Here is a 1,049,684-nt window from a genome sequence, read left to right as displayed (position 1 = left end):
ATCCTCATGTAGGGGGCCAAAAATTCTTCGGAGGATTCTTCTCTCGAACGCGGCCAAGAGTTCGCAAATTTTCTTGCTAAGAACCCAAGTTTCCCAGGAATACATGAGGACTGGCAAGATCATTGTCTTGTACAATAAGAGCTTTGACCCTATGGTGAGATGTTTCGAGCGGAACAGTCTTTGTAAGCTGAAATAGGCTCTGTTGGCTGACAACAACCGTGCGCGGATTTCATCATCGTAGTTGTTATCGGTTGTGATTTTCGACCCTAGATAGGAGAAATTGTCAACGGTCTCAAAGTTGTATTCTCCTATCCTTATTCTTGTTCGTGTTTGTGTTTGACCAGTGCGGTTTGATGTTCTTGGTTGATTCGTCTTCGGTGCTGACGTAGCCCAAGAACTCGCGCCGCCTGCTCGATCTGGATGAAGGCAGTTTGTACGTCTCGGGTGGTTCTTCCCATGATGTCGATATCGTCAGCATAGGCCAGTAGTTGGGTGGACTTGAACAGGATCGTACCTCTTGCATTCACCTCAACATCACGGATCACTTTCTCGAGGGCCAGGTTAAAAAGGACGCATGATAGCGCATCCCCTTGTCGTAGACCGTTGTTGATGTCGAATGGTCTTGAGAGTGATCCTGCTGCTTTTATCTGGCCTTGCACATTGGTCAGGGTCAGCCTAGTCAGTCTTATTAATTTCGTCGGGATACCGAATTCTCTCATGGCCGTGTACAGTTTTACCCTGGCTATGCTATCATAGGCGGCTTTAAAGTCGATGAACAGATGGTGCAACTGTTGTCCATATTCCAATAGTTTTTCCATCGCCTGCCGCAGAGAGAAAATTTGATCTTTTGCTGATTTGCCTGGAGTGAAGCCTCTTTGGTATGGGCCAATGATGTTCTGGGCGTATGGGGCTATCCGGCCTAGCAAGATAGTGGAGAATATCTTATAGATGGTACTCAGCAACGTGATACCTCTATAATTGCTGCACTGTGTGATATCTCCCTTTTTATGTATGAGACAGATTATGCCTCGTTACCAATCGTCAGGCATTGATTCGCTGTCCCATACCTTGAGCACAAGTTGATGAACCACTTGGTGTAACTGGTCGCCTCCATATTTAACCGATTCGGCTGTAATTCCATCGGCTCCTGGCGACTTATGATTTTTTAGCCGATGAATTGCACGGACTGTTTCTCCTAAACTTGGTGGTGGCAGTATTTGTCCGTCGTCTTCAGTTGGCGGGACCTCCAACTCGCCGATGTTCTGGTTGTTCAGTAGCTCATCAAAGTACTCAACCCATCGCTCTAATATGCCCATTCTGTCGGAAATCAGATTTCCCTCTTTATCTCGGCAGGATGAGCATCGAGGTGTATAAGGCTTCATCCTGCTGACTTGTTGGTAAAACTTCCGCGCCTGGTGCGGTTGCTCCCTGTACTTTTCTAGTTCACAGACTTGTTGGTTCTCCCAGGCTTCCTTTTTCCGTCTGTGAAGTCGCTTCTCCGCTCGACGGAGTTCGTGATAAGTCTATGCGCGTGCCCGCGTTCTTTGAGAATGCAACACTACTCGGTATGCGGCATTCTTCCGTTCCTTTGCTAGCTTACATTCATCGTCAAACCAGCCGTTCCGACTCCTTTTGCGGCTGGGGCCAAGTATATTTGTGGCCGTATTCATGATAACGTTCTTCAGGTGGTTGTGAAGATCATTAGTTGATGCTTCATCTCCAGGTCCTCTGTTGACTGCGGTTATTGCGGCATCCATTTCCCTCTTATAGGTGTCGCGGAGGGTTGTGTTGTGGATGGCTTCAGTGTTCACTCTCACCTGATTGTCAGAGGGGATTCTAGGTGGTGTTGTTATTCGAGCTCGGAGCACCATGCCAACGAGATAGTGATCCGAGTCTATATTGGCCCCCCTATATGTTCTGACATTCATCAAGGCTGAGAGGTGGCGGCGTTCGATCAACACGTGGTCAATTTGGTTGAAAGTGGTCCCGTCTGGAGAGGCCCACGTATGTTTGTGGACCGCTTTCCGCGCAAACCAGGTACTTCCAACAACCATTTCGTGTGACCCTGCTAATTGAATAGTCCGCAGTCCGTTATCATTTGTTTTTTCGGGTAAGCTATGGGAGCCAACGTATCGCCTGAATACGGGCTCCTTCCCTACTTGGCTGTTAAAATCCCCAAGTATGATTTTGATATCATATCTGGGACAGGCTTCGAGGGTTCTTTCTACTGCCTCGTAGAAGGTATCCTTCTCCGACTCTGCAGTCTCCTCTGTAGGGGCGTGGACGTTTATGAGGCTTATATTTCTAAACTTGCCTCGCAAGCGCAGAGTGCATAGCCGTTCGCTTATGTTTTCAAAGCCGATAGTAGCAGGTTTCATTTTTTGGCTGACTAAGAAACCTACTCCGAGCACATGGTTTACTGGATGACCGCTATAATATATGGTGTAGTGGTTCTTCTCCAGGAAACCGGTCCCTGTCCATCGCATCTCTTGCAACGCTGTTACATCAGCCCTATATTGGGACAGGGTATCGGCTAGCTGCTTATCAGCTTCATCTCTGTACAAGGAGCGCACGTTCCATGAGAAAATGCGCAAATCGTTGTTCCTTTGTCGTTGCCGGGTCCGTCGTTTTAAAATCCGTCCTATCCGAGGCTCCTGTTGTGGCTTCGTAACAAGTTGTTTTCCGTGTAGGGTTGTCAGCCCTACCCAACCCCCAACCTGGAGGACCAGTTGGTACATTTGTCCCGTTTTTAGGCGCGGGAGACTCGCCTTCATCCTTCTCCGTCTGCAGCTTTTCGTCAAGAAAGAGCTCCCAGCGGTCACCACGTGGAGGTGGAGATAGGGTTTGGTAGTAGAGCTGTTGGTGTTGGTTCAGCAGGCATTTCCCAGGTTTTATGCTCCATCGTGGGTACCAATCCACGTTTCGCCCCGGGACCTATACTACCCTTTGACCACCAACTGGGAATAGTCGGAATAATATTTGACTTGACTAGACCAACCACGAGGGCGAAGCTATTCCAAAAACCAGAAAAACTGGCAGAAGTTGATCGTGGAGTTCCAAACGCACCTAAGTGCCATTCCACTGAATTCCTCATGTCGAGTAGAAAGCTGGTTCGTCTGGTTCTTGTATTGCCCAATTAAGACTTTCTTTCTTGTCGTAATAAATCATTTTCCCTCTTCCTTTAGTGTGTCCTTTTCACTTTCTAGACGTTTTTCATGATAGCATCTCCATTGGATCCACCCATTTTTATATTAGATTCCTCCATAAATGGTTTTATCTTGCAGAAATTGTTGGATATCGAGATGCTAATCTCTTTTGCACCGCCTCTCGTGCTTGCCAGTTGAACAACATTATATATTGATTCCTCCATATTTGATCTTGTTTTTACTTCATTAGTTTCTTTATCACTTCAACAAAGAAGGTCAAATCTATGGGAATCAATCAAAGTACAACATTGTTTGAGCAAACAAGATATCTGACTATAAATATAACACCGAAAGTTTCTAATCTACGTTGACAAATTTGCTCCTCTTTCCCCAAACCATGCCCGGTTGACATATGAATCGTAAATTTGGACCTTTATTTTGAAAAAGTGATTGCAAGAGGATTATTCAAAATCTGGTCCATCGTTAGCCACTACTATTTTCCATCTTTCTGGTATGGCTGACATACCAATTTCTCGTGAAAAAACTCTTCGGTTTATTATGTAATCTACGAATCGACGCACTTTTTGGTTGCCTCGTAAAAAGGAAAGTGTCGGTAGACAGGGTTTGCGTCATTGATCGAAAAAGGTGGTAATCCGAAGAAACAATGACTGAACTGCATGGTTGATGGGACAGTACACAACAGTTTAACGCGACGTTAGGCGTTCCTTTTAGGGGTTTTACAACATGTGGCCAAGCATTATCATGTTGAAAAATCACCTTGTCATATACTGATCTTTTTATCTTCAATACTCGGCTCAAATTTATCAGTTGTTGTTGGTGATGGTTGCGTTCTCGTGGACCACCTCATAGTACACAACGCCCTTCTGATTCGCCTGGATAGTGAATATTAGCGACTTAGTGATCTGATCATGTTGTAGGTGTAGGTAAATATCTGTGCCTGTATCAGACATCAGACAAACAAATGTCTGTTTCAGATAAATATCTGCTTCAGGCAGTGTGTGAGGCTACCTCATACAAATGGCTGAGTGGCTTTTACATCAGACAGTCTGCATTAGATAACAGGTGCCTGTGTCTGAAGGAAACAGGGGGTTGGATAATTGTCTCACACAGTACGTGGATAATTGCCACTTACGAAATACGCATATATAAATATTTAAGTTTCTAAATGGAAAAGAGTCCAACTCACAGTGGACACGCATTTGTGCGCATCTCAATTCGCAATTTTGGCTTGAAACCAACACGCTTGTAGATATGTACATATAAGTTAAGAATACTATCATTTCTCACTGACTAGGCTGACCCTGACAAATGTGCGAGGTCAGACAAAAGCAGCAGGATCACTCATTCATTCATTCATCAACAACGGTCTACGACAAGGGGATGCTCATCAAACCGCACTGGTCAAAAGGAAGAATAAGGATAAGAGAATAAAACTTTGAGACCGCAGATAATTTCTCCTATCTAGGGTCGAAAATCACAACCGATAACAGTTACAATGAAGAAATCCGCGCATGGTTTTTCAGCCAACAGAGCCTATTTCAGCTTACAAAAACTGTTCGGCTCGAAACGTCTCAACATAGGGTCAAAGCTCTTATTGTACAAGACTATGATCTTGCCAGTCCTCATGTATTCCTCGGAAACTTGAGTTCTTAGCAAGAAAAATTGCGAACTCTTGGCCGCGTTTGAGAGAAGAATGTTTGGTCCCCTACATGAGGATGGACGATTCCGTAGCCTACACAATGACGAAATCTACGAGCGATACCATGACCGTCCGGTTGTGGATAAAATCCGGCTCAATAGGTTGCGGTGGGCGGGTCACTTAATCCGTATGGATGAGGATGATCCCACCCGGAATGTCTATAAGGGCAATATCTATGGTAGAAAAAGAAGACGAGGCAGACCCTGCCTAAGATGGAGCGATGGCGTAGGTCAGGACGCCAGACAGCTTTAAGGGATATCGAATTGGTGGACCTCGGCGCAAAACCGGGATGCCTGATGTTCCTTATCAAGGCAGGCCTAGACCGGATACCGGTTGTTGCGCCGTTGATGATGCTGATGATCAGGCGTATTCAATGTAGACAATCTAAGTGTAATTTCGCGGTGTTTCTAGCGATTAAATTATTTCGATGTTGACAATATCCTATGGAATCGCTCATTAGCGTAACACAAAGTTGGTTAGCATTACTAATTGTATCCTACAACGACCAACTTTCAAATACCCAGTTTTTTTTTCAAGGAAGTAGCCTAAAATGCACTCAAGCAATGGGACATTAAAAGGTAATTAAATAAGGAGTAAATCGTAATCCAAGCATTGGAGGAATCGAGAAATTGCCTTGAGAGGTCATTAAAATGATGAAAAAATCAGAAAAGTCCGAGCTCCTACGGAAACAGCGCCCTCCCCACAGGAAATAGGGAGAGGAAGGTAAGTTATTCAAATTGGAAATTGGGCAAATGATGCCAGTAGTACAGAGAAAGAACAACGTAGGCAACATGGAAGAGTCAGCATGAAGAAACCCCCAAATTCTGCACTTTCTGAGAGACAACTAGAAGCAACGGCATCAGTATGAAGTATATAGTACGTGAATGTGCTGTGTAGCAAGCTAATGAAAAATAAAATACACATTTCTTAAAAATAACTCTTTCCATTTTATTGAAATTTGAATTGGAGTTTTCTAACTTCCAGTTGTTACCCTATTACCAGAAACAAGTTGAAAGTGCTTGTGTCTGTCGCTAATATATTGAATTATGTTTCTGTTCTATGCAAAAAGGATTTAAACAATTTTTCGAAAAATTCATTTACTTTATCTATATTACGCGCACTGTAAAGTGAATGAAGCCATCTTTTGATTAAACTAGTAACTAAAAAGCTCCAACTTACCAAGAAAAGATATTTGGAATAATCTTTCGCTGTGTAAATGGGACGTCACTTTTGTCATATGTGGATAATTTTCGATTCGTAGAAATGTCAGGCTCTGATAGTGATTCCTTTTTAAGCGCAGATGAGGATTACTCCTCTCCGAAGGCTCAAATTAAACCAGCGAATTCGCCGAATGCTTCACTTGGCCACAATAAATCCGTCAAACAAAAGAAACTACAATGCCACGACGATGCAGGTGGAATTGTAGAAGAAAACAAGCCCAGACTTTCAACGGAAGAAAGGACCCAAGACAACAATAATAGCGATGGTTGGTTATATGACATTATATTAAAACTATTTGACAATGTCAACGCCCTTTTGATCCTTTAATAGATGGGTGGGATGACTGGGATGATGATGACGATAATCAAAATAATCCCATTTCCGAAAAGAAACTTTCTGCGGAGAAGTCGAAAGGCCAGATTGAAAATTCAACTTTAGGAGCCTTAGATAAAGCAAAGCCAAGTAATGATAACGATGGTTGGTATATTTTGGATTTCAGACTGAATGTTTTATGATTATATGTCCAATAATTTACAGGTGACGGTTGGGATGATTGGGGAGACGATGAAGATGACAATTTGAGTGTAGAAACTTCACATTCCGAGTTGAAAACAGCTTCTAAAACTAAAACACAAATGCCAAGTTTATCTACCACCGCCTCCAATGAACCAGGAAATAATGTTTCTTCTTCATATGATACATTGCCCGTATTAAGAGAACTGCAAAGCGATAGCAGGAAAACACAATACACAAAAGATCACAAAACCGAAACAGAAAGAAGAGAAAACGAAATTGTAGAAAAACCCGAATCTTCTTGGGGTTGGAAAAATTGGGGTGGAGTGGTATCGTTTTTATCAAACGCAACGGAAGGTGTCTCAACGCTCACTTCGCAAGTAAGTCAGGGTTTCTGTAATGTACTCGAGAATAGCATTGGCGTACCAGATCCAGAGGAAATGGCTCGCATAAAACATGAAGAGGAAAAAAATCAGACCAAATCTACCGATAACAGTGGTAATGAGAAGATTTTAGTAAAAAAGGACAGCAAAGAAGACCTGATTCGAAGCAGTGTTGGAAATTTGTTGACAGGTAATTGATAAACTTCTTCTTTTTCTTCTTTTTCTTCAGCCTTTGTCTCGTTCACAAGCGGGGTCGGCTCGTCGTGATCGGCTTCGCCATTTGGCTCTATCGAATGCCTGATCTGGGTGCAATCTCGAGGCTTTCAAATCCCCATCCAGCGTATCAAGCCACCGTTGCTTAGGTCTGCCTTTTGGTCGTTTACCATCAACTTCGATGTTCAGACCAATCTTTGCAAGTGAATTCTCGTTTGCACGAACTGCGTGACCATACCATCGAAGACGCCTCTCTCGCAACTTTTCCACGATCGGTGCAACCCCATAACGATCGCGGATATCCTCATTTCGGATGTGATCTAAACGTGTGACGCCACTAATCCAACGTAGCATCTTCGTCTCCATTACCGCAAGACGCCGTTCATTGTCTTTTATGGTCGGCCAACACTCAGAACCATAGAGAGCGACTGGACGGACGACATTGCGGTAAATTTTAGATTTGAGACGTTCGCTGATACGTCGATCACAAAGGACACCAGTTGTGGAACGCCACTTCATCCAGGTTGCGTTAATGCGTGAAGCAATTTCATAACGCAGTTCTCCATTGGCTGATAGCGTTGACCCGAGGTATTTAAATCGCTCAGTTTTGGGCAGATCACTGCCGCTGACAGTGATTGTGCCTGTTTCATGGGGATCGGTCGTCAAAAATTCAGTTTTGTTTAAATTCAATCTGAGACCGTGTTGCATGAGGCGATCATTCCATTTTTTAATAAGTTGCTCAAGATCATTTTCGCTATCAGATGCTAGGAAAACATCATCTGCATAAAGCAGTGTGTAGGGCGCTGGACGTTGGATATCCCGTGTGACGGTGTCCATAACAAGGACAAAGAGGAGTGGTGAGAGGGCACTTCCTTGATGAACACCAACATAGACACTTTACTTTTCGGATCGTGGTAGAGCAATTGAACCCACCCCACGAGTTCTTCTGGCACGAAGTGTTGTCGTAAAGCATACCAGATGAGTTCGTGTGGTACACGGTCAATCGCTTTCTCTAGATCCAGAAAGGCAATGTAAAGAGGGCGATGCTTCTCACGGTGTTTCTCCATGAGTAACCGCGCAGCGTGTATTGCGTCAGTAGTTCCGCAATTCTTGACAAATCCGGCTTGATTCACGGTTATTTCAACGATTTCGCGAATACGGTTGTCAAGAATGCGTTCAAAAATTTTCGTGTTATGGGAAAGTAATCGGATCGGACGGTAATTTGAATATTCTGCTGGGCTACCTTTCTTTTTCCATATTGGAACAGTGGTACTTGTAAACTAAATTTTAGATTATGCCAAACTTTGCAAATATAAATAAAATAAGAACATCAACTCTCGTATCGTTATCTTATGGTTTGTGGAAGTCCTGCGAATAGTAGATACGAAATACACATAGTATTGGCAGGGTTCAGAGCCGAGTATCTTCTGAGGCTGTTGCGTTCGAACAGACTACACATACACAGCAAAAGTTCCCACGCAGCACGACTCTACACAGGAAAGTCAACTGGAGGCTCAAAGCGGGCAGGGGCAGTGGAGATGGTTCGTGTGCATATTTTACATCTATGTTGTGCACAGCATGTATAACAAGTTATAGCCATCTCTTGTGTGTGAGTGTCCGCCGGTTCGTTTTGAAACTTACCATAATTCGATTATTATGACATGCAGTCACGTGCCTATACATCATCATATATGCGCATAAAGATGTGCAGAATGCATCTGCAAAGACGACTGCTAAGTATTGCGAGTAGATTCCGCTGGACATAGACTGTGTCTACCGAGAGGCTGCCAAAAGCATAGCTCCGCCTGGCCACTTGTCATCCCGCTCGTTGCCTTCTATGTTCCTATGACCGGGAATCTAGAAGAAGGCGTCGTTCAACTTGTCGACTAAACTGTTGAGCGTGTTCCTGCATTGCCTCACGTGCCTGGAGGATATCACTAGAATGGCTATGTTCCCTTGGGCTTTGGATCTTGCCTCAGCCATCACCAGGCTTCCAGTACTTCCGCCTGGAATACACTGACGAATCCTGGCACACCGTACGGCTCAGCTACACTGTGTTTATTAGAAAAAAGACTGAAGGAATTCCACAGGTCATCTTGAAAAATACGGTTGTCATAGCTTTGCAATACATGGTCAGTTCTCCACTCTGCGCAACCATGTAAAGCACCCAGCAAAATTCCCCTTGGAGCTCAGATTGTGTGTGTTCCCGAGGTACTTCGCTCTAGCTTGTTTAGTTTGCCTGTTGTGTCGTGTTGAGTAGACGTTTGTTGGTGGTGCTCATCACGAAAATATAGAAACGAAATCTAGAGCAACGCCTCACGATAAAATTTTGCGCCAGATTGGGCGAAAAAGTTTCGGAAACGTACGCTAAAATTGTAAAAGTGCATGCATGGTGATAGTGCTCTTAGTCGTGCCCAGGTATTTCGATAGCATAAAGAGTTTAAGGAGGGGCGTGGCAGCGTGGAAGACGAGACACGGAGTGGGAGACCTGTCGAGGTGCGGACCGACACGAATGCGCAGCGTGTGCGCGCCCAAATCCGTGAAGAAAAAGTTTCGGCAACATACGCCAAAATTGTAAAAGTGCATGCATAGTGATAGTGCTCTTAGTCGTGCCCAGGTATTTCGATAGCATAAAGAGTTTAAGGATTGGCGTGGCAGCGTGGAAGACGAGGCACGGAGTGGGAGACCTGTCGAGGTGCGGACTGACACGAATGCGCAGCGTGTGCGCGCCCAAATCCGTGAAGATCGGCGTTTAGCAGTTCAAATGTTGGCCTCGGAACTAGGGATGAACCGTGAAACAGTCAGACAAATTTTCATAGGCGATTTCGGGATGAAAAATTTGTGCGTGAAGATGGTCCTTCAGAACTTTTCTGAGGAGCAAAAGCAGCATCGAATGATCGTGGCAGAAGACTGTTTGGAACAAGTGGAAAACCGAGTTATTACAGACGATGAGAGCTGGTTTTTCCAATACGACCCGGAGACCAAACGTCAAAGCTCATAATGGTTGTCCCCGCATGCTCCCCGCCCGAAAAAAGCTCACATGAGCAAGTCGAAGGTGAAAACGATGATTATTACCTCTTTTTTTGATAGCCGTGAAATCATCCACAAAGAATTCGTTCCACCGGGGCAAACCGCAAATCAAGTCTAATATCGCCAAATTCTCGAAAGATTGCGAAAACGAGTCAACAGAGTGCGCCCAGAGTTCACTCGTAACTGGATCCTTCATCACGACAACGCGCCGTGCCACACTGCCCTCAGCGTGTCCCAGTATTTAGCCTCTAAATGGATCGCCGTGTTACAACAGCCACCTTATTCGCCCGATATGTCACCCTGTAACTTTATTGTTCCCTAGAACAAAAACGATGGTCAAAGAAACCCAGTTTGAGTCAATTACGGACATCCAAGCGGCCGTGACGAGGCTACTCGCGGACATCCCAGTCGAAGCGTTCCGGAAATGTTACGAAGAGTGGAAAACGCGCTGGAATCGCTGTATAGCTGCCCAAGGGGAAGTGAAGTGGATTGCAGAGCTGCAGAATAATTTTTAAATATACTTAATTGTCTAACCTCGTATACTTCATATTGGAGGAACGAACGTATTGTATATTCATTTAGTTGCGGAATTCAGCTCCCTTTTGGTTGGATTTATGCAGAGTCCGTATTTTGTAGTGCATTCCCAATGCGCCCTCTATGATTGCACTCATAATGGCGGGAAACATCCCCGACACCACCAACATTTTCATTCCGCTCCTGTTCATTAAGTGTAAAATTTCACAAATCACTATCAATCAGAACACCGGAGATATAAGGTCCCTCTGCTCGCAGCTCTGGCCAAGTGACTAAATCCTAGATCAGATTGGATTATGCTGGCTCTTATTACGGATACTATACATTCCTCCAATCCTGTTCTGGTTAGATCTTACTTGATGGCTTTGGCGCTTTATAAGTAAGGTAGCTGGCGTACTCAAGACCCTACCGAACGAAGGAGTACGGCACCCGAGTTGTAAACGCAACTCCACACTTGAGGCCCTAAAGTCTCTTGTCCACTTGGACATTACCACAACCCTCATGAAACTCCCAATAGGCGGCCAACCACGAATAACCGGGCTAAAAATACATGTCGCAAAAATTCTCCTGAGACATATGAATTCAGGGGGTTATGCCGGTTCCCATAGTATCAGATAACCTCTGCTTCAGATGAGTCCCCTTGCCCTAATTAGGCTTTGGAGCATTCGCCTACTGCATCACGACGGCCACTTGGTTTAAATTCGGCCGACAGAGTTGCTCCCCCGTCTCCTCCATCCTATGTGGTAGTACATTGCTGGAAGTGCTAATAGATGTGACAACATTTATTGGTCAGTACAAGGTTGTGAGGGCCAGGAAAAGCGACAACACCCTCCCCACATTCATTGCGTGACCTGACCCCACGAGAATCGTGGCACCGGCTGCTATATGCGGTTCCATCGATATGAATTTTGGGGTTACTCAATAATATAATCGCCGGCAGGAATGTTACAGTTCGTTGTGTCGAGTAGTTGCCAAATGGCATTTTTCACGGCATCGGCATCGGTTCAAACTGTCTGCGGCAGGTGTGTAAATAAATGGATTGCACGAAAAGCTGAAATGATAGTGATATTCGTTGCAACGCAGCAGAATTTATATCACGTTCACCTTTTTTGTTGCAACTCTTGCCAAAACACAGTTTTTTGGAGTACAAATATTATTATTATTCTGTTAAGGGAAAGTCGCACCGCGTCCTTGAAGAACTATTGTGCCCCTTTTACTGGTTATAGTGTACCTGTTGATCATAGTATCTCAAGCAGGCCAGTAACCGTTAGGAACTTTAGTATGTTCCCCACTTCCAGAAGTTTCAGCTTTGCATCTGGTATTAAGTGTTCTCCCAGATGTATCGACCTACTTTGCACAAGTGCCGGACACTGTCCCAGGACGTGCATAGAGGTTTCGTCCTCCTGCTCACAGAACCTGCAGGCAGTGTCCGTAGATATCCCTCGCTTCCCTAGGTGGTAGTTCAGCCGACAATGACCAGTGAGAATTCCCACTATGATTCGGAGGTTCTTTTTGGTGAGGTTTAAGCAATCCTTTGTGCGCATGGGTTCGTATCCCCCAATAAGCACCCTGGACTGCTCCATCCCTGGAGTACAAATATAGAAGCACTACTTCCGAAGGAGTTTTGCAAGTTTTTTCTCTTTACCGATAAACGTATCAATGTTAAGCGGGCAGCCACGGATCAATATTTGGACAAGTGAACTTACCTCCTGAGTCGCCTTTACCGATTTCTCGATAGTATCGGGTCGAATTCTGCCACGTCGACTGTGGTGGACGACCTAGCGTTTTCAGGAGGAATATTCAAAGGTATAATGGTTTTTGGTTAATGTCATTTAATGCAGGATTTAGTAAGATGGAGTAAACTCAAGTATATTTTAATTTCCCTGATTTCAGTTATTTTATTTTTATTTGACTGAGTATAATACTGGATGCAGTATGTTATGTAAATGGCCGAGTTGTAACACGTTGTAGGGATTATGTCAAAATTTAATTAAGCCATATTTGGCCAATGGTTTGTTAAACTTCGACTATCTTGGCTGCAATTATAAATACCGACAATATGAACGGATTTATTACATATTAAGCAATAGACTCCCTTTTATACACTCGCATCTAAACGATGCTAACTTGCCAAACTGTTATTATAGTAAAAAATATATTTTCGATCCGAGATTAGAGGTTGATACTCTCCCTTCACATCATATACACACAAGCTATCTATTTAGTTCATTTGAACAGACGTTTATTCACTTAATATTTGTTAATAAATTTAACAAAAAAAATTTTTGTTTATGCCTAGGTGTTACCCAAATTGGTAATAAAGTTATTACTGGAGGATTAGACACATTAGAGGGGATTGGAAAGAAGACTATGACCATCTTACAAGAAAACGATCCCCTTCTGCTAAATAAGAGAAAGCTACTAGGATTAGACGGTGACAAACCAGTACTAAGTCAGGTAATTGTTTGCTAATTGTAATTTATAACTGGAGCTTTCTAAAATATTCAATTAAAGATTTTACGGGAAGCAAAAGAAAAGTCTGAAGAAACAGAAAATAAACTGAAGCAAATACAAAAGAATTCGTACAAAAAGCAATTGCATTTCGAAATGCTTTTTGATCATTATCATGGATTAGTTCATTTAGAAGCGTTAGAAATGCTTTCGAAGCAGTCGTCGCTGAAACTGCAGTCTTTGTTGGAACCACTAACAGGAAAAGCTCTTGCCGAAATGCAAGAAACTCTAAATGAAGTGAAGGAGCTGTGTGATTTGGGAGAATTGGATGAAGAAAACGATTGCTTGTCAGGTGCCGTTGATTTAAAAGAAAAATTAGCTGCCGCCACTGAAGACCTAGGCATCGAAGTGGATTTCGCTGAATTAGTCAAGTATTATTAATTTATTATCAATTTGATTTATTTCCTTTAATTTATTCATCTGTATTAAAGGTGTTGGGAGGGTAACTCTACATCATTGGCGAAATTAGAAGACGTTGAACCCCAGGAGATATATAACAAAGCTTTACGATGTCTTGCGGAAACAACAGCATTAATTGTTAGCAAAATGCATAAAATTGCAGAACTGATTCTTATACAAGATCATCACAGTACTGCGAATGAGGCTGACAGTCTAGTGCAGTTGACTCACATTTTCTGTTTGCATTTGCGCTCCATTGCTAATCTTTTCGGGGCAAAATTGAACACTTATGAAACTACTGAAGAGACTAGTTCTCTGATAACCAGCATTTTTCTTGAGGTAAAGTTGAATGTGTGGATACTTTGAATATTTCACAGCGATAAATTTTCTTTTTTTTAGGAATCTAGTAGCTCCTCCTACGTTAAGAGTGCTTTTCAGTTATTCATTCCGATTCTTCAAATGGGGGCTGCGTAAAATATGCTAACGACAGGTTTAAAGGTATAATTTTAATATGAATGTTGTGTATTTAGTAATAAAAAAGAAATTTCTTCAATTTTTTTTTTCAATTTTCGAACAATATTACTTGTTTTGTATGTCTTAACTGTTAAACATAATGGGCTTATCCTATTTCAGAATAAAGAATAATTCAGATTGTATTCCCTTATTGATCATATTTCATACATTAATTGTAACAAACAACTCGAAATAAGTTGGATATCAAAAGTTACAAAAGATTGTTCGGAGCTCTTCTGTAAACAGCATTTACAACTCTTCATTATAATAGATTTTAATTGTATGGTATTTCAGGATGACGTAATTTTCCAATGCATAAAAAGCCTACTTGAACCGGGTAGCTCTTCACAAAATGTCTAGGCTTCAATGTTCTACAAGGGAAAATCAATTTAAGACGGGTTCCTCACTGATAAAGTATAGTTTAAAATTATTACAGTCTTTGGCAATGACGTCAGTCAATTTTTAAGTGAGTCGTTTTGATTAATGCCGAAAACAATACCCGGGCTCTGAAGTGCTATCTTAGTTTATTCTTCTAATTACTATTTGGAGAATAAAATATGCTGTATACCATGGAGCCCACTTAAGTGCAACACGCGTAAACGCAAATTCTCTATAAATGCACGCATTCTTTGAGCCACATGCCTTGACCTTCAATTTTTTTCTAAAATCTGGGTAATCATTGCAATATGTATAAATAGAAAATATTTATAAGTGCAAAAGAAATTTAGATATGGTTAAATGCAAACTGAATTTACTTCGTTAAACAAATGATAGCTAGGTAGTTGTTTAGGATATGTGGGATCCTAAGTCCTCATCCACTTGATGATGGACCGGACTAGACGAGGAGCAACTTACTCCCACGTTTTCTAGTCCATGGACCCCTAGTTTGGAGCATAGCACCCCAAGCATTAAAAATCAAAAATTACTGACGGTTTCGTCGAAAACGTGGGAGTAAGTTGCTCCTCATCTAGTCCGGTCCATCATCAAGTGGATGTGGACTTAGGATCCCACATATCCTAAACAACTACCTAGCTTTAGCCTTAGTCTAGCTTAGACTAAAACAACTGGCGTTTTAGTCCAATATAACTCGCAACCTTGTCGTGTTTTTGCGACGATAAAAGGGAGCGTTCTTCCACCTGTTGGCACTTTCGATCATGCTGCTCCCAGGGCAGAGGTGAGGCAGCGTCTGATGAGTTGCCTCTGCCCTGGACGAAACCGTCAGTAATTTTTGATTTTTTGAAATGATAGCTGTTTCATGCTACACACACGCATACCTTTCTTTTAATTTAGAAGCACAATTACTTACCCAAATTCGTATTAATTTGTTGGCGGCATCCCTGTGATCAGGACCGTAGAGGAAAAATTCGGCCCGGAAGCGAAATTATGCGGAAAAATGGGGACCGGGTTGAAAACTGCAGAGGGCTGGGGTGAAAACTATGCGAGCTCTTCTATTATTCCCGTTTTACATTGAAATTTCTATTCCGGGCCCTCGAGAAAACTCCGTTTTCCACGCCCCTTTCGTAAGGCCTGCCTGTGATTAGTATCTCTAGAGGCCCGATGCTAAAAGAAACTGCCATCGAATTCACTTAAATGTTTAACGTTGGCCGTTTCTGTAGCTGCGCCTACAACGCGGATGAATCAACCCTATTCTATAAAGCACTTTCTCGAGGTATATTAACATACCGGAACTCCAATGTCCCTAGGATAAAAATGTGTTCGCAGAGATTACCGTTGTTGTGCGGTTCTGATGGGTCTGATAGGTATATTTTTATGATTGGAAATGCAAACCAATCTAACTCCTTATTATAAACCAACTGCTTATAGTGATTCATGCAACAAAAAATACAAAACATTTGTCAATTTTAGAATAGTTTTTTTGCGTCCACTCGATCAAGGAATTGGAATTGGATTCTCCACTCGATCAAGGAAAAAGTGTTTCAAAAGATAGAAGAAAGAAGAAATTCCGCTGCAAGATTTTGCAAAATCAACTTCCGTCCTAGAAATTGCAAAACTTCCTAAAAGGTTTTGGTGACTCTAAATTTCTTATTCAAAGCACTGCAATGAGAGCAGCTCATAGACTAATTCGATTAAGTCTATGGGGAAACAACGGACATGGGGACATAGAGCATTGGAAGAGTTTCTGGCAGAAGCGAATCCAGTTCTTAAAATGCCTTTTGATTCTCGCGTCCTCATACATCTGCTTGGTAGAATACATACAGTTACCCTGAGATGTAGAAAGAACTGGGAAGTCCCAGAGGAATGCGTGGCGAGGTATACGGAAGTATTTTACGCCGATAGCTCAAAAACAGAACAGGGTTCCGGAGCTGTAGTCTACCTCTGGAATAAAATCCAGAAGTGGACTTTTCCTTTGGGACAATATACAACGCTTTTTGAAGCCGAAATATATGCGCTCCTAAGGGTGGGAAACTTGATGATTGACGGGCGCTTGAAGGGCAAGCGCATCGCAATCTGTAATGATAGCCAGGCCGCATTGAGGGTGTTGAATAGTCCTTTTCGAAAATCGTTCAGGAATGCAGAAACCGTTTGAACTGTATCTCTAGATTCAATACGGTGGAACTACTCTGGGTACTGGGTTACCGTTGTGTAGAGGGAAATGAAATCTCGCAAAAGAGAGTTCAATCTCCCCCATGCTAGGACCGGAACTAGCAATTGGAGTATCAATAGCATTGGCTAAGACAATGACAGGTGGCAGATCCTAAATACTGCTAGACACACCAAACTTTTCCTTTAAGAACCAAACATCCATACTGCAAAATTTGTCCTGTCGAAAAGTAGGAGGCATTCTGACAGGCCATAATTCACTAGCTGGTCATCCGTTCCAAATAGGAATTATTCAAGATGATACGTGCCCCTCCTTTAATGGAAAAGCAGAATCCACGGAGCATTTTTTTTGTGAATGTCCGCCTATGGACGCATCAGATCTTTGGTGCCGATGTTCATCAGATGCAACGGGTAGAACTCGAAGCTATTTTAATCCAGCACTAGAGCCAAATAGGCTAACCTGGAGAAAAATTAAAACCTAAATTTTTTTCTCCTTTTTTCTTTACTAAAAATTTTATTCTTCCTGCAACCATGCATATTTGTTAGTGCTTACATTCGAATGAGGAAAGAAGTCTAGGATCATGCTATTTGTTTGTCGCTTGAAAGAGCCAGGTCTGTACTTGAGTCGTCATTATTTATTTATTTATTAAAGGAAGTTAGAAGAAAACCTAAAACTGAAGTACGAAGGGGAGACTAGCGGACCAAGCTGCAAAAAAGGGTACACATACCGAGGAAGATTCTGCGTAGTTTCAGTAAGAGATTTTAAGAAAGGGGTGTCGGGCAAGATTTTGCACACGGGGAAAGTTTGTTTTAAAGAAAATGGATCGGGTGAAATGGTGATGATTTTTTTCTAGCGAAAGACAATCACTGTTGCGGGAAGAGAACCAGAGCAATAGTCAAGAATTCTACATACGAGGAAGTTTAAAAAACTGAATCAAAGTCAGAGAAGGTATGCAGTTTGAAGCTAGGTATTCTGGGAGCACTATTGCAGACATCCAGGCAGTGTATGCCGGAGCAGGAAAACAGAGTCAGAGAGAGGATTTGAGAGAAGCCCATATCGAATGCCTTTTGCTAACATTCAGTGCAAACTTATGTATGGAGCGAACCAGGTTATTTAAATTCAACTGAAAGAAAATGGAGTTTGAGATCATCGACCTAACACGAGTAAGCTGCCGTGAGGAGAGAGGGAAGGTCTTTGGTGAAGAATAAAAATGGTAGTGAACCCAGAATGGAACCTTATGGTACACCAGAGGGGGAGAAGCACCCATCAATGGAAACGCGACAGGAACTGACGGGTTTACGTGAGTCCCCGTCGTGTCAACCTCATCGGACATGTGTGACTGGCACAACAGCACCGGTTTATACTGAGTGCAGCTTCAGTATTCATACCGGTGGATACGAGACTTACCTTAAGCCTCTACCACAATTAAGGAGTACAGCATTCGAGTTGTACAGCGCAACTCTAAATTTAATCGCACTGTGCGCACAGTCACAGCCACCATGAAACTCCTACAAGGTGGCCAACCGCAAATAACCGGTCCGACACATGCCCCCAGTTTCCAAGGTACCGGATAACCTCTGGTAAGGCTCCGTAATCAAAACCATTTCAGATGAGTCCCATCCAGACTAGAATCTGATCGCCTTAACTAGACCTCGGAACATTTGCCTACTGCATCACGACCAGTAAGTCAACGTAAATACAGCATTTCCCGGCGCTACGAAGTGAAGATTCTCCTTGGTCACTTGGGATTGACTCAGTCAATAGAGTTGTTTCCTTGTTTGCCTGCTTGCCACCTTTGAACACCTGTAGTGGGTAACTGGTGAATGTTAAAAGATGCTAGTTTGGACAAAAGTATTGTGTGAGCACAAATCCAAGAACTTTCTGCTGAGAATATAAACATTTGGCGACGGAGTTGATGAAGTCTATTGGGTTAGTAGCAGTGAATCGACGTTTCGCAAAGCCGTGCTGCTCTTTATCTATAAAGTGGTCCAAGGGAGCAGTTAACCATTCGTTGGCATATCTCTCATTGGTTATTCATCTAGCTGATGGAACGGTTATAATAATTACTCCATCGAGTACGTTTCTTGATAAATTTGAATAGCCAAGGGTATCCGTTGCTTTTGTTTTCTATTGAGCGCGTCTTTCTGGGTACTGTAAATTTCCATAATTACGTTCTCCTTGTAATTGGTGTGGTTCGCCAGGGAAATATGTTTCGCTACCTTTGATTAAAGCCTGCCTGTTGCTAAATATGCCTCCTTCAGGGGCTCTCCGAAACATATCTCCATTTTCATTCTCGTCCGTCTGACTTACACGTAGTTGCAATGAGCGCAGAAAATTTCGAATGGGGATTTTGGTTGATTACAGAAGTTTTAAGTTGGCTTTTCCTGCTAATAAAGACGATGTCGAAACTATGTTTCTCCAGGTTTCGTCTCTACAAAAGGATTATTTGAATAAGTTCTAATGCTTTTGGGATGTTCATCGTGATCCGAGTAAAATTTTCCGTCCAGTTTGGCGACATTCAAAATAGATTTGTTCCCTTTCACCATGGGGTAGGTAGGTAGGTATCAGTGGCCGCTCCGAGGAGCCCAATTAGCGCTTTGGTGCGCCGTTTTGATGCCACAAACTCCTAAGACCGTGACTGTTGTTATAGAAACAGGGAAGCGGAGTCCAGCTGGCTCGGATCTTCAGAGCCAGCCCGTAGCATTCACGAAGGAAAGCAGCTCTCCGACCCTGTAACTAGAAATCTCACCCTTTCACCATACCTTCTGGAAATATAGGGAGTTAGCACTCGATGGACCATTCACTGTTTGTGGGCAATTACCAAAGTTTAAATCCAAATATAATTCCGGTTACACAACAAACTGGCAATAGGCGAATACCACTCATTGTTAGATTGGGTAAATGTAGAAGCCGAGCTGGTCTTAGTTAAATTTCACTGATTACAGTCAAGTTTCCAGGGAATGTTTGCTGATTTGAAGAATGCATTCAGTAAACAATTTTGTAGTGTTGAATATAAAGTAAATTTCCGTTTAGATACATCAACTATCAAGATTCATCTGAGGACGTTTGTAACTAATAACACTTCCTCAATTAGTCACAATAATAGTGCAGCAATTATTGAGGTGTCACGCTGCTGAGTACCATCTATAAGATATTCTCCGCTATCTTGCTAGGCCGGATAGCTTCATACACCCAGAACATCATTGGCCCATACCAAAGAGGCTTCACTCCAGGCAAATCAGCAACAGATCAGATTTTCTCTGTGCGGCAAGCGATGGAAAAACTGTTGGAATATGGACAACAGTTGCACCATCTATTCATCGACTTTAAAGTCGGCTATGATAGCATAGCCAGAGTAAAACTGTACACGGCCATGAGAGAATTGGGTATCCCGATGATACTTACAAGACTGACTAGGCTGGCCCTGACCAATGTGCGAGGCCAGATAGGAGCAGCAGGATCACTCTCAAGACCATTCGACCTCAACAACGGTCTACGACAAGGGGATGCCATATCATGCGTCCTCTTTAACCTGGCCCTCGAGAAAGTGATCCGTGATGCTGAAGTAAATGCAAGGGGTACGATCCTCTTCAAGTCCACCCAACTACTGGCCTATGCTGACGATATCGACATCATGGGAAGAACCACCCGAGACGTACAAACTGCCTTCATCCAGATCGAGCAGGCGGCGGGGGAGTTCTTGGGCTGCACATCAATGAAGGCAAGACAAAATATATGGTGGCAACGTCAGTACCGAAAACCAACCAACTAATAACATCAAGCCGCACTGGTCAAACGGGAAGAATAAAGATAGGAGAATGCAACTTTGAGACCGTTGATAATTTCTCCTAACTATGAGCGATACCATGACCGTCCGGTTGTGGATAAAATCCGGCTCAATAGGTTACGGTGGGCGGGCCACTTAACCCGTATGGATGAGGATGATCCAGGCCGGAAAGTCTATAAGGGCAAAAGAAAACGAGGCAGACCCTGCTTAAGATGGACCGATGGCGTAGGTCAGGACGCCAGAGGATACCGATTGTTGCGCCGTTGATGATGATGACGAACAGTGTACTGTCTAAACAATACTGTGTATGTAAAATGTGGGATTTCCAAGGCTTGGTGAGGCTGTATGACCGGACAATGGGTGGTTGACTAGCTAAACCTGTTGCCTCCGCCATCGGCAAATCCAAACCTTACTTTGCCAGCGAATTTGGTTAGACTTCTTACAAGAATCAGCCATAATTGAGCATGAATCAAACTGAAACAAATTCAATCCTGTTCGGTAATTTAAGATGAAATTTTACTGTCGTCAGAACGAAAGTGATGTAACATTTTTAATCGAATGCTGATGTAAATATAATTTGTGCACACGCAGGCGATGGATTTTATTTCATTTTATCATATTACTTATGGATAACATAACAAGAAACAAATAAAATTTAGTAGAACAACTTTAAACAGTGTTTACTTCCAGATTATGAACACGAGCTACATTTCTAATGGAAATTTGAATAGAGCGGTTGATGTAAATTTAACCTTTAGGTAAAGCCAACAAGATTCCGAAGAATTTATTCTTTTCGGAAATTTCTGTGCATTTCTGGGACAATACTGTAAACGTATTGAAGGATTTCGTTGATGACTGGCTCCTTGCGCGACTGCAGAGCACGATTCATTTCATCCAGTTTCACTCGGGTGTCTGCGTCGATTTTAGCGGCGACGCCTTCACGTGACCCCATATGCTAGAAAATAGAAATTATTTAATTTCCTCAAGATACGCTAGTGATTTAGCTAATTATGTTTCATGTTATAGTGTAAAATTTTACTAAGAAAACTATCCTACTCACCTTGGCCTCGAACTCCTTAAATTGTCGCTCCCGCTCCTGGCGGTATTTTTCAATTTCCTCATTTGCCTCATCCTTAGCTTGCTTTAGCCTGCGAGCCTTACCTGAAGCAAGAAAAAAGGAAAATAGAAAATTTACACCCTCGTATGATGGAAGTCATGTGATGGCCGCTTCCAAGTTGATTTTGGAGAAAACAATTAGAAAAACTTACGTTTTCTTGCCTCTGCTACCTTTTCTGCTGCTTTCTTTTCGGCAGCAAGTAGCTGTTGAATGCCCTGTGTTTGGCTAGTCATTTTAATTACTTAGATTTTTATACGACGCACGAACAGGAGCACTACGCACAAGAACACAGTCGAAAGCAAACTTGCTAGTAAATGAGTGATCCAATTGGAAATTTGCAGCCAATGTCATATGACATGTTCGAGACTCGTTTGAGGGAACGAGCCTCGTCACGAATCGATACTCGGTTATAGGGTTGGGCTTCATCTAAAACCCATGAAAATGTGGATGAATCAAAGGAATTATGGTTACACTTAGCCCCTGTGAAACAGATTCCTGATATATACCGGATATATGACGGACTAGACACAAAACTTTTTTTTGTAATTCATATTGTGCCGAAAAGGGGATGATAACGTTTCATTGTGGTATTAACGCTGGTTTCTTTCATACATAAATGTATCTCTTTCTTCAGCCTTTGTCCCGTTCACAAGCGGGGTCGGCTCGATGTGACCGGTTTCGCCATTTGGTTCTATCAAATGCCTGATCTGGATGCAATTGCGAGGCTTTTAAATCGTTGTTTCGGCCGACCTTTTGGAAGCCTTTCTCGCAGTTTTTTCAGATTAAAAACAGCCGTGAGTCGGTTACGCTAATGTAGGCATATGGACTTAGTGACCAACTTTCACTGATGGATACCCAATGCCCAGATATTCTTTAGAACTTTAGTCGGGTCTGAAGTTCGTTAATTTAAAAATGAGTATCAGTTGTATCAAGGAATCTCAATAGGGAAGTATTGGGATAGCCCTGATTCGGTTGATAAAACGTGAAGAATTCCATTGTAATGTGTGGATCTCTTGGCAAAATGAGGAACAATGGCACGAAAGTCACTATAACATTATAGCATTTCTTAGTAATGATAAACATTAGATCGGAAGTTATATTAATTGCGGAATTGATAATACACTGAATAATATCTATTTTGAGATAGTACATGGATACGTTCTACAATACTGAGGAGGTCTACAAAACATCGATTCATCTCGAAAGGTAGCATTCTCACAATTGGAAAATCTTTCATAAGCATGAAGCTGTTTTTTTCATTAGGCTAATGCCAGGACAGGCGAAGATGTGGATCTATTTTATTTTTGCGCTTTTTTAACTATTCCTTCCTGAGATATATAACTCAATTAATTCAATGCATTCTGCAAATCAGTATCAAATATCCCACTAGTGTGCAGCCCAAATATCAATGGCAGTAGCGTGCTAGCTAGTCAAGCAGCTGTTTGTGAGGTAGTGCGAGTTGGCAGAATGCAAGTCAACTGGGCCTTAATTGTCAAATTCTGGCAGCAACCGTCATCCAATGACATCCCTGATGGGTTTTTTGTTGAGTTATTTGATATAAACAAACATGAAAGGGGGTACGTTTCGAAGTACTCAGTGGGATCCTTTCCTGCTTACTGCACAAATAATTGCGATGCAGTCATTGCTGTACGTGAGTCTCGGCATTGTTATGTGTTTTATGGAAATGATTGTTGGAGACGGAACGAATCACACTTTAAATCATCTATTTCAATATCATGTGAGTATTTTACATAGTAAGAGACTTTTGTCGCCTGTCCAAGTCCTTGAGAAGAATAACTTGGCTGATAACAAGGATGTCTAAAAGAGTAGGTTGATTGGCAATTCTCTTCTGAAGTGTATCAGGCAATATACAGTGGGACCTACCTGCGAATTATATTGAACTTAAATCCGCTCATACTCTAATTGATGTCGGGCCGGACCAAATGGGGAGTAACTTACCCTGTCTTTTTTTGGCCCATGGGCCCCTCGTTTCGGGCTTAGCGCCCAACCTGCAAAAATATAAGCGAAGATGGCTTTACGGTTTCATACCAGGGCAGAGGCAAATCGTCAGACGCTGACTCACCTCAATCCTTAAACAAAATATTTCAAATTGGTGATATTACATACGTCCCCTACGCATCTCTATCGTGCAATGTAACATTCGTTTGCATTATTCCGAGGCGTCGTTCATTGTATTTTTTATTTGACCAAAATTCAGAACCATAAAGGGCGACAGGGCGTACGTCACTGCGGTATATTTTGGAATTGAGACGTTCGTTGATGCCGGTTCATCATTGTCGGATAGCATTGCTCCTAGATATTTAAATCGCCTAGTTCTCGGTAGGACGCTGCCACTGAGTCATAATCCGTGTAGCATGGGGGTCGGTTGTCAACAATTCCGTTTTATTTCAATTCAGTCTGAGAGCGTGTCGCATGAAACGATCATTCCGCTTTATGGGCACGTTGCTTGAGGTCAGTTTTGCTATGAGACCTTAGGAAAAGATCCGCTGCATTGAACAGTGTGTAGGGTACGTTGGATGTCCCTTGTTACAGTATCTATAACAAGAACAAAGAGGAGTGGCGAGAGGTCGCTTCCTTGATGAACACCAACAGAGACACGAATCGGGTTTAATATATCCGCCACAATTCGAACTTTACTATTCGGTTCACGGTAGAGCGGTTTAACACAACGCCCGAGTTTCTCTAGTTGTAATTGTTACCATAGAACATCAGAACACCAGTTTAGTTTGTATGTGTACTGCCTCAGTAGCTCCGCAGTTCTTGACAAACTCGGCTTGATTCACTGCTATTTAAACAATGTCGCGAATACGGCTGTCAAAAATACTCATGATATGGATAGCAACCGATTCGGAAGGTAATTTGTATATCTGCTGCATTGCTTTTGAATATTGGAACGGCCGTGTCTTCTTGCTAATCAGATTCTGTTCTACCCTGCTTAACGACTCCCAGCTCTTCGCTTTCCAAAGCTAATCTGCAATATCGTCAGTTCTATTGCTTTCCCCGAGTTCATTAGTTTGATTGCTTCCTCGATTTCAGTGCTTGACATAATCTCGTCATCTGTCCGTTGCGATTAGTCGATTGGTAAGCAAAGCGCCGTTCTTGCCATTAACGCCACAGAAGGGTTCGATATCAGATCTCTCTGGCAGTCCTGAGTGCCCAGTTTATCTCGGATAACAGCGATCGCCTTTTTCGCTCCTTTGCACTCTTGTGTATTTGCCAATTGCCCAGGATTTTATCAACGAAATGGCATGAAGGTGAAACGAGTAACAAAAATCAAATATTTGGGAATCACACTAGGTCAAAAACTACTTTGGAAGACACACCTTGAAAATATACACGTACAGATGCAGGCAAGGAGGACGATCTTCAGAATGTCCGGTGGTACCAGCGAGACGAGGAGCTGCCTAACATAGAAAGATTGATATTCTTTCTAGGCGGCATCTCGAATTACTGATACCAAGGAATAACGGGGCAACGTGGTTTCACTTCGGTAAGAAGTTTCAAACACGTTGGAACAACAGGACAAACTGGGAGAGTGTGGTGTTGACCTACGGTTTAAACCAGAACTGATTACGTGCTTACCTACACTGACGGATTCCTTACAGCAGAGGGTGCAGGTGCTGTGTTCAGTCGTCCAAGGAAAACCGACTTCAAACCAATGGGTAAGTATACTAACATACCTAAGCTGGAAATGGGGCAAAACATTGCGGCTATTAACGCACTTAGGTCTTACCAGGTAAATTTCAAACTTGTATGGGAATGCTTTAATAGATTGAACGTGCTCGGTTCGCTCAATAATTTTTAGATACTCTGGGTTCCAGGCTACATTTGGTTAGAAGGCAATGAGGCAGTGAACGAGTTGGCCAGGAAAGGAACAGTGACACCGCTATACGGGCCAGAGACATTCTGTGGGGTCGGAAATTAGTTCATGGTTACTACACTGAAAAAATGAAGAAGAATGGTTGAGAAAACTGTGCCGGGTGAACATACCAGAAATGGAACATCCAAGGGTTTGAACGATTGTTTAGACTACACCAAGAAGAGCCTGTGTATCATCCACACATACTATATGTGGGGAATACTTAATACCAGATGCCAGATTGAAACATTTGGAAGTACAAAACATAATAAATTTCCTTGTGTAGTGCGACGTGCCTTGACGATATTATTATCGACGAAAAACTTATGGTAGAATCGTTTCCTTTTACAAAACGTCTTTGTTCCATGGACAAGTTTCACGGTTGATGAACCGCTTACCAAGCTTAGCGACCCTGAGGGTTGCATAGGACGTTTTGTAGATTGTGGTTTTAGCTTGGTTCCACGATTCTTCGGCATTCGACTATCCGACAATCGCTTAAATGAGAACACTTGCTTTTTTCACACGAAAACAATGCCATTTAGCAGTCAGTGGCGGTAATAAAATGTCAGCGTGTTATGAAGATATAGTTAATCTGCGTTTTACTGTGCTAACTATAAAATGTAGGGAGATGAGCTAATCGTTTGATGAATAATTGACAAGTACAAGGCCGTGAGTATCGGCAAAATTGACTCGTCATCCTCACTGCGTGGTCGAAGTCCGTTTCCAATGCCGACATCACATTGTATGCGTGGATTTATAAAATAGAGAAGTTTATAACTATTTATATCGTGTTCGCGTTTTAGGTGGCAATTTTTGAAACCGCACTATCAAGTTTTTTGCAGAGCATAAATATCAATCCGCCTCTTCCATACCAGTAGTGAGTTTGCAAATAGGTTTTTCTTTGTTTCGCCCTAATTTACTTATATCCTGACGACGTCGATGTGTCAAGAATGCATTTCTGGACAGGGCCGCGTAGATTGAGGTGAACGCTGTAGCATTTTTCCGAGGCTCAACCCGTTTTTTTTATTTTCAACGACCTTAAATGCTTTACTTTATTCATCTCTTTCCTTGATCTTAGTATTTTATTTTTGTTTTCTGAGGATAGTGCAAAGTACAGCTGTTTTCCGCTATATCGTCCCCTGTAGACTGTGTTTCTGAAACTCCCCTTCCTACAACAGCGTAGAATTTGGATTTATGGACATTTTTTAAACTTTCCTCGGGTCTGATGGAATGCTCGGCCTCTAACAACATTACTTGCCGTCCTGCGTCTTATAATACACGCAATGCAGATATTTTCAATGTGCCCTTCGCGAAACTTGAAGCCTAATTCCATTCCCCAAGTCCTAGAAGTTACAATGCACTACAGCTGAGTTCCTCCCTCTTTTACCTGAGCTCAGCTGCTATGTAGAGAGAGAGTCGGTCTTTCTCCAATCCGTTATCAAGTACAGGGGGAGTTAGGACTAACTTACATCCTTATACAAAATAATTTTGTTTATGAATCAATATAATCGGAGGGAATACCCCTTGTTGCCGTTTTTGATCACATTGCTCCGCAGGGCATAGGTAAAGCAGCGTTTAAAGAATTATGCGACGAAACCTTCAGCTATTTTTGTGTATGTTCTTGTTGAAAAAAAAAATAATATTGTTCACTATGCAAAACGTTAGAATCTCAAAAACTTGATTCTTATAAACTTTGTTGTAGCTACTAATGTGTGGCTATTTTCAATGAAGATTTCGAACGTCAGACCTTGTTGGTTTTTTAAAAGCGCTGTACCATTTATAAGGGCCTCTACTTTGGACGTGAATTCGTTTCTCTATCACGATGGTAAGATTTCCCTTGGCCGTATTTAGAATCAGAATGTCTTCGTCGGTTTTCAGGAGTCCTTGCGTTTTTTTATATTTTTTGACGTTTTGAATAACCTCGCACACTTTTACACCAGTTACTTTTTATCTCCAAGGTGGCGAGCGTATAATCGATTTTGCGGACACCCATGACCTTGTACTTATGAATACATGGTTCATCAAACGATTGTCTCACCTTCCCACATTTTATAGTGGGAACAATAAAACGCAAATCGACTATATTCTCATAAGACGCCAACATTTTACCATTGTCACTGATTGCAAAGTCGTTCCCTATGAGACCATCGCACCTCAACATCGGCCGTTGATTGCCGTCCTGCGAATTAAGCCACCGATAAAACAGCGTGAGGAACGCACTGGCCCGCCACGCATTAAATGGTGGGATTTGGTGAGGAGAAAGAAGAAACGGTCTCACTCATACGATTGCCAACCATTACGAATGTAGAAGAATCCTGGAACCAAATGAAAGACACGATCCACAAAGCGGCCTCTGCAACCCTCGGGGTCACCAAGCCGGGTAAGCGGTACATCAACTGAGATACTTGGCTTTGGAATGATGATGTTGAAGTGAAGGTCCGTGAAAAGAAACGCCTCTACCACAAATTTCTCGACGATAAAACGCCTGCTAATTGGCAAATTTATAAGAATGCCAACCGGGAAGCAAAGAAAGCGGTCGCTGTCACCCGAGCGAACTATTTCAAAAATCTTTACGATAAACTGGACACTCGGGATGGCGAGAGAGATCTGTATCGACTTGCTAAAAGCCGTGATGAACGCACACAGGATATCGAACACTTCTGTTGTGTTAATGACAAGAACGGTACTTTGCTTACCAACCGTCGAGCCGCAACGGATAGATGGCGAGAATACTTCGAGCAGATTTCAACTGAAGAATTTGCTCATCCTCCACTTCCACAATCATTGCCGACATTTGGAGCAGTTCCACCAGTCAACGCAACTGAAGTCGAGGAGGCAATAAAACAAATGAAATCGGGGAAGGCAACAGGACCTGACGACATCGCATCTGAGCTCTGGAAAGCAAAGAGCTGGGACCCAACACTGTGGCTCAGTGAATTCTTTAACCGGGTTATTCAGGAAGGAAGAACACCATCTGACTGGCAAGAAAGTACCACTGTTCCAATATGGAAAAAGAAAGGTAGTCCAGCAGAATGTTCAAATTACCGTCCGATCCGGTTACTTTCTCATACCATGAAGATTTTTGAACGTATTCTTGACAACCGTATTCGCGAAATCGTTGAAATAACCGTGAATCAAGCCGGATTTGTCAAGAACTGCGGAACTACTGACGCAATACACGCTGCGCGGTTACTCATGGAGAAACACCGTGAGAAGCATCAACCTCTTTACATTGCCTTTCTGGATCTAGAGAAAGCGTTTGACCGTGTACCACACGAACTCATCTGGTATGCTTTACGACAGCACTTCGTGCCAGAAGAACTTGTGCGCTGGATTCAATTGCTCTACCACGATCCGAAAAGTAAAGTTCGAAGTATGGCGGGTGTATCAAAACCGCTTCGTGTCTCTGTTGGTGTTCATCAAGGAAGTGCCCTCTCACCACTCCTCTTTGTCCTTGTTATGGACACCGTTACACGGGATATCCAACGCCCAGCGCCCTACACACTGCTTTATGCAGATGATGTTTTCCTAGCATCTGATAGCAAAAATGATCTCGAGCAACTTGTTCAAAAATGGAATGATCGCCTCATGCAACACGGTCTCAGATTGAATTTAAACAAAACTGAATTTTTGACGACCGATCCCCATGAAACAGGCACAATGACTGTCAGCGGCAGTGATCTGCCCAGAACTGAGCGATTTAAATACCTCGGGTCAACGCTATCAGCCAATGGAGAGCTGCGTTATGAAATTGCTTCATGCATTAACGCAACCTGGATGAAGTGGCGTTCCACAACTGGTGTCCTTTGTGATCGACGTATCAACGAACGTCTCAAATCTAAAATTTACCGCAATGTCGTCCGTCCAGTCGCTCTCTACGGTTCTGAGTGTTGGCCAACCATAAAAGACAATGAACGGCGTCTTGCGGTAATGGAGACGAAGATGCTACGTTGGACTAGTGGCGTCACACGTTTAGATCACATCCGAAATGAGGATATCCGCGATCGTTATGGGGTTGCACCGATCGTGGAAAAGTTGCGAGAGAGGCGTCATCGATGGTATGGTCACGCAATTCGTGCAAACGAGAATTCACTTGCCAAGATTGGTCTGAACATCGAAGTCGATGGTAAACGACCAAAAGGCAGACCTAAGCAACGGTGGCTTGATACGCTGGATGGGGATTTGAAAGCCTCGAGATTGCACCCAGATCAGGCATTCGATAGAGCCAAATGGCGAAGCCGATCACGATGAGCTGACCCCGCTTGTGAACGGGACAAAGGCTGAAGAAAAAGAAGAAGACTTTTTATCTCCAATTCCCAAAATTGGAAAGCTCCCATTATCACTTTATAGAATTCCCATTTATGGCTATTCGGTAATTGAGTTAGCTAGTCCTACTCCACTTTCTTATGCTCAGGTTTAGGGGAGATTATCGTGCTACATTTTGTGTAATAACCTTTTCAATATTAGCTTTCTACTTAACTGTGATAAGAATAGTTTTGGATGAAAGTTGGGCACTCATTACTTGCAATTTCCACAGATATGAGCTTAGATCAAGATTATGGCATTCTAGATGATGCTGTACGGGAGAGGGAGGGACCACAACAAAATAGATGAAGAGGAGATTTACCTAATTTAATTACTGATTACAAGTTCGATCAAACTATGATTGTTAATTAAGGTTGCTCGACTTATTATTATTATCCTCTGCTAGTATTTTAAATGATGTCTGGACCAAACGTTGGAATAAATATTTTTCTTAAACGATTTTTTCTTTTTTCATGCCCTAAGCTCACATATGCCAGAGTTGCAAATATGTCCTGAATTCAATCAATTTATTAATCTATAATGAAAAAATGACAAAAATTTTAAAAATAGGAGCCTCCGCTTTGGAATAAAATGCCTAAAAACCGCCGTAGTATCTTTCGGACGAGATTTAGACTCTGAAATGGACTTTCATAGACGCATTGGAAATATTCATAATTTGAGAGTGAGAGTGATGTCTCTTTGTGCTACTTAAAATATAATGAAATTTAGGTATTTTTGCTGAGTCAATAAATGACGTTTTCTTGATTACGTGGAAAGTAACAAAAAAATATTTTGTCTGACTGTTATCAGACATTTATTGTATTGTTCTTCAAGGGTATTTTCACGAATGCAACCATTCAAGCATTGGAGCCACTTCGTAGGATAACTTGAGGATTTGATTATTATGGTAGCAGTAAGGAGTCGCTATAATTATACACAAAAAATTGATAAGCCTATAGTTGACAGAAATAAAAATTGTGGGCGGGTACTTCCTATTGCGTAAAGTAGATGTGAGCCCTTAAAAATAACTATCCCAAATAGCATCAATGTTGATAGCGGAATATAAAAAAAAGTTCCATTTAGCCAAAAAGAATGCTGATTAAATTTTACGTTTAGTAATAAGTCATAAGAAATTTTTCACATTAACCATATTTTAAAAATGTTGTTGCAGGAGATCCATGTATCGGATATTGAAGGAAGGCTTGTGATATGTGCATTCATAGTCAACTCATTAATAGGATCATTTGCTCTTTGGTTTATTGTAAAACGAACAAAAATGTGCTTAGATTTTAGGTAATTTTATCATTCACCAGTAGATTATGAAATGATATTACATTTTTATTTTCCAGTTGTACATTCCACTTTCTGCACTTAGTGGTATGTTGGTGGTATAATGCGTCATTTCCTTCGAACTTTTCCTGGTGGTTTCTAAATGCAATATGCGTTGCCCTAATGTGTGTTGGTGGAGAGTTTCTATGCTTAAAAACCGAATTGAAGGAAATACCTGTGGGATATGCAGCATTAAATCAAAAAGCAGATGTCTGATTTTATATTTTGTGCAACTTTATTGCTTTATTTATATTAATGTCGAATAATAATGTCTTTTTCGCAATCGCTGTTTTTATTTTGATAAGTTTAAATATGGAAAATTAACATCATTACTATTTCGGAGTACATTTTTATTAAATGCCAATTTGATGACAAACAACTATGTCGCCAGACATTATTGTGGTGGCTTGTATTAATCCACCACTGGGCAAATGTGCTCTGCATAGTATATTATTATGTAAAAGTATGTTTTTCACTTATAAACATCATATTAATTACTTTGTCAAGCTGGAGAGAGAATAATAGTGATTTGGTCTGGTATATTTAAGAAGTGTATTGGCCTTTTTTGCGGTCCCCTAAAAAAGGTCGGTGGCTGATGGAAAACACATCTGTGTTTGTAGTAATCGTTTTCTTATTCTACATACTTGTCTCTCTCGCCCGAACCGCAACTATAAATTTACCTTGTATGTGTGTGTGTGTGTGTATGGTGGGGGAGAAGCTACAGCTTCTGAGCACTCAGGCCGTGTTGGCCCATTGTAATCGCCTCCCCCGTCTAACGGAATATTCCGGATTCGTTAACGTATCGCAGGATTTCCGTTAGTGGATGTGATGCTACCCGTCTCAATTGGAGGACATCGGCACCAAAGATCTGATGCCTGATGCGTCCATAGGCGGGGCATTCACATAGGAAATGCTCCGTGGATTCCGCTTCCTCATTACAGGAGGGACACGTATCATCTTCGGTAATTCCTATTCTGAACATATGCCCAGCTAGTGAATTATGGCCTGTCAGAATGCCCACAATACACCTGCAAGTCCTCCTGTTTTTCGACAGGATAAACTTTGCGGTACGTATGTTCGGTTCTGGCAGGAAAAGTTTGGTGTGTCGAGCAGCATTTAAGCTCTGCCACCTGTCGTTATGGGAAACTTGTTCCCAGTTTTTGAAAACAGATTTAGCCAATGCTACTGATGCTCCAATTGCTGGCTCCGGTCCCGGCATAGGGGAGATTGACCCCTCTTTCGCTAAAGCGTCCGAGATTTCATTTCCCTCTATGCCACAGTGACCAGGTACCCAGAGTAGTTCCACCGTATTGAATCTAGACATAGAATTAATTTACCTTACTAAACATTAAAATGGCAGAGTTGTAAAAAAAATCAAATTTTTCCTTCTTTTTTCATTAAAAAACCAGAAACGAAGTAAGAAATTATAACAAATAGCCATGGTTCAACCACAACTACTGATGTGTAGAATAATGCGTAAATATTTCAGCCAGTTTCGAGAAAAAATGCGTTTAAAGATTTCGTTTCGGGGATTCTCATATCTAAGGAAGAAAGTCAAAACAAAAAAACAAAACACTGTACTCAAATGATATCTATTTGAAAGGTATTTCAAAATCGAATCGTAAAAAAATAGCTTTCTGTGCGACAGGATTAGATATGGCGACCGACTTGAGTTGGCAAGGAATGCGAAGATCAGATGCAGAGATCCTCAAAGTAGGACAGGTGGCAGCGATACAGTATTTATCGCTTATAAAATATGCAGAAAGAAGAAACAAACGCATATAAATGACGAGATCTGCAGATTGAATGATAACTTTAATAGTAAAAATTTAAGATCCACCTATAAATTAACGCCCAATATTTCGAGTAGCTATTCAATGCCGCAACACCATTTACGCACACCGAAGGAATAGAGGCCGTACAGGTATCTCTCTGCGACCTACACTTGGAGGAAGTCACTTAAAACGCTGAGGAATAACAAAACGTCGGGTGTCGATGAAATACTTGCGGGGCTACTAAAGAAATAGTGTGGGGAGGGCGATCAAGCTTCATGCACTCATGAACACTATTTAATCTGATGCAATCTTGCCAGAAGATTGGCACAAACGTGTCATTTGCAATATTTATAAGAAAGGTGACCAACTCGGCGGCCATAACTATAGAATGATATCGTCGTGTACATTCTACAAGGGTGCAACCAAAAATAATCGAAAGAAGCTTCAATCCCTTCTCCAAAAATATTGTTTGCGAACACCAGGGATGATTTCAATGTCGAAATTCATGATTGATCAGAGATTTCCAGTGAAACCGGTACTGAAGATTTCTCCAGGCTTGATATATAACGATGTCAATTAAATTTTCGTTGACTTCAACAGGCATACGGCAATATCAATAGACCGGTACTGTACACAATAGTAGAAGTTCCAGCAAAAGCGATTAGGTTCATCAGAATGACAATGAGTCTCAATCTAGCCGACAAAACCAAGTAATGAGATAAACAGTGCAAACTCCGGATTAAAGCAAGACGATAGGCTGGCCCAAAATTATTTACCATTATGGAGAACATAATACGAAAGATACTAGTGGATTTGCTATTCTGTAAATCATCCCAGATAGTGGGCCACCCATCCTGGTGAAGTTTGTTGAACCAGCAAAGGTGGTTGGTTTAAATAAAAACAAAGAGATGACATAAACTAGAAGAAAAGCACAAATCAGGCAAAACGTGACACTAAACGATTATAACTTCGAACCAGTCGGCAGTTTCGTGTACTTAGGCACAACCCCCACACAGGAGACAACAACAAAACAGATCATGCTTGGAAACAACTTTTTTCTCGTATTAACACTTCTGAAAAATAAAAATGTACGCAGGAAAAAAAAGTTCACAATATATAAAAACCTTATTCGGTCTGTCCTGTGTTATGGCAGCGTGGTGTAATCAATGAACCAGGCCTCAGGAGAAATCAATGCTTTCGAACGTCGAGGTCTCAGGAGAATACACCATGTAGAGCGTATGGACGACAGAAGAATTTCCAAACGCCTACTCAAAGGCAAAGGGTAAACGTAGTTTGTCTTGGGTGGTTTTCTGTGGTTCTATTTCGATGCTGCACGTGGCATTTTGTGTTATGTCGTTTTGAGAACGGAGAAATAGTCCAGAAAAAATTATAGGACAAACGGTTTCGTCCGGAGTAGAGGCAATTCATCAGACGCTGCCTCACCTTTACCCTGGGAGCAACTTGCAAGTTGCTCTCCATTTGGTCTGGTCCAGTCCAACAACAAGTGGTTGTGGACTTAGGAACCCTCACTTATCCTAAACAATTAATAGTCCAGAGTTGCATATAGAATGCGTTAAAAGCTTCTTCGGAGTTAACAAGGAGATTAGGCAATCTTTGAAAATTATGGTTTTTCCATTTAAGGCCATGGCGGTAACAGAAAGAAACTAATATCGGCAGTTGCTCTCCAAAGTGACTGATACGACTGCCTAATAACGAAGAACAAACAATAGATTTTGCCACAAGCTAAGGCACATTAACGCACAGACGAGGTTTAGATATTGAGAGGAATTAATATTTCCTATACAGAACTAAAAACTAAATCAAAATGAAACGATAAAAATTTGCGTTAGCTAAAATGTATGTCAGCAGAATTGAAAGCATACAATATTTTCATGAAGTCGTCAATATCCATATTCTTTGCTCGCATTTGGTCTGCATTGAGATCCTCCAATATCTTTGTCACTTTTTCCTGCATATTGAGTGGATCGGTGATTTCCTGTTGAAACAAAACAATAATAATTTCTGGACATACTTTCGGAGGAAAACAACTTACAATATTCCGGATAGAGCAATGAAGTTTGTAATTTTTTTCCAGCATATCAAGTACTGACGACTGTTTGAATGCTGCTCCAAGGGTCTTGTTCTTTCTGAGGAAAGCTATCCTGGTCAATCCATCCCACTCGGTGAAATTTACAGGGGGTGGTGGGTTTCGCGGCTCAATTCGAACCACACTCGATTCGACTTTAGGTGGTGGTTTGAAGTTGTTTTTTCCTACCTAGAAGCAACAAACTACGATATATAAACTAAATTTAAATGCTGTTATATTATACGGTACCTTCATGAGCATATCAACTCGCGCCAGCAACTGAGTATTTATACTCAACCTGCAATACAGCTTATCCCCAGGTTTTGCAACCAATCTTTGCGCAAATTCTCTCTGAAACATCAACACGGCACACCTGAATAAGGGTCGATGGAGAAGCAGTTTGAATATAAGGGGAGAGCTGATTTGGTATGGAACATTCGCTACACACACATCGAAGAAGGGGAGTTCCGCTTTGAGCACGTCGCCAACAAGGATCTGTAATTTTGTTTGAAATGGAGTACCCTGTACTCGCTTTTGCAATTCCGCCACGAGTCTAGTATCGATTTCACAAGCGACAACTTTCTTCACTTTTTCTAGTATTTTTACGGTCATGTTACCGGTACCAGGGCCAATTTCCAAAACAACATCTGTGTTTCGTAACGCCGATTTATCGATCATGCTTGTGATAACGAGGGGATTCTTCAGGATATGCTGCCCAAAGTCCTTGTTGAAGACAATACCTGAAAGGTGTTACCCGCGTCAGTTAAATATTGATCCAAGGCTTATTGTAAGCTTATATTACAAATTTTGCTCTGAATAGTAATAAAATAAAATAAACTAACGATGCAATTCTGTGTCACAACGATATGGCTTACGATGACTTCCGACAGGTATGGAATGGCAGGCTATTGCCTATGATGCCAACGTTTGTAATACTTTTATGCTACGCGGACGACATTGTTCTAATCTGTAGGGGCAAATATGAAGATACCATATGTGATAGAATCCAAACTGGATTAAGGGTTACTAGGCCTGGTCCAGGAAGGTGGGACTGCGAATCAACCCAACCAAAACCACCATAGTACCATTCACTAGGAGGCGTAAGCTGGATCACCTGAAAGCCATAACATTACATGATATGGAGTTGAAACGAGAAACAGAGGTCAAATATTTGGGAATCACGCTAGACCAAAAATTACTCTGGAAGACACATGTCGGAAACACTTGTCGAAAAGCCACGAGGGCTCTGATGACTTGCAGATCCATAGCAGGAAAAAAATGGGGTTGCAGCCGGAAGATACTACTTTGGATATATACTGCAATAGTAAGACCAATGATTACCTATGGAGCGGTAATCTGGGCAGAAAGAACCCAACTCAGCATACAAGCCAGGGAATTACATAAGCTCCAAAGGCTGGCTTGCGTGTGTATCAGTGGGGCAATGAGGACATGCCCAACGGCATCCCTGGAGGTCCTTCTGGGATTAACCCCTCTCCATCTGCACATACAGATGCAGGCAAGGAGATCAGTATTCAGGATGGCCGGTAGCATGAGTGAGGCGGGGAGCTGCCTAAATCGAAGGTAGATTAATATCCTTTCTAGGCGGTATCCCGAATTACTGATACCGAGGGACAACATGACAACGAGGTTTCACTTCGATAAGAAGTTTGAAACACGTTGGAGTAACAAGGCAAACTGGGAGATCGTGACTGCGACATACGGCTTAAACCAGCAACTGTTTACGTGGTACACTGACGGATCCCTCACAGCAGAGGGAGCGGGTGCCGGTGTCATTGGTCCAAGGAAAATGTACTTTGAGCCAATGGGCAGGTACACTAGCATATTCCAGGCGGAAATTTACGCCATAGACAAATGTGCCTCCTTTAATCTGCAAAGGAACTACAGGGGGTAGAACATAGCTATTCTCACTGATAGCCAAGCAGCGATCAAGACACTTAGGTCCAACCAGGTGAACTCTAAACTGGTATGGGAATGCCTTGAGAGACTGAATACACTCGGCTCGTCCAACAAGGTCTGGATACTTTGGGTTCCAGGTCATGCTGGGTTGGAAGGCAATGAGGCAGCAGATGAACTAGCCAAGAAGGGAGCAGGGATGCCTTTACACGGGCCAGAACCCTTCTGTGGAATCGGAAACGGTTTCATGGCTATGAATCTAAGAAACGAAGAGAAACGGTTGAGGAAACTATATTGGCCGGGCCTACCAGGGATGGAGCAGTCCAGGGTGCTTATTGGGGGATACGAACCCATGCGTACAAAGGATTGCTTAAACCTCACCAAAAAGAACCTTCGAATCATAGTGGGAATTCTCACTGGTCATTGTCGGCTGAACTATCACTTAGGGAAGCTAGGGATATCTACGGACACTGCCTGCAGGTTCTGTGAGGAGGAGGACGAAACCTCTATGCACTTCCTGGGGCAGTGTCCGGCACTTGTGTAAAGTAGGTCGATACATCTGGGATAACACTTAATATCAGATGCAAAGCTGAAACTTCTGGAATTAGGGAACATACTAAAGTTCCTAACTACTATGATCAACAAGTACACTATAACCAGTAAAAGGGGCACAATAGTTCTTCAAGGACGCGGTGCGATTTGCCCTTAACAGAATAATAATAATAATACCTTTGCAAGTCGTAGAAATGTTGATCTTAGAAGATATAGATTGGACCTCCTTATTTTGCAGCTGTAAATAAAAAGGCGAAAGGAAACGAAAAACAAAACATGCGCGAGGTGTGCGAATCTGGTATGTGATTATAGGAGTAAAAACTGAGCAAGGAAAAGTTGGTGTAAAAGAGAAGTAAAAATGAAAAACGAAGGGTTCGGTTAGATATGGAAGATGATCGGGGGAGGAAAATCATGAGCAGGAGAAGGAAGAGCGAAGCTAGATTTTGATTCCAGCCTCTTTTATAAAACTGGCCGGAGGGATCTATCATCCGCCCTGAGAAAATCAACTAGCGAGTTGTAACGGTTAATCCAAAGAAGGTTTCTTCTATGCCCAGAGAATTGATTGCATTGAAAGTAATATGTTCATTGGTCTCGTCCACACGGTAGCTATCACAGACCGGCGACGGAGCCCCACCGATGTTCGCCAGGTTGGCTTTATAAAACGAACAATTTTGTTTCGGGTCAATACGTCATCCTTATTGAGGATATGTCCTGAAACCAGGGCTTGACGGAGATGTTAGGAAAAAAATCGCAATTAAGTTTGCTTCAACCTTTGTGAAATGTTAGTATGATCCTCTAACATGTAATTTTGAAATAATACCTTGCTTCTGAATATCCTGATGAATACGTGACTTTTTAACACTTTTCTCTTTCGGCATCTTGGATTATTTAAATGTGCCCTTGGTCAAACAGATCAGCTAATAACAAATAACCTCACGAACCATGCTACGGGTTTGACAACTTTAGTTTATTTACGTTGCGAACTGTCACATCGATTTATTATGCTGGAACCGCTGAATTGAATACAGGCGCCGAAAACGTCGTACAGATAATTAACTCTACGCATCAATCTCCTCTGAAATTAATTTAAGTAGTTTATGATTAACTACAGTGTTCCTCCTAACATGACCGTCTGGTTGTGGATAAAATCCGGCTGAATAGGTTGCGGTAGGCGGGTCAATTAATCCGTATGGATGAGGATGATTCCTCGGCGTAAAACCGAGACGGTTGGGGTTCCTTAGTCAGGCCTAGACCGGATATCGGTTGTTGCGCCGTTGATGATGATGAAAATAAAAGAACTATCCAAGTTTCATATTTCTTTTAGTTTCAGTTAACTTGAGTTGAGTTTCATTAGGCGCCTGCAAAGACCACAACCGCAGTGACATGACATATTAAAATATTTCTAGCGAACTCAAATAATTGCAACAGGAAATTTGAAATTGGGATTCTCTGAAATTACAATCGCTTCTACGATGTCAACTTTTTGAGGACCATATAGAGCTGAATTTTCATTCAACATTTTCAATATTTCACTATCAAGAGAATTGTCAAAAGGACAGAAATGACCACGACGACCCACCAGCAGCGATGGGCGGTGACGAGCTAAGTGCGGTGGTAGCGACCGCTTAATACTACGCGGCCTTGGTAGCACAGTTCAAAGCAAAATAGAACTTAGGACAGACCTAATTTGGTTGGATAAAGAAGAAGAAAACGTAAATAAAAAGGCGTTCTGGACGCGAATATGTTTGTTGAAATTATCCAAATTATCAGACTAACAATATCTTGAATAGAAGGGTATTAAATATTTGGGGGGAAATTGCTGTGAAAAAGTTAAAAGATCAATGAGATTTAGCAAAATGAGTGCAAAGATGGATGCAGCGAAAATTTTTACGAAAGTCTTTCGTGAGCCAATAATTGAAAATATGCGTGAAACAGAGAGTGCTGAGGACTACCTGATAGAGTAACTATAATGAAAAATTCACTTATTTGAAAGAAATGTTAGCATTAATTACCGTAGGTCCATAGGAAGAATGAACATTTGGTTAGAGGACAAAATAAATGGCGTCAATGATGGAAGACCAGATCAAAGGCAGGAACATAGGGTTGGACCTGAGAGGGTCTTGCTCGACGTTGATAGGGACATTACTATCAAGATATCAAAAGATAAACTTTGTGTACAGTCACATGCGACTTTTTGTACTATTAAAGCAAATGTAGCTGTTTACAATGGCAAGTGGATGTATGAGGTGAGTCAGTATAGTCCGTAGTATAGGTTGCTTATTTTTATAAGCTCTGCTGTAACAAGTTGTCTCATTTTATAGCGGTGAGATATATTATAAATTAATGTTCGCAAGAGAGGGGAGGGGGGAGTGGCATTCTTGATGACCATATATTTATGCCTTTTCCAAACGCTCAAACGATATAGAAAATCCGAACCCGTAGTGGATATTATGTGGGCTCCACTAAATTTGTGGAATGATTCTACTTATGATAAAATCTCCTTTCCGGGTTAAATTGCAATACCACGATACGAAAAGTAAAGTTCAACGAATGGCGGGTGTACTAAAACCGCTTCGAATCTTTGTCGTTGTTCATCAAGGAAGCGGAATGATATCGAGGAACTTGTCCAAAAATGGAAAGTTCGCCTCATGCAACACCGTTCCCCTGAAACAAGCACTATCAGCACTGGGTAGGCGACGCATCAACGAACGTCTCAAATTGAAAGTATGTCGTCTGTCCTGTCGCCTTTCATGGTTCTGAATGTTGGCCGACTATAAAGGAATATGAAAGGCGTGTTGTAGTGCTGTGCCACGCCTTGATCACATCCGAAATGAGGATATCTGCGATCTATATGGGATTGAACCGATCGTGTAAAAATTGCGAGAGGGGCGTCGTCAATGGTATGATCATGTAATTCGCCCTAACGAGAATTCACTCGCGAATGGTAAGCGACCAAAAGGCCAGGCGAAACAACGGCGGCTTGATATGTTAGATGGGGATTTGAAGCCCTCATGACTACATCCAGATCAGGCATTTGATAAAAAAAAATTCATTCTGAGTGAGTGAAGTAATAAATCTTTGAGCGGATGTAGTTTTAAGGTGGGAGTATATTTAGTTTATTTGGAACGAGACAAATCTTCGACCATTGCAGCGTCTTACGCGGATAGTGATTTCCAAAGTAGAAAGCAGAGTTTGTCTATCTTTTTTTTGAGGTTGAAAAATTTCAAAATTAAGACCTAACAAGAAGCACTAATCCTATCAAATGCTTACAAAAGCCGCAAACTGGTTGTAACAATTTTCACGATTGTGAGACACAATGTGCTCACGGCTCGCAGTGAATTTGCGGATGTTTTCATCTCTTCAACAAGCTACAACCACTACTAATTGGGGCGATTCGATTCCTCTTTTTATTTCGTTGACTTTATGTATTCGTGTTCTCCCTTTGATTCGGGATAAAAGAAAATAGTTAAGAAACCAGCAAAACGCCCAAGGTAGCAGTTATTGTTACAACTACAGTACATCTAATAGGTAGTATTCCACCTCAATGATACCGGACTTTCAAATGTATTGGAGAAGTTTATCTGTACACATCATAAGCACTAAACCACAGGCAGATACTGAAACCTTTCGAGTTTGGCACAACAGGTTTATTTTTTATTGCGTTGAAAATGTTAAGTCTCGTTCCAAATAAGCACCATTTGCAGGACGTTTTCCTGTTTCAATTGGAAGAAAAGTGCAGCTGAAGTGTATCGAATGCTAGTGGAAATTTGTGGTTAATTCGCACCATCGAATTAATCTCGCAGAGAATGATTTCGCTAATTTAAAAGTGGTAATTTTAGTGTTGAAGACAAGAATTAGAAACATTACTCGACCAAGATTCATGACAAACACAAAAAAGCTTGCAAAAACTTTGGAAATTACTCAACGACGTATTTCGAACCGACTGAAAACCATGGGATACATCAAAAAGCAAAGGAAATTGGGTCCGATATGAACTGAATCCGCGAGATACCGAACGACTGTTTATGTTCGAATTGTTGTTTGGACGGTGATTTACTATGAGCTTCAAAAATTTGGTCACACCATCATGGGAGACTTCCACAGGTAACAATTGATCCGTGTAAAGAAATTAGCAGACAAGAAGTTCTGACTCACCCGCATTACAGTTTAGACCTCGTTAATTCCTGCTACCATTTGTTTCGATCTATGCACAACACTTAGACTGGAATGCATTTCACTTTAGAGCAGGGTAACAAACGCCACCTCTCAGCCTTGATGAATGTCAGAACATATAGGGGGGCCAATATAGACTCGGATCACTATCTCGTTGGCATGGTGCTCCGAGCTCGAATAACAATACCACCTAGAATCCCCTCTGACAATCAGGTGAGAGTGAACACTGAAGCCATCCACAACACAACCCTCCGCGACACCTATAAGAGGGAAATGGATGCCGCAATAACCACAGTCAATAGAGGACCTGGAGATGAAGCATCAACTAATGATCTTCACAACCACCTGAAGAACGTTATCATGGATACGGCCACAAACATACTTGGCCCCAGCCGCAAAAGGAGTCGGAACGGCTGGTTTGACGATGAATGTAAGCTAGCAACGAAACGGAAGAATGCCGCATACCGAGTAATGTTGCATTCTCACGAACTCCGACGAGTGGAGAAGGACTTCACAGACGGAAAAAGGAAGCCTGGGAGAACCAACAAGTCTATGAACTAGAAAAGTACAGGGAGCAACCGCACCAGGCGCGGAAGTTTTACCAACAAGTCAACAGGATGAAGCCTTATACACCTCGATGCTCATCCTGCCGAGACAAAGAGGGAAATCTGATTTCCGACAGAATGGGCATATTAGAGCGATGGGTTGAGTACTTTGATGTGCTACTGAACAACCAGAACATCGGCGAGTTGGAGGTCCCGCCAACTGAAGACGACGGACAAATACTGCTACCACCAAGTTTAGGAGAAACAGTCCGTGCAATTCATCGGCTAAAAAATCATAAGTCGCCAGGAGCCGATGGAATTACAGCCGAATTGGTTAAATATGGAGGCGACCAGTTACACCAAGTGGTTCATCAACTTGTGCTCAAGGTATGGGACAGCGAATCAATGCCTAACGATTGGCAACGAGGCATTATCTGTCTCATACATAAAAAGGGAGATATCACACAGTGCAGCAATTATAGAGGTATCACGTTGCTGAGTACCATCTATAAGATATTCTCCACTATCTTACTAGGCCGGATAGCCCCATACGCCCAGAACATCATTGGCCCATACCAAAGAGGCTTCACTCCAGGCAAATCAGCAACAGATCAGATTTTCTCTCTGCGGCAAGCGATGGAAAAACTGTTGGAATATGGACAACAGTTGCACCATCTATTCATCGACTTTAAAACCGCCTATGATAGCATAGCCAGGGTAAAACTGTACACGGCCATGAGAGAATTCGGTATCCCGACGAAATTAATAAGACTGACTAGGCTGACCCTGACCAATGTGCGAGGCCAGATAAAAGCAGCAGGATCACTCTCAAGACCATTCGACATCAACAACGGTCTACGACAAGGGGATGCGCTATCATGCGTCCTCTTTAACCTGGCCCTCGAGAAAGTGATCCGTCATGCCGAGGTAAATGTAAGAGGTACGATCCTCTTCAAGTCCACCCAACTACTGGCCTATGCTGACGATATCGACATCATGGGAAGAACGACCCGAGATGTACAAACTGCCTTCATCCAGATCGAGCAGGCGGCGCGAGATCTTGGGCTGCACATCAATGAAGGCAAGACAAAATATATGGTGGCAACGTCAACACCGAAGACGAATCAACCAACAACATCAAACCGCACTGGTCAAACACAAACACGAAGAAGAATAAGGATAGGAGAATACAACTTTGAGACCGTGGATAATTTCTCCTATCTAGGGTCAAAAATCACAACCGATAACAACTACGATGATGAAATCCGCGCACGGTTGTTGTCAGCCAACAGAGCCTATTTCAGCTTACAAAGACTGTTCCGCTCGAAACGTCTCACCATAGGGTCAAAGCTCTTACTGTACAAGACTATGATCTTGCCAGTCCTCATGTATTCCTCGGAAACTTGGGTTCTTAGCAAGAAAAATTGCGAACTCTTGGCCGCGTTCGAGAGAAGAATCCTTCGAAGAATTTTTGGCCCCCTACATGAGGATGGACGATTCCGTAGTCTACACAATAACGAAATCTATGAGCGATACCATGACCGTCCGGTTGTGGATAAAATCCGGCTCAATAGGTTACGGTGGGCGGGTCACTTAATCCGTATGGATGAGGATGATCCCACCCGGAAAGTCTATAAGGGCAATATCTATGGTAGAAAAAGAAGACGAGGCAGACCCTGCCTAAGATGGAGCGATGGCGTGGGCCAGGACGCCAGACAGCTTTTAGCGATATCGAATTGGTGGACCTCGGCGCAAAACCGGGATGTCTGGAGTTCCTTATTAAGGCAGGCCTAGACCGGATACCGGTTGTTGCGCTGTTGATGATGATGATGATAACAAACATTACTTCGAGTCATTCTTCGCTTCTAACGATGAAAGCGCGACGGAATTCATAAAATGCCAGAAAGAAGGGAGGAAGTAGTGGCCAACGATGGACAGTACTTCGAATAATATATTAGTTTATGTTATCTTTCAAATAAATGCGTTTTTCTAGTAAAAAAAGCTCCGAATTGAGTCGTGCGCCCAATATCAACTATAGCATGTCGATGAAGCCCATAGGCGACAGAAATTTTAATATGTTCCCTACTTCCAGGCGTTTCAGCCTGGCATCTGCAATTAAATACTTTCCCAAATGCCTTAATCTACTTTGCACAAGTGACAGACACTGTCCCAAAACATATGTGGAGATTTCGTCATTGTCCTTACAGAATCCACAGACAGTGCCCGCAAATATCCCTAGGTTTCCCAGGGATAATTTAGCCTGAAATAGCCAGTGATTATTCCTGCTGTGATCCTAAGAATTTGGTTCGTGACGTTTAAACAATCCTTCAAGCATTTGGTGGGTTTAGCCTCCCCCCCAAGAACACCCAGCACTTTTCCATTCCGAGTATGTTCGTCCAGAATAGCTCCTTCAGCCGTCCTTCTCATTCTTTAGAGTCATTGCCATTAGCTCGTTTCCAGTTACACAGCAGGGTTCTGGTCCGTATAGGGGCATCTCTGTACCTTTCGGGGCTAATTCGTCTGTTATATCATTGTCTTTTAACCCCATATGTTCTTTATCCAGAGTATTCAGACCTTATTGTGCAAGCCGAGCATTTTCAGTCTATTATGTCAAGCACCTATGCCTTAATAGCTTAGCTGTTTGTCAAAATAGCAAAATTCTGTTCTCCATCATTTGTTTGGAGGTTGAAGAAGTCATATCTGTCTACGGCGTATAATTCCACCTGAAATAAAGTAGTGTGTTCACCCATTGGCTCAAAGTACGTTTTTCTTGGACCAATGACCCCGGCGCCCGCTCCCTTTACTGTGAGTAATTCGTAAGTGTACCAAGTTACTGGCGCCCTCTCCCAATTTTCCTTGTTATTTCATCATTCATTATTATTATATTTAGTTATTCGTAAGTAATTCGGAAGATCGCCTATAAGGAATGCCAAACTTCTTTCAATTTAGGTAGCACTCCGCTTCACTGATACTTTTTGCCTCCCTCTGTATGTAAACATGGAGAGGAGTTAATGCCGGAAGGGGGGTTGGAAATGTTCTCATTGCCCCTTGGCTATTGTGTTTGTTCACACTTTGTGTCGTCTGTACAGCAAGGAGTGTTTGCCAGTTCTGGACAATCAGGGTCGACGCCCTGTGTCTGTGGGTAGACATAATCGTGAAATGTGAGCATAGGTAGGTAGCCATCAGATAATGGTCTCTTTTAAAATTGATGTTAGCATTCACTTTGTTGCACTTATTCAGAAGATAACCATTAACCTTATTCTTGATCGCTATGTGGTCGATCAAATCAGATCCGAAATCCACTTCTGTAGAACCGTGCCGCCACTAAGAATTAGGCGGTGAAAGTTACAGAAATTCACAGATATTTCACCAAACCAATGTATCCTCATCACGGACTCTTGTTATTAAGATCATCCATCACGATCACAATGTCATTTTATATAGCATTATTTTCCTCTCCGCACAAATGCGATGTTCCTCAGCCGTCGGTATCAGCCGCGCTAGGGTTATCAAAACACAGAACCACAGTACTGTAACAAGAAAAAAGGTACTCTCCATAGTCCCAACATTTCACTCCATTTAGGCTCATAATGTTCACCCAAATCGTGTTTGACAACCAATGGTCGTAGTCGGTCCCTCCAACAGGAGCATAAGTGTTGAAAAAATTATTAAAAATTAAAAAAAGCGTTTCGGGTGAGAAATTACTGCTATGAAGGATTAAAACTATAAAATATTCAAACCAGAGGGACGCCTTGCACTTAGGAATTGAACCAGTTATTTCCGAAATATCGGCATTTGCTGAATAACCGTACTAGCGAAGGAAACGTCTTTCATTGTTTTATTTTCAGTGCAATATGTTTTTTTTTTAATTTCAGGTGCAATTACGTAGTAAAGGTGTCATGCAAATTGGGTGGTGTTCTAACAAGTGCGAGTTTAGTACTGATACTGGTGTAGGAGATACAAAAAACAGTTATGGCTATGATGGCAGCAAACAACAAATATGGCATGTATACACGACTAAGTGAGTAATACAAACAATTGCAGAATATTTTTTAACATTTGACATTTGCTAAAGATATGGAGAGAGTTGGCAGAGTGGAGATATCATTGGTGTTTGCATTGATATGGAGCAGAGTAAAATTGAGTTTTACAAGAACGGCGTTTCAATGGGCGTAGCCTTTAGCGGTTTTGAAAGAGGGCCTGGCCTTGTTTTATATCCAGCCATTTCGCTCGCTTATAACGAATCATTAGTCGCAAATTTCGGAAATGTACCTTTCCAGTACCCCATTAGCGGATACCAACCATTGCAAATGAAGCCTGAAACACAGTTGGACACCACGGAATTGTTAATGGGATATTTAGTTAATCTTTCGGGTATAATGTCACGTCAAAAGACCCGTCAAGATAAAAAAGAGAATAAAGGAGCGAAAAAATCAATGTACGCACTAATTGCGGCTGCTTTGATTGAGAAGTTATCGGATCATTTGCTGAGTCCATATGTAATAGCAGACAAGTTCTTTCACTATGTGAAGAACTTGTGTGTTTTAAGGTGAGTGCATGGTGATTTGTGAATGATATGCTTAAGTTTAAATCTTGCATTGCAGAAGTGAAGCAGACAAAGATGCAGTAATCCTCCCAGGGAGCCCAGAAAGCACTTTGGGAACACTTTTAACTTTATTGTGGGTCCATTTAGATGACAGTGAAATGAAATTTATTTTAAAGACGTTCCTCAATATGCTGCAAAATATGTTTAGACAAACTTCGAAAGATCTCGAATATGAACAACAAAGAAGAGTAATTGTTGTTCTAACTTGCCTTTGCAATCATCCGCAAACAAGAAAATTTTACATAGACAACAAATTTTTCAAAGATAATTGGTTTGTTTTATGGAAATTGTTTTATAGAGGAAACATGTTTTAATATCGCATTGCATTTCAGTTTACCAATGCTCTTGTACCTGAAGCCCCCTGAATATACTCAGATGATCAGTCTTTTGCCAGATGATTCAGTTTGGGTAAAAGGTATGTACATTGTGAAGTATATAATGGGAACTGTTTGCAATTTTTAAGTAAAGTCAACCAACAAATAAGTAGAACGTCATTTGCTCCCTTTTGTAGCAAATATATTTTTTAAGTTATTAGAAATTGCTTCACTTGTTGAAGTGTTGTTTTCAAACTAAAATGTGTTTTTGCGTCAATCAGAAGGTGTGCGTCGAAAATTTAATGTGCTCATTGATAACTGTTTGGACGAAGCTCTGAAACAAATATAGCGTGCGGCAGCATAACTTCCTTTTTTAAAATGCGCGCCACTCAGTTAGTTGATGTCATAGCGGAGCGCTAGTGGTCTCGTTCAAGAGGGGATACTGTAAAGTTTTGTCCCGACACGGTTCAGTCGCCATCATGCGTTGGAATAGTGAGGCGCGTGTCTTTGCCGTTGAGGTTTACTTTTCAAGCGGATGTTCGGTTATTGCAACACAGCGTGCATTTCGGAATCGCTTTAATTTAGCCCCGTTGGCTCCCGTCCCAGACCACAAATCAATTGTTACATGGGTCACTACATTCAGACAAACTGCACGTTCGACAAAATGAAGAACTGGAGTCCCTCGGCCTGTTAGATCACCTGAGAACATTGAAGCAGTGAGAGCGTCAATGTTGCGATCGCCACGGCGTTCTGCGCGCAAACACGCATCTGCCCTTGGACTATCCGATCGTTCTGTGAGAAGAATTCTTCGTGATGATCTTCATTTTCATCCCTATAAGATGGCGATAGTGCAAGAACTTTCAGAACGTGACTTCAATTCTCGGATGAACGCGTGTGAACTTTAGCGATGAAGCCCATTTTCGTTTGTGTGGGTCGGTTAACAAACAAAACATGCGCTACTGGGCTGACACCAACCCTCGAGAATTGCATCAAAAGCCTTTGCATTCACCCAAAGTCACAGTGTGGTGTGCAATTTCCTCAGCTGGAATTATTGGTCCCTGGTTTTTTGAGGAAAATGAGGTTACAGTGACAGTGAATTCGGACCGGTATGTAAACATGCTACAGATCTTTTTTTCCCACGGCTAGAAAATTTGGATTTGGGGGACACTTGGTTCCAACAAGACGGTGCAACAGCACACACTTCAAGAGCATCGACGGCTGTTTTGAGGGAACACTTTCCAGAGCGCCTTATCTCAATTAGAGGCGATTTTAAATGGCCGGCACGCTCTCCCGATCTGTCCCCTTATGATTTCTTTCTATGGAGTTTTTTGAAATCCCGTGTTTATGTGACCCGTCCAAGAAGCCTACAAGATTTGAAGACCAACATCCAAGAAGAAATCGTCAACCTGCTATGCTAACAAGAGTCATGACAAACGCCAGAAATCGGTTTACGCAATGTATGGAGAATGGGGGACGTCACCTAACAGATTTGATCTTCAAAACAATGTAAATAAAAACTTTAGACATGTACGTACATTATAAAAAATAAATAAATATTTTCCGATGCATACAATAGTTTTTATTGAGTTTTGAAAAAAGGAAGTTATGCTGCCGCATCCTGTATAATAGATAAATTAAACAATAAGAAAGTCAGTGTATGAACAGTGCGGAAATTTTGAAAAATAACTGGATTGTCCTTGGAAAAATAAAATTAGAATCAGCCCCCCGTGCGTTCTACAAAAACTTTAAATTTTGGTCATATTCCATAAAATTCTTCCGGATCTGTAGGGGGGAAATTTGGCAATGATGCACTCCCTAAGATTCACTCCTCAGCTCGATAGAAAATTGGTGATTTTGTCTTAAAGGATTGCAACAAGTTGATATTAATTCATTATAGGAGTTGGTATGATACGAACGATAGACTGTTTCATTAATTTCCCATGGATCGGGGTTGGACTTCATTTTGTAGTCTGCAAAAGTTCGTTTAAGTGAATCATCCTTTCCCATTCACTAGGCTCAGGAGATATTCATAGTTTTCATAGTTTTTTATTCGTCAAGTAGTCCTTCGTCATTGTAGCAGCAATGAAGTATAATGAACGAGGTCATCTTGGAGAGAGTGTATGTTGAGTCTTCAGTATAGGAACTAATCGTGTGGTGATGCTTCCGTAGAGGATAGTGACCGGTTATTAAACCTATCAGCGTTCTCATTTCGAATTTATTCAGTTCCAGAGTTTGCGGCGTCTTAATTCCCCTGAATTTACATGAATTTGTTGTGCTTGTTTTCAATCGATAATTTTCGATAGACTAATTTGCTGTATTTGCTAGTTCCTTTCCAATTCTTTTACTATAAATGGAGATAAGACCCCCTTTCTCTGCGAGTGCATCCACTTTTCCATTGTCATACATATCTTTATGTCCTGATATCCACTTCGAAGCTATCTCGTTTTCAGTTACCGAGGTCTCGAGGCTTTGCATTTCGGTGCCAATTTAGATCTGGTTTGAGGTAATGCAACAGCTTTTAGAGGTACCTTGTTTTTAGTAGATGCTTGTGTCACATATGTTTATTGGATTCAACCTGAGATAAACTCAGGCCTTGCTAATATTATTTATACGAGGTTATTTTATTGTTTGCGCAAAGAAGTAAAATGAAAACACACTTTTTCGATCACTTGAATTTTCTAATTTGATTCATATTTTAGTTGGTATTGTAGAAGTTTAGTTGGTATTATGTCCGGATAGCTGAGTGGTTAGAGCGCAAGGCTGTCACTGGTGGCAGTGGAATTTGTATCGTGATTTAACGTCGGACACCAGTCGATTCAGCTGTGAATGAGTACCTGAGTCAAATCAGGGTAATAATCTCCGGCGAGCGCAATGCTGACCACATTGCCTCCTACAGTGTACTGTAGTGTACCGTTACGGTCTTGAATGAAGTGCTCTAACACACTTCAAGGCCCTGATCCTACATGGATTGTTGCGCCAACGATTATTATTTCCGAGTTATCACAATCTCGGCAGATGCCGGATTTTACCTAATACTAGCACTAAGTGCCAAGCATTTAGGCTCGGACGATCCTACCTACTTAAAAACTAAAAGGGGCACTGGTGGTGGTGGCCGGTGGTAGGTCAGTGGGAGAATCCGTCGAGTACTCCCCGCAACATCGAGCACGTATGCAGAATGGTGTACTTCTGCATGGTTTGAACCAGACTGTGCGAAAGTCCCAGGACATCAAGGGAAGCCGTCAGGGATTTAGGTACAATACCTGTAGCTGACAATATTATGGGAACTATCATACAACCACCCGCTCGAGACGCCAAATTTCTTTGATTTCCCGAGCCAATGGCTCATAGTTCACCTTCTTCTCCACGTATTTCCGTTCAATGTTGCTATTATGGGTGATAGCAACATCAATAATATACGCGGAGCGACCCGTCTTGTCAACTAACAGTACGTCAGGCTTATTGTGTGCGGTATGGCGATCAGTCAGAACTTGCCGGTCCCAATACATGCTGTAAGCAGAACTATCAAGTACTGCTTGCGGCTCATATCGGTAACCGGACATGTTCCCGTGATCAGCCCATGCTTATATGCAAGGTTTTGATGGATAACCTTACATACAGCATTATGCCTGGTGATGTATTGCACCGGTCCCATAACAGTACAGCCAGAAATGAGATGGTCCAACGTCTCTAACGCCGAACCACACATTCTGCACTGGTCGTTCTCCACCCGTTCTTTCATGATGAGCTTTTTATAAGCTCGGGTGGCGACCACGCCATCCTGAATGGCACACATGAACCCCTCCGTCTCAGCAAAGAGCTCCTCAGCGCACAGCCATCTGTTCGACAGATGCAAATCGACAAATGGCTGCCAAAGACAATTCACGTGTTTACCGTGCATTGCCTTCGACTTCCATTCATCGATCCGCTCTTGGTCCGACTTCACCCCACTCAGAGGATTGAAGGATCGATCCTTCAAGTTAAGTGGAGTCAGTCCACAGTCTGCCTTACAGACAGTCGCATGCAAGGGACTCGTCTGCTCTTTGCTGTAAAAATAAGCGCGCAGCGAGTCGACTTGGCGATGATGTTGTGCCGCCACGTCAACCACGCCTCTACCTCCGATGTCACGAGGCAGGTTCATCCGCTTCACGGCAGACTTTGGGTGATGCATTCGGAATTTGGACATAGTTGGCCGTATCCGCCGCTGGACGTTTTCCAGGTCGGTCTTCGTCCACGGCAATATTCCGAATGCATAAGCCAGTGAAGGCATAGCAAATACATTCAACGCGCTTATTTTATTCTTCCCCGAGAGATGCGATTTCAGCACCAGCTTTACACATCGCAGGAATTCGGACAGCAGAGCTTCCTTCAGATCACCAACTCGAGCATGGGTTCCTTGGCTCTGAGGTATTAGTACCCTCAGATGTACGCACCGATAAGGTGGTATGCCACCCTTCCATGACTGTCGCCAAAAACTTTATTAGTTTCGGATCAATGCGATACAGATGTAGGATGTCGATTAGCCAGGTATGCGGAACGCTATCAAAAGCCTTGTCATAATCGATATAGCAACTGAAGAGGTTTCTTTGACCTCTAGTTGCTTGTCCTGAGTTGCTCTTTGCAACCCCTTGACCCAACTCGGCAGCCCTTCTGCTCCTCGGACAGAATGTTGTTAGTCTCGAGGTGCGCATTGATCCTTCCACTAATAATGGACGTGATGAATTTGTAGAGGGTTGGTAAGCAAGTGATCGGTCTTGTGTCTGTCGGGTACTGCACCGTGTCCTTCTTAGGGATAAGGTAGGTAATCCCCGCAGTGAGGAAAGGTGGAAATTCCTCCGGCCGACTCATAACCTCATTTATACTGCGTGCCAACCGACTGTGTACGCTGGTAAATTTCTTATACCAGAAATTCTGCACCCGATCCAGACCTGGGCCCCTCCAGTTCTTCGAGATGTTTATGGCTCGTCGAACTTCCTCTTCGGTAACATCCGCGAAATTCATGCCAGGTGTATTGGCATGGCGGGTGCCTTCGGCGGTGATCCACTCAGCATGCTCAGCATGCTGGGCAGGTAACCCCCAAAGTCCACCCCAATACTCTTTCGCTTCCGTCACCGAGATCTGTATTGTCTGGGTTACCTCGTGCCGGGGTTGAATCTCCGTTGCTTCATGGACGTTTCCATTTATTGGCTCTTGTAGGTTTATCATTAGCACATCATTGAATATGATGATAATGAAAGCGGAAGTGTAGTCTGACTGAAAGTGAAATGGCGGAAAAAGATATGAAGGATGACATTGTGTTGATGTCTGATCTTCTATGAAGCAGTTATCAAAAGACATAAATAGAGCTGAGAATCGGAAGGCATGTTTAGTATTCTGAATGACTGTTAGGGTGCAATCAACTGATGTATATCAGATAGGATGTTAGTGTTCTGATGTACTTACTGGAAACAATCTTGTGAACTTTTTCGCTAGTTCCTTAATTAGAGTAATGGTAGTGGAATCAGTGAGCGACTGATGCTTCAAAATTCCTCTATGAGAAGCTTGGTGCTAACAAACACGCGCAACATACTCGGCAATAGATCCATGTTTGAAATGAGGAGGAAATAAGTAGATGTATGCAAGATCAATCTTTCGGATATATCCGTTTCTTGCTGGGATAAGATGAAGAAACCCACACAAGAAAATCACCCAGGCCACATCGACACACTAACACATCAGTACCACTTATCTACCTCGTCCCTACCAGAAAGGGGGATAAAGGAACTCCGTGAAGTTACTCCTCCTATGTATAGTCCTCTGGTGTCAATACCGAAGATAGGCGCACAGCAAAAAGATTAGGAGTGGTAAAAATTATATACGGTTTTAGCGAAGTATTCTAATTTTCTATTTTTATATGCTCTGCTCTGCGTCAATGCATGTGTTAGCTGTAATAGCTTCTATGAATAGCTATCTAGAATACTTTTCGTATTATTTCTAGGTGTCGGAGGATCAAAGGAGAAATATTCAGCTGCATGTGATAAACTGAATACGTCTGTGAAGATGTTGTACAATTTACAGAAAAATTTACTTTCGGTTATTCTTAATAACGATGACGGAAGCACAAATGAAGGATCCAGTCGAAAAATATTCCTTTCGCGACTAAGAAAGTACGTGATGGAAAATAGTTTAGAACATAGGGTGAGTCCACAGTTAAAATTTGAAGGAAATAGAAAACAAAACATCTTTTTTTGGTCTAAAAAACGAAATAACAGTAGCTGGTTTCCAATTCGCTTAATAAAAAAAATCTTAATCGAATGGGAAAATAATTGTCTTCTCTCTTTGAGTTAAATGTGTTCAAATCAATAGCAGAAAGATTCGATTAAATTCCTTGTTTCCTTTAATTTCCAGGCGTTTTTCTTACTACAAGGAAATTTCACACCTCCTACAGAAAGTCCCGTGGCTTTATCATTCCTCTGCATTCTAGTAGACATTGCGAAAAGTCTATTTGAAAAAGAGATTTCTGAAGAAATAGCCGCAGTTGATCCAGTATATTTCGTAGACGGATCGTTTAGATATTATCATTTTGATAGAATTGGTGGTGTTTTATCGCATCTTCGAAAAATCTACCGCACAGAAATTGTTGCACAACTTGGTGAGGATCATGACGCGCTGTATAATATTGAAACTACAGATCTGATTCGAGCGGACAATAGTGATGTTTGTAAGTTTTTGCCATTGCAATATGAACGAATTTTTCATAAAATTTTAAAAAGATTCTGCGATGTTTCTCATATCGGGAAATTTGAATACATTTTCAATAGCGGGCCGAGCTCACGGGTAATATTTTTCATCCAGCCTGCGGAATATATATGTGCATTTATCTATCAAGTTATTTCTGGTTTTTATAAAGCTTGTTGAAAATAACTAACTAAATAAATTGCGATTTGCCAAGAACTTGATATATAATTGCACTGTTAAAAACAACATAATAAAAATTACTTATTTAGATTTGGAATGGAAAGACGACAAGAAACGCGAACTCTGCCAATCACTCCGGGGAACTCGAATTCTGGACGATCGCTAAGTGAGCTATTGGATTTGGCTATAATTTATTACTATTCTGTTGGTCACAAATATGTTGTAAAGGTAAAAGTGAATGCAATGTTTAATACTCTAATAACTTTAAATCCGTTAGATAGCGGCTATACGAGATGAGATAGCAAGCTTAAACGACATACTTTCAGAAACAACAGTGCATCAACAGAACGTTGAAAAAGATTTGAAGAATGCTGTCCCTGGGGCTACGCTTGAAACTCTAAGAACTTTGAATACTAAACTTGTTCAGCGATGTGATGTCTTTAAGGTTCTCTTGCATTTTATATTTGTTGTCATATTGAGATGCGAAAATCTTTTAAATATTTTTCAGAAAAGATTAATTGAATTAGGACGAAAGCAAGCCTGGTATCGTTCGGTAGCACTTGGTGATTATAGAAGAAGTTTATTAATTTGGTTGCTTGACACAGTGTTAGCAACACTTAAGGTAATTGAATTGAAATTTGATTATTCCTGCCTTTCTATTTAAGATTAACTTAACAAATATTTTAGAGATCATCTTTACAAGGGGTGCTATTTGCTTTTCTGCCTGAAATTTATTTGAACGTTCTACCAATATTACTTGACACCGTGCTTGATTTTAGTAGACACGAACTTGTTATACAAAATGATTTGTCAGGTAAATGATTACTTTTTTTGGTCTTTAGATTATTTTTAGTGGAGAAACTGTTTTTTTTTTACATTGGACATGATTCTTTATGATTCTCTGAGCATTTAATATTTATCGACATAAAATGACTTAAGTTGATTTATTTTTACCTAAAGTATTATAGTAAATTGAGGAAATGTTGCAAATTCATTCACAAACATATTAGTATCATACAAAATATACAAAATCCGAGAGACTATATTACAAAAAATTAACGATCTTTGGCCAGGCACAGGCACATGTTTCATATTTTTGGTCATGCAGTGGAAAACTTTAGAAAATACGCTGATGCGAAATGTGTTAAATGTAATGCTTCAAGTAGTATTTTTGTATTTTTATATACAGAAGAAGTTTAATGTTTTCCATATTTATTGACAGTATCATTATGCGTTTTTGTCTATTTTTCAAGATTCACAGCATGTGATTCAAGAGGCAGCAGAATTTCTAGCTCTACACTCTGCAGATCCTCGGGTTATTCTCGCTGCTTGTAAGGATTCCCTACTACAGGCACTCGGCTCGTTAACATGTCATCAAGCAGGGATTAAAGCGTTAGAACGTTCGTCAAACGCTAGGTGCTCACTTTTAAAATAATATGTTGACATGATTTGTTAACTTTACTTTCTTTATATCAATTCAGTCAACTATCCCTTGTAAGGGCACTTTTACGCCCCTATGAAAACCGAGCATGGGGTCAAAGTAATTGGCTTTTATTGCGATTTTGGCTTGGCGATGGGTTTGCATATAAAGAGGCGAGACCTCCATGTGTTTGGCAAGGCGGGAATACAGTATTATCACTAGGCTTACATAGAAGCAGAGCTAAAAATGAGACACATACGGGACTTTTACATCATATAGCGCCAGCTTACCCATCAAAACATTTTCAGGTAATAAGTGAAATAAATTTCATATTTGGATCGATTTTGCTATGATTTTTTATTTTTCATTCTTACAGCAAGTGGTAGGGAAGTTACTATTGGAAAATGAACCATTCTCAACGTTGTTTTTGAATTCAGTGCTTTCCCAGTTAAATTGGGCTTTTTCGGAATTCATTTTACTCTTACAAGAGGTATGTATCAGTTTTACAAATTCTCATTCTTAAATTTCAACTTCAGCTCAAATGCATCATTATCATTATCCGGTCTAGGCCTGCCTTAATAAGGAATTTCAGACATCTCGGTTTTACGCCGAGGCCCACCAATTCGATATCCCTAAAAGCTGTCTGGCGTCCTGGCCTACGCCATCGCTCCATATTAGGCAGGGCCTGCCTCGTCTTCTTTTTCTACCATAGATATTGCCCTTATAGACTTTCCGGGTGGGATCATCCTCATCCATACGGATTAAGTGACCCGCCCACCGTAAGCTATTGAGCCGGATTTTATCCACAACCGGACGGTCATGGTATCGCTCATAGATTTCGTCATTATGTAGGCTACGGAATCGTCCATCCTCATGTACGGGCCCAAACATTTTTCGGAGGAGCTATGGGAGCCAGCGTATCGCCTGAATACGGGCTCCTTCCCTACTTGGCTGTGAAAATCCCCAAGTATGATTTTGATATCATATCTGGGAAGAACCACCCGAGACGTACAAACTGCCTTCATCCAGATCGAGCAGGCGGCGCGAGATCTTGGGCTGCATATCAATGAAGGCAAGACCAAATATATGGTGGCAACGTCAGCACCGAAGACGAATCAACCAACAACATCAAACCGCACTGGTCAAACACAAACACGAAGAAGAATAAGGATAGGAGAATACAACTTTGAGACCGTTGACAATTTCTCCTATCTAGGGTCGAAAATCACAACCGATAACAACTACGATGATGAAATCCGCGCACGGTTGTTGTCAGCCAACAGAGTCTATTTCAGCTTACAAAGACTGTTCCGCTCGAAACGTCTCACCATAGGGTCAAAGCTCTTACTGTACAAGACTATGATCTTGCCAGTCCTCATGTATTCCTTGGAAACTTGGGTTCCTAGCAAGAAAAATTGCGAACTCTTGGCCGCGTTCGAGAGAAGAATCCTCCGAAGAATTTTTGGCCCCCTACATGAGGATGGACGATTCCGTAGCCTACACAATGACGAAATCTATGAGTGATACCATGACCGTCCGGTTGTGGATAAAATCCGGCTCAATAGGTTACGGTGGGCGGGTCACTTAATCCGTATGGATGAAGATGATCCCACCCGGAAAGTCTATAAGGGCAATATCTATGGTAGGAAAAGAAGACGAGGCAGACCCTGCCTAAGATGGAGCGATGGCGTGGGCCAGGACGCCAGACAGCTTTTAGGGATATTGAATTGGTGGACCTCGGCGCAAAACCGGGATGTCTGGAGTTCCTTATTAAGGCAGGCCTAGACCGGATACCGGTTGTTGCGCCGTTGATGATGATGATCTGGAACAGTCTTCGAGGGTTCGTTCTACTGCCTCGTAGAAGGTATCCTTCTCCGACTCTGCAGTCTCCTCTGTAGGGGCGTGAACGTTAATGAGGCTTATATTTCTAAACTTGCCTCGTAAGCGCAGAGTGCATAGCCGTTCGCTTATGTTTTCAAAGCCGATAGCAGCAGGTTTCATTTTTTGGCTGACTAAGAAACCTACTCCGAGCACATGGTTTACTGGATGTCCACTATAATATACGGGGTAGTGGCTCTTTTCCAGGAAACGGGTCCCTGTCCAACGCATCGCCTGTAACGCTGTTACATCAGCCCTATATTGGGACAGGGTATCAGCTAGCTGCTCATCAGCTTCATCTCTGTACAGGGAGCGCACGTTCCTTGAGGAAATGCGCAAATCGTTATTCCTTTGTCGTTGCCGGGTTCGTCGTTGTGTAATCCGTCCAGTCCGAGGCTCCTGTCGTGGCTACGTAACAAGTTGTTTTCCATGTAGGATTGTCAGCCCTACCCAACTCCCAACCTGGAGGACCAGTTGGTACAATTTGTCCTGTTTTTAGGCGCGGAAGACACGCCTTCATCCTTCTCCGTCTGCAGCTTTTCGTTAAGAAAGAGTTCCCAGCGATCACTATGTGGAGGTGGAGATAGGGTTTGGTAGTAGAGCTGTTGGTGTTGGTTCAGCAGGCATTTCCCAGGTTTTATGCTCCATCGTGGGTACCAATCCACGTTTCGCCCTGGGACCTATACTACCCTTTGACCACCATTGGCATTAAAAAAATTAAAAAATGAGTTTAAATTCTGCGAAGTAGATTTTGTTTACCTTGAGGAAATATGCAGTTCATATGCATAAATAATATTAAATAGAAAAGTACGAATTATTTTTTCTCGATATAATGGTTTTTGGCAAAATTATACCTTTATGAAAAACGTTTAAATTGTTTACCTGAATACAGGTCGCGACACGGAGAGCAAGTGCTCTTGATATAATCAGTAACATCTTAGTTTGGGCTATAAATAATTTATTGCTACGATTATATAGCTAATATCTCTATGATTTGCGGATACTACGTTCGAAAAATTATGTTCGGTATATGACAACCATTTCCTTCCATGCATTTTTAACCCGTTTTAAGAAATTGGCCTGTAATTTTTTTAAAGACGAGGTTGATTTCTTTTCTTCCTTCAATTCGTGCAAATTGCGAAGTGTTTTTTTTTGATAGCCTCAACTATTGAAGTATTGTATAAAATGAGGGTCAATGAAAAATGTCTTTTTCGCGGAGCAATACGTGGGTTATTTAGCAGATCCTCATGGAGCTCTGGCAAATTTTTTGCCATCCGGTATCGACAGTTTTATTTGTTGACGGAACTATTAATGTGAAAATGGGTTTCGTTGTCAAAGTTGCCTCTTCTTTGCAAATTCAAGAGTTTGAATGGCAATATCACCTGAAAGTGGGTATTCTAACATAATACATGCATACATTACATGCTACGCACTAATAGGACAAATGCACACTCAAATGTCTTTATAAAAGAAATACACAAAACTTTTCATACTTGAAGCGTCCAGCTTCCGGTTTTTCAACTTGTTTTTTTAATGCTAAGTGTTTTGATGGAATTTGGAACTGGAAACTGGGATGACTTGAACAGTTGCGAGATGGTCAAATGACCGAAATCAACCATGACGGCGAAGCTATCTAAAAACGTAAAGAAGATGACAAATTTAACGTAGGTCCGGCTGCATCTCCCTGTGTTAGCCAAGCTCGGAAATAAGGGAGGTTCTTTTGGCACACAGCCCCTCTCATGTCAATTCAAAATGTGCTCTTGGGGTACCAGATTGAGATGTATTAACCTCTTGACTTTGTTCTTGGCTAGGCCCCACGTACGTTTGACCTCATCATTTCGAGCTTGTTACTTCTTATATTTGCCTTGGGACTTATATAACTCCTATAGGTTGCCTTACAGAAGTTTCTGAATTAAGCTACAAAGAATTACCTTCCGAGTTTCTGTAGAGTGTTTTCCCTACCTTTATGTGGAATACAAATCTTATTATTCTTTCTTGTTCGTCAGGCTAATGTGACGGATGAGATGGAACTTTAACGTTTTCAATGCACACTGCTCTCTTCTCAAACCACGAGGATTGTATTCTATCGGTTCCGTTTTGTTTGATTTTGTTTAATTTATACTCTAAGACGCAGACCAATTCGTGACGTCACCTTTACTTAGGCACTGTATACTGCACTTTTTCTTCAACCCCTTGGGTATAAGTGGGGTGACGTAGCTAGAGGAAGAGGGGAAGAAAAATTAGAAAATGTATTTAACAATACTTTAGAATCGATTATCTTCAATGGGTGTCAATTATAGCTCAGATTCTTGGAGCGATTCCCAATTTAGATAAAGCTAAAACTGATCTCATATGTCCAGGTGTTTTTCCCGTGCCTTTCAACAGTTTTATGGAAATTATTTAAATCGCTGAATCGCCACACGTAACTAGCAGACATGGCCCACAAAAGAATTTATTTTTAAGGTCGCAGTGGGTGAACCATTATACTTTATACGACTTACTAGCAAAAACACGAACGCAAGACTTGTTTCTGCAAAACTGGAGGAAGCTACAAATTTAATTTTTCATAACTTCTATATAATTGTATGTACAATCACAATATCATTACTTCCAGATCCAAAATACATCGAATCGACAAGAAGCAGACATTATATTTGAACCGCGTCAGCTAAAGATTTGTTCAATGTGTTTCGAATTGACTGTTTCGCTAATGCGTTCGCTGGAGATGGTCATTTCCGTAGCTCCAAATGTTTTCCAGGATTCAAGTCGACAAAATAGTGACCTTATTCTTAACAGAGTTTGCCAGCTGGTTAGTCAGGTTTTGTCTCGTGTGACGGTACCACCGGGTTGTTTTCAATATGTGATAGATTTGTGCTTGCCTGATTTAAGCTCTGTAACCCATTTCGCGATTGTTACGGCTGCCTTAGGTATACTTCTAGCTTTACTTCAGCCGGAAATGGAAAGCGAAGTAACTCCCGTTAAGGTAATGATCCTCGTTTCTTACGTATTTTTTTTTAATTGTCCTTTTAATTTAAAGGTTTCTAGAGTAACAAGATCTTTGCTGACTGACCCCAGTTTTCAAATAGCTAACATCGAATTTGCTCTGGGTGAAGTGAAAACTCCGATTCTAACACAAAAAGAAGTTCCTCGTGGTAACTTTGATCCTAAAATGAGAGCTCATATTGACCCTTTGACCAATGATGTGCGTGTTGCTGTACCGTCAACATCCAAACGAATACGTGCTGATCCACCAATCATCAAATTTTCTTTAAGAGATTGTAAGTATCCTTTTTTACAGTTATAGAACTAGACATTTTAGAGAATTTTATGACTTCATAGTTCAAGGCTATAATGTTTTTAGAACGATTCACTAGACTCAGTGAAATGATCGGAAACAAAAACACATTATAGGGAGTATATGGAACATAAAGTAGTTAAATATGGGCTGTGGACGTTGTTAACTTTAATGTACGAGTATCGTATTCGTCATTAATATAGACAAACTTCTTTGCGGATTAGTGGCTCATAAAAATCATTGTGTAAAAGAAGTACAAATGCTACGGACCAGGGTCGAAATTCCTTCCTTCACAAGGAGCAAAAACAGGGATTTTTTTTTTGTAAACTGAGTGGGGTTAGCTTTTGAACCTGTTATTGCATCCTGAGTAAAACAAATACGTGTCTGCACGTTAAATATTGGCATCCTCACTGGCAAGATGAAGAAACTCGCAAAAAGGGTATTGAAATTGTTCTCTATAAGAACTTCGATGGTGTGGAGCCAAAAACTTTGAGATAAAACGCGAAACCGCTCAAAATGGTTATAAACTTCTCTATTTCGGTAGTCCTGGACTCAATATGGTGTCGGCATTGACATTTCTGGGAGTTTCCGTGATAAAGGTTCATTATTATATCAGCCGATCGTACGATTCACTTTTTCACCGCATTCACAAACAGGTCGATTCAATGCCGAGAAAGATGCGTTCTGGCAACTTCTCGATACAAAAGCGACTTTAATGGTTCTGCAAGTGAAAAGGCACACGGCAATAAGTGCCATGGAGTAAAATAGTTTGAAGCACGCTATGAGGTTGGCGAGCGTATAGTCGATTTTGCGAACGGTCGTGCCATTGTACTTGTGAATACATGGTTTATCAAGTTATTTAGTTTAGTTAACTGGGGGGAGCCGCAGCTCCGAGCACTCAGGCCATTATTAGGCCCATTGTACCATCCCCGTAAGTTGCCTATTCAATGGCTTCCCGCCTACGATGTTCGTAGGCTTTAGCGAATCTGAGAACATTCTCAAGAGGCAGAGAGTGTGCAGATTCTTCATTGAAGAAAACCTTGCCAAGGTGTCTTCGTCTGAGATCTGGGGATGCCGGGCAGCTGCATAAAAAGTGCAGGGCACTCTCCTCCTCCTCCTCACATTGGCTGCACACAGCCGAAACCACTACCTCAATCTTTTCCATATGGTAGTTTAAGGGGCATTGTCCCGTCAAAAGCCCTACTAGGGTTTTCATGTCCCATTTCTTAAGGGACAAGGGCTCCTTCACAATAATTTTCGCTTGGCGGCAAGTGTCCAGATTTCTCCAATCGGTTGCGTGAATCCTTGCAATTTCACCCTTCAGAGTAGACTTGACAGTAGATGGTCGGATTCCAAGAGCTGGTTCTGGCGATGTTAGAGTGCCCCGGCACCCACATCAAGAATGTTTCGTTCAGTCGGCCAAGTTTTAGCTGCACCTGATGACAATTCCACACCAACTGGCTTGACATGGTGTTGCCATTTAGTGCTGATAATGCCGCCCGACTGTCGGAACAGATTCGAATGGTGTGACCCCTCCATTTTTGTCGCAGACATTCTTCTGCTGCCAATGAAATGGCATATATCTCCGCCTGGAATATGGTCGTCATTTTTCCGAGGGGTCGGGCCAGTTCTATAATCGGATTCTCCGAGAACACACCTGCACCCGATCCATCCTCCGTGACTGACCCGTCGGTGAAGATTATTAGGTCTGTAATCTGAAAAGACTCATGGCCACTTGTCGACCATTCTTCTCTTTCGGTGATTACGACAGTGTATGTCTTTTCAAAGACAAATCTGGAAACCATATGATCGGTCGGCATCAAGGCTATCGGATGTTTTTCAAGAAATTTCCAGATAGACGCATGCCCGTTGGATTGGCCGCCTTTCCACGTCCCAATGGTATCGAGCCTATATGCGTCATTGGCCGCTTTCCGTTTCACCTCCAAGTGAATGGGGGGTAAATTTAGGATAGCTTCAAGGGCCGCAGTCGGCGTAGTACTCATTGCTCCAGTAATACTTAGGCAACCAAGTCACTGAATCTGCGTTAGCAGCTTCCTGCTGTTAGCAAAGTTCAGTCTTGGCCACCAGACGATGCATGCATACATCAAAATGGTTTTATTATGGATGTATACATCCAGTATATCCGTTTAGGTTAAAGTCCCCTGGTCTTACCTATCGCATTCCTACAGCACCAGAGCAATCTGCAGGATTTCTGATATTGTTCCTGGATATGATGCTTCCACGTTAACTTGGAGTCGAAATGTACTCCTAAGTACTTGACTGTTTGTGCCAGCTGGATTTCCGCCCCTGCTAAGGTGGGTAGCGTATAGCTGCCCCACCTGACGTTCTTAATGAACATAACTAGTCCAGTCTTCCTAGCGTTCACCGTGAGTCCATTGCGGAGGCACCAGCTGTGAATTACATGCAGAGTTGCATTCAAGCGGTCACATACTGTGTCCGCAAACTTGCCGGTAATTATTACGGCTAGGTCGTCCGCAAATGCTTGCGCGAAGACTTTTGGTCCTCCAGGAGCCACAGCAGGGTATCCATCACCAAGAGCCATAACAGTGGAGAGAGAACCCCTCCCCGTGGGCAGCCCCTCAGACTTCCTGCTTCGATAGACTTCTGGCCGACCGATATGTGGATTTTTCTTCACTCTAGCATGTGAAGGATCCAACTGATTAGCAGCGGTTCGATTCCATGCTGTCTTGCCGCATCACAAATTGCCGCGAATGAGGCATAATTGAAGGCACTTTCGATGTCCATGAATGCGCCTAAGGCGTATTCTTTTTCGGACATCGCCTTTTCAATTTTTGCCGTAAGTTCATGGAGTGCTGTCTCCGTGGATTTGCCTTTCTGGTAGGCGTGTTGCCTATGGTGAAGTGGCCATTTAGGAATGTGTGTATCCCTTATGAACCGATCTACTAGTCTTTCTAGTCCTTTTAGCAGAAAGGACGTTAGGCTGATCGGTCGAAAGCTTTTTGCGTCTGTGTAGGTGGCTTTTCCTGGTTTGGGAATGAACAACACCTTCACATCCCGCCATTTAATTGGAATATAAGCGTGTGCCAGGCATGCACGATATATATTTCGAATCTGTAGACCCAGGGCATCCATTCCTTCTATTACTAGCGCAGGGATGATGCCATCCGGACCTGCAGACTTGTATCTATAGAACGAGTTAAATGCCCATTTCACTCGCTCCAGTGATACTACTTTGCATGCCAGATTCCAGTCTCTCAGTTGAGGGCTGTATGCACCTGTTGGCCCCGAGATTAGATTTTGGATGCTGCCTGGGAAGTGTACTTCAAGCAAATGATTTGCAGTTTCTTCATCGCTTTCTTTGTACTTCCCATTCTGTAAACGTAAATAACCCAGTTTCTGGCTACGTTCTTTGACCAGAATCCGCTTCAGCTTTGAGGTTGCCTCAAGAGAGTTAGTCTCTTCGCAAAAGCGTCTCCAAGATGATGGTTTATCAAACGATTGTTTTATCTTCCTACATTTTATAGTGGGAACAGGAAAACACAAATCGACTATATCCTCATGCAAAACCTGAGACCATCGCACCACAACGTCGGCCGTTGATTGTCGTCTACTCGTCTACTGGTGATTTTGTGAGAAGAAAGAAGAAATTATCTCACTTAAGCGTCCGCCTCGGGCTGATTCCAGTTAACCCGTTGGGGAGTTCCATCCCCACGCTGTACAACTCGGGTGCCGTACCCCTTAGTTGCGGCAGAGGTGTTAGATAGGCCTCGCATCCACTGGTATGAATGTTGAGTCTGCACTCGGTATAAACCAGGACCGCTGTGCTTGCATGGCGGTGCTCCCCCCCCCCCCCCCCCCCAATTTATGCTTTTTGTTCAAACCATCATTTTCAATACAAAACCAAGAAAAGGACCGTTAGATAACGTTTCTTATCGACACACTCCAAAAAGCATCTACACCCAAAAAAAAGCTCTCGGGGTTTAGAATACGAGTGTAAATGTACGGAAGAATATACAGATTGCATTGCGTTTGATCTCGTTACAGATCCGGACCATGTTCAGGGAAAAGAGATAAAAGACGTTGAAAAATTAGTTGAAATGTTGCTGTTAAAGCAATCATTATTGTCAGATATCACACTGCCTTCAGAAGACTCTCTTTGTCCGATTTGCTGTGCCAAACCTGTGTCGGTTGTATTTTCGCCATGTAAACATCAATCGTGCAGGTAAGCTAATCTCTAAGCCATATATATATATCATAGGCTATCAGAATTTTCTTTTTTCTAGCAATTGTATTCTACAGCATCTGATGAATAGCAAAGTATGCTTTTATTGTAAATCCATGATCAAGGATGTAACCAGTTTTGATGGTTCAGTGATCTTCAAGAACGCAAATTATATAGCTTCACCTGAAATAACTGAATAATACAAATATTTGTCACTTGTGATTTTGAGATTGAATTCAAACAACATTGCCAGAATGATAAATTTACCAATTTGAATAGAAATTACCAAAGATATTTATTTATGACATGATTGTAATCGCGTAATTCTAGTCACCAATTTGTCTATTTTGTAGAATATAAAAATTTTACTGCACGATCTTTTCTTGTTTTTGTATTTACATTTATATGTGTTATAGTGTTATATTCGTTCCTAAGGTGTTTTGTAAACACATCAAATCTAGGTCATGACCATGTGGGTATCAAATGAAAGGGTTTAATTAGATCAGTTGTACAGCCCTACCGCACATAAGAAAACAAAAAACCTCGAATACATACTTGAAGCGACTGTTTGATATTGATTTTGCTGATGAAAGTGAGGAGCATCTTTGCTAGGCAGAGTAGGAAAAAAGCTTGGGGATGAAAGATATGTGGATGATATTTCACCGTAAGATTCGTCAAAAGAACAATTAATTGGGATTTCGTGTATGCAATGAATTACAAACTGTTGATATGCATGATTCTTCAGTAATATTTTTGAACACTTCCTCTGGATCGGGAGTAAGTCTGATTCAATCAATGTGGGAATTGATTTCTTGTGTGACAGTGACTTTTATTCTCGTGGTTCATCACTGGCTTTAAAACTATAAGATTCGCAATTACTCTTAATCAAACCTTACATACCATCAATTGATTTGGTTATATGATAACGGGTGTATCATGTATTTTGGCACTAACTTCAAAAGCATGTCATTCGAAAACAAACAATCGATTTGAAAAATCCTTTTAATCGTACTTTATTCTGTTCATGATTCGTCGAAAAATACATTTACAGTACACTTAATGGACCATGGTCCTCGATTTTTCGTAGTGTGGAGCGAATGTTCCGAATCAGGTTTTGGCGGACCGATGGATCGATTTCCTTCAACTTTCTCTTGATTCGACCAATCAAATGTTGCTCGTTTCGAGCCTCCCAGCCACCGACGTAGACCATACGCTTGAGAACTGCCCAAAAATTTTCGATTGGACGTGTCTGAGGTACGTTTGGGGGATTGTCCTTTTTCGGCACAAATGGTATATTTTGCTCAGTCAGCCAATTCAATGTTTTTTTTGCATAATGACAGCTTGCAAGGTCCGGCCAAAACATTATTTCGTCACGACCATGATGTTTTTCGATGAATTGCTTCAATTTCGGCAAGCATTGGCCGATATAAATGTCAACATTGATCGCTTCTGATTTGTTTGATCGAATCAAAGGCTCTGAAACACCCTTCGATGAAATGGCTGCCCACACCAACACCTTTGGTTCAAATTTTGATTTGCCGGCATATTTAACATCATCTGCTGTTGCTTCAATGTTGTCAGTATAAAAGCCGTCGTTGCCACTCAATTTATGATGCGAGAATGTGAAGTACGATTCATCATCCAAAATTATGGATTTTCCATTCGCAAAGTGTTTGTCACGAAGTGCACGGCAGCATTTTGGTATTTTTTCGAGTTGTTGTTGTGTATATTTTGGTGCTCGTCGACGTTTACGATAAATTACGTTGTTTTTCTTCAAAATACGATGGACTGTATCTTTCGAAACACCAAATTTTCGTCCCAATTTGCGTGTTGATTGACCAACCTTGTTTTTCGCACTTGATAGCAGACTTATGACTGTTCTGGCACCTAATTTGGATGGACCACCGCATTGCTTTTTGTTTTCGGGCTCTTTACCATCGCGACAATCCTTCAGAACACGGAAAATTGTTCTGCGAGAGATTGGCTTGTCTTTGAACATTTCAAGAATTTCACTAGAACTTAGTCCGGCAAACATGTTGGCGACAGATTTCCGTAAATCGAGCTTGTACGACATTTTGAATGGATCTAACTGCACAATTTGAGTTTGACAGTTCAGTAGGAGTACAGTTAAGTGTGACTAGTGCATTGGTTTACATTTGTGTGTTTGTTTATGCAATCAAATAAACGCCTGAAGTTAGTACCAAAATACATGATACACCCGTTATGCTGACTTATTTCGGACACTTCATTAATTTCGCTTGTTAGCTGCTGGCCACTTAGTGGAAATAAAGTCACGCGGAAGCCATGTTTTGAAATAAAAATTATAAAATTTTAATGGCGATGAATCATGGTACTATGGCAATAACCTTGAATCGAAGTAACAATCGAAACTAGACTTCGTGGAAGACGAACCGAATGTCAAAATAATGTTGATTTATTTTTTCCAGCCTGAAAGGAGTCTGGTTCTCGGATGAAATTACAGCCCAAATCGAGCCTTGGCCTCCTGGATTATCACCTTCAATTATCTCTATCCAAATACCACGTCCTCCTGTTAGGAAATCTCTGAATTTATCTGCAATCTGCGTCCACTGAGTCCTCCCAACAATTTTTAGGCTTCCCTTTTGGTTAGCTACCATCGGCTCTGATTTTCAACCCTCGTTTCGGAAACTTTTTTTTTCTCGTGCGTTCGTCCGGTGTGGCGAGCTCATTTCAATTTCCGGATTTTGACTAGTGCCGATACTGGTGGGTCGTCAAATAATTTATACAATTTATGATTGTATCTAATTCGCTAGGCATCTCCCTCCTTTTCAGAGGACTTTTCTCTCTGCTTTTCCGACATTTGCGTGAAGTTCCACGTCTCGCATCCATACACCAGCATGGGACGAATTATTTTCTTGTAGATATGTAGTTTATTTCGTCTGTGTAATTGGTTCGACCTTATTATAGGGAGGAGCTTATAAAATGAGCAGAATTGATCCGCCTTTGGATTTCTGGTTTTTCGTTTCCGTCCTTCGAGAGTAGGGCTCCTAGGTAGATAGATTGGTTCATCTGTTCGAAATTATGCTCGCCCATTGAATTTTTTTTCTGCATACTAGCAGCCGCCTTTCGAGTTTGGGTCATGCATTCTGTTTTGGATTCATTGGCGCTTAGCCCCACTTCACTCGCTGCTGATTCGAACTGATCGCGCGAAGCATCGATTGGACAAGAATATCTGCGTCGTCCACAAATTGCATTGATTTTACCAGTAACGTACCTCTGGTATTACCACCCTGGCGACATATTCGAGCATCAAGTTAAAGAGGGTGGGGGCGAGAACATCCTCTTGCTTAAGTCTTGACACTATAGAAAAACTTTGTGTCAGTTCATTTTGGATTTTTACTTGACTCTCGTTGTTAATCATTATGGCTTTCACTAGCCGGACTAGCTTCGGTGGGACTTTTAGTACGATAATTATTCTACACAGAGAATTACGATTTACACTATCGTACACCTGACAAAAGTCAACGAACAGTTAGTGCACATTGATGTCATATTCCCAGCACTTTTCAAGCATCTGCTTAACTGCGAATATCTGGTCCGTTGTCGATCGTCCGAATCTGAAGCCACCTTGGTATTCTCCGATGATATTTTCCGTATACTCTCGCAGTCATCGTTCGATTATATTTGTCACCACCTTATAGTAGGTGCACAGCGATGACATTACCCCTGTAGTTTTTGGAACGCAGACGATCACCTTTTTTTGTACACTGGATAAATTACATTTTTCCTCCAGCTGTTATGAATTAGTTCGGTTGACCAGATTCTGTTGATAAGTTTGTAGATTCGACTGATGAGCTCTGTTCCCCTTTCTTTAAAGAGCCCGGCTGGGATTACATTGATTCCAGGAGTTTTATGTAATTTTAATCTAGATGAAGCTGCCTCTACTTTGCACAAAGTCAGGGGTGTAGGCACTTGTTCTCCGTTTGTGCCATCTGGAATAACAAAGGGGTGGAAATGTATGGTCATTGGGTTCAGGAGGTCTTGAGAATACTGAACCCATCTTGGTCTTATTTGAGTCGCGTTACTGATGATATTGCCAGTCTTATCTCCACAGAGAGTGGTTCACGGTTTAAAACGTATCCCCAGCTATTTCACTGCGCTAAATGCTACTCGTAGGTCGTTCTTTTTCAAGTTGTCGTCAAGTGTTAAAATTTTGTTGTTATTGAACTCTCGTTGTTATCGTCTGCAGATCTTCTTAGCCTTAGTATGTGATACTAGCCTTCTGTGGCTGGGGTTCTTCTTTTGATTAGTATTCGGTAAGCTTCGTTCTTCTTATTAATCGCCTCCAGGCAGCCATCATTGAACCATTCGTTACAGTTTCTCCGTTCTACTCCGTAGCGCCCGTCCGGGGTACTTCCTGGAAACGTTCAAGCAGTGCACCCGTTCGAAAAAAGGATTACCAAACCCACAGCTTATAGATGTGGGTGATTCGCTATGTCCCACTTAGGAACTTCTAGCCTCTCGAGAAGAGAGCACACTGACGAAGGTCGAATTAGTTGCCGAAATAGAGTGTTTGCTATTTCCCAAAAATTATTTTAGCCAATAAATGAAAATGTTCCTCAATCTGTTACTTTTGTTTAACCAATGGCTAACAAATAATCTCCAAACTGTTTTCAAGGATGTTCGATATCTCGCAAGGTACCTAAAATCAAATTAAACACATTCATCTGAGAAACAAATGGAAATTTATTTGCTCTAACATTATCTATTTTCCATTCTCTTTGTGCTTTCAAATACCTATTCCTTTATAACTTTTCCTAAACATTTTCACACACTTAACTTTATAAAATTTGACAGGCGTTCGAATGAATTTTTTGTCTTCCATTTTGGTTGTGACCGAAACCTGAACAACACTGATGCTCTTGTCCGTGAATGAAACTCTGACTATTAGGCACTCTGTCCGAATGAATATTGTTCTGCATACGCTTATGTGAGCTAAAAAAACATAACAATATTTAAAAAAATAATGGTTTCATTAAGGAATTGCTCAATTACCTATTGTGGCTAGAGAGCGGCCCGTCTGATAGTGAGTTCGGCAGAGGCGGTAAACCAAATGGACAAATATCTGGTATATCAGCTTCTATCACTTCTTCTACCATTTTGTCCAATTTTTCAATTGCTTTCGATTGCTTTGCGGCTAGCATTGCTTTTCGGCTCGCCTTCGCCATTGAAGCCGATGAGTGACTATTGTCAAATGTGATCGACTTTGGTTCGATCCTAAAAAAATTGTTCAGGTTTTGTTAGCTTTGTCAATTTAGATTTATTCAGGTAAGTTAGGAGCTTTTTCGGTAAAAGAGTTAAATTTTTAATCGTTTGCTGTTTATCAGAATATTAGGAAGGCTGTAAACGTTACAAGCCCCTTGAAGCTTGAATATAATAAGCAATGTAGTTGTTGAAACACCAAAATATTATATAAAATGTAGGGGGGAGAGGGTGTGGAGATGTATGTAGCTAGTTTATTAGCGTCGCATTGAATTGAACTGTGGATACTAACCTAACCCACCAGGTGTTTTATGAATGTTGCATGTGGGGAAGGCCCTGTAATCAGTCCCTTTTCCCAATGAGCTCAGTTTTCTTCGCAAGAAGAGAACCGATGTCTCCCTCACCCCATTGGAGAACACAGTCAGATTTTGTCTTACTAATCTTGTTCAGGTTAGACTGAACAACTTTATGCCCCTTAGATCGTTCTTGAGGGTAGAAATTCCAAAGGTGAGGAAAGTAGCATTCTCCGAGACTTTTGTTAAAAGGTATCCATGGAGCGAGGGAAATGTATTGTTGGTAGTAGCAACAGGTTAGCAAGCCCATCGAGACCACGTTCGATATCCATACCGATATCGAACATGGTCTCGATGATCAATCAATGAGGAAATCATTCAAAGGAGGAAAACAAGACACCCAGAACAGTCTGCATTTAGAAGTGGCGGAAACATCGAGGACAATCAAAAGCAAACTAAGTCATAGAATTGTCGCGGAGAATTGATGTACCTATTTCTGGGTTTTCTGATGGGATAAAAACGAAAATTTTTAAGAAAGAAACTTGTATTTTTACATTATTCGATGAAAAGGCGAGGGACTCGTCTATCTAGAGTCCCGCGCTTGAACTATATAAATATAGTGTTTTAAAGTGAGGTGTCACCAATAAAAAATCATTTATTTCTGTTCATCTGAGTCAGGGTACTGTTTATAGCTGTATTGTATTCAGAACTTCAAAAGGTTTCAACAACTTGGCACATACTCACCTTTTCTTAATGAATGTCTCATGAGCCGAGTTGTTTCTCTCGTGAAGGTTTGGCGCTGACGGTGGCGGCGTCTGTTGCCCTAATACTGCCATTTCTTCTTCGGTATACTGTCCTGGTTTAATTGGTCTAGGCTTGGTTGGAGCTGTTCCTATTCTAAATGGAGGAGTTGGGCTTAGACCAGGCGATGAAGGAGTTGAGGGCATATACATATTATTGTTAATTGAACCGCGGTTCAATTGCAAGTCTTCCAAAAACTCTTCGGTATCGCTGATGAGCGATCCAAAGACATCGCTAGGACTTCGCATGAAAACATGGCCAGTCGAATTTGAACGCGATTCACGACCCTTGATGCTTCCGCTCAATACACTTCTTACTGGAGAGTTGGCAATGCTGCGTCTTGCCACGTCGCGGAAAGTTACGGGTGAGTAAATCCGTCGTTCATCAGGTGGTGTTGAGAGTATGCCTTGAACCGAGCTTTTTTTCTTCGAAAGGCTGGCTATGCTGAGACGTCTAGTTTCCAATCCATTTCCAGAGGGAACAATGGGTTTCGGGTTCTCCAAATCACTGCTAGGCCGGATTGGTTGGATAGGTGGGCGATTCTCACGCTCGTCAAGCCAATATGTTTTCATTGCTCCTTTTCCTTTCACATCTATTTCACCTCGCTCACTGACACGATAAGTCGGACCCAATAATTCTTTCGTTGATTCAGATATATGTATTTTCATAGCTTCACTGGTAGATTCCATTCGGGAAGCTGTATTGACTGAATCACCAAAAAGACAATATCTTGGCATTTTAAGACCGACTATTCCTGCCACTACTGCTCCAGAGTGGACGCCTACCCTTATTCTAAGATGAGATCCAGTTGAAGGATCTTTAAGATCTGTTATAGCTTCAACCATATCCAAGGCCATATCACATACTTTTTCGGCATGATTTATTTCTTTTTCAGGAGCTCCAGATACAACCATATAAGCATCTCCGATCGTTTCCACCTTGTAGACGTTGTTCCTCTCAGTTAGGGTATCGAATATAGAATACATATAATTTAATAACGAAACAACCTCCATCGGAGTAATTCGGCTACAAATTTCAGTGAATGTGACGACATCAGAAAAAAGTATTGAAACACTGTCGAACATCTAGAAAAAAATTTAAGGAATTAATCGTAATAAATGAATAAATATAATAAAAAAATTTAATACAACCGCCTGGACCGTTGGGATTTTTAAATTTATCTTAAACAGAAGTCAGTTACTTTCGGCAGGCTTTAAGGATTAACTTTTGGGTTAATTGCCATCGCAGTATAGGGATGGATTCTGTAGCCTCGAATTGGTATCAAATGAATTTTCAGAGTTCGTAAAAATGCGAGGCCATTTTTTATTGCATTTTTTTTCACTCACACTTCTAATCACTACCTTTGTGTTTGTTATTATTTAATTTTCTTTTGGTTTTGTTCGGGATGGCGTTTCAGTTTTGTTATGATCATACTGTGGTGTTGTGCAAGTGATGGCCAACAGCAAAAGGGTACCCCCAGATAAACACGAACGTTCATTCCGAGCCGAAATTTGAACTCGGCGCAACGAGATTGAGAGGCTTACGTTCAACTAACTCGGGCACCGTCATCCTCAAAGATAATCCATTTGTGGGTAGCCCCTGGAACAAAATTATCTCCAATGCTTGAGTGTCACCAAAACGGTCGCTCCTAAGCGTTTTGTAGTAATCCGAAAAAGAAACCGAATTCACGGGCTAGCGTTTTCTATCCTAATTTGCCCAATTTGTGAATTTTTAGCTTATATTTTTCAATGGCCATATGCATACATCCCCATCCTCATTTGTAAATGAACCCCATGGGAAAATGAGATTGGAACCTACAGTGCGAAATTACAAGAAATCTTGTCGATGTGTCGAGGTAGATTAAATACCTTTTGCCAATAAGATATCTACGATACAGGAAATCATGATGAGAAGCAGCGTTTTTATCAGACCTCGTACACAATTTTTTTGAGTGCACAGAAAAATAGAGGAAGATTCAAATATTCGAAATTGTACCCTTTAGCGTTCAAATTATTAATGGGTGAATATTCCTGGGATTGGCATATGTCACTGGAAAAGATACAGTATTTAGCATCTTTTAACCAAAATCAATCATTATCAATCGTGACAGTGAAGGTCAGAAATCTTTCTGTTCTCCCCTTTAAAGGTTCAGAGATTCGAAAGGTAAATGTAAATTTTTCTTTCACATTTAATGGAAGTTTGTCTTTGGATATTTTTATACATTAAATCAAGGTCGTAAGGAAAAACACCCGAAGCTTGATTGGAAATGATTATTATTATTCTGTTAAGGGAAAGTCGCACCGCGTCCTTGAGGAACTATTGTGCCCCTTTTACTGGTTATAGTGTACCTGTTGATCATAGTATCTCAAGCAGGCCTGTAACTGTTAGGAACTTTAGTATGTTCCCCACTTCCATAAGTTTCAGCTTTGCATCTGGTATTAAGTGTTTTCCCAGATGTATCGACCTACTTTGCACAAGTGCCGGACACTGTCCCAGGACGTGCATAGAGGTTTCGTCCTCCTCCTCTCAGAACTTGCAGGCAGTGTCCGTAGATATCCCTAGCTTCCCTAGGTGATAGTTCAGCCGACAATGACCAGTGAGAATTCCCACTATGATTCGGAGGTTCTTTTTGGTGAGGTTTACGCAATCCTTTGTACGCATGGGTTCGTATCCCCCAATAAGCACCCTGGACTGCTCCATCCCTGGTAGGCCTGCCCAATATAGTTCCCTCAACCGTTTCTCTTCGTTTCTTAGATTCATAGCCATGAAACCGTTTCCGATTCCACAGAAGGGTTTTGGCCCGTGTAAAGGTATCCCTGCTCCCTTCTTGGCTAGTTCATCCGCTGCCTCATTGCCTCCCCAAAGTATCCAGACCTTGTTGGACGAGCCGAGTGTATTCAGTCTCTCAAGGCATTCCCATACCAGATTAGAGTTCACCTGGTTGGACCTAAGTGCCTTGATCGCTGCTTGGCTATCGGTGAGAATAGCTATGTTCTGCCCCCTGTAGTTCCTTTGCAGATTAAAGGATGTCTATGGTGTAAATTTCCGCCTGGAATATGCTAGTGTACCTGCCCATTGGCTCAAAGTACATTTTCCTTGGACCAATGACACCGGCTCCCGCTCCCTCTGCTGTGAGGGATCCGTCAGTGTACCAAATAATCAGTTGCTGGTTTAAGCCGTATGTCGCAGCCACGCTCTCCCAGTTTGCCTTGTTACTCCAACGTGTTTCAAACTTCTTATCGAAGTGAAACCTCGTTGTCATGTTGTCGCTCGGTATCAGTAATTCGGGATACCGCCCAGAAAGGATATCAATCTTCCTTCGATTTAGGCAGCTCCCCGCCTCACTCATACTGAATATTGATCTCCTTGCCTGCATCTGTATGTGCAGATGGAGAGGGGTCAATCCCAGAAGGACCTCCAGGGATGCCGTTGGGCATGTCCTCATTGCCCCACTGATACACACGCAAGCCAGCCTTTGGAGCTTATGTAATTCCCTGGCTTGTGTGCTGAGTTGGGTTCTTTCTGCCCAGATTACCGCTCCATAGGTAATCATTGGTCTTACTATTGCAGTATATATCCAAAGTAGTATCTTCGGGCTGCAATCCCATTTTTTTCCTGCTATGGATCTGCAAGCCATCAGAGCCCTCGTGGCTTTCCGACAAGTGTTTCCGACATATGTCTTCCAGAGTATTTTTTGGTCTAGCGTGATTCCCAAATATTTGACCTCTGTTTTTCGTTTCACCTCCATATCATGTAATGTTATGGCTTTCAGGTGATCCAGCTTACGCTTCATACTATGGTGGTTTTGGTTGGGTTGATCCGCAGTCCCACCTTCCTGCACCAGGCACTAGTAACCCTTAATCCAGTTTGGATTCTATCACATAGGGTATCTTCATATTTGCCCCTACAGATTAGAACAATGTCGTCCGCGTAGCCCTGGACTTGTATTCCAGTATTAGTTAACACGTCCAGGAGTTCATCCAATGGATAAGATTTCTTTATTCGTGCCCTCGGGGAGAATATCTCGTATCCCCTTTCTTCCCATCTCAAGACAAGGCTAATAATCATACTAGACAGAATATTAATAACATGCATCTCATCCCGTTTGCGATTCAGATCTAGACAGTACTTCGAAATTATGGAGGCTTTTATAAAATGGAGCGTTTTCTTCAAAGTAGGATATTAACTCAAAAACTATAATAGCTCAAGCATTGGAATAAACGATGAATCGTAACTAGAACTTCAGTTTAGATTGTAAAAGCTTTTTGTGAAAAGGAAGTAAGATGTGTAGGAGTAATAGCTTCTCAAATGAAAAATAGTTCATGATGTCATACTGATTAAATATTTGTAAAACAAAACCTTATTAAATTGTAATGCCTTGGACTCAATTGCTTTACATCTTTGCGCAATATTCTTAGTACCATATATGTGAGTATGTTTTTATTCCCTCTTCTAACGTGTTACGGACGTAACAATGTAGCCCCCACGTTGAGCGCCAACTCTGTTACGATGAGAGTCCAGCGTTGCATCACTTTGGTAACAATACGGTCACCAAGACTGTCAACCAACCAAACTTCCCTAGCAAGTTTGCCAGTCATGAAGACAGACTGTGCGAGATGATATATAGAACCGGACGACACGTGCTGGAGTTAACTCGAATGCTAGCAGCTCGACGAGATGTGGGCCGGGGTTTTTGGTGCTCACATATTGTCTCCCTGTCAGGACACACAAATTCAATCACGTGCCTTGACTCAGGAGTTAACATAGGGACATGAAGTCTTGAGACGAAGTGATACCACCGAGGATTTCAATTCCAAAGGAGCTAAAATGCCTAATGTCCTGATAAGGCAGCGCGCGAGGAATGGACGGGGAAGGATCAGCTCTGAGCCGATTGGCCCCCGTCTTCCTTTCTTCTTCATGGGGGACCAGATGATATCCTAATCGTTCGCCCCCTGCCGCTTTAAACATAATGGAGGGAACCCTAAATAAATGGAAGGACCGACGCTTCCCGGGAGAGGTGCGTTTTTTTCAAATTACGACAATTTGCCGCAATAGGAACAGCAAATAAATAAGGAACATAGTTCCATTTTTTCACGGAAATTAAGCCTTAATTCTTGGATATACAAGTATAATGATAATACTAATCTACAGAACTAGAAATAATTATTGGCAAATTTATAACAGCATTCTGTATGTCCACTAGGATAGTCAGAATGTGTCCCCACAGTTACCATACTATAATTGGCTCCATTGCAAGTTAAATTGTTTCTCGTATATTTAATGTAAAATTTCTCACACAAGATAATCCAGTCTTCATATTCATCGCTCGGGGACTTTGTCCTTCATGTGGTTAATATCGTCGTCGAGGAAAATTGGGTTAAACGACCAAATTTTGGTGGAGAAACGTGAAATTTTTGCATTTGGAAAGCTATTACTTCTGCACAGCTTACTCCTTTTGCATAAATAATTTTTTTATTCTAGAATGAAGCTTGTTTTGCAGCAACACTATACCCGATCTTCTTTCCATATACCTTGCAGTGTATCTTCATGTAATACATTTATCCGTAAATGTATTTTTAGATAGTGAAAAACCTACATAACACTTACTTCACATGTATCGATGGGATTTTCTCCTCTACGTAGTCGATCAGCTACCTGTTTTGGTATCATCTGGTATAGAAGTTCATCAGTTCTCCGCATTTCTTCATCCAATTTTCTCATGGACTCTTCCAACTTTTTCGATTTCTGTTGCTCTTGATCCAAAGCTAGTTTCAGTTCAACAGACTGCTGTGTTCCAGCTAACATAAGGTCTCTGAAAGTAACGAAACATCAGAATTAAGTTATTATCTGAAAAGTTGTACCAACGCGATGATGGTGATGATAGATGGGTAAATGAATTAGAGGTTTAAGACGAGAAGCGCGTTTTACCAAAAAATGAATGTGAAACAAGGGTTAAAGGTTTCTGAGAAAAAGGAAATGATATGTTCAAAGTTAAGTCGTTATTATTGGCAGTCCTGATTGCATGGCGCCCTCAAACGTTCAAGTAATCCGACATAAGCTAATGACTTCTATGGTGAATGTCGAAACGTCGACCTCGAAGCCAAGAACACTACGTATAGGAGGATCGCCTCCTGGCAAATTGCTTGAATTTATATGGTTGAAGATAAGCATCGCACTTGTACGCCGTTTCTCAATTGCATATACAAGAAAACTATCTAAGCGCCATTGACACACCATTACAAAAACCATATGCCCAGAACCCACTCTACATATTGTTTTTGGCCACGCACTAGTTAGCTACCTTATACCTAACCCACGAACATATTCCATGCCGCTTTGAAACTCGATTGGTTCCTCATGAACGTAGTCTTCTTGCTGGAGAGGCTACAGAGGTTGCACAAAACAAGAGGTGAAACTTGACCGTATACTGTACGATTGGGAATAGCTGTGCAGTGCTTCTTCCACCTCTTTAACTATCCAGAATCGTGGATGGTGGTGTTCGGATCGCTATAGTGGTTAGAGCGCTGGGCTATCATAACGGAAGATTGCGGTTCAAACCTCACTGGTGGTAGAGGGATTTGTTATCGTGATTGGATGTCGGATACTGTTCGACTCAGCTGTGAATGAGTGCCTGAGTCAAATCATGGTAATGATCTCGGGCGAACGCAATGCTGAAAACGTTGCATCCTAAAGTTTGCTGTAGTGTACTGTCACGGTCTTGAATGAAGTGCTCTAACACACTTCAAAGTCCTGATCCAATTCGGATTGTTGCGCCACCGATTATTACATAAAAGGCTGGTTACACACTAATTCAAAGGTACTATTTCCAAGATCTACTGATCAAATTTGGGATGAACGATTGCAAAGCACTCTTTTTTCCACGTTTAGCACAAGATGCTGACTTGACCTTTTTCACCACGCGCTTTGAGGATATTGGGAGGATTAGCGTCTGATGGATGATCTTGTTCAAAGAGGGATCGATAGATTTTTTTTTATGATTTGGGTTCAAATTTTGAAAAAAAAATCTTGTGTGGCGATTCCTTGATGATCGTAGGATAGGATAAAGTTAGTGAGCTTCGGTTTCCAAGTTTAGGACGATTGCTACAAGATCAGTTCCCATCATTAGCCTGGTATTTCAATCCTCTACTTTGCAACCGACGTCAAATTTATATATCCTTGCTTGTATGGGGACTCCAGACAGACAGACAGACAGGCAGACAGTAAACCGATTTTTATTAAGTTTTGATTTTACGCAAAATCTTAAAAAATGTCAAATTGAATTTCAGCGTAACATCTGGCTTTTGACAGATTTTTTTGTTATGCGAATGGTTTTAACGGTTTCGAAATGTCCATTGAATTGGTCTTGAATCAAAATTATTTGGCATCCAATATTATTATCGACTGTGTTTACTGTATAGGATTATGAGTTCCTATTGCTATTATTTGGAATGATTTTAAGAACAATTACCTGCTAAAGTCATGCATGGAGAGATCATTAATGTAGAGGCCAGTGTTTATAAGGGATGTGAGATCAGGCATTACAGGTGTTCCCAAAAACATGATCATTCGCCAGTTTTCCATATAAATCATTTGTCCTATAAGAAGAAAAATCATAATTGTGACTAATTGTACTTAATTTGCTTTGAGTTAACACCGAGTACCTTTCAATCGGAGATTTTTGTCGGATTCGGAATCGTCTTCTTCAAGAAGTAATTCCTTCTTTTTATTAATATCTTGCCGCTCAGGAACTGGTTCCACAGTAACTAATTCAAATATATTATTTGTCCTATTTAAAATCTGTAAAATTCGAATAAATTATTTAACGAATTTTGATTAATAGTTTGCTTTGCCTACAGTTTGGAATTTGAAGGCAATCAACGGCCGAACTAAGTCGAACCAGTTGGTGATTTTTTGACCCACCAGCTCCGGTAGGATCACCATTAGTGAATTTCCAATACTCCTCACAACCATATCTGAGCTGAAAGTAAAAAACCGAATAAATTTGAAATACTACAAAAGTAATCCTTGTTCGGATGATTTAGTAGATAAAGTTGTGCCAATGGTCGCGGTTCCAATCTTAACGGCAGCAAGAAGATTTGTATCGTAGACGGATATAATTCGATGCAACTGCGAATGAGTTTTTGAGGTCCTGACACTGGGTAATTGAGGTCCTGACACTTCCTCATAGCTGATTTTATTACTACTATATAAGGAACCTTATTTCAGGCTGAGTTTTGATTTTCCGTCTAGGAAGTAAGGCTACTCATATAGGTGGGACGGGGTTGTAGGTATCGAGTTGCTAGCTTGCAGTTCAGTAAGAGTATGACGACGATCTTGGATTAAATATGGATTAAATAATTGGAGAACGTTTCCTGTTCCCTCTTATTGTTTTCATTAAAAGCGTATACAAATGTACTCCAGCTTCAAAGGTTTCAACAGCGACTATCTTATTAATTATCTTTTCTCACATCAAAATTAGGCATCAAAGTTTCCGTCCATCTTTTTAATTTTCTTTTTAATATTTATCTTTAATACCTTCTGTTCAAAATTGAACCGGACTGTATCATTTAAATTGACCGTTGTTGACGTATTGTTTAAATTTTTTTTTATGAAGAGATCTAAGACTGCAATGATTTTAGTTGTCAATTTTTAGTGTGATCTGCAACGTCATTTCTTTGTAATCGCTTAGCAAAAAGTAGGCGGCGAAATATTTTTGCGAATTTCATTATGGATAAAAAACTTGAACAAAGAGTGTGTTTAAGAAATTGTTTTATAAACGGAATGTCTTGTCCAGTCGCATTAAAAATGCTGCAAAATACCTATGGTGGATCTGCTCTATCGCGTACGCAGGTATTTAGCTGGTATAAATCGTTTAGAGAGGGCCGTACATCTATTGAGAACTTGGCCCATGCTTCCCGTCCAGCGACATCGGTCGGCGTACAGCATTTTACATGATATTTTGGGGATGCTTTGGGTTACCGCGCGGCTTGTGCCAAAATTGCTGGATTCTCTTCAAAAACAACGTCGGAAAACTGTGGCTGAAGAGATGCTTTCTATGGATGATAGGGATATTCAGCACATCATTACTGGTGACGAGACTTGGGTGTACGAGTATGATGTTGAAACTACTCAACAATCTTCGGAGTGGCGCTATCCAGATGAGCCGAAACCCAAGAGACCACGCCAAAGTCGGTCGAAGGTTAAAGTGATGTTAACTGTTTTTTTCGATAGTCAAGGTGTCTTGCACTCGGAGTTTCTTCCCGAAGGTCAATCAGTAAATGCACAATATTATTTGAGTGTTCTGAAGCGTTTACGGGAAAATATTCGCCGAAAGAGGCCAGAATTATGGAAGGACAATTCGTGGTTTCTGCATCACGACAATGCACCGGCCCACACATCAGCGCTTGTATGTGACTATTTGAAAAAAAATAACGTCAATGTCGTCCCACAAGCACCATACTCGCCCGATATGGCTCCTTGCGACTTTTTCCTATTTCCCAAACTTAAATTGGCGCTTCGTGGAAAACATTTTGAGACAGCTGAAGTTATAAAAGAAAATTCGCAGAGGGAGCTAAAGGCCATTACAAAATCAGCATACAAAAAGTGTTTTGAAGATTGGAAAAGACGTTGGAAAATGTGTATTAATTCCGATGGTGATTATTTTGAAGGGGATAAAATAAATATTGAAGAATAATTAATTGTTGTCGTTTTATTTGCACAGTCCGGTTCAATTTTGAACAGAAGGTATTTATCTTAAACTGATTTATTATAACTAAAAAAAGGAATCTTTTCAAATGAAGTGGTTACTTACCCAAATACTATACAAAACGGAAAAATTTCGAAGAGAACATGCGCGCTTATTGGCAAGTGTTTCTCTTCTCGGGTCATCGCCAGGGATGCTAATGTAAAGGCTCTATTGTCAAAGGTCAGTTGAAACGTGACGTGGACTGTATCAAATAAAATTTCCTCTCTCACTAATTCGATATGCATTTCCTTTTGATAAAAGTGACGTGCTACCTTTGAGGGGGAAAATGATAAGAAGGTATTATGAATAATAATAGCAAAGTTTTATTGGTTGAGATAAAAATTTTAGTTTAGACGAATTAGAATGATAAAATTTATTACTAAATGATTTCATCGGAAATATTTTTATTTTTAGATAATTTAATTAGCTAAACAGTCTAGTGGACCCGCACTGCTCTAAATACATTTGACGCTGACGTGGATATGGCTTAAGTTGCGCTTTCAATGGCGTTATCTAGAATAGACTGACACTAACCAAAGCATCAACAAACTAGCTAGGCGCAAGAATAGGGAGTGTATCTGCAGTGCTCTACGCAAGAGGTGCATTTCGGAAAAACTAATAGCCATTATCAGAGCGACATATGATGGCGCAAAATGTCATATGCTGCACCGCTATAAAATTTCTGAGGATTGTGAGCTCCAAAGCGGAGTCCGCCAATGTTGCATCCTATCGCCGATATTATTGTTATCGGTGACGTTCTTTATGCTGCCCTGGACGATGTGGAGAAATTTAATGGACGATGACATCTCTCCTCAAACATTTCGACTACGCTAATGATATCTGTTTGCTTTCTCGCCGGACCATGGACCTTAGCCAAATGGCTCGATATTTTGGAAGGAGAGGAAAGTAGAGTTGGACTGAAGATAAACACCAACAAAACCAAAACCTAATCGGCATTAATGGGCAGAGCATCGAAGGCGTCGATCAATTTGTAAATCTAGGCAGCATGGTTAAACTGGATGTTTCCCGACGGATTAACAGCGCTAGATTCGCTTTCGCTGCCTGGAAATACAGTTACCTCAACACCAAGATCAATTTGTGACTATTCTGTGCTAGTGTTCTTTCTTTGTTGCTATATGGGAGTACCGTAGAGAAAGTGAACTTCACTGTTAACCACAAGCTCTGAGCTTTCGTCAATACCTGTCTGCGTCGTATTATCGAAGAACGCTGGCCTCACACTATCTCAAACGAGGAACTTGGTCGACGTACAGGTCTGACACTCGTGCGCACTGTGATCGAAAAACGGAAGTGGCAGTGGATACGTCACACATTAAGGAGAGTCGACAATTGCATTGCGGGCTACGTCATACAGTGGAATCCACTCTCCCAAGATGGCCGGCGAGTGACTGGCGCAGAATAGTAGAGGACGAGTGCGATCGTCTCGGGAAGTCAAGGGGGAGTTGAAGCGCATTTCAAGCTACCGCGAACGATTTCGCGTAAGCGTGGTTAAGGCGTTACACTCCACCAAGGGGTGAATGGCAACCATATATATTATATATATATATATATATATATATATATATATATTAATAGCGGGTAATAACGGGATATTAATATCGATTATGCACAGAAAAGAAAAAGAGTGCGATATGGAAGAATAGGTATTGAAAAACCATAGCCATTTTCACTGGGGTTGAATGGAATTATGAAAAGATTAATACTCATATGCTTTTGTAAGTTCAATAATTAGTAGGCCTGAACACCGAGTGTACAATCAACCAACGATTAAAAATAATTTCAAGCATTTATTTTAAGTCGGCCCAATTGGCAATTAATAATTCAACGTTTAGAAGACCCCGAATATGGGAATAACTATCTCTCAGTCTTAGCTCCTTAATGAGCATCATCATTCCCTTAGCCAAAATTCCTGATCATCGATCCCATGAATTTTATCTTAAAATAGAATTCCAAATTCTTTTATTTTCTATAATTAATAAAAGGATTCTTTACTTATGGTAGATGGTTTTAACTATTAGCCGACTATCAAAGATAATGGAAGCCGTCACGCAGTAATGAAGATGAAGAATATTGCGTTGAGTCTGTTGCGTAATACGCTATGATCGTGTGATAACTCAGGACATCCGGAATTGATATAGGGTCAAACTAGTCGTGAAAAAATTGCGAAAAAAGAGCCTCTTCAATTGTATGGTCATGCAATTCGCGCTGACAAGAACTCCTTAGCTAAAATTGGCCTGAGCATCGAAATTAATGAGAAACAACCAAAATAATTGATTGGTATTATCATTGGGTGAACTTGATTTTTCTGTGCTGGAATGAGGTATTGTGACCTGAGAAAAGTCAATTTTTAGTGATTAGTTACAAATTTAATGTATTCCGTTTAGAGATTTCCTGGCAAACTTTTTCACGCTTAATATACGATGTGTAATGTTTTAAATTATATAACATTTTACTGTTCTTGATACTTTTGTTTTGTGGTCATGTTGAGAAGTTTAATACAATTGCCACTATTATTAGCAAAGTTATAGTATTGAAATTATGTTTTCATTTGTTCTGCTAGTAGGATTCAATAAAGACACTATGCGAGGAGGGTTCCGGATTGGTAGTAATTGAAGCAGAATACAACGAGATGCGTTTGATATAAAATTAAGTAGGATATTTAGTTAATACATTACCTCCCGAATTTGTCCCATAGTGTAGTATACAAATCCTCTACGTTTTGATCTGTAATGTAACGTTAATCCCTGTTTAGTTTCATTCTCGCATATAAAAGATGGAGCTCGCATTCGAGGATATGAAAATTTCAAATATTCGTGTAAATTATCGAGACCATTTAAAAAGTCGCGCATGTGACGCCCCAAAACTGATAAAACTCTGTCGTATCCGTATTGTCCTACGAAGCTAACAAAATAAACTCCCATTTGGTCCATGAATTCTTTTTCACTGACGCCGAGAATCTGTAAGGCAGATAAGGATGATGATATCATTAGATAAAATTAATTTTATGCTTTTAAATGCTAGATATATGAATTTTTCTTGTAATTTTAAGATTTTGTGGAAAACAAATCTTATTAAAATTGGTTTCCCTCTGTCATCTGCACTGTCTTGAGAAGCAGTTAGACCTACTGGCATGAAAATCGATGGAAACATCGGAACGGGGAATCTCCAGACACTTAGTAGTTGGTACTGCTTTATGTTGGCTTTAAGGGGTGGTTTTCATATATAATGGGGTGTACACAATTTTTTCCGCGGAGTATGGCCATGTGAGGTTTTAAATGAATGGTCGTAATCGGTAGTTTTTTATGCGAGTCTGGGTTTCGACGTTGGTTGTTCAAGGTAAAAAATTTAAAAAAGATAATTGTATCCCTATAATAGCACGCACACCCCAAAATGCTCTCTATTCCCATATATGTTCAAGTAAAGTTAATGGTACTTTTCCACATTTTGTGAATTTTTACATTGGCCCGCCAAAACTCTATGAAGTGTTACTTTGCCAAAAGAGCTCTGGTTAAGTCCGTTATGTGCTCGTTATGTTTTGTGAATACGACCAAATTGTTGCAGTTCGTATCGTCTGGCCGCTATTACGGTGTTAAAGAAAACAGAGTTTTCAATAGAGTTTAGTATCGCTTCGATTGAATTATGGGGTTTTGTGATCACATTCGTAACGTTCCTTAATCTCTTTCTCTTCCCTATGAACTTCAGGCAATGGAATACTACGTGATCTGGGTCTGAAAATTGTGATATATTCAGGCAATCAGGAAACTCATTTCTGAACTAATAGAAATATTTCCTATAATCACCGTGTCTTGAAGAGAATTGTGTACCGTTCCATAAAAGGGCTTAATGACGTACCATTTTAGCACGTCGTTTGCTCCGAACCACAGTAGCCCCAGAAAGCTTCTGGTTGCCTTGATGATGTTGCAAGCGATACTTAATCGAGCCAAGTGTCCTTAATTTATCGTCAGTCCAATATTACTATCAGGGAAAGAGATAAATAGAGTATAGTTGGAGTTATTCTACTATGCTAAATCCTACCTGATCTCTCTTGGTGACAGGCCCCGCGACAGGTCGACCAAGAAAATGCATAGAATGTCGTTACAAACATGATGATCGGATTAAGTCACAGGCCTCGGAGAAATGCTAGGGCGTCTACCTCAGTCGACGCGGCAGGACGGGCCCCGGTCCTGTCGAGAAATGGGCAAGGGTTCTTGACGCATGGACGGCGTCAGGACGTAAGCAAGTTAGTCCGCACACAACGAACAAAACAAATACGTGTCTGCACGCTAAATGTTGGTACCCTAACTGGAAAGACCGAGGAACTCGCAAGAGCCCTTCGGAAAAGGTGCATTGACATCTGCGCTCTGCAAGAAACCCGATGGTCTGGTTCCAAAAGCTGCGACATTGAACGCGAACGCGGTAAAAATGGCTACAAACTTCTCTATTTTAGTAACCCACACACTCAATATGGTGTTGGCATTGCCATCTCAGAGGGTTTCCGTGATGCCATTAAAGAAGTCGAACGATTTGATGATCGGCTGATGAAGCTCACCATTATATCAGCTGATCGCACTATTCACTTCTTCACCGCGTATGCACCACAGACAGGCCGACCTGATGCCGAGAAAGATGCCTTCTGGCAACTTCTCGATGAAAAGACTTGTCACGTGCCTGCTGACGATTACATAATCATTGCCGGCGACCTTAATGGTCATGTGGGTGAAAAGGCAGACGGTAACAGGTGCCATGGGGGAAAGGGGTTCGGAGCGCGCAACGAAGGTGGCGAGCGTATAATCGATTTTGCGGACACCCATGACCTTGTACTTATGAATACATGGTTCATCAAACGATTGTCTCATCTTCCCACATTTTATAGTGGGAACAATAAAACTCAAATCGACTATATTCTCATAAGACGCCAACATTTTACCACTGTCACTGATTGCAAAGTCGTTCCCTATGAGACCATCGCACCTCAACATCGGCCGTTGATTGCTGTCCTGCGAATTAAGCCACCGATAAAACAGCGTGAGGAACGCACTGGCCCGCCGCGCATTAAATGGTGGCGATTTGGTGAGAAGAACGAAGAAACGGTCTCACTCATACGATTGCCAACCATTACGAATGTGGAAGAATCATGGAACCAAATGAAAGACACGATCCACAAAGCGGCCTCTGCAACCCTCGGGGTCACCAAGTCGGGTAAGCGGTACATCAACCGAGATACTTGGCTTTGGAATGATGATATTGAAATGAAGGTCCGTGAAAAGAAACGCCTCTACCACAAATTTCTCGACGATAAAACGCCTGCTAATTGGCAAATTTATAATAATGCCAACCGGGAAGCAAAGAAAGCGGTCGCTGTCACCCGAGCGAACCATTTCAAAAATCTTTACGATAAACTGGACACTAGGGATGGCGAGAGAGATCTGTACCGACTTGCTAAAAGCCGTGATGAACGCACACAGGATATCGAACACTTCTGTTGTGTTAATGACAAGAACGGTACTTTGCTTACTGATCGTCAAGCCGCGACGGATAGATGGCGAGAATACTTCGAGCAGATTTCAACTGAAGAATTTGCTCATCCTCCACTTCCACAATCATTGCCGACATTTGGAGCAGTTCCACCAGTCAGCGCAACTGAAGTCGAGGAGGCAATAAAACAAATGAAATCGGGGAAAGCAACAGGACCTGACGACATCGCATCTGAGCTCTGGAAAGCGAAGAGCTGGGACCTAACACTGTGGCTCAGTGAATTCTTTAACCGGGTTATTCAGGAAGGAATAACACCATCTGACTGGCAAGAAAGTACCACTGTTCCAGTATGGAAAAAGAAAGGTAGCCCAGCAGAATGTTCAAATTACCGTCCGATCCGGTTACTTTCCCATACCATGAAGATTTTTGGACGCATTCTTGACAACCGTATTCGCGAAATCGTTGAAATAACCGTGAATCAAGCCGGATTTGTCAAGAACTGCGGAACTACTGACGCAATACCCGCTGCGCGGTTACTCATGGAGAAACACCGTGAGAAGCATCGCCCTCTTTACATTGCCTTTCTGGATCTAGAGAAAGCGTTTGACCGTGTACCACACGAACTCATCTGGTATGCTTTACGACAACACTTGGTGCCAGAAGAACTTGTGCGCTGGGTTCAATTGCTCTACCACGATCCGAAAAGTAAAGTTTGAAGTATGGCGGGTGTATCAAAACCGCTTCGTGTCTCTGTTGGAGTTCATCAAGGAAGTGCCTTCTCACCACTCCTCTTTGTCCTTGTTATGGACACCGTCACACGGGATATCCAACGTCCAGCGCCCTACACACTGCTTTATGCAGATGATGTTTTCCTAGCATCTGATAGTAAAAATGATCTCGAGCAACTTGTTCAAAAATGGAATGATCGCCTCATGCAACACGGTCTCAGATTGAATTTAAACAAAACTGAATTTTTGACGACCGATCCCCATGAAACAGGCACAATCACTGTCAGCGGCAGTGATCTGCCCAGATCTGAGCGATTTAAATACCTTGGGTCAACGCTATCAGCCAATGGAGAGCTGTGTTATGAAATTGCTTCACGCATTAACGCAACCTGGATGAAGTGGCGTTCCACAACTGGTGTTCTTTGTGATCGACGTATCAACGAACGTCTCAAATCTAAAATTTATCGCAATGTCGTCCGTCCAGTCGCTCTCTATGGTTCTGAGTGTTGGCCGACCATAAAAGACAATGAACGGCGTCTTGCGGTAATGGAGACGAAGATGCTACGTTGGACTAGTGGCGTGACACGTTTAGATCACATCCGAAATGAGGATATCCGCGATCGTTATGGGGTTGCACCGATCGTGGAAAAGTTGCGAGAGAGGCGTCTTCGATGGTATGGTCACGCAGTTCGTGCAAACGAGAATTCACTTGCCAAGATTGGTCTGAACATCGAAGTCGATGGTAAACTACCAAAAGGCAGACCTAAGCAACGGTGGCTTGATACGCTGGATGGGGATTTGAAAGCCTCGAGATTGCACCCAGATCAGGCATTCGATAGAGCCAAATGGCGAAGCCGATCACGACGAGCCGACCCCGCTTGTGAACGGGACAAAGGCTGAAGAAAAAGAAAGAACTGATAATGTTTGATATGAAATCTGATGTCCTTTACTGCTGTGTCTTTTACTGCTTACATATGTATCTCTGTTAAATAATAGGTATGACCCGAATGTCAGTGGAAGATTTTCTGACCATTTGTTCACTGCACACAAAAGATGAGTTCTTATAGTAACTATTTGTATACGTACTTAAACTTAGCATTAATTTATGGAAGCAAGAAGGGAATACATTTACCTGCTGTGATTTTTTCGCCAACTTATTAAGTAGATTCTCCGGATAAACTTGATGTACACTAAAGACTGGAGCATCGATGCCAACTTGGCGCCGTATTTCATCCCATTTTTCTTCTCCATATACTGTTTTGACATAGTCGGATAGATTTTCGAGTAACAGACCATACATTCTTTAAAATCTGAAAGAAAAGAATAAATTGATTTGTTTAGTAAGGAAGAAATAGCAGTGGTACTTTAAATATATATATTTATTTGATTCTTATGTAAAGATTTATCTTTACAAATTCTAAAAATGGAATTGAAGAATATCAAATAATGGGAGAATAAGGTAAGCAGGTCACATTGCTCGTGTGCTTTCCTCCAAACGGGACCTTATAGCCTGTTTTGGTTTAATTAGGTATTATTATGTGACCTTTTAGTCTCCAAAACAATCGTGCTAGGGCGCCTTCAAATTTGTTTTGACCCCTCTGGACTATAGTTAATTGCGATATATCCATCCCGAATTGTATCTTTTGTAATATATCCAACAATTGTCTAACAGATTTTCCTTGCCACTTGCTTGCTTTGTTATTATTCATCACTTAGAAACTTAAGATTCTTACAATTTCTAGTAATTATCAGGAAATCGGATTTATGAATTTTTGGCAGACCGTAAATATTGAGCAGGACGGCTGGACCCTCCTCACACTTTTATAAGTTGTTCTATTGTTTAATAGGTCCTGCATCTGGGAAGCATTATTAATTTTTCTTCATCACGGGGATGACGTTTTCTTTGTTTGTAGGGAGTACCTGTGGACCTTTGCACCTTCTTCGCTAGACCAATGAAAAGACTGCCCAATTTTCCGTTGCTATGGTATTTTTTTGCCCCTGCGATCACCCGTAGGCACAGGTCTTTGTGAAAGTGTATAATTATCAATACATATTCTTTTCCCGGGTCGTTTCTATTTAGCACTCTTAGAAGATGATTATTGATTTTTATTGGTTATTATTGGTTCTATTGTAGGCGATCTAATTAGATGGACGGTAGTGTTTCCTTCTCCTGCGAATAAGGTATTCGCATGCTGAAGCTCAGCTTGGTATGGGTCGCCGCCGCGGTTCCGGATGTCTTGGAAAGTCCCCCCAGGACTGACATCTCTCTGGGTCGGATGTGCAGCGTGCTCATTGTGCTGTTGAGATTGTGCTGATCTGCTGTCGCATCAATTGAGACGGTTTGATGCCGTCGACTTTTCTGGGGAGGTTCGACGCCGTCGATTCCCTTATTAATGTGTGGCAATCCACTCACAGTTCTGTCCTCCGTCTATATCACGTACCGATGCCAATTCTGTATGCTGCCTTCATTTGTAACAGTATCAAGCCAGCATACAATGCAGATAGGTGTTGACAAAGGTTAGTCAGTGAGGGTCATTCTCCATGTGCAATCCCCCTAGGAACACAGAAAGAATACTAGCATAGAACAATCTGAATTTGATGGTGCATTTCAGATTTTGGGCAAGGCAGAAATTCATCTGAGATTTTACTCCGGTTCAGCATGTGACATTTTGCGACACTATATGTCGTCTTGATAATAGCTTTTAGTTTCTCCGGAATGCTCCGGAATGTCACGCTCTAAAAGGGTACACTTCTTTGGAATTTTAATGAGCAAATTATGGTATCAAAAAATGTGACAAAATGGTTCCTAAATAATACCTTTATATGGGCGTACTTAGCTCCAAGCCAAAAGGAAAAAAATCACCTCTGCTGTTGTTGTATATTGTCGCACAACCATGTAAATCGGACAATATGGCTACCAATATGGTTGGTACACTGCAAAAAATTGTTCTAGAAGGTAGATCGAAGGACGCACTTACCACTTATAAGACGATACAGTGAAAGCACTAAAACATTTATTGTCATATATACAGATAACACAAGGAAAGCAAAGAAAATGAGCACAACTGAGTGCAACAAGAAAAATGAATGGATTCTGATAATCATCCTTCTCTGACCACAGTTGGATACTCTTCAGTCTAGATCTCGCCGCAGAGGTCTCCAAACCCTTTAGAGACCCCAGGAGGATCAACTGGAGAAAGTTTGGTCAGGTAATTAAGAATAAACTCTCCGGTGCGCAAATTGGTAAGATTGGCACGACAAACGAACTGGAGTCAAAGGTTGGCGCTCTGGAGAAGGCATTCGATACCGCCTTCAAAGTCTCGTGCCCTGCTAAGTACAGCAAAAAGACCCTGCCACCGTGGTGGAACGAAGATCTCTCTAGTCTCAGGAAGCTGACCAGAGAAATCTTCAATATCTGCTACAGGCAAAAATACTGGCAGCCATACAAGGACTGCCTAAAAAAGTACAAGTCGGCCATCAGGACCGCCAAGAGGCGGTCTTGGCTAGACTATTGTCAGAACATTGAAAGCACTAGTGAATCCGCGAGGCTCAATAAGATTCTGTCCAAGGAACATAAGAGTCCATCCTTCCTTAAAAAGTCGGAAGGCTCTTGGACGGAATCTTCTAGCGAAACCTTGGAGCTGCTGGTGCAAACGCACTTTCCCTCCAGTGAGGAAGACTGTCAGTCAGAACCTCGCTTGGAGGGTTTGCGGTAACCCCAGCTGTGCGAGACTATCAAATCGGTAATTACCGGGGATAGGATCGGCTGGGCTATAAACAGCCTCTCCGCATACAAATCTCCAGGCCCAGATGGCATAATGCCAGTCATGCTACAGAAGCAGCAGGAAAGGGTTGTGCCGTGGCTTGTTGAGATTTACCGGAGCTGCATCACCTTAGGATACGTACCGCAGTCCTGGAAGACGATTATGGAAAGAACGCCTTTCTTTAAGTCCCAGCATGCCTACCTCAAGGGAAAATCCGCAGAAACCGCCCTCCACGAGGTAATTGGCACGGTTGAGCGGTCGTTGGAATACAAGCAGTATACCCTTGCTGCCTTCTTGGATATAGAAGGAGCTTTCAACAACGTCAGTACTAACGCCATCAAGGAAGCCTTGAGCGGTATTGAATTGGAGGGGTATCTCACGCATTGGATGATATCCATGCTGAGTACCAGGATAATCCAGTCCGATCTGGGTGGCAACCACTTGACCAGAGCTGTGAACAGAGGCACGCCCCAGGGTGGTGCTATCTCACCGGTGCTCTGGTTAATAGTAATGGACAAAATTTTACGTACATTGGACAGCAGCGGGGTGAAGGTGGTGGCGTATGCCGACGACTTGGTGATATTAGTATCATGGATGTTTCTGTCCATTATGAGCGACATCATGGAAGGAGCGTTGCGAAAGGTGTGCCTGTGGGCCGCAAGATGCGGACTCAGCATGAACCCAATCAAAACGCAACTAATGCTGTTCACCACCAAGACAAGGATACCTGAATTCCATCTACCACAGCTGAATGAACAAAGATTGGTTCTTTCCTCTAATGCAAAGTATCTGGGTGTAATCCTGGATCCTAAGCTAAATTGGAGGTTGAACATAGAACTGAGGGTTAAGAAGGCCTGTATAGCCTTCTATGCCTGTAAGAGAACCTTTGCAAAGAAATGGGGTCTCCGGCCGAGGATGGTTCTCTGGATGTACACCGCTGTAGTGCGCCCGATCCTGACGTACGGATCGATTGTATGGTGGCAGGCTTTGAAGAAGAAATACAATAGAACGAAGCTTAATAGGATTCAAAGAACCGCGTGTGCAGGTGCTACGGGGGCTCTGCAGTCCTGCCCGGCAGATGCTCTCAATGTACTCCTGCATCTCCTCCCCCTAGACCTCCACATCAAATATGTTGCAGCGTGCAGTGCCGTCAGACTACGTGAGTACGGATGCTGGGCAGCGAAGTCCTACGGCCACAGCAACATTCTAGATGAAATACCTCGAGAAATCTGGGCATCCCCCACGGACTATGTCACACGCAAGCTGAACTTCACGAGAAACTTTGCTGTGGACCTTCCAACCAGGGCAAAGTGGAAGAGCGGCGGCGTGTTGCAAGACTATGACACGGTATTCTTTACGGACGGATCAAAGATGGCCTATGGAGTCGACGCGGGGATTTTCTCGAATACACACGGTATATTCAAGTCTTATGGTCTCCCAGGTTTCGCCAGTGTATTCCAGGCGGAAGTACTGTCGATATTGGAAGTCTGTCGATGGCTGGAGCGTGATTCGAGCGCCAAGCGTAACATAGCCATTCGGACCGACAGCCAAGCGGCCATCAAGGCCTTGTATTCAACGACGACATCTTCCCGGTTGGTGGGGCAGTGCAGAGACACGCTCAACCATCTGGGCGGCACGCTCAAGATCACTCTCCTCTGGGTTCCCGGGCATAGGAACATAGAGGGGAATGAGCGGGCTGACGGATTGGCCAGGCAAGGCTCTGCTCTTGGGAGTCCCTCGGGGAATACAGTCGGTGTTCCGCTGGCGGCTGTCGGGGGCCGAGTCTACTCGCACTACCTAGCAGCCGCGGGCCTGAGATGGCGAAGGCTTACAAGCTGTGCCAAATCAAGGAGAATTTGGCCCACTTATAACATAGCCCGATCACGAGAGCTCCTGTGCCAGACGCGTGCAAATGCATTCCAGATTACGGCGGTCTGCATGGGGCACTGACCTATAGGGGACCATGCCGCTAGGCTCGGCTTACCCTACAATTCGCATTGCCGAAGCTGCGGAGAAGGAAGGGAAACCCTCATGCACTTTCTCTGCGATTGCCCAGCTCTGGCTCGAGTCAGGCTGCGGACACTGGGTAAACCATTCTGTGGGGACCTCAGTGAGATTTCTAGCTGCAGGGTTGGAGAGCTGCTTTCCTTCGTGAATGCTATGGGCTGGCTCTTTCATTTCATTTTAAATTTTATGTAATGTATGCATGTAAGAGAACGACGTTTCGAATTGGAAAGGTGTTGAGTCATACTGGAAGAAATTTCGTTCGCAGCTTCGAGCAATGCCTTCTGGAAATTATTTTTTTGAAGAAATGTGCCACTTATGGGTCTGGAGTTTTGTAACAAATCAAGGCACATCATATTAGAGTATACTTCTTTTTAATGTTCTACTCAATAAATACCAAACTACTCATTCTGGTCGTTTTGAAGCCCCATTTAACTGATTCCCCCCACCAGGCTTGACGGTTCAATGTATAGCACGTTCTTTCATAAAGTCAGACTCTTTTCTCGGTTATTTTCGGATATGAAAGTTTTCCTTCTGTTCGGACGACTCGGCTTCCACTGTGGGTTATTCCACGAGTCATCGCAATCCGAACTAGGTCTACAATTATTGTTCGTCGCTACCTATATTGCTACTGGTCGATGAACGAAATTAGCCATATCTATATCAGCTTGACCAACATGCTTCTCATGGCAACTAAAGAAGTAGATGAAGCCATCTGGGAAAGGATGCCGGATGGTGGTTTAGGTTGCTGTAGTAAGACTTGCTTCGAGCTTTTCCGTTGAACGGAAAACTCTCCAGAATAAAAATAAGAAATATATAATCGTGGTTCGGACGAGAACTACCGATGTGCAAAATAATGTGTAAAAATGTTAGCTCGATTGGTTCAACAAAATTTTAATTGTGCTCCCAACCAGTTGAAACAATGTTTTTTCAAGATATACGTACTTAAATTTTTTTGAAGAAACCGAATGTTTATGTACTAAGTAAAGCAGATTAATGGTCACTTAAGATTCTTCATTCTAATTTTTAAATACGTTTTTCTCGAAACTGCATGTTGAAAATCGGGTTTTTGAAATTTTCACGACTTATTCAGAATAGATGGTTGGATAAGGCACTGCGTATTTAAATAATGTGCGATGATGTCGGTCTCGAATTGTTGTTAGAATTGTATGCTCAAGATATCAATAAATATATGGAGAAAAATTTGCATTTGTATCTTCACTCAGTTCTTCAAAAAAAAAGTTAAAAAAAACGGTCTTCACACGGGATGACCCCCTTAAGCATCTGTGAGTCGAGCATTGCTCATGCTTTGTGGTGAAGATTTCTCTCGCGAAGGCAAAAGGACTCCACACTGCACACCGATTACACTAGGATTTCCTATGTCAATTGGGGAGCAAATGTCGCAATGTGTTGGGTCTCTACAAAGTTGTGATAGGGTCATTGAAAAGTCATACGACGACTTATAGGCATTCTCTTTATCATCATTCAGGGATTATCGCCTCTGTTAATAAGGGATCGTGACTGTCATAAGAAACTTGGGAGATAATAGTAATCAGAGAAATTATTGTAGATTTGTATATGAGATGGGCAATGCTTTGGGCCTAGAAAAAACCCTAAAAATACCGTCAAGCTCACGGTAGAAACAAAGGCGGAGACGTTTGCTAAGTTGTACGGAACAGGCATTACAAAAGAGATCCTTCCAGCATTATGGGAATGCTAGAAGTCTGTTCGCCTTATTGACTCATAAATCGTTTAAGCACTATGGGGAAAGGGTTACAGCTGATAGTTACTGGCCTGGGTAGCCGATGGCTTGAAAAATTCGCAATCTGGTTTAGAATGAAAGACTGACTGCTGTCTTTCCATATTGAAACCATAATTTTTTTTATTGAGCTGAATAAAATCGGGTGGATATAAAAATACATCAAATTTGGCCAATTGGAAAAAATTGGTAAGGAGAGGTAGGTATCAGTGGCCGCTCCGAGGAGCCCAATTAGCGCTTTGGTGCGCCGTTTTGATGCCACAAACTCCTAAGACCGTGACTGTTGTTATAGGAATAGGGAAGCAGAGTCCAGCTGGCTCGGATCTTCAGAGCCAGCCCGTAGCATTCACCAAGGAAAGCAGCTCACCGACCCTGCAGCTAGAAATCTCACTGAGGTCCCCAAAGAATGGTTTACCCAGTGTCCGCAGTCTGACTCGAGCCGGAGCTGGGCAATCGCAGAGAAAGTGCATGAGGGTTTCGCTTCCTTCTCCGCAGCTTCGGCAATGCGAGTTGTAGGGTAAGCCGAGCCTAGCGGCATGGTCCCCTATTGGCCAATGCCCCGTGTAGACCGCCGCAATCTTGAATGCATTTGCACGCGTCTGGCACAGGAGCTCTCGTGATCGGGCTATGTTATAAGTGGGCCAAATTCTCCTTGATTTGGCACAGCTTGTAAGCCTTCGCCATTTTAGGCCCGCGGCTGCTAGGTAGTGCGAGTAGACTCGGCCCCCGACAGCCGCCAGCGGAACACCGACTGTATTCCCCGAGGGAGAGCCAAGAGCAGAGCCTTGCCTGGCCAATCCGTCAGCCCGCTCATTCCCCTCTATGTTCCTATGCCCGGGAACCTAGAGGAGAGTGATCTTGAGCGTGCCGCTCAGATGGTTGAGCGCATCTCTGCACTGCCCCACCAACCGGGAGGATGTCGTCGTTGAGTACAAGGCCTTGATGGCCGCTTGGCTGTCGGTCAGAATGGCTATGTTACGCTTGGGGCTCGAATCACGCTTCAGCCATCGACAGACTTCCAATATCGCCAGTACTTCCGCTTGGAATACACTGGCGAAACCTGGGAGACCAAACGACTTGGATACACCGTGTGTATTCGAGAAAACCCCACGCCAACTCCATAGGCCATCTTTGATCCGTCCGTAAAGAATACCGTGTCATAGTCTTGCAACACGCCGCCGTTCTTCCACTTTGCCCTGGTTGGAAGGTCCACAGCAAAGTTTCTCGTGAAGTTCAGCTTGCGTGTGACATAGTCCGTGGGGGATGCCCAGATTTCTCGAGGTATTTCATCTAGGATGTTGCTGTGGTCGTAGGACTTCGCTGCCCAGCATCCGGACTCACATAGTCTGACGGCACTGCACGCTGCAACATATTTGATGTGGAGGTCTAGGGGGAGGAGATGCAGGAGTGCATTGAGAGCATCTGCCGGGCAGGACTGCAGAGCCCCCGTAGCATCTGCACACGCGGTTCTTTGAATCCTATTAAGCTTCGTTCTATTGTATTTCTTCTTCAAAGCCTGCCACCATACAATAGATCCGTACGTGAGGATCGGGCGCACTACAGCGGTGTACATCCAGAGAACCATCCTCGGCCGGAGACCCCATTTCTTCGCAAAAGTTCTCTTACAGGCATAGAAGGCTATACAGGCCTATACAGGCTGTCCAATGCACGTAAAATTTTGTCCATTACTATTAACCAGAGCACCGGTGAGATAGCACCACCCTGGGGCGTGCCTCTGTTCACAGCTCTGGTCAAGTGGTTGCCTCCCAGATCGGACTGGATTATCCTGATACTCAGCATGGATATAATCCAATGCGTGAGATATCCCTCCAATCCAATACCGGTCAAGGCTTCCTTGATGGCGTTGGTACTGACGTATACTGCTTGTATTGCAGCGACCGCTCAACCGTGCCAATTACCTCGTGGAGGGCGGTTTCTGTGGATTTTCTTTTGAGGTAGGCATGCTGGGACTTAGAGAAAGACGTTCTCTCCATAATCGTCCTTAAGTGAATGTCCAGGACGCGTTCTAGGGTCTTCGGCACGAAAGAGGTCAGGCTGATTGGCCGAAAGTCCTTCGCGGACTCATGACCGCGCCTGCCCGCTTTCGGTATGAAAACCACCCGTGCGCGCCTCCAGGACTGCGGTACGTATCCTAAAGTGATGCAGCTCCGGTAAATCTCAACAAGCCACGGCACAACCCTTTCCTGCTGCTTCTGTAGCATAACTGGCATTATGCCATCTGGGCCTGGAGATTTGTACGCGGACAAGCTGTTTATAGCCCAGCCAGAAGGAGTCTGAGAAGAGGGAAATTTTCTTCAGGCATGGAATTTTCTCGGGCATTCGAAATAGGGACCCACAACAAAATCACTGAAGGACAATAAAAAGGACACCCGGGACCTAGATTTTCTTTCTACGGCCCTGATAATCTAATATCTGCTATAAGATAAAAGATGACTGAGGGAACTTTACAATTAGTTGAAGGTATTTTCGGATAAAGGAAGATGGAAGGGTGGATGGATGAGGGTGAAGGATTGAGGGGAATAGTTTTAATCAATAAATTTAAAGCTATTAGTCAGTGTTTTAAGAGTTCTCCAGTCGATTTCAGGCAGATGCAATGCAATCTATTTACTGCTGTAGCATACGTACCTTTATAGGAGCGATTTAGAAAGTGAAAGTAGTTTGGATACGTTGAAGTAGTGTAACCCTCGGCTTCTAATTAAGGTCAATAGGAGAACCACTACCGCAGGAAAATTTTCAATTTATCAGCAAAAAAGAAGTTTTTCCGTGGAATCAAGTAACAGAGTTAGATTGGTAAGGGCATACCAGGGATAACTATAGGGCAGACATAGTATCACACACGTTGTTGTTGATCTGTAGACATGGTTTGTGTTTTGTGCATTTTGGGACGCATGCCGACCATTTATTCAGAGATGTGCAGCGCGTCCTAAAGAACTAATGTGCTAAACAACATACCTTCTTATCAATCACAGAAAAAATTTCGAATTGAAATGTCCATTTATTAGCGTTCCAACTCCTTTTCAGCGGCTAGCAAGAAGGCAGAACTATCGCGGTTACGTACATATTCACCTGTGCATAGGACTCATGTGCCCACTAACTTTTGTATAATATGTTGACCATAATCAGCTTTGATCACAATTATGGTATCAAGTCACAGCCAATATTCTGCGTTGCCGTCGTAATTGTTTCCTGGCCTTCCTTAGGACCTTAGCACTCCCGCACGTTTATCTGCATAGTATGTTATGTAGGTGCAACGGAATCTCATTAGAATGCATTGAAACAGAAACAACCTAAAGTGTAGCCAACAGAATGTAAGACTATTGTGTCTATTGTAAATGGTTTGTCATACACTGAAGTGAACGCTAGCATAGGAGTTTTGGCACGAAGCCATGCAGAAAGCAAACCATTGCCACAAATACACCGTGTTCGGTTCTTCAGCTTCCGCAAGGGTGAAAAATGGAAAAGTTTAAGTGAAAATATGCGCGTTTTACAAAGAAAGCCGTTTTCCGAGCACGTTTTGCAATAATTGCCAATTATTCAAATTGGAGAACACTTTTGACTTGTTGCTGACTGATCGACAGAGTTCAAGAAGATACACTGCACCCTAAGTGGGACAATTTATGCAGATACTCGCAAAGTGCAAGTGTAAAGCGGAACAAATAATAGTCACTTCAAATGGAAGTTAAACGTTTCACTTGAGCCATACTAATTGGCAACTTACATCCAATGCACTTTAAAACGATTCACTTTAGTTTTAGCAGGAGACTGGTCTTAGTTTGGACTCGGTTGGTGAATCGCGACGTTTCTCGAATTCTAAACGGCCAAATTAATTTTGGATCCAGTAATCGATTGATGATTTTCCAATTAATAAAACTGCCATTAATATTTCATCATAATAATATTCTCTACTCAGATTTGGGACAGAATCCGTAACGGCCCATTTTCAAAGGCGAAATAAATTTAGTTCAGCAGCTTTTTTGGCAACCTTTGCACGTGCGAATGGTTGCAAGAATTAATTGTGACAAAGAAACAATCTTTTTTCCATTATAAGATTCTGTTGAAATAAAACGTTATTGAAATTGGATCATTGTCTGTTTGTTCGTCTGCTTGTTATTATCGTCACATGTCCGTAGTCCGTAAACTCCCATGCAGATATGGAGTTGAATCATTTTGCACTGGATTTAAGGTGGAGTCACATATACACGCGAAAAGGGAGGGGGTGGGTATCTAATTTTTTATAACAATAGAAATTATGTATTTGACACTTGTATTTGAGACTCTTCTGTCAGCGGTAATGCGTGCAAGAATCGTAAGACCAACACATCTGCTGTGGACAATGCTTTATTGTGCTCCGCACCAGGGCTTATATCCACGCGTCTCGCGGGGATTAGGACCGGTGTGCCCCCCGTATGGGGGCTCGCACTGGGGAAGGGACTACAGAGTGAATCCTACCTGCTAGAAACTTCTCCTACACCTTCCAAGGAACAGGCGGAAGGAAGGGAAGCCAGAGACGTGAACGGAACTGACTTGATGCCAGTTCGAGTGATCGAATCTATGCAACCCGGACACCGCAAACCAATTAAGGTGCTAAGTGAAGAACAGACGAATGCTCTGCGGGATGAGATGAGATCTTTCGTGGATGAGAACATGGGAATTGCGGTACTTCCAAGTACGGTTTTTCTTAGAGAAATCAATCACGAGGGGATTGAGTCTCTGGCGGTGCGGTGTGGGGGAAACCCCGTCATACGCGGACTGCCGCATACGCTTCTAACTGTTTTCCATAGGACAATAGACTAAGTTTATGTCGAAAAACTTAAAGATTGGTCAAATCAACCTGCAGCATGCCAACGCTCCCTCCTACCTGTTGGCAGCGAGAATGACAAAGCTGCAGGATTTCCCCTATATCTTTCTGGTGCAAGAACCGTGGGTTCGATTTAACAGAATCTGTGGCATTGGATCAGTAAAGGGGGCTAGGATCTTCTACGACGAAAGATCCATAAGACGGAGAGCTTGCGTCCTGATGTCAAGACGGTTAGAGGCAACTATGCTGAGACAATATTGTTCCCAGGACTTAGCTACGGTCATCATACAATACCAAATAAATAGCGAGAGGAAAAACATCATAGTTGCCTCCGCTTATTTACCCTATGATTCTTTGTATCCTCCACCGACGCAAGAACTTAGGGATCTGGTGGCGTATGCAGAATCAAGTGGTCTCGAACTCTTAATAGGTTGCGATGCGAATGCTCAACATATTTGTTGGGGCAGTAGCAAATGCAATTCAAGAGGTGAGAAGCTATTTGATTTCATCACTTCAGCTGATCTTATGACTGCAAATGTAGGGTGCGCCCCTACGTTCGTGGGACCGAGAAGAAGCAAAGTAATTGACCTAACAATCTGTACCCCAAAATTGTTAGAGTTGATTACACACTGGCGAGTGCTAGACGAGGTCTCACTGTCAGATCACCGATATCTAGAATTCAATCTGACTATTGCGGGGCGAACAGTCTGCAGTACAAAGACGGAACCCTAGGTAAACGGATTGGGCAAAGTTCAATGAACTTCTTGGCAATAAAGTACAGTTCCCTAGGCGACTAAGGACTCCTTTGGTGCTGGAAGATGAATTGAAAACTCTGAACGGCACACTTTTCGAGTGCTATGAAGAGGCTTGTCCTATTTCCCGAGGCCAAAGCAGTAAAACGGTTCCTTGGTGGAACCGAGAACTGCAAAAACTCAGGAAATCAACCAGGCGAGTTCTAAATCGTGCTTGCAAAAGTAACAGGGACGAAGACTGGTTAAATTTCAGGAACTCACAACGTGAATATAAGAGGCTCGTGAGGTGCTCGAAACGAGACTCTTTTAGAGCGTACTGTGAGGAACTGGAAGGCGAAAGGGAGACTTCAAGGCTGTGCAGAGTCCTCAAAAGGGATGAGTCGGCCAAGTTGGATTCTCTTAGAAAACCCGACGGTACTTTCACGAGCTCCAGACTGGACTCAGTACAGACCCTCCTGGAAGTACACCACCCGGGAGAACGGGTGAGAGAAGTGGTAGGGGGAGAGTTGACGGTTCTTGCAACCCCTTCAACACGCAAGTGTTGCAAGAGGAACTGGAACACTGCGAAAGCGGTTGTTACCCATGAAAAGGTGAGAGCTGCCATACTGTCCTTTGAACATTTCAAAGCACCTGGCATGGATGGCATCTATCCGGCAATGCTAAAGGAGGGTATGGAGCATTTAGAGCGACCTCTAAGAAATATTTTTCGAGGATGTCTTGCTCTGGGCTACGTTCCTTCTTCTTGGCAACAGGTTAAGGTAGTTTTCATACCGAAACCTGGGAAAGATGACTATTCTAATCCAAAGAACTTTAGACAGATCAGCTTGACTTCATTCTTGCTGAAAGGTTTGGAGAGACTGGTGGAGCGTCACATTCGTGGAAACGCACTTAGGTCACACCCACTTAGTGAAAACCAACATGCTTACCAACGTGGAAAGTCCTGTGAGTCTGCTCTTCATTCTTTGGTCACAAAGATAGAGGATGCAACTTTGAATGGTGAGTACGCGATGGGGGTGTTCGTGGACATTGAAGGGGCTTTTGACTGTGCGCCTTTTCAAAAACTTTGTGATGCCGCCAGAGCGCATGGTGTTGATGATGCTTTAATTAAGTGCATACATGTTATGCTAACGCAAAGATTGTTGTGCGCTGAGGTAGGGGTTGATCGCTGCCTGATTACAGAAGCGACGAAGGGCTGCCCCCAAGGAGGTGTGCTTTCGCCGCTTCTGTGGAGTATGCTGATCGACTCACTGCTATGCGAACTGCAAAATTTGCCAATACACGGTCAAGCTTATGCTGATGACGTGGCTGTACTGGCTGTTGATCGGGATCTTACGGTGTGTAGGATTGATGTGATTATAGAAAGGAAGAAGGGATCCCAATGTAGTTTCTGTTCTTGCAAATCCTTGGACTGTGTGGAGTTGAATTTGCCACAACGAGTTTGTATTCAATTTTTTTTTTGATACGAAATGATTTTCATAGCAGAATCCGACTTGCGTTGCGGTCGTTAGGAATTATTTGGAAAAGGACAATATCGATTATGTGCGAAAAGTTCTCCAATTGTGATCGTAGGACCCGCAGCAAGTTTCAAATCCTACCAAAATGTTTTCCAGCTCGGTAATCAAGAATTTCCTGGCTAACAAATTAGGAAGCTCCAATCACCAGATCCTCCTTAAAAGCAAAGAGGACTAATCAGCAACCAAGGATTTTCTCGTAAAGAATTAGGCGAAATTTTTCACTAACGCGTTTTTATCAGAGCAAGCCACGTTGCTGAAAATTCATGACCTTGACCACACTTATTCTGCAGATCACACACCAATCACACCATTTCTAACCCACTTTCCTTTCCATCCTAAACCTTCACCTTTCCCTTTCTTCGATTGGAGGTTTTTTCTCAACTTTTTTACCGAAATCTTAGCGCTAACTGAAATTTTATTAGTTTATGTGCTACTTTAGATTAAGGCATCGAAGGCTTCACAATGTTTGCAGTCTCCAATCTGAGTGAGGCTCCGGACTGCGCAATTCCCCTCCAGGTTAAGGAACATAACAATTTCTATGAACAGTTACACAAATTTGACATTATGAATACAAAGGTAGGTTCTGAGAACACCTTGCTCGGACATCTGATGGGAAGGCATGGTTTTGTCGACCTTAACAGCAACGATAAAAGGTTTGTTGATTTCAGTAACTTTCATCGCCTCGGCATCGGCGGCACACTGTTCAAGAACACGCACCACCACAGCATATCCACTAGCATTTGCTGATATTCAGTGTCAGCTTTTTGACCGAACGCCAACGGACCAGATTATCAAGGTTGGACTGCAAGAGAGCACAGTCCAGCAGAGACGAAACAGAGGCAAATAATTTAATGTCGTCTGCGTAAAGCAAACACGGCTAGGTGAGGATGAAGGCGAGGTCATGATAAAAAAACAGGAAGAGTAGGGGGCCAAGTATAGAGCTTTGGGGAGCACCAGAGGAAGGAGAGATGGAGCGAAATGTGTAACCATGAAAAGAAACTCTGCAAGAACGCTGTGAGAGATAGGAGGAATGCCGGGAGATGATTGAGGGAGGAAAGTTGAGTAGAGAGAGTTTAGAAAGGATAATAATATGATCAACGGTATCAAAGGCTTTGAAGAAATCAATATAAATAGCATGTACCTCCTGTCGTGAATTAAACATTTAGCAACGAAGTTGGTAAAAACCAGAAGGTTTGAAGCCGTAGATTTATGTTTTACAAAACCATGCTGCTCTTGACAATAAGGTGACCAAAGTGCGCGATCAACCGGTCGTTGACTTATCTTTTGATGATTTTGGAGCAAGAGGAGAGAAGAAAGATGGGGTAGTAGTTCACGGCAAGAGAAGGGTCTGCGCTTTTGAAGATAGGGATGATAAGACCCTCTATCTTTGACTTTTGTTGTAGATTATACACAGGGGGAGGTACATGTGTTTTGTACAGTTAAGAAAGAAGAAGAAGGAAGAAGCCCATCGGGGCCAGGTCCGACATTGGAGACAAGATTACCAATGAGGAACTCAATCAAGGAAGGCGTAAGGAGAGGAATGGCTAGAGATCTGGAGCAGTCTGCAGTTAAAAGAGGCGCAGAGGGTGGAGTGGACGAGGGAGAAAATACGGTAGAATATATAGGTGTAGAGAAGGTCGTAGAATTGTTGTGGGGAGTTGGCAGTAGAGTTCGAAAAACCGATAGAAAAAGGGAGATTACGAGAATAGCGAGTGCGGGACCAAAAGGGTATCAATTTACCGTGGGCAAGGGCGGCCTCGATGCTCAATAAGTACCTTTTATGCGCTTTTTCAATCATCGATTTCACAGTGGAGCGCATAGGTTTCAAATGCTCAAGGTCGGCATCATTCTTAGAACCCCGAAACTTCTTCCGCAGTGCATGTTTCAAACGAATGTTATTAGTTGAGAACCAAATTGGGTACGAACGCAGGCAAGTAGGGGAAGAAGGTAAATAACAGGAGACGAGATCGGACAGGATATTGTAAATATATAAACTCAGTTGATAAACGCTAAAGCAGAATTGGGATCAATGGGACTTCCAAAATATGCTAATATATTATTATATACCTACCTACAGACATATATCTGTCTGGAGTAATTGATATTGATATATAAATGACTAAAATGTTTCATTGGGACACTCCATTCATATGAGCTCACTTTGTTGTGGCATTGAGGAATTGACGTTGTAATATGCACGAAATTTACAAAAAAAAAATGAAATAGTTTCACCCTCTATAACTTTGTTAATAATAGTTGGATTTTTTTCAAACTTGACCAAATTGTACCTTATATTATCCTTTACACTAATGCGTTGTACTTCTAAGATGAACTATACTATTATTTACTTTATTTGTGCAGATATCGGAACAGGATGTATTTTGAGACCTAGATTTCGTATAGATGCATCACTGTGATTATTTCAGATATTTCGGTTGGATAGACTCACTTTTTGGTGGACACATTTTGAGCTCTCACTGCCCTATGTTTCACCTAATATCAGAAATAAGATCATTCATTTTCGAAAAGTACTAATGGAGCCCTTTGATACCCCAAATAATCCTTTCGAATGTATGGGGAAACCCCTTCAAATTCAACACAAAATGGCTTCACTTGCTATATGTAAAGGGATTCACAGACCACAACTTCTCATTAAATTTCAGTTCAGCCGTTTTCAAGGAAGGAGTAACAAACTTTTAATTTTTTGACATTTATTGTCAAAATGGAGCTATTGAAATCTTTATCCAGTTTGGGAAGCAAATAGTATTGGCATGAAGGATGAGGGGGTGTAGTATTTTCGGAAAACTTCATGCTGAAAGTTACCGAAAATTTCAAAAACAACAATTTTTATTACACTGTTCGGGCGGGGAAGGAACTAGAATGCGGGTTGGGATGGGGGGCATGCGGGAGGGGTTTGGGAAAGGAAGCTAGGGGTGGCGCTAAGGATGGGTAGGTTTCGAAAACTGGGATGAGGAGTAGATGCCGTTGTAAAAGATTACTCTACCGCCGGGGTCGAAAAGGAGGTTACGGGACTGGAGAGATAAGAGGACTTGAGGGAACAGATGAGTTCGTAGAAGATTCTCTTCGACGATCTCGATCTGCATGGCCTGGGAGATAAGTGGATTTGGGTGGGATATGAATTTTTCAAGGAATTTGAGGGCGTGACGGGCTAGGACGGCGTCAATGCGGGGCGTTTTGGATGAGTCGTAGAGGATCTGGTTGGAGATGTATTTGGAGCGTGGTTCGTTCTTGTAGATGTTGGTACAGTGGCGGAGGATTCTGTGCTCTTTGCAGCGGAGTCGTTCGATTTGGTGGGGGGAAGCATCGGACCAGAAGATGAAGCCGAAAACGAGGAAGGGACGGATAAGCTGTTTGTAGCAAAACAGCTTGACTTTCTGAGGTGTTGGGCTAGTGTATTTCAGGATTGGGTAGAGGGATTTGAAGGCACCTGTTGCACGGTTCAGTGCCTTCGTGATGTGTGGGACGTGGGATAGGCGGGGATTGATTGTCACCCCAAGGTAGGTGACTTCTTTGACGGTTGGGATGGTGTCGTTGTGGATCTTCAGGGATAGGGTTGAAATGTCATTCCTCATTTTCGACGTCATCTTAGCGGTACCACGGAATACGATGGTTGCGCATTTTTGTGGATTTAGGGACAGTTTCCAGCGGGTGAAATACCGGTAGAGCTCGTCCAAATAGGAATTCAGGCGGGCTTCACCGGCAGGGATGTTTCTGGTGGGGGTGTAGAAGATGAGATCATCCGCGTATTGAAGGATCTGGATTGGATTTGGGTGTGGAGTTGGTTTAAGAAGGTCTGCGGTAAACAGGGAAAAGAGGGTAGCGGAGAGGACTGACCTCTGAGGGATGCCAGCCGGGCTAGAATATGGGGAGGAGAGGTGTTCACGGAGTTGGACTTGGGATTTCCGCCCATCAAGAAAGCTAAGAATTAGCTTGCAGAGGTGCGGATGGAACTGGAGGACTTCAGAAAGCTTGTATGCGAGTCCGTATTGCCATACGGAGTCGAAAGCCTTCTTTATGTCGAGGAGGCAGGCTATGGTCGGAGCGTTCCGGTTGAGGCCGAGGAGGACGTCCGATTTGAGCACGAGTAGTGCATGCTCGACTGAGTGTTTGGGACGATTGGCGAATTGGAATTGTGGGATTGAATGATTGGAGTCACAGTGCTCGTCGATAGTGACTTTGATGATCCGCTCGAAAATCTTGGCGGAGGATGAGAGGATTGAGATAGGCCTGTAGCTATCGGAATTTAGTGGGTTTTGGTTTTTCTTGGGGATAGGAACAATTCGAGCACTCTTCCAATCTGTTGGGAAGTGGGCGTTGATAAGGCAGTGGTTGATGATGGAGGACATAATCGGGGCAATGGTTGGGGCGTATTTCTTGAGGACGATGGAGGTGATTTTGTCAAGCCCAACCGATTTCTTGTTTTTGGAGGCGGCGATGGCCGCCCTGACGGAGTCTGGACTGACAAAGTGGATATTCTCTCGCTGACTTGGGTCGACGAGGGCATGGGTGAAGGGATTTTGTGTGGGTTGGGGAATGAGGTAAGAAGGGTAGGTTAGGAGTTGGGAGATCTTTCCGTTTACTTCGTTATCGAAACTTGGTTCACGGAAGTGGAGGGTGCAGTGGTAGGCTTGCAGGAAGTGGTCGGCGAGGACTTTCACTTTTTCTGTGGGTGGGATGTTTTGGGGAAAGATCGCGTTTTGTTGGACTGATTTGCCCAAACGCGGGCAGGTCTTTCTGAGTTCCCTGTATGTACCAGGGTTCAGCTCAGTGTTGGAGAGGCGGTTGTAGAGATATTGGGTATATAGGGTGAGGATTCGTTCGCGAATGGACTTGTCCAGTTCGCGGATTTCGGTGAGGAGGTGAAAGGATTGCGGAGAGTATCTATTCCTAAATAATCTCCGTCTGAGGGTCTTTTTATAGTAGATGTCGGATAGGATATCGTCGGGAAGGGTGATTAGGTTGCGGTAATTTAAGGGAAAGGAAGGGATCAATTCGTCGCATACTTGCCGAACTGCTTCGATGTATTGACGAACTGTCAGGTCGATGGATTCATTAGGAACTGTACGGTTGGATGGGAGTAGGAGAGGTTGAAGTTTGGTTGGTGAGGGCCAGGTTGATATGTTTCCAGTTTGAACGCTGAAAGTCAGGAACTGACCCGAAAATTTCAAATGCACTCATCACCAAAGATAGCTAATCCAAATTTGTATACTTCGATATTCTGATTGTGTATTATGCAAAGGTTTGTTTGTTTCCAAAGGCGAAAGAAATTGAGCAGATCTGTAGTTAGCAGCGGATGTATTGACGCAAACAAAGTTTGTTTTGAAACAATACCAATCCTCAAAATACTTTGTACACAATTTTTTTTTATATGATAGCATGTATGTTATCATCGGTATAATTTTAGATTCACATCTGTAAATGAATGAATATATACAGTTGTAAAAGTACTACGTAATTAAAAATAACTTTCTAGATCTGTTTTGCTGCTACATAATCTCAGACTCATTCAGCAAAGCAGGGAATAAATACACACATAACTTGATTCCTTGCCAAATATTATGTGTTCGTATATAATAAACGTCAAGTAAAATTTGGACATTGTTTACCGGGTTATATGGTGGCTAGGATATTCCTTATATGTTCATATGCCCATGTACCATGCAAGGCTTCAGAACCAACTTAAGCCAACCGAATAACCAGAACCAATTTGATTTAAACTAAATAGTTGAGTACATTTGCATATAATGCAAAGTTCCACTGTACTGACATACGTACTTATACTCCTTAATGTAAATCCATCTTGCCATAAGCCCCAAGTCTGGTAACAAATCTCAAAGTTGCAATATTACCTTCAATGTAGGATTTCAATTTGGCATTAGAAGTTTAGAAATTCTTTTCCGAGTTTGGAAACAATTCTATCAACAACTTTGAAATTTAAATTTGTTTGACCTGAGTACATACATATGAGTGTGTGGGCAGCCATTCATATATTCACACAGAGTTTCTGTTGCAAGGCGTAACATTCAAAACCACCATCGCCTGTGTTGAATTTGAAAAATTTTTATTATTAGTAAATTCCTTTATTATTTGAGAAACTCATATATAATTGAATGAACAATAACTTCCACCATATTTTGCGAGCCACCTGATATATAATATATCACATACATACACACTTCGAAATATCTGAAATCTTCGAGGCATGCCCAAGATATTTTCAGATTAGCAGATGTAAGTATTATAGTATATATGTATATGTACGCTTGGGCGAATTTATATTCATTGCTTTTATATTTTGCACAATTCGTCATCAAGTTAGATTTTATTCTTTTTTCAATTTTTACTTCACTTCTCATAGCTACGAAGGCAATGGAGAGGTCGGGCCGGTGATGTGGTATATTATATAGGTTTCTTCATGCAACAAATAAGAAGCAAAAAGTAACCTATCGTTGCCATAAATCCTGATGTGAAGCGCGTCAATCACACCTACGAGCAATCGTTTGCGGTTTCTGGTACTGATTTTCCGAGAAGTTTGCACTCGTCCTCCGATATTTTGCGTCGCCTATTTCTAGGGCGAACCAGTCGTGGGTCATCCTGGACAACGAGTGGCTTGCAATTGGATCTGTGATAAGGAACGTTTGAACTTAGACTCTCCAAGGTTTTCTAAATTTTCACTCAATTTCGTTTAAGTTATCTCTAGACCATGGACAACTGAAAAACTTTAAAATGATCTAAACTTTAGGAAAATGCTTTCCAGATGGTGTTTTATAAGTGCATATTTTAGAATTTAAACGTTGAACCTGGCGAGAAACCTCCTCGGGAATGCCATTGACTTGGGAGTGAAGAAGACTGGCGAAAGTTTGTACAGCATGGTTGCAGCCTAGTCGCATGAGACGCAGGGAAGATATGATTCTAGACGATAGACGATGAAGTCAGGTTAAGTCTCTCAAAATTAGTCTTTCGGGAGGTGGACTTGCCGGTTCCTATATAAAAGTAATTCGTCCGTCCAGAAAGCTGAGTGGTTAGAGTTCAGGGTTGTCGTACGGAAGGTCGTGGTGTCAGTGGGATCTAAGGTATAACATAAAGCTTAAACTAACTTATTACTAACAAGGTTATGTGTACAAGAGCTGATAACATTTCATTTTGGAGGAAAAGTTGAAAAAAACCTCCACTCGTTGAGCATATATAAAAACGGGATGGGACTAGGAGGGAACAAGACTGAGGTAGGATGGGAGGCGTGCGGGAGAGGGATGGGAATTAAAAGCTGGGACGGGTGCTAATGATGGGAAGGTTTAAAAAATTGGGAGTCGGAGAAATTGCCTGTGTAGAAGATTACTCTACCTGGGGAATCGAACAGACGGTTCTGGGACTGGAGAGATAGAAGGATCTGAGGGAACAGATGAGTTCGGAGAAGGTTATCTTCAATGATCTCGATCTGCATGGCATTGGCTACAAGAGGATTGGGATGGGCTTGGCATTTGGCTAGGAAATTGAGGGCAAGACGAGCAAGGAAGGCGTCGATGCGTGGGGTTTGGCAGGATTCATAGAGGATCTGATTGGAAATGTACTTGGAGCGGTCCTCGTTCTTAAAGATGTTGGCGCAGTGGCGAAAGATCCTGCGCTCTCTGAGCCGGAGTCGCTCCATTTGGGATGGGGAGCAATCGGACCAGAAAATGAAGCCGAAGATGAGGAGTGGGCGGATAAACTGTTTATAGCAAAACAGCTTAACCTTTCTTGGAGTCGGGATGTTGTATTTGAGGATAGGATATAGGGACCGGAAGGCACCAGTTGCACGGCCTAGTGCCTTCGTTATGTGAGGTACGTGGGAGAGGCGGGAGTTCATTGTCACCCCGAGGTAGGGGATGGGCTGGTCATGGATTGTGAGTGATAGTGATCTTGTGTCACTCCACATCTTCGGAGTCATCCTCATGTCTCCATGGAAGACGATGGTCTCACATTTGTCGGGATTTAGGAAAAGTTTCCAACGGGTGAAATAGTGGTAAAGTTCGTCTAAATAAGCATTCAGACGCGCTTCACCACGGGAGATGTCTTTGGTGGCTGCGTAGATGATTAGGTCATCCGCGTATTGGAGGATCTGGATGGGACACGGGTGTAGAGGTGGTTTGGGGATGTCTGCGGTGAACAGCGAGAAAAGGGTTGCAGACAAGACTGAACCCTGGGGAATGCCGGCTGGGCAAGTATATGACGAGGAAAGGTGCTGTTGGATGCTCACTAAGGCTTTCCGCCCATCTAGAAAGCTAAGTATTAGCTTACAGAGATGCGGATGGAAGTTGAGGATTTCGGAAAGCTTGTACGTGAGCCCGTGTTGCCATACGGAGTCGAAAGCTTTCCTTAGGTCAAGGAGACAGGCTATGGTGGGTGTCCTCCGATTGATACCCAGGAGGATATCAGTCTTGAGGACAAGCAGCGCGTGCACAACCGAGTGTTTAGTTCGGTTGGCGAATTGAAATTGTGATAATGTGCTGTTGGAAGTGCAATGCTCGTCTATGAGGGATTTGATAATCCGCTCGAAGATTTTGGTGGAGGAAGAAAGGATAGAGATAGGCCTGTAGCTATCGGGATTGAGTGGATTCAGGTTCTTTTTTGGGACGGGAACTATGCGAGCATTTTTCCATTCGGTGGGGAAGTGAGCGTTGGTGGAAATATTGGGGGTGCACTTTTTTAGAACTATGGAGGGGATTTTGTCGAGACCCACTGATTTTTTGTTCTTGGAGGCTGCAATTGCAGCTTCCACTGAACTTGGGCTGACAAAGTGGATGGGAGAAACATTATCATGCTCATCGGGATGGATAAGGGGTTGAGTGAATAGGGTTAGGTTGGGACTGGGTTGGTAGAGTGGATTGTAGTTTTCCTATGGATTCGCTCACAACACTTTCGAAGTGTTGATCGCGAATGTGGAGGGTGCAATGGTGCGGTTGAAGGAAGTGATCGGCGAGGATGTTTACCTTTTCAGGGGTTGAAATGTTCTGTGGGAGGATGGTGGTTTGCTGGGAGGGCTTGCCTAGACGGGGCAAGTTTTTCTGATTTCGCTGAAGGTCTCAGGGTTCCGTTCGATGTTGGAGAGGCGTTTGTGTAGGTGGTTGGTGTAGAGGGTTAAAATTCTGTTGCGGATTGACCTGTCAAGGGAAAGGATTTCGTTACGGAGAGGAGAGGAATCCATTTGGATTGTTGCGCCAATGATTATTATTATGTAAAAGTTGTAGCAGTGGGAATGGTAACGACTCACACATGAGATTCAATGGGCATACGCAAAGAAATGGGAAATATTCTCATAATCGATGAAGGTTGGAAAGAATGAGATCAAGAGTGCGGCTGGAGAAATTTTGGTATAAGCCAGGGTCATAGAATTCTCTCATCTAATGTCTAGAATTCTATGCAACACTGATATGGGCTTATAATGACACCGGCAGTAGCGATTATAAGGCAACGTACGCGAATATTCAAAGAAGCATGTGAAAAGATATGAGAATGTTTCCAACTTACAGATGGTTTTTCAACCGTATCTCTGTAAATGTTATTTCGACAGAAGCGGTTTTCTGCCCATTCCCAGCCATTTGTTCGGCTAAAAAGTGAATTATAAAGCTTTGTAAACGAGCCATTATTTGGGGTATCTTTATTTATTATGTATCATCAAAAGATTCTCATTTTCCAAAGTAGGAAAAGAATCATTTATATTTTTTAAATAAGAATCACTTTTCCCATGTTAACATTTTCAAGTGAGAATTGTGCCCACAGCTGAAGGTTGTTGTTATGTCGAAAACAAACTGTCTGAAATGTTATTTCTTTCTCCTCACATAAATCGAAACAGACGTGGCTGCCGTGAATAACATTAACTTTCTCGAGAACGGTTTGCTCCAGAATTTCTTTGACGGTGTCTGTAGTGCTATTAAACAAAACAAACTAAAACAAGTCGGGAAACCGGAAGCTTGACGCTTCAGGTATAAAAGGTTTTGTGTTTCCCTATGTGAGGAGCATAACGTAGTTCTCCATTGGATTATAGCATTGATCCGAGATATTTAAATCGCTCAGTTCTGGGCAGGTTACCACCATTGCCAGAACTCAGCGATTTAAAGATCTGAAGGGGCAGATTATTGCCATTGAAAGAACTGAGCGATTTAAATATCTCGAGTCAATGCTACCAGCCAATGGAGAGTTGCGTAATGAAATGTTTCAAGCATTAACGCCACCTGGATGAAGTGACATTCCGCAACTGGTGTTCTTTGTGATCGACGTATCAGCGCACGTCCCAAATCTAAAATTTACTGCAATGTCGTCCGTCTGTCGCTCTCTATAGTTTGAGTGTTGACTATAAAGGACAATGAACGGCGTCTTGCGGAAATGGGGACGAAGATGTTGCATTGCACTGGTGGCGTGACACGTTTTGATCACGTCTGAAATGAGAATATCCGCGATCGATATCCGCGATTACATCCTGATCAGGCATTTGATAAAATAAAATGACGAAACCGATCACGACGAGCCGACCCCGCTTGTGAACTGAAGGCTGAAGAAAAAGAAGAAGATGTGAGGAGCGGTGAGCCTGACAGTTCCGTGTCACATAGTTAAAAATTCTATTGGCATCTATTTTTTAGAAAGTAATTTAAATAAATCATTTGATGTAAAGCCCTGTATTGAAATAGTCAACATCATACGCTTCACACTCTGAGTTTAATATTATTAGCAAATGCCAACAATTTAACCAACATCAAATATAAACAAGTCGGGAAACCGGAAGCTGGACGCTTCAGGTACGAAAGGTTTTGTGTATTTCTTAGTACGTAGCACGTAATATATCCATATATTATGTGAGAGTATCCACTTTCGGGTGATATTGACATTCATAGTCTTCAATTTTCAAAGAAACAACAAATTTCAGGTATTATAACTTTGTTAGTAATAGTGCGATTTCCACCAAACTTGGTAAGATCATGCTCTATATTATAGCCTATATCACTGCAAAATTTCATGGTACTAGGAGGAACTTAAGGGGGGTTTCTAACTAATTACAAAAAATTGTAGTAAAATACTATTATTAACTTTATTTAAACAGATATCGGCATGAAAGGTATTTCGGAGCCTAGGCACCATATAGTGGCAGCCCCCTGATTTTTTTCAGATTTTTCGGTTTAGTAGTTTCTGAGAATGGCCCCGTTAAAGAAGTGATCACTTTCAACCCCCCGCGCTCCCCACTCTTCCAACGAATGTCAAAACTAAGATCGGCTTTGAAAAGTACTAATCGATACCTTTAATTTGATACCCCACTATATTTGATGAAAAAAAATTTTACACCCCCCTTTCGCATGTATGGGGACCCCCCCTTAAATTCGACGTAAAAGGATGTAATTCACTGTATGCGTGAGCGTTCACAGTTCCCACCTTTCTACCAAATTTGGTGTCAATCGCTATAACCGTCTCCGAGAAAAATGCGTGTGACGGACAGACAGACAGACAGACAGACAGACGGAATCACTTCGAAGCCGGTTATCAAATACCTAGGGATGATGATTGACGCTAAAATCAATTTCAAGGGACATCTGGACTATGCCTGTGAGAAAGCGACAAATACCAGCGTATCATTAGCGCGGATGATGCCTAACATTGGAGGTCCAAGGTACAGTCGCAGATTACTTGTGGCCGGAGTGGTTCGCTCCACACTATTATACGCGGCACCAGTCTGGGAGGAAGCATTAGCGTGTGAGAGTAATCGTAGGAGAGTGAATATGACTTACCGCTTAGTGGCGCTAAGGGTGTGCAGCGCCTTCAGAACAATATCAGGCGAGGCAGCGTGTGTTATTGCGGGAATGATCCCGATAGACATTCTGGCAAGTGAGACACGCTGCCTGTACGAGACAAGGAAAATGAATCCTCTTGAAAAGGATGCAGAATACCGAAAGGCGGCAAGGCGAGAGTCGCTGGAGAAGTGGCAGAAACGGTGGGATGACTCGCAGAGGGGTCGCTGGACCCACACTTTGATTCCCCGTATTGAAGAGTGGATCCAGCGACGACACGGTGAGATTAACTACCATCTGACGCAATTCCTGTCAGGACATGGCGGTTACAGGAAGTACCTGCACCAATTCAGGCTGGATGATTCTCCCTTGTGTCCTGAATGTGGTTGCACACCTGAGGACCCGGAGCATGTTATGTTCCACTGTCCACGATTCCTCTCAGAAAGGAGGAGTCTGGAAGACTCCCTGAAAACCACTCTAAGCCCGCAGAACATCGTCGGGGAAATGTTGAAATCGGAGGGAAACTGGTGTGCGGTGAACACCGCCATCAAACGAATACAAGAGGAACTGGCAAGAGCGGAGCGCGAAAGGAGGACGCGAAGAACGGAAGGCGTGGTCGCGTAAAGCGCAGTCCACCCCGCGAAGTAATGCTTTGCGGCGGTCCCGCGGGGAAGGAAAAAGGAGAAAGTGGGGGTGGTTTTAGTGGGTGAGAATCCCACACGCTGCTGCAACCTGGCGCGGCAGTGTCTTTCTAAGATTTCCACCTCCATCCATAAAAAAAAAAAAAGGCAGACGGACAGACAGACAGACAGTAAACCGATTTTAATAAGGTTTTGTGTTTACACAAAACCTTAAAAATCGATGAGGAGTTATTTATGATTGATATGCGATTTCGTTTGTATTCCGAGTACTATCCCGATTTCTCTGCAATTTTCCAATTTTTATTTCATTTTCGCTTTTCACAGCCACTAAAAACGCATCTAGGTGTATACCGTTACGTCTAAACTTTGCCGGCAAGGGCATAAACGTATGGCTTACTCAATATTGCTCCCCTGTCAGTAATTCATAGGAAAGTGCACGAACAACGCTAAAGAGGGTCTCTGTCGTTCAATAAGTACTTTCTCTGACTTCCAAAGGAGGAACAAAATTTCTCAAACAACTTGTCCGGTACATTTTAACAGCACCACCTTGATGTTGCTAGGTAGCACAATACTACCGGTATCCCGGAGCCGAGGTTTGAGAAAAGATGGACTACCGATACTTTTATGGGTGTGTAACAACACGCGCGGATCCAGAATACTAGATTATCTAGTAGCAACAGAACTTTAGATTCCGAAATTGAGCAATAGACCCAATTGCGTCAATTTGGTCGGGCATCCCTTATTATGGCCTATGTTTCGGTAGAGTGGTGGATATGGAACAGTATTAAACTCCCGGATCATAGGAACATCAGTTTCGTTGTGGGTATGAAATCATCTCCAGTCGATAAAAGCCAGTAGCTCCTTTTTTCTACAAGCACTTTTTTATTTGGCAGATATGTATTTTGGAAGCTATTTACGTTTTTCTTTAGTGTTGACATATCGGTCAACGGGTTCCGAAGCCTACGGATCATATAATTTTCAGATTGGCAGGCAGATTGGTTGAGAAGGTGGCTTCTTCATCAAGGTGTCATTGATGAACAGTAGATCGGGATCAGACGTGTTTTCGGGAGATCCAATTATGTAACTGCTTCAACCCCTCGAAAAAATGACGACCCATATTCCATTTTATTGACTGCAGAACAATCTGCTATAAGATTGGCGATCTCGTACTATTCAAATATTACATATACTGACAGTCAAGTGGTAGGAAGTGCACTAAATACCATAGAGAAGAAGGTCTAAATGTGGCCCCCCTTTTGTTTTTCGAGCATGAAAAGAAAAATGAAGATCGGCATGTCAAGTTTCATGTGCTATGCATTTCAATATTCTCCTGGTCATTGATTCGTAAGGAAAAAACATGATAAAATTCCATATGTTTTTAACAAAATCGTATATTTCGACGTATCCAAAATTGTGGGTTTGATGTAAAGTGTGGGTAATATGGCACCCAGGGGGCCATATTGGAAGTATGAAAACTTCTTTAAAAAATATTCTCCAAAACTTAACAATTAAGTAAAAAATAAACAATAAATTACCTTCTTTTCTTAAAATTAAGTAAATCCATTAATAAAAAAATAATAATGAACATAATAAAAACGAAATCAAGATAAAATACATATAAAATAAAGTTATCGGCAAAAATCGCAAATATAATAATCTCCTTCGTTTCCCGCACAAACGCAATGAGCCCATAAATTGCATCCTTGGCATTGAATCCACTCCTCCCCTTGTTGGTCATTTGAATACCTTGCATCACAAAATAAGCATTCTGCATCTAAGCTCGTTGGTATTTTATCATTTGAAGGTCCTTCGTCGAAGCTGTCGGATTGTGTGTCTAAATGATTTTCATCTGAGACAGTGGTTTTCCCTCCACGGCTACGACTTTGGATATTGTCAGGATCCTGATTTCCATCTGAAGCACTTGATGTACCTGCCAGGTGTGTTCTATATGCAGAAGAAGTGAGTACTTTTGGTGTGGTACGTTTTCGCCTTCGATTCGAAGTTTCATTTTTAGGTTTTGGTATTGGTTGAATAATTTCTGGTAAAACTATGATGTTTAACTGATGATGCAACAACTCATCTCTTTGCGATGCAGTCAAATTTTCCTGTGTGTTGCTCCCTGGGCGGTTTTCGGAAGTGTTTTCATCGTTATAAACTTGAGCTTCTGCTAAAAAATCTGCGTCAGAAAAAATCTGCGGATTAAAGGGGTAGATTCCGGTGACTCGAAATCCATTTGCAGCGATTTCTCCTGTTGAGCTTCGTAGATAGGCTCGACCAAACTATTCGGCGATATCGTAGGGTTTAAGCAACCGATCGGAATGCAACAAGAAATTTCGGATTTCTTCACTATAATAGGTTTTTAGTGCCCCCATAAAGGTTTTATCCAGGGGCTGCAATTTATGCGTGGTGTGAGGTGGAAGAGTAACTATTGTTACATAGTTCTCATGAGCTAACTCCAGAAGTTCAATGTTACGAGTGTGGCTGTAATGCCCGTCGAGTATTAACAGTACAGGCGACTCCTTAGTTGGATTTGTTTTAGAAAGAAAATGACGAAACCAATCGGTAAATAAATTCATTTGAATCCAGCCGGATGGGTGGACTTTGCCGATAGCACCATGCGGAGCTCCTTTCATAAGTATATCGGAATAATTTTTTCTGGGGAAAATCATCATGGGTGGTATAAAAAACCCGGAAACATTCATGCAGCAAACCACGGTCATCAATGATCCTCGTTCCGCAGCAGTTAAAGCACCTATTTGTTTTTTGCCTTTCTTCCCAATTATTTGAGGAACTTTAGATTGAACGATTGTCAGCCCGGTCTCGTCAACGTTGAAAATGCGATCAGGAGGGTATCGAATTTTTTCCATTTCCACCTTCAAAATCTCAAAAAATTCCTTTACTGCCTCACGGTTAAAGCCTTGAACACGGGCAAAAGATGTTCCTAATGGTTTCCTTAAAGAAAGTTCGTGTTTGTGTCTTCGTAGAAAAAGGTCTAACCACGAACGCCCTGCTATTTCCTTTTGTAAAATTGTTGGGTATGTTATTTTTCAAAGCTAACTGATAGGCCATTCGCCGAACATCTATTCGTGTTAGACCAAAGTATTTCGCTTCCATTAGAAGAATATACTTCACGAGTTTCTTTTCTATATTAGGTGGAAGTACAGTTTTCCTGCCTAGCGGTTTTTCAACAATTTTTTCAGACTCTCCTAGATCGTGCACCAACCTTCTTAATGTAGTCCTCGGTACGCCAAACATTTTTACGGCTCTTTTGTAACCCATCGTCTTACTCCTGACTGCATCTATAGCTTTTTTCATTTGTTCCGGGTCCCATGTTTTCCTCTTTTTGGCTACGGTTAACATAATGCTGTTCCGGGGCATCTATAGGAAAAAATACAGCAATCTTTAATACTTTTGTGTTTCAAACATCGATTATGGCCCCCGGAGGCCATAATCGAAATCGAACGGGGGGCCATATTAGACTTATGCAATCACAGAAAAAAAAAGCAAAAAATAAAACGAAAAGTAAGCCGTGCTTCAGCATTACCTTGATATGTAATACTGCTGAACCTGTAAAAACTTTTTAGCACAAAACACCATTTAAACATGCCACATTTACAGGAATACCGACAACAAATATCTTCTTGGAAGAAAGTTAGAAGAACACAAAGAACAGAAACTAGAATTTGTCTCTACCATTTGTTATTTAAATGACATATGGATACATGAAAAAACAGCTGTTAAGATTGTGGTTGTTGCACAGTGGCGTTTTTATCTGTGGCTGTTTGGTGTCGCGTAGAATCGTAGGGGGCCAAAATACCAGCAGGGGCCAAATTTAGACCTTCTCCTCTATCAGTTGCTGTGGAGCTGTTACCAGGTGCTTTTTAAACTTGGTAAAAATGTGCACTCTTCCTCAAAATGGAACAATCAACCTAATCCTCCCTTGCGAAGCTCCGGGCCTGGAGACCCGACAGGCACCGCTGTCCGTGTTACGAGTATAGTTACTTTAATTTTATAGCAGCGTGTTTTCATTTTAATAGATAACATGAGCTTCTGTTTAGAAAAAAATAGTGTGGGCCTGACATACAGAGTGAGTCAGATAGACTTAAAATTACGAGGACATCAAAGTTTGGCCGACTGTCCTTTCAATATAAAGACTCGGAAAAATGCTCTCTCGCTTCCCTCATTGGATACCTTGCGATGGTGTGAGAACCGAAAGCAGCGGAAAATCATAGAGATATATTTTCACCTGATGTTAATTATAAATTCAAACTGCATTTTTCGCTTTCCCGAGAAGTAACCGCTTTCACCTTCGATAGTTTGCGATGGTAGTGGTTTATACTTTGTGATTCACCTTCAGTACAATTCACCTTGACATTAAATACGAAAAGTATCGGATACATTTCTCTCTGAGGCTATTCAATAACGAATAGCTGCTGATTTTTTCCAAATGCTTAGTTTAGGCGTAATTTATTTATATGGAGATAGTTCAGTGTTATCATAACATAATCGTCATATACTCCCACACAGATTTCTATTGCACACACGCTCCCACCATGGCATTCCCTGTGGTTTTCATGGTCTGACATTGAATACATATCTACCATTGGGACTTTAGATTGCTCCGCGCGATTAGATGCTCTCAGTTTTTGTATACATATACCAACAGCCATGATTTATTCAGTTTAAAAATTTATTGGCCCGATGTAGCCAAAAATAACCTGGGTTTGTTGGAATATATCAAGGAACTTTTTGAATTCATTACGCACATCCTGCACTACTCCATTTCGATACATATTTTGATGTGATTCTGTGGTATCGAGGAAAACATTGGAAATCTCAGGAATATTAATCAATACTCTATTCTTGGATCAATTAGCAATGTTCTAGGCCAGAGAGAAAGAATTTCACTTGTTGCAATGAGAAAGAAAACGTCGGCAGAGGTGCGGGGAGGTCCCCGAAGAACCTTGAATTCACCACTGAAATGAAACTTTCATCGAAGAACTACGATCTGATCAGAGGTACGGAAACTTTGGTGAGTAGATAACATGATAGGTTTTCTTGATGTATTTCCAGGTTGCTTGGTGTCTACTTCGGGAAAATCGATTCTTACTATTAGGTCGATAAATAGAAAGACTCTATGAAAAGCATGGGCCACTTTTGCAAAGTTTGGTGCGCATACAACAAAATATAAAGTCGGATGCGGCTAGAAAGCTACGAGGAATAAATTATGTCTGTAATAAATGTAATGTATTTTCTCTAAAGAATATTTTGGATATTTGACTGTCTGAATTCAGCAACATCTAATCTTTCCGAAAAAGATTTGTTTCATTGACTTACCAGCAAAAACTGCTTTGTGTGTTGAATTACAAGGGCTTGATCCAAAACCAAATTACCGGCCCTCCATTGTAACTGATGGCGATACATGGTGTTTGCAATTTATATTTCTAGCCGCAACTGAATAGGCTGCATAATTACTATATTATAGCTGGCGACTTGAATGCTAAGCATACCTCCTGGCTAAACGCCACAAACAATCCCAGAGGGGTATTCCTCAAATCTTGGATAGAGCAATACTAGATAGAGTATAAATGCGAATTATATGTATCAGAGAGTCCAACCTGGTCCAGGGCAAATTCCTATCTGGATATGTGCATTGCTGACGCGCGCTTGAACTTTAATTTTAGGAATCCTCAACGGAAACTACAGACTCCTCCTTACGATAGCGACCATAATGCTATTCTTATTGAAGTTCTGTTTGATGGACGAAGAGTTCGCCTTCTGCCAATGGACAGTGGCGTCTACAGGCTGAACTTTAAACAAAAAAATTGGAAGAAATTCCAAGAGAAGTTTATTCGGGGATATAGAGAGGAATGCCCACCTCTTGATGGGGAAAACGATAGTACAATTGCACCAGGTGACAGGAACTTGAGCAACGAGGAAATACTTCAGTATCTTCTCAAGCTGGAGAACTTGACGCTGGAAACAATTGAACAAGTCGTCCCTAAGATTAAATCTCGCAATAATATGGAAGGATATGAAACTGCAGCCATAAAACGGTTGAAAAAAGTGAAAAGCCTTCTGCTCACTCGCGTCAACAAAATCTATCGGAGATATGGGGACTATCATCATCCCATATTGGTTGAGTTCAAAATACCTCTAAAGATCGCAGGGGATCTTATCCGTCAACATTACGTAAATGAATAATGGCGGGAGAAGTTAAAGGGTATTTCACCAAGCGATCCAGATTTCATGTTTACTAAGATAAATACGTTATTCCGGAAGAAGTCACGAATAACTGTACCGAGAATTAAAGTCGGTGGCAGCGAGATACAACACCTTATTGACTCAGGTATAGACACGAATAGTGTAACTGCTGATGAGCAAGGCAATTACATCGTGATGGATGATGCTCTGAAACTCGAACTTATAGGGGAGCACTTTGAATCGGTGCATCGGCCCAGAACGGACTTAGAGCCAACGCGACTTTCGGAAATTGTAGAACGAGATGTCCACAATTTCAAATATAGCCTGAACGTCACCACAGTTCTCCAATTTAGCTCTGCATTGCAAGCTGATCTCATACCGAGTGATAATCTGCTTGATTACTTTGTATCATGTGTAGAGTTAACTTCCATATTCAGCAGAGTAAACAATAAGAGATCATCCGGTACGGATGGCATTCCCAACGTGGTCCTCAGGCATTTACCAGACATTGCCATTCGTAATTATTGCATTTTGTTCAATAATTTATTGAACAATTCCTTCTTTCCAGGACAATGGAAGAAAGCCCGAGTATTCCCGATTTTAAAGAGAGGGAAGGATTCATCCAGCCCTCATAGCTACCGCCCAATCAGTTTGCTACCTAACATCAGCAAGGTGTTTGAGGTTTTGGTATTGAAAGCCTTGAACGGGCATGTCAAGAAGAAGGAATTATTGCCGAACACGCAATTCGGATTTCGATCTGGACATTCGACAATACATGCAATAACGAAGGTAACGTCTAATATTTGCTGGCGGATTAACAATGGTGAGTGCGTAGGCGCTTGCCTTATAGACATGGAGAAAGCCTTTGATACCGTCTGGTTGGATGGACTGATTTTCAGGCTCCTGAAGAATGAGTTTCCCAGCCACCTCGTAGCGATGATGTGTAGTATGCTGTATGGCAAGTGCTTTGTCATTACGGACGGAAATCTCACTACTAGCAGAGAATTTCATGTTCTGAATAGATTACAGTAAGGGACAGTGACTGCGCCTACACTTTTTGCGGTATTTGCCGGCGAATTACTCAATTCTTTCGATTTTAATAAATCTCCTAAAAGGTCGTTGGTTGCCTTTGCTGACGATCTGATAGCCTACACGGCGCACAAGAAGGTAATTGAGGTGCAAGTTGAAGTTCAGAAGATGTTCAATGATATTAAGTTCTTCACGAACAGTTGGCGGATGAAAATCAATGCGTGAAACGATTCTGTTTCGAAATTCCTTGGCGTATGCCAGTAGGAACTTGAAAAGAAATTGGAGAGATTTCCACATTGTCGCGAACGAAGATAGTTCTGAGCGCATTCCTCATAAGAAGTGCGTTAGATACCTGGGTGTGCGTCTTGACGAGCGTCTCCAATTTAACGAGCACATTAAAGTCGCGCTAGAAAGCGCTCGCAAGGCATTCATGTCTCTTCGAAGACTCCTTTATGCTCCACATCTTAGCCGGAAGGTTAAGAATATTGGTTATCTTACTTTGGTTAGACCGGTGCTCACCTACGGGTGTGCTATCTGGTTTAATTTGAGTGCTAGCCAAATGGAGAGAATAAGGATCTTTGAAAGGAAATGTCTGCGTGCTTGCACGGGGCGTAATAGGACTGCTTCGTCAAACTATGAGCACTATATAACTAATGAAGTGATGTATGCAGCTGCTGCTGTGCCAAGAATCGACACAGTTATCGTCAGATTGATTCGGAATCATATAGTGCGATCTGCTTCGCATGGTGAGAACCCTTGGGTTTCGCAGCCGTTCTACCCAAATGATGGGTATTTCGAGAAAACTCTCACGACAGGCTTCATTCCTCCCGAAGCGTTCGTGTATCTTGACAGGAATGGTCTAATTCTTGATTCTGCCGGTGATCCGGTTATGTATCATATACATAGACGGGCCACGGATAAAAGGATAGAATACCCCCCGAATTTGACAGTGGGGGCTCCAGGATTCGACTGGAGATACTCCAGAGCGAGAGCAATTTATATTAAGCGGGATGAAAAAGAGAAATCTTGGTACTGGTGGCTGCGGGATGCCGGTTAGCCGTGACCGTGCTCAGTTCTGTCAACTGTTTCTTGGTGGGGCTTTGTAAATATGTACATATTGAACGGGTGCTGATTTTGCCTCCAGTTGTATAATAACTTATACATACATACGTTATTATTCTTTGTTTCTTTGTAAATATTACAACTGTTATTATTACCTTTTCTATTGTATTGTTATTCTAAAAAAATAAAAAAAAATATATATAATATAAAATATATAATTATGATAGTTTTAAGCATAATAAAAGTGTCTTTTGAAGCGATAAAACATTTATTACTATTATTACTTTTATATTTCTTTGCCACTAAGGCCAAGTGAATTCTGTCGGGTTTTTGACCATTTCCCGACAATTTATTGTAAAATTAGATTTTTATTTCTTACTGTTTCTTTTCTTTGCCTGTAAATTATTATTCGAAAACTTTTTGTTATTTTAAAAGATTGTTTTTTATTGTTCATTTTTCCAATCTATATACTATTGTTACCTATTTCTTAAAAATAAAAATGATTTTAAAAACAAAAAAGCAACTGGATAAGTCCGATTTCCGGCTTAGAGCAGCATGGAGCACTACAGATCTAGCCAGGTGCGGTGGTAAACACCGGGTCAGGGGCGAGCAGCTTCGACTTGGCTTCCAGTGCAGCGTGGACGCTATAGCACTGTTCTAACCCGTGTAGAAACTGGAGAAGCTAATAAGCTATTCTCCTTGTTCCTATCCTGGGGAAGCTGAAAAGCAATTCTCCTTTTGAGTAGCAAGGAAACTGCTGTGGCTCAGTTGGATAGAGAATGATTTTCAATCGGAGCATTGGAAGGAAAAACCAAATGTCTGAATGAGCATCTTAGATGTTTTGCAAATGAGAGTAAGGACGATTGGAACGAATGGTTACATTTCACACGTTCTGTTATAATACAACACCGAATACCCAAAATAGATTAAAAACAAGTCGGGAAACCGGAAACTGGACGCTTCAGGTACGAAAGGTTTTGTGTATTTCTTAGTACGTAGCACGTAATATATCCATATAGATATTATGTGAGAATATCCACTTTCGGATGATATTGACATTCATAGTCTTGAATTTGCGAAGAAGCCACAACTTTGACGTATTATAACTTTGTTAGTAATAGTGCGATTTCCACCAAACTTGGTAAGATCATGCTCTATGCTATACTCTATATTTTTGTGAAATTTCGTCGTGCTAGCATGAACTTAAGGGGGGTTTTGCAGTCAATTATTAAAAATTATGGTAATATACTATTATTAACTTTATTTGTACAGATATCACTATGGAAGGTATTTCGGAGCCCAGGCACCATCTAGTGGCAGCCTCCTGATTTTTTTCAGATTTTTCGGTTGAGTGGTTTCTGAGAATGGCCCCCTTAAAGGAATGATCACTTTCAACCCCCCGTACTCCCCACCTTTCCAACAAATGTCAAAACTAAGACCGGCTTCGAAAAGTACTAACCGAGACCTTTCATTTGATACCCCACATGACTATATTTCATGAAAAAAAAATTTACACCCTCCTTTTGCATGTATGGGGACCCCCCCTTAAATTCAACGTAAAAGGATGTAACTCACTGTATGCGTGAGTGTTCACAGTTCCCACCTTTTTACCAAGTTTAGTGTCAATCGCTACAACCGTCTCCGAGTAAAATGCGTGTGACGGCCAGACAGACAGACAGACAGACAGACAGACAGACAGACGGACAGACAGACAGACAGACAGTAAACCGATTTTAATAAGGTTTTGTGTTTACACAAAACCTTAAAAACAATCTAAATTAAAAAAAAAATAGATATAATGAAAATTGTAAAATATACTTTGAAAATATTAGATTAATCTGTACAGTTAGAGATGGGCAAAAAATAACCAAACTGTTAAAAATAACAGTTTCTTCATCAAAAACGAATTAATCGTTTTTTCAATTTTAAAACAACAGCTACATTTTTCTGCCTAAATAAAACATGAAAATGAAGCGGTAACGTATAACATTTAACGTATGACAAAATCAACTGTTAACGATAACGAGTGGAAAGAAACGTTTTCTGTTAAAACTAAAAACGCATCGCATCGAAACGATTAGCTAGTCGTTTCGGCTATTCTTCATGGGAATGAGTTAGACAATGTCGAGTCGAGCATATCTAAACTACACATACGATGCGTATGCAATGCACACAAAAACACCACACACACACCAGTACAGCTCAGCAGTACGTGCGCGAACCACAACCGAGAGCGAATTTCTCTTTCAATACAGAAGCATCACGCGATTCTCAATGAGCCTTCCAGGCAACAGGTTACAATTGCAACGAAACGACAAATAGCGAAATCGCGACACTATACGAAAGAAACAACTGTTTTTTTTATTATGAACTGTTTCATTGCAAAACGAAAGAAATGAAAACAACTGTTTCGATTTTTCAACTGTTCTGTTGCAAGTTATTGAAGAATGATTAACAGTTGATTTTTCAATTTCAATGGAGAAGGGTGTATATGGGATTTTTTTCGTGAATTTTGATTTTAATTAGTTATTATAGACTGAGATTATTTTAGACAAAGATATTAAGTGCTGAAAATAGATTAGAACCAAATAAAAATAAAACAATAATCAGTAAGTAACAAATTTGTTTCCATTAAATCGACTACTTTAAAAAAATTTTTAGTTAGCGGTAGGCAACGAAGCGATGTGTGGAGCTATTTTTCACAAAAAGAAAACGTAAAAGCAGTTTGTAATATCTGCAAAGCTGAAATTTCGTTTAAGAGTACAATAACTAATTTAAAAAGCCACCTGAAAAGGAAGCACGTAGGCGTTTATACAGAACTTGTTTCCAAAAATTGTGCAAATGATAATTCGCAGAATAGCAGCGGATCAGTAATACCTCTTGAGTCTGAAACAGCCACCATTAACACCGAAAGCGCAGAAACGATTCCTCAGCCAAATGTATCCGTACCGGTAATACCTTCAGCATCCAGCGGCCAAAATCGAGTAAAACGGCAACGAACAATTGGCTCCTACATTGCTAAAGAAATAACTTCACACCAAAAGAATCTAATTGATCGGGATCTTCTCGATTTATTTGTGAAGGAATTTCATCCATTTAGTATTGTTGAAGAACCTTCCTTTCGGAAGGTCATCAAATGGATTCCCGGATATGAACTTCCTTCAAGGAAGACAATTTCAACAACAATGATACCTGCCCTGTATCAAAGCTGTGTTGAAAATGTTCGAGATTTGGTGTCACGCGAGGCAATATCTGTTTGCTTGACGACAGACTGCTGGACATCTGCCAACAATGAGAATTATATGGCAACAACCGCTCATTTCATAACTGAAGGGTTTACGTTTAAGACTGTATTATTGAAATGCTCTTATTTAAGTGGGAGTCATACGGCCGTTCATCTCGCGGAGGAGATAAAAAATATAATATTGGAATGGAATTTAGAGGGAAAGGTACTTGTGTGAAATATCTCAAGTCTCAACCTGCAATTTTAATATGAAAAAGAAGTATATTTTAGGTAAATTATGCTATTTCGGATAATGCAACAAATATTACAAAAGCGTTAGCTGATATATTGAGTTTGAAGCATTATGGCTGCTATGCCCATAGCCTTAATTTAATTATTCAACGAGCTCTTAAGGAACTGGAGCCAACACTAGAAAAAATTAAAAAAATCGTAACGTTTTTTAAAAGAAGTTCGTTGAACAATGAGAAACTCTTGAAATTTCAAATAAATTCAGGTGTTTCTCAACCAAAACGTTTGATTCAGGATGTGAGTACGAAGTGGAATTCTACCTTTTATATGCTACGTCGGTTCATAGAGCTAGAGGAGGCAATACGAGCGACTATAGCTTTAGTTGACAGGAATTTGCCCGTTCTCACAGGAGAGGAATGGAAGACCTGCAAGGAAGTGTGCAACATATTGAGCCCATTCGAAGAAATGACAAATTCGATGAGTGGCGAAAAATACATGACAGGAAGCGCCGCGATTGTGGTCACCCGGTGTCTTAAAGGTGTTTGCGAACGGTTTGCCCGAAATTCTACCTTCTCTGCAGCGACAGAAAAAGTTGTCAGCTCATTACGTCGGGAATTGACTGATCGATTTGGAAATATAGAAAAAATTATCCCGCTGGCGATTTGCACCCTTCTAGATCCCAGATATAAGCATCATGTTTTTCAAGATGATTCTGCACTTTCCGCGGCTAAAACTTTTTAGGAGAACTTAACAATAGAAATGATCGAAAAAAACACAAGTGAGCAACATAGTGGCGGATCGTGCACTTCTAGATCCTCTGTTACCATTCCTTTCCGAAATGAACCAAGTGCTTGGGGCATTTTAGATGAAATTATGGGCGATAAGCAATCACAAGCATCTCCAATATCACGAGCGAAAAAAAGAGATCGAGAGTTACAGTATGCAAAATTCGTATTCGTACACCCATTTTTTTACCTATTATTTGTTATTTTTAAGTCAAATATAACATTAAGAGATAAATAAATTGTATATTATTATAGCAAATGAAGAGGTTAATTCATGTACATAATAACAAGTATAAAATATATTTTAAACTTAATAATAAAAACAGTAATTCATATAAAACTCAAAACAAAATTCGTATTCGTACACCTACAGACTTCAAAAAATGTGCTAGAAATATAGTTTTAGTACTTCGTGGGAAATCCTTTTTGTTTTATTATTGCTCTGAGCCTATTTGGCATTGATTGAACTAATTTTTGTTGTAGTTCGGTGAAATATTTTGCCATTCGGTCTGCAAGGCAGTTTTCAGGTCTTCTTTATTCCTAATACTGTAATTTTTTAGCTTCTTCTTGAAAATAGACCATAAATTTTCTATTGGGTTAACGTCAGGACTCTGTGGAGGCGTGTTTAAACACTTTCGACAATTGTAGAGTAGCCAAAGCCGCGTGTGAAGAGCCGTATGCTTCGGATCATTGTCCTGTTGAAATATATACTTCCTACGAATTCCTAAATTTTGTGCACTCTGATGTAAATTAGATTTAAGAATTTGCACATATTGCTTCGCGTTCATTATTCCATCAATAAAATGCAAGTTTCCAACACCAGAAGCTGCAAAACATCCCCAAATCATCAACGAACCACCTCCATGCTTAAATGTAGGAAGCATGTTTTTTGGATATAGCCTCGTATTTTTTTCTCGCCATATACGAACCCGTCCGTCCGACAACTTTAGATTAATTTTGCACTCGTCTGAAAAAATTACTCGTTTCCAATAACGAAAATCCTTATTTAGATATCTTTTTGCAAAGTTTAACCGTTTTCTTCTATTGACATTATTGATAAATGGCTTAGAAGCGGCAGTCCGGCTCTGTATACCGAATCTACGCAAATAATTCCGAACACTTTGGGGTGTAATTTTAATTTGGAACTGGTTTTGCAAAAGTCCTGCTAATTTCACTACACTTATCGTGTTATCCTGTCGAACAACGCGCCGAACAAAGGATTGGTGTCTCCTTGACAAAATTAATCTGTTTCCATTTCTTTTTTTCTTCTCGATTCTACCAGACGAATTGTAAATCTTTACTACAGATTGAATTGTCGAGTGACTCCTATGCATCATTTTTGCAATTTGTCTCAAGGATTTACCATCCTTGTATAGCTGTATCACTATCTTACGATCACTGTTCGAAAATTCACTACCTTTTCGACTCATTTGGAAAATTTGTTAAAGAATTAACTCTTTATTTGTAATTCCCAAAACACTTTAGCTCGAACTGTCAACCATACTTTTTCAAGAATTTACCGTTAGAATTTTACGGTGCAAAATGATTAATATCGTACAGGGATTGAGTTCAAGCCGCTAGTTGGGGTGTACGAATACGAATTTTGCTTCGATTGAATTTGGAAATTGTTCTCTTGAACAAACGGATGTAAATAAAATTTAAGATTAATGTTCTATAACGACTACATACATATTTATGTAAAAAATTGTTATATAAGATTGAACGAATTTTCTATCATTTCTCAGAAATAACCCAAAAACCCGCAAAATATAGGGTGTACGAATACGAATTTTGCATACATTATATTCAAGATGACGTTCTCCCACGTCGGGATGACGACGGAAATAGCAGTAATGTTTTAAATTGGTGGATAACATTCCGGCATATTTACCCCAATTTAGTCAAAATATTTCGTATTAACTGCAATATCGTCGCAACCTCCGTTCCTTGTGAACGAATATTTTCAAAAGCTGGTAACCTTATTAGTGAAAAACGTACCAGGCTATCATCTGAGAAAGTTGAGTTAATTTTGTTTTTGAATGCAAATTTGGAGTCCTCAGATCAATGAATTTAATTGTTTGAGCAGCAGAGAGGAGCACCTTTCATTTATTATGTTTGTTTTTTTTTCTTTATTTTTATTTATGTTGATTGAATTAAGAGTATTACTTGTTGAACTGAATTTCGGTTAAATATTAATTTATTTATAAAAGGTATAATGCTTTATTTTTTTGCTGATGTATTTCCTTATTTTCTCTTCTTTTATAAGCTAAATATGGACATCCATCCAACAAAGATTGATGAAAAATCAATTTTTTTATTTATTAATGTATCACTATCACCTATAACAGGAGGTATATCTATTGTACAAATTATTCCTTTTTTCTCGTGCTGTAAGAATGCCTGGATTCACCATATAAGACAGTTGCTAAAAAAAATCGAAAATATAGTTAAATAATGCTTAATAAATAAGCCTTCTCAATCATTATTTTTTCAACTGTTGTTTTTAATTGTTATTTTTCTTGAAAAAACTGTTAATTAACGTTTTTCAAAAACAACAGAAACGCCCATGCCTATATACAGTATGTAGTAGTAGTAGTATGTATTAGAATAAAATTAGATTAACAATAACCGAATGATTGGCAAACCATTTTTTTAGTGGGAAGGTGTCATGATACTTAATATAATAATCTACAAACCATAAATTTATTATGAAAATATTTATTCGCATTACATTTGTACAAGTAAAATGTACTATAGCAATGCACAATGACCCGTGCACTTTTAATTAATTTAATTTAATTTAAATAATTATGACGCCGACTCAATAGTTTGTAAATTAGGAATAAGAATTTAAGGAGGTAAGAAATTAGCCATGTAGGCTGGGGTGGGGTGTTTACCACCGCTCCTGGCCAGACTGATAGCGCTTCCAGCTGCTCTAAACCGTAAATGGGGCTTATCCAGTTGCGGCTAGAATCCCATAACAATCATTCTTCATCCAACTGAGCCACAGCAGTTTCCTTGCTGCACAAAAGAAGAATAGCTCTTCAGCTTCTCCAGGATAAAATCAAGGAGGGTAGCTTCTTAGCGCAGATTTTACTCCTGAATGGCTATCTGGGATTCATATATATATATATATATTTCTGTGTATTTAAGTACTTTATAGCTAGCTTTTTAAATGCAGTTTGGTCCATTAATTTAAATATTTGACTTTCGGCCGAAAGTTTCATAGTCTTGGTCTGAAATATATTATTAGTATTTATATCCAATTTTTTGAGTACCTGCTCTATTACCGGTTGAAGGATTTGTTTTTTGTATTATTTATATTAACAAACTATGTAAGTATTATAGTAGGTTGCCACTTTTTACTATACTTATTGGTATGACCATTTTTTGGTTATTATCGCATGCGATTTTGAATTCAAGCTTTGGTAGTAATGTAACCTCGGATGGTAGAGAAGTTCTAATACGTACAGTTGAGCAAGCTGCTGTGTTGGGTATGTCTCAGGTGTTTTTCTAATTTTTGCCTCCATATCCGTCTGTTTATCTTGTTTTGTCATAGTTAATATTTGTAATTGCAGGATATTTATCATATTTCTTTTAGTGCTTCGCTATCAATTTGAATTCTTGATAGGGCGTCAGATCCTACATTTTCTTTACCTTTTACGTATTCTATGGTAAAGTCGAATTCCTCTAGGTCAAGTCCCATTCGAGTGAGTTTTGATGAGAGATTTTTCATACCGTACGGATAGACTAATGATCAGTTTTGACAACAAATCATCTCCCGTACCGGTAGGGTTTGAATTGGGTGATTGCCCAATGAAAGGTTATAAATTCTTTTTCGATAGTTGATTTGTTTTTTTTTCTTTTTGTTAGCGTCTTGCTTGCGAAAGCAATTGGTAGATCCATTCCGTTATGGTTCTGGGAGAGTATTGCCACACATGCAATATCAGAAGTATCGATTGCTAATATCAATTGTTTTGTGAAATCGGGACCTTTTAATATGATCCGTGCAAGTAATAAGGATTTTAAAGCTTTGTAAGCACTATCATACTCGTCTGACCATATGAAAATGGAGTTTTTTCTGAGTAGGTGGTTTAATGGTTGAGTGCAAAATGCGACGAAGCGTCTGACTCCGTCTGCGTTTTTTGGTTATGAATAGTTTTTATTGACAGTGCATTTTGAACTATGAAACTTAATACCTTCTGCTGAGACTTGGTGGCCCAAGAAAGTTACTTCGGTTTGGGCTTATCCAGTTGCGGTTAGAATTCTGTCTTTTATTTTGGTATTACGAAGAGTTTGCATGTGCCTATGGCTGACTTTACATGATCAGTATTTCATTAGTCTGTCGTAAGTCAATCCAACATGACGTGTTAGTATAAACAAGACGAGAAAAGAGAATCTTTGCCGTACGGATTTAAACGTCCGAACCATTCGGAAGCCATGCTTCGATTAACAACACAATTGCAACTGCACTCCACTCAGCAAGTCATAGGTTCAGCTGGACTGAACGATTTTATTTAAAAATTTTAATATTCGTCAATCCTTTCGTCATTGTGATAAAAATACCCTAGACGATCCGTTTGCCATAATTTTGTAATTTCGACTGACGCCAGACTAGTGAAATACTGATCGTGTAAGGTTAGCCTATCCATCGTGTCATTGCCATATGACAATTTCTAGCTAATCGAATGATGTTAACATTAAATGACACTGAGTATTAGCAATTCATCGTATTCATTTCATGTGGTTTCGTGGTATTTCCATTTGTTCAGAAAATCAAATTTGGTCTCGAAAGGAATGCCTTACAAAAACGTTAATTACATTAATCATTTTATTTTAGTGATAAGGTTGAGTAAAAATCCCAAAAATTATGCACAACATCAGTTATCAAGTTGGCTCCAGCCAAAATTGTCCATAGAACAGAAAATCCAAAAAATTCAGATTTGAAATTTTATTATCGAAAGACACGTTGATAAAAATGTGATTTCTTGGAATTCGGTGCTTTTATTTGGCTGAGTCTGGTGCATTTTATTGTCGATCGATAATTAAACGTAATTAAGGTGGCATGCATGCGGGAGTTATAACTCCGCCATGCTATTAACATAGTATGCTGGTCCCAAGCCCAGGTAAAGAAGGAGGGTTTGAGGCAACGTACTCTGTACTATCCTCAGTAAAACAAAAATAAAATACTGAGATCAGGGAAAGAGATAAATAGAGTATATTTGGAGTTATTCTACTATGCTAAATCCTACCTGATATCTCTTGGTGACAGGCCCCGCGACAGGTCGATCAAGAAAATGCATAGAATGTCGTTACAAACATGATGATCGGATTGAGTCACAAGCCTCGGAGAAATGCTAGGGCGTCCACGCGGCAGGACGGGCCCCGGTTCTGTCGAGAAATGGGCAAGGGTTCTTCACGCATGGACGGCGTCAGGACGTAAGCAAGTTAGTCCACACACAACGAACAAAACAAATACGTGTCTGCACGCTAAATGTTGGTACCCTAATTGGAAAGACGGAGGAACTCGCAAGAGCCCTTCGGAAAAGGTGTATTGATATCTGCGCTCTGCAAGAAACCCGATGATCTGGTGCCAAAAGCTGCGACATTGAACGCGAACGCGGTAAAAATGGCTACAAACTTCTCTATTTTGGTAACCCACACACTCAATATGCTGTTGGCACTGCCATCTCAGAGGGTTTCCTTGATGCCATTAAAGAAGTCGAACGATTTGATGATCGGCTGATGAAGCTCACCATTATATCAGCTGATCGCACTATTCACTTCTTCACCGCGTATGCACCACAGACAGGTCGACCTGATGCCGAGAAAGATGCCTTCTGGCAACTTCTTGATGAAAAGACTTGTCACGTGCCTGCTGACGATTACATAATCATTGCCGGTGACCTTAATGGTCATGTGGGTGAAAAGGCAGACGGTAACAGGTGCCATGGGGGAAAGGGGTTCGGAGCGCGCAATGAGGGTGACGAGCGTATAATGGATTTTGCGGACACCCATGACCTTGTACTTATGAATACATGGTTCATCAAACGATTGTCTTACTCACATTTTATAGTGGGAACAATAAAATGCAAATCGACTATATTCTCATAAGACGCCAACATTTTACCACTGTCACTGATTGCAAAGTCGTTCCCTATGGGACCATCGCACCTCAACATCGGCCGTTTATTGCCGTCCTGCGAATTAAGCCACCGATAAAACAGCGTGAGGAACGCACTGGCCCGCCGCGCATTAAATGGTGGCGATTTGGTGAGAAGAAAGAAGAAACGGTCTCACTCATACGATTGCCAGCTATTACGAATGTGGAAGAATCATGGAACCAAATGAAAGACACGATCCACAAAGCGGCCTCTGCAACCCTCGGGGTCACCAAGTCGGGTAAGCGGTACATCAACCGAGATACTTGGCTTTGGAATGATGATGTTGAAATGAAGGTCCGTGAAAAGAAACGCCTCTACCACAAATTTCTCGATCATAAAACACCTTCTAATTGGCAAATTTATAAGAATGCCAACCGGGAAGCAAAGAAAGCGGTCGCTGTCACCCGAGCGAACCATTTCAAAAATCTTTACGATAAACTGGACACTCGGGATGGCGAGAGAGATCTGTATCGACTTGCTAAAAGCCGTAATGAACGCACACAGGATATCGAACACTTCTGTTGTGTTAATGACAAGAACGGTACTTTGCTTACCAACCATCGAGCCGCAACGGATAGATGGCGAGAATACTTCCAGCAGATTTCAACTGAAGAATTTGCTTATCCTCCACTTCCACAATCACTGCCGACATTTGGAGCAGTTCCACCAGTCAGCGCAACTGAAGTCGAGGAGGCAATAAAACAAATGAAATCGAGGAAAGCAACAGGACCTGACGACATCGCATCTGAGCTCTGGAAAGCGAAGAGCTGGGACCTAACACTGTGGCTCAGTGAATTCTTTAACCGGGTTATTCAGGAAGGAAGAACACCATCTGACTGGCAAGAAAGTACCACTGTTCCAGTATGGAAAAAGAAAGGTAGCCCAGCAGAATGTTCAAATTACCGTCCGATCCGGTTACTTTCCCATACCATGAAGATTTTTGAACGCATTCTTGACAACCGTATTCGCGAAATCGTTGAAATAACCGTGAATCAAGCCGGATTTGTCAAGAACTGCGGAACTACTGACGCAATACACGCTGCGCGGTTACTCATGGAGAAACACCGTGAGAAGCAGCGCCCTCTTTACATTGCCTTTCTGGATCTAGAGAAAGCGTTTGACCGTGTACCACACGAACTCATCTGGTATGCTTTACGACAGCACTTCGTGCCAGAAGAACTTGTGCGCTGGATTCAATTGCTCTACCACGATCCGAAAAGTAAAGTTCGAAGTATGGCGGGTGTATCAAAACCGCTTCGTGTCTCTGTTGGTGTTCATCAAGGAAGTGCCCTCTCACCACTCCTCTTTGTCCTTGTTATGGACACCGTTACACGGGATATCCAACGCCCAGCGCCCTACACACTGCTTTATGCAGATGATGTTTTCCTAGCATCTGATAGCAAAAATGATCTCGAGCAACTTGTTCAAAAATGGAATGATCGCCTCATGCAACACGGTCTCAGATTGAATTTAAACAAAACTGAATTTTTGGCTACCGATCTCCATGAAACAGGCACAATGACTGTCAGCGGCAGTGATCTGCCCAGAACTGAGCAATTTAAATACCTCGGGTCAACGCTATCAGCCAATGGAGAGCTGCGTTATGAAATTGCTTCACGCATTAACGCAACCTGGATGAAGTGGCGTTCCACAACTGGTGTCCTTTGTGATCGACGTATCAACGAACGTCTCAAATCTAAAATTTACCGCAATGTCGTTCGTCCAGTCGCTCTCTATGGTTCTGAGTGTTGGCCGACCATAAAAGACAATGAACGGCGTCTTGCGGTAATGGAGACGAAGATGCTACGTTGGACTAGTGGCGTCACACGTTTAGATCACATCCGAAATGAGGATATCCGCGATCGTTATGGGGTTGCACCGATCGTGGAAAAGTTGCGAGAGAGGCGTTTTCGATGGTGTGGTCACGCAGTTCGTGCAAACGAGAATTTACTTGCCAAGATTGGTCTGAATATCGAAGTCGATGGTAAACGACCAAAAGACAGACCTAAGCAACGGTGGCTTGATACGCTGGATGCGGATTTGAAAGCCTCGAGATTGCACACAGACCAGGCATTCGATAGAGCCAAATGGCGAAGCCGATCACGACGAGCCGACCCCGCTTGTGAACGGGACAAAGGCTGAAGAAAAAGAAGATGCATGCGGGAGTTATCTCGTCGAATGTACTTGAATTTTGAAATCTTTCAAGAATTTGAAATTCAACTTTAGATTTTACAAAAATGGTACTATGCCTAGCCCAGGTTTCGGAATCACTGTATAAAGAAAAATTCTTAACTTCACGTACCCGGTTGAAAAAATAAAAACAATATTACTGTAAATGAAAATGTGTGAAAATTTCTAAAATTTAAAATAGATTTTCTCGCATAATATCTTGATAGCCGACGTATGCTGACGTACATATACATGCTATGTAATGTTGTAGGTGTGCGCAGATCCAACCGCACTCAGATTGAATCCAATGGCGATATTCCTGAGGCGATCTTGCGACCGGTAGCACCTTTCTGAAGGAATCTATTTCGATCGGTTGGCAGTTTGAAAAAATTCTTTGTTGAAGATAGATCGTTATTTACAAATGTAAGAAAAAAGTTTGCATTAAAAATATTATTTTGAAATGATATATATATTTTTTTAAATATGGTTTGAAAGTATTTACTCCATTTTTGGTTGTTAGTGGTACTCCTATAATATTTGCAGTGGATGTAGTGATAATTTCTCTCAATTATGAGTAATCCTCATTATGAAACGTGGATAGTGTTGTTTCATTGAAAGATACAAAAAGTTTTGAAAATAGTGTTTTCCAAGCAAACTATTTGCGTGAAAATTGTTAATTTATCTATAACTGAAAAACAGAGTGCATTGTACCACCAAAAGTTAAACAGAACATTTTTGATTGGTTACAGCGAACGAGACAGGAATCGAAAAAAATAACAAGATGTTCAAGAACCATTTGGAAATGATTGGGCGGAACGAAACCCCCAGCAAAAAAGCGAAATTCTGGCAATCGTACGTCAGGTCCTTAAAAGGTAATGTTGATTGTTTTAGACAGATTAGAGGGTGCTTCGCAAATTCCATTACTAATAAACTTGTTCTTCGTAAAACAGGATCAGATGACATTCGTGCTCATGACTCGCCTAAAATCCGATCATGGAGACCGTGGAGCGCTTATGTAGACACCCCACCAAATTTCAGAAGCATCTTCGCTAATCCAGAAACTCCAGCAGAAAGGATTACATCTCATGGTTATCGTTATCTTCCAGTGCATAGAGAAACTTACGGGTACTCCCCCAGACCCATCTACGACCATCACTACAGCCGAACAAGTAAGTTTCCCAGTTGGCTTTTCGCAAATTTTCGCAAATGTTACATACACATTCACCCTTAATATAAGAGAGGACTGAAATTGTATGTTTGACGATCCTGTTCAGGCATTTTTGCAGACTTAATATGATAAAACTAATCATCTGTCCAAAATTAGCTTTGCTGCTAAAACAGCTTCTTAACATCATCTATCTGCTTTCAAGCCCGAACGGAAAATCGAAACATCTTCCATTCTAACACATTTACCAAGAATTTTCACATTAAAGTTGTATACAAGACTCTAAAACAATTTCTAGAGAAAATTATTTTAAGCATATTCGGATTGGGTGTATTTTTGGATCCTTGACTGTACTGGTAGCGCGATTATTTTGCTGTTCCCCCTACTTTCCTCAAGGCTAGCGATACTTGGTTGCTGATTCGTGAATGTGGCGAGTTACAGAAATAGATCTAGCAATTACGTCATACGGCCAAGCGCTATCTTGGCAAATCCATATTAAACGAATTTTCCGCGCTCAGCTCAGAGCCAAGCAAAGGAGATCGAGTAACAAAAAGAAATTTTCGGACTTCAGTTGTGTGTATTCTTTACCCATACATCACATCACATCACATCACAGTGTGGGGTGTTATGTCATTTGATTATGATAGGGGTCAAATGGATACTCCGATTTATTCCTTTTAACATTGGAAATTATGAGTTCGCAGGGCCGATTGACTTTGAAAATGATCAGCTGTTGTAGAAAGTCCTATTTTTCCAACCAACGATTTTGAATATGACTAGTGTAGATATAATACGGTTAGCGAAAACCATGAAAATGCTAATTCTGGAAGGCTTCCATATTTATTAATTTAAGGCGGAGGAGGACCAATGATTTACTGCAGCGTGATAATACATAGGTAGCATTTGCTCCTACCCTCATTATATAACTTAAGGAATAATATTGGGAAGTGTTTTTACGGTTGTTAAATAGGTAGTAGAAGAGGGCTGAGTTCGTAACGAGTTGATTGACAATGAAATTATAGAGCTAATTATATCTGCCAATTTGAATGTCAGAAATGTCTAGCAAATATCGCATTGCATCCTCTGCTTTTTTGTATGAATATTCTGCAGAATGGATGATGTTCGATTCAACAATTTCATTCGCAATTTAGACTCGCTGAGCCTGGGAACCTGCTGATGCTGTGACAGTAGTTTCATTGTTGACATGAACATCAATATTTAGAAATCATTTAATGGATTTTCTGATGGCTACGGATCCCTATCGAAAATGTTTTCTTCTTCTAATCCTGAATATAGACCCATGATGAATGAATCACTTACAATCAACACTTCAATATATTTGAACGCAATTGTATCTTAGGCTTATTTATTGGAGAGTTCATCAGATAGAGCAAGTTCCTTTTTACAGTAAGTTTGCATATACATGTACCTCAGTTGACAGAAGCTTTTTTCTTTCTTGCTATCTTGTCTGCGTTATAAAAGAAGCTTCATCTTTGGTGAAATCAAAAATTTTCAAAAAATTCGAGCTCTAAGATTTCGACCTTAGATAATTTGTAATACATACATATGTGCCTTCTATTCACTCCTTTGTGGAGCGTAGGGTATCCATACACCCCTTTTTCCTTTGATTGTTGTTTCATTTTGAATTATTTATGAGCTTCAAATTCCCCATTATCAAAATTATGGTTGATCTATGCAGGTTTTGTCCATCGCCACATGCTTGCATACCTTCATGGTTCGGAAATGTCGGTAGGCATATAATAAAAAAAAAAACAATCCATGACAGATACGATTGAAGATACGCCTCGAAGCGTGATACACCCTGAACGTCAGATATCAGAGTAGTAGCCTTCAGTTCACTTCCTTGCTGACACCCTTGGGTGAAATCTATGCAGAATTGCCTCCTGGGAGCTGGAACCAGGATAATAGGATCCTTATGCAAAAGAAAGAAGTACAGTCTGAAAATAATTCATTACAAACGTTTCAAAGATTCGTACAAAATCAAAATAAAAAGGCATTAAAATTCAATATGATCTAAAAATAAAACTTGAATTAAACATAAAAATTTAGAAACACAAACAAGAACTCCAGGAATTAAAAAAAAAAAGCTAAAATATTGAGGCGAGATATAAAATAATCAATAAAATAAATTGGCGCCTGAATCAACTTATTCTAACATGCCTTGAGCAACTCTTTTGCAATTTTCCATTTCCAAAAAAAAATCATGGCAAGTATATACATAAATTTTAGGATTGCCAAAATTAAATTGATCTCCCAAAATTATGATTCATGCAACGTTCCAGGCAATTGTGGTTCAAAACTAAACCTTATCTTTATAACATCGAAGTAGCTCCACACATTCTGGAACATTTTTAAAAGGTTTTTCTTCAACTTAGTTAGAGAAGAGCGACCTCCTTCTTCCTGCGTATCCTCCCCATTCTTCATTTCTCCCAGGGTACTTTGCGACATCATACATTTTTAAGGTTTTGTGTAAACACAAAACTGTCTGTCTGTCCGTCTGTCTGTCTGTCCGTCACACGCATTTTTCTCGGAGACGGTTATAGCGATTAACACCAAATTTGGTAGAATGGTGGGAACTGTGAACGCTCACGCATATAGTGAGTTACATCCTTTTACGACGAATTTAAGGGGGGGGGGGGGTCCCCATACATGGAAAAGGGGGGTGTAAATTTTTTTTTCATCAAATATAGTCATGTGAGATATAAAATTAAAGGCCTCGGTTAGTAATTTTCGAAGCCAGTCTTAGTTTTGACTTTCGTTGAAAAGGTGCGGAGTGCGGGGGGTTGAAATTGGTCATTTTTTTAACGAACCCATTCTCAGAAACTACCCAACCGAAAAAATTGAAAAAAATCAGAGGGCTGCCACTATATGGTCCCAAGGCTCCGAAATACCCTCCTCCTCCATACCGATAGCTGTTTAAATAAAGTTAATAATAGTACATAACTATAATTTTCAGTAATTGACAGGAAAACCCCCCTTAAGTTTACTCTAGAATCACAGAATTGTGCAGCAATGTAGGCTACAGTATAGAGCACGATCCTGCCAAATTTGGTGAAAATCGCACTATTACTAACAAAATTATACTAGGTCAAAACTGTCGCTCCTCTGCAAATTCAAGACTATGAATATCAATATCACTTGAAAGTGGCTATTTTCACATAAATGCAAATGCACACTCAAATCTCTTTATAAAAGAAATACACAAAACCTTTCATAACTGAAGCATCTAGCTTCCGGTTTCCCGACTTGTTTAGAATGCTACGACTTTTCCTTTCACTCTCTATAGACTTGCAACTCTTTCCGGGGTAATATTCAACCTTTACTTGATTTTCTGTTTTGCTGATCAGACTATTTTATCTAAAACTCGATTCATTTTGCACCCAATTTTCTGATCCTTTAAATATAAATGATAATTTTTATGAGATTAATTGAATGGCTTTTATTATCATTTTTGCTCTATATATGGTAACATTTGCTGACGAATCATTAAGCGTTGTAGCTTCAGCAACGAAAGAGAGTTGGTGGTCCCCGTGCAATTGGGACACCGAAACCTAGCCTCGGAAACCTGACTTCACTCGTATTCAAACTAGATCACATTCACACGGGCAATGAAGTATGGTTCCCCACCCACCACCCCCTAATTCCTCATATTATTTACTGCAAGGAGCATAGAAGCAAATTTATAATAAACTACTAACATTTGATCCCCGGTGCGATGGTTGAGATAGTAGAGCGTCAGCCTTCCAACCTCCCCTATACTCCACCAAGGAGTGAACAGGAAATACTGTTTGACTTTCACAGCCGGTTCTTTATTGACAATTAGTCGATGCGGTTAATTCTAGCTGAATACATTGAGGTGAGTAATCAAAATTGTTTGGATTTACAACTCTCCACCCCCAACAATGGGAATAAATGCTGGAATTGGAATCTGAAAATCGCTTATGTAAATAAAAAAAAGAACTAATGAATGAGTTCGTTTTGTATCGAGTGCAACTTTGAACCAGGTTGATGGGTTTTTTTTTTTTTTGGGAGTAGGGTAGGTGAATGCGTTTACGCACAGAGTGTTGGACTCCCGCAACAGCACACTGGCGGACTACCAACTAAACACCTCCCTGTCATCAGAGAACTAGCCTGGAACCGTTTGACACATTACTTCGGGCTAGCCCTCCCGCTCTCCCGGCTTTGGGAGCCTTCAAGTTAGGGAATTCCTTTCACCAACGGGAGGGGAGGGGAGGAAGGGAGTTGTTGTTAGTTCAGGGAACCCCTTACCATCCGATCCCTCTGCCGGTCGAGTTCAATCTTCTTCGGAGTAAGAACAGCCCGAACATAATGCGCAATACGATTCCAGCTGCCAGCGCTCTTCAGCATCTCTCTGACAATGTTGTTTGGAGAGAGCTCCCCTGTGTCTGCATAAAGCTGCTGGCGGAGGCCGCCCCACCTCTCGCAAGAGAAAAAGGTGTGTTCAGCGTCATCCGCCACTCTATTGCAGAACACACAATCAGGAGATCGCGCCTTCCCAACCCTGTGCAGGTAAGACTGAAAACGTCCATGCCCACTTAGAAGTTGGGTAAGGAAGTAATCAATCTCACCGTGCTTTCTGTTCAACCATGGGTCTAATTTGTCGATGAGCCGCGCAGTCCACTTGCCCCTTTGCTCATTTTGCCAAGAAACTTGCCACTCGCTAAGGGTGCGTTGACGTTCTTCACAGGCAATCACTTTTCTTAAGTTTTCGCCCTTACGGCGATAGATAGCTTTGCGCTCTTTGGCAAGGAGGGCAACGGGGATCACTCCCGCAATCACCATTACAGCCGGTTCGGAGACGGTGCGATAAGCAGACGCCACTCGCAAAACTCCCCGCCACTGCACTTGAGCGAGGCGTTTACGATGCACCTCCTTGTCAAGGGCATCAACCCATACCTCCGCACTTTAGAGAAGGATGGACTGTGTTGCTCCCATGAGGAGACGTCTCCTAGTTGATATAGGGCCGCCGACATTCGCCATTAGCCGACTCAAGGCCGCGACTCCTGCTGCAGCCCTGTCCGGGGCTGCTTTGATTTACTCGAAGAAGCTCATCTTCGAGTTGAGCATTAAACCAAGGTATTTAATCGCTGGTTTTGACTCTATAGTCAACTCGCCAATCGATGTGGGACGCAAGGTCGGGATTCTCCTTCTGGTCAGGATGACTACTTCGGTTTTTTCCAGCGTTGAAACCGTGAGCAGTCATCCATCCGCTTACCCGTCGCATCAATATGCCAAGTCTGCTTTGCGCCTGTTCAACAGTGCGTTCGGCAACAAGTGCCGCAACGTCGTCTGCATGCGTTGTCAGTGGAGTCCTTTCAGACGAAATCTTATCTGGGTGCGGTTTTTTCTGATTCATTAAACAAAAGATACAAACCTTTGTTACTTTTGATTCGCCATCGGCCATCGCAAGTCAGGGGACTTTAAATTCGCTTGAGGATACGGCGCTCGAAGGAATTGAATTTTTACTTTCCGGTCTAATTCATTGTCCTGGTCTCACTGTCATAGTATAGAATTTGCCAAATCAGTGTCTTGTAGGTTTACTTTACAAGCAACTCATCCTTGGCAAGAGCTACATGATTCTTCATTGCATGGAGCTAGTTACACTTGTCAACATAGGTGTGATAAGACTTTTCTTTTGTCTGGATACATCTGAACACTTTAAGCTTCCACATCCTTACTGCAAGAATTGATATGCTCAATTGCTATGGTATTTTACTGAAATCACCGTAGAGTATACCAATGAGGACATTGATTATTAAAGTTTAAAAGCATTCATTTTGCATTTAAATATTTTATTGAAGCATGTTGAAGAGGCAGAAGAAGGTTACTGTACAGTGAGACGTTATGAAAGAGGTGGGTGCTCAGTAACTGCTTTTGGATTTGCGGAAGCCCAAATGTGACAATTTCACTTGTGGACATTGGTGTGGTGGTGTGGTCATTATGGTTAGAATATTTTTATAATTCACCTTCTGCATTGAATGAGCGCCCCATTGCTGTTTTCATTGGTACCTCAGCAGCGTCGTGACCACATTGCCACCTACAGTGTACTGCATTGTACCGTTACGATCTTAAATGAAGTGCTCTAACACACTTCAAGGCCCTGATCCAGTATGAATTTTTTGCACCAACGATTAGACCACCATAAATCAAGTCTTTTCTGCCACAAGTCGATACGCAACTTTTTCGAAACTTCCAGGTAGAAAGTGTATCTAGTTGCCTAGGGAATATGGAATGAATTCTAAGCGGAAGATTTCAATTTTATCTTTGAGGTTTCGATTTCATTTGGCACGAGACTCAGTTGTTACCTCATTTCAGGAGGAAACCCATAGTACTCTGTTTCCTCACCTGTGGTGAACTAAGCGCTCCCTGAATTGCATTTTTCCTGTGTAGTCAGCAGTCAAGACATAAATTTTTTGGTTGATACTTTTGATATCCCTAAATATTTTGTTTTTCAACAAAAAACAAATTATTCCTGCGCAGAAAGCGAGCAGATGAACCGAATTACACAGGCTAATATGATCAGAGTAATAACGTGAAAGGGTTGGCGGGAATCTGAAAGGATTTTTGAAGGAGTCTGATTCAAATTGAGCGTAGTTAGTTTAGTTAAATGGGGGGAGTCGCAGCTCCGAGCACTCAGGCCATTATTAGGCCCATTGTACTATCCCCGTAAGTTGCCTATTCAATGGCTTCCCGCCTACGGTGTTCGCAGGCTTTAGCGAATCTGAGAACATTCTTAAGAGGCAGAGAGTGTGCAGATTCTTCATTGAAGAAAACCTTGCCAAGGTATCTTCGTCTGAAATCTGAGGATGCCGGGCAGCTGCATAAAAAGTGCAGAGCTGTCTCCTCCTCCTCCTCCTCCTCAAATTGGCTGCACACAGCCGAAACCACTACCCCAATCTTTTCCATATGGTAGTTTAAGGGGCAGTGTCCCGTCAAAAGCCCTACTAGGGTTTTCATGTCCCACTTCTTAAGGGACAACAAAAATGCCGCTCTAGTGGCCCTAGGCTCCTTCACAAGAATTTTCGCTTGCCGGCAAAAGTCCAAATTTTCCCACTCGGTTGCGTGAATCCTTGCAATTTCACCCTTCAGAGTAGACTTGACAGTAGATGGTCGGATTCCAAGAGCGAGCGTAAGTGTTGCTATGTTATCGGGACCAATGTCAGCGTAGAAAGATAACTGGCCAGAGAGCAGTGCTATACATTTATATAAAACGGAAAGGCATTTTGCATATATTGAAATTGAAAAACAGTCACAAAATACAAATACAAAATACAAATAAATGGAAATTGACTAAAATTAAGGACATTTATTTGAAAACATTGGCAAAGCAACAGTTTAAAAGATATTGCACACATGGACACGCAACACCTCTTACACGGAAGCATACCTTTAGACGTTTGACAACCTCAATGTTAAGCCAAACTTTTTCCTACATTTCAGCATAAATATCATCATCGTAGAATCAATAGATTGCAATAAAAGCAAAAACAAAATGCAGGCCGTCGCTTAGCTACCCGTACTAACTGAACTGTTTATGTCATCGATTGAGATTTTCAACAATTCTATGATATAGATCGCAATGAAAAGATGCTTGTCTCGTACTGCATACCATCAGCCAGTATTTTCGAATCCTTTTTTTTTTGAAATCTAGATATTGACAAAATGCAAAACTATAAGAAGAATGAATACATAAAATACATGAAGGCTTTTAATTAGATCTAATAACATTACCGTATGTAATATTCGTGTTTCTCTAAGCTTAAGCTCTAATTGGCCGCACTTACGCAAATAAGGACAAACTGCTTCCAATTACGCTTCAACCGGAATTGTAAAGTTAATGATATAATTTTCAATAAAGAAATATTTTTGCGGAAAACCTCTTTTATCAATATTGCAAGTGGGTAGTATTTGGGGATAGTCGTGAATGCATTTTGTTAGAACTTTTCAAGAACCGCATAGTTTTCCTTTGGAAAGACCGCGACCCACACAGGTACAGGTATTTGACTGGAACATGATTTACATGATGGCATGAGCACGTGAACTATTTTAATATCCTAAACTCATATCATCTCACATAGGCTAGCATATGTATGTGTTGGCTTTGTAACGCATTGAATGTTTGCAAAACTCTGCCGCATGCCTCTATCCGTAAGGAAACTAATCACATGGATGTCCTGAGAGAATTGTTCGACTTTTTTTGCGCAATTTTTCCTATAAAATGCTTTTTTTTTTGAATTTTGATCAATTTTTCGGTGAATATTTTTTTACGTGAAGTTTTGTGTATAATTTTAAGCTAATTATTCCCTTTTTTCCCAGTTCCATTAGCAAATTATGACGTAGAAAGGGCATGGAATGAACACCTGAAGCGTATGTCAGAAATCGAACGCAGGTGCGTATAACATATTTCTTAATTTTATAATCGAATGTGTCTTGTCCCTTAATAATTTGTGAGCTGATGTGTGGTCTAACGCTTTTACCACCATGGGCTGATCATAAACTATCCCGAGTTCATCTTTGTAAATTACGCGAGTAGAACATTGCCGAAGCTGCGGAGAAGGAAGGGAAACCCTCATGCACTTTCTCTGCGATTGCCCAGCTCTGGCTCGAGTCAGGCTGCGGACACTGGGTAAACCATTCTTTGGGGACCTCAGTGAGATTTCTAGCTGCAGGGTCGGAGAGCTGCTTTCCTTCGTGAATGCTACGGGCTGGCTCTGAAGATCCGAGCCAACTGGACTCTGCTTCCCTTTTCCTATAACAACAGTCACGGTCTTAGGAGTTTGTGACATCAAAACGGCGCACCAAAGCGCTAATTGGGCCCCTCGGAGCGGCCACTGATACCTACCTACCAGAACTTTATAGAAAGCTAGCGAAAATTGACCATTCACCGGCTAAAATCTATGATTTCGCAAGTGCCCGTCAACAGTGTAGAGGAAGTCTCCTTCAATAGTGTAGAGGGAGTTCTGCCTCTCCATGTTTATCTAAGTGTAATCTCGCGGTGATTCTAGTGATTAAATTATATGAAATAATTACTTCCCTTCCCTTTTCTATTTGCTAGTAATACTTATTAAGCTTGTAAATAGTGATATTTCGGGAACCAGTTGTTCCCTTCATCAGTGCTAACAAGAACTTAATTATTTCAAAAAAAAGTCTCCACGTTATTTCACCAAAAAAATCTCGTTCTTGTACTGTCTCTAAGATACCGATACCGCGATAATCTTCTCATTATAATTGCAAAAAAAAAAAAAAAACAAGTAAAACAAAGCGAATCTGACAATTGGAATGAAACGAGAAGAAGCAATAGCGATACGTTATTCTTACGCTTCGTTATCCTTAAGGGGGTCATCCCGTGTGAAAGCCGTTTTTTTGCTCTTTTTTGAAAAATTATTTTAAAGGACTGGATAAAGATAGAAACGTGATATGTTTATTGATATCTCTAGTATATGTGATAAATTTTTCAGCTTGATTTCGTAGCTAATTTTCGGAATAGGTGTTAATTTATGCACCCATCTTCAAAAAAAGGTATTTTTCTGCTGCCACGCTGGAGGGCGCTGTGTTCATCTGAGGGAAAAAAACTAAACGGCATTTGAATGTGGACAATATTCCACGGTCCGCAAACTAGAATAATTAGAAAATATTAAAAGGTAAATTTTTGGTGGGCTTTTAAACTTAATTATTTGGATTTTGGTGTTTTTTTACGGCTTTTTTTATGAATAAAAAAAAAAACTACCCGTCCGATTGCAATTATCCTAGTTTGCGGACCGTAGAAATATACACTAAAGAAGCCGTGAAAATTTCAAAGAATTTGGTTGGATAGATTTTGACCTATGGTGGCAGCCGATTTTCAAGATAAGATACAGTTTCGAGAAAATTGCATTTAAAAATTTAAAGGTGATTATCAACAGTAAAATTTTACCTCACCATTAATCTGCTATACCTGGTCCATAGAGAGCACCCTCCGTTTCTTCCAAAAAAATCTTGTAAGGCCGATTGTTGCTCTCTGGTGTCAATTGTGGCTCTTTTAGCGAGGTCAGTCGATCGTCGTTCGGACCGCCAAATTCCCGCTTCATTACGGCGGTCGTTACAAACCTGATATATGTGACCAACTTGACATCCCATTGTCACTAGGATTTTGAAAAATGCCATTGAATCCTCCATTGAAAATAATTACAGCCAGTAAAGTGGCTATTTCTACGACCTTGGCCCCAGAATGAAGGTATTTAGGAGCGAAAGTTCAGATCAATGCATTTAACGACTCATTGTTATTCTGGGTCTCTGCTCCTAAACATCTGTTCAAGAGATCATCTCCTGACAAATCCTCGTAGATTGGTTTGATGACTGTTTGAACTTCTTCAGTCAAAGGTGCCTTCTCGTGGTGAAAACTATCCAGTTCTCCTTTAGCTTCCGCTTTGCGCCATTTGCACCAATTGCCCTCGCCTGCTGGACAATTTTGATGCTGAGGATTTTCGTCTGCAGAACATTTATGGAAGAAAGTTTCCCAAATTTCTTGCTTCATTCCTTCTATCGAATTTGCGTGTCGATGAATAGCTAGCCCAGAAAATGTAGTGAGGTCCTTATCAGTAAGTTTTCCAGCCCCTTTTCCAATGCTTTTGTGATTCTTCTTTGCATTTCTAAGTCGCGTTCCCATTCTTTTCTCGACATGTCTTACGTATTCCTTTTTTACTACTACGTATATTTTATTATTTGCAGAAATACCGGAGAAAATTCCAGCAAAATCCAATATACAATATACAAAACTTGTCGCAATTGGAACATCCACGTTCATGCTTGCTAAAAGTTTCTTTGCTGATGTTGATGCGAAGTCCTTTTTCTTCTCTGATAACTATCGATTCCCATGAAATACTCGTTTTTTAGTGCGAGCATGACGTTGAACGTTAAAGCGGTCTCCCTTCGTACGATCCATTTAAAAAAATCACTGAACACACAAACAGCACAATATTTACAACAAAATATAACTGAGTATAGCTTGAAAGCCTTTCAGTGCTCACTCTAGACTGGATTATCCTTTTTATTCCAAACAGCAAATAAGTTTAGACAATTGATTGGTTTTTCATCTTTTTATATTTATACCTGTGTTCAAATTTATAAAGCTCAGGTAAAAAACTAACAGGTAAAAAAAGATTCGATGCTCTTTCTCATCGAGTACTCTAGCCGCGGCTGCAAACCCCTTACCTGTTGAACCCTGTAATTTCTGAAGGACTCGGAATATCGAAAAATCCCTTTGCCCACATATTCTCCACTATATATTAGATACAATTCATGCAAAAAAAAATCGATTTCTCCAACCCGACACACGGGATGACCCCCTTAAGCCTGAATAGATGTAGTAAAATTTTACCTTCAAACTCCCTCCTATTCCGGCATCACTAGGCCAAACCATATTTCACATGCCACAAAAGTTCTACTGGATACTAAACGGAAGAGGAAAGAGCCCATAGGATAAAATCAAGTTTAATTTTGCCCGGCCCCATAGAATTCAACTTGATTTTTTTTTAGTTTTTTCTTTGCTTTGATAGTTTTTAATAGTTTCAAATGCCAGGATTTAGTTTATTTTAACTTCTGTACAGAACTGTCAGAGAATCCTTGCACAGAAATATAACAAAGGTAGCGAAAAATCACTAAAAAACGGAAGAACTAGGTTACAACGATGAAGTTTTTGAATTATTAGGGATTAAAGTACACGCACGCACTTTACGGGAATTCTTTAGAAACGCATCCTTCGCGTTAGGCAAGGAATGCTTGCAGTCATATTAAAAGGATTAAAAAATATGATAAATTCAATTAAAAAACAAGTCGGGAAACCGGAAGCTTGACGCTTCAGATATAAAAGGTTTTGTGTTTCCCTATGTGAGGAGCATAACGTAGTTCTCCATTGGCTTATAGCATTGACCCGAGATATTGAAATCGCTCACTTCACCATTGCCAGAACTGAGCGATTTAAGTATCTCGAAGGATAGGTTACTGCCATTGCTAGAACTCAGCGATTTAAATATCTCGAGTCAACGCTATCAGCCAATGGAGAACTGCGTAATGAAATTGTTTCACGCATTAATGCAACCTGGATGAAGTGGCATTCCCCAACTGGTGTTCTTTGTGATCGACGTATCAGCGCACGTCCCAAATTTAAAATTTACTGCAATGTCGTCCGTCTGCCACTCCCTATAGTTCTGAGTGTTGGCCGACTATAAAGGGCAATGAACGGCGTCTTCCGGTAATGGGGACGAAGATGTTGCATTGCACTGGTGGCATGACACGTTTCGATTACGTCTGAAATGAGAATATCCGCGATCGATATGGGTTTGCATCGATCGTGGAAAAACTGCAAGAGAGGCGTTTTCGAATTCAACAACCAGTATTGATCAGAACATCGAAAGCAATCGTACGCAACCAAAAAGCCGGCCAAAACAATGGTGGCTTAATACGCTGGATGCGGATTTAAAGGTCTCGCGATTACATCCTGGTGAGGCATGTCATAAAACAAAATGATGAAACCGATCATCACGAGCCGACCCCGCTTGTAAACTGAAGGCTGAAGAAAAAGAAAAAGATGTGAGGAGCGACGAGTGCACGACAGCTCCATGTAATATAGCTAAAAATTCCATTGCCCTCTATTCTCTAGAAAGCGATTTAAATAAATCATTTGATGGAAAGCCCTGTGTTGATAATGGTCACCCTCATACGCTTCACGCTCTGAGTTTAATATTATCAGCGAATGAAAACAATTTAACCAACATCAAATATAAAAAAGGACTAGGGAGAATTAGATTCTTCTTGAATGGAATTTTAATATTTCACTGGAATTTCAATTATTCTCGTTAATTATGACGTCAGCATCTTATTTGTATGGCTTAGAATGCTGTTAATTAGCACGGAATTGATAAGTTTGAACTGCTATAACTTTCCCACTAATAGTTGGATTTTCATGAAACTTGGCATGTGTATGCACGAGGCTGTCCTCTATGTCGGTGCAAATTTAGTACACTTAGGATGAATTTAAGGGGAGTTTTTTAGTCTATTTCTAAAAGTTGATAATATACTATTAGTAAATTTTTTGAGCAGATACCGGAATGGGACATCTCTCGAAGATTAGATTTCACATAAGTGTTTTACACAAAACCTTAAAAAGGGGTGCAGATAAATAGATTCTTCATAAATGTGACTTTAATATTCCACGCGAATGTCAATTATTCCGGGTAATTATGACGTCAGCATCTGATTTGCATGGCTTTGGAAGCAGTAAACTCGGCGAAATTGCTAAGTTTGAACTGCTATAACTTTGGCGTTAATTGCCTGATTTCCATGAAATTTAGCACATATATACGAAATATTGTCCCCTATGCTGGTACATAGGGATTTCATCTAGGCGCACCACCCTTTTTTTCGGATTTTTGGGTTGGGTAGTTTCCGAAAATGAGTCCTGTCTCACTTCAAATGCGTACATTTTGACTCATTACTCACGCACTTTGCAATTTATGCCAAAACTAATGTCAGTTTCGGAAAGTAAAAATCGAGACCTTTCATTTGATATCCTACACAACTATATCCGGTGAAAAAAAATTTTTGAATCCCCCCTTTGCATATATGGGGAGCCCCCCTTTAAACTCCACCTAAATTTATGCCACTCACTGTATGCGTGGGATTTCATAGTTCCCATCTGTCCACCAAATTTCGTTCGGATCGGTTTAGCCGTTTTGGAGAAAAATGCGTGTGACAGACAGACAGACATTGAATCGATTTTAATAAGGTTTTGTTTTACACAAATGGGCTGCTCCTAGAAACGGAATAATGTTAAGAAGTGGAGCAGGAATTCCAAATGCATAATGTGGACGATAGGTGGCATAAGATAATACGGAGATTGAAGGAAGTGATAAATGCCGGAAGCTTTGAAATGCATTACCCCTAATGAAAAAATGAATTTAATTTGAATCAATTTCAATTATTGCAATGTCACTCAGATTTTGCTCGAGCAGACCGCCTAAAGAAATCCGGAGTTGAGAATAATAAACACCTGTCGAAAAGCGGGGCTGTTGTATTTCTGACCTTTGTCACCGTTGCGGATACTATGCCCTGGTACGGTAGTGTGATATACACCTTCAGCTACCACAAGCCAATAATTTTTCAAATATGAAGGGAGCTACAATGTAGGAAATATGCATGCCCAAGTTAAAAATATAAAAGGACTTCACGTTTATCTAGAAAAGTAATGAATGGGCAAACTTTTTTGGAGGTTTGACTAGATCATCCTAATTGAGCATGCATCTCCAAATAAAGGGCATGCATCATAAAACCACCGCGAGCAGATGTTGGTTTCCCAATAAGAGACGCAACTACGGTTGGAATAATGAACTAAAATTCAGAATAATAGTACCTAATTTTCGATCCGGTTATCACGCCCAAGATAAGACGGCTAGAGAGCGACAGTTGAGAGTGATCAAGGGGAAAGAGCAGATTTATAAGGAAAACCGCAGAAATCTCAAGTCATCACCTACCGAAGCACAAGAGGGTTTTAGGGTACTCTGTTCATAGGGGGGTGTAACCCGTGTGAAAGCGCCCATAAAAATTGATTTAGAGGCGGTCCACTCAGGCAAATTACATGCCCTACTCTTTAGTTGAAAGTTATCCCCGGGTTATTCGGTTAGGAAGAGAGATGGATTGATGGAAGTAACTGCAGACGTAAATCTGCAGCAGAAAAGGGGACAACTAATGTCTAAGGTTTCATACTATACCGAATAAGGCCCTTAATGCCTCAGTGAAGTCTAGACGGGACATTTACGCTGAATTGTTCGAATAGTATATATCGAAGGGGATATTTCTCGATCATGGAAGGAAGAACACCATCTGACTGGCAAGAAAATATCACTGTTCCATAGAGAGGACTGGGAAGACCCAGAGGAATGCGTGGCGGGATATATGGAAGTCTTCTACACCGATGGCTCAAAAACAGAAGAGGGTTCTGGAGCCGGAGTCTACCTCTCGAATAAAAACGAGAAGTGGGCTTTTCCTTTGGGACAATATGCCACGGTTTTTCAAGCCGAAGTTTAAGCGATCCTAAGGGTGGCAAACTGGGTGATTGACGAGCGGTTGAAGGGCAGGCGCATCGCAATCTGCAGTGACAGTCAAGCTGCACTGAGGGCATTGAGCAGTCCTTTGAACACCTCGAGAAACGTTCAGGAATGCAGAACCCGTTTGAACTCTATGTCTAGATTCAATACGGTGGAACTACTCTGGGTACCTGGTCACTGCGGCATAGAGGGAAATGAAATCTCGGACGCTTTAGCGAAAGAGGGGTCAATCTCCCCTATGCCGGGACCGGAGCCAGCAATTGGGGTATCAGTAGCATTGGCTAAATCTGTTTTCAAAAACTGGGAACAAGTTTCCCATAATGACAGGTGGCAAAGCCTAAATGCTGCTCGACACACCAAACTTTTCCTGCCAGAACCCAACATACGTACCGCAAAGTTTATCCTGTCGAAAAGCAGGAGGACTTGCAGGTGTATTGTGGGCATTCTGACAGGCCATAATTCACTAGCTGGGCATATGTTCAGAATAGGAATTACCGAAGATGATACGTGTCCCTCCTGTAATGAGGAAGCGGAATCCACGGAGCATTTCCTATGTGAATGCCCCGCCTATGGACGCATCAGGCATCAGATCTTTGGTGCCGATGTTCTCCAATTGCGACGGGTAGCATCACATCCACTAACGGAAATCCTGCGATACGTGAACGAATCCGGAATATTCCGTTAGACGGGGGACGCGAGTACAATGGGCCAACACGGCCTGAGTGCTCAGAATCTGTAGCTTCTCCCCACCATCCACACACACACACACACACGCCACTGTTCCAATATGGAAAAAGAAAGGTAGCCCAGCAGAATGTTCAAATTACCGTCCGATCCGGTTACTTCCCATACCATGAAGATTTTTGAACGCATTCTTGACAACCGTATTCGCGAAATCGTTGAAATAACCGTGAATCAAGCCGGATTTGTCAAGAACTGTGGAACTACTGACGCAATACACGCTGCGCGGTTACTCATGGAGAAACACCGTGAGAAGCATCGTCCTCTTTACATTGCCTTTCTGGATCTTGAGAAAACGTTTGACCGTGTACCTCACGAACTCACCAGAAGAACTCGTGCGCTGGGTTCAATTGCTCTACCACGATCCGAAAAGTAAAGTTCGAAGTATAACGGGTGTATCAAAACCGCTTTGTGTCTCTGTTGGTGTTCATCAAGGAAGTGCCCTCTCACCACTCCTCTTTGTTCTTGTTATGGACACCGTCACACGGGATATCCAACGTCCAGCGCCCTACACACTGCTTTATGCAGATGATGTTTTCCTAGCATCTGATAGCAAAAATGATCTCGAGCAACTTGTTCAAAAATGGAATGATCGCCTCATGCAACACGGTCTCAGATTGAATTTAAACAAAACTGAATTTTTGACGACCGATCCCCATGAAACAGGCACAATCACTGTCAGCGGAAGTGATCTGCCCAGAACTGAGCGATTTAAATACCTCGGGTCAACGCTATCAGCCAATGGAGAGCTGCGTTATGAAATTGCTTCACGCATTAACGCAACCTGGATGAAATGGCGTTCCACAACTGGTGTCCTTTGTGATCGACGTATCAACGAACGTCTCAAATCTAAAATTTACCGCAATGTCGTCCGTCCAGTCGCTCTCTATGGTTCTGAGTTTCTGAGTGTTGGCCGATTATAAAAGACAATGAACGCGTCTTGCGGTAATGTAGACGAAGATGCTACGTTGAACTAGTGGCGTCACACGTTTAGATCACATCCGAAATTAGGATATCCGCGATCGTTATGGGGTTGCACCGATCGTGGAAAAGTTGCGAGAGAGGCGTCTTCGATGGTATGGTCACGCAATTCGTGCAAACGAGAATTCACTTGCCAAGATTGGCCTGAACACCGAAGTCGATGGTAAACGACCAAAAGGCAGACCTAAGCAACGGTGGCTTGATACGCTGGATGGGGATTTGAAAGCCTCGAGATTGCACCCAGATCAGGCATTCGATAGAGCCAAATGGCGAAGCCGATCACGACGAGCCGACCCCGCTTGTGAACGGGACAAAGGCTGAAGAAAAAAAGATGGAAACGACATTAGGTACTGCTGCCTAAAGTTAGCATGCAAGTTATTCTGCTGTAGGACCCAGGATGGAGATGGATATCTATAATAGAATGCTCCCGGTTATTGGTGCCAATAATGCTATCAAATTGGTTATTGATTTGCCCGGTAATGCAATTCAAGAGTAGTGTTAGCAAATATTGGTACTGATGTCCTTATATGCGAGAAATGCATTTAATTCACCCAATTAGAGCCTAATGCGGCATAGTTGTAAGTTAAGTACAATCCTGCTATATATAACTCGAGCTAGAAGAAGGGCACTACATATGTTATGCAACATAAACTGCGTATAGCCTACAGAGGGACAGAATTGAGTGTGTGTTCCGCCTTCAGAACCACCTTATATGATGTTGCATCCTGCATATTAGCTTCATATGGCAGAGAAGATGACGAACATATGTGGAGAAGTTGCCTCTCTTTTACTACGGTCGAAGGACGCCGAACGGGTGAGATCTATAAGTATGTAGTAACAGTAACATAGGAATAGTAATCAAAGGGTCGGTGCACCCATAGATTGATACTTATTATCAAGAAAATGAAAAGAAAACGTAGTGAAGTAATTTATAATATCGTCCAGTTTTTTACATGGTACAGCCAATACTAATTTAGATATAAATTCCACAATTTGCCTGATTTTCCAAGCTGTCATGGAGACTTGGAAGATCCGAACGATATTTTCCCAGTGCGAAGTAACCTACAGCTGATTTTCTGATATTGGAAAATTTAATGGGAGAACGGTTGAGCTGCAACCAACTCCAAGATTGGATCTATATAACAAAAAGTGAGAAAAATAAAAGGGACCCCTCCCGGAAGATGGGAGGTCTAGCTAGAGTGATCTCCATCCAATTTGTAATACCGAATCGTGATTGCACGATGCTGGGAATGTGGGGAGGTGAGGGTTTATTTAAGTGAGTAAAAATCCCAAAAATTGTCGTGCCCAAGTCAGTATCTTTTAAAGAATTCCACCTGCTTTTTTTAGAAAAGGCAGATAAGATAGATAAGTAGAGGACCATGAAACTATTATACAAAGAAAAAAATACCAAAAGAGTCAATTCTAATGCTTTCTCTAAGATAGAGGGAATTCAATATTTTTTATTTATTTCGGAAAATAAATTGGAAATTTATCTTATATCCATTCTAACAACCCAAACTCTCCATCTGCATAAAAGACCATACAGATAATAAGGAAAGTTTGATCTAAGTCAATCAATCATTAACAAAGCAGTAGTTCAAAAACTTTACCTTAGCGAAAATTGTATTATAGAGAACTAGTATAGAAAAAGCATATTATGTTAAAGTAGGTTAGATGACGCGATAGGATCCACGAGTAACTTAGATAGAGCTCCAAAACCTTTCATATTGAAGCCTACTACCTTCTCCTATCTAATTTGTTATTGATGCTAAAGCTCATTTTAACAGTAACCACTTTTCTACTTCCAGATATCCTTCACGCTATGGACTATACCTGAAGGATTGGCCAAATGCGGTGGTTCCTCAAGAATATGAACCTGAAGATAAGCCTTTATTCGCTGGTAAGGAAGTATAAAAATCAAACATTTCAGATGGACATCACGCACATATGAAAATTTAACTTTCTATACAAATTTATGAAAAAAAATTCTGTCTCGTAAAATATTCATAGATGTAAAAAGTAATAATAACTAATATAAAAGGAGAAATAACGAATGAATATCGAAGGTAGACGTAGTAGTGAGAGTAGATAAGATTATTTAGAAGAATACGAATTTACATCGGAACAGCAAGATAGGTGTAGAGGGCAACATACTCTCACAATTAGAAATTGGTTTCCAACAATGGAATTTTTTCAAATCCAACAATATTGTTTGAGACGTGGACTTTTTTCAATTATTTAGAATGAATCATCATCAGTTGGGCTTTTTTTCTCCACGACCTTAAACTAATAAATATTTAACAAGGATATTGCGTGAAGCTTTAACAACATTTCACAAAATTTTCAAAAAATGAGTTCTTTTTGTTGGTCCAAAAGTCAGTTTAACGAAATTATTCATTTTTTCAAATTCTCATCAAATCATTTGTTTAAATTGCGAACAAAAAAACTAAGCTTGTATTTACATAGGTAAAAAGACGTCGGTGCTACCATTACCATCTCAGCTAATTGTAATGTGAATGCGCTCAAACTTTATTGTTGTGAAAACAATTTTAAAAAATTTAGTGTTATTCAAACGACATTTAGGACTGATTTAACAATGGAATTCTTGTAAATGCAAGCTTGTTTTCAAATTTTGCACATAAAATTCGACTTGTTAACATTCTGTTCAAATTCTGATTATACTTCGCATTTATTTTACAACACAATTGAGAACATATAACAATTCCGAATAGCCAAATAAAAAATTAACAAGCATTTTAGGCGAAGCTACAACAATCACAAAATTTAGATATCACATGTTGTAAAAATTTCTTGATTTTCTGTTAATTGTCTTATTCGGAAGCATAATCTCTAGAGTATTCATCGTTAAATGTGAAACCTGTACACAACATCAATTTCAAAATGGAAACATACTTTACTATTAGCTTATACCATTTCTTGTTCTTATATTAATAATTTATTCCCAAATTTCTTTTGTTTTAAATAAAATGAAATATTTTTAAATAAGAAAGGAGGCGTTTCTTTTAATTTTTGTATTTTGAAAAAGGGTACTCCTCTTGACAATGAAATGTGAAATGTGAAATGTTCATCTCAAACCTAACATTCATCCACTTTAAATCGCTGATTAATATGTTTCTTTAAATTTGAAAATATCGAATCTTCATTTCCTATTTTGTAATTAATTGCTTCCATATAAAAAATAATATCTTAATATTTGCTGTCCATTTCTAAAAGCTGCCTTGCTCTATTCAAACATAAATACAAATAGTTTACGGCTTAAATAATTCTATTTAGTTCTATAGTTTGTATATCATTAATGCGTAATCGACTGATGATTTCAGTTAAATACAAATTGGACTAATAGTCGCCCTATCTGAAAAAGTGATTTGGCTACCTAAGAAATAAATATACGGTATAAATTTTTGGAGAACCTACAAATGCAGAACAATTAACACACTAACCACTAAACATAATTTACATCGTATATTATCATGTGAGATAATGTCACACATTTTGGAACTCTTGGCAGTCTTCTTGAGGTAGGTGCTTAATTTTATAATATAATACTTTTAAAATGCAAAATATCTAATGATTCAATGAAAAGGAACATTTTATCAAATGCAAAAATATAACCACAACCATAAAATCAAACTACTCTCATAGTACTTTTTTACCGAAAGATCAATTCGTCCACGATTTTCATCTTGAATAATTATTCTTTCCATACTTTTGTTATTTTGTTACTGATTTTCACTTGTTTGGAGAAACACTTCTACTCAATTCGTCCCAAGAATTGATTTATCTTTGAAATGCTCCAGTAATTATTTAAAATATTTGGCACAGATTCGGAAGCAGATGATTCAAAATAGGTTTGTGGCCAAGGACCAGCTCCTGAGAAATTATTCAGCAATTATATGTGGGTCGACTAATACAGGTCGTTTAAGGGGGTCATCCGGTGTGAAAGTCGTTTTTGTCGTTTTCTTTGGGATTTTTTTTAATAAACTGAATAAAATGCAAATGTAAATTTTTCACCATATATTTATTAATATCTTGAGCATACGCAACAATTTTTCGACCGATATCATCGCTTATTATTGAAGTACAGGGCAACCCCCATTTGCGCTACTACACTGGAGGGCACTCTGTTCGTCTTAGAGAAAAAAATGAAGCCATTTTAACGTGTGGACTATACTACGGTTCACAAAGTAGAGCTATTAAAAAACATTGAAAGGTAAATTTTTGGTGCCTTATTTATAATAATTTAAATTATTTTTTTTTGTGAATTTTAGTTTTTTCCCGCTTTCTTTCGTGTATAAAAAAACGACCCGATGAACCACAATTATCCTAGTTTGTGAACTGTAGAAATATGTTCTGAATCGTGAAAATTTCAGTATTTCTTTGGATAGATTTTGGGCTAAGGTGGCATCCGATTTTCAACATACAATTGCGAGAAAAACGCATTTCAAAATTAGTCCATAAATATTCGGTTTCTTCAAAAAACACATGTAAGGCCTTGGCTACAATTGTCGCTCTTTTAGCGAAGTCATTCAAATGTCGTTTGGACTGTTAAATTCGAGGTTCATTACGGCCATCGACAAAACCTTCCAAACGACTCCGAATATCGAAAAATCACTTTGCCCAAATATTCCACACTATATTCGGATACAAATCGATTTCTCGGATCCGACACAAGGAATGACCACCGACATCGGAATTCTCGGAATGGGATATCTGGAATCAGTGCTGTTCTACTCAAACTTGTAGGTTATCTTGTTTTTCATAGATTTTTTCGCGAACCTGCTTCAGACTTTTGCCTTCCAGGATATTAAGGTTTAAAACAGCTTGCATTTCTTCATTTAAAATGTCAAACTTATAATCCAAATAACAAATAACACCTTGAAAGAAATTGTGTACTTTCTTCATATAAAATGTTCTTTCATCATCATCAACAGCGCAACAACCGGTATCCGGTCTAGGCCTGCCTTAATAAGGAACTCCAGACATCCCGGTTTTGCGCCGAGGTCCACCAATTCGATATCCCTAAAACTTGTCTGGCGTCCTGACCTACGCCATCGCTCCATCTTAGGCAGGGTCTGCCTCGTCTTCTTTTTCTACCATCGATATTGCCCTTATAGACTTTCCGGGCGGGATCATCCTCATCCATACGGATTAAGTGATCCGCCCACCGTAACCTATTGAGCCGGATTTTATCCACAACCGGACGGTCATGGTATCGCTCATAGATTTCGTCATTGTGTAGGCTACGGAATCGTCCATCCTCATGTAGGGGGCCAAAAATTCTTTGGAGGATTCTTCACTCGAACGCGGCCAAGAGTTCGCAATTTTTCTTGCTAAGAACCCAAGTTTCCGAGGAATACATGAGGACTGGCAAGATCATAGTCTTGTACAGTAAGAGCTTTGACCCTATGGTGAGACGTTTCGAGCGGAACAGTCTTTGTAAGCTGAAATAGGCTCTGTTGGTTGACAACAACCGTGCGCGGATTTCATCATCGTAGTTGTTATCGGTTGTGATTTTCGACCCTAGATAGGAGAAATTGTCAACGGTCTCAAAGTTGTATTCTCCTATCCTTATTCTTGTTCGTGTTTGACCAGTGCGGTTTGATGTTGTTGGTTGATTCGTCTTCGGTGCTGACATTGCCACCATATATTTTGTCTTGCCTTCATTGATGCGCAGCCCAAGATCTCGCACCGCCTGCTCGATCTCGATGAAAGCAGTTTGTACGTCTCGAGTGGTTCTTCCCATGATGTCGATATCGTCAGCATAGGCCAGTAGTTGGGTGGACTGGAAGAGGATCGTACCTCTTGCATTTACCTCAGCATCAGGGATCACTTTCTTAAGGGCCAGGTTAAAGAGGACGCATGATAGCGCATCTCCTTGTCGTAGACCGTTGTTGATGCCGAATGGTCTTGAGAGTGATCCTGCTGCTTTTATCTGGCCTCGCACATTGGTCAGGGTCAGCCTAGTCAGTCTTATTAATTTCATCGGGATACCGAATTCTCTCATGGCCGTGTACGGTTTTATCCTGGCTATGCTATCATAGGCGACTTTAAAGTCGATGAATAGATGGTGCAACTGTTGTCTATATTCCAACAGTTTTTCCATCGCCTGCCGCAGAGAGAAAATCTGATCTGTTGCTGATTTGCCTGGAGTGAAGCCTCTTTGGTATGGGCCAATGATGTTCTGGGCGTATGGGGCTATCCGGCCTAGCAACATAGTGGAGAATATCTTATAGATGGTACTCAGCAACGTGATACCTCTATAATTGCTGCACTGTGTGATATCTCCTTTTTTATGTATGAGACAGATTATGCCTCGTTGCCAATCGTCAGGCATTGATTCGCTGTCCCATACCTTGAGCACAAGTTGATGAACCACTTGGTGTAACTGGTCGCCTCCATATTTAACCAATTCGGCTGTAATTCCATCGGCTCCTGGGGATTTATGATTTTTTAGTCGATGAATTGTTTCTCCTAAACTTGGTGGTGGCAGTATTTGTCCGTCGTCTTCAGTTGGCTCGGAACTCGCCGATGTTCTAGTTGTTCAGTAGCTCATCAAAGTACTCAACCCATCGCTCTAATATGCCCATTCTGTCGGAAATCAGTTTCCCTCTTTGTCTCGGCAGGATGAGCATCTAGGTGTATAAGGCTTCATCCTGCTGACTTGTTGGTAAAACTTCCGCGCCTGGTGCGGTTGCTCCCTGTACTTTTCTAGTTCATAGACTTGTTGGTTCTCCCAGGCTTCCTTTTTCCGTCTGTGAAGTCGCTTCTCTGCTCGACGGAGTTCGTGATAAGTCTCTGCGCGTGCCCGCGTTCTTTGAGAATGCAACATTACTCGGTGTGCGGCATTCTTCCGTTCCGTTGCTAACTTACATTCATCGTCAAACCAGCCGTTCCGACTCCTTTTGCGGCTGGGGCCAAGTATGCTTGAGACCGTATCCATGATAACGTTCTTCAGGTGATTGTGAAGATCATTTGTTGATGCTTCATCTCCAGGTCCTCTGTTGACTGCGGTTATTGCGGCATCCATTTCCCTCTTATAGGTGTCGCGGAGGGTTGTGTTGTGGATGGCTTCAGTGTTCACTCTCACCTGATTGTCAGAGGGGATTCTAGGTGGTATTGTTATTCGAGCTCGGAGCACCATGCCAACGAGATAGTGATGCGAGTCTATATTGGTCCCCCTATATGTTCTGACATTCATCAAGGCTGAGAAGTGGCGGCGTTCGATCAACACGTGGTCAATTTGGTTGAAAGTGGTCCCGTCTGGAGAGGCCCACGTATGTTTGTGGACCACTTTCCGCGGAAACCAGGTACTTCCAACAACCATTCCGTGTGACCCTGCTAATTGAATAGTTCGCAGTCCGTTATCATTTGTTTTTTCGTGTAAGCTATGGGAGCCAACGTATCGCCTGAATACTGACTCCTTCCCTACTTGGCTGTTAAAATCCCCAAGTATGATTTTGATATCATATCTGGGACAGGCTTCGAGGGTTCGTTCTACTGCCTCGTAGAAGGTATCCTTCTCCGACTCTGCAGTCTCCTCTTTAGGGGCGTGAACATTTATGAGGCTTCTATTTCTAAACTTGCCTCGCAAGCGCAGAGTGCATAGCCGTTCGCTTATGTTTTCAAAGCCGATAACAGCAGGCTTCATTTTTTGACTGACTAAGAAACCTACTCCGAGCACATGGTTTATTGAATGACCGCTATAATATATGGTGTAGTGGCTCTTCTCCAGGAAACCGGTCCCTGTCCATCGCATCTCTTGCAACGCTGTTATATCAGCCCTATATTGGGACAGGGTATCGGCTAGCTGCTCATCAGCTTCATCTCTGTACATGGCGCGCACGTTCCATGAGAAAATGCGCAAACTGTTGATCCGTTGTCGTTGCCGGGTCCGTCGTTTTAAAATCCGTCCTGTCCGAGGCTCCTGTTGTGGCTTCGTAACAAGTTGTTTTCCGTGTAGGGTTGTCAGCCCTACCCAACCCCCAACCTGGAGGACCAGTTGGTACACTTTGTCCCGTTTTTAGGCGTGGGAGACTCGCCTTCATCCTTCTTCGTCTGCAGCTTTTCGTTAAGAAAGAGCTCCCAGTGGTCACCACGTGGAGGTGGAGATAGGGTTTGGTAGTAGAGCTGTTGGTGTTGGCTCAGCAGGCATTTCCCAGGTTTTATGCTCCATCGTGGGTACCAATCCACGTTTCGCCTTGGGACCTATACTACCCTTTGACCACCATCAAAATGTTCTTTAGAGGAAGTAAAAAAAATTGAATCAACTTCAAAGACATATCGTCAAAATGTGCAACTACTGCTTCCCCCACCTAATATGCTTTGAGGAAAATTCCATAAAAATAAAAATAATATATAACAGTCAGCAATCTATATAGGAAATTGAGTTAATTAATATAAACATTTATAGTAGTGGTAAAACCGCGAAAAAACCTAGTCCTCTGGAAACAGCTGATAGTTTATGAGTAGCATTATCCTTATGGGAACTGCACTAGCGAGATATGATATGTTTTGGAGGGAAATAGATTCCTCAACTTCTTATTTTTCAATATTATTGCATACAAACCTAAAAACAACATTAAATGCCGGAGACTATAGGCCTGAAATCGGATTTCTTCACTTTATTAACTGCTATAGACTAACATTGACTTGCATAGACTTTAGTTACTAATACTCCCTAAAGATTTTCAATTAGGTTTAGAAAAGGATGTCCTCCTGGCCAATTGAGAAGTTAAATTGTCTTCAATCAATGCTTATTTTCGAACTTGGCTGAATCGGGGCTATTATCATTGTACTAATGCTAAAATTGTCTTTTCAAAGGCCTCCTCCTTGTGACATTTGGAGACCTTTGCGATTCCGAGAACGTCTTACAGAGGCAGAGTGTACAGCCTTTTCAAAATCATACAGAACGCAAAGCCGTGTCCTCCTTTCTCACATTGTCCACATATAGCCAAGGTCACCAAACCGTTTCTTCCCATGTTGTAGTTTACATGTTAGGTGTGGTGAAAGCCCTACTAAAGTTACCCTCCTTAAGAGACAATAAAAATGCCGCTCTGGAAGCCTCAAGTTCTTTCACTAAGATTTTCTACTGGTGGCGGAAATTCAAATTTTCCATTCGACTGAGTGAACCCTCGCAACTTCACCCTTCAGAGTAGACTTAACCATTCTCCTCTCTAAACTTTCTTCGCTAGAGTTCCCTCCCTCAGTCATCTCCTGGCTTTCCTCCTATCTCTCATACCGTTCCTGCAAAGTTTCTTTTCATGGTCACTCATCTCGTTCCTTCTCTCCTTCCTCTGGTGTTCCCCAAGGCTCTATACTTGGCCCCCTACTCTTCCTGTTTTTTATCAATGACCTCGCTTCCATCCTCACCTGTCCGTATTTGCTTTACGTAGACGACCTTAAATTGTTTGCCTCTGTTTCGTCTCCATTGGACTGTGCTCTCTCTCGTCATACAATCCAACCTTGATAATTTAGCCCGTTGGTGTTCGGTCAACAAGCTAACACTGAATGTCAACAAATGCCACTGGATGCGCTATTCCCTGAAACCCTCCCCATCATCCTTTTCCTATTCTCTCAGTGGTCAACCCCTTTCACAACTGGCCTCCTTCAAAGACCTGGATGTAATATTCGACGATAAACTTCGTTTCAATTCCCACTTCGTTGACATCATCAATAGAGCTTCCAAAATGTCTGGTTTTATCCTACGTTCCTCGTCCGACTTTACCTCAATCCAGCCCTCCTTTAACACTCTTCAATTCCCTTGTCAAAAACATCCTTGAATACTATTCTGTAGTCTGGTCCCCCTACCGCATCCGTGACGGCCGCGCTCTTGAAGCTGTACAACGCAAATTCACCCGGACCCTCTTTTACAAAAAGAACCTTCCACGGGTTGATTATCCGTCACGACTCCGCACCCTCAATCTCCCCTCCCTACAGCAACGCCGTATTTTCCTTGATATGTGTACTCTTTTCAAACTCTGCAATGGTCTGATGGACTGCTCCGCCAACTCGGATATTATGCTCCGTATCGCCTCGTCTCATGACACACGTAATGCGGACATTTTTGATGTGCCCTTCGCCGAGCTCGAGATTTACTTTCACTCTCCGATCCCGAGGTTTTGCCGGTCCTACAATGCCCTACAGCTTGGTTCCTTTGACTCTATGTCCCTCTCTAGCTTTAAGCACAAAATATACCATCTACTTGCTCCTCCCTCTGAGGACAATATGTAATAAGAAATTTGCTTTCTGTGTATTGTCCTCATTAAATAAATAAATAAATAAATAAATAAACATCGGGTGGGCTTATGTTAAATGCTGGCTTTCCACCCTAGGGAGCCGGTTTTTTTAGGAAGCCAATCTACCAGACTCCTTTTCAATCAGCCAAATTTCTGCAGCAAGTGGTGGCATCTTCACACCAATTTGCTTGATGCAATGTTGGTATTTGACTGTCGCAACTAATTTTTTCCGATGAAATTCTTATGCTGCCAATAAAATAGCATACATCTTCGTTTGAAATATAGTCGCCAGTTTTTTCGAGGCATCCACGCAGTTTCATAATCGGATTTTTCGAAAACACCCCTAAACCCGAGTCGTCTTTTATGAAGGACCCCCCGAGGCAGTTACTATGTCTGTAATCCCAAAAGACTTCCAACTCTTTGTCGACCATTTTCTCTCTTTCGTTGATTCTGACAGTGTTAGCCTTCTCAAAGATAAATCTGGAAAACATGTAAACAGCAGGCATCAGAAACATCTGGTTGGATGGTTGACCAGGGGTTTCTATTTCTTTTTTCCTTTCTACGCGCCAATGGTGGCAAATCTACATGCGTCTTAGCTGTTTGCTGCTTTACCTCGTAACGAATGTAGTGTATTTAAGATAAATACTAGTGTCGTCGAAGTCCAGTAATACTTAGATAACCGAATCTTTGGATTTGTGCTAACAGGTTCCTGTTGTTAGCAAAGTTCAATCTGAGACACCAGATCATGCACATCAGGTTTTGCCGATCTTTCCCAGCACTAAAGCAATCTGCTGTATTTCTGATATTCTTCCTAGATATGATGTTTCCACAGTAAGTTACTGTCGACATGTGCTTCTAGATATTTCATCGTTTGCACCACTTGAATTTCCACCTCTGAAAAGGTGAGTAACGTGTAACTGCCCCACCGAACATCCCAGGGAACATAACTAGCCCAGTCTATTTGGCGTTTACTTTGAGTCTTGTTCGGAGCAATAGCTCTGGATTATCTGCAGAATTATGTTGAATTTTGTCTCAACCGCTTCTGTTTGCGACAACACGGGTCTCTCTCCACACTAGCATGTGAAGAATCCTACTGGTTAATAGCGAATCGATTCCATGCTGCGAACGAGGTTTAGATGAAGCCACCTAATGCGCCCAATGTATATACTTTTCGTATATTGCCTTCCTAATTTTATGTCCTGAGTTCGGGGTGTATTGACTCTGTGGCTTTCTGTGTTTCTGTTTTGCCAAATCCGAGCTTATTATCGAACACTTTTGTTGCGTCAATGGCAAGAACGGTATTTTAGAAGATAATTTATTCATTTTCCACTTCCACATGCACTAACATTTGGTCTAATCAAATGAATGAAATCGGGAAAAGTATGAGGAATTTACAGCCTCCCAGCTGAACTGTGGGAAGCTTAGAGCTGGACCCAACACTCTGACTAATTAATTTTTTCAATCGCGTTATTGAGGAGGATTGAACACCATCTCATAGAAAAAGAAAGACAGCCCAGCAAAATGTTAAAATTAATATTCGATGCGCATTCTCGACAACCCCATTCACAACTTCAAATAATCGTGTTTGCCCAGAACGGTGTAACTAATGACGCTCTGACGATTCCACCCAAATCAGGCGTTTGTCCAAGAAAAATGACGCATTCGATCGAGATAAGTCGACCCCGCAAAAGTTACAGAAGAAGTTTTAAAGGGTGTTGAGGTATTTTTTTGTCAATGATGACGCACCTCATTTATAAATACCATTGAGGTCATGTGTGTGTGTGTGTGTGTGTGTGTATGGTGGGGGAGAAGCTACAGTTTCCGAGCACTCAGGCCATGTTGGCCCATTGTACACGCCACCCCCGTCTAAAGGAATATTCCGGATTCGTTAACGTATCGCAGGATTTCCGTTAGTGGATGTGATGCTACCCGTCGCAATTGGAGAACATCGGCACCAAAGATCTGATGCCTGATGCGTCCATAGGCGGGGCATTCACATAGGAAAGGCGCTTCCTCATTACAGGAGGGACACGTATCATCTTCGGTAATTCCTATTCTGAACATATGCCCAGCTAGTGAATTATGGCCTGTCAGAATGCTCACAATACACCTGCAAGTCCTCCTGCTTTTCAACAGGATAAACTTTGCGGTACGTATGTTGGGTTCTGGCAGGAAAAGTTTGATGTGTCGAGCAGCATTTAGACTCTGCCACCTGTCATTATGGGAAACTTGTTCCCAGTTTTTGAAAACATATTTAGCCAATGCTACTGATACCTCAATTGCTGGCTCCGGTCCCGACATAAGGGATATTGACCCCTCTTTAGCTAAAGCGTCCGAGATTTCATTTCCCTCTATGCCACAGTGACCAGGTACCCAGAGTAGTTCCACCGTATTGAATCTAGACATAGAGTTGAAACGGTTTCTGCATTCCTGAACGATTTTCGAGGTGATCAAAGCGCAGCTAGACTGTCACTGCAGATTGCGATGCGCCTGCCCTTCAACCGCTCGTCAATCACCCAATTTGCCACCTTTAGGATCGCATAAACTTCGGCTTGAAAAACCGTTACATAATGTCCCAAAGGAAAAGCTCACTTCTCGTTTTTATTCGAGAGGTAGACTCCGGCTCCAGAATCCTCTGCTGTTTTTGAGCCATCGGTGTAGAAGACTTCCGTATTCCTCTGGGTCTTCCCAGTCCTCTCTACGCTTCAGGGTAACTGCATATCTTCTACCAAACAGATGTATGGGGACACGAGAATCGGAAGGCATTGTAAGAACTGGATTGAGTTCATACCAATTGTAGCAATTAGACGCTTTGTATATTTGCGAAAAGGAGACATTTTACTAGCAAAGGAAATGTCATTGTTGTTATATTTTTCTTATTATTTTAATTGCTAGAAACCATGAAATATACATTTCGAGTATAATTTTATCACTATAATTTTTTTGATTTACAAATACTTCAACACCAATAACACGATGAGATTGTTCCATACCAATTTGGTCTTTGTGAGCTGCATATGAAAACTACTCGTCCTGTATCTGATATTTTTAATCTCTCGTCAACGACCGTTTGCGCCATGACATCAAGGTACCCTAGCTTGGCACAATCTCGAATGGAGAACTATGTCGGCATATAGTCGAATGCCATGAAGATGTCCTCAAATTTCACATTAATAGTTTCCCCATAAGATATTAGCTATATAAAATATATCTCAACGGTTTTGTCAGTTTGCATTCCAATGCCTTAACATACAAGTTTTCAGCTCACAAGCAAATGCAGAAGGAAGCATAAGAGGCACCATACATATAAAATATGTTTAACTTACCTAAGTCCGCCCTGCAAAAGTTTCCAGCAGGCAAATCTAAAAAAAAATGAACCTTCGTTATGAATTTTATTATTAAAAGTTTGAGAATAATGTAATATGCAGTGAAAGATAATTTAATTTAATTTTTTACTAAAACAAAAAAACAAAACGGGTAATGCACGTGCGAATTAATCTGTGCAAAAGAGAAATATCAACATTTTATTGTAAGAGAACACAAGGGGGAACTATATTGGACGGGCCTACCAAGGATGGAGCAGTCCAGAGTGCTTATTGAGGGATACGAACCCATGCGTACAAAGGATTGCTTAAACCTCACCAAAAGCAACCTCCGAATCATAGTGGGAATTCTTACTGGTCATTGTCGGCTGAACTACCACCTAGGGAAGCTAGGGATATCTACGGACACTGCCTGCATGTTCTGTGAGGAGGAGGACGAAACCTCTATGCACGTCCTGTGACAGTGTCCGGCACTTGTGCAAAGTATTAGGTTGTTGCAAATGAAATGTCGGATTTTTCAATGAAGTGAAGTTAGTTATGATTTTAATGTTTAAAACTGCCGCAAGGTGATTCTGGTGGTATGGGATAATTGAGTATAAATAGTCGTTCGTTCGATCAAGGAGTCATTTCAGTTTCAATCGTCATTGAAGTTCCAAGTAAAACTCAAAGAAAAAAGCATGGAAGGGAGTCAAAAACGTCTACTTTTTCTATATGAATTTAAACTTGGTCACAACGCAGCGGAGGCAACCAGAAACATTTGCAGAGCATTTGGAGCTGACGCAGCAAACGAACGAACGACACAGCGGTGGTTCGAAAAATTCCGATCAGGCGACATGACCAGGACCATCGATCGACAACGACGAGTTGCGTTTGATAGTGGAATCTGATCCCCGATCATCGATTCGTGACATTGCAGAGAAAATAGGCGTACACTATTCGACAGTATCTCGGCACTTACAACAGCTTGGAAAGGTGAAGAAGCTTGATAAGTGGGTTCCGCATGAACTCAACGAGCAAAACATGGCGCTGCGAATGGAAATATCCAGTTCTCTACTCAACCGCAACAGGAACAATCCCTTTTTGCGCAGAATAGTGACATGCGATGAAAAGTGGGTATTGTACGACAACCGTCGTAGATCAGCGCAATGGCTAGATGCCGATCAGCCTCCACAACACATGCCAAAACCGAGCCTTCACCCGAAGAAGGTAATGGTAACTGTTTGGTGGTCTGCATCTGGAATTATTCATTATTCGTTTTTGGAGCGTGGTGAAACAATTAATACAGAGAAATATTGTGCCCAACTTGATGAAATGCACGAGAAATTACGTGTTCAGCGGCCTAGATTGGTCAACAGAGATGGAGTGATACTGCTCCATGATAACGCCCGACCTCATGTTTCCAGAATGACGGTCCAAAAATTAAATGAATTACGATATGAGACTCTTCCTCATCCACCATATTCATCCGACCTCTCGCCAACCGACTACCACTTTTTTAAGCATTTGGATCACTTTTTGGCGGGGAAACAATTCAGCAATGAAGTAGCTGTCAAAAGTGCCTTTGAAGAATTTCTTAGCTCTAGAAACCCAGACTTTTACGAAACTGGAATAAATGCCCTTGTATCTCGTTGGGAGAAGTGCATTGAAGCTGCTGGTTCTTATTTTGACTAATAAAATTAATTTTCATAAAAGTTATAGTTTTTTGAAATTTTACTCAAATATCCGACATTTCATTTGCAACAACCTAATATAATAGGTCGATACATCTGGGAGAACACTGAATACCAGATGCAAAGCTGAAACATCTGGAAGTGGGGAACATACTAAAGTTTACAGGCCTGCTTGAGATACTATGATCAACAGGTACACTGTAACCAGTAAAAGGGGCACAATAGTTCTTCAAGGACGCGGTGCGATTTTCCCTTAACAGAATAATAATAAGAGAACACAACAAAACACAGAGATGACTGAGGTATCAAAACACAACGAAATTCAAACGAAGCTAATGACAATCTTTTATTTACATATTCTGCACGATGATACGTAATTCTGGTATTACTTCCTTCGTTACATGAATTACGGCGCGCTAGTTAAGTTGATGAGTGTCAAATTTTTGGTCTTGTTGCCCTAGATTATATAATAGTTGGTGTACCAGGTAAATCTCGACTTGATTGAAAGCTACATGTGACCAGGCGCGTGTCATGAGTTGCAGATAATTGCATGACAAATCGGGTCAGCAACGAATATCGCAGGTTAATCCTGTAAATAAGAAGCCGCGGACATGCAGAACGTTTTTATTTGTGTTCGTCTTCCCTAACTTATTATTACCTTTTTGGGAGAGCAAATCTCCTTTAAAAAATTCTTAATCCGGGGTGAAGGAATCGGCGCGTCTATCGGATGAATTGTAGTGACGTTACACTCTATTACAACGGCTCCCCGCCAAATACCTTTCCTACTTTTGAAGATAACGATGGGGCGTTGCAATAATGGAGCTCTGTTGCAAGGATGACTGCTTCCTCACTTCTCATGGGAAAAGAATTGGGGATAATATCTTAAATTCTTTTGATGGGACCGCACAGGTCCGAAGACAGTACCTACCACGGTGGAGAATCGCTCAGCGGCACCAGAGCGGCTTTTCGTTCGTGGGTACTTTGGCGGTTATACCTTCAACAATCAGAGATGGAAGACCTAGGTGCCGTATTGGTTGGACGAAACAGCTCAATGCATTTACCGGCTGGGCCTACTACCTTGCCACGGATTTGGAACGATATTCAGCAGGCTACAAGTACCGAATCCGTGACACGTTTATAACCTGATTTCCGGAACAGAGCTCCGCCAATCAATACCGGGTGATAGCGGAAAATAGTCGAGTTGCCCTTCCAGCTAGGCAACAAATTTTCCATGAAGTTTCATTTGAATTCGGTGTGGACTCTTTAACAAGGCTTTGACAACTTCTATTCCACACGCTCAGCCAAAGATCCCAAAACTAAAGTTTACTTCGAAAACTACCAACATTAATGCTGCCGTTGATAGAGTTTTTCCTAATCGTTTGACTAGCGAGACTGGTCTACGCCAGTTGCCACGGTTATTCATTTTAATTGTCAACAACTTGGAGTGAATAAAAGAGGTATGCACAAGAGGACTTTACTGTTCTGATATATCAATTCAACAAAAAAGTCGAAAAATTGAGAATGGAGGTTGGTCGCGTCACGCAAGCACTTCCTGGAAATCCACCACCAAGATGCGTTGCGAGTATCGTTGGAAACTACTAGACCACACCCTTTTTTCCCAGAACAAAAGGAGATTTTATAAAAATCTCTGTCGGGAAAGTAACCTTCACTTGGATCAGGCAGAAGGCTTCTGTAGAAGTGTTTGGAACCAATCCAGTCGTTGCAATTTAAAAGCAGTATGGATCCTACACCTTTATGCGTTCAAGTTACCATTGAAAAAGCTCATGAAAAGATAACTAATTGGAAAGCGCCAGGAGTTAGAAAGATTACAACTTCAACCTAAATCGGTCCAAGCGCGCTCACAGGGTATTGGCAAGTCATTTTAATCAGATTCGTTCCGAAAATACTTCCACCCTTTTTCAACCGGAGGGATAACCTTTTTCATCCCCATGGAAGAAGTTGCCTCTTGGCCCTCAAAATGTTGAGGTTCTCCCTGAAAATCTCAAAACATCTAGATGTTTACAAATTGATAGCTGAACAGCAAAAAGAATGTGCAGAGGGCTCCCAAGGCTGCAAAGAACAGCTTATAATGGATACAGTAGCTGTAAAGCAGGCTGTCTAGCAAAAACCAAATATCTCGACAGCCTAAATGTTATGTTTTTACAAAAACAAACCCAAATGTCATTCTTCTCCTGACAATAGTAATAAGGAATTGGCGCACGAAGCTATTGGTATCCTCACAAACATCAACAGCATTGGGTCATTTAATCTACATTGACGATATCAAATTACATGGGAAAAACGAAAATCACACCGACATGAAGGGTCCGAACGACGTCTGCAAATACTTCGGCATGTTGCAAGTAACAACATCTGCTGTAACAATGATTAAATTTGAGATGTCGGAGGAATTTTAACGGCATTTAGATCTTATCCTGAAAACTGAGCTGTTCGGGAAAAATAAAGTCATAGCAAACAACATCTTTATCATTCCTGTCCTTCTATATTCATTTAAGGATCTGTCAATAGACGGGTAAGGGTAGTTCTTGCAAACAACAATATGCCTAATAGAGCTGCCCAGTCATCGGGGAAAAAGGGGGATACTTGATTTAAAAACATTGCACTACAATTAAGTGCATTCTCTTCGTGAGTTTTTCTTTGAAAAACAATCCTCTAGGCAATAACATCAGGCTACTGTCAAGACAGATAATAGATTGTCTCCTTTGAACTTGAACGGCCGAGGATGGGATCCCATTTCGAATACCACTTCAGTGCAACAGAAGATCGACATGTTTAAAAAGAAACCCATTCACGGGGGCCATATAAAAAAATTATTGTTGCCAGGCATAGAAGGTGAAGCCTCCAACAAATGGTTGATTAATGGTGTACTATTCAATGAGATCGAAGCATTCCTCACTTCAATTCAGGATGTTTCGCTCCCAACAAAAAATATAAGGGGTCTTTCATGACCCCGCAATTACCAATTCCAGTTCCCAATTCCCGTATACAGTTGCATGCAGGATTTTGATCAGTACATAGTGCACCGCTCGTCACAACTCCTTCTGTAAGACTCTTCATTAAAACCTTGCGTTGAATTATAACTTAATGGCACATTATCACCCTAACTATAACCACTATGGGATCACACTTCATATTGCCGCCCACCATAGTGTTAATCACAATAGACCCGATTTGGTTCTGCTTTTGAAACGTGCTTCATAATTGATGTGGTCCTACCGTTGCATCGGAAAATACTCGATCTTAGGACCGGACTACACATGGCAGTCCAAGGAGCTGACATCGTGGGGTATAGTTTGAAGAATCCTGCCCGATAACACTCTGGTCTAGTGGGTTGGGAGGTTTTTTATCTGTATATATAGCATGCGATGCATTGCTGAATCCTGGATTATCGCGATTACTTCAAGCTGTCATGCGGTGACTCTTAGCTGCTGATGTATATTTTTGATGCACATCTAAAATATATCCCACTAACCCAGTCCAGTTCCAGCTCAACGGTAGGGCTATATCGATTATACAGCACGCTTATTCTTTTTGGAGAAGAAAACTTAGATCGCGCCTATTGTGATCAAGACAGTTGGCGGTGGCAATAGTGTGGATTGACAGTAGTTTCACCCGATTGTTCTTCAAGATTCTGTGTGATGTATATTCATAATGAGAATGGCAGTCTGCCATTAAGTTGTAGCTCAACGCAAGGTTTTAATGGAGAATCTTGAAGATGGCGTCATGATGACTGGTGTGCTCGGTAACTCTCAACATCGTCTGCGGAGCCTCCATTCCCAGCAAGACATCGAGGCGCGGCAAACCTTCCATGTATTGGTGGACAGTGGAAATCGCAGAGCTCCGGAAGGAGTGTCACAGGCTCCGCCGCTTAACACAACGTCTAGGCGACCGGGAGGAGGCATGTACCATAATGATGGAGTACAAATCAGCCAAAAGGAGACTCCGCAGCGCAATAAACAAGAGCAAAGCTCGCTGCTGGCAAGATCCGTGGGGACTCGGTTACAAACTGGTAACCCGAAAAATCGGGGCTCTGCGGAAACCCTGTTCAATTAAGACCGAGCAGATGGCCCCGTTGTGGGGGCACTCTTCCCTGCATACCCCGTATGGGATGGTGACGTCGGCGCGGAGAGCGCAGAGGACTGTCCACTTTTCTCTATAAAAGAATTGGAACAGGCAGTCCTCTCTATGAAAAACAAGAAGGCGCCAGGACCCGATGGTATTCCAGCAGAGGTATACAAACTGGTATTCCAACACCGGCCAGACCTACTGCTCGGCGCATTCAACGCTTGCCTGAAGGAGGGCATTTTCCCTGCTCGTTGGAAAGTTGCGAGGCTTGCGTTGATCCCTAAAGGGAAAGGCGACCCCGAATTGCCGTCTTCATACCGCCCACTATGTATGCTTGACATTGCTGGGAAAGGCCTCGAAAAGCTCATCAGAAGTAGACTCACTGAAGCGATACGCGCTGCCGGAGATTAATCTCCCTGGCAGTTTGGTTTTAGGGCAGGGAGATCGACAATTGATGCTGTCATGCAAGTCGTGGACGCCGTTCGACGAGCAGAGGCACATAGCCGCCGAACTCGACGGGTGGTGCTCCTCGTAACGCTTGACGTCAGAAATGCCTTCAATTCCGTAAGATGGAAAGACATTCTAGGCACACTAGACAATACCTTCAACGTGCCGAACTATCTCTTACGGATTTTGAGGGACTATCTGAGGAGCCGCTCCCTGCTTTATGAAACACTAGAGGGTCAAAGGTGGATGGAGATCACGTCGGGGGTAGCACAGGGATCCATCCTAAGGCCGGACCTCTGGAAGCTACCTATGACAGTCTGCTTAAACTCGACATGCCAGAGGAGTGGCGCCTGGTCGGCTACGCAGATGATGTCGCAGCGCTTGTTGCTGGAGGCACAGTTGAACAGGCGCAAAGAAGACTCGGCATATTGATGCGACCGGCAAGCGAATGGATGATTACTCATGGTTTCAACCTTGCACTGGAAAAAACCGAAGTAGTCATCCTGAATAAAAAGAGAATTCCGACCCTGCGTCCCATATCGTTCGGCGAGTCGATCATCGAGTCAAAATCAGCGGTAAAGTACCTCGGGTTGACTCTTAACTCAAAGATGAGCTTTTCCGAGCAAATCCAAGCAGCAGCGAACAAGGCCGCGGCTGGAGTTTCGGCATTAAGTAGGCTAATGGCAAACATTGGGGGTCCTACGTCTAGTAGGCGACGTCTCCTGATGAGCTCAACGCAGTCTGTCCTGCTCTACGGCGCAGAGGTATGGGCTGACGCTCTTAACAAGGAGGTATATCGTAAACGCCTCGCGCAAGTACAGAGACGGGGAGCTTTACGGGTGGCGTCTGCGTACCGCATTGTCTCTGAACCGGCCATGATGGTGATCGCGGGAGTTATCCCCGTTGCCCTTCTTGCTAAGGAGCGTCAGGCCATATACAAGCGCAAGGGAGATGAGCCAAGGGAGGTGGTTGTTCGCGAAGAACGGCAACACACTCCAGACGAGTGGCAGCTCTCTTGGCAAAATGAAACTGGAGGCAGATGGACTGCGTGGCTCATCGGCAACTTAGGTGCGTGGCTGAATCGGAAGCATGGTGAGACTGACTATTTCATAACCCAATTTTTCAGTGGGCATGGAAGTTTTCAGTCTTACCTGCACAAGATTGGAAAGGCGCGTTCTCCGGATTGTGTGTTTTGCAATAGAGTTGTGGACGAGGCCCACCACACTTTTTTTTCTTATGGAAGGTGGGATGGGTTTCGTCTGCAGCTCTATTTAAACACAGCGGATCTCTCTCCAGACAACATTGTCGAAGAGATACTGAGGACTGCTGACAGGTGGAACCGTGTTGCCCATTATGTTCGGGCCCTTCTCGTTGCTAAGAAGATAGAACTCGACCGGTGGAGGAGCCGGATGGCAGGGGGTTCCTTGAACTGACAGTTCCCTTCTTCCTCTCCCCTCCCGTTGGTGAAAGGAATTCCCTGATTTGAAGGCTCCGCAAGGTGGGAGAGTTCGGGGACTAGCCCGAAGTAATGTGACAAACGGTTCCAGACTAGCTCTCTGACGATGGGGAGGTGTTTAGGGGGAGTCCAACACTGTGTGCGTAAATGCATTCACCTACCCTACCCCAAAAAAAAAAACATGCTGCACGCAGATGCTATGCGCTGGCTTCTTCTTCATAGCCTTCTCTTGATAACCTACAACTGAAATTGGTAATTGAGGAGTCATGAAGAATTATTATTTTTTAGGAGTGAAGCATTCTGAATTGAAGTGAGGAGTGTTTCTGCTGGTGCTTTACTAAGGTAGCAGTGGCAGTGACTTTACTCATGTCTTCAATTGGTACGAAACATCCTCAATATGATGTCGCACTGTGCTGATTCTTCATGCAGTAACAGCTGCATGCAGTACCTCATTCGCCACGTATAGTTGGTACTTTGGCGCCACTCTTTTATTGAGCAGCGTGTAGGCCCGTGCAAGAAGCTCCTTACATTTTCATATTTGACCAGTGCTCAGATTAAACTATCTAGGTATCTAACGTATTACTTGCAACAAAACTGCTCAGAGCCCATCCCCATTCGCGGTAATTTGGGAGCTTGAAGAGTCTACTCTTTTCTTCAATCATCCGGAGAGCATGAATAAGATGCGTCCATACCTAATGATCTATTCTTCGAAAATATGGAGAGTAGCATACGACACGAAATAACCAAGGGGGTTATCACTCGGCATGAGATCAGCCTGCATTACAAGAGTAACACGGAGTAGCGTGGTGCAATTAGATAGAAGATTTTTGGGGTTAACTTTGGTGAAAATTATAAATAAGCGTAAAAAACACTAAATGCATACGTCAGAATGTTCTTTAAATTTTAGTTGGATAAGGGTAAACGTAAGATAGCTTTTGTTATTAAATTTATGGGGATCTTACTAGCATACAAAGATGCAGAATTGAAAAAATGCCGTAAGTGTCAGTTATCAATATAGACATTGTAAAGGTTGTAGAGCTTTAATCTATATGAGTGAAGCTGCTTTGAAAAATTTGAAGGGACTAAACTGAAAAGCATCTTTTTATAGAGTAAACAGACCAACCATTTATTCACTTTTTCTAAAATTTATTTTTGTTTTTATTTCTTACAGAATCAGCACGGGCAAGCAGTGTTCCACCAATTCGACCATTTAGCCGTGCCAGGAGCTCTTCGCCTTTTCTCGATCGATTACGAGCCAGTTCAGTAGAACCCGGATTGGATTCACACTTTAGTAAGTCTGATTCTGATACACCATTAGCTCCAAGACGCTTACGCGCTAGCTCACTGGATCGCGTCGGTTCATTGGAGCTGGATCTGCTTTTTAGCAAATATGACAGGTTATTAGACTATCGTTCCCATTCCCCCACTCCAGTGAAACCTGGCCGTTGGGCACCTCGTGAACCCGAAGTAGCATACGACAGTGATGGTAATTTTGCAAAGAAAAACTATTTTTTTTGATTTTGGGTTTTGGAAAGTCAGTTTTATATTCTACGTATGCTTAAAATTTAGAGGTATGGCTCTAATGCCTGAATAACTGTTTGAAAGAGACAGGAGCGTACATTGGTTTTAAATGCTTCTTATTTGGGTTTACTCATCAGATCAATAAGAAAATTGGAAAGACATAACACATCGTTCAATAAGTCCCGGGACTAACTATGAAAACAACATTTTATCGGCAAAATTCTTTATTATTCATCAACATAATCTCCTTCAAGGGTAATACAATCATTCCAAACCTTCTCTAACTTTTCAATGCCATGTTTGTAGAACGATTTGTCTTTTGACTCAAAATGAGCCTCAGTAGCAGTGATCACCTCCTCATTTGAGCCAAATCTTTTTCCCTGGAGCATCTTTTTGAGATCCGCAAAGAGCCAGTAGTCGCTGGGGGCCAGATCCGGCGAGTACGGAGGATGAGGTAGCAATTGGAAGCCACCGGTCGTACGCCATTCAGCTGACTGCCGACTTGACTCCGGAGTGAAATGGTGAATTCATTCGTCCACTGTCACATATCGACGCAAATTATCCTGTTTATTGCGAGTAAACAGTGCCAAACAGCTCTCCGAATCATTGATACGTTGTTGCTTTTGTTCCATTGTGAGCAAATGCGGCACCCATTTGGAAAAAACATTTTTCATAGCCAATTTTTGGTGCAAAATAGTAAATGCACTACCAGTTGATATGTTCACCATCTTAGCTATCTCGCGCACTTTCATTTTGCGGTCATGATTTTTAATACTTGCTTGGTGTTTTCGGGAATTATTGCCTCATTTGGCCGACCCGAACGTTCCGCATCAGTTGTATCAGCAGGACCGCGTTTCAAGTCAGCATACCACCGACAAATGGTTGTTTTCGACGGAGTAGAGTCCGGATAACGTTTTTCCAGCCATTGCTAAGCTTGAACAGTGTTTTTTTCCCATTAGAAAACAATGTTTTATCAACACACGAAACTCGTTTTGGTCCATTTTTTTCACGGTTGCAAAGATAGCGTCACTTTAACCACTATAGCTTTCTTGGTTATGTTTCGAATTACATCAAATTTTGACACATCTTATCTGAAGGTTGGTACTTCTGAACCTTGGTATATAAATGGCATTATTAGCGCCATCTCTATGCTAGTCCCGGGACTTATTGAACGATGTGTTAGTTCGTTCGGTATATAAAAAAGCTTTTAAGTTGTATGTATTTAATATAATACAATATTAGTTATAACAAGACTTTTGGTTCAAAAAAACCTAAATTTTCGCACGTTTCTGCATTACCTGTAAATATTGAAATATTTTTTTTTTTTATCTTGTTAACGTCAGTGGTTAGTAAATCCCAATTGGTTGGGAAATGCATTTCACACGTTTCCAAGCATTCAAACTAGCTTATATAGTAATAATATGTTGTTAAGTATAAGTAAATAAGCTGCGTTTCATAACTATAAAACCACCTTTGATTTGACTTTCTTTGGTTAATGAATCAATGAAGTCGTGAAGGTGTCCTGTAAATAAGTATGCATGACTTTTAGCCTAATTAGTTACGTCGGTGTATGCATAAAAATGTGGTTTTGATAAATGTTACTGTCAAGGAATGAAGTTTTCTAGATGATCATTGTACAACTATTGATGTTTGCTTTATTTATTGTACAAGCCGTTCGTCAGAATGGGTACTTGGGTACTTCTAGTTCTCTCCCGGATGAATAATAAACGATCACAACCTCTCACTTTTACATTTGAATCTATTATTCACTGCTCTACTTTCACTACTATTATATGAACTCCACTGGTGTTCTTCCGATTAGGGAGTGTGAGCCTCCTTAATAGAAGAGTTCCATAAATGTGAAGTATAGCATGGAATGAATGCAATGAATATGATAATGGCTGCATATGCATATCAATCACGGAACACGTAAATAACACAACTTGAAACCCAACTAATTACAAAACAAAAAAACACAAAATTAGGCAAGCATAAAATTTAAGCCTTTCTTTAGTATCTGTAGTGTGAGTCCTTTATCTGAGGATAATTTAAAAACGGTGAACAAAACCGAACATCACTAGCGTAGAAAACAAAACAATTGAATCCTCCAAAGCACCATACACAATTAGGATAGTTGATTTCAGCTTGGATATACGCACAGACAGTCCCAATATCTAAAGCGAAATTAAATGTTGCCTTCGACAATTGACACTTTGAATTTTTCTAATATACTTGCTTACATTTCCAGGACTACCAATCTACCATGGTGCCTTTAGAAGGAATAACTTTGATAGTCTACTCAATCCAAGCCCACGATTGCCGATTACAGCAATCACCCGTGATCCATGGTGGTGGGATATTGAAGATTTGAGGCCCTACCGGTTGTACCCATATCGTGCCTTACCACCTTATTTGAGGGACTCATACTTGTCACCAGTCAAGAGGACCTACTTGTGGGATAAACATCCAATCAGGCCATTCGGTAAGTACCAATAATTTTCCCAGCCACTGCCTATTTTTCTGCAATAAACTTTGCCTTTTTGATGAAGATTTAATTTTTAAATATATTTAACGATGCAGATGAAGAAGAAATCTAACCAAACCTTGAAAGCGAATATCGAGCTTGTATGCAAAAGGAAGACGCACTCACTTATTTACTAAACTAACCCATTTTCTTTTCAGTGGTAAGAACTGATTCCGAAATAACATTTAGATCGAGATAAATGCACACAACCCAAAAAGTTTTTGTGTCATTTTTTGAATGTTTTCAAGAATTTCAATTACTTTTTCAATGTCTTTGCATATGGTTATCATACTATTTGAATAGAATAAGAATTGTGCACGTGTCTTGACCTCACCTTACTATGTAGAATAGTTTTTACTGTGATAACCAAATGTGCTTACGAGTATCTTATTTAACATCTCATATCTATAATTGCAGCTCACGCCTTCTAGGCCATTTGATGATTAAATAAATATGCAAATCAAGGTACGCATTCTCATAAAGATGAGACAAACGAAAAAAAACGAAAAGTGCACAGTGATGAGAACATGAAATATGGAACCTTTATGTTAATTCATTTTTATTTCAATTGAGTTCTGGTTGACTTTTTCAATTACACATTACTTTCATCGTATTTTGTATCACTGTTAATTTTGTGTTCAGTTATTCGTCTGCAGAATAAAATTATTACGAAAAATAGACGACCTTTGATTAGTACATTTACACATAAGTAGGGAGCTATGTCGCTTTAGGTTCTTTGAGCTGCTCGGATATCGACAAGACTGTTAAACAGATGTGAACTGCCCCATCTCCAATCAATTGCTAAGAAGTGGCGTGACTCTCTAAATTATTAATTATTTTATGTTCGACCAAATGGATAGGTATCTAAAACGTTTCCGGAATTATCACAGTTTGTCACTCCTAGCGACCTGATTTAAGTTCTGCATATTTTAAGGCTTTGTGTATAAACAAAAACCTTATTAAAATCTTTTTACTGTTTGCCCGCCTGTAACTTTTCCCGGAAACGACTGCGCCTATTAAGATGAAATTTGGTTCACATATATACACTGTGAAATGAAAGTTAAAAATTGCCTAAAAAGAATGGAAATTGCTGAAACTTACGCCCACATCCCAAAAGAATTCTTGAAGGTGTCCTTTTTTCAGATGAAAGTAAACTTTGTCTACTTGGTATAAAACGGCGCAAATTATTGTGGAGAAAAAGGAACACAGCCTTAAATAGTTGAAATCTGATTTCCACTGTAAAACATGGTGGCGATGGTGTGATGGTTTCGGGGTGCTTGGCAGATAGCGGAGTGGGACGACTAGTTTTTGTAGAGTCGACGATGAATATGCATGGATATCTGAATATCTTGAAAAGCAATGTTAAGTAAAGCGCTAAGAGTTTACGTCTGCTCTTTAATTTCAACAAGATAATGAACCCAAGCATACTGCTCACATAAATAAACTTTGGTTGTTCTACAGTGTCCCAAAGCAGCTTCGCACACCCGTTCAATCATCGAATCTAGATCCAAGTGAGCAGTTTTGAATATTATATTGAATGAGTGGAATAGTACAATGGCCACCAAGCTGGTTTATTCAGTGCAAAATAGGCTTACGGAGGTCATTTACAGGTAACATTATGTAACCAACTATTAAAGTACTTAATCTGAATAAATTTCTTCAGGTGGATGCAGACTATTTTGGAAGCTTTTTTACGTCTTTAAAGAAGAAACTATTTTTTCTCTAAATTCTTATCAACGAAGAAATAGCTATCTCATCATTTACTAGATCGTTTGTCAAAATCAATAAATAAAATACTTTTTTAAAAATAAGTTGAAAAGCCACCGATAAAACAGCGTGAGGAACGCACTGGCCCGCCGCGCATTAAATGGTGGCGATTTGGTGAGGAGAAAGAAGAAACGGTCTCACTCATACGATTGCCAACCATTACGAATATAGAAGAATCATGGAACCAAATGAAAGACACGATCCACAAAGCGGCCTCTGCAACCCTCGGGGTCACCAAGCCGGGTAAGCGGTACATCAACCGAGATACTTGGCTTTGGAATGATGATGTTGAAATGAAGGTCCGTGAAAAGAAACGCCTCTACCACAAATTTCTCGACGATAAAACACCTGCTAATTGGCAAATTATAAGAATGCCAACCGGGAAGCAAAGAAAGCGGTCGCTGTCACCCGAGCAAACCATTTCAAAAATCTTTACGATAAACTGGACACTCGGGATGGCAAGAGAGATCTTTATCGACTTGCTAAAAGCCGTGATGAACGCACACAGGATATCGAACATTTCTGTTGTGTTAATGATAAGAACGGTACTTTGCTTACCAACCGTCGAGCCGCAACGGATAGATGGCGAGAATACTTCGAGCAGATTCCAACTGAAGAATTTGCTCATCCTCCACTTCCACAATCATTGCCGACATTTGGAGCAGTTCCACCAGTCAGCGCAACTGAAGTCGAGGAGGCAATAAAACAAATGAAATCGGGGAAAGCAACAGAACCTGACGACATCGCATCTGAGCCCTGGAAAGCGAAGCGCTGGGACCCAACACTGTGACTCAGTGAATTCTTTAACCGGGTTATTCAGGAAGGAAGAACACCATCTGACTGGCAAGAATGTACCACTGTTCCAATATGGAAAAAGAAAGGTAGCCCAGCAGAATGTTCAAATTACCGTCCGATCCGGTTACTTTCCCATACCATGAACATTTTTGAACACATTCTTGACAACCGTATTCGCGAAATCGTTGAAATAACCGTTAATCAAGCCGGATTTGTCAAGAACTACGGAACTACTGACGCAATACACGCTGCGCGGTTACTCATGGAGAAACACCGTGAGAAGCATCGCCGTCTTTACATTTCCTTTCTGGATCTAGAAAAGGCGTTTGACCGTGTACCACACGAACTCATCTGGTATGCTTTACGACAACACTTCGTGCCAGAAGAACTCGTGCGCTGGGTTCAATTGCTCTACCACGATCCGAAAAGTAAAGTTCGAAGTATGGCGGGTGCATCAAAACCGCTTCGTGTCTCTGTTGGAGTTCATCAAGGAAGTGCCCTCTCACCACTCCTCTTTGTCCTTGTTATGGACACCGTCACACGGGATATCCAAAATCCAGCGCCCTATACACTGCTTTATGCAGATGATGTTTTCCTAACATCTGATAGCAAAAATGATCTCGAGCAACTTGTTCAAAAATGGAATGACCGCCTCATGCAACACGGTCTCAGATTGAATTTAAACAAAACTGAATTTTTGACGACCGATCCCCATTAAACAGGCACAATCACTCTCAGCGGCAGTGATCTGCCCAGAACTGAGCGATTTAAATACCTCGGGTCAACGCTATCAGCCAATGGAGAACTGCGTTATGAAATTGCTTCACGCATTAACGCAACCTGGATGAAGTGGCGTTTCACAACTGGTGTTCTTTGTGAACGACGTATCAACGAACGTCTCAAATCTAAAATTTACCGCAATGTCGTCCGTCCAGTTGCTCTATGGTTCTGAGTGTTGGTCGACTATAAAAGACAATGAACGGTGTCTTGCGGTAATGGAGACGAAGATGTTACGTTGGACTAGTGGCGTCACACGTTTAGATCACATCCGAAATGAGGATATCCGCGATCGTTATGGGGTTGCACCGATCGTGGAAAAGTTGCGAGAGAGGCGTCTTCGATGGTATGGTCACGCAGTTCGTGCAAACGAGAATTCACTTGCCAAGATTGGTCTGAACATCGAAGTCGATGGTAAACGACCAAAAGGCAGACCTAAGCAAAGGTGGCTTGATACGCTGGATGGCGATTTGAAAGCCTCGAGATTGCACCCAGATCAGGCATTCGATAGAGCCAAATGGCGAAGCCGATCACGACGAGCCGACCCCGCTTGTGAACGGGACAAAGGCTGAAGAAAAAGAAGAAGAAGAAAGAAGTTGAAAAGATTTTTTAGATTAATATTTTTGTCATGACAAGAAAGTGTACGCAGACTTTCTTGGGTATGTATATACTATACATACATTTGTCTGCCTTGATACTGAAATATCAATAACCAGGAAAAAAAATTAAAAAAAGGAAAATACAATGTTCCCATGTTGCCCCCCGCTACATAGGCTGGCTACAAAAGGCAATCGCCGTCGCCTCAGGGAAATGAACACGAAGATGCATTAATGGCGTAACACGTTATGATTACTTCCTAAATGAGGACATCCGCGATTGATATGGGGTTCTATTCATTGTATAAAAAGCGAGGGAGATGTATTCAATTATATGACCATTTAATCCACGGTGATTAATTCATAAGCTAAAATTGCCCAAAATATCGATACCCTCGATAACACTGACGTAGGCCCAATTGAATTATCTGGGGAGTGCTTCACCGGGGCGTAGTACTCTCCAAGATAACCAAATATTTGATCACTACCATTCGCGAATCAACCTTTGAACAATTCGGGCATCCATCTTAGTTTCAATGTCTTTTGTAAAATAAAAACCTTATTAAAATCGATTTACTAATAAATTGTCTGTCTGTCTATTAGACAGACGCGAAATTAGATGGTAACTTTGGAACTGTGAGCTCTCATGCTTGCAATTCTGTTGCATGTAAAAGATGAATGCAGATTTATTCACCAAATGTAGTCATATGAGATGCCCAATGTCAGGTACTTTTTAGCATCTTTGGAAAGAGGTCTTAGTTTTAATATTAGTTTTGAAGAAACGGAATGGAGGTGTTAAGAAGTGCATAGTTAAATCGATTGAGTATTCTCAGAAACTATGCATTGGAAATATTGTTATAATCAAGCTACATGGTATCTAAGTCTCAAAATATCCCCACATATGCTCAAATAAAGTTAATAATTATCATATCTTTAAATTAAGTATATTCTCCGAAACTACCGAACCGATCCTACTGGAATTTTTTACTGCTTATTTTACACAAGTATCGTTGTCGTGTAAAACATGGGCTTGTTAAAATTTTCATTATTTCTACTTTTTTAAACACAAAAAAGACTCGAATTTCGAAAATTTATATCTAATTGTCCTACATGTTGTTATTATTGCGTAATATATAAGATGATCATTTTAATTGGCACGGTAGCCGCTGCCTTACTAAATAAAATCTTTTGTAAATTTTTTGTGTCAGACCATTTCTTTGTTCAGGATCACTATCACCGTTTACTATATTTTTTTTTGTATGGCCACATGAATGCAGCCACTTTGTAAAAACTAATAATAATAGTCCAAGCAAAAAATGTTCCTATATTTTGTGTGTGTGTTTATTGAATTAAAAAGGAAATACTTCAATGTGTACTGCTCAAAAGTAGGTTTAACTTTTGGGCGTATAAGCCCTATAACCCCCTGTGTTGTTTGTGTTAACGTTGGTCATAATATACAGCATACGAATAGAAAGTTTGGTGAAAATTCTATTATGTCTAACATTATATCATGCCTGACGTAAATTTCTATGTGATATATAAAACCCTTCTCATCTAATGCCTCGCGCTCTCAGTTTTCCAAGTGTTCATATTTGACCCCAGCAATGATCACCTGTTTCCTCCTCTCAAGGACCAGTCACTAGGACCGAAATTTGAAGACAATGGCAGGGCAATGGCGCCTATACTTGTAGATATGTTTTTGACGCGCAACGCGACAAACGCGAAAGAAATTTCGATGGTATTATACTTTTAGAAAAATTATGGATCAAATATATCAACCTATCGGGAAACATAATAGAACAATAAATTATTATTTCTATTTGGGCATTTACATATCAAAATTCCTGATTTACATACCATAACTTTTTATTCTAACCATCTATTTCCTGAATGAACATAAAGCTCGAGTACGCAGTTTGTGCGAGGTTTCCAATAATGTGATTCATAAAGTAACCATTCCTAACGTCAGCTCACGATATACATACCTAGCAGGTATGGTATTCCGTAATAGCCTTTTCGAAGGATATCATCTCGTATCACGTATGCTCGCAGTGGAGAGCAAAAATAACGAAAAACATTTGCTTTTATTATCAAGTCATAATCACGTTTGAAAACTTTCACACATGGTCATTTATTGCACTCAAACGACTACACGAAGGATCCGTGGCAAAGTCAGACTTTTAATGTAACTTAATAGCAATAATAAAGCACATGCGCGAGACATGGGCGATTGGATAAATAAAGTTTTTGCAGAGCAAATACATGTAAAACAAGGATACATTTTATTTTATCCATTTAATTGCACTCTGTCCAAGCTTCTGTTCCACGCAAGAAACAAAACAAACTTTATGAGCAATCACAATTTAATACAGATAATTTCATATAAAATATTAGGAACTCTGCGAAATCGGGGGATCTATTCCTGCAAATGAACCTGCTGCCATAGTGGCAGAGAAATATATTATATGTAGATTACACACGATGTTCACCGCCGCATATGTATATAGTACACAACAAAGATTAGTGTGATAATCACTCTTTCCTAATGCAAGAGCGACTTATCTTCTAATCTTCGATAAGCACCCAGATAAAGTGAATAGGAGTTTACTATGATAAGTATCGAATTAATTTGAGGGGAAGTACATAGTTGAAAGGCTGTCGGCACTATCCGCTGGTTTATTTTAGGCACTCGAATATGTTTATATATGTACATGCATATGGTGTGTCCACACATATATGCGTATCTATATTTCAGTTCCAAACGGAATTCCCAATTTGACGTATTAATACACAGTAGATAAATCATTTGAGCGGATACAAATACTGTAATAAGTTAGGAATCTACCAGATATAGTCCCAAATTTTCATTGTTACTCCTACTTCCACCTCGTGAATATAGCCATTAATTAGGCTGCCCATGGTTTACTTTTCAAAACCGTGTTTGGATATCTTGCAAAGTTGTAATTATTCCTTGTTGACTTCAAATTACGCCGCGATGTTAACATAGTGAATTGTAAGAAATATATACATATATATATAATTGAAGGACACTTGTATTGCTATCTTTGCATCTATGAAATTTATATGAAATCCATTATTTTACCAATAAAAAGAACCAAATCACTTTAAATCAGTTATCAATATTGTAACGATAAGAATTTTAATGATCAATGAACATTCATTCCCTATTATAACCTTATCCCTCCCGGTTTTGCTTTCCAGTAATCCATAGTATCCATTTACTTCCCGTCGTCGTTTTGTCTCAGTTTGCGTTATTTTGATGATACCTTAATCGAAGTATTTCGCATTTAATCAGGATTATATTTAGGTAAATCGAAATGGAAATTGGAATGTTGGGAGAAAATTAAATACTCCAGCAAAAAGGTCAATTTTTCTTTTCGTAGATAGCTAAAAGTCGGAAATATTGGTTGATATATTTCCAAACTTTCAGATATATGCACATATTGAAGACATAAATATTATACTCATCCTAAACAAACATTGCCTATGACCGCATACTGTTCTCGTATGTAGGCTTAACCTCTCAACTGCAAAAGCGAGTACCCAAAAAATTAGAGCATTCACCCACACTAACTGGGATAAGTTCAGGGCAGAATTAGCACCACAGCTAAACCTGAAAAAAAATCACTGTCTCGCAAAATCGAACGGACAAGGAGATCTATGAAGCCATCATCTTGGCTACTGATGTCATCAACTCTGCTACACGCAGAAACACAAAGCTCCTCAAAGTCGATGAGATTCAGAGTCTCCATGGGCAACCCAATGTCACCACTGGTGACGGAAATGTTTATGGCATACGTGGAAACAATCATCGAGGAAAAGGGGATAATGCCGAGAATTTGGTTCAGGTATGTCAATGATATATTTGCCATAGTTGAAAAGGACAGGGCAGACAACACGTTAACAGAAATTAATGGGATACACCCGAAGATCCAATTCACAATAGAAAAAGAAGAACATGGATCGTTACCATTTTTGGACCTACGAGTAACTAACAATAGCGGAAAACTCGAATTCGAGATATACAGGAAGCCAACGGCAACCCAAAGAACGATACCAGCAACTTCGGCTCATACCGCAACACAAAAAATGGCTGCCTACAATTCAATGGTGCACCGTCTCTGCACATACCCCCTAAACAAAGATGGCTTCCATAAAGAAAGAATGTTCATACTTGATACAGCTATCAAGAATGGTTACACGGTCGAAATAATCGAAAAGCTGATTAAGAGAAAGCAAGACCAGGTATGGAAGAATCAACAGTCAACTTTGTTCGAGCAAGAAAGCACTCTAGCTGATACAAAATGGATGAGCATACCATTATCCAAAGACTTTTATAGAATAAAATCCCTCCTAGGGAAATACAATATAAAAGTGGTCGGATCAAGCAGAGACGCAACCTTTAAAAGACAATTAGGGAGCGAAAAGGACCCATTAGCGGAAGACGAAAAAAGTGGGATTTACAAGATCAGCTGCAATGACTGCGAGATGGTCTACATTGGCCAGACTAAACGCCTCATCACGACTAGGTTCCAAGAACACCTAAAGGAAGTAGAGAAGGGAGAAAGACGAGAAGCCAAAACGGTGCGTTCTTCGGTTGCGATGCACGTCATAGAGGAGGGGCATTCTGTGACGAGGCCAAATCTGGAGCTGGTACGACAAGTGAATAAGCCTCACACCTTGGACGCATGGGAGAGCTTGGAAATATTGCCAAAGGATGCGGCAAAATTGATGAACACAGATGGAGGGAATTGTGCATCAAGGCTAATAAAAAAACTCGCTGACAAACATAGGGACCGCACCACCCCACTAACTATTGATAATCGATGGCCATCAAGCCAAAAGTTATAATATTATCCCTACCTGCATGTGGACCTTTTTACGTTTTTCTCTTTACCTTTTAGAATTTGTACCCACATACGGATCTTTAGCTTTTAAGTAACTTTTTATAATCTGTCCCTACAGACCTTTAATTTGTTTTATTTAAAAATCAGGAAAAACTTCCCAATGATTTAGTAGCTTAAGTACTGAGGAAGAGACTAAGTAGCTTTCGAAATAGGTATTTACTAACTATTAAAATATCAGAGTGAAATTATGCGGTGTTTCCAACGATTAATTAATTGAAATAATAAAAACTTGTTGTTTCTTATTCGTTGGTGTGGGTATTTATTCTTGCAAATACCGATATTTCGGGAACCACTTGTTCCCTTCATCAGTGCAAACAAGTTTGCTCATCTGTAGACATTAAGGTTATGCAAGAATAAATACCCACACCAACGAATAAGAAAGAACAAGTTTTTATTATTTCTATTAAAATATATTGTAGCACTACAACTACAAGCATCGGAACGATAACTACCTTCTCTACCTTTAACCCATCCTGCAAACTAAATTATCCAAAAACATTTTTGTGCTTATCACAGCTCGCAGCCATCACAAATAGCCTTAACGATAAAAAATCAACCGGACCAGATGACATAGCAAATATTCTCATGAAAAACCTCCCTAGGGCATCAATGAAGTTTCTTCTTGCAGTCTTCAAAAACTGCATCAATAATGGTTACTTTCCCACTACTTTTAAAGTACCAAAAATAATCGCCATTAAGAAAAAGGCGGGTCTCACGAACCACAAAACTTCAGGCCTATCTCTTTCCTTTCCAACTTGGGCAAGCTTTTCGAGAAAGCATGGAGAGTTGGATTAGTCCAACATTGCGATCATCATCATCAACGGCGCAACAACCGGTATCCGGTCTAAGCCTGACTTAATAAGGAACTCCAGACATCCCGGTTTTGCGCCGAGGTCCACCAATTCGATATCCCCAAAAGCTGTCTGGCGTCCTGGCCCACACCATCGCTCCATCTTAGGCAGGGTCTGCCTCGTCTTCTTTTTCTACCATAGATATTGCCCTTATAGACTTTCCGGGTGGGATCATCCTCATCCATACGGATTAAGTGACCCGCCCACCGTAACCTATTGAGCCGGATTTTATGCACAAGCGGATGGTCATGGTATCGCTCATAGATTTCGTCATTGTGTAGGCTACGGAATCGTCCATCCTCATGTAGGGGGCCAAAAATTCTTCGGAGGATTCTTCTCTCGAACGCGGCCAAGAGTTCGCAATTTTTCTTGCTAAGAACCCAAGTTTCCGAGGAATACATGAGGACTGGCAAGATCATAGGTTTGTACAGTAAGAGCTTTGACCCTATGGTGAGACGTTTCGAGCGGAACAGTCTTTGTAAGCTGAAATAGGCTCTGTTGGCTGACAACAACCGTGCGCGGATTTCATCATCGTAGTTGTTATCGGTTGTGATTTTCGACCCTAGATAGGAGAAATTGTCAACGGTCTCAAAGTTGTATTCTCCTATCCTTATTCTTCTTCGTGTTTGTGTTTGACCAGTGCGGTTTGATGTTGTTGGCTGATTCGTCTTCGGTGCTGACGTTGCCGCCATATACTTTGTCTTGCCTTCATTGATGTGCAGCCCAAGATCTCGCGCCGCCTGCTCGATCTGGATGAAGGCAGTTTGTACGTCTCGGGTGGTTCTTCCCATGATGTCGATATCGTCAGCATAGGCCAGTAGTTGGGTGGACTTGAAGAAGATCGTACCTCTTGCATTCACCTCAGCATCACGGATCACATTCTCGAGGGCCAGGTTAAAGAGGACGCATGATAGCGCATCCTCTTGTCGTAGACCGTTGTTGATGTCGAATGGTCTTGAAAGTGATCCTGCTGCTTTTATCTGGCCTCGCACATTGGTCAGGGTCAGCCTAGTCAGTCTTATTAATTTCGTCGGGATACCGAATTCTCTCATGGCCGTGTACATGAACAGATGGTGCAACTGTTGTCCATATTCCAACAGTTTTTCCATCGCCTGCCGCAGAGAGAAAATCTGATCTGTCGCTGATTTGCCTGGAGTGAAGCCTCTTTGGTATGGGCCAATGATGTTCTGGGCGTATGGGGCTATCCGGCCTAGCAAGATAGTGGAGAATATCTTATAGATAGTACTCAGCAACGTGATACCTCTATAATTGCTGCACTGTGTGATATCTCCCTTTTTATGTATGAGACAGATAATGCCTCGTTGCCAATCGTCAGGCATTGATTCGCTGTCCCATACCTTGAGCACAAGTTGATAAACCACTTGGTGTAATTGGTCGCCTCCATATTTAGCAATTCGGCTGTAATTCCATCGGCTCCTGGCGACTTATGATTTTTTAGCCGATGAATTGCACGGACTGTTTCTCCTAAACTTGGTGGTGGCAGTATTTGTCCGTCGTCTTCAGTTGGCGGGACCTCGCTTTTCCACTCGTCGGAGTTCGTGATAAGTCTCTGCGCGTGCCCGCGTTCTTTGAGAATGCAACATTACTCGGTATGCGGCATTCTTCCGTTCCGTTGCTAGCTTACATTCATCGTCAAACCAGCCGTTCTGACTCCTTTTATGACTGGGGCCAAGTATATTTATGGCCGTATCCATGATAACATTCTTCAGGTGGTTGTGAAGATCATTTGTTGATGCTTCATCTCCAAGTCCTCTGTTGACTGCGGTTATTGCGGCATCCATTTCCCTCTTATAGGTGTCGCGGAGGGTTGTGTTGTGGATGGCTTCAGTGTTCACTCTCACCTGATTGTCAGAGGGAATTCTAGGTGGTATTGTTATTCGAGCTCGGAGCACCATGCCAACGATAAAGTGGTCCGAGTCTATATTGGCCCCCCTATATGTTCTGACATTCATCAAGGCTGAGAGGTGGCGGCGTTCGATCAACACGTGGTCAATTTGGTTGAAAGTGGTCCCGTCTGGAGAGGCCCACGTATGTTTGTGGATCGTTTTCCGCGCAAACCAGGTACTTCCAACAACCATTTCGTGTGACCCTGCTAATTGAATAGTCCGCAGTCCGTTATCATTTGTGTTTTCGTGTAAGCTATGGGAGCCAACGTATCGCCTGAATACGGGCTCCTTCCCTACTTGGCTGTTAAAATCCCCAAGTATGATTTTGATATCATATCTGGGACAGGCTTCGAGGGTTCGTTCTACTGCCTCGTAGAAGGTATCCTTCTCCGACTCTGCAGTCTCCTCTGTAGGGGCGTGAACGTTTATGAGGCTTATATTTCTAAACTTGCCTCGCAAGCGCAGAGTGCATAGCCGTTCGCTTATGTTTTCAAAGCCGATAACAGCAGGTTTCATTTTTTGGCTGACTAAGGAACCTACTCCGAGCACATGGTTTACTGGATAACCGCTATAATATATGGTGTAGTGGCTCTTCTCCAGGAAACCGGTCCCTATCCATCGCATCTCTTGCAACGCTGTTATATCAGCCCTATATTGGGACAGGGTATCGGCTAGCTGCTCATCAGCTTCATCTCTGTACAGGGAGCGCACGTTCCATGAGAAAATACGCATATCGTTGTTCCTTTGTCGTTGCCGGGTCCGTCGTTTTAAAATCCGTCCTGTCCGAGGCTTCTGTTGTGGCTTCGTAATGAGTTGTTTTCCGTGTAGGGTTGTCAGCCCTACCCGACCCCCAACCTGGAGGACCAGTTGGTACAATTTGTCCCGTTTTTAGGCGCGGGAGACTCGCCTTCATCCTTCTCCGCCTACAGCTTTTCGTCAAGAAAGAGCTCCCAGCGGTCACCACGTGGAGGTGGAGATAGGGTTTGGTAGTAGAGCTGTTGGTGTTGGTTCAGCAGGCATTTCCCAGGTTTTATGCTCCATCGTGGGTACCAATCCACGTTTCGCCCCGGGACCTATACTACCCTTTGACCACCATTGCGATCAGAAAAGCATTATTCCGAACCATCAATTTGGGTTCCGGGCAAAGCCTTGGATTCCCTATCCCGGTGATCAGACTTATAATATGTTTCTTCGAGGATAGAGAGAAGATTGAAGGATCCTAAGTATGCATCCATGGGGAGCAACTTATTTCCTCTTTTTTTGGTCCACGGACCCATCTTTTGGGTTAGCAACCCAACATTCAAAACTAAAAAGCGAACACGGCTTCACGTTTTCATACCAGGGCAGACTTAGGATCCCTCAATCCTCAAACAAAATTTTTTCAGCTCCTGCCAAGCTTTGGCCCAAAATATAGACGGATTTACGTTCAATATAATTCGCAGTGATGTCATGTTCTGCGAATTATATTAAGTGAGAATTTTACATCTGCGAACTGCTAGCCGACCGCAAACCTGAAGTTTATGAGTAACTATGCTGATTGCAAATATTAGAAGGGAGGGAAATTTCAAATTATCGAGAAAAGGCTGCAGTGGATGCACAATCAGAGAAAAAATTTTGCTGCTAGCATCGTGCTGAAACAGTGATGATTCTATCGAAATTGTGGTGAATGAAAACGCAGAATAAGTAAAGACTGATGTTTAGGTTCTTGTTGCCGTTATTGAGAATATATGATTACATTGAAATAATCACTGCAACAAAATTATTCTTATATCTCAAGAATGTCTGTACGACAGACGACAGAGGACAGAAGCCAGAGGGTAGAGGGCAGAGGACAAAGGACAGGGGCGGAAGGCATGGGAGAATTTGTTCCATTTGGTTGGTGATGCCAATGTGATGTTACTACAGCGTTCGATCGAGCTGGGCTCTTCCCGTAGCGGAGGAGGACAATTTGTAATTAATTTTCGCCGTTAAAAAGTGATTTTAAAATTAGGAAAAAATAGTAAAATTACTAGAAAGCTATATTCTATGGGATCAATAAAAAAAAAAGAAGTACAAGTTCCCCTCAATTGGTAATACGAGGGAAAATCTTTTGTTGTTAAACATGATCTCTCTGTTGATTCTGTCTATATCGTTGTCGTTCTTTGAGAGAGTTGTACCTAAATACACAAAACTGCCAACTTATTTGAAGTTATAATCATTACTGTCTTTCTCCTAGTTTGAATTATAATTTTGCTCCTTTCTTCTGATTTGTGTTATGATTTCGATCTTCTCTCCGCAGGTAGTCTATCCATGGCGCTTTGTTGTTTCTTAGCGTTGTAAGTACATCCTTGACTTCTTCAAGTTAGGGTGATGGGACAGATACCTGTGCCTGATCTTGTCAGTGGTACGTCCTAGATCTAAGGCTTTGTTCCGTTTGGCAATTGTGGGTCGCTCCTGATATTGTTTAAATACAGCTTTATTCTCATCAATGGTCTGCTGGCATTCTTTGTCAAATCAGACGTCTTGATTGGGTCTTTAACCTGACTCCACTTCTCGTCATTTCTATCGCCCTCCCCGTGTCGGTCATTGCCTGCAGGATGACCACATATTTGGATCCCATTTCTTCTTTCTGGAACCTTTCAATATCGTATCTGAAAGTTGGGTTCAGCCTGCTTCTCCTATTATATATTTATTATCAGATATCGATGGCTTGCTGTAGCGACTAAAGGTGACCATGGATTTCGTCTTTTTCTGCTTTTGCATTTTGCATTCTCGATTTGACAGTAGTGTACATTCGAGGATTCCATTGCTTACTAATTTCGATATAATTGTTCTTAATATGGAGATTCTAAATATACTTTTCCGTTATGGTATTCATCATTGTATAATATTTTCGATTCGATTCGAGACTTAGTTTCAGGTTCCAAGACAATATTATATGTGAAAAGCTTTTCAGTCTGTTGCGCTTCTCCTAACCAGGAGAAAACAGAGCATTGTTTTGAAAATAACCGTGAATATAGAAATTTAGTTGAAGGCTGAATTTGCAGATTATACAGTTGCGAAAAGGACATCAAGAAGGATATAAGAAATGTGTGTAGGAAGCCATCCTAGCTATGCCTGCAATTACAATGGCTGCAAACACAATCTATGCTCAATCTTAGAGAATTATGGGGTAAAATTAATAATAAGCCGTTCCATTTTCAATTATGGAGGCCGCATTTAATCCCATCTTTTGGTTGATAGCCTCCAGATATGAAACGGAAGTATTGTAAAATCTTTTTGCTATACATAAAACTTGCTGTAATGCCTAAGGATATAGAACGCATTCCATTCACTGACAAATTTTTGAGATATGAATACAAAGAAAACAATTCGTTTTCCTCTTGATGGAATATTCCAGGATACTCAGTCGCCTATGCCACTGATGGGTTGCGTTAAAGATATAAACGAGATTCCTTCGATTTGCACTTTGTGCCTCGATATTATTTATGCAGGGTAAAAAAGGAACAAGTGGGGATACAGGGTAATGTACTGTAACCAGGAGATTGGTATCCAGACACCGTAGAAATTAAATATCCCTGTTTCCACTGTCGAGTACAATTAAAGGACAGGGAGCGATTTGAGTTCTTATCATCTATTTTCCTGGAGGGAATAATCTAGTGATCGAATAAGAAATACATAATTAGGTATGCACATGTTCCAGGTTGCTCAAAATTGTACAATTGTACATCGGTGCATTAAATGCACCACAAAACATCCGCGTGGCGACTGCCCACGCCCCTCAACGGAGGTGCCGCAATGCTGCAACTGCGGGAAAGTCGGACATCCCGCCAGCTTCCGCGGTTGCCCAACATATAAAGATATGCTGGCCCGAAAAGAAGCTGCCAAAGTCCGCAAATCTAAAGAAGCACAGCAGACCAAACAGGCAGTAGCACAACTGTCGCAAAGTTTGGCCAAACCAGGCATATCTTACGCCGAAGCTATGAAACAATCACTGCCCCGCGTGGCCCCTGCACCTCCACCTCCAACAAAGTCTCTCCCAAACCAGCCGGCTGCATTCCGTGAATTGGTTGGAGCCCTCACCTCAGCCAGCACGAACGAATAACGGCAATTCGCTGCCATTAAACTTATTCTTAATTTATGGAGTTAAGTATCGTTACTTTTAACTCCGCGTCCCTTGTATCTCACGCCAAACGTGCCACTGCCCAGGTGTTGATCGACTCTCTGAAAGCAGACATTTATTGCGTTTCGGAGACCCATCTTAAAAGCAGGCATAACGTGAACTTCACCGGATATAATACCATCCAGGACGATAACAACACCGGCTCTGCCCTATTAATCAAAAAAGATTATGAATTCGAGGAAGTCGCCTTAGACAACCTGCTAACCTGTTCCGCTGCGGCGGCTTTCATTAAAACGGCTGGCAATAAACGGATTCTCATTGTCTCCGTTTATATTAGGTGCCAATCTGGAAATGAGGAACTGGGCCATGACTTAAAAGTCTTGAGCGATCTCCAGTTGAAATCTAATTACCTTGTCTTTGGAGGCGACTGCAACTCCAGGCACACTCACTGGGGCGACACGGCCATTAACTGTAATGGGAAAACCCTGCTCAAATGGATCCACGACCCTTTCTCGCCTACCAATCTCGTGATGGTCTTGCCGAATTCTCCGTCAAGGCCCAGTAGTCAATCTATATTAGACTACTTCCTTCTGTCTATGGAAATGAAGCAAAGCTTTCAGGTAATATCATGTGATACCTTACCAGGTATGTCCGACCATTTCGCGATCAATCTTAAACTGTCCTCACCTCTTTCTCTGAAAAAGAGAATAATGACCACAATTAGGTCTTTCGCCCACACTGACTGGGATAAATTCAGGGCTGAGTTAGCACCAAAACTCAACTTGAAAAAGCTCTCAAATAATCGCAATCTGTCGGACAAAGAAATCGACGAGGCTATTAACTTGGCGTCTGACGCTATTGACACTGTTGACACACGCAGAAACTCTAAGCTGATGAAAGTCGATGAGTTTGAATTCAATTCTCTTCCACATGAGATAATGCTCCACTTGAAAGTTAGGCAGATTTGGAGGCGTAATCTTAAACGCATTTCACGAGTACGGGAATAAAATAAATGCGGAATATAAAGCATTACTCTCCCGGATTAACTGTCTCAGTACGCTAATCCGTGGTATGGTGGCGAGCTTCCGTAGCAAGGAATTGACCCGTAAACTTGCAGACATTAAGCCTGGGGCTAATATGTTCCAAAATATCAACAGGCTAACCGGGAAATACAAAGCCCGCAACTTTGTTCTAACCCAAAACAAAGTGCGAGTCTGCAGTGATGCTGAGAAAGCAAAAACACTTGGGGAATTCTTCGAGCGACAGCTCAACGCAACACCTCCGAGCAACAGACCGACTCTCACTAAGACTGTTGATTCAACAGTCAGAGATTTGACTTCTAGGAACTGCTACAGAATCACGTCTTTTTCTTCCCAGAACCCTTCCAACAAGCCTACTGATTCGAGCAAATTTCTGAGTTTATTACAACTCACTGCTATTACCCATAACCTTAACGATAACAAGTCAGCAGGCCCAGATGGAATTAGGAATTTCGTCTTAAAAAATCTTCCAGTAGCCTCCATTAAGTTCCTGCTTGCGGTTTTTAATAACTGCATTAATAATGGCTACTTCCCATCCACCTGGAAAATAGCCAAAATTATAGCCATTCGGAAAGGAGGTGTCTCCTGTGAACCTGATAACTTCAGACCCGTTTCACTTCTATCTAACCTGGGGAAGCTTTTTGAGAGAGCATGGATCGTAGGGCTGGTCCAACACTGCAATCTTAACAACATTATTCCAGACCATCCGTTTGGTTTCCGTGCTAAACACGGAACACAGCACGCCCTGAGCTACATACCTCCACGATACTGTGGCCAGCAGACTTAACGTCAATAATAAACCCACGGTAGCTTGCGCTCTGGATTTAGAAAAGGCCTTTGATTCCATCTGGATAAGCGGGCTAATCTATAAACTGATCAAATACGAATTCCCAATCCCGACGATCAGACTTGCCATCAGTTTCTTCGAGGATAGACATTTTTACGTCAGTGTCGGAAATGAGATTTCCGATCTCTTACCGGTTACTTCTAGGGTGCTGCAGGGATCCATTCCTGGTCCTACTTTATACAACATTTTCACTGCTGATGTCCCCTCCCCTGAGGTCGGTACAGAACTTATGCAGTATGCCGATGACACACTCGTCTAATTTTCGACCAGACAAGGCAGTTAGCGATATAGAGGATTACTTGGTTGACCTTTGCTACTACTACCAGAGCTGGGGTATTAAAATTAACTCAACCAAAACACAAGTCTGTATCTTCAGGAGGAAATCTACATACTCGGGATCTAGATCTATCCACAGGAAGGCTAAACGCCTGAAACTGAAAATCGGGAATACAATAGTAAGAGGGTCGAAATCGATCAAATATCTAGGAATCAATTTCAACGAATTCCTAAAATTTAACGACCATGTTAAACTCGCCATTGGAAAAGCAAATGATGCATTGCGCAAGATCTACTTTCTTCTTCGCAAAAAAGTGGGTCTAAGCACCAAAACTAAGCTGATCCTATATAAGACTCTTATCAGGCCCATCATATGCTGCGGAGCCCCTTCGTGGATCACTTGCTCTTCGAAAGTCATGGATAAATGCATGTCTTTCGAACGCCGTGTAATTAGACATTGCACTGGATTGTCTTACAATTGGAAGACTAAGAAGTGCGGCAGGAACGCTATAGTATACCGGCGAGCAAATATAGACCCCATTAGAGAATATATTTTCAACATTATGGAGCGGTTTTTCAATAAACTTGAAAACCATCCAAACCCAAAAATTAGAAAACTGCATGAGCAGGGCAAAACAATCCCACTAGCGACTTTCCTTAGGCCGTGCCAGATACTGAACCCTGACCTAAAATCAATAATCCTGTCCCTCTTCGACACACCTTGCCTGGTAGGAGTGCAAAGAGGCTAAGCACTATATGAATATTAAGTGCTATTGTATATAGTAGAATTAAGTATTTATGTAAGTAAATATAAGTAGTAATAAGGTAGATGTAAGTAAGTAAAACAAAGAACACCATCTGACTGGCAAGAAAGTACCACTGTTCCAATATGGAAAAAGAAAGGTAGCCCAGCAGAATGTTCAAATTACCGTCTGATCCGGTTACTTTCCCATACCATGAAGATTTTTGAACGCATTCTTGACAACCGTATTCGCGAAATCGTTGAAATAACCGTGAATCAAGCCGGATTTGTCAAGAACTGCGGAACTACTGACGCAATACACGCTGCGCGGTTACTCATGGAGAAACACCGTGAGAAGCATCGCCCTCTTTACATTGCCTTTCTGGATCTAGAAAAAGCGTTTGACCGTGTACCACACGAACTCATCTGGTATGCTTTACGACAACACTTCGTGCCAGAAGAACTCGTGCGCTGGGTTAAATTGCTCTACCACGATCCGAAAAGTAAAGTACGAAGTATGGCGGGTGTATCAAAACCGCTTCGTGTCTCTGTTGGTGTTCATCAAGGAAGTGCCCTCTCACCACTCCTCTTTGTCCTTGTTATGGACACCGTCACACGGGATATCCAACGTCCAGCGCCCTATACACTGCTTTATGCAGATGATGTTTTCCAAGCATCTGATAGCAAAAATGATCTCGAGCAACTTGTTCAAAAATGGAATGATCGCCTCATGCAACACGGTCTCAGATTGAATTTAAACAAAACTGAATTTTTGACGACCGATCCCCATGAAACAGGCACAATCACTGTCAGCGGCAGTGATCTGCCCAGAACTGAGCGATTTAAATACCTCGGGTCAACGCTATCAGCCAATGGAGAACTGCGTTATGAAATTGCTTCACGCATTATCGCAACCTGGATGAAGTGGCGTTCCACAACTGGTGTCCTTTGTGATCAACGTATCAACGAACGTCTCAAATCTAAAATTTACCGCAATGTCGTCCGTCCGGTCGCTCTCTATGGTTCTGAGTGTTGGCCGACCATAAAAGACAATGAACGGCGTCTTGCGGTAATGGAGACGAAGATGCTACGTTGGACTAGTGGCGTCACACGTTTAGATCACATCCGAAATGAGGATATCTGCGATCGTTATGGAGTTGCATCGATCGTGGAAAAGTTGCGAGAGAGGCGCCTTCGATGGTATAGTCACGCAGTTCGTGCAAACGAGAATTCACTTGCCAAGATTGGTCTGAACATCGAAGTCGATGGTAAACGACCAAAAGGCAGACCTAAGCAGCGGTGGCTTGATACGCTGGATGGCGATTTGAAAGCCTCGAGATTGCACCCAGATCAGGCATTCGATAGAGCCAAATGGCGAAGCCGATCACGACGAGCCGACCCCGCTTGTGAACGGGACAAAGGCTGAAGAAAAAGAAGAAGAAGAAGAAGTAAAACAAAACCTTCTCTGAAAATAGGTTAAGTAATGTTTTAATTAAATACAAAGCCAAGGAACGTTGTAAATTACAGTTTGTTTTTATACAATAAAGTTAATTACAGAGAAGGTCGGGTAGGCCAAACAATGTATAGCCACCCATTGTAATAATTCTAAGCTAGCTAAGCTATCATAATTCTAAGCTACTTTTAAGCAAAATGTATCAGATGTAAGACACTAATTGGAAATAAATAAAAAAAAAACATGTTCCAGTGCAATGTCAACCATTGTTACCTTTCTCAGTTGGATGCTATTTCCTAGCAATGCAAATGCTGGACTTCAACAAGGGTCCTTTGTAGCTAATCACAATATTTACTTCACATTAAGCTTTGGTATCAGCATGAATTTCATAAAATAAATGCAATAAGAACAGCTGAGCACAAGTTTATTGGCAGAAATTTCCAGAGGAATTCATATATTGTCGTGGAATAAACTACACTTTTCACATTCTGCCGCGGGACACATTGTGCGCCACGTTTGAAATTAAAAGCTTGAAATCATATGAACCGAGTCAAGTTGCTTCTTCCTTTGAAGCAAAATCGCGGAAACACTTCTCTTTGCGAAAGCGATTCACTGCTGCGACATGAGAGTATTCTAGATTAAATCACTTGTACATGCGATCCGCTAATTAGATGACCGTGGATACCTACAAAACCCGAAACGTGATCCAGAACCGCACAGTCACTTTCAACCGCGGTAAATTGGTGCTTCACGCAGTTCCCCTGTGGCTACTAACTTCTGGGAATCTCAATAGTTTCGCTGCCATGCACAATAGAACGTAAACTTCTTCATTGACATCATGGAATCCCCAATTGGGAACTTGCTCATTATTTCGCGAGCGAATAATAGATAATTGAAAACCTTAAGCGGAATTCAATAACACATCAAGAGCCCGAATAAACGAAGCAACAACTTAACGTTAGACGGAAAGAGGCGATCTGAAGTCCATTTCGGAAAGTTAAGGATTTCCGCCGTCGTTTGCGAATATGAAGGCTCTCCAAAGGAATCATCCCTTCCTCTCGACATGTCCGCGCCTCGTGTTCGAGCTTTCTTCTGAATGAAACTTCGCAATGTCGTGGAAAGCGCAAGTCTGCAGCAAATTGGTGTCTCGAATTCGTTGATAGTAAGAGAAGCGAAGCATGCGAAGTTCATAGCGCTATTTTCGTTTTCACTAAGAACAATTGCAATAGTGTTCATTCCCATAATTGAAAGATGGCTAGCCAAAAACAAAACAAGTCAAAGTCGCAGCCATGTTTCAGATTAATTTGCTAAGCGGGACCATTATGCAGATGCCAGGAGTAGGCGGGGGCCCGATCTGAAAACCGTTCGTGTTTCTATGCTCTGGCCTCAATCTGTAAATTGGATTCGCAATGCAATTTATATGCACTATAATTTCCGGCCTAAGGCCAAATTGGGGAATCAGCGAACGAGAAATACATATGAGTATATTAGGCGATGCTGCACTCTTGTCGCAAAGAAATATCGCAGAATATGGCCAAATATAATAATAATAATAATCGTTGGCGCAACAATCCATGTCGGATCAGGGCCTTGAAGTGTGTTAGAGCACTTCATTCAAGACCGTAACGGTACACTAGGAGGCAATGTGGTCTGATTTGACTCAGGTACTCATTCACACCTGAGTCGACTGGTATCCGACGTCAAATCACGATGCAAATTCCACTGCCACCAGTGAGATTTGAAACGCGACCTTCCGTACGACAGCCTTGCGCTCTAACCACTCAGCTATCCGGATGGACGGATGGTCAAATATGCAGTTAGATAATGGTGAAAGCAGCTGTTGCCACCTCTCACTGAAGATCCAGACTAGATGGGACCCGGAAGCTGAACGCTTTAGATATGAAAGGTTTTGTGTTTTCCTTATATGAGGACTGATCTATTCGGATGTAGCTGAAAATAAGGTTTTCCACTTATTATTTTTTAAAGGTTTTGTTGAAAACAAAACAAAATCGATTCACTGTCTGTCTGTCTGTCTTTTTTAAGGTTTTGTGTAAAACAAAACCTTATTAAAATCGATTCAATGTCTGTCTGTCTGTCTGTCTTTTTTTTTTTTTTATACGTTGAAAGGCGGAAAGGTTCAGAACCTACCGCTGGTTCCTGCCATACAGTTATGTGAGACCTTTACTCACTAAAACCACCTCCTTCTCCTTCGCTTACTCCGCGGGACTGCTATTTCGGTAGTACATCGCGGGGCAGGATCAGTTATGAACTGCGGCTTCTGTCGTTATTTGTCACTTTCCTCCGAAGCTCCTCCCTCCTCAGCAGATTGTGGATAGCCTTCATTAATTTTTCCACCGCCCTCCAAGATGTTTCAAAGGCTAGCATGTAGTCCACGATATACTCGGGTGTCAACCGTGCCTCGGCGTCAATTTCCGCCTCCGCTCTGTGTGCAGCGAACCGCGGGCAGTTAAAAACAGCATGCTCCGCATCTTCCGGAACCATCACGCATCTTGGGCAATACGGGGAGTCATCACGCCCGAAGCGATAAAGGTATGCACGGTACCCTCCGTGTCCGCTTAGGAATTGAGTTAGGTGGTAACTAACCTCACCGTGTCTTCGCTTGATCCATTTAGAGACATCTGGAATAATCCTGTGTGTCCAGCGTCCTTTAGGTGAATCATCCCACCTTTTCTGCCATTCCAAAATAGAAACACTTCGTGCCAATTGCCGACGATTGGTATAAGACTCACCGATTGCATATGATGGGTCATGCAGGCGTCGACCCTCATTCGCCAAGATGTCGATGGGGATCATGCCGACTATCACACAAGCTGCTTGATCTGAAGTTGTACGGTAAGCGCATGACGTACGTAATGCGCTCAATCGGTATGGGGCTGCGATTTTTCTTCTGTTTGCTTCCACCTCCAAAGACGATGCCCAGACTGGAGCTGCATAAAGCAAGATGGAGCTAACAACTCTCGAGATCAGGAGCCGACGGCTTTGCCTAGGACCACCTATATTTGGCAACATTCTTGCCAACAATGTAGCCACTCCGGAAGCCTTGGTTGCTAAATTTTGATGAGACTTGAATTTCAGTCTTTGGTCAACCATAACTCCTAGGTATTTAAACGTTGGCTGAGACTGTATTATGCGGTCTCCAATCCTGATCTTTATCGACGTCTGCTTCCTTCGCTTTATAATCAAAACTACCTCGGTTTTATGCTCCGCAAGTGTCAGACCAGCTTCCTCTAGCCAAGACCTGATTTGAAAAATTGCCTCGTTTGTGAGTACCTCGATCTCATCAATGTCTTGTGCGACGATATTTACTCCGATATCGTGTGCGAAGCCAATAATTGTCACTCCTTTGGGTAGTTGCAACTTTAGAATTCCGTCATACATTATTATCCACAGGAGAGGACCGAGGACTGATCCTTGTGGAACCCCGCAGGTTGTTGTATACGTTTTAGGTCCATCGTCCGAATCGTAACACACTATCCTCTCCCGGAGAAATTCCATGACTATGTGCACCAGATATTTAGGAACGCCCAATTTGGTTAAAGCCGCAATTATTTTGTTCCATATTGCCGTATTAAAGGCATTCTTCACATCGAGAGTAACTACTGCGCAAGATTTATTGGCCTCCATTGCTTTTTCCGCAATTTCCGTCACCGTGCTGATGGCATTGACAGTAGATCTTGCCTTTCGTAATCCGAACTGCCTGTCTGAGAGACCACCCTCCCTTTCTGTGATTGGGTGAGCCTATTGAAGATGACCCGTTGCCGATGCCGTTTAGCAGGCATATAGGTCTATAAGACGAAGGTTCACCCAAAGGTTTATTTGGCTTCGCGATTAGCCCAAACTTCTGTTTCCGCCACTCTTCCGGGAAAATCCCATCTTTGAGGCATGTGGTAAATGTTTCCGAGAACCACCTTGGAACTGTCTTGACGGCCACTGTCAGTGCTTTATTCGGAATGCCGTCTAAACCTGGGGCTTTATTTTCGGCAATCTTCTTCGCGGCTTCCAGGACTTCTTTCGTGGTTACCTCGGGAATTTCACCGGGATCTACCTGGACAGTGGGTAGGTTCGACTCACTTGAAACGTATGGGAAGAGAGTGGTAATGATTTCCCGCAGCAAATCAGAGTTGGTGATCGGCGGTGAGCGCTTTCCCTTGATTGTTGCCATAACTGCCTTGTATGCACCTCCCCATGGGTCGAAGTTCGCTTCCTTGCATAATCTCTTGAAGTGTTCGGTTTTACTTCTAGAGATGGCTGCTTGCAATGCTTTCCTCGCCTTCTTATATTGGTTGTACAACTCTTCAGACTCAGACCGGTTTCTGCTACGTTGGCTGTGTCTTCTGGCTTTAAGACAAACTTTACGAAGTTCTTCGATTTCGGCATTCCACCAGAAGTTGGGCATGCGTTTTTTGAGTACCGTGCCTGTCTGTCTGTCTGTCACAGGCACTTTTCTCCAAAACGGCTAAACCGATCCGAACGAAATTTGGTGGACAGATGGGAGCTATGAAATCTCACGCATATAGCGAGTGGCATAAATTTAGGTGGAGTTTAAAGGGGGGCTCCCCATATATGCAAAGGGGGGGATTCAAAAATTTGTTTTGGCCGGCTTTTTGGTTGCTTACCATTGCTTTCGATGTTCTGACCAATACTGGTTGTTGAAATCTCGTTAGTGTGAATTACGTGACCACACCATCGAAAACGTCTCTCTTGCCGTTTTTCCACGATCGGTGCAAACCCGTTCGATCGCGGATATTCTCATTTCAGACGTAATCAAAACGTGTCACGCCACCAGTGCAATGCAACATCTTCGTCCCCATTACCGCAAGACGCCGCTCATTGACCTTTATAGTCGGCCAGTACTCAGAACTATAGAGAGCGACAGACGGACGACATTGCAGTAAATTTTAGATTTGGGACGTGCGCTGATACGTCGATCACAAAGAACACCAGTTGGTGAATGCCACTTCATCCAGGTTGCGTTAATGTATGAAATAATTTCATTACGCAGTTCTCCATTGGCAGATAGCATTGACTCGAGATCGCTGAGTTCTGGCAATGGCAGTAACCTGCCCCTCGAGGTATTTAAAACGCTGAGTTTTGGCAATGTCGGCAACCTGCCCTTCGAGATATTTAAATCGCTCAGTTCTGGCAATGGCAGTAACCTGCCTAGAACTGAACGATTTCAATATTCCGGGTCAATGCTATAAGCCAATGGAGAACTACGTTATGCTCCTCACATAGGGAAACACAAAATCTTTTATACCTGAAGCGTCAAGCTTCCGGTTTCCCGACTTGTTTTCATTGTTAGAAGGTGGAAAGCTTCCTACTGCTGGCTAGAACCATGCAGTTATGTGAGGCTTTTACTCACTAAAACCACCTGGTGCTCCTTCCACTCTCCTCACCGGACTGCTTTCTTGTTTTTTTCGCAACTCTTTTTGCCTAAGCTGTTGATGAATAGCTTGCAACACCCTTACAACTTGATGCCAAGCCTCCGTTGACCCCAGCATGAACCCCACTATATTTTCCGGTATTAGGCCTCCAGCCTAGTTTCTGCGCAGTAAAACTAGGGCAATCAAATACAACATGCTCCACATTCTCGGCCATATTACCACATCTTGGGCAGTATGGTAAGTCGTCGTTACCAAATCAATGTAGATAAGCCTCATAACCTCCATGTCCACTTAAGAGCTGCGCTAGCTCGTAGCTTAATTCCCCGTGGCTTCTTGCAATCCATCTTCGAATGTGCGGAATGTTGCGGTAGATCTAACGGCCAGTTTGTGCCTCGTTCCATCTCTCTGGATTCCCGCCGTACTAGTTGCCGTCGAAGTACGCTAGACTCCCCGATTGCATACATTTTGTCGTAGAGGCGCCGAACTTTATTCGCCGGGATGGCTATGAGGATTATAGCTGCTGGTACATATGCTGTTTCTCTTGATGTTGTTCGATAAGCACTGCCTAACCGAAGTGCACTTAGTAGATTTGCCATTCCTAGTTTTTCGCAGTTTGATTTGTTTTCCAGAACAGGTGCCCTAATCGAAGCTGCAGAGAGTAACACGGAAATAACTACCATTGAAATAAGATTACGTTGACTTTGTCTTGTTGCACTAGTATAGTATCCTCGAGATTTTTACAGCGATGGAAGGCGCTTTAGTTGCAGAACACCATAATTTGTGTAGCTCCCGATCTCTTCTAAACGTTACTGTTATCTCGATATTGTCTACAAAGCCAATGGTCGTCACGTTGTTAGGAAGTTGTAGCGTCAGAACTCCATCGTACATAGTTGACCACAGTAAGGGACCTAAGACAGAATCCTGTGGTACCCCGCACGTCTTCAGGAATAATTTCAGTCCATTGTCCGAGTCGCAGTACAATCTTCTTCCAAGAAAAAATTCACCAACGATGCGAACAATGTACTTCGGAGCCTGTAAGTTGGTTAAAACCTTTAAGATGTTCCTCCATTTTACAGTGGTGAATGCATTTTTTACATCAAATCTCACCACTGTGCAACATTTGTCATCTTGTATTGTGGCCCGACCATGTTCATTACGTGGACTGTTGATCTCCCCTCAGGAATCCCGAATTGCTTGTCAGATAGGCCTTCTTCCTTTTCTGCAATAGCGAGCAGCTTTGGAATAGGTAGCAGTTTTTATAGCTTCCATTGCTCGGGGAATTCTCCTTCTCTAAGGCATTACTGCATTTAGAACTTCCTCTTCTACCACTACTACTTTGGGGTTTGCATGGACTACAGGCAGATTTGTATAGTGCACATCCTCTAGTAAGAAGGTATCCACTATGTTTTGTAATAAGTAAGCGGTGGGTAGCGTTTCACCTTTCAGTGATGACATTACCGACCTGTAGGCGCCAAACCATGGATCAGAGTCAGCTTCAGTACACATCCGCTTGAAATGTTCGGATTTGCGCTTCGTGATAGCTAATTACAATATTTTCCTCGCATTTTTATATTGCATATGTAACTCAATGAAGTCAGGTTGATTTCTTCTACGCTGGGAGCACCTCCTAGCTCTAAAGGCAGTTTTTCCGACATTTCTCAATTTCTGAATTCCACGAGAAATTGGGATTTCATTTCGTCTTCATATAATTCCTATGAGAGGTTTGAAAGATGATAGCCTGATGATCGTTGTGTGTACTCCTCGATGAGAGTGTTTCAAGTTTTTCATAAGGGTGTCACACGGAAGTGAGGTCTATTCTCCTCCGATATGTGCCTCTTAAAATACAAATGATAATGGACGCAAGTACCACATTTAAGCGCAAGAATGTCTCTAATAGTATTTGTCCCTTTGCATTTGTTTTTCCAATTCCCCATTCTTCTATCCATGCGTTGAAGTCACCGACTATTACTTTAGGATTGTAGCGTTTTGTATCGAAGTATAGGTGCCATACACCTCAAAGAGGGGTGCACATTTTTTTCGCCGAATATAGCCATGCGAGGTATCAAATGAAAAGTCTCGATTCCTATTTTTCAAAGCACATAAGTTTTGACACTGGTTCAGTCAGTCATTTAAAGGAGCCGTTCTCAGAAACTACCCAACCGAAAAATCTGAAAAAAGTTATGATGGTCCATGCATATAGTATCTATGCCCCAAATACTCTCTGTTGTGATATCTGCTCAAATAAAGTTGATAATAGCAAATAATTATATTTCGCCAATTTACTGCTAGCCCCCTTTAAGTTGATCCCAGATCCATAAAATTTGTCAGTATCATATCGAATTGAATATCATTCTGGAGTATCTGAATCTGATTTACAATTAATTGCAAAAGTTACGAAAACGAAAATGAAATGTTCACACAACACATCCGGGCGGAGTGGGCCGCAGGAGCCACACCCGCTTAAAAGAAGTTCTTCGATTCAATATCTAAGGACAAAAGAAACGTAGGTCAGGGGAGTTTTATAAAAACACCGAAAATTGAGTAATGAGGGAAGGAAGCCACTCGACGCAACAAAGAGCTAATGAATAAAGATCTTACCTAGAGCCACTCTTCGTTTTATCTGGATCTAAAATTGTTGAAACAAGCACAATGTGTACTGAACATTTAAGAAAATTTTACTCCACAACAAGTTATGAGGAAAGAGGACGACGATAACGCAGGGGAAACAGGTGACGCCTGAAGACATGCGAAAAAACAAAAAATGCAAGAAAAAAGGAAGATTGGCTCTCCATCCAGCATAATATTTACAGGATGCATCTATTTTCAACTTTAGAAAGGCGTATGTTGGCGTATAGAATGCAACCATTTGAGTACGAGTAAATGGGACTCATAAATTTCTGGAACGTAGATAAGGTCGTATTGAAATCAACCTTTTGGGTGGTAGGTGTCTCTTTTACGGGTATCTTGCAAGCGCGTTACAAGGGTTGCTGGCTAATCTGCGGAAAGTGAAGGAAAAAGGGTCACACTACCAGAGAACGTGACAGGGACCTCGACTGGATGGATAAGAGTCTGAATAGCAGGTGGACTACCGAAGGTGGTAAATTTCTTGAGTTCCAAAAAGGCGTTGGGAAAATGAAACCGATTAATTCAACCATAATCACTGTATGATCGCTCATGACTAGCTCCCATAGACTAGCTACATATCGGAAACGTAAGCTTCTATAATAAGTGAACCCCCTATAAACCTTACAAAACCTTACATTGGGGAGTTCGAGAACTTGCTGGATAGGTTTGTCTCGGTGGCAAGTAGTGTTATTTCTTTGTTACAAAAGCTAAAAAATTTAGCACGTTTTGAAGCTCATCATTATCTCATTCTCAGCACTTTTTTAATTAATTAGATATTTTTCATTACTTTTCAACACTATGGAATAAAATTAATATTTGACAATCTCACACTTCGAGATTGACATTTGCAGAGTATTTCAGGTAGCGAAAATGTTTGCTATGTACGAATCCTTTTGTTATCCGAGGTATATATATATAAGTAATAGCACAATATAAATATTTAGGGTATACATATAGAATAAATATTATTGGGTGCAGGCATAATGTATTTTATATTGCCTGTACCATAGTTGTAGACATATTCTTATCTTAAGATAATAACAGGACCTTGTTCGAAGAACGCATCTTGTTTTGTAACATGTGTGAACGGGCCTGATAATAAAAATGGTACAAGCATAATGTTATTTATATTGCTTGTACCCTATTTCGTAAGAAATGTGTCTTCATTAATGAAGACACTTTGACCTGCGCATTGTAAAATGCAATATGGACATGTGCGCGACACATGATAAAGATAGGATAATGTTTACAAGATAGGTTACTTTGTAAGAAATAGTGTAAGTAGTCTTTAGTCTAAATTTGGAATTTAAATAGAATGGTCATACGATCCTTCCCAAACGGACTCGAACCGAATTTTATTTTAATTGGCGCCCAACGTGGTTTGAACCACAATCTTTAATCCTTGTATAAGGAGTCGGTATTAATTTCGTAAAAAAGTGTGTGAAAATTTAGTTATATAAATGTTCACGATCGTGCGAATTTAAAACGAAACAATAATCGAGTGAAGCGGCTGGCAGCGGAGTTTTCAGACGTACCTACATATTGCAACAAGTGACTGTGACTGGGTGAACGAGATATCTAATCAAAGCGTATCGAATCAACTGGTGGCGTGTGTCTAACTTGCAAACAGATATGAATATCTGTACGAGTATTATGTATGTACAATTAATTTAAAAACATCCTAATATATTAAATTGAGAAATTTAAGCTTAAAAAGGGCCGATTACAGGGTTAACCGAATCGACAGTTTAAATTTTTTAAATCTCTTAGAAAAAAGTAATAGAAATGTCTTTATCTGCCGAAGCTATTTCGAATATGATTGAAAGGGTTAACCTTTCATTAGCTGTTCAGCTTAGGAAGGAATTTCAAGACGCAATTGCGGAATTGAAATCTCAGCCAGGTCCGTCAACTCAAGGGAGTGACATTCACAGTGTTGTTTCTCAGTTAAGGCAGGAATTTCATTCTACCATACAGGAACTGCGAGCGTCAGCACCACCTGTTGAAAAACAGAGTGATATTAATGTGGTTGTTTCGCAATTAAGGGAAGAATTTCAGTCTTCTTTGCAGCAACTGAAGACACCAGGTCCTTCTGTACAGAGGTATGAGGAAATTGCCATCACAAGTAGGGTTGTTGGTGGTAATATGAGGCTTGACTTACCAAAATCAATGCACGAGTTTAGCGGTGTTATGGATAAGTATCCATCATGGCGACAGTCAGCCAAAGCTGCAATAAAGCCGTATCAACCATATGTTGGTTCTGACATATATTATCAAGCTGTTGCTATTATCCGCAACAAAATTACTGGTTCTGCTGATATGGTTTTATCGTCGTTCAGTACACCACTGAATTTTGATGCTATATTGGCTAGATTGGACCATACGTATTCCGATAAGAGACCACTGTATTTACTCGAGCAGGAATTGTCTACTCTTAGACAAGGTCGTTTTTCTATTCCACAATTTTATGATATGGTAGAAAAACAATTGACTTTAATAACCAATAAAGCTATTATGCAATATGGCGATGAAAGCGTAGTTCTGAAATCCTTGAATGAAAAGTATAGAGACGACGCATTGCGTATTTTCATTTCTGGTATTAAAAGACCTATCGGTGATACTCTCTTTGCGAGTCAACCAAAGGATTTACCATCTGCCTTGGCTCTCGCACAGGAACTAGAGTCTAACAGACAACGCTATAATTTCGCCGCTGCTTTTGCTAATTCGAACTCTGATAGGGAACATACGAGTAATTTGGGTAAAAGTCCACATTATAAAGTGGTTAACAAAACTACCCGAGATGAAGCTCAATCTCCACCTGAACCAATGGATGTAGATCCATCAACGTCTCGATTTAGACAAAATTCGGGAAAAAATAATAATTTTCGTTCGAAATCATCAAACAATAATTTTTCAAAAAGACATCAATTGAACACATTCCGGGTAGAGAAATTAAAGGATAGTTCTGTTGTAGACATTTTACAATCAAAAGCATGTCTTCCATACGTTCAACACACTTTGTTAAACGGTGAGAAAATTAAACTTCTTTTGGACACAGGTGCCGAAAGAAACTATGTGAAAAATCTTCCATTTCTAGTTGGTGTATCTAAATTAAAAAACGATGAATTTGATGTACATTCCATTCATGGGGAAACACGTATCACCGCGAAATGTCAGATAAGCATTATGGGACGTACTTCTGATTTTTATGTATTGTCTGAAATAAATGATATGGATGGAATTATAGGTTACAGATTTCTAAAGGAAATCAATGCAATGATTGATGTCACTGGTAGTAAACTTTATTATATAGGTGGAATTCAAGAGGTTTTTCCTTCTAATAGCACACAAATAAATCTCCTACAGGATTTAGATTACAATTCTATTCCTGAGGAAGGTGTAGACGGGTTTAAGAAAATCGTTACGGAAAATCAAAAAGCATTTGCTGATCCAAATGAAGCATTGCCTTATAATACTAACATTGTGGCTACAATTAAAACTACCACTGACGAAGCAATATATTCAAGGAGTTACCCATACCAGATGACGGCAACTAAATTTGTAAATTCTGAGGTTGAAACTATGCTACGTGATGGTATAATCAGAAAGAGTTCTTCTCCTTATAATAACCCAATTTGGGTAGTTAATAAAAAGGGTGTAGATGAAATGGGAAATCCTAAACTACGTCTGGTAATTGACTTTCGAAAACTCAATGCGAAAACTGTTTCGGATAAATATCCTATTCCAGATACTTCAGTTATATTGTCGAATTTAGGAAAATCCAAGTATTATTCTACTTTAGATTTAAAGTCAGGTTTTCATCAAATCTTGTTGTCAGAAAAAGATCGTAAGAAAACGGCGTTTTCCGTTAATAATGGCAAATACGAATATTGTCGAATGCCATTTGGTCTGAAAAATGCTCCGAGTATCTTTCAGAGAGCGATCGATGATGTATTAAGGGTCGACATAGGAGTCCGTTGCCACGTCTACATTGATGACGTTATAATTTTTTCTTCCGATATTCAGAGTCATTTAAAAGATATTGAAATAGTAATAAAAAAGCTTCGAGATGCGAATATGCGCATTTCATTGGGAAAATGTAATTTTTTCAAAACGCAACTCGAGTTCTTGGGTTTCGTTGTATCTGAAAATGGTTTAAAAACTGCAGATAGCAAAGTAAGTGCTATTCTTAATTTCAAAGAGCCAACTACTATTAAGGGCCTTAGATCCTTCTTAGGATTATCGGGTTACTATCGACGGTTTATACGTGATTATGCAAAAATTGCAAAACCTTTGACTCAATTATTGCGAGGAGAAAATGGTAATGTTAGTGCAAAAAAGTCAGAAAAAAAGAAAATTACATTGTTGAAGGATGCTCAAGATGCCTTCAACAAGTTAAAGCAGATTTTAGTATCAGAGGACGTTACTTTACGTTTTCCGGATTTCAGCAGACCATTCGAGCTCACAACTGATGCCTCATCGGTAGCAATTGGTGCTGTGTTATCTCAGGACAAACATCCGATTACTTTCGTATCACGAACGCTTAGTGCGACTGAGCAAAACTATGCGACCAATGAGAGAGAAATGCTTGCCATAGTATGGGCATTGCAGTCTCTTAGAAATTACCTCTATGGAGTAAACAATCTTCACATTTATACCGATCATCAACCACTAACATTCGCGATATCTGATCGAAATCCTAACACCAAGCTAAAGCGTTGGAAAAGCTTTATCGAAGAATTCACACCGACTTTTCATTATAAGCCTGGGTCTCAAAATGTTGTCGCAGACGCGCTATCTCGCCAGTATATTCAGAATCTTACTGGAAATGGTGAATCTAGCGGAAATTGCTATAACAGTGAGGTATCCCTATCTCACGTCATTAGGACAGTGTCAACGCCTATAAACTGCTTTAAAAGTCAGATTATTCTTTCGGTGGGCAAGGATCTAAAAGTAACAACAATTAGATTGTTTAATGGGTACCTACGTCACGAAATTGGTTTTTCGAACACCGAAAGTCTATATTCAAAGTTAAAGGAGATAGTTGACGCGAAGGTAGTTAATGGACTCCACTGTTCTTTGGAAATTCTTGGAAAAATACAGAATGATATTATCAATCTGTTTCCCTCGGTTCGTTTTAAGCATACCGAAAAGATTGTGATGGATTTAATAAATGAAAATGATCAGCTGGAAACTATTGCAATGGAACACAATAGAGCGCATCGTTCAGCGAAGGAGAACTATGACCAAATTCTGGATACATACTTTTTTCCTGGACTTCGTAAGGAAATAAAAAAATTCGTTAGTAATTGTAAAATTTGCGTAGAGTCTAAATACCAAAGACATCCGAAAAGGCAAATTATGAAGTGTACGCCATTACCCAAATATCCTGGTGAAATCCTGCATATGGATATTTACAGTACTCAGAATAACTACTTCCTTACGTGCATAGACAAATTTTCAAAATATGCTCTAGTGGAACAAATTGATTCACGTTCAATTGTAGATATTAAAATTCCTCTTACGAAAATAATTGGTTTCTTCAAAAATCCGAAAACATTAGTTACGGATAATGAGCCATCACTCTGTTCAAATGTTATACAATCCCTTATTAGGGACCACTTTGGTATGTCTCACCATAAAGTTCCAGCTATGCACAGTACAAGCAATGGACAAGTCGAGAGATTCCATTCAACTCTAGCAGAAATATCGAGAGCGATAAAAAAGGATATGCAACTAACAGATCTTAGTGAAATTATCCAATTAGCGTTAATAAAGTATAACAATTCTATACACTCTGTAACAAAAGCAAGACCTATTGACTTACTTTGGAACATCTCTGATTCAAATAAACTTAATACGGAAAAACTTTTGTTAAATGCCCAAAAAGCTCAAAATAATTATCACAAAAAAAAAAGGGTCAATAGAAAATTTAAAAAGGGGCAAGAAATATTTGTCAAAAGGAATAAACGTTGTGGGAATAAGCTTTCGAATAAGTATGATAGGAAAAATGTGCAGAAAGATTTAGGTACTGCGGTACTAGTAGATGGTAAAGAGGTGCACAAAGATAATATTCGTTAATGTTTCTCTATCCAGATTAACATTGGTCACCACCGTCGCCGGTAAAATCTTTGACTATAGTTCATCTAATAATATATCATTACGAAAAGGGGACGTGGGACTGTACGAAGATTATATATACCTTATCCATAATATAAATTTAACTGAATTTGAAAGTATAATAGGAGATATTAGTGATTTAAGAAAAATGTTTTCAATATCGGAACAGAAGGAATCACTGGACGCAGATGCGAATGAAATGTCTAGATTATTGTCGTCTCTAAAGCTTCGTGAACGCAGGCATAGACGATCAATCGACTTCCTTGGTTCTGCTATCAAATTTATTGCTGGTACACCTGATCACGATGACTTTGTTTTGTTAGGAGAACGAGAGTCTAGGCTAGTAGGCGCACAAAATCAGCAGGTAGAAGTTAATTCTGAGCTAACTGAGAAAATTAATGAATTGACAGAGCGCATAAATTTAATAAAAAAAGAGTATTATGATATCAGCGAGCCAAGATTTCCTGAGTTATTTCAAATTATTACCATTAGAAATCAAAGAGTAATATCCTTATTAACGAACGCTGTCTACTCGGTTACCCTTGCTCAATTAAACATTGTTAATCCTGTCATTTTAACAGACCAAGGGGTCCTCTCAATCGTAAAACAGGAAGAAATGCCCATTACTATAAGTGAATTGACTTCATCTTCTACTGTTAAAATATATATTAGTAATAATGTGTTTAAATATTTAGTTAAAGTACCAAATATAATTACTATTTGTTCTCTCATAGTTATGTACCCTGTAATTCATAACAATACCATATTAGATTTAAGTAATAGGTACGTTGCCGAGTGCAAAAAAAAACACACTGCCACTGGTTAATTGTAAGGAAGGTAAGGGCAAAGCAGTCTGCAAGCACGATCGTTTTGATAAATGCCTTGCAATGATCTTCGATGGAAACGTCGCAACGTGTAAAACGGTCACTTCATATCACATCTCACCAATCGAAAGGGTTGATGATGATACATTGATCATTAATGATGCAACAGCCACAATAGTAGAGAAAAATCACTCGGTGACTGTTACGGGTACATTCCTCGTACAGTTTGAAGAGGATATTCTCGTCAACGACACACTGTACAAAGTTACAGGTAAGGTGTCATCAGTGGTTCCGCAAATTTCAAAGCAGTTCCAGCTTAATGTGTCAGCACATTCGACACAGCTGACATTGCCGTACCTGCATAAGATACATCTCCGCAATTTGGAGAAGATCCGACAATTTGATGCCGACAAAGTCAACAACAATGAGTATGCATGGTATGCATTTGTCCTCGTCGTGGCAACAGTGATTCCGGCTGGTATCATAGTAATGCGTAGAAAATGCCGTGGTAAGCCGACGATCAGACGACCTAACCGACCTATGAATTTCGACGTCGAAAATGAAATCGAACGTATCGTACGCTACATCGCCGATCACAAACAGATTCGGGACGAATCAGCTTAAGGGGAGGGGTAGTAATAGCACAATATAAATATTTAGGGTATACATATAGAATAAATATTATTGGGTGCAGGCATAATGTATTTTATATTGCCTGTACCATAGTTGTAGACATATTCTTATCTTAAGATAATAACAGGACCTTGTTCGAAGAACGCATCTTGTTTTGTAACATGTGTGAACGGGCCTGATAATAAAAATGGTACAAGCATAATGTTATTTATATTGCTTGTACCCTATTTCGTAAGAAATGTGTCTTCATTAATGAAGACACTTTGACCTGCGCATTGTAAAATGCAATATGGACATGTGCGCGACACATGATAAAGATAGGATAATGTTTACAAGATAGGTTACTTTGTAAGAAATAGTGTAAGTAGTCTTTAGTCTAAATTTGGAATTTAAATAGAATGGTCATACGATCCTTCCCAAACGGACTCGAACCGAATTTTATTTTAATTTATAGCATGATGATAGTTGGTGACAATACACATACACAGTAGAGAGGAAAATCAATTTTTGGCAGGACTCACGCACTCTCAAATAAATTTACCATTTAGTAAGACTGAGTGCATTCATTGCTAATGACGATCATATGCGAAAGCAATGGAGCAGCAAACTTTTCTTGAGGTTTGGTTGGAATAGGACACCATGTCAGCCATAGCCTTTGAGAGGGCTCTCCAAACAACTCTTTGCGAATGTGGAGATAAACCCTTGCGGACGGCTTTGTAAAGTTGGGTACCTTGGAATAATATAATAATTAATATCTTAATATTATAGGGTACTCTATTATGCTCATTATTGTAGAATATTGTGTACAATGCTAATTTTATTGTTCCGTTGCTTTTCAGTTTGAGAAGAATTTTTGTTACCAATTGAAGAGGTAAAGTCCGACCAAATTAACACTTTTTTAAATCTGACATTCACGTACATAGGCATATAAATATATACATACCACCTTCCATAAGCAAACATAGGTCAACCGTGCCAGGAGTATTACAATAGTATTACGTTTCCATGTTGTATTACCGCAGCAGTATACCGCTACACGTTTAAATGGTCTCATTTGCTGCAACATATGTCAACATGTACCGCTGGTTTAGGAAGACCACAAATCTAACAAAGAATTGCATTCTTTAAATATGAGACTTTCCGATGTTTCTGAGTGTACCGATTGATGTCGATGCTAAAACCTTGAAAACATTATACTATTCATCGTCTTTTGATAGTTATTCAAACCCCTGGAATATTGATATGAAAGTATTTCGTTCTCATATAAATTTGAGCTAAACGTATTCAAAATTCAATTGGATCAATAACTCAACTTGTAGGACAAGAACTTCGTCAAACGTTCATTTATTGAATGTTGGAGCGATTGGAAGTAGAACCCGATTTTTCCCGAAACAATACGGCACTGCATCCAATTATCTCAAATCAATAACAATAACTGTGGGAAATAACAATAAATGCCAATGTCCCACAATCAATTTTCCCATTAACCATATTTTTAAGTATCATAGTCCTCTCTGCTCATCGGAAATTTGGTTTTATTACAAGAACGATTTGTGGTTCATCGTATATTTTTTCAATCCACTGTTTCCATATGGAGGTTCAAATTCAATGTTAATTGCAATTTCTCAAAGGACTGGGTTAAGTCCAAGTTTCCCAACCGTGACATGGTAAGGGTCTGGCTATAAGTTTTACTACACGGTGCTCTACAACTTCCTCGCGTCATTCAATCCCATTCATACCAAAGAGCTTATTAGATACCTCCAGTAAACACTAGTGACCGAAGTCAGTTGAAAGTGGTCTCTTGTTGAAACCCTCAACCTCAAATTGGGTGCCAATAAATTCGGTTAAATTGTACTGCGACTCAATTTTTAATACAAGAGTACTCTCCCGAGCATATACGGACTGGATTATATCCATTGAGGAAACACTCTTTGAAGTCATACCTCTTGTTAGGTATAATCAAGTGAGAAACCTACATAAAAATGACAAAGTGATATCGTTTTTTGCCCATCTACGCATTGCGTGTCTCAGGTAATCTATGAGCTAATTGAAGGAAATTTAAAGATTAGTTATAATCCTAATATCTGTCGCTCACTTTCTCTTTTTATGGTAGCTGGTCACGCGAAGCTCTAAAACGTTAAAACGCACGTGCGTACCTTTCCTTGCCAGGCATCCTTGCTATTAAATTGCTCATGTTATAAGTGAAAGAGTTTGAGCCATTATGGAGTCATCATAATGTAGAAATTTTAACTAGCGCGACAATGCCAATAAAATTGCTTCTTCATAAGAATTATTAGCAAATAAATAACAGAAAATTGTCGATTGTTGGAAGCTCTACCAATTAAATAACAATCAATTGTAAAATATTGAGGTCAAGCATAAATTCAGCAAATGAATGAAAAAAGGTCATGGCCGTTTGTAATTAAACTTACAACTCTGGGCTTTTTACAGTGAGTTCGAATTTTTAATTGATTGCAACTAAGTAGCGATTAAGTCGTTCGTTTAATTTTGATTCAAAGTAGAAGAAGAGGGAACTTAACTTTCTTTCAAAATAATCAATTCGTTAGAGGATAAAAGAGTTTACACATCCTAAAGCCGGCCCCGGCTTAAAAATCTGCATAGGAGAGGGTTATTTTATTAAAATCGTCATATAAAGCAGCCATTGGAGGGCGGCCTTGCATACAGGATTGTTCTAAAGCGTAACAAATATTCTTTCATACCTATAGAACGTTATTATATGCTTTATATTTCCTTTATTATAAATCTGACCAAATATAATTTTGTTAATAATAATGTAATTTACTTCAAACTTTTCAATATTACTCCATACTTTATGGTTAATGTTTTGGCAGTATTTTGCAATCTGGGATTCACACATATCCTTTGATGCTTGTAAAAAAATGACAAGATCACAAAGTGTGTGCTTTGAATAAAGGAAAATTCTTATGTGCATCTACGTTCATGAAAATGTCAGTCGCATTCAGTGCGAGTACGTGAGGAAGTAGCAGGACTTTTCCAGATCACTTAACGAATCTCAGCAAATCATGCAGGTTGTTCGTTAACAGAAGCAGAAGAATCTTTGGGGTGAATTTTTCGGTTGTCCACCCGCCATGTTGCACCGCGAGAAGCACGGGTATGAAATATATGGATATGGCTGAAGAAGAGGTTCAACGGGTAACAAATAACTTGAAGAATTTTGGGGCTTTGACTGGATTGGGTACATAATTCCTGTTCAAAAATTTCACCGATATATAATACAACATTAGTTCGCACATAGTAAGCTGATCTTAAACGATTAGTATTTCATCACTCTGACGTTAGTCAATAATTTAAATTTTTAAATAAAATCTGTCAGCCTGGGTGAACTAAATCAGTTGGGCTTAGTGCATGTGCCATCGGATTGTTGATGGAAGAATGACTTCTGAATGGTTAGGGTCGTTAAATCCACGCAACGATAAGTTTTTTGTCGTCTGGTTTATACTAAACACGTTAATCTGTTATCTTTTCATTTTCGATGGATTGACTGACACCAGATTGATAAAATACTGATCGTGTAAAGTCAGCCGAATATGTCAGGTCATCAGACGACCATAAGAATTTTTATTTCTATTCGCTGTGAAAATTAATAAAGTTCTTAGTGATAGTCAGGGAAGTGTAGCATGCAACCCCGTCAGTGAGTTTATTTAGCCGTCCGTATACGGAAAGGGATTTCTCAGGGAGATCCAGTGAATCTTATTTGGTTTTGTGCAGCGCTTATCCCCTTGTATGGGTTCAGAATGATGCTAGAGGGTATAGCTTTGCAGTTAAATATCGCTCACGGCGCACGCAGCCCCCTTATTTAAAAGACATCTTAGAAGTTCGCTGCGCTTAAGGGGTTATATACAGTTAGAATTTTCATAAAAACGATTTTTTTTTGTATTTTATTTTCTTAATGTACATATATTTAAGAATACACACAGAAAATTTCATATCGTTCCGGTGAATATTTTCGAAGTTACATGCAAATTTTAAAAGGCGTTTCAGAGCGGTTGGAAGCATAAGGCCGGAGAGGCAGCGCTTACCTGGAACGCTGTGTCCCTTTTGTGCACCTACCTATACTAAATGTTCTCTTCTACTGTATTTAGATGGGTAAAACATCAGCGTGTTATTGTCATTTTTATACCTGAAAGGTAAATTTTAATTTTGCTCTCCCCAAACTGGAAAATATTTAAGAGTGGTAGTCAGTGTAAGCAGCTAAGCCAAGCAGTAAACTTGTGAGTTCGTTAAAATTCTATTTGTAATTTGAAAATGAGAAAATCTCTTAACATACGTAAGCCGAGACCAAAAAAGCGAAAAAATGTTTTTAATCCAAAAACAGCCGAAACGGATGAAAGTAGTTTTAGTGCCTCGGCAAAAAATTTAAAGAACAAGAGGAAATCTCAGTTCCGCGTGATCCGTCTGTTGAGTACCGCATTTTAAATTTTATAACAGTGTTTGCAGCAATTTCTGAATATGTGAAATGTAAGACCTGTGACGGAAATGTGAAGTTTCAAACTGCTTCTGGACGAGGACTTGGTTTTAAAATTGTTTTGCTGTGTGATAAGTGTGCAGATCGTAACATAAATTCTAGTCCTTTTGTCGCGCACTCTTATGAAATAAATCGACGATTTTTATTTGTCATGAGAGTCCTCGGATTAGGGTTAAAAGGTGCAGCAAAATTTTGTGGATTAAGGAATGGCATCACTATTATATTATATGAAGACAATAGGAATCACACTTGGACCCAATGCGCATTCATATGCTGAAAAAGAAGATGAGCAGCGCGTGACCATTTCCGATATCAGAGCGCGTGAGAGCACCCGAGATGGAAGAATGGCTCGCAGACAACATCAGCTCGAGTTATTAGAAGCTGCCGAAGCGACGGAGGGTTTATTATATGGTCCTGGAATAGGCGACTCCATGTAAGTTGAAAAAAAAAATGTTCATCTTATGTAAAGTGCTTTTCAAACTTTAAACGTGTTTTTCTCAAAATGGTGTTTTCAAAGTCGGTGACCAACATTACTCAAAAACGGCTAAACCGATTGATCTCAAATTTTGACACAAGCTTCTTAAATATATTTTTTAGTAATTGATCGAAGATTTTATCTTACCGATTAATACTTTTTTTTTTATAAAAAATTTAAGGCCGAAATTTTGGCCGAAAATCAATTTTTTTTTTCTAGAAACCACCATTTTGTCAAAAAAATTTATTTTGCTTATTCCTTCGATTAATTACTAGATTTAACATTACTTTAACGAAATCTGTTTGGTTTTTTAATTTCAGAGGTTCCAATTCAGTGATATAGTGGTCACCGCAAAACGTCTTTTTTGAGAGGAGCTTCCGGAGATCAGCTGTAGCTCCTGCCCAAATAAATATTTTTACTAGTTTTAAGTCTGAAAATATTGTTAAAAGATACCATAATATATGTTCAAATATTTAGATCAATAACTTTAAAAGGTTTCTCAAAAAAAATTCTGGAAAATTCGCTTTTTTTCGGCCTTTTAACTGTATATAACCCCTTAATTGATTTGGATTAGAAAAGCGTCGATTAAAAGGCATTCACAAAGGTAGTCACGAGACGCACGCTGGGCATAGCATTGAGGACCTCTAAATCCAAGCTATTACAAAGATAGATTTCTATAGGTAAGTAGTGGAAGTGCTGCAAGAAATCTATGCTCAAAATTTCAACAGCACTTAAGATCCCAAAAGTTTAACAACAAAACAAACAAAAGGAACCGTTAAAGCTCTTGAAATTGCAGATCTTAACAAATCAACAAATGTGCGATTGCCTAACATAATTTTTCGCAGGATAACTATAAAACTAACTTTGAAAATCCCCAAGTGTTAGTTAAAACCTTCCCACTTTCCTTTTTTATACCAACTGGAACAAAGTAGACACATCCAATCCAATCCAATCCTCAACTTCTGATCCCATCGGCCGTGATAACCTTTATGCTTCATACAGCGATTCCATAAATTTATCCCTAACGTGGTAGCTGTATATTTGGCACAATGTGTTATATGAGTTTGGTATGTAGTAGTTCCCCAATTTTATCTTTCTTGCACTACACCGAGACAATGTTTTCGAAAATTGCGATATAATATCTGAACTTTATTGCTTCCCATTGTAATGAATGAAAACTTAATTCATTTATCAAAATTCAGTTCACGATACGCCTAATTTGCATAATTACCATTACATCATAAAGAACCAAGGCACGCTATGATTATACCGAATACTATCCAAGCCTGTATGAACACTACAAGCCGTTGATATATTATTTTTGTATATCCGACTTAGGCACGTACATATTCGACTTTAAATTGCACACTTTAATGATTATAATTACTTTCGCAACCACTTGGTCCAAGTTAAAATTGGATTGGAACTAATATAAATATTATATATAGAAAGTAAACGATCGGCTAAAAACCATCGCAGCCTTATTTATTGCGCCCCAATGAACTCCTAATAACCTCATGGAGTTTATTAGGCTGGTAAAATTAAAAATTTTTAATTTTTAGCTACGTCGCCCCGAAAATGGATGGATTTGCGTCAGTATTATCGTCTGAGGAAACTGAGGTTTACATTATTAAATTTCAATACCAATTGACACAAATTTTGGTATTCACTTTTACTTTGAAATCAATTTTTGTCTCAAAATATATGTTTAAGGACACTTCTGCTCCCTTGATGGTTAACTTCTGAAAGATACGGCTGGACAAACATTCTATTACGGCCCTGGTTGGGTACGTATGCATGGAGGCCAATGATCTTGGGCCCCTTATGTTACCTCAAGGAGTTATATACAGTTGTGATGGCCATGAAATCCAAAAATTATCTTTAAGTACATTATCTCAAGAATATTTTCACCAAATTTCATAACGGCGGGAGCATTAGGTCCAAACTAATAGCTATTTATAACTCATTTCCTCGCTGCTCCAACATAGTTATGCATAGACTTTTTACATAATTCATATTTTGACAAATCCTTCGTTCAACGACTAGATAGTACGATATCCTAACGATTTTTCTATAATTCTGATTTTTTGGGGGGGGTAAGGTCAAATCGTACAAAAAAAGCCATGTTTTTGTGATTTTTTTTCTAACGACACAGTTAAAATTTATTTACTCAACCAATGGTACATTAAAGTATGACATTCGAAGAATGTTTCATCAAATTTTTACAAAGAAATAGTAAAAAATACGGCAATGGCAGCAATTGTTCGGACGTGTCTCGAAAAAAAGTTGAATTGCGGTGCCCCTCATAACTTGGTGCTGGATCATTTGAAATCAAAAAATCAAAGTTCATTCGTTAGATAATAGTTTTCCCCAGGTAACGCTGTCGAGTTTTTTTTTTCCCCAAATTTTTTTCATTTTTTCGAACACTTTAAAGTGAAAAACACAATTTTGTGGAAAAAAATCGGCTAATTTGTTATTGCAAAATCAAAATTATGAATAAAAAAAAAAAAACTCGACAGCGTTACCTCGTAAATGATGTACAGAAATAGTGTTTAAAATTTCAAAAGGAGCGGTGCAGTAGTTTTGGAGTTATCAGGGGCACCGACTTTGAAAACGTGAGTTGTGGGAAAAACGCTTTAAAGTTTTAATCACAAAAAAATCTAGTTAAAACGTTTATAAGCGAATTTTATCGACATACCTCACACTGAGTCATCAATGCCAGGTCCATAGAGGATGTTGCTATCATCGATGATGTCTAATGCATCTTTTTGCTCCTGCTTACGAAGAATCCTGCCTTTTTTGGTTTGTCGTTCAGCTTCAGCTCGGGGCGTTGGGGTTGGTTCGGGTATAGGTACAAAAATCCGGCAGGTATAAAAATACTCATAACTTCGTCAATTTTGCTCCAATTGACTTGAAAATTTAACACAATATTCTTCAGATATTACGGATTGAATTTCGAAAATAAAAAAAAAATTAAAAAAAAAAATTAAGTACCTTACCCCCCCCTTAACGCACACACCACTTATACTGACCTAGGAGTTGTGAATTGGCTCCACATATCCTAGCCCTGTCGTATCTTCTGTCTTAGATCCATCATGACGGCCACAACAGTTCTTCTAGGACACAGTACGGTTTCCTTGACAAATAATAACTATCATGACGGTGAATTTCATCCCCAAGGTTGGGTTTTTAAATTCGTTAGAAACTTTGCTATGCCCGTGCGCCGTTTAAATAAACCTGTTTGCTGCAAGTCTAATCTAAGCAGGAGCCAGCCGATTCTTTGGAGCAAAGATAGTTTCTCCACTGCTTGTCGTTGGTCCACGTCTGGGAAAGGAAAGGAGTGATCGTCGGACAACTTCATATCTTTTGAAATTATGAACATAATAATTTTCACAGACGGTCAAGAATGAAAAACGGATAGAACTTAGGAATGTTATCCTGCTTAAATTCCCTCAAGACCTCGGAGTCACTTTCGACAATAAGCTCCGCTTTGATACCCATTACCTCGAAGTCAGCAATCGAGCAGCAAAATGATCAGGCTTTATACTTCGCTCCTCCTCTCATTTTGACTCCGCCCAACCCTCCTTAGCTTTCTAAAATTCCCTCGTGAAGAATACCCTTGAGTACTGCTCCTTGATTTGGTCACCTTTCTGTAATTATGATTGTCTTGCCCTTGAAACTATCCAACGTAAATTTACCTGTTCCTTGTTCTTTAAGAAAAGCTTCCCTCGTGTGGACTACCCCTCCCGCCTCCGCTGTCTGAACCTTCCCTTCCTGCAACCGCGTAGATCCTATCTGAATTTATGCACATTTTTTAAACTTTCCTCGGATCTGATGGACTCCTGCGACTTATACAACAATTTTTCCAATGGAAAATACGGCAAAGATGGAGCACGCTATGTGCAAAAGTTTGCCAAAATTCAAAATGTGTAGCCAAATTTTAGTTTGTGCAGTAGATTTTCATCTTCATTAAATTAAGAAAATGTATTCTCGCAGAATTGGTAACAGATCATTTGGAAAACCTGGGTGCTACCTTATGCGATTCACTTTATTCGCGTTCTCACGCGACAACATGTGGATATTGCGACCGCCATTTTGTTTTTCTATTTTTCTATAACCTTGTAATTTTAATTTTAAACGCTCAATAAAAAAGTTAATAGTTTCTTTTTTATAACAGTTGTAAAACGATATCCTTCTCCAAACTCCAAACTACAATTTTTAGTTTTCAATGTAGATATATATTTCGGGAGTAATTTCCCCCCTTCATTAGTATAGCAGTAGCTACTGCAAAGTAGCTTTATACTGATGAAGGGGGTAAGTTGTTCCCGAAATATATATCTACATTGAAAACTAAAAATTGTAGTTTGGAGGAAGCTACTTGTCTTTCGATTTTAGGCTAGACTGCAAATAGCAGACAACATCTAATCTCTTAGATATCCTTCTTTTAGCCGAAGTATGAAAATGCCACTAGGTTCTGCTCTTACCCAGTTGACTGAAGGGGTTGACAAGGATTTGGCTTCAAAACGGTAGGGGCAAAGTCAAGGCTATTGAAGAGTGTATTCGCAAAGATTCATGCCACCGAATGTATTAGTTTGAGTTCTAGTCGCCAAGCGAAAATGCGGAAAATGCAGTGGAGCAACTTGAGGCTGCTGGACCAGCAATATTATCATTCCTCAAAAAACGGGGCGTGGGAACACTAGTTGAGTTTCTCGTACTTATTCAAATATAGCCTGAGTCACAATAATGGTAGAAGAACTGAATTACAACATAATATGGGGAATACTCATAACAAAAGAGTTTTATAGGACATAAGATGAAATGCTTATATTTTACTGTTCCAAAGTGCAAAAGTCGCCGATCGAGAATGGGGAACCCAGGACTCTCTACTCATCTAATCAAGGTTCATGTGGCCTCCCCGAGCAGAAATAGGAGTAATTGCTTACTTTTGAAAAATTTTCAACTGAGGATTAGAGCGTAGATCAATAGTTGATAGTAATATATTTTAACACCCACATCTATAGGAATTGCAATTGAAATTAAAACTATTAGTGGATGATTGCAAAGAGAGGGATGCAAAAAATTAAACTTATATAACAGACTGACAGTAATTAAATTTTTTTTTGGAAAAGAAAAAAAAATATTTTTAAGAGATGACAGTGAGGAAATGAGGGGTCTTTGAATAGAGAGAATGTTTTTCATAAAGCGTCCACAAGAATTTTCTATGTTTTCGAAAACCGCCAGTTGTTTAGCGCTACTTCATTCAAGTTGCGCTAATGCGTGAAGTAATTTCATAACGCAGTTCTTAATTGACTGATAGCATTGACCCGAGATATTCAAATCGCTCAGTTCTGGAGGTCACTGCCATTTATAGAGAGATGCCTTCTTCATGGGGGTCGGTCGTCAAAAATTCAGTTTTATTCAATCATTATTCAATCTGAGACGTATTGCATGAGACGATCATTTCATTTTTGGATAAGTTGCTCGAGATCATTTTTGCTATGAGGCGCTAGGAAAACATTATCTGCATACAGATCTCTCTCTCCATCCCTTTATCGTAAAAATTTTTGTAATGGACCACTCGGGTAACAACGATCGCTTTCTTTGCTTCTTGGTTGGCATTCTTGTAAATTTGCCAATTGGCCAGCGTTTTATAGTTGGGAAACTTATGGTAGAGGTTATTTTCACGGACCGTTATTTTAACATCACCATCTCCAAGCCCCAAGCCTCTGTTGATGAACCTCTTACCTGGCTTGGTGAATGCCAGGGTGAATCATGTCTTTGTTCCACGATTCTTCCACATTCACAATGGCTGGTAATCGCGTAAGTGAGATCATTTCTTCTCACAAAATCGCCACCATTTAATGCGCGGGGGCTAGTGCGTTCCTCACGCTGTTTTATTGGTCGCTTGATTCGCAAGACAACAATCAACGGTTGATGTTGAGGTGCGATATCGGCGTCTTATGAAATTATAGCCGATTTACATTTTACTGTTCTCAGTATTAAATGTAGGAAGGTAGAGACAATCGTTTAACGAAACATGTATTCAAATTACAAAATCATGGATGTTTGCAAAATCGGCTATACGCATGTCACCCTCATTGCACTCTAAAAATCCCTTCCAGAGAAGTTTACAGCCATTTTTACCACGTTCGCGTTCTATGTCGCAACTTTTGGCACCAGACCATCGCGATTCTTGTAGAGCACAAATATCAACGCGACTTTTCCGAAGGGCTCATGCAAGTTCCTCGGCCGTTCCAGTGAGGGTGCCAATATTTAGTGTGCAAACACGTATTTGATTTCCTCGGACTAATTAATTTGCGTGCTACCGCCGGCCATGATTCTTGACGTATCCTATTTTTTGACAGGGCCGGGACCCGTCCTGCCGCATCGACTGAGACGAACGTCCATTTTCCTGAGGGTTGTGACTCAAACCGTACATTTTGTGTTTAACTGTTTGCTTAGGTGGCCTTTCGCGGGACCTGTCACCAAGAGAGATCAGGATTTAGGAGGGATTTAGCGTATTGGAATAAGTAAGTATGCTTTACTTTCCCTGATCTCAGCGCTTTATTTTTGTTTTACTGAGAATAGCACAAAGTATGTTACCTCAAACTCTCCTCCTTTACCTGGGCTTGGGAATAGCTTGTTATGTAAATAGCATAGCGGAGTTGCAAATTCCGGGTGGTAATTATTGGATCCAAGTCAGGTGTACCACAAAAACTTCGAGCTTTTTCTCGCAAATTACTTCATGGTGTTACATAAGGTCTTCAAGTTGTGGCTACAACTTCTGCTTCCGTAACAAGTGCAATAATAAATTTTCTTTTACCACAGTACACACCACGCTGGACTGTAACGATCAATTAAGTCTTCAACCCCTTATATTAATTGATCTGGTTCTCTGATTCCGTAGTCACTCAGGTCTTGTGACACCCTTTCCAACGTTAATGACAATGCTCATCAATAGAGTATAAACATCTTGCAAACTCCTGAAGGGAAAAACGGATAGCTAAGATCTGAAATTGATGGTGCTTATGGAAGTGTGGTTGACACAATACCATATAGTTAAATTAAAGAAATTATAGATTTATAGGGTACAGGATTCGATACAATACGAAAGTGTCAATTAGGATTAGTTGCTCCTATATATCCAAAAACTAAAAGTATAACTTTCTGAGCTTACCATACCAGAATTTGCATTAATCCACTCCATTCGTCATTATTCACAAATTTTAAAATCATTTTATGTGATTGAAAGTAAATTTTAGAGAGTAAGAGCTTTAAAAAACTGCTCGGTGATTTTAACCATATTGGAAAAACTATATTCGAGCCAATCGACTTTCAGTATAGCATACACGCATATTAACCATTTCAAATGAGTTTTCCCACATTTTTTCGTATCAAAAGCCGCTGTAACAACAGAGTTGAAATTGCCACAGCTGATTGGAGTCGCGTTCGGAATTAAAATGACAGTGCATGCTGAATTGACGGCAGTACATTGGCAAAAATTTAAAACGAATCTGTCCGGATGACGGTGGATGCTCCGCAAGTTGTACGACGATTTCACTGAATATAGTCGCTGTGTATTTGACTCCGTAAGGACCCCGCTGCATGTTCACATAACTGGCTGCAGAACACAATGTCTAAACCAAGGGAGATTGTGAGTATTTCATTTCAGCGTGGCTGAGTATTTTGTGAGCCATTTCGGAGGCTACCAATGATTTGTTGTGTTTGAAAATGACTTGTCATTGGCTGAACAGGATTTACAAAGTATCTCTATTTTACAAATGTTTTGATCGGTTGAAACGGGACGCATGAAAGTAGGGAATTTTGATAAAACATATGCAGAATATAAGTCTGGAATAAAAGTTATTCTTGTTATATAAACATAACCTCAATATCGGCTGATTTCGCCGTCGCTGCCGGTGTTTGGGAGGATGAATTAATATGCTTGGACCGTAGTCCAGTCAGAACTACACATACTTCAAAAGTACGTGGTGAGGCGACCCAAATCCAATCCCCAGCAGAAAATTCCTCTTCAATAATGTCCAAGTTACATTGTTAAATTTGGTTTGCTTCAAACAGACCAAAGCTAATTTAATGACAATGAATGACGGGCAGCTGATTCAGAGTGGTTGCATGGGTCCCAATATAAAGTAAAGTTCCTGATAGGAGAGCCTCCGCTGGTACGCTTAACATTCTTTCTAATCTTTCTTCGTGAATATGGTTTGCATTATCTTCTTTCAACACAAGATTGGTCGAGTCGTTTAAATCTTTTTTTTTCCAACAGGGATGGAAAAAATGTCTGCGTTATACAAACCACAGACGGGCAACCTGTCTGCTGACCAAGTTGCAAGTTACGGTTGCTCGCTCAAGTGGCAGCAACGGTTGCAAGAATATCGAAATATTTTGATATTTGTAAGCCGAGCCTCAGATGTGTGCGGTTTCATCTACAGTCGGTTCGCGATTTTTGACGCTGCTTTAAAATACTGAGATGGAGCAGCAACAAAAATCGCAAATCACACACATTTACTTTAGAACTGAATGGAGTCGCTTGTCAAGTTGTAATTTGCCTGTCTGTGGCGTCTATTGGGACTTACTGCCATCGATTCCACTTGTTTTCTACTCACAGTCAATCTGAATAATCAGGCATTCGCCATGTGTTCATTGTGAGCGACAACTGTTTTGAATGAAATTTATTCAGTTGTGTACGAATTTCTGGCAAAGGCATTTGGTCCTGAGAAAATGAATAAAATTTTCCCAACATATCAAGATTCGCGAAAAACATGAACCACCCTAACACCAACTAAATGCCGTCATTGTTTTTTTTTATTTTGATCGCTAGAAGTACCGGAATAAATGTTTTATTTTTGCTCCTGTCCCGCTTGCTATGCAATACGATGAAATTACCCGCAAGTTGTAACTTTCAGTTGTTCAGGTTAACAGATAATTGGGACAATGTCGCATGAGAATCTTTAATAATAGACTGGGAGATAATCTCACGCTGGTGTAATTCTGGGCTCTATCGTAGGTTTTCCTTGTATCGCCTCCTCGTGCCACTGTGGATGGCAGAAGTTCTGCTCCCTAGAGGACACTGCCCCTCCTCCCCTTGTGGTACATATCTAACGGTACACTTTCCTTGTGAATAGCCCTAGAAATTCCATACTTTTCTCTCCTTACTCCGCTAGGAAATTCAGTTCTAATTTGGTGGTTCTCGGTCATCAGAACCACTGCCTCCACATGTGTCCTCCCTGGTCACTTTGAAAATACATATCTCTGCTTATAAGCTTATTTAATCACTTCTGATTCCATGCTATCTGGCACAGCAAGCAATTCCTCTCCGGCGAGCTCTATGTTCTGAGGGTTATCTTGAACTCTGCCTCCAATTTTGTTGGCCTATCTCATGTTGTGCTCTCCAAATTCTCACAATAAATCTTCTTCAACCTTCCTAGATGCACTTCATTTAGATTGGGTTTCGAATCACTGCGTTAACGTGGTGCAACTAGGTCCTTGATCGCGGTTCTTTGGGCGTTTTGTTTACTGTCGCTCCCTGTCCAGGAACGTGACAATTTCAGACTTTTTCATTAAGGTGACAAGTATTAGGGAGCTGCGTTTGAATGCAGTCAGGTAACTTCAACTGCAAACTATCTAATGGACTCTGCGACCGCAACTACTGCAGTTGATCTATAATGATCTATGCTCCTCTCTCATAGAAAATGTAATACTGAGCCTGTTCCTCTATTAGCATCAGTTCCAGGCCCTAAAGTCTGCACTTTTACATCTAATAGCTGTCGTGAAGCCGCTAGAAAGACCATACATCGAATGGTTATCTTCTTGCGGAAGAACAAAAACCTTCCACAGAGAGAAAGGTAAAATAAAGGAATCGAAACCTATCTAAATCTACCGCGTTAAGTAAACGACAAACCTGTTGGAAAACTCAACAGCACGCCCTTGTTCGCTTTATCGTCAATTGCAATATTCTCAAGTCCAACCTCAATAGTCACACCCTGTGCAGAAAATAGAGGGGCCTCCTGAGAACCCATAACACCCTGTATTTACCCGTCATGGGTCCTGGCTTTCCACCCGGCAGACTATTCATATTGATTTGTGTCCTGTGGTACCCATACTTTTTTTGTTTTTTTTTTGTTGGGAGTAGGGTAGGTGAATGCGTTTACGCACAGTGTTGGACTCCCGCAACAGCACGCTGGCGGACTACCAACTAAACACCTCCCTGTCATCAGAGAACTAGCCTGGAACCGTTTGACACATTACTTCGGGCTAGCCCTCCCGCTCTCCCGGCTTTGGGAGCCTTCAAGTCAGGGAATTCCTTTCACCAACGGGAGGGGAGGGGAGAAAAGGAGTTGTTGTTAGTTCAGGGAATCCCTTACCTTCCGATCTCTCTGCCGGTCGAGTTCAATCTTCTTCGTAGTAAGAAGAGCCCGAGCATAATGCGCAATACGATTCCAGCTGCCAGCGCTCTTCAGCATCTCTCTGACAATGTTGTCTGGAGAGAGCTCCCCTGTGTCTACATAAAGCTGCTGGCGGAGGCCGTCCCACCTCTCGCAAGAGAAAAAGGTGTGTTCCGCGTCATCCGCCACCCTATTGCAGAACACAAAATCAGGAGATCGTGCGTTCCCAACCCTGTGCAGGTAAGACTGAAAACCTCCATGCTCACTTAGAAGTTGGGTAAGGAAGTAATCAATCTCACCGTGCTTTCTGTTCAACCATGGGTCTAATTTGTCGAGCCGCGCAGTCCACCTGCTCCTTGGCTCATTTTGCCAAGAAAGTTGCCACTCGCTAAGGGTGCGTTGACGTTCTTCACGGGCAACCACTTCTCTTAAGTTTTCGCCCTTACGGCGATAGATAGCTTTGCGCTCCTTGGCAAGGAGGGCAACGGGGATCACTCCCGCAATCACCATCACAGCCGGTTCGGAGACGGTGCGATAAGCAGACGCCACTCGCAAAGCTCTCCGCCTCTGCACTTGAGCGAGGCGTTTACGATGCACCTCCTTGTCAAGGGCATCAGCCCATACCTCCGCACCATAGAGAAGGACGGACTGCGTTGCTCCCATGAGGAGACGTCTCCTAGTTGGTATAGGGCCGCCGACATTCGCCATTAGCCGACTCAAGGCCGCGACTCCTGCTGCAGCACTGTCCGCGGCTGCTGTTTTGACCCTATAGTCAACTCGCCGATCGATATGGGACGCAGGGTCGGGATTCTCCTTCTGGTCAGGATGACTACTTCGGTTTTTTCCAGCGCAAGGTTGAAACCGTGAGCAGTCATCCATCCGCTTACCCGTCGCATCAATATGCCAAGTCTGCTTTGCGCCTGTTCAACAGTGCGTCCGGCAACAAGTGCCGCAACGTCGTCTGCATAACCGACCAGGCGCGACTCTTCAGGCATATCGAGTCTCAGCAGACTATCGTAGGAAGCGTTCCAGAGGTCCGGCCCTAGGATGGATTCTTGCGCTACTCCCGACGTGATTTCCATCCTCCTCTGGCCCTCTAGCGTCTCATAGAGCAGGGAGCGGTCTTTCAGATAATCCTTCAATATCCGCAAGAGATAGCTTGGCACGTGAAAGGAGTTCTCTAGTATGCCTAGCATATCTGTCCATCTTACGGAATTGAAGGCATTTCTGACATCAAGCGTTATGAGGAGCACTATCCGTCGAGATCGGCGGCTGTGCGCCCCGGCTCGATTAAACGCATCTACGACCTCCATAACAGCATCCACTGTAGATTTCCCTGTTCTAAACCCGAACTGCCTTGCGGATAAGTCCCCGGCAGCACGGATCGCTTCAGCGAGTCTACCCCTGATGAGCTTCTCCAGCACTTTTCCGGCCGTGTCAAGCATACACAGCGGTCGGTATGCAAACGGGAGCTCCGGGTCTCCTTTACCCTTACTGATCAGCGCGAGTCTGGCCACTTTCCAGCGACAAGGAAAAATACCCTCCTTCAAGCACGCGTTGAACACTTCCAGCAGCAATTCTAGCCGTTGGCGGAACACCAGTTTGTAAACTTCCACCGGGATGCCATCAGGACCTGGCGCCTTCCTGTTTTTCATAGTGAGAACCGCTTCTTCGAGTTCTCCCCTTGTGAAAAGGGGGCAATCCACGACGCTTTCCGCGCTATTTACATCAATTCGTACAGGATGTCTGGGGAACAATGCCCGCACAATGCTGTCCATCTGGTCGGTGCTCAATATGCAGGGCTTCCACAGAGCCCCGATTTTCCGAGTGAGAAGCTTATAGCCAAGTCCCCACGGGTCATCATTCACCTCATTAACAAGATTTTGCCAGCCGCGAGGTGGTACCCATATTAAGAAATGTGGGGACGGCGCTCTTTACCAGCGTGCCATAACAAGTCCTGAATCTGGCGCCTTCCTACTCAACACCCTGCCTTACTTAGGGTGCCATACCGCCATTTTTGGCCATGTGCCAAGCAAGAAGCTTTACGTCGAGGAGTTCTTACATAAAAATAACACGAAACTTATCGAGTTTACTCCTGGTTTGCAAATTTTCTTTCTTCGCATCTTATCTGAAACGATGAACAAAATAGCGTTTTCTTGATTAGAACCTCCAGCAATTTATGCTTTTTAATGACAAATGACCGTGTGTCCCCGTTATCTGAAATTTTCCAGCCGAGGTAAATCACGGGGTTGCTCCAATATTAAATTTAGAACACAAAACACAATCTTTTCTATCTATTGCATATTTTCTCCTGCGGGAAGCCTTATTAATTTTATCCAGAAATTTTCAATTTTTCAAATTAAAAAAAAAAATGTTAAATAACATAACATTATTGTATTATCTACAGCTTCTTCGGATTCAGTCTCCAGAAGGCGTCAAGCGCATTGAAATAACCCAAACTGCAACATTACGTGATTTATATGAGGCCGTGTTCAAAGCCTTTGGACTGAACGATTATGGATTTGCCATTTTCAAGGAACGCAACTTCACAAAAGAGGTTGTTTTGCTATTTATTTTCTTGTGTCTTGTTTATCACTGTTTTCTTACAGCTGGCATCGAGTCGTTCTCAAACAGTTTCAGTGTGCAATCTCAAACATGGTGACATGCTTTATATGAAGTTCATTTCCGGTTCATCTCAAGTGAGTTTTTGTCAGTATTACACGATTATGATAATGATGCATTCCTTTAATAGAAATCGAGCGCTGCATTGCCAGATGCTATTTCCGACCAACCAAAACAAATAGCAATAAGCCAATCTTCGACGGACTTAAAGCAAAATTATAAAAATAATGAATTAGAGGAAGATGAAGTGGATCTAATTTTGTCTAAAATGGATGGGCGAATTCAGCGTAGCCGTGATAACAAATTGTAAGTAATTGCCTCTCGACAAATGGTGCAAATTTTATTCCTTTTGTTTTCTTCTCCAAAACAGATGTCGTCATAATTCAAATGGATGTTGTGTTCATTGCTCAGCCCTTGAACCATATGACGAAAACTATTTGAAAGAGCATAACATAAAGCACTTATCCTTTCATTCGTACTTAAGAAAACAAATGTCAGGAATCGATCGTGGAAAGTATGTGGCATTTGAAGACATAAATTGTCGAATAAAGAGTGGCTGTAGAGATCACCCGCCTTGGCCCAAAGGTATTTGCTCCAAGTGTCAGCCGTCTGCAATCACATTGAATAGACAAATTTATCGGCATGTGGACAACGTCATGTTTGAAAATGCATCACTGGTTGATCGATTTCTTAATTACTGGCGAGTAACAGGCCACCAAAGGTTGGGATTCTTATTTGGAACTTATGAAGTCTATCCTGATGTTCCCTTGGGTAAGATTTTCTATATTTGCAAATACTTTTAGACAATTATTAATATAAGTTATGGTTATAAGATAAAATAATTTAATTGGTCCTAATGGTCGCTGTTGTGAGTTTATCACTTGAACAATGTTTGAGGGAAAAAACAATAACAACAAAGAGACTGGGGATGACCTGTATTCGTAAAGGAATGGACAGGAGACATACAATTTAAAATTTGCAAAGGTACCACTTCCGGTAATCTCATGAATGAGTTCAATGAACAATGGAACACTTCCTCTAATGTTCATTTCTCCTCCCCGCACATTTGCTTGCATTCGCACTGAATCATGGACGATCAATTCTCTCTGTCGTAGGAGTGGCATTGGTGGACTGAATTCGCATAAATTTAATTCAAATAGATTTTTTTCGTCATCATTCTACTGATCTGAAAATCTTACGAGCCAATTTTTTTTATTTGTGGGGTTTTCTAGTTTAATATGAAAATCTGCTGGTATCGCTCAAAGGCTCTCAAATGTTTATGAACATGTCGTCAGTGATTTCAACGCTTCAAAAAGAATGATTCTAACTTTAAAGATCGCCATAACTGGGCAAGAGAAAAGGTTTTCGAAGATGCCGGGTTACAGACTCTTAACCAGGGCACTATAATTAAATAATTCAAATTTCTCAAAGCTGCGCGGTTACTCATGGAGAAACACCGGGAAAAGCATCGCCCTCTTTATATTGCATTTCTGGATCTAGAGAAAGCGTTTGACTGTGTGCCACGCCAACTCATCTGGTATGCTTTACGACAACACTTAGTGCCAGAAGAACTGCGTTCTACCACGATCCGAAAAGTAAAGTTCGAAGTGTGGCGGGGGTATCAAAACCTTCCTTTTTGTTCTTGTTATGGAAACCGTCATAAAGGACATCCAACGTCCAACGAAACTTTATGCAGATAGTGTTTTCCTAGCATCTCACAGCAAAAATGATCTTGAGCAACTTGTCCAAAAATGGAATGATCGCCTCATGCAACACGGTCTCAGATTGAATCTAAACAAAACTGAATTTTTGACGACCGATCCCCATGAGTCAGGCACAATTACTGTCAGCGGCAGTGATCTGCCCGGAACTGAGCGATTTAAATATCTCGGCTCAACGCTATCAGCCAGTGGAGAACTGCGTGAACTGGATGAAGTGACGTTCCATAACTGGTGTTCTTTATGATCGACGTATCAATGAACGTCTCAAATCTAAAATTTACCGCCATGTCGCCCGTCCTGTCTCTATGGTTCTGAGTGTTGGTCGACTATAAAGGACAATGGACGGTGTCTTGCGGTAATGGAGACGAAAATGTTGCGTTGGACTAGTGGCGTGATACGCTTTGATCACATCGAAGCGAAGCGTTAAGCTTCCGATTTCCCAACTTGTTTAGATGTTCGATATATGAAAAACGTTCAGATAGCACTTAACAGTTGAGCTGAAAAGTTCATAGGCTAATATAGAAAAAAAAACTTTTTTTTTTATAAAATTTGATTTTATAATTCAATGTAGTTACCTTCGAGGGTGATACAACGATTATAACAGTCATACAATATTTCGATAAAATTTCAATGATACGATTTGTCTTTAGCCTCAAAATAGGCATCAGTTTCGGCAATTATCCCTTCAACGGCGCTAAATTTCTTTCCAGCGATCATTATCTTGAGGAACAGGAAAAAACCGCTGGGACTAATTCTGGAGAATGCGATGGATGCGAAACAATTCAAATCCCAAGTCATGCAATTTTGCCATCGTTTTCATTGATTTGTTTTTTTTTTTAATTGGGCCGTTCTTCAAATGCTGAAATGACGCTATGTAATAGTTGCTGCATGTTTTCCCCTTCTTAAGATAGTCGACTAATATTTTGTCATGTGCATCTCAAAATACCGATGCCATAGTCTTGGCAGCCGTCTGTTGCGTCTTTGTACGCTTTGGAGTTAATTCACCACGTGCAGTCCACTCGTGATGATCGTCTATTGTCACATATCGACGCATAAATTTTTGTTTTTAATGGAGGAAGAGCTTCAAATACTGCTCAGAATTGTCAACACGTTGTTGTTTTTGGACGGACTTTCACATACCCAAACATTCATGCACAATATGTCCAACATGTTCCTTTGATATCTTTAGGGTCTCAAATCGACATCCAAAATCATTTTTTAGACCTTTTTGATGTTTTCGTCGGTAACAGCCTATTTGCGGCGTCTACTGCGTGTATTGGTGTACATTTCGTCTGGTTTAAACTTAGCAAACTGCTTCTCAATAGTATTTTTTTTTCACCAACAAGCAATTCTTTATTAACGTACGAAATTTCGTTTTTTTTCTTTTTTTCTCAAGCTAACAAAAGTTGCTTCACCCAAAATGCTCTGTCTCAGAAACAAATTTGTACACAAGTCTTTTGAAGGTTAAGTTAATTAAAAGCCATGTGAATATAATACTAGTAGCGCCATCTGTGTGTTAGCCTTCGAACGTTTCAGCCCAACTGGTAATTGATTCACGATGCTTGATGTTTCTTGGTGTTGCCCATTCTAGGGTTATATTCAATAGGACCAAAGTAGCCATTCCCTTAAGCCGGGTCCATACCGGACGCGCTGCGTTGGGCAACTGTTTGATGTACCGACATCGATTGGATCGTGTTCGTTAGTGCACGCGATTGCACAATGTTACACGGATTGTCGTCTTAACTGACTGCTCAGCGCTGCGCAGCGCGTCCATTTCCTGTTCGGCACAGCGCAGCGCATCCGGTCTGGACTCGGCTTTATATTCAATAACACTCGCGATCCTTGAACTGACATGGATGCCTTCACATATCTGCATTAAGTATCGATAGATTGTATATTGCTATTAATTATGATGGTAATGTTTTTGATAAAATTCTTCAATGATTGAATGAATTTCTTTGAAAATAATTAGTTACTTACGACTACCTGTAATACCCCAATTCAACTTACATTATCGTCATACTCAAAATAAATTATATTTTAATTTACAGGCATTCGTGCTCGAGTTGCAGCTATTTATGAACCGCCACAAGAAAGCACTCGTGATTCGATTAAACTTCTAGATGATGAGCATGAAGCTGAGGTCGATGCCTTGGCAAGAGCTTTAGGCTTGAAAAGAGTAAATATAAAGAAATATAGATATAGAAACTTTTCTAGAAGATATAATATTACAGGTTGGATGGATTTTTACCGATTTAATAGGCGAAGAAGATTCTTCAGGCAACGTAAAACACGTCAGAGGAATTGAAACACATTTCCTAACAGCACAAGAATGTATAATGGCTGGATATTTGCAAAATAAATATCCAAATGTCTGTAAGCAGTCGCCAAGAGGGATTTTGGGATCGAAATTCGTTACTGTCTGCGTCACAGGTAACATGGTCATTTGTATATAGTGTCGGGTAAATGCAAAACATGAATGAGTGACCATTAAAGTGCTAACTTTATGAACGTAAAGCAGATATCTTTTGAGACATAGGAAAATCCAGTGGGAGTTTTCTAAGTCGTAACGCAGTAAGAGTTTAGTTTGGTAATTGAGAAAACGTCACTTAGCTACTTTTGTATTCCCCGATAAAAAATCGAAATTATAAGAAACTATGAAAAAATGTGTTATTTCAATGATGCAGGAGATGCTGAAAAACAGATCAAAATGGAAGGATATTCAGTATCCGCACAATGTATGGCGTTGGTAAGAGATAATTGCTTAGTTCCAACAAAAGATGTTCCAGAGTTAGGATATGTTCGTGAATCAACTGATAAGCAATTCGTTCCTGATGTTTATTATAAGGTAAGTGGAAACTCTATTTATATACATGAGAAATATCTAAATACTTTGAAATTTCGCTATTAACGTATCAAAAAATCAAATTTGGAAAGCAACACAACAGCTTTTCTTCCTTGTAAAGGTGTTGGATAAGCACACAATAACCGTGCAAAAAGTAAATAAGTATTCAGTATATTGATCCAAAAACGAACTGGTACTACTCGGATCAAGATGTTTCACAAATGAATTGTGAGCTTTAGTACGAAGGATATAATAGAGATAAAATTTCCAACAAACTAGAATCTTCAGGAATTTTCTGCGAACGCATTTCAATAAGCAACTAGTCAAACACATTCAAATGGAATGAGTTTAATCATTTTATTGTGGACCACATTGCCTTCTATAGGGTACTGTAATTCTGTAGTGTACAGCTACGGTCTTGAATGAAGTGTTCTAAGACACTACAAGGCCCTAATCCAACGGATTGCTGCGCCAATGATTATGATTATTCTTTCTACTGAATTCTGGCTGTAATATACTATTTCGTTTTACGGCTATATTAAAACCTTCCCTCCACAATACTCAATCGATCGTGTAGAGAGCACTGTACATTGCAGAAAACTTGTTAGCAAATATCGGTTGGTTAGCAATAATATTATCTGAAAAAATAAACGATTAATATTAACATGCAAATTGCCAATGGAGAACTGCGTTATGAAATTGCTTCACGCATCAACGCAACCTGGATGAAGTGGCGTTCCACAACTGGTGTTCTTTATGATCGATTTATCAACGAACGTCTCAAATCTGAAATTTCCCGCAATGTCCTCCGTCCTGTCGCCCTCTATGTTTCTGAGTGTTGGCCAACTATAAAAGACAATGAACGGCGTCTTGCGGAAACGAAGGCGAAGATGTTGCGTTGGACTAGTGGTGTGACACGTTTTGATCACATCCGAATTGAGGATATCCGCTATGGTTATCGGGTTGCACCGACTGTGGAAAAATTGCGAGAGAAGTGTCTTCGAAGGTATGGTCACGCAATTCACGCTAACGAGAGTTCACTTGTCAAGATTGGTCTGAACATCGAAGTCGATGGTAAGCGACCAAAAGGCAGACCGAAACAATGGCGGCTTGATACGCTGGATGGGGATTTAAAAACCTCGAGATTGCCTCCTGATCAGGCATTTGATAGAGCCAAATGTCAAAATCGATTACGACGAACCGACCGCGCTTGTGAACGGGACAAAGGCTGAGGAAAAACAAGAAGAAGATGCAAATTGCCTTGAATTAATTATTAAGATTTTCTATAAAACAAAATCTAAGGTAGTCTAACCATACACGGAAAAGGGGGGCATTGAATTCTTTCAAGGGCTGGTCCTAGTTTTGATAATTGCAAAATAGGGGAGGTGGGACTCATTTTCGGAAGCCGCTCATCTGAAAAAAATCATTATATTGTGCTTATTAGAAAACTAGGCTTCAGAATGTACCCTGCGCCGACATCTAATCAAGGAGACTTAATAATAGTATATTATTAAAGTTTTGATTGATCGGAACTCTCCTTAAAGCAACTACCGTTTCTGATGATTGCAATATTTTTAAATGATAAAAACCGGCACTTTCTTCTTTGCAGTGCAGAAAACCTTCTGCTCAGTTGAAAACGACCTCAATCAGTATGGACAAATTATAGTAATAAGTTCGAAGTTGCTTACGTAAGTAAGTTCGGTATCACTCGTCCCACTCATGTAGCGTAACACTATTTTGCAGCTTTTCAATGTTCCACGCTATTATGAATCTAATATTTCAGAAGATATGATGCACTAAATGAAATGGCTTCGTAGACAACTGCGTGGGTACTTCTTCTAGTTCACGATATGGCAGCTTTCCGACTGCTGGACACTTAAACTTCGTTTCACATTTTGATCATTGCCTCTTCGGAGGATAATGTTTTCATTCTTCGAGAACTTATTCCCGGAAACCAACGAAGTCACTACGAGATTGCAATCGCTCATCCTGAATCCTTAAAGAAATTCTTCCGTAGTGCCAATGGAAAATACCAAGGATCTAAGGCTTTCGCTAAACTTCTGATAATAATCCTTACTAGCCTGTTTAAAGTCATTCTTATTGTTCAACAAGCATACATTCTTGCCCTCCTGAAACTCACAAATTATATCTTTAGCTATTTTTTTCAATTCGCTATCATCCTTAAATATTACAATGCTCTGCAGTACCTTCTTGGTTCTCTGTCTCCATTTGATTGCTTGTTCTACACTAAACAATCCCCTCTTTGCCACTTTGGACCAGTTTTCCTCGTCCAGGCTCTCAAAGAAATAAACTTTACCTTTGAACATTTGAAAATTTGATACGTTAACTGCCGTTTCGTTTCATAACTAGTGGGTTGTTTTGCCATTTAGAGGAGGAATGGCCGTTTATGAAAGTATCGAACAGTTTTTATGATCTTTGTCCAAAACTTGTAGTGATGAGTTTGCCTAAAACAAAAGCCATTTGGCATTATCCAGTACAGTTTGAACCTCGGTAGAAGTTCCAAGTCGGATCGCTTTGGATTGAGGAGCTAACCCAAATGCTACACGCTCGCATGTAAAATACACATTGCCTTCACTTTCACTTCACTTCTTGTTCTCAGCACACCCGCTCCTGTTTCCTGGAACAGCGCTTTGCGGTCATGACCTGAGATCTTTTCAACCGCTAGTAAATATGTCCTGAGATACATTTTTGAACCAAAGCTAATTTGCGTCGTTTGCGATAGTTAAGTTTTTAGTCAGATTCAATGTTGTTTTTTTTTGACACATCAATCTAAGAAAAACAATTGCCCCAGAGACGTTAAGCCTCGCCGCTATCGGAAACTTTTTTCTAGAAAGGAGTAGTTGACTAATTTTCCCTCTCAACTGCTTTCTTGTGAAGATTTACCTCTTCCGCTTTATGGCCGAAGTTGCTGCATTTTGCCGCTCTCACCGATAGCTTAGGGGTCCACCCTGCATATCTTCCTTTGTCCAGAATACTTGTTAACAAATATAGAATCCGCCTTTTTGTCGCAACCAACGTTCACGGACCATCGTACTCTTCTATTGTCTTCGTTCGTAAAACCTCCGCTTTCGGTATCGTGGTGGTTGGTGGTGTTGGTGCACGAAATATCACTACTAAGAGAAGATTTGAATTTCCATATCACAGAGTTCTTCCATTGCATCGAAGAAACTGATGATATGATCTATTAAATCTACCACATTGTGGAGTTTCAGCTTTTCCTAAAACCACCACGGCGCGCGTAGCGTCGGTGGCAGAATTTTCCACTTCATTTTGCTGGGTAATATTTCATCTTTATTTAGTGTTTCATTTTTGCTGGGCAATATTTCATTCTTTTATTTAGTGTGTTTACATAGTGTCTTCATTATAGACGAACAGACCTCATCGTCTGTTACGTTTTCGCAGAGGATAGCGTCCGCTTATTAATCTATCAAGTCTTTTCGTTTTTAGTTTGCTCAATTTCAAGGTGGCGGTTATTTTGTCCGTCGTTCATCCTGCAATTTTAATTTACTATTCCTACAGCTCACCGATGTCTAGCCTAATTGCTAGAGCTTCTAATCACACATGATTGTTACCGTTGCGGCTTTTCCCGATTCCGAATGCAAATTCATCTGCTCTTTCATTGTTCCTCTGTCCATTTCAACATTATCTTATTTTTGGCAGGATTTGGAGGTTTTGCTGTTATTTGCACATCAATTTAAATCTGGTTTAGAGAAATGCACGTTTGCACTTCCTCCGTAGATTCTTCCTGACATAGAAGTTTATTGTATACATCTCTGCTTGAAAGAGAGGATGTTGACTTAGGTATTGTGGCATGGCGTGCCTCAGGTCCGCTATATATATATATATCAATATATATCAACGAACAGCAAAATAGCGCGTTGCATTCTATGAAAGGAATTTTATAGTCTATGTACTTTCATCAAATATCACTTCAAGAAGTGTAGCGGTTTCCGAGAAAAATGCATGTGACGGACAAATAGAAGGACATATAATAGACAGTAAACCGATTTTAACAACACAACAGGAAGGGGGGAACACGAGTGACATGCGGGGGAGGGATGGGGATCAAAAGCTAGGAGGGGCGCTAGCGATGGGAATGTTTAAAAAATTGGGAGTTGGAGTAATTGCCAGTGTACAAGACTACCGGTTTGTGATTAGAGGCATAAGAGGATCTGGGGAAACAGATGAGCCCGAAGAAGATTATCTTCAAGGATTTCGATCCGCATGGCCTTGGAAACAAGAGGGGTTGGAGTGGGATTGACATTTAACCAGGAAGTTAAGGGCATGATGGGCAAGGAAGGCATCAATGCATGGAGTTTGGCAGGACTCGTAGAGCATCAGGTTGTAAATGTATTTGGAACGGTCTTCGTTTGTTGGCGCTGTGGCGAAAGATCCTGCACTATTTTAGGTGAAGTTGTTCCATTTGGGATGGGCAGCTATCGGACCAGAAAATAAGGAATGGTCAGATAAGCTGCTTATATCAAAACAGCTTAATTTTTATGGAAGTAGGGATATTGTATTTTGGGATTGGATACCAGTTGCGCAGTTTAGTGTCTTCGTTGTATGAGGGACGTGAAAGAGACGGGAATTCAATATCACCCCGAGGCATGTGACTTCTTTCACAGTAGGGATTTTGAGTGACAAATTTCTGATGTCACTCCACATTCTCATGTTTCTTGTATTTGTCGGAAATTAAGGAAAGTTGAAATAACGGTAAATAAATTCAAACGAGCTTCACCACGAGTGATGTATAAAGAATGCGGTCATCCGCCTATTGAAGGATTCGGATGCAGAAAGATCTGAACCCTGAGGAATGCCGATGGCCGGACCCATAACGGCAACTATTTCAAAGATGCAGTACTGAAACAAATCGATTAGGTATCATAACAGCTTTGACTTTATGTAGGATTTGTTTTAAATAAAATAGTGCGTTTTCAAATAAAAAAAATGGAAAAAAAAAAGCAAAAAAACGCTTGAAAATTGTCAATAAAAATTAAGCCATCTAATATAAAGTGCGATTAAAATCTCACTGATGGTGGAGAGATTTGTATGATAACTGCAAGACATATCAGTCGACTCAGCTGTGAATGAATATCTGAGTCAAATCGTTACGATTTTGAATTATGTACTCTAATACACTTCAAGGCGTATATCCAATGCTGCACGATCAGCAAGTCAATGTGAATGCACTGTTTCCCGGTGCCACCACATGGAAGTTCGCCTCAGCAACTTGGTATTGATTCAGACGATAGGGCTGCTGCCCCTGCCACTTCAGAGCAGTTTTAAGTATTGAAAAAATATAGATAAATTCGGCTTACATATAATCTTCAATGCCTGCACCATACAACTGTCTTTTCGATTATCATCCTCCCCCTGCCATTCATTCCTCGATTCTCGCCTGTTTTGTAGCGTCGGACAAGGATCTTTTCACCTTGCTTGCAGTCTGTACTGCAATTTACCTTTCTTTTGGTTGACGATCACTCAGCATAATATTTTCCACTAATTGAATATTTTCCTTCATGTGGGTCAGTTTCTAACGATTCCAATTCCCAATAAAAGTTGGAAAAGTTTTTGTTGTTGAATACAAAGGATCAGGGTTACTGTAAACAACAGTCATTCTTTGTTTTATTTGCGCTGGTGTAAGGCGTTGCTGAATGAAGATTTTTGTAATACTACGGTACGAAAACAGAAGAAATGTGAACCAAATCAAAGGTCTTCCAGAAGCTTTTTAAGGTTTTGTTCAAAAAATTATATGAGGTCAAGATTTCTGCCTTTTACGCTACATTACAACTCCATACACATAAAATCACAATACCACACCGAATTGAATATCCGGTATATTAAACGTGTAATAAAAAATCAACAAAACCTTTTATACCCGAAGCGTTCAGCTTCGGGTTTCCCGAATTGCTATTGACTAGAACTACCATATCTAAGTCAATTTGCTGCACATCAATGAATATCCCACGCATACAATGAGTGACATAAATTTAGGTGGAGTTTAAAGGGGTTTAAAGCTCCCCATACATGCAAAAGAGGGATGTATATTTTTTCAAATGAAAGATCTCGATTAGTATTTTCCGAAACAGATATTAGATTTTAACGTAAATTATAAAATGCGCGAGTAAGGTGTCAAAATGTGGACACCTAAATGAGACAGAGATCATTTACGGAAACTACCGAACCTAAAAACTCGGAAAAATTAAGATGTTACGCCTATATGAAATCTAGGCATCAGAATATGTCCCATTTCGATATCTACTCGAACAAAGTTACTAATTATATATTACCAATTTTTGGAAATTGATCAGAAACCCCGTGTAAAACAAAACCTGATTGAAATCGGTTTACTGGCTGTCTGTCACGTATTTTTCTCAGAAACGGTTATACCGATTAACACCAAATTTGTTTGGACGATGGGAACCGTGAACACCCACGCATACAGTGAGTAGCATCGTTCTAAGTGGAATTTAAGGAGGGGCATAAATGCAAAAAGAGGTGTGTAAAATTTGTTTATCGAATATAATCATGTGGTGTATCAATTGAAAGATCTCAATTAGTACTGGTCTCAGTTCTGACATAGGGGGTAAGGCTAGAAAGGAGAAATGTCTTTTACTTGCTCATTCTCAGAACCTACACAACCGGAAAATCTGAAAAAAAATCATGGTGCCTAGGCTCCGGAATACCGATATTTGTTGAAATGTCGTATTTGTGGTCGAAATTTGACACTTTATTTAACATACTTAGAATTATCCGATTTAAATATGCGCCGTTTTGTTCGAAAATTTGTTGCCGTTTAGAAGGCAAGTTCATTATCCCCTCCTTATGAAACCCCCCCTCCTTATTTGCAAAAAACTCAGACAGCCAGTTTTCGCAAGCCTCTTTTGAGGCCAACTTAGTAGCATCAAGCGCGTTTTGCATAGACCGGAAGAGACGATAATCACTTGGTGCCAGGTCCGAAATATACGGTGGGACATCCCATTCGAGCTTCCGTAGCTTCTGGCGGGTCATCAAAGATGTGTGAGGCCGAGCGTTGTCCTGGTGGAACACAACACCATTCCTATTGACCAATTCTGGCCGCTTCTGCTGAATCGCCTGCTTGAAACGGTCGAGTTGCTCACACTAGAGTACCAAATTGAGGGTCTGGCCCTAGTTGAGCAGCTCATAGTGGATGATTCCCTTCCAATCTCACCAAACACACAGCAAAACCTTCCTGGCCGTCAATCCGCGCTTGGCGATAGATTGGGCCGGCTCGCCGCGCTTCGACCACGATCTTTTTCGCTTGAAGTTGTCCTACGGGATCCACTTTTCATCACCAGTTACTATTCGCTTCAAAAATTGGTCGCATTCGTTCCGTTTCAGCAGTGCGTCGCAGGCGTTGATTCGGTTCAAGAGGTTTTTTTGCGTCAATTTGTGTGGCACTCACACATTCAGCTTCTTTCGGAATCCAATCTTCTGCAAATGGTTCCAAACGATTTTAAGGTCTATACCCAGTTCCAGGCCAATCGAGCGAATGCTTACATGCCGGTCTACTTGGATGATTTCGACAATTTTATCGGTTTCTACGACGATTGGCCTACCAGTACGGGGTGAATCGTCGACATCCACCAGAACGAAATCGATCAAACAACGCTGTGTTGTGGGAATCGTTACAGTATCGGGTCCATAAACTTCACAAATTTGTTCGACCCCTAAGTTCATCTTAGAATCTTAAAATGTTGAGTTATAATATAAAGCATGACTCTGCCAAATTTGGTGAAAACTACACTATTACTAACAAAGTTATAATAGACCAAATTAGTCACCTCAATGCAAATTTTAAGACTTTGAATGTCGGTAGCACGCGAAAGTGGCTATTCTGACATAATATAAGTACATACATTACGTGCTAGGTACTAATTGGACAAATGTCTGCTCAAATGTTTTGTATAAGAAACACGCAAAACCTTTCATAACTGAAACGTGCAGTTTCTGGTTTCCCGACTGGTTTTAATTTGCATTCGAAAATATTCATGATAATTAATATATTATGTAAATTTCGGATGTCAGGAAATAATTTTTAGAATTAATTCAAATGCAAGACAAGAGAGAAATTCAAATGAAATCACCAAGAGCGACGTATAGTGGTAAATCCTGGAACTTTTTCAGAATTTAGAAGGCAAATACACAAAAAATATTCTATGTTCGATTTTATTTATCAAGTTATATGTCCATTAATATCTGCACTACTTTGCAAATAAAAGCCATCAACACGTGGAGAATTTTTTTATTCTTTCAACTAATTTTGTAAATGAGACATATATAATTTCGGACATTGATAATTTTTGTTTCATTTGATTAAAATATAATGAATTTGCTAGTTTTTTTTTTCGACTTTAGAATAGCTGTAGTTTTTATACTAAATCAAATTGATTAGATCGATATTCTCTTGGAGCGAAATGAAACCGACATATTTGACAGTATGAGTAAAATGACATTCCTTCGTACTTTCAAATACATGATAATCTCCAAATCGTCGTATTCGCGTGCTACATTTCCCCGTTGTGTATTCGCTTTTTTAAAATATAGAAACTGATATATTAAATTCTTCTATTTTAAATCCTACTGCCGTTTTATTTTAGATATTGGTTCTCGTTTATATAGACTATTGAAATATTCGATAGAAACTACTTCGAAAATTTTTAAAAAATATGAGACATCTTTTTACGCATTTATATCTAGCAATCCAACATCACAAGCCTTTTTATGAGATAACCCGTTGCAATTACCGATAAAAAGTCGAAATAAAATAGAAATATAACGAACGAAGTTGTTGCGGTTGGGGAGGTTGATTTTTTAACTGAAGAATGTAGTGTAATGTTTTATGAGTATGGATAATTGATTACATGCGGAGTTGCTTATTTCGATTCTATTCCTCTAATTTACTTCGACATTTAGATATTGGAACGGCTTTCTACTCGTTCCACTTTGTGTTTACGTCACGCCCACACATAGAGAAAGTGAAAGTATTGATTATATACATTGGCATATTATTGAAATAGATACATTTATATTCGATTCCCCCGTGCGAAAAGAATTTACGATTCGTTTTATTTCGGTATATATTCAAACGAGATATATGATTTCAATCAATCATATTAATGGCAACAGTTACAATATTATTATGAATTGAGTCTAGAATATTTAATTGCGTTTAGTAAATATTTGTTTAAAAAATATTTCCTTTTTTAACAATAAGCATCCTACGAAAGCGGTCACAATTGCAATCATAGCACGTATATACATCAATTTCTTTTAACATTGACTTAATACTAATTTTAAATATTCGAAACTTCTCTAACCTCGTTTAAAATCAAGATAATAGCGTTTCAGTTTATTTGATTATTCGCCGGCTTTCACGTTCAGAATCAATTATATTTTCTGTTTGTATTTTGAAATATTTTTTTTATTTTCTACATAATCCGAATATAAGGGTAATATACCGTCAGGACTACGGTATGCCAATCCGAAAATATATTTTTACCGTTACTGAAATACAAACAACATACAATATCATGCCACATAGAATCCCTCATAAGTTTTTTTTAAATGTAGGTGTTGTGTATATGTGCAATTTATTGGAACTCGAAAGGTAAATGATTTGTTTTTTCAACCTTTCATATTTGGTACGTTATTTGATGCATGAAATTCAGCTGCTTAAACTGTTTCTAATGTGTCCTTACATTAGAGTAAAATTGCTTCAGCCATCAAATAACAAAGCAAGAGCCGGTTTCAAAACCCTTTTTACTATTTCAACGATAATTTCTTAATTAATAGACTTCTATATTCAACATTTGAACGTTAAAACTTTTGAGATATCATGCAGACAAAGTCACCCCACTGTATACCGCACGGTTTATGTAACAGCAGAATGTTCTGCTTCTCTTGATAGTTTGATTTTTGTGGAAATGTAGTCTTTCAATATATTCATTCGACAACCATGTTATATTGGTGGTTAAGGGGTAAACTAACGAGCATAGGTTAATATATCATAGTTTATTTGATACGTGTATATGTATATTAGGTTGAAAACCTTTTTTCGCTAGAGTACTTATGACATAAACTCTGTAATTTCATCGATAGTTTCAGCATTTTATACATTTACTTCCATCTAACAGGTACATTAGCGTCAACTTGCGTAGCCTTGTTTTTTCAATTTTCTATATTCGAATAGTAATACCTAATCATTATTTAAAAAATTCGAGTTACAATATTTTGTAAGAGTTTCTCGCATTTTATCGTATATCGTGTGAAAAGGATTTCTATTATTCGGTTTTCATGAAATTCAATATTTTTGCTGAAATTATATTCATGATAAAATGTGGGCCACTAGTAGTAGCACTTTGAAATTTTCCAAAATCAATTGTTACTGAATCTAAGAATACAATAAATAATTTACATTTCCTAAAAACATGTCTATTGCGTGAATAATGGAAGTTTGTAAAATTGCGATTTATGCTCGTTCTTTTTTTATCAACTCACTTTGGTTTTATATTCTCAAATATATCTACTTTTTTCCGAAATCACTATCATCTACCTTGTTTCCCAGTAAATAGTAGAAGATGTTAATCATAGAAAAAATATCTTTTGCATTCTGTATATTCCCAAGAGAAGAATTAGTGTATATAGATAGATAGATAGAACTGCTTCTTCACTACAATGTCGTTTTCTTGTTCCCATAAGTGTATAAAAGGAGAAAGCCATACTTATGTGTACACATACCATAAAATCAAAATATACCGGTGAATATAAAATTAGTCGACATTTTAATAGGATATTTACTGACATTTAATGGTTGAGGCTTCCGATTTTTTCCAATAAATTCTAACAACAAAATATAACGACAAAAATATAGAGTAGATCTCTTATATTTTGCTATCATATATAGGAAGGCTAGAACATGTTTAATTTATATTATATTTTATTATATTTTTACCAACTCTTGGATCGATTTAAACAGAATATTGCAATTTCAAGCAACAAATTAGAAAGCAGATAAGATTTGTAAAACAAGGGAATCCAATTACTTTGAAAATCGGGACTAGTACTAGCCCATTGAATGTTATTGGGTGTCATTTACGAAGCTGCCTTGTAAGCGCTTTGCTAGGGCATTTCCACAGAAAATTACTCCTAATATCGAAGTGAGAAGTTTATTTTCTGTGAAAGCAATATCATAAAATTAGACTTGTTTCTTGAATTTATATTTAAACTTAAAAACCTCAGTTTAAGATTTCTTTCTTGATTTGGGGGAATTTTTCGTCGGTAATTCACTATATACGTCAACCTATCTTTTCGATTTGTTTTTGCAATTTTTTTTTCATTACATGGAATCAACTACATATTTGTAATCATTCTCATTTTTGTGTTAAGTGAATAAAATTGTCCTTTCGGTCATATCTAGTGATCTGAGAATAAGTGCATTACCTGTCATCCAGCCTCAACAGAAAAGTCGTTTCCTACATTAATTCCGAAATTTGTACTTTCATAGCTATGATCTGAATGCAGTTTCTCGAATGCTTTAAAATATTACTTTCAGTCTGGAATATAAGTTCAGATCAAAGTTGTCCCACCAGAGAATCTCGTGAATAATATTAGAAAGTTGTTCATATATTGATCATAGCCGATAAAAATTTCAATAGCCTCATAAAAACCACTTGGTATTTTTCTAAAATTTCGTCTTCCGGAAAATAACAGTAAAAGGCAAAAACAATAATCTGCGTGAATATTATAAAAATACATTTTACTCTAGGAAGATATAGTAATTATCGTATAATAGAAAGGACTAATATGAACAATATTTTTATTGCAATTTACCGCAACTAGCAATCACAATATTACTTTGAGGTTTCCCAGCCGAATCACCAGTTTGACTAATTTTTTCAACCAGCTCCAAACCCTCGATCACAAATGCAAATATACCCGTAAAACCACGCATTTCTCTTAAAATAATACGGAATTGCGATCCAACTAAACCTAAATTGTCATGACGTTTTTGACTTCGACGCATTCCCACCGATCCTCGTATTGCTAAAATTTTCGTGTCGTCTGGCATAAAGAAACTTTCCTCGAAAACAGATCGTCCGCCACGACCATTATTCAATTCAAAATCGCCCGTGATTATACTCTCGTTTTCCCAGCATTGGAAAATCTGGCAACCTTTGTAGCCAAATCCAAGTTCCCCTGTCGAAAGGGCACTGAAGTTTTTCGCCATTTTCGGAGCAACATCATTTCGGATTTCGATCAAAATGCGACCACATGGTGACCCGTTCATTTCAATATTAAAATAGAAAATTGGGTAGACACGAACGGATGGATTGCAAATAAGAGTGGCTGTACTTTGAGCCGCTGATTGCAAACTGCCACTCGTTGCAATTTGAGTCTTTTGTTGTACATTGTTGGAATGTTGTTGAAGTTGGTGCTGCATGAGGGCCATGGTGGATACGTTCATTCCATTCAGCTCTAGAAAAATAGTAACCGTATTACTTTTGAATGCATCTTCGCTTGTTACTTGTTTGTTTTCTAACATTTCTATTAGGGCTCGGAATACTTCGAAATTACATATTCAGAATTAATTAAATTTTATTTTTTAATTCAAAATTAATATTTTAATTAATTTTTATTACTTTATATTATAGTTGAATTGAACTATTTAAAATCCGCTCCAGTTAAAGTCAAAGTGGATTAGATCGAAAGGATTCCGTTCCACTTGGACATTCATTTTTAAAATTTGGATTCAGGTGTAATTAGTATCTTTTGTAATTTATTATGAGCTCTGAAAAAATACTCAAAATACATGCCTGTTTGATTTCCTTTTGGGGAACTTGTGATGTCGGCATAGGTTTTCGCACCAACTACCTCACAAGGTGATTGATGATTTGATCCCACAATAAGCTGTTGGGGTGGCGCCTGCGATTGCTGTTGTAGGGGTGGCTGCGATTGCTGTTGCGATTGGGAAACGTTTGAAATATGATGGTAACTATTACTGTTACAATTATTTAAGAACTGCGAATGTTTAGAAGAGAGTATGTGTCGTGAATATAATTGCGATATGCAATAGTTTGCTAAAAGTAGTATAGGGTTGTGATGACCGATGCCATTGATTGTGCTATACGTGTCGTTTGTGTGTAGGGTGGCCAGGGCTTGTTTAATTAAATCGAAATCAAATAAGACGCCATAATGTCGAATTAGGTCGTCCAATTTACATTGCAGGTACATTTCTTGGTGCTTAGATTGTAGACGTTGTTTTTCGATAGTTAACGTTGAAAATAATTTATATGCCTCGGCAGGAGACTGCTGCTCGAGCATATCCATACAAAGTTTCGCTTTACTTAAACTCTCACGCATTTCAGCAATCTCTAAAGTAGGTATATGGTTTATCAATTCGGTTTCGATTTGTGTTTTTAGCGCCGTACATGACTCCAAAATCTTCAGTAGAAAATCCCTTTGCTTCAATACTAAATGCTGAACCTCGTTAAGGATCTTCTGCATTGTTGTCAGTTCCGCTCCGATATCATCATGTATGGAATTTTTCGCTTCGGCTTTCGTTCTAATAATATGATTTCTATGTTCCTCTGAACCTGCACAGGCTCTGCATAATAGAATGTTGCATTTCGTACACCACAAAGCGTTAGGCATAGCGTGTGTTATACAATTTTCCCCCTTTTTCGATGTTTTCGTACTATTCGGTGTCTGAAGGCCTGTTTGTTGTTGATTATTAGATGTGACCGTAGCTGACGATGTCGATGATGAGGATGCATTTGCCGATGATTGCTTATCAGGTGGCTTAGGTTTCAAATTCAGCATGCTCAGATTTTGTGATAGATATAAAATAGCATTGTACGTTGGGAGGTTTTCGGGTTTCATATCAGGACCCGGAAGCTCAGTGCGTTTCCAACAATGGACACAATACAATTCCGTACCTTTGAGTAGTATGGAATTAACGCACTTGAGACAGAAATGGTGTCGACATGAAAATAGTTTTGGTGGTGCATCAGTTTCATTAAATGGTAAATGACAACAACTGCATAAAATTAAGTCTTCCAACTCCGGTGGTATAACTAAATCCATCTGAAAATAAAGGACAAAGTTGTTTTTTACAACAAAAATGATTATATTTTGAAATTGAAATGTCATTGAAAAGTTATTGGCAGACAACATCAAAATTTTGGCCAATAATTCCCGATTAACGTATCAATGATATGCTGGAATTTAATTTTTTTCGTAACATTTTTGGATATTTTCCATTTTATTAGGCATAGATTGTTTTTCATCGCATGCTCGCCCTCTATCATTACCTATTTCGAACCATTTTCTTGACCAATGTATGGTTAGAATTTACTAAACACTCTATCCGAATATACTCGACGCCGACCGTTGATCGATTGGACTTTTCAAGGAAATATGATGATCGTATATTCCCCTTATACACTTAAACAGGAATAATCACAAATTTACGTGAAAGAAATTGATGTCATAGCTCTCAAGCATAAAATTGTCTACGAGTAACAATAACACGATTTTTCCAATGGTAAAACAATCAGAGAAATAAGTGAAATTATAACCGTCGTTTGCTAGGGAATTTATTTTGAACATATACGAGCAGGTCGATATTTCGAGAACCACCTATCCCTTAGGATGAATATCCAGCACCGAGGAAAGAGGCAAATGGTTCGCCAACATATGGGCATATGTAATGAAAATAAATTCATTAGCGAAACAAAACGATAGTTACTGTTGAAATTATTTCTCCATTTATCTACCAATATTTTCCCTTCCAACTACATCAAATCGATGTATAAAAAATTACAATGAATAAAATTTAAATTTTCACAAGCCATAATAGAACTAACCACAAAAATTGAAAAGTGATAGCAGTGGTAGAAAGGAAGAATTCAATTTGTTATAATTTTCTGTGCAGAAGACTATAGGCTTCCATATAATGGCCCTCGCCTTGAGAAATGACAAGGCTTGAGATTTAAGACTATCGAACGATACACAAGGCAATGGCCTGCTGCTGACCCCCCTGACTTTACTCAGATACTTATTCACAGCTGAAAATCACTTTGCCACCAGTGAGATTTGAACTACAAACTTGTATCGCGACAACTTAGTGCTTTAATGAAATAGAATCTGGAAATGTATCGTAAAGTAACAACAAAACAAATTGAGTTTTGTCGAAAATATACACATGAAAAGTAGCGCCTAGAGGTCTTGACCCGCTCAGGGAATATATGTTCGTGTTCCTTCTAATTGTACTGCTACTACAGATAAATATGCAACAGAAAACATTATATGTATATTAAGAAAGTAGTATAAAGATTGTTCAGGCAAAAGAACTTAACAATAATTTTTCTACGCCTGGCAATCAACTTAATTTTATTGAAGTCTCTATTTTGGGCACTCCGTTGCTCTACTAAATCAAATTTTCTAACTCTTTCCTTTTTCTCTTTCTTTTTCCATTTACTTTATTTTGCATCTATTATTTTGGTTGTATCTTTTACTATTCGTTGGGGGTTTTCTGTAAAATTATTAAATGATTTTCAGCAACTCATTGTATAGGTTATATAAATTTTATAACAGGGATTGTTTTGTTGCCTCAAAGGAAAGCCTGCGTAATCCCTATATCCAATGAAACAGGGTACTGTCAAGTATCAGATTCCCAATGCAAAACAAGATAAGTTTTTAGCCATGAATGTAATCCTGTAGTTACTTTAATGGCCGCAAACCAGGGAATTATGAAAAGATCCTAACGCTTATCCTCTACATCCATATTATCGTTTGCATTTTTGCAAGCTGCACACATACAAACTTTCTGTTAATGTATACCGAAAATGGAAGAATTGGTTGCGTGAATGATTTTGAAATACTGAAAACACTGTTGACTGTTTTGTACGCATTGGATCCTCCTCAATAAGACTCTTTGCTGTTACTTGCTTCTGCTTCAAGAAGTAAAAGGGCAGAATTCAAAGTAATATGGAAACTTTGCTTAAGTGATATCATATTACCTTATCGTTGTTAATCACGATTATTCACGAACGACTGAATAGGCGAGGCGTTATTTCCCAGCTAAATGTTAGTAAATAAACAAAACGGAATCGCGTCATTCAATCATGATTACAACCCGGGAACGACTTTGGAACCGAATATCTCAAACATTCTTTATTGTCCACTTTCTTGCAATAATATTCATCTTTATCCACTTCGGTGATATTTTTGTTATAATCAAATATCATGTCGTATTGCGATTCGTGTTGTTAGAAGACGAATATTCGTTCTTTATTCCTTTTTCGTAAATATCGATTTTGTGCGTAATTGGGCCAACTTTTTTCTTATTTCTCACTTCGGCCGTTGCCTTTACTAGATTTGTCCTTTGTATATTCGAATCAAATGAAAGATAGTTTGTCAGGCTTCAATTTTCCGGAAATATCATATGAGTGAACAACCTTTATTCGTTCTGAAATATCACAAGAGCCACGGTAACTATTTTGTAGCTTCAACATGTTGGCGAGCAAGATGAACGTTGTTGTAGGCAATCCAATGGTAAATTTCATACACTGAATTTCATTTTCAACAATTTCTCTGAACTGAGTAACAACTAAAGTGTTGGCAGTGGGGCGCACTTGAAGATTCCACAGATTCTGTAGCCATATAAACGAAAATAGCGAGTATCACTGCACAAATCGAAATTAAGAAAATAAGAAGAAATATTGTATCAATCTCTCCATATATTTTTTTCCCGCCACGCGTTTTGAAGGTCAAACACAGAAAACACACACTTTGCTGTGGAAACTAAAATATGTGCTCACTGTGAAGCTCAGCATAAAGCTAAATATCGCGGCGAGCTTTAACATCCCCTCCATTATTACATTACTAAGTATGAGATATGACGTACAGAGAGGAGGAACCCACTGAAATTCGAGCGCTGAAAGCTGCATAGTGCCAGTTGCTCTTCATTCACATTCTCGGTGAATGTAGAAGAATCACATGAAAAACTGACTTCTATTCACTTTCTTTAAGTTAATCTTTGTTGCTTGATAACTTATTGAGCAACAATTTGTAGTCACTGCAATCTTGGGAAAGTCTTCAAATAAACTTCCAATGAAATGTAAATGCGAAAATAGAATATCTTTGTTTTATACATCAAATAAGCTTAAGCTAAATAGAATAACATCTCCAAAATATGATGCTAGGCCTGTAATAATAAATAAATAAACGGCAATATGAACAAAGAGTGGACAGTCGAGTATTTCATGATATTCAGCTCAGTTGATGATTGTTCCGAGAGAAACTTGCGATAGGCTTATCTGGATCAAAGAGTCATAATGTCATAATGGAAGGAGAAAGAAAGCAAGTCGGAAATCGGAAGCTCGGCGCTTCAGGTATGAAAGGTCTTGTGTATTTGTGAGAATAGTTCATTACAAGACGATTCCATTTGTATGTAACTAATAGGTCATATGTCAGACTATTCACTTTAATGTGGTATTTACATTTTATGCTACAGGGGACAGCAAATTCACACGAAATAGACAACTTTGACCTACTCTAACTTTGTTAATAATAGTACAATGCCCTTCAAACTTTCCGATATTGCGCTATATATTTTTGCTTTCCTAATCCTATGTTGGAGTCAAGGAAGTCCATTCGCAAATATTGTAGTGTGTAACTATAAGGTTAGTCAATGAAGCTTAGCCATGAATCAAAGCGAGAGACTGATGTCTTCTTTATCTGGCAAATTGAAAACGAACTTTAGAACCAGAATAGGGTTTTTTTCCACCGTTTGGCTTTTATGAAACTTGACGAATGTAGGCCTTCACTGTAGGCGCCGCAAGTAATAACAAGTTGGAAATGTAGATAATTTAGATGGACACCACGGTCTATTCTGCGGCAAGCAAATGAAACCCATGAATCTTACGTTACCCTTGAGACCAGCAAGTTCTACAACCATTAGAATTTTTATGTTATTTTACCATTTTACGGTCAAAAAGCTTCGTAGGGCTTTCTAAGGTTTTCTGTAGAAAGGCATTTTATTAAAAACGATTCACTTATTGTCTGGCTGTCAGACTTTATTCTCTGGAAAGTTGTTGACCCTATTGTTACGAAATTTTTCACTATGGCCAAGAGATGCGAACGATACAGCATTACATTGCCCAGAAAAAAGCTAGAGGAGCAAGATACGGCTATGTAAGGGCAATTGTATGGTTATGGGGAAAGCAGAGGAAAGTTAAAAAGATTTTGTGGACCATATTATTTTGATTTCGAAAAGTTATAGTCTTTTAACTAGAATTCGAAGAATTTTTACCCGGTCGATTTGAAAATTTAACTGTAGTTTTCTCATTTGATTGTCTTGTGAAGTACACAGGATTTTGGTAATTGATGAAGAGATTTTTTTTAAGCTTCCAGATTTGTGATCCAATTGAGTTCTCGCCGGGAAGGACCTTAAAAAATCATGTATTTGTAGAAATGCCATTTTGAAAAAAATTGTTAATAATACAATTTTTTCTTGTTACTGAAGAGATACTGAATCAATTGGTACTCACTCAAAGGAAAATATTGAAAAAAACTTTTTTTTATGTTCCAAACAGGTATAACCTTTTAAACTTGTAAAAAGAGTACCTTTTACAGTTGTTAAAATTATTATTTCTCGGAGATGAAACAATATCTTGTTGTTTTGAGATTTAATCTAACTTCTATTTTGTTTTTGATACAACCATGAATTTGGTTTTGCTTAGAACATATGTAGTTATGGCCCAAATTAGAACTATGGAGATCAATTAAAAAATATAATTTTCCCAATTTTTTAAAAATTGAATTTCATTCACTTACTCAAAACATCGGCGACCCAACGTCAACGAATTTCGATAGTTATTCAATTTTTAAAAGCTCATAATGTAGGTAAGTCAGATTGTTCACTTTAATGTATGACATTCTATGTACGAGTTGGGTGCGGTTAATTTATGCAAAACAAGCAGCTTTGATCTACTATAATTTTACAAATTATAGTAAGATTTCCACCAGACTTCTTAGTATCATGAGGGAGGAGTTCAATTCAACTTCCAAAATATAAAATAGTATATTATTATGAACATTATTTGAGCAGATATGGATATGGAGGTCGTTTTAACGCCTAGATTTCATATGGAGGCATCTTTATGACTTATTCAAGATTTTTCGGTAGTTCGGGTAGTTTCTGAGAATCGCGTAGACTTTTGAAAATTTACACCTCCTTTTTGTGTGTATGAGGACCATCCCCCAACGACTCAACGTAAACGTCATTTGCTATATCCGTGTTGATCCACAGTTCCAATTTTTATACCATTTTTGGCCGTTTCCTCAAATGTAGACGAATTTCACCCCATGAAACATCTACTGAAAATCTCTGCTTTCACTGCCCAATATAAGAAAATTATAGATAATCTCGCGCTTCATCAATTCGATATTGGGCTCCCGTACTTTTATATTTCTTTCAGCGTACCAGATTATGATCTTAACAGCATCACTTTTTTCTTTATCTTCCTCGTTCTTTTGTTCAAATAGAAATTGCCCATTGCTTAACATGTGTCCAAATATCTGCGCATGAAATATTGTAATTAAATGAATTAGAATTAGCAACAAAGCACTGAAACAGAGGATTTGTGCAAGATCTCTCGCACGGCCCTTTCGAGTTTTTAAACCTAACTAAAACCAGAACTACTCCCGGGGGTGGGGGTGATGGATAAGTATATATGTAGCTCAGTTGAGTCCTATGGATTTCTCCTTTTATTTCAATGAAGAAATGATTAACGGCAAAGTTGCTGCTGGTTCCTCTGTATTGATATCGGGTTGGTTTTCAAACGAGGAACACGCGGTGAAAGAACATTTTGATTCAGTTGAAGCTCCACCTCATGTACGAAACTGAATCAAAATGGAATCGCAAAACGTATTTTCTCCCCGTAAAGAAAAAGAATTTCCGAAGTATCAAAATTACAAAAAATTAAAGGATTGATATTTACAAAGGAACAAAAAATGAAACCTCGAAGAATCTCGAACGGGAAATACTTTATAGTGTATAGCTACCAGAGCCTATGTTTTGGAAGGTAATCGCTTAAATGCCATTACAAAGCCAATAATGCTAAATCTTGGGATAGGTCAAGAAACTACACGGTGGGATAAGAATGAGTCGAAAGGACAATTTTTTTTATCGGAAACGCAACTTGAAATTGAATCCCAGATGGGAGGCTTTTTTCTATACAATCACTATTGTAAAATTTAAGAGATGTGGAGTGTTCCACGTTGGCCGTCAATGTAATAAATACGTTCAGCTAGAGAAGAGATGTTGATCCTGATCATCACATACGTTAAGTTAGATTGTAAATTCATTGAACAGGAATGCACCTGGTGTCCGAAATAGCGATATCTACAGAGGTATTTATTCTCTGTAGTGTTTGCCACATAATTTAAAAAAAACCTTTGGTGGCGATATTTCGACCGAGTCGTAGCTACATATAAAACTATCAGGAAAATATTTTGAAGGATTTTGATCCGTACAGCGTACACTAATATTCTCTCTATTTGATATTTTAAACACATGCATAGCAAAAGCTCATCTACATGGAAAGTTTTACATCAATGATTATCTACTTTTACTTTACCTATCACAACACATGCTACTTGGAAACTCCAAAGCTTGTCTAAATTGTAAGCTTTCATCTTTGCATTTCTATAGAAAATCAACTACCAAAAAGTGACCTTACTCCCCTTGTATATAACTCCCTTTGCTATCTTCCTAGTCGCATTTGCAGAACATAAACGCGATTTGAACGTGACGTAATTTACGTCATTCTCTGGTTGAGAGAAGCAAATAGGAAAAATATGCACTGTGTGTTTAGATATAAGGGGACACATATGTAGTAGCGAAAAGACTAGAAGAGTAGGGTTTTGCTTTCCCTATTCCATCTGTGCGGTGGTCCACGAACTCCGTAATTCCAAATCGATTGGCTTACAGAGAAGTAACTTGTGAAATGGGAAACTGATTGAACGCTATCGACTTATGCCTAACATCGATCCGCTCAGATTACTATCAGCTATAGGTAAGTAACATACAGAGGGCTTGGTAAAACAGGTGAATAGCTTTTAGTGAATGCCTACATTGTTAATGGAGACATACCGTTGATTGTTTCACGAAATATCACAGGAATACGAAATTGCTTTCGAGCAGATTTTCATTGGCTTCTTCTCTTCCCATTTCGCCTTTTCATTCGGTCATCATATTTTCCAGCACGTTGATTGACATTGGTATGCAGGCACCCTCGTAAGGGAGCTTCAAACTCGAATTCATTCTTCTATTTAAACAAAAATACAGTCGCATCACATATTTCAAACGGAACTGGCGCTTCAGAACGCAATATCACTTTTTGCTGGAGAAATTCTTCACTGTATTTTTATCCTGTATTGGCAATATAACTGAACATATTCGCTACGATTAATCAAAATGGAAAGTTTATTTTTCGACAAAATAATACATATGTTTGAATTATATAACGTTTTCAACACAGAACTTCTTCCCAAAACATTACTCGCAACTAAAATGTACAATCCGACTATTTTTTGCAATTCGTATCTTGTTAGTCGTACTAATTCCCGGTGGAATTGAAATGGAATCTCACATGTTGTGGAATGTATATGTTAACGCAGCGAAAACTCGAACGATAACGATAAACGATTATTATGTATTAATTTATCACGAATTCAAGTGGCCAAAATTTAAGTCAATTTAGAAAAAGAAATTTTAAAGTCTGCTCCGTGGAAAAAGCAAAGTAATTATTCGGTTTAGTTGAAAATCGCCAATTCGAGAAGCTGTAAAGCTTGTAGTTGGTATTCATCAATTCTCTACATGACACTAGCAGCCATATTTGCTACATATATAAGATTCTTTGATATACTTGCGTATATTTTGTATAAAGTTTATAAAAGTTTCGCATCGAGTTAGGGGACTAAGAAGAAAGCTTGCTTTGTATTACCCCTTGCACATGACCACTGCCGGTAATTGGGGGTGTGTGACGTCACACTGAGAAGCTCATATATCACACATTGAGCCTAACATCGTGCGCTATAGTGGCTGAGTGTATTAGCGACGGTAACTTACAGGCTGAATCGTACATGTCAATCTAATCGGAAAGTATTCCAATGAATGATAAGAACCTTTGAGCAATCGTATTGTGAATAATATGGGAAATAAGTGCTTTAGTATATCAACTTCTCGGGGGGAGAAGGGAGAACGTCAAAATTTTCATAGGTGATACCAAGTTGAATCCATGAAACAATACAGCTCTAACCACCTCTTCTTTCACACTTATAATTTTCATAATTGTCTTCTACTAAACAGACTACAACTCACTGAGGGAGAGGACAACTGCTCCTCGAAATATCAGAATATGAATAATCAAAAATTATATTATATTATTTCAATTTAGTCTTTTCTTTTTTGTTTTTCTTTCTCACTAAAAAATAAGCCAGACAAAACGACATGCATAACAATAGAATCACCTTCCAGTTTTCCTGGTACGCAAGAATTTCTTATATTTATAACGAGAGAGGACCGTGTTCCAAGTGTGCGGTATCTGTATTGTCCTCAATGTCGCATGAAAAATTTGGGCGCGATTATAATTAATCCCTTCACGTCTTCCCTGCGTCCAAACCTTTATGCTGTGAATCAATCTGTGAGTTCAATGCAATTTTCGATAGCACTTGTCATTGTCTTCCTATTCCTCGGAAACTTGGGTTCTTAGCAAGAAAAATTGCGAACTCTTGGCTGCGTTCGAGAGAAGAATCCTCCGAAGAATTTTTGGCCCCCTACATGAGGATGGACGATTCCGTAGCCTACACAATGACGAAATCTATGAGCGATACCATGACCGTCCGGTTGTGGATAAAATCCGGCTCAATAGGTTACGGTGGGCGGGTCACTTAATCCGTATGGATGAAGATGATCCCACCCGGAAAGTCTATAAGGGCAATATCTATGGTAGGAAAAGAAGACGAGGCAGACCCTGCCTAAGATGGAGCGATGGCGTGGGCCAGGACGCCAGACAGCTTTTAGGGATATCGAATTGGTGGACCTCGGCGCAAAACCGGGATGTCTGGAGTTCTTTATTAAGGCAGGCCTAGACCGGATACCGGTTGTTGCGCCGTTAATGATGATGATGATGACTTGTCATTGTCTTACTTACTCAACGTTTCTTCTGTTTCGATATTTTTCACGTCTCGATCATAGGAACCGGGCGACGGTCAGCATCATTCCAGCAATGTTGGGTGCTATATTGTTTGACACAACCTTGGAGGTACAGTAGACTCTTAGAACTGTTCTCCTATAAATCGCATTGATCCTTTGGGGATTGTATCCAGTATGGGATGCAGCTTCCCAGACTGGTATTGTATAGTGCAGTATGGAACTCATCCCAAGTGCTAATTTTGAATGCCTTCAAGTAGTACAGCGTCTATCATCACTCTAAGCCATTCGTAGTTGGCTTCTTAATCTGAAGCGAGCGGTCATGTCCTTCCGATGATTCGCGATCAGCACCAGTTTCGTTTTATTCTCTGCGTGTGTCAATTGATCATTCTCGGGTCACTCCTTTAGAGCAATAATTGTTTCGGATGAGTTTGACTCACCATCGTTGAGAAGTTTTGCAACAACGACATCTACTAAGTTGCCACTCACTATTGTGACATTCTCAGCAACATTAAGGGATGATACTACCTACCTTCTTATCTAGGTGTTGGGAAAATTACCGTAAAATGGAGCAATCTTTTAAAAAACTTAAACGCCCGTATCTCCGATAATATTGAGAATTTCGAGAAAAGGAGCTTAATTCGTGATGACTTGTATATAGAAGAATCACGCCTGCAAAGTGGTGTATGGGTCTAGGTGGTGGGAAAATGACAGCCAAGTAAAGTTCAAATTTGGTTTTGATCGGTTGAAAATTGGAGGCGCTACATTTTGGCACAATTCGAGAAAAAACTCTAATCTACGATGCTTGGGTCATACAGTAGTTCTTCAAGAGAAATATTCTTATGTCTTCAGTAAGGAAATGCTCAGACTGCGCTATACGCGTGACGTCAGCTTCTGAGCAAACATTATAACAGTAAAATGCCATTTTAATATCAAGAGAGCAGATTTAGGACCCATTGACCATACCATCGCATTAAAGCTTTTATCCTATTATAGTTTTGAGAAAATCCCCTCAAGCATCGTGTTCATACCTGGCCCATGGCCATTTGTTAAAAAAAAAATCTCTACAAAAATACTTTTGAATATAATTTTCGAAAAGTTAAGGAAGCAAATAAAACAAGTCGAGAAACCGGAAGCTGGACGCTTCAGGTATGAAAGATTTTGTGTATATTTTTTCTAAAGATATTTGAGTGTACATTTGTCCCATTAGAACCTAGCACGTAATGTATGCAACATATATTATGTGAAAATATCCACTTTCAAATTATATTGACATTCAAAGTCTTGAAATTGCAAAGAAGCGGCAACCGATGACCAATTATAATTTTGTTAGTAATATTGGGATTTCCACCAAACTTGGTAGAATCATGCTCTATGTTATAGCTAGGATAAACTTAAGGGGATTTTGCAGCCAATGACAATAAATTATAGTAATATATTATTATTAACTTTATTTTCGAAAGGATATCGGTATGGAAGGTATTTCGGAGCCTAGGCACCATATAGTGGTAGTCTCGGTTGAGTAGTTTCTGAGAATGGGTCCTTTAAAGAAATGATCACTTTGAACCCCCCGTACTCCCCACCTTTCCAACAAATTTCAAAACTAAGATCGGCTTCGGAAAGTACTAACCGAGACCTTTCATTTGATACATGACTATATTTTATGAAAAAAAATGACACCTCGTTTTGCATGTATGCCCCCCCCCCCCTCTTAAATTCCACGTAGAATTATGTAACTCACTGCATGCGTGAGAGTTTACAGTTCCCACTTTCCCACCAAATTTGGTATCAATCGCTACAACTGTCTCCGAGAAAAATGAGTGACGAACAGACAGACAGTGAATCGACTTTAATAAGCTTTTGTTTTACACAAAACCTCAAAAAGTGGACAAAAAGAAAATCACAAGGCGTTATTACCCCTTAGGAACATCATTTTATATGATATTTCACTACAGTGGGGCCAATACAGAACCTATGCCTTGATTCCATCGTCCATATCCGAACAAAGCCCTCTTTCTTTAAGATAGATTGCAGCCAGGTAGTTAGGCACACTAATTATCGGCAGGAAACTCCAAATTAAATGCATTTAACAGACCCAGAGAAATCACTGATTACTCCTTGCTGGCAGTAACCTTTGTGTGCATTGCATTTTCTTCTAAGCCGGTGATTGACTTGACTTTACGAAATTTTTACGGTCTAATAAGTCAAGTCAAGTCAAGTGGTAATATTTTTTTTGAGAAATGGGGTAGGTGAGGAAAGTGCAGGAACTTTGCAGTCTTGCAGATTACTCACTAAGGAAGCTATCTCAACACCTGGCAGCTAGGGATAAAATGCACCACCAACAATGAGAAGAAGGAGAAATTTGAGGTCCGGTACGGATAACCGGCGGGAGTCGTCTGACTTGGTGACTGGGTCGGGCTCTCGTAATGGACAGCACGGCGTCGAAACCGCTAGTCGTGGGGCGGTTCGACGTCTAGGCGCCACGACGACCAGGAGCACAGCTCCGCCTGCTGCAGCTGTTTCGCCACAATCTGTGGCGACCACTTCAGCAGGTTCGCGTAGGAAGCGGATGAAATGGACTCAAGAAATGAACCTCTTCATCATCCGCTCCTACTACGAAATAACGGCGGGGGCGGGTACAACATCTTACCGTCCCTTGTTGCACCAGAGATTCGTCGAGCGTTTCCCGCAATTCGCGCACGTGACTGTGCAGCGAGTCGCAGGCCAGTACCGCTTCATTACTCGCAGCGACACAATCCCGGCCACCATCAGGGAACGTGTTCGACTTGAAGTCATCGGGGAAACTGGTGACCGAGAGTCGATGGGGGCAGAGGCGACGGCATCAACAACACCACGCCGCACTGCAGGCAACAGGTTCAGTACTCGCCGAAGCACTCTTCTCCACCGTCCAGCTGAGGTTTCCGCTGAGGTTCGGGACAAATTCCAAAGAGCGTGTATAGAATTCTCGGATATGGATCCTTTGCATAGACCAGGTATTCCCAGGCTCTATGCATCTCCAGCAACTCTGGGAATTCTATCTCAAATCAATGATGAGATTGCATCTCGACTGTGTGCTGATATGTCGCTGCTGCAACTACAATCACTTGTGTATTGTGGTGCAGTTGCGGCTATTAGATTGCACGGTCAGAAGATTCGCTTTCGCGTTATTGGTTTGAGTGACAAAAGAGATCCACCATGGAAAATTCGTCTGGAACGTCGGCGGGACTCACTAAGGCAGGATATTGCTAGACTGATTCAGATCAGCACTGGCAGTGCCAGCCGACGGGTGAGAAATAAAGTGCAGAGGGTTTACCGGAACTATGCCATCCCCTGTGAGACACCCGTTGTTGAAATTCTGGACACACTAAAACAGAAACTTTCTGTCATATGCAGTCGGTTACGACGGTATGGCGAAAGTTATTCCAGACGTGTCCAGAATGCAACATACGCGAGGAACCAGCGGAGCTTTTTCAGATCTCTCAACGAATCCCAACAGGGCGCCCAGACAGTACAGTTCTCGGTGACGGAAGCGAAAGAGTATTGGGGTGGACTTTGGGGGTTACCTGCCCAGCATGCTGAGCATGCTAGTGGATCACCGCCGAAGGCTCCCGCCATGCCAATACACCTGGCATGAATTTCGCGGTTGTTACCGAAGAGGAAGTTCGACGAGCCATAAACAGCTCGAAGAACTGGAGGGGCCCAGGTCTGGATCGGGTGCAGAATTTCTGATATAAGAAATTTACCAGCGTACACAGTCGGTTGGCACGCAGTATAAATGAGGTCATGAGTCGGCCGGAGGAATTTCCACCTTTCCTCACTGCGGGGATTACCTACCTTATCCCTAAGAAGAACACGATGCAGGACCCCGCAGACACAAGACCGATCACTTGCTTACCAACCCTCTACAAATTCATCACGTCCATTATTAGTGGAAGGATCAATGCGCACCTCGAGACCAACAACATTCTGTCCGAGGAGCAGAAGGGCTGCCGAGTTGGGTCAAGGGGTTGCAAAGAGCAACTCATAATAGACTCGGTAGTTGTAGGACAAGCAACTAGAGGCCAGAGAAACCTCTTCAGTTGCTATATCGATTATGCCAAGGCTTTCGACCGCGTTCCGCATACCTGGCTAATCGATATCCTACATCTGTATCGCATTGATCCGAGACTAATAAAGTTTTTGGCGACAGTCATGGAAGGGTGGCATACCACCTTATCAGTCCGTACATCTGAGGGTGCTAATACCTCAGAGCCCATCCGTATACGGCGGGGCATCTTCCAGGGGGATTCATTGAGTCCCCTTTGGTTTTGTATGGCACTGAACCCCCTTTCATGGCTACTGAATGATGCTAGAGGGCATGGTTTTGCAATAAAGTATGGCCTACGTGCTAAGTGCGAACTGACACACTTGATGTACTTAGATGACATCAAGCTGTATGCTGGTACTGATGACCATCTTAGAAGTCTGTTGCGAATAATAGACATGTTCAGCCGTGATATTCGGATGAAGTTTGGATTAGACAAATGTCGAATCCAAGCCATCCGCAAAGGTCATCACGAGCCACATGCCGGACATAGCATTAGTGACCTCCACATCGAAGCTATGACCGAGACAGACTTCTATAAGTACCTAGGAATTCTGCAAGGAATCCATGCTCGAGTTGGTGATCTGAAAGAAGCTCTGCTGTCCGAATTCTCGCGACGTGTAAAGCTGGTGCTGAAATCGCATCTCTCGGGGAAGAATAAAATAAGCGCGTTGAATGTGTTCGCTATCCCTTCACTGGCTTATGCATTCGGAATATTGCCGTGGACGAAGACCGACCTGGAAAACGTCCAGCGGCGGATACGGATAACTATTTCCAAATTCCGAATGCATCACCCAAAGTCTGCCGTGGAGCGGATGAACCTGCCTCGTGACATCGGAGGTAGGGGCGTGGTCGACGTGGCGGCACAACATCATCGCCAAGTCGACTCGCTGCGCGCTTATTTTTACAGTAAAGAGCAGGCGAGCCCCTTGCATGCGGCTGTCTGTAAGGCAGACTGTGGACTGACTCCAATTAACTTGAAGGATCGATCTTTCAATCCTCTGACTGGGGTGAAGTCGGACCAGGAGGGGATCGATGAATGGAAGTCGAAGCCAATGCACGGTAAACACATGAATTGTCTTTGGCAGCCATTTGTCGATTTGCATCTGTCGAACAGATGGCTGTGTGCTGGGGAGCTCTTTGCTGAGACGGAGGGGTTCATGTGTGCCATTCAGGATGGCGTGGTCGCCACCCGAGCTTATAAAAAGCTCATCATGAAAGAACGGGTGAAGAACGACCAGTGCAGAATGTGTGGTTCAGCGTTAGAGACGTTGGACCATCTCATTTCTGGCTGTACTGTTATGGCACCGGTGCAATACATCACCAGGCATAATGCTGTATGTAAGGTTATCCATCAAAACCTTGCATATAAGCATGGGCTGATCACGGGAACATCTCCGGTTTATCGATATGAGCCGCAAGCAGTACTTGATAGTTCTGCTTGCAGCATGTATTGGGACCGGCAAGTTCTGACTGATCGCCATACTCCACACAACAAGCCTGACGTACTGTTAGTTGACAAGACGGGTCACTCCGCGTATATTATTGATGTTGCTATCTCCCATAATAGCAACATTGAACGGAAATACGTGGAGAAGAAGGTGAACTATGAGCCATTGGCTCGGGAAATCAAAGAAATTTGACGTCTCAAGCGGGTGGTTGTAGTTCCCATAATATTGTCAGCTACAGGTATTGTACCTAAATCCCTGACGGCTTCCCTTGATGTCCTGGGACTTTCGCACAGTCTGGTTCAAACCATGCAGAAGTACACCATTCTGCAAACGTGCTCGATGTTACGGGGAGTACTCGACGGATTCTCCCACTGACCTACCACCAGCCACCATCACCAGTGCCCCTTTTAGTTTTTAAGTAGGTAGGATCGTCCGAGCCTAAATGCTTGGCACTTAGTGCTAGCATTAGGTAAAATCCGGCATTTGCCGAAATTGTGATAACCCGGAAATAATCGTTGACGCAACAATCCATATTGGATCAGAGCCTTGAATTGTGTTAGAGCACTTTATGCAAAGGTAAATGGGACTTAAAAAAGAAAAAAGCCATTTATACTTGTTCACAGCTAAAAATAATTTCTTTTTCCTTTTTTAAATCCCATTTATCACTGATAACAGCAAACCCTTTACCCTAAGTTGACATAAATAGACAATGTTTCTGGGAAAACCGGATTAAAAGTATTATATATTATTTTTCACGAAAAATACGAAAATATATATTTGAGTCTATATTTTTTACACCACTGTATGTTTCATCGAAATTGGAGACCGTTCTTACTAACTTACTAACACTTTTGGCACACTTCGTGCATATATATAGGCATTGTTATGATTTTTTCAAATTTTTACTGGATAGGTTCTGAGAGGGAGACCTGTTACAATTTATGGTGCTTAGATAATCATACTCTGAGAAAAAAATTACTCCTCACTTTCACATGTATGGAGAGTGCTTTTTTAAAAAAGGAATTGGCACACCACACACTCTCATCAAATTTCTTACCAACAGGTTCACCCATTTCCGAATAACTTAGATGTAACAGATATACGCAACCTTAAACTCCAGAACAAATCATTCGTGGTTAAGTGTTGAAGTTTTAAGTTGACCAAATATATAATAACAGTCTTGTAGCATTGATTAACGGAACAAGTGGTTTCCGAAATATCGGTATATGCAAACATAAAAATAATAACACTAGCGAAAAGCAAAAGCAGCCTAATTATTTCAAACAATTTAATCGCTAGAAACATCACAAGATTATTCTTAGATACTTTTTTTGATTATGGGCAGAACGGAGGTACGAAAACTCTTTAACCGGGCAAAACGAACCGGGGACTGGCGGAGGTATAAAAATGCACTGACTGCGTATAGCAACGCCATCAGGGAAGCGAAACGGAACAGCTTTAGGGAATTCTGTGAAGGGATTGAACAGATCACAGAAGCAACCAGGCTGTACAAGGCTGTAGCCAAAGACGGGGGAATATCCTCTGTCTGCTTGAAAATGGAAGATGGGACATTCACCGAGAATGAGGGGGACAGGGTACACCTGCTTCTCAGAACTCATTTCCCGGGGTCCTACCCCTCGACGGCAGGCGACAATAATCTGCCTGACACCCCAACAACGAATAAAAGGGGAAGGAAAGAGAGCTGGAAACTAGCAAAAGAGGTATGCTCAGAAGCTAGGCTAAGATGGGCAGTGGGAACCTTTCAACCAATGAAATCTCCCGGAGCAGATGGCATTTTCCCAGCACTTATCCAGAGAGGCCTAGGAATTATCTTAGAGTCTCTTCTGAGGGTGGTAAGGGGGAGCATAGCACTGGGTTACATACCAAGGGCATGGAGACGGGCAAAAGTGGTCTTTATTCCGAAGGCGGGTAAAAAGGATCCTTTTCACCCTAAATCTTTCAGACCAATCTGCCTAACATCGTTCGTACTCAAAACGGTGGAGAAGGTCATAGACAACTATATTAGAACTAACGTTCTAAAGCGTAATCCCCTACATCACTGTCAACACGCTTACCGGGCAGGAAGGTCAACGGAAACTGCTCTGTATCAGCTGACAGAGGTACTACGGGACGCCATAGAAACAAAAGAAATTGCACTGTGCGCGTTTTTGGATATCGAAGGAGTATTCGACAACACATCGCACACAGAAATACAGGATGCCCTGAGCCGCAAAGGAGTGGGAAACACCCTAGCACTCTGGATGGGCAAAATGCTAGAAAGCAGACAAATAGAGGTACAAACAGGTACAAATTCTATTATCATGAACACCACTCAAGGCTGTCCACAGGGCGGAGTACTATCGCCGCTGATGTGGAGTATGGTAGTGGATGAACTCCTGGACGTGTTAACTAATACTGGAATACAAGTCCAGGGCTACGCGGACGAGATTGTTCTAATCTGTAGGGGCAAATATGAAGATACCCTATGTGATAGAATCCAAACTGGATTAAGGGTTACTAGTGCCTGGTGCAGGAAGGTGGGACTGCGGATCAACCCAACCAAAACCACCATAGTACCATTCACTTGGAGGCGTAAGCTGGATCACCTGAAAGCCATAACATTACATGATATGGAGGTGAAACAAGAAACAGAGGTCAAATATTTGGGAATCACGATAGACCAAAAATTACTCTGGAAGACACATGTCGGAAACACTTGTCGGAAAGCCACGAGGGCTCTGATGACTTGCAGATCCATAGCAGGAAAAAAATGGAGTTGCAGCCCGAAGATACTACTTTGGATATATACTGCAATAGTAAGACCAATGATTACCTATGGAGCGGTAATCTGGGCAGAAAGAACCCAACTCAGCACACAAGCCAGGGAATTACATAAGCTCCAAAGGCTGGCTTGCGTGTGTATCAGTGGGGCAATGAGGACATGCCCAACGGCATCCCTGGAGGTCCTTCTGGGATTGACCCCTCTCCATCTGCACATACAGATGCAGGCAAGGAGATCAATATTCAGGATGGCCGGTAGTATGAGTGAGGCGAGGAGCTGCTTAAATCGAAGGAAGATTGATATCCTTTCTAGTCGGTATCCCGAATTACTGATACCGAGGGACAACATGACAACGAGGTTTCACTTCGATAAGAAGTTTGAAACACGTTGGAGTAACAAGGCAAACTGGGAGAGCGTGGCTGCGACATACGGCTTAAACCAGCAACTGATTACTTGGTATACTGACGGATCCCTCACAGCAGAGGGAGCGGGTGCCGGTGTCATTGGTCCAAGGAAAATGTACTTTGAGCCAATGGGCAGGTACACTAGCATATTCCAGGCGGAAATTTACGCCATAGACAAATGTGCCTCCTTTAATCTGCAAAGGAACTACAGGGGGCAGAACATAGCTATTCTCACCGATAGCCAAGCAGCGATCAAGGCACTTAGTTCCAACCAGGTGAACTCTAAACTGGTATGGGAATGCCTTGAGAGACTGAATACACTCGGATCGTCCAACAAGGTCTGGATACTTTGGGTTCCAGGCCAGGCTGGGCTGGAAGGCAATGAGGCAGCGGATGAACTAGCCAAGAAGGGAGCAGGGATGCCTCTACACGGGCCAGAACCCTTCTGTGGAATCGGAAACGGTTTCATGGCTATGAATCTAAGAAACGAAGAGAAACGGTTGAGGGAACTATATTGGGCGGGCCTACCAGGGATGGAGCAGTCCAGGGTGCTAATTGGGGGATACGAACCCATGCGCACAAAGGATTGCTTAAACCTCACCAAAAAGAACCTTCGAATCATAGTGGGAATTCTCACTGGTCATTGTCGGCTGAACTACCACCTAGGGAAGCTAGGGATATCTACGGACATTGCCTGCAGGTTCTGTGAAGAGGAGGACGAAACCTCTATGCACGTCCTGGGACAGTGTCCGGCACTTGTGCAAAGTAGGTCGATACATCTGGGAGAACACTTAATACCAGATGCAAAGCTGAAACTTCTGGAAATGGGGAACATACTAAAGTTCCTAACGGTTACAGGCCTGCTTGAGATACTATGATCAACAGGTACACTATAACCAGTAAAAGGGGCACAATAGTTCTTCAAGGACGCGGTGCGACTTTCCCTTAAGAGAATAATAATAATGGGCAGACCAGGAATATTTTTTTTAAAAATATATCGATATTTCACAAATCACTTTTAAAAGAAACTAAAGTTGATGAAAATGTGCGCGATCCTATTACTGAAAGAATAATTTCAATGGATTCATTAAAAAAAAAGCGTCTTTCTCTAACATATGTTCGCCATTTAAAGGAACAGATGTTCAGATGTTCCCTATTCAATAAACTATCCTAATGCAAAGGTACTAATTATTGCAATTAATCGGTGCTAATTCAGTTATTTGGGATCCTCCAAAAAACAAGTAGCAATCATATCAAATGCGTGGGATGTTCCGCATATATTCCAATATATTTTGTTTGTTTACGGCACATGTTATTTTGCTTCCTGAACAGTTTATACGAAGAATTCAGACGTACTTATGTAGCTTATTGCGCGAAGTAGGCTCCCCTTCAGGAACTCGTAGGCAAAAGACATCACCCGAACCCACCTCAAGCAAATGGAATGCAAGTCTCTATACTTTTATGGAGCTTTTTCTATACCATTCGACATATTTTCCTTGTTTTGAGCTTTAACCTCTGTAATGCTGGATAGTATTGCTTATTTCACCTTGAATACGCGTATAAAAACCTTGCGACCAACTTTGAACGTTGAAGATATAGTTGAAGTATTGAAGCTTTCTGACCTTATGTGCACATAAGGGGAAGACTTGTACTTGAAGCATTTATATATCTCAGAACAAACTGTTGAGCGTGGGGTGCGCATAAATGTATAAGTACAGCAGTTTATGGCTACTTGGGAGAACCTGAATTTCCCCGGCTAAATCGTTTTGGATAAGTGAGCTTTCAATTAATGAATTCTCCTTGTTATGGTTCTCCAATCATTCACGTTACTGATAAGTACCTCCGAACGTCATCCGTTTTAAGGTTTTGTAGTTCTATATGATAAGTCAATGAACTCGAAGAAAGTGCTCCAAAGTAGGTGTCCGTTTCGAGTTTGACTTCCGTTGGCAGGCAATCTTCTTGAGTTCAGCAAACTTTCAACAAAATAGTTGCCGGAAATCTGGAGAAGAGGGAGACTTGCAAAACAGCTCGTAGCACGGGTTTATTTTATGTAAATGTATATCATACAAAGATTTTTCATACGCAAAATTATGCCTGTACAATTTTATGATTATTTTATCTTATTAACTTCAAACCTATCTCCAAATTTCAGTTCGTTTTCCTTGATACATAAGTGAAAGGTAAATTTTCTGTATCTTTCCTGGAGCAATTCTCTCAATAAGACGGGCGGAATGTTCGGCAACATTGTTGTTTCTGCATTTTGAAAACAAAACCTTATTAAAATCGGTTCACTGTCTATCACGCGCACTTTTCTCAAAAACAACTGTACCCTTCATCGTCACCTGCTGCATCAAAGTTCAGAGGAACTTAAAACTCTAAATAAAATCCATCCAGGCTCCACCGTATTGAATCTAGACATAGAGTTCAAACGGTTTCTGCATTCCTGAACCATTTTCGAGGTGATCAAAGGACTGCTCAATGCCCTCAGTGCAGCTTGACTGTCACTGCAGATTGCGATGCGCCTGCCCTTTAACCGCTCGTCAATCACCCAGTTTGCCACCCTTAGGATCGCATAAACTTCGGCTTGAAAAACCGTGGCATATTGTCCCAAAGGAAAAGCCCACTTCTCGTTTTTATTCGAGAGGTAGACTCCGGCTCCAGAACCCTCTTCTATTTTTGAGCCATCGGTGTAAAAGACTTCCGTATATCCCGCCACGCATTCCTCTGGGTCTTCCCAGTCCTCTCTACGCTTCAGGGTAACTACATGTCTTCTACCAAACAGATGTATGGGGACACGAGAATCGGAAGGCATTGTAAGAACTGGATTCAGTCCTCCCAGTAACTCTTCCTATGCTCTGTGCCCCCCACATCCGTTGTTTTCCCATAGATCTAATCGAATTAGCCTATGAGCTGCTCTCATTGCAGTGCTTTGAATAAATATATCCAGAGCCTGCAAATTGAGTAGTGCATTCAGAGCTGCGCCGGATGTCGTGCTCATGGCACCAGTGATACCCAGACAAACAGTTCTTTGCAGTGCGGCTAGTTTACGGTGAAAACCTTTTTGTCTCACCTTAACCCACCACACTACAGATGCATATATGAACATCGGCCTAATGATGGCAACGTATATCCACATTACCACATGAGGCCTGAGTCCCCATGTCGAGGCAAAGGTCCGTCTGCACAGCCCATAAGCTGTGAGAGCTCGTTTCATCTTTACCTCTACATGTTTGTTCCAAAGAAGTTTTTTTATCTAGAGTGACCCCCAGATATTTCACTTCCTCGGAGAGTTGAAGGGTAGTACCCCTCATCTCAGGGAGACAAAGTCCATCCAGTTTTCTCCTTTTTGTGAATAAAACCATTGTGGTTTTATTTGGATTAACTGACAAACCATGTCTAAGGCACCAGCTGCCTATCAAATCAACGGCACGCTTTATATTCATACACACCGTTCCAAGATCCCACTCAACAGCAAGTACAGCCACGTCATCAGCATAAGCTTGAGCGTGTATTGGCAAATTTTGCAGTTCGCATAGCAGTGAGTCGATCAGTATACTCCACAGAAGCGACGAAAGCACACCTCCTTGGGGGCAGCCCTTCGTTGATTCCGTAGTCAGGTAGCGATCGCCCCCTACCTCAGCGCACAGCAATCTTTGCGTTAGCATAGCATGGATCCACTTAATTAAAGCATCATCAACACCATGCGCTCTGGCGGCATCACAAAGGTTTTGAAAAGGCGCACAGTCAAAAGCCCCTTCAATGTCCACGAACACCCCCATCGCGTACTCACCATTCAAAGTTGCATCCTCTATCTTGGTGACCAAAGAATGAAGAGCAGACTCACAGGACTTTCCACGTTGGTAAGCATGTTGGTTTTCACTAAGTGGGTGTGACCTAAGTGCGTTTCCACGAATGTGACGCTCCACCAGTCTCTCCAAACCTTTCAGCAAGAATGAAGTCAAGCTGATCTATCTGAAGTTCTTTGGATTAGAATAGTCATCTTTCCCAGGTTTTGGTATGAAAACTACCTTAACCTGTTGCCAAGAAGAAGACACGTAGCCCAGAGCAAGACATCCTCGAAAAATATTTCTTTCTTTCTTTCTTCAGAGTACGCTCTAAAGGAGTCTCGTTTCGAGCACCTCACGATCCTTTTATATTCACGTTGTGAGTTCCTGAAATTTAATCAGTCTTCGTCCTTGTTATTTTTGCAAGCACGATTTAGAAGTCGCCTGGTTGATTTCCTGAGTTTTTGCAGTTCTCGGTTCCACCAAGGAACCGTTTTACCGCTTTGGCCACGGGAAATAGGACAAGCCTCTTCATAGCATTCTAAAAGTGTGCAATTCAGAGTTTTCAATTCATCTTCCAGCACCAAAGGAGTCCTTAGTCGCCTAGGGAACTGTACTTTATTGCCAAGAAGTTCATTGAACTGTGCCCAAATGAGTAAAATATTAGAGGCAATGATTAATTTTTTGATCATGGTAGCCTTATTTCTTTCGACGAGAATGCCAAATTCTATAATAATTGTCTCATTGGTAGCGTTAAATCCTCGCCCCACCTATACTATTTTGAAATTCCGTTCTCTCAACATTCATTGAGTAACTCAACACTAAACTGTTTCATGCGAGTTTCTCTTTGCTTCCACATGGGAGCATTATATGAAAGTAAATCACCCCGACTCTTCCCTAGGTCTTTGGGACACTTTGGTTTCACAAAATCTTCAGCAAAAGGCTATATCGGCTTACGGGCCGGCTATTTAAAATTGTCTCTTTAGTGCAAGCCTCGTATATAAAATAACTCCCGAATATTTCACTTCTTCGAAGAGTTGAAGGGTTATTGCCCTCATCTCTGCGTAGCGAAGACCATTCAGCTTCTTTCTTTTGTAAATAATACCAGTGTGATTTTATTGCATTTACGGAAAGCGCATTCTTGAAGTATCATCGCGTTGTGTGGTGGTACCTGGAAGGGATATTTCAGCCTAATTCTAAACCAAGAAATCACCAACATGCCCTTTCTCACGCCACCAGTCCACTCCATATGAGAATGGACTATTGCCTAAAATGAACCTAACTAGGACTGATCATGAGCAAAGCAAATGAAAAGTTACCTGGTGATGACTGACACAAAAAAGGAAGGAGCTTACCTGTGACAACTGCAGAAGCGCTGCATTACTGTGCACGTCTTACAGAGTGCTGACGAAAATCACTATAACTAAATTAATCTCGTCCCTCACTCTTTAATCTCGTCTATAACATCACTGTAACATTGTTCTATAAATTTTAAAGGATAGTGTAACTCGCTGATGATATTACTATAATGACACTACAATCCCAGCCACCAAATAGGTATTCCTTGAATTGAATAGGACATCATACCAAGTCGGATTAAGAATTAACGAAAAGAAAACGAAATTGATGAAACCAGGAAAAAGACGAACCTAAATCCAGAAAGCTTGGCAATAAAGGGCTTCGTTTTAGAAAATGTTGAGAATTTCGTCCAACTAAGGATAAATTTAGCGAAAGATGGCAACGATAAAGAGGAAATTCAGCACCGCGAAATTATAGCCAGGAAATCCTACTACTCCGTCCTACAGATAATATAAAGAGAAGTTAGTTCCGGATTCATAAGACAATAATTATACAGACACCTGGCGGTGAAATGAAGATCACATACAAGAAATTCATTCTCCGGCATATTGATTCAATTTGTATGGCGGAAGAGAAGCGTTGCACATGTTCGGCGTGCACTTGCTTGTGAAGAGTTCTGCAAATCTTTTTCTTGGTGTTGGTGTCGTGTATGTGATGCATGGTATGGTGAAACATTCGCAAGAAAAAAAAATTGGCTACCTCGTACCTAACCCACATATAGCCATCACATCCCGTGTCACCTAGAAGCTCGATTTGCTCCTCTTGTATGTAATCTACTCGGGCTGTGAGCAGGCCTGATGAAAGGAGCGCTGAAATGGAAGTACGCGGGACTCCTCCCGGTTTCGCAATTTTCTCGTGGACTTTTAATAGAAATTTGAATAAAAAAAGGGAAGAGATCGTATAACTCTCAGTCTGGGTCCAGTTTTACTACATAATTTTCAGCTCGGGCCCAGGTATTTTCTCTACCGCCTGGCTGTGAGGCATGGACTCTGACGCAGGCGTTAGAGAGATTTATTGACACATTCAAAGGAAAAACTCTACGTCGAAATTTGAACTAGTAAAGGATGGAGCGGAGATTTCAATGCAATCAATTTCATAACCCGTATGATGATCCAGCACAATCGTATGCAGTGAATGGCCAGCAAAAGAATACCTAAAAGAGTATTAGGAGGCAAAGCAAGATACCTGGAGGAGGTGTATCGTATTACGAAGAACAAGAATGAAAATCATCTGATATCGTCTATCTATCAAATATATTCAACAGCATAATATGACTTGAAATTACGTATTGTACTCTGTTCGCAGCTATACCTTTTATACACGGCAGATCGTCCTATTAATGATGTATCTACCTATCTATGCCAATAATACGTATCTCGGAGAATGATCCCTGTAACGTTCATTCTGTAGAAGTGAACAAGAAATCTCTCAACATTGGTAAAAGGTATCGAATGTTAGTTTCTGTTTTTCCTTTTATTTACTTTCCGAGTAAGAAAGGCGAATGATCGAGCCGAACTGCATATGCAACTACAACCGCCATCGGTAGCTAAGGGAGAGTCCAACAGCGCTTTCCATCCTATACACCATATAAAGGAATGGTAAATTGTAGAGCGACTTTTGCCTTCAAAGATTTAAATGAAAAATTTTTGAAACTTAACACATCGTTCAATAAGTCCCGGGACTAGCGTAGAAATGGCGCTAATAATGCCATTTATATACCAAGGTTCAGAAGTGCCAACCTTCAGATAAGATGTGTCAAAATTTGATGTAATTCGAAACATAACCAAGAAAGCTATAGTGGTTAAAGTGACGCTACCTTTGCAACCGTGAAAAAAATGGACCAAAACGAGTTTCATGTGTTGATAAAACATTATTTTCTAATGGGGAAAAAACACTGTTCAAGCTCAGCAATGGCTTGAAAAACGTTATCCGGACTCTACTCCGTCGAAAATAACCATTTGTCGGTGGTTTTCGATGTGAAACGCGGTCGTGCTGATACAAATGATGCGGAACGTTCGGGTCGGCCAAATGAGGGAGTAACTCCCGAAAACACCAAGCAAGTATTTAAAATTGTGATGGGTGACCGCAAAATGAAAGTCCGCGAGATAGCTAAGATGGTGAACATATCAACTGGTAGTGCATTTACTATTTTGCACCAAAAATTGGCTATGAAAAAGGTTTTTCCAAATGGCTGCCGCGTTTGCTCACAATGAAACAAAAGCAACAACGTATCAATGATTCGGAGAACTGTTTGGCACTGTTTACTCGTAATAAACAGGATTTTTTGCGTCGATATGTGACAGTGGACGAAACATGGATTCACCATTTCACTCCGGAGTCAAGTCGGCAGTCAGCTGAATGGCGTACGACCGATAAAAGCCGCCCGAAGCGTCCAAAAACACAACAGTCGACCGGCAAAGTGATGACGTCCGTATTCTGGGATGCGAATGGTATAATTTTCATTGACTACCTCGAAAAAGGAAAAACCATCAATAGCGACTACTACATGGTGTTATTGGATCGTTTGAAGGCCGAAATAGCGAAAAAACGCCCACATATGAAGAAGAAGAAAGTCATCTTTCATCAAGACAACGCACCATGCCACAAGTCAATCAAAACGATGACCAAATTCAACGAATTAGGATTTCAACTGCTTTCTCATCCTCCGTACTCGCGGGATCTGGCCCCCAGCGACTGTTGGCTCTTTGCGGATCTCAAAAAGATGCTCCAGGGAAAAAGATTTGGCTCAAATGAGGAGGTGATCGCTGCTACTGAGGCTCATTTTGAGTCAAAAGACAAATCGTTCTACAAGCATGCCATTGAAAAGTTAGAGAAGCGTTGGAATGATTGTATAACCCTTGAATGAGATTATGTTGATGAATAATAAAGAATTTTGCCGATAAAATGTTGTTTTCATACTTAGTCCCGGGACTTATTGAACGATGTGTTAGTAAAAAAAATTTTTTTAATTTTTCATTTTTTATACTTTTTTTAATTCCAAAAATTACTTAATTTGGTTCGGCCAATTGATTAGACCCTAGGAAAGTTCAATCTGAAAATATCCTATATCTTTTTTAGAACCTTTATTTGATGTTTACCAACAATTACTTTGTTTTCAGGAAAAGGACCAATATGGGAATGAAGTTCAACGCCTAGCCCGTCCTCTACCTGTTGAATATCTCCTAGTGGAAGTGCCTGCCACTACTCCTGTAACGCCTGTCTACACATTCACAGCGAGCAATGTTAACGAATCATTTCCAATTGAGAATCGATACTTGGAAGGTCATTTACAAGATTTCGGAGCTCTTAGCGCATATTTATCACGTTGGGACGCGAATGACTTCCTTGATGCTATATCCGATTTCCATCTTCTAATTTATCTCTATAAAATGGATGTAGTGCCCATAAAGGAACACATGAAAACTCTCATAGATGCCGTTCGAACAAAAAATAAAGAGCTGGCATATCAATTTAAATCTGAAGAAAATTGGAGAACTCTGGAAACATTAATTGCCGCCAGTTCCAGTGGATCAAGGTAAACGATTTGAATCAAATCCATTTGTTTTATTTTGAATGAAGCGGCACATCTGAAAGCTAACTATCAAGTGTTCTTATGGTTGAAGATAAAGCACGTAATTTTTAACAATTTATCTTAAAGAAAAAAAACAACTTTTTTAAAACTTGAAGTGGTCAAATTGTCAATTTGAAATATGCCAAATTAAACCATGAGAAGGCTGGATTCATTTTGCTCATCGTATGGTAGGTAGGTAGGTATCAGTGGCCGCTCCGAGGAGCCCAATTAGCGCTTTGGTGCGCCGTTTTGATGCCACAAACTCCTAAGACCGTGACTGTTGTTATAGGAACAGGGAAGCAGAGTCCAGCTGGCTCGGATCTTCAGAGCCAGCCCGTAGCATTCACGAAGGAAAGCAGCTCTCCGACCCTGCAGCTAGAAATCTCACTGAGGTCCCCAAAGAATGGTTTACCCAGTGTCCGTAGCCTGCCTCGAGCCAGAGCTGGGCAATCACAGAGAAAGTGCATGAGGGTTTCCCTTCCTTCTCCGCAGCTTCGGCAATGCGAGTTGTAGGGTAAGCCGAGCCTAGCGGCATGGTCCCCTATGGGCCAGTGCCCCGTGCAGACATCCGTAACCTTGAATGCATTTGCATCCGTCTGGCACAGGAGCTCTCGTGATCAGGCTATGTTATAAGCGGGCCAAATTCTCCTTGATTTGGCACAGCTTGTAAGCCTTCGCAATCTCAGACTCGCGGCTGCTAGGTAGACCGAGTAGACTCAGCCCCCAACAGTCACCAGCGGAACACCGACTGTATTCCCATCGTATAGACTAATTAGTCTTTCTTCAAGTTGAGTACAAGCAATCTCCAGTTGCGTGCCGTTCTGTACTCGTCTATATGTTAATACAACGTTTTCTGTGTCGATCACATGGTGATCAAAAGTAGATTAAAAACTATTTCCGCTTATTAAGAAACGGATCATCCTGCAAAAAGGAATAGTTCTGGTTTCCATATTGCTAATTACGGAAGATCTTGAAAGTGATGGTGTATTCCGACATGTCGAATAAGCATGAGTAGCTAAATGCTAAGCTTTTAGTGTCCCTCGTGCATCCCGCTAATATGATCAATGAGCTGCTATGTAGGAATGACTGTTTCTATACTTGGATTGCACATTCTTATAAACAAATTTTAAAAATTCAACTCTCTAAATTTAATGTACCTTTTTAAATTTTAGTGGATTGGAAACGAACGCAACTGCCAGCGCCCCAACCTCCGCCACTTGGACTTGTAAGCATTGCACTTTCATTAATCGCAGTGAATTGAGTACTTGCGAAATGTGCAGTTTACCGAGATAAAGTCGTCAATGAAATTCTTTCGTACCATCTATCCGTGAACAATGTGAAGATTTTTTATTTTCTTTTTAATGAATACAATAAAAATTATATTTTTTCTTTTGAGTATTCTGCACTTCTGCTTGTATTATGTTGATGAAGCTAAAAAATCTTGTGGGAAATTTAAGACAATTGAGTATTGATTGTAAAATATTACTGTACTCATAATTATTATTTAAATGGAATAAAAACAGTGAAATGACAAGAATGTCGAAATCCTGGTTTGTTTTTTTTTTTTAAATTCTTCTTTAAGAGACTGAGTTTCGTTTCACTAGATTATAATACCTCCCTCACAGTTGCTTTTTTCTACGTCAAACGTCGACTGTAATATGATTATTAACTTTTAATTTATTTATGTGTATCTCTCCAATATTCACGATTTTATGGATGTCTGTTTCCGTTTTAAGATGAACATTTGACACTGTCCTTGCCTAAGCCTGATTTTATAATCACGGCAAGGAAATATCGTCTGCTGTTAGCTTTCCCAATGTAGACTTGTATCACTACATTGCATAGCACTAGACAAAAACCCGACGTATAACTTTAATATAAGCGTTTATTTTACACTAAATTATACAACCATACTGCACAATTAATTATAGAACAATTCCTTCCAACTGGCACAGTTGGAGGCGTATTTATGACTGACGCGACTTGTTCTAACTCTAGACTCCAAGGGCGGACCGCCGGCCCTTTTATACCCCGCGGAGCATTCCAGAAAGGCATGCAAAGACTTTGCTAGAAAACTACTTTGTGCCTTTGACAAGATCTCCTTACTGGCATTAGAGCCATCTGTTAACAATTATTCTAACTAAATATTTGACCTACTGTTATACAATTTTGGTGTTGGTTAATTATTCCCAAAGTGATTTTCGTCACACTAACCGCCACCTAAGCTTGTTCCTCCCGAACAAGAATCATCGCTATCTGCCTGGTGTTCCGAATCGTGCCCATTTTTCCAGGTACTCCAATTAATTTTCCTCCGGCTTTGTCAACTTCGTCTAATTTAGTTAACGTCATAACTAAATTCCGCAATTTTCCACCAAGGTACTTCTAATTACGATTGCAAATTTAGTATTTTCCCCTTCTTGTGCTGTAAACTCTGGAGCAATACCAATTGATGCTCGAAGGAGTCAACAAAACTGGTTCTTATGTTAAATCTTGCTTGTCCCCTATTACTCAAAGGGTGGCATTTTTCCTTACCGCTCTCTGATGATGGCTTTACCTTAATCATAAAACTCCTTCCGAATGTAGTTCCGAACTCACATAGGGGCGTATACTTTCGTCTTCGTTTCTTCGGCCGGTTTGCAAAGTCATGTTGTTCACATAATCTTACGCAATATGATCCTAAGCTTCTAATCCAATAAAACTACCGTTTGCCTTTCGTTAGAGTTTCGCTGGCGTTCAAATTTCCGCTTACTTACTTCTTCATGGTATCCCAAATGATGCCCTGTGTCCTTGCTCGTAACACAACCATCAACATTTGTACGTCTACACAACCTTCTTTTTCTGAAACATTGGACATATACACTAATGATCAAAAAAAAGTGGCCACCCAAACTTTTTCCGAAAATCCAAACTTGAACCCTAGTTTCTCCCCAATTGATAACAATTTCAAATATCTGTTTTAAAAATACTATGGTAGGAAGTGTAAAGGCTATTTATAAATAAAAAACAAATTTTTTATTATTAATAAGAGGTATGTCCTCCTTTATTTTTAATAACATTATCAATTCTGTTTGGCATAAAATTAATTAGTACTTCTAAATACTCCTCGGAGATTCTATTCCAGGCACCCAAAACAGCTTCCCATAGCTCGTTTAAGTTGTTAATTGTCTTGTCGTGAATCTCACGATCAATATGGTCCCATATATTTTCGATGGGATTTAAATCAGGGCTTTGAGCAGGCCAATCAAGAGTCCTTATATGTTTTTGGGCCAACCAATCGGATATGAGCCTTGTCTTATGGCATGGTGCATTATCTTGTTGGAAAGTTAATAGGCGAGGTGTTCTGAACCTCGCTAGACTTGGTACCAGTGATGTTTCTAAAATATTTTTATATTCAGCTGAGTTGATTTTTGTATTCACTGGTACCCGGTGCAGTACACCTACTATTTTTGAGGAAAAACAGCCCCATACCATTATTCCAGGGTTGCCTTTCTACGTTTCCTGGATGCAATCCTCACTGTATTCCTCGCCTGACCTACGAAGACAGCGTTACGGCCTGTCCGATCGAAGGCAAAATCTTAATTCGTCCGACCAAATGATTTTAGTCCAGACGGTGTTTCGATGGTCTTTGGCCCAAACCAATCTTGTAGCTTTGTGCCTCGGTTTAAGAGCCGGAAATTTTCGACAGCGCCGGCTGCGAATGCCAACATCTTTCAAACGGCATGAAATCGTGTGGCGACTTACTAAGTTTCCGCTGGCTGGCACAAAATCTTTAGATATTTGTGCGATCGACGATTTCCGATTCCTCAGCGCGTGTTGTTCCAACGCTTTCTTACGTGCTACACTGCCGCTTGCTTGTTTACGTCGCAAAACTTGCTGCACGTCGCTTCTCGAAACTTCGACATCCGATTTTTTAAAAATTCTCACGATTTCGCGTTGTGATTTGCCAGACTCGCTTAGTCCTACGATGCGTCCTTTTTCTTCCTCCGTTAATTGCCTGTAGAAAAAATGTATACACTTTTCTTGAGTTTCTTTTCAAACAAAATGATTTTTTGAAAATAAGTCAAATATATGAATTTTTAATCTTCAAACTGATTTCTTCGCTTGCTTCCAGGACTCTACCAGGATTATCCTTGTGAAAAGTCCTTGAGGCAAGCCTAATTTTTGATGAGCTTTTTCTTACTATCCTTTTCTACTAAGTTAATGATAATAATTACTTACCGCTGTTTTGGAGACATTTTAATTCGACGAATTATTAAAAATGTATTTCAAGCACTATTTCCACCTTTGAATGATTTTTCACTATTTCTAAATTTTGTATCCTTGCACTTCATCTGTTTGTTAGGAACTGATGTCCTTTGATGTTCTGATGTCCCTTTTTATACCTGCTTCATTGCAAAATTACGAAAAACCCCGAAATATTACATGCGGCGGCAATATTTGACACTCTTTCGACACCAGGTAGGTGGCCACTTTTTTTTGATCATTAGTGTACCTACCCACTTGTAGAAGATTCTGCCGTCGTGCAGCATAAACTTTAGCTACGCAATTTTTGACGTTAACTCATCCCAGCTTCTTCTTTGGTTCTGCTCCTCCAAATTAATTGTTTCCTTTACTTTTACCACTTTTCCAGACCTTTGCCGTACTTGCTCGAAAGTGAGTTCTTTCTCTGCAGTAGCACTCAAACTCTAAACACTACTGAATCGTCGTACGATAATCACTCGTGTATCCTCCTTGTTTTTAAATTTTACCGATCTTCCATCAGTCACTTCGTTTCCTTCACAGTTATTATCCCAAAACTCTGGCCTTTTCCGTGTCCATTTATTCATCCCTTCTGATTTCTTCCACTTCCTGCGACCCTTCTTATAACTCCGTGTTACGTTCCTTCCTCTACTTCAATTATAACAATCGCTTCTAAAAATGCTCATAATTCTTATGGTCGATTTTATAATTTGCTGAACCATTGCTTTCAACTCACTAAGTGAGTTGTACACTGTCTCTAAATTTCTTGCCGTCCAGAATATGTCCGTTGCTACCTCGGTATTCCTTCCGTTTCGTACCTTCTCGCGTGGCCTCTTGCCATTTTACACCTGCACTTATGAGCACTTCTCCATGGTCTACTGCTTATCGGTAGTTATGCTCTTGCTTCTTAGTCACTTCCTGCCTTATCACTTCTTGTGATTTTTGAATAATTGTTACTTCCACATAACTTGGCAGCTTCCTTCTGCCATTTTTCAGCTTCTCGGATGCGCTCCTACATCGACTTTGTAATCTCACTGGCGCTCTTAGGCCGCACTACTTCCTTCTGTCTATTCACTTCATGATATATTGGCTTTTGGTCTTGCCACTCTACAGTTATTTCTTGCGTCTCCATAGTTTTACGGAGACCATTATCCAAACACTCCTGAACATTCCGTTTACTGCTGTGCTACTTCTAGAGTGCACTTTTGTTCTACAGTTACCTCCAACTTTCTCGTAAATTCCTTTACATTTTCGTTTAATTCTTTTGAATTCTTTTCCAACTGTTCATCACATGTCTGCAGTGCTCCCATGATTTTCTTCATGCATTCGTTCTGTTCTTTTACTGCTTCCGTAATTTTTGCTAGCCTTTCGTCTTGTCGTACATCGGCTTCCTCTTCCCGTCTTCTGATCTCTTCTTCCCAAACTTCTTGTGCTTCCTAGATTCTTCTTGTTGTCTTTCCATTCTACATATAGCTTGAATTAGAGCTGCTATGTTGTTGTTGTTTACCGTGAACGTTCCAGCTGCTTTCTGGGGACCTTCGATAGTTGATGTAAGCTCACACTTGAATTCACATTCCTCGACATAAATATCTCGCGACTACAAATCTTCGCGAAGTCTCTTCTGTAATTTTGCTTTAGTTGCCGTCGTAGGGAGCCCTAACACTGACAGCTTCGTTTTCAGCTGCTCAACTTTCAAGCCCTCCAATTTGACCATTTTGGTTTGCGCAATCCCACCGCTCCGCTGTCACCAATTGTTACGTTACTTGTTTTACGTAGACTCGGTATCACTGCATTGCGTAGTACCAGACAAAAACCCGTTCTATAACTTCAATATAAGCGTTTATTTCAAACTAAATTATAGACTGCACAATAGAACAATTCCTTCCACTGGTACAATTCGAGGCGACACGACCTGTTCTAATTCTAGAACTAGACTGACTCCAAGGGCGGACCCCCGGTACATTCCAGAAACATTTTGCTAGAAAACTACTTTACGTCTTTTTCGGATTTTATTCGGCTGACTAGGTCCTGAAAGTAGCCCCTTACAAGAAGAGGGTTCTGGAGCCGGAGTCTACCTCTCGAATAAAAACGAGAAGTGGGCTTTTCCTTTGGGACAATATGCCACGGTTTTTCAAGCCGAAGTTTATGCGATCCTAAGGGTGGCAAACTGGGTGATTGACGAGCGGTTGAAGGGCAGGCGCATCGCAATCTGCATTGAGCAGTCCTTTGATCACCTCGAAAATCGTTCAGGAATGCAGAAACCGTTTGAACTCTATGTCTGGATTCAATACGGTGAAACTACTCTGGGTACCTGGTCACTGTGGCGTAGAGGGAAATAAAATCTCGGACGCTTTAGCGAACGAGGGGTCAATCTCCCCTGTGCCGGACCGGCACCAGCAATTGGAGTATCAGCAGCATTGCCTAAGTCTGTTTTCAAAAACTTGGAACAAACTTCCCACAATGACAGATGGCAGAGCCGACACACCAAACTTTTCCTGCCAGAACCGAACATACGTACCGCAAAGTTTATCCTGTCGAAAAGCAGGAGGACTTGCAGGTGCATTGTGGGCATTCTGACATGCCATAATTCACTAGCTGGGCATATATTCAAAATAGGAGTTACCGAAGATTATACGTGTTCCTCCTGTAATGAGGAAGCGGAATCCACGGAGCATTTCCTATGTGAATGCCCCGCCTATGGAAGCATCAGGCATCAGATCTTTGGTGCCGATGTCCTCCAATTGCGACGGGTAGCATCATATCCACTAACGGAAATCCTGCGATACGTTAACGAATCCGGAATATTCCGTTAGACGGGGGAGGCGAGTACAATGGGCCAACACGGCCTAAGTGCTCAGAAGCTGTAGTTTCTCCCCCACCATACACACACACACACAGCCCCTTACAATAATGTCTTCTTTCTAAACTTCCGGGAGTTTGGGTATATAAACGGTGTTGGAAATCATAAAGCTAACTATAGGGAATATCCAATCTGATGCGTGAAGAGCAAACTCACTACTCCTCCGATAAAAAAAAAACGGTCAGAGATTGAAAACTGCGTCTGTCAATATATTCTCACAAACGACAACAACCACGACGAGTCAGAATATTGTCCTGATCCTATCGACCGGATGGTAAGATTCTTGAAAAGAACAATTCTCCCAATAAGCATCAATTGGTAACAATAGGTGCATAGACCTCAAAAGGTAGTTAACACTTTCAAACCAAAATTCATTGCTTCAGGAAACTTCATTGCGAAAACCCTGGCTTTGCCGATAAATCAACTCACTACCTAACTGATTGTAAAAAAGTTCAAACGGCAAAAGGGTTTTTAACAGCTGAATAGTTCGGTGACCTTCAGTAGTCAACGTCAGCATGACTCCTTTCTATGGAGAAATGCCACGCAAATTAACTAATAAGGTCAAAAATTGGACGACTTATAAAAAAAATATTAATTCAAATAATCAAGAACGTGAAATAAGCATAGCGGTTGGATTCTTCAATGAGCTAGCCTCCAGTGCCGCTATCATCAGCTCTAACAGGACGATTTCAAGAGAGCTTCTTCTTCTTCTTTTTCTTCAGCCTTTGTCCCGTTCACAAGCGGGGTAGGCTCGTCGTGATCGGCTTCACCATTTGGCTCTATCGAATGCCTGATCTGGGTGCAATCTCGAGGCTTTCAAATCCCCATCCAGCGTATCAAGCCACCGTTGCTTAGGTCTGCCTTTTGGTCGTTTACCATCGACTTCGATGTTCAGACCAATCTTGGCAAGTGAATTCTCGTTTGCACGAATTGCGTGACCATACCATCGAAGACGCCTCTCTCGCAACTTTTCCACGATTGGTGCAACCCCATAACGATCGCGGATTTCAAGAGAGCTTAGTCTTAATAAACGAGAAAAAATACTTTAGGAGAAGGTGACAATGGCATGCTGATCTTATCCAAAACCTGGTCATAGCCATCTTTACAACTTTCTTAAATTACGATAACCAGGAAAAGATTTTCTACGGATTTTTTTCGAGTGAGAAATGGTTACTTTAAAAAATTTGACCGGGACTGGGCTGGTACGATAAAACATGTGCACATCGTCTTCACACAAATTAAAGAGAGTCTTTGAAGAATATTACTCTGCAACCTTTCTTGGTGTAGTCTGCACATCGCAATGTTCAGTACTAGGGTCTCGTATTTTACCCAGACACAGGACCGGACCTTACGATTCTTCTGGAAGAGTTTAACTGGTGGTCACGATTTGAATTATTTTACAATAGTTCCTTTTTCAAGCAAAATAGCAGAAATGTTGATGACAAAATAAAGAGGTTCGTCAAAGTATAACACTCACCTGTGCTGTTCATTTTTGTATTTAGATTATGTGAGAAGCATTGATAGTACAGCGTTCGTAAAACATGGCTAACCTTACCGATATCATCGTCGATAAACAAAATTCATTTGTAAATGCATTTTTTCTATCAATTTTTTTTAAAGAAAACATGTACATTTTTAGACTGGCCTTGAAGACTTTCAAATCCTTCCAGAAGGATTGGGATAGGTAGGTAGGTATCAGTGGCCGCTCCGAGGAGCTCACTTAGCGCTTTGGTGCGCCGTTTTGATGCCACAAACTCCTAAGACCGTGACTGTTGTTATAGGAACAGGGAAGCAGAGTTCAGCTGGCTCGGATCTTCAGAGCCAGCCCGTAGCATTCACGAAGGAAAGCAGCTCGCCGACCCTGCAGCTAGAAATCTCACTGAGGTCCCCAAAGAATGGTTTACCCAGTGTCCGCAGCCTGACTCGAGCCAGAGCTGGGCAATCGCAGAGAAAGTGCATTAGGAGTTTCCCTTCCTTCTCCGCAGCTTCGGCAATGCGCGTTGTAGGGTAAGCCGAGCCTAGCGGCATGGTCCCCTATGGGCCAGTGCCCCGTGCAGACCGCCGTAATCTTGAAGGATTAGAGATATATTTTTTTTTGTGTTTCAGTAAATGTCTTACCGCAACATGCAGACAGAAGTGTTTCTCCTGAAGTCTCTGCAGAGTTGCTACTACCACGCATTCGTAAATCACCTGGAGGGGTATTTGTTTGCTTCCTTCTATCGTGAGGCCACTAGCTAAAATCACCGTATCAAAGACCATCGCGAAAGCTTGATCGATAGAGAGCGAGATGATTTCCGCTCTGAATTTCCTGCACTGCCACATTAACACCCTTCGGATCACTGCTTCATTGTTTTCGGGAAGCTTTCGATGGCGTCAAATTAATTGAAACTGTGAAAAGCTTATAAAGATGTTAGAAACTGGCTTGATGGCTCCATTAACGCACATTTTCGATAACACCGACTTAATGGTGTTAATTTCTAACAAGTTAACTCAACCTATTACAAATCAGCTACCGCAATGGTTTGGTCTAGAGAGAATAGCATTGTCTAGTTAGATTGACAGCGCAGTCTCTAGATGTGAACCCCATCGAACAGCTTTGACGTACCCTAAAGCACAAAGTAAGGGGACATAGTATTATATCCAAAACAGTGTTCACAAACATTTTTATCCCCGAATGGAATGCCACATGCGCTCAGCAATTTGCGAAGCTAATATAGGAGTATAACGTGAATGATAGCTGTTGTAATAAAGGCCAAGCGTGGACCAAAAAAGTATTAGTAATATTATATGAATTATACAAAGCAATGAATTAAACCACTAAAAGAGTATCATGTTTTACGCTAAACAAGAAGAAGGCCAAATATAAGGTGCCTAATATTTCTGGCCAAGGCACACAGCCGCCGATCTCGACGGATAGTGGTCCTCATAATGCTTGATGTCAGTAATGTCTTCAATTCCGTAAGGTGGACGGATATGCTAGGCACATTGGAAAACTCATTCCACGTACCAAGCTATCTCTTGCGGACATTGAGAGATTATCTGAAAGACATCTCTCTGCTCTATGAGACGCTAGAGCGCCAGAGGAAGATGAAAATCACGTCAGGAGTAGCACAGGGATCCATCCTAGGGCCGGACCTCTGCTGAGACTCGATATTCCCGAAGAGTGACGCCTGGTCGGTTATGCAGACGGCGTTACGGCAAAACAGACTTGACATATTGATGCGATGCTCACGGTTTCAGCCTTGCGTTGGAAGAAACCGAAGTAATCATCTTGACCAGAAGGAGAATCCCGACCCTGCGTCCAATATCGATCGGCGAGTTGACTCCAGTTCAAAACAGCGGTTAAATACCTTAGTTTAATGCTTAACTCGAAGATGAGCTTCTTCGAGCAAATAAAAGCAACAGCGGACAGGGCTGCAGTTGGGGTCGCGGCCTTGAGTCGACTAATGGCGAACGTTGGGGACCCTATATCTACTAGGAGACGTCTCCTTATAGGAGCAACGCAGTCGGTTCTGCTCTATGGCGCGGAGGTATGGGCTGATATTCCGAACCGGCCGTGATGCTGATCACGGAAGTAATTCCCGTTGCCCTCCTTGCCGAAGAGTGCAAAGGTATCTACCACCGTAAGGGCGAGAACTTAAGAGAGGTGATTGCCCGTCAAGAACGTCAACGCAAAATGAGCCAAGCAGCAGATGGACTGCGTGGCTCATCGGCAATTTAGACCCGTGGTTGAACCGAACGCACGGTGAGATCGATTGCTTCTTTACCCAACTTCTAAGCGGGCATGGAGGTTGTCAGTCTTACCTGCACAGGATTGGGAAGGCGCGATCTCCTGATTGTGTGCTCTGCACTGGAGTGGCAAGCGACGCTGAACACGCCTTTTTCTCTTGCGAGAGGTGGAGCGGCTTTCGTCAGCAGCTTTATGCAAACGCAGGTAGCTCTCTCCAGACAACATTCTCAGAGAAACGCTGAAGAGCGCTGGTAGCTGAAATCGTGTTGCGCATTATGTTTGGGCTGAAGATTGAACTCGACCGAAGGAGGGATCGGATGGTAAGGGGTTCCTTGAATTAACAAGCCCCTTCCTCCCGTTGGTGAAAGGGATTCCCCGACTTGAAGGCTCCCAAAGCCGGGAGAGCGGGAGGGCTAGTGTTAGATCCAATTCACTCAAGGTCACTTGCAATTCGTCTTCCACGTGAAAAATATAACACGTCAACAATTAATTTCCCACAAAATTTAGAACGGAAATATAGAATGACGAAATGCAATCGAATCTTTGTGCGACGATTGCATTTGCATAGATACGCATTTCACGAAATGCAAAACCAGGTGAATGAAATTGCAATTCATGAGTTAGCATTAAATTGCAATTTCATTTCTTAGTATAAAAGACATTGAAAATGCCCGCAAGGTCTCTTTCTGTTACTTTTACTCAGTTGTAGCCAAACGGTTAATTAATAAACACATATTAATTAATCTTTCTTTTTATTTTGGTGCTCCGGCGACACGTAACACTAGCCAGAAGTAAGGTCTCAAACGATTCCGGGCTAGTTCTCCGATGACAGGGAGGTGTTGAATTGGTAGTCCGACAGGGTACTGTTGCGGGAGTGTAAACGCATTCACCTATCCTACTCCAGAAAAAAAAGGCTGTATGGAAATACAAGAAGTTCTGACCACACCACATTCGCTCAATCCAAGGTTATCGGAACTAGAAATCAGTTTTCCCTCTCGCCTATTTTCCTGCAAAATTGTCCAGAAAGGTAAAGACATCTGATACATTGGTAAGGATTCTAACAAACATCTCAAATGGCGATAGCATATAGAAGCCAAAAAACACGAAATGCAGCTGAAAAGTATGATTTCCATTGGCTACTAAAAAAGCACCAAGCACTACTATTATTAGGTTGTTGCAAATGAAATGTCGGATTTTTCAATGAAGTGAAGTTAGTTCTGATTTTAATGTTTAAAACTGCCGCAAGGTGACTCTGGTGGTATGGGATAATTGAGTATAAATAGTCGTTCGTTCGATCAAGGAGTCATTTCAGTTTCAATCGTCATTGAAGTTCCAAGTAAAACTCAAAGAAAAAAGCATGGAAGGGAGTGAAAAACGTCTACTTTTTCCATATGAATTTAAACTTGGTCACAACGCAGCGGAGGCAACCAGAAACATTTGCAGAGCATTTGGAGCTGACGCAGCAAACGGAACGAACGACACAGCGGTGGTTCGAAAAATTCCGATCAGGCGACATGACCCTCCAAAGTGAACCTCGTGGACACCCAGGACCATCGATCGACAACGACGAGTTGCGTTTGATAGTGGAATCTGATCCCCGATCATCGATTCGTGACATTGCAGAGAAAATAGGCGTACACTATTCGACAGTATCTCGGCACTTACAACAGCTTGGAAAGGTGAAGAAGCTTGATAAGTGGGTTCCGCATGAACTCAACGAGCAAAACATGGCGCTGCGAATGGAAATATCCAGTTCTCTACTCAACCGCAACAGGAACAATCCCTTTTTGCGCAGAATAGTGACATGCGATGAAAAGTGGATATTGTACGACAACCGTCGCAGATCAGCGCAATGGCTAGATGCCGATCAGCCTCCACAACACATGCCAAAACCGAGCCTTCACCCGAAGAAGGTAATGGTAACTGTTTGGTGGTCTGCATCTGGAATTATTCATTATTCGTTTTTGGAGCGTGGTGAAACAATTAATGCAGAGAAATATTGTGCCCAACTTGATGAAATGCACGAGAAATTACGTGTTCAGCGGCCTAGATTGGTCAACAGAGATGGAGTGATACTGCTCCATGATAACGCCCGACCTCATGTTTCCAGAATGACGGTCCAAAAATTAAATGAATTACGATATGAGACTCTTCCTCATCCACCATATTCATCCGACCTCTCGCCAACCGACTACCACTTTTTTAAGCATTTGGATCACTTTTTGGCGGGGAAACAATTCAGCAATGAAGTAGCTGTAAAAAGTGCCTTTGAAGAATTTCTTAGCTCTAGAAACCCAGACTTTTACGAAACTGGAATAAAAGCCCTTGTATCTCGTTGGGAGAAGTGCATTGAAGCTGCTGGTTCTTATTTTGACTAATAAAATTAATTTTCATAAAAGTTATAGTTTTTTTGAAATTTTACTCAAATATCCGACATTTCATTTGCAACAACCTAATACCTGTGAGTTTTCTTAGGAAAACATTCAGATGTTAGTAGAATGAATGACTAACGATCTCGTCCAGAGCAGAGGCAACTTATCAGATACTGTTTCACCTCTGCCCTGGGAGCAGCGGACAAAACTGTTAGTCATTTATTCTACTTTCTGAATACTCGGGTGCTATGCACAAAATGAGGGATTCGTGGACCCAAGAAGTGAAAGTAAGTAACATCGAGTAGATGTAGAATAAGGATCGCTCATTTTCCAAACAAAAATTCAGATATTAATTAAATTCCGAGTGAATTGCAGCTGAAACAAACAGAAGCCGCATATAAGCACCCAACTCCTGTTCATCAACCTAGCTTCACATCATAAATGGACTATCGTAGTCGTCAGTTGCGTAAAATACGATCGATTCATATTTGATTTTGTCAGCAAGAGACTTTTATTGTATTAATAAAAACGGTTGTTTATTTATAACATTCTTAGTGTAATCTATTTTATTTGTTCACTTACATCTAGCTCCTCCTTAAAGCAAATTGTAACAATAAAAAATATTACACAATTACTGCTATATAATGTCTACAATCAGAAAATAATAGTGTTTAAAACAAAAGATATAATAACACTTGCATAACTGATTTAAGATTAAAATAAATTATACTTTAAATGACAAAATTATTATACTGATACCTGTTCCGCTGTTTGATAATATAAACAGACTGTTCTGGGTAAAGTGCATGTTACTTTTTATCATGAAGTCGTAGTTCTACTGTTCAAATATCTCTATTTTATTGAAAGATGAAAACAATTATTGTTCATAGTTCGAACATCCACGTAATAAGCGAATAGTTTAAAAACAGACTTAATTCACTGCTTGAAGCAACAAAACTTAATAATCTACTGTTCCTTAATTGTAGGTTTAAGATAGGTAAGTAAATATATATTAATTTTACTTATCTTGCAATTTAGTAGTTCCTTTATTACAATATATACAGAAGTGTGATTTTTATGTATATTTTTAAAGCCGTAATACATTCCTATGAAAGCATCAATTGTGATGACTTGAAACGCAGTTTTATCAATCGTCTTTCAAGCAAATGTCCCGAATTTCACACGAAGATTTCTATTATATAATTAGGGTTTCAATTCCTACAGTCGCTTGAAAGTCATTGGGCAAGATTTACTGACTTGGTTATATGGAGAAAGAACTCATTCAATGGGTGACTGCAGAACTTGGAAGGAGAACAAGCAATGTGCCAATGAATCGCAAAGTGTTCTGAATTACTTTTCTCTAAAATTCGAAATCAGAAGATACTAAGCATCGGCGAGGGTGTCGTCTATGCAGCAACGTGTTTGCATTTCCTTCTGTTCAATAATGCCAAATATGCATAATATATAACGGAGCAAGCAAATATATAGACATTCCAAACAGGTGGGAATGTACCGATTGAGTGTACCATAGCAAACACTATAGCTGTGGAATTTGCCAAGCGGTGCACTGAAATGAATTGTCTCTAAATCTCCACCACGAGCGCCTTGTTAGCTACGTGGAGGATCAATAAAAAGCTCAAACTCAAACAACAGAAATTTTATACAGAAATCTGACATTTGAGTAAATCGGGGAACAGATTTGATTGGAAAAAAAAAATTCAATTGAAACTAAAGCAAGTCCTTTCAATTTGAGATAGAATTTCTAACCTGACATCCTTTACCACCATTATTGACGAAGATTTCAAATGCACTACATCCCCTACCGAAATTTCCATTCTAAAGTAAAAAAAAAATAGTTCGAACGTACCCAGAACCAAATAAACTCTGATTTTCCTCGTACATATATCGGAGTTGACTCTACCGTTCCCGTTTCTTCAAAAATATGCCTCCTAAAAATGTTACATTCGTGCTACAGATTTAAGTATCGTTTATATTTTCATCAAGTTGTTTCAGGGGCGATATTTGTTATATAAATGTTTGCTTTTCACAAAATAATTTCTACCAGAATCATCTAAAATCTTTTCAAAAATCATATATTTGGAAAAAGAACAGTATTTAAGCCAGAAAAGAGCATAATTGTCGTAATAGTAGAAAACAAAGGGAAATCAACAAGGCAAATTACATATTTTAACATCATATTTGAAAGAAACTGTCGAGATGAATTTAATTTAGTGTAATCATCAATTGAAAAAGTGAAAACAAACTTTCCGTTTGAAAACAATACAAACAACTATAGTTCAGGTCAAAATGAATACTTCCTCTAATTCTAGGCTCCCTTTACTCTGGTTCGCGCCACTCTGGATCGTTCGGATCCTCGTCCGGCATTCCCGATTCTGCTGAGTCCGTATCACTATCTTCTCTATCGTTTGATTCGATGTCCAAAACACCTGAATAGCCTTGGTTACTGCTTTTAACAAAGCCTGTACCTGTACCTGGCCCCCCGCTGTCCCCAGGCCGTATGTACTGGCTATTAGTTGTAATTAAAATATGTCTTTCCTCTCTATCGCCGGTTCTTAAAACTTTCTCGTCATTCACGGTGCTTCTGGGTAGTTTCTCTTCGCTACAAATGCTCACCGATGTAGTACCATCACAGTCATTTGATTTTACACAATCATCCAAGATTTGGTGATCATGCGGCATTAATTCAAGCATCGCTCCGTAAACATCGTCGGGTAGCGGGAACTCTAGTGGCTCATATGGAGGTATGAACTAGAACAGAAAAAATTGGTTAAGTTAAATCATTGTTATACGAGTATATTCAGGTTGGAAAATATTTCACTACCCTTGCACAAGATGCCAAACCCTAGCTTAGACATATTGCATTCAAATTTTAATAAAACAGCAATAGACTACCCGCCTTATTTTCACTAATGATAAAAGTCACTTATATAGTGCAATCTGGTGGTCAAAGGGTAGTATAGGTCCCGGGGCGAAACGTAGATTGGTACCCACGAAAGAGCATAAAACCTGGGAAATGCCTGCTGAACCACCACCTCCACGTGGTGACCGCTGGGAGCACTTTCTTAACGAAAAGCTGCAGACAGAGAAGGATGAAGGCGAGTCTCCTGCGCCTAAAAACGGGACAAATTGTACCAACTGGTCCTCCAGGTTGGGGGTTGGGTAGGGCTGACAACCCTACACGGAAAACAACTTATTACGAAGCCACAACAGGAGCCTCGGACAGGACGGATTTTAAAACGACGGACCCGGCAACGACAACGGAATAACGATTTGCGCATTTTCTCATGGAACGTGCACCCCCTGTACAGGGATGAAGCTGATGAGCAGCTAGCCGATACCCTGTCCCAATATAGGGCTGATATAACAGCGTTGCAAGAGATGCGATGGACAGGGACCGGTTTCCTGGAGAAGAGCCACTACACCATATATTATAGCGGTCATCCAGTAAACCATGTGCTCGGAGTAGGTTTCTTAGTCAGCCAAAAAATGAAGCCTGCTGTTATCGGCTTGGAAAACATAAGCGAACGGCTATGCACTCTGCGCTTGCGAGGCAAGATTAGAAATACAAGCCTCATAAACGTTCACGCCCCTACAGAGGAGACTGCAGAGTCGGAGAAGGACACCTTCTAGGAGGCAGTAGAACGAACCCTCGAAGCCTGTCCCAGATATGATATTAAAATCATACTTGAGGAGTTGAATAGCCAAGTAGGGAAGGAACCCGTATTCAGGCGATAGCTTACACGAAAAAACAAATGATAACGGACTGCGGACTATTCAATTAGCAGGGTCACACGAAATGGTTTGCGCGGAAAGCGGTCCACAAACATACGTGGACCTCTCTAGACGGGACCACTTTCAATCAAATTGACCACGTGTTGATCGAACGCCGCCACCTCTCAGCCTTGATGAATGTCAGAACATATAGGGGGGCCAATATAGACTCGGATCACTATCTCGTTGGCATGGTGCTCCGAGCTCGAATAACAATACCACCTAGAATCCCCTTTGACAGTCAGGTGAGAGTGAACACTGAAGCCATCCACAACACAACCCTCCGCGACACCTATAAGAGGAAAATGGATGCCGCAATAACCGCAGTCAACAGAGCACCTGGAGATGAAGCATCAACAAATGATCTTCACAATCACCTGAAGAACGTTATCATGGATACGGCCACAAACATACTTGGCCCCAGCCGCAAACGGAGTCGAAACGGCTGGTTTGACGATGAATGTAAGGTAGCAACGGAACGGAAGAATACCGCATACCGAGTAATGTTGCATTCTCAAAGAACGCGGGCACGCGCAGAGACTTATCACGAACTCCGTCGAGCAGACAAGCCACTTCACAGACGGAAAAAGGAAGCCTGGTAGAACCAACAAGTCTGTGAGCTAGAAAAGTACAGGGAGCAACCGCACCAGGCGCGGAAGTTTTACCAACAAGTCAGCAGGATGAAGCCTTATACACCTCGATGCTCATCCTGCCGAGACAAAGAGGGAAATCTGATTTCCGACAGAATGGGCATATTAGAGCGATGGGTTGAGTACTTTGATGAGCTACTGAACAACCAGAACATCGGCGAGTTGGAGGTCCCGCCAACTGAAGACGACGGACAAATACTGCCACCACCAAGTTTAGGAGAAACAGTCCGTGCAATTCATCGGCTAAAAAATCATAAGTCGCCAGGAACCGATGGAATTACAGCCGAATTGGTTAAATATGGAGGCGACCAGTTACACCAAGTGATTCATCAACTTGTGCTCAAGGTATGGGACAGCGAATCAATGCCTGACGATTGGCAACGAGGCATTATCTGTCTCATACATAAAAAGGGAGATATCACACAGTGCAGTGCAATTATAGAGGTATCACGTTGCTGAGTACCATCTATAAGATATTCTCCACTATCTTGCTAGGCCGGATAGCCCCATACGCTCAGAACATCATTGGCCCATACCAAAGAGGCTTCACTCCAGGCAAATCAGCAACAGATCAGATTTTCTCTCTGCAAGTGATGGAAAAGCTGTTGAAATATGGACAACAGTTGCACCATCTATTCATCGACTTTAAAGCCGCCTATGATAGCATAGCCAGGACGCAGGGTGTCGCCCCTGATTTTAATAACTAATACGGCTGTCGTCCAGAACTTGTAAACACTCCTTGCTGTGCAGACGACATAAAGTCACACTGCCACCAGTGAGATTTGAACCGTGCGTACGACAGCCTTGCGTTCTAACCACTCAGCTATCCGGACAGTTTTTGATGCTCATAGCATAGCTCAAGCAACAATTCTAACATAAACGATCGTTCGATATCCCGCGGATTCAGTTCATATCGGGCCCCTTGCTTTTTGATGTATCCCAGGGTTTTCAGTCGGTTCGAAATACGTCGTTGAGTAATTTCCAAAGTTTTTGCAAGCTCTTTTTGTGTTTGCCACGAATTTTGGTCGAGTAAAGTTTCTAATTACACGGCCATGAGAGAATTCGGTATCCCGACAAAACTAATAAGACTGACCAGGATGACCCTGACCAATGTACGAGGCCAGATAAAAGCAGCAGGATCACTCTCAAGACCATTCGACATCAACAACGGTCTACGACAAGGGGATGCGCTATCATGCGTCCTCTTTAACCTGGCCCTCGAGAAAGTGATCCGTGATGCTGAGGTAAATGCAAGAGGTACGATCCTCTTCAAGTCCACCCAACTACTGGCCTATGCTGATGATATCGACATCATGGGAAGAACCACCCGAGATGTACAAACTGTCTTCATCCAGATTGAGCAGGCGGCGCGAGATCTTGGGCTGCACATCAATGAAGGCAAGACAAAATATATGGTGGCAACGTTAGCACCGAAGACGAATCAACCAACAACATCAAACCGCACTGGTCAAGCACGAATAAGGATAGGAGAATACAAGTTTCGAGACCGTTGACCATTTCTTCTATCTAGGGTCGAAAATCACAACCGATAACAGCTACGATGATGAAATCCGCATACGGGTGTTGTCAGCCAACAGAGCCTATTTCAGCTTACAAAGACTGTTCCGCTCGGAACGTCTCACCATAGGGTCAAAGCTCTTACTGTACAAGACTATGATCTTGCCAGTCCTCATGTATTCCTCGGAAACTTGGGTTCTTAGCAAGAAAAATTGCGAACTCTTGGCCGCGTTCGAAAGAAGAATCCTCTGAAGAATTTTGGGCCCCCTACATGAGGATGGACGATTCCGTAGCCTACACAATGACGAAGTCTATGAGCGATACCATGACCGTCCGGTTGTGGATAAAATCCGGCTCAATAGGTTACGGTGGGCGGGTCACTTAATCCGTATGGATGAAGATGATCCCACCCGGAAAGTCTATAAGGGCAATATCTATGGTAGAAAAAGAAGACGAGGCAGACCCTGCCTAAGATGGAGCGATGGCGTAGGTCAGGACGCCAGACAGCTTTTAGGGATATCGAATTGGTGGACCTCGGTGCAAAACCGGGATGTTTGGAGTTCCTTATTAAGGCAGACCTAGACCGGATACCGATTGTTGCGCCGTTGATGATGATGAATAGACTACCCGCCTTATTTTCACTAATGATGAAAGTCACTTATATAGTGCAATCTAACAAAACTCTCAAGGGCCGTTTTTGAATAAAACTGTTTCGAAATTATCAGCATTTCAAATTTCAACTAAGTTTTCACCGTATCATGTGGTTTATGCTCTGGCGGGTGAACCGTCCCATAAGTTCAAAAAGGCGCTATTGTCCTCTAAGTAGCTGATTAGGTTCAAGAGATCTCCTCCTTCCTCCTATAGTTTCGTTTAGACAATCGCATGGCTAAAAATGGTCTATCGATAACTTACCAACAATTTCCGGCAAGCCTTTAATAGCTTCAATATCTGAGGAAAGAAGAGTGAGAAACCTGCTAGTCTGGAGTGGGTCAGGGTAAGAATGGAAACCGAAACGGGTGGGCAGTTTATTTCGAATGTTGCGAATGCGAACGAATAGATGGCGCGGATCTATCCACTTTGCAGAGCTCGCCACGGGAGTGGAGGACCGGCGAGAAAAGTGTGCCATGAGTTAGGGGCAGAAAAGAAACACATGAAGCGAGACTCTCTTCTGCCTCTAACGAGCATACAGTCACAGTCACACAAATTATTTAATAAAGTCACACAAATTATTTAATAAAGTCTAATGGTTAAATATATCGAGTATTGATTGTAAAAACACAGTCTATGTTCCGGTGTACCTAAAAGTGTGGTTTGCAAAGAAATTAATATTAAAGTTAAATTGGTGACCCCGAAGAGCACAAAGCCCTAGTACTATCAGTATCCGAAGTGAAGAAAGAGAGGCTGGACCCTCACCTGTAAACATAACTATTGAACAACCTGTGCAGCAGCCGATACCTCAGATGACTCGTTCTGTTCCTCTGATCTCGAGCGCGTTTTATCAAGTTAACCAAACATCAGCACCGCAGCCCCAGACGCCAGCACCGCAGCGCCAGACGTTAGCATCACTGCCGCAGCCACCATCGTTGCCGCCGCAGCCGCAGCCATCACCATCTCAAACGTAGCTGACACCAGCATTATTGCCGCATCAGAAATTCAACGAGCGCGACCACCTTTCAACATTGGCAGCAGCAACTTAGGTTACAGATTATTTGGCAATCAATCTTCAAATTTAATTGTTAAAAGTTAAAATTGTGATAATATTTCAATAATAATAATTGAAAATCGCTGCAAGAGACGGCGTTAGGTGTTTCACATCGCGGGTTCTCCGTTTCCTTGGTGGTGTTTTTGGTCTGCGCTGGAGAGCGTCCGCTTCGGTCGTCATTTCTCTGTTTGTGCGTGCATTTGTGGGTGCGGCCTGCCGTGTCGGAGCAAAATTCACCGCGTTTCATCATAAACTCACCGGGTGTTCATTGAAAACTATTACTTTTTTTTTTTTGTTACTCGAGATGTCGTTTGACAGTAAAGACGCGGCAGGCCCATCGGACCCGAAAGTGACCGCCCTCGCCGTACGCGTTCCTCCGTTTTGGTGGCGGAACCCGGAGCTGTGGTTCGTGCATTTGGAAGCGCAGTCCCAAATGTCCGGCATCACATCGGACGCGACCCGCTTCAACTACGCGGTGGTCGGCCTGGACGAGGAGTCTATTCTTCTTCTGGTTTAACGTTGGGTGATTGAACTCCCAGCCAATTGCTTCGCGAAATGAGGCAATTGGGTGGGAGCAAGATTGGCGATGACCTGATCAAGTCGCTCTGGCTGCGACGGCTCCCGGAGGGCACCCAGGCGATCCTCGCTTGCGTCTCCGGTTCCTTGGAGGAACTGGCAGCGACGGCCGACCAGGTGCAGGAGGTGTACGTACGCCCAACCTTGGCGGCCGTTCAACCACCGTCGGATGAGGTGGGTGACTTGAGGCGCGAGATAGCCGCTTTAACAGCCAGTGTGGCCGAGATGCGGGCGACGTTGGACGCTCAGCGTTCGGGCGCCAGATCGCGAGCACGCTCGCGGTCTGCCACCTGAAAAGGGCGATCAGGTAGCAGGTCGTCAGGACAGTCCGCGGACCGAGGAATTTGCTGGTACCACCGCAGATTCGGGGATAAAGCGACAAGATGTACGCTACCGTGTAGATTCGCTCCTACCGCAAAAAACTAGGTCCGCGGGGGGTCTTGGCGACGGCCACCCAGAACGCAGCGCCACGTCGCCTAACTATTTTCGACCCCCTCAGCAGGCGCAGCTACCTCATCGATACTGGTGCGGAGGTTTCGGTTCTTCCCGTACCTTGGCAACATCAACTTTTCCTACAACCGCTCAAACTTGCGGCAGCAAATTCCTCCCGCATAAACACGTACGGGTATAGGCAAGTGGACGTGAGTCTTGGCTTGCGTAGGACGTTTTCGTGGCGTTTCATCCTGGCGGATGTCAGCTTCCCCATACTAGGCGCAGACTTCCTGTGTCACTATGGATTGCTGGTGGACTTGCAAAACAAGTCTCTTATAGATTCCACGACCAACCTTAATTCGTCGGGACATATGGTATCTCACCCAGGCAATAATCTTTCCGTTCTTTTAGAAGACATTACCGACTCTCGTGTTCGGGCACTTCTCCAAAAGTTCAGCCAGATTACTACCAAGTGTAGTCTCTCCAAACCAGTGAAGCACAATGTGCAGCACCACATTATCACTACTGGTTCCTCGATCTTCTCGAAGGTGCGTCCTCTACCATCCCAGAAACTGGCAATTGCACGGAAAGAGTTTGAACAACTCGTTCAACAGGGTATCTGCAGGCCCTCAAACAGCTGTTGGTCTTCCCCACTGCATATGGTCCCTAAGCCAAACGGCGAATGGCGCCCATGTGGGGATTACAGAAGGCTAAATGCACAGACTGTTCCTGACCGATATCCAATTCCACTCATCCACGACTTTGCGCATCACCTCGCGAATTGCCGCATCTTTTCGACCTTGGACTTAACCAAGGCTTATCACCAAATCCCAGTAGCTCCTGAAGACATTCCAAAGACGACAATATGCACACCCTTTGGACTCTTCGAGTTCACCCGGATGACTTTCGGATTATGCAATGCGGCGCAAACATTTCAAAGGTTCATTCACTCAGTCCTGCGAAACCTCGAGTTCTGTTTCGTATATTTGGATGATGTTTTGGTCGCTTCTTCCACTGAGTCTGAGCACTTAGCCCATCTCGAGTGCATTTTTCAACGTCTCGTTGAGGCCGGTTTAGTCCTAAACGTTGAGAAATGCAAATTTCTCCAAAAACAAGTGAGATTCCTCGGCCATTTCATTTCCCCTGAAGGAATACAGCCCGACCCAGACAAGGTGCAAGCGATAACAAGCTTCCCGCGTCCAAAGACAGTGAGGGAGTTGAGGAGGTTCTTGGGCATGCTAAACTTCTACCGTCGTTTCCTGCCCAAGGCCGCCCATCACCAGTCCATTTTGAACGTGTACTTGTCTGGCCCCAAAACTAAGGACACACGAGAGATCGTGTGGTCTGAAGAGGCTATCTGCGCGTTTGACAAATCCCGTCAACAATTGGCCGACGCTACACTCTTGGCATTCCCTCTGCAAGATGCACCCCTAGCCGTTTTTGTTGATGCCTCTGACATCGCAGTAGGTGCTGCCCTTCACCAAAAGGTGGATCAAGTTTGGCAGGGGGCTTTCCTGCCAATTACTAAAAATTATAGTAATGTACTATTATTAACTTTATTTGAACAGATATCGATATGGAAGGTCTTTCGTAGCCTAGGCACCATATAGTGGCAGACTCCTGATTTTTTTTAGTTGCAGACTCCCAAAAAGCCTGCACTGTGTTGGAGAAGCAAGACATCAGACATCCCATTATCTGGGAAATAATTGACGCAATAGCGAATTCTAACTTCGAGTAGATAAGAATACTGTGGTGCCCACACAAAAGTGAAATTATGTTGAACAAGATGACCCACTCAACAGCAAAGGCAGCCCTAATCAGCGCAAGCAAGATTTCATCCTTTACAGCTGAGAATGTACTAAGGGTGATGCAGAATAAAATCAAGAAGGACGCAAGATGAATATTAAGCGACTTCGAGATTAAAAGCCAAAGATTTCACGGCAATCTTTCCGAAGCTGCCCATTAAAATACCAGCTTTCATTTCAACAAATAGTGTAGCAATTGTAAAAACTTTACTCAAACCGTGTCTACAGTGTGGAATGCAGGAAACCTTAGACCACCTTATTCTTCAGTGTAGGAGGCACAGTGTGACTAGGAACAAATTCAGTTGTCCTTAAACTCCCCAAGAGTTTTTCTTAAAAGAAGGAAACCAACTCCAGATTGAGGAGTTGATCTGCTTTCTAAAAGAATCAGGCTTCCTAGTTCATTCCGCCCATCCCTTCCTGGTGAAGATCAATGCGAATGAGTAATGCAAAATAGCACATACTCTTTTCAAATAAAACAAATCGTCTTATTATCACAAAAACTAATATAAGCTGACATAAGACCAAACAACGTGAAGTTGCAAATACATAACACAAAATCTAGAGCAAGAAATATACATTATAACCTAACCATAATCACATCATATAAAAACGTTAGCCGTGTCTAAACTTGTAACACGTATCCTACCTGTTTGGACAGGCTACGACACAAATATGCTTGCAAGTGTTGGGGCAAAATGTATTGAAACGTAGTTGAGTTATCTAACCTACGAGTCTTGCAACACACAGTCCAGTACCCAAAAACCGAGTAAAAGTTGGCACACATAGGTCGAAGGCACGGCCAATTCTCGTCCCAATGTACGATCATCGTGGGCCGGATCAGAGAACTTAGATTTTTTTGTTATCCTGCCTGGACGTCGTGGAACAACTAAAACCTACAACAAATTCCAACCAAATTCAAACGCACTGAAAAGCCCACGCCATGTTGTGTGAGATCACAAGTCGTACCAAGAAACTGGCACTTACTCATAAAAATATAAAACTATGAAAATTAATTTCACGTGTGAAATGACAAGAATGCACAATGCACAAATTTTTAGTTGTTCCGAAAGGAGTGAATCGCCATCATTGTGTCATTATAATTGATTTTTATGTTTCAGTTGAAAGAAGATCTTAAGAATTCTATGCAGTTCTCATTAGATCCCACTTCCAGAACCATGGAGCATCCTGAGAACGGCATGCAGCTACCAAATCACAAAGAAAGCAGAAGATAAATGAACCAATTCAAATTAAATCACAAGAGAAAAGATCCCGCAATATATTCAACCGACCCAAGGTTCGAATTCATTTTTTCTTTGTTGCTTGTGTGACTTTTTAAAACTCTGCATAACAGCAGGAGAAAGGATTCTCACCTCTTTTACTTCTGAAAACAAGTAGCTTCCCAAGTCATCTTTGCTGTGTTCACGTTCTTTTCTGCCTGAAGCTGTTCTCCTCCTTTCTATTTTTCTTACCGTTGAATTCGAATTATTGGAAACCGGGTGATTATTAACACCTACAGAATGACCGGAAAAAAATAGTCAATATATAAATCTAGTATGGAGGTGTGCATTTCGTGATTACCTGTAGAATTTTCGTCTCCTGCATCAACTGATACTTGAGATGATAAGGGTGTTGTTGGTGATGGAACGGACTAAAAAGTGAATTTTAATTTTATTCTGTTCAAAGCATAAATACTGCATCTTACAACACTCACCTCTTGATCACCGCCAGCAATTGGTGTATTTGGCGCAGGTGAAGATGGATCCGGAGTATTCGCACCACTTGATTCTGCTCGACTATCCGTACGACGATTAGCACGTGACCTTGTACTCCATGGATATTTCAAGTATGTTTGAAATTTTTTACGTTCCTCTATCAACGCGCGTTCATGCCTAATCAGAATCGCCTCGTCTGAAGTATCTTCGAACTCATCGTCATTACTGTAGGCATCTTCAAGTCGATTTGAGGAGTTTGTCTTTCCCACATTTGATGTGAGTTCATCAGTGTGACTATTACTGTTTTCTGCACCAGAATTCTCCAAAGTTGATTGAGGTTGACATGAGGAATCTGTTATTTCCGATGATTCGTCTATTATTCGCCACCTAGTAAAAGTAATTTTGTCATGGAATAGCATCAATTATTTGTATAATTATTTAATTATTTTAATTATTTATATATTCGCATTTGACTTGATTTTTTTAACATTTCATTTTCAGTAAAGATAGTACTTCAGATTCGTTATCATGAACACTCAATGCGACAACACAAGGAATTATTTCGGTCTAAAAATCAAACAGAATTTATCGGAAACTTCTCCTTGCACTCTAAGAAACGAAACGGTCCGAGACCGAAGTAAATTATCGTAGATCTTACAGAAAAACAAGTCGGGAAACCGGAAGCTAGACGCTTCAGGTATGAAAGGTTTTGTGAATTTCTTTTATAAAGAGATTTGGGTGTGTATTTGTCCCATTAGCATGTAGCACGTAAAATATGCATATATTATGTGAAAATAGCCACTTTCAAGTGATATTGACATTCATAGTCTCGAATTTGCAGAGAAGCGACAGCTTTGACCTAGTATTACTTTGTTAGTAATAGTGCGATTTTCACCAAATTTGGCAGGATCATGCTCTATGCTGTAGCCTATATTGTTGCAATTTTGTGATTCTAGGGTGAACTTAAGGGGGGTTTCCTGTCAATTACTAAAAATTATAGTAATGTACTATTATTAACTTTATTTAAACAGGTATCGGTATGGAGGGTATTTCGGAGCCTAGGCACCATATAGTGACAGCCCCCTGATTTTTTTCAGATTTTTTGGTTGGGTAGTTTCTGAGAATGGGTTCGTTAAAAAAATGACCACTTTCAACCCCCCGCACCCCCCACCTTTTCAACAAATGTCAAAACTAAGACTGGCTTCGAAAAGTACTAATCGAGACCTTTAATTTGATACCCCACATGACTATATTTGATGAAAAAAAAATTTACACCCTGCCTTTGCATGTATGGGGACCCCCCTTAAATTCGTCGTAAAAGGATGTAACTCACTATATGCGTGAGCGTTCACAGTTCCCACCTTTCTACCAAATTTGGTGCCAATCGCTACAACCGTCTCCGAGAAAAATGCGTGTGACGGACAGACAGACAGACAGTAAACCGATTTTAATAAGATTTTGTTCTACAAACAAAACCTTAAAAAGAAGAAAGTAAAGAATTTGGTGTCGCGTTTGTAACAAATTCAAATAGTTGGTTAACGGATTTCAAACCCGCCGACGAATAAATCGCTCCATGATTTGCCATGCACCAACAAAGAACAAAGATGACATCATTAAAGACGAATTCTTCTCGGGGCTGGACAAAATTGTTGAGGGGTTGCCTTCAATGATATGAAAGTGGGAGACTTCAATGTTAAAATGAGAAACGACTTATTTCGTAAGGATACAACAAGAAGGTACAGTATTTGAAGTGAAAAAATCAATAACAGATAAAGATGAATCTAGTCGCAAGCTCCACCTGCGTCCCCCATAACAGCACACGTAAAATCACGTAGTTAACATCCGACAGACACATTTTTAATCAAATCGACTATGTTCTTATCGAAAAAACAACTACCTCCAGTAAATTAGATGAAGGCTACAACGTGCGCACTATTAAATCGGAGCACTTCCTTATTCAACTAAATACCGATATCGCACAGGCAAAACTAGTTATAGCAGATGGAACTGGACACTCAACTGTGGAAAGCTTGAAATGCGACATGGCCAAAGTGACATAGATTCCACTACCTTAGGCAAGTAGAGGGGAGAAAACTGAGATCAAATGCGCCGAAAAAGTAAGCATGCATGTAGCTGAAAACATCCTTGGATATCTACAGTGAAGAAAGCAAAATGAACAGTTTCATGCAATCGGTCAATTAAAGATTAACAAGAAAGGAAACTCAGCGGCGATCAATTAAAAAACATACACGAATTGGCAGCGAATAAGATGGAGCTGAAGGTTAAAGAGTTTACAATGGAATACACAACGTAAGTCCGAAAAACTGGTCCTATTAGGCAGAATATTACAATAATAATCGTTGACGCAACAATCCAATTGGATGAGGGCCTTGAAGTGTGTTACGAGTATTTCATTCAAGACAGTAACGGTACAGTACAGGATTACAGTACTCTATAGGAGGCAATGTTGTCAGCCAATTTTGGGGCCATAAAGGAGAAATCTGTGAATCATTCATCATCAACGGCGCAACCGTAGGTCTACCTTAATGTTGAACTCCAGATATCCCGGCGTCCGTATGCATTCTGGCTTAATTGTCCATCCTCATGTAGGATGGAAAAAATTCTCCGGAGGATTCTTTTCTCGAACGCAGTTGATAGTTCGCAATTTTTCTTGCTAAGAATCTAGGTCTCTCTGCAATTCGCGGAGTCTCCAACTCGCCGATATTTTGGTTGTTGAGCAGCTCAGATTCCTAGATTCGTAGTAGGCCTTGCACGTTCTTTGAGAGTGTAGCACTGCCCATTATGCAGCATTCTTTCGGTCCGTTTTTAGCTTCTATTCATCGTTGAATGACTGTTTTGGCGACTGGGGCCCAAGTATGTTTGCGGTTTGAAAATCATTTATTGATGCTTCATCTCCAGGACCTCTGTTAACAAAGATTATTGCGGCATCCATTTGTGCAAACGTTCCATGAGAAAATAAGCAATTTGTTTTGCCAGTCCGAGGCTCCTTTCGTGGTTCCATAACTTCGGTTCCCGTATAGAGTTTTTAGCCTTTCTCAACCCCCCGCCTGGGAACAATTGTCTTGTTTTTAAGCGCGATACTCGCCTTCCTCTTCCGTCCGCAGTTAACACATCGTTCAATAAGTCCCGGGACTAGCGTAGAAATGGCGCTAATACTGCCATTTATATACCAAGGTTCAGAAGTACCAACCTTCAGATAAGATGTGTCAAAATTCGATGTAATTCGAAACATAACCAAGAAAGCTATAGTGGTTAAACTGACGCTACCTTTGCAATCGTGAAAAAATAGACCAAAACGAGTTTCGTGTGTTGATAAAACATTGGGGAAAAAACACTGTTCAAGCTCAGCAATGGCTTGAAAAACGTTATCCGGACTCTACTCCGTCGAAAACAAACATTTTTCGGTGGTTTTCAACGTGAAACGCGGTCGTGCTGATACAAATGATGCGGAACGTTCGGGTCGGCCAAATGAGGGAGTAACTCCCGAAAACACCAAGCAAGTATTGAAAATCGTGATGGGTGACCGCAAAATGAAAGTGCGCGAGATAGCTAAGATGATGAACATATCAACTGGTAGTGCATTTACTATTTTGCATCAAAAATTGGCTATGAAAAAGGTTTTTTCCAAATGGCTGCCGCATTTGCTCACAATGGAACAAAAGCAACACAACGTATCAATGATTTGGAGAGCTGTTTGGCACTGTTTACTCGCAATAAACAGGATTTTTTGCATCGATATGTGACAGTGGACGAAACATGGATTCACCATTTCACTCCGGAGTCAAGTCGGCAGTCAGCTGAATGGCGTACGGCCGATAAAAGCCGCCCGAAGCGTCCAAAAACACAACAGTCGGCCGGCAAAGTGATGGCGTCACTATTCTGGGATGCGAATGGCATAATTTTCATTGACTACCTCGAAAAAGGAAAAACCATCAATAGCGACTACTACATGGTGTTATTGGATCGTTTGAAGGCCGAAATAGCGAAAAAAAAACGCCCACATGAAGAAGAAGAAAGTCATCTTTCATCAAGACAATGCACCGTGCCACAAGTCAATCAAAACGATGACCAAATTCAACGAATTAGGCTTCTAACTGCTTCCTCATCCTCCGTACTCGCCGGATCTGGCCCCCAGCGACTGCTGGCTCTTAGTGGATCTCAAAAAGATGCTCCAGGCAAAAAGATTTGGCTCAAATGAGGAGGTGATCGCTGCTACTGAGGCTCATTTCGAGTCAAAAGACAAATCGTTCTACAAACATGGCATTGAAAAGTTAGAGAAGCATTAGAATGATTGTATAACCCTTGAAGGAGATTATGTTGATGAATAATAAAGAATTTTGCCGATAAAATGTTGTTTAAATAGTTAGTCCCGGGACTTATTGAACGATGTGTTATTTATTAATAAAGAAATTCCCGCGATCAATACGTAGAAGTGGACGCAGGGCACAGTCATTGGATGAAGACAATTGGAGGCTACGCATCAGGGAGGTTACGACCCATAGGCAGTATAGAATCATCCGTTTCAGGTTGGAGACAGTTTATTAACTCAAAGTTTGCTTAATAAGAAAATATCAAATCTTCAATGCCCACCGTCAAGCTTCCCACTTTCTCTATTCACTTCCAATCATCCCCTTACAACGATTTTCCGGCGAGACACCTCAACTTCAATTACGTAAAATTTACATTTTCTTATGACCCAATCATCAAAGTTCTTCTCTAGTTTCGAATGAAATCCGCGTGCTTCTTCACTTGCAACCTACCCCTGCCCCATACAAATTCACTTTAATGTTGAACACCATCAACAGAAGACTCCAAGATAAGTGGTCGGTGTTCTTTATCAACAATTTAATGGAAATCAATGTACTTACTTTGGAGTCGGTATTTCTTTATACGGCAGAATTTCGACACGAGTGGTTGCTGCTACACTATACGGTATAACTATGTTATCAATATCATACGAATTTCGATGTCGTCTATCCATCCTGCAAATAGGTAAAATCACTATAAAAAGTATTTTACAATGCTCATGCGACATGTGCTCGTCAGACGCAGTACCTTTCTGATTTGTAGATAGAACTGCCGTGACAACCAGGTGTTGGAGATGCGTTTTTACTGCGAGGCAATTGGCCATTGGATGTGTCTAAACTATCAATTACTCCGAATGAATCGGAACCTCCTATCGAAGATGCCGCCGATGACATACCGCCGCCTCCACCACTGCTTGATCCAGCTCCCATGCTTAACGGTAAACCTGACGCGGTGGCTAAACTGGATGAAATTAGCTTACGATGTTTACTTTTCACAAGGTGATTGTTACATTGGTCGCCGTGAAGCGATCTTCGTACTTTTGCATTTTTCAATTCTAGAATTTGTTCGATTTTTTAATATTATTTTAAGCAAAATTGTTTGTTTACAATAATATTAAATTCATTACTGTTGGCTGCCATTATGTCCTGTGGATATTTTCGATTATATTTACGCCGGCTGTCAACGTATTTTCTCGAGCGGTCATCACGATCACCTCCTTTTTGCATCGATATGGCTCCTTTCAAAGATGAAGATGAATTTTTCGATGCACAACGTATCGCCCGAGTCTGCCACTCCGGAAGGCGCATAGTTGCTTCAAAATGTATACTTTGGGATACATCTAAAATTTAAAAACGGAATAAGAATTATGCGCGATGGAAACTAATTTTAATCGGTTCTGAAACGACAATATTTCCTCATCCTTGATGATCAACATACAGAATTATGGAAAATTATTTCAGGAATATTTTAATTTTCTTTTTATAATTACTCATTATTAGTCTTCAATTTTTGGCATCTTTTCTTACATTATAACATACATTGTTGTTGCTGAGATTGACATAGAAAAGGATATCTACGCGAAAATAAACTCCGGTTTGGGTATTAATTCACTTGTCAAAATACTCCTTCCACAAAAATACAGGGTACTAGTGTACACTCAGTCACCAATTAATCAAATCAAACTAAACTCTGTGTGCATACCTTCCGGAAAACTCAATACGGGATGAAAGCCTGGATCAAGTAGACCCACCCTTTCAGATGATGTCATCGTATCAGGTAGGTCACGAGGTGCTGTCGGATCGGGTCTGCCCGTGCATAAACCACATGGATGAAGAGGCCACTGGCATCCACATTTCACAGTGCTAGAAAAATATTTAACAAATCAAGTTTGATAATCCATCAAACTACCGAATGACATTCCATACCTTGATCGTGCAGCTTTCTTCGAAACTGTATGCACATTTGCGGTTTGTAGTAATTTTCTCTTTCTAAAACCTGTTCTTTGGAACGCTTGAGTTCTACAAGAACCCGATGAATTATTGGCGCCGGAACTGTACGCACCATTCGGCGCGCTTCCTCCCGCAGTTGAAGTAGGCATGTCTGCATCTAAGGCTTTAGAATTGCCCGGCAAAACGCCACGGAAACCATTAACCGACGAAGGTAAAATCGTGCTACTGCTAGGTGTGGTAGATGCTGTACATTTTTCAAAAGACACAACACCCTTGTTTTTCTTAATTTGATGATGTAGTTCATTATGTTGCCTTATTCGATATTCGAGATCGGAGATTTGTGCCAACAACCATGTCCATCGAGATGCAATTGCAGCACGATCTCGAACCCATCTCCAGGCAGCTCGCTTAGATCTGCAACAAAATGAATATCTTAAATAAAACTGTTGTATTTAAGGCGGAAGTAGCAAACTAGCAATTACTGTTCAATTGTTTTCGGGATCCCTATTTGGGGGGTTTAATTAACAATAACATAATGCAGACAATAGAATGTAAAAGCATTGGGATGCTTGTTATCAGCGACATTATATGGTGCCTTTCTTTTACATTCCCGTCCAATACTTTGGGAGACATATTTCCAAGGATTTTTTTTACAGTCCAAAAAAGTTTTAATGAGTTTGAAAATAAAAATATATTCGTTTTTGCCATAAAGGAAAATCACAAAATAATCAAAATTTTATCCGAGTTATTCCGGGGGGTTGAATGTCTTTATTGCCATCACGTGTTGTATTTCCGTTGCGTTTATGACACACCAGGCCCGTTTTTTACAGTAGGGAAATGAATCTGTTAATTTAACGCATTAGACGACCTTTCAAGTTGTACTTAAGCATTTCTTGGCGTACGCGAACGATTGATACGAGTTCAAGTAAAACCTACAATTCTAAGTTAAGTTTGCTTTACTTACATTGATAGATGTTGTTGCATTGTATTATTAAACTGTTGCATTTCGTCAGCAGATTCACCACCCGAACTGCTTGCTGTAACATCTGAATCAATCGCGGCATGAATTTCTTTCAGCTCACTATGTAAATGACCCGAAACATGAGAAATTTCTTCCACCATCTTTTCATTAATGAGAGGCACAACAGAGGAAACACCGATCGATTTATTTTGCGTACCGCTCAGTTCTGCCTGAAGACTAGCATTTGACGGTCGGCCGACCTTATTTCTTTTTACAATTAAACTTGAATGTTGTTGATCTGCTGCGGTTTTAATTCGCCGCACAAAAGACTTCATCACTGCCGTTGAGATCTGACGACGTTTATCATCTTCGTACAAATTTAATGTTTGAGGCTCTCCTGGCTCCTTTCGACGCAATGTTGGATTCGCTTGCCATTCGAAAAGACCTGCAACTTCCTCACTCGTGTGTTTACCCATGTAATAAGCTTGAATTTTCCGAAGCCGCCTTACAAGAAAATCGCACTTTCGTTGCATTTGTTGTTGCCGCTTCTCTATTTCATTTCGAATTTCCCTTGTCTCAGCATCTTTCGGCTGTTGCATACCAACTTCCTCATAATTCATAACATCAACGTCTGTAAATAGGCTAAGCTCGCAGAAGGCGCCTTCCCCTCCAGGTGTTGTGTCAAAACCCTTTAATACTTGCAATAAGTCCATATCTGATGTACCTAGTTCACCCAATACTTGCTCCATTTCAGCCGTATCTTTTATGAAATCTTTTTGCAATCCCATCCCTGACGTAGTACTTTGAGGAGTTAAAGATGATACAGGAGTACTTTCTGATTGGCTTTGATTCGTCGTACTGGTACCTCGTGATGGCGTTCGAGGAGGTGTTTTCTGCTTGATTTCGTCTAAGGACTGCAATGGCTGATCCCGGTTTTCATATTCCGAGTTTTTAATCCCTGGTTCATCGTCTGAAAGCAAAGTACGGGTGAGAGTTCAGTGAAAAATGTATAACTAGGATAAATGGAAAATATAAACCTCAAACAATAAAACGTTTATAAATTAAAGGTTCACTCGTATGGTAGAGTAGATTGCATGAACTTTAAACCACGATTAAGAAAAACCGGTTTCTTATCTGAAACCTTTAAAAATACAGACAAGTGTCTAAAATTGGGAATTCATATTGCTAGAATTTCAAGTGTTTAATCACTGTGATAGTGCACTTCGGCCAAAGTTCAAAACAAAAATTTCGCTCAGCAATAGGGAGCCAATTTATTGTTTGCGAGACAAAAAAGGTTAATAGCCGGGCATATGTCAATAAGCAGAGGATCATAGTAGCTCCAATATCCTGATCATGAAGGAAAAAGAATTTGTAACCACCGTGAAATACAGAAACCACTTTAGGGGGTAAGGTTTTCAGCGTGAAAAAATGCACTTTTTTTTAGCGCCTTTGGGAAAAGGCGATTTGCCGTGTTCAATGTATCACAGCTGAAAAGAAGAAACCATTTGAATTTAGCCAAAGTATGAATGAATCTCTAACCCCCCCCCCCCAACGGTTTCAGATTTCTTCTCTCTTTTAAAAATTTATGGCGGCCATTTAATGAAAAAGAAGACGAGGCCGACCCTGCCTGAGATGGTGCGATGGCGTAGGACGTCAGACAGCTTTTTGGGATATCGAATTGGTGGACCTCGGCGCAAAACCGGGATGTCTGGAGTTCCTAGCCCGGGTACCGGTTGTTATGCCGTTGATGACGATGATTTAATGTGAAAAGTGCTATTTTCCCCGAAAAAAATCCGCCATTTTATAAGTAAAAAATCCCCTAAAATAAAACAAGTCGGGAAACCGGAAGCTAGACGCTTCAGGTACGAAAGGTTTTGTGTATTTCTTTTATAAAGAGATTTGAGTGTGCATTTGTCCCATCAGCGTGTAGCCCGTAAAATATGCATATATTGTGTGAAAATATCCACTTTCAAGTGATATTGACATTCATAGTCTTGAATTTGCAGAGGAGCGACAGTTTTGACCTAGTATAACTTTGTTAGTAATAGCGGGATTTTCACCAAATTTGGCAGGATCATGCTCTATACTGCAGCCTATATTGCTGCAATTTTATGATTCTAGGGTGAACTTAAGGGGGGGATTTTCCTTTCAATTACTAAAAATTATAGTAATGTACTATTATTAACTTTATTTGAACAGGTATCGGTATGTAGGGTATTTCGGAGCCTAGGCACCATATCGTGGCAGCCCCCTGATTTTTTTCAGTTTTTTCGGTTGGGTAGTTTCTGAGAATGGATTCGTTAAAAAAAATGATCACTTTCAGCCCCCCGCACTCCGCACCTTTCCAACAAATGTCAAAACTAAGACCGACTTCGGAAAGTACTAATCGGGACCTTTAATTTGATACCCCACATGACTATATTTGATGAAAAAAAAATTTACACCTCCCTTTTGCATGTATGGGGACCCCCCCTTAAATTCGACGTAAAAGGATGTAACTAACTATATGCGTGAGCGTTCATAGTTCCCACCTTTCTACCAAATTTGATGCGAATCGCTGCAACCGCCTCCGAGAAAAATGCGTGTGACGGACAGACAGAAAGACAGTAAACCGATTTTAATAAGGTTTTGTGTTTACACAAAACCTTAAAAATGGGGGGAGGGGGATATTTTATATGCAAAATGTGTGTTCAAATTTGAAACAAATCAATCAAGTAGTTTTAAAATAGAAATGAACACGCACTTTGTAAAAGCTGTTTTGAGAAGAACGCGTTAAAAATGTTAAAAGCTTAGAACTATAACTCGAAGGAGCGGCGACTAATTGCTTGATAACTTTGAGAGCTTTCCCCGGATCCAGTTTAAATTTGGGGAATATATTCTTGAGATGGTTAGCTACTAAAAGACAAAAAAAAAACAAAATGGATTTTTTAAAACTGCAACCTACATCTCCCTTAAAAATTCAAATTAACCGAGCGTTTCAAGTTTCTCTCCATACAGGAATTTGTCATCAAGAGGTATGCTTCTTCCTCCCATATCGAAACTCATAGAAGCTGAGACATTTGCCTTCTGATGAGGAGGACACGATGCCCTGAGGGAAGAATACCGAAATCACTACAGTGACCATAAGAAAGCCACATAAACAGCTGTGTGCTGAGGTCAATATGCACGCAAAACTGTAATAAACAAGGTACGTGGTAAAAAAACAGAGACAGAATCAAACTTGATGCTTCGGTTACCGAGGAGGAACTACAGGATATCTTAGCGGGCATATATTAACAAGCGGCGAGTGATTAACTTCGTTATGGTGGATTAAACTGCAACTGCTCTTGCAAAGGTTCCGGTGAAAATCTCATTACCATTTTGAATAACCCACCAAAACCAAAGTGTCACCGTTAAAACAATAATATTGCTTTTGCTATCGGTGATTGCAAATATCGTATAGCTTTCGATGTAGTTTACTCATACTGCAGTCGGTTCTTCTTGAATTGAAATACTTCTGATTTTATTTTAGCTTTTGCAAACTGTCAAGTGCCGGATGGCTCAAGTGGTTAGAGCGCTGGGCTATCGTAGCGGAAGGTCGCGGTTCAAATCTCGCTGGGGGCAGAGGAATTTGTTATCGTGATTGGATGTCGGACACCAGTCGACTCAGCTGTGAATGAGTACCTGAGTCAAATCAGGGTAATAATCTCGGGCGAGCGCAATGCTGACCACATTGCCTCCCACAGTGTACTGTGGTGTACCGTTACGGTCTTGAATGAAGTGCTCTAACACACTTCAAGGCCTTGATCCAATATGGATTGTTGCGCCAACGATTATTATTATTATTATTTTGCAAACTTGCAACATGCGAGTCATTTTCGAAATTTACTTTCTACGTCTCATTTTCAGTTTCAATTTATTATAGGCAACTTGATCAGTTGTTTTAAGATTGGTTCTGGCTGTTTCATTCAAAAGCAGGGAAAAAGCATCGTTCGATCCTTTCCCATCGACTTCGATGTTCGGACGATTAACGACAAACGCCGTTCATTGTCCTTTGTAGTCGGCCAGCACTCAGAACCATAAAGGATAACAGGGCCATATGAAACGTCACTTCATCTAGGTGGAACTAATACGTGAAGAAATTCCACAACACAGTTCACCATTGACCGATAGCATTAAACCGAGACAGTGACGGTACTTGTTTCATTAGGATCGGTCTTCAAATATCCTGTTTTATTAAAATCAAATTCAATCTGGAACCCTGTTGCATGAGGTGATCATGCCTTTTTTGAACAAATTGCTGACGTGGAAGTTTGGTCCAGTTTTTAAAAGTACTAATTAAGCTCTTTCAGTTCATACACCGTATGATCATATGCTAATAAAATAAATCAGCACCCCTTTCAGATGTATGGGAATCCCCCCTTAAACTACATAGCTTCTTATCAAAGCTAATATTTGCCTGGAAAAGTACTAATTGATACCTCATATCACTACATTCAAATTGCACCCATCTTTTATGTATTTGGATCCCCCCTTAAGTTCTACGTGAAACAATGCCACTCACCGTAAGTATGGAGATTCACGATTCCAACCAATAAATTGGAGTTGCCCGACAAACAGATAAACAGAGGGACATATGGAGAGCTCCCCTTAAACTCAACACGTAAGTCAACGAGTTTATTAAGGTTCTGTTTTACGCAAAACCTTAACAAACTAAGAATTAGGAGTCAAAAAACAAGCGATTCAAGCTGAAGTTAGATCAAATATAAATGCAACAAAAGGAACTTACCTTGAACTTTATTTTCTTGACGATCCTGCGAAGATTGACTGTCATTCAATTCGTCATTGCGTTCCACGATTTCATATCCAATATCCTGCTGTTCTTTATCGATATCACCACTTTGTTTTAAAGTAGGAACGTCATCTTCAATTTCAGTGTTGATGTTCCCATCACTAACTGAATAATCCATGTGTGTCTGCGCGTTATGATCTTGAATCCTTGAATGCTCCTTTTCTTCACTATTAAATTCCTCTTGACTGTTAATGCTATTGTTGTCTTGGAATTCTATATTCGTATCACACATTGGGCCCATCTGACTATTAGATAGACGTCCATTAATCGGGGATCTTGCTGCCGATCTTTGACGCCGTCCTGTCGATAATTTAACGCTCTTATTTGTTATAACTCTTGGCGGGGAATCGTTGCAGTGATTCTGCTGTAGTTGGCGTATTTGCTGGAATTGTTCAAATGCCGACTGAAAGGTGCCGTTCTTACCGTTACTGCGAAAAGGAAAATTCGCTTCTTGGCTCGTTTTATTGTTAGCAGCAATGAATAGTGATGTATCACTGGGATCTGAGTTTGAACTCGTTATATTATTACGGTGATTCGAGTCGGCTGAACTGGCAACAGTTGTGGGGACTGTTTCTGATTCGGAGATCAGATTGTTGGACGAAGGACGCGGTGATGCAGATGTCGCAGACGAGGACAACTTATTCGTCTGACTCAGAGGCTCAGTCAGAGCGGGTGCCATATTGCGATAAACATGAGCTGATACATTTGTGGTTCACAAATGAGTTGCTACCACACTTCGGAAAATTGCCACCGCCGCAAATCCCGGAGTTGTAAAAAAGATATGCTTCACTAGATTTTACTATGACAGAATGAGTACCGACGATATCTATCGTTATTTCATTCATTAAAAATAACGGAATGTTTCTATTAATGAAATCAAAAGGAATTCACAATTCTATCTCCGACTTGAAAACAAAATTGTACTCATCTACTGCTGCTCTCTACTATCTTTTACGTCACACACTTTGATCGTACTGTTCCGGCCGTCGTTTCTCACGCACAAGCCATATCAGAAAAGAAAACTCAGAAGCGACGATATTCATTCAACTCAAGGCATAATGAATGTGCTTCAGATCTAGAACGAAAAGCTCTACACTAAAGCCCCCATTGTGTAAGGACCACGATTCGTCCATGTGAATTTCACAATTTTCACCAAAGCAGAGTGAAGATGACCCTGTGTATTTAATCCATGACGAAATGATTCAGGACGCCTTCCTCGTTTTCGAGCAGTCACATATCTGGAAAGAAAAAAGGGGAAATTAGAAGAGCACTTCCAGTAATTCGATTCGATTTTACAACGAAAGGAAATGATTTTATTTTAGAAAAGACAAACTACATATGCATCAGGTTTCCCACTGCAATAACTAGCTGATATTTCTTGTCCATTATGTTACGAAAACCGAGAATATCTAAATTTTTCTTCTTCCTCTGAAGGTGTGGGAATGTGCATAGAATTCCTATCGATTAATTATTGTGACCATATCTTGCTATTACTCGCAAAAATTATTTGGCCCAATTCTTTTATAAATTTTGATATCTCCATTAGATATGAGAATGAACTCTCCCCTTTTATTAAGATAACACATTCAAGCGATAGAAGCGTCAATGAAAATTAGACTTAACCTATTATGGCTGCAAAAATTCGAATGGCATTTGAATATAATGAAAATACGCACTACACCAACTACAATGAAGTAATTATAAAAATACTGCTTCCTAGAAAAGATAAGCTCATCAGTCGATGACCCGAGCAACATTTCGGTCCCAAATTAACCCTTAACATACCAAACTCCTGTCGCCAACCTTGTTTACCAAGCTGGGGTCCCTGGGACTCTATGTTTTTCTCAATTGTTTGTGTTGGAAGGTTATTTAATTTAAAGTTTGGAGATATATTTCAGTGTTCAGATAATCATTTTTTAGTAATCTGATAACCATTTTTTTTAATTCACAGTAATTTAAAATTAATACAAATATATTTGATTAAATGCATGTAACTTTAAACAAGTCGGGAAACCGGAAGCCTGAAGAGTCTTCAGGTATGAAAGGTTTTGTGAATTTCTTTTATAAAGAGATTTGGGTGTGCATTTGTCCCATTAGCATGTAGCACGTAAAATATGCATATATTATGTGAAAATAGCCACTTTCAAGTGATATTGACATTCATTGTCTTGAATTTGCAGAGGGGCGCAGATTTGACCTGGTATAACTTTGTTAGTAATAGTGCGATTTTCACCAAATTTGGCAGGATTATGATCTATACTCTAGCCTACATTGCTGCTGTGATTCTAGGGTGAACTTAAGGGGGGTTTTCCTGGCAATTACTAAAAATTATAGAAATATACTATTAACTTTATTTGAACAGGTATCGATATGGAGGGTATTTCGGAGCCTAGGCACCATAGAGTGGCAGCCCCCTGATTTTTTGGTTGAGTAGTTCCTGAGAATGGGTTCGTTAAAAAAATGACCACTTTCAACCCCCCGCACTCCCCACCTTTGCAGCAAAAGTCAAAACTAATACCGGCTTTGAAAAGTACTAACCGAAACCTTTAATTTGATACCTCACATGACTATATTTGATGAAAAAAAAAATTTACACCCCTCTTTTGCATGTATGGGGACCACCCCTTAAATGCGTCGTAAGAGGTTGTATATGCGTGAGCGTTCACAGTTCCCACCTTTCTACCAAATTTGGTGTCAATCGCGCGTGTGACGGACAGACAGACAGTAAACTGATTTTAATAAGGTTTTGTTTTACAAACAAAACCTTAAAAATAGTAAAAACTCATTTGCTGCTGGTGCTACAGTTTTTGGGATTGCCGAAATGAATTTTTATAGGATTGCTTAGTAGAATAGCCATCAGGCTTTTTATTTTTTAAAAGAAGGAATTATAGGCATATTAATACGATACGGGCCCCGGTTCTGTCGAGAAATGGGCAAGGGTTCTTAACGCATGGATGGCATCAGGATGTAAGTAAATTAGTCCGAAAAAATCAAACGCATGTCTGCACGCTAAATATTGGCACCACGAGAAAGACTGATGAGCTCGCAAGAGCTCTTCGGGAGCTCATTGATATCTGCGCTTTACAAAAAACTCGATGGTCTAGTCCCAAAAGCGGCGACATGGACCGAACGCGGTAAAAAATGGCTATAAACTTCTCTATTTTGGTAGCCTACACAATCAATATGGTGTTGGCGTTGCCATTTCAGAGGGTTTCCGTGACGCCAATAAAGAAGTCGAATTATTTGGTGATGGACCTTTAGCTGATTGCACAATTCATTTCTTCATCGCGTACGCCCCACAGACAGGTCGACCTGATGGCGAGAAAGATGCCTCTCGATGCAAAAATCTGTAACGTGCCTTCTGATGACTATATCATAATTGCAGGCGACCTTAATGGTCGTGTGAGTGAAAAGCCAGACGATAACAGCTGCGGTAGGGAAAAGGGTTTAGAACGCGCAATGAAGCAGGCGAGCTTTTAGTCGATTATGCGGACATTCATGACCAAGTGGATTGTTTCATCTTCCTACATTTTATAGTGGACAAAGTAAAACGCAAATCGACTATATTTGCATAAGAGGCCGACATTTTACCACATCCACTGACTGCAAAGCCGCTATCTTATGAGACCACCGCGCCTCAACATCGACCGTTGATTGCTGCTGTCTTGCAAATCAGGTCACTCATAAAAGGCCCGGGGCGCATTAAATGGTGGCGATTTCGTGAGAAGAAAAACGCGGTTATCAACCATTACGAATGGGAAAGAATGGTGAAACCAAGTTAAAGACACGATGCACATAGCGACCTATGCAATCCAGGGGTCACCAAACTTACAAGCACGCCAACCTGGAAGCAGAGAAAGCAAGTGCTGTCACCCGAGAGGTCATCGTTTTTACGATAACCTGGACACTCGGGCTGACAAGAGATATCTGCATTGACTTGTCAAAAGCCGACACGAGGGCACACAAGATATCTAACACTTCTGTTATGTTAATGACGAGAACGATACTTTTACCGACCTGATGAATAGCGAGAATATTTCGGGGTGTATCAAAATCGCTTCGTGACTCTGTCGTGGTTCATTAAGGAATCGACCGATCCCCATGAAATAGGCAATATCACTGTCAATGGCAGTGGATTGCCCAGAAGTGATAAATAGCGAGAAAATTTCGAGCAGATTTCATCTGAAGAATTTGTTCATCTTCCACTTCCGCTAGCATTGCCGACATTTGGAGCAATTCCATCTGTCAGCGCCACTCCGTCCACGTACTCGAGGAGGACGATCAGACCCGAGTCTGCAAGGAACTCATTTGAAGGGGCTCTGGGCACGAAGCCTCACCGGAGGTTATCTGGTGCCATGGGAACCGGGACGGCCATTTGAAAGAAAATGCTCCAGGAGATTTCCTGGAGGATGTGCTCTCGGTCCCTTTATTTGCGGTTGACGCCCTTGTGGGAGTTTCATGGTGGTTGTGGTTATGCCTACATCGCGGGCAGAGCTCCTCGGAGCTCAAGAGTGGAGTTGCGCTGTACAACTCGTGTGCCGCACACCTTATTGCGGCAGAGGTGTTAGATAGGCCTTGCATCCACTGGTATGAATGCTGTGCCTGCACTCAGTATAAACCAGTATCGCTGTGCCAGTCATGGCGGGCCTCTGATTATGGTCTCCAAATCAATCCGTGCCCGAAGAGGACCGTGGGATTATGCCTACACGGCAGGTGCTCACGTTAAATTTCCAGGACTTTCATGTTAGCGCCACTGAAATCGAGGAAGCAATAAAACGAATTAAATATGGGAAAGCAACAGGACGACAGCGCATCTAAGCTATGGAAAGCGAAGAGCTGGACTCCAACACTGTAGTTAAGTGAATTCTTCAATCGGGTTATTCAGGAAGGTAGATGTCCTTGGTCTTGACAACCATATTCGCGAAATCGTTGAAATAATCGTGATTCAAGCCGTGTTTGTGAAGAACTGCGGAACTACTGCGCGGCTACTCATGAAGCAACACCGCGAGAAGCGTTGCTCTCTTTACATAGCCTTTCTGGATCTGGAGAAAGCGTTTGACCGTGTGCCACATCAACTAATCTGGTATGCTCTACGATAACTTCTAATACCAGAGAAATTCGTGCGCTGGATTAAATTGCTATACCACGATCCGAAAAGTAAAGTTCGAAGTGTGACGGGTTTATCAAAACCGCTTCGTGTCTCTGTCGTGGATGATTAAGGAAGCAGCTGATCCCCATGAAATAGGCTCTATCATTGTCAAAAGCAGTGGTCTGCCCAGAAGTGAGTGATGCAAATATAATATTTCCGGTCAATGCTATCAGCCAATGGAGAACTTCGCTATGAAATTGCTTCACACATTAGTGCAATCTGGATAAGGTATCGGTCCACAACTGGCGTCTTTGTTATCGGCACATCAATGAACGCCTCAAATCTAAAATTTATCGCAATGTCGCCTGTCCTGTCGTTATGATTCTGAGATGGTAATGGAGACGGAGACACGCGATTTTAGATTTGGTTTGAGCAGAAAAAATGTTGTTCCACCACATTAGAATCTGCACCGGAACCGGTGTTTTTCAATATAGTTGAAAATGAGTAATACAAACAAAAATAACAATAACAAAAGTAGCAGACAACAATGGTTCTGATTGTTAGCCGACTATAAAAGGCAATGAACGGCATTTTGCGGTAATAGAGACGAAGATGGTGCATTGGACTAGTGGCGTGATATGCGTTGATCATATCCGATCGATATGAGGTTTCACCGATCGTGGAAAAATTGCGAAAGAGGCGTCTTCGATGGTAGGGCCATGTAATTCGCGCTAAACAAGATTCAATCGCCAAGATTGGTCTGAACATCAAAGTTGGTAAGCGACCAGAAGGCCGGCCGAAACAGCGATATGCTGAATAGGGATTTGAAGGCCTCACAACTACATCCAGATCAGACCTTTGACAAAATAAAGTGCGGAACAGATCACGACGAGCCGAAGAGAAACCAAACTTGAGTTTACTTTTATTGATATGTGATTTCGGAACCACATTTTCATCTTTGATGTTCAAAACGAAACAGAAAAAAAACAATGAATGTCTCCAAAAATTTCGCGATAAACTTGCAGTTACCACTACGAAATTGCAGAATCTACAAAACCCTAATTTACTTAATTGCCGAATCTCGTATTATTACTTCTAACATTCGGTTAGCACGTTTTACACCAGTAAGATACATACATACATATGAAAGTAAATGCTCGTATGTTTCGACATTGTGAGGCCGTCTCATCCATATGCGGATCTTTTTACAAGCCCGGCAATAATGACGTCACGATATGTAATATTGGGAAGCACCACAGTTTCAGAAAACACGTATCAATACAAGCATTCTTCAAGATGATGTTACGCTTATATGTTGTGATTACATACGAGTCATGTAGAGGCATTCTGGTAGTAATTTAAGCGCCGTTGCCAAAGTTTCCGCCGCACATATCACAGACAAACACACTTATATGATGCGTGAATTAAAGTGCGTTGTATAATGGAATAAACGGTCAGAAAATATCAATCATTTTTCAGTGGGAGTCTTACTATGATTTTCACAAAGATCAAATAAATAAGACGAAAAAGTATCGTGGGCAAGCAGTCGTTTTAGAGTGAGTTAAAAACCAGTGCCGGAATAATCATCAGTGGATATGCAGCTCCTTTCTCTGAGGCCTATTCTCCAGAATGATGTTATAATTGCCCTCCATTGATGGAGGTCCCTGAGCCTCAAAAAATATCAATGGACATACCGCAGATTATAAAGTGAGAGATGTGTGGTTATGCGAAAGCTCTGTATCGACTCCATATATAATGGAATATGGACCTGCGGTTGAAGATAATCAAAATTAAAAATGCAACTGTTGAGAAAGACTTCTTTTTCTACAAATACATAATATAAACAAGGCAAGACAAGGTACTGAGAATAGGTCCGTTAAAGAAATCATCAACTCCGAACCATCGTACTCACCGCCTTTCCAACAAATGTCAAAATTAAAACTGGCATTGAAAAGTACTAATCAAGACCTTTCATTTGATACCCAAGTACCCAGTGTATGAGGACCTTCTTTATTCTCAACGTAGAAAGATGAAACTAACTGCATGTGTGGAGGTTGAAAGTTTCCATCTTCTCAAAAAGTTCCCTGCCGTTTCTGAGAAAAGTGCGTGTGGCAGACAGACAGACAAACATTAAACCGATTTTAATAAGGCAACAAATCCTTAAAAGCACCCTTCTAAATTTGATATTCTGCCATATGTCGGTTCATATTCTTAGTAATTTTATACAGACTCATACCTCAAAATTTCATAATGATCGGTTTATTTCTTTTTCCCGAATATATTAAAAGAGTCAATTCTGTTTGTTTTCCACAAAGCCTTAAAAAAATTTCCAAAAAAGTTGAATAGAGCGAAGTAAGCATTTTCCACTAGATATTGCACAACGTCCCAAAATGGATATAACAAACGGGTAAATTCGATACATTTCTCATCACGACGACCAAGGGGAAAAGGCAAAACTGGCAACCAAAAATTGTATATTTTATGCACCCAATATAGTATCGAATGCAACAGCAAATCATGGTGTCAACGATAGCGTTTTGGTAATATAGACGTCGAAAATGAGGCATGCTTTGATCTTCATAAATATTGATAAAATCATGGAAATCGTCGCATTGGAATCGTGTGTGAGCACTTATTCCTTTTGCAAGGATCTAAAGACTAGCCAGAGTTGGAACCATTTTCATAATGTTGATCTCCAGAAGGGGCCCGGAAGCCACAAAAATTGATGCAAATAGGTCAAAATTGTTGCTTCTTTGAAAATTGAAGAGTATGAATGTCAATTTCACCCGAAAGTGGATACTCTCACATAATACAATATATGGATATATTATTAGGTTGTTGCAAATGAAATGTCGGATTTTTCAATGAAGTGAAGTTAGTTATGATTTTAATGTTTAAAGCTGCCGCAAGATGACTCTGGTGGTATGGGATAATTGAGTATAAATAGTCGTTCGTTCGATCAAGGAGTCATTTCGGTTTCAATCGTCATTGAAGTTCCAAGTAAAACTCAAAGAAAAAAGCATGGAAGGGAGTCAAAAACGTCTACTTTTTCTATATGAATTTAAACTTGGTCACAACGCAGCGGAGACAACCAGAAACATTTGCAGAGCATTTGGAGCTGACGCAGCAAACGAACGAACGACACAGCGGTGGTTCGAAAAATTCCGATCAGGCGACATGACCCTCCAAAGTGAACCTCGTGGACACCCAGGACCATCGATCGACAACGACGAGTTGCGTTTGATAGTGGAATCTGATCCCCGATCATCGATTCGTGACATTGCAGAGAAAATAGGCGTACACTATTCGACAGTATCTCGGCACACAACAGCTTGGAAAGGCGAAGAAGCTTGATAAGTGGGTTCCGCATGAACTCAACGAGCAAAACATGGCGCTGCGAATGGAAATATCCAGTTCTCTACTCAACCGCAACAGGAACAATCCCTTTTTGCGCAGAATAGTGACATGCGATGAAAAGTGGATATTGTACGACAACCGTCGCAGATCAGCGCAATGGCTAGATGCCGATCAGCCTCCACAACACATGCCAAAACCGAGCCTTCACCCGAAGAAGGTAATGGTAACTGTTTGGTGGTCTGCATCTGGAATTATTCATTATTCGTTTTTGGAGCGTGGTGAAACAATTAATGCAGAGAAATATTGTGCCCAACTTGATGAAACGCACGAGAAATTACGTGTTCAGCGGCCTAGATTGGTCAACAGAGATGGAGTGATACTGCTCCATGATAACGCCCGACCTCATGTTTCCAGAATGACGGTCCAAAAATTAAATGAATTACGATATGAGACTCTTCCTCATCCACCATATTCACCCGACCTCTCGCCAACCGACTGCCACTTTTTTAAGCATTTGGATCACTTTTTGGCGGGGAAACAATTCAGCAATGAAGTAGCTGTCAAAAGTGCCTTTGAAGAATTTCTTAGCTCTAGAAACCCAGACTTTTACGAAACTGGAATAAATGCCCTTGTATCTCATTGGGAGAAGTGCATTGAAGCTGGTTCTTATTTTGACTAATAAAATTAATTTTCATAAAAGTTATAGTTTTTTGAAATTTTACTCAAATATCCGACATTTCATTTGCAACAACCTAATACATGCTACGTACCAAGAAATACAAAAAACCTTTCGTACCTGAAGCTTCCAGCTTCCAGTTTCCCGACTTGTTTTACATCCTATTCGATACCTTTTTATTTAGACCTCGGTTACATTCTTTGAATATTAGAACTTTTCAATTATGCCATCCATTTGCAGAGTGACATTAATAGCTATTTTGCATCACAGTCGTAAAATGTTTTTGGGAATGGAGTTGAAAATGTCCTTATACCTAGGGAAGACTCTTAGGTGGCGATTAAAAACGAATCTAAGAGAGAAATTTAGGTATGCGAGAACTATTTGCTAAGGGATTAGATATTGTCTGCTATTTGCAGTCAAGCCTAAAATTGGTAGACCAGGAGCTTCCTCCAAACAACAATTTGTATTTTTCAATGTGGATATATTTTTCGGGAGCAATTTACCCCCTTCATCCGTACAAAGCTACCTCCTACCTACCTAGTATTAGGCCTACAAATAAGTTCTGTCGGTTTTCACAATAGATGGCGTAGCTTGTTTTTTATTCCATTGATCCACATTTCCAAACATTTATCGGAAAGCTACTGTCAATAGGCACAAACGTCAGTATAAATTATTTAATTGAAGTGTAAACAACAATACTTTTTTCATCAACGAAAATGGCCAATTTTGTACCAAATAATGTGTTTTTGCGGGGAGTTCTACTTCATTATTTTAAGAAGAAAAAAAAAAGCAACCGAAAGTCATCGCATTTTGGTGGAAGTTTATGGTGACCATTCTCTATCTGAGCGAACGTATCAGAGGTGGTTTGGACGGTTTAAAAATGTCAATTTTGACTTGGAGGACGAAGAGCGCGCCTGACGGCCAACATCCATCGCAAACGCAAGAAAAACTTGGAAAAACACTTGGAGTCACTCAGCAAGCCATTTCCAACCGTTTAAAAGCAACGGGAATGATCCGAAAGGTCGGAAATTGGGTTCCGTATGAACTGAAGCCAAGAGACGTCGAACGCCGTTTTTTCACGTGCGAACATCTGCTCCAACGACAAGAAAGGAAGGGTTTTCTGCATCGAATAGTTACTGGCGATGAAAAGTGGATCCATTACGATAATACCAAGCGTCGGGCAACGTGGGGATACCCCGACCATGCCTCATCATCGACGGCCAAAGCGAATATTCATCGTGAGAAGATCATGCCGTGTATATGGTGGGACCAGCTGGGTGTGGTATACTATGAGCTGCTAAAACCGAACGAAACGGTCACGGGAAAACTCTACCGACGTCAAATGATGCGTTTGAGCCGCGAACTCAAGAAACAACGGCCGCAATACCAGCAAAGGCATGATAAAGTTATTTTGCAACATGACAATGCTCGTCCACATGTTGCACAGCCCGTTAAAACATATCTAGAAACGTTGAAATGGGAAGTCCTACCCCACCCGCTGTACTCTCCAGACATTGCTACTTCTGATTACCATTTGTTCCGGTCGATGCAACATGGCTTGGCTGACCAGCACTTCTCCAATTACGACGAACTCAAAAAATGGCTCGATGAGTGGATAGCGGCCAAGCAGGCCAATTTTTGGCTCGATGGTATCTATGAATTGTCTGAAAGATGGAAGAAAGTTGTGGCTAGCGATGGGCAATACTTTGAACAATGAATGTATAACCAATTTTTCACAATAAAGCTTCAAATTTAAAGAAAAAACCGACAGAACTTATTTGTAGGCCCTATAGCTTTGTACTGATGAGGGGGTTAAGTTGCTCCAGAAATATATACCTACATTGAAAAATAAAAATTGTAGTTTGAAGGAAGGTACTGGTCTATCAACTTACAGGGTACGGCAGCATAACTTCCTTTTTTAAAATGCGCGCCACTCAGTTAGTTGATATCATAGCGGGGCGCTAATGGTCTCGTTCAAGAGGGGATACTGTAAAGTTTTGTCCTGACACGGTTCAGTCGCCATCATGCGTTGGAATAGTGAGGAGCGTGCCTTTGCCGTTGAGGTTTACTTTTCAAGCGGATGTTCAGTTATTGCAACACAGCGTGCATTTCGGAGTCGCTTTAATTTAGCCCCGTTGGCTCCCGTCCCAGACCGCAAATCAATTTTTACATGGGTCACTACATTCAGACAAACTGCAAGTGCGACAAAAAGAAGAACTGGACTCCCTGGTTTTTTGAGGAAAATGAGGTTGACAGTGACAGTGAATTTGGACCGGTATGTAAACATGCTACAGAATTTTTTTTTCCCCAAGGCTAGAAAATTTGGATTTGGGGGACACTTGGTTCCAACAAGACAGTGCAACAGCACACACTTCAAGAGCATCGATGGCTGTTTTGAGGGAACACTTTCCAGAGCGCCTTATCTCAATTAGAGGCGATTTGGAATGGCCGGCACGCTCTCAAGATCTGTCCCCTTGTGATTTTTTTCTATGGGGTTTTTTGAAATCCCGTGTTTATGTGAACCGTCCAAGAACCCTACAAGATTTGAAGACCAACATCCAAGAAGAAATTGCCAACATAACACCTGCTATGCTAACAAGAGTCATGACAAACGCCAGAAATCGGTTTACGCAATGTATGGAGAATGGGAGACGTCACCTAACAGATTTGATCTTCAAAACAATGTAAATAAAAACTTTAGACATGTACCTACATTATAAAAAATAAATAAATATTTTTCGATGCATACAATAGTTTTTATTGAGTTTTGAAAAAAGGAAGTTATGCTGCCGCACCCTGTATTTGCTGTTTTGACTTTGGACAGTGACTACGAACTTGTTGATTATCAAATCACTCCATAGATTTGCCAGCGCAAATGTGTACACGTTCCTTAAGAGTTGTTATTTGTCCATTCTTTCAAATTCTCAGAAGCTAAAGTTCTCTCCAATGTTTTGGAAGAAATTTTGCAACACCGTAAATCGTCTATGTACTTATCGTGACTGATTATTTTACTGAGGGATTCAATATTTTCGTAGCAAGCCATTCTATGTATGTACCGTATATAACAGAGAACGAACAATAAAGCTACTTAAACAATGACTTTCCCATCCCAATAGTGAACTAAAAAGCTTAATTGAGTGTAGAAAAAGTTAACAAATGTATCTGTTTACACATACAGAGGGAGGCAACATACACTAATAATATCCAAAACATTGCATATAAAGGGGAAGAGGAAACAAAGAGTTCGCACGGCGGACCATGAGCGAGTTATAATTCTGCAGCTTCATACAATATCTCTAAATTTAAGAATTTCGGCAAAAAACACGGCATAATATATCGAACAGAGAATCGGAATCAAGAGCATAAATATCTTTTAACAGAAATATAATATCTCCAACTCTCGAATTCCATTGAAATCGGAAGCTAAATGTTTCAGGTATGAAAGGTTTTGTGGTCTTCTTACATTGAACAACACAAACACTGCTGTTTGTATCTAGTTAAAAATTAATTTTACACTATTTAATAAGAGCGTGGTCACTGTTACACGTAGATAAAAAATCAGAGCGTCCTCTTTCTTTTTCTATGACATAGAGGGCACCTCAGTCCTTCATGCTTTTTGTAAAAAGTCAGCTCTCTGTCAAATTTAGTCTTCAATTGAGTGGTTTTTCGAAATGAGTGCTGTTTACGCCTCTCGTTTTAAGGCAATTTTTCTATGTTTGCATGAAAAAGGACCCAAATTAACGCAAACTGTTGCTGCGAAATATATGGGAAAGTCGAAGCAGTTCGTTAGCAAGTGGATAAATCGCTATAAAAAGGTCGGTAACGTTGATGATTTTCCTGATCGCGGAAGTACAAGCAAAGTCTCAAAAAAAAAGACGAAAAAAAGATTCTCGCATTGTTCTCGAAAGATCCAATTTTGACTTTACGTGGAGCTGCTGTGAAATTGAAAGCAAAAGGTGTTGACATATCTTACGGAACGATTCGCAGGCACTTGCTTGCCAATAAACTGACATATCGCAGTAATTTGGAAAAACCAATGTTGAGTGCAAAACACGTTGAAAAACGAGTGGAATGGGCGAAGGAAAACTTGGACCGCAATTGGAGCAACGTAATTTTTTCTGATGAATCCTCCTTCTGTGCATTTCCGAGCATCAAACACGCCTGGACAACCTCCACCAGTAGGATGCTTCAACGGACTGTTAAACACCCCGTCAAGGTGCATGTTTGGGGGTGCTTCTCAAACAAAGGTTTCGGTACTTTGTTCTTAATTACCGACAATTTAAATGCCGAAAAAATGAATAAAATATATCAAAATGCTTTGTTACCATCTGCTAAGCAATGGTATATCAAGAAAAATGAAAGCTGGATCCTGCAAGAGGACAACGATCCGAAACATCGGAGTCAAGCGTGTAGCGAATGGAAGGCGCAAAACGAAGTTGTCACTTTAGATTGGCCATCTCAGTCACCCAATGCAAATCCCATAGAAAATGTATGGGCTCTGATGAAAATGCAGCTTCGCAGACGCAAGCCATGTAATTTAGATCAGCTTTCTCGACAAATTCGGAAAATTTGGAGGTCTTTTCCGGTAGAATATGCAGAAAAACTAGTGGAAAGTATGCCCCGACGGTGCCAGGCCATAATTGACAATGCAATGCTTAAATGTGATACTGATAATCTGATTGCCTTACAGTGTAGCAATTTCCCTTGAAAAAAGGATTTTGATTCAATATAACTGTATTAAAAAGCCAGGGACGAAGATAGTTTATGGTTTCGTCCAGTGCAGAGATAACTCATCAGACGCTGCCTCATCTCTGCCCTGAGACCAGCGTGACCGAAGGGGTTCGCAGATGTTAACGTTCTTCTTTTATACTTTCGCAAAACACAACACTCTAGTTTGGCCGGAACTACATTTTTTTGTTGGAAGATTGATGGACCTTAAGTCTGCATCCAATTGATGTCAGATTTAACGCCCCACTTTTTTGGTTTCGGTCACGGTGGTCCCAGGGCAGAAGTGAGACAGCGTCTTATGTATTCCTTTGTTATCGAGGAACATTAAGTCGTCTTCCCCTCTTATTTTTAAACTTTGGCTGCTAAACTCAAAACGAGGGTTGCGTGGGCCAGAAAAAAGAGGGAATAAGCTGCTCTTTATTTGATCCGGTACATCGATTGGATGCGGACAAGGGATCCAAAAAAAGTGACTTGTTTTAATAATAATCGTTGGCAAAACAATACAATTTGATCAGAGCCTTGAAGTGTGTTAGAGCACTTCATTCAAGGCCCTAACGGTACACTACATGATTATAGTACTTTATAGGAGCAATGTGGCCAGCATTGCGCTCGAGCGAGATTATTAACCTGATCTGACTCACTTCACTGCCACCAGGGAGGTTTAAACCGCGACCTTCCGTATGACAGCCTTGCGCTCTAATCACTCAGCTATTTGGACACGTGTTGTTTTTATTAAGGTTTTGTGTATTTGAATAAAAGATACTCTTTTGTTTCCTCTTACTGGTAAAAAAATTGTCGTTTGATTATTAAAATGGGCGAATAAAGATGAAACAATTTTGAAAACCTCAGATGTAAAGCGAACTCAGATTACAAGCTACTTACTGGCGGGCTGCACTAATTTAAGTAACTCGGTCCGCTCCACTCTTCAGCCGATGGCAGTCTCAAGACCGCTCATCCCGAAACAAAAAGTGATTAGCCGAAATGCGTCTAGATGGCGCTTTCGAACAATAATTCAAACCCGTGACGGGAATTAAGCTCCTCAAGACGAAGGCCAGTGTCTGATGAGATCGCTGTATCACTTTGGTTTGCTGCCCGTGATGCAGAAGGGGTATGCTCGAAAGGCCTAATGAGGGCGATCAGAATCCATTGCACTCATTTGAGGAGGTAGTGGGTCATGAAACCTTACCAAGAGTATACTAATACCATGGGAACCGAGGGTTCCAGCAGAATTCCTGTTTCATGCGCGTTCGGCTGGTTGCGGTTCGCCTTCTAGTGTGAGCTTTATGGAGTTGTGGTTATCTTCAAGCAAAAAGAGATCTTTGGTAGGTCTTGAATCCGCCAGTATGAATGCTGAGCCATGCACTCAGTGTAGACTAGCACCGTTGTGCTTGTCTCAGCAGGGTTCCGGCTCTTGCAAATTTCGGCAGTATTGGAAAAGAATTCTTTTAGTTACTACCCTTGCAATGGCAGAAAACCCGTAAATGTCCCTCTAACTGCTGCACTCAAGATTTGCAGCCTTTTTCGAAATCTTAACGAACCCCATTCTGAACTCAATCGAAAAAATCTCAAATTCTTAACATTTACGAATAGTTGAAAGCACCAACTCCGCAGAAACATCAATGGCAAAGACGATTTTGTTTATGATTAGACGCGCAGTACGTATTCACTGATTTCAGTGAAATTTCACTGCATGTTATACGATTCAGAAACTCGGTGAAATACTCCTTCTATGTCCACAGCAATCCTTCATCCTGAATCAAAAGCCGACTGTTAACGTCCCTCGCAGGATCATCGAAAGGCTTAGAACTACTTGCAAGTTCTGTCGTGATGTGGTGCACAGTAACGAAATCATTGTCAATTACGTCTGGTTATCTTTCCCTAACCAATATTATGATGAATTTTTTTTATCACCACGTACGGTACGCGGCTTAAGAAGTTTGAATTTGAATAATAATTGTTGGTGAGACAATTCAATTGGATCAGGGGCTTTGGCCACTGCAACGAGGGGGACTTGAATCGCGGCCTTCCGTACAATTTGTACGGTGGAAGAAAAGCATTGCGTTTAAGAGCGTTGAACAACTTGCGCATGAAAAGTTCCACACATTTTTTAATGATGTTGATGTTGTGTACATGATGCATAGAACACGAACATGCATCGATCGCTTCACGCACGATGCAGGCCTTCAAACTCTTCAAATTCAGGGAATAGCCATTCACTCAATGGCTCGACTACATCCTCTAACATCTTTTCGTACACGCTCGCATTGGTTTTGACACCGGCCTCGCAGAAATGAATATCACTTACTCTGTGATATGAGACCCACCACCATACCATAACAGAAATCGGATGGTGACGATATTGGACTCGCAAAGCATTTTCTTTGGCTTCATAACAATTGTGAGCATATACTCGATTATTTTGTCGATTGAATTTTTCCTCCATGGTAAAAACTTTTTCATCAGAAAATAAACTTTTCTGCTACTTTTTACAGGGAAATCATTGCAGAAGAGCAGCACACCGAGTTTCCCGTATTTCCTTGAGTTTTGGCGTTAACATATGGCTAAGGCACCGCCGGTACCCACCAACACGGAAGTGGGGTATGGTTAGGTACTCTCCGTGCGCAGTGTTATCAGTTTCGGCGCCCTAATATTTCTCCCGATACGCATCGACTGACTGAACTTATGACTATACTATGTACAAGAATGTTTGGATGTTCGATATTACTATTTGTACAAAGTTGGAACCCTTGGAGGGTTTGCGGCAACCCCACCTATGCGAGACTATCAAATCGGTAATTACCGGGGATAGGATCGGCTGGGCTATAAACAGCTTCTCCCCATACAAATCTCCAGGCCCAGATGGCATAATGCCAGTCATGCTACAGAAGCAGCAGGAAAGGGTTGTGCCGTGGCTTGTTGAGATTTACCGGAGCTGCATCACTTTAGGATACGTACCGCAGTCCTGGAGGCGCGCACGGGTGGTTTTCATACCGAAAGCGGGCAGGCGCGGTCATGAGTCCGCGAAGGACTTTCGGCCAATCAGCCTGACCTCTTTCGTGCTGAAGACCCTAGAACGCGTCCTGGACATTCACTTAAGGACGATTATGGAGAGAAAGCCTTTCTTTAAGTCCCAGCATGCCTACCTCAAAGGAAAATCCACAGAAACCGCCCTCCACGAGGTAATTGGCACGGTTGAGCGGTCGCTGCAGTACAAGCAGTATACCCTTGGTGCCTTCTTGGATATAGAAGGAGCTTTCAACAACGTCAGTACCAACGCCATCAAGGAAGCCTTGATCGGTATTGGATTGGAGGGGTATCTCACGCATTGGATTATATCCATGCTGAGTACCAGGATAATCCAGTCCGATCTGGGAGGCAACCACTTGACCAGAGCTGTGAACAGAGGCACGCCCCAGGGTGGTGCCATCTCACCGGTGCTCTGATTAATAGTAATGAACAAAATTTTACGTACATTGGACAGCAGCGGGCTGAAGGTGGTGGCGTATGGCGACGACTTGGTGATATTAGTATCAGGGATGTTTCTGTCCATTATGAGCGACATCATGGAAGGAGCGTTGCGAAAGGGGTGCCTGTGGGCCGCAAGATGCGGACTCAGCATAAACCCAACCAAAACGCAACTGATGCTGTTCACCACCAAGCCAAGGATACCTGAATTCCATCTACCACGGCTGAATGAACAAAGATGGGTTCTTTCCTCTAATGTCAAGTATCTGGGTGTAATCCTGGATCCTAAGCTAAATTGGAGGTTGAACATAGAACTGAGGGTTAAGAAGGCCTGTATAGCCTTCTATGCCTGTAAGAGAACCTTTGCAAAGAAATGGGGTCTCCGGCCGAGGATGGTTCTCTGGATGTACACCGCTGTAGTGCGTCCGATTCTGACGTACGGCTCTATTGTATGGTGGCAGGCTTTGAAGAAGAAATACAATAGAACGAAGCTTAATAGGATTCAAAGAACCGCGTGTGCAGGTGCTACGGGGGCTCTGCAGTCCTGCCCGGCAGATGCTCTCAATGTACTCCTGCATCTCCTCCCCCTAGACCTCCACATCAAATATGTTGCAGCGTGCAGTGCCGTCAGACTACGTGAGTACGGATGCTGGGCAGCGAAGTCCTACGACCACAGCAACATCCTAGATGAAATACCTCGAGAAATCTGGGCATCCCCCACGGACTATGTCACACGCAAGCTGAACTTCACGAGAAACTTTGCTGTGGACCTTCCAACCAGGGCAAAGTGGAAGACCGGCGGCGTGTTGCAAGACAATGACACGGTATTCTTTACGGACGGATCAAAGATGGCCTATGGAGTCGGCGCGGGGGTTTTCTCGAATACACACGGTGTATCCAAGTCGTATGGTCTCCCAGGTTTCACCAGTGTATTCCAGGCGGAAGTACTGGCGATATTGGAAGTCTTTCGATGGCTGGAGCGTGATTCGGCAGTACAGAGACGCGTTCAACCATGTGGGCGGCACGCTCAAGATCACTCTCCTCTGGGTTCCCGGGCATAGGAACATAGATTGGAATGAGCGGGCTGACGGATTAGCCAGGCAAGGCTCTGCTCGGGGAATACAGTCGGTGTTCCGCTGGCGACTGTCGGGGGCCGAGTCTACTCGCACTACCTAGCAGCCGCGAGCCTGAGATGGCGAAGGCTTACAAGCTGCGCCAAATCAAGGAGAATTTGGCCCGCTTATAACATAGCCCGATCACGAAAGCTCCTGTGCCAGACGCGTGCAAATGCATTCAAGATTACGGCGGTCTGCACGGGGCACTGGCCCATAGGGGACCATGTCGCTAGGCTCGACTTACCCTACAACTCGCATTGCCGAAGCTGCGGAAAAGGAAGGGAAACCCTCACGCACTTTCTCTGTGATTGCCCAGCTCTGGCTTAAGTCAGGCTGCGGACACTGGGTAAACCATTCTTTGGGGACCTCAGTGAGATTTCTAGCTGCAGTGTCGGAGAGCTGCTTTCCTTCGTGAATGCTACGGGCTGACTCTGAAGATCCGAGCCAACTGGACTCTGCTTCCCTGTTCCTATAACAACAGTCACGGTCTTAGGAGTTTATGGCATCAAAACGGCACACCAAAGCGCTAATTGGGCTCCTCGGAGCGGCCACTGATACCTACCTACAAAGTTCATAGTGTGTACAGTGAACTGTAAGTGTAAAAACGCATCAAAGGAAAAAGCAAAAATAATAATTAATTATATTCAGGTTAGAAATGTACTGCGGGTGCAGCATTCTCTTGGCAAAACCCGTAGCGCATCCACAACCCATCGTGTTTGATGAATAAAAATATAAGTTAGTAAGGTTCAAGCAAAAGACCATATTTCCAAGGGTTCTGCTGAATATTGGAAGAACTTTATATTTGCTGATGAATCAAAAATCAATGTTTGGTTCGGATGTTAAGGTCACTTGTATAGCGAAGATTTGGCCTTGCACGACAGCATCGGGCGTTAGAAATCTCGTGTTCATCGATGGGAATATAAGCAAAACATGTAATTCGTTATTCTAAAGGATAACAATAAAGTGGTGGTAAAATGAGTCTGCTCTTCAATTATCGGTTTTATCAAAACAATGACCCTAAACATAAGGTGTGATGCAGATTTGACTGATCTGGAACTGATCCCATTTAATAATAATAATAATCGTTGGCACAACAATCCATATTGGATTAGGGCCTTGAAGTGTGTTAGAGCACTTCATTCAAGACCGTAACCGTACACTACAGTACACTGTAGGAGGCAATGTGGTCAACATTGCGCTCGCCCGAGATTATTACCCTGATTTGACTCAGGTACTCATTCACAGCTGAGTCGACTGGTATCCGACGTCAAATCACGATACAAATCCCTCTGCCACCAGCGAGATTTGAACCGCGACCTTCCGTACGACAGCCTTTATTTAATTTAATTAATTAATTTATTTAATGGTACCATTAAATGGATTTTTAGATTTCAGAAAGTACTTGACCAAAGGCTTTGCCTGACGATGACGAAATAAAATGTCTCAACCTCCTGAATATTAGCCAAAGGTTCAGTGCGCCCAGCTTCCCGTATTCTGACTTGTTTCAATATTTGGGACAAAAAACGTTAATTTCCCTTTAATGAGCGACATTCTATGTATGTCGCGGCCAATGAAATGTGGACAAGCTTTAAAAGTTCAATAAAAGGGTTTTATTGAAACGCAGGTACTTCATTTTGGAGGAAGTAAATTTTTTACTTTGTGGTGTGACGCGACAAAGTTAAAAAATCGGAAAAGATGTCGAATGTGAAGAAAATGAGTGAAATTGCAAAAGGGAAGATTTTGGTGTTGCGAGCCGAATCTTTGAGCGTACGGGAAATCTCAGCTAGGGTAGGCTGCAGCTAGTCTGCAGTAGCAACTTTTTTAAAAAAAATTTGGAGAGACTGGATCCACTGAGCGAAAAGTAGGAATAGAAGTCCGCAGAAAGACTTCTGCAAGTGAAGATCGACTCTTAAAGAGAATTAGTCTTAGAGACCGCTTCAAGACGACTGAGGACATTAGAAGGCATTTTGTTGGACTTGGAGGAACACCGACTTCTACAAGGATTGTTCGACGAAGGCTCCAACAGGCTAGGATATGTGCATACCGGCCCGCTAAGAAACCGCGATTGACCGCTCAAAGGAAACGGAAATACAAAAGCTGGACTGTCGATGATTGGAAGAATGTGATCTTCTCAGATGAAACGAAACTCGCAATGATGGAATGCAGTATAAGAGTTCTCAGTCAAATTTTAGGAGCTTGTATTTAACCTTTTATTCTATTATTATTCGAATTAGGTTTTTGACATATTTTTCGTATGTTGCAAAGTTCTATACACAATTTCAAGAAATTACTCTTATTATAACTCCGAGATTTCCATATGTAACTGTTTTCTTTCTGCACGAAAATCTTTCCTTTCACCGTGACTGCCAACCAACTATTGTTTTTCCTATCTGACGTTTTTCGTCACCTATTCTGTTCTCCACTACTGTAGCGAGCTCTGAACTGAGTAGAGCGCCGGTGACGTCATCTGTCCGCTGGTATTCGCGACATTCGAAATAAATTTCATATGCCGCGAATCCTGCCACGCCACATCACTCCGTCCCCAGATGAAACCGAGGGGTTTCAGCGATCGAATCCGGAACTGTGTTCCCCATCAGTCCTTGAAGCGAACGCGCCGTTGTTTAGGGTTGTACACGGGCTTCAGACTGGACATGGAGACCACCTTTTTCTGTCCACCGATCTCGAGCTGGAAGAAATGTTCTCCTCGCTCGAGAACGCGGTACGGACCTTCGTAAGGAGGCTGCAGCGGTTTCCGGACGGCATCCGTCCTGACCAGGACGTGCGTACACGTGTCCAGTTCCTTAGGCGCACAGACAGATGCGGACGAGTGGACTTGATGCGTCGGAGATTGTCTCTCAGCAGACGCACCAACCCCGATTCTGTGAGACCCAATCTCTTGTCGAAGACCGAATCACTTGGAAGTCTCGGGTTCTCCCCGTATACCAGCTCCGCGGGGCTGGCAGCAAATTCCTCTCGGCGGGTTGTACGTAGGCCGAGGGGCAAGACTTGGGTCCAGGACGGATCGTCGCGTGCCATAATGGCGGCTTTCAGCGTCCGGTGTCAACGTTCTAGCATCCCATTGGATTGCGGGTAGTATGCAGTAGTCCGCTGGCGTTTAAACCCTAGGAGTTTGCTTAACTCCGGGAAAAGGGTGGACTCAAATTGCATTCCCTGATCAGTGATGACCACTGCAGGGATGCCAAAGCGAGGTATCCACTCTCGACAGAGGGCTTCGGCACATGATTGCGCCGTAATGTCTTTCAGAGGTATTGCCTCAGGCCACCGCGTGAACCTGTCGATGATTGTGAGGCAATACTTGTAACCGTGCGAGTCTCGCAAACGCCCTACTATGTCGAGGTGTATTGTGTGGAACCGCTTGGTAGTGCGGAGGAATGAGCCCACTTCTTTCCTTACATGCCTGGAGACTTTACACTTCTGGCATGCGATGCACTCTCTGGTCCAAGAATTGACATCCTCGTTCATAGAGGGCCAGAAGTATTTATCGGTGACTAACCGATTTGTTGTCCTGATGCCTGGATTCGCTAAGTCGTGAACTGCGTGGAACACTTCCTTGCGAAAGGTGGCCGGAATGTATGGCCGAGGTCCCTTTTCCGAGTCTTCGCAGCACAGAGAGAGGTTTGAGCCGAAAATGGGCAACTCCCGAAATTTGTATTTGGGGTTGGATTTGAGGCTCTGAAGTGCTGCGTCATCCTCCTGCGCCTTGGCAATAACCGAGAAATCGAGTAAGGCGGGGATGTTAACCTCGCAGACACGAGGCAAAGCGTCAACAACTATATTGCCCTTGCCGGACACGTGCTGGAAAGGAAATCTTTGCTTTCACCGTGACTGCCAACCAACTATTGTTTTTCCTATCTGACGTGTTTCGTCACCTACTCTGTTCTCCACTCTTGTAGCGAGCTCTGAACTGAGTAGAGCGCGGGTGACGTCGTCTGTCCGCTGGTATTCGCGACATTCGAAATAAATTTGAAATGCCGCGAATCCTGTCGCGCCACAGCAGTATGTGCGCAGAAGGACCGGAGAGCATTCTGTTTATTCTAAGAACATCAAGTCAAAATGATTTGGGGATGTTTTTCGTATCACCAAATTGGACGATTGGCTATGCTTGAAGGGACGATCAAGACTGTTGATTATAAAAACATTCTGGAAGAACATTTGGCACCTATCCTCGAAGAGCATTGTTCACATGTAGATCAAATGACTTTCGAAGATGATTCTGCTTCTTGTCATCGAGCTCAATTGGTAAGCATAATTTTTTTTCTTAATTCCTATCCCATCCTTAACAATAGTCCGCAATTTCAACAGTCTCACTTTGATGAACTCGATGTTTCCTGTATGTTATGGCCTGGCAGCAGCCTGGATCTCAACCCATAAGAGAACCTTTGGCGCTTAATGAAAGAACAGACAACGCCGGCCGGCTCCACTGTATGCGCTTGCCGTAGACACCAAACCTTCTCAAACATTTGGGGCAGAAAACATCGCCATCAACCTTTTTTGCATGCGCATTAAAGTTTTCTGTGCAGGCAACCAAATCCCCTTTGATTTGTCCAAAAACCCGACATACGATCGGATCGGTGGCAAACACTTTAGAATCTACACAAGCCAAGTCAAACGACCTATGCACAACTTTGCGAGGATTTGTTAGGGTTTGGCAATATGTGGACGCTGCATTAAAAAGAGCCTCAGTATCAGTGATCAGCAATTTTCTGAACAGTTAAAAAGATTCTGAACCCGAGTGTGTTTGCACAAACAAATTTTGAGTGTCAGCTTGGCAATTTACGCTAAAAGCCAGAGCCTTACAACTCTAAAATGCAAGGATATCAGTATTTTAACTTCATAGAAATGGCACTCTCGAAACCGGGAAGGAACGCGCGAAAGTCATAAACACAACAGTTGTTTTCTTGACGAAAACTGCATAAGATGCGTTCAACCGCTCGGCATTAGAGCAATTTTGAATGCAGAATGCAATATCCACCGGTCGAACACTAACTTCTATTACGAAATGAAAAGCAAGGATAATGAAATTCACATAACTAGGTTAGTTATATAAGCAGCCAAACTATAAGGCGGGAAATTTTTCCAGCCGTCTCACGCTGTTGTAAGATTCCTTGCACTAGTTCTCAAGCCGGCTCGGACCGGGCATTGGGATTCTCAAAAATACGCGAGCCGTAAACGTTTTTGGACGTACCGCAAACCCATTCGGCGTTTCAGGAATTCACCCTGAGAATATTAATTTGGTCTACGTAAATATGCATGGCTAGTCATCCAAGCCCAATTTTGTAAGACACTGTACGCTACGAACTATAATGTTCAAGCTCGCGTGTATTGTACACGATTACCGCACACAATCAAACCGGGCCCAGTAGGAAATATAGCGTAGCACGGCATGTTGGTTTCTTGGACCCGTCTCGCGCCAAAGGCCAATAGATGCGAGTAAGTTCGCAGTCCCAAGAACCCTCGTTGTAAAATCCAGGGAAAGTTATGCTGGAACATACTTTTAATTGAACAATTATTGCGAGGGCGGGAAATCAACAAACCAATGACTAACACAAGCGCATCTGTGTCCTCATGTGCGCAGAGTGACGATTTCAAGTAGCTTGAATTGTGCAGCGTACGCCGCTTTGTACAGTATCCAAGCATTCAGGAACTCCACGACGTGTGACGCTTGATAAAAACCGCGAAAAGTGAGTTCGGATTGCATAAAATTGCACTTACAATGCTCCTGGGGCCGCGAGACAATCCTCCAAAGGCCGCCTCGAAGAACGAACCACTGCAGCACGGCACGCTTGAGGGACGGCAAATACGCGCGCACACACACTTCTCTCACATGAACACAACCGACTACCTTGCGAAGTAATGCGCCCCTCGCGGGGAGGCGACCTCTTGTTTTCACGTCGTCTGAATCACTCTTCACTGCAAATCATTTACTTACTTCCCAGGATCGCGCGGAGCCCTGCTACACGCAATTAGCAGGCGTTGTGCAATTTGTAACACTCAAGGAAACGATTTCGCGAAACTTCCTCAATGGCCGCTGGCCCGCTTTACACTCGTCTTTGGCCTGCCTTGAAGGTGTGTGGTTCTAGGCTCGGAACAATGGCGGCCGTTTTCCCGTTGCGTTTTCGACCAATCTAATCCAACTTTCAGTACTCGTCTGCCAGCAGTTTAATACCACAATTCTCCACGGAAACTCCTCTGCGCGGCCAGGGGCGACGAAATCCTTGGCGAGCGGATCAAAATTCGCTAATTTTAAATGCGACCAGTCTTTTCACACGTTACCCTCGACCGTCGTCATTGCGCGGTCGATGCGACTTCCGCTCCACAGTTATTCGAATTTTCTGACTTGCAAATTGCCCGTAGCTCCGCCAACTCGCAATGGGGCACTTTCGGATAATTTTTCACTTCACACTCCGTCGGAAAATGCCCGAAATGCCTCACTAAATTCTCTCCCGTCCGCAGTTCACTCCAAAAACTTGTTCAGGCAGTACGAAAACTGTAAACCTCTGCGCAATTTCCGAGGAAGGACGTGTACAGGAAAAAACAAACGAAAAGGAGAGCGGTCCGAGTTTTTTTCGATCTCGAAACGAAAAATGCGATGCGCGTTTACCGTGTCGCGACGAGACGAAATATTTCGACGAGTTTTCTGTAGTAGCGGAGCCACCATCTGCAGAACGATTCCACTGTGCTCAGAATTCACGTATTCGCCCCCAACTCGCCGGCGCGACATCTAGGCTAGCGATTGATTCGTGAGTCGGCCGCCTAGTTCGCGCTGCACACGCTGGAGGGATCTGTTGGGCTCGTTCGGTGTTTTAACCCTTTGATGTATACAAAAGTGACTCTAATAAAATGAAGAAATTTGGAATTTTTAATTAGAAATGCGGAGACGCTTTTCGGATGCCATTAGACTGTGATTGCTTTCACCGGTTTTTCCTTGCTTCCTCTGAGACAAAACAAGAGAATGATAAAGAAGACCATCCGTCACGATTAGTATGCAGCCTTCGGGCACATCTTTTCTTCAAAAGATAAATATATGTACAGATAGTCCAGTGCAAGATTTTTCGACGCCTCATTTGTGTGAAACAAAATCTTACTAAAATCAATTCGATGTCTGTCCATCTGTCACACGAGATTTATTCCGGCTGAAGCTATCACCACGAAATTTGGTCAGAATATGTCGTCTGTGGACCGCTAAACGTACATCAATTTCTGTTGGGAGCGGAGCAAAATTCTTTTCCACAGAATATGGTTGTGTGGAGTCAGTGATGCAAACTCAAAAAAAATAAAATAAGTAGAGTTGAGGAAAAAAATGAGTAGATTTGATGATAAAATAAGTAGATTTATTTTTGTGCCATTAAGAGCCCTGTTACCTCAAAAAAATTCGTAATATTATTTATAACTTTAATATATTCAAAGCATTAGGTACAGAACACAAAAAACATAACATAATTCAGAATTAATGATAAAATATAACAATAAATAAAATGTTAAATAATTCATTCAACATTGAAAAACAAAACTTAATTCCAAAATAAAGAAGGAACCAACAAAATAAAAATTCAATAAAAATTAAATTAAGTTATTTTGGAATATCGTACATAGCTTTATTGCACTTTTTTCTCATCTCAGTAGTCACTTTGAAATTTGTGCAATCAGAGTTTTGTAGTTTTAGTAACCCTTTCGTTTGTAAGCATGCTTTAATGGTTGCATTCTCTAATCGATTTCTGATTTTTGTTTTCATTAAATTTACTTGGGAAAATACCCTTTCAACATTTGCAGACGAATGTGGGAAGGACAAAATAGCAAATACTAGTTTAACTAAATTCGGGAATGCTTGCTCGTTACCAATTTCAATGCGAGCAACCATACGCCAAAATTCTTCAATGTCTAAAATTTGTTCTTTATCTTTTACGAAATTTATCAGAGTACGGTATTCCGAGTCAATTTCTTGTATATTGTCAGCTAGTAAACGTGGGACTTGTTGTAAAAGTGGAGCTATCGATTTATAGATACAAGCGTATACATTGTCAGGTGCGATTATGGAAAGATTCCTAAAAAAAGAGTTATTCAAATCGAATCTTTTAAATATTTGCAGAACGGCCTCAATATAAAAGTTACGACACTTATTCTTAAAAGTATCTATTTCAATGACATTGATTTCATTCGTAATTAGAAAGCATTCAACTTTTATACCGAGGTATATACTTTCCAAATCTAACAAACATTCTGGAGGGAGATTAAATTCTGAGGTACTATCTAAAAACATTGTAATATAATCTTTCCTTACAAAGCACTCTAACAATGTTCATCATCATCATCAACGGCGCAACAACCGGTACCCGGTCTAGGCCTGCCTTAATAAGGAACTCCAGACATCCCGGTTTTGCGCCGAGGTCCACCAATTCGATATCCCTAAAAGCTGTCTGGCGTCCTGACCTACGCCATCGCTCCATCTTAGGCAGGGTCTGCCTCGTCTTCTTTTTCTACCATAGATATTGCCCTTATAGACTTTCCGGGTGGGATCATCCTCATCCATACGGATTAAGTGACCCGCCCACCGTAACCTATTGAGCCGGATTTTATCCACAACCGGACGGTCATGGTATCGCTCATAGATTTCGTCATTGTGTAGGCTACGGAATCGTCCATCCTCATGTAGGGGGCCAAAAATTCTTCGGTGGATTCTTCTCTCGAACGCGGCCAAGAGTTCGCAATTTTTCTTGCTAAGAACCCAAGTTTCCGAGGAATACATGAGGACTGGCAAGATCATAGTCTTGTACAGTAAGAGCTTTGACCCTATGGTGAGACGTTTCGAGCGGAACAGTCTTTGTAAGCTGAAATAGGCTCTGTTGGCTGACAACGACCGTGCGCGGATTTCATCATCGTAGTTGTTATCGGTTGTGATTTTCGACCCTAGATAGGAGAAATTGTCAACGGTCTCAAAGTTGTATTCTCCTATCCTTATTCTTGTTCGTGTTTGTGTTTGACCAGTGCGGTTTGATGTTGTTGGTTGATTGGTCTTCGGTGCTGACGTTGCCACCATATATTTTGTCTTGCCTTCATTGATGTGCAGCCCAAGATCTCGCGCCGCCTGCTCGATCTGGATGAAGGCAGTTTGCACGTCTCGGGTGGTTCTTCCCATGATGTCGATATCGTCAGCATAGGCCAGTAGTTGGGTGGACTTGAAGAGGATCGTACCTCTTGCATTCACCTCAGCATCACGGATCACTTTCTCTAGGGCCAGGTTAAAGAGGACGCATGATAGCGCATCCCCTTGTCGTAGACCGTTGTTGATGTCGAATGGTCTTGAGAGTGATCCTGCTGCTTTTATCTGGCCTCGCACATTGGTCAGGGTCAGCCTAGTCAGTCTTATTAATTTCGTTGGGATACCGAATTCTCTCATGGCCGTGTACAGTTTTAACCTGGCTATGCTATCATAGGCGGCTTTAAAGTCGATGAACAGATGGTGCAACTGTTGTCCATATTCCATATTCCAACAATGTTACTACTATTATATTTCTTTAACCGAACTGTGCAACTTATGTATCTGTGAGGATCTGAGGAAGTGCGAATTCTAAAAACAATAAATATAATTTAGTTATAGGATCTTTCAGCGACGTTAAAATATTTTTAGCTGTTTGTAGATTTTCCTCTTTGACTGCAATAGAAAAGTATGCTATAAGCACATCATACTGTTCTATTAAGCGACTTACGACTGCAGATAATGATAACCATCTCGTTTGAAAAGGGTGTAAAATTTTATTTGCTTTGAATTCAAAAAAATATTGTAAGGAAGAAAAAACTTTAAGACGTTTCGATGAACTCTTCAAATAATTGAAAATATTACGCGCTAAATCTTCTACTTCGGCAGGAAGTTTTTCGCATGCGTATGAGGCGTATAAGTGAAAACTGTGACAAACACATTTAAGAACGAACAGATCATTTATGTCTGCTTTCAATAATGTAGATACGGAATGATTCCTACCCATCATAACGTTGGCTCCATCAACTGCGAAACCAATCATGTTTTGTTTGTACATGATATTATTCTTCGTGAAACTATTGATTACAGCAGAAAACAGACTACTAGCATCTGCAGATTCAACTTCAATTAAATCAAAAAACAAGTCATGTACTTTAAAATTTTTACATACTCTAACCACCAAGCACAAGGTTTTTACTAAAGATATATCTGTGGACTCGTCAATAATTAAAGAAAATTTATTGGCGTTTAACAAATCAACAATTTCTTCTATGTAAGATATTCCCAAAACGTTCCGTAAAATGTTTACCATTTTCGTCCTAGAACACTTTACTTTTTTGGCAATATTCGAATCCGGGGTAATTTTGTTAACGAATTGCGGTAAGTGACCCATTATTTGGAATGCCAAATTATGTTCCGCAACAAATACTGCCATCATAATCTCGGCATCAATAACAGCAGTCTTGGATGCTGAACTAAATAATGGTTCAATATTTTGTTGCACTAGGTTTAATGAAATCGTTCCAGCGTTTTTTGTATGTATTTGGGTGTTTGCATGGGATTTAATTGCACTTTTACCCATCTTCCCTATGTATACATCTACAGAGTACACTTTACAGAATGCATAATGACAGCCTTTTGTTCCCTCAGATAACCATTTAAATTCACTTTCCCAGTATTTTACGTACTTTTGTTCATATTTCTGCTTTTTCGATTTTTCACATTCCTTATCCTTTTCCGGACTTTCATTAATTCCTTCGGTGCTTTCCGAGTCAGGTTCAGAACTTGAAGATGCCCGCTGCGGGTCCTTCGAAACTACTTCGAAAAATCTTTTCATTTTCATGCCTAAAATTATCTTTCTTACAGTTACATGCTAAACTTAATGTTCAATTCTTACTTACGCAGCTTACGATTACATGAATAAATTTAAATTCCAATCTCATAGAATTCAAACGAAACCGACCGGCTCACCGGCGCTAAACAAAGTGCGAACAGTTAAACAAGTAAAAAACACAATCATGTCATGACACACTCTGACACACTTTGACACATTTTCCAACTGCAATTTATACACATGCACGGCCTCATGTCATGCATACACAAACCAAGTGACAAGCCACAAGACTTGACCGTTGAACTACCATGGTAGTCTTTATACTACTATTTTTAGTTCAGCATCAAGATCCATTCTACTCTAAACGAAAATTGTTGTAATATAACCTTCTACTTCAATGACTATTTATGCGCTTTGCAAAAATTGAAAAATCAATCATAGCGTGTAAAAATAAGTAGATTTCATGCAAAAATAAGGAGATAAGTAGATCGAGTCGAAAATAAGTAGATCTCCTTATAAATAAGTAGAGTTTGCATCCCTGTGTGGAGTGTCAAATGAAAGAATTTGATTAGTCATCACCATCAACGGTGCAATAACCGGTATCCGGTCTAGACCTGTCTTAATTAGGAACTTCAGACACCCCAGTTTTGCGTCGAGGCCCACCAATTCAATATTCCTAAAAGCTGGCGTCCTGTCCTAGGCCATCGCTTCATTTCAGGCAGGGTCTGCCCCATCTTCTTTTTCTACCATAAATATTTCCCTTATAGATTTTTCCGGCTGGATCATCCTCATCCGTACGGATTAAGCGACCCGGATTTTATCCACAACTAGACGATCGTGATATCATTCATGGCCGTGTACAGTTTTACCCTGGCTATGCCGTCATAGGCGCCCTTAAAGTTGATGACAAAAAGGGGGCAACTGATGGCCATATTCCAACAGTTTTTCCATCACTTACAGAGAGAAAGTCTGATCTGTTGCTGATTTGCCTGGAATGAAGCCTCTTTGGTATGGGCCAATGATGTTCTGGGCGTATGGGGCTATCCGGCCTAGCAAGATAGTGGAGAATATCTTATAAATGGTACTCAGCAACGTGATACCTCTATAATTGCTGCACTGTGTGATATCTCCCTTTTTATGTATGAGACAGATAATGCCCCATTGCTAGTCGTCAGGCATTGATTCGCTGTCCTATCCATTAAGCATCAGTTGATGAATCGCTTGGTGTAATTGGTCGCCTCCATATTTAACCAATTCGGCTGGAATTCCAATTCACGGAATGTTACTTCTATGCTTGGTGGAGGCAGTATTTGTCCGTCGTCTTCAGTTGGCGGGACCTCTAACTCGCCGATAGTTTGGTTGTTGAGCAGTTCATCAAAATACTCAACCCATGGCTCCAATATGCCTATTCTGTTGGAAATCAGATTTCCCTCTTTGTCTCAGCAGGATGAGCATCGAGGTCTAAAGGGCTCCTGCTGACTTGTTGGTAAAACTTCCGCGGCTGGTACCGTTGCTTTCTGTACTTTTCTAGGTCATAGACTTGTTGGTTCTCTCAGGCTTGCTCTTTCCGTCTGCGAAGCCGCTTCTCCGCTCGATGGAGTTCGTGATAAGTCTCTACGTGTGGCCGCGTTCTTTGAGAGGGCAACATTACGCGGTATGCGGAATTCTTCCTTTCAATTGCTAGCTTACATTCATTTTCGGACCAGCCGCTCCGACTTTTCTTGCGGATGGGGCCAAGTATCTTTGTGGCCATATCAATGATAACGTTCTTCAGTTGTTTGTGAAGATCACTTGTTGATGTTTCATCTCCAGGACATCTGTTAGCTGCGGTTATTGCGGCATCCATTTCTCCCTTGTAGGTGTTACGGAGGGCTGGAGCACCATGCCAACGAGATAGTGGTCCGAGTCTATATTGGCCCCCCTATATGTCCTGACATTCATCAAGGCTGAGAGGTGGCGGCATCCGATCAGCACGTGGTCAATTTGGTTGAAAGTGATCCCATCTGGAGAGGCCCACGTATGTTTGTGGACCGCTTTCCACGCAAACCAGGTACTTCCAACAACCATTTGTGTGATACTGCTAACTGAATAATCCGTAGTCCGTTATAATTGATATCCCTGTGTAAACTATGGGAGTCGACGTATCGCCTGAATACGGGCTCCGTCCCTACTTGACTGTTGAAATCTCCAAGTATGATTTTGATAACATATTTGGGACAGGCCTGGAGGGCCCGCTCAATTACCTCATAGAAGGTACCTTTCTCCGACTCCGCAGTCTCCCTCCTCTGGGAGTGTGAACGTTTATGAGACTTAAATTTCCTAATTGGCCCAGCAAACGAAGAGTGCATAGCCTTTCGCTTATATTTTCAAAGCCGATAACAACAAGTTTCATTTTTTAGCTGACTAAAAAAACCTACTCCGAGCACATGGTTCACAGGATGGCCACTATAATATATGGTGTAGCGGCTCTTCTCCAGGAAACCGATCTTTCAACGCTGTTTCATCAGCCTTATATTGAGACAGGATATCGGCTAGCTGCTCAGTAGCATTCGGTCTGTACAGGGAGCGCTCATTCCATGAGAAAATGCGTAAATCGTTATTCCGTTGTTGTTCGGGTTCTATCCTGTCCGAGGTTCCTTCCGTGGCTTCATAACTTTGGCCTTCCGTGTAGGATTGTCAGCCCTACCCAACCCCCAACTTGAAGGACCAGTTGGTGCATTTTGTCCCGTTTTTAGCCGCGGGAGACTCCCGTTCATCCTTCTCTGTCTGAAGTTTTTCATAGAAAAAGGACTCCCAGCGATCACCACATGGGGGTGGAAATAGGGTTTGGTAGCTGGAGCTGTTGTTGTTGGTTCAGCAGGCGTTTCCCAGGTTTTATACTCCATCGTAGGTACCAACTCACATTTTGCCCTGGGACCTATACTACCCTTTGACCTCCATTCATAACATAGAGAGCACAAACAATGCCCCGTTTTCATTGAATTCGGAAAACTAAACAAAACTGGTGGAGGTTCGCGGAAATTTTGCCCTACTCTCCGCGAATTGGAAGTTTTGACGTCAAACTATTGATAAAATATCTGTCCGCGTCCGCTTATGAGAATGTCCGGATATCAGAAGTAAAAATATACAGAAAACTTAAAAATTATGAAGGGGGGGGGGGGATATATTCGTCTGCTTAAGAGAAATGTCCGCCTATTAGAAGTGTCCGTTCAAGGAAGTTTTACTCCAACATTCCTTTTGTAAAGAATTTTAAATAGATTTTATTATGTATGCAATTTTCGCTAGAGGGCAGTAATTTCCGAGTTCTTCACGAACAGGAAAAAAAATCTTTAAAGACTCATTTTCCCTAGCTTCATTTGTACCCGTAATTTATAGTATATTGTACAGGACACCTACCATAACCATAATTCTGGTGAAACTGGTTTCCTTCGACACCTGTACTATATTTTGGATGCCTTCGACACTATGTTTGATAGTCGAAGGCTGAAACGTGCAGATTGCTAGCCCAACATTTTTATCCCCTTTACTCGCATTTTACAGCAAGCAGGAAATACTTTGAGTGACTCTAATCACCAACTCAAAAGGAATTGGCAGTCATCTGGGTTCGGGACGGCACCCTCCTGGGGGTTCTTGCCCAAGGTCGAGGGGACGGCTTTGTCTGGTGTTCAGGGATAACGTTTTTTAGTGTCTATCTTACGCCGAATGAAACGATGCCGGACTTTCGTCGGAGGCTTGATGCTTTGGAGGACGCTATCTTAAGCACGGATTGGCGGATCCTGGTCGGGGGTGACTTCAATGCTAGGGCACTTGAATGGTGCATGCCTCTCACAGATTCCAGAGGGAAACGAATTCTGGAAATGGCGACGAGAACAGGACTGGTAGTTCTAAACACCGGATCTACCCCAACGTTCCGGCGCCCGGGCTGCGAAGGAAGCATTCCAGACGTAACCTTCGCGTGGGAATCGCTGGTGGACGGGTGGCGAGTTCTGGAAGACTTCTCCGCAAGTGACCACCAATACATTGCCTTCGAAGTGGTGGACACAAACTCTCGGTGTGCGCCAGCCCAGCGATCCACATGTACATGGAACGTCGCGAAGGTGAACACCGAGAAGTTTGTCAAAACTCTGGGAACGGGCGGGGCCACGCTGGAGGGTACTCCTGGGGGCGGTGGCGCCGCAGCTGACACTGTCGTAAATTCAGTTATGAACCTGATAACGACGGTCTGCGGAGCCTCCATGCCCAGGAAGACATCGAGGCGCGGCAAACCTTCCATGTATTGGTGGACAGTGGAAATCTCAGAGCTCCGGAAGGAGTGTTACAGGCTCCGCCGCTTAACACAACGTCTAAGCGACCGGGAGGAGGCATGTACCATAATGATGGAGTACAAATCAGCCAAAAGGAGACGCCGCAGCGCAATAAACAAGAGCAAAGCTCGCTGCTGGCAAGATCTAGTCGACGAGATGAATGGGGATCCGTGGGGACTCGGTTACAAACTGGTAACCCGAAAAATCGGGGCTCTGCGGAAACCCTGTTCACTTAAGACCGAGCAGATGGACCGCATTGTGGGGCACTCTTCCCTGCCCACCCCGTATGGGATGGTGACGTCGGCGCGGAGAGCGCAGAAGACTGTCCACTTTTCTCTATAAAAGACTTGGAACAGGCAGTCCTCTCTATGAAAAACAAGAAGGCGCTAGGACCCGATGGTATTCCAGCAGAGGTATACAAACTGGTATTCCAACACCGGTCAGACCTACTGCTCGGCGCATTTAACGCTTGCCTGAAAGAGGGCATTTTCCGTGCTCGTTGGAAAGTTACGAGGCTTGCGCTGATCCCTAAAGGGAAAGGCGATCCCGAATTGCCGTCTTCATACCGCCCACTATGTATGCTTGATACTGCTGGGAAAGTGCTCGAAAAGCTCATCAGAAGTAGACTCGCTGAAGCGATACACGCTGCCGGAGATTTATCTCCCCGGCAGTTTGGTTTTAGGGCAGGGAGATCGACAATTGATGCTGTCATGCAGGTCGTGGACATCCTTCGACGAGCAGAGGAACATAGCCGCCTAACTCGACGGGTGGTGCTCCTCGTAACGCTTGACGTCAGAAACGCCTTCAATTCCGTAAGATGGAAAGACATTCTAGGTACACTAGACAATACTTTCAACGTGCCGAACTATCTCTTACGGATATTGAGGGACTATCTGAGGAACCGTTCCCTGCTCTATGAAACACTAGAGGATCAAAGGTGGATGGAGGTCACGTCGGGGGTAGCACAGGGGTCCATCCTAGGGCCGGATCCCTGGAACGCTACCTATGACAGTCTGCTTAAACTTGACATGCCAGAAGAGTCGCGCCTGGTCGGCTACGCAGATGTGTCGCAGCGCTTGTTGCTGGACGCACTGTCGAACAGGCGCAAAGCAGACTCGGCATATTGATGCGACGGGTAAGCGGATGGATGACTACTCATGGTTTCAACCTTGCATTGGAAAAAACCGAAGTAGTCATCCTGACTAAAAAGAGAATTCCGACCCTGCGTCCCATATCGTTCGGCGAGTCGATAATCGAGTCAAAATCAGCGGTAAAGTACCTCGGGTTGACTCTTGATTCAAAGATGAGCTTTTCTGAGCAAATCCAAGCAGCAACGAACAAGGCTGCGGCTGGAATTTCGGCGTTAAGTAGGCTAATGGCAAACATTGGGGGTCCTACGTCTAGTAGGTGACGTCTCCTGATGAGCTCAACGCAGTCTGTCCTGCTCTACGGCGCAGGGGTATGGGCTGGCGCTCTTAACAAGGAGGTATATCGTAAACGCCTCGCGCAAGTACAGAGACGGGGAGCTTTACGGGTGGCGTCTGCGTACCGCACTGTCTCTGAACCGGCCGTGATGATGATCGCGTGAGTTATCCCCGTTGCCCTTCTTGCTAGGGAGTGTCAGGCCATATACAAGCGCGGAGGGAGGTGGTTGCTCGCGAAGAACGGCAACACACTCTAGACGAGTGGCAGCTCTCTTGGTAAAATGAAACTAGAGGCAGATGGACTGTGCGGCTCATCGGTAACTTAGGTGCGTGGCTGAATCGGAAGCATGGTGAGACTGACTATTTCCTTATCCAATTTTTAAGTGGGCATGGAAGTTTTGGTGGTCAAAGGGTAGTATAGGTCCCGGGGCGAAACGTGGATTGGTACCCACGATGGAGCATAAAACCTGGGAAATGCCTGCTGAACCAACACCAACAGCTCTACTACCAAACCCTATCTCCACCTCCACGTGGTGACCGCTGGGACGAAAAGCTGCAGACGGAGAAGGATGAAGGCGAGTCTCCCGCGCCTAAAAACGGGACAAATTGTACCAACTGGTCCTCCAGGTTGGGGGTTGGGTAGGGCTGACAACCCTACATGGAAAACAACTCGTTACGAAGCCACAACAGGAGCCTCGGACAGGACGGACTTTAAAACGACGAACCCGGCAACGACAAAGGAACAACGATTTACGTATTTTCTCATGGAACGTGCGCTCCCTGTACAGAGATGAAGCTGATGAGCAGCTAGCCGATACCCTGTCCCAATATAGGGCTGATATAACAGCGTTGCAAGAGATGCGATGGACAGGGACCGGTTTCCTGGAGAATAGCCACTACACCATATATTATAGCGGTCATCCAGTAAACCATGTGCTCGGAGTAGGTTTCTTAGTCAGCCAAAAAATGAAACCTGCTGTTATCGGCTTTGAAAACATAAGCGAACGGCTATGCACTCTGCGCTTGCGAGGCAAGTTTCGAAATATAAGCCTCATAAACGTTCACGCCCCTACAGAGGAGACTGCAGAGTCGGAGAAGGATACCTTCTACGAGGCAGTAGAACGAACCCTCGAAGCCTGTCCCAGATATGATATCAAAATCATACTTGGGGATTTTAACAGCCAAGTAGGGAAGGAGCCCGTATTCAGGCGATACGTTGGCTCCCATAGCTTACACGAAAACACAAATGATAACGGACTGCGGACTATTCAATTAGCAGGGTCACACGAAATGGTTGTTGGAAGTACCTGGTTTGCGCGGAAAGCGGTGCACAAACATACGTGGGCCTCTCCAGACGGGACCACTTTCAACCAAATTGACCACGTGTTGATCGAACGCCGCCACCTCTCAGCCTTGATGAATGTCAGAACATATAGGGGGGCCAATATAGACTCGGATCACTTTCTCGTTGGCATGGTGCTCCGAGCCCGAATAACAATACCACCTAGAATCCCCTCTGACAATCAGGTGAGAGTGAACACTGAAGCCATCCACAACACAACCCACCGCGACACCTATAAGAGGGAAATGGATGCCGCAATAACCGCAGTCAACAGAGGACCTGGAGATGAAGCATCAACAAATGATCTTCACAACCACCTGAAGAACGTTATCATGGATACGGCCACAAATATACTTGGCCCCAGCCGTAAAAGGAGTTGGAACGGCTGGTTTGACGATGAATGTAAGCTAGCAACGGAACGGAAGAATGCCGCATACCGAGTAATGTTGCATTCTCAAAGAACGCGGGCACGCGGAGAGACTTATCACGAACTCCGTCGAGCGGAGAAGCGACTTCACAGACGGAAAAAGGAAGCCTGGGGGAACCAACAAGTCTGTGAACTAGAAAAGTACAGGGAGCAACCGCACCAGGCGCGGAAGTTTTACCAACAAGTCAGCAGGATGAAGCCTTATACACCTCGATGCTCATCCTGCCGAGACAAAGAGGGAAATCTGATTTCCGACAGAATGGGCATATTAGAGCGATGGGTTGAGTACTTTGATGAGCTACTGAACAACCAGAACATCGGCGAGTTGGAGGTCCCGCCAACTGAAGACGACGGACAAATACTGCCACCGTGTCCGTGCAATTCATCGGCTAAAAAATCATAAGTCGCCAGGAGCCGATGGAATTACAGCCGAATTGGTTAAATATGGAGGCGACCAGTTACACCAAGTGGTTCATCAACTTGTGCTCAAGGTATGGGACAGCGAATCAATGCCTGACGATTGGCAACGAGGCATTATCTGTCTCATACATAAAAAGGGAGATATCACACAGTGCAGCAATTATAGAGGTATCACGTTGCTGAGTACCATCTATAAGATATTCTCCACTATCTTGCTAGGCCGGATAGCCCCATACGCCCAGAACATCATTAGCCCATACCAAAGAGGCTTCACTCCAGGCAAATCAGCGACAGATCAGATTTTCTCTCTGCGGCAGGCGATGGAAAAACTGTTGGAATATGGACAACAGTTGCACCATCTGTTCATCGACTTTAAAGCCGCCTATGATAGCATAGCCAGGGTAAAACTGTACACGTCCATTAGAGAATTCGGTATCCCGACGAAGTTAATAAGACTGACTAGGCTGACCCTGACCAATGTGCGAGGCCAGATAAAAGCAGCAGGATCACTCTCAAAACCATTCGACATCAACAACGGTCTACGACAAGGGGATGCGCTATCATGCGTCCTCTTTAACCTGGCCCTCGAGAAAGTGATCCGTGATGCTGAGGTGAATGCAAGAGGTACGATCCTCTTCAAGTCCACCCAACTACTGGCCTATGCTGACGATATCGACATCATGGGAAGAACCACCCGAGACGTACAAACTGCCTTCATCCAGATCGAGCAGGCGGCGCGAGATCTTGGGCTGCACATCAATGAAGGCAAGACAAAATATATGGTAGCAACGTCAGCACCGAAGACCAATCAACTAACAACATCAAACCGCACTGGTCAAACACAAACACGAAGAAGAATAAGGATAGGAGAATACAACTTTGAGACCGTTGACAATTTCTCCTATCTAGGGTCGAAAATCACAACCGATAACAACTACGATGATGAAATCCGCGCACGGTTGTTGTCAGCCAACAGAGCCTATTTCAGCTTACAAAGACTGTTCCGCTCGAAACGTCTCACCATAGGGTCAAAGCTTTTACTGTACAAGACTATGATCTTGCCAGTCCTCATGTATTCCTCGGAAAATTGGGTTCTTACCAAGAAAAATTGCGAACTCTTGGCCGCGTTCGAGAGAAGAATCCTCTGAAGAATTTTTGGTCCCCTACATGAGGATGGACGATTCCGTAGCCTACACAATGACGAAATCTATGAGCGATACCATGACCGTCCGGTTGTGGATAAAATCCGGCTCAATAGGTTACGGTGGGCGGGTCACTTAATCCGTATGGATGAAGATGATCCCACCCGGAAAGTCTATAAGGGCAATATCTATGGTAGAAAAAGAAGACGAGGCAGACCCTCCCTAAGATGGAGCGATGGTGTGGGCCAGGACGCCAGACAGCTTTTGGGGATATCGAATTGGTGGACCTCGGCGCAAAACCGGGATGTCTGGAGTTCCTTATTAAGGCAGGCCTAGACCGGATACCGGTTGTTGCGCCGTTGATGATGATGATGATGGAAGTTTTCAGTCTTACCTGCACAAGATTGGAAAGGCGCGTTCTCCGGATTGTGTATTTTGCAGTGGAGTTGTGGACGATGCCCACCACACTTTTTTTTCTTGTGGAAGGTGGGATGGGGTTCGTCAGCAGCTCTATTTAAACACAGGGGATCTCTCTCCAGACAACATTGTAGAAGAGATGCTGAGGACTGCTGACAGGTGAAACGGTGTTGCCCATTACGTTCGGGCTCTTCTCGTTGCTAAGAAGATAGAACTGGAGGAGCCGGATGGCAGGGGGATTCTTGAACTGACGGTTCCCTTCCTCCTCTTCCCTTCCGTTGGTTTTATTTTCACCTACCTTATCTTTAGAAAAAAAAAAGTTCAAGTAATTTTATCGGAAAAGTAGATAGACAAGCGCTTCTACAAAACCCTCAGAAGGTTTCAATAATGCATTTGACTCATACCGAAAATGAATCATACTATATACATTTGATTCAAAAGAAAACAGCTATATAGCCTTGTGCGTAAGGAACTAGGCTGCAGTTATTGAAGAGGGTTATCCTGATTGGAGCATGACGAGGTCCGCTAAAATTCGATTTTATCTGCTTGAAAACTGAATAATGTTCAATCAATGGAAAGCCAGAAATCGTAGAAATGGAAAATCAAATAAAGCACATAGTCAAGATGCCAATTTTGGGCAAGTTTCCAAAATTCATCAAAACGAAAATAACAGGCGCTAAGTGCACAGACGCTGTTGTTTTTCGAATTGAAACCCATGAGTGATCGAAGCCTATGTATTGTCGTCGACTATCTAAATTCCAATTTAGACAATCCCATAATTCTGAACATGTGTACATATGGGGTCATATCAAGATCCAGGCCTTTGCTCTTGCTCGATATATTTCTTAATTATATCCATCTGACGTGAACCCGCCTGAGACATGGCCATAAAGCTCTTCGTTCAGCCAACACCATTTAACAAGCTTTTCCGCTCATGGAACACAAACTGGTACCGACCACGCAAAACAGCCGGCAATTCTAATACTGACTCGTACCCTGCTCTGAAAAAGTCTTCGAATACTATAAGGGATGTAGCTACTATTAGTATTGCAGGTCCGGATCTAATGGAAGACCAAGATGTTCCCAGAGGGGTCTAAAAATACTGAATTTTTCAAACGGGTTCCAATCGAAGCTGTTGGCTCCGTCAGGCAACTAGTTGGGAAGATAAACGAATTCACATAATATCCAATTATTTTCTTGCCACAGTATGACCAATGAGTCGAATACGGTGGCCGTCCTTCGCTCGAAATGAAAGCTTTCTTTTACTGCCAGCCTGAAAAATTAAATTTAGTCAATCGGTGTCCGACCTATAATTTAGATCTTAATTTTATACTTTCTCTAAGATATAGTTCATAATATAATCGTAATTATCCGTACAGCTTAGCGTTAATACCTCCGTCAACTTCCGTTTCGTACCAGTTACTGTTCCTATAGTGCACGTTCAAACGATTTATTTAATAATTTATGTGAATACACGCACGCACGAGTCCTTTTTATTGAGAAACTTTCTTGTACTGCATAAAGTGCACATGAATTCCTTTTTAATGAGAATTTCCCGATTTATAGAATGTTCTGAATCCAATTAATTGAATGTATTTTGTCTGTTTAACGAAATTTTCCCCACGACGAAATCGTTCGCACATAAAAATAGAAGTGAAGTCATAGAGCTGAAAAATAGAGGAAAAGCGATTTATCTGTATGTGAAATTGCGTGAGTAGAAATAGAAAGCCGCCAAGCTCCAAAGGACACATAAACAAAACGCGAAAACTATCTCGCGAGGACATTGGCTCGTATGCTGACCGCGCCATTATGCCTATGTAATCTGCATTTTGACCTTTCGTTCTCTGGCATAAAATTACGCGGATGATCCAAATTGTGCCCCAACTATTTTCGAGCATTTGTGGACGACGGCGCGTAATGCAGTAATTGACTTCTCGTGTGGTGAGAGACGTGTGTGTACATATTAAGGAGAAACGAATTGCCCCTGAGTCGAACGGAGAATTAATAAAAACATGCAAAAACTGCCTCAGTAAAAACAGTTCCCTTGTAAATGAGATTAGAAAACTAAATACTGCGAACAAACTTAAGCTGCAAGTGGCCAATGCAATTGCAGACTTTTATGAACCAAAGAATGCAGGTTGGGACGACATGCAGAAAGAAACATTTCGCCGAAACGAACCCAGCCATTAGAGGTAAGCATCGGTTACGTACTTGGTTGGATATAAAGTGGGGGTTTCGTTGTAATTAACAATAATTTACTTTTATGCCTTTGGGTTGCTGACTCCAGGGAACACCTCGGGCATGTACTCCCCCGACAAACAATAGCACACACCTCAGTTTGCTTCTTTTCGCAACTTGTTGAGCCCAGTTTATTGCTTATCATAAAGATCATAGGGTAAAGCCGGACGATAGACAGCAAATGACATACAGTTCATACCCTTCATCATCATCATCATCAACGGCGCAACAACCGGTATCCGGTCTAGGCTTGCCTTAATAAGGAACTCCAGACATCCCGGTTTTGTGCCGAGGTCCACCAATTCGATATCCCCAAAAGCTGTATGGCGTCCTTGCCTACGCCATCGCTCCATCTTAGGCAGAGTCTGCCTCGTCTTCTTTTTCTACCATAGATATTGCCCCTATAGACTTTCCGGGCTGGATCATCTTCATCCATACGGATTAAGTGACCTGCCCACCGTAACCTATTTAGCCGGATTTTATCCACAACCGGACGGTCATGGTATCGCTCATAGATTTCGTCATTGTGTAGGCTACGGAATCGTCCATCCTCATGTAGGCGGCCAAAAATTCTTCGGAGGATTCTTCTCTGTTCGGTGCTGACGTTGTCACCATATATTTTGTCTTGCCTTTATTGATGTGCAGCCCAAGATCTCGCGCCAACCGCTGCCTGCTCGATCTGGATGAAGGCAGTTTGTACGTCTCGGGTTGTTCTTCCCATGATGTCAATATCGTCAGCATAGGCCAGTAGCTGGGTGGACTTAAAGAGGATCGTACCTCTTGCATTTACCTTAGCATCACGGATCACTTTCTCGAGGGCCAGGTTAAAGAGGATGCATAATAGGGCATCCCCTTGTCGTAGATCGTTGTTGATGTCGAATGGTCTTGAGAGTGATCCTGCTGCTTTTATCTGGCCTCGCACATTGGCCAGGGTCATCCTGGTCAGTCTTATTAGTTTTGTCGGGATACCGAATTCCCTCATGGCCGTGTACAATTTTACCCTGGCTATGCTATCATAGGCGGCTTTAAAGTCGATGAACAGATGGTGCAACTGTTGTCCATATTCCAACAGTTTTTCTATCGCTTGCCGCAGAGAGAAAATCTGATCTGTTGCTGATTTGCCTGGAGTGAAGCCTCTTTGGTATGGGCCAATGATGTTCTGGGCGTATGGGGCTATTCGGCCTAGCAAGATAGCGGAGAATATCATGTAGATGGTAGTCAGCAACGTGATACCTCTATAATTGCTGCACTGTGTGATATCTCCCTTTTTATGTATAAGACAGATAATGCCTCGTTGTCAATCGTCAGGCATTGATTCACTGTCCCATACCTTGAGCACAAGCTGATGAACCACTTGGTGTAACTGGTCGCCTCCATATTTAACCAATTCGGCTGTAATTCCATCGGCTCCTGGCGACTTATGATTTTTAAGCCGATGAGTTGCACGAACTGTTTCTCCTAAACTTGGTGGTGGCAGTATTTGTGTGTCGTTTTCAATTGGCGGGACCTCCAACTCACCGATGTTCTGGTTGTTCAGTAGCTCATCAAAGTACTCAATCCATCGTTCCAATATGCCCATTCTATCGGAAATCAGATTTCCTTTTTTGTCTCGGCAGGATGAGCATCGAGGTGTATAAGGCTTCACCCTGCTGACTTGTTGGTAAAACTTCCGCGCCTTGTGTGGTTGCTCCCTGTACTTTTCTAGTTCACAGACTTGTTGGTTCTCCCAGGCGTCCTTTTTCCGTCTGTGAAGTCGCTTCTCCGCTCGACGGAGTTCGTGATAAGTCTCTGCGCGTGCCCGCGTTCTTTGAGAATACAACATTACTCGGTATGCGGCACTCTTCCGTTCCGTTGCTAGCTTACATTCATCGTCAAACCAGCCGTTCCGACTCCTTTTGCGGCTGGGGCCAAGTATGTTTGTAGCCGTACGTATACAGATAACGTTCTTCAGGTGGTTGTGAAGATTATTTATTGATGCTTCATTTCCAGGTCCTCTGTTGACTGCGGGTATTGCGGCATCCATTTCCCTCTTATAGGTGTCGCGGAGGGCTGTGTTATGGATGGCTTCAGTGTTAATTCTCACTTGATTGTCAGAGGGAATTCTAGGTGTGATAGTGATCCGAGTCTATATTGGCCCCCCTATATGTTCTGACATTCATCAAGGCTGAGAGGTGGCGGCGTTCGATCAACACGCGGTCAATTTGGTTGAAAGCGGTCCCGTCTGGAGAGGCCCACGACTCTTCTCCAGGAAACCGGTCCCTGCCCAACGCATCTCCTGTAACGCTATTACATCAGCCCTATATTGGGAGAAGGTATCGGCTAGTTGCCCATCAGCTTCATCTCTGTACAGGGAGCGCACGTTCCATGAGAAAATGCGCAAATCGTTATTCCGTTGTCGTTGCCGGGTTCGTCATTGTGTAATCCTTCAAGTCCGAGGCTCCTGTTGTGGCTTCGTAACAAGTTGTTTTCCGTGTAGGGTTGTCAGCCCTACCCAACCCCCAACTTGGACGACCAGTTGGTACAATTTGTCCCGTTTTTAGGCGCGGGAGACTCGCCTTCATCCCTCTCCGTCCGCAGCTTTTCGTTAAGAAAGAGCTCCCAGCGGTCACCACGTGCAAGTGGAGATAGGGTTTGGTAGTAGAGCTGTTGGTGTTGGTTCAGCAGGCATTTCCCAGGTTTTATGCTCCATCGTGGGTACCAATCCACGTTTCACTGGGACCTATACTACCCTTTCACCTTTATTGCAGCTAATTATCAATATCACACTAAAGTGAGATGTCTGATATGCTAAATGCATATACATATCGGGCTACGTACAAATGGGATAGTTCTGCACTCAAATATACTCACAGAAGAAGCAAACGAAACCTTTCATACCTGAATTGCCGAGCTTCCGATTTCTCGACTTCTTTGTCCATATATAGTTGCGCAGATTCATCGACATCTCAAAATCAACCTACAGCTTCCACTCAAACAAACATCGTTCTAGGGCAAGATCAACCACATCCCACAGAAGTTCCGAAATCAAAGTAATTAATAAGAAAGTATTCGTACACCTTTCCAACATATTTGGCTGGATATACAATACAGGGTCTGAGTTTCGTTTTCAGAATCTTTCTGCTCTGGGTTGTCAATCTCAAGAACGTTGACTAAAAGCAAAGAAAAGAATTCTGGTTTGTGAAGTAAGCCGAAACTCTGTCTAGATTACCAGAACAGGAAATCATTCTTTTGAAATTCTTACTATCTTTTCAGTCTCACTTGAAGACAGTCTTTGGAAGACAGAATAAATCTGTCAAGTGGATGAAAACAAGAGACTCCTCAGAAGCACACATTGATAATTCCTCAAAAGAAATTAAAAGATTCTTCGTCAAGTTACTATCCCTAAATATTCATTTAATTTATAGAATGAAAAATCGCTAATACCCCAAGTTCAACGTGTCCAAGTCCAAGATTTGGTCGATACCTTGCAGTCAAATCTAATCTACATTATAGAGACTCACCTTCGCAATTGTCATGTTGCAAATTTTACTGAATATAACAATACCTTGGATGACCACAAGACTCCACATTACTTGTTAAAAATGCAGAATAAAATCATGTCGCCAGCTTTGAATTTCAATCTTGTTCTGCGACAGCGGAAATTGTTAAAACTGAATCAGGATGAAAATTCTCTTTGTGTCTCTTTACGCAAAATGGGGTTCCTATAAACAACTGGACTAAGATTTGGAAATCTTGATCAACCTGTAATTGACGGGGAGGCCAAGACACACTCTAATGGCGACCGAATCACTAACGGGAATGCCCTTTATAATAAGCTCAATAGTACCTGTCCACCGGGTTATCATGACGTGGTGCTATTCGAAGCATCTACTCACACTGACTACCTCTTCGTGTCGTCAAACTTAGGATTCTAGCTTTGGCTTTGACTGAAATTTCCAACGATCAATCTGACTTAGAACTTATACAACTAGCCCATGATACCCAGATATTTTATTCTGGTCTTAATCTTGCTAAAGCAACAAAAGGTATTGGACACCAATAAGCAGAGTAAACTCCAGTTACTTATTGCCCTCTAAAGGAGGAGAAAGCATGAGCCTGAACCTATGTTTAAAAAGAAGTTTAGTACCAAGCTGTTGTGCATTATAATTTCGACAAAGTCTACGAATTTGGGAATGGGAATAGATTTCGAGCACCGTCAAGGGTACGTTGAAAATGTCTGCGTTGCGTGCATTATAAGGAGCAGAACCGTATGTGATGGAATAAAATTCCAAGGAAAACTGAAAGCAAGTCATTGCTAAAGCAAAACGTGTATTTAACTTGATCCACTTCTTACTGCGTAAGTCAAAGGGGCTCTTCACCAAAATTGCGCTTACCCTAAAAAACTCTTATCCGACTAATATGCTCCGGAGCCCCACACTGCAAATCGGCGGACACTAAAATCCAACAATTATATTCGTCAATAATAACCTTTCCAAATATTAACTCCGCCATGTTATTCACATACCATGCTGGTCCCAAGCCCAGATAAAAGCGGAGCGTTTGAGGTACTATCCTCACTAAAACAAAAATAAAATGCTGAGATGAGGGAAAGAGATAAATATTGTTGGAGTTATTCCGCTATGGATTTAGCATACCTGATTTTTCTTGGTGACAAATCCCGCGACAGGCCGATGACGAAAATGCATCCAATGTCGTTAAAAACAAAGTGACCGTGTTGAGAGATTCAAAAGCTCGGAGCAATGCTAGGAGATTCACCTCAGTTCACGCGGCAGAACGGACTCCGGTCCTGTCGAGAAAAGTGCAAGGTTTCTTAACGCATGGACGGCGTCAGGACGTAAGTAAATTAGTCTGAGCAAAGAAATACGATTCTGTACGCTAAATATTGTCACTTTCACTGAAAAGGCCAAGGAACTCGCAAGAGCCCTTCGAAAAAATGCATTGATATTTGACCTCCACAAGAAACCCGATGGTCTGGTACCAAAAGCTGCGAAATATGATAGAACGCAGAAGCCCGAAGACATGGCTATTAACTTATATTTTCATTGAAATTTCATAAGGTCCCCGTGATGCCAACAAAGAAGTCGAGCAAATTGATGACCGGCTGATGAAACCTATCACTATACCAGCTGATAGCACTATTCAATTTCTCATCGGCTAGGCCAAGGCGGCCTGTGTAACTGTCGAGGTCACCAAGCCAGGTAAATGGTTAATCAACTGAGATACTTGGCTTTGGAATGGCGATGTTCAAATAAAGATCCGTGAAAAGAAACGCCTCCACCACAAGTTTATCGACGATAAAATGCTGGCCAATTGACAAATTTAGAAGAATGTTACGGGGCGAATATACATAGTTTTCTACTAATAAAATTTAAAACAGTTCCTTCCTGATCTCCAGCTTTCTATCCTAAGTAGTATCCCTGACACCCAAGTACTCCAAGCACTACATTACTATATCCGGTGAGCGCTTTCCACTCCCTTCTGTAAGTAATACTCATTCCCTGAGTATTCCGCATACCGCCTAATCATACAGCAAGATAGAGCTTACCATACCCACGTCTGTCTGTTTGTCTACTCTTTTTTAAGATTTTGAAGAAACCTACTACCGATGTGGTATAAATAGCACAAATGTGGCAGGATGGCTACTTTGTTGGTTGGATCTTTTTGAGCGACCAGCACTCCGTAGCGTGTGTGTAACGGCCTTTTCTTCTAAGTTTGATGAAAACTTCCATATGAGCTTCATTCTAGAGGTCGACCACAAGGGGTACCTCGTCAAATATGTAATTGCTGATAGTAGTTGTCCTTTCTCTCTTTTGTGGCTTTTGCTTCGTTGGCATCTCTTTCTCGCGATGAAGCATTCTCTTAATAGATTAGTAGTGCTCTCGCTCCACCAGTACTACTAATTTCTACAATATATGAAAATATTCCTTCCCGTTCCTGGTTTAATTACAGTACTTGCATATAATGTTCTTAACGACTGCCTCATCAAAGGTTTTGGAGTTCTCTTTCCTCCCGCACCATATTGCTTTCCGTTGCTCTTGTCATGCCACTCTGTGTAGATTCCTGAACGTAATGTAGTAGTAGTGTAGTAATAAGGTCCACTATCAGGTTCCCTCTTTCCTTGGAATTTTGTGTTTGCAACCGAATATAGAGTGGTATCAATGAATCTAAGAGCTTTTGTCATTTCCGGCTTGCTACTTTACTTCCCTGTTACATCGATCAACCATTGACAATATTATTATTATTATTCTGTTAAGGGAAAGTCGCACCGCGTCCTTGAAGAACTATTGTGCTCCTTTTACTGGTTATAGTGTACCCGTTGATCATAGTATCTCAAGCAGGCCAGTAACTGTTAGGAACTTTAGTATGTTCCCCACTTCCAGAAGTTTCAGCTTTGCATCTGGTATTAAGTGTTCTCCCAGATGTATCGACCTACTTTGCACAAGTGCCGGACACTGTCCCAGGACGTGCATAGAGGTTTCGTCCTCCTCCTCACAGAACCTGCAGGCAGTGTCCGTAGATATCCCTAGCTTCCCTAGGTGGTAGTTCAGCCGACAATGACCAGTGAGAATTCCCACTATGATTCGGAGGTTCTTTTTGGTGAGGTTTAAGCAATCCTTTGTGCGCATGGGTTCGTATCCCCCAATAAGCACCCTGGACTGCTCCATCCCTGGTAGGCCCGCCCAATATAGTTCCCTCAGCCGTTTTTCTTCGTTTCTTAGATTCATAGCCATGAAACCGTTTCCGATTCCACAGAAGGGTTCTGGCCCGTATAAAGGCATCCCTGCTCCCTTCTTGGCTAGTTCATCCGCTGCCTCATTGCCTTCCAGCCCAGCATGGCCTGGAACCCAAAGTATCCAGACCTTGTTGGACGAGCCGAGTGTATTCAGTCTCTCAAGGCATTCCCATATCAGTTTAGAGTTCACCTGGTTGGAACTAAGTGCCTTGATCGCTGCTTGGCTATCGGTGAGAATAGCTATGTGCTATGCCCCCTGTAGTTCCTTTGCAGATTAAAGGAGGCACATTTGTCTATGGCGTAAATTTCCGCCTGGAATATGCTAGTGTACCTGCCCATTGGCTCAAAGTACATTTTCCTTGGACCAATGACACCGGCACCCGCTCCCTCTGCTGTGAGGGATCCGTCAGTATACCAAGTAATCAGTTGCTGGTTTAAGCCGTATGTCGCAGCCACGCTCTCCCAGTTTGCCTTGTTACTCCAACGTGTTTCAAACTTCTTATCGAAGTGAAACCTCGTTGTCATGTTGTCCCTCGGTATCAGTAATTCGGGATACCGCCTAGAAAGGATATCAATCTTCCTTCGATTTAAGCAGCTCCCCGCCTCACTCATACTACCGACCATCCTGAATATTGATCTCCTTGCCTGCATCTGTATGTGCAGATGGAGAGGGGTTAATCCCAGAAGGACGTCCAGGGATGCCGTTGGGCATGTCCTCATTGCCCCACTGATACACACGCAAGCCAGCCTTGGAGCTTATGTAATTCCCTGGCTTGTGTGCTGAGTTGGGTTCTTTCTGCCCAGATTACCGCTCCATAGGTAATCATTGGCCTTACTATTGCAGTATATATCCAAAGTACTATCTTCGGGCTGCAACCCCATTTTTTTCCTGCTATGGATCTGCAAGTCATCAGAGCCCTCGTGGCTTTTCGACAAGTGTTTCCGACATGTATCTTCCAGAGTAATTTTTGGTCTAGCGTGATTCCCAAATATTTGACCTCTGTTTCTCGTTTCACCTCCATATCATGTAATGTTATGGCTTTCAGGTGATCCAGCTTACGCCTCTTAGTGAATGGTACTATGGTGGTTTTGGTTGGGTTGATCCGCAGTCCCACCTTCCTGCACCAGGCACTAGTAACCCTTAATCCACATAGAGTATCTTCATATTTGCCCCTACAGATTAGAACAATGTCGTCCGCGTAACCCTGGACTTGTATTCCAGTATTAGTTAACACGTCCAGGAGTTCATCCACTACCATACTTCACATCAGCGGCGATAGTACTCCACCCTGTGGACAGCCTTGAGTGGTGTTCATGATAATAGAATTTGTACCTGTTTGTACCTCTATTTGTCTGCTTTCTAGCATTTTGCCCATCCAGAGTGCCAGGGTGTTTCCTACTCCTTTGCGGCTCAGGGCATCCTGTATCTCTGTGTGCGATGTGTTGTCGAATGCTCCTTCGATATCCAAAAACGCGCACAGTGCAATTTCTTTTGTTTCTATGGTGTCCCGTAGTACCTCTGTCAGCTGATACAGACCAGTTTCAGTTGACCGTCCTGCCCGGTAAGCGTGTTGACAGTGATGTAGGGGATTACGCTTTAGAACGTTAGTTCTAATATAGTTGTCTATGACCTTCTCCACCGTTTTGAGTACGAACGATGTTAGGCAGATTGGTCTGAAAGATTTAGGGTGAAAAGGATCCTTTTTGCCCGCTTTCGGAATAAAGACCACTTTTGCCCGTCTCCATGCCCTTGGTATGTAACCCAGTGCTATGCTCCCCCTTACCACCCTCAGAAGAGACTCTAAGATAATTCCTAGGCCTCTCTGGATAAGTGCTGGGAAAATGCCATCTACTCCGGGAGATTTCATTGGTTGAAAAATTCCCACTGCCCATCTTAGCCTAGCTTCTGAGCATACCTCTTTTGCTAGTTTCCAGTTCTCTTTCTTTCCCCTTTTATTTGTTGTTGGGGTATCAGGCAGATTGTTGTCGCCTGCTGCCGAGGGGTAGGACCTCGGGAAATGAGTTCTGAGAAGCAGGTGTACCCTGTCCTCCTCATTCTCGGTGAATGTCCCATCTTCCATTTTCAAGCAGACAGAGGATATTCCCCCGTCTTTGGCTACAGCCTTGTACAGCCTGGTTGCTTCTGTGATCTGTTCAATCCCTTCACAGAATTCCCTAAAGCTGTTCCGTTTCGCTTCCCTGATCGCGTTGCTATACGCAGTCAGTGCATTTTTATACCTCCGCCAGTCCCCGGTTTGTTTTGCCCGGTTAAAGAGTTTTCGTACCTTCGTTCTAATTCTGGCTAGGTTCCTGTTCCACCATGGTACATCCATTGATGACTTGACTGTCTTGGCCGGACAGCTGGCCTCATATGCGTCAATGACGATTGTGTTGAGGTCTTCCACCACCGTTTCTAATTCCAATTCGCTCCTGATGTCATCGCCCCCTTGAAGGTGGACAATGTTGTTGCTTAGGTGCGTTGTGTAGGATTCCCAATCCGTTATCTTGGGATTCCTTATTATTCTTTTTATTTCGGAGTTACCCTCACTGTCGAATCTGATTATCTTGTGATCAGACATTGAGGGTTCATCCGACACCCTCCAATTCCTGACCATCCCGTTCATTAGGGTATTTCCTAGAGTTATATCTAGTACCTCTGGTCTGGTGCTGGTCACAAATGTTGGAGTGTTCCCTACGTCGTATATTTCTAACTTATTACTAAGAATAAATTCGAGAAGGTACTCACCTCTACGATTAGTGTCGCTGCTTCCCCACACTTCGTGGTGGGCGTTGGCATCGCAGCCGAAAAGAAGTGGTAACGCCCTCTCCTCGCAATACTCCGTCAGCTTTGCGACTTGTTCCGGTGGAGCCCGGCTCTCGTCTCCTGGGAAGTATCCCGATGCTACAACTGCCTCTCGAGTGCTCCTCCCGACTTCCAATGAGACTTGGATAGCCACAAGGTCCCCGGTTAAGAACTCTGAAAGACATATGTATTTTAAATTACGTTTGAGAATTATGCAAGCTCTTGGTTTTTCACAAGAGGAGTCCCAAATTACCTGCATGTTTCCTCCTTGCAGACCGCGAATCTGCCCCCGGTACACCCAGGGCTCCTGAGCCAGCACTATTCCAATGTTCTCCTTCGAATTTTCCCTTACAATCACTGCAGATGCAGCTCTCGCATCGTGGAGGTTTATCTGAGCTATCCTAGTGCTGGCCATTGGCTCCGTTATTGTTTGGAGCTCTTCTTCACTGTCGGAGTGTCACCCTCCTCCTCCGACATGGCGCTTTCCTGGGCGTCGCTGTCAACCCCGAGCCCTAGGAGTCCTAGGTCTAGGTCGTCCAGCTTCTGCTCTTCACTGGGCAGCAGGTCTATTTCCCTGGTTGATCCAGTTCTTTCCGCCTTTATGGCTTCCGCGACTTCTTCAGGGACTGCCAAATCGGTAGTTGATATGACAACTCCGACGTTTAATTGCCTCCAGGGATCGGTCATCTACCCCGATGTGAGGAGTTTACCCTTTCCCTCCACCTTGCTTCTGAAGACTCTCCATAGTCGAGTATGGAGATCTTCATTCTGAGTCTCATAAGGTCTTCTGTTTCTATTGCCGCGGCCTTTGGCAGAAAAACTGCCACCAGGTGGGCTCCTGGTATATCATCCCCAGCACATGTTGACAGTTCTACCCCTTCCCAGCCTGGCAATCTTGGAATTATGGTTCTAACCCATTCTGCGGTGCCTTCCGTCGCGCAGTCCACCAGTATAAGGCCTAGTCGAAAGCGTATCTTGGTGAACACCAGTTTCGACGTCCAACCCTTGATCATCTGCTTGACGACAAGTTCCTCAATGATTTCCTGTTCCTCCCGAGTGAGTATTTGCTCGGGAAACCTTTTTGGCAGTATGGCCAGTCGAATGCCCTTCCTGGGTCTTGCCTTCACTCCTGACCTGCACGGGTTTGCTCCTCCCGTGGGTTCAGGTCTGGATTTTTTGGGAGCATTCCCTTCATGCGGGCTGATCTCTGCTGCTCCCCGCTTTCTCGGCTCCGGTAGAGATGGCTTAGGTCTGTCCTGAGCCTTCTTAAGGGCCTCTTCTGATTTCAGGCCTTCGTTCAGATAGCGCAGGTACCATTTAACCCCGGCGCCACTGAGACCTGTCTCCTTCCTGACGTCTGTTATATTTATCTCACACGTGCTTTTGCTGGTCCCTGCTCTTTGAGCAGTGGTGTTCGTTGGCTGTAGTCCACGAAGTATACCAATGCTCACCTTGGATCCACTGCTTGACGTCCCAACTTCTCCCTTCTTGGGTGTAGTCAGCTGGCTCTCAGTAATTCGGAGACTTGCCTCCGCCTGATTAACCAGTTTTGGTGCGGTACGGGGCTCCGCTTTTTTGGTTTTTGTTTTCTTTTCTAGTTTTGTACTCATTTGATTCCCACGAGTATGGGGGTTAAGAGGTCCGCCGTGCCATAGCCCCCCGTAGCACAGTAAGGTCTAACTTACTCACTGAGGCGACCAGATATCAGTGAGGCTCCGTTCGAATACAGTCAGTTACCCCCGACTGCAAACTATCCAATGGGCACGGTTCGCATGACACCCTGGATTGGGGGAAGTGTTTTTCGACTCCCCAGTCTAGATCCGTAGCGTTTTGTTAATGGGGGCTAAGAAGTCCGCCATGCTATAGCCCCTCGTAACACGGTAAAGTCAAATTTACTCAATGAAGCGACCAGGTATCAGTGAGGCTCCGTTTGAATACAGTTAGTTACCCCCGACTGCAAACTATCCAATGGGCACGGTCGCATGGCACCCTAAATGGGGGAGATGTTTTTTGACTTCCTAGTCTTGATTCATAGCGTTTTGTTAATAGTAGGGTCACCTCGTACAGGGTGTGGCTATCACTACTCACTAACGGTCTTGGTAGATGATAGGCTTGGCCCCGGAAAAGCCACACATCCTAGAAAAGAGACAGCTCTTAGAGGGAGATAGGTTGGCCCCAGCGAACTATATTCCTCGTCAGTCTATCCATCAGTGCACTACTTGAAACCTACTTTCTGTCAACTGTTATTAAAAATTCTCACCTTTTCAGTTAATTTAAATGCAACTCTGTACTTGAAAATTAATTTACTTCCTTTTCCAATTTCAGTCATAGAGGCACGACTAATGAACAAAATAGAAGAAAAAAATAAGATAAAGCAGCGCTGCTAAGTGAAAAACGATAAACAGAAACCAATGTAACAAGCGTAAAGATAAGCGAATAGAAAATTAGGGGAATTAAGAGAGAATACAAATTTAATGAAATTAAGATATAGGTTGGACTTTTTACGAAACTATATTTAAAGAACGAACCATGGAAATGGCAGAAAATACGACGACCTCCAGTGAATCGATGAGACCGACCCCAAGCCCGAATACAACAAAGAAACATGCGATCTCAAATCATGGAGGTGAATCCGAAAACGTGAACGCGAAACATATGCAATCAGATACACCTACAAATGGAAAGGTGACTATCGGAAACTTGCCGCTAGTAACACAGTTAAAGGATCACAAAGAAAACAGATGGAAGAGGAAAAATACTTCACAAAGTGGTGAAGGCCCTAATGGGAAAACTTCGACTTGCATCACAAAGAAAAGAAAAACCAAAGAAGAAGGAACTTCAATGACAAAGGCTTGTGATACCCAACCACAAACTTCCTGTGATAATAGCAAAGAAGTGGTTGCTGCAAATAAAACTGTTCCTGAAAAGAGTGGAGAGCGAATGCTGTCTAGACCATCAATACCACCAAAGCCAGCCGCTGGTTGTGGGCGCATACCGCCCCCACGATTAAAACAGAAGTTGTTGGATAACGAAATCGTAATTCAGAAATTAAACGCTGGAGCTGAACAACTTCGACTTGAAATATCGGAATTACGAGCAGCATTGGCTAGTGAACGAAGTGCCGTACGCGCTTTACGGTAAGAGCCACAAAATAATACATCTACCTTATTCTAACTAATTTTGGTTTTTGGGATTTGTTTATTGAGATACCTTGCTAATACAAAATTACTTTATAAAGGCTTTTTTGTGAAAACGACCTCAACAAATTATACGTTTCATCATCTAGGCCTGCCTTAATAAGGAACTCCAGACATCCCGGTTTTGCGCCGAGGTCCACCAATTCGATATCCCTAAAAGCTGTCTCGCGTCCTGACCTACGCCATCGCTCCATCTTAGGCGGGGTCTGCCTCGTCTTCTTTTTCTACCATAGATATTGCCCTTATAGACTTTCCGGGTGGGATCATCCTCATCCATACGGATTAAGTGACCCGCCCACCATAATCTATTGAGCCGGATTTTATCCACAACCGGACGGTCATGGTATCGCTCATAGATTTCGTCATTGTGTAGGCTACGGAATCGTCCATCCTCATGTAGGGGACCAAAAATTCTTCGGAGGATTCTTCTCTCGAACGCGGCCAAGAGTTCGCAATTTTTCTTGCTAAGAACCCAAGTTTGCGAGGAATACATGAGGACTGGCAAGATCATAATCTTGTACAGTAAGAGCTTTGACCCTATGGTGAGACGTTTCGAGCGGAACAGTCTTTGTAAGCTGAAATAGGCTCTGTTGGCTGACAACAACCGTGCGTGGATTTCATCATCGTAGCTGTTATCGGTTGTGATTTTCGACCCTAGATAGGAGAAATTGTCAACGGTCTCAAAGTTGTATTCTTCTATCCTTATTCTTCTTCGTGTTTGTTTTTGACCAGTGCGGTTTGATATTGTTGGTTGATTCGTCTTCGGTGCTGACGTTGTCACCATATATTTTGTCTTGCCTTCATTGATGTGCAGCCCAAGATCTCGCGCCAATTGCCGCCTGCTCGATCTGGATGAAGGCAGTTTGTACATCTCGAGTCGTTCTTCCCATGATGTCGATATCGTCAGCATAGGCCAGTAGTTGGGTGGACTTGAAGAGGATCGTACCTCTTGCATTTACCTCAGCATCACGGATCACTTTCTCCAGTGCCAGGTTAAAACGGGCATCCCCTTGTCGTAGACCGTTGTTGATGTCGAATGGTCTTGAGAGTGATCCTGCTGCTTTTATCTGGCCTCGCACATTGGTCAGGGTCAGCCTAGTCAGTCTTATTAATTTCGTCGGGATACCGAATTCTCCCATGGCCGTACACAGTTTTACCCTGGCTATGCTATCATAGGCGGCTTTAAAGTCGATGAACAGATGGTGCAACTGTTGCCCAGCAGTTTTTCCATCGCTTGCCGCAGAGAGATCTGATCTGTCGCTGATTTGCCTGGAGTGAAGCCTCTTTGGTATGGGCCAATGATGTTCTGAGCGTATGGGGCTATCCGGCCTAGGAAGATAGTGGAGAATATCTTATAGATGGTACTCAGCAACGTGATACATCTATAATTGCTGCACTGTGTGATATCTCCCTTTTTATGTATGAGACCAATAATTGACCAATCTTGTTAAACCTGCCTACGCTAAATTTTCTTCAAAACCAAACAATTTAAGAGCTTTAAATCTCAATTTTGTTTACTTGGGATAAATTAGACAATAATTATTCCCAAAATTTAGTCCACCCAGTGGATAATTAACCAACAAGTCAGGAAACCGGAAGCTTGGCGTTTCAGGTATGAAAGGTTTTGTTTGCTTCTTCTATGAGTGCAGAACTATCCTATCTGTACGTAGCTCGTTATGTATATGCATTAAGCATGTCAGACTACTCACTTCAGTGTGATATTGATATTAAGTTGCAGTACACACGTACTTTTCTCTAAAACAGCTAACCCAATCCAAACGAAATTTGGTGGACATATGGGAACTATGACATCCCACGCATACAGTGAGTGACATAAATTTAGGTGCAGTTTAAAGGGGGGATCCCCATACATGTAAAGGGGGAATGTACAATTTTTTTTATAGTTTTATATATAGTCGGGTTGGGTATCGAATGAAAGGTCTCAATTAGTGCTTCCGGAATCTGATATTAGTTTTGAGGTGTAAATATACACACTTAAAGTTAGACAGGACTCATTTTCAGAAACTACGCAACCCAAAAATCCGAAAAAAAATCAGGGCGGTGCGCTTAGATGAAATCTAGGCCTCAAAATATGTCTCACTCCGATATCTGCTCAAATAAACTTACTAATAGTATATTACCAACTTTTAGAAATTGCCAAAAAAACAACCTTAAATTTATCCTAGGACTTCATCAGCATAGAGAACAATATTTCGTATACACGTGCTAAATTTCGTGGAAATCTGGTCATTAACGCCAAAGTTATAGCAGTTCTAACTTAGCAATTTTGTGCGAATTTACTGCTTCCAAAGCGATGCAAATAAGATGCTGACGGAAGTCATCATATTAAAGTCGCATTTATCAATAATAAATGTTAAAATCAAATAAATAAATAAAGAAATAAAATAAAATAAAATATTAAAATTCCATTCATGAAGAATCCCCAGCGCTTTTTGTGTAAACACAAAACCTTATTAAAATCGGTTTACTATCTGTCTGTCTGTCTGTCTTTTTGTGTCTTGTTCGGTGCGCGGTGAACCTGGGGCAATCAAATATGACATGCTCCGCATTCTCAGCCACGTTACCACATCTTGGGCAGCATGGTGATTCGTCGTGACCAAATCGATGTAAATAAGCACGATAACCTCCATGTCCACTCAAGAATTGTGTTAACTCGTGGCTTAATTCCCCATGGTTTCGTTCAAACCATCTCCGAATATCCGGAATGATGCGGTATGTCCAACGACCAGTTTGGGACTCGTCCCATCGCTGTTGCCACCGTTCGATAGATTCCCACCGTGCCAGCTGCCGTCGAAATGCGCTAGACTCTCCAGCTGCATACGTTTTGTCGTAGAGTCGCCGAATTTCCTTCGCCAAGATGTCTATGGGGAGCATCCCTGCTAGTACATATGCCGCTTCTCCTGATGTTGTCCGATATGCACTGCATACCCGGAGTGCACTTAACCGATACGCCATTCCCAATTTTCGGCAGTTCACTTTGTTATTCAGAGCAGTCGCCCAAACTGGAGCTGCGTAGAGTTGCACGGAGCTGACTACCCTGGAGAGCAGAAGACGTCGACTTTGTCTTGGCCCACCAATGTTCGGTAGTATCCTCGAGATCGTTGCAGCGATGGAAGACGCTTTAGTTGCGGCGTACTCAATGTGTCTTTTGAAGTTGAGTCTTCTGTCAATAATTACTCCCAAGTATTTGAGCGATGGTTGGGAGTAAATTGTTTTTCCGCCAACTTTGATTTTCACAGTTGTGTTCTTTCTTCTCTTGCTAATGAGAACTACTTCTGCTTTATGCTCGGCAAGTGAAAGGCCAGAATTTCTCAACCAGGAATTGATCTCCCATATCGCTTCATTTGCATAGATCTCGATCTCGTCTTGGTGCTTTGCAACCACAGTTATTCCGATATCATCGGCGAAGCCAATAGTTGTCACCTTGTCCGGTAGGCGTAGCGTCAACACTCCATCGTACATAACTAGCCACAGCAAGGGACCCAGGACAGAACCCTGTGGCACTCCGCAAGTTGTCGGGAATATTTTTAGCCCATCGTCCGAGTCGCAGTAAAGTCTTCTCCCAAGGAGAAACTCGACTACAATGCGTACAATGTACTTCGGGGCTTGTATCTTGTCGAGTGCCTCGATGATTTTATTCCATTTTGCACTATTGAACGCATTTTTTACGTCGAGGGTTATTACGCAGCTTTTTCCTTCTTCTATTGCAGCCTGAGCCAACCCAGTCAGCGTGCTGATTGCGTCGACAGTTGATTTTGCCTTACGAAATCCGAATTGTTTGTCGGAAAGGCCTCCTTCCTTTTCCGCAACAGCGAGCAGTCTGTTATATATTACTCGTTCAAATAGTTTGCCAATGGTATTGACCAGACATATCGGCCTATAAGAGGAGGGGTCACCCAATGGCTTACCTGCCTCCGGAATGAGTATTAGCTTTTGTACCTTCCATTGCTCGGGGAATTCTCCTTCCCTAAGGCATGCCGTGAAAACTTGGGCAAACATACCTGGTGCTGTCCTGGCTGCTACCTTCAGGGCAATGTTAGGGATTCCATCCGGTCCTGGAGTCTTTTTTTCAATCAATCTTTTTGCTGCGTCTAGAACCTCCTCATTTACCACTATCGGAACTTCGTCGGGATTTAAATGTACTGCAGGCAGACTTGTACCATTCAGATCCACTGGGAATAGAGTGTTCACTATATTCTGCAACAACTCTGGGCAAGTAATCGGTGGGGAGCGCTCGCCTTTTAGTGATGACATCACCGACCTATATGCGCCACCCCATGGGTCAGAATCAGCTTCAGTACACATCCGCTTGAAATGTTCGGATTTGCTCCTTGCGATAGCTACTTGCAATTTTTTCCTCGCATTTTTATATTGCACGTGTAGCTCCTCGAACTCAGGTCGGTTTCTTCTGCGCTGGGAGCGTCTCCTAGCTTTGAGACACTTTTTCCGGCATTCCTCAATTTCGGAATTCCACCAAAAATTAGGATTTCGTCTTCGGAAAGTGTTACGTCGAGGCATAGAGGCATCGCATGCCCGCTGCAATTTTTCCACGACCTGTGAAACTTTGTTTTGTGCGCTTCCCGATAGCAATGTATCTTCCCGAAGTACCTCCTTGAACATTTCTGCGTCGAATTTCTTAGTTACCCAGCTCATCGTTATTCGTGTTAATGGCTTCAAATTATTCCTTTACGAGGTTAAAAAGGTCTGTCCGTCTGTCTGTCTGTCTGTCCGTCACACGCATTTTTCTCGGAGATGGTTATAGCGATTGACACCAAATTTGGTAGAAAGGTGGGAACTGTGAACGCTCACGCATACAGTGAATTACATCCTTTTACGTCGAATTTAAGGGGGGGGTCCCCATACATGCAAAAGGGGGGTGTAAAATTTTTTTTCATCAAATATAGTCATGTGGGGTATCAAATTAAAGGTCTCGATTAGTACTTTCCAAAGCCGATCTTAGTTTTGACATTCGTTGGAAGGGTGGGGAGCGCAGGGGGTTGAAAGTGATCACTTCTTTAAGGGGGCCATTCTCAGAAACTACCAAACCGAAAAATCTGAAAAAAATCAGAAGGCTGCCAATATATGGTGCCTGGGCTCCGAAATACCTTCCATGCCGATATCTGTTTAAATAAAGTTAATAATAGTATATTACTATAATTTTTTTGTAATTGGTTAGAAACCCCCTTTAAGTTCATCCTAGTTCCATGAAATTTGATATAGGCTATAATATAGAGCATGATCTTGCCAAGTTTGGTCGAAATCACACTATTACTGACAAAGTTATAATACCTCAAATTTATTGCTTCTTTGAAAATTGAAGACTATGAATGTCAATATCACCCGAAAGTGGATACTCTCACATAATATATGGGTATATTACGTGCTACGTTCTAAGAAATACACAAAACCTTTCGTACCTGAAGCGTTCAGCTTCCGGTTTTCCGACTTGTTTGCATCTGTTGTAGGTTAAGTTCCTTATATTTGCTAATAATATTAAATTCCGAGTGTGAAGCGTATGAGGTTGACTATTATCAAGGCATCAAATGATTTATTTAAATCGCTTTCTAACAAATAGAGGCCAGTAGAATTGTTAACTATGTGACACGGAACTGTCAGGCACTCATCGCTCCTCACGTCTTCTTCTTTTTCTTTAGTCTTTGACCTGTTCACAAGCGGGGTCGTCTCGTCGAGATCGGTTTCGCCATTTCATTTTATCACTATCGACGCAGATAGTGTACCAATTTCAATAAAGTTTCGATTTCAGCAAAACCTTAACAACGAAAGAGTGAAGACAAGAAAGTACAAAGGCCAAAAACGAAAGTCTAGACCCGGCTTGGAAATTACCCTGGCCCCATATTGTTTCATTAAGATCTCTATGATAGAAGCGCGAAAACTTCGGGTCCAAGGTGGAATCTCTCTTTTGAAAGTCGCACATTGTTTACAGTCGGATTTGATGGAATAACACCCTTGAGTTGGTTCATGAATGGCGTTGCTCCTTCTTTATGATGGTGGTGGTTGCTACCTCTCAAAGTAAATAGTTAGTTAACACTATCGGGAAAAAGTTTGACAGATGCCGACCTATGTCTCGTCCTTTTATGCTGACCACATTGCCTTCTGTAGGGTACTGTAATCCTGTAGTGTACGTTACTGTCTTGAATGAAGTACTCTAATACACTTCAAGGATCTGATCCAATTGGGTTGTTGGGCCAACGATTATTATTAATTAACCTTAGCGCCTGAGTTGCACTCTTGAAGCTGGTAACCGAAGTGCTTGCTACTTCCAGAAGCTTTTTTTTCGGACAACAATTGGGGATTCTTCGAGTTCAAGATGGGCCAAGAATTTGTCGCCAAAAAATCAAAGAAGAAAATACTTCACTGTGGTTTTTGGTCTCGGTGGAGAGTATTTGACTCATACAATTAGTTTTTCATCAAACTTTTCCTGATATTATAGATAAAAAATGCTGGAAGCTGATTGAAGCTAAATTCATCAAAAGGACAATCGTAAGGGCAGAATCATGCAAGAAAAAGGATGCGAATACCCTCTGTTCTATGAATCGCCCCTTCCTTAAAACAGTGTTTCAGGGTTCCGAATGGGGGTGAACGGGGCGCGTCTAATTCGTTTTAGTTTTCAGACATCTAGATCTCGGCTATTTATCAGAAGCAAAAATATCTGATCACTGTTAAGACAAAGCGCCTACTGGAAATACGCGAATAGTACAATATATAAAAGTGATTTAAGTGTACAAAATTCGTCCAATACAATATTTTATAATAGTTTTTCACTTCCTAGATGTTATTTAAATTAATTTTTTTTTTTAATTCCAGGGCACAGAATGAAGCCAAATCGCGTAAATCGAAAAGCGAAGTTAAAAAGTTGCAAGCATTCCTGGATGCCACGCAAAAAGTTATAAGGAAAACAGGAAAAGATAAGGGTACAAAGGAAGCTACTGTTAATAATGATATGGGAAAGATGTGTCAAGAAATCGCCACCTTAAAGGATGTGAACAAAATTCTTGAAGAAAAAATTCAGGTGAGTTAAAATTGAAATAGAAGATTCAACCTTGTTTTTTCATTACTTATTTTTGTTTGTTTGTGAATCAGGTTCTGATGCAACTAATGGAACGCAAAGTCTTTTCTTTTTGACTAATACAAGATTTTAAGTATAAATTTTGGGTTTTTCGTTGGTTCCTCACAGTATTTTATTCGCCTCGACTCTAAAATTTCATTTTTCGAAGCTGAGAACAAAAAGCTATCGTGTGGCAAAGCTATCTGTAAGACTGGTGTGTGTGTGTGTGTGTATGGTGGGGAGAAGCTACAGCTTCTGAGCACTCAGGCCGTGTTGGCCCATTGTACTCGCCTCCCCCGTCTAACGGAATATTCCGGATTCGTTCACGTATCGCAGGATTTCCGTTAGTGGATGTGATGCTACCCATCGCAATTGGAGAATATCGGCACCAAAGATCTGATGCTTGATGCGTCCATAGGCGGGGCATTCACATAGGAAATGCTCCGTGGATTCCGCTTCCTCATTACAGGAGGGACACGTATCATCTTCGGTAATTCCTATTCTGAACATATGCCCAGCTAGTGAATTATGGCCTGTCAGAATGCCCACAATACACCTGCAAGTCCTCCTGTTTTTCGACAGGATAAACTTTGCGGTACGTATGTTGGGTTCTGGCAGAAAAAGTTTGGTGTGTCGAGCAGTATTTAGGCTCTGCCACCTGTCATTATGGGAAACTTATTCCCAGTTTTTGAAAACAGATTTAGCCAATGCCACTGATACCCCAATTGCTGGCTCCGGTCCCGGCATAGGGGAGATTGACCCCTCTTTCGCTAAAGCGTCCGAGATTTCATTTCCCTCTATGCCACAGTGACCAGGTACCCAGAGTAGTTCCACCGTATTGAATCTAGACATAGAGTTCAAACGGTTTCTGCATTCCTGAACGATTCTCGAGGTGATCAAAGGACTGGTCAATGCCCTCAGTGCAACTTGACTGTCACTGCAGATTGCGATGCGCCTGCCCTTCAACCGCTCGCCAATCACCCAGTTTGCCACCCTTAGGATCGCATAAACTTCGGCTTGAAAAACCGTTGCATATTGTCCCAAAGGAAAAGCCCACTTCTCGTTTTTATTCGAGAGGTAGACTCCGGCTCCAGAACCCTCTTCTGTTTTTGAGCCATCGGTGTAGAAGACTTTCGTATATCCCGCCACGCATTCCTCTGGGTCTTCCCAGTCCTCTCTACGCTTCAGGGTAACTACATATCTTCTACCAAACAGATGTATGGGGACACGAGAATCGGAAGGCATTGTAAGAACTGGATTCAGTCCTCCCAGTAACTCGTCCAATGCTCTGTGTCCCCCACATCCGTTGTTTTCCCATAGATCTAATCGAATTAGCCTATGAGCTGCTCTCATTGCAGTGCTTTGAATAAATATATCCAGGGGCTGCAAATTGAGTAGAACATTCAGAGCTGCGCCGGATGTCGTGCTCATGGCACCAGTGATACCCAGACAAACAGTTCTTTGCAGTGCGGCTAGTTTACGGTAAAAACCTTTTTGTCTCACCTTAACCCACCACACTACGGATGCATATACGAACATCGGCCTAATGATGACAACGTATATCCACATTACCACATGAGACCTGAGTCCCCATGTTGAGGCAAAGGTCCGTCTGCACAGCCCATAAGCTGTGAGAGCTCGTTTCATCTTTACCTCTACATGTTTGTTTCAAAGAAGTTTTTTATCTAGAGTGACCCCCAGATATTTCACTTCCTCGGAGAGTTGAAGGGTAGTACCCCTCATCTCAGGGAGACAAAATCCATCCAGTATTCTCCTTTTTGTGAATAAAACCATTGTGGTTTTATTTTGATTAACTGACAAACCATGTCTAAGGCACCAGCTGTCTATCAAATCAACGGCACGCTGTATATTCCTACAGACCGTTCCAAGATCCCGATCAACAGCAAGTACAGCCACGTCATCAGCATAAGCTTGAGCATGTATTGGCAAATTTTGCAGTTCGCATAGCAGTGAGTCGATCAACATACTCCACAGAAGCGGCGAAAGCACACCTCCTTGGGGGCAGCCCTTCGTTGCCTCCGTAGTCAGGTAGCGATCGACCCCTACCTCAGCGCACAGCAATCTTTGCGTTAGCATAGCATGGATCCACTTAATTAAAGCATCATCAACACCATACGCTCTGGCGGCATCACAAAGTTTTTGAAAAGGCGCACAGTCAAAAGCCCCTTCAATATCCACGAACACCCCCATCGCGTACTCACCATTCAAAGTTGCATCCTCTATCTTTGTGACCAAAGAATGAAGAGCAGACTCACAGGACTTTCCACGTTGGTAAGCATGTTGGTTTTCACTAAGTGGGTGTGACCTAAGTGCTTTTCCACGAATGTGACGCTCCACCAGTCTCTCCAAACCTTTCAGCAAGAATGAAGTCAAGCTGATCTGTCTGAAGTTCTTTGGATTAGAATAGTCATCTTTCCCAGGTTTCGGTATGAAAACTACCTTAACCTGTTGCCAAGAAGAAGGCACGTAGCCCAGAGCAAGACATCCTCGAAAAATATTTCTTAGAGGTCGCTCTAAGTGCTCCATACCCTCCTTTAGCATTGCCGGATAGATGCCATCCATGCCAGGTGCTTTGAAATGTTCAAAGGACAGTATGGCAGCTCTCACCTTTTCATGGGTAACAACCGCTTTCGCAGTGTTCCAGTTCCTCTTGCAACACTTGCGTGTTGAAGGGGTTGCAAGAACCGTCAACTCTCCCCTTACCACTTCTCTCACCCGTTCCCCCGGGTGGTGTACTTCCAGGAGGGTCTGTACTGAGTTCAGTCTGGAGCTCGTGAAAGTACCGTCGGGTTTTCTAAGAGAATCCAACTTGGCCGACTCATCCCTTTTGAGGACTCTGCACAGCCTTGAAGTCTCCCTTTCGCCTTCCAGTTCCTCACAGTACGCTCTAAAGGAGTCTAGTTTCGAGCACCTCACGAGCCTCTTATATTCACGTTGTGAGTTCCTGAAATTTAACCAGTCTTCGTTCTTGTTACTTTTGCAAGCACGATTTAGAAATCGCCTGGTTGATTTCCTGAGTTTTTGCAGTTCTCGGTTCCACCAAGGAACCGTTTTACCGCTTTGGCCTCGGGAAATAGGACAAGCCTCTTCATAGCACTCTAAAAGTGTGCAGTTCAGAGTTTTCAATTCATCTTCCAGTACCAAAGGAGTCCTTAGTCGCCTAGGGGACTGTACTTTATTGCCAAGAAGTTCATTGAACTTTGCCCAATCCGTTTTCCTAGGGTTCCGTCTTTGTACTGCAGACTGTTCGCCCGCAACAGTCAGATTGAATTCTAGATATCGGTGATCTGACAGTGAGACCTCGTCAAGCACTCGCCAGTGTGTAATCAACTCTAACAATTTTGGGGTACAGATTGTTAGGTCAATTACTTCGCTTCTTCTCGGTCCCACGAACGTAGGGGCGCACCCCACGTTTGCAGTCATAAGACCAGCTGAAGTGATGAAATCAAATAGCTTCTCTCCTCTTGGAATGCATTTGCTACTGCCTCAACAAATATGTTGAGCATTCGCATCGCAACCTATTAAGAGTTCGAGACTACTTGATTCTGCATACGTCACCAGATCCCTAAGTTCTTGCATCGGTGGAGGATACAAAGAATCATAGGGTAAATAAGCGGAGGCAACTATGATGTCTTTCCTCTCGCCATTTATCTGGTATTGTATGATGACCGTAGCTAAGTCCTGGGAACAATATTGTCTCGGCATAGTTGCCTCTAACCGTCTTGACATCAGGACGCAAGCTCTCGGTCTTATGGATCTTTCGTCGTAGAAGATCCTAGCCCCCTTTACTGATCCAATGCCACAGATGTAAGACTGGTAGTTAAATCGAGAAATATTATTTAAAGATATGCTAGACATTTCTGGGAAGTATCTCTGTTAGCGTTTACTTTTACTAAAGATACTTTCGGATTTATATTTTATTCAATTAGAAAAGTAAATCCTTTGAAATGATATTAAGCCAGGATTGTTATAAATTTGGTTGTGTGACGGAGAAGTCTTATGTAGACATCTTTCCTAGGTCTAAAAAATCAACTCCTTTTAGCTTTCTGGATTTCCGGTGAAACAAAATCCTCCTAGTTGCTATTATGTCGAGGTAACTCTTCAGTCTAGCTAGATGTTACACTACTCAATTTCGTCTACTATTGCTGTTAGTAAGTAGAGAAATAGTGAATAACATAGACCTCCATAGAGTTGACGTCAGCGTTGCGGAAATACCAGGGAGTAGCGGTGATTCATCCCAGATGAGTTGAAAAATCGATTTTTTTCTTTAAATATTTCGAAAGTATAAAATATTGAAAATGTACTGTCGAAACCTCATATTGAAATCCAAAATATTTTTGAAGCTATTGCGCATAGGATGGAACGCGTTGCAGTAGGTACAGAAACGAGCCAGCTGGCAGCAACTGCTTTGATAGTCCTTCTAACCTCGAGTGAGGGTGCCGCACATCGGCGCTATATAAGTTGTTTCTTATGCCACGCTTTACTACCACCCCAAATTTCATGTCAATCGGTCTTAACTGAAATATTTCGGAGGTTGATTAGACAAATAGGAGAAGCTTCTAACATAGTTGAAATCTCCCGCTACAATTTGTCACCTTAGGTTTAAAGAAATTGAGTGAATTGCTTCCGTGTTATAGTATGTCTTGGAGGGCAGTAGATCTGATCACAACTGCGATGAAATTAATGACATAATTCTGCGTTGAACTTGAGTGGGCTGTAAATTCTAGTCAATTTTTATAACGAACTTAATGCAGGCGGATAAAAATAATATCTGCACAAAATTTTACGAAAGTTTCCCTCAATATTTGATATAACAAGGTGAAGAGCTAGTAACTGGTAGTACCGGTGCTTTCCTCCTCTGAAGGATATTTTCAATTGTAGGGTGTCCATGGATATTCGCATAGTAGTTGGTAGTTTTTGAAACTGATATAGGCGTTGACGCTTGCGCATTTAACCAAAGTGTGCCTTTGTGATGCTCTAGATCAGTGGCTTGTTTTGTGAAGTTTCATGTTTAAGCCGCATGTGATTAATATAAGTGCTGTCATGCCTACATGTGTTTGCAACAGAATCTCATTAAGTAATCCAATTTCAGATAGCTCAAGAAGCCGAACGGCGAAAAACATCAGAAATTCGTTCGCTTAAGGATTCATATGAAATCCGATTGACTCAAATAACCAAATCTGCCAAAACTGAAATCAATCGATTGGTAAGTGAATTTCTGTGTGTGTGTCATCTTCAATAAAAATTTCTTTGGTAAGCAAGAAGTGTGTATAGTTCTCAGAGAACGCAACATATGCTTTTTATTTTTCCCCGTGGTTTATCAAAAATTCACTGTAATAACTCAAGACTTGGCGGTTAGTTTGAAGAGAAAGTCTACTGAAAATTATTTTAATGTAAAAGTAACCTACCTAACCTCCGTAGCCTACACAATGACGAAATCTATGAGCGATACCATGACCGTCCGGTTGTGGATAAAATCCGGCTCAATAGGTTACGGTGGGCGGGTCACTTAATCCGTATGGATGAAGATGATCCCACCCGGAAAGTCTATAAGGGCAATATCTATGGTAGGAAAAGAAGACCCTGCCTAAGATGGAGCGATGGCGCGGGCCAGGACGCCAGACAGCTTTTAGGGATATCGAATTGGTGGACCTCGGCGCAAAACCGGGATGTCTGGAGTTCCTTATTAAGGCAGGCCTAGACCGGATACCGGTTGTTGCGCCGTTGATGATGATGAAAAGTAACCTAACATAAATTTTTAAGCAATTTCTTCAGCGATTTTCCCGTTCAGAAGCGCCTTCATCGGTTGCGCCAAAGGCCTGATCTGGTTGCAGTCGCGAGGCTCTCAAATCACCATCCAGCATACCAAATAGTTATTGTTTCGATCGGCCTTTTGGTCGTTTCACGTCGACTTCTCTGTTCAGACCAATTACATGAACATACCATCGAAGACGTCTCTGTCGCAATTTTTCCACGACCGGTGCATCCCCATATCGATGGCGGATATCCTCATTTCAGATCTGATCATGGCGTGCTATGCCACTGGTCCAGCGCAACATCTTTGTCTGCATTACTGCGAGGAACCGTTCACTGTCTTTTATAGTCAATCAACAGTCAGAACCACAGACGCTCAGTTCTGGGCAGATTACCTGTTCCTTTGGGATTGGTTATCAAAAACTCTTTTTTATTAAGAACAGCAATGTATTTTTCGAAAGTCTTGCTCGTTACTTGGCTTCTTTGTCAAGCCTCAACGCTCAGAATGTAAACTAGTAATTCCAAGCAGTCAGCTAACGATATTCCGTTGCAGGCCCGTGAACAAAAATTTGTCAAGTGGGAACTTATTCTAAACAGAAGTAAATTTTATTCATAAAATTTATTTATTAACATCTAATCGACGTTCTTATTAAAGGGAAAGGGTTTGCACACTGAGTGCATATAAGCAGACATAAGTGAGGAACATGCGGAACTTGGTGGTGAAACGCATTTACGCACAAAGTGTCGGACTCCTGTCTCAGAGAGACTACCGGCTAAAACACCCCCCCTAGAGCCTCGAGGACTCTGACCCGGAACCGTTTGACATATTACCTCAGGCCAGGCCCGTTCAATGTAGGAGCAAAATACCCTGGATTCCGGGAGCCTCAGCTACCCCCGCATCTCTCCTACCCACCTCTCTCTTTTTCATCTTAAGAATGCCTTGAGTGTAACGTGCGCTCTACGTGTTTTCGCTCGGCAGTATGACCTCAATTATGGTTTCCTGGGACTCAAGACACTCTTCCATTGAAAGGTTATGACGATGGTGCTCCCACCCACTCCATCACGTTCTTGCAATAAATACATTCAGGCGACCGTGATTTCCCGATTGTGTGTAGGTAAGATTGAAAATACCCGTGTCCGTAGAGCAGTTGGGTTAGGTCTCTCTACTCTCTCGATTCTGTTCTCAAGATTGCTGCTATACAGAGAGTGTACGGGCTCTCTCTTCAGAGACGACAGCTTCATTATTTTCCTCGCCTTTCCTGAGTTATATAAGCCTCTGCTCGGCAGAGCTCCTAGACGGTACGATGGGTGGACGCAACTCGCAGAACCCCTCGTCTTTGTATTTGCGCTTGGCGCTTACTGTACATTTTGTTACTGACGGAATCATCCCATATTTCAGAACCGTAAAGGAGGATGGACTGAATCGCGTTCATCAGCAAGCGACGCCTGCTGGATAAGAGAGCTCCGACGTTCGACATCAGTCGACAAATCGCAAATATTCTAACTGCATCCTGGTCTGTGGTGTTGCGAAGCCGCTTGAAGAAACTCGTCTTCGTGTCGATCATGATACCGAGGTATTTCACCGCCAGTTTCGACACAATCATGGTTTCATCAACCTGAATAGGGAGGATTGTGGGAACCTCCTCCTTGGTCAGCACAACGATTTCAGTTTTCTCCAGGGCTAGGGAGAATCCATGCTAAGCCATCCATCTGCCTACTCGTCGCATCAACATTCCTAGTGTGATTCATCAGCCATCCTGAGGCGTAGAAGCCTATCGTACAAGGCATTCGGTGTTTCCAACCTCGTCCTCCAAGGCAGCGAGCCTTTTCCAAAAAGTTTTTATAGATTCGTTCGGTGTGAGGTAAACGTTGAAAAAAGTCACTTTCGCACAACGAACCCAGACGCGTAATAATAATAATCGTTGGTACGACCATCCGTCGTGTGTTAAAGCACCTCATTCAAGATCGTAACGGTACACTACAGGCGACCTTCCGTATGACAGCCTAGTGCCCTGACCACTGAACTATCCGGACACTGAGGTCACGCGTGGGTTGACACAAATCTAATGGGAGTTTGTGTTCAGAGCTGAGATCAGGCACTAGTTACGAGTCCTTTTCAACTGAGCCTGTACTATCCACTTAATGGTGTCATAGCTTTGAATGTACTTGCACCTTTGCTAAGGCAACAGATTGCCACAGCTGTCAGCTTATGCTCAGCCTATTCCGAATCGTTTGCTGAATCATAAGTCAATGCCATGCCAGGTTGTCATTGTTGCCGCCGTTCGTGTTAGTTCATCACCAGGTTGACTAGTGGTTATTCGGGGCTACCAACTAGAAGGAGTGAGTCGGCTTGGTTCGGAAATAACAAGGATTGTAGCCATCCAGCAACTTTGCCCTGTCTGTCCGAACCTGTTTAGTCCTGAGGATTTCTGTACTTGGCCGACTAAGAAGTTGGCCTTTTTGACTGAAAAATCACTTATTCCATTATCACATACCATATGGCGCTGGTGAAATGCGAACAATAAACACAGGAGACTGCAGTTTTGAGACCGTTGATAATTTCTCCTCTCTAGGGTTGAAAAACACAACCACAATAGCTACCATGATGAAATCTGGACGTGGTTGTTGGCAGAGCCTATTTTAGTTTAAAAACTGTCCCACTCGAAACGTCTCACCGTAGGGTTCAAGCTACATACACGATGTCTATTTACTTTGAACAACAGGAGCAGCTATAATACGGCAGGACCAGAAGAAACTGCAGGTCGACGTTCCCCTGGGCCTATAAATATCTGTTACAGTTGGTAGTGATATCTGTGCAGATTATCAGATATGAAGATTCACAATTTATTGGCAAATAATTTCAAAGTTCTGTGAACTTTGGTTTCCAAACTATTATGATTTATTTATCAATAAATTCTGAAATCTTATGGTGGTTATTACTAAACAAACATAAAAAACCTAAACGTGGGCACTGTTATTGTTATTAATAATTTGGCAAAGTCCAGCTGAAATGTTAAAGAAATTCCTTAAAAGAATCGTTTATGCTTTTTTAACGTGGACATTTTAGTTAACCTACTCCACTTGGCGACCTTGTGCATTGTGAGAAACATAACTGAAGAGGGATTGTTCGTCTTTCATCCAACCGACAAATCTGGAAACAAGTTAAGAAAGTTCTGTGCATCGCACACTTGTATCTATGATAGTATCTATCAAACGCGTTACAGTCTTCTTCTCTAAAGTCTTAAGTCACTTGGCATTATTGAGTTCGTTGGATAATAAGTTACGTTTTCATTTTGGAAACAAGTCGGAAACCGGAAGCTAAGCGTTTGAGATATCTCAACCTTTTTGGTTTACTTATGTAAGAAATTCTTGAATGATTGCATTGCTATATACCACATTTTAACGATAAATGAGGCTTTTTATCAAATTGCTGATTTCACAAAATACACATTGTGTATGCATGCATATGGATATGCAGATATGTATTAGCTAATTATTAGCATGTGGTTCACAGAGGTTTAGATACTAGTGTTAACAGAAGAGTCTAATTTGTTTTATTTGCAAATTGTAGGAAAGCATTACTATTAACTTTCATTAGATAGGTATCTGGAGGGGACGTTTCACAAAGAGATACCATAATTTTTCAATACATTATAACTAAATCTGCTACATTTTAGGTATTTATATTTTGGCTCTTTATTCTCATATGTTTCAACTGACATCGAAACTTTCGTACGGACAGAGGCCCTTTTGTTGATACATGGCTCTATTATGAGAAAACAAATTGTCTATTCTTTTTAGGCCTTGTTTTATAACATGCGAGTTTATATCTTCCTTCCTGCTAGAACAAATTGTAATTAAACAGATTAAACGGAAGATTTCGTATTATAGAAAACTTCAAATAAAGACATGTGACCAGAATAATCCCCAAGTGAATGATATTATATTTTTTTTTAATTTAAAACTATTTTTTTATATTTCAGCTGGAGGAACTTAAAGCAAAAGAGAGAAATATCGGGCAATTGAAGAAAGAACTTCTCTCTCTTAGAAATGACACGAACAAAACGAATTTAAGAAATGCTCAATGTCCACCAAAAGTAAGTATAACAATATAGATGAAAGGTTAAGATCGCCAAATTTTAAATAAAGTTTGAGTAACAAATAATCCGGCTGAGTATGTATTTTCTGTCGCGTTATTTATCCATTTGTCTTCATATTTCCTGGATCCATCAATGGGGCGTTGCATGCTTTCGCAGGGACAGTTGAAAGAACTCTTTAGTGGAGGCTGTTCTTTCAAACTGTAGACGACACATCCAGCGTGAACTTCTCCAGTGACCAATAAAATCTACGCTATTGTTGCTGTCTACGTACTATATTTAAGTGGATCTGTAAATCATATGGGATTTGTTCGGAAAAAAATTTAATCGACAATTAGTAAATTTGGGAAATCCGTTAAATATTATCTTTTCCTTCTGTGGTGCTACAAATTGATTTTGGTTCTTGGATTCTCTAAGAATTTGCCTCCATGGTCGTGCGGCCGCCCTTGTCAATTGAATCCTCCTATCTGTTGTGAAGCTTCGTGGTTGTGCTATTTACATTCTTCTTTTCAAAAGTCTTCTAAGAATTTTCGGTTTGTTGCCTCCGCTTCTAACTCGCCGTATGTGATATACAGCTCCTGGTTGGAACGTCGCCATCTGTCATCCTTTTAAAAATGGGCCTAACATTCATCTAAGGGCATTCGAAGGTAATCACTCTTCTAGGGCGGATAGAGAATTAGTCACTTCCTCGGTTCTAGCAATGTCGAAGCTGAGCATTGATATTGTAGTGTTGAGAAGTCCCTTGAAGCAATTTACTTTTTTCATGGCTTCAAGGAGGGTCTCTGCCGCGTTGTTACAATATATGTATAGTTTGAGGTTGGAATCCTGTCGTCAGATCAAGCAGATTATATACAGGAGGAGCAACTCTAGGATTAAAGAAGCATTGAATCTTATTGAGCACCTTTCGGATAGGGACGAGGTAGGTAAGTGGTATTGGTGTGTTGACGTGTCGATATCGCGTAGTTGGTTTTCTTTTGTGTGCTTCTCCATCTTATCGCAGCAGGAAACGGTTGCATCCGAAAGATTGATCTTGGATGCTTCTACTTATTTCCTCCTGACTTCCTAGGAAAGAAGACATGGATCCCATGGATGCCAAGAATGTTGCATGTGATGGCTTCCACCAAGCTCCCTATAGACGGATTTTGAAGCATCATTCGCTCACTAATTCCATTAAGACCCATTACCATTAAGCCGAGATTAATCTTTAAGGAAGTTCTGCCTTTGGTTCCCGCTTGGATATGTGCAGTCATAGTGTGTGCAATGTCTGTTTTTATGACAGATGCTGTTTCGTGCTCGCAGCAACTTGCAGCCATGTGCTCGCAACCACGAGAATGCACTGTATCAGATATGCACTGAACCAGCCTTTATGCGCTTTAAAGTCTCGTTGAAAATAAAACCCTACTAAAATCGGTTTAATGTCAGTCTGTTTGTCACACACGCCTTCCTCACAAACAGTTATAATTTATTTGACGATTGAGGGGGTATATTTATTGACATGAAATTCGATAGAAAGTTTGGAACTGTGAGCCTCCACGCGGTGAACTAAATTGCTGTACGGTTAGCTTTGAGGAGCGTCCCCATACGCCTAAAAGTCGGTTGCATTTTTTTTTTCACCGAATATAGTCACGTGAGGTATCAAATGAAAAGTATCGATCAGTGTTTTCAGAAGTAGATATTAGTTTTGACAATGGCTGCAAATGGGAGGCATGCGAAAATCGGTCAATTACTTCCAGGACCGGCGTATTACAATATCTGCCCAAATAAAGTCAATAATAGCATATTAGTATACCTTGAAAATTTACTACGAGCACCCCTTAAGTTCATCCCAGGTCCGTAATATAGGTGTTAATACATAAAAATTCAACAAAACCTTTCGTACCTGAAGCACCGAGCTTCCGATTTTCGACTTAAGACACGTTGACTTACTTATGTCATTTCAATCTACAATGCTCGAAAGATTGAGGAACCCCTCTTGATTTATAACGTTTAATGTCGCGATTATTAGGAGACACCACGGAAAACAGAACACATATCCCGTGTATTGGAGAAGATGGGGAAATTATTGGATTCTGGATTTGGATCAGAGATGTTGCCGGTTGCAGGGGCCTATCCCAGGGCAAGTTGCGATTGTTCGGATTTAAGGCACATGATTTTTTTTAATGATGTGTGAGGGGCCCAGCTGGTTGGCAAAGAGGCAATCAAGGACGTATCAGCCGGCACTTTGGTATAGTTGTAGACAGGTGCTGGTAGATTTGATAAAAATTCGTCGCTTTTTTGCTTCGTATGGAAGGGTAAGGGTGACGAAGGTGTTGATTGTTACAGTTTAAATTTTCCAGAACACCTCAGTTTTCAGGATAAACTCTTCTTGAAATTTGGATTTGATGGTTGTTTGCATTCCTGCATGTCGACCGAATTTACATCTTTTGCTTTTTTCCTGCGTATTTGTTTTTATGGTCTCCTTTCTTTAAATTGCTCGTTGAGCGCCATTTGCAGTGAATTGAAGTGAGTTCTGGCGTGCGGTAGTAAAAACATTGCACTCGTGCTTGGTGAAAGACAAGTCGTGGTTTTCACCAAATGCATTACAAATTCAAGACTATGAATGTCAATATCACCTGAAAGTGGATAATCTCACATAATATATGCATATATTAGGTGCTACATACTAATGGGGCAAATGCACACTCCAATGTCTTTATATAAGAAATACATAAAAGCTAAAGCGCCCAGCTTCCGGTTTCCTGACTTGTTTTTAAAGTTTTGTGTAAACACAAAACCTTATTAAAATCGGTTTACTGTCTGTCTGTCTTTTTTTTTTTTCCGATGGAAGGTGGAAAGCTTCAAAAGCTACCGCAGGCTCCTGCCACACGGTTATGTGGGACTCTTACCCACTAAAACCACCTCCTTCTCCTTCCATTCTCCCCGCGGGACTCCCATTTGGTATTACGTCGCGGGGCTGGATCAGAATTTATTCTGCGCTCATGTCAACATTCGTGTTCCTCTCGCGTTCATTCTTTCGGATGACTTCCTCCTGCCTAAGCTTCTTTCCGATGGCTGTAATCACTTTTTCAACTTCGGTCCATATCCCCTTGGCTTTCACCATAAGCTCCATGATATTTTCGGGTGTAAAGTGCTCCCCGGTTGTAGCTTCTAATGTAGCCCTTTGGGTTTCGAATCTGGGGCAGTGAAAAAAGACGTGTTCTGCGTCCTCTGGAATGTTTGCACACTGTGGGCAATATGGCGAATCATCGCGCCCAAATCGGTACAGATATGCTCGATAGCCTCCGTGTCCGCTGAAGAATTGAGTTAGGTCGAAACCTACTTCGCCGTGAGGTCGCTCGATCCATTTCCGGATATCCCATATGATTTTGTGAGTCCAACGGCCTTTTTCTGACTCGTCCCACTTCTCTTGCCATTCCGCGACAGTTTCAGCTCGTGCGAACTGTCGCCGACGGGCAGGAGATTCTCCGGTGAGGTACGTTCGATCGTAAAGTCGTTGTATTTCTTTCGCCAGAATCTCAATCGGGATCATTCCTGCTATCACGCAAGCTGCTTCATTAGAAATTGTTCTGTAAGCGCAACATGTTCGGAGTACACTTATGCGATACGCAGCTCCAATCTTTTTTTTATTTATTATATTTTCCAGTGCATCTGCCCATACTGGGGCTGCATACAGTAGGATCGAACTGACCACCCTTGAAATAAGGAGTCGACGGCTCGGCCTTGGGCCACCTATATTTGGTAGCATTCTCGCAACCAGCGCTCCGATGTTATATGCCTTGGTTGCTGCACCCTCCACATGCAATCTGAAATTCAACCTCTGGTCAATCATTACACCTAAGTACTTAAGTGCAGGCTTGGAATAAATTGTTTGCGTTCCAACTTTGATCTTCATGGAAGTGCACTTTCTCCGCTTGGTAATAAGTACTACTTCCGTCTTATGCTCTGCGAGCTGTAGACCAGCATTCTCTAACCAGGATTTAATCTCATAGACTGCTTCATTTGCATAGAGCTCGGCTTCCTCGAGAAGGCGTGCAACAACCGTCACACCAATATCGTCCGCGAAACCAATGGAGGCCACACCAGTAGGAAGGTCTAGGGTCAGTACCCCGTTATACATAATAATCCACAAGAGTGGCCCTAGGACAGACCCTTGCGGAACTCCGCATGTCGTTTGGTAGGATTTCATTCCTTCATCTGATTCGCAGCACAGAGTCCTATCGATTAGGAAGTCGGCAACAATACGCACCAGGTACTTCGCCACGCCTAAGTTAATTAGGGACTCAAGTATCTTGCTCCATCTAGCGGAATTGAAGGCATTCTTCACATCAAGTGTAATCACTGCACAACATTTGCCCTCGTCAAGTGCGGTCTAAGCTGTGTTAGCTACTAGGACAAGTGCATCCGTTGTAGACCTCCCCTTTCGAAAACCGAACTGATTTTCGGAGAGACCGTCATCCTTTTCGGCAATTCGAATTAATCTGTTATAGATTACTCGTTCGAATAGTTTGCCAGTATTATTTAGAAGGCATATCGGCCTGTAGGACGAAGCTTCACCCAAAGGTTTGTTTGGCTTGGGGACTAGAATTAATTTCTGCTTCTTCCATTGTGTAGGAAATACTCCTTCTTTAAGGCATGTGGTGAACGCCTCGGCAAACATATTTGGAGCTATTTTTACTGCTGCCTTCAGAGCTTTATTGGGGATGCTATCCAAGCCAGGTGCTTTGTTTCCAACAATTTTATCCGCAGCTTCGAGGACCTCCTTTTCGCTTACCATTGGAACTTCGGCGGTGTCTATCTCGACAGTGGGAAGGTCAGCGGTACTCACATTCTGCGGGAAAAGATCCGTTACTATCTCATCAAGCAGAGTAGGGGAAGAGATCGGTGGGGAGCGTTTGCCTTTAACTTTCGATATTACGGTTTTATAGGCGCCACCCCAGGGGTTCGTATCAGCTTCATTACACAGTCGCTTAAAGTGTTCGCTTTTACTTTTCATGATGGCCACATGTAGTTTCTTCCGAGCGTTTTTATATTCTTCATGTAATTGCTCGTATCCAGATCGGTTTCTATTTCGCTGACTGCGCCTTCTGGCCTTGAGGCAGGCCTTGCGGCATTCTCCGATTTCAGAATTCCACCAAAAGTTCGGAGCTCGCTTCTGTGATACAACATACCTTGGCATGGATGCGTCACATGCTCGTCGCAACTTCTCGCCAATCTGCAGAGCTTTATTTTCTGCGCTTCCTTCAAGCGCTGTATTTTGCTGCAGAACCTCTACGAAAATCTCCTCGTCAAACCTATTAGCTGCCCACCTTTCAGCTCTCGTCCGAGACCGTTTCATTCGTTTTCCATGTCTGATTTCAAAAATGATGGCCTGGTGGTCGCTATGTGTATATTCGTCACTGACATACCACTGCAGATCCTTAGCTAAAACATCGCTAACAAAAGTGACATCTATCACGGACCCCATTTCTCTCTTACAGAAAGTGTTCACGCATCCAGTGTTAGCCACTACAAGATTCAGACGAGAAAGAGCTTCGAGTAATATTCGTCCTCTTGCGTTCGTTTCTCGACTGCCCCATTCTTCAGTCCATGCGTTCAAATCTCCAGCCACTATCTTAGGACTATGGTTTTGTGCGTCTGTTGCTAACCTCTCCACCAAAGAATGGAACTCCTCTGTCGTAAGGCTTGGAGCCGCATAACAGCTGTAAATAGATATTCCGCCTATTTTTGCTCTAGTGAAGCCATTCTCGAGGATCTTGGTGGTTCCTTCTATGGCCCGATTTCCGCATGTTCATATCGCTGCCTTTCCGCTCTTATCCGCGACCCATACTCCACTGTCTAGGTTTTTGTATTGCTCGCAGATAATAGCAACGTCGATTTTGTTTTCGAATATCGTCTGGGAGAGCAGGTCCTGAGCCGCTTGGCAATGGTTCAGGTTTAGCTGTAGGAACCTCATTTGCGCATAGTGTTGATCGCCTTCCTATACACCGGACATGTGCTGCTGCCTGTGACATGGGCGCTGTCAATGTCGTTTATTTGCCTGCAGAACAGACAATTGGGTTTTTCTTCGCAGGCTTTTGCAATGTGGCCTTTATTTCCGCATTTACGACACAGGTCGGACCTATCGTGAACGCCAGTACATTTCTTCGCCACGTGCCCAAATTCCAAACACCTGAAGCATCTTTTTAGAGTTATCTGCTCTCGTAGTCGGCAGACGACCCAGCCAATCCGAACTTTACTGGCTGTGATAGCCCTTTTGGCCGCTTCAAGTGTTAGGCTTATGGACGCAGTTTGTGTGCCACCATATGCCTTCCTCAGCCGTAAAATATCTCGCTCTTGGACCGACTGTATTCCCAACTGGGATCGTAGCGCTTGACAAATTTCGTCCTTCGTTGTGATCTCGTCCAAGTCTTTACACTCAATGACCACACGATTTTGACTGAGCTTCACTTCTGCTGCCTCACCCAGTGACGACTCGATTTTTTTCTGCAAGTCTTCTGACTTGTTTTCGCCTGGTTTGAATTCTGGTCTGTCTGTCTGTCTGTCCGTTACACGCATTTTTCTCGGAGACGGTTATAGCGATTGACACCAAATTTGGTAGAAAGGTGGGAACTGTGAACGCTCACGCATACAGTGAATTACATCCTTTTACGTTGAATTTAAGGGGGAGTCCCCATACACGCAAAGGGGGGGTGTAAAATTTTTTTTCATCAAATATAGTCATGTGGGGTATCAAATTAAAGGTCTCGATTAGTACTTTTCAAAGCCGATCTTAGTTTTGACATTTGTTGGAAGGGTGGGGAGCGCGGGGGGTTGAAAGTGATCACTTCTTTAAGGGGGCTATTCTCAGAAACTACCCGACCCAAAAATCTGAAAAAAATCAGGAGGCTGCCACCATATGGTGCCTGGGCTCCGAAATACCTTCCATGCCGATATCTGTTTAAATAAAGTTAATAATAGTATATTACTACAATTTTTTGTAATTGGTTAGAAACCCCCCTTAAGTTCATGCTAGTACCATGAATTTGCAGTAATATAGGCTATAATATAGAGCATGATCTTACCAAGTTTGGTGGAAATCGCATTATTACTAACAAAGTTATAATACCTCAAATTTGTTGCTTCTTTGAAAATTGAAGACTATGAATATCAATATCACCCGAAAATGGATACTCTCACATAATATATGGATATATTACGTGCTACGTACTAAGAAATACACAGAACCTTTCGTACCTGAAGCGTCCTATTTCCTTGATTGGTTTCTGCCTTCACCCACCCTCAACGACCTACATAGCAAGATTTTTCATACATAAGACATCTAGTATATTTTCGGATCGAAAGGTCTCTAAGGCTACATCTCATTGTATAAGTGGCTGAGGGTGAATCAAATGAAGGAATAATTCGTAGTCTTACCCGCGGTGTCTCAATCTCAGCGGTATTTCCGAAATATAGCATGCAATTGAACTTTTCTATCTAAGTTTTTATCCTTGAGTGATCTATTGGGAAGATTACCGTAATTTAGGTAGTTAGTCAAGATCTACCCCCTTGGGGATCGAAAACAAACATTTTTTATTCTACCTATAACAATATAATTCTAAATTAACCTAACTTGTGTACTACCTTAACAGCATAGCTTAATCTAAGATACAGACTATGGCTTAAACTAAATTTTATCTGGAAGAAAAGTCGAAAAAAACCTCCACTCATTAAATTTTTTTGATAAAAGCGGGCGGGCGGAAGGAACTAGGATGTGGGTTGGCATGGGAGTCATGCGGGAGGGGTTTGGGAAAGGAAGCTAGGAGTGGTGCTAAGGATGGGTAGGTTTTGAAAACTGGGATGAGGAGTAGATACCGTTGTAGAAGATTACTCTACCGCCGGGGTCGAAAAGGAGGTTACGGGACTGGAGAGATAAGAGGATTTGAGGGAAGAGATGAGTTCGTAGAAGATTCTCTTCGACGATTTCGATCTGCATGGCCTGGGAGATAAGTGGGTTTGGGTGTGACATGGATTTTTCAAGGAATTTGAGGGCATGACGGGCTAGGACGGCGTCGATGCGGGGCGTTTGGGAGGAGTCGTAGAGGATCTGGTTGGAGATGTATTTGGAGCGGTCTTCGTTTTTGTATATATTGGTGCAGTGGCGGAGGATTCTGCGCTCTTTGCAGCGGAGTCGTTCGATTTGGTGAGGGGAAGTGTCGGACCAGAAGATGAAGCCGAAAACGAGGAGGGGACGGATAAGCTATTTGTAGCAAAACAGCTTGACTTTCTGAGGTGTTGGGCTAGTGTATTTTAGGATTGGGTAGAGGGATTTGAAGGCACCTGTTGCACGGTTCAGTGCCTTCGTGATATGTGGGACGTGGGATAGGCGGGAATTGATTGTCACCCCAAGGTAGGTAACTTCTTTGACGGTTGGGATGGACAGTTTAAAGCGGGTGAAATACCGGTAGAGCTCGTCCAAATAGGAATTCAGGCGGGCTTCACCGGCAGGGATGTTTCTGGTGGAGGTGTAGAGGATGAGATCATCCGCGTATTGGAGGATTCGGATTTGGGTGTGGTGTTGGTTTAGGAAGGTCTGCGGTAAACAGGGAAAAGAGGGTAGCGGAGAAGACTGACCCCTGAGGGATGCCAGCCGGGCTAGAATATGGGGGGGAGAGGTGTTCACGGAGTTGGACTTGGGAGGTGCGGATGGAACTGGAGGACTTCAGAAAGCTTGTATGCGAGTCCGTATTGCCATACGGAGTCGAAAGCCTTCTTTATGTCGAGGAGACTGGCTATGGTCGGAGCGTTCCGGTTGAGGCCGAGGAGGACGTCCGATTTGAGCACGAGTAGTGCATGCTCGACTGAGTGTTTGGGGCGGTTGGCCAAATTGAATTGTGGGATTGAATGATTGGAGTCACAGTGCTCGTCGATAGTGACTTTGATGATCCGCTCGAAAATCTTGGCGGAGGATGAGAGGATTGAGATAGCCTGTAGCTATCGGGATTTAGTGGGTTTTGGTTTTTCTTGGGGATAGGAACAATCCGAGCACCCTTCCAATCTGTTGGGAAGTAGGCGTTGATAAGGCAGTGGTTGATGATGGAAGACATAATGGGGGCAATGCTTCGGGCGCATTTCTTAAAGACGATGGAGGGGATTTTGTCAAGCTCAACCGATTTCTTGTTTTTGGAGGCGGCGATGGCCGCCCTGACGGAGTCTGGGCTAACAAAGTGGATGGGGAGGATATTCTCTCGCTGACTTGGGTCGGCGAGGGCATGGGTGAAGGGATTTTGTGCGGGTTGGGGCATGAGGTAGGAAGGGTGGGCTAGAAGTTGGGAGATCTTTCCGTTTACCTCGTTATCGAAACTTGGTTCACGGAAGTGGAGGGTGCAGTGGTGAGCTTGCAGGAAGTGGTCTGCGAGAACTTTTACTTTTTCTGTGGGTGGGATGTTTTGGGGAAGGATCGCGTTTTGTTGGACTGATTTTCCCAAACGCGGGCAGGTCTTTCTGAGTTCCCTGTATGTACCAGGGTTCAGCTCAGTGTTGGAGAGGCGGTTGTGGAGATATTTGGTGTATAGGGTGAGGATTCTTTCGCAGATGGACTTGTCCAGTTCGCGGATTTCGGTGAGGAGTTGGGAGGATTGCGGAGAGTATCTATTCCGAAATAATCTCCGCCTGAGGGTCTTTTTGAATTGGATATCGGATAGGATATCATCGGGAAGGGTGATTAGGTTGTGGTAATTTAAGGGATGGAAAGGGATCAATTCGTCGCATACTTGCCGAACTGCTTCGGTGTATTGACGAACTGTCAGGTCGATGGACTCGTTAGGAACTGTACGGTTGGATGGGAGTAGGAGAGGTTGAAGTTTGGTTTTGAGGGCCAGGTTGATATGTTTTCAGTTGCACGCTGGAAGTCGGGAACTGAGGGTGGAAGACCCCCTTGGGGATCTCAAGCGCATCGGTTTTTTATATACGCAAGTAAGAGACAAAGCGGTATGCAAGCCTGGCTTGAGAGTCGCCGGTTTCAACTTTGTCCCCGTGGTTAACAAAAGTCGACTGGAGATGGTCCTTAGCATGATCATTACAATTTCTTTAGAAGCTCGCCCTATGCAATAATAATTAACCCAATTTGCATATCATATAAGTTCAGCCACTGTATCTTGTGACTCCCCAACTGCAGCAATAAGAATGCATGTAATAATCAAAAATATACGAAGCAAACACACATCGCTATTTTCTTATGTAAATTTGTTACGCTTAAGCATTTGGAAACAGCCGAATCAGAGGGGACTTCGTGGTTACTGAATTAATGGAATTATTAAGTTGGCTAATATAATACACGCTCATTTGTTCGGAAACGTGTACGAGTGTGTTGCTAGCAGTAACTCATTCTTTTAAAAGTTTTGTTAATAGCTGTTGCTTGAGCGCTGACACACCATCAAAGTCTGCACCGGAAAAATCGACGGACAATACTTTCTACTTTTCAATGTAGTTTTTGATTGTTGTAGATTGATTGGATTCGACTCACCTTCCAGGTAAAAATAGAAACTCGACGCTGTCGCTCGCGCAAACCATCATTTTGATGATCCATTCTCTGTGGGCACTGACAACGAATTAGCAGTCTTGCAGATATGAAGCAGCGGCAGGTGATCATTATTCCCTCCAATCTGAATTTATGCTTCTCATCTTTCTTCTGCACCGATCTTTCTTTAAACAAATCAGATAAACATCAACACATAACTGCTGACCAAAGTAACTAGAGGTGTTTTCCACCAGAGCTGCCAACTTCTGCTCTTAAAGTTGGCTTAGTTTGCTACTCCCCAATGTAACCACTTCCGCGAGATATTTGTTATTTGTTCGGTCAGATATATTCCGGTTCTGAGTGTTCCAGGAATTCAAGATTCTAATTAAGTAGAAAAAGCTAAGGTATGTATTTCAATCGAATTGAACTGTGTGTTGGATGTTATTTTATAATTGCTACTGACTGAGGGGCTGTTCTTCAATTCCCCACGACTGTGACTCTTGAATATGTTTCTAAGATTCGTGGATTCTGCTTCTCAGGTATGACTTCCAGGCCCTTCCACTGGCATCTCTGGTTCAGGCTGAGCTTTCTAAAATCAAAGTTTGTATAATGTGGAACCAGCTTGGAATGTTCAGCTCTTTGGCTGTACGTATAGACTTAGGTGTAGCCAAGTGTGCATGGCGTTTGCTCAGCTACACTGCCTCATTCGTCCACCATTATTCTCCATTTTCTCCGGCCCCATCGCGACGTATGCATTTAGTACCTCACCTGGTTAGGTATGAACGTCTACGCATATAATTAAAATATGGCGTTGGAAATGTTATGCTTTGACGAGGCACATTTTTCGGAGTTGTAAGCTGGCTGGGCCAGTAGTTTAGGACTTTCGGTGGTTCTTTGCGTTTTCCAGCGGCAGCGCAACTACGTGAACGAGTCCCTGGTTCAGCTAGCTAGTGAAGTAGCCCCGGGCTCTACGTGACCTCACTATAGCGCGGATTAGTAAGAAATTTGACAAATAATGGAGATGTAACAGTGCGTTAAATTACCTCGTTGCATTCAAGTGTGTCGCCGGGTTCTGCTATTCCGCCGTGCGCCGCTCCCATATTTTTTCATGATTGTGGTGATTACCTGGTGGTCCGCGTCGACGATTTTGATTATAAGTACCTACTTACTTCGTTTGCTTAGTGTTTCCCTTGATCTGCTAGGAAAACCCACCGGGTGTGCCCGTCGAATATCAGAGTTGGTGAAATGTGCGGGAAACCCGGGAATTGTGATCGGCGAATCTTTGCAAAAAGGACCCTGTGGCGTGAAAACCAAAGATACATATAACTCCTTCATTTACCAGAATGCATTTACCCAACACAGTTAAAGTGGATTCACTCATCTTCATGCTTTTACTTTCCATTTACATTCACCAATTGTTCTATTATACTACGCATGGCTGTACTCACACACTTATAGGAAAGGCGAACTGCAACTGGTGGAATAATTTTTGAATAATGTTCAGGACAACGGTGCGATTTCAGGTATTCAAAGAAATTTCTTGTTTTTTGAATTTACTACTTGGGGTCGGGCACTTTGTACAATGCGTGCATATGCGTACCAACATACGAGCACGACATCTAGTTTTACATTCACCCAGCTCAGTGTTTCAGCTAAAAACTTGGTTTAATTTATTCCCCTTGACCGTATAAAAAAGATACTTTATACATGGTTTAGACGTTGAAATGGGAGCGGTTAATAAGTAGTAGGCGATCAAAGTTTAGATTTCTTGCTATCAAAATGTCCTTGGATTTGTTTCGCTCCATCATCTTTCGCTATGTTTCCTCATTTGAATAGTATATTTGTAGTGTGACTCGGAAAAAGTATATATTGGCCAGACATGGTATCGTTTTCATTTAGTTTATGAATATCTAAATTTTTACACCTGCACATTCGTATTCACGTGTTTTCATTGAATTGATTTGATGTCCTAAATGCATTATTAATTATTTATGAAATCAGACCTTAGTCAACAATACGGAAAATACAGTAAATAAGAATAAGAAAAAGCAATATAAGACAAGGAATTCCGTTTTTTATTGGTTTGAAAACTACACAAAATTCTGATTAGAATAGCTCAAATATATTCAGGCTAAGAGGCAGGATAAAAGGTTGAAACTCCTTTTTAGCGCCAAGTAGAGGTAAAGCAGAGCAAACTACTCTTGAAAAAAACGATATCCTGAAAACTACAATATCAACATGTGGCACTCACTATAGCATTTAAGAGGGTCATCCCGTGTGAAGACCGTTTTTTTTCGCTTTTTTTTTGAATTTTTTTTGTAAAGAAGTGGATAAAGATAGAAATACAAATTTTTCACCATATATTTACTAATATCTTGAGCATGCGTAGTAATTTTTCCAGTCCGATAGCATAGTTCATTATAGAGCAACTTGTACACCCGCCTCCAAAAAGAGGTCTTTTTCTGCTGCCACGCTAGAGGGCGCTGTGGTAATCCTAAAGAAAAACTGCAAATGGCATTTTAAGGTGCGGAATTAAACAGGATTATTAAGAAATATCGAAAGCTAAATTTTTGGTGCCTTGTTAAACTTTTTTTTTTGTAAATTGTGGTGTTTTTTTCAAGGCTTCTATAATGAATAAAAAAACTATCAAATGAATCGCAATTATTCTAGTTTGCGGACCGTAGAAATATGTTCTGAATAAGTCATGAAAATTTCAAAGAATTTCGTTGGATAGATATTGGTCTATCGTGGCAGCAGATTTTCAACTTGCAGTTTCGAGAAAAACGCATTTAAAAAGTAGAATACGATTTTTAACCATAAAATCTGAACTGATCATTAATCTGCTATACCTAGTGCATAAACCTTAGCTTTCTTGAGGAAACACATGTAAAGCCTTGCCTTCAATTCTCATGATTTTAGCGAAGTCATTCGAACATCATTCGGACCGACAAATACGCACTTTATTAGGGCGACCGACGTAAACCTGGCATGCGACATTTTACCTGTTTAACACTCTAATTTCCGGATGGCTCCGATTATCAACAAATCACCTCGGCCATATATTCTACACTATATCTAGATGCAATTGATGCCAAAAATAAATCGATTCCTCAGATCCGATACATGCAATGACCCTCTTAAATAAACACTAGATGACAATAGAGACCTCTTATAAACTATTATAATTCCCATATGATTGCTTATTCAGTTGTGAGTTCGGCTCCGCATACATGTAAAAGGGGATGTAAAATTTTTTTCATCGAACATAGACATGTGGGGTATCAAATGAAAGGTCTCAATTAGTCATTTTCGAGTCTGATATAGGTTTTGACGTGAATTGGAAAGTGCAGAGTAAGAAGTAAAAATATACACACTTAAATTGAGGACTCATTTTCGGAAACTACCCAACCCAAAAATCCGAAAAAAATCAGAAGATGCGCTTAGATGATATCTAGGCCTCAAAATATGTCCGAATCCGATATCTGCTCACATAAACTTACTAATAGTATATTATTAACTTTTCGAAATCGACTAAGTTCATCCTAGGATTACCACCAGCATAGACAATATTTTGTATACACGCGCCAAATTGCATGGAAATCTGGCCATTAATGTCAAAGTTATAACAGTTCAAACTTAGTAATTTTGCGCGAATTTATTGCTTCCAAAGCCATGTAAATACGGTGCTGGCGTCATAATTAACGAGAATAATTGACATTCGAGTGAAATATTAAAATTTCATTCATGAAGAATACACTTCTCCCCAGTCCATTTTTGTATCTGTTGTAAGTTGTCTTCTTCACATGTTTTAATAATACTGGGCTTCCTGTGTGAAGCGTATGAAGGTGACTGCTATCAATATAGTGCTTTGCAGATCAAATTGTTTGTGTAAATGTCTTTTTAAAAAGTAGAGGGCAATTGAATTTTTTACTATGAATTCAGGGAACTGTCATGTACTCATCATTTCTCACATAGGGAAACACAAAACCTTTTATACCTGAAGCGTTTAGCTTCCGGTTTCCCGGTGTGTTTATGGTATTTTTTTTTTTTTTTTATGGATGGAGGTGGAAATCTTAGAAAGACGCTGCTGCGCCAGGTTGCAGCAGTGTGTGGGATTCACACCCACTAAAACCACCCCCACTCTTCCGCCCCTCCCCGCGGGACCACCGTGAAGTATTACTTCGCGGGGGAGGCTCTGGTTCGCTATACCAGCTCGTCCATGTCACGTCTCCGTCGCGCCGCCTTCCGAGCTCGATCCAACTCCAGGAGTTTTGTCTGCACCACGGCTACTGCCTCATTTACCGCCATCCAGTTTTCCTCCGACTTCAACATCTCTTCCACCAGGTTGGAGGGCTCGATGTCCGCCCCTAAGATGCTGTTCAACCTCCTTTTCTGCTGCAGAAATCTGGGACAATGGAACATAAGGTGCTCCGGGTCCTCGAGTGTAGCACCGCATTCAGGACAGTTGGGAGACTCGTCCAACTCGAAGCGATGCAAGTACTTCTTATAGCCACCGTGTCCCGTAAGGAACTGTGTCAGGTGGTAATTCAATTCTCCGTGCTTTCGGTTGACCCATTTCTCGGTGCACGGGATCAATGTATGGGTCCACCTGCCCTTGTCGGAGTTATCCCATCGTTGTTGCCACTTGCCACACAACTCTCTCCTGATGGCTTTTCGGAAATCTGCATTCACCTCGGCTGGATTTGCCCTCCGTTTTTCGTAGAGCCAGTGTGCCTCGCTCGCTAGAAGATCTATAGGGATCATTCCTGCGATAACATACACTGCCTCCGTCGACGCCGTCCTAAATGCGTTGCACACCCTTAGCACAATTGGCCGGTATGCCGAACATATCTTCCTCCGATTGACAGCGTGGTTCAACGCTCCCGCCCAGACAGGGGCCGCGTATAGCAGGATCGACCTCACCACTCCCGCGATGAGTAGCCTGCGACTATACTTCGGCCCTCCCACGTTAGGCATCATCCTTGCAAAGGATGAGCTGGCATTTGCTGCCTTCTCTCGCGCATAATCCAAGTATCCCTTGAAACTCAGCTTGGCATCGATCATCACCCCCAGGTATTTGACAACCGATTTTGAGACGACCTCACGATTACCAACCTGGATGGTAACCGTGTTGTTCTTCCTACGGTTGGTAATGAGGACCGCCTCCGTCTTTTCGTCCGCCAGGTCCAGCTTGGCCATTCGTAACCATAACTTGATGGTATGAATGGCTTCATTTGCATAAAGCTCCACGTCCTCGGGATTCTTTGCAATTGCAACTACCGCCAAGTCGTCCGCAAAACCAATCAGCGTTGTCTCCTCCGGCACGCGAAGGCCAAGCACTCCGTCGTACATTATGTTCCACAGCAGCGGTCCCAATACAGAACCTTGAGGAACACCTGCTGTCACAATGTACTCCTTCGGCCCGTCGTCCGTCTCGTACCAGAGAAGTCTGTCCGAAAAGTAACTCTCGATGAGCCAAGCCAAGTAGCTAGGAACACCCAGCTTGGCCAAAGCGCCCTTAATCCAGCCCCAGTTGGCTGAGTTAAAAGCATTTTTGACGTCCAGCGTCACCAGAGCACAGCATTTGCCCATGGCCATTACATTTCGAGCCAATTCCACGACCTTTGCTACTGCATCGACCGTAGAACGGGCTCGCCGAAACCCATATTGCCGCTCTGAAAGGCCATCCGCAAGCTCGATGAACGGGAGCAGCCTGTTGTATATCACCCTCTCCAACATCTTCCCCATGGTGTCTAAGCGACAAATAGGGCGATATGAAGAGGGCACGCCGGGTGGTTTTCGGGACCTCGATAGCAAGACCAGCTTCTGCCTCTTCCACTGGGCGGGAAACACTCCTTCCGCCATGCACGATTCGAATGTGCTTGCGAACCACCTTGGTCTGGTCTTGACCGCCACCTTCAGAGCCCTGTTCGGAATTCCGTCCAATCCCGGAGCCTTGCTGTCCCCAATACGTCTGCAGATTTCCCAAAGTTCCTCTTCGGTAACATCAGGGATCGAGAAGACGTCCTGCTGAGCTGCCAGTTGGGGTTCTCTTTCGTCCTGCTCCCGCTGCGGGAAAAGAGTTGCAATTATTTGCAACAAGAGCCGTGGGCATGTCACCTGAGGTGATTTTCGCCCGCGGATCTTCTTCATTACAACTTGGTAGGCTGTACCCCACGGATTCGTATTAGCCTCCATGCAGAGCTTCCCTGCATTCCTCCTCACGCTCCTGGTGCTCCGGCCTTCCCCTTGTCCTGTGGGAAAGTCTCCTCGCTCGGAGACAAGAGGATCTCAAGGCAGCGATCTCCGTGTTCCACCAGTAGTTTGGCCTCTTGCCGTGGTGCAAACGTCGTCGTGGCATCGTAGCGTCGCATGCTTCGGTTACACACTGAGACAGCTGTGTGACCCTTTCCACCGCTGTTCCATCCAGATCATGGGCTCCCTCCAATGCGGCCAGGAATGTCTCCTCGTCGAAAGCTCCGATAGACCAGCAAACCGCCTTAGCCTTTCCACCTCCAGGACGTCGTTGACTGCTTCCCCGGTTCCCAATGCAGAGGAAGATGGCCTGGTGGTCACTGTGGGTGTAGTGCTCACTCACTTGCCAAGCCATTCCCCTCACCAGTGAAGTGCTAACAAATGTCAGGTCAACGATCGAACCCGACCCTCTTCCTCGAAAGGTGGGCACGCATCCAACGTTGGCCAGCACGATGTCCAGCTCCGCAAATGACTCCAACAGAATTTGGCCTCTGGTGTTCGTCGGTCGGCTTCCCCATGACGTGTTTATGGTATGGTTTGATATGAAATAATAATTGAATAGAGCGGTGATTCGAATATTCTACCGAACTGCCTTTCTCGTTTCATAATGGAACGGTTCTGCTTATTTTGCCAATTGGATGGCGTTCTATTATCCGTAATAATGCGGTTTAAGAATTCACTGACCCAGAGTCACGTGTATCAACACTTTGCTTTTCAGAGTTGAGGTGCAATTTCGAAGGATCCTATTGCTTTCTCAGATTTTATTCATTTTATTCCACTTTCTTCAATGTCTGTAATGGCCAATAGTCGCGTTAGGGAGTTCATTTCATCCAATTTCTTGCAAAATTGCCATCATGTAATTCATGGTGAGATAGCACGTGATTTGGCTTGATGCGCGAAACAGTAATCAGCGGCCGATAGTGGCTGTGTCAATCAAAAGTCGTCACCCCTCAGTGTTGATGAATGTCAAAATGATGCTGTAATTCAAAAATCTTAAACAACACGGACAAGCTCAAAGACGTATCATAAGCTTGAGGGGAGAAACGACTTCTCAAACCGAAAAAGGAATCCCGGGGAAAATAAACAAGTCTGTCAACTCGAAAAGTACAGAGAGAAAACGCATCAAGCGCGGAAGTTTCACCAACAAGTCAGCAGAATGAGGCCGTATAAACCTCATCCTGTCGAGACAAAGTGGGAAATCTGGTTTCTGACCATATGGGCATATCGGAGCAGTAAGTTGAGTATTTTGATAAACTGCTCACCAACTAGAATGTTGACGAGTTGAAGGCTCTACCAACTCAAAACGGCGGACAAATACTGCCGCCGCAAACCATGGAAGGAACATTCATTGGTTTAAGGTGGGTAGGGTTAATTCGGTGAAAATTACATCTTTTTAAGGTTTTTTTTTTTGCGAATACAGATATAATTATATATAAATATAATTTGTCAATTTCTATATGATAATGAAACAATCGAACAATGGTAGATAGGGTAGGTATCAGTGGTCGCTCCGAGGAGTCCAATTAGCGCTTTGGTGCGCCGTTTTGATGCCACAAACTCCTAAGACCGTGACTGTTGTTATAGGAACAGGGAAGCAGAGTCCAGCTGGATCTTCAGAGCCAGCCTGTAGCATTCACGAAGGAAAGCAGCTCTCCGACGCTGCAGCTAGAAATCTCACTGAGGTCCCCAAAGAATGGTTTACCCAGTGTCCGCAGCCTGACTCGAGCCAGAGCTGGGCATTCGCAGAGAAAGTGCATGAGGGTTTCCCTTCCTTCTCCGCAGCTTCGGCAATGCGAGTTGTAGGGTAAGCCGAGCCTAGCGGCATGGTCCCTTCCCTATGGGCCAGTACCCCGTGCAGACCGCCATAATCTTGCACGCGTCTGGCACAGGAGCTCTCGTGATCGGGCTATGTTATAAGCGGGCCAAATTCTCCTTGATTTGGCACAGCTTGTAAGCCTTCGCCATCTCAGGCCCGCGGCTGCTAGGTAGTGCGAGTAGACTCGGCCCCCGACAGTCGCCAGCGGAACACCGACTGTATTCGCCGAGGGACTGCCAAGAGCAGAGCCTTGCCTGGCCAATCCGTCAGCCCGTTCATTCCCCTCTATGTTCCTATGCCCGGGAACCCAGAGGAGAGTGATCTTGAGCGTGCCGCCCAGATGGTTGAATCGAACAATATTTCCTGAAATATCTGCTGCAAAAAAATTAAAATTGAACAAGAGACAGTGAAACTCTGAAGGCACTCCGGGAAATCTAGTTGCGATGTAGACGATATCTCGCGATAGAATCATCTGAAACACAAAAATGAAGATGCATTCGTTAAAGGAGATGTTTCTCGAGATAACCCAAGAGGAATTTTTTTTTGGTCGATTTTTAAATTTTTCGTAACACAGCGTAAAATAGCAAGTTTAAACGGTTTAAACGGTTTAAAGTTTTGCACACTAAAAGACCCGGCCTAGATTAACAGATGTTCAAATGCTCATAACTTCGTCAATTTTACTCAGATCAGCTTGAACTTTTGACACAATATTCTTGAGATTTTATGCATTTATTTAAAAAAGTAAACGAAAATGAAAAGAACATTTTTTTAAATAATCTACGCCCCCTTAACAATCAGAAGTCGCCAGAAGCCGATGGAAGTACAACTGAACTTGCTAAATATGGAGACCACTAACTACACCAAGCGGTTCATCAACTTATGCTTAAGTTTCGGGAGAGCAAATCAATGCCTAATGACAGGCAACGATATATTATATATTCCACACATAGGAAGGGAGAAATCACGTACGGCAGCAATTATAGAGGTATCGTGTCGCTAAGTACCATCTATAAGATATTCTCCGCTATTTTGTTAGGTTGATTAGCTAGCCCCATACGTCCAGAACATCGTTGACCAATAAGAATACCTTCACTCCAGGCAAATCAGCAACCAAAAGAGATTTTCTCTCTGCGGCAAACTATAGAAAACTTTTGGAATATATCCAGCAATTGTACCATTTCATCATCGAATTCAAGGTCGCCTACGATAGCATAGTGACTGTACACGGTCTTGAGAAAATTTTGTATGCCAACCAAATTGATCAAGACTGCCAAGAAGTGGTCCTGTTCTGTCTTTCGTTCGGATATGTACACACTTCTCAAGACGCGAGCGTGTAGTCTTTATTCTGGAAGCGGGCAGGCGAGGCCATGAGTCCGCAAAGGACTTTCGGTCAATCAGTCTCATCCCTTTTATGTTGAAGACCCTGAACATCCAACTTAGGGACGAGGAAAAGTCGCCTTTCTCCAAATCTTAGTGTACCTACCTCCAAGGCGAATCCACACTGCAGGCAACATACTTTAGCTACCTTCCTGGATATAGAAGGAGCATTCAACAAAGTTTCTACCAAAGCCATCTAGAAGGCTTTAACCAGAGTAGAATTGAAGAGTGTCTTACGCATTGGATAGTAATCCTAAGGACCAGAATAATCCAATCTGATCTGGTAGGTAGCCATTTGACCAAAGCTGTGGGCGTAAGGGTGCCCCACATCTCCGGTGGTGATATCATTCATAGTGATATATGGAATACTGCATATGCTGACCACTTCGTGATACTAATGTTGGGGATTGAAATTATCAGAGTGCGTTGTGAGTGGACTGCAAGATGCAAAGTCGGCATAAACCTATCCAAAACGGAGCTGAAGCTATTTACCGTCAAGATAAGGGTACCCGAATTCCGCCTACCGCGACTAAATGGACAAAGATTGGAACTCTCTGGATCTTAAGTTAAACATAGACTGAAGATACGATAGAACTGAGGGTTACGAAGATCTGTGTATTGTCTCGGAAGGATGCATCTCTCGGTGTACGCAGGCGTAATTCGTCCCATCCTAAGATATGATTACGTTATGTGGAGGACGGTACTGATTATGAATACAATAGAACCAAACTTAATAGGTTTCAAAGGACCGCGTGTGCAGGTGCTACTGGGGCACTGCATTTCTACTCGGCCGGTGCCCTCAATGCACTCCTACACCTCCTCCCCCTAGACTACCACATATTCTACAGTGTGCAGTGCAGACTACAAGCGTTCGACTGCTGTACGACGAACGCCTACAGCCATAGTAAGATGCTAGACGAAGTACTCCTGGAACTTAAGTCATTCCCAACGGATTACGTCACACCCAAACCGAGCTTCAAGAAGAATTTTGCTGTGGACTTTCCAACCAGAATAGTGGTGATGCAAGAGGCCAATAAAGTGGTAGAAGCTATGAAAATCCACAAACTTCTAACGTTTTTCATTTCGGTCACCAAGCGAAATATTGTCAAAGCTCACCTTGGCATCTAAATTACCCAGCACGATCGGAAGACCACCTCCTAGATGGCTTTAATGGATGGATTTAATTGCTCATAGAAATTTTAGCTTGGGATTGACTAGGCTGACCCTAACTAATGTGGGAGGCCGGATAAACGTAACAGTTCGAAACGGCCCACCCTATGGTCTGAACTTTTACTTTACAAGACAATGATATTGCAAATCCGCATGTGTTCCTTGGAGAGTTGGGTTCTTAGCAAGAAAAATTGCGAAATTCTTAGCAACATTCGAAGAAAGAGTCATCTGAAGAATTTTTGATACCCTTTAGGAGAATGAACGATTCTGATTCATCATCATCATCAACGGCGCAACAACCGGTATCCGGTCTAGGCTTGCCTTAATAAGGAACTCCAGACATCCCGGTTTTGCGCCGAGGTCCACCAATTCGATATCCCTAAAAGTTGTCTGGCGTCCTGACCCATGCCATCGCTCCATCTTAGGCAGGGGCTGCCTCGTCTTCTTTTTCTACCATAGATATTGCCCTTATAGACTTTCCGGGTGGGATCATCCTCCATACGGATTAAGTGACCCGCCCACCGTAACCTATTGAGCCGGATTTTATCCACAACCGGACGGTCATGGTATCGCTCATAGATTTCGTCATTGTGTAGGCTACGGAATCGTCCATCCTCATGTAGGGGACCAAAAATTCTTCAGAGGATTCTTCTCTCGAACGCGGCCAAGAGTTCGCAATTTTGCTTGCTAAGAACCCAAGTTTCCGAGGAATACATGAGGACTGGCAAGATCATAGTCTTGTACAGTAAGAGCTTTGACCCTATGGTGAGACGTTTCGAGCGGAACAGTCTTTGTAAGCTGAAATAGGCTCTGTTGGCTGACAACAACCGTGCGCGGATTTCATCATCGCAGCTGTTATCGGTTGTGATTTTCGACCCTAGATAGGAGACATTGTCAACGGTCTCAAAGTTGTATTCTCCTATTCTTATTCTTCTTCGTGTTTGCGTTTGACCAGTGCGGTTTGATGTTGTTGGTTGATTCGTCTTCGGTGCTGACGTTGCCACCATATATTTTGTCTTGCCTTCATTGATGTGCAGCCCAAGATATCGCGCCGCCTGCTCGATCTGGATGAAGGCAGTTTGCACGTTTCGGGTGGTTCTTCCCATGATGTCGATATCGTCAGCATAGGCCAGTAGTTGGGTGGACTTGAAGAGGATCGTACCTCTTGCATTTACCTCGGCATCACGGATCACTTTCTCGAGGGCCAGGTTAAAGAGAACGCTTGATAGCGCATCCCCTTGTCGTAGACCGTTGTTGATGTCGAATGGTCTTGAGAGTGATCCTGCTGCTTTTATCTGGCCTCTCACATTGGTCAGGGTTAGCCTAGTCAGTCTTATTAATTTCGTCAGGATACCGAATTCTCTCATGGCCGTGTACGGTTTTATCCTGGCTATGCTATCATAGGCGGCTTTAAAGTCGATGAATAGATGGTGCAACTGTTGTCCATATTCCAACAGTTTTTCCATCGCTTGTCGCAGAGAGAAAATCTGATCTGTTGCTGATTTGCCTGGAGTGAAGCCTCTTTGGTATGGGCCAATGATGTTCTGAGCGTATGGGGCTATCCGGCCTAGCAAGATAGTGGAGAATATCTTATAGATGGTACTCAGCAACGTGATACCTCTTTAATTGCTGCACTGTGTGATATCTCCCTTTTTATGTATGAGACAGATAATGCCTCGTTGCCAATCGTCAGGCATTGATTCGCTGTCCCATACCTTGAGCTCCATCGTCGCCTCCATATTTAACCAATTCGGCTGTAATTCCATCGGCTCCTGGCGACTTATGATTTTTTAGCCGATGAATTGCATGGACTGTTTCTCCTAAACTTGGTGGTGGCAGTATTTGTCCGTCGTCTTCAGTTGGCGGGACCTCTAACTCGCTGATGTTCTGGTTGTTCAGTAGCTCATCAAAGTACTCAACCCATCGCTCTAATATGCCCATTCTGCCGGAAATCAGATTTCCCTCTTTGTCTCGGCAGGATGAGCATCGAGGTGTATAAGGCTTCATCCTGCTGACTTGTTGGTAAAACTTGCGCGCCTGGTGCGGTTGCTCCCTGTACTTTTCTAGTTCATAGACTTGTTGGTTCTCCCAGGCTTCCTTTTTCCGTCTGTGAAGTCGCTTCTCCACTCGTCGGAGTTCGTGATAAGTCTCTGCACGTGCTCGCGTTCTATGAGAATGCAACATTACTCGGTATGCGGCATTCTTCCGTTCCGTTGCTAGCTTACATTCACTCTCACCTGATTGTCAGAGGGTGGTATTGTTATTCGAGCTCGGAGCACCATGCCAACGAGATAGTGATCCGAGTCTATATTGGCCCCCCTATATGTTCTGACATTCATCAAGGCTGAGAGGTGGCGGCGTTCGATCAACACGTGGTCAATTTGGTTGAAAGTGGTCCCGTCTGGAGAGGCCCACGTATGTTTGTGGACCGCTTTCCGCGCAAACCAGGTACTTCCAACAACCATTTCGTGTGACCCTGCTAATTGAATAGTCCGCAGTCCGTTATCATTTGTTTTTTCGTGTAAGCTATCGCCTGAATACGGGTTCCTTCCGTACTTGGCTATTCAACTCCCCAAGTATGATTTTGATATCATATCTGGGACAGGCTTCGAGGGTTCGTTCTACTGCCTCGTAGAAGGTATCCTTCTCCGACTCTGCAGTCTCCTCTGTAGGGGCGTGAACGTTTATGAGGCTTATATTTCTAAACTTGCCTCGCAAGCGCAGAGTGCATAGCCGTTCGCTTATGTTTGCAAAGCCGATAACAGCAGGTTTCATTTTTTGGCTGACTAAGAAACCTACTCCGAGCACATGGTTTACTGGATGACCGCTATAATATATGGTGTAGTGGCTCTTCTCCAGGAAACCGGTCCCTGTCCATCGCATCTCTTGCAACGCTGTTATATCAACCCTATATTGGGACAGGGTATCGGCTAGCTGCTGGTCAGCTTCATATCTGTACAGGGAGCGCACGTTCCATGAGAAAATGCGCAAATCTTTATTCCGTGTTCGTTGCCGGGTCTGTCATTTTAAAATCCGTTCTGTCCGTGGCTCCTGTTGTGGCTTCGTAACGAGTTGTTTTCCGTGTAGGGTTGTCAGCCCTACCCAACCCCCAACCTGGAGGACCAGTTGGTACAATTTGTCCCGTTTTTAGGCGCGGGACACTCGCCTTCATCCTTCTCCGTCTGCAGCTTTTCGTTAAGAAAGAGCTCCCAGCGGTCACCACGTGGAGGTGGAGGTAGGGTTTGGTAGTAGAGCTGTTGGTGTTGGTTCAGCAGGCATTTCCCAGGTTTTATGCTCCATCGTGGGTACCAATCCACGTTTCGCCCTGAGACCTATACTACCCTTTGACCGATTCTGATTCCGGCCTATATAATGACGAAATTAATATATACCACGATCATCTGTTTGTATATGAAATCCGACTGAATAGGTTGCGTTGGGCGTGTCACGTGATCCTTTTGGGTGAGTATGATTCAGCCCGGAGAGTCTATAATATATATAATAAATACGTGGCAGACCCTTCCTGAGATGTTGTGATTGTATAGGTCAGGCCACCAGACAGCTTTTAGGGACCTAGTCCAGATGCCAGGGTCATTGTATATTGATTTTCGGGAAAATCGACAACCCCCTCGTCATATTCATTATACAATATGTACCGAAGTATTTACTCTCATGATAATGCCGACACTTTTAACAAGCTCATGTTAAATGGCGTTACTCTTGGCACCACAAGTTTGTCCATCTTTCCGATGTAGGTACTGCAAGCACGGACTTAGTTTGCTTACGTTCTCACGCTGTCTATGCGTCAAGAACCTATGTCCATTTCCTGACCGAATTGTGGCCCGCCTTGCCAGGTCCACTAAGGTGACCACCCTAGTATTTTTTCAACCCATAATATTGTTCAATGGTAAATTCTCCGTCAGCCTGTCGTGGAACTTGTTACCTAGAGAGACCAGGTAGAATTTAGCATAGCAATTCGGAATGTGGGACAGGTATAATACCGCCCTGCTGCATCGTCATTTATGCAGGACATCACCATCTTCGAGAGGTTAACGTATTTTCTTTTCTTTCGTACAAAATTGAATCCAAAGCTTTGTATGGAAGACAACCGTCTCACATCTGAGTGAATTGTGAATAATGTCTTGCGGAAGAATGGTGGTTTGGCAGATAGTCTCTCTACTTTTGGAACAGGTTTACCTAAGGGCTTTATAGGCCACTAGTTTTAGACACAAACGGTTAGAATTTTATTATGGACATAGATGAATAGTTAGTGAATTTCCGACTTGATGAACGTGAATTGGATATTTATCTGAATCAAAGAGCATTCGCTTTAGGCTGGGCTGCATAGAGGCAATATCAGTTATGTTTCGGTTGTGCACTGAGTTGGCACGTATGTTTCCTAAGACCGCCTCATATTTTGAGGGCTAAGGATTTATTTGTATGTACTGGACATAAAGAGAGAATGAAAGGGTCGAAGTTCTTAGTGTTAACCATTTGGCTGGAACAATAGTTATTCAGTTATACAGAAGATGACTGATAAAGTTTATAATGCAATAATGCAATTTTAGCTTTAGTTTTTAAGGTTTCGTGTGCAATCTGTCTGTCTGTCACACGAATTTTTGCTTAGGCCTAGGCACCAAAATACTCTCCATACAGATATCTGTTCAAATAAAGTTAATACTAGTGTATTAATAAAATTTGAAAATCCCTCATTGTTAAACCATGAAATTTACAATTCCAATATAAAGAAATCCTGCCAAGTTTAGTGGAAGTCGCACTATTAGCAACAAAGTTATAATAGGTCAAAATTGCCGTTTCAGTGCAAATTATAAGACTTTAAATATCAAATAGAGCGTCTTCATGTTTTAGACCGTTATTAACGGTAAAAGTTCTCGAAAGTGATCCTGCTTTTATCTGGCCTCGCACTTTGGTCAGGCTAGCCAAATCAGCCTTATTAATTAGTCAGAATAGTCAGAATTCACTCATAACCGTATAGTGTTATTGCATGGTTGTGCTATCATAGGTGGCCTTAACGACAACAGAAAAAACGAAATGGCTACATTGGGACAGTGTCTCTATTTATTGCCTTATAGGGAAAATATGATCCGCTGCTGATTTAGTTAGAGGAAAATCTCTCTTATATGGGTCGATGGCACATGCATTCTTGCCCAGCAAAGTAGCGGAGAATAGTTGCAATAAAAAATTCAAAAACTAATTCTATTTTGTTCTATTAGTATTTTATTTTTCACAAACTGCATGTTTCGGCGACTACTCATCATCTTCCCCAATGCTTGGGTTCGAATGGGAAAAGAGATCTAAAATTATTCTAGTTACATATATTTCTTTCTTTCTATGTATCTGGTGAACAATAAAATTCACATTCACTTCTTCCCTCCGAATTCTGGTCTCACCGATGGATTGGATATTAAAATAAGGACATCTCTTGACCGATTTGAAAAGTGACGAGAATCCATTGCCTTGCGTCTTTTGAGTTTCTGGAAAGTTCTAAACTTCTTGCATCCATATACATACATCATTTTGAACTTTATAGAACCCCGAAAGATGGATTTCTGAACAGGGATCAATGCAACTTATTCTCCTGGCTTGCACAACGAATATTGTGATAAGTCTCTCCACCACCCCACGTTTTTTAGATTGCTATATTGCCTTTGGACATAATTTTTTCGTTCCATTGCTAGCTTACACTATCGAACCAGTCATTAGGGATTTTTTGGCAATTTGAACCAAATGTGTTTGTGGTGGTTATTCAGGTGGTCGTAAAGGTTAGTTGGTGGTACTTCACCCCCATTGTGCTTATTGCGACATTCACTTTCCTTTGCAGGTCTTACGGAGGACATTGTTATGGATCGCTTCAGTGGTTGAAAGCGGTCCCCATTAGACAGACTAATGTTTACTTGTAGATCGCAAAAAACAGGTACTTCCAAGGACCATTCTGTGTGACACTGCTGGTTGGATAATCCGCAAACTTTCCATCTCTACGTGGCTGTTAAAATCCCCAAATATTATACCTAAAGCAGGCATCTGGGGTTCATTGCACTAAAATTGATAAACCAGTAGCTTCCCGCAAACTACAGTTTTAATTTTTCAATGTAGATATATATTTCGGGAGCAACTGTCTGTCTGTCTGTCCGTCTGTCTGTCTGTCCGTCACACGCATTTTTCTCGGAGACGGTTATAGCGATTGACACCAAATTTGGTAGAAAGGTGGGAAATGTGAACGCTCACGCATACAGTGAATTACATCCTTTTATGTTGAATTTAAGGGGGGGTCCCCATACATGCAAAAGGGGGGTGTAAAATGTTTTTTTCATCAAATATAGTCATGTGGGGTATCAAATTAAAGGTCTCGATTAGTACTTTTCAAAGCCGATCTTAGTTTTGACATTCGTTGGAAGGGTGGGGAGCGCGGGGGGTTGAAATTGATCACTTCTTTAGGGGTGTCATTCTCAGAAACTACCAAACGAAAAAACCTGAAAAAAATCAGGAGGCTGCCACTATATGGTGCCTGGGCTCCGAAATACCTTCCATGCCGATATCTGTTTCAATAAAATTAATAATAGTATATTATAACAACTTTTTGTAATTGGTTAGAAACCCCCCTTAAGTTCATCCTAGTATCATGAAATTTTGCAGTGATATAGGCTATAATATAGAGCATGATCTTTCCAAGTTTGGTGGAAATCGCACTATTGCTAACAAAGTTATAATACCTCAAATTTGTTACTTCTTTGAAAATTGAAGACTATGAATGTCAATATCACCCGAAAGTGGATGCTCTCACATAATATATGGATATATTACGTGCTACGTACTAAGAAATACACAAAACCTTTCGTACGTGAAGCGTCCAGCTTCCGGTTTCCCGACTTGTTTTATACTTAATCACTAATTACTTAAATTACTTTTAAAATTTTTTTTTCAAATATTAACCTGTTAATTACCGCGACCAGTCTTATTAATTTTGAAAATCAGTTACATGAATCTATGTTTAATAACGGCGTCGCGTCTTCTCTAAAAATTTGTAAACTTTCTCAAGGGTCCACGGTTGTCGTTCGGTTTATATGACGTAAGAGCTCAAGATTTTCCCGTTGAATGGTATGGGCTTCTTCGACTGTGTGCGCTGCTGCTGATGATCTTATGCACGACTTTTGTTTCCGAACACTAGTTACCGCTCACTTTATGTGTTCATTAAATCTAGTCTACAGCTTACAAAGACTGTTCCGCTCGAAACGTCTCACCATAGGGTCAAAGCTCTTACTGTACAAGATTATGATTTTGCCAGTCCTCATGTATTCCTCGGAAACTTGGGTTCTTAGCAAGAAAAATTGCGAACTCTTGGCCGCGTTCGAGAGAAGAATCCTCCGAAGAATTTTTTGGCCCCCTACATGAGGATGGACGATTCCGTAGCCTACACAATGACGAAATCTATGTGCGATACCATGACCGTCCGGTTGTGGATAAAATCCGGCTCAATAGGTTACGGTGGGCGGGTCACTTAATCCGTATGGATGAAGATGATCCCACCCGGAAAGTCTATAAGGGCAATATCTATGGTAGGAAAAGAAGACGAGGCAAACCCTGCCTAAGATGGAGCGATGGCGTGGGCCAGGACGCCAGACAGCTTTTAGGAATATCGAATTGGTGGACCTCGGCGCAAAACTGGGATGTCTGAAGTTCCTTATTAAGGCAGGCCTAGACCGGATACCGGTTGTTGCGCCGTTGATGATGATGATGATTAAATCTAGTCGTTATCAGGCGTTTAGTCTGTTCTATGTATATTTTATAACAGTCACTGCACGTTATTCGGCAGATACCGCTTGTCTCTTTCGCTGCCAAAGGACCCTTGACGCTTTCCAGTAAATTCCGCAAGGTGGACGATTGACTCGAACCTACGACTTCGAGTTGAAACTTTTTTATCCAATTCCTGATGTTGTTGAATAGGTAGAATACGGGATTCTTATCCGTCTAGTGGTTGCCTCCTTCTGCTGCGAAAACAGTGTTGTATAGGCTTGCCTATTGTGTTGCTTGATTTTCCTTCCGATCAGTTTCTCAATAGTCTGAGGATTATATCCATTCTTAATAGCGGTGTCAATAATATGCTGAAAGTCCATCGTTTTGTGTGCAATTCAGTCCGAAACTCTTTTCGTGGCTTCAAAACATGTATTTTTCCGAGTAGTTCTGCAAACCGAACAACCGTTCCCACCCAACAAATTTGGTATCAGAGCTGTTAGTGTTAGTTCAGGAAGTAATATCCTCTTTCACCCTAGGACCTATACTACCTTATTTTTTTAATAGTTTATGTATTAAGAAACTGGAAAAAAAATGATGAGTAACATCTTCTAAGGCTTACAAATAAGTCTGTCGGTTTTTTGTTTAAATTTGAAGCTTTATTGTGAAAACATTCATTGTTCAAAGTATTGCCCATCGCTAGCCACAACTTTCTTCCATCTTTCAGGCAATTTATAGATACCATCGCGCTAAAAATTGGCCGGCTTGGCCGCTATCCACTCATCGAGCCATTTTTTGAGTTCGTCGTAATTTGAGAAGTGCTAGTCAGCCAAGCCAAGCTGCATCGACCGGAACAAATAGTAATCAGAAGGAGCAATGTCTGGAGAGTACGGCGGGTGGGGTAGGAGTTCCCATTTCAACGTTTTTAGATATGTTTTAACGGGCTGTGCAACATGTGGACGAGCATTGTCATGTTGCAAAATAACTTTATCATGCCTTTGCTGGTATTGCGGCCGTTTTTCCTTGAGTTCGCGCCTCAAACGCATCATTTGACGTCGGTAGAGTTTGCCCGTGACCGTTTCGTTCGGTTTTAACAGCTCATAGTATACCACACCCAGCTGGTCCCACCATATACACAGCATGATCTTCTCACCATGAATATTCGTTTTGGCCGTCGATGATGAGGCATGGCCGGGGTATCCCCACGTTGACCGACGCTTGGGATTATCGTAATGGATCCACTTTTCATCGCCAAAACTAACTATTCGATGCAGAAAACCCTTCCTTTCTTGTCGTTGAAGCAGTTGTTTGCACGTGAAAAAACGGCGTTCGACGTCTCTTGGCTTCAGTTCATACGGAACCCAATTTCTGACCTTTCCGATCATTCCCATTGCTTTTAAACGGTAGGAAATGGCTTGCTGAGTGACTCCAAGTGTTTTTCCAAGTTTTTCTTGCGTTTGCGATGGATGTTGGCCGTCAGGCGCGCTCTTCGTCTTCCAAGTCAAAATTGACACTTTTAAACCGTCCAAACCACCTCTGATACGTTCGCTCAGATAGAGCATGGTCACCATAAACTTCCACCAAAATGCAATGACTTTCGGTTGCTTTTTTTTTTCTTCTTAAAATAATGAAGTAGAACTCCCCGCAAAAACACATTATTTGGTACAAAATTGGCCATTTTCGTAGATGAAAAAAGTATTGTTGTTTACACTTCAATTAAATAATTTATACTGACGTTTGTGCCTATTGACAGTAGCTTTCCGATGAATGTTTGGAAATGTGGATCATCTGAGTGAAATTATGCGGTGTTTGCAACGATTAATTAATTGAAGTAATAAAAACTTGTTGTTTCTTTTTCGTTGGTGTGGATATTTATTCTTGCAAATACCGATATTTCGGGAACCACTTGTTCCCTTCATTAGTGCTAACAAGTTTGCTCATCTGTAGACATTAAGGTTCTATTTATACTATTCTAAATCTAAATTGAATAAAAAACAAGCTACGCTATCTATTGTGAAAACCGATAGAACTTATTTGTAGGCCAATAATAATCCTTTGAAATCTGAACCATGGCAAATATGGCTTGAATAATAGTTAATTGTATGAACCAGAAATGGTCAAATGTTAGACGAATTGGAGAGCTAATGTAAATCAGTGAAAGCTGTCTACTTCTTGTGATCGATTTTATGTAGCCTGATACAAAGTCACATTAAGAATTAAGCAGGTACTTCTTTTGACATGTCAATTACAAAATAAATTTGGTAGTGGATAGGTCACATATTAACAAAAAGGATGACAGGACTTTGGCATAAGTGAAATTCACTTTCCCAGCAATATTGACGGATTGGTCTTCTTAGGCGGAAATAACGTAAGGCAGAGGAGGCTGGAAATAACAACCCCTAGGGCCGTTAGCGCATTATGTACAACTAACTAAGTCATAGCAAATAGATAATATATACGTAGCGATAATCGGATTATTGGAACTTTTGGCGAGGTATTGGTGACCATTCAATGATAATGTGTTTCTAAGTTAAACATCACGTTTATCGTAACAATGTCGTAGGAAAAGATTTTTGCAAATAACGAAATTAATTTGCAATTAAAGAAAAACCATAACTGATAAGACCTTATGTTGTGCTGAGGCCAGTTCATGTATTGTCAGTTCCTAGACGACTCCTTAACTAGATTTAGGAAACCGTCCAATCCCTTCCCCTAGTGGATTCTTGAAAGTTTAAAGAATATGATTGGGGAAGGTGACAGCTAGGAACCATTCCTAACCACTTATTTTCAGATTCAAAATGTATCTACGTATATGAGGAGGTGCATATTCGTCTTCACTATACAAAGCACATCTTCCAAATTTTGCTACAAAAACAACACTTTTGCTTTTTTCCATTATGATTTCATTGAGGAAATGTAAACATGAAGATTATTCAATAGAAAGTGAAAGTGAATTGAAACTTATCAATGTGTTTTCTTTTTTAATACTGCGTGGTAATGAGTGTGTAATAATCGTCTAAACCGCGAATGTTCACAGTCGATTACATATTATATGTGCTTTGGAAATGTAAACCTATATAACCTTGTTTCACCCATTTTATCGTGACTTAACTGAACTTAGAAAATCACCGGAGTATGTCCTATTGGATAATGGTTTGGAAGTCCCTACCCACCTGTACTGCAGTTTCCGTTTCCTCTACTTCACGCACGCGGGCAAGAAGATTGCTTATCGTTAATATCACGACTCAAATTACACTTTTTCGGATTATTTTAATTTTCAAACTTGTTCAATGTGAGAGAGCATGGCTGGCGGATTGCTTGCTGGCAGGCTGACATTGGCCTATATTTATAAACGTCTGCTGAATGTAAAATGAAACATAAGATAGTGATTTGCATAATTTTATTGATGTCATTGATTTTGTCATTACCACACAGACCACAGAAATTTATAGGACCATGTGCACTGTTTTGGTAGTCGCAATGCAAAAGCCAATGAATGGCGCTTATCGTTGTTCTACTCCATGTCTTTTTCTGTGCTTTCGAATTACTTATATATGTTAAACTTATCAAAACTTCGAATAACTTAGATGGAACTGGTTCTCGATAAGTGAAGAGTTGAATATGCATGTACAGTGGGTCAAGCGCATAGTCGAACAAAGATCATGTTTATTTGTACTAAATTATAAGTTTTTTCTCAAAATATATATGGAGTTTTTGGATAATAATCTTACCTTTCAAGCGATGTGCACAATGTAACACATTTTCATTCAACATTATTATAAAAAATCAAAAGAACAAGGAATAGGCAAAAATTCAAGTCAAACGAATAATCGGACACAGAGACAAACCAGTAGAATCCGCTATATAATAGGGCCCATATCCCCGGACAGTAAGAGTGTAAATCTTGTGATTTACTCTGCCGCTACTTTTCGTCAGTCTATGTTCCTCCGCCTTCCTCCGAATCCCTCCCGATAGTAGATGTAGCCTGCCCCGCATCGCCTACCATTCCCCTTCTTACCCCTATCCTTGTCGAATACCTCATTGGCGAACTTGATGCCAAGGTCGGACCTGGCTACGATGGTCTTCCAAACCTCTTTTTGCGCCAAACTTGTAAGTCCATCTCCCTTCCCCTATCTCTTATTTTCAACAAAAGCCTGGAAGAGAATTATTTTCCCAGCTTATGGAAAGAGGCTCTCATTATCCCAATTCACAAAAGTGGCGATCGTTCGCTTGCCGAGAATTACCATCCCATTTCCCTCCTCTCCTCCTGTGCCAAAATCCTGGAAAGATATGTCAGCGACTGGTTGTCCGCCCACTTTGGCCAACACATAGTGAAAGAACAACACGGCTTTGTTAAACGTAGGTCCATTGCCTCCAACCTGCTTGACTTTACCAACTTTGTCGCCAAATGTTTAAATTCACGGCAAGAAGTGCATACCATTTACACTGACTTCGCGAAAGCCTTCGACACTGTAAATCACAAGATACTTCTATCCAGACTCTCGTCCCTAAACGTTCCCATAACACTTGTTTTATGGCTTGCCTCTTACCTTTCCAACCGATCCTGCCGCGTCTCTTTTGACGGCTGTACTTCCCGCACCTTCTCCCCCTCTTCTGGCGTCCCACAGGGGTCTATTCTGGGTCCTTTGCTATTTTTATTTTTTTTTAACGACCTTCCTCCCCTTCTTACTTGTCCCTGTTTGCTGTATGCAGACGACCTTAAGCTGTTTTCCGCTATATCGTCGCCTATGGACTGTGTTTCCCTTCAGAATAACCTGGACACTTTGGTTCGTTGGTGCTCGACTAATAGTTTAGCGCTAAACGTCAGAAAGTGTCATTCTATGTGCTACTCCCTAAAATCCTCACCCACTTCTTTCTCCTACTCGCTTGACGGACATTCCTTATCCTGCTTAAACTCCACTCAAGACCTCGGAGTTACTTTCGATAATAAGCTCCGCTTTGACACCCGTTGCCTCGATGTCATCAATCGAGCAGCAAAATAGTCAGGCTTTATTCTTCGCTCCTCCTCTGATTTTGATTCCATCCAACCCTCCTTAGCTCTCTTCAATTCCCTCGAAAGGAATACCCTGGAGTATTGCTCCGTGATCTGGTCACCCTCCCGTAACTGTGATTGTCTTGCCCTTGAAAATGTGCAACGTAAATTCGCCCGTTCCCTCTTCTTTAAGAAAAGCTTCCCTCGTATGAATTACCCCTCCTGCCTCCGCTTTCTAAACCTTTCCTTCCTACAACAGCGTAGATCCTATCTGGATCTATGCACATTCTTTAAACTTTCCTCGGGTCTGATGGACTGCTCCGCCGCTGACGAGATCACCTGCCGTCCTGCGTTTTATAACACACGTAACGCACATATTTTCAACGTGCCCTTCGCGGAGCTCGAAGTCTATTTTCATTCTCCGATTCCCAGGCTTCGCCGAAATTATAATGCAAAACAGCTTGGTCCTTTTAACTTCCCTACTTTAAGTAGTTTTAAACGTAGGATAAGTTTTTTGCTTTCTCCTCCTCCTCCTGAGGACAATAATTAATTGGAATTCTTTCTGTTTGTTGTCCGTTAATTAAATAAATAAATAAATAAATAAATAAATAAAAGAGGATATGTAGAAGGAAAAAAATATTCCTCCTTTCCATTTCTCGTAAAGTTACAGCACCTCGAAAAAGGGCTAGTTTCGAACCATAAATAAGCTGTTAGAGTAAATACCGCACCAATGTGGAAGGGAAGCTAGAGAGGACTTCACCCTCTTACCCTCCTACCCCTCCCGATAACAATACAGATAGATGCAATACCCTTTTAGTGGTATGTTACTCATACCGTTTCCAACTTGTAACTAATGTTTGAACAAAATTTCACTAAGTGTATGGGAAATGCAATTGCACAATGCAACGTTGCGCATCGCCCCGTTGCGCAATTTGTTTGACATTGTATGGGCCCTATAACATCACTTTCTTCCTGGAATTATTTGTTATCGATAGGTAAGGTTGCATGAGTTGAAATTTAAAAGCATTATTCAAGTTTTCCTCAAGAAGAAGAGAATATGGAAGCAATGGATGTCGGTGCCAACCAAACAACTCTTGAATAGGTCACCTAATGATAAAGCTACATGGAGGTGGTAAAACTGTCCGAACTATCGGAAACACTGTTTGTGCAGACCATTTCACTGTTTAGACATTATAAAACATTATAAACAAAAATGTCCAAATTCAAAATAAGAGCAGGACTGTTCAGGGGGAAAAACTCGACGAACATGATGAACGCTGTATTCTAAAAGAAATTGTGAAGTGAAAATATTTCCTAACGGCAAATGAATTGAAAAATAGAGTCCAAAACGATTTGAAAAAAAAATATTAGGTTGTTGCAAATGAAATGTCGGATATTTGAGTAAAATTTCAAAAAACTATAACTTTTATGAAAATTAATTTTATTAGTCAAAATAAGAACCAGCAGCTTCAATGCACTTCTCCCAACGAGATACAAGGGCATTTATTCCAGTTTCGTAAAAGTCTGGGTTTCTAGAGCTAAGAAATTCTTCAAAGGCACTTTTGACAGCTACTTCATTGCTAAATTGTTTCCCCGCCAAAAAGTGATCCAAATGCTTAAAAAAGTGGTAGTCGGTTGGCGAGAGGTCGGGTGAATATGGTGGATGAGGAAGAGTCTCATATCGTAATTCATTTAATTTTTGGACCGTCATTCTGGAAACATGAGGTCGGGCGTTATCATGGAGCAGTATCACTCCATCTCTGTTGACCAATCTAGGCCGCTGAACACGTAATTTCTCGTGCATTTCATCAAGTTGGGCACAATATTTCTCTGCATTAATTGTTTCACCACGCTCCAAAAACGAATAATGAATAATTCCAGATGCAGACCACCAAACAGTTACCATTTCCTTCTTCGGGTGAAGGCTCGGTTTTGGCATGTGTTGTGGAGGCTGATCGGCATCTAGCCATTGCGCTGATCTGCGACGGTTGTCGTACAATATCCACTTTTCATCGCATGTCACTATTCTGCGCAAAAAGGGATTGTTCCTGTTGCGGTTGAGTAGAGAACTGGATATTTCCATTCGCAGCGCCATGTTTTGCTCGTTGAGTTCATGCGGAACCCACTTATCAAGCTTCTTCACCTTTCCAAGCTGTTGTAAGTGCCGAGATACTATCGAATAGTGTACGCCTATTTTCTCTGCAATGTCACGAATCGATGATCGGGGATCAGATTCCACTATCAAACGTAACTCGTCGTTGTCGATCGATGGTCCTGGGTGTCCACGAGGTTCACTTTGGAAGGTCATGTCGCCTGATCGGAATTTTTCGAACCACCGCTGTGTCATTCCATGCTTCCATGCTTTTTTCTTTGAGTTTTACTTGGAACTTCAATGACGATTGAAACTGAAATGACTCCTTGATCGAACGAACGACTATTTATACTCAATTATCCCATACCACCAGAGTCACCTTGCGGCAGTTTTAAACATTAAAATCATAACTAACTTCACTTCATTGAAAAATCCGACATTTCATTTGCAACAACCTAATATTTTTGCAGCAATGGTTGAACATTTTCTTGAAAAATATTATTTTCACGGCAGAATAGTTTTGGAAATTATTAGTATGTAAAAGAAAGTTTCACGGTTTTATCTCCGTAAAGAAGATTTTAGCAAGGATTTTGCCCTCTTTCAAATGCCAAAAATAATAAATACCGAAAAATTTTATAATTCAAATCATTTTTAACTTTTTCTAAGATAATACAAGTATTATTCACACAATTTAATCTGCGTGGCTCTGATGGTGAAGCATGCATGGGGTGGAAACCTTATATAGATTTTAGTTCACATAATTTTCGGGCTTTTATCAAGCATGGTGAAGGTTTAGTGATGGTATGAGGGTGTTTTCCAGCGTAGGAATATGGAATATTAATTTTATGGACGGTAAACTGGATAGATTCCAATATTTACAAATCTTAAAGCAAAATATGAGGCAAAGTGTTGAGGAGCTGAATCTATCTATCTGGACGATGATCCCAGGCATATTTCATATATTAATTAAATGTGGCTTATTTAGTAGTGCCCGAAATTTATGAAAACAGCTTCGAAGTCACCAGATCTGGATGTTGTTGAATACGGTTGGGCAGAATTGGAACGAAAGTTAAAGAATTTAAGATTCAAAAATGTAGAGAAGTTCAAGGAGAGTATTAAACAGGAGTGGAACAATATTTCTCTAAAATTTGGTGCAATTCTCGTGCGCTCGATACCCTGACGCTTAGAGGCTATAAATTAGTACAAAAAACATGTTCAAAACATGAATCACACTTTGTCCGATTATGCGTTTGAACCACTGTATTCCATTCACCAGCAAAATGATATTTGTCAATGTTGTATTTTCATGCACAGATAATTAAATGATAGGCATACACTTACGTGTGAGCTAGTTAATATATGTATAAATTTGGGTCATGTGTATATTGCCTGGTACTAATGCCAGATTTATTTATTCCAAATACTTTTTTGGAAGTCACCTCTTTCGGTTTTGTGAAGACTATTTGAGTTTAGTGAAAATCGGTGGTACATTCTTATGAAATTCGGAACAACAAAATATGTTTCTGGTTTACATTGAAGATCCAATTATTATCTTCAACATAATTATCCCCGTTCATTTTATGCCCATACAAATTGGAAGCACTCGCAAAATAAACTGTCGACCAACAAGGAAAGATATGGCATCATTCTTTTAAAAAATAAATTGTTGTTGTTGACCTTACAAAATTTAGAAATTTCGCTGCTAAAAAAGTTGATCCTGTTGTAGGCTCGAACATCAGACAAAGAGATAAAACAAGGACACACCATAAGGATGCGTGGAGAATACGTTAAGGTCTTCTAAACTGATAGCTCAAAAGCAGAACAGGGCTCTGAAGCAGGGGTCTATTTTTCGGATAAAAAAGTGAAGTGGATTTTCCCTTAGGACAATATGCAACAGCATTTCAGTCTGAAGTGCATTCGATCCTAATAACAACAACCTGGTGATTGATGAGCGATTGAAAGATAGGCGCATCGCCATAACGCTGGGCAGCCTCGACATCACCCCAACGATCGTTCAAGAGTGTAGAATTCGTTTGAAGTCTAAATCTAGATTCAACACAATAGAACTACTCTGGATACTTAGCCATTGTGGTGTAAAAAGAAATGATATCTAAGAAGCCTTGCCAAAATAGGGTTCAACTTCTTTAATGTTAGAACCATATTTTCCCTTTTGAAATCAAACATCATCATCATCATCAACGGCGCAACAACCGATATCCGGTCTAGGCCTGCCTTAATAAGGAACTCCAGACTTCGATATCCCTAAAAGCTGTCTGGCGTCCTAGCCTACGCCATCGCTCCATCTTAGGCAGGATCTGCCTCGTCTTCTTTGTCTACCATAGATATTGCCCTTATAGACTTTCCGGGTGGGATCATCCTTATCCATACGGATTAAGTGACCCACCCACCTATTGAGCCGGATTTTATCCACAAATCAAACAGCCATGCTGAAAAGTTTATGCTATCGAAAATCAGGAAAATATGTTTAGAAATGATAGCGCCTGCCTAAGGTGCTTTGTTGAGTTCCGGGTGTCGTACTTTGGAAAGTAGCCCAATGCTGTGTCTGCTTTATGAGTTCTTCATTGGCTCCGAATGGTACTTGGATAACTACGACGATGCAAGTTCTTTTTTTCATAAAAGCTGTCCCAAATTATCTTCTTTGCAGATCACGGATCTAACATACAACCAGTACACCGAAGTTAACTGAGTCAACTCTATTCCAATGTTAAGTTTAGAAATTTCTTTTGCAATTGTGGAACTTTTGCATGATGGGCGCCCCATTAATGATTGGAGCTTTTCTCTAGTGTTAGAGCATCTTTCTCCTCCTCTGACGTGACACTTGAGCATGATGATACCAGCTTCTATGTTCAAACCAATATGTTGTTTCGGCTAGCCTTCTGGTCGTTTACCATCGACTTCGATATTCAAATTCTGGCTAGCGCGAATTACGTGACCATACCATTGAATACGCATTTCTCGCAATTTTTCCACGATCGATGCAACTCCATATCGATCGCGGATATTCTCATTTTGGATATGATCAAAGCATGTCACGCCACTAGTCCAATGCAACATCTTCGTGTCTATTGCCGCAAGATGCCGTTCATTGTCTTTCATAGTCTGCTAACACTCAGAACCATTATTGTCTGCTACTTTTATTATTGTTATTTTTGTTTGTATCACTCATTTTAAACTATATTGAAAAACACCAGTTCCGGTGCAGACTCCAATGTGGTGGAACATCACTTTTTCTGCTCAAACCAAATCCAACAGCTGTCGTGTTGACCTCTATGTGTCAATTGTCAATTTGTCCCTGGTCTAAGTTCTATTCCGAAATATTCCCGTAACGCAAACAATGGAAATTAGATCTGTTTTGAAAATAAAGATTCTATATATATATATGAATTACAGTAACTAAAAATTAAGTCCTTCATTACAATTTTTTTTACAGATGAAGAAATTCAATGGAATTGAGCGGAGAAAACTTATCCTGGATAGTTCGAACCGCAAAGTTATTTCAACGACATGTGGTGAACCTGAATGCAACTCAGTGGTTAGTAAAAGATTCTTATGCCTATTTTTCGTAGATCCTATTTATAATTGAGAGCTATGCTTAATTTTTAAGAGTACGAATGAGACAGCCATGAAGAAATGAAAGAAAATAAAAAAAGTTGTAAACTGACAAAGCAGTGGTTAAAAAATCAGATGAACTGGTAGACATGATTGTAGCCCACCAGATCAACTGAAATAAAAAAAAAAATTATCAAATTAGTAAAAATGCCGTTAGGTAGGTAGGGGCTTCCTAAGAGAACACATAAAATTTGCTTTCTCAAAGTGGCGGCATTTTCGAACTGATTTTGTATAATTTTCATATTTTTTAAAGAGTAAAATAGTAATTTTGGTATAAAAATGATGATAGGCAAAAAAAGTTACATAAATGAATGACCGGTACACGTCGGGACACACTGGGAGTCCTCGGAGCCATTGACCGCTCTCCGTCGACGTAGATGGGGTGATGTGAGCCTTACTCTGCCAAGGTGGTAGTTGTGACGTGTATCAGGAGCCAACTCCTTCGGGTCCCTGATCGGGTAGTTTTTATTGAACCGGTGCTAATAGACAGCGTAGCCCCGAGCGAGCGCCGATCCGTCCGCAAGTTCCGGGATCCTTTTCCCTCCATTGTAGCCTGCTCCCTTGCTCACAATGCGCTGGTGAAATTTCCATGGAGAATAAACCTAATTACGCAAAAAATTGACGAAATAGCAGGGAAAGTGAAAGAGGTGATGTGCTTAGGTGCAGTACAAAAATGCGTCGGTCACCGCAGCGACAACCAAAAGAGGAAGCAAGGGTTGAAATACCTCATGTGATATCGAGACATTCAAATAAAGAGAAAGCCTTACCAAGTCGTGCGACTGACGGTGCGGCGACGGCAACTCCGATACCCTGTAGTGTCCCTGTTTCGGAAAAGAAGCCCAGTGAAAGTCGCTAGGCCTATGCAAGTGGATTCGGACACAAATCGAGTAGAAGTGCAGTCGAGCTAGGCCTGAAGAGGAAAGGCTCATCAGGAAATGCACGGCAGTGGTGAAGCGTATGCGGTCGACGACGTTCCTCCAGAGATAATAAAAAAAAAGGGTTGTGACCTTGAAATATTCTTAATTTACTCTTCTTCATGAATATACATGCCCAAACCATTATTATTATCAGCAGCTCCGAGCAGCGATAGGTCAGGTTTTATCAAGGCGTACAATATATTGCAATTCACAATGTTATGTGTGGGGCATAGCTCGTCAACTATGCCACAGTGCCATCGTTGGTATATCGATTACTGAAAATATATTTCCAGAACTTCACGAAAAACGTATACTACTCTATTCTGCCTCCGCTTTTCTAGAACGAACTGCTCCTCCCCCTCCTATTCACATTGGCGTAGAACTACATCGACTTGACATTGGTGGCATATTCCGATTCTAAACAAAACAGCGACATTGAGTTCGGTTCTACTATATATAAATTGACAGATATGCTAGGCCCACTAGAGAACTCCTTTCACGTGCCAAGCTATCTCTTGCGGAAATTGAGGGATTATCTGAAAGACCGCTCCCTGTTCTATGAGACGCTAGAGGGCCAGAGGAGGATGGAAATCACGTCGGGAGTAGCGCAGGGATCCATCCTAGGGCCGGACCTCTGGAACGCTTCCTACGATAGTCTGCTGAGACTCGATATGCCCGAAGAGTCGCGCCTGGTCGGTTATGTAGACGACGTTGCGGCACTTGTTGCCGGACGCACTGTTGAACAGGCGAAAAGCAGACTTGGCATATTGATGCGACGGGTAAGCGGATGGATGACTGCTCACGGTTTCAACTTTGCGCTGGAAAAAACCGAAGTAGTCATCCTGACCAGAAGGAGAATCGATCGGCGAGTTCACTATAGAGTCAAAACCAGCGATTAAATACCTTGGTTTAATGCTCGACTCGAAGATGAGCTTCTTCGAGCAAATCAAAGCAGCCGCGGACAGGGCTGCAGCGGGAGCCGCGGCCTTGAGTCGGCTAATGGCGAATGTCGGCGGCCCTATATCAACTAGGAGACGACTCCTCATGGGAGCAACGCAGTCCGCCCTTCTCTATGGTGCGGAGGTATGAGCTGATGCCCTTGACAAGGAGGTGCATCGTAAACGCCTAGCTCAAGTGCAGAGGCGGGGAGCTTTGCGAGTGGCGTCTGCTTATCGCATCGTCTCCGAACCGGCTGTGATGGTGATTGCGGGAGTGATCCCCGTTGCCCTCCTTGCCAAGGAGCGCAAAGCTATCTATCGCCGTAAAGGCGAAAACTTAAGAGAAGTGGTTGCCCGTGAAGAACGTCAACGCACCCTTAGCGAGTGGCAACTTTCTTGGCAAAATGAGCCAAGAGGCAAATGGACTGCTCGGCTCATCGACAAATTAGACCCATGGTTGAACAGAAAGCACGGTGAGATTGATTACTTCTTTACCCAACTTCTTCAGTCTTACCTGCACAGGGTTGGGAAGGCGCGATCTCCTGATTGTGTGTTCTGCAATAGAGTGGCGGATGACGCTGAACACACCTTTTTCTCTTGCGAGAGGTGGGACGGCCTCCGCCAGCAGCTTTATGCAGACACAGGGGAGCTCTCTCCAGACAACATTATCAGAGAGATGCTGAAGAGCGCTGGCAGCTGGAATCGTATTGCGCATTATGTTCGGGCTCTTCTTATTACGAAGAAGATTGAACTCGACCGGCAGAGGTAAGGGATTCCCTGAACTAACAACTCCCTTCGTCCCCTCCCCTGCCGTTGGTGAAAGGAATTCCCTGACTTGAAGGCTTCCAAAGCCGGGAGAGCGGGAGGGCTAGCCCGAAGTAATGTGTCAAACGGTTCCAGGCTAGTTCTCTGATGACAGGGAGGTATTTAGTTGGTAGTCCGCCAGCGTGTTGTTGCGGGAGTCCAAAAAAAAACTATATATAAATTAATCAAGGATTCCAATATTCTGTTCATCAATGCAAATAGGAGGAAGTGCGATAATATATCAATCTGAGAAATTTACTTTCGCTGGAATTACTCTCCAATCCTCCCTTTCTGGCCACTTTTCCCAGGTGGATAGCCGTTTGGCTCAGGTCCATGACTCGATGAGCGAACAAAATTTGATACTCACAACCCTATCCCCACATCATGAGAATGCACCTCGGTTAGCTTTGCGATTTGTCTCCGGGCTAGTGTCTACTCTTCGAGGGATCATCACATAAAAAAACCACAAGGTCATATGAGGGAAAGCAGCGCTGATCATCATCATACTGCGCCTAGGTCGAAAATATCTACCCGAAAACCGCGGAAATCTTGTTCAAATCAACATTTCAATTTCAGTGGATGGCCTACCCTTGATGATGCCTACTTTTCAGATTTTATAGTGTTTGCTAAACTACAGTAGTTTTGGGACTGTTTTAGCGAAGTTGAAGTTGTGTGCACTCGAAAAGGAGGGGTCATTACTTTGAGATGAGGAGGAGGATGAATTGAATAGATGCTAATATCTCAAATATCTCGATTTGGTTTCCCTTTTATTTGATCGCATAGTCTGTTGATCATATATATATCTTCTCCGATTAAGTATTGGTCTGCCTACATTTCGGATTACGAACTGGAGTCAAAGGTCGGGGCTCTGGAGAAGGCTTTTGATACCGCCTTCAAAGTCTCGTGCCCTGCTAAGTACAGCAAAAAGACCCTGCCACCGTGGTGGAACGAAGATCTCTCTGGTCTCAGGAAGCTGACCAGAGAAATCTTCAACATCTGCTACAGGCAAAAATACTGGCAGCCATACAAGGACTGCCTAAAGAAGTACAAGTCGGCCACCAGGACCGCTAAGAGGCGGTCTTGGCTAGACTATTGTCAGAACATTGAAAGCACTAGTGAATCCGCGAGGCTCAGTAAAATTCTGTCCAAGGAACATAAGAGTCCATCCTTCCTTAAAAAGTCGGAAGGCTCCTGGACGGAATCTTCTAGCGAAACCTTGGAGCTGCTGGTGCAAACGCACTTTCCCTCCAGCGAGGAGGGCTGTGAGTCAGAATCTCGCTTGGAGGGTTTGCGGCAACCCCAGCTGTGTGAGACTATCAAATCGGTAATTACCGGGGATAGGATCGGCTGGGCTATAAACAGCTTCTCCCCATACAAATCTCCAGACCCATATGGCATAATGCCAGTCATGCTACAGAAGCAGCAGGAAAGGTTTGTGCCGTGGTTTGTTGAGATTTACCGGAGTTGCATCACTTTAGGATACGTACCGCAGTCCTGGAGGCACGCACGGGTGGTTTTCATACCGAAAGCGGGCAGGCGAGGTCATGAGTCCGCGAAGGACTTTCGGCCAATCAGCCTGACCTCTTTCGTGCTGAAGACCCTAGAACGCGTCCTGGACATTCACTTAAGGACGATTATGGAAAGAACGCCTTTCTCTAAGTCCCAGCATGCCTACCTCAAAGGGAAATCCACAGAAACCGCCTTCCACGAGGTAATTGGCACGGTTGAGCGGTCGCTGCAGTACAAGCAGTATACCCTTGCTGCCCTCTTGGATATAGAAGGAGCTTTCAACAACGTCAGTACCAACGCCATCAAGGAAGCCTTAACCGGTATTGGATTGGAGGGATATCTCACGCATTGGATTATATCCATGCTGAGTACCAGGATAATCCAGTCCGATTTGGGAGGCAACCACTTGGCCAGAGCTGTGAACAGAGGCACGCCCCAGGGTGGTGCCATCTCAAAGAACCGCGTGTGCAGGTGCTACGGGGGCTCTGCAGTTCTGCCCGGCAGATGCTCTCAATGTACTCCTGCATCTCCTCCCCCTAGACCTCCACATCAAATATGTTGCAGCGTGCAGTGCCGTCAGACTACGTAAGTCCGGATGCTGGGCAACGAAGTCTAAGGCCAACATCCTGGATGAAATGCCTCGAGAAATCTGGGCATCCCCCACGGACTATGTCACACGCAAGCTGAACTTCACGAGAAACTTTGCTGTGGACCTTCCAACCAGGGCAAAGTGGAAGACCGGCGGCGTGTTGCAAGGCTATGACACGGTATTCTTTATGGACGGATCAAAGATGGCCTATGGAGTCGGCGCGGGGGTTTTCTCGAATACACACGGTGCATCCAAGTCGTATGGTCTCCCAGGTTTCGCCAGTGTATTCTAGGCGGAAGTACAGGCGATATTGGAAGTCTGTCGATGGCTGGAGCATGATTCGAGCCCCAAGCTGTGAAAAGATCTGAAATAAACCATGGCAGACAATTGGAAAAAAGTGTTTGTTGCTCTTTTGTCTGTTGCAGCGAATAGAGTCTTGAAATTGTTATCACGCAATGCGACCAATAATACAGAAATTTAGAATTTAGAAATTTATCGCTTGCCTATCAATTATTACTGTAAAGTTTGAATAATCGCATTATACCTATATTTGAATCCTGAAAATGTTTTCTTTTTTTCTAGCCACATGAGCTTACTAATCGAATCTTAGAAACTCAGACAAATCTCCCGATGTTTGAAAATAAGGTATATATGTATATATTCCTGTGTTAAGCAATTTTTGACTAAAGTATTTCTTGTTATTTTTTTAGGACCATCTAAATTCTGATACAGATTCGGCATTGTCATCGGCACCGCAATCCATGAGCCCTCAGCCTCCAATTTTGGATGTAGAAAACTTAGAAATATGGCAGTCGGTCAGTATTAATGAAAAATTGAACTAGTTTTGGTTTTGGGCTATTATTTTGTTGATAATATATGTATTCAAAAACTAGGGGATAGTACTGTCCAGGGTAGAGCCAACATTTCAGGCACCGCCTAACCTCTGCCTTAGACGAAACTGTCATCTATTTTTAATTTTTTTAGAAAAGGGGGGCGTCTTGACTACAAACAAGTGCGGGAGACAGCTTCTCTTTAAGTGATAGAAATACCATATACCATTATGTATATAAGGACTTAAAATCAGCTCAATTCTTTAAAAAAGTAGGGGCCGAGACCTTGATAGCGTATGTACCACAAAAAACTATGGCTAATGTATGGAGTATATTTGTTAACTAATCTTCAAATGTAATTCGATAGAAAAGATACAGTATTTCGGGAACCATTTGCTCCCTTCTTCTGTACAGGACCTCCCTCCTTCTCGTTGAAAGGGCCACGATTTCTATTTCCTCGTTCATCCTTACGGTGGTTTAAGGCGTAAGAGACTTCATTCAAGCAGATACAGCAGATAAAGTTACTGTTTACTGTTTGTTACTCAAATTTTTAATGGGAAATTATCCTTGGCAATTAGTACAATTTCACACAAAGATGGAGAGGACAACATTTTATTTCTTACAAGCACACCAGCAATCAATTTTTAGTAGTTAAGACTAATAGGCTTAGTGGAGAATTTTTAAAATCAGGTCAGGTGCCCTCCAGTGAAAGAAAGTATAAAAGAAAGTGATATTGAGCATATCCTTAAATCGTATATTGAATTGTTTTGAATTAATCTTTTCCAGATGAAAAACTACTCAATCGAGATTTCGAATTTACAAAGTGATAATGAAAATTTACTCAGAGAAAATACTTCACTTAAAAATGAGTTGGAATTCTCGCACCAACAAATTAAAGAGTTGGAGGAATCATCGCTACAGGTATGTAATTTAATCAATTGATCTTGGATTTTCAATAAAACTAAAATATTACACATGATTATTACAAGAAGGCTAGAAACCAGAACGCAGGAGTGGAGCAACTGGAGGAAAAAATAAAGCATTTAGAGGCGCAAGAGGATATTTTGCGAAGGCAAGTGGATGACTTGCAAGAACAAAATGACCTTCTCGAGTTTAGAATAATTGAATTAGATGGTGCCAATGAAAAGGTGGGTTGATTATTATTATTGTTTTCTGAGAAAATTTTGTGTTTTTGAAAAAAATTGGGCTAGAGATAGTCGCACTTTAAAAACCAGCAGAGATAACACATCGTTCAATAAGTCCCGGGACTAGCGTAGAGATAGAGCTAATAATGCCATTTATATACCAAGGTTCAGAAGTACCAACCTTCAGATAAGATGTGTCAAAATTTGATGTAATTCGAAACATAACCAAGAAAGCTATAGTGGTTAAAGTGACGCTACCTTTGCAATCGTGAAAAAATGGACCAAAACGAGTTTCGTCTGTTGATAAAACATTGTTTTCTAATGGGAAAAAAAACACTGTTCAAGCTCAGCAATGGCTTGAAAAACGTTATCCGGACTCTACTCCGTCGAAAATAACCATTTGTCGGTGGTATGCTGACTTGAAACGCGATCGTGCTGATACAAATGATGCGGAACGTTCGGGTCGGCCAAATGAGGCAGTAACTTCCGAAAACACCAAGCAAGTTTTGAAATCGTGATAAGTGACCGCGAAATGAAAGTGCGCGAGATAGCTAAGATGGTGAACATATCAACTGGTAGTGCATTTACTATTTTGCACCAAAAATTGGCTATGAAAAAGGTTTTTCCAAATGGCTGCCACGTTAGCTCACAATGGAACAAAAGCAACAACGTATCAATGATTCGGAGAGCTGTTTGGCACTGTTTACTCGCAATAAACAGGATTTTTTGCATCGATATGTGACAGTGGACGAAACATGGATTCACCATTTCACTCCGGAGTCAAGTCGGCAATCAGCTGAATGGCGTACGGCCGGTAAAAGCCACCCGAAGCGTCCAAAAACACAACAGTCGGCCGGCAAAGTGATGGCGTCACTATTCTGGGATGCGAATGGTATAATTTTCATTGACTACCTCGAAAAAGGAAAAACCATCAATAGCGACTACTACATGGTGTTATTGGATCGTTTGAAGGCCGAAATAGCGAAAAAACGCCCACACATGAAGAAGAAGAAAGTCATCTTTCATCAAGACAACGCACCGTGCCACAAGTCAATCAAAACGATGACCAAATTCAACGAATTAGGCTTCCAACTGCTTCCTCATCCTCCGTACTCGCCGGATCTGGCTGGACTGCTGGCTCTTTACGGAGCTCAAAAAGATGCTCCAGGGGAAAAGATTTGGCTCAAATGAGGAGGTGATCGCTACTACTGAGGCTCATTTTCAGTCAAAAGACAAATCGTTCTACAAACATGGCATTGAAAAGTTAGAGAAGCGTTGGAATGATTGTATTACACTTGAAGGAGATTATGTTGATGAATAATAAAGAATTATGCCGATAAAATGTTGTTTTCATAGTTAGTCCCGGGACTTATTGAACGATGTGTTAAAGCAACAAGTAATTGAGTTTATCGACGGTTTTTCCTTAAATCAGTAAAACCACTTTCAAAGCGCCTAAACCTATTTCGAAAATTTAGGAAACAAAATCCACCTTGAAAGCACCTGGGATTTCCATGTTAAAGTAATTTAATGATATCCCACACGACGCCTAGTGAAGCGATACGTTTTTAGTTAGTTTATTAATTGGTTCTTTGATTGTGGTCTTTTTATTGTATTATTTTTATATTTTTCACACACTTCATTGTCATTGTTAGTTGTTGTAAAAAAGGGAAAAAAAACATTATCTTTTTACGATTTACCACGGTTTTCTAATTTCTTTGAAATTATTTAACATGAATTCCATATTTTATCGAAAAAATAGGAGAACAGAAATTCTATTTTCAACATAGAACACTTCGGCATGGGGTGGTTATGACAATTTTTTATTTCTCTTAAAAATGTCATGTCTGATATACGTCGAGTTGCCCACTATATAAGAAACTCGGCCTATCGGGAGGGAGTAGAAAAGCGGATTCCCTGGAAGTTTTTTCTGGGGCTCAGAATGGAAATTTTAATTATCATAGAAACGGGGATAATAAGAAGCTCGAACCATTTTCACTCCGGCCCCAATTTTTCCGTATAATTTTCACTTCGGGACAATTTTTTTCTCTGCGACCCTGGATGAAACCCTTGTGATAATGTTCGGCACTTCCTTTACGGATTTCTCCATGCAAGTAGCTAAAATGCTCTTTAAAACTGTTTACACATAAATAGCACTCTCGCAAGAGAAATGTGCTACAGTGACGCGATAGCACGCTTAATTATGATAGATAAGTTTTCAGACCTTTGAAAAGGGGGGCTTGTCATAAGTACAACAATTTTTGGAGTATTTGCGTACTCTCGGCCACCATGACAAAGTATGAAAAATCAAAACTAATATTAGGAGGCATTTTAAAACTTGATCGATATGCAAAAATAGTTGAAGTGTCAAGTTCATCAGGGACAAACCATAAAAAATATGCAGGGAGCTATTAGAGCGCTCCACAATGAACCGCAGCAAGAGGAACAAAATTCCAAGGACAAGTCAAAATTTGCTGCCCGAACAGTGTCACAGGCGACCTGAGTGACCCCTAATCATATTACAATAAAGCTGTCACGAAACAAGAGTGTGCTTGAAAAATATGTGGATCCTCTGGGAAGTCGGGCGCCTAAGGGTAAAAAGGACATACAAATAGTTTCGCAAAACGGAACTAAAAGCACCGAAGAAAGAAAGCTGGTCTCTCAATTGTGAACTTCGTCAATCGGCAAAATCCAAGGGGAATGAAAACGGTGTATGGGCCAAGGTAATTAACAACAAGTCGGAAAACCGGAAGCTGGACGCTTCAGGTATGAAAGCTTTTAATAATAATAATAATAATAATCGTTGGCGCAACAATCCATGTTGGATCAGGGCCTTGAAGTGTGTTAGAGCACTTCATTCAAGACCGTAACGGTACACTAGGAGGCAATGTGGTCAGTGTGAATTCGTCCCATTAGTACGTAACACGTAATATGCGCATATATGTAATATGTATATATGCATATATGTGAGAATATCCACTTTTGGGTGATATTGACATTCAAAATCTTGAATTTCCAAAGAAGTGAAATTTTGATCTATTATAACTTTTTTAGTATTATAATAATGCGATTTCCACCAAACTTGGTAGGATCAAGTTCTATATTATAGCCTACATTACTCGACTATTAAGCTTGTAATCCGATTAAGACTCATGAAGAGCAGGGCCCTGAAACAGAGGAATTACCCTTCATACAACTTGGTGCAAAAATAGTGGAGATGTTTGAGTTCATCAACAAGAGAGTGGGAAAAAAATATGGATCCTCTGACAAATCAGCATCCTAAGAGGAAAAAGCTATACAAATAATTCCAAAAAACGGAACTAAAAGCACCGAAGTGCGAGCTCCAGCAATCAAATCGGCAAAATCCAAGCGGAATGAAAACGACCGATGGACCAAGGTTGCAAACAAAAAATTCGAAGAAAAAGCCAAAAGTGCGAATTCGTCCAGAAGCGATTGTGATCTCCAACAATGGAAGTTTATCCTACGCGGAGATACTGAAAAAGATCAAAGCTGACCCCGACCTAAAAGATCTAGGCGGAAACGTCGGCAAGTTTCGAAGGACCCAGAAGGGTAGCTTCATGTTTGAACTGAAAAAACCAGCTTGGGGAAAACTGCTGACTTCTGAACTCAGGTTAAGAACTCACTTGGGGAGAATGCCACATTACGGACCCAAAGACATGAGGTCGATCTAAAGGAGAAATTTGCGCTACCTTGATGGAACAGTTCAAGTTGGAGGAACTTGCCCAGGAGTCCATTATGAGTCTGCGGAGAGCATATGGTAATACTCAAACGGTCACATTGCGATTGCCAAAGGACGCAGCGCAAAAGTTATTGGCGGCGGGGAAGGATCGAATCGGATGGGTTGTTTGCCGTTTGAGAGAGCAGACGTGCTTCAAGTGCCTCGTGGCGTTTGATCATTTCGAGAAGACATGGACATGGACGGACCGATCAATGCCGATCCGAAATGCTTATTGTGCGAAGGAAGGGAGGGACGGGATTGCCGGCATATTGCCGGAAGTGCTAAATGTCCCGAATTTAGAAGGACGCTGAGTTTTATTCAAATGAACATCAATCATTGCAGGGTAGCTCAAGATTTACTCGGGCAGACCATTTACGAATCCGTGGTGGAAACTGCCATCATTAGCGAACCCTATAGAAACCATCACTGTGGCATATGGTTTATAGATTCCAGTGGTGGAACGGCGATATGGACATGTGGTCGACAAACCATACAATATACTGGAAGTTAGACATACAGCGGCTTTGTGTGGGCAAAAATATACGGAGTATATGTGTACAACTGTTACGCGCCACCAAGTCTGATACTGGTGGTGATATATAGTCTGACATCACATCTGGACTATTTTCACTGGGCGCTAACTGAATCATCGCAAGAGAGATTATTGTTGAATGGTTTTTGAATCTGCAAGAAGAACCGAAGAAAGTTGAATGAAGATTAATATAAACAAAATAATGGATCTTAGTCTGCAGTTGAAGAAGTTGTATACCCAAATAACGTGGTTTCCCTCCCTCTTGACGGTTGCACGGAACTTCATGTCACTCGACGCATTAACGCCTCTAAATCCTTTCTGGTTTGTCTAGAACTAATGGAGTTACTCAAAACAAATATAGAGTTGAAAATGTTTCGCAGCAATGTTCTTAACAGCATCAGATTGCACTGCTCAACTGAGAACAGTAAAGATAGGAGATTACAATGTTTATAATTTATCAGCCAACCAGCTAACACGATGAAATTCGCTATTGACAGCCAACAGAGCCTATTTCAGTCTACAAAAACTGTTCTTCTCGAAACGTCTCACCATAGGATCAAAGCTCTAACTGCACAAGACAATAATCTTGACAGTCTTCATGTATTCCTCGGAGATTTGGTTTCTAGCAAGAAAAAATGCGAAGAATCCTCCAACAAATTTGGGCTCTCTACATGAGGATGGGCGATTCCGTAGCCTATATAACGACAAAATCAATGAGCAATACCGCAACCGTCTGGTTATGGATAAAATCCGGCTAAAGAGGTTGGAGTGGGCGGATCCGTATGGGTGAGGATGATCCAGTCCAGAAAATGTATAAGGACAATATCTACCATAGAAAAAGATGACTTGACATACCCTACCTCAAATATTGGCATAGTCCAGGACGCCAGACAACCTTTAGTCATATCAAATTGTTGGACCCCGGCGCAATACCGGAATGTCCGGAGTTCCTTACTAAAACAGGCCTAGACCGGACACTGGTTGTTGGGCCATTGGTAATGATGATGTATGGGACCAAGGCATGAAAAATAATTACTAATACATGTCTGCGACGCGTTATCGGGGTGCTCTGATCTTATAGTACTGAAGATAGAAATGTGTCGGCATTTGGGTGGGATACCTACGGACATATTGATAAGAAGGATAGGTCACGGGGCTGATATTTCTATTTTTGCCTATTCGTTACAGAGGAATCCACGTTGACTGAGAGTCCCTTCGGAGATTGTAATCTTCCTATGACCTGGAAGTTGAACTACATTGCCCGAGATTGACAAAGATCGCGAGTAGGCGTGGTTAATACGCTTTTCTTCACATTGTAGAACCAGTAACGATATACCGATATTTCGAGGGCCAAATAGTCCGACTCTGCTAATAAGAAATTAACTTTATTATTAGCACCCAGATTGTAAAAAAAGCTAAGGAATTGAATCACGATGCTGTAGATTTAGTAGTACTTACTGATAGGCAAACTACTAAAGAGGTACAACCATTTGCTTTCTGGGGTTAAATCTAAGCATTTAGGTTCAATTTTCACTTCCTTATATAATAGTTAGCTGGCACAGGTAAACCAGAAAAAGAATTGTTTTTAAATTCAAGTATAAGACAGGTTTTTTTAAATACGTTTGCCTAAACGTAATGTGGAGCAGTGTAAGGCGCGAGACAGCCGCATTTTCAATGACACTTTACTGTACTGTAGGCCTACATAAAATAAACATAAACGTTCATGAGGAGAGCAGCTTACATTCAACCAACTCAACTATCGCGCCGTCAACTAATGATTTTGCGTAGAGTAAATTCTGACTACCATGTGATAAAATTATCAAAATTATTATTAACATTAACAACATGAAATTGAACCCAAACAAACATTGTTGTGAAGGAAGTGAGAGTTATATTTTGGGGTGACATCAAGCCCTATATCCATTTTCAGCGAAGCAATATCTCAATTAAAACTTTATAAATAATTTCAGATGAAAAACTACTTAACTGAAATCTCAAATTTACAAACTGAAAATGAAGGATTACGGGAGGAAAATGCTTCACTTAGAAATGAGTTAGAATTTTTTAAACAGCAAACCAAAATGCTAGAAAAGTCAGCTATAGAGGTAAGGTAAAGTCCATAAAACTTCCGATTTGGTTTTACCTAATATACTATTCAGGTTAGAAACCAAAATGCAAAGGTGCAACAACTACAAGAAGAAATATTGTACATAAGATCACAAGAAGACTCTCTGCAGAAAGAAGTGGCTGAATTACGAGAGCAAAATGAACTATTGGAATTCAGGATTATCGAGTTGGAAGGAGTCAGTGAGAAGGTAAGTTGATTTGGCTGCGACATTATGATTTTATTTGTTCTTGTAATACATCTGAACGAATTACATTTGAAATTCCACTTCCACTCCCCATTTTTCATTATATAAAATTATTTTAGTGATTAGGACCCAACGTCACAACAATGAGAATCATTTATAGGAATATCTTCTCTTATCTCTTTAATAACAGAATTACCAGTTGAAACAATACTACTCAGGTTCTTCGACAAACGGTTGAGTCCTTGCACTTCGGACTATTCATGCTACCGTTCACCCGAGTACAGATTCTGTTTACAACTGTACATGTCTGCAGGCCCTTGTGTGTAGACAAATAAAAAAAAAAGGTATTGGTATCGACACCTGCTTTTCATTTCTATTTGTCACTTTCCGCATACCAAAGTCTGTGATGATGCCCCTTATTTTTTTTTCTTTAGTCTTTGCGCTGTTCCCAAGCGGGGTTGGCTCGTAGTGATCGGTTGCGTTATTCTGTTTTATGAAAGGCCTAATCTGTATACAGTCACGAGGCTTTCAAATCACCATTCAGGGTATGACCCCACCGTTGTTTCGGCCGGCCTTTTAGTCGTGAAACAATTTTGGCGAGGGAATTTTCTTTAGCGCGAATTATATAACCACACCGTTGAAGACACCTTTCTCAAAATTTTCCCGCAACCGGCCAACCCCACATCGATTGCGGATATCCTCATTTCGGGTGTGGTCAAAACGTGTCACGCCAGTCGTCCAATGCAAAATCTTCGTCTCCATTACCGCACGACGCCGTTCATTGTCTTTTATAGCCGGCCAACACTCAGAACCATAGAGGGCGGCAGGACAGACGACATTGCGGTAAATTTTAGATTTAAGATGTTCGTTGATATGTCCCTTACAAAGAAAAACAGTTGTGGAACGCCACTTTATCCAGATTGAGCTTATGCATGACATTAGCAGAAGCAGGAAAGGGTGAACAATAGGGATTCCTTTTTTTTTTGTCGTTATAGAGAGAGAATGCTTAGAGATTTAAATAAACAACATTTTTGTTAATTTGATTGAAGGTAGTTGACCAAAAGTTCGTTATGTAGGACGAAATGTGACGTTCAAGTTTTCCTTCTCTCAGCATGCCATCTCTAGGCTAATATATCCTTCATTTGCTCTCCCAAATTTGTCATTCATTCAAATTTCATTGTTGTCCTAGAGAGTTTGGATATGTTTATTAGAGTTTAGATACTAATTCACGGAATCATATTTTTTTTGTAAAAATCGTTATATAATAAGAAGTTTGACATTTGTTTCTCTTTTCCAATTTTCAGGTGAAAGCAAATCAAGAAACATTTTCAGATTATAGTTCGATAAACGAAGCCCCTGAAACGTTAAGTTTCATATGGGGAAATTGTGATTTGGGAAGCGGTCAAACAGCATCCCCTAGCAATTCAAAAAGAAGTCGCAGTTGGTATACAAATAGTTTGCAGGAAAGTGGAGTGTTTGAGTCGGATTCTGTGGATATTTGTTCGCAGTATACACAAACCGAACCGGACGATTCATTATCCCCACCCGTTGGTGAACTATGTGCTGAAATCCGAAAGCTAAATGAATTCCGTGAAAAAATCGAGGAAAGTGTTTCTAAAGATCCTGTACCTGTTGTTCTGTCTTCAAATCTTTGTGATCAGAAGAAATTAGCCTATTATAGGGACCGCTTAGAGGTCCTAGAAAAGAAGCTTGCCGTCTACGAGAGTAGCGGTGACCAACAAATAAAAAAATTAGCAGATCGGTTGCAAAGAGAAGTTCAACTAGAATTTTTGGTGAAAGATTACGAGCAACAAATTAAACGCCTCTCAGAGGACAATAGTCGCTTAGAAGAAGAACGTTGCGAATTGGAGGAAGTTGAGAACGATACCAGGTTGAAATTGCAACGATTGGAGATTGATCTAGAAATATTAGGTCAACGCAATTTAGAGCTAGAAATGTCCAAAGAAGCAGCCCATGCTAAATTGCAGGAATTCCGGCAAAGCTACAATAGTCTACAAGATTCTGTTGCAGCTCACCAGAAAGAGATCAGCAATCTAGAAAGTCGGGAGAAAGATTATAAAAATAGTCTGAATCTAATCAAAACTGCTATGCCAGCTATTCTCCTATTTAATTCCTTTATAGTGAACGGGAGATACCTGTCGGATGATAGAGGAAAAGGTACAATGGATTCAGACCTTAGGAAATGTACGTGTCATGAAGCGGAAAAAAACGCATATGAAGCTCGCATTAAGCTTCAGCAACTCATGGCTCGTGAAAAAGAACTTACACAAAATATTACAGAACTTAACAGAGCATATAATGAAACACTGGAAAGCGCGGATAATTTGTGGGCGCAAATGGAGAAGGATTACAAGGATAGAATAGACAAGGCCTATCAAACTGAGTGTCTTCTTAAGGCGAAGGTTGCAAAGCTAGAAGAACGGATAGCAGCTGACTCGCAATCGGCTTTGGAGCGTCTAAGTCACCTGGAGGAAAGCGAGACTTGTCATAAAAACCGCATTTGTAGACTTAACAAAGAGAATAAAACCCTAACTCAAAAGAATGAATCTTTACAAAATGATTACCAAAAATTGAAAGCAGAATATCTTGAGCTTAAGAGTTATCTGGAAGTGGTTGTTCAGCAGAACTTAGAGCGAGAAAAGCAAAAAAGTCGCAAACTCGAAGAAGATATTGCTATGATGAACAAAATGATCCAAGAAGCTGATGAAGCGCATGAAACTGAAACTCAATACCTCCGAAATCAGTTAGCTAAATCTGGCAAAGAGTTACTTCATATTGAAGTGACGAACTCTGAGCTTAAGGAAGAAGTTAACACCCTAGAAATGAGAATTTGTGAATTAATAGAGCAACGTAGCTGTGACAAAGAGAAAATTAGAAATCTTATGGACGAATTACGATCGGTCAGTGAAGATGCTTTCACCAGACCTAGGCAGGCAGCAGTAGATACTCCGAATTTAGCTGAAGAGTTGGCTCCGAGCAAACGCATGAATTTAGCCAAAATCGCTGATCTGGCAGATGCTACTGGAAAGCTTTCCGAAGCAATTAATTTTACGGAGGTAAGTCCGATTTCTAGGTATACAGCTTTTATGTAGTTTTTATTTTTTTTTTATTTTCCTTTGTACTGTTCAAATTTGTTCAATTAAAATTATAACCCAGAAATCTTTGTACTTCCGATTTATTCCTTTCTATTCTGCCTCTTCAGATTGGGTGCGCCGTTGGCTTGAATTGGTTAGAATTCCTTTACGTCAATTCTTTCATAGGATAGGATTTAGGATAATGATATTCAACTTAAAAATTTCTAAAATTTCGACGAATCTCGGGAAAAACTTTAAACGCTTATATCTCCGTTTAAGTGATATTTTCAAAATCTACCTTCAATTCAATGCCAATCATCATGTTAAATGTTAAAATGAACCGAATGTGGAAGCCTCTGCCTCTCCGTTTCCACGCCATACGTATGTTTTACTGAGTCTACAGTCTATCTGTTGGGACTGTTGCTTCTTGGCCCTGAATCTAGCTGGTATAGTACGTCCTACGCTCCAGAAGGTATATTATAAGGCGGTACTGGAGGCCACTTACACACATCTGTGATCGAGGAAAAATCCCCCCCCCCCCGCCTTGGCAACTATTGTAAGCATAGTGCTCAATGCGAATGTGTAAACACAAAACCTTATTAAAATCAGTTTACTGTCTGTCTTTTTTTTTTTTTTTTGTTGAGGAGGTGGAAATCTTCAAAAAGACACTGGTCTGGACACACCAGCGTGTGGGATTTTTACCCACTAAAACCACCCCCGACTCCCTCCCTGCCCCGCGGAACCACCATAAGGTATTACATCACGGGGCGGAGTCAGCTCACTCTAGCTTTGTCACCTTTCTTCTATACGCGGCGCACGTGACCGCGTTTTTCTCCTCTCCTCTGCTTTTCGCAGTTTATTTTGGATAGATGCGATCATAGAGTTTACCGCATCCCAATTCTCTTGATGTGCTAGCATTTTCGGCACCAGATTTTCTGGTACCAGCACCTCCCCTAGAGTCTCCTCTAGATTCCTCCTTTCTTCCACAAATCTCGGACAGTGGAAGAATACATGCTCTGGGTCCTCTGGGACTCCATTGCAATTTGGACAATCGGGTGAGGTCTCCAATTTAAACCTGTGAAGGTATTGGAGATATCCTCCGTGCCCCGTGAGAAACTGGGTGAGATTATAATTAATCTCACCGTGTCGTCTCTCCAACCACTCCTTGATGGCAGGAATGAGCCTGTGCGTCCACCGGCCCTTTCCCGAGCGTTCCCACCGCTCTTGCCATCTATTTATGGATCTCTCCCTTTCAGTCTTCCTCGTCCGCGATGAGGAAGAGGTTGGCTTTGCATTGTATATGTTCGCCATCTCATCTGCCAAGATGTCAATCGGCATCATTCCAGAGATGACGAATGCTGCATCATCTGAGACAGTCCTGAAGGCAGAGCATACCCTCAGGGCTGTCCTCCTGTAGGCTGAACTCAGTTTGGTAGCATTCCCTGACATCCACAACGCCTCCCTCCAAACTGGGGTTGCATAGAGCATGATCGAGGTCACCACCCTGGCTATAAGCAACCTAGAGGTATGCCGTGGCCCTCCAATGTTCGGCATCATCCTTGCCAGGGCCATACTTGCAGTGGATGATTTGTCGCAAACATACCGCACATGTTGCTTATAGCTAAGCTTCCTGTCTATCACCACTCCCAAGTATTTGATGGTCGGCTTGGAAGTGACGATATGATTCCCGATTCTAATACAGGCGTAATCTCTCTTCCGGCGCTTAGTGATGAGGACCGCTTCCGTTTTTTCCTCCGCAAGTGTCAGACCAGAGTTCTTTAGCCAACTTTTAACAGCACCGATTGCCTCACTTGAGTATAACTCAGCATCTTCGAGATGCTTTGCGACAACAACCAGCGCTATGTCGTCAGCGTAACCCACCACTGTGGCTTCCCCGGAAGGGGAAGATTAAATACATCGTTGTACATGATGCTCCACAGTAGTGGGCCCAATACGGAGCCCTGCGGGACACCCGCGGAAACAACGTACTCCTGGGGTCCGTCATCGGTGTCATACCAGAGCCTCCTTTCAGTTAAATAACTATCGACGATAGCAGCGAGATAGGCGGGAATACCAACCTTCGCTAAAGATTTCCGTATTAAATTCCAATTGGCCGAATTGAATGCATTTTTCACATCCAGGGTTACTACCACGCAATATTTGCTGGTACTACCCTTTCCGTGAATTGCATCTTCGGCCAAGCCAGTAACCAATTTGATGGCATCAATGGTTGATCTGGCTTTACGGAACCCATACTGCCGATCCGAAAGGCCGCCTTGGCTCTCAACAACCGGGAGTAATCTATTGTAGATTACCCGCTCTAGCATTTTCCCCACCGTGTCCAGGAGACATATGGGTCGATATGACGATGGTTCACCTGGAGGTTTACCTGGTTTAGGCAGAAGTACCAACTTCTGCCGCTTCCATGCCACTGGAAATATCCCCTCGGACATGCACGCTTCGAACAACTCAGCGAACATGTCCGGTCTGGATTTCACGGCAAGCTTAAGGGCCTTATTCGGTACTCCGTCCAGGCCCGGCGCTTTGTTGTCTCCTATTCTACCGCAGATATCCAATAGCTCGTCTCTGGTGACTGGCGGAATTGTCGCCACATTCAGAGGCGGTTGGAGTATGTCGGTGCTCTCCTCTTGCTGGGAGAATAACCCCTGGATGATTTTTAGCAAGAGGGTGGGGCACGTGATCTGCGGAGATGAACGGCCTATGAATCGTCCCATCACGATTCTGTAGGCATTCCCCCACAGGTTTATGTTCACTTCTGAGCAGAGCTCCTTAAAGCACTCCCTCTTGCTTCGCTGGATGGCGAGCTTGAGGTTTTTGCGGGCTGCCTTATAGGCGCGCTCCTTTTGTCCCTGTTCGACTCTACCGCCCTCCGAGCCACTCTTCTGGCTCGGTGGCAGGCTGATCGAAGGCCGGTCAGTTCATCATTCCACCAGTAGTTTGGTCTTCTACTGGGGAATGAACACCTTCTAGGCATGGACGCGTCACACGCTTTGGCAATGCATTGAGCCAGATGGACGGCTCTTTCCGTAGAGGTGTCTGCTTTATCAGGCTGATCTAACCACACCTCTATGAAGGTCTCCTCATCCAAAGATTTTGCAGACCAGCCTGAAATCTTTCTCGGTTTCGGGCATGATAGCTCTTTGGCCTGTGCCTCGACACATGTCTCAAAGAAGATTGCTTGGTGATCTGTCTGTCTGTCTGTCGGTCTGTCTGTCGGTCTGTCTGTCTGTCTGTCGGTCTGTCTGTCTGTCTGTCGGTCTGTCTGTCCGTCACACGCATTTTTCTCGGAGACGGTTATAGCGATTGACACAAAATTTGGTAGAAAGGTGGGAATTGTGAACGCTCACCCATACAGTGAATTACATCCTTTTACGTTGAATTTAAGGAGGGGGTCCCCATACATGCAAAAGAGGGGTGTAAAATTTTTTTCATCAAATGTAGTCATGTGGGGTATCAAATTAAAGGTCTCGATTAGTACTTTTCAAATCCGATCTTAGTTTTGACATTCGTTGGAAGGGTGGGGAGTGCGGCGGGTTGAAAGTGATCACTTCTTTAAGGGGGCCATTCTCAGAAACTACCAAACCGAAAAATCTGAAAAAAATCAGGAGGTTGCCACTATGTAGTGCCTGGGCTCCGAAATACCTTCCATACCGATATCTGTTTAAATAAAGTTAATAATAGTATATTACTACAATTTTTTGTAATTGGTTAGAAACCCCCCTTAAGTCCATCCTAGTACCATGAAATTTTACAGTAATATAGGCTATAGTATAGAGCATGATCTTACCAAGTTTGGTTGAAATCGCACTATTACTAACAAAGTTATAATACCTCAAATTTGTTGCTTCTTTGAAAATTGAAGACTATGAATGTCCATATCACCGGAAAGTGGATTCTCTCGCATATTATATGGATATATTACGTGCTACGTACTAAGAAATACACAAAACCTTTCGTACCTGAAGCGTCCAGCTTCCGGTTTCCCGACTTGTTCCAATATGCTGACCTAGAACCATTAAATAATATCTCGGTTCAGGTCGAAGTTTCGAAGAAGTATCGCAAAAAAATGATGCCATTTGTCTTGGAAATTACTGTACACACGTAGTTGGCAATTTACGATACCCCATGTGTGTCGTGTTATGAACCCGAATCGCCCCGATTGTCGGAGCGTCGAGCTTATTGCGTACGATAAATCTTCCTTCTGCCATGTGGAATAGTCAACTTAACTTCTACCAAGTTTCCAGTGAAACAAGTTTCTGGCGGAGAGTTATCTATGGACTATTTCGCCCATAAATTCATACCTGAGCCAGCAACTTCATTTAAAAGTGATGCTGATGACAAATCTGGCGAATTATAAACTCGTTCAAAATCACATACCTGCTTTGGAAGAGTTAAATCTTTAATGCCGGATCCACATGTTGGGCAAACTCAACAAGCCATCGCAAATTCATACGTGCGGGTTTTCAAGGGCTAGCGAACGATCCGATCGAGTGTCAGTTTTTGATTTCATCAAAGGGAATTTGCTTGCCTGTTCAGAAAACACTAACGCACTTGTGAAGGTGTGGTCGTTTGAAATTTGCGGCAAGAGTTAAACTTGTGGAGCCGGCATAATGATCAAAGCCGATCCAAAATTTTCTTACAACAAGTTAGCCGCTACGGTCACGCTGCTCCCAGGGCAGAGGTGAGGCAGCGTTTGACGATTTGCCTCTGCCCTGGTAAGAAACCGTAAAGCCGTCATCGCTTGCTTTTTTGAAAAGTTTGGGTGCAGGCCCTAAGCGAGGGGTCCGTGGACCAGGAAAGAGGGAGTAAGTTGCTCCCCATTTGGTCCGGTCCAGCATTAAGTTGATGCGGACTTAGGACCGCATCATTCTCAAAACGAATAGAAATAAAATGTTCCCAAATCGCTCCATATACATATTTGGCCTTTTGGTATCTCAGTCTGTTCATTTTATTGTGATAATTACCAGTATATATGTACATAGAGTGTATTCTATGTCTGATGTTAGGTGACAGATTGACATGAAGAAAAACTTTGATCCATTATAAGTTTGTTGATAAAAGTAGGATTTCTATCAAATACCCCAATATTGTTGCATGCATACGAGTATGTCAAATTTTTGTATTCCTAGGAGGTATTCCTGCTATTATTAATTTTACTTGAGCAGTATCACTTGAACTCAGGGGAAGTGAACAACATAAATTTCTTAAATTCCTGTTAACTGTTTATTCGTCCTTGCCTATGAATTTCGAGGTCGATAGATTTGATAAAATTAAAGAATGTTATGAACCTTATAAAAACGAGATCCTGTTGCTTTTACATCCCTTTTAAAATATTGTGACTAACAATGAATCTATGATCTTTTAGAAGTGTAACAATTGCATGCCACCTAACGGCGAATTTACTGAACTTGCCAAAGAAATCCGGAAACTGGCAGATATTTTACTGGCTAATAAAAAAAAAGGCTGCATTTCTGATAGCGCCGATGATCCTCCAGAAAATCCAAAACCCCAAATATTAGACCATGAAAGTTCTCTAATGGAAGAAATTGTGAACGCCGCTGCTGATTTTAAGAACGAATATGAAAACACGACATCATCAGTCCCTGATTTATCGCCAGGCAGAATAGAGGAAGATACAAACGAAAATGGAGAGGATAGAAATACAAATGAGCCGTCAAAAAATGAGTCAACCACAGAAATCGTCATGCATTTGCAAGCTGCAGGTGAATTCCCCTCCTCCTTTTCATATGGATTCCCCTTCAAAGAAATAAATTCAGATAAGAAATTAACTGTACCAGCTGAAGTACCTTCGGAATTACGTAAGCCTCGCTTTCCCAGAGTTGATGCCGCCCAACCCTCTGAGAATTCACCTCAAGCCGAGTGGAGAATGACTCATGCGCTTTACGATCGTATTACAGAAGTTATAGGAACTTTCACTGACAAACATTTAAAAGATACCATTTCCAGTGCTGACACTCGTCCTGCTTCGTATTTAGAAAAGAACAAAAAGTCCGGTGATGATACCTCTGACTATAAAAATCCCAGTGCTATCGAAAGTCTGCTTTCACTAGTAGCAGAGTCAATGTCGGACAATGAAAAGGCGCAACAAGTTAATGCCTCTTTAAGGCATCTTTATGCTCGGGATATAGTTTTCCGGCAGAATTTGAATCTGGTTTTGCGACTAGGGTATGGTTCCGCTGAGACACCTGCAAGTTCAGTGCGTTCTTTTGAACAAATTTCGCGAGCCATGGAATGTATTCGAGTTGTGGAAGCTATGTATTCTCCCATCAATGTCCCCGTTAGTATAGTATAGCATTTTCTTTTTCATATTGAGTGAATTCGGAACGAAAGAAATGGGCTTCCACCATACTTCCGAGTTCGTACTGGGATTAACAAAAACTCTTAATTTGTTAACATTAATTGAACTTGTTTTCAGGTAATCGAATCCTTACGGAAAGCGATCCTTGATAAATTGTTACATTATTTCATGAAGTCGCCGGAGAAATTGCGCTGTGTTGTTTGCCTTCCAAAACGTCGAACGAAATAATTTTTATGGCAGAAGTTTCAGTTTTCTATTTCAAGAGTAAATGTCCTGTGAGGAAGTGATCCTTTCCGTTCTACATATTTAGAAATTAATTCAGCACATATTTGGAGAGATTCAATTTGAGGATTTAGTGCCTTTAATTATTCAGTACCAATAAAGTAGAGAAAATGATAAGTGATTTGAATTGCATTATTTTCTTTGAATCCTTCAAACTCTTTATTACTACTGTGACCGGAAGCTAACTACTTTAGGTATAAAAAGTCTGTCTGTCTGCGACACCATACATCATTGTCAGTGATCCCTATGTGAGGTGTAATTGGTCAACCAAAAGGGACATGGAATGAAATGAAGTATTTTTTCTAGCAAGTCATTGATCTGAGAACTATCACCCTAAAAAATGAGGATAACGGACTCGGCTATCAGGAGCTAATGTGGGGAAGACCCAATGACCCAATGTCAGAATGCCGGACTGATCTGCCTAATATTTTAAAAGAAACTAATACATTGGGGCATTGCCTCAAAGTTGTTACGACAAGACACGTAGAAAACAACCAGGTGATCTGTTCCTGGCAATAGAAGATAGATGCAAGGATGCACGGTCAGAAGATTCGCTTTCGTGTTATTGGTTTGAGTGACAAAAGAGATCCACCATGGAAAATTCGTCTGGAACGTCGGCGGGACTCACTAAGGCAAGACATTACTAAACTGATTCAGATCAGCACTGGTAATGCCAGCCGACGGGTGAGAAATAAAGTGCAGAGGGTTTACCGGAACTATGCCATCCCCTGTGAGACACCCGTAGTTGAAATTCTGGACACACTAAAACAGAAACTTTCTGTCATATGCAGTCGGTTACGAAGATATGGCGAAAGTTATTCCAGACGTGTCCAGAATGCAACATACGCGAGGAACCAGCGGAGCTTTTTCAGATCTCCCAACGAATCCCAACAGAGCGCCCAGACAATGCAGTTCTCGGTGATGGAAGCGAAAGAGTATTGGGGTGGACTTTGGGGGTTACCTGCCCAGCATACTGAGCATGTTGAGTGGATCACCGCCGACGGCACCCGCTATGCCAATACACCTGGCATGAATTTTGTCGATGTTACCAAAGAGGAAATTCGACGAGCCATAAACATCTCGAAGAACTGGACGGGCCCAGGTCTGGATCGGGTGCAGAATTTCTGGTATAAGAAATTTACCAACGTACACAGTCGGTTGGCACGCAGTATAAATGAGGTCATGAGTCTCCTCCTCACTGCGGGGATTACCTACCTTATCCCTAAGAAGGACACGGTGCAGGAACCCGCAGACACAAGACCGATCACTTGCTTACCAACCCTCTACAAATTCATCACGTCCATTATTAGTGGAAGGATCAATGCGCACCTCGAGACCAACAACATTCTGTCCGAGTAGCAGAAGGGCTGCGGAGTTGGGTCAAGGGGTTGCAAAGAGCAACTCATTATCGACTCAGTAGTTGTAGGACAAGCAACTAGAGGCCAAAGAAACCTCTTCAGTTGCTATATCGATTATGCAAAGGCTTTTGATAGCGTTCCGCATACCTGGCTAATCGACATCCTACATGTATATCGCATTGATCCGAAACTAATAAAGTTTTTGGCGACAGTCATGGAAGGGTGGCATACCACCTTATCGATGCGTACATCTGAGGATGCTAATACCTCAGAGCCCATCCGTATACGGAGGGGCATCTGCCAGGGGGAATCGTTGAGTCCCCTTTGGTTTTGTATGGCACTGAACCCCCTTTCATGGCTACTGAATGATGCTAGAGGGCATGGTTTTGCAATAAAGTATGGCTTACGTGTTAAGTGCGAACTGACACACTTGATGTACCTAGATGACATCAAGCTGTATGCTGGTACTGACAACCATCTTAGAAGTCTGTTGCGAATAATAGACATGTTCAGCCGTGATATTCGGATGGAGTTTGGATTAGACAAGTGTCGAATCCAAGCCATCCGCATGCCGGACATAGCATTGGTGACCTGCACATCGAAGCTATGACCGAGACAGACTTCTACAAGTACCTAGGAATTCTGCAAGGAACCCATGCTCGAGTTGGCGATCTGAAGGAAGCTCTGCTGTCCGAATTCCTGCGATGTGTAAAGCTGGTGCTGAAATCGCATCTCTCGGGGAAGAATAAAATAAGCGCGTTGAATGTATTCGCTATCCCTTCACTGGCTTATGCATTCGGAATATTGCCGTGGACGAAGACCGACCTGGGAAATGTCCAGCGGCAGATACGGACAAGTATGTCCAAATTTCGAATGCATTACCCAAAGTCTGCCGTGGAGCGGATGAACCTGCCTCGTGACATCGGAGGTAGGGGCGTGGTTGACGTGGCGGCACAACATCATCGCCAAGTCGACTCGCTGCGCGCTTGTTTTTACAGCAAAGAGCAGGCGAGTCCCTTGCATGCGGCTGTCTGTAAGGTAGACTGTGGACTGACTCCACTTAACTTGAAGGATCGATCTTTCAAACCTCTGAGCGGGGTGAAGTCAGACCAAGAGCGGATCGATGAATGGAAGTCGAAGGCAATGCATGGTAAACACGTGAATTGTCTTTGGCAGCCATTTGTCGATTTGCATTTGTCGAACAGATGGCTGTGTGCTGGGGAGCTCTTTGCTGAGACGGAGGGGTTCATGTGTGCCATTCAGGATGGCGTGGTCGCCACCCGAGCTTATAAAAAGCTCATCATGAAAGAACGAGTGGAGAACGACCAGTGCAGAATGTGTGGTTCGGCGTTAGAAACGTTGGACCATCTCATTTCTGGCTGTACTGTTATGGCACCGGTGCAATACATCACCAGGCATAATGCTGTATGTAAGGTTATCCATCAAAACCTTGCATACAAGCATGGGCTGATCACGGGAACATATCCGGTTTACCGATATGAGCCGCAAGCAGTACTTGATAGTTCTGCTTACAGCATGTATTGGGACCGGCAAGTTCTGACTGATCGCCATACTCCACACAACAAGCCTGACGTACTGTTAGTTGACAAGACGGGTCGCTCCGCGTATATTATTGATGTTGCTATCCCCCACAATAGCAACATTGAACGGAAATACGTGGAGAAGAAGGTGAACTATGAGCCATTGGCTCGTGAAATCAAAGAAATTTAACGTCTCGAGCGGGTGGTTGTAGTTCCCATAATATTGTCAGCTACAGGTATTGTACCTAAATCCCTCACGGCTTCCCTTGATGTCCTGGGACTTTCGCACAGTCTGGTTCAAACCATGCAGGAGTACACCATTCTGCATACGTGCTCGATGTTGCGGGGAGTACTCGACGGATTCTCCCACTGACCTACCACCGGCCACCACCACCAGCGCCCCTTTACTTTTTAAGTAGGTTGGATCGTCCGAGCCTAAATGCTTGACACTTAGTATTAGGTAAAATCTGGCATCTGCCGAGATTGTGGTAACTCGGAAATAATAATCGTTGGCACAACAATCTATATTGGATCAGGGCCTTGAAGTGTGTTAGAACACTTCATTCAAGACCGTAACGGGACACTAAGAGGCAATGTGGTCAGCATTGCGCTCGCCCGAGATTATTACCCTGATTTGACTCAGGTACTCATTCACAGCTGAGTCGACTCCCGATACAAATTTTAAATAAACTAGGTATAGGCATTGTGGCTAAATTAAGTGTATCTGGCTTCTTGGCTTGATTGATCAAAAATGTTATTCTGGAGAGACTCTTATAGACCAAGTCAGCAATAGTAGGTATTCTTCCAGGCTGTGTATTAAGATATCTCCTGTGAAACCTCATGGAATATTAGGTATTCACCTGTCGACAGAGGTACCGATTATTGGTTTTGGAGGTAGCCCGATGATCCACAACACTTGTTCTTCGGAAATGTAAACTTTCATCCTATCAATTTTTGGTTATAAATTGTTAAACTGGATCTGACGCACACGTTAGGAATCGTCACCTGCAGAAACAACAGGAGAATTACTCTCGGTTTTTATGGCTTCTTTTCGAAAATAATCGATGAATTCTTGGGATACTGAATGACGCCAGGGTGAGGTTAAGGAAGTACCTAGATTATACGTGGGAGTAGGCAATAAGGATCTTTATAAGTGAAAGGGAAGAAATTATATGAAGAACCGCGATAACGATGCGTTGGTGCTTTAGAGAATCCAGAAAACTTCTTTATGGAGGGTTATGATGATTCATTACATTATCTTAGGTTTGCCATATTACCTACGTTTGTACCTTTCATTTCGGCATGCTACTTTATAAAAAATGATCTGGTGATAACTTAGCTTACACAAGATCTTCGTCAGCCTGCCTGGACAAACCACCTATTAGGGTAACACGGACAATAGTGAGGCCAGGTGCTTTTATCGTCTTTGGGATGTGCACGCAGCACAGTAAGAATGAAACTGTAGTTATATGGTCATGAAAACATTGAACATTCAAATAAAGTTTAATATCTCCAAAGGGATGTGAGATCACTGGAAGAAGTAGTCTGGAAGTTAGAAATGAGCATGAGAGGTATCACCCTCACTTCATCAGGTTGGATGAGGAGCACCCTGTCGGGGAAGTCTGCAAGGACATATGTAAATAAGGGACGACAAGGTGGGCCCTGCCTCCAGTGGAGCGATGACATCAATAATTGCTGAGAATAAAGAACTAACCGACCTTGATGTGTAGTTGGGGCATCAGGAACTTGCGATTAGACCAGACACTGGTTCTTACATCACTGAAATTAAATAATAGAGTTTTTTCAGTTTTTTTTTCAAAAATCACTAAAAATTGTAAATTCCACTATTATTAATCTAGTTAAGGTCATGATTTTGTACAGCATTATAAAAATTAACTTCATTTATCTAAAACTCGACTTTTAAATTGATCTTAATTTTTTTGCTATCGACTTCAATATATCTGAAGCTCTAATTTTTGTTCGTACTACTCTTCACTACTTGCAGAACTAAAGTCATGGAAATAAAAATTTATGGCGCTGCGTTGGATTTGTACTGGTGCCCTGACAAAAGGAAAGGTGAGCCCTTCACAAAAATTAAGAAGAAGGAACGATATAAGTGGAAAATGAAGCTTGCTGTGAAAGGAGTACACGACACTTATAAATATAGTAGCATTTGTCAGAATAATTCTAATTTTTCAATTCGTATAAATCATAAAACAGATTTGCAGTTGAAGACAATTGTGAAATTCATGTTTTCTTGTTAAATTTTCTAATCCTTGATACCTCGTAAATGTGCCTTCCGTAAATTACCTTCAGAGTGGCGAACACTTCATAAAGAGCAAAAAACCAACTTCCTGTCTGTCCAAAGATATCTCTAGGATAAAATCATCTTTTCGGCAAATACAGATCGATGCCAGAGACAATTGATGTATTTATAGGTAAAGCATACCTTCATCCTTCTGGGACAGACATTTGTCGGTTTGATGTCTGAGGCAGACTCAGGCATTTGTCTTACTAATGTCTGCCTGATGTCTAAAACAGATACACACATTTGCATGATGCAGAAACTGATTTTGTCTGAAACAGATATTTGTCTGACACAGCCGTCTGTGTATCTGATGGTTGACACAGGCACAGATATTTGCCTGACATAAGCACAGATGTTTATCTGGCACAGAGGTTTTCCTGAAATAGGGCAGGCATTTGTCTGTCTGCTGTCTGAGGCAGCCAGAGTCGTTTACCTATGCCAGACATAAGTTAATAATAGTGTTTTCAATATGTATACCTTGCAAATACACTAGGCAATATTCTGTCGTGTCGTGTCGTCAATCGTTAGTCGTGTTAGCCAATCTGCTGTGTCATGTCATTCACAGTGCACCTTAGCATAATTGGCGTATCGTGTCGTTCTCAGTGAGCGCGATCTTCAAGTCTTCCCTTTAAATCACATTTGCAAACTTCGGCCACATCGCGCGAATATCTGTCGACTAAGAATAAATACTTTAGCTTTTTTTATTAAAATTTTTAATTTCAGTAATGAGAGAAGTAAATTTATTTTACAAAAGTTGGAGTAATTCAAAATTCGGTCATTTAGTAAGTTCCAAGACAGATTCTTGGTCATTTACTCTATTGATGTCTCCATAAAAAATTGTCGGAATAAAGGTCTGTACATAAGGATGGATCTTAAATCTCGAAAATAAATAGCGGTGGAGATAGCACAGTGTTCCACCACCAATAAAGTATGAATTTATTTGGGAATTTTACGAATTTCTCTGAGAAAAATACTTGATTAGGAAAATTACGGATTTGGCTTATGGAGATAGTTTTCTGAACGTGTAGGATCAGCATTTTCCAAAGCTCTTGTGAGCATTCAAAGTCACGCCGAACTAGTCCACAATAAACGGCTTTCACGAGAATTCGCTTTAGTCACCAAGTCAGACAACTTCCGCCAGTTATCACCTAACCTCAAGTCTTTTTCCTGCTCATAATCTTATCCAAAAAATATGTGTGACGTGAATTAAAATTTTTGTAGTAATGACAATGACAAAACAGAAAAATTACATAAGACGGAGTGAATAGAATACTACAGATGGCCTGAATGTCGGTAAAGAGTTCTGAGATTAAGGGGGTCATCCCGTGTGTCGGATTTGCGGAATCGAATTTTTTTTATGGCATCAATTGTATCTAGATATAGTATAAAATATATGGGCAAAGCGATTTTTTGATATTCGGAGTTATTCGGAAATTATAGTGTTGAACACGTGATAAGTCACATATCAGATTTATGTCGATTGCCATAATAAAGCTCGTATTTATCGGTCCGAATGACGTTCGAATGACTTCGTTAAAAGGACAAGAATTGAAGCCAAGGCCGTACATATGTTTCTTCAAGAAACCTAAGGTTTATGGACTAGGTATAGCAGATTAACGGTCAGTTAAGGTTTTATGGCTAAAAATCGCATTCTACCTTTTAAATGCGTTTTTCTCGAAACCGCATGTTGAAAATCGGCTGCCACCATAGCCCAAAATCTATCCAACCAAATTCTTTGAAATTTTCACGACTTTTTCAGAACATATTTCTACGGTCCGCAAAGTAGGATAATTGCGATTCATTTAGTAGTTTTTTTATTCAATGAAGAAGCCGTAAAAAAACGCCAAAATTAAAAAAAAAAGTTTAACAAGGCACCAAAAATTTAGTTTTTAATGTTTTTTAATAATCCTAGTTTGCGAACTGTAGTTAAGTCTGTACATTAAAATGCCGTTTACTTTTTTTCTCTAAGATGATCGTAGCGCCCTCTAGCGTGGCAGCAGAAAAACACCTTTTTTTGGAGATGGGTGTATAAATTGCTCTGTATTTCAATAACGAACAATGTGATCAGGCTGAAAAAATTACAGTGCACACTCAAGATATTAATAAATCTATGGTGAAAAATTCGTATTTGTATCTTTCTCCAGTTCTTCACAAAAAATTTTTAAAAAAAATCCTAACAAAACGGCCTTCACACGGGATGACCTCCTTAAAGTAGTACTCTAGCGAAATATTCGCGAATCTCTCTGGAACGCGATATGAAAAAGCCTAGGGTTAATTCTCAGAATAATCTAGTTTGAACAGCAAAGTAATACTGCTCGGTTATAAATACAGATCGAGTGTAGATAAATTTTATTTAAGTAATTGTGAATAAACGTTGTATAGAAGTTATAAGACGGGTTTCTGTTAACACACTATTCAGTGACACGAATCCAGGGAATTACGGAAATCCCGAGGTTTCAAATAGGAGGAACTTTGGAAATTTCAGGATTTTACATAACGATAAATAATCCGACTATGGAAGTCTTCACATCTATGTACATAACAATACGACTTTGCAAACATATAGCTTTTACAGTGAGTTCCTTTACTTTTTTTCCTTTTCTACTTCCGAAGAAGCTGTGTTGCTCTTCAGTAATTTGCATTATCTACAGGGTGCGGCAGCATAACTTCCTTTTTTCAAAACTCAATAAAAACTATTGTATGCATCGGAAAATATTTATTTATTTTCTATAATGTAGGTACATGTCTAAAGTTTTTATTTACATTGTTTTGAAGATCAAATCTGTTAGGTGACGTCCCCCATTCTCCATACATTGCGTAAACCGATTTCTGGCGTTTGTCATGACTCTTGTTAGCATAGCAGGTGTTATGTTGGCAATTTCTTCTTGGATGTTGGTCTTCAAAGCGCATGTTTTGTTTGTAAACCGACCCACACAAATGAAAATGGGCTTCATCGCTAAAAAAAACAATAGCACCCTCGGGAACGACATCAAGAAGAAGCTCACACACGTTCATCCGAGAATTGAAGTCACGTTCTGAAAGTGTCGGGACAAAAGTTTACAGTATCCCCTCTTGAACGAGACCACTAGCGTTCCGCTATGACATCAACTAACTGAGTGGCGCGCATTTTAAAAAAGGAAGTTATGCTGCCGCACCCTGTACTTGATTTATCATATGAACAAAGGCTTTAACTTTCTTTGTTAAACTGTAGTGACTGTAACTTGAATTAATTTTATTTCTTTCTTCTTATCTCTTCTTCTTATTACTTTTCATTGTTTTCTTTTTGTTTTTTGCTATAGGACTGAAACTCTGAAAACTCTTCAGTTTTCATTTCGCTCTGGTCTCAGGACTGAAGAATTAATTCTGATTGTAAAGATTCGAAAGGTGAGCTATTCCATATTTCTTCCAAGAAAGCAATCGTTACCAAATTTTTTTTTTTTTCAGCTACCATTTGGAAATTTTCAATATTATACTAAATTTCATTACATACGACGCTCCAGCCAAAGGATGGCTGCTCGGTCTACTTTTCAATATCCTTCCTTATATTTAGAACCCTATTACTGTAACTGTTTGCCTTTAGTATTTTTGGTCTCCGTTTTCTTTGCAAATATAGCAATAAATAGAAACATTTTGTGATTTTTTCCGACAGATTTCCTTGTTTTTTGATGTCTCCTTTGAAGTGTATAATGACTACAATATACATATGTAGATAACAATATAAATGGCTTCGTAGAAAAGTTTCAAGCTGGTCTTTTCGGACTAATGGAATGGACCTGAACTCCCATGGGAATCTTAATATTTTCAGCAATTTAAAAAGTACATTAGCGCGCATTAAGTTTATGTTCACCCAGTGGATTATTACCAAATAAAAATAAAGATCAATTGGTTATTTATTAATTTATTTCGAAGATAGTGAACTTTTGAAGGTAAGTTCTGCAGTTCATTTATATATATATCCATCTTTGCAAGAGAGAAAAAGGGTTTTCAACTTGGATTTAAAGCTTTAATTGCTTAAATTCAAAAACATTCAATATTTCGTTCTTTTCCATTAAGCTGCTAACGTGTGTTCCACCAGAATACGCACAGAATTTGAGGCCTTGTAATATATTGTACACATTGGCTCCTACAGGGCACCAAAACCTTGTAGCGTACCTTTACGATCTTGAATAAAATTCTCTAACACACTTCAAACCTTTGAAGTAGGCTGACATTTGTAGAGAACAGACGTGTCTACAAATTGATATTATTAATAAAAATAATTTAAAATTGAAATTAAATTAACTTTTATCAAGAATATAAAAAGATATTTATATTACTTAATTAATAATATATAATTTAAAACTTAATTGAAACTAATTTACTTTTGAGATATTATCTAAGTTACTTTTCCTTAAAAAGTTTTGAGAAAAAAATCGTTTTTTTTGGCTTGGAGGGAATGAGCGGCGAGCCGCCGGCGGGTGGCGGACCAGACCGGCCCCCCACCATAAGACCTAGGGGCACTCGGATCGGTCGTGGAGTCCGCAACGAGGAGAATCCAGACTTGAAAATAGCCAAAGTGAGGATAGCCAATCTTGAAAGAAGAAATGGCGAGCTGGCGAAGACACTCGAAGATTTGAAAAAGCAAATGACAACATTGATAAAAAAAATGAAAAACTTACGGAGCAGCTAATGGCTGGGGAGGCGGGCCCGCCGTCTCCAAAGGTAGCCAGGAAAAAGGTTAAGCTATCTTCGACTACTTTTGCAATCATGGAGGAACCGAGCTGCCTTGAGGGTGAACAAGTTCTCGACAGCGAATCTGTCCGTATGGAGGACATAGAGAGCAGTAAAGCAGACGATACGAGAGTCGGCGACAATGGTAGCGATGGAAATGTCCCAGAAGGGGATACTAACCAGGCAAGTTGCAGTAGTGAAGATGGAAAATTGGGTGAGTTTTTGGTATATGTTTCCAAAAAATTAAAGAAAAAAAACAAAACTCAAGAAAAAATGTTAAATAATGTTAAAAATAATGCAAGTACGAGTGAAAATTTAAAAAATAATGCAAGTACGAGTGAAAATTTAAAAAATGGTCCGACTGGGGATACAATTAGCACCCGAAATAAAGAAAAGGGGGAAAGGGTGCCCCCCATTAATGTTTATAAATTAGGTGGTAGAGATTTAGCCACTCTACTTAATAGGAGCGCGGGGCTCTCAAATTTTGTTATTAAAAAGACGGGGGCCGAGAGAGCCCAAGTCAAATGCAATAAAATTGCAGATTACAAAAGGTCCTCGACCGAGTGAAGGCTCCTCACTTCACCTACACTCCAAAGGAAGAGAAGGTGCAAACCTTCCTTCTGAAAGGCTTAGATGCAGAGGAAGAGCCCGATGAGGTGCTCAAAATGCTCCGGGAGACGGGAACTGAGGTTAAGTTCCTCTCAGTGTCACGGTTTAGTACGAGGAGGTCCGTTTTGGAAAAACGAATCCTGCCGCACTTCCTCGTGCAGATAAGCCCGGAGAGCCGGGGAAGCGATCTGATCGGCATCAGGTCGCTTAATTACCAGGCCATTCGTTTTGAGCGCCTGCTAAGGGGCGAAATAGTCCAATGTCGAAGATGCCAGCGCTATGGTCACTCGGCAGTGAACTGTCAAATGACCTTACGATGTGTAAAGTGCGGGAAAGACCATACCGCAGCTGAATGTTCGCTGACTGAAGCAGATGGCAAGGAAAAAACTTTCTGTGTTAACTGCAGAAGCGGAGGGCATCCGGCTTCGTACCGTGGATGTCCTGCATACCGCAATGTTAAGGTCACAAAGCAGCAGGCACCGAGATCGGCCCAAAGAACGAAGGTGTCAGCGGCGTTGGACGGTACCGTCCCTTCGGCACCAATCGTCTCGGGGATCCCATTTGCAGAAGTAGTTCGACAAGGGGGAGCTAAGAAGCCCCAACAAGATGCAAGTGGCGGGATGAACACTATCCTCAATAAAATACTAACCATGTGTGAAAACACGCAGCATACGCTACACGTACACAATACAAAAATAAATAGCATAACAGAATATTTACACAAACAGCATGTCCGCTACTAGGTCTGCAGTCACAGCGGTACCACTGGATGGTCTCCGGATCATCGCGATTAATGTGAATTCCATCGTAGGAATCCGTCGAAGAGCGGAGCTCCTTGATTTCGCTGCCTGACAACAGCCTGACATAGTCTTGATTTCAGAAACCCACCTCAATCCGAGGCATTCGATAACATTCAAGCATTTTGAATTCGTGAGGAACGATAGACGAAATTGTGATGGGGGAGGTGGTACCGGAATACTTGTGGGTCGCCATTATCGTTTCAGGCATATTAATAGGCCTGAATTTGAAACCTTTGAGTGTATCGAAGTCTCATGTATTCTTTTTTCACTGCCTAGAGGAGGGAATTTATACATTCTGTCAGTCTACGCAGTGGGAAACAACCGAGCCAAGTTCAAGGAGGAATTCCATTCTCTGTTTACGATACTCGAACTGAATAGGCTGCATAATTACTATATTATAGCTGGCGACTTGAATGCTAAGCATACCTTGTGGCTAAACGCCACAAACAATCCCAGAGGGGTATTCCTCAAATCTTGGATAGAGCAATACCAGATAGAGTATAAATGCGAATTATATGGGTCAAAGAGTCCAACCTGGCCCAGGTCAAATTCCTATCTGGATTTGTGCATTGCTGACGCGCGCTTGAACTTTAATTTTAGGAATCCTCAACGGAAACTACAGACTCTTCCTTACGATAGCGATCATAACGCTATTCTTATTGAAGTTCTGTTTGATGGACGAAGAGTTCGCCTTCTGCCGATGGACAGTGGCGTCCACAGGCTGAACTTTAAACAAACAAATTGGAAGAAATTCCAAGAGAGGTTTATTCAGGGATATCAAGAGGAATGCCCACCTCTTGATGGGGAAAACGATAGTACAATTGCACCAGGTGACAGGAACTTGAGCAACGAGGAAATACTTCAGTATCTTCTCAAGCTGGAGAACTTGACGCTGGAAACAATTGAACAAGTCGTCCCTAAGATTAAACCTCGCAATAATATGGAAGGATATAAAACTGCAGCCATAAAACGGTTAAAAAAAGTGAAAAACCTTCTGCTCACTCGCGTCAACAAAATCTATCGGAGATATTGGGACTATCATCATCCCATATTGGTTGAGTTCAAATCACTTCTAAAGATCGCGCGGGATCTTATCCGTCAACATTACGTAAATGAAGTGAACTCCCAGTGGCGGGAGAAGTTAAAGGGTATTTCACCAAGCGATCCAGATTCCATGTTTACTAAGATAAATACGTTATTCCGGAAGAAGTCACGAATAACTGTACCGAGAATTAAAGTCGGTGGCAGCGAGATACAACACCTTATTGACTCAGGTATAGACACGAATAGTGTAACTGCTGATGCGCAAGGCAATTACATCGTGATGGATGATGCTCTGAAACTCGAACTTATAGGGGAGCACTTTGAATCGGTGCATCGGCCCAGAATGGACTTAGAGCCAACCCGACTTTCGGAAATGGTAGAACGAGATGTCCACAATTTCAAATATAGCCTGAACGGCACCACAGTTCTCCAATTTAGCTCTGCGTTGCAGGCTGATCTCATACCGAGTGATAATCTGCTTGATTACTTTGTCTCATGTGTTGAGTTAACTTCCATATTCAGAAGAGTAAACAATAAGAGATCATCCGATATGGATGGCATTCCCAACGTGGTCCTCAGGCATTTACCAGACATTGCCATTCGTAATTATTGCATTTTGTTCAATAATTTATTGAACAATTCCTTCTTTCCAGGACAATGGAAGAAAGCCCGAGTATTCCCGATTTTAAAGAGAGGGAAGGATTCATCCAGCCCTCAAAGCTACCGCCCAATCAGTTTGCTGCCTAACATCAGCAAGGTGTTTGAGGTTTTGGTATTGAAAGTCTTGAACGGGCATATAAAGAAGAAGGAATTATTGCCGAACGCGCAATTCGGATTTCGATCTGGACATTCGACAATACATGCAATAACGAAGGTAACGTCTGATATTTGCTGGCGGATTAACAATGGTGAGTGCGTAGGCGCTTGCCTTATAGACATGGAGAAAGCCTTTGATACCGTCTGGTTGGATGGACTGATTTTCAGGCTCCTGAAGAATGAGTTTCCCAGTCACCTCGTAGCGATGATGTGTAGTATACTATAGGGCAAGTGCTTTGTCATTACGGACGGAAATCTCACTACTAGCAGAGAATTTCATGTTCTGAATGGATTACAGCAAGGGACAGTGACTGCACCTACACTTTTTGCGGTATTTGCCGGCGAATTGCTCAATTCTTTCGATTTTAATAAATCTCCTAAAAGGTCGTTGGTTGCCTTTGCTGACGATCTGATAGCCTACACGGCGCACAAGAAGGTAACTGAGGTGCAAGTTGAAGTTCAGAAGATGTTCAATGATATTAAGTTCTTCACGAACAGTTGGCGGATGAAAATCAATGCGCAAAAGTGTGAAACGATTCTGTTTCGGAATTCCTTGGCGTATGCCAGTAGGAACTTGAAAAGGAATTGGAGAGATTTCCACATTGTCGCGAACTAGGATAGTTCTGAGCGCATTCCTCATAAGAAGTGCGTTAGATACCTGGGTGTGCGTCTTGACGAGCGTCTCCAATTTAACGAGCACGTTAAAGTCACGCTAGAAAGCGCTCGCAAGGTATTCATGTCTCTTCGAAGACTCTTTTATGCTCCACATCTTAGCCGGAAGGTTTAGATTATTTGCTATCTTACTTTGGTTAGACCGGTGCTCACCTATGGGTGTGCTATCTGGTTTAATTTGAGTGCTAGCCAAATGGAGAAAATAAGGATCTTTGAAAGGAAATGTCTGCGTGCTTGCACGGGGCTTAATAGGACTGCTTCGTCAAACCATGAGCACTATGTAACTAATGAAGTGATGTATGCAGCTGCTGCTGTGCCAAGAATCGACACAGTTATCGTCAGATTGATTCGGAATCATATAGTGCGATCTGCTTCGCATGGTGAGAACCCTTGGGTTTCGCAGCCGTTCTACCCAAATGATGGGTATTTCGAGAAAACTCTCACGACAGGCTTCATTCCTCCCGAAGCGTTCGTGTATCTTGACAGGAATGGTCTAATTCTTGATTCTGCCGGTGATCCGGTTATGTATCATATACACAGACGGGCCACGGACAAAAGGATAGAATACCCCCCGAATTTGACAGTGGGGGCTCCGGGATTCGACTGGAGATACTCCAGAGCGAGAGCAATTGACATTAAGCGGGATGAAAAAGAGAAATCTTGGTACTGGTGGCTGCGGGATGCCGGTTAGCGGTGGCCGTGTTCAGTTCTGCCATTTGTTTCTTGGTGGGGCTTTGTAAATATGTACATATTGAACGGGTGCTGATTTTGTCTCCAGTTGTAACTTATAAATACATACGTTGTTATTCTTTGTTTTTCTTGTATGGATGTTATTGTAAAAAAAAAAAAAGAAAAAAATGTATAATATAAAATATATAATTATGATAGTTTTAAGAACAATAATTTAAGTTAAAAGTATCTTTTGAAGCCATCAAATATTTATTATTACTTTTATATTTCTTTATTTGCCACTAAGGCCAAGTGAATTCTGTCGGGTTTTTGACCATTTCCCGACAACTTATTGTAAAATTAGATTTTTATTTCTTACTGTTTCTCTTCTCTGTCTGTAAATCGTTATTCAAAAATTTTGAGAGCCCACAGTGGCCATTAGATTTAAGTTATTTTTGTTATTTTAAAAGATTGTTTTTTATTGTTCATTTTTCCAATCTATATACTATTGTTACCTATTTCTTAAAAATAAAAATGATTTTTAAAACCTATAAAACCTGTAACTTCAAACCTTTGATCCAATTGGATTGTCGCGCCAACGATTATTATAATTAATATACTGAAATCTTGTACTGAACCCAAAAATTCCAAATTGTCTGATTTATTCCTAATCTAACGAACATTGAGAATGTTGACTTCAGGCAAAAATACCCTTCATTCTATTGTGTACGATTTATACCCTAATCGCATAGAATGCGGAAAATTTGCGCATCCCCTTGTCTTAAAGCGTTGCGAAATCAATGCGCTGACTTTTCGTCAACTTGGTTCTGATGTTTTCTTCTTCTTTAACCTTTGTACCATGCAATAGCGAATTCGGTTGGGGTTTACCATTTTCCCTGTCATAGGCTTGGCCTGAGTAGAGTCGAGAGGCTCTCAAATCACCATCTAGCGTATCATGCCATCGTTATGTCGGTCGGCCTTTTGGTCAACTCCTACCGACTTCGATGTTTAAGGTCAGCCTTAGCAAGTGACTTCCTTTAAGTGCGAACTAAATGGCCATAACTTCTTGCACTTTTTCCACGATGGGTGTAACTTCACATGATCACAGCTGTCGTCATTTCGTACGTGATCATGGCGTCTAACGTTACTAACCCAACGCATCATCTCCCCATTACCAAGAGGTGGTGTACATTGTCTTTGGTAGTCGGCCAGCACTTAGGATCATCGACAGCGACAAATTGGGCGGCACTACGCGAAATTTGAGATTTGAAACGTGCATTGATGTATTGACGACAAAGGTGTGGCACACTACTTCATTTAAGTTGCCCGGAGCATGAAGCTATTTCATAACGCGCTTCACTGTTGGTTGACAACATAGATCCGAAATACTTCAAACGCTCATTTCTCCGCAGGTTGATATCACTAACTCATAAAACTCTGTTTTATTCAGATTTAGTCAGCGACGATCTTCATAAAGTTCTTTGAGGTATAATGGTCTCATAGAGAGTGGCTTTACAGTCAGTGACGGTGAGCAAATGCGGTTATCTTATGAAAATATAGTTGAGCTGCGTCTTACTGTTCCCAACATAAAATGAAGAAAGATGAGCAATCATTTGGTAAACCATGTATTGACAAGTAAAAGGTCGTCAATGTCCGCAAATCAACATTACGCCCGTCACCTTCATTGAGTTTTCCAAACCTTTTACCTCCTTGGCACCGGTTGTCGCTTTTTGCTGACATCAGAAAGTGTGATATTGCCTTGTGTTAATAAAAGGTCATTTTCTATGATTTATAGAAGGAAAATATTTCAAAACACAATGGCGGTGCAATGGAGGTTGATTTCTCAAAATTTGCTTTGCAACGGCTATGTGGGCTGCCGTTTGCTTATGTTTTGAAAGCCAATAATAGCAGGTTCCATTTTTTGGTTGACTAGGAAACCTACTTCAAACATATAGTCTGCTGGATGGCAGCTATGATATATCGTAAAGCCATTCTTATCCAAGAAACTAGTTTCTATGCAGCGGATTCCTTACGACACGATGTGATTACAGCTACACTACGGACGGGGTGTCGGCTGGGCTGGCAGGCCCTGCCCTTCACAGGGAACATTCTATGAAAAAGTGCACAAATTTTTAGTTTCTTTTCCTCTGTCTGGCTCGTCATTGTATGTCCAATTTTTACCGAGGCTTTTTCGTGGCTTTGTGATCGGTTGGCAAAATGGAACAGTTTTCAGTTTTTCTTTCAGAAAAAAACTACCAGCGAGGACCACGCGGAAGTGTAGACAGGAACTTGGTAGCATAATTGGCGGTGTTAGTTCAGGAGGCATTTCCCCGGTTTTGTGTTTCATTGCAGATACCAATCCGCGCTGGAACCAAGGCACCTAAACTATCATTGGACCGCCATAATTCTAATATTTATTTAATAAAATACTAATTGAAACTTTTCATTTGATACCACAGATGGAAATATTTGGACGAAAAATATTTTACACCCCCTTTTTGTATAATTAGGTACCGCTCTTAAGTTCAACACAAAAGCATGCACAGTTTCCGTATGTGCACTCAATTCGAGACGTTTTCGAGAAAAGTCCGTGTGACATCAAGGAAGGAAGTGCGGGGGCTAAAAATGATCATTTGTTTCAAAAACCCATTCTCAGAAACCACCCCAACCTAAAATTGCAAAAAATACGTGTTTAAATATACATATATAGTTAAAAAAGCTCACAGACCCTCTTCCCGCCCAACCGGATCGAGGGGCGACCAACCTAAGCATGGGCTGAAGGCAACATCCAAAGACCCGCATCACAGCGATGATGCGTTTTAACGCAAAGTGTGTGCGACAATGCGAAAATGTATTACTACATCCCGATTGTCGCAAACACTTCAGCCAATGACGCGGAGGTCCTACACTACAGAGACATGGATCTTATATCGAAGACAGTGCGGATCAAGACTGAAACCCATTAGGTCAGATTGTTACCGGACAGGACTCTTCGGACTATAGCACAGGTTGCAAGGATAACCGCTTTTTGCATCTCCATGTATAGTCCAGCCCTAAGATCGAGCGTTTTCAGCGCTTTATGTAAGTTCTGCGGGACTAATCCCGTCACTGAAATTATTACTGGGACTACTTGGATCTTTTGTAGTCTCCAAGTCTGCTTCATATCATCTGCCAAGGGGCCGTAGTTCCGGATTTTTTCGTGCTGTTTTTCAACAGTGTTCCGGTCCAACGGTACGGCTACATCGATTATAAAGCACGCTCGTTCTTCCTTCAGAAGCAGAACTAGATCGGGTCTGTTATGATTAACACTGTGGTCGGTGGAGATAGTGTGGTCCCACAGTAATTTGACCCGATCATTTTCCAAGATTCTCTGCGGAGTATACTTATAGTAAGGATGGTAGGTTGCCACTAAGTTATACTTCAACGCAAGGTTTTGATGGAGAATCTTGCAGACGGAGTTATGACGATTGGTGTACTCGGTACCGCTCAACATCCTGCACGCAGATGTTATGTGCTGGATGGTCTCCTCTTCACAGTTGCATAACCTACAACTGGATTTGGTGATTGAGGAGTCGTGAAGAATGTACCGTTTATAATTTTTTGTTGGGAGCGAAGCATCCTGAATTGAAGTTAGGAATGCTTCGGTCTCATAGAAAAGTACACCATTTGTCAATCATTTGTTGGAGGCTTCGATGTCAATGCCTGACAACAACAAATTTTTGATATGACCTCCGTGAATGGGTTTCTCTTTCCACATGTCGATCTTCTGTTGGACTGAAGTAACATTCGACATGGGATCCCATTCTCTGCTTCTCAAGTTCAAAGGAGATAATTTATTATCTGCCATGACGGTAGCCTGATGTATTTGGCTAGAGGATTGTTTCTCATAGAAAAACTCACGAAGAGAATGCACTTGATTGTAGTGCAACGTTTTTAAATCAAGTACCCCCCTTCCTCCTTGATGACGTGGGATAGTGATCCTCAATTTTTCGGCAGCTCTATTGTGCATGTTGTTGTTTGCAAGAACTACCCTTAACCGTCTATTGACAGATTCTATAATAAATCAGTATTACTCCACTGTATCACACCGAAAGTATATAGAAGGACGGGAATGGGGAAGGTGTTGATTCCCATGATTTTATTTTTCCCGTACAGCTCAGTTTTAAGGACAAGATCCAGACGCCGTTCAAATTCCCCCAGCAACTTAGATTATTGCCACAGCAGGTGTTGTTGCTTGCAATATGCCGAGGTATTTGTAGACGTCGTCCGAACCAATACCCTCAATTCGGATGTTATTTTGGCTGTATCCTTCGTTGTCGGTGTGTTTTCCCCGAACAATTGTTTTTATGCGACATTTCTCCAAACCCAACTGCATGCCGATATCCCTGCTGAACTGGATGGTGATGTCCAGCAAGGAGCGAAGTTGGTTCTCGTCTTTGGCATACAATTTGATGTCGTCAATGTACATTAAATGGCTTAATGTACATTTCGATAATATGCCATGCTTGACTTGGAACCCGTATTTGCTTTCATGCAAAAGATGGGATAGCGGATTCAAAGCCAAACAAAACCACAGTGGGCTTAGAGAGTCGCCTTGGAAAATGCCACGCCTGATTGGTATCTCTCCTGATGTTTGTGAGGATACCGATAGCTTCGTGCTCCAATTCTTCATTAATGTCCTCAGAAGAAGAACGACATTCGGGTTGATTTTATACAAGCGTAACACTTGTAGTAACCCCGAATGTGATATGGAGTCAAAGGCTGATTTATAATCGATGTAGGCTGTCGAGATATTTCGTTTCTGATGGACAGCCTGCTTTACAGCTACCGTATCGATTATAAGCTGTTCTTTACAGCCTCGGGAGCCTTTTGCGCATCCTTTTTGCTCCTCAGCTATCAATTTATGAACATCAAGATGTTTTGAGATGTTCGCGCACAGAACTGAAGTGAAGACCTTGTAGATGGTAGGAAGACAAGTAATTGGTCGACATTTTGAAGGGCAAGAGACACCCTGTTCCTTGGGGATGAGGAAAGTTATTCCCTTGGTGAAAAATGGTGAAACTAAATCAGGATCTGCAATCATCTGATTAAATTGATTTGCCAATATCCTGTGAGTGCTCTTGAACCGCTTCAGCCAGAAGTTGTGAATCTTGTCAACTCCCGGCGCCTTCCAGTTACCTGCCTTGTCAAGGGCTGCTTCAACGTCGACTTCAGTTACGTTAGGCATGGTCATTTCGAGGAGAGCCTCGCATGAACGCATAAGGTGTGGGAGCCACGCTGCTTCTAAATTGCAACGGCTGGATTCGCTCCAAACACTTCTCCAGAAGTCTTCTGCCAGATCCAGATCGAGGTTGCTTTCCCGACTTGAGTTGGTGAGATTTTTGTAGAATCCCCGTTGGTTCTGGAAGAACAAGGTGTTGTCTGTCCTTCGCTGAAAGCTTTTTTGATACCTACGGATGCGATTGGAGCATACCGCAAGTTTCTGCTTCAGCACCTCGAGGATTTCTCCGATTGGCATATCATTGGACAGATGGTAGTTTCCAATGATGTTCGCAACGCATCTGTGCACTCTTGGTGATGGATTTCCAAGGAGTGCTTGCGTCACACGACCAATCTCCTTTCTCAATTTTTCGACTCTTTTGTTGAGTCGAAATACCCAGAACGGTAAAGTCCTTCTGCGCATACCTCTGTTATTCGCTCTAAGATGTTGATTATGGAGACAAATAACCGTGTAAGCTGCAACGTAGATCAGGCTATGAACCTCTGTAGCAGTAATCTCGCTAGCCAAACGATCAGCCAAAATTCTGTCAACGGCAGCAACGATGTTAGTAGTTGCCGAAGTAAACTTCAGTTTTGGGATCTTTAGCCTAGCGTCTGGGAGAATTTCAGCATACTCTGTGAATGCGACCTGGAATGCGGTCAAAGCCTCATTATAAATTGGGTCGACATCGCTAGTTACTAAGCTTCTCCTGACTACTGGATTCATGGAGTGCCTTACAGGTGGAGTACTTGTATTACTCCTTTGACTAGTCCGGTAATTGGATGACTCCAGCCCGAGCTCAAGTGAAACCTCTTGGAAGATTTGTTGCCTAGTTGATAAGGCAACTCGGTTGTTATTCACTATCACCCGGTACTGGTTGACGACGTTCTGTTCCGGAACATGACTTAGCTCCGGAAATCGGGTTATGAACGCGTCATGTAGTCGATGTCTGTACCCTGATGGATTCCGTTCCAAATCCGTGACACGGTAATAGGCGCGGACGATAAATTCGTTAAGTTGGTTCGTCCAAACCATACGACGCCTAGGTCTCCCGTCCCTGGTGGTTGACGGCATAACCGCCAAAACATCCAAGGGCGAAGAGCCGCTCTGATGTTGTTGAACGACCCTTAACCGTGTTGGGTACTGTCTTTGTGTCCCTGGGGTCCCATTAAAAAAATTTAAATTGTTTTCCCCAATTTTATTCCCACGAGTATTGGGGAAGCAGTCAACCCTGCAACAGAGCCCCAATGTTGCAATGCTCCATGGTTACCTCCAAAGGTAGGGAAGGTATTTGGAGGGGAGCCGCTGAAATACAGTGTAACGTCACTGCAATTCATCCGATAGGCGCGTCGATCCCTTCACCCCGGATTACGGATTTGTTAAGGAGGTTTATTCCCCCTGAACGGGAAGAATCGGTAAGGGAGGACGAACACAAAGGGAAATGTTCTGCTTGTCCGCGGCTACTTATTTACAAGATTAACTTGCGATATTCGTAGCTGACCCGGTGGGTCATGTTATTATCCGCAACCCATGACACGCGCCTGGTCGCATGCAGCTCTCTAGAATGATGAATATGGGCTTTAATATTGAGCATGGCACTACCAAGTTTGGTGGAAATCACAATATTACTAACAAAGTTATAATAAGTTAAAATTATCTCTTTTGCGCAAATTTGCTGCATTCTAAGACTTTGGATGTCAGTATCACACTAAAGGGAATATTCACTGCATAACACATAACAAGTTAACAAATGCCCACTCAAATATTCTTACATAAGAAGTAAACAAAAGCTGTTATACCTGAAGCGCCTAGCATCCTTATGTCTGAGCAAAAATACATATATGTAGTATCTGAATCCAACCGGAGATATCGCTCCGGATAATCAAATCCAGGAAATCGCTGCATACGGCGCTGCTATAACCGAATTCTAATGTATTTACCATTACTGAAATTTCAGTTCGGAAAACCGAAAAGACTTTTGCACATACCGCATACAATGACTTTTTCATTATAGCAAATTAGAAACTTTTCTAAATAAACTATCTTAGAGGACATTGACTGATTTGTCAATATCTTTGGAAAAATTTTCCGGGAATAGTAAGAAACTAAAAATTTTAAGTGATCAAACCGAAAATGTAATTTTATTATTTTTTAATTGGTGAATATGAAAATTTTATTGAAAAAAACTCGGTAATTTCTTGAAAAGATCAACCCATGGCGAATGGCACAAAAGTTGATTCTGAAGATGAAGGCGTTGCTTATCATCCGGGTTTGGCTGATTTTCACGAGAAGATAACCAAGCTCACAGAAACTGCAAACGGTTTGCTAAAATTAATTGATAAAGTTATATCGAAACGCTATGATGCTCCCCAATTGGTTCATAATTTACGACCCGTATCTAAGGCAAGGTATCAAGTGAGTAACGAAAGTTCCAGCGAAATCGACGAAGAATACCTGGATAAAAGAGAGTATAAACTTCAAAAACCTAAATCCATTGCAGCACATAAAGCTATCATACAGGAAGAGTCCTTTTCGTCACTGTTCACACCGTTTACTGCACCCGCCAGTCAACACCAACTCATGCAAATTAAAAAAGACCCAGTTTTTGAAAAGGCTCAAAGTTTGTATGAAGTAACATTACGACCTACAGACAAAACGAGGAGGTTCGAACCGAAAGAAGTTAATTACTCCGTAAAAAGTGAAAACCCCTTAGAGGGGTCTACTTTGAAGGTGACGCATGATGCCACTAGTAATGTGTCGATCGAGGAATCTTTGCATAACCTTAACACCGTGGAAAAGCATCACTTGCCGTCCACACCAAATTCATTCAAAAAGCTACAATGCTCTGAAAGCAAACTGGCGAGGGAAGAGAAAAACCTTGTTTTTGAAGAAGAAAGTGAACATGGTTGTCTTGAGTCCAGTAAGTACTTCCATGACTCCACCTCCAATCGCAATGTAAGTGTTGAGATGAAACAAAATGAAAGTATTGCTGTGGGTGAAGGGCTTCCTGACACTTCATATACCGCATCTTCATCTGAAAGGGAATCCGAACTCTTCGATTATTCTGAAAGCGACCCGGAATTCTCTAGTTCATTTACTTTCTTAACAACTAGCGGAAGACTTGAAACAGGAAGTAAGAATGATTTAACTGAAAGTGGGGGTGCATGGCAGGCTGTGTTTTCGCATCCATCAATTCGGGTGGATGAACAGCAAAGTTCTGGTAGTTACCCTTTATGCGGTGCGAAGAAAAAAGTCGGATCATTCGTACGAAGCGTTTCTTACGCCACAGTACGATCTATGATGTCAATAATGTATGATTATCCAATGCAACTATTGAATCAAAGAAGCTCTAAATATATTTGTAATTCGTCACATACGGAGAAGAGCTATTCGCAAGAAGCTAGTACCATTGACCAAACAAGTCCGTTTTCCTCAGCATCTTCAGTTGAAAATAATTCCTCTCTCCTGCAAAAGACTTCGATTTCCCATGTGAAGACTTCATCGTACTATTTTAGGGAAGATCCCACAGAAAAGAAGGAGGACGAATATATTGTTTCAAAGTGTAGTATACCCTTTCGTGAGACTCATAACTTTTTAGAGAAAACGAATGCTAATTTCAAGGCTTCTCGAAGACATTCTGAACGAAGTATTTACAAATCGGATGAAGAAATTGAATCTCTGTATAGTAAAGTGTGGAAAGAAAGTGGATGCGAGTCAGAGCTACAAGAATGCAAACGCGGAAGCGGCTGCAGTAAGGACTGTATGAACCCATCTAGTGATAAGTCTGATCAGAACAAAAACATGCTCAGAAGCAAATTGAGTAGGAGGAAGAACTGTGTGGTTGCAGCTGGTTGTACGTTCGGAAAAGAAGAGACCTCGCATTTTAATGAAAGATCCCCTAATGAAAGCACATCTTTCGATAAATTCACCCTCACTTTCACTAGCTCTTCTTACCTTGGAAGTACTTCAAAGGTTAGAAGCGTATGTTCTCAAAATGGATCGCCACGTAGCCATTCAAGTGATTCAGTCTACAGTACTTCATCGTACATATCAAAGGGTAAATGCGCCTCACTGAAACCTATTGAAAAAACTACATATAGTGAATGTAGCACTTTATTCACATCATCGAATTTAATAGAACGAAAACACTCAACTTTTACTGACCAGGAAACATGCTCTGAACGTAGCTTTCAGAAGTCAACTAATTTTGAAGCTAGTATGGTTGAGAATACTCATGGAAGAACTGTTTATGCCGAATCCCACATTGAAGAAAGTTTTACATCTTCAGGTATCAGATGTCGCTCTCTACATAAGGGCAAATTGACCTTAAATCGGAGCTATGGAGCATATTCTAGGAGAAGCACTAGCCTTATTGCCAGCAGCTTACACTCGAAGTGTGTTCACACACCACCAAGCGAAGGTAGAACAATCACATCTGGAACATCATCTTATCCAGGAGACTCAATTTGTGCGAAAACTGGCAGTTTTAAGTACTTGGATTTTGCTAGAATCAAAATGAAGTCCAAAAATGAAAGAGTGTTGAATGCACATGAGAGCTGTACTCATAGAAAAAGCGATATTACAATCCGCGATGTTTTACGTGACGCTGTAAAAGGACTTGGCCAAAATATAGCAACAACCGTTCCTTCATCGTGGACAGATTCTTCTTCCTGTTCTGTCTGTAAGATACTATTGAGCAACAAATGTTTGGATTATACATCTTCAAGTTATAAAATGACTACCACTAAAGCTTGGGAGGAAATTGGGGGTGATAGCAAACTATCATCAAAGAAAAGTCAATCAACAAAGGAGTTGCCACAAAAATATAAAAATACCCAAGACAACATCAAAAATCTTTCAAAATTTCGATTATATGGAGCCAGAACTACTTCATCTTCGGCTTTCGATCTTACGTTGTCACCAAGTGAATCGCAGTCTCTAAGGTCATGTCACAGTCTAAGAAGATTTCCGCGCTCATTTGTAATAGCTAGGAAAATTTGTAAGAAATGCTACGAAGACAGTATACCACTCACTAAAATTACAATGGGCCGAAATAACGCCTCCCTTAATCCTTCCGGAGGAAAGTCTGCCAAGAACGAGCACAAGTCTATTGCAGCAACGAAAGTGGCGCGAGAGATACAGTCGATGGCGTCTAAAGCCGGCATTAACGAAGCAATTTATTTAGGCGACAGTAAAACCGATGAGAGTTTTTCTCTGATTACCCTCTCAACGGAGACTGAATCAGACTCGACTCGAATTGTACGGTTACTATGTGGTCCAGTTGCATCTACTGCTACTAAACCGAAAATGGCTCATGGAGGTTCTTTGGATTCTCAAAAAGTCCCTTCCTACACAGCAATCATCAATAAGCCAAATCATGGATGGACGATGAATGGCAGATCTCCACTAAATTCTGCAAGCCCGAGTGTTAGAAAAGCCAAGATCGCTTCGCGGAAAATTGATTCAATAATATTAACTGCATCTGGAAGCAAGTTATACGGATCAAGCCCGTCGCGTCGGAGCTCAAATAATAAACTACGAAACATGCCTCGTGACTTACAGAAGACAAGGAAGTGTTTAGGTTCTATAAGCAAGTTAAAAAAAATTCAAACACTACAAAGTGTTGATGGTGACTTTCCAAAAGATTGCCGAAGCGAATTTGAAGTAGAGGGATGTCGCGGGAATAGGGCGAACTTAAGAAGTGCTTGTATAAAGCCGGTGTACGCAACATGTTGTAGTTATTGCGCAGAAATAGGGCCTAGTTATTGTCCTGATCATTTTTACAACCAAGCATCTACGGATTACACGAACAAGGTGGCAATTTCTTTATTCGAGCGAAGTTCTAAAGCAGAAAGGGTCTTCTCTGCGACAAAAAAATTAGTTGAGTGTGTAAATGCCTCAAATCAATTTTGTTCAGCAGAACTGTCAACAGAGAATATGATAACACAATCAAAAACATCTGATGATATGTTGACTAAAAGAAATATGAGGGAAATTCAAAGCTCCACGGATAATGAAAACACTTCCGGAACGAAAACCTCCCAATTTCATACTGATGTCAACCAAAATATTCCATTTAGAAACGTATGTGCAACACAAGAATGTCGAAGAAAAACACGCACGCTCTTTAGGAATAGAAAGAAATACCATAGCGAATACGATTCGGACACTTACGTAAATGACGATAAACCTTTCCAAAAAGGACGAACGCGAAGAATGTTTGCTACTCGCAGACCAATGAAAAGACCTCGGAAAAAAGAACAAACGGGTTCCACTACAGAAGGTGAATCAATCTCAACATCTGGGCCACCTCTCATTCCAGAAGGAACTCCACATCTGAGTGAAGAGCTTTGCCTTTGTGAGAACCCTCTTGTAAACGGGGAGACTGAAGAACAAGTGCCAATAACTATTGGCAAATATCCCCAGCAAGCCACATCCGAGACAATTTTTGTACATCCTCGACTACAATGGGGATCGTCTATTTCAAAATCATGGTCATGTTTAGAACCGTCGCACGTTAGTCGACCCCTTAGCAGCAAGTCAGTGTCCGAATTCTCTTCCGTGGAGATTAAGCCAAGTCTGCCTTCTGATTTTAGCATTGCAATTCACCCTCCGGCAAATTCGTCCCGATATAAAATAAAACTCTTAGAAGGAAACTCCGCACTGAGCTCTTCTTGTTACGATAGTTTAGAGCCTTCTAAAGAGGACCGAACAACTAAGAAACCGGTAGACATTATTCATACATTCGGAAAATTAAGCCTTCAACGAGTTGGTTTGGACGATTCTTTTAAAACTGAAAAATCCGATATTCACATTCAAGGCATTGTTTTATCGCCATTTCACAACCCAATGACTTTTCCTCCTAAACTCAACACATTGTTTGCAAGTGCCTGCATGCAAAACCATTTATGTAATAATGAGGAAGTTGGTCATGTACGATTACCAGCACAACGGGAACTGTTTACTCAACTGGCAATGAAGATCAGTAAACTGGAACAGAGGGAGGCCCGAACAAATAAGAAGTTCAACTTTCGTATAAAGGCAGGGGCATCAAAAGTTTCTAATCAAAAGACATCATTGAAACGGACGACGTTACCTTCCTCTACGGACAAAGATTCAGAATCGTCCACCTTTGTTATGTCCGTCAAAGCAAAGCAACAAATAAAACACAAAATCGACTTTGAACCGAACAATGAGTGCCCTTGCCGAACAGACCATAATGCGCGTTCATATGATAAAAAAAAATTTGTGAAGGCAAAAGTTAAAAATTATTTAGTATCGGCACCTAGACTGCCAGTGAAGGCTAGCTACAATTTTAGAGGCCGAAAATCAAGTTTGAAGAGGCCTGGAAGCTTACCGATGGATTGTAATTGTGATAAGGTATGTGGAATAACGAGCAATGGTAGATCCCAGCCTGTGAAAACAAAGCCAATAGCAGGGAATTCCAAATCAATAACCGAATCTCTTACTGATTATGATTCCGTTGCCCCAGCTACTGACTACCAAACTGTTAGTAGTGACTACGACATAGTTCACTTGAAACCATTTGTCGAAAAAAGAAATATTCCTGTATCAGCCAATGATTCGAATTGCATTTGCGATAACCCTCGTGACAGACGGAGGATTCCACCGAAAGCGTCCAGTGTCGAAAAAAGAAGGAAGCCTCCAATAGCTTTCCCAGCAGACAAAACGAAGGTTTTATTCGATAAACTCAATAATATTTTAAAACGGCCGCGAGTGCATAACATATCGTATGCGCGGGGCAGCCCCCCGGATACCGATGTTTTCTCTGCAAGTGAGCAACAAAGAGGAAATGTCCATACTAAGCAAGCTCAAGAACATGAAAATTTGGATGAAACCATGTCACCGCAGTGCACCTGCAACACAAACGACAAGGTTGGAATTACCGCATTAGACGAGAAGCCTGCTAATGCTATCACGATTCTCCAGAAACCAAGAGTCCCGTTTTCAATGCCGGAAAATGTCCGGTCCACTCAAGAGGAACTCGTCGATTTGAAAATCGGTAGATTTCACGCCAAACTTCCATCAAATGAGAATCTACTGCAATGCTTTTGTAGCACCTGTCAGGATAAGTTGCAATGCAAACATCCAGCTTTTGAATGCAAACCGATGAAACTCCCTGCCAAACCGCAAGACCTCGAAAGTCTGCTGCAAAAGCCAAGAGTGAATCAATTTGATTTCATGCAATCCATAACTAAAGTATATACAGTTGATCATGTCAATATTAAATCTGTTCCAGGCCGGTGCAAATGTAACGTTTGTGAAGATAGGACACAATGTGCACATCCACGGTCGACCAGTACGCCCTTTTCGCCAGATCGCAAGGTTGCAGAGGTTTCGGCAATACAGCAAAAACCAAGAGTTCCTCATTTAAACTCTGGCCCCGCAGAGTTCTCGAAAAAAAATGTTAACGTTAAATATGAGACTGGTCTGGACGCAGTTTCAGATGCTCAAGGAAATGCCAAGGAAAAGAAGGTCAAAACGCCAATTTGCCCTCCTCCATGCAATTGCAATATTTGTCAAGATAGGAAACGATGTTTACCAGCTTGCAAGCCTACAATAAAAGTAAATACCACCCTCAAGCAAAGGAGCACGGAAAAGCTACTTCAAAAACCCAGAATTTTCCAATCGAAATTGGAAGACCACGCAAGTAAAGAAAATGAAAGCATAAAAGTTAAATCAACACCAGATACGATGGAGCATGAGAAAGATTTTCGGTCTTGCGACTGCACTATTTGTAGTGATAAGTCCAAGTGTGCTGATCCCCTTTCCAGTTGCAAAGCACATAAACATGCTCCAGTAAGCACCAAAGTCTACAACATAGCCGCTACGGCAAGACATCCTCATCTGATGCTGCATCCTCAAGAAGTCGTTGAAAAAAACCCTACTATTATAAAGCCCAAGACTACGGAAAAACTAATGCCAACTACCAATAGAAGGAACTCAAGGCAATGCGATTGCAATATCTGTCGAAACAGGTCACAGTGTCGATCACCAAATTCCAAGTGCAAGCCAATGAAATCCAAGAATCTTGGTGAAACAAAAGCAATAATTGAAAATTCCCTTTTAAGGGAAAACGAAATGAACGCCAAACATTCAACGCATTGCAATTACAACCCTTGCGAGGAACGGACGTCAAGAACCAACCCCTCATCTAAAAATCATCTTGAACCAATTTCAGTTCTTCAGAGCCCGAGGATTCCATATTTAACCCATCAAACAAAAGAAGACATTGACAAGGTACCCATCGAAATGAAGGCAGGTAGAGAACTGCCTAAACGTTTAATAGATCAGGAGGCAGCTTATCACCATCCCCAATGCAATTGTTCTATATGTCACGATAGATCAAAGTGCCTTTCTCCAGGCTCATCTCCCAAACAATCGAATAATGAAAAGCTTACGGCTAAGCCAAAACACCGCAGTGAATTATTGCGTAAACCAAGGGTTGCTACTTTGATACGAGAGTCTACAGAAGAAACTGACGAATTGTTCATAAAAGAGAAAGTACACGCGAAGCCATCCAAACTTCCGATAACTTATGCAGCGCAGGAAAGACCCTCCCATTCTGAACAATGCAATTGTTCCATTTGCCAACACAGATCAAGGTGTCGCTCTCCAGATCCATCTTCTCCACCAACAAAAATTCAAGGAATGATGGTCAAACCAGAAGATTGCCGAAATTTCTCACAGAAGCTAACAGCTCCACAAGCAACACAGAAACCTAAGGAGAAACTGGAAAAGGTACGCATCGAAATGAAATCATATACAGAGCCGATTCTCCCGCCGAAAGTCCCCGTAGTTCAGCATTCACAATCAGGCCCACACTGCAATTGCACTATATGCGAGGACAGAACAAAATGCCTGTCCCCAACTTCATCACGTAGGATCATGAAAACTGAAAAGCCAGTGACTAAACAAGAAATTGGTAGTGAGTTATTACGGAAACCGAGAGTTCCCGTTTCCGATTTTGAAGAATATATCAACGGAAAAAGTGAACCAACCCAAGTGAAAGCCGCTGTAAGTCCAGAGAAAAGTTCACGTGACGAAACCAATCCCACTGAAACGAAGCCGTATAAACCGAGGGCAGCTGAAGCAAACGAACCAAAAACCGATGGGGAGCATTCCACTGATTGTGTTTGCCAACGTTGCGAGGACGAGAAAATCCGAAAGGATTCATTATCCAAAAAACCTATCGATGTAACTGGGATGCTTCGGAAACCCAGAGTTCCCCATTCAACAAGCGAGTCTCAAGGCAGGACTGAGAGCCTTCCCATTGAGACGAAACTAAATAAGGAGCAGATTAAACTTCCAATTGTTCCTGTAGTACAGGAAACAGGGCGTAATAATCCCCAGTGCAGCTGCACTATCTGTGAGGACAGGTCAAAGTGTGTATCCCCAGATTCTTCTTGTAAACCAATGAAAACTGAAAAACCAATGACCAAACAAGAAGTTGGTAGTGAGTTATTGCGGAAACCGAGAGTTCCCACTTCCGACTTTGAAGAATATATCAGTGGGAAAAGTGAACCAACACAAGTAAAAGCGGTTGGAGGTGCAGAGAGAAGTTTACCCGAAGAAACATATCCTACTAAAATGAAACCTTATGTGCCAAAGGCAGTTGCTCAAGCAAACAGACCTCAAAGCAGTCGAGAGCATTCCACTGATTGTGTTTGTCAACGCTGCGAGAACGAGAAAACCCCAAGAGAGGCGTTATCCAAAAAATCGATCGATATAACTGGGGTGCTTCGGAAACCGAGAGTGCCCCATTCAAGAAGTGAAACTGAAGGGAGGCCTGACAGTATTCCCATTGAGACGAAACTACACAAGGAGCAATTTAAACTTCCAATTGTTCCTGTAGTACAGGAAACCCCACCTCATGATCCTCAGTGTAATTGCACTATGTGTGAAGACAGGTCAAAGTGTGTGTCCCCAGATTCTTCTTGTAAACCTATGAAAACTGAAAAGCCAATGACCAAACAAGAAGTTGGTAGTGAGTTATTGCGGAAACCGAGAGTTCCCACTTCCGATTTTGAAGAATATATCAGTGGGAAAAGTGAACCAACGGAAGTAAAGGCGAGTGTAGTTCCAGAGAGAAGTTCACGTGAAGAAACCAGTCCCACTGAATCGAAATCCTACAAATCGAAGGCAGCTGAAGCGAACGAACCAAAAACCGATCGGGAGCATTCCACTGATTGTGTTTGTCAACGCTGCGAAGACGAGAAAACCTCAAGGGATACATTATCCAAAAAACCTATCGCTGTAACTGAGATGCTTCGGAAACCGAGAGTTCCCGTTTCCGACTTTGAAGAATATATCAGTGGGAAAAGTGAACCAACGCAAGTGAAAGCCGTTGTAGGTCCAGAGAAAAGTTCACGTGAAGAAACCAATCCCACTGAAACGAAGCCGTATAAACCGAGGGCAGCTGAAGCAAACGAACCAAAAACCGATGGGGAGCATTCCACTGATTGTGTTTGCCAACGTTGCGAGGACGAGAAAATCCGAAAGGATTCATTATCCAAAAAACCTATCGATGTAACTGGGATGCTTCGGAAACCGAGAGTTCCCCATTCAACAAGTGAGTCTCAAGGGAGGACTGAGAGTCTTCCCATTGAGATGAAACTAGATAAGGAGCCGACTAAACTTCCAATTATTCCTGTAGTACAGGAAACAGAGCGTAATAATCCCCAGTGTAGCTGCACTATCTGTAAGGACGGGTCAAAGTGTGTATCCCCAGATTCTTCTTGTAAACCTATGAAAACTGAAAACCCAATGACCAAACAAGAAGTCGGTAGTGAGTTATTACGGAAACCGAGAATTCCCACTTCCGATTTTGAAGAATATATCAGTGGGAAAAGTGAACCAACGGAAGTAAAGGCGAGTGTAGTTCCAGAGAGAAGTTCACGTGAAGAAACCAGTCCCACTGAAACGAAATCCTACAAATCGAAGGCAGCTGAAGCGAACGAACCAAAAACCGATCGGGAGCATTCCACTGATTGTGTTTGTCAACGTTGCGAGAACGAGAAAATCCCAAGGGACCCATTATCCAAAAAACCTATTGATGTAACTGGGACGCTTCGGAAACCGAGAGTTCCCCATTCAACAAGTGAACCTGAAGGTAGGACTGAGAGTATTCCCATAGATACAAAAATTCCGAGAGTTCCCGCTTCCGACCTGCAAGAATCTATAAGCGGAAAAAGTGAACCAACGGAAGTAAAAGCGATTGTAGGTTCAGAGAGAAGTTTACCTGAAGAAACATATCCCACTGAAGTGAAACCCAATGTGCCTAAGGCAGTTGCTGAAGCAAACAGACCTCTCAGAAGTCGAGAGCATTCCACTGATTGTGTTTGTCAACGCTGCGAAGACGAGGAAACCTCAAGGGATGCATTATCCAAAAAACCTATCGCTGTAACTGAGATGCTTCGGAAACCGAGAGTTCCCGTTTCCGACTTTGAAGAATATATCAGTGGGAAAAGTGAACCAACGCAAGTAAAAGCGGTTGTAAGTCCAGGGAGAAGTTCACGTGAAGAAACCAGTCCCACTGAAACAAAACCATATAAACCAAAGGTAACTGAGGCAAATGAATCAGAAAGCAATCGGGAACATAACACCGATTGTGTTTGTCAGCGTTGCGAAGACGAGAAAACCCCAAGGGATGCGTTATCCAAAAAACCGATCGATATAACTGAGGTGCTTCGGAAACCGAGAGTCCCCTATTCAACAATTGAAACTGAAGAGAGGCCTGACAGTATTCCCATTGAGACGAAACTACACAAGGAGCAATCTAAACTTCCAATTGTTCCTGTAGTACAGGAAACACCACCTCATGATCCTCAGTGTGATTGCACTATGTGTGAAGACAGGTCAAAGTGTGTATCCCCAGATTCATCTTGTAAACCTTTGAAAACTGAAAAGCCAATGACCAAACAAGAAGTTGGTAGTGAGTTATTACGGAAACCGAGAGTTCCCACTTCCGATTTTGAAGAATATATCAGTGGGAAAAGTGAACCAACGGAAGTAAAGGCGACTGTAGTTCCAGAGAGAAGTTCACGTGAAGAAACCAGTCCCACTGAAACGAAATCCTACAAATTGAAGGCAGCTGAAGCGAACGAACCGAAAACTGATCGGGAGCATTCCACTGATTGTGTTTGTCAACGTTGCGAGAACGAAAAAATCCCAAGGGACCCATTATCCAAAAAACCTATTGATGTAACTGGGACGCTTCGGAAACCGAGAGTTCCCCATTCAACAAGTGAACCTGAAGGTAGGGCTGAGAGTTTTCCCGTAGATATGAAAATTCCGAGAGTTCCCGCTTCCGACCTGCAAGAATATATCAGTGGGAAAAGTGAACCAACGGAAGTAAAAGCGATTGTAGGTTCAGAGAGAAGTTTACCTGAAGAAACATATCCCACTGAAATGAAACCCAATGTGCCTAAGGCAGTTGCTGAAGCGAACAGACCTCTCAGAAGTCGAGAGCATTCCACTGATTGTGTTTGTCAACGCTGCGAAGACGAGAAAACCCCAAGGGATGCAATATCCAAAAAACCTATCGCTGTAACTGAGGTGCTTCGGAAACCGAGAGTTCCCGTTTCCGACTTTGAAGAATATATCAGTGGGAAAAGTGAACCAACGCAAGTGAAAGCCGTTGTAGGTCCAGAGAAAAGTTCACGTGAAGAAACCAATCCCACTGAAACGAAGCCGTATAAACCGAGGGCAGCTGAAGCAAACGAACCAAAAGCCGATCGGGAGCATTCCACTGATTGTGTTTGCCAACGTTGCGAGGACGAGAAAATCCGAAAGGATTCATTATCCAAAAAACCTATTGATGTAACTGGGATGCTTCGGAAACCGAGAGTTCCCCATTCAACAAGCGAGCCTCAAGGGAGGACTGAGAGTCTTCCCATTGAGACAAAACTAGATAAGGAGCAGACTAAACTTCCACTTGTTCCTGTAGTACAGGAAACAGGGCGTAATAATCCTCAGTGTAGCTGCACTATCTGTGAGGACAGGTCAAAGTGTGTATCCCCAGATTCATCTTGTAAACCTTTGAAAACTGAAAAGCCAATGACCAAACAAGAAGTTGGTAGTGAGTTATTACGGAAACCGAGAGTTCCCGCTTCCGATTTTGAAGAATATATCAGTGGGAAAAGTGAACCAACGGAAGTAAAGGCGAGTGTAGTTCCAGAGAGAAGTTCACGTGAAGAAACCAGTCCCACTGAAACGAAATCCTACAAATCGAAGGCAGCTGAAGCGAACGAACCAAAAACCGATCGGGAGCATTCCACTGATTGTGTTTGTCAACGTTGCGAGAACGAGAAAATCCCAAGGGACCCATTATCCAAAAAACCTATTGATGTAACTGGGACGCTTCGGAAACCGAGAGTTCCCCATTCAACAAGTGAACCTGAAGGTAGGACTGAGAGTATTCCCATAGATACAAAAATTCCGAGAGTTCCCGCTTCCGACCTGCAAGAATCTATAAGCGGAAAAAGTGAACCAACGGAAGTAAAAGCGATTGTAGGTTCAGAGACAAGTTTACCTGAAGAAACATATCCCACTGAAGTGAAACCCAATGTGCCTAAGGCAGTTGCTGAAGCGAACAGACCTCTCAGAAGTCGAGAGCATTCCACTGATTGTGTTTGTCAACGCTGCGAAGACGAGAAAACCTCAAGGGATGCATTATCCAAAAAACCTATCGCTGTAACTGAGATGCTTCGGAAACCGAGAGTTCCCGTTTCCGACTTTGAAGAATATATCAGTGGGAAAAGTGAACCAACGCAAGTAAAAGCGGTTGTAAGTCCAGGGAGAAGTTCACGTGAAGAAACCAGTCCCACTGAAACAAAACCATATAAACCAAAGGTAACTGAGGCAAATGAATCAGAAAGCAATCGGGAACATAACGCCGATTGTGTTTGTCAGCGTTGCGAAGACGAGAAAACCCCAAGGGATGCGTTATCTAAAAAACCGATCGATATAACTGAGGTGCTTCGGAAACCGAGAGTCCCCCATTCAACAATTGAAACTGAAGAGAGGCCTGACAGTATTCCCATTGAGACGAAACTACACAAGGAGCAATCTAAACTTCCAATTGTTCCTGTAGTACAGGAAACCCCACCTCATGATCCTCAGTGTGATTGCACTATGTGTGAAGACAGGTCAAAGTGTGTATCCCCAGATTCATCTTGTAAACCTTTGAAAACTGAAAAGCCAATGACCAAACAAGAAGTTGGTAGTGAGTTATTACGGAAACCGAGAGTTCCCGCTTCCGATTTTGAAGAATATATCAGTGGGAAAAGTGAACCAACGGAAGTAAAGGCGAGTGTAGTTCCAGAGAGAAGTTCACGTCAAGAAACCAGTCCCACTGAAACGAAATCCTACAAATTGAAGGCAGCTGAAGCGAACGAACCGAAAACTGATCGGGAGCATTCCACTGATTGTGTTTGTCAACGTTGCGAGAACGAAAAAATCCCAAGGGACCCATTATCCAAAAAACCTATTGATGTAACTGGGACGCTTCGGAAACCGAGAGTTCCCCATTCAACAAGTGAACCTGAAGGTAGGGCTGAGAGTATTCCCGTAGATACGAAAATTCCGAGAGTTACCGCTTCCGACCTGCAAGAATATATCAGTGGGAAAAGTGAACCAACGGAAGTAAAAGCGATTGTAGGTTCAGAGAGAAGTTTACCTGAAGAAACATATCCCACTGAAGTGAAACCCAATGTGCCTAAGGCAGTTGCTGAAGCGAACAGACCTCTCAGAAGTCGAGAGCATTCCACTGATTGTGTTTGTCAACGCTGCGAAGACGAGAAAACCCCAAGGGATGCAATATCCAAAAAACCTATCGCTGTAACTGAGGTGCTTCGGAAACCGAGAGTTCCCGTTTCCGACTTTGAAGAATATATCAGTGGGAAAAGTGAACCAACGCAAGTAAAAGCGGTTGTAGGTCCAGGGAGAAGTTCACGTGAAGAAACATATCCCACTGAAACGAAACCATATAAACGAAAGGTAGCTGAGGCGAATGAATCAGAAAGCAATCGAGAACATAACGCCGATTGTGTTTGTCAGCGTTGCGAAGACGAGAAAACCCCAAGAGATGCGTTATCCAAAAAACCGATCGATATAACTGAGGTGCTTCGGAAACCGAGAGTTCCCCATTCAACAAATGAAACTGAAGAGAGGCCTGACAGTATTCCCATTGAGACGAAGCTACACAAGGAGCAATCTAAACTTCCAATTGTTCCTGTAGTACAGGAAACCCCACCTCATGATCCTCAGTGTGATTGCACTATGTGTGAAGACAGGTCAAAGTGTGTATCCCCAGATTCATCTTGTAAACCTTTGAAAACTGAAAAGCCAATGACCAAACAAGAAGTTGGTAGTGAGTTATTACGGAAACCGAGAGTTCCCGTTTCCGACTTTGAAGAATATATCAGTGGGAAAAGTGAACCAACACAAGTGAAAGCCGTTGTAGGTCCAGAGAGAAGTTCACGTGAAGAAACCAATCCCACTGAAACGAAGCCGTATAAACCGAAGGCAGCTGAAGCAAACGAACCAAAAACCGATCGGGAGCATTCCACTGATTGTGTTTGCCAACGTTGCGAGGACGAGAAAATCCGAAAGGATTCATTATCCAAAAAACCTGTCGATGTAACTGGGATGCTTCGGAAACCCAGAGTTCCCCATTCAACAAGCGAGTCTCAAGGCAGGACTGAGAGTCTTCCCATTGAGACGAAACTAGATAAGGAGCAGACTAAACTTCCAATTGTTCCTGTAGTACAGGAAACAGGGCGTAATAATCCCCAGTGTAGCTGCACTATCTGTGAGGACAGGTCAAAGTGTGTATCCCCAGATTCTTCTTGTAAACCTATGAAAACTGAGAAGCCAATGACCAAACAAGAAGTTGGTAGTGAGTTATTACGAAAACCGAGAGTTCCCACTTCCGACTTTGAAGAATATATCAGTGGAAAAAGTGAACCAACGGAAGTAAAGGCGAGTGTAGTTCCAAAGAGAAGTTCACGTGAAGAAACATATCCCACTGAATGGAAACCATATAAACGAAAGGTAACTGAGGCGAATGAATCAGAAAGCTATCGAGAACATAACGCCGATTGTGTTTGTCAGCGTTGCGAAGACGAGAAAACCCCAAGAGATGCGTTAACCAAAAAACCGATCGATAGAACTGGGGTGCTTCGGAAACCGAGAGTTCCCCATTCAACAAGTGAGTCTGTAGGGCGGACTGAGACTATTCCCATTGAGATGAAACTACACAAGGAGCAATCTAAACTTCCAATTGTTCCGGTAGTGCAGGAAACTCAACCTCATAAACCCCAATGCAATTGCACAATATGTGAAGACAGGTCAAAGTGTATATCCCCAGATTCATCTTGCAAACCTGTGAAAACTGAAAAGCCAATGACCAAACAACAAGTTGGTAGTGAGTTATTGCGAAAACCGAGAGTTCTCGCTTCCGACTTTGAAGAATATATCAGTGGGAAAAGTGAACCGACGGAAGTAAAGACGATTGTAGGTGCTGAGAGAAGTTTACCTGAAGAAACATGTCCTACTGAAACGAAACCTTATGTGCCTAAGGCAGTTGCTGAAGCGAACAGACCTCACAGAAGTCGAGAGCATTCCACTAATTGTGTTTGTCAACGCTGCGAGGACGAGAAAATCCCAAGGGATGAATTATCAGAAAAACCTATCGATGTGACTGGTATGCTTCAGAAACCAAGAGTTCCCCATTCAACAGACCTCCTTGAAGAGGAAGAAGTGGACGTGCCCATAAAGACAAAGGTAGATACAAAGCCGCTTGAGCACTCGGCAGTTCAAATAGTTCAGGAGGAATCGTCTCACCTTCGACCCTGTGCCTGCACTATTTGTCAAGACAGACAGAAGTGCATCTCTCCAAATAGTTCTTGTAAACCAGTAAGGACTGAAAAGTCAGCTATTAAGCCAGGGGATATCGGAAGGTTGTTACAGAAGCCGAGGGTTGCCGTATCTGACAATGGAGGGGATATCAGTGGGAGAAAGCATTTAATAGAATCAAATGCGACCATTAACCCAGTGAGTCGACCTCAAGAAACACAGCTCATTGAAATAAAATCATATGATTCTAGAAAAGGCACTGGGAGGCACTCTGGAGATTGCCAATGCAATGCCTGCGTTGACAAAATCAATTTGAAAAATGCATTGTCAAAAAAACCCTTCGTTATAAATCTAATGCTTCAGGGTCCAAGAATTCCACCTTTAGTGAACACAATTGATGATAGACTTGAAGTTTCTGTAGAAGTAAAGCCAGACAAAGAACCTCAAATGCTTGTGATGCAAAAAAAAATAATTTCTTATCCACAGTGCAACTGTAACGTTTGTCAAAACAAATCAAAATGTCACCTGCCAGATTTAGCTTGCAAAGCGATGAAGACTGAAAAAATAACCATTAAACCGGAAAGCGTTAGAGAATTATTAGCGAAACCAAAGGTTCACGTTTCCGACTTTGGGGGAAATGATACTGGAAAAAGTAAACCCATCAAACTCAAAACCACCATTGATCAAAGGAAGGATCCACCTGTAGAAACACATTCAATGCTGGAATCTGAAGAAAGAATTGAGGAAGTTCCCATAGAAATGAAACCGCACACTCAACCATCGAAATTGTCAACACCCCATTTGGGACAAGAGAGGTTTTCTCATCTGGCCCATTGCCACTGCAGTATTTGTCAAGACAGAGCAAAATGTCTTTCTCCAAATTCTTGCAAACAAATAAAAAGTGAAAATGTAACTATTAAAGCGGACGGCTTAAGGGATATATTGCAAAAGTCGAGGATTCCTGTTTCTGATTTGGCGGAAGAGATCCTTGCGAAGAAAGAATCGATTGAATTGAAACCATTTACTGATTACGGAAAATACCCCGCCAGTGACCACACACCCATTGAAATTAAACTTAATGAATCAAATACTGCTATTGTAAGGGAACAGGAGACGGGTCGAAAGCATTCTACAAATTGCAACTGCAACCTGTGTAACGGAAAAAAGGAATCTTCCGGTATATCATCTGTGGGACCCATGACCACAGTGAAAGTTCTCCAAAAGCCACGAGATCCGAAATCTGCCACGGAGAAAGTTATACCGGTTGAAACGAAAGCCACAGTTCGGTATCCACTAGTCCCGAAAGTAGAGGAAGAGCTTGTTGAGATCAGGCCATGTGAGTTAAAGGCTTCTAACATGTTGGATCTTGCCTTCCCATGTGAAACAACTAAGTATGGCTCATTAAATACACATGATGTAAATGTTTCGCTGGCGGAATTATCGACTAATCGAGATGAGCCAAAACATTTAGAAACACAAATAGTACCAGTACAAGCGAAGCAGCACGCGGGCAAGTCCGTTTCTCGTGAAGGGCGTTTATCCCATGAGCGTGTTAATATAAAACCACAAGTGAGGGATGTCCGCATCTCCACTGCATTGATGAAAGAGGAAGGAAGTCATAAAACGGAAATCGCGAGCACTTCACAGATCATAGCTCATCGATCTCATTGCAAATGCAACATGTGCAAAACAGCAAAGCTGCATAGGTATACTATTAAGCCTTATGATATAAAAACATTACTTCAAAAGCCACGGATTCCCCAAACTTACTTAGAACCTAATTTCATTGGCCAAAATAACCAAACTAAAGTCGCCACAGTGTCTAATCAAGAGGATGATACACATCTGGAAACCAAGCCCCTTCAAATGAAGCCACATGAAAAATGTTCGAAAACTTCAATAGAGAGTCAAGAAAAAGAAACACATTCATCGGACTGTAACTGCGATATTTATGAGAAGGAAAACCCGCATCCGTCTGAAGCACTTCACAAGCCAATAGTTCGTAAAACACCACCTTGGCCGAAAGAAGTTTATTCTATTGAGGTGAAACCCAGCTCAGAGCGAGTCACTAATAAAGCTTTCCCAACAAGCGAAAAACCCTCTGACATCTCAAGATTATTTCAGAGACCAAAAATATCTCTCGCAAGTCTTCAACCTGAAGAAGCATCTAGCGCTGCAGTGGTGAGCCACATGCTACAATGCAAGTGTGAAGTTTGTCTAAAGCGATCCATAAAAACGGAGAAAATTCAACTTAAGGCTTTTGATAGAAAGGAGCCAGGTATTCTATCTAAATCTAAAGTTCAACTAAAGGAAGATGAATGCGAGCCTCCGGCTGCAATAAGCAAGGAGCAAAGAGAATTGCCTCCGTTAGTGAGTCAACCAACACAAACAGTGCAGCTTCCAGTGAAGCAGAAGCCCACAATACTGCCGAGTCGGAGAGAACCTGATATTGATGTGTCTGTACCTACTATAGGTCAAGCAATATCCGTAGAACTGAAGCCAAACAATGCACGCGATTTATCGCCTAGTTTGCCAAGCAGGCATTTTGCTAACCCGGTAGTATTGAAAACCACTAGAGGGGAAAAAGCTAGAACTTCACCCTGTAGGGTGCTTCAGCAATCGAATGAGAGTCGGAAAGTATCTTCCGACCGCGAACTCCCTTCTGTTCAATATCCTATTCGGATACATCAAACACCCAAAAAGGATAAAAAAGCAGAAATATCGACCCCTTTACAAAGTGCGCCTTTGCAGTTTGGTGAAACGTGTCGTTGCGAACAATGTGAATCAAGCAATCTCCGGCAAACTTCTCCTATCAAAGTCAAAAGTCAAGTAGGGGAGCATATTTTTCAGAAACCAAGGATACCATCACCAACGTTCACTGATTACACTGGAAAAGTAGAACAGCCACTTGGAGTGACTGGTGATGTGCACGAATGCACTTGCGAAATTTGTCAAGAAGGAGGTACAAAGGAATGCCCCTCTAAATACAAAAGGTTTACTTGCTTCCACTGCTGCAAAAGAAAACAGAAAAGCGTAATTAGTTGTCATCGACGCCCTTCGAAAACTAAGCTGGAAAGAATGTCTGACCCAATCGATTCGATAAAACCATCGTCTTCAAGTAAAATAGACAAAGTTGAAACAACTTCCCTACACACCATTTTTCCTCCAGTCTCCCCGAAAGCAAGCACCAGAAGCATACACTCATCCATGATAACTTCATGTCCTTGTTTATACTCTCTGGAAAGTTCCGAAAAAGATGAAAGCCAAGTTTGCACGTGCAAATCGGAACTATCTCTCATCGGAAAAATATCCGAAGAAACGGAGAAACCAGAAGAAACCTTGGGCAGCCAGATACCATCTCGGTCAGTTGCTCGTATCAGTCAAGGTTCATTATTAAGTTGCGTAACCAGTTGTAGTTGCTGGCGTGTACAAGACGATGAAACATTTTCTTCAAAAAGTACTTCAGAAATAGAATCGTTCATAAGTGTAAAATCTAGTCGAGAATTTGAAGAAGTAACTGAAGGCGAAAGAATACCTTGTACTTGTAAAACTAAACCACCACCAGCTACCCAAGAAGTTATTCCCATAGAAAGTGAAGAACAGCTGCATGAAGAATCAGAATCAATATCTGTTGAACCTGCATTCAGCAGGTTGACAACATCGCAGTTATCTGCAGCTAAAAGCATGAGATCTCTTTTCGGGACTTCAAGTGCTCAGATATCAATCCCGATTAACGATAGACACCCTGAGGAAAGCATTTCCTCTAATTTGGGTAAAAGCTATGAAGATATTAGTCTACCAGAAAAATCATGCAGTTGTACTGTTTGTCAACTAACGCCAGGACAACCTCTTATCCATGAAAACTTGGAACAAGACTATCACGATTCTCCAGGGTCAAAAAGCGAAACATGTCGTACCACGACAATAGACATACCAAGTAGGCCTTTACGCTGTCCTAATAAGTGCGGCTGTCTAGACTGTCCGTTTCTCAATCCAGATCGAAAATCAAAAACCCAGTTTACATATAAATGTCCTCAATACCGAAATCATGGTGACGATGTCGAATGCCAGGAACGACGTCGTCGCGATATAATTGACCAAAGAACAAAGCGATGTGCAATATGCCGTCGATTACTAATGGATTCTGGTAAGCAATAATTCCCCAATTTAAGAAAAGGATATGTGTCTATTCAATATTTTGCAGTAATGCTGCTTGTTTATGTTATGTTAAAGTTTTATGGAAGATAGAACCGTCTCGTTATGTGTGTCTACCCAGGTTAAAAGTCTTTCGCAACCACATGAAGACACCCCCATTAAATTGAATTTGTTATTGCAAAGGGGTTCGAGAAGCTTCAACTGTGCAATTCAAGTCAGATCGACGCGTGTGTGTGTGTGTGTGTATGGTGGGGGAGAAGCTACAGCTTCTGAGCACTTAGGCCGTGTTGGCCCATTGTACTCGCCTCCCCCGTCTAACGGAATATTCCGGATTCGTTAACGTATCGCAGGATTTCCGTTAGTGGATGTGATGCCACCCGTCGCAATTGGAGGACATCGGCACCAAAGATCTGATGCCTGATGCGTCCATAGGCGGGGCATTCACATAGGAAATGCTCCGTGGATTCCGCTTCCTCATTACAGGAGGGACACGTATCATCTTCGGTAATTCCTATTCTGAACATATGCCCAGCTAGTGAATTATGGCCTGTCAGAATGCCCACAATACACCTGCAAGTCCTCCTGCTTTTCGACAGGATAGACTTTGCGGTACGTATGTTCGGTTCTGGCAGGAAAAGTTAGGTGTGTCGAGCAGCATTTAAGCTCTGCCACCTGTCATTATGGGAAACTTGTTCCCAGTTTTTGAAAACAGACTTAGCCAATGCTACTGATACCCCAATTGCTGGCTCCGGTCCCGGCGTAGGGGAGATTGACCCCTCTTTCGCTAAAGCGTCCGAGATTTCATCTCCCTCTATGCCACAGTGACCAGGTACCCAGAGTAGTTCCACCGTATTGAATCTAGACATAGAGTTCAAACGGTTTCTGCATTCCTGAACAATTTTCGAGGTGATCAAAGGACTGCTCAATGCCCTCAGTGCAGCTTGACTGTCACTGCAGATTGCGATGCGCCTGCTCTTTAACCGCTCGTCAATCACCCAGTTTGCCACCCTTAGGATCGCATAAACTTCGGTTTGAAAAACCGTGGCATATTGCCCCAAAGGAAAAGCCCACTTCTCGTTTTTATTCGAGAGATAGACTCCGGCTCCAGAACCCTCTTCTGTTTTTGAGCCATTGGTGTAGAAGACTTCCGTATATCCCGCCACGCATTCCTCTAGGTCTTCCCAGTCCTCTCTACGCTTCAGGGTAACTACATATCTTCTACCAAACAGATGTATGGGGACAAGAGAATCGGAAGGCATTGTAAGAACTGGATTCAGTCCTCCCAGTAACTCTTCCAGTGCTCTGTGCCCCCCACATCCGTTGTTTTCCCATAGATCTAATCGAATTAGCCTATGAGCTGCTCTCATTGCAGTGCTTTGAATAAATATATCCAAGGGCTACAAATTGAGTAGAGCATTCAGAGCTGCGCCGGATGTCGTGCTCATGGCACCAGTGATACCCAGACAAACAGTTCTTTGCAGTGCGGCTAGTTTACGGTGAAAACCTTTTTGTCTCACCTTAACCCACCACACTACGGATGCATATACGAACATCGGCCTAATGATGGCAACGTATATCCACATTACCACATGAGGCCTGAGTCCCCATGTCGACGCAAAGGTCCGTCTGCACAGCCCATAAGCTGTGAGAGCTCGTTTCATCTTTACCTCTACATGTTTATTCCAAAGAAGTTTTTTATCTAGAGTGACCCCCAGATATTTCACTTCCTCGGAGAGTTGAAGGGTAGTACCTCTCATCTCAGGGAGACAAAGTCCATCCAGTTTTCTCCTTTTTGTGAATAAAACCATTGCGGTTTTATTTGGATTAACTGACAAACCATATCTAAGGCACCAGCCGTCTATCAAATCAACGGCACGCTTTATATTCCTACACACCATTCCATGATCCCGCTCAACAGCAAGTACAGCCACGTCATCAACATAAGCTTGAGCGTGTATTGGCAAATTTTGCAGTTCGCATAGCAGTGAGTCGATCAGCATACTCCACAGAAGCGGCGAAAGCATACCTCTTTGGGGACAGCCCTTCGTTGCTTCTGTAGTCAGGTAGCGATCGACCCCTACCTCAGCGCACAGCAATCTTTGCGTTAGCATAGCATGGATCCACTTAATTAAAGCATCATCAACACCATGCGCTCTGGCGCATCACAAAGTTTTTAAAAAGGCGCACAGTCAAAAGCCTCTTCAATGTCCACGAACACCCCCATCGCGTACTCACCATTCAAAGTTGCATCCTCTACCTTTGTGACCAAAGAATGAAGAGCAGACACACAGGACTTTCCACGTTGGTAAGCATGTTGGTTTTCACTAAGTGGGTGTGACCTAAGTGCGTTTCCACGAATGTGACGCTCCACCAGTCTCTCCAAACCTTTCAGCAAGAATGAAGTCAAGCTGATCTGTCTGAAGTTCTTTGGATTAGAATAGTCATCTTTCCCAGGTTTCGGTATGAAAACTACCTTAACCTGTTGCCAAGAAGAAGGCACGTAGCCCAGAGCAAGACATCCTTGAAAAATATTTCTTAGAGGTCGCTCTAAATGCTCCATACCCTCCTTTAGCATTGCCGGATAGATGCCATCCATGCCAGGTGTTTTGAAATGTTCAAAGGACAGTATGGCAGCTCTCACCTTTTCATGGGTAACAACCGCTTTCGCAGTATTGCAGTTCCCCTTGCAACGCTTGCGTGTTGAAGGGGTTGCAAGAACCGTCAACTCTCCCCCTACCACTTCTCTCACCCGTTCTCTCGGGTGGTGTACTTCCAGGAGGGTCTGTACTGAGTCCAGTCTGGAGCTCGTGAAAGTACCATCGGGTTTTCTAAGAGAATCCAACTTGGCCGACTCATTCCTTCGCCTTCCAGTTTCTCACAGTACGCTCTAAAGGAGTCTCGTTTCGAGCACCTCACGAGCCTCTTATATTCACGTTGTGAGTTCCTGAAATTTAACCAGTCTTCGTTCTAGTTACTTTTGCAAGCACAGTTTAGAAGTCGCTTGGTTGATTTCCTGAGTTTTTGCAGTTCTCGGTTCCACCAAGGAACCGTTTTACCGCTTTGGCCTCGGGAAATACGACAAGCCTCTTCATAGCACTCTAAAAGTGTGCAGTTCAGAGTTTTCAATTCATCTTCCAACACCAAAGGAGTCCTTAGTCGCCTAGGGGATTGTACTTTATTGCCAAGAAGTTCATTGAACTTTGCCCAATCCGTTTTCCTAGGGTTCCGTCTTTGTACTGCAGACTGTTCGCCCGCAACAGTCAGATTGAATTCTAGATATCGGTGATCTGACAGTGAGACCTCGTCAAGCACTCGCCAGTGTGTAATCAACTCTAACAATTTTGGGGTACAGATTGTTAGGTCAATTACTTCGCTTCTTCTCGGTCCCACGAACGTAGGGGCGCACCCTACGTTTGCAGTCATAAGACCAGCTGAAGTGATGAAATCAAATAGCTTTTCTTCTCTTGGATTGCATTTGCTACTGCCCCAACAAATATGTTGAGCATTCGCATCGCAACCTATTAAGAGTTCGAGACCACTTGATTCTGCATACGCCACCAGATCCCTAAGTTCTTGCGTCGGTGGAGGATACAAAGAATCATAGGGTAAATAAGCGGAGACAACTATGATGTCTTTCCTCTCGCCATTTATCTGGTATTGTATGATGACCGTAGCTAAGTCCTGGGAACAATATTGTCTCAGCATAGTTGCCTCTAACCGTCTTGACAGCAGGACGCAAGCTCTCGGTCTTATGGATCTTTCGTCGTAGAAGATCCTAGTCCCCTTTACTGATCCAATGCCACAGATTCTGTTAAATCGAACCCACGGTTCTTGCACCAGAAAGATATAGGGGAAATCCTGCAGCTTTGTCATTCTCGCTGCCAAGAGGTAGGAGGGAGCTTTGGCATGCTGCAGGTTGATTTGACCAATCTTTATGTTTTTCGACATAAACTTAGTCTATTGTCTTATGGAAAACAGTTAGAAGCGTATGCGGCAGTCCGCGTATGACGGGGTTTCCCCGACACCGTACCGCCAGAGACTCGATCCCCTCGTGATTGATTTCTCTGAGAAAAGCCGTACTTGGACGTACCACAATTCCCATGTTCTCATCCGCGAAAGATCTCATCTCATCCCGCAGAGCAATCGTCTGTTTTCCACTTAGCACCTTAATTGGTTTGCGGTGTCCGGGTTGCATAGATTCGATCACTCGAACTGGCATCAAGTCAGTTCCGTTCACGTCTCTGGCTTCCCTTCCTTCCGCCTGTTCTTTGGAAGGTGTAGGAGAAGTTTCTAGCAGGTAGGATTCACTCTGTAGTCCCTTCCCCAGTACGAGCCTCCATACGGGGGGCACACCGGTCCTAATCCCCGCGAGACGTGTGGATATAAGCCCTGGTGCGGAGCACAATAAAGCGTTGGCCACAGCAGATGTGTTGGTCTTACGCTTCTTGCGCGCATTACCGCTGACAGAAAAGTCTGGTGCGTCCAGTGTGGATCTTACCGGGGTTTCTAGTTTATCCCCACCTTCCGCCGGAGATTCCGCTTCCTTGCGTCCGATTTCTCTGGGCGTTACCGCGCCTAGTGGTATAGCCACGTCCATGTCCTCATTCCCAAGGTGCTCCACCTTCCTCCGCAGTGCTCTCTTCTGCCGTCGGCTTAGGGCCTTTCCAGGTTCACGGTGTCCGGACCGCTTGGATCCATTTCCACACACTGGCGTTAAACCAGTAGCGTCCACGTCACCAGCTTCCCGTTCTTCCGCTCTTCCCGGTAAAGATGAAGGAGAAGGTTCTGACAGGCAGGATTCAGCCTGTAGTCCCCCCTCCTTAGTGGCCGAAGTTTCCTTCCGCCGGGCCTTCCTCTTCCGCTTGCGAGTAGATTTGGGCTGTAGTACCGCGGACGAGCCGCCGTAGTCGGATTTCCAGTTTCTCCCAATTTGAGAGTTTCCGTACTTTCCTTTCTGGCTAACTTCGCCGTAGGCACCAAGTGCAAACTTTCCACTGAGTCGGAGAGCATGCCTTCTACAGATTGATCTGTAGGCGAGTATGAATGTGGTGAGGCAGTTTCCGAGCAGTTTTTATCCACGTACGCAACAAGAATTCAATGGAAGACAAATTGCGATCAGACGTACTTAGATAGATTGTTCATTTCCCGGTCTTATCTTGTGAACCACCATACAAACAACTATTGGAGAGCGCTTCTTAATTCCGCATTCTACCACATCTTACAATTTTTCCGTTCAGCCTGCAGAGGAGACGAGCATGAAGCATACTCTCCGAAGTCCTAGCCCTGTAGATTATGTTTTCAAGCCTTGTTTATATGGTTGCCGTAGATCCCTATATGAGGTATAGCACGTCAACCGCATCTACGCAATATCACTGTCGGTCCTTTTAATGTGCTTTAACTAACCCTCGATTTTCCCAAGTTTGCATATTTTCTTCATTGTTCTATGCCGCATAGTCCTAGGACGACCCATTCGCCGACTATCCTGGGATAGTGGGTTCTAATGCATATTACAACTCGCAGCGGTCTTGCCGCTTCTCAGTATGTGACCCACAGTATCTGGCTCGTTCGCCAATGAAGTTCTTCATTTGTTATTGAAACAGGAGTTGGGCGTGGAGCAATAGGGTTCATGTGGGACTCGCTGATCGATACTGAATTATTTTTCAGTACTAATCCTGAATGGTATGAAACCTTAGCCTGATCTACACATACTTACGAGCATATCCAGTCACCAGTGCCACTTTGTTGGCTACTGTTTTTTGTCATTGGCCTAAAAAGCGCCTCGATCATGGCTATTCAATATAAAGATGTACTAATCGAAGCATATTTCATCTTTTTCTGTTTTATATTTTCAGATGGCTGCCAAGTCCAAACCTGTTCCTGTTCAGCACGTGGAGTCCCATGTCCTCTAGATAGTACACTTCATAAAACCGAGTCTTTCTTCTACAGAGCAGCACGGCTTTTACTTGAATCGGATTCTGAGCTACACGGAGTCAGCGAAACGGCTGTAAGTTAAATTTAATTGAAGCCTTGAAAAGACTTAACTTTAAAAAAAAATATATTTATAATTTTAAATGTGAATGAAGACGTCGAAAGTGCATTGCAGGCACCATTTTCTAGACTACCGAACTACAGTCGAACCTTTCTATATTGAAATTCCTTTAAGCCGTAATGAACGCACACAGGATATCGAACACTTCTGTTGCGTTAATGACAAGAACGGTGCTTTGCTTACCAACCGTCGAGCCGCGACGGATAGATGGCGAGAATACTTCGAGCAGATTTCAACTGAAGAATTTGCTCATCCTCCACTTACACAACATTGCCGACATTTGGAGCAGTTCCACCAGTCAGCGCAACTGAAGTCGAGGAGGCAATAAAACAAATGAAATCGGGGAAAGCAACAGGACCTGACGACATCGCATCTGAGCTCTGGAAAGCGAAGAACTGGAACCCAACACTATGGCTCGGTGAATTCTTTAACCGGGTTATTCAGGAAGGAAGAACACCATTTGGCTGGCAAGAAAGTACCACTGTTCCAATATATTATAGAAAAAGAAAGGTAGTCCAGCAGAATGTTCAAATTACCGTCCGATCCGGTTACTTTCCCGTACCATGAAGATTTTTGAACGCATTCTTGTCAACCGTATTCGCGAAATCGTTGAAATAACCGTGAATCAAGCCGGATTTGTCAAGAACTGCGGAACTACTGACGCAATACACGCTGCGCGGTTACTCATGGAGAAACACCGTGAGAAGCATCGCCCTCTTTACATTGCCTTTCTGGATCTAGAGAAAGCGTTTGACCGTGTACCACACGAACTCATCTGGTATGCTTCACGACAACACTTCGTGCCAGAAGAACTCGTGCGCTGGGTTTAATTGCTCCACCATGATCCGAAAAGTAAAGTTCAAAGTAAGGCAGGTGTATCAAAACTGCTTCGTGTCTCTGTTGGTATTCATCAAGGAAGCGCCCTCTCACCACTCCTCTTTGTCCTTGTTATGGACACCGTCACACGGGATATTCAACGTCCAGCGTCCTACACACTGCTTTATGCAGATGATGTTTTCCTAGCATCTGATAGCAAAAATGATCTCGAGCAACTTGTTCAAAAATGGAATGATCGCCTCATGCAACACGGTCTCAGATTGAATTTAAACAAAACTGAATTTTTGACGACCGATCCCCATGAAACAGGCACAATCACTGTCAGCGGCAGTGATCTGCCCAGAACTGAGCGATTTAAATACCTCGGGTCAACGCTATCAGCCAATGGAGAACTGCGTTATGAAATTGCTTCACGCATTAACGCAACCTGGATGAAGTGACGTTCCACAACTGGTGTTCTTTGGGATCGACGTATCAACGAACGTCTCAAATCTAAAATTTACCGTAATGTCGTCCGTTCAGTCACTCTCTATGGTTCTGAGTGTTGGCCGACTATAAAAGACATTGAACGACGACTTGCGGTGATGGAGACGAAGATGCTACGTTGGACTAGTGGCGTCACACGTTTAGATCACATCCGAAATGAGGATATCCGCGGTCGTTATGGGGTTGCACCGATCGTGGAAAAGTTGCGAGAGAGGCGTCTTCGGTGGTATGGTCACGCAATTCGTGCAAACGAGAATTCACTTGCCAAGATTGGTCTGAACATGGAAGTCGATGGTAAACGACCAAAAGGCAGACCTAAACAACGGTGGCTTGATACGCTAGATGGGGATTTGAAAGCCTCGAGATTGCACTCAGATCAGGCATTCGATAGAGCCAAATGGCGAAACCGATCACGACGAGCCGACCCCGCTTGTGAATGGGACAAAGGCTGAAGAAAATGAAAGAAGAAAAAAGATTTTCTAATTCAAACTTTTCGGCCTTTCATTGGCGTTCCCGTCAGTTTTCTATATAAAATTCAATCTCTAAGTCGAAAAATATTTGATATATTATAATTTCTTTAAGTCGAAATCGAAAGATCGACTCCATTTAAATTTTTCGGCATTTGCTGAAAAGCCTACTGTTAAATGGCACCCCCCAGTACATTAGCTTCCATTTGTTTCTATTCCATTTGGGAAGATTTGGTTGGTTTGGAAGTGCTAGCTCTAGCGGAAATGTTAAAAGGAACAGATCACGCAAATACTAAACAGTTGATGAAGCTGTTTTCGAATGGTTCAGTTTAGCGAAAGGTGGCAATCACCCTATAGGTGAACCAATATTAAAGGAGGCCCAAGAATTTTCTAAAAGCTCGTATTTTCCTGCTTTAAGAGCTCGGAACGTATAGCTACGGTGAAACCAAAAATAGACATGGGGTCTATGAAAAAAGTATATCTGGAGAAAGCGCAGCAATCAAGAAGCGGTAGATGACTGGCTTGTTTTCGAACTTGCTTTAATATTACCCTATAATTCGACTGCTGAAGATTATGGCAAACAAGCGGTTATGAACGACGGGGAATATTTTTGCAAGTTAGTTGATCGGTGAGGACAAGAATATTATTGTTAAGGAAGTGACAAAAAACAATAAGAATAAAACAGGAGAAATTTGGCAGCTTATTAGAACCTAAATAAAATGTCGATTGTTTCCAAATTAGAGACGATGCCCTAATAGCTGATATTCTTGATAAAGCTCGAATTTTAGAAGATGTTTGCCAATTTCCAAAATCAAGAGCGACGGTGAAAATCATGATGATGATTACGACGCTACAATAAAAATATCTAACAGAGAAAAAATTACCGAATTAATTATTAGTTTGCAAATGCCTAGTGTACCGGGTCAAACAAAATATTTCCTAAGATACGACCGCATACACGCTACGCAACGCGACACTACAGTTAGCGCAACTGCCACGACGCGGCATACCTATATTGCACTAGCATAGAGGTAACTACAAACATCGGCATGTTTTGACATTTTAAAAGGTGGATACAAACCTTGTTGCTGTTTTTGTTGTGTTTTAGTTGTCCCACGATGTCCCGGTAAGCTAGATCAGAGAGAGCTAAGTTCTCTGGTCCGACTTAGAATGACCATAAGTGAAAACGAAAAATGGCTAGGTCTGCGTAGTTCCCTTAGCGGTAATGTGTCGAGTCTAAGGAGAACCCAAGTAAGACCATTATTGAACGGTATTTAAGGTCGGAAGCCGTTGTTTTTAAAAAGTTTTTAAGTTAGGTTGTGTATTTAAAGCACGTGATTGTAAACGACACTTATTATTAAAATTTCTTTTTAATGTTTTGTTAAATTGAAATAAACACAGAAAAACTGAACACTACCAGCTTTAGTGAGTAATGCTTTGAGACATAATGTTCTATGAACAGAGTCGGTAGTATATACACTGTCCCACTGTTGCTTTGTCCAAAGTGCTTACAGGACACCGAATTGGTCTGACCACAGTGAGGGTTGCATCGCAACTGATACAAACCACAATTGGAGAATCGTAGCAGTCAACTGAATTATTCTCTGCCAGGCAACTCAGCCGCGCCGCGTCACTTAGCCGAATGCGGTGTCGCGTAACGCCGCTCAAATGTGTATTGCTGCCTACAAAATCAACGCACGCTTGGAGATCTGCTTAGTGCTGATCGACTACCAAAGCAATGATCGCCGCCTCGCGGTAGTGGGAACGAAAATATTGCGTTGAATCACGTCCGAAATGAGTTGTAATTCAGGGTGACGAGAACTCACTAGCTAAAATTGACCTCAAGATCAAAGTCGACGATATAAAGGCCGACCTAAATATGATTTGAGACTCTACCCGAACTAGGCCTGTGAAATTTAAATCACGTCCTTTCGGTTAGAATTTTAGAGTACTTTAACGTTTTTGTTCCAGAGTTTCACTTTAGTGTGATACTATGTTACTCCCTGCATGCAGTGGGATTAACAGTCCCCCCTCCCCTCCTTTCTACCAAATTATCAATAGAAGTGACCATTTCTGATATAATGGGTCTGACAGACATACGGACGGACAGACAGAGAAGTAGACAGTAAACCGATTTTATTATAGTAAGGTTTTGTTTTACACAAAACCTTAAAAACGAGTTGCTGTCAAGTTGGCCTAAGCTAATAAAGCTGTAATGTGTAATTCGAAACGCAACTGTTACATGTATTTTGAACTTTACTAGATTCAATGCAGATTTTCCTAGTTCAATTACTAACTTTATGTTTTCTAGCTCCAGCACGACACCCCGTTCTTGCAGAGGAATGCAAATATATAAATAAACCGAGATCCTGTAGTAATACTTAATGACTTTCTTGCTGTTATTACAAACACATTTGCTCCCTTTTTACTTATAACCCCCCTTCTTATTCAATCAAGAATCCGAATTTGATGCTAAGATTTTCAAGAGTCTGTATGCATGTATATACATATATACATGCACACATCCTTGTAAGGAAACTAGAACTGGAACTGAATATAATCGCTTTACTGTTTGTCTGACTGTCTATCTGTCGCACGTACTTTTCTCGGAAACGGCTGCACCTTTTAAGTTGAAATTAGATGAACATATGTAAGCCATGAAATCTCACGCATATAACCCAATATGATTGTGTGGAATTTAAGGAATTCCCCATAGAAGCGACGTGTAGAGTATTGAATAGAAAGAGTCCATTAATGTTTTACAAAAAGGATTTGACATCCGTTGCAAGCGAGGAGAGAGAGGATTCATTCTCAGAAACTCTCTCTGTTCAAACAAAGTTAATAATACAGGGGTGCGGCAGCATAACTTCCTTTTTTCAAAACTCAATAAAAACTATTGTATGCATCGGAAAATACTTATTTTTTATAATGTAGGTACATGTCTAAAGTTTTTATTTACATTGTTTTGAAGATCAAATCTGTTAGGTGACGTCCCCCATTCTCCATACATTGCGTAAACCGATTTCTAGCGTTTGTCATGACTCTTGTTAGCAACATTGACGCTCTCACTGCTTCAATGTTCTCAGGTGATCTAACGGGCCGAGGGACTCCAGTTCTTCCTTTTGTCGCATTTGCAGTTTGTCTGAATGTAGTGACCCATGTAACAATTGATTTGCGATTCCGAAATGCACGGTGTGTTGCAATAACCGAACTTCCGCTTGAAAAGTAAACCTCAACGGCAAAGGCACGCTCCTCACTATTCCAACGCATGATAGCGACTGAACCGTGTCGGGACAAAACTTTACAGTATCCCCTCTTGAACGAGACCACTAGCGCTCCGCTATGACATCAACTAACTGAGTGGCGCGCATTTTAAAAAAGGAAGTTATGCTGCCGCACCCTGTATGATATATAACTATATTCTCGAATTTTATTGAAAAGTCTCCTTTAAATTAACCTTGGATTAGAAGATTTTAGAGAAACATAACGCGCATTATAAGGTATACTATTAGAAGGAAATCGGCTTATTATTAGTAAAGTTACTAAGGTAGCATATAATGTCAGTATTGCATTGAAGTGAATAATCTGACATATATTCATAAATACCAGTTGAACCCGGAAGGCCTTGTTCTGCCTGTGTACATTTGCAAAAACTGCGGATTTTCTTCAGATACTGGAAGAAGTGATGAAGTGAGCACAATATAGCCACATTCAATGAGAACATTTCGACGCATTTTGTAATTGTAGTTTTCATTATAATTTAATTCTACTTTATTGGAATCGATTCTCAATATTAATCGAATCTGTCATGATCGTTCAACGTCACCACGTTGTGTCTTGTTCTTCGAGAGTTACAACAGTTTTCAAAGTAGACACTTTTGCTCGAAAATTTGTAATTTCTACACCATGTTGATGAGATGTTTCCGCACCTCTTAAAGAGAAAGCTCAAATTCGCAGGTTGTTAAATCACACATTTCAGTTTTCTCATGTTTCAGAAAATAGGAGGGAAATAGGGGCTCCAATTCATTTTGTTTCCAGTCTTCAGATATTTTAACAGTTCTACTGGCTGATACAGTTGCCGTTCATGTCTGGTTGATCTTCCAATGATTTATTTTTTTGGGTAGCATTTTTAACCATTTTCAGAATTTCAGCCCCATCCCCTCCGGGGACATACTGACCTGCTAATTGCTAACAAACGGAATTGTAGTGTAACGAAATATTCACACATATAAAAAACAGAAACAGAAGTCGAAAACAGGAAGCACGGCCAATCTGGTAGCGCCGTGCTTCCTGTTTTCGACTTTCTTTCAACTTTTGAATGTTAACATTGTTTAAGGAGCAGTTCATTTCAATTAAATATTTTAAAATATTTTTTTCTCAGAAAACATTATTCAGATTCATTTTCTCGGAACTAAAAAACATAAAAAGGATATTACATCAAAGAATCACTGGTGAGAGTACGAGCAGAAGTAGAGAAGACGATTGTTGTCAGATATCCGCCTGCTATTGTTCCGCGATTGGAACTCCACCAGGAATTCGAAGAAGTTTCAACTTTCCGGAGTTAAAACCATTCGAGTCAGCACCAAGTTTGCTGAGAAGTCCTTTGTTTGATAGTGACGAACACATACCTTTGTCAAGGTCTATGTTTTCGCATAGTTTTTGTTACTGTGGATTGACTGTTCAAATTGTATCAATTAAAGCAGTTGGAAAAAAAGCACTGATGGTCACATGGAAGTATGATGGTAATAAGGACATTAGCCGTTTTGAGGTAATTTTCCACTTACATCGTACACGCCAGATTTATTAAAAACTTAATTTAAAGCAAAGAAAACTGGATGATAAGCTATAAACCTGAAAGTAATTTACACAATCTGGGTGGTTCATTTTTTTTTTCATTGTAACTGTATATATTTCAACATATATTCAATGTTTTACTGAAATCGATTGGAACGTGGAACCCATCTAGCGAACATTTTGCGGCATTCTAAATAAGCTGTCGCGATCTTTTGGGAACTCTCAGGGAATTATATGCCTATTTTTCTCCAAGATGTTCAAAGCCCCTGTTGGAGGTCATTGTGGATCTAGTCATCGTCCTTTAAAATGTGTTTTCATCGGAAACTATTTCTATGTTTACAGACCTCAAACCTGAATTTCTCTTAATTCCGTCAATCAGTATACAAAAGAAACACATTTTTCACATGGTCCAGTAATGGTCCATTCATACACTTCTTTCATTTCTTTTCGTTAGTATTCTCTCTAATCCCCTCTCTTCTAGATCTATGTTGATGGCTATCTCAAATGTCACAAGTTCTCACCTTGCCGAAACATAGCAATAGTTAATGACGTTGATATAAATAAGGAACATCATATTCGAATAATTGCAATACCCAAGACGTCACCATTAATACGGAATGGAATGGCTTTACGAGGTCTTTATCTTCCAGAAGAGTATCGAGGAACTTACAGCCGAACCTGCTTATACCAGCCACAAGGACCTGCTTAATTTCGAAAGAGTCCATTCTGAAAGCTTGGTTTATAACGCTCGTGTCTACTGGAATGTGCCTATTCGCTAGAAAAGAAATATTCACAACATTTTGAAATTTGATTAGCTATGAAGCAGCGACATTTTTGCAAAAATTGAATTTCAAAAGTGGCCACCTTTCCAGTTGAAATATTTTATGGTTTTTAGGATAACACACAATGACCCCTTTGAGGAAAGCCTATAAAATAATTCAGAAAAACCAGCTTTTAGTGAATAATAAATTTTGTTAAGTTTTCCAATTGTAGTTTTTTTAAACTTCTGGTTTGTTCGATCTTGTGAACAAAAGAATATGTTTTTTTAGTCAAAATAGAGGGCGCACTAAAGAAGGAAGAAAAGAAGGAAGAAGGGTGGTCAAAGAGTAGTATAGGTCCCAGGGCGAAACGTGGATTGGTGCCCACGATGGAGCATAAAACCTGGGAAATGCCTACTGAACCAACACCAACAGCTCTACTACCAAACCCTATCTCCACCTCCACGTGGTGACCGCTGGGAGCTCTTTCTTAACGAAAAGCTGCAGACGGAGAAGGATGAAGGCGAGTCTCCCGCGCCTAAAAACGGGAAAAATTGTACCAACTGGTCCTCCAGGTTGGGGGTTGGGTAGGGCTGGCAACCCTACACGGAAAACAACTCGTTACGAAGCCACAACAGGAGCCTCGGACTGGACGGATTACACAACGACGGACCCGGCAACGACAACGGATCAACGATTTGCGCATTTTCTCATGGAACGTGCGCTCCCTGTACAGAGATGAAGCTGATGAGCAGCTAGCCGATACCTTCTCCCAATATAGGGCTGATATAACAGCGTTGCAAGAGATGCTATGGACAGGGGCCGGTTTCCTGGAGAAGAGCCACTACATCATATATTATAGCGGTCATCCAGTAAACCATGTGGTCGGAGTAGGTTTCTTAAACAGCCAAAAAATGAAACCTGCTGTTATCGGCTTTGAAAACATAAGCGAACGGTTATGCACTCTGCGCTTGCGAGGCAAGTTTAGAAATATAAGCCTCATCAACGTTCACGCCCCTACAGAAGAGACTGCAGAGTCGGAGAAGGACACCTTCTAGGAGGCAGTAGAACGAACCCTCGAAGCCTGTCCCAGATATGATATTAAAATCATACTTGGGGATTTGAACAGCCAAGTAGGAAAGGAACCCATATTCAGGCGATAGCTTACACGAAATGGTTGTTGGAAGTACCTGTTTTGCGCGGAAAGCGGTCCACAAACATACGTGGGCCTCTCCAGACGGTACCACTTTCAACCAAATTGACCACGTGTTGATCGAACGCCGCCACCTCTCAGCCTTCATGAATGTCAGAACATATAGGGGGGCCAATATAGACTCGGATCACTATCTCGTTGGCATGGTGCTCCGAGCTCGAATAACAATACCACCTAGAATCCCCTCTGACAATCAGGTGAGAGTGAACTCTGAAGCCATCCACAACACAACCCTCCGCGACACCTATAAGAGGAAAATGGATAGCGCAATAACCGCAGTCAACAGAGGACCTGGAGATGAAGCATCAACAAATGATCTTCACAATCACCTGAAGAACGTTATCATGGATACGGCCACAAACATACTTGGCCCCAGCCGCAAAAGGAGTCGGAACGGCTGGTTTGACGATGAATGTAAGCTAGCAACGGAACGGAAGAATGCCGCATACCGAGTAATGTTGCATTCTCAAAGAACGCGGCCACGCGCAGAGACTTATCACGAACTCCGTCGAGCGGAGAAGCGACTTCAGAGACGGAAAAAGGAAGCCTGGGAGAACCAACAAGTCTGTGAACTAGAAAAGTGCAGGAAGCAACCGCACCACGCGCGGAAGTTTTACCAACAAGTCAGCAGGATGAAGCCTTATACACCTCGATGCTCATCCTGCCGAGATAAAGAGGGAAATCTGATTTCCGACAGAATGGGCATATTAGAGGGATGGGTTGAGTACTTTGATGAGCTACTGAACAACCAGAACATCGGCGAGTTGGAGGTCCCGCCAACTGAAGACGACGGACAAATACTGCCACCACCAAGTTTAGGAGAAACAGTCCGTGCAATTCATCGGCTAAAAAATCATAAGTCGCCGGAGCCGATGGAATTACAGCCGAATTGGTTAAATATGGAGGCGACCAGTTACACCAAGTGGTTCATCAACTTGTGCTCAAGGTATGGGACAGCGAATCAATGCCTGACGATTGGCAACGAGGCATTATCTGCCTCATACATAAAAAGGGAGATATCACACAGTGCAGCAATTATAGAGGTATCACGTTGCTGACTACCATCTACATGATATTCTCCGCTATCTTGCTAGGCCGAATAGCCCCATATGCCCAGAACATTATTGGCCCATACCAAAGAGGCTTCACTCCAGGCAAATCAGCAACAGATCAGATTTTCTCTCTGCGGCAGGCGATGGAAAAACTGTTGGAATATGGACAACAGTTGCACCATCTGTTCATCGACTTTAAAGCCGCCTTTGATAGCATAGCCAGGGTAAAACTGTACACGGCCATGAGAGAATTCGGTATCCCGACGAAATTAATAAGACTGACTAGGCTGACCCTGATCAATGTGCGAGGCCAGATAAAAGCAGCAGGATCACTCTCAAAACCATTCGACATCAACAACGGTCTACAACAAGGGGATGCGCTATCATGCGTCCGCTTTAATCTGGCCCTCGAGAAAGTGATCCGTGATGCTGAGGTAAATGCAAGAGGTACGATCCTCTTCAAGTCCACCCAACTACTGGTCTATGCTGACGATATCGACATCATGGGAAGAACCGCCCGAGACGTACAAACTGCCTTCATCCAGATCGAGCAGGCGGCGGTTGACGCGAGATCTTGGGCTGCGCATCAATGAAGGCAAGACAAAATATATGGTGGCAACGTCAGCACCGAAAACGAATCAACCAACAACACCAAACCGCACTGGTCAAACACGAAGAAGAATAAGGATAGGAGAATACAACTTTGAGACCGTTGACAATTTCTCCTATCTAGGGTTGAAAATCACAACCGATAACAACTACGATGATGAAATCCGCGCACAGTTGTTGTCAGCCAACAGAGCCTATTTCAGCTTACAAAGACTGTTCCGCTCGAAACGTCTCACCATAGGGTCAAAGCTCTTACTGTGCAAGACTATGATCTTGCCAGTCCTCATGTATTCCTCGCAAACTTGGGTTCTTAGCAAGAAAAATTGCGAACTCTTGGCCGCGTTCAAGAGAAGAATCCTCCGAAGGATTTTTGGCCCCCTACATGAGGATGGACGATTCCGTAGCCTACACAATGACGAAATCTATGAGCGATACCATGACCGTCAATTATTTAATCCATTTTTTCCTGCCAAGAACCATTTTTGAGCAATTTGATTGCATTTCTGGGTAGAATAATAAGAAGAGCAATCTGGCAGATTGCTTCTGCGAGGTAGCCCCTCCTATGGGAATTTTCCGAAATTTTTTGTTTACGTTCCAGTAACCTCAACATCGTTTTTCCATTTATTTAATACCCCTGCACCAAGATATTGAGAAAAAAAATCTAGGTCTGATTTCAAGAAGTGAACTCATATCACACCCGACCTCTTCAAATTTGTACGACATATACTGGACTAAATTTTTGTAGGTGTTTAAATGCAGTTCAAGCTTTTTTTCTTCCGAGCTCAGTAACTTTTCAATGTCGTTATCCAGTCTAAGTTCTCTAATGTCCGGTCCAAGAAAGATACGAGGGAATTTTGTGGATAGATACTGAAAACAACAAAATTCGAAAATACTTTAGCTCCCAGACCCCAGATTTTTTTGTGTCGGCCATTCTTTTTATATCCAGATCTCATCTCTTGCCCTACGGTCCCATTCACAAATGAAGCAAAAGAATTTCGTGACTCTGCATTATCGTCTGAGTAACATTCCCCAAACCCTGAAGTCACCACAAATTAATCACTTGTGGTCGGAGTATTTGATTTTTTACAAAGAGGTTTCTTGAAGCATCCTTCAACAAAACTGCTTTCAGCCTCCTCGTTAATGAATCTATGAAAAGACTCCAATCATCTCACCTACAGGCTTGAATTTCTTCCTTTCTTGTTATGAAGGAATGATCCAGATTCCAATAAATACTTCCTTTGTCAAATATAAGTCTCTTGGGTGATTAGCTAGTTGGTTTTGCAAAAATAGTAGTTGCCACTATGGGTCTTTGGTTCCCTCTATTCCATTGGAGCTCCGAATGTAAAAGATTTTTTCTCCACTTGTGACCACCTCCTTAAATCCTTTGCATAAAGAAAGATGCTTTTTGTGGGGCCCTAAGTCTTTTGTTTCTCCAACAATTTTTTTTCCCAAACAACATTTTTAATATTAAGTCATTGACACACACTTAACCTGTTGTAATTGTAGATCTTAAATTAATAAAATTTAATAAGTTGATAGACATGGATTGCCCCTGGAGAAAGCTCCTAAAAACGCTCCTATCGCTATATCTGGTTTATGTGTATGGATGGTTGAAGAGTGGGGGCGTTGACAGATGGTAGGGGGACCTATTATGACTGGAAATGGCGTAAAGAGGACTACTGTACCTTCTCTGTCGAACAGACGATTATCACTGTATATATGAAATATGGTATGGAACTGCAGGAATGGGTTCTTATGGAGGAAACATTCCTCATCGACCTCAATCCCCAGACCCTCGGCAACTAGAGAGTTGGAAAGTGACTGACACCTTTCTAAGAAATTCACCGCGTATCTGGCCATCACAACATCGGTGGGCGGCGTTTGGGAGAAATCGTAGAGATTCTGGTTGGGTATCTACCTCGTGCCTAGGGGAGATATCCGTCCAGAAGATGAATCCGAAAGTGATCAAATGGCTCATTAACTATTTATAACAGACAATTTTGGCCTTTTGTGGAGTGGGTTTATTGAACGGAAGGATGGGATATAGTGATTTGAAGGCGCTGTTTACACGGTTTGGTGCCTTGTTAACATGAGGAATGTTGAATAAGTTGGAGGTGAAGGTAACGCCTAGGTATACAACTTGTTTAACATTAGGAATGGAAATCGCAATTGCAATCAGGACCGGGCTTGGGAACATCTATTGTGAAAACCGAAAAAATAGTTACAAAAAGGATGTATTCTTGTGGGATTTAGGGTCTTGAATGAAGTGCTCCAACACACTTCAAGGCCCTGCTCCAATATGGTTTGTTGCACCAACGATTGTTATTATCGTGGGATTCCAGCAGGGCTGACATAAGGAGAGGAGAGCTGTTGTTGAAATTTCTAGGACGTTGAAAGAGTAGCTTGCTGAGGTGCAGATGAAAATTTAGGATATTATTGAGCTTATAGACTAATCTGTATTGCAATACGGAGTCCAAACCTTTCCTTATATCAAGGAGATAAGCTATTGTATGTGTCTTGCGAAGAATGCCAAGCAGGATGTCAGTTTTAAGGATTGAAAAGACGTGTCCGACCGAATGATCTGTTCGATTGGTGAACTGAAAATCTGAGAGAATATTGTTCCTATCACAGTGCTCGTCGATGATTAGTTCAATAATGCGCTTAACATTTTTGTGGAGATTGAAAGAATGCAGATAGGCCTGTAACTATTGGGAGGAAAAGAATTTTCGTTCTTGTTCGGGATAGAATGATTTAAGAACACTTTCAGTTCGCAGGGAGGTGAGCGTTTAGAGAGGACATGACGGGGCTAATGGTAGCAGAAAATTTTTTAAGAACAATATTTAGGATTTGGTCAAGTCCAGTCGATTTTTTGCTTTTACTCCGCTTGACGACCGATTTGTTCTTGACGAAGTAAATTGGTGCGATAGAACCAGTAGGTCTGGTTGTAAGAAGTGGGTGTTAGAATGGGCTGAATCGGTTGATTGTTTGGGGATATATTGGTATAGATTTAAGAGAGATGATTGATACAGTGACTCCGGCTTCGAAGCTTTGGTCACGCATGTGGAATCTAAAATGGTGCGCTTTGAGGAAATGGTTCGCTATGACGTTTGCTTTTTCGGGAGGTGCAATGTTCTGAAGTAGGATGTCGAGGGAACAGGCAGTTTTGTCCAGTCGCGCCGAGATTTTACGAAGTCCCCTGTACGTATTTGGATTAATTTCTATATTAGACAAGCGGTTATGCAAGTGGTTGGTATACCGGGTGAGTATTCTATCACGGATAAAAGTGTCGAGGTCATGGATTTCGTTCTTGAGAAAGGAATATTGCGGAGAATATCTATTTCTAAATAATCTCCGCTGTAAAGTTTTTTGTTGTGTATGTCTTCCGGGGATGAGATGAAGTTTCAGTAATTGAGGGACCGAGCTGGCAAGAGTTCGTCGCATTCTTCCTGAATTGCTTCAATGTGGAAACTTGTCGGAGACTAATATTTCAGTGCACCGAGAATGTGTGTGGTTGATTGGTTAGCAAAACGGAAACGGAATAGTTTAAAATTTTGAAATGAGAGCCTATGACGGTAGTGCGGTTTATGTTCACCGAGGAACAGTTCAAGTTAGCGCCTACGAGCCCGTTTGGCTACGGAATTGATATTCAACTCAATGATGCTAACATCCATGTTTGCATATCAGAAGATTGATCATTGTGTTGAATTGTTGGGATGGTTCGGCAAACGTACGGAGATCCAGAACAACTTGATGTGATGACGGTTGTGGAGTGTAGGAGATTGAGTTTCTGCTCCGTAGCGCATCATCAAGGTGCTGAGATGGTCGATCTCGAAAATTGCGTCGAAAGTGACAAGCCATAGGCTCATATGCCCCTCTTCGCCTTCATTGTAACGAACGGTTTCAAAGAAAGCACGCTGGAAATATGGTGGACGTTCAGCAATCTTCTGTGCGGAATAAGTATTATCTAGGCCACGAATTATAAGTGGTGTGGTATTTTCAGAAGTGGGAGTATCTGTGAAGAACTTCGCTTGGTTCTTTGTTCTTGAAGAGTATCGGATGATTTGAATTTTCTTATTTATTAAGCGGGAAGTCTTTGGTGACCAATTTGTAGATCGAGCTTTCCGTAGCCCTGAAATTAAAGCAGTCAGCTTTTTCAAGGACCCGTTCTCAGAAACTACCCAACCCATATATCTGAAAAAATATTGTGGTCCATACACATGGTACCTAGGTCTCAAAATGCTCTCCATAGTGAAACCTGTTTAAATAAAGTTAATAATAGTAGGCATATTACCATGTTCGCTATTAGTATATTTTTTAGAAATTTACTGTGAACCGCCCTTCAATTTATCCCAGAAGAATCAAGTTTTTCATAATTTCCGTAATAAAGGCTATACCATAGAGCAAGATACTACCAAATTTGATGGAAATCGCAAGTCAAAGTTACCACTTTTATGCAGACTTATTGCATCGTACTAAAGTGAATGGTCTGACAAACTAAATGCATAAACATTACGAGCTAGGTACAAATGGGACAAATGCCCACCCAAATAAAAACTAAAGCAAAACTAAACAAGACGGAAAACCTAAACGTAGTTATATTTGAGTAAAATACCCCCCCCCCCCCCGGGTTTTTTTGAGGTCTCAACATCGTATAGAGGCAGCTTCATGATTTTTTCAGATTTTCCAGTTGGATAGTTTCTAAGAATGAGTCCTTTAAAGAAACAATCGTTTTCGACCCCCCGCACACCGTGCCTTTCCAAGCAATATCAAAATTACCGGATTCACCGGATTCAAAAAGTACTAATCGAGGCCTTTCATTTGATATCTAACATGATTATATTTGGCGAAAAAAAATGTACACCTCCCCCCCTAAATTCAACGCAAAACTATGTAATTGCTGCATGTGTTAATGATAGCCAAAACAATGGGAAAAGGCTGAGGTAAATTTTCAGATTCCTTCAAAGAATTTTGCCGTAGCAATAACATGCAGTATGTCGTATGACAAATTCTTCGTTATCATAGACGGAAATCTCACTACCTGAAGATTTAGAGATTAATTAAATTAATATGTATCCGTAGCTGCGCGCCGCCACGTAGTATCTAAAAAGCGCTAGAAGCTGGCTGTTGGAAACAGTAATTTGATAGTTATTGCTGGGAGCTGTATCTAAACTATAAAGGGGATGCTCGAGAAGTTCAAAACTTGTTTCAACTCTTATTCATTCTCAATATCAACATGCGGATCCTTGCTGGTGGATGGATTTTCGGATAGTAATAATTCATGTAAGACCTTCAGATTCTTTGGCCATGCAGTTCTCTGTGTAGGACCAATCTTCTGTATGTGCTCTAAGCAACTCAAATTCCTTGCGGAATCGTACAGCTATACTAATAAGAAGCGTTAAGTTTATTTAGCCACAATATATTAACAACAGTTAAAAAAAAATTAAGCTCTCTCAGCTGCTGTTGTGGAATTGCCAGCGGATTTCCCAACAACCATCTCTATGTACTTATTTTCAATGTCAACATATGCCTATAAATCTAAGAAGCCCCGTCAGTGACTTATTAAAATGCTGTCAAGTATCTAAATTTTTCGCTAATGAAAGCGTTATTTATAATATGAATAGTCTCTTAAGTTCGATAAATTTTGGAAAAAAATTCAGTAGTGTTAACATTCAGTTTTTTCTCTTGAATGTATAAGTCATCGTGAATAACTTTCTATTTAAGATTTGATTATGGAAAATAGTGGGACGGTACACTCGTCATTTGAAGATGGAGATACATCGACTTTCAGCCTTTTACATATTCAAAGTTTTCGTGAGAAGCTGAAATCCTTATCAAATATGACAGGCAAGCTAATCAGAAATTCAAGAAAAGCGACTCCTCAAAGTAAACGAAAAAGAAAACAAGCTGGAGGGGAGGACGGACATCCACAAGGTTCAAGTAGAGTGAACCAGCACAACCAGCATAATTCAAGTAGATGTGAAAATCAGGCCAAACTTGGAAAACTAAAGCAGGCTCCCCTGAACAAAGGAAGTAATGGAGGGCAAATTGAATTTACACATGCTCCGTGCGAATGTTTTAAAGGAGTCAATCCAAGGAAACCAACGGATATAGTTTCCTCTGAAATTGTGGCAAATTTTCAGGAGATACACCTTACTCAAGAACGCCAGAAGGAAGTGATTCACAGAGCCAATTTGCATCAGCCGATAAATATGAGTAGCAGTGTTACTTCAATGTATTCTACAAATAGCAGTGATGGCTACTCGCGGAAGTCAGCAGGTTCAGCCGCTCCTGTTGTTAGTAGAAAACCGATGATGCAACAAATGATTCGGTTGAAGAGAAGAAAGTACCCTTGTCAATGTGCATATGCTTTTAAGGCTGAATGTGCTCAGTTTTACCAACATAAACTAGAATGCAAATGTGGTACTCCAACGGTTGGCCAAACGAATGTTTCGAACAGAAAAGTTTCAGATGAAACGGGTAGGAGATATTCGTGTGGCGAAGAGCTAGAAAGCTATGCTTCTAGCCCAATTGAATCTACAAATTTCCCTAGGTGTACTTGCGAATCTGAAACTATCAACTGGGATATTACTTCAATTTCATCAACTCCAGATGCTATATATGATAGAATTGACTGGAATCCGGAAGAAGACTCCACATCTTGCCACTGCTGTGCATGTTTGCTAAATATAAAGCAAAAATCAGTTACTAATAAAAATAAAAATCCTAGATCTAGAAAATTTGAAAGAATGCAAGGTAGCAAACTAGCTGAAAAGGGATACATGGAACAGGATATATTAAATGCAGTGTCCTCGTCAGCATACGCACATGCTTTTGACTCTTCCAGTGGGCAGACATCCAATGAGCAGAAAGATTGTGTTTGCCCCTTATGTGGATCACAACATTTAGCTCGAAATAGTCCTAAAAACAATAATGAATACCTAACTTCTTCGATATGTTGCCTCTGCCAGCAACAAGCTGAGCTACCAAAATGTACAAGTCACTTCACATTGAGAGGCTCTTCCAATTTTACATGCATTGAAAAAAGTCGGCGAATGAATCAGATTCCTCTTATGTGTCAGTGTCCCAAATCTACAAGTGAGACAACCCTTATCCATTCAACAAAAAGTCTGAAAATATCCCTAGCAACTGCAAGTAATAAAACTGTATCGGGGGATATGTCAAGTGCTTGTAAAACTACACAATCTTCAATTGCTTCTCAAAACCGTACGTCTAATCTCAGTAATGCTTCTTTAAAATTGTCTTATCAAAGCTCAAACCGCTTTTCTGAAACAGAATATATTTGTTGTAAATGTAAAAGCGAACCAGCATTGTCCTCCCGATCTCTAAAGCAGAATAGTAGCCACGACAAACTGAGCACTCTATGCCTATGTGAAACACCTGTTTATTCTTTATCTAGAAAGTCTAGTAGACAATCAAACAGACCAGAGAAGAGGAAATCGCTCATGTCGTCAGTGGATTCGGGAAATGGTTTCGAAGACAACGTAAATCGAAAAACTTCAGGAGTCTTAAATAAAGTTACTGCACCTTCTATGCCACCATCAATGATAAGTGTAGAGCAGACCACCCATAGTTCCATCAAATCTTTCAAGGTCCATGAAGAAAATGTTCATGTTCAGTGCAAATGCGAATCAGGCCTGCATTATAGCTACCAAAGCTCAGTACTTACTAAATCCATATTGGAAGTCAAATCTGCACATTCGTCACTTGTTTCAGGAAATGCCTCAAATGAACACGGCATGAGGTCTTCCAATCAAAAATTTACTTGCATTTGCGACATTTGCAAACGTGAATATACTTCAAGCCCTGAGATTCAAGATGAACCACACTCTGCTGAATGTCTTTGCGCTAGTTGTCTTTGCCCAGAGGAATCCTATAATTACATCAGTCAGCACATTTCAAATGAAAGTGAAGAGGATCTAGAGTGTGTAAAATCGAATGGAACACAAATAAAAAAAGATGCTCTTTCTATAAAAAGTGATAAAAAGGACGCGGCGACTTTAATAGTTTCCGAAAACAATGAACCAGGCAGTGAATCCTGCACACGTATAGAATGCTGCTCTTGTAAATCGAGAGTTTCTGAAAATAAAACCAGCACGTATTCTCCCAACTTAAACACTGCTTCCAAAAATAGTGAACCAGGGAGTGAATCCTGCTCATGCATAGAATGCTGCTCCTGTAAATCTGGAGTTCCGGAAAATCAAACCAGCAAGTATTCTCCCAACTTAAACAGTTTTGAAGAAGCAAAAGTTTCTTCAACATCAAAGGTCGAAGAAAAGAAAGAAGACCCTGATTTGGATACAGATAAGGTGAATAAAGAAGATACTCCAATAAGTGGGCAATCGAGTGAATCACTAGAGTGTAACCAAGTTGGAACTATGTCACCTGAAATTAGAAGTGGGAAAATTGCCACGTCTACTATATGTGAATCAGCAGGATTTAGTGTTACAATGCGAATATCTGAGTTAGGTGATGTCGAAACTCAAATTCAAACTGAAATAAAATCTAAAACTTCAATAAAAGTAACGAATGTTACAGAAGCTGAGAGTAGACAATTGAAAGTGGAAGGTGACAGTAAAGAAAAAGGTAACTTTAGCTTACATGTACGAGTGTGATAAATCGTTATCATGTTTGATTTTCTTAGGGTTTCTAGCGGAAGATGACTCTAGATGCAGTTGTCCTAAGTACAATAAAGAGTTGATTGAGTTGCCGGATTCCTGTACTTGTATTCAGCGTCCTTCAGATGAATCTAATGTAGGGAGTATCACTTCTAACTCAAGTAATCACTCTGCAAAGAGCAAAACTTGCGTATGCACACAAAATCTCTGTGCGAGCCAAGGAACTTCTTCGGAATTGGAAAATAAATCAAATGAAGGGAGTGGAATCCAAAGTTTTGAGCAACAATCACAGGACTCCGAGCTCTTAAAAACTGTACCTGATGAGTTGAATCCTGACTTTGCATCAAACTTGTCGGGGTGTTCGTGTCAATCATCGGCCTCCAGTGAAGTTTCTATTCACTCAAAATCTCCTAGCACAATATCCCCTTCTAAATCAACTACCATTTGTAGCTGCTCTACAACTTCGCCATTTACAATATCATCTCATAAGTCTATCTACAGCTCGAAAAGCCAAAAACCAGGATCAAAAAACCAGTCGGAAAATGAAAGTAGACGAGAATATGAAAGCGTTAGAGGAACTGGAAGTGAAAAGTTGGAAAAGGAGGAAAAAACAAGTGAAAAGAGAGGCGAATGGGACGAAGATCTAGTGAAAGAACCAATCAACGAAACGAGTGTCATCAGTCAGGGAGTGGATGACCAAATTAAAGACCCGAAAGAAAAAGATCATAGAATCTCTAGGGATTTTACTGATAATAAATGCCCGAACAATTGTGGATGTCCCGACTGCCCTTTTTTAACAACATATAGTCGTCCGTTAAAATTTAAACCTTTGAAAATGGATGCACAGGAATGCGAAAAGCAACGGCAGAACATTTCGATTTACGGAAGCGATGATCTAACGTATGAAAGTAACCGTCTGAAAACCAAAAAGGATTCTCCAGTCATAAGAAAGGATCTTCAAACTAGTGAAAAGAACCTTCCGATCAATGATTTTTCATCAAATGAAAGAAATTTCTCTATGCGCAATAGAGATTTCCAAGTCCAAGGAAATCTTAACATCCAGGAAAATATGACTCCGTCACATGGCAGTCATGTCCCGGTACAAGGAAGAGATGTTTTAGTTCAAGGGGGAGGTTTTCCTGTCCAACGAAAAGATTTTCCAATTCAACAAAAAGATCTTCCGGTTTCGGGAAATAGCCGTTCGGTTAATGAGATTGAACCAAGAAACTTTAGAAACGAGCCAGCGGTTCCATTACCCAGAATGAATTTCTCTGTCTCCGAAAAGGACTTGACGTGTTCTAAGGTCTTGGAGCAAATTCGGGATGTACTTTGTGAAAATAAAAAAGAAACCCATGATATATCCAACCATCCAACATGCCCGTGTCCAAGAGGTAAGTAGATTTGATCAACCTTTCCAAGTTTATAAAAGCTAAGTGGGATTACAAAATAACGTACAGTTTGTTGGATACAATGCAAAGAAAATCAACGAAAAACAATCTTTTCGTTCCATTTGGAGAGATTGAGGCTTCCCGTCGTGCATACACTACAAGGCCTAAAGGAGAGCCCCACGAAAGAGATACTGGGGCTCTGCTTCGATGTTATACGAAAAGGACAAACCTAAGGTACCAACATTAACTCTTCAACGGAATCAATGAGCGCAGGCAATAATGGAAACTTTTGTTGAAACTGAGCCAAGCATTCATATCACACCATACCCAACATGGCAGTAAACCTCTCACACATTGGGAGCAAATATTTTACCACTACTCTGCACATATCATATAGGAAGCTGACATCGTTTCGTATTTCTCCTGTTCACTCCTTCGCAGAGTATGGGGCATAAACAGTCTCGTTTTTGTATAGATTTTTTTCGTTTGCCATTAGACTGTCTCATTATCAGCATACTTAGTGCTAGGTAAATGATAAGCCTACAGTAGCAAGACAGTACAAGTGGCACTCGTGCCCAAAACGAGGAGGACTGGCGCTTAACCAAATCGGCCATCACCTCATTAATTTTCTTCATTTCTTGATTATATCCGCAGGGTCATTTCTTTCCTAGTTTAGAAATCGGCTTTATCCTGATTCTCTAAACATTAGAAAGATATATTTCGTAGCCCCTGTATTTTTTTAACCAGACCATGAAGCCACTATAAAGATATATCCGTTTAAACAACTATTAATTTATTAAAAAACAGTAGCTTATACAACAAGCATCTCATATATTTACAAACGAATTATAAGTAATGAGCCGCTCCCACCCTCCCCCCTTCTATGCTCAACGCTCTTGCTCAGCGGATTCTTCAATTACATTATTGAAGAAAATGAAACGCAATCTGATAGGCAAGAAGGCACGACCGTTACAATTTGAAAAAAGGATGCCAACTTTGCAGAATGCATGAATTACCAACGGGTTCCGTATCTATTACATACCATGAAGTTTCTTGAATGCATTCTTGACAGCTGCATTCGCAACATCATCCACATGCCGCAGAAACTAATTAGTAAGAATTGTGACAACACTTAATGGAACAGGATCTTGTGCGTGGGGTTAAACTGCTCTAACGCGATCTGAAGAGCATCCACACAATGAGACTGTTCTTCAGTTTCATTGTCACCACAATTAATGCTGTCCAAGTGATAAGCCTACAGCAGCGGGATAGCACGGGGAAACCAACACAAACATCAAAGGCGACCGAAATTCCAAGCCGAGGCAACGAAATCGAGAGACTGACACTCAACCGTCACAATCACCGCATCCGTCAACATTTGATTAGTGTCTCACAACAAAGGTGATCTCGAGCGATTTGTCCATAAGTGAAACGGTTACATCATACAGCACGATCCCCTATTGATCTGAATAAAACAGAGTTTTCGACGAACGACCTCAATGATCAGTATAACGTGTTTTCTACTAAAAGGGTTAGAAGACTAGTAGATCGGTTCATAAGGGATACACACATTCCTAAGTGGCCATTTCACCATAGTCAACACGCCTACCAGAAAGGCAAATCCACAAATCCACAGAGACAGCACTCCATGAACTCACCGTAAAAATTGAAAAGGCGATGTCTGAAAAAGAATACGCCTTAGGCGCATTCATGGACATCGAAGGTGTCTTCAATTATGCCTCATTCGCGGCAATTTGTGATGTGGCAAGACAGCATGGAATCGAACCGCTGCTAATCAGTTGGATCCTTCACATGCTAGAGTGGAGAAAAATTCACATATCGGTCGGCTAGAAGTCTATTGAAGCAGGATGTCTCGGGGTTGCCGACAGGACGAGGTTCTCTTTCTCGCTATGGCTCATGGAGGACAAAAAAGTCTTCGCGCAAGCATTTGCGGACGACCCAACCGTAATAATTATCAGCAAGTTTGCAGACGCAGTATGTGACCGCTTAAATGCAACTCTGCATGAAATCCACAGTTGGTGCCTCCACAATGGACTCACGGTGAACGCTCGGAAGACTAGACTAATTATAATCACTAGGAACGTCAGGTGGGGTAGCTATGCGCTACCCACTTTAGTAGGGGCGAAAATCCAGCTAGCACAAACAGCCAAGTATTTAGGAGTACATTTCGACTCCCAAGTTAACGTGGAAGTACCATCTCCAGGAACAATATCAGAAATCCTGCAGATTGCTCTAGACCTGGGGACTTTCACCAAAACGGATACACTGAATGTATCCATCCATGAAAAAGACTGGGGTCACTAGAGCGGCATTTTTGTTGTCCCTTAAGAAGTGGGACATGAAAACCGTTATATATAGTTCAAAAAGCCCACGGACCCTCTTCCCGCCCAACCGAACTGAAGGCAACATCCAAAGGCCCGCATCACAGCGATGATGCGTTTTAACGCAAAGTGTGTGCGACCATGCGAAAATGTATTGCTACATCCCGATTGTCGCAAACACTTCAGTCAATGACGCGGAGGTCCTACACTACAGAGACATGGATCTTATATTGAAGACAGTGCGGATCAAGACTGAAACCCATTAGGTCAGATTGTTACCGGACAGGACTCTTCGGACTATAGCACAGGTTGCAAGGATAACTGCTTTTTGCATCTCCATGTATAGTCCAGCCCTAAGATCGAGCGTTTTCAGCACTTTATGTAAGTTCTGCGGGACTAATCCCGTCGCTGAAATTATTACTGGGACTACTTGGATCTTTTGTAGTCTCCAAGTCTGCTTCATATCGTCTGCCAAGGGGCCGTAGTTCCGGATTTTTTCGTGCTGTTTTTCAACAGTGTTCCGGTCCAACGGTACGGCTACATCGATTATAAAGCACGCTCGTTCTTCCTTCAGAAGCAGAACTAGATCGGGTCTGTTATGATTTACACTGTGGTCGGTGGCAATAGTGTGATCCCACAATAGTTTCACCCGATCATTTTCCAAGATTCTCTGCGGAGTATACTTATAGTAAGGATGGTAGGTTGCCACTAAGTTATACTTCAACGCAAGGTTTTGATGGAGAATCTTGCAGACGGAGTTATGACGATTGGTGTACTCGGTACCGCTCAACATCCTGCACGCAGATGTTATGTGCTGGATGGTCTCCTCTTCACAGTTGCATAACCTACAACTGGAGTTGGTGATTGAGGAGTCGTGAAGAATGTACCGTTTATAATTTTTTGTTGGGAGCGAAGCATCCTGAATTGAAGTTAGGAATGCTTCGGTCTCATAGAAAAGTACACCATTTGTCAATCATTTGTTGGAGGCTTCGATGTCAATGCCTGACAACAACAAATTTTTTATATGACCTCCGTGAATGGGTTTCTCTTTCCACATGTCGATCTTCTGTTGGACTGAAGTAACATTCGACATGGGATCCCATTCTCCGCTTCTCAAGTTCAAAGGAGATAATTTATTATCTGCCATGACGGTAGCCTGATGTATTTGGCTAGAGGATTGTTTCTCATAGAAAAACTCACGAAGAGAATGCACTTGATTGTAGTGCAACGTTTTTAAATCAAGTACCCCCCTTCCTCCCTGATGACGTGGGATAGTGATCCTCAATTTTTCGGCAGCTCTATTGTGCATGTTGTGTTTGCAAGAACTACCCTTACCCGTCTATTGACAGATTCTAAATCAGTATTACTCCACTGTATCACACCGAAAGTGTATAGAAGGACGGGAATGGCAAAGGTGTTGATTGCCATGATTTTATTTTTCCCGTACAGCTTAGTTTTAAGGACAAGATCCAGACGCCGCTCAAATTCCCCCAGCAACTTAGATTTCATAATTGCCACAGCAGGTGTTGTTGCTTGCAATATGCCGAGGTATTTGTAGACGTCGTCCGAATCCATGCCCTCAATTCGGATGTTATTTTGGCTGTATACTTCGTTGTCGGTGTGTTTTCGCCGAACAATTGTTTTTATGCGACATTTCTCCAAACCCAACTGCATGCCGATATCCCTGCTGAACTGGATGGTGATGTCCAGCAAGGAGCGAAGTTGGTTCTCGTCTTTGGCATACAATTTGATGTCGTCAATGTACATCAAATGGCTTAATGTACATTTCGACAATATGCCATGCTTGACTTGGAACCCGTATTTGCTTTCATGCAAAAGATGGGATAGCGGATTCAAAGCCAAACAAAACCACAGTGGGCTTAGAGAGTCGCCTTGGAAAATGCCACGCCTGATTGGTATCTCTCCTGATGTTTACGAAGATACCGATAGCTTCGTGCTCCAATTCTTCATTACTGTTCTCAGTAGAAGAACGACATTCGGGTTGATTTTATACAAGCGTAACACTTGTAGTAACCACGAATGTGATATGGAGTCAAAGGCTGATTTATAATCGATGTAGGCTGTCGAGATGTTTCGTTTTTGGTGGACAGCCTGCTTTACAGCTACCGTATCGATTATAAGCTGTTCTTTGCAGCCTCGGGAGCCTTTTGCGCATCCTTTTTGCTCCTCAGCTATCAATTTATGAACATCAAGATGTTTTGAGATGTTCGCGCACAGAACTGAAGTGAAGACCTTGTAGATGGTAGGAAGACAAGTAATTGGTCGACATTTTCAAGGGCAAGAGACACCCTGTTCCTTGGGGATGAGGAAAGTTATCCCCTTGGTGAAAAATTGTGGAACTAAATCAGGATCGGCAATCATCTGATTAAATTGATTTGCCAATATCCTGTGAGTGCTCTTGAACCGCTTCAGCCAGAAGTTGTGAATCTTGTCAACTCCTGGCGCCTTCCAGTTACCTGCCTTGTCAAGGACTGCTTTAACGTCGGCTTCAGTTACGTCAGGCATGGTCATTTCGGGGAGGGCCTCGCATGAACGCATAAGGTGTGGGAGCCACGCTGCTTCTAAATTGCAACGACTGGATTCGCTCCAAACACTTCTCCAGAAGTCTTCTGCCTGATCCAGATTGAGGTTACTTTCCCTACCTGAGTTGATGAGATTTTTGTAGAATCCTCGTTGGTTCTGGAAGAACAAGGTGTTGTCTGTCCTTCGCTGAAAGCTTTTCTGATACCTACGGATGCGATTGGAGCATACCGCAAGTTTCTGCTTCAGCACCTCGAGGATTTCTTCGATTGGCATATCATTGGACAGATGGTAGTTTCCAATGATGTTCGCAACGCATCTGTGCACTCTTGGTGATGGATTTCCAAGGAGTGCTTGCGTCACACGACCAATCTCCTTTCTCAACTTTTCGACTCTTTTGTTGAGTCGAAACACCCAGAACGGCAAAGTCCTTCTGCGCATACCTCTGTTATTCGCTCTAAGATGTTGGTTATGGAGACGAATAACCGTGGCAGCTGCAACGTAGATCAGGCTGTGAACCTCTGTAGCAGTAATCTCGCTAGCCAAACGATCAGCCAAAATTCTGTCAACGGCAGCAATGATGTTAGTAGTTGCCGAAGTAAACTTCAGTTTTGGGATCCTTGGCCTAGCGTCTGGGAGAATCTCAGCATACTCTGTGAATGCGACCTGGAATGCGGTCAAAGCCTCATTATAAATTGGGTCGACATCCCCAGTTACTAAGCTTCTCCTGACTACTGGATTCATGGAGTGCCTTACAGGTGGAGTACTTGTGTTACTCCTTTGACTAGTCCGGTAATTTGATGACTCCAGCCCGAGCTCAAGTGAAACCTCTTGGAAGATTTGTTGCCTAGTTGGTAAGGCAACTCGGTTGTTATTCACGATCACTCGGTACTGGTTGACGACGTTCTGTTCCGGAACATGACTTAGCTCCGGAAATCGGGTTATGAACGCGTCATGCAGTCGATGTCTGTACCCTGATGGATTCCGTTCCAAATCCGTGACACGGTAATAGGCGCGGACGATAAATTCGTTAAGTTGGCTCGTCCAAACCATACGACGCCTAGGTCTCCCGTCCCTGGTGGTTGACGGCATAACCGCCAAAACATCCAAGGGCGAAGAGCCGCTCTGATGTTGTTGAACGACCCTTATCCGTGTTGGGTACTGTCTTCGTGTCCCTGGGGTCCCATTTAAAGAATTTAAACAAAAGTCCCCAATTTTATTCCCACGAGTAATGGGGAACCAGTCAGCCCTGCAACAGAGCCCCAATGTTGCAATGCCCCATGGTTACCTCCAAAGGTAGGGAAGGTATTTGGAGGGGAGCCGCTGAAATACAGTGTAACGTCACTGCAATTCATCCGATAGGCGCGTCGATCCCTTCACCCCGGATTACGGATTTGTTAAGGAGGTTTACTCCCCCTGAACGGGAAGAATCGGTAAGGGAGGACGAACACAAAGGGAAACGTTCTGCTTGTCCGCGGCTACTTATTTACAAGATTAACTTGCGATATTCGTAGCTGACCCGGTGGGTCATGTCATTATCCGCAACCCATGACACGCGCCTGGTCGCATGCAGCTCTGCGTTTGCAACTCAGGTGAGGGTAAACCTGGTACGTCATATATATATATATATATATATTTATATATTTTAACGGGAGACTGCTCCTTACACTACCATATAGAAAAGATTGGGGTGGCGGTTTCGGCTATGTGCAGCCAATGTGAGAAGGAGGAGGAGACGGCCCTGCACTTTTTATGCAACTGCCCGGCATCCTCAGATCTCAGACGAAGACAGCTTGGCAAGGTTTCTTCAATGAAGAACCTCCACACTCTCTCCCCCTGGAGAATGTTCTCAGATTCGCTAAAGCCTGCGAACGCCGTAGCCGGGAAGCCATTGAATAGGCGATTTACGTGGATAATACAATGGGCCTAACAATGGCCTGAGCGCTCGGAGCTGCGGCTCCCCCCAGCAAACTCAACTAAACTAAGGATATCCGCCGTCGACACACTGACAAGACTCACTAGCTAAGATTGGCCTGAACTTATAAGTTAATGGGAAACAACCAAAAGGCAGAATGAAACTACGATGGCTTGATAGACTAGATGGTGATTTGAGAATCCCTCGACTCGAGCAGACTAAGCCTATGATAGAGCAAAAAAGTAATGAATTCAATCTAAACATGCGACCCCTGCTACCGAAAGGGATAAAGGCTAAAGAAGATGAAGTTCAAGGTTATTTATTATATTACATATATAACAGATTGGATTGAATTAAAACATAAAATTTAATTAAATTGCTTCTTATACATTCCTAAAGCCAAACTTTAATAAAAAGAAACAAAATTAGAATATCCGTTCTGTGCATCACACAGACGTAATATCGCCAACCCTCTGGTTGTCGCTATATCCAGATTCTACTGTGTTTTCAAACTTACTGAAATAGCCCAATTTCAAACATAATTTGTTGTTAGGACATTTGTTATTTAAACAATTATGGAATAATTATACATTTTATTTGAAAGGCGGCTTCTACAAACCAACTCATACATGTTTGCCTAGATGTAAATGTAGTTGTACTCCTGGAAAAAATAGTGAGTACTTGGGATTAACGAACTTCATTGCTAATATTTGTGAAGGCAAAAGGAGCCAAAATGGTATGAGAAGCGTCACTCAAATCGGCGATGAGTATTTGAATAAAGCTAAGGACTACGAATGCGATGATTCTCTATTTGGTATCAACAATAGCATGGTATGAATTATTTATATTTTCTAGTCACCCTTAAAACTCCTTACTTTACAGAATTCATTTTTTGGATTTTTATTCACCGAGATAAAGAATATTAAGAACATGCTGAATTGTGGCCTTCAAAAGTTTGGAGCGAACGAGCCGGCAGACTTCGATGCCAAACAAGTTTCCCGGCCAGCAAAATGTGTAATTTTTTGCATTAGAAATATAACTAATATTTTCATATGCGGGCAGCCCATTTGGCTGAGGCTCATATTTAATCATAACTGCGCATATACATATCAGGCACAGTCGACTCTCCTAGAGGATCCATAGACTCTTCTCCTTGCTTTCAGAAATGAGGGAAATCTTCTTTGGAGCAAACTAACAAAATTTACAATGACAGCTTTTGGAAAATGACTGTCGTTCTTAAACTACAGATATTTCCAATTTAATTCACATTAAATGTGCTTAAAAGTGCGCCCATAATATATGTGAGACACAAGCCTTGCCGAAAAACGTCAATAACCCAATAATTTGCGATTGATACACATTACTTGCATTATCTACATAACTTTGACGTTTGGATCTACCAAGAAAACTACATACAGCAGATTCGCCTCTCGGTACATAGCTTGAATTTGTAAGGTAGAAGAAAAGTACTGCGCATGTTTGACGTTCTGCAATCAATTGTATGTGAAAAATTTCACGCATTTACTAGGTTATTAGTGTCGTGTATGTGATGCATTGGGTATAACACAATACCCCAGGCACAATAATTTAGGATCAATCGCGGCTGCATACATATCACAACATATTCATGGTATTTTTGTCTTTGGACTTATTTGGAAACGTTTGAAATTTGCTCATGGGTTTCAATTACTAATTTTTATATTTTTAATATTCTAGTGCCCCAGCGGTAAAGGTTGCATAACGAAACCCACTATGAACATCTTACCCTCATGTTACCCGCCCCCTTTATGCCATTGCTCTCCACCCATCATTACTATAATAGGAGTGCAACCTGTCGGATCAAAGTCTCTTTTGATTACTTGGAGAAACGATCAATATTACGGCATTGTGGGCTATGAAGTAAGTATAAAATATAAACCCTTTTCATATAATTTAATAACAAAATTATATTTTTCAAAATATGTTATTCATATTAGAATAAGTCCACAAATATAAATACACGTAAAGTCTTAATTCCACATTTTTTATAATCATCATCCATCATGTATGTAGAAAGGATTCATGGGTCTTGTGATATAAAAAAGAACAGAATATTCTTTATTAAGCGATATTAATTCTAACGAAAAATACTGGTCTAACTAATGTCTTGTTCATCGTGATCGTAACTATTCTCAGTGTGAGGGCATACTTGCTTTACCTAATTAGAGTTCGTGGATCCTCGAGTTTTCCCAACCTTTTCATTGGAATCTTTTGTTCAGTCTGGGGTTTTCCAGTTCGAATGGTCTTTATTACTTTACTACTCTACTGCTTCCACGGCATCCGAACGAAGTTGACAAATTTGAACTAGCGTATTCAGTGAAGATACGAGAGTACCTGCCCTAGTAAAAATGTTAAATGTGAAACGGTGTTTCGGCTTCAATTCGGTGTCTATTCGGAACTTAACTGACACCGTATAGAACCGAATGCTCCCACGATACGAATAGGTTTTATCAGGTTTCTGCACAGTTCGAATTCGTGTGCAGGGAACAAAAAGCAATCAATGCTTTTGGTGTGAAATGGTCCTCTCGGTGAGCTGCGGGAAGGAGGACGAAAAGCAAGGGCCGCGACCACGACGGATCGTCGGGAGCCATTAAGGCAGCCTTTAGTGTCCGGTGCCAACGTTCCAGCTTCCCATTGGACTACGGATGATATGCACTGGTCCTGTGACGTTCGAAAGCAAGGAGTTTGCCTATCTCAGAGAAAAGATTAGAGTCTAACTGCATTCCCTGGTGCGTGATGGTTACGGCTGGTACACTTAATCGTGGGTCTATTCCTAACGTAAAATTTGAATCAATCCTGATGATACGATCCAACCAGCAGTCACAAAACACTTCATTCAGAAGATCGAATTCTAAACTCAGGGTCACCAATTTATCAATTCAACAGACTCTGTTAAAATGAAGAGGACTAGGTCGGTCGACGATTAGGGCAAGAAGAAAAAGATATTTTCTCACAAACAATTGTTTGGCTATCCAACCTTCTCTGTATTGTACTTTATATATCTCGAAATTATATTGTTGAGCGGCCTACCGATTTCAAAGCTGCGCCCACAAAATTAAATGACTCCAGATCAGAAGGTTGCGTGTTCAGATCACGTCGGGGTCACCACTATTGCTTGCTCAACTTTGTATTAATTAAAATTGAAGATGAAAATTAAATAATTTGATCCACCTTGCGTGTGAATAGTAATCAAAATTATTAAGAAAATTAAATGAAATTATTTATTTATTTAAAACACCAAAAATTATTAACTTTATTACAAGATGCGCGTACAACAAACAATTTTTTTGGGTTATGATGTTTACGCCGCCGCGGTTAGGAACAGAAGAGACCGACTTATTTCCATGCGGTCCTTACTGTCCCAACCAACGGCATTTTTCCGCCGCTAATTCTCCACTCCCCTGGTGCGTTCAGAAAATGAGTGAGGGGAGAGTTCCGCGCCATCTACCCGTCCGCATCCGCAACATTTGAAATAAATTTCGAATGCTGCAGATCCTGCCGCGCCACACAGCTATGTACATAGTGAATGTTGTCTTCAAAAGTCTAAGAACGTTAGTTAATCTACCATCATTCAAGTCCCCCACATCAGACTCACAGATTTTATTTAATAATTTAAGTAAGTTTTACCGGTCTGGTTCATAAGTCAGTGCATTTACTACACCACATTAGGCCACGCCTTCTAGATATTATATGTACGTACATCCCTAGGTAAATCTGTACCTGTAAACTTACATATATTTTGTAAAAGTTGAAAACTATATACATAAAGTATGTATCTCATCTCTAGGTTTATATCGATGGTTGTATGAAGAGCCGATGTTTTTCACCTATGCGAACTTCAGCTGTTGCTTTCGGTGTCGACCTTAGTGTTAAACACATTATCACGGTCATTGCTATTGTCGATCAAGGGTGTTCGCCATGTAATTGTTTGCCCACAAAAGGCTCAGGTTTTTATCAACCCAATATGTTGCGACTAAACGATTGCTGTAATATTTGTGCCTAACAAAAGAATTTGAATCGTGAATTTTGAAGTGGCGTTGCTGTTAGATTTATGCGGTACAAATTGCCAGTGAAGCAGGTGCTGGAGCTCTCTCCGTCAAAATAAACTAATAAAGGGTCAGTATTTAACACTGTTAATTATTGCGAAAATATGAATGAAATTTATAAATTTTGATGGAAATTTTATGTAGGAAAATCCAATGAAAAGAAATACATTTATTAAAATCTCCAAGTAACATAACTAATGAGAAAGTGTTCTTAAAGGCGGATCTCTTAATAAAATTGATGCCAATAAAATTGTTCATTACTAGTCCATATATTTAAGACTTTCATTATTATTAAATTTGACATTATACAACTGTCCTGAAGAGAGTTCCTAAAGGTGACATTTTATTTATGATTGGAATTGGGAATGTCAAAGTAGTGTCCAATAATACCTTGTTCGAGCCCGTGATCACACATGATTTTCGGAACTGTAATGATAGAGTTACACGTTTATTAATTTCAGTAGCGCCCATCATGTATGGAAGCAGCAGGAATTAGTACTACTGCCTAAGGCCGTTAAACTTAAAGATAAGCCAACGTCCTACAGACCTAGATATCTTTTGGACACTGTGTGGGCAAAATGCTAGAGCGAATAGTGTAGAATAGATTACTCCCGGTTGTTGAGAGCCAGGGAGGCCTCTCAGATCGACAGTATGGGTTCGGTTCCCTCCCTCCCTCAGGGGTCGTTAGCGATTTTTAAACGGGTCGCTTACGATACGGGGTGTGACGTCCCCGAGGTGCCCGAGTAAGTAGTTCTGCCCCCTAGCTGGCAGCATACCTGCGTCCTAGGTAGTAGCCTCGAGAAAGCTTCTCGGTGAAGAGCGAACCGCGAATGACCGGTACACGTCGGGACACACTGGGAGTCTCCGGAGCCGTCGACAACTCTCTGTCGGCGTCGACGGGGTGATGTGAGCGTAGCTCTGCCAAGGTGGTAGTTGCGACGTGTATCAGGAGCCAGCCCCTTCGGGACCCTGGTCGGGAAGTGTGCATTGAACCGGTGTTAGTAGACCGCGTTGCCCCGGGCGAGCGCTGATCCGTCCGTGAACTCCCCGCTGAGAATGCTGCTTGCGTCAAACGGACTGCAGATAGCTCTCTGCAAAGTGAACAGGGGAAAAAGCGGAAAGAGGACGACGTGCCTGAAGGAGACTTTATCGAAGTAGTCTCCAAGGCACAAAAAAAGAAGGCGAAAAAGGATAAAAAGAAACAACGGACTCCGTCGCCAGAGACACGTCTGTCCAAAAACAAGGAGGCTGCCAACCCAAAGCCAGTAGCGGAAAAAATGAGGAAACGGAGAAGGACTAGACCGTCGGCTCTGCTCATTAAGCCGACGGAAGGCAAGACATTTGCGGAAGTCCTTAGTGAAATCCGCTACAGGATGAAACCCGAGGAGAACGGAGCAGAGGTGTCTTCGATACGAAAAACGAGGAGTGGTGGAGTTCTCGTCGAACTGGGCCCAAAGACGACCAGCAAGAGCACGTTCTGCGAAGCGGTCAAGGGGCTATTGGGGGAGAAGGCTCTTGTTTCCAGCCTAGAACCCATGTGCTCTCTAGAAATACGAGATCTTGACTGCCTCACAGAAAAGGTCGAAGTAGAGGAGGCGCTAAAGCGTGAATGTCCAGAGGTAACCAATGCCCGGGTAGGTATTACCTCTGTAAATGCTCGAGGCCAAAAACTTGCTGTGGTGGATGTCCCCGAGCAATATGCGAGGAAACTCCTTAACAGCGGGAGAATCAAAATCGGATGGGTAGTATGCAGGGTACGAATGCGGATAGTCCCCACCAAGTACTACAGGTGTCTGGACTATGGACACACGTCAGCAGCTTGCAAGGGTCCGGACAGGAGGACAGCATGCCGGAGATGCGGCCAAGCGGGTCATCAAGCGAAGACTTGCAAGGAAAGCGAGAGTTGTGTTCTCTGCAGGGATCGTGGCGCGTCTGGCGAAAGCGTCGCACACACTGCGGGCTCGGGACGGTGTCCAATCTTCAGGGCGGAATTGGAGAGGGCTAGGGTGCGAACGCCATGATCCGCATTTTGCAAATTAACATGCACCGGAGTGCAACCGCTCACCAGTTGCTAGCACAGTTCGCTGCGGAAGTAAATGCTGATCTAGTGCTGATTAGCGAGCAATACCGAAACAAGGACCCGTCCTCATGGTATCTCGACTTATCGGGCACCGCTGCCATCTGGGTTCGGGACGACGTTCGACTTCGTGTTCTTGCCGAAGGCCGGGGGGACGGATTTGTCTGGATCCGGTGTTTAGGGATAACGTTTTTTAGCGTTTACCTGACGCCGAATGAGTCGATTCCGGACTTTCGGCGCCGGCTTGATGCTCTGGAGGACGCCGTTTCGAGCGCGGAGGGACGAATCCTGGTTGGCGGTGATTTTAATGCCAGGGCTCTTGAATGGGGCATGCCTCAATCAGATTCCAGAGGGAAACGGATTCTGGAAATGGCGGCGAGAACCGGGCTCGTAATTTTAAACACCGGATCCAGGTTGTGAAGGAAGCATTCCCGACATCACTTTTGCGTCGGAATCTCTCGCATCATCGGTGAACGGGTGGCGAGTCCTAGAAGACTTCTCGGCAAGTGATCATCAGTACATTGCGTTCGAAGTGTTTGACGCTACTTGCCGGCGAGCACCAACACAACGTTCCCCCTGCGTGTGGAATGTCGCGAAGGTGAACATCGGAAGGTTTGTCGAAGCTCTTGGAGCAGGTAGGGCCGCGCTGGGGGGTGGTGGTGTCGCAGCTGACACCGTCGTAAATTCAATGATGAATCTGATAACGACGGCGTTTGAGGCTTCCATGCCCCGGAGAGGCCCCAGGCGCGACAAGCCTTCTATTTACTGGTGGACGGCGGAAATTGCCGACCTACGGAAGGAGTGTCATAAGCTCCGCCGTTTGGCACAACGTTTGTACGCCAACGAGGAGGCATATGCCATAAAGGCACAATATAGATCAGCAAAAAGGAGACTCTGCAGCGCTATAAATAAAAGCAAAGCGCGCGGCTGGCAAAAGCTTGTTAATGAGATGAATGATGACCCGTGGGGACTTGGCTATAAACTTGTCACTCGGAAAATCGGGGCTCTGCGGAAGCCCTGCATATTGAGCACCGACCAGATGGACCGCATTGTGCGGGCATTGTTCCCCAGACACCCTGTACGGGTTGATGTAAACAGCGCGGAAAGCGTCGTGGATTGCCCCCTTTTCACAATGGGAGAACTCGAAGAAGCGGTTCTCACTATGAAAAACAGGAAGGCGCCAGGTCCTGTTGGCATCCCGGCGGAAGTTTATAAACTGGTGTTCCGCCAACGGCCAGAATTGCTGCTCGAAGCGTTCAACGCGTGCTTGAAGGAGGGCATTTTTCCTTGTCGCTGGAAAGTGGCCAGACTCGCGTTGATCAGTAAGGGTAAAGGAGACCCGGAGCTCCCGTCTGCATACCGACCGCTGTGTATGCTTGACACGGCCGGAAAAGTGCTCGAGAAGCTCATCAGGGGTAGACTCGCTGAAGCGATCCGTGCTGCCGAGGACTTATCCGCAAGGCAGTTCGGGTTTAGAACAGGCAAATCTACAGTGGATGCTGTTATGGAGGTCGTAGATGCGTTTAATCGAGCCGGGGCACACAGCCGCCGATCTCGACGGATAGTGCTCCTCATAACGCTTGATGTCAGAAATGCCTTCAATTCCGTAAGATGGACAGATATGCTAGGCACACTAGAGAACTCCTTTCACGTGCCAAGCTATCTCTTGCGGATATTGAGGGATTATCTGAAAGACCGCTCCCTGTTCTATGAGACGCTAGAGGGCCAGAGGAGGATGGAAATCACGTCGGGAGTAGCGCAGGGGTCCATCCTAGGGCCGGACCTCTGGAACGCTTCCTACGATAGTCTGCTGAGACTCGATATGCCTGAAGAGTCGCGCCTAGTCGGTTATGCAGACGACGTTGCGGCACTTGTTGCCGGACGCACTGTTGAACAGGCGCAAAGCAGACTTGGCATATTGATGCGACGGGTAAGCGGATGGATGACTGCTCGCGGTTTCAACCTCGCGCCGGAAAAAACCGAAGTAGTCATCCTGACCAGAAGGAGAATCCCGACCTTGCGTTCCATATCGATCGGCGAGTTGACTATAGAGTCAAAACCAGTGATTAAATACCTTGGTTTAATGCTCGACTCGAAGATGAGCTTCTTCGAGCAAATCAAAGCAGCAGCGGACAGGGCTGCAGCAGGAATCGCGGCCTTGAGTCGGCTAATGGCGAATGTCGGCGGCCCTATATCAACTAGGAGACGTCTCCTCATGGGAGCAACGCAGTCCGTCCTTCTCTATGGTGCGGAGGTATGGGCTGATGCCCTTGACAAGGAGGTGCATCGTAAACGCCTCGCTCAAGTGCAGAGGCGGGGAGCTTTGCGAGTGGCGTCTGCTTATCGCACCGTCTCCGAACCGGCTGTGATGGTGATTGCGGGAGTGATCCCCGTTGCCCTCCTTGCCAAGGAGCGCAAAGCTATCTACCGCCGTAAGAGCGAAAACTTAAGAGAAGTGGTTGCCCGTGAAGAACGTCAACGCACCCTTAACGAGTGGCAACTTTCTTGGCAAAATGAGCCAAGGGGCAAGTGGACTGCGCGGCTCATCGACAAATTAGACCCATGGTTGAACAGAAAGCACGGTGAGATTGATTACTTCCTTACCCAACTTCTAAGTGGGCATGGAGGTTTTCAGTCTTACCTGCACAGGGTTGGGAAGGCGCGATCTCCTGATTGTGTGTTCTGCAATAGAGTGGCAGATGACGCTGAACACACCTTTTTCTCTTGCGAGAGGTGGGACGGCCTTCGCCAGCAGCTTTATGCAGACACAGGGGAGCTCTCTCCAGATAACATTGTGCGAGAGATGCTGAAGAGCGCTGGCAGCTGGAATCGTATTGCCCATTTTGTTCGGGCTCTTCTTACTACGAAGAAGATTGAACTCGACCGGCAGAGGGATCGGACGGTAAGGGGTTCCCTGAACTAACAACTCCCTTCCTCCCCTCTCCTCCCGTTGGTGAAGGGAATTCCCTGACTTGAAGGCTCCCAAAGCCGGGAAAGCGGGAGGGCTAGCCCGAAGTAATGTGTCAAACGGTTCCAGGCTAGTTCTCTGATGACAGGGAGGTGTTTAGTTGGTAGTCCGCCAGCGTGCTGTTGCGGGAGTCCAACACTCTGTGTGTAAACGCATTCACCTACCCTACTCCAAAAAAAAAAAAAAAATGGGTTCGGTAAAGCCAGATCAACCATTCATGTTATTAAATTGGTTACTGGCTTGGCTGAGGATCCAAATCATGGAATGGGTAATACCAGCAAATATTGCGTGGTGGTGATCCTGGACGTGAGAAATGCATTCGATTTGACCAATTCGAACCTAATACGAGAGTCTCTGGCAAAGATTGGTATTCGGTAAGAGTCTGACGACGAGGCGTTTTATATCCAAAACATTAGTCACAATGTCCCGAGCCGATCCATATGAAATGTTGAGAGTTTTTGACATCTCTCTAATGCCAGCATGAAAATTTTTTAGCACGATTTCTTCCACTTTTTCAATGTTCATCCTCGTTAACAGGTACGGCTATAAATATTTTGCGGTGTACAATAAAATTTGTTTTTGTCTTATTTATAGTATGTTACAGTATGTTGTTGTATGTATGCAAAACCGGTTGCTTGGCGACCCAATCGAAAGTCGTTAACACCTAAAAAAATCTGTTACGCGAGATTATGATTTGCGAAAGAACACCTTGAATGGAGTGTCATAGGTTGGACCGCCGTACCTTATGCTCGGCTAATCAAAATTGGCGCTTTTTTCAATAGAAAGGATTTGGAAAACCAAGTGACGGCGATCAAACCTGGAGGCGGATTTTTAATACTACGATGTTTTTCTCGTGATACAGTTGGCCCAATGTTTAAGGTCATGAGTATAATGACTGCAGCTAAATTCTGTAATTTATTATTGAGATCTATGTTACCTCATTCTCGTGACAAACTAGGCAACGATTGGGTTTTTATGCACGATAACAATCCGAAGCGTTTGACTCAAATGAGGAAGTGTTGGCTGGACGGTAACCATGTAAACGTCCTTCAATGGCCTGCATAAACCCCTGACTTGAATTCAATCTAACATCTGATTTTTTGGCTTGTTGACTCCATGCCTATGCAGCTATTACTGCGAAACGATATGCGACACATGCGGCTATTTGAAAACTTTCACCATCAATAATCAAACAATTATATTAAAAGAAACATTGGATTCTTCAAAATTAACCTTTTATTCTTTTGTTTTATATTACCAATTCACAGTTGCTAAGAATTCATAATTTTTCATAATTGTAATCTATTGATAATTGAATCATCGGAAATCAGCTTTTACTATCGGACAATCGAAAAATGTTCCGTCTTATCTTTATTTCTCCCTACTTCAATTGCTATATCGAATTTCATAAAGTATGATCCATACAAACGTTTCGTGACCCTTTGTCGAATTGGCTTAGCGCATTAAACCATAGCAAAAATTACCATCTTAAGAATTTCATCCTTTTTAAACTCTTTTCATTTAAAATATACATGTTTTAGAAAGAGTATTTTTACTTCAATCGATAAAAATTATATAAATCCCCTACGTAAATAACAAAAGTTAATTTTATCGCGATACTACGTGTCTATAAACTAAGCAAGTAACTGAGCCCAAAAGTTTATAACGGGTCAAAATCTCGAATCATTTTTATTGACAGAATTTCATTAACCAAACAATCCAAAAATGTAGAAAATCAGACTCATAAATGAAAGAAATCAAGATGAAAGCGCTGCTCCAGTGGCGATGGTGTACGATAAGAAATTAACTAACAACAGTAAAAGAAATTGCATTTCTTCAATTCTAAAAAAATATTTAAGAAGTTATATCTGCTTGGAGCTCCCAGGTGCTCAGAGGTGGCGGCGAGGAAGATGGGGCGGCAACCCTATCGGCCAAACCAAAACCAAGTGGTCGAGGAGAACCTTCATAGTGGTGGCACCAGGAGACGCTGTAATCACTTTGGTTTGCCGGCCGTGATTCAGTAGGCGAATGCTCCAAATGCCTAATCAGGGCCATCAGACCCGAGTCTGCACGGGGACTCATCTGAAGTGGCAAATTGGTCACGAAACCTTACCAGGGGTATACTGGTACCATGGGAACCGGGAAAGCCCCTGGACTCACATACTTCGGGTGAACTCCTGTTGTATGTGAGGACAGCTCGGTTATTTGCGGTTGGCCCCCCTAGTGGGAGTTTCATGGTGGTTGTGGTTGTGCTCAAGCGAGAAGAGACCTTCGGGCCTCGACGTGGTGTTGCGTATCAACACGGGTGCCGTACTCCATAGTTCGGTAGAGATTTAGGTAATTCTTGCATCCACCAGTATGAATGTTAAGCCATGCACTTGGTATAGACTGGTACCGTTGTTGCTTGTCTCAGCGGGGCTCTGATTGCGGTCACAAAATCATTCCCTGTCTTAAGAGGACCGTAGGATTAAGTCTCACGACAGGTGCCTACGTAAAACACTATGGGCTTCACTGTTTGGAAGCGTTTCCTCAAGATTGTGTGTGTGTGAGCACATTTTTAAATTATAGTCCACAAGAAATATACCAATCAAGGAACTCAAGAGTAAGAACTCCACTCGGCTATCACAGCATCATACAATTGCCGCTACACAACCATATTTTGCTCTTCTCTGGTTGCTGTGGGGTTGCGCCTAGTCTTTTCCCCATATTGAAAAGTGAGTGTTTTACGGCTTGAATGGCGCGTTTTTCCTAGAAGTTACTCCATAGGAGCTAATTTTAAAAATATTTCTAAGCTGTTTTTACACAGGAACATTATAGATTATAAATCCCTAGATTTGGCGTACTTTAAGCCAATAGAAAAAATAAAAAAAAATCCAAATAGATATAACCCCTTAATAGATTAACTCGCTGATTGTTCAATGTGTTCAAAATGGATAGTAAATATATTCAGTAAACAAATAAAAACCACTAACTTAAAATTCAATTGAAAATACCTATAGATCCGTCCTCCCAAGCCAATTTAAGAGCTGATGCTGTCTAAAACCCGTGCGGATAGCTTCACGGTAGATTCAAAAAATAATAGGGAGTATAAGGCGTAAATGCTGCAAGAAACAGTGTAGAAAAAGGCCCTCCCAGAAAAGATATGAGCAGAACCGGGATCTGAAGAAATCATCACCCTGAAGACTGAAGAGATGACATACATATTGTGTCGTATGCAAAGCGAGGGTGTTGACCACGGCGATATTGTGGCAGTAATATGTGCAGAAAAGAGTCCAAAAAGCAAATCGTAGATGAACTCGATAGAAATCAAACTCTGCTTTCGAGAGTGTAACCGCTACGAAAGCATACCGTAATTACATCATAGTCTCAGCAGAGATATAGGCTCGCATAAAGAAAGCCATTCAGGAGGTTAAGAAAAAAACTGAAGTCGATTCGTGAGGGTAAAGTTAAGCGATGAATTCATATTCACATTTAGTTCTTGCTGAGTGGAACAAAACAGAATTCCCAATGTTTTCAATCGAGAACTTGGTGGGTAGACCGATATAAATATCTGAAAGGCTGATATTGAACGTTCCGCCCCAAATAGTTTCTACACTTTGTCACTGTCGCTTTTTTAAATTTAATGTACGATATATTCCTTCGTCATCAGATCCAGGGTTGTTTTTAGTATTCAACTAATTTGAAATTAGACACGTCTAAATGGCAACTGCATTTGATCATCTTCAATTTAGAAACATTTGCCTGATACATTCTTTTCCCTCCTTCTTTTATTTTTTATGAAGCAACGATGGATTCCGGATCACTGGGTTTAGATGTAGAAGCCTGTTTAAAGTGAAATAGAAAAATATAGAATTTACCCCAATACGGAGCCATGTAGGGGAGGGAAGGAGAATCCGACAGATTCTTAGATCGAGCCCGTAGAGTTTGTAAAGCGAATAAAATACAATAAAGCAAGGGGTAAACATCAAATTAACTTCTCTTTACTAGTAAGTTGCTGGAGTTGGATGAGTAGTCATGGCTGATGATTCTACCAGCGTAATTAAAATAGAGGGAATTTTGAGCCATTTTGGAGAAAGAGTTTCTTCCAGAGATAAGTAAACTTAGCAACCGCTGTTCATGATGAATGGGACTCTTTTTATCCATTTGAGAAAAGTATGAATTTCCTACACCAAAATAATATTAAAAACATGGAGTGAGCTGATGATAGTAGGGATTTGAAGCCAATAGAAAGTGTCTGGACCACTCTAAAGAAACACTCGGTAAAGGCTGAAGAAAAAGAAGAAGACTCGACAGATAAAGATATGTTGATTTCGATGTTCAAAAGAGTGTGGAGTAAACGCAACAAAATAAAAAAGGTTTCTAACAACACTCAACTTATGCAAACACAGAAGAGTTGGTGCTCTCAAATCGGCCAAGGGTGCCTTTATTAATTTGAGAATAAAAATGGTTTCACATTAAAGTAAAGGTTATGGATGAAATTTAATTTCTACGGAAAGTTTTCCAACTTTCTTGACAAGACTATACATCCGACAAACATGTTTCTTGAACGAAACAATGTATTGATTTCAAAAATCGAAATTTCGAAAATTTTCTCAGGCGCAAAGCATAACACTTCCTAAGAAAATTGTTGATTGCAATGAATTAGTTAGCAATCGTCCCGATAAGCCGAATACTTTCAGGATATTACAACGCCGAGAAGCAGTTTTTATTGCTGACCCACAACTATCAAGACGACTAATCACCTCTTCGTATTGGAAACAACCTGCAAATCGTATTAGCGGCGTTAAATTCAGCAAAATATATATTTTCATTAAAACGAATACAGACGACATTAGTTCGAAAACAACATTATAATTGAAATCAATTAAGAAAAGATCATCGATTGTCAAATACGAACAAACTTCACCGGTAGTCAATACTGCCAATTCTAGCCACTAGGTTAATTTCAAAAATATGTATTTGGAATATGACAATTTTCTTTCAATTTTTATAGTTGGCACTTTGTACATAACTAGCTAAGGAAATATAATATCCTTCTATGAGATCAAATATAATTACTAAAGTTTACTAACTTATCCAACCTCCACATAAACTACGAAAATAAAACCTAAATTTGGAAACCATAATTGTTTTATTAATACATTTATTATCTTAGGCTACGACGTAATAAATATTAACGCAACTTGTCATTATACACGATTAAATGTAGATTGTTCATATAATTCATTCTTTTCTTCCGAGACTAATGTATAAATGGAATAGAAATTGAATATATTCTAGCATATAAAACGTTACCACATATTGTAAACATACTTTTATTGTTTCTTCTCCTTTCCTCCTATTCTCCTTCAAATGTAAAAAATATCCATATCAAATATAATTGCACAAATAGATGAAATGAGATGAAAAATATTGAGAAATCATATGATCATGAGACACGTAAATAAAATTATTTTGACGTAATATGTTTTCATGTAAATATCAATACTATATGTATTTTGTTTATGATTCGGAATATTTTAAAAGAATGCAGTTTAGAACTGAAAAATATAACAGGCGGGTAAACCATAGTTTTCGATAGAGCGACTTCATGTATTTATTTCCCTTTATCGATTTTTACACTAAACATCAACGGTATCGTCTTTACTGTATTGTGCTTCACGATAAATTGTGTTGCGGAATGAAGATCGTTGCAGGCCTTCAACTAATTTCTCCTGGAAATTATAAATAAAGAATCAAATATACTTCAAAATTCCAAGCAAACTTTCCATACAAATTTATCATTATTATAATCAACCGAAGATTCAAAGATGCAAAAAGTCAAAAGCCCGCGCCACTGTATGTGACGTCATAAGTCGCGGCAAGAAACACCTCAAAATACGAAACTTAATTTCGTGCATGAAATGTCAAGAAGGACGGTGAAATATTGTTCCGTGCCTTGTTGCACAAATAATATAATATAATAAATAAATAAATAAATAATAACTCCGCCGAAACCGATCCCAAGCCCGGTTGTGAAAGGAGGAGGGATGGATAGCTTCAATCTGAATGACTATACGCCACCGCAGCGTCTCAGGGGGTAGGTGAGGAAAGTGCAGGAACTTTGCAGTCTTGCAGATTATTCACTAAGGAAGCTATCTCAACACCTGGAATGGACTGAGGAAATGAACCTATTCATCATCCGCTCCTACTACGAAATAACGGCGGGGGCAGGTACAACATCTTACCGCCCCTTGTTGCACCAGAGATTCGTCGAGCGTTTCCCGCAATTCGCGCACGTGACTGTGCAGCGAGTCGCAGACCAGTACCGCCTTATTACTCGCAGCGACACAATCCCGGCTACCATCAGGGAACGTGTTCGACTTGAGGTCATCGGGGAAACTGGTGACCGAGAGTCGATGGGAGCAGAGGCGGCGGCATCAACAACACCACGCCGCACTGCAGGTAACAGTTTCAATACTCACCGAAGCACTCTTCTCCACCGTCCAGCTGAGGTTTCCGCTGAGGTTCGGGACGAATTCCAAAGAGCGTGTATAGAATTCTCGGATATGGATCCTTTGCATAGACCAGGCATTCCCAGGCTCTATGCATCTCCAGTAACTCCGGGAATTCTATCTCAAATCAATGAAGAGATTGCATCTCGACTGTGTGCTGATATGTCGCTGCTGCAACTACAATCACTTGTGTATTGTGGTGCAGTTGCGGCTATCAGATTGCACGGTCAGAAAATTCGCTTTCGTGTTATTGGTTTGAATGACAAAAGAGATCCACCATGGAAAATTCGTTTGGAACGTCGGTGGGACTCACTAAGGCAGGACATTGCTAAACTGATTCAGATCAGCACTGGCAATGCCAGCCGACGGGTGAGAAACAAAGTGCAGAGGGTTTGCCGGAACTATGCCATCCCCTGTGAGACACCCGTTGTTGAAATTCTGGACACACTAAAATAGAAACTTTCTGTCATATGCAGTCGGTTACGACGGTATGGCGAAAGTTATTCCAGACGTGTCCAGAATGCAACATACGCGAGGAACCAGCGGAGCTTTTTCAGATCTCTCAACGAATCCCAACAGACCGCCCAGACAATACAGTTCTCGGTGAGGGAAACGAAAGAGTATTGGGGTGGACTTTGGGGGTTACCTGCCCAGCATGCTGAGTGGATCACCGCCGAAGGCACCCGCCATGCCAATACACCTGGCATAAATTTCGCGGATTTTACCGAAGAGGAAATTCGACGAGCCATAAACAGCTCGAAGAACTGGAGGGGCCCAGGTCTGGATCGGGTGCAGAATTTCTGGTATAAGAAATTTACCAGCGTACACAGTCGGTTGACACGCAGTATAAATGAGGTCATGAGTCGGCCGGAGGAATTTCCACCCTTCCTCACTGTGGGGATTACCTACCTTATCCCTAAGAAGGACACAAAACCGATTACTTGCTTACCAACCCTCTGCAAATTCATCACGTCTATTATTAGTGGAAGGATCAATGCGCACCTCGAGACCAACAACATTCTGTCCGAAGAGCAGAAGGGCTGCCGAGTTGGGTCAAGGGGTTGCAAAGAGCAACTCATTATCGACTCGGTAGTTGTAGGACAAGCAACTAGAGGCCAAAGAAACCTCTTTAGTTGCTATATCGATTATGCCAAGGCTTTTGGTAGCGTTCCGCATAACTGGCTAATCGACATCCTACATCTGTATCGCATTGATCCGAAACTAATAAAGTTTTTGGCGACAGTCATGGAAGGGTGGCATACCACCTTATCAGTCCATACATCTGAGGGTGCTAATACCTCAGAGCCCATCCGTATACGGAGGGGCATCTTCCAGGGGGATTCGTTGAGTCCCCTCTAGTTTTGTATGGCACTGAACCCCCTTTCATGGCTACTGAATGATGCTAGAGGGCATGGTTTTGCAATAAAGTATGGCCTACGTGCTAAGTGCGAACTGACACACTTGATGTACTTAGATGACATCAAGCTGTATGCTGGTACTGACAACCATCTTAGAAGTCTGTTGCGAATAATAAACATGTTCAGCCGTGATATTCGGATGGAGTTTAGATTAGACAAGTGTCGCAAAGGTCATCACGAGCCGCATGCCGGACATAGCATTGGTGACCTCTACATCGAAGCTATGACCGAGACAGACTTCTACAAGTACCTAGGAATTGTGCAAGGAACCCATGCTTGAGTTGGTGATCTGAGGGATGCTTTGCTGTCCGAATTGCTGCGACGTGTAAAGCTGGTGCTGAAATCGCATCTCTCGGGGAAGAATAAAATAAGCGCGTTGAATGTATTCGCTATCCCTTCGCTGGCTTATGCATTCGGAATATTGCCGTGGACGAAGACCGACCTGGAAAACGTCCAGCGGCGGATACGGACAACTATGTCCAAATTCCGAATGCATCACCCAAAGTCTGCCGTGGAGCGGATGAACCTGCCTCGTGACATCGGAGGTAGGGGCGTGGTTGACGTGGCGGCACAACATCATCGCCAAGTCGACTCGCTGCGCGCTTATTTTTACAGCAAAGAGCAGGCGAGTCCCTTGCATGCGGCTGTCTGTAAGGCAGACTGTGGGCTGACTCCACTTAACTTGAAGGATCAATCTTTCAATCCTCTGAGTGAGGTGAAGTCGGACCAAGAGCGGATCGATGAATGGACGTCGAAGGCAATGCACGGTAAACACGTGAATTGTCTTTGGCAGGCATTTGTCGATTTGCATTTGTCGAACAGATGGCTGTATGCTGGGGAGCTCTTTGCTGAGACGGAGGGGTTCATGTGTGCCATTCAGGATGGCGTGGTCGCCACCCGAGCTTATAAAAAGCTCATCATGAAAGAACGAGTGGAGAACGACCAGTGCAGAATGTGTGGTTCGGCGTTAGAGACGTTGAACCATCTCATTTCTGGCTGTACTGTTATGGCACCGGTGCAATACATCACCAGGCATAATGCTGTATGTAAGGTTATCCATCAAAACCTTGCATACAAGCATGGGCTGATCACGGGAACATGTCCGGTTTACCGATATGAGCCGCAAGCAGTACTTGATAGTTCTGCTTACAGCATGTATTGGGACCGCACCACACAACAAGCCTGACGTACTGTTAGTTGACAAGACGGGTCGCTCCGAGTATATTATTAATGTTGCTATCCCCCATAATAGCAACATTGAACGGAAATACGTGGAGAAGAAGGTGAACTATGAGCCATTGGCTCGTGAAATCAAAGAAATTTGGCGTCTCGAACCAACTCGACTCGACGGATTCTCCCACTGACCTACCACCGGCCACCACCACCAGCGCCCCTTTAGTTTTTAAATATGTAGGATCGTCCGAGCCTAAATGCTTGGCACTTAGTGCTAGTATTAGGTAAAATCCGGCATCTGCCGAGATTGTGATAACTCGGTAGTAAATAATTCTGTAAAAACCCTACTGAGAGCTTTTTCGCTCTCCCGAAAAAGGAAATATTCCTAACAAGTGAAGCGCCATCACCCGACTAAACTCAGTTTCTTTAGTCAGGTTTAAATTTTGAGGATCATTTCAATATGAGTTAACACAGTTTATACTTGAACTTCAATCTTAATTGGTAATATATGACTGCGTTAGAATTTTGTGTCATTATTATTCATTTCCCGCTCAGTGCAAATTCATTTTTTTGCAGCCTGCGAATCTTCCATAAACATACGTTTTATCGCCGTCCAGTTAAAAGTGCGAGTGAAATTTCTTGTACACCTGTGTTCGGGCATTATTTCCGCCACATATTAACTGTACTCCCCCCACTGCATTGTCTCTATAACCATTACGCTGCCTCATGTAAATCAATCGTGTAACAATATGGCGAAGATTTGCATTAATTTAATTTCTCTCACTTGTCAAATGGAAGATGTCAGCGAAGCAATCGATGGAGATAGATATTAATCAACATTAAAATACGATTACTAAATATAATTAATTTACGGTAAACAATATATTGAACTTTCCATTTTGACACCTTTCTTTACGAAGACGTTGTACTTGCCAGAATTTGCTATACAGCTTGTTACCATCACTGCCGAAACATAAGGTAAATTGAAGGATTGTTAATTCGCGTAACAATTTCCCACATTTCTGTTAGAAGCTGATTGATTACTTTAAAAGTAATAAATATTAAACACTAACCCGTACGCTTTCACGTAAATAAGTTTCAAATTCCTCGGTCCATGACGTCACATGAAGTGCGAATCAATTACCGCGTTTTCTTTTCCGCCTTATGAGAATTCAATTTTTAAACCATTATAATTAACAAATGAAGTTTCCGAATTGGTGGTGGATATGGTAATTGGGCAAGCGAAACTACTATTTCGGAGCTAAAAGGACTAGAAAGATTAGTAGATCGGTTCATAGGGGATACACACATTCCTAAATGGCCATTTCACCATAGGCAACACGCCTACCAGAAAGGCAAATCCACGGAGACAGCACTCCATGAACTTACGGCAAAAATTGAAAAGGCGATGTCCGATAAAAAATACGCCTTAGGCGCATTCATGGACATCGAAGGTGCCTTCAATTATGCCTCATTTGCGGCAATTTGTGATGTGGCGGGACAGCATGGAATCGAACCGCTGCTAATCAGTTGAATCCTTCACATGCTGGAGTGGAGGAAAATCCACATATCGGTCGGCCAGAAGTCTATTGAAGCAGGATGTCTCAAGGGCTGCCCACAGGGAGGGGTTCTCTCTCCCCACTGTTATGGCTCTTGGTGATGGATACCTTGCTGTGGCTCCTGGAGGACAAAAAAGTCTTCGCGCAAGCATTTGCGGACGACCTAGCCGTAATAATTACCGGCAAGTTTGCGGACACAGTATGTGACCGCTTAAATGCAACTCTGCATGTAATCGATAGCTGGTGCCTCCGCAATGAACTCACGGTGAACGCTAGGAAGACTGGACTAGTTATGTTCACTAGGAACGTCAGGTGGGGCAGCTATACGCTACCCACCTTAGCAGGCGCGGAAATCCAGCTGGCACAAACAGTCAAGTACTTAGGAGTACATTTCGACTCCAAGTTAACGTGGAAGCATCATATCCAGGAACAATACCAGAAATCCTGCAGATTGCTCTGGTGCTGTAGAAATGCGATAGGTAAGACCTGGGGACTTTCACCTAAACGAATATATTGAATGTATACATCCATAATAAAACCCATTTTGATGTATGCATACATCGTCTGGTGGCCAAGACTGAACTTTGCTAACAGCAGGAAGCTGCTAACGCAGATTCAGAGACTTGGTTGCCTAAGTATTACTGGAGCAATGAGTACTACGCCGACTGCGGTACTTGAAGCTATCCTAAATTTACCCCCCATTCACTTGGAGGTGAAACGGAAAGTAGCCAACGATGCATATAGGCTCGATACCATTGGGGCGTGGAAAGGCGGCCAATCTAATGGGCATGCGTCTATCTGGAAATTCCTTGAAAAACATCCGGTAACCCTGATGCTGACCGATCATATGGTTTCCAGATTCGTCTTTGAAAAGACATACGCTGTCGTAATCACCGAAAGAGAAGAATGGTCGACAAGTGGTCATGAATCTTTTCAGATTACAGACCTAATAATCTTCACCGACGGGTCAGTCATGGAGGATGGATCGGGTGCAGGTGTGTTCTCGGAGAATCCGATTATAGAACTGGCCCGACCCCTCGGAAAAATGACGACCGCGGAGATATATGCCATTTCATTGCCGGCAGAAGAATGTCTGCGACAAAAATGGAGGGGTCGCACCATTCGAATTTGTTCCGACAGTCGGGCGGCATTATCAGCACTAAATGGCAACAACATAGCAAGCCAGTTGGTGTGGAGTTGTCATCAGGTGCTGCTGAAACTTGGCCGACTGAACGAAACATTCCTGATGTGGGTGCCGGGGCACTCTAACATCGCCGGTAATGAGGGGGCTGATAGACTGGCTCGCCAAGGGTCTGGATCCACAATGATGGGGCCAGAACCAGCTCTTGGAATCCGACCATCTACTGTCAAGTCTACTCTGAAGGGTGAAATTGCAAGGATTCACGCAACCGAGCGGAGAAATTTGGACTCTTGCCGGCAAGCGAAAATCTTTGTGAAGGAGCCTAGGGCCACTAGAGAGGCATTTTTGTTGTCCCTTAAGAAGAGGGACATGAAAACCCTAGTAGGGCTTTTGACGGGACCATGCCCCTTAAACTACCATATGGAAAAGATTGGGGTAGTAGTTTCGGCTGTGTGCAGCCAATGTGAGGAGGAGCAGGAGACAGCTCTGCACTTTTTATGCAGCGGCCCGGCATCCTCAGATCTCAGACGAAGACACCTTGGCAAGGTTTTCTTCAATGAAGAATCTGCACACTCTCTGCCTCTTGAGAATGTTCTCAGATTCGCTAAAGCCTGCGAACACCGTAGGCGGGCAGCCATTGAATAGGCAACTTACGGGGATAGTACAATGGGCCTAATAATGACCTGAGTGCTCGGAGCTGCGGCTCCCCCCAGTTAACTAAACTAAACTAACTATTTCGGAGCAAAAAAACATATATTTTCTAACGCGTGGTTCTATGCTGGAAAACAGAGAAATAAATAATCAATTTCTTGCCTTATAATGACCGAAAAGTTCTTCATATTTCTATGACAGTTTACCTTATTATCTAATTATTTCTGAGAGACAATAAATATTGCAAAGACCATCGATCCATCGATCTGAACATAATAAGCAGGAAGCCCTCCGAAAAGATAATTTACAGTCACTTTTATGTCATTTAACAGGATTTGATACTTTACTTCACTTCAAACCGGTAAACAAAAAGTTATGTTTAATCCATATTAGGACAAAACTGCCAAAAAAGGAGGCAATTTTTACAATAATCTAGAACACTCTTTCGACACCTTTAAGTCAAAAGATATGAAGACTATCTTCGTTTTGAGAATGATGGGGTCCTAAGCGAATATAGTCGCTTTTATGAATCGAATGTTTTCAACAACCCGCAATTCTATTGCTCGATGTTATGTACATCCATTTTTCCACCATGATCGACGAATAGGTCGCCTCAGAAATTTGTGCCATTAAACAATTGTCGTGGGTAGAGTCTGTTTATATAAGCAAGCGAAAGCATAAAATAGTGAGAAGTTCCCTTTGGTGAAATTGAAGGAACTTCAATATTATTACTAAAATAGTTCTAAATAAACTACCTACTGTTTTCCAAAGATTAAGACTATTTTTCAAATATTTGAAGAGTTTTCGGCACTACAATATACATATTTAAGATATTAAGGCGGAGGATTTCAACGCTACGCGTTCAGACAGGGGCGCTCCTTAGTGATTGCTATCAATCGTGAGTATTGGTTGCATTGACTCAGTTTTTATTGATATATTGACCCAGTTTCTATTACTGTATGTTGAACAAACGCGTCTATATGATGTAATTGTCGGACAAGAGCGCAAGTCCATTTCTCAAACATTTCAAAGAGATTTCTGTAAAAAAAATCATCCCTTTTGGTCCCTTTGGTTATCGTTGTATACCATTCAAAAACAAAGCAATATTTCCAACTAACTTACAAATAAAAAGCTTCAAAATGCAACTAACATCTAAACAGAATATAATAAAATCAAACCTCAAACATTGTCGTTATATTTTTACCAGCGATCTTTTTTACTTCTGTCCGTTCGCCGCTTTCCACTTCTGTCCTCACACTAGAATTGGTTGTTGTACACGATGAAGATGAAATAACTGTTGTGGTTGACATACTATCGCTCAATTTAGGAGGGTTGTTACTGTTATCGTTTGCCGGAAGTTTCTTCCGAGGCAAAGCTTGGGGCTTTTTCATAAGTTCTGATTTATACCAAAATTTGTAACGATGCGAAGCAAACGCAGAAGCATGGATCATATACATATGTGTGGGTGTACGTATATGCAAATGCACGGAGGAATTTTTGTGCGAAATAGAATAAAAAAAAATAAAAGCAAATAATATATTGGCATGCAAATGAAAATCTATGAATAAAAAATCATTTTAATTTAGCTGAAAAATTCTTGAATTCTTGAATTTAAGACAACAGGCCGTTGAACTACTAATAGATATCATCATTAAGAAAACTTATTTCCCCATTTTACGAGGGAAAAAGAAAACAGCCTTCGACTTAAATCGCAAAAAAAAAAAACATAAAATAAAAAAATCCGAACAAAAGAAATGATAAATATTTCAATTCAACGTTACATTCATGCAGGTAAGTATAGATAAATTGACATACCACTTCGGTTCAAACCGGCAGCAAGTTCCTTCACAGACTTTTTTTCAAGTGCGGCACCTGCAATATTTTTACTGCTGCTTTCAGTGAAATCTCACAATTTGGATGTTTTTCCTTACCTGGCGTAATTCCAACAATACTGCCCCCTGAAGATAAAGCTGTACCGGGGCTTATCCCAACTATGGAGCCACTATGTGCTTGACTGAAGGGAACCACATCAACGTCTGGAAGTGAAAGTACGTACTTTATTTCCCTATACAGCTTCGTATTATATCTTTCTATGAAATATTCTTATAAACATTAAGCATCATGATTAATCAAAAAGAGCCAAACGGAAAATAATAATCAATGCAATATTATCTCCGAAGGTAGTATCATAATCTACTAGAACTTTGGTAGAAATCGCCAAAAATACAAGAACCAGTACCCAAGGAGAAAACAGAAGAGAATCTGCCAATCTGAAGTGTTCGATTTTTGTCCGAAAATAATCAAAAATAGTTAAGATCATATCGATGAAATCCATCAATAGTTTTTTATTTACTAATTCTTACCATTTGGAAAATTTTTCCAAAAATTAGTGTCTAGCAAAAAAATTAAATATTAACAAATAAGTGCAGTTTCATGCGAACGAAAAAATAAATTTCGATATTTTGCAGTTTACATCAATTAAAAAACGTTATACACAGAGTGCAAACTAAATCTTACCTGTTTCATTTTGTTCTGGTGTGGTTTTATTCGATTCAGAATTGAAGTCCCCCGATTTGGGTTCATTTCCAACCACTGACCAAGGTCGTGGCTTTTGAAGGACGATGGGTGTCTTTATAATTCCATTTCCCGTCTTATAAATGACTGTGTCGCCGCCACCAGCATGGCTTTTAATTGATTCACTACTCGGCGAACGCATTCTTTCGTCTCTGTTTGGCATTGGCAATCGATCGGTACGATCATCCTGGCCTTCTGTACGCATTTTTATAAGAGGAGATTTTCGTCCAACTAACGGTGAATACTTCTCTAAATTGTCCGTTGAACGAGACCGCGTGGTCCATGAAACACCTGTCAGCGGTAAGGGATAACAACTGTTTCAAACTTGATTCAATGCAAATGATATGCATTGATTCTACTAAATGGTAATGTTGCTAAACAAAGACGGAATCTGCACAGCATCTACTAGTGTTTAATTTGATCTGATATTCAATTTTATTTAACGTGCGAATGTAAACTGCTTAAGTTGCTTGTATTTTAGCAAACCAAATAAAAGTTCACTCCTTTCTTTGCAAAGACCACTAATTAATTTGATTCGTAATAGAGTAGAATTGCCCTGCACGACAACATATCGTTAATGGTTTGCATCTCAAGTATGTAAGGATGGAAGGAACTGGAGGTGCAAGTACCCCTTTAGACCCTTTTTAGTCTGTTTTGTTAACCAAATGACGATAGATTTTACACCAATAAATATTTCCTATTTCGGCAAAATGGAATTTATTAGGTTGTTGCATATGAAATGGCCGATTTGGAAATCAAGTGAAGTTAGTTGCGATTTTGCTGTATCAAACCACCACCAGTTGGCGCTGTTGCTGTCGGATAATGAAGTATAAATACTCTACTACATTTAATCAAGGAGTCATTTCAGTTTTGACCATCGTTGTGATAACAGTGAATGATAAGGAAAAAAGGATGGAAAAGAGCCAAAAACGTATACTTTTTCTGTATGAGTTCAAACTCGGTCATAAAGCAGCGGAGGCGACCAGGAACATTAACAGCTCCAGCTGATACGGTAAGCGAACGAACCACACGGCGATCGTTCGAAAAGTTCCGGTCAGGCGACGTAAACCTTCAAAGTGAGCCACATGGACATCCAGGACCATCGATTGATAACGACGAGCTGCGTGCGCTAGGTGAATCCGACACACGTCAGTCTGTGAGAGACATTGCAGAGAAACTGGGCGTACACTATTCGACAGTTTCCCGGCACTTGTAACAACTTGGGAAGGTGAAAAAGCTCGACAAATGAGTACCGCAAGCCCTTACGGAGCAAAATATGGCGCTTCGAATGGACATTTGCAGTTCTTTACTCTCCCGCAACAGAAGCAACCCCTTTTTACACAGAATAGTGACATGTGATGAAAAGTGGATATTATACGACAGTCGTCGCCGATTAGCGCAATGGCTAGATATGCCGAAACCGAGCCTCCTCCATGGTCTACAGCTGGAGTTATCCACTATTCTTTTTTGGCACCTGGAGAAACGATAAATGCACAGAAATACTGTGTCCAACTCGAGGAAATGCACCAAAAATTGAGTATTCAACGGCCGAGATTGGTCAACAGAGATGGTGTGATACTCCTTCACGGCAATGCACGACCTCATGTATCCAGAACAAGGGTTCAAAAATTGAACGAATTGCAGTATGAGACTCTGCCTCATCCATCATATTCACCAGACCTTTCGCCAACCGACTACCACTTTTTTAAGCATTTGGATCATTTTTTTGGCGGAAATACAATTTCGGAACAAAGAGGCTGTCAAAATTGCCTTCGACGAATTTATCAACACCCGACAGTTGGACTTCTACGAAACTGGCATACATGCTCTTGAATCTCGTTGGGAGAAGTATTTTGAATGGGATGGCACCTATTTTGATTAAATAAATAGATTTTTGTAAGCTTTACAGTCGTTTTAAATTTTAGTACCAAAACGGCCATTTCATTTGCAACAACCTAATATTTCATTTTTAAATCTTTCAATTCGGAAATTAAAAAAAAAATCGCGTTTGCATTGATTTTTTACCCAATAACTTCATTGAAAACCACATTACCAATCAATACAGCTGCATAGAACACTATGCGAAAATACGAGATAAACGAATGAAAAAATATGTAATTATGTTTGTTCTCACATTTTTCACCTTAACGAGTTGTAGTATTTTTGCAAACGTTGATTTATTTTGATTTTATTATATATTTCAGTGGCACAAGATTACCTTTTAAAAGTGGCGAACTCCGATCCAACTTAACATGCTTTCTTTCCTCCAAAATAGGTGTTGTCTCTTCTGAAGTCAAACTATTAAATCGGCCATTGTCATCTCTGCTCATGGTTGGACTATCTACGAAACTCAACGAACTGCATTCCTCTGACGTTGGAGAGACTAGCGGAGTAAGTGTTGTAGGTGTTACAGACCCAGGTCTGAAAAATTGCTCCAGGCCTTCACCAATTTCCTTGGTAGCAGGATCGTTAAAAACATTTCGTGATGGAGCTCGAGTTTTTGCCCGTTTTGGACGACCTTTAACTAAATGTTGTAATTGAAACGACGCACTAGGAAGCTCAGTTATAGAATCACAGCATTCATCTTCGCGTTTATCATGCGATGTGTTCGAACTCCGTCTCGAAGAAGGCGATTCAAGAAGATCAGGGATGTGACCTAGACTTAAATTCTCTACCACGGATTGTGGCCGTATTTTGCGAGCAATTGATCGTCTTTTTGATGGTAGCAAGGGTGTTGCCTGTAGGAAAAGCAAGAAAATCCACTTAATAAATAAATGCAGTAATCCTTTCATTTTTATTTTTACCAAATACCGTACGTAAATACGAGTATATTGTGATGAGAATAATGAAATCGTTTCTTAAGGAAAAACAACTACTCTTATTTATTTTACAAAAAAAAAAAAAAATTAAGAATCTACAATTTGAAATCCAATTTTGGGAATTTACTTACAAGGTTTAGATATTCCAATTTCTGTAACAAACGGGTGATGAGCATGATTGGAAGACACAAAACATATGATTTATGAGGTATGTTATTATTTTTACTAGCCCAAAGATAAAATTTCATTTGACTGTTAAAATGGTATGAACTAAAAATTTACAAACGATGTTGAGGTACAACGTGAAAATGAAGCATGATTATAAGGCCCCATATGGATAATGATAAAAAGAAAATAATTACTACAATCTATGGAATGTAAACAAATTTAAAGCAAAAATTTACAGCAAATCAAAAATCTACTTTTTCCCGATTTTCAAGGAAAGCAACTTACTGAGATTACCAAGCAAATAATAATGCTAATACAAGAATTGACTAATTTTGAAGCAAAATATGTGCTAACAAATACCACCAATATGAACTGACCAAAGTGTAAAATTTAATTTTTCAAAAACTTCGTTTTTATCCAAGCAACTTACTGTTGGTGAATCAAGTCCAAGCTTTGGAAGATTTAGACCTCGGGAGCTTGAGATTAATCCATCAGAATCCTGAAAATAAAATATAATGTATGTTTGCGAAACACCAGATATTGTATAATGTTTTCATAGTTAGTAGTTAGTAGTTCAACCGAACTAAGATCAATAAAAACATTAAAAATTTTTGAATTTAGAAGAATAGGCACTTTCAATATTATGGAAATAATTGCTTCTTGAAAGCGATTCAATGCAATCTAGGAAAGTTTCTGTATGTGGACGCAACGGATGAAACTCGGAACAATACTGGTAAATACATTCAGAAACGCTTTCGATATGGTTGCGTTATTCCGGTCGCCTTCAAACTTGGTTACGTTATTCCGGTCGCTTTTTCTTTTTTTTTAGCCTTTTTCCCGTTCACAAGCGTGATCGGTTGCACCACTTTGTTCAATCAAAGCCCTAATCTGGATGCAGCCGCGAGGCTTTCAAATCACCATCCGGGATATCACACCGCCGTTGTGTGTGTGACCCTTTTGGTCGTTTACCATTAACTTCGATGACCAGACCAATTTTGGAAAATGAATTTTAGTTAGCGTGAATTACATCGAAGACTCTCACAATTGTGGAAAGCCACTTCATCCTGGTTGTGTTAGTGCGTGAAGCAATTTCACAACGCAGTTCTCTATTGGCTGATAGCATTGAGCCGAGATATTTAAATCACTCAGTTCTGGACAGATCATTACCATTGCCAGTAATAGTGCCTCTTTCATGAGAATCGATGGTCAAAAATTCAGTTTTCTTCAGATTAAACCCGAGACCGTGATGCATGAGGCAATCAGCCCATTTTTGGACAAATCGCTCGAGATCATTTTGGCAATTAGACGCTAGGAAAACATCACCTGCACAAAGCAGTGTATAGGGCGCTGCACGTTGAACGTTCCGTATGACAGTATCCATAACAAGAACGAAGAGGAATGATGAGAGGGTGGTTCCTTGATGAACACCAACAGAGACACGAACCGATCTTCATAGACCGGCCACACTCCGAACTTTCTTTTTCGGATCCTGGTAGAGCAATTGATCCCAGTGCACGAGTTCTTCTGGCACTAACTGTTGTTGTAGAGCATACCAGATGAGTTCGTGTGGCACATGGTCAAACGATTTCTCTAGATGCAGAAATGCAATGTAAAGTGGGCGATGCTTCTCACGATGTTTCTCCATGACTAACAGCACAGAGTGAATTCGCTCAGTAGTTCCGCAGTTCATCACAAACCCGATTTTATTCATGGTCAAAAATGCGTTCAAAAACCTTCATGGCATGGTAACCGAATCGGATGATAATTTCAACATTCTGCTGGACTACCTTTCTTTTTCCATATTGGAACTGTGGTACCTTCTTGTCAGTCAGCTGTTCTACCTTCCTGAATAACCCGATTGAAGATGCGATGTCGTCAGGTTCTGTTGCTTTCCCCAATTTCATTCGTTTTATTGATCCCTCGACTTCAATCGCGCTGCCAGATGGAATTGCTCCAAATGTCAGCAATGCTTGCGGAAGTGGAGGATCAACAAATGCTTCAGTTGAAATCACAATTCCAAAGCTAAGTATCTCGGTAGATGAACCGCTTACCTGGCTTGGTGACCGCGAGGATTACATACACCCGTTTTGTGCATGATGTCTTTAACTTGATTCTACGGTTCTTCCACATTCGTAATAGTTGGTAATCGCGTAAGTAAGATCATTTCTTATTTCTTCTCACGAAATTGCTACCAAATAATAATCGGTGTCTTGATTCGCAAGACAGCAATCAACGGTCGATGTTGAGGTGCGATGGTCTCATAGGGAACGGCTCTGGATTCAGTGACGGTGATAAAATGTCGGCATCTTATGAAAATATAAAATGCAGGAAGATGAGACAATCGTCTGATAAATCATGTATTCATAATAATAGTTATACTCGTCACATCTAGAAGTGGTCAGAAGGCATCTTTCTCTGCATCAGGTCGACCTATCTGTGGCGCATTCTATGCCGCAGCTTTTGACACCAGACCATTGGGTTTCCTGTAGAGCGCAGATATCAATGCGCCTTTTCGAAAGGCTCTTGCGAGTTCCTCGGTCTTTCCAGTGAGGGTGTCAACATGCAGACACGTATTTGATTTGCTCGGGCTAATTTGCTTACGTCCTCAGGTCGAACCCTTGCCCATTTCTCGACAGGACCGGAACCCGTCCTGCCGCACCGAATGAGCTGAACGACCTAGCATTTTTCCGAGGCTTATAACTCAACACGATCATTTTGTTTTTAAATCAATCATTGGATGCATTTGCTTGGTCGGTCTGTCGCGGGACCTGCGGCCAAGAGAGATTAGGTAGAATTCAGCATAGTGGAATAACTCAAGCTAAACTTTATTTATCTATTGTTTTACTGAGGATAGTATAAAGTACGTTGCCTCAAATCTTCCTTTACCTGTGCTTAGGATCAGCATTATTATTCATGTCGCCTTTCTTCAAAATTGGGTAAATCATAGTTTTTCAAAAATGCTGATGTTTTTTCGTGATCTATTAAATTTTCGAATAGCTAATCTTCTCATTCTTTAGCCTTTGCCCCGTTCAGTAGCGTTAATGACCCATCTGGATCGAGTTCACCACTTCTCCCGGTCGTAAGCTAGATCCGGGTAGCGCCCAACGTTTTTCAAATTATAGTTTAGTGTATCAAACCACCACTGCTTCGGTCAATATTCAATGTACACACATTCAATCCTTCCTTGGAAAAGGAAAATGTAGATAAGATATGATGATACGATTTTGGAGATAACAACTCGCCTTCAACTGATCAACAAAGTAAGTAAAATCAATTCCGAAGTTAGCATGATTGTCTCACTTTCCTTAGGTGTTACTTTTGTATCTACTTGCAGAGATGGTGACCTTCGAACTGCACTGCAAAAAAAAATCAATCAACTGCTGCCGATTCTGTCAATATACTATCCATTGATTGTTAAATCAAGGTAAAGGCCATGAAAGAGACTTGAGAATTCCCGACCTCGCAATGATAATAATTTAAATAATGCTTGCTCGTAAGAAATCTCGCCAACAGAAAGCATGTTGTTTTCTGTTTAATAGATCACAAAAAATGCAATTTTCACCCCATCCAAGGGGTACGCATATCTACAATCCCCACAATGCCCTTTTTCTTCAACTTGGTTGCATATTCGTCTTGACTACCGAGAAGAAACTTTTGTTAAGCCTGTCATGTGTAACTGTTCTATTGTACACTGGAAGCAGTGGAATTTGTATCGAGATTGAATGTCGGATACCAGTCGACATAGGTGTGAATAAGTACCTGAGTAAAAGCAGGGTAATAATCACGGACGAGCACTGTACTGATCACGTTGCATCCTAGAGTGCGCTTTAGGGTACCGTTACGGTCTTGAAAAAAGTGTTTTAACTCACTTCAAGGTTCAAATCCAATTAGACTGTCGCGCCAACCGTTTTTATTATTATTTAAGTTCTTGGTCATTTCTAACAACTCATATGATGCATGCACCATACCATTTCGGGATGATGAAGTAACTAAGGAAAATGAGTGAGGAAGTATTACATTTCGAACATTCAACTTCCACTGAATGGTTAAGTAGTCTATAGATGCAATGAGAAGCTTTCTTATTAATGTCTATTTTGCCATCAGCCTCAGTTTAAGAATATTAAACTTTCCCACTTACATGACTAGATCGGCTCCGCACAATATCCGGTGTTTGAGGTTCATCTAAAACACTTGGAGAGTCAGAAATTGCAAGACCACGTTTATATCGCGTCAATGCATCAACCACTTCGTCTGTCGCGCGATCAGAAATCGTAGCAGCTGCTGATTGTTCAATATCACTAAAAAAGAAATAAATTTAATTGAACCACAACCATAAAAAACTTGCACATGAACAGCATCTCAGCTGATTAATTTCTGTCAAACACAATTATTACTTGGAAATTAACCGTGTAGCCCGGTAACTTTTTCTATTGTAGTCGCAACAACAGCAGCAACACGACCAGCAGTTGCTGCACAATAATTTTCTAATGTAATTCATACGCAATAATAATTTGTTCTAGTTACACAAAACGAATCCGCAGCCACCACTGACTGCTCTAAATTTATTCTGTGACAAAATGGCAAAAGTGACTTCGCGTAATCTTATCAGTGGAAACGCCGTTTGCATGTTATCACACTAGATCGATTATGTGACTATGAAGTAAACTAAACAAACTCAAATAATGCATATGAGCAAGATAATATTATACTCGTACACTGCAAGTGAATAATATTTCTACACTAAATAAGTCAAGTAGTGTGCAAAATGTTCATGAAAATCTGAGCTGGTATCTTCCAACTTTGGATAACCGATGTGAACAACATTTTGCGCTTTGGAGCTAGCACCTTCTAGTTCTCTCAAATTTCGAATAAGTATGAACAAATTTAAATTTCATAAAGAAGCATACAGTGACGACAGAAATTAATCGCTTAAGATGACTCATGCATATCTCTACAAATGGAAAACTTACTTGATTTTATTCATCATTTCACCGCCAGCATTGTTGATCAAACACAACTGCAGAAACTCATCCGAGATCACAAGCCGCTCATTCAGCACTTTCCGCAGGTCGTTAATAACATTTTGATTGCCTAGCGCTTTCGGACATTGCTCAATCCCTGTTCGAATCATTGTTTCGATGGTGTCTTCAAGGTAATCTCGAACTGTCTGGCTTAGGTCCGCTGCGACTTTATTAAGTTTTATTTCAATTGGGTGCGGATCACATCGAACTGCCTCTTGTAGTTTCGGCATCAATTGTTTGCAATTCTCCGCATCTTCGATAAGACGCTGCACAGCTGAAGAATCACTACCACGTGCCAACGACATAGTTTCTTGTGTTTCGCTCACAAGCTTATCTACTAGTTGGTGTGTCGACGACAGCATGAAACCATGTTGCAGTCGAAATCCTTGTCCGTTTGTGCGTTTCAGGCCAGATCCATTTCGTTGCAAAATTTCTTGCATTCTGCGCATAATTGTGTCAGTTCTTTCTGGATGACTTTTGAGACACGGAGCAATATCGAAAATAGGAAAGGGAATGTATCGTACAGACAAATTGTTTTCCAATGCGTAAACTATATCCGAATATCCTTGAAGTGTAATATTGTTTCGATCTAGTAAAATTACTCTTAACTTATTGTTTATTTGAAGAGCTTTAGCTAGAAGGCGAGCTCCAACATCTCCCATGTAATTGCCGCTTATATCTGTTAAAGGAAGGCAGTGAAAAATATTGATGACGATAGAGTTGTTTCATAGAGAAAAATAATTATCATACTGAAATAAAAACATGTACGTTGGCTGGGACATTAGTAAAGAAGAACACATTTTGAGAAGAAAAAGTTCCTAGATAAGCATGCATGTAGTTGAGCCCACAACAATAAATAAGATTCTCAGAACAAGGGGATTTGTTGCTAATGTCGTCAGCATCTCTCATTGCAAAAGACACCTTGATTACTCAGTTGGCATCTGTTTGCTCTCTCATCAAACCCACAGTCTTAACCACATAACTCAACCAAGACAGTATGCACTATCAACAACATTTTTCATATGTATCTACACTCTGGAGCAGAATATTGAAGACAGCAACAATTTCCCTATTTGAATAGCCATGATTTTTCACCGAGTCCAAACTCGACGTATGAAGATCGCGAAATTCACATTTAAAAACTGTCTAAAGCCTGTCATCGTATTACACGGATCGTGCTTTTTTTGCTGTGTTTGGTTATTTTCTCAGTAGTGTGTGCCTTTTCTCTTGGTCTCTTCGGTTTGTTTCCATTCATGCTTTAGTCTCAAATTGAGGTGAATTATTAAAGATGTTTCTTATTCGTGCATAAACTCCGAAGGACACATGTTAACTAACAAATATAAACGCAGGTTCGACATTTTTGCTTGTAGCCTGCCGAAAACGATGTTTTCGTTACCCATAATTGTGATCTAACATCCCAATTAAAAATGTCACTAACGAAGGACTACGTGTGCATAAAATCTGTAGCTGTAGTTCACATCATCAGAAGGAATACTCAAGTTGTTTAAAGCTAAAAATTTTCAACAATCCAATGTCCCCTAAAAGTGGACGCAATATAGGAAAAAAGATCTTTAATTGTGATGATAAAAACAGCAATCAATTTATTCTCAGTTTGAATACTTTCAACGAAACATTAAATTTCAAAGGATCCCACAACATTATCGTTGCCTGCACCAAAAATTTCCAACTCGGCATCACGGTCATATGTTTATATTTCCTCTATCTTCGGATATTTTGGTGATTTTCACAAACAATGTTAACCGAATACGAATAAAGGGCGGGCCTTGGTCAAAAACGGATCCGGATAGCTGAGTGGTTAGAGCACAAGGCTGTCGTACGGAAGGTCGCGTTTCAAATCTCACTGGCGGCAGTAGAATTTGTATCGTGATTTGACGTCAGATACCAGTCGACTCAGCTGTGAATGAGTACCTGAGTCAAATCAGGGTAATAATCTCGGGCGAGCGCAATGCTGACCACATTGCCTCCTAGTGTACCGTTATGGTCTTGAATGAAGTGCTCTAACACACTTCAAGGCCCTGATCCAACATGGATTGTTGCGCCAACAATTATTATTATCTTGGTTAAAAACACGCAAACGCCCCTCTCGATAATAATTTTCCTTGGTGCAACAATCCAATTGGATCTGGGCTTTGCGACATGTCACAGCACTCATCCAAAATTGTAATGGTACAATAGCCGGCAAATATGGTCAGCGTTCTGCTTGCCCGTGATCATAACCCTGATTTGACTCAGGTACTCTTTCATAACTGGTATCCAACATCAAATCACAATACAAATCCCTCATGCCACCAGTAAAATTTGAACTGCCAACTTCTGCTACGACAGACCAGCGTTCCAACAACTACGATGTCCGGACAGCTCTCGATAAGTGATCAATAACTCCTGTCTAGGATGGGCACGATACACTCTCACGATTAAAGTCAGTAAGCCATCAACAGTCTAACCTTGATATCCACTCATCACCAAAAGGGCAGAATTGCGAGAAAGCCCCAAGGCTGATGTACAGGAAACTGGCTCTATGCAGTTTTCTGCACCACTCGCAATCCCATCAATTATGGCATATTCATACAAGTCAGGAATCAAGAAAGTGAACGCTTCAGGAATAAAAGTTTTGTGTTTTTATGGAAGGGACTATTAATCTTCAGTAACTGAATCCGTTTCAGGATTAACTGAAAAAATAAAATGTTGTATGTAATCAAGTACTACTTTTTGCAATCGGATGAGATCGACTTTGCTTTTAGCCACTCTGCGAGTTTAGCTAAGGTTTTTTTCTTTAATTGCTAATACTATTTAATACCATATATGTATGTACAGTCTGTTACATAAGAGCGTGGTCACTGTTAAATAATAACAATTGATTTTTCGAAAATTCGCAAATTTATTGATAATTTGGTCGTCAATACTCAATGCAAATACCTCAGTAGCAAGTCCAATCTCCTGCATTGTCAATTATGGCCTGGCATCGTCGGGGCAGACTTTCCACTAGTTTTTCTGCATATTCTACCCGAAAAGACCTCCAAATTTCCCGAATTTGTCGAGAAAGTTTATCTAAAGTTTATATAAAGTTTTTTATCGCTTGCGTCTGCGAAGCTGCATTTTCATCAGAGCCCACACATTTTCTATGGGATTTGCATCCGGTGACTGAGATGGCCAATCTAAAGTGACAACTCCGTTTTGCGCCTTTCACTCGCTACACGCTCGACTCCGATGTTTCGGATTGTTGTCCTCTTGAAGGATCCAGCTTTCATTTTTCTTGGTATACCATTGCTTAGCAGATGGTAACAAAACCTTTTGATATATTTTATTCATTTTTTCGACATTTAAATTCTCGGTAAATAAGAACAAAGTACCGAAACCTTTGTTGGAGAAGCACCCCCAAACATGGACCTTGACGGGGTGTTTAACAGTCCGTTGAAGCATCCTACTGATGGAGGTTGTCCAGGCGTGTTTGATGTTCGGAAATGCCCAGAAGGAGGATTCATCAGAAAAAATTCCGTTGCTCCAATCGCGGTCCAAGTTTTCCTTCGCCCATTCCACTCGTTTTTCAACGTGTTTTGCACTCAACATTGGTTTTCCCAAAGTACTGCGATATTTCAGTTTATTGGCAAGCAAGTGCCTGCGAATCGTTCCATAAGATATGTCAACACCTTTTGCTTTCAATTTCACAGCAGCTCCACGTAAAGTCAAAGTTGGATCTTTCGAGAACAATGCGAGAATCTCTTTTTCGTCTTTTTTTGAGACTTTGCTTGCACTTCCGCGATCAGGAAAATCATCAACGTTACCGACCTTTTTATAGCGATTTATCCACTTGCTAACGAACTGCTTCGACTTTCCCATATATTTCGCAGCAGCAGTTTGCGTTAATTTGGGTCCTTTTTCATGCAAACATAGAAAAATTGCCTCAAAGCGAGAGGCGTAAACAGCACTCATTTCGGAAAACCACTTAATTGAAGACTAAATTTGACAGAGAGCTGACTTTTTACAAAAAGCATGAAGGACTGAGGTGCCCTCTATGTCAGAAAAAGAAACAGGACGTTCTGATATTTTATCTTCGTGTAACAGTGACCACGCTCTTATGTAACAGACTGTAATTGGTAATTTGTACGTAGCTGAATAAATGAGCTTTACTTAGAGGGGTTCTAGGGTGATTATTCAGCAATTTACAGAAAACAATAGTGCACTCGCTATATATGTATATAGTCCCTCAGTATAAGAACATTGGAGTCGAATTGAATGGTGATCTGAAAGCCACGCGACTGCATCTAGATCAGTCCTTTTACAAAACAAAATGGCGCAACCGATCAAGATACGCCGACCCCGCTTCTCAATGTGACAAAAGCTGAAGAAGAAAATAGGCTTTCAGTATATCAGACTACTCACTTTAATGTGATAATAATTGGTCTTTTGGGTGGACTTATCTAGTAGATTTAAAAAATATAGAAATACTACTATTAATATCCGTACGCAAGAGTTAGAATGTGAATAATAAATTTAATGAAACACTTTCTTCGTTTATAAAGTACGCGCGTTTGGGACTGCTATTATTAGCTTTATTTGAGCACATATAAGAATGAAGTACGGTAGCACCCACGGAAATATATAGATTAAATATGCGAGAGGTGATCCAAAAGTACTGGAATTCAATATGTAAATCATCATCAACGGCGCAACAACCGGTATCCGGTATAAGCCTACCTTAATAAGGAACTTCAGCCATCCCGGTTTCGGGCCGAGGTCAGCGAATTCAATATCCCTAAAATCTGCCTAGCATACTAGCCTACGCCATCGCTCCATGTCAGGCGGAGTCTGCCTCGTCTTTTTTCCTACCATAGATATTGCTTTTATAGACTTTCCGGGCTGAATCATACTCACCAATACGGATTAAATGACTCACCCACCGCAACCTAGGGAGCCGGATTCCATCTACCAGACGGTCGTGGTATCGCCCACAACATAGCGGATCACTTTTTTCAAGGCCAGGTTAAAAAAGAATTCTTGATGGGGCATCTTCTTGTCTTAGACCGTTATTGATATTTAATGATCAGGAGAGTGATCCCGCTACTTTTATCTGGCCTCGAACATTGTTCAGGGTCAGCCTAGTCACACTTATCAATTTCGCCAGGATACCGAATTCTCTTATGGCCGTGTAGTTTTATCATATTAAGCCTTGAAGTCGATGAAAAGATGGTACAACTGATGTCCATATTCCACACAGAGAAAATCTGACCTGTTGCTGATTTGCCTGGAGTGAACCGTCTTTGGTATGGGCCAATGATGTTCTGGGCGTATGGGGCTATTCGACCTAGCAAGATAATGGAAAATATCTTATAGATGGTACTCAGCAACGTGATATCTCTATAATTGCTGCACTAGATGGTATCTCTCTTTTTATTATTTATGTTCCCTTCGCGCTCCGTAGCATATACGTCGCCCGCAGGCACCTTGTTAATGCTCAAATTTAATTTTTTTAAAAAAAAATGCAAGCAAACTGTTTTCATGTCATGCTTCTGAGATGCTGCTTTATCTCGAATCCCCGTAACGTCCTTATTAGTAACTGCAGAATTCATGAGCTTATTCCACTTGAAAGAAATTTAGTCTATATTAGCATGTTGTGATGGTTAACTTTGGGAAACCTAGCTGGAATTCTCCCTACTTTCTAAGCTGCGTGAGGCATAGGCGTGAGGTAGACAAATTAGCCACCACCAAAATTCTCAATCAAATAATAATTATTACTTGTAGCACTCTTTTCTTTTCGGTAAATTAAGGCGGACACTATACGTAACTTTATCAGAACACTGGAGCGTTTAATAATTATTATTCCCTTCCAGCCTTACATTTCATTTCCAGGAAAAAGGATGAGTTCAAACTTGAGTGAAAAGCCTGGTACAAATGAAAATAGGGAAAAGAGAAAAGCAGAACAATCTAACCAGCGAATACTACATAGTTCTCACTGTTTTAAAATAAAATCATTAAATTGAAACTGTGTCTTACCTAATTTTTGCAAACTCTGATTGCTTCCTAAGGCATTTATAAAATCGTGTATATCATTTTTCAATTTGTTATCTGACAAAATTAATTCCGTTAGAGGAAAGTCGTCCTTTTGTATCAAATTGACTAATGCGTCCATAACGGTAGGTATATGTTTCGGTTTCATACCAGTCAAACTTCGACTCATATGCAGACATCGTATCGATGGATTCTTCGAAATTGCTGTTAACACTGAAGCCAATTCAGCATCCAAATCTGGCAAAAGAACATGTATAATTACAAAAATCAAAATGAAACATATACTCACTATTGTCCCCTATATCTAAACTCTGTAATACACGTACGCCATGTATGCAGGACTCTAAAACATGAGCCCCTTGAGCACCCAATGAATTACAACTTAAATCTAAGTATAATCCGGCAGTCGATTCGTTACATGCCAGCCCAAGTAGTAAGTTCCTGTTAACGACATAATAGATGTGTTAAGAAAGTAAAATTCCAAATCACATTCGATGAAATCACTAACTTCAACGCTTCCATAGGTAGTTTGCAACCAGCAATATTTAAATGCTTTAGGCTTAATGTGCTCGTAAAAAACTGTTTGAATGACGGAGGTATTTCCTTTCCCTTTTTTGTACTAAATGAATTGTGTGAAACGTTTAAGTGTACAAGATGAGTGGAACAGCCACGTAAAAGTGCACCGAATAGCTGTAATATTCAAAAATATTATGTCGTGATTTTTTGTGTTTGTTTGCATTGTAGCACTACGTTCTGTCAATGACAACAAGACATAGTAATAGAAGCTCATTTCTTCGAATTTTAAACTATGATAGATAGAAACGGTATTCAAATTATTAACATTGCTGTAATTTATATTGGAACTATCATCATAAATCTTTTTATAAAATTTGTAAATACAATTTTATATATCGAAATATTAAACATGAGACTTTTACTACCAGAATTTAACATAAAAAATTACGTTTTCTAATGTTGTATCAGTCGCCGATAAATCCAAATATTCTAAAACGTTTGGTTGTGCCAAAAAATTATGCAAATTCTGAAAGAAAAAAAAAACATAATCGCCATGTTCTCAAATAAATAGGTTTGTTTGTATATATCATGTCCATACAGTTATATCATCCTTTAAACTATTTCCACTTAAGTCTAAATATGTTAGCGAACTAGAAATGCTTTGATTCAATGAAAGCGAATGCGACATCTGATTCACTCCTTTCGATGTTAAACCGCAATGTGAAAGTGCTAATTTGCATAATCCTTTTGATACTTTTGCTATTGGGCCAGCAAGATGTATTGCGCCTGGAACAAGTGAACAAAATTTTTAAGTAATGTATACTGCCCACACACACGGCAATATTGCTATTCTAATTTACATCGAACTATATAATAACTTAACATCATCAGAAACAAAAAAGCATATTATAACAACTTGCAAGACAGTGAAGATGTTTTAGACGTGAAATTTTTTGTTTTCAATATCAACTGGCTATCTTGAAAAGAAAATAAAGGTTTCACTTCATTGAGATAACACTGTCAAGGCAGAAAGGAGTTTCATAAAATATATTTAAAAACCAATCCTAAAATTAATGGTCAGAAATGAAGAAGTATATAATTTACATTTCTAATGCATGGTGTAAAGACAATGAACGGCGCCTCGCGGTAATGGAGATGGATGCTACATTGGACCAGTGACGTAACACGCCATGATCATATCCGAAATGAGGCTATTCGCGACCGATATGGGGTTGCACCGATCGTGGATGGTCATGTAATTCGTGCTAACGAGAATTCACTTGGTAAGATTAGTCTAAACATCGAAGTTGATGAGAAGAGGCCAGAGGCCAACGGTGGTACGATACGCTGGATGGCTTTCAGATGAAAGCTGCATCCAGAACAGGTCTTTGACGGAACAAAACGGGCAACCGATCAATACAAGCTGATCCCGCTTCTGAACGGGTCAAAGTCTGAAGAAGAAGATTTAATTTTGTTAAGAAACGACATAAAGGTTAGTATGTTTTAGCATTGTCTGGAATGAACACTCCGATCGGAATGTATAATCCTAGCAAAAACGATTCTTCAGGGCACTCAAAAAAGTTGTTCATAGCCCCGCCTCCCGGCGATCTTCGTTCAAGATAATCAAATCGTAGGTCATTGACAAAAAAACAGCAAGAATAAAGTGCCAAGAGTAGAAATCTAGGAAACAAATGCGTTAGGGAACAATAGCAGTATATATAGCCACTTAAAGAGACTTTGCATGAACGATAAAAGGATAGCGGACAGTCAAGTGAAACTTAATGAAGGAATGTAATATCGGAAGATTCATTGAATAAAAGACTTTTCGAAAATCAATATGGATGCTGTTCATCATTTCACAAATTGAAAGCATTTACCTAGAAAGTTGATAAAGTCAAAGAGGTTGGTAGCGGAGAATCTACTATTGAGAAACCATGTTGATGAGAATGCGCAACCAGGCAATGATTGGCGTGTCTTTCAATGCGCCTTACTTCGAACCCATCAGGTTCTGAGTCAATCTGAGCAAACCAAAATAATGACACCTGGCGCGAGGACATTAGTCTTCATACATTCTTTCAACGAGTTCCTAAGAAATATATTTTAGACATGTAAAGTACGAGAGTGTCTGGATAGCTGAATGGTTAAAGCTCCAAACTGGTTGTCTAAATCTCACCGGTGGCAAAAGGATTTGTATCGTCATTAGATGTTGGATATTAGTCGACTCAACTCTGAATAAGCAACTGAGTCAAATCAGGGTAGTCAATAAAAAGATTGTTGTGCCACGGATTATAATTATTATGAAATGTACCACAAATCTAGAGATCCCTTATCCCTATATATGTATTTTAAATAATATTGCCCCATGGACGAGAAGTCCGCATCGTAATATTCAGTGGTTGCCATCCAGACAAGAGCCAGTCCAAACACTAACGTTGCAGCTAATACAGGTTCGTTCATTGTGATTTATTTAAACAAAGACTCACAGTAAACGCTTGGTCGTCACCCGCTCAACTTATTGCACATTGATGGAAACAAAACCGTCAAAGTCAGGTAGAGTTCCTTATGATAGAATGACTCGAACCTCCGATGGATTCTCCAGGCAACCGATTCTCATTTAGCCAAGCCACTCCACATCATTTGCGCCAATGAAATTTTATCAGTGTTCAAGTAATTCACGGAGGTCTCATCAAGCCAATTGTAGCGAAATACCATTCATTGTTTCAAAAATTTCTAATAATGTAATTTAGGATTTAAATCGATGTTTTGTTTTTCTGACAACGGTATTCATTGCAAGAGAGTGTACCAAAGGTTCGAATTACACAGACTCCAAAATATAACATAATAAACCATACAAATTTAATATAGACCTTCAAATTCAAATATGTACTGTACAAAATGCATCATAGTATTTTATAAATATGAGTTTTTCAATCACATTAAACATAGTACAGATAACAAAAGTACCAAATTTAAGTGATGCAGAAGAATGCTTTACCATCGCCATGTCTGCACTTTTAGAAGAAAATAACTGATTTTTCTCTTAAGATCTAAGGAATCTGAAACCTTTGCAAAGTTCCTCTAGGCACATGGCAAGCATACTTCACACCATCCGCATGAATACTTTGAATATGGCAGATATCCACGAGACGTCTGAGTTTCTAATCATAATTAGAATCGTTGCTAACGTTCGGTGGGTTTCTAATGATTTTATTTTTCCCGATGTCCAGATAAATGATCCGTTCCTGATCATTATCAGAAAGCTAATAGACTCACGAGTTGGTCTGACAAAAGAACTACCATTTAATTGGGAGTATTTATTGTGTACTTAACTCCCAAAGCTTGGTAACAATGAAATAAATACCTTAATGTAAACGCAAATATCTGCTTCAATCGAAAATCATTTAGATTTGAATAATCTCAGTATTGATCACGACAACACACTGTACACTGACTCCGTTTTATTCTCCTTATCGTATGTTGGTGATTCAAAACCTTACTTCATTCAATGATGAAAGAGTCGATACCATAACTCATAAACTATCTTCACATCAAGCATTCACATTAGCAAAGAAAATACAAACATTTGTGTTTTAAAGTTAACATGATTGAAACAGAATATTAACCGTGCATTATGAATTGATGAAGTTTTGAGAGGCAATGCGATGAAACACGAAATAAATAAACCAGATTACCACTACATTACACCGGTTTGCTGGCGATCACTTTCATTTATGCCAATTGGATATGTGTTCTATATCCCAGATAAATTCTATTTCCAGTGTTCATTATGCAAACCGAGTTTTTATCAAATAAACAGGAAGTTACTAAGTGAGCAAAATATATACTTCAATGAAGAAACCACAGAGGTGTTGATCATATTGTTTTATTTTTATTTACTGCTCTCACACAAATCTCAAAAATATTGAAACGAAACGAAAAAACCATGATCGAGCAAGCTATTAAGAATGAGAGTGAACTATTAGCGAAAATTAACATTTATGGCGCAGATATTTAATACGTTAAGGATGCAATTGATAAACAAATGCAAACCTTGCACTAACTTTCCAAGTAGAGCACTTAGCGAATTTGCACCTACAAGATCATAAATGGTAAATCAAGGATGGAATTACACAATCTATTTTATTTGGGAATAGAAGAAAAGCGGTATAAGTAATTCCAATGTGCGAGTTTCACAAAACCATTACATATTTTACCAATTTTGCTGATTCATTTATTGTCATTTATTAAATGCATGCCGTGAGGCTCATTTTGATTATCATCTTAATAATTTCGAAAAAATGATTTATCCAAAATCCCAAAATCGTCAGGTCAGTATATGGACTCAGCACTAATTTTAAGCAAGAACGATTTACATAAAATTCTTATATAGGATCACCCGCTAGGTTTTTAGATTTTGGAAGTCGGCTTCAAACAGAATACCATCTACCCTCCTATTGCCGCCACCTTGTTAGAGCACATTCTCTTTTCACGATTTTGGGATTTATTCGCTTACGTTGTACAGTATACTTCGTTTATTTTATTAGTCGAAACGAGTCTTAATTTACACACGATACGTTCAATAAATGATAACGTCTAACTTCTTGCTTTTACTCTGCCTTTTATCCTTCATGGAGGATAGGAGCTTATTTTTATATAGCATTGTTACATTGCGTGAAATTAGCTTTCGTAATTTCACTGCTGTCAGTTTTTTCGCCACGATCACACTACATATGAAGACGATTATTTTGTAAGTAGGGCAAAATCATTTTTGAAAAGGAAATCTAAGATGGTTAAATCTATGCAAGTTATCTGCTACTATCTTTTCAACAGATATTTTTGTAACAAATTCTCAAATAATTTAAAGTTATGATTTCATCGTAATTTTTCCACAATCTGGTATGGTATTTTTCGATAAACAGGCATTTGAACTCTTATATTTTGACTCCTTATCTCTATGTTCTAAATAAATTTCAAAAATGAAGCCACTTTCAAATACTAGTAACCAATAATTATTAGAAATCTAGCATTGTTTTATTCCTTTTAATAACTCAGAATTAAGCACTGCCTTTTTGCATATTTTTACAGGATTTCGCGACTAGTTGTCAACATTTGGGAAAAAAAAATCACTTGGGATTGATAACAAGCCGTTACGTTTCTCATACCAATGAACTTGCCCCACTTTTCAAATAAACGACTCTAACTTTAACAAAACATTAAAAATGTTTTTTATGCGAATTTTACAGTTTTATAAAATACTGTGCCAACATGCAATATAATTTGTGCTTACCTTTATCCTCAATTAAATTATGACTTAAATCGATAGTACGAACAGCGGGGTTATTATTGGTAATCACAGATACAGCCAACTTATGAAGAAAATCAGACCTAAATATTTTACATTTATAAAAACTGATTAATATTCAATTCAAATACGTTACCTTAAGCCTAGTGCTTCTAAATGTAGTTCTTCCAGCCACATAGACCGTTTCAATACGTGTAATATTCTCTCCAATGTTTCATGCGATAGTCGCATGTGAGTTGCCTTTAGCCCACGAAAAAACGTATTATATTCCAATGCCGAAACGATAGCCATTAAATCCCTTAAAAATCGATAGATAGTCCACTTCAAATTGCCAATATTTAATTGTAAAAATTCTTACTTAGGCTCTAGGTGATCGAAATCTCTTAAGTTTAACAATCGTGTATCATGTGATAGATAAATTGTATCGATGTCCCACGCCACTTCCTCTCTGTAAGTGAAAATTATATATTAATGGACAAAAGATAATTTTATACGAGGAACCGTGGAATATTGAATGAATACTAATCAAACATCTCTTGCCATTCGCCTTAAAAAAACAGATGGAAAACGCAAATAAACGAATGAGTGAATGCACCCAGCTTGAGCATTTGAGGAGATGTCCCGGAAACAGTAAAGATGGTAGAAATTTTGTAACTGCAAAATTTGTTACAAAATGAGGGAAATTTAAACTGAAACAAGGCCATGACCGAACTTCCTGAGCATCAACTTTTCGATCTCATGTGTTGATCCAATCTTGGTGGCATTATGGAAGTTTGCCTTTGCTTATATTGTATATATGCAGGGGCAACCTCTGTTGTGCTATAAGCAGACTATCAAGTATGGCAATACCGAAATAGTGGGATAGTTTCATTGGAAATAAAATAACAAAAAAAGTAGAAACTATGTGGGTGCCTTTGTTCCACAAAAGAGTGATTAGGAAAAATTTATTTACTTGAACTTTAACGAGCGGATAGTAAGAAATTTAGGCTTTCTTCAGAGAAAAGCAGCAAACAGATGGACAATTCAGGATCATTTTCTTCAGTGCGCTTCTCCCCCAGCCACATTTGTGCATTTGTTGTTAGTTATTGACAATGGCCCATTACCTAATTTCCAATTTCCGTCGATAAACCAAAGGAAGGTTTCTAGGAAGCTTTGCTGAAGCACTGTATCTTTTAGAAGTTAAGTACAGAGGTGATTACTATGAATTATATATACATACCTATACGGAACACCATGATAATCGCACATACAACCATACTGGGTGCTAAATCCACCACATGGGCCTACATTTCGTGGATCTGAAGGCCTTAATTCGTCTGAGAATATTGGTTCGCGTTCTATCGGTTGAACGTCAATCTAAAAACAATAAAAATAAAGCATGAAATGGAAACCAGACCTGTAGACATGTAAAGTTTAACTCAAACCGAATATCGTGAATGAAGCAAAAACAACCATTGTCATTAGTGAACGACAGGATAATGTGACCTGCAAACTGATTCTGTTGGCGATATAAGATAATCTGTATTTCTACCTTCATCCTTCGACTGCATACTCTCTAAGCGATCATAGATTTAATACTTTAGATGAAGTAGAAATGGATTTCACAACTTTTTCCAAAGAATGGAAACGATGTGAAAATGAAGCTGCTAGTAGCCTCCAAAACCATTATTATATGTAGTACATATAATGATAAAGTAAATGGCAAAGTTTAAGAAAGCTCCACTGGAAAAAGTATTTGCCTATTTTTAGAGTGCATGAAGACAAGCGGAGCCTTAACGTTCAAGAGAAAAAAGTTACTGAAAATTGTAACTTAAGAATTCCTTGACGTCTACTATACCTCTAGGATATCTTAAAGGTTAATTCATCTTTGTAGAAGGTAATAAGAACTCTACAGTGTGAAAGCTTCGGCATTTTATTCTCCATAATTACCCATAATATTAGATTAGTTAATATCACACAGCAGCAACGACATTACATCTTCTAATCAATCTATTCGGAATGTTGAACTAGGGTGCTTGTTATATAGCAAATATCAAATCGAAATTTATAAAAGATATACTTAACAAAAATTTAAGTTCTAGTGAAAATTAATATTCTATTTAAGTGACTTTTTCGGTTTAAAAATCGTACCAGTAATACTTACCTTTCTTATGATGTATTTGAGCGGGACTGTAGGAAAAATCTGCTTAATTGCAGATGCCAAATCTGTGAGAATAACATCGGCATTCTGGAAAGAAAAACAAACGCAATACCACCATGAAACCATTAACTACTCCCTTTCAGTAAGTTTTCAAATCAAAAATCATTTGATACTTACTGAGCTGAAATTTCCTGCATCACCTGTTGTTGCAAATGTATATGTTCTATCATTAGTTATAATTGAAAAATGTGTTGGCTTTTTGCTTTCGACTGCTTGAATATCTAAATAATGGAAATGACTTTCAATCTGTAAACAAAAAGAAAACATAATGCCATCAGTTGTGCTTAATGGAGACAAGAAAGTTGGCATACCTTTGTGGGAACTTTGGCAATAAGGAGGTAGATTCGAACGGGCGTGAAAACCTAAAAAATGTGAACAATATTGAAAATTAGAAAATTCTAATGATAAAGAATAAAAATCATAGCTTTTAATACATTTGCCTATAATTTACGTTTCGAATGATGCAATAATAGCTTTTTCATTATTAAAGTCTAATGGGCCAAGAAATCTTTTTCCTTATTTCCACATTGTTTTTTTCGGTTCACCCAATCACATAAATTTTATGTCACAGAAATTGTTTCTACATTTGCTTTTATATAGAAGGGGTTACGAAGTTAGATAATTAAGTAATGAGACTGATTCCATAAGAACCGTATATTTAAAAATGATTCTACAACTCTGCCAATCCCTTGAAAGTAGTCCCCTTGGGCAGCTATACAGCGATTCCAGCGCGTTTTTCACTCTTTGTAACATTTTACTCGACTGGGATGTCCACGAGTACCCTCGTCACGGCCGCTTAGATGTCCGTATTTGACCCAAAATGGGTTCCTTTGACCGCCGATTTTGTTTTAGGGAACAAAAAAAGCCACAGGGTGACAGATGATATTGATCAAGCATCATGGGATCGTTTTCGACTTGTTCCAAACAGTCTTCTGCGACGGTCATTCGATGCCGCTTTTGCTCCTCAGAAAGGTTCGTTGGAACCATCTTCGCGCACAACTTTTACATCCCGAAATCGCCTGTTAAAATTTATCTGGTTCACACCTGAGCACGACTAACCGCACAATTTTAACGTACGTTTCAGAAGCTGTTTCGCCCAATCTGGCGCAAAATTTTATCGCGACGCGTTGCTCGTTTCTCCATTTTCGTGACGAGCACTACCAACACACGTCTACTCAACATGACACAACAGGCGAACTAAACAAGCAAGAGGATGCCGGAGAAGGGCAAGGAAAAGGGAATTTGAAGGTTGCAGGTTTACCACAAGCGCGGCAATAAAATCAGATTCATTACTTAATTGTCTAACCTCGTATATCTGTTTAGAGCTCTAAAAAAGTTTTATTTTGTAACGAAAAATATTATAATTGACAAGTTTTTCACAAAATAGCGGCTGTTGGACCACATCAACATACAATCTTTTTCGAAAGTTCTCTGCGGAAAACAATTAAACTCCCTTGAATCACCATCTGGAAGCATAAACAACTGTTTTCATGGTCCGCATGAGTTTAGCTAGCAAAGTACACACAATTATAATTTTAGAATTTTCTTTCCAGAATGGTAAAAGTTAGAAAATAAATTCACATTTTCGACAAACAAAATTGACTTGAATTTATTAAAAAACATTTTCATCAATTATTAAAATCGTGCATACTTTACTAGATAATCAAGCAAGAAATTACAATTGAATTGTCAAATCGATCCAATAAAAACTCTTTCGAACTCTACTGTTCATCGATGTCGAAAGCATGGTTTCGAAGAAAACGCGGAAGTTTAAAAACGCTGCAACTTTTCGAAATCATAATAATGTGGTCGGTAGATGTTTTCCAACCACACGCTGCAATCTCAACACCATGCGATTGACCTCTAGCTTCCTTATATTTCACCCAGTTTCAAAAAGTACTAATCGAGTTCTTTCATGCCCAACATGACTATTCTCTGTGAAAAAAAAGTTAACAACCCGCTTCCGTACGTATGAGAAGCCCCCTTAAATCTAACGGAAAATGATGCCACTCTTTGCATGCAGAGGAGCTCACAGATCACATATTTTCATAAAATTTCATGGAAATATAATAGGTTTAGCCGTTTCCGAATAATTTGGGTGTGACAGACACACATACGGACAGGCAAGCATTGAATCGATTTTAATAAGGTTTTGCTTCACAACCTTAAAAACGATCCACTTTTCTTATGGATAACAATCAAAGGATAAATTGTTTTATTGTGCCAATCACTTACTATTATAATTTTCGATTTTGATTATATTTAGCGAAAAGATTCCACATCGCAACAGAAAATAATTAAATACTTACCAGAACACGGTTTTCTGTTTTGTCGCCCTTCGTTTCCAATTTCACCATATATTTGACAAGGATTTTTGTGTGGCGGCCCAAAATTGATTTAACGCTATCTGAAATGACCAAAGAAAATCAAACATTAAGCAAATCAACGCATCAAATTAGAAATTCTAGCAAAAATATATAAAATGAAACTGATTATTTCATGATGTTGCTTCGCTCAGAATTGTTTGACCTTGTTTTCCATCTTCAATCAAACAGTTGAAAGTATAAGAATTCCATTTATTGTGACCGCGTTTTGGTTTTAATGGAGGACTCCATAACCATAAGAGCTTTTACAATAATGTGCTTCGAGCAGAATCTAAAGATTTCACGAAGGCGCTTTTCGTATAATACAGAAATCGATGCGAAAATCTTCGAATCTTTTAAATTCTCATGTTAGCATGCATACACAAACGAGGAAAATTATTGACAGTTGGTGTCAATAAGATATATGGGAAGCTCATGGAGAAAATGAGATATTATGGTTATTCAAATATGCGTTTGATAATCAAAGCAAGAAAGGATTGAAGAAAAAAATAGAAGAACCTCAGCGGTGGTTGACATCCTCTTTTTAGGATCAGAGATAACATGGCACCAAAATTGAAGGTGTGTCTGGATAGCTGAGTGGTTAGAGCGCAAGGCTGTCGTACGGAAGGTCGCGGTTCAAATCTCACTGGTGGCAGTGGAATTTGTATCGTGATTTGACGTCGGATACCAGTCGACTCAGCTGTGAATGAGTACCTGAGTCAAATCAGGGTAATAATCTCGGGCGAGCGCAATGCTGACCACATTGTCTCCCAGTCTACTGTGGTGTACCGTTACGGTCTTGAATGAAGTGCTCTAATACACTTCAAGGCCCTGATTCAACATGGATTGTTGCGCCAACGATTATTATTATTATTATAAAATTGAAGAACGGAATTTACAATGAAACTACAGCATTTACATACTTTTTTTGTTTAATGTCGGCTCTTCTGGAAACCATTGGTTCGCGACAACTCCATAACTAGCTATTGTCATATCGATGCAAACTTTGTTCATGATTACAAAGTGCAATTTGTTATATTGAAGGCAATGGTCTGACACACTATGAAAAAAATATATATATTCAGCTCATAATAAACAAACAAGCAATACACATGATGCATACATATATATGTGCGCATCTGTGGCGCGGCAGGATTCGCAGCATTCGAAATTTATTTCGAATGTTGCGAATGACGTTTAGGACTAAACCGGCCTCAAGGAGACGTTGAAAAATGCACTCGAGATGGGCTAAGTGGTCAGACTCAGTGGAAGAAGCGACCAAAACATCATCCAAATATACGAAACAGAACTCGAGGTTTCGCAGGACTGAGTGAATGAACCTTTGAAAGGTTTGCGCCGCATTGCACAATCCGAAAGTCATCCGGGTGAACTCGAAGAGTCCAAAGGGTGTGCATATTGCCGTTTTTGGAATGTCTTCAGGAGCTACTGGGATTTGGTTAAGTCCAAGGTCGAAAAGATGCGGCAATTCGCGAAGTGATGCGCAAAGTCGTGGATGAGTGGAATTGGATATCGGTCAGGAACAGTCTGTGCATTTAGCCTTCTGTAATCCCCACATGGGCGCCATTCGCCGTTTGGCTTAGGGACCATATGCAGTGGGGAAGACCAGCAGCTGTTTGAGGGCCTGCAGATACCCTGCTGAACGAGTTGTTCCGTGCAATAGCCAGTTTCTGGGATGGTAGAGGACGCACCTTCGAGAAGATCGGGGAACCAGTAGTGATAATGTGGTGCTGCACATTGTGCTTCACTGGTTTGGAGAGACTACACTTGGTAGTAATCTGGCTGAACTTTTGGAGAAGTGCCCGAACACGAGAGTCGGTAATGTCTTCTAAAAGAACGGAAAGATTATTGCCTGGGTGAGATACCATTTGTCCCGACGAATTAAGGTTGGTCGTGGAATCTATAAGAGACTTGTTTTGCAAGTCCACCAGCAATCCATAGTGACACAGGAAGTCTGCGCCTAGTATGGGGAAGCTGACATCCGCCAGGATGAAACGCCACGAAAACGTCCTACGCAAGCCAAGACTCACGTCCACTTGCCTATACCCGTATGTGTTTATGCGGGAGGAATTTGCTGCCGCAAGTTTGAGCGGTTGTGGGAAAAGTTGATGTTGCCGAGGTACGGGAAGAACCGAAACCTCCGCACCAGTATCGATGAGGTAGCTGCGCCTGCTGAGGGGGTCGAAAATAGTTAGGCGACGTGGCGCTGCGTTCTGGGTGGCCGTCGCCAAGACCCCCCGCGGACCTAGTTTTTTGCGGTAGGCGCGAATCTACACGGTAGCGTACATCTTGTCGCTTTATCCCCGAATCTGCGGTGGCACCAGCAAATCCCTCGGTCCGCGGACTGTCCTGACGACCTGCTACCTGATCGCCCTTTTCGGGTGGCAGACCGTGAGCGTGCTCGCGATCTGGCGCCCGAACGCTGAGCGTCCAACGTCGCCCGCATCTCGGCCACACTGGCTGTTAAAGCGGCTATCTCGCGCCTCAAGTCACCCACCTCATCCGACGGTGGTTGAACGGCCGCCAAGTTAAACTAACGAATGTGAAATAATATGATTACATTGTTAATAAATAACTAATATTAAAACAACAACACAGGACTAAAATGGAACCCTATGTGGGTATAATTAATTGTAATCCTGCATTCTTATAAAAAAAATGAAATTTATCAGTTTTTTTGCTTTCCTTAAAAAATTACACAAAATCACATCCCGTTAGTTTAAGATGGTGTCGACGATATATGTACATAAACTGAATCCTGCTGGTACTAACGCACATTTAAGTACATGCCCATCTTATTAGAGACAACCCACAAACTTCATTAGCGTATACATATACATATGTCTGTTTCGAATAATTAATACTGATGTACAAGTAACTAAAAAAGCTAAAAGAGGAAAACCTAAATTCTCCCATAATCCCCGCCGTTCATATGTGTTCACATTATATGACGATAACATCGTACAGGTCTTAGAGTGCAATAAATTCACATGAAATATAAAACTTTGACCCTCTATAGCTTTGTTATTATTAGTTGGATTTCATTCAAACTTCCCCGAATTATGTATTATATTATCACTTTTCTTGGTGCCAGTGTTTTTCATCTAGAATGGATTTAAAAGGAGAGATTTTCAGGTAAAATGTGTTAGTGCTATTATCAACTTCATTTGAGCAGATATCGGAATGGAATGTATTCTCAGTTTTAGATTTCATATAGATGTATCACTGTGATTTTTTAAGATTTTTCGATTGGATAGGTTCTGAGAACGAGACCTGTCGCACTTCGTCGTGTTTCACCCAATGTGAGAAATAATATCATTTTCTAAAAGTACTGATTGAGTCTTATACCACAAAAATAATCTTCAATAAAATATTTCTTTTTATTACAAATTTTAAGTTAAATGTGGCACATTAAATACAGCATTTAATGCAAAAGAACCAAAAAATGCTCGATATTTCATCCTTTTTAAAGTTTTGTGTAAAACAAAACCTTATTAAAATCGATTCAATGTCTGTCTGTCTGTCTGTCACACGCACTTTCCTCCAAAACGGCCAAACCGATCCGAACGAAATTTGGTGGACAAATAGGAGCTCTGAAATCTCACCCATACAGCGAGTGGCATAAATTTGGGTGGAGTTTAAAGGGGGACTCCCCATACATGCAAAGGGGGGATTCAAACATTTTTTTCACCGCATATAGTTGTGTAGGGTATCAAATGAAAGGCCCCAATTTTTACTTTCCGAAACTGACATTCGTTTTGGCATAAATTGCAAAGTGCGTGAGTAAGGAGTCAAAATGTGCGCACTTGAAGTGAGACAGGACTCATTTTCGGAAACTACCCAACCTACAAATCCGAAAAAAACTGGGTGGTGCGCCTAGATGAAATCTAGGCCTCAAAATATGTCCCATTCCGATATCTGCTCAAATAAACTTACTAATAGTATATTACTACTTTTTAGAAATTTACTGAAAAACCCCCCTTAGATTCATCTTAGGGTTTCCGAATTTTGTACCAGCATAGAGGACAATATTTCGTATATACGTGCTAAATTTCGTGGCAATCTGGCAATTAACGCCAAAGTTATAGCAGTTCAAACTTAGCAATTTCGCGCGAATTTACTGCTTCCAAAGCCATGCAAATCAGATGCTGACATCATAATTACCCGAAATAATTGACATTCCCTTGAAATATTAAAGTCGCATTTATGAAGAATCTATTTATCTGCAGCCCTTTTTAAGGTTTTGTGTAAAACACTTATGTGAAATCTAATCTTCGAGAGATGTCCCATTCCGGTATATGCTCAAAAAATTTACTAATAGTATATTATCAACTTTTAGAAATAGACTAAAAAACTCCCCTTAAGTTCATCCTAAGTGTACTAAATTTTGCACCGACATAGAGGACAGTCTCGTGCATACACATGCCAAGTTTCATGAAAATCCAACTATTAGTGGGAAAGTTATAGCAGTTCAAACTTATCAATTTCGTGCTAATTAACAGCAATCTAAGCCATACAAATAAGATACTGACGTCATAACTAACGAGAATAATTGAAATTCGAGTGAAACATTAAAATTCCATTCAAGAACTATCTAATTCTCCCTAGCCCTTTTTTATATTTGATGTTGGTTAAATTGTTGGCATTTGCTAATAATATTAAACTCAGGGTGTGAGGCGTATGAGGTTGAACATTATCAACACAGGGCTTTCCATCAAATGATTTATTTAAATTGCTTTCTAGAAAGAGAGAGCAATTGAATTTTAAGCTATATTACACGGAGCTGTCGTGCACTCGTCACTCCTCACATCTTTTTCTTTTTGTTCAGCCATCAGTTCACAAGCGGGGTCGGCCTGTGGTGATCGGTTTCATTTTATTTTATCAAATGCCTGATCAGGATGTAATCTTGAGATCTTTAAATCCCCATCCAGCATATCAAGGCACCATTGTTTTGGCCGGCTTTTTGGTTGCTTACCATTGCTTTCGATGTTCTGACCAATACTGGTTGCTGAATTCTCGTTAGCGTGAATTACATGACCACACCATCGAAAACGCCTCTCTTGCAGTTTTTCCACGATCGTTGCAAACCCATATCGACCGCGGATATTCTCATTTCAGACGTAATCAAAACGTGTCACGCCACCAGTGCAATGCACCATCTTCGTCCCCATTACTGCAAGACGCCGTTCATTGTCCTTTATAGTCAACACTCAAACTATAGAGAGCGACAGACGGACGACATTGCAGTAAATTTTAGATTTGGGACGTGCGCTGATACGTCGATCACAAAGAACACCAGTTGCGGAATGTCACTTCATCCAGGTGGCGTTAATGCTTGAAACATTTCATTACGCAGTTCTTCATTGGCTGGTAGCATTGACTCGAAATATTTAAATCGCTCAGTTCTTTCAATGGCAGTAATCTGCCCCTCCAGATATTTACATCGCTGAGTTCTGGCAATGGTGGTAACCTGTCCAGAACTGAGCGATTTAAATATCTCGGATCAATGCTATAAGCCAATGGAGAGATAGGGAAACACAAAACCTTTTATACCTGAAGCGTCAAGCTTCCGGTTTCCCGACTTGTTTAGAATGTTTTCCTTTAATTAAAAAAAGTAATCTTTATATTCTGCATTCAAAAAATATAGAATTGAATTTGAAATGGTCAAGAAGCGATTTGCGAAATTTTTGATGATAAAGGTTGAATTCTCACCCTCAACTCCGGAAAGGATGCTGTGAAGGGAAACAGGAAAGGCTTCCGATCTACAGCCCTGATTCAACCTCGTCCCTTAAATCATCCCCTTAAACCCATCCCCTAACGGGCGCCTCAAAATGGGGTTTTTGATATCATCATGGTGGAGTTTGAAGTTGCATTGGAAAATATGTAGGAAGAAAAGTTCATCCACTCTAGCTATGTTGGAAAAAGTAAGTTTATCTGTTGGCATCCGGTATATTTGTCGGCCTGTTGGAGAGCGATGTTATCGACGGAAGTAAATATCAACAATAAAACTCACGATTTATCAGATCACGCCCCGTACGATATTGCAAGACATATATTCGCATGTTATATACATGTATCTACAAATGAACAACAAAACACCCCCGCTCAATATTCTCAGTATAGGTTTGTAATGAAAATCTTTCAGATTGGCAAACACAAAGTAAGTCCTCTTTCCCTCCAAAGCCTAATAAACTTCTCTCTAAGATGTTTGTAATTTATATGAAAATATTAGTGAACTAGCCTGTACTTCCTTCATTGGCCAATTGAATTGCAATAATTGTTGCAATATATTCTTCAATATGAGTCATCAATTCGTTCGTATACATTTCGTAGTTGCTCGTTCCACCTTCACTTTCGCTTTCTAGTTTATAAATATTTCCAACACTTCGGCAGAATCTTTAAATTGAAAATGAACTTTATTATTATCCAAGAGTTTCCACGTTTTTAACAATATTCAGCACAGTATCACCGTGAGAAATAAATGCGTTACATTTCGTGAAAAACTTTCAAGTCACACTGAAAGGCGGTGTTGAGAATGAGGGAGATTGGCAAGTATACGTAAATGAATCGCTTTTCATTACGTTGCTTATCGTAAATACCTGTGAATTGATAAGTCGTATGTATGTTTACATATATAGATATCTCAATATGCATTACTGATACGAAACTGTATTTTCTTCATTGAAGAATAAAATCACGTCCGAGCTCTTATCTTATCATGATTTTAAGCACAGTTTTTTTCTCAAAGGACTAAATCCAATAAGGCAGTCGTTTTAAATTGAATAAAACGATTTCTTTAAATGCCAATAAATTCTCTAACAGAAGTTCATTATACAGACTCGATATTGTATTTGCGAACGGCTGGATACGCATAGTAGTTGGCATAAGTGAAATATTCACTAAAACCTACGCTTTGACCTACTAGAAGCAGTATGACCTTTTTCGCACCTTTCGATTTAATGCGTATTGAGAGTAACGCCCTCCCCCTCGGACACCACCTTGTCGTAGTGGGGGAGCCTGTAGTAGTTTACTACTACACTAAGGGTGTCCAAAAATATGAATATGGAAACGATGGATATAAACTCTGCAAGTGGTAAGAAGTCACAGACTTCGAATCCACCCGCGACCATGAGCAATCATATCGCGGCCGAGGCGCGGATTTTGGAGGCCTCACCACATTCATACTCGCCTATAGATCAATCTGTAGAAGGCATGCTTTCCGACTCAGTGGAAAGTTTGCACTTGGTGCCTACGGCGAAGTTAGCCAGAAAGGAAAGTACGCAAACTCTCAAATTGGGAGAAACTGGAAATCCGACTACGGCCAGCCCGTCCGCGGTACTACAGCCCAAATCTACCCGCAAGTAGAAGAGGAAGGCCCGGCAGAAGGGAACTTCGGCTACTAAGGAGGGGGGACTACAGGCTGAATCCTGCCTGTCAGAACCTTCTCCTTCATCCTTACCGGGAAGAGCGGAAGAACGGGAAGCTGGTGACGTGGACGCTACTGGCTTAACGCCAGTATGTGGAAATGGATCCAAGCGGTCCGGACACCGTGAACCTGGAAAGGCCCTAAGCCGACGGCAGAAGAGAGCACTGCGAAGGAAGATGAAGCACCTTGGGAATGAGGACATGGACGTGACTGTACCACTAGGCACGGTAACGCCCAGAGAAATCGGACGCAAGGAAGCAGAATCTCCGGCGGCAGGTGGGAATAAACTGGAAACTCCGGTAAGATCCACACTGGACGCACCAGACTCTTCAGTCAGCAGTAATGCGCGCAAGAAACGTAAGACCAACACATCTGCTGTGGCCAACACTTTATTGTGCTCCGCACCAGGGCTTATATCCACGCGTCTCGCGAGGATTAGGACCGGTGTGCCGGGAGGTGATCAAATCAGCGAGAGAGATCTCAATGAAGCTGATCCCTCCCACAGGAATACGAACATGAAGACGGGAAGGAAGAGGACGTATGCGCAAACTGCAGCCTCTGTTCTGACTGCTGCCGTGGGAGTTTCCTCCAAGAATGGCAAAATGTCAGAAGGACAATTTACCATCCTCCGGGAATGCCTGTGGAAAAAAATGCTGGAGCCTGGAACGAAGTCACGATTTAACGATCAAGGTTTTCGTGATGGGCTTCTCCATTTGGAGTGCGCTGACGAGGCTGCCTTAAAGTGGCTCCAGCAGGTAATCCCAACTTTGAGTTCCGGCGGTCGGCCCAAGTTCACTATTGTGAACACTGAGCTACGCAGGACGGAACATGTCGGATGTTGGCTACCGGGCCCTCGAAGGAAGGCAGAGGACATCATCCGCATGTTGGGTGAACAGAACCCGGGCATGGACTTTGCACACTAGAGGGTAAAGTTCATGAATGCCAGGCAGGACCAATCTACAAACGTGGGGGGGGGCTTCAACTTGGTATTCGAACTGGACCAACAGAGTCTGAATGTGCTCAGGGGAAGTCATCATATGGTGCTCCACTTTTTCCTATATAGACTGAAATTCAGTAATATCAGGAGACTGTAGGGCATCATCTCCATTTTGAGAGCGAAGAACAATGATGGTCTTCGACTCACACAACATAGAGCAGTTCGAGTGATCGAATCTATGCAACCCGGACACCGCAAACCAATTAAGGTGCTAAATGGAAAACAGACGAATGCTCTGCGGGATGAGATGAGATCTTTCGTGGATGAGAACATGGGAATTGCGGTACTTCCAAGTACGGCTTTTCTCAGAGAAATCAATCACGAGAGAATCGAGTCTCTGGCGGTATGGTGTGGGGGAAACCACGTCATACGCGGACTGCCGCATACGCTTCTAACTGTTTTCCATAAGACAATAGACTAAGTTTATGTCGAAAAACATAAGGATTGGTCAAATCAACCTGCAGCATGCCAAAGCTCCCTCCTACCTGTTGGCAGCGAGAATGACAAGGCTACAGGATTTCCCCTATATCTTTCTGGTGCAAGAACCGTGGTTTCGATTTAACAGAATCTGTGGCATTGGGTCAGTAAAGGGGGCTAGGATCTTCTACGACGAAAGATCCATAAGACCGAGAGCTTGCGTCCTGATGTCAAGACGGTTACATTTTGTAAGATTCCGGAAGGTCACGGTCCCAATCTTACTAGTGGCAGTGGGATTAGTATCGTGACTTAACGTCAGATACCAGTCAACTCAGCTGTGAATGAATTCAATCAGAAAAATAATCACGAGCAAGCACAATGTTGACCACATTGCCAAGACCTAGTCAAAAACAGATTACTCAAAGATGTAGGGAATCTCAAAAACTTGACGAAAAACATCCAAGCCAGAAACTCTGATACTCTGTTAGAACAAATTTAAGGATACGATTTCTGGCATAATTCAACTTCGGTTCGACTTGAGACTCATAAAGAAACGCATGGAATGTCAGCCATCATAATCGATAACCAGGTACTAAACTCTACTAAGATGCAAGAGCAGAAGATAATTCCGAAACGCTTAAAGTGTGTCCGGATGCTCAAGTGGTTAGAGCGCTGGGCTGTCGTAGCGGCCGCGGTTCAAATCTCACGGATGACAGAGAGATTTATTATCGTTATTAGATGTCGGATACAAATCGACTCAGCTGTGAATGAGTACCTGAGTCAAATCAGGGAAATAATCTCGTGCGAGCGCAACACTGACCACATTGCATCCTACAGAGTGTCTGCACCGTTACGATCTTGAATGAAGTGCTCCAACCCACTTCAAGGCCCTGATCCAATATGGATTGTTGCGCCAACGATTATTATTATTATCGATAAGATGGTGACCAAGAGTAACTCATCTAGAAGATCGAAAAGTAGTAGATATAGAATATCACCATCAGTACAACGACGGTATTTCTTAGTTCCGAAATGTCCATCAAATTCAGTTTGAATCGATTCAATCATTTTCCTAAAAAGTTTATATGACAAACAGGCAGATAATCTGGACATCTGGGGGTTTACCTAACAATGATACATGACATTATGAGCAATGGTATATCGTCTAGTACTTTTAGAAATATTGAAATTCATGTAAAACTACTTTGATTATTTTCGAAACGATGGAAAAACAAGTTTCTTACGCTGATCAAATATTGCTCTCACGCGTTAAATTTGAACGAGTCCATGCAGATACTGAGCGTGGACCCCCAAATGAGGCATTTATTCCCAAAACTAAAAAAAAACAGAATAGTTGTGGGTTCGGTTGGGTAATACTCCCAACAGAACTAAAAGAACATATAAGAGATTCGGATCGGTGTTTAAGGTGCGATATCTTCAAAAAATCGATTTTTTGCACCTTTTGATAGTTTACATATATATCATCATCATCATCATCATCAACGGCGAAACAACCGATATCCGATCTAGGCCTGCCTTAATAAGGAACTCCAGACATCCCGGTTTTGCGCCGAGGTCCACCAATTCGATATCCCCAAAAGCTGTCTGGCGTCCTGGCCTATGCCATTGTTCCATCTTAGGCAGAGTCTGGCTCGTCTTCTTTTCCTACCATAGATATTGCCCTTATAGACTTTCCGAGATATGTATGAATAGATAATAGTGCGAGGAATTTTTCGCATATTATTTGTATTATATGGTATATTATATTTATTGATTTACAACAAAGAAATCAGTACTTTTATCTTTAATTGCGTTTTTCTCAAAACTACATTTTTCAAATTTGCTGCAGTCTTAACTCGACGACATATCGCCCGATCGACCTGGTCTTTTTGGTATATCTTTCTTCATACAATGACCCTCCTTTTTTTAAAACTCTGCCATTTTATTATAGTTTTTTCACAATTGTGGCTCATTGACTTGCCAGTTTAACGAACTTTCCTATGATGATTTCACGCACTGTGAAAGCCATAATCACAGCAGCAGTAGAGGAACTTATTCTCGGAAGCTCCAAAAATCGCGGATAGTATACTGGGGACCAACAACATCAAACCGCACTGGTCAAACACAAACACGAAGAAGAATAAGGATAGGAGAATACAACTTTGAGACCGTTGACAATTTCTCCTATCTAGGGTCGAAAATCACAACCGATAACAACTACGATGATGAAATCCGCGCACGGTTGTTGTTAGCCAACAGAGCCTATTTCAGCTTACAAAGACTGTTCCGCTCGAAACGTCTCATCATAGGATCAAAGCTCTTACTGTACAAGACTATGATCTTGCCAGTCCTCATGTATTCCTCGGAAACTTGGGTTCTTAGCAAGAAAAATTGCGAACTCTTGGCCGCGTTCGAGAGAAGAATCCTCCGAAGAATTTTTGGCCCCCTACATGAGGATGGACAATTCCGTAGCCTACACAATGACGAAATCTATGAGCGATACCATGACCGTCCGGTTGTGGATAAAATCCGGCTCAATAGGTTACGGTGGGCGGGTCACTTAATCCGTATGGATGAAGATGATCCCACCCGGAAAGTCTATAAGGGCAATATCTATGGTAGGAAAAGAAGACGAGGCAGACCCTGCCTAAGATGGAGCGATGGCGTGGGTCAGGACGCCAGACAGCTTTTAGGGATATCGAATTGGTGGACCTCGGCGCAAAACCGGGACGTCTGGAGTTCCTTATTAAGGCAGGCCTAGACCAGATACCGGTTGTTGCGCCGTTGATGATGATGATGATGAGTATACTGGGGATCGAATATATTCCTTTCCATCCCACTTTCACCATGTACACATTATTTATCCAAAAGTATACCCACAAAATTACAAAACATTCAATTCATTTTTTTTTTAAATCCCAGAAACTACCTCTTTTATGCAAATAGACTGGCCCCTTAAACCAATACAGGAGAAGTTATAACAATTTTTTCATGTCTAACAATGGATAAAGCAAGCCGAGTGGGAAACAAAAGGTGAAAGCAGTTTCCTGTTATCCCATAGCATGAAAATTTTTTACACATTCCTAACAACCGCATTCGCGGCATCATTGAAATAACCGAAAATCAGGTTGGATTTGTCAAGAACTGCGGAACTACTGACGCAATACACGGTGCCTGGTGCCTGGTTACTCATGGAGAAATCGTTAGAAGCATCAACTTCTCTACAGTGCATTTCTAGATTTAAAGAAGGCGTTACACTGTGGGCCACCCAAGCTTAGATACCGGATAAGTAAATGTGGCAGGTATAGCAAAACCGCTTCGCACCTCTATCAGTGCTCATCAAAAAAGCGAACCGTAACCGCATGTCTATTATATATTATCAGTGGCCGCGACCTGCCCAGAACTCATCAATTAATGCTGAACTGCGCTATATTAATTCACGCATTACCGCAATTTGGATGAAGTAGCGTTCCATTACTAACGTCCTTTGCGATTGACGCATCAGCGAACGTTTAAAATCAAAATCTACGGTAGTGGCATCCGCACTGTCGCTCTCTATGATTCTGGGGACTGGCTGACTATCAAAGACATCGAAAACAGTGTACAGCGCCTTGCGGTAATGGAGGCAAAGATGTTGCGTTGAGGGGAAAATGAGGACATTCGCGATCGATATGAGGTTGTACCGATCGTGGGAAAATTTCGAAAGAGACGAATATCAAATCAATTTCTTTGATATAATACATTCATCATTATTCAGTATTATCTTGTGATATTTCTATTTTAAACTAACTCCGCCATGCTATTAATATAGTATGCTGGTCCCAAGCCCAGGTAAAGGAGGAGGGTTTGAGGCAACGTACTCTGTACTATCCTCAGTAAAACAAAAATAAAATGCTGAGATCAGGGAAAGAGATAAATAGAGTATAGTTGGAGTTATTCTACTATGCTAAATCCTACCTGATCTCTCTTGGTGACAGGCCCCGCGACAAGTCGACCAAGAAAATGCATAGAATGTCGTTACAAACATGATGATCGGATTGAGTCACAAGCCTCGGAGAAATGCTAGGGCGTCCACTTCAGTCGACGCGGCAGGACGGGCCCCGGTCCTGTCGAGAAATGGACAAGAGTTCTTGACGCATGGACCGCGTCAGGACGTAAGCAAGTTAGCCCGCACACAACGAACAAAACAAATACGTGTCTGCACGCTAAATGTTGGTACCCTAACTGGAAAGACGGAGGAACTCGCAAGAGCCCTTCGCAAAAGGTGCATTGACATCTGCGCTCTGCAAGAAACCCGATGGTCTGGTGCCAAAAGCTGCAACATTGAACGGGAACGCGGTAAAAATGGCTACAAACACAGACAGGTCGACCTGATGCCGAGAAAGATGCCTTCTGGCAACTTCTCGATGAAAAGACTTGTCACGTGCCTGCTGACGATTACATAATCATTGCCGGCGACCTTAATGGTCATGTGGGTGAAAAGGCAGACGGTAACAGGTGCCATGGGGGAAAGGGGTTCGGAGCGCACAATGAGGGTGGCGAGCGTGTAATCGATTTTGCGGACACCCATGACCTTGTACTTATGAATACATGGTTCATCAAACGATTGTCTCATCTTCCCACATTTTATAGTGGAAACAATAAAACGCAAATCGACTATATTCTCATAAGACGCCAACATTTTACCACTGTCACTGATTGCAAAGTCGTTCCCTATGAGACCATCGAACCTCAACATCGGCCGTTGATTGCCGTCCTGCGAATTAAGCCACCGATAAAACAGCGTGAGGAACGCACTGGCCCGCCGCGCATTAAATGGTGGCGGTTTGGTGAGGAGAAAGAAGAAACGGTCTCACTTATACGATTGCCAATCATTACGAATGTGGAAGAATCATGGAAAGAAATGAAAGACACAATCCACAAAGAGGCCTCTGCAACCCTCGGGGTCACCAAGCCGGGTAAGCGGTACATCAACCGAGATACTTGGCTTTGGAATGATGATGTTGAAATGAAGGTCCGTGAAAAGAAACGCCTCTACCACAAATTTCTCGACGATAAAACACCTGCTAATTGGCAAATTTATAAAAATGCCAACCGGGAAGCATAGAAAGCGGTCGCTGTCACCCGAGCGAACCATTTCAAAAATCTTTACGATAAACTGGACACTCGGGATGGCGAGAGAGATCTGTATCGACTTGCTAAAAGCCGTGATGAACGCACACAGGATATCGAACACTTCTGTTGTGTTAATGACAAGAACGGTACTTTGCTTACCAACCGTCGAGCTGCAACGGATATATGGCGAGAATACTTCGAGCAGATTTCCACTGAAGAATTTGCTCATCCTCCACTTCCACAATCATTGCCGACATTTAGAGCAGTTCCACCAGTCAGCGCAACTGAAGTCGAGGAGGCAATAAAACAAATGAAATCGGGGAAAGCAACAGGACCTGACGACATCGCATCTGAGCTCTGGAAAGCGAAGAGCTGGGACCCAACACTGTGGTTCAGTGAATTCTTTAAACGGGTTATTCAGAAAGGAAGAACACCATTTGACTGGCAAGAAAGTACCACTGTTCCAATATGGAAAAAGAAAGGTAGCCCAGCAGAATGTTCAAATTACCGTCCGATTCGGTTACTTTCCCATACCATGAAGATTTTTGAACGCATTCTTGACAACCGTATTCGCGAAATCGTTGAAGTAACCGTGAATCAAGCCGGGTTTGTCAAGAACTGTGGAACTACTGACGCAATACACACTGCGCGGTTACTCATGGAGAAATACCGTGAGAACCATCGCCCTCTTTACATTGCATTTCTGGATCTAAAGAAAGCGTTTGACCGTGTACCACACGAACTCATCTGGTATGCTTTACGACAACACTTCGTGCCAGAAGAACTCGTGCGCTGGGTTCAATTGCTCTACCACGATCCGAAAAGTAAAGTTCGAAGTATGGCGGGTGTATTAAAACCGCTTCGTGTCTCTGTTGGTGTTCATCAAGGAAGCGCCCTCTCACCACTCCTCTTTGTCCTTGTTATGGACACCGTCACACGGGATATTCAACGTCCAGCGCCCTACACACTGCTTTATGCAGATGATGTTTTCATAGCATCTGATAGCAAAAATGATCTCGAGCAACTTGTTCAAAAATGGAATGACCGCCTCATGCAACACGGTCTCAGATTGAATTTAAACAAAACTGAATTTTTGACGACCGATCCCCATGAAACAGGCACAATCACTGTCAGCGGAAGTGATTTGCCCAGAACTGAGCGATTTAAATACCTCGGGTCAACACTATTAGCCAATGGAGAACTGCATTATGAAATTGCTTCACGCATTAACGCAACCTGGATGAAGTGGCGTTCCACAACTGGTGTTCTTTGTGATCGACGTATCAACGAACGTCTCAAATCTAAAATTTACCGCAATGTCGTCCGTCCAGTCGCTCTCTATGGTTCTGACTGTTGGCCGACCATAAAAGACAATGAACGGCGTCTTGCGGTAATGGAGACGAAGATGCTACGTTGGACTAGTGGCGTCGCACGTTTAGATCACATTCGAAATGAGGATATCTGCGATCGTTATGGGGTTGCACCGATCGTGGAAAAGTTGCGAGAGAGGCGTCTTCGATGGTATGGTCACGCAATTCGTGCAAACGAGAATTCACTTGCCAAGATTGGTCTGAACATCGAAGTCGATGGTAAACGACCAAAAGGGAGACCTAAGCAACGGTGGCTTGATACGCTGGATGGGGATTTGAAAGCCTCGAGATTACACCCAGATCAGGCATTCGATAGAGCCAAATGGCGAAGCCGATCACGACGAGCCGACCCCGCTTGTGAACGGGACAAAGGCTGAAGAAAAATAAGATTTCTATTTTAAACTATTTTCAAAAGATTGTTATGAAACTGTCTCACCTTTATACGCATTTATTAAACGACCTCGCACTCTACGTACTAAGCCTCTCCGAATTAAGCCAACAGAACCGATTTATGAAGGGAATGTGTAAATTTCGCGAAGAATCCTGCAGACAATTTTCAAAAGCTTTACACTTCATTCAATTGGATAATGACTTGATTCCTATGCATTGAAATAGTCATTAGTTTAAAACAAGAGAAAATAAATATCAATCAGAGTAAAATTCGTGTTGTCAAGCCAGCGAAAGTAATTTAGCTTCATTATCGTGTATTAAAAACGCCTGAGTTTTACTAGGCATTCCTACGATGTTGTAAATCTTAAACCCATTTTATTCTATGGCAATATAGCCATGGTTCTCTCCATTTGTGAGTTTGTTATTGAATATTTGAATAGTTTCAACACTTGCAATATCACAACTCTGTACTTAAGGTAGTAGAAGCTTATGTTGGCTGCAAATTGTGCAAATGATTCATTCGTACTGAGAACGTAAATTCATATCAACAGCATAAAATCGAGGTTGACAATGCCAATGCTTTTGAAAAATCCATCAACATTACTCATTACGTTGGAATGCACATTTGACCCGTGAAACCCCCATTCATAGAACCAGCAAAAACTCGATTGTTGATTTGCGGAGTATCACTTCTTCCCAACGATTTTATCTCTTCTGAGTCATCTTCGAAGTTATTATTGAAATTTACATATGTACAAACTTATACATAAAAATACTGCAACTTAAGTTATCAAAATCACACGCAAGTCCAAATCAAGGAAATGGTTACTAATTAAATTCATTCAAAATGTCGCTATTGGTTGGAAAGTTCTGTGGTAAAAAAATGGTGCCATAAGACTGATTACTCTCCTTACTAAAGGAGCTATAATTCACCACCATTAAGTAAGTTTGTCGGGTCAAGAGAAGCAAAACACGAGAGAGAATATTTTAACTTATTTGAATGAATACCATTATCACGATCGGTTACTATACAAATACGCAATGTAGAGCTCATTGTGAGTATCTAAATTGAAGCTCAAGCCAAGTTGAGTACTCGCAGTTATAATTTGAGATGTAAGTACGACTAATAGAACGCCACTATCAGTCGTTGAATCGCTCGTTAAATCATCGAGAAGAATATTTCGATTTCAAATGGAAAAGCACACACACATCATCTCACATAGCCATTATGTGCGCCATATATTTGAATCAGATCTTTTATTAATCTTTTACCGCCTGGCTAGATATAAAGCTGAATACTAACAACGGGGTGTACCTGTAATAAACCCGAAATACCTGCTATTAAAATTGAGCCGCGATTAATTAGAAAAATGACCCCTACAATAAGATTGTAACGAAAGTGCAGTGCCAAGGAGTCCTAAGAGTAAAGCAGCCGCGATTCTCATTGAAATCAGCTTTTTTATTCCCTCTGTGAAGAAAGGTCCACTTTATGTTCCAAAGGTCGCTTCTTGTGAATTAAAATTGCAGCATGGGTGCTTAAGCTAGTTGAAATAAGCAAATTACATGGTGCAAAAACAATAGGGACATCATCCCTGAAAATATTTTGCTGTACCATCTGAAGGAAAAACAGTGACTCAGACTCGAATTGGTTATACTAATTACAGTCTGTCTGTCTGTCACACGCACTTTTCTCAGAAACCGCTACACCTATTAACACGAAACTTGCTATAAAAGTTGGAGCTCCCTCGACGATTACCTACCTTGACGTGGTGAGGGAGCTCAGTAAGGAAGATCCTCCAGGAAACGGGAGGTGACACCAAGCGGTAATCAAAACCCCAAGCCAAGGTGTGACTACCGTGCCGAGGGCTCAATGGTCACAGGGGTTAAGATGTGGCCGTAAACGGTGAACTCTGGGTACCAGGCGACCCCCAGTTTCAACTAGCCTTGTCTCGGCAAAAAGGGGCTCTGCCGAGATCGACTTACTTTCCCCGGAAAAATTGAGGCCATGGCAGCCAACTATGAAAAAACAAAAAAAAACAAAAACACAAACCTACTAAGCAAACACAATTAAACTTCGATCGTGACGATCCAACCTCGAGTGAAGGGGCAACCCTGAGCTCATCGATGGAGAACCTGAGTCTAGACTCAGATTCCCCACTTATTCAAGTGGGAACCAATTCAATTGGGACCCAGTCCTTAACGGATGACCCGAAACAGGCCCCTTCTGTCAGTACTCCTGACCCCAGGCTCCAATCGGCGCCACCTGCTGAGGCTAAAGTCTTGCCCATGGGTAAGCACCTGTCCACGGATAGCAAACTGCCTTCGGGCAAACCGCCTTCGGGCAAACCGCCTCCGGGCAAACCGCCTTCGGGCAAACTGCCTCCGGGCAAACCGCCTTCGGGCAAACCGCCTCCGAGCAAACCGCCTTCGGGCAACGCACAACCAAAGAGCTGTGCCAAGGTTGAGGGGAAAGGAGCGTTCGGGGCACCTGCGGCTAAGGGGGAACCGAAGCGGCAGCGGTCTTCGGACGATCCTAACTCTTCGACACAAAAGGCGGCAAAGAGGGCTCGGCCGGCAACGGCTAGGCCTTCATTTGCAGCCAAGGCTATCGAAGCCGATGGATGGGTCCTGTATGACGACTCTAATCCATCCGGCTACGATACTGAGCAGTGCGAACAGCTTAGAAGGAAACTCCTCCTAGCTGTAAGGACTGCGTCTGCGCAAGGCATTAAGCTTTGCTTTGAGTCGGTAGGTGTATACCGTAAAATGTTATGGCTGAACTTTGCCGACGAAGACACGAACGAGTGGCTCAGGCAGTACTGCTCCTCCCTTAACGATGTGTGGGAGGGTGCGCGACTAACCTTGAAAAGGGTCTCTGAGCTGCCATCGATCAAGAAGTGCTTTCTCTGGCTTCCAGAAGAAGAGCGAAATGGTGTCGGGGTTCTGGAACAACTTGGTGTACAGAACAACCTTAACACTTCCACCTGGTTGCTGCTAGGCAGCAAAACAGGAGAGAGAACCGATAGGCCGGGAACTTTTCTCACTATCGGCGTTCCCGAACCTGATGTTAAGAAAGTTCGGGAAAAATCGGGTTGCCGGCTCTACTATGGGCTGGGGACCGTCACGTTACAAGTGTCGGCTCCTAAAACCATTGAAGGGGACATGCAGCCCCCGGCATCTACATCTGAAACATAAATGAGGTGCCACATCTCCCAAGTAAATTTGCAGCATTGTAAAGCGGCGACTGCACTTATCAGTCTTCGGATCAATAGCTGCAAGACATTTATATACCTCATACAAGAACCGTGGGTTGTTGGTGGGGCAGTCAGGGGCCTAAACTTCCAACATGCTGACCTATTGTATGCCAATGGAAGCGATCGACCCCGCACCTGCATGGTAGTCTCCAAAGACTTCCAAGCTAACCTGGTTAACGATCTATGTGATGGCGACACCACATCGGCTAAGCTAACCATAAAAAGTCAACAGGGAGATAAAGAGATACTATGGTGCTCTGCATACTTCCCCTACGACGCAGAAGACGTTCCCAGTGGAACATTCATCAGAGCTATCCAATATGCCAAAAGTAGAGGCATGGGGGTAATAGCAGGATGTGATGTCAATGCTCACCACATATGCTGGGGAAGTTCGAACATCAATGCAAGAGGATCGAGACTACTGGAGTATCTAGTAGGAACCGATTTGCAGATCCTAAATGTGGGTAATGAACCCACTTTCTTCAACGTGGTCAGGCGAGAGGTCATCGACATCACGGTGGCATCTCCTGACATCGCGGCTCTGATCGGAGAGTGGAGAGTATCAAACGATATCACACTCTCGGATCACAGACGCATTGATTTCGTTATGGGCATGGATCCACCTCCACCCACTCCATTTCGGAATCCGAGGAAGACAGATTGGGTAATGTATCAAACAGAATTGAACGCCCGAGTCACGATCCCTGGGAGGCGCATCAAATCCATTGCTGGAATTGAGAAGACAACCCAGATGATCACAACTAGCATGAGAGAAGCTTTCGAAGAAAGCTGTCCACTCAAGATGCCAAAGAAGGGTAAAACACCATGGTGGAACTCGGATTTGGCAAACCAGAGGAGAACGACAAGGATGCTCCTTAATCGTGCTCTGAAGGGCGAATCAAGCACTAGCTGGAATCGCTATAAAGAGGCACAGAAGGCTCTAAAGAAGAGCATAAGATCGGCTAAACGATCATCTTGGAGACGCTTTTGCGAAGAGACTAACTCTCTTGAGGCAACGTCAAAGCTGAAGCGGATTCTGGTCAAAGAACGTAGCCAGAAACTGGGTTACTTACGTTTACAGAATGGGAAGTACACAGAAAGCGAAGAAGAAACGGCAAATCATTTGCTTGAAGTACACTTCCCAGGCAGCATCCAAAATCTAATCTCGGGGCCAACAGGTGCATACAGCCCTCAACCGAGAGATTGGAATCTGGCATGCAAAGTAGTATCACTGGAGCGAGTGAAATGGGCATTTAACTCGTTCCACAGATATAAGTCTGCAGGTCCGGATGGCATCATTCCTGCGCTAGTAGTAGAAGGAATGGATGCCCTGGGTCGACACATTCGGAATATATATCGGGCATGCCTAGCACACGCTTATATTCCAGTTAAATGGCGGGATGTGAAGGTGTTGTTCATTCCCAAACCAGGAAAACCCACCTACACAGACGCAAAAAGTTTTCGACCGATCAGCCTAACGTCCTTTCTGCTAAAAGGACTAGAAAGATTAGTAGATCGGTTCATAAGGGATACACACATTCCTAAATGGCCACTTCACCATAGGCAACACGCCTACCAGAAAGGCAAATCCACGGAGACAGCACTCCATGAACTTACGGCAAAAATTGAAAAGGCCATGTCCGATAAAGAATACGCTTTAGGCGCATTCATGGACATCGAAGGTGCCTTCAATTATGCCTCATTTGCGGCAATTTGTGATGCGGCAAGACAGCATGGAATCGAACCGCTGCTAATCAGTTGGATCCTTCACATGCTAGAGTGGAGAAAAATCCACATATCGATCGGCCAGAAGTCTATTGAAGCAGGATGTCTCAGGGGCTGCCCACAGGGAGGGGTTCTCTCTCCACTGTTATGGCTCTTGGTGATGGATACCCTGCTGTGGCTCCTGGAGGACAAAAAAGTCTTCGCGCAAGCATTTGCGGACGACCTAGCCGTAATAATTACCGGCAAGTTTGCGGACACAGTATGTGACCGCTTGAATGCAACTCTGCATGTAATCCACAGCTGGTGCCTCCGCAATGGACTCACGGTGAACGCTAGAAAGACTGGACTAGTTATGTTCACTAAGAACGTCAGGTGGGGCAGCTATACGCTACCCACCTTAGCAGGGGCGGAAATCCAGCTGGCACAAACAGTCAAGTACTTAGGAGTACATTTCGACTCTAAGTTAACGTGGAAGCATCATATCCAGGAACAATACCAGAAATCCTGCAGATTGCTCTGGTGCTGTAGGAATGCGATAGGTAAGACCTGGGGACTTTCACCTAAACGGATATATTGGATGTATACATCCATAATAAAACCCATTTTGATGTATGCATGCATCGTCTGGTGGCCAAGACTGAACTTTGCTAACAGCAGGAAGCTGCTAACGCAGATTCAGAGACTTGGTTGCCTAAGTATTACTGGAGCAATGAGTACTACGCCGACTGCGGCACTTGAAGCCATCCTAAATTTACCCCCCATCTACTTGGAGGTGAAACGGAAAGCAGCCAACGACGCATATAGGCTCGATACCATTGGGGCGTGGAAAGGCGGCCAATCCAACGGGCATGCGTCTATATGGAAATTCCTTGGAAAACATCCGGTAACCCTGATGCCGACCGATCATATGGTTTCCAGATTCGTCTTTGAAAAGACATACACTGTCGTAATCACCGAAAGAGAAGAATGGTCGACAAGTGGCCATGAGTCTTTTCAGATTACAGACCTAATAATCTTCACCGACGGGTTAGTCACGGAGGATGGATCGGGTGCAGGTGTGTTCTCGGAGAATCCGATTATAGAACTGGTCCGACCCCTCGGGAAAATGACGACCATATTCCAGGCGGAGATATATGCCATTTCATTGGCAGCAGAAGAATGTCTGCGACAAAAATGGAGGGGTCGCACCATTCGAATCTGTTCCGACAGTCGAGCGGCATTATCAGCACTAGATGGCAACAACATATCAAGCCAGTTGGTGTGGAGTTGTCATCAGGTGCTGCTGAAACTTGGCCGACTGAGCGAAAATCCTTGTGAAGGAGCCTAGGGCCACTAGAGCGGCATTTTTGTTGTCCCTTAAGAAGTGGGACATGAAAACCCTAGTAGGGCTTTTGACGGGACACTGCCCCTTAAACTACCATATGGAAAAGATTGGGGTAGTGGTTTCGACTGTGTGCAGTCAATGTGAGGAGGAGGAGGAAACTGCCCTGCACTTTTTATGCAGCTGCCCGGCATCCTCAGATCTCAGACGAAGACACCTTGGCAAGGTTTTCTTCAATGAAGAATCTGCACACTCTCTGCCTCTTGACAATGTTCTCAGATTCGCTAAAGCCTGCGAACACCGTAGGCGGGAAGCCATTGAATAGGCAACTTACGGGGATAGTACAATGGGCCTAATAATGGCCTGAGTGCTCGGAGCTGCGGCTCCCCCCATTTAACTAAACTAAACTAAACTGGAGCTATGAGGTCTCACCCATGCAGTGAATTACATTGCTGCACATTGAAGTTAAGGGGGATGTAGCTCCCCATACACCGAAAAGAGGGTTGCACATTTTTTTTCACCAAATATAGTCATGTGAGGTATGAAATTAAAGATCTGATTTCCGAAGCAAGTATTACTTTCGAGTTTGGTTGCAAAGTGTTGAGTTCCAAAAGGGGTTGATTACTTCAAAAATCCGTTCTCAGAAATTACCCAATCGAAAATCCTAAAAAAAATTGTTGAGACCCGTGCACTACGAAATATTCTCTGTTACGATATCTACTCAAATAATACAAATATTTTGAAAATTTACTCCGAACTCCCTAAAGTCCATCCTAGATTCGTAAAATTTTGCACTGAGATAGTCTTAATAGGAAACATACTATGGTCCGGATAGCTGAGTGGTTAGAGCACAAGGCCGTCGTACGGAAGGTCGCGGTTCAAATTTCGCTGGCGGCAGTGGGATTTGTATCGTGACTTGACGTCGGATAACAGTCGGCTCAGCTGTGAACGAGTACCTGAGTCAAATCAGGGTAATAATCTCGGGCGAGCGCAATGCTGACCGCATTGCCCCCTACAATGTTCTGCAGTGTACTGTTACGGTCTTGAATGAAGTGCTCTAACACACTTCAAGGCCCTGATCCAATAAGGATTGTTGTGCCAACGATTATTATTATTATTATACTGGAGAGTTTGGTGAAATTTCTATTATTAACAAAGTTGTGGTAGGCTTGAGCCTTTTGCGTCAAATTACAATACATTTTGACACTAACAAACGATCTATCTTCTGGTTTTTTATCAAGTGGTGAAAGACCCGTTTTTGGCCCATGATAAAATTTCTCAATTGGATGAATAACACAATCAATACCAAAAGAACGAGCAATCGAATGATTTAGGATCATTGTACACTAAAATTAAATTTATAACAACAAACACGTCCGCCACTGTACCTGTGAACGACTGTGGAGCAAGAATTCGTTTCGACTATTCACTGCAGTATGATACTGACATTGAAAGTCTATGGTAAGAATGCAAAAAAAATTACCTAGCAACAACTAACCTATTATATTATAACTTTGTTAGTAATAGTGCGATTTCCACCAAACTTGGCACGATCATGCTCTATAGTATAGCCTATATGCTGCAAAACTTGATGATTCTAGGATAAACTGAAATAGAGTTCGGAAGCTAGACGCTTCAGGTATGAAAGGTTTTGTGTATTACTTTGTACAAGCATTTGAGTGAACATTTATCCCATTAATACCTAGCACATAGTGTATATGCATAAATTACACATAATAAAAATTTCCACTTACACGTAATATTGACAACCTTGAATTTGCAAAGCGATAACTTTAGCCTATTATAAATTTGTTAATAATGGTGCGATTTCCACCAAACTTGGCAGGATCATGCTCTATATTATAGCCTACAATGCCGCACTTTTATGGTTCTAAGATGAAGTTAAGGGGAGCTTTACAGTCAATTACTAAAAATTATAGTAGTAGATTCTTATTAACTTTATTTGAACAGATATCTCTATGGAGGGTATTTCGGCGCCTAGGCACATTTCTTTTTGTTTTCAATTTTTTAGGTTGGGTAATTTCTGAGAATGGGTCCGTGGAAGAAATGGTCACTTTCCCCCCACCCCGCGAATTCCGCAAAGTTAACAAAAGTTGTCCTATTATGTAGCCTACAAGATCCCGATTCGAATCCAGCATACTACCTATTTATTGTTTGGGTATTTGAAAGCAGTGGTTGATAAAGATACTCCTAGGTCTTCAGTAGAAGTTTCTTCCAAAATTAGTAACGTAAGAGTCAACATAACCAAAATGTCTTCGGAAGCTATGACTATTTTCGACAAACGGATCAATGCTATCAACTAATGGTGAACTCTCCTATAAAATTGCTTCACGCATCATTGCAATTTGGATGAAGTAGTTTTCCACAACTGGCGTACTTTGTGAACATCAAATAACGTCTCAAATCCGAAACTTACCAACAGTTTTTATATCACGTCGTTATTGATGAAGAATGAAATGAAAATTTTGGAAACAGTGATGACCATCGACAGCGATATCAAAGTACAATATTCATGGAAATAAGGTTTTACTCTGCACTTGGCGGGGCGTGAAGTTAGTTACCTATTATGATACCAGGCGAAACCCTTGCTGCTCAACCACAGTATATATACATCTTATTGTAGACAGACCACTTTAACCCGTAAGTCATTCGGAAACTTCGACTAGCAAGCCGTTTGTTCCATGACAATGTGCATCCTCATATAGCCAATTAATTTAAATAAGAAATATAACCTTACGACGCATATTCACCAAACTTGGCACTATTTGATATTAATTTAATTAATTAATTAATTTAATTAATTGAACAACCAGAACATCGGCGAGTTGGAGGTCCCGCCAACTGGAGAAGACGGAGAAGTACTGCCACCACCAAGTATAGAAGAAACAGTCCGTGCAATTCGGCTTAAAAATCATAAGTCGCCAGGAGCCTATGGAATTACAGCCGAATTAGTTAAATATGGAGATAATCAATTACAGTGGGATAGCGCCTGACGACTGGCAAAGAGCCATTATCTCTAGAGTCTCATACATAAAAAGGGAGATATCACACAGTGCAGCAATTATAGAGGTATCACGTTGTTGAGTACTATCTATAAGATATTCTCCGCTATTTTGCTAGGGCGAATAGCCCCATACGATCAGAACATCATTGACCCATACCAAACAAGCTTCACTCCAGGCAAATCAGCAACAGATCAGATTTTCTCTCAGCGGCAAGCGATGGAAAAACTGTTGGAATATGGACACCGGTTGCACCATCTATTCATCGACTTTAAAGCCGCCTATGATAGCAGAGCCAGGGTAAAATGTACACGGCAATGAGAGAATTCGGTATCCCGACGAAATTAATAAGACTGTCTAGGCTGACCAATGTGCGAAGCCAGATAAAAGCAGCAGAATCACTCTCAAAACCATTCGACATCAACAACGGTCTACGAAAAGGAGATGCAATATTATGCGTCGTCTTCAACCTGGCCCTCGAGAAAGTAATCCGTGATGCTGAGGTAAATGCGAGAGGTACGACCCTCTTTAACTCCATCCAACTATTGGCCTATGCTGATGATATCGACATCATGGGAAGAACGACCCAAAACTTATAAACTGCCTTCATCCAGATCGAGCAGATGGCGCGAAATCTTGGGTTGCACATCAATGAAGGCAAGACAAAATATATGGTAGCAAAGTCAGCACCAAAAACCAACCAACCAACAACATCAAACCGCACTGGCCAAAAGTGAAGAATAAAGATAGGGCACTACAACTTTGAGATCGTTGATAATTTCTCCCGTCTAGAGTCGAAAATCACAACCGATAGCAGTGACGATGATGAAATTCGTGCACGGTTGTTGGCAGCCAAAAGAGTCTATTCCAGCTTAAAAAATCTCTTACTATACAAGACAATGATCTTGCCAGTCCTAATGTATTCCTCGGAAACTTGGGTTCTTAGCAAGAAAAATAGCAAACTCTTGGCCGCGTTCGAGAGAAGAATCCTCTAAAGAATTTTTGGCCCCCTACATGAGGATGGGCGATTCCATGACCAAATAACGGCGAAATCTATGAGCAATACCATGACTGTCAAGTTGTGAATAAAATCCGGCTCAATAGGTTACGATGGGCGGGTGATTTAATCCGTATGGATGAGGATGATCCAGCCAGGAAAGTCTATAAGGACAATATCTATGGTGGAAAAAGACGACGAGGCAGACCCTGCCTGAGATGGAACGATGGTTTAGGTCAGGACGCCAGACAGCTTTTAGAGATGGAATTGGTGGACCGTTCCAGCATGCCAATCAACGGTTGCAAACCATGAACAAGTCAGGAAACGGGAAGCTCAGCGCTTCAGGTATGAAAGATATTGTGTATTTCCTTTATAAAGAGATTTGAGTGTGCATTTGTCTCATTAGCATGTAGCACGTAAATATGCATATATTATGTGAAAATTTCCACTTTCAAGTAATATTTACATTCATAATCTTGAATTTTCAGAGAAGCGACAGTTTTGACTTAGTATAACTTTGTTAGTAATAGTGTGATTTTAACCAAATTTGGCAGGATCATGCTCTATGCTGTAGCCTACATTGCTGCAAAATTTCGTGATTCTAGAGTGAACTTATAGGGGGGTTTTCCTGTCAATTACTAAAAAATCTAGTAATGTACTATTATTAACTTTATTTTAACAGATATCGGTATGAAGGGTATTTCGGAGTCTAGGCACCACATAGAGGCAGCCCCCTGATTTTTTCCAGATTTTTCGGATGACCCCTGCACTCCCCACCTTTTCAGCAAATGTCAAAACTAAGACCGGCTTCGAAAAGTACTAGCGGAGACCTTTAATTTGATACCCCACATGACTATATTTGATGAAAAAAAATTTACACCTCCCTTTTGCATGTATGAGGACCCCCCTTAAATTCGCCGTAAGAGGATGCAACTCACTGTATGCGTGAGCGTTCACAGTTCCCACCTTTCTACCAAATTTGATGCCAATCGCTATAACTGTCTCCGAGAAAAATGCGTGTGACGGACAGACAGACAGACGGGCAGACGGTGGGGAAAATGTTAGAGCGGGTAATCTATAATAGATTACTCCCGGTTGTCGAGAGCCAAGGCGGCCTTTCAGATCGGCAGTATGGGTTCCGAAAAGCCAGATCAACCATTGATACCATCAAATTGGTTACTGGCTTGGCCGAAGATGCAATTCACGGAAAGGGTAGTACCAGCAAATATTGCGTGGTAGTAACCCTGGACGTGAAAAAAATGCATTCAATTCGGCCAATTGGAATCTAATACGCAAATCCCTAGCGAAGGTTGGTATCCCCGCCTATCTCGCTGCTATCGTCGATAGTTACTTAACTGAAAGGAGGCTCTGGTACGACACTGATGACGGACCCCAGGAGTACGTTGTTTTCGCGGATGTCCCGCAGGGCTCCGTATTGGGCCCACTACTGTGGAACATCGTGTATAACCATGTACTTAATCCTCCCCTTCCGAAGGAAGCCACAGTGGCGGGTTACGCTGACGACATAGCACTGGTTGTTGTCGCAAAGCATCTTGAAGATGCTGAGTTATACTCAAGCGAGGCAATCATGCTGGTTGGAGAGCTCTGGTTTGACGCTTGCGGAGTAAAGAGGGCCACGGCATACCTCTAGGTTGCTTATAGCCAGAGTGGTGACCTCAATCATTTTTTTCTATGCGACCCCAGTTTGGAGCGAGGCGTTGGGGATGTCAGGGAATGCTACCAAACTGAGCTTAGTCTACAGGATGACAGCTCTAAGGGTATGCTCTGCCTTCAGGACTGTCTCAGATGACGCAGCATTCGTCATCTCTGGAATGATGCCGATTGACATCTTAGCAGATGAGATGGCGAATATATACCATGCGAAGCCAATCTCTCCCTTATCGCAGACGAAGAACGCTGAGAGGGAGAGATCCATAAATAGATGGGAAGAGCGGTGGGAACGCTCGGGAAAGGGTCGGTGGACTCACAGGCTCATTCCTACCATCAAGGAGTGGTTGGAGAGACGACACGGTGAGATTAACTATAATCTCACCCGGTTTCTCACGGGACATGGAGGATATCTCCAATACCTTCACAGGTTTAAATTGGAGACCTCACCCGACTGTCCAAATTGTGATGGAGTCCCAGAGGACCCAGAGCATGTATTCTTCCACTGTCCGAGATTTGTGGAAGAAAGGAGGAATCTAGAGGAGACTCTAGGAGAGGTGCTGGTACCAGGAAATCTGGTGCCGAAAATGCTAGCACATCAAGGGAATTGGGATGCGGTAAACTACATGATCACGTCTATTCAAGATAAATTGCGAAAGGCAGAGGAAAGGAGAAAAGCGCGGTCACGTGCGCCGCGTGTGGAAGAAAGGTGACAAACCTAGAGTGAGCTGACTCCGCCCCGTGATGTAATACCTTATGGTGGTTCCGCGGGGCAGGGAGGGAGTCGGGGGTGGTTTTAGTGGGTAAAAATCCCACACGCTGGTGTGTCCAGACCAGTGTCTTGTGAAGATTTCCACCTCCTCAAAAAAAAAAAAAAAAAAAAGACAGACAGACAGTAAACCGATTTTAACAATGGAGCCTATACTTTAGCAGGTGGAGGAAGCTGAATCTTACACCCGCACATCATAACGAAAGATGGAAGTGAAGAAATTAGGAAATTTGTCGATCGTTACCAACTGGAACTTCCCTCAGTCGATTTCGTTACTTTTCATAATGATCTTTAAAATGTTGACCACAGCCTATGTGGATATTTAGTCATTCCTAGCCTGAATCATCGCCCTTTATTCACACAGAAAAACAACAACTGATTCGTCGAAACTTTGGCGATAACATTGAATTTATACAATCCCAATGGAACATACTTTAAGTAGGCAGCAAGTAACTACTTCTGGCAAAGTTAATTACGAGCGCCAATCCGGGTTTTCCCTAGCCTACAATTGACAAGAAGCAATTAACTCCGCTCCAGACATGACAGACTAAATGCACGGAGTTTTGAAGCCACCAATCCAATTGCCGTGTCCTATTCAATGTTGAAAGACAACAAAGTTAGCAATCAGCAACTAATCTTCCTAATGCAGTGGAAATCGGGAGTTTGACCGCGTCTCGTGCTCCTTAGTCCGCCACCAACTTAAAAATGGTGGTTTTAGGCAGTGATTTCAACGACAATTGACCATTAACAACCCTTAACCCTTGCTCTCTTAAAACGTTTCAATTTGACAGCTGGACAATAAGCAATAAGCAAACGCCATGATTAGGCCCACCCTGTCTGGGTCTTGATTAACTGTAAACAAACATCGTAGCTACATATTCGAAACGCACAGAATATCACTCACCATTTAAATCCTTCGTAAGCTGTGATCTGGTCGACATTTTCCTTAATCAAAGTTTACCGGATTGCCGATGAAGTGAGTGCACAAAATGAATAGCCCGCTTGCTAGACAGGTCCTTCCCGCACTCCCGAAAGCCAGGTCTGACACACCGAAAAACTGAGATGATATACACAACACGAAAATTGCACAGCACTGCACTCTTGCTAACCCGCACTCACCGATGCGTTCCAATTTTCACTGGCGCATTACACCTGGTTTCACTAGCCTTGCAATTTTCAATGCATTTTCTCCGTAAATTTGAGACAGAAAACCCACTAATTGCCCCAAAAAACAGACAATTTCGCGACAGAAAGGCAACAGCACCGACCGCTCAAGGAAAACCTCCGCAAACTCAAAACTGCATACGACGCACGCACACCAAAACCGAATGGACTTTTCCTCACTGATTTCCCGATTCTTTACGCACGACGGCGCTAAGCGGGCACGCGCAAAACCTACATACAGATGCAGTTTAGTCACACATCCAATCCATACAAGCTTCTCCAAGCTGTGACACTGTAGTTGTGCTGTCAAAAACCCGAATGACAAACCGCACCTCTCCTACTTTCCAACGAGATCGACTGCCTTCTGCCTTCCGCCTTCAACTCAATACTGAATCACAGAAACGACAATTGGAACGACTGTCGCCGAATACTAGGCGTAGCTGTCATTTTCCAATTCCCAATTTCCACTTGGATACTTCTCCGACAGGGTTACCAGCTCCTTCCCTGTAGCTGCCAGTATCTGAGAGGTACACAGTACATGCCTATATGCAATTGCAAGTGCACAATAAAATGTTTAGATGTTTAGTGAAGACTTCCTGTAATGTCTCTTCATCTAAATAAGTTCTGTCGGTTTTTTTTTTAAATTTGAAGCTTTATTGTGAAAAATTGGTTATATATTCATTGTTCAAAGTATTGCCCATCGCTAGCCACAACTTTCTTCCATCTTTCAGGCAATTCATAGTTACCATCGCGCCAAAAATTGGCCGGCTTGGCCGCTATCCACTCATCGAGCCATTTTTTGAGTTCGTCGTAATTGGAGAAGTTCTGGTCAGCCAGGCCATGCTGTATCGACCGGAACAAATAATAATCAGAAGAAGCAATGTTGGGAGAGTACGGCGGGTGGGGTAGGACTTCCCATTTCAACGTTTCTAGATATGTTTTAACGGGCTGTACAACATGTGGATGCCTTTGTTAGTATTGCGGCCGTTTTTTCTTGAGTTCGCGGCTCAAACGCATCATTTGACGTCGGTAGTTTGCCCATGACCGTTTCGTTCGGTTTTAGCAGCTCATAGTATACCACACCCAGCTGGTCCCACCATATACACAGCATGATTTTCTCACCATGAATATTCACTTTGGCCGTCGATGATGAGGCATGGCCGGGGTATCCCCACATTGCCTGACGCTTGGGATTATCGTAGTGGATCCACTTTTCATCGCCAGTAACTATTCGATGCAGAAAACCCTTCCTTTCTTGTCGTTGGAGCAGTTGTTAGCACGTGAAAAAAACGGCGTTCGACGTCTCTTGGCTTCAGTTCATACGGAACCCAATTTCCGACCTTTCCGATCATTCCCATTGCTTTTAAACGGTGGGAAATGGCTTGCTGACTGACTGCAAGTGTTTTTCCAAGTTCTTCTTGCGTTTACGATGGATCTTGGTCGAGCAATGCCTTTAATTCTTCATCTTCAAAAATTGTTGGCCGTCCGGCGCGCTCCTCGTCTTCCAAGTCAAAATTGCCACTTTTAAACCGTCCAAACCACCTCTGACACGTTCGCTCAGATAGAGCATGGTCACCATAAACTTCCACTAAAATGCGATGACTTTCGGTTGCTTTTTTCTTCATATTGAAATAATGAAGTAGAACTCCCCGCAAAAACACATTATTTGATACAAAATTGGCCATTTTCGTTGATGAAAAATGTATTGTTGTTTACACTTCGATTAAATAATTTATACTGACGTTTGTGCCTACTGACAGTAGCTTTCCGATGAATGTTTGGAAATGTGGATCAATGGAATAAAAAACAAGCTACGCCATCTATTGTGAAAACCGACAGAACTTATTTGTAGACCTTATAGTAATTGTTTTGATCGTTTAATAACATCCTCGGTAAACTCCTGGAACTTCTTCTGTTTCTGTTGATCCGTAAAGATTTGATGAAGCGATCGGTTTGCTGGCTAGTAGCCTCATAAAGGCCGTACCTTGTCATGAAGTAGATTTGTGCTGTCGTAATTCAATGATTTGATTAAGATACAGATAGTTTTCTGAGGCGCAGACATTTGACAAAGCCAGATATAATTTAACAACGGTGTTTTCAATATGCATATCTTGCAAATAGACCGAACAAAATTTTGTCGTTGTCGATTGAAATTGCTGAATCGTGGCTTAATCAAATCCGCCACGTCGTTGCTAATGGAAATTCAAAACTTGCCGTGTCGGTGTCGATGACCGTAAGCGCGTTCCTTTGGGCTCGCCTTTCGCGATCAGTAGGGCATAAGTCAATCCATTAAAATGGACTGATGAAGAACTGACATGTTAGCATAAACAAAACGATAAAAAAAGGGTCTTTGTCACATAGATTTAAATATCAACACCATTCGGAAGTCATGTTTCGATTAACAACATATTGGCGACTGCATTCCACTCAACCTATCATTAATCCAGCCATTGCCACAATTTTATCATTCAGGCGCCAGACTGAAGAAATACTGATCGTGTCAGGTCAATTTTAGACCACACATTTAGTGCATTGAGCCATTCCTTAACAAGGATTAAGATCTTGGTTACTACAAATCCTCCTTCAAAATTTAAGATGAATCCGAGCAAAACTAGGGAAGATAAAGCGAACTCGTGGTGCGAATGGCAAAAAACTGCAACCGCTAATGCATTGGATTCGTTCAAATAAATGTGCAAGAACGTTTTGAATAATATCAAGCTTTTTCATGAAGATCTGAACAAAGATGCCTTCCTGGAACGATGTGTTGTAGAACAACAATGAGAGTTTGGACCAACTTATTTACAAAATCTCACCAAACCACTGGAGTGGATGGAACCTTAATCATCGTTGAGATTGCAGCTGATGTGGCAGCCTTTGTCTTTAAAGAAGATTCTTTTGCTTTACTAACCATAAAGGCTGCTTTACTAACCTTTATGCAATGCTTGAGAATCAATAGTGGAGCGGAGCAGGGAACTGAAGAACAGGATTCGTCGTAGACGAGAGTAAAAACATGTTTTACACATCATGGATAATTGCAACATCATTTATGAACCAGGCATCGATGATTCAGTGCGAGCTAAGCCAATGAAACTCGCTTGTGAACGTTTTATTCCAAATTTTGTAGTGTTCAAAACTTCAAAGCGTTTTTCCCACAACTGACGTTTTCAAAGTCGCTGCCCCTAATAACTCCAAAATTACTGCACCCATCCTTTTGAAATTTTTAATACTATTTCTGTACATAATTTATGACTTAACGCTAGAGATTTTTTTCAAATGTTAATATTTTTTATTTTGCAATAACGGTGTGCCGTTCGGCGCGTTAAACGCTCGCACGCAAAGGAAACTGCATCACCGCGCTCGTCATCGTGGGCTTTGCGAAACTAATGAGCGGCAACGACACACATGTATTCAGTGGTGAATACCATTTTATATGTGCCGAAATTAGTGAGCATGGTAACACGGTGCAGCAACTCGGTAGGACGATGGCGAGTGTTTGTGGACTGAGGATATGGCGTATACATAGATTGGCCTTGTCGACAAGTGAGTATAATTGTACAAAGAGATGTGTTTATTCATAAGGAGGATGACCGTGAATTATCATTCGAAAGAAATACGTATTCACCAATCTCACGTCGAAATCCGATTGGACATCGCATGTCGTTGCGAACTGTCAAGGTGACATCAAACAGATGACTTCATTGGCAGTCGGCACGCTGTTTGTCTCCCGGCAAAGTGTTCGTCGCAAAATACTTTGTTCGCGCGGTAGTGTTTAGATTTCCCGCAACATGGAACAGGAGAATGAATTTGCAGGGGTCCTCGCAGAATTAACTTCATCGAAAAGCTATCAATCAACGCTCAATCTACTCCGCAGTCCTGAGTACAGGAATCGTGTCAAATTACGATGTTCTGATGCAATCCAAGCATGCTTTATACACCTCACGGACGAGAACTATGAATCAAACCTAGACCTGTACTGCTGCTGCGAAGAATTTTTGAAGTATGTCGCAAGCACCGGGCCTCCGGATGAAATTCTCCTGGATCTCCTGGAAGTACTCGAGACGTCTCGATCCGACAATGTGTTCACGAGTGTACTGAAAGCATTACAAATTTGTTTGCTGAGACAACAGCATCGGGTGAACGGCCTCGAGTGGGGTTTAAGTTCGATAGTGAACTTCGTTGCTCAACTGGAAGTGCCTGAAGCGCTAGAACGTGGCTACGATGAGAAGGCAGAAAAATTGCTTGAGCAAGATGTTCAGGTTAATCGCGTTCTAATGACATATATGACCATTAATATGTTTCTAGAGCCGTTGATAAAGGAAGCTCTCAACTGCGGGCAGGATGGCGAGGTGATATTCAAGAAGCGCTCGAGAACGCGGCGTAACATCCTAATGTGCTTCATGCTCCAGCTTCTCGGACGTCCACTGGCGCTTCTAGATTTATCTAATTGCCCAGACTCTGCTGCAAACACAAATTCCCTTTTCTGTGCCCGCACACTATCAGGAGCAATTTGCAACCTCCTCAACGACCCATTATGGTTACTACACTATTCTGAAAGCAAGGTTCGTTTTCAACGGAAGTGGAGGAAGCAGCCAGAAAAGAGAGGAGATAGCAGGAATGCCTGTCAGGACGTATTTCTTTTGGACGAAAAGCTACCGCTGTTATCATTAGGCATTTTATATTACCTGCTCCTTGCAGAGGACCTGCTACCAGACACAACACCAAAAGTTTATAACCCGCTTTACATATTTGAAATGAGTCTTTACTTAGTAAACTGCTTGCTTCGTGCAGATGAATCCGCTATACAATATAAGGGAATTCGCCTTGGTGCCAAAGTTGTAAATAATCTCGCTACGAACAAGGTTGGTCGTGATACACTCAGCCTAACAATTCACCAGGACTTTTGCGCCGCCCTTTCACATGTCATTATCTTTAGTTCGGTAGAAAGGAATCGAAAACTGGGTTTGCAGTTGCTCAACGAATATGTCGCCCATTTCGATGAACCAGGACAGTTTCACCTCATCCAAAATTTGGTTAGATCTACAAAACATAGTGGCCTGAAGGGATATTCAATAGGATTATATAAAAACATGATTGCGAAATCATTAGAAGCCGATGAATTGCCTGCACACCTCAGTTCAGCTGAATTCAAGACGTTTCTGTTGCGTACGATTTGCAGTCTTCCAGACAAAGTCGAAACGGATTTGATCGAGAATTCAGAGCAAGTTTTAGCAGCCTTAAATATTATCCGATATTTAGCAATTCGTGATAAGGAAAATCGGAGTAAATTCTGGGATTTTCTGGACGAGTTGGAGAGAAGTTACCTTAAGCCATTAAGAACGGCTATTGACCTCTCTAGAGCGCACTTCAAGAAGGAACGTGAACAAGTAAGCGTTTCCAAGAGTGAAACAATGGAAATACCAAGGGAGCTTAAGATTTCGGTAGGAAATGGAGATCATTTGCCTGACATCACCAAACAACATAAATTGAAGATGCTAGATGGCGCGTTACTCACATTCGATTTAATAGAAAGTCTTCTGTGTCGAGTTGATGAATGTATTGTAACACGAAAAGAAAACAAAGCTTATGTTAAGCAATAAACAGTTTTCTTAAACAATGAAAAGTTTAATCATTTCAACACGTAGAATTTACATTACATTTTAAGGAGCGAGCCCACTGGGAACGGCAGGCCAGATTTGCTAACGCTCACTGGGGACAACACGACAGTTTCGACTAACGCTCATGGGGAACGTACGACAGAATATGTCTGTACCTGTTTCCGACAACAGACAGACAGATCACGACCAAATGTTAATCCTGTATAAATGTTTATTTCGAAAAAAAGATCTGTGTCTACCTCAGACAAATAGGTGTCTCGAATAAATGTCTGTTCAGACAAACATCTGTGCTTGTGTTGGGCAAATGTTTTTGTCTGTCTCTTACATGAGATACTCAACAATTGTCACCTTTGGGAGACCTCCCTGAACTGCGTTATTCTGCACAATTGTGATATACCTTAGCCTGAAACGAATCTGGCTGCCAAGAATCCCTGATAGACCGGCTCTCAAGCCACAAATCATCATCATCATCAACGGCGCAACAACCGGTATCCGGTCTAGGCCTGCCTTAATAAGGAACTCCAGACATCCCGGTTTTGCGCCGAGGTCCACCAATTCGATATCCCTAAAAGCTGTCTGGCGTCCTGACCCACGCCATCGCTCCATCTTAGGCAGGGTCTGCCTCGTCTTCTTTTTCTACCACAGATATTGCCCCTATAGACTTTCCGGGCTGGATCATCTTCATCCATACGGATTAAGTGACCCGCCCACTGTAACCTATTGAGCCGGATTTTATCCACAACCGGACGGTCATGGTATCGCTCATAGATTTCGTCATTGTGTAGGCTACGGAATCGTCCATCCTCATGTAGGGGGCCAAAAATTCTTCGGAGGATTCTTCTCTCGAACGCGGCCAAGAGTTCGCAATTTTTCTTGCTAAGAACCCAAGTTTCCGAGGAATACATGAGGACTGGCAAGATCATAGTCTTGTACAGTAAGAGCTTTGACCCTATGGTGAGACGTTTCGAGCGGAACAGTCTTTGTAAGCTGAAATAGGCTCTGTTGGCTGACAACAACCGTGCGCGGATTTCATCATCGTAGTTGTTATCGGTTGTGATTTTCGACCCTAGATAGGAGAAATTGTCAACGGTCTCAAAGTTGTATTCTCCTATCCTTATTCTTCTTCGTGTTTGTGTTTGACCAGTGCGGTTTGATGTTGTTGGTTGATTCGTCTTCGGTGCTGACATTGCCACCATATATTTTGTCTTGCCTTCATTGATGTGCAGCCCAAGATCTCGCGCCGCCTGCTCGATCTGGATGAAGGCAGTTTGTATATCTCGGGTGGTTCTTCCCATGATGTCGATATCGTCAGCATAGGCCAGAAATTGGGTGGACTTGAAGAGGATCGTACCTCTTGCATTTACCTCGGCATCACAGATCACTTTCTCGAGGGCCAGATTAAAGAGGACGCATGATAGCGCATCCCCTTGTAGACCGTTGTTGATGTCGAATGGTCTTGAGAGTGATCCTGCTGCTTTTATCTGGCCTCGCACATTGGTCAGGGTCACCCTAGTCAGTCTTATTAATTTCGTCGGGATACCGAATTCTCTCATGGCCGTGTACAGTTTTACCCTGTCTATGCTATCATAGGCGGCTTTAAAGTCGATGAACAGATGGTGCAACTGTTGTCCATATTCCAACAGTTTTTCCATCGCTTGCCGCAGAGAGAAAATCTGATCTGTTGCTGATTTGCCTGGAGTGAAGCCTCTTTGGTATGGGCCAATGATATTCTGGGCGTATGGGGCTATCCGGCCTAGTAAGATAGTGGAGAATATCTTATAGATGGTACTCAGCAACGTGATACCTCTATAATTGCTGCACTGTGTGATATCTCCCTTTTTATGTATGAGACAGATAATGCCTCGTTGCCAATCGTCAGGCATTGATTCGCTGTCCCATACCTTGAGCACAAGTTGATGAACCACTTGGTGTAATTGGTCGCCTCCATATTTAACCACAAATATCAGCAACAATCTGACATTGAGTTGGCGTCTAGTACACCTATGATTTCATTTTCGACCAATATCTACGAAATTCTCATTCAAGTTGGAGATAGCGAGCACTGTGGGAGACCTCATCAATCAAAACCCGTTTTCGATATACTAGGTTGTAGCCAAAAAGTTGTTCCCTCCCGTTGGCATTTCTGTGACAAGATAATTTCAAAATTTGTAAATTTCTAGTCGCCAAATTTCTATATCTTTTAGTCGCCGTTTACGAGAAGTAGGGAATGCCTAGCTCCAATGGATATTTAATCGTCCCCATAATAATAATTCCTATATATAGTTAATTTTCTGCAGCACTTCAAAGTTTTTGTGTAGGCGGACCTTTGCTTCGACATGGGGACTTAGGCCTCGGGTATCGCCGCTGATGTGGAGTATGGTAGTGGATGAACTCCTGGACGTGTTAACTAATACTGGAATACAAGTCCAGGGCTACGCGGACGACATTGTATGTGATAGAATCCAAACTGGATTAAGGGTTACTAGTGCCTGGTGCAGGAAGGTGTGACTGCGGATCAACCCAACCAAAACCACCATAGTACCATTCACTAGGAGGCGTAAGCTGGTTCACCTGAAAGCCATAACATTACATGATATGGAGGTGAAACGAGAATTACTCTGGAAGAGACATGTCGGAAAGCCACGAGGGCTCTGATGACTTGCAGATCCATAGCAGGAAAAAAATGGGGTTGCAGCCCGAAGATACTACTTTGGATATATACTGCAATAGTAAGGCCAATGATTACCTATGGAGCGGTAATCTGGGCAGAAAGAGCCCAACTCAGCACACAAGCCAGGGAATTACATAAGCTCCAAAGGCTGGCTTGCGTGTGTATCAGTGGGGCAATGAGGACATGCCCAACGGCATCCCTGTAGGTCCATCTGGGATTAACCCCTCTCCATCTGCACAAACAGATGCAGGCAAGGAGATCAATATTCAGGATGGCCGGTAGTATGAGTGAGGCGGGGAGCTGCCTAAATCGAAGGAAGATTGATATCCTTTCTAGGCGGTATCCCGAATTACTGATACCGAGGGACAACATGACAACGAGGTTTCACTTCGATAAGAAGTTTGAAACACGTTGGAGTAACAAGGCAAACTAGGAGAGCGTGGCTGCGACATACGGCTTAAACCAGCAACTGATTACTTGGGACACTGACGGATCCCTCACAGCAGAGGGAGCGGGTGCCGGTGTCATTGGTCCAAAGAAAATGTACTTTGAGCCAATGGGCAGGTACACTAGCATATTCCAGGCGGAAATTTACGCCGTAGACAAATGTGCCTCCCTTAATCTGCGAAGGAAATACAGGGGGCAGAACATAGCTATTCTCACCGATAGCCAAGCAGCGATCAAGGCACTTAGGTCCAACCAGGTGAACTCTAAACTGGTATGGGAATGCCTTGAGAGACTGAATACACTCGGCTCGTCCAACAAGGTCCGGATACTTTGGGTTCCAGGCCATGCTGGGTTGGAAGGCAATGAGGCAGCGGATGAACTAGCCAAGAAGGGAGCAGGGATGCCTTTACACGGGCCAGAATCCTTCTGTGGAATCGGAAACGGTTTCATGGCTATGAATCTAAAAAACGAAGAGAAACGGTTGAGGGAACTATATTGGGCGGGCCTACCAGGGATGGAGCAGTACAGAGTGCTTATTGGGGGATACGAACCCATGCGTACAAAGGATTGCTTAGACGTCACCAAAAAGAACCTCCGAATCATAGTGGGAATTCTCACTGGTCATTGTCGGCTGAACTACCACCTAGGGAAGCTAGGGATATCTATGGACACTGTCTGCAGGTTTTGTGAGGAGGAGGACGAAACCTCCATGCACGTCCTGGGACAGTGTCCGGCACTTGTGCAAAGTAGGTCGATACATCTGGGAGAACACTTAATACCAGATGCAAAGCTGAAACATCTGGAAGTGGGGAACATACTAAAGTTCCTAACGGTCACAGGCCTGCTTGAGATACTATGATCAACAGGTACACTGTAACCTGTAAAAGGGGCACAATAGTTCTTCAAGGACGCGATGCGACTTTCCCTTAACAGAATAATAATAATAGGCCTCGGGTAGTGATATGGATATATGTTGCTATCATTAGACCGATGTTCGCTTATGCATCCGTAGTGTGAACTGTGTGTCTGGGACCAGAACCAGCAATTGCGTTGTCGGTAGCATTGGCTGATGCTACTATCAAAAACTGGGAACAAGCTTCCCATAATGATAGGTGGCGACGAAGTCTTAATGCTGCTAGACCGACCAAACTCTTCCTGTCAGAACCAGAAAAGCAGGAATACTTGCAAGAGCATTGTGGGCATTTTGACTGGCCATAATTCACTAGCTGGGCATATGTTCAGAATAGGAATTATCCAAGATGATACGTGTCCATGCTGTAATGAGGAAGCGGAATCCACGGAACATTTTCTATGGGAGTGCCCCGCTTACGGGAGCATCAGACGTGCGATTTTTGGTGCTAATGTGCCCCAACTGCATCGGGTACCATCACATCCACTGACGGAAATCCTGCGATACATAAATGAACCCGGGATATTCCGTTAGACGGGGGGAATCGAATACAATGGACCACTAAGATCTGAGTGCTCAGAGGCTTTGTCTCTCCCCCTCCTCAAACACGCACACAACACACATGTGAAGAGGTCATGGAATACATTCGGAACTGATTACTAAAATTTGCTTCAACTGGTTCATCTTCAGAATTTCAACTACCTTCCATGGGAATTATATCTTCAAAAAGATTGAAATTGTGGATGCCATGGAAAGAAATTATAGAGAAATTTCATTTTCTTGTACATTTTGTATGGAACTGATTTTTTATGATATCTCGAGAACGAATTCTCTTTCAACGATTTTTTTTTAAATTCATCAGCGAAAACGGGATTCACGTTGATGAAGTCCACTTTGTCAGAAGTTATGCAATTTGTCATTGCGGGCGTATCGAGAACCAATCCAATATTCGTTATTCAGTTTAAAATCGCTGCTCATTTCATTCCGGTTAAGGTTAACGTGGAATTCTTTTTCAGTTTTGTTTAAATGTTACCTTCGAAATTTTACACTTTGTGAGGCTATGACATTTGTGACTATGTGCGCAGCGTCGAATAATTATTTCACTATGTGATTTTGATTTGTGCGGTTAATTTTTACTTTTCAAGATAACTTCAGCTCGAAGGAGTAAAAGTTCTTTTGTTGATCGCCATCGACTTTACAGATCGAAGGCCAAATTCACTATCGAGTTTGACCATTGTAAGCACGTGAAGACCGAGTATAAATTCTTCAAAATTTATTTCATGAACAATATATGGTAATTGATGTCAAGTTATTAATCTGGCAATGAAAAAAGTAATTGTTAAAAATCTGTAGCAACTACTTCATGGACATCACGCATTTATTCGGTTTTTCAAAATTGCGTCCGTTCATATTCCAAGTGATGACTTCAAGGTTTAAATACTGAACTCGACAAATAAATTAACACAATATTCATTTATTTTAAGGTGGAACGAAGTTTGCCGGGCTAACTAGTTTTAATATAGAACTCGTGTCTTTCTTATTACTTATAACTTAATAAAAGTAACTATTTTCAGATTCCTGCAACTGTTTTTCGACACAGCCTCCATCGGCTGTAACTACAATATCAGGTGTTGTGAATAAACTTACTAAATATTTATATGAAGGAAAGTATAGCCGTATTCACGATATCGGGAAACCATCGTTTAAACAAACAATCGAATTGATTTCCTCCTCCAAGCCGCAAAGATATTTTTTCTCATCAAGTATAAAAGCTGATCTAGAAGATTTCCGTGCCCGAGAGGAGAAAAGGGAAGCAGAATTTCAGGAGAAACAACAGGAAGAATTCAAGCAAAAAGGATCAACACAGACCGAACAGAATATTCGAATTAAAATTCTGGAAGCTACATTGCCTTTTGTCTCTACACATGGTTGGACAAAAAAGTCACTAGCTTTGGGAGCTGAGGCTGCAGGGTATCCTTCAGTGACACATGGATTATTCCGAGACGGTGGCATCGAGCTAATCTATTACTTTTATGGGAAATGCAATGATGAGCTTGTTTCTTATTTAAAAGAGAAGACCAAAAATGGAGATCAGAAAGTTGACAAAACTATTGAATTTATAACTGATGCTACGAAAACTCGCTTACAAATGCTAGAACCATTTATTCCTGTGTGGCCTCAAGCTGTTGCTGTAATGTCTTTACCGCAAAATGTACCCACTTCATTAGCACAACTGTTGACATTAGTGGATGATATTTGCTATTATTCTGGTGATAGGTCGGTAGACGTAAGTACATTGTTTTTAGTAACCTCTTTCTTCGCTTGCTAAGTTGAATTATCGCTTATTTAAGCTTGATACGTTCCCCCCATCATTCTGTAAATAGATGATAAATAGTTTCGCATCCTATTCCTCCTTCTAATTTCAGTTTAAATGGTATATCAGACGAGTGGGCTTAGCAGCAATCTTCAAGATGACAGAAGTCTTCATGTTACAAGACTCGTCTGTCGATCACCAGGAAACATGGAGATTTCTAAAACGTCGTATGGAGGAAGCTTCTTACATACTAGAATTCTTTGATCAATCAGAAGGATTGACGCACAATATGCAGAAGGGATTCACATCCGCGTTTATAACGGTAAGTAACACTGATCGAATCATTTCATTGAATGTTTGTAAATTTTACATATCCCATTTCAGGCACGGAATATTATTGGGATTGACTATGGTAAAAGATAGGTACAAAAAGGGGTAAAATTTTGGACTAGGTTTGGAATTAACATGTAACATTAATTAAATATAAATCAGAATAAAGCAAATATAATAATATGTATGTATTTTTTATAAATGTGAAATTCTGTCCGAGAAAAAAAATATTACAAGAATTTTTCTCCAGCCTTTGTGACGTGCAGTGGAATAGCATAAGTCGTCAAGCACCACTTGCGTTAATTCGTAAAATTCAGGGATTCGCCGATGATAAGGTCTTGGGCATCCATTCAATTTAAAAAAAGTGCTCGATTCTGGGCAATTTGCTGTCAATGACAGACATTCTGACGAACTTTAAGGGACTAGCTTTGTTGTAAAAGTTTAGAAACACATAACACTCACCCAGAATGGTGGATTCCAATTACTTGCTTTCCACAGTTCAGCTACAATATCAGAACTCCCGTTCCTGTTGATATTTGATCAAAATGTTCCTTTCATAGCCATTTAAAGTATCAAGTGAAAGGATTTGATTAGTGCTTTCAGAAATTGATTCAACTTTTAACATTGATTGGAAAATGAAGAAGCTAGAACTGACGATGTATACGCAGTCAAGTGGAGCAGGTCTTGTTCTAAAAGGTATCCAACCGAAAAATCTGCAAAAAACATGATGATTATCAAATAAAGTCAATAGGGTTATGCATTTTACTACATTAACAGAAAAACTTCCCTTAAATACGTTGTAGAGTTACGAAGTAGAGCATAAATATACACCATATTACTAGACACCCGTGCACACAAAGTTCCCCCTACGAAAACACAAAAGCCTAAATCCTGAAGCGTTCAGCTTCCGGTTAGACAATAGAATTCCTATATTGTTCTTTGTATATTTCCCCACGACAACTCTCCTAATATGTACGAGGAGTTCTTCCATAAAATTAATCCTTAACTGTAATGTTCTCTTCTTTTCATTTTCTGGGCTGATTGCAACCTCACCATACAGGCTTGGCCTGCCGACCTCAGCTTTCCCACACCTCTCTACTTTATCCCTTTCTCAAGATTTTCTATGAAACAAAACCTTATTAGAATCGATTCAATATCTGTCACCCCCGATTTACTCGGAGACGGCTGAAGATATTGTTACGAAATTTGGTGAAAACTTGTGGTCTGTGAGTACCTTACATGCGAAACGGAGGTATACATTTTTTAAACAGAATATGATCATGTGGGATATAAAATGAAAGGGCCCGTACTAATCGATCCTGAAACTAATCTCATTTCTAATACTGGGCGAAACAAAGAGAAGTGAGGTCTTAAAATGTGTGCCCAAAAAGGTCTCGTTTTTAGAATCTATCCAGCCGAAAAATCGGGAAAAAATCACAATCTAAAGGAAATCTAGGTGTCAAAATACATCACAGCATACAGCCAGCCCGTAGCATTCACGAAGGAAAGCAGCTCTCCGACCCTGCAGAGAAAGTCAATAGAGAAAGTGCATGAGGGTTTCCCTTCCTTCTCCGCCGCTTCGGCAATGCGAGTTGTAGGGTAAGCCGAGCCTAGCGGCATGGTCCCCTATGGGCCAGTGCCTCGTGCAGACCGCCGTAATCTGGAATGCATTTGCACGCGTCTGGCACAGGAGCTCTCGTGATCGGGCTATATTATAAGCGGGTCAAATTCTCCTTAATTTGGCACAGCTTGTAAGCCTTCGCCATCTCAGGCCCGCGGCTGCTAGGTAATGCAAGTAGACTCGGTCCCCGACAGTCGCCAGCGGAACACCGACTGTATTCCCCGAGGGACTGCCAAGAGCAGAGCCTTGCTTGGCCAATCCGTCAGCCCGCTCATTTCCCTCTATGTTCCTATGCCCGGGAATCCAGAGGAGAGTGATCTTGAGCGTGCCGCCCAGATGGTTGAGCGCGTCTCTGCACTGCCCCACCAACCGGGAAGATATCGTCGTTGAGTACAAGGCGTTGATAGCCGCTTGGCTGTCTGTTGGAATGGCTATGTTACGCTTGGGGCTCGAATCACGCTCCAGCCATCGACAGACTTCCAACATAGCCAGTACTTCCACCTGGAATACACTGGTGAAACCTGGGAGATCATACGACTTGGATACACCGTGTGTATTCGAGAAAACCCCCGCGCCGACTCCATAAGCCATCTTTGATCCGTCCGTAAAGAATACCGTGTCATAGTCTTGCAACACGCCGCCGGTCTTCCACTTTGCCCTGGTTGGAAGGTCCACAGCAAAGTTTCTCGTGAAGTTCAGCTTGCGTGTGACATAGTCCATGGGGGATGCCCAGATTTCTCGAGGTATTTCATCTAGGATGTTGCTGTGACCGTAGGACTTCGCTGCCCAGCATCCGGACTCACGTAGTCTGACGGCACTGCACGCTGCAACATATTTGATGTGGAGGTCTAGGGGGAGGAGATGCAGGAGTACATTGTGAGCATCTGCCGGGCAGGACTGCAGAGCCCCCGTAGCACCTGCACACGCGGTTCTTTGAATCCTATTAAGCTTCGCTCTTTTGTATTTCTTCTTCAAAGCCTGCCACCATACAATAGAGCCGTACGTCACAGGATCGGACGCACTACAGCGGTGTACATCCAGAGAACCATCCTCGGCCGGAGACCCCATTTCTTTGCAAAGATTCTCTTACAGGCATAGAAGGCTATACAGGCCTTCTTAACCCTCAGTTCTATGTTCAACCTCCAATTTAGCTTAGGATCCAGGATTACACCCAGATACTTTACATTAGAGGAAAGAGCCAATCTTTGTTCATTCAGCCGTGGTAGATGGAATTCAGGTATCCTTGTCTTGGTGGTGAACAGCATCAGTTGCGTTTTGATTGGGTTTATGCTGAGTCCGCATCTTGCGGCCCACAGGCACACCTTTCGCAACGGTGCTACAGCTGGCATCGAGTCTACTGCTCTCGACGGCCACTGTCTCCTGGCTGGAGGCCAGCAGCTCGTCCTCCGATGATGCGCCTGGCATCATCGCCTCCTCTTCTATCGTCGTTTTAGTTTTTTGTTAATTGAGTCCATGTCTTGGTCCCACGAGTAGTCCGGGAAAAATGTCCACTCTGGCTGGCCCGGCCAGCGATTATTATTATTAGTTTTTTTTTAACACTGTGATCAAATTATTTACATTTGAAAACTGACAATGAAAAACGTGATTCAAGTTGCTTTATAAACAGAAACTATTTTATTAAATGGTTTATACACATTGAAAATATCCCTATAACATACATACATATATATAGAAAAATATTGAAATATGTCTGTTTTAATTAGTTTGGAGTCGTAGGTAAGAAAGCTTTTACACTATATGATCATTGCCGCTAGTTCTTATAAAAATTATGTAAGAAATGGGTATTCCGCAAAATCGGATTTTCCAGGGATCGATTTTCACATGATAGCGAATAATTTAGAATGCCTAAAAGCAATATCCATGTCTGAATCCGATTCATAATGTTAGCCCCAATCATTACTAAAAATACTCCAGCTGTGTATGTATTTATCCTTAAATCGTGTGAATAATGTTCACTATCCTTTGCATGATTTGAAAAAGACATTCGATTCCCAGCTCGTATTCAATATCCTTTCAAATTTGAACGCCTTTTATGCGTTAACTGACGTACCCGGCGAGTCAATTGTCATAGAACCACCATTCCGCATTGATGTAGGCTTGAAGGCATCGTCATCCTCGTCGTGTTGTTCTAGTGTTTCTGATTTTTGGTTCTTTAGGCGCAGTTCGAAAACTTGGCTTATTGCCTCACGGAAGCAAAGAAAATTATAATCGATAATCCCCTGGCGGCTGAAGTTATCTTCGCGAAGTATACAGACAAGCGCAAGAAATTTATTTACTTCACGTAGGTATAGAATTGTACTATTATTCAATTTAATGAGACTAGAACTTTGATTGTCGAAAGCTGTTTCCTCCGAGCTAAAATTACGAATTTGAATGCTCAAAATACGTATAGCGAATTCTTTAAACTGAAAGCAATAGATAGCAACCAACTCTTACCTGTATATGCTAGAAAGATCAATTACTACATCGATCATGTCACAGCATAATTCGTAACTTTGCATGTCAACCGGTGTACAGTCAGTTGCGATATAAATTTTGGACACAACGTCGAATAGAAACGCTTTCTCGATACCTGAATTCTATTCACAGGAAGATCAAGTTTCCGTAATATAAGAAAACTAAATATTTGTACTCACTGATATCAAGATATTCAATAAATTCTCAAGTGTTGGCAATTGTGGAATCAGTTTCTGCACAACCTTTGAAAATGCTTCAAAAATTGAATGGTCATAGATGGACGTAAGATGGAAACTTAAATGAATTTGGTTAAGCCCGGCATCCGCTAAATCGTCTGTGGCGCGCTGATGAATATCCCGTTGCGATTCCATTTTCGAATCGTCACTAATCCCGTCCACCTAGGAATTTTGAGCCAGAAATTATTATACATTAGTAAAATTCTGAATATTTCCATTAGCAACTTATGACCAACATTCTAACCTATTTGAAAGTCTTCTTGACAGCTTATATTTACGCTCAACGTATCTATATTCTGGCCATAACGTTTACTTTTATGACCAGTTAAACATAATCGATAATTTTAAATAAGTCAGAAACTCGAAGCTCGTTGAAGTGGCTTTTTGTTATGAGTAATTTTGTGTTTACTTTTCCATGTGTATTTACTTAAAAATTCGATTGTGCATTTAAGGTTCATTTTCACGATGAGTTCGTCTTTGCAATGCGCGCGAGGCAAAGTGCAAAGCAGAAAGAAACTTCGATCAACAGTGAAAAGATTCGAACGACGTCCTTGAAAGTTTAGTTTTTCGGAAAATCGTGTCAATCAGCAGATTTGCCATTTTCGTCCCTGAAATTAGTTTAGGTGTATATAGTAGATCGAAACGTTGACTTCAAGCCAAACGGAAATACTATAGTTTTTGAAAATACCATTATAAGCAAAACAGCTACAGAGAAAGGAGAACACTATATTCACAGCAAAAGAAAATTATCTTCGACGTGAAACCCCACTAAAACGAGGGTTTCCTAAAATTTCTGGCTATCCATTGAACACTATCAATCAATCGGTTCCTAGCATTCCTGCTTACCACAGAGGAATTTTGTAATTATGTTAAAATCTACTTGGATTCTATATTAATAGTTAGATGAAGGGCTCATGTTTTCATAGAAACAATTCCTTCGTATATGATATATTCCCATAAGTTTCTGCTCTGCATAAGCTAGCGAAAAAGGTATGAGCCACCAGGAAGCATGGTGTAGGAAACACTATAAACAAACTAGTGCAATTCCAGCGTGACAATGTATGCGCCCTTATACTCAGGGGAGCTCTATCAACGTTACTGTAGGACTTTCTAGAAGACGAACTGCTGGTCTTACTAGAACAGGTCCGGTTTTACGTCTAGAAATATGCTAACCGTATCAGTACACTTACTATGGGAAAATTCCTATAAACGATCTCAGAGCTAGTTTAGTCAGCTCTGCGCTAACGATAAGCCATAACAAAACCAGTTCTACAGCTGTACCGCAATAAGAAATTTGGGCTCTTATGTCTTTTCGAAGAATGGCTTCAGCTATCAGTGACAGGAAGGGGACTTAATTGGAATAAAAGTTTCGAATATGTCACAAACAAGGCAAACGGACATTCCTTGTCATAAAAAGAACCGTATGTAAGCCAAGTGGAATAAAACTATGCATTTTATACTACATATGCCAAGCCGAAGTAAGATGTGCTTATCTATGGAGTTGTACTATGATGGCCAAAGTAGAAAAAGGAAACTACTTCGGGCTTAGAATCACATGAACTGTATATTCTAAGACTTGCGGTTTCGTCCAGGGCAGAGGCAAGTCATCAGACTCTGCCTCATCTCTGACCTGAGGGCAGTATGACCGAAGTAGTTACTAGGTGGTATTTGCTCCCTTTTATTAATTCAAAAATAATTTATGTGTATGAATTTTAACGAACACAAATCCGCCTTTTAAAATTTTAGACCTAAGCCTAGGTGACCACTTCGGTCACGCTGCTCCCAGGGCAGAGGTGAGGCAGCGTCTCATGAGTTGCTTCTGCCTGGACGAAAGCGCAAGTCTTAAATTTTGCATCTTGGTTGCTTGCCCAAGGATTAGGGTTCCGTGGACAACAACCGCGCTATCTGTAGAATCCTATGTGCATTGCGACAACTACAACTTGTCAGCAAAGCTGTTTATCTCCCCGCACCCCCGCTCGAGCAATTTTTTTTTAAGTGCTCATCATTATAATTTTTCAAAGTTTTAAAAGATACGGAGTTTTACACAAATACCGCGTAAATACCTAGTTAATCTCCGTGAAATTAGAACATAAATTAATTTGCAAATCCAAATGTGTAAGTTTTAGAGATGATGGGGTAATTGTACTAATTAATGCATATTAACATATTACATATGCACTGTAACTAATTATGGCATGCAAGTTTAGAACTTAACTCCTTTTCTGAACAGAAGCTTTAAGAGATACAATGCACACCCATAAACGTACCATGGCTGAAAGATTATCTCATTTCTACAATTCTCAAGAAAATGACTGCTTTTTAGGCGATACCGCGAGCTCAAGAGATTGTTTTTCATTTAGAAAAAAATATTCTGCCCAGCACAAAGAAAGTTAGCCCAGCAGAATGTTCAAATTACCGTCCGATCCGGTTACTTTCTCATACCATGAAGATTTTTGAACGCATTCTTGACAACCGTATTCGCGAAATCGTTGAAATAACCGTGAATCAAACCGGATTTGTCAAGAACTGCGGAACTACTGACGCAATACACGCTGCGCGGTTACTCATGGAGAAACACCGTGAGAAGCGTCGCCCTCTTTACATTGCATTTCTGGATCTAGAGAAAGCGTTTGACCGTGTACCACACGAACTCATCTGATATGCTTTACGACAACACTTCGTGCCAGAAGAACTCGTGCGCTGGGTTCAATTGCTCTACCACGATCCGAAAAGTAAAGTTCGAAGTATGACGGGTGTATCAAAACCGCTTCGTGTCTCTGTTGGTGTTCATCAAGGAAGCGCCCTCTCACCACTCCTTTTTGTCCTTGTTATGGACACCGTTACACGGGATATCCAACGTCCAGCGCCCTACACACTGCTTTATGCAGATGATGTTTTCATAGCATCTAATAGCAAAAATGATCTCGAGCAACTTGTTCAAAAATGGAATGATCGCCTCATGCAACACGGTCTCAGATTGAATTTAAACAAAACTGAATTTTTGACGACCGATCCCCATGAAACAGGCACAATCGCTGTCAGCGGCAGTGATGCAGATCACTGCCAGAACTGAGCGATTTAAATACCTCGGGTCAACGCTATCAGCCAATGGAGAAATGCGTTATGAAATTGCTTCACGCATTAACGCAACCTGGATGAAGTGGCGTTCCACAACTGGTGTTCTTTGTGATCGACGTATCAACGAACGTCTCACGTCCGTCCAGTCGCTCTATGGTCCTGAGTGTTCGCCGACTATAAAAGACAATGAACGACGTCTTGCGGTAATGGAGACGAAGATGCTACGTTGGACTTGTGGCATCACACGTTTAGATCACATCCGAAATGAGGATATCCGCGATCGTTATGGGGTTTCACCGATCGTGAAAAAGTTGCGAGAGAGGCGTCTTCGATGGTATGGTCATGCAATTCGTGCAAACGAGAATTCACTTGCCAAGATTGGTCTGAACATCGAAGTCGATGGTAAACGACCAAAAGGCAGACCTAAGCAACGGTGGGTTGATACGCTGGATGGGGATTTGAAAGCCTCGAGATTGCACCCAGATCAGGCATTCGATAGAGCCAAGTGGCGAAGCCGATCACGACGAGCCGACCCCGCTTGTGAACGGGACAAACGCTGAAGAAAAAGAAGATTCTGCCCAGCACAAACTTGGAACTTGGAAAACCGATATATACGCCAAAATCAAAAGTGATAAAATAAATTAAGTTAACACTGTGCCCTCTTTGCGTTTCTTTTCACTTGCTTGAAGTACACCGTTACGTTTATTGCTATTGTATTTCATTCCATTGTATCTGAAAGCGGATTCAAACCGCAACATTGTTGCGACTACCACAAGTATTATCTCGAATCTCAAACAAGGTCAGGCAAATGATTCCGATAGCCCCCGGGTCGAGGAAAAAAGCATTGCGATTATCCGTCGACGAAATGCAATGAAGAATTGTAGAAATATGTTACCTTATGAATGAATACTTCAAACTTGATCCGTGGATTGATTTTGTAAGCTTTCGTCACTGTGTTTTTGAATTTGGTCAATGCATCGTTGTAGTCGTCCTTGGCGTCAATAACGAAGACCAACGCTCCACAGCCACCGAAAATCATATCCGAATCGAAAGTTGGGTCTATAAAATCAATTTGCCCGGGAAAGTCCCAGATCTGAAATTGCACGAAGCTACTGTTGTTGATGTCGTCCTTGACAATTTTGCTCGTTGACTCGAGAAAGAGCGTTTCATTCGGCGACATTTTATGGAAGACGACTTTTTGAATTGAGCTCTTCCCTGATCGCCGCAGTCCCATTAGCAAAATACGCGGTTTCGACTCGGTGCCACTTTGGCTGTCCGTCTCATGATCGAAGTGACCGTAACCGAAATCCTTTGGAAATGAGTCGGTGTGATAATCCATCTGCTCTTCTTCATCTTGATAACTCTATTAAGGGGTGGAATGTGACTCATAAAAACAGTTTCATTAAGTTAGAAAAGTGAATCTCACTCACCATGTCGTCTTTTGTATGATGATTTCACAAAGGGAAAATACATCAAAAATGTATCACTTTACACAAGTAAATGTCAAGCAGCTGATGTGATGCAGTTGTGGTGAATAACTTCGACAATCGATGCGAAGAGGTGAACTTGAAACTACGTTTTAAGGTTTCGTCTAAACACAATCTCTTATCAAAATCGGTTTATTGTCTGGCTGCCACGCGCACTTTTCTGGGGAAGGGCTGAACCTGTTGTCATAAACGGGGGTGGATAAATCTAGACCACAGTAAGTCTAATACGCAGTACCCACACCAAATGCACACTTGCAAAGCGTATCCGTACATATCATCGGCCCTAAACAAGGACAATGCATAATCTTCGCAAGAAGGAGATGAAAAGAACATGTGAGCCATATTTGATTGAATGAAAAATTATATGTCATGGCCTCTGTTAAATTTGTATATTTTTGTATAATCGAAGTGAAATTAACAATGGTAATATCGTATAATTCGTTCGTTGAGTTTTTGCTATTCTGGTACTACTGCGGTGGTCACCCATTTAGCCAGCAGTAGTTTCATGTATTCGCCAATCCATGGTTTGTCAAACACAGCTGATTCGAATTTCGTTCCATCTCGCTCATGCTCAAGGACAGAGCAATTTGAAATCGTGCGTACCTGCTTTGTTTGGGGGAGGTTGAAATCTTTCGGCCTATTCGAACGCATTATTTTTATGATATCCTCGCTAAATATTAGATTTGACAGTTGCGAACTGTCATTGCGTTAATATTTACTGTTGTAAAATGCTTTTCAATGGTTCTCGGTGATGAGTTCAAGTGTTGTTGATGTTATCTTCGGAACTTTCGGGAATTCATCCGTGTGACGAATGCTTCCTGAGTTGTATGGACTGCGGCTGTTACCGTATATTTTGTGGGGATGGACGACAAATCTGCTTGTGAACAAGAACCCCCACCTAGGGCTCGAGAAAAACACAAAATTTCTAGTTGGTTTACATTCATGTCTAGCGGAAGCAGCAATTCCTCAGCCAAACCACCAAAAAGTGAAAAGAATATATTTCAACGCATGAAGAAGAAATTGGAGAAAAAGCTTCCCGGGTATCGTTTTAAATGTGACCATTCTTCATCAGAAAGACCCCCGGAAATGGGCTTGGGTCAGATGGCAGTCATGAAAGGTTCCATTCAAGAGGACGCTTGCAACGATGTGGACTCGGAAGAGGGCGAAATGGAAAGCGATAGCAGAAGAAAATTACTGAAGAAAAAGTGGCTGGGAAGCGGGAGCCCAAATGCTGTTATGTATAAAGCTTGCATGGAGATGTTAAGGTTGGTACAATAATTCAGAAGTTAAAGACTTCATTGAGTGTTCTGCAATGTCCCGTGAATATGTTATCATCATCATCATCAACGGCGCAACAACCGGTATCCGGTCTAGGCCTGTCTTAAAAAGGAACTCCAGACATCCCGGTTTTGCGCCGAGGTCCACCAATTCGATATCCCTAAAAGCTGTCTGGCGTCCTGACCTACGCCATCGCTCCATCTTAGGCAGGGCCTGCCTCGTCTTCTTTTTCTACCATAGATATTGCCCTTATAGACTTTCCGGGTGGGATCATCCTCATCCATACGGATTAAGTGACCCGCCCACCGTAACCTATTGAGCCGGATTTTGTCCACAACCGGACGGTCATGGTATCGCTCATAGATTTCGTCATTATGTAGGCTACGGAATCGTCCATCCTCATGTAGGGGGCCAAAAATTCGCAATTTTTTTTTGCTAAGAACCCAAGTTTCCGAGGAATACATGAGGACTGGCAAGATCATAGTCTTGTACAGTAAGAGCTTTGACCCTATGGTGAGACGTTTCGAGCGGAACAGTCTTTGTAAGCTGAAATAGGCTCTGTTGGCTGACAACAACCGTGCGCGGATTTCACCATCGTAGTTGTTATCGGTTGTGATTTTGGACCCTAGATAGGAGAAATTGTTAACGGTCTCAAAGTTGTATTCTCCTATCCTTATTCTTCTTCGTGTTTGTGTTTGACCAGTGCGGTTTGATGTTGTTGGTTGATTCGTCTTCGGTGCTGACGTTGCCACCATATACTTTGTCTTGCCTTCATTGATGTGCAGCCCAAGATCTCGCGCCGCCTGCTCGATCTGGATGAAGGCAGTTTGTACGTCTCGGGTGGTTCTTCCCATGATGTCGATATCGTCAGCATAGGCGAGTAGTTGGGTGGACTTGAAGAGGATCGTACCTCTTGCATTTACCTCAGCATCACGGATCACTTTCTCGAGGGCAAGGTTAAAGAGGACGCATTATAGCGCATCCCCTTGTCGTAGACCGTTGTTGATGTCGAATGGTCTTGAGAGTGATCCTGCTACTTTTATCTGGCCTCGCACATTGGTCAGGGTCAGTCTTATTAATTTCGTCGGGATACCGAATTCTCTCATGGCCGTGTACAGTTTTACCCTGGCTATGCTATCATAGGCGGCTTTAAAGTCGATGAACAGATGGTGCAACTGTTGTCCATATTCCAACAGTTTTTCCAACGCTCGCCGCAGAGAGAAAATCTGATCTGTTGCTGATTTGCCTGGAGTGAAGCCTCTTTGGTATGGGCCAATGATGTTCTGGGCGTATGGGGCTATCCGGCCTAGCAAGATAGTGGAGAATATCTTATAGATGGTACTCAGCAACGTGATACCTCTATAATTGCACTGCACTGTGTGATATCTCCCTTTTTATGTATGAGACAGATAATGCCTCGTTGCCAATCGTCAGGCATTGATTCGCTGTCCCATACCTTGAGCACAAGTTGATGAACCACTTGGTGTAACTGGTCGCCTCCATATTTAACCAATTCGGCTGTAATTCCATCGGCTCCTGGTGACTTATGATGAATTGCACGGACTGTTTCTCCTAAACTTGGTGGTGGCAGTATTTGTCCGTCGTCTTCAGTTGGCGGGACCTCCAACTCGCCGATGTTCTGGTTGTTCAGTAGCTCATCAAAGTACTCAACTCATCGCTTTAATATGCCCATTCTGTCGGAAATGAGATTTCCCTCTTTGTCTCGGCAGGATGAGCATCGAGGTCTAAAGGGCTCCAGCTGACTTGTTGGTAAAACTTCCGCGGCTGGTACGGTTGTTCCCTGTACTTTTCTAGTTCACAGACTTGTTGGTTCTCCCAGGCTTCCTTTTTCCGTCTGTGGAGTCGCTTCTCCGCTCGACGGAGTTCGTGATAAGTCTCTGCGCGTGCCCGCGTTCCTTGAGAATGCAACATTACTCGGTATGCGGCATTCTTCCGTTCCGTTGCTAGCTTACATTCATCGTCAAACCAGCCGTTCCGACTCCTTTTGCGGATGGAGCCAAGTATGTTTGCGGCCGTATCCATGATAACGTTCTTCAGGTGATTGTGAAGATCATTAGTTGATGCTTCATCTCCAGGTCCTCTGTTGACTGCAGTTATTGTGGCATCCATTTCCCTCTTATAGGTGTCGCGGAGGGTTGTGTTGTGGATGGCTTAAAGTGTTCACTCTCACCTAATTGTCAGAGGGGATTCTAGGTGGTATTGTCATTCGAACTCGGAACACCATGCCAACGAGATAGTGATCCGAGTCTATATTGGCCCCCCTATATGTTCTGACATTCATCAAGGCTAAGAGGTGGCGGCGTTCGATCAACACGTGGTCAATTTGGTTGAAAGTCGTCCCGTCCGGAGAGGCCCATGTATGTTTGTGGACCGCTTTCCGCGCAAACCAGGTACTTCCAACAACCATTTCGTGTGACCCTGCTAATTGAATAATCCGCAGTCCGTTATCATTTGTTTTTTCGTGTAAGCTATGGGAGCCAACGTATCGCCTGAATACGGGCTACTTCCCTACTTGGCTGTTAAAATCCCCAAGTATGATTTTGATATCATATCTGGGACAGGCTTCGAGGGTTCGCTCTACTGCCTCGTAGAAGGAATCCTTCTCCGACTCTGCAGTCTCCTCTGTAGGGGCGTGAATGTTTATGAGGCTTATATTTCTAAGCTTGCCTCGCAAGCGCAGAGTGCATAGCTGTTCGCTTATGTTTTCAAAGCCGATAACAGCAGGTTTCATTTTTTGGCTGATTAAGAAACCTACTCCGAGCACATGGTGTACTGGACTGGTGTACTGACCGCTATAATATATGGTGTAGCGGCTCTTCTCCAGGAAACCGGTCCCTGTCCATCGCATCTCTTGCAACGCTGTTATATCAGCCCTATATTGGGACAGGGTATCGGCTAGCTGCTCATCAGCTTCATCTCTGTACAGGGAGCGCACGTTCCATGAGAAAATGCGCAAATTGTTATTCCGTTGTCATTGCCGGGTTCGTCGTTTTAAAATCCGTCCTGTCCGAGGCGCCTGTTGTGGCTTCGTAACAAGTTGTTTTCCGTGTAGGGTTGTCAGCCCTACCCAACCCCCAACCTGGAGGACCAGTTGGTACAATTTGTACCGTTTTTAGACGCGGGAGACTTGCCTTCATCTTTCTCCGTCTGCAGCTTTTCGTTAAGAAAGAGCTCCCAGCGGTCACCACGTGCAGGTGGAGATAGGGTTTGGTAGTAGAGCTGTTGGTGTTGGTTCAGCAGGCATTTCCAAGGTTTTATGCTCCAGCGTGGGTACCAATCCACGTTTCGCCCCGGGACCTATACTACCCTTTGACCACAAATATTAACCTTATTACCTGTTAATTACCGCGGCGAGTCTTATTAAGTTTGAAGGGCAATTACCTTAAGGAATCTGTGTTTAACAACCGCGACGCGTCTTCCCTCAAAATTTCTAAACTTTCCCAAGGGTCCAAAGTTGTCGTTCTGTTTATATGATGCAAGAGCTCAAGATGTTCCCGTTGAATGGTATGGGCTTCTTCGACTATGTGCGCTGCCACTGATGATCTTATGCACGACTTTTGTTTCCGAACATTACTTACCGCTTCCTTGATGTGTTCATTAATTCTAGTCTTTATCAGGCGTTTAGTCTGTCCTATGTATATTTTATTACAGTCGCTATAAGTTATTCGGTAGATCCTGCTTTTTTCCTACGCTGCCAACGGATCCTTGACGCTTCCCAGTAAATTCCGTAAGGTGGACTTCCAGTTGAAACTTTTTTATCGAATTCCTAATGTTGTTAAATAGGTAGGAATAGGGTATACTTATCCGTCTGGTGGTTGCCTCCTTCTGCTGCCAAAATAGTGTTGTATAGGCATGCTAATGGTGTTGCTTGATTTCTTTTCGATGAGTTTCTCAATAGTCTGAGGATTATATCCATTCTTAATAGTGGTGTCAATAATATGCTGTCGTACCTTATTGAAACCGTATTCCGAAAGAGGGTATGTGGTCAGTCGGTGAATCATGCAATGATAGGCAGCCGAGTGTCGAATAGCTTCGTGCTGTTTTGCTCACTGAGTTATTGATTTTAGTCAAATAGCTCTGGATTTTAGGAAGAAGGTTTAGAGAGTCCGGCTAGAAATAAACTGCAACAAATTTAGGGCTTTCAATTGACAGGTTATCGGACTATTCACATGGAAAGTGATCGTCACTGTTATTCGAGAGCTCCAAACCATCTGTCTTCGTCGTTTTATCAGTGTACTCTTGCCCGATACAATCTCGAACGAAAGACTTACTTGGTGTACGGGTTAGATTCCCATTGAAAAGTTCCGGACAAAAACGCGGAAGTGGAAGTTGTTATGTCACATTGGGAGGAAAGGCGACAACTCTATTGAGGCTATGTGTCATTGGGTCCCTTTAGGTAACCAGCATAAGGGTTATATACTGGAATTTGCTTTTTTTAATAATTATTTTATGTGACCTCTATTCAACCTGCTAAAACACACCAGCGCATCCTTCCGATTATTTTACTTATAACTTCTGACAGTATAACTCGTGACTTTATACCTAACACTTAATTGCCGGACGAACGGTAATGTGAATTATTATGTAAAGGTCAATCGATGAACATTCAAAAATGGCGAAATTTTATTCATTATTGTTTTCTACTGTTCTTTTTTCAGTTATGCATGGTATTGGGGAGAAATTTCTCGACATGAAGCTCAGAGGCAACTAACCGACAAACCAAATGGATCCTTTCTCATTCGGGATTCTGAGAAGGATGGATCACAGTTCACACTTAGTTTTCGTATGTGGAATCGAACGTTGCACTATAGGATTCAGTTTCACGACAATTATTGGCATTTTGAGACCCGAAAATATGAATCCATGGTTGAAATGGTTGAAAATGTAATGAATCGGAGTGATCATGAGATGTTTTTTGTTCAACGCACAAGTGATATAATGCCACCATTTCCAGTAATACTACGCTATCCATTGAGTCGTTATCTGAATTTTACAACGTTGCAAGAACTTTGCCGTCGAGTAATCAATAAAAACATGGATGAAAGTGATATTCGAAGTCTTCCGATTCCAGGACAGCTCAAAAAGTTTTTAATTGATAACGATGGAAGTGGTAGCGACGGGAACTGTGTAGAACTCGTTCCAGTAGTGTAAAATTTTGGTAAAAAGTGTTGTAGGCGATATTTTGTATCATACTTGACTTGCTACACACCATGGAATTGATATTGACTGAAAGAGCAAAGAATTAAATATTGAAACGATTTCACAACAAGTAAGGAAAGGAATTTTCTTCGTATAAAATGTGAAATTTGAACTATTCACCGAATCGGTTGGAAAAAAAAATTGCTTATTAGTTGGGAACTTACGCAATAATCAGTTCCTAATGGAGGAGAAAGTAGTGTTCAGCGGATATAAATCTGAATTTCATAATTATATACTATCTTAGCAGAACTGGTTTAGTTTAATCAATAAAATTGTATTTATTTTCTTTAGATTTTAATATAGTCAAAATAAAGAATACGATTTTTAGTTTAATTTTCTTTTTTTAAATTTTAATGTATGATAATACTTTATTATTAAATATAGCACCAATTTCAAGTTGAAATCGACAGGATAGTTAACAGAAAAGTGACAATTGAACATATTGAAATAAATTTTTATTATAAATTCATGAAAAAATATGATTTCTACTAATTACATAAGATTAGTCTATAATGGCATTATCCTCATTTTGCGTACAGAATCATTTCATTTATAATTAGCGTAATTTGTTATAGATTTGCTACCGACACCACAAGCTTTTTAAGTAATAAAAACCTTCCATTACGACAGCGATTACGCTCTAGCTTCAATCCCTAAGCCATCCGGACACATAAAAACAATAAGTTCTTCTGTTCGAAGTGTGTAACCATGTTTCTAAGGAGACCTACTAGTCAACCATCCTGGGATAGTGGAATCAATTGCATCACATAGCCAGCAATGGAGTTGTCGCTTTTTCTTAATGTAAAACCTATCCGCTGAATATTTCGACCTCGCAATAACGTTGGTGGTTGTGGGAAAAGTACAATTTTCTCGAGCCTTCAATTCTCTGTTCCCATTAATCTGTGGGTCTAATGTTAGACTCGAAGTATTTCCTGCTTTTCGTAGAAGGTAATTAAAAGTCGTCATTTAATTATGATTTTTGGGTTAGGCATCAACAGCGTACCAAATAGCTACTACCGACAGTATTAGGGGTGCACGCTTCTCTACAACGGTATGAAGCCCCGCAGAGTGCTCGCTTCCACCAACTTGGGCAAGAATTTCGGCGACACGCCGAAGTGGGGTGCAGTACTGTGTTTTTATACTGTGGAAAATCTAGTGTGCATAGCAAAATGGGTGCCGATATCGGCTTTGAAAGAGACGGTCCTTTGGTGGCTACTAGTTTTCTCTAATATGTCATTACTGCGCCCTCCAAATTCATGATGGGTCGTTTCTGCGACCTGATTGTCCTCCGATAATGGAAAAACTTTCTTGCTACGCAAACGACCCATATTCTCAGCTCGCCTGAGATGTAAATGAGTGCTGGACCGCCAGTAAAAGTGTTAAACTCTGGCACGCCAACATGGATGCGGATTAATGAACTCAATGGGCTCTGTTAATCACCATCATTGGGGATGAATATGATGAGCCGGAAGTTCGTTACTGCCACCAAATGAACAAAATAAAGTCGGAATGAAGATAAATAAATAATAAAACCAAAGTTCTCAGTCCGATTAGGGGTTACTTTCTCCCTATTTCCATCAACGGGCAGAACATCGTGGACGTCAAAGTGTATGTGTATCTAGAAAGCGCTGTGCTGTCGATGGTGGCACAGAACTAGTGAAGCCCATAGTGTTTTACGTAGGCACTTGTCATGAGACTTAATCCTATGGTCCTCTTCAGATACGGATTGATTTTGTGACCACAATCAGAGCCCCGCTGAGACAAGCAACAACGGAACCAGTCTATACCAAGTGCATGGCTTAGCATTCATACTGGTGGATGCAAGAATTACCTAAATCTCTACCGAACTATGGAGTACGGCACCCGTGTTGATACGTAACACCACGTCGAGGCCCGAAGGTCCACAACCACCATGAAACTACCACTAGGGGGGCCAACCGCAAATAACCGAGCTGTCTTCACATACAACAGGAGTTCACCCGAAGTATGTGAGTCCAGGGGCTTTCCCGGTTCCCATGGTACCAGTATACCCCTGGTAAGGTTTCGTGACCAATTTGCCACTTCAGATGAGTCTCCGTGCAGATTCGCGTCTGATCGCCCTGATTATTTAATCAAAGATTTCTTTGGAGCATTCGCCTACTGAATCACGGCCAGCAAACCAAAGTGATTACAGCGTCTCCCGGTGCCACCACTATGGAGGTTCTCCTCGACCACTTGGTTTTGGTTTGGCCGATAGGGTTGCCGCCCCATCTTCCTCGCCGCCACCTCTGAGCACCAGAAAAAAATCACAAGGAGACAGATCGGGAGAGCGTGCCGGCCATTCCAAATCGCCTCTAATTGAGATAAGGCGCTCTGGAAAGTGTTCCCTCAAAACAGCCATCGATGCTCTTGAAGTGTGTGCTGTTGCACTGTCTTGTTGGAACCAAGTGTCCCCCAAATCCAAATCCGGTCCGAATTCACTGTCACTGTAACCTCATTTTCCTCAAAAAACCAGGGACCAATAATTCCAGCTGAGGAAATTGCACACCACACTGTGACTTTGGGTGAATGCAAAGGCTTTTGATGCAATTCTCGATGGTTGGTGTCAGCCCAGTAGCGCATGTTTTGTTTGTTAACCGACCCACACAAATGAAAATGGGCTTCATCGCTAAAAAAACCAATAGCACCCTCGGGAACGACATCAAGAAGAAGCTCACACGTATTCATCCGAGAATTAAAGTCACATTCTGAAAGTTCCTGTACTATCGCCATCTTATAGGGATGAAAATGAAGATCATCACGAAGAATTCTTCTCACAGAACGATCGGGTAGTCTAAGGGCAGATGCGTGTTTGCGCGCAGAACGCCGTGGCGATCGCAACATTGACGCTCTCACTGCTTCAATGTTCTCAGGTGATCTAACGGGCCGAGGGACTCCAGTTCTTCCTTTTGTCGCACTTGCAGTTTGTCTGAATGTAGTGAACCATGTAACAATTGATTTGCGGTCTGGGACGGGAGCCAACGGGGCTAAATTAAAGCGACTCCGAAATGCACGCTGTGTTGCAATAACCGAACATCCGTTTGAAAAGTAAACCTCAACGGCAAAGGCACGCTCCTCACTATTCTAACGCATGATGGCGACTGAACCGTGTCGGGACAAAACTTTACAGTATCCCATCTTGAACGAGACCACTAGCGCTCCGCTATGACATCAACTAACTGAGTGGCGCGGATTTTAAAAAAAGAAGTTATGCTGCCGCACCCTGTATTTTGTATCTGCTGGGCAGGACACAAGGTAATAAAGGAGAAGTGTCTATAAGAACATTGTCTCTGCGCTGAACATGTAAAATTTGATTTGTTCCAGTCAACTTCGCATTTGGAGCTGTAGGAACCAAGTCTTTGGCAGAACACATTGAAGTTAGGAAGTGAAAACAATATTTACACCAAAGTACTTTTTTCTGGCACATGTATATTAGAAAGGTTTGTAGCATATCGAAAGAAAACATGCATTTCATCGCTGAGTGCGTTAAATGCTAGTAACAGCTTCCTAGAGATTTAGATTCTACTTCAAATGCAATGAGCTGTCAAAATGCAGTCCTGAGTAAAATATTATCCAAGTAACCAAGAATCCGGCGAACGACGTCATAAAGCCTTCCTTCATCAGTTCCCATGCCCCGCCGTAGGCTTCTTCATCGATTGATTGAAAACTTAACGAATATATGTAAACTATTCCGCAGCTAATGCCAGCAAATCTAAAAATTAATCCATTAGTTCGCGAGTAGTTGAAATTATTTAAATAGGTTCTTACAACAATAACCCAATGAACCCTTTCAACGGCACTACTCCCCATATTATACCCAAAAATATTCCTAGTACTTGTCGGGCCCAATAAACAACGTCGAGAAATTCATCCTGAAAATGAATATGTTGTCAATTGTGCGGGAATTCTTGAATTGGTTAAAAAGCCACCTTGTCTGGCCATTCCGCTTTTGGGGTAATCGCTCGCTTCCAGATTGAGTTTGTCGAACTCTGCCCCACATTGCCGTTCCTTTCGATTGTGTTAGTTCTTGTTGACATTTTCTAGGCAATATTTCCGAACTTTGTACAGTTTACGTGGTAAAAAAAAGAAGTTAAATCATTAAACTAAGCAAGGAGGCAAATCTGCATCCAGATAAACGGACTCCAAAGCTCCGTAACGCCGCCGAATTGCCTACTAATCACCATGTCAGTGCCACTTTGACGGCTCACCCAGTCAAAGTCATCTGGGATAACTCCAGATACATTTGGTTTGTAGATTGGCTACAAGACTTTCGACCAATCGCCACCATGTCAACAAAATACTATTAATTTCCCACTTCTTTGCAAGTGCAACAGGCACAAAACATACGATTTTAAATGAAAAGGAAAATCGTCTCAGGAATGGAGGTTTATGATAGGAGATTTTAGTGGAGCTACCTGCTAATAACACTCATTTTTCCGAACTGTATAACCGCATAACTCGCTGTAATTGCAAGAATTATTCTGATTGGTGGAATTTTCCACCCTGAATTTCGACATTCCTGTTTGTAGATACTAACTGCATAGCATTAAGCGCTCGGGAGTCTTATGCCGGTGAATGGCATTCCATTTGCTTGCGCACTTTTAAATAGAGCGAAACCGGGAAACACAATGTACAATCAAAATTTCAGATCGGAAAAGTTCGTTCCACGCCAGCAAGATTTGTCCTGATGACAGATGGCACCATTTGCAATTTGGCGGTACTTTTGGTTTTCGGCTATTGAATGTAATTAATTTTTCATGAATTCGTTTTGAGAACTGCGAAAGGCAGTAGTGCGTTACATATCCTTATTATTAATGTCATTAAGCCAGAGCTATGTGCACTCTTAGTGGCATTTAATTGTATGATTTTCATAACATGAAATATGCATGCAGGTCGATTGTCCACGCACAAAATCGCGGCATTGCACATAATCTTGAAGTTTCTACAATTAGCGTATGCATCTTCCTATATTTTATGTTATGAAATCCACCCGGTGAATGTCATTTCGTTTGCTTGTGATCACTTAACTGTCAAAACGGAATTTAGGGAAGACTTTATGTAACTGTATGAATTCTGATCGCGGCTAAACGCGGTCCCCAAATGGAACGACACAGGAGGCTTGCGAGCTTAATCGACGTTTATTTTAACGCAACTAATAAATAGATGCCGACTTCAGTATGACAATCGTCTGAGCAAGTTAATACAGACAAAATGCTGGTTTCACGTGGTCAGACGCATTTGAAATTGGTGCCGATTGTTGGTAATGTCATAAAAATAGTGTTCGTTTTGAGAAATTAACTGTTTTCCTTTAGGTAGTTGTCGACACATTTATAGTATCAATCCTAACGCATTTGGTCCATTGACAAATCTTCCCGATTACACATATGTGGATGGCCGTCTTACACCTATAGGGGTAGGTTTGTTCCTTTGTTGAAGTTGAGGTATTTATTGGTATCTTGTTAGATGAATATGATGCGGCGTCTGGAAAGGCAAAAAAGTGCTGCCCAAGAGATGGTTGAGAAAATTCGAGAGGTCGATTTCGCCAAGCAGAGATATGCAAAAATGCAACAATCTGAACAGGAGCGCAGACAACAACTTATTTCTAGTAAATTGAAACCTAAAGGAGCTTTATTGTTAAAAAGTGATACTGGATTCACGTCGACGTAGTTAATTAATTTAGAAATTATTCACAACTATGTATATTGGCAAAAATTGTATAGAACTTGAATGTCTTACTGTTATTAGAATGTTAAAAAGTAGAACTACTCTTTTAATTTAAATAATTCTCGAAGAAAAGTCTTTGGATGAGCGATTTCCAAATGAATTGTGTAGGAATCCTGCATGCTATAGGAGAACACCAAATAAGTCCGCTGTAGAGCTCAAAAATTGTGACTTGATAAAAATTCTAATAATTATTGGGGCAACAATCCAATCAGATCTAGATCTTGAAGTGTGTTAGAGCACTTCATTCAAGCTGTAGTGGTACACAACAGAACTGTAGTACGCAATGTGGTCAATATTGCGCTGGCCCCTGATTTGACTCAGGTACTCATTCACAGCTGGGTCGACTGGTATCCGACGTCATTCACAAAACAAATCCAATAGAATAGATGAGGCATTAATGGTATATTAACTGCATTCAGATAACAGATAACTTATAGCAATCCTCCAGTGGGACTTGCCTCTTTTTGCGTACAGCCTTGTTTGTTAGATGGATTTGCCGGCTTTGTTAACTCTACCATTACATTAAACATAATCAAAATGAAGGGTTCATTGCAAACAACTCACGCTACACGATAGTGACAGTACTTTCTGAAAAACAGGACACAGATGAAAGTATTTTGTGTAAGATTTTTTGCTGTCCCATGCATTGCCATTTAGAAAATTCAACGAAATATTGTCTTGGGTATCAGTTAGGAAAATCTTCTACCTAAGGTCTATAATAGGATCTCCAAAGGGTTAGCTGTGTATGTAACAATGGATTTTTTGACATCCACAAGTATGGACGGATATACAGCAAACCCGGCTCTTCACGTAAATTATGTTCCGTGATGTTAGGATGCATTGAATTCCATGAAAAGCACACAATTTGGAATTTGTCGCAATTTCTAAAAGAATTTTTTTATTGCTATGGAATATTGCACATAGTAGTTAGCGGTAATATAGCTAATGTGCTGGGAGTTTTCCTTTTAGGGGATGGCGCTCTACCAGTTGCTTTGTACACAACTTGCATTTAGTACTTCAGGCAAGCATTGTTAAAATGCCTTCAATAGTTGGTTAAAAGTATATCAGAATACATACAAAGGAGCGTTCAAAGAAGCAAAAACTTGAAGAAGATGCAAAAAAATGAAACTTCAGCAAATAAAACTGACACAGGATGTAGTAACGTATTGGAATTGCACTTACGATTAATAATAATAATAATCGTTGGTGCAACAATCCATATTGGATCAGGGCCTTGAAGTGTGTTAGAGCACTTCATTCAAGACCGTAACGGTACACTAGGAGGCAATGTGGTCAGCATTGCGCTCGCCCGAGATTATTACCCTGATTTGACTCAGGTACTCATTCACAGCTGAGTCGACTGGTATCCGACGTCAAATCACGATGCAAATTCCACTGCCACCAGTGAGATTTGAACCGCGACCTTCCGTATGACAGCCTAGTGCTCTAACCACTGAGCTATCCGGACACTTACGGCACTTACGATTGGTTGGAGTAAATGCTGATGATGGTAGATGCCGTCATTGCAACAACTGCCCTAGTAAGGAGTGCCTTACATAACGAAGAAATCTATGAACGATACCGTGACCGTCAGGTTGTAGATAAAATCAGGCTCAATAGGTTACGGTGGGCGGGTCACTTAATCCATATGGATGAGGATGATCCAGCCCGGAAAGTCTACAAGGACAATATCTATGGTAGAAAAAGAAGACGAGGCAGACTCTGTCTAAGATAGAGCGATGGGGTGGGTCAGGACGCCAGACACCTTTTAGAGATATCGAATTGGTGGACCTCGGTGCAAAACCGGGATGTCTGGAGTTCCTTAATAAGGCAGGCCTAGACCGGTTCCCTATTGTTGCGCCGTTGATGATGATGATGAAGGAGTGACCTAGCTTTCTCAGCTGCCCACTGAATTATTATTGAAATTCTGTATCTGCCATTAAAATGTTTCATTAAGTAAGATATCAGCGGGGAAGACTATTTATCCGCATCTACAATTACATTGTAGACTTATAGAGAAACAGAAAAATACATGTTGGAAATAACTTGCTATAAGTCTATAAACAATTTAAGTCTCAACTTAAAAGAACATTTCAATGTACGTTTCGGCGATATAGAAAATAATGTTCTCCTGGTTGAAACAGGGGCCCGAAAATCCAGTAGTTGCATGTATAGTGGAAATGAATAAATATCAGAGCCGTGGTGTGGGCTGAGAATGAGGGGAAGCAAAGCCCTGAAATAGATATATAAAAGCCCCACAATCTTCCCGCCCAAAAGGGACGAGGAGCGACCATCCTAAGCATGGGCTGAAGACAACAGACAAAGATCCGCATCACAGCAACGATGCGTTTCAACACAGTGTGTGCGACCATGCGAAAATGTATTGCTACACCCCGGATTGTCGCAAGCAGTGACGCGGTGGTTCTAATCTGCAGAGACAGATTTTAAATGGAAGACAGTGTGAATCAAGACTGTAGCCCACTGGGCCAGACTTTTACCGGACAAGACTCGTCGGGCTATAGCACAAGTTACAAGGGTGGCCGCTTTCTGCTTCTCTATCGCTTTATGTAGATTTTGCGGGACTAATCCCGTCGTTCTCTGCGTGAACAACTCAAAACATCTTGATGTTCATATTTGATAGCTAAGAAGCACAAAGGACATACAAAAGGCTCCCGAGGAAGTAAAGAACAACTTATAATCGATACGGTAGCGGTAAAACAGGCTTTCCTCCAAAAACGAGATATCTCAACAGGCTATATCGATTATAAATCAACCTTTGACTCCATATTACATTCGGGGTTACTACAGACAAATGCAAATGTGCAAAATCAACCCCCCTCATTCTTCACTTGATTGGACGATCTGGAGAACATATTCTTCCACCGGCCGAGATTTATGAACGAAACGACGGAGGAAATTCTAGGTAAGTTGCTGGTGTGTACTGGAAAATGTGGTGCGGAAATGCTTGCATGCCAAGAGAATAGGGATGCGATTAACTCATGATCGGATCTATCCAACAGAGGAGGCTAGGGAAGTGCACCATGAATAGGAGGAGGGAGATCCAGCTTTATACAGCAACTTAGTGCAGTGATGGTATAATATCCGATGGCGGTTCCACAAGGCGGAGTGGAGATGGTTATTGGGTAACAGTTCTATTCTTCGGCGTGCTTAGGTCAGATTAGGGCTAGTATTAGCTGAAATAAGTCTAGGTGCAAACCGCGCGGTTTAGGACTATTATACCCTTGTGGGGGTTTTAATTAAATAAACAAGTTGGAATAGCGGAAGCTGGATGCTTTGGGTATAAACGTTTTGTGTTCATTTTATATGAGAAACTTTCTATTTCTATTCTATATTTTTTTCGCAGTTAGCTACAAATTCAAAATATTCCTTCACATAAACACTTTTAAACTTTCAGATATCTGCACTTATTGAAGACATAAGTATTATGCTCATTCTAAGCAAATATTGTCTACTAATGCATACTGATGAGTACAAATATATATATATATATATATGCACATACCTATATAACAAAAGTTGAATACTGCTGTTACTAATATAGATATATATCCATCTGGATGGAGCACTATCCGGAAAAAATATTTGTGACTTGCCGGTTTCAGTCGCAGTGTGAAGGCGGTCATATCCCCCCTGAGAAGCAGCGTGACCGAAACCAGCTACAGGTGGTATTTGCTCTATTTTTGTTTAATTCTAATTCCGGCAAGGGTATATATTATTGTTCGAACCCGCCAGGTTGGCACCTAGACTGGTTTCAGCTAATACAATAACTTTTTGTTTACGGATGAGTGGTCCTGAGCCCAACATCTACTGAAGTGCGGAGCGGGTCGAGTTGTTATGCAAACTAGTGAAGAAATGGAAACTAAAATGCGCCCTGCGTTCATGTGAGTTCACGTTATATGATGATAACGTCGTACACGTCTTGGAGTAGAATAAATTCACGTGGAATACAAAATTTTGGTCTTTTTTATCTTTGTTAATAATCGTTCCTCTGCCTTCAAACTTTTTTTTATCACTTATACTAATGCCATACTTAGTAGCATGAACTTAACTTTTCGGGTGAATTTCTAAAATATAGTTATACGGCATTATTAATTTTATTTGAGCAGAAATCGTAATGGAAATACATCCCAGGGTTAGAGGGTTAGATTTTATATCGACGCATTACTTTTTTTTTCTTTTGAAATTTATCAGTTGGATAGATTTTCAGAACGAGTCCTGTTTCATTTTTTGGGGTTTACATTTTGAGTCCTTACTCCCCTGCGTTTCACCCAATATAGGGAAGTACCGATTGAGACCTTTCGTTTGATATCCTACATAACCATATTCTATGAAAAAAAATTGCCCCCATTCCCTTTCGCACATTGGTTTTCACACAAAACCTTAAAAAGCAAAATGCCACTTGCAGCCGCTTTCGGTCATGCTACTCCACAGGGTAGGGGCTTGTGCTATCAGTTTAGATAGGTATGTGCGTAATCGACAATGTGTTTATAGGATGAGCATAATATTTACTCCTCAAATATGTACATACATTTAAGGAATATTTTGAATTTGCAACTATCTGCGAAAAGAAAAATGTGCATAGAAAGTACTTCATATAAGACGAACAAAAAACCTTTATAACTGAAGCGTCCAGGTTCCGGTAATCCAACTTGTTCTGATTGTAATTTCATCTTATAGTCAATCGCCAGTTAAAAATTAAAAGCAGAAGTTTTAAGTTTCCTCATTTGCCTATAACTTCTAAATTTTCTTCAAACTACACAACTTTTTCCAAATATGGTTGATGTTTTTTTTCGTTGCAGCTGTAAGCACTTGGCTGGCGTTGGATTGTGGCAAGCAGTCAGAAGGACAAACAGAGATAAGATTATCTTGAAAACTACAGAAGAAGAAAATCAATATAGATGCATTCGAAATCACCTGTGAAATACATTCATATCTGCGAGCTGAACGCAATGAGACAAATTTTGCATACTTTTCCTCTAAGAAAATCTGGAAAATACAGCCCAAGTCGGGAGACTGCTTCGAAAACAAATCCAACTAGATCCGAAGCAAAGATGCCTCCAAAAATAGATGCTATGTACTCGTGGGGAAATTTCCCTTGTTAACGTATATGTAAATGGTGACGTCATACGTTTTCCACATTTCCAAATTATGTGGATATTGCATTGGACAAGGAATCTACATGGCATGGGGGAATGGTGGATATATTAGCTACCTTGTGTAATACAACGACAGTAAACTGGCAACTTTAGATCCTGCGAGATGTGTCCGCTTCATTAGGTTTTTTAGGTGAATTTTTGACAAGCAGTCGTGCGAGAGTCGGTGCGGAAATGTTTGGTTGCTGGTCGTTTTCCATTCGTGAGGATCAATGTTCTTTGTGGGATTTGGCGCGGAACCGAAGTTCCTTGTAAAGCGATTCGATATTTGGAATAGTTCAGACGTAGTTTTCGCATATATATTTGGATGTTGACCCCTTTATTTGCCGTAGAAACGTTGTGTTGTGCAATTACATGCAAACCACATAGGGTCTGCTGTATGTATAAATGTGTGTTTCGTGTTATCCGGAGCAGTTCAATGTTGATATAAATATATAATTTACGCGAGTGAAAGTGTTGGATATGCGAAAATACATCCCCCTGGGCATATGTATTTCAAAAAATAAGAGCATCACGGGAGTGCAGTGATTACTTGCCTTACAGGATACCGTGTACTTCTCCTTGCATTCTGATTGACCAGAAATTCGCTGTGCGAATTTTCCATTTAAAGTTCATTTCCTTGATAAATTTATACGTGTTGAAGACGTTGCCAGCAATTTATTCCCTGAAGCCATTTATCATCACCAGAACATAATGTATACAAACATAGTTGCCGATACTTGAGTAAAAGTACAAATCAAAGCAAAGGAAAATGAAAATTATTCATTTCATTTGAAAGTTTGCTACTCGTGCTTCGCGTGCTTCTCTTGCTACGAGATCTGATTTTGCCACCATTTGTGCTGTTCTAAAAATATTTTCAAAGGTTCTCGAATAATTCGGCTGCCTTCGGAGAGGAATGATCAGTATAAATATTGATCTATTAAAATCATTGTTTTAAGCTGACGGATGTTGGGATTCCGCATGCGTAGTTTGGCCAACTCAAAATTAATTGTAACTTTCGATGAGAACGACCTGGTATTTATCTTTGGTTATGATTTAAGATACGTATACATTTATACAAATGTGTATATATGTCTCTCTGTAAGTTTATATTAAAGATTGAACCGGTAACGTTCGGTGTCCAACAAAATTGAGATCCCGTGTTTCGCCTCATTCTCGTAGGATGAATTCAGATGAAAAGCCAATAGTGAAATTTAGATTAAATGTCTCCTACGTACTATTATTAGGCTGCTTGGCGTTCGCTGATCGTTCTTTTCGAGTTCTCCTTTCTCTATGTAATAGTTTTCACGGGTTTTATGGAAGCGGAAGCCCCGCATTCCTCAAAGAAATGCAGCCTATCAGGCTATATAAGCGCAATTAAATTTATTTTAAGGGGGTCATCCCGTGTGAAGGCTGTTTTTTTCGTCTTTTTTTGAAAAATTATTTTGGAGGACTGAATAAAGATAGAAACGTGATTTTTTCACCATATGTTTATTGACACCTATAAGAGGGAAATGGATGCCGCAATAATCGCAGTCAACAGAGGACCTGCAGATGTAGCATCAACAAATGATCTTCACAATCACCTGAAGAACGTTATCATGGATACGGCCACAAACATATTTGGCCTCAGCCGCAAAAGGAGTCGGAACGGCTGGTTTGACGATGAATGTAAGCTAGCAACGGAACGGAAGAATGCCGTATACCGAATAATGTTGCATTCTCAAAGAACGCGGGCACGCGCAGAGACTTATCACGAACTCTGTCGAGCGGAGAAGCGACTTCACAGACGGAAAAAGGAAGCCTGGGAGAACCAACAAGTCTGTGAACTAGAAAAGTACAGGGAGCAATGACACCAGGCGCGGAAGTTTTCCCAACAAATCAGCAGGATGAAGCCTTATACACTTCGATGTTCATCCTGCCGAGACAAAGAGGGAAATCTGATTTCCGACAGAATGGGCATATTAGAGCGATGGGTTGAGTGCTTTGATGAGCTACTGAACAACCAGAACATCGGCGAGTTGGAGGTCCCGCCAACTGAAGACGACGGACAAATACTGCCACCACCAAGTTTAGGAGAAACAGTCCGTGTAATTCATCGGCTAAAAAATTATAAGTCGTCAGGAGCCGATGGAATTACAGCCGAATTGGTTAAATATGGAGGCGACCAGTTACACCAAGTGGTTCATCAACTTGTGCTCAAGGTATGGGACAGCGAATCAATGCCTGACGATTGGCAACGAGGCATTATTATTGGTCTCATACATTAAAAAGGGAGATATCACACTGTGCAGCAATTATAGAGGTATCACGTTGCTGAGTACCATCTATAAGATATCCTCCACTATCTTGCTAGGCCGGATAGCCCCATATGCTCAGAACATCATTGGCCCATACCAAAGAGGCTTCACTCCAGGCAAATCAGCAACAGATCAGATTTTCTCTCTGCGGCAAGCGACGGAAAAACTGTTGGAATATGGACACCAGTTGCACCATCTGTTCATCAACTTTAAAGCCGCCTATGATAGCATAGCCAGGGTAAAACTGTACACGGCCATGAGAGAATTCGGTATCCCGACGAAATTAATAAGACTGATTAGGCTGACCCTGACCAATGTGCGAGGCCAGATAAAAGCAGCAGGATCACTCTCAAGACCTTTCGACATCAACAACGGTCTACGACAAGGGGATGCGCTATAATGCGTCCTCTTTAACCTCGCCCTCGAGAAAGTGATCCGTGATGCTGAGGTAAATGCAAGGGGTACGATCCTCTTTAAGTCCACCCAACTACTGGCCTATGCTGACGATATCGACATCATGGGAAGAACCACCCGAGACGTACAAACTGCCTTCATCCAGATCGAGCAGGCGGTGATTGGCGCGAGATCTTGGGCTGCACATCAATGAAGGCAAGACAAAATATATGGTGGCAATGTCAGCACCGAAGACGAATCAACCAACAACATTAAACCGCACTGGTCAAACACAAACACGAAGAAGAATAAGGATAGGAGAATACAACCTTGAGACCGTTGACAATTTCTCCTATCTAGGGTCGAAAATCACAACCGATAACAACTACGATGATGAAATCCGCGCACGGATGTTGTCAGCCAACAGAGCCTATTTCAGCTTACAAAGACTGTTCCGTTCGAAACGTCTCACCATAGGGTCAAAGCTCTTACTGTACAAGACTATGATCTTGCCAGTCCTCATGTATTCATCGGAAACTTGGGTTCTTAGCAAGAAAAATTTCGAACTCTTGGCCGCGTTCGAGAGAAGAATCCTCCGAAGAATTTTTGGCCCCCTACATGAGGATGGACGATTCCGTAGCCTACACAATGACGAAATCTATGAGCGATATCATGACCGTCCGGTGGTGGATAAAATCCGGCTCAATAGGTTACGGTGGGCGGGTCACTTAATCCGTATGGATGAGGATGATCCCACCCGGAAAGTCTATAAGGGCAATATCTATGGTAGAAAAAGAAGACGAGGCAGACCCTGCCAGACAGCTTTTAGGGATATCGAATTGGTGGACCTCGGCACAAAACCGGGATGTTTGGAGTTCCTAATTAAGGCACGCCTAGACCGGATACCGGTTGTTGCGCCGTTGATGATGATGATGATATTTATTGATATCTCTAGTATATGTGGTAAATTTCTCAGCTCAATATCGTAGCTGGTTTTTGGAATACGTGTCAATTTATGCACCCATCTCCAAAAAAAAGGTGCTTTTCTGCTGCCACGCTGGAGGGTGCTGTATTCATCCAAGGAAAAAAAACTAAACGATATTTTAATGTGGACAATATTCCACTGTCCGCAAATTAGGATAATTAGAAAATATTGAAAGGTAAATTTTTGGTGGGCTTTAGAACTTAATTTTTTGGATTTTGTTGTTTTTTTACGGCTTTTTTTATGAATAAAAAAAATAAAAAAAAAAACGACCAGTCCGATTGCAATTATCCTAGTTTGCGGACCGTAGAAATATGTATTAAAGAAGTCATGAAAATTTCAAAGAATTTGGTTGGATAGATTTTGAGCTATGATGGCAGCCGATTTTCAAGATGCAGTTTCGAGAAAAACGCATTTGAAAATTTAAATGTGATTATCAACAGTAAAATTTTAACTCATCATTAATCTACTATACTTGGTCTATAGAGAGTACCCTCTGTTTCTTTAAAAAAGTCTTGTAAGGCCGATTGTTGCTCTCTGGTTTCAATTCTGGCTCTTTTAGCGAGGTTAGTCGATCGTCGTTCGGACCGTCAAATTCGCGCTTCATTACGGCGGTCGACATAAACCTTGCATATGTGACCAACTTGACATCCCATTGTCACTAAGATTTTGAGAATGGCATTGAATCTTTCATTGAAAATAATTACAGCCAGAAAAGTGGCTATTTCTACGACCTTGGCCTCAGAATGAAGGTGTTTAGGAGTGAAAGTCCAGATCTATGTATTTAACGACTCATTGTTATTCTGGGTCTCTGCTCCTAAACATCTGTTTAAGAGATCATCTCGTGACAAATCTTCGTAGATTGGTTTGATGACTGTTTGAACTTCTTTAGTCGAAGGTGCCTTTTCGTGGTGGAAACTATCCAGTTCTCCTTTAGCTTTCGCTTTGCGCCATTTGCACCAACTGTCCTCGCCTGATGGACAATTTTGATGCTGAGGATTTTCGCCTGTAGAACATTTAGGGAAGAAAGTTGCCCAAATTTCTTGCTTCATTCCTTCTATCGAATTTGCGTGCCGACGAATAGCTAGCACAAAAAATTTAGTGAAGTCGTTAATAACCTCATCAGTAAGTTTTCCAGCCCCTTTTCCACCAATGTCTTTGTGATTCTTCTTTGCATTTCTAAGCCGCGTTCCCATTCCTTTCTCGACATGTCCTACGCATTCCTTTTTTACTACTACGTATATTTTATTATTTGCAGAAATACCGGAGAAAACTCCAGCAAAATCCAATATACAATATACAAAACTTGCCGCAATTGGAACATCCATGTTCATGCTTGCTAAAAGTTTCTTTGATGTTGATGCGAAGTCCTTTTTCTTCTCTGATAACTATCGATTCCCATGAAATACTCGTTTTTTAGTGCGAGCATGACGTTGAACGGTAATGCGATCTCCCTTCCTACGATCCATTTAAAAAAATCACTGAACACACAAACAGCACAATATTTACAACAAAATATAACTGAGTATAGCTTGAAAGCCTTTTAGTGCTCACTCTAGACTGGATTATCCTTTTTATTCCAAACATCAAATAAGTTTAGACAATTGATTGGTTTTCCATCTTTTTATATTTATACCTGTGCTTGAATTTATAAGGGTCAGGTAAAAAACTAACAGGTAAAAAAAGATTCGATGCTCTTTCTCATCGAGTACTCTAGCCGCGGCTGCAAACTCATTACCTGTTTAACACTGTAATTTCTGAACGACTCGGAATATCGGAAAATCCCTTTGCCCACATACTCTCTACTATATATAGATACAATTCATGCAAAAAAAAACATGGATTTCTCCAACCCGACACACGGGATGACCCCCTTAAGGACGATGTAGTTTATATCAACCAGATTTTGGAGAAAATTCTGCTTGAAGGCATTCTTCAAGAAATTATATTAATATATATCATAAAATTAATATACCTTTAATTTACTAATATAAATAATAATTTATTTTCTCCAATAAGTTTAACAAGTAATATTAATAACAGAAAGTAATTGCATCACAAAATTGCTTGCTCTTGCTATGCATCTTATATAAACTGCACTATTTTAGTAGAAAATAGAGGATGCTATGGAGAAATTTCGTTCAATTTTGCCAATCCTGTACAGAATAACTTTCCTCGCAAATATGTATAAGGCATATAATCAAGTTAGAGCCAATTTCCTTTGAAAAGGAGTTCAGAGTTTCACGGAATCTCTACGCTTGTCATATGTTGCTGACGTACAATTAAGAGTGGATGGCCTCTTTGTGGTTCCCGCAGGGCAAAACTTCAGTTAATGTATGTTTGCTACCTGTTGTAGAAGTAAAAGTAACTGCAAGGATCATTTTCATTCAATATATTCAAGTGGACCATGAAAGGAAGCTTCATTAGGTTACGTTTACAAATGTAATCTTTTTGTGTAAAATAAGTCATTGAAGTCATTGGTAACTCAACTCCTTACAAAAGAGTTGCAGAAGAATATTCCTATGCGTCCGTTCTTCAGAAATGTAGCGACTAACTGCGTGATTCGCTAGCCTCCTAGATTCTCCACAATTAATCTTATTCGCACTAAAGTGGATGCAATTTGCTATCGCTATCGCCAATGTCGCGTGAACTGGAGCTCCCTTTCCCCTCAGGGACGATAGACCTCATTAAGGTCGATTTCACTCAGCGTTTATGTATTTAACAATCAGTGCACCATGTTATAATGGTGATTTCAGAAAGTCAAGTACAGAGAAATGTAGCGTTTCGTTTGGAATGGGCCATAATAGCTCGTTTTATCATATATACTATAGTCCTCACTCATGATTTGAGACATGTAGTCTGCAGTGATTTAATATCACGCTGGAACGCAAACTGAGAGAAGGATAATTTACAATCTAATCTAAAAGCAAGGGCCAAACATTTTCCGGTTTTGCTAATGAACTAGAGTTGATGAGTTGGTCTACGCATTGCCCGTTTTCGATACTATTCATAGCAGGAATATCAGTAAATATCAGCAAAGCGAGTAATTTTCGACACAGATGATAAACGTACAGATAACACTCAGATATTAGTCAGAGTTTGGGTGTATGTATTAATAGTTTGCAGCAAGCAGTTTAATTGTTGTGAACGCTAACGTGAGCGTTACGCATATATGTACCGCCTCCTTTGATTGTTTACCCACTGTGGATTCGCGTTGGAGGAGTTACATTCTCTTCTGTATTCCATCGCAAAACATTCGACTATTTATCAGAGCGGTGTCCATACCAGATAAGGGACCTTCAAAGGCGAATTTACATTGCTCATGTTCACATGTTGGATGTGCATCATGGATGATTGATCCGAAATAAACCGTGTAAATTGTACTTTGCTCTCATTTCGGCCGACGTGGGAACAAACGATATGTAGTAGGGCGTCCTTTTTAATGAGTATTGCCGTTTGAATAGATTTCTGAATTTTACTTATTATTTTTCACATTGAGTAGTTAGTACTTGCTGATGATATACAGCGGTCAAAAAAAGTTTATCAACAACCCCCAATAAAATGAACACGAGGGGAAATGTAGGGAAACAATGCGTTTATTATGCCAGAGTGGGTTCTAACATACAAAAGAAAATTTATTCAATACACATGTACAAAAAAAAATTGAGAAAAGTGAATCAAATTAGCACAGCCGTAGGAAAATGAAAGAAAATCCAATTTCACAGTCAAAACAAGTCGGGAAACCGGAAGCTCAGCGCTTCAGGTATGAAAGGTTTTGTGTATTCCCTTTATAAAGAGATTTGAGTGTGCATTTGTCCCATTAGCATGTAGCACGTAAAATATGCATATAATGTGTGAAAATTTCCACTTTCAAGTAATATTTACATTCATAGTCTTGAATTTGCAGAGAAGCGACAGTTTTGACCTAGAATAACTTTGTTAGTAATAGTGCGATTTTCACCAAATTTGACAGAATCATGCTCTATGCTGTAGCCTACATTGCTGCAAAATTTTGTGATTCTAGAGTGAACTTAAAGGGGGTTTTCCTGTCAATTACTAAAAATTCTAGTAATGTACTATTATTAACTTTATTTTGACAGGTATCAGTATGGAGGGTATTTCGGAGCCTAGGCACTAGATAGTGACAGCCCCCTGATTTTTTTCAGATTTTTCGGTTGGGTAGTTTCTGAGAATGGGTTCGTTAAAAAAATGACCACTTTCAACCCCCCGCACGCCCCACCTTTTCAACAAAAGTCAAAACTAAGACCGGCTTCGAAAAGTACTAACCGAGACCTTTAATTTGATACCCCACATGACTATATTTGATGAAAAAAAAATTTACACCCCCCTTTTGCATGTATGGGGACCCCCCCCTTAAATTCGACGTAAAACGATGTAACTCACTATATGCATGAGCGTTCACAGTTCCCATCTTTCTACCAAATTTGGTTTCAATCGCTACAACCGTCTCCGAGAAAAATGCGTGTGACGGACAGACAGACAGACAGACGGTAAACCGATTTTAATAAGGTTTTGTGTTTACACAAAACCTTAAAAAGTATGTCAACACTACAAATAATAAGGTCAATCGGACAAATATTGCGATACAATTGGTCCCATAGGTTTTCAATGGGATTGAGATCCAGTGATTGGGGAAGCGTGGCTAATACTTTAAGACAGTAGTAAAGGAGCAATGCCCGGGTTGCATACGCTTTATGTTTCGGATCGTTATCATGGTAAAGCTGAAACGAGTCTAAGATGCCGCGAAACAACCCCAAACTATGACATTTCCGTCACCATGTTTAATGTTCACATTCACATTTTTCTCATTAAATTCAGTGTTTGATTTTCGCCAGACTTTTACCTTCCCGTCGCTAACGAACAAATTGAATTTGGACTCGTCACAGAAGATAACCGTTCTCCAAAAAGTTTCGTCCTTCGAGATATACTTTTCTGCAAACTCGAAGCGCTTTTTCTTAATCACTCAGGAGATGTATGATTCACTGCGAGCGAATCGGGAATTAAAACCGGTACTTCTCAACAGGTTTCTAATTGTTTGACCCGAAATTTGTTTCCAATACGTTTCGGTGAACTCCCGACTAACCTGTTCCGCACTTACTTTAGGATTACACTGAACTTTTCGAAGGATAATTCGTTTGTCTTGCAACGTACAGTTTTTCAAGTCGACCAGAGCGCGGTTTCATGTCAATCCTATACTCGTTTCTAAAAGCCCGGAGTATTTTCTAAACAGTGATTGGTCTCATAAGCAATAATTCTGCAATTTTGAAGTATCACGGGATTTAAGCGAAATCTTTCACCTTTTGTTATTTTACGCGGTCATTTGGGTAACAATTTCACATAAACGGTATCAATTGTCTCATGCAACGGTGCTTTGTTGTGTTGTACCATTATCGGTATTACCTATCGATTGGAAAACCTCATCACCAACATTATTATTATTATTCTGTTAAGAGAAAATCGCATCACGTCCTTAAAGAACTATTGTGTCCCTTTTGCTGGTTATAGTATACCTATTAATCATAGTATCTCAAGCAAGCCTATAACCGTCAGGAACTTTAGTATATTCCTTACTTCCAGGTCTTTCAATTTTGCATCTGGGATTAAGTGTTCTCCCAGATAGCTCGAAATACTTTGCGCAAGTGCCGGACAGTGTCCCAGGACGTGCATAGAGGTTTCATCACACTCCGCACAAAACCTGCAGGCAGTGTCTGTAGACTTCCTAGCTTCTCTAGGTGATAGTTTAGCCGACACTGACCAGTGAGAATTCTCACTATGATTCGGAGGTTCTTTTTGGTGAGGTTTAAGTAATCCTTTGTGCGCATGGGTTTGTATCCCCCAATAAGCTCTATTCCTGATAGGTCTGCCCAGTTCCCTCAACGGTTCTTCTTCATTTCTTAATATGATAGCCATGAAACCGTTTCCGATTCTACAGAAGGATTCTAGCCGGTGTAAAGGCATTCCTGCTCTCTTCTTGGCTAATTAGTCCGATGCCTCATTGCCCAGAGTATCCAGACCTTGTTGGACGAGCCGAGTGTATTCAGTCTCTCAAGGCATTCCCAAACCAGTTTAGAGTTCACCTGGTTGGACCTAAGTGCCTTGATCGCTGCTTGGCTGTCGGTGAGAATAGCAATGTTCTACCCCCTGTAGTTCCTTTGGAGATTAAAGGGGACACATCTATCTATGGCGTATATTTCCGCCTGGAATATGCTAGTGTACTTACCCATTGGTTCGAAGTACATTTTCCTTGGACCAATAACACCGACACCCGCTTTCTCTGCTGTGAGGGATCCGTCAGTGTACCAAGTAATCAGTTGCTGGTTTAAGCCTTCTGTCCCAGCCACGCTTTTGCAGTTTTCCTTGTCACTCCAACGTGTTTCAAACTTCTTATCGAAGTGAAACCTCGTTGTCATGTTATCCCTTGGTATCGGTAATTCGAGATACCGCCTAGAAAGAATATCAATCTTCCTTTGGTTTAGGCAGTTCCCCGCCTCACTAATACTCCCGGCCATCCTGAATATTGCCCTCCTTGCCTGCATCTGTATGTGCAGATGGAGAGGAGTTAATCCCAGGAGGACCGTCTCCATCACCAACATAGCATACTAATATTTCTCTTATGTTGACATACTTTTTTGATTGTCAATTTAGACTTTGTTTTCATTTTCTTATTACTGTGTCATTTTGCTTTTAATTTTCTTCCTTTTTCCAGTGCCCGTGTATTCAGTTATGTTTCTCACCGTTGTTGGCAAACTTTTTTTGACCACCGTATATATGTATTGCTACGAAAGTATCTATTTTGCTCTTCTTATCAGTACCTAATACCATTTAAATTTATCAAAGTTTCCTATTCCGAATGGTGGCAAATATTTTCTCAAACTTTGGACGTGTTTATCTGGAAACCATTCATTTCTCCTATGTTACTTCACCATTTAACCAAAAACGTAATAGAAGACGGATCAAGTCACGAAAAAGGCAATTTGTTTACAACAACAACAACAACCAAATATACATATTTTTTTTTATTTTGTTTTATTCTTTATCTTTTAAATGAAAAAAAATTCTAACTATTATAATATTGAAATAATAAAACTTGTTGTTTCTTTTTCGTTGGTGTGGATATTTATTCTTGCAAATACCGATATTTCGGGAACCACTTGTTCCAAGTTTCAACTTGTTAACACTGATGAAGGGAACAAGTGGTTCCCGAAATATCGGTATTTGCAAAAATAAATATCCACACCAACGAAAAAGAAACAAGGTTCCCGAAATATCGGTATTTGCAAGAATAAATATCCACACCAACGAAAAAGAAACAACAAGTTTTATTATTTCAAATAATTAATCGTTGGAAACACCGCATAATTTCACTCAGATATTATAATATACTCCTTCATTTCTTAAACCGTAAAACATTCTACTTTTTGCATCCAAACTTTGAAAAGTGCTCTTAAGAAGGTCCGAAAAATTCACTATCGGAAGAGGCAACAATTAAGTGTAATTTGGAGGTGGTTGGTTTGTTTGTATTGAAATGGAATATGTTCAAGCAGAGCTCCTTGTCGGATAGCTGCTCTTTCAAATTCGAGGGTGGTATCTACTGGTATGAACGCTGAGTCTGCACTCAGTATATATGTACCAGTATTGTTGTGCTTACCAAAGCGGGGTGCTGATTGTAGTCGCCAAATCAGTCTGTGTCGGAAGAGGCGCTTAGAATTATGCCTACATGGCAGCCAATCACGCTACATCTCCAGGACCTTCATTACGTTTGTAAACAGATTGGACCTCTTCTATAGTTGACTGTTGGTCATCGTCTAACGCTGTTGAAATCTGAAATTGGATGCATATTTTCAGATACTACGCCAATACTCAGTAGTACTCAGTAGTTTTTGGAATTTGAATTTTTGCCTATCCGACGAACAAATTTTTGAGGCGAAAGGAAATGGAAATTATTTAACCTTTATTACATTTTTAAGATTTGTAAAACAACATGTAAAACAAAACCTTATTAAAATCTATTCAATGTCTGTCTGTCGGTTATGCCCGATTTACTTGAAAATGGCTAAACGAATTGTCCCGAGACTTGATGAGAAGATGCGACCTGTGAATGCCTTTATATATAGCAAGTGGTACCATTTTAAGTTGAATTCAAGAATGGGTGCCATTTTTTCACAGAACGGCTTGAAACTTATTTTTGATATAAAAATATAGGAAAGTGGGCACTCAAAATCGGGGCCTCTTGATATGAAGTAGGTTTCGTTTCCAGAACCTGTCCAGCCGGCAAATCTAAATCATAATGATGAAGCGATACGAAATCTAGACCTCAACATGCATCCCATTCGGATATTTACTCAAATAAAATTAATAATAACATATTACTGTGTCCGGATAGCTGAGTGGTTAGAGCAAAAGGCTGCGTACGGAAGATTGCGGTTCAAATCTCTTTCCTACAGGGTACTGTAATCCTGTAGTCTTGAATGAAGTATTCTAAAACATTTCAAGGCCCTGATGCAATTGGATTATTGCGCCAACGATTATTATTATTTTCGAGTTGTCACTATCTCGGCAGATGCCGAATTTTACCTAATATTAGCACTAAGTGCCAAGCATTTAGGTTCAGACGATCCTACCTACTTAAATTAAAAAGGGGCGCTGGTGGTAGTGGCTAGTGGTAGGTCAATGGGAGAATCCGTCGAGAACTCTCCGCAACATCGAGCACGTATGCAGAATGGTATATTTCTGCTTGGTTTGAACCAGACTGTGTGAGAGTTCCAGGACATCAAGGGAAGCCGTTAGGGATTTAGGTACAATAACTGTAGCTGACAATATTATGGGAACTACAACCATCCGCTCGAGATGCCAAACTTCTCTGATTTTCCGAGCCAGTGGTTTATAGTTCAGGAGTTAGCTTGGCTAAAGCTTATAAAGTCTAGAAATTTTTTGCCATTGTCGAAACCGTCACCAACACCGTGCCAATCATTATTCATTTACGATGGCCAAAGGTCGTAACCCTGAGGACAGTCGCTATCCGATTGGTTCTTAATATTTCGGTAGCAGTAAAATTTCGAATTATGCAGGTTGCTAGCCCGTAAATTCTTATTCTATAAGCGGAGAATACTTTGAATGTATTCTTAAAACCCAACTCACAGGGCCACTTCCATATGGCAGCATAGAATAAATATTATCGGGGACCTGCTTAAGCTTGGTGTTGATGTTGAGATAAGTAGATTTCAAACTTTGGAAAGAATAACGTTTTTAGTCCTGTTAATGCAATTAATTAACGACCTCAATATTCCTTCCATCAATGTAGAGCTTTTTTACGCGCAAAGGCAAATTCCCTCTTATTGCAAATACTACGTTAAACTATTGATGAAACTAGTCTTGCTTTTGATATTGTGCAAAACGCAGATCAATCAAAGAGTACCAGTATTCGTTTTTAGGACTCCAACTCCATATAAAACGTACAAAGTTATTAATAGCTTCAAGTCTGATTGAACATCTGCGGCAACTTGGTAAATTTTGTAAAGCAAATTCCAATGAGAAAACAATCAGCTCAATTGAGATGAACACGATAAATAGTTTTTACAATAAAAAAATAAAATTGTGAAGTATAATAATCCAATATCAAAAAGAAACTCAAATAGAATCTTCGTCATAGACGATCTCCCTTCAAAATCCTTCAAAACCTGCAGGAAAGTTGCCCCCATATTTATTTATGAGCCAGAAAACTGTAAGCTGATATATTTTGACAGTGTTTAATCTTTTGGCAATGATTATAGTCGACTTTAAATTATGCACAATTTTCAACCTGTTCAACAAGAACACGATTCGAAACATATCCGTTGTGGGAGTATCCAACCATTCCTCGCATTACGGAATAAGGTCACAATAGAGCTTATTTTTGGTGCGTTAATGAAGGGATGAAATCAAGTTTGCGAAAAACTCACCGATTCTTCCTTGATTCTAATCAATAAAATATTCTAGGCTTGCAAGCTTAATTTTCCTCAAATGATTTCAAAATTTGGGGAAGATTTCAAATAAATCTAAATAACTAAATGAATAAAAACTTTCATTAGACTATAAATAGGCTGGGAAACTGTGCTTTTGTTAAGTCCCAGAGAAAATCCCAAGTTTATTATAACAACAAGGCAAGTTTGCTTGCAAATATAAGTCATATTGTTCCCATCTTATCAATATCTTCTCGGGTGGGTTTGCTTGACAAGTTTCTGATAACTGGCAGGAAGTGGAAGAAATACAATAAAGAACAGATACTATGTAACGGCAAAGGGGACTATGAGAAGAACAAATGGACTCCGAGGAGTTTCCATATGTGTCAGATCCTTCAGGCCAACAAATGCAACGTGTGTGTTTTTTTCTTGCAAATGGAGTTTTAGTCGGAACTTACTTTTATTCAATAGGGCGTTTAATGGAGACACACATATATTATACATTTATGTATCTAGGTCATAGTTTGAATTCGAAGGAAGGTGTTCAATACTAGCAAATATACATATTTTACTTGATGGGCTATTTTAGGGTTAATGGGAATCAACTAGGCGCGTTATTAGAGGGTGGAGATGTGAAAACAGATTGCGGTAGTAGTGAAACCCGGCAGTTTCGGCACGAATACTTCATCGTAGTTCTGCAATATTCAAAAACCATTTTCATTTCTAGCCATTTATTATGAAAATGTGTTCTCTTCTGTGCACTAAAACTCATAGTTTATCATTGTCGCGTTGGTCCGAATTAATCTTTAATATCAAGGATCCCATGAAAGCGCTGAAGATGGATTAGACGTCAGTTTCATTTCTTTTATTTTCGCTCTTATTTTCGTCAGGTAGAAATTATTTTTATATTTGCAACCAAGTTTCCAAGTAAAATAACAATTTATAGTGCAATATAAAATTACTCGGATCAGTAAGATTGAAAGTGTAACTGAAAATGGGTGATGATGTGTTTAGTTATCGGTCGCATGGTAAAACGCGCAGTGCCTCGATTTGTGCTCCTGTTAGTGGGAGTTTAGAAGCGGTTATAAATACTCCATCTGGAAGCAACACCCCTGAAAATGGAACGCCAGGATACAAGAGACGGAGACCAGCAACAAGGACTCAAAGTGCTCGTATTACAGGAGCCCGGTCGGTAAGTAACTTTTAAATGAAGAATTAGTTACGGTTTATTTTATGGGGTTTATCCTATTATACATTCTAGAAAATTACTATTGTGGGTTGTAAAATGGATAAAAACTCTCCTTGTATATCAAAACTTTTACTAAACTTATAGAGGAAAACGTTTTCTTCCTAATTTCTGCTGTTTCGATATGGTTATTATTATTATTCTGTTAAGGAAAAGTCGCACCGCGTCCTTGAAGAACTATTGTGCCCCTTTTACTGGTTATAGTGTACCTGTTGATCATAGTATCTCAAGCAGGCCTGTAACCGTTAGGAACTTTAGTATGTTCTCCACTTCCAGATGTTTCAGTTTTGCATCTGGTATTAAGTGTTCTCCCAGATGTATCGACCTACTTTGCACAAGTGCCGGACACTGTCCCAGGACGTGCATAGAGGTTTTGTCCTCCCCCTCACAGAACCTGCAGGCAGTGTCCGTAGATATCCCTAGCTTCTCTAGGTGATAGTTCAGCCGACAATGACCAGTGAGAATTCCCACTATGATTCGGAGGTTCTTTTTGGTGAGGTTTAAGCAATCCTTTGTGCGCATGGGTTCGTATCCCCCAATAAGCACCCTGGACTGCTCCATCCCTGGTAGGCCCGCCCAATATAGTTCCCTCAACCGTTTCTCTTCGTTTCTTAGATTCATAGCCATGAAACCGTTTCCGATTCCACAGAAGGGTTCTGGCCCGTGTAAAGGCATCTCTGCTCCCTTCTTGGCTAGTTCATCCGCTGCCTCATTGCCTTCCAACCCAACATGGCCTGGAACCCAAAGTATCCAGACCTTGTTGGACGAGCCGAGTGTATTCAGTCTCTCAAGGCATTCCCATAACAGTTTAGAGTTCACCTGGTTGGACCTAAGTGCCTTGATCGCTGCTTGGCTATCGGTGAGAATAGCTATGTTCTGCCCCCTGTAGTTCCTTTGCAGATTAAAGGAGGCACATTTGTCTATGGCGTAAATTTCCGCCTGGAATATGCTAGTGTACCTGCCCACTGGCTCAAAGTACATTTTCCTTGGACCAATGACACCGGCACCCGCTCCCTCTGCTGTGAGGGATCCGTCAGTGTACCAAGTAATCAGTTGCTGGTTTAAGCCGTATGTCGCAGCCACGCTCTCCCAGTTTGCCTTGTTACTCCAACGTGTTTCAAACTTCTTATCGAAGTGAAACCTCGTTGTCATGTTGTCCCTCGGTATCAGTAATTCGGGATATCGCCTAGCAAGGATATCAATATTCCTTCGATTTAGGCAGCTCCCCGCCTCACTCATACTACCGGCCATCCTGAATATTGATCTCCTTGCCTGCATCTGTATGTGCAGATGGAGAGGGGTTAATCCCAGAAGGACCTCCAGGGATGCCGTTGGGCATGTCCTCATTGCCCCACTGATACACACGCAAGCCAGCCTTTGGAGCTTATGTAATTCCCTGGTTTGTGTGCTGAGTTGGGTTCTTTGTGCCCAGATTACCGCTCCATAGGTAATCACTGGTCTTACTATTGCAGTATATATCCAAAGTAGTATCTTCGGGCTGCAACCCCACTTTTTTCCTGCTATGGATCTGCAAGTCATCAGAGCCCTCGTGGCTTTTCGACAAGTGTTTCCGACATGTGTCTTCCAGAGTAATTTTTGGTCTAGCGTGATTCCCTAATATTTGACCTCTGTTTCTCGTTTCACCTCCATATCATGTAATGTTATGGCTTTCAGGTGATCCAGCTTACGCCTCCTAGTGAATGGTACTATGGTGGTTTTGGTTGGGTTGATCCGCAGTCCCACCTTCCTGCACCAGGCACTAGTAACCCTTAATCCCGTTTGGATTCTATCACATAGGGTATCTTCATATTTGCCCCTACAGATTAGAACAATGTCGTCCGCGTAGCCCTGGACTTGTATTCCAGTATTAGTTAACACGTCCAGGAGTTCATCCACTACCATATTCCACATCAGCGGCGATAGTACTCCACCCTGTGAACAGCCTTGAGTGGTGTTCATGATAATAGAATTTGTACCTGTTTGTACCTCTATTTGTCTGCTTTCTAGCATTTTGCCCATCCAGAGTGCCAGGGTGTTTCCCACTCCTTTGCGGCTCAGGGCATCCTGTATCTCTGTGTGCGATGTGTTGTCGAATGCTCCTTCGATATCAAAAAACGCGCACAGTGCAATTTCTTTTGTTTCTATGGCGTCCCGTAGTACCTCTGTCAGCTGATACATAGCAGTTTCAGTTGACCTTCCTGCCCGGTAAGCGTGTTGACAGTGATGTAGGGGACTACGCTTTAGAACGTTAGTTCTAATATAGTTGTCTATGACCTTCTCCACCGTTTTGAGTACGAACGATGTTAGGCAGATTGGTCTGAAAGATTTAGGGTGAAAAGGATCCTTTTTACCCGCCTTCGGAATAAAGACCACTTTTGCCCGTCTCCATGCCCTTGGTATGTAACCCAGTGCTATGCTCCTCCTTACCACCCTCAGAAGAGACTCCAAGATAATTCCTAGGCCTCTCTGGATAAGTGCTGGGAAAATGCCATCTGCTCCGGGAGATTTCTTTGGTTTGAAAGTTCCCACTGCCCATCTTAGCCTAGCTTCTGAGCATACCTCTTTTGCTAGTTTCCAGCTCTCTTTCCTTTCCCTTTTATTCGTTGTCGGGGTGTCAGGCAGATTATTGTCGCCTGCCGCCGAGGGGTAGGACCCCGAGAAATGAGTTCTGAGAAGCAGGTGTACCCTGTCCTCCTCATTCTCGGTGAATGTCCCATCTTCCTTTTTCAAGCAGACAGAGGATATTCCCCCGACTTTGGCTACAGCCTTGTACAGCCTGGTTGCTTCTGTGACCTGTTCAATCCCTTCACAGAATTCCCTAAAGCTCTTCCGCTTCGCTTCCCTGATGGCGTTGCTATACGCAGTCAGTGCATTTTTATACCTCAGCCAGTCCCCGGTTCGTTTTGCCCGGTTAAAGAGTTTTCGTACCTCCGTTCTCATTCTGGCTAAGTTCCTGTTCCACCATGGTACATCCCTTGATGACTTGACTGTCTTGGCCGGACAGCTGGCCTCATATGCGTCAATGACGATTGTGTTGAGGTCTTCCACCACCGTTTCTAATTCCAATTCGCTCCTGATGTCACCGCCCCCTTGAAGGTGGGCAATGTTGTATTCGATATGGTTATTTATATCTTGTATTTTGTTATTTCTAAATTAATTTATTGGGTATACTATGCATAGTTTTCGTAGTCCTGAGCATATACCAAGGCGGCATTTATTTCAATGAAGTACGTTATTCGCAGCCAATCATTTAAATCGTCGTTCCCTTTGAAAATAGTAGATCCTTAAAAATAGCGACGCACTCTTAATTATATGGAATACTTTGCACTTTTTCAGATTGCAACAAATACTGTGGAAAAATATTTCTGCTGAAGATATTGTTCAAACCGTATTTGTGCCATCTTAGGCAGCTGTCTAGGTTGCTTGCCATGTAGATGTACAACTGATTACTACAATATAACGCATATTGATAAAATGCCCCTACTGGTCAAAAACACTGGTTTATTAGCATGTATCTGTGAACAAATAGATCATTATATTGTCGAAACTCCCCGAGTGGACATTATACAAGCGTGTTAGCATTAGCATTCTCATCTCAATCTTAGGTACTTCAGCTGACCTGTGTGAAATCGTTTGTGATACTATACAGGGTGCGGCAGCATAACTTCCTTTTTTAAAATGCGCGCCACTCAGTTAGTTGATGTCATAGCGGAGCGCTAGTGGTCTCGTTCAAGAGGGGATATTGTAAACTTTTGTCCCGACACGGTTCAGTCGCCATCATGCGTTGGAATAGTGAGGAGCGTGCCTTTGCCGTTGAGGTTTACTTTTCAAGCGGATGTTCGGTTATTGCAACACATCGTGCATTTCGGAATCGCTTTAATTTAGCCCCGTTGGCTCCCGTCCCAGACCGCAAATCAATTGTTACATGGGTCACTGCATTCAGACAAACTGCAAGCAAGTGCGACAAAACGAAGAACTGGCCCGTTAGATCACCTGAGAACATTGAAGCAGTGAGAGCGTCAATGTTGCGATCGCCACGGCGCTCTGCGCGCAAACACGCATCTGCCCTTGGACTATCCGATCGTTCTGTGAGAAGAATTCTTCGTGATGATCTTCATTTTCATCCCTATAAGATGGCGATAGTGCAGGAACTTTCAGAACGTGACTTCAATTCTCGGATGAACGCATGTGAGCTTCTTCTTGATGTCGTTCCCGAGGGTGCTATTGTTTTTTTAGCGATGAAGCCCATTTTCATTTGTGTGGGTCGGTTAACAAACAAAGCATGCGCTACTGGGCTGACACCAACCCTCGAGAATTGCATCAAAAGCCTTTGCATTCACCCAAAGCCACAGTGTGGTGTGCAATTTCCTCAGCTGGAATTATTGTCCCTGGTTTTTTGAGGAAAATAAGCTTACAGTGACAGTGAATTCGGACCGGTATGTAAACATGCTACAGAATTTTTTTTTCCCACGGCTAGAAAATTTGAATTTGGGGGACACTTGGTTCCAACAAGACAGTGCAACAGCACACACTTCAAGAGCATCGATGGCTGTTTTGAGGGAACACTTTCCAGAGCGCCTTATCTCAATTAGAGGCGATTTGGAATGGCCGGCACGCTCTCCCGATCTGTCTCCTTGTGATTTTTTTCTATGGGGTTTTTTGAAATCCTGTGTTTATGTGAACCGTCCAAGAATCCTACGAGATTTGAAGACCAACATCCAAGAAGAAATTGCCAACATAACAACTGCTATGCTAGCAAGAGTCATGACAAACGCCAGAAATCGGTTTACGCAATGTATGGAGAATGGGGGACGTCACCTAGCAGATTTGATCTTCAAAACAATGTAAATAAAAACTTTAGACATGTACCTACATTATAAAAAATAAATAAATATTTTCCGATGCATACAATAGTTTTTATTGAGTTTTGAAAAACGAAGTTATGCTGCCGCACCCTGTTGAAATCATTTCTTTCTTTTACGACCTGTGGCCTGTGGCAAAGACATTTCTAAAGCCATCAAGAGCATACCAACTTCCGCTGCTGTTGCTTCTTGCTTTACTGCTCTCGTTTTTTCTTTGCCAACACAATTTGCATACTATCCCAACATGACTCCGTCCAATCTAACTAGAGAGAACGTCTGGAGGCAGCTTCGCTTCCAAAACAGCTTTTTATGTCATGGATGCTATATGCAATATCAATTAACGAAGCAAGGCAGAATCCCTTAATTGTCTTTAAACTACCAAAAGGCAACAATCGTCTATCCATCTGTCTGTCTGCCAAACCCGATTAACTCAAAAACGGCTGAACCGATTGTTACGAAATTTGGTGAGAACATGTGGTGTATGTGCCCCTTTACATGCAGCGAGGGGCGCTATTTTGTGTTGAATTTTAAGGGGGCTCCCCATACATACAAACGGAAGTGGTAAACTTTTTTTACATAACATGGGCATGTGGGGTATCAAATGAAAGGTCTCAATTAGTAAGTTTCCAAACTTATCTTTTTTCTGATATTAGGCAAACTCTAAGGCAGGCAGGGCACAAAGTGTGTGCCCCGAAAAGTGAAACAGGTCCTGTTCTCAGAACGTATCCAATCAAAAAATCGCAGTGATGCAACTATATGAAATCTAGCCCAGTTAGTTATTTGCATTTCAGTGTCAATTACTCCAGGTAGACATGTGTATGTATATGTATATGCTAACAAAGCCTGCCGGTAGTAACCAATATAATAGATATGTATGTAACTGATTACCAGCGGTTTTTAATTTAAATACATAACATACATATGTATGCTTTTGTGCACGGGGTAAAGTGGAAATGCCTGAAGATGCGTTACATCAATTTAGATGCACACATCCTCATGCGGTAATAGACACCTATGTGAATCTTGGGGTTTGGCAAAATATGACGGAATATTTTGTATTCTTAGCTACGTACGAATGGAAAATCGTGCAGATGAATGGAAACGTAACAGAAAATAAACAGCTTGTGATTCTTACTTTTATTATGTGTTTTTGGACTGCATCCTCGTCCAGCTCCTCGTTACACCTGTTTTGGACAGGTCACTGTCATTGATAATAACAGTACTTGTTTCATTGGGGTCAGTCGTGAAAATTCCGAGTCAGTGTGAGACCGTGCTGCGTGTGGTGATTATTCCAGTTTTAGACAAGTTGCTCGATATCAATTTATTTGAGACGTTATGAGAACATCATCTGCATAGAGCATCGTATAGGGCGTTGAAAAATGCCGGCGTTTTATGAGGTTATAGTCGATTTGCGTTTTACTGTTTTCACTATAAAAGGTAGGAAGATGAGACATTCGTTTAATAAAACATATATGACAACTACAAAATCATGGGTGTCCGCAAAAATGGTGATGTTTATAGTTTTAATTCCAGGATCCTTTGAACAAGCAGTATATCAGCTGATTGTATATTAGTTCTGGTAATCCATTCGTTATTGGTTTGTTGATTACAAATACATTAAATTACAAACCTTTATTGATTTTCTTTGAAGTACAAGAACATATCATCATACCAAAATTCAGGTTGATTTATAACCTTTTCAACTTTATTCTTAAAATCTAATAGTTATACAGAAATTTACATGTATATTATTTATATTTACGCTCCAAGAGAAGTTCACAAAAACCTAGATTAGCTACTTTATAACTATCTTAAGTCTAATCTAACCTACCTTAATAACTACCTGGAATTTATCTTTGCTACGAGCAAAAATTATAGAACGGTTCTCATTAGTGGGTTTTCCAAAGATTCAGCCTTTTAAAGAAATTCGACTTATCTTCTGCTTGCAATGCTCCTATTTTTTCTAAGTTTACTAGACGATGAAGGCGACCAGTTGAATAGGCCCATGGCTTTTTGAGCATAATTTTAAGGCATTTGTTTTGTGGTATCTGAAGTCTGTTTTGTGACTCTACAGCTCGAAACCGAACTCGGGCCCCATGTGCTACTGTAGGTTACATAGATGTTTTGTACAGTAGCATTTTATTCTGCGGTGTCATCTTTGAATTCCTGTTAATCAATGGATACATATATTTATATATTTTATATATATATATTACAGTTAGAAAAGCCCACGGACCCTCTTCCCGCCCAACCGGACCGAGGGGCGACCAACCTAAGGATGGGCTGAAGGCAACATCCAAAGGCCCGCATCACAGCGATGATGCGTTTTAACGCAAAGTCTGCGCGACCATGCGAAAATGTATTACTATATCCCGATTGTCGCAAACACTTCAGCCAATGATGCGGAGGTTCTACACTACAGAGACATGGATCTTATATCGAAAACAGTGCGGATCAAGGCTGAAACCCATTAGGTCAGATTATTACCGGACAGGACTCTTTGGACTATAGCACAGGTTGCAAGGATAACCGCTTTTTGCATCTCCATGTATAGTCCGGCCCTAAGATCGAGCGTTTTCAGCGCTTTATGTAAGTTCTGCGGGACTAATCCCGTCGCTGAAATGACTACTGGGACTATTTCGATCTTTTGTGGTCTCCAAGTCTGCTTCATATTGTCTGCCAAGGGGCCGTAGTTCTGGATTTTTTCGTGCTGTTTTTCAACAGTGTTCCGGTCCAACGGTACGGCTACATCGATTATAAAGCACGCCTGTTCTTCCTTCAGAAGCAGAACTAGATCGGGTCTGTTATGATTAACACTGTGGTCAGTGGCAATAGGGTGATCCCACAGTAGTTTGACCCGATCATTTTCCAAGATTCTCTGCGGAGTATACTTATAGTAAGGGTGGTAGGTTGCCACTAAGTTATACTTCAACGCAAGGTTTTGATGGAGAATCTTGCAGACGGAGTTATGACGATTGGTGTACTCGGTACTGCTCAACATCCTGCACGCAGATGTTATGTGCTGGATGGTCTCCTCTTCACAGTTGCATAACCTACAACTGGAGTTGGTGATTGAGGAGTCGTGAAGAATGTACCGTTTATAATTTTTTGTTGGGAGCGAAGCATCCTGAATTGAAGTTAGGAATGCTTCGGTCTCATAGAAAAGTACACCATTTGTCAACCATTTGTTGGAGGCTTCGATGTCAATGCCTGACAACAACAAATTTTTGATATGACCTCCATGAATGGGTTTCTCTTTCCACATGTCGATCTTCTGTTGGACTGAAGTACCATTCGACATGGGATCCCATTCTCTGCTTCTCAAGTTCAAAGGAGATAATTTATTATCTGCCATGACGGTAGCCTGATGTATTTGGCTAGAGGTTTGTTTCTCATAGAAAAACTCACGAAGAGAATGCACTTGATTTTAGTGCAACGTTTTTAAATCAAGTACCCCCCTTCCTCCCTGATGACGTGGGATAGTGATCCCAAACTGAAAATGCGGTATGATGTCTTTAATATCGACGCATCTATTCATCCTAGCCAGTATTACTTTTTCAAATATTTTGTTAGTAGGAAGCAAACTAATAGGTCGATAATTTTTTGGGCAATTAGCTTTTTTCGATGGCTTTGCTATAGGAATTACTTCTTTCCGCGCAGTTGGAAAATGTGATAGTTTTAAGCAGGAGTTAAAAATAAAGTTTAAATATATTATTGTATTATACTTTTCAAGCTTTTAATTATAGTCATTATTTTTCTAGGCTCACCGAGACGACAATCGTTAATCTCAAAATTTGTTGGTAGATTTGGAATGATTTGTTGGACAATCATTTCATTGATTGAAGAGATCCAGCTGGTAATCAATGTATGAGTTTCCATAAAGGTATCTGCAAACAGTTAAGGTTTCTCAATATCAGAGTAACACAAGCTATTATTTCTGTTGAGCAAAGGAGGTATTTGAGTTAACCTCTTCCGCTTGGAGAGTCTATGTAGCCTCCAGAATTTGGCTGAACCTTTTTCTAAACTGGCAATCATTTCGTTCCATTTGGAGTTCCTCTGCGTTGATATCCTTTTATTGATTTCGCAACACAACTTATTTATTCTACTCTTGTCGCCTCTCGATTTCTTTGCCACTGCAATTTATTTCGCTCACAAATAATGCTTCGTGTCCCACTTAAAGAAACATGATCTCTGATCTTCGCAAACTTTGGGTGTGGCTTTTCGAAGAACTTGAGTAATACTGTCTGTATATGTTGTATGTTGCTACCATATTACCTACATATCTGTTTAGTTTCGGCAAGGTTCTGAGGACTTAAATTACTCAAAGTGATAGCCTCGTCAAGGTGTCTTCGAAATTCTTGTCAATTTGTGTCTTTGAAGGATAATTTTGTTTTTTGGAAAATGCAGGGGATGGGCAAATCATCATTCAGGTCCCCACCAAGCAAAATTTTCGCTTGCTGGTAATAATTTTAAGTCTAATTTGAATTTTTGCCGATTTAATTTAGTTCCTGGGAAATAAACCACGATAACGGTAGTATTAATGCTCTCGATTTTAATCCCAATTGACTCTATTATTTTAGTGTCAGGGAAACGAATAACGCTATGTTTTCTAAAAAATCGAATAATTCAATTGTTTTATTTTGGATACTTTGAGCATGTAAGCAACTTTAAACTATTATTAATCATTTTTATAAAAACTTAATTTTTATCTCAAATAGAACATTCAGCTGATCAGCTTTCGTTTGTATTGTTTCAGCCCTCTAACTAGTTTCCCCTTGAATTTGGGTTAGTTCCTCAGGTGAGAAAAGCTCCCGGTTCAGGTCATGGCTGAAAAGTCCCCGCTGGTTAATTTATATAGAGTTACCTGCAACTTGCTATACATAGCTTGTTGTTTTAGCAGATTCGTTTGTATCGATGAATGGTTATGAAGTCGCGGAAAGTTGCTTTATTTTACTAGCAATTGCTGATTAGGCCGTACATCAGAATAGGGCGTGTTGCTCCTCGATTTGGGTATATGCAAATTTTTTAGGTTTTGCGTAAAACAAACCGTTATTAAAATCGGTTTACTGTCTGTCTGTCTGTCCATCGCACGAATTTTTCTCGGAGACGTTTATAGCGATTGACACGAAATTTGGTGGGAACTGTTAACGCTCACGCATACAGTGAGTTACATCCTCTTACGTCGAATTTAAGGGGGGTCCTCATACATTCAAAAGGGGGGCCTAAATTTTTTTTCCATCAAATATAGTTAAATTAAAGGATAGTACTTTTCGAAGCCGGTCTTAGTTTTGACATTTGTTGGAAAGGTGGGGAGTGCGGGGAGTTGCAAGTGATCATATCTTTAACGCACCCATTCTCAGAAACAACCCTACCAAAAAGCTGAAAAAAATCAAGAGGCTGCCACTATATGGTGCGTAGGCTCCGAAATACCCTCCATACCGATATCTGTTCAAATAAAGTTAATAATAGTACGTTACTATAATTTTTAATAATTGACAGGAAAACCCCCTTAAGTTCACCCTATAATTACGAAATTTCGTAGCAATGTAAGCTACAGCATATAGCATGATCTTGCCAAATTTGGTTAAAATCGGACTATTACTAACAAAGCTATACTAGGTCAAAACTGTCACTTCTGTGCAAATTCAAGACTTTGAATGCCAATATCACTTGAAAGTGGATATTTTCACATAATACATGCATATATTGTGTGCTACATACTAATGGGACAAATGCACACTCAGATCTCTTTATAAAAGAAATATACCAAATCTTTCATACCTGAAACGTCTAGGTTTCGGTTTCCCGACTTGGTAATTATTTTCACCATTTCAGGTGCTGCTGAAGCGTCCACTTCATCGTCCATCAGGGTAGCCAAAGGCTGAAACCTATTGGTGGTCGACATATTTGCCGGAAGTTCCGCTTTCAGTCGGTCCCTAACAAACATGTCTACAGGGGAAACGTCCCTATACGATCTTTTCCGTGCACTTCCTAACGCACTCACTTTAATTTCTTTTATTATGGATAATGCGATCAGAAGAAAAAGAGAACGACAAATAAAAATGTTATTAAATATACTAGAATTTTCACAACCACTGATAAACACTTCTATTCGCTCCAAAGGTTCGAACTCGAATGATTACGATTACAAAACAAAATTCTTACTTAATGCTAACATTGATTAAATAAGGCCAGAGATTTCAGATTTCAGATTAATTTATTGAGAAAGGGCTACCTTTTACTCGATTTGGACCTGTGCTAAGACAGTGACCCAAATCGGGAGGGATGAAAAGGACTGTCGGATTGCGGGGCATGTATTGTGGAGCCTAATTTGTAGAAGGAGGGACTTTAATTTAGGGAAGAAGTTATTGCTTGCAGATATTACATATTCTACAGGCTAATTAATGTCTCTTGTTTTAATCTGGACTAAGTAAAGAAAAATAATGAAAGGTGATCTACACCTACGCGGGGATTGACTGCCGGAACATTGGACTTACGCGGTTAACCTCTGTGAAAGTCCGGGGAGGAACTTTGATAAAAGGAGGGGATGAAGGATGGAGGGGAGAGGTGATGGTTGAGAGGAGAATCACTGTCCGAGAGGAGAGCCAGCCCTGACACGTAGTACCTCTGCTCGTGTAACAATGCATTGCGTTTAGCGAGATTTTTTATCAGCGGGTTAGGGCGGGACAGTCACCTTTTCAGTCTGATGCGCGACAATTTGATCATGTTCGGAATTATGGGGAAAACCCCGGAAAGGTCCTATAGAAGAGAGTTTTGGTGAAATTTTTGGTTTGGCCTTCTGTATTTGGCCGTGTATTTCCTGAGTATCGTCCTTTCAGAGCGTTGGAAGGCTTCTGCTACGTTCGGTGACATGGTAGCCGATGTGGGGAAACCGTAGGTCGGGATTGGACGAATAAGAGTTTTGTATAAAAGGGTTTTGGTGGCAGGGAACAGGGCCCGGGATGAGAGGAGATCTTTTAAGGCAGCTGAGGCCTTAGAAGCATTGGCAATAGCGAAGAGGATCCATCCTGACGCGGGAGGACCATTGTCGTTGGGGGAAAGGCCTGCCTGAGTTGCCGTTGTCGTGGAGGATAAGTTTACGGAAGGAGGAGAGTATTGTGGAGGAAGATGTTAAAAAGTCTGGGGCCTAGAATAGATCCCTGAGGGACTTCTGAGTTTACCAGGAACTCGGTGGAGCGAAGTCCATCGAAGCGCACGTGTTCTGTTGGAGATGAAGTCTGCGAGGATTCTGAATAAGGGGAGGGGGCAATTGGACTGAATTAGTTTCTAGAGCAATCCCTCTTTCCAAACTGAATCAAATGCCTTTTCGAGGTCTAGGGCGCAATGCCTGTTTTCCAGTTGATTGAGGATATGGTCTTGCAGGCACAGGATTGCCTGCTCGGTGGATCTGAGGTTTTCGATGCCGAATTGATTAAGTAAAATTATAGTGGAATAGTGTCTATTGAGGTGACTTAGTAGGATACGTTCGAAAATTTTTCCAATATTGGAAAGAAAAGAGATAGGCCTCATATCTTTGACCCCTTCTTAGGGGTTAAATAAGGCCACATCAGCTGAAATGTAAGACCATATACACTGCAGGTGGTGGATGTTTTATACGACATGAGTCAAAATGGTTATATTGTTCCGATCGCCTTCTGAAAGTGAAGTGGTACCTCTCTATTGCTGCTTCACACATGATCCTCGTCGCTAACTTTTGCTGTCTGTTTGATGTGTAGTTTTATTTTACCACAATAATTCCATCGCTTATTATTAGTGAGTCCTTGCTTTGCTACAACTATTTTACTAATTCTAATAGATCATAAAAACAGATGAATGAAAAAAAATGGGGTTGTTTCACAATGCTAAGTGCTATTTGATGTGTTCTGATGGCAGGTCCCAGAATAAGTTGGCCTATTAAATGCATTGAATATCGTTAATGGAAGATTATACCACTCGGGAAAATCTTAAGTTATTCACCACATTCGACACGGTTCTTGATGCCAGATCGTAAATAAACTAGTCCAAACCATGAAATCCACAGAACTTGATTTTGCAAAAACTCGATGGTGTGGTGTCAAGAGCGCTCTATGATTCTGAATGCCGGCTGGAAACCGAAGACAATGAATGCCCTTTCGTGACTATGAAGATGACAATATAGTACTGGGTCAGCAGCATAACTTTATGATCACTTTTGAAATGAGGACATTCGTGATCAATATGGTGCAGCAGCCATTATGGGGAATTGGCCAGAAAAGCCTTTCTATAATACATTACCTGCGCTGATGATGACTCACTAGCTGAGATAAGTCTGAGCATGGAAGTCCATAGTAAACAACCCAAATTGCCGAAATCCATCTTGGTGAGCCGACCTCCCTCTCGAACGAGAATCGAGAATGAAGCCATAGATTGAAATTTTTGAAAAATTAAAATGGAAGCAGTTTTTTATCTAATAGGTTGTAGTCTTCTACCAACAATGTCGATTTGTGATTTGGTTCTCTAGGTTGCCGAATCCTAATAAGGTCTCAGTGGCCATTTCGATTGTACTGCTTTGGTTGCTCGATTTGCTTAATAGGCTTTTATCGCCGTCTTTTGGCCATTAGATTTCGTGCGCAAATATATCCTTGCATTTTCAGAAGTTTGTGTGGAAACGCAAATTTTGCGTCTGGATAGGAGCACGGGACAAATAAAAAATTCAATTTATAGATACCAAATCTTTTTTTTCTGCGTGCATTCCTGGAGCGAATAGCTTGTTATGTTTGCTGACCGTTCCCTTTGTTATCATGACTGGTTCTAGGTAAATGAAACTATTGACGTCAAATTCTGCATTCTCGTTTGGATCATGAATTTCCTCTTATACATATTTGTTAATTTATTGTTGGAATAGTCCAGGCTACTAAGTTAAATTGTGATTTCTCAGAAATGAAATAACATATTGATTTGGATTTTGTAGGAGATAAAGATCTAATTAAAAAATGTATTCGGTTGATATTGTTGTTATACACAGTGTTGTATTTGATGATGAAATTGTCCTTTTTTGAGACGTAATCCAGGTTGGTTTTTGACCAAACCGTGAACGTGAAGATGAATTGTAAATGCAATTTGATTAAGAACGCATGTAGTTATGGCCCTACCTAGAATTTATGGAAGTGGATCGAATTTTGGCAGCTTTTAAAAAATTAAATTTCAAAATTGCTCTAAATTTTTTACCTAAAACATTAAAAAAACGGATTTATTATCAACGAATCTCGGAGATCTTAGTTCAAGCCATAGTGGTGAGTGTTGTGATCATTGTGATAAATAAATTATTAAAATCAATTAAAAGAAAACAAGAAAAAAAATTAAGAAAAAAACTATTGCAAGTTCCGCCTTGAGACTATGTTCAATCGAATTAGTAGATACAAAAAAATGTAAAAGAATGCTGACTATAAAATGTCCTCTTAAACAACCCTCAATCCTCTTGTTTTAAATACAACCCTCTGTATAAAAATCAAAATAAATCGTAAATGATCAACATATTCATTTCTGAGAAATCACAATTTTAAAATCACTTTACTCAGTATGACGAGTGCTCTTCAGGCTGAGTCAATAAGAAAGCTGGTTTGACTCCCTGAATTTTGACTGGAGATTTCGTATTCGTAATAATTCTCTAAGTTAAAGTTTAGTGTTATTGCGCATAATATACTAGGGTCGAATTTGAAACAATTACTTCATTGAAAATATTTTAATTGTTACAGTTCGTGCTGGCATAAACTCACCTTCATATTGACTTATTATCCGTTTTATGCAAGTTTATCTATATATTTTTTGTGAAAATGTTAAAATAATAAACCTCCAGTTACGTTTACGTGCAAAAAGATGTCCTAAAATGTGTCCATTAGCACTTAGCAAGAAATGCCGAATTGGTTGTAAAAGTGGGGAAGCGGCGATGAATCGAAAATCTAAAAAAATTTAGATGGTCCGTTTATATGAAGTCTATGTGTACCTCGAAAGTTAACAAAAATTTATTAGTACATTTTAGAAATTGAATAAAAATAAATGGAAATCAAACAATCGATATCGCTGTAACTCTCGCCCAGATGATCGTTTTATAATACCATATAGATATTTCGATCATCAATGGTTGTCCATAGATGAAGAGAGGCATCTTCGATGGTATGATCACGCAATTCGCGCTAATAAGAATTCACTTGCCAAGATTGGTCTGATCATCGAAGTCGATGGTAAACGACCAAAAGGCAGGCCGAAACAACGGTGGCTTGATACGCTGGATGGGGATTTAAAAGCCTCGAGATTGAATCCAGATGAGGCATTTGATAGAGCCAAATGGCGAAACCGATCACGACGAGTCGACCTCGCTTGTGAATGGGACAAAGCCTGAAGAAAAAGAAGAAGAATGGTTGTCCATAGATGATGCTTCTATATTATATCTAGGTTTCAAAATATCACTCTATAATGAAATCTACTGAAATATAGTTAATAATATCGTTACAGTAATATAGGCCTTCTTATAGCGCATGATATTATGAAGTATGCTGAAAATAATAATTCGAAATTGTTAGTTTCGTAAATTTATTACTCCCTGCGCTCCATTATATGCAGAATATGTGTATCATATTCAAGTGAATAATCTGACATACAAAATGCATGTCGTTTTTTAAAGCGCAGAAGCTATCGTAGTTGATCTACCCTGAACAGAAATTAGACGTTCCAAGGTATATGGTTGCCATAAACTCCTATGTGGGGTATAGCGCATCAACCAAACCTGCCTATTACCGTTGTCGTGAAAACGGCTTTACGGTTTCTCACCAGAGCAGAGGCAAGTCGACAGACGCTGCCTCACCTCTACACTGGGAAGCAACTGACTCCCTCTTTATTTTAGTCCACGGACAGGTCGTTTAGGGTTTAGCACCTAAAACTCCAAAAATATTAGCGAAGACGTTTTTACGGTTTCTTCTTCTTAGGGCAGAGGCAAATCGTCAGACGCTGCCTCACCTGGGAGCAGTGTGACCGTACCGGTTCGCACATGTTGAATGCAGCATTATATAATTTGCAGTACACGACATGATTGCGAAATGTATTGACCGTAAATCCGCCTTTGCTTTGGGCCAAAGCTTGGCAAAGCTATATTTTGTTTAAGGATAGAGGGGTCCTAAGTTCGCTTCCGTTTAATGTCGAACCGGACCAAATGGGAAGCAACTTACTCTCTCTTTTTTAGTGCACGAACCCCCCGTTGAGGACTTAGCACCCAAAACTTGAAAAGTATTAGGCGTTTCTTACCATGGGTGCGGATTTACGCTCAATATAATTCGCAGTTATGTTGTGTTCTGCGAATTATATAAAGGAGAATTCAATATCTATGAGCCGCTTTGGTCACGCTGCTCCTAGAGCAGAGGTAAGGCAGCGTCTGACGATTTGTCTTTGCCCTAGTAAGAAACCGTAAAGCCGTTTTTGCTAATATTTTTGAAGTTTTGGGTGCTAAGCCCTGAACGAGGGGTCTGTGGAATAAAAAAAGGGAAAGTATATTGCTTCCCACTTGGTCCGGTCAGACATTAAGTGGAGGCGGACTTACGACCCCCCTTAAACAAACTATTAGTTACTTCGAAATCCCCTTCCTGCGTAGAGCATTCCAGATATCCTCTTTGTTGACTCCATTCAAAGCTCTCTTGTAACTGATGAAGAGCAGGTTTTAGATGTGAAATAGTTGATGTTTATTCATTGGACTCCAAAAAAGACTGTCAGAGAATCATCCAGCATGAATATTTACCATTTTTTTGGGACGCATCATTGGAGAGACTTGATTGGGAGCATAAACACCCCATCTTAACTTCCATTAGTTATTGATTCAATTGCATATACTCTTTTTTTTTAGAGGAAGGGGAGAACACCATATTGACGCAATTAAAAGAAACTAACTCCTTAATCCCAAAATTTAGTGAAGTACGGATCTCTTCCCTAAAAATATGTATTTCTAATGCACAGAGATTTTTCAATGTTTTAAAAGAAAATCCTACATGTTATGTTAGAATATGAAAAGGTTGTCAGTTTGATGGATTTTTTCACTTCTCTTATCTACTTAGGACGTTTTCTAGTTCAACTATCCGAGTAGTATTATTTTTGCTGACTGTGAGACCTTTGAAAACGCGGTTAACTCACTATAGATATTTCTTTAAAACCGTTCCACACCAATGTTTTTTCTGTCTTGTTGTATATGAGCAGCATAAAACAACTGGCCGTCGTTATTACTCGGAAGCTCCCAAGATTCCGTCTATGTGTCGTATGATTGGAGTCCTCTGACTTGACATATTTTCGAATGGAGTTTTAAGATACCCGAAAATGTATTTAACAGAAGGCAGAAGAAGCAGTAGATAGGTTACCGTCGGCTATACCACGCAGTGGAGCTCATTATGCTATGTCATGTAGATCAGACGGGGAGGCGTTGCATTGTGTGAGGTGTTGTGCGTTAATTAGAAAGTGGAGGGGCCGGGGATAGATCACATATTGAGGGGATAGCTCACAATTTGTCTTTTGATTAGGGCATTTGTGTGGCCCTAGGATCACGTTTTATAGAGCACTGGGCTTGGGGAGGAGTGAAGGATCCTCAAGAAGTCTTGAAGGTAGTTGAAAGTGTTTGCCAGGAACTGTCAACGATGACATATATGCATCTTTGATACATTGTGTGCCACTAGGAGATTAAAGCAACGATACTTATATACAGGGTGCGTACGGTATTTGAGGACATACATATATGTTGCTATAACTTCCCGAAACCATTATTTTTTTTGCTTTTTCAAATAACACAAGAAATGAAGAGACATGCAGTTTTAGAAAGAATAGTCAGACCCTGGATTAATAGTGTACGCGGTGACGGCCCATATATTTTTCAGCAAGACTCTGCTCCTTCACACAAAGCGATGGCAACACAAGATTGGGCCGAAAATGTCCATGACTAGATAACACCAAAGTTATGGCCGCCTAGCTCCCCAGAATTTAATCCGCTGGGTCACTACGTATGAGGCCTAGTTGAGCGTGATACCAGGCTGCAAATAATACCGTTATGCTTAATATGAATAACGAGTATTTGATTCTTATATGTAATCGTTTCCGTATCCGTATCGAGGTGGTTATTGCAGCTAATGGAAATTTAATTGAATGATTTTATATTTATTTAATAATTTAACGTTGTGTAAATAATTTGTGAATCATTTTGCAGTATTTTGTTCAAAGTAAAAGCTAAGTAGCTTTACTCTCAAGTTGTCCCCCAAATACCGTACGCACCTTGTACATTTGTGGGGTATTGAATGACTCAATTGCCGCTTTTTTTTTAATTTTTATATTTATTAAAATGTAAGAGAATGTAACTGATCTTGCTCGAAAATTATGTTTAGTTGTTTGTTTTTTTCTTATTTTTCAGGTGCGGCGAAAAGTTCAACAACAAAATTTTCAGCAAAATTTGCAGGAATCTAGATCACATTGTACAAGTGAGCCTAAGTTAAGTGAAACAGAAACACCTCCGCAACGGCGAAAATTATCACAAAGAAGAACTGTACATCATCATGGTAAGGAATTTTATGAATCGTTTTCACCTTCCCAAAAAATATTCGGTTTTCCACTATAAAATGTTAAAAAAGCAAGGCAACTAGTAAAACAAGGTATAAACTTGAATCATGAGCATTTTTCAAAGTAGTTCCAAAAACCACTTTTGAAAAATATCATATTAATGTCTGATGTGTGAGGCAGACTCCGACATTTGTCTAATACAGAAGCAGAATTTGTCTGAAACAGACATTTTTTTGTTTGATGTCTGATACAGACACAGCATTTACCGGACACAGGCACAGAAGAAGAAGATTATGACTTTCCTTTCAAGTGCTTCTCTTCGGAAAACAATTCTTAAGATTTGGAAATATCTTTGGGAGTTTATCTGTACATAGTTTTTTATCTACACCTGCAACCTGCCTTTCAGTTTTCTTATTGGATATTAAGTCCGACTTCTTCATACGTTCGTACAACATGATCAGATCGCTAAGGCGAACAAAATTCGCCATCTAGACGAATACTAACATTTCAATATAAAAAAATCGTATTCGCACTTGGAAATATCCAACAGAATTTGTATTCACATTCATAGAAAATTATCGTACGAATAAATTTGTATTCATATTTTCGAATACAAATATGCCCAATACTGATTGGCGTTTCAATGTTCGTCACTTCTGGACAATTTTAAATTGTTATATTATAACTTTTCGGAATTTTCAAAGGGATTGTAGGCTACCAAAATCATTAAAATTTTATGGCCCACTCGCTTAATCGCTGAAACGTACGGATACATTTTGTGGGTCTATTAATGAGTGGAACTCAATCGCATTCAGATACATTTTCTACACTAAAATTTTTAGAATTAGCACATCTAACGATAATTAAACATACTTCCCTTATGAAATTTTAGGTCAAAGGAGGTCGAATGCCTTCCTAGATGTTCCTACGGTAAATATGCATCATTTGCAGATAAGTGATCCTGAGGATGAAGACCTGGATAGATTGCGAACATTTAGTGCATCAAAAGGAGGTAAATATTCATTTATTAAAATGGGGTTTCCGTTTCAAGTCGATATACTAATCCGGGCAAACTGTATAATAACAAAGATAATTTGATGTTTATACTTTAAGAGGAAAGCGCTTGATGCGTTATCGTCAGGTTTTCATTACATTAAGACACGTGGGCAAATCACTTCATTTGCATGGGAGATAGCACCTCGAACTTGAATTTGCGTTTGACGATGAGCATATATATTTATATATGTGTATATATGCTTTTATGTGCATTTTACCTTTCTAGAAACAGCTAATTAAACGGCTAAAGATTTACTATTTTCTGTGCCTCAGAATATCAGAGTATCGGACGTGGCGATTACCTTTGACGATGCGATGGCAAAGTTAGTTGAATGTCAGAAGCGAAATTATTTAGGCCGTCAATGCGCTCAAACGGGCCAAGCTCGCTGTGCGTGATAGTCTCCTAAATTGTTCATTGCACCTCCTACTGCTACTGTAGAGCTGCTTCTTGCCTTTATTCGTAAATCCTTGGAGTTTAGGAGAGGATTAGGAAGAATGGGATGATTACGAAGATTCACCTGTGTTGAGTGTGCCAATTGCCGTTTTTGCTGTCACAAAGAGTGTAGCTTAAATTATCCTGGAATGCATTAAAGAACATATCGAAAGTTTGATCGGCAGAGAGCAGACTGTGTTCTGTACTTTGTAAAAGTACCATCGAAACAAGTCTCTGCTCGGAAGTAATAAAAAACAATCTACATTATAAAAGGAAACTATTTACAAGTATTTTCATACATTCCTTCTTGTTATCGGTGGTGTCATGGAGATGCTGTCTTATTCGGATGACGTGGAAGGCTTCAATGGACCATGGCATCTTTCTCCGAACACCTTGGTTACGGTGATGACCAAGGTTTCCAGTCTGCCTGGTCGTCGCACGCTTCTTATGTATATTAAGAGGTAGGGTGTCGATAGTAATCTTGGTAGGTTTGTTTCTGTCGGCGGTGGCACCGAACTCGGTGTAACCCGATGCAGATGCAGAAATGCAAATACCTCAATACCAACATCAAGTTGAAGTTGTTCCGCGCCAATGCTCCTTTTGTACTGTTACATGGAGGCGACCAACAATGGTCAAAGGCTCCAAGCTTTCGTTAACATCTGCTTCCACCGCCTCATCAGCGTGCGCTGGCTTGAGAAAATCTCGAACAATGAACTGAGTTAGCATACGGGCCAGGTACTGGTAGATGTCTTAATTAAAGGGCGCAAGTGACAGTTGACCAATCCATTTTAAGAAATGGCAAATACATTGGTGGCTATATCATGGAATGGAATTAACTATTCCGACGAATGGTTCACCCTAGAAGCATATGGTGCGGAAAAGCAAAGAAGGAGATTTGTCTTCCTGCGGAGAGCTAAAGGTCATTTCGTCAAACCAGCAATAATGGCGCGCAGACGTGGTGCATGCGCTGTACTCTTATGATAATGAGCATAGTGTTTTTGAAAACGAAACAGAAAACAAAAATAAAAATAAGAAAGAGGAGATTCTCTGGATATGTATGTTCCACCAAGGCGAGAATATAGATAGCGCAACAGTCCAATTTTTGTTTGTGCAAAAGAAAAGCTTATCAAAATCGGTGTTTTTCTGTCTGCCACATGCATCTTTTTTCGGAAATGGTTGAATATATTGGCATGAAATTTTTTGGGGATATGTGAACTATGAAATTCCAAGGGGCGAGACTTTTCTGAATAGAGACGTGTGTGATATTAAATGGAGGGACTAGTACTTTTCAAAACAGTTAATTTTGATTTTAATTGTGAAGTATGGAAGTGAAGATGAAATATACAAACTTCAAATGAGGTAGGTTGGTGGCTGTAGCCTTATAAGTGGTATAGCGTAGTTCTGCGTTTCTACACAACTGGAATGACAAAATACCGAAAAAAGAAACAGTATTGCATCTCGTTTGAAAATTGAAGAAGTCTTGTTGATTCTCTCTCTCACCATGTAATACAATTCCAATCTTTTACTAAAATTTATAGGAGTTATAAACAGAGGGGACTCATTTCGACGCCGACGATCGCGTAGCAATAGTTTAGCACCCACTAGCCCAATGTTCGAGGGACCAACACGTCCAGAGACCACGCTCGCAAATCATGAACCAGTAGAAGTTTACCATGTTTCAATGTTAGGTGCTCCCGGGGTTGGCAAAGCGGCCTTGGTTTCACAGTTCAAGACTTCAGATTGCATTAATGCATATGAAGGAGCAGGTATGTTGATTTTATTTAATTTGATTTGATATCAATTCCTGAAATGTATTTTTGTTGTAGAGGCTGACTTGGGTGAACAAAGCATTTCAATAATTTTGAATGGAATCGAATCATTACTAAAATTTTCGACTGACAATAAGGAGAATAAGGTGAGTTTCGAATATTAGTATTTACGGGAGACACTCCTAAACTGTGTAAGAAAAGGAAGGGAAACTACCGCTGGTTCCACTATGGGTGCTGTGTATGTTTTGTGTTCATCGTGCGAAATAATAAAAAAAAAGTCTATATGGACGATCTAGGCTCCATATTGTCTTTGAAAAATCTATTGTCTTGAATGGCGTTCATTCACTTATGCGTTGCGGATGTGTGTACCCCTAAGAACGGAAAATATGTATGCCAGAAGTTAAACCATGTTGTATTTTTTGCTAATCGAAGACATGTGTGCGATGCATTAGAATTCTGCCACTTTGAAAATTATTAGGGAATAATGCTTGGTACATGCGATGACGTGTAGTACGTTGTATGGAAAATACTTTGTCAATATACAAGTAGATAGAAATCTCATTGGCAATAGAGAATTCTATGTCCTGTGTGTTGTTAACCAGAGACGGTATGATCAACCAGGGACAGTAATTTCGTTATCATTAATTTAACAAAAAATTATTGAGCTTGAATGATTTGCCCAAAAGTTAATTGGTGATCTTTGCCAATGACCTGATTCCCGACACGGCACACAAAAGAGTATTTGTGGTGAACCTTGAATTTTAAAAAAATATTCAATAAAATGTCAAAAAATGTTGATTTTAAGTTGCTTGGTTTAAGAAGCTGAGAAGGGATTTTTACATCGTCTTCAACGAGGGCAATTCTAGCGCAATCGTCATATGTGTGAAAACGTTTGATATCTGAGGAGACTATTTTATGCATCATAACTTAAATTAGAAAAATCGGGGCAAGCTTAGTTCAAAACCTTCAAGCCACAATAGGTACATTGCACTATCTCCCAGGCACCTACACAGAAAATTTTCTGAAAAACTCAATATATATTGCCTGCCAAGTAATGCATTGTTTTCTTTTCAGGATGAATTGGAAGAAGCGGATGCATATTTAGTTGTATATTCAGTAGTGGATAAATCATCATTTACTCGAGCAGAACAAATTTTGTCATATCTTCAGGACAAGGACCTAATCAGAGCTAGACCAGTAATATTAGTTGCAAATAAAATTGATTTGGCTAGATCACGTGCGATTTCGGCCCAAGGTGAGTTGGTATTTGAAAATTGTTCAGAGATCTCAGTCCAAGTAACAATATACATATTGATTCTGTTTACCTTACTACGTAAAGAAAGTTTAAATGTTTGTGATTGAAATTGCTTGGATTCTGATTATGCTATTTCTTTTTATCATTTAAATTCGTTGGTTTTGGGAACTTTTTTTTATTGGATGTTCCTAAGTTAATAGTTTATTTGTATTTTTTGAAACTATTCACAATTTCAAGTTGAAATGCCGTCTGGCTAGAGGGAATATATATTTCTCTATTGAGTTCCTGTGGCAGATCTGCACCTGTCTCTTACCGTCTTGCATCAGTGTCTAATTCAACACAAAATACTAGGTAAACTCCCTGTTGGAATCTGTTCACGCCATTCTAAGCTGATATATTCGCGGTCGATTTCTAGAAAATATTCCTTATGTTTAAATCAATGTTTTTCCATTTAGTCAACTACAATGTGCGCACGCTTTTCGACAATATTATCGAGGGACCCCAGAATGCGGTTTTTCTGAAGTGAGATTGTGGAACTTCGGAGAGACTGAAATGTCGCGAGGTAGTAGATGTAAATCCGATGTCGAATGGTTGCTGATGGCTACCGCTCTCATGACCTAAGAGCCGGTTTCTGACAGGATTTTGGCTGCAAGATTCCAGTTCAGGTTAAGGAGCTTCACAATTGTTCAGTACTACGCACCAGCGGAGTGGAAAAGGAGGCTTTCTATAAGCAATTCCTTCACATCATCTGATGGTTACTTAGCTTTTCATCTACCTATTCATGGAGAAACAGCACGTCAGCTTCCCCGAATTCAATACGTTTCCGCGATTCGAATGTTTCCCAGCAATCCAATAATTGACCTGCTGTGGAAACGACACAAGCTCTAAACAAGTTGTCCGCCACGTAACCAAGGACCTTACAATATCCAGTTGATTGTGGAAACGCATAGGCGGATCGATGAATGTAAAGAGCTGAGAGCTCTGTTGTTGGTTACGAGGTGAACATCAGGCGCTAGAACTCTGTTACCAGGAAAAAATTCGCGAAGTGCAGCACAGTGTACGTTGAGACAAAAGAAATTCTACAGTTGGGTTGGTGAACGAAGTTATGTGGCAATGTTTGAAAATTCAATTTGAATACGATGATAATATAATAGAATGGGGCAAAAAGCGATGAGTTGATCATTTCGTTATTTGCAGTCCAGCGGAAAATTAGGCAAACTGCGGAGTTTCTTTTTTTGGTCAGTCTGAACGATTGGTTTCCGATGTCGATATCGTGTTATGTGTTGTACATCAGCAGGTGATGAACTTGAACCCCCTTACTATCATTTCGCTTATCGCTGAATAGGATCCTTTTATAGTCACAAGATACGTATTTAGTTGTTTCTACTCCCCTCATAATCTCACATATCGTCTTGAGTTTTAGACTGCTCGGATTCTGTCGATTTCCTCACCTCGTAATTATAATTTTTGCCACGAACCATTTTTTAAGTAAATCCATTAAACAGTTCACAGTACTTAAAAAATTATTGGTATGTATAATGGCAGGACGAAATTTCTCTCTTCCCTCTTCATAATCTTTTTAACTTTGGAAGAAAGCCTTAAAGTATTATACATTATCTATTTTTCAATATCAATGCAACTTTTTTATTTCTTCACAGATGGTAAATGTTTAGCCTGCACTTTTCGAGCCAAATTTATTGAGGTTTCCGTCGGTATTAACCATAATTGTGATGAACTTTTAGCTGGAACATTAACACAAATTCGCCTCAAAAAGGAATATAATCTACTACAGGTAGGTGATGGCATACAGTATTACATAGACTGAACTTTAAAATCATCAAACGACCAATTTTTCTGTTTAGAGAAGATAAGAAAAGGAGGTACATAATGGATGAAGGGTTAGATGTATTTTACCATTTGCTCCGAAGCACCAATCACAAAGAATCATTTAATGACCACGATGGGGTAGTTTCCAGTGAATTTGCAAAATATATGTATAACGATGGTTGTAGTATATATAGTCCTAGATATCGTAACCGTATTTCCTAAGTGCTGAGACTTCTGTACCCGGAATGGTTATTCTTACATAAAATTCCGAGCTATATGAACCCCACGACTCGATATAATTGGAACTGCTACACATATTGCAAAATTGCCATGTATTGTAAAGCAATATAAGCAACAGTAATCTGAAGGTAGCAAAAGTTAGTCCAACAGAGAATATTAAATTCCAAAGCAATACAAATTTATCTATACCTTTGAATGCCAATTAATCATCTATGCATAAATATTGGATAATTTAAACTTACGATACAGATCCTAGGAAACCTTGACAATAATAACTATATACCTAGATATCGGGAACAACTTATTTCGGCATATGCATACCAAAACAAATTCAATCGCTAGAGACACCGCAAATTAGCTGGATACCGGAAATGCGCAATTTGCGATTCCCAATTGGTATCTTATGATTTAAATTTTTTATTTAGATGTCCACTTGGTTACTGACAATTCCGTACTCGGACGGGTTTAGGTAAAAACTTGCGACTGCCAAAGCCCGCTTTACTTGAAACTCCGAGACTTCCATAATCAGAATGCGCAGATATAATTCATAACACCCGTTCGAATTACACACAATATTCCTGCGGATCCGTATCACTGGATTGCGTAGCACTTGACAAAAACCCGTTTTATAACTTTAACGGAAACGCTTTTTTCACACTTAATGATAAAACATTAAGCACAATTATTTATAGAACCACTGGGACAATTGAAGACGTCTTTAAAACCGACGCAATCAGTTATATCTAAGAATTAGAGTGACTCCGTGGCCTGACCTTTGGCCTTTTTATACCCTGCGGAACATTCCAGAGAGGATTGCGAATGTTTTGCTAGAAAACTACTTTGCTTGCTTTACACGATCGCTTTACTAACATCAGAGCCAGCTGTTATCAATCATTCTAACTAAATATTCGCCTTACTGTTATACAATTTTGTGTCCTGGCTAGTTTTCGTCACTACGATTTAACTGGCATCACGTACTTTTCCCAATGTGGTTTTCGTCACAATATCATTTATAGTAGCTAAAAAAATATGTGGAAAGATGTATTCTAATGCCTACCACGTCCACAGGAATTCGTATTTTACTGAACTTGTGGGGGACAGGAAAAGAAGAGTAGGGTTCAGCTGATATCAGGGATACCTGTTTCAAATTATCATGTGGTTATATTAACTTGATTATCTTTCGTTTTTTTTTTATTTTCACAGGGATCAAGGGAAAACTCGCCAGCGCACTGGTATAAAAACCGAAATGTGGTTCGGGCAAGTATGAAGGCCCGTCAAATGCTCACATGGATATTCGGAAAAGAGGACTCCAAATTTCGACATTGTGAAAATCTTCAAGTGCTTTAAATTATTTTAATCATTAAACAATAACACTAAGTCTTTTCATTGGAAGTACTAAAAACATTTCATTATAATGACCAATACAAACCTTTTACAATATGTGGGTAAGCAAATGCAGATAATTGTTTTACTGTTTTTGACGATATTCCAATCATTTTTATCCAGCTGCAAAATGATAATCAAAATAATGTGAAAACTAACAATAATTATAATTAAATGTAATGTATGAATGAAAGTAATTTTCTGTCTTCCAAAATTATGAAAACTTTTGAAGAGCTTATAGAATATTATTTTCGAAATAATGAATAAATGTTTCTGCCGACCAATTATACATACGTGTCTTTTAATTCTGAAAACTTTTGTTGCAGTGTTTGCCCTGTAACTGTAGAATTATTGAAGTAAGGGTTTCAATGAAGGAACAGTTTAAAAATTCAACAAGGTTTTGTGTTTCCCTATGTGAGGAACTATAAATGCATGACAGTTGCATTTACATAATAATTTAAAATTCATCTTTCAATAACGATTTATATACATAATTTGCTCTGCAGAGTACTCTGTCGATTATAGTTAATTCCATACGCTTCAAAATAGGAGTTCAACATTAATAGTAAATGTGAAGAAGTTCACCAAAAACAGATACAAACAAATTGACCGGAAGCTCGGCGCTTCGGGTATGAAGATTGTGTGTTCATCTTATGAGAGGAACTCTCTATGCACAATTTTCCATTCTTCCATAGCTAAGGATGCAAAATATTTCTTCATATATGATCAAACTCCGAGATATAAATATGTACATACGTATTAAAACAAACAAACATTGCCTATTACCGCATACTACTACGTATATATGTACGCATATAAATCGATCCAATGCATCTTCACGCATTTTCACTTTACAACGTCCACAAAAGAATACATATATATACTTAAAGTAAATACCACTGGTACAAACGTACACATATGTCTATCCTATAGGACAATCCTCGCAAACTTCATTAACACATACGGCAGGGTCTGCCTCGTCTTCTTTTTCTACCATAGATATTGCCTCATCCATACGGATTAAATGACCCGCCCACCGTAATCGATTGAGCCGGATTTTATCCACAACCTGACGATCATGGTATCGCTCATAGATTTCGTCATTATGTATGACACGGAGTCGTCCATCCTCATGAAAGGGACCAAAAATTTTTCGGAGGATTCTTCTCTCGAACGCGGCCCAGAGTTCGTAATTTTTCTTGCTAGAACCAAAGTCCCCGAGGAATACATGGCAAGATCATTGTATTGTATAGTAAGTGCTTTGACCCTACGGTGAGACGTTTTGAACGAAACGGTTTTTGCAAGCTGAAATAGGTTTGGATTTCATCGCCGTAGCTGTTATCGGTTATGGTTTTCGATCCTAGATAGAAGAAATTATCAACGGTGTCAAAGTTGTAGTCTCCTATTTTTATTCTTCCCGTTTGACCAGTGCGGTTTGATGTTGGTGGTTGGTTGGTTTTTGGTGCTAACGTTGCCACTATATATTTTGTCTTGCCTTCACTGATGTGCAGATCACGCGCCAATCGTCGCCTGCTCGATCTAGATAAAGGCAGTTTGTACGTCTCGGGTCATTCTTCCCATGATGTCGATATCGTCAGCATAGGCCAGTAGTTAGGTGGATTTAAAGAGGATCTTACCCCTTGCATTTACCTCAGCATCACGGATCACTTTCTCGAGGGCCAAGTTGAAGAGGACGCATGATAGGGCACATCCTTGTCGTAGACCGTTGTTGATGTCGAATGGTCTTGAGAGTGATCCTGCTGCTTTTATCTGGCCTCACACATTGGTCAGGGTCAACCTGGTCAGGCTTATCAATTTCCTCGGAATACAGTACAGTTTTACCTGGCTATGATATCATAGGCGGCTTTAAAGTCGATGAAAAAGTGGCGCAACTGATGTCCATATTCGAACAGTTTTTCCATCGCTTGCCGCAGAGAGAAAATCAGATCTGTTACTGATTGGCTAGAGTGAAGCATCTTTGGTATGTGTGTATGGGGCTATCTGGCCTAGCATGATAGTGGAAAATATCTTATAGATGGTACTCAGCAACGTGATACCTCTATAATTGCTACACTGTGTGATATCTCCCTTTTTATGTATGAGACAGATAATGCCTGGTTGCCAATCGTTAGGCATTGATTCGCTGTCCTACACCTTGACCACAAGTTGATGAACCACTTGGTGTAATTGGTCGTCTCCATATTTAACCAATTCGGCTGTAATTCCATCGGTTCCTGCCGAGTTACGATTTTTAAGCCGATGAATTGCATGGACTGTTTCTTCTATACTTGGTGGTGGCAATATTTATCCGTCGTCTTCAGTTGGCGGGATCTCCAACTCGCCGATATTCTGGTTGTTCAGTAGCTCATCAAAGTACTCAACCCATTGCTCCAATATGCCCATTCAATCAGATTTTCACCTTTGTCTCGGCGAGATGAACATCGAAGTGTGTAAGACTTCATCTTGCTGACTTGTTGGTAAAACTTGCGCCACTGGTGTGGTTGCTCCCCGTCCTTTTCGAGTTCACAAGACCTGTTAGTCCTCCCAGACTTCCTTTTTCGTCTGTGAAGTCGATTTTCCGCTCGCCGGAGTTCGCGATAAGTCTCTGCGTGTGCCCGCGTTCTTTGAGAATGCAACATTACTCGGTATGCGGCATTCTTTCGTTCCGTTGCTAGCTTACATTCATCGTCAAACCAGCCGATCCGACTCCTTTTGCGGCTGGGGCCAAGTATGTTTGTGGCCATACCCATGATAACGTTCTTCAGGTGGTTGTGAAGATCATTTGTTGATGCTTCATTTCCAGGATCTCTTTTCACTGCGGTTATTGCGGCATCCATTTCCCTCTTATAGGCGTTGCGGAGGGCTGTGTTGTGGATGGCTTAAAGTGTTAACTCTCACCTGTTTGTCAGAGGGGGTTCTGGGTGGTGTTGTTATTCGAGCTCAGAGCACCATGCCAATGAAATAGTGATCCGAGTCTATATTGGCCCCCCCTACAAGTTTTGACATTCATCAAGGCTAAGAGATGGTGGCGTTCGATCAACACGTGGTCAATTTGGTTGAAAGTGATCCCGTCTGGATAGGCTCACGTTTGTTTGTGGACCACTTTCCGCGCAAACCAGGTACTCCCAACAACCATTTCGTGTGACACTGCTAATTGAATAATCTTCAGTCCGTTATCATTTGTATTTTGATGTAAGCTATGGGAGCCAACGTATCGCCTGAAGAGTGGTTCCGTCCCTACTTGACTGTTAAAATCCCCTAGTATGATTTTGATATTATATCTGGGACAGGCTTCGAGGGTTCGTTCTACTGCCTCGTAGAAGGTATCCTTCTCCGACTCTGCAGTCTCCTCTGTAGGAGCGTGAACGTTAATGAGACTTATTTTTCTAAATTTGCCTCGCAGGCGCAGAGTGCGTAGCCATTCGCTTATGTTTTCAAAACCGATAGCAGCAGGTTTCATTTTTTGGCTGACTAAGAAACCTACTCTGAGCACATGGTTTACTGGATGGCCACTATAATATATGGTGTAGCGATTCTTCTCCAGGAGATTGGTCCTTATCCAATGCATCTCCTGCAATGCTATTACATAAGCCTTATATTGAGACAGCAGCTCCATCACTGTACAGGGAGTGCACGTTCCACGAAATAATGCGCAAATTATTATTCCGTTCTCGTTGCCGGGTTCGTCGTTGTAAAATCCATTCAGTCCGAGGCGCCAGTTGTGGCTTCGTAACAAGTTTCTTTTCCGTGTGGGGTTGTCAGTCCTACCCAACCCCCAAACTGGAGGACCAGTTGGTACAATTTGTCCCGCTTTTAGATGCGGGAGACTCGCCTTCATCCTTCTCCCAGCGATCACCACATGGAGGTGGAGATAGGGTTTGGTAGTAGAGCTGTTGGTGTTGGTTCAGCAGGCGTTTCTCAGGTTTTATTCTCCATCGTGGGTAACAATCCACGATTCACCCTGGGACCTATACTACCCTTTGACTACCACACCACAGAAATTATTCAATGGTTTTTCGTAATTGTGGCACGTAATGGAGTAGCATAAAGCATAATCCAATTGAATTTATTACAGGGACTTGGGCTGCTCGCGGGCCTGCAATAATACTAAATCTCGATCCCTATATCTATGTAAGATTGCCCCGCCACTGATTTGAAATTGTACCTAACTTTTCACTGTATTGTAAATTTATCTTGGAAGCAATTGTATGTCAATTGGTGCATGGAAGTTATCTATGTTACCATTGTTAAATCTTCTGTAAATCGAAGGTATTCCAATAAGGTAAAAGTTTAAATTCGGTACACTATTCCTATATCTCTGACGATTTTGTCGGTTTTACATACAGCATGCAGCTAATTTGCTCGGTTAATAACAGAAAAAGTAGAGCGCATGCCTCCCACAAAATTTCCCGTGTCCAGCTCTCCACTAAATTGACGTCATTCTCCCAAATAAATAAGGGTTCACAGAAAGATACAAGCACGGCCGGCGCATAATCCATTTTCAGCAGAATGCAACAATTTATTATTTTGTACCTTGCCAACTCAAAATTGAATATTTAGTTATATATATGGAGGAGCGTGTAAGTTTTAATTGAAGCATGAGCACAACTTAATCGGCAGCTTTTTCCAGATTTAAGGATTAATCTATTCTGGCCGCAGCCATCTCGAACATAATAGAGTGAAACTGTTCGAATAGGAGAAAACTTTTTCGCATCAATCGAAATGAATTCCAGCAATAGAAAGTATGTATTTGCAATTGACATACATGTGCACGGAATCTGCTATAACGATATAGTAATGAAGAATATGAAATTCCTTCCCTCGGTAAGAAAAGAATCGGCTGGAAAATGTTTGAAAGTAATGAAGTCTTATGGCCTTTGAAGTTAAGAAATCCGCACTATCTCGGAAAATGTTAATTTGAATCTGATGTATGTATGTATGTAATTAAAGCTAGAACATGAAATCCCGTACATACTCGTATTCAATTCTATATAAAACATTCCTCTGGGGCTAGATTTGTATTTAACACGTATATATAGTAAAAAACGATAATTTCTAGATAGGTTGCTTTATTATTCGATACAATATTTGAGTTATAGATACCAACTAACCAAGCCAGACTTGATGGTGTCTAATTTATAGTCTTTGTTCTACTAAATGTGCTTACAATGTATCTTATCCTAAAATACTTTCTATCTATGCTGAAAGTTTTGTTTATGCTATCTATGTTATCGCTCTTGGTCCGACAAAAGGGATGATGATTGATCTTTAATGAATCATCATTATGATTTTGATACATAACTTACTAGGCAAGCAAGTGCTGGCATGGTAGGTAGGTAGGTATCAGTGGCCGCTCCGAGGAGCCCAATTAGCGCTTTGGTGCGCCGTTTTGATGCCACAAACTCCTAAGACCGTGACTGTTGTTATAGGAACAGGGAAGCGGAGTCCAGCTGGATCGGATCTTCAGAGCCAGCCCGTAGCATTCACGAAGGAAAAGTGCTGGCATAGATGTATTTTTAAGCAATCAATAAATCAATCTAATGAAGTTTTTGAGATGTTCCACTTTTTTAAGAGGCTTTTTTTAGCTTTGTTATTATTCATGTTCGGTCTGTATCCTGACAGCAAAGATCAAGGGCGTATCGGAATTAGGATAAAGCGGGACATCCAATCTCTAGAGGAATGTTATAAAACTTACCTACAAGCTATCTCAGTTTGTCGCGAAAAAATTGAAAAAAATTCTCCTCATATCTGCAGTTGATTGTCCTTTAACCTAATCAAAAAAAAAAAAACACTTAGGGAAGCTGTGTAACACGAAATGCATATTATGAATAACCTTGCAAACCTGGAACTAACAGAACAATCCGAATACTCACTATGGAAGAATACTAAAAAATTGAAACGCCCCAAAGAAATACAATCTTTTATTCGATTGTTGAATGTAGACAAAGGCCTTGCCTTTCTTCAACAGTTCCGAAGCGTTTTCTAGTCCAATTCTTCAAAAACGATCAATCCTCTCACCAAAATTATCACAACTATGTAATAGTAGACAAGGCTTTCAAATTTAAAGCCAAACACGTCGTTAGTATCATCAGACATGTAAACCTTAGAGGACTGCCTAGGCATGACAAAATCACAGTGATAATGATTAAAAATCTTCCTCTAGTTACAGTAATCCATTTAAAATCGCTGTTCAATAGAATTCTTATACTAAGCTATAATAATAATGATCATTGGCGCGACAATCCAATCGGATGGGTTGACCTCCCATGCCCTCCCCCCGTTTACAACCAACGTTGCCTCTTTAGCGCCCCTCTTTTCGTTTACAATCGACTTGAAGGCTAAGACCATTTATTTAAGGGTTAGTCTAGTGTTAATTTTTTTTTCGACTTTTTTCCTTTCATATATTTTGATAGATAATAGATTCCTTTTAATTCTATAAGTATATTTTGAAGCGTACCCCAAGGAGTCTTGCAACCTACGGATACTTCCAAAGTGCGTCACATCACTCTGCGTGCGAATTATCGCTCTTGTATTAATTTCCTTGCTATACAAAAAGTCACGATGAGACACTTCACCTCACCAAACTACGTCTCAACTTGGGAATAAATCACGTATGACAGGCAAATAAACGAACAGAGGTAAACCTATTTTACGAAACCTTCGAACACCAATCCGCTCGTAACTCAAAATCTCCAAAGCTTCTCATCGGAGCTCAGAATGAATTCTTCCCTTTCTTACCAATAAGAAATACGTGAACTATCCTACACTATCTGGGAAAAAAAAAACTTGTCAACATGTTCTTTTTGTTATCAAGACCTTAATAATCGGATAAACACGGGAGGATGTCTCATCGTTTACTTATGTAAATGGGTAAGTTATAAAAATTCATCAAAAGCCAAAAAGATCAACCAAAAGCACGATTTTGAAAATTGCATAGTCCTTTTCTGCTGATGTACGAAGCACCTCTTAAACTTAATGCAGTTATATTAAAAGCTCCGTCAAATTAAATTATATCGGCATCCTACTGCCATGCTGATATTTAATACACAAGCAATACAAGCATTTTGAAGCTACAACAAACACTCAATTAACAGAGCGAGTATTATGCTCGGATGTGCTGCTGCTCAGTATGTAACAATTAAATCATTTTGGATGCGACGCAAAGATATAATATCTTCTACTTCACTGTGCTAGAAGCAGCAATAAACTCTCGAATGCCCGTAGTTATGTCAAAGCTTATCTATCACGACTTTTATTACACGAGCTTATAAATTAATCAGCAGTAGAATAAAATATTCATTTCCTTAAAAATATTCATTAACACCCTTGCCAGTGTCTTAATTATAATAATCGTTGGCACGACAATGCAATTGGATCAGAGCAGTGAAATGGGTTAGAACACTTCATTCAAGACCGTAACGGTACACTACAGGATTATGTACCCTGCAGGAGGCAATGTGGTTAGCATTGTGCTCGCCCGCGATTATTACTCTAATTTGACTCAGATACTCATTCACAGCTTAGTCAACTGATATCCGACAACAAGTCACGATTCAAATCACACTGCCACCAGTGAGGCGGTTATACGAAAGACATCTTAGGTCATCAATATATATAATTAAGAAGCACTGAATCCTGCAAAAGCACGTTATACAAGGCAAGTCAGGGTGCCTTAAATATACTTCATTTATTTAAAATGATTGAAATATTCACTATCAAAGACAAAAAAATTCTATGAATAAAACCTCCTACGTGGATAGGATAAGTTTGAACCCTCCTCCCGTAGGAACACTATTGCACACGGCAATTAATTGCCTCTGGCAACACGAACTTATACTTAGCTAGCGAACAATGATAGCAAAATAATATTATGGGAATATATTCGTAAGAAATAAAGAATATAAATAACTCCACATTAATTTTTTCTCTGCTACAATGAATTGGAAATATTCTTATCAGCATGACCATATTCATATGTATTTATTTAAACTGCTAAAAAGGAAATAATAGAGATTGGCTAAGTGCCGCAAAAGTTACACGTTTATCTTGGAAAAGACGATTTGTTGTCACTCTGTAATCATTCTTATGAACACCTTCTGTTTAAAAAAAAATCTGGGGAAGAAACACATATATGTACTAGACAGAGGCACATATATGTATTTCATCACCGACAAATTTGATAAGGACTAGAAGAGCGACATATTGTGGAAGCGAAATCATTTGTAAGGTTTTGTGTGAAACAAAACCTTATTAGAATCGATTCAGTGTTTGTCTATCCGTCTGTCTGTCTGTCACGAAAATTGGTAATAGTGTGTAATCTGTTGTTCCCTTTACATACACCAAGTGGCACCATTTTGTGTTAAGTTTAAGGGGGGCTCCCCATACATATGAATGGAGGAAGCAAATTTTTGTTTCATAAAATGTAGCTATGTAAGGTGTCAAATGAAAGGGCTCAATTAGTACTTTTCGAAACTGGTTCCATATTTGACATTGGGTGAAAGATAGGGGAGTGCGGACTCAAAATATGACCGACGAAAAGTTTAACAGGTTTCGTTCTCAGAACCTATCCAACCGAAAAATCTGAAAAAAAAATCACAGTGGTGCATCGCTACGAAATCTAGGTCGAAAAATGCATCCGGTTCCGATATCTGCACAAATAAAGTTAATAACAGTATATTTCCAGATTTTAGAAATTTACCCGGCAACCCCTCTTATGTCCATCCCAGAAGTACAAAATTTGGCATGAATGTAAGGGAACATAGTGGGCAATTTGGTCAAGTTTGAAGAAAATCCAACTATTATTAACAAAATTATAGGGGGTGAAACTTCGGCGTTTTTGTGAATTTCGTGCACTCTACAACCTGCATGACATCATCATCGCATATCAATTCGTCAATAGCACAACGAAATGAGTTCTTATGAATGGAGTCGCAAAGAATTATTTCGTTTTAGTTTTTTTAGTCATTTGTATATGAATATCAATTACTTCAAACAGACATGTGTGTATGTAGGTATATAGCATATACGTGCTAATGAAATTTGCGGGTAGTGTCTAATTCAGATAGATATATTTGAACATTAAACCAGCCGTATTTAATACACACTCTATATATTTGTATATGTATGCTTTTGTGCACGAAGTATATCGGAAATATGGGTTCGATCAATTTATATACGTGCATATATATGTAAAGGATTCGGAAATGGCAGTTTGTTAGTTTAGGGTGAGGATAATATCTATGGTTGTACTATGTACGTATGGCTTGTAGTTTGGAAAAATATGAGGGAATATGTTGGATTTGTAGCTATATACATAAGATGAACACAAAACCTTAATACCCGCCCCGCACTTTCAGTATTCCGACTTGTTTCATAAACAAATCGCTAAATCCTTTCAGGAAACCTAGAAAAAAAACGCTCTTTGTGATCGACGCATCAATAAATGCCTCAAATTTAAAATCTACCGTCGTATCGGACTGCAGAACCCCGGTAGTACTTGCACACGCTGTTCTTTGAATCCTATAAAAGTTATAACATGGCTCAAAATGTTGTTCCTTAACAGCAGCTAGACAGAGCAAGAGCAGAACTGCAACAGAAAAACCCCTCTTCGCGATACACATATTTTGAAAGGTATTTTAAAATCTGTCTGTGGTCCATCGAAGAATTCATTCAATTCGTTGTCGAGCCATCATCACAAATTCATTAATTTTATGGAGCCAAGGGGATGAACTACATTATGGCGGAGGTGTTTTCGAATTTGCCTCCGGAGTAGCAAAAGTGGTTGCTGGTGAATTGTGTGGTGTATTGGTCCGATCGAATGAACAAGAATACTGGTTTCCAATTTGGTATTGAACATTATTAAATGCCGATATTAAATATTAAAATGAAAAGAGTTCACGATTTTTCTAGTGAATTGTATAATATTGTGGATTGATTCACCATCTGCGACGTTAAAAACAAATTCTTTTGTGGTCCATATTTGCTATTTTCTTCCGAAAATAAATAAAAATAATAAATTAAATAATTTTACCAGTTACCGCACTAAAATTATTATATTTTGTTCATTTAGTTACGAATTTATTTATTTTCCAATGTAGATATATATCCTTATGGTGGAATACGTCGGTTTTAATCGCAGTGTGGAGACGATCTCATTAGACGCTACCTCGCGCCTCTATTCTCGAGGCGATCTTATTCAATGCTGGCTCGCGCCCCCACCTTGCGGAGTAGCATGACCAAAAGCGGTTACAGATGGCATTATTCTTTTTTTTTGTCTGTAACCGCGAAGTTTGCATCTATACTGGTTTCAGCTAATACAACTACTTTTGTTCACGGATGGGTGGTCCTGAGCCCGCCATCTACTGAATGGCGCAGCGAGGTGTTTCTCGAATTAGTGCAGCCGCCATTAGACGGACACACACAAAGCACTTTTAGAGTTATCTTGCACCCCAATTTGTAAAACATTGTTCTGAGCAAAACACGTTTAAAGTTTCAATAATGACAAGTCGATAATTGTAAGGACCTACAGCTATTCGTGCTTCCATTCTATACTGTAATACTTCAGGTTCCCCGTGAAGGTGTACCTGTACACTGATTAATGCATATATGATACTCGTTAACTGCACAAAAACGAATCAGTGTGTGAGAGATTATTTGAAGGTCGCCACTCTCTCTCCAGTTGTGGATATATTATACGGATGATTACCAACATATTTAGATGAAAAGAAAAAATCTAAGTTTCCAGGTATCTTCCCTCTTAAGGCTAACAGATCCTTAGTATGGATGCTCGTGGATTTTTTCTCTGGTAGTATGTTTAAATCAGAATCCCGAAAATAGTTCCAGAAAACACTATTAATTTCTATTCACTTTTACTCATTCAACTTTCTGGTAGTTTGTGATCGAATGCGCTGGATGTAGTGGGTTAAAACCATTCCAATTCAAAAAGCTGGTAACCCTCCCAATAATCATAGTTTCAAGAAACCCAAGCTATCCACAAATTTATTCTTTGATTGGAGTTAGTGCTTTCCCATAAGTGCGCGTTACTTCAAATGGCAAACTTGTGCAGTGTTACGTAATTAGATTCGGGGTAAGGTGTTTTCTAGTTGAATATATAGATACATGATCAATAATCAGCTAAAATGGCTATAACACTATGTAAGTAACAGGAAAAATTACACACTATATTTAGGAAATAAGCATAGTCCGTTTCTAATATGTCTGTCTAGTATGGCCCTATTCAAGGGTATCGGATGAATAATTTTCATCTTTATCTGTCTGCCGATCTTTGACCTTTCCTTATCTCATGTAAAAAACGTCTAATAGTAGTGAAATTGGCACATGTCCGCGGCGAGGCAGGCGAAGGTAACATCATGAATGGCCTATATTTGTGAACACTCATCTGCATATACATATTGGTATCCTAAGAAGTATGTTTCCACATAGCTATCCTTGAAAAAGTTAACAACTATTATCAAAAAGTGCTGCCATTTTATTTCTAAGCTAAATGTCTGGTATTCGTTTGGATGCTAGAAGGAAAAGGTTTGAGTTGATTAGAATTGAATGATGTGGTATTTTAACAATGATTTCACCGAAAAGTATATCAAGTTCGTTTATTATTAGTGCATGCATAGTGTGTGGGTGCTTCTACGTTGGCAGTGTTCATCTTTATAGCCATTTTCGCCTTCCTAAATATCTTTCTGTATCATCTAAAGAGCTAACAACAGTTCAAAGCTCCATATTAGATGCCTCAAAATAGACGGGATTATATACCTTGAGGCAAGAGTATAACAAGTCAGAAATCGAAAAATGCAAGATTTTTGATTCTATCTAAAATACAAACAATTTACGAAGATAATAATCAATTTTTTATTATGTTTTGAAGAAGACTCTATATTCAGAAATAATACAAAATTAATCAACAATTTTGTCGATTTTATCCACGCTTTCTACTGAAATCGAAATAAAACAAGTCAGGAAACCAGAAGCTGGACGCTTCAGGTATGAAAGGTTTTGTGTATTTCTATTATAAAGACATTTGAGTGTGAATTGGTCCCATCAGTACGTAACACGTAATATATGCATATATTATGTGAGAAAATCCACTTTCGGGTGATATTGACATTCAAAATCTTGAATTTCCAAAGAAGTGACAATTTCGACCTATTATAACTTTGTTAGTAATAGCGCGATTTCTACCAAACTTGGTAGCATGAAGCTATATATTGTAGCTACATTGCTGCTCGTGGTCTTAGAATGAATTTAAGAGAGTACTGCAGCCAATTACTGAATATTATAGTAATATACTATTGTTAACTGTATTTGAACAGATATCGGTATGGAGGTTATTTGGGAGCCTAGGCACACCATATGGTGGTATTATTATTATTTTGTTAAGGGAAAGTCGCACCGCGTCCTTGAAGAACTATTGTGCCCCTTTTACTGGGTATAGTGTACCTGTTGATCATAGTATCTCAAGCAGGCCAGTAACCGTTAGGAACTTTAGTATGTTCCCCACTTCCAGAAGTTTCAGCTTTGCATCTGGTATTAAGTGTTCTCCCAGATGTATCGACCTGCTTTGCACAAGTGCTGGACACTGTCCCAGGACGTGCATAGAGGTTTCGTCCTCCTCCTCACAAAACCTGCAGGCAGTGTCCGTAGATATCCCTAGCTTCCCTAGGTGGTAGTTCAGCCGACAATGACCAGTGAGAATTCCCACTATGATTCGGAGGTTCTTTTTGGTGAGGTTTAAGCAATCCTTTGTGCGCATGGGTTCGTATCCCCCAATAAGCACCCTGGACTACTCCATCCCTGGTAGGCCCGCCCAATATAGTTCCCTCAACCGTTTTTCTTCGTTTCTTAGATTCATAGCCATGAAACCGTTTCCGATTCCACAGAAGGGTTCTGGCCCGTATAAAGGCATCCCTGCTCCCTTCTTGGCTAGTTCATCCGCTGCCTCATTGCCTTCCAGCCCAGCATGGCCTGGAACCCAAAGTATCCAGACCTTGTTGGACGAGCCGAGTGTATTCAGTCTCTCAAGGCATTCCCATACCAGTTTAGAGTTCACCTGGTTGGACCTAAGTGCCTTGATCGCTGCTTGGCTATCGGTGAGAATAGCTATGTTCTGCCCCCTGTAGTTCCTTTGCAGATTAAATGAGGCACATTTGTCTATGGCGTAAATTTCCGCCTGGAATATGCTAGTGTACCTGCCCATTGGCTCAAAGTACATTTTCCTTGGACCAATGACACCGGCACCCGCTCCCTCTGCTGTGAGGGATCCGTCAGTGTACCAAGTAATCAGTTGCTGGTTTAAGCCGTATGTCACAGCCACGCTTTCCCAGTTTGTCTTGTTACTCCAACGTGTTTCAAACTTCTTATCGAAGTGAAACCTCGTTGTCATGTTGTCCCTCGGTATCAGTAATTCGGGATACCGCCTAGAATGGATATCAATCTTCCTTCGATTTAGGCAGCTCCCCGCCTCACTCATGCTACCGGCCATCCTGAATATTGATCTCCTTGCCTGCATCTGTATGTGCAGATGGAGAGGGGTTAATCCCAGAAGGACCTCCAGGGATGCCGTTGGGCATGTCCTCATTGCCCCACTGATACACACGCAAGCCAGCCTTTGGAGCTTATGTAATTCCCTGGCTTGTGTGCTGAGTTGGGTTCTTTCTGCCCAGATTACCGCTCCATAGGTAATCATTGGTCTTACTATTGCAGTATATATCCAAAGTAGTATCTTCGGGCTACAACCCCATTTTTTTCCTGCTATGGATCTGCAAGTCATCAGAGCCCTCGTGGCTTTCCGACAAGTGTTTCCGACATGTGTCTTCCAGAGTAATTTTTGGTCTAGCGTGATTCCCAAGTATTTGACCTCTGTTTCTCGTTTCACCTCCATATCATGTAATGTTATGGCTTTCAGGTGATCCAGCTTACGCCTCCTAGTGAATGGTACTATGGTGGTTTTGGTTGGGTTGATCCGCAGTCCCACCTTCCTGCACCAGGCACTAGTAACCCTTAATCCAGTTTGGATTCTATCACATAGGGTATCTTCATATTTGCCCCTACAGATTAGAACAATGTCGTCCGCGTAGCCCTGGACTTGTATTCCAGTATTAGTTAACACGTCCAGGAGTTCATCCACTACCATACTCCACATCAGCGGCGATAGTACTCCGCCCTGTGGACAGCCTTGAGTGGTGTTCATGATAATAGAATTTGTACCTGTTTGTACCTCTATTTGTCTGCTTTCTAGCATTTTGCCCATCCAGAGTGCCAGGGTGTTTCCCACTCCTTTGCGGCTCAGGGCATCCTGTATCTCTGTGTGCGATGTGTTGTCGAATGCTCCTTCGATATCCAAAAACGCGCACAGTGCAATTTCTTTTGTTTCAATGGCGTCCCGTAGTACCTCTGTCAGCTGATACAGAGCAGTTTCAGTTGACCTTCCTGCCCGGTAAGCGTGTTGACAGTGATGTAAGGGATTACGCTTTAGAACGTTAGTTCTAATATAGTTGTCTATGACCTTCTCCACCGTTTTGAGTACGAACGATGTTAGGCAGATTGGTCTGAAAGATTTAGGGTGAAAAGGATCCTTTTTACCCGCCTTCGGAATAAAGACCACTTTTGCCCGTCTCCATGCCCTTGGTATGTAACCCAGTGCTATGCTCCCCCTTACCACCCTCAGAAGAGACTCTAGGATAATTCCTAGGCCCCTCTGGATAAGTGCAGGGAAAATGCCATCTGCTCCGGGAGATTTCATTGGTTGAAAGGTTCCCACTGCCCATCTTAGCCTAGCTTCCGAGCATACCTCTTTTGCTAGTTTCCAGCTCTCTTTCCTTCCCCTTTTATTCGTTGTTGGGGTGTCAGGCAGATTATTGTCGCCTGCCGCCGAGGGGTAGGACCCCGGGAAATGAGTTCTGAGAAGCAGGTGTACCCTGTCCTCCTCATTCTCGGTGAATGTCCCATCTTCCTTTTTCAAGCAGACAGAGGATATTCTCCCGTCTTTGGCTACAGCCTTGTACAGCCTAGTTGCTTCTGTGATCTTTTCAATCCCTTCACAGAATTCCCTAAAGCTGTTCCGTTTCGCTTCCCTGATGGCGTTGCTATACGCAGTCAGTGCATTTTTATACCTCCGCCAGTCCCCGGTTCGTTTTGCCCGGTTAAAGAGTTTTCGTACCTCCGTTCTCATTCTGGCTAAGTTTCTGTTCCACCATGGTACATCCCTTGATGACTTGACTGTCTTGGCCGGACAGCTGGCCTCATATGCGTCAATGACGATTGTGTTGAGGTCTTCCACCACCGTTTCTAATTCTAATTCGCTCCTGATGTCACCGCTCCCTTGAAGGTGGGCAATGTTGTTGCTCAGGTGCATTGTGTAGGATTCCCAATCCGTTCTCTTGGGATTCCTTATTATTCTTTTTATTTCGGAGTTACCCTCAATGTCGAATCTGATTATCCTGTGATCAGACATTGAGGGTTCATCCGACACCCTCCAATTCCTGACCATCCCGTTCATTAGGGTATTTCCTAGAGTTATATCTAGTACCTCTTGTCTGGTGCTGGTCACAAATGTTGGAGTGTTCCCTACGTTGTATATTTCTAACTTATTACTAAGAATAAATTCGAGAAGGTACTCACCTCTACGATTAGTGTCACTGCTTCCCCACACTACGTGGTGGGCGTTGGCATCGCAGCCGAGAAGAAGTGGTAACGCCCTCTCCTCGCAATACTCCGTCAGCTTTGCGACTTGTTCCGGTGGAGCCCGGCTCTCGTCTCCTGGGAAGTATCCCGATGCTACCACTACCTTTCGAGTGCTCCTCCCGGCTTCCAATGAGACTTGGATAGCCACAAGGTCCCCGGTTAAGAACTCTGAAAGACATATGTATTTTAGATTACGTTTGAGAATTATGCAAGCTCTTGGTTTTTCACAAGACGAGTCCCAAATTACCTGCATGTCTCCTCCTTGCAGACCGCGAATCTGCCCCCGGTACACCCAGGGCTCCTGAGCCAGCACTATTCCAATGTTCTCCTTGGAATTTGCCCTTGCAATCACTGCAGATGCAGCTCTCGCATGGTGGAGGTTTATCTGGGCTATCCTAGTGCTGGCCATTGGCTCCGTTATTGTTTGGAGCTCTTCTCCACTGTCGGAGTGTCACCCTCCTCCTCCGACATGGCGCTTTCCTGCGCGTCGCTATCCACCCCGAGCCCTAGCAGTCCTAGGTCTAGGTCGTCCAGCTTCTGTTCTTCACTGGGCAGCAGGTCTATTTCCCTGGTTGATCCCGTTCTTTCCGCCTCTATGGCTTCCGCGACTTCTTCAGGGACCTCGGTAAGTTTTCCACCCGATGCCTCCTCCGAGGTTTCTTTCCTTGGCTTTTCCTTGTGCACATGCACGGGTATGTTGCCAAATCGGTAGTTGATATGACAACTCCGACGTTTAATTGCCTCTAGGGATCGGTCATCTACCCCGATCGTGAGGAGTTTACCCTTTCCCTCCACCTTGCTTCTGAAGACTCTCCATAGTCGAGTATGGAGATCTTCGTTCTGAGCAATTAGGAGTCTCATGAGGTCTTCTGTTACTATTGCCGCGGCCTTTGGGAGAAAAACTGTCACCATGTGGGCTCCTGGTATATCATCTCCAGCACATGTTGACAGTTCCACCCCTTCCCAGCCTGGCAATCTAGGAATTATGGTTCTGACCCATTCTGCGGTACCTTCCGTCGCGCAGTCCACCAGTATAAGGCCTGGTCGAAAGCGTATCCCGGTGAACACCAGTTTCGACGTCCATCCCTTGATCATCTGCTTGACGACCAGTTCTTCAATGGTTTCCTGTTCCTCCCGAGTGAGTATTTGCTCGGGAAACCTTTTTGGCAGTATGGCCAGCCGAATGCCCTTGACCGCACTAGCATAGCTAATGCCGGGCTTCCTGGGTCCTGCCTTCACTCCTGACCTGCCCGGGTTTTCTCCTCCCGTGGGTTCAGGTCTGGGTTTTTTGGGGGCATTCCCTTCATGCGGGCTGATCTCTGCTGCTCCCCGCTTTCTCGGCTCTGGTAGAGATGGCTTAGGTCTGTCCTGAGCCTTCTTAAGGGCCTCTTCTGGTTTCAGGCCTTCCTTCAGATAGCGCAGGTACCATTTAACCCCGGCGCCACTGAGACCTGTCTCCTTCCTGACGTCTGTTATGTTTATCTCAGACGTGCTTTTGCTGGTCCCTGCTCTTTGAGCAGTGGTGTTCGTTGGCTGTAGTCCATGCAGTATACCAATGGTCACCTTGGATCCACTGCTTGACGTCCCAACTTCTCCCTTCTTGGGTGTAGTCACCTGGCTTTCAGTAATTCGGAGACGTGCCTCCACCTGATTAACCAGTTTTGGTGCGGTACGGGGCCCCGCTTTTTTGGTTTTTGTTTTTTTTTCCAATTTAGTACTCATTTGATTCCCACGAGTATGGGGGTTAAGAGGTCCGCCGTGCCATAGCCCCCCGTAGCACGGTAAGATCTAACTTACTCACTGAGGCGACCAGGTATCAGTGAGGCTCCGTTCGAATACAGTCAGTTACCCCCGACTGCAGACTATCCAATGGGCACGGTTCGCATGACACCCTGGATTGGGGGAGGTGTTTTTCGACTCCCCAGTCTAGATCCGTAGCGTTTTGTTAATAGTAGGGTCACCTCGTACAGGGTGTGGCTATCACCACTCACTAACGGTCTTGGTAGACGAGAGGCTTGGCCCCTGAAAAGGCACACACCGTCCCAGAGGAGAGACAACTCATCCTTAGACAAAGATAGGTTGGCCTCAGGGAGCTATGTTCCGCATCAGTCTATCCTGCAGTACACTGCTTGACCCCCCATATGGTGGTAACTTCTTGATTTTTTTTCAGATTTTTCAGTTGAGTAGTTTCTGAGAATGGGTCCGTTAAAGAAATTATCACTTTCGATTTCTAAAACGGGATATATTAATTTTATTCGTAAATACGTATTTCCCCTATATAAGTTGTGCCCTTCCTGAGTACCTGATCAACTAAGATATTATAGTCTATCCTGATCCTTAAGTATTAAATTTTACACTGGGACCTTTCAATTACTACAAGATATAATAATAATCGTTGGCGCAACAATCCATATTGGATCAGGGCCTTGAAGTGTGTTAGAGCGCTTCATTCAAGACCGTAACGGTATACTACAGTACACTGTAAGAGGGAGTCAGGGGGAAGTCAGGGGTCAGCATTGCGCATTACTATAAGATAATTCGATTTAATTAGACATTCCGACAATAATATTGCCCGGGTTTCAACAATAATATTGCCCGGGGTTTCACTTGCCGCCTCTTTCAGAAGCTTCGATTGCACGTTGCCCGTGTCGTGGTTCAACCTGTTCCCTGAACTTGTGAGTTCATCAAGGAGAGGGGGAATATCCACCAAAATATCATGGCTCTCATGGTGAAAGAGAAAAACGTCCAAGTGTCATGTAGCAAAGTCACGCGGGAGACACAGGTGACGTCTCTTCAACATTAGGTAGGTGAGAACGCGAGCAAACTGAGTAGAGGCGGAATAAGTGAACCACTCGGTGCCCAGCAAGCAGCCAAAAAAAAACAGCCTCTTCGCCGAAGGAAGCTGAGCTGATGAAAGTTCCGGGTAGTTCTTTGACTACGACCTCAACTTTGGCAAAAGGAGGAGAGTCGACAGCTCGTAAACTGCAAAAAGGGCCGACAGATAGTTTTCGCGGCAAGATGAAAAAAATTCTAGGGAAGCAAACTGGAGTAAAATCTGGAAGACAACAGATAGTAATCGAGTGCAAAGACCTAGACTAGGTCACAACACGAGAGGATATCTGTGCGCTATTATTAGCTTGGATTAAACTGATTATCGCGGGCAAGGTAAGAATAGGTTGGGTCGTGTGCCGACTTAGGAAGTAAGTATCTCTCAAGAAATGCTTTAGATGCCCCGGTTTCAGTCACTTTGCAGCAGCAGGTCTAGAAGGTGCAGGAAGTATGGAGATGACGGCCACCTTATCAAAGACTGATCTGGAAATCCGCGATGCATGTTGTGCAAAAGGAAAAAGGGAACGGACGACCAGCGCGTTGCAGGCGACTAGCATATAGGAGGGAGCAGGTTCGTAGGGCTAAATGAGGTTGATACAAATCAACCATAGCCATTGCAAGGCAGATCAAGACTGATAAAGCCTTCAAGAGTCGAATGTGGATGTGGCTGCAATCTGTGAACCCTATCGAAATTACATGACAAACACCAGGGGCCAAGTCCTGCTTGAAACTTTCGCGGAGCTGGACATCGTTCCATTCAACGTTGAATGCGTGCCCACCTTCCGAGGCAGAGAGCTAGGCTCAATCGTCGATCTAATTTACCACAGTACCTCGTTGGTGAGGGAGATGTTCTGGCGGATGAGTAAACTTTACACCTTCAGTGGACACCAGGCCATTTTTCTGGACATCAGAAACTAAGGAGGCGACACTCGAGTGAGCAACAGAAGTAAGAAAAAACTACGATAGCTGGAGGGTCCACTGGCGCTATTGAGAAAGAGACTTTCCTAGCGATTTAAGAAGGAGGTAATGATTCGAAAGGAAGGATGCTGGAAAATGTGAGCTAGCTATGTCGGCGGGTAATTGAGGCATGCGACTCTATAATGCCGTCGCGGAAGTTCCTCCACAGTAGGAAACCGAACTGCTGGTGAAACTAAGAAATCTCGCTGTTGAGAGCGTCATGTTTACGAACGAGGACACTTTGCCAAAGGACAAGAGGGAAGCCAGAACACAAGAATACCGCGACCTTACAAGTAGCCTTAAGAAGACAATACCGGAAAGTAAGGGGAATTGCTACAAGCAGTTGTGCCTTGAGGCAAATACGAACCCGTGGGGTGGGGCTTACAAGATTGTAATGAACAAGATTCGTGGATAAAGATCACCCCAAGTGATGTGCCTGCAACTCCTGTTCAAAATAATTGCAATCCTTTTCCCGCAACGGGAAGAAAGTGGACCTCAGCGAACGGTTCAACAAGCTGCCTTCACAATCACCAGGGTGACGAAGGAGAAAGTATTGGAGATTTGGGGACGAATTGGGGATAATAAAGCTTCGGAATTGGGCGGGATTCGGAAGTTGGCTGCTAAAATCAGGCCCGCATGGTTCAAAAGCACATTTGAATGATGCATGGTGGAAGGGGTATTTCCCGCCCAGTGCAAAGACAGATGTTAGTTCTGCTACCGAAGTCCCAAAAACTACCTGCGCATTCTCTTCATATCGCCTTATCTGTTTTTAGAAACTATAAAATGTTGGTGAGGGTGACATACAACATGCTGCTTCCATTCGTAAAGCTAGCGATTTGCTCCGATAAAGCGGCAGTATTCGTTTCACAAAGCACCGTCCACTATCGATGCAATAGCAACGGCCATGAACCTAGCTCGGGAGGCATCGGCCGCATGTAAGGGTTGCGCGGTAATGGCACTGGATGTCAGGAATGCCTTTAACGCAGCCAACTGGGGTTAGATTAAAGACACCCTGGGTAAAGTGGGTGTCCCTAGTTACTTAGCTCGGATAATCGAGAGAGACTTCGTTGGTGCGAGACGGATGATGGGCCGAAGGAATATGTTGTGACAGCAGGTGATCCTCAAGCTCCGCATTGGGGCCCCTGTTGTGGAATATAATGTATGACGGAGTGTTCGGCATTAGCGTGCCAAAGGAGGCAAGGTTGATGCCTAATATATTAACAGTGAACCAGGGACGTTGCCAAGTAAGTATCCGGTAAGGCAATGTATGTGATCACGGAGATGATATGCCTGGATCTTCCAGGGAAAATCCGGTCGAAGTGACTGCGGGCTTCCGAAAAGCCACTAGAAGCCACACCCAAGGACCCGGACCATGTTATTTTCCATTGTCCGAAATTCGCGATTGAAAGAGGGAGGATAAACGACGCCCTCAACGCAGTTAGCGGACCAATTATTTTGTGGAGGAAATGCTCAGGTCGGAAGCAAATTGGAATGCGATAAACGCAACAATAGCCGCGGTACAGGAAAAGCTGCAGAAACTGGACCGAGTCCGAAAAGCCCGAGGGATGCTTGACTTAGCCGTGCTGGTGTAAACCAGAGCCTTCCTCGCGAAGTAATATTTCACGGTGGTGCCGCGGGGATATAGGCGGAGAAGTGATAAGATAAGATTTCCACCTCCAAATAAAAAAGAAATATATTATATAGAAAATCCCAACAAGGCAGGCACGCATGGAATCGTTTTTATATGGCGGGAAACAGAATTGATAGAATTTGTTAAAGTGTAGAAATATTTTATGAAAAATTGTATTGCAACAATTGAAAATGTTTCGTGGATTCGAGTAGCCGTTGCGATGAACGTTGCTGTGGGCTGCGTTTTTATTGCATTTCTGAATTCGTTTAACTTTTTGGGATCTTATAACGAATTAACGTTTACATAAATTTATCTTTACTTTCTGTTTCAAGTTCATCATACAAAGTGTTTGGGACAATATTCATCACATAACGTTGATCCAGCGGTTTTTCGTTATAAATTTTGTAATTTAATGGCATTAGTACTGAGAAAATTCAGTACTAATGCCATCTATATTGCTTTAGCAGTAACCAACAAGTTTGGTTTTTTTATGAGGAAATTTTGCACCGCACATACATAGTTTGTTTCGGTAACTATTAAAAAGCGATGGAAAATATCTCTTTGATTGGAAAAGTACTAAAAGATGAGAAAAAATGAGATACGACATTCCCTCTATTTCTTTTCTTGTCGTCACACTTCTATGCTCTCTTTCTTCCATTTATTTTCTTGGCGGCGGGCGGCCCTCATAAGACCGTTGTTTGCTGTTATCAGTGCGGTCGTGTATCGCAGCTCGCGACCTGAAGAGCTTATTTACAAATGAACTTACCCTAAAAGTATGCTCAATAATTTTCGTTAGGGACGACATGTCATGTACTTGGAGATTAAACTGAACGAAAAACATTCCTTCAATCCGTAAACCTCAAAAACAATGTCATTTAAGTTCGGTTAGAAGAATTTATTTGGAAAGTTTCCTGGACGTGAAGTACCAGCCCCTGCGAGTGTAATATGTTTATGGCACGCAGTTTTTTCTGAGAATGTTGGCTGGGAATGTCAATCATCGCCATTGTATTTGTTGACATCATAATTTTATCTTAATCGACGGGTGAGTCATGGAGCCTAACACCATCGAAGTGTTTACTTACGTACACAACTGATCCAATAAGCGAAAACGAAGACATTCCAGACTCGAATTGAATTTTGATAGCGGACGACGTGTAGAGTTTATTGTGCGGTAAATCATCATTTCTTCGAGAAAAATTGAAAAAGCGTTTGGTCATTTCTTGATAGTAAAGTTAGCGAGAAAGCCTTATTTCTAATTAGCTTGCACCTGTCGATGAATTTACTTTACCCTACAACGTACGGTAATTTTTTTTTGGAACTCAAATCCGCATGTAATTAGTGTTATCCTATTCATTTCAGCCTTTTGTATCACATTCTTCCTAATCTTTTCACGCGGAACAATGTCAAGCTCATTTGGTTCAGAAATTACGAATCCATCTTCGGGATTCGCTTTTGATCTCTATCAGCACGTTATCAAAGGCAAAGAGCAGCAGAACGTGGTTTTATCGCCGCTTTCCATTTACACCGCCCTGGGACTGGCCTACATGGGCGCTGGTGGGAGAACTAAGGAAGAGATGGCTTCGGTTTTAAGGATTTCTACTAATGCCACTGAATCCAAGGAAAGTTTCCGTCGTCTTCTTTGCAAGTACAAAGCCAGTTCAATGCTATCGATAGCGAACAAAGTCTATGTACAATCAGGAAAGAATTTGCAACCCTCATTCGTGGAAGCTTCAGAAAAAGTGTTCAGCTCGGAAGCAGACGTCATTAATTTCTCACAGAGCGACGTCGCTGCTAAAACTATCAATAGCTGGGTAGAATCGAAGACGAACAACAAGATCCAGAATCTAATTGATCCCAGCAACTTAGATTCGAATACAATGATGGTTTTGGTGAACGCTATATATTTTAAGGGATTCTGGAAGAATCAGTTTAGGAAAGAACTGACCAAGAAAGCTGATTTCTGGACGAGTGAAACTGAATCGGTCAAAGTTGACATGATGTCTAATAACAAGGCCCACTACCCTTATGGTGTTTTCGAGGACTTAGACGCTGCCGCTGTAGAACTTCCATTTCGCGATGAGGATCTTGCAATGCTAATTATTCTACCCAACTCGAAGACTGGTCTACCTTCTTTAGAAGCGAAACTGCGTTCCATGGATTTGTTTAAACTGAGACAGCGAATGCATAGTGAAGAAGTTATTGTCAGTATGCCAAAGTTCAAGATAGAATTCAGTATTGAGTTAAACGATGTTCTATCAGAGGTAAGTGCACAACTACAGTATATCTACGTGAATTTTTATTTTATACAATATATCCACCACATTTTCCAACATCAGAAAATTTAGCTATCATGTTTTTTGTCATGATTTACCTCTTGTGCAATCCTACTTTTGAGGAATAATACTACGCGCGTACACCATCAGCCCAATATTCAACTTTGGTCGTGGTTATGTTTTTGTCCCTTCTGCCGCTCACCTCGTTAGACAAAAGTATCTCGTGTGTTAGCACAGGATCGCAATGGTATACGACCATAATTTGGACGAGCAGGCACGCAGATGTCAGTAAACCTGGGGAAGAATTTGATTTCACTATTTTCATCTAAGCTTAAACATTAAAATGTATCTTTCGAAGGGTCAAAGTCAGAAAAGATTAAGTTTTCTAGAACCTTTCGAAACACTGTCGTTTTTCCCCGGCGAAATTTCAACTAACAATCTCAATCCCCTCAAGTTGATACTTCCTAGCGATGGATTTCAGGTGTATTATGCCGCAGTGTAGATAGGCACCTCCGTCTTTAATAATGTTACCAGCAAATATAGCAATAAATTCGATTGCAAGTAATAACGGCAAACCAAGTCAGAAAATTGCGAGCTGAACACCAGGTAGAGAAGGTTTTGTTCTTTTGTGTGAGGAGTCTTGGGGTGCACAACGGTTCCACTGGAACATATGTAGTTATAAATTCAATTGGGTAATATTTTTCAAAAACTGTTAACACAATTAATTTGTTCTGGAAGCTATTGTATCGATAATTACCTCACTTCGTTATTGTCTGGCGCCCCAACGGGAGATTAAAACTTTATCTAGTACGTGCTCAGAAGTTCACTTAAAACAAATACAAACAAGTCGAAATCCGGAAACTCGATGCGTCAGGCATGAAAGGTTTTGTGTATTTCTTAAGAAGGGATATTCGGGTGCACAGTAGTTCCATTTGTACGTTGCTCGTAATCTACCGTATATGCATTTAGTAGGTCAGACTATTCATTTTAATGTGATATTCAATGTCTTTGGCCTACTATAACTTCGTCATTAATAGTAGGGATACGATCAAACTTGATAGTATCCTTTTTTATGTTGTAACTCATTTGATTAAAGGATGAACTTAAGTGGCGTTTCCAGTCAATTTTCAAAAAGTATACTAACATATTATTATTAACTTTATCATGTGGTCAGATGACGCATAGATTTCGTATAGGAGCAGCTTAATGACTTTTCAGATTTTTGGGTTTGATAGTTGAATGATTCCGCGAAATAACAGATCCGTTGATAGCCCCGAACTCCTGTTCTTTGAGACATGTCAAAATTAATTACGACTTCGGAAAGTACTAATGGAGCTCTTCATTTCATTTTATATGTACTTATGAGGAGCCCCCTTTAAACTCCACACGATTACTACCAATCATTGTATATGGGGGTTGGAAACTTCCTATATGGGCTACAAAGAACCGCCGTAGCATGAATTTACTTGGAAGATGTGATATATGGGCCCTCCGGATACACAACTTCTGGTCATCTCGATTCAGCGATCGCATTATTTGCTTTCTTTGAGGGAGTACATGCAGTATTTCTTTCGGAATTCTGCTGTGCGGCATTTGCGCGATCTGTTCATCCCTCCACAACTTCAATATTTCGCGAACAACTTACCGCATTCTTCAGGGTAACCATTGAAGATAAAAGGCATAAATATCACCCTAGCGAAAGAAATGTCGTTTATTGGTTTTTTTTTGCTGGGAAAGTTTGGGAGTCCATTTACCATGAAATACATATGTTGATAACTAGTATGATGCAAAAATCTGTCTGATAGCTAACGAAGGTAAAAAGGAAGCAATAGAATATTTGAATATATACAATCTGCAACCGAGACTTAAGTCGAGTTCAATCTCTTGCACTGCAAAAATACATTTTTTCTAAACAAAGTGAAAATTTCTCATCTTTATGTTTCACGAAAATACCCTTCTGATCTAGTTTGAAATTGTCAAAGGCACTTGACATTTCACACACATAGGAGTTAAACAGTATCCATCCCAGAAGGTAAATTAATGAATATGTTTTCTGACATTTGCTTGCAAATGAAGCAACGATACCTACGTCATAATCATTTGCAATTGATCATTTTCTAGCAATCGCAAATTGATACGTATACCGAAATTACGGTGAATTCAGACCGTGTAATCCAATAAGCTCTTTAAACCTTTTTAAGAATACGTTAAGATTAAAATAATTGAAGGATTAAAATACTGTTTCAAATCCGAAGAATAGATATTGTTGTTACTATCGAAGACAACATGGAAATGATTCAACGCGGTTTACCTATTTGTGACATGAGGGTGAGACAAAACTTCAAATTCCTAGAAATGGTTGATTGATGACTGATACAACAATAGTGTCGACAACTGTTTTTTGCGTTCTAAGGGCAGATAAGCTATAAAGTCTCTTGAGTGAGAATATAGAATCCTAATAATAGTAATATAGTAATAGTAATAGTAGTAATATAGTAATCTAACTTTTTCTACTCCGATTATGCCTGCACCTCTTTTTGTACATTTCAGATGGGTATGAGCTCAATGTTTTCGGACAATGCAGATTTTTCAGGATTACTCAATTCTGCCGAACCACTTAAGGTTTCTAAGGTCATACACAAAGCCTTCATCGACGTCAACGAGGAGGGGGCAGAAGCAGCAGCAGCTACAGGTAATATGTAGTACATTCACGTCTTCTATTGTGTCTGTAGTATTAAAAGTCGCAATCTGTTTCCTTCATTATTCATTCCACTATGCTTTTACGCTTGCATCATCACTATTGATCAAATTACAAGTTTTATTTACAATTAATCTGCATACATAAACTTTATATAGTTAAACACTCACTAATCTATCTTACCACTTGTTAATGTGATTTATCGTAAAGCAATTTTTAGAAAATTGATTTCTTTTGTCAAAGCAGGGCATGTAATTCGCAAACGTTGCATTCAGTTCACGCGAGAGTTTATTGCCGATCATGCATTTATTATTGCACTTATCGCAACAAGCAACGAAGATCCTTCTGTGGCTTTCCTTGGATGTTTAAAATCTTATCAGCCCAATAAGCTTCACGATGAACTTTAAGAAAATAATTGCATAGATAACACATGTAGCAGGTCCACATACTAAGCAGTTAGTAACCGTCAGTGAATTTATATGAAATATTGAAAGTTTCGTTACCGAAACAGTATGTTAATATTAATAGTTTTTGAAAACGGAAGGAATGCATTGGGAAGTTTGGAATGTTTGATGTAGATCCAAATCGCACAGTTATCTTGTGTTAGATTATAATGTATTTCGTTCGAAAACGTAAAATGATTATCAACGCAAACTAGTTCTTTCGATATTTATATAAGTTTTCAAATGTTGTGTTTGTGGTGAACTGGCAAATTTATAAGATTTTTTCGTATCGTAAAACATCCACTTTCTTCCAAACAATAGACGTTGAAAATGTGAATCAAGACGAAAAATTAGTCAAATGCATAAAATTTTTGCAATTTTTATCTGAAAGTAATCTCAACTGTTATCTTTGCCTCGCTACGTTGAACCATTGTACATTTTTCGAGCAGTCTTATGATTAAATGTAATGCATTTTGTGTCGCTTATCCTAACTTAATTATTTATAAGATTCAATGGGGGTTTCACCTTCCAAACATTCATTTAAACCATTCTCTAGCACATACACTCTGACTTTATTCAATAGGTATAATGATTGCCCGCATGTGTTTGATTTTGTCTCGGGAGATGGTGTGCGATCATCCATTTTTCTATGCCTTACTGGATACTAAAAGTGGTGACATAATATTCAACGGTTCCATAAAAAGATTTAAAAGTGAGTGACTTGGTATTTCGTTGAGTGAGCAGAGTTGACACAGATTGGAAATCGTAAAAAGAAAATTGTTGTATTGTAAATGCATAGAAACATAATAGCTCAAACTAAATAAAGTACACATTTTTCACATTTATCGATGATTATATTTTGAATAATTGCAGAAGATTCATGTAGAAATTAAACCTTTCATTTGGAATGTTAGTGCTGATACATTTTTTCCAAATTTTGAGAAATACTACTGAAATACTTCACAGTCTTTTCTGACCGAGTGCTCCGCTTAAAAATGTTCAGGTAACGTAAATTTCGTTCATGGTCTGTACAAACTAGTGCTAGTCTCTAAACATTTCCGGATATTGAGCCTTTTATTTATAAGTGGAATATCTTCGACATATCTTCTCTAGCTTGATAATTTCGAGTGTTGTCGAAATCCCAGAAAAAGTAGGACTGTACCTTCCTTTTCACAACATTGAGTTCCTTTTAACAGTGGTATAATTTTTGTATCACTCCCACAATTTTCTAGGTCGTATGTGTGCGTTTTCTTCTCTACTCTGTCGAGGGTGAACTTGTAGTTAGAAATGATAACAGGCTATCAAGAAAACTATACAAAGAAGGTGAAACTAGTAAAAAAGCTGGACAAAAATGAATCATCCGGTTCGATCACAGTACGTTCCAAGCACCTGTTGATGTATTATCGTGTTCTTATTGCACTTCTACGTGGGTGAATCCATGTAATAAGGCAACCAGTTACAAATAACCAATAGGAAGTTTTTAAAGTGACTTCATAATTGATTTTGGCAGCAAGATGGAAAATTTTCTATTACAAGTGCAACCAGTTTGTTACTTGTGACTTTTCAAGTAATCAATCAGTTTTTAACAATAAAGTGGGAAATTGATGCGTGAATGGACAATCCTTCAATTTACTTTACGTTTCGGCAGTAATGGTAAAAAGCTATATAGGAAATTCTGACATCTTTACATGGGCGTACTTTTCGGGAAGATTCACAGGCCGCAAAAATGGATTTGCATTGAGCGGCATTCGGACCTTGGGCGGGTCGAATATTCTGCGGAATCTCTTCTCTTGTGACTTGATTTGAATTTGAATAATAATGACACAAAATTCTAACGCAGTCGTATATTATCAATTAAGATTGGAGTTCAAGTTTAAAAAATGTTAACTCACATTGAAATGATTTTCAAAATTCAAATCTGACTCCAAGAAACTGAATTTAGTCGAGCGATGATGAGGTTTGTGATTCAGGTCGAGGTTTTTGATTCAAAAATATTATCTTCCTCTCAGGACATAGAGATTTTCTCACATACCTTGACTAAATAGCCAAACTCCTAAACAAACCCGGAGTAATCTACTCTAATAGAATCGTGAAGTCTCGAGACTGGTTGATATCTCCAAAACTTTCTTTCCCAAGGGAAATAAACTGCCTAACGACCTAACAAAGAAAGGGACAAAATCACAAAAAAATAACCCACAGAGGGATCGCCGGGGGAGGATTAGCCCCGAGTTGATTCTATCACCCACGCGACAAGTGAACCCCGTCTTCCTTTCTTCTTCATGGGGGGCCCGCTGATATGGTAGCTCTGCGGCGGCCCGTCCGAACCTAATGAGTTTCAAAGTAGACACGAGCAAAATTATGAATGAGCTACTGCAATGAAGCAAAACGAAGAGTTCAACGCAAAGTTTTTGCAACTCACGCGATAAAATGTTTCATTCTAGACCCATTCAATCTAATTTCCCTTTTTTTTATTATTTTAATTTATTTTTTATTATCTTCCTCTTTCTATTATAATAATTCACACTAACGACTCTTCAATTAGTAATTCAGTTATCGGTTCATTTTTTGTCATTTTCTTTCATATTCAGTAATTCGTTTTATGATTGATTAGGATAAGTTAAATACTACACGGCCTATTGGGGTGCTTTTCTACTAATTATTGTTCTGGATGATGCGAAATGGACGGACATGTAATTGAAAATAAACAGTTTGTAATTCTTACTTTTGTTGTGGACTTTTGATCTGCATGCTCGTCCAGCTCCTAGCATCCAACTAGAGAACTAACTTTAAGTGTAACTTCATTTATTTGTTCAACTTAGAAGACAACTTTAATCAACGGCTTTTGTTGCCGCTAGGTTTATATCCTTATTAATTTGGTTGTTTATTCATGTATGTGTATCCGTATCTCATTAGCCATTGCGTATAGTCTAGAAGTCATCTTGGTTTATACTTCACCTAGTTAAGATTAGTTTTCTTTGTCAATTACACAAATAGGACTAAATTAATCATAGTCTTCTTAATTTAGAGTTATGTAGGATGTTTTTATTCACCTTTGGTGAATATAATTCTATTAAATTTTCGCATTGCAATGCATTTAACGTATATACTTCATGAACAAAGCGAAATAAAAGGAAAATAACTGGACGGTATTCAATATTTTAATATTACTGTTCGGTGATTCAATATCTCCACAGTAACGTATCGTTTGCGGATTAGCAAAAAGATTCACACTATAATTACACCTTGTTCACATACTTTGAATTTTCATTTGAAATTGTGCCTGACTACGTTATTATTATCTACTCAAGATCCGTTTATCGAGATTCCTCACAGGTCCACTTCGGTGGAGTTGGTTGTGGCACTGTAGGAATAGCCAGGGAATGGCGTTTTCTTATTGAAGGGCACTTTATTCAACGAAGTAATAAAATAAGGTAGCGCATCTCGAACTAGACGTACATAAACTCTCCAACTTTGTGTTACTCCATTAAGTTCATAAACTTCTGATTGCAATTCGGAGCTATGGTGGAATCTTAAACCAAAACTACTCGACAGCGGACAGTACATTTCACCTCTCCAGTTTCCCTAAAAATGTCCGTAGTTCGAAGACTCAAACCCGAAGTATCAAATTTGAGTTTTCAAACTCCAAATACGAGTCAGAAAAATTCACCGTTGTAACAAACTTCCCTGTTTTACAACTGATATTGAAAATTATGTTAGTTCTACTCATTACTCATTAAGCGATTTGATATTCCATATGACCATATTCCGAGAAATAAAATTAATAATAATAATAATCGTTGGCGCAGCAATCCAATTGGATCAGGGTTTTGAAGTGTGTTAGAGCACTTCATTCAAGACCGAAGCGGTACATTACAAGATTACAGTACCCTATAGGAGGCAATGTGGTGTGTATTGCGCTCGCCCGAGATTATTACCCTGATTTGACTCAGGTACTCATTCACAGCTGAGTCGACTGGTATCCGTCGTCAATGATACAAATTCCACTGCCACCAGTGAGATTTGAACCGCGACCTTCCGTACGACAGCCTAGCATTAGTGCTTAGGCTTGAATTACATTCCCTTAAAATTGAAAAAAAAATCGTGCCACTTTTTGGTTACAAAAGGTTTAACCAAATTACAGTTAAATTTCGGAACGTAAGGTTTATCTGTTTTCGATTAAATTGGGTGTGAGAGGCGTTGAATTGGTTTCCTCGTTTTTTTTTTTTTGTTTACATTGTTACATAGAGAAAAACTGCTTTTCTTAAAGGATTCAATATATATTGTTTTTACTGCACAACTTAGGGCTAATAGGGCTAACTATGATGGGCTTACATTGCCCCAAGTTTTCTACCACTATATGGGAATGCACCGAGTTAACTGAACTTAATTCGATTTTTGCTCAATCTTTAGGTCTCGTGTTCGGATGGTAGAAACTTAATCAAAGTGTGGTTATATTGATTTAAAATTTTAAATTGGAATGTGTATTCGGTTGTAAAATTTGAGCATTTAGATTCGTTAGACAATTAAACGATTTCGCCACGCTTATTTGAGGTGAATCATGGCAAATTTGATTTGATTTGAGGCCATCTATGGACAATTATGAAAAATAGAGCGATATCTTAAGTCCAACATGGTTAAAATTGCTGGACGGTAAGTTTTGATAGATAATTTCAACTTTTTAGTGTAAATGGGCGGAATTTCAAAAGAAGCCTTACGTTCAACATAATTAGTGTCTCAAGTAGTTAGAGCGCTGGACTGTCGTAGTGGAAGGTGACGGTTCAAAGCTCACTGGTGACAGAGGGATTTGTTATCATGACTGGATGTCAGATATCAGTCGACTCAGCTGTGAATGAGTATCTGAGTCAAATCAGGGTAATAATCTCGGGCGAGCGCAACGGTGACTACATACAGTGTACTGTATTGTACCGTTACGGTCTTGAATGAAATGCTCTAACACACTTCAAGGCTCTGATCCAGTATGGATTGTTGCGTCAGCGGGTATTATTAAATGCAGCATTCTAAAGTATTTAAATTTGGGTTTAAATCTATTTTGTTCTTGATGCCTTAATGGATACAATGGATTAGGATACTATCCGTAGTAAAATCGTCGAAAGCACTATCTGCTTTTCTTGTACTGCAGAACGCACATCATTCGAACTGGTGGCAAACCACGTATCTATTTATTTAGTTTCCTCTTTATGATGACAAAATGACAGTAAAATAGGTGTGGGTATTCACTATGCCGGGTTTTCATTACAGAGTATAACCTATTTGGGACTCACACCGTTGGTGGTGAATGTATTAGCTAGTAGCACCGGAATCAAAAGCTACAAAGAGCAGGGCAGGAGGAATGAGTGGGAATTATGAGCTTTAGAGTGACAACCTGGCGAGATGTGGCAATATAAAGGCTCAAACATAACAAACATCAGATAACGTGTGGAGTTTACCAATTTTCTAATGAATGCCGACTCGTCTGTTAAAATTCTATAAAACATATGTCGATTCATAATTGTTTCTGTTGGGTTGGGGTTTATTCGCGATGCATTGAATTAATTAAAAGAAATTATAATTGCGTCTGAATTCGTGAGGTTTTTAAATTTTGAGAATCAAATGGCACTTCCGTGTGCGAACCGCAATTATTTTCACATCACCAGGAATCGATTTATAGAAGGCTGTTCTGGCACGTCTTAGACTTACAATTTCAAAACCAAATGACACTTTCGTGCTTCAGCTGTTAAATTTATCGCTCCACCGGAATTAATTTATAAGAATTTATACTTACACATTCCTCCACTTTCAAATTTTAATACCAAATGGCAGTTTCCTTATTGATATAAAAAAGAAGTACTTCCTCAAAATCCAACTGAGAAGAGAAGAAATGGTTAACTACTTTGTATCAAAGTTAAGTTAAATAGTTAACTACTTTGTATCAAAGTTGGTGAAAATGAACGGATCTCAGGACACACTCCATCATTTCCTGCCGTGCCTATTACCTCTGCAAATTTCATACTGACGTTGCCGGAGGGCACTGCTCGAGGTGGTTGCATTGGCTGGTTAATTGGCTCGATAGATTACCGGTTCTCAAAACAGACAACTTTAGGAACAATTATTCAGACGGTGAAAAAGTCGATTTTTTCACAAGAGCTAGAAGCTATAACACCAATTAACGCTTCGTGGAGGGTCGGAGGGACCTCCTTGGCTAATTGCTGCTTCCTCGTAGATATCTATCAACAAGTTCACATATTCACTGGCACGGGCTATCCTCACACACGCGTTCAAATCGGAAAAGCCTTCTACGCGAGGCAGCTATGGTGTTATACATTTGGGTTTATTTATGGATATAATCAAATTGATGTGGTTCATACGCTGCAAATTTCAAGTGACAAATCAATTTAATATTATTTTATTGTTTTCTTTTTTAATAAAGGCATGTATACTATTTATTTCTAACATAACACCATTCACACTAAGTCCATATAAATATTTATTCGAATTGCTTGCATACTCAATAGGTGTAAAATCCGTGGAAACGCAAAAATAGTTTGGATATTTCTAAAAAAGCAAAAGGCTTAAGTTAAATTCTATTTACTGGCACATCGTACACATTTAAAATAGTATTTCTGACAAACAAAATAACATATGAAATGCAAAGTAACATAAAAATTGAAAACCTTATTTCCTGAAATACCGTCACAGATGTTTATATTTCCTTTGGGAAACAAGCTTTTCAATCGTGGAAAGAATAAACTGAAACTTATTCGATTCGGAGCAATACACATGCAGAGGAGAAAGTAGAGCATAGTATATTCACTCATCATAATAATAGTTTGCATTTTGGTCATTCAAATTCATAATACCCAGACCAGCAATATAACATTACATTGATTGGTTTTCTTTCAATATATTTTAGGAATAGGTATAATGGCAGTTTCTGCTGTATTTCCGCCACCACGTACGAACATCTTCAAAGTCGATCGGCCTTGCATATATGCTGTCAAAAGTCAATCTGAGATTCACTTCATTGGTCGTGTTACCTATTTTTAGTTTATAAATTTCACAATAAAATCTTAAGAAGATAACAAATTGTTATATTTAAGTAGTTAAAATAAAATTGTATAGCCCTAAATATGTTGGACTTAAGACTTCTGCAAAGTTGTCGCTCATTTATCTTAAGATGGCTAAATTTGCTGTCGAAACTTAACTGGCAGCAGCGTTAACTATACGGACTTAAAATGAAATTAGTGTTGTTACCGAATTCTTCTTCAGAGCATTTTCAATTAAACTCAATGAGCAATAAAATTTATCCCTATTCATTCTACAGTTCTTTAAAAAAAATCCACAGATTCACTGTTTCATTTTTAGAAATGCCACTTTAAAATAACCATTAGTGTTCCAATCGCAAATTAATTTACGGACGCTACACGATCTCCGTCTTTTTTCAGTTTCTCCACTTCCGCCAACATGACAAGATCACTCAAAATTCCTGAATATTCAATTATTAATTACGAATGACACACGATGACAATACAATTCAAAATTTCAAATCAACCTAACGGCACTTTCATTAAGATTCTACCATCCGGAGCCGAGCCAATAGGTCTTCTATTCACCGATTCACCAGCTTAGGCACCATATAGTGGCAGCCTCTTGATTTTTTTCAGATTTTTCAGTTGAGTAGTTTCTGAGAATGGATCCGTTAAAGAAATGATCACTTTCAAGACCCCTCACTCACCCAACTTGATAATAAAGCATGTCTTTTCAAATACATTATTCATTAAGATTCTACCATCCGGAGCCGAGCCAATAGGTCTTCTATTCACCGATTCACCAGCTTAGGCACCATATAGTGGCAGCCTCTTGATTTTTTTCAGATTTTTCAGTTGAGTAGTTTCTGAGAATGGATCCGTTAAAGAAATGATCACTTTCAAGACCCCTCACTCACCCAACTTGATAATAAAGCATGTCTTTTCAAATACACCTTGTGATCTTCAGTGATTAAGTGTTCCAACGATATTGAAAAATGAATTTTTGGGCGGGGTCTTCACGCATGCAAAAAAGGGGTGTAAATTTTTTTTTCAACAAATATAGTCACTTGGGTTACCAATCTACGTTTCGCCCAGGGACCTATACTACCCTTTGACCGCCTTTTTGAGCCTATAGTGTCGCGTATTTGATGCTTGCGATGAGGAAACGTACACAAGAAAACCATCTAGGTGTCATCGACACACGCACCATTTCCTTGTATCTAATCCGCGTTTATGCAATGAGATTCCGTACCGTCTATTGACTGACGGGAAGGACTCGCTAAACAAGTCGAACATTTGGCCAATGATCATGACTCACTAAGAGATGAGATATGACGGGAAGGACTCGCTAAACAAGTCGAACATTTGGCCAATGATCATGACTCACTAAGAGATGAGATATGTGTCATCATCGTAGTCAAAGTATTTGAGGAAGAGGTTAAGTGCAGCAAAGTGGAATATCGCCGACAGTATACAGACTTGGCGCACTTCGCCTTCAAATTTCAATGACATTTTGCTTCGATGTGGTACGTGACATTCTATTTCATCATATGTGGCTCTCATCATAGGTATTAGATTCTGCGAGATCTCCGCCTGTGTAGAGCATTCCAGATACACTACCTGTTAATGCTGTAGAAAATTTCCTTAAAATCGATGAAGAAAGAGTGGAACGTGGATGTAAACTCTGCACACTGCTCTACAATGATCCGAAGGGTGTAAATACGGTCGATGCAAAAGGATATTGCCTTTGCGACAACAGGAATTACGAAAATACCCCTCCATTTATTGCAATAAGGCCAAGTGCCCCCTTTCAGAGTCTTAACGATCATCGTCATTTTCCACTTCTTGAACTAGATCCTGAATTCTCAGGGTTTTCGAATAAGCGATACTAACAATTCTGCAGAAACTGCAAGGAACAGTTCTTCATGGAAAGCATTAAAGCCGGCGGCTTTTCTTCGCTTGAGTGCTTTGAATACAGAGATAATTTGGTGACGGTACAGTGATTTCCCATTTCATCCAGAAGAGGTGGAACTACATCAACGCGAGACGATTGAGAATCGAGGTGAAATGCTCCTTCCACCTCTTAAATTGCTCAACATCGGGGGTAAGACCACTAACGTCTTTCCAAAAACTAACATAGTTTCGACCATCTACAATTTCTTTCGTGATATGATCTACAGTATCGAAATTATGTTTTCTATACGGTTAAGTTAAGTTTCTGCTTTTGTGGCCAAGGAGGAGTTTAACGTTTCGATAGCAAGTTAGCCTAAAAATTGGCAGGTTTCAAGCCCTACAATTCCTACCCCGCGGCGAAAGGTTTGTAGATTTCTGTAACTTTCACCGCCTCGGCGAGGTGTGAAAGCGGGTCATGAAAACTCAAATGAAGTTTTCCACCCAAACATTGCTAATCTATCACCTGGAGAAAATCGACGTAGTGATCTCGGCTATATACAACCAATGTCATATGAGAAAAACGGGTGGCCTTGTACCTTATAAGCGGCTGCCCGTTTTCCTCAGACCTCAGATGAAAGTACTTTGGGAAGGCTTTCTTCAACAAAGAATCAGTACACTCTACCTTCAGGAGCCATTCCCACATTTGCAAAAGCATATCAAAGTACAGAGCAATGGGCCTAACAGATTAGACTTAAATGCCTGGTGCTACGAAGTGTTGTTAAATTTCGGATAAAACTTTAGTTTTTTTCTTTTTTAATTTAGTGAAATATTTGAATTGCACAGAAGAGTACATAACAACACTGTGTATATTATAAAATAACAAACCTTAAAAGCTAAACTATGAAACAACCGAATATTTCATCAAACCATAATCTATTTTCCATTTTTATTCTAACTTGAATTTGCTTATCATCAATTGCACGTCCAGGTAAATTGTATAATGTACGCATTTTATAACTTTACATTTGAATCATGCTAAGTTTAATTATGAATGTGACCCGCGAACATCAATAGGAATTAATGTGGATTTTGGCGTGATCTTCTGATAGACTTAATTTTCTTATAAGCACGATTATTTGCTTTCAAATTAGTAACAGCCAACAAATTTGCCAACTTCTTAACCTTTTTCACTACTACCTCGTTCCGAAGTTCCACTATGGGTGAGTGTACATTTATTTTATGGGAGCCTATCACTGTATTCAAATTTGATATTTTTGAAGTGTGCGAGTGAGTATTTGAATATCTTTTGAATTGAATTGGCATCTGAATATCTTTTGAATTGGCAACCTCCTTCATACTATACACGAAATTATCGACTTCCTCGTGTTCATGCTCAGATTGTCGAAAAGTTCCATCTATTAGCAACCCCACATCAGTATCATCTTCGTTGCATCCATACTCACTCTCCTCGGTTACAATTTGATACACCATTGCTTCCTCCAAATCATCTCCGCATTCAAGAAAATATTCTAGAATAAATAAAAAGATGGAGGTTAAGACTATACCAACAGAAAGTTTGCATTTTAAAAGTGAGATGAAAAGATATATAATAGAATTGTTAGCTATTCTGTGCGACAACTCCAAACAAAGGAATATTTTATACCTTGTTCTGATACTGTACATGTTTATGTGTAGATATTATTAGCAGTTTGCGCATACAAACGTTGCAACAATAAAATGGGAATCATCTTGAAGATATTGAATTAATCAAACATAGAATGAAAACTACCTTTTGTTGAAAATAATTATGATAGTTCAGGTGTTGTTGATCAACAAAAAAAAAGAAGAATTTGCATCCATGGTCAAATCGAGTTAATTTTATATTTCGGATTTGTATTTGTCCACTGTCCCTCACAATATTAACCTTTGTTTTAACCTCTACTTTCTGCATAATATTAGTACTCCTTATGCTTTGTCCTAAAATATCCTTATTTTGTTATTTGATACCCTTCCCGACAGTTTTGTACGGTTTTGTTATCAATAGGATTACCCTACACGGTCAGTTTTTCATCAGTTCAACGTCAGTCAGAATGATCAACTATGACAATGACTGATAAATATTTGAATTTTTAAATAATATCTGCCAGTCTGGTTGAACTGATGGCAAGCTGGGTTTAGTGCATTTGTCATTGTATTGCTAGTTGAAACATACCTTCTTAAAAAAAAAACTCTTTTTTGTCGTCTTATTTATAATAAGCAGGTCAGTCCATCATCTTCTCTTCAATCAATTTTTGATCGATTGACTTATGGTAGACTGATGAAATATAGACCGGGTCTGAAAGGACTTTCTCCGGTTGAGATGGCTTTCAGTAGTCAGCTATAGGTTCGGGACGCTCTCTCTTTTTACTTTATACTCAAGAGATGCGGTTTTAACACCAGTCATTTTATCAGTCTATTTTTGATGGATTAACTTATGGCAGGTTGATGAAATACTGATTGCATGAGGTCAGCCTAAGGGCAATGATCATGAAATTGAAGCATAATATTATTAAAAATGAAATATTGTTTTGTGTCTTGCTGCACAAATAACTCCATAAAACCCACAGAAAGCGTTTTTGGCTGTTCCGAAAGGAGATTTTCGCAAGAGGTGGGTTGCCATCGTCCGACGGAATCCAGTTTCTTTGGAGTCAAGTTTAAATTGTCAGGATCATTTCAATTTCTTAGAGTCAGATTTGAATTTTGAAAATCATTTCAATGTGAGTTAACATTTTTTAAACTTTAACTCAAATTTTAATTGATAATATGCCATTGCATTTGAATTTTGTGTTAGTATTATTCAAATCCAAATCAAGTCACAAGAGAAACCGCAGAATATTCAACGTGCCCAAGGCTCGAATCCTGCTCAATGTAAATCCATTTGATTTGTGGCCTGTGAATCATTTAGAAACATACGTTTTATCGCCGTAAGTAAAAATGTCAGAATTTGCTATATAGCTTGTTACTATTACTGCCGAAACGTAAAGTGAATTGAAGGATTGTACATTCACACATCAATTTCCCACTTTCCTGTTAAAAACTGATTGATTAGTTGACAAGTAACAAGTAACAAACGCACTCGACCGGCCTCGGACTCGGCCTTCACGTAGATACGAAGAAAACTGCTCGGTCGATGAAGTCATTACGTTTTCTTTTCCGCTTGTGAGAATTCAATTTTTAGACCCTTATGATTAAAAAAATTAATTTCCAAATGGGTTTTTTTAACGGATATGGTAATTTGGCAGTTGAAACTACTATTTCCACGTAACAAAACATATAGTCATTTTCCAACTTGGGGAGTCTATTATTTTAACAATGTTATATAAGTTGATGCAATCTAAAAAATATATGTGGCTGCCGTAAATTCATATGTGGCCCATAGCGCGTGAATACGCGCCATTGTTGTTCGTTTTCTGGTAATCTGCTTGAGTTCCTCCCACGCTTTTCCGAGAGGCATGCACTCTTCTTCCACTGTTTTATGCCACGTAGTTCAAGAGCGATACACTCATCGGCCATTTTTGGATAGCAGCTTCGATTCGATGGTATAACGTGTAGAGTTTTCGCCCTTTCTTGATATGTGACCTATCCGCTATCACTTCCGCTTTCTGATCTGTTTTCCTTTTATCGCTTCTGCTCTCGTCGACGGATAGCCAGTTAGTTTATTAGTTAGTCAGTGAGTACGCGCTGTGTCGGCGACCACGGCGATGCATCCGTGGTTCGCGCCTCCGATGTGCCGCCACACCACAGAAACAACGCTACCTTCATATACATATTGTTCGATGCCTTCGTTGTTTTGCCCATAAATGCAACAGTGGTGCGATGACCCGTGAGAACCATAGTTTTATCGATGTTTATCTTCAGTTTTATTGTGGTTGCCTCATTTTCCGGTAAAAATCAAGCAGATATCATGAACGTAGTCAAGGTTTTTGAGGTAAAATATCATGGTCCATGTCAGTCCTACATCATCATCGTCGATAGCAAGAAGAAAAAATATCGACGATACTTCTAGGCAGTACGTAATGTTTTGCTCCATCATATGTTTCTCTGATGAAACTGTAATAGCTATTAGATTCTCCTACATAGAGTATTTTAGATACCCTCGCGTGGGCGGGGGCAAGGGGACCTGGAGCTGTCGATCGAGCTCTCTTTCTTTCTAATAAAAGGAAAATCTAGTTTTTTACATCGCAACGAAGATCATAACATTACATAAAAGTTTAAACATTTAAGGTTTTGTATGATACAATACCTTATTAAAATCGATTTATTGTCAATTTGTCGCCTTCTTCAAAACGGTTACATTGATTGGAACAAAATTTGTTAAAAGGAAATTATGAAATCCCAAGCATTCAGTAGCGGCATGAGTTTATGTAAAGTTTAAAGGGTAAAATTCTTCTTGTGCGCGGTATCAGAAGAAAGATCTCAATTACTACCTTGACAACCTAATTTAATTTTTAACTTCCGTTGAACAATAGGGGAGTAACGCATCAAAAGGTATAGACTTAAAATGAGACAAGACGCATTTTCGGAAACTACCCAATCCTGAAATCTGAAATATCTTATAATGTACTCATATGAAATAATCTCAAAATACATTCTATTACTTTACCCACTCAAACAAAGTCAACAATGGAATATCACCATTTTTTTTATGTTGACCGGAAACCCCTCCGTAAGTTCAAACAGCAGCATAAAGAATAGTTAGTACATAATACTGGGAAGTTTCGTGGAAATTCTACTATGACGAACAAAGTTGTAGCAGTTCAAAATTATAATTTCGTATGAATTGAATGAATGAAAATCCTAACCCATAAAATGTGAAATTGTCTTGCACTCAAAGTGTTTCACGTAAACAAACACACAACCTTTCGTGCCTTAAGGATCTAACTTCCGGTTTTCTGACTTTTTATTTTTTCTACAAAATAAACAGTTATTATTAACCACAACAGTAAAATAATTCAAGTCGGAATACCGGAAGCTCGCGCTACGGGTATAAATGTTTTGTGCTCATCTTATGTCAGAATCTTCTACGTGCATTTTTCCATCAGTAAATAGCTACAATTCCAACATATTCCTTCACATTTTTCCAAATTACAATATGTATGTACATATTGTATTATAGCCACAGATATGCTCGCCCTAAACAAACAGCCTATTACCGTATACTGCGCATATACATGTATATAAATTTATCGTACCCATATTTCAGATTTATATCGTGCACAAAAGCATACATATGTGCATATGCAGTACGTATATTGAATATCGCTAGTAAAATGTGCAAATATATCTATCTAAATTAGAACTATCCGCAAACTTCATTACCACGTATATATACATACACACATATGTATGGCTGGTTGGAGTAACTGATATTGATATACAAATATATACACAAAAAAAAAATACAAATGACGTTATACAGGTTTTAGAATGAATGAAATTCACAAACATTCACCTTCTATAGCTTTGTTAATAATGGTTGCATTTCCTTCAAACTTGACCAAATTGTGCCTAATGTTATCCATTATAGAAATGCCAAATTTTGTAAGAGAAGGAACTTAAGGAGGGCCGGATGAATTTCTAAAATATGGAAATATATAATTATTAAATTTGTTTGTGTAGATATCGGAACAGAAACGGATCACTGTAATTTTGTTCAGATTTTTCGGTTGGATGTCTATACGTTATTGGAAGTAGTTGAAGTTTGGTGGAATGAACATCCACTTAGTCTTCTCGGTGATCTTATCATAGCTAAAATATTTAAATAAAAAATTTCCGCGTTATTTAAAAGTTAAGGGTGTACATCCATTTATTCGTTTCCGAGTCTGCACACTACCTACATTTTGTGGAAACATTTTCCAGAAGGTCACTAGCTTCATCACCAAGAGATGAAAATCCATAATCAGTACCATAACACAGTTTGACGAAGCTTTTATTTAGTATCATGTAAAATCTCTTAAGCTTTACTTCCTATATAATGAAGAAGTATTATACATTGTAGTTAACCCCGGTTATGTATACATCGTACGTATGCCTGCTTTTCCATGCACAGTCGGATAACACACACGTAGGAAGTCCAGTTTGTTATTTTAAAATGGTAAAATGAAAGTGCAAGCATCAAATACTATTGGAGTTCTCCTGTTTCAGAACTAAATTAAAAATTATAAATCCAGATCCAATCAACAAGTTTCTTCTCTTCTCAAAATTATATCATTTACACTATGCTGCTCGGACTCTCGAGTATTCTGAATATTTTTACCCTCGTCGAACAAGACACGAATGGAAAACCAATTATTTCACCCTTTCGCGTGTGCAGCCGAATCCTGATATTTCGTACCGCGACTATTCCTACAAATTTCTGGGCCCATAGAGGAAATTCCGATAAGAGCTATGAAAAGTAGGCATTCAGATCCCTGCATAATTCCTATTTTTTTGTTCGAGCGGATTTCAAACGTCTTATAATTCGCTTTTCAACGTCAGAAACTCGTTGATTCATATTGCTTTCGAGAGTGGGAAGAGGATAGTGAGAGATGGAGGTAAAATTCTAAGGAATGGCCTAACTTCTACAGAGCCGAAGCTGAATTTTCTGCCTGATGGTAAATTTTCTTTTCTTTTTACAACTTAGTGAGGAAAGCTAGTTTCGTTACCATTGTGGCCCGTTACCATCCCCTGGAAAACTTTCTCTTTATTAAAGAGAAGCAACAAATCATAAACGCCGTGGGCAGTGGCTACAAGCAAATTTTTATTTTTCACTCCTAATAATAGGTAATTAGGGTAATTCGTATCAAACCATCCATCGCTTGACTATAGATATAATCAATAACATTAGCCCAATCTATTTAAAATTCGAATACATTTTAATGCTTCTATAAACGATTGGTATTCACGCACTACTAGACTGTTTGAAAATTTCTGTAACCTATATTAAAACAACTTGAGATTGAAAAATCAACACTGGATTTTTTAATATAAAATCATTCTCATAAAGAATCACAATATGCATATATAAAATATATTAGAATGGTGAATTATTTCCAGCAACAAACTGATTCGATTTTACGTATTTTTCAAAATCGCTTTGAAAAAGTCCCAAATTAAACTTTTTTTTAATTTCCTACATTAGTGTTGTAAGTACCCATTTCAGCTCCATACAATCTAAAAAGAAAATATTAAAATATTTATATAAAATTACAAAATGTATTTTATTGCCTACTCATCCAATAATAAAACCAAGAAAAGATGTCGAAAACATTTTGTAAATTTTGATTTTATTGCTATTATAGACATAATTTCAAATGTATAAAAAATCATAGAATGAAATCATAACTGCACTGTTTTGCTTCAAACGAAGCTGATTCGAATTAAAGAAACCAATGAAAAAAATTGGAATTATATAAGATTGTTTCGTGGTAAGGTAAGAGATCAAGAAAACGCTTAAATAATCAGAGTTTGGCTGCATGATTGAAATATGAATATTTTCTTTCGTATGAGTTGTTCTGAAACAAGCAAAATTATCTAAAATAATCAGAAAGTAACAGTTCGACGAAAATATAAAAATTTTAAAAACCGTCTTTTCACTTTTCATGTTCAAACCAACTCTTTCTAGATGATATCATATATGCAATATGCAGTTCTGTGTTATCACTACAAAATACCAAATACAGAATTTGAAATTGCCTTATGTCTTATAATAATGAAATCAGTTTAAAATTTCATATTCAATTGTATAACATTATATAAATCACCAAACAGTGGGGTTGGATATGTACATCGTTTTCCCTATAGTTAACATCCACAATACGAAAACATCTCATAAAAAATAAATGGGAATTTAATGACTGATTTCCCATCATCGTTGAATTGTTCTGATATTTCTGGATGCCATTACAGTCTTGATCGCTAAATGTTAGATATTTGAATCAACGGTCTTAGATAAATATCTGAATTAAAACTTACTTCCTAATATATATTTAGTTTATCTTTAATTATCATTCTCATTGAAGGCAGTCTTTTCCGAAAATCACTAATTTCATTAAATATAAAAAAGTATGGATATGTATGTGTATTTTCTTCCAAAAACTTTGCCAAAAGTTTTGCAATTTATTGAAATTTCAAATAAATTGATAATGGCACTATGTTTGGTTATTTTCTTTGATGTCAAAACTACAACTTCGATATTTTTTCCAAATAAAAATGTAACAAATCATTAGAATTTCTTTTCCGTTACAAATTAGGTTTTTAAATATAAATGAGGAGAGTGATGATTGAAGCACCGTTCTGTTTAGGAAATTATCAAATCTTGCAATTTGCTGTCAGGCACCAAAGCTACAAAGAATATGGTACAAATATGAAATACTCCCCCAAAGAAAATACATTAGCATTAATTTTTGAATAGATCGATATAAATTTTCTATATTTTACTCATTATAAGCTTAGAAATGATTATATCTAGCAAGATTAGGAAATGGGTTTCATTAATTCAATGCAATATAATATTTCATGCTTTAGCGACGTACAAAAGAACGCAGTTTCCAAGTTACAGTCTTTCTCCACATTTCTATTTGAAAACATTGTAAATTGATTATATTTTTCAAAATATGAAATATTCAGAATTTCCAAATGAAAGCTTTGGTTAATGTCATCTGAGTGCTGAATTTATGGAACATGTATTTGTATAATATAAAATGATATTATAGAAGGAATAGTATTCTAACACGTTTTGAGAAATTTTAAATTGGCAAAAACGCATTCAAAGTACGAACCTTTCAAAATAAGCGTTTGGCTAGAAACTCGCAAATATACATATATATACAATGCAATGTAATTATAGCGAATTCGTCTAATTACATACACATATAGATAGAAAGTTAAGCAGTAACTTACGTTAAAGCATTCAAATAAGGATAGAAACGAGTCATTATCTCCTAGCTCAAATTCATAAATGTATAACTTTCCTAGACGTAAGACACTGCCTATGTTATATTCGTAGAAAAAGTTTATATTGGTATGGGATAAACCACCGAAACTATTGTAGATTTTTGTGCATTTATAATGAATTGGATGTTGTTGATATATTATTCTCTTGGTTGGGAATATTTTGAGCGACGCTTGCTTGCTAGTTGCGGGAGATTCGCATGATGTTTCCGAACATGCACACCTAAATTGCCCCTTTGCTTCGATTTATATGGACAATATGGACATTGATGAGATGGTTCTTTTCCTCCACATTCTACGTTTTCATGTCGCCGTAAGGTCGATTTCCACCTATATTTCTTACCACAATGGCGGCAATTATATAATTGTTCTTCTGTCATATTCCCGCCATAATCACTTAAAGAATATTCCAGATTTCTCAGAGCTTGTGCGGCAATCATTGAATATTTTTGAGATTCTTCAGACATATAATCGCTTTCAATACCAGCAATATTTTGGTTATGAAAACTTGATTTGGAGCCTTCAATAAGATGAATATCATCAATACAAGGGTATTTGGGCTCCTCCTCATCTTCTTCGTCTGAAACATCTTCGGATCGTGATTGATCATCGTTTTCTGAATCCTTGTCGGTATTATTCGTATTCTTTAAATAAGCAGGAAAATAGAAGGGCACATTCTTATCCGTGGTGGAGGAGGTTGTATGCATAGGAGATGGTTGATGACTCAGAACTTCTTGACTTTGCAGTTGCTGAAAATTTCGATATTCGCCACGAAAAAAGGCTGCTGCTGCGATAGCTGCGGCTGTCGGTGCTGACGAGATAACCGGAGCCTGAATGACGGGGGCAGAAACTGCATTTAATTTTTCTAAATTTACAGATGATGATGAAGCTATAGTTGATGCTGGTTTGTTAATGTTCGAATATTTTATGCGTGGATGAAAAGGGACACTCAATTTCTTCCCAGTTGTATTATTTGAAAATTCAACTGAAGAATCCTTATTAATGGACAAATCTTTGTCGTCGTCTATTTCTTGCAAGTTCCGGGTCGATGATGACTTTGTATATAACGTGGGCAAAGATAGCGATTTTTCGCCAGACGACGATAAATTGCATTCAGTTTTACTTTCCAAAGCTGACACCTTTTCGTAGGACGCCGCTTTATCCTTCTTTGGTACATTTAATCTGTTTTTCTGGTAAAACTCAAGCAGCATGCCCGACAAATTGGGAACTAATGGAGGTGAGGTGAAACTCTGCTGTCGCTGATGAATATAGGATGAAATGTTTTTTTCTGTTGACGTTGCTTCTCCTTTAACTTTTGTTCTCAAGTCTATTTCCAAAAATAAATAGAATATATTAGTCAAAAGTAACAGCAATACCTTCTATTAATAAAATCACGTTAGTTTTAACCATTCTCTTACGGTTATATCAAACAAATACTGGACATGCTAAACGAGAAATGTGAACTTTCCATTGCACATAATAGAATAAAGCATGATAACAATGTTTAAATTACAAAATATTCAAAACGTCTATTTGTTTTGTATTTACGTTTTTATTACTGGGTTCAACACCAAATGAGGATTTATTTTCAAAACACAATGTAATGGTCATTAATTTATTATTCGTGTAAAACATATAACAAAATAAAGAGATAAACATAACTATAAACTATGAATTAGAAACTAATAAAGCAATAGCATTAGACGAAATGATGAATTATAACAACTCAAAAGCCATTATGGTGACAATTGGATGTTGAAAATATCCCAATACTGCTAATGATGATGATTGTGGTGAATATTATGATGTTGATGATAGTAATGATGAAATGGCGAAAAGAAAAAGAATTTCAGATGGAATTTGTTTAAGAGTAGCCCTTGAACCATTATGTTTATATGCACTTTGTTTCTTCGAGTTACATTATTTACCTTTGTTTCATGTTACTTTATCGAGCGATGCAGTCTATTTACCTAGAAAGAAAAAATATGTTATTAAATGAATTTAATTCAGAGACTTGTCCACATGTACACAGAATCCAATAAAACCTATAAGAAAAACAACGTTAATATCATTAGGAGAAAAGAACAAACCAATTATTTGCTTACAATCAAATAAAAAAATATTCGCTTTAATTAATTCTCAAGCTTCAAGAATATCATTGTAGCTTACCCACTTCATCATTGTTGTTCAATTTAAAAATATAACTATTGCAGTCTGCTTCCTGTTGAAATGCATTATTTATTATGCACATCTATCATTTTTGACTTTTCAGTAACAGAATTTGCAGTTCCCTCCTAAGCAAAAGCAAACAGCCAAGTTATAACAATTAAATTTTGTAAACATATATACAGGGACCAAAAAAAGTTTGATAAATAATTTATTGAACATATCTGATGATTATGATAGTGAACAGCATTCTGCATTAATTGCTAGAGTGTAGGTCACCTAACCCAAATTTCGTTACTCTTACTTTAGAGAACTAAACATAATTATTTGTAAGTTCCTTCTTCTATGAGCAAATATTAATTTGTTGTACATTTTCAATAGGAGTTGAGTTATTGAAACATCTGAAGAAAGTTGGAGTCGTAAGATGATCGGTCCGAAAGTAGAAATCACGCGATATAGTAAAAAATGCTAAAAAACGTAAGTGCTTATTAGCTTGCAAAACACATTGCATTACCACATTGTGCTATTCCTCAAAATGTAAGAAATCGGCAAGCAAAAGAACCCTTAACAATGAAAAAACCGAAAAATATAGTTGTACGGCATGGTTAAAGTATGTTATGACTTTTGTTTGTGTAAGCCCCGATGAGGTAGGCGATTTTGTATGCAATGATAGCATTATAGATACAGACAAGGTGCAATTTTTAGAAAAATGTGCGACTTAGAGGCAGTTATATGTTCTAGCAGGTGGCTATTTTCCAGTGGAAGTCGAATGCCAGCATAATTACTATTTATTCCAGGTTCAATACGTTAATAAATATATTTTTCCCAAAAAATATAGGTGCACAAGTAATTTTTTTGAAACTTCGCACTGTAAAGTTATAAACGCTCAGAAATTTCTATCAATTGGAAAACGATCTGAAAAAGGTTTTGATAAATTTCTTTCAACACCTGCACAATATGTATTTTGGTGTAAAATCCAACCGATTTTTCAGGATGAGAAGACGGAAGCGGTCTTGGTAAGCAGATGAAAATTTCCTCCAGAAATTTAATCTATAATCACCACATATTGAGTTTAAGGGCTTAGTGATTGTGTTTGATAACGGGTTCTTATCATTTTTAATAAATATTAAAAATGGTGCTATTACTTATGCATTTATTATTGTGGATATTCTTCCACCTCCCGTAATCAATTCTAGATGTTTGCTTTGTTCGCATTTTTCAATGCTTGGTAGACTATATTAATAACTTTTTATTGATTCTTTTGTTTGGGCTTTGAGCATAGTTGTTCACTTGTTGTAAAGAGTTGGTAGTATAAAACAAAACTGCTAAAGAATATTTCTCCCATCACTATTTTAATTTGTTAAAATTTGTTTGTTTGCCGGAAATAACAGATCACTTCATGTTACCAACACTTTTCACAATACATTTTCACTTGAAAATTGACCACGAGTTTCAAGAACTCAAGAAAATTTGAAAATAACTTTCACGTTAGCTCCATTTGCTACAAAATCCTACTTTCCATTGTCGAACACAGAGTGCGCTTTTCAAGCACCAACTAATGCTTACTTATCCAAACTAAGAATGTAAACTGCACGATAAAAAAGTTCAAATCAAATCGGTCAATCAAAAGAATTTATCAAATGAACACAATCATAAAACCGTTTAAGTGAACAGGACAGGCATTTTATAAAGTTGCTTCCATCGTCTCATTCAACTGAAGATGAGTTTCATCATTGCACATCCTGCAAAGCGAGCAAATCACATGTATTCATATAGCAGACACCAACACAAAGGATATACACAGAAGGAAACATGTACACATTTATCAGCAGGTAGCTCCGGGTGCAAATTTCTTGTGAAATGGCTTTTCGTGCCATTACGGCAAACATATGTGTGTGAAATGCAGGATATTAAAGGAAATAGTCAAAAATGAATACCACAAAAAATAACTACTTAGTGCTGCCGCCCAGAATTCAAGAAATATATTATTATGAACCAAATCGAATTGAATTTTCTTCTTACATAATGGTCTGGCAACGTATATTTCCGAAATGTGAAATTTACATTATATGGAACAAATATAAGTAATTTTCCAATCTGGAATCAAAGCATTATATTGAAAGGATGAAATACAATTTCGAAACGTGTTAATGCAGTTGTGTAGGTAACTCCCACCTTTAGTTTTCTTATCTTAAAGTTCAGGTAGATACCGATTCTACTTCACTTTTCGGGGAATGAAAGTTTAACAGCCCTCTTTTCAATTGAATGGGCATTGAATGCCTAGAGTGAAGCGATGGTTTATGGATGAAGCATGATGAAGTCACGCATGGAACCAAAGTGAATCTCTTCGAAAAAAATTTATATTTTAATCAAGTAATTATATTTCTTCATTGGTGGAAAGAGTAATATTTTTTCCTGAAAAATTCCAAGGGCAAATGATGCTAACGCCATGTTTATATTATATATAAAGTTGCTTGCGTAGATCCTTTCATCGGCAGTAGCAGTAAGATATGTAATTCATATGTATATATTCCAACAAAACTTTCTGCAAATATATTGTTTTCAGATTTAGGAAGGTAAGGGAGATAATTTCAGAATAAAAAAAATAATAATAATCAAGTGATGATACAGCATTGCAATCCAGAATTTGTAGGCATACACATGTATATGTATGGTAAAAGGCGTCTGATTCATCACCTTTTCGACAATCTCGATGTTTAAAAGTAGCAAAGCCTATTGTAAGTAACGCAATTCCTATGCCAAACTTTTGAAGAAGCATGAAACAGCCTAAGGTAATCAGAAGTGATATTCAATACTCTTTAAAGCCTATTATTTGAGTTTTCGCTTTAATCTTTAAAATGTTCCGCTCTGCCACGTGCTTAACCCATTCAGTCCGTATCGTAGTATCGCTTTACTGCCTCCAATCTCCCTCATGTAGAAGCGGGGGTTCCGTTAAAGCTAAGGTTTTGTGTGTAATATAGGACGCCATTCTGAAAAGTTTGAACGGAATCCAACTATTATTAACAAAGTTGAAGAAGGTCAAAATTTCGCATTTCATATAAACATGTAAAGTAAACTTATATGAACGGCATGATCCATGGCGACATTTTGGTTTTCCTTTTAGTTATTTGTATATCAGTATGAATTATTCGAGACAGCCATGTGTATTTATATGTATGTGCTAATAAAGCTTGCGGATAGTAACCAAATACATACGCATCGTCATGTGCTAATAGGCACATTTGTTTATTTATGAAGAACACAGTATTTATGCCTTTGGTATGTGTGTACATACATGTATACCTTGGAGTTGGGCATACCATGAAGGAATATTTTGTATTCTTAGCTATGGAAAATCTCATATAAGATGAACACGAAACCTTTATATCCGAAGCGACCAGCGTTTTTTAGATACTATGCATGTACATAAGTAAGTTTAGTTGGAATCATGAAAATAGTAACAAAAACACTTTAATATGTTCTATTCACTTATATTAATTCGATTTTACCGATAATTTGCGGTTGAGGGAGCCGGCGGAATAGGCTAAACGGCATTGAAGAAAGGTCATGGAAATCCAATGATAATAGCATCGATAGGCAAAGAAGAGTGCTTCACGGTATCACTGCCCGCTCATATTGTGAAAAATAATATGGAATACCTAAAAACTGTAATCAGGTGAATTATGCCTGATTACGCGTATAGGAATCACTAAAATTGAATATAACAAAGCCATAAAAGGTAAGTTATGTGGCAAGAACCGTAAAACGAAGATTGCTCATTGAAAATACGAGAGAGCACAATTTCTTCGAAGTTCAGTTTTTACGCAAAAAAAACTCTCTGAAAAACACAAAACACGCAAAATTTTTACGGGCAACGAACGTATTGACATTTATGTTGGCGATACATCACCAGGGCGTTGTTAGTTCTCAGGTCATTCATTGAATTATATGTTGATTAGAAAGCTGAGATGGGAGTGGACAGGTCAAACAAAAGAAAAGGGGAAACAGTATATTTGAAAATATTAACAGGAGATTTTAAAGTGGCGCAGAGAGAATGTTAAGCGACAAAAACAAAATAATAAACAAGTAGGGAAACCAGCTCTTGATTTGGATGGCGATCAGAAGGTAGTATAGCCTCCAGGGCGAAACGTGGATTGGTATTCATGATGGATCATAAAACGGGGGAAATGCATGCTGACCAACACCAACAGCTCTAATACCAAACCCAGGCTCCATCTCCATGTGGTGACTGCTGGGAATTCTTTTTTCTTTCTGATAAAATGAATAATAATTGCGGGGCTTCCGCGCCTGAAAATGGGAAACATTATACCAACTGGTCCTTCAGGTTGGGGGTTGGGTAGGATTGAGAACCCTATACAGTTACGAAGCTACGAAACCCTCGGACTGGACCGGCTTTTCAACAACGAAAACGGAGGAATGATTTCATTTTCTCATGGAACGTGCACTGTCTATACAGAACGAATGCTGCCCAGGCTAGCCGATACCCTGGCCCAATGTGAGGCTGATGCAACAGCGTTGCAAGAGGTGCGCTTGACAGGGACCGATTTTCTAAAGAGCGAGAGTGGAGATTTCGTGAAATCCATAGATAGATGATGTAACGGTTCTTTCTACAAGCGGCTGCAGCAATTTACGCCCGAGAGAAGAGCGTCTACATAGAATTTGTGCTCCTACGGTATGGGTCCTGATAAAAACCCGCAACATTTCCTAATCCGACAAAAAAAGATAAAGGTAAAGAGAATAGTATTAAATTGTAAGAACCCCTCCAGAAAGCAAACCTATTCCTTTTAATTCTCCAAAAAATGGTAATCGTTGGTGGTAAAGTTCCGTTATTTCCAAAAACGCAAAGTGTCATTAAAGAATACAAACACAGATAGGACCATTGTTTTTGCTGAGTCCGTTGAGAACCAACGTAAGAATACCCTCAATTGCATTCGGTCTACAAGTTTGTCGCAAAGGAGAACAAGGCTCCTCACAGGGAGAATTCTTTTCTCCCAATGAAGTTCCAATCGGGGTTGTTCATTGCCTCTTTCAAGTTTTCCCAGGAGCTCATCATGGTTTTCAAAACGAAGTATATCCTTCATCAGAAGGTCAGTTTAAATCCTTAATTAATCCCCCCCAAATCTACGTTAACTCAGTGTGCGGGGAAACATGCTTGTAGTATAAACTCTGATTTTGTGAAAAATTCATACACGAAGCAAATAATAAATATTTCATTAATGTTAATCTGAGTTTATACACTTCGGATATTCAAACTAATTGCAATGTATGTAAAAGCAACAATATTATTATTACTGCCAATATTATATGGTAATATTGTTGAGCTTACGTGAATGTATATGCATATATACTGCATTGCGACTTTCAATACAATCTCATCAAATAACTTGATCGCTTGTACTCACCATATACGTAATACATAATCACAAAAAATTCTCTTATGCATCCTATCGAGAAAATAAATTAAAATTTTCGTTCATAATGTTGAAACTAATTTACCTCTGTCCTTTCAACTGGGTTTTCTAAAATTTGTTGGTTTGTCAAAGGAGACTATGTGCCATTCTCAGTTTTCCTGGGCGGACTAAAAGTGTTACATGAACTAAAAAGATAACATGCCGTGATTGCATGGTATATATATATATATTATATTATTGTATATATATACTATATGCTATTTATAAAGAAATTCTCACCCTTATACGTTTGTTTGGCTATGAAACAACGCAGCAAAAACGGGTGTATCATACTTCAAGTGCGTTTCCCGCTCTACATATGACAATTTTATATACTTTCAACTTACAATTTCATGAAAATTCCAATGATTTAAATACTCTCCCCAATGTCCGTCAATATAACAACATCTGATCTATGTGACAATAATAATATCCAAAATCAAAAGAAAATATATTATTGAGAATGTATATTTCAAGCATTCATGTTTCAAATATTGCTAGACTTGAAAGTAGAATCCTTTTGTATGAACTATTTGATGTACTTTTAACATATGCCTCTTTAAATCTTCATTTCGTTTGTATCGGGATGGGCACATACCACAACTAAACTTCGGTTGGACTCCAATGCATTCATTTGCCATATGCCTTTTCAAATGAGGCTTACGTAAATAGGTTTTTCCGCATGTGAGGCACGGATATCGAATTTGCCATTGTTCGTCATAATAATCTGCAAAAATGAAAAACCTATTAGCGAATTCCCTCAAATGATGCTTGCAAATTAAAAGGCCATTAAAAAGGAAGAATGAAAAAGGTAAACAATAACCCAAGCCAATGTTATTTTATATTCTTCTACTTAATGCAAAACAATACCCGGAGGCATCAAGAAGTAAGAGTAGTTTTCGTTTTCCACAAAAAGAAATCATTGTTGCATAAATCATGACATCTAAATACAAATATTTTTAAATAAAATAAAATTCTGTGCCATTTATATTTTGACTGAAGCAATATTTTTATTCTATATAGGAAAATGATACCATCCTCAATATTTTTTCGTAGCTGTTTGTCCTAAAATAATAATAATCATAAATAAAAAATAAACAATGGATAAAACAAAATTTAATTATTTCCTATTTTTAAGAAATAGCTTAAAAGTGAATATTATGTCATCATTCTTGAAATCATGGGCCCTATATGCACAACATCCTATGCAATTTTTTTCTCACAGCTCGGGCATATTGTAAAGTGGTATTGCATCTGTAGACTGGCGAAAATGCGATTCCAATAAAATGAAAATAAAAGCTTGACAGTAATTGTTTACATGCATTGCATTATTTCCTAAACATCTAACTGACGATAATTACTGCTAGGAAATAATATTGGTCTATAAAAGAATTATTAGATGAAAGCGGAAATATTTTCACAAGTTGAAATTAGATGTGCATATGTTTACTTTTTTTATTTAATTTGATTTGACTGATTCTATGTGCCTGTGTACGCACGAACTCTTGCAGAAAATGTTGCAAATTTTACACATCATTTATAACTGTCAGGAATATGGTTAGCTTTATTTAACAAAACAAAGTTCAATCCTGATAATAAATGAATTTGCCCTTATCGATATATTATATGATTTACTTGTAAAGAATTATACCTCTGGATATGCACGCGAATAAAATTGCTTTTCTAACCTGAGCTGAGACTATTTAGGTGGACCTGTCACTGTCGTTCTAATGTACAGGAAACAGTTTAAATTGCATCTAAGTAAGTTTTCTCAGCGAGGGGTATTAGGGTATATATTATATTAAAATCATATTTTCAACTGACTGGCTTCTAATAGCAGTGCCCACACCAGTTTGAAACTTCTCTACTTTTATTTTTCAAATTATAAACTTCCGTATGTAGGCACATGGAATTTGCATGCGTGAACAGTACACACAGTAAAATATCCAAAACTGATAGCTCTACCGAATATTATGATGTCAGGCGTAGTTATATCAAACATGATTCAAAAATAGACTTTCAACTAACTCAAGTAGGGCTTCTATAAAAAAAATGAGAAAAGTCTTGCGAATATATCTGCATGTACATTGTTGCCAAAGAAGGAATTGCTATTTCTTAGCATGCGATTTTTCTAAATATCTGAACGTCAACGCAACGTACGCACCAATAGTGATATCCAGCAATCTGTATACATGTTAGAAGTGGATCAAGCAAAATAATGAGTGTTCACAAAATACCATGAAACTTACTAGGCAATATAGTTTCTGAGTGGGCGACCGATTGACAAAACCACATCACTCACTGTATGCGTCTGCTTTCTTTCCATTAATCTTTTGACAATAGATCTAATCATTTCTAGATAAAATGCATCCAGTAGATAGATAGTGAAACATCAGTTTTGGAAAATAAGTTTGCAATTTTAAAAAATAGTATTTTCTTTTTATAGTCTAATGCATTTATTTTGAAAACTTGTTTATGCATCATAAGAAAATACTAGCGTTGCTAGGAAATTTAGGATTATCTCTTTAAAAGTTGGATTTGATCCAAGAGATCCTTGCAGGCATCAAATGATAAAAATTTATATCAAATTGAAGCTTATCCCCTTTCACATACTATCTCCAACATTATGAATTCATGTCCAGGTATCTGTAATCTATATTTGCCTTATTCACTGAAATGGAGTCTTTAAATCTCGATGCACTAAAAGATCCACTCATAATTTGATCATATTTTGAATTTGGTCTTCAGAAGTAATTACCTCAGCATGCCTTGTCATTGAAAGTCACATTTTATTAGATATGAGCTTTATATAACAGCAACTGGTACAGTCCATTAGTTAGTAAATATCTAGAAAACTGTCGAAAATTGATTTGTTTACTTTCACTTGAATAAACGTTACCCGTATTGTCGATGAATCCAACTTTCTATAAGTTTACCATAATAATTTAGACTTTGCAGACATGCCTACTTCTTTTTAGGAATTAGCTTCTCAATCAATATGCACATTTTCAAATTAAAATTGCATGCTCTTTGCGCATATGATCATTAAGAAATGCTTGTGAACGATATTTTAGAGAACAGAGAGGACATTTGAAGTTACTATCACTACTATGTTTAGTTTGCAAAGTTCCAAATTGTTTTCGATGCTTAACCGTAACAGGTGATGTCGGAGTTTCATGGCAAGGCCACTGAATCAGTCGTTCGGGATTGGACGAAGATAAAACTGCTATTCGCTTTAAGGCTAAAAATTCACCATCATTCGCTATCAACGATATTTCAGGATACTGCAGCAGCTTTTTGTGTTCAAAATAAGACTTCCGCATTTCCTTCACCTGTTGCTTCACCAATGTCGTCGGCACAGTTGGTAATTTAGCACTTTCTAATATTGCTTGATTTGCATCATCCCGATTTATATTAGAATAAACAAAGTGACTTGACGACTCAGTTTGTAACATACCATCATTGTGATGATATGTTGGCAAGGTTGTCACATCTGAAATTATAACAATTTAACATATTAATTTCATTAAGTCGTAAGGCAGTATTCCTGGTTCGTGTAAAAAAAAGACAAATCGTTTTGGGGGCATAAAGTATTTATGAATTATAGTTTTATTATTCAAAAATGACTAGCTTTTTGAAGCACTTTAATATAAAAAAAAAATAACTATTTTAATCGATTCTGGATAAATAACACACAAATTTTCACAGCTTTGAAAATATTAAATTGAATATTACTCAGCTTAATTTAGAAAATACTAAAATCGAATTTGATTTCATGATACATCCACGCTTTCAGGATTTATAGATGTATATGATTGGGAATTTAATACAAATATTAATTCCATTTGGTAAGGAAATTTCGAAATTTAAATTTCGAGGTAGCATTATGTATTTATTAGCAGCAATTCATTCATGCATCATTTTCATATTCTTAAAAACTCGTATTTTATCCAATCAATTTCCGTATTTAGCTATGTCAAATAGGAATATATTACTGAATTGCTCATGAGTATATTTATTTCAATGGCGTTCAACAATAATTGGAATTCATGTAATTCGCTTCTACAATATTTAAAATTTGAAAATTATATTTTGATTTACAAATTATAAAATTTGGTGCCTGAAAAAATATGCTCCATATGAAATTGCGAGTTTAAAAAAAATTTCTCTGACTTCTGGAATATTAACTCTATTCATTATTTTATTATTTAAACGTGAGTATAACTTCACACAAACAAACTCGATGGATAGTCAACTGAAATCCAAATTTATTAGAAATGCCAGAAGATTTTAATTTCAGGTATTATTTTATTTATTATTGGTGTCCGGATAGCTGAGTGGTTAGAGCACAAGGCTGTCGTACGGAAGATCGCGGTTCAATTCTCGCTAGTGGCAGTGGGATTTTATCGTGATTTGACGTCGGGTACCAGTCGACTCAGCTGTGAATGAGTACCTGAGTCAAATCAGGGTAATAATCTCGGGCGAGCGCAATGCTGACCACATTGCCTCCTACAGTCTACTGTAGTGTACCGTTACGGTCTTGAATGAAGTGCTCTAACACGCTTCAAGGCCCTGATCCAATATGGATTGTTGCGCCAACGATTATTATTATTATTATTATTTGAAAAGAATGCTTATTTCAAGTTTATAGCAAAATAATGGATCATTTCAGATTAAATAACATGCATTATGGACTCAAAAGTTTACATTTTATTCAAAACTATAGCATACATTTTTACATTGATTCTGATTAATCTCTTGAAATTTCGCGGATGTTTATAATTTGTTGGTAATTTTGCAAAATTATTATTGCTTTCACCTTTAATGGGTAGTTAATTTCTATTGCACAATACCAACATGAGTAGCAGAAACTAAATTTGGAAAAAAGTGTCGAATAATATAAATGTTCACTTTATCATATGTTAGTGACTGGAAGGATATGATGTTCTAAGCGCAAAATTCATTCAATATAATACACAAATTCTTAATTCGTCATTGTCCAATAACTGTTACATAATCTTAATAATTTCAGGAAAATGATTCTATTATATAATTTATAAAGCTACGTTATTTTGTATTCCCATCGAAGTACTTTATATATTTCTTTTCCCAGACAATGAAATTTTTAGTTACTATGGGAAGTTATCACTCTAAAATCCGCTCAGCAACGGCTTCAATCCAATAACTTCCTCATCATTTCCATCATCGTTTTCAACTGCCCTAGTGCCACTAATATGTGTATTGAAATGTCTCTTCAGGTGATACTTTCTTTTGAACGTCTTTTCACATATGGTACAAGTAAATTTTTTAATATTCCCGCAATCCAATCTTTTGTGTCGCAACATAGTACCAACAGAAGTGTAGTACTTTCCACAATTATTTTCACATGGCACAATAACTGGTACATCCCAAAGTAGCTTATTGTATTCGTTGAAACCTATGTGCATGGAACCTGTAGAAAGTGTGAAAAGGAAAATAAAATCACCCAATCAGAATGGGTGCGAAGAAAGTCAGACTAGATTATCGCTTTTCATACAATATATCGTAACACTGAATATCAAACGCATGCCGAGAAATTGTATTTATAAAACACACACATATTTGCTTACATTTTGCTAATTAATATCATAAGGCAAAATAGAGATATAATTGCAACTAGTCAAGCATAAAGTCAAAAGCCAATTTTTATGTAGAAAGCACTTTATTAACGATTTCCATTTTGAAAGTAATATAACAGTTAATAGCAATTATTTCCTAAGATTCCAATATATATATATATATATATGTATTCTTTTTCACAATTATTGGTAATGATGTTAGATACTTTCAGTCTACTACTTCCAGCTGCAACAACTGACCTTTATTCATTTAAGCACCAAAAGTGTTCAAATTATGATTTCAATCGAACCTAAAAAAAAAAACATGTGAGCGAAAATAATAATATCCATGTAATGATAATATTTTGCTTACCTATATCTAGTCCGAGGAAGACCTACCACATAAATCGTGATCGGAAAGGAAATGTTTTTTTATATTATTGGAAGCAATCCTATTCGTAATAATATGTATCAGTAACACAGAACCTGATAACATATGACCACTGCAAAAACGACTGGTTGTTGAAAAAAGGAGATACAGACCAATGATGTCGAAAGGATATAATCACACAAATTCGCTAAATTATTATTTCAATTTGCAAGTATATTGGTATAAATACAAACCTTGACCATGTTTTCTTTTTAAATTCAACAAACCAGCGTGAATATGAACATGAATTCCAAACAAAGTATATTTTTTCAATAAACAATACATGAATTTAAACAAGACATGTAAGTACTGATTTAATAAAAAAAATATGTTATTCGCTCGGAACATTTTCGATGATTAAAATTCAATAGATTGATTGAAAATTGGTTTAGCTGGAGCACCGATTGTGAAAATGTTATTCCGGTAAGAATGATCTCAAAGTTCTGATAGTTGTCCTGATAGAACATGATTTTAGTGGAGATTAAGGGCAATTTAAACGGGAAATGGAAAATTAAAGTTTCGTTTAGTATATCAGGGAAACAATTTACATAAACATATTTTACAATATAACACAATAAAGTGGGGATGTTAAGCAAGGAACGCAGAAATAGGAACATATTGGATTGAAGAGAGTGGATTGTGAGCCTTAGTTTATTTCGTCAATTTCGCAATTAGAAACGAGAATGCAAACGTAATAAAAAGAAATCAAATTACAATATATTAGATTCTCTAAAGGATGCTCTATTTTTATGATTATAAAAATCATGAATGTGCCATAAGGTTCATCTATTGTATTATTATCCGAAAAACGATATAAAATTTCATATTTTCCGCTCTCTTTGTGTGAAGTATACGAAATGATAGGGTCGTTTTTCTTAATATATTTTAATGAAAGAGTCTGTTATTGATAGGACTATGCCTCAGTTTCACTATCATTACAATTAGTGATTCGCTAGTGCCTGCAGCTATGGGATAAACATAAAGACAAGTATCCGCCTCGGAATTAGAATTTTAACACGGTGCATAAAACAACCAGTGGAATACAAAATAATAGGTCTACGTAGCATGAAAAAGAATACCTCGCTGCACGATGCCATCATAATTACATCAATAATGAACGGGAAATCATGCCACTAGTTAATAACTTCATCAGAGTTAAATTGAATGGAATGACGATTTGATGATCATTCCTTAAAAAAAATCAAAAGAAAGTTTCTTACAATAAAACTTATCGGAGCTCATATCGTAAAAAACGACATTGATAAATGCTATCTTAACATTCTTGTCATTGTATGAAGATAACGAAACCACCGATATAAATTTACATTAGAGAAAATCTATTAATTTTAGATGATTTCCGAATAAAATTTAGTGCTTATAAAATGTACATACACTTTTATGATAAATTCAAAATCTTAGGATACCATATTTTAAAACAGTTTTAATTTAATCTTGGTGAAAATCATCCAATTTAACGAATTCCTCGCTTCTGCTTAGGTAGCTACACTAGTATTTGCAAGTACGAATTCTAACAGTTTTCAAAACACTGGTCAGAATGCTTTTGTATCATGTGTTTACGCAGATCTGACTTATATTTACTTTTATGTTTACAAAATCGACAAGCTAAGGCAGGCGACACACCGCATTCATAGCTTTTATGTCGTTTTAAAGAACCCTTAATTTTATATGCTTTACCACATTTTTCACAGACATATTGCATATTTTCAGACTTTAAATTTTTGGGTGCTAAAAAGTTTGTGAAATCGTTTACTTCAGATTTCTCAATTACAACGTTGACATTATTTTCTGGCAATGTGGTAGCACTCGAAACTACAGATGAAGTAGCAGCAAAAACGGTTTCAGGAGTGCTGTCAGATGCACCACTAATAACAGTAGAGCTTGACGGATGTTCAAAAACAATATGGTTTCGTTCATTCTTTACCCCTACTTTTGGTTCATAGTGCAAATGATGCGCTGCGCTTGATGGTATTTGTACAACGACAGTTGCTTGTGTCAGAAGATTTGGACACTCTGGAACATTTTCCCCGCTCTGATCACTGCTTGTAGATGCTTGAAGAGGCACAGTTTCCAAGATAGTCCAGTATGTCCCTAAAAATAAATATCACATTTCATTAAAATGAACTACAAAAGACATTCCACAAAAATACTAAGATTCATTTCTATCTAGTATATTCACTTGATTTCGGATTAGATACACAAAGATTCGGAACAAACATTTTTATTGTCAGATCATAACATTAATTATCATATTTTGACAAAAAAGTCTGGGATAACATTGATATATATACTAACTTGGATATACCTATCATAAGAATATTTTGAGTGCATTATAAAGTTCTTAATTAGTCTTTATTTTTTTGTGCATTGGTCCCGCCATTGAAACCCTTATCAGATATATAAACGGGAAAAATAGACCAAGTATCCACATTTCAAGTGATAATAAAAATATTAAGAAAAAAAAATGAAATAGAAAGCATTTATTCTTTTACTACAAATCTCATTTTAAATGTCAGTATTGTAATTGAAAAAATAACGCAAGTTTACAAACTTGAAGTAATGGAATAATATACTATCGATTTTTTTCCTGAATGCACTATCTTAAAGAAGCTGGAAAACAGATGTAATTTTCTTATGTAAGGATTTTTGTGTACACGGGTGTTCCATTTTAACATGATGGCAACCTATATTATCTCACAATCTATATCTCTTCGTACGAAAATCCCAATGTTTAACTTTTACAACTTTGTTAATTATAGTAGAATTTGCATGAAATTGTTCAGTATCGCGTCTTATGCGAAACGTTCAACTCATAAGTTCAAAGCGGTTTCAGGTCAATCGAACATGTATATAATAATTTATTATTAATTTGCCAGGTATTTTGAAGCTTAGATTTCATATCTACATATGAAATGTACAAATCATTATGATTTTTCCAGTTATGTAGGCTCTGAGGAAGAGGCCTGTTACACTTTATGGCGCCCTAACTTCCTTAGGTCTCAAATGATATTAAAAGTTAGGCCAACTTTACATTCCCGTAAGGGGGGAGCTTTCTCTTAAACTCAACACAGAAAAAGTGTAACAGGACTCGTTCTCGGAGATCTAGGCCTCAAAATACATCCCGTTCCGTTATTTGCACGAGTATAGTTAATAATAGTACATTAGCATATTCTAGAAATTTAGTCGGTTGCCCCCTTAAGTTCATGCTAGAAGTACAAAATTTGGCAGTCGCGTAAAAGATAACATAAGGCATAACTGCAGAAAGTTTGAAGTACATCCAACATGATTAACAGTTATAGAAGGTGAAATTTTCTCATTTTATGTGAATTTCGAGGATTCACAAACGTGTTTGAGGTGGGGGGCTTGCTGGGAAACATTTCGTTTTAGTTTTTCTATCACTTATGTATTCATATTAATTACTCGAGATATACATATGGATGTATTTATATTTATTTGGGGTAGTACATTAAACCAGCGGTATTCAATATGCGTACTGTATATGTACATATGTATGCTTTTGTGCAGGAAGTATATCGGAAATATGTGTACGATCAATTTATATACGTACATGTATAAGTGTAGGATTTGGTAATAGGCAATGTTTGCTTGTTTTGTGTGGGCATAATATTTACGTCTCTAATATGTACATATATCTTGTAGTTTGAAAAATGAAAGAATATTTTGGGATTTTAGCCACATATGAATGCAAAAATGTGCCTGGAAAGTTTCTCGCAAAGAAATAAAACCTTTATACCTGAAGCACCAGCTTACGGTATTGCGACTTGTTTTCTATTTCGAAAGGGCTCAACTGAGTGTATAAGATGATACATTATATGACATTCAGCATGGCAGAACATTAACAGGGGATTGGTTGTTTTACATATGAGTTGGCTGATTGAAGGTTAACACCAGCTTAGCGAAAACTGCTGATACCAAATGAGAGAAGATCAAAAGTAAATCCATGACATTGTGAAGCTAGAAAATTTTGACTTTTCAAAATGTATAGCCTTGGTTTCTATAGGTAAAAACTAACATATTTTTTAGCCGGAACGATATTCATTGTTCATGAATATTAAACGGAAATTCCTCTATTGGTAGAAAGTAGCGTATGCAGAAAATCAAAAATTTGAGAAACTCTATGATGGTATCCTCCTTAAAAATCATATCAAAATTATTTCCTGAGGAATGCTTCCTTTTAAGGATCGACTTCGACTAGAGCTTGAAAAAAGAAAGTCAAATTGAAATGTAGAATAAGTTTTCCTTTCCTAGAATAGGTTTGACGAAAGTAAAAAAAGAACTATATATTATATTTATGAGTATATATAAATATTGTTTATTTGAAAATGTTCAATTAAAGTACTTAAATACGAGATTTATATTAAAATACTATCCGCTTCAAGAATTTTTCAAATCATGCTGCATAGTTTGGCGAAGTTAGCAGGTATCATATGGACTTATTACACTTTCACATCATATGGAAATTGTTCAAAGCTTTAGAAAGAATAACTTCATTTAAATCTTCAAGTCTTCTGAAGTTGCAAATGCCTACAAATATGAAAAGGAATCAGTATGTGCAACAATCCTCAAAATTTAGCGAAACTGAAGCTTAGTAAATAAAGGTAATATTAATAGTGAATATTTACTATTTGTTTGTGAACATTAATTGTTTCAGTATTCAAATTAACTGATCACATAAAAAATTTTACCCAAATAATCTCGTTATTATAACGTCCCTCTGTTCTGACATATCAACAAGTCTATTTTCATTGTTTTTGTGTGACTGTTTTAGAGATCGATTTTTTCTTATCAGCAATTATAAATGTTCACAAAATAATTTGCATTCTTTGTGTGCATGGGTTTTCCGGTTTCTTTCTCACACCGTTTTAGTTTTACTAAGATCTTATTGTCAGTTTTATTGTGGTAAACATTAATAATATTCAACTCGAAAGCTAAGAAAAGGCTACCATCGAATAACATCAGTACACCAGATGCAAGCAAAATCATATATTAAGGAAAATTCACAAAAAAAGAGAAAATTGATTTGAAACTGCCTACCGTGCAGTTTTTCAACTCAGAGAAAGTTTTTGAAAATTATCGTTTGCACATTTGCCGCGAGTTATTTCGCTATAACTGCAATTCAAAGAACTTTATAGGGCAGAACTATCTCGAAACATTTTATTTCAATAATGTTTGTAAGTACCAAGTTGTTTGGTTCTTAATGCGCCGATCAACCGGTTTTGGGTATACATGCAATTATAAATGATTTCATATGCTATTTCTACAAAATATCAATCAACCCGATATAATGCAATACTGTGGTTCAATAATTTCAAAGTACAGGTTTTTCACTTGGTAGAAAATTTTACTTAAGCGAGTAGTAAGATTTAGCGTTCGGTGAATACACTCTACGAAATAAAAAACTGACATATAAAAATAACAGAACTCAGAATATAGCAGAAATTATGCTTTATTTTCTTTTCCTTTATCCTAGAAATATAAAAAAATGTCCATGAAAACAAAATACTCCGACCTTTTCTGTAGATGTGACGAAAAAGACAAAAAAAGGCAATGTCAATTACAAAGAAGATCGTGTAAGGCACCATCTGCGGAGGAGCAAAACGAACGTTTAACAAAGCCAAAAATAAACTGAGCGCACCTTCAGAAAGTCAGGGATGCGTGACGAAGAGGAATTTAATCAAATGAAGGTGATAACACCACGATTCTTTTAATTCTCCTTATGCTAAGATATGGAGACGACATTTCTACTATTGGGTGTATCCACACAATTTTTCATAAGACTTTTCTTTATATCATTACATTACGTCATATTACATAGTGATGCAAGCAACCATAATGGCAGCTTAACGTGAAGCTTAGGAAGACATCAATATCCTTTCAAATAAAATTACATGTATTATATTTTGGAAGTCTATTTCAAACATCCATTATGTTCACTTTAGGATACCCTTCTTACCCCTGTATAAAAATAGAAGTAAATATTGCAAGCCACATCTTCAAAAATTTATATGAAAAATCACTTTCTTACAATCTCACTTAAACAAAGCATATGATGACATATGAATGTATAGCATGCAGGTCCACTTTTGATTATGTTAAAATTCAAGAGTTATTCATATAAAATTTGTATAAGACAACTTCCCAATGTTTTTTTAAAATTTCTTTGAAGAATGAATTAAGTAAAGTTGTCAAGTGTTCATTACTATAAAACTTAAAAGATATTGGCAAATATTTTTCAAGCAAATCAAACATATAAATTTGCTTTGACCAAACCAAAGGAAACTTACCTACCCGATATAGATTGTAAACAAATAATATCACGTATTCAGTGATAAATTCCACGAAATCCTGAAAAAGAAAACATACTGCGTAAATATTCAGAAACCAGTTAACTTCTCTTACTTGGTCAAATTTACCTTATCGTTTATAAGCGCACTCAACCGCCGATAGATACACTATTTCTAAATGAAATTGAAAAGGAAATTGAGATAGTTTTCGCACAGTTTCCACTATATTTTCTTTTTAATAAACTTCTCTTTCTTCACATCATACATTCATCAGATAAAAAACTAACAATATCCTTTCGAACTAAAATATGAAAAAGAACAAATTGCTTTACCGAAATCCTATACATGAGTAACCCATTGTTTTATTTTTATTTAACAACTGGATCTACTTGTTATAAATTTGAAAGTTGAATTTTAAGCTTTACATTTTTATGATATGTGCAACGATTGATGATAAAGACGAAAACTGCAGGGGTGAAAAAGAAAACGGTAATCTATTGGCATCCGAAAATATAAATCGATATGTTCTAACTTCTTCCTGAACATATCTATATTAAAAAGGTGAATATAAGGAAATTCTTTACGTTCAAATTAATAATTCAACAATTGTATTACAGCCCGTTACCTCGATTTTAGTAAATAAAAAATAAAATAATCCTATACGTTCTTTTGTGTTTATCATCTCATAAATATGTAGCAGAATGTTTGCTTAATAGCTCAACAGTTTAGTATTTAACAATATATAGATATTTCTTAGTGCGCTTGTTTCATAAAATGAACGTCTAATTTAGATTGATTAGTAATTTACATATTCATTGCTTATGTTTCTTTTTTGTACGAAAAACCGCCATTAAATATATTCATTTTGCGACAAAAATTAAAACTTTTTAAGGGGGCTACCGCCCTTGTTCACCTTTCATACTTTCTACTTACTTTAGATTCATTCATTTCAAAGTATTTTGAATTTTCTACCTAATTATACATACATTTAGGAAAATGTTTATATTAACAATGAATCCTTAGCTTTGGCATGGGTATCTTGTAGCTGAAAAGGTTTACTTATATTTTTCACTTAAAAAGAATATTGACGAGGTAATTGTTTTACAAATAGAATCATCTGCCTTAGGCTTCTCGAACAAATTCGGCGATTTTAACTTAAAAGATTTTTACATATTTACAAATGGCATGGCACAATTTCTAACGACCGCCAAATGTAAATTTGCGCTTAAGCAGTACACTGATTCCCCCTCATGGTATTAAGTTTCTTTCTCGTCGCAAATATAATATAACGAACGTGCTATATGCACAAAACATTTTTGTAATTATGTGAGTTTTCACATTCACTTTGTTTTTCAATAAACATTACTCTTTGTAATTCCACTTTATTTCTGAATGCTTAATTTGAAGAGAAGAGCTTAATTATATTTTACAGCATGTAAAAGAGATATTACATAATTTCAATTTCATGTAAATTATAATAATATTATTAAGGTAGAATAATTCAAATTATTATTGTTAATAATAATAACAATCACAAATAATCACATCAATTTTTCTTTCACAGCTCCATGGTTACATTTCATTAACTTTGCTACTTGATACGAAATCATTTTTCAGACACCATTTTTGGTTTTTTAAAAGTAAAAAGAAAATTTTAATTTACTTCGTGCGTTCAAACAATAACTACATACGTTAACTCCAAATTTTTCCACATTTTGATATTTTATTTTAAAAGGGATAGTCACATGTTGCGCAAAATCCTTGTTTCTACATTTACTTTTTATTACTTGGGCGCATTCTTCGTTTCATGTTAACTTTCAAATGTAAAGTATTTTCTTACCGCTATAGCCCATCGGTAAAAATTGTTTTCATAATGATGTTAATAAATGAATGCTACTTTCACAATAACTCATTCTTATTGTCTGAAATACGTGCCCACACATAATTAACTTCTATAATTTTAAATTGCTAACTATACGCAAGAAAGACACTTTACCTCAGGCCAAAAATAATTTTTTAATAGTTAATATTCATTAAAAAATATCACAATCATTATATATATTTTCACTGTAGCAGTTCAATAAAACATATAAATCAGAAAAATTTCGCAATTATTGGTTTCTATCACTCACAGCACAAAGAAAAAGAAAGTTTCTACATCACAATGAGAGAATGTTTTGAAAAAGTTGCAATAAAATAGTTCACCCACATCTACCATAATCTAAAGAATGTATTTTAAAGGATTTTTGGCCTATGCCTTATATCATTCATTGATCTCCTAATAAAAATATTTTCTCATGAGAAATGACTTTAAAGCTTTGATTATGTGCACATATTTTCAAACTTCGCAAAGAATATATCTCATCGTTTTGAAATAAAAAAAGATAGCAATAAGAACTATTTTTCAGACATCATACAATACACAAATCATATTTTAGAATGATTAAAATTGAAATGTAAAAATTTCCAAAAAATAACTTAATTGAGTTAATAAAAACAATAAAGTAAAATAGATAATTTAAGAATTTAAAATAAGATTAAAATGGAGACTATGTTTTATATCACATTCCAATTATTTTATTGTTTCATTCTTGCTGACTATATACGTTTCTATGTATTTATCTTTTTAAATATCGTTTTTATGTATTCATTTTGTTAAATATTAAACATTTTACAATCAATAAAGTTGGTTGAATTATGCCAACTAAACTATAGAATAATGCACATTTTCTACCAAATTAAAGAATTTGGGCATTTAGGCTAGAATGCTGCTCATTCTTTCCTTTTTTAACCGCAGTCGCAGTAGAGCAGTAGATTGCAGTATGCAAAAAAAATGAAATGAAAAATGTCAAATAATGTCACAATATACAAGTAAGCACTTAGTATGGAGGCAAAATTTGAATTGCAAGCATCGCAATAAACTTCTAAGGGGTTAAATGTTTGCTTTTTTGGATTCTACAAATTTTATCTAAAATTTCTTCAAATGTCTTCCCCCTAATATTATAAATGTTTATGAATTTGGGTACCATTTTTCTCTGGTTTTTGGTCTCAACTGAATTGCTTTATCTATTTAATTTCGATCTTTAAATAGAAATCCCCATCAAAAAGTTTACGAGTTGTTGCAAAAGTTTATCGATATACCTCTTTCCAAAGCTTTAAGAGCTATATACAGTGGGCCTTATATATCCAATTCAATTTACTTTCACGGAGCGTCAAAATCTTCGTGAACTATTCATAATATAATCATCATCAACAAACAGTTTACTTTTTCTGAGATGCGTGTTTGATGTTCATTTGACATTGATGAAGTGATCACCTTCTAACAAACTAATAAAAACCTGATAATATTGCTGTTAAGAAAAGTTTTCATTTGCGAATTTATACGGAAAATTTTACGTTCTCTTTATTTTGGAAACTAATTACTTTGACTAAATGATGCCCCATCAATAAATGCCTCGATACAAAAAAAGCAAAGGATTTCTCTTCTCTAAACTTTTGAAGGGCAGACTTAAATTTGGATTTTATTATTGTAATATTGCATATTACTACTCAACAGTGAAATTATCTAACATTATCCGAATTAGGGTTGTATTCTAAAATGAATTATATGTGTTGCGTCAATTATGGTTTTGCAAGGAAAATTCCGATTGGGCGAACATTGAGTGTGGCTTGAATTCAACCTAAGGTTGGACAATTCAACACACAATTCGTTGTTACGTATTAGAATAGGACGCGATCGGAAATTGATCTCAATTTATTCTGCAATACCGAAAACTTAAGCAACTACACTCGTAAACAGGAAAGGTAACCAAACCCTGAAAGCTTATCATCGATTCTGGTGTGTGCGCATATGCAAAACTAAATTATGTTTATGCTTTGATTTTTTATGACAAATAGGACATTCAAATTTCGGCTCAACGCCACATTCAAATCTAATATGTCTATTCAAACTATGCGGTCTCGCATATGAATTACCGCACCGCGGACAGGTGAATGCACCCCAACCTCCAGTTCCGCTCGCGCTACTCGAATTACCTGCACCCGGTAAATTACTGGCACTAGTACTACCACTATTCATTGGTACGCTTAACAATGGACTAGTTAAAGAAGCTGTGGAAACTACAGAAGGTAGGCCCCCGCTGGGCGGTAAATTAACGCCAATCGCCTGTTGCATACTTTCTATACCAATCGGAGAACAAAACTTCACCGCATGTAATGGAGACTGATGTGAGCCTGATGCAGTCGCACTGGCTCCACTTCCCTTTGACGTTGACAATTGCTGCTGCGTTTGTGGGACTGATGTGGTTGTTAGGCAAGCCGATAATTTGGAGATGGGTGATGTTGCTGCTGCAGCTACTGCAGCTACCAAATTTGCATAGTTAGTTCCAATGCCAGCTGTCTGACCTACAGCAACCGCAGTTGCTGCTGTGGTCGAGGCGACCGTTATTGAACTCGTTCCCGCGGTTGCCGCCAAAGCAGGTAATGGTGGAGGTAAAGTGAGAGGTAATGTTGGCGCCGAAGTCGTAGATGTTGCTGCCGCAACCAATTCCTTAATAGTAGCTGTAGTTATTAAACGTAAATCACAGGGTTGATCATCAGGGCTTGATGGAGGAGATTTTGGCCTTTTATGAAGTCCTTCTCCTGTCCAAACGAAAACTTTCAATTTAATTGGTATAATATAATCAAATATCTTGATTAATACTAAAAAAAACATAAAATAAATCTTCATATTTTACAAATATTCAATAGAATGATAGGCTTCTTTATGTTAACACAAACAAAAGCATTCAAATAATGGTAGAAATTTAGCTTAATTCTTTATCAATTTCATATTGACCGTCACATTAGTACTAATCTGTTTCGGTCAAATTTCACACTATGCAAATAAGTTATTCATTTATGATCGATACATATGCTTTTATTATAGTATGAAAAGAAAGCAAACAAGAATTAATTCTCTTTATTTATAATATGTACCAAAAATAAAAATTAAGGAAATCCCATTGTGTTGCATTTAGTTAACGAAGTTTAATGATATATTCATAGCAAATACGATTGAAATTTAAATAACACTTACATTTTTGGAATTTAATCATTTTTCGACATTCAATCCAAAAGTATCAGAATATGAACATTGATCGCAGCATCAAGATGATGTTATGCCATATGTTAAGTAAAATGCTAATATATATGAATGAAAGCGTTATTTAATGATACCCATAACCTTACGTGATATTTCCATTCAATAAGCGTTTGATTTAACGTATTTTAGTCTCATAAGGAAGTAGTATTATCACGACGATTGCATATAGATCAATAAAGTATTTCGCCATTGTATATACGCATTCTCATCCAGTGGTCAATACGAATAGCAAATCTAATTTCCTGGTATTTGCATTCATGCAAATCATACATTTTATTCTGAGGAAATCAAGGAAACATTCTGAACTAAAGTTCCTGCTTTACTTTGTCTATTTTAATAGGACTACATGCCAGCAGATTTTGCCTTTCAAATGAAAGAAAAGTCAAATCAGAAACCCCTAAGAAGAAAAAGGGAAGCACCTTGCCTCTGATACTTAGGTATGTCTACATACATACTAATTCCAAACATATATTTCAAATTGTAGAAATGATATGCTAAACGCATTAAGACAATGAACAAAATTCATTATGTAAAATCTTTCCTCGTAAACTAGAAAACTCCATACTCAAATAAAAAAAATTGAATTTCTCTGTTAATTCGCGGAACATCACAACCACGTTTTTTTTACGTTTTCACGCTACATTCTACACTGAAGTATGCCAAAAATTTCAATTTCAAATTTCCAATCAAAATTTCCAAAATAATTGAACTCATAACATGTTTAAATGTAAATAAAATTTAAATTTATTTGAGAAACGCCGAAATGGAACAAGCAAAATAAGTAAGAAAAAAAAATAATCGGAAATTTTATTTTAAATTTGCAAATGTTATTAAAATTTTATCAGAATGACGTAAACCGAAAATTCTCAACAATTGCTAATATGCGAACTCTTGTGAGCAGAACCAAGAAAAAATCTTGAAAATAAAACTACAGGTAATAGTGCTAAAAACATATCAATTAAAATAGGATTACAATAAAAAGAACAAATCTCTACTTAAAGTGATATTATTTGTTTAAGCATTCCGGTATCCAATAAGAACACTCCGTACGCCATCAGTGTTACTATTAAGGGATGCATTTAGCTTTATAGACTCCCGTACTCCGAAGAACCTAAAAATATACTAATGTTAATAAAAATATCCTGTTTATCAAATTTGATTTAATAATAATGTTAAAATAAAAATTATATTTGTTTCCATTTGATTTTAACAATGTGAAGAGCCGCTTTTACACCCTCTTACTTTTCCAATAGTTGGTTTTCGTATCATCTATCAATCCTTAAATACACCTGCACTGCACAAATAAAGAATACTAGACCAAAATGTCCATATATGATTTCGGAATAAGTAAAAACGACAAACAATAAAATTTTGAACGAGTATTTATTATTTAGTTTCGGTTTTCCATTTATATTCAACTCATTTGTGACTTAAACTTACCCTATAGAAAATGGTACAGATAATTATTATTATTGAACATATATATTTTGTATTGTTGCAAACCAAATTGATTTCAAATGTTGTATTTTCCACTAAGCAATTTTCAATTCAGTTTTTAGTGTATGATCTCCTTTAGTAATAATAAAATAGAGGTTATTTCAATCGTATTTACTGGTATTGAAACATTATCCAGTATATAATTTAGAAATTTTGTTGCACTAATAGAAGGAATAAACTATTTGCAAATTATTCGATATGGGTAAGGTGGCTAACATATTTCTTTGTAAAAAAGTAAACTTTTATTATTACGACTCGTTTCAACTCCACGTCATATTATCTAGCTAATTTTGAATAAATTATTATAAAACTATGAATACATAAATTGATTAAATATAAAGAATAAATATTACGTTATATAAATATGTGTGTAAAGAATAGACTGAGAAGCAAATTATAAATGATAAAACATAGATATTTGACTAGAATTTCATATATTCTCAGATGATGACCTTTTTTATTGTACATTACCGCTTTACCTAACGATGGCCATGTTAAGTTTCCGGACTATTTCAATTCACCATGTTGGATAATTCAATGCTATGCAATTTTTTTTAAATGACAATCAAATATACTTCCAATACATTATATATATGTATAAATAATGAAAATTATGTATATAAATTATGTGTTTCAAAGATTTTTCAATTATCAATCATAGTATTAGTTAAATTTCAAAGAGCTTCTTTTGACTATTTGCTTCATTTGAAAAGCCCAAAAATCAATACGTTTGCTTTTTTGATCTTTAATTTACTCTATTGTTTATTCTGTTAGTTTTAATTTTATGTCAGGTTCTTATTTTTAATAAAGAAGTTAGATTGACAAAAGTTGTTACATTCATACGCAGTTCGCTACGCATTAATTAGACAGAATGCTTTAACGTTCAACATTCTATAAAAACCAAGTTGAAAGGTTGAAGAATAAATCAGGTATTAGATTTGAGAAGATTCGTGTGGAACACATCTTCATGTTAAAGATTTGCTCACCGTATATGAACGGATATTCGACATAGATTGATGTGAAGCATGCGATTCTATCATATTTTTTATATTGCAATCGAGTTTTTCTTCGACCACATTAAACAAGAAATTACCAATTTAAGCTTGGATGATTTCTATTTCCACATTTCATTTTATTGATCGTCCTTGCTTCGACATTTAGTGTTTAAATGTCTTTTTAAATTACTGTGAACGTTAGTGCGGTATCCACACATCTTATTGCAAAAATATCGTGGCGGCTGGCCACATTCATTTTTCAAATGACATTTCAAACTATTTTTCCACTTGTAATTACGATTGCAATTTCGGCAGATCCATGGTTTTTCATAATCACCATTATAAATCATGTCATCCGAATGCTCTAAGCTTTCTTTACGAATTCGTGAATTTTGAAATAGAATTCGATATCTTTTATCTGTGTTGCCCGTTCCGTTCGCATTACTATTCATAGGCTGAATGTTAGTCCCACTTTGAGATTGCAGTATACGTGGTTTAGAACGAATAGACACAGTAGGAGAACTACTTGATGATTTTCTTGACTTTTTTACTGCAGCATATACCGTAGTTGTTACATCAGACATTAGAGATTTTTCCGTTTTTATCGGCTCGAATGCCCAAGAAATCGGACTAGAAATCTTTATATCATAACTAAAATCTGCATTACCTTCACTGCGATTGCTTTCGTGAGCAGTGTTCGTAGATGGACTTGGACTAGTGCGTTCAATTTTCACTGTAACGCCTGCTAATTCACTAGCGCTTTCATCATTCATATCTCCCATTGCAGTTGTAGCATCACCGTCTCCCTTCTCACCATCATCAATGCCATCAATGCAAGCATCACCACCGTCAGTTTCGATTGCTTCATTAGGCAAAGCATCCTTTATTTCCAATCTCCCAACTACTTCGCCTTGCACATTTTTAATATGGTCTTGATTTGGGTTAGTTTTTAGGTGCAAGTAATAATTAATTTATGGATTATTTTAGTATTTTTTGTTAGTTAAAGTTGAAAATGGTTACAAAGTTAGCGTGAAAATAGAAGAAATATATAAATAATGTTAATATTTTTATAGGCGCTTTTGACAATCTATAGGAAAAAACCAAAAAGAACCTTTCAAATACCACAGCTACGAAGAAAAAAGAAAAAATAAAATAGATTAATATGTCAATACAACATTTAAAAAAAAACACAGTTTATGATAAAAATCGAAAAAAAATTATGGGATCCACAAAATGCTTCTCTAGTAACAGAGAATCCAATTTATTGACAGAGCAACGAAGGTTACGAGAAATCTCAATATAATAAGCATATTTATTTTATCCTGGTAAAAACTCGGGCTGTAAATTATAGAAATACTGCTATCAGATTTCTTTGAACAGATATTGTAATATTTTTTTTTTAAGATTTTCTGTTGTACAGCACGAGAAAAATAAGCGTGTGCCATTTGTAGATTCGAACATTTTGACTCTTGTTTGATTAAAGTTAGAAGCAGTTTTAAAAAAATATATTCACAGGGAACATATATCATTTTTCGCACAATGGAATTTTTCTTGAAACAGTGGTAAATATTCTAGGGTACTTCATATTACCACGATAGTTTAAGTAATTCCTTAACTTTGCAAAAGAAATGAAATTGGGAGCTTAAGAAAGGCTTTTGCTGATCTTACGTGAAATTTCAGATATGTACGTAGCCAATAATATGATCGCAGACCAAATGTTGATATACCGTGATGTTCCAGTTGAAGTAATTTCCTATTGGTGTTTTGGGTATTGCAACTTAGTTAGTAATACCGAGTTGTGCAGGTGAAAAAGAAGTTTCGCGACAATAGATTGGATCGTTTCCAAATAAATTACGTTGGATGGTGTGGCCAAGATACATGCCACAAAAAAAAATTCTTAAAAAGCAAAATGTTCAACCGGCGCATTTTGAATTTTATCCAGTTGAAATTTTCCTCCCAAATACATGAAAAGTAAAACCAATTTTTAACCTGAAACCATAACGATTGCAATCTGAACGGAATATGTAAGGTACTGATCGAAAATTGTCACTCTGAAAATTAATGTGCAGACAAATTCAAGGGGTTCGTTGTTATTTTCTATTAGTAAAGGAAAGCTTTACAACGCTCCATAACATAGATGACTAAATATGACAAAGATGGTTTGTCAACAACAAACACGTACATCTTCTATAAAATATCAACTTTCATTGGAGGAGATAATAAAAAATGAACATTGCTGAATTTTTCTTATTCACCGAAAATTTCATCACTTTCAGCATTCGCGATTGCGATCGTTTTGATACCGATTCTATTGATATGAAAAAAAAAAAACTAAAAATCTAAACAATAATGATTTGTTGAAAATAGTTTACTTGTGTCCTTTTCTTTTCCAGTCACTGCATGATCCGTCATCATTAACCAATTTTTAACGCGTATCCGAGCATATTGCACTGTGTTAGAACTGGGCATTTGAGTACCTGTAACGATAATTCAGAAGAATATAAATAGCATATGGATGTTTTGCCCCCGAACAGATTCTCTATTGTAATACAAAATTCACAAATGATTCCACTAGTACTACAATATTGTCTAAATTATTGCAAAAAAATAATCTTAATATTTTTATTCACAACTAATTAAAATATTCAGGTATTCTTCTTCAAAAATTAAAACAAAATAAAACAATTGCTTCATTTCATGTAAATGATAACACTCTTTCGTACTTACACGTTCGGTGTACTCACAAATAATTAATGGCAAATAATAAAATAAGAGTCGAAAATCTAAAAATAATAACAAACCAATGGGATGTAGAATTACAGAAATATAGTCATTAAAACATCGTTTTGTGAATAACATCTTTTTATCATTCAATAAAAAATTACGTTTAATACATAAAATTCTTATTATCAATCAATATAGCACAAAGAAATTCTTGAACTGTTTAATGATTTCTTTTGTTCCATCGGATCACTATTAAAAATTATTTGCTCTTAAACGTATATCAAATGGATCATACAGCTTTGCTTTTATTGGTGTTAATGGCACCATAATATGGAATATTAAATGAGTATTGTCTCATATGTTTATATGTAGTACATATTGTCGCTTAAAATCTGCACCGCCCAAACGGAGTTCCATTCATTTAAAACATGTCATTTCATCCAAAATCGTAATGTCAAGTAATTCACCTGATGGACGATTTGAAAAACGTTTCAAGGGCTTTGTACACCTCTGAGCTAAGTATAATCATCTCTTGAACGACAATATACATACATATACATAATATCATTTCTTCAAATTTTATAACTACCGTCTCTTAACGTATTATTAACAGAAATTTCTTGATATTCAAATCATATGCCTAACTTACATTCAGAACCGAAAACGATATTTTTCCAGTATTCATCTCTGCCGAACTAGATCCGCTTACTCTTACTATTTACTTGGAAATTTTGGAATGTTTGCTGATCACAGTACTTTTAAACAGACAAACTTGAACAGGATCATCCAATGCCTTTAAATTTGTACAACCATTGTATAGCAACCCAATTGGTTATACTTGCAGTAGAAATGAAATCAAGGTAAACTGCATGAAATACTAATGATAAATTAACAATATTTATTTTCTTACTAATCTTATCAAAACTTCCTGAGCAATGTTTATCTTAAAAACTTAATACACGAATATCTATGTCTCAATCTACCTGAGAATATTGGAACCAAATGCTACCACACTTACTTTATTTAAATTCCCTGATTTTCATCCATTTAACTTTAAATGTACCTGATTTGACTATCAAGAAATTCCAATATAGGAATGATTTTTTTTTACAACTACCTATAAACAGAGTCAATTAATCATATAAAAATATTTCAAAAATAACACTAAAACTATATAAAAAGGCACTGTTTTGGAAAATATACACTTTGTTTCAGTTGTTTAACATTACAATTAAACATTATATGCTTAATCTATTTTATTGTATTTGATACGAAATATATATTTATACATAGATAAAAAAAATAGAAATGAGGTAAAATGTTGACCACCATAAAAATAGGAATATTGTATTCATGGTAATAATAACATTAATGAGTTTCTGCAGTCCGGATCCACCATTCAAAAAAAAAGGAAAGAAAATAATACAGTTCGCCAAAGGCACGGAATATGGTATGCTTTCTACAATATTGTTTTATGAAGCCTTATTTTGCTTTTGATAAGAGAAATATCTGCACCTCAATTAACAAAAAAGGTAAATGAATTGTTAATAATTTGCAAAAAAAAATTGGGAATCCACCAAACCAGTGTATATTGCTATTAATATTTCGCTGTTAATTTTCCTGTTCATATTCCATCCAACGGTAGCGATTGTAATTTAATGATTTTCCCTCCAAAATAGAAGAAGCCAATGAATATTGAGGAATTTTTATTACCTGTGCTGAGATTACCAAGTCTTTTGTAAGCACTGAAACTGTTGGCAGGATTTTTCGTTGATTTAACAGGATATAAAAAGATTATTAACACCTAATATGTATTTTAAAAATCAACTGCTTTTTCAATGCTACTTCAAAAAAACTTTCCACCATCAAACAAAAAGTACAAACTTTTCATATGAATTTTAAACGAGGATAATTACTAACAATTAAATATTAGAATAATTTCACATGGTTTGTATAAGTGTACTGTAAAATGTCTTTTGCCGGATGGGGTCGGAATATCTGCATAATTTGTTTAAGATCAACACCTATACTGCAAATGTAATATCGCGGTTTCTAGGAAACTATCACTGATAATCTTGAAAATATCCCATTCTTAAAAAAATAAATCGATTATTTCTGGAATGCCTGCATTTTTAATTGGAAGATCGATTACCAGAGTACATTTGTACTTAAAGAGTTCACGAACATTTCTTGAAAAGCGAAACTCATATACACATCTCAATTTTGAAGAAATTCTTCAAAACTGTCTTTTTTTTCAAGTATTCACATTCAGTCTGATTTCAGAATATTCTTGAGATTTTACTTTTGCTTCTATATATTCTTGAAAAAGGCTACACCCTGTAAAAGGGCTGATAGGTTAGGGCTTCCGCTAGAATGAATTAACATTAGATGAATCCTCTGTAAACATTTTAACATCTTCTAGCTTAATGAATTTCTCTTTATGCATACGCTCCATGTGTCGGCCAATATGCATTTTCTGTTTAGCACGATATACACAAAATGGGCATTGAAATTGTGGTTCTTTGCCACATTCCCACTTTTGGTGATTACGTAACGAGGATTTCAATTTATATACACGCCCACAATCGGGACAAGGATGTCCACTACCGTTACTATTACTTAATACGCTTAAGCCCCCCCCTACACTACTAAGTAAACCTAAACTGCACAGGTTGCCAGCTATGTCCCGAACACTTTTGCTTAAAAGTGATCCAGAAGCAGTATCTTGTAATTCTCCACTATTCGTTCCCAATATATTAGATCTTAACGCGGGAGAAATTCCACTACCGCTACCCCCACCACCACACGCTGCTCCCCCGCCAGAATTGCCACTGACTGTAGCGACATTTGATCCATTTGGCGACGAATATAACGATGACGGTGGGGGTGATTTTCGACTGGTTACTGACAGTGATGATCCCGCCGCTGTCGATATAGAGGTAGGAGCACTTTTCTCTAAAGTGCTTACTGATAGATCCGTGGGAAAAATTAATGGATGTACACCTTCACGCAATTGCGTTACTAAAGGCATCGCCAATCGCGCGTTCCACTGATCCCATGTAAGACCCGCTATACGTGTAATACTTAAATCTTCGGCTGCTGAAAATACACGTGGATGAAAAAGAAAATATTGGAGAAATAATAACCATGGCAATATCAAATCAAATATAAAATAACCTAATTTCTTGTTAAATAAATTAAATAAGAATAATCTATTAAAATAAATTTATATACGATGAAATGCAAGATGATGAAGGGAAGAAAAGAATATATAGCGACAAAATAACATACGTATTGAAAATTATAAAGCTATATCAACTTTACATCTTAACTATCATTATTTTTGAGAAAAAGATTTCCTTTCAATTAGTTTCAGAGCTTTTATGGTATGGATTAATTCAATAAAATTTTTATAAAATATAATAAACAAGCGATGAGAATAATTGAAACAACAAAAGGTGACAAAGTTTCAAAATATTCGCTTATATTTCGAGAATAAAAACAAGAAATTATCAGCAAAATAAACTAGCATGTACTTTCCAATTTTTAATCACTGATAAATTAATTTAACACTCTCTTTGGAAACGTTATTCAATAGCTCAAAATTAGTATCGATTATACATTTGTAGTTAGAGAGTGGAAAAGAAAATTGCTTCAAAGTTCTACCTTAATTGACGATGTATCACATTATATTTGAAATAATTATAAACGCTGACACAACAATCCGATCTGGACCTGGTACCCTAGGAGACGGTGTACTTGCCTGGCACTATTACATTTAGCTAAACTATAAAAAATTGTGTGGAAAATTAAGGAATGGAGGGATTAAGGATTTAATAAGAATACGCGAATGAAATGAAGTGGAATCTACTGGGGTAGGGTGGTAGGAGTGGATGCTATGAGGTTTAGTTTAGTCCAGTTACGTTCATCATATTCGATTTTTGGAAAAAATGGTTCGTGCCTTTTAACAACTCATAACTTTCGTAAAAAGTTTGATTTGAAATCATGTAATTGAATTCCCGAAAAAAAATTTTCTGGAACTTACGGTAACGAAATCGCAGAATACTATAAATTATTCTGAGAATTCCAAGGCGATCGGAGTTAATCAAGATGACCCATTGGGAATTCCCAGAACCTCCTTCAAGATAATTGTTAAAGGAATATCATTTAACCTGTATAAAATTCTTACTACGCAGAAGCTCCAGGATAAGGACCAACCCACGCGCCTGAAATTTGACAAAGCAATGCTACGGAGAATGATATTAAAGATTCTTGTCCATCAGCGACAACATACGAAACTGCTGTTATTACGCAAGTGATCTACACTCGGAACGAGTCAGTGTGTGTAGTTGCAGAGTGAGAAATCGATTTTTCGTACTTTTTCAGAGACACCGTCAAAATTGAATGATGTACAGCAGTAAAGCATTTATGGAACCAGAGCCTAAAACAAGAAATAAAACCATACATGTTTCCACCAAGATGCGCCACTTGCCATAATGTGAAGATTTCACTTGTATGCTTCGAAAAAACTTCGATTACTGTTTGACCTTTAACCATACTCTGACTCTGGCTGGCCGGCTCATTAATGTCACGTTACATTGCAAAATTTTTATCATCAAAAACTTTCTCCTATCTAGGGTCGAAAATCACAACCGATAACAGCTAAGATGATGAAATCCGCGCACGGTTGTTGTCAGCCAACAAAGCCTATTTCAGCTTACAAAAACTGTTCCGCTCGAAACGTCTCATCATAGGGTCAAAGCTCTTACTGTACAAGACAATGATCTTGCCAGTCCTCATGTATTCCTCGGAGACTTGGGTTTTTAGCAAGAAGAATTGCGAACTCTTGGCTGCGTTCGAGAGAAGAATCCTCCGAAGAATATTTGGCCAAATACATGAGGATGGACGATTCCATAGCCTACATAACGATGAAATCTATTAGCGATACCATGGCCGTCCGGTTGTGGATAAAATCCGGCTTAATAGGTTACGGTGGGCGGGTCACTTAATCCGTATGGATGAGGATGATCCAGCCCGGAAAGTCTATAAGGGCAATATCTATGATAAAAAAAGAAGACGAGGCAGACCCTGCCTAAGATGGAGCGATGGCGCAGGTCAGGGACGCCAGAGAGGTGGACCTCGGTGCAAAACCGGGATGGTTGGAGTTTCTTATTGAGGCAGGCCTAGACCGGATACCGGTTGTTGCGTCGTTGATGATGATGATGACTCTTGCTGGCCGGCTCATTGATGTCACGTTACATTGCAAAATTTTGATCATCAAAAACCCGCAGAGGATAACTCATTTCTAAAATCTAACTTATCGACATCGCTGTCGTTATAGGCACAGCCTGCCAACTGACTTCGCGATACCGTTCTACATGATCGAAAAAATCACCTAGACGCTGCGAGCGCCCCCCCCCCCGCCAAAAAACATTATTAAATTTGACAATGTTAGATTTTTATCGATATCTATTATTAGGTCTGACGAGAGAGAGAAGCGTTCATTTTAATTGAATGAAGACCGTTAGATGGTTGAAATTTGAAACTAGTAATGGATAATGATTGTAAACAAGAAATTAGAGATAAGATTTTGGATATTTAGGACAAATTTTGGCCATCTGTATCTATCTATGAATTCTTCACTTATCATCAACCTTGAAAATATGACTATTTACCATAAAGAAGGGCAAATTTTCGACGCTTAGATCCGTTATCAACAAATAACACAACACCTTCCTAAATTGGAATTGGACCTGGACGGCCAAAATTTTCCACATTTTCGGCTATAAAACCCATTGAGTCATTACAATATTCAAAAACGAAATTAATCCATTAGACGATTGGCGATGTCTAGTAGGATATGTAGGTGGAAAATATTGCACAAATAGTGACAAAAATAGCAGCTCAGAGATGAAGAAAAAGCACGAACGAGTGAATCAATCGCGAACCTGTGACAAATAACCGAAGTATTTCATGAATGAATGTATGTTAAAGCCGTTTATTCCCAAGCATGTTCAATTTGTCGAAGAACGGAAAGTGGAAGGTTGAGATAAAACGATTTTTCAATTTTCTTTTGTAAACTTTATATGAACCGGGTTTGGATATGGACATAAATTATGTCATTAGAAAAACCATTAAAAATAACTTTTTCATGAGGCTTTTTACTTTCTCAACTGATTTTCAAGATGATTTATGAACTTCATTTGACAATATGTCGAATAACTCGTTCCAAAATTGTATGGTTGGATAGTTTCTAGATACCGAACTTGTGACAAAGTCAAGACAGCATTTTTCACTCCACACTGTCCTCTTTCCAGTTAGTGTCACACATAATACTGGCTTCCAAAAAGTAATGCGCCCTTAATTTGTTAATCTACACAAATAGATGTGGAAAAAAATTTACACATTTTCCACATATACACATGTGAGCACGCCATGTCTGCAAACGTAACCGAAATTTTAATTTATAATCCTAGCAACAAATTGATATATTTTGAGTAACATTCTTTGAAATTGATCTCGATGATCATAAGTTTAATACCTAATTCAAACATATATGAAATGTGAATTGTAAGTACTATACGTAAGTACTACTACGTGCTAGAATGCACATAAAGTACATGCATTCGGCAGATTGTAATGTTTTTTTCACTCATACGAATATATCGATATTTGACAATTTTGAAGCAATTTTCATGGAAAGTCCTACAATTACTATAGTTATTTTAAACTTATTTTTATAAACCTTACAAATTATATAAACATGAAAATCAACCAAAAGTTGTTTGCGAATATATCCGAGGTAATGATTTTCCGATGAAAAACATATTCTTGTATTTTTTGATTGTTTATCAAACGAAATAATAGCGGAGCATTTAATAGAGTTGCGTGATTCTTTGTGGGATTTATTTTTTCTTTGTCACATTGCCGTGTTGATCATCTGACTTAACCATTTCCAGATTTTTAAATTTCTCCATTCAGTCACCTAAAAAGAAAATAGATTAATATAAAATAGTAAATAAAACCATATTCTCCTTGAAGTTCGCCACATTTTCCAAAAACGCGAATTAATGAATATTTAAGGAATTATTTTGATGAAGTAACAAATCCACTCTTATTTAAAAAATATTTATTTCAGAACTATTGCACACGATGATTTTTTTAAGTTTTAATAAAACGATGAACGACAATAAGTTTATAAAAGCCACATTCTTCCGAATAGTTAATATGGATCTTATCTAGATTTTTTTTTTAATTTTGCGGAAAGCTGTAGTTCATTTCAATATCTAGGAAAATTTATTACTTGTGATTATGCTTTGAGCACAATTATTGCTCAAAAACAAATCTAAGGAATAATACGAATGTCATTGCATGTGCGCTGATAATCTGAATTAATAAAAGTAACAAATTTGTCTTCTGTCTTGATAGTCCATGCACAATCAGCACGCTTTACCCTATTTTGAATTGGTAAGAGGGTAACTTTAATTTGGACTATATAATCCTACTTGAATACCCCTTCCCCTTCCCTTCCATCTTCCACCAACAGCTCATGTGTCCCCTTGAGTCTTTCGACTTCTATGCTATATCTGCTTGCTTAACTAAAGTTTGATCGAATCGACTTCTCTTAACCAAATTATGAATTCGTTTCAAATGCTGAAAAAGATGTTGCTTCAATTTTGCTGAATATGAACAATATTCACATTTGAAACGCCGTGGCTTTCCGCAATAACTTAGATGATTATATAGAGTCGTCGTCAATGAATACACGCGATGGCAATTCGGACATCGATAACACTTGCGCCCATTCGATATAATTGTACATTTTGACATCATTTTATAGCTCAATATCGGCTCAAACTCGTCATTACTAATTGGTATTAATGTATTATAATTGACGAACTGCCCTTCATGATTAACCATATTTAGACTGGATATCTCGGATGTCGAAGTTTTATGACAGTCACTACCTGAGCTCCAATGAAGAAATTGATTATTGCTTTGTGCATATTTCATTGTAATTGTATGTTTCCCACCAACGACTGTGAAGGAAGAAGTGTAAGATGAATAATTATTTGGACATGTGAGTTTCAATATCGTACTTATTTAAGCAAATGAATATAGCTATTCACCAACTACAAAGAATCCTACTTTTTGTTGTATTTCTACAATGTAGAATTCAATACGTTTTTTAGCCAAGAGTGATAAAATATATGCTTTTTTACTTTAAAGGAAATTTGATAGTAAAAAGTTAACACAAGAATCACCCAGAATGGCAACTAAACCTAAATTAACATTCAATTGTCATATTATCCTAGGCGGGGCTATTCATTTATGGACGAAGTCAATTATTGAACAAGAATAACACTAATAATCTATTATTATGATTTTAGCAGCACTGTTCAATAGCCGCCTTAAGTAATTTTTTATTGACAGTAGATTAAAATGACTTAAATCGTAGCATTGATTACATAATTATAGAAAAAAATATGTTAATAATCGCCTGTTTCCATTTTTACTACCTACAACCATTTAATAATCAGAGGTTTATGTATTTAAGGTCTTGGTATCGTTTAACTCACTTCTGAGTAGATGGAGAAAAGCATGCTACTCTTTGTATTCTCATTTCAGATGAATAGTTTTATAGTTGCGTTGTCGATCACCTAAAAAGAAAATATATTAGGAATAATGACCCATCATTACAATTCAAAAACGCAGCTGGGAAAATAGTAGGCGATTTGGATGGAAAGACTACAACAAAGTGAGAAAAGGCGATTGTTATTTTAGAAATGAAACAACTTTATGAATTTTAAACGTTAAATTATTTTACAACTCAATTTTGATGATCCTTAACATTAAATATTTGTTGTTCTTTTTTTCATTTTAAATATCCTTATACCTAACTGATGTTCAATATTATTTTGGCTTTACAATCAATAGATCTCTACCATATTTGTTTTTCTAATCATTCTCTTAAGCTTTTCATAATTTTGTCTACATTAAACATATCAACTTTAGTTACATGGTTATAGAATAGAAAAAAATAAAAATCTTGATTTGAATCAGAAATTTACTCCTCATGTTTACTGCCTGATATTTTCAATTTGACATTGAAGATTTTAATTAAAAACTTTGTGTATCTCATAATTTCGTCGTTAAAATATTTGTACGTTTATTTTATGCACTATAAGAGTTGGGAAGAAGTTAACTGTAAGTTTCAGGATTTTCTCTTTGTGTTGTTTGTTTAGAGAAAGGCTAATGAATCTAAGATTGCTTTACGTTGAAAGCAGCAAAAAAAATACTAAAGAACTAAATAGCTTTTCTATGAACGTCTTATTCTTTTGTCATACTTTTTTGCATGAATTAAATAAATGAGGTACTGTTACAAAGGAGAAAATACATTTTCGTTTATGATTAGTGCATTTTCAAATACTACCATATGCATATTTCTGGTAGCAGATGAAAATTCAGTAGTCACGAAAAGCGGCGAATATTTGCACTTTGCAACAATTTCGGTTAGTAAAAATTTCAATTTTCATCAATACTGTTGTCAATTAGAAATATATGAAAACTGCAGTTACATGAATAGAAAATTGATAGTTGAAGAAAAGCAATTCGAGTGCTACAGAATAGACTTCAGAACGAAGTTATATACAAACACATAACTATCAAGAAAATAAAGAATTCCTTGCTATTACAAAAAGTCTAACTGTGACCAATATTTCTGAAACAAAACATATGTATATCAGGCATAGCTTTGAAAGGACAGTTTTGGAACGCCTTTTCTCGTTTGTATATATTATTATGGAATCAAGTGATTCCCAACAAAATGCAAATACATCCATATTCAAAAGTTATAAAAGAGTGTCCTCAATGTATTTAACCGATTGCTTTTAATGAAATCGAAATATCAAGGCTTTTCAAAGATGAAAAATACATATAAAATACACTGTGTTTATAAGAAATGGGCCTCCACTAATTACACTTCTACTTTAATATTGGATAAGTAGAAAATATTTCTATTTTATATTCCCACTTTACTTTTCAAACATATGATGTATAATTTCATTGTTTTTTTTCCAGTAATACGGAAATGATTTCCCACATTTCAATCTTGGTAGCCTTTAACAAAAGCATCATTTATTGTGAATTCCAAATAAGTTACTATTATAGAAAGACTGAAAGGCTGGTATTGATTTATTTTTTAAATTCAACGCGAATGGCGAGTATAATATGCAAACTTTTTAAATGATCAATGATCATTATCAATGATATCAAAACAAATAGCTCTACCTGAAAACATTTAATATGCAGTTCAGAAGTCTTTGGCTCTTAAGTATAAGTTAACCCGGTCCAACTTCACGTAACGTGATGAGTACTTCTCTGTACTAGCTTTTCAAGTTGGACCTGCAGCAATAAATTCAGGATAAAATTTTTAAGTTGTACAGAGAACAAACAAGAAATCAATCCTATTCTGCCGTACTGATCCAAACAAAAAGAAAAAGCGGTGAACGATACATGCACACAGACATTATCCGACAGTGCAATTTATCGATCTATTTTAACTACATAAATATCCGGCATTTTTCCTCGTTAATATTCACCTAATGTGCTGCTTTACAGTTGTTCCAAAAGTGTTTATTTTTTTAATTACATTTCTATTAAAAAATTAAATTTTGGACCATTCACATTGAATCATAGAACAAAATATGACATTAAAGGTAATGACAATAAATCGGTTGGAAAGTATAATGAACGATGCGTAGCTAGATATCTGAGAATAGATTTCCATCATTTATTAACAAAACTATCCTACTATGTATACAGACAATTTCGCAGATATGACGAAATTGCATTCCTTTCTTTAACTGTACCAGAAACTCAATTTGTTTTAAAATTATATTGTGCGCCGGCCCCGTTTACTTTCAAGCTGTGGTTTATCAGGGTGGTGTTTTCGCACATGAACACCTAAATTGCCTCTTTGTTTCGCCTTATATGAACAATATGGGCACGGATGACATGGCTCCTTACCCCCACATTCCACATTTTCATGGCGCCTTAATGTCGATTTCCAACGATATTTTTTACCACAATGTCGGCACACATAAAGTTTCTCGTTTTCATCACTTTGGGTCATTGATGAGTCGCTCAACGATAATTCATACGTTGTGGTTTGATGAGTTTGCTGTGTCTGCGGTTTCATTGGGCTTGTTGTTAATAAGGTGTAGCTTTTTGTAACTGTGGTTTCGTGACATTGTCCTGGTGAATCGGAAGGTGAACCTGCATGCTCCGTGGTTACTTGGGTTACTTGACTTCCTTGCATATGTTCACTTATTTCTGCAGGTGCGAAGCCTATCCCTATTTTGGTGCCGTCGGGTAATTCGATATCATCAATTTCTGCATATTTCACCAAATCACTTATAATCGACGCTTGAGCTTGTGAATTTAGATCGATTTCCTGTATTTCATACTTTTTTTCTTCGTGCCTTTCAGTTATTTGAAGACCAGCATTACTGTTAGCTTGTTGGATCGGGCTGAACTTTCCACGAGAAAATTTGATACGTGGTCCTATAGTTTTCTGTTGTAGGTTTACTTCCCGAAGTCCAAGCAAGTTATTTATGGCTTGAGCGTCACCAACCGGTTGAATAATAGTTGTTGTACCAATAACAGTTGAAGTTGACGGAGTTGCTTTCTTCAGCTGAATTAACTCTGTTTGAAAGTAAAATGTATGTCAAAATATATTGGAATTTATTAAAAGATGTTCAAAGATTGCATAAATATAAAAAATCCTCGCAACAAGCAACCAAACATGAACAGTATAATGAAGAGATTAGATGATAAACGTTCTTGCATTAATTATGCCGGGTTATTTTTAAGAAATTTTCTAAATCGAAATACAGCATACGCTTCAATTGATAAAGAGAAAATCTTGCCTGATTTCATCGATTTAAAATTAAATGGTGTTATGAGATCATAGCTATAACACTTGTGTTGTGTTGTCATAAAGTAAATTTTCATTTTTTTCCAAGCTACCCTTCTTTGCTGTATACATACAATTATAGTTGAGAAATGTTTCTTGAAGTAAACAAAAATTATTAACTCAACCACTCAGATATCATAATACTGCTAACATTAACTCCAATCAAATATCATTCAAGGATTCTCAAGTGTTTCGATTCATGAATGGTAAAAAAAGAAAAGAACAAAATAGAAGAAGAAAAAACGTAATGACCCAATAAGACCTTTCTTCACTCCGTCAGCCAGTACATATTAATTTATTTCGGCGTAACTAAGCTAAAAAAAATCAAAATACTTTCATTTGCCTTCCTATCTGAATAAATACTAATCGTTCCCAATATAGCATCACGGAAAAAGATGACAACGAAAATGACAACTTTGACCCAACATAATTTTGTTACATTAATAACAGTACGATTCCCACTAAACTGTATATAGTATCATGTCAATTGTTACGGTTCTTTTTCATGGCTAATCGAAAATGAAAATAAAACTTTTATCCGACCCGTTTTGAAATACTCAATAATATTTAACCTCGGCAATCAATGCTCGCAATTTCATCCATTCAGATAATATTTAACCAATTCTACTGCTTCTGTAAATGGTAATATAATATGATTTCATATGATGTAATGGTACGTAATGCTAGATGATATGCATATGTAGCTTGCAGTTATCACATTGCTTAATAAATGAACTTCGCTTGCGCAGGATTTATAATTTCGGTTAGACAATTTCTAAGAATGGTTTCTCGATTTGTTTGTGCAATTTTTAACCCTTTCTGTTCATAATATCCACGAACAAGTGAAGTGAAGATCTGACCCTCGCACACAGTTGAACAATGTTCAACATGATGTGGATGTGGTTAGTGCAGAAACATCCAAACTGACAACCATCTTTCCAAGTCTTTTTTCTACGTTCCAGAATTACTTCAACTGTTATCTTCAATGCATGCAAATCCCCCTTTAATTCTTGTACTTAAGAGTATTGCCTTTTCTAGGAGTCCTTTCCCATCCTCTTATTCCGTACATTATGGAAAATCTCGGAACAGTTTTAAAGAGAAACCGCCGAGACCCGCAGCCTCTGCTCGCCTGGCCAGTGCGATAGAAAAGCCTCGTTTTTCGTAGCTTACACTACGCTATACTTTCTAAGGCTTACTCCGACACTGAAGCTTAAGCGTATCACATTCGCCATCACTCGGAACGTCAGTTCTCTAAGCTCATCAAACCCCTTCCATGCTTCACCAGGCAGCCAAATCATATCGCTCCTTTTCAGGGTGTAACTAATAATTTGACTTGCATTCAAGAAAAAAACACTTTGAATGGCGGCCCAATGCTCATCAATACTTTCCCCCAAGCAGTCAAAATGCCTGTTGTCTGCACAGAAAAGTTGTTCTTCCACTGCCGAACGACAGCCGGATCACGAAATCGGACTGTATTGAATTTGCGAGCTCAATGCTCAACGCTGCGAGTAGATGCGGAATGAGAATCAATTATTTTACAAGATGTGATGTAATGTCATATGGATTCATTAAGGATGTAAATCACGAGATTAATTATAGCTAGTGAGATTAATGTTCACAATAAGCAAACGAAGGCCATGATCTCGCTTGCTTCTGCTGACCGTGAATTACAACCCCAAAATTCATTTAAATATTTCCATTCATCAATTTTGGATTTGAAGCAACGTACTTTGTTCTATCCTCAGTAAAATAAAATTAAAGTTAAACGTCTCTAAAAACAGTTGAGTCATAAGCCTCGGGAAAATGATAGAGCGTTCACTTCAGGGGTCCGGTCCTGTCGAGAAATGGGCACGACGTAAGTAAATTATTCCGAACAAATCAAATACGTGTCTGCACGCAAAATATTGGCACCCTTACTGGAAAGACCAAGGAACTCGCAGGAGCCCTTCGGAAAAAGCGCATTGATATCTGCGCTCTACAAGAGACCCGATGATCTGCTGCCAAAAGCTTCGATATGGAACAGAATGCGGAAAAAATGGATATGAACTTCCTATTTTGGTAGTTCACAAAACACGATGCTGGCATTGCAATATCAGAGGATTTCCGTGATGCCATTAAAGAAGTCGAATAATTTGACGACGATGATGAAGCTCACCATTATATCAACTGATCGCACTATTCCCTTCTTCACCGTGTACGCACCACAGACAGGTCAACTTCATCATCATCATAGCAGGAACCTTAATGGTCATGTGGGTGAAAAGGAAGACGACAACGGTGCTACGGGGAAAAGGGGAAAGAAAGGCATATCAGCGCTATTTAACGCCTGTTTCTTATGCCAACTTCTATTCCCACCCAAAATTTCATGTCAATCGGTCTTGACTAAAAGAATTTGCAGGTTGAAAGCTTCAATGACAGGACTACAAAACGAATGTGACTTCTGGAAAGCGAAGAGCTGAAACCCAACACTGTGGCTCAGTGAATACTTCATCCGTGAATACGTTGAGAAATTAATTTTCCTTTTGTAATAGGGCCGTTGCGAATGACGCTGAACATGACGCGCTTGAGCTAAAATAACGTGGCAACTTTCGTTAGTGTGCGCTATTACAAAAGAGAATTTACCGTTGCGGAAAACGATTAGAGAAGACGTACGGGCCAAGAGGGAAAACGCATTTCTGGAAGAACATAGGTGTGGTTGACGCGCTATGGTGCATTTAGCAAGAAATGACAATGATGATAGTCCTGAACCCAAAATACATACGATAATACTACATCGTTCTTCATCGATTTTCTTCCTGGATTTGGGAGGGTGCATATGAGGGATTTGGACATGGATTGCCTTACTGCACGAACTGTGTGAAATTTAAGGCTAATCCTGACGCTTAAAATTATATGGTCAATTTGGAAAGCTCGGACACTTAAATCGAGAGTCTAAAGCACTTTATGTAGATTTTAGTGTTTCCTGTTCACTCCTTAGTGGAGTATAGGCATCCACACAGACTGTGCTTGAGTTTCACTATTATCACAATTAACTCTGTGCAAATAATAAGCTCACAGCAGGGAGACAAACACAAACAATTCGGGAAACTGGAAGCTGGTTTGCTTCTTCTGTGAGTATATTTGAGTGCATTTGTACGTAGCTCGTTATGTATATGCATATGGCATGTCAGAATAATTACTTTAGTGTGATATTGATATTCAGTTGCAGTCAATTTACATGGTAAAGTTAAATTTGAGCTACTGTAACTTTGTTAGTAATAGTATAATTTTTTATCATTTTGAGGATAATATGCTTCATATTATATTCCATGCTACTATAAATTTTTATAACTCTAGGATAAACTTAAGGGAAGTTTCACTCAATTTCTCCAAAATTATGGTTCTATACTATAATATTATTAACTAAATTTGAGCAAATATCGACATGGAGGGTATTTTGAGGCCTGGACACTATATAGAGGCAGCTTCATGATTTTGTTTAGATTTTTCGGTTGGGTAGTTTCTGAAAATGAGTGCGTTAAAGAAATCATCACTTTCCATCCCTCCCATGACTATATTCGCTGAAAAAATGTAACACCCCCCATTAATCTCAACGTATAAAGATATTACTCACTGCATGTCTGGGCGTCCACAGTTTCCACCTTCTCACCAGATTTCGTGTCAATCGGTATAGTCGTTTCTGAGAAAAGTGCGTGTGACAGACAGACGGACAGACATTGAACCGATTTTAATAAGGTTTTGTTTTGCAAACAAAGTAAGGTAAGTGTTGCATATTTTATTCCCACGAGTAACCAGTCAGCCTCGCAAAATAGCCCCAATTTTACAATGCCCAAGGATTACCTCCATAGGTAAGGAAGGTATTTGGAGGGGATTCGCTGAAATACAGCGTACCATCATTGCAATTTATCCGATTACAGATTTTTTTTAGGACGTTTACAGTCTAAAAAAAGCGAAAATAGGTAGAGGAAAACAAACAAAGGGAATAGTTCTGCTTGTCCGCGCTACTGATTTACAGAAATAACCTGCGATATTTGTAATTGAACCGATCTCATTATTCGCAACTCACGACAGGCACCTATTCGCATGCAGCTCTGCATTTGCATCTCAGGTCGGGATTAACTTAGTACGGCACGACCTAATGGACATGCCAGACACGAATCCAGTATCACATTATTGCTGACGACTACCACACTTAGTGCCATCAAAACATTACAACATACCGCATTACTTAACATTACTGCATCAACTAATAGCATTGCATTACCAAAGTGATGATAATATTTCTTTCGTGATAAACAATGTTTTATAATTGCAAAACATCACCGCTCTTCGTAGTACAAGTGGTAGTGGGAGTTGGCAAACGGCGAACCGATGGTGACATCGGGTATCGCTTACGAATCACCGTTGTTATGATTGCCTGCTCTTCAATGGCTTTGAGCTAATATATGCATGTGAATGTGAGATAGAAAGGGGGCTCTTTTCTATTGCTTTTAACGATCCTTATCTGAGGTGAAATACTTGTTCACAGAACTTGTTAGTGGATGCAAAATACTTTTATAGGTTTTCATTTTTTTGATGTAAATGGTAGTCTTTGTACAGTGGAGAAACATAATACCCAGCAAAGTAATAGAAAGTACATATTACTTTAGCCACAAAAACTATAAGGTGATGTTATTTGCCGAGTGTAAAATTTTTTTTGCAATGAAGGGTAGTGTTTGTGATATTACATTGTAACATTATATCCTTTTTTTCTAAAAGTGATGCAATATCACCTTACCTATTGAGGCATCTCTACGTTTTTGACGTAGGACTTTCAACAGGATCTTGATCACGAGGCCAGGTTGCCTCCTGCTGACCGACTAGACATATTATTAGGTTAACCAGATAGTTTGGTCACAGCAGTGGACTTAGGTTATTGCCATCATTTGATGGTCGTTTACCTTCGCTTGTGTGTTATAACCGCATCTATTCGTAAGAAAATAAAACGTCGGTATCCGGGCGGTCTTTGCGATCCGGTTGTCGCAGCGCAATAGGGATTTTTTTTTTTGCGTGCATTAATGATCACTTGCCGCCATTAAAGATAGGTTTATCTCTGATGCGGGTGAAGTTGTTGACCACGTCCTAGAAGGAGGTTACAAGGCTTCGCTGACTGCGGAATCGTGGAGGTGGATCGATGAAAGTCAAGGGGGGAGTGTGACACGATGCAGAATATAGATGAGCATTAGGCAGTTATCAAAAATGCGCTTGAACTCAGATACCGTGCGAAATCCCGGGAAGTTCAACGTAGAGTGCACAATGACAAATGGGAATTTGTTATTGCAATGGCCAAGGAAGCAGAAGCTGCCGTAGATAGCAATGATTTCAGATCTTTATACCGCATCACAAAAGAACTTGCATGTGGTCACAAAACTTTCGACCGGTGAGAATTTAGAAGCAGCGTGGCTCCCACACATTATGCATTCATGTGATACCCTCCCCGAAATGACTTTGACTGACGTAACTGAAGTTGGCGTAGAAGCTGCCCTTGAAAAGCCAGGTAATTGAAAGGCGCCAGGAGTTGATAAAATTCACAACTTCTACCTGAAGCAGTTCAACAGTATTCACAGGGTATTGGCAAATCATTTTAACCAGATGATTGCCGATCCGAAATTAGTTCCATAATTGTTCAGCAAGGGGATAACTTTCTTCATCCAAAACGAACAGAGTGCTTCCTGCCTTCCAAAATGTCGATCAATTACTTGTCTTCCTACCATTTACAAGGTCTTCAGTTCTGAGGAGGAAAAAGGATGCACAAAGGACTCCCGAGGCTATAAAGAACAGCTTATAATCGATAGAGTAGCTGTAAACCAGGGTGTTCATCAAAAACGAAATATCTCAAAGGCTTACATCGATTATAAATTAGCTTTTGACTCCATATTGCATTCGTGGTTACTACGAGTATTACATATGTACAAAATCAACTCGAATGTCGTTCCTCTCCTGAGAACAGTGATGAAGAATTGGAGCACAAAGCTATCGGTATCCTCACAAACATCAGTAGAGATATCAATCAGCCGTGGCATCTTCTAAGGCAATTCTCTAAGCCTGTTTTTTTTGGCTTTGTTTGGTTGTGAATCCATTATCCCATCTTTTGCATGAAAGCAAACACGGGTTAAAAGTCAAACATGTCATATTGTCGAAATGTACATTAAGTCATTTAATGTATATTGATGACATCAAATTCTACGTCAAAGACGCGGACCAATTCGCTCCTTGCTGGATATATCACTATCCAGTTCAGCAGGGATATCCGCATACAATTGGGTTTGGAGAAATGTCGCATGAAAAAAATTGTTTGAGGAAAACAGCGACAACGAAAGGTACAGCCATAATAACATCCAAATTTACGGTATAGATTCGGACGACGTCTACAGATAGCTCGGCATATTGCAAGCAACAACACCTGCTGTGGCAATAATTAAATCTGCTGGGGGAATTTGAGCGGCGTCTGGATCTTGTCCTAAAAACTGAGGTGTTCGGGAAAAATAAAACCACGGCAATCAACACCTTACACATTCCCGTCGTTCTATATACTTTCGATGTGATACAGTGAAGTAATACAGATTTAGAATCTGTCAATAGATGGGTAAGGGTAGTTCTTGTAAACTACAACATGAACAATACAGCAGCCGAAAAATTGAAGATCACTATCCCACGTAACCAGGGAGGAAGGGGGGTACTTGATTTAAAAACATTGCACTACAATCAAGTGCATTTTCTTGAAGATATTGAACAACACCGAATACACCCGTCGTCATAACTCTGTCTGCATCAAAACCTCGCGTTCAAGTATAACTTAGTGGCAACCTACCATCCCTACTATAAGTATACTCCGCAGAGAATCTTGGAAAATGACTGAGTAAAACTACTGTGGATTCACATTATTACCATGACCCACAGTGCTAATCACAATAGACCCGATCTAGTTCTGCGTCTCAAGGAAGAACGAGTGTGGGCCATAATCGATGTAGCCGTACCGTTGTACCAGAAACTGTTGAAAAACAGCAAGCACAAATCGTAAACTACGACCCTTTGGCGGACGATATGAAGCAGACTTGGAGACTATAAAAGATTGAAGTAGTCCCAGTGATAATTTCAGCGACTATATATATGCATACTCTACTATATATAGTATACTCGTACATATAAAAATATATAATTAACTTTATTTGAGGAGATATCGGTATGGAGATTATTTGAGGCCTAAATGTCCTGTCAGGATAGCTTCGTATTTTTTTTTCAAATTATTCGGTCGGTTAAGTTTTGAGAATTGCCCCACAAAATAAATAAATTCTCCTATCTCCCCTTTACAACTGATATCAACATTGACGCCTGCTTGGAAGGTGATAATCGAGATCCTTAATTTGGTATCTCACACGCCTATATTTAGTGAAAACAATATTACACTCCGTTTGGTTTACGCAAAAAGTGCTGCGTAAAGGCAACTACAAGAGAAAATACGCAGTTAATAGAGGATGCCAAATGGCATCGGTATTGTAAGAATGAGTTGGGAGGACGGACACAAACCATATGTTGCAACATCCAGATTGCAGGGGTAATCTGAACGACAATGGAAACTCACCTTAAAAACAAAACTGTGTACGAAAAATAAATTTGGTTCAAATTTCGCAATTTCTGCCCTTCTATATATTTTCAGTATAATACTGTAGAATAACAAAGAATAAATCTGTTTAGAAACGAATAATATTTATTCTTCAAGACAACAATACTTTAAACAGAGCTGCCGAAACGATCTTTAATGATATACTATTTCTCCATTTCGACAATAACTATACATTCTGGGGAAAAACAGAAGATTGAAATGAAAGGATTTTGTGAGTTTCTTATCATAAGCTAACTCGAAAGGCGAAAGGCCGTTTAAAGTTTCGGCGCCTCAGGAAGTAGATGGAAAATTAATAGTATTCACTATTAATCTATTGCATCTTTACCCCACTGAGACAAGGACTCCCCTTTGAGAAGAGGATAAAAAATGTATTCAAAGTACTCCCTGCTTCTTTCAATAAAGAACTAAAAAGGATAGAAATGTGTGCGCTAGCAATCTGCAACTTCGAAATTTTTCATGCTAATAAAGCATTATGCATTTTCTGTGTGAAACAAAACCTTATTAAAATCGATTCAATATCTGTCAGTCACAGATTCCGGTTCAGAATGAGGAACATATTATATAAATAATACAATGTTACGCACCAACAGAGACTCCTGATATAAAAGAGAAGGGGCTTTTACGACCAATTGAATCCATTCCAGGGCTGTCTACGGAATCGTGGAAACGGATCGATGAATGTAAGGAATTATACCAAAAGATTGACTCAAGGGATGGAAGGAGTACTTCATCACAGTTATCAACTCTATAACCACTTGGAACCATGTGCGGGGTTTATATCTCAACTTCCTCTGCTATTCATCATTATTATACCAACTGGTTGACTCAAGGGATGGAAGGAGTACTTTATCACAGTTATCAACTTTATAGGAAAATGAAACTATCCCAACACTAAATCAGAGTGAAGTGGTTCCGCGCCTATATTCTCTGTACTGGCCCGAATTGAGAAAGGGCGATAACTTCATTATGGGTTATGCCATGTAATGAAACCCACTACCCCAGGATCGCCGACGATTGGGTTGCCCTAGAACTCAGTGCATAGACGAGTACAGAAAGGACATGAAAGTATTTTGTCCAGGTTAATATTTTTGTTAATTGTAACGAGAGAAATCGGACCGACTTCTTTATTGTGAACAAGCATACAAATCACTTTATACCGCGTGTGAAACCTTGTTTAAGTTACTGTTTTCAATTTTATCAAAATAAGCTACATAATACATACCACATTCATTTGATGGCAATTTTAATGCATGGCATGACGTAATTGCTGCGATCTGGGGCTTTATATCTTCTAGCTGTTGTGTTTGCTGTTGAACTTGCTGAATAGTCTGCTGTGGCTGCGGCTGTGCTTGTTGCGGAGGAAGTTGCGCTTGATCATCAGCCATTGGCAGCTTTGCTGTAGTGGTGATATTACCCAATTTTTTAACATGAAGAACAAATCCGTCCTTGTTTTGTGTTATGACAATGTCATTGCTCTCCAATATGCAATCGTCTAATTCGAATTCTTCCGTTGTCATATCAGTTTGCTCGCTCTTATCAAGCTTGACTACAGCAACGACGGTTAAATAGAATAGGAAAAGAAAAAAACGAAGCAGATTTCATTAAAAATATCATCATATACGGAAATATTGTATGTGAATAATGTTAAAGTCAAGGAATTGAACTTTGGCATGGATAGGATATAAATATATATATATATATATATCTTTCTGGATAACTAAACTTTCGATATTTGTTTCTTATGTTCTTTATTTAATTCTAAGACATAAATTACAAAATAATTATGGCGAACGTTATTTTATTCTTCTATGTTGCACATATTTTTCATATCAAGTTAAGCAACACCTCATATAATAGGTAAAGCAGCTAGAAAATTTGTAGTTGAATGATCAATATTGCCTCTCCAACAAATTTAACATTTCTTCGATTAAATCAATAATAAAAGTCAATATTGCAATTATGTAATTATTATGTATACGGTAAATTCAATTGAAAGATTCCAAATTAATAAAAAGCCTTCTACAATCAATTGGCTGACATTTGGAATTAATATCAAACTCAAATAAGAATCAACTAATAAAATTTCAATCCAGAAGGGAATATAAATTTAAATCTTCTTTAATCCCAATTATAGAAATGAAAAAGTAAACACTACCTGGAGTAATATTGTTTTCCCTTTCATCTTAAAAATCTTCAAATATTATTGTTCAAAATTAACTTGAAAACATTATTTGATTCGTTAGTTATTCTAAATATTTTTTAAATGAGAAGCAACTTTTACTCATACAACGGAGGGGATATCTCAACGTTCCACCCGTGTTGTGAACGCATGTGAACATGTAAACTATGTTTATACCGCGCTATATATGGACAGTAAAAGCACTGTTCACTAGGTTGCACGCCACATTCAAACCGTAAGTGCCGTGAAAGGTTCTTTTTATAAAGGTAGGCTTTATTGCAACGTGGGCATCTATGATATGATACTCCACCCCCGGCGTTTCCAGAGGTTAAAATTCGTTTTTCTTGAGGATGTGTTCTGTGTACACGATTTAAAGATGTCATTGACTTCATCGAAACAAAGAAACCGTCATCTGAAAGTAAGTAAGATAGACTAAGTTAATTTAAAATATTCAGTTATGAATAAGTGACGACTGGACACAAACATTCGAAAATACGTGTTCCAAAATGAATTTTTTTGTTCATTTTCTCTTTTTTAAATTACAATATCTCAGCGTGTTTTTGAATCCTTTACTGGTTTTTATTCGCAAAATGACTGAACTCTCGAATTAAGAACAATGAAATTATAAAAGTTCAAAAGAGACAATTATCAATGATTTCACTAAAACTCTTATTAGAAAATATATTGAGGGAATATTAATTGGATCATTAAAATCATTTTTGAAAGCACAAAAATTCAAATCGCGGTTCAATTTTTCTTTTAAAAGTAAAGCAATTTATATCAATGTAACTATCTACCTAATCGCATTTGCCATATTTGCACCGAAAATTAATAAACTTGTGCAATCTTGAGAGATTGCATTTGTGTAAGGGGAACTATGAAAAGCATAATATTCGTCAATGAAATGAAATTGAATATTTTGACATCAATTTTGTTTGTTGCTTGTTGGCATTTATATTCATAATTTGAGTAAACAAAGCAAACGAAGAACTAAACAAGGAAGCTTCAAATTCACTGGATGGTGTTTCATAGTTCCACACGTCAAATTTCCGTTATGAATATGAAGGACAGACTTTGAAGACAGACAGACAGATTTTAATTTTACCACCAATTTTACATATATAACATAAACTGATACGCAAAAAAAAACTTTGATAAAAACATAAAATAGAGTGAAATTCGGAATCAACTAACAAAATATTTATGAAAAGGGCTATACTGTCATTTGGCACATAAATCAAATTTTTATGCTTTACGACTGAATTAAATGTACTTGAATCGAAAGCAATACAATGGCCCCGCGTTAAAAGTCAACCAATGGCTGGTATGTAAAGATACTTTTCAACATAACTTGGTATATCAAAACCAGAGGAGAGGATTTCCATATTCCTATGAGTAAAGCGCAATTTTAAAAGTTTATAGAAATTTACAGCACCAGGTAGTACCGTCTACTGTAATTACGGTAGCGACATCTCAGATCGACCTGACTAAAATGACAATATTTATCATTTCTGTAAACAAAATGGGAAATATATTGATGTTCACTTCGCATTTATTTTCATTTCATTTATTTCCATAACTAACGTCTGATTAAAATATCTTCTTATAAATAACTTACTCTGGATTTTATCAATTATTAATTTGGATGAGCTTTGACAAAATGATCAAGCAGTGATTGTTTGAGACAACAACTAAATCCGCATAAGTGGCATTTGAATGATGGGTTGGCTAAAATTTTCCTATCTAAACGTCCAAACCGCTGATACGAAACTATATCTTTAGGCTTTTGACTTTTCTGCCTCACTTCTACTGCAAACTCTTCCATATTCCGATGTTTTTGATCAGTTTCTTCCGATTCATTTAACTTAGTAACGCTTTTTTGTGTAATTTTTTTACGCTGCTGGACTAGATCATCATTAGCGATCTCGATTATGTTTGATGTAGCGTTTCCCATAATGATGAGGTTTTCATTCCCAATAACGGTAGGTTTTACAATAATTTTGCTTCGTGCTGAAAGCATATCAACATCATCGATATAATCTACGATGGCTGAACCATTACTAGCATCAGTTCCATAGAAACTTGCATTCGCTGGAGACTCCAAATCAGAATTTTGATCAGTTTCATAAAAACTCGTATTCGTCGAAGATACCAAGTTAGAAGAACTGTGACCGAAACCTATAACTGAAAGGAAAAATTCCAATTACTTCTTTTCCTATCCAAATAAAATCTAAAGCAAATATTTTATATTTTAATAACAGTATTTTTTAACGTGTTTTTTTCGAACCCCCTTAATTTAAACCAAAACGAAAAATCAATAAAAGTGTTACATCTGGCCAATACTTCAGACCAGAAAGAATTTCCCAGTTTACCCAATCTTATAATTTTTGTAAATCTTTTTGTTTTGCGGGTAAATATTTTGCAGCTCTAAGCGTGGAAGCTATGGAGATAGTGCGCTAGGGAAAGTGCAATTGATGCATGTCAACAGCAAACGTTTCTTGGCATGACTTGAGAGGTCACATACCATGAACTTCCTTTTCTGCGCCGTTGAACCTGAATCAAATATGAAACGACTAGTCCAAAAACGACAGGTATTTCTCAAAAACTGTTATTATAAGAACAATTTAATAATGCTCTACAAAAATGATTTTTATTATTACTGAAAACAAGTCTATTGTAATATATTCCCCGCGACAGATTAAATAACAATATTATCAAATTCGTTTTCCTTCAATATTAATTTTGATCAAATAAACCTTCCTATTGTTCATTTTCAGATTCCAATTCTTTCTATTATAATCTGCCATAATATGACGTTGAAGCACATGTCTTGGCAAAACCACAGACATTGTAAAAAGCATAATTTGCAATTTTTAAAGCTAGTATATTGCAACATATATATTTGTTTTCAAATTGTAGTAGCCATCTGCTCCGACTTTTTCCTTGTAATACGATTAGCAGTTATCTTCAGATATCTATACAAAGTACTTTACTCATTTTTTCGTAGTTTTTTTTATTGACTTTATTATGAATAAAATTTGCTGTTCAATTACATAACAATCGATTTTCACATAACTATTGACTTTCTCTTTGACTATATTATATATATTATAATAAATACTTCAACTATAAATTTGTTCATGGAAACAACCAAATATGTCAAATATTCTTAAAAAGTGTATAATTTGTAAATATTAAAACTATGACTTGTATACTTATACTCATGGCATTGTACAATATTGCATGTGTTGAAAAAATTACAATACAAATAATATTCATGATTATTTTAATTTACCACTTTCAGTCTGATATATTCCTATCATATTAATGTTAATAATAGCTACAGAAAAATGGAATTAGCAAAACTCCAAAATCGCGCAAAAATACCCTTATTCCACGTTTTTGTTAGATATTATTAATATATTCGATTTTAAAAGATATGCCACGTACAATTAAAATCAACATGAATATTATTTGCAATTTTATTGGCGCTTTCGGAAATCCTATTTTTAACAAATATCACAGTAGTTTTCAAATATTTTACAGTCTTATAAAAACTGTGAAGGACCTATCAAAGATAATTATTTATGTAAGTATATTAAATTCATAGTAATATACATTTGGCACAGTTCCTTTATGCTGAAACTTTTACTCTGCTATTTCCCGTTTCTTAATTTAAACCAAAATTATATAATTTCAAATCTAAAACAAATAATCTATGATATGTTTTCTAATGTTTAATTTTATTCATTGAAATTAAATTTGCTGCCATCGAGTCAAAAAGAAACCTGTATTCATTCTTATGATCAAGGTTAAGAATTAAAATAGACGAATTGGTAATGGAGACTGAAGCGAACTTAATTTGAAAATGTACAACATAAACACTTATGCTTTACATTTTCCTTATTGAAATATAAAAAAGATCATAACTTCTTAGCTTGCAAGAATTTCGCATAGATACAAAGGCCAGTGATGTGGCCTTAAGTGTGTAATGTGTTTATATTATGAGAAATGAAATTATCAAAGGAATCGACCCTTTTCTACGTCCACAAAATTATATTCTTACAGAATTTTAATATTTCTGCTGGTAAATATTATTAACATGTTAAAACTGTAGAATTTTTGAAAACCACCCTTTGAATGAACATACTCGTAACGTATATATGTTTTATAAATAATATTTGACACAAACACCTGACTCCAAGTGTCGTTTCAAATGCGAACTTTGTGAAAACGCTTTACCACACATAATACACCGAAACTTCTTTTGGCCCCCACACTCATACCTATGATGAAAGTAAAAAGGCATAAAATTAATAATCTTTCACATCATGCACACATTCTTATATGAAAGAAGAAAATGCACCTAATATGACGTTGCAAAGAACTAGCATCTTTGTAGCTTTTCCCACAATTATATCTAGGACACTGATATCTTCCATCTGGATTAATTAGTTTGAAAAGGTCCGAAAATTTCATTTCGTACCAATAATCCCGTAGATATGGCATTGCTGCTCCCGACAAAATCGAATAGTCTGCAAAAAAGTAAATTATTGATTTGCTAATGCGATAAGCAACATAAAAATTATTCGTTAGGTTTATTTTCCTTTATTAATTTGAATCCTACTTCAATAGGGAATTTCTGAAATATGAAGTATCGATAAAATGTTATCTCCAAATAATGAAAAATACAAACAGTAAGAAGGAATACGCGAAACTGTTTAACAAAAAAAGGAAACATAATAAACTAAAATAATCAACACATAATATTATGACACATAAACATTACTGTCAAACGAGAATCACGTAATAAGCCTTTTATATCAATAGGCACTTAACAAAGTGTTTGTAATACTCAAAGTACATTCAGATAATACTTGAGCAAACTACCAGCATTTCATTTTTAAGACTTCCGAAATTCGCTGCAAATTCTTCTAAGTTCATACCAAGAAAAGATGAACAATCCAAGAAAAAGCTATCTTAAAAAAAAGTAACTTTCCCAACTCCTTGTGTAATCTACAACCTGAAATTTTAAAAACCGAAGAATAGTATTACCTATATAGTTGCTAACGCTTTATTGAAAATTGAATTTTTGTCTCGAACATTATATAATTTTTAGTTAAACAAATATCTATCAGCCCAGTATCTTACCAATAATTAAAATATTTCACTGAAAGATTTACGCTTACGAATCTGAACTACTACAAAAATAGGCTAAAAAAATTTCATGTGGAAGTCATTTATTCATATTCAAATCTTAATATTACTTATTAAATCTGGTATAAAAATAGTGTCAATAATTAAAAAAAAATATATAATTATTTTTTTCCCGGTCGCTAAGAATATAAGTAAAGTGTACAGTTACCAGGCATTTATATTATATTCAACTAAATTTAACATGATCAAAATAGGATGCCTTCTTACCTACTCATGGAACAGCGAATGTGGAAGTCATCCTTGATTCTTTTTTTTAGCAAATCAATAGTGAAAACGTGGATGTGAGAAATTTTAAAGGTGGTCGACGTTTTAAATTGAGCATACTATATTTCTCGGAAGAACCGAAATAACTTCGTTTTTTTAGAACAGAAGTAAATGTACCTAATTCATTCATTTAAAATTTAAAATATTTCTCAAAGTTTAGGTAGCGTATAAATAAAAAAAATATTTCGATGATGGAAATTGAATCTGAAATATCGCGACAAAATAGCATGTTACAATTAACTCTTATTGAAATTCAAATCACATCATATATTTACAAAACAAAGGACGACTCCAAGAGACAAAACGGGACGCATATGGCCTATCCTACACAGTCAATCTGAAATAAGTTAATCCACTAAAAATTGATTAATGAGGAACTGATGGACTAAATTGTTTACTATAAACAAGATGAAAAAAGAGGTTTGTATCGCATGCATCTAAATATCCGAACCATTCGGACAATATGTTTCAACTAACTACACAATGATAACTGCACTAAACTCAGCTTGTCATCAGTCCAATCAGACTGACAGATTTTATTTAAAAATTTAGTAGTCTATCAGTAATCGTCATGAACAATCAATTTGTCATAATTTTGTCATTCGAACTGAAGACAAACTGATGAAAAATTGACCATGTAGGGTAGGTCTATTGGTAACAAAACAGTACGGAGTTGAGACGTAATTTTGTTGTGAAAGGATGCAACCAAATTGTGAGCAAGTATATTAATTAACAAAATAAAAATATTTTGAAACAAAGCGTAAAGACTGGAATACTTTGTAGAAAATAGATATTGACACAAACATTAATCTTATGAGGGACAGTGGGCATAAACAAATCCGAAAATACCCCCCACAAAAACAAAACTATAGAAGCCTTTTAATTAAAAGTTTTGGGATTGCTCTTTGGAGAATTGTTAGAAAAAATATAGAAAACTTCCATCCGGGACAGTAATCTCAACTATGAACTAGTCAGTGACATCACAAATGCTTCCACTGGATCAGAAAAGTCTTCACAGGTTTCCAACAAGTTACCCTTAATACGCCTGGAAGGCTTTGGTTTTCTTTTTTGCTTAAACTGTATCACAAAAATTGTGAAATCCCTGAATATGCATATGAAAAATTGACAGGTTGATTAAAACGAAATATTTAAATGCAGAAGTTCGATTGTTTTCCAAACTGTAATTTCGTGAATTGCTTTTTTACTTTATCCTAACCGTATACGAGAATTTAGTGGAAAAATATGCTATTATAGGTAAGCTTACATTTTTAAAAGCAAAATAGATTAGGAAATACACTTCATTCTATCTAAAAAAAATATTTTTGTCTTCAATTTCAATGTTACTTTCAACTTGTTTTGCTTTAAGCAGAAGAAAATTTAAGAATTGTTTTTTATTATCGTGACTTGTCTGTATAACGTAAGTTTAAGTGTTACATATAAATAACCAAACAGCAACGACTAAACATATTCACTTATAAATTCGCCGTTTCAAATGCGTTACAACGTGACATTTTAAGTTATCCTTTCGTTTAGTACAAAAATTACAATGAGGGCAATGAAACTTTGGTACGGCACCGTTATAAGGACACTCATACCGCGTGTGCCTACCAAGACTTCCTCGTGATGAGTATGTTCTCCCACAGTAATTGCACACAAAGCGTAATTGATGAACAGGCGAAATCATCATCAAATCTAGAATTGTTAAACAATCACTTGCTCGTTATCATTGTATACTTAGTTTGAATTCGTCGTTTAAAAGAAAAATATCTGCTGGCACAATTGTGAAAGAGCAGCAATGTTTAATATCATGTGCCCTAAGATTAGTTCACGCAAAAGGTCAAGCTCAGAAAATAAAACTTTTTAATAGTAGTAAATGTAACAAACAAACTACCATGCTTTAAAGTTTACATGATGCCTTCTTTAATAACATTAAATCATCGCGTATATATATATATATGTTTGGTCAGACAAGAAAACTGTGACATTAACTTAAAAGAAAACGACACCGAACATCAATATGCATTTATCGAAATTCCGACGAAATTACCTCATTGATTTTACAGTACAATTAGCCAATCAAGTTACCCTTCTGTTTAACAGAATCTAATCAAAATTAAACAAAAAAATCTCATCTACCCGTCACATTTTTCACAATAAAAATAATTATGATGTTAAAAACAAAAATCATCACTTTACTTCTTTTTTTCGTTACCAGTTTGTACCAGCATGATTATAGCTTCTTCCTATACTGAATTTCTTTTCATTGCTCACTAGATATCAATGTGATATTTAATTTCCATGACTAAAAAATCAGGGAATTCTTAATTTCACCTTGCATACCCTTTTGTCAAACATTTTCAAGTCCATATAATATTATCAAACAATGTAGAGTATAGATAGAACAAATTAAAGGACATATAAATTCCGTTTTTATTTATTATTCCCTCTCTATTATATCTTATATTGAAAATACTGTTTTTAATTGATGTAAAAATATTATTCAATAAGCATGATTACTGTGAGTAAAGGTGTGAGTCTCTAAAGACAAAGAGGCATTTGAAGCGATAGGAGAACATATTCTGACATTTTTCGCAAATGAAATTTCCAAATCCCAGATCTCTTCACATCATCCAAATGTGCATAACTTTTGATTCAAGCTGCACAAAAAAGAAAATACTAGATAGTAAATTGAGCATTCTGAGATAAATTGAAGCCTGAATTTTATACTTAACCGAAAAATAATACTTATAATAAGCCAAACATTTTTTCAAAGTTCCAGAGTCAATAATATTATCCTATCGTTATCCAACCAGACAATAGTTCAGTTCAATACTTCCTTTTACTTAAAAAAATATATTATTATATAAATGAATATTCTGCAGTGTTTGTTTTCTTTCAAATAACGCTTTTCAGACTGTAAAGAAAACCCGGATCACTATAATGTTTTTTATAGTGTTTCGTCAAGTTATCGCTACGCTTTGCAGCATAATTACAGGATGGGCATTTGAATAGCGGACGAGGAATTGCAAAACGACATTCAAATTTTCGATGACGACTTAAGCTTTTTTTCGTTTTGTACGATCGACCACATTCATCGCACGAATGCAACAAATTTGTTTGTAATTTAAAACATTGCTGATAAGGGCTGTAGTCATCTGTAATAAAATTTCAAAAAAGGACAAGGGCTTTCGTGAATTTGTTTGGAGAATTACTTCAACACACGAGATTCGAAAACTCAAAACAAAATCTAGAGATACTTTCCATTCTTTCAATAATAGAAATATACAATAATATTGTGCATATATATTTGGAAAACTGATTTACAAAAATCACACCGAGTGTTTATGCTATACTTACAAAACACAAAAACAAGTATAATATGCATTCCAGTTGCTTATACGTAAACTAAAAACTAAATTAGTTCCAGTTTGCATCAAACGAACTGATGAAAATCACGATTTTTTTTTGCTTACTGAACTTTTGCAGCTAAGCAAAATTGTGCCCATCTTAAAAAAAAATTATAATAATCGTTGGCGCAACAATCCTTATTGGATCAAGGCCTTGAACTGTGCATTTCATTCAAGTCCGTAACGGTACACTACACTACACTGTAGGAGGTAATGTGACCAAGTATTGCGCTCGCCTGAGATTATTACCTTGATTTAACTCAGGTACTCATTTCACTGGTATCCGACAACCAGTAAGATTTGAACCACGACCTTCCGTTACGAGAGACTAGCGCTATAACCACGTAAGCCATCCGGACTAAATAAACTGCATTTTAACGTGCGGAGTATGCTACGGTTCGCAAATTGGTATTATTAAAAATGTCAGAAGGTAAATTTCTAGTACCTTGTTAAACTCACAAATTTTTGTGTTTTTTCATGGCTTCGCAATTATCCTAGTTTGCGAACCGTGGGAATATGTTCTGAACAAGCCATGAAAATTTCAAAGAATTCCGTCGTATAGATTTTGGGATATGGTGTTAGAATTATCGCAGTTTCGCTATATATCGACATTAACTATCAAATATCAAAAATGCGTTTTTCATATTGCAAAACTTGCATCTTAAATTTCTAGTCATTTCATGCGACAGCCCCCCCCTCTAGTAGGAGGTTGCATATTTTTCTAGAAATACTTCGTTATATTTTGCGAAAATATTCGCGTTTCATTTTATTTTGTTTTCAAAACATCGTTAGCTTAGTTATAAATAGGATTCTAGATAAAAAAATATCTATTGATGAATTATTATTATTTGAATATACAGTCGTGTTCGAAATATTTGTTATTTCGAGCAGCAACGAACGAATATGTTTTAAAATATATATTTTAGATTTATTTTACAGCACTAATTTTTATTATGATAGTAACACATTCTGCATACGTGCTCGACGTTGCGAGGAGTACTCGACGGATTCTCCCACTGACCTACCACCGGCCACCACCACCAGTGCCCCTTTAGTTTTTAAGTAGGTAGGATCGTCCGAGCCTAAATGCTTGGCACTTAGTGCTAATATTAGGTAAAATCCGGCATCTGCCGAGATTGTGATAACTCGGAAATAATAATAATCGTTGGCGCAACAATCCATATTGGATCAGGACTTTGAAGTGTGTTAGAGCACTTCATTCAAGACCGTGACGCTACACTACAGGATTATAGTCCCCGTAGGAGGCAATGTGGTCAGCATTGCGCTCGCCCGAGATTATTACCCTGATTTGACTCAGGTACTCATTCACAGCTAATTCGACTGGTATCCGACGTCAAAGCACGATGCAAATCCCGCCAGTGAGATTTGAACCAAATATTAAGGGTAAAAAAAAATGCGAAAAGTGATGCTGAAATCCATCCTCCCCGACGAACAACAATGCAACTTTAAGTCCGAAAATGCCTGTTCGAAAAAATAAGAACAAAATTATTTGGCAGCATTTATTTTTTGTCATTAACACAAGATTCCCAAAATTCAAATTTAACGAATGCCAACGAATTATGATGTTGGTGGTTTTTCGCGGGTTTCGAAATATTGAATGGTGGAACGAAAATCAGTGCTAAACATAGCAATTGTTACTTCAACCATAAGAAAGCGCTTGTTAACGGTACACTTACAAGGCGAGAACCCCAAACAAAGTACCACTGTTCAACGGTGTAAATTTGAAACGACGACTTCAGTTTGCCAAAATATTATAAACGAACCGGATAACATTTGGCGCAACATATTAGGGTCGGATGAGGCGAAAATTGTGCAATTTGATACCAGCAAAAAAAACAATATGTAAGACGAACTACAAAGTAATAATTTCATGCAAAGTTTACACAAAGGTGGTCAAGCACGTCAGGCTCAAAGTGAGGCTTGGGATACTTCTCGTGGAATGGTGTTGGATCGTCGGAAACATGGATACCTTGTATTATGTAGGACAAATATTAGAGACCGTTTTGTTACCTTACACTGAAGAGGAAATGCCATTGCACTGGGTCTTCCAGCAGGATAATGACCCGAAACACACATCCAAAAAAAGCAAAATTTCGAGACCATAATATTACAGCGATGGAGTGGCCAGCGCAATCACCACACCTTAATCCTATAGAACATATCTGGATAGATGTTAAAAAAAGTCATTGACGCAAACCACAAGAGTAAAAGGTTGTGGAAAGCTGCAAAAAATACTTGGAAATCCATACCGCTCTCTAATAGGGCTAGGTCCAGATGACAAGTGATTAAATTTCATGGTGGAACTACTTCATATTGAATGCAATACAAATATTTTTCTTATAGGAACATATCCAGATCTACGAACATACCTTTCCTCTAATTGTTCTTATTTGTTCGAAAAGGCATTTTCTCACTTAAAGTAGCATTGTTGCCAGATGAAAAAAGGTAGATACATTTCAGCAAAACTTTTAGCATTTTTTTTATCTTTAATATATGTGTTACTATCATAATAAAACTTAATGCTGTAAAATAAATCTAAATATATTTTTGAAAACATATTCACTTGTTACTTTGGTTGTTCTTATTATTTCGAACACGACTGTAAATATATTCTCTTGAGGGAGTCATTAAGTCAACCAATACCAACAATGTAAGGGAAAGTAAAGGAAAGATTTTATGTTGCCCTGAGGTGCATTCTTCCAGCAGGAAGAATTCAAACCAATAACATCGGAATCTGATGGTGTAAATTGCCGAGACTTGAATAACATAAAAAAAATAGTTAATCAATGACGATCTAGGAAACATGACCAGTTGGCTTTTTGGATTAATAGGTAAGCAATTAAGATCTAGATTTAGGTACTTAAAGAAGAAGCTGGGTTGTAAGTAGTCCAAGCTAAAACTCACTGAGGAAGAATGCAACTGGTACTCAAAATACCGATATATACGATACACAACGGCAGTATAAAAAAGCTGCCAGTATATATTAAAAACCATTTGATCAACATCAAAAATCATTTTCCCCTGAAGGGACTTTTCCAACATAATTTTAATTATTTTATTAATTTTTGGAATTTCGACAAATTTTCGAGTATATTTCCGATTGCTATAAAGTTGTACAATCCTGGAATGAACTTTAGAAGAAGCTCAAATAAAATTTTATTAACCAAACCCCACTACATCCAACACGTTTTCACAAACGGATTCCAGTTATATAAGATTGTAAAGTTCGAGAAGTAATAAAGTCGTAGGAAGCATTTTGGTGTATTTTGAAGGGTTTTTTTTTGTGAAGGAAGTTGCCGATATGTTTGAAAAAGTGATAATCAGTGGGTAGCCGGTCTGGTAAGTAGGTCGATAAAACAGAGTTCCATAACTGGCTCGTTCACCTTCTGCATAGTCGGATATGTAACGTGCAACCGAGCCTTAGAGAGAAGAAATATCGACCTTCCCCTATTAAGTAAAGCCATGCACCTATGGTGCAGTTTCCAATAATTTCTTGTGCTGAAGATGATGATTTACTTGCTACTTGAAGCAAATGTTGAGTTATATTTTTAATTATCTACGATTAGTCTAACTGACAGTGACGCATGCAATCAGAAATACTGAATATTTTTTCTGCATTGTTGATCCCTCTTTTCTTTATTTTTTGGATTCATTGTCTGTTGCTTCAGTTTTCAACTTCAACACACATCCCGTATATGTGTAATATAAGTGCCACTCAATCCATTTATGTGACTTATTACAAAGAAAGAGGCACGAGCCATCTCTGCAGGTTCCTGACAACATGCTTTAAGTCTTTCATGAGAGGGAAGGTTGCATACTCCTCCACTGCTCTGTGTCATGCAACTCTAGAGCGATCCACTAGCTGACCATCCCAGGATATGGAGGTTCCATTGCATAACATAATCCACAATGGGTGTTTCACCCTTTCTCAATGCGTAATCAATCTTCTGCTACGGATATCTGAACCGTAAGTTCAATATTTATTATCTCAGACGATACTACGAAGTAAACATAAGTTGATAAAAGCTTCTAACTTTCGACTAACAGTGGTGATCACTTTTCACGTGCCGTTCAGTAGAAGCGCAGAGAAAATATTCCTGCAGAACAGCCTCAATTTGATGTTGGTGTTGATATAGCTGCATTTTTACATTTTAGACAAAGCAGCGGTGGTGAACTTAGCACTGTTATTGCGTCAAGTTCGATGTCACCGTCGACAGAAATAACGCTACCTTGCCGTACAACTCTTCAACATCCATGATATCCAAATAGAGAAAGTGCAGCAACGGTTCAGTTCGATACTGATTGGCCCCTTCTCCCAATCCAAAAACATTTGCTCAGGATCCATGGCTCGGCTGGAAACTAAGCAGATGTCTTCTACATTCTCCGCAGTACGATGGATGTCGCCGATAATGAGAAGAAAAAATACTAGCGACAGAGTACACAAAAATACCGACTCTTAAATCGCCCAGTTTTCGGCAGATCGTTGTCCCTGCCATTGATTCTGCCTGTTAACCTAGGGTCATATCAAAAATTTATAAAGGAAATTTCACTTTTAGAGCAAAATTTTTTTTATTTTCACCAAGGCTGTTTTTTCTCTCGTTTTTACTCGGCCTATGACTTCGGTCTTGTGCCATGTACAATACAATAACCAAAATGAGACCGAGGAGCCTGTCGAATTGTTAAATTACTAATAAATGAATCTAAATAAGATAAAATACAAGTTGTGCCCGAAGTACGTATATACTAATAAATAATACATCCCGTTTCAGGAAAAAATCAATTGTATTTTATTTTATCTGGATTCTTTTAGAAAACGCGGATAGAAGCGACTAATAAATATCAAATTGTAGAATAAAATTTTCACATCTTGGAATGGAAATCCTTACGAAGTGGCGCACATTCACCAAGCAAATGCACAATGAATGAATTAATTGAAAAGTAGAGTTGAAAGACATTTTTATCATAACATTTATTCGTACCTCTAATGCATTTCCTTCATACGGTTCGATATATGGCACGCTGAAAGTGGTGGTAAATAATATATGTGGAATTCTATCCAAAGCAGACCTAAGGAAACATTTTAAAAAAAAAACTCTAAAGCAGGTACTGATTCACAATTAAGAGTTTCTTCTCCTAAAAGGAAGCTATTTTCACATTTGGCAGTTGCCGTGCTAATATGTGCGGAAAACAGCAATCCGGCGATCTTTCATGTTACTTAATCAATATGTTTCAATTTCTCTTTCTTAAATAACATAACAAGAGCTGTTCTCTGAAAACATGAGATTAATTTTTGAAAATTATTGAAGGGCACTTCACATATCTCATTTTTCCGATGGAGTAATACACGGATATTACGACAAACCGGCAAATGATGATCGAGAATGGAAATATAGAAAGGTTTATTATAAAAGTCGAGTTTATTTTAATCAAAATATACAGAAATATGAAACGAATTCATACAAAATTAACAGTATCACGTAAACATGTTTAAAAAATGTGTTTAATGCTTTTATCTAGTAATCATAAAGCACATTTGACATTAAAAAAGAAGAGCAGAAATGATAAAATGACTTAGTTTGGAGCATGAATATCGATAAAAAAATATACTAATAAAAATAAACTAGTCCAGAAAGAATGTACTTAATTGTAATCATGAACATTCAAAATCATTCTGTAGTACTGGATGAATAAAAGTTGATAAAACAGCCAATCATGGAATGAGTTAGTTTCCACTTTCTTTGTTTCAATATTGAAACACTGTGATTTTTTTTTTAATCCATCTATAGTTTTCTTCTGGTATGAAAAAGTGTCGCACGTGGATAAAAAAACCATTCAATCAAATGGATAAATATGTTTTCAAATGAATGACTTACGCCTATTATTCTAAGAGATCCTTTTTGAGAAAACTCCCACATGCTTGATTAATAATAAATTGGAAATTGAAAAAGTAAAATAAACTTTATAATTACAATAATATCATGTATATGAGATCAACTTATTGATGTTCCCTAAATGAGAAAATAATCTACATCCAATGTCTTTAGTTTTGGTCATATTTGGCAATTATTTTATTATAATTTGGTATCTTTATGAAGCGCAGCAAAAATGTACTTGCATCTGTGCACACAATCTGAGTGCAATATCCCACTTGATTTTAACACTTAAGGTGTTAATTATTGTTGTAAGAAAATGGTATGGCATTAACGAGGCGTTCTTTAAGCAGAGAATTGGAAATTAATGATAAACTTAATTTCATTTTCCAGTCATCATCAACAGTTTTATCGTAATCCTTATAATCTGCAGGGCCAAAATTTGAATTTTCATATTGCTTAAAATTAAAATTTTTACAGTCATTCTCAAAGTCTTCTTTCTTACAATAAGGTCCAAATGTTGTATGGGCCGCTTGAGATATCGATGAGCGAGATTCAGTATTTCCAATTCCAGATTCATCAACATTGATTGTGCGTCTTCGCAACTCAGCTGACGGTACTTGCGGTGAAGGAATTCCATGTTTGGAAGTCATATGGCGCACCATATGATATTTGCGGCGGAATCTTGACGGACACAAATCACACTGAAAGCGTGGCGGTATTCCTATACACTCGTCACGCATATGTCGTTGAAGATGCCGTTTACGGAGATAACTTTTCCCACAAACAGCACATGGGAAACGTTCATTTGAATAATCACCAACGATCATACTTTGATGAAATTTTATATCCTGTGGTGATGTCTGTGAAACTGAAAATTTGCAGAAGCAACCGAAAGAAAGAAAAAAAAATAACTAAAACAGGTCAAAAGCAACATATTTATAATTTATAACCATCTTATCAACAAAAAAAGAGTTGAAATAAAAATTGAAGCTATGACTAACAACTGCACAAACATAACTATAGAAATAAACTACTACGGCTGGCGTGCATCCAAATAGACACGAATTATTTTCGAATTGGATAATAGATTGGACTGAGCATTTTCTAATCAATCAGACGTACTTTACTATAAATATTGCTAAACATTGAGGAAGGTCAACAAATTAAAAACTTAACATTAAACAATAGCACATGATAGAAAAATTCTTTCAACAATAAGTTATGCACCGAATGCATGAAATACTTAATAAATGCGTTTGTACATAGGAAATAGTTAAAGCAAATCAGGAAGAAGGAAGTTCACTGTCACATAGTGGATCGACTAACGAGAAAACGAAACTCGCAGATTTAGTCGCAATTTAACCGCTAGATCCATGGCTACACTGGCCATCCAATCAGAAACACTATGCTCTTCTCGTCAATACTTTCAACTTTTTTTTAATGTGTAAACATTTTCCCCCTGATTCTTCATTTTATGCATACTTTCTTATAGTCTACCATATAGCGGCTGGTTCGACGATAAATGTAAGGAAGTAACAGAACGGAAGAATGCTCCATACTGGGCAATGCTGCACTCTCAAAGAACGCAGGCATGCGCGGCGGACTATCACGAACTCCGTCGAATGGAGAAGCGACTTTAGACAGAAGAAGTTGAGAGAACCAACAGATCTGTGAACTCGAAAAGTACAGGGGCAACCGCACCAAGCGCACAAGTCTTACCAACAAGCTAGCAGAATGAATCCTTATACACCCCAATGCTCATTCCGCCGAAACAAAGAGGGAAATCTAATATCCGACATTGGACGATATTGGAGCGATGAGTTGAGTATTATAGTGAACTGCTCAACCAGATCATCGGCGAGTTCGGCGTCCCGCCAATTGAAGACGATGGACAAATACTACTTCATGATCTTTAAAAATCATAAATCGCCAGGAACCGATGGAATTACAGTCGAATGTGTAAATATGGAGGCGATCAATTACACCAGGTGGTTCATCAACTTATGCTCAAGGTGTGGGACAGCGAATCAATGCCTGACCATTGGCAACGAGGCATTATCTGTCTCATTCATAAAAAGGGAGATATCACACAGTGCAACAATTATAGAGGTATCACGTTGCTGAATACCATCTATAAGATATTCTCCGCTATCTTGCTAGGCCGGATAGCCTCATTCGCTCAGAACATCATTGGCCCATACCAAAGAGGCGTCAATCCAGGCAAATCAGCAACAGATCAGATTTTCTCTATGGCAAGCAATGAAAAAACTATTGGAATATGGACATCAGTTGCACAATCTTTTCATCGACTTTAAGGCCGCATTCATGACAGAATTGGATGCCCCGACGAAATTGATAAGACGAATTAGGCTAACTCTGACCAATGTGCACGGCCAGATAAAAGCAACAGGATCACTCTCGAGACCATTCAACATCAACAACGGTCTATGAAAATGAAACGCTCTATCATGCGTCCTGTTTAACTTGGCCTTCTAAAAAGTAATCCGTGATGCTGGGATAAATGCGGGAAGCACGGTCCTCTTTACATCGACGATATCGACATCATGGGAAGAACGACCCGAGACTTACAAATTATTCTCATTCAGATCGAGCAGGTAGCGCAAGATCTTGGACTGCACATCAACCAAAGCAAGACGAAATACATTGTGACAACGTCAGCACCAAAAATCAACCAACTAACATCAAACCGCACTGGTCAAACGAGAAGAATAAAGATAGGAGACTATAAATTTGAGACTGTTGAGTTGTGGATAAAATCCAGCTCAATAGGTTGCGGTGGGCAGGTCACCTGATCCGAATGGATGAGGAAGATCCAGCCCGAAACGTTTATAAGGGCAATATAAATGGCAGAAAAAGAAGACCCTGCCTGAGATGGAGCGATGGCGTAGGTGAGGGTGCCAGACAGCTTTTAGGGATAACGATTTGGTGGACCTCGGCACACAACCGAGATGTCAAGAGTTCCTTATTAAGGCAGGCCTAGACCGGATACCGGTTGTGGCGCCATTGATGATGATGATAATGAATAGAACGACATTTTTTTTGCAAGGATAATTTCTAAATGAGTTCTATGGTGAGAGTCTTTCGAGAACCTGTGCTAGTGCAGGACCTCTAGAGTGTCGAGAGCATTTGCTGCAATTCATTCCCATTCTGACCATCGCAACCAATGCACACTAGGGGACTGCACAACAGTTGCGCCACTACAAGTTTTGCGCAGATATTAAGGTGGTGTATTTTGCACACATTTCCATTTCTAAGAAGCATATGTTAAGAATGTGACCTATTGTACTTTATGATGAGCATAATAGACTCCCTCACCACATAAAATAAGCCGATGAGCTTTTGTATCGAAATAGTAGATTTATTTGCTCTATTGATATATCCGATAATTTTTCGAAGTTTGAATTCTGACAAGGCAGGAAAAAATACAGTTTAACTTAAACGCTTTGTAAGGTCACTAGGCGAATGATTTGAATCAAAACTGTGTCGAGTTAGATTTAAATTAATGGAAATCTTCGGCATGTTTGAAAAGCTTATAATTTGGAAGTGAGCGCAATTTCTCAGACAGTTTGGTTAGATATCTCCACAGAAATGATTTCCATCATTACTGAAAACAAGGCGGTAACTCCATTGTGTAGTTGCCCTGCTTCCCAGTCAATGTTTTCTACATGAAATACTTCTACATATATATTACTCATAATTTTTTCCTTTCAAAAACATTCGAAAGGACATTCAGAAATTCAATAATTTTAAAGATATTTTATGCATTTCGACATTTTAAAAAATTAATTGAAAATTACTGGAATAAACTCGATAAAACAGCCAAAACAGAAGTTAGTTGGATCATTTTTAGTATTTCGATGGTAGTCCACGATTATAATCTTTTAGTTTAATATTTTAAATTATGACTTTTTAAATTATATACCTACACAACACTAGTCCTTAATTGAAAGCCAAGACTGCACACCGAAAAAAGGCATAGACTTCCAGAGATTCTGAAACCTGTACCTTTTCTGCCACTGAAAACCTTCAGATAGTGGCTTCGTGGCTTAACCGTAAATATTGAAAAACTGCTTGGATAAAAAATTTGGCCCAATTGGAACACAAATGGAATTCCAAATGAAATATAAGAAAAGGCTGGAGAATAGAGCAAGGACAGACTTAAATCATGCGAAAAATCAAATCATCATCTATTATAATGCAAGTGTAAACGCAACTTTTGATATTAATTTTAGAGAAAGATTGACCTAAATTTACCCTGCCTCTTGTAGTACAGTTCCAAAATTTGTAAACCTGGTCTGCACGAACTTTCAATGTCAGTATTCCAAAAACGTTTAAAATGTAGCGAAAGCTACCAAATGACTAAATCGGGTGCGATATCCGAATCTTTCAGTCAAGACCGGTGTGGCACGCTCTCTCAAGGGTGCATTTTTTCGAAAGAATCGCATAAATCGATTAAATGTTCAATTCTAAGCAAAAAATGTTTCCTACAAACAATACTTTTCCGAGTTATTCTTGTTCAAACATGTCGTTCTTTTCCACCGGAAAAATGCATATTTCTAAACAATTTTTCACAAGTAACTCGAAAGCCATGCACTTCATGTAATGATACTAAGCAGAAATAAAATAATAATAAACTAGGACTCAGTGTATATCGCACCTACAAAAAAATAAGAAAAAAATCATTCTTTTTCTTATTAAGTTTGCTTTGTTTCTGCTTCGCATCATTTCTACACAAAATGCATGATTTTCGAGTTATTAGTGAAAAACCGTTTAGAAATATGCATTTTTTCGCAGAAAAAACAGATGAATAACTCGAAAACTACTACTTGTATGTACAATTTTCAAAAGACATTTTTTTGCTTAGAATCGACGATTTAATCGATTTCTGCGATTATTTCGAAAAAATCCACGCACAATAGGGGCAGTTTTCTAACGCATTGAACTACAAACAAAGTAAAACTGCTGCACTTAAAAATGCCAATTATATTAATGCACGTTATTTTCGGTAACAACTTTAGTAGACAGGTTATCGAAATATCACATCGATAGATACTCAAATTCCCTTTCTTTTCAAAGACAGCTCACACATATGCACCAACTGACAAATGTTTCCAGTGGTACTACCTACAGTGAATTGAGTTACTACAGTATTAATAACATTCTGCAAGATTGCAACCATTTCACAAACCAGCGACGTATTGTAGTTTATTTGCATTTAGAAAGAAATTAATATACACTACAACTCATTAATCTACTCTACATTTTATCTTTGCACGCACAATATTTTGTTTCTAAACTACAATTAATCCTTCCATTTAAAATACCATTTTCATTATAAAAAAGCTGAACTATCGTAGATTTTATTCAAAGTTATAAGAAATGTTTCTAAACAATATATCATACATTAGAAAACCTTTCAAAATAAAATTCGATTTACGAATGTTATCAACTTTTGTACTGTATCGACTTGTGATTCATTGCTATTGCATATATACATACATCTATTGGAACTTCCGGAATAAATAAAGCATAGTCATACGAAAAAAATTGTAACCCTAAATGAGATTTTTTTTATTAATTTCCAACAATACACAAATCTCCCTGTGTCGAGAAAATATATTCGAAGCACAACTAAGTCAGTTTACCGATTGCAACGATTTAATGTATTACGTTTTCAATTTCAACTACATATTTTTATGAATTCCATGTTTTTGTCTTAAATGCAATTTTAGGTCATATTTCCATATACAGCGAAATGGACAGTATGTACAATTGAACGAAATTCTTGAATGTGGCGAAAGTTGTTTCAAATTCAGAATAGGACGTTGCAATAGAAATTTTGATGACGTTAAGTTTGTTGTTGACGAAATAGGAGACAAACATGATGTTACTTCAGCAGCAACCGACGCAACAGTAGATTTCGTAAATTTTATTGATGACGCAGCTTCATCCGCATCAATTAAATTTGGTAAGAATTGTTGCATTGATGAAGTAGTTGGCGAATGCCTGGCGGAATAATCAGCGCATGGGGTTCCAACTGTGCAACATTTATATAATTCGCGTACTATAGTATCGGATGTATTATACAATAATGGTGTCAATGTTTGTGACTGGATCGAAGATGAAGTCAGAACTTTTGCAGGAACCCAACTTATGAACGATGTCCTTGAATCTGAAAGATTTCATTGAAACGTCGGTTGCAGTATTGCATTTTTGTTGGCTGCATTTATAAAGATTTTTCATCTATCATACTTAACTTTCACTTGTCTGATTTAATTCTCCGAATATAGGATATATACATTTCTCCTTTTTTAAACATTTAACGTCAGAATTTTACACTTCGAATAAAAGTAGAATATTTAAAATCATTTCTAAAATTCCATAAAAATAGAATTTACAAAGGGGTATGCGCAAACAAATAGGAACCTGAATTTTGAACTGCTGAAAACCTTAGTTCAGCAAAACGATAAACCTCATTGACAAAGATATTCAACTATCAACTTCTTCGCACCAACCCAGAGTCAGGAACGGAAATCAATAGCAATCAGCTATAGAATTTTTGTAGAAATCACATCATACCTCTACTCTTCCCACATGGACAGTATAAAATTCCTGTGACTTGATGCACTTAGATTATCATTCGTTCACTTCCCTGAAGGGACATATGAGTGGAAAAAATTTCCAACGAACGAAGAAGTGAAGGGGCGGTAGAGAAGTGAAATTTTTTCGAGGCATCAAAAATTAATGCCCTGCTCACCGCCTGCATTGAAATGGACGGCGACTATGTTGAAAAATAACTAATATATGTACAAATGTGTGTAATGCAATGTTTTTTTGTTTCTTAAACATTTCTTGAAGCTCACGCAAATTGAGTACATTTACTTTCTGGACGTGCCTCGTATATGCCCCTGGTTCAAGATACGTTCCACAGGACTGGGCCAAAATATGAGACATTCTACAAATTCACTGCACCGAGCGACAACACGGCCAACTAAATTTACAGAAAGTAGAATCTACCCACTGAATATCCTTAATTAATTTAAATCAATGAAGTCGTAACTAGTTTAACTTCCTGTTCTACATCTTCTGCATGAAATCGCAAAAGGTAAAACAACTGTCTTCCGAGCCGAATCTTCGACTGTAACATTAAGTATGCAGCGGCGACTTTTCTGAAAATAGCTCGTATTCGATCCACTTGCCAAAAATTAGGACTAGTAACTCACAAAGGCTTCACACGTGAAGATTAAGAGAATTGATCTTAAAAATCGCTTCAAAACAACTGAAGACCTTCTCGGCTCCTGGGCTGCACGCTCGATCGCTCAAATGAACCGGAAACGGTTTGAGTAAGCTAACAAGCTGATGGAATGGAATGGATGGTTGACGATTGGAAGAATGTGATCTTCTCAGAAGAATCGAAGATGTGCGCTCATGGACTGTAATGCAACAATTTGCATAACCAATCCTTGTCTTGGTTTGTCAATGTGTCTGAGAATTTCGCTCATAAGAGGATGTTATTAAACTTCTTCAACTTGTCCACATTTCAATGGCCGCCACTATAGACATACGAGCACCATAACCTTGAATAAACCAGCTTATTTCTCTCTGCAGGCGGGGGTTTAAAAACAGTCTTTTAAGAAAAACTGATACCCCACCAGAATTACAAAAATAATTGTATGAAGCTAGAGAATTTCACGCAGCCAAAATGAAACAATTGAAGAAATTCAATTTGAACTTAGAAACCAATTACACAAATCGAAAGAAAGAAAGAAGACATCCCAGATTCGAGGATTTTTTTTATATGAACATATTTAGATGAACGATAATTTCACTTGAACATAGCTTGTAGTGTATGCACATTGAATATGCTGGATCACTCACTTCAAATGTGGTAATGAAATTTTATGCTTAGAGCAACAACACAGTGGAACACCCCCCCCCCCCCCCCCCCCCCCAATCCCTTATTCGCTAGACTTGTTTTTAAAAATGGCATTTAAACTTGACAAGACTTTACATTCCGAATGGTCACAAACATCTTACTAAAACTGAATGGACTACGAAAACACGTTTTTTCCAAAATATCTCCCCTCACTTTCCTTAGGAACGGCTTAGACCGACTTTAATAAGCTTTTTAACAAAACAATCGCGCAAGCCAATTATGGTAAGAACTAGGATTTTAGGTTTAGGCAAAAATTTAATTTTATAAACGCTGCCAAAATTCCCTTAATCCTAGTTCGGGCCATAACTATATATATTCTAAATAAAACTGCATTTACTCTTTCCTTTGAGTTCACGGTTTGATTAAAAACGTAGGAGTTGAATTAAGTCTCAGAAAGGGCAATTTGAAAATCAACCCTGCCTATAACAACCAAATAGATTTATTTTCATTTCATTTCGATGTTATTTTATTTCTGAGAAATCGCAATTTTAAAAACACTACTAATTGTGCGCTGAAGACAAAGATTTGCTTTCTCCTAAACAAACAAATATTGTCTATTACTGAATACTGATGTTTGTATATATACACATCTATGTCAGTTGATTGCACACATCTGAATAATTTCGATTTACCCTGTGCATAAAAGCCTATATATACAAATAAAGAAAGCTAAAAAGGAACACTACGTGTTCCTGCCCACTTACATGATGACACCGCACAAACAAGGCTAACAGTGCAATAAATGCACGTGCTTATAGGTTTCTTGATAATAAATTTCCTTCAAACTTTCCCAAATTACCTTTTATATAGTCACTTATAATGATGCCAAATTTTTGTATTTCTAGGTGGAATTTAAGGGGGTCTCAGAGGAATTTCTAACATATGGTGGTATGTTATTAACTTTACTGCAGCATATGTAAGAATGGGATATATTTCGAGGCCTAGATCTTATGTAGATCCATAATTGCGATTTTTCAGATTTTTCGGTTCCGAGAGTGACACCGGTTACACTTTTTGGGGCACACATGTTGAACAATCATAAAAGAGGGGAGTTTTATCCAGTAAAGAAGTAAGATCAATTTGGAAAAGTACTAATCAAGCCCTTTCATTTGATACCCCACATGATCATATTTTGTGAAAAAATTACACACAAATGTGAAGCCAACACAAAATAATAATTGTTGTATATAAAGGGAATATCAGGCTGAATGTTCTCACCAAATTTACGTTCAGCCAGTTACAAATAAGTCAGGTGTGACAACAGACAGAAATGAATCGATTTTATTAAGGTTTTGTTCCGCACAAATCACGGAAACGATATACTACCGCGCATAGCCGAACAGTGAGCGAAGATCAAGCATCCCAAATGTCATCCTTTGTTTTCGACGATCACTTCGTTGCTTTCCCTGCCATTCCTTTATTTTTCACGTTAGAATGCATTAATTTCAAGTGGAAGGAATAAGTTCATAAACCTATTATAAACTTGTTAATAATAATGTTTTCCACCAAACTCTCCAGTGTGGTACCCGATATTGTAGTCTATTATCATCAATGGCCTAACAATCCGTGCCTGGTCGAGGACTTAGTAAGAAACCCCAAATATCCCGATTTTGCGTCGATGGCCACTTATTTGATATCCCTAGTAATAAGTATTTAGTGTCCGCGCGTACGCCATCGCTCCATCTCAGACAGTCTGAAACGTCTTTTCCCACCATAGGTATTTTTCTTATAGACTTTCCGCACTGGATCATCCTCCGTCATACGGATTTCACACTGAAGAAACAAATGCTTCCCAAAATACGACACATGTGAATAAAAATGTGGGTTTACAAAAATCTACTTTCATTTACTGTATGTAACAAACTATACAGCAAATTCTGACATCTTTACCTAGGCGGCGATAAACGTATGTTTCTGAAAAATTCACATACCCCTAAAAATGGATTTGCCCTGAACGGGATTCGAATCTTGGGCCGCTTGAATATTCTGTGATATCTCTTCATGACTTGATTTGAATTTGAATAATAGTGACACAAATTTGAGAAAGGTTGAAATTTAAAATGCCAATAATTTAAAAAATAGTTTCTTTTCAAAAACGACCATTTTGTTGAGTTTTGTTAGATTGCACCATAGAAATGGTTTCCGTCATTAGTGAAAATAAGGCGGGGAGTCTATTGCGAATAACAATCAGCGTCATTATCAACCGTGCTGAAATTGTACTAGAAAAACCCAATTATGCAAAAATGACCTCCGATCGACCACATGTCTTAAACGGATGAACGAAAATCATAATACATCTGATTCCATATTCTTATGATAATTAATATTAGAGATAGTCTTTCAACCCTTTTAGCAAAGCAAAATCGTAACACATGGTTAACTTTGAAACCCTGACGCTTGAAGTGAGACTGTCTTATTGCGCAACACACGAATCTTATAAAATGCCTCGAGTAAAATATGTGTAATTGATCTCCATTCTCTACTAACCTGTTATGGATTCTCCTTTAAAATGCCTCCCTCAGCCTTTGAAATATAAAATATTTAAACAAATACCCATTTCATATTATGACATCATTTCCATTATTACAAATAACTCGTGTTTTAAAAACAATTAAATTTATTCCATAAACTTCATGTTACATGTTTCAAAATAAATATAAATATTAGAGATAGATAATTCTACAATCTCTGCATCAGGATGCACCTTTGGCGAAAATAAAAACTATATAGTAAAATCCATCGGTTTTAAGGGGTGTCTATTGGCGATTTCAGGATGTCTCTTACGGACATGTTGCATGAGATGATCGGCGCGCTTAGTTCGATGACCACAAACCGAACAAACCATACATTTACCTTTGCCACATTCCTGTTTCAAATGACGTTGCAATGTTCCCCAACGTCTATAGACACGGTTGCATTGAGGGCAGGGAAATAATTCTTGCGTCGGAACATAATTATTGAAATGACTAAATCCTGAAATATCGCCTGCCATTAGTTCAAATCATCTTATTTCTTGTCTCAGCAAACTCAATACATTAGTTCTTGTTTAATAGTTTTATTCACATAGCGTCAAAGAATTCAAATTATAAGTGTTAGATATAAAGAGCATTCTCTAAAAACTTGCAGGGATTATTTAGAAATAGGTCGAAATTTTACCGAATTGAATTAGTTTCTCCTGTTGAAATGGAAGCAATATTAACTCCGAGTAATGTGATGAAAACTTCACTCACACAAATCAATCTGTAGAAGTAATTATTCTAGTTATTCCTTCTTGCAGAGCAAGGTCCAATTTAACATTGGATATTAGACCATTTCAGGTGAGTACATTTTGTTCATAAATTGTGATTCTAATGAATTTTTGACCTCCGAATAAGACAAATCTCTCCCTTATCAGTTTTATTGTAAAATGTATATTCATATGTATCCCCCTGATCGTGCTTCAATATTTCAACACGCCATTACAATTAAGCTGAATACTGCGCGACTTCTATCCTTTTCAAAATTATATCTTGATCTAAAAGTTTTATGTTTACTCTTTGCAAGTGGAGTTTCATTCAATAGACTTAAATATGGCCGTAAGAGGAATTTCATCCAAAACTGGGACCGCCCGACTGCGGAAGTATAAACCTTGCTCAAATTGTATGACAACACTGCGAAGTACTCACTTTACCGCCGGCGAATATATAATAATAATGAAATAGAAACACTTCCAGATAATTAGTACAACACCGGAACTCAAAGCTCAATATACGTGTTGTTAAATTTCGCCTTAAGCAGGTATTATCAGTCTTTGCTACTCTTAGTGTAAACACATATATTTTGTAGTTATTTTCGAAAATGGTCAACATTAGTGACCTTTTAATAGAAGAATGAATAAATTTTTTTTTACGCGGAAAAGGTTGTAGTGTTTGCTGTGTTCTTAAAAGGTTTAATGAGAGCAACGCATACCCACGACACGCCAAGATAGGAAACTTAAACGCGAGTAAACAAACTTTCATCTTAGAGCTCTCTTCTAAAACTTCTATTATTATAAAAATAATGGTTAATTTGAGAAATATATGATTTCCACTTTTCGATGGTATTCGAAGCACTTAGGTGATCCTGGTGAGACGCAGTATCGGCGAAGAATACCATCCGGGTTGTATGGTACCTATTGTCAAGCATGGAGGAAACAGTATTATGCTGTAGTGTAGCTGCCAGTGGCGTCGGCGTAATGGTCATTTGTGAAAGTCGAACGAATAATGAAAAATCTGTGTTAGATATTGCCTTGATGCTTTCATTGGCGAACATTTCCGCGACACTTACTTGAATGGGATTAAATTATAATATATCACAAGTCAGAGATCACAATCCATTGGTTTAGAGACAAGAACATTATCTTGTTAGGCTGACCGCCACCATCCCCCCCAACTATATTTAAGCACAAGCAAAGCAGTGTCCGGATAGCTGAGTGGTTAGAGTACAAGGCTGTCGTACTGAAAATCGCAGTTCAAATCTCACTAGTGGCAATGGGATATGTACCGTGATCTGACGTCGGATACAAGTCGACTCAGCTGTGAATGAGTACCTGAGTCAAATCAGGGTAATAATCTCGGGCGAGCGCAATGCTCACCACATTGCCTCCTACGAGGACTATAATCCTGTAGTGTACCGTTACGGTCTTGAATGAAATGCTCTTACACACTTCAAGGCCCTGATCCAATATGGAATGTTGCGCCAATGATTATTATTATTAAAGCAGTGATTAAAGAAGAATCCGACCTCACAGTTGGAAATGAGTACGACAAATTATGGATTTACTTTATTTGTTTAGCAAAAACCACAAATACCTCCTCGTCATAAATTATGTACTCTTTTTAATTGTTTAACAAAAACTACAACTACCTTCTCCAAACTGGACTAATTGGAAAAAATTACTCAGTCTTTTGCTGCCTAATTCTAGTAATCGAAGCATCATAACTTTAAAATATTAATTGCATCCGCCGCAATGAATGCGAAAAAGAGACCAAAGTCAATTAACAGGAGAGAGGTTGTACTTCATCATAAAATCAAGTTACACAAATCTGTGACTCTGTATAAATTGATTGATTGATAAATTGATTTGTTATACAACAAACTCAAAACTGGAAGCTTTCGCAGATGCGAAACTGGCATAGTTTTTATATAAGAAACTTCAAGGGGCAATAACGTTTTTGGGTTTAAAGTTCATTTCGTTTATTTATAATACATCACTAAAGTTCAGAGTGGTTAACGAAAAGCCAGTCGTAACGTATTGAAATTAAATTCTATACTTTTTTCCAAAACGTAATACTATTAATTAACTTTACGAATGGGTGTCACGAGTGGAATTTCATAATTTCGCTACCAACAAAGTTGAATTTGCCCACAAAACTTCATCTCAATCAGCAAGCGCTTCCGAATAAAATACAACGCCTTAAAAATTATCTGAGTTCGTACTACAAAGGCGAAACAAGTTACTATCATTATGCTAGCGAAAAGTTTTGACGTGCCGTTATATACTTTCTACACGCATTGAAGGGCATCGTACTTTTCATTCAGGTTGTAACACGATATGGATATCGCCTCAACTATGAACTACTCAGATAACACCCTCACAAAATTGCGTTATAGTGTGCCATAGAACCATTTCGATTTTCGTCTTTAAGAAAAAAACTTCCAATATAAGGATACGCCAATGCTACCATCCGTTTCCATATTTTTTCGATATTTAAAAGCAAGGAATGGCGATTCAAAATTGATGTAGCCACTGCCTTTATTTTCTTGAGTACTTTGCGATTGGAAAGTTTCTATACATTTTGATCGTGTATATATACCAACACAACAACACTTAACTACTTAAAAAATGTCGAGAATAAGACAAGCACTAATCGATGCCTTTCACTTTATAAAAAAAAAAAAAAAATTACAAAGAATTGTGATGACTCTTTTTATATATAATGCTTAAAAAAGCTAAATCGTTCAATTCTAAATCTGCAGATACATTGTAATTAAAACAAAACAATTGAGTTTTTTGTAAATTCGAGATAAGTTCAATAGAAATATTCTGCTCACAAAAAAATAATTTGTGACAATTTCTGCCTAAGGGGAAAAATTCCATCGTTCTTCATTTTCGAAGGGATTCTATTTTAGCTTTTACTCGGTTTTATTATACTAAATATTTTTCACACAAATCAGTTAAGTTAGAAATGCCATTAACTTAGAAGGGAAACAGGTTTCAAATACGTTATCATAGGTATACAATTTGTCAAAAAAGTACCGAAGATTGATCATTTAAAAACTCCACTTAAAGGGATTATCAAAATTAGTTAGACGGTTAGTTGGCACCACTCTCCTTTGTACTAAGCGCAATCTACTATTTACTTCATATGTGCTCGATTACGTCAGTTAATTTCAAGTGAATTTTTTTTTAATTTGTCTCAGTTTTGTATTGCAAGTGGAATTTCAGAATGCAGAATGCAGAAAATCTTACATAATGCTCATGCTGAGCCGACTTTGTCAAAACCAAGTGCATGAGTGGTAGAATGAATTCCAAAACAGTCAAACAGATTTGATTGAAAATTAACATCACTCTTTCCGGCCATCAACCTCTTCAGTTGAAGTTGACTGGAAGATTAGCCTCCCTCTTTTCGACCATTAATAGTATCAATTGGAAGTTGATATTGTAAAATCAGGCAAATGGTGGCTGAAAAATATCATTCAATTTTGAAAGAAATAGTCGTTGAGCTGTCTCACGAATCAATTCGTACCGTTTTGTTTAGCTATGAAACGCATATGCTAGTTCGTAATGATGATATAAAGAACAATTCACGGCGAAAATCGAAATGCGTCCCGACAAATGCCTTTTAAACTGTAGCATAACACTTGTTTAGTATATGATTTTGGAAGGGACCTATATAGGAAGATTTAAATGAACAACATTTACTGACCAATTTCCAGCAATTTCTTTGACAGAATGTAGATTGACATAATTTCATGTTGTTTCCAAATAGAAAAGCATTATTTTTTCCCTTGTTCAATTTTTTTACAAACGAAATATTCCCAAAGGAACAAAGATCTAACAATCATTCGAGTAATGAAAGCGCTATTAACAATTTACACATTGTTCGATTTTCCTAGATAATAATAGACAAATTAAATTACTTATCTTTTCAATTAGCACGTTTTTGATGCATGTGCAGGGTAGAAACATGTCTTTGCAGATTGCAGCCTTGATGAAAACGCCGATCACAAACGGGACATGCAAATATTCCTGGTTTTCCGCACTCGTATCTAATATGCCTACCTAAATTTCCGCGGTGTTTATATGACTTCCCACATTCAGCACAAAGATATTCAGATACTCTTCTCCTCGAGCTACATTTACGTAGGAAAATAAATAACACTTCATATCCATATTAGGTTCATACTAAAATCATACTACTCATAGGTCAATAATTACACTGTTTCATATAATTAAATTTAACCGGAAGGATTCGAGGATAGAATACAATTCATGAATTTCCGCAAACAAATCACCAATTTATGTACGTTTGAAAAACTTCCAATATAAGTATTGCTACGTTGATTATAATCTGCAAATAGTTTATCTGAAAACTTATTCAGAGGAAAGTTTTCAGACAATCTAAGAAGTATGAAAACGCATTTGAAGCGAAAATCCATAATGTATAAATATATGTAAAAAAAAAAGCGACTGACATCTATAGTAAAATTTCGATCCCTATTAAAATTTCGACAGAAATGATATAAAAGCTAAAAATAGAATCACCAAAAAAAAGTTCTTCTATCTACCTTCTACTCAGCTGATGTGCTTTTACAGGCGAATCTTCATCAATTTCAATTTTGATACTATTAAATTGAAAATCATTAAAACCCACTCTGGGTGGTTCTCTTGTAGTCCGATGTTTTTTCACCTCATCGGAAATTGTATCAAACATTTCCCATCGCGGTGTTAACAAATCTATGGAAAATTACAATAGAAAACATTGTACGACTGTGTGAATTACGATGGTTCGAACAGAATCAACCAAAAAAAAAACACACACAACACCTAATGCAAATGAGAAAGCAGCTTTCAAAGGCTTGCAGCAACAAATAGTAATCATATATATGTTTCAGTGCACAGCAATCGGGTAGATATATAATATTAATAAGGCAATGTCTCTTGGGCGGTACACAAAATATATCAGATTTGTGTAAGAAAATATATCAAATTTTTGGAAAATTTGTTTCACTACTAGTTCCGAATTCTATGGAGTGTAAAACGTAAATATGCTCCTGTTTTTCTCTCTCACATCGGATTTGCTATGAAATGGCCAGAGCTATACCCCCAAAGTATGTAAAACGACATGCTACATAAAATGCACCGCAGAGTATCGGCCACAAGATGAGAAGTCATTTTTTTCACCAAAATAACTTACGATCATCTTTCTGTTAACTTCTTTTCAAGCAATGGATATCTACATAGCTTTTGGTCCTTTTGTTACTGTTATTGCCAATTTCATTCAGACATTTTAAGACAATGTTTCAATCCATACAAATATCAATATTTTAATGTTTATTTCACAAAGATACGATTCGAAGCTTAGAACAAAGCTACTCATCCTAATCTAAAAAAAACTATTTGGTATATAACCTAGACTTTAAGCAAGATATTGAAAAAATATGCAGAAATATTACTGATTGCAATATAAGCGCCGCTGATCAATTGCTATTAGGGAATGATGAACTTCACTTTGAAATTACTCCACGCATCGGTGCAAATTGAATGAAGTGGCGTTCGACAACTAATGTTCTTTGTGAACGATACATCAATGAACGTCCCAAAAATTCCAAATTTACCGTACGATCGTCCGCCGGCACCCTCTATGGTGCTGTGCTGGCCGACTATATCAAAGACAATAAAGGGGATATTGCAGCAATGGAGACAATTATGAACCTGGCATCTTTTCTAAAACATATCGACTAAACTGAGTAGTAACATTTATTTGCTTACTCACTAAAGCCTGCCATCCACGTACAGTTCGGCCTGCCGATTACACGCCGAAAGAGCCCGCAATCCACCCGCCCAACTCTGGACGGGGAAGGACTTGAGATATTTTTTGTGTGTTCATTAGCGCCCATAAAATTCTCGCTCACAGTCTAAACACACATATCTAGCCGGTTGGCCGAATCCATTTTCATTCGATCAACGGGCGCCAGAATCGTAAAGCTGACACACAATTGCTTCCCATCCACCTTACGACCGCCAGTCAAATGCTGACCATTCAGAGGTTACTGCCAGGCAAAGCGGTACTTCGGTAACTTCGAATTTGAAGAGAAGATGGGACTGGAAACAAAGAAATCCAACTCTTTTGATAATGGAGAATAACAACGTCGTCTCTGTGCTGTTAGAGGACAGCCACACATGGGGAGTGATCACCGTTATTCGAAGGCACGAAGATGGCCTGTGACATTATTACGTCAAAGTACGTGGCAGATACACATGCACGTGTTATTAGAAACCAGCAGTAGTAATAAATAGGTCAATCATTGTGCAGGGGCGAGGATTCCCTTGCTGCTATGTCAGATCATGGAATCCAGCAATTCCATGATGGCCGTCCAGTGCATTCGTATTATAAACGCAAATAATTGCAATTAGTTGCTGTTATTTATCATTTTTCTGGTAGGTTTTCAATCTCTCATTAAATAGCCTATACGCTATTAACAAAATTTCTTCCGGTTAAGGAAATCACGCAACGATCTGAAATAGATAGTGCAAGGTAAGGGAATATGCCACATGAGAACAAATGCTCCCTTAAAATTAGCTTAAATATGGGCGAATATTGTCGCGGAAAATGATCATTTCCTTCGTATAAATATAGGACAGGTAGTCCTGATATCAACAGGCTACTTAATGAACACCGCCGAAACCGTTTTGGGTAACATGCAATTCCAGATTCTTCCTGATTTCCGAAATATCGATATATGCACAGTAAATTATAACAATCACAAAGATAGCTTTTAACCCTTGAAAACAATAATCAAAGCTTTCTGCATTATTCCAAATTACCACCACCACCAAATCTGAGGTGGAAAGTGTAATATTCTATAATTTGAAAGTGGTAATAAGGAACAAACTGAAGATTATTGTAACTGAAAGCCCGTATTTAATGTTCTATTAATATTTAAGTTGATATTTTTTTAACTAATAATCAGCCCAAAAGTTCTAAAACATAATAGGTTAACGCTGAATAAAGATATCTCCAAGATTACTTTCGAAATTGAATACCTTAAAAACATACAATGGAATTTTTCATTTATTCTAAAATAGAAGTATGATCTTGAAGTCGGCATGAGTGGTTTGTCATTTGAATTAACAACTATTTACATTTTGACCATCACGGTTGAAGACCACGAGTTCAACGTTCGGCATAAAATATTTCGTGCTTTTCTTATGTCAAGAACTTGTAGTGTCTGGCTTTAGGTTGCAGTAAATTCACACGAAAAGCAAAACTTTAACCTATTATAACTTTCTTAAGTCTAGTAGGCTTGAACAAAATATTCTAAAGTCATAGTCTATGTAATGACTGGCATACCTCTAGAAAATTTTCCATCCCAGGATATATAGAGTGAATGCACTGGATATTTCAATTGAGTAGAATCATCCAGATACCTCAATAGCTGACAGGTGAGCTAAGTCTACAGTATAAGTTGCATATTTTCATAACGCTCTTCTGATCTCCCCCGTGTTGATAAAAACATTATGCGCAATCTCGGCACTAAGAGCGGTCAGCGATTCAAAAAAAAAAGTGGGAGCAGGTTGCTCTTCATTTCCGCTGTAACGTCAAATGGATGCGGACTTAGGATCCCTCAATCCCCAAGCAGGAAGTCTAGCCCCGGTTTTGGGCGAACTATGGTGGATTTATCTTGATTCTCACTCATATTGCGTTTTGGAAATGTATAAAAAGAAGCGTTAACATCTGAGAGTCGCTTCGGTTTTGCTGCAGCCAGGGCCAAGATGAGGTCAAGCAGCGCGTTTTTCGATAAAAAAATGTATCCCGTACCACCCCGCTATCGAACGCGAGTGCCGCCCTGAACTAGTTGTAGTCTCTTCCAAAAAATTTTACGTTTGCAATTAATGGATATGTGCATAACGATAACAATATCTCCTCATCGCCGTTTTTAGTCGATTTTTCTTTATCATGCTTCGTAGTTTACTTACCTGAAACTTCCCTTGAACTTGATGCAAAAATTGGTTGTATAAGAAAACCAATCTAAAAACCAGTCTAAAGAATGTGCACACGGCATTGACAGAATGTAATTTCCTCCAAAACAATGTACAGGACGTAGTTCTCTCACTGGACATATTACTGTGGTTATCTATACTCCGAACAATAGATATATCCTACAATTGATCAGAATAATGATCGCGCTTGTTTGTCTTGCTGCAGTAGGTTATCATTTGCACATCATTGGAAGTGACGATAATCTAATCCCTAACCTTTTTAAAATGGAATAACAGAAAAATAATTAGGAAGAAAATCAAGCCGACTCCGCTTGGAAACGAGATAAAAGCTAAAGAAAAAAAAAGACGAATTAGAAAGAAGATATACTCCACAACAAAGCGGAGGAGATGATCGGCAAATATTTAGGAAGTGAACCATAAAGCCAACAATTGCAGAAGTGAAAATTTTCTCGTTTTATTATGCAAACTTTATGAACGATTTTGTGTGTTCTTTATCTAAGAACAAATCGAGGTCCGACGGTGTGTAATAGATGTACATTTAGTACCTCAGAGTTTCACTTCTATCTGATATTGATACATAAACATTTTATAAACAACCACTAACCACCACCAGCTGCATGTATCCCATCCATTTATCGAGCCTTCAGATAATCATCGATCACACTTGATCAAAAGGGCACCACGAAGAGAAGAGAGAGAAAAAGCGAAGTAGTAAGCTAAGCTCAATATACAAATGTGCATACCATTCATTTTCCAGTCCGGGCTTAGTTGCAAACAATTTCAAAAGAATTCCGCTCCAGAATGAGAAATCTAAGAAGCAAATATACTTGATGGATGATCAGTACACTAAACCACGCTGCGATCTTGAGAGAATATCCACATGAAACAGAAAGAAGCCCGAAGAAAAGTCGGAACCCACCATACACCGTGGTGCTCGAAGTTCAATGGCGCTAATTTCTACAGCTACCATTTTTCCCATAATCCAAATTGTATAGGACTGCCAATGAGTATACCATGTTTTTATGTACAAATGAATCTCATGACATGCCTTCAAATCAGAAATTGAGTCAATGGAAGTAGACAAACAAGCGACAGCTAATGACCACAATATGATTAGAAAGTCGGTCATGATAAACTCATCCTTGCGACGTGGGTCGCGTTCGTTCACCGAGCACGTAAATTAAGCGCATGAGAAAGTAGCAAACAAATAAGTCGATACCCGGAAGCTCGATACACCAGGTGTCAAACGTTTTGTGTATTTCTTGTGTAATTTTATTTGAATGCAGAATTATTCTGTATATTATCTATTCTGCATTATTGTGTACATAGTTCGTAATGTACATACATTTAGTATGTCAGACTTCTCACTTTAGTGTCACATTGATACACTACACGGAAGAAACAACTTTGAGCAACTGTTACCTTGTCAGTAATAATACGATTTTGACAAAGCTTGGGGATACATGCTAGTATATGTATATTACTACTAATTTGTATGACTCTAGGATAAACATAAGGAGAATTTCTAGTTAATTTCCCAGAGATACAGTAATATACTATTATTAACTTTATTTCAGTAGATATCGATATGGAGAATATTTTGACGCTTAGACACCGTATACGGGCAGCTTCTCGATTTTTTCAGATTTTTCAGTTGAATAGTTTCTGAAAATGGGTCCATGAAAGAAATGACCAATTTCCAATTCCCGCACCCCCAGCTTTTCCAACACATGTCAAAACTAATAGCAGTTTCGGAAAGTACTAGTCGAGAACTTTTATGTGATATTCAACACGACTATATTTTGTGAAAAAAAATTAGACAACCCTTTTGCATCACGCATGTGTGGGTGCGTTCATAGTTTCCACCAAATTTCTTGTTAATCGGTACAGCCGTTTCTGAGAAAAGTGCGTGTGACAGACATTAACTAAACCGATTTTAATAAGATCTTATTTCACACAAAACCTTATTTCATTTTGTTTACAAAAAACAGGAGGCAAGAGAAACAAATTTTCCACTCTCATTACCGCATTAATTTAGAAATGTACTCCTCCATTGACTTTCATTTTTGGGATTAAACAGATACATTGAAACACTTTAAATATTCTACTTTGTGTAGGCCGACGCGAGAAGTTTAAATGTAAATAATTGCACAGTCGTTCGGATACGCATATAAAAAAATTGAAATACTTTACGGCAAGCAACTATTGTTGACATTTCCTAGGATTAGTTTTCAATAGAAAAGGCCAAACGCATGCTACATCTTAAATTATTTTCCTTGAAATATACTCTATTATTTATTAAGGCCATCAATCATTGCAAGATTCAAAAAAAGGAATTGATTATTATATCGAGAAAAAAACGTTGGCCTTCCCATTGAAAATCAAGATGAACATAATTCCATTGTCTGTAGTGTGACCCCTTAACACAATTGTGATGACACTTCATTTCAATTTTTTTCTTAGCAAAAACCATAAGAAATTCCTGCATAGATACCGCAAACGAGACCTAAATATTTTGGTAGTTTCTTTTTCCAACTAAACACCACGACCATCTAAGTCTAAATTCCATGAAGGAAAACCGCTAGAAATCCGATTCACTACAAATAGCAAATACCATGTCACATTTCGTAAATATGATGAGGTTTTCCTAAGGCAAATAATACAATCCTTGAGAAAAATCCTGATTTCTTTAAAAAGACAGCTTTATATAGAAGTTGCCATTTTAGCTATATAAGAAGTCTTTGCTTTGAAGCAATCAACACTTTTTAGTTTTCCTCTTTGCACTGATAATAAATGATTACTGTACCCCATACATGGATTCGCTAACATGAGCATATGTATAATTCGCGACATGTTGTGGCATCGGAATTATATGTATATCGAAAATTTGAATGAAAATAAAAAATTTAAATCATAAAAAGGAAAAAATACAAAACTACACAAATGATGCTCTTCCGACCAACCGATACTGCTGGCACGGAGTAATACTTACCTCATAAAATAATTACCATTAATTAATTTTCGATGTTATCTGCGACCTCCTAGAAAAGTTCATAATATACCTCACTGTAAATTAATTAAAATTTACAGCTACCAACCCTGGCTGCAAACTTCCCACTGAACTCTTCTTCAATCACAGTTCTAATTCCTCCAAATTTCCAATAACTGATCACCATCACAAACCAACAAACGAAATACTTGACTCAGCACTCGAAAACAACGAACTTTTCTTCTTGACTTTATAAACCGAACTGAGCCTAACGAACTAGTCACATGTATAGACTCAATCATTGAAATCTCGAGAGGCATTCCCGTATTCGCGCATTTATTTCAATGATAACAATCCGTATATAGTTCTTCAATTTCTTATATACACTACATACGGAACTAATGCAAGGAGAAATTATAATTAACTAGAAATAGTCCCGTCAACCAAATAAATGTGGAAGCATATTTGTGTTCATAAAGTTACGTCAAAAAAATCGAAATGAAAAGTGAAAAGGGTAAAAATGGCATGCAGTTTATATATAAATAAAATTGGTTTTATTATTCTCCTGCTCTTTTATCCTGACATGATATTTCTGCCAACAAAAGTCGGAGAAAAGATTCCGAATGACTTTTTCCCTTCCTATGCTTCAATCTCATATCATAAAAATATATATATCTTATAGCTTTTTTGCTCAGGGCAACGGAAATACGGAAAATAAAATATTAAATAACAAACAAACACTTTAAGAACTCGAAAAGGCCAACGTTTTCACTCTTCATTCAATTTCGATAAATTGTAATCAGGTGACTTTTTAAAATTTCCTAATTAGTTCGATAAACATGAATAACGAAGAAATTAGACCTTTGTATCCTTGGATGTTCGAAATTGAAGATTTTTCTATCTTCAGATCCGGATCTACATTTCATATGTATATGCTTTGTTATATATGCAATTTCATGTAAATTGGGTTTTACTTGTTACATTATCGAAATACTGCTATGCAGACTTGTTATTTGTTGCGCAAAAGATTAGTATAACAAATTTTATATATATATATATATAGAATTATTTTAGTGTACCAATATGTCACAAATTAAAGATACAATCGCAAATGGAAGCAACGTACGTTACCCTACGTCGCTAATGTAAATGTGAAAATAATCATTGTCAGTATCTGGAAAATTTATAGCAGATGTACATTTTGCTTCCATTTGCAACTTCATTATTAAAAGAATCGTAACAAAATGCTACACAAACACCAAAAATTACCAAAAGTCAATCTTTACTTCAACATTTTTTCTAATCAAATTCAATAAAGGTAGGCAAATCCGTGGTAATGACGCCATTTCATTGAAATATAAATTTACCGTTATATCGTTAAGAAACTTACGAGAGAGGAATTCCATACAGTTTCGAAATAATTGTTAATATAAACCAATGAAAAGGATCATACCTCGGAGTTCCCGATCTATACGAGCATGGCTAATAAAAGCGAATCTATCATTTAACTTCATCTTATCTTCATTCTAAATAAATTTTTTTGTCAATTCAAATCAAATCAACCATATGCCGTTAAAAATTGAAATGAAATTTTCAGGTTTTCTTAGCCACACTCAACTTTTTCCAATAAACAATGGACCTACCTTGTGGATCCCGTTGTTGTCCAGCTGATTCTTGCGTTGCCATAAATACATCGTCCTGTGATCGTTCAACTTGCCACTGTGCATATCCTTAAGGAAAAGAAACAAATTCATATATTAGAAACAATAAGGAAAGACCGGTAACAAAATTCAGTAATTATCAGAGATTTCATTCATTCATTTCATCTTGTTAAAATAAATTCATTATTCTTTACTTTCATCAAATTCTTTTGTCTATTATTTTCTATAACCTATCCTATATACTGATGTAAAAATATGTAATGCTGCAATGAACGTGAGACAGTGTTACAATAAATATAATGTTCAAAGACAGATGGGATTGCTAAATAAAGATGACATTTTCATCCTGTAGATGACAAAGATTCAAATTGATTCATAAGTCTTGATCTGGCGGTACAAAAGAAACAAATCAAGAAACCGGAAGCTTGACACTTCAGGTATAAAAGGTTTTGTGTTTCCCTATGTGAGGAGCATAACGAAGTTCTCTAATGACTGATAGCATTCACCCGAGATATTTAAATCGCTCAGTTCTGGGCAGATTACTGCCATTGCCAGAACTGAGCGATTTAAATATCTCGAGAGGCAGGTTACTGCCATTGCCAGAACTCAACGATTTAAATATCTCGAGTCAATGCTATCAGGCAATAAAGAATTGCGTAATGTAATTACTTCACGCAATAACGTAATCTGGATGAAGTGGCATCCCACAACTAGTGTTCTTTATGATCGACGTATCAGCGCACGTCTCAAATCTAAAATTTACTGCAATGCCGCTCTCTATAGTTCTGAGTGTTGGCCCACTATAAAAGACAATGAACGGCGTCTTGCGGTAATGGAGACGAAGATGTTGCATTGCACTGATGGGGTGACACGTTTTGATCACGTCTGAAATAAGAATATCCGCGACCGATATGGGTTTGCACCGACCGTAGAAAAACTGCGAGTGAGGCGTTTTCGATTGTGTGGTCACGTAATTCACGCTAACGAGAATTCACTTACCAATATTGACCTGAATATCGATGACAATGGTAAGCAACCAAAAAGCCGGCCGAAACAACGATGGCTTGATACGCTGATTGGGGATTTAAAGGCCTCGCGATTACATCTTGATCAGGCATTTCATAAAATTAAATCGACCTGCCCCGCTTGTGAACGGGACAAAGGCTGAAGAAAAAGATGTGAGGAGTGACGAGTGCACGACAGCTCCGTGTCACATAGCTAAAAATTCCATTGGCCTCTATTTTGTAGAAAGCGATTTAAATGAATCATTTGATGGAAAGCCCTGTATTGATAATAGTCAACCTCATACGCTTTACACTGAGTTTAATATTAGCAAATGCCAAGAATTTAACCCACATCAACTATAAACAAGTCGGGAAACCGGAAGCTGGGCGCATTAGGTATGAAAGGTTTTTACTTCTTCTGTGAGTATATTTGAGTGTAGAACTATCCCATTTGTACGTACCCCGTTATGTATATGCATTTAGCATATCTGACTACCCACTTTAGTGTGATATTGACATTTAGTTGCAGTAAATTTACACGGTAAAGTCAACTTTGAGCTACTTTAACTTTGCTACTAATAGTATGATTTTGATGGGGATAATATGCCTCATATTATAGTTCATGGTACTACCAACTTTTATAACTCTGGGATAAACTTAAGGGGAATTCGACTCAATTTCCCCAAAAATATGGCAATATACTATTATTAATTTGAATCGATATCGATATGGAGAGTATGAATTCTTCAGTTTTGATTGGGTAGTTTCTGAGAATGAGTCCGATAAAGAAATCAGCACTTTCCACCCCTCCCACCAAGAACTATTATTATTATTCTGTTAAGGGAAAGTCGCACCGCGTCCTTGAAGAACTATTGTGCCCCTTTTACTGGTTATAGTGTACCTGTTGATCATAGCATCTCAAGCAGGCCTGTAACCATAAGCAACTTTAGTATGTTCCCCACTTCCAGAAGTTTCAGCTTTGCATCTGGTATTAAGTGTTCTCCCAGATGTATCGACCTACTTTGCACAAGTGCCGGACACTGTTCCAGGACGTGCATAGAGGTTTCGTCCTCCTCCTCACAGAACCTGCAGGCAGTGTCCGTAGATATCCCTAGCTTCCCTAGGTGATAGTTCAGCCGACAATGACCAGTGAGAATTCTCACTATGATTCGGAGGTTCTTTTTGGTGAGGTTTAAGCAATCCTTTGTGCGCATGGGTTCGTATTCCCCAATAAGCACCAAGAACTAAGACCGGCTTCGAAAAGTACTAATCGAGACCTTTCACACCCCCCTAAATCAATTTGTTTTACACAAAACCTTAAAAAAAAACAAGATCAATCCGCAGTAAGCTTTTTATTTACGCAAAAAAACCTTCGAATAGAAACCGAGATTAAACGAAACCTATGAAAGTTATTTAAGATATCTAACAGTTGTGGGATATTTGTGCAACGAAGTAAGGTGAAAAGCACTCAGACTAACGGCAACCAGCATTACTGGCGTAACCTTCAAAAAAGGTTTATGGTCTATTTCCCGATGATAGTCGAACGGGAAAGCTGGGTGTAGAACATGACATATCAAGCGAAACAGCAAATGTGTTTTAAATGTATTACTAAACTCAAGAGGCTAAAGTGACAATCATAATACGGCTGCAATACAAAATGTTCCGAGAACAAGAACGATTTGAGAACAAATCGGAATATCGAAAGCTAGACGGTTCACGTAGAAAGATTTTGTGCAAGGTACATCTAAAGGGCTCACCCTGCCCGCGCGGACAGTCCGTTTTCTATTTGACAAGCCCTTAAAGGTAATACCCACACTCAATGATCCCGATCTTGCGAATGAATTAGGGCACTTATCCGTACACATCATAGGCACTAAGCCACTGGTAGATGCTGCTAGACGTCATAGGCACTAAACCTACGTATATGCTGCTAGATGTTAGAACCTATGATGTGTACGGATGAGCTACTCCAATACATTCGCGTCCGGGACCATTGAGTGTCGCTACTGCCTAGAGATACTCTGGTTTTATATTCATCTTATGCGACAAACTTCCTACGCACCGGTTTTCCTTTTGTACATAGCTAAAAATTCAAAATATTCCTTAATATATGTATATCCAAACTCCAACTCCACGATTCATATGAGTTCTTTCTATCTGATGATGACACGTCATACACGGCTTAGAATGCAGTAAGTTCACGTGAAAAAGAAAATGTTGACCTTTTAAACTTTGTCAATAATAGTTGGATTTATTCAGACTTTCCAAAATTTCTATAATATTATTACTTATTATTTGATATTTTCGGGTAAAATAGATGTCGGAGTGGAATGCATTCTGAAGCCTAGATTTCGTATAGATGCGTGTGATTTATGCTAGTTTTTTCGGTTGGGTAAGTTCTGAGAACGAGACCTGTTACCCTTTTTGGGACACACATTTTGAGCCCCACGTTTCACCGAATATCAGAAAAAAGATCAATTCTGAAAACTACTAAACCAAGCCCTTTCATTTGATACTGCATATGACTATATTCTGTGAAGAAGTGTCCCTTGAATCCAGCGCAAAATCATACCACTTGCTGGATATAAAAAGATTTCCAGACGAAACGTTCTCACCTAATTTCGTGACAATGGGTTCAGCTGTTTCCGAGTAAATCGGGTGTGACAAGCATCGAAATGATTATTTCACGCAAAACCTCAAAGCGATTGTACTACTGCCCCTAAAGGATGTAAGGCGCACCTAGGGGAGAATAACCGAATTAACTCTCTAGAGAAAAGCGGGTCCGATTATAGTGCAATTCTATAGTGAATTACTGCGTCAATTCAATGATCAATGTGGAAAGCCCGAAGTTAAACAAATTTATTGCAATGGATATTATAATGTAACGCAAGTCACCGCCAATTTCCTCATACCTAATTTGGAATCTTACTATTATCGCAATCAAGCTATCATTGATAAAATAAGATATTCACACTCAGAATCTTGGAAAAAAATCATTGCTCCTCATTTTTAAATTAAACACGTAAAAACACACTTTTCATAGTTGACGTTTTCAAATGATATTCCAAACTTTTAATTGGTTATATTTTCCCTTACCTTGACTAGATCCTTCACCACCTCCATGACTAGGTCCGGCCTGCTCCAAATCTTCCAAAAGTTCTTCATCATCTAAGGTTAAATCCTCCACTGTTTCATCGTTACCATCGTCATATTCGCTCTTCGGCTCAATTAAGATTTCACCCCCACTATCTTTCTGATCTACATCCGAAGTGTGTTGTTTCCGTTTATTTTGTTCTTTCCTCATATTGGCAAGTTTACCACTCTCATCTTCTTCATCGCCATTATCATTATCTACTTCCTGTTCAGCGCCTTCTAGTTTTGCATTCGATGAAACACTATCAGTCTTTTTGGTAACATTCAAACCTGTATTGGTTCCCGCTGTAACAATGCCAGATGTACCCGCTACCGCGCCTGTCTGTTGTGTAACTATTGCTTGAGAAACAGCAACACTACTGGGTACTGATCCCATCGCCGTTGAGGTATTTGATGGGGCTACTGATGAATTAATTTGCATTGATTGTGACGAAGAATTTGAATGTTCGTGATTATCTGGGAATAGAATAAAAAAAATACATTAATACATTCCAATAAAATATAAAACATATCCTACTTACCAATAGTTAGGTTATCCATGCTCCTTCGTCGAATTCGCTTCCTCTTCCTTGACGTTGGACTTGATGAACCTTCTCTAGAGCCAGCCTGTGATTCTATCGACGAAGATGCACCAACTGCATGCCGCGGCCTCTTCTGTTCTATTGTATAACCACCGCTGGGTGAATTACTTTTGATTGGCCCGGATGTAACAGGTACGGACAATGCTTTATGATCTGATTTTTGGCTAGCACAAATGCCGGCAGAGCCACTAACTGCACTGCTAGCCCCACCACGGCTATCTGATAGGCCTTTAATCTGCAAGGATTCGGCTGCTTTTAATAGCGCAGCCAGCTGATCTTGAGAGATATTCACTTCTCCACGATACATATAATCCATCATTGCTCGTAGCTCTTGGAATTTCACGTCCTTCAGAATGAAAATTGGATGTTTATCATATTGCTGCGATAGAAGCGTCTGGGGAGAAAAAAGCCAATTAATATCGAATGTCGACAGTTTGCTAACATATGCGTTATTCACTCTTCAACTGCTCGCTGTTTAGGTTTTCTGACAAGAAGTTTTTAATTTCACATGAATGTTGCAAATGAAAACGAGAAAATTTATTAAAAAAATAAAAACAGGATTGTAGAATAATGCTGTCGACTGAATGTCACCACCGAAACATACCTGTGAACCTAAACTGCTGTGCGTCTAAACTGCTACAAATGAGATCGGACAGTGGAAACAGAAACTGGAGGATCTTTTAGCTGATCCCGCTCCTAATGCGATATGATCTTCTGATCACATCGAAGCAAAACGGTAAGCGGTATCATACCCCCTGTTCCTCGCCCTAACCAGAATTTTATGCATTCCCTGTATAAGAATATTTTGGGCTACAACGGTAGCGTTCATTCGTAGTGTATATGCATTTAGTATGTCATACTATCCACTTCAATGTGATAAATTCTATATATAACGCTTTAGCATGTATAAATTTATGCGGAAAAGTAGGACTCACCAGCATTACACTCAATATTATGATTTACATTACCGCAACATTTTATACTTCTAGTATGAATTCAAAAACCGTTCCAGATTTCCAAAATGCAATTATCGGTATGAAGATGATTTCTGGAGAAACACTAGTAGTAATATAAAAATAAACAATAAATTCTACCAATTTTGTGCATTAAAATCGCTTTATTAGCTGTCCGGATAGCTGCGTGATTAAAGCTCAAGGCTATCGTACGGAAGGTGGCGGTTCAAATCTCACTAGTGGCAGTGGGATTTGTAGTAACGTGATTTGATGCCAAATTTGGTGGAAAACTGAGAAATGTGAATCCTCTCACATCCAGGACATCGTTTCACGTTGAGTTTAAAAGGAGGGTCCCCATACAAACAAAAGCGATGTGTAATTTTTTTCGCCGAATATAGCCTTGTGATGTATCAAATGAAAGGTCTCGATTAGTCCTTTGAAAGATAGCCTTCTTTTTAACATTTGATTCAAAAGGACTTTGCAATTATACAAGAATTTGAAAGTCAGCACGTGACATGAGTAATCTGAATACTGAACATTACAAGCAACGTCACCTTAAATACTTTTACATAGGAAATACACAAAACCTTTGGGATCCCATGGGAAACGTTTTCGTTTCCCTCAAAGAAAGAGAAGTAGATTTACGAGGAAACACTGCTTTCCGACTGGTGACTCCCAAAAAAAATGATAATACTTTCAATTAAAACAAATATCCAGATGACGGACGAAGCAGCTAGAGGAAACGCATCATGGGCAAAACACATCAATTTTTTACTTACCGCAAAATATGGACTACAGGCCGAAAGCACAACTTTATGCGCTTTAAGAAATTTCCCTTCGGCTGCCAAAGTACAGTCCACTAACGTTCCATTTTCCAACAGAGTATCAAATACACTGATTAGTGTACTCTGATGGTTATTCCACCGCAAACAAAACTGTTGGTCGTCGTCCATTTCTGCTTCTGATTTTGTTCGCTTGGAAACAAAAATCAACTGCCTCTAATTTTCTTTCATGTAAATGTCTTTTTTCTCTCAAGTTGTGCGATCCTGTAATCAAAAAATAGAAGAAAAGTTAGATACTTATCAATATTATAATTATTTTCTTATTTATTTTCTAAATTCCCCCATTGAGAATATCTTCAAATCGGACATATGATAGTAGTAGTGATAATCAATGTACGCTAGAATACAGTTCTGCGGAAAATTTTTAACCGGTTATTTTCGTCGCAGTACCTACGTAATCAATGACCTTCAAAAAATGTCCTATCGTAATGATTGAATGGCGAAAACGTCACTCTTTGCTACAGAACAAGTTTTCATCATTTCTAGTTATTCTCTATTAACAAAATGCCGATCAGGTGTTCTTAAATAAACGAGAGGCAGCAAATAAAAAACGGGAGCAAACGAGAATTCATTGCGCTAGTTCTTCTAAAAAAGATACCCACTAGAAGGTCAAAGAATTTACTTAACTACCCAACACTACCCATTACTTATTCCCTCAATAATATCAATTGAAACTGGTCTACCTTAATATTGAATTAAATAGAGAAGAGAACTCTTATGAACTAATATTTTTCTTGGAATTACATGTTGATTTCCTATTATATTGTATATATAGTTGAATTTGAAAGAAACATGCATAAAGTAACTATTCCCTTTGATAACATACAATGCATTTCCTCCCAGACGGTAAAAACGAAAAAAGGCTGATAACACCTGGCCAAGATATGAGCTTAATAATGATCATGTAAGAAGTATTATCTTTTTATTCGAAATGCTTATCAGTGGGATATGATAATCAACATTCAACTTAACACATTACCACCACAGTGCATTCAATCTCTGCAAATCTATTGATCAGTGCCTTCACTAGAGCTGGAGCTCTAGCAATTTAACCCGGCACACGACACTTTCAACGAAAAGCTTGAAGTTAACACCAAGTACATACGAGCATAATGAAATTGAACATTTACAGTTCCTATCCCCTCGTTAGCTATCATTCCGCGCAGCATTTCGTGAATTGAACGAAGTATTGACCGACATAACTACGGACAACTAACGAAAAATCTTGTTGAACTACATATATACATATGACTGCTGTCCAATCTCGCGTGAAACATAATCATAAGCAAAAACGTGTTTTGGTAATGTGTTTGATTATCATTTTCAGACTAACTAAGAAATATTTGATTTGATAATAATATCTAAAACTAACTCCTAATTCCGTTCACTTCCAAAATATTTGTCTTGTTTTTTTCACCGAATATTTCCGTTTCTGTTACGATGATGGATAACATCAACACAGTATGCACAGAGGCAACCTTATAACTACCGGCACGTCGAACTTAATCCAAAAAACATAGCCATCGGTTAAAATGTGACGATACGTAACCGGCGAAGTATCGAACACTGTCCCCGGTTCACATCATTAAAGCAGACATTCCGCGATCAACCAACTCAGATTACTCATATATTGCCCCGCCATGATAACAGTATGATCAGGTATGAGATGGTAACATTTCTAATATAAAATCAGACTTCTTAACCTGAGTCCTCTGGCCCTTGCCCTTCCACACTGCTACACTACAATGCGCGCAGAAAAATACCGCACACTTGTGATGTTCTACAAACTAGCAGGTTTTAGTATAGTTCCCCAAAGGATGAAATCTAATTATATAATTTCTTCATGTGAAAAAAAAGAAACCAAAGGATACTACAGTTTCATGTTCACTAGACTTTTATTTAAATGTGCATATCTCAATAAAAATTATACTATTCGCTAGCATTATATTTAAATCACATCATTGGCCCATACCAAAGAGGCTTCACTCCAGGCAAACCAGCAACAGATCAGATCTTCTAACTACGGCCAGCGATGGAAAAACTGTTGGAATATGGACAACAGTTGCGCCATCTATTCATCGACTTTAAAGCCGCCTATGATAACATAGCCAGGGTATAACTGTACACGGCCATGAAAGAATTCGGTATCCCGACGAAATTAATAAAACAGACTAGACTTACCCTGACCAATGTGCGAGGCCAGATAAAAGCAGCAGGATCACTCTCAAGACATAGGATGCCCTATTATGCGTCCTCTTTAACCTGGCCCTCGAGAAAGTGATCCGTGATGGTGAGGTAAATGCAAGAGGTACGATCCTCTTTAAGTCCACCCAACTACTGGCCTATGCTGACGATATCGACATCATGGGAAGAACCACCCGAGACGTACAAACTGCCTTCCCCCAGATCGAGCAGGCGGCGCGAGGTCTTGAGCTGCACATCAATGAAGGCAAGACAAAATATATGGTGGCAACGTCAGCACCGAAGACGTACCAACCAACAACACCGCACTGGTCAAACAGGAAGAATAAGGATAGGAGTATACAACTTTGAGACCGTTGACAATTTCTCCTATCTAGGATCGAAAATCAGCTACGATGATGAAATCCGCGCACGATTGTTGTCAGCCAACAGAGCCTATTTCAGCTTACAAAAGCTGTTCCGCTCGAAACGTCTCACCATAGGGTCAAAGCTCTTACTGTACAAGACTATGATCTTGCCAGTTTTCATGTATTCCTCGGAAACTTGGGTTCTTAGGCAAGAAAAATGGCGAACTCTTGGCCGTGTTCGAGAGAAGAATCCTCCGAAGAATTTTTGGCCCCCTACAAGAGGATGGACGATTCCGTAGCCTACACAATGACGAAATCTACGAGCGAAACCATGACCGTTCGATTGTGGATAAAATCCGGCTCAATAGATTACGGTGGGCGGGTCACTTAATCAGTATGGATGAGGATGATCCCAACCGGAAAGTATATAAGGGCAATATCTATGGTAGAAAAAGAAGACGAGGCAGACGCCAGACAGCTTTTAGGGATATCAAATTGGTGGACCTCGGCGCAACACCGGGATATCTGGAGTTCCATATTTGCGATTGTTGCGCCGTTGATGATGATGATGATTATATTTAAATGTATGTAGCCCATGGTCAAAAAATTATAAACACTTGTAAATTTCATCATTACCTACAATTGTCTCCCTCCCTTTTGAGGTTTTGTACGAAACCAAACCTTATTAGAATCGACTTAATGTCTGTCTGCCGCACCCGATTTATTCTGTAACGACATTCCAAATGCCCTATGGGCGCCACTGAGTTTGTGAGGGGTAGGATAGAAATTTGATCAATCAGATAACATCTGAAATGGGAGCAATAACCATTAACGTGCCAGGTCCTCTTTATTTCATTGAGAAAACCGCTGTCATGCTTCCATGAAACCGGATTTTGGACATCTTCGATCACCTAACTGCAAGATGGCGTCCCATTCCACACCGCGAAATCCATAAAAAATCCTTTACTTCCATGACCAGGAGATTCACTTGATTTGAACCGAGTAGAAATTGTGTGAAATGAAGTAAACAGAGAGATCACAGTTTACAGAGAACACTAATCGATAAATTATATGGATATTTAAAAAAAAATGGCGTGAGGCCCCCGAGATAAACCAGTGCATCATAGCTTCCATGGAGAAGACCATGCCAAGAAAACTCGAAATAAAATAAAATTAAGTCATTGCGCTTGCAGGGGAAACGAATCAAAAACCCCCTACTTTTTTTTAAGAATTTAAATTTGGGTAGGGGTTTACCGATCAATTTCAAGAAGTTGATAGTTTACCATTTTAATTTTATTTGAGCACATATCGGAATAACATATATTTTTTGGCATGTTTTTAATGGCAAGCATCTCGCAAAAATAATGAGCAGCCTTACAAGCGCAAACCACACATCACGATTGTCAACCGCATAACATTGAAGTTCCACTTGTTGATAAAATGCCGTTAATGTGCACAACTACTATCCCCAACGAAACGAACGTCCGAATATGTTGACCGGATGTTGAACTCTAGAAAAACAGCTACAACCATTATGACGTTGTGTAACGGTGTTGAACAACTCCTTCCAAAGTGTATTATATATAAGGCGAAATATGTACAATACAGTCGAAGGAGAGCCACCTGGAGGGCGCTGCAGCTAAAAGCACAAAAGAGGACAACCATTCCCCAATTTTTTTGGGCTGGTTATTGACCCATCTAATCATGAATAGGCACGCATCTACTAGTGATGTGAAAACCTCCCCGAACACGAAATCTATCACCTCAATCGGGCCAAATGCTTTGACAACTTCCGAACTACGATCCCACTGTACACAGTTCCCAATGGGACGAATTGGATCCATAATTCACGATTCTCTATCTCCCGCGACAAGGGCAGCCAACCACAGACATAGCAAAACGTAACAAGTCGGAATACCGGAAGATGGAACTTCGGGTATAATGGTTTTGTGTTCAGCTTTGTGAGAAACTTTCTACACACATCTTTGCATTCCTTCGAGAACTATTACACTTTATGGTGGTCATATTTTAGGCCCTCACTCCCTTACGTTTCACGCGATATCAAATATGAGACCAGTTTCGAAAAGTGCTAAAAAGTCCTTTCATTTCATAACCGTGCTCTCCACCCAATGGCTATATTTATTTCCAATATCAAAGCATAGTATTTAAATTTAAAAAGGGTTTATATTCTGAATGGTCGCAAACATCTTCTGAAATTTTGAACACGTTTATCTAGAAAACACGTTTTTAAAATTTTCGCTCGTTTGTGTTAATGTTAACAACTTTTTTGTCAAAATTACCATACAAATTCTAGCCATTGACAAAATGTTACTATGAAAGAGGTTTGTTTCTTAGGCAAGTCAATTTTCCAAGTCATAACTGATGAACCTCAGTTGTAGGAAGACCCTGACTATATTATTCGGTTGGCGAAGCATCTTCATGGTATTCACTATGAATAATTTCAAGGGCACTGGATAGTCCTCCTGCTAGTACAAGAACCATGAGAAGCAAAGCCAAACAAATTTTTACAGAGCGACTCTCACCTCAAATCATTTTGTGAACGATGGAAATTCGCACCATGGAGCAAAGGCAGTCAGCAAATTTGCAACTCATAAAAATATTGAACTTGACAGACAACTATCCAGCCACGAAACGCATCGCAATGAACACCCCTCCCACGCTCTAAATAATCAAAAGTTGCGTCAAGCATGTACCAAAACAATAGAATAATACTATAATACTTAATACATAACATACAGAGTCATATGATTGATGCCTTTTCCAACAAAACAGAAACTCCGATTAGACGTCGCATAACCTGCTATTTATGTCGTTAAAAAAATTAAGCTTGAAGCTTATTCAATCCCGCTCAAATTCATTCAGAACAGTCTAAATCCGACAGTGTTCTTTAAGATCAGTCTTAAACAATCATTCCGGCACCAGTCAGACTGATGATGAAAATGCAATGGCTGACGGACTAATGGACCAAGCTGACAGAAATTACCTTAATTTTTAACAAGTCGAGAAACCGGAAGCTGAGGGCTTCAGGTATGAAAGGTTTTGTTTGCTTCTTGTGAGTATATTTGAGTGTACAACTATCCCATTTGTACGTAGCCCGTTATATATATGCATTTAGCATGTCAGATTAAGTACTTCGGATTGTAAATTTACACGGTAAAGACAACTTTGAGTTAACTTTGTTACTAATAGTATGATTTTGATTAAACTTAGGGATAATATGTTTCTCATTATATTTTATACTACTACCAACTTTGATAACACTGGGATAAACTTAAGGGGGGGTTTTATTTAATTTTCCCAAATATATGATAATATACTATTATTACCTTAATTTGAACAGATATCGATATGGAGAGTATTTTGAAGCCTGGGCACTATATAGACGCAGCTTCATGAATTTTTTCAGATTTTTCGATTGGACAGTTTCTGAGAATGGGTCCGTTAAAAAACATCACTTTCCTTCCCTCCCACTCCCCGCCTTTCCAACAAATCACAAAACTAAGACCGGCTTCGAAAAATATTTATTGAGAACTTCCATTTGATACCCCACAACATGAATACATCTGGTGAAAAAAATTTGTACCGAAATGGAAAAGAACATACAGTAGCGTCGCGAAATGACAGCTCCCGACCGTTTTTCCAAATTAAGTACTCCAAATAGCGAACGAACATCACTTTCAGGATTCTAATTTAGATTTTTCGAAACGAATGTTTCTCATTCTTTTCTATGTTTGTACAGACAAATCTTATGTTGTTACTTATTTGCACGATGTGTCCTCATATCGTCCGAAGCGTATCTTTGTTCACAAAGTAGGGTAAAATTTTTAGAGGATCGATTGTGTCTTTGATCCCATGAAAATATAACTCGTCACTGCAGACGAATAGAATTCGAAGGAAAATTTTAGATACTGTCAGCGAGCCAAGGCAGCTTCCAAGAAAACTTTACATAAGGGCGATTATCCAAGTATGGCTCTCTGGATAAATGGATAAATTCACGTCCTCATGCGAGAGAATTGCGAACGAAAACGAACAACCTTCTTCAATAAATACATAAAATGCACACGTTAATATATAAAAAGTTGTTATAGAGAGAATTAAATTTACATGTATCTCTCAAATTAATGTTTCTAAATAAATTTTAACGAAGGAAGTTTGTATAGCGGACAAGCCCTGTTTTATTTTGTTCGCTGCTTCGTGATGCCACTATACTTTCAACCACAATGATAGGTTACAAATGGATCCTTATGCGGTTCAACATTGCATCGATACTCAAGGACATGAGCATATTAAATTGTGGTTTGATATACTAAAATGTAATATGCAATCGCCTTTCTCCCATTCATCTTTCATTTCGCTCCTCGCACGTAAGTAAAAAATACACATATAAGGAAACTGCGTATATTTTATGCTTTTCTTCTCTTTTAAGGACTTACCCAACCGCGGGTTAAGATTTTGATATCAAATTTCTCCTTGGTCGCCATTAACAATCAATCCAAAAACCATTCATGCAATTACAAACAATATTATCCGATCACTAGGCAGATCACCTAATAACAAATCGACCCGATACCGCGTATAAACGAGAAAATTTGTAGTACGAATAGTGAATTATCCAACAATACTGAAGATGAAATAACCTTTTGATGCAGGATATTTTAAGGTAAATGATCTTCCTCCAAATAAATAAGTAGAACGCACACAGCTAAAAGCGCCCAAACCCGGCGAAAAGAGGGTAAATCAGGTAGCGTGCATTTGTTTCAGGCGAACGACGCAAAAGCCAACACAAACAAGGACCCTGAGGGTAGACTCACGAACACCAATAAACTCTTACCCACGCTTCTACCATGTTTCCTGTGACGCCAGGTCATGGGGGGGAAAAGAAATGTATTCACCAGAAAATAGAAAGGACAATTATTACTCACCAACTTCATATTTAAATGAATTTCGCCCAGTATATTTTAGTTATGACTACACTGAAAGGATTAGATGATCAGATGCTTTCGGCTAAACCAACAGTGGGCTGTCGTAAATCCCCCAATTCAGATGAAATGACTCCTGAGCGAAGACTGAGGAACTTTTTTCAAGAGCATGTAAACTGACTGACCCCCGTGTTACTAACTTAAATGGATGATTATCGGCTATCTACTAATAATCATGAATAACTTCTACCAATGTCCTCCCGTCACATGCTCTTCCCAACTTGTTTTAGTTTGATACATATATTTTAAGCTTTCTTAGGGATGAATAATTACACTTCTCACCTTAATATTCAAGTCTGATTAAAATCCATATACGAACTAACCCCAACGTAACACTAAAAGTGCATTATACGAATATGTTCGAAAAACTCGAGGAATATTTATGCACGAGAGAAGCACACGCGGTAACAACTATGGCGTACACATTGCAACTCCAAGCCGTGAAGTCACCATCGCCGCCAGAAAAAACACGGTTTTCGTCTGTACCGTCGCCATCATTGTGCGGAGAATAGTACTTAAAGCGGTATGTACACCGCAAGCGAATGAATAGAACAGATGTATGGTGGCAAAAATCAATATGAGAACGGCTTCTTCACTCGCACGGAAATCAACTATTGCTTCGTCAATATAGCAAATTGTTAAGCCGCCATACACTTCACTAAATTTTCATTACAACAAACTACGGACCTGTGCAAGAGAACAAGGGCTAAAGTTGAAAATTCGAACCTGGCCAGTAAAACGTCGCGTTCGCATGCAAGACATGATTCGCATCTAATTTCGCTCTTTATGTTACTGTACCCCAGTCGCACGCTAGCTACTGCGTGCATTCATATATACATCTGCGGTGAATTTTATGTGAAAATCAAAATGGCGGCCGTATGACGCCAGCCAATCAACCCACCATGTATAGGAAATTTTCGCGAAGCCAATTCCACGCGAAAATTATAGCCAAGAGTTACGAAAATTCTCGAAGGGCCTAAGAGATTGTTTCCAACAATAGTACTGATTAACATGCGAGGTCATCATTAGACCCTCAGCAGACTAAAATATACTTGCGGGAAATGCGTCAACATAGCAATTCCTGGAATTCATCTTTACCTGCCCGACTACGAAATAAAACCAACCATTAAAGCTACCCACTGGAAACTAAGATATATTATAAATTTTAAAGTCTACATACTTTGATTAAAGCTCCACGAAAACACAAATCATATTTAACCGATTGGGGCACCACTGTGGAAAACACTTAATTTCCTTTGCTCGAACTTGAAAAAACTTTGCAGAAAGCGAATAATGAAACTTGAAGCAGAACACTTTTCATGCACAGAATAATTTTTTAGGAGAGAACTTTTACCAGACGCTTTTAATTTAATGCGCGGCGTCACCTAAACTGCACAGATCGAAATGACGGGAATGAGAGCTTCGGATCAACTGACTACACCACCTAAAACCCCTCACGAAATGCGACGACGGCCAAACGAAACGCTGCTGGGGTTTCGCTTTGCAAAGTTCAACACGAAGGGTCGGTTATTACACGCTGTATCGCTGCTCCCGCACACATTGCATGCATATTACACGCGGCACACACACACGCCAGATCCTATGGCAAAAGCATAAATTTACTAACACAAACAACTAATCAAAACGCGATCAAATCTACCTACACTCAGCACACCAGCCCCAAATAAAATACATTCAACATCAGTACAACGTCACATATTTCATATGTTCTCTCCACCTCAGGAAACTTTCTGGTATATTTACCTTTTCACAAGTTTTCCCGTAACATATCACCTCAAGAGGTTTATCTGGTTCCGCACTAGCACTGCCAATCATACAGTTTGTCCATCTGCAAGTAAATACAACTGGGTTCAAGCCACCACAGGGCCAAAGAAGAGTTTGACAAGTGAGTGGTGAATTAACCGGCTGAATCTTAACAGTGTAATAAATAATGCCCCGATTGAACAACGTTAACAAATCCATCTTCATTGAATATTATTGATAACTTATGATCTACATGGAAGCAAGAAGGAAGGGGAAACATGTTTATCGTTATATAATGTTTTTCTAGACGAAATTAAATGCCAGCAAGTACAACAACTAAAATGTTTGTAAAATGGTCCTCATCAGTTATGGGCGGTAGTTTATATTTTTGTACGTTGCTTTTATTATTCCTTATCAGGGTTTCAAACGGTTTGTAAAATATTTTCTATACATAACTCCCATCCATAATTCCAAGGAGATTTACTTTTTATTTCTAATTAATGGATCATGCTTTATTTTTAAGCGCCGTCCAGACACTTACCGCAAACCCCAAACACTCAACAAACATTTACCTTGATTTTGTGTACCAACATCGTCGTCGTGTACAAGTGCGTTAAGCCCGCGATGCACCCCTCCACCAGTTGGACTGAATGCATCATCCACGTACCGGCAAGTTGCAACATCATTAGTTCAACTCTGGTCGTGGAAGGCGTCGAGATGCAAATTTGAGATAATCTTGTGCGCGAGCATTTATCAAAAATGTTCATTGGCGATAAAGATGCCCATAGAGTTCTCGCTCCCAGCCTAAACAAACATCAAATCCCCCCCTCCTAAACAAATATGTCTGGCCTGTTGGCCGAATCATTTCTCATTCGATCACTGCCCACTAAAAAGTCAAAACAGATTGACCAAATCCATTCCAGCCACGTAACGGCCGCCGGTCAAATGCAGACTATTCAGGCGTAACTGACAGGCCGATACGGGAATGGCGGACTTTACACTAGCCACAGACGACTCACCAAGTTGTTAAGCAAGTTATTAGCTGGTGCGAGATTGCACGTGTGTGGGCAAATTGCGGTTGCTGCAATTTGTCCACAGACGTGCAATCTCGCTGCAACCGCGACTTGCCGACAAACGAGCAATCTCCCTGCAATCAACAATCTACTTGACAACTTGCTTGCACATATATGGCTAGTACTAACCCAATACATGCGCCACTTACCACACCGCAATGAGCCGACCTTACGAATGTATTGGGGAAGCATATCCGTACACATGATAGGTACTAAACCACATGTAGTTACTGCTATATGTTGAGGGCACAGTATATCTAATATGCACTATCGGCACTAAACGGACCGGACTTGCGAATGTGTTGGCGAAGCTTATCCGTGCCCTCAACCACAGTAGATCTACTATAGGCAGTACCCTTACAAAAATGACCCCACTTGCAAATGTACTTGCAGAAGCTTATCTGCACACATCAGAGACGCTAAACAAGGAAAAGGCATAATCTTCGTCAAATCGTATTGGGAAGAGAGAGATCAGTGAGCTTTTGTTATTCTGGCACTACGGCGTGCTCACCCATATAGCAAAAAATTGTTTCACGTATTCACTTATACATAAGCAAAAACTTGCCAATCTCACCAATACATTGGCAAGTCCGGGCTGTATCTCAAACACAGCTGATCGGATTTTCGTTACATCTCGCTCATGCTCAAGGGCAAAACAATTTGAAATCGTGTGTACTCGCACTGATTTCTCCCCTTGAGGGGCAAGGGGAAGTATGGTAGCTGTCTAGTATCTAACTGTGCCCTCAACAGCTAACAGTATCTACATGTGGATTCTACAAATCTTCAATCTTCATATCCTGATCGTGTATCCTTAGATCTTGGTACATTTTGGAGTGTATTCGATCCTCTGCGCTTACGGTTATAGAGCTTCTTTCCTTGAAGAAGATATCCTTATTTTGTCTAATTGATTTTGTTAACTTTTCTTTTTCTTCCGCATTCAGATGATCAATTTTTATTTCCACTTTTTCTGGGCATCCTACTGTTGAAATCAACAATTTTCCATTCTGTCAAATCTCAAATTCCAATTTTGGGCTTTATTTTAATTACGACCTCCTAATGGATCTATTGATGCCCGATATGGTCCTATATTGTACGCTCTCTTACTCTCATCTTGGACTGATTTGCTTTTCTAAGATTTCGTGTGAAGCCTTATTCAAATCAATTCAATGTCTGTCTGTCCGTCTGTTTGTTGGACTCGATTAGAAACGACTGAATCAATTGTGACGAAATTTGGTGGGAAGATGTGGTCTATGAATTCCTTTAAATATAGCAAGTGGCTCCATTTTACAATAGCGCATCTACACGAAATCTAGGCCTCAAAATACACTCCATTCCGATATCTGCTCAAATAAAATTAAGAATATCATATTGCCGTATTTTAGAAATTTACTTGAAAACCCCCTTAACTTCATTCTATAAATACAAAATGAATCTCATTCCCATATCTGCTCCAATAAAATTAATAATATCATATTACTATACTTTAGAAACTTACCCGAAAACCCCCCTTAGTTTCATTTAGGATAATATGAATGAAATTCAACTATTATTAACAAAGTTATAGAGGGTTAAAACTTCGCATTTCATCATCATCATCATCAACGGCGCAACAACCGGTATCCGGTCTAGGCCTGCCTTAATAAGGAATTCCAGACATCCCGGTTTTGCGTCGAGGTCCACCAATTCGATATCCCTTAAAGCTGTCTGGCGTCCTGACCTACGCCATCGCTCCATCTCAGGCAAGGTCTGCCTCGTCTTCTTTTCCTAACATAGATATTGCCCTTTTAGACTTTCCGGATTAAGTGACCCGCCCACCGTAACCTATTGAGCCGGATTTTATCCACAACCAGATGGTCGCTGTATCGCTCATAGATTTCATCGTTATAGAGGCTGCGGAATTGTCCATCCTCAAGTAGGAGCCAAAAATTCTTCGGAGGACTCTTCTCTCGAAGGTCTTCCAGGAATACCTAAATCATAGTCTTGTACAGTAAGAGCTTTAATCCTATGGTGAGACGTTTCGTGCGAAACTCTTTTTGTAAGCTGAAATAGGCTCTGCTGGCAGCCAACAACCGTGCCCGGCTTTCATAATCATAGCCGTTATCGGTTGTAATAAGTTTTCAATATTTTATACAGTACCGACGCATCGATAATGTCGTACGCCTTTTGAAGTCAACGAAAATTTGGTGGACATCAACGTTATATACACAGCCCATTTCCAGTATCTGCTTTACTAAGAATATCTGATCAACTGTTGACTTTTCAGGTTAAAAGCCCCCTGGTATTCACCAATGATATTTTTGTTAAGGGTTCGGGATTTCTTTCGATTATTTTCGACAGTGCTTTCTAACATGTATACAACAACGAAATTTCTCTATAAATCTTTACATTCATATGAACAAATTATCAAGACCCAGTTTTGTAGTTTCGCATTGATGAAATTCGAAAAAATACCAACTTCTTTTGGCAAGGAAATCCAAAAGGCCTTGTTTTCGACGTATTTTGTCATTTTGTGACATCAAACACAAAAAAAGGTGTTAAGCAAACTTTATGATAAGGAATGAAATAATAATTCTAGGCTTAACGAATTTCGGAATATAAATTCAAATTAAAATATGCTCAAAATGAAGATTTCGGAAGTTTTTCTATAAATGATTTGTTCCAATCGCTACATTAATGCCCGATAAACGCTTAAATTACTTGTTTGGGAGTGTACACACATTCGCAAAAACCGTTAAGTCAGTCAGTGATCATGAATAGCCCGCGCCGATGGGGGTTGGAATATATATACTTCGTGGTGCAGCTGCCCTTTTTTATATGTACATACATATGTTATTAATGAATGGTCTCAAGTGTTCCCCTTTCCAACTGCTGCATGTACATTGTACACTTTTGGGGTGAGTTTCCGACGATCATAATGAAATACATTGCATTTCACTTTCTAATCCCCTATTGAGCGTATGTCGGTCGTCGGGGTTGCGCACAGCAAAAGCAGCTGTGATAGTTTATCAACAATGCCTAAATCCACTAAAATATACGTACATGTAAGTATAAATGAAATTCATCCAAAAGCTATTGTGAGTTGGTGGAACCATCCCGTTAACGTGCCATCTGCACAATCCACCGGGTTAGCGTGTTACCCATATAGAGACAGAAAGCAGAGCTCGAATGGTAGGAAAAGGTATTGCTTTTGAATATCCTCTATCCTCTCGCAGTGCACATACATATGTATTGTATACAGATGTGCGTTCATAAGTTGTCCGCTTGCTGTGCGACCCTTTTCGAAGCAAGGATCCCTCCGCATATGTCGTAAAAGGAAGTGTACAAGATGAAACGCTTGCGCTTCTAACACGATCTAAATGTATACATAGGTATATACTCCACAACATAAATATTGGGCACCTTCACAAGCTCCTCGACGTTTTGTACAAAATAAAACCTTACCACTGTCTGTTTCACGTAATTTATTGGGAAACCATTGAATGAAATTTAGCCATAATTTGGGAATGTGAAGTAATATGCATATAGTATATGTACATATATATAGACCTGTTTTCAAATAGAGTAAAGAGAAGGTATAAATGATCTGCTAATTCTCGTAATCAATAGCAAACAAGGAGTGTCCCTCTTTTGCCGCGGGATGTATGTACGTATATTTTATTATAGTGGACCTGAGGCTCCGGGAAACCCCTTTATGAAAAGGGAATAAATGGAAGGAAATTGAAATCATACTGTTAAGTTTAGATGTATAATTGAATGCGTCTATAATGGGGAGAAAAGAATAGATGATAATCTGTTCCACATCCAGGTAGTTCTGCTTAGGAGATGGTCTGGAAGTTGTGCAATTCGTCCGAAAGATCCCTAGAAGGTGTGAAATTGGGCACGTGCGGATGCCTGATGAGAACTTGTAGATTAACTTGATGTTGGATAGTGAAAAATGTTAATTGCTGTTTTTATAAAAACTATATAAACTCTAACAAAAATGAACAACACATGACAAGCGCTTAAGAACAAACATACACCGACAACCTGGTTGCCAACCAAGATGTAGTCAAGTTGCACGTGTGAGGCAAGCGGCGGTTGCTTGCTCAAGTTGCAGCAATAGTAGCAAGAATATCAAAAAATTTGACTCGTGCGCGGGGCCTCAGGTTGGGAACCGAGTGCAGTGCGACTTACAACTTGATTTGCTACTTCAGTATGGTAGAGCAATAACAACAACGCTTTTAAAAGGTCCCTTCACAAGCAATCCAGTTGCTACCTAACATTAACCCAGAAATTACAAATCAAATAGAAGTTCGTATTGCATTCAACACATGGAACCATTTCATATTTGTAAAAATTCTACTTAAATTCCTGAAAGGTACATTTTGATATATGCAGATCGATCTCCAATGGAACCGTGTGATTGCTTCTACCAATCTTCCCATAGAGGAATTTTGAAGCATCATTCGCTCAGTGATTCCATTAAGATCCATTACCATTAATCCGAAAATAAACTTTAAGGAACTGCCTTTGATTCCCGCTGCGATGTGGCATTTCTAGCTGTTTACAAATGGGTGGCAAGTTCCTCATATAACAAAAACACAAAACTTTTCATACGTGAAGCGTCTAACTCTGGTTTACTAAGTGCTTATTTATTCTTTCTCTGACTATTTCAATATCAATGTAACAATAGACGCAACGCATAGATCCAATCATATCATCTGAATATTCGAACACAAAAATTTGAAGAAATATTGAACAATTTCCACGAGCATTTACAAATACCGTGAGAAATTTTACGTGAACAGTATTCTGTGCTTTTCTGAATTTGTGGCCATCGCCTAGGCGATGGACCGTCCAGACGTGGTTGGGTGCAGTGGCCAGTTGCGAGACACGGTTGAAATGACTAGTGGTTGTCCAACCGCGTAAACAGAGCGGTTGGATTGCCAAACAATGCATTGTTGATTCACAAATGAAATTTACTTAATATATCGTAACTATATCAAAAATGCTTACTGTTAAAGAGCAGGTTCTTCTACCTATATTATATTGGCTGGTGATATACACGAGATTTGAACCGCTATATCTTACGCGAAGTATGTGAAATCAAGTAAATGAAATAAAATTGGAGTTTTGATGACTGAATGAATTCGACATTAATTCTTTAATGTTCTTTCTTCGAGTTGTTACAATCTGCTCGATACCGAATTTTACCTAATAATAGCACTAAGTGCCAAGCATTTAGGCTTGGACAATCCTACCTACGGAATCGTCCATACTTATGTAGGGGACCAAAAATTCTTCGAAGGATTTTTCTTGCTAAGAACCTAAGTCTCCGAGGAATACATGAGGACTGGCGAGATCATTATCTTGTACAGTAAGAGCTTTGACCCTATGGTGAGACGTTTCGGGCGGAACAGTTGTTGTAAGCTGAAATAGGCTCTGTTGGCTGACAACAACCGTGCGCGGATTTCATCATCATAGCTGTTATCGGTTGTGGTTTTCGACCCTAGATAGGAGAAATTATCAACGGTCTCAAAGTTGTATTCTCCTATCCTTATTCTTCCTGTTTGACCAGTGCGGTTTGATGTTGTTGATTGGTTCGTCTTCGGTGCTGACGTTGCCACCATATACTTTGTATGACACTGCTAATTGAATAATCCGAAGTCCGTTATTATTTGTATCTTGGTGTAAGCTATGGGAGCCAACATATCGCCTGCAGTCTCCTCTGTAGGGTCAAGCGCAGAGTGCATAGCCATTCGCTTATGTTTTCAAAGCCGATAACAGCAGGTTTCATTTTTTGACTGACTAAGAAACCTACTCCGAGCACATGGTTTACTGGATGGCCATCATAATATATGGTGTAGCGGGTCTTCTCCAGGAAACCGGTCCCTGTCCAACGCATCTCCTATAGCGCTCTTACATCAGCGCTATATTGGGATAGGGCATCGGCTAGCTGCTCAGAAGCTTCATCTCTGTACAGGGAGCGCACGTTCCATGAGAAAATGCGCGTTATTCCGCAAATCCGTTCAGTCCGAGGCTCCTGTTGTGGCTTCGTAACAAATTGTTTTCCGTGTAGGTTTGTCAGCGCCACCCAATTTGTCCCCTTTTTAGGCGCGGGAGATTCGCCTTCAGCCTTCTTCGTTCGCAACTTTTCGTTAAGAAAAGAATCGTGGGAGGTTGCGTGGTCTCCAGAAACTGTCCTAGCATTTGAAACCACCAAGCAACAGCTGGTAGACTTTTGGTGTTTTATACAAAATCTTAAAAACACCGAAAATTCAGGAATGAAGCTATCTAAGCAACAACATCAAGTTAAAACTGTTTCGTGGTAATGCTCTTTCTAGCATATGGAAAGTGGGAATAGTCTCGAGAGTGATCCTGCTGCTTTTATCTGGCCTTGCACATTGCTCAAGGTAACCCTAATCAGTCTTTTCAATTTAGTCGGGACAATTCTCTTTTCCGTACAATTTTACTCTGCCTGTGCTACCATACCCGACCTTGAAGTGCATGAAAAGATCATGTAGCTGTTGATCATTTTCCTTTTTGGTGTAGGCCGATGATGTTCTGGGCGTATGAGGCTAACGGGTCTAGATATCACTGCGTGATATTCTCTTTTTTAGGGGTTTGTTTGTAAAACGAAACCTTATTAAAATTGGTTCAATGTCTGTCTATCTGTTTGTCACATGCACTTTTCCCAGTAACAGCTAAACCGCTTGACACAATTGATTGAATAATAGTATATTACTATTTGAGGATGGATGGAGTGCTAGGACTGCAAGCAACTGTTCTGCAAGGAGACGATCAAGCCCAACCCCCTTGCCCTGCTTGATCGTATTGACGGTAGAGATAATTTCACTTTTATTTGGAGTGTCTAGCCAATTTAGGGTGTCTAGCCATTTAATTCATTCATTGAGGACCACGGTGAAATCACTTAAGCTACGACTTATCAAATTATTGGTAAAGATCTCAAATTTCTAGCACGAATGAGTCAAAGTAGCGCTGAAACTTCGCCCTCGTTTACAGCGATCATCAGCGCGGAGAACGTTGCAGATATCTATTTATATCTTTTATCGTTGTTGTTACAGTTACTAAGACCATGCTTCCGCATTGCATGTCCGAGTAAGGTGTTGTCAAAGCCCACTAGGATATTCAGATCAGCAATTACTATTAAAATCTCACCTCTAAGAAGCCTCTGAAGAATTATGTATAGTTGTCAATAGAAAGCATCCTCTGTATCGGAAATTTCTGCAGGTAACACTGTAGACTGTACAATTGTGATGTTCCTTAATCGAACCGGAATCGTTCGGCCAAAGTACTGTCAGAGACTGCCTCCCAAGCAGAGAATATTTTAAGTGTATTTTCAAGTGTAAGACTCTCGTCAGAATGAGTCTAAAATTGATTTGAGTGTTGAAATAACTGCATTTTTAGATGATTAGATTAATTAGCTTCAGTGAAGGGATTTCAAGCTGACTACTGAAATATGGTTTGTGTTTTTAAATTTCACTCACTGAGAAGAAAATAGAAAAGAAAGCTGGCAATGAAAATATGATTTGTATTATGAAATTTCAGAATAAGATTTCGGGAAAGGTGTTTTCCACTTTAAAACCTTCAATTCAATCCTCCATATATATAACATCCTTCTCTCTCCTGGAATATAAGGAACCCACACAGTTCCCCTTTGGTACTGTGACTATTATTATTTTTGCCTTTTGATTTTCAATGAGACTGTACAAATCGCCATAGATCGTCATAATCAGCGATTGGCGTTAAATGTCTTAACCAGAAAGAATGTTGAACTTCGTATGGTTGCGATTTATTCCATTCTAAATAATACACCGCTCAAAGAAAATTTTTTCTTTTAATTTAATGCACTTTCATCAATTAAACTAGGGGATGATAAAAGGGTATCATGATATAATATCTAAATATTGATTACATGCTTAGCACAAAATTTCATAGAATGATACTTTATACATCAAAGATTGTAAATTATTTGCAGGAAATATTAATTGTAAAGTTTAATAGCAAACAGTTTCTGTTGCTATACACTTTAAATAAAAAGAGTTGTTTTCACAATTGGGGCTTTTTTGGAGATGAAAGTAAAATAAAATAACAGTGAATAAATAATCTTTTTTCATAATAAGGTGACAACATTCTAAACAATATGCACCTATTGGAAGATTTTACGTACATTCATAATTTTGTAGTTCTTATCACCTAGAGTTAATAACATCTCTAAACATTCATTCGAAACTCAGAACCACTTCAAAGGTGATATTGAATTCTGCAAATAAAACTGGTAATATAACTAATTAGGTTGAGATTTACGGAGAGCTTAAGTAATTTACTCTAGAAATGTATTTTTCTGATTGGAGATTACCGATTACAAAAAATATGTTTCGAAGCAAAAAATAAATAAAATACATTTTTTCTGAAAGAATTAACAAAGAACACATTTTTTTCACAAAAATAACAGCTTTATGCCATATTTCAAGAAAAAGCAAGTTTGAACTAAAATATAAAGTTTTGTTTCGATAAAAAGTTCTTCCACTACTACAATGATATTAGCAGATGTTCACTATGCCAGTTAATATAAAATTTAACATTGCGTAAGGGTTTCCCAAGCAGCACACTAGATATCCTTTTAACTTTTCTGCAAACTGGAGATGTTCATTTTTAATTCTGTTCCAACATATAACTCTAGAGAACCGCTCCTTTATTCTTAGGAGTTAATGCATAGTTATAAAACTGAAGTTACCTTCACCTAAATACTATTTTTCTTTCTCGTTTATTAAAAAAAACTTCACTATATTTGACGATATATTCAAAGGGAAGATTTTACTTTTTTATATCAAGAGCAAAACTATTTAATTTGTCGCATACACCAGTATGAAAACTATTCTTTCTCTTTAACTTAATACATGACAAATTAAAAGACTGTAAATAAACTCAACATGAGTTCATTTCTGACTTTTTTACTTAATTACTAAATCGAAACTACTTACGATTACTACTGCCTTATTTTCTCACTGATTCGGTTATATCACTAATAGCTCTAAGATAAATATTATTTGTTATTGTTACCTACTCAAATTTAATTCGAATTTGTCATTTATCATAAAAAAATAAACTGAAACTTTTTACATTGTCTTACAAGAATATTATAAGACCCTCTTTTTAGTCCTTGTTACTATCATTAAACTCTCAACTTCTTTCAGGTGTACTGTGATGGTGATGGTACTGGATCTGATGGATTTGTCCAGGCTGAGTATGTACTTGACTACTCGATGTAACATCAAGTTGTTGAATGTGCTGTTGATGATGCTGCTGAGGTGGTTGGTGTGGGTGAAGTTGCGAATGTTGCGTATGTTGCTGGAGATGATGCTGGTGTTGCAAATGAATAGGAGGCTGTGATGACTGTTGAATTTGATGCTGTTGAGGCTGTTGTTGGTGCGCCGTTTGTGGTCCCGGAGTATATTGGAATGGCTGAAGTATATATGTAACTTATATAGAATACAGTGCAGTTGTGTGAAAAACGAGAAATCAACTCACCGAGTTTTCTGGACTATTATCTATTAAATCCATATTGGTGGATGTATTCGTCGCATTGTTCGCAGGTGGACCACTTGGCGTAGGAGCATCATATTTACCCCTTTTAAATCGACCATATAATGAACTATATGGGAGATTATAATGTATAGCTGCCTGATTTATTGACATGTGACCGACTCTTACGGCTACTAACGCTTCATTCATAGCGTCTTCAGACCAAGGCGTTGGATTTGAACGCGACAATTCAATACCTTCTCGCTTACATCTACCATAAAGTGTTCCTGAAACAAAAAAGAACACACTTTATTAATTTTCCCCTACGTTCTTGCATGTGGATAAAAAGGCGGCGAGGGACATAGAATCTCTCAATCTAATTCACAGTGCAAATGAGTGATATCAAATAAATATTTAGTCCAGCTTTCAATTTGGCAGCTTCATTAGTTTATGAGTACCTAGCGTACTTTGATTATCACCTACGCGGTAGAAAGAGCAAGCCGCACAATCTTCACACGTATAATTTCACCTCTTGATGACCTTTTCGCCGAACTGCAGTTTCTGTAGTTACACATACATCTTCAGAATACAAGCTCTTTCTCACGAACAGGAAAAAAGGATGATTATCAAGGTTCCGAAGAAAGGCACCCGTCTTCAGTGCGGCAGTTAACAAATCTTTTCGTGCTCTTGCTTAAGGTCGTTTCGGAACAGCGCACTGAAACCAGATGACTGCTCCACCTGTTCTTCTTCGATTTCGACAAGTTCTTCGATAGCGTCAACACGGCAGGTATCTCCAGTCCTTTACGTAGTATGGGCATTCCGCAGAAACTAGTGGCTATCACCAAACGGCTCAGTCAGGTTTTACATTTAGTCGACAAAATAAATGTATTGTGTTATGTACTAGTCACCCGTTGTTGGGAAAAATTCTTCAGATTTCAATATTTGGAGCCTACCACGAAATAAGTAATGAATTCTATCTCACTACTAACAATTACAGTATAGCAAAGTTTTTAAATCAAATCATTGATGTAAAATCATCTTAGGTTTTAATAGAATTTCAAAGGTAAATAGAGATAACTATGGCGGATTGCAGGTTGACTGGCTACCGCCAGGACAATAAATATTGTTCACAAACCACTCAATTAAAAAAAGTACAAATGTTTTGGGGAATACTATTTTTTCACTAGCCTACTGCCAAAGTTTAGTCAAATTCATTGAAATACTAAATTAAAATCTTTTTCCGTGTAAGTTCAACTTTTCCTTGTTATCTCGTAAATATGTTTTCGAAGCTGAATAATATTTTTAAATTTAGAATAAGGAAAAGGATTCAACAACATCAATATGAGAAGACCACAACCCAGGCTTTAGGAGCCACCTTATCGTGTCGCACTTTATTTACCATCCGCGCGGCATATCAGTGAGAGCGCTGTTAGCTCATCGGCGGATCCAGGAAAGAAATAAATGATCATTGTCAACAAAACAATGGCGAAGGTTGCAAGAAAGGCGACTTTTTGGATCTTAATCTATAGTTCGCCCCTCTGACCGTGCATATGCATCGATTTATGTACGAGTAAGTTTTGTGAGGTTCCCATCAGATTTTCTGTGGTCTCCATGACTGCTTTGCATCGACCGCCAAGGATTTTTCTTGGTGTTTTTCAACAGTGTCCAGGTTCACTAACATGCTTACTTCGATTATGAAGTACATTTATCTTTCTTTGAACAGCGCAACTAAATCGGGTCGATTGTGATCAAATTCTCCATTAAGAGAAATGACGAAACTAGATCTGCATCAGCAATCATCAGGATAAATTATTTGTTAATGCCCGAGTACTCTTGAACTATTCTTCATCGACTGCGAAAAAATTTTCGTCAGCGTCAACCATGAATATATCTGGAGTGCTCTACATATACATTGGAACTATTATTAACATAGTATGCTGGTCCCAAGCACAGGTAAAGGAGGATGATTTGAGGCAACGTACTTTGTACTATCCTCAGTAAAACAAAAATAAAATGCTGAGATCAGGGAAAGAGATAAATAGAGAATAGTTGAAGTTATTCCACTATGGTAAACCCTACATGGTCTCTCTCAGTCACAAGCCTCGGAAAAATGCTAGCGCGTGCAGCTCAGTCGATGCGGCAGGACGGACCCCGGTCATCTCAGAGCGTTTCCGTGATGCCATTACAGAAGTCGAACGATTTGATGATCGGCTGATGAAGCTCGCCATTATATCAACTGATCGCACTATTCACTTCTTCACCTGGTCGACCTGATGCCGAGAAAGATGCCTTCTGGAAACTTCTCGATGAAAAGATTGTACTTAGGATCAAAGATTGGCTAGAGCTAAACATATTTTTTGAGGATAGCGAGGTCCATTTGATGTCGGACTGGACCAAATGGGGAGCGGAGCAACTTACTTCCTCTTCTTTGGTCCACGAACGCCTGGTTTAGGGCTTAGCGCCCAAACTTTAAAAAATGTTAGGCGAAGACGGCTTTACGGTTTCTTACCAGAGCAGAGGCAATTCATCAGGCCCTGCCTCACCTCTACTCTGGAAGCAGCGTGACCGAAGCGGCTCGTAGATGTTAAGTGCTCCTTTATATAATATGCAGAACACTTAGGACCCCTCAATACTCAAAAAATATGTTTGGCTCTGGCCAAGCTTTGGTCCAAAGTACGTTTTAAAGTAAGTTTTACGCTCAATTTAAATCGTAGTAATGTTGTGTTTTGCGAATTATATAAATAAGCACTTATCATCTGCGAGCCCCCTCGGTCATGCTGCTCCCAGTTGATACGATAAACTAGACACTCGGGATGACGAGAGAGATCTGTATCGACTTGCCAAAAGCCATAACGAACGCACACTTCTGTTGCGTTAATGACAAGAACGGTACGGTGAAGATTTTTGGACACATTCTTGACAACCGTATTCGCGAAATCGTTGAAATAGCCGTGAATCAAGCCGAATTTGTCAAAAACTGCGAAACTACTGACGCAATACACGCTGCGCGGTTAATCATGGAGAACTCACGGTGTTTCGTGCCCTCTTTACATTGCATTCCTGGATCTGTAGAAAGCGTTTGACCGATAACACTTAGTGCCAGAAGAACTCGTGCGCTGGTTTCAATTGCTCTACGACCATCCGAAAAGTAAAGTTCAAAGTATGGCGAGTGCATCAAAACCGCTTCATATCTCTGTCGATGTTCATCTAGGAAGCTCCCTCTCATCCATCCTCTTTGTTATTGTTATGCACACCGACACACGGGATATCCAACATCCTGCGCCCTATACACTGCTTTAGGCAGATGATGTTTTCCTAGCGTCTAATAGCAAAAATGATCTCGAGAACTTTGTGCAAAAATGGCATGTTCACCTCATGCAATACGGTCTCAGATTGAATCTAAACAAAACTGAATTTATTGACGACCGATCCCCATGAAACTGTCAATGTCAGCGGCAGTGATCTGCCCAAATGAGCGGTTTAAATACCTCGGTTCAACGCTATCAGCGAATGGAGAACTGCGTTATGAAATTGCTTCATGCATTAACGCAACCTGGATGAAAGGGCGTTCCATAACTGGTGTTCTTTGTGATCGACGTATCAACGAACGTCTCAAATCTAAAATTTACCGCAATGTCGGCCTTCCTATCGCTCTCTATGGTTCTGAGTGTTGGCCGACTATAAAAGACAATGAACGGCGTCTTGCGATAATGGAGGTGAAGATATTGCGTTGGACTAGTGGCGTGGCACGTTTTGATTACATTTGAAATGAGGATATCCGCGATTGCTATGGAGTTGCACCGATCGTGGAAAAATTGCGAGAGGCGTCTTCGATGGTGTGGTCACGCAATTCACGCTAACGATAATTCACTTGCCAAGATTGGTCTGAACATCGAAGTCGATGGTAAACGACAAAAAGGCCGGCCAAAACAACGGTGGCTTGATACGCTGGATGGGAATTTAAAAGCCTCGAGATTGCATCCAGATCAGGCATTTGATAGAGCCGACCCTGCTTGTGAACGGAACAAAGGCTGAAGAAAAAGAAGATGGACGTTACTTATATTCCCCCTAATTGAATGGATACTGATATTTTCACACTTCAAATTTTCACTACTTACTATTACCACTTGATTCTGAAAATGCATAATTTGATTTACAAGAATTGTAATGCTTTTTTATAGTTCTTCAGTTACTCATTCATGAACATTCAGATACTTTTGAATCTTTTCGCATAGATTTCAACACAGAAAGAAGTATGTACTATTCCTTGTAGGGAATAGATGATGATGATGATCTCAATGGTGAAAAGCAGGACAAAAATTCTGGATTAGCAATCGCCAGGTTATAATCATGTGCCAATGTGTTGTTAATTTTATATTAAAATATATAAAAAATAAATGCCAAGGAAATGATCGAGAACTGACTGAAATCATAAAAAGATGTAAATTTTTCCTTCTGAATGGAAACGTTTACGCTCATGGTTTAATAATTGTGAACATACATTTTTTTGTGCCTGACAAATTTCTAATGCAATATATATTTCAATCTCACCTGTAGGAATACCAAATTCAGTACTGGCCTTTTGGACGGAAGTTTGGCCGGATCGAATGGCCTCTAATGCACGTTCAAGATCTTCTGGTGTCCATGTCGTTGGTGCTGCATTAAAAGGTGCTGCAAGGCGGATTCCTTCACGTCGTGCAATTTTGTATAAAGTAGAGGACGGAATTCCATATGCTTTTGATGCTTTATTTGCTGATATCTGTCCGGTCCGCAAGGCTTCCAAAGCATTATTGAGGGCTTCTTCATTCCATGATTTAGTTGTGCCTTCCTTTTTTGGTGTATCAATGCCCATTCTATGAGCGCGCTGCCACAGGGTAGTTGATGGTATGCCATATGTAACTGATGCTTTCGTTAGACTCATGTTATGATTTTTAAGTGCTTCTAAGGCAGAATTCATGTCTTCCGGAGTCCACGTTTTGGGCCCATTCAATTTTATATCTTGTTGATCCAGATTTGTATATTGGGGTTCATTATTATCATTTGAAGAACCATTTGCGATCATAAGAGAGTCTTCACTGGTATCTGAATTGTAAATATCTAGAAAAATATAAATCTAGTATTAATTGTGTAGCTTACAACGTGCTTTTCCTTTTTAATCTATAAACAGTATATCGCCGGCCAAATCCTTAAGACCGCTTGTTATAATCAATAGGTTTAAATAATTATTCAAAAATATAAAGCTCTTCAAAAACTCTCACTTGATTAATCATTAATGAAGAATACAAGAATGGTGAATCTGATTAAATTTTTTTACATGCTCTACACCTGGATGTAAATGCATACATGTACAAAATTTGATGAGATACAGACGGGACGAGTTACCGAATGTAGTGATTTGTTTTAGAGCTTGTTGATAGAATATACATTAAAACAATAAGATCATTTTTAAGTAAATATTTGAACTTATCCTTCCTCCGTCATCGACATCCCAAGCTAAGTGAAAAGCAGAGAAGAGTCACTACAGTCTGAATGGCTGTGTAACAACTAGGCGTCTCAGTTAATCCCGATTCAGAGGGGAAAGGAGGCTCTAAATGAACAACTGAAAGCAATTCAAGAAATGCATGATATCTCAATGCCAATTCGAGTTCTGACAACACCTTACTCAGACTCGTGATAGAGAAACACGGTCTTGGGCAACGTAAGGACAATGATGAGAGTACTTCTTTTTAAGTCTTCGTCCCGATCAGGAAGGGACTCAGGTCTTCTTGATCGGTTGCGTCATTTTGACAGAAATTCATAAAGTGGTTGGCAATATGCTTTACGGTTACCAGTATTGTAAACCGCAAACAAGGCACGATTGTAGCTAGCCCTGATGAATAGAAACTAGATAATTCAAGATTTTTAAAATTTGCCTTGGTTCGAGGAATTCAGTCTTGAAATCATTGCATTGGACCGTAGTTAGCTCTTAGACCATTCAATCTGTTCTCAGATTAAATAGCAATGCATTTATTGCCACATTATTGCCAAAAAATTTTCAAAATATAGTTTGCCCATAACAGAACCGTCATCTGAACCCTGCGACGCTGAGAAGAAAAATTCGTACAAAGTATCCTTCATGAACGAGAAAATGTGGATTGTGTTCAAATCATTAAAATAAAAATATTGCAGGTTGATCGTAAAGAGATACTCAAAAAAAGCAATGGAACAAAAAGAAATAATTTTCTGATGAAGAATTTAAGAAACTGTTTATAATAGCAACGCAAATAGGAATGTGAATTTTCAATTATTAAGCTGTGGTCTCAGTGATGAATGTATGCTTAAACCAATTATTAACACTATTTTCCTTTTGTCTGTAAGGCTTTTAAAGTGAAACGCACTTTAGTAATATTTTAGTACTTATGTAGTGTTAAACTCTTGGTGTGCATTATATATTTATATGGCTGATCATCTTACCCATATTTCCTGTCGTCATCATCGTTACTATTTCTGGTGTTATTATCATTGCAGGTTCATGCTTTATATTATTTGGATCAATTTCCATCACCGTATTACCAGACATGCCCTGATGACCTTGCTGTTGTGATTGGCTCTGCATTTGTTGTTGCTGCTGATGAGAATGCTGCTTGTCTACAATTTCTGTTTTAATATTTTGAATAAGATGTTGTGAAATTTTGTTATCTTCAGACGTCGTTGATGGATGCATTTGTTCTATGGGTGATTGATCTAAACGCTGTATTATATGCTGAGCTATATGATTGTCTATATCGAGGGATTCGGTGGGATCTAAAGAACGAAGAGTCTCGAATTTAATACGAACTTCTCCACCATTTGGTATAGAGTCTGTAATTCAAATTGATTTGTTTCATGTGTCTAAATCTTAGGTTAAACCATGCAGCATTGGCTAAAACCGTTTAAATACTATTATTATTGATTCTTTTCTGATGCGACTGAAATATCAGAACCGCTATTTTTAGGAAATATTTTTCTTCAATTTCTACAAATAATTCCAGCATTTACGAGTATATTCCTTTATTTCTAGTTTATCATATCCCATCGAGAGCTATTACCAAAAATACACATTATACTAAAATTTTCCTGAAGATAGTGTAAGCAGTAGTCGAACATTTACTGGAACAATTAAATAAGATCTTTATTTTTTTGTTCTTTACATCCTATATAGCAGTTTATGGTAGTAGCAATCGGGAATTCGGAATGCTCCTACTTTGAAGCCCTACTAAACATTGTAATAGCCTAATTCAAAAAAATCGAGGAAGTTATAGGCGAGCAGGCAAAAAACACTAGTTGATTAGAAGAAATTATTTCCCTAAGATCAGTTATCAGTTTCAACTCCGTGAGTTACGAATTAAAAATTTACCGAAAAAAAACCTTGATTATTGTAGAACATGCAAAATATTTAGAAATTTATAACCTAGCACCCTGGTTAACGCCCTCTCCCCCTAAAGTGCAATATTCGTATCTTTGCTCTTGTCATCCATAATTGCATTTTATATGCCCTGACGGTAAATACTATGCGAGGTTAGTGTGTGCGCTAAAGGTGTAGCACACATTTTAATTTGCTCGATGTCAAGTCGATTTGAGCAGCTCATGTCACAAAAGCAGCTGCAGGCAGTTTGCAAAACTACATGTTTTGGATGAATCGATTACGTCATTATCAATTGCAACTCATTTCTGTGAATATCAATTTCTTCCTACATTTCACATAAACAGTTTCTCATACGAAAAAATTTACTGCACTTCACAGTCTAATATACAAACAGTCTGGTGGACAGAGAAGGGTGAACACCGTTCAAAGCGTGCAAAGATGCAAAATTAATTATATCCCTCAACAGCAATTACCGGCAGAACAGGATCTATTTAATTGAGTCATAAACGGTTATGAAAAAGATTAAAATGAAGACTCGCTCTAAAGCATTTGTCATCTCACAGGTAATATGATTTCGATGAGAAAGACCTGTTGAAAAATGTCAGCAGGATTCGGAAGAACCAAAAAAGAGATCTCATGTTGGAGTTGAAGAGGTCCGGTGCCAGTTGTCCAAAAGCACGACATCTCAATTCAGTGCAAAGAGCTAGACGGGGTCACAGTAGTTCAAACTGCAGCGCCTACTAGATTTGTCTACTGCCAAACTCAAAAGGGCGTATGGTAGCACATAAATAGCGACCATACGAGTACTACCACAGACAGCCTGCACGATTCGGGACACAAAAATTCGACATGCAAGAGGTCATTGGTTACTGCAAACCTTGCAGCTAGACATTCTAAGGCTGTACTTACTGCTTCGGTTATAGACTTAAGGCGATCTATCGTCAAGGGTAAATTTTAGACCTACTTTTGAGAATTAACTGCAAAGTAACCACTAAAAATAATCTAATGATTTTTTCTAATTTAATTTGTACGTGCTATGACTTTTCAAAAATATTTTTCAAAGATACCCATCATTTTTCCTACGTCCTTGTCATAGTCCTTGTCGAAATGTCGTGGGCAAGTTTGAGGCACTTGAACGGTCATTTTATCTATCCGAAATCAAAAAATTATATATCTTATTAATAAGTGTTCTGTTGGCTATATTTTCCCGATTGCGGATTTTATTATGTTGACAAAAAAAAGCTGTAATTTGACTTTTTTTAACTTATTAAAAAAAAATGCACCATTTTACAAAAAAAAGGCTGTAATTTCAATTTTTTCAATCTATTAAAGGCTGTAACAAGTCGCTTCAGGTATGAACGGTTTTGTTTGTTTCTTCTGTGAGTATATTTCAGTGTAGAACTATCCCATTTGTACGTAGCCCGTTATGTATACGCATTTGGCATATTTGACTACCCACTTTAGTGTGATAATTAGTTGCAGTAAATTTACACGGTAAAGTTAACTTTGAACTACTGTAACTTTGTTAGTAATAGTACGATTTTGATCAAACTTGGGGATATGCTTTATATTATATTTCATGCTACTACCAATTTTTATAGCTCTGGGATAAACTTAAGGGGGATTTTACTCAATTTCCCCAAAAATATGGTAATATGCTATTATTAACTTAATTTGAGCAGATATCGATATGGAGAGTATTTTGAGGCCTGGGCACCATATAGAGGCAGCTTCATGATTTTTTTCAGATTTTCCGGTTGGGTAGTTTCTGAGAATGGGTCCGTTAAAGAAATCATCAATTTCCACCCCTCCCACTCCCCGCCTTTTCAACAAATATCAAAACTAAGACCGGCTTCGAAAAGTACTAATCGAGACCTTTCATTTGATATCCCACATGACTATATTCAGTGAAAAAAAATGTTACACGGCCCATTTTACATATATGGGGACCCCTAAATCTCAACGTAGAAGGATATCACTCACTGCATGTTTGGGCGTTCACAGTTCTCACCTTCTCACCAAATTTCGTGTCAATTGGTATAGCCGCTTCTGAGAAAAGTGTTTGTGGCAAACAGACAGACAAACAAAAACAAAAAATGGAACAACTTTCAAAAACCAGCTCGGGAAGGCATAGCGAGATGTTAGCCGAACAACTGAAAAAACTGATTAAATTTAATAATAAATAATAAATATTTCTGGTAGAAGTAATACCTCAATGTCTAAAAAAGTTAACTTTCAGTGTAGTCGATTTCTTCTTCCTCATTAAGAAAAAGTTCTCTGTTGGCGACAGCGAGGAAAACTCTGTTGAATTCGGGCCCTTTTTTGCAGTGTTACTAGCCCTACGCTCGATGCGTTTCTCGTCTCTCAAATTAATCCCGAACACGTCTCTGACCTGCAAAATCGACCAAAAACCTTCGTTGAAAATCATTACTGCTAAGTGGGTAACAATTTCTACCACCCGAATGCAAATGCTTTGGAGCCAAAATCCAAATACAGCTCTTGAGAGATTCGTTGCGTACTGCCGAGTTCACAACCGAGAAACATCTCAGGCGGTCTGCAAAAGCTTTGGATGAGCAAACTTTCATAGAAATATGTTTAGACCAATCTAATAAACCAGGCGCCTCCACGGAAAGAACTGTCCATGTGGCATAACGCATCACCAAAGCATGTGACGGGTCCACCTAGGCAGTGCTCATTCCCCAGTAGAAGACCAAACTACTGGTCCAATAGTAAACTGACCAGCTTTCGATCAGCTTGCCACAGAGCTAGAAGAATGACTCAGAGGGCGGTAGGTAGAATCGATCAGGGACAAAACGAACACAAATATAATGAAGTCTGCAAAACCCAGAAGTTCACCAGCGAAACAAGAGGAAAAACTTTAAGGAGTTCTGCTCAGATTTGTATATGTCGCACTTCCTGATTTGAGGATAAATGTAAGGCAAGTTCCCAGTCAATTTTTAAACAAGTCGGGAAACCGGAAGCTGAACGCTCTCTCCCTTTTTGACACACCTTGCCTGGTGGAAGTACATAGAAAATAAGCACAGCAAATGTAATGTGCTAATCATGTTTGGTTAAGTTAGCATAAAAAAGTAGTTTAAAATCTTCTCGCGCCTTCCGTGTTGAGATTGATGTAATAAACACACAACAAATAAAGTAAATTACAGGAGTCGGGTTGTCTAAACAAATGTCACCCATTTAAATAAGATTTTTTTTAAAAGGGGGCGAACCGTGGTACCAGCACTCAGGCCTTTAGTGGGCCATTGTACTAACCCCTTTAGATAAACGCCGGGATTTGATAGGTAAGCTGGCACCCGACCTTCTTGGCCATCCCACCGTCTGGAAATAAGACAGATTTTTAACTAATCATAAACTATTATTAAAATAAATCATGTTTGGATGTAAGTCACTATGAGAAAATAAAAACCTAAACCTAAACCTCGGCCTCAAATCGGATGATTCACTTTTGTCCTGTTTTTCTTTCCAGTTTTACCTTCTGTCTATAGTCTCCTTGGCGGAATAGAAATCAATTGAAGTATCGGAAAGATAATGCCAACTTCAAGGTTGCTAATTGCATAAAGGAAGTCACGCATGTGCAAGCAGTTGTGGCAGAGTTTCTTACGGAAAGCTTTGACTTGAATGTACTAGTACAGGAGATCAAGAGATTGCCAGGCAAATTAAATTAAATGACCTTCTTTAGAAGAGGTTCTGGTCTGATATAGAAAATTATGAATATTCACCCGCAGTCACCCTTCTAACCCTATTTTCGCGCCGCCGTCGAGTTGTCAAGATTGATTGTGGACCATAATGAGACCTAGCCTTAATGACTTAGCTTCTATTTCTCACCCATCTTATCATTTCCTACTGTTACTTGAACACTTTGAAAAAATAGTGTTTACCGATATATATTACAGAATGCCGGACAATTTAAATAAATTGGTTGTACACGTTAACGACATCAAGTTCTGGCTTGTAAAATCACTTCCCTTCTTAATCACTTCTATGCTTAGAATGTTAGTTCTTGGAATATAATCGTTTGTGATAATTATCTGATTGGGTTAAATTATTTGCTGACATACCCAACAAATTAAGTATCTTCTACAGAGTACCAGTTTCCTAGTTACGACTTTTATCAGATGTTGTATTCTGGTTTCCGCCAACACTATATGGAGAATATCAAATAGGAATACTTTCACTTCAACACTTACTTGATAAATCTCTAGTATCAGTACTAGGGGTACAGGACATATCAACCTGTTCTGTAACAGGTGTTGCAGATGGAGCTGGCGGTTCTGGTGCAAAGTCTAAAAACCCCATAGGCACGCCCAATAAACCACCGTTCTGAAAATAAATGATTATACACGTTTGCATAAAAACTTTGAAAGAAAGTACTAACTATCCCCATCCCTAAACTGGCCATAGTCTTGGAGTCTTTGTCACGTGATACCACAATTTGTGTTAAGATGGTCCCACTCGTTTGGGCATTGCTGTTGACATCATTATTTGATATATCTTCTGTTTTTATAATCTTAGTAGGTTTAACAGAAGGCGAGCTACTATCATGGCTCCGATTATTCACAGATGTTCCAGATAAATTGGGCTGTTGATGTAAATTCTGCGTTTGTTGCTGTTGATGTGTGTTGTGGTGATGCTGCTGCGTAGGGTGTATATCAACGCTGGAAACTGTACCTACGGGGGCTGTTCCTATTGGTGATAAAGTCGATACAACTGAGATAGGGGAATTGAAGCCAACTGTAGAACTGGACGAATAAGCCTGCTGATTCGTCTCATTATTATGTGCGTTTATATCAGGTGATTTTGATCGCTTTCGCACTCTACTTTTTTTAATTGAAGTATTACTAGTTTGTTGTGTCACTGTACAAATTGCGTTCGATGCATTAATATTCGATTGAGATTGTTGTGCCTCCTCTGATTCTGATAAAGGGACTGTAATCAGTGCCGTTTCGGGAGCGGATTCTTCCAGTTGATCTGTAGTTTCGCATAATCCTTTGATTTTTAGCTGTTCAGCTGTCCTCAAAAGTCCCTGCAAAGAAAATAACAGAACAGAGAAATTATAACAAGTCGTCAACTGCAACTTAATATTTCAAAACCAGTTGCAACAAATTAAATATATCATAAGTTTTTATGAAATTCAGTGAATCGAAAGCTCTTCTCCAGGCCCGACTAACTCCACCAAAGCCTTAAAGTCTTCTGAGCACAAGGCTTAATGTATTACGAGATAATTGGATTGCCCAGGTATACTTCACGAATATTTTGTGTTAAAATTTTTTTCGTAGCTTTTTGCCTCTCATAAACCTTTTATTTTAAAACACTCCAACCATTTTCAATTGAGTTGATATCAGGAGGCTTGGGTGGCCAAGGAAGAGCGGTAATATTTTGACTGAGCAAAACCCTTCGACAGATTTCGCGACATGACAGGGCTCATTGCCTTGCGCAAAGATTGTAGAATTTATATTTATATAGGCACAAGACAATCGTTTTAGTCTTTTAAATGTTGTTGCTGATTTTTGCTACCTTCCACAAAGTGCAAAGACCCAGGACTTTTGTTCATTACCACTCCCCAAATCATCACTGAATATGGGTGATTAACAGTTATTTGAACATAGGAAGAAGGGTACTTTTCTCCTAATCGTCGCCCGCGTAACATCCGAGAAAAAAGTATTTTTTATGACTGCCCAATGCTGATTGATATTCTCATGTGGGTTAGTCAGTGTATCTGCGTCCGTTCAGCAAAATGGCTCTCCCACCGTCGAGCGGCATCTGCGAGAAGTGCCGGATGCAATACGCAAGCGAACGTAAGCGACCATCGGATGGTGATCTTTTTCGAGGTCGATATCAGCGCCTCTCCTGCTGTGCAAATCCAGGAGGCAACTCCTAAATCTACTGCTGATCGCAAAGTAGTCGATCTGATTGCTCGCTCGGTGTCGGTTAGCTGAAACTCAATTGATCTAATGACAGTCTCTGTGCCCGAACAATGTTTCACAAATGACGAGGCAGTGGAAGCTGCGGAATTCCACAAACCTTTCACCACTATCATTACGACCACCAAGATCGTGCTTCCTCATCACATGTCCTAGTAAGGTGTTGTTAGAACTCACGTTTGCATTCAGATTACCCATCACGATCACAATCTCACAGAAAACGTTCTTCTCCCTTATATTGTGCATAGCATTGCACAATTATGATGCTCTTTAAGCTGGAGCAGAAGTCTGTCAGAAACCGGCATCCAGGTCAAGAGAGTGCGCCTTGCAGTAGCCATCAGGAACAACCCGACACCGGGTTCGCGTCTGCTACCACTCGATTTTCGAGAGTACAAAAGCACATTGCCACAAAAGGGAGAGGAATACTTTCCAGAGACCCACCATCTTACTTCGCTTAGGCCCAAAATGTTCAGCTTATGCCGTTGTAACTCTCGTAGCGTGTCCGGATAGCTTAGTGGTTAGAGCACAAGGCTGTCGTGCGGAAGGTCGCAGTTCAAATCTCACTGGTGGCAGTGGATTCGTATCGTGATTTGACGTCGGATACCAGTCCATTCAGCTGTGAATGAGTACCTGAGCCAAATCAGGGTAATAATCTCGGGCGAGCGCAAAGTTGACCACAATGCCTCCTACAATGTACTGTAGTGCACCGTTACGGTCTTGAATGAAGCGCTCTAACACACTTCAAGACCCTGATGCAATATGAATTGTTGCGCCAACGATTATTATTATTATTATAAAAGTCGTAGCCGTGAAGTCAATCCCTATCCGAGCCTTCATTGCCGTTTCGGTAGTAATAAAGTTTTAAAATTTGCAGGTTGTTAGCCCACAAATTTCCATCCTTTTCAGTCGTCTCTTACGACAACCAGGGAAGGCGACTTTCAGTGTATTCTTAAACAAACAAACATTACCTATTACCATGTACTGAAGCATACATATATATTTAATCTAATTATACATATATCTAAATTGGCCTAACACATCACCACGCATTTTCGCTTCACTCAGTGCACAAAAGCATAAATATATGTAATGTAAATTAAATTCTGCTGGTATTAAGGCAACCCTATGCCCATCTTATTGGACATTACCCGCATACTTCATAGGACATGCATATATGCGTCCATCTCCATTAATTGATACTGATATACGAATTCCTTAAATTAACTAACTAAGCTAAACAAATCGCGCGTACATAGCTAAAAATTCAATTGTGCTCTCTTTTTTAAACAACAATTTATACAAATAATTTCATGCCACTGTAAAGCTGATAATACACTATTAGTAAGTTTATTTGAGCAAATATCGGAATGGGACATATTTTTAGGCCTAGATTTCATACAAGCGCTCGGCCCTGATTTTTGGATTAGGTAGTTTTCAAAATGAATTCTGCCTCACTTTAAATGTGCACATTTTGGCTCCTTACTCGCGCATTATGTAATTTGCGTCAAATATGAAAGCTGCTTGTGAGAGTACTAATCGAGTCCTTTCACATGATACCCCACACGGATACATCAGATGAAAAAATTTACACTCTCCACCTTTGCATATATTGGGAGCCCCCTTTAAAGTCCACCTAAATTTATGTCACTCACTATATGCGTGGGATTAAATAGTTCCCATATGCCTGTCAAGTTTCGGTGTAGCCGTTTTGGAGAAAAGCGCGTGTGACAGACACATAGACAAACAGTGATTTTAACTCTTAACTGGTGTCGATATTTTTAGCTACGTAATCGGTGTCGTTTAGAAAAAAGCAAATAAATTACTATTTATTTGAAATTTGAAATTTATAATACTTTATATATAAAAATTGTGGAGAAAATCTGCATATTTTTTTTTAAAAAAAAAACCCTTATTAAGGTTCTGTGTAAACATAAAACCTTATTAAAATCGATTCAGTGTTTGCGTGTCTGTCGCATCCGATTTACTCGAAAACAGCTAAAGATAGAAATACCTCCTTTTGGATTCAAATTTTTCCATGACGCCCACACTTACATTTTCACTGACGTAAAGGTTTCGACATATTTCGTTTGCTCTAAAAAGTTGCATTTCATAGGTTCTTCTAAATTAGAAACTTTTTACAAAACTAACCATATGCATCGATTCTTGTCTCAAAAATACCCTAAAGCATCTGCACTGTTTTTTCCCTTTTCCCCAGAGCTAATTGTACTGTAAAAGTTATCCACATGAGTAATTATGTTGCTGATTTTGACGAAGAGCACCCGCATTAAGTAAAATAGGTGGGATATTTGCATACTCTTCTTTGTCACAGAGATCTTCTTCTTTTTCTTCAGCCACTAAAAACCATTTCGAAAGCTTAATGTCAAGAAGCAGACTAGATTCCGTTTTAAATGCTCCTAGGTTAACCACCTCAGCAACATGGTTGCAAGAAATCCTTATGCAACTCCAATATAAATGTGATCTGTTTCATCTGCCCACTGTTAAACATATAGTTTCTCATTTGGCAGTTCGTCATTGTAAATGCCTGAAACTTTATTTTTTTAACAATTTAACAACTGCATATAAACTGTAAACCCTAAAAGTAGTTTGCTTGACATTGAAAAAGTACTTGATTTCTCGTTAACATTTTTCACCGGACCACTTTCAAGCTCTTGCCTGACGACTTACATTACGCTGTACTTCACGGTTCCGTTGTCTCGGACTAACGCCAGAGGAAAGAGTATTGCACATCAATATCAGACTATTCAAAATATTTGTTGTCCGATCGAAAGATAGATCTCCCACGCCGCATGACAGCCGCATAAAAAAAACGTCCCCGCGAGTAGACGTGAAGTCAAGTAATGGTATTATGATGATTTTTCGTAAAAAAGTATATAATTACGGTGAAGAGAAATTCAAATGTCAGGATTACCGTTCACTACCCACTAGGGGTGGCATTGCCACAAATGCAATTGCATCAAACTTCAATCATCTCATCTTCGCAATTAATAAATAATTCGTTAAGCCAGGAAGCCAGACTAAAACGAGAGCAGCTCACTCTCCGAAAATCACGGAATTGAAAAGTGAGTTTCACGTGGCGTTTCAACATAAAGAGCTTCAACTTCTTCAACCTTGAAAAACTAGCACTAAATTAAGCATATAGTTATTATTTATATCTCCGATACGATTACCCGCTAGAACGCAAGGAATGGCGTTTCGGAACATAAAAAAGAAATATATCTAGTGAATCGCCCCCTGGTCTAAATTATGAGCTACATTGTTAATCTATATCGTGGAAACTTTCATATTTCAAAGTTACTAAGTTGATTCAATTCATGCAAGATGAACAACCCAACACAAGAAAGGCCCTAAGTAATGACCTAGCAATTAGCAAAATACTACAAGAATCACCTAAGGTGAAGTTTGCTCACCTTGCTCAAAGAAACAATAGAATTATGCGCCACCGATACATTCCTACTGTCTGGAAAGTATCACAGGTTAAAGTAATTGCGGATCAAGACAAGAATCTGAACGACTATGACGCCATACTGACTGCAAGTTCCCTCTACAGCTTAACGAGCACAACCATTGTGCAGTGCTACGCACCAATGGATTTCCGATATAATGGAGAAGGATGCTTCTATTAGCAACTATACGCATACCAGGACAGGTTTTCTAAAGGTGATATTGCGATCAGGATCGACGATCTGAATGAATGATGGGGAGCTCTGACAACATTTTACTCGGACATGTGCTGGGTAAATACGCCCTTGGAGACCGTACCGATAATGGTGGAGGGTTTGTGGATCTCTGCAACTTCCACCGCTTGAGCACAGATCCTGCCATAAGGTCAGTTGAGTTTCAACTGACCGACACCGGACGAGCAATCAATGTAATGTACGTAACAGGCATTAACATCGGCTCTGCTTGCGTGTTTCGTCCGCCGCTTCTCGCATTGGATCTCGATTGGAGAGCTGCTACCCCCTAAATTCAACATCAACTGCTTATATGATCCAGCTCTCGCTCAACAATAGGAGCGCTATCTTGCTCATCGGACGGTTCTGAATAACCTACCTCATAATGTCGATGAGCATACTCTTTTCTTTCTTTTTGCTGCTATACGGGTTGTCGGCCAGGTCCCTAAGAGGCGTCACAAATTCAGACTGACTGCATTGATTCTGGAAGTGCATTGATGAATAGAAGGGAATGAAGGCTTTATTGACCGCTGCGTAACCGTAACATGTGCATACAGACCAAAGCGCTTGAAGCGTACTCGTCTTGAGTGCGGTAATTGGAGGGGTATCTGCGTGCTCCGTGCCGTCGTAAAGATAGTCGGTAAAATAATCTAAGTATAATCTTAAGGTGTTTCTAGTGATTAAATTATTTGAAATAATTAAGACTTGTTTTTGTTTTGTTCCCTTCATCAGTGATACAGGTCCTTGCATTTCAAAATAATTCAACGAGCAAGCTGGTTTCCGCTCTGAATTTTCCTGCATTGATTCTTCGACGGTAAAAAATACACTTCTACGTTAAATACCTCTATTTATCATTCAAATATACCAGGAATTGCACTTGCCGTGAAGTCAAATAGTTTTCGAAACATTCTCTAACTGTCAAGGCATTATTACGAATCGTACAGAAGTGAGGTTTCTTAATTGCAAGGTGTCATGTTCATTTCGGTCGTCGCAATTGACATGAAGTTGTGAAGACCACAAGCTGTAGGGATAACCTTCTCTACGTCGTCAGGATTCAGTTGTATTTTTCCCTAAAATATCCTGAGCATTTGGCATAATATGTAAAACACACTTTCTAAAACTTGTGGAGGAGGGCTATATCTATAATTATAGTTTTTTTTTCTCATCGCCGCTAAATTGCGAGCCATATATGTTACAATTTGAGAGGAAATTCCTCGTCTCCAATGATAATATATGGTACTTCCCGATTTATGCCTGGCAATACTTTACATGAAGGTGAAGTTAAACTACTTTCTTACAGTTTTCTTTATAAATAAATAAATTTATATATTCTCTTTCCAAGATCTCCAATATCCACTGTTATGAATTATAATTAGAATCTATGAGTGCTAGCAACACTGATAAAAAGTACGATTTCTACCAAGCTTGGTAGGATCATGCTCAGTGTTATAGCCTACATTTCTTGATGATGATGAATATATAATATGTAATATACTATTGTTATTAACTTTATTTGAACAGATATCGATATGGAGGGCATTTCGGAGCCTAGGCTCCGTATAGTGGCAGCATCTTGATTTTTTTCAGAGTTTTCGGTTTGGTAGTCTCTATCACATACATTTTTCTCAGAAACTGTTGTACCGATTGACATAATTTGGCGGTAGGATGAGAACTGCGAACGCCCACGCATTCAGTGAGCTACATCGTTACATGCAAAAGGAGGGTGAATTTTTTCTGACATTTTGTGCACAAAGGAAGAAAGCCGGCGACTGAAAAGTGGTCTTTTGTGGCATGGATCCGTTCTCAGAACCTAGCCAACCGAAAAATCTGAAAAAAAGTCACGAAGCTGCCACTGTACGCTGCCTAGGCACCGAAATATCCTCCATATCGACATTTGTTCAAACAAACTTAATAATAGAATATTACTATAATTTTTAAGGGTTTATGTAAAACAAAATCCTACTAAAATCTAAAACCGCTACACCGACTAACAATTTGTTGGACATGTGGGAATTATGAAGTTTACGTGGCGTTTAAAGGGGGGCTTCCATACAGTCAAAGGGGGATGTGTTTTTTACCGAATATAATCATGTGGGGAATCAAATCAAAGGTTTCGATTAGTATTTTCCGAACTGATGCTAGTTTTAACGTACACACTTAAAGGGGCACAGGACTTATTTTCGGAAACTGCCCAACCCAGAAATTTACAGGTACAGGTATAAATATAAAAAGGTGGAAAACCAATCAATTGTCTAAACTTATTTGCTGTTTGGAATAAAAAGGATAATCCAGTCTAGAGTAAGCACTAAAAGTCTTTCAAGCTATACTCAGTTATATTTTGTTGTAAGTATTGGGCTGTTTGTGTGTTCATTGATTTTTTTAAATGGATCGTATGATGGGAGATCGCTTTAACGTTCAACGTCATGCTCGCACTAAAAAACGAGTATATCATGGGAATCGATATTTATCAGAGAAGAAAAAGGACTTCGCATCAACATCAGCAAAGAAACTTTTAACAAGCATGAACATGGATGTTCCGATTGCGACAAGTTTTGTATATTGTATATTGGATTTTGCTGGAGTTTTCTCCGGTACTTCTGCAAATTATAAAATATACGTGGTAGTAAAAAAGGAATGCGTAGGACATGTCGAGAAAAGAATGGGAAAGCGACTTAGAAATGCAAAGAAGAATCACAAAGGCATTGGTGGAAAAGGGGCTGGTAAACTAACTGATAAGGTTATTAACGACCCCACTACCTTTTTTTGTCTAGCTATTCGATAGCACGCAAATTCGATATAAGGAATGAAGCAAGGCATTTGGGCAACTTTGTTCCATAAATGTTCTACAGACGAAAATCCTCAGCATCAAAATTGTCCAGCAGGCGAGGACAGTTGGTGCAAACGGCGCAAAGCGGAAGCTAAAGGAGAACTGGATAGTTTCTACCACGAGAAGGCACCTTTGACTGACAAAGTTCAAACAGTCATCAAACCAATCTACGAAGGTTTGTCACGAGATGATCTCTTGAACAGATGCTCAGGAGCAGAGACCCAGAATAACAATGAGTCTTTAAATACATTGATCTGGAATTTCGTTCCTAAACACCTTCATTCTGGGGCCAAGGTCGTAGAAATAGCCACTTTTCTGGCTGTAATTATTTTCAATGAAAGATTCAATGGCATTCTCAAAATCCTAGTGACAATGGGTTGTCAAGTTGGTCCCATATGTGAGGTTTATATCGACCGCTGTAATGAAGCGCGAATTTGGCGAACGACGATCGGCTGACCTCGCTAAAAGAGCCAGAATTAAAACCAGAGAGCAACGATCGGCCTTATAAGACTTTTTTGAAGAAACGGAGGGTGCTCTCTATGGACCAGGTATAGCAGATTAATAGTGAGTTAAAATTTTCCTGTTGATAATCACATTTAAATTTTCAAATGCGTTTTTCTCGAAACTGCATCTTGAAAATCGGCTGCCACCATAGCTCAAAATCTATCCAACCAAATTCTTTGAAATTTTCACGTCATCTTTAATACATGTTTTTACTGTCCGCAAACTAGGATAATTGCAATCGGATGGGTAGTTTTTTTTTATTCATAAAAAAAGCCGTAAAAAAACACCAAAATCCAAAAAATTAACTTTAAAAGCCCACCAAAAATTTACCTTCCAATATTTTCTAATTATTCTAGTTTGCGGACCGTGGAATATTGTCCACATTAAAATGCCGTTTAGTTTTTTTTCCTCAGATGAACACAGCGCCCTCCAGCGTGGCAGCAGAAAAACACCTTTTTTTAGAGGTGGGTGGATAAAGTGACACGTATTCCAAAAACTAACTACGATATCTAGCTAAAAAATTTATCACATATACTCGAGATATCAATAAATATTTGGTGAAAAAATCACGTTACTATCTTTATCCAGCCCTTCAAAATAATTTTTCAAAAAAGGACAAAAAAACGGCCTTCACATGGGATGACCCCCTTAAAATAGATTCAATGTCTGTCTGTCTGTTACCTCCGATTTGCTTGAACACGGCTGAACCGATTGTCGCGAATTTGATGAAGTGTACCGTGCTGCTCCCTATATATGTATATGCAAAAGGTGAGTGTAAACATTTTTTTCACAGAATATTCTCATGTGGGAGGCTCGATTATTACTTTTTGAAACTGATCTTGTTTTTGACACTGAATGGAATTTAGAGGAGTGAGGGCTCAAAATGTATGCAGAGAAAGTAAAACATGTCTCTTTCCCAGAATCTATCCGACCGAAAAATCTACTGATGCATCTATATGAAATCTAGGCCTCAAAATACATCCCACTCCGATATCTGGACAAATAAAGCTAGTAAAAGTATATAAGTATATTTTAGAAATTTACCCTTACCCCGAACTAATATTAACAAAGTTATAGAAGATCAAAGCTTGGAATTTCGCGTAAATTCATTGCATTTTAAGGCATGTGTGATGTTATTATTATATAAAGTGAATTGGTGTGAACGTAAGGGGGAGTCAATGGATACATTTTAGTTTTAATTTTTGTTTTTTTTTAGTTATTTATGTATCAGTTTCAATTACTTTATACCAACATAAATATGTGCTAATGAAATTTGCGGGTAATGTCTAATACTTTGGACATGTGATTACCACCGAATACCACCAGTATTTAATTTACGTACAAATATGTACGCTTTTATCCACGGAGTAAAGGAATATTTTGCAGTCTTAGCCATCCACAAATAGAAAAACGTACAGAGAGAGTTTCCCACAGATGAACATAAAACCCTTATACCTGAAGCACGCAGCTTCTGGTGTATCGACTTGTTAGTAATTGACTGCAGAGCCCTCTTTATGTTCGTCCTAGAATCATATCACGCGGTAATATAGGTTATTATATGAAGCATGTATCTATCAAGTTTGGTGAAAATCGCACTATTACATTTTTAGTCTTTGAATGTCAGTACCACGCGAAAGTGAATATTTTGACATAATATACTACGTACTAATGGGGCAAATGTCCACTCAAATATTTTTATATAACTCGATTCTAATAAGGTTTCGCTTCACCCAAGACCTTAATAAAATGTGGGTCCCATACATTTTTTTTCAAAGTTCTAAGCTATTATTCGCTGGACTTCCAGAGAAAAATATTATTTCCAATTTAGATCACCAATGTTGTGGAGGGGCCCTTCAAATCGCGAAAATGGCTGGTATTTTTGTATAACTCTTTTACTTCATTACGGTAATATGAAAGCACCTTACTTACTGACAGTAAAAAAAAACCTGTGAAAGCGTTTGACCGTGTGCCGCACGAACTCATCTGGTATGCTTTACGATAACACTTAGTGCCAGAAGAACTCGTGTGCTGGGTTCAATTGCTCTATCATGATCCGAAAAGTACAGTTCGAAGTGTCGCGGGTGTATCAAAATCGCTTTGTGCCTGTTGGTTTTCATCAAGGAAGCGCCCTCACACCACTCCCCTTCGTACTTCTTATGAACAATATTATACGGAACATCCAACGTCCAACGCCCAATACACTGCTTTATGCAGATTATGTTTTTCTAACGTCTAATAGCAGAAATGATCTCGAGCAACTTGTCCTAAAATGAAACGATCGCCTCATGCAACACGGTCTCAGATTGAATTTAAACAAAACTGAATTATTGACAACCGATCCCCATGAAACAGGCACAATCACACAGCGGCAGTGATCTGTCCAGAACTGAGCGATTTAAATACCTCGGGTCAACGCTATCAGCCAATGGAGAACTGCGTTATGAAATTGGCTCACGCATTAACGCAACCTGGACAAAGTCGCCTTCCACAACTGTTGCTCTTTGTGATCGACGTAGCAACGAGCGTCTCAAATCGAAAATTTACCGCAATGTTGTCCGTCGTGTCGCTCTCTATGGTTCTGAGTGTTGATCGACTATAAAAGACAATGAACGACGTCTTGCGGTAATGGAGACGAAGATGTTGCGTTGGACTAGTGGCGTTACACATTTTGATCACATCCGAAATGAGGATATCCGCGATCGATATGGAGTTGCACTGTGGAAAAATTGCGAGAAGCGGCTTCGATGGTATGGTCACGCAATTCGCGATAACAAGAATTCACTTGCCAAGATTGGTATGAACATCGAGGTCGATGGTAAGCGACCAAAAGGCTGGGAATTTGAAAGCCTCGCGATTGCATCCAGATCAGCCATTCGATAGAACCAAATGGTGAAAACGATAAAGATGAGCTCGTTGAAGAAAAAGAAAAAGTAAAAAAACCCGTGAAGCAGGGGGAAGTCGAGCTAAAGAACATTGTTACATAAAAAAAGATTGCCCGGTCTGAAATGAATTTACTTCTGGAAAAATTAATGTGAAACATAAATCCACACATCTTTAGTGGATCCGCAAAATAGAATTCTACCACCATTATAAATTAAGTTGCGCCTAGTAAAACTTCCGTCAAATAAATGCTGCTTTCGAATATTTGCAAAAAATTATTCTACGTGTTCCACACAAAAAAAAAATATATACAATTTTTGTATGTCCACAAAAACTTTTATCTATAATACTATGGAAAAATTATGAAAAAATAGTGCTGGTTTACTAAAACGCAACTTTTTTCCTGAAAACTTGGGCCCTGGCAGTAGCAACTAGGGCGGGCGTCCTCACCAAGAACTTCAAATTATTTACTATATATCATATATCTTTTTGTGTTCGAATGGGTCATGTGATTAAAGCGCTGAGCTGTCGTAGTAGTAGAGGGAATTGTTATCGTGATTGGATATCGGATATCAGTCAACTCAGCCGCGAATGAGTACCTGAGTCAAATCTTGGTAGTAACCTCGAGCGCACTCAATGCTGAACACATTGCCTCCCACAGTGTACTGTAGTGTACCGTTACGATCTTGAATGAAGTGCTCAATATATTTTTGAAATATTTTCCCCGTATTGAATGGACTAAAATCTATATAAAAAAAATACAGATTTTACCATATAATTTATACTCTTGGTGTTTTTTAAATAACGATCGATTTTATATTTTCTTCTCTTCTGAATTTTTCTTATTAAATTCATTAACTCATAGATCACTTTTTTTTCAAACTCCAGTCTTGGCGTTTATCTGACAATTATATGAAATCGGTTAATTGGACAATATTGCATTTCTCCTAATTCGGCTAAAAGTAAAACATTTCCCAAACCACAATTAATTGTATCTAGGTGAGTTCTACTGTATGAATCCAAAAAAAATCAACCATAATTATAAAAAATAGTGAAAAAGCTTCATGTCATATAATCACGGGGGAACAACAGAAGAAACTTCAGTAGCACCGCATACTTGAAACCAACTAGCCATTTAACTCTGAATGGAAGCAACCGCAGTTACTAGCTGGCTTATGTTAATAATTCCAGACAGAAAGAATGGAGCGTCTAAAGTATCCCCTCTTTCCCAAGCGAAACCAACTTCTTAATCAATCTTTAACACTTGCAGGCAACCCATAGGAATGAAAATCATATGTTAAGAGCAGTAGTGATCAATGCGTCGTCGTGATTTTGTGTTAGGATTAAGGATCGAATTGGTGGACCTCGGCGCAAAACCGGGATGTCTGGAGTTCCTTATTAAGGCAGGCCTAGACCGGATACCGGTTGTTGCGCCGTTGATGATGATGATGATTAAGGATGTTCAAATCAAAAGCAAAGAAAAGTGCTTTTAATATTCTAACACTCAAAACCCAGAATCAATCGACCAGACGTTTCAAAGTCATATTCGGAATCAACTTATGCAGAGGAAGAGAAATTATTTAAAAGTTCAGGAAAAAAGACAGAAAAACCAATGCGTCGAAAATAATGAAGATGTAAAAACGCATGCCAAGTCATATCATGGGTTAATGCGTAATCCAAACAATAAATCAATTTGATTTATGTAAAGTTCTGAAAGAAAATTCCTACCCTTCATTAGGCCTTCGAATATGTGCCTATTTATTTAAGGTAGCTTCAAGCTGTAAGACTTACTTCAATTAGTTCAAGTTAAAATCATAGCGGAAATCCCACAAAAAGACAAAATCGAGTATTATCTCCTTGGAATTGATACGTTATGAATTGTGTCCTAGTGCTCTCTTAGATATCCAGTAAAAAGTTTATCAGCTAAAAAATATGTATAATTGTACCGGAACGGTTCCACATCGTTCACTCCAAGTAATTGAGCACTCTGGCACATATGCATAAGCTATGTTTGTTAGTATAGACATACAAATATGTGTGAATGTGAATTGGATTGTGCGAATGGCCTCCTCCTTTTGTGCATACATTCCAAATTTAGATTTCTTTCGATTAAATATTCTGCCTTTAACTATACTTACCAAACGATGGCAATTCGTCTGATTCAGTGAAGCTGACCTCAAGTGTTGCCCTATTTGCCCCTTATCTCCTATAAATTTCGACTTGTTTTTACAGTTAGTGGATGGAATGCAAATCTATACACTTTAATTACCGAAACAAAACAAAAAGGCTGTAAAAAATGATGCACGAAACGAACCGCGGAGCAAAAAGTGTTTTGGATATTCTTCCTGAAAATAAAGGTGTGACAATGCTACGTTGATGACGGTACAAGAAAAGACAAGAAAAATATGCCTCTCTTCTCTCGAAGTTTTATGAACTCATCGAACGAAAGGAATAAACATAATGAAAATACGAAGAAACAAAAACAACCGGAAAGAACTATTTTACTATTTCCACGGCAACGACGAAAACGACGACGATCGCTACTGCTTCAAAATAATAAAAATGAACTTGTACCAAACAAATTAACCAGCCGACAAATTCCAGGTGGATTTGCCGGTGACAACTATGCGTGATGGACACGAGAAACTTCGCCAACCTCCTTCCACCACTTCCAAGAAAAGAAGACCAACGAAGACCCGGACAACTGAAGCCATGGATGGAATGGAAGAAGCCAACGTCCCAGACTCGACCCCGACAGGTTTATTCTCCAAGTGAGCCAGAGAAAGACAGCGAATTCTACCTGCTGCTAAGGTGTGAGGAACGGGTAATCATCTCTCGGCCAAGTTAGCGCAAGAGGTGCAGTGCGACGTAGCCGCCAGTACTCTGGCGTCATTTCATCCAGCCCTGGTTCGAATTGCGGTACAGAAATTAATGATGGCAACGATTTTAGTTGAAGAAATCGGGAGGGCAGCATTACCGAACTTGTACAGGAGAGTGTAGTCTTAATAGACAATTGATCTTTCTGCATTTCTGATGTTGTTTCTTATTTGCTCTGAAGCTCAAATTGCTACTATACCTAAATTCATTTTTGCTTATCACAGTGTGTGCAGAAAAACCATTGCTGCAAATATTAATTTAAGCAGTAAGATGCATATTGCAGTCCAAAATAATTATCTATGTATATACATATTCGGACTTAACGATCGACAAGTCTTTCTGCAATCATGTACATATGTGGATAACAGGCTATTCGCGATAGTGTTTGAAAAACGCAATTTATACGGAAAAGGCTGCACCTAATGACATACAATTTATAGAAGGTGTCTGAGCTCTGAAATCCGTGCACGCAATGGTAGGCTTTTCCAGGCTTTGTTTTACACAAAAATCGGTTTACTGTCTGTCATACGCATTTTTCTCGGAAACGGTTATAACGATTGACACTAAATTTGGTGGAAAGGTGGGAATTGTGAACACTCAAGCATACATTGAATTACATCACCCTATATTTTTTTTTCACGAAATATAGTCGTGTGGGTTATCAAATGAAAAGTCTCGATTAGTACTTCCCGAAGCTGTTCGTAATTTTGACATTTGCTGGAAAGGCGGGAAGTTTGAGGGGTCGGATGTGATCATGTATTTAACGGGGCCATTCTCAGAAACTATCCAACCGACAAATCTGAAAAAATCAAATGGCTGCCACTATATTGTGCCTAGGCTCCGAAATACCCTCCATATCGATATCTATTCAAATAAAATTAATAACAGTATATTACTATAATTTTTAGCAATTGATTGCAAAACCCCTCTTAATTTCATCTTAGAATCACGAAGTTTTGCAGTAGACTACGACATAGAGCATGATCCCACTAAGTTCGGTGGAAATCGCACTATTCCCAACATACTTATATAATAATAGGTCAAAGTTTTCCCTTCTGCGCAAACTCAAGACTTTGAATGTCAGTAATGTAATGGGTCAAATGTCCACCCAAATATTTTTATAAAAGCAATACGCAAAAACTCTCATATCTGAAGCGTGCAGCTTCCGATTTCTCGATTTGTTGGTTGTGTGTGAAGATAATTCGCCATACATGTCTTTGAAAACAACTCTGTAGATTTTCTTGTAATACTGACATAAATTGGAGAAAAGTCGAGAATGAAACAACAACAAAACAAGCCGAAAACGGAAGCTAGACGCTTCGGATATCAAAGGTTTTGTTTATTTCTTGTATAAGCATATTTTAGTGCAGAACTATTCCATTTGTATATAGCTCGTAATGTGCATGTATATTTAGCATGTCAGACTACTCACTTTAGTGTGACATTGATATTCAATATTTTGGGTTGCACGTGTCCGGATGGCTCAATTGGTTAGAGCGCTGGGCTGTCGTAGTGGAAGGTCGCGGTTCAAATCTCATTGGTGGCAGAGAGATTTGGTATTGTGATAGGATGTGGGATACCAGTCGACTCAGCTGTGAATGTGTATCTGAGTCAAATCAGGGTAATAATTTCTGGCGAGAGTACTGTTGACCACATTGCCTCCTACAGTGTTCCGTAATGTATCGTTACGGTCTTGAATGAAGTGCTCTAACACATTTCAAGCCCCTGATCCAGTATGGATTGTTGGGCCAACGATTTTTTTATTATTTTGGGTCGCAGTAAATTTACACGGAAAAGACAAGTTTGAGCTACTGTAACTTCATCGGTATTAATACCAATTTTGACCAAACTTGGGGATATCATGCTTCGTATTATAGTTTATATTCCTGCAAATTTTTGTGACTCTAAATTACTAACCCAACATAACTATAATCGGTGAAAAAAAAATACACTCACCTTTTGCACGTATGACGACTCCCTTAAATTCAATTATGCTTGAAATTTTCGAGCAATTTTTTCACATATTCTCATGACTATATTATCTTTTGGGGATAGCCACACTGTTCTATTAATCCAATGTCTTTCCCTTTATTGCAGTGACTGGGATGTCCACACTGTTCTATTCATCCCATGTCCTTCCCTCTCTTGCAGGCAAAATCGGCTCCGATTATTGGAATTATTTTCTTAAAGAATCCTACCTCAACGGCTTTCATAATACATCTTTTCCGTCGACTCCAATAAATCAGGTTCCTGTAGTTGCACCACCTATTTCGCGTCCAGGATTTTTGGTGAAGCAAATTAGCTCGCCAAAGCCTTACACCAAGAAGTATCTACATATACGCACTGTTTTTTTACGGTTCGTTGGAGGATTTTTCCACGTCGGGGGTAGCACAGGGATCCATCCTAAGGCCGGACCTCTGAAACGCTATCTATGACAGTCTGCTTAAACTCGACATGCCAGAAGAGTCGCGCCTGGTCGGCTATGCAGATGATGTCGCAGCGTTTGTTGCTGGACGCACTGTCGAACAGGTGCAAAGCAGACTCGGCATATTGATGCGACTGGAAAAAACCGAAGTAGTCATCCTGACTAAAAAGAGAATTCCGACCCTGCGTCCCATATCGTTCGGCGAGTCGATAATCGAGTCAAAATCAGCGGTAAAGTAGCTAGGGTTGACTCTTGACTCAAAGATGAGCTTTTCTGAGCAAATTAAAGCAACAGTGAATAAGGCTGCGGCTGGAGTTTCGGCGTTAAGTAGGCTAATGGCAAACATTGGGGGTCCTACGTCTGGTAGGCAACGTCTCCTGATGAGTTCAACGCAGTCTGTCCTGCTCTACGGCGCAGAGGTATGGGCTGGCGCGCTTAACAAGGAGGTATATCGTAAACGCCTCGCGCAAATACAGAGACGGGGAGGTTTACGGGTGGCGTCTGCGTACCGCACTGCCTCTGAACCGGCCGTGATGGTGATCGCGGGAGTGATCCCCGTTGCCCTTCTTGCTAGGGAGCGTCAGGCCATATACAAGCGCAAGGGAGATGAGCCAAGGGAGGTGGTTGCTCGCGAAGAACGCCAACACACTCTAGAAGAGTGGCAGCTCTCTTGGCAAAATGAAATTAGAGGCAGATGGACTGCGCGGCTCATCGGCAACTTAGGTGCGTGGGTGAATCGGAAGCATAATGAGACTGATTATTTCCTTACCCAATTTTTAAGTGGGCTTGGAAGTTTTCAGTCTTACCTGCACAAGATTGGAAAGGCGCGTTCTCCGGATTGTGTGTTTTGCAATGGAGTTGTGGACGACGCCCATTTTTTTTTCTTGTGGAAGGTGGGATGGGGTTTGTCAGCAGCTCTATTTAAACACAGGGGATCTCTCTCCAGACAACATTGTCGAAGAGATGCTGAGGACTGCTGGAACCGTGTTGCCCATTACGTTCGGGCCCTTCTCGTTGCTAAGAAGATAGAACTCAACCGGTGGAAGAGCCGGATGGCAGGGGGTTCCTTGTACTGATAGTTCCGTTCCTCCTCTCCTCTCCCGTTGGTGAAAGGAATTCCCTGATTTGAAGGCTCCGCAAGACGGGAGAGTTCGGGGACTAGCCCGAAGTAATGTGACAAACGGTTCCAGGCTAGCTCTCTGACGATGGGGAGGTGTTTAGTTGGTAGTCCGACGACGTGCCGAATCGGGAGTGCAACACTGTGTGCGCAAATGCATTCACCTACCCTACCCCAAAAAAAAAAAAAAATTGTAATATCGAAATAAGACTGAAGTTCCTTCTCGGTCACCTCGTATTTATATTTCCTTAAAATTGTTTACATAATATACATATGTTCCTTATCTTCTATAAACTATCTAATACATAAGACATATTAACATATGGTTCTTATATACGTAAAATCCTTCTTATCTACGTAAAATCCTATCCTTTTATTAGGGTCATTCTGAGAAGCGAAGATGCGCAAATGCATCTTCGTTTATTATTAAACAACAGAACATGTTGTGAAAAAAACATTTGACCTGAGTCGGATATGACGAAATATGGAAAATGATAAAGACCGAAATATTTACAAGGGTCATACGGAGGAAAGAAGATGCGCAGATGCATCTTCGTTTATTATTATTTAGAACCAGGATTTATGCTGGTCGTTAAAAGATGCGGACGGTGGGGACGGTTCCATAACTTAGCCAAAAACACGATTTATATCTGACAATAGCTTCCGTTTTTGCCTACTTCTTTGAAAGTAAGGATATATTCCGAGAATCTTTTTAACGCTTGCCTTGTTTTGTTCAGAGATACGTACTAGCAGGTTCGGATGGAAAATCTCCACATTGGCAGCAGTTTATCATTCAAAAACCAACTTAACGGTCAACCTCGATCGGCATTTCATTGCCGCCCCTTCATACAATAAAGCAACTAGAATAAACATTTGCAATTGAACTTCTGTATGCATCCTTTTACTAAGGGTGTATTGTCTGGTTTTCGCGGGAATCTCTTACGAATACTTAGGCACTTCACTTGACTAACGGGTAACGTGAGCTAAGAAAATCAACCTCTTTATCAACGGATTTCAAACTAGTATCCTGTGATCACTCGCAGCAACACTATGGGTCGCCGATACGAGACGACAAATTACTTTGAATTTACATTGTCAACAACCGGGGAGACAATGATAATGTTTTCTTTTCCTTATTTTCAAGATATATTGAGGATAGAATTATTAGGTGGATGATTATATAGTAATAATCTGACCGTAGCGGTTGTGGTTGTTAAAGAGTAGTTAAAAATTTTCCGTCTGAATGACTGCAGACCACCACAGCGTCTCAGGCGTAAGTTATGAAATATCATATTGGCAGTGCGCCCGTTTGAGGGCAGCAGTACCTCAGAGTTCATCCGTATACGGATAGGCACTTTCTAAGAAACTCATTGAGTGTACTTAGATGAAATCAAGTTGTATGTTGGTTTGTATGGATGACTAACTTAGAAATCTGTTGCGTATAGTTGATATGCTAATCCGCGATATTCAGATGGTTTAGACAAATCGAATCCGAGCCATCCGCAAAGGCTGCCACTAACTAGTTGCCGGATACAGCGTTGGGTACCTCCCCATCTGAAGGACGTTATCATTGATATGGCCACAAACATACTTGTATAATACTCAGTCGCAAAAAAATCGGAACAGCTGGTTCGACGATGAATGTAATCTAGCAACGGAACGGAAGAATGTCGAATACCGAGTAATATTACATTTTCAAAGAAGGTGGTCACGCGCGAAGTGGCTTCGCAGACGGAAAAAGGAAACCTGGGAGAAAAAAGAGGTCTGTAATTTCAAAAAGTACAGGAAGCAACCGCACCAGGTGCGCAAGTTTTAACAAGTCAGCGGGATGAAACCTTTAAGACCCCGGTGTTCATCCTGCCAAGACAATGAGGGAAATCTGACAGAATGTGTATATTGGAGCGATGTGTTAACCATTTTGATGAACTGCTCAATAACTAGAACATCGGTATGTTGGATGTATCAGCAACTAAAGACAACGGACAAATACGTTCGAAATGTGGGACAGCGAATCAATGCCTGACGATTGGCAACGATACCATGACTGTCTGGTTGTGGATAAAATTCGGCTTAATAGGATGCGGTGGGTGGGTTATTTAATCCGTATGGATGAGGATGATCCAACCCGGAAAGTCTATAAGGGCAATCTCTATGGCAGAAAAAGAAGATGAGGCATACTCGCTTGAGATGGCGCAGGCCAGACAATTATCGAATTTGTGGATCTCGGCACAAGGATGTCTGGAGTTCCTTTTTAAGGCAGGCCTAGATCGGATACCAGTTGTTGCACCATTCGATAGGTGATTTGAAGGATGTGAGCAGTGTGTAGGGCGCTGGACGTTGGATATCCCGTGTGACGGTGTCCATAACAAGGACAAAGAGGAGTGGTGAGAGGGCACTTCCTTGATGAACTCCAACAGAGACACGAAGTGGTTTTGGTACACCCGCCATACTTCGAACTTTACTTTTCGGATCGTGGTAGAGCAATTGAACCCAGCGCACGAGTTCTTCTGGCACGAAGTGTTGTCGTAAAGCATACCAGATGAGTTCGAGTGGTACACGGTCAAACGCTTTCTCTAGATCCAGGAAGGCAATGTAAAGAGGGCGATGCTTCTCACGGTGTTTCTCCATAAGTAACCGCGCAGCGTGTATTGCGTCAGTAGTTCCGCAGTTCTTGACAAATCCGGCTTGATTCACGGTTATTTCAACGATTTCGCGAATACGGTTGTCAAGAATGCGTTCAAAAATCTTCATGGTATGGGAAAGTAACTGGATCGGATGGTAATTTGTCAGTCAGATGGTGTTCTTCCTTCCTGAATAACCCGGTTAAAGAATTCACTGAGCCACAGTGTTGGGTCCCAGCTCTTCGTTTTCCAGAGCTCAGATGCGATGTCGTCAGGTCCTGTTGCTTTCCCCGATTTCATTTGTTTTATTGCCTCCTCGACTTCAGTTGCGCTGACTGGTGGAACTGCTCCAAATGTCGGCAATGATTGTGGAAGTGGAGGATGAGCAAATTCTTCAGTTGAAATCTGCTCGAAATATTCTCTCCGTTGCGGCTCGACGGTTGGTAAGCAAAGTACCGTTCTTGTCATTAACACAACAGAAGTGTTCGATATCCTGTGTGCGTTCATCACGGCTTTTAGTAAGTCGATACAGATCTCTCTCGCCATCCCGAGTGTCCAGTTTATCGTAAAGATTTTTGAAATGGTTCGCTCGGGTGACAGCGATCGCTTTCTTTGCTTCCCGGTTGGCATTCTTATAAATTTGCCAATTAGCAGGCGTTTTATCGTCGAGAAATTTGTGGTAGAGGCGTTTCTTTTCATGGACCTTCTTTTCAACATCATCATTCCAAAGCCAAGTATCTCGGTTGATGTACCGCTTACCCGGCTTGGTGACCCCGAGAGTTGCAGAGGCCGCTTTGTGGATCGTGTCTTTCATTTGGTTCCATGATTCTTCCACATTCGTAATGGTTGGCAATCGTATGAGTGAGACCATTTCTTCTTTCTTCTCACCAAATCGCCACCATTTAATGCGCGGCGGGCCAGTGCGTTCCTCACGCCGTTTTATCGGTGGCTTAATTCGCAGGACAGCAATCAACGGCCGATGTTGAGGTGCGATGGTCTCATAGGGAACGACTTTGCAATCAGTGACAGTGGTAAAATGTTGGCGTCTTATGAGAATATAGTCGATTTGCGTTTTATTGTTCCCACTATAAAATGTGGGAAGATGAGATAATCGTTTGATGAACCATGTATTCATAAGTACAAGGTCATGGGTCTCCGCAAAATCGATTATACGCTCACCACCTTCATTGCGCGCTCCGAACCCCTTTCCCCCATGGCACCTGTTACCGTCTGCCTTTTCACCCACATGACCATTAAGGTCGCCGGCAATGATTATGTAATCGTCAGCAGGCACGTGACAAGTCTTTTCATCATTCAGTTGCCAGAAGGCATCTTTCTCGGCATCAGGTCGGCCTGTCTGTGGTGCATACGCGGTGAAGAAGTGAATAGTGCGATCAGCTGATATAATGGTGAGCTTCATCAGCCGATCATCAAATCCTTCGACTTCTTTAATGGCATCACGGAAACCCTCTGAGATGGCAATGCCAACACCGTAGCCATTTTTACCGCGTTCGCGTTCAATGTCGCAGCTTTTGGCACCAGACCATCGGGTTTCTTGCAGAGCGCAGATGTCAACGCGCCTTTTCCGAAGGGCTCTTGAGAGTTCCTCCGTCTTTCCAGTTAGGGTACCAACATTTAGCGTGCAGACACGTATTTGTTTTGTTCGTTGTGTGCGGACTAACTTGCTTACGTCCTGACGCCGCCCATGCGTCAAGAACCCTTGCCCATTTCTCGACAGGACCGGGGCCCGTCCTGCCGCGGGGCCTGTCACCAAGAGAGATCAGGTAGGATTTAGCATAGTAGAATAACTCCAACTATACTCTATTTATCTCTTTCCCTGATCTCAGCATTTTATTTTTGTTTTACTGAGGATAGTACAGAGTACGTTGCCTCAAACCCTCCTCCTTTACCTGGGCTTGGGACCAGCATACTATGTTAATAGCATGGGTAGGTCTGTAGCCTGATAATGCTTATCGGTCTGAATTATCTAATTTGTTTACGGTATAGAACGAAGGACTGGTCCTTTTTCCCGGTAAGAAAGTATGAGCAAGTCAGAACACCGGAAGCTGGCGCTTCGACTGCATAAAGGTTTGTATTTATATGTTATGACCTCATTCACATTTTAGAATGTATGAAATTCACATAAAATATGAAAGTTATATATATTATATTTTTAGTACTAATTGTGCCCATTCATTTGATACCCCCAAAAGGCCATATTCTGTGAAACAAAATGCACCCTCCTTTTGCCACTTGGTGTATCTAAAGGAATTTACAGGCCATACGTTCTCACCAACTTTCGTGATAATCGGTCCAGCCGTGTCCGAATAAATCGGGTTTGTGTCATATAAAACCTTAAAAACGGGTCAGAGGTGCCAGTTGTTAACGTGCTTCAGGTAAATTAAGTGTTCATTGAGTTGCTTAAGTGAAAAATATGTATTAATTTTGTTTCGATTTTAAATTTTTGTAGAAGTAAATAATGAAATGCTGAAATTTTGCTGCAAATATCTCCAATGAAAAAGCGTGGAATTTCTGTACTGCTGAGAACAGGGTATCACTCGATAAAAGAAATTTCTCATTTTCGGGGAGTTTCACCTTATCTAGTGGTTCAGATCTCAAAAAAAATGAAGCAAATTCATCTGTGACTTCTTCAAAGCGGGCAAATTGTGGGCGAAAAATGAAGACCAGGCGAATCGCAGGGCTCCTTTGATCTCTGCGAAGGAGATTGGAGAATGCCGGCTTTCAACGCGGTCGGTAAAAAAACCACGCTTAACAAAGCGAATAAAGAAAGCAAAACTTGGGAAAAAATAGATGTTGATATTCGTCCAGAATCCTTAAATTTAAAAGCGTTAATTTTAATATTTAACCCAATGTTCAATATTATTCAATATTTTCAGGTAGTGTTTTCTGAAGAATCGACGTTATAATGCTTTACGGAAGTTAGTAGGTTTATTAGAAGGCATACGAGAGAGAAGTTCAATACGTCCTGCATTAAGAAAATCGTCAAACATCCGCCATCTGTAATGGTATGGGGAGCAATCAACATTAATGGGCCAAGGTAGAAGAAAAAACCAAATTAAAAAAAAAATGGAGACAGCCGTGCTGCCATATTTTGATGAAATCGAATTTTAGACATCATCGTTCACTTTTATGCAAAATGGTGCTCCATGCCACACCGCCCAATCCATAAAAAAATGCGTTAGAGGAAAATATCCATTTACTTCCATGGTCAGGAATTTCGCCTGATTTGGAAAGGAAAAAGTAAAAGTGGCAACGCTAAAATATATCTTTCTAAGATCTACTGTTATAATATTTTATCTAATTTTCTTATGAATATATCAGCTTTCATACTGAAAAATATATTTAAATAAAAACTTTATCAAATTGTCTGTAATTTTTTGGCCAGACACTGCAACTATTCAAATTTTTACAAGAACATTATTTTTTTATGAAATTTAAATTTAAAAGTACACAAATTCCTAAGATCGGGAGGGGCCCTAATTTTGTTTTTTTTTCACTCCGGACCTTTGCCAGGTTTAGTTCACCACTGGTTATTATCATTATCATTAACGGCGGAACAGCCGGTGGCCGGTCTAGAACTACCTTAGTACGAAACACCAATTATTTTGGTTTTGCCCTAAGGTCCGAAAATTCGATATTCCTCGTAGTTACCCGGCCTTATTTTATTCACAATGCAAACGATCTCGATATCGCTCATAGATTTTTTCGTTGTATAGGGTATGTAGGATGCTGGGGAATTCTCATCTCGATCACCTTTAAGAGCCAATCCAAGTCTCCAAGCAGCACATGAGAATTCCTACGAGGAATACATCCAACTTTATGGTGAGAAGTTTGTAGCGAAAAGGTGAAGTAGGCTGTGCTAGCTGCGCGGATTTTATCATTGTAACTGTTATCGGTTCTGATCTTCAAGGAGAGAACTTTCGAATGATTTCAAAGTTGTAGTTTCCAATCTTTATAGTTCTCAATTAAGCAGTGCTGACATTACCATTCATTGCAAGTACAAAATCTTGAACTGATGTTTTTAAAACATTGAACCTATCAGTTAAAGCCAAATTAATAAAAGTCTGGTTACAATTCAATATGGAAATGGAGTCCGAAAGCAGATATATTTTTTGGATATACATAATTAATTATCTCTATAGATGTCGACCATATACGGTGAACAAAATTGAAGTCCGGTCACCGTGATAAGAAAAGTGTTCAGAAAGGAGGTTAAAGGAGTTTTATGCATTTTTTTTTACAAGAACGAAACGTACAAGACTGTTGGATACACTACGAAGATAATGAACGAAAAGGATAAAATAAACCCCTTACTAAGGGGAATTGCAAAAGAAACTACATTTTTGTATGTAACATTTAAATCCGGACAGAGTTAAAAATCATAACAATGACATCAAAAACTAGTTAATATCCTCTATGAATATCTTTAGCTTCATAGACAGCCTTCACTTTTTGTGGGATGGATTCGACTAATTTGGATAATTTGATATTCGTGCAACGGAATATGAATGCGAATATATACATGATTTAAAAATATTTAAAAAGAAAATTTCTTCAAATATGCAAGATGAATCAAGCCAATGGCATATAGTTTGGGAAACGCGCATTTGCTTATTGTTCAATTATCTACTTGGTAAACCCTTCCACAATCCCCAAATTGCGTATTTCTTATGATGGTGTCCGGATTCCAATTTTGCTCACTGTAAATACATGTTACATTGGTCTTTGGCCCTAATATATCCAAAAAATTAATTAAGTGCTTTCATTTAATGTGAAGTGAAAGGTAGAGGTTTTCGGAATAGTCAGAAGAGGAGTAATTCGTCAAAGGGAATGCACCTCTCGGTTATGAATAAAAAGAACCAAGAAAATGGATACTAATATGATGTATTCTGTTGTTTATCAATATACATATAATAAAGATCGCTGGTTTTTTAATCTTCGGAAAAATACTTCATTTTTTAAGGACAACTAAAAAATGAATCATTTTTTGAAATCTGTTGAAATATCTGACAGGAGTTTTTTAAACAAGTCGGAATATCAGAAGCTTGGCGCTTCAAGTATATAGGGTTTTAAGTTCATCAGATATCAGGAAGTTTCTATGCTTTTCTTTTCACAAATTCAAAATATTCCTTCATAGGTATTTCCAAACTTTCAGATATATGTATATATTAAAGCATTAATGTTATTACTTATATACATATACATGACTACCTATCTAAATTGATATCACGCATCTGAATATTTCGACTTTACTGCATACCCAAAGCATACATATGTGCATATATTGTTTTTTTTATGGATGGAGGTGGAAATTTTAGAAAGACGCTGCTGCGTCAGGTTGCAGCAGTGTGTGGGATTCGCACCCAGTAAAACCACCCCCACTCTTCCGCCCCTCCCCGCGGGACCTCCGTGGAGTATTACTTCGCTGGGAAGGCTCTGGTTCGCTATACCAGCTCGTCCATGTCACGTCTCCGTCGCGCCGCCTTCCGAGCTCGATCCAACTCCAGGAGTTTTGTCTGCACCACGGCTACTGCCTCATTTACCGCCATCCAGTTTTCCTCCGACTTCAGCATCTCTTCCACCAGGTTCGAGGGCTCGATGTCCGCCCCTAAGATGCTGTTCAACTCCTTTTCTGCTGCAGAAATCTGGGACAATGGAACATAACGTGCTCCGGGTCCTCGGGTGTAGCACCGCATTCAGGACAGGTGGGAGACTCGTCAAACTCGAAGCGATGCAAGTACTTCCTATAGCCACCGTGTCCCGTAAGAAACTGTGTCAGGTGGTAATTCAATTCTCCGTGCTTTCGGTTGACCCATTTCACGATACACAGGATCAATATATGGGTCCACCGGCCCTTGTCGGAGTTATCCCATCGTTGTTGCCACTTGCCACACAACTCTCTCCTGATGGCTTTTCGGAAATCCGCATTTATCTTGACTGGATTTGCCTTCCGTTTTTCGTGGAGCTAGTGTACCTCGCTCGCTAGAAGATCTATAGGGATCATTCCTGCGATGACACACACTGCCTCCGTCGACGCCGTCCTAAATGCGCTGCACACCCTTAGCGCAATTGGCCGGTATGCCGAACTTATCTTCCTCCGGCTGACAGCGTGGTTCAACGCTCCCGCCCAGAGAGGGGCCGCGTAAAGCAGGATCGACCTCATCACTCGCGCGATGAGTAGCCTACGACTATACTTCGGCCCTCCCACGTTAGGCATCATCCTTGCAAGGGATGAGCTGGCATTTGCTGCCTTCTCTCGCGCATAATCCAAGTGTCCCTTGAAACTCAGCTTGGCATCGATCATCACCCCCAGGTATTTGACAACCGATTTTGAGACGATCTCACGATTACCAACCTGGATGGTAACATATGTACATATATAAGTGCAAAAGTTGTAGATATGTATCCACCCATCTGCATGGAACACTACCCGCAAAAATTATTTCTGGCAGGTACGTTTCGATTGCAGTGTGGAGGTGATTTCATAGACGCTGCCTTGCGCTTCCGCCCTGTGGAGCAGCGTGACCCGAAGCAGCTACAGGTGGCATTTTGCTTTTTTTATTTAATTCAAAACCCAACAAGGATATAAATTATATTGTCCGCAACCGCTAGGTTTGCACGTAGACTGGTTTCAGCTAATAATACTTTTTTAGGGATGAGTGGTCCTGAGCCGTGGCCGTCGTTGAAATATCTACGATTTGCTTCAAAGAAGGGGGTTTTCCCGGAAAGTTGGAAGCAACGGAAGCTTGTGATAATCTCGAAGTCAAATCAACCTTTAGGCGACCCTTCATCTCACAAGCGTACATGCTTACACAGGAGCAATTTCGCGTCTCGCCACGAGGAAATATGCCAGTAGTTTCTAAAAAATCTGGTGAAAACCCAAGAGCTTGCATAATCCTGAAATTCAACATACGTTTTCTAAGGCTCCTGCTTCGAGATCTCACTGGCTTCAGGTGATTTTGGAATTCGTCGGATTCTAACGCACAGTACTCGTGGCAGCGGACTATTTTACAGAGAACGACTCACGAGTTTCACCGGAACTTTTGAAGTACTATGAGCGGAACCACTTCTGATCGGTTACGCCGCCTACGCCTCGTGAGGTTTCGGGAAGTATAGAATAGGTAAGTACTCTGATGAATTCATTATTAATAATAAACTGAAAACATACAATGCGGGAAATACAGTGGAATCCCGATATTTCATATCACGATTATCCGTACTTCGGGATAATTCATACAAATTTGCCAGTCCAGAAAATTCCGATAACTTGTATAAAACAATAGATTTTAGTCCTCTTTTATATTCGAGGTCTCTCACAAGGTCTTATAATTTGTTTCTTCAGCTTTAAAACCTAATTGATTTGTGCGGTTTTCAAGAAGTGAGACAGGACAGTAAGAAATACAAGATAATTGCTCGTTTTCTCCAATTCCAGCGGAAGTCCCAACAATATAAGCTGGACATTCTGAGTCTAAGCCAAGTAAGATAGTGTAGTAGGCAAGAAAACTATATACGGGAGATTCAAGTCCCAGCGCATTTTCTGAAATTTTATGGAGACGAAAAATCCTTGCACATCTTCGGCCGCGATGGGAATTGCGTGGCCAAAATCTCCATGCATAAGGGCTGGTGTTAATGCCATGTGTGATGCAGTGCATTGGTATGTGCCCACGTGGTTGCGAGCACATGTCTGCAAGTTGCTGACAGCTCGTGGCAGCATCTGTTATAATAATCGACATCGCGTAGTTGTTTATGGCTTCACACATCTCAGCAGCGACCAAAGGGAGAGCTTCCTTAAAGATTCATTTCGGGATAACGGTAATGGATCTTAATGAAATCAGTGCGCGAATCATGCATTTCTCTATGAGAAGCTTGGTGGAAGCAAACACGCGCAACATTATCGGCAATTGATCCATGCCTGTTCCCCTAGAAAGTGAGAAGGAAATAAGCATTTCGGATGCATCCGTTTTTTTTGCTGGGATAAGATGAGCAAACAGACTCTGGAAACCCGGGTGGTAGCAGACGGTGTCGGTGTCGGGTTGTTTCTGATCGTTCTACCGCAAGGTGCGCTTACTTCACCTGGGAGCCGGTTTCTGGCAGACTTCTGACTGCAAGATTCCGGTCCAAGTTAAGGAGCATTACAATTATACAGTACTATGCAAAAATGGAGACTTCCGATAGTGGAGAATGATGTTTTCTACAAAGTATTAAAGAGATTGCATTACGATCCTTAACCGTATTACATCCGGTGAAGGGCCTCCTCATATGGATGAAATTGCTAGTCACTGAAACATGCGTATACGGGCTGTTCCCCCCAGCAGAAGGGAAAATATTTCGTTCATCAAAACACTCAAAGAGTATAAGACCGCTGGGATTGACAATAGGAGGGCAATCTGCGGGCTCTCAATCATCGCAAAGATAATAGCTAAAATAATTCTGAATGCATCAAAGAACATCTCGAAATTTTGGTCAACAAATAGCAGGCTGGCTTCCGCTCCGGATCCTCCTGCGTTGACCACATTAACACTCTACGAATCATTTTGAATCAGTGCAAGATAACAGCTAAAATAATCGTGGAAAGCATCAAAGAACATCTCGCAAGCTTGGTCGATTGCGAGTAGTCTGGTTTCCGCTCCGGATCCGACTGCATTGAAAACATCAACACGCTACGGAACAGAGAGTTTATCTGGCATGCTCTATGCAGGAAGGGCATTCCGGAAAAAGTAATAGATATTATCAAAACGACATATGATAGTGCAAAATGTCACGTGCTGCACCGAGGTAAAATCTCGGAGGGTTTTGAGGTCCAAAACGGAGTCCACCGGGGTTGCATCTCGTCATCTATATTATTGCCACTATCGATGATGATTATCGATGATGTTATACATGTTAGTCTGTCCGGAGGATGGGGAGGAGTTCAATTGAATATGACTTCTTTCACCGGGTCATGGACCTTGGCAAATGGCTCTGGATTTGGAAAGAGAAGCAGATAGAGTTGGTCTGAAAAAACATCAACAAAACAGGTTTTTTTAAAGAATTGTGGGATCCTAAGTCCGCATCAATTTAATGCTGGCCCGGACCAAATCGCCTAATTTTTAGAAAGTTTGAGTGCTTTGGGAACTAATAAAGAGAGAGTAAGTTGCTCCCCATTTGGTCCGGTCCGGACTTGTTATATAAATGGGATGCCCTAGAAGGATCCTGACGATTGACTCCTCGTCATACCTATATGCAAAGCGCAATCTTCAGAAGGTTTAGAGGTATCATCAGGTCGGAATATTGCCTAAGTCGAAACAAGCTCCGCATTCTTTAAGGCAACATCTTGAGACACTGAGGACAATATGTCTACGCAATTTCATTGGTTAAGAGATTTTAAACTTGCTCGAGCAACAGGAGTGATTAGGTTGATACATATAATCTAAATCAGCAAAAGTGCAAAAGTCTTTGGATTAATTAAAAATTAGTTGAAGGACGAATATTTCATTCACCACCACCAGCTGTATTTACTTCAACCTCTAAACGAGGAAGTAGAACATTACAATGCCAATACCAACACATAGGAGTATTGATATATTAAACTGCAACCAAAGGAACATTAAGCTGGTATGGAACTGCCTTGGTAAACCCAACAGCGTCAGTCTGTACAATAATGCCTGGGTACTTTGGATTTTTGGTCATATTGGGTTAGAAGACAATGAAATAGCAAAGGTACTAGCGAAGAAAGGAGTGCAAATATCGTTTTTCTGGAATAGAGAGGGTTGAAACGGTCTTAAAGAGGTTCAGCGAATATAGAAAGCAAAGCCTTACGGAAATGTCCAAAATAAACCAACAAGAACATCAATATTATAGTGAATATATCCACAAGTCACTGTAGTCTACTATCTATCGAAACTGTAGTCTACTATCTAAGATGATATTCTAAATTGCCTTGATGGTTATAGGACTTATTTATGTACTGTAGTTGAAATAGATATACTACAACCATTGAAGACACCCATATAACGGGATGAATATCCCTTTGGCTAATTATAATAATAATAATGAAACTTAAGAAATGGTAAAGAGATGTCTTGACATAAAGTCAGAAAGTGAAAAGGATGCTATTAAGGCTGGTGACTTTGTTTGATAAACGCTGGCATTTGAGTTCTCGATATTACCAGGAGGATTTTTTTTCGATATTTTTGGCTTACTTGTTGCCCCTAGATCTATATAAATAAGCATATATAAACTGTGTATATGTACTAATATGATCTATATATAGGTACCTACTCCCATTGCTTCTATTGTACATGTATATCCATCAATGGTGACTAACAGTTTGTGTCTTAAGCTGTTTACAATTTCATTTCAACAGATATTTAAATGATTTGTTTGATTTGACCTATTGATTAAATAGCGCTCTTTATCATTACTTTATTCCACAAAAAACACTGTTTCTATCTTCTTCGGAATCATTGAAATAAGTCAAACTGTTAAATGGCAGTCACAGCGAAGGATAGGCGGAATAATTATTTTGTTAGGTACACGTTGGTTAGAAGGGCAATCACACCCTGCTTATGTATCTCCAGACTGTTATTTGGATATATTAAAGCTGCCGAAGCACATTTTGACTTTCTCTACCTCGTTATACTGTCACGTATGAATTTAAGATTTTTTCAACAGTGACGAATACCAATCATTTTGCCTCAAACTGTATAGTACTCTACAATAAATTTGTTTTGCAGTCAATACAGGTACAATAGTTGAACAGTACTGTGGATAATTTGTATTTCTACATGGAATTTTAGTACATATGTAATGCAAACTTAATTTCTACACAAAATTGGAACTGCAGATTTAGGTTGAGTTCCACTTACTTTTTGTTTTCTTGATTTCATATAATTTCCAGCTTAGATGAGGATTCAGTAGCATACAAAATGGAATTATAACCCCCATCATAAAACACACTTTCACCATAAAACCATTTATTTTATCCAGGCACTGGTAACACTTCTTTATTAGACTATTCTCCGTTTGTCTTGACGTTGCTCAACGTTTGTCCATTCCGGCAAGTCGGAAGAAATCGGATAATCTACGAAAACTTCGAACGATGATGAAGGAAATCAATCGATTAGTCAAATACTCGTGTAAGAAAAATTACATAAACTATCTTTCGAGTTCTGATCTTTTATGAACTGATTTCAAAGCCAACATTTCGAGCAAATCTACTCTCAATTGAAAAATAGCCGAGTAATTCGCACTCTAGCGGTACGAGGTTGAACTCAAAATGAATAGGGACGTTCAAGGATATACTTTCTGGTGAACAGACACGACAAACCAACATAGAGAAAAAGACGCGACGACGGCCTGAAAAGGAAAAAAAATGTGCAGAAAAAAGAATTCAACTCACAATTTAGAAGAAAAAAGACATCACACGCGTCGTCAATTGACGGACTATATAATTCGAGGGGGATGAGCTGTACCATTGGGTGGGTGTTAGTTGCCAAATGCCAATATGGTTAGGGGGTAATTTTTACAGAAACTAACAGAAAAGATGTACCATCGTTGTCGAGATGAAATTATTTTACACGGGGCGTGTCTTTAGTAAATATAGGAGAGAACATATTATATAATGAAGCAGACAAATACGTATGTATATAATCGAACCGACAATTAACCGTCTCAAATAATTTTTATAGTTTTTAAATAAATTGATCATATACAGTGGCTGGCCACTGGCACTGGCCAGTGAATTATGAACACCGCTGATTTCAATGTAACTATGAAAATTAGTGTATACAGTTTTATTATATGTATATTTTTTGATTATTCTAATTATTTGTCCACGTCTGCACTTTCTAATGAGACTAGAAAAAGTACCGTTGTGTTTTGCCTTACACTGAAAAGTGCTACTGCTAGTGATGTAATAGAGCATCTTTGCATTTCGTAGTTTGTAACATTATCATTCATGGGTGAAACAGGGTATTTTTATTGTGAAAACGTTTGACATCATCGCAAAAACGTTTGACATCATTAAGACCAATTATTAAATCAGTCGATTTTAACAGTTTTAAAGGTAAACGGCATACAAAATGTGCGTTCTCTTCAAGTTATAGTAAAATCGTGGAGTTCACAGTATGGGCAGAAGAGCTGATATTCCAGTAGCCGAAAAGGGACTTACTCTTGCCCTCATTCGTGGTAAACAGCATAATTACCTAGAAATTAGAAGGGGTAAGTGTGAGTACAGTTTCTACATATGCTAAAAATATCCATGGAGGTAAAAGCAACCAACCAAGTCTACGATCGCAAAGTAACTTTTAGGAAAATTCAAAAAAAAAAAAAAAAACGGGGACTAGTTGGGTGGTCAGTGCAGCTGACTGGGAAATGGTAGAACTTGAATCAAAAGTAATTTCAAAGTATTTGCTGATGCAAAAACTAGCTGCGGCTAATTTTAGTTTTTTTAGCTCCAGTTTAATGATGAATCCACTTTGAATGCATTGACAGACCAGTTTGTCTCTGCTTGATGACGAGCAGGATCAGGATCCTTCCTGCGTTCAAATAACTATTAAACACCCCCATTTAGTGATGGTTTGGGGAGAGGTAGTGAGCAAAATTCCTAGACCTTTGCATTTTATAGAAGGCAGCAAAAACGACTAACAATAGTTAAAAATCTGAAACGGTGGTCTTTTGCCATTTAAACAACGAATGGAAGCAACCACAGATTCTATAATCTTATGCAAGGTCGCGAAATCTGTCGAGGGGTTTTTCTCCAGTCGAAACATGGCCGCTCTTCCTTAGCACCTAATTCTTTTAAAACAAAAGGTTTATGAGAGGCAAAACCCGACCAAGAAAGTTTTAACACAAAATATTCGCGAAGTGTGCCTGGGGAATCCACTTATCTCATACTGCATTGAACCGTGTGTTCAGAGTATGCCGCGAAGAATTGAAAGTATAATTTGAAACAAAGGTTGATGGACAAAATTTTAATAACTTTCTGAAAAAAATTAAAATATTTTATTTAAAATTGTCCATTTTAATAAATTCATTACGTTTTCATATTTTTTGAAGCATATCTATTTTATTTCACAGTTCAAACGGCATTACATATCTCAAATCGTTCAATTGGAATAATTATAGCAATAAAACAACGTTCCTTCAAATAAGAATGACTCAGTTTGAGAAAAGACTCATAAACTCATGTTCGCTAAAATAATAAAGAGCCAAGAGTAGATCTGATTTTTATTTGATATTCTACTCAAAATATTTAAAGAACTTTTTAAGTCAAGAACGAGTGAACCGATTGGCACCAGAACTTACGAGTACGTTCTTATAGTTTAGGAAATGGTTTATGTGCACGAAATCGATCATCACGTTTGTGAGTTATGATTGTTTACGTCAACATAGTATTTTTCCATATCAAATGTATATACTTAGGTATATCTCGACTTATCGCCCTTCGACTTAAAACACTCGAAAAATTAAGAAACATGCTCGAGTTAACACGCTTTTGCTTCGACTTATTACACAACTTTTAGCGCTATGTGCATACATATTTTTAATTCTACACACTTGCATTGACGGAGTTCGTCCGCTTAGATAAAAGTGCATTGGACGCAATGTGCATAATATGTTCAAGTTAAAATATTTCTTCTAATTACTGGCGCCGTTTGGGCATATGTATTGAATAAAGCTCTGAATTACACACACAAGTGTCGATGTTTTCGATTATTAGATACTTCTAGGAAATAGATACTTAGATACTTCTGTGAATGTGTTTAATTTATTCCTTGTTTTCTGGATCCTTAGTTTCGTATTAACATATTTGTGGAAAGGGAAGAACTTGGTGCACGTGAACACGTACTCGATGAGAAAGAGCATCGAATCTTTTTTTACCTGTTAGATTTTAGGTTTGAGGCAACGTACTCTGTACTATCATTAGTAAAACAAAAATAAAATGCTGAGATCAGGGAAAGAGATACATAGAGTATAGTTGGAGTTATTCTACTATGCTAAATCCTACCTGATCTCTCTTGGTGACAGGCCCCGCGACAGGTCGACCAAGAAAATGCATAGAATGTCGTTACAAACATGATGATCGGATTAAGTCACAGGCCTCGGAGAAATGCTAGGGCGTCCACCTCAGTCGACGCGGCAGGACGGGCCCCGGTCCTGTTGAGAAATGGGCAAGTGTTCTTGACGCATGGACGGCGTCAGGACGTAAGCAAGTTAGTCCGAACACAACGAACAAAACAAATACGTGTCTGCACGCTAAATGTTGGTACCCTAACTGGAAAGACCGAGGAACTCGCAAGAGCCCTTCGGAAAAGGTGCATTGACATCTGCACTCTGCAAGAGACCCGATGGTCTGGTTCCAAAAGCTGCGACATTGAACGCGAGCGCGGTAAAAATGGCTACAAACTTCTCTATTTTGGTAACCCACACACTCAATATGGTGTTGGCATTGCCATCTCAGAGGGTTTCCGTGATGCCATTAAAGAAGTCGAACGATTTGATGATCGGCTGATGAAGCTCACCATTATATCAGCTGATCGCACTATTCACTTCTTCACCGCGTATGCACCACAGACAGGTCGACCTGATGCCGAGAAAGATGCCTTCTGGCAACTTCTCGATGAAAAGACTTGTCACGTGCCTGCTGACGATTACATAATCATTGCCGGCGACCTTAATGGTCATGTGGGTGAAAAGGCAGACGGTAACAGGTGCCATGGGGGAAAGGGGCTCGGAGCGCGCAATGAAGGTGGCGAGCGTATAATCGATTTTGCGGACACCCATGACCTTGTACTTATGAATACATGGTTCATCAAACGATTGTCTCATCTTCCCACATTTTATAGTGGGAACAATAAAACGCAAATCGACTATATTCTCATAAGACGCCAACATTTTACCACTGTCACTGATTGCAAAGTCGTTCCCTATGAGACCATTGCACCTCAACATCGGCCGTTGATTGCTGTCCTGCGAATTAAGCCACCGATAAAACGGCGTGAGGAACGCACTGGCCCGCCGCGCATTAAATGGTGGCGATTTGGTGAGAAGCAGGAAGAAACTGTCTCACTCATACGATTGCCAACCATTACGAATGTGGAAGAATCATGGAACCAAATGAAAGACACGATCCACAAAGCGGCCTCTGCAACCCTCGGGGTCACCAAGCCAGGTAAGCGGTACATCAACTGAGATACTTGGCTTTGGAATGATGATGTTGAAATGAAGGTCTGTGAAAAGAAACGCCTCTACCACAAATTTCTCGACGATAAAACGCCTGCTAATTGGCAAATTTATAAGAATGCCAACCGGGAAGCAAAGAAAGCGGTCGCTGTCACCCGAGCGAACCATTTCAAAAATCTTTACGATAAACTGGACACTCGGGATGGCGAGAGAGATCTGTATCGACTTGCTAAAAGCCGTGATGAACGCACACAGGATATCGAACACTTCTGTTGTGTTGAAAACGTTTGACATCATCGCAAAAACGTTTGACATCATTAAGACCAATTATTAAATCAGTCGATTTTAACAGTTTTAAAGGTAAACGGCATACAAAATGTGCGTTCTCTTCAAGTTATAGTAAAATCGTGGAGTTCACAGTATGGGCAGAAAAGCTGATATTCCAGTAGCCGAAAAGGGACTTACTCTTGCCCTCATTCGTGGTAAACAGCATAATTACCTAGAAATTAGAAGGGGTAAGTGTGAGTACAGTTTCTACATATGCTAAAAATATCCATGGAGGTAAAAGCAACCAACCAAGTCTACGATCGCAAAGTAACTTTTAGGAAAATTCAAAAAAAAAAAAAAAAATGGGGACTAGTTGGGTGGTCAGTGCAGCTGACTGGGAAACGGTAGAACTTGAATCAAAAGTAATTTCAAAGTATTTGCTGATGCAAAAACTAGCTGCGGCTAATTTTAGTTTTTTTAGCTCCAGTTTAATGATGAATCCACTTTGAATGCATTGACAGACCAGTTTGTCTCTGCTTGATGACGAGCAGGATCAGGATCCTTCCTGCGTTCAAATAACTATTAAACACCCCCATTTAGTGATGGTTTGGGGAGAGGTAGTGAGCAAAATTCCTAGACCTTTGCATTTTATAGAAGGCAGCAAAAACGACTAACAATAGTTAAAAATCTGAAACGGTGGTCTTTTGCCATTTAAACAACGAATGGAAGCAACCACAGATTCTATAATCTTATGCAAGGTCGCGAAATCTGTCGAGGGGTTTTTCTCCAGTCGAAACATGGCCGCTCTTCCTTAGCACCTAATTCTTTTAAAACAAAAGGTTTATGAGAGGCAAAACCCGACCAAGAAAGTTTTAACACAAAATATTCGCGAAGTGTGCCTGGGGAATCCACTTATCTCATACTGCATTGAACCGTGTGTTCAGAGTATGCCGCGAAGAATTGAAAGTATAATTTGAAACAAAGGTTGATGGACAAAATTTTAATAACTTTCTGAAAAAAATTAAAATATTTTATTTAAAATTGTCCATTTTAATAAATTCATTACGTTTTCATATTTTTTGAAGCATATCTATTTTATTTCACAGTTCAAACGGCATTACATATCTCAAATCGTTCAATTGGAATAATTATAGCAATAAAACAACGTTCCTTCAAATAAGAATGACTCAGTTTGAGAAAAGACTCATAAACTCATGTTCGCTAAAATAATAAAGAGCCAAGAGTAGATCTGATTTTTATTTGATATTCTACTCCAAATATTTAAAGAACTTTTTAAGTCAAGAACGAGTGAACCGATTGGCACCAGAACTTACGAGTACGTTCTTATAGTTTAGGAAATGGTTTATGTGCACGAAATCGATCATCACGTTTGTGAGTTATGATTGTTTACGTCAACATAGTATTTTTCCATATCAAATGTATATACTTAGGTATATCTCGACTTATCACCCTTCGACTTAAAACACTCGAAAAATTAAGAAACATGCTCGAGTTAACACGCTTTTGCTTCGACTTATTACACAACTTTTAGCGCTATGTGCATACATATTTTTAATTCTACACACTTGCATTGACGGAGTTCGTCCGCTTAGATAAAAGTGCATTGGACGCAATGTGCATAATATGTTCAAGTTAAAATATTTCTTCTAATTACTGGCGCCGTTTGGGCATATGTATTGAATAAAGCTCTGAATTACACACACAAGTGTCGATGTTTTCGATTATTAGATACTTCTAGGAAATAGATACTTAGATACTTCTGTGAATGTGTTTAATTTATTCCTTGTTTTCTGGATCCTTAGTTTCGTATTAACATATTTGTGGAAAGGGAAGAACTTGGTGCACGTGAACACGTACTCGATGAGAAAGAGCATCGAATCTTTTTTTACCTGTTAGATTTTAGGTTTGAGGCAACGTACTCTGTACTATCATTAGTAAAACAAAAATAAAATGCTGAGATCAGGGAAAGAGATACATAGAGTATAGTTGGAGTTATTCTACTATGCTAAATCCTACCTGATCTCTCTTGGTGACAGGCCCCGCGACAGGTCGACCAAGAAAATGCATAGAATGTCGTTACAAACATGATGATCGGATTAAGTCACAGGCCTCGGAGAAATGCTAGGGCGTCCACCTCAGTCGACGCGGCAGGACGGGCCCCGGTCCTGTTGAGAAATGGGCAAGTGTTCTTGACGCATGGACGGCGTCAGGACGTAAGCAAGTTAGTCCGAACACAATGAACAAAACAAATACGTGTCTGCACGCTAAATGTTGGTACCCTAACTGGAAAGACCGAGGAACTCGCAAGAGCCCTTCGGAAAAGGTGCATTGACATCTGCACTCTGCAAGAAACCCGATGGTCTGGTTCCAAAAGCTGCGACATTGAACGCGAGCGCGGTAAAAATGGCTACAAACTTCTCTATTTTGGTAACCCACACACTCAATATGGTGTTGGCATTGCCATCTCAGAGGGTTTCCGTGATGCCATTAAAGAAGTCGAACGATTTGATGATCGGCTGATGAAGCTCACCATTATATCAGCTGATCGCACTATTCACTTCTTCACCGCGTATGCACCACAGACAGGTCGACCTGATGCCGAGAAAGAGCCTTCTGGCAACTTCTCGATGAAAAGACTTGTCACGTGCCTGCTGACGATTACATAATCATTGCCGGCGACCTTAATGGTCATGTGAGTGAAAAGGCAGACGGTAACAGGTGCCATGGGGGAAAGGGGCTCGGAGCGCGCAATGAAGGTGGCGAGCGTATAATCGATTTTGCGGACACCCATGACCTTGTACTTATGAATACATGGTTCATCAAACGATTGTCTCATCTTCCCACATTTTATAGTGGGAACAATAAAACGCAAATCGACTATATTCTCATAAGACGCCAACATTTTACCACTGTCACTGATTGCAAAGTCGTTCCCTATGAGACCATTGCACCTCAACATCGGCCGTTGATTGCTGTCCTGCGAATTAAGCCACCGATAAAACGGCGTGAGGAACGCACTGGCCCGCCGCGCATTAAATGGTGGCGATTTGGTGAGAAGCAGGAAGAAACTGTCTCACTCATACGATTGCCAACCATTACGAATGTGGAAGAATCATGGAACCAAATGAAAGACACGATCCACAAAGCGGCCTCTGCAACCGTCGGGGTCACCAAGCCAGGTAAGCGGTACATCAACTGAGATACTTGGCTTTGGAATGATGATGTTGAAATGAAGGTCCGTGAAAAGAAACGCCTCTACCACAAATTTCTCGACGATAAAACGCCTGCTAATTGGCAAATTTATAAGGATGCCAACCGGGAAGCAAAGAAAGCGGTCGCTGTCACCCGAGCGAACCATTTCAAAAATCTTTACGATAAACTGGACACTCGGGATGGCGAGAGAGATCTGTATCGACTTGCTAAAAGCCGTGATGAACGCACACAGGATATCGAACACTTCTGTTGTGTTAATGACAAGGACGGTATTTTGCTTACTGATCGTCGAGCCGCGACGGATAGATGGCGAGAATACTTCGAGCAGATTTCAACTGAAGAATTTGCTCATCCCCCACTTCCACAATCATTGCCAACATTTGGAGCAGTTCCACCAGTCAGCGCAACTGAAGTCGAGGAGGCAATAAAACAAATGAAATCGGAGAAAGCAACAGGACCTGACGACATCGCATCTGAGCTCTGGAAAGCTAAGAGCTGGGACCCAACACTGTGGCTCAGTGAATTCTTTAACCCGGTCGCTGTCACCCGAGCGAACCATTTCAAAAATCTTTACGATAAACTGGACACTCGGGATGGCGAGAGAGATCTGTATCGACTTGCTAAAAGCCGTGATGAACGCACACAGGATATCGAACACTTCTGTTGTGTTAATGACAAGGACGGTATTTTGCTTACTGATCGTCGAGCCGCGACGGATAGATGGCGAGAATACTTCGAGCAGATTTCAACTGAAGAATTTGCTCATCCCCCACTTCCACAATCATTGCCAACATTTGGAGCAGTTCCACCAGTCAGCGCAACTGAAGTCGAGGAGGCAATAAAACAAATGAAATCGGAGAAAGCAACAGGACCTGACGACATCGCATCTGAGCTCTGGAAAGCTAAGAGCTGGGACCCAACACTGTGGCTCAGTGAATTCTTTAACCGGGTTATTCAGGAAGGAAGAACACCATCTGACTGGCAAGAAAGTACCACTGTTCCAATATGGAAAAAGAAAGGTTGCCCAGCAGAATGTTCAAATTACCATCCGATCCGGTTACTTTCCCATACCATGAAGATTTTTGAACGCATTCTTGACAACCGTATTCGCCGTATCGTTGAAATAACCGTGAATCAAGCCGGATTTGTCAAGAACTGCGGAACTACGGACGCAATACACGCTGCGCGGTTACTCATGGAGAAACACCGTGAGAAACATCGCCCTCTTTACATTGCCTTTCTGGATCTAGAGAAAACGTTTGACCGTGTACCACACGAACTCATCTGGTATGCTTTACGACAACACTTCGTGCCAGAAGAACTCGTGCGCTGGGTTCAATTGCTCTACCACGATCCGAAATGTAAAGTTCGAAGTATGGCGGGTGTATCAAAACCGCTTCGTGTATCTGTTGGAGTTCATCAAGGAAGTGCCCTCTCACCACTCCTCTTTGTCCTTGTTATGGACACCGTCACACGGGATATCCAACGTCCAGCGCCCTACACACTGCTTTATGCAGATGATGTTTTCCTAGCATCTGATAGCAAAAATGATCTCGAGCAACTTGTTCAAAAATGGAATGATCGCCTCATGCAACATGGTCTCAGACTGAATTTAAACAAAACTGAATTTTTGACGACCGATCCCCATGAAACAGGCACAATCACTGTCAGCGGCAATGATCTGCCCAGAACTGAGCGATTTAAATACCTCGGGTCGGCGCTATCAGCCAAGAGAGCTGCGTTATGAAATTGCTTCACGCATTAACGCAACCTGGATGAAGTGGCGTTCCACAACTGGTGTCCTTTATGATCGACGTATCAACGAACGTCTCAAATCTAAAATTTACCGCAATGTCGTCCGTCCAGTCGCTCTCTATGGTTCTGAGTGTTGGCCGACCATAAAAGACAATGAACGGCGTCTCGCGGTAATGGAGACGAAGATACTACGTTGGACTAGTGGCGTCACACGTTTAGATCACATCCGAAATGAGGATATCCGCGATCGTTATGGGGTTGCACCGATCGTGGAAAAGTTGCGAGAGAGGCGTCTTCGATGGTATGGTCACGCAATTCGTGCAAACGAGAATTCACTTGCAAAGATTGGTCTGAACATCGAAGTCGATGGTAAACGACCAAAAGGCAGACCTAAGCAACGGTGGCTTGATACGCTGGATGGGGATTTGAAAGCCTCGAGATTGCACCCAGATCAGGCATTCGATAGAGCCAAATGGCGAAGCCGATCACGACGAGCCGACCCCGCTTGTGAACGGGACAAAGGCTGAAGAAAAAGAAGAAGAAGATTTTTACCTGAGCCTTATAAATTTGCACACAGGTATAAATATAAAAAGGTGGAAAACCAATCAATTGTCTAAACTTATTTGCTGTTTGGAATAAAAAGGATAATCCAGTCTAGAGTAAGCACTGAAAGGCTTTCAAGCAATACTCAGTTATATTTTGTTGTAAGTATTGTGCTGTTTGTCTGTTCAGTGATTTTTTAAATGGATCGTATGAAGGGAGATCGCTTTAAAGTTCAACGTCATGCTCGCACTAAAAAACGAGTATATCATGGGAATCGATATTTATCAGAGAAGAAAAAGGACTTCGCATCAACATCAGCAAAGAAACTTTTAGCAAGCATGAACATGGATGTTCCAATTGCGACAAGTTTTGTATATTGTATATTGGATTTTGCTGGAGTTTTCTCCGGTACTTCTGCAAATTATAAAATATACGTGGTATTAAAAAAGGAATGCGTAGGACATGTCGAGAAAAGAATGGGAAAGCGACTTAGAAATGCAAAGGATAATCACAAAGGCATTGGTGGAAAAGGGGCTGGTAAACTAACTGATAAGGTTATTAACGACCTCACTACATTTTTTTGTCTAGCTATTCGATAGCACGCAAATTCGATACAAGGAGTGAAGCAAGGAATTTGGGCAACTTTGTTCCATAAATGTTCTACAGACGAAAATCCTCAGCATCAAAATTGTCCAGCAGACGAGGACAGTTGGTGCAAACGGCGCAAAGCGGAAGCTAAAGGAGAACTGGATAGTTTCTACCACGACAAGGCACCTTTGACTGACGAAGTTCAAACAGTCATCAAACCAATCTACGAAGGTTTGTCACGAGATGATCTCTTGAACAGATGCTCAGGAGCAGAGACCCAGAATAACAATGAGTCTTTAAATACATTGATCTGGACTTTCGTTCCTAAACACCTTCATTCTGGGGCCAAGGTCGTAGAAATAGCCACTTTTCTAGCTGTAGTTATTTTCAATGAAGGATTCAATGGCATTCTCAAACTCCTAGTGACAATGGGAAGAAACGGAGGGTGCTCTCCATGGACCAGGTATAGCAGATTAATGGTGAGTTAAAATTTTACTGTTGATAATCACATTTAAATTTTCAAATGCGTTTTTCTCGAAACTGCATCTTGAAAATCGGCTGCCATCATAGCTCAAAATCTATCCAACCAAATTCTTTGAAATTCTCACGACTTCTTTAATACATATTTCTACTGTCCGCATACTAGGATAGTTGCAATCGAACGGAACGTTTTTTTTTATTCATAAAAAAGGCCGGAAAAAACACCAAAATCCAAAAAATTATGTTTTAAAAGTCCACCAAAAATTTGCCTTTTAATATTTTCTAATTATCCTAGTTTGCGGATCGTAGAACATTGTCCACATTAAAATGCTGTTTAGTTTTTTTTCCTCAGATGAACACAGCGCCCTCCAGCGTGGCAGCAGAAAAACATTTTTTTTTGGAGATGGGTGCATAAATTGACACGTATTCCGAAAACTAGGTACGATATCAAGCTGAAAAATTTATCACATATACTAGAGATATTAATATGGTGAAAAAATCACGTTTATGTCTTTATCCAGTTCTCCAAATTAATTTTTCAAAAAAAGGCAAAAAAAAAACGACCTTCACACGGGATGACCCCCTTAAAAACAACAAGTTGGGAAACCGGAAGCTGAGCGCTTCAGGTATGAAAGGTTTTGCTTGCTTCTTCTGTGTTTATTTTTGAGTGTATAACTATCCCATTTGTACGTAGCCCGTTAAGAATATGCATTTAGCATGTCAGATTTAGTACTTAGGGTTGTAAATTTACACGGTAAGGACAACTTTGAGCTACTGTAACTTTGTTACTAATAGTATGATCTTGATCAAACTTGGAGATAATATGCTTCATATTATAATTCATACTACTACTAACTTTTATAACTCTGAGATAAACTTAAGGGGGGGGGGTTTTACTCAATTTTCCCAAATTATGGTAATATACTATTATTAATTTAATTTGAACAGATATCGATATGGGGAGTATTTTGAAACCTGGGCACCATATAGAGGCAGCTTCATGATTTTTTTCAGATTTTTCGGTTGGGTAGTTACTAATTAAGACCTTTCATTTGATACTCCAGATGACTAAATTTGGTGAAAAAAAATTTTACATCCCCCCGTTACATGTATGGTGACCCCAACAAAACCTTAAAAATGGGAGTAATTATACGTTTGGACGAAGGAGAGAGAGCCACGAAAGTGGCTGTTTCCTTAGGATTGAAAGCATATGCTATCAAATAGATGAAAAAGAATACGGAAAAATTCGCGAGCATATTGAGGCGGTTGTTTTGTTATTATGGTACTTCCTGGAGAAGAAGGAAGTACCCTAATAACAAAACACCGACCTTTTGTATTAGAGAAGACGGAAAAATTGCTGTATGCCTGCATTCTCGACATGAACCAGAGAAACATACCAATGTCAACTGCAGTCGCCCAACAAAAGTTTGTTCAATACCATCAGAAGTGAAAACGAAGCCTTCGAATTTAATGCAAGTTGAGGATGGTTCGGCAATTTCAAAGCAAGATTTGGTCTGCATAATTCAAAATTGACTGGAGAAGCGGCTAGTGCTGATTATGAAGAAGCGAAAAAATTTCCCGACATGCTTAAGAGTATTATTGATGAAGGCGATTACAGCCCGAGACAAGTTTTTAAAGTCGGTGGAAGCGTGTCGATATTGGAAGCTTTTACCATCACGTACATTTATTTTCAAAGAAGAATCTACAACAACAGGCTTCAAAGTCTCCAAAGACACTTGTTTTGGGCGCAAATTCCACTGGCGACTACAAACTGAAGCCTGAGGCCAAGGGCCTTGAACAATATTTCGAAAACCACGCTGCCAGTTATTTGGAGACATAATAAAAAGGCTTGGGTAACTTGAATTTTGTCCAGGAGTCAAAGCATACTGTAGGAAGAACAATTTATGGAGACGGCACAACTAAAGCGATGAAAATGTGAAAGTGGTTTTCCTACCGCCAAATGCCACTTCCCTGCTGTAACCCACGAACCAAGGTGTAATTGCTACCTTTATACCATACTATCTGCGTCGAACTTCCAGGCAGTTGGTGGAACGTTTAGACGATATAATAGTTTTGAATAGATCAATTAAAGAAATCTGGAAAAATTTTAATATTCTCAAGGTTGTTGAAAATGTCGAAGCTACTTTAAAAGAAATAACTAGTGGCGCGATGAACAATGCCTGACCTAAAATCTGGTCAGAAGCGGTTGGGTCTCCTTCTGGCATTGATATCGACAGCGATTCAGAAATCAACAGAGAAATTTTTAAGATTGCGAAAACTACAGGCTTTGACGAAATCGATGAAGAGGAGATACCATATTTGACGTAATTAATACTCCTGAAGTGCCACTTTCCAACGAAAAATTGTTGAATATTGTAACAGATGACACAGAATTGGTACAACAAAATTTAGACGAGGGAGAAAAAGAAAGTAGCCGCGTTATGTATATGCATTTAACATGTCTGTTACCTACTTTAGTGCGATATTGATATTCAGTTGCAGTAAATTTACACGGTAAAGTCAACTTTGAGCTACTGTAACTTTGTTACTAACGGTATGATTTTGATCAAACTATATGTACTATGTACTATGTACTGTACTACTCCTACTTTTATAACTCTTCGATACAGTTAAGGGGGGTTTTACTCAATTTCCCCAAAAATATGATAATATACTATTATTAACTTAATTTGAACGCATATCGATATAAAGAGTATTTTGAGGCCTGGGCACCATATAGAGGCAGCTTCATTATTTTTTTCACATTTTTCGGTTGGACAGTTTCTGAGAATGGGTCGGTTAAAGAAATCATCACTTTCGACCCCTCCCACTCCCCGCCTTTCTAATAAATCTCAAAACTAAGGCTGGCTTCGAAAAGTACTAATCGAGACCTTTCATTTGATACTCCACATGACTATATTCGGTGAAAAAAATTTTTACACCCCCCTTTTACATGTATGTACATGTTACCAAATAACTGAACAATTTCACCATCAAAGGAAGAAGGAATTGATCGCGTTTTTCCAAACATTTTTCAAAACTACCAGAATCATAAATGAAGATAACGCGCAATTTTAATACCAAACAAGTCGGGAAACCGGAAGCTAAGCGCCTCCGGTATAGAAGGTTTTGTGTTTCCGATGCGAGGAACTTTGAACCTGGACGTTTCGGGTATGAAGGTTTTGTGTTCATCATGTGTGAGAAATTTCCTATTCACGTTTTCTTATTCGCATATACCTCTAATTCAAAATATACATATAAATTCAAATGAAATACACAATTTTAACATTCAACCAACCAGTATCAAAAATGCCATCAGTTTCGAAAAGAACTAATTAAGCCCTTGCATTTTATACCCCACACGACCATAATCGGTGAAAAAAAATGTACACCCCCCTTTGAAGACGCAGTCAATTATCTGGTTGAATCCTTTTATTCTTTGGAATTATCCGGTATGCCACGGCATCGTTTAAATTTGAAAGCTGGTCATATTTCTTCGAAATCTCAATTCACCAAAACTTTGCAATGGGACGAAACTTTCGGTGAAAAAATCATTTCAAACGTCTTCAATTCCCCGTGCGTTTATCCTTTGCTATGACCGTTAATAAAGCTCAAGGAAAATCGTCTCAAATGTGTAATGTGGATTTCGAGGAACCATGTTTTTCTCATGGGCAATTAAACGTACCATGTTCCAGAGTGGGAGTACCCAAAAAATTTTTTCTTTTCATGCACCATAAAATCAAAACAAAAAATGTTATATACACTGATGTATTCAATTGAATTAAAAAAATCTAGGGAAAGTTTCCTTTGTACCAGCCTGAAAACTATACCAAGTACGAATGTGAAATAAGCTTAATTTATAATCGATCTATAATATTGATAATAAGTGTTTTTTGTATGTATGTATTGTACAATAAATACGTTGATTGTTGCAGAAGAAAGTATAGGCAACATTTAAAACGCCACTTCTATTCAAGTATAAAAACTGAGGCTAACTGAAACAGCGATGGTTTAATAACATATGCTAGATTGTTTTCGAGAACCTATCTCTTCAACTTGAACTAAGCTTACAACCGAGAGAAGTGGTGAGCTGACTCAGATGAGCTGACCTCGTAACCGTACCTGATCTGGATGAAGTCGAGAGGCTCTCAAACCACCATATAATGTACCTAGCTATCGTTGTTTCGCTCAGTCTTTTGGTAATTTTCCATTGACTTCGATGCACAAACCAGTAAAGATGTCTTTCTCTCAATTTTTCCACGATCGTGATTGTGGATGGCCATATTTCAGATGTGATCATGACATGTTACGCCATTGTTCCAGCGCAATATTTTTGTCTCCATTACCGCAAGGCACCGCCCATTGTCTTTGATAGTCAACCAGCACTCAGAACCATAAAGGGCGATGTAAGCCGGACATTCTGGGCTTAAACGAAATGAGATAGTGGAGAATACTCCCCCCTCTCTTTTGTGCTATTTTGCTTTTACGATATAGAAAACCTAAGGGCAATAGACACAAACTCGGTATCGAACTGAAGTTGAAGCGCAGGGTTTAGATTAGAAGATTTAGAACCAATTAAAGTAATATAACAATTGCGCAGTCTTACGAAATTTCCTTAATAGGGAACCATGCTTTCTATGAGCAACTAACATACATGTAGTTCATGAGATGCTTCTTAAGGGTGACATTGGGATGGTGATGGATGATCTGAATGCCAAAGTGGGCTCTGACAATGCCGTGTTCGGGCATGTGATAGGAAGGCATTTGCCTGGCAATGGATAAAACGGAGAATGGTTCGTAGACTTCTGCTTTATCGGCGGCACACAGTTCAAAACATCGCAAAGCGAAATCATCTCACGTATCAGCCCGCTCAAATGGAGTATGACCACCAGGTTTAATGATTTCCCCGTGAAGCTGTTCTTTACAATACCTACACTTTCTACAGGAGCTCGGGAACCTTAGATCTTTACCTGGGATTGAAGAAGCGAGTGATGCTGAAACACCTGAAAAACAAAAGCCGTGAGTGTGACAATTGAAGGTGTATTTGGGTGTTCCTTGCCGTCGCAAAGATAAAAACTTAAATAATCTTGCAATGTATCAAACAATAGCAGGCTGGTTTCCGCTCTGGGTTCTACTGCACTGAGCACATTAACATCTTGAGGATCTCCGCTTCATATGCTTTTCTTTTCCTTTCTTTCGGCAGTGAATACAGGGCGAGTCTCTGGAGTACTTGCGCAATAGGGGTATTCGAAGGAAACTAACAGCTATTATCAGAGCGACATATGACGCCGATGATGTTATATCTTCCCATAATGAAGTTCTCGATGCTGCCCTGACCGGAGGACGTGGTTCGCTTCATTGCAATATGGCATTTTCCTTCAAACACCTCGACTAAGCTGACGATATTTGCTTACTACCTCACCGGTCACGGAATTTGGCGTTGTTGTTGATTTGAAAAAGGGGTAATTAAAGTCACACTAAATATAAATATCAACAAAACCAACGCTCTCAGCCTGATTAGTCATTGCAGTCTTCCCATTTATATTAATGGACGAGTATTGAAGGTGTCGTACTCTCCACGATGACAACGAACTCGGAGTCGCTTGGCACACTAGCGGCGCTAGATCTACCTTCGGTGTTGCAAAATCTAGGAATGCAGATATCTCAGGGGTATCTGGGGTTGTTCCGCACCTGTGTTCTCTCTGTACTGCTGTATGCAAACAACCCATGAAACGTTACTGAAAATTCCTAGCCTTCAACAATATTCGTCTGTAGTGCCATCGGAGCATCATATTTCGATTAATCGGCAAGATTACCTGAGATAACTGTATTCCAAGAGCTTATCGCCGCTGTGGTATTTGCATAGCATTTTGGTCCCAAGCCCAGATAAAGAAGGAAGGTCGAGGCAACATACTTTGTACTATCCTCAGTAAAAAAAAACTGAAATCAGAAAAAGAAATAAATAAAATAAAGTTGGAGTTATTCCACTATGCAATTCTCAGGTCTCAGGCAGGCTGAACATGAAAATCCATTCAATATCATTAAAAACAAAAATGATCGTGTCGAATTCAAAGCTCCTAGCATTGCTATGGTCCTGTCGAGAAATCAGTAAAGGTTCTTGACGCGTGGATGGCGCAGAACGTAAATAAACTAGTTTGGGAAAAACTAATACGTGCCTGCATACTAAATATTCCTCACTGGAATGTGAGGGAGGAACTGCAAGAGCACTTCAGAAAAGGCGCATTGATATTTACGCTCTACAAGCATGCTGTTCCCAAGCCCAGATAAAAAATAAGGGTTAAATTAATACAAAAATAAAATGCTGATATCAGAGAAGGAAATGAATAAAGTATAGTTGGAGTTACTCCGCTGCGCTAAATCCTCCGTGATTTCTCTTTGTGACTGGTCCCGCGGCGGACCGACTAAAAAAAAGTATCAATGTCTTTGGAAACAAAAATGACCATGTTGAATTCAACGCCTCGCAGCAATGCTAGGATGTTTACCTGCGTCACCGTGGCAGAAAGGGTCCCAGTTCTGCCGAGAAATGGGCAAAGGTTCTTGACGCATGGACGGTGTTAGGACGTAAGCAAATTAGTCCGAACAAAACAAATATGTGTCTGCATGCCAAATGTTCACCACCTTGTACTTGTCAATACATGGTTCATCAAACGATTGTCTCATTTTCCTACACTTTATAGTGGGAACAGTAAAACGCAAATTGACTAGATCCTCATAAGACGACATCGACATTTCATTACCGTTACTGACTTGGCCGTTGAGAGCCGTTTAGCAAGCCACCGATAAAACAGCGTGAGGAATGCATTGGCCCGTCGCGCATTAAATGGTGACGATTTCGTGCGAAAAAAGTAGAAATAATCTCGCTTACGGGATTACCAACCGCTATGAATATTTCCTTAGTTCAAAGTTGGTTAATCGTCAGTACAAATCAAATATTTCCTTTAGAATTTTAAGAGAAATAGAGCAAATTATATTTTAAAGCGTTTTGCAACATCTGCACAAAAAAAGCCTGATCCTTCTGATCCTTTGAAATCATTAGACAGTATTAGAAAAGATTGAAAGGGTGACCTTACTGTAAAAGATGAATTCAAATATAAGATTTTCCAATATTGCAAAGGGAGAACAATGTGAAATTTCAATCCACCTAGATTCTTTTAAAGCTTATCACTTAGCTTAACAAATAATTTTTTTTTAATTTTCTACCATAGTACTTTTAGAATTAGTTAAGCATTAGAATAAGTTATCCCTTGCCCTGAAGATTTTTGTGTGCATTTTTCACAACCGTATTTGCGATGTAGTTCAAATAATCGTGAATCAACCCGGGGTTGTCAGGAACTGCGGAACTACTGATGCAATACACTCTGTATTACTCATGGACAAAACAGGTGAGAAACATCTTTACATTTCATTTCTGAATCTACAGAAGGTGTTTGACCGTGTATCACACGAACTCATCTGATATACTCTGCGGCAACACATAATGCAAGAAGTATTGGTACATTGGGTTAAATGGCTCTACTCCGTAAAGTAGTAAAGTAAAGTTCGAAGTGTTACAAGCATTTCAAATCCGTTTCGCGTCTCTGTCGGTGTACATCAAGGAAACACCCCTCTTTGCTTTTAATATCAACACTGCCATTGAATAACGTTATCATTGATACGGCCACAAACATAGTTCGACCACATTTCAAAAAAAGTATGAAGGGCTAGTTTGACGATGAATATCGCACCGTCAAAGAACTCAAGCATGCGCAGCGGGTTATCACGGACTCCGTCGAGTGGAGAAGCGACTTTACAGGCAAAAAAGGAAGCCTGGAGAACCAACAAGTCTTTGCACTCGAGAAACACAGAGCACAACCATACGAGGCGCGGAAATTTTACCAAAAAATCAGGAGGATGCAACCTTACACACCTCGATGTCCATTCTGCGGAGACAAAGGCGGGAATCTGACTTCTGACCGTATGGGCATATTGGAGTGGATTGAGTAGTCTGATGAACTGCGCATCAACCAAAATATCAGCGAGTTCGAAGTCAACTACAGACGTCCGACAAATGCTGTCACCACCAAGTATGAAAAAAACCGTGCGTGCAATTCATCAACTTAACAATTATTATTATTACTACTACTATACTATTATTACTACTACTATTACTACCGAATAAATATGAAGGCGATCAACCACACCAAGCGGTTCATCAAGTGATGCTCAAGTTGTGGGATTCCGAATCAATGCCTGACTACTGGCAACGAGGTAATATCTGTCCCATACATAAAATAGGGGGTATCATGCAGTGCAGATATCCCCTATCTGACTAAGCCGGATACGCTCAGAACATCATTAGTCCTTACCAAACAGGCTTCACTTCAGTAACATATCAGATTTTCCCTCTGCGGCAAGCGATAGAAAAACTGTTGCAATATGACCATCAATTGCAGCATCTTTTCATCGACCTCAAAGCCGCCTATGATAGTATAGCCAGTTTAAAATTGTACACGGTCATGACAGAATTCAGTATTCCCACGAAATTGATAAGACTGATTAGGCGGACCCTGACCAATGTCGATACCATTCAACATCAAACAACGATTTAAGAAAGGGGATGCCCTGTCATGCATCCCCTTTAACCTGACCTTGGAAAAAATGAGCCGCGATGCTAATCTTAATGCGAGAGGCACCATCCTCTTCAAATCCACCCTACCGGCTTTAATTGCTGATGATAATGACATTATGGGAAAACAACCTTAGATGTACAGTTTACCTTCGTCCAGATCGAGCACGCAGCGCAATATCTTGGATGGTTGTTGACTGCAGAGCCTATTTCAGCTTACAAAAACTGTCGCTCGAAACGTCACACTGTAGGGTCAACGCTTGCCATTCCGCATGTACAAAACTACAAGCTATTGGCGGCGTTTGAGACAAAAATTCTGCGAATAATTTTTCATCCCCTATATGAGGGGATGGACAATTCCGTAGCCTCCATAATGGTGCAATTTAAAAGGGATACCACGGCCGTCTAGTTACGGATGAAATCCGGACCAATAGGGATCACTAAATCCTTATGGGGCAAGATAATCCAGCACGGAAATATATATAAATAAGTCTATAATATATATATACATATATACAAGTCTATAAGGTAGAAAAAGAAGACGTGTGCAGGGTCTACCTCAAATGGAGCGACGACGATGGTATCGAATTGGTGGACCTCAGCGCAAAACCAGGATGACTGGAATTCCTTACTAAGGCAGGCCTAGACCTGATACGGGTTGTTGCGCCGTTGATGATGTTGGACACTGCCAAATGGCACTTCCAACATCCAACGCCCTATATACTGCTTTATACAGATAATGTTTTCTTACCGTCTCATAGCAAAACTGACCTCGAGGAATCGGTCTGAATAAAACAGAATTTTTGACGATCGACTTCAAAAAGACACTACCATTGTCAGTGGCAGCGAACTGTTGATAACTGACTGATTTAATTATTTATGATCGATAGCACTGATCCAGTGGTGCACTGCGTTATGAAATTGCTTCACGTATCAGCGTTTCTTGGATGAAGTGGCGTTCCACAACTGACGTTCTTCGTGATCGATGTATCAACGAACGTACGAATTCGAAAATTTACCGCAGTGTCGTCCGCCCTGTCGCGTTCTATGGTTCTCCATAGATGTGAATAAAGGATGTAAAGGTTCAGTTAACATTTTTCAGAACCAGTCTCGTTCTCAGAACCTATCAAACCAGTGAAAAAATCATGATAATGTACCTATATAAAATCTAGGCCTTAAAAGACTTCTCCTTTTTCAACATTTTCCCGTTTGGAGGCGGGCTTGGCTCGCTTGATCAATGGCGCCATTTTACTCTGTCAGTCGCAAAGCATTCAAATTACCTTCCAGTGCATCAAGCCGCCGTTGCTTCGGCCGACCTTTTGCTCGTGTCAGACCAATCTTGGCAAGTGAATTGAAGTGAAGCGAAGCATCTATAAGCAGTCTAATGCAGACTAGATAAACTCGATTTATATTGAAATTGTAACATTGATAAGAGATCTGCCTAGTTGGGTGGATTCTAACAACATATCGCAGTATGATCCTGACATAAGTCTAGAAACGAGCTACCATCATACTTTGCAAGCGGATGTGAACATTTCAAATCGTTATTATTATTGTCAACTCCTTCATAATCACATTTTTGGAAAGAAAGGCATTGCAAATAGAAAATAGCGTACTGAAAAAATTGGCTCTAGTTATAAAATAATGTAAATAGTCCTTACTTGAAGTTCTGATTCCGTAACATCAATCTCGCCTCGATAAACAAAGTCTATTATTGTCTTTAAGTCCGCATATACAATGTCAGACGGTAAAATTACTGTTGGGTGCTTGCAGGGATTTTCCAGTAGAAGCTTTTGAAAGTAGGTAGAACACGCCGATAGTACAACCTACAATAAATTATTGAATTTTTCTAAAATAAAAAGTTTTTCTAAAGTGAAAAATTCAACTACTCCAACAATTCAAATATTTAATACCTTATGAGCTTTTATTGAACCATGTTCACAAGATAAAGTAACATCTACAAATGATTGATCCTCTCGTAATTGTTGAAAGACAGTTGTCATAGTACTTTGATAATTATTCCACCTTAAACTGAAATATTGATGACTTCGCACGGCCATTTTGAAGAAATTTTATGATTTCCCGTAAAACTCCCTGGCAAATTCTAATTTTTTGTATCTGAAATATAAAAAGATAATATTTTTATATTTTGATCTACTGAGTATTATCATCAGGGTAAATTGATAGAGCTTAAAAAAGAAATCGATTATCATCAGAGATACTTCATTAGAATATTCTGATCCGATGTAATTTTAAATGGAAGACTTGATTAGAAAGCTGAGTTGGAAATAAATAATGCCTACTTTCATACAAAAAAAAAAAAACATCGAAACGGCTGTGCTATAAAATTGTACATTGCTCCAGAACAACAAGGAGTACAATAGTCTGGGAGTCATTAAGTTTCTCAAGAAGTGTAAACTAGTTAAGAACCTACAGTGTTGGAAAATAAAAACAGTCGGGAAACCGGAAGCTGGGCGCTTCAGGTATGAAAGGTTTTGTTGGCTTTTTCTGTGAGTATATTTATACGTAGCCCGTTATGTATACGCATTTATCATGTCTGACTACCCACTTTAGTGTGATATTGATATTCAGTTGCAGTAAATTTACACGGTAAAGTCAACTTTGAGCTACTGTAACTTTGTTACTAACAGCATGCTTTTGATCAAACTTGGGGATATACGCTTCATATTATATTTTATAGTATTAGCAACTTTTATAACTCTGGGTTTTACTCAATATCTCCAAAAATATGGTAATATTCTGTTATTAACTTAATTTGAACGGATATCGATATGGGGAGTATTTTGAGGCCTGGGCACCAAATAGAGGCAGCTTAATGATTTTTTTCAGATTTTTCGGTTGGGTAGTTTCTGAGAATGGGTCCGTTAAAGAAATCATCACTTTCGATCCCTCCTACTCCCCGCCTTTCTAATAAATTTTAAAACTAAGATTGGCTTCGAGAATTTTCATTTGATACCCCCCATGACTATATTTGGTGAAAAAAAATTGTACACCCCCCTTTTACATGTATGGGGACCCCCCACCTAAATCTCCACGTAGAAGGATATCACTCACTGTATGTCTGGACGTCCACAGTTCCAACCTTCTCATCAAATTTCGTGCTAATCGGTATAGCGGTTTCTGAGAAAAGTGCGTGTGACAGATAGACAGATAGACAGAAGAAGACGTTTATATGTATATCCTGTGTGATGGATATGCCCGTTGGACATCCGAATTACATTCCGTAGGTTCAGATTATAGTGGTTCTGTAAAGAAGTCCGGATAGCTCAGTGGTTAGAGCACTAGGCTGTCGTACGGAAGGTCGCGGTTCAAATCTCATTGGTGGCAGTGGAATTAGTATCGTGATTTGACGTCGGATACCAGTCTACTCAGCTGTGAATGAGTACCTGAGTCAAATCAGGGTAATAATCTCGGGCGAGAGCAATGCTGACCACATTGCCTCCTACAGTACGGTAATCCTCTAGTGTACCTTTACGGTCTTGAATGAAGTGCTAACACACTTCAAGGCCCTGATCCAATATGGATTGTTGCGCCAACGATTATTATTATTATTATGTAAAGAAGACGTTTATTTATTCCTTACTTGAATTTAATATTTGTGAGCCAATACAATGTTCCTTCATTCATAAAATTTCAAATATCTACACATAATCCGATGCGTTCCGCGAAACGCCACTTTCTCCTTTTTGAGATATGATAACTTGGTAGACAGTGAATCTGAGACAACTTTGTCGTTCGAGGTTAAGGGGGTCATCCCGTGTGAAGGCCGTTTTTTTTGCCTTTTTTTGAAAAATTATTTTGGAGGACTGGATGAAGATAGAAACCTGATTTCATCATATGTTTATTGATATCTCTAGTATATGTAGTAAATTTTTCAGCTTGATATCATAGCTAGTTTTCGGAATACGTGTCAATTTATGCAGCCATCTTCAAAAAAAGGTGTTTTTCTGCTGCCACCCTGGAGGCCGCTGTGTTCATCTGAGGAAAAAAACTAAACGTCATTTTAATGTGGACAATATTCCACGGTTCGCAAACTAGGATAATTAGAAAATATTAAAAGGTAAATTTTTCGTGGGCTTTTAAACTTCATTTTTTGGATTTTGGTGTTTTTTTACGACTTTTTTTATGAATAAAAAAAAACGACCAGTCCGATTGCAATTATCCTAGTTTGCTGACAGTAGAAATATGTATTGAAGAAGTCGTGAAAATTTCAAAGAATTTGGTTGGATAGATTTTGAGCTATGGTGGCAGCCGATTTTCAAGATGCAGTTTCGAGAAAAACGCATTTGAAAATTTAAATGTGATTATCAACAGTGAAATTTAAATTCACCATTAATCTGTTATACCTGGTCCATAGAGAGCACCCTCCGTTTCTTCAAAAAAGTCTTGTAAGGCCGATTGTTGCTCTCTGGTTTCAATTCTGACTCTTTTTTTAGGTCAGTCGGTCGTCATTCGAACCGCCAAATTCGCGCTTCGTTACGGCGGTCGATATAAACCGACATATGTGACCAACTTGACATCCCATTGTCACTAGGATTTTGAGAATGCCATTGAATCCTTCATTGAAAATAATTACAGCCAGAAAAGTGGCTATTTCTACGATCTTGGTCCTAGAATGAAGGTGTTTAGGAACGAAATTCCAGATCAATGTATTTAAAGACTCATTGTTATTCTGGGTCTCTGCTCCTGAGCATCTGTTCAAGAGATCATCTCGTGACAAACCTTCGTAGATTGGTTTGATGACTGTTTGAACTTCTTCAGTCAAAGCGGCCTTCTCGTGATGAAAACTATCCAGTCTCCTTTAGCTTCCGCTTTGCGCCATTTGCACCAACTGTCCTCGCCTGCTGGACAATTTTGATGCTGAGGATTTTCGTCTGTAGAACATTTATGGAAGAAAGTTGCCCAAATTTCCTTGTATGGAATTTAAGTGTCGACGCATAGCTAGCCCAAAAAATGCGAGGTCGTTAATAACCTTATCAGTAAGTTTTCCAGCCTCTTTTCCACCAATGCTTTTGTGATTCTTCTTGGTATTTCTAAGCCGCGTTCCCATTCTTTTCTCGACAGTTCCTATGCATTCCTTTTCTACTACTACGTATATTTTATTATTAGCAGAAATTTACAGAAATACCGGAGAAAACTCCAGCAAAATTCAAATGTGTCCGGGTAGCTGAGTGGTTAGAGCACAAGGCTGTCGTACGGAAGGTTGCGGTTCAAATCTCGCTGGCGACAGTGGGATTTGTATCGTGATTTGACGTCGGATACCAGTCGACTCGGCTGTGAATGAGTACCTGAGTCAAATCAGGGTAATAATCTCGGGCGAGCGCAATGCTGACCACATTGCCTCCTAGTGTATCGTTACGGTCTTGAATGAAGTGCTCTAACACACTTCAAGGCCCTGATCCAATATGGATTGTTGTGCCAATGATTATTATTATTATTAAAATTCAATATATCATACAATATACAAAACTTGTCGCAATCGAAACATCCATGTTCATGCTTGCTAGAAGTTTCTTTGCTGATGTTGATGTGAAGTCCTTTTTCTTCTCTGATAAGTATCGATTCCCATGAAATACTCGTTTTTTAGTGCGAGCATGACGTTGAACGTTAAAGCGATCTCCCTTCGTACGATCCATTTAAAAAAATCACTGAACACACAAACAGCACAATACTTACAACAAAATATAACTGAGTATAGTTTGAAAGCCTTTCGGTGCTCACTCACTGGCTTATCCTTTTTATTCCAAACAGCAAATAAGTTTAGGCAATTGATTGGTTTTCCATCTTTTTATATTTATACCTGTGTTCGAAATTATAAGGCTCAGGTCAAAAAATTAACAGGTAAAAAAAGATTCGATGCTCTTTCTCATCGAGTACTCTAACTGAGGCTGCAAACTCCTTACCTGTTTAACACTGTAATTTCTGAACGACTCGAAATATCGGAAAATCCCTATGCCCACATATTCTCCACTATATATAGATACAATTCATGCAAAAAAAATCGATTTCTCCAACCCGACACACGGGATGACCCCATTAAAGGAACAACGTTCACTTCGAAAGCAAATTTCCAATGGTTATTCAGTCATTAAAGCTGAAAATCGGATTCGACCTCCGAATTCTTTCAGTCAAGACCATGACATGAAATTTGGAGCGGAGGTGGGGAGGGTGGTTAAGAAACAGAAGTTACTTAGCGTCGATATAAGGGGATGGACATTTTTTCTTCGAAATAATTAATTTATATGAGAAAATCGGTCTTGACTGAAAGAATTCGAGGGCGAAAAGACTGGACTAATGCGTCCTAGACATCCTGCGTTTTTTTTTACCATCTTGAGAGAGCAGAAAAAATAATCTATTGCAAAGAAAAGACCGTACTTTACTCATCAATTTCAACTTTGTCGATTTTATCTACGCTTTTACTTTTCAAACAAACGATATCTAGTTGATTTCTCCTAAAAACGAGATATATGTATTTTTTACTGGTATATTCACATGACACATACCATTTGATTTAAAACTGTGAATTCAACTCTCGTCTTTGATTATTAGTCACTCTTAGCACATTTTGTCTTTGATCAAGGCTAGCTGGAATTAGAAGCGATCCATCTACTCTGATAAACAATGTTTCCTCTCAGCATGTCTTTCTTAATTCACGGCTTTTGGATTATATACTTTAAATAGTGTTCTAGGTTTCGTTCAGTTTTTAGAAAGATTAATTCACTTCATCTTGGATTTTAAAAAAATATGTACATGCCCAGTTAAGTATAAATAATAATCATACCAGTTAAGTATTGATATTAATAATACCGCCGTAGCCGGTCCCAAGCCCGCTTGTGAAAGGAGGTGGTGTTTGAATGGCTCTAGACCACCGCAACATCTCAGGGGGTAGGTGAGGAAAGTGCAGGAACTTTGCAGTCTTGCAGAATAATCACTGAGGAAACTATCACCACACCTGGCAGTTAGGGATAAAATGCACCACCAAAAATAATGAGGAGGATTTTAAGATCCGATACGGAAAACTGGCTGGAGTCGTTCGACTTGGTGAGTGGGTTGGGGTGTCGTAATAGACAGCACGGCGTCGAAACCGCTAATCGCGGCGTACTATGAAATAACGGCGGGGGCGGGAAAAACATCTTACTGTCCCTTGTTGCATCACAGATTCGTCGAGCGCTTCTTGCATTTCGCGCACATGACTGTGCAGCGAATCGCATACCAGTACCGCTTTTACTCACAACGACACAATCCCGGCCATCATCAGGGAGCGTGTTTGACTTGAGGTTATCGCGGAAACTAGCGACCAAGAGTCCATGAGGGCAGAGGCGGCGGTATCAATAGCACCACGCAACACTGCAGGCAACAGTTTGAGTACTCGCTAAAGCACTCTTCTCCAAAGAGTGTGTGTTGAATTCTCTGAAATAGATCCTTTGCATAGAACAGGTATTGCCAGACTATATGCATCTCCAGCAACTCCGAGAACTCTACCTCAAATCAACGATGAGATTGCACCATGTACTGATATGCCCCTTCTGGAAATACAATCCCTTGTGTATTGTGATGCAGTTAAGGTTGTCAGATCACAACGGTCAGAAAATTCTCTTTCGCGTTATTAGATTGAGTGACCGAAGAGATCCACCATGGAAAATTCGTCTGAAACGTCGGCGGGGCTGATTGAAATCAGCACTGGCAATGCCAGCAGACTGGTGATAAATAAACTGCAAAGGGTTTACAGGAGCTATGCCATCCCCCGTGAAACACCCGTAGTTCAAACTCTGGACACATTAAAGCAGAAACTTTCTGTCATATGCTGTCGGATACGACGGTATGCAACTAGAGGCACAAGAAACCTTTTTAGTTGCTATATCGACTATGCCAAGGCTTTCGATAGCCTCCCACATACCTGCTAACCGATGTCCTAAATCTTTATCGCATTGATCGCAAACTAACAAAGTTTTTGGCGACAGTCATGGAATGGATGGATGGATATTGGTAGCACCACCTTGTCGGTGTTTTCATTTGAGGATGCAATACCTCAGAGTCCATCGATATACGAAGAGGCATTTTCCGGGAGGATTTGTTGAGTCCCCTCCGGTTTTGCATGGCACAGAACCCCTTTCCACGACTACTGAATGATGCTAGATGGCATGGTTTTGTAATAAAATATGCCTACGTGCTAAGTGCGAGCTGACACACTTGATGTACTTAGATAACATCAAGCAGTATGCTGTTACTGACGACCATCTTAGCTGCATGCTGGTACTGACGCCCACCTTAGACATGTTCAGCCGCGATATTCGGGTAGAATTTAGATTACACAAATATCGAATCCAAGCCATCCGCAAATGTCATCACGAGTCGCATGCCGGACATAGCATTGGTGACCTCCACATCCAGGCTATGATCAAGAGGGACTTCTACAAATACCTACGAATTCTGCAAAGAACCTATGCTCGAGCTGGTGATCTGAAGGACACTCTGCTGTATGAATTCCCGCAATGTGTAAAGTTGATACTGAAATCGTATTTCTCGGGGAAGAATAAAATAGATGCACATAACATACATAACGACGAAATCTATGAGCCGTACCGCGACCGTCAGGTTGTGGATAAAATCCGGCTCAATAGGTTACGGTGGGCGGGTCACTTAATCCGTATGGATGAGAATGATCCAGCCCGGAAAGTCTTTAAGGGCAATATCTATGGTAGAAAAAGAAGACGAGGCAGACCCTGCCTGAGATGGAGTGATGATGTAGGTCAGGACGCCAGACAGCTTTTAGCGATATAGAATTGGTGGACCTCGGCGCAAAATCGGGATATCTAGAGTTCGTTAGCAGGCAGGCCTAGACCGGATACCGATTGTTGCGTCGTTGATGATGATGACTGAACATATTCGTTATCCCCTCACTGGCATATGTATTCGAGATATTGTCTTCGACGAAGACTGATCTGGAAAATATCCAGAAGCGGATCTTCTTCTTCTTTTTCTTCAGCCTTTGTCCCGTTCACAAGCGGGGTCGGCTCGTCGTGATCGGCTTCGCCATTTGGCTCTATCGAATGCCTGATCTGGGTGCAATCTCGAGGCTTTCAAATCCCCATCCAGCGTATCAAGCCACCGTTGCTTAGGTCTGCCCTTTGGTCGTTTACCATCGACGACGATGTTCAGACCAATCTTGGCAAGTGAATTCTCGTTTGCACGAATTGCGTGACCATACCATCGAAGACGCCTCTCTCGCAACTTTTCCACGATCGGTGCAACCCCATAACGATCGCGGATATCCTCATTTCGGATGTGATCCAAACGTGTGACGCCACTAGTCCAACGTAGCATCTTCGTCTCCATTACCGCAAGACGCCGTTCATTGTCTTTTATGGTCGACCAACACTCAGAACCATAGAGAGCGACTGGACGGACGACATTGCGGTAAATTTTAGATTTGAGACGGTCGTTGATACGTCGATCATAAAGGACACCAGGTGTAGAACGCCACTTCATCCAGGTTGCGTTAATGCGTGAAGCAATTTCGTAACGCAGCTCTCTTGGCTGATAGCGCCGACCCGAGGTATTTAAATCGCTCAGTTCTGGGCAGATCACTGCCGCTGACAGTGATTGGGCCTGTTTCATGGGGATCGGTCGTCAAAAATTCAGTTTTGTTTAAATTCAATCTGAGACCGTGTTGCATGAGGCGATCATTCCATTTTTGAACAAGTTGCTCGAGATCATTTTTGCTATCAGATGCTAGGAAAACATCATCTGCATAAAGCAGTGTGTAGGGCGCTGGACGTTGGATATCCCGTGTGACGGTGTCCATAACAAGGACAAAGAGGAGTGGTGAGAGGGCACTTCCTTGATGAACACCAACAGACACGAAGCGGTTTTGATACACTCGCCATACTTCGAACTTTACTTTTCGGATCGTGGTAGAGCAATTGAACCCAGCGCACGAGTTCTTCTGGCACGAAGTGTTGTCGAAAAGCATACCAGATGAGTTCGTGTGGTACACTGTCAAACGCTTTCTCTAGATCCAGAAAGGCAATGTAAAGAGGGCGATGTTTCTCACGGTGTCTCTCCATGAGTAGTCAGTAGTTCCGCAGTTCTTGACAAATTCGGCTTGATTCACTGTTATTTCAACGATTTCGCGAATACGGTTGTCAAGAATGCGTTCAAAAATCTTCATGGTGTGGGAAAGTAACCGGATCGGACGGTAATTTGAACATTCTGCTGGGCTACCTTTTTTTTCCATATTGGAACAGTGGTACTTTCTTGCCAGTCAGATGGTGTTCTTCCTTCCTGAATAACCCGGTTAAAGAATTCACTGAGCCACAGTGTTGGGTCCCAGCTCTTCGCTTTCCAGAGCTCAGCTGCGATGTCGTCAGGTCCTGTTGCTTTCCCCGATTTCATTTGTTTTATTGCCTCCTCGACTTCAGTTGCGCTGACTGGTGGAACTGCTCCAAATGTCGGCAATGATTGTGGAAGTGGAGGATGAGCAAATTCTTCAGTTGAAATCTGCTCCAAGTATTCTCGCCATTTATCCGTCGCGGCTCGACGATCAGTAAGCAAAATACCGTCCTTGTCATTAACACAACAGAAGTGTTCGATATCCTATGTGCGTTCATCACGGCTTTTAGCAAGTCGATACAGATCTCTCTCGCCATCCCGAGTGTCCAGTTTATCGTAAAGATTTTTGAAATGGTTCGCTTGACAGCGACCGCTTTCTTTGCTTCCCGGTTGGCATTCTTATAAATTTGCCAATTAGCAGGCGTTTTATCGTCGAGAAATTTGTGGTAGAGGCGTTTCTTTTCACGGACCTTCATTTCAACATCATCATTCCAAAGCCAAGTATCTCGGTTGATGTACCGCTTACCCGGCAACCCCGAGGGTTGCTGAGGCCGCTTTGTGGATCGTGTCTTTCATTTGGTTCCATGATTCTTCCACATTCGTAATGGTTGGCAATCGTATGAGTGAGACCGTTTCTTCTTTCTTCTCACCAAATCGCCACCATTTAATACGCGGCGGGCCAGTGCGTTCCTCACGCCGTTTTATCGGTGGCTTAATTCGCAGGACGGCAATCAACGGCCGATGTTGAGATGCGATGGTCTCATAGGGAATGACTTTGCAATCAGTGACAGTGGTAAAATGTTGGCGTCTTATGAGAATATAGTCGATTTGCGTTTCATTGTTCCCACTATAAAATGTGGGAAGATGAGACAATCGTTTGATGAACCATGTATTCATAAGTACAAGGTCATGGGTGTCCGCAAAATCGATTATACGCTCACCACCTTCATTGCGCGCTCCGAGCCCCTTTCCCCCATGGCACCTGTTACCGTCTGCCTTTTCACCCACATGACCATTAAGGTCGCCGGAAATGATTATGTAATCGTCAGCAGGCACGTGACAAGTTTTTTCATCGAGAAGTTGCCAGAAGGCATCTTTCTCGGCATCAGGTCGACCTGCCTGTGGTGCATACGCGGGGAAGAAGTGAATAGTGCGATCAGCTGATATAATGGTGAGCTTCATCAACCGATCATCAAATCGTTCAACTTCTTTAATGGCATCACGGAAACCCCCTGAGATGGCAATGCCAACACCATATTGAGTGTGTGGGTTACCAAAATAGAGAAGTTTGTAGCCATTTTTACCGCGTTCGCGTTCAATGTCGCAACTTTTGGCACCAGACCATCGGGTTTCTTGCAGAGCGCAGATGTCAATGCACCTTTTCCGAAGGGCTCTTGCGAGTTCCTCCGTCTTTTCAGTTAGGGTACCAACATTTAGCGGATACGGAGGGCTATGTCCAAATTCCGAATGCATCATCCAAACTTACCTTGCCTCGTGCCGCAGGCGTGTGCCTTGCATACGGTTGTTTGTAAGGCAGACTGTGGGCTGACTTCACTTAACTTGAATGATCGATCTTTCAATCTTCTGAGTGAAATCAGACCAAGCGCGAATATATCAATGGAAGTCGAAGGTAATGCACGGTAAACACGTGAATTGTCTTTGGCAGCAATTTGTCGAACAGATCGCTCTGTGCTGGGGAGCTTTTTGCCGAGAGGGAGGGATTTATGTGTGCCATTCAGGACATCGTGGTCGCCATCCGAGCTTATAAAAAACCAATAATGAAAGAGCGGGCGATGAACGACGGTGTAATATAATATGCCACTAGGCATAATGTTGTATGTAAGGTGATCCACTAAAACCTTGCATACCAGCCTGGGCTGATCACGGGAACATGTCCGGTTTACCGATATGGGCCGCGGGCAGTGCTAGATAGTTCTGGTTATAGCATGTATTGGGACCGGCAAGTTCTAACTGATCGCCACATACCACATAACAAGCCTGGCGTGTTGTTAGTTGGGAAGACAGGTCGCTTCGCGTATATTATTGATGCTGCTATATCCCATAATAGCAACATTGAACGGACATACGTACACAAGAAGGTAAAGTACGAGCCACTGACTCGGGAAACCAAAGAAATATAGCGTCTCTAGAAAGAAAAAATATTGTCAGCTACATATATTGTACCTAAATCTCTCGCGGCTTCTCTTGTTATCCTGGGACTCCCACACAGTCTGGTTCAAACCATGCAGAAGTATACTATTCGGCATACGTGTTCGATGTTGCGGGGAGTTCTTGAGGGATTCTCCCTTTATCTTTTAAAAAGGTAGGATCGTTCGAGCCTAAATGCTCTTTTGGGATTCGTTGAGTGATCTCAAAAAAATCCGCTGGTTCCTCGCGTACGTTGCATTCTGGGCACGTCTGGAGTGACTTTGGTCATAGCGTCATTCCCAGCTGAGTCGACTGGTATCCGATATCCAGTCACGATAACAAATCTTTCTGCCACCAGCGAGATTTGAATCGAGACTTTCCACTACGACCGGCCAGCGCACTAACCACTTGAGCCATTCGGACGAGTAAGTATTAAACCGAAGTTTTCAGGACAACGTTACCATGGCCATCTCATCAGTTCGATCTAACAAAGAATAAGGGTAAGCATTGCAATGCGTTCTTAGAAGATATTATTTAATGTCAAATCTAATCGCTTTTTTCATTCCATCATGTGCTTTTTTTTCAATGTTTTTCTACCATGAAAACTTGGTACGTTTCTGAAATTTCTTCGTCAAACCAAAAGTTTTTATTTCAGGTTTATATTGATTGATGCTGTGATAACACATCAATCTTTGTAAATGACTAGCATACTATGGGTCATTCAAGTTGACTTTTGTTAGTAATAAAGATAGAATTTTTGTGTGTAATGTTAACAATGGAGAGCGTACAGGGTTACCTGTACCCAAGTACGTAAGAAAGTACGTCATATACTAAATTTTGCTAGAAAGCAAGCAGATTTCTAGATATTTCTGCCGCTTAACATCATTGTGTAAGAATTTCATTTCTCTCAAACAGGTTGCTTCGAAGATACCCAATGCCATGAACATCGACATCCAAAAAACCTACAGATAATGCGACATCGTTTGATTGTGAAGTCGCAAAAAAAACCTAAATTGCCCTATGCGCATGAAGAGAACTACTCTAAAATTCGGGCAATTCGTCCAATACTATCAGAAACCGGGGGCGAATCGTATCTGCGTTTGATTCACCCTAAGCCTTAAATATAATAGTGTCTACCCTTGTAATGTTGTAGTAGCCTTGAGATTGTCAAATCAGGTTCTCATTTGTATATATGCTGAGGTCGAGTCCGACCAGAGTTTCATCACGGACATTTTGGAGGTTGCTCTGGGAATTTTAGCCGCCGTTTGACAGAAATATAACCTAAAGAAGCGAAATCTCTTTTACAGTTGGAAATGATATTTGGAATTCTACATTTGTTACATTAACGATTATAATAAGCATCGCGTAATTTACAAACGCGACAGTAAACTTGGTGTTCCCCAAAACAGTCTTCCGGTATACCCAAATTGCCGAGTATTCTCCCGAAAGCCAACTAACCGTAAGAACAAAATCTACAGTCAGTGAGCTTCTTGAATTATTCTTTATTTGCACTTGCGAAATGGAAACTGTAGGATCTATTGGGATGCCTCCCAGTACTACAAATCGAAAAGTAAAGATTTGCATTCCAAACATCGGGTTACAAAGCACGGCGTACAAATTTAACCACTTTGGTTTCCATTAAGGGATCTTCTACATTACATATAATTAATTCGAAAAACTCATGGTATCTCCAGTACCAATCTGTTGCTCAATGGGGAACCATCAATGCTCTACTTACATGTAACTGGATTTAATTGTGCAATATTTTTAATCATTCTAATTTATGTACATTTATCAGTTCTAAGGAACTGAAATTCTTTAATTAACTAAAACAAGGAAGGAAGGAAACTCCTTCAATCTAAGTATTATTCACTTTCAATAACACTTAACTTCGGTGATTGGACGAAAATTCCTTCTTCCTTCCAGTTCTTAGCTAATTCAAGTTTTTTATAGTTAACCATACAGTTTAATCTAATTTATAGTAATATCCATAGGTAGGTAACATTCTAAACAGGAGTTAGATTTTATAATTAGATGAAAACGGTCTTTTTTTCCAAATTTATTTTAGGTATAGAGTTGAATGAAATTAGAGTTTTTACTCGGTCCACAGCCAGCAACTACTCCCACTTCATCTACAGGACGCTCATAAATGAACCACTGTATTTTTTCGGAGGTGTCTTACAACTAGTATAGGAAAATTTCAATTACCTTGCATTTTTTTCTGGAAGTATTTGCACTGAATTTATCTCGAAAATGTTTTCTAAAGCCATTAATTATATTATCTACAACATTCATTTGCTTCAAATTGTTTAAACCGTTAATAAATGATAGAACCACGAGAAAATTTTAGTCGTTTATCTGATTTTAGAGCGAAGATTTTGGAATTATGGTTATAATAGGCATTAGTAGACCTTTATAAAACAATGGGAAGAAAAAGTGTGTTAAATCAATATGAGAAAGGATAAATTATGGAAAGTGATCATCATTCTCAGAAACTACCCAACCGACGAATCTGAAAAAAATCATAGTGCCCAGGCCTCAAAATACTCTCGATACGATATCTATTCAAATTAAGTTAATAGTATATCACCGTACCTTTGGGAAAATTGAGTAAAACCCCCCTTAAGTTTACCTCAGAGTTATAAAAGTTGGTAGTAGTATAAAATATAATATGAAGCATATTATTCCCAAGTTTGATCAAAATCATACTATTAGTAATAAAGTTACAGTAGCTCAAAGTTGTCTTTACCGTGTAAATTTACAACCCGTACTAAATCTGTCATGCTAAATACATATTCTTAACGGGCTACGTAAAAATGGGATAGTTTCTCAAATATACTCACGCAAGAAGCAAACAAAACCTTTCATACCTGAAGCGCTCAGCTTCCGGTTTCCCGACTTGTTTATGCTTAGATTGACTGATCCGATAAAAAAAAGGTTGCCTTCATGGATTTACCAGTTACTGGCATGATTTGAGAAAAGAACTGCGCTATTTTGCGATGACGGATCTGTTATGTTTTAGGCACTCGGCAAGTCGATAGCGATGGTTTTCACCGGTACTTAAATGAATTCCGAAACCTATCAAGGAATTCTGCGCCGTAACTTGTCGCCGTATTTGAGGAGGCTTCTATAAGCTTAGCTAATTTTTATACGTGATGCCGCGGCAGTTCATATGTCGCGCCTACAAAAAACTTGCCTCTTATTAGTGGCATTTTTAAGTACCTATTTTAAATTGAATTTCACGTTTTCACTGAAAACTTGAAAAGAGCAATCAAGGTTACCTGGGTCTAGAGTTTGAGAACACGTACCAACTTAGTTAAGCTGGTACGTGCTCTCAATCTAGAGGCAAGATTTTTGATCGATAACGATCGAGAGCGGCGGGAAGCCAATCCAATATTAAAATGTCCTTTTTATTATTGCTTTTTTCATTGAATATTCAATAAAAGTTAAAATAGATAAGTGGTTCTATCATTTCTGAATGATTAAAAAAACGATCAATTTGAATGAATACTGCAAGTGATACGATTAAAAGATTTATAAAAATTTTCATGCAAGGACTTTAATAAAAAACTTCAAGGTAATTGAACATTTCTAACAGCAATTATAAGAAAGATGCGAAAAAAAAGTGTTTATATCACTGTATTAGCTCTTCGTTTGTTCAACTATTTAGTTTAATATGATATTTGTAGTCGATGATAGTTTTCGAATATAGTAAAACTTTAATGCACTAAAACTACTTTGTTAGTAGCAGGATTTATATCTATCTATATCAATCTAATATAGTGGTTTATGTTGCTGCAAAAATTTGATGCATCTACGGTGAAATTAAGGATTTTATCCAAAAAAAAAAAAAAAACTAATACCAAAACGTAGTATTATTATTATTTTGTTAAGTGAAAATCGCACCGCGTCCTTAAAGAACTATTGTGTTCCTTTTACAGGCTATAGCGTACTTATTGATCATAGTATCTCATGCAAGCCTATAACCATCAGGAACTTTCGTATGTTCCCTACTTCCAGATCTTTCCACGTTGCATCTGATATTAAGTGTTCTCCCAGATGCCTCGACCTACTTTGCACAAGTGCCGGACACTCTCCCAGGACGTGTATAGGCGTTTCGTCACACTCCTCACAAAACTTGCAGGCAGTGTCCGTAGATATCCCTAGCTTCCCTAGGTGATAGTTCAGCCCACAGTGACTAGTGAGAATTCCCTCTATGATTCTGAGGTTCTTTTTGGTGAGGTTTAAGCAATCCTTTGTGCGCATGGGTTCGTATCCCCCAATAAGCACCCTGGACTGCTCCATCCTTGGTAGGCCCGCCCACCGTTCCCGACTCCACAGAAGGGTTCTGGCCCGTGTAAAGGCGTCCCTGCTCCCTTTTGGGCTAGTTCTTCCGCTGCCTCGTTGCCTTCCAACCCAGCATGGCCTGGAACCCAAAGTATTCAGACCATGTTGGATGAGCCGAGTGTATTCAATCTCCCAAAGCATTCCCATACCAGTTTAGAGTTCACCTGGTTGGACCTAAGTGCCTTGATCGCTGCTTGGCTGTCGGTGAAAATAGCTGTTCTCCCCCTGCAATTCCTTTGGAGATTAAAGGAGGCACATCTGTCTATGGCGTATATTTCCGTCTGAAATATGCTAGTGTACCTGCTCATTGACTCAAAGTACATTTTCCTTGGACCAATGACACACGCACCCGCTCCCTCTGCTGTGAGGGATCCGTCAGTGTACCAAGCAATCAGTTGCTGGTTTAAGCCGTATGTCGCAACCACGCTCTCCCAGTTTGCCTTTTTACTCCAACATGTTTCAAACTTCTTACAGAAGTGAAACCTCGTTATCATGTTATCCCTTGGTATCAATAATTCGGGATACCGCCTAGAAAGAATATCAATTTTCTTTCGGTTTAGGCAGCTCCCGGCCTCACTGATTCTCCCGGCCATACTGAATATTTCCCTCTTTGCCTGCATCTGTATGTGCAGGGACTTCCAGGGATGCCGTTGGGCATGTCTTCATTGCCCCACTGATACACACGCAAGCCAGTCTTTGGAGCTTATGTAATTCCTTGGCTTATGTGCTGAGTTCGGTAAAATGTGGTATTACACTCCTATTAGCTTTATTTAACTAGATATAGAAATAAGATGTACTTTGAAGCTTCGTTTCTTATGTGATTATAATCATGATTTTTTTCAAATTTGTCGGTACAGTGGTTTTTTAGAACGAGTCTTATCTCATTTTACGGTTACGCTTTTTAACTCGTTACTTCCCGTTTTAACGGAAAATATGGAACGAATTTTGCATGATCCTAGTCACACCCTACAGTTTTTGGCATTACGATCTCGTTAAATGAAAGAACTACTTGGCAGGTTACGGTACGGTATGCAGTTTTTCTCTGCCGATAATGCATGATGTATGATAATTAGTGACTTCTTAGTGTGCACTGTTGCCAAAGTGTTTATGCATATTATGCTGTCGAAGCGTTACCAACCAATTAAAATATGTTATCTATATGTATAATTAATTGTTTTGATTGTGCGATACTAGGCACCCAATCTTGCAATTTGACAGATACTAGGCACCCAATCTTGCAATTTGACAGTGTCCTACAATATGCAATGTGATCCAATTCAATAGCCAATAGCACAGCCGGCAATTTTAATTTATTAGGAAAAATTGCAAAACAATATGGCATAGCGCGTCCACCATATGCATGCGCCATTGTTGCCGGCTCGCCATATGTTTCTAAGGTGAACTCTTCGTCGGCCACCGTGGTACAATGGATTCCATTGCATGGCATAACCAGGAGTGATGTTGGTGTCCTTTCTAAAATGTGACCTATCTACGGCCACTTTCGAATTCGTCCACACAGCTCTTCAGTTGGAATTTTTTCGGAGCAGAGTACATCGACGATACGGCGAAGCCTTTGAAGTATAGTTCAGGTCACTTCCATGTGCTGACATATAACAGCACAAAGAGCACCAATATTCAACCTCAACTTGATGTCGGCTTTGAGGGAACTGTATTTCCAGATTTTAAGTGACACGAATTCGGACCTAGAGCAATGCTAGCAAGATAAACAAATCGATCGACGCCCGCGATGGTTCTGCCCATTAATGCAAACCGGCATAGTAGGACGAGCCGTTGGACTAAGGAGCTTGGGTTTGTTGGTGTTTTTCTTCAGTCCGGCTCTGCCTGCATTCTTCTTCAAACCAAGGGCCCTTTGATCAAGATCCAAGTGCAACTTTCCAAAACAAATGGCAAAATTTTTAAGTAATACAAGGAAGAAATAAGACAACTCAAAAACTCAGTGGTCAGTTGATCGCCTCTTAATCAGGAAAATACCTCGGGATGTATCTGAAACAAAAATTAAATTTAAAAATACATATCAGTGAGAAAATCGAACAAAATACCAAAATCGTATTCAGCACAAAACAAAAAAAAAAACTTGACGACAATACCGTACAAAAAATCTAGATAGCCAAATATATTCTCCACACAGTATAAGGTGTGGAGAATATATTATATATCCAGTAAAATTTAATATAATAATACCACATTCTGCCAAATTACTGTCAAACACCAGCAAATTTACCGCAACAGTACAAAATTTTCTTCCAGCCTTTGTTCCGTTTGCGAGCAGGGTCGGCTCGTCGTGATCGATTTCGCCATTTGGCTCTATCGAATGCTTGATCTCGGCGCAATCTCGAGGCTATTAAATCCCCATCCAGCGTATCAAGCCATCGTTGTTTCGGCCTGCCTTTTGGAAGTTTACCATCGACTTCGATGTTCAGACCAATCTTGGCAAGTGAATTCTCGGTCGATCGGTGCAACCTCCCCACATTTTGTATTTATCAAATTAAGTTAATTACTCGGACAAATTAAAAATATTAAGAAAACAAAGCAATCTCAAAACCATGCAAAGTGCAAACCATATAGCACATTACATTCACGTATAGAATGTTGGTAAATATCGTACATATCTTCCGTCTTAACTTCATTTTCATTAACCCAGAGTTGATCATAATCGACCCAATTTAGTTCCACTTTCCATAGACTATTAAGCGAGCTTCATACTCGATATAGGCATTCAACGAGATTAGAATAATCGTATGAAATAGCAACAAAAAACCGAGAATCAGGCATCTTGGTGGATAATTTGAGATGGCCATAGCGGAGATTATGAAAAAATCAACTAACTTTAACTATCATTTCAGTGAAAGGATTGATCTTGCAAAACTCGCGTAAACAACAGAAAATGCTGGACTTAAAGCCTAGCTACAGATTGTAGAAAATGTAGAAAACTAAAGAAAGATCTGTTTTAGGTGAACTTTTCAGATTTGCTAATGATACTAAACTGTAGCGTATGAGATTAATTATTATCAATACAGTGCGTCCCAGATTAAATTTTTTGTGTAAATGGAGCTTTGAAAGGTAGAGCACAATTGAATATTTAACTTAGTACACGCAAAACTGTCATGAACTCATTGTTCCTCACATAGGGAAACACAAAACCTTTTATACCGGAAGCGTTCAGCTTACGGTTTCCCAACTTGTTTATTATCATTCCTAGAATTCCAACAAAACGGAATATCGGAAGTTGGACGCTTCGGGTATAAAAGTTTTGTGTTCATCTTGTGTGATAAATTTCCTATTCACGTTTTTCCATTCGCATATACATCCAATTCAAAACATTCGGACCCTAGATAAGAGAAACTATCAACGGTCTCAAAGTTGTTTGACCAGTACAATTCGGTGTTGTTTGTTCTTTGGTTTTTGGCGCAAACGCTGCCACCATATATTTCGTCTTGCCTTCATTAGTGTGAAGTCCAAGATCTCGGACCGCTTACTACATCTGGATGAAGGTAGACTGTACATCTTAGGTTGTTATTCCCATAATGTCAATATCGTCAGCTTGGGCCAGTAGTTGGGTGGACTTGAAGAGGACGGTGCCTCTTGCATTAACATCTCCAGCGTGGATCATACATAGGCCTTGTCTTAGACCGTTGTTGATGTTGAATGGTTTCGACAGTGATCCTGCTGCTTTTATCTGGCCTCGCCTATTGGTCAGAGTTTAGCTTAGTCAGGCTTATCAATTTCGTCGGGATACCAAATTCTGTCATGACTTTGTACAGTTTTACCCTGTCTATGCTGTCATAGATGGTGAGCCCCCGGAATAAACAGAGAAAATATCGAAAGAAATCAGATTTATGACCAATGTTACGGGAACTGGAGATAGATCAATAAACAGCTTTGTCAACAATGACGAATAGTATTGGAGTAGAATAATAAATGACGAATTAAGGAAAACAGATGTCAGGACAATCTTTCACGAGAAGGTCCAGGGAGAAGCGAAAGACGAAATAATAAATATACACGAACCAGACAATTGGCAACTTATTAAAAAGCACTTGAAACTACCATCAGAAATTTAAAAAAATTACAAGTTTAAGAGTAAATAATGTAAGCCGAAGAAGTACAAAGATTGAAATATAAAAGGGATGAACGGATAATTTATTATAGATAGCAATGTAAATTCTCTACTCTCTAATATAGTGAAAGAAATGAGCCAAGGAGTTCTACTAGTCAAAATTTATTTAGAAAGAGATATAGATCCGACAATTAGTATAATAAGATTCAGAAAATTTGAAGACGAATATATTCGACCTTTCAAATGACTATAACGACAAGTCTAATAAATCTAGACAGGACAAAAATGATAGCGAACGTTATAAAACTTCCAATAATAATCCAGACAGACATTATCACTCAAAATCGACTAGACAAGATAATTATTACCAACAAGATCGTAACGACAGGCGACGGTATACAAATTATTCTAACAATTCAGGTCATTATAAAGGACGAAGTATTAATCAATCAGGTCAATGTAGGTAATAGGTAGGTAACAAATCTGCACAATGACGAAGTGGCAGGTGGGAAAGACAGCAACAAGTAGAACCAATGGATATTGAAAACATAGAAAATAAACCATGCGACAAACCCAAAACAAAATAAAAAGACAAAAAAATCAAGAAACCGGAGGAATTCTATTGCAGAAGTAAATAATGTGGATAACCAGGTTTTTTCGCAACTAGCCACGGAGTTACCTATAATAAAAATAACAATAAATCAAAAACAATATGCAGCCCTTATCCATACAGGTGCATCATTTAGTACAGTCGACAATAGCTTTATTAAGATGGAAAGTCGGAACACTACAGAGCAGGAAGTATCAATTTATAATTGAGAAGACAAATAGCTGAGAAGGAAGAACAAAGCGATATCCGCAGAATCAATTCTATATACTCAAATCCTCTCATTATCGCGCATAAGAAGTGCGACAATTCTGGGGAAAGGAAATTTCGGTTAGTAGTAGACTACTGCTGGGAAAAGTTCAATATTTTTCCACAATGGATCTGGCTAAGGGATATCAGCAGATCCCAATAAAAAAAGAAGACCGACACAAAACGGCTTTTGTAACGCTACATGGCTTATGTGGGTTCGTGAGAATGCCGTTCGGCCGGAAAAACCCTCCTGTGACGTTTCAGAGGCTTATGAGCGACATTCGTAGAGACCATATCAACCGGATTTGTGTCGTGTTCTTAGATGCTCGATCGAAATGAAGGGAATTTGTACGTCTTGGATCGTTCTTCCCATGGTCGATATCGTCAGCATAGGCCAGTAGTTGGGTGGACTTAAAGAGAACCGTGCCTCTCGCATTTACCTCAGCATCACGGATCACTTTTTCCAGGGCCAGATTAAAGAGGGCGCGTTGTACTGCCTTGTAGAAGGTATCCTTCTCCAACTCTGCAGTCTCCTCTATAGGGGCGTGAACATTATGAGGCTTATATTTCTAAATTTATCTCGCAAGCGTAAAGTGCATAGCCGTTCCCCCTATGTTTTCAAAGTCGATAATGGTAGGTTCACTTTTTGGCTGACTAAGAAACCTCTTCCAAGCACACGGTTTACTGGATGGCCACTATAATATATGGTGTAGTGACTTTTCTCCAGGAAACGGGTCCCTGTTGGGACAATGTATCGGTTAATAGCTTGGCAGCTCCATCTCTGTACACAGAGCGCACGTTCCATTAGAAAATGCGCAAATGGTTATTTCATTGTCGTTGCCGGATTCGTCGTTGAGTAGTCAATCCAGTCCAAGGCTTCTTTTGTGGCTTCGTAACTTCGGTTTTCCGTATAAGGTTGTCAGCCCTACCCAACTCCCAACCTGGAGGACCACTTGGTACAATTTGTCCCGTTTTTAAACGTGGGAGACTCGCTTTCATCCTTCTCCATCTGCAGCTTTTCGTTAAGGAAGAGCTCGCAGCGGTCACCACGTGGAGGTGGAGATAGGGTTTGGTAGTCAAATTGTTGGTGTTGGTTCCGCAGGCGTTTCTCAGGTTTTATGCTCCATCGTGGATCCCAATCCACGCTTCGCCCTGGGACCTATACTACCCACTGACCACCCTTATACCATAATCATTTTGTACTTCTAGAATGATTTTAAGGGGGTTTCCGGCTAGATTTCTAAAATATGCCTTTTACACTTTTTGAGGTTTATATTTTGAGCCCTCACTCCCCTACGTTTCACCCGATGTCAAATATGGGACCAGCTTCAAGAGCTACTGAGCCCTTTCATTTGGCAACCCACATGGCCATATTCTGTGAAAGAAAACTTTTCACTCTCCTTTGCCATGCATGGAGAGACTGCTGTTAAACTCAACACAAAATGGCGCCACTTGTTAAATTTCGTGGCAATCGGTTTAGCCGTTTCTGAAGAAATCGGGTGTGACAGACAGACGCACAGAGCCACATCGATTCATTATCGAAGGTCAAAGTTTCGCATTTCAAGTCAATTTATGCCACCCTAGGACGTGTTAGAGGTCATCGTCATATAAAGTGAACTTATATGAACTGCTGGGTCCATGGATACGTTTCAGTTTTTCTTTTTTCTTTCTTTTTTTAGTCATTTGCATATCAGTATCAATTACCCGAGGTAGACTTGTGTAAGTGCATGTATGTGCAAAATGATGCCACCCATTGCATATAAAGGGATTCACAAACCACATGTTCTCACCAAATTTTGTGACAATTAGTCAGACAGACATCGAATCAATTCCAATAAGTCTTTGCTTTACACAAAACCGTAGAAATGAGCCGTTTTGTAATGAAATATGCTATATTACCGCTTCTGATCGCGCCGGATAGCTGCGAATGGCAACCTTATAGTTTTTTTGTGAATAAGGTCACAAAAGATAGAATAAACGATTTTTTTTTTCAAACCGAACGAAATCAGATGTTCTTTGTTTGTCTAATTGGTTCTTCAAGTTTAACAATAATGACTCGTTCATATCCGTACGACCGAATGTAGACATAAGTCTTGCCTAGTTTTGCTGAAAAATTCGAATATCTGGGAAACCACTTGTTGTCCTATTATTGTGATACGCTAGATAATTGAAATAATCATTTACCAACTCTAAAATGTCTATGAAAGAAAAAAAGGCCAGAGCCCATAAAAAAGAAGCAGTATTCGTTCAAACCAACGCAGTTTCGTCAAAAAGAACATTTGAATTTCCAGTAAACGGAGAAACGAAAGCAGGTCAGCGTTCTAAATCATTTAAGGGGATCATCCTGTGTGAACACCGTTTTCTTCCCCTTTTTTTGGAAATTTTTTATGAACAATTGGATAAAGATACAGATATGAATTTTTGGCCATATATTTATTAATATCTTGAGTATGTGCAGTAATATTTCCAGTCCGATAGCATAGTTCATTATTGAAATACAGAGCAATTTATAGAGCTATCCCCAAAAAAGGTATTTTTCTGCTGCCACGCTAGAGGGCGCTGCGATCATCTTAAAGAAAAAATGTATAATAAACGGCATTTTAACGTGTAGACTTAACCACAGTCCGCAAACTAGGATTATTAAAAAATATTGAAACCTAATTTTTTGGTGCCTTGTTAAACTTTTTTTGTGAATTTTGGTGTTTTTTCAAGGCTTCTTTAGTGAATTAAAAAAACACTACTGAATAAATCGCAATTATCCTATAATAGTTTGCGGACCGTAGAAATATGTTCTGAATAAGTCGTGAAAATTTCAAAGAATTTCGTTGGATAGATTTTGGGCTTTGGTGGCAGCCGATTTTCAATCAAGTTTCGAGAAAAACGCATTTAAAAAGTAGAATGTGATTTTTAGCCATAAAATCTTAACTGACTATTAATCTGCTACACCTAGTCCATAAACCTTAGGTTTCTTGAAGGAACACATGTACAGCCTTGGCTTCAATTCTTGTTATTCGGGCCGATAAATACGCGCTTTATTACGGCGATCGACATAAATCTGCGTTTTTAACGCTATAATTTCCGAACGACTTCGAATATCAAAACATCACTTTGCCCATATATTCTACACTATATCTAGATACAATTGATGCCAAAAAAAATTCGATTCCGCGGATCCGACACACGGGATGACTCCCTTAAAAATTCTAGTAAGAGGATCAAAAGAAGAAATCCATTCCTTACTTGTTAACCGTTTATGAAGCTCAAACAACAGTGTATGCTCGAAAAAAGAGAAGCTTTAAAAACATTAAAAGAAATAAATAAACCCAGCCCGTGCAGGGAAATACAGAAAATATAACCAAAAGAACATTTTTTACACCGATGGAAACTCTAGCAATGTTCATAGAAGCGGATTTAACTAAGCGACAATATAAATTTGCCCCGAAATCCCGGGAGTGTGTTGAATCCCAGCAAACTAAAATTTGATGATGATGTCGCTAATAACGCCCTTAACGCATCTTAAACGGCGTCCACATATTTGCCAAACTTTAACAATAAATCTTAAGTACAAGCCTGTGGACAGATTGTTTCGCTTGGTTGTAGGGCTTGTCGATCTGGCGCGTCAACACACAAGCGTCACAAACCTCAACAAACAGTTATAACGCAAACGTATGGACGGGGTGTTTGGTTGCCAATTCGATGGAGTGTCGGTTTTTAGCAAAAATCAAAGGATGAGTGCATGCATCCGCGAGATAAATGAGTGGTGTGAAATGCAGTGTCTGAACGAACCTTCCCGACTTGGTGCGAACTTCGCTAAGTATAATGCTCACTGTACCGTTACGAGTTTGGAGTTTCCAAGCAGGACAAGAATACTCTAAAATATTTTTACTGTTTGGGGTTGAAAACAATACTTTGCTTCGAAACTTTAAAAATGAAACTTATGTTTTTTTTTCAATAATATACTCCACTTTCCCAATCAAGTCTATATATATATATAACACCGCACTGTTGTTCTTAAAACTTTTATTCGTTTCACTGCCCTTCAGTAAGAGGCTTAGATCAATCAAAACTTTTGCAGAAAGTTCATGCGCGAAAACAGAAACAAAAGAATAAAAATGTATATGCGTGTGTACTTCCACCAAGCTTCCCATAGAGGAATTTTGAAGCATCATTCGCTCACGGATTCCATGCTGATCAATTACCATTGATTCTAAATTAATTTTTAACGAAGCTCTACCTTTAATTCCCGCTGGATTCCGACAAACGGCAAACGTGTTGCACCGCCACATACGTGCAGCAAATTGTCAAGTAGGTTGTTGGTTGCAGGAAAATTGCACGTTTGTCGGCAAGTTCCGGTTGCAGTGAGATTGCAGGTCTGTGCACAAGTTGCACTGGCCGATCAGGTTGCGGCAACCGCAACTTGTCTATATACGTGCCATCTAGCGCCAATCAACAACTTGCATGCACGTCCTTGGCTAGTGTAACGCACTTGCCCACGATGATCATGTTGTTACGCAAAATGCACGTTTGTCGACAAGTTGCGGTTTCAGTGAGTTTGCATGTCCGCACAAAAGTTGCACTGGCCGATCAGGTTGCGGCAACCGCAACTTGTCTATATACGTGCCATCTAGCGCCAACGAACAACTTGCTTGCCCGTCTGTGGCTAGTGTAACGTACTTGCCCACGATGATCATGTTGATAAGCAATACGATGGTTTGGAGTTTTTGGCAAATAGCAAGTGTCTGGACCCGCTATTAACATTTCTATCTAACACTTAGAATACTTCGTTGCAAAGATGGTAAGAAAGTAATTTGGCAGAACTCCTATTAGATTGTTGCATATGAAATGGCCGTTTTGGCAATCAAGTGAAGTTAGTTGCGATTTTGGTGTATCAAACCACCACCAGTTGGATGTTGCAAATTGAAGGAAAATAGAAAAGAGCCAAGAACGTATACTTTTTCTGTATGAGTTCAAACTCGGTCATAAAGCGGCGGAGGCGACCAAGAACATTAACAGCGCATTTGGAGCTGATACGGTAACCGAACGAACCACACGGCGGTGGTTCGAAAAATTCCGGTCTGGCGACGTAAACCTTCAGTGCGCCACAACGACGAGCTGCGTTTGCTAGTTGAATCCGACACACGTGAGTCTGTGAGGGACATTGCAGAGAAACTAGGCGTACACTATTCGACAGTTTCCTGGCACTTGCAACAACTTGGAAAGGTAAAAAAGCTCGACAAATGGGTTCCGCATGCCCTTAGGGAGCAAAACATGGCGCTTCGAACGGAAATTTGCAGTTCTATACTCTCCCGCAACAGAAGCTATCTCTTTTTGCACAGAATAGTGACATGTAATGAAAAGTGGATATTATACAACAATCGTCACCGATCAGCACAATGGCTAGATGCTGATGAGCCACCGAAGCATATCCCGAAACCGAGCCTCTATCCGAAGAAGGTAGTGGTGACTATTTGGTGGTCTACAGCTGGAGTTATCCACTATTCGTTTTTGGCACCTAGAGAAACGATAAATGCATAGAAATGTTGCGCCCAACTCGAGGAAATGCACCAAAAATTGAGTATTCAATGGCCGAGATTAGTCAACAGAGATGGTGTGATACTCCTTCACGACTTCATGTATCCAGAACAACGATTCAAAAGTTGAACGAATTGCAGTATGAGACTCTGCCTCATCCATCATATTCACCGCACTTTTCGCCTACCGACTACTACTTTTTTAAGCATTTGGATCATTTTTTGGCGGAAAAACAATTTAGGAATGAAGAGGCCATTAAAATTGCCTTCGACGAGTTTATTAATACTCGCAAATTGGACTTCTATGAAACTGGCATACATGCTCTTGTATCTCGCTGGGAGAAGTGTTTTGAATCGACTGGCACCCATTTTGATTAATTAAATAAATTTTTGTAAGCTTTACAGCCGTTTCAAATGTTTGTACCAAATCGGACATTTCATTTGCAACAACCTAATAGAATCACGTAAACCGAGATATTGCAGACCAATACGATTTAGACTTGGCATAGAAACTACCAACATTACAAGCGATGAAATTAGTTACGTTAAAAAGTCTGAAAGAGAAAGAGAACTAATTTCACATGGATGCAGATTCATTTTTGAACATGCTTTTCAGGTGCCGATGGTCAATATCAAGGTGTATAAAGCTGCAACCGATACGAAATCAGCAGGTCGCTGTTATATATGCGAATCAACATCAAAAGACTTATATATAAATGTGCTCTACAGTGTTTCTACCAATTGAATTATTTGATATAATTAGCCGGTTTTTGCTTTTTCATTAGTATTAGACGTGCAGCACTGATGAATAGAGCAAGTGGTTCCCGAAATATCGGTATATGCGAATAAATTAAATAATACTAGCGGAAAACTGGCTGATCAGGTTCTGGGGAAGGGCAGAACTTCTCCCCGAAATACGTATTTGCAAATAAATAACATACCTCATTTCAGGAAGTTATCAACGGTTCTTTTATTTAGATTTTATTAGAAAGCGACAAAATTGAAATTGAGTTCCGAAAAAGCAAAAACCATAGAATTAATTCAAATAGACTTTAACAATGTGATGAAAAAGTTAAATACACATTTATTGAATTTAAGTATCTGTACTTCATGCCAGGATTGGCATTTTTGAAAACATAAATGATGGTAGCGGAAGACTCCTTGAAAATCCCCAATGTCGGTTTATATGAATGACCTTCTGGACCATGCAAAAATTATTAATTCATGGTTCGACTATAATTGAAAGCATCTTATTGCGTATAGAACAATTGTCAGAAGAGGCAGCAGAACCTAGAAATAAGCTACTACTCCAGAGATAAGAATGCAATTTTGATATACACAATATATTTGTATTATGATGAAGCTCAGATCCTCAAAAAAAAGAAAAGGACGAAATTAAGATCATTTTGCCCTGAAACAATCAAAATGTTACTTCCAGCTGATGCAAATGTCGAATTCGGTATTTGGGATAAGGTTTATAACGAAATAATAGAGTTCCGTCAAAATTTGTATGTATATATTTTTGTTCTTTAAAATTCTAATCACTAATTTATTTTTAATTTTTCATTTTGTGGCTCGAAATACATGGTAACTTTATAAGGAAGAATAAATTCCATAATTTTGACCGCCTAAATCGGGTAAATTGACTATGTGCGCCGGTTAGACCGCGGGGAAAATCAATATTACAAAAAAACAAGTCGGAATACCGGAAGCTCCCGCTTCGGGTATAAAGGTTTTGTGTTCATCTTATCTAAGAAATTTCAACTAACATTTTTCTATCCGTAAACAGCTACAAAACTACGACAAATACGTACATATTACAGCCGTAGATGTTACGTTCACCCTAAACAAACAAACTGCCTATTTTCGAATACTGTACACATATAGGCACGTATATAGATTGATCGTACCCATATTTCCGATTTACTTCTTATACCTATCTGAATTAGGCACTACCCGCAAAGTCCATTAGCACGCATATACTATATACCTAAATGCACACATGTCCCGTTGAAATACTTGATATTCATATATAAATGATTAAAAAACTAAAACAAAATAATTCTTTTCCACCCAATTCATACGAACTTACTTCGTTGTGGTATTGACGAATTGATATGTGATGATGACGTCATGCAGGTTGTAGAGTGCACGAAATTCACAAAAAATTGTAAAGTTTTACCTCCTATAACTTTGTTAATAATAGTTTGATTTTCTTCAAACTTCACCAAATTGTGCGTTATGTTCTTTTTATACGCATGCCAAATTTTGTACTTTTGGGATGAACATAAGGGGGGTGCCGGGTAAATTTCTAAAATGTGGAAATATACTATTATTAACTTTATTTGCGCAGATATCGAAACCGAATATATTTTGGGGCCTAGATTTCGTAGAGATGCACTACTGTGATTTTTTCAGATTTTTCGGTTGGATAGGTTCTGAGAACCAGACCTGTTACACTTTTTGATGGTCATATTTTGAGCCCTCACTCCCCTATGTTTCACCCAATATCAAATATTAAACCAGTTTCGAAAAGTACTAATTGAGATCTTTCATTTCATACCCCTGGCTACATTCTGTGAAAAAAAATGTTGCATCCCCCTTTCACATGTATGGGGAGCCCCCCCTTAAACTTAACACAAAATGGCGTCAGTTGCTGCATGTAAAGGGAACGGCAGATAACATACTCCTACCAATTTTCGTGACGATCGGTCCAGCGGTTTCTGAATAAATCGGCTGTGACAGACAGACAGACCTGTGCGGAGTTGCCAAATCTCCCATCAGGCGCGTCCCTTCGTGCGGATAAGGGAATGCTCGGCGGATGCGTAGGAATATGTACATATACGCATTTGGAGGTGTACGTGTATGGGCATGCTTATGCGCAGGCCGGGTAGGTGGGAAGTAAATGCCCGCCCGTGGATAAAAATTGGCTATGGGAAGGATACCCAGAAATAAAACCAAACATGGAGGAACAGAAGGAGAATAAAGTTACGGTGCAGGACTTCGGAAACCCAGTACCGGCGGCTTTTGGGAGTGGGCAAGCAGGCTCCCGGCCGTCGATATCCCTCGACTGCAGTGCCTCGGTGGTGGATTACTTGGCCACCGTTGCATCAAATACTACAAGTAGCCTGGAGAAAGAGGCATTTAAAAGGAGTACATCACTCCCGAGAACGCCTGTTCAAAACGCAAGAAAAGATGCGGCACAAACTGGTCAGTTATTAGCCCATAGCGGGGTAACTACACCTGGTCGAAACATGTCGCAGGACTTAGTGGTTGATCCATCTAAGAGAAGCTCGACGATCTCCTCCGAAATTAACCTTGATGAAGGAAGGAAATCAGGGAAGCTCTCGGAAGGCTAATAAGTACATTAGCGCCCAATGTGACAACCAAGCGGAGGAGCTACGTCAGAGTCCTACTCGGAGGTAAAATAGTAGAGTTGTCTGAATTTATTAAGGACAAACACAACGTGCACCAGGCCATCAAAAACATGGTCCGTACCATTCGGGTACTATACAATGGTGCCAAGGAAGAAAAAAACGCCTCGAAGAAATCAAGTGTTACCCAGGCAACACAAGTGACACCCCCTCAAAATCCAAAGGGCGGTAAACTTGAAAAGAGGAGTAGAGGGTGCGCGAACGATTCTTTCGGATCCTCACAGGACGCGAAAAGGCAAAAAGTCCTCTCACCGGCAAAAGGCAAGGCAAACAAAGTTACCAACATCGTGGAAACTGTGGCGCCGGCTCCAATTGACCCAAGGGAGGCAAAGCCTCAAAAAGGGACCAAGGTTGGCGAAAGGAAAAATACGACGCAGAAAAGAAGATTACGGCCCGAATTAATCATCATCTCCAAAAAAGGGGATATGACTTACGCCGATATCCTTAGGAAGGTCAAATCCGATCCTGAGCTGATGGACCTTGGAGAAAACGTCAGCTGAATCAGACGCTCCCAGAAAGGAGACTTGATGCTGGAGCTGAAGAAGTCTCTGGGCAAAACGGTGGAAAATTTCCTCGGCAAGGTGGAGAAGTCCTTAGGGGAAGAAGCTCAAGTACGGGCCAGAAAGCAGGAGCTTGTCATAGAATGTAAGGACATTGACGAAATCACGACCAAGGAGGATATCCGTGACGCCCTAGAAAAGCAGTTCGGACCACTTGGCTTGCAAGATTCCGCAATCAGGGGACTGAGGAAGGCATACGGAGGCACGCAAACGGCAACCATAGGCTTACCAACTGAAGCAGCGTTCAAACTGCTGGCGGCTGGGAAAGTAAAAATAGGTTGGGTCGTTTGCCGACTCAGGGAGCAGGTATCCCTTAAGCGCTGCTTTAGATGCCTGGAATTCGGCCACATAGCGGCGAAATGCACCGGTGACTATGACAGGTCAAAATGTTGCAGAAAATGTGGGGGGAGAAGGCCATATGTTCAGGGATTGCAAGGCTGAGCCTGAATGCATGTTCTGCAAGGAAAAAAAGGGCGTCGACTGTCGGCACGTTGCAGGCAGCATCAGATGCCCAGTGTTTAGGCGAGCCTTGAATGCAGTAAAAAAATGAGGTTGATACAAATCAACCTCAACCACTGCGAGGCAGCGCAAGACCTTCTCTCGCAGACCATCTATGAGAAGGGAATCGAAGCTGCCATAATCAGCGAGCCTTATCGCAACAATAAGAGCGGTGCCTGGACTGCAGATGAAACTGGCAAGGCGGCAATATGGGCGTGTGGAAATCAGGCCATTCAAGAAGTGATGGAGTTTCCAGAAGTTGGATTCGTCAGGGCAAAAATAGCTTGTATCTATATATATAGTTCCCATGCTCCACCAAGCGCGACGATAACAGAATTCGAAGAAATGCTAGGTATGCTAGTCCCGGATGCAAGAAGTCGAAACCCCAAGATCATAGCTGGTGATTTCAACGCGTGGGCCGTGGATTGGGGCAGTCGCACTAAGAACACCAGGGGCCGTATCCTGCTCGAGGCTTTCGCGGAGCTAGATTTGGTGCTTGCCAGCACGGGAAACGTTTCCACTTTTCGTGGGACAGGGTCGGGCTCAATAGTCGATCTGACATATGTGAGTATCACATTGGCGAGGAGAATGACATGGTTTGTCAGTGAGCATTACACTCACAGCGACCACCAGGCGATTTTCCTCCAGGTCGAATATGGGCCATGCGTCGATACGTGTTCCCGTGAGGCTGGAAATCGGGGTTGGTCCGTGAAAGGGCTTGAGGAGGATGCATTCAAAGAGATGCTATTGGGAGGCCAAAGTCCCGGTGGTGCGGCTACGGAAAAGGTAGAGCAAATGATGGGACGCATAACAAGAGCATGCGACGCTGCTATGCCGAGGCGACGAGTTCTCGCAAAAAGGCGCTCAAACTATTGGTGGAATGAAGAGATCGCGGTGTTACGGGATGCATGTTTTCGTGCTAGAAGGATCTGCCAACGATCTAGAGCAAGACCAGACTTCGACGAGAAAAGGCTAGCATATGTGAACCTTCGAGGTAGGCTTAAACAGGCTATACGGACCAGCAAGCGAGAATGCTTCAAGGAGCTTTGCACAAAGGCAGACCAAAGCCCCTGGGGAACAGCGTACAGGATAGTTATGAAGAAGATGAGAGGGCGAACACCACAATTGACCTGCTCGCATCTTCTGCTTGATATCGTGACGGTGCTCTTCCCCCCCCGGATAAAGGGGAGCGCAAACAACACAAGCGAGCACTGGACGTCTACACCATACCTGCGGTAACTGAGGAGGAACTTATGCAAATTTGCCAGAGAATTGGTGACAACAAAGCACCCGGTCTGGATACTGTTCCCAATAGAGCCCTTAAACTCGCTGTTAAGACCAGACCCGACTGGTTTATCAGCGTGTTTGAAACATGCATGATAGAAGGAATTTTCCCCGATCGGTGGAAGAGGCAAAAACTAGTTTTGCTCCCGAAGCCGAATAAACACCCAGGACACCCATCATCATACCGACCGATTTGCCTTATCGACACGGCAGGAGAGATGCTCGAAAGGGTCATCTACAACAGACTGCTCCCTATCATCGAATATACGGATGGACTATCGGAGCGACAATTTGGATTTCGTCAAGCCCACTCAACGATCGACGCCGTAGACGTTGTTTTGAAGCTGGCTCGAGACGCGATGTCGTCTAAAAAATGCTGTGCCGTAGTGACATTGGACATCAAAAATGCGTTCAATTCCGCAAGCTGGGAGTGGATAAAAAGTTCACTGGCTAAAAGGGGTGTCCCTAGTTACTTGACTAAGCTCCTCAACACTTACCTTTCGGAGAGGACACTGTGGTACGACACGGATGAGGGATCCAAGCAGTACACCGTCACCGCAGGAGTACCACAGGGCTCAGTGTTGGGTCCTCTCCTGTGGAACGTCATGTACAATGGGGTCCTTGTCCTTCCCGTGCCAAAGGAGGCCACGATAATCGGTTTCGCAGATGATCTAGCTGTGGTTGTCGTCGCGAAAGAACCTAAAGACGTTGAAATGTACGCTAACGAAACCATTAGCGCCATAAAAGCGTGGCTGGAGATGGTTCAGCTTGATCTTGCGGAACAAAAGACGGAGGCGGTCTTGATTACCAATCGTAAGAAGAGGAATACGATTAATATTCGCGTTAGTGGTCACGTTATCACTTCGAAGCCGGTTATCAAATACCTAGGGGTGATGATTGACGCTAAAATCAATTTCAAGGGACATCTGGACTAAGCCTGTGAGAAAGCGGCAAATACCAGCGTATCATTAGCGCGGATGATGCCTAACATTGGAGGTCCAAGGTACAGTCGCAGATTACTTGTGGCCGGAGTGGTTCGCTCCACACTATTATACGCGGCACCAGTCTGGGAGGAAGCATTAGCGTGTGAGAGTAATCGTAGGAGAGTGAATATGACTTACCGCTTAGTGGCGCTAAGGGCGTGCAGCGCCTTCAGAACAATATCAGGCGAGGCAGCGTATTGCGGGAATGATCCCGATAGACATTCTGGCAAGTGAGACACGCTGCCTGTACGAGACAAGGAAAAAGAATCCTCTTGAAAAGAATGCAGAATGCCGAAAGGCGGCAAGGCGAGAGTCGCTGAAGAAGTGGCAGAAACGGTGGGATGACTCGCAGAGGGGTCGCTGGACCCACACTTTGATTCCCCGTATTGAGGAGTGGATCCAGCGACGACACGGTGAGATTAACTACCATCTGACGCAATTCCTGTCAGGACATGGCGGTTACAGGAAGTACCTGCACCAATTCAGGCTGGATGATTCTCCCTTGTGTCCTGAATGTGGTTGCACACCTGAGGACCCGGAGCATGTTACTTTCCACTGTCCACGATTTCTCTCAGAAAGGAGAAGTCTGGAAGACTCCCTGAAAACCACTCTAAGCCCGAAGAACATCGTCGGGGAAATGTTGAAATCGGAGGGAAACTGGTGTGCGGTGAACACCGCAATCAAACGAATACAAGAGGAATTGGGAAGAGCGGAGCGCGCAAGGAGGACGCGAAGAACGGAAGGCGTGGTCGCGTAAAGCGCAGTAATGCTTTGCGGCGGTCCCGCGGGGAAGGAAAGAGGAGAAAATGGGGGTGGTTTTAGTGGGTGAGAATCCCACACGCTGCTGCAACCTGGCGCGGCAGTGTCTTTCTAAGATTTCCACCTCCATCCATAAAAAAAAAGACAGACAGACAGACATCGAATCGATTCTAATAAGGTTTTGTTTCACACAAAACCTTAAAAACAGAGAATGCATTCTGTGTGCGTCCGCGCTAATCCAGGTGCATTTAAAACTATATATTCCTGGAATTGAAATTCACTGACCAATTTGAAATAACCAAGTGCCCAGAAATCCGGGTATTGTTCCTGCAATTTATGACAAAAATTGTATTCATCTTTTCGATTTTTCTTCAAGCTCCGAATAACCCGTAACTTTAAATAATGAGAAGAATTATATTATTTACTACAACTACAAGTCTTTGGTATATATGTTTTATGATTGTAACTTTTATTGAGCCTTCAAAAATTATCCGTTTCGCCTCCGCGAGCAAGGAAAGGACGATACCTCAATCGCGCACTATGAATTGACAATAGTAATTTAAAACAGAATCCTGAGGAATGTGAGAGTGCTGCATGTCCCAATGGCTTATTCTAGAAGCGATTCCTATAAATATGAAAGGGAAGAGCTTCCCTGCGATATCGTTGCGTTTTTCAGTAATTGTCCCCTTGGAAGCGATGCAGATGCGCTTCCCGTCCATAGCCAAATGTGCTTCTTATGAAGCACTTATATATTACTAGCTGACCCGGCAGACTTCGAACTGCCTCAATCGATAAATAAAAGACCAAAACTTTTGTATAAAATAATTTTAAAACAAACAAAACGAATCCGTATTAAATAAAAAAGCATATTGTGAATGAATCATATAATTTTATTATTACTTTCAACACTTCATGTTGCTTAATTACAAAATAGGGCTTTCCTGAGATACTGGCTATTTATAAGGATTAAATTTGATATTGACAGGCTCACACTGCTATGATACAGTTTGTTAATCAATTTAAAGCTTTCTCATAAACTATATTTTTTGTTTTGTTTTATGGTGCGTAAATAAACAAAGAAGACGGTTGTCCGACACGCGAATACGCGACGTATAATTGTCCATGCGCGAAACAGGGAAACTCCAAGCTGATTCCGCAAACTTCTAACGACTGTCCTTGCGATTTATTTATGGTCATCGCAAAGGCCAGGCGTAGTGGAAATTGTAAGCGTTTAAAATCGAATGGTAAATCCGTTGGAATCATTGGTATCCGCAGTATCAAGACATCCTCTCCTTTGTATTTTCCTTTTATGATTGTTGCCTCAATGACGTTATTCATCAGCTTTTCCACAACCAGTCTTGTTCCTTTGCACAGTCGAGGTTGATTAATGTTACGCAGCACCATGACAACTGACCCTATTTTTAACTGCAAATTGTGAGGTGGTAATCCAGACAATTCCAGTGAATTTAAAAACTCCGTGGGATAGTTTACAACATCATCCTGGTTCATAACGGTGTCGACTGATTTGAAGGAAACCAACTGTCCTGGAAGAAAATTCTGAATGGTCGCATTGAGATCCTCGACATCTTTATTTTTCGCCGCCAATATTGCTCGTTCACCCAGCCAATTATGGTTATTTAACTTTTGCGCTATATCTGGGAAAATACGCTGAATAAGCTCTTATTTTGAGTCTGTTATGTGACAGAAATCTGTGGGTAACGTGATGAATCCGGTCGAGGTGTCCACTGCAACTTTATTATTTCCAATGTCTAACAACTGCTTTGCAAACACATTCGCAGTATCATCTTGTTCTAAAGTTGTTAATTGGAGTGTCTTTACATACTGCCACAAATTCGATTGTTTTAGGCATGCATTTAGTTCATCAGCAACAGTTGATCGGGGAATACCTGGACGAGTCTGACGAAAATCACCTGACAACAGAATCATGGCCCCACTGAAAATAGTTGGCTTGTCACGAAGATCTTTCAACGTTTTGTCCAGTGCCTCCAGTGACCTCTTATGGGCCATTGTGCATTCATCCCAAACAATCAATTCGCATACCTGTAGGATCTTGTTTAGAAAAAAACGTTTATATGGGAAAAAGAAAAGTGCTGTTTTTATGGATTTACCGGCAATTATTCGAATTTTTCTCACCTTTCAAACCTTCCCTAGACCTCCACGAACATTTCAAAACCAAGATAACAAAAATCCGTTCGGCCGTTCTCGAGTTTTAGCGAGACAAACGAACAGCAATTGATTTTTATATATAAGATTGTAATTTTCACGAGTAATCAGGCTTCATTTATGATTGAAGTTCCACTAGCTTTGTAAAAGAAAAATGTCAGATTTTTGAAATGTTATGTTTAGTGGAGTAGTCATAAAGAACTTTGTATACTGCAAGTGAAAGTCCGATAGATGTTTGAGAAAAGTAAGTTTTTCTGGAATGGTACACAATTTAGATTTGTAGAAAAACATTAAAAGTAGATAAGTGCGAAAAATTCTTATCATTGCGCGTCCAGTAAAAGATAAATTAAGAAAAGTTTTCGTTTTGAGAATGATGCGGTCCTAAGTCCGCATCAACTTAATCGCTGGACAGGAGGAAGTACAGTAAGTACAGGGCTAATTGAGTAGCAGTTTCTGATGGACAATATCTAATTTTATACTGAAACAAATCGGAATTCCGAAAGCTCGGCGTTTCGGGTATAAAGGTTTTGTATTCATCTTATGTGAGAAACTATCTATGCACGATTTTCCATTCGTACATAGCTAAAAATACAAAATTTTTTCTCATATTATGCCAAACTCCAAAATACACATGTGTATATACATATCGAAGATAAAATACTGTCTTCATAACGATACATATATGTACAGACCCTGTTCATTAAATTAGGACCGCACTACTTTTTTCCGAAATTTGGTTTTCTTTCTTCCAAAGCTTATTACAGAAAATAGAGATAAAATAGAAAATGCTATTTTCAGATTCCCTATCTTATATATAATTCATTTAATCAAAAGGAATCTGACTTAAACATTAATACTTTGTGAAACTACCTCTAGTGTCAATAACTGCCCTTATTCTGTCAGGCATACTTTCATAGCATCGATCATCTTTTCAACATATTAATTGTAGATTTAGCACGATGACAAGGTGCACCATCTTGCATAAAGGTTGTTGAATGTCGGCAGCATCGCAGGTAATTAAAATGAGGGCACAAAATGTCGTCAATCAAAAACTGGTATTGGCAGGCATCCATTGTTCCCTCTACAAAATATAGCGGTCCTGGTCCATCGGCTGAGATAAGGGACCATATCATCGCTGCTGGAGGGTGTTTGATAGTTCTTACGACGCAGTCTTCCTGATATCGCTCCGATGGTCTTCTGCGAACATACTGCAGCCTTTCTGTAACAGCTTCCAGCCTGCATTCGTCGCTAAAAGCTACCTAAATGGGGAGAAAAATATGTTTTGTTTTTTAAAAATATGCTTTTGGGGGATTAGGCGATTATGTATATTAAAATTATATCTTATTCACTTTTTTCCAGTCATCAACCGAATAGTGCCGATAACGCTTTGCAAACTCTAGCCTGGCTTTCTTCATTCCAGCGGTCAGCTTAGGCTTCTTTGCAGGCCTTCTCGACCGAAGATTGGCTTCGTAATGTCTTCTCCTTAAAGTCATTTGCGAAACATGTATCCCTTCCTCTTGGAGATCCTGATGTAAGCTCCTCAAGGAAGAAAAACGCTTTTCGCAAGCTTGATTAACAATTCTGCGGTCCGTTCGAGGCGTTGTTTTCCTTTTACGACCGCAATTTTGTCGTTTGTTTTCGACTTGTCCTTTGTTAGCCAAATTCGCCTGATTGATTCTGCTAACAGTTTGGTGAGAAACTTTCTCCCTTCTAGCGATATCTCGAAAGCTAAACATTTTCATCTCCAATAATGAAGTTATTGAACTTATTTTTTCAAAATTAATGTCTTTACGTTTACCCATTTTCGAATTTATATATATAATCTAAAGCACTTCTAAATGTTTATTCTTATCCGACTAAAACCACTTTCTTTTCTTTTAATTCACTTAACTTACTCTTTTTCACTTTTAACACACTCTTCTGTGGTTGACTGGTAATAAACTTTTAAATATCTGCCAAATAATGGGGAATTTACGTCGTATAAATAAGTTTAAATATATTTGTGAACATTTTGGATGACAAGCGAAAAGGAAGTTGGATGAAAAAAAGAGTCTTCGAAAACAGGAAAAACGATATTAGAGACACTTGATAATTTTCTACTGCTTACAATCGTCACCCGAATAAGATAAAATTACCGTTATTAGAAAATCCCGTAATATTATAATGTCAGCGACAAAAATTTCGAAGAAATGTGAAAAAGTCGCTGTGGTCCTAATTTAATGAACAGGGGCTGTACATGTGCGCATCTAAATTGATCTTTCACTTTCACTTTCCTCCGTGCACAAAAGCACACAAATATGATCGTAAATTAAAAACTGATAGTAACAAGGTACACGTTTCTATTATAGTGGTTACTACCCTCATGCTTTATTAGCATTGTTTCACACAAAACCTAAAAAAGGAAATTCGGGATGCTTACTTATGTGTAGAAGATTGTCAGCAGTAAAATGATGCGAACTAGCAGATCCTGCGAATGGCACCAAACGCCATCTTCCATCCCGAAGAAACTACAAGTAAATTGATATGTATATAGAAAGGAAATACTTTTAATTGTTCATTACAGAGCAAATTGTGTTCCACAGATTTCATTTATAAGACATGTTTGTGTGCTCTCTTGATGAGTTTCTGATGATAGCAAATTGGAAAAGACAATGAAATCGATTTTCGGTAGAATTAAAAATATATTTACTAAAATTGATGCCATTAAGTTCGGGCGTTGCGTATATGTATTTACATTACGAAGCAACTAAGAGGAAAACATTTTGTCACAGCGAAAAAAAAATGTGTAAATATATCATTGCTGAAAATGGTGCTCTTGCCTTAATTTTTCCAAAGTAATAATACTAATAATCGTTGGCGCAAAAATCCAATTGGATCCGGGCATTAAAGTGTGTTAGAGCACTTCATTCAAGGTGGTAACGGTATACTACAGGATTATAGTACCCTATATGAGGCAATCTAATCAGTTTTGCGTTTCGCCCGAGATTATTACCGTAATTTGACTCAGGTACTCATTTACAGCTGAGTCGACTGGTATCCGACGTCAAATGACGATACAATGACCAAAGTAACTTTCCCATAATAACGATGCCACCCACAAATTGGTTTGCAAGAATAGGATATGATCAACTTTAGGCAACTAATAATAATTATACCCGCCCCTTGGTATGGGCTCTACGTACGTACATTTTCTCTTTGCGTGCCAATATCGGATACATTTTTGTCGAGATTATTTCATTGATGTTTCTTGCTGTCGAGCACTTAATGCGACTCATTAGCCCATCATCTCTCTGATTCATTCAATCATTAAATAGGCGCATCTTCTTTTTCTTCAGCCTTTGTCCCGTTCACAAGCGGGGTCGGCTCGTCGTGATTGGCTTCGCCATTTGGCTCTATCGAATGCCTGATCTGGGTGCAATCTCGAGGCTTTCAAATCCCCATCCATCATTAAATAGGCACATATGTGCTAATAATCATATTGTACATTTTCCAAATTTCCAATTAATTTTATCTATTAAGAACTAGTTTATTTTTAACAGATTAAACTTCTATCAAATTTTCCCATATGATCATCATACATATCGCCACTGAACCAAATGCACCGTAGTAATTAACATGAATAGAATGTTATCTGATATGAATTGGCATTTCGGAAAACCCAGTGGCTACTAACAAAATAACAAAAACAGCGATTATCTTCTGCTAAACTGAAGTCAAACCTTAAAGAATGTTAAGCCCAAAATTGGATTGATCAAGCCTTGAATGAAATCTCGCTTTCTGAAGGCGTGCTGCACTCCCATAGAACTCAAAATACAATAAAGTCATACATGCAGCAAGAAGATTATACACATTAGGAGCAACTTCAGCGGCCAAGGAGCACAGAATCTCAATGTGCACCTTTCGGGTAGGCAGATAAGTGGTATTGGTGAGTCGATGTCGCCTAGGTGGTTTTCTTGTTTGTGCTCCTTCATTCTATCACAACAGGGAACGGATGCATCCGAAAAAATGACCTTGGATGCATCTACTTATTTCCTCCTCACTTCCTAGAAAAGCAAACATGGATCTATTACCGAGAATGTTCCGTTCGTTTGCTTCTACCAAGCTTTCCATAGAAAAATGTTGAAGCCTGATTCGCTCAGTAATTCCATTAAGACCCATTACCATTAATAGGAAATCAATATTAAGAAAAACAAAAAAGCTCCCATGAATACCTAGAGAATTACGTGAAGAAGAACTGTGCAAAATTTCAAAACGATTGGTACAGTAGATTTTGAGTTGCGTATACGGACTTTATAAATAGTAAGTTTTGAAAAAAAAAACGATTTAAAGTTTTGCATACTATAAGACCCGCCTAGAGCAACAGACGTTCAAATACTCATAACTTAATCAATTTTACTCCGATCGACTTGAAATTCCGAGATAATATTCCTGAGATGTTATGTTTTTATTTAAACATTAGATGAAAAATGCGAAGAAAAAACTTTAAATACCCCCTTTCTCCTCTTAACAATTACAAAGTGGACAAAACGACCGAGAAACAACCGTAGAAGGACGAAAAGTTATGAACAATGTATTTAAACAAGATGGTACATTCAAATAAATAAGTTAAAGTGCTAACAGATCAGTTAAAACTATTAAAAGCATTGTTTGCGAAGGTGAAGAATGAAGTAGAGAAAAATCGTATCGGTTGAAACTGTACAGAATGTTCTTCGAAAAGCTGAATATCACGGACGTACAGCTCGCAAGAAACCGTACATGAGCTAAATTGACAAGAAAAAGCGGCTTGAGTCCGCGAAAATTTAGAAGAATCATCCCCTGAACTTTTGGGAAAAAACAGTCGTCTTCACTGACGACTGAAAGTAGATTCAACATATTTAAATCGGAGGGTAAAATAAAAATTTGATGGAAGCAAAACTATGAAATAGTCAAAGGGAAGTATAGGTCCCAGGGCGAAATGTGAATTGGTACCCATGATGAAGCATAAAACCTGGGAAACGCCTGCGTAACCAACACCAACAAACAAACCATTGGAACCGCTGGAAACCCTTTCTTAACAAAAAGCTGCAGACGAAGGATGAAGGCGAATCTCTCGCCCCTAAAAACGGGGCAAATTATATCGATTGGTTCTCCAGGTTGGGGGTTGTGTAGGGCTGACAATCCTACACGAAAAAAACAACGTTACGAAGCCAGAACAGGAGCCTGACTGGACTGATAACACAACGACGAACCCAGCAACAATAATGGAATAACGATTTGCACATTTTCTCATGGAACGTGCGCTCCCTGTACTGAGATGGAGCTAGCCGATACTCTGTCCCAATATAGGGCTGATGTAATAGCGTTACGGGAAATGCGTTGGACAGGGACCGGATTCCTGGAGAAAAGCTACTATACCATATATTATAGCAGCCATCCAATAAACCATGTGCTCGGAGTAGGTTTCTTAGTCAGGCAAAAAATGAAACCTGCTGTTATCGGCTTTGAAAACATAAGCGAACGGCTATGCTCTGTGTTTGCGAGGCAAATTTAGAAATATAACTTTTATGACCCTACAGAGTCGGAGAAAGATACCTTCTACGAAGCAGTCGAATGAACCTTTGAAGCCTGCCCCAGATATGATATCAAAATCATACTTGGGGATTTTAATATTCAAGTAAGGACGGAGCCCGTATTCAGGCGATACTTCATCTCTCATAATTTACATCAAAATACAAATGATAACAAACTGCAGATTACTCAATTAGCAGTGTCACGCGAAATGGTTGTTGGAAGTACCTAGTTTGCGCGGAAAGCACTTTCAACCAAATTGACCACGTGTTGATCGAACGCCGCCATCTCTCAGCCTTGATGAATGTCAGAACTTATAGGGAGGCCAATAAAGACTCACTATCTCACTCTATCAACACCCCCTAGAATCACTTCTGACAGTGAGAGTTAACATTGAAGCCATTCACAACACAGCCCTCCGTAATACCTATAAGGGGGAAATGGATGCCGCAATAACCGCAGTCGACAGATGTCCTGGAGATGAAGCATTAACAAATTCAAAACCACCTGAAGAGCGTTATCATTGATACGGCCATAAACTTACTTGGCCCCAGCCGCAAGAAAAGTCGGAACGGCTGGTTTGACGATGAATGTAAGCTAGCAACGGAACGGAAGAATGCGGCATACCGAGTAATGTTGCAGTCTCAAAGGACGCGGGCACCCGCGGAGACTTATCACGAACTCCAGCGAGCGGAGAAGCGACTTCACAGACGGAAAAATGAAGCCTGGCAGAACCAACAAGTCTGTGAATTCGAAACAGTGAGCAACCGTACTAGGGGCGGAAATTTTACCAACAAGTCAGCAGGATGAAGTTTTATACATCACGATGCCCATTCTGCCGAGACAAAAAAAGAAACCTAATTTCCGACAGAATGGGCATATTGGAGCGATGGGTTGAGTATTTTGATGAACTGCCCAGCAGCCAAAATATCGGCGATAATGTCCCGCCAACTGAAAACGACGGAAAAGTGCTGCCACCACCAAGCATAGACGAAACGCGATCGTCAGGTTGTGGATAAAATTCGGTTCAACAGGTTGCGTTGGGCGGCTCACTTAATCCGCATAAATGAGGATGATCCAGCCCGGAAATTCTAAAAAGGGAAATATCTATGGTAGAAAAAGAAGACGAGGCAGACCCTGCCAGAGATGGACCGATGGCGTAGGTCAGGACGCCAGACAGATTTTTTAGGTTTATCGAATTGGTGGACCTCGGCGCAAAACCGGGGTGTCTGGAGTTCCTTATTAAGGCAGGTTTAGACCGGATAACGGCTGTTGCGCCGTTGAAGATGATGATGAAAACTGTGAAATGGGTGAAATGAATTTATTTCCTACAATAAAACAAGGAGGAGGATCACTGTTGGAATGGGATTGTATAAATGCTAATGGAGTGGGTGACTTGCACACTTTCGATTGGAATATTGGTCACAAAGCCTACATTGATATCTCAAAATTTCATCTCCATAGAAGCGTAGAAATTATGGGATATCTACCGAATACATTTTTAATGAAGATAAGGACCCGAAATACAGCGTTAAATACAAAATTGTGGTTACTCTTCAATACTTTAAAAAGGTTGGAAACTCTACCGCATTCTAGGGCATTTTTTTGACACATTGAAAGATAAAATCCAGGACAGATACATTTCAAACAAAAATGACTTACGGATTGCTCTTCAGGAAGAATGAAGAAATATTTTAAGAGATACAACAGAGAATTTTGAAATTCTAATGTAAAATATTTAAAATTGAACGACTGACAATGAATCTCCGGAGGTACTATTTTTTCATTTAATACATTGAGACAAATCCATTTTGGTGTGTAATGATAGCGTTTACTTTGTGTTTTCTATTTATTATAATCGAGTCAAGGGCGTATTTTTCATTTTAATTCTAAAGAATAGATAATAGAGAAAAAATTGAGGACATGAATTGAATATTTTCTATTATATTTAGTTATGAAAGTCCTAAGTTAATAGCGGAAAACGTAAGCAGACAAAATTGCAAGGGAAAAGATTTACATAAACATATCTGCACTTCCTATTCTTTATCTTTTTCAAGTTACACGTCATCCAGAAGCATCAGACAAAAGACAACCAGTAGTTGATCGCAGGAATAGGGAACTGTATTTATTAAATACCCGTTGTACATTCAGGGTTCATAGCACGAAATATTTGTAAACATTGTAATATCATCATATGAAATTTGCACATTTTAATTATATACGGATCATATGCTCATATATATTCAGTGCGGTGACCTGCACAGCTAAGTAAAAATCAACGAAATTAAAGGTAGTCCGCTTTTCTAGATAACTACTAAATATTCAAATTTCACTTTAAATCTAACAGATATTCCTATGACAGATTTCAGCAAACGTTCACATTTATCACAAGATACGTTGGAGTGAAGCAAAGAAAGAAATCGCCTTCACTATTTCACCTGCTTTTAATACTCATCATTACAATATTTTGCATATATATGGAAATTAAGTGTTAAAAGAACATGCATACATGGCAATGGTATAAGATATAAGACCTAAAATTATACGTAAGAAGAAATAATGCTTTGAGCTCCGATTTATCGAAAGTGAATGATACCAACAATAAAGAAAAATTCTAGTTTATCTACTTATTGATGAAAACTCACCTTCAAGATATATTATTCCCCTCCGTTCAGTTTCCATTCGTTCTTCTCGTTTGTACGAGGCTTTCCCCGCTATTCGGGAATATTTCTCTCATTCCCACCACTAAATCTGGGTTGAAGGCAAACAAAACAAAACTAAAAACGTCAAAATAATTAGCTTTATGGTTCTTCTTTTCAGGCAAAATATGCTCCCACAAAATGACCGGCAGCACGGTTCACGAAGCTTGCTCTATTGAAATCCTCATTCGAAATTATACAGACAGTAGGCAAACTGTCATCATTACACGAAATCTTCACTCGCTAAATATCTACACAAGTCTCCACTAATCACCCAGGAATCCCGGAATTCATGGTTTTTCTGCATTTTATCAAAAGATTCAAACACCGCACATATACTGATTACCGAAATTCATAAACGAACATTTGACACAAACCACCCACAACCTACTACCCGAGTTGTAAGACACCAGCATACAAAATCCGACCGTGAAAAAGTTCACTGGGATGCCTGGTTTCAGGCATAGGAAAAGAAAACAAAAAATGTGAGATGGAATCAGACTCGATCGAAAACAAACGATTGGCGTTGTATTTCTTCCATTTGTGCAGAAGCAACTCGAAAAGCACTTGTACGAACTTGGCTATATTCCGGCATCTTACGATGGATAAACTTCGCTAGAATTTCTCCGTTGACATCTCAATTCCTTCAATTTCTCCTATGTTCGCACCGAATCAAGTTCGTGCGTATGTCACCGGTTGACATAAGGCCGCAGTGATAGACAACTTGTTCCACCCAAAGCTTGACACGGAACACTGAAACCAAATTTTCTTACTTCGATTTGCCAGTACCGAAATAAACAAATATAAGTTTCTATTTTAGGAGCGGCATCCTGTGGTCATTGCCTAAAGCAAACTGAGAACCGCTGCATTTGCATGTAAATGTGCATTAAAATAGGAAATGGCTAGCTTTGTAATTACTGTCCTTTATTTGAATTGGAAGTGGATTTATTTACATTTTCTCGAATTCCATTGAGAAGTGCAGAGAAGTTAACTAGCAACCTCAATGCGAGATTTCCACCTGTATCAGAAAGGGAAGTTACTTCGGAAGATACGTGTCAGAAGAATGTTAGCGGAAGTACATTGGATGCGCACGAGACAAGCTTCGACTCGTACGCAGCCTCAATGTACAATGAAGAAATCATGTCCACAAAGCCCCTCCATTCGGCAAGGTTCGTTCTGATGGCAGATGACTAATTCGCATTCGCAGCTTGCCCGCGCTTTTTGCAGTTACTTTTGATTGAATTCGTTTTGAGAACTGCGGAATGCATTGTATAATTTCCAGCGCTAATTATTAATGTCACTCGCTTCAGTTTCGTCGATTCCATTCATAAAAATTGAATTGACGCCAGCGATAAGTGCACCCTTACTGGCATATATTCTATCGTTTTCATAACATAAAACATGCAGACAGGCCGATTAACCCTCCACACTCTCACCACATAGGATATAACCTTCTAGGTGTGCGCCCACAACCGAACTGCGAGCATGTTTTCTGTTATGGAAATCATAAAAATGAATGAAACCTATAAGTGTACCTACTTTATTCTTAAATTCAATTCGAACATATGGAATCAACAAAACTAATGCAGTGACATCAATAATTGGCACTTGTGACTATTGCTTGACACAAGCCCGTGTAAAGAGCTTCATTTGACAGCTCTCTCACCACGCACACATCCAATGTACTTCGGCTTTAAAGGTTGTGACTGGAATTGACGAGACGTTGGCTGTAGTTTATAGAATAATGGTAAAAAACTATGTGGAAATGAAACATCGAATTTTGGTAAGGTGAACAATCGGCCTACACTTGATTTAACGAATAATGGACGGTAACTTTCCTGAAATTATGGAGATCATTGCAACCATCGCAAACAGTAATGCATAATCGAGTAGAGCGAGAATATTGCAGTTGAATTACAGCTACATTTTTCGAGATAAAGCGGGTAAAGATAAATATTTTTGCAGTTGGAGCAGTGGTACTTATTTTGTAAAATAATTGTTGATTACAAACTGCAACTACTCTTCTTTCAAGCGGTGATAACGTAGTTAGAACCACTAAGTCCAGTTTTTGGTGGTATTGTGTTCTGATATGAAGTGATTAGTGAAGTTATTGTGGTATATAAGTAAATAAAGAATTACCAAAATTTACCGTTTCTTCTAACTAGTCATTTTGATGCCGTTTAATCCTAAATTTAATTTACTGCAATTCGAAAATAAACATGAAAACAAAGATTGCGTGCGACAGTCAGTTATGTTAAAGAATTTGCAACCTGAAAGCAATTTTCGGCGGACCCGCAAAAATGTATTCAAATATAATAACTTCAATCGTTTCCCTTTGTTTTCAATTGACTGCTCTCTTTTTTTTTAAATCTGTTTTTTCCAAGTGTTGGAGAGTGTGATTTTGATTGCTGGCATACTTTTCACTTAACGTTTGCCAATGTCTACTGGTGGTCATCGGCGTCAATTTGAAATTTTTCTTGTCAGTGAAAGAATGTGTTGGAGTAGAAATCGGCCCTATGTGGTTCTAGGGCAGATGAAATCATAGAAGTGATTGTAATTTCAGGGAATTTCTATTCGAAATTTCCTGCTGCAACTAATTTAGTTCACTAGGAGCGCTTTGACATATCACGACAATTCAACATTCGCAACTTAATGGCGTTGCAGGCGTTCCTTTTGCAATGTAAATCAAGAAGCTGACAGGTAATTGGAACGGCAGTCACCATCAGTGATCGTTAGGGTTCGTGAGCCTCGCAAAATATACAACAAAAAGTGCGGTCAATGTTCCGTTTGTTTGCGAGCGTTCAACTATCGAAAAGAAATTTTCAGGAGGAAATACTTTATGTAACTGTGTGGGTCAACGGAAAATTCTGTTTCTCTGCTGATTTGGCATATCGTCTAAATATTTCCAAGAAATAACGCAAAGTGCGATCGAAAACTGGCATACTGAATAACAGTCGCGGTTAGACACAAACATCGAACGGAACATTTCTCGAGCTCTGAACAGGACGTACCTAGGCCTATAAAAATAATTGTAAATTCAAAGGATCTCACCATGAAATTTCTCGAGCTCTGAACAGGACGTACCTAGGTCTATAAAAACAATTGTAAATTCAAAGGATCTCACCACGAAATTTCTCGCTCCAATTAAATGAGTTCGTTAAAGACATTTTCAGCAAATATTATGGGGGCAACTATTTAGGAAATGCTTTATATAACTGTTTGGTGATTTAATTGAAAATTCTCTTTCGTCTTAATGTTTTGAAGCAATGCCGTAAAGTGCGATCTAAAGCTGACCGAGCGAATAACAATCACGGTTGGACACAAGCGCCAAACGGCACATTTTGTGTAGCTCGTGAGCGCCAAAAGGGTCCCCGCTTATATAACACATTAAAAAGCAAACATAATTTCTACATACTCTTGAGTCTTTTGCAAGTACGAACCAATTCATTCCTCTTGCTCAAACAACTTTTTGTACCAGGCACTCTGTACGGCCGTATAGGCTTGGAAAACGAAAATTGCGGTTCCTTTACAAATTGGTACTTGCAATGTCATGAGTCCCAAATGCTGGTTCATATACAGCTGGCATTTCGAGGCTTCCGGAAAGTCCCATGCATGGCACATATATACCTAGAGGAGAGCCTAATTCCGGCTACTCATTCCAGCAGTTTGTGTCTATGATTCGCCAATGGGCTTCCTCACTCTAGACACAAACTCCCTTCTCTGTTGAGGAGCCCTCACTCCTATTTTTGAATTCTCAAATCTCCCTTGGATTGGTATTGTTATTCCCCATAAACTGCGTAATCTGTAGGATAAACTATCCCTCTGTGCTCGTTAAGAGCTGCTCCGTAGTATGTGTAACACATAATGAGTGTTCATTTGAAGAACACATACTGGTTAAGTGTAGATCCCTGCATGTGTGCACTGGCTTATTGTGGATGATTCTTTCCATTTACTTATCCCTCAAGACCTCACGGACCACCTATCACGGACATACTTATCTATCCTATGTTTCACCTTGGTCTCTATCTCTGACTATGCTTTAGTATTGATTTCGTTTATCTATACCCATATCCATAGAGATTAGTCTTTACTCCCAATCATTGTTCTGTTTTCATGATTGAGGCTTTTGATCAGATTTATTTAATTCAAATGTATTAGAACAGCTGTGTTCAATGTTTCTTCTATCTTTAGCAATGCATATCCACTTTACTAAGACTGTTCAATTAACTCATTAGCTTCCTGTTAAGATGCTTCAATTCTACTGTTACAAAATCTTTTCTACTTTTATATTCTATTCTATTTGGAGATACGTTGGAACACATGTCTAGTATACTCTTTTGTCATTATTAGTGTTCAGTCTGCTGCTCAATTTTCTAACCTAGCTATGACATTTCTAATTTCCAAAATGGGGTTTTCTGTAATATCTATCTTGTTTCTAATCCATGCTGACAGTAAGTAATTTAGTTTTAATTTCAATTAATTCTTCCAATTCTTTTAGGTCGATTGTTCTGAGTTGCGCCCTACTCTTTTAAGTGCTGCAGTTCATTCTACTGCTGTTCAGGTTCGTATCATCCCAATTTTTGTTCAGATCTTTGCTGGTGTTTTCCATTTCAGATGCTGCATAACTCAACCAACTAAGAGTGAAAACATACCGATGTATTGTGTTATCTTCGTGCTTGTGTTCATTCAGGTATGGAGCACAGTAGATCTACTATAGGCAGTACCCACACTAAAATGATCCCACTTGCGAATGCGCTTGCAGAAGCTTATCTGTACACATCAGAGACGCTAAACAAGGAAAAGGCATAATCTTCGTCAAATCGTATTGGTAAGAGATAGATCGATTCACGTATTCACGTATTCACTTATGCATAAGCAAAAACTTGCCGATCTCAGCAATACATTGGCAAGTCCGGGCGGTATGTCAAACACAGCTGATCGGATTTTGGTGACATCTCGCTCATGCTGAAGGGCAAAATAATTTGAAATCGTGCGTATTCGCACTGATTTCCCCCCTTGAGGGGCAAGGGGGAGTGTGGTAGCTGTCTAGTATTTAACTGTGGTATGGAGTATTGATTCCTCTGCTGGTTGTTTCAACTTTTCTTCGTGTGAAATACTATCTTCCATTTCTTCATGACCCTCGTATTGTTTGTTTATCCTCTGTATTTCAAAATTATGTGTGCCTAGAGTTGTTTACATGATCGTTGTTTTCATTCATCAAGCATACTGTATCATCCTAACCTCCAAAGATTTTTTGCTATTTGTTCACTAAATATCAAATTTTTGTGTTGTATTCGCATTTTAATATCAAAAGTCATGTATTAATTATTGACTCTCTCCCTCAGTGGAATTGTTTTCAACGATGGAAGCATGCATAACATTTCTGAATTAATCAATCATCGTAATATGTAACAGGTAACTTTTCAAATAGTTCAGTAAAGATTTTCAGTATTTCTAACCCTGTAGACGTGTTTTATTGGTTCCTTTTATCTTCCTTCTTCATGCATCAATTCTGCAGTGTCGAGATAGTATTGTATTATAGAAAAACTTGTGAGATTTTCTCAGTTGATAATAGCAATGTGTGTGTTGCATAAGTACCCTAAATGGTCTATGCTAGTGAATGAAATGACCCTTGAAATTACATCTATGCTGTTTCGGATAACTATTTTGCCGCCTCTGCTTGCCTTTGAAGACAGCATCTTAAATTGTGGAAACCCTAGTAGATGTATAAGTGCATTTCGGGTCGGCCCAAAGAGTCTCATCAGTAGGCTTTATTGTGTGAATCTCTCGTGTGAGTTAAATGAACAATACTTGTTCAATTTAAAACAAAAAAAAATTGTGAAAATAATAATATTTATTATTAAAAAAAATATATCTTAGCTCTAACACTGACAGTTACGTAATGAGCAACGATTCAATAGTCGTTCTCATATTTATAGTATGGATAAGTAACCATATGTTAAATGACAAGAGAACGACTTTGCTCTGTTGATTTCCTATCATAGAACACAGTTCGGTCCTTATCCTCTCGTTTTATGATCATGTTACATTTCTTCGTAACCATTAGATAAGATACTAGTCGTTCTCATATTTATAGTATGGATAAGAACGACTCTGCTCTGTTGATTTCCCATCATAGAACACAATTCGATCCTTATCCTCTCGTTTTATGATCACGTTACATTTCTTCGTAACCATCAGATAAGATACACATTTGTTTCTTAAGATGTTATTTTCTTATCTTTTGGTTTGTTGAAGAAATGCAATTCCTTATCGATATTGGATTGTGAGTGTTTATACATAACTCCTCCATCCTTAGATTGATCAATGTCCTCATGATCATTGTTTACAGTTATTTTGATTGTTTACATTTGTTTACATTTAAAATAGAGATTCGTTCCTATTAGGATGAAAATCATTGTTAATATTAATGATGTTCCGAGATATAGTACATGTTTTTGGTATTCGACTTTAATCTCTTTTATTTCTTTGAGATTTTTTTATATGTTTTAGGTGCATTTCATTTTCTGGATAAATTATTTCTAAATTTTTTATGTTATTGTATAATGGTCTAGGAATAATCTGTTGTACTTTGTCATTAGTATTTTTGTATATTTTATTGGATATTTGTACGTTACAGTTATCGAAATTGATGACATATTGTCCGTTTAAAATGTATTCGTGTTCATTACAGTTTTGATTTATTGATACATTGTTCGCATTTTTAATAAGTAATTGGCCTTTTTCCAACTCTTCTATAGTGAAATCTTTATTAAAAAGTTTATTACATTTGATTTTGGAATTTTCTATGATACTAGTTAGACATTCGTTGGGTTGTTTATATTTACTTAGTATATTTGTTTTGAAAGGATACATTTTATCGTTAATCTTTACGAATTGATTAGTTTCTAACGTAACTTCATAGCTTGCATCATTGGGTGTACCATATGCTTCGTAAACTTTAAATATTTCTGTTGTATATATAGGTATGGCAACTACAAATACAATTTGTTTATTTTTTGCTAAAAACGCTTAGTTTAATATCTTGTGATTTTTCTAAGGTTATATTATATTTTTGTATTTCGTATGTATTTAACATGAATCTTGCCATTTGACGATTTTTCGCATTTGCTATATTGTCTTGAATTTGTTCAATTATATTCTCCAAATGATCTAATAGATTATTGTACTGTATATTCTCGATGACTATAGGTGTTTTGTTTCATTTATTATATGATTTTGAAGGGTTTTTAAATTGTTATTTATGTCTTCGTTTATTTCAATTTGACTATTGATTGTGTTAATCATATTTTTATTATTGGATGTTACTGTGTGTAAATAATTTATTATTTTCTCTCTGTCCTCTTCATCTAAGACTCCAAAAAGTTATTTAAAACCAGTACCTATTACATTTATAAGTCCTCTTCTAGATCTCGTGGGGTGTAAAGTTTGCAATATAATGAATATACTTTCTTTTCTAAGTTGAATTGGTTTATCATCATATCAAGTGTAAAACATTGAAATATTCTGAAATTAGGTTGACTTGCTCTTTTTTTCAAAAATGATTATTCCATTGTTACTATTGGTTTCGTGTACTTGAAACATTCCTTGTATTCCTTGTACTACTGCTAGAATTATTATTATTAACTGAATAATTGACTTTCCTAGTATTCCCTCTTCTTTTCGAAAATTCCTTTTCTTGTTTCGGGGGTCCTAAAAAGAATTTCGTAGGTCTTTTTAGATTGTTTTTGCTTATTTCACGATTTCTATAAAATAATTTATTTTCTTTCTGATCTATTGGAACACTTCTAAATTTTGGTAAGTGTTTATGACGATGTGTTTCGTAGTTTTTTATGAATGCTCTTTCATGGTTGTAATTTATATTTTCCCTATTCTTGTTAAAATACTTTAGCCGTTTTTGCTTTATTTCTAAGTTTTTCTGAGAAATTGCTAGCCTTTGTTCTGGATTCATATTGAATTGGATGTTATACGGTTTTTCTTTTAGAGTTGAATGAATAGTTGAGTTATATTTTTCAACAGCTTTATACAAATTTACTTTGAAAGCATTTTCTTTTTGAGTTACACTAAGGATCCTAAAATGTTCTAATAGACTGCTGTGAAATCTTTCAACATCTGAATTCCCTGTATGTGTATTTGGTTTAGTAAAGTGTATTTGTATGTTATTTTCCCTGCAAAAATTTTTTATTTCAATATTATTAAACTCATTGTCGGCAATAATTTTGTTTGGTTTCCCTAAATTCGCCATTCTTTCTTGAAGTTTTTCTTTTACCGTAACCATTGTCTTGTCTTCTAGTTCAGATATGTGAGCATATTTTGTCATTTTGTCTATACTTGTTAGGAAATAATGATGTTTTATATGGAATGTATCAATGTGAATTACCTCATTAATATTTTTTGGAGTTTCGCTAAGTTGATATTCCATTTTAATTGGATTTCTATCGTATTTACACCTATTACATGTTTCACAATTGTTAATAGTTTTTTCTATTTCTTTAAATAAGCTTGGGTTATATACCTCATTTTTCAATTCCTCATAATTCTCAATTATACCTCTGTGATTTGTTTCTTGATGTTTTTTATCAATAATTTTATGTAGATCTTCTAAATTAGATACATCCTTCAGAAATTTTGTTGTTTTGTAAAATTTCAACCTAGTGTTATGAGAAAAAAGTTCTATTAACTTATTTTGGAGTTTGTTGTATTCACGATCTTCCAATTCACTATATATGGCTATTACCCCTTTAAATATATATCTTCTTAATATGTTAGATAGATCTTCGGGATTGTTAAGAATGTTTCTTGAAATAAATACTCTTTTTTTATTAAAATGTATTTCTAATTCTGTACTAGGACTATCCTGCAAAATAATTTGTGTTTTATATTTATTCACACAAGTATCATTTATGAAAATATGTTCATTTCTTTCTTCTCTAGAAGTATGAACTGTTGCCATAGTTGCGTCATCGTTTTCGTCAATGTGATTTATTTCATCGCATTTTAAACGACTTAGAAAATCTGCAACTTTATTCTCTTTCCCTTGAAGATATTCGATTTCATAATCAAATTCGTTTAATTTAATTTTCCAACGAATCAATTTTTGATTTGGTTCTTTTAGATTATTTAACCAAACTAGTGGTTTATGGTCTGTTTTTATCTTAAATTTTACTCCAAATAAATATGGTCTGAAATACTTAGTAGCCCACACAATCGCGAGTAACTCCTTTTCAATAGTCGCGTAATTGGTTTCACTATTGTTTAACGTTCTAGAAGCATATGCTATCGGATGGCTGTTTTGAGATAAAACGGCTCCGATTGCGAAGTTAGATGCATCTGTTGTTAGCGTGAATTGTTTCTTAAAATCAGGGTATTTCAATATCGGATCTGATATTAGAACTGCTTTAAGTTTTTCGAAACTCTTTATGTATTTGATGTCATTGATATTAATTTTCTGATCTTTCTTTAAACATGTTGTTAATGGAATTGCTATTTTCGCATAATTAGGTATAAATTTCCTATAATATCCGGTTATTCCTAGGAAACTTTTAATTTGTTTCTGTGTTTCCGGAATTTTAATATTCTTTATTTTTTCAACTTTTTGTGGGTTGGGCTTGATTCCATCTTTAGTTAAAATATGCCCTAAATACTCCGTATCTTTTTGTAGGAAGCTACATTTATCCGGCTGTATTTTCAAATTGTATTCTTTTAATCTGTCGAATATTTTCCCCATGGAATCTATATGTTCCTGTAGAGAAGTACTAAATATAAGTATATCGTCAAGGTATACGATACATATTTTATTAATATAATCCTTAAGGACATGATTAATCATTCTTTGGAAGGTAGCAGGTGCATTTTTCAATCCGAAAGGCATTCTCACGAATTCATAATGACCTGTATTAGTTGAAAAGGCGGTTTTAGCTCTGTCTTCGGGTTTAACCAGAATTTGGTGAAATCCCTTTGCTAAATCCAGCGTGGAAAAATAGTTTGCTCTACCAAGTTTGTCTAAAATGGATTCTATGTTAGGAATTGGCATTTTGTCATCTATCGTTTTTTCATTAAGCTTACGATAGTCAATAACTATTCTCCATTTAGCTTTGCCACTATTGTCCATTTTTTTTGGAACTACCCATATCGGACTGTTATATGGAGAAGTTGACTCTTGAATAATATTTTGTTCCAACATTTTGTTTATTTGTAATTTGACTTCCTCTTCGTGAACTTGAGGGAATCTATAAATTTTAGAAAATATAGGTTTCTCATCTGTCGTAACAATCTCGTGGAAAACGTCTTTTACGTTTGTGAGATTCGTTCCTTCCTGATAGAAGAGACCTTTATACTCTTTTAATATTTTACCTAAAGATTTTTTTTCCTCTAAATTTAGGTGACTTAGATTGAACTCGCAATGTTCAATTGGTTCTATATAATTAACATATTCTAATGGACATGAATAAGTAAATGGGATTTGCTTTCCGTTTACTTCAAGAATTCCCTTTCCTAAATGAAGTATCGCATTCATATTCTTTAAAGTGTTATTCCCGATTATTCCTCTAAAGTTTTTATTCCCTAAATCAGTTACATTCCAATACATGTTAGCGTCGTCATTGAATTCTGATGGTAAAGCGGTCAAAGTTTCATGAGTTATAACTTGCGAACCAGTTACCGTTTGGACTCTTAGAGGTTGAGAGAGTTTTAATAAATTATTTACTTCACGTTTATCAAGTAAATTGACAGTACTTCCCGTGTCTATTAATATTGGAAGTTTTTTATTATTAATTGAAAGTATGACTACCGGTAAGATATCTTCGAGGCGTGTATTGTAAAATTTACATCTACATCCATTGGTTCTTCACGGTTTCTAGAAACTTGTGTTGAAGGTTTGATAAAAGATTTTTTTTCAAAATTTTTACGCGAATTATCAATGTTACGATAATTGAAAGAATTATTGATGTTACGAAAATTTACATATTTATCTTTAGTAGAACTAGCACTAGCACGATTGTGACTATTTCCTTGATGCCTTTTATTGCATAATTTCAATAATCTAACTGCGGATTCTAGTTCTATCACGTTTTTAGTTTCTAATAAAATAACTTGATTTTCACTCAAACACGATTTAAACTTTTCTAAAACAAACGATTCGTTTCGGTCAGGACTATATTGATGCGGCTTATTTGCGTCTAACTGATATTTCCGATTCATTTTCACTAATATTTGACTTAGGCAGTTGTACACATTTAAAAAGTTTTCATGGTATCTTATACTATTCACCTGATTAATTAGCTCCATGTATTCCTCCTGTACTCCGAATCTGCTGATAAGTGCCGTTTTCACTTGACTCCATGTGGGGTTTATCAATTTTCGAAGTTCTTCTCGAGCTCGTCCTTGTATCTTTGATTTAACAATTTTCGTTAAATACAGCTTTTGCGATGCGTCGGTAACCATAGCCATGATCGTTTCTCCTTCGTCCAAAAAGCACTCTAGATCATACTCCTCGGTTCCATTGAAATTTGGGATGCTTCTCGCTTCTCGTAGAACATCGTTGAAACTGATTGTTGCCATTTTCGTCACTTTGCTGGGAAATTTTCGTTTCAATAATTATTTTTGGGTTAAGTTGCTTAGATTTTCCGCAAAGAGCGAAAAAAAAAAAATTTTGGAAATGTTGGCTTTCAAGCTAATTTGCTCGAATTTCTCGGCAAGGGGCGAATTCTATGAAAATTCAGCCTAGTCGTCAGTGTAAGATATTTTTCTTTTTTTTTTTTGTACTTTGTAATAAGGATCTACGCCGATTTTAAATTAAAATTTGACAACGTTTTAATGCTAAGTAATTTCACTTTTACGTTGGGCGATCCTACCGACTGCGCCAGTTAAATGAACAATACTTGTTCAATTTAAAACAAAAAAAAATTGTGAAAATAATAATATTTATTATTAAAAAAAATATATCTTAGCTCTAACACTGACAGTTACGTAATGAGCAACGATTCAATAGTCGTTCTCATATTTATAGTATGGATAAGTAACCATATGTTAAATGACAAGAGAACGACTTTGCTCTGTTGATTTCCTATCATAGAACACAGTTCGGTCCTTATCCTCTCGTTTTATGATCATGTTACATTTCTTCGTAACCATTAGATAAGATACTAGTCGTTCTCATATTTATAGTATGGATAAGAACGACTCTGCTCTGTTGATTTCCCATCATAGAACACAATTCGATCCTTATCCTCTCGTTTTATGATCACGTTACATTTCTTCGTAACCATCAGATAAGATACACATTTGTTTCTTAAGATGTTATTTTCTTATCTTTTGGTTTGTTGAAGAAATGCAATTCCTTATCGATATTGGATTGTGAGTGTTTATACATAACTTGTGTGCGTAAATTTTCCTAATGGCCCTTTTAGAAAAACCTAATATGTGGGCTGTGTGATTTCATAGTATGATATTATTTGAGCGGGGACTAATTGTCCCGATTTTAGGAGTATGGTGTCTCATATGAGAGCTTCATTGTGTTTCACTTCTAATCTAATTTTTTCATCAAGTTCCTTTCTCATCCAATGACCGGCCAAGAAAAACCACGCTCACATACCTTGAGTCAACTATGTCCTCTGGTAATTTTCCTTTCAATCATGTGTTTTCGGTTGCAAGTATTGCCTTCTTCTTTGCTACGACGTTTCTACGTCTGCTTATAGGATTTGTTCGTTTGGATTGAATGTGCTTCCTTCTTCCTTGGTTTGAACTTCTGTTCCTTTACCTGTAGGCTTTTGTTTGCACTGGTTTAGCCATTTTTTCTCTTCGATATTTTAAATGGCACGCTACTCTATACTTGATTTTGGAATAATCAAATGTATTTTTTTCCGTTTTTCTGAAATATATCTGTTTGTGTGGCTTTGTTTTCTTTCATTCCCGAAATTTCCCCGTACAGTATGTATTAATGAATGTTGGTGATGAATACTTTCCCCTTACAGCTAGACTCTTTTGCACGTTTCTCTATGCAAGATTTTTGTGAAATATGTGTATACATATTGGAAAAATTTATGACATTCGTATGTACGTACGAGTATGCACTTTTATTTGAATGTTATGCAGACTATGAAAGCGAATATATGTACATATATGTAGATGTTGATAGCTACAATATAGGAAATATTTTTCTATACAGTCCGCGAGTATGTATAATACATAAGTAGTATTCTTGTATTTTCGTATTTCAGCATTTCTGTATTCGATATTCCCATTGCATATACGAGATTATAGATGGCATTTTGAAATTTCAAATTGCAAATACATCATATCCCAGATATTTTCCTCATTTATTCCAATTGATGTTCACTTTAAATATGACGACGAATAATCAATGGAAACAATTTAACAATTCAATTTTATACAGTAGCGCGATCAATTCTTAATGGGAACTTATTGGAATTTCATAATTGACATTTTCAAATTGCCGTATTTCTTTACTGATATTCATTTGGATATATTTCAATGATATGTCCGTATATAACAAGGTGGTGGCTGGTCGTAGAAGATTACATAGACACAATTCTCTACTACATACAGTAATAATGAAAATTATTTTAGGGTCTTTTGTACTCTTCATATATTCCAGATTTTTATGATGCTACAATACATAATGCTGATGATGATGTTGATTATTTCTGATTGAAAGCAAGACAATTTCCATATTAAGAAGGTTGCATACATGCCGCCGCCGCCGCCGCTACCACCGCTACCACAATATTTGATTTTCATTTAGAAGACACACAATCAAACATTAATGATTAACTGCTGCCTGCTGGAGAGGTATCGGTATGGATGCTCTTCCTTTCCATTACACTTGATTTCATTTCAATATAACATTCCGTTGTACGGGAGCAGTAAAATCCTCCTAAATTCCAAGACATTAATCCTTCTTTTTTTCCTTCAGCCTTTGTCCCATTTACAAGCGGGGCTCGTCGTGACCGGTTTCGCAATTTGGTTCTATCGAATGCCTGATCTGGGAGGCTTTTAAATCCCCATCCAGCGTATCAAGCCACCGTTGTTTAGGCCTGCCTTTTGTTCGTTTACCATCGACTTCGATGTTCAGACCAACCTTGGCACGTGACTTCTTGTTAGTACGAATTGCGTGACCATACCATTGAAGACGCCACTCGCAACTTTTCTACGATCGGTGCAACCTCACAACGATATCCTCATTTCGAATGTGATCAAAACTTGTCACGCCACTAGTCCAACGTAACATCTCTTTTTCCATTACCGCAAGACGCCGTTCATTATCCTTTATAGTTGGCCAACACTCAAAACCATAGAGAGCGACAGGACGGACAACATTGCGGTAAATTTTAGATTTAAGACGTTCGTTGATCACAAAGAACACCAGTTGTAGAGCGCCACTTCATCCAGGTTACGTTAATGCGTGAAGCAATTTCATAACGCAGTTCTCCATTGGCTGATAGCGTTGACCCGAGGTATTTAAAACGCTCAGTTCTGGGCAGATCACTGCCGCTGACAATGATTGTGCCTGTTTCATGCGGATCCGTCGTCTAAAATTCAGTTTTGTTTAAATTCAATCTGAGATCGTGTTGCATGAGGCGATCATTCCATTTTTGAACAAGTTGCTCGAGATCATTTTTGCTATCAGATGCTAGGAAAACATCATCTGCATAAAGCAGTGTGTAGGGCGCTGGACGTTGGATATCCCGTGTGACGGTGTCCATAACAAAAACAAAGAGGAGTAGTGAGAGGGCGCTTCCTTGATGAACACCAACAGAGACACAAAGCGGTTTTGATACACCCGCCATACTTCGAACTTTATTTTTCGGATCGTGGTAGAGCAATTGAACCCAGCGCACCAGTTCTTCTGGCACGAAGTGTTGTCGTAAAGCATATCAGATGAGTTCGTGTGGCACACGGTCAAACGCTTTCTCTAGATCCAGAAAGGCAATGTAAAGAGGACGATGCTTCTCACGGTGTTTCTCCATGAGTAACCGCGCAGCGTGTATTGTGCCAGTAGTTCCGCAGTTCTTGACAAATCCGGCTTGATTCACGGTTATTTCAATGATTTCGCGAATACGGTTGTCAAGAATGCGTTCAAAAGTTTTCATGGTATGGGAAACTAACCGGATCGGACGGTAATTGGAACATTCTGCTGGACTACCTTTCTTTTTCCATATTGGAACAGTGGTACTTTCTTGCCAGTCAGATGGTGTTCTTCCTTCCTGAATAACCCGGTTAAAGAATTCACTGAGCCACAGTGTTGGGTCCCAGCTCTTCGCTTTCCAGAGCTCAGATGCGATGTCGTCAGGTCCTGTTGCTTTCCCCGACTTCATTTTTTTATTGCCTCCTCGACTTCAGTTGCGCTGACTGGTGGAACTGCTCCAAATGTCGGCAATGATTGTGGAAGTGGAGGATGAGCAAATTCTTCAGTTGAAATCTGCTCGAAATATTCTCGCCATCTATCCGTTGCGGCTCGACGGTTGGTAAGCAAAGTACCGTTCTTGTCATTAACACAACAGAAGTGTTCGATATCCTGTGTGCGTTCATCACGGCTTTTAGCAAGTCGATACAGATCTCTCTCGCCATCCCGAGTATCCAGTTTATCGTAAAGATTTTTGAAGTGATTCGCTTGGGTGACAGCGACCGCTTTCTTTGCTTCCCGGTTGGCATTCTTATAAATTTGCCAATTAGCAGGCGTTTTATCGTCGAGAAATTTGTGGTAGAGTCGTTTCTTTTCACGGACCTTCATTTCAGCATCATCATTTCAAAGCCAAGTATGTACCGCTTACCCGGCTTGGTGACCCCGAGGGTTGCAGAGGCCGCTTTGTGGATTGTGTCTTTCATTTGGCTCCATAATTCTTCCACATTCGTAATGGTCGGCAATCGTATGAGTGAGATCGTTTCTTCTTTCTTCTCACCAAATCGCCACCATTTAATGCGTCGCGGACCAGTGCGTTCCTCACACTGTTGTATCGGTGGCTTAATTCGCAGGACGGCAATCAACGGCCGATGTTGAGGTGCAATGGTCTCATAGGGAACGACTTTGCAATCAGTGACAGTGGTAAAATGTTGGCGTCTTATGAGAATATAGTCGATTTGCGTTTTACTGCTCCCACTATAAAATGTGGGAAGATGAGGCAATCGTTTGATGAACCATGTATTCATAAGTACAAGGTCATGGGTGTCCGCAGAATCGATTATATGCTCGCCACCCTCATTGCGCGCTCCAAATCAGGCACGTGGCAAGTCTTTTCATCGAGAAGTTGCCAGAAGGCATCTTTCTCGGCATCAGGTCGACCTGTCTGTGGTGCATACGCGGTGAAGAAGTGAATAGTGCGATCAGCTGATATAATGGTGAGCTTCATCAGCCGATCATCAAATCGTTCGAATTCTTTAATGGCATCACGGAAACCCTCTGAGATGGCAATACCAACACCATATTGAGTGTGTGGGTTACCAAAATAGAGAAGTTTGCAGCCATTTTTACCGCGTTCGCGTTCAATGTCGCAGCTTTTGGCACCAGACCATCGGGTTTCTTGCAGAGCGCAGATATCAATGCGCCTTTTCCGAGGGGCTCTTGCGAGTTCCTCGGTCTTTCCAGTTAGGGTATCAACATTTAGCGTGCAGACACGTGTTTGTTTTGTTTGTTGTGTTCGGACTAACTTGCTTACGTCCTGACGCCGTTCATGCGTCAAGAACCCTTGCCCATTTTTTGACTTTTATAGTCGTTTTTGTCTGGATCGGGGCCCGTCCTGCCGCGTCGACTGGGGTGGACGCCCTAGCATTTCTTCGAGGCTTGTGACTCAATCCGATCATCATGTTTGTAACGACATTGTATGCATTCTCTTGGTCGACCTGTTGCGGGACCTGTCACCAAGAGAGATCAGGTAGGATTTAGCATAGTAGAATAAATCCAACTATGCTCTATTTATCTCTTTCCCTGATCTCAGCATTTTATTTTTGTTTTACTGAGGATAGTACAGAGTACGTTGCCTCAAACCCTCCTCCTTTACCTGGGCTTGGGACCAGCATACTATGTTAATAGCATGGCGGAGTTAATGAAACAAGTTTATATATTTGGTTTAAAATCCTTATTATCATACTTCTACATTGCGAAACAAAATTATTTCTACTTGTGAAATATCAATATTCCAGTGCCGAGTGAATTAATGCATAGTGCATGTGGTCGTCTGTTTGTTGAAGGTATCATAAGCCTTGTAGATCTGTGTGAAAAATCCAAACACGATAGCAGCTGCTAGTAAAATTTTCACCGCACTGGATGGGTAATCTACCGATCCGGATTTTGCCCTATGCACAGGAATGCGTTCATGTGGACCGCAAACATCTCGTCATTAGCGAAAAGACAGGTCTGGGAAAGCCGTAGGTGCTCCGTTTCGACATCTCTAGGCGTGTTGAGGGCGCTTATTTCCAATGAACAAAAGTAACACTTAACATAGTCCTTCAGATTGGTATAGAAAAAACCACTTTTTGCTAACTTGTGGGCCTTCCGCTCGTCAATATTTAAATGGCTGAAGGTCTTCAAGCGATCGTATTCACTTTTAAGGTTCAACATTTTGACTGAGGTGGATATCGTAAAACAACGTCTTTTTTATTAATCCAGGAGTTGTGTACAGCTGAGAAGCTCAACCATTTAATGAGAACTTTATCCCCTCGTCTTTTCAAAATCTTTTCAACAAGGTATACATCGGGGTACTTAGCCGACGAGAGCTCTAATTCGTAAAACCCTCCTCGAATTATGTTTCCTTGATAATCCTCGAGAATATAAGTTCAAGATTCTGTGTCTTTTACCTCATGCACTTTAAATACCTCTGTGAACCAGTTTGGAGCATAACCCTTCTCAAAGACATGTTTATGCTTGCTTATTCGAACAAAAGTTCCTACTTTGTATCTTGGTTTAGACAAGACTCTCTCTTTCTTGTACACACTGGACATCAGATCTAGCTCGTTGGAAGTACAAACGTCTACAGGTCTCATCTTGATAGTTCGATGTTGGGTTGTATATATTTTCGTACTATTTTTTGTAACAAATTGATCCATTTGTAGTTACCCTTCATACTGAATTCTTTCCACATCAGACTTTTGAGAGTTCTATTGAATCGTCCAACAATTGATGCCTTTAAAGAGCTATGCATTGAGTAGTGATTTATTTCATATTTTTTCATTAACTTCATAAATTTCTTGTTGAAGAATTCTTTCCCGCCATCTGTCTATAAATTTCTAGGAATACGTTTCTGGTTTAAAATTGCTTGCCTAACTTTAGTAACTTCACAACCACTTTTATTCTTAACGGGTAATGCCCAAGCGTATTTGGAAAAACTAGCAATCACTGTGAGTACAAAATTGAATCCTTGGTTTTGAGATGTGCATAACTACTAAATCAGCCTGCCATAGATCATCGATCAACTTTATGCTAACGCGACGTCGTTTAAAGTTTCTGCGAGCGGGCTTGTGAAGGTCATTAATAATCTGTCTTCTGCTCATTTTCCTGAACGTATAAATATCGATTGCCTTTTACTATTATATATTAATATCTACTGATAAAGACATCATAAGTAGTATCACCATGTTAAAATTTATCATCCATTTAAAATGATGGTTGCAGGACCGTCTGGATGTGATAAGACGACCTTTATAGAAAATCTTTTGAATAATATGTGGCTTATACAGCCTCAAGTTGAAAAGATAGTTTGGTGTAATGCAGAACAAGGAGCACTGCCGTCGTGTATCGTTTAAGAACATTTAATATTTGGAGTATATCCCAGATGAGTGCACAAATAAGACTAAGTATCCCACTTTAATCGTGTTGGATGATATGATGTTAAACGCATTTTCAAAGCAGATATGTGAACTTTTCACTAAGGGTTCACATCATCGCAACTTCCCTGTTATTTTTATAACACAGAATGTATTTCATCAAGGGAAGTTTTGTCACGACATACCGCCTAATTGTAAATATCTAGTTGTATTCAAAAACCCACGAGACAAAAGTCAATTTTGCCATTTAGCTAAACAGATTTATCCAGATAATAGTGGCGAGCTTGTGAAAATATATAAAGATATCACACAGTTATTTGCTAGTAGATTTAACCCAGGATATAAACGATATTCTTAGGTTTCGACCCGATATATTTAATAAGAGATTTCTTACATGTTATTGCTCGTCAAGTAGTCTGAAAAATAATAATAATGACATCGAAAATGAAACTATATATGTTTTAAAGAACGCTAACTCATGTTTGAGAAACGCTATATTCAAGAATGCCGGTGCTGACGTAATTAAAACTATTTGCGAAATAACACTAAACACTTTGAAAGGTAACCATACACCATACAGGAAAGCATTTAGCAGACTTTGCAGGTATAAAAACAATATGCGAAAGCAGGCTGAGGCAAAACGGTCTGTCCCGAGATAGAGGGAAATCCTGATACAACAAGGTGGATTTGTTCCTGTACTGCTAGGAAGTCTTCTTTTGGGTGCTATAGGATCTGCTATTCAGTGAACATGGAGAAAAATAATGCACTTAACAAAATGATTTTATTATCACCCGAGGTGTACGAAAAAAAAAATATTGAAGAGTCAAATAATCAGACCTTGTTTGATAAGGCAATGGGTAAAATTCTGAAGGACAAAAATCTTCCTGATAAGATTAAATGGTACAGCTATAGAAATGAGTTAATAAAATTTCTGAATACAAAGAGACAATGGAGACATGTTTCAGACGTAAAGTCAAATTTTTCGAAGAGATTTATCAACACAGACAACCCCAGAGAAGGTACCATTCTTGCGCGAGGAGAGTTTCTATGAGCCAGAAGTGGTAACACCACCAAGAAAATCCCTTTCACCAGCATCTAAACGACGATTATCAGCAAATGGTATGGCTAAAAATCTTCAACCAATGAAAGTACAAAAAACTACTCTAGATAAAGGAGGGAGGGATTATAGAATAATTACTGCCGATGACGGATTAACTCAGTATACCGTTCCTGCGAAAATGAGTCCGGATGAAGTAGTCAGTGCTATGGAGGGGCTGGAGGAAGGCGATCGGGGAGAATATAAAAGCGATCCGAAGGGACGTATCAGAAAGAGTTCCTTAAAACCTTCGCGGTTAAATCCTGGTCAATATGAGCTAGCTTTTCCAGCAAAAAAATCTGCTCGTCAAAGTGAATGTTTAAAAAGTAGAAGAAAACGAGGTTCTAGTGTTCCGGATTTTGAGTGGGAGAGAATATAAAATACAGGAGATGCCAGTCAATGTTGATAATAATAATAATGAGTTTTACATCTCACTTCTAAGCAATAGTTCTTTATCTTTGTACCCTGATAATGTGCAAGGTCGTTTTCGCAATATATTACTTAGGCTCTGTAATCTTACCGATACCTGGTGTATTGGGATTTCGGAATTAGCATTGCCTGCACAAAAAATACGGAAGAAAAGGTTTACCAGTGAGGCAAATAAGGTAAGTGATAAGAAGAAAGTCAGACGCGATTACCCTAAAGAAGGAATAGCCGTAGGTGAGCCCCTGGCATTGAGAATTGCGTTAAATTTTGAGGATTTTTATGGATCGTTTAAATGGACACAAAAGCAACTCAGTGAAATAAGCAATAGGGATGGAACAATTGATTTCTCTACGTTCCTTTCATTTTTTAAGGTTTTGTTTGCGAACTGTGCTTTAAGCGACCAAGCCTTCCGTTCTTCGCGTCCTCCTTGCGCGCTGCGCCCTTCTAAGTTCCTCTTGTATTCTTTTGATTGCGGAGTTCACGGCACACCAGATTCCCTCCGACTTCAACATTTCCCCGACGATGTTCTGCGGGCTTAGGTTGGTTTTCAAGGAGTCTTCCAGACTCCTCCTTTCTGAGAGAAATCGTGGACAGTTGAACATAACATGCTCCGGGTCCTCAGGTGTGCAACTATATTCAAGACACAAGGGAGAATCATCCAGCCTGAATTGGTGCAGGTACTTCCTGTAACCACCATATCCTGACAGGAATTGCGTCAGATGGTAGTTAATCTCGCCGTGTCGTCACTGGATCCACTGCTCAATACGGGGAACCAAAGTGTGGGTACAGCGACCCCTCTCGAGTCGTCCCACCGTTTCTGCCACTTCTCCAGTGACTCTTGCCTTGCCGCCTTTCGGTATTTTGCACCCTTTTCAGGAGGATTCATTTTCCTTGTCTCGTACAGGCAGCGTGTCTCACTTGCCAGAATGTCTATCGGGATCATTCCTGCAATAACACACGCTGCCTCGGCTGATATTGTTCTAAACGCGCTGCACACCCTTAGCGCCACTAAGCGGTAAGTCATATTTACCCTCCTACGATTACTTTCACACGCTAGTGCTTCCCCCCAAACTGGTGCCGCGTATAATAGTGCGGAGCAAACCATTCCGGCCGCAAGCAATCTGCGACTGTATCTTGGGTTTCGAAGTGATGGCGTGACCACCAACATGAATATTAACCGTATTCCTCTTCCTACGATTGGTAATCAAGATCGCCTCCGTCTTTTGTTCCGCAAGGCCAAGCTGAACTATCTCCAACCATGCTTTTATGGCGCTAATGGTTTCGTTAGCGTACATTTCAACGTCGTCAGGTTGTTTCGCGACGACAACCACAGCTAGATTAGCTGCGAAACCGATTATCATGGCCTCCTTTGGCACGGGAAGGACAAGGACCCCATTGTACATGACGTTCCACAGGAGAGGACCCAACACTGAGCCTTGTGGTACTCCTGCGGTGACGGTGTACTGCTTGGATCTCTCATCCGTGTCGTACCAAAGTGTCCTCTCCGAAAGGTAACTGTTGAGGAGCTTAGTCAAATAACTAAGGATACCCGTTTTAGCCAGTGAGCTTTTTATTCACTCCCAGCTTGCGGAATTGAATGCATTTTTGATGTCCAACGTTAACACGGCACAGCATTTTTTAGACGATATCGCGTCTCGAGCCAGCTTCAAAGCAACGTCACGGCGTCGATCGTTGAGTGGGCTTGACGAAATCCAAATTGTCGATCCGATAGTCCATCCTTACATTCGATGATAGAGAGCAGTTTGTTGTAGCATCTTTCCTGCCGTGTCGATAAGGCAAATCGGTCGGTATGATGATGTGTCTCCTGGGTGCTTATTCGGCTTCGGTTTTTGCCTCTTCCACCGGTCGGGGAAAACTCCTTCTTCCATGCATGTTTCAAACACGCTGATAAACGAGTCGGGTCTGGTTTGAACAGCGAGTTTAAAGGGGTATCAAATGAAAGGTCTCCATCAGTAATTTTCGAAGCCGGTCTTAGTTTTGAGATTTGTTAAAAAGGCCGGGAGTGGGAGCGGTGGAAAGTGATGATTTCTTTAACGGACCCATTCTCAGAAACTACCCAACCGAAAAATGTGAATCATGAAGCTGCCTCTATATGGTGGCCCAGGCCTCAAAACACTCTCCATATCGATTCTGCTCAAATTAAGTTAATAATAGTATATTACCATGTTTTTGGGAAAATTGAGTAAAACCCCCCTTAATTTTATCTCAGTTATAAAAGTTGGTAGTAGTATAAAATATAATATGAAGCATATTATCTCCAAGTTTAGAACTATCCCATTTGTACGTAGCCCGTTAAGAATATGCATTTAGCATGTCAGATTTAGTACTTCGGGTTGTAAATTTACCCGGTAAAGACAATTTTGAGCTACTGTAACTTTGTTAGTAATAGTATGATTTTGATCAAACTTGGAGATAATATGCTCCATATTATATTTTATACTACTACCAACTTTATAACTCTGAGGTAAACTTCAGGGGGGTTTTGCTCAATTTTCCCAAAAATATGGTAATATACTATTATTAACTTAATTTGAACAGATATCGATGTGAAGAGTATTTTGAGGCCTGTGCACCATATAGAGGCAGCTTTATAATTTTTTTCAGATTTTTCGGGTGGGTCGTTTCTGAGAATGGGTCTGTTAAAGAAATCCTCACTTTCCACCCCTCCCACTCCCCAACAAATCTCAAAACTAAGACCGGCTTCGAAAAGTACTAATTAAAACCTTTCATTTGATATCCCACATGACTACATCCGGCGAAAAAAACTTTTACACCCCCCTTTTACATGTATGGGGACCCCCCTAAATCTTAACGTAGAAGGGTATCACTCACTGCATGTCTGGGGGTTCACAGGTCCCACCTTCTCATCAAATTTCGTGTCAATCGGTATAGCCGTTTCTGAGAAAAGTGCAGACTATGTAACGGCTCACTCAAAGGTTATTAATACTGAATCTTGCACTCAATCTGAACAGGAATGAACACGATCGAGCTTACATCAGCGTTACAAAGAAGCAAGGTGACAAAAAAATTCTTTAGAGGCGTATTTCCATCCAATCGTCTTCCAGCTCGAGTGAAGAAACCAGCCTGTATTATAGCCAATATTGATCCATCATACAAGTCTAGCAGCCATTGGGTAGCATTCTTTTTTCGACAGAGGGACCCGCAGAATACTTTGACTCATTCGGAAATTACCCCATACACAAATTCTTCCGCGGTTTCCTATTAGCAAATTCGAAAACATTTATCAATAATAGAAAACGTCTCCAAGGACCGTTCTCATCAACATTTGGACCTTACTGTTGTATGTATATATACACACGCTGTAAAGGAAAAAGTCTCAGACACTTTCTAAGAATGTCTTCATCACACAATCTACGTGTAAACGACAATAGAGTTGTAGAGACATTTCTTAAAGTATACTTGAAAGGCAACTTTCAAAATGATGGCATCAGTTATAAGCAGCAACACCGGGTTCTGGTTGAAGGTATAAAAGCGTAGATTAATTTTAAAACTATGATTAGTTCACCTTTAAATTTATCCGGAATGAAACCGCTTCAGAAACAACCGCGTCGTGAGATGAAAATTACGAAACAATCCAACGGTCGAAAATCCGAAGTGCCTGGTGAAAAAGTGCTATTAAATTATACCTACTTCCTGGATGGCTGTCAGAATCGGAAGATTATGCTGGGTTCTGATCCGTCAACATTTGAGGCTAAAATTGTTTTCCACTTGTATGGCCGATTTCCACTGGCAACTAATTACATTGGCTGGATTCTTGTTTATGACTACCTAAAAAAGCTGAAAGAGGAGCTGGAGAAAACATAACGGAAAGCCAACTTTGTCTACTGAAGAAGTTTAAAATTCCTGTAGGCAAAGGTAGTATTCAACTACGATTATTGGAGCTACTTACCTTGTACGAGATGATGGATTTGTTTAATATTGTCATGTTTCACAACAATAACGCGTCTGAAAGTGTGAAGGAATATTTCAACCAATACACTGCCAGATGTCGAGATAAAAACGAAATACCAATATTTTGTAGTACAAACATCATTTTTAGTGTTGCTAGTTTAGATTAAATAAAATAAGTTTATAAATAAAAAATGACTTTATTCTATCGCTCTGTTAATAAGAATGTAAAGGTACATATTGGCACAATTTTGTACTGCGCACCTAGATGAAGATCTGGTACTGTGGACATTGCAATACTGTTGATAATTCTCCAATTTACTTATCTCTTGGTAAGTATTTCCTAATCAAATTTTCCTTTATCTTGCCTTTCACGTATATGGTAGCATTCGCGAAATACTTTAATATTTCTGGTAGATCGCTGTAGTTAGTCTCTCCTTCATCCCAATCTAAACCGTTTATGTTTGCTACTTCAAACTGGTTTTGTTGATTAGCCCTTGATGATAGCTCCTGTCTCAGATATGGTGGATCAAAAAAATAAAACTTAGGATAGATTGATCCGAATGGCCGAATGGCCAGTTCTTTAACAAAATAATGGCAATTATTACCGGAGATGTATTAAACATCTACAATAAACCTGGACATGTTGTTTATATAAGGGGGCGAAGTAATATAATACGTTTTAACTGTTTTTTCCAATATTTATATATTCCTTACAAGTACAAATTTATCTAAAACATTATATACAAAATAGCTATTTATATATCTCCTAATATTGAATAATTTAGACTATGAGTCATTATAACAGTTCCGAATTCACAATATTAAATAATTTTTCAAAAACATTCTATCAATTTCACAAATGATGAAATCTTCGCTACTAACAATATCAACTAATGTATTTATCAATGTCCCTACTTAACTATAAATGAATCCAGTAATTGACTGTACTTTTCGTTAATCTTCTACTCTAGCCCTTTTCAAACCGTACGGGTAAGATAAGTTTTCTTCCACGACTACTCTTTTCTCAAACGTGAATTGTAGACGTTTCTTTTCCATTGTCGAGATTACAATACTAGGTCGCTTGCGTCTAATTTTACAATCATTTTCTACCCAGATTACCTCCGCTTCCACACTCACCAGTTACTAAATTTTTCAAATGCTCGAAGTTTACCGGTTTTGAGTTACTAAAATTCATAATGATCCTTTTGCACTTTATTACACGTTCAGTAGCTTTCGCTGTTTCAATTTTAAGACCGTAAGTCCTGTGCTAACAAATTCGTTAACATATGAATTATTTCCGAAGCAATCAATCTCATTTGTAAGATCCCCTAGAAAGTCAGATATCGGGAAGGTGATAGGATCACTCTTACTACTATGAAAATCAAGCTATCAGTGTTACAATACAAAATGTTACTTCCCACTTTTTGGAGAGCCTCGTAAATTTTAATGCGAGCAAACGCGGTTGTGTGAGCCCTTATAGGAATATTTACATAAGGCTGCATATTCAAATTTTCCTCTAGATATCTCCATGTACCCATATTGCCTCTTCATTAATGGGTATTAAAGAACATATCTTTATGCCGGGGGATTGTAGAAAGTTACTAAAGTCCTCGAAGTTATTAAAGATTTTGGTCTGTGTTCGATCCTCTCTCTGCGCAAACTTCCCCAGAAAGAGTTTAAACAAATTTTAGCAGTATTGCGCCTACCCGGATTCTTTTGGATTTCATTTTTGTCGAGAAGAATGTATTCCTTTGACTGATAGGATAGTATGAAATTTTCTTTCTCTACTTCTGAGTCATATTTGTCTCCTCAACCACTCGTTTCCTGTTTAATTTTCAGAAACGTATTGACGTAACCAGGAAATAATCCTCCACTTTTTACAATGGGGTCGTACTGTGTGAAGTCATATCTCCACACCTCGTGCACTTTTTTCATTTTATAACCGTTTCTAACGACAAGTGAAACCTCGGGTATAACCCATGTTCTGGTTATCTGCCTCCCTTCTTGACTGCATGCTTCTTTCAGCACAGACCCTGCATAAAGTAAAATATAATTTAAGATTGGTTCGGTAAGGAAGGACTGGTAGAAACAAGTCAGTAGGCGGAAGAATAGTACATGTAATAAACCCATGCATTGAGAGAATTTCCTCCACTTTGGTTAGCCCCCCAAAAACTGCGTCTCGTGGACTGAGTGCAGGTAAAATATTAACAACATTTTGATCTAACTGTTGTCGTATATCAATGTTCTTTTTCAGAAAGTCTTTGAATTGACATTCCCAAGTATATATCAGATTATAACCACAACGCTTTATTAAATCAATTCTTATCTTTGTACTTTCGTATCGCTGTGACAAAGTATCAACTTTTCTAGTTATACTTGAAGGTGCTTCTAATATTTTGAAACATTTTCGACAACCATGGTAAAAGCAAGCAAAAAATTCATAGACTGTATTTGTTTCACAATTAAAACCATCCACTAACAGTCCGCTTTTCTACAATCTCACCTCTCCTCTGTTTTTCACGGAGGTAATTTCATCATTAATTTTCGAACTCTCCCAAGAAAGCCAATTTCGTGCAAGGAGAGACTGATTCTGAGACTAGGGGAAATGTCTAGGCATTATACCTAGAGTATTTTCTTTGAGAAAGTTTCGCCGGAATACTAACATACATGCTGATGCAATTGTTAGCGATTCAGTTAAAGGATTGATACCTCTTCTTCTTTCTTCTTTTTCTTCAGCCTTTGTCCCGTTCACAAACGGGGTCGGCTCGTCGTATAGTTGGAGTTATTCTACTATGCTAAATCCTACCTGATCTCTCTTGGTGACAGGCCCCGCGACAGGTCGACCAAGAAAATGCATAGAATGTCGTTGCAAACATGATGATCGGATTAAGTCAAAGGATTGATACCTGTTATATCAAAAAACTCCCGCATGAACTTGCTACAGCCTAGACATAAAATGTCGACATCGTTCTTTTGTTTTCAAAGACGCCTTGCAATGCTGTCTTATACCACTGGAGGACGACATCTCTTTCCTTTACTTTCATAGCGTTATATCCGTACACTTCCGGAGAAGGATATTTACCAACATAATCTATGTTGTCTAAAGTGTTAAAAAAGTGTGGATAATAACTTTTGGAATATTCCTTAATATCAAAAACACTGGGAAATTTCGAGAGAGGGAATGGCAGAAAATTTAGAGAATCGATACCTATTGATCATAGTATCTCAAGCAGGCCTGTAACCATTAGGAACTTTAGTATGTTCCCCACTTCCAGATGTTTCAGCTTTGCATCTGGTATTAAGTGTTCTCCCAGATGTTTCGACCTACTTTGCACAATTGCCGGACACTGTCCCAGGACGTATATAGAGGTTTCGTCCTTCTCCTCACAAAACCTGCAGGCAGTGAGTGTAGATATCCCTAGCTTCCCTAGGTGATAGTTCAGCCGACAATGACCAGTGAGAATTCCCACTATGATTCGGAGGTTCTTTTTGGTGAGGTTTAAGCAATCCTTTGTGCGCATTGGTTTGTATCCCCCAATAAGCATCCTGGACTGGTCCACCCCTGGTAGGCCCGCCCAATATAGTTTCCTCAACCGCTTCTCTTCAATTCTTAGATTCATAGCCATGAAACCGCTTCCGATTCCACAGAAGGGTTCTGGCCCGTGTGAAGGCGTCCCTGCTCCCTTCTTGGTTAGTTCATCCGCTGCCTCGTTGCCTTCCAACCCAGCATGGCTTGGAACCCAAAGTATCTAGACCTTGTTGGATGAGCCGAGTGTATTCAGTCTCTCAAGGCATTCCCATACCAGTATAGAGTTCACCTGGTTGGACCTAAGTGCCTTGATCGCTGCTTGGCTATCGGTGAGAATAGCTATGTTCTGCTCCCTGTAGTTCCTTTGCAGATTAAAGGAGGCACATTTGGCTTTGGCGTATATTTCCGCCCGGATTATGCCAGTGTACCTGCCCATTGGCTCAAAGTACATTTTCCTTCGACCAATGACACCGGCACCCGCTCCCTCTGCTGTGAGGGATCTGTCAGTGTACCGAGTAATCAGTTGCTAGTTTAAGCCGTATGTCTCAGCCACGCTCTCCCAGTTTGCCTTACTCCAACATGTTTCAAAATTCTTATCGAAGTGAAAGCTCGTTGTCATGTTATCCCTCGGTATCAGTAATTCGGGATACCGCCCAGAAAGAATATCAATCTTCCTTCGATTTAGGCAGCTCCCCGCCTCACTCATACTACCGGCCATCCTGAATATTGATCTCCTTGCTTGCATCTGTATGTGCAGATGGAGAGGGGTTAATCCCAGAAGGACCCCCAGGGATGCCGTTGGGCATGTCCTCATTACCCCACTGATACACACGCAAGCTAGCCTTTGGAGCTTATGAAATTCCCTGGCTTGCGTGCTGAGTTGGGTTCTTTCTGCCCAGATTACCGCTCCATAGGTAATCATTGGCCTTACTGTTGCAGTATATATCCAAAGTAGTATCTTCGGGCTGCAACCCCATTTGTTTCCCGCTATGGATCTGCAAGTCATCAGAGCCCTCGTGGCTTTCCGACATGTGTCTTCCAGAGTAATTTTTGGTCTAGCGTAATTCCCAAATATTTGACCTCTGTTTCTCGTTTCACCTCCATATCATGTAATGTTATGGCTCTCAGGTGATCCAGCTTACGCCTCCTAGTGAATGGTTCTATGGTGGTTTTGGTTGGGTTGATCCGCAGTCCCACCTTCCTGCACCAGGCACTTGTAACCCTTAATCCAGTTTGGATTCTATCACATAGGGTATCTTCATATTTGCCCCTACATATTAAAACAATGTCGTCCACATGTTAACCTCATTATCTTCGTTCAATTCATTATGGGATTAATATCTCTTTTTTTCCAGCTAATAATTCGGAAATTATAAAGCGGCCATCATAACCCTGCAAATTATGTGCTATGCAATAGATATTAGTGAACAATGGGCGATGCATTAAACAATAATCTACAAACCTCCCAGTTACACTTGTTTGATTATCACTGTGTTCAAGCACATGTTCCCTGATTCCACATATATTACAATGATTTTGTATTTCATGATCCTCATAGCAAGAATAACAAATTTGCTGAGCAACAATCAAATTTATAACATGTAGGAAAGAATTTGCATTACTATCAAGAGGAGTATCTTGAGTGGCTTCGCAATCAAAAAAACTTATTAGATATTTCTTTTCCGTACTAGATCTGTAACGTTTTATATAACATAGATGATCTGACGGAACAATTTTCGAACAAGCCTGACAGAAGAACTCATCGCACTTGTGATCGTTTTTAAGGTTTTGTGTAAACACAAAACCTTATTAAAATCGGTTTACTGTCTGTCTGTCTGTCTGTCCGTCACACGCATTTTTCTCGGAGACGGTTATAGCGATTGATACCAAATTTGGTTGAAAGGTGGGAACTGTGAACGCTCACGCATACAGTGAATTACATCCTTTTACGTCGAATTTAAGGGGGGGTCCCCATACATGCAAAAGGGGGGTGTACAATTTTTTTTCATCAAATATAGTCATGTGGGGTATCAAATGAAAGGTCTCGATTAGTACTTTTCAAAGCCGATCTTAGTTTTGACGTTCGTTGGAACGGTGGGGAACGCAGGGGGTTGAAAATGATCACTTCTTTAAGGGGGCCATTCTCAGAAACTACCTAACCGAAAAATCTGAAAAAAATCAGGAAGCAGCCACTATATGGTGCCTCGGCTCCGAAATACCTTCCATGCCGATATCTGTTTAAATAAAGTTAATAATAGTATATTACTACAATTTTTTGTGATTGGTTAGAAATCCCCCTTAAGTTCATCCTAGTACCATGAAATTTTGCAGTTATATAGGCTATAATATAGAGCATGATTTTACCAAGTTTGGTGGAAATCGCACCATTACTAACAAAGTTATAATACCTCAAATTTGTTGCTTCTTTGAAAATTGACGACTATGAATGTCATTATCACCCGAAAGTGGATACTCTCACATAATATATGGATATATTACGTGCTACGTACTAAGAAATACACAAAACCTTTCGTACCTGAAGCGTCCCGCTTCCGGTTTCTCGACTTGTTGTCTCTGTTTTCGATATTTAAGAATTTTGTACACATTGCACATATCTGTAATGTATCACCTACTGTTTTCGTTGTACCTTGTTCTGAAAATGGCTGTTGAAACAGTTCTGACCTCTAAAAGATCGATTACAAGCATCACAATTTACCATTTCTTCAACAATTGCACAAGGCGAAAATACAACAACAATAAGCACACTTCATTTCACATTTGTTCGATCTATGCTGCATCACTCTGTCACAAAAAACACACAAATATTTTCTGTTGAAAAACCCGGTCATCGACTTAATTACGTAGATGAACATATTGATTTTCCATTGGAATTCTAAACATAATTGAATCTGATTTCTTAAGATTGTCAAACACAATTATCTGAAAATTTTCTAAGATCTGTTGAAATCTATATATATCAACTAAACTACATCCATCCTCCCCAACAACAACTTTAGCTTTCCTACACAAGTTTTTTGCCAGTCTATCCAGCAATTTCATAACTGATGAAATCTTCCAGAGCCATCCTCATAGCATAATATATGCTACGTGAAAAACAATAAAGATTAGTATCCTTACCAACATCTATTACGCTCTTCTTCCTTCTCAAAACTTCAATTTCATCAATTGTTCGCGCGTCAATGGTTCTGCTTGTATCTCCACCTCCGAATGGGAAATTCACAATGTTTGCCTTCATCTGCATAACCTCAAGAAAAAAACAGTGTTTGACTGATTTACGTTCGATATCAAGTCAAGAATGTATTTGCCACTTAACTCACTGAGAGGTCTTAAACTAGACCAAATTGGCTTTATTTCCGGAGAATTTGGAAGCGTTATCGTGAAACTGATTTACGGATACCGAGTTTGAGATAACATGATGTTTTCAAAAACTTTTATTAGTGAACAAAATCCAAATTTTGTTTACAACGAGCCTCGAGAGAACTACCTTTAATTCAAATAACTATAAATAACATTAAATACATTGCACTTATCGATACAGGATCCTCATTTAGTTTAATAGATGAGCAACTCGATTGCCAAGTCGAGAAAATTAAAATACAACCCTTGTACTTTACCACAATTACAGGTAAAGATGTTATAAATTGCGAAGTGCATACACCTGCACCACAAGAACTAAAACCACCACCAAAAGCTTATGTTAAATGGTAGGTCAGAAATTTAAAAAATCGGAAATATCAGATCATTATAGGCATTGACTTATTAGAAAAATTAGATATCTCGATTGATTTTGACGAAAAAGTTATAACATTGAATGGACAAAAACTTCAGTTTCTAAATAACCCTTATCCAGTAGAACATTTATACTCATTAGAAACAGTGCAAAATCATTACATAAGTCGACTAAAATTGGATCAATCAAACAAGGAAGAATATGGAAGAATTCTTAAAATAATTAAAAGATTCGAAGGTATATTCTTCAAAGAAGGAGACCTATTAACAAGTACGCCGACTATCCAACATGAGATAAAAACCACGACGGATCAGCAAATAAACGCAAAACTCTATAGATATCTGTGCTAATTGTCGTTGGAATCTTTGACTGCAATTATATTTTGGAATTATATTCTGAAGATAATTTTTAAATTAAATTTATTTAATAGCGAAATAGACAACGATCAAATTTAAATTTATTTAATAGCGAAATAGACAACGATCAAGTTTAAATTTATTTAATAGCGAAATAGACAACGATCAGTTCGCCGCCGCGGTTGGGAACAGAAGAGACCGACTTATTTCCATGCGGTCCTTACTGTCCCAACCAACGGCATTTTTCCACCGCTAATTCTCCACTCCCCTGGTGCGTTCAGAAAATGAGTGAGTGGAGAGTTCCGCGCCATCTACCCGTCCGCATCCGCAACATTCGAAATAAATTTCGAATGCCGCAGATCCTGCCGCGCCACATCACTCCGCCCCCAGACGAAACCTAGGGGGTTTCGGCGACGGATCCTGGAACTTCGTTCGCCGTTAATCTACAAAGCGGACACGACGCTGCTTCGGGGCGCACACGGGTTTCAGCCTGGACAAAGAGACCACCTTTTTGCGTCCACGCGAACTGGAAGAAATGTTCTCCCCTCTCCTCGAGAACGCGGTACGGGCCCTCATATGGAGGCTGCAGCGGCTTCCGGACGGCATCCGTCCTGATCAGCACGTGCGTGCATGTGTCCAGTTCCTTGGGCGAACAAGCAGGTATGGACGAGTGTCGAGTGGGTGGTGGCGCTTTGATGCGTCGGAGATTGTCCCTCAGCAGACGCACCAACCCCGACTCCGTGAGACCCGATCTCTTGTCGAAGACCGGATCGCTTGGGAGTCTTGGGTTCTCCCCGTATACCAGCTCTGCGGGGCTGGCAGCAAATTCCTCTCGGCGGGTTGTACGAAGGCCGAGTAGGACGAGGGGCAAGACTTGGGTCCAGGACGGGTCGTCGCGTGCCATAATGGCGGCTTTCAGCGTCCGGTGCCAACGTTCCAGCATCCCATTGGATTGCGGGTGGTATGCCGTAGTCCGCTGGCGTTTAAAACCCAGGAGTTTGCCTAACTCCGAGAAAAGGGTGGATTCAAATTGCATTCCCTGGTCAGTGATGACCACTGCAGGGACGCCAAAGCGAGGTATCCACTCTCGGCAGAGGGCTTCGGCACAAGATTGCGCCGTAATATCTTTCTGAGGTATTGCCTCAGGCCACCGCGTGAACCTGTCGATGCTTGTGAGACAATACTTGTAACCGTGCGAGTCTCGCAAAGGCCCTATTATGTCGAGGTGTATGGTGTGGAAACGCTTGGTAGTGCGGGGGAATGAGCCCACTTCTTTCCTTACATGCCTGGAGACTTTACACTTTTGGCATGCGATGCACTCTCTGGCCCAGGAATTGATATCCTTGTTCATGGAGGGCCAGAAGTATTTTCCGGTGACTAACCGGTTTGTTGTCCTGATGCCGGGGTGCGCCAAGTCGTGAACTGCGTGGAACACTTCCTTGCGAAATGTGGCCGGAATGTATGGCCGAGGTCCCTTTTCCGAGTCTTCGCAGCAGAGCGAGAGGTTTGAGCCGAAGATGGGCAACTCCCGAAATTTGTATTTGGGGTTGGATTTGAGGCTCTGAAGTGCTGCGTCATCCTCCTGCGCCTTGGCAATAGCCGAGAAATCGAGTGAGGCGGGGATGTTAACCTCGGAGACACGAGACAAAGCGTCAGCAACTATGTTGTCCTTGCCGGACACGTGCTGGATGTCTGACGTAAACTGGCTTATAAAGCTCAGGTGTCGAAGCTGACGAGGGGACGCTTTGTCGGGCTTTTGTTTCAAAGCATAAGTGAGAGGCTTATGGTCCGTGAACACTGTGAACGGCTTGCCTTCTAGGGAGAAACGGAAGTATTTGATGCTCAAGTACGCGGCGAGCAGTTCGCGATCGTAGGTACTATAGTTCGGTTGAGCGGGATTCAACTGTTTCGAGAAGAAGCTCAACGGCTGCCAAACTTGATCCACCTTTTGGTGAAGGGCAGCACCTATTGCGATGTCAGAGGCATCAACAAAAACGACTAGGGGTGCATCTTGATGAGGAAATGCCAAAAGTGTAGCGTCAGCCAGTTGCTGTCGGGATTTATTGAACGCGCGGACAGCCTCTTCAGACCACACAATCTCTCGTGTGTTTTTTGTTGTGGGGCCAGACAAGTACGCGTTCAAAACGGACTGGTGATGGGCGGCCTTGGGCAGGAAACGACGGTAAAAGTTTAGCATGTCCAAGAACCTCCTCAACTCCCTCACTGTTTTTGGACGCGGGAAGCTTGTGATTGCTTGCACCTTGTCTGGGTCGGGCTGTATTCCTTCAGAGGAAATGGAGTGGCCGAGGAATCTCACCTGTTGTTGAAGGAATTTGCATTTCTCAACGTTTAGGACTAAACCGGCCTCAAGGAGACGTTGAAAAATGCATTCGAGATGGGCTAAGTGCTCAGACTCAGTGGAGGAAGCGACCAAAACATCATCCAGATAGACGAAACAGAAATCGAGGTTTCGCAGGACTGAGTGAATGAACCTTTGAAAGGTTTGCGCCGAAAGTCATTCGGGTGAACTCGAAGTGTCCAAAGGGTGTGCATATTGCCGTCTTTGGAATGTCTTCAGGAGCTACTGGGATTTGGTGATATGCCTTGGCTAAGTCCAAGGTCGAAAAGATGCGGCAATTCGCGGGGTGATGCGCAAAGTCGTGGATGAGTGGAATTGGATATCGGTCAGGAACAGTCTGTGCATTTAGCCTTCTGTAATCCCCACAGGGACGCCATTCGCCATTTGGCTTAGGGACCGTATGCAGTGGGGAAGACCAACAGCTGTTTGAGGGCCTGCAGATATCCTGTTGAACAAGTTGTTCAAATTCTTTCCGCGCGATAGCCAGTTTCTGGGGTGGTAGAGGACGCACCTTCGAGAAAATCGGGGAACCAGTAGTATTTATGTGGTGCTGCACATTGTGCTTCACTGGTTTCGAGAGACTACACTCGGTAGTAATCTGGCTGAACTTTTGGAGGAGTGTCCGAACACGAGAGTCGGTGATGTCTTCCAAAAGAACGGAAAGGTTATTGTCAGCGTGAGATACCATTTGGCCCGACGAATTAAGGTTGGTCGTGGGGTCTATAAGGGACTTATTTTGGAAGTCCACCAGCAATCCATAGTGACACAAGAAGTCTGCGCCTAATATGGGGAAGTCGACATCCGCCAGGATGAAACGCCACGAAAACGTCCTACGCAAGCCAAGACTCACGTCCACTTGCCTGTACCCGTAAGTATTGATGCGGGAGGAATTTGCTGCCGCCAGTTTGAGGGGTTGTGGATAAAGTCGATGATGCCGGGGTACGGGAAGAACCGAAACCTCCGCACCCGTGTCGACGAGGTAGTTGCGCCTGCTGAGGGGGTCGAAAATAGTTAGCGACGTGGCGCTGCGCTCTGGGTGGCCGTCGCCAAGACCCCCCGCGGACCTAGTTTTTTGCGGTAGGCGCGAATTTACAAGGTAGCGTACATCTTGTCGCTTTATCTCCGAAGTTACGATGGTACCAGCAAATACCTTGGTCCGCAGGCTGTCTTGACGACCTGCTACCCGAACGCCCTTTTCGTGTGGCAGACCGTGAGCGAGCTCGCGACCTGGCACTCGAACGCTGAGCGTCCAACGTCGCCCGCATCTCGGCCACGCTGGCCGTTAAAGCCGCTATCTCGCGCCGTAAGTCGCTCACCTCATCTGACTGTGGTTGAACGGCCGCTATGGTTGGGCGAACGTACACCTCCTGTACCTGGTCGGCCGTCGCTGCTAGTTCTTCCAAGGAACCGGAGACGCAGGCTAGGATCGCCTGGGTGCCCTCCGGGAGCCGACGCAGCCAGAGCGACTTGATCAGATCGTCGCCGATCTTGCTCCCACCCAATTGCCTCATTTCACGAAGCAATTGGCTGGGAGTTCGATCACCCAACGTTAAACCCGCCAGCAAGTGGTCTAATTTTGCCGACTCGCTTGCCGACAGGCGCCTGATCAACTCGCTCTTGAGTTGCGAGTACGATGCCGACTTCACTACGTCGGACACCAGAAGTATGGACTCCTCGTCCAGGCCGACCACCGCGTAGTTGAAGCGGGTCGCGTCCGATGTGATGCCGGACATTTGGAACTGCGCTTCCAAATGCACGAACCACAGCTCGGGGTTCCGCCGCCAAAACGGAGGAACGCGTACGGCGAGGGCGGTCACTTGTGGGTCCGATGGGCCTGCCGCGTCTTTGCCGTCAAACGACATCTTGTTTAACGAAAAGTACGAGTTGTAATGCAGACGCGGTGAATTTAGAACGAAACGCGGTGAATTTTACTCCGACACGGCAGGCCGCACCCACAAATGCACGCACGAACAGAGAAAATTACGGCCGAAGCGGACGCTCTCCAGCGCAGACCAAAAACACCACCAAGGAAATGGAGAACCCGCGATGCGAAACACCTAACGCCGTCTCTTGCAGCGATTTTCAATTATTATTACCACTTTTTCTGACCTGATCACAATTTTTAAATTTTAAAACTATAATTAACAATTAGTGCACAAATTCAGAACTAATGATAATGTCGTCGGATCGTAGCGCTGATGGGTTGCGATGCGGCGTCTAGTTCATTTGGCACGAGCACTCAATTGCAGGGAACGATACGATGGCACCAAACTCAAACTAAACCTGCGAGTTGATTGAAGCGAACTGCTGATTTTGTGGTGGCTGTTGTTGCTGCTGTTGATATTGTTGCTGTTGTGCTGGCGGTTGATTATGATGTTGTTGAGCTTGAGGCTGATATTGTTGTACCTCGATGGGATTTTGCTTCCGTATTCACAAAATTTTCCGCCGTTGCTGCGTTGTCGATGTCTGTGGCGGCGGCGCTTATGCGGGAAAATCGGAGTCACCACTGTGCTAATTGTCGTTGGAATCTTTGACTGCAATTATATTTTGGAATTATATTCTGAAGATAATTTTTAAATTAAATTTATTTAATAGCGAAATAGACAACGATCAAATTTAAATTTATTTAATAGCGAAATAGACAACGATCAAATTTAAATTTATTTAATAGCGAAATAGACAACGATCAGTTCGCCGCCGCGGTTGGGAACAGAAGAGACCGACTTATTTCCATGCGGTCCTTACTGTCCCAACCAACGACATTTTTCCACCGCTAATTCTCCACTCCCCTGGTGCGTTCAGAAAATGAGTGAGTGGAGAGTTCCGCGCCATCTACCCGTCCGCATCCGCAACATTCGAAATAAATTTCGAATGCCGCAGATCCTGCCGCGCCACATATCCACCTAAACACGAACAGGAAGTTAGGAAACAAGTTACGGAAATGGAGCTACAAGGTATCATCAGAAAAAGTAATTCAAGATATGCAAGCCCACTTATAGTTGTACCGAAAAAACGAGATAATTCTGGTAAGAAAAAATTCCGAATAGTCATAGATTATCGTCGACTTAATGAAATTACAATCGACGACAAATTTCCCCTACCTAATATCGATTCGATATTAGATAAATTAGGAAGGGCTCAGTACTTTACAACAATTGACTTAGCCAAAGGCTATCATCAAATCCTAGTAAAGGAAGAAGATAGGCATAAAACGGCGTTCATAACAACCCAGGGTCTATATGAGTTTACTAGAATCCCGTTCGGCTTCAAAAATGCGCCGGCGACATTTCAAAGGCTCATGAATACTGTTTTAAGAGACTTTATTAATCAAAATTGCGTAGTTTACTTGGATGACGTACTGATATTTAGCACGGCGTTACACGAGCATATCAAAGCGATAGCGGAAATTTTTAAAGTTTTGGAGAGAAATAAACTGAAAATTCAAATAGACAAGTGCAACTTCATGAAAAGGGAAACAGAATTTTTGGGACACATAAAGGACCAAAGAGGGACTAAAACCAAGTCCGGAAAAAATTAGTATCATCGAAAATCTAAAACTTCCGAACACTGAGAAAGAAATCAAAAGTTTCCGTGGCCTTACAGGTTACTATCGTAATTTCATCAGAGACTATGCTAAAGTCGCACAACCCATGACAAAATATCTTCGGAAAAATTACTAAAATAAGTTTGAAAGATCCAACTTAAATAGATGCTTTTGCAAAATTAAAAACCTTGATTTCATCGCATCCAATATTACGATTTCCCGATTTCAGTAAGCCATTTCAGCTTACAACAGACGCCTCTAATTACGCTATAGGTGCCGTTTTGTCTCAAAATGGACATCCTCATGCTTTGTGTCAAAAACATTTAGCGAAACTATTCAACCATAGACAAGGAATTTCTTGCTATAAAGTGGTCAGTGAACTATCTTAGGTCATATTTATATGGAAATGAGTTCACAATCTACACCGATCACTAACCAATAAAGTATTTACACGCTAAATACCGGGGAAAGGATTTATCACCTCGTCATCAAAGATAGGTCTTGAAATAGGGTGAATATAAATTCAGTATACAATATTAAAAAGGAAAGGAGAAGAAAGTGGCAAACTTTCTCAGTAGAATCGAATCAAAAGATCAAGAGATCGTTAATAAATACAACACTCAAATTATTCTTATCAACAATAAAACACTAGAACTGGAAAAAGTTCATAAAAACCGAATAATATACATCGCAGAACACGATTTTAATAATTTGGAAGATATCTTTAAACGATACATAAACAAGTCGGGAAACCTGAGGCTGGGCGCTTCAGGTATGAAAGGTTTTGTTTGCTTCTTGTGTGAGTATATTTGAGTGTAGAACTATCCGATTTGTACGTAGCCCGTTAAGAATATGCATTTAGCATATCAGATTGAGTACTTCGGGTTGTCAATTTACACGGTAAAGACAACTTTGAACTACTGTAACTTTGTTAGTAATAGTAGGATTTTGATCAAACTTGGGGATAATATGCTTCATATTATATTTGATACTATACCAACTTTCATAACTCTGAGATAAACTTAAGGGGAGTTTTACTCAATTTTTCCAAAAATATGGTAATATACTATTATTAACTTAATTTGAACAGATATCGATATGGCGAGTATTTTGAGGCCTGTGCACCATATAGAGGCAGCTTGATGATTTTTTTTCAGATTTTTCCGTTGGGTAGTTTCTGAGAATGGGTCCGTTAAAGAAATCATCACTTTGCACCCCTCCCACTCCCTGCCTTTTTATCGAATCTCAAAACCAAGACCGGCTTCAAAAAGTACTACATGAGACCTTTCATTTGATACCCCACATGACTATATTTGGTGAAAAAAATTGTTACAGCCCCCCTTTACATGTATGGGGACCCCCCCCCCCCCTGAATCTTACCGTAGAAGGATATCACTTACTGCATGTCTGGGGGTCCACAGGTGCCACCTTCTCACTAAATTTCGTGTCAATCGGTGTAGCCGAAAAGTGCCTGTGATAGACAGGCAGACAGACGGACAGACAGACGGACAGACGGACAGACAGACAGGCACACAGACATTGAACCGATTTTAATAAAATCTTAAAAACCTTAAAAAAGGTACTGTTGGTATTTACACTGAACTCGAAGATACTAAGTACAATATTGTACAGCAAGTACAGGGTGCGGCAGCATAACTTCCTTTTTTAAAATGCGCGCCACTCAGTTAGTTGATGTCATAGCGGAGCGCTAGTGGTCTCGTTCAAGAGGGGATATTGTAAAGTTTTGTCCCGACACGGTTCAGTCGCCATCATGCGTTGGAATAGTGACGAGCGTGCCTTTGCCGTTGAGGTTTACTTTTCAAGCGGATGTTCGGTTATTGCAACACAGCGTGCATTTCGGAATCGCTTTGATTTAGCCCCGTTGGCTCCCGTCCCAGACCGCAAATCAATTGTTACATGGGTCACTACATTCAGACAAACTGTAGGTGCGACAAAAGATCACCTGAGAACATTGAAGCAGTGAGAGCGTCAATGTTGCGATCGCCACGGTGTTCTGCGCACAAACACGCATCTGCCCTTGGACTATCCGATCGTGTGAGAAGAATTCTTCATGATGATCTTCAATTTCATCCCTATAAGATGGCGATAGTGCAGGAACTTTCAGAACGTGACCTCAATTTTCGGATGAACGCGTGTGAACTTCTTCTTGATGTTGTTCCCGAGGGTGCTATTGTTTTTTTTAGCGATGAAGCCCATTTTCATTTGTGTGGGTCGGTTAACAAACAAAACATGCGCCACTGGGCTGACACCAACCCTCGAGAATTGCATCAAAAGCCTTTGCATTCACCCAAAGTCACAGTGTGGTGTGCAATTTCCTCAGCTGAAATTATTGGTCCCTGGCTTTTTGAGGAAAATGAGGTTACAGTGACAGTGAATTCGGACCGGTATGTAAACATGCTACAGAATTTTTTTTTCCCACGGCTAGAAAATTTGGATTTAGGGGACACTTGGTTCCAACAAGACGGTGCAACAGCACACACTTCAAGAGCATCGATGGCTGTTTTGAGGGAACACTTTCCAGAGCGCCTTATCTCAATTAGAGGCGATTTGGAATGGCCGGTACGCTCTCCCGATCTGTCCCCTTGTGATTTTTTTCTATGGGGTTTTTTGAAATCCCGTGTTTATGTGAACCGCCCAAGAACCCTACAAGATTTGAAGACCAACATCCAAGAAGAAATTGCCAACATAACACTTGCTATGCTAACAAGAGTCATCACAAACGCCAGAAATCGGTTTACGCAATGTATGGAGAATGGGGGACGTCACCTAACAGATTTGATCTTCAAAACAATGTAAATAAAAACTGTAGACATGTACCTACATTATAAAAAATAAATAAATATTTTCCGATGCATACAATAATTTTTATTGAGTTTTGAAAAATGGAAGTTATGCTGCCGCACCCTGTACTTAGACAAATGTTTGCAAACGATAACAAAGTGAAATTCATAAGGTGCTCATATAGAGCGAGGGATATTAAAACAGAAGAAGAAGCTGTAAAGCAAATTTCCTTATTCATTCAGGGATTCAGGAAACGTTTAATTCAATAAAGAACAAAATTAATTACTCCAAATTATTAGAAACAATTCAAATCGTAATTAACCAGTGTGAACATTGCGATCAAGCTAAATACGATCGTAATCCAATAAAACCCAAGTTTCAAATATCCGAAACGCCAACAAATCTGAACCAAATTGTTCATTTCGATATTTTTACAATTATGAAAAACGATTTCCTAATTGCTATTGATAAATTTTCTAAATTCGGTTCTGCCTATCATTTATCAGACAAAACCCAAATAACAATTGTAGAAATTTTGGAAGAACATTTCGCAAAAATAGGAAAACCTAGCAAAATAGTTGGTGGTAATGAACTCAACGCAATTCGGATAAAAGAATTTTTACAATCTGAATGTGTTTCATTACACATAAACAAACCCCACAGCCATACAGGAAATGCGGACGTGGAACGTCTTCATAATACAGTTACATCTAAGCTACGAACCCTTATGCTAGAAAAACCCAGAATTTCAGCCAAACAAATGTTGCAGAAAGCTTTCAGAAACTATAATGAAAGATTTCATTCAATTAAATGCACTCCGACTGAAGTACAAATCCAACAAGTAAATTTTGCAACCATCAGAAAAAACTTGAAATATACCAAGGAGAAATACCTAGCGAAACTCAACAAAGTAGAGAAGAATATGGAGAGACAAGAAATTATAAAGCAGTCAGGCACAAAGAACAGCCGAAGTTCAGAAAGTCGAAACTTAAAAATGTACACTTAACAAATATCAAACGGAAACACAAATTCGCAGATCAAGACGATAACATTGATGATTTGATCTTATAAAGACAGTATGGAAAAGCTGAAGAGATCATGAAAAGTGGATTACAAGAAGAAGTGTTAATCTCGAAATTTAAGATAGATATAACAAAAAGTGATGCTTTAACATTATTAGGTACTTCCTGGTAGAATGACCAAATTATTAATTTTTATACGAATCTTTTGGCACAACGAAGCGAACAAGGACTTGCTCAAAACTTACCAAAAGTATTGGCCTTAAGCACATTCTTCATTCTAAGATTATTAGAAAACGGATACAGTTCAGTATGAAGATGGACGCGAAGAATAGATATATTTAGTTTTGACATCATACTTATACCAGTGTATGTAGATAATGTACATTGGTCAATGGCAGTAATAAATTTAAAAAGAAAGTTGATAGAATATTATGATCCTTTAGGAAAACCGAATCAGAGAGTTTTAGAATGTTTGGAAGATTATCTAAAAGAAGAATTGATAGATAAAAGAAAGGAACCATTCGATACGGAAGCGTTTGTGAAAGAAAGTGTAACAAATGGCCAAAGGCAAAGAAACGGGTATGATTGCAGAGTATTTAGTTTAATGTATGCTGGACAAGAAATGTTAAGCCAAATTTTTCACAAGAAAATATTCCCAAGTTAGAAAACAAATACTTGTTGAAATACTACAAGGAGACTTATTATTTTAGTTATATTTTAACTCTACGTTATTCGCTTTTTTTAAGAAACTTATTTCACAGATCATGTTCATTATGCTCGTCATGTTATTCATATATCCGACAATGGCAATGTTGACTTTACAACGAATTGTTACCAAAAGTAGATACACAACAATTAATATGGGACAAACTGAGATAGTAGCAGATACCAAAACCATACTACATGTTGTAAATATTCAGGATATAACAAAAACCGTTTCTTGATGAAACGAAACATCAAGGAACTAAAATTAGATACTGATCCTATAATTGAAAAGGAAGTAGACAGTATTTGTGCAAAGTTAGCAACCCTGAAACCATTTAATGGGGAAAAACGAGGATTGGTAAATTTAGGTGGAACAATTCAACAAGTCGGGAAACCGGAAGCTTGACGCTTCAGGTATAAAAGGTTTTGTGTTTCCCTATGTGATGAGCATAACGTAGTTCTCCATTGACCCGAGATATTGAAATCGTTCAGTTCTGGGCAGGTTACTCCCATTGCCAGAACTGAGCGATTTAAATATCTCGAAGGGCAGGTTACCGACATTGCCAAAACTCAGCGATATAAATATCTCGAGGGACAGGTTACTGCCATTGCCAGAAGTCAGCGATTTAAAAATCTCGAGTCAACGCTATCAGCCAATGGAGAACTGCGTAATGAAATTGTTTCACGCATTAATGCAACCTGGATGAAGTGGCATTCCCCAACTGGTGTTCTTTGTGATCGACGTATCAGCGCACGTCCAAAAATCTGAAATTTACTGCAATGTCGTCTGTCTGCCACTCTCTATAGTTCTGAGTGTTGGCCGACTATAAAGGACAATGAACGGCGTCTTGCGGTAATGGGGACGAAAATGTTGCATTGCACTGGTGGCGTGACACGTTTTGATTACGTCTGAAATGAGAATATCCGCGATCGATATGGGTTTGCATCGATCGTGGAAAAACTGCAAGAGAGGCGTTTTCGATGGTGTGGTCACGTAATTCATGCTAACGAGAATTCAACAACCAGTATTGATCAGAACATCGAAAGCAATGGTAAGCAACCAAAAAGCCGGCCAAAATAATGGTGGCTTGATACGCTGGATGGGGATTTAAAGGTTTCGCGATTACATCCTGAACAGGCATTTGATAAAATAAAATGACGAAACCGATCATCACGAGCCGACCCCGCTTGTGAACTGAAGGCTGAAGAAAAAGAAAAAGATGTGAGGAGCGACGAGTGCACGACAGCTCCGTGTAATATAGCTAAAAATTCCATTGCCCTCTATTTTCTAGAAAGCGATTTAAATAAATCATTTGATGGAAAGCCCTGTGTAGATAATAGTCAACCTCATACGCTTCACGCTCTCAGTTTAATATTATTAGAGAATGGAAACAATTTAACCAACATCAAATATAAATAAGGTTTTGTTTTACACAAAACCTTAAAAAGGGCTAGGGAGAATTAGATTCTTTTTGAATGGAATTTTAATATTTCACTCGAATTTCAATTATTCTCGTTAATTATGACGTCAGCATCTTATTTGTATGGCTTAGAATGCTGCTAATTAGCACGAAATTGATAAATTTGAACTGCTATAACTTTCCCACTAATAGTTTGATTTTCATGAAACCTGGCATGTGTATGCACAAGGCTGTCCTCTATGTCGGAATGGGACATCTCTCGAAGATTAGATTTCACATAAGTGTTTTACACAAAGCCTTAAAAAGGGCTGCAGATAAATAGATTCTTTAAAATGCGACTTTAATATTCCACGCGAGTGTCAATTATTCCGGGTAATTATGACGTCAGCATCTGATTTGCATGGCTTTGGAAGCAGTAAACTCGAGCGAAATTGCTAAGTTTGAACTGCTATAACTTTGGCGTTAATTGCCTGATTTCCATGAAATTTAGCACATATATGCGAAATATTGTCCCCTATGCTGGTACAAAATTCAGAAGTCCTAGGATGAATTTGAGAGGAGTTTTTCAGTAAATTTCTAAAAAGTAGTAATATACTATTAGTAAGTTTATTTGAGCAGCTATCGGAACGGGACATATTTTGAGGCCTAGATTTCATCGAGGCGCATCATCTTGACTTTTTTCGGATTTTTAGGTTGGGTAGTTTCCGAAAATGAGTCCTGTCTCACTTCAAGTGCGAGTTAAATGAACAATACTTGTTCAATTTAAAACAAAAAAAAATTGTGATAATAATAATATTTATTATTAAAAAAAAATATATCTTAACTTTAATACTGACAGTTAGGTAATGAGCAACGATTCAATAGTCGTTCTCATATTTATAGTATGGATAAGTAACCATATGTTAAATGACAAGAGAACGACTTTGCTCTGTTGATTTCTTATCATAGAACACAGTTCGGTCCTTATCCTCTCGTTTTATGATCACGTTACATTTCTTCGTAACCATTAGATAAGATACTAGTAGTTCTCATATTTATAGTATGGATAAGAACGACTCTGCTCTATTGATTTCCCATCATAGAACACAGTTCGATCCTTATCCCCTCGTTTTATGATCACGTTACATTTCTTCGTAACCATCAGATAAGATACACATTTGTTTCTTAAGATGTTATTTTCTTATCTATTGGTTTGTTGAAGAAATGCAATTCTTCCTTATCAATATTGGATTGTGAGTGTTTATACATAACTCCTCCATCCTTAGATTGATCAATGTCCTCATGATCATTGTTTACAGTTATTTTGATTGTTGGTTGTTTACATTTAAAATAGAGATTCATTCCTATTAGGATGAAAATCATTGTTAATATTAATGATGTTCCAAGATATAGTACATGTTTTTGATATTAGACTTTAATCTCTTTTATTTCTTTGAGATTTTTTTTATACGTTTTAGGTGCATTTCATTTTCAGGATAAATTATTTCTAAATTTTTTATGTTATTGTATAATGGTATAGGAATAATCTGTTGTGCTTTGTCATTAGTATTTTTGTATATTGTATTGGATATTTGTACGTTACAGTTATCGAAATTGATGACATATTGTCCGTTTAAAATGTATGCGTGTTCATTACAGTTTTGATCTATTGATACATTGTTCGTATTTTTAATAAGTAATTGGCCTGTTTCCAACTCTTCTATAGTGAAATCTTTATTAAAAAGTTTATTACATTTAATTTTGGAATTTTCTATGATACTAGTTAGACATTCGTGGGATTGTTTACATTTACTTAGTATATTTGTTTTGAAAGGATACATTTTATCGTTAATCTTTACGAATTGATTAGTTTCTAACGTAACTTCATAGCTTGCATCATTGGGTGTACCATATGCTTCGTAAACTTTAAATATTTCTTTTGTATATATAGGTATGGCAACTACAAATACAATTTGTTTATTTTTTGCTAAAACGCTTAGTTTAATATCTTGTAATTTTTTTAAGGTTATATTATATTTTTGTTTTTCATATGTATTTAACAAGAATCTTGCCATTTGACGATTTTTCGCATTTGCTACATTGTTTTGAATTTGTTCAATTATATTCTCCAAATGATCTAATAGATTATTGTACTGTATATTTTCGATGACTATTTTGAGACTGTTAATATTTTGATTTTGGGTATCGATAATATCATATAGGTGTTTTGTTTCATTTATTATTATATATGATTTTGGAGGGTTTTTAAATTGTTATTTATGTCTTCGTTTATTTCAATTTGACTATTGATTGTGTTAATCATATTTTTATTATTGGATGTTATTGTGTGTAAATAATTCATTATTTTCTCTCTGTCCTCTTCATCTAAGACTCCAAAAAGATATTTAAAACCAGTACCTATTACAGAAGAGGGGACTTATAACTCTTCTAGATCTCGTAGGGTATAAAGTTTGCAATTTAATGAATATACTTTCTTTTCTAAGTTGAATTGGTTTATCACCTGACGTTACTAAATCTAATGATTTTTCTATGTCCTCTAAATTTATGAAGTGCAAAATATTGAAATATTCTGAAATTAGGATGACTTGCTCTTTTTTCAAAAATGATTATTCCATTGTTACTATTGGTTTCGTGTACTTGAAACATTCCTTGTACTACTGCTAGAATTATTATTATTAACTGAATAATTGACTTTCCTAGTATTCTCTCTTCTTTTCGAAAATTCCTTTTCTTGTTCCGGGGGTCCTAAAAAGAATTTCGTAGGTCTTTTTAGATTGTTTTTGCTTATTTCACGATTTCTATAAAATAATTTATTTTCTTTCTGATCTATTGGAACACTTCTAAATTTTGGTAAGTGTTTATGACGATGTGTTTCGTAGTTTTTTATGAATGCTCTTTCATGGTTGTAATTTATATTTTCCCTATTCTTGTTAAAATACTTTAGCCGTTTTTGCTTTATTTCTAAGTTTTTCTCAGAAATTGCTAGCCTTTGTTCTGGATTCATATTGAATTGGATGTTATACGGTTTTTCTTTTAGAGTTGAATGAATAGTTGAGTTATATTTTTCAACAGCTTTATACAAATTTACTTTGAAAGCATTTTCTTTTTGAGATACACTAAGGATCCTAAAATGTTCTAATAGACTGCTGTGAAATCTTTCAACATCTGAAATCCCTGTATGTGTATTTGGTTTAGTAAAGTGTATTTGTATGTTATTTTCCCTGCAAAAATTTTTTATTTCAATATTGTTAAACTCATTGTCGGCAATAATTTTGTTTGGTTTCCCTAAATTCGACATTCTTTCTTGAAGTTTTTCTTTTACCGTAACCATTGTCTTGTCTTCTAGTTCAGATATGTGAGCATATTTTGTCATTTTGTCTATACTTGTTAGGAAATAATGATGTTTTATATGGAATGTATCATTGTGAATTACCTCATTAATATTTTTTGGAGTTTCGCTAAGTTGATATTCCATTTTAATTGGGTTTCTATCGTATTTACACCTATTACATGTTTCACAATTGTTAATAGTTTTTTCTATTTCTTTAAATAAGCTTGGGTTATATACCTCATTTTTCAATTCCTCATAATTCTCAATTATACCTCTGTGATTTGTTTCTTGATGTTTTTTATCAATAATTTTATGTAGATCTTCTAAATTAGATACATCCTTCAGAAATTTTGTTGTTTTGTAAAATTTCAACCTAGTGTTATGAGAAAAAAGTTCTATTAACTTATTTTGGAGTTTGTTGTATTCATGATCTTCCAATTCACTATATATGGCTATTACTCCTTTAAATAGATCTTCTTAATATGTTAGATAGATCTTCGGGATTATTAAGAATGTTTCTGGAAATAAATACTCTTTTTTTATTAAAATGTATTTCTAATTCTGTACTAGGACTATCCTGCAAAATAATTTGTGTTTTATATTTATTCACACAAGTATCATTTATGAAAATATGTTCATTTCTTTCTTCTCTAGAATTATGAACTGTTGCCATAGTTGCGTCATCGTTTTCGTCAATGTGATTTATTTCATCGCATTTTAAACGACTTAGAAAATCTGCAACTTTATTCTCTTTCCCTTGAAGATATTCGATTTCATATTCAAATTCGTTTAATTTAATTTTCCAACGAATCAATTTTTGATTTGGTTCTTTTAGATTATTTAACCAAATTAGCGGTTTATGGTCTGTTTTTATCTTAAATTTTACTCCAAATAAATATGGTCTGAAATACTTAGTAGCCCACACAATCGCGAGTAACTCCTTTTCAATAGTCGCGTAATTGGTTTCACTATTGTTTAACGTTCTAGAAGCATATGCTATCGGATGGCTGTTTTGAGATAAAACGGCTCCGATTGCGAAGTTAGATGCATCTGTTGTTAGCGTGAATTGTTTCTTAAAATCAGGGTATTTCAATATCGGATCTGATATTAGAACTGCTTTAAGTTTTTCGAAACTCTTTATGTATTTGATGCCATTGATATTAATTTTCTGATCTTTCTTTAAACATGTTGTTAATGGAATTGCTATTTTCGCATAATTAGGTATAAATTTCCTATAATATCCGGTTATTCCTAGGAAACTTTTAATTTGTTTCTGTGTTTCCGGAATTTTAATATTCTTTATTTTTTCAATTTTTTGTGGGTTGGGCTTGATTCCATCTTTAGTTAAAATATGCCCTAAATACTCCATATCTTTTTGTAGGAAGCTACATTTATCCGGTTGTATTTTCAAATTGTATTCTTTTAATCTGTCAAATATTTTCCCCATGGAATCTATGTGTTCCTGTAGAGAAGTACTAAATATAAGTATATCGTCAAGGTATACGATACATATTTTATTAATATAATCCTTAAGGACATGATTAATCATTCTTTGGAAGGTAGCAGGTGCATTTTTCAATCCGAAAGGCATTCTCACGAATTCATAATGACCTGTATTAGTTGAAAAGGCGGTTTTAGCTCTGTCTTCGGGTTTAACCAGAATTTGGTGAAATCCCTTTGCTAAATCCAGCGTGGAAAAATAGTTTGCTCTACCAAGTTTGTCTAAAATGGATTCTATGTTAGGAATTGGCATTTTGTCATCTGTTTCAGCATTCTCCTAAACGGCCTCTTCCAGTGAACTACCCTGCTTGGCGTTGGCCAAGCTCGCGCACTAGCTCCTGGATATTTAACTAGAGGACCGTGGTTGCTCTCGTTCCGGGTTGCCGAAACCTAACTTCGGAACGATGGGGTAATCTAACACCACTGAAACAGAAAACACTAAAGGGGTTAGAAATAATACTTACTTGATTTGTATGGCTTAAGTAAATGAGAACACTCGCGACTCCACTTCAACATACCTTTATTTTCTAATCACAATATTCTATTTCACTCTTATTAATAATTTTTACTTAATTAATCTCAAAAGCGATTTTAAAGTAATTCCCGCGCGTAAAGTGTTCTCGGATAGAACCCTTTAGCTCTGTTCAGAGGCTTGTACACAACTCAAAAGTAAAAGTAACGTTATTCTTAAAATCACCTATGTTTGACCCTTCCGTGTTTACACATTGCTTTGAAAGTGTTCTTGTACACAACACAATAACACTTGTTTATTATTGTAAATTTGGTTGTTGGCGACAAATCGACACCTGCTGTTGCGCTGCGAACTGCTGACTCGGAAGAAAGTCATGTCGAGGCCAAATGCAAATGCAACATGCTGATGCAAAGGCGGAAAAGAATCTCGTGATGCCCAAACAGGCCATTTGCATAGCATGTGATGTAACGACGGAAGAGGTTAAATGCGCAGGCAGACTGGGTTTCATGGGGCTAGCTCCAAAGATGCGGCTGCTGGAGAAAATCCGGTGAAATCGCTTGAACATCCTCCCGCGCAAAGAAAGTCCAATTGCCTGGACCTGGACTGTTATCTATTGGCAAACGGTCCCAAGTTTCTGGATATGGAAACTCTTGTATTGGTGTCACTCGTTGCCAGCTTGCATTCTAAGGGTGTAAGGCCATCCTTCTACCTCTAACGATCGAAATGATGGCGCCCAAAACGGAAACCCCTAAGTAGTGCGTAGCGTCTTAATAACCCCTTCCATCAATAGCCAGTCCCCTGGTAGATCGCCGATTGATGCAGAATTGTCTTCCGGGTGTTGATGTGTTGTTTTTTTCCGATGAAGTCGATTGTCTTGTTAGTATTATATATATCAAAGCTTATGCCTAATTTTCTTTTTGCGGAAGGGTCCACAATTTTGTTTGTTCTTAAATGTATCGTTCTTATTTTCTTCATTGTGTTCATTATTCTTTTATAATTGAATCTGCTCTTTAAAAATTATAATAAAAAAGGCTATTTAACCCTAGGACTTTGTTACAAGAGGATGAAAATGAAGAATGTAATAATTACACAAATATAAATACTTGGTCGTTTTTTATAAACGCCTGGAAAACTTGAATCGTTTAATTGGATACTATTTTGCTTGTATATGATGTAGTTATCATTATGTTCATATGCATTTTGTGTTTATAGTTAATTCTAGTGTTGATTTAGAAAATATTCATACTTCACAAGATCACCACATTTCGTTTTTTGCTTACTATTTCTGCAATATTTTTACTCTCAGTTAATTGTTCTCAGATTACTTATATTTCGTTTTTTTTTTTCATTGTGCACTTAAGTGTGCTACCTATTGGTAGTAATTAAACTACACGCGTAGTAATCAAAATTACTCAAAAGCGATTCAATGCCTAGGGAATACCTCATCAGCTCAGTTTCACGATGACGTACCACGGTAAAGAAATGTGATCCATCAAGCGTTGACTTTGCACATTTGAAATCAGAGCGCCGGCTGCCCCAGACATTGAATCACTTTTGCACGCGTCTGCATTCATTTTTGCTTGCACTCATGATTCCAACAACAACACATATCCAGCGACTGTCACCCAACATAACAAAAAACAAAAAAACAATCAAAACAAATCTGATACCTTGACACCATGCTACTGTTCTTGACCGTGACTTTTTTGCCGCCGGTCTGTTGTTAATTTGTATTAGTCACTTATTTACAATCCATTCATACACAAGAATTTTACGTAGGTTAGTGTTTATTATTTAATTTCATTTATTTACATTACAATTTCGGATCCAACTACGGGTTTGTTTTTTTTTACATGGGAATGTATACACAGGAATTCTAGACTGAGGAATTTGCGGGTGACATGATACCTATAGGGTTTGTCGATTCTTGACCCCATCTCCCGTGCTGCCGATCCGCTGTTGCTAGATGGCTTATAAAGGTAGGGTGATCGTCATCCCCCTTTCGCTTCTTTCTGGCTAACCGTACCCAAATACCTACGATAACGGCCCCTACTAATAACCCTGCCAAAGTACAACCGTGGGGAATGTATTGTTTGAACACATTATCGTCATTAATTACTCCATCGAGTTCTCTCTTTAATGTGGCTATAAGGTGCTTGTTGTCCCGGACGAGACTGATCTCGGTTGATGGAAGATTAAACCGAGGAGTGACTGTTTCATACACCTTTGTCCAGTTTACTGTAATGGCTCGTGGAATCTCTTTTATCTGGAAGGGGACCTCGCCCATGGTACAATAGTCGAGTTCTACTAGAGAAACAGGAAACCGATTTTCTAACTGAGTGTCATTACACGTGATTGGTATTTTATCAACTTGCCCTTTGAATATCACTCCAACATGGGGGCTAATGCGACCGATGTAGGTCTCATTGCTCCACCGCGTGGTCGAACACCAATCCTTTAATTGTTGGCCTCCCCGTATAATTTCCTTAATACATGATGGTCCAGAGCGTAACAATTTTGTCTCATATAGACGAGGGAGTATCTCTGTAGACTCTTCCTCGAAGAAAAACTTGTCCGCATTGGGCCCAACGAATAAGATGCGGAATGGTATCGTTGTCCCCAAGTCCCAAGTGTTATTTTTAGAATCTGGAGGGGTGATAACTGCTACCTGTCTAAATTCCTCTTTATACGCAAGAGGAATTGTATATTCGATCGTAACGAGATCATTCTGAAGCCATGCAGACACTGGATTAACCTCGAACACTCTTTCTGGCTCATCTTGTTTCGGCAGGACTACCCCAGGGACCTCCCTATTAACCTGGCTTATAAAAGCCGCCAGTTCCTTGGTAGGTCGAATGTTTCGTAATTGCTCATGTTTGGCAACGATTTCGCTAATTAATGTTTTAATTCCTAGGGAGAACTCCGACAGCTCCTGCCTTAACATTTCTTTCCCCTGCTGCTCCATTAGCTGATTTATCTGGTTCTCCACCTGATGGTACTCTAGGTCCGTGATGTTTAACGTTAACGCTGCGATTTTTGTCTGTTGATGTCTAAGAGCTTTCACTTCCTCGCGAATAGCTATGTCTCGGTAACTAAGGTAAGCTACTGTTCCCGCCGCTAAGAGACCTGGGATATACTTAGCACCTGTTTTCAATAAACTACTTGATATAATGGGGACTATACCAAAGGCCCGCCTAACTCGGTTGACCTTATAGGAAGCGGTCAACCGTCGATTAACATCAGCGACTTGGAGTTCGCTTGCAAGTTTCAGCTCGTTGCAATGTTCTTGGACGTCCTCCACCATCTGCCGCTCACATATTCTATGGAACTTTTCCAACTGTTGCGACATTGTGTCGAGATCACGCGTGAGGTTTACTGAGGTTGCAATAGTATATTTTAGGTCAAATGCCTTTACCTGCACTAATCCCAATTCCAAAATTCTGGTTTCCAAGACCGGGTCCACTGCCCAGGACACCACTGTGGCGGGCATTAGGCATATACACAGCAGAGTAGCCACTTGCACTAGAGACCACGGCTTCCATCCTTTTCCGCTTCGCGTTCGGGAGGGAATGTTAGGTGGAGCCTTGTCCGGTTCTAACGCATTATCATCTGCTTCCTGCGCTTGAGAGGGCTCAGCTTCCTCTTCTGGAAGAAGGGGAACGAGCTGATGCACAGCACGATGTATATTGTCCCTACCAGCAGTTTTTAATTTTACTTGACGGATGGTGCCCTGTAGATCTGGAAAAACTTCTAACACTCGCCCGGTCTTCCAATCTAATGGCCTGTGACCCCTTTCTTTGATTAGAACAAGTTCACCTGGCCTCAGTTGCTTACCGGGGGCCTTCCATTTATACCGCTTCTGTAGATACCCCAAATAGTCAGTCTCGAATTTGACCCAGAAATGCTTCTGCAGTTCCTGGATCTGAAGCCATTTTTTGGTTGCTGGGAGACTTTCATTTAGACCTTCCCCAGCCGGAGGTGACAATAGACTTGATGAAATGTGCAGGAGTTAGTACCTGTAGGTCATGACTATTATCAGCCAGCGGATACAATGGTCGGCTGTTTAATATTGCTTCCCATGTGCAGACGGCAGTTTGAAAGTTTTCATATGTCTGGTTGGAAATTGAAGGCATCCGCTTTATGTAGCGTTTTAGACTCCCCACTGCTGCCTCAAATAGCCCTCCGTAGTGGCTGGCTCTTGGGGGATTATGATGCCATACGATCTGACGCTGAGCCAACCTCTCCTCGCATTCACTGGTCAACTTTCCCCAGGCTTCCCTGAGCACTTTGGAAGCCCCTACTAAGTTTGTGCCGTTGTCGGAGCGAACCATTTTCGGCTGGCCTCGCCGGCTTACGAACCTTTGAAACGCAGCCAAAAATGCATTTGTGGTAAGATCCGTACAGAGCTCTAAATGTATCGCTTTAGTAGACATACATACGAAGACCACTATGTAGATCTTCATAGATTTTGTGGTCCGTAAATTTGATGCTTTTATTTGAAATGGTCCGCACAGATCGGTTCCCACATTTTCAAAAACAGCGGATGACCTGATTCGCTCGGGAGGAAGGTCTGCCATTTTCGGGATTATAGTGGCTCCTCGCATTCGAACGCACCTAACGCATCCCCTAATCCACTTCTTCACTCTCTGCTGCAACGCTGGAATGTAATATCTTTCTCGGATGATAGCCATTGTGAGTCCTGTTCCACAATGTTGGTGAAACTTATGAACATGTTGAATTATGAGGTCAGCTAGGTGACACTTCCCGAGAATTATAGGGTGTTTCTGCTCAAACGGGATGAGCGCCTGCTCTAATCTTCCTCCCACTCGGAGAACCCCAGATACCTGATCGACAAAGGGGTTTAGCGTGGACAGCCAATGGTTTTTCTCGATATTCAATCCCTTCTGAATTCTGAAAATTTGCCTCCCGAAGAGTAGTTTTTGTTGATACCTGACGACTGCCCACTCCGCTTGCTTCAACTCCTGAGCTGAGAACGTACCGGAAGTTCCCGATCTCCATCGACGGCATCTCGCGATCAATCGAGGTAAACTTGAGAATCGCTGAATGAAATCTGGATCAGGCGTAGGCTCGGAAGCAACTTCTGCTAGATGAGTCACTGTTTCAGCACCAGAACCAACGACCTCCGTGCGAGGGAGTTCCCCTTGCAAGAATTGCGGTCCATGGAACCACAACTTGTGAGCTACAAATTTCCGGGGACACATGCCCCTAGATGCACAATCTGCAGAGTTATGACTTGACCTCACGTGGTGGATATCTGTGGGTGACAAATACTTATGGATCGCGGCTACTCGTCGCTTAACCAATTTGTTTTCGATATCCTTCCGACTCCGAATCCAGCAGAGAGCCACCTCTGAATCGGTATACGCCGTGAATTTTACTGGGCTAGTCCCTAGGTTTTTACGGACGTCGTTGAACAATTCCGTTAATAGCACTACACTTTCCAACTCGAGTTTAGGGATCGTGCATGCTTTGGAGCTTATACTCGATCGTGTCTTTAAAGGCGTGACACGCCCTCGGGCTGCGATCAACCGCACGAGGTAACCCGTCTCAATTTTGCGTCGGCTATAGATGACCGCGGCGTAACCATCACCGGATGCATCGCTGAAGCCTACTAGCTCCATCTTTTCATCCTTGGAGGTGTGCCCACTCCAACGTGGAACCCGAATTTCATTCAGGTATTCTAAGGACGAGAACACGTTTTCAAGTTGCTTTCGGAACGGTTCCTGAATAATGTCATCCCAGTCGTAACCTTCCTGCCATAGATGTTGAATTTCTATTCTCAGTTTCATTACAACTGGAAGCAGCCAACCAATAGGATCGAAAATAGAAGCAGCTATACTAAGCACTCTTCGTTTGGTATACCTAACATTTAAAATTGGCTTGATACTGTACAGGAAACAGTCTTCCCTAGGACTATAGTGTAGGCCAAGGATCTTAAGATCATTATCTGCCTTGTCAACCTCAACATATGACCTAATTCGGTGACTTTCGTCAATATATTTTAAAACTTCTGGGCAATTCGTCGCCCACTTCGTTAGCGGAAGTTTGCCTTTCCCTAGAGTTTCTGTGATTTTTCGGATGACGTCTTGAGCTTCTTTTATACTGGACGCCCCGTATAACAGATCATCCATATAGAACGCGTTCTTGATGATCCAGTTGATCTCCTCATCAGGAGCATTGTCGTCTGCCACCTGGTGAAGCGTTCGAATTGCTTGCCAGGGTGCACAGTCTAACCCGTAGGTCACCGTTTTCAAGTAAAACTCTCTTATCGGTTCCTCAGGCTTTGCCCGCCAGAGAATCCTAAGCTTGATCTGATCCTCCGGTCTTAAAAGTATCTGCCGATACATCTTAGTAATGTCACTAGAGTATACATACGCAAACCTGCGTATTCTAGTGACAATGTCGAAAATATGGTTTTGCAACTTTGGACCGGGATGGATCATCTCGTTAAGGCTCACACCATTTGATGTCGGACTGGAAGCATTGAAGACATTCCGCAATTTCGTCGACGTGGCCTCTTGGCGAACCACGCTTAAATACGGGATATAATATACTTCGCCGCTAGTGTCAGATTGATGATCCTTTGGAACTTCAGCCATGTGGTCCAAATTAAAATATTCCTCCATAAACTCATCCGATTTGAGCTTGTGGTCTTTGTTTTTCAACCACCTTTTCTCCTGACCGAGATAGTGCTGCACAGCCTTGTGGTACGAGTTTCCTAGTTTAATATTATCTTGTCGCCACGGGGTCGGTACCACGTATCGGCCATCGTTCTCTCGGTAATGACCCTTTACGAATAGGTCCTCACAAATTTCGTCATCTATGCGATTAGATTCATCTCTACTTAGGGGCATATCCCAAAAAGCCCTTAAGTCCTGTTCCCATTCCTTGATTGTGACATGTGTTGAGGTGAACTTCGATACAGAGGATTCCGCCGGACCAGACACAATCCATCCCAATTTCGTGTTCTGGAGCAGGAAACTATCTACGGTTTCTACTCCATTCACGAAAAGTTGTGGAAGGATACTAGACCCTAATAAAACTGGAACGTGAGATGCATGTTCCGTTACGGGATCCGCCAACTTCTTCCCTTGAAACAATGCCTTTACTTGCGGCGGTACCTGTGGAAGGGAACCTTTAGTTACCCGTCTGACTACTAACGCTTTAGTGCTGACCTCGGAACCATCGTCCAATTTAAGGGTGAGACACACAACCGCTGACACTTTCCCTGCTGACACACCACCTACCCCTGAAATTTCGATGTTGGTCTTTTTCGTTTTTAACCGAAGTTTCTGTACTAGATCTTCGGTTATATAGCTGCTTTGACTGCCTTGATCGATCAAGCACCGAACTGGAACGGCATGTCCTTCTCTTGCCTCTAGCTTAACGACAGCTGTTGGAAGAACGGTTCCGGACCATGATAATGCTGTCGAATTTTTGGCATGATGAACAGCAGAAGACGGGTTATCCCCTTTGCACGGATGCATGGCAGTAAGGTGTTGCTCTTTGCATATTTCGCATTGGAGATTCTTGCGTTTATTGCACGCTTCCCCCCTGATATATTTGTGGGAGAGACAGTAAATGCAAACATGATAACGGCGGAGCAGTTTCTCCTTGTCGGCACTTTCAATGAATTGAGGACACTGGGCTGTGAAGTGCTTCCCCATACATAAGAAGCATTTAATCCAGTTTCTCTTTTCACCATCCGACTTGGAGACCAAGGCTATCTCCTTCTGGGTTTTTCTCTTATTCCCAAGATCCTCCGCCTTGGATATCTCACTTAGACCATCCCAACCGGGGGACATGACCACATATCTATTTTCTAGAAATTGGTCTATGTCGTTTATCGTAACGGGCATTTTTGGATCTCGTAACGTTAAGTCGAACTCCCTGCGAGTTGTCATATCCATTTTCCTCGTCAGGACGAACGGAATGAATGGAATACCTTCATCTGCATTGAATCCTGCTTTCCGTAGGTTCTGAACTGCGGAACGCATGGTATCCAATGCTCTTCCCAGCGTTCTAGCCTCCCTTTGGTTTATCTGAGGTAAGTCAACTAACGCCTGAATTTCCTTTTCTATTAAGGCCCGACGATTACTGTACCTTCGGTCAAGAAGAACCCATGCTTGTTGGTAATTCTCTCCGTATATCCCTAAATGGTCGATTACACGTTTTGCATCGCCTCTTAACTTGCTCTGAAGCATCATTAAGCGCTCCGCAAAACCGATTTCAGAACCATCGTATACAGAGTTAAAGAGGCTTTTGAATGGTTCGTATTGACTGATGTCCCCACTGAATATTGGAATATCTGGGATGGGTGGGGCGGGTCTAAAACGATATCCTGAGTTCCAAGGGGAAAAATGGCTCAAAGGACCAAAATGGTTTGGCCGGGTTTGGCTGGGATCCAAGAAGAATTCTGAGCGGATTGGTCCAGGAGTCCGCAAATATTCTGGGCGGGGCTGACTAGGATCTAATAAATAGTCCGGTCGTAGATGGGTGGGGAAGGGCCCAAGATTAGATGTACGCGGTTCGTCTCTCCACGTTGGATAATTTTGTCTATCCTTATCACAGGCCCCCCATGCCCCTCCAAATGCAACTTCACATCTGCTTGAACTCCTGGGCAGATCCCTAGCTGTCGCTTCACCTTGGAGTCTGTCGTTGACGTCTATGCCCAAGTCTCGTTCTAATAACCCTGTTTCAACTTGTCTTGGAACGGCCCCCCTACTCGAACTTCCTTCACCGGGATCTACATAATTTTGAGTCACTGGCGGGAGTTTAGGGACTTGCTCCCTAACTGGTCCCAAAGTTAACGGGTCGACCTCTGTTTGTCTCTCCTCAGGGATAAGAGAGGGATGAACTCTCTCAACGAACTCCTTTGTTTTCAAATAAACTGATTGCATGAGTCCCAGCTTATTCTCTCGAAAATATATTAAATCTGCCGAGGGATTCAATAATAGAAGCCGTTTATGTTCTGCAATGAACTCTAAATAGATCTGCCGGACCTCACTCCACGCGGTTTCAAAGCGTTCCTTAGTTCGCTTTTCCTGCCGCAGTTTGCATAGCGTCTCGCGAACCTCTTCAACTTTCAAAACCCGCTTTTGCTGAGCTTCAATGATCTCCTGGATCTCCATTTTTGGTTCTATTTCAACTGGTTGTCACTTAATTGAATTAAATATTTCCGTTTGGTACGGACAGTGTATATGAACGACACACAAAATACGTGGGAGGCGCAACACTATAAGGATCTTTCCTTTGGTCTGAACGCGCCCACGTAACAACAACAATAATAAAAATACACACCAACGATGTTAGAGTGTCGTTTGAGAAACGTGGGAGGCGCAACACTATAAGGACTTTGCCTTGGGTTTGAACGCGCCCACGGATCAACAACACCACAAAAATTCACACCAACGATGATAGATTGTCGTTAGAGAAACGTGGGAGGCGCAACACTAAAAGGACTTTGCCTTGGGTTTGAACGCGCCCACGGATCAACAACACCACAAAAATTCACCAACGATGATAGAGTGTCGTTAGAGAAACGTGGGAGGCGCAACACTAAAAGGACTTTGCCTTGGGTTTGAACGCGCCCACGGATCAACAACACCACAAAAATTCACACCAACGATGATAGAATGTCGTTAGAGAAACGTGGGAGGCGCAACACTAAAAGGACTTTGCCTTGGGTTTGAACGCGCCCACGGATCAACAACACTACAAAAAATCACACCAACGTTGTTAGAGTGTCGTTAGAGAAACGTGGGAGGCGCAACACTATAAGGACTTTGCCTTGGGTTTGAACGCGCCCACGGATCAACAACACAAAAAACAATGCACACCAACGTTGACGTTCAAGTAGTGTTTTATGTTGTGTAAACGAAACACAATCACTATAATTTCCCGCACTTTATATATATTTTTTCACAAGAGAAATTATTTTTATAATAGTAATTTTTATTTAAAAACTTACTTTGGATCGTTATCCGGCTCGACGGACCAGCTGTTTCAGCATTCTCCTAAACGGCCTCTTCCAGTGAACTACCCTGCTTGGCGTTGGCCAAGCTCGCGCACTAGCTCCTGGATATTTAACTAGAGGACCGTGGTTGCTCTCGTTCCGGGTTGCCGAAACCTAACTTCGGAACGATGGGGTAATCTAACACCACTGAAACAGAAAACACTAAAGGGGTTAGAAATAATACTTACTTGATTTGTATGGCTTAAGTAAATGAGAACACTCGCGACTCCACTTCAACATACCTTTATTTTCTAATCACAATATTCTATTTCACTCTTATTAATAATTTTTACTTAATTAATCTCAAAAGCGATTTTAAAGTAATTCCCGCGCGTAAAGTGTTCTCGGATAGAACCCTTTAGCTCTGTTCAGAGGCTTGTACACAACTCAAAAGTAAAAGTAACGTTATTCTTAAAATCACCTATGTTTGACCCTTCCGTGTTTACACATTGCTTTGAAAGTGTTCTTGTACACAACACAATAACACTTGTTTATTATTGTAAATTTGGTTGTTGGCGACAAATCGACACCTGCTGTTGCGCTGCGAACTGCTGACTCGGAAGAAAGTCATGTCGAGGCCAAATGCAAATGCAACATGCTGATGCAAAGGCGGAAAAGAATCTCGTGATGCCCAAACAGGCCATTTGCATAGCATGTGATGTAACGACGGAAGAGGTTAAATGCGCAGGCAGACTGGGTTTCATGGGGCTAGCTCCAAAGATGCGGCTGCTGGAGGAAATCCTGTGAAATCGCTTGAACAGTCATCTATCGTTTTTTCATTAAGCTTACGATAGTCAATAACTATTCTCCATTTAGCTTTGCCACTATTGTCCATTTTTTTGGAACTACCCATATCGGACTGTTATATGGAGAAGTTGACTCTTGAATAATATTTTGTTCCAACATTTTGTTTATTTGTAATTTGACTTCCTCTTCGTGAACTTGAGGGAATCTATAAATTTTAGAAAATATAGGTTTCTCATCTGTCGTAACAATCTCGTGGAAAACGTCTTTTACGTTTGTGAGATTCATTCCTTCCTGATAGAAGAGGCCTTTATACTCTTTTAATGTTTTACCTAAAGATTTTTTTTCCTCTAAATTTAGGTGACTTAGATTGAACTCGCAATGTTCAATTGGTTCTATGTAATTAACATATTCTAATGGACATGAATAAGTAAATGGGATTTGCTTTCCGTTTACTTCAAGAATTCCTTTTCCTAAATGAAGTATCGCATTCATATTCTTTAAAGTGTTATTCCCGATTATTCCTTTAAAGTTTTTATTCCCTAAATCAGTTACATTCCAATACATGTTGGCGTCGTCATTGAATTCTGATGGTAAAGCGGTCAAAGTTTCATGAGTTATAATTTGCAAACCAGTTACCGTTGGACTCTTAGAGGTTGAGAGAGTTTTAATAAATTATTTACTTCACGTTTATCAAGTAAATTGACAGTACTTCCCGTGTCTATTAATATTGGAAGCTTTTTATTATTAATTGAAAGTATGACTACCGGTAAGACATCTTCGAGGCGTGTATTGTAAAATTTACATCTACATCCATTGGTTCTTCACGGTTTCTAGAAACTTGTGTTGAAGGTTTGATAAAAGATTTTTTTTCAAAATTTTTACGCGAATTATCAATGTTACGATAATTGAAAGAATTCTTGGTGTTACGAAAATTTACATATCTATCTTTAGTAGAACTAGCACTAGCACGATTGTGACTATTTCCTTGATGCCTTTTATTACATGATTTCAATAATCTAACTGCGGATTCTAATTCTATCACGTTTTAGTTTCTAATAAAATAACTTGATTTTCACTCAAACATGATTTAAAATTTTCTAAAACAAACGATTCGTTTCGGTCAGGACTATATTGATGCGGCTTATTTGCGTCTAACTGATATTTTCGATTCATTTTCACTAATATTTGACTTAGGCAGTTGTACACATTTAAAAAGTTTTCATGGTATCTATTCACCTGATTAATTAGCTCCATGTATTCCTCCTGTACTCCGAATCTGCTGATAAGTGCCGTTTTCGTTTATCAATTTTCGAAGTTCTTCTCGAGCTCGTCCTTGTATCTTTGATTTAACAATTTTCGTTAAATACAGCTTTTGCGATGCGTCGGTAACCGTAGCCATGATCGTTTCTCCTTTGTCTAAAAAGCACTCTAGATCATACTCCTCGGTTCCATTGAAATTTGGGATGCTTCTCGCTTCTCGTAGAACATCGTTGAAACTGATTGTTGCCATTTTCGTCACTTTGCTGGGAAATTTTCGTTTCAATAATTATTTTCGGGTTAAGTTGCTTAGATTTTCCGCAAAGAGCGAAAAAAAAAAAATTTTGGAAATGTTGGCTTTCAAGCTAACTTGCTCGAATTTCTCGGCAAGGGGCGAATTCTATGAAAATTCAGCCTAGTCGTCAGTGTAAGATATTTTTCTTTTTTTTGTTGTTTGTAATAAGGATCTACGCCGGTTTCAAATTAAAATTTGACAACGTTTCTATGCTAAGTAATTTGACTTTTACGTTGGGCGATCCTACCGACTGCGCCAGTTAAATGAACAATACTTGTTCAATTTAAAACAAAAAAAATTGTGATAATAATAATATTTATTATTAAAAAAAATATATCTTAACTCTAATACTGACAGTTAGGTAATGAGCAACGATTCAATAGTCGTTCTCATATTTATAGTATGGATAAGTAACCATATGTTAAATGACAAGAGAACGACTTTGCTCTGTTGATTTCTTATCATAGAACACAGTTCGGTCCTTATCCTCTCGTTTTATGATTACGTTACATTTCTTCGTAACCATTAGATAAGATACTAGTAGTTCTCATATTTATAGTATGGATAAGAACGACTCTGCTCTATTGATTTCCCATCATAGAACACAGTTCGATCCTTATCCCCTCGTTTTATGATCACGTTACATTTCTTCGTAACCATCAGATAAGATACACATTTGTTTCTTAAGATGTTATTTTCTTATCTATTGGTTTGTTGAAGAAATGCAATTCTTCCTTATCAATATTGGATTGTGAGTGTTTATACATAACTTGCGTACATTTTGACTCCTTACTCACGTACTTTGCAATTTATGCCAAAACCAATGACAGGCGTTCTGCGCACAAACACGCATCTGCCCTTGGACTATCCGATCGTTCTGTGAGAAGAATTCTTCGTGATGATCTTCATTTTCATCCCTATAAGATGGCGATAGTGCAGGAACTTTCAAAACGTGACTTCAATTCGCGGATGAACGCGTGTGAGGTTTACTTTTCAAGCGGATGTTCGGTTATTGCAACACAGCGTGCATTTCGGAATCGCTTTGATTTAGCCCCGTTGGCTCCCGTCCCAGACCGCAAATCAATTGTTACATGGGTCACTACATTCAGACAAACTGTAGGTGCGACAAAAGATCACCTGAGAACATTGAAGCAGTGAGAGCGTCAATGTTGCGATCGCCACGGCGTTCTGCGCACAAACACGCATCTGCCCTTGGACTATCCGATCGTGTGAGAAGAATTCTTCATGATGATCTTCAATTTCATCCCTATAAGATGGCGATAGTGCAGGAACTTTCAGAACGTGACCTCAATTTTCGGATGAACGCGTGTGAACTTCTTCTTGATGTTGTTCCCGAGGGTGCTATTGTTTTTTTTAGCGATGAAGCCCATTTTCATTTGTGTGGGTCGGTTAACAAACAAAACATGCGCCACTGGGCTGACACCAACCCTCGAGAATTGCATCAAAAGCCTTTGCATTCACCCAAAGTCACAGTGTGGTGTGCAATTTCCTCAGCTGAAATTATTGGTCCCTGGCTTTTTGAGGAAAATGAGGTTACAGTGACAGTGAATTCGGACCGGTACGTAAACATGCTACAGAATTTTTTTTTTCCCACGGCTAGAAAATTTGGATTTAGGGGACACTTGGTTCCAACAAGACGGTGCAACAGCACACACTTCAAGAGCATCGATGGCTGTTTTGAGGGAACACTTTCCAGAGCGCCTTATCTCAATTAGAGGCGATTTGGAATGGCCGGTACGCTCTCCCGATCTGTCCCCTTGTGATTTTTTTCTATGGGGTTTTTTGAAATCCCGTGTTTATGTGAACCGCCCAAGAACCCTACAAGATTTGAAGACCAACATCCAAGAAGAAATTGCCAACATAACACTTGCTATGCTAACAAGAGTCATCACAAACGCCAGAAATCGGTTTACGCAATGTATGGAGAATGGGGGACGTCACCTAACAGATTTGATCTTCAAAACAATGTAAATAAAAACTGTAGACATGTACCTACATTATAAAAAATAAATAAATATTTTCCGATGCATACAATAATTTTTATTGAGTTTTGAAAAATGGAAGTTATGCTGCCGCACCCTGTATAACAAAAAAAAAAAATATATTTGTAAGTTGTAAGAAAATAAAGCAGTTGAGATTAGAAAAATTGACGAAAATACCATAATTTGTAAAAATATGATCAATCAACCATTAATTAATTATTGTGATGACAGAAAAATACGATTATCCGGGAACTATCATATTGAATGTATTCAATAATTGTACCATTCAAATTTTAAATGAAACGTTTTTTGTGTTTGATTACACATATGCTTCTCCATGTGACTTTTGTGTTTAATTACACATATGCTTCTCCATGTGACCTAAAGGACGAAACAAGATCACATTCCTTACGCACTAAAATTTTTATCTGAGAATGCACAACACATTTTAGAAAATTTAAATAAAACACTCGATTTGCTTAGTTTTCACACAGCTTATGCTATTTCGATTCCTATTGCACATTTTTGCACAAATTTGCTTACTGCCGGCCGTTGTTGACGTTGCTCACGTCTATCCTTCTTGGTGGTTGAGACAGGAGAGACCGGCTTATTTTCCATGCGGTCTTTCCCTGTCCCAAACAACGGCACTTTCTCACCGCTAATCCTCCACTCCCGTGGCGAGTTCTAAAACAAGTGGAGAGTTCCGCGCCATCTATTTGTCCGCATTCGCAACATTCGAAATAAATTTCGAATGCTGCGAATCCTGCCGCGCTACATCACTCCGCCCCCAGATGAAACCTAGGGGGTTTCGGCGACCGACCCCGGAACTTCGTTCACCGGCAATCCACAAAGCGGACACGGCGCTGCTTCGGGGCGCACACGGGTTTCAGCCTGGAAAGAGAGACCGCCTTTTTATGTCCGCCAATCTCGAGCTGGAAGAAATGTTCTCCCCTCTCGAGAACGCGGTACGGGCCCTCATATGGAGGCTGCAACGGCTTCCGGACGGCATCCGTCCTGACCAGAACGTGCGTGCACGTGTCCAGTTCCTTGGGCGAACAGGCAGGTGTGGACGAGTGTCGGGTGGGTGGTGGCGCTTTGATGCGTCGGAGATTGTCCCTCAGCAGACGCACCAACCCCGACTCTGTGAGACCCGATCTTTTGTCGAAGACCGGATCGCTTGGGAGTCTTGGGTTCTCCCCGTATACCAGCTCCGCGGGGCTGGCAGCAAATTCCTCTCGGCGGGTTGTACGTAGGCCGAGTAGACGAGAAGCAAGACTTGAGTCCAGGACGGGTCGTCGCGTGCCATAATGGCGGCTTTCAGCGTCCGGTGCCAACGTTCCAGCATCCCATTGGATTGCGGGTGGTATGCCGTAGTCCGCTGGCGTTTAAAACCCAGGAGTTTGCCTAACTCCGAGAAAAGGGTGGATTCAAATTGCATTCCCTGGTCAGTGATGACCACTGCAGGGACGCCAAACGAGGTATCCACCCTCGGCAGAGGGCTTCAGCACAAGATTGCGCTGTAATGTCTTTCAGAGGTATTGCCTCAGGCCACCGCGTGAACCTGTCGATACTTGTAACCGTGCGAGTCTCGCAAAGGCCCTACTATGTCGAGGTGTATCGTGTGGAAACGCTTGGTAGTGCGGCGGAATGAGCCCACTTCTTTCTTTACATGCCTGGAGACTTTACACTTCTGGCATGGGATGCACTCTCTGGCCCAGGAATTGATATCCGTGTTCATGGAGGGCCATTTCTCGGTGAGTAACCGATTTGTTGTCCTGATGCATGGATGCGCTAAGTCGTGAACTGCGTGGAACACTTCCTTGCGAAAAGTGGCCGGAATGTATGGCCGAGGTCCCTTTTCCGAGTCTTGGCAGCAGAGCGAGGGGTTTGAGCCGAAGATGGGCAACCCCTGAAATTTGTATTTGGGGTTGGATTTGAGGCTCTGAAGTGCTGCGTCATCCTCCTGCGCCTTGGCAATAGCCGAGAAATCGAGTGAGGCGGGGATGTTAACCTCGGAGACACGAGACAAAGCGTCAGCAACTATGTTGTCCTTGCCGGACACGTGCTGGATGTCTGACGTAAACTGGCTTATAAAGCTCAGGTGTCGAAGCTGACGAGGGGACGCTTTGTCGGGCTTTTGTTTTAAAGCATATGTGAGAGGCTTATGGTCCGTGAACACTGTGAACGGCCTGCCTTCTAGGGAGAAAACGGAAGTATTTGATGCTCAAGTATGCGGCGAGCAGTTCGCGATAGTAAGTACTGTAGTTCCATTGAGTGGGATTCAACTGTTTCGAGAAGAAGCTCAACGGGCTGCCAGACCTGATCCACCTTTTGGTGAAGGGCAGCACCTACTGCGATGTCAGAGGCATCAACAGGGGCTAGGGCTAGGGGTGCATCTTGCAGAGGAAACGCCAAGAGTGTAGCTTCAGCCAGTTGCTGTCGGGATTTATCGAACGCGCGGGCAGCCTCTTCAAACCACACAATCTCTCGTGTGTCTTTTGTTTTGGGGCCAGACAAGTACGAGTTCAAAACGGACTGGTGTTGGGCGGCCTTGGGCAGGAAACGACGGTAAAAGTTTAGCATGCCCAAGAACCTCCTCAACTCCCTCACTGTCTTTGGACGCGGGAAGCTTGTAATTGCTTGCACCTTGTCTGGGTCGGGCTGTATTCCTTCAGGGGAAATGGAGTGGCCGAGGAATCTCACCTGTTTTTGAAAGAACTTGCATTCCTCAACGTTTAGGACTAAACTCGAGATGGGCTAAGTGCTTAGATTCAGTGGAAGAAGCGACCAAAACATCATCCAAATATACGAAACAGAAATCGAGGTTTCGCAGGACTGAGTGAATGAACTTTTGAAAGGTTTGCGCCGCATTGCACAATCCGAAAGTCATTCGGGTGAACTCGAAGAGTCCAAAGGGTGTGCATATTGCCGTCTTTGAAATGTCTTCAGGAGCTACAGAGATTGGTGATAAGCCTTGGCTAAGTCCAAGGTCGAAAAGATGCGGCAATTCGCGAGGTGATGCGCAAAGTCGTGGATGAGTGGAATTGGATATCGGTCAGGAACAGTCTGTGCATTTAGCCTTCTGTAATCCCCACAGGGGCTCCATTCGCCATTTGGCTTAGGGACCGTATGCAGTGGGGAAGACCAACAGCTGTTTGAGGGCCTGCAGATACCCTGTTGAACAAGGTGTTCAAATTCTTTCCGCGCAATAGCCAGTTTCTGGGGTGGTAGAGGACGCACCTTCGAGAAGATCGGAGAACCAGTAGTGTTAATGTGGTGCTGCACATTGTGCTTCATTGGTTTTGAGAGACTACACTCGGTAGTAATCTGGCTGAACTTTTGGAGAAGTGTCCGAACACGAGAGTCGGTGATGTCCTCCAAAAGAACAGAAAGGTTATTGTCAGTATGAGATACCATTTGGCCCGACGAATTAAGGTTGGTCGTGGGGTCTATAAGGGACTTATTTTGCAAGTCCACCAGCAACCCATAGTGACACAAGAAGTCTACGCCTAATATGGGGAAGCTGACATTCGTCAGGATGAAACGCCATGAAAACGTCCTACGCAAGCCAAGCCTCACGTCCACTTGCCTGTACCCGTATGTGTTGATGCGGGAGGAATTTGCTGCCGCCAGTTTGAGCGGCTGTGGGTAAAGTCGATGATGCCGGGGTACGGGAAGAACCGAAACCTCCGCACCCGTGTCGACGAGGTAGTTGCGCCTGCTGAGCGGGTCGAAAATAGTTAGGCGACGTGGCGCTGCGCTCTGGGTGGCCGTCGCCAAGACCCCCCACGGACCTAGTTTTTTGCGGTAGGCGCGAATTTACACGGTAGCGTCGTTTGTCGCTTTATCTCCGAAGTTACGATGGTACCAGCAAATACCTTTGTTCGCAGGCTGTTTTGACGACCTGCTATCCGAACGCCCCTTTCGTGTGGCAGACCGTGAACGAGCTCGCGATCTGGCACCCGAACGCTGAGCGTCCAACGTCGCCCGCATCTCGGCCACGCTGGCTGTTTAAAGCGGCTATCTCGCGCCTTAAGTCGCTCACCTCATCCGACGGTGGTTGAACGGCCGCTATGGTTGGGCGTACGTATACTTCCTGCACCTGGTCGGCCGTCGCTGCCAGTTCCTCCAAGGAACCGGAGACGCAAGCAAGGATCGCCGTCCGGACACCATGAACCTGGAAAGGCCCGAAGCTGACGGCAGAAGGGAGCACTGCGAAGGAAGATGAAGCACCTTGGGAATGAGGACATGGACGTGGCTGTACCACTAGGCGCGGTAACGCCCAGAGAAATCGGACACAAGGAAGCGGAATCTCCGGCGGAAGGTGGGGATAAACTGGAAACCCCGGTAAGACCCACACTGGACGCACCAGACTCTTCTGTTAGCGACAATAGACTAAGTTAATGTCGAAAAAATAAAGATTGGTCAAATCAACCTGCAGCATGCCCAAGCTCCTTCCTACCTGTTGGCAGCGAGAATGACAAAGCTGCAGGATTTCCCCTATATCTTTCTGGTGCAAGAACCGTGGGTTCGATTTAACAGAATCTGTGGCATTGGATCAGTAAAGGGGGCTAGGATCTTCTACGACGAAAGATCCATAAGACCGAGAGCTTGCGTCCTGATGTCAAGACGGTTAGAGGCAACTATGCTAAGCCAATATTGTTCCCAGGACTTAGCTACGGTCATCGTACAATACCAAATAAATGGCGAGAGGAAAAACATCATAGTTCCTCCGTTTATTTACCCTATGATTCTTTGTATCCTCCATCGACGCAAGAACTTAGGGATCTGGTGGCGTATGCAGAATCAAGTGGTCTCGAACTCTTAATAGGTTGCGATGCGAATGCTCAACATATTTGTTGGGGCAGTAGCAAATGCAATCCAAGAGGAGAGAAGCTCTTTGATTTCATCACTTCAGCTGGTCTTATGACTGCAAACGTAGGGTGCGCCCCTACGTTCGTGGGACCGAGAAGAAGCGAAGTAATTGATCTAACAATTTGTACCCCAAAATTGTTAGAGTTGATTACACACTGGCGAGTGCTAGACGAGGTCTCACTGTCAGATCACCGATATCTAGAATTCAATCTGACTATTGCGGGCGAACAGTCTGCAGTACAAGACGGAACCCTAGGAAACGGATTGGGCAAAGTTCAATGAACTTCTTGGCAATAAAGTACAATTCCCTAGGCGACTAAGGACTCCTTTGGTGCTGGAAGATGAATTGAAAACTCTGAACGGCACACTTTTAGAGTGCTATGAAGAGGCTTGTCCTATTTCCCGAGGCCAAAGCGGTAAAACGGTTCCTTGGTGGAACCGAGAACTGCAAAAACTCAGGAAATCAACCAGGGCGACTTCTAAATCGTGCTTGCAAAAGTAACAAGGACGAAGACTGGTTAAATTTCAGGAACTCACAACGTGAATATAAGAGGCTCGTGAGGTGCTCGAAACGAGACTCCTTTAGAGCGTACTGTGAGGAACTGGAAGGCGAAAGGGAGACTTCAAGGCTGTGCAGAGTCCTCAAAAGGGATGAGTCGGCCAAATTGGATTCTCTTAGAAAACCTGACGGTACTTTCACGAGCTCCAGACTGGACTCAGTACAGACCCTCCTGGAAGTACACCACCCGGGAGAACGGGTGAGAGAAGTGGTAGGCGGAGAGTTGACGGTTCTTGCAACCCCTTCAACACCCAAACGTTGCAAGGGGAACTGGAACACTGCGAAAGCGGTTGTTACCCATGAAAAGGTGAGAGCTGCTATACTGTCCTTTGAACATTTCAAAGCACCTGGCATGGATGGCATCTATCCGCCAATGCTAAAGGAGGGTATGGAGCATTTAGAGCGACCTCTAAGAAATATTTTTCGAGGATGTCTTGCTCTGGGCTACGTGCCTTCTTCTTGACAACAGGTTAAGGTAGTTTTCATACCGAAACCTGGGAAAGATGACTATTCTAATCCAAAGAACTTCAGACAGATCAGCTTGACTTCATTCTTGCTGAAAGGTTTGAAGAGACTGGTGGAGCGTCACATTCGTGGAAACGCACTTAGGTCACACACACTTAGTGAAAACCAACATGCTTACCAGCGTGGAAAGTCCTGTGAGCTGCTCTTCATTCTTTGGTCACAAAGATAGAGGATGCAAGTTTGAATGGTGATTTTGACTGTGCGCCTTTTCAAAAACTTTGTGATGCTGCCAGAGCGCATGGTGTTGATGATGCTTTAATTAAGTGGATTCATGCTATGCTAACGCAAAGATTGTTGTGCGCTGAGGTAGGCGTCGATCGCTACCTGACTACGGAAGCGACGAAGGGCTGCCCCCAAGGAGGTGTGCTTTCACCGCTCTGTGGAGTATGCTGATCGACTCACTGCTATGCGAACTGCAAAATTTGCCAATACACGCTCAAGCTTATGCCGATGACGTGGCTATACTTGCTGTTGATCGGGATCTTGGAACGGTGTGTAGGAATATACAGCGTGCCGTTGATTTGATAGACAGCTGGTGCCTTAGACATGGTTTGTCAGTTAATCCAAATAAACCATAATGGTTTTATTCACAAAAAGGAGAAAACTGGATGGACTTTGTCTCCCTGAGATGAGGGGTACTACCCTTCGACTCTCCGAAGAAGTGAAATATCTGGGGTTCACTCTAGACAAAAAACTTTTTTGGAACAAAACATGTAGAGGTAAAGATTGAACGAGCTCTCACAGCTTATGGGCTGTGCAGACGGACCTTTGCCTCGACATGGGGACTCAGGCCTCATGTGGTAATGTGGATATACGTTGGCATCATTAGGCCGATGTTCGTATATGCATCCGTAGTGTGGTGGGTTAAGGTGAGACAAAAGGTTTTCACCGTAAACTAGATGCACTGCAAAGAACTGTTTGTCTGGGTATCACTGGTGCCATGAGCACGACATCCGGCGCAGCTCTGAATGCACTACTAAATTTGCAGCCCCTGGATATATTTATTCAAAGCACTGCGATGAGAGCAGCTCATAGGCTAATTCGATTAGATCTATGGAAAAACAACGGATGTGGGGGGCACAGAGCATTGGAAGTTACTGGGAGGACTAAATCCAGTTCTTACAATGCCTTCCGATTCTCGTGTCCCCATACATCTGTTTGGTAGAAGATATGTAGTTACTCTGAAGCGTAGAGAGGACTGGGAAGACCCAGCGGAATGCGTGGCGGGATATACGGAAGTCTTCTACACCGATGGCTCAAAAACAGAAGAGGGTTCTGGAGCCGGAGTCTACCTCTCGAATAAAAACGAGAAGTGGGCTTTTCCTTTGGGACAATATGCAACGGTTTTTCAAGCCGAAGTTTATGCGATCCTAAGGGTGGTAAACTGGGTGATTGACGAGCGGTTGAAGGGCAGGCGCATCGCAATCTGCAGTGACAGTCAAGCTGCACTGAGGGCATTGAGCAGTCCTTTGATCACCTCGAAAATCGTTCAGGAGTGCAGAAACCGTTTGAACTCTATGTCTAGATTCAATACGGTGGAACTACTCTGGGTACCTGGTCACTGTGGCATAGAGGGAAATGAAATCTCGGACGCTTTAGCGAAAGAGGGGTCAATCTCCCCTATACCGGGACCATTGGCTAAATCTGTTTTCAAAAACTGGGAACAAGTTTCCCATAACGACAGGTGGCAGAGCTTAAATGCTGCTCGACACACCAAACTTTTCCTGCCAGAACCCAACATATGTACCGCAAAGTTTATCCTGTCGAAAAGCAGGAGGACTTGCAGGTGTATGTGAGCATTCTGACAGGCCATAATTCACTAGCTGGGCATATGTTCAGAATAGGAATTACCGAAGAGGATACGTGTCCCTCCTGTAATGAGGAAGCGGAATCCACGGAGCATTTCCTATGTGAATGCCCCGCCTATGGACGCATCAGGCATCAGATCTTTGGTGCCGATGTCCTCCAATTGCGACGGGTAGCATCACATCCACTAACGGAAATCCTGCGATACGTTAACGAATCCGGAATATTCCGTTAGACAGGGGAGGCGAGTACAATGGGCCACACGGCCTGAGTGCTCAGAAGCTGTAGCTTCTCCCCACCATACACACCCACACACACACACCCGGCAGGCCAAACCCACAAATGCACCCAAGAACAAAGAAATCACCACAGTTAGATACTAGACAGCTACCTCACTCCCCCTTGCCCCTCAAGGAGGGAAATCAGTGCGAGTACACACGATTTCAATTGTTTTGCCCTTGAGCATGAGCGAGATGTACCAGAAACCCGATCAGCTGTGTTTGACATACCGCCCGGACTTGCCAATGTATTGGTGAGATTGGCAAGTTTTTGCTTATGTATAAGTGAATACGTGGAACAACTTTTTGCTATATGGGTGACCACGCCGTATGGTCCTTACAATTAAAGGTACAAAGACAATATTAAAAGTAATGAAATTTCACTAATTCCCCAAAGGTTGGTTCGAATAGAGGAGGAGACTGATGGTGTGCGGCAGTAAATTTGGCCGTGGTCGTGCTGCACTTGCTTTTGTTGCTGACGTGCGGGGCTGCGGTGATGACGTCGGGGCTGCAGCGGCGGCTTCTACGGTGGTGGTGGCCACGGCTGTGGCGTTGAATACGGCGGCGCCTTATGGCTGCGGCGGCGCTGGCGGTGCTGGAGACGGCGAGCGTGGGTGCGGCGGGCGTGAACACTGTGAACGGCCTGCCTTCTAGGGAGAAACGGAAGTATTTGATGCTCAAGTATGCGGCGAGCAGTTCGCGATCGTAGGTACTGTAGTTCCGTTGAGCGGGATTCAACTGTTTCGAGAAGATCAACGGTTGCCCGACTGATCCACCTTTTGGTGAAGGGCAGCACCTACTGCGATGTCAGAGGCATCAACAGGGGCTAGGGGTGCATCTTGCAGAGGAAATGCCAAGCATCAGCTAGTTGCTGTCGGGATTTATCGAATGCGCGGACAGCCTCTTCAAACCACACAATCTCTTGTGGGTCTTTGTTTTGGGGTCAGACAAGTACGAGTTCAAAACGGACTGGTGTTGGGCGGCCTTGAGCAGGAAACAACGGTAGAAGTTTAGCATAATTCTTTGTAAGGTGAATTCTTTTTGTAGGGGGGAGAAGTTACGTATACAAATCCCTCAACGGTTATTGAAGACGTCCTAGATGATGTAAACAATCGTCTTAGGTTATCAAGTACACGATGCCTGTCTAGACAATGTTCTTAGATCAGGCAAAGGTTATCAAGTAACACGATGCCTGTCTAGACAACTATTCTTAGATCAGGCAAAGGTTATCAAGTAACACGATACCTGTCTAGACAATATTCTTAGATCAGGCAATGGTTATCAAGTAACACGATGCCTGTCTAAACAATATTCTTAGATCAGGCAAACATTCTCTGCAATTATCAACATTAGTAATAATAGATCAAATTATTTCATAGGAATTGCAACCGAATGCAATTCAGCATTAATTACTAAATAAAAGGACTTTGTATACGTAGCAGCTCGCTCAGTCGTTTGGAGGATTTTAAGTCGTATAGATCGAATAATAAACTTGTTTTTTTTTGTTTCAGACTCGTCTTTAGTGGAATCTAGAGTTTTCCTCAATTTTATTTTTTTTTCAAAAAGATTACCACTCAGCTACGAAACTTACGCGGGATAATTGCCCCGTGGAGGCCTGCAGTCATTAGATGCATGTTCATTCAAAGCCTGTAATTGTAGAATGCCATATCAAATTGCGATCGTTAATAGGTACTATGTCATTTAGATACTTTATGAGTTTGTAGTAATAAACTATCCGATAGAAAATTGCAGAGTTTCATATCTTCAGGCTACAGCAATTTACGACCGTAACTACTTATGAATAGACATGTTGCATAGTTTGCAATAATAAAGGGTCTTATAGAAAATTGGGAATTTATATTTTAAACCTGTAGTTAGAAAAAGCAATTTATAGTATCAATTTACGATCGTACTGAGTGACGCCTAGAGTTAGACATAATGCAATTATAAATGCTCTTATAGAAAATTGCGAAATTTATATCTTGAACCTATAGTTAGAAAAAGCAATTTATATGAACATTTACGATCGTTACTTGGTGCCGCCTAGGGCTAGATATACTGCATATTTGCAATTATAGATATTCTGAAAGAAAATTGCGAAATTTATATCTTAAACACTATAGTTAGAAAAAGCAATTCATATTAACATTTTACGATCGTTATTTAGTACCACCTAGAGCTAGAATATCCTGCATTTTACTGTTAAAGAAAATTGCGAAATTCATACCCAATTTTGTGATTAGATAATACTAGCACCAATTTCTGATCCTTGCTAAGCACTGTCTAGCGCAAGACAACTTGCATATTCACAGTAATAAATGGCCTTATAGAAAATTGTGAAATTCATATCTTCACAATTAAAGATCCTGCTCAACTAAATTATAAAAACTTTTGGATAGAAAATTGCGAAATCCATATCAAATAAGTTGTTTCAAATAACATTAACATTGAGACAAACCTTCACCGTTGTAGAACCAAGATTAAAGTGTCTCATATGCAGATATAGCTATCAAACCATGTATTTTTACTATATTTTTCTGAAGCAAATGCTACATAAATCGGGTATAAGCTTTAGACATTCTCTGAACCTGATACAGACAAGTATTTATAATAATAGAAGAGATGGTAAGTAACCTTGCATAAACATAACTCAAATATTTTCTCTCAGGATATAGCAGCCCTCAATGAAATCAGTCAAGGCAACTTTGATAACCTTCTCACAACTACTATGTTGGTGGAAGGAAAAGAATATAAAATAAAAAAAAATCAAACTGCAGGATACTAAGTATGACATGCGATTGGCTATTTTTTCGAGGAAGGATGCTACTACTTTTTACCAGAGCGTTTTTCTGAAAACATCAAAAACCGAAAGCAAGTAAAAGAGCTTGACCAAATTGATCATCATTACTTTGTTTTTGAAGGGAAAAACGAGGCCAGAGGTGGGTTCTAGGAACTGAAATTTGTACAAAAAAATGTATAAATAAATTAATTTTGTACGCAATCGAACTGTTTTTATTTGTCGACTTCCTAAGAAGAAAGCTGAATGATTTCACATATACAGGTAATATGTATATCAGTTTAAATAGACCCCAGAGCTTCTTCCTACAAGCAACCAAGACGAAAAAGTCAACATTAAACCAACTCTATTCAGGAAAAAAATTCGAACTTTACGGAAAAGTCCCATTGACAACACTACTGCCACTAGATCCTACCAGTCCTATCATCACATGCTCTGCGGAAGTAAAAGCGATATAACAATATACTGTCTAATCCTTCTTCTCAACCTCCATGCAAACATCCACCTAGATTCCACCCGTTCTACTATCCGCGTGTCTCGCGAAAGTAAAAGCGAGACGACAATGTAGTGTTTCTTCCATCGACTCAGCCAGCGCCAAGCGACCATTGCCATCACGATCGAAAACCTGTCTTATCCACATCCCTCTTTCAAACCATTTTCTCTATGCAACGATGTTTAGAGGGGCCACTACTATGCAAAATTCTTTTCAAAAATATTTCAGCAAATTTATCTTGATGCTCCATAAAAAAACCACATAATAAGGTTTACCATCAAAGTATAAATTTCAGAAGACACGACTCTCACAATGCAACACTACCGTTACATAAAATCATCAATTGCAAATCCTAGAAAAGCCACACCCCAACAGACGACTCTTTAAGGGCCCTCCACAGCTCAAAAACACTTTTTTCAAACATCTCCCACAAAACTCACACCAAACTATTCACCACATCGCACCAAATCGGAACTCCAACACAAGAAATCAACTTCATATCAAGCGCCCCGCCCCACAAACAACCGGTTCGACATACAAATCCTACGTGATTGGACATTCTAGGGCGGGGCCCAACAACGCATCTAATCCCTATCGCACCTACTGACATCCGAAGGCGTGATTGGTCTATTGAAATTAAATCACAATATGACATCATCATCATCAATCTTCCTCTATGGAGCCACATATACGTAAGCGAAAGAATGCTAAAATCCCTATAAATAATCATAATTATAGCAATTTGGAACTATTAACAGCTTCTCAACAATAAATGTTCTTTGTACAATCTTGCAATATACATGTACGAGGGGATGCAATAATTTGAAATCCGAATATTACCACCAATTCGAAATTGCAAAAAAATATATGCAAATTGAAAACTTTTCCATCTTCATTAGGAAATTTAAATTAATAATCGATCGCACCACGGTGCGTACACATGTATAGCGACCAGGTGACACATTTTGAAACATGTCTGAATGGTTCAGGTGGTTAGGGCGCTGGGCTGGGTGAGATCCCGTGACGTCAAAGGTCACGGTTAAAATCTTATTCGTTGCCCAATGTTTTTTTTGCAATCCACGAACAAATCAAATTAGATGCATCCACAATTAATATGTTGGAATCTAGAAGGAAGGAGCAATTTGAAAGCTTCTTACTGCTCCCTTCGACGACAGACGACAGACGACAGACGACAGACGACAGACGACAGACGACAGACGACAGACGACAGACGACAGACGACAGACGACAGACGACAGACGACAGACGACAGACGACAGACGACAGACGACAGACGACAGACGACAGACGACAGACGACAGACGACAGACGACAGACGACAGACGACAGACGACAGACGACAGACGACAGACGACAGACGACAGACGACAGACGACAGACGACAGACGACAGACGACAGACGACAGACGACAGACGACAGACGACAGACGACAGACGACAGACGACAGACGACAGACGACAGACGACAGACGACAGACGACAGACGACAGACGACAGACGACAGACGACAGACGACAGACGACAGACGACAGACGACAGACGACAGACGACAGACGACAGACGACAGACGACAGACGACAGACGACAGACGACAGACGACAGACGACAGACGACAGACGACAGACGACAGACGACAGACGACAGACGACAGACGACAGACGACAGACGACAGACGACAGACGACAGACGACAGACGACAGACGACAGACGACAGACGACAGACGACAGACGACAGACGACAGACGACAGACGACAGACGACAGACGACAGACGACAGACGACAGACGACAGACGACAGACGACAGACGACAGACGACAGACGACAGACGACAGACGACAGACGACAGACGACAGACGACAGACGACAGACGACAGACGACAGACGACAGACGACAGACGACAGACGACAGACGACAGACGACAGACGACAGACGACAGACGACAGACGACAGACGACAGACGACAGACGACAGACGACAGACGACAGACGACAGACGACAGACGACAGACGACAGACGACAGACGACAGACGACAGACGACAGACGACAGACGACAGACGACAGACGACAGACGACAGACGACAGACGACAGACGACAGACGACAGACGACAGACGACAGACGACAGACGACAGACGACAGACGACAGACGACAGACGACAGACGACAGACGACAGACGACAGACGACAGACGACAGACGACAGACGACAGACGACAGACGACAGACGACAGACGACAGACGACAGACGACAGACGACAGACGACAGACGACAGACGACAGACGACAGACGACAGACGACAGACGACAGACGACAGACGACAGACGACAGACGACAGACGACAGACGACAGACGACAGACGACAGACGACAGACGACAGACGACAGACGACAGACGACAGACGACAGACGACAGACGACAGACGACAGACGACAGACGACAGACGACAGACGACAGACGACAGACGACAGACGACAGACGACAGACGACAGACGACAGACGACAGACGACAGACGACAGACGACAGACGACAGACGACAGACGACAGACGACAGACGACAGACGACAGACGACAGACGACAGACGACAGACGACAGACGACAGACGACAGACGACAGACGACAGACGACAGACGACAGACGACAGACGACAGACGACAGACGACAGACGACAGACGACAGACGACAGACGACAGACGACAGACGACAGACGACAGACGACAGACGACAGACGACAGACGACAGACGACAGACGACAGACGACAGACGACAGACGACAGACGACAGACGACAGACGACAGACGACAGACGACAGACGACAGACGACAGACGACAGACGACAGACGACAGACGACAGACGACAGACGACAGACGACAGACGACAGACGACAGACGACAGACGACAGACGACAGACGACAGACGACAGACGACAGACGACAGACGACAGACGACAGACGACAGACGACAGACGACAGACGACAGACGACAGACGACAGACGACAGACGACAGACGACAGACGACAGACGACAGACGACAGACGACAGACGACAGACGACAGACGACAGACGACAGACGACAGACGACAGACGACAGACGACAGACGACAGACGACAGACGACAGACGACAGACGACAGACGACAGACGACAGACGACAGACGACAGACGACAGACGACAGACGACAGACGACAGACGACAGACGACAGACGACAGACGACAGACGACAGACGACAGACGACAGACGACAGACGACAGACGACAGACGACAGACGACAGACGACAGACGACAGACGACAGACGACAGACGACAGACGACAGACGACAGACGACAGACGACAGACGACAGACGACAGACGACAGACGACAGACGACAGACGACAGACGACAGACGACAGACGACAGACGACAGACGACAGACGACAGACGACAGACGACAGACGACAGACGACAGACGACAGACGACAGACGACAGACGACAGACGACAGACGACAGACGACAGACGACAGACGACAGACGACAGACGACAGACGACAGACGACAGACGACAGACGACAGACGACAGACGACAGACGACAGACGACAGACGACAGACGACAGACGACAGACGACAGACGACAGACGACAGACGACAGACGACAGACGACAGACGACAGACGACAGACGACAGACGACAGACGACAGACGACAGACGACAGACGACAGACGACAGACGACAGACGACAGACGACAGACGACAGACGACAGACGACAGACGACAGACGACAGACGACAGACGACAGACGACAGACGACAGACGACAGACGACAGACGACAGACGACAGACGACAGACGACAGACGACAGACGACAGACGACAGACGACAGACGACAGACGACAGACGACAGACGACAGACGACAGACGACAGACGACAGACGACAGACGACAGACGACAGACGACAGACGACAGACGACAGACGACAGACGACAGACGACAGACGACAGACGACAGACGACAGACGACAGACGACAGACGACAGACGACAGACGACAGACGACAGACGACAGACGACAGACGACAGACGACAGACGACAGACGACAGACGACAGACGACAGACGACAGACGACAGACGACAGACGACAGACGACAGACGACAGACGACAGACGACAGACGACAGACGACAGACGACAGACGACAGACGACAGACGACAGACGACAGACGACAGACGACAGACGACAGACGACAGACGACAGACGACAGACGACAGACGACAGACGACAGACGACAGACGACAGACGACAGACGACAGACGACAGACGACAGACGACAGACGACAGACGACAGACGACAGACGACAGACGACAGACGACAGACGACAGACGACAGACGACAGACGACAGACGACAGACGACAGACGACAGACGACAGACGACAGACGACAGACGACAGACGACAGACGACAGACGACAGACGACAGACGACAGACGACAGACGACAGACGACAGACGACAGACGACAGACGACAGACGACAGACGACAGACGACAGACGACAGACGACAGACGACAGACGACAGACGACAGACGACAGACGACAGACGACAGACGACAGACGACAGACGACAGACGACAGACGACAGACGACAGACGACAGACGACAGACGACAGACGACAGACGACAGACGACAGACGACAGACGACAGACGACAGACGACAGACGACAGACGACAGACGACAGACGACAGACGACAGACGACAGACGACAGACGACAGACGACAGACGACAGACGACAGACGACAGACGACAGACGACAGACGACAGACGACAGACGACAGACGACAGACGACAGACGACAGACGACAGACGACAGACGACAGACGACAGACGACAGACGACAGACGACAGACGACAGACGACAGACGACAGACGACAGACGACAGACGACAGACGACAGACGACAGACGACAGACGACAGACGACAGACGACAGACGACAGACGACAGACGACAGACGACAGACGACAGACGACAGACGACAGACGACAGACGACAGACGACAGACGACAGACGACAGACGACAGACGACAGACGACAGACGACAGACGACAGACGACAGACGACAGACGACAGACGACAGACGACAGACGACAGACGACAGACGACAGACGACAGACGACAGACGACAGACGACAGACGACAGACGACAGACGACAGACGACAGACGACAGACGACAGACGACAGACGACAGACGACAGACGACAGACGACAGACGACAGACGACAGACGACAGACGACAGACGACAGACGACAGACGACAGACGACAGACGACAGACGACAGACGACAGACGACAGACGACAGACGACAGACGACAGACGACAGACGACAGACGACAGACGACAGACGACAGACGACAGACGACAGACGACAGACGACAGACGACAGACGACAGACGACAGACGACAGACGACAGACGACAGACGACAGACGACAGACGACAGACGACAGACGACAGACGACAGACGACAGACGACAGACGACAGACGACAGACGACAGACGACAGACGACAGACGACAGACGACAGACGACAGACGACAGACGACAGACGACAGACGACAGACGACAGACGACAGACGACAGACGACAGACGACAGACGACAGACGACAGACGACAGACGACAGACGACAGACGACAGACGACAGACGACAGACGACAGACGACAGACGACAGACGACAGACGACAGACGACAGACGACAGACGACAGACGACAGACGACAGACGACAGACGACAGACGACAGACGACAGACGACAGACGACAGACGACAGACGACAGACGACAGACGACAGACGACAGACGACAGACGACAGACGACAGACGACAGACGACAGACGACAGACGACAGACGACAGACGACAGACGACAGACGACAGACGACAGACGACAGACGACAGACGACAGACGACAGACGACAGACGACAGACGACAGACGACAGACGACAGACGACAGACGACAGACGACAGACGACAGACGACAGACGACAGACGACAGACGACAGACGACAGACGACAGACGACAGACGACAGACGACAGACGACAGACGACAGACGACAGACGACAGACGACAGACGACAGACGACAGACGACAGACGACAGACGACAGACGACAGACGACAGACGACAGACGACAGACGACAGACGACAGACGACAGACGACAGACGACAGACGACAGACGACAGACGACAGACGACAGACGACAGACGACAGACGACAGACGACAGACGACAGACGACAGACGACAGACGACAGACGACAGACGACAGACGACAGACGACAGACGACAGACGACAGACGACAGACGACAGACGACAGACGACAGACGACAGACGACAGACGACAGACGACAGACGACAGACGACAGACGACAGACGACAGACGACAGACGACAGACGACAGACGACAGACGACAGACGACAGACGACAGACGACAGACGACAGACGACAGACGACAGACGACAGACGACAGACGACAGACGACAGACGACAGACGACAGACGACAGACGACAGACGACAGACGACAGACGACAGACGACAGACGACAGACGACAGACGACAGACGACAGACGACAGACGACAGACGACAGACGACAGACGACAGACGACAGACGACAGACGACAGACGACAGACGACAGACGACAGACGACAGACGACAGACGACAGACGACAGACGACAGACGACAGACGACAGACGACAGACGACAGACGACAGACGACAGACGACAGACGACAGACGACAGACGACAGACGACAGACGACAGACGACAGACGACAGACGACAGACGACAGACGACAGACGACAGACGACAGACGACAGACGACAGACGACAGACGACAGACGACAGACGACAGACGACAGACGACAGACGACAGACGACAGACGACAGACGACAGACGACAGACGACAGACGACAGACGACAGACGACAGACGACAGACGACAGACGACAGACGACAGACGACAGACGACAGACGACAGACGACAGACGACAGACGACAGACGACAGACGACAGACGACAGACGACAGACGACAGACGACAGACGACAGACGACAGACGACAGACGACAGACGACAGACGACAGACGACAGACGACAGACGACAGACGACAGACGACAGACGACAGACGACAGACGACAGACGACAGACGACAGACGACAGACGACAGACGACAGACGACAGACGACAGACGACAGACGACAGACGACAGACGACAGACGACAGACGACAGACGACAGACGACAGACGACAGACGACAGACGACAGACGACAGACGACAGACGACAGACGACAGACGACAGACGACAGACGACAGACGACAGACGACAGACGACAGACGACAGACGACAGACGACAGACGACAGACGACAGACGACAGACGACAGACGACAGACGACAGACGACAGACGACAGACGACAGACGACAGACGACAGACGACAGACGACAGACGACAGACGACAGACGACAGACGACAGACGACAGACGACAGACGACAGACGACAGACGACAGACGACAGACGACAGACGACAGACGACAGACGACAGACGACAGACGACAGACGACAGACGACAGACGACAGACGACAGACGACAGACGACAGACGACAGACGACAGACGACAGACGACAGACGACAGACGACAGACGACAGACGACAGACGACAGACGACAGACGACAGACGACAGACGACAGACGACAGACGACAGACGACAGACGACAGACGACAGACGACAGACGACAGACGACAGACGACAGACGACAGACGACAGACGACAGACGACAGACGACAGACGACAGACGACAGACGACAGACGACAGACGACAGACGACAGACGACAGACGACAGACGACAGACGACAGACGACAGACGACAGACGACAGACGACAGACGACAGACGACAGACGACAGACGACAGACGACAGACGACAGACGACAGACGACAGACGACAGACGACAGACGACAGACGACAGACGACAGACGACAGACGACAGACGACAGACGACAGACGACAGACGACAGACGACAGACGACAGACGACAGACGACAGACGACAGACGACAGACGACAGACGACAGACGACAGACGACAGACGACAGACGACAGACGACAGACGACAGACGACAGACGACAGACGACAGACGACAGACGACAGACGACAGACGACAGACGACAGACGACAGACGACAGACGACAGACGACAGACGACAGACGACAGACGACAGACGACAGACGACAGACGACAGACGACAGACGACAGACGACAGACGACAGACGACAGACGACAGACGACAGACGACAGACGACAGACGACAGACGACAGACGACAGACGACAGACGACAGACGACAGACGACAGACGACAGACGACAGACGACAGACGACAGACGACAGACGACAGACGACAGACGACAGACGACAGACGACAGACGACAGACGACAGACGACAGACGACAGACGACAGACGACAGACGACAGACGACAGACGACAGACGACAGACGACAGACGACAGACGACAGACGACAGACGACAGACGACAGACGACAGACGACAGACGACAGACGACAGACGACAGACGACAGACGACAGACGACAGACGACAGACGACAGACGACAGACGACAGACGACAGACGACAGACAGACGACAGACGACAGACGACAGACGACAGACGACAGACGACAGACGACAGACGACAGACGACAGACGACAGACGACAGACGACAGACGACAGACGACAGACGACAGACGACAGACGACAGACGACAGACGACAGACGACAGACGACAGACGACAGACGACAGACGACAGACGACAGACGACAGACGACAGACGACAGACGACAGACGACAGACGACAGACGACAGACGACAGACGACAGACGACAGACGACAGACGACAGACGACAGACGACAGACGACAGACGACAGACGACAGACGACAGACGACAGACGACAGACGACAGACGACAGACGACAGACGACAGACGACAGACGACAGACGACAGACGACAGACGACAGACGACAGACGACAGACGACAGACGACAGACGACAGACGACAGACGACAGACGACAGACGACAGACGACAGACGACAGACGACAGACGACAGACGACAGACGACAGACGACAGACGACAGACGACAGACGACAGACGACAGACGACAGACGACAGACGACAGACGACAGACGACAGACGACAGACGACAGACGACAGACGACAGACGACAGACGACAGACGACAGACGACAGACGACAGACGACAGACGACAGACGACAGACGACAGACGACAGACGACAGACGACAGACGACAGACGACAGACGACAGACGACAGACGACAGACGACAGACGACAGACGACAGACGACAGACGACAGACGACAGACGACAGACGACAGACGACAGACGACAGACGACAGACGACAGACGACAGACGACAGACGACAGACGACAGACGACAGACGACAGACGACAGACGACAGACGACAGACGACAGACGACAGACGACAGACGACAGACGACAGACGACAGACGACAGACGACAGACGACAGACGACAGACGACAGACGACAGACGACAGACGACAGACGACAGACGACAGACGACAGACGACAGACGACAGACGACAGACGACAGACGACAGACGACAGACGACAGACGACAGACGACAGACGACAGACGACAGACGACAGACGACAGACGACAGACGACAGACGACAGACGACAGACGACAGACGACAGACGACAGACGACAGACGACAGACGACAGACGACAGACGACAGACGACAGACGACAGACGACAGACGACAGACGACAGACGACAGACGACAGACGACAGACGACAGACGACAGACGACAGACGACAGACGACAGACGACAGACGACAGACGACAGACGACAGACGACAGACGACAGACGACAGACGACAGACGACAGACGACAGACGACAGACGACAGACGACAGACGACAGACGACAGACGACAGACGACAGACGACAGACGACAGACGACAGACGACAGACGACAGACGACAGACGACAGACGACAGACGACAGACGACAGACGACAGACGACAGACGACAGACGACAGACGACAGACGACAGACGACAGACGACAGACGACAGACGACAGACGACAGACGACAGACGACAGACGACAGACGACAGACGACAGACGACAGACGACAGACGACAGACGACAGACGACAGACGACAGACGACAGACGACAGACGACAGACGACAGACGACAGACGACAGACGACAGACGACAGACGACAGACGACAGACGACAGACGACAGACGACAGACGACAGACGACAGACGACAGACGACAGACGACAGACGACAGACGACAGACGACAGACGACAGACGACAGACGACAGACGACAGACGACAGACGACAGACGACAGACGACAGACGACAGACGACAGACGACAGACGACAGACGACAGACGACAGACGACAGACGACAGACGACAGACGACAGACGACAGACGACAGACGACAGACGACAGACGACAGACGACAGACGACAGACGACAGACGACAGACGACAGACGACAGACGACAGACGACAGACGACAGACGACAGACGACAGACGACAGACGACAGACGACAGACGACAGACGACAGACGACAGACGACAGACGACAGACGACAGACGACAGACGACAGACGACAGACGACAGACGACAGACGACAGACGACAGACGACAGACGACAGACGACAGACGACAGACGACAGACGACAGACGACAGACGACAGACGACAGACGACAGACGACAGACGACAGACGACAGACGACAGACGACAGACGACAGACGACAGACGACAGACGACAGACGACAGACGACAGACGACAGACGACAGACGACAGACGACAGACGACAGACGACAGACGACAGACGACAGACGACAGACGACAGACGACAGACGACAGACGACAGACGACAGACGACAGACGACAGACGACAGACGACAGACGACAGACGACAGACGACAGACGACAGACGACAGACGACAGACGACAGACGACAGACGACAGACAGACGACAGACGACAGACGACAGACGACAGACGACAGACGACAGACGACAGACGACAGACGACAGACGACAGACGACAGACGACAGACGACAGACGACAGACGACAGACGACAGACGACAGACGACAGACGACAGACGACAGACGACAGACGACAGACGACAGACGACAGACGACAGACGACAGACGACAGACGACAGACGACAGACGACAGACGACAGACGACAGACGACAGACGACAGACGACAGACGACAGACGACAGACGACAGACGACAGACGACAGACGACAGACGACAGACGACAGACGACAGACGACAGACGACAGACGACAGACGACAGACGACAGACGACAGACGACAGACGACAGACGACAGACGACAGACGACAGACGACAGACGACAGACGACAGACGACAGACGACAGACGACAGACGACAGACGACAGACGACAGACGACAGACGACAGACGACAGACGACAGACGACAGACGACAGACGACAGACGACAGACGACAGACGACAGACGACAGACGACAGACGACAGACGACAGACGACAGACGACAGACGACAGACGACAGACGACAGACGACAGACGACAGACGACAGACGACAGACGACAGACGACAGACGACAGACGACAGACGACAGACGACAGACGACAGACGACAGACGACAGACGACAGACGACAGACGACAGACGACAGACGACAGACGACAGACGACAGACGACAGACGACAGACGACAGACGACAGACGACAGACGACAGACGACAGACGACAGACGACAGACGACAGACGACAGACGACAGACGACAGACGACAGACGACAGACGACAGACGACAGACGACAGACGACAGACGACAGACGACAGACGACAGACGACAGACGACAGACGACAGACGACAGACGACAGACGACAGACGACAGACGACAGACGACAGACGACAGACGACAGACGACAGACGACAGACGACAGACGACAGACGACAGACGACAGACGACAGACGACAGACGACAGACGACAGACGACAGACGACAGACGACAGACGACAGACGACAGACGACAGACGACAGACGACAGACGACAGACGACAGACGACAGACGACAGACGACAGACGACAGACGACAGACGACAGACGACAGACGACAGACGACAGACGACAGACGACAGACGACAGACGACAGACGACAGACGACAGACGACAGACGACAGACGACAGACGACAGACGACAGACGACAGACGACAGACGACAGACGACAGACGACAGACGACAGACGACAGACGACAGACGACAGACGACAGACGACAGACGACAGACGACAGACGACAGACGACAGACGACAGACGACAGACGACAGACGACAGACGACAGACGACAGACGACAGACGACAGACGACAGACGACAGACGACAGACGACAGACGACAGACGACAGACGACAGACGACAGACGACAGACGACAGACGACAGACGACAGACGACAGACGACAGACGACAGACGACAGACGACAGACGACAGACGACAGACGACAGACGACAGACGACAGACGACAGACGACAGACGACAGACGACAGACGACAGACGACAGACGACAGACGACAGACGACAGACGACAGACGACAGACGACAGACGACAGACGACAGACGACAGACGACAGACGACAGACGACAGACGACAGACGACAGACGACAGACGACAGACGACAGACGACAGACGACAGACGACAGACGACAGACGACAGACGACAGACGACAGACGACAGACGACAGACGACAGACGACAGACGACAGACGACAGACGACAGACGACAGACGACAGACGACAGACGACAGACGACAGACGACAGACGACAGACGACAGACGACAGACGACAGACGACAGACGACAGACGACAGACGACAGACGACAGACGACAGACGACAGACGACAGACGACAGACGACAGACGACAGACGACAGACGACAGACGACAGACGACAGACGACAGACGACAGACGACAGACGACAGACGACAGACGACAGACGACAGACGACAGACGACAGACGACAGACGACAGACGACAGACGACAGACGACAGACGACAGACGACAGACGACAGACGACAGACGACAGACGACAGACGACAGACGACAGACGACAGACGACAGACGACAGACGACAGACGACAGACGACAGACGACAGACGACAGACGACAGACGACAGACGACAGACGACAGACGACAGACGACAGACGACAGACGACAGACGACAGACGACAGACGACAGACGACAGACGACAGACGACAGACGACAGACGACAGACGACAGACGACAGACGACAGACGACAGACGACAGACGACAGACGACAGACGACAGACGACAGACGACAGACGACAGACGACAGACGACAGACGACAGACGACAGACGACAGACGACAGACGACAGACGACAGACGACAGACGACAGACGACAGACGACAGACGACAGACGACAGACGACAGACGACAGACGACAGACGACAGACGACAGACGACAGACGACAGACGACAGACGACAGACGACAGACGACAGACGACAGACGACAGACGACAGACGACAGACGACAGACGACAGACGACAGACGACAGACGACAGACGACAGACGACAGACGACAGACGACAGACGACAGACGACAGACGACAGACGACAGACGACAGACGACAGACGACAGACGACAGACGACAGACGACAGACGACAGACGACAGACGACAGACGACAGACGACAGACGACAGACGACAGACGACAGACGACAGACGACAGACGACAGACGACAGACGACAGACGACAGACGACAGACGACAGACGACAGACGACAGACGACAGACGACAGACGACAGACGACAGACGACAGACGACAGACGACAGACGACAGACGACAGACGACAGACGACAGACGACAGACGACAGACGACAGACGACAGACGACAGACGACAGACGACAGACGACAGACGACAGACGACAGACGACAGACGACAGACGACAGACGACAGACGACAGACGACAGACGACAGACGACAGACGACAGACGACAGACGACAGACGACAGACGACAGACGACAGACGACAGACGACAGACGACAGACGACAGACGACAGACGACAGACGACAGACGACAGACGACAGACGACAGACGACAGACGACAGACGACAGACGACAGACGACAGACGACAGACGACAGACGACAGACGACAGACGACAGACGACAGACGACAGACGACAGACGACAGACGACAGACGACAGACGACAGACGACAGACGACAGACGACAGACGACAGACGACAGACGACAGACGACAGACGACAGACGACAGACGACAGACGACAGACGACAGACGACAGACGACAGACGACAGACGACAGACGACAGACGACAGACGACAGACGACAGACGACAGACGACAGACGACAGACGACAGACGACAGACGACAGACGACAGACGACAGACGACAGACGACAGACGACAGACGACAGACGACAGACGACAGACGACAGACGACAGACGACAGACGACAGACGACAGACGACAGACGACAGACGACAGACGACAGACGACAGACGACAGACGACAGACGACAGACGACAGACGACAGACGACAGACGACAGACGACAGACGACAGACGACAGACGACAGACGACAGACGACAGACGACAGACGACAGACGACAGACGACAGACGACAGACGACAGACGACAGACGACAGACGACAGACGACAGACGACAGACGACAGACGACAGACGACAGACGACAGACGACAGACGACAGACGACAGACGACAGACGACAGACGACAGACGACAGACGACAGACGACAGACGACAGACGACAGACGACAGACGACAGACGACAGACGACAGACGACAGACGACAGACGACAGACGACAGACGACAGACGACAGACGACAGACGACAGACGACAGACGACAGACGACAGACGACAGACGACAGACGACAGACGACAGACGACAGACGACAGACGACAGACGACAGACGACAGACGACAGACGACAGACGACAGACGACAGACGACAGACGACAGACGACAGACGACAGACGACAGACGACAGACGACAGACGACAGACGACAGACGACAGACGACAGACGACAGACGACAGACGACAGACGACAGACGACAGACGACAGACGACAGACGACAGACGACAGACGACAGACGACAGACGACAGACGACAGACGACAGACGACAGACGACAGACGACAGACGACAGACGACAGACGACAGACGACAGACGACAGACGACAGACGACAGACGACAGACGACAGACGACAGACGACAGACGACAGACGACAGACGACAGACGACAGACGACAGACGACAGACGACAGACGACAGACGACAGACGACAGACGACAGACGACAGACGACAGACGACAGACGACAGACGACAGACGACAGACGACAGACGACAGACGACAGACGACAGACGACAGACGACAGACGACAGACGACAGACGACAGACGACAGACGACAGACGACAGACGACAGACGACAGACGACAGACGACAGACGACAGACGACAGACGACAGACGACAGACGACAGACGACAGACGACAGACGACAGACGACAGACGACAGACGACAGACGACAGACGACAGACGACAGACGACAGACGACAGACGACAGACGACAGACGACAGACGACAGACGACAGACGACAGACGACAGACGACAGACGACAGACGACAGACGACAGACGACAGACGACAGACGACAGACGACAGACGACAGACGACAGACGACAGACGACAGACGACAGACGACAGACGACAGACGACAGACGACAGACGACAGACGACAGACGACAGACGACAGACGACAGACGACAGACGACAGACGACAGACGACAGACGACAGACGACAGACGACAGACGACAGACGACAGACGACAGACGACAGACGACAGACGACAGACGACAGACGACAGACGACAGACGACAGACGACAGACGACAGACGACAGACGACAGACGACAGACGACAGACGACAGACGACAGACGACAGACGACAGACGACAGACGACAGACGACAGACGACAGACGACAGACGACAGACGACAGACGACAGACGACAGACGACAGACGACAGACGACAGACGACAGACGACAGACGACAGACGACAGACGACAGACGACAGACGACAGACGACAGACGACAGACGACAGACGACAGACGACAGACGACAGACGACAGACGACAGACGACAGACGACAGACGACAGACGACAGACGACAGACGACAGACGACAGACGACAGACGACAGACGACAGACGACAGACGACAGACGACAGACGACAGACGACAGACGACAGACGACAGACGACAGACGACAGACGACAGACGACAGACGACAGACGACAGACGACAGACGACAGACGACAGACGACAGACGACAGACGACAGACGACAGACGACAGACGACAGACGACAGACGACAGACGACAGACGACAGACGACAGACGACAGACGACAGACGACAGACGACAGACGACTTCAAGTCGACTAGAGCTGGGCGAGCTTTAAAACGCTCCGCGTCTATTTGGTGTTAAATAACAATTTTGGAAGCAGTGAGCAAAACAAAAAACAAAAACAGTGAAAGTTGGTGAATAAGGTGAAAGTGACAAACAAAAGTGTATAATTGTCTGAGTACTTTGCAAGAAATTCTTCTTCATTGACTCTTCAGTGATAATTTTTCTCTTTGTTCATTTCATTTCCTTTGTTTGCCCTCTGTATTGAGCTAGAAATTAATTAGCCGTTTACTGAATGTATTAGCGGCTACAAACTTGACTAGTGAATATAAAAGGAACTGACGGATAGTGATATACGTGGTGCGGTGCGAGCTTGTCTGCCCGTCGACCACGAAGACTCAGGTTCAAGCCCGAGTAAGGACGCCGCATTTTTTATCAACATTTTAAATTTTGAATTCTAAATTCCATTTCCACCCTGGGTTTGAATCCCACTAAAAGCGAAATTTGAATTTTCTATTCGTCAAGAATTACAGCATATTAGATATATTCACAAACACTATGGAATACAGTGCTACGCTACGTGCTACGGTAGGTAACTTGCTTGATTTGTTGTGATTAGTAGATTATTTAAAAAAATGGAAGGTGAATCTAAACAACCCGGAGAAGAGACATCCGCCCGGACGTTGGATGTTAACACAGCATCCAGCCTGGTCCCCACTAGTAAGGGCGTCGGCGAGAAGACGCCACTGGTAAATATTGGAGGCGACCCATTTAAGAGGAGCAGTAGAGTCATGCGATCCCCGGCAGCAAAGCCCGATAATGCTGACAAAATTAGCCAACGCGCCTCGATTAAGGATGCGAGTAGTGAGCCGGAGCCGATAACTAAGCTAGGGGCAATGATAAAAAACCTTATGGAGTATGTAAACGCTCGGCATAATGTCCATCACGCGATTAAAGACCAAGTGCGTGCTATTAGAGCTGCGTATCTTGAAGTACGAGAAGAACTAAAACAAAGTAGTGCAGGGAAGAAACAGGGAGAAACTGCAGCACTGCAGTCAACGCCTAGAGTGCTGCTTCCATCTAGGGGCAGCCCCTTCACTATTAAGGAAACTCCGGAGCTCCGTAAAAGACCGAGAGAGTCTAATGGGGAACCAGAATCTCCTCGACGTAGCCAAAAACGCAAAATGGAGAAAACGCCTCCACGGCAACTTCGCGAAAGACTACCAGAGCCTACGGCGAAAGACGGTAACTCCAATCAAGGTTCCACTTGGACTAAGGTGGAAAGGAAGAAAAAGCTGCAGAAGAGAAGCAGGCCTGATGCGCTAATAATAACAAAAACAAGTGAGCTTACGTACGCTGATATTCTGCGCAAGGTCAAAACAGACACCTCGTTAATGGAGCTAGGAGAAAGTGTGAACCGCATAAGGCGAACACAGAAGGGCGACCTATTGCTGGAATTCAAACCAGGCGAAAACAAGTCAGAAGACTTGCAGAAAAAAATCGAGTCGTCACTGGGTGAGGCAGCAGAAGTGAAGCTCAGTCAAAATCGTGTGGTCATTGAGTGTAAAGACTTGGACGAGATCACAACGAAGGACGAAATTTGTCAAGCGCTACGATCCCAGTTGGGAATACAGTCGGTCCAGGAGCGAGATATTTTACGGCTGAGGAAGGCATATGGCGGCACACAAACTGCGTCCATAAGCCTAACACTTGAAGCGGCCAAAAGGGCTATCACAGCCAGCAAAGTTCGGATTGGCTGGGTCGTCTGCCGACTACGAGAGCAGATAACTCTAAAAAGATGCTTCAGGTGTTTGGAATTTGGGCACGTGGCGAAGAAATGTACTAGCGTTCACGATAGGTCCGACCTGTGTCGTAAATGCGGAAATAAAGGCCACATTGCAAAAGCCTGCGAAGAAAAACCCAATTGTCTGTTCTGCAGGCAAATAAACGACATTGACAGCGCCCATGTCACAGGCAGCAGCACATGTCCGGTGTATAGGAAGGCGATCAACACTATGCGCAAATGAGGTTCCTACAGCTAAACCTGAACCATTGCCAAGCGGCTCAGGACCTGCTCTCCCAGACGATATTCGAAAACAAAATCGACGTTGCTATTATCTGCGAGCAGTACAAAAACCTAGACAGTGGAGTATGGGTCGCGGATAAGAGCGGAAAGGCAGCGATATGGACATGCGGAAATCGGGCCATAGAAGGAACCACCAAGATCCTCGAGAATGGCTTCACTAGAGCAAAAATAGGCGGAATATCTATTTACAGCTGTTATGCGGCTCCAAGCCTTACGACAGAGGAGTTCCATTCTTTGGTGGAGAGGTTAGCAACAGACGCACAAAACCATAGTCCTAAGATAGTGGCTGGAGATTTCAACGCATGGGCTGAAGAATGGGGCAGCCGAGAAACGAACGCAAGAGGACGAATATTACTCGAAGCTCTTTCTCGTCTGAATCTTGTAGTGGCTAACACTGGATGCGTGAACACTTTCCGTAAGAGAGAAATGGGGTCCGTGATAGATGTCACTTTTGTTAGCGATGTTTTAGCTAAGGATCTGCAGTGGTATGTCAGTGACGAATATACACATAGCGACCACCAGGCCATCATTTTTGAAATCAGACATGGAAAACGAATGAAACGGTCTCGGACGAGAGCTGAAAGGTGGGCAGCTAATAGGTTTGACGAGGAGATTTTCGGAGAGGTTTTGCAGCAAAATACAGCGCTTGAAGGAAGCGCAGAAAATAAAGCTCTGCAGATTGGCGAGAAGTTGCGACGAGCATGTGACGCATCCATGCCAAGGTATGTTGTATCACAGAAGCGAGTTCCGAACTTTTGGTGGAATTCTGAAATCGGAGAATGCCGCAAGGCCTGCCTCAAGGCCAGAAGGCGCAGTCAGCGAAATAGAAACCGATCTGGATACGAGCAGTTACATGAAGAATATAAAAACGCTCGGAAGAAACTACATGTGGCCATCATGAAAAGTAAATGCGAACACTTTAAGCGACTGTGTAATGAAGCTGACACGAACCCCTGGGGCGGCGCTTATAAAACCGTAATATCGAAAGTTAAAGGCAAACGCTCCCCACCGATCTCTTCCCCTACTCTGCTTGATGAAATAGTAACGGATCTTTTCCCACAGAATGTGAGTACCGCTAACCTTCCCACTGTCGAGATAGACACCGCGGAAGTTCCCACGGTAAGCGAAAAGGAGGTCCTCGAAGCTGCGGATAAAATTGTTGGAAGTAAATCACCTGGCTTGGATAGCATTCCCAATAAAGCTCTGAAGGCAGCAGTAAAAATAGCTCCAAATATGTTTGCCGAGGCGTTCACCACATGCCTTAAAGAAGGAGTATTTCCTACACAATGGAAGAAGCAGAAATTAATTCTAGTCCCCAAGCCAAACAAACCTTTGGGTGAAGCTTCGTCCTACAGGCCGATATGCCTTCTAAATAATACTGGCAAACTATTCGAACGAGTAATCTATAACAGATTAATTCGAATTGCCGAAAAGGATGGCGGTCTCTCCGAAAATCAGTTCGGTTTTCGAAAGGGGAGGTCTACAACGGATGCACTTGTCCTAGTAGCAAACACTGCTAAGACCGCACTTGACGAGGGCAAATGTTGTGCAGTGATTACACTTGATGTGAAGAATGCCTTCAATTCCGCTAGATGGAGCAAGATACTTGAGTCCCTAATTAACTTAGGCGTGGCGAAGTACCTGGTGCGTATTGTTGCCGACTTCCTAATCGATAGGACTCTGTGCTGCGAATCAGATGAAGGAATGAAATCCTACCAAACGACATGCGGAGTTCCGCAAGGGTCTGTCCTAGGGCCACTCTTGTGGATTATTATGTATAACGGGGTACTGACCCTAGACCTTCCTACTGGTGTGGCCTCCATTGGTTTCGCGGACGATATTGGTGTGACGGTTGTTGCACGCCTTCTCGAGGAAGTCGAGCTCTATGCAAATGAAGCAGTCTATGAGATTAAATCCTGGTTAGAGAATGCTGGTCTACAGCTCGCAGAGCATAAGACGGAAGTAGTACTTATTACCAAGCGGAGAAAGTGCACTTCCATGAAGATCAAAGTTGGAATGCAAACAATTTATTCCAAGCCTGCACTTAAGTACTTAGGTGTAATGATTGACCAGAGGTTGAATTTCAGATTGCATGTGGAGGGTGCAGCAACCAAGGCATATAACATCGGAGCGCTGGTTGCGAGAATGCTACCAAATATAGGTGGCCCAAGGCCGAGTCGTCGACTCCTTATTTCAAGGGTGGTCAGTTCGATCCTACTGTATGCAGCCCCAGTATGGGCAGATGCACTGGAAAATATAATAAATAAAAGAAAGATTGGAGCTGCGTATCGCATAAGTGTGCTCCGAACATGTTGCGCTTACAGAACAATTTCTAATGAAGCAGCTTGCGTGATAGCAGGAATGATCCCGATTGAGATTCTGGCGAAAGAAATACAACGACTTTACGATCGAACGTACCTCACCGGAGAATCTCCTGCCCGTCGGCGACAGTTCGCACGAGCTGAAACTGTCGCGGAATGGCAAGAGAAGTGGGACGAGTCAGAAAAAGGCCGTTGGACTCACAAAATCATATGGGATATCCGGAAATGGATCGAGCGACCTCACGGCGAAGTAGGTTTCGACCTAACTCAATTCTTGAGCGGACACGGAGGCTATCGAGCATATCTGTACCGATTTGGGCGCTGATGATTCGCCATATTGCCCACAGTGTGTAAACATTCCAGAGGACGCAGAACACGTCTTTTTTCACTGCCCCAGATTCGAAACCCAAAGGGCTACATTAGAAGCTACAACCGGGGAGCACTTTACACCTGAAAATATCATGGAGCTTATGGTGAAAGCCAAGGGAATATGGACCGAAGTAGAAAAAGTGATTACAGCCATCGGAAAGAAGCTTAGGCAGGAGGAAGTCATCCGAAAGAATGAACGCGAGAGGAACACGAATGTTGACATGAGCGCAGAATAAATTCTGATCCAGCCCCGCGACGTAATACCAAATGGGAGTCCCGCGGGGAGAGTGGAAGGAGAAGGAGGTGGTTTTAGTGGGTAAGAGTCCCACATAACCGTGTGGCAGGAGCCTGCGGTAGCTTTTGAAGCTTTCCACCTTCCATCGGAAAAAAAAAAAAAAAAAAAAGACGACAGACGACAGACGACAGACGACAGACGACAGACGACAGACGACAGACGACAGACGACAGACGACAGACGACAGACGACAGACGACAGACGACAGACGACAGACGACAGACGACAGACGACAGACGACAGACGACAGACGACAGACGACAGACGACAGACGACAGACGACAGACGACAGACGACAGACGACAGACGACAGACGACAGACGACAGACGACAGACGACAGACGACAGACGACAGACGACAGACGACAGACGACAGACGACAGACGACAGACGACAGACGACAGACGACAGACGACAGACGACAGACGACAGACGACAGACGACAGACGACAGACGACAGACGACAGACGACAGACGACAGACGACAGACGACAGACGACAGACGACAGACGACAGACGACAGACGACAGACGACAGACGACAGACGACAGACGACAGACGACAGACGACAGACGACAGACGACAGACGACAGACGACAGACGACAGACGACAGACGACAGACGACAGACGACAGACGACAGACGACAGACGACAGACGACAGACGACAGACGACAGACGACAGACGACAGACGACAGACGACAGACGACAGACGACAGACGACAGACGACAGACGACAGACGACAGACGACAGACGACAGACGACAGACGACAGACGACAGACGACAGACGACAGACGACAGACGACAGACGACAGACGACAGACGACAGACGACAGACGACAGACGACAGACGACAGACGACAGACGACAGACGACAGACGACAGACGACAGACGACAGACGACAGACGACAGACGACAGACGACAGACGACAGACGACAGACGACAGACGACAGACGACAGACGACAGACGACAGACGACAGACGACAGACGACAGACGACAGACGACAGACGACAGACGACAGACGACAGACGACAGACGACAGACGACAGACGACAGACGACAGACGACAGACGACAGACGACAGACGACAGACGACAGACGACAGACGACAGACGACAGACGACAGACGACAGACGACAGACGACAGACGACAGACGACAGACGACAGACGACAGACGACAGACGACAGACGACAGACGACAGACGACAGACGACAGACGACAGACGACAGACGACAGACGACAGACGACAGACGACAGACGACAGACGACAGACGACAGACGACAGACGACAGACGACAGACGACAGACGACAGACGACAGACGACAGACGACAGACGACAGACGACAGACGACAGACGACAGACGACAGACGACAGACGACAGACGACAGACGACAGACGACAGACGACAGACGACAGACGACAGACGACAGACGACAGACGACAGACGACAGACGACAGACGACAGACGACAGACGACAGACGACAGACGACAGACGACAGACGACAGACGACAGACGACAGACGACAGACGACAGACGACAGACGACAGACGACAGACGACAGACGACAGACGACAGACGACAGACGACAGACGACAGACGACAGACGACAGACGACAGACGACAGACGACAGACGACAGACGACAGACGACAGACGACAGACGACAGACGACAGACGACAGACGACAGACGACAGACGACAGACGACAGACGACAGACGACAGACGACAGACGACAGACGACAGACGACAGACGACAGACGACAGACGACAGACGACAGACGACAGACGACAGACGACAGACGACAGACGACAGACGACAGACGACAGACGACAGACGACAGACGACAGACGACAGACGACAGACGACAGACGACAGACGACAGACGACAGACGACAGACGACAGACGACAGACGACAGACGACAGACGACAGACGACAGACGACAGACGACAGACGACAGACGACAGACGACAGACGACAGACGACAGACGACAGACGACAGACGACAGACGACAGACGACAGACGACAGACGACAGACGACAGACGACAGACGACAGACGACAGACGACAGACGACAGACGACAGACGACAGACGACAGACGACAGACGACAGACGACAGACGACAGACGACAGACGACAGACGACAGACGACAGACGACAGACGACAGACGACAGACGACAGACGACAGACGACAGACGACAGACGACAGACGACAGACGACAGACGACAGACGACAGACGACAGACGACAGACGACAGACGACAGACGACAGACGACAGACGACAGACGACAGACGACAGACGACAGACGACAGACGACAGACGACAGACGACAGACGACAGACGACAGACGACAGACGACAGACGACAGACGACAGACGACAGACGACAGACGACAGACGACAGACGACAGACGA

The 1,049,684-nt window shown here is 40.7% G+C and overlaps 31 protein-coding genes and 1 long non-coding RNA gene across 90 annotated transcripts; 18 read left to right on the top strand and 14 right to left on the bottom strand.

Annotated features, from left to right (window-relative positions):
- The first annotated feature begins 6,059 nt into the window (after window positions 1–6,059).
- On the top strand, window positions 6,060–14,326 carry LOC119659898 (protein FAM114A2). Its single transcript, XM_038068222.1, has 7 exons — window positions 6,060–6,352; window positions 6,418–6,564; window positions 6,625–7,173; window positions 13,060–13,217; window positions 13,275–13,642; window positions 13,703–14,009; window positions 14,070–14,326. Exons 1-7 carry the CDS (start codon window positions 6,130–6,132, stop codon window positions 14,142–14,144), a joined length of 1,827 nt encoding a protein of 608 aa, XP_037924150.1. The 5' UTR covers window positions 6,060–6,129; the 3' UTR covers window positions 14,145–14,326.
- A 6,774-nt stretch (window positions 14,327–21,100) lies between these two features.
- LOC119660259 (V-type proton ATPase subunit G) lies at window positions 21,101–21,985 on the bottom strand. The gene is made up of 3 exons (XM_038068717.1): window positions 21,802–21,985; window positions 21,594–21,694; window positions 21,101–21,488 (listed from the first exon to the last, which is right to left on the bottom strand). The coding sequence occupies exons 1-3, from the start codon at window positions 21,881–21,883 to the stop codon at window positions 21,318–21,320; spliced, it is 354 nt and encodes a 117-aa protein (XP_037924645.1). The 5' UTR covers window positions 21,884–21,985; the 3' UTR covers window positions 21,101–21,317.
- A 1,232-nt stretch (window positions 21,986–23,217) lies between these two features.
- On the top strand, window positions 23,218–31,447 carry LOC119659339 (protein SYS1 homolog). Its single transcript, XM_038067381.1, has 3 exons — window positions 23,218–23,388; window positions 31,007–31,128; window positions 31,185–31,447. The coding sequence occupies exons 1-3, from the start codon at window positions 23,218–23,220 to the stop codon at window positions 31,378–31,380; spliced, it is 489 nt and encodes a 162-aa protein (XP_037923309.1). The 3' UTR covers window positions 31,381–31,447.
- A 3,338-nt stretch (window positions 31,448–34,785) lies between these two features.
- LOC119659738 (probable dimethyladenosine transferase) lies at window positions 34,786–38,705 on the bottom strand. The gene is made up of 4 exons (XM_038067998.1): window positions 38,312–38,705; window positions 35,275–35,765; window positions 34,993–35,214; window positions 34,786–34,935 (listed from the first exon to the last, which is right to left on the bottom strand). Exons 1-4 carry the CDS (start codon window positions 38,367–38,369, stop codon window positions 34,786–34,788), a joined length of 921 nt encoding a protein of 306 aa, XP_037923926.1. The 5' UTR covers window positions 38,370–38,705.
- Window positions 38,706–39,155: 450 nt separating this feature from the next.
- On the top strand, window positions 39,156–65,196 carry LOC119659736 (E3 ubiquitin-protein ligase RNF123). 3 transcript variants are annotated; one of them, XM_038067997.1, is made up of 20 exons: window positions 39,156–39,451; window positions 39,509–39,737; window positions 46,085–46,230; window positions 46,285–46,758; window positions 46,814–47,086; window positions 47,148–47,230; window positions 53,104–53,303; window positions 53,514–53,826; window positions 53,879–53,942; window positions 54,113–54,251; window positions 54,301–54,468; window positions 54,532–54,645; window positions 54,711–54,837; window positions 55,277–55,439; window positions 55,505–55,751; window positions 55,820–55,933; window positions 59,936–60,304; window positions 60,359–60,599; window positions 64,643–64,820; window positions 64,882–65,196. In XM_038067997.1, the coding sequence occupies exons 1-20, from the start codon at window positions 39,333–39,335 to the stop codon at window positions 65,018–65,020; spliced, it is 3,900 nt and encodes a 1,299-aa protein (XP_037923925.1). In that variant the 5' UTR covers window positions 39,156–39,332; the 3' UTR covers window positions 65,021–65,196. The 3 variants fall into 3 exon arrangements, with proteins under 3 accessions (XP_037923925.1, XP_037923924.1, XP_037923923.1); XM_038067996.1 differs by having other exon boundaries at window positions 53,927–53,942; window positions 59,936–60,599; XM_038067995.1 differs by having other exon boundaries at window positions 59,936–60,599.
- A 4,331-nt stretch (window positions 65,197–69,527) lies between these two features.
- On the bottom strand, window positions 69,528–199,244 carry LOC119660111 (soluble guanylate cyclase 88E). 5 transcript variants are annotated; one of them, XM_038068496.1, is made up of 12 exons: window positions 198,677–199,244; window positions 166,622–166,657; window positions 88,254–88,431; window positions 83,594–83,875; window positions 80,967–81,172; window positions 79,010–79,133; window positions 78,817–78,952; window positions 78,624–78,750; window positions 76,763–76,967; window positions 71,099–72,240; window positions 69,855–70,076; window positions 69,528–69,794 (listed from the first exon to the last, which is right to left on the bottom strand). In XM_038068496.1, exons 3-12 carry the CDS (start codon window positions 88,419–88,421, stop codon window positions 69,641–69,643), a joined length of 2,766 nt encoding a protein of 921 aa, XP_037924424.1. In that variant the 5' UTR covers window positions 88,422–88,431; window positions 166,622–166,657; window positions 198,677–199,244; the 3' UTR covers window positions 69,528–69,640. The 5 variants fall into 5 exon arrangements, with proteins under 5 accessions (XP_037924424.1, XP_037924425.1, XP_037924428.1 ...); XM_038068497.1 differs by lacking the exon at window positions 198,677–199,244 and adding an exon at window positions 184,115–184,693; XM_038068500.1 differs by lacking the exons at window positions 166,622–166,657; window positions 198,677–199,244 and adding an exon at window positions 117,369–117,387.
- LOC119659087 (E3 SUMO-protein ligase ZBED1-like) lies at window positions 124,562–126,653 on the top strand. Its single transcript, XM_038067000.1, has 4 exons — window positions 124,562–124,648; window positions 124,992–125,049; window positions 125,102–125,889; window positions 125,955–126,653. The coding sequence occupies exons 1-4, from the start codon at window positions 124,562–124,564 to the stop codon at window positions 126,651–126,653; spliced, it is 1,632 nt and encodes a 543-aa protein (XP_037922928.1).
- On the top strand, window positions 135,293–178,819 carry LOC119660112. 3 transcript variants are annotated; one of them, XR_005250396.1, is made up of 9 exons: window positions 135,293–135,453; window positions 135,780–135,902; window positions 135,981–136,199; window positions 144,554–144,626; window positions 154,848–154,939; window positions 175,449–175,568; window positions 178,047–178,280; window positions 178,379–178,482; window positions 178,740–178,819. XR_005250396.1 is itself a non-coding variant. In XM_038068502.1 (8 exons), exons 2-8 carry the CDS (start codon window positions 135,812–135,814, stop codon window positions 178,751–178,753), a joined length of 1,038 nt encoding a protein of 345 aa, XP_037924430.1. In that variant the 5' UTR covers window positions 135,293–135,453; window positions 135,780–135,811; the 3' UTR covers window positions 178,754–178,816. The 3 variants fall into 3 exon arrangements, 1 of the variants encoding a protein (XP_037924430.1); XR_005250395.1 differs by having other exon boundaries at window positions 175,449–175,763; XM_038068502.1 differs by lacking the exon at window positions 178,379–178,482 and having other exon boundaries at window positions 175,449–175,763; window positions 178,740–178,816.
- Window positions 199,245–208,218: 8,974 nt separating the features above from the next.
- Window positions 208,219–210,205, top strand: LOC119659086. The gene is made up of 3 exons (XM_038066999.1): window positions 208,219–209,276; window positions 209,352–210,120; window positions 210,179–210,205. Exons 1-3 carry the CDS (start codon window positions 208,219–208,221, stop codon window positions 210,203–210,205), a joined length of 1,854 nt encoding a protein of 617 aa, XP_037922927.1.
- Window positions 210,206–226,447: 16,242 nt separating this feature from the next.
- LOC119660569 (nuclear protein localization protein 4 homolog) lies at window positions 226,448–278,824 on the top strand. Its single transcript, XM_038069220.1, has 10 exons — window positions 226,448–226,643; window positions 231,800–231,949; window positions 232,002–232,091; window positions 232,145–232,320; window positions 232,385–232,785; window positions 235,787–235,914; window positions 235,970–236,168; window positions 236,423–236,583; window positions 276,828–277,243; window positions 278,452–278,824. The coding sequence occupies exons 1-10, from the start codon at window positions 226,623–226,625 to the stop codon at window positions 278,570–278,572; spliced, it is 1,863 nt and encodes a 620-aa protein (XP_037925148.1). The 5' UTR covers window positions 226,448–226,622; the 3' UTR covers window positions 278,573–278,824.
- Window positions 244,852–258,527, bottom strand: LOC119660568. Of its 2 annotated transcripts, none has more exons than XM_038069218.1 (3): window positions 257,783–258,527; window positions 249,438–250,707; window positions 244,852–249,099 (listed from the first exon to the last, which is right to left on the bottom strand). In XM_038069218.1, exons 2-3 carry the CDS (start codon window positions 250,705–250,707, stop codon window positions 248,441–248,443), a joined length of 1,929 nt encoding a protein of 642 aa, XP_037925146.1. In that variant the 5' UTR covers window positions 257,783–258,527; the 3' UTR covers window positions 244,852–248,440. The 2 variants fall into 2 exon arrangements, with proteins under 2 accessions (XP_037925146.1, XP_037925147.1); XM_038069219.1 differs by lacking the exon at window positions 257,783–258,527 and adding an exon at window positions 252,645–253,428.
- A 12,137-nt stretch (window positions 278,825–290,961) lies between the features above and the next one.
- Window positions 290,962–339,903, bottom strand: LOC119658589. Its single transcript, XM_038066049.1, has 12 exons — window positions 338,901–339,903; window positions 314,675–315,975; window positions 309,910–310,876; window positions 308,922–309,359; window positions 308,698–308,858; window positions 308,123–308,335; window positions 307,744–308,050; window positions 307,557–307,670; window positions 302,667–303,054; window positions 302,534–302,603; window positions 302,326–302,465; window positions 290,962–293,249 (listed from the first exon to the last, which is right to left on the bottom strand). The coding sequence occupies exons 2-12, from the start codon at window positions 315,414–315,416 to the stop codon at window positions 292,818–292,820; spliced, it is 3,972 nt and encodes a 1,323-aa protein (XP_037921977.1). The 5' UTR covers window positions 315,417–315,975; window positions 338,901–339,903; the 3' UTR covers window positions 290,962–292,817.
- Window positions 339,904–340,758: 855 nt separating this feature from the next.
- Window positions 340,759–344,300, bottom strand: LOC119659085. Its single transcript, XM_038066998.1, has 4 exons — window positions 344,064–344,300; window positions 343,100–344,007; window positions 342,893–342,945; window positions 340,759–341,230 (listed from the first exon to the last, which is right to left on the bottom strand). Exons 2-4 carry the CDS (start codon window positions 344,003–344,005, stop codon window positions 340,759–340,761), a joined length of 1,431 nt encoding a protein of 476 aa, XP_037922926.1. The 5' UTR covers window positions 344,006–344,007; window positions 344,064–344,300.
- Window positions 344,301–354,758: 10,458 nt separating this feature from the next.
- Window positions 354,759–456,863, top strand: LOC119658607 (janus kinase and microtubule-interacting protein 3). 6 transcript variants are annotated; one of them, XM_038066083.1, is made up of 17 exons: window positions 354,759–355,664; window positions 367,572–368,383; window positions 375,290–375,494; window positions 380,644–380,757; window positions 385,289–385,402; window positions 424,801–424,902; window positions 430,319–430,381; window positions 430,447–430,551; window positions 431,353–431,487; window positions 431,556–431,714; window positions 437,950–438,084; window positions 438,139–438,294; window positions 439,596–441,368; window positions 452,913–452,983; window positions 455,635–455,789; window positions 456,515–456,599; window positions 456,660–456,863. In XM_038066083.1, exons 2-14 carry the CDS (start codon window positions 367,776–367,778, stop codon window positions 452,916–452,918), a joined length of 3,675 nt encoding a protein of 1,224 aa, XP_037922011.1. In that variant the 5' UTR covers window positions 354,759–355,664; window positions 367,572–367,775; the 3' UTR covers window positions 452,919–452,983; window positions 455,635–455,789; window positions 456,515–456,599; window positions 456,660–456,863. The 6 variants fall into 6 exon arrangements, with proteins under 6 accessions (XP_037922011.1, XP_037922014.1, XP_037922010.1 ...); XM_038066086.1 differs by lacking the exon at window positions 455,635–455,789 and having other exon boundaries at window positions 431,559–431,714; XM_038066082.1 differs by lacking the exon at window positions 455,635–455,789.
- Window positions 446,590–448,114, top strand: LOC119658608. Its single transcript, XM_038066089.1, has 2 exons — window positions 446,590–447,705; window positions 447,844–448,114. Exons 1-2 carry the CDS (start codon window positions 446,788–446,790, stop codon window positions 447,952–447,954), a joined length of 1,029 nt encoding a protein of 342 aa, XP_037922017.1. The 5' UTR covers window positions 446,590–446,787; the 3' UTR covers window positions 447,955–448,114.
- A 30,815-nt stretch (window positions 456,864–487,678) lies between the features above and the next one.
- Window positions 487,679–503,409, top strand: LOC119659723. Of its 2 annotated transcripts, XM_038067980.1 has the most exons (5): window positions 487,679–489,612; window positions 489,673–489,822; window positions 495,683–495,834; window positions 502,051–502,437; window positions 502,945–503,409. In XM_038067980.1, exons 1-5 carry the CDS (start codon window positions 487,866–487,868, stop codon window positions 503,170–503,172), a joined length of 2,664 nt encoding a protein of 887 aa, XP_037923908.1. In that variant the 5' UTR covers window positions 487,679–487,865; the 3' UTR covers window positions 503,173–503,409. The 2 variants fall into 2 exon arrangements, with proteins under 2 accessions (XP_037923908.1, XP_037923907.1); XM_038067979.1 differs by having other exon boundaries at window positions 487,679–489,822.
- An 11,291-nt stretch (window positions 503,410–514,700) lies between these two features.
- Window positions 514,701–527,265, top strand: LOC119659709. Of its 2 annotated transcripts, XR_005250366.1 has the most exons (6): window positions 514,701–516,122; window positions 523,522–523,748; window positions 523,800–523,931; window positions 524,634–524,816; window positions 526,744–527,072; window positions 527,147–527,265. XR_005250366.1 is itself a non-coding variant. In XM_038067963.1 (5 exons), the coding sequence occupies exons 1-5, from the start codon at window positions 514,715–514,717 to the stop codon at window positions 526,957–526,959; spliced, it is 2,166 nt and encodes a 721-aa protein (XP_037923891.1). In that variant the 5' UTR covers window positions 514,701–514,714; the 3' UTR covers window positions 526,960–527,122. The 2 variants fall into 2 exon arrangements, 1 of the variants encoding a protein (XP_037923891.1); XM_038067963.1 differs by lacking the exon at window positions 527,147–527,265 and having other exon boundaries at window positions 526,744–527,122.
- Window positions 527,266–537,159: 9,894 nt separating this feature from the next.
- LOC119658627 (F-actin-uncapping protein LRRC16A) lies at window positions 537,160–601,515 on the bottom strand. 10 transcript variants are annotated; one of them, XM_038066127.1, is made up of 26 exons: window positions 577,982–578,059; window positions 577,733–577,887; window positions 571,420–571,517; window positions 569,422–569,472; window positions 569,228–569,356; window positions 569,054–569,137; window positions 568,130–568,266; window positions 567,269–567,358; window positions 567,047–567,208; window positions 566,896–566,993; window positions 565,659–565,700; window positions 562,207–562,394; window positions 562,057–562,134; window positions 561,601–561,782; window positions 561,382–561,533; window positions 561,078–561,329; window positions 555,015–555,744; window positions 554,183–554,342; window positions 550,475–550,543; window positions 550,008–550,028; window positions 549,276–549,795; window positions 547,001–547,348; window positions 546,415–546,519; window positions 546,299–546,355; window positions 545,662–545,879; window positions 537,160–537,761 (listed from the first exon to the last, which is right to left on the bottom strand). In XM_038066127.1, the coding sequence occupies exons 2-26, from the start codon at window positions 577,815–577,817 to the stop codon at window positions 537,669–537,671; spliced, it is 4,149 nt and encodes a 1,382-aa protein (XP_037922055.1). In that variant the 5' UTR covers window positions 577,818–577,887; window positions 577,982–578,059; the 3' UTR covers window positions 537,160–537,668. The 10 variants fall into 10 exon arrangements, with proteins under 10 accessions (XP_037922055.1, XP_037922058.1, XP_037922062.1 ...); XM_038066130.1 differs by lacking the exons at window positions 577,733–577,887; window positions 577,982–578,059 and adding an exon at window positions 600,868–601,515; XM_038066134.1 differs by having other exon boundaries at window positions 545,688–545,879; window positions 577,733–578,016.
- Window positions 601,516–604,514: 2,999 nt separating this feature from the next.
- Window positions 604,515–613,597, top strand: LOC119659374 (ubiquinone biosynthesis protein COQ9, mitochondrial). Its single transcript, XM_038067430.1, has 4 exons — window positions 604,515–604,667; window positions 612,345–613,057; window positions 613,197–613,406; window positions 613,469–613,597. The coding sequence occupies exons 1-4, from the start codon at window positions 604,610–604,612 to the stop codon at window positions 613,505–613,507; spliced, it is 1,020 nt and encodes a 339-aa protein (XP_037923358.1). The 5' UTR covers window positions 604,515–604,609; the 3' UTR covers window positions 613,508–613,597.
- Window positions 604,691–606,865, top strand: LOC119659373 (glomulin). Its single transcript, XM_038067429.1, has one exon. The coding sequence runs from the start codon at window positions 604,913–604,915 to the stop codon at window positions 606,722–606,724; it is 1,812 nt and encodes a 603-aa protein (XP_037923357.1). The 5' UTR covers window positions 604,691–604,912; the 3' UTR covers window positions 606,725–606,865.
- A 3,044-nt stretch (window positions 613,598–616,641) lies between the features above and the next one.
- Window positions 616,642–622,475, bottom strand: LOC119658581 (ras-related GTP-binding protein C). The gene is made up of 5 exons (XM_038066036.1): window positions 622,258–622,475; window positions 621,723–622,190; window positions 617,693–617,911; window positions 617,493–617,635; window positions 616,642–617,411 (listed from the first exon to the last, which is right to left on the bottom strand). The coding sequence occupies exons 1-5, from the start codon at window positions 622,258–622,260 to the stop codon at window positions 617,087–617,089; spliced, it is 1,158 nt and encodes a 385-aa protein (XP_037921964.1). The 5' UTR covers window positions 622,261–622,475; the 3' UTR covers window positions 616,642–617,086.
- A 425-nt stretch (window positions 622,476–622,900) lies between these two features.
- Window positions 622,901–629,146, top strand: LOC119658582 (suppressor of cytokine signaling 2). Its single transcript, XM_038066037.1, has 2 exons — window positions 622,901–623,579; window positions 628,272–629,146. The coding sequence occupies exons 1-2, from the start codon at window positions 623,176–623,178 to the stop codon at window positions 628,762–628,764; spliced, it is 897 nt and encodes a 298-aa protein (XP_037921965.1). The 5' UTR covers window positions 622,901–623,175; the 3' UTR covers window positions 628,765–629,146.
- Window positions 629,147–632,227: 3,081 nt separating this feature from the next.
- LOC119658583 (respirasome Complex Assembly Factor 1) lies at window positions 632,228–633,036 on the bottom strand. The gene is made up of 3 exons (XM_038066039.1): window positions 632,760–633,036; window positions 632,599–632,702; window positions 632,228–632,542 (listed from the first exon to the last, which is right to left on the bottom strand). The coding sequence occupies exons 1-3, from the start codon at window positions 632,865–632,867 to the stop codon at window positions 632,353–632,355; spliced, it is 402 nt and encodes a 133-aa protein (XP_037921967.1). The 5' UTR covers window positions 632,868–633,036; the 3' UTR covers window positions 632,228–632,352.
- An 894-nt stretch (window positions 633,037–633,930) lies between these two features.
- On the top strand, window positions 633,931–634,589 carry LOC119658584 (39S ribosomal protein L52, mitochondrial). The gene is made up of 3 exons (XM_038066040.1): window positions 633,931–634,090; window positions 634,143–634,243; window positions 634,294–634,589. Exons 1-3 carry the CDS (start codon window positions 634,042–634,044, stop codon window positions 634,495–634,497), a joined length of 354 nt encoding a protein of 117 aa, XP_037921968.1. The 5' UTR covers window positions 633,931–634,041; the 3' UTR covers window positions 634,498–634,589.
- A 5,176-nt stretch (window positions 634,590–639,765) lies between these two features.
- Window positions 639,766–681,258, top strand: LOC119660224 (GTP-binding protein RAD). Of its 12 annotated transcripts, none has more exons than XM_038068672.1 (9): window positions 639,766–639,861; window positions 654,236–654,533; window positions 672,861–673,005; window positions 673,899–674,018; window positions 676,034–676,261; window positions 676,322–676,410; window positions 677,339–677,519; window positions 679,178–679,311; window positions 680,790–681,258. In XM_038068672.1, exons 2-9 carry the CDS (start codon window positions 654,336–654,338, stop codon window positions 680,931–680,933), a joined length of 1,239 nt encoding a protein of 412 aa, XP_037924600.1. In that variant the 5' UTR covers window positions 639,766–639,861; window positions 654,236–654,335; the 3' UTR covers window positions 680,934–681,258. The 12 variants fall into 12 exon arrangements, with proteins under 12 accessions (XP_037924600.1, XP_037924597.1, XP_037924593.1 ...); XM_038068669.1 differs by having other exon boundaries at window positions 639,798–639,979; XM_038068665.1 differs by having other exon boundaries at window positions 639,798–639,979; window positions 654,232–654,533.
- A 10,709-nt stretch (window positions 681,259–691,967) lies between these two features.
- On the top strand, window positions 691,968–714,811 carry LOC119659475 (serpin B4-like). 6 transcript variants are annotated; one of them, XM_038067584.1, is made up of 4 exons: window positions 691,968–692,123; window positions 703,441–704,342; window positions 706,905–707,046; window positions 707,296–708,072. In XM_038067584.1, exons 1-4 carry the CDS (start codon window positions 692,108–692,110, stop codon window positions 707,457–707,459), a joined length of 1,224 nt encoding a protein of 407 aa, XP_037923512.1. In that variant the 5' UTR covers window positions 691,968–692,107; the 3' UTR covers window positions 707,460–708,072. The 6 variants fall into 6 exon arrangements, with proteins under 6 accessions (XP_037923512.1, XP_037923514.1, XP_037923510.1 ...); XM_038067586.1 differs by lacking the exon at window positions 691,968–692,123 and adding an exon at window positions 702,924–703,377; XM_038067582.1 differs by lacking the exon at window positions 691,968–692,123 and adding an exon at window positions 702,925–703,382.
- Window positions 714,812–714,826: 15 nt separating this feature from the next.
- LOC119659473 (longitudinals lacking protein, isoforms A/B/D/L) lies at window positions 714,827–832,135 on the bottom strand. 11 transcript variants are annotated; one of them, XM_038067575.1, is made up of 10 exons: window positions 831,925–832,128; window positions 831,445–831,864; window positions 822,653–822,919; window positions 820,861–821,314; window positions 820,283–820,795; window positions 816,165–816,251; window positions 736,274–736,513; window positions 733,563–733,747; window positions 733,368–733,433; window positions 733,143–733,166 (listed from the first exon to the last, which is right to left on the bottom strand). In XM_038067575.1, the coding sequence occupies exons 3-10, from the start codon at window positions 822,824–822,826 to the stop codon at window positions 733,158–733,160; spliced, it is 1,728 nt and encodes a 575-aa protein (XP_037923503.1). In that variant the 5' UTR covers window positions 822,827–822,919; window positions 831,445–831,864; window positions 831,925–832,128; the 3' UTR covers window positions 733,143–733,157. The 11 variants fall into 11 exon arrangements, with proteins under 11 accessions (XP_037923504.1, XP_037923503.1, XP_037923506.1 ...); XM_038067578.1 differs by lacking the exon at window positions 733,143–733,166 and having other exon boundaries at window positions 733,399–733,433; window positions 733,619–733,747; window positions 831,925–832,125; XM_038067577.1 differs by lacking the exons at window positions 733,143–733,166; window positions 733,368–733,433 and having other exon boundaries at window positions 733,549–733,747; window positions 736,173–736,513; window positions 831,925–832,126.
- On the bottom strand, window positions 723,697–729,887 carry LOC119659476 (longitudinals lacking protein). The gene is made up of 2 exons (XM_038067587.1): window positions 727,312–729,887; window positions 723,697–726,710 (listed from the first exon to the last, which is right to left on the bottom strand). The coding sequence occupies exon 2, from the start codon at window positions 726,592–726,594 to the stop codon at window positions 725,524–725,526; it is 1,071 nt and encodes a 356-aa protein (XP_037923515.1). The 5' UTR covers window positions 726,595–726,710; window positions 727,312–729,887; the 3' UTR covers window positions 723,697–725,523.
- Window positions 739,280–741,368, bottom strand: LOC119659478 (zinc finger protein MSN4-like). 2 transcript variants are annotated; one of them, XM_038067589.1, is made up of 2 exons: window positions 741,245–741,368; window positions 739,280–741,156 (listed from the first exon to the last, which is right to left on the bottom strand). In XM_038067589.1, exons 1-2 carry the CDS (start codon window positions 741,282–741,284, stop codon window positions 740,576–740,578), a joined length of 621 nt encoding a protein of 206 aa, XP_037923517.1. In that variant the 5' UTR covers window positions 741,285–741,368; the 3' UTR covers window positions 739,280–740,575. The 2 variants fall into 2 exon arrangements, with proteins under 2 accessions (XP_037923517.1, XP_037923518.1); XM_038067590.1 differs by having other exon boundaries at window positions 741,216–741,356.
- Window positions 751,878–754,136, bottom strand: LOC119659477 (longitudinals lacking protein, isoforms J/P/Q/S/Z-like). The gene has a single exon (XM_038067588.1). The coding sequence runs from the start codon at window positions 753,785–753,787 to the stop codon at window positions 753,143–753,145; it is 645 nt and encodes a 214-aa protein (XP_037923516.1). The 5' UTR covers window positions 753,788–754,136; the 3' UTR covers window positions 751,878–753,142.
- An 8,742-nt stretch (window positions 832,136–840,877) lies between the features above and the next one.
- Window positions 840,878–951,562, bottom strand: LOC119659472 (longitudinals lacking protein, isoforms H/M/V). Of its 6 annotated transcripts, XM_038067563.1 has the most exons (10): window positions 950,779–951,562; window positions 924,412–924,423; window positions 907,485–907,689; window positions 907,233–907,397; window positions 854,404–855,051; window positions 854,216–854,348; window positions 849,080–849,466; window positions 847,178–847,723; window positions 842,633–842,913; window positions 840,878–842,566 (listed from the first exon to the last, which is right to left on the bottom strand). In XM_038067563.1, exons 3-10 carry the CDS (start codon window positions 907,629–907,631, stop codon window positions 842,285–842,287), a joined length of 2,589 nt encoding a protein of 862 aa, XP_037923491.1. In that variant the 5' UTR covers window positions 907,632–907,689; window positions 924,412–924,423; window positions 950,779–951,562; the 3' UTR covers window positions 840,878–842,284. The 6 variants fall into 6 exon arrangements, with proteins under 6 accessions (XP_037923491.1, XP_037923490.1, XP_037923492.1 ...); XM_038067562.1 differs by lacking the exon at window positions 924,412–924,423 and having other exon boundaries at window positions 950,779–951,561; XM_038067564.1 differs by lacking the exon at window positions 924,412–924,423 and having other exon boundaries at window positions 849,080–849,409; window positions 950,779–951,561.
- A 356-nt stretch (window positions 951,563–951,918) lies between these two features.
- Window positions 951,919–1,024,952, top strand: LOC119659480. 2 transcript variants are annotated; one of them, XR_005250348.1, is made up of 6 exons: window positions 951,919–953,134; window positions 953,217–953,532; window positions 955,331–955,660; window positions 956,178–956,247; window positions 1,023,770–1,023,947; window positions 1,024,001–1,024,952. It is a non-coding gene; the product is annotated as an uncharacterized LOC119659480 (long non-coding RNA). The 2 variants fall into 2 exon arrangements; XR_005250349.1 differs by lacking the exons at window positions 1,023,770–1,023,947; window positions 1,024,001–1,024,952 and adding an exon at window positions 964,469–964,770.
- Window positions 1,024,953–1,049,684: the final 24,732 nt, after the last annotated feature.

This window comes from Hermetia illucens, chromosome 6 (assembly GCF_905115235.1).
Source record: "Hermetia illucens chromosome 6, iHerIll2.2.curated.20191125, whole genome shotgun sequence".
NCBI classification, from domain to species: domain Eukaryota; kingdom Metazoa; phylum Arthropoda; class Insecta; order Diptera; family Stratiomyidae; genus Hermetia; species Hermetia illucens.
The sequence above is the reverse complement of the archived record's forward strand: the minus strand, read 5'-3'. Positions and strand labels throughout refer to the sequence as shown.

Excerpts from the sequence above, each read along its gene's own strand:
- LOC119659898 (XM_038068222.1), top strand. The coding sequence starts at position 6,130 with ATGTCAGGCTCTGATAGTGATTCCTTTTTAAGCGCAGATGAGGATTAC. Across the intron at positions 6,565-6,624 it reads GCCAAGTAATGATAACGATG|GTGACGGTTGGGATGATTGG; the intron begins GTTGGTATATTT and ends AATAATTTACAG. Across the intron at positions 7,174-13,059 it reads TGTTGGAAATTTGTTGACAG|GTGTTACCCAAATTGGTAAT; the intron begins GTAATTGATAAA and ends GTTTATGCCTAG.
- LOC119660259 (XM_038068717.1), bottom strand. The coding sequence starts at position 21,883 with ATGACTAGCCAAACACAGGGCATTCAACAGCTACTTGCTGCCGAAAAG. Across the intron at positions 21,695-21,801 it reads GGTAGCAGAGGCAAGAAAAC|GTAAGGCTCGCAGGCTAAAG; the intron begins GTAAGTTTTTCT and ends TTCTTGCTTCAG. Across the intron at positions 21,489-21,593 it reads TTAAGGAGTTCGAGGCCAAG|CATATGGGGTCACGTGAAGG; the intron begins GTGAGTAGGATA and ends TCTATTTTCTAG.
- LOC119659339 (XM_038067381.1), top strand. The coding sequence starts at position 23,218 with ATGAAAGGGGGTACGTTTCGAAGTACTCAGTGGGATCCTTTCCTGCTT. Across the intron at positions 23,389-31,006 it reads ATCATCTATTTCAATATCAT|GAGATCCATGTATCGGATAT; the intron begins GTGAGTATTTTA and ends ATGTTGTTGCAG. Across the intron at positions 31,129-31,184 it reads AAAATGTGCTTAGATTTTAG|TTGTACATTCCACTTTCTGC; the intron begins GTAATTTTATCA and ends TTTATTTTCCAG.
- LOC119659738 (XM_038067998.1), bottom strand. The coding sequence starts at position 38,369 with ATGCCGAAAGAGAAAAGTGTTAAAAAGTCACGTATTCATCAGGATATT. Across the intron at positions 35,766-38,311 it reads TCAGGATATTCAGAAGCAAG|GTATTGTCTTCAACAAGGAC; the intron begins GTATTATTTCAA and ends AACACCTTTCAG. Across the intron at positions 34,936-34,992 it reads ATTGCTCTATCCGGAATATT|GAAATCACCGATCCACTCAA; the intron begins GTAAGTTGTTTT and ends TTGTTTCAACAG.
- LOC119659736 (XM_038067995.1), top strand. The coding sequence starts at position 39,333 with ATGAGATTTAGCAAAATGAGTGCAAAGATGGATGCAGCGAAAATTTTT. Across the intron at positions 54,838-55,276 it reads TATACAAAATGATTTGTCAG|ATTCACAGCATGTGATTCAA; the intron begins GTAAATGATTAC and ends CTATTTTTCAAG. Across the intron at positions 55,752-55,819 it reads ACCCATCAAAACATTTTCAG|CAAGTGGTAGGGAAGTTACT; the intron begins GTAATAAGTGAA and ends TCATTCTTACAG.
- LOC119660111 (XM_038068496.1), bottom strand. The coding sequence starts at position 88,421 with ATGTATGGTCTGTTACTCGAAAATCTATCCGACTATGTCAAAACAGTA. Across the intron at positions 81,173-83,593 it reads CTATGGGACAAATTCGGGAG|GTAGCACGTCACTTTTATCA; the intron begins GTAATGTATTAA and ends TCCCCCTCAAAG. Across the intron at positions 76,968-78,623 it reads TCCATGCATGACTTTAGCAG|AGACCTTATGTTAGCTGGAA; the intron begins GTAATTGTTCTT and ends CGTTACTTTCAG.
- LOC119659087 (XM_038067000.1), top strand. The coding sequence starts at position 124,562 with ATGTCGAGTCGAGCATATCTAAACTACACATACGATGCGTATGCAATG. Across the intron at positions 124,649-124,991 it reads CACACCAGTACAGCTCAGCA|ACAAAGATATTAAGTGCTGA; the intron begins GTACGTGCGCGA and ends AGATTATTTTAG. Across the intron at positions 125,890-125,954 it reads AATGGAATTTAGAGGGAAAG|GTAAATTATGCTATTTCGGA; the intron begins GTACTTGTGTGA and ends AGTATATTTTAG.
- LOC119660112 (XM_038068502.1), top strand. The coding sequence starts at position 135,812 with ATGTTCAAGAACCATTTGGAAATGATTGGGCGGAACGAAACCCCCAGC. Across the intron at positions 136,200-144,553 it reads CCATCACTACAGCCGAACAA|TTCCATTAGCAAATTATGAC; the intron begins GTAAGTTTCCCA and ends CTTTTTTCCCAG. Across the intron at positions 175,764-178,046 it reads AGTAGCATACGACAGTGATG|GACTACCAATCTACCATGGT; the intron begins GTAATTTTGCAA and ends TTACATTTCCAG.
- LOC119659086 (XM_038066999.1), top strand. The coding sequence starts at position 208,219 with ATGTCTTTATCTGCCGAAGCTATTTCGAATATGATTGAAAGGGTTAAC. Across the intron at positions 209,277-209,351 it reads ATGGATGTAGATCCATCAAC|ACATCAATTGAACACATTCC; the intron begins GTCTCGATTTAG and ends TTTTTCAAAAAG. Across the intron at positions 210,121-210,178 it reads GAAATCCTAAACTACGTCTG|ATACTTCAGTTATATTGTCG; the intron begins GTAATTGACTTT and ends ATCCTATTCCAG.
- LOC119660569 (XM_038069220.1), top strand. The coding sequence starts at position 226,623 with ATGTCTAAACCAAGGGAGATT. Across the intron at positions 226,644-231,799 it reads TGTCTAAACCAAGGGAGATT|CTTCTTCGGATTCAGTCTCC; the intron begins GTGAGTATTTCA and ends TATTATCTACAG. Across the intron at positions 235,915-235,969 it reads GAGCTTTAGGCTTGAAAAGA|GTTGGATGGATTTTTACCGA; the intron begins GTAAATATAAAG and ends ATAATATTACAG.
- LOC119660568 (XM_038069218.1), bottom strand. The coding sequence starts at position 250,707 with ATGGATTTAGTTATACCACCGGAGTTGGAAGACTTAATTTTATGCAGT. Across the intron at positions 249,100-249,437 it reads CCCAAAAGGAAATCAAACAG|AGCTGAATGGAATGAACGTA; the intron begins GCATGTATTTTG and ends CTATTTTTCTAG.
- LOC119658589 (XM_038066049.1), bottom strand. The coding sequence starts at position 315,416 with ATGGCACCCGCTCTGACTGAGCCTCTGAGTCAGACGAATAAGTTGTCC. Across the intron at positions 309,360-309,909 it reads ATGCAACAACATCTATCAAT|ATCTAAGCGAGCTGCCTGGA; the intron begins GTAAGTAAAGCA and ends ATTTTGTTGCAG. Across the intron at positions 302,604-302,666 it reads TTGCTGGCGGTGATCAAGAG|TCCGTTCCATCACCAACAAC; the intron begins GTGAGTGTTGTA and ends TTCACTTTTTAG.
- LOC119659085 (XM_038066998.1), bottom strand. The coding sequence starts at position 344,005 with ATGAAAATGAAAAGATTTTTCGAAGTAGTTTCGAAGGACCCGCAGCGG. Across the intron at positions 342,946-343,099 it reads ATCTGTTCGTTCTTAAATGT|CAAATAAAATTTTACACCCT; the intron begins GTTTGTCACAGT and ends TTGAATTCAAAG. Across the intron at positions 341,231-342,892 it reads GGTTATCATTATCTGCAGTC|GAATCTTTCCATAATCGCAC; the intron begins GTAAGTCGCTTA and ends CTCTTTTTTTAG.
- LOC119658607 (XM_038066084.1), top strand. The coding sequence starts at position 367,776 with ATGGAAATGGCAGAAAATACGACGACCTCCAGTGAATCGATGAGACCG. Across the intron at positions 368,384-375,289 it reads AGTGCCGTACGCGCTTTACG|GGCACAGAATGAAGCCAAAT; the intron begins GTAAGAGCCACA and ends TTTTAATTCCAG. Across the intron at positions 430,552-431,352 it reads ACTTAGAAATATGGCAGTCG|ATGAAAAACTACTCAATCGA; the intron begins GTCAGTATTAAT and ends AATCTTTTCCAG.
- LOC119658608 (XM_038066089.1), top strand. The coding sequence starts at position 446,788 with ATGCCACCTAACGGCGAATTTACTGAACTTGCCAAAGAAATCCGGAAA. Across the intron at positions 447,706-447,843 it reads ATTCTCCCATCAATGTCCCC|GTAATCGAATCCTTACGGAA; the intron begins GTTAGTATAGTA and ends ACTTGTTTTCAG.
- LOC119659723 (XM_038067979.1), top strand. The coding sequence starts at position 487,866 with ATGCTACAATGCAAGTGTGAAGTTTGTCTAAAGCGATCCATAAAAACG. Across the intron at positions 489,823-495,682 it reads TCGATTACTAATGGATTCTG|ATGGCTGCCAAGTCCAAACC; the intron begins GTAAGCAATAAT and ends TTATATTTTCAG. Across the intron at positions 502,438-502,944 it reads AGGACATTAGCCGTTTTGAG|ATCTATGTTGATGGCTATCT; the intron begins GTAATTTTCCAC and ends CCTCTCTTCTAG.
- LOC119659709 (XM_038067963.1), top strand. The coding sequence starts at position 514,715 with ATGTACGAGTGTGATAAATCGTTATCATGTTTGATTTTCTTAGGGTTT. Across the intron at positions 523,749-523,799 it reads TTGGTATCAACAATAGCATG|AATTCATTTTTTGGATTTTT; the intron begins GTATGAATTATT and ends CTTACTTTACAG. Across the intron at positions 523,932-524,633 it reads TTTCCCGGCCAGCAAAATGT|TGCCCCAGCGGTAAAGGTTG; the intron begins GTAATTTTTTGC and ends TTAATATTCTAG.
- LOC119658627 (XM_038066127.1), bottom strand. The coding sequence starts at position 577,817 with ATGTATACGAACGAATTGATGACTCATATTGAAGAATATATTGCAACA. Across the intron at positions 569,473-571,419 it reads AAACAGAAAACCGTGTTCTG|GTTTTCACGCCCGTTCGAAT; the intron begins GTAAGTATTTAA and ends CACATTTTTTAG. Across the intron at positions 565,701-566,895 it reads TAATTTAATTGAGGATAAAG|GTGCAAATTCGCTAAGTGCT; the intron begins GTAAGCACAAAT and ends ATGATCTTGTAG.
- LOC119659374 (XM_038067430.1), top strand. The coding sequence starts at position 604,610 with ATGGCGAGTGTTTGTGGACTGAGGATATGGCGTATACATAGATTGGCC. Across the intron at positions 604,668-612,344 it reads TAGATTGGCCTTGTCGACAA|ATTCCTGCAACTGTTTTTCG; the intron begins GTGAGTATAATT and ends AACTATTTTCAG. Across the intron at positions 613,058-613,196 it reads CTGGTGATAGGTCGGTAGAC|TTTAAATGGTATATCAGACG; the intron begins GTAAGTACATTG and ends TTCTAATTTCAG.
- LOC119659373 (XM_038067429.1), top strand. The coding sequence starts at position 604,913 with ATGGAACAGGAGAATGAATTTGCAGGGGTCCTCGCAGAATTAACTTCA.
- LOC119658581 (XM_038066036.1), bottom strand. Across the intron at positions 617,912-621,722 it reads TTGAAGTATTCATTCATAAG|GTGGACGGGATTAGTGACGA; the intron begins GTAACATATTTC and ends CAAAATTCCTAG. Across the intron at positions 617,636-617,692 it reads TATTGAATATCTTGATATCA|AATTCAGGTATCGAGAAAGC; the intron begins GTGAGTACAAAT and ends TCCTGTGAATAG.
- LOC119658582 (XM_038066037.1), top strand. The coding sequence starts at position 623,176 with ATGGACGACAAATCTGCTTGTGAACAAGAACCCCCACCTAGGGCTCGA. Across the intron at positions 623,580-628,271 it reads GCTTGCATGGAGATGTTAAG|TTATGCATGGTATTGGGGAG; the intron begins GTTGGTACAATA and ends TTCTTTTTTCAG.
- LOC119658583 (XM_038066039.1), bottom strand. The coding sequence starts at position 632,867 with ATGTCAACAAGAACTAACACAATCGAAAGGAACGGCAATGTGGGGCAG. Across the intron at positions 632,703-632,759 it reads AAGCGGAATGGCCAGACAAG|GATGAATTTCTCGACGTTGT; the intron begins GTGGCTTTTTAA and ends ATTCATTTTCAG. Across the intron at positions 632,543-632,598 it reads GGGTTCATTGGGTTATTGTT|ATTTGCTGGCATTAGCTGCG; the intron begins GTAAGAACCTAT and ends ATTAATTTTTAG.
- LOC119658584 (XM_038066040.1), top strand. The coding sequence starts at position 634,042 with ATGCTGGTTTCACGTGGTCAGACGCATTTGAAATTGGTGCCGATTGTT. Across the intron at positions 634,091-634,142 it reads GAAATTGGTGCCGATTGTTG|GTAGTTGTCGACACATTTAT; the intron begins GTAATGTCATAA and ends GTTTTCCTTTAG. Across the intron at positions 634,244-634,293 it reads GCCGTCTTACACCTATAGGG|ATGAATATGATGCGGCGTCT; the intron begins GTAGGTTTGTTC and ends GTATCTTGTTAG.
- LOC119660224 (XM_038068672.1), top strand. The coding sequence starts at position 654,336 with ATGGGTGATGATGTGTTTAGTTATCGGTCGCATGGTAAAACGCGCAGT. Across the intron at positions 674,019-676,033 it reads ATTTAGTGCATCAAAAGGAG|GAGTTATAAACAGAGGGGAC; the intron begins GTAAATATTCAT and ends TAAAATTTATAG. Across the intron at positions 677,520-679,177 it reads ACGTGCGATTTCGGCCCAAG|ATGGTAAATGTTTAGCCTGC; the intron begins GTGAGTTGGTAT and ends ATTTCTTCACAG.
- LOC119659475 (XM_038067582.1), top strand. The coding sequence starts at position 703,355 with ATGAATTTACTTTACCCTACAACGTACG. Across the intron at positions 704,343-706,904 it reads TAAACGATGTTCTATCAGAG|ATGGGTATGAGCTCAATGTT; the intron begins GTAAGTGCACAA and ends TGTACATTTCAG. Across the intron at positions 707,047-707,295 it reads AGAAGCAGCAGCAGCTACAG|CAGGGCATGTAATTCGCAAA; the intron begins GTAATATGTAGT and ends CTTTTGTCAAAG.
- LOC119659476 (XM_038067587.1), bottom strand. The coding sequence starts at position 726,594 with ATGCTGCTTGAGTTTTACCAGAAAAACAGATTAAATGTACCAAAGAAG.
- LOC119659478 (XM_038067589.1), bottom strand. The coding sequence starts at position 741,284 with ATGTTTGTTCCGAATCTTTGTGTATCTAATCCGAAATCAA. Across the intron at positions 741,157-741,244 it reads TGTATCTAATCCGAAATCAA|GGACATACTGGACTATCTTG; the intron begins GTGAATATACTA and ends ATTTATTTTTAG.
- LOC119659477 (XM_038067588.1), bottom strand. The coding sequence starts at position 753,787 with ATGGGAGATATGAATGATGAAAGCGCTAGTGAATTAGCAGGCGTTACA.
- LOC119659473 (XM_038067569.1), bottom strand. The coding sequence starts at position 822,826 with ATGGACGACGACCAACAGTTTTGTTTGCGGTGGAATAACCATCAGAGT. Across the intron at positions 820,796-820,860 it reads CATGGATAACCTAACTATTG|ATAATCACGAACATTCAAAT; the intron begins GTAAGTAGGATA and ends TTCTATTCCCAG. Across the intron at positions 767,436-776,591 it reads ATTGCCATCAAATGAATGTG|AGTTAATTCAGCTGAAGAAA; the intron begins GTATGTATTATG and ends ACTTTCAAACAG.
- LOC119659472 (XM_038067563.1), bottom strand. The coding sequence starts at position 907,631 with ATGGCCGTGCGAAGTCATCAATATTTCAGTTTAAGGTGGAATAATTAT. Across the intron at positions 854,349-854,403 it reads CCAGTTTAGGGATGGGGATA|AACGGTGGTTTATTGGGCGT; the intron begins GTTAGTACTTTC and ends ATTTATTTTCAG. Across the intron at positions 842,567-842,632 it reads ATAATAGTCCAGAAAACTCG|CCATTCCAATATACTCCGGG; the intron begins GTGAGTTGATTT and ends TATATACTTCAG.